This window comes from Typopeltis vanoorti, chromosome 3 (genome assembly GCF_054136105.1).
Source record: "Typopeltis vanoorti isolate ZY-2024b chromosome 3, IOZ_Tvanoo_1.0, whole genome shotgun sequence".
NCBI classification, from domain to species: domain Eukaryota; kingdom Metazoa; phylum Arthropoda; class Arachnida; order Uropygi; family Thelyphonidae; genus Typopeltis; species Typopeltis vanoorti.
The window spans coordinates 35,059,427-36,091,137 of NC_143551.1; the positions used below are offsets into that span (position 1 = coordinate 35,059,427).

The 1,031,711-nt window shown below is 36.4% G+C and overlaps 2 protein-coding genes and 1 pseudogene across 4 annotated transcripts; 2 read left to right on the forward strand and 1 right to left on the reverse strand.

Annotated features, from left to right (window-relative positions):
• Positions 1 to 1,311: 1,311 nt before the first annotated feature.
• Positions 1,312 to 289,382, reverse strand: Golgin97 (Golgin 97). 3 transcript variants are annotated; one of them, XM_090415538.1, is made up of 19 exons: positions 289,235 to 289,382; positions 266,747 to 266,886; positions 255,361 to 255,515; positions 242,669 to 242,747; positions 228,565 to 228,680; positions 216,557 to 216,685; positions 204,639 to 204,845; positions 196,800 to 196,895; positions 182,258 to 182,386; positions 161,940 to 162,035; positions 148,277 to 148,435; positions 129,211 to 129,363; positions 112,916 to 113,011; positions 89,680 to 89,769; positions 71,793 to 71,895; positions 58,267 to 58,427; positions 51,825 to 51,935; positions 25,468 to 25,740; positions 1,312 to 2,005 (listed from the first exon to the last, which is right to left on the reverse strand). In XM_090415538.1, the coding sequence occupies exons 2-19, from the start codon at positions 266,853 to 266,855 to the stop codon at positions 1,850 to 1,852; spliced, it is 2,418 nt and encodes an 805-aa protein (XP_090271664.1). In that variant the 5' UTR covers positions 266,856 to 266,886; positions 289,235 to 289,382; the 3' UTR covers positions 1,312 to 1,849. The 3 variants fall into 3 exon arrangements, with proteins under 3 accessions (XP_090271664.1, XP_090271666.1, XP_090271665.1); XM_090415540.1 differs by lacking the exon at positions 216,557 to 216,685; XM_090415539.1 differs by lacking the exon at positions 196,800 to 196,895.
• A 14,164-nt stretch (positions 289,383 to 303,546) lies between these two features.
• LOC150108044 (protein kinase C iota type-like) lies at positions 303,547 to 507,304 on the forward strand. Its single transcript, XM_090415541.1, has 13 exons — positions 303,547 to 303,933; positions 343,729 to 343,810; positions 354,455 to 354,556; positions 378,852 to 379,037; positions 396,867 to 396,958; positions 421,910 to 422,049; positions 442,955 to 443,040; positions 453,613 to 453,688; positions 464,186 to 464,302; positions 482,479 to 482,558; positions 495,862 to 495,954; positions 499,116 to 499,228; positions 507,095 to 507,304. The coding sequence occupies exons 1-12, from the start codon at positions 303,875 to 303,877 to the stop codon at positions 499,149 to 499,151; spliced, it is 1,149 nt and encodes a 382-aa protein (XP_090271667.1). The 5' UTR covers positions 303,547 to 303,874; the 3' UTR covers positions 499,152 to 499,228; positions 507,095 to 507,304.
• Positions 507,305 to 647,207: 139,903 nt separating this feature from the next.
• LOC150108045 (U2 spliceosomal RNA) lies at positions 647,208 to 647,377 on the forward strand (annotated as a pseudogene).
• The last annotated feature ends 384,334 nt before the right edge of the window (positions 647,378 to 1,031,711 follow it).

A 1,031,711-nucleotide genomic window follows, 5' to 3' on the forward strand; every position in this document is an offset into this window, starting at 1 on the left:
AATATTAACAGTCAGTGATGTGTTTTAGTTCTCAGAAGCTGCCTACTGTCTATCATCAATAGAAGAGTAATTATAGTGAAAGGCATCATTAACATCAGTTGGGTATTTTTGTTATAAAAATAAATAAATACATTACACATACATGAAACCTGAATGAAAGTACTTATACTTTTATACAGATTAGGTTGAGATGGCAAACCAATGTTACATACAAATTTTTTGAACACATGGAATTCTGATTTTCCCAAAAAATTTCAAACTTTGAAACAATATAACTCCAGGAATCCAGCTTGAGTCATGACTTGCACATGCCATTATCTCTGCTAGGCATTTAATTTCAGGCAGCTATTTGTTTCAAGTTGAAAAGGTTAGACATACTAATGAAATTGTGTGATTATTATTTTTTTTTTTATGAAAGATTTTATTTTAATACTTTATTAAAGTATCTTTGAAATAATCACTTTTATTTCATTCTTTTCTTTTTGTTATATTTTTGTCAAGTAAAACATGTATGAGGAAAATGACGACATATACTGTGCAAAATTCTGAGGAGCATATGAGGGTAGTTTTTAAAAGATTTAGCCAATTTTGGCATGCACCCTTAAAAAGATTTGCCATTCTTGGATCCTGTATTTAACTATTAGTAATGTACTTAACTACTCAATAAAAGCATACCCATTTATGGTCATGTTTATATATTAGTAGTTTTCAACATTTTCAGTACTGAGAATGTTGAGAACTAATTTACAAAGACAATCACGTAATTCATTTTATAAAATGCAATGTATGAGGAATATGAATTTGCTCAGTGAGATTAACAAAGTGAGATATTCTATTTTACATACAAAGAGCATATGTTTAAATTATATGCAAAGCACAGTGCTTGTGAATATTATATATTTATATATAAGATAATGGTTATCAAAACGAGATGCATTAAATTTTAAGTTATCTGAACACATCAACTGGTATTGCTTTATCATGAATGAGCATCTAAGTAAATCACACCAGCAATTTAATTTATCTATTACAATACTGTGGTACTGTTGTTACTTCTTGGTCTTACTTTAGATGTGATTTAAATAAGGTTAAAATATATTCTCCTTCCAGAAAGGATGGATGGAGAAATAAGATTACAATACCAATCAGCATAATGGGATAAGCTATCAAATTTCACTGTTGAACTATACAAATTATATGAAACATGATAAAATATAAATGCTAATTTCAGGATATAACTTTTATTAGCCTACTTTATTAACTCAGAAGATGAAAAATTAACATATATCAACTAACCTGTCATATAAAAATTCTCCATCACTTTTCTACTAATAAAAGAAAACTTTGACGATGATAACATAATCATAAATCCTGTGGCATCCTGATATCAGTTCTTGTATACTAGCACCAGTAATACACAAAAGAGCTGCCACAGGTGGTTTTTACTTCGGATTAGATGCAACTCAATTTTTAATGGAATGGCATGTCCTTTATATTATGTACATATACGAACTCGAGGTAATAAAGCAAATTAAAATGAGCATAATGCTAATTATTTCAGTTTTAGCAACAGCTTGAAAACAGCAATAAATTAAGGTATCAATTCACAGTGGAATTATAAAACTTGTCTTATAAAAAACATTTATTTACATAATCTTGCTATTCACAACATACATAACGATTATCTTTCCTGATGTGGCATAATCCTTGAGAGCTGTGGCATAATTCTTGTGCAAAACATTATGCACTATTGACTACCAGCATCATTAAACCATGTTTTCATTTAAATGACTCACTCACATACTCTAAACCAATAAAAGCATTTCCATTTTACACTAAAAATCAAGCACTATGATGTAACAAGTGATCGGGACACAGCACTTCTTGGTAAGGGTGGTTTACTTCCAAACCACGACATTTTCCATTCTAATGTTTCTCTAATGGTCCTTTCTTCTTCAGGAGTAAAATGAAGCAATACTGAAATAGCTTTGATGAGATGCTGAGCCTAAAAAAAAAAAAAAAACGAATATGATTACTAACAGATAAGAGCTGATTCAGAAAAAAACTGTCATCATTAACATTCCAGTCAAAAGTATGATGCCACAAGTATGGTCTATAGCAGGGGTCGGCAACCTTTTCAAACTCGCGGCCACATTCAACTTTTATTTTTAATAATTGGGCCGCAAGCATTTAATTATTACTAAATCACTTAAGGAATTGACAATATAGATAAGAATATAAATTAATTTATATTCTTATCTACGTTGTCAAATCCTTAAGTGATTTAGTAATGCATGACCAATGTATAAGCCTGTCTACGAGAAGCATTTAATTAAAAGAAAATAGCGAGTTAAAAAATACTTAAGTTATGAATTTTTATTATATCAATCTTAAAATATACAGAAATATTTAAAGTACAAGATATAAAATAAGCATGAAAATAAAATTCAATGAAAAATTATTATCACGTAAAAACAAAGTAATATAGTTTATGCATCATAATATGTTTCCCCCCGCTTTTGTGATTGTTATTTATATCCAAACTTTATAACTTGAGGTGTAAATCTGAATCGAAGCATGCAAATGTTCATCAGTCAGTCGAGAAGAAAATTTATTTTTTTCTAAAACTCATGGCAGAAAATGCTTGTTCGCAAATGTATATATGTGCTTCCAAATGCGACTATCATCTTCTTTGTGAAACTAATTAATTCATCATACTGAATACATCACTGAATAATTCAACATATGGCCACATGCCATGTAAGTATGGTCAAACTTTTATGTGCTGCCAAAAATGCACATGTGGCCCGCTGGTTGCCGACTCCTGGTCTACAGCACTTTTCATTAGTGTTTTTTTAATGCACCATCAATCTCATAATGCTAAATATAAGACTGTTTTGATCTATTTCAATCATGAGCACTTTTATTTTCCACAACTGCATATTAATAATAATTATACAGTATCTCTATGGAGTACAGAGACTCATCATGGGAAACCCATACTAACTATTATACACATAAAACCTACATGCCTCTCCTTAAACTCATTCACTGTCAGGGCACTCACAATTAATTCTGCCAATCCATTCCACTCATTCACCACTCTCCATGCAATAAATCTGGTCCACACACCCCTACTAACCACACTATTACTCAAATTCCATGGATGCCCCCCCCCCCCCCCCAGTTCTCTGACTGCTTGTCATATATTGCAAAATTTTTTGTGTATCAATTTTATAAATCCCCATTAATATCTTAAAAGTTTCTATCACGTTGCCTCTTTTCTGCCTATCAACTAAACTTTGTAACCCACAAACCTTCAACCTATCCCCATAGGGAGCATTCCACAGACCTGTCACCAGCTTAGTCACTAGTCTCTGAATCTTCTCTACTACCTCCTGGTCCTTACAAAACAGGTGACCAATATATGTAGTAGTCAAGATGTAGCTGAATCATAGCCTTAAAAAAAAGGATAATAACTTCCTTATCTTTACTTGTTAGCATGTTTTTCAACATCCAAGTAATCCTGAGCCATTTTACCAACTTTTGCATGAATATGATATCCAGTATGCAACCATTTCAACCTGAAGTGCATAACCTTATATTTTGTAAGATTAAGTTGACAATCATTACTCTTTGCCCACAATGCCAATTTATTTAAATCATCATGAAGAATAACTACATCACCTTTATCTGCTATTGCTCATATAGTTTTGCATCATCAGCAAACACTGAATATCCCATCATGAATTTTTCCCTATATCTTTTGATATACAAATTAAAGAGTAGTAGCTCTAACACAGACCCTCGAGGGTACTCTATTATGGTTGAAAAATACCTGATTTATTTATCATCTTTTAGCGTATATCATAAAGTGTCCCCAATATCACGATGGTCTAATGCAATTAAGATTTAATGACTAGTTTCTTAACTTTCTTCTAAATTGGTCTTTATTATTATTATTATTATTATACAGGTATCTCCATAGAGTCAGAAGACTCATCACGGGAGACCCAAACTTTTATATTATACATACAATATTCATCATACCTCTCCTTAAATTTATTCACCATAAGGGGACTCACACTAATTCTGATATCCTTATTCTACTCATTCACTATTCTATAAGCAAAATATCTAGACCACACACCCTTAAACAAACTTCCTTTGTTCTCTCCCTACTCATTACTGTATTGAAAAATTTCTTCTGTGTCAATCTTATAGCATCTCATTAGCAACTTATAATTCTTTTTCTCAGGGTTACAGTGGTTAGCATTTATAATGTAGAATATATGGGGACAAAAACACATGATAAAGCAAATACTTTACTTATAATTAAGAGAAATAACATTTGATATTTCAACCTGTATATCAATATCATCAAGAATAGACATACACTGGTGTCCCAGAGTTAAGGACAAACTACATTTTTTACCTGTATATTAAATTATAGCCAAATGTGCACAAATTTATTAGCAACATACTAATAAATTATATTAGTATATAATTTATTAGTAATTATTTATTAACGTCCGCACGGTTAGCCTAGTGGCTATGTGCTTCGCAACCATATGCCTGGGGAAGGGGTGTCCTAGGTTTGATTCCCGTCGGTGACGTGAGGAGCTGAAGGATCTTCCTCAGCCATAGCCAAGTTAGCCAGTCTTGGGCGTGGACAGCAGGGTTTTTTCCCCAGTTTATTCTGGGGTTTTTCATCCCGCAAGCAGGCAAACTGGCCTTGAGAACTGAACACTACAGGCCATAGGATACACCAGGGCATAAGGCTGACCACCTTATCCTGTAAAAACGGAGTGAGGTCCGATGATCAATGGACCCTCGACACCGCAAGGTAAAAGAGGGTATAAGGAAGATGATGATGATGATATAATTTATTAGCATAAATTACATTAGTAATTTATAATAATTTATAAATTAGTACAAAAAAAGTGTTATAATATTTTTGTACAAATTAAATTGTAATATGTTTTTGCGAAATGTTACAAATTTCCTAAGAACATAGTTAAGGAATTAATGTACAGTGCTTACAGAAAACTATGCAGATGATGTTATACTTCTAAATAAATCTGCTACAAGTCTGCAAGATTCCCATAACTGCTGTAATAGATATGGTATGAAGGTCAGCAATAAAAAAACAAAGACAATGAAAATAGGCAGAATCATTGAAAATGTCAACTGTGTTGTGAATGGAGAATCTGTGGAACAAGTAAAACATTTCAGCTACTTAGGCACAATTTTTACTGAAGATGGTAAATTAAATATGGAAATAAACAACAGAATCAACAAAGCTGGTATGGTAGGAAGTCAACTGAATAAATTCATATGGAATAAGAGAGAAATTAGTCAGAACACTAAATTAGATGTATACAAGACAGTGTTCAAACCAGTTTTAACAAAACTGGTGCTCTCAGCCAGGTTGGCAGGAAAACGACCCAGAGGAAGACCAAGATATAGATGGATTGATACGGTACAAAGTACCTTAGACGATAGAAATATAAGATTGGTAATGATGTAGATTTTTCATGTAGTACTGTCATATCCTGTATACCCCTTGAATTTGTACATGGCAGGAATTTGATGATGAGGATATTGGAACTCCGAACTGCGATGCAGCTCTCACAACATCATACCATGCTTAGCACCAAGTGATTCAGGAGTCATCGAGGCAAACTGCCCACTCCTCCAGAGCAAGGATAAGGCTTCTTTTTTGGAGGGGAATTTTGAGCAGCAACCCGTCTCCCTATTGTGTCCCAAATGTATTCAATGGGGTTAAGATCTGAGGAGCATGCCAACCACTTGATTCAATTCCTTGGTCTTCAGAAGTATCTCCACAGTTCACATATGATATGGTATGGCATTATCATCCATAAAAATGAATTCTATGCCTACAGCACCATGAAACAACCGAACATGACATTGAAGAACTTCGTTGCAATATCATTCAGTTATGGTCCCTTTTTCCCAGCATTTGTAGTTCAGTGCATCCATTAAGAATAATCAGTGGTGAGCTATAAGGGGCTCATGCGAGCCCTTTGTTAAATTTTTCTCAAATTTGCGAGTCCCTTATTCTTCTTGTTTACTTTTTTATTTTTTCAAAAAAAAATTCTTTTTTGAAACATATTAAGCGATAAACTCATACGATAACCTAACAAAAATTAGTCTATTCGGCAGTGTATAGATTATTTCAAATTATTGTTTCACCTCCTCTATAACGAATGCACCCAAGTTTGAAAATAAAACAAGCACATGAGCTATCATTACCCTTCTGGTAGCCAATCATATGGTAAAACCAGTAGCCAATCATCAAATGTTTTATAAAAGATTTCATTCTTATTATATTTTGATAGTTAAAAAATGTAATTTTTCTTATGTAAGATAAATTAACACAGTTGATAGTGTGCAAATATTTCATGTTTAAATCATGAAATATTTGTTTAAAAATGATAGCCTTTAGAGGGTGATTGTCCTTTCATACTTTTTGATTAGAATTTTCACACAAGCTGTATTAATAAAAGTTTTGGTGGGAAATATGTTTTTTTTTTTTTTTTGCTTGACGATGTGAGCCATTTGTTAAAATTTCCATAGCTCACCACTGAGTATAATGCCTCCCCACATCATAATCCCAGTACCACTATCTCTATCCCTTTCAAGAATATTTTCGATGGTACGCAGTACCATTTTCATCCGAGATCAAGTGCCATCTAGAATCAGAGGAAAGACTAATACAATGTCACAGATGTCTTGCCACAGTTTGTGGCAAGACATCTGTGACAAGTAGGAATACCTGTACTTGAATGGAGTCGACTTGCAAGCTGACATGCCATGGTGCATCGATTATGTTTCATTATAACCAAAAATCTGTCTTCATGCTCCATGGTTGAGCGAGGATTATTTCTTAGCAAATGGAATGTCTGGAACACATTCCATTGGTTTGAAATGCTGTTCAAAGCCTGGATACAATGTTATGTGAGATTTCACTCTCTCTGGCAATATCAATAATTCTGTGGCCTTCTTCGAGCTTTCCAATAATTCTTTCCCATGTGAAATCATCTAGATGATATCTCTGAAACATTATAAGACATCTAAGTTTGCAACTTTATTCCATCACGAAAAGAGCTTCCTTCAAATATAATTCGCTTAATGCAGCCTTTTATCCTGTAGAGTGCTACCATCTGACTCCTATGCACATGATTCAAAAATTTGAATGTGTACCCACGTTCTACTCAAAATCTTCCATTATAACAAATTGCCACAAGAGGATTTATCTGATGTGCAGTTGTAATCTTCAGAAAAAATGTTTGTGTATATGAATTAAAACATATGCTACATCATAATACACATAAGTAAGCAATAATATATCTGCTTTGTTAACCACTTATATTAGCCTGATCTCTGACAAGGGAAAAAGAGAAGATTAAAATTTAAAAAATTTTATAATACAAAAAAAAATTATTAAACAAGTATAATAAAAAATGATTAAAAAACTGAAGATTGAACTACATCAATTACTACTCTACAATTCATTTATCTTTAGGTTTTGTCTAATGATCAAGTTTTCCAATGTTCTATATCTGAATTGAGTTGCAGATATGTCTTCCAGACTCTTAGAAATGTTGCTTCATCATCCTTGTTGAGAGTGGAATAATGAATCAGCATCTCATAAGCTTCTTTGAATTTCCTTTTAAACCATGTTTTGGTGTGATGCAGAGAGTTGGTGCCTTTCCAATTACTTCTATGACACATTTGGAGTGCATGATCAAAAAGGAGTAGCAATAGCATTCAGCACCAAACATGAAGATAAACTTCTTGATTGGAAAGCAGTTACAAGTAGAGTTGTGTGGGCCAACTTCAAAATGGGAAAATGGAACTTATTTCTACCTATGGTCCAACAGAAGGTTCTAAGGAAGAAGTGGAGGAGCTTTTTTTGAGTCATTAGAATAGGCAATTGACACAAAGAAAGAAAAGTGGTCCTTATTGGAGATGTGAACAGTAGAGTAGGAAATGAATCCCACCAGGTATATAGGATTGTTTGGGGAAAATTTGGAGAAAAGTGCAAAGTTAATAATAATGATAAATATTTGCTGGACTTCTGCTCAGGACATGACTAGTCATTGCTAACACCGTGTTCCAACACAAAGATGTGCACAGGTTCACACGAAGAGAAGACACAAGAAATAAGAAACACCTCATTGACTGTGTCATTGCTGATAGCGAAGTGATATCTTGATGCTGGTTCAGTACGCAAGAGTGTACAGAGGATGTGAAACTGGAAGTGACCATTATTTAGTGCTAAGTAGATGAGATACTGTTCTTTTTCAATGTGATATTCTTATTCAATATCATATTGAAATTGAAAAAAATAGTATGAAAGAAAGTATTAAAAAGAATTAAAGTTGAGCAGACAAGTAAACTGTAGACTTTACTATACAAACGTTATTGAGAAAAAAAAAAAATGAAACAGATTGAAAACAAGAACCAAACCTTAGAGTCTCGGTGGCAAACTCTGAAGAAGACATCAACTGATTCAGCTAAGCAGGTATGTGTGCCTGCTTACCTTGTCTGTAAGGATAGAAAAATAAGAATTCCATGGTGGATGCAAGAAGTTAAAGAAGCAATCGTAAAAAAGAAGAAAGCATACCGAACGTTCCTAGAAAATAAGTCGGCAGATATCCTAAAAGAATACAAAGAAAAATGGCAGAGAGGTAAGGTACATGTAAAAGTAACTAAACAAAAGTCATGGGAAGACTTTGGCAAGTATAAAGAAAATAAACATCAGGAAGGTGGTAAAATGTTCTGGAAGCTATTGAAAAAAAAAAAAAAACTCAGAAATGGAAGAAAGAGCACAGTAAAAGGAATCAGAGATCATTAGTGACATGAAAACTGAAAATAATGGTCTGGATCCCTAAATGTCTGGATAATTACTTTCAAACACTTAAATGAAACAAGCAATGACAGAACCAAACTAGGAAATTTTTAAGAGGAATGCAAAGAGGAATATATATATATCCATACCTGAGGTAGAAAAAGCCGTCAAAAACTTGAAATGTAGAAGGCAGCTGGACTAGATGATATTTGACCAGAAATGGAGGTATAAACGTTTTACAGTGTCTACACTGCAAAATTCAGAAAGCCCTGGTCAAGAAGGTCGAATTCCAAATAATTGGAGTAACTCTCATAGTTCCCCATCTATAAAAAAGGGAATAAAGTTGAATGCGAAAACTAGAGGAATTTCTCTACTAAGTGTTTTAGGTATGATTTATGCAAGCACACTTGAAAAGATGTTGAGAAAGATTGTGGAAGAGAAACTTGGAGAAGAACAAGATGGGTTCAGATCAAAAGAGGTTGTCAAGATCAGATTTTCATTTTAAAACAAATAGTTGAGGAAATCATGGGAATGTGACAAAGATCTGTATTTAAGTTTTATGGATTTGGAAGCATAAGACAAGGTGTCCAGAGAAAAGCTTTTTAAAATACTTCAATTATATGAGGTGGATGGAAGATTATACAGAGCAATGCATAGACTATATTTAAGTTGTCAGTCAACCATTAAAATTGAACGAAATACAAGAGATGGTTTGATGTAAAATCGGGTATAAGACAAGGATTCAAATTATCTCCACTATTATTCATCATGGATTCCAATATGAAAGAAAGTGCATTAGGCCTAATGCACTGATATTAGAATTGGACATGCCAATCTTAGTTCTTTGCTTTATGCAGATGATGATGTATTCATCAACCCATCTAGTACAAGTCTCCTGGATTCACTAACTAAATTGAATAACATATGTAACAAATTTGGTATGAAAATCAGCAATAAAAAGACTAAAACTATGAAAATAAGCAGCAACACAGAAAACTTCTGATGCAATCTGAATGGAGATCCTATAGAACAAGAAAATTATTTCAGCTATTTAGACACAGTTTTTAGTGAAGATGGCAAGTTAAATCTGGAAATAGACAACAGAATAGACAAAGCTGGTATGGTGGGTAGCCAGATGAATAAATTTATATGGAATAAGAGAGAAATTAGCCAAAACACTAAACTAGCAGTATACATGACACTATTCAAACCAATTTTATAGATCTGAGAGTTAGATAAGAAATGAAGCACTTTATCATATCTGGATCCACAGATATGAGAGTTCTGAGAAAATTTAGGGGAGAGATTTAAGTAGTGTAGTGTTGTCATAGTAACCTGAACATCCCTTGAGGGTACATATCAGGAAACTGATGATCGACAAGGCTTGTTTTACCATAACAAGATTGGATAGAAGAAAATGGGATACTGTATCGGGGACAGCATGGTTTTGTGAAGGGTAGGTCATGCCTCAGTAACTTGCTCACGTATTATAACACAGTGACGGCTGAACTGGATAAGGGTAATGGGTTTACAGTGATTCTACTGGACCTTGCCAAGGCCTTTGACAGGATTCCACATGGAATTCTAATCAGTAAATTGCGGCATATGGGAATGGACATAGGGTTGGTGAGATGGATAGGAGGGTGGTTGACAGAGAGATATCAGAGAGTGGTTTACTCGGGAGTAGAGTCCACAAGACGGCCTGTGACTAGTGGTGTGCCACAAGGATCTGTTCTTGGACCACTGCTGTTTAATTTGTTCATAAATGATATAGGAAATGATCTGAGAGGAACAGTTCATTTGTTTGCGGATGATGCGAAGTTGGGTAGGGCAATAGTGAATGCAGATGACGTCAAAATTTTGCAGGATGATTTGGATAGATTGGAGGTCTGGGCTAAGGAGAATGGATGTCAGTTTAATGTGGCAAAATGTAAGGTTATGCATTTTGGGGCGAAAAGATTGGCGGCAGTTTACTGCATTGGTGGAACCGTGCTCCAGGAAATTGATGAGGCACGAGATTTAGGAGTGTTGGTAGATAAGGAACTGAAATTTAGGGGACACATTGCAAAAGTGACCAAAACAGCTCATCAAATCACTTGGTTGCTGAAGAATACGTCGACAAGCAGAGACAGGCAGGTTGTTGTTCCTCTGTATCGAGCCTTGATAAGACCCCATCTGGACTACTGTGCTCAGATTTGGTCACCTAGGTTTCTTCTTGATGGGGAGGAGGTGGAGAGGATCCAGAGGCGAGTGACCAAGATGATAGCAGGTCTGTGGAATGAACCTTATGAGAACAGGTTGAGGATTTGTGGGTTTCAAAAATTGGTTGATAGGCGGAGGAGGGGAGATATGATTGAGACATTCAAATTACTGAAGGGTTTCTATAAAATTAATTCAGAAGATATTTTTGAGAACAGGGCTGGTTGTGGGAGGACTAGGGGACATCCATGGAAACTGGGAAAAAGTGTGGTTAGTAAAGGTGTTAGAGCTGGGTTCTTTACTTTTAGAGTAGTGAATGAGTGGAATGCACTCCCTGAGTCTGTGGTGGATGCTGTCACAGTGAATGAGTTTAAGGCGAGGTATGATAGATACTGTATGAACGTCAAATAGTTGTGATGAATATGATTCGGGGCCTCCCTCGATGAGTCTAATGACTCCCTGGAGTTGCCCGTAATAATAGTAATAATAATAATAATGAAGGAATTCAATCTGTCATTTGTGTTCATCTTTATTTATTGGATTTTGAATCCTATTTTCCCCCATGTAGTTGTAGGTGCACTGGATTTTGTAAACCCCTGGGTGGGCAATGTAAGGAAGGGAATCTTTGGATGAGCTGAGTATGCTTTTTAATTTTGTGAGAGGTTTAAATGCTGCCTTAATGTTGCAGCAGTGTTCTATATTTTCTGATATTCTCCTAATGTACAGTATGGTACATTTTTGTAATTTTTTTACCTTTAGTAGCTTTATTGCGAAGAATCTTGTGAACTGTCAAAACTATTCTTTTTAAAGTGTAACTTATAATTTCATATTCATGCTGAATATGAACAAAGGGAAACTTTGTTAACCAAACTATGTTTTATAATGGCTAAAACTCCATACACATTATGATGGTAAAATAATCAGATATCATGTTAGGGGCATTGTCAATCATAAATCTCCAGAACAAGTGAAAGTGAAGTCTGCTGCTGAAATTCTCAATCCCAGAAGAAAATGAGATGGTACTTTCTATCTCAAAGTACTAATATCTTAGTACTTTGAGATAGTATGTTGATGATGTCTAAGTCAACAACTATTGTTAGTGAGATTAAGACCACAAAATAGTAATATCCTTCTCAATAACAAATATAAAATGATCTCAGGTACTAGGGATCTAATAAGGGAGTAGCTACAACATTCACTAAACATGAAGATAAACTTGAATAAGAGTCAATTTCAAGCATTATGATGTAGACAGATTTCAAAATGGAAAATTGTGTCAGTGCTTATAGTCCCATGTAAATTTTAGTATTAAAGAACTAGAGTAATATTTTGGGTCATCAAGATGGGACAGCTAACAAAGAAAAAGAAAACTAGTTCCGGGTAGCTCAAATAGTATAGCAGGAAATGAATTACAAACATACAAATGTTCTGGGAAAATGTAGAGCTAATAATAATCATAAGCACTTATCAGATTTCTGTTCAGTTTAAGGAATGATGTCTAACACCATTACTAAAGTCATTTTCCAATGTAAAGATGAACATAAGTTCACATGAGAATATGCAAGAAAATCAGAAGGGTTTTACTGATTATGTTACTGTTGACAGTAATATCTTCTAACTGGTTAAGAATCCATGAGTGTGTATGTATATATATATATATATATATATATATATTGTGAATCCTATCCATGGTGAGTTATAAACTTATTATACATTTAGTACTGCAGGTGGGCTAAGGAATCTGGAAACCCCACTCTAGAAAACAAATGCTAAACTTTATCAAGTACTTCAGACCTCCAATAAGTAGGGTGGTAGTCACATACCAACCAATCAAATTCATCTACATCCTAAAGACTCACAAATATCCAAGCCCATACTGGGATCCAAAGCCTTTTTGTTAGAATGCAGGTAAGCTATTTATTCAGCATACCAGACTGGCTAGATGGGAATTTGAATATAGGGATGCAGGGAATATCCAGTAAGTGACAACCACTATCACCAACATTCAGTGTTGAGCAAGAAAACATGAATATTACAATAAAAAGAAAATTGTACAAAATTTTCAAAGGAATCAATGTTGACCAACTCTCAGTTGTGAACTGCAGACTCAAATATATAAATGTTATTTCGGAAAAATTAAAGAAGTTTGAAAGTGAGAATCAAATCTTAGAAAGCATGTTACAAAATCTGAACGAAATATTGAACTACTTATTTAGAGAAGAAATCACACAAAAAGCCTACCATAAGTATGCATATCTCTTAAGGAATATGAGGAAAAAAAAGTAAGAAAGATAAGCTGTGTAAAGAACTATAGAAAGTTATAGGAAGCTTTTGAAAGAATTCAGAAAATAAATATCATAAAAAGCAGCAAAATATTTTGGGGGCTGCTCAGAAATCTTAGGAGGAGGAGGAAGAAGAAAGGAGTAGCAGCCTCCAAAAATGTTTCTAGCATATCCCCCTCTCCACTTTTCACCTATCAACCAACTTTTGCAATCCACAAATCCTCAATCTATCTTCATAGTGAGAATTCTACAGCCACACCATCTTGGTCGCTCACCTCTGAATCTTCTCCACCACTTCCTCAATCCCCAAAAAACCCAGATGATGAGACCTGAGTACAATAATCCAGATGTTGTCATATCAAGATCTTATAACGAGGTATAAAAATTCCGTTATCTCTCCTTCTTAGTGTGTTCTTCAATAACCAAGTAAACCTGCAAGGTACCCTGGCTACTTCATCAATATGCCCTCAAAAATTCAGCTATCTATCTACTACTACCCCAAAATTCCAGGTTTCATAAACTTCCTGAAGTACAGTTCCCTCAATGTGGTAAACAGCTTGTAATCTTTGTATTCTAAAATGCATAACTTTACACTTTTCCACATTAAATTGACATCCATTATATTTTATTCATACTGTCAGACTATTTAAATCATCCTGCAAGCTCTCTAGATCACCTTGGTTAACTATTACCCTACCCAAATTTCATTAAATTCCATCAACAAAAGAGAGGAATCATATAAGTTTGAAAAAGTTTTGGTAATAAATAACAACAGCAATAATCAAAACAAGAAAAATATTTTCAATAATAAATTTAGTTTAATCCTTTATCCAAGTGTAAGCAAACAAAGTTTGCACCTGAAAATATCTTCAGGACTGAGGTAAGGTAGTGCAACACTAGGAAACTCCGAGCAAAGGTGGACCAAGCTCTCATCACTCCTTGTCTCAGTATCTCCCATAATGCAAAGCACATCTCCTTGCAGACATGTATATTGCTATGCATTAAGGGAAGGGCCACTACCCATACCAGTTTCAACCTTTATTGAGGTCTCGTCAGTGGGAGGCAGACCCAAATGTGGAGATACTAAGGCAGAAGAGCAATAGGAGAGGTCATATTTACCTATAGGAGTTGCCCAAAGGTGTACCACATTATTGAATTACTCTGGATTTAGAGAAAGATGTTGGAAGTTTATTTTTCACTTGGTTAGACTATAATAAATTTAGTTTAATCCTTTATCCAAGTGTAAGCAAACAAAGTTTGTGCCTGAAAATATCTTCAGAACTGAGATAAGGTTGTGCAACACCAGGCAACTGTATGTTAGTATCTCCACGTTTGGGTCTGCCTCCCACTGATGAGACCTCGATAAAGGTTGAAACCTGTCTGGGTAGTGGTCATTCCCTTAATGCATAGTTGTATACATGTCCACAAGGAGATGAGCTTTGCATTATGGGAGATACTGAGACAAGGAGTGATGAAAGCTTGATCCACCTTTGCTCGGAGTTGCACTACCTTACCTCAGTCCTGAAGATATTTTCAGGCGCAAACTTTGTTTGGTTACACTTGGATAAAGGATTAAACTAAATTTATTATAGTCTAACCAAGTGAAAAATAAACTTCCAACATCTTTCTCTAAATCCAGAGTAATTTTCAATAATAAGGTGGTACACCTGTTGGCAACTACTATAGGTAAATATGACCTCTCCTAATGCTTTCTGGCTTAGTATCTCCACGTTTGGGTCTGCCTCCCATGCTGGATGAGAGGCTCTGCTTGGAGTAGGTTTTTGCCTGTCTCTGAGTAGAGCCACTGCTGAGATTATGGCTCTGTCTGGTGGTGGGGGTGAGCCTGTCTCTGAGTGGAACAAAGCTGAGTTGGGCGATCTTTTGGGATTGTCTAATTTTTAGAGAGGTCTTTACTTAAATTCACCTCAACAAAGGGTGAAACTGGTCTGAGTAGTAGCCCTTCCCTTAATGCATAGCAGTATACATGTCCGCAAGAAGATGTGCTTTGCATTATGGGAGATACTGAGACAAGGAGTGATGAGAGCTTGGTTCACCTTTGCTCAGAGTGCCTAGTGTTGCACTACCTTACCTCAGTCCTGAAGATATTTTCAGGCACAAACTTTGTTTGCTTACACTTGGATAAAGGATTAAACTAAATTTATTATAGTCTAACCAAGTGAAAAATAAACTTCCAAGAAAAATATTTTCCTTTCAAATTGTTTTGAAACAGAAATATAGCAAAAAGAATGTTACTTAAACCAGCCTTAAACTCAAGAATTAGTTTAAATATGAAGTTTACTACTCAATAGCATTTCATTATGGCAAAACACACTGCAGTTCCAAACTCTTAACTGTTTATATACAACACAGTTTAAAAATCCAGCTCTGAATGATTTCAATCATTGATATTTCTGTGGTTTTGCCAGACATGTGACAAATTTACATTATTCAAAGAACTCACCTGAGCTCTTTGAACTACCAGACTTCCTTCCCGCTTTTTTAAACCAAATCTGATAAAATGAAGTAGACACATCCAAAGACAATTAAAAAAAGGGAGATTCCTAGTTGGATATTCACTGACGAAGAAGATCAGAGCAAGCATATGCTCAAATGTGATCTTTGATACAAAAGGGTCAAAAGAAAGTATAATGAGGAAAAGTGAGGAGTAGAAATGAAGTCGAAAGTTGAATTTTCTAGGAAATGTAAGTGTGGCTTAACAGGCTGGAGTTGGAAATAAACACAACTGAGAAGTAGCAAAGACAACACATATTGTGAAACAGGTCTATTTTTCTTAGTTCAACTTTTCACACATTTGTTTAAGGTAAGCCGAAATTGAGAGGAACAGAGAATATGAATTAAAGGATATTTTGCAAAAACCAACACACACACACACACACACACACACACACACACACACACACACACACACACACACACACACACATGCTACTACCAAACTTCCTTCATCCATACCAGGGAACAGTAGCAGCAGTATAATCATTCCAATAGCTAACCTGGAACTTTCCTAAAGCATTAACCTTAGATTCAGTCCAATACCATGGAAACTGGGCAAAAGTGTTAGTAAAGGTGTTAGAGCTGGGTTCTTTACTTTTAGAGTAGTGAATGAGTGGAATGCGCTCCCTGAGTCTGTAGTGGATGCTGTGACAGTGAATGAGTTTAAGGCAAGGTATGACAGATACTGTATGAATGTCAAATAGTTGTGATGAATATGATTTGGGGCCTCCCTCGATGAGTCTAATGACTCCCTGGAGTTGCCCGTAATAATAGTAATAGTAATAATTCAGTCCAATATACCATCTTGTCCATGTAATAATAGTTTTTTTTAAAGCTGTTCCTCAAATTAAAAAATGTTGTGTCTCATGCTGATCGAGAAAACAGTGCTAAAAGAAATGCGGTAAATGGGTATAATTCATACAACACAAAACCAGTACGTCTCTTAGGCTTCACAATCATGTGATATCTAAGAGACATACTGGTTTTGACATTCCTGAAACCATTTTGAATGCATTTTATGAAATGGCAAAAAAAGTTCACTACATATTTACAGCAATGAATCTGACTTCATCATACCAGTAGAACAATACAACACAATTTAAACCTTGAGCCCATACCAGAAGATATAACCAAACTAATTTTTTCACACCTGCCACTTCAAAAATGAACATAAATATGCTGCAATAGCAGCATAATATATTAATGAGTATGTCCTTAAGTAAGCATACTGTGCTTGAAAGCTTTACCTCAGGGGATCATTTCTAGTTCCTTTTCTGGCAAACCTGAGGTACCTGATGCTGGATCAAACCTTACTTCACATAATATACATCTTAAATGGATAAGAATCCTATGTTTTTTTATATAGCCAGTAAGTGAAACTCAAGATCGATAACTAAGATCTATGAGTTTCAATGCCGAAAAACTATCGACGAAGGCAATTCAAAGCAAAGGTGGAGCAAGATCCCTCACTATTCTTGATATTCTCTCATAATGTAAAACACAGCTCCTAGGAGATGTAATACTGTCATTACATTATGAGGGGAGGTCACTACCCAGACCGGTTTCAACCCTTTTTGAGGTCTCATCAGTGAGTAGGTAGACCTGGAAAATATCAAAGCTTAGTGAAAAGAACTTACATACCTTCACTATACGAATGCCATAAAGGTGTGCTTGTATTTTGTAATTAAAATAAAAAGCCAAAAGGCTAGTTTTCTGGCAATTGAATAGATATTAAATGGATAAGAATCCTATGTTTTTTTATATAGCCAGTAAGTGAAACTCAAGATCGATAACTACGATCTATGAGTTTCAATGCCGAAAAATTTGCTTTGCTTCGAATTGCCTTCGCCGATAGTTTTTCGGCATTGAAACTCATAGATCGTAGTTATCGATCTTGAGTTTCACTTACTGGCTATATAAAAAAACATAGGATTCTTATCCATTTAATATCTATTCAATTGCCAGAAAACTAGCCTTTTGGCTTTTTATTTTAATTACAAAATACAAGCACACCTTTATGGCATTCGTATAGTGAAGGTATGTAAGTTCTTTTCACTAAGCTTTGATATTTTCCAAGCTGAAGCATTTGCTGACAGTTTAGAAAAACAATGCAGCCCCAATTATATCAATACAGATATAAATTTCATAAGTAAAATTCACACCCAAGTGCGTAAAATAACTCAAAATGCCTCATTCCAATCCAATAACAAATCCGTATCACCAACAGAAGTATATGAGATTTTAAGAAAACTAAATAACAAAAAGGCTCCAGGTCCAGATGGAATAACAAATAAGGTACTCAAGTTACTTCCTCGCAAAGGGGTTATGCATCTAGTAGCCATCATTAATGCCATCTTCCGGCTAAATTATTTCCCACAACGATGGAAAATTGCCGACGTTTTCCTAATTCCCAAACCTGGGAAAAATACACAGTTTCCTGTAAATTACAGACCAATCAGCCTTCTTTCATGCATAGGTAAGATAGCCGAACGTGCTATTCTCACACGGCTTCAAGAGGCAACAGATATCAACCATATAATTCAAGATGAACAATTCGGCTTTAGGAAATATCACTCCACAACGCTACAAATTTATAGAGTTATCGAACATATAACCCAAGGGTATGAATGGCACCAACACACTGGCGCAGTTTTTCTAGACATCACTCAAGCATTTGATAGAGTATGGCATCATGGACTAATTTTTAAACTACACGAAGTTGGTATTCCATTGCCACTAGTGCTACTTATCAAATCATATCTACACAACAGAAAATTTAAAATAAAATTCAACGGTATTAGATCCACGGAGAGGAGAATCACGGCCGGAGTACCTCAAGGCTCTCTACTATCTCCCCTACTCTTCTCCATATACATGGCAGATCTCCCCAAAATGTCTCCAGCTATCACCGCTCTGTATGCCGACGATACAATCATTATAGCCAGATCCCACCGTCCACAATCAAGCTGCAGAGAGCAGTCAATGAATTGGAGGATTGGTACACCAAGTGGCGTATCGCAATTAATCCAAACAAAAGCTCTGCAGTACTTTTCACCAGACGTAAGGCAGAACCGAATACAAGCATACAAATGTTTGGTAAAATCATCCCTTGGCGCAATTCTACCAAATATCTGGGAATTCATCTTGATAGACGTCTAAACTTCAAGTCACATATGGATAGTGTTACCACTAAGGCAAGTCAGACTATAGCACAGCTATATCCACTTTTGAACAGGAACAGCTTCCTAAGCATAAGCAACAAAATCTTACTTTTCAAATCGGTAATCAGACCGCAACTAACTTATGCCTCTCCAACCTGGGGTCACACGACTAAAAGCAACATCAACAGACTTCAGATAATACAGAATAAATGCCTAAGAATGGCATTTAATGCCCCATGGTTCATCAGAAACATCCAGTTACATCAAGAAGCCAATCTTCCAGATATTAAGACCTACATGACAAACATTGCAGAGAAATTCTTCACAATCACGGATAATCACCCAAATCAGTTAGTTCGACAGGCAGCGGACTACAAGCCCTCAGATCGTTTCAAACATAAAAAACCGAAATCCTCCATCGCAAGAGAAAGCTGATACAGCCTCAATGCTCACAATGAGCGGGTAAATTACCCACAATAATCTCATCACCCACAATCTAAAATCCAGATGAAGGGATAAAGAGTCAAGGACTCAGTCCATCAACCAATTAAGTTCAAGTTCAAGTTTGATATTTTCCAGGTCTACCTACTCACTGATGAGACCTCAAAAAAGGTTGAAACCGGTCTGGGTAGTGACCTCCCCTCATAATGTAATGACAGTATTACATCTCCTAGGAGCTGTGTTTTACATTATGAGAGAATATCAAGAATAGTGAGGGAGCTTGCTCCACCTTTGCTTTGAATTGCCTTCGCCGATAGTTTTTCGGCATTGAAACTCATAGATCGTAGTTATCGATCTTGAGTTTCACTTACTGGCTATATAAAAAAACATAGGATTCTTATCCATTTAATATCTATTCAATTGCCAGAAAACTAGCCTTTTGGCTTTTTATTTTAATTATAATATACATCTGTTATATTATCTGTAGACTGGTCCCTCCTCTTCTTTCTCTATCTTTTTCTTTTTTCTTGCTCCTTTCCCCAATACTATTAGAGTATTCAAGAGCTAGGGTGTATCTTTCCTATCTTGCTGAACTTTCTTCTTCACAGCAGTGGAAGTCTGCTTTCTCTCAAAGATATTTGCCTTACCTAAATAGGCTGCCCTTCCATGAAGGCTGGTCAGCAAGGAAGAATTAGACCCAATTAGAATCTCCCTCAAATGATAGATAATAAGTATAAAGGAGACTGTAGAGCCTAAGGCCACAATAGGCATATGAATGGACATTTACTCTATAGTTATTGTGACAAGCCAAGATCCCAGGGAGGAATTGTTTTCCTAATTTACTGCTCCATAAAAGATAAAATATATTACAAACAGGATTGCAGAACTCTACATTAAAATAAACAGACATAAATTAAGAATTATACAAGTTTATGCACCAATCTGACACCACACAGAGGACAAAACAGATGCATTTTATGAAACACTAGCCCAACTGGTAAATAGCAATGATACATTATTTACAATCTTGATGGGAGACTTATGATAAAGTAGGTGTAAGAGATGTACATCTAGCAGTAATGAATACTTTCTTCAAAAAATCAGAAATGGACATAAAGAAATCCAAATGGAGATGTGTTTAATGAAATACTTATAGTTTAACTAAGAGAAAATATACTGTCCAAGCTACAGATGCAATAAATAGCTTCAATACAGGTATTGACCATAGATTAGTGAGATCAAAAACTGTCAGCAAAAAAATATGGGAAAGACAGAAACTGGTTAAAAGCAAAAGCCCCTCTATTAATTTACCAAATCTGGAAAAAAACAAAGAACTCCTCCAGAAAGAGATAGAAGAGTTTTATAACATTGATATGGATGAAGACATGGATAAAACTATCAAATAACTCACACCCTACTAAATATGCCAAAGAAATTGGTGGAATTAACTAAAAAAAAAAAAAAAATGAAAGAAAATTGTCTGATGAAACCCTAAACCTTCAGAAAGAGTAGAGAAATGAAAAGAGATCTAGACATGAGAAGTAGAATATAATTCTTGGAGCTATGTAAATCAATAAGTATGACATAAGAAATTAGAAACTTCAGAACAAGGAGAATTAGAATTACAATATAAAACAACAAGTCTAAAAGGAGTGAGGAGAGAGAGTTGTTCATAGGACAAAATAAATTAAAAACCCTTACAGATGAAATATATGTGATAAAACAAATAAATTAAAAAAAATGAATACCAAAAACTCTTAGATTATAGATTTTGAAAAGGCATTTGATTCAATCTCAACATTAGCTATTTTAGAAGCCCAAGGAAATGAAAAAACTTACATTGATATATACAAAAATTCAACTGCATCTTTAAAATTGAGAACGGATATAAAATTTCCTATAAAAAAAGGGAGTTAGACAGGGAGTCTAACTCCCTTTTTTTTATATAGATGCCTTTTCATCTATATTATTTACAGCAGCCATAGAAGAAATGTTTAAAAACTTGAAATGAAAAATAGAGAAATTATGAAAAATGGAAAAGAACTAATCACAATTGATTTGCTGACGACATTGTTCTTTTAGGAAACTCTGCAGAAAAACTTCAAACAAATGATCACTGAATGAATGCAGAAAATTTAAAGAAAGGATTAAATATAAATGAAGACAAAACAAAAATAATGTATAATACATTACCAAAAAGCCAGAACAAATGGAACACCAGGAAATTGATGTGTGTGTGTGTGTGTGTTAAGGCTTAAGTGCTGGGAGGACATCATGTTGGAGGTTTAATGGATATTGACAGCACTAGGAAAGCATTAAAGACTAATTTTAATGCTTTTAATATTCTGTCTCAGTCACTGAGACATCTTCAAGGAGTACAAATGATTTTCCATTTACATGGAAAATTTTGAAAAATGAGCCATAGACTCAGTTCCTCTCAAACCTATCTGGCTAAGATAGATGATGTATTCTCGATTTGACCTTATGACCCAGACACATTAGACTCCTTCCTCAGTCACCACCTCAATAGTCTAGATCCAAGAATCCAGTTTATGATGGAAAAGGAAAATAACAATAGTTAACCCTTTCTAGACACCTTAGTAACATGATTTTCTAATGGTAGGCTTTCCTTCACTGTACGTAGAAAACTTACTCGCACAGGTATCCACAAACTTTCCCACTACTCACTCCTCTTAACAATATGGCATCATTAAAATGCAACCAATAGCTCCTATAATCTTTGTTCCAGTGGAACCTCTCTTTCAACTGAACTTAACCATATACACAACACCTTCCTATCTAATGGCTACAATAATTACAGAATTAAAAAAAAATAATCAGTTTCTCCCCCATTCCTTGGCCATCTCTTCAGAATGATTTCAGAAATCTAATCATCATCCCTTTATGCCTGTGGCACGTCAGAAGAAATAGCCAGGTCATTAAAAAAGTACAACCTCAACACAGCTTTTAAGCCTCACCGGAAACTTGCTACTCGTATCCGTTTTATCAAAGATCAGCTCTCTCCACTCTCAGTGCCTGGAGCATACAAAGTACCCTGTTCCTGCAAGTTGGCTTACTTCAGAAAGACAGGTAGATCAGCCTCTGTCTCTTTAAAATGAACACAAATCTTACATCTGCAATCCCGACTATGGTCAATCTGGCCTTGCAGAACCATGTATTGGACACAACTCACAGGATCTTGTAGAAGAAAACAACCATGTTCTATCATAGTAAATTTTAAAAAGAAAGACTATTTGTGGAATCTGCAACAGCACTCAGAAATCAACCTAAATCTAAATAAATACAGATGCATAAAACTTCCCAAAATTTGGGAAACAATAATCGTCAGAGGTACCAGTTTACATCCTACCACCTACAAACACCCATAGAGGGGGGGCACTACCTAGATATTTAGAGTCACCTATTTGTTTCATTAAGTATTGTATCGTCTTTGTGTTACAAGTATTTGTATTTCTCTGAAGATGTCTCAGTGACTGACATGAAACACTGGAAACATTAAAATTAGTTTTTAATTCTTTCTTAGAGCTGTCAATAGTCTATTAAACCTCAAGCATGAAAAAACTGATATAGTAACCTCCTGTGTTTACCTAGGACAAAAGATCACAGTAGAGGAAGACTGTGAAGAAGAAATTATACACAGAATCCAACTTCACTGGATAGCCTTTGGAAACTACCATGAAGCACTCAAAAGAAATATCCCAATCTGCCTTAAAAGAAAAATATTCAACAGTTGTATACTTCCAGTCATGACATATGGAAGTGAAATGTGGATTTTGACTAAAAAATTGGCCCACAAGTTGAGGATTATCCAGTGGAAAATGGAAAGAACATTACTCAGTATTACCATTCTAGATAGAAAGTGCAATACTTGGGTCAGAGCTCAGACTAGGGTGAACAACATTATAACAGTCATTAAAAGATCCAAATGGCAATGGGGTAGGTCATAGTGCAAGCAGTAACACTCAAAAATGGACAAAGTTCATATCAGAATGGTATCCTAGAGATGGAAGGATCTCAGTGGCATAGAAAGGCTCAAGATAGGAATGAATAGAGGACTTTGGGGAGGGCTTCGTCTAGCAGCGGACAGAAAATGGCTGCTGGCGATGATGATGCTTAAAAGCTTACAATATCATTTTTAGCAAGCAGACATATTTGTTTTATATAATCTAAGCAGACTCAACTTCTCATTGTTCATTTAAGGGAAATGAACAACAATAAGCCTTAAACTGGAACTTTATATTGGCTTTATTAGTTGACGAGAGATCTATGAACAATGAGCATTATTAACTAATGAACTTATTGTAAAGTTTAATGAAATTGATACAGCACATAATTAATTAAATGCTGAGACATCATCAGGGAAACAATACTAAAACTACACAAACACAAAAATGCACAAAACAGCAAGTGGAAAAAAATGAGACAAAGCCTTAAATCCTATGAGGGACACCCTCAATGAACACTATTGGCTGGAAACCCTAAGAATTAAAGTTTCTTAGAACAACCTTATTTATTAAGATTAGGATGTTAATTTAGAACGACCTTATTTATTAAGATTAGGATGGTTTATTAAATTTGTTGCTGATTCTAAAACATTTCTTTCAAGTTTGTATTTGTTGTGGTGAAGTAGTTTTCTTCCATTTGATTTCTCTCTTGGTATCACTGATATTTTTAATTTTACCATTCATTCCGGCTACTTCACTTGGAAAGATATCATTTATAAACAAATTAAGGATACAGCTATGCCTACTCTACCAGCTAATTATTATATAGAGTATTTTGAAAAACAGGCTCTTGCCATTCTCAAAACTTCTATCTGGTTAAGTTACATTGATGATGTGTCACAAGGCTCAGATACATTGGACACCTTCCTCTTCCATCTCAACAGACAGTGTCCCAGAATCCAGCTCACTATAGAAAAAGAAAACAATAATAGCCTGTCATTTCAAGATACTCTAATCACTCATCTTCCCAACAGCACCCTTTCTTTCTCAATTTACAGAAAACCCACCCACACAGGTAGACACATACACTAACTTTACCATAATCTCCTTGCCCCCTTGCAACAATATGGTGTTATCAAAACCCTTGTCAGCAGAGTTTCCAATTTCTGTTCTACATAGGCTGAACTCTTCTTTATTTGCCAGACCTTCTTGTCCAATGGTTACAATGCAAAAAGATCAACAAATTAATTGTTCTTTACATCCCTCTCAACATGCAGACTATATGAATGCTATTGTTGTTCCTTATATACCAGGCATCTCAGAAAATATAGCCAAAACTCTAAAAAACAGTATAATCACTGTACTGCAAACATTCAAACCTCACCTGCTCTCCCAAAGATACTCTACCTCCTCTCTCTACTCCAGGTGTTCACAAAGTTCCTTGTTCTTGCAACTTATCATATTATGGTCAAACTGGGAAATCAGCTAACATCTGTACAGAAGAACATAAAAAATACATCTGCTGCCATAAGTATATTCAGTAAGGTCTAGCTGACTATGCCTTGGATACTTTGCACAGAGTCAAACGTAAGAATAATGTGCTTTGTCACAAATACAAAAACAAACTTGAGAGACTTTTTTTAGATTCAGCAGGAAATTAAAAAAACAAAGCTAATCTTAATAAATGTGGTTGTATTAAACTTTCCAAGATTTGGGAAACTTTAATTCTTAGGTTTCCTATCCAACAGTACCTATATGGGGAGGTACTTATGGGGCCACCCATATGACCCCATGTGTTCCCCTATTTTGTATGCATTTTTGCAATTTTAATGTTGTTTCCCTGATGATGTCTCAGTGACAGAACAAAATATAGGATTGATTAAACTAGATGTTTAATTATTTGTATATGTTGTATTAATTCTATTAAATCATCTTATTATAAAGAGTTTGATTGGCACATAAAGTCTAAATAGTTGAGTAAATAATGAACTTAAAATTTTTTCTGAGTTTTAAACATTATCACTCACCTCATACTCTTTACTTGTCATAAATTTGAAGACAACATGCTTTAAATATTTAAAGTTTATGTCTTCTTCACTAATGCACTCTGAATTATGACAGTTCCTAGATGATAGATTATCTCTTCCCTGAGTAAAACTTTGAACAATTTTAAGTTCTGCTGGTTGCATACTCTCATTTAGATCAATTGGTTGTAGGCCATCTTGTCCAGTATAAACTTTAAATTCCCTCTGTAGAGTTTTTTTCATGTCATTTAACCTCTGTTGTTGTAATTTCACAGTCTAAAACATAAGAAAGACATTATTTATCACATTCAACAAACCAGATAAACAATTGCGTATGTATTAAGATTTCTTTCAACATAAACGAATGTCATCCACACAGAATCAAAATAAGGAGGTTTGGACTGGTAACTAGAATATAACCTATAATTACATATCTTTGAGTAATGAGTATTATTATACTGAAATCTAAAATCAGCTACTGGGACTCAATCTCAAAAGAATATGATAGGCACATTAATGGGAAAGATGCAGAGCAAGCTGACCAATTGAAAAATTATCAAAATAGAAAAGAAACAGGTGAGATAAATGATATAAAATGCTATGTTTGAGCAACAGTAATCAGTGAAAGGAAGCAGCAGCTATAGTATTCAACAATAAAGAAAGTATAGAAAATTCCTGAATGGAAGGCATTTGATTGATGAAATGATTTATGCATGAGTAATAGCTGGCCTTTGAAAGGATTTGGAGTTAAGTGCATGAAAATTGTTGTTGAATAAGAGTTTGGAACTGAGAAATTAGAGTTTTTAAGGGAATTTGAATTACAGTTGAGTGTGTGCATGCACTCTTGAGGTGAGAGAATGATCTAGAATGTAAAACTGGTTGCGAGTCCAAGGAAATACTATTTATTTTATTTATTCGTATGGAGTTCCCTCCCTTTTCTTCCCCGTCCCTATTGGGGCGAGTTGAGCCCCCTCATGGGGGGGGTAAATATTTATGGCTGTAGATCAGTGTGCTCATTGGGCCGGTTTGCCTACTTGTGGGATAAAAAACCCCAGATAAACTGGGGGGGAAACCCTGCTGTCCACACCCAAGACTGGCTAACTTGGCTATGGCTGAGGAAATACTATAATTTATGTATACTAATGAAAGAAGCATCTGAAATTAGTACAACGAGTTTCCCCCCTTTGGTAAGATGAGCCAAAAGCATGAGTAAGAATTATAGGCAGGAGATTTAGTTGAGAGGACAATATAGGAATAGAATATTATCATCAAACCCGAGGTAGTCAAGTGAATCATTGAGGGAGGCCATATATCACCCACTGAAACTCATTCACAATACATGCATTTACTAATTCAACAGGCAAACTGTTCCACTCAATCATGGTTCCATGAGAGAAAAATTTAGCTCTCACCCCTTCCTTAACTGCACACGAATTCAACATCCATGGATGTTCCTCTCTCTATCTTCCACAGAACTATGATTAATTACTTTGAAAGTAATTACTCCTATTTCATATAAAAAAAAAAAGTAAGCAGTGACAGCACAATTATAGAAAACATTTGAGATGAATTGATATACATATCAATCGTTAAGTTAGAAAAAGAGGCAACAAAAACCCAACATGTATAAAAGCAGTTGGACTAAATGATATTCCACCAGAAATTCTCAAATAAAGTTTTATGGTGGATACAATTCATAATTCAGAAAGCACAGTCACAGGGTTGAATTTGAGATGATTGGAGTAGAGCTCTCATCTATAAAAAAACAGAAATCAAACTGAATGTGAGAATTAGAAAGAAATTATCCTACTGAGTGTTCCTGGTAAGATTTATGCAAGTATACTTGAAAAAAAGGTCTATAAAAATTGTGGAAGAAGAAGCTGGATTCAGTCCAAATAGAGGTTGTCTTCTTCTTCTTTGGTGCATCAATCCGAAAATTGGTAAATATAGCGGTACATCACATTCTGTCTTGTGACCTCCTTTTTATCTCTTCATAACTCTTACTGCCAGTTAGCATCATTATGTTATTTATATATGAAATTCTTGGTCTGCCTTGTGGCCTCTTTCCTTCTACAGTTCCCTACATTATTTCTGTAATCAGTCCCCCATGCCTCAAATGGTGTCCAATTAGGCTTTTTCTTCTCTTATCGATGTGTTTCATTAATGACCGCTCTTCATGAACTATATTCAGAACTTCTTCATTACTTTTCTTTTCTGTCCAACTAATTTTCATCATCTTTCTCCAGCACCAAATTTCAAATGCCTCCAATTTTTTCATGTCTCGTTTTGTTAGAGTCCAGGCCTCACAACCATATAATGCAATGCTCCATATGCATCTTTTCACTAGGCTTTTTTTGAGCTGGATGCTAAGTCTTTTACTGGTAAAAATGTTTCTTCTGTTATAGAATGCTTTTTTGGCTAGGATTATTCGTGCTTTAATATCTGATTGGTTTCTTCCATCGTGATATGACTTCCAAGATATTTAAAAGAGGATACCTGTTGTAATAGGTTATTATTTATTTCCAGGTTTATTTTCATTGGATTTGCTTTACTTGTAATTAATAATTTTGTTTTCTTATAATTAATTTTTAGGCTGTACTGTGTAAAGATTTCTTCTATCTTTGTTAGGGTGGCTTTCAGTTGTGTTATTTTATTACAAATTAATATAAGAGGTTGTAAGGATCAGATTTTCATTTTAAGACAGTTTAAAAATCATGGGAATTTGCATTTGAGTTTTGTAGATCTGGAAAAAGCACTTGACAAAGTGCCAACAGAAAGCTATTAAAAAATCTATAATGATAGAGCGTAAGCGGGACATTATATCAAGCATTACATAGGAAATTGGTCTGAAAGATTCTCGGTCTAACAATGCAAAAATAAATTTTATAAATCAAAATTATTTTTATTTTTTAACATAATTTCCATTAAGAATAATACATTTATTCCAGCGATGCTCCAGCCCATTATCTCATCCCTGTAGTGGTTCTCGGTAAGATCTGCAAAATACCCCTCTACACCTGTAATTACCCCTTGATTCGAAGAAAAACGCTGACCAGCGAGGAAGATTTTTAGTTTTGGGAAGAGATAAGAAGTCAGAGGGAGCCAAATCTGGGGAATAGGGTGGATGTTCCAGCAATTCATAGTGCAGATCCCTTAATTTTCCCATTGCCAAAACATCTTAGTGGGCAGGTGCATTGTCCTGATGAAAGATGATTTTTTCCTTCTGCAAACTGGTCTTTTCTCACGAAAAAATTTGTGAGAAAAGACCAGTTCATTCATGTGAGAGAATGATCTTTTCTCACGTAAAAAAATTTGTGGAAAAAGATCGGAATAATATTCCGCGCTTATTGTTTTACCCATTTCAAGATAATTAATAAACAAAATGTCTTTAGCATCCCAAAACACCAATGCCATGACCTTGTCTTCTCTGGCGCTGAATAACCGGCTTCTGTCCACTGTTTTGACTGCTGTTTGAATTCTGGTGTGCAAAGGTGAATCCAAGTCTCATCCATAGTAAAAAATCTTGACATACAGTTTTATTCTTATTAAAATGCTACACGCACTGTTCAGAGATTTTCATACGAGTGCATTTTTGATCTGCGTGGCACCCATCTTGCACAAAGCTTTTTAATTTGCAATTCTTCATGCAAAATGTATCCTACATGTTCTTTTGAAATGCCTACAGTCTCAGCAATTTCACACACTTTGACTCGCCGGTCATCCAATACCATATCACGCACTGATCAATGATTTCTGGTGTTGTTACACATTTTGGATATTCTTCACGTGGATAATCTTTAAGGCTGTGTTTGAACTCGGCAGTCCATTTCTTAATTGTTGAAAGTGAAGGGGAAGAGTACCCATAAATTTTTATGAACTTCGAATGAACTTCTTTTGGCATTAAACCTTCTTTTACAAAGAATTTTATAACCACACAATACTCAATTTCATCCATTTCAAAGGATACAGAGAATACTTTGGCTTCTGGTAGCTGTATAAAAAAATTACTTGATAGAATGACTTGCAATTTCACATCGATGCTTATGATGGTTGTACCAAGTTAGTAAAAAAAAAATCTTGCCGATAGTGTAGCCATTTATGGTTGAGGCCCAGAACTTTTCAGACTACCCACGTAGTCTATATTTGAGTTGCGAGTCAGACTTAGAACCAAAGGAGATAGAGGAAGATGGTTTGATGTTAAATCAAGTGTGAGACAAGATGTTTACATCTATATGGATCACAATATGAAGGAAAGTGGCATGAAACCTAAATGTCACAAGTGGGATGTTAATCTGAACTTTTTACTTTATGCAAATAGTGTTATAGTCTTAAATAAATACACTACATGTCTGCAGGATTCAATTTAGTCAGGGACTGACTAAATTGAATAACTGCTGAATTAAATTTTGTATGAAAATCAGCAATAAGTTTAGTAAGGAAATATCATGAGTAGGCATATTACTTACTATTATAATATTGGAATTAACTCACGTAAAACTTTCTTTATTAGTAGAATTTTCACCTGAGTATCTTACTAACACAGGCATCATCAATACAGGTACAAAGGCTAATTAAACAGTTATTGTAAATATAAAGGATATATCAGTTATTGTTTAATTAGCCTTTTTACTTGTACTGATGATGTCTGTGATAATCAGGTGAAAATTCTACTAATAAAGAATATTTTAAGTGAGTTAATTCTGTTATTATAAAAGTAAGTAAAATCAGCAATAAAAAGACAGACAATGAAAATAGGAAGAAACATTGAAAACATCAACTGCATCTGAATTAAGAATCTATAGAACAAGTAAAACATTTCAGCAATTTAGGCACCATTTTTAGTGAAAATGGCAAATTAAATATGAAACAGACTACAGAATTAGCAAAGCTGGTATGGTAGGAAGTCAATAAATAAATTTATATCAAATATGAGAGAAAACAGTCAAAATGCTAAACTAGCTGTATATATGACAGTGTTCAAACCAATTTTAATTTATGGATTTGAGAGCTGGGTTAGAAACGAAACACTTGATCAAATACTAGAGACTATGTAAAAAAAAAGGATATTAGATCTCAGGTGGTATTGGTCACTCAAACTGAATCAGTGAGAAAAGGTTAGTAAGGCACATGTTTTTATGCTAGGATAGCAGGAAAAAGACCCATAGGAAAACTAAGATCTAGGAATAGATACATTAAGAAGTGCCTTAGAAGACCTAAATAATATCTGACAATATTAGAGTCCTGATAGATTAATTTGGAGGATAATTGTCAATAGGAAGTTAGTAAGGATATAATAACCTTTTCACATAGTACTATGATGATATCCTCTACATCCACTGTGGGTGCATATCAAGAATATGATGATGAGTGTAGAGAGAGAGAGAGAGAGAGAGAGAGAGAGAGAACAAGTATGAAGAGAGTGATTTTGCTAATGATAGTAAAAGAACAGATGCAGAAGACAGAACATTTGAAGCTATCTTGCATTATATGAAGATTATTTCTAAAATTCACCACAGTACTACAGCATTCTCCAATTATTAACAAATTTGGCTGCCTCATGATCAAAAATCTGGGAGATAATCAACTCGAGACCTTCAGCAAGATTCTATCACTGCACCCATTGAGGTGTTAGATCTTGAATAAGGACCTTTTCATCAAAAGGATCATTCATTCAAGATTTAACAAGAATACAATAATAACCAAGAAATACTTGTACTGTTAGTAAAGAAACAAATTGTTAATAGAGAACATAATTGAATTACCTTAAAATGAAGAACAAAAAAAGGAGGAATTTGTCTATCTAGATAGAAATATTGTTGTTTGCAAACACTAGTAAGAAAAAAATATTCTATGACAAATGTATGTCAATGCAAACAAAAGTCCAAAGGTTGCGTGCGAGTTACCCACGATAAGTGTAATGCTCAAAGCGAAGACAATCCCCGAAAAGAGTACTCTTGAGGAGAAGAGATGTGACTAAACAACTTAATTCCAATAGGAAGGTGGTGTGAGAAAACTTCTGCAATGAAAAGAGGGCGCAACAAGAGATAATAAATTCGGGTTCGTGCAGGTTTCAACCCCCGTTTTCTCTGTTCCTGTTTTCATTCGGACCCACGTTGCTGACAATGCAACATGGGTCTGAATGGCAAGTTTCTCCCCATTGCTGACTGGCGAGTATCGGGCAAGCTGTACGCGAGATGACAGCATCCACCGGCTCGGGCCATCGGCAGAAGTGCTACTGGAATGAGACAATGGAAAGTTCCTCCAGGGAGATGGACAGTCAGATGATAGTGACCAGCAAGACGAGCGTTGCCCAGTAGAGTGCAGTTTCGCCAGAAGTGACCTCCACGTGGATGCAACCCACTGAAGCAGTATAGTATCTAACAGTAAAGGACGGATAAAGAGGACACGGTAACCTCATGCGGCGGTGGTAATGTACAGAATTTTCTTATTTTATTAACAATTAGCATTAGAGGAAAAGGGTGAACCAATTTCTAGTTGGAAGAAAAATGGAAAATTGCCTAGAGAACTTTTTGAATGACTTATACGCATTGTAACTTGTTAGCTCCATTGGACTGGTAATCGGAGGACTTAAGTTCTTGTGTGAGACCTAATTAATGTGGTGGGGTCTGTGTTAGCATCATCATCAACGTGTTAGCATTTGAAGTTAAAATTGCAAACTTGTATTTTCCCATGCTAAGTGTGTTTTAATTGACCAGAGGATATGAGTTACATGTCCATTAACTAGAGTGTTCATTTATGATTGTCAGTTGATTTAGTATAGATATTGTGATAAGCTTTTGACATGCTTAAACCTAATTGTAAACTCATTAGATCTTTAATAAACATGTTTTACTATGTAAGCCTGAGTTTTGCTTGAGCATGAGACTAATTTACCACTCATAAAAGTTTGAACCTATGCATAAGGGAAGGTATAGAATAATTAGAAAGGACAGGGCCATGACTTCAAACTGAGATCTCTACAGACGCTATATACAGGGTGTTCGGGATAAATTTGACATATTTATAATTAATTATATTTTTCCGTAAGTTACATGTATTAACACACACTTCTCTTCATTTAAAAGTTTGGACCCTTCTTCATTCATATACAAGATGTCAGAAAGGATGGATAGCTGGAACCCACCTGAATCATGGAAGAGAATAACTTGTATCATGATGATTTGTGCCCGCCATCAAAATAAGGATATTACGACTGCTGCCCAATGCTCCCTGAATACAGTAAAAACAATCAGGCATGAACTAGAGACTTGCAATGGTGACTACGAGGATGTAGCAAGAAGAAAGATCCCTAGCAGACGATCTGATTGCGTTCGTACAGCAGAATTCCTCGCAAATCTGCAGGAACAGGTGTTGAAGAACCCTGGCATTGGAATTCGGGCTTTGTTCGTGGAGTTGCTAACTGTAGTCAAGCCCTGGATAACAAGGGTAGCCAATGGTAGGCCGTATGTATGGCAGCAGGATTCGGCCCCTTGCCATACCTCTGGGAAAAGTCAAAAATGGTTGTCTGAAAATTTCTACGACTTCACCAGTCCAAATGTTTGGCCTCCAAACTCCCCAGACCTTAACCCCATGGATTATTTTGTATGGGGCGCAGTTGAAAAAGACACCAATCGCACTTCCAGTAATACAAAAGCCCAGTTAATGGATAAAATTAAAACAGTTTTTGCGGCCCTTCCCAGGGAGACTGTAGCATCAGCTTGTTCGAGGTTCCGAAGCAGAATTGAAGCTGTGATCGATGCTAATGGTGGTTATTTTGAGTAAATCTTGTTGATAGTATTGTAATTAACTCTGCCTGTAATGTTTTTTTGTCAATTCATTAAATTTAATAGATACAAAGAAGATTTTCTTTTTCCTTACGAAACTGTCAAATTTATCCCGAACACCCTGTATATTTAACGAATTTAGGTAGCTGATATAACTCTGGAAAAGTTTCTCTGAGCAAGAATTCTTCTGTCCTAGGACTCTGACTGGCACAGCTGGAACAAACAAATTTGTCAGGGTTCGAAAAGGAGACTGCACCAGAGAGATAAACTGGAGATCTCATTCTTAGTTGGCACAAGAGGGAATAATAGTAACATAGATTTAAAGAAAAACCACGACGTAACAGAGGACACCAGTTATGAATGCAGAATACCGAATTTGATGCTCAGTGTGTGTTTACTTTCCTGATGGTATGTATATATACATACCATATAATGTATTATTTTTGTTCCTATGAAGATGCTATGGTGACCAAGATGAAATATTGGATTAATAATTCTCCTAGTAACAATTTAATTATCCCCGAAACTGATTATCAAGCACGATGATGAATGTGTATGCATCCATATCAGATTAATGAACTATAAGTCAATAACCAACAAAAGTGAGAACCACATAAAAAAATATAATTCCAAAAATTAAACATGGCTTTTTTTTTTTTAATTAATTATTTTTGCAGTTAAGTATATGCTTACAAGTAAACAAAGTTGTGTTAGTAACAATGATGTACTTTCATTAGGTGTGAATCTATCTAGAACACAAGAGAATCTCTATAAGAGCTTATCAATGGAAGGCAAATTAGCTGTTTCATTTGGAGGTATCAAGGGGATTTTTCTCTTCCAGAAACTTAGGATTTTCATCCTGCAAGACAGAACATCTTACAGACAGGATTAACTACCCTATCAAGGCATTAACTAGATATCTGTAAAGGCAAGCTACTTGCTCACTGAGCCTAACCTATGTACTTTCCTCTTGTCTAGACTTTTAGGATCCATATACACTATTTTCAAGTGTAGGAGTAATGCAAATTATATTACAAATGATTTTTTTGAACAACTCATGGAAAGGCTTATATGTTCGTAGTACATGATGACAACACAGAATGATAAGAAAATAATTAATATTTATTAACTTATTTGCTGATATTTTGCTGGTATTATAGCCAGCATTTTCAGAGCACAAAAACAGTTTGTCACAGTACATGGAACAATAACGATTTGGTATAACAGTGGAACTAGTTTAAAAAAACTGTAACAGACAATACAAGGAACTAAAGTCCTAATTAGGGCCATCTATGTTGAAAAAGAAGAAAACAAGTAGTAATTAGATTTTTGGTAAATTTATACAGCCATACTTGTTGAGATTTGGAATATGTTTTAAAGCTCATGTTGATTCCAAAAACAATCTCACTGACTTATAATGACTTCTGTGTAACACTTTTGTTGTTTTCTTTCAACTGATCATGTGTGAAGGAGTATCCAAGGCATGGTCCCGACATGCCATAACGATAGTGCCAGATGTATTCTTTCATGTTCACCAAGTCAGATTGTAAACAGGTCTTCCTGTCTATCCATAGTAAGCCCAGTCACAAGAACATGGGGGGCACTTCATAAACTCCTGGATGTGATAAAGAAGAGAGTTTGTCCTTAGGTGAATTGGATGAGAGTTGCCAATTTGACCTGAGGTTTAAATAGTGTGTAGCTGATATTTATTAAGAACTCTAGGTATCTTTCCATATGTGCCTTGAATGTATGGTAACAGTTTTGCTGTAGTCTTGTTTGTTAGGCAATGAAGGGAATTTTTGGGAGCATTTAGTGTTTTTTCTATCCTACGGGGATTATAGACATTGGCTAAGCAGGCATGATGTAAGTGAGTGAGCTCAGCAGTAAGAGCATTGTCATTAGAACAAATAGCTCTAGCTCTGTGAGTTGATGTTTTTAGGATACCATACTGTTGAGCTGGATGATGGTGTGACTGTTTGTGCAAATCCTCCTCTTCTGATATAAACTTTCTGGCCCTATATTTCAACATGTGGATAGTGTCTTGTGATGGATTTAGAGAGATCAACAGAATCCTATATCAAGAATAGTCAACATTTTGTAAATAAACTCCAAGCCATTAAGACTGCACCAACAGACATGTTAGCCAGTCTAGATGTTGTATCCCTTTTCACCAATGCACCAGTAGAAGAGGTAATAAACATCATCCAAGATCTCTTTCCTCTAGACATCACACAGATGTTTAGACAATGCCTTCAATCTAATTTCTTCAACACCATATACCAACAATTAGAAGGCCTAGCAATGGAAAAACTTGAAAAAGAAAGTTTCTCCACAATATCCCCTAGACCATCTACATGGTGGAGATATGTTGACAATATCTTCATCATATAGCAAGACAGCTTAGAAAACCTAAAATCGTTTGTGGATAAAATCAACTCAATACATAAGATAAAATTCACTCTGGAAGTGGAAAAGAACAACCAACTGCATTTTTAGACATCTTGATAAAGAAACAATCAAATAGTGTCAAATTATCTATTTACAAAAAGCCCACAGATACTGGAAGATATCTTCATTATACTTCAAACCATCACAAGACACACAAACTGAGCATTATCCACATGTTGAAATATAGGGCCAGAAAGTTTATATCAGAAGAGGAGGATACACAGACTGAACTCTCACTAATAGCCAACACATTATCACAAAATGGATATCCTCAAAACATCATCAAAAAATATCTATATGGTGACAACCCCAGACAGGAAGAATCACGCTCCCAGCACATTTCTACTGTAGTGATCCCTTTCATCAAGTCAGTTTCTTATCAAATAGCCAGAATACTAAGTGCCTACAACATCAAGAGCGGTCTTCAAACCAACCACCAGCATCAGACAAGTTTTAGGATCCCCAAAAGATAAGGTGCCTTTCTACAAATATCCAGGAGTATATACATTCCTTGCTCCTGCAGTCTTGCCTACATCGGACAAACTTCATAGAGTTTAGAAATCAGACAAAAGAACATGTTGGTGATGTAAACCACAACAGAAGTATCTCTTCCAGCTTAGCACATCATTTCTGTACATCTAACCACACGATAGAGTGGCAAAACAGCTCCATGCCATATCTGGATGACGACTACAGACATTGTTTATTCAAGGAAGCCACAATAGTGTTAATAATTGGTGGAAACCTCAACAGAAATCAGGGTGCAATCCTAAACAGTTTGTGGAAAAACCTGATCCTCTCTCTAAATCAATCTGAACTACAGCTAACCAGTAATCACATTACATGTTTACAACAAACACGCATGCGTGATAATGAATAAGAACAATAAGTCCTCTCTGTCATGCGAACGTGTAACCTTAGCTACTAGTTGGTTTACGTTTTTTATATTCCTTTCAATTTGCATTTACTAGTTTTTATGTTTCCGTAAACGCCTTGAAAAAGCTAGGCAGTTTGCTGGCGAAACTGGTAGGCTCTAATGTAGTTTTGTTTTTCGTAAATGGTCAGTAATTAATAAATAAGTTTGTATTTGAATTATAATCCTATTAATCTGACTAGCTGTCTTTGTAAGAAAAAAAAATCTTAAATGCAAGGTATTTAGAAAGCAACAAACAGACGCTTGTTTCAACATAAAATGTAGCTTTTGTAAACACAATCAACACTGGACCATTTGGTCTGTTGAGAAACTTTCCTGAAATAAGAACATCTGGTTTCAGTCTTCTCTTACATAAAAAAAGGTTATGACATAGCCTGAAGATGTGGTGTTCCCTCGAACCAAGACTAAAGACCTCTTTAATCTTGGTTCAAGGGGACACCTTGTTTTTATTAAAAACTTTCTATCAAGCAGGATCTTTCAAGTCTGAGTAGGAAGCACATTATTTCAGTCATATTAAGGTGCTCTTCAAGGTCTCTTAATTGTGACACTCTTTGCTATCAAAGCTAATTTAATCATGGAATAGCTTCCTCCCACAGTAGGCAATGCTCTTTACTCAATGATTTTACAATTTAATGTCACATCTGCAATATGAGAGTAACTGAAAGACAACTTCAACAAGCAATCAGTCATGTCTCTTCATATGCTATTAGTAATAGCTTCAGGTTTTCAGCAGAAAAAATTGTCTGTGTACACTTCTGCTGAAAACATATCCTACCCAGATCCTGATTTAAGAATAGGACAAAGAATTATTCCAGTAGCACTAGAGACCCCCAAATTCTTGGGATTTATCTTTGACAGCAAGCTTACACACATTTGTCAACTTAGGGAATAGTGGAAAAAAGTTCCTTGATTTTGGTTTTTTTTTACAATTCTGCAAGGGAAAGCATGCTCCAATGGTTGGACCCTTTAGGACATCCATTAGGGAATACAAAATAACTACTGGTGTTTTTTTGCACATCACTCATTCAAAATCTTTATGTTGAAGCAAATGAACCTGCTCTATCATTTAGAAGAAAACAGTTACCTCTTAATTATGCCCTAAAAATAAATCTCTTCCAGAGCATCCTGTGTGGATTAGTATCTTTTCTCTGCAATGGGCAAAACATTACCCATGTCAAACTGCCATTTGTTCCTTTGGTATGCATGTTAAAGAGAATATACAAGCTACTGGATGAATGGTGACAACATTACCTGCACCAAACATAACAGAATGGCAAGTTTAGGTTCCATTTTGTAGCTCCTTGCTCTGTCAACTACAGAAGTCTCATACTCCATCAACTGACCACCTGTAATTGTTTAATGCACACAGAATAGACCACCTCTGATTACTGTTCCATCTATATTGATGGTTCAAGATCTGAGATCTCTGTTGGCTGTGTTTTCCAACATTATTATATCCAATCAGATCCCGCTTGATTACAGTCATTATACAGCAAGGTTTCATGTCATTCAGCTTGTACATGTGCATATAAAAGAAAACTACTACCAAAAGTGTGTAATTTATACAGACTTGATGGTTCTTTAGGGTCCATCTTGTCTGTTGTGTATAATTCACATCCAGTGCTGTGAGGTTTTACAACTGTTGTACAAAATGAAGACCTTTAATTTTCAAGTTCAGTTGTACTGGATTACCAGCCACACTGGAATTAAAGGAAATGAGATAGCAGATACAGCTGCTACTTCGGCTCATACTTTTCCATGCACTGTTTGAGAGTCACATATGAAGACTTCAGATAGCTTATGAGTTCAAAGTTAATTACCCAATGGCAGGAAGTAATGACAAACAAATTTTATAAAATCAAGCACTGGCAGTCTAGTCAACATAGAAATTAAAAAAGAAAGGAAATTGTTCTTGTTATGCTTTGCATATGTCATAGTGTCATTCTACATATTCTTATTTACAGAGGGCTGATGACCCACCTATGTGAAAAATGTAACATGTGTCTCACCATTTGTCATTCTGGAGGAGTGCAAACACTTCACGTGAGAGAGGAATGAAATTTTTAACTAATCTAGTTGAGATATATACTCCGGCATATGTTATCAGATTGGATAAATTGCATCACATTTTTAACTTTTTACAAAGAATTAATTTATATAAGCATATCTGATTATGAATTCTATTTTTGTGTAGATTTTGTATTGTTTAATTTATAAATTTTTTAAAATTTGCTTTTTGTATGGAACATATTATTTATCAATTTCTCGTTTTATTACTATTCATCATTACCTTGTCTACTACTGTAACTTTTGCTTTAACAGTATGACTTTAGTTGTCCTTGCACTGATAAATCATAAATCAATTAGTCAATCAATCATTTTAAAGGATGTTAAACAATGCAATCATGAGTTTGCCGTTGTGTTTATTTCAAGCTTCTATATACATTTTTTGTTTTATTAAATTAGAGTATGTGTGTGTCAAATGCACCTACAGACATAATGCAAACTACTCTAATAGTCACTATTACAGTTACCTAAAGAATCTAGATAACAAGCATAAAGGGAAGCAGCTATACAACTTTACTTAGAGAAGTATGAATGAAAAGTTCAGAGGCGATTGACTAAGGTGGTTTCTGGTCTCTGGAATGCAGAGTATGAAGACAGATTGATAAAATGCAATTTGCAGAAATTGGTGGATAGAAGGAGGAGGGGGGGGGGAGTATGATTGAGACATATAAGCTGTTAAGAGGTTATCAGATTAATGTCGGGGAGGTTTTGCACAGAATGGGTGAGGACAGCAGGAGAACAAGAGGTCATTCCTGGAAGCTGTATAAGGAGGGTGTGAGCAAGGGAGTGAGGAGCAGGTTTTTTGCATGGAGAATGGTGAGTGATTGGAATGCTTTGCCCGAGAATGTGGTGTGTGCAGAGACAGTGAATATATTTAAGGCACAGTATGATAAACTGTGCGTATAACAGTGGACCTCCCACGATGATTCTTTGACTCCATGGAGGTTTTTATAATAATAATAATAAAAGAGGGAGGGAGACCGATTATAGGAGACACTTTCATCAAACTTCAAAATGGGCTAAGTCTGTTTCTGAGTTATGTTGTGCATATTATTCAGAAATTATCTGCATTAAAGTGAAGAAAACACCTCCAACCTTATGCTCTAGCGGTGCATTTTCAGTAAATGAAGAATGCAACAGTGATCCCTTTACTGTTAATTAATAACCAACATGAGTTTTTAATGGCAGTTGTAACATAACAATGATCATTAGACACACATATTCACAAGAATAAAGGATAATAATTTTTATTATTGCAAATATTTCAGCAAGAAATTAATGGGCCATCATCAGCACATAAGTATAATCGCAAGGTAAACTAGAACAAAGAATGTTAATCCTATTTATGAAGTTGAGCCATATGCCAGAGTGTTATATCATAATATGGGTGGTTATCAAATAAAATAAGATTGCAATTAAATCTACAACTAACATAATTTTGAAATACAATAAAATAACAAAATTTATTTTGTTACTTTGTGTTTCAAATTTATTATTATTATTATTATTAAGAAAGACTTCCAGAGAGTCAGAGACATCATGGGAGCCGCATACTACATGCTTCAGCTGTCATCCATTCTTGAAATCATTCACACTGCTTCCACATACCACATCCAATGGCAATTCATTCCAATCGCACACCACCCTATGAGAAAGAGAAATCTAGTCTTCACTACCTTCTTAGCAGAATTCATTCTCAGCTTCCAAGGAGCCCTCTTGTTCTTTCCCTACCCTCCATAAAGTGAAAAATTCCATCAACTGAAATCCTGTGTGACAGAAGTTTATAGGTCTTAATCATATCACCCTCTTTTTCCTGTTTGCTAGTGTCAAGTCAACAAATTCTCAATCTATCTTCATAATCAGTATTCCACAATCCTAATATTTTTAACACTCCCCTTTGCACTCTCTCTCTCTCTCTCTCTCTCCACTGTATCAGAATCACAAGGGAAACCAGGAGACCAGACCTGTGCACAATAGTCCAAGTGAGGTCTTATCAAGGCCATGTGAAGAGGCAAATTGACATCCTTATCTTTACATGTTAAAGTTCGTTTCAGCATTGCAATTATCTTTGAGTTTTATTTACAATCTTTGCTAAATGGCCCATGAACTTCAATTGCTGATTCTTCTACCTGTCTTTGCATCATCAGCAAATCGCTGTATGTTGTCTGTCAAATCCTTCCCATATCATCAATGTACAGTGGACTAAGGACTGATCTTTGTGGTACACCACTAGTTACCTTAAATCTTGCAGCCTCACATCTCCCATATACCACTTTTTGATATCTGTCAGTCAGGCATCCTCTTAACCATGCTAATATTTTATAATCCAAACCCATATTCTCCAATTTATGCAACAGTGTTCCATGCTGTATTCTGTCAAAAGCCTTAGCAAAATCCAAAAGTATCATGGTGTATCCATTCCCCTTGTCTAGTTCAATGGCAACATTATTATAGAATGTGAGCAAGATGCTAAAACATGACCTTCCATTAGTAAACCAATGCTGTTCATTGCAAAGTAGAAATTAACTGTCAACCAATTTCTGAATGTGAGCCTTAACCAATTTTTCAAAAATCTTCCCCACCACTGCTGAGATATTGATTGATCGATAGTTGGATACATTAGTCTTTGCACTACCTTGTGCAATAGGATTACCAAACATTCTTTCCATTCCTGCAGAATCTTCCCTGTTCTTCAGCTTGCAGAGCCAGTTTCTTTTCATACTCAGACTTAGCTGTCTATACAACAGTTATGAATCTTCTAGTCTGCTGCTTATAATTTTCATAACAGACATCATTCTTATGCAGACAGTATTCCTTCCACATCTCTTGCTTAACAATATTACACATCCATTTGACTGTTACCCTATGCATTTTTCTACCTCTTGGGATACATTATGATATCGCATCATTTAAGTATTTTTTTAATGCTTCCCATGCACTGTTATCATTTTGTCATTCATTCTCCCAAATCTTGGTAGTGGATAAATAGTCATTCTAATTTAAGTGTGTGGTGTAAATGTGCTTCAACAGCCTCTTTAAATAACTGCTCAAGCCTAAACTGCACCGATGCAAAAGGTGAGTACCAGAACAGAGAATGTGGCCAGTGTCCACTCCATGCTGAGCAAATCCAGGTATTTCAGGTTTATTATTATTAAGAGATACCTTCAGGGACTCAGAGACTCATTAAGGGGGGGGGGGCAACTACCTACATACACCAGCTATCATATTTATTTTTGAATTCATCCACACTGCTTGCACTCACAACGTTCAATGGCAATCCATTCCAATCACGTAGCACTCAACTCCTTCTTGGCTGCATTCATTCTCAGCTTCCAAGGATGCCCTCATGTCCTTTCTCCACCCTCCATAAATTGAAATCCTGTATGACCCTTTCAGAAGTTTGTAAGTCTCAATCATATCACCCCCTCTTTCTCCTGTTTGCTAGTGTCTGCAGTCTACAAATTCTCAATCTGTTTTCATAATCAGTATTCCATAATCCTGATATCATTTTTAACACTCTCCTTTGTGCTTTCTCTAATATATCATCGCAACGGAAAACTAGGAGACTAGACCTGCGCACAATAGTCCAAGTGAGGTCTTATCAAGGCCTTGTAAAGAGGCAAAATCACATCCTTATCTTTACATGTGAATGTTTGTTTCAGCATTGCAGTTATCTTAGCAGCCACACTCAAGGAATTGGTAGGTCATTCCCCTTACTACATAAAAAATACACATTTCATAAATAAAATTAAAGACATTACACTCAACGACCAAGATTTATTAGTCAGCTTTGACATAACTTCCCTTTTCACCAATGTCCTGATCAATGATAATATCTTGCTTCTACAGAACATATTTCAACATGACATCACGACCCTCTTTGCCCGCATACTCTACTCTGCTCCGGATATTTCGTGTGGCAAAACAATTTTTACCATCAAAAAGAGTGTACAGCCATGGGCTCACCAGTTCCCCCCCCATAGCTAACTTTTATATGGAAGACTTTGAGCAACGAGCTCTAGAGTCAGCGTGCCTACAGCCCAAAATTTGGCTCAGATACGTCGACGATATTTTTGCCATTTGGCCCCAAAGCACTAAATACATTCTGTAGCCACCTGAACACAAATGTATCCAATTCACCATTGAAATGGGAAAAAACTCTCTTCCATTCCGAGACACATACGTCTTCCTTCAGGCTGTCTCTCCTTCTCGGTCTACCACAAACCTACACACACAAAAATTCTTATCACCACCCAACACAAAAACTAGGGGTCATAAGCACCCTTAAACACAGAGTTCAAACTATTTGTTCAAATGAACAAGTTCTAAACCAGGAATACGAGATCATCCACCATACATTTATAAAAAATGGATAAGTAAAAAAACTATTCACAAGATCCTCCATAGAGATACCACTAAAAACTAAAAAGATTTCAAGAATGCTATTGCCATACCTTATATTAGAGGCATTTCCAAAAAAATAGACAGAACACTACACAAATACATCATCAAAACCACCTTTAAACCCCTGACAAAATTAAGACACCTACTCAGTTCTTCCAAAGATCCTCTTCCACACCTAGTCCACCCAGGGGTTTACAAAATACAATGCACATGTAAACTACCATACATAGCAGAAACAGGAACTTTTTCTCCTTCCTAATTGGGATGAACCATCCCAATTAGGAAGGACGGACACAAAGGACACATTAAATACCTCCATTTTGAAAAAACTGGCCTTTCTGACCACGCACTTCAAACATACCACAGAATTAATTGGAAAGGTACCAAGTCCCTAACCACACCAAAACCTGGTTCGAGAGGAAATTTAAAGAAGCATGTGAAATGCTTAAACATAATCCAAATCTGAACAAAAATGATATAGTCTAACCATTCCAAGAATGTGGAGGAGTCATTTGCAACCTTTATAACAACCAGAACAAAACAAAGAAAAATCTCAATACAAGAAGACTCGGTGAAGTGTTTTTTTTTCCCTTAACATTCAATAGCAACTCGAACTGTACAAGTCCAGAAGAAAATCTTAGTATAACAATCTGAACTGTACAAATCAGAGAAGAATCTTAGTACAGGAAGACTTTAGCAGAGTTTATTGTAGTTTTTTATTTTTATTTATCACTAGAGGTCAGGCTAAGAAAAAGATCAATTAACAGTGTAGATTTAATTTACCTTTATAGAATGCAAGAGCATGTAGCTTGGTTTCCTATACACATGTATCTTTCTGATGATGACCTCAATACAGGGGTTGAAAAGTCAAGTGTTATTTTACTAATAATAAGTAAAATAATCATTTCAACACATGTGCTTTGTGTCCCTAAATTCATAAATATGAATCTTTTGAGTTGTATTTGCAATCTTTGCCACATGACCCCCTGAACTTCAACTTTCTATCTATTAGCATCCCAAGGTCCCTAGCCTCATCAGTTTCTTCTAGCCTAATCCCACCAATATAATATGACATGGGATATTTAATCACATTGAACTGACACCCATTTTCCCATGCCCACAATTGCAGCCTGTTCAAATCATGTTGCAAGTACTGCATATCAGCAGCATTCCTGATTACCCTACCTATCTTTGCATCATCAGCAAACAGCAGTATGTCGTTTGTCAAATTCTTCCCAATATCATTAATGTACAGACTGAATAACAATGGACCAAACACTGATCCTTGTGGTACACTACTTGTTATTTTTTTATTATTATTTTTTTTATTAATCTTTGTACTGGTTATGGGCAGCACTATCCTTACATCTCATCCAGACTTGATACAGACCTAAGCCTTTACAAGTGTTTTACCCTATGCCTGTTCTAGTTATTGTAGTCATTCTCTGGTGGCAATGCCATGCCACCAGTATGCCCTGTAGGGCCTCAAGGAAAGAACTTTAATATCCTTCTGCGTAAGCCCAAGCTGTTTTAAGTCCTTACAGGTATCTGCGCTCCACATGCCATGTAAAGAGATGGTGGCGCTGGTAAACCTCGGAGTTGCTCCATGCTCTTCCAGTATCTTACTAACTAGATCTTGGTTATTCTTGTAATAGTATACCATATTATGGCTATAGGCTAATGGCCACCCTGTTCCCACCACCTCAGCATCAACTACCCAAGCATCACCATCTTTTTTAATCACTAAGTCTGGCTTATGCAAACCCGCGGAGGTCCTATAACATGGTTCCACCGCAGTCTCCCAACCTTTGTTCTTAAAGCAGTTGTTCAGAATGGAGACCATGGCATCATGCCTCTGCACGTGGACCCCATGGGTGCAGAAGCAACACTGGGCTATATGAGACAATGTCTTACTGTACCGGCAGCTAGCCCTACAGTTTGAGCCGTCACTTCCCCATCGAGCTGTGCAGGCTCGAGTGAGCAGGGCATTGATCCTCGTCATAAGGTCAATATACTCGAACCCAGGTCTGGTGCCATCCCTTACCCAATCATGCTAGTGAGGCACCAGATATGACTCTTTTAAAGGAGCACCATCTACAGAACAGTGCAGCAGAGATGCCCATCTCTTGTGTTCTGAGGGTGCTGACTCAATTAAGGTACCTTGAGAATGGGACCAGCTTTTAGCTTGCCTAAAGTCTTCTTGTATTAATAGGCTATAGAAAGCTTCTCTGCAGATAGGTCAAGAAGATAGTTCTAACTTTGCAATTCTGGACAGCTGCAGGAGTGGGATCACTCATCTAAGTGATGGAACCCAGAGTCTGCCATCCTTCACCCTTGTGTGGAAATATGCAGTAAGGGTGTCAGGTGGCAATTAGAGCCATGATCTCACAGCAGAATCGATAGCCCTGTCCATTCGGGACAGTACCAAGATATATGTCCTACCAAGCACCAACTTGTGGTAAAAGCGAAGTAGGAGATAGTGGGAAAGGAGAAACAGTCTTTGTTAGGGCTTGAGAGGAGCTTTTCTCAAAGAAGCAATCCCAGCTTCTAGGATAGAAGGGACAAAAGATCTTCCCTTCAGGGTAAACATGATATTGAGGTATCTCCACTCTTCCAGGATGGTCAAAGCATGCAAAGCCTCCAGTGCAGGGAAAACTCTATAGTCTTGACCTTAAGCTTCTTGTCACGACCAGAGGGTACAAGAGCTAAAGACTAGGACTTCTCTACATTAATAGAAAGGCCTCGAATAGAGAAAAAGTCAACTGCCAGATCAAGGAGTTCCTACAAGCCTACCTTAGTAGAGGCTATGAGAATAAGATCGTCCGCAAAGGCCATAGCATTAAAGGAAGAAGTGCCTAGAGAGTAGTCTATATAGCTAGGAAGAGAGTGAAGAAACTCATCTATGATGCAGTTAAAGAAAAGGGGAGATAGAGGATCACCATGGTGAACACTCTGCACTGCAGGAATAGAAGTCGCATGGGAGCCTGTAGCAATAGTGATGGAGCTACCTAAGTGTAGCTCCATAACACAGGAAAGAAAGGGTTCTGGACATCCAGCAACAGACAGCGCTCAAAGAAGAGCAGGAAGGGAGACGCTATTTGATATCTGTCAGTCAGCCATCCTCTTATCCATGCTAATATTGTATAACCCAAACCCATTTTCTCCAAATTATGCAAAAGTCTACCATGTTGAATTCTGTCAAAAGCCGTAGCAAAATCCAAAAGTATCATGGTGTATCTATTCCCCTTGTCTAGTTCAATGGTAACATTGTTATAAAATATGAGCAAGTTGCTTAAACATGACCTCCGCTTAGTAAATCCATGTTGTTCATTGCAAAGTAGAGATTCACTGCCAATCCATTTCTGAATGTCAGTCCTAACCAATTTTTCCAAAATCTTCACCACCATTCCTGAGATACTAATTGGTCAATAGTTGGATACATCGGTCTTTGCACCACCCTTGTGAAATGGAATTACCATACATTCCTTTCATTCCTGGAGAATCTTCCCTGTTCTGAGACTCATATTAAACAGCCTGGTCAAAGGAATGGCCAGTTCAGCTGAAAACTCTTTTAGCACACGTGCTGATATTCCATCAGTCCTTATTGCTGAATTCTTATTCAATTTTTGCAACAGGTTTAATATCTTGGCCTCACACACACCTGCGTTTCTTCATCTGGCGAAGAAGTAACAGTGAGCTCAATGTTGCATTCACCAGGTTGATGGCTTTTAACAAAATGGGCACTCATTAACTGAACAACCTTTTCTGTATCTGTAACCCTCATGCCATCTGCATTTAGAAGAGTTATCTTTTCATATTCATTCTTTCTTTTACTTGCAGCATATTGATAGAATTCTTGTCGGTTGTCTTTAGCATGCAGAGCCACTTTCTTTTCATACTCAGACTTTGCATTCTGTACAACAGTTGTGACTACATTTACTTTACTTATATTACTTATTTTACTTTACTTAACTTTATTGTTGTTGTTGTTCTTCGTGTATAGAGGATTAAATGCTGTGAAGACATAATGTTGGAGGTTTAATGGATTTTTTACAACACTCAGAAAGGATTAAAAAAGAATTTAATACTTCTTATATTTCGTCCTAGTCAGTAGGACATCTACGGGGATTACAAAAATAACTTATGTAACATAACACAAATATCATACAATAATAAGCCCAACCACGTGGGTGACACTAAAGTCCTATCTAGGTGGAGCACCCTCTAAGAGCGGTTGTAGGTGGCCTCAAATATAAAGTAGGATCTCTGGTGATGAGTGTTTCCTAAATTTTCGGAAGCTTAATGCAACCGTATTTATTAAGATTTGGTTGATTTCTAAGAGCTGCTGCTGCTTCTAAGAATAGTCTCTCTTTCTTGAATTTGCTGTGATAGAGCATAATGGTTTTCTTCCATGATATTCTGTGGGTGGTGTCCAAAACATGGTCAGCCAAGCCTGAATGACCATAGTTGTGTTTACAGATGTAAGACTTGTGTTCCTCTAGGCAGATGGATGCTGATCTGCCTGTCTGTCCAAAGTACGCCAGCTTACAGGAACAGGGTACTTTGTAAACTCCAGGCAGAGAGAGAGAGGAGGGAGCTGATCTTTTATAGAACAGATAAGGGTAGTAAGTTTGTGGTGGGGTTTATATGCTGTGTGTAGGTTGTACTTTTTTAGAATCTTGGCTATTTTTTTGGATGTGCCACGGATGTAGGGTATGGTGATGGCATTTTTAAATTCTTGTTGACGGGAAGGACCGGGAATGGGAGAGGAACTAATTATTTTTTTGATACTGTGATCGCTGTAGCCATTGGTGAGGAAAGTGTTGTGTATGTAGTTAAGCTCAGTAGTTAGGGTGGTTCCACTGGAACAAAGATTGTGGGCTCTCTTGGTAAGAGTTTTAATAATGCCATATTGTTGAGAGGGGTGGTGGTGGTGGTGTGAGAGTTTGTGAATGTATCAACCTGTGTGTGTGGGTTTTTTGTATACAGTGAAGGCAAGTGTATCATTAAGCAGGCATGTAACTAAGGTGTCTAGGAAGGGTAAACAATTGTTCTTTTCCTTTTCCATAGTAAACTGAATTCTTGGATGTAGGCTATTGAGATGACCGAGGAAGGAGTCCAATGTGTCTCGGCCATGAGGCCAAATAGAGAACACATCATCTACATATCTTAGCCAGATAGAAGGTTTGAGTGGGGCTGAGTCTATGGCTCGTTTTTCAAAATCTTCCATATAGAAATTAGCAAGGGAGGGGGGAACCCATGGCAGTTCCCTCTATCTGCTTGTCCTCATAGAAAATTTAACCTTGAATAAAGCAGACATATTGGTAAGCTTTGATATCTCCTCTTTGTTTACTAATATTCCCTTAACTGACACCTTATCTCTCTTACAAAACGTTTTCCCTCCTGACATCTTAGATCTCTTTTCCTTTGCCATTAACTCTGGGTATTTTTCTTGGAAGAACAAAATCTACAAGCAGATAGAGGGAACTGCCATGGGTTCCCCCCATTTCTCCCCCCCTGCTAATTTCTATATGGAAGATTTTGAAAAATGAGCCATAGACTCAGCCCCACTCAAACCTTCTATCTGGCTAAGATATGTAGATGATGTGTTCTCTATTTGGCCTCATGGCCCAGACACATTAGACTCCTTCCTCAGTCATCTCAATAGCCTACATCCAAGAATCCAGTTTACTATGGAAAAGGAAAAGAACAATTGTTTACCCTTCCTAGACACCTTAGTTACACGCCTGTCTAATGATACACTTGCCTTCACTGTATACAGAAAACCCACACACACAGGCAGATACATTCACAAACTCTCCCACCACCACCCTCTCAACAATATGCCATTATTAAAACTCTTACCAAGAGAGCCCACAATCTTTGTTCCAGTGGAACCGCCCTAACTACTGAGCTTAACTACATACACAACACTTTCCTCTCCAATGGCTACAGCGATCACAGTATCAAAAAAATAATTAGTTCCTCTCCCATTCCCGGTCCTTCCTGTCAACAAGAATTTAAAAATGCCATCACCATACCCTACATCCGTGGCACATCCGAAAAAATAGCCAAGATTCTAAAAAAGTACAACCTACACACAGCATATAAACCCCACCACAAACTTACTACCCTTATCTGTTCTATAAAAGATCAGCTCCCTCCTCTCTCTCTCTGCCTGGAGTTTACAAAGTACCCTGTTCCTGTAAGCTGGCGTACTTTGGACAGACAGGCAGATCAGCATCCATCTGCCTAGAGGAACACAAGTCTTACATCTGTAAACACAACTATGGTCATTCAGGCTTGGCTGACCATGTTTTGGACACCACCCACAGAATATCATGGAAGAAAACCATTATGCTCTATCACAGCAAATTCAAGAAAGAGAGACTATTCTTAGAAGCAGCAGCAGCTCTTAGAAATCAACCAAATCTTAATAAATACGGTTGCATTAAGCTTCTGAAAATTTAGGAAACACTCATCACCAGAGATCCTACTTTATATTTGAGGCCACCTACAACCGCTCTTAGAGGGTGCTCCACCTAGATAGGACTTTAGTGTCACCCACGTGGTTGGGCTTATTATTGTATGATATTTGTGTTATGTTACATAAGTTATTTTTGTAATCCCCGTAGATGTCCTACTGACTAGGACGAAATATAGGAAGTATTAAATTCTTTTTAATCCTTTCTGAGTGTTGTAAAAAATCCATTAAACCTCCAACATTATTAAATATTGTTGTTGTTGTTGATATAAGACTGGTGTTCTTGTAGTTGTTTTTTGACTGAACATTCTGTTTGTCCAAAGTATGAATGGAGACACTCCCTCTGAACCTGGTAAATACCTGGGGATGGACTGTATGGAGATTTTGTTGATATAGAAGAATGTAGGGACTAAACTATCTTTTTAGGATCTGAGAAATTGCCTCTGACATGTCTGTGATGTTTGGGATAAGGACTTGCCATACAGTTTTGGGATTCTTAGGGTTGGGCTCATAAGTGTCTGGGATGCATTGGATGGTGCTCAGTTCTTTGTTCTATGAAGCAAAGATTAACAATGCCTATTTTTCTGAAAAGGATGATTGGCTGAATCTCGTATGTAATAGGCTATGAAGGTAGGTTTACAGTGAATAGATGTTGTAAGTATTTCAGATGGGTAACTGGATTGGAAAAATCCAACAAGGCTAATTTTCTGTCCTTTTCTTTTATCATGGTTAATGCATGGGTATAGACTATTGATTTTAGTTAAGAAAGTCAGGAAAGATGCTACTGAGTCTGGCCAAATGGCAAAAACATAATCCACACCCAGAAAGAAGGCTGAGGTTGTATTGAAGAGAATAGGGAGTCTTCAAGATGCTCTAAGTAGAAACTGGCAATCACAGGTGACAAAGGTTATTCCTCTAGCAATTCCTTGGATCTGTTTCTAGAGCCTGGTTTCTGCAGATGAAATAGCCTGGGTGACAAAGTTGAACAGTTTGATTGTTAAGAAAGGATTCCTCTAATAGCAGTTGGTAGAGTGTTAACCAGAGGTACATTGGTAAATAAGGATCAGATGTTGAATCTGACTATGATGTCTGTAGACTGAAGGGTTAAGTTTTAGATCTTTATCAGGAGTTCAGATGAATTTTTCATAGAGACACATGTGCGGCCTATATGGGAGCCTTAAAAGATGAGCTGGTTTTCTGTTGTACTCAATAGTGTCCATGATTACTATGGCTTTTCCTTTGCTTTAGTAAAGGTGAGCTGGTTGTTTACACCTCAAGGATTTTAGGACCCTGATTTCAGATGGAGTTTTTTTTTCCCCTCTAGGATGGAGTTTGACTGTGAGTAATACTGAGGAGACTTCTAGTAGGAGTTTATTAGCATCATCAGTTGAAAGGTTGGGTAAGTTCCTCTCAATGTTATGCAGGAAATCTAGGTATGGCATTTTATTTTAATTAGGCACTATAGCAAAATTGTGTTCTTTGGCAAGTAATGAAGTAACATGTGTTGATGACCCATCTTTTATTGCTGGGTTGACCTTAGTTGGTGTTTGCTTTTGAGCAAGTGAATCAAACTTGCAGTTGAGGATGCATCTATTTTTATTGCAAGATTGTTGGAGAAACTGTCTAGATATGTTCATCTAAATTCTGTTATTTTATTGTATTTCAAAATTGTTTTATTTTAGTTTTTAGCTTTTATTGCAATCTCATTTTATTTTGTAACCACCTTTATGGCGACACATTCCAGGGTGTGGCTCAGCTCTGTAAATAGGTTTAATATATTTTTTCCCTAGCTTCACCTTGTGATTAGACTGATGCACTGATGACCCAGTTAACTTCTAGCCAAAATATTTGCAATAATAAAAAAATAATTATTCTTTATTCTTGTGAATACATATGTTTAATATTGTTAATAACCAACATATTCACCAATAAGTATTATCTTCAATAATAAACTACACTACTCTTAAAAACCCAACAAATCTATACACTTCTGAGAACTAACAAGCTACAAAAAAGTAATACTAGACTGAGCACACTTTCAGATGACTACTTATGTCTGCCAAATCTGTTCATCTCCCACTGTTGTTTCAACCTTATGTCTGCTAGTCATGCAAGGATGGAACCATTTTGGTAGCATCAATGATTACTTTCTGTTGAGAAGCAAATCATTTGCATTGAGTATTTTATTACATTTATGTTATTTTTAAATTATTCAACAAATAAGCTGAAATGTTCTTACCTTATTTTTCTCCGAAAGCTGAATTTCCATTTCTACAATCGTTGATTGTAGTTGTGCTGCACAGGAAGCGATTTCACAATTCTCAGTTGCTAATTTTTCCATCTCTTTTGCCTGAATAAAGTCATCAAATTATTTATATTTCCTCAGAGGATCATTTTGGTTACTTGTGACATATTTAGTGTCACACAGAGAGAGAGAGAGAGGGGGGGGGGGATAGGATAGGATTAAGGAAAATCATTCTCACTAGTCTCATTTGTTTATTAAATTTTTTAACAATGGTATGTACATGGCATAGTTTATAATATTTAAGATATATTTATCTAACTTAATTATAATTAAATTTATCCTTTATAATGGGATTTCCAAATGGAGGTCTGTAGATTGCTTATGAGTTACACAAAATTTTTTATGGGGTCTGTGAAGCTATTACAAAACAAAACAAGAAAATATTTTTATGTGAAATAATAAAAAGTAAATTATTGATTCTACTGATATTCAACATACAATTTGATCACCATTGCCACACCTCTAGTGTGGCAATGATGCCATACATGTGCCTAATGTGCCAGAGTCAGTTCCTCCAGAAGTTTGTGTTTTTGCTTGTTTGGCATTTTTTTTTCCAACAGTGAACCTTGCAATATGACTAATAAATCTTCAAAGAAAATTAAAGATATTAAGAAAGCTACTGTAGCGAGAAGATAAGATATAAACTTAATGAATGGATTTAGCATATCAATATTTTGTACCATTAGAGACAATGCTTAAAAATTAAAGAATTGAATATTAAACTTGCAGATAACACTCTGGTAGGCTTTTTGATCAGGCAAATGATTCTCTTGCTGTTTACTCTGCCAGGTTGTGCCTGGAGGGAGTCTGAGTAAAACAGCTTGCAGGGGATGCTGTCAAGTGCAGCCTTGGATTGAGGTCTGGGTACTCACTTTGTGTGGGAGTTGTCAACAAATCTTCACCCCTACTCCATAATCCTACTCTATAAATTTTAACATATACTTACCACAAACGACTCCTGACCCACATACAGCACAATTGTGTTATAGGGCAATAAACCTCAATATACTAGGGGGTGGGGGTCTAGAAAGTTCTGATAAACACTTAGAACAAAAATGATATTAAATTTGAATTTGTAAAACTTTTTTTGTATTTGTAAGAATTTGTTCTTTTTCGTAGTTATACCAGTTGCTTTAATATAATTTTTGTTCTAGGTGTTCATCAGAACTTTCCAGATCCCCCCCTCCACCGTGTGTGTGTGTGTGTATGTACTAAGTTGTATAATGTGTGTTCATCATTCATTTACACTAGGACATTCCTGAAACATATATCAAATTGAAATTCCATCAGCAAAAAACAGTTGCTAACCCCTTTTTGCAAATATCACATTGCCTGGGAATGGATAACATTACTGGAGGCTTCAAAAAAAGTACCATGTTTGGTTTCTAAAGTGGGAATCTTGATTATCTAGCCCACAGTACTAATATATTAGAATTTACAACCCTTTATGGATGAGACTGTCATAAAAAAAAATCCCTAATGGAACTAGTTGTGAAGTGTGTGGAAACTCATCAAATTTTAAAGTATGTGTTGGTACGTTCCAATATTTCTGTTGCTTAAAAAAATAATTCATAACTGAGTAGTTCTGAAATACTACACTTGAGAAGTTCATGGTATTTAATGCAATACAAAAACATTTTCTTCTGCATTGTGATGTATAGATACTACTGCCAATCAGCCTGGTTGGTGTATCTGCTCTCCAAATCAGCCAATAATAAAAAGTATGACAGGAAAAATAGGCGTATGAGTGTGAACATGAACAAAATGAAGGATAGAGTGCTGTATGGAGACTCGTTAGTACGAGGTGTGTTAGTAGAGGATTTGACAAAATCGTACCAACCTGGTGCGACCATAAAGGATGTAACTGAGTCTATTAGAGAGCAAAAGGAAAGGGTGAAGAAATGATTGTTGTGGCAGGTACGAATGATTTGAAAGGAGATAAAATGGAAATGATAGAAGACCTGAATGAATTGTTTGAGGTAGCAAAAGAAAAGAGTGAAAGAGTTAGAATGATTAGTCTTTTGCCACGGTATGACAGTGAAATGTTTAAAAGGAGGGCCATAATTGCGAATGACTTTATGCGTGGGTTATGTATGACGAGTGGTGTGGAATTTGTGGATGTGTGGAGTGAGTTCGATGGGCGAAAGGATCTATATAAGATGGATGGCTTGCATTTGAATGGTTACGGTGTAAGGAGACTTGAGAAAGTGTTTGCTGAATGTAGTGGATGTGCAAATTCAGGGAAACTAGATTTATTAAGGGGGGGGGGGTAGATATACAGTCCTTAGGGAGGCAGTTGAATGTATGAATGAATATAATATGCCTAAGCGAATAAGGACAACAAATCAGAGTGGGATAGTTAATATAAGGCATCAAGGTAGAGTTGGGGGCTAATGGGGGCCTTAAATTTGTACACTAATGCTAGAAGTATTAGGAACAAGAAGGAAGAGTTTTTGGCCATGGTTGGCACTTCCAGACCACAGGTTATTGGTATTAGTGAATCATGGCTGACTGTAGATGATATAGCTAGTGGGATTGCTGATGGGGATAGTGTGTTCAGGAATGACAGGGAGAATAAAATGGGGGGGGGGAGTATTGTTGATGATAGCTGATGAGCTACAGCCAAGGAGAATAGAGAAAAGAGCACATTTGAGGCCATTTGGTGTGAGATTGTGGCTAGCAGAACTAAATATACAATTGGGTGCTACTATACACCAGGTGATAGACCAGATTGGATTTTATGCGGTGACAGTACGCACAAGCAAATAGAAGAAATGAGTGGAAGGAGGGTAATTATTATGGGAGATTTCAACTATGGTTGCATTGATTGGAGTGAGGAGAGGACACACGGGAGGAAGGAATTGGATTTTATGCAGTTATTAAGGGATAACTATCTGCGACAGCATGTAATGGAAAATACTAGGGATCAGAGAGTGCTTGACCTCGTAATTACATCTCAGGATTTGGCTAAATGTGTGGAATTTTCAATTAAGACAAGGTACATGTGGAATTATCGGGCTGGAAAGTATGACAAGCTTAGGAGTTTGATTGGTTCAGTGCAACTGCAAGGGCTAGAAGTTGATAGTGCATTGGAGGTGGTTAAGGAGCGTTTGCAGGATGTAATGGCTGACTGTATACCTAGAGTCCGAATAGTAAATCAAGTAGGGGTTAAATGGATGAATAACACCATTAAGCTTGAGCTGCAAAAAAAGAAACAACTATGGAGGGAATTTAAGGAGAAAGGTGACCAGCAGGCACATGAACGGTATAAAGCGCAGGCCAGAAGGGTAATGAGTGTGGTAAGAAAAGCAAAAAAGGATTACGAAAGAACATTGGCCATGCTGGCTAAAGAGAATCCTAGACAGTTTTTTAAATATGTAGCAAGTAAAAGGAAAAATGTACATGGCAGAATGATTTTAAAGAATGCCGATGGTAGGGAGGTAACTGAATCAGTTGATATAGTTGAGTTACTGAGTGAGCACTTTGCAAGTATATATCATCCAGGTGGTGACATTGCAGAAACGAATAAACCAGTAGATTATACGGGAATTGTGGTGAATGAAGTGGAGGTGAGTAGTCTATTGCATAACCTCAATGTCAATACATCTGTGGGATTGGATGGTATACCAGCTCGTGTTGTACGAGAAGCAGCTAAAGAATTGTCAGTACCCTTAACCATTTTGTTTGAGTCTCGGGTCTGAGTTAGTCCCGAGGGGGTGGAAAGAAGGGAAAATAGTTCCACTGCATAAAGGTGGTTCCAAGACTGCTGTTGTAAATTACCAACCGAATAGCACATCAGGAATCATTGTCAAGGTCTTAGAGAAATTAGTCAAGAAAAGAATACAGGATTGGATAGATGAAAATGGGATATTGTATGGGGGACAACATGGTTTTGTGAAGCGTAGATCATGCCTCAGTAACTTGCTCACGTTTTATAACACAGTGACGGCTGAACTGGATAGGGGTAATGGGTTTACAGTGATACTACTGGACCTTGCCAAGGCCTTTGACAGGATACCACATGGAACCCTAATCAGTAAACTGGAGCAGATGGGGATAGATATAGGGTTGGTGAGATGGATAGGAGAGTGGTTGAAGGAGAGATACCAGAGAGTGGTTTATTCAGGAGTGGAGTCTAAAAGATGGCTTGTGACTAGTGGTGTGCTGCAGGACTCTGTTCTTGGACCACTGCTTTTCAATTTGTTCATCAATGATATAGGAAAGGATCTGAGAGGAAGTGTTCACTTGTTTGCTGATGATGCAAAGTTGGGTAGAGCAATAGTGAGTGCACAGGATGCCAAAATTTTACAGGATGATTTGGATAGATTGAAGGTCTGGGCTAGGAAAAATGGATTTCAATTTAATGTGGCAAAGTGTAAGGTTATGCACTTTGGGGTGAAAAGAATAGCAGCAGTATATTGCATTGGTGGAACCGTACTCCAGGAGATTGACGAGGCCAGGGATTTGGGAGTGTTGGTGGATAGGGAATTGAAGTTTAGGGGGCACATTGCAAAAGTGGCTAAATCAGCTCATCAAATCACTTGGCTTCTGAAAAATACTTTAACATGCAGAGACAAACAAGTTGTTGTTCCTCTGTATCGAGCCTTGATAAGACCCCATCTGGACTACTGTGCCCAGTTATGGGCACCAGGGTTTCTTCGTGATGGGGAGGAAGTGGAGAGGATCCAGAGACGAGTGACCAAGATGATAGCAGGTCTGTGGAATGAACCTTATGAGAATAGGTTGAAGATTTGTGGGTTGCAGAGATTGGACGATAGGCAAAGGAGGGGTGATATGATTGAGACATTCAAATTACTGAAGGGTTTCTATAAGATTGATCCAGAAGATATTTTTGAAAATATGACTGGTGGTGGGAGGACTAGGGGCCATGCATGGAAGCTGGGCAAGAGCGTCGTTGACAAGGGTGTTAGAGCTAGGTTTTTTACTTGGAGAGTGGTGAATGAATTCAAGGCAAGGTATGATAGATACTGTGTCAATGTCGAACAGTTGTTCTTGACATGATGTTAGGGCCTCCCTCGATGAGTCTGTCGAGTCCTTGGAGTTGCCCGGAACAACAACAACAATAATAATAAATACAGTAAAACCCCGTTTTTACGTTCCTGCAATTTACGTCATTTTCCGATTGGTCCTGTCTTAAGACCTATTCTTACGATATATTGTTTTCCCGCCATTAACAACTTGATGTGGACGTTATTTCCCGTGATTTGCATTTTTTTTTTCTCAGTTGACAATACTGATTTTCGAATCAATTTCTGCGTAAATCTGCGCATTTCTGTTCTCAGATGGCATTGCTTTCGTCTGTAGTTTTGTTTCCGCTATCACGGTGACTTGCACACTTGCAGCAGTAATGTAGTGACGAGCGATACCATGATTTTTCAATCACAGTACGAATTGATATTGGAAAATTTCTGCTACGTAATTTAACGTGTGAAAGTTGCTTTCAAGTTGCGGTGGCAGATTATCCATGTTAGTAACATGGAGAAAAAAGACAGAAAATGCATTTCGGTAGAAGAAGAGATGGCAATTCTGCAACGTGTAGATTGGCATGCTGGAACACGTGTGCATTTAGCAAAAGAACTTGGACTCTCCATTTCCACTTTGAACATGATAGTAAAAAACAGGTCAAGCATTGAACCCAATGCAAAGCAATCTGGCGCTATGTCAAAAAAAAACGAAAAGCAAAAACAATCAATAATTAAAGATTTTTTAAATAGACAAGTGTAAGTAATTGTAAATTCATTTATTTTCAGTTATTAAATTTTGTAATCTAGTATGTAGACTCACATACTAGCAGTAAGTAAGTCATCTTTCAGCCTTTTTTTAATGTTTTTTTACATTTCCCGCTGTTTACACTTTCCTGCTTTTTACACTTTTTCCCATCAACACCCTGAAAAGTGTAAAAAAGGGGTTTTACTGTTTTTACTGTATATATATATATATATATAAAAACTTTTTTTTTTTCTTAAGGATGAATTTCTGGAAAAGAAATACAGTATTCACTCAAATTCATATAACAAGTCAGGCTCAAAACTAAATCTCAATGAAAATGCATCTTACAGCACCAAAAACATTCCACTGCAAAGATTCAAGGATCGTAAAGTTTCTTTTGGCTAGTCCCTTAATTGGCTTAGTCTCTGAATAAGTCACTTTCAAATTATTATCAAACTGTTAGTCAGAGCACACTTAAGCACTTGGTCTTTAAAAAGCCCATTTCACTAAATCCATATAGCTAAAAATTAAGTAAATTATATTAATTTCTGTATTGAATACTTATGCAAATAAAATTTTAGGAGCATATAAAAATCAGACATATCCAAACACTCTCTTTTTATGGATATCAAGAGAACATACATACTTTTCCCTCCATCTTTGCAAGATGATCAGAAAGCTCTTTAATCCTCTTTTCAGACTCATCTCGCTCCTTTTCCTGAGATGATTTTTCTTCTTTAAGTTCCTGCCTTACTAATTCAAGCTGCTGGAACAACTCTGCATTACGCACTAACAGGTTGTCTTTTTCTGAAAATAAAAGATTAATTTGAAAAATGGCCCATGATACATTTGCCAATACAATAATCTTTTTATCATCTTTATAATTTATTTTTATAATCTTTTAAATTTATAATTATGTATATTATACATAATGTGAAAAATAATACTGTACTGTAAACACAAAAATACAATCTAAAATTAATGTAAAAATTAATACAAATGAAATTTACAAAATCAAGTTTTAATCTTTGCTTGTGCTGGGTTATGGATCGTCAGGGTCATGTTCTTGGGTTGAGGTAGGAGATGTTCTCTTGAGGAACATGCTGAACTTTGTTTGAACAGTTTGTTTCTTTTTTTCTTCATATATCTCACGATAACAACGAACAGCATCTTGAATGATATGTTCAACCTTTGTGAATCATTCGACATTACGGTCCATTGCTTCGAAACTGGCGAGAGCGTTATTCAGTTGCGAAAAAGAATCTGATAAACTCTTTGCAGTGAATTTCTTTTCTGGCTCCTCTTTTTCTTTCTCTTCTTCCTCTCTCTCTCTCTCACTTTTTTCTTCTGACACTCTCTGTGCTTCCAATTCAATCAACTCTTCATCCGAAAGTTCTTTTATTTCACAATCTAGCAACTCCTCTACGTCTTCTATTTCACATTCTAATTTAAGATTTTTTGCAAGTTTAACTATTTTTTCTGTAATCACTTCCAGTTCCTCTCCTTTTTCAAATCCTTCAAATGTATTTACATAACATTTTAGACACTTTTTCAAATTCCTGACATATAATTCTTTGTTACACATTCCCATGCGGTCGAAATATTCTTGATACACTGAAGAATGTTGTACTGCTTCCAAAAGTCTCACAAAGATAAATCAGCATCAGAATCTATCACTTCGATGGCTTGTGCAAATGTCGTTCTGAGGTAGTGAGCATTGAATGCTGAAATAGCACCCTGATCCATGGCTTGAATGAGAGTGGTTGTGTTAGGTGGTTATGTTAAAAACCACTCTAACATCATGTTGAAGGTCGTCCAGATGAGAAGGGTGGCCAGGGCATTGTCCATAATCAATAAAATCTTGAAAGGGATACCTCTCTCTGCACAATATTCACAAGCCAGGGGAATAAAGCAGCTCATGAACAGTCTTCGAACAGTGCTTGAGTCATCCAAGCTTTAGGGTTTGAACAGCAGTAAATGGGCAGTGTGTGCTTAAATGCATGAGGGTTTTCTGAACGATAAATGAGAAAAGGCTTCAGCTTAAAACCCGCAGCATTCCCACCAAGCAACAAAGTCAACCGATCCTTAAAAGCTTTGAATCCTGGCATTCTTTTTGCTTCTTGGTGTACGTACATACGATTAAGCATGCGTTTCCATTGCAAGCCGGCTTCATCTACGTTAAATATTTCTTCCAGTAGATAACCTTCTTCTTTGATTAAAGAGTCGAAACTATCAACAAATTTTTGGGCTTCATCTTCATCTGCACTTCCTGCTTCTCTTGTGACACGTATATTATGCAAAGCAAATCTTTTTTTAAAACGCTTAAACCATCCAGTACTAGCCTGAAAATCTTCTGCGTGATTGTCTCCGGCACGTGATTTTAAACTCTGAAACAGACTTCTAGCCTTCGCTTGCACTGTGCAAAGGCTCATGGGTGAATTTTTCTGTATTGAATCTTCCATCCACATAAACAACAATTTCTCCATTTCATGAATGGGTCCCTGTCGTTGTTTGGTTAAAATTGTAGACTTCATAGGTGCGGAACCTTTTACAGCTTCCTGAATTCTTTCTTTGTCCTTAAGTATTGTCGATACCGTGGAATGTGATAACTTCAAGTCATGTGCTATTGTATTCACTTTCTTTCCACCTTCTTCATACTTTTGGATAACTTTCATTTTATAGTCTAAATCAATAGTTTTCCTTGACTTCTTAGCTGGCATATCTGTAGATGATGGTACTTTCCTTTTACTACACATTTTATGGATAGTATTTCAGTAGAATTTTAATTAATACACCACACGCAACAGATGCTCGAAAGCAACCGAGTGTATGTGAGAGATAGTTATCGTACGATAACTATCGTATCCCATGGTTATCGTATGTGCAGCTGCCTGATTTATTATTAATTTATTAATTATTATTTTTTTTTTTTTGTGGTCGTAAGTCGATGACCAAGTGTATTTATAATTAATCACACACAAATCCTGTTCCAAAGCTCTAAATAAAACTTTGCAAGCTTTTCTGCGCATTTTCAAATAATGTATAATTTTTGATCTGAATGCAAACTACACAAGTGTTCATAAAGTTTTGATTAATCTGAAGTCTACAATAAACTTTGAAATTCAGAAGACAATTGCAGAGGCTGTGAAGACAACTCAGAGAATTGCTGCAATATTGAGGAGAACATTGACTGTGAGAGATAAAAGATTTAATTAAAATCTCATTTAAAAGATGAGAGATTTTATACAATGATGGTTCCATTGTATAAAACATTGATCAGACTATATCTGAATTTCTGTGGTTTGATCTGGTCACCAGGATTTGAAAGGGATGAAATAACCTTATAGAGAGTGGAGACACAAAACAAAAATAATCAGACCTGAAGGGATGTAAACTAAAGAATTGTGGATAGAAGTGAAAGGGGGGGGGGATATGATCGAAACATTTAAGCTGTTGAAAGGTTATTTTCAGCTGACAATGGGAAAATTTTTCATATGGTGGAATGAGGGAGGAAAAGGAACAAGGATAAGAGGCCATCACTAGAAGTTGAAGAAGGAAGTAGTGAGTAAGATGGTAAAATGTAAGTTTTTTTTCATGGAGAGTGATAGAAGCACTGCCTGAGAGGATAGCAAAAGTGCAAAAAAGTTGATAAGTTTAGAGATTAATATGAAAGACTGTGTTTGTCTAGTGCTGAACTCTCATGATGAGTTTTATGATTTAATGTAGGTTAGGAAAATAATAACTGCAGATCTACTCAAAAAAAGTATTTTATTTTGATTTTTGTTTTGCCCTCTAAAACATTTTTAACTTTTCAAAGGTCTCAAGTTAATGCCTGGAAACTTTCAAACAAATTTCATGCCATCACTCATTATGCTGGTTGCTTAAGCATCAAAAGCTAGTTAGCTAGGAGAAAAGGCTATGTGGAGAATCTCACATAGCCTTTTAAGGAATGGGAGAATTAGTTGCACTTCGGACCTAATATCTAATCCTTACCTTTATGTGGTGTGCCTTGTTAATAGGTATTTATCTGGATAGTGAACAAATTAAAATGGATGGCAATTCAGGATTTAGCCAAACAAACTACATTCTAGACTGAATAAAACAAAAACAGATTTATAGTGCAACAAGATGAATGTCATGCTGGATGGAGGATTTCCTGGTTACATAAGGTTTCCACTATTTTCATTCCTACTGTATTCCAGTGTCCTGGAAAAGCAAGAGAATGGAATAAACTCAACATCAGCAGAATTCAAAATAGGTACAAATACTACCTATCAATAATTGTCCACACACCCCTGTTATTTGAAGTTATAGAACATTCCAGGTTTGTTAATAACATAAAAACCAGTGTACAGATAGTAGGAAGCAATACTTCATCATACCAGTTGAATATAGGTGGTATGGGAACACAACGTGAACTCAGTGACTTCAAGAGAGGTGTAATCGTGGGCTGTCACATTGGTGGCACGGATATACATGCTATTGCTGCTCAACTGGAGCATCCAAAATCAATGATACATGATGTGATCAACAAATTGAGATGTTCTGGCATCACTAGTGCAGGAAAACACCCAGGGCAATCACCAAAAATGACTGACAGGGACAGGAGGGTGTTAAAATGGATGGCACACACAAAAACTGGCTACAATCGGCACTGACCATCTGTGATGAGTTCCAGAGCACCAGTATCACCATGGTGAGCACTAATACCAAACAAAAAGAACTCCATTTACTGGGTTTCTACAGAAGAGCAATGACACACAAGCTGAACATTACAAGAATGAAAAAGGTGGCTCATGGCCTGATGCAAAGAGCATGTGAACTCGATAACTTATTAGTGAAAATGGTACTCTGGAGTGATGAATCAAGGTTCACCTGTTTCCAGTCTGATGGTAGTGTGTAGGAGTGGAGGCAGCCTGGTGAACGATTGTTAGCACAGTGTGTTGTACTGAGAATAACATTTGGTGGAGGAGTAATGGTTATGGAGTGCATTCAGTTGGTTTGAAGTGACCACTGGTTGTTGTTGTCTATGGTTCCATGAAGACAGCTCAGTACCTTAAATTTCTGGATCATCAGGTGCTACCTATACTGTGGAGTTTTTGTGGATTGGATCCATGTTACTATCAAGATGACAATGCCCCCATGCCACAAATCTGCAGCTGTTATGGAATGATATGAAGAGATGGGTGTTAAATGACTGCCCTGGCCTGCGCAGAGTCCTGACCTCAACCCCATCAAACACCTCTGGGATGAATCGGAGTGGTGATTGAAGTCCAGAGCAACTTGTCTTCGATCTGTCACTGAACTCAGTGCTGCTTTGATGGAGGAATGGAAACAAATTCTACCTGATGTCTGCTGCACAATAAGGAAAGCCTCTCTCAAAGGATGCAGGAGGTGATCAAAGTCAAAGTGGTGGTACTGAAACAAACACAAAGGTGAGATTTTTCTAAATGTCACACTGACTGGAGGACTGCCCAGTTAAAAAAGTTTCCTACTGTTTTTGTCAGGAAACCAAGGATTGTAGTGAAAAGCCTGCCAGTAGAACATACTGAACATCAGCAGAATTAAAATGGATGGCAATTCAGGATTTAGCCAAACAAACTGCATTCTAGATTGAATAAAACAAAAACAGATTTATAGTGCAACAAGATGAATCATGCTGGATGGAGGATTTCCTGGTTAAATAAGGTTTCCACTATTTTCATTCCCACTGTATTCCAGTGTCCTGGAAAATCAGAAGAATGGAATAAACTCAACATCAGTAGAATTCAAAATAGGTACAATCAATAGGTACAGAAACAAAGGAGAAATGGCAGAATTAGAATAATGTCATGTCAATATAACTGATGTTGCTGAAACAAAGACAAAAAGAAAGGTGAGATTTTTCTAAAATTTTTTATATTTTTATTTTTTTAAATCTGATCCATACAAATTTAAGGCCACAAAATAGCTATTATAATAATAAATAAAAGCCAAGGGTTGTAATCTTTGAGGAAGGCAGAGTGGGGGAGACTGTTCCCAAGGAACAGAAGTAGATCGGATGAAGGAGGAGGCAGTGAAGTTGGTTTGGTGAGTTTCAAGATGGACTGTAAAAGGATGTTGGTTATCAGTGGCTCTAGTTTTAATGATTTTGGAGGAGAGTGGAGGAATAATAGTGCCTAATTCAGCAGTGTCCATGAAAGTATCTGTAGAAGAGGCACAGGGAAACTGATCATCTAAGAGAGAGATTGAAGTGGATATGTGAAAGAGATCATTAATTAGCTGTACTGCCCTCTTCTGGATAGAGTTGAGCAATCTTAGAGAGGATTTTGGTCCTCTACCTCAAATATGGAAGCAATATTCCATGCCTGGGTGGATTTGGGCTTTGTAAAGAGTTAGCAGCTGTGAAATAGTGTCTTGTATGAAAATATACACCAATTTTTTTTAGCAGCTGCAGAAGCTATAGTTGAAATGTTGTTGTGCCAGGAAAGATCAGAGGTGCAGGTCAGTCCGAGCAAGAAATCTGATCATGTTTGGATATCTGAGTATCATTGAAGGTAAGAGAGAAGGATGTGAGCTCTTTCTTATGAGATCAGACAGGCCTGAATTTTTGTGCCATCAAAGTTTACAAGGTTGTCCTTGCCTCACTGGAATACAGCTAGGAGATCTGAGTTCAGGACCCTTGTCATGGTAGATCTTGAGGATTCTAATACTTGAGCACTAACAGGTTTGTCAAATCAAAAGAAGGAATGGAATGTACTGTTGTCAGCAAAGCTAAGGATAGGATTGGAAGTCTGAGAGAACAGGTCATTTATATACATTTATATACAAGAAGAGAGTAAGGTGAATGAACAGAACTCTGGATACTCCTGCAAATGGGGAAATCTGGGGAGAGTAAACTGTCCATCATGACAAGTAGTAAGCAACCAGTGAGAAAGTTGGCAATCTAATTGCAGTGTGAGGAAGGCAGAACATTGAATGGCAGTTTGTTAAGTAGGCCCCGAGCCAAATTCAATCAAATGCCTCTGAAATGTTGAGGGCAACCACATGAGTTTCTCCAAATTTCTCCATGGCTTGAGTCCAGAGGTGGCTGGTGAAAGCAAGATCAGCTGTAGATTGTAAGCAGCAGAATTCATACTGCTGGTCACTGATTAATTGGTATGCCTCTGGGTGGTTCAAGAGTTAGTTGTTGATGACTTTCTCCATAATTTTAGAGAGAACAGAAGTGAGAGAGCAATTGGATGGTAGTTCATTGCTTGGCTTTTATCAGGAATAGATTGAAGAGGCAACATAGGATAGGTGTTAGTTCTGGGGCACAAATGTTTAACACAATAGGTGGAATACTATCAGGACCAGATGCTTTGTTCATGTTCAGGTTATTGAGGATTCTTCAGATTTCTTTTTGTCAAAAAACTATGGGCAACATGAAGGGAGCTATTCTTGGTAGTGTGGAGGGACCTTTGGCTAAGTCACCAATGCAGGAATTTGAAGACAAGAGTGATGCCAGTAAGTTGGACTCACTTTTAGATGAGGTTACTATAATACCATCCAGTTGTGAAAGTGGTGGAAACTTGAGTGGGCAGAAGTTGCACCCAATGGTCTTGGCAGGGGGACCAGAAGGAGTGACAGCCAATTGGGCAGGAGGCAAGTTTGCACCATTTGGCCCTTTCAAAGTCTGACTTGGACTTAGTGATGATTCTTTTACAATGGTTGTGTGAGCTGCAGTGTAGGAAGAGTAGGCAGCTGGAGTTCTGGTCTTGAGCCAGTCATGGTAAGCGGAGGTTTTTTCTTTTACAGCATTGGCATACTTTTTTTTTGAGAACCAAGGCTTTGATGGTGGGTGAGAATTTGGAGTGGAATAAAGGGTGAAAGCCTTTATTCCTGAGAGGATTATTTCTGCTATTTGGTCTGAGCAGGTGTTAGAATCAGAAGAACTGAAGCGGTAGTCAGACCATAGGAAGGAGAAATAGAAGTTGCAGAGGTCCTCCCAGTTGGAGGACCTTGAGCAGTGGCATTCTTGCAGTGCTCAAGGACACGAGACAGTGAACTGGTGGGTGAAGATTATTCTGTGGCAAAAGAAACCTGTATGAAGTTGTAGTCTGAGTTAGAATCAACAAGAGGAGAATCAATAATCACAGTATACCTAGAAGGTGAGCTTGTTAGGAAGAGATCAAGTGTGTTGGCAAATTGGAGGATGTTGTCAGTTATTCTGGTAGGAAGACTGATGATCTGAGAAAAGAAATGAATAAGTTAAATTAGCTAAATTAAAAAAAAATTAAATTACAACCACAAGATGTTATATTAAGATGATAATGATCAAAGAAAGTAATCGGCAGCTATAGTATACAACAAGAAACATGAAGTTAATCTTTTTGAATGATAGATAATTTCCTGTAGAGTGATATGGGCAAATATCAAAAATGGGGAATTGAAAAATGAGACTCATTTGTGATTATTATTCCAGAGAAGGTTCTGCTAAGGTAAAGCTAGTAAAATGGCAAGTACCAGCTGGATTTATGTTTAGGACATGGATGAGAGCTGTTAATACCATGTTTTAACATAAAGATGTACACAAATTCACATGGAAAGACAAATAAGAAAAGCCTCATTCATTATGCTATTGTTCATAGTGATATGAACACAGAGGATTTCAAATCCTCTGTATGCTCTTGTTTTTGAAGCAAGAAGATATTAATTATAGGAATTTGAAATAGGAAGTGATTACAGTTCAGTTTTGAGCAGTATAAAAATGAATTCCATACTAAAAACATGTACAACAGTTTAAAATGAATTAGTCCAGTAGCTTTCAGACTACAGATGCAAATATACAAATATTATTCAAAAAAAAAAAAAAAAAATGAAAGTTTGAAAACAAGAACCAGATCTTGAGCGGTCATCAATTTCCTGATATATACCCTCAAAGGGCTGGGATGTACAGGACACTATTACAGTACCACATGATTAAGTTTACATGAACTTGACCAATTTAGCATTTAAGAATGTAATGTGATAGGGCTGTTTAAACAGAATGTAATGTGATAAAGCTGTTTAAACAGAATGGGAGTGGAAAGGCTAGCAAAGCAGATGCTTGTTGCTAGAATGAAAGGGAAAAGGTTAGATGTGAACTATATTGGTGATCTACTAGTTAATTTTAAAACAATATAACTAGATTTAATTGTAAATCTCGTGAGAGCATGTGTGAATTAAGAATATTCTATCAGTGAATGTTCTAAATAGCCTTATTTTTTTATGAAAGATTAATTGAATTCGAGATGAATATTTTCAATGTTTTATAAAGTATTTTGTGTCTTAAGTATTGAATTTATCAAACTTAAAATCCATTCATTTATTCACTGACTACGGAAACTATGTTTCTGTAGTCAGTGATGTTTCCAAGTCATAGCTTATGTAATCTTGGGGTAAATGTATTCCCTGTTTTCCATCTAAATGAGAAAAATTGTATATCTCAATTCACTCTCTGTAACTCTCTATTAATGAGTACTACATTGTCTTCATGAAAATGCAGGAGCACTTGTGTCTTTGGAGAGTCACAATGCAGTTATCAGATGTGAAAGGGGTATAACTTTTGACTTCACAGGGAATTGGGGAGGGAAAGAGTAATGGATTTTTGTTTTGCAGTTATGGCTCCAAAGTTTCTGAAGGAAAATCATTCTACCTCTGTGTGAGACTGGCTATGCCTTCAAATGAAAGCTCTTCAGAAAGATTCCTGGTGTTTTAGATAGGATCCAAACTTAGATCTTCCTGACCAAAAAAAGGGATCAGAGATAATGAGAAATACTAAGGTTTGATGAGAAGATGCAAAAACTATGTGGTCATTAGCCTAATGATTTCTGAATTAACAAGAATTTAGTGTATTCACTAACATTAAATGTTAAGTCACTATATGATTATGAAACAAGGGTGGGTTAGTTTGACATACCAATATGATAACCTTTTGTGATGCTGATCTGAAATATTTTGACTCTATTTGAGTTTTGATCCTGTTTATAGAACGAAGTGGTGAATATATACAAGAAAGCTAACCATTTCATGTAATATACCATAGAAGTTAAAATATAGTCAATTTTGATTACATAAAAGTGACTAAAGGAATAGTTATAGGGGAAGAATTGATAACAGTGAATTTCTTTCAGAATAGTGTTGATGTTTTAAGATTTCAGTCAGTTTGCTATGGTGAGTTGACTACATCAGTTTTAACTACCCAAAGAGCCACACGGATAAAATATATCAAAAATATGGGCTTCATATCCAACTTATTGTAATAATATCCAAATGTTATATTAACTTCAAAGAATATTCATGTAATCATTAGCACGTAGATATGCCAAGGTGAGTTCGGTGAGTAAAAAGAAAACTAAAAAAGGTTAAAATTGTAAAAGTATTTATAAATGAAATAATTAATATTAGAAATAAAAATGTTTCTTTTGAGTATCTTATTTCAAATGGTTATAAATATATATTTTTTTTTTCAAGGCGATAATTTACATGATAGCTTTAGGTGTCCCAGAAGTCTTGAGCAGTATTTCTTGCATTTGTAATGGTAGCCTGTCAGAAGGAAGACCATAAGTTTAAGTTTAATTTAAGTTACTGAATAGAGGAATTTTTTTCAAGGCTTTTTCCACAGCAGGTTCTCAAGATTGTTGATCTTTGGTGCAAGTAAATAGTTTTTCTTCCTGTGAACTTTGCTTTATAACCCTGCAAGAAAAAAATTACTGCAGAACTTACATTATTCATCATCAAATTCCTGCCATGTACCCTCAAAGGGTGAACATGATATAATAGTACTACATGAAAAATTTACATCATTACTAACTTCCTATCTAATTTTCCTCCAAATCAGTGTTACATGTCAAGACTCCAACATTATCAGATCTTATATTTCTATCATCTAAGGCACTTTGTAGCATATCAATCCACCTATATCTTGGTCTTCTTCTGGGTCGTTTTCCTGCCAAGCTTGCAGAGAACACTTGTTTTGCTAATCTTTCCTAGCCCATTCTGTTTAAGTGACCATACCACCTGAGATTAACTCTGCTAACACATTCCTGGATGCTGACAATATCAAGATCTTTCTTAATATCCTTGTTTTCAATATGATATTGCCATTGATGCCACCTGTTCACGTCTCTAATCTTTCTCAGGACTCTCATATCTGAGGTCTCTAGTCTTTGGTCAAGCGTTTTATTTCTGACCCAGCTCTCAGATCCATAAGTTAAAATTGGCTTGAACACTGTCTCGAATAAAGCTAATTTAGTGTTCTGACTAATTTCTCTCTTATTCCATATGAATTTATTCAATTAACTTCCTACCATACCAGTTTTGTTGATTCTGTTGTCTATTTCTATATTTAATTTACCATCTTCACTAAAAATCATGCCTAAGAAGCTGAAATGTTTTACTTGTTCCACAGGTTCTGCATTCACAACACAGTTGACATTTTCAATGATTCTGCCTATTTTCATTGTCTTTGTCTTTTTATTACTGGCCTTCATACCATATCTATTACAACAGTTATTCAATTTAGTCAGAGAATCTCACAGACTTGTAGCGGATTTATTTAGAAGTATAACATCGTCCACATAAAGCAAAGAGCTGACATTAACATCTCCAATTTTGATATCATGTTTAATACCACTTTCCTTCATAATGTGACCCATATAGATAATGAATAACAAAGGGGATAATGTACATCCTTGTCTCCACCAGATTTAACATTAAACCATCTTTCTGTACTTCCTTCGTTTCTAACTGCTGACTTACAACTCAAATAAAGACTAAGTATTGCTTGATATAATGCCCCATTGACACTATATAACTGTAGCGTATTGAATAGCTTCTCTCCTGGCACCTTGTCATGTGCCTTTTCCAAATCGACAAAACTTAAATACAGATCTTTGTTATATTCCCATGATTTCTCCACTATTTGTCATAAAGTAAAGATCTGATCCTGGCAGCCTCTATTTGACCTGAATCCAGCCTTGTTCTTCACCAAGGTTTTCTTCCACAATTCTTCTCAATCGTTTCTCAAGTATACTTGGATATATCTTACCAGGAACACTCAGTAGGGATATACCTCTGTAATTCTCACATTCAGTTTTATTTCCCTCTTTATATATGGGTACTATGAGAGCGCTACTCCAATCATTGGGAATTCGTCCCTCTGTCCATGCATTCTGAACTATGCAGTGCAGCCACTGTGAGACTCTTATACCACCATGCTTCAGCATTTCTGGTCGAATATCATCTACTCCTGCTGCCTTTCCACATTTCAAGCTTGGATGGCTTTTTCTACTTCAAGTATGGATATGTATTCCTGGATGCATGCCTGGTCAGTGTTTTTTATTACTGCTTGTTTCATTTAGCAAATTTTCAAAGTAATTACTTCATACTTCAAGGATATCTCTTTTCTGCCGTTTTCATGTCACCTTTATCATCACTAACTCCTTTTACAGCACTCTTTCCTCCATTCCTAAGCTTCTTCAAGAACCTCCAGAATATTTTGTCACCTTCTTGATATTTATTTTCTATGTTCTTGCCAAAGTCCTCCCATGACTTTTGTTTAGCTAGTTTTATACACTGTTTAGCTTTCTTACATTTGTCTCTATATTCTCTAAGAGCACAAGCTGACTTATTTGCCAGGAACTTTTGATATGCTTTCTTCTTTTCCTTCACTGCCTCTTTAACTTCCTGTGTCCACCATGGAGTTCTAATTTTTCTATCCTTGCAGACAACTTCACCACATGCCTTTCTAGCTGAATCAATCAGGGTTTTCTTCAAGGCTTGCCACTAAATCTCCAAAGTTTGGTTCCTGTTCTCAAACTCTTTCATTTTTCCTTAAATAATGTTTGTGTATTTTAGTCTACAGTTCACATCTGAGAGCTGATCAACTTTTATTCGCTTTCAAACTTTCTTACGTGTCATTCTTTTCAATATGAAATTCAATTTTATCCTGCTCAAGACTAAATAGTGATCACTTCCAATTTCAAATCCTCTGTACACTCTGGTGTCCTGCACCATGGAAAAAACATCACTATCAACAATAACATAGTTAATGAGAATTTGTGCACATTTTTATGTTGGAACATGGTGTTAGTAATAACCAGTCCATGTCATGAGCAGAAATCTAACAGGTATTTGCCATTATTATTAGCTTTGCTCTTTTCTCCAAATTTTCCCAAAACATTTTTGTATGTCTGACAATCACTTCCTACTCTGCTATTTAGATCCCCGACAAGGACCAACTTTTCCTTTTTCATTATGTCAGTAGCTTTCTCTAGAGCCTCAAAAAATTCCTCCACTTCTAACTTAGTAGAACCTTCTGTGGGACCATAGGCACAAAAAAGTCTCATGTCCAGTTCTCCATTCTGATATTTGCCCAAATCACTCTACTTGTGACTGCCTGCCATTCAAGATGAGCCTCATATTTTGTGTTGAATACTATGGCTACTCCTTCTTTTCCTTGATTGTCATTGCCTGAATATAACATTTTGTATTTATTGCTCAGAAAGATCTCACCAGTTTTTGTCTTTTTTGTTTCAGTCACCCCTATTATGTTGATCTGGTGCTTATCTAATTCCTCCGCTAGCTCCATTTCTTTGCCATTCAGGCTTCTTATGTTGATAGTACTGATCTTTAACTCTGGTGATGTGTAATTGGGATATGTTTTCAGGTTTGTTCCAGTAACTGACTTTTTGCTGTTCGCCATGGACCAACTTTTGGACCAGGCAAAAACAACAGGGGCCTTGTTTAACTGGGCGATGCCCCAGCCGGCATGAAATTTTGTCATGTTGTACCATCATTTTGTATTTTGGTTTAACCAATAGGAATACAATTTGGTCAACTAAATCCCAAATTGCCAGCCTATCCTTGTTCGTTCAGTATCCAGGTAGATACCCTACAGGGTGCACGACGAGAAGGTGAGGATTGGACATTAGGTCAGAAGCTCTGGTCGGTTCTCCGCATTTCTTTAAAGGCTATGTGGAGATCTCCTCTCAGTTATACAGCTTTGACCCTTCTGTAATAATGTAAGTTCTACAAATGTTAGGGCAATCTGAAGTTAAATGATGTTAATACTTGTGCATTTGAGGATTATATAAGACTACTGGTTTAATAAAAATAAAAATTCAATTTGCAAGAATAATCAAACATGTTTTGATATTTATTGATACCAACCTTGAGTTACATCATGCATCTTGGATTCTATATCTTGGAGATTAATCCTGAGCCCATTAACCACATCAGATTTTTCTTTGATTTCTTTCTCTAGCTGAATTACCTGCAATTATAAACAGATAGTATGGCTTCATTTCACTGAGGTGGGCGACTCAAAACCATTGATTTAGAGATTTTTTTTCAAATTGTATGCATAAATTAATCACATGTACACTATCTGAATGCCTGCTCATTCCAACTCTCACTCTAATATGAAAGACTTCCCTTGTGGGAAGGTTTCCACTAGATTTTTGGTATACTGTTACAGTAATTCCCTTCCATTCCTCTGGAAAAGTATTATTGAAGCTATTCACTGATGTTGGGCAATTTCGCCTTGCTTGCAGTCAGCAATGGAATTTATCCAACAGGCATTTGTTGGGGTTGAGATCAGGGCTCTGTGCAGGCCAGTCAAGTTCTTCAACCTGTCTCATTCAACTATTCCTGTACAGCCCTCGCTTTTGTAGAAGGGGCAATGTCATGCTGATATACAAAAGAGTCTTCATTAGACTGTTGCCATAAAGTTGGAAGCACAGTGTCTAGAATCCCTCACTGGAATCAGGAGAGCCCAGGCCAAACCACAAAGTCTCCTCCACCAGACTTCACAGTTGACATAACACATTCAATCTGCTAAACCTAGAATCATCCATTGGATTGCTAGATGGTGAAGTGTCATTCACCATCCAGAGTCCAATGGCAGTGAGTTTACAGCCTTCACCTGATGCTTGGCATTGCCCTTGCTGATATTAGGCTTGTATGTGGCTGCATTGCCATGGAAACCCATGTTCTTTGGTTCTGGACAAAGAGTTATGGTGATAGCATTGCTTTCAGCGACATTTCAGAACTTGGTAACAAGCATTTCAACTGAGGACGTGCATTTTTCTTGCCACATGCTTCAGCACTTGGCACTCCTATTCTGTAAACTTATGTGGCCTTCCAAGGTTGTGATTGTGCTGTTGTTGCTTCCAGGTATTTCCACTTCACAATAACATCACTTACATATTGGGACAGCTGTAGCAAGGTAGAAATTTCACAAACTACAAAAGTGGCATCCTATGACAGTGCCACATTGAAAATCACTGAGCACTTCAATAATAGTCAATTTTACTGTTAACGTTTGTCTATGAAGACTGCAATACTGTATGCTTCCTTTTATATATGCATGAGCCATACATAGTTGTGATGTACGTAGCCATATCTGCTACTATGGAAGGGTATGTGAATATTTCTGAACAGACAGCATAACAGAAATGGATGAAAATCTTATTTCAGTTAGAATGCCATTTCTGTAACAACAAGCTTGGTTAACAAGATAGAAGAATTTCCCTAACTGCTACAATTCTGTAAATTACATTAAGAATTCTTAAAATTTGTTTGTTAAATTAATCAGATCAGTAATAATAATTTCTCAAACTAATTTTACATTATTCAGTTTATCATCATCATAATGCTAAATACAGTTATAAACCTTATGATCTGTTCCAGTATCATGTTTAATCCAAAAGCCTGTTTTGAGGTGTACACTTCTCTTCCAAATTGGTTTATATTTTATTAATTGTTTTTAGGATACTGGTGTCAGTGATTTGGTTTACAATGTTCTATCCAATTTTGTATATTGTTGTGTCCTGAATAATCAAAATATAAGTTGGACAAAACATTAATTTATTCAGGAACAACTATCTTTGATTATAGATAGGGAATGTTGTGTTTTGACAATGAACACCGTGTGTGTGTATATATATATATATATATATATATATAAATAACACTAAGATAGAAGTGAAGAAATAATTAATATAAAAAATATGTGAGACTTAACACCTGTTTTGTAGGAAGTCTACTAGAAAAATTTATTTAAGGTATTAATTTATTTAAAGCATCCCATTTCATGTATTATAAGAAAGCAAAGTGTATAAGCTAAGATCCAAGGATCACACACTTTAGCCATCCAGAATAACGTATGGCTGGAGGGAAAGTGAAATTATACGAAAAGGAAGCTAGAACGCCTTCTAGGAAAACACGGCACGCGCACGTGGAGGAGTGCACGGAACGCGATAAACCATGTGGCGAAGTGTGCGAATCTCCGAGATTGAAGCGGGCAATATAAACGCCAAACCCCCCCCCCCCAACACGAGACTTTTTGGTTCCTGTTTCCTGACCTCGTGGACGTTGGCTCTCGGTCTCTGCCAGTGGAGAAGATTCTAGGCTGGCCGTAGAAGTTATGAGTCGTCTGCCATAGCGTGCGAGTTAGGGTTAGCTATTTCCTCAGATCAGTCATCTGATCTGAGGAAATAGCTATATATCTGAGGAAATATGAGTTGTCTGCCATAGCATGCAAGTTAGGGCTAGCTATTTCCTCAGATCAGGATAGCTATGCTATACCGTGCAACGGTAATCCAGATGTGTGCCTGCGATACTGGTGAAAGTCCTGAGCGGCACATCGCCTTTCCAATTCGTGAGAACCTGGCTGTGCAGCTATCGTATGTGACCCGGAGAATTGTTTTAGACCTTAAAGGAGCCTTGATGTCCAGACAAGGCTGAAGAAAGAACTGAAAATCAATCCAGGAACGGTAATGTAGATTGTCATATTCTGATTTCCAGTTGAAGATTTGTGTGTGAATTCTATAGGATATTTTGTGTAATGGACATATTGTAAAGAACTTTAGGAACTATCCCTATTTTGGTATTGACCTGTCCCTGTTTGAGAAATGTCTCCCTAGAAGGGATTTGTATAAGAGATGATTGTGATATGTTGTGAGATATAACTAGTGACCACATGAGTGATAAAAGATAGGCTACATAAGCTACAAGTTTGTTAAATTATATATAGAAGTGGTCCAAGTAATTTGTTCTTGTATTGTAATGTTAATATTGAAATTGAGATCTTGCTAGCAACGTGATATAGTTAACCATGCATTTATATTTTCACATGTATAATTTCTTGATTTAATAAATATGTTTCATAGCATTTGCCTGAGTCCAGCTTGTTATATGAATTCAAATAGCTACTCATAAAATTACCATCGAACCTAGCGGGAGGGACCTACGAATATAAGTTAATATTTCGAGCCATGACTGCATGTAAAGATAAAGAGAATAGGAATTAGTTTATTTATTGTTGGAAGTTTATTACTGTGTATCACTCTGAGAGAGCCACCTTGGATAAGAGTCTCGTCTATCCTCAGTATTGGCTGGTGCAGTTAAAATATAAATTTGTCAATATTATCAGGTGAACTGTCTCAGAGATATGTTTAATGGCAGCGTCCCATACTTGGACAAAGCCCTAATCATAAATTAACTTACACGTGACTAAACTTAAGAATGGCCTAAATTTAGCTTGTTTAAAGAAAGGGAAATTTGTATGAGTGAGTAGGGTATACATAACTAACAAAATAAGATAAAGCTATATTATCTTTATATCTTTATCTTATCTTGTTAGTTATGTATACCCTACTCACTCATACAAATTTCCCTTTCTTTAAACAAGCTAAATTTAGGCCATTCTTAAGTTTAGTCACGTGTAAGTTAATTTATGATTAGGGCTTTGTCCAAGTATGGGACGTATCCTTTATATTGTTTGCATATCTTAAGAATATGCAAACAATATAAAGGATAGGAGCATAACAATATATTTATTTAGTTTTTATTCTATTGATTTTATTTTTAGCTCTAAAATATTTTCATTCATTTTTTTGTTTAATAATGTATATTTTGCAGTTCTCATGAATTGCATTTCACTTGTTTTTATTCTTGTCCAAATTTCACTTGTCCACATAATCATGCAGGTATTGCTAAAGTACTGTATATTTTGAAGTATGTTTCTTTTTGTACAAGATAGGTATCATTAAACTTGTATTCCATTATATTCCTGTTTGTCCACTTGAATATATTTTATTTGAATATTTTAATAATCTCTGATGAAATTTTTTTCTAGCAATTTAGTTTATACCTAAGTTAGATATAACCTGAAAAATTGAAAAAAAAAAGCACTTTTTTTAACAGATATAATAAGCATTTTTTTTTTTTTTACTTCAAGATACATTAATTAAAAAACCTGATTCATAGTTAAGAAATTATGGAGACAAAACACACGCTAAAATAATTACTTTACTTAATAGTAGGAAAGTAATTTTTGATGTTTCGTCCTCTGTATTGAGGTCATCATTAGGAAAATACATATAAGATCTAAGCTACATGCTACAGCACTTTACAAAGGTAAAATGAATCTAACTGCTTATTAATCTTTTACCTAGCATGACCTCTTGTGGAAAAACTAAAATAATATTAAATTTTTAAAAAATTCCAATTAAATTAAAATAAATAAAAAATAAACACATACAATATTTTTAAACAATAAATAAATTAAAAACAGAACTACATTAAACATATCTAAAGTCCTCTTGTATTGAGATTTTCTTCTGACTTATTCTGGTTGCTATGTGGATCCTCCACATTCTTGGAATGATTAATCTGTCATTTTTGTTCAGGTTTGGATAGTGGTTCAGCATTTCGCAGGCTTCTTTGAATTTTCTCTCAAACCAGGTTTTGGTGCAGTGTAGGGACTTGGTGCCTTTCCAGTCAATTCTATGGTATGTTTGGAGTGCATGGTCTGATAGGCCTGTTTTACCATAATGGAGGTATTTAATGTGTTGTTTGTGTTTGTCATTTCTGATTAGGATCGTGCATTCTGGTTCCCCTATGTAGGGTAGTTTACATGTACATTGGATTTTGTAAACCCCTGGGTGGACCAGGTGTGGGAGAGGATCTTCGGAAGAACCGAGTAAATTTTTTAATTTTGTCGAGGGTTTGAAGGTAGTCTTGATGTTGTATTTATGTAGTGTTCAATTCATTTTTTCTGAAATACCTCTAACATAGGGTATGGCTATGGCATTCTTGTAATCTTTTTTTTGTTTTTAGTGGTATTTTTATGGAGGATCTTGTGAATTTTTTTTTTTTTTTATTGTAGCCATTTTTTACAAATGCATGGGTAATGATTTTGAATTCTTGTTTTAGGGCTTGTTCATTCAAACAAATTGCTAATGCTCTGTGTTTGAGAGTGCTTATGAGTCCTAGTTTTTGTGTTGGGTGGGTATGAATTTTTGTGTATGTAATGGCTCGTGTGTGTAGGTTAGTGGTTGTTTTCGATTTTAATGGTGAACTGGATATATTTGTGTTGTTTGTTCAGGTGGCTAAGGAATGTATTTAATGTTTCGTGGCTGTGGGGCCAAATGGCAAAAATATCATCGACATATCTAAGCCAGACCAGACTTTGGGCTTTAGGCTGGCCGAATCTAGTGCTTGTTGCTCAAAGTCTTCCATGTAAAAGTTTGTTCATTGGGGGGAAAGTAGTTAGCCCCATGGCCGTACCTTCGTTTTGTAGGTAAAAATTGTTTTTCCACACGAAATACCCAGAGCGGAATATGTTGGCAAAGAGGGACATGATGTTGGGCGGAAATATGTTCTGTAGGAGAATAATAGTATCACTGATAGGGACAGTGGTGTAAAGGGCAGTTATGTCAAAGCTGACTAATAAATCTTGGTCGTTTAGTCTGATGATTTTAATTTCGTTTATAAAATTAAAATGTTGTGTATTTTTATGTAGGAGAGGGAATGACCTACCAACTCCTAGAGGGTGGGCGCTAATTTCTTAGCTAAGTGGTAATTAGGGCTGTTGATTCTTTCAACTATTGTGATGTCGGGCGGATTTCCACCGGACATCACAGCCCTCTTTGCCCACATACTCTGCTCAGGGTATTTCATGTGGCAAAACAATTATGGTAAAAAAAAAAAAAAACATTATAGTAAAATAAAACAGGCCTATCAGACCACGTACTCCAAACAATACCATAAAATTGACCTGGAGAGGCACTAAGTCCCTACACCACACCAAAACCTGGTTTGAGAGAAAATTCAAAGAAGCCTGTGAAATGCTAAAACGCTATCCAAATCTGAACAAAAATGACGGATTAATCATTCTAAAAATGTAGAGGGCCCATCTGTAACCCATATAGCAACCAGAACAAGTCCAGAAGAAAATCTCCATACAAGAGGACTTTAGAAATGTTTAATGTAGTTCTGTTTTTAATTTATTTATTGTTTAATATTGAATGTGTTTATTTTTATTTAGTTAAATTTAATTGGAATTTTTAATTTATTTTTATACTTATCTGTTCTTGAAATTGCAATTTTTAATCAATTTATAATTTTTAAAAATTTAATATTATTAATTTAATTTAATATTATTAAGACTCTTCCTCCAAAGTCCAACCCCACATCCACGTCATGGAGGGTGGAAGCAGCATGAAGTAGAGGATTTCTTTGTAAGGTGAAGCACGGTGGGGACTTTGTGTGCCTCAGGCTGATATGGTAGCCATGAAGGCTTACAGAGAACCTTGAAAAATGGCTGACTAAAGGGGCTCTGGTGAAGATGTTAGGACTGCAATGACATCTGCTGTTTCATTGTTGGTGGAAGAATTCAGATATCAACGGCAATGTGAAACAACTGGCAGGCAGAAGAATCTGAATACAGATCAACCGTTGGCAATTTGAGTCAAGTTAGTTGGCTATTGAATCCTCAAGGACTCGCTTTAGTGAGTACAGGCATGGCAAACCCGAGGTACCTGATGCTGGACCATGCCTTACTTCATGTAATATACATCTGTTATATTATCTGTAGACTGGTCCCTCCTCTTCCTTCCTTGCTTCTTTCTTATCTTCTTGCTCTTTATCCTAAATGCTATTAGAGTATTCGAGGGCTAGGAGTGAATCTTTCCTATTTTGCTGTGTCAGTTCATCTTATGCACTATTGTAAGGCACCAACCCATCTGGCCAGCGTGGTGCTATAAGGCCAAATATCTCCCCATGACTGAATGAATAAAATAGGAAAATTACATACTGTGCTCGTCCGTCGCCCTGAATAAAAAGGGATACATCCTGGACTTAGGCAGAGGGTCTAGGTCGAAAAATATGCTACAGTCTCCACTAGCTACAATGAGTCCATCTACAGTGCACAATGATAGAAGGATATTAGTAGGAACATATAACTGCAGATCTCTATGGGATGATGATTGGAAGAACTAATGAAGGAATTGGAATATATAAAATGGGACATTGTGGGCCTTTCAGAGATAAGAAGGAAAGAAGAAACTCTCATGCGATTAAATGATGGACATCTACTCTACCACTGTGAATGTGATAGAAACTCAACTGGTGGTGAAGGATTCCTAATAAATAAAACAATCAAGGACAATGTCCTGTTTGTAAATAAAATAACATCAAGAATAGCTGAACTAAGTCTCTTCATAAATAAAAGATACCAACTGAAAATTATACAAGTATATGCCCCAACTATGGACCATCCAGATGAAGAGAGAGAAGATTTCTATGAAACATTAGAATCCGCATTCAATAATTCTAAAGAATTCTACATAATTATAATGGGTGATTTTAATGCCAAAATTGGAAGCAGAGATGACCATCTGAACTCCATCGGTAAATTTGGATTTGGACAGAGGAATGAAAGAGGAGAAAGACGTGTTGAATTTGCAGAAGAAAATAACCTCTTTATCGTGAACAGCTTTTTCAAGAAGAAAATCAACCAAAAATGGACAAACTTACAATGAAATAGACTTCATCCTCTCCAACAGAAGATATATAATAAATAATACCGAAGTGCTTAATAGATTTAACACAGGAAGTGACCACAGACTGGTAAAGGCAAAAGTATGGATCAACAAAAAATGGGAACGGAATAAGCTCATAAGAAAAAAGTCCAATTTAGTGAATCTACAAAACCTCTACCACAATAAAAGCTGTTATAGAGAATCACTCAAAAATGAACTAAAAAAGTTAAACACAGTTACTACCATCGATGATGCTAATGAAATATTAACAAAATCTATCTTGAATTGTGCACTAGAAATAGGAGGTGTAAAAAGGCACCAAGGAGAGGAAAAACTAAGACAGGAAACCTTAGATCTGATGAAGAAAAGAAGAGATATGAAAAGAGATTTGAATGACACTGATAAAATAGAATATATGGAAATTTGTAAAACTATACGTAAAAGGATGAAACATGAACTTGGATCGTATAATACTAGGAAAATTAAAGAAACAATAGAAAACAATAGTAATATGAAGGTCCTAAGACGAACATTATCAGTTGGAACAAAGAAAATAGCTGCTGTAAGAGGAAAAAATGGTGAACTGATAAAACAAATAGAGATGCAATAATCAAACGAATTCAGGAATTTCATACTGAACTCTATGAAGACAAAGACCAGGACATCCAAGAATCATCTATGGATTACTCAAGTGAGGAAGAACATGATGCCCCCTGAGATCTTACAAGGTGAAGTGGAAATGGCACTGCGGGAAATGAAGAATGGAAAGGCCCCAGGAGAAGATGGAAGACTTCTTAAAACTGGGAGGAAGCCCTGTTATCAAACAGTTGAGTAAATTCTTCAATAAATGCCTAAAACAGAGAAAAATTCCAAAAAATTGGAACAGTTCACTTCTAATATTAATTTTTAAAAAGGGCAATAAGGAGGAAATTAAAAACTACAGACCTATAAGCCTACTCCCTACCATATATAAAGTTTTCACAAAAATTATAAATAATAGAATAAAATCTAAACTAGAGGGAATGCAATCCTGTGAACAAGCTGGATTTAGGAAGAATTACAATACTTTGGACCATATTCATACATTAAGACAGCTCATTGAAAAATCAATTGAATATAATAAACCCTTATGTCTGGCCTATATAGACTACGAAAAAGTATTTGATTCAGTTAAAATATCTGCAACACTAAAAGCACTTGAAACCCAGAGAACCGAGAAACCATATATTGAAACACTAAAACATATTTACAATAATGCAACTTCTATAATTAAATTATATAAAAACAGTGAAAAGTTTCCAATACAAAAAGGCATCCGGCAAGGCGACACCATATCTCCCAAATTATTTACAGCTGCACTAGAAGAAGTCTTTAGAAGCCTTGATTGGGAAACAAAAGGAATAAACATAAATGGAGAAAGGCTGCATCATCTGAAATTTGCAGATGATATTGTCTTGATAGCAGATAATCTTGAAGATCTGGAAGAAAGGCTAAATCAGCTAAACGAAGCCTCCAGAGAAATTGGATTAAAAATAAATAGAGAAAACACAAAAATAATGATGAATAAATACATAAACCATAAAACTATCAAAGTTGAAAACCATGAAATAGAACAAGTTACTTCATAATGTTGGGCCAATTGTTATCCTTTGAGGAGTGCCAAAGAAAAGAGATTGAACGAAGAATTCACCTTGGATGGATGGATGGATGGCTATGGGAAAAGGAGAGACATATTCAGAAGTGACATCCCTATGAGTCTAAAAAGGAAAGCTTTCGACCAGTGCATACTTCCTGTCCTAACATATGGAGGAGAAACATGGACTTTAACAGAAGCCCTAAACAAAAAGCTGAGAACAACACAACATCACATGGAAAGAAGTATGCTAAAAATAACATTAAGAGATCTCATTTCATCTTCCTTATACCCTCTTTTACCTTGCAGTGTCGAGGGTCCATTGATCATTGGACCTCACTCCGTTTACAGGATAAGGGGGTCAGACATGCCCCGGTGTATCCTATGGCCTGTAGTGTTGAGTTCTCAAGGCCAGTTTGCCTGCTTTGCGGGATGAAAACCCCCAGAATAAACTGGGGAAAAACCCTGCTGTCCACGCCCAAGACTGCTAACTTGGCTATGGCTGAGGAAGATCCTTCAGCTCCTCACGTCACCGACGGGAATCGAACCTAGGACACTCCTTCCCCAGGCATATGGTTGCGAAGCGCATAGCCACTAGGCTAACTGCATGGACACATTAAGAGATAGAAAGACAAATATCTGGATAAGATCTCAAACAGGTATCATGGATATTGCAAAATGCATTAAACAGGCTAAGTGGAGATGGGCTGGCCATATTGCCAGATGCAGTGACGCGAGATGGACTAGAAAAACAACAGAGTGGAGACCAATGGATGGAGCAAGACAAAGAGGAAGACCGAGAAGAAGGTGGAGAGATGAACTGAAACAAATTGCAGGAGTGAGATGGATGGGAGAAGCAGAAAACCGAGTGATCTGGAAAATCATGGGGGAGACCTTCGTCCAGCAGTGGACAGAACCAGAAGGTTGAAGAAGAAGAAGTTGGCTATTGCAGATGTGGAAGAAATTGGGGCCTCACCACGTTACTATCCTATAGTTGACCAGGGAGAAATGGAAATATCTTACAAGCTATGCTTTGGAAGTTGAAACCTCTGCAACGTCCTAAGCTGTAAATAGTTACAGGAAGAAGACACTGAAACTGTGAGTAAAACAAGCACTGCAAATGCACTCCATAATTATGTCAACTTAAATCCAAAAGGAAGGTATCCGATATTCGTCATTTGATAATAAGAAACAGTCTTGAAAATTGGAACTTGGAATGTGAGAACATTATATAAACTATTTTGACAACCTTATACAGGAAATGAAAAGACTTAAAGTTGATGTGATGGGAATTAGTGAAACAAGATGGCCTAACATGGGAAAACTAGAAAAGATGGCTTTACATTTGTACATTCTGGTGGATTGAGAAATCAACTAATTCTCTTCACGATTAAGAAAGACATCTTTAAATCTGTAATGGGGCTATGGCCCATAAATGAAAGAATGACGCTTATTAAATTAGCTGCAAAGCCTTTTAACATCATAATAATCCAGGTTTATGCCTGTACAATGACTCACGATGATGAATAGAAGATTTTTATAATACTTTACAAAAATCTATAGAAAATGTAAAATCAAATGAGATACTCATAGTGATGGGCGACTTGAATGCAAAGGTTGGAGAAGGGGAAGAAAATCCAGCTGTTGGAAAATTTGGATTGGGCAAAAGAAATGAAAGAGGCAAGAGATTGATACAATTATGCATTCAAAACAACCTGCACATAATGAATACTTTCTTTCAATATCAAATGCAGACAAATCCTAATAACTCTATAAGAAACCAGATAGATTTCATAATGATAAATAATAGATACAAAAATAATATAACCAACATTAAAACATACCCAGGTGCTGATATAGGTTCAGACCATAACCCTGTTGTGTCTACTTTAAAAATTAAACTAAAAAACATTTCTAAAAACAATCATACTGAAAGACTTGACAGGCTCTGAATATACCTGACAACATAATGGTGTATAACTCAGAAATTAGATCAGAGGAAATTGAAAACAGATGGTCAAATTTTAGAAGTGTAATATATGAGACAGCTAACAAGATTATTCCAAAAATTAAATACAATAAGAGAAAACCTTGGATGACAGAATCAATATTAGAACTTATGAATGAAAGAAGAAAAAAGAAAAGTATACAACAGTATAGAATACTCAGTAAAATTATAAAAAATGAATGCAGGAAGGCTACAGACAAGGGGCTAAATGAAAAATGTAAAGAAATAGAGGAATTGGACAAGAAACACAATAGTAAAGAAATGCATAAGCCAAGCCAAGCCAAGCCCTGACAAATAAAAAGAAAAATTTCAACCATAATCTTTGTATAAAAGATCAAAATGGAAAAATGCTAATAGAGACACAAGATATCTTAAAAAGATTGAAAGAATATGGAAAAAAACTGTTTGACTGTGATTGCACATATGATACAAAGTATGGATAGACAATTACATATGAAGAAATAGAATATGCTCTAAATCAAATGAAAACAGGTAAAACACCAGGCCCTGATCAGATCCCTATCAAATTGTTAAAGAAATTAAACAAAAACACAATTAATGACCTAAAGGTTAATTTTAATAGCATATATGATATTAAAAATACACATCCCTGATTATCTAAGGAAATCCATTTTTGTCACTATTCCCAAAATTCAAGAACTTTTGAATGTTCAGAATATAGACTAATAAAAAAAAGTTTAACAAGCCACATTACAAAATTACTACTGAGAATAATCTTCGAAAGAATAAAAGGCACTTTGTCAGCAGAAATAGAAGACAATAAGTTTTTCAAAAAGATAAAGGTACAAGAGAAGGAATTTTCAATTTGTAAACATTACGTGAAAGATGTCTCGATAACCAGAAAAGCATATATCTTTTTTTATTGATTACAACAAAGCATTTGATTCAATAGAACACAAGAAATTAATACATATCTTACAGAATAATGGTTTAAAAGGAAAAGATCTACATATAATTACAAATATATACTTGAATCAAATGGCCTCAATAAGATATAAAAATGCATATTCTGACAATTTGAAATCAAAAAAGGAGTAAGACAAGGAAGTGTCTTATAACCCTTACTGTATAATATATATAGTGAGCAAGTTTTTAGAGATATTTCAGAATTGAAGGGTGTAAAATTGTCGAGGCTAGGAACTTCAGGTATGCAGATGATGCAGTCCTTATAGCTGAATCTGAAGATGATCTTCAAAACTCAGTCACAGAAATTTACAACAGAAGCCTAGACATGGGATTAATTATTAACCTAAAGAAAACAAAGTGCATGATTATATCAAAAGAACCAATAAATAAGAAATTAAACATAACTGTTGACATAAACAGGTTCAGTCTTTTATATATTTGGGACAAATGTTTACAGATAGAGGAAATTACCTTAAAGAAATAAAAAGAATAGAGACAGCAAGAAAAGCCTTTTCATGTCTATTAACATAGACATGAGAAAAAGGTTAATAAAATACTAATTTTATTAACTGGGGTAAGGTGGTACAACACCGGGCAACTCGTTGCAAAGGTGGAGTAACATAACATCACTCCTATCTCAGTATCTCCCATAATGCAAAACACATCTCCTTGTAGATATGTATAATGTTATGCATTACGGGAAGGGCCACTACCCAGACTAGTTTCGACCTTTATTGAGGTCTCTTCAGTGGGAGCCAGGCCCAAGTGGAGATACCCCAGTCCTGAAGATACTTTCAGGTGCAAACTTTGTTTGCTCACACTTGGATAAAGGATTAAACTAAATTTATTATAGTCTAACCAAGTGAAAAATAAAAAGACTAAACAATAATTACAAATTCTGAAGATGACTTACAGAAAGCTATTTTAGATCTAAATGAGATAGCCAAAGATTATGGTATGATAATATCAACAGAAAAATCAAAAACTATGACCTTTAAAGGACAAGATCCAGCAAGAAATAAAATAGTAATAGATAACAAGATCTTAGAACAGATGAATTCATTTAACTAACTAGGATGCATGATCACATATGAAAATGAAAAAGATATAAACGTAAAAATTACAAAATATTTAAAAATAACAGATGTAATTAACTCTATATTTAAACTAAACCTAGTTCAAAAACAAACCAGACTAAAAGTATACAATACATTAGCCCTACCAGTCTTAATGCATGGAAGCGAAATCTGGACAATAGAACAAGAAGACAAACAAAGGCTAATAACAGCAGAAATGAAGTTTATGAGAAAATCTGCAAAGTATACCTTATTTGATCACAAAAGAAATTAAGAAATTATGAAAGAATTAAACAAAGAACCAGTAATAGAAAAAATTAAAAAATATAAACATAAATGGATGGAACACATTCAAAGAATGAAAACAGAAAAATTACCAAAACAAGCTTTAAAGTACAAGTCATTAGGAAAAAGAAAACCAGGACGTCCTCTTAAACGATTCAATGATGACTTCTAAGGCTGGAACATGCCATGCTAGGCCTAAATCCTTGATATGCATGATGATGATGATGATGATGAAGAAAAAAAGAAACAGTCTTAAAGAAATTTCTGTAAATCTAACAGAAAATGTTCCAAAATCTGATTCCAAGGTACAATTACATGATTTGGGGAGAAATCAGAAAATAAAGAAAAATCTGGGAATAATTATTATTCCAATATTATACTGGCAAGGACAGAAATATCAAACTACTCATTAGACATGGGTAAAGCCAAAGACAGCTCCAACCCTAAAAGAGAGTTTGATGTATCATTAGCTCCTTATACTAATGGAGGTAATCCTTTGACAGTTCTACAAGGATTTATTGAAGATATGCCTTGTGATATTTTACTTGACACAGGTGCACACATTTCACTCATTTCTTATAGTTTGTTTAACAGAATTAAATCTCTAATTCCAAATGACATTTCAGTTTTAAGTTATCCAATAAAATTAAAGGGTATATTTGAATCAGAAATTTCAGCTGATAAGCAAATCAGTGTTTTTATTTCAATTCCTTGTTTTCCATTGAAAGTTTGTCATCCATTAACAGTTCTTCCAGAATCATCTAATCCAAATGTACAAGTAATATTTGGAATTGATTTTCTGAAACGTCATGCTTTCGCATGAAATTTTGTTGATAATACAGTATCCTTGTGTGGACTAGAATACTGTTTGAACAGGACATCACATGACAATGGAAAATTACAGCAGTCTCCTGAAGTTTTTAAACACCCTGATGATAATGATCAAGTGTTTAATATTGAGACTCTAAAGAATAAAGAACCTAGTTCACAAGTTTGGGAAAAGGATGAGATTGTCTGAGCTCAGAAAGATGATCCTGTACTTTAAACTATTTATGTAGCAGTATTGAAGGGTGAAACTCAACTGGATACATTTTTAAACCTGGAAAACTTATATTTAGATAAAGATGGGTTACTCTTATCTAGACAAATGGAAGATGGAAGGTTGAAAGTGAAAATATTGGCACCAACTCAAATGATTCCTTAGATTATGTACACTTTCCATGATTCTGACTTGGCAGGACACCAAGGATTTTCTAGAACTTCGGAAAGAATAAAGGATCGTTATATCTGGAAATGTATGAAGAGTGACATACTCACATATGTCAAATCATGCCATAAGTGCCAAATAAGATCCCCTTTTAAGGAAAAGCTCCACTACAACCATTTCCAATCCCAACTAGACCTTTTCAGGCTATTGTTATTGATGTAGTAGGTCCACTGCCAATTACTAAAAAAAGGCAATAGGTACATTCTAGTAGCCATAAACATGCTAACTAGATTTCCTGAAGCAGTCTCAATGAAGGATCAAACTACAAAGACTATTGCAAGAAAGTTCTTGAATATGATAATTTGTAGATATGGAACTCCTCAGACCTTACTTTAAGATCAAGGAGCAAATTTTACATCTGAACTGTTATTACAGTTATTAAATTACTCAACGTTAGGAAGATTTTTACTACACCTTACCACCCACAGTGTAATGGTATGTGTGAAAGGCTGAATAACAATATAAAGCAAATACTCTCCAATCTGGCAAACACTAAAACGAATGACTGGGATACATATATTTCTCAAGCATTATTTGCATATAGATCTGATCTGCTTTTCATTCTGCTATCAGAAAAACCATCTTTTGCTTTATATGGCTTTGATCCAATCTTTCCTAATACAGGATACAATGATATAAATCAGTATCTTGAAACAGTAGTAGATAAATTTTCCACTAATCACAGATTAGTATGAAATAAGTAAATTAAGTTTTCAGAAAACTAGGCAGTATATAAATGGTTTTAGAAAGTATAAGTCATTTGCACCAGGAGATTTAGTATTGATAGATGATAAATCTAGTATAAAAAGGGTTGGGAAATTAGGATGGAAAGCTTTAGGTCCATATAGAATTTTAGAGAAATTTTCTCCTGTGAATTTTAGGATTCAAGATGTCAAAAATCCTAGCAAAATTATAAATGTACACTCTGAAAGGTTAAAAGGGTACTTTTTGGGGAGTAAAAATTTAGTTATATTAGGAGACAATATGAATAGAATATTGAAGGATGAAAGTTTTTTTCCCTAGTACTAATTGTGCATCTTATTCACAATCAAATAGTAGGAAAGAGAATAGTTTCCAACCTCATAATTTAAATACACATCAAAGGAGAAAATTAAACTTGGGTAAAACAAAACCTAGTGCAGGAAATTTTAGAAATCCCAAGGTACATAATTCAGATAATGTACAATGTAAGAGCGATGATAATCAAATTGACTCTAACATTGATGAAATTATAGCAGAATATCATTTAACTTAGAGTTAAATAAACCAGAAAAATGTGAAAATACCTCTAATTTAGTTAATAAGGATAAAGAAACTCAGAAACCTGTAGAATTTGATTCTGATAGTGATGATTCTGTAGATTTAGGGCATAATTCGAATAGTTTAAATGAAATAATTGAAAAGTATAGAAATGAGATTTGTAAGTATAGTAAATTGGAAGAAGAAACTTCTGAATTATCTCTAGCATCAGATGATTCTGAAACTAGTGATTCTGAGAGTATGAATAATGATCAGCAAGAATCACGTTATTATTTAAGATCATGAAATAAGCATTAACAGTTTTGTTAGATACAGGTTAAATATTTAAATTAAAAAAAATTTTTTTCAGAGAAACTGATGTTTGATGTGTGATTGACAGCTGACAGAAAGCGTTCAGCATCGTGGTAAAGGGTTTAAACAAGAGAGTGTTCGGAAAGAAATTAGAACACAGGCCAGCAGATATTTAGATTCGGTAGAAATCGAGTTTTTTTTTTATATATGACAGTTGGAGGAAAATTAATAGTAGATTCCAAAAAAGGAATCGTGGAACTATGAAGTTTTAATGTGGAATAAGTATTGATAAATAAAAGGGAAATACTGCTATAGACATTTTAAAAGGAATATTGGAGGAAATGCTAATTGGAAAATTAGTAGTAGATTCCAAAAAAAGGGAATCATAGAACTGTAACTATTTTTTTTTTTAAGTATAAGAGTTAAGACTGTCAATAAATATTAGTGAATAAAAGAAGTTGCTATTTATGTTCTAAAGGAATGTTCGAGAAAACTCTGATTAGGAAGTTTCATCTGTATTAAGGACACCGAATCTAACTGTTATTTCTACTAAATAGACGACAGAATAAGTCAGGAAGAATAAATGTGTGCTACATAAGTGATGAGAAAGGATCCTATGAAAATGAAGAATAAGGTCATATATCTTCAGAAAAGGGCCTTGACAGAGAGAGAAACTGACTATGAACATTTTGTCATTGTGCAAACAAAGTGTTTAGTCTAGTCTTAAGTGTAAGTTTATTTTTAAAAGGCCTTGGATCTAATTAATTCTGTAGTTATAGTTATGTAAAGTTGTTTGAAGTGTATATATATTGTCTTTGTTATATTAAATGTGTTTATTTTGTATTTTGGTCTTGAGTCAGTGATTTTTTTGGATTCTGGAAGAAAGAGTTAAGGTCACTGCACCAATCGGAGTGAACCCTCGTGCAAATAAATAAAATAATATATAGGTACACTCGGAAATAAAAAAATAATTGTTAGAAAAAGAGATTAAATTAAAAAAAAAATCCTAGCTATTAACAATGTCATATATGGCATACTATATGCCATAATGAAAACAGAAATTTTTACTGTAATCAACATAATTCTAAGTAGATGGATTTAATTGTCAAAAATTCCAAAGTCCTGACTAGAGAAAATGGTCAACCAAGTTTTTGACATGTCTGAAATAAAATCATATTCAGATAACCTTGAAATGCCTAATTTCATGATGATATCCATAGCAAAAGAGAATGACTAACTTATATTTAACTGAAAAGTAAATTATTATTGTTCCTCACAATCCTAGATAAGATTAATGTGTAAAAGCATCTTCTTAGCATAATTGGAACAGCTGTTTCCTTTGGGCCTAGATCTGAAAATTATGCTAAGAAGATGTTTTTACACATGCTAATGTACAGTGCATGTATACAGCACAAAGGCGCGCGCGCGCACACACACACACACAAATATACCCCCCACCCCAATTTATACTACTACACTTACCTTGCTTTCTGACTGACTTAAACTATCCGAAGAAGCTGTAATCTTGGCTGACAAACTTTGGCATTCTTTTTCCTTTTGAGAAAAGCTTCCCTTAAAGTAATAAAGAAAGCATTATTTGCTTTTACTAATATAAGATATTAAAGGTTTGGTGTGTGATTTATCTACATCTGCCCACACATTCATTTCATTCGTCATGCATTCATCTGTCTACACATGTTCACTTCAAAAATATAAGAATTCAACATTGATGCAATATAAACTATTTAATAAATGACACACTTAAATTCTTGGTTTTATTATATCAACCATGATTTCATTTATCACAAAGTCATAACCTTTGAAACTTGTCAAATGCTGAAGAAAAGTAAAGGAAGTTTAGTTGGTTGAATGTTTTAGTTTATACATGGTAGAAAACTGCAAGTGTATTTTATGTTTGTAAATTGCATATATTTCTCTGGAAGATATAAAAATGTGATTATCAGATATTTTACTTCTGCACTTATAAATCACCATGTGGTATAATGCATGGAATATTTTCTAATGTTAATCCCCAAACTTCTGATGCATTTTACAAAATATAGAAACAAATAGCTTTTAAGCCACTTCAGATATCTAATAAGCAGGGCAGTGGCCTCACACCTGGCAACAAATGCAGAAATTATCTATGCCAATGGTAGGATTTGAACTCATAGTCTATCAATTGGAGAGCAGAAGTGCTATCCAGTCTGCCAACCAGGCCAGCAACTTTAGGATCTCTATTAAATTTTATTGAATCAACTTAATCAATGCAGACCAAATGAGCTAAAGTTTTCCACAAACATAATCTCCACGCCAACTTCAAACTAGCTGAATGAGTAGTTTGAAACTGGAAAGTTATTTGATCATTAGCACTTTCATCCATTCTAATGATCAACTTCATTCTCTTGCACGTTCTGGAGTGTATAAAGTTCCTGGTGCCTGCAGTTTAGTCTACATTGGACAGACTAGTAGATCTGTTAACATGCACCTTGAAGAACACAAAAATTACATCTGCAATCATTTGTATGGCAAGTCAGGACTGTAGACTATGCTCTGAATATTCCTTCACACAAATAATTATAGAATCACATATGTACCACTGTAAAAATTATATTTATTATATAGATATTTTGTCTTCAGTGCAAAGCTTGAGCAACAATAAGGAATTTGAATAAAGAAACAGTAGAGTGCATGCATTAAACTGGAATCCCTCTATGTATACAGTCACGTGCTCACAGTTCAAAACTATTGGGCTGAAAATAAAATTAAAATAGATGAGTTAAAAAAAACAACTAGAGATTACAAATTTATTTAATACAGTTGAGGATGATGATAATTTTTCACACTTTAGGAATAGTAAGCCATTGTATGGCAGTTATTACAAATGAGGCTTGATGAAGTAAGGCTTTAGTACTCTTTTTATAAACGTTCATGTTTCTATACAGATCTATGTAGCAGCTTGGTGTTTTCCCATTGGATCCTGTGGCTAGTGTTTTCATTTAGACAAAATATCTGTATAATAAATTGAATTTTTATCGTCATACACATGCGATTCTAGAGTTATGGATACTCCACAGGTCTCATTATACAAAAAAAGTCCTTCACATGAAAGATTATTTTTAGAATCTGCATTGGCTATGAAGTACTCTCTGCACCCCCCCCTCCCTCCCTCCCTTTACCTACCCCACCTCAACAAGTATGGCTGCATTATTTTTCAAAGATATGGGAGAGAGTCAGACCAAATATAACCTGACTTCTCAAAAAATTAATTTTATGGTTATCTCATAAGGGTGCCCTGTTAGAGCATTAGTTCAGTTGTGTGCTGCATGCTTGCCACAGCTGTAATTTGTGCTCTGATGACACTGGTTCAAAGACCAGAGTTCAATAACTATATATTTATTTTTTTTTTTTTCCCATTTAGCGTTTTCCCAATGTTATGAATAACAACTGATACCTAAGCCTATGTACAAGTAACTAAAGCTACACAATAAATAACGGAAAAAACTCACGTAGAAAGATTATTTATTAGTATAATTTTCGCCTGTGTCACAGGCATCCTCAGTACATTAAGCTCAAAATTAAACACTAGCTGACAATTCCAAAAAGCACCACCTAAGTAGCTGGTGTAAGATAACTAAAAAGGTCAATAACTTTCCTAAAAAAAAAAAAAAAAAAAAAAAAAAAAAAAAAAAAAATTAATATAATAAAAAGTTAGGAAAGATTAGCTGATTTGTAAAGTACTATCTCCCATAAAGGGGACAGACGTAAGCTGTCGGATCTGTTTAAGTTAGGAGAATGAAGTAGAGTTTCACATGTTTCTTTATAAAGGCGTTCCATGAGAAACTGACTTTTGTGAAGAACTCGTGTCTTTCTCCAATGAACTCTGTGTCTAGTGAAGATGGCATGTTCAGAAAGTCCAGACACTTCAGGTTTAAAGTATTCAATATAAGATTGATGTTCTTCTAGCCGAATAGAGGCAGATCTTCCTGTTTGTCCGAAATAAGATAATCCACAAGAGCACGGAATCTGGTAGACACCTGGATGATTAAGATGTGGAAGCTTGTCCTTAGGAGAAGTGAGAAAGGTGGAGATTTTTCTAAACGGTCGAAAGGCAACAAAAATATTCAGTGGTTTTAAAACTTTTGCTATACGTTCACTGATGCCTTGTACATAAGGGATAGTAATGCGCGTTATTTCCTCTGTGTTTGAAGAGGAAGACATATTAAAACTACTCAAAGTTCTTTCAATGAAGCAATTCTTATAACCATTAGATAGAAAGGAAGAAGTTATGTATTGTAGTTCTTTCTGTAAAAGATCGTCTGTAGAACAAAAGGAGTGGGCTCGATGAACCAGTGTTTATCGGTAACCTAATGGTAACCTACATTTCTCAGTTTATAGAAAGAAGACTCATACAGGCCATTATATCCATGCGGAATCTCATCACCATCCCAGTCAAAAGGCAGGAACTATTAAAACACTGGTTCATCGGGCCCACTCCTTTTGTTCTACAGACGATCTTTTACAGAAAGAACTACAATACATAACTTCTTCCTTTCTATCTAATGGTTATAAGAATTGCTTCATTGAAAGAACTTTGAGTAGTTTTAATATGTCATCCTCTTCAAACACAGAGGAAATAACGTGCATTACTATCCCTTATGTACAAGGCATCAGTGAACATATAGCAAAAGTTTTAAAACCACTGAATATTTTTGTTGCCTTTCGACCGTTTAGAAAAATCTCCACCTTTCTCACTTCTCCTAAGGACAAGCTTCCACATCTTAATCATCCAGGTGTCTACCAGATTCCGTGCTCTTGTGGATTATCTTATTTCGGACAAACAGGAAGATCTGCCTCTATTCGGCTAGAAGAACATCAATCTTATATTGAATACTTTAAACCTGAAGTGTCTGGACTTTCTGAACATGCCATCTTCACTAGACACAGAGTTCATTGGAGAAAGACACGAGTTCTTCACAAAAGTCAGTTTCTCATGGAACGCCTTTATAAAGAAACATGTGAAACTCTACTTCATTCTCCTAACTTAAACAGATCCGACGGCTTACGTCTGTCCCCTTTATGGGAGATAGCACTTTACAAATCAGCCAATCTTTCCTAACTTTTTATTATATTCTTTTTTTTTTTTTTTTATAGGAAAGTTATTGACCTTTTTAGTTATCTTACACCAGCTACTTAGGTGGCGCTTTTTGGAATTGTCAGTTAGTGTTTAATTTTGAGCTTAATGTACTGAGGATACCTGTGACACACAGGCGAAAATTATACTAATAAATAATCTTTCTACGCGAGTTTTTTCCGTTATTTATTGTGTACCGATATGTCTACTCACGGTTTACCTCTTTTAAAACCTAGTAACTAAAGCTGTCTACAGCACAAACCAAACAGTATAGATACAAGATAAAAGATATAGGTCTGTGTCGCTGTGATACTACAGTGACACAGACTTTTTTATGATTATATTGGTGTATGGCTTGTATTTTAACACCACCAATCCATGCACTATACATCTTTGCTGTAAATCCAAAAGATTTACTTTCATTATTAGTTCTACAACTTCTAGCCCAGCTGGCTGAGAGGACTATTCACTCTCTCTCTCTCTCTCTCTCTCTTTCTGACAGCACTGATGTGGGCATCAATGTTTCTGAATGTCTTTAAGGTTGCAGATAAATTTCATCCTGGTAGGAAACCACCATCCTGCTTATTTGAGACCAAAAGTGGCTTGAAAAATTTGTTTTCTCTAGAGCTTTTCTCTATTGTTTTCTTTTTGATTAGAGTTTTTTCTGTTTTATTTAACCTTAAGTCCATCTATGGAATTAATGTACAATAGGGGTATAAATTTTCATGGGTAGGATTCACATAAAGCAAGCAGCACAACATAATGACAGTCATTGTAAATTCATCTTTCAGGATGCAAAGTGGAAAGAATTTGGCATCGCTGGGAACATTTACCTGAGTTTTAAAGTAATACATATAGATATCTGAAGTATATTAGATCACATTTAAGACATACACTACATGTGAAAAGCTGTAGTGTCCTTAAATATACCTTTTACAGAATAGTATGCTGATATGTATGGTACCCAGGACATTACCAGTTACACCAGACTTTCCAGATTAACTGTAGACTATTTTTTAAACTCTTCCACTTCTTCTCTTTAGTCAAAAAAGATAAACTGCAGGCATATGAATTTTTATACAATCCTGAATGTGAAAGCAGATGGAGAGCTGCCAGTTCTTCTTTGTGGTTTGATTAGAGTAGAAACTGTATTTTTGAGGATTTCTACAATCTTTCCTGAAGTGTCCCAGACAGAAATTCTTTTAGATGTGACTAATTCTGACCAGTTGAAAACATGTTTAATATGAATCAGAACAATCAATAGAGAAAGAATTTTTTATTTGAATCTCTCCCAATCATATAATCTACTCTATAATATAAAATGATAAGATTTTTTTGTAATGTTTTTGTGTCATGTTTTGAAACTCAGGATTACCCTGAGTGTCGAGTCTTCAAAATTCAAGTCATCAGAATTCAAGGAGAACAGGCCTACCAGTCTGGAACTCAGGGGGTTGGATGCCGTTTGCGTCGGAACCCACCCTTTCGAGTCATCTGAATTCAAGGAGAACCGGTCTACCAGCCTGGAACTCTGGGGGGGGGGGGGGGGGGGTGCAGTATGTGCCAGGGGGCAGACCCCCTTTCGAGTCTTCAAAATTCAATAACTGGCCTACCAGTGCGAAACTTGGGGGATTGGGCATTGTGGGGGCAGGGGGAGGAATCTCCTTTTGAGTTTTCAAAATTCGAGTCATCAGAATTCAAGGAGAACCACCCTACCCGTCCAGAACTCGGGGGGGGGGGGGGGCACCATAGGCATCGGGGGGTGGGGTGGATCCCCCCTAGTAGTTAATAAAATATTAAAAAGATAACTTTATGGTTGCTTATGAAATTAATTTACGAAAAGTTAATTTAGCCATTAAATGGATAAATTGTGTTCAAGCACATTCGGATTATGCCTGTACTCGTCAAAGACAAGGTGGTATAAAGAACTACATTTTAAAAAGTTGCTCCTGAAACAAAGGTCACAAATATCAGTACCTCAAAGCACATCAAATTTAAAAGCTGTATTAGACCAAGAAGTAAAAGTTGTGAATTTCATAAAATCCCAAGCAGAAAATTTGCAATGAAATACAGTTGGGGTCTCATTATTTATGAGATCTGTATTCACGGACTTGTGGTTTCAGATTGCCAGTTGTGAAATTATGCATCTTCTCATAGTGAGAAATATATGAATAGGACAACTTGTGTGTTACATGTCTATGTTAGGCAACTTGTGTTTATGTGAATATTCATGGAATCTAAACTAGTGATGAACAAAAGCCTAAAATAGCCAAAAAAGTGATGACTTTAAATGAGAAAATGCAGATTCTAAAATAAATATAGAGAAAGGATGATATATTCATTGAAGCAAAGGCTGGTTCCAGAAATTTAAAAGGCATTATTCACTCTGTAATGTAAAGATTATGGGCAAGCCTGCTTCGGCTGATAATGAGGCTGCTAAGGCCCACCCACAAGTCAAGAATCACATCAACGAGAAGGGATATGAACCCATACAGGTTTTTGATGCCAATGAGATGGCATTATTCTGAAAGATAATGCTTCAGTGCACCTATATAGCCATCTAACAGAAGAAGGCCTCCAGGATTCAAGGTGACAAGTGGGCTTGTTTGTTCCAACTGTGAGGATGAGAAGATTGAGGAAGAACCATGCTAAGAGAAGACCTGGAAAACCTAGTAGAGGCAAGACCAGCCACTTCCCCTAGACCAACCTGGAGTATACCAGGTCCCTTGCAGTTGCAAACTGCCCTACTATGGCCAAACAGGCAGGACAGTCAATATCAGGATATCTGAACACAAGGACTATATCTGGTTTTACCAATACAGCCAATCAGAACTTTCTGCTGACCATGCATTGGACACCTGCCACAGAATATGCTAGAAGAAGGCCACTTTATTACACCGCAGCAAGTACAAATATGAAAGATTATTCCTTGAATCAGCTTCAGGTCTAAAAAAACTTCCCAAACCTCAACAAATTTGGATGCATAAGACTGCCCCAAATTTGGGAAGCTTTCACTCTATGAACATCAGCCCAATGACCAACACAACCCAGTTTAGCCCACTGGGTGGGGGGGAGAACCTTTAGGACTGACTTCAGTTACCTTTCATCAGCCTCATTTGCTTAGTGTCAGTTCCTGTGTGCACATATCATTGTTTTGTGATCCTGAAGACGGCAATGTAGCATTGTCAAAATATAGGAAGGTATTGATTACAATTTTTAATTAATATTCTAGTATATGTTGTCATTTCCTGAAAAATTAAAGACTACGTATAACCCACATATAAGTTTATCTACAAGAATTAGAATTAATCTTGCCTTTCTTTGGTTGTTTTGCTTTCATTCAATATCTTGTTGCACAACTGGTAGAGTTTGTCTGATCACCTTGCCACCATATTTCAACATCTCTCCAGCAATCTCATCACTGGTTTTTTTGGATGAGATGTTTATGATGATTTATTGCCTTTACAACCTCATCTCTGTGTGTGTGTGTGTGTGTATATATTTGTTTCTTCCTCTGTACATAGTGGTGATATTTTCCTGAATTCATCAATCAACTTCTTCTGGACCTCAGCATCTCCCTGTGTTTTATATAACTGAGCAGTACCTTATCCATCTTTCTCCTATTTGTTATGTGATTAAGATTTCACCATTTTCATTTTTTATGGTTCTCTGCTTTCGACTCCATTTCTTATCATTGTTTCTGATCATTTTATATACTTCTCTCTTGTTCTGTATTAACCATAGTATTTATTGATATCCTCGCACTTTGTTGCGTTTCACTCTAATACTGTTCTTCCATTTCTCTCTCTCTCTCTACTGATATTTAAAGCTTTTTCTTGAATTATCTTTAATGTCTCTTGTGAAATCCACCTCTTCTTTCTGTCTGTGGGACTATTTGTTCCACTGCTCTCTTGATTGCAGGCATTACTTTGTTGTTTCTATCCTCCAGTTTCTTTTCCATAATGGATTTCAGTTCTTCCTCAAGCACTTTCCTACATACTTGTAATTTCCTCTCATACAGTGTCCTTGCATCTTTCTGGCTCTGAAACTGTGCCTTCACTTGTTACTTGAGTCTCAACTTAATATTGACAATCACTAAGCTATGATCCAATTCCATGTCTGCTGCTTGAAATGTTCGACACCACTGAACTGATGTAGCCATCTTTTGCTTATGAGTATCGTGTTTAGCATAGCTCTTCCATCTAGTGGCCACCATACCCATTTCCTACAGTCTTTTTTCTGGAATTGTAATTTGTTATTCTTTCCATCCTTCATTGTCTTTTTCAATCTTTGCATTCAAATTGCCTCCAAAATTAGTATATTTTTTTTTTTTGATACTGATTTCAAGATCACTTCTATTTTTAAAATAGCTCTATTTCGTCCTCAGTACTTTCTGATGCAGGTGAACAGATCTGAATTGCTTTAAATCTTGCCATTATTATTCTTTCATTTACTGGTTTGTATCCTAATAATGCTTCTCCTCCTCTTTTACTGAGAAGAAATCCAACTCCATGCTTCATACTATTGGCAGACCAGATGATTCTTCCACCTCTCGCCCCCCCCCCAAACTCTGTCCAGCACATTTGTTAATCCAAGGATGACACAATGGTATCACCCATAAAGTAAGACATTCTAATGTTCCTAATGATAGCTTGTATCTTGATGGTTTTAATTTTATTGCACTTCTTTTGGTAGCTAACTGGTCAATCCAACCCAGATTGCTCAGTTGGGTATACAGATCTTGTTTATGTAGGTGAAGTCCAAGCTGGTATGTTGTATGTTTTCCTCTGGACTTCCATATTGCATCAGATTTCAATCATATTTTGTTTTTACAGTCAGTACATTGACAATCACCTGACTAACCTTAATGGTTCTTTCAGCTGCCCCTAACAGATGGAACAGATGCTGTTCGCAGCTTCCCACTATGGATCGAATGCTGCTGTTGTTGCCGGTCCCTCCATGGAAAGTAAACAGGGATAGTAAACAGTAAATAGAAATGTAAGCTTCTTTTGGATGGTAACTGCAACAAAGTCAAGTTTTAAATCCATTTTATGAAATCAGTTTTAAGTACATATTTTTCTTGCTAACTCAAAATTTAAATTACTGTAGACAAGGAATCATATTCTTGTTTTAATCCTATATCCAAACATAAATAAAGTTTGCACCTCAAGTACTTTCAGGACTGGGGCAACACATGGTAAAGGTGGTATAACTTCTCATCAATTGCCTTAGTATCTCCCATAATGCAAAGCATATCTCCTATAATTCTATGCATTAAGAGAAGGGCCACTACCCAGAGGTCGTGATACTAAGAAGGAAGTAATGGAGAAGTCATATTTACCTATACGAGTTGCCAAAGGGTGTTACATCCTATTATTAAAATTCTCTGGATTAGAGATAAGTTTATGGAAGTTTTTTCACGTGGCTATGCTACTAATTATATATTGGGTTTTATTCTTATTCTTTTCATTCTTAAACTTCCATAAACTTATCTCTAATCCTGAGAATTTTAATAACAGGGTGTGACACCCCTTTGGTAACTCGTATAAGTAAATATGACTTCTCCGTTACTTCCACCTTAGTATCGCTACCTCTGGGTCTGGCTCCCACTAATGAGACCTCAATAAAGGTCGAACTGGCCTGGGTAGTGGCCCTTCTCTTAATGCATAGCATTATACATGACTGCAAGGAGATGTGCTTTGCATTATGGGAGATACTAAGGCAAGTGATGAGAACTTATACCACCTTCACCACGAGTTGTCCCAGTCTTGGAAGAACTTCAAGTGCAAACTTTGTTTGCTAATACTTGGATAAAACTCAATATATAACTAGTAACATAGCTGAGTGAAAAAACTTCCATAAACAAAGTTCGTGCATGAAGTATTTTTGTGACCAGGCTACTTGTATGTTGAGGCTGTCAACTTCACATCAATTCCCTTAGCATCCCATAATGCATCATTTCAGATGTATATACTGCTATGCATTATGGGAAGGTCACTACCCAGACTGATTTTGATCTTTAGATTATTAGTTTCTTATAAACAATATTCTTCTAAAGATAGTACATTCTGGTGTTTCCTATTAATATATTCAAAATCTTGATCTTTTTATGGGTGTTTTGGGGTCATCATTGCACAAAACCTGCTAACGATTCCTCGCCCATCCTGTTTATATAAATGTACTTCAATCTGATTACATATTCCTAAAAGTTAATAATGTCAGGAAACTTTCTAATATTTTCATTTTTAATAATTGTTCAAATGACACCATCTGTTGACTTTCCTAATTTTATTTAAAATTTGCACTTCTATGGTCCATAGCCTCTGAACAACTGATATTTTTAATATAACCTATACACCCATTAGTTAAAATTGGACTAAACGCTGTTTTGTTTATTTCTATTTTGGATGTCTTGTCTTATTCACAAAAATTTATTCAACTGGCTCTCACTATACTAGTTTTGCTTATTTTATTATCTATTTCCAAATATACTTAAGCATAATGAGAATTACTGATGGCAATTTTACAGTGTATTTCTATAGTTAGGAGGATGAATAATGGGTACTCTTCTCCTTGAATGAAACTGAAGAATCATGAAATTATGCAGGAGATGCAGAAGAAAAATATACAACGATGGTCTGAAAAGTTCTCAGCCTTGACCACAGATGGCAATACTATCAGCAAGATTTTTTTTTTCTATGTTGGTACATCTGTCATAAGCATCCATGTGAAACTGCAAGTCATTCTATCAAGTAGTTTGTTTTATACAGCTGTCGGAAGCAAAAGTGTTCCTTGAAATGGATAAAATTTAGTATCGTGCAGTTATAAAATTCTTTGTAAAAGAAGGTTCAACGGCAAAAGAAATTCATTCGAAGTTCATAAAAGTAGTTTATGGGTATTTCTCTAGTTTGTTTTCGACAATTAAAAAATGGACTGCCGAATTTAAACATGGCCATTCCAGCCTTGAAGATGATCCACGTGAAGGATGTCCAAAAAAGTGTACCGCCACCAGAAATCATTGATCAAGTGCTTGATATGGTATTGGATGACCGAACAGTCAAAGTACGTGAAACTGCTGAGACTATAGGCATTTCAAAAGAACGTGCAGGATATATTTTGCATGAAGAATTGCAAATGAAAAAGCTTTGCACAAGATGGGTGCCACGCTTGCTCAAAACAGTGGACAGAAGCCGGTTGTTCAGCGTCAAAGAAGATAAAGGCACTCTTCTTTGTCATTGTTTTTTATTAGGGAATGGAGTAAACAGCTTTTCTTGCATGAAACCTGTTGAGTTTTCATAATTATAAAAATCACATGTGTAACAATGATAAATTTAAAAAATTAATTTTTATCATGCACTGTACTGTTTTTGTTTGAATCCAAAAGATGAAATATTCATAAAATAAATAAATTTGACTGTGGTACAAGTGTGATTTTTATAATTGTGGAAACTTCGCAGGTCTTATTATGCAAGAAATCACATTCCTTCACAGGTGAGCAATCCCTTAACAGAAGAACAATTTACTAGAAAAACTACAAATAAAACAGAGTAAGCTATATGCTAGAATCAAATCTTATTTTTAAAGAATTGCAGATAAACTAAACTACTGCTTAAACAATTATGAGTTTCAAAAGAGGAATTAGCTTTAAATATTATAAGAACATTAGAGATGGAAGTCAATCTACCAAATACATTAAATCCTGCTTTACTAAATGTTATCAATATCTCAAAAATGCAGGACTAGGGCCTTCAAAAAAAGTGCTATAAATCTTAATCCTCTATTGCCCATTGTAACTCTAAATTCACAAACCAGTTTTGTCATTATTTTATTGCTATTATATATGTTATTCCTCTGTGACCAATGTGACTTGTAAGTTACAGTATGGCTGCTTGGTTGCATGTGTTGGCAATACTAGAAAGTACATATTTATACCACAAGAGGTCTGTATGCACAGGACTGCTGCCACATGTTGTTTCAGTTGTTTAGTCCTTGTTTTATTCTTCATGTTTGTAACAAACAAAATATATAAACTCAAATGTAAGTATAATTCTTCAATACGACGAATAAGGAAAGTTATTATTACTGGTATTATTTCTGGGAAAATTCCCATGTTACTCCTCCCCTTTTTTTTACAATGTCATTGACTCTTTACCCAAATCTTAGGGCATTACTGAAGTGTTATAAAACTAATATATATATGAAGAATAATATAGGAGGAAAATTTAGCCATACCTTTTTGGATATTGTTTTCTATCTCCTTATCCCAATGATGTGCATTCATCTGTTAAAGGGATTGGTTTTTTGGGGGGAAAGTGGGAGTAAAGTAATTTGGGGGAATTATTTGAAAAACCCAGGTTTTTTGTATGTATAATATTATTATTATTAAGGGTGGGTAGAGTGTGTTTGGGGAAGGGGGGGGTGAGAGAAGGATCTGAAGATAGAAATTATTTTTTTGGGGAAGAGGAGATTTATGGGAAAAAGTCAGGTGTGGGAGCCATCTATTAGCTCTACGTGAGTCATCATATAGGCTTACACTCTGTTATGGGTGTGAGATTAGCTCTATGTGAGACTATATGATGGCTCCCCATTACTCCCATCCAGGGCCGGATTTAGACTTGCTGAGGCCCTAAGCTATACAAACCCCAGAGGCCCCCTACTGTTTTAAATTACATCAGCTGGTCTCAGAAAAATTTTAAATATATACGCCTTTTTAATATATAAAAATATATTGTCTTTTAATTTTTATTAAAAAAAAATAAAGTATGTGTTTATAAAATCACAGAAATAATTATATAATTAAAGGGTTTTAAAAACGACAAATAAGGCTCATAGAACAGAAAGTTCTAAATTAAAATAGGAAAATAAAAAAGTAAAAATTAAATTAATATAACAACATCATTGGTAGCATATAAAAAATTAATCTTTTATTCAGGTGAAAATTTAACTGTAGATATCACATAAAATTGGGTACCCAAAATTCCAAATAATACAGGTACATATATATATAATAAATTAATATTGAAAATATGGAGTGGATAAATTGTTATAATACAACAATATTTAATAGAAATAATTATATTATATAATCCTCTAAAAGGCTCTAAGATAACTTAAAACATCTTCTTTCTTGATTTCCCAGAAGCAAAATCATTAATTATGTCATCAAAAGATAAGCTATGTAACTTATCGCTTTCTATACACATGATGCTAAGTGCAGACAATATTTTTTGAGACATAGTTGCTCTCAGTTCATTTTTTATTCTCTTTTTATTCTTTCAGCCCCAGGATTGGGGCCGCCCCCTGGATAAGGGAGAGCATGCTGAACCTTCGTTAGTAATTATAAATACATATTTTTATTTTATATCGATTTTAATGATGTTTCATTCTTGGGGTGGGGGAGGGAGTAAAATAATATTACATACACGTACACTTACCTTTTCAAAATGTATTTTTCTTTTTCAATTTGTTTTTTAATAAATTTTAACTTCACTTGAGAAGACACAGAGAAACAGAGCAAACGAATTGGTTGCCATTCACAACAGAAATTAACATTTTAAACTTTTAAAATGCGTTATATTTATTTTTCTATTTTGGAACTTTGTAGTTTTAATTTTAAAAAGAATGTAATCTTTAATTCTTTTGTATTGTTCTATTATTCCCCTGGGGGCCTTTTCTCAGTTAAAGTAGGGAAAGCCGAAAGACAATGACCTTGGGGCAAGCCCACTTGGAAGGACTATTTAAGATTAAGAGTGGTCAAAAATTATTGGATAGATACCCTTTGAAGTTAGCCAACATTTTAAAAACTCTCAAATAAATGCTTTTGAAAAAAAAAAAAAAAGAAGACAAAATATCTCAATCACTTTTACAATGCGCCAAAATTATTTTAATGTTATATTTTGTATATTTAAAATTATTTAGAAATTATCATCGTGATATGTCTGACTTCATTTGAGTGATTTCTCTACAAATATTTTTTTTTTATCAATTTTTATATTTTTTTGTTTTTTTATTTGAGTCCCCGGCAGATTGTGAGGCCCTAAGCTGTAGCTTTTTTTTAGCTGATATGTAAAATCTGCACTGCTCCCACCCCTGACTTTTTTCCATAAATCCCTCCTCTTCCCCCCAAAAAATAAATTCTATCTAAACATTATATATATATATATACAAAAATTTTTTTGTATGTATAATATTTTTTTCAATAATCCCCCCCCCCCCCTCTTAACAGCAGATGAATATACCTGGCGATGTGCATTCATCTGCTGTTAAGCTGTTAAAAGGGGGAGGGGGAACAACATCCAAAAAGGTATGTCCAAATTTTTCTCCTACATTACTCTTCATATATTAGTTTAATAACACTACAGTAATGCCCTAAGATTTAGGTAAAGAGTCAATGACATTGTAAAAAAAGGTGAATAAACTAAAGTAGGCTAATATTAGCCATTAAAATAATAGTTATTATTACTGTTTTTATGAATGAAATTAGGTTTGTGACTTTCAAGTATTACTGGGCACTAAGAGAACCATAACCATACTTCATGCTACAGTCATGGATGTAAAAATATTTTATGGAAGAAAGAAAAATGAGCAGGAGCATGTCCAAATGAGACCAATTTCTGGATATGAATCTGGAGATTCTGTACTGGCTTCAGATAGTGAGGATGATGAAGTAAGTATTAATATGGGTAACAGTGTTATGCCTGTTATTATCCCTGAGAGCAATGATGATAGTGATGAAGATGGCGTCGATAAACAACTTAGTGAAAATGAAGATGACTCTATGGACAGTGAAATGAATGATGACAGTTCTGACTGGAAGAAAGTTACTTGCCGCTCTACTTGACTCATTCAACAATGGAAAGGAAGCCTCCCCTCCTGGACTGGGAACTCCCCCATGAACCTGTTAGTTATTTTAGGCAATAATTAGACAATGACATTTAAAAAATACAGCATACCAAACAAATCTATATGCAATACAAAAAGATGCATCCAAACCAATCAACACTAATAAGAATGAAATCTAACAATTTTTTTGGATATGTCAGTTTATGGAATTCCAACATCCAATATATTTTGGAAAGCAGCAACTCAAGTTCCTGTTGAGGCAGAAACTATGAGCCGTAATCGATGGGAGCAAATTTAAGGTTCCATTTCAATGATAACACTAATTTGGATCCTGCTGATAAGCTATACCAAAATCAGATCTTTCTACAGCCACTGGTAGAAAACTACAAAAAATTCCGATGAATGAGAAATTGTCAGTGGATGAACAAATTATCCCATTCAAAGACAAGCACAGCCTAAAAAACAAACCCAAAAATGATGTTACAAGGGATTTCTTTTGTGCGACTCTTCAGGGGATTGCATATATTCTGGGAAGGTAGTCCCAAGATGCCTCCTTACTAGATGTGGGAGTAAGTGGCAACGTTGTTCTTCACCTAAGCTAAGATAATACCAAGAAATGTGTTCCACAAACTGTATTTTGACAACTGGCTTACAGGAGTACAGCTAATGGTTGAGTTGGAAAAACTTGGTATCCAGTTCACTGGGAACAGTGAGATGTAATAGGCTGCAAGGTTGTAAATTCACTTCTGATAAGGAACTGAAGAAAAGAGGACAGGAAAGTTTTGAGGAATTTTTTACCAAAAAAGGTGTCACCATAAATGCAGTGAAGTGGTACGACAACAAGCCTGTATATTTGCTTAGTACCTTCATTGGTGCTCATCCAACTACTACTGTACAGAGATGGGACCATATGAGAAAAGAAAGAATAGATATGGAATATGTAAGTATTGGATTATACTACAATAAATATATGGGGTGTAGATCTGATGGACTCACTGATAGTGTTATATAGGATCAAGGTCCGATCCAAGAAGTGGTACCTGAGAATCGCGTTTCATCTTCTAGAGACAACAGTAGTTAACGCTTGGCTACTACACAGAAGGGACTGCACAGCCTGTAAAATAACCAAGAAAAGATCAGTTGAGTCTCCTAGACTTCAAGGCATCTGTTACTACATGTCTGTACATGGAAAATAAGGAGGTTCAGAAGAAACGAGGAAGACCTAGCTCATCTTCTCTTGAGATACAAAATCAGATGAAGAAGGACCTATGACACCAGTCCCTGAAAAAGGCATTAGAAAAGATGAGCTGAGCCACTGGCCTCAGTTTACTGAAAAAATGGGATGCTGCAAGAAACCTAGGTGCAATGGTGTACTCAAAGTTGTGTACACAAAATGCAAAGTACACCTTTTCTTCATACCCAATTCAAATTGTTTTGTAGACTTTCACACCAACTAGGTGTTGTAGAACATGTAAAAAGGATTAACTAAGTAAGGGGTGAACATTTTTTTTTTTTGTATGGTGCAATAGTTCTGAAAAAAAATTTCAACAAAATTAAGCATATCATTTCTTCAGTATCTCATTAATTTTTTCCTGTATTCCTCACATATTATCTTATATAATATTGTTCTGTATATAAGAGAAACTCAAAAATGACAACTATGTGTAGTAAGTGTGGTACTCAGGTCAAAAATGCCCAGTGTGACTTCCCAGTCACAGACTTATTTTGGAAAAATTGAAATTTAGAAATGTAAAATTTCACCATATATGTGTTCAGTAGTTCAGTATTAAACTATCTGTAAACAATGTAATTTTTTTATTGAAAGTTTATTTTGCACTTGTTAGACTATAATAAATTCAGTTTAATCCTTTATCTAAGTGTAAGCAAATAAAGTTTGTGCCTGAAAATATCTTCAGGACCGAGGTAAGGTGGCACATCCCTTGGCAACTTGTAGCAAAGGTGGACAAAGATCTCATCACTCCTTGTCTTAGTATCTCCCATAATGCAAAGCACATATCTCCTTGTGGACATGTATACTGCTATGCATTAAGGGAAGGGACACTACACAGACCAGTTTGGACCTTTATTGAGGTCTTGTCAGTGGGAGGCAGATGTGCTTTGCATTATGGGAGATACTGAGACAAGGAGTGATGTGAGCTTGGTCTACCTTTGCTACGAGTTGCCAAGGAATGTACCACCTTACCTCAGTCCTGAAGATATTTTCAAGCGCAAACTTTGTTTGCTTACACTTGGATAAAGGATTAAACTAAATTTATTATAGTCTAACCAAGTGCAAAATAAACTTCCAACATCTTTCTCTAAATCCAAAGTAATTTAATAATACGGTGGTACACCAGTTGGCAACTCGTATAGGTAAATATGACCTCGCCATTGCTTCTGCCTTTTAGTATCACCACTCTGGGTCTGCCTCAAACTGACAAAATCTCAATAAAGGCCAAAACCGGTCTGGATAGTGGCCCTTCCCTTAATGCATAGCAGTATACATGTCTGCAAGGAGATGTGCTTTGCATTATGGGAGATACTGAGACAAGGAGTGATAACAGCTTGGTCCACCTTTGCTACGAGTTGCCAAGGGATGTACCACCTTATCTCAGTCCTGAAGATATTTTCAGGTGCAAACTTTGTTTGCTTACACTTGGATAAAGGATTAAACTAAATTTATTGTAATTTTTTTAATCACAATAATTAATTCGGGCAATAGAGGGTTAATTGTAAAATTAAACCTTACTGGAAAAATCAAAGAAAAATGCATCCAAATTACCTGCTGACAAATGGGTTGCTAATTTATCAGGTCATCCCCCTAACAAAAGATGAAATGAATATCCCAACATGGGGCAAGTGTGCTATCACTCCTAAATAAATTCCTTATCTAGACCTAAACAAATTCCCTATCGAGTATGCCTTGATGCCAAACATGGTTGAAACCTTAGAAATGTCCAGGGGCAACAGCACACTTTCTATGACACGTGTACAGTGGTTAGTGACATAGGCTAAGATATCAGCCGTGGATCTGGATTGGCAGAATCCATACTGGTGATTGCTGATTAACTGGTGAGCTTCTAGGTAGTGAAGTAGTTAACCATTGATAACATTCTCCATTATTTTGGAGAGGATTGAGGTGGTAGCAGATGTCACAGTTGATGGTATGGAAGGAGGTGATTTGCTTTTGTTATGTATGCAGGAGTTAGAGAAAAAGAGTGATGCTAGGAGGCTTTTTCTTTGGGTGCTATAACAGTGGTGCCATCTAGAAGGAAGACAGGTGAGCAGAAGTTGCATCCAATGGTTCTGTGAGGGCCCAGAAGACATGGCTACTATTTCGACAAGAGATGAGTTTTCTGCTAGTAACTTTTATTAAGTTGGATTTGAATTTTCTGATAGTCGATTTACATTTATTACATGCTTCTACATAGACTGGGTATGAGTTACCTTTTGTTTCATATTTTCTTATCATTTGTATGTATTTGGTCTTTCTGCTATACGATCTCATTCCAATTTTGCTACGAAGTAAGCCCACATTTCTCTATTCTTTTTTCTATATGTTTTTCTTCTATTGCTCTTTTGTGTTCATAATTAATGTCTGTTTCTAGCGATTGTTTTTATCCTTTGTTTATGTGCTTTTTTCTCGTCTTTGATTACTGATTCAGTATTTTCATCCAACTTCGTATTTCTTTTTTTTTTACTTTCTGTTATTCCAAGACTATATCTTGTTTACTGCTATTACTAATATGGCCCTTAAATTATTCCTTCCTATATCATCATTTTCATTTATTTTTTGCAAATAGGGATAATAAATACTTTCATCATCTGAGAATTGAATTCTAAAAGAGTCCTGAATATTTTTCTCTGCACAGGTTTGGTTATTTTTAAACCATGTAGAAGGTATTCTCAATTTCCCTTGTAATAGATAATGATCTCTTTCTATTTCTGCACCTCTGAATATCCACTATCTTGTATAGTCTATTATACTTTTTTTTTTTTTTTTTTTAGATTTCTTGTTTCCCAAGTGAATTTATGGAAATACTTATATCCTTTTCAAGTATAAAGAATTTCTAAGTTGTATGTTGAGAAATCTCTTAAATCTGTATCCATTTCTATTGCAGATAGCCTCACTATTTGTTGCTATATATGTATCAAGTGGATTCCCTGGTATTGAAATCTTCCATTTTAATAGACAGCCATTCGGGTTTATTTTATCTTTTATTTTTTGTAAATTTGAAGCCATTGTTATCCTCCTCTCTTCCATTCCACTAAGATTACACATCAATAACAGTCAGAAAGCCACGATTTATTTATTTCAAATCTTAGTTCTAGAATTCTGTCACTCTGGCATTTCTAATGTGTGATATTTTCTTTTTTCAATTGATTTATGAATAATAATCATTATTCCTGCTTTTTATCTTTCTTCCTTTCTGACTACAGTATAGATATATATGTAGATAACTGTTTCACACGAGCCTCCCCCACCTTTTTTTTTTACTGCAACTTTGATAATTCTTTCTATTAGAGTTTTGTATGGCTCTTGTATTAGTGATAAATCCTCCTGACATTCCAAACAGCAATATTCCAAATATGTTTTTATCATCATTTTTTTTTTTTTTTTTCTCCTTTCCTTGTTCTGCTCATATCTGTTAACCCGTCCAAGTTGTTTTCAGGAGTGACAATCTGGTTTCTTCTATTCTAAGACTTTCAAGTAAGAAAAAAATTCAACTGAGTTGGTTACCAGCCATCTGCAGCGTAGTTTAGTGTTGGGGATGCCACATTAAGGCCTCCAAAAATTTGTCCTCAGTCTCTTGTTTGTACCTGACCGAGCTTCCTACCGAGAATGGTAACCCAATCTTCCACTTGGTTTGCTCAGGTTCCAGGATTCACCATGTGGAGATGACAGTTGGATTGGGGAGGAGAAACTATGTGATCCTGCTTGAGAGTATCATATATTGCACATCCATCCCCTTTGAACTCCACAGCAGTTTGTCATGTAATATTTTATCAAATGCCCTTGCAAAATCTAGAAAAAACACTGTATAAGCATCTTAGTTGTAATCCTATTATAAAATAACTAGGTTACTAAAGAAATTTTTTTCCCTTAATAAATCATGAATCTTCCTTTTCATGATGCTCTCTGGAAAAATTTTTTCTCATAAAACCAATTTTGTATTCTAGCTATAATGGGTAATACCCTCACACCTAACTTTGATTTATCTATGCTGTTACGATACTTTCTTCCACTCTTCAGAAATGGTTTCTCTTGCTAGGATCTTGTTGAACAATCAAGTAAATGGCACTTTCAGCACTTGTGCATGCATCCCTTGATATTATATTATTATATTATTAAGAGAGATATCCAGGGAGTCAGGGACTCACTGAGGGAGGCAATATACTACAAACACTAGCTCTCATACTTTTTCTTGAATTCATTTACACTGCTTGCACACATACAACATTCAATGACAATCCATTCAAATTATGCACCACTCTCATAGAGTGATGTATGACTAGAAGTGGTGCACCATCCTTGTAAGCTGAAAATGAATGCAGCCAAGATGCATTCATTTTCAACTTCCAAGGATGCCCTTCGGTCCTTTCCCCAACCTCCATAAAATGAAAAATTCTATCAACTGAAATCTTGTAAGAACCTTTCGAAAGTTTGTACGTTTCAATCATATTATTCCTCTTATTCCTGTTTGCTAGTGTTTGCCGTCTACAAATTCTCAATCTGTCTTCATAATCAGTATTCCACAATCCTAATATCATTTATAATGCTCCTCTCCTTTGCACTCTCTATATTGTATCAGAATCACAAAAGACCAGGAGACCAGACTTATGCACAACAGTCCAAGTGGGGGGGCTTATCAAGACCTTGTAAAGAGGTACAACAACAACATCCTTATCTTTACATATCAAAGTTTGTTTTTCTGCACTGCAATTATCTTTTGAGTTATATTTGCCATCTTTGCTACGTGATCCTGAACTTCAACTTGCTATCAACTAACACTCCAAGATGGATCTGATCAGTTTCTTCTAGCATAATCCCATCAATATACTATAATCAAATTGGATATCTAATCATGCCAAAGTGTATGACTTTACATTTACTGACATTGAACTGACATCCATTTTCCTATGCCCACAATTTCAGCCTATTCAAATCATTCTGCAAGTACTGCATATCAGCTGCATTCCTAATTATCCTACCTATTTTGGTATCATCAAAAAATAGCCGTGTGTTGCCTGTCAAATCCTTCCCAATATCATTAATGTACAGATTAAATAATAGTGGACCTAGGACTGATCCTTGTGGTACAACACTCATTACCAGAAATCTTGCAGACTCACATCCCTCATATACAACTTTTTAACATCTGTCTGTCAGCCACCCTCTTATCCAAGTTAATATTTTATAATTCAATCCCATATTTTTAAATTTATGCAACAGTCTTTTGTGCTGTATTCTGTCAAAAGCCTTAGCAAAATCCAAAAATACCATGGTGTATCCATTCCCTTTGTCTATCTCAATGGTAACATTATTATAGTATGTGAGCAAGTTGCTAAAACATGACCTTCCCTTAGTAAACCCATACTGTTTAATGAAAAGTACAGATTCTCTATCAACCCATTTCTAAATGCAAGCCCTAATCAACTTTTCCAAAATCTTCGCCACCACTCCTGATATACTGATTGGTCGACAGTTGGGTACATCTCAGTCTTTGCACCACTCTTGTGCAATGGGATTACCATACATTCTTTCCATGTCTGCAGAATCTTCCTGTTCTGAGACTCAAGTTATATAGCCTGGTCAAAGGAATAACCAGTTCAGCATCTAAACACTCTTTTATAATCTGTGCTGATATCCAATCGGTACCTATTGCTGAATTCTTATTCAGTTTATGCAACACCTCTAATACTTCGTCATACACCTGAGTTTCTTCATACAGTTAAGAGGTAGCAGAGTAGCAGTGAGCTCAACGTTCCATACATCAGTCGATAGCTTTTAGCAAAATGGGTAGTGATTAAGTTGAACAATCTCTTCTGCATCTTCATCCTCACACCATCTGCATTCAGAAGAGTTATTGTTTCATATTCATTATTTCTTTGACTTGCAGCATAATGATAGAATTCTTTGGGATTATCTCTAACTTGCAAAGCCAGTTTCTTTTCATACTGAGACTAAGCTTTCTGTACAACAGTTGTGTCTCTTCTGGCCTGCTGCTCATAATTTTTATAATGGACATCATCCTTATGAACATGGTATTCCTTTTACAGCATCCTTTTCTTATGAATCTCTTGCTTGATAAGACTACACATCCATTTGTGTCCTATCCTATTTATTCTTCGAACTCTTGGGACATATTCTAATATTGCATCATTTAAGCATTTTTTAAATGCTTTCTATGCACTGTCAATATTCTTCCCATCCAGAAACTGATACCATTGTGCTGAACCCAGTATACTCTCCAGTTGGTCATAATTTCCTGCTTTGTAGTTCAGCATGTAACCTATTCTGAATGGAACATTCATAAACTTAGCCATTTCCCAAGTGAGTACCAAATGATCACTCTCACCAACCAGAGGCAGCATAGTTATGTCTATAACTGAAACACACTATAATCAAATCTAACACTCTGGGACCTTGAGTTCCTTCTGTCACATGCTGCTTGAGAAAGTTGTCCTGCAACAGCTCAATAAATTCAGTTTCCTTCTTCTCATGAGATTTTTCTGCTATCCAATAATATACATGGCAATATTCCATCTGGTCTCACAGTCTTATTAATGTGAAGCTTACTTAAAATTCTAAACAATTCACATTCTTGAACAAAGCTTTTCCTCTTCCATCAAAGTTGTATTCAGCACTTCAAACCCTCAGTATGAAATATATTATCAAAATATTCATTATATCTTCAGTAGAAATGGCCTATAAGCAATTACGTCTACAGTACTCTCTCTCTTTTTTTTTTTTTTTTTTACCTGTTGGCTACATGCCTGTAGAAATCATTAGGATTTTGTTTTGCTGCATTGTCAATCTCCTCTATCAGCATTAGAAAACTCCTGATGAGTACCATTATAGAATATACAGGATTCTATGATAGTACTGCATAAGTTTATCTTATTGCTAACTTGCTATTCAAATTTTCTCCAAATTAGTTTGCTATTTGTCAGTACTCCATATTGTCAGATGTTATATTTCTGTCTTTTAAAGACTGCTAATGGCATCAGCTCATCTAGACATCTTGTGGGTTGTTTTCCAGTTAGCAACAATCTTCATCCTGTGAGATGAAGCTCATCTTCTCCATAGTAGTCGTTTTAAATATGAATGGCTTTCCAGAGAAAGTTGTGAAATCCTTTTATTTTTCACAATTTCATTTATTTCCTGCAATTTATTTTTATTTTTTATTTCCTTTGTATTCTACCATCTATGAATTCCCACCATTTTCTCTGTCTACTAATTGCAATATCATTTGCTAGGTAATAGGTAAAAGTAAGACCTAAAGGTCTTACTTTTACCATTTCTATAATGCTTTTGCTCCAAATATCTTAAAATGACAACTTACAGATATGTGAAGTTCTTTTTCTTTGTCTGGTATACATGGTCTGCATTTATTTACTCAATAAACATTCTAGATATAAACATTAGAATACTATAAATTCAATAATCATTAGTGCTAATGATTACCAAAAAAATAAAAAAATAAATAAAATAAAATAAATACATGCACACACACAATCTACCTGAAGTTTTCTACAGTCCTCTTCTAATGTACCTATTTGCTTCTCTGATTCAATTTCTTTCTCCAAACATTCAGTCTGTGCAGTCAGCAGTTCATTCTGAAATATGTATTATTAATAATTTATACACAAATTATTTATATTTCTATAAGAAATTCACCATTCTACTGAAGTATGTGCTATCTCAAAATTAAAAGCCTCTCAGAGAAATTTTAAATATTTGCATATTATATATTACTTATACTGCTGATACGAAAATAGCATATGAGTTAGAAAGATAGAAATCAAATAATGGTATAGTATAAAATCATGATATACAACAATTATATAAAATTTTGTGTAAAATTCAGAATTTGTGGGGAAACTGAAATTCCATGCTATCAGAAATGTCTGACTTCAACTGGGACTTGATGGACATTGACATAAAAAAGACAGCTACTATGAGCCTGTAATGTGCAATATACAGCCTCTCCCAGCCAAGTCAACCAAACTTTCTTGAGGTGTGGCCCATTTCCATTAAAAGAACTCTGGTGATACTAGAAAGCATTCTTGATAGAAGAGGATATCTTCCTAGTTGGCAGAAATATCAACTCTACTGGATGATAGATAATTTTCAATGACCAGTGAAATATCCCTACCTTGCTTACTGGGAGACCTGATGGACAGTTGCCATGTTTTGTCCCTAGAGCAGAGGGTTCTGGTATCCCCCCCTTCTTCTAATAGGTTGTGAGTGATACCTTTGAAAGGCTTGAGGAATATAGAGTGAAAATCTACAACCTTTCTCCTTTTTTGAGATTATGGTAGTAAAGTAATCCTGAAAGATGCCCACAAGGTAGTGTATTGGTCTGAACCTGATAGTAATGCAGAAGTTTCTTAATCAGCTGGCACATAATCTTGCTGTCAGATTGTGCTTGGAAGGGGGGGGGGGTTATATAATTGTGTGTGTGTGTGGTAGTGGTCGCGGGGGAGGGTGAAACCCTGTTGAGGCCACATTATAACATAGAGACCATTGTAGAAAGTTCACTAAGATAACTGTGAAAGTTCCCCAAGATAATTATATTTTTGTTTAATCCTTTATTCACCTGAATAAAGGATTAAACAAGAATATAATTTCTTGGCAAGTTAAATTTAATTTAGTATGGAGACTGAATGCCTGAATGCTCTGTATGAAGGACATGTCTAAGAGTCTCCTCCTACAGTATTTTCAAAATTTCCACATTCACTGTATGAACACCACACCTGTAGACATCCAAACCTGATCTGTTTCAGACTGAACACAAACTTACTTGAAACCAACTACAGACGACCTATGAACTGCAGATGCTCAATCTGTCTACAGTCCAATTGATATTTCTGACCTTCTGTGACTCAAAGTTTTCTTGGCTCCATTATGTATTGTTCATCTGCTGTCACTACCCTAATTCTGAAAATCATTCTGTTATCTTCGCCTCATCCTTGAAGCTTAGTTTCTAAAATCCCAATGAGGTATCCGGGAATTTAAACCCAGATACCTCATTGGTATCTGGGTTTACGGTGCACCGTTAGGTATCTATCTGGATACTGAATGAACAAGGAATGGGTTGGCGATTTGGGATTTAGCCGCCCAAATTGTATTCTTATTGGCTTAAACCACAATATTAAACGATGGTACAATATGATAGAATTTCATGTTGGCTAGGGCGTCACCCGGTTAAACAACGTCCCCATTGTTTTCGCCAGGGAACCAGGGCGAACAGCAAAAAGTCAGCTACTAGAACAAATCCTAAAACACACTCCAACTCAATATCACCAGAATTGAAGATCAGTACTATCAACATAAGAAGCCTGAATGGCAAAGAAATGGAGCTAGCTGAGGAAATTAGATAAGTACCAGATCGACATAATGGAGGTGACTGAAAAAAAAAAGACCAAAACTGGTGAGCTCTTTCTGAGCAATAAATACAAAATGTTATATTCAGGCAATGACAATCAAGGAAAAGGAGTAGCCATAGTATTCAACACTAAATATGAGGCTAATCTTCTTGAATGGCAGGCAATTTCAAGTAGAATAATGTGGGCAAATATCAGAAGGGGAACTGGACAATGAGACTTATTTGTGCCTATGGTCCCACAGAAGGTTCTACTAAGGTAGAAGTGGAGGAATTTTTTGAGGCTTTAGAAAAAGCAACTGACACAATGAAAAATTGGTCCTTGTTGAGGATCTGAACAGCGAGTAGGAAATGATTGTCAGACATACAAAAATGTTTTGGGAAAATTTGGAGAAAAGAGCAAAGCTAATAATAATGGCAAATACCTGTTAGATTTCTGCTCAGGACATGGACTGGTTATTACTAACACCATGTTCCAACATAAAAATGTACACAAATTCACATGGAGAGAAGAGGCAAGGAACAAGAAAAGTCTCACCGACTATATTATTATTGTTGATAGTGATGTTTTCTCTCTGGTGCAGGACACTAGAGTGTACAGAGAATTTGAAATTGGAAGTGATTACCATTTAGTCATGAGTAGGATAAAATTGAATTTCATATTGAAAAGAAGAACATGTAAGAAAGTTTTAAAACGAATAAAAGTTGAGCAGCTCTCAGATGTGAACTGTAGACTAAAATATACAAACATTATTCAAGCAAAACTGAAAGAGTTTGGGAACAGGAATCAAACATGATTGATTCTGTCAGAGAGGCATGTGGTGAGGTTGTCTGCAAGGATAGAAAAATCAGAACTCCCTGGTGGACATAGGAAGTTAAAGAGGCAGTGAAGGAAAAGAAAGCATATCAAAAGTTCCTGGCAAATAAGTCAGCTTGTGCTCTTAGAGATTACAGAGACAAATGTAAGAAAGCTAAACAGTGTGTAAAACTAGCTAAACAAAAGTCATGGGAGGACTTTGCAGCTTGTGCTCTTAGAGAATACAGAGACAAATGTAAGAAAGCTAAACAGTGTGTAAAACTAGCTAAACAAAAGTCATGGGAGGACTTTGCAAGAACATGATAAAGTTGAGATGAAAATGGGAGAAAAAGATATCCTTGAAGTATGGCATAATTACTACGAAAAATTGCTAAATGAAACGAGCAGTGATGACAGCACAGTGATAAAAAAACACTGACCAGGCATGGAATCAGGAATACATATCCATGCTTCAAGTAGAAAAAGCCATCAAAGGCTTGAAATGTGGAAAGGCAGCAGGAGTAGATGATATTCGACCAGAAATGCTGAAGTGCGGTGGTATAAAAGTCTTACAGTGGCTGCACTGCATAGTTCAGAATGCATGGACAGAAGGATGAATTCCCAATGATTGAAGTAGAGCTCTCATAGTACCCATATATAAAAAGGGAAATAAAACTGAATGTGCGAATTACAGAGGTATATCCCTACTGAGTGTTCCTGGTAAAATATATGCAAGTATACTTAAGAAACGATTGAGAAGAATTGTGGAAGAAAAGCTTGGTGAAGAACAAGCTAGATTGAGGTCAAATAGAGGCTGCCAGGATCAGATCTTTACTTTACGACAAATAGTGGAGAAATCATGGAAATATAACAAAGATCTGTATTTAAGTTTTGTCGATTTGGAAAAGGCATATGACAAGGTACCTAGAGAGAAGCTATTCAATATGCTACAGTTATATGGTGTCAATGGGGCATTATATCAAGCAATACTTAGTCTTTATTTTTATATAATGAAATCTGTGGTGAATTCATCACTAAAAACATACGTATAACCGTAGTGACTAATTTTAATACGTAACTATTTCATCCAAAGTATCTTGGGATATCCTCAGTAGAGTAATTCAAACAATACTAGGAATAACATACAGTTAGGGTCCATGATTACAATGGAATCTCAATATGCATGCAGTAATGTGTTATAGAAGTAAATTAAAAACAAAAAAAGAAAAAAAAAAAACATATATAAAGAGACTATTTTACACAATTTTGGATGACAATTTCCCATACTTTAGGAATAGTAAGAACGTCATTGCGGTTTAAATTTGGTCTATGTAGTAGGGCTTCAGCACTTTCTTTATATAAACGTTCATATTTATATAAAGATCTGAGTAAAAGTTTTGACTTCTCCCAATGGATCGTATTGGTTTGGATTTTCAACTCTGTGTTGGGAGAAACCAGATTTCTGCGGTTTGAAAAGACAAATGTGGTCTTGACATTCTGAGATGCATTTCTGAACAGACCTACCTGTCTGACCAAAGACAATTTGTAGGAGCATGATATCTCATAAATGCCAGGTAACATCAGAAGTGAGAGTTTGTCCTTAGGAGAAGGTAACAAGTTATAGATCTGGTTGATAGGTTTGTAAGTAGTGGCAAAATTGTATTTCTTCATAATTTTTGAAAGACATTCGGAGATGGCTTTGACGTAAGGTATGGGAATCCTATGGATTTCTTCTGGTCTGGGTTGATGTGTGGAAGGTGACTGATGATTTTCTGAGTTGTTTTAAGATTATATCCATTTAGTATAGCTGTATTTTTGATTATTTCTAGTTCTTGGTTTAGAGAATCTTCAGAGGAGCAGAATTTGTGTGATCTGGAAACTAGTGATTTAACGATGCCAAATTTCTGAGATGGATGATGAGCGGAAGAATTGTGACTGTAGCAACCTGAAAATGTAGGCTTCTGATAGACAGACGTGGGGATGGAACTGTCTTCTTTTCTTTGAATGTGTAAATCCAGAAAGGAGGTACCCTGTGGAGATTCTTTTGCTAGTGTAAAGTTGATGCGAGGGTGAAGAAGGTTTATTTTATCTAGAAAGAGTTGTAATTCCTGTTCGGGATGACTCCAGACTGCAAATATACGTTGTCGACATATCGTAACCAAATTTTTGGTTTGGGTTCAAAAGTGAATATTTTTTCTTCAAGGTATTCTAGAAACAGGTTTGCTAAGTTTGGTGATAAAGGAGCTCCCATTGCTGTTCCTTCTTCTTGCTTGTAAGTTTGACCTTTCCAGGTGAAGTAACCAGATGTAATAACAAATTTGAATAATTCGACTATATCAGAAGGAAATTTTTGAGTTAATAATTCTACTGTTTCTTTGTGGGGAATGTTCGTGAAGAGGGAGACAATGTCAAAGCTAATTAACAAATCAGTTTAATGTCTTTTATTTTTGCATGAAACTCTGTGGAATTTTTGATTGAAGAGGCTGAGTGGCCTCTTCAATGTGAGGACGGAGAAGGTTAGATAAGGGTCTTGATAACTTGTAAGTTAGACTGCTAATAGAATCTATGATGGGTCTCAGATGAACATTAATTTTGTGAAGCTTATGTAAGCCATAAATTCTGGGAGGTCTAGCATGGTATATTTTAAGTTTTTTAATTGTTTCTTCATCTAAGGAGGAGGTTTTTTCATCAAGTAACTTGTTTAATTTTCTGAGTTGATGTTTTGTAGGATCATAATCCAGTTTGACGTAAGTATTACAATCTCGGAGTTGTAAATTCATTTTCCGATCATATGAATTGGTATTAAGAACCACAGTGGTATTTCTTTTGTCAAATCTGGTAATGATTATGTTTTTATTACATTTTAAGGAGGTAAGAGCTTTCATTTCTGGTGGTGGGATATTTAAGTCCGAAGGTTTGGCATCATAGATTATTTTTACTATTCTCGAAATGAAGTCTGTTGGCTTCAATACATTAATACCAATTCATACGATCGGAAAATGAATTTACTACTCCGAGATCGTAATACTTACGCTAAACTGGATTATGATCCTACAAAATGTCAACTCAGGAAATTGAACAAGTTATTTGATGAAACATCCTCCTTCATGCTAGACCTCCCAGAATTTATGGCTTACCTAATATGCTCGGATCCGTCATATATTCTATTAGCAGTCCAACTTACAAGTTATCAAGATTCTTATCTAACCTTCTCTGTCCTCACATAGGCCATTCAGCCTCTTCAATTAAAAATTACACAGAGTTTCATGCAAAAATAAAACATTCAACTGTTAAAAACTGATTTGTTAATTAGCTTCGACAATGTCTCCCTCTTCACGATTCCCTACAAAGAAACAGTAGAATTATTAAACTCAAAAATTTCCTTCTGATATAGTTGAATTATTCAAATTGGTTATTGCATCCGGTTACTTCACTTGGAAAGGTAAAATTTACAAGCAAGAAGAAGGAACAATAATGGGGTCTCCTTTATCACCAAACTAGCAAACCTGTTTCTAGAACACCTGGAAGAAAAGATTTTCACCTTTCAACCCAAACCAAAAATTTTGTTACGATATGTCGACGACGTCTTTGCAGTCTGGGATCATCCCAATCATGAATTACACCTGTTTCTAGACAAAATAAACCTTCTTCACCCTCGCATCAACTTTACACTAGAAAAAGAATCTCCACAGGGTATCTCCTTTCTGGATTTACACATTAAAAGAAAAGATGATGGTTCCATCGCCACGTCTGTCTATCGCAAGCCTACATTTTCAGGTCGCTACATTCACAATTCTTCCGCTCATCATCCATCTCAGAAATTTGGCAGCATTAAATCACTAGTTACCAGAGCACACAAATTCTGCTCCTCTAAAGAATCTCTAAACCAAGAACTAGAAATAATCAAAAATATAGCCAAATGGATATAATCTTAAAACAACTCAAAAAAAATCATCAGTCACTTCCCCACACATCAACCTAGACAAGAAGAAGTCCATAGGATTCCCATACCTTATGTCAAAGGCATCTCCGAATGTCTTTCAAAAATTATGAAGAAATACAATTTTGTCACTACTTACAAACCCATCAACCAGATCTATAACTTGTAACCTTCTCCTAAGGACAAATTCTCACCTCTGATGTTACCTGGCATTTATGAGATCCCATGCTCCTGCAATTCGTCTTACTTTGGACAGACAGGTAGATCTGTTAAGAAATGCATCTCGGAACAATAAGACCACATTTGTCTTTTCAAGCTGCAGAAATCTGGTCTCTCTCAACACGGAGTTGAAAACCTAAACCATAGGATCCATTGGGAAAAGTCGTAACTTTTACATACATCTTTATTTAAACATGAACATCTATATAAAGAAAGTGCTGAAGCCCTACTACACAGACCAAATTTAAACCGCAACAACGTTCTTACTATTCCTAAAGTATGGGAAATTGTCATCCAAAATTGTGTAAAATAGTCTCTTTATATATGCTTTTTTTATTTTTTAAATTTACTTCTATAGCACGTTACTACACAAGTATTGAGATTCCATTGCAATCATGGGCCCCAACTGTATGTTATTCCTAGTATTGTTTGAATTACTGTACTGAGAATGTCCCAAGATACTTGGGATGAAATATTTACGTATTAAAACTAATCACTGTGGTTATGTCTATTTTTAGTGATTAGTCTTTATTTGAGTTTTTAAGTCAGCAGTTAGAATTGAAGGAAGTACAAGGAGATGGTTTAATGTTTAATCTGGTGTCAGACAAGGATGTACATTATCACCTCTGATATTCATAATCTATATGGATTACATTATGAAGGAAAGTGGTATTAAACCTGATATCAAAATTGGAGATGTTAGTGTCAGCTCCTTGCTTTATGCAGATGATGCTATAATTCTAAATAAATCTGCTACAAGTCAGCAAGATTCCCTGACTAAATTGAATAGTTGTTGTGATAGATATGGTATGAAGGTCAGCAATAACAAGACAAAGATAATGAAAATAGGCAGAAGCATTGAAAATATCAGCTGCATTGTAAATGGAGAACCTATAGAACAAGTAAAACATTTCAGCTACTTAGGCACGATTTTTAGTGAAGATGGTAAATTAAATATGGAAATATATAACAGAATCAACAAAGCTGGTATGGTAGGAAGTCATCATCATCAAATTCCTGCCATACACCCTCAAGGGGTGTACAGGATATGATAGTACTACATGAAAAATTTACATCATTACTAACTTCCTATCCACAATTTTCCACCAGATCAGTCTGTTACTTGTCAAGACTCCAACATTACCAGATCTTATATTTCAATTGTCTAAGGCACTTTGTAGCATATCAATCCACCTATATCTTGGTCTTCCTCTGGGTCTCTTTCCTGCCAACCTGGCAGAGAATACTTGTTTTGCTAATCTTTCCTCTCCTATTCTGCTTAAGTGACCACACCACCTGAGATTAGTTCTGCTAATGCATTCCTGGATGCTGACAATATCAAGATCTTTTCTAATATCCTCGTTTTTAATATGATATTGCCATTGATGCCATCTGTTCATGCCTCTAATCTTTCTCAGGACTCTCATATCTGCGGTCTCTAGTCTTTGGCCAAGTGTTTTACTTCTGACCCGGCTCTCAGATCGGATAAGTTAAAACTGGTTTGAACACTGTCTTGTATACAACTAATTTGGTGTTCTGACTAATTTCTCTCTAATTCCATATGAATTTATTCAATTAACTTCCTACCATACCATCTTATTTGATTCTGTTGCCTATTTCCATATTTAATTTACCATCTTCACTAAAAATCTTGCCTAAGTAGCTGAAATGTTTTACTTATTCCACAGGTTCTCCATTTTCAATGATTCTGCCTATTTTCATTGTCTTTGTCTTTTTATTACTGACCTTCATACCATATCTATTACAACAGTTATTCAATTTAGTCAGAGAATCTCGCAGACTTGTAGCGGATTTATTTAGAAGTATAACATCGTCCGCATAAAACAGAGAGCTGACATTGACATCTCCAATTTTGATATCATGTTTAATACCACTTTCCTTCATAATGTGATCCATATAGATAATGAATGACAAAGGAGATAATGTACATCCTTGTCTCCACCAGATTTAACATTAAACCACTTCCTGTACTTCCTTCAATTCTAACTGCTGACTTACAACTCAAATAAAGACTAAGTATTGCTTGATGTAATGCCCCATTGACAGCATATAACTGTAGCGTATTGAATAGCTTCTTTCTTGGCACCTTGTCATATTCCTTTTCCATATCGACAAAACTTAAATACAGATCTTTGTTATATTCCCATGATTTCTCCACTATCTGTCGTAAAGTGAAAATCTAATCCTGACAGCCTCTATTTGACCTGAGTCCAGCTTGTTATTCACCAAGTTTTTCTTCCACAATTCTTCTCAACCGTTTCTCAAGTATACTTGCATATATCTAACCAGAAACTCAATAGGGATATACGTCTGTAATTCTCACAATCAGTTTTATTTCCCTTTTTATATATAGGTACTATGAAAGCTCTACTCTAATCATTGGGAATTCATTCCTCTGTCCAGGCATTCTGAACTATGCAGTGCAGCCACTGTAAGACTTTTATACCACCATACTTTAGCATTTCTGGTCGAATATCATCTACTCCTGCTACCTTTCCACATTTCAAGCCTTTGATAGCCTTTTCTACTTCAAGTATGGATATGTATTCCTGACTACATGCCTGGTCAGTGTTTTTTTTTTTTTATCACTGTGCTGTCATCACTGCTTGTTTCATTTAGCAAATTTTCAAAGTAATTACTCCATTCCAAAGCTTCTTCAACGACCTCCAGAATATATTGCCACCTTCCTGATATTTATTTTCAATGTTCTTGCAAAGTCCTCCCATGACTTTTTTTTTAGCTAGTTTTACAAACTGTTTAGCTTTCTTACATTTGTCTCTGTATTCACTAAAAGCACAAGCTGACTTATTTGCCAGGAACTTTTGATTTGCTTTCTTCTTTTCTTTCACTACCTCTTTAACTTCCTGTGTCCACTATGGAGTTCTAATTTTTCTATCCTTGCAGATAATTTCACCACATGCCTCTCTAGCTGAATCAATCAGGGTTTTCTTCAAGGCTTGCAAATTGAATCTCCAAGGTTTGGTTCCTGTTCTCAAACTCTTTCATTTTTCCTTCAATAATCTTTGTGTATTTTAGTCTACAGTTCACATCTAAGAGCTGCTCAACTTTTATTCATTTTAAAACTTTCTTACGTGTCATTCTTTTCATGAAATTCAATTTTCTCCTGCCTCAAGACTAAATAGTGATCACTTCCAATTTCAAATCCTCTGTACACTCTGGTGTCCTGCAGCAGGGAAAAAACATCACTATCAATAAAACATAGTCAATGAGACTTTTCTTATTCCTTGCCTCTTCTCTCCATGTGAATTTGTGTACATTTTTATGTTGGAACATTGTGTTAGTAATAACCAGTCCATGTCCTGAGCAGAAATCTAACAGATATTTGCCATTATATAATAATAGCTTTGCTCTTTTCTCCAAATTTTTTCAAAACCTTTTTGTTTGTCTGACAATCACTTCCTACTCTGCTATTTAGATCCCCAACAAGGCCCAACTTTTCCTTTTTCATTGTGTTAGTAGCTTTCTCTAGAGTCTCAAAAAATTCCTCCAGTTCTACTTTAGTAGAACCTTCTGTGGGATCATAGGCACAAATAAGTCTCATTGTCCAATTCCCCATTCTGATATTTGCCCACTCTACTTGACACTGACTGCCATTCAAGAAGATGAGCATGGTATTTTGTATTGAATACTATGACTACTCCTTTTCCTTGATTGTCAATGCCTGAATATAACATTTTGTATTTATTGCTCAGAAAGATCTCACCAGTTTTTGTTTTTTTTTGTTTCAGTCACTCCTATTATGTCGATCTGGTACTTATCTAATTCCTCCGCCAGCTCCATTTTTTTGCCATTCGGGCTTCTTATGTTGATAGTAACGATCTTTAACTCTGGTGATGTGTAGTTGGGGTGTGTTTTCAGATTTGTTCAAGTAGCTGACTTTTTGCTGTTCGCCCTGGTTCTCTGGCTTAAGGGTCAAAGCTGTATAACTGAGAGGAGACCTCCACATAGCCTTTAAAGGAATGCAGAGAACCGACCAGGGCTTCTGACTTAATGTCCAATCCTCACCTTCTCATGGTGCACCCTGTTGGGTATCTACCTGGATACTGAACGAATGAGGATGGGCTGGCAATTTGGGATTTAGCCAACCAAATTATATTCCTATTGGTTAAACCAAAATACAAAATGATGGTAGGAGGTCAACTGAATAAATTTATATGGAATAAGAGAGAAATTAGTCAAAACACCAAATTAGCTGTATTCAAGACAGTGTGCAAACCAATTTTAACTTATAGATCTGAGAGTTGGGTCAGAAGTAAAACACTTGACCAAAGACTAGAGACCGCAGATATGAGAGTCCTGAGAAAGATTAGGAGCATGAACAGATGGCATCAAAGGCAATATCATATTAAAAACGAGGATATTAGGAAAGAACTTGACATTGTCTGCATCCAGGAATACATTAGCAGAGCTAATCTCAGGTGGTATGGTTACGTAAACAGAATTGACGAGGAAAGATTAGCCAAACGAGTGTTCTCTGCCATTGCAGGAAAAAAAGACGCAGAGGAAGACCAAGATATAGGTGGATTGATAGGGTAGAAAGTGCCTTAGTAGATAGATATATAAATATAAGATCTGACAATGTTGTAGCTTTGACAGGTAACAGATTGATTTGGCAGAAAATTGTAGGTAGGAAGTTAGTAATGATGTAAATTTTTCATGTAGTACTATCATATTGTATACACCCCTTTAGGGTAAATGTCAGGAATTTGATGATGATGATAATAAATCCGCTACAAGTCTGCAAGATTCCCTGACTAAATTGAATAATTGTTGTAATAGATATGGTATGAAGGTCAGCAATAAAAAGACAAAGACAATGAAAATAGGCACAATCATTGAAAATGTCAACTGTGTTGTGAATGGAGAACCTGTGGAACAAGTAAAACATTTCAGCTACTTAGGCACAATTTTTACTGAAGATGGTAAACTAAATATAGCAATAGACAACAGAATCAGCAAAGCTGGTATCGTGGGAAGTCAATTGAATAAATTCATATGGAATAAGAAAGAAATTAGTCGGAACACTAAATTAGCTGTATACAAGACTGTGTTCAAACCAATTTTAACTTATGGATCTGAGAGCTGGGTCAGAAGTAAAACACTTGACCAAAGACTAGAGACCGCAGATATGAGAGTCCTGAGAAAGATTAGAGGCATGAACAGATGGCATCAATGGCAATATCATATTAAAAATGAGGATATTAGGAAAGAACTTGACATTGTCAGCATCCAGGAATGCGTTAGCAGAGCTAATCTCAGATGGTATGGTCACTTAAGCAGAATGGGAGAGGAAAGATTAGCAAAACAAGTATTCTCTGCCAGGTTGGCAGGAAAGAGACCCAGAGGAAGACCAAGATATAGGTGGATTGATAGGGTAAAAAGTGCCTTAGTAGATAGATATATAAATATAAGATCTGACAATGTTGTAGCTTTGACAGGTAACAGACTGATTTGGAAGAAAATTGTAGGTAGGAAGTTAGTAATGATGTAAATTTTTCATGTAGTACTATCATATCCTGTACACCCCCTGAGGGTATATATCAGGAATTTAATGACGATATATATTTCTTAAATTAAATCTTAACTGATGTAATATTCATCACTAATGCAGAAAGGAGCATAAAATCAAGCAGGCAAATATAAGTGCTCTTGAGCAAAGTTTATGTCTTTTAATAATGCCATACCAAGGCAAATGAACAAAGAGTTTATATTTTTATTAGCTCTCATTCACTTTACAAATTTTTACAATTTCCGAGGCAAACTCTGTTTGCATACCTGGCATAAAATGATAATGGGTATCTATTGTTGCTTTTCTTTTAATAAGGTTATAAACAAGTTAAAGTCTGTACGTCTCTTAAGTATGTAATCCCTAAATTTATGAGAATGTCATAAATTTTCTGTACTCAAAGAGGTCATAGTGGAGAAAAGCCAACCCATCTGCCAGAGTCTGAGAACAATAAACTCAGTAAAAAACAAAACAGGTAAGCCATATACTTTAGGTTACCACTTTGGCAAAATTAACATAAGCAAGCAAGAGAATTCATGCTTACATGAGATGTAAAGCTTGGCTGGGGTATTTACGTATGTGTGTGTTTGTGCACGTACACACACACACAGCTTATCTTTCTCCCTCTCCTGAACCTTCTCACACTTTTTTTTTATTGCAGTGCTGTAAATATTCCATTAAACCTCCAACACGATGTCCTCACAACATGTAAGCCTCAACACACAGTGAGAAAGGAAAATTCATTCCAGTTAAGAATACTTTTGTAACTTAATCAGGAGAGTAGAAAGAGTAATTAGACCATGGAAAGGAAGAACTGAAACCTGCAGGTCGTCCAATGTGACACTGTTATAATGACAAAGGATATGTAGTTCATCATGGGTCAAGAAAGAGTGTTCTATAAGAGAGGAAAATTGCACAAGATTGGATGGAGAAATGATTTACAAAACATCAGAAATATTGGGAGAGGGTTATCTTGTATGATGGATAGCAGATGTAGATAGTGATCTAATGCAAATCATTCAAATACTTCAATATTTCTTCACCAACAGGATCACTGGAAATGGGATGCTTGTTGAAGATTGGTCACTAAAGATAGCATCATAACTGGCCTACAGAAAATCAACTTCGGCAATAAGATATGGAAGAAAGAGGTAGCGGTAACAGCAGATTAATGTTATAATGGGGGGAAGTTAACTTAAGTCAGAGATGGCCAAAACAGATTCTATATTTGACATTCTCTTGCAAGGAACATCATATGTGGCACCTGTGACAGAATAAATCAGTGTTGCAGTTTGGACGGTTAAGAGTAACTGTTGTAGCTGCAAATGGAGGTTTAATCAAAAACAAGTGAAGTTATTAATAACCACTCTGGTCTCTTTTTATGCGGTTTTGAAGTTGTACGGTGCATAACTTCAAAGGTTATGTACCGTTGTACATAATGAACAGCGTGTTGCAGCACATTCTGGCGTAACGTGATTAACGTGTAAGCAGTGAGTGTCCGAGAAGTTTAATTTTTGCATGTGAGTACGTTTGTGTTTGTCTTTTCATTATCGTAAGTCTAAATTTTGCTAATTTTTATTTTAAAGATTTAATTTGGCCCAATGGAGAAAAAAAAAGCACCAAAGAAAAGCAATTTCTTTGGAAATGAAAATTGCAATTTTCATTTCCAAAATTTTAGATCGCTTAGCAAAAGGAGAGGGATCTATAGCGATTGGTAAACATTTTAATTTAGGCGAATCTACTATAAGAGCAATTAAAAAGAATGAAGTCGCAATAAGAAAATTTCTGGCACAAAACTAGGTGCCAAATTATAATCACACTCAAGAGAAGATTTATTAGAAAAAACAGAATGAGCACTCATAATTTGGATTGAAGAATTAACTCAAAGAAGAATTCCTATAAGTGGTTATTTAATTAAATAAAAGGCTCTTCAGTTTTATGAACAGATGAAGCAATTAGATCATCTACTTCCGCTTCCCAGGCTGATAAAGAATTTTCGGCTAGCAAAGGATGGCTAACCGGGTTTTTAAAAAGGAATGAATATCATAATGTGAAGATTACAGGCGAGGTTGCAGCAGCAGATGAAGCAGCCAAAATTTTTCAAGAGAAGTTAGTCAAAATTATTGAAGATGGTGGATATCGTCCCGATCAAGTGTTTAACGCTGATGAAACAGGATTGTTTTGGAAGAAAATGGCTAGTCGAATTTACATCACAAAATCTGAGAAAAAAGCAAGCAAAGATCGAGTAATTACTTTGTAGCAATGCATCAGGAGATCGAATGTTGAAACTCCCCCTAGTAAATCAATCTCTAAGACCATGTGCTCTAAAAGGCAAAGATCTAAAACAGCTGCCAGTACATTGGATGGCTAATACAAAGGTCTGGATAACAACTATTGTATTTACTGAATGGTTCAATCATTGCTTTGTACCAAAAGTGGAAACTTATATAAAGCAAAAGCTCTTGATTTTAAAGTTTTATTAATTGTTGACAATGCACCATGTCATTTGCATTTAGAACATCCAAATGTGGCTAGTGTTTTTTCTACCCAATACAACAAGCATTATTCAGTCATTAGATCAAGGCATAATCACTACTTTTAAAAAACATTATGTTAAGCACACTTTTCAATTTATATTGGATAAACTAGAAAATGAATGATTAACAGTAACTGACGTTTGGAAAAAAATTTCTATTTTGGACTGCTTAAATCATGTTGCATCTGGTATCGCTGAAATAAGACCACAAACTTTAAATGCCAGCTGGAAAGCAGCTTGGCATGGATGTGTTGTAAACAGTGCAACCATCCAAACATCTACATTATCAGCTGAAATCATTACTTTGGCACATGAAATTGGTGAAGAAGATTTTGATGCATTTAGTCAGAATGATGTAGAAGAATTGCTTGTGGATAATGCCTCAAGTGACGATGATGTTATTGGATATTGATTAACTTTAGATATCGTCGAAGATGTAGAAAACGATAGTGAAGCGGAAGAAAAATCCTTTCCCACTCACTGCAAATATAATGCGAGAAAGTCTTGAACTGTGAAATAAATTGGAAAATCATTTTCTTGTTCACGACACAAATTCTGAACAAGCCATTAAATTCCAACGTGAACTGAAGAACTGTTTGTCTGGATATCACGAGCTTATAAAAAAATTAGTAAAATCATCATCGCAAAGTTTAATCACTGATTACATTGTCAGAAGAAAAAATCAGCACAGAACGAAGTTAAAGCTAATGCTGTTTGTGAAGAACCATTGCCTTTATCATACAGATCTGATGCGCTGATTATCTCTTCTGGTGATGAAAGTGATTTCGCACCAGTTTGCAAATGTTGCCGAATATTGTCTAATAGCGACGATAATTCTGATGAAAAAATGTAAAAAAAAAAAAAGTTACTTTTTAATAAAATTAAATGAATAAAGCTTTAAAAGAAACTCAATCAGGCATTCTTATTTTCCTGAATTTTTATAAACTTTTTAATGGGATTTTAGGTTTATTTTAATTCATTGCTTTGGTTTTATGTGGTTTTAGAAAATTATGCAACGTATCCCTAATTTTTCAACGTAAGTTAGGTCTTTTTTGTGTGATTTTTTATATGCCGTTTTTGGTGGAACGTATCTACCATATAAAAAGAGACCCGACTGTATATACAGATATGTGCTATCTGCAGTGACATGCAATAAGAGATTAGACATCCACACAAATGCACTGTCTCCTAACCATAATGTGATCTCTAAAGTGTTCCTTACATACCACACTACATGGAATGTCTCCACGTATGGTATAGCAGATTAAGAGGAAACAATTCTCAGTGAATTGCTTCAAAGTGCACTACTCATGAAGTATGGTATGTATTGCATTCGGTAATTAATTAATGAATTAACAAATTTCATAAAATATCAACATAAATATACTTACAACTTTTGCTTGAAGATCTTGCCTTTCTTTTTCCCAAGTATTAGTTTTTAACTCCAATGCTGATTGTAATGACTCAATCTTATATTGCTTCTCTTGTTGAAATTTTTCATGGGATTCCTTTAGTTTTTGAATGTAGTCATCTTTCTGTGCTGTCTAGAAAAAATTATACATGTTATAGCTATCAGAAATATTGAGTTGAAGCTGCAGTATTTTCAACAACAACAAAAGGAAATTTTGCAATAGGGAAACATATCTGTGTGGAAATGCACATATTAATCTCAATGAAACAGATGGAAAGCATAAATGGAAAAGTGGTAAAACAGAAAAATTACAAAAAATACTATCTTAAAATAACTGGTGCTAGCAAGATAACCAAAATTATTATTATTACACAGGCATCTCCATGGAGTCCAAAGATTCATCATGGGAGACCCAATCTATCCACACAATCCTGATATAATTTTTAACACTCTCCAGTATATCAGAATCACAATTGAAACCAGACCTGTGCACAATAGTCCAAGTGAGATCCTATCAAGGCCTTGTAAAGAGTCAAAATAACATCCTTATCTTTACATGTGGACGTTCGTTTCAGCATTGCAATTATCTTTTAAGTTGTATTTGCAATCTTTGCCAAATGTCCCTGAACTTTAACTTCCTATCTACTAACACTCCAAGATCCCTAGCCTCATCAGTATCTTCTAGCATAATCCCACCAATATAATACAACACTAGATATCTAATCACTCCACAGTGCATGATTATACATTTACTGACATCCATTTTACCATGCCCACAATTCCAGCGTATTCAAATAATTCTGCAAGTACTTCATATCAGCAGCATTCCTGATTATCCTAACTATCTTTGGATCATCAGTAAATAGCTCTATGTCGCTTGGCAAATCCTTCCCCATATCATTAATGTACAGATTGAATAACAGTAGACCAAGCACTAATTCTTGTGGTACACCACTCGTTATCTTAAACCTTGCAGATTCAGATCCCCTGTATACCACTTTTTGATATCTGTCAGTCAGTCATTCTTTTATCCATGGTAATATTCTAATACCCAAACCCAGTTTTTCCAATTTATGCAACAGTCTACCATGCTGTATTCTGTCAAAAGCCTTAGCAACATCTAAAAGTATCATGGTGTATCCATTCCCCCTTATCTAGTTCAATGGTAACATTGTTATAGAATGTGAGCAAGTTGCTAAAACATGACCTTCCCTTAGTAAACTCATGTTGTTCATTGTAAAGTAGAGATTCACTGTCAATCCATTTCTGAATGTCAGTCCTAACCAATTTTTCCAAAATCTTCACCACCACTACTGAGATACTAATTGCTCAAGAGTTGGACGCATCGGTCTTTGCACCACTCTTGTGCAATGGAATTACCATACACTCCTTTCATTCCTTCAGTCCCTATATTCCATCAGTCCCTATTGCTGAATTCTTATTCAATTTGTACAACATTCCTAATAACTCGTCCTCATACATCTGCATTTCTTCATCTAGCGAAGAGGTAACAGATAGCTCAATGTTGCGTATACCAGGTTGACAGCTTTTAACAAAATGGGCACTCATTAACTGAACAACCTATTCTGCATCTGTAAACCTCACGCCATCTGGTTTTAGAAGAGTTATTCTTTCATATTCATCCTTTCTTTTACTTGCAGCATATTGATAGAATTCTTGTGAGTTGTCTTTAGCACTCCGAACCAGTTTCTTTTCATAGTCAGACTTTGCTTTCTGTACAGTATTTGTGATTAGTCTAGCTTGCTGTTTATAATGTTCATAACGGACGTCATCCTTATGCACACGGTATTCCTTTCACATCATCCTTTTCTTACGAATCTCTTGCTTGATAAGACTACACATCCATTTGAGTTTTATCCTATTTATTCTTCGAACTCTTGGGACATATTCTAATATTGCATCATTTAAACATTTTTTAAATGCTTTCTATGCACTGTCAATATTCTTTCCATGAAGCAACTGATCCCATTCCACTGAACTCAGTATACTCCTCAGTTGGTCATAATTTCCTGCTCAGCATATAACCTTTTCTGAATGGAACATTCATAAACTTAGTCACTGCCGAAGTGAGTACCGCATGATCACTGTCACCAACTGGAGGCAGAATAGTGACATCTTTAACTGAAACACCCTCTGATACTATAATCAAATCTAACACTCTTTGCCCTCAAGATCCTTCGGTCAAATTCTGCTTGAGGAATGCTTGAACACCTCAATAAATGCATTTTCATTCTTCTCATGAGATTCTTCTGCTATCCAATCAATATTTGGATAATTAAAGTCTCCCATTATGACTACTTTTTTTTTTTTGCGTTCATCATTTCCATTTGGTGATGCATTTCTTCATCACTAGCAACCAATCTACCAGGTCTGTAACAACAGCCCACTATGTAACTGATCTTGTTAGTTCCACCTTAAACCAGATGGCTTCGAATTCACTGCCACATGAAATATTGTTAGTAGTAGTACTACAATCATGGTTCTCAACTCTAACTGGATTCAAGTCATCTGATATCATTAGCAGCAAGCCCTCTCCTCTCTTATCCTCTCTAAAAATACTGTACGCATGACACTCGATACCAGTTAGTAGGTCTGATCCTGATAGCCAGGTCTCACTAATACCTACAATCTGAGGTTGCAATGTATTGACTAAGGCAACAAACCACACCTTTGTTTCTGATACTCCTAGCATTTGTGTACAGACATAATAATCTACCTGTTTGTTCTTTTGTAGTCTTGTCTACAAGTTGTCCAACACAATTGGACAACTTGCAGATCTCTATTCTTTTCTAATGCCTTACATATGTATACATCTTTGCACATGTTTGATGGGTCCGCTCACTGTCACTCCTACACTCACATTCACACCATTCCTCCATTCATAATTTACTTTCTCTGACTCTCTGTGTTGGGTCTAATACCAGTTATTAGTTTTTCTAAATTCCTGATACTAAGCACATTCAGGTGCAGGCCACCCCTCTTATACAAATCCAATCTTCCCTCAAACTCATTCCACACATCCAAAAACTCGCATCCATTCCTTCTACACAGCCTATGCATCTAATTGTTTGCCATCATAGCCCTTCTTCTTAATTCATTTTTATCATAGTATGGTAAAATACTGATGATTTTCACCTTCTCACTCTTCACCCTTGCCTCTTCCAACAACCCTTTCTCATACTGAACTTATCACCAGTTAAGTCGTTCGTACCTACTACAACTACAATTTCATTTCATTTCATTTACTTTTCTATTTTTGAATTGCTTCCTTTATATTTTTAATTTTCGCTCCAGAAAAACTCGATGTTATAACTCGCTCATCTATAGCATGTTTTTTTATAGAGTCACCATATCAAATAACTTCTTTCTTTTTACTAACAATGCCACTTACCTGATTTCCATTATTTCCTGACTTACAAGTTTCCTTGCTTTGTTATTTCTTATTTTACTGTTTCATTTGCTATCATCAGCAGTACTCCTCCCCCATCCCATCTATCTTTCCTGAAAATACTAAACCCTTTGCATTCAAAAATTTTCTTTTTCTCCTTCTGTTCATTTAAACACTTCTCGACGTTTTGCAATTCCTGCATCATCTCTCTGATGATCTGCTTCGATTTTGCTATTTTGGAGTTTAATTCATTTTCATTAACCTCCTCCATGTCTGTAATAACGTCTTTAGCAGGGATAACCTTCCTGTTCTTGCCTGTGGTGCTTTTTTTTAGCATCACACTTCTTGTCTTTTTTTGATGCCATTTTAAATGTATACTAAATATTGAAATATCTTAATAAAAATGTGATAAAATACTAAATACACTAAAAAAACATTAAAATATATACTAGTATACTACAAAACACTAATTTTCTAAGGGAAAACACAATAAAAACAGACAAATATCACTAATTTTACAGGAGCATTAAATTTGTGAACCAAGCACAATATATCTGCCAACTAGATTCAATTCAATATCCCATGCACTACTAACTACTTACTCTGCAGTGCACTACTAACTACTTACCCTGCAGCGTTTTATGCCAAGATACAGATTTCAGCTTCTTCCTAATTATATCACAATCACCTGTCTTGTACTTTCACAAATATCCTTTCTTGATAGAATATTCCCCATGTTTTACAATTTCTCAAGTCAGTACCGCATGGTCACTTTCATCAATTAGAGTCGATGTGGTCACCTTGGTTATGGATTCTATGACCATTATATAATAATTCTATAGTATAATTCTATGACCTTCTGATTCTATGACCAGGTCCAATACTCTCCCACCCCTAGTTCCCTCCATCACATGCAGTCTTAAGTAATTATCTCTCAGCAGGTGTATAAATTCTATTCTGTTCTATTTCTTCCTGCCATGTGATCTTTCTTCCTTCCAGTCTATATCTCTTAGTTAAAGTCCCCTATAACAATCACTCGATCTGTACTGATTGTACTAATTTGGTGCTGCATGTCTTCCATATCATCTGTGGAATTCCCTGGTCTATAGCAACAACCAACTGTATATTTTGTCTTAATGACCTTAATCTTACACCAGGTTGCTTCAAATGAACAGCTACCCTCCCACCTCTCTCCTATTCTTTTTTGGTTGCAATTCATTTGCTATCATCAGCAGTACTCCTCCCCCATCCCATCTATCTTTCCTGAAAATACTAAACCCTTTGCATTCAAAAATCCATGTAACTACATCATCTGCTGTTAGCCAAGTCTCACTAATGCCTATAACTTTTGGTGAAGTTGCACTAACCAATGCTAAAAACTCCCCCTCTTGCTCCTCATACTTCTGGCATTAGTATATAGAAACTGCAGCATCCCTTTAGTCCCCCACCTAGATTTCTCACACTCACTCGCTTCATGGGTGCCTTCACGCAAACTCACTTGCTTCCACCTTAATTGCTGAGAAATGTTTCCTTGGATTTGCACTTCAACATGCTTGGTGACCAAAGCTTTCTCCAGATACTTAACACCAAAACAATTTGGATGCGGTCATCAACATTGTACAAATCCTTCTTTCTGTCAAACAGAGACCACAGAACCAGAAATTCTATATAATTTCTTTCGCACAATCTACTTATACTCACTGGCTATCAATGTCCTCTTTCTCTGTTCACCTCTATCATAACGTGATAGGAGATTTCTTGCTCTTCAGTTTTGTCTCTTCTAACAACTCTTTTATATCCTCCTTCATAGAATGCTTGCTGAGTAAAATGCTGAGATACTTCGAGATGATAACTATAAGATGTTAACAATGACATGAAAAAGGAAGGAGTAGCCTGAGGGTGGTGCTTTTGAATATGTTAACGTAAATATGTGCTCATCATTTTAAAAGTGATTTCCTATTTTAATTTCATCAAGTAAAACAGATGCAATTCTCAAAAGGATTAATATCATGGAGAAACCCATAAATACTCTTTTTTAAGTGCTCCATAACATTATTTTTTATTCATATAATATTGGCCACTTATAAGCACCCAATATTCTAGGATAGTGTTAATCCATTTTCTTTATACTAGCCACTTTGAGTTTTCTCTTACTGTTATAAGCCCTGAAGAAGCTGAATGGCTGTTGGAAAAACTTGTTGGCATTAGATGTTTATAAATAAATGGTCAACTAAAGATCAATATATATATCATTTTAATTATGTTTGAATGACCAAATACAATCTCAACAATGATAAAATTGAGTATTGTGCTGTTATAAAATTCTTTATAAAAGAAAGTTTAATAGCAAAAGAAATTCATTTGAAGTTCATAAAAGTTTATGGGCACTCAAGGTTCGGAATCAAAGAGTTTCATGCCGAATATAGTAACTATAAATGTAATGGCGACTATTAGCATGAGCTAAAGCACGTAGTACAAACTAGAGCAACTCGTTGCAAAGGTGGAGGAAGTTCTGATTGCTATTCTTAGTATTTTCCATAATGTAAAACCCATCTCCTAGGAGATGGGTGATGTTATACATTATGGTGGGAGGTCACTACTTCGATCTTTATTGAGATCTCATCAGTGAGTAGCTAGACCAAAGTATAATAGTAAGGGTATAGCGAAAAGAACTTATATACTCTGCTATACAAGTTGTCAAAAAGGTGCACCAATAAATTATTTAAAATAAAGAGCCAATAGGCTTCATTTCAGCGATGTAAAACATTATTTAAATTAAGGGGATATTAAATCCCACATTGTTTTAAAACCAAATAAGAAACTCAAGGTTTGGAATCAAAGAGTTTCATGCTGAATATAGTAACTATGAACGTATCGGTGACTACTAGCATAAGCTAAAGCACGTAGTTCAAACTAGGGCAACTCGTTGCAAAGGTGGAGAAAGTTCTGATCGCTATTCTTAGTATTTTCCATAATGTAAAACCCATCTCCTAGGAGATGTATGATGTTATACATTATGGTGGGAGGTCACTACCTAGACCGGTTTCAATCTTTATCGAGATCTTATCAGTGAGTAGCTAGACCAAAGTATAATACTACGGGTATAGCGAAAAGCTTATATACTCTGCTATACGAGTTGTCAAAAAGGTGCACCCATAAATTATTTAAAATAAAGAGCCAATAGGCTTCATTTTGGCAATGTAAAACATTATTTAAATTAAGGGGATATTAAATCCCACATTGTTTTAAAACCGAATAAGAAACTCAAGGTTCATCGCCGAAATGAAGCCTATTGGCTCTTTATTTTAAATAGTTTATGGGCACTTTTCTCCTTCCTTTTCGACAATTAAGAAATGGGCTACCAAGATTAAACGTGGCCCCATACCAGCCTTGAAGATGATCCATGTGAAGGACATCCAAAAAGCGTAACAACACCAGAAATCACTGATCAAGTGCACGATATGGTATTGGATGACCAGTGAGTCAAAGTGCGTGAAATTGCTGAGACTATAGGCATTTCTAAAGAATGTGTACGATATATTTTGCAGGAAGAATTGCAAATGAAACAGATTTGTGCAAGATGGGTGCTGCGCTTGCTCACAGCAGATAAAAAACGCACTCGCATGAAAATCTCCGAACAGTGCTTGGAGAGTTTTAACAAGAATTAAACTGATTTTGAGCATCAATTTATTACTATGGATGCGATTTAGATTCACCATTTACACACCAGAATCCAAAGAGTAGTCAAAACAGTGGACAGAAGCCAGCTGTTCAGCGCCAAAGACGGTTCCATCAGCAGGAAAGGTCATGGAATCAGTGTTTTGGAATGCAAAAGGCATTTTGTTTATTAATTATCTTGAAAGTGGTAAAACAATAACCAGGGAATATTATTCCTAGATTTGGCTTTGCCAGATCTAGGAATAATATTCCTAGATCTGGTCAGCGTTTTTCTTCAAATCAAGAGGTGATTGCAGCTGTAGAGGGGTATTTTGCAGATCTTACTGAGAACTACTACAGGGACAGGATAATGGCGCTGGAGCATAGCTGGAATAAATGTATTAGTCTTAAGGGAGATTATGTTGAAAAATAAATATAATTTCGAAATTACAGATTCGTTTTTACATTGTTAGGCCGAGAACTTTTCAGACCACCCTCGTATATACAAAATTAAAAATTAATTCACAAAATAAAATAAATGTTTTATACATATAAGTATAATAATATACAGATAACTGGAAAAAAAAAATTATAATGGAACTGCATTAAAGTATTTCTATAGTTTTACATATTTCAAATTTCGTATGAAACTTTCATTGTTTCTACATTCAGCTTTGTAATAATGCTGGATTTAATATCCACTTGATTTACTGTATTTAACAAGATGACATCTGATTGGCTTTCTGGTTATTCTTTTTTCTGGTTATTTGGCTATAACTTTTCATAGAATACAGATAATTGAACAAACTTTGTTGCATTACATTCTTGATTAAATTATTTTTCCATTGATATATAATTTTATGGTATTCTATGTCAGGGGAACAGTGAAAGTTACGAACTTAGGAGCGAAAATACAGGAGGCAAGGTTGAGATGGTTTGGTCATGTGATGAGGAGGGAGGACGAATATGTGGGAAGAAGGGTCATGCAGATGGATGTGCAAGGAAGGCGGAAGCGTGGGCGGCCAAAGAAGAGATGGAGGGAGCTGGTAGAAGAGGATTTGAAGATGAAGAACTTGGATGTGGTGACAGCCCAAGACAGGAAGGTGTGGAGGAGACTCATTACAAACAGTGACCCCACTTAAGTGGGAGAAGCTGCAGAAGAAGAAGAAGAAGAAGATATAATTTTATGGTATTACTCAAAAAAAAAAGTGGTGTTACGAGCCATCAAACCTCAGAAATACTCAGATGCACTCAATTTTTGTAAACCTCTGGGTGAGCAAGGTATGGAAGATCTTTGGATGAGCTTAGTAAATTGCTTAATTTTGCACGAGGTTTGAAGGTTGCCTTGATATTGTATTTCTGTAGTGTTCTATTTTTTCTGATATGTCCCTAATGTATGGTATGGAATTTTTATGTATGTATTGAAAACATAATTCAAAAGTAATCCTGAGCTGTGCAATCGAGGTGCTTGGTGAGCCATCTGGAAAGATTAGAGAGCAGAAGGGGGGGGGATTGGTGGTGGAATAATAATGTACAAGAAGCAGTGACAGCTAAGAGGAAGGCAAAACAGAAGTGGGATGAGTCAAGAGTGGAAGAGGACAGAGAGGTGTACAGAAAGAGAAAGCAAGAAGCCAAGAGAATTGTGGCACAGGCGAAAGCCATGGCATATCAAGATCTGTATGATCAATTAGAAACAAAGAGAAAAATTTATCAATGAGTGAAATGTAGAAATAAAGCAGCAAAGGACATCTTACATGTGAGGCAGATCAAAGACGCTGAAGGAAGAGTATTATGGAGGGATGTGGACATAAGAAACAGATGGAAAATATACTTTGATGGACTTTTGAATGAGGAAAATGCAAGGACTCACAGAGGAGATGGTGCAGAACATCAGTAGAGTGGAAGTGACAGAGACCATGAAGAGGATGAGGAATGGAAAATCGGTGGGCTCAGACAGGATTCCAGTGGAGGCATGGAAGGCACTGGGGGAAGAGGGAATTGACCTGTTGTGGGACCTGTTCATGAAAGTTTGCCAGCAGGAAAATATACCCGAGGAATGGAGGGAGAGTACTCTTGTCCCCATCTACAAGGGTAAAGGGATGCACAAGACTGTAAAAATTACAAAGGAATAAAGTTGATGTCCCACACAATGAAAATCCTAGAAAGGGTTCTTGATGGTAGATTGAGGAAGGAGGTGGAGATTGCATAGGAACAATTTGGCTTCATGCCTGGTAGATCAACAACAGATGCTATCTTTGGGTTACGGCAGATGATGGAAAAGTATCGAGAGAAACAAAGGGAGCTACATCTGGCATTTATTGATCTGGAGAAAGCATACGATAGCGTGCCAAGGCAAGAAGTCTGGAGGTGTTTGAGGAAGAAGAAGGTGCCGGAGAAATATGGCAGGTTGTTGCGGGAAATGTACAGAAATGTGAAGACAAGTGTTCGGACCTGTCTGGGACAGACAGAAAGTTTTGAAGTAACAGTTGGCTTGCATCAAGGGTCAGCATTAAGTCGGTTTCTGTTTAATATTGTGATGGAGGTGGTAACAGAGGAGGTGAGAGAAGATGTGCCTTGGACAATGTTGTATGCAGATGACACTTTGCTGTGTGCAGATTCAAGAGAAGAAGCAGGAACTAAACTGGAAAAATGGAGAAAAGTACTGGAAGAGAGAGGTATGAGACTGAGCAGAAGTAAGACAGAGTATATGTGTTGCACAGTGGAGAGCAGCCAGGAGACAGATCTGGAGCTGGAAGGAAATGTCATCAGGAAGGTGAGAGACTTTAGATACTTAGGTTCAACAGTGGAAGAAGATGGAGGAGCTGAGAAGGAAGTGGGATGCAGGATACAAGCGGGTTGGAGGAACTGGAGGGAGATGGCTGGAGTGTTATGCGATAAGAGGGTGCTGATCAATCTGAAAGGCAAAATCTATAGGACAGTAGTGAGGCCAGCTATGACATATGCTATAGAAACTGTGGTCTTGAGGAAAAATAACATGAGCAGGATGAAGTAGCAGAGATGAGAATGCTTAGGTGGATGTGCAGTGTGACCAGAAAGGATCACCTGAAAAATGACTATGTCGGGGGAACAGCGAAAGTCACAAACTTACGAGCGAAAATACAGGAGGCAAGGTTGAAATGGTTTGGTCATGTGATGAGGAGGGAGGATGAATATGTGGGAAGAAGGGTCATGCAGATGGATGTGCAAGGAAGGCGGAAGCATGGGCGGCCAAAGAAGAGATGGAGGGAGCTGGTAGAAGAGGACTTGAGGCTGAAGAACTTGGATGTGGCGACGGCTCAAGACAGGAAGGCATGGAGGAGACTCATTATAAACAGTGACCCCACTTAAGTGGGAGAAGCTGCAGAAGAAGAAGAAGATTGGCTGTGTATATAGGTTTGCGGTAGACTGTGAAGGAAAGGCAGCCTGAAAGAAGACTTGTGACATGTCAAGAAAAGAAAGAGCTATTGTTTTCAAATGGCTAGAGGAAACGATTAAAAAGCTAATACCGCATTATGCCTGCACTTCCAGAATTTACGGCTTGCCTAAAATACAAAACAATCACACAACGATGACCAATATGAAGTAATCTACAGCCCTAATTATCACTTAGCCAAGAAACTAGCAACTACACTCAATGAGTTGGTAGGTCATCCTCCCCCCTCCTATACAAAAAATACACAACACTTCATAAACAAAATTAGAAACATCGCAATCAATGATGAATATTTATTAGTCAGCTTTGACATAGATGTCCTTTTCACTAATGTCCTGTCCCGATCAATGATACTATTCTTCTCATACAGAATATATTTTTGCCTGATATCACGGTCCTCTATGCCCACATATTTTGCATGGCAAAATAACATTTACCAACATCCAAAAAGAAGGTATGGCCATGGGCTCACCACTTCCCCCCATAGCTAACTTTTACATGGAAGACTTGAGCCATACTTTGGGCTCAGAATCTTGAGCCCAAAGTATGGCTTAGATATGTTGATGATATTTTCACCATTTAGCCTCACAGCCACAAAACATTAAATACATTCCTAAGCCACCTGAATAAACAACACAAACATATCCAATTTACCATCGAGACTGAACACAATAACTCTCTTCCTTTTCTAGACACGTGTCAGACGTCTTCCCCTCAAGTTGCCTTTCCTTCACGGTCTACAAACCTACACCCACAGGTAAATACATACATAAAAATTCATACCACCATCTGACACAAAAACTAGAGGTCATCAGCACCCTCCAACATAGAGCCCTAACAATTTTCTCCAATGAGCAGGCGCTGAACAAAGAATATGAAATTATTACCCACATGTTTATAAAAAATGACTACAATAAAAAATCAGTTCAAGATCATCCACAAAAATACCATTAAAAGCAAAAAAGATTACAAGAATGTCATACCATACATTAGGGACATATCAGAAAAAATAGATAGAACACTACACAAATACAATATTAAGGCAAACTTCAAACCTCGTACAAAATTAAGCAATTTACTAAGCTCATCCAAAGATCTCCTTCAATACCTTACCCACCCAGAGGTTTACAAAATTCACCTGTAGCCTACCCTATATAGAAAACCCTATACATATAGGGGAAACAGGCACACCATCCCAATAAGAAAAGATGGACATAAATGCCACATTAAATTCCTTCACTATGGTAAAACAGGCCTGTCACAGACCATGCACTTTAAACATGTTACAGAATCAACTGGAAAGGAACCAAGTCCCTACGCCGCACCAAAACCTGGTTTGCAAGAAAGTTCAAAGAAGCCTGTGAGATGCTGAAACATCATCCAAATCTAAACAAGAATGATGGATTAATAATTCCAAGAATCTAGAAGAGCTATCTTTAATCCATACAGCATCTAGAACAATTCCAAACAGAAGAAAACTTTAATATGAGAGGACTATAGAAATAGTTTAATGTAGATCCGCTACAATATTTTTTTCCAGTCATCTGTATATTATCATACTGTATTATTATAACATATTATATTATTATAGCATAAAAAGTTTATTTTATTTTGAGAATTAATTTTTAATTTTGTATATATTTTATTTTGTAATATTTTTAGCTTATTTTTATTAAAATTTTTTTTTTCTACCAGAGGTAAGGCTAGGATATACAATTAACAAACATTTAGATTTATCTTGCTTTTGTGTAGAAATCATGTAGCTTGTGTCCTGTGAATATGTATGTCTTCTTGACGACCTGAATACTGTGGTCAAAATGTCATTATTTTCTTAATGCACAACAGAGGCACTAATAAAAATTAGCACCTTTTAAGAGCAATTAGAAGAACGATGGTATGTTGCACCCTTTGAATAGAAAAGGTATAAGTTTGATTCTGATCATGATGAGAGGAATCTTTATATGGATTTTTTTCGATAAAAGGTGAGTTACCTGATCTTATACGGAGGTGGTAGGGTTTTTTCTCCCAGAAACTTGGGTTTTTCATCCCACATAGAGACAAATCAACTTTGAGAATACACAATTCACAGAAGAAAAAAAAAATAGTGGTGATGGTGGTAGTAGGCAGTAGATAGCATTGGTGTAGATGATGATGATGGTATTGGAATTTGGTGTAGTTGGTGGATTAAGTGATGGAGACTGAAAGCTGTAGAGTAGGTGTCCTCCCTTGCAGAGTCTTTGCACTCCTTGGGGGTGTTACGTAATAATAATAAGTAATTACTACTCCAAAATGTTTTTTTGTCTCCATAATGTCTGATCTTTAACATCAGCTCCCCACTACCCCCTTTTTTTTTTTAACAGAAGAACAAGTTTTTGGAAGAAATAAATAACATGATACAGCATTCGCCATCCTCTATAACAGCAGCATCATATGCTACTCCTGAAAAATCTCCTGATTCAGACTATAGAGATAAGATGGCCCATTATTGTGGAATGTATAAAGATGAATATGGTGGACACTTACTGACAATTTTGGCAAAATTCTTCCTATTGACTGGACAGAATCATGTGCCTAGAAATGATCTCTGCTCCAACTTCAACAGTGTCCACTTCCATCTCCAGTCAGCAAAACTCCACTTGCTTTTGCTGACAGAAACCAAAATTTCAGAATTTCCAAGCACCACCCATCTCAACTTTCTCAAATACACACTCTTCGACTCCTTTCGACTCAAGGATGGCATTTGTGCATACAATGCCAGAGAGCATTCAACTTAGAATCCCCCAATCACAATCTACTTCAGCTGAAAATCTCTCTGCCCCATGTTGTCAAATTCATATGCTGTCTATCACTCACCCAATGCTACCAACTATTCAGAGCTCTTTCACTTTCTCTCTTTTGCAAGTTGATGTCTTTCAATCCAACTTTCCTAGCAGTGAGGTTTTCTTCTTCGGCAATTTCAATGTACACAATACCAACTGCCTTTCCCTTCTCCAACTACAAAGACCAAGTAGGTGAAGATTCTGAGACATTTGCCATCACAAATTACCTCATGCAAATTGTTTACATGCCCACCAGAATGCTAGATAATCCCAACCACCCTCCAAACACTGAACCTCTTCCACACTAGTGATCCTTCCAAATATACTGTGAAGTTTGTATCTCCCTTAAGTAATTTAGACACGAATGGAAAATATATTCGCAATCTTGTGCATATCTCTTCCACCACCAAGCCATTCTCAACTGACATCTTTCGGCATTATAAGAATGCCAAGTGGATGACCTGTGAGATTATTATTTTCGGCTTTCCAAACCGAGCATATACACTGAATGTACCATGCCCGAATGAAAGTACATATTCCTCATTCCATGCTAAAATTCTATCCTCTAAGTACATCTTTTCTTCAAAAGCTGTGCCAAGGCTGTGTACAAATGGAGAATTAAGCATACCATAACTGGCTATCATCAAGAACCCCACCTTCTCTCACTGCTTATGCCAAAACACGAAACAGCTGTAAGGAAGTTATCAATGCATCAAAAACCAATTTTTAAAGAGCCAAAAGCAGGAAACTTCATTGTGCCCAACTGATAGCTGTATATCTTGGTCTTGGGCCATAGCAGTTGGCCTCAACTTTTACACAACATTATTCCCACTACTACTGCATCCAGATGGGTGTGTTGCATTGTCACTCACAGAGAAAGCCAATCTCTCGGGAGGAAAAGTATGACACTGACATGTCATAGTTTACTTCTGGGACATTTACTAAAATGTCCCAGAAGAAATTCCAAACACCCAACACTCAATTCCTCCTCTGATCTTTCACCAGGAAGTGATCAGAAGGATCACTATCTAAATTAGATAACAAAAAGTACCATGGCTCTGATGCCATTCCTCCAATTGTCCTGAAGATTTATGCTCCAGAGTTGACTCCTATTCCATGTCATCTCTTTATGCTCTCTTACTCCATCAGCATCTATCCTACACCCTGGAAATTAATCCACATCCAACTTATTTTTAAGAACAGTGACAGATTTACTATCAAGCTACTACCCCAATCTCTCTCTTACCTCACTCCTCTACAAAGCAATGGAGAGAACTCAACGGCCAAATCCTATCTTGAAAGTACTCAACTAATAAATGACCACCAGTATGGATTCTGCCAATGCTATTCAATAGGGGATATGCTCACCTCTGAATAAGCACCATGGAAAAGTTTGGCAAATTCCAAGTGGTTGCACCAGATATCAGCAAAGCATTCAACCAAGTCTGGCACGAGGTCCTGTTAAGTAAGCTTCCATCATTCCATTTGTCCCATGGCATCTGCAACTGGATCTCTAGTGGATGCACATGTGTGAGATGGTTTTCTATCTTCTAGAATAAATAGAAATCTGATAGTTTTCTATCTTCTAACTATGCAACTAATGCCAGACCCCCCACAAGATTGTGTTCTCTCACCCACAGTGTTTTTTCTATATGTCAATGACCTGCTCCAGTTGATCACCAATTCGATATATAGTTTTGCCAATGACAGTGCATTACATTCTCTCTCCTCACTCAACAAACCTTGCACCAAACAAACTACCACAACCTCTACAAGCCTAAATTCTGATCTCCAAACCATTCTTTGATGGAGAAAGGATAACCTTATCATTTTCAATGCCTGCAAAACTCAGTTCTGCCCTATTTCAAACAAAAGAGAACCATATTACTCCAGCCTTACCCTTGACAACACCTAAATCTCTAAGTAAGAGATCTCTCTCCTTGGGATTAATCAAGACTCTCTTAGCATAAACACATTACAACCACTGTTTCCTGGGCATCCAAAAAATTAGGATTACTGTTTTGTTCAAGGCATTACTTTAACCATTTACCCAGTTATTAACCCAATACAAATCACAAATCCTCCCATTGAATACTGCTCGCACAACTGGGTACGTGTCCCTAAGAGCTCCCAAAAATACTTGTTGCAATACAGAAGACAGCAGTCACACTGATTAATGACTCATCTCTTACCAACTCACTCCAACCATTCTCACATATACATATGCTCAATCTGTCCTCATAAACTACATTCTATAATCCTGATACCATCTTTGTTACTCTTTTTTGCACCCCTTTCCACACCTTCTGCATCTCACTCTGAACCCAGGAGACCAAATCTGTACACAGTAGTCCAGGTGTGTGGTCGTATCAAGGCCTTGTAAAGAGGCAAAATGACTTCCTTATCCTTACATGTCAATGTTTGTTTCAACATTGCAATTATCCTATGAGTTGTATTAGTTATTGACAACTTTCTTTTTCAATGACTTTTGAACTTCAGTTGTCTATTAAACATAACAATCATCAATTTCTTTTAACATCACTGCACCAATATAATATGTCATTGGAAACGGTTGGTCTGAGTAGCCGGGTTTGGTTGGTGGAGTAGATAGTATACCCGCTTTCCAACCAACAAGTTGTGAGTTCAGATCTCACTTTGCACATGGATGCTTGCAAAGCATGCTCTAGACAAACTTATATCTCTCTGAGTTCATAAGGCTTATCTTTTTTTTTTTTTTTTTTTTTTTAAACTATCGTTAAATATCACGCCCAAGTGCAAAACTTTACATTAACATTGAATAACAGCTACTGTCATTTATTCACTGTTCCAGATTATTTAAATCATTCTGTACATGTATATATTAGTAGCAACTCTGATTGTCCTATTTTTGCATCATCAGCAAACAACTGAATATCTCCTATCAGGCACTTCCAAATATCATTAATGTATAGACTAAACAATGGACTAAGGACTAGTCCCAGAGGTACCACTGGCTACCAATCCCACTGGCTATCCTAAATCTGGTAGATTCCCACCCACTATATATCACTTTCTGAAACCTGTCAGCCATCGACTAATCCAAGTGATAACATGCGTCCCAATCCAATGTTCCCTGTAATTTTTGCTGGCCCATGTGAACATGAAAAACATTTGTGTGCAAATTTACAGTATCAGATCAATATATGCACTGATGTAATATTTTTTATATTAATGTTGCAATTTTTTCATCTAGATATAACATGCTAAGTTGTGAGCACTAAATTAATTTGCTTAAATCTAAGTAGCTACAAAAATCCATCACTGTTTGCATGAGATCAAGTGACTGTAATGTGCAGACAGTAGACACTCTAAATAAATATGCCTCTGCAACTTGCTGTTGACAACATCAATTCACCCACACAGCACAGGCTAAAAGTAACTAATTAGAGTGGAAACACTAGAAAAATTACTATATAAAATAAATGCCAAGTATGATTTATCACATAATTCATTTTTATAGTACATTAAAAATTATTCATTGTAAATTAGAAATTCTGAAAGAAAAATTTGTCTGCACTCTCTTTTTGATCTGTGTACAAGTACACAGCTTAGAAGAAATTATTTCAATCCCTTATTCTCCAGTTTATGCAATGATCTTTCATGTGGTATTATCCTATCAAATGCTTTAGCAAGAGAGAAATTAGTCTGAACACCAAATTAGCTGTATACAAGACAGTGTTCAAACCAGTTTTAACTTATGGATCTGAGAGATGGGTTAGAAGTAAAACACTTGACCAAAGACTAGGGACTGCAGATATGAGAGTCCTGAGAAAGATTAAAGGCACGAACAGATGGCATCAACGGCAATATCATATTAAAAACTAGGATATTAGGAAAGATCTTGATATTGTCAGCATCCAGGAATGCATTAGCAGAGCTAATCTCAGGTGGTATGGTCACTTAAACAGAATGGATGAGGAAAGATTAGCAAAACAAGTATTCTCTGCCAGGTTGGCAGGAAAATGACCCAGAGGAAGACCAAGATATAGGTGGATTGATACAATAAAAAGTGCCTTAGACGATAGACATATAACACCTGATATCATTGGAGTCTTGACATTTAACAGACTGATTTGGAGGAAAATTGTAGATAGGAAGTCAGTAATGATGTAAATTTTTCATGTAGTACTATCATATCCTGTACACCTCTTGAGGGTACATGGCAGGAATTTGATGATGATGCCTTAGCAAATTAACAGTATCATAGTGCATCCATTCTCTTAATCGAAATCAGCCATAACATTATTATAAAATATGAACAAACTAAAACATGATTTCCCTTTACTTCATGTTTACATAGTGATCAGAATACATCATGAAAATTATGGAAACAACTACCATGTTACAGTAAAACTTTAGTTTAATATAAACCAAAATAAACACTTAACGTTTTGACCTTCACATTAAGGTCATCATGTGGAGTATACACACATATATACAAAGAAAGAAGCTGCTCTATCTACATGGCATGTTATCTACTGAATCTACATGGTATGCTAAAGTTACTGATCAACCGTTAAAACTGTTGGCCTGATTTCTGGCGGGGAAAAAATTTATTACATCAAAACTAGAGTCCTGTTATTATTGTTATTTATTAGGTTACAAAATGAAATTAAGCTGCAGAGCAATATGTTCATACACAAAAAAAAAAAGATTAAAAAGTTTTTTCTTTTCTTTTATATATTAATTATCATTATTTTTTTTTTTTTTGTGAACATGTTGCTCTCCAGCTTAATTTAATTTTGTAACCTAATAGATAATAATAATAACAGGACTTTAGTTTTGATGTAGTAAGTTTTTTTTTTCCCACCAGAGGGCATCATTAATTCTCAATATGGACTAACAGGAGCATGCAGAATACCATGCTAATACATAACAAGTTTACCACACACATCTTGATGAAAGGGTGGAAACCTATAGTATGCTGGCATTGTGAGTTGAGTAGGTTGGGAGGGTCATATAATCTGAGAATTCTCTTCAGAAAAAGAGTCTTTTCAAGCCATTCAAAAGCTTCCTATCAGCATGAACTCACACTAGGCAATCAACCTCACTTATCATCTAAAACATTTAAAAAAAAAGTTATGCACAGTGAAATTCAAACTCACTGCACTAGAAACTGATTCTGAATTATTTTAAACATCCCGAAGGAATCCAAGTTATACAGTGAATGTGCATCAGCAGATTGCATTTCTGGCCAATGACTAACACACCTTTTTAGTTAAAAAGCCTTTATACATTCTTGAATTGTGATGGGAACTGAACCTAGGTCATGCCACCAAAGGACTTCAGTTATGCAGCATGAAGGCTCCAAATAGATCTTAAGGCAGTCATAGTCATACACATTTGCCATTTACATTGTAACAAGGTGAATGTACAAATACACAGAAAAATTCATATCATATTTTTAATGACTAAACAGAAAGGAAAACAAAAACTCATTCTGACAGAATTCATTTCAGTCAATGGAGTGCTTAAATAATTTTTATTAATTAATTCATAAATACTAGGGAAGGAAAAAAACATTCATCCTTGATCAAAGCAGCAGAAGACATTTTATTAGATAACTGCTGACATTATTTGTATATTGAGGAAAGGGAAGAGAATTTCCTTTTAAAATACTAATAATGAAATGCATAGTTTACAAAATCTTTTATTATAAATTACATGATTCGTTTAAAAGATATATTACCAAATGTGACAATTCCCGTTCTGTTACTTGGAGTTTTTCAAACAATTTCCAGTTTTCTTCTTCCTTTGCTTGCAATTTCTGGCTGAGATCAATTACTTTACTTTCAAGCCGAGTGCACTCTTCACTATCTTCTGCAATCTTTTTATTTAGGTGAAATATCTGAAAAGGAAGATCAAATCACATATATTAAGATTTTAAGCAAATTCCAATCTTTATGATAAGAACCCTGAACTAATATTTTATGTTTGATGTTCTTAGTGAAGAATTTCACACTAAAAGTTGGAGATTCTCACCTGACAGGGAGGGAAATGGATGCTCGATTTACATACTCAAGATACAACATTATATCCAAGGCTCCTAATGATTATATTTAAAACCAGGATTAAAACTCTGAATGTGGTGGTTAACCTGCTATGTACCTAATTCAGAGGATTCAGATGAAAAGGAGCTCCCCTCCCCACCTTTTTTTTTATTTTTTAAACCAGCTACAAGACTCAGCAGTTTTAAGAAAGGTGATATGACAGTTATTTTAAGGACTCTCAATGCCAAGGTTTGCACTTGATTCCAGTTATTGGGCAGTTATACAGTTCAAGATGTTTGTTAGTCTATTATCCCTTAGGGAACTCTTAGTTGTGTTGGCCGACTAGAGATTTAGAGTGGTGGTAAAATTGAAGCCTGACAATAGTGGCAAACCAAATTATTGAAATCTTTAACTTAACAGCCATATCAGAATTTGGTATGGTGCAATAGTTGGGTTATTTGCCAAACCAATCCTGTGGTAAGTATGACAGTCAGATTATACCTGATTTACCATAAGATGGATATATGATGCCTCTTCTGTCCCTCTTGTCTCATTAGGATAGTTCCTGTTCAAACTGATGAAGGGAATGCAACAAGGTAAGATATTCTGTAGACTTATTAGTGGGAAAACTGAGAAAGAGGTTCTTTAAAGAGCAATTTCCTAAGTTTTGAGTCATTCTTAGACAGTACTTTTACAATTTTTTCCTAAAAGTTTTTTTTTTGTTGTTATAGATGGCTAAAGCCAAATTATAGTGAGTGCTTGTTTTGGACAAGTTACAGTTCTTTCATTATGTCCTCTTTTCTTGATGACTTATTCATTTTGCAATTTTTTCCCAAACTTCTTTTGTTGTTAGAGATGGCTAAAGCTAAATTATAGTGAGTACTTGTTTTGGATAACTTATGTTGAAAGTTCTTTCACTCTATCCTCTTTTGTTGATGACTTGTTCATTTTTAAGGGATTGCGCATTATAGTGGACAGATAAGGACCTTTGTTCAAAGGTATGGTGATGGAAGTTAGTATTGTCCTCTCTGTGTGTTGGTTTCTAATAAATTGAAAGACCACCTGATGGAAGGCGTATAACTAAAGCATCAAGGACATGAAGATAACTGCTTTTCAAGTTAAATGTAGAATTTATTCTTTTATGTTTCATGATGAGCCTTTTGACTCCATGAGGGTATTATATAACAATAAAAACAAGATGGGATGCTTAAGGATCAAAGCTGTATAACTGAGAGGAGACCTCCACATAGCCTTTAAAGGAATGCGGAGAACCAACCAGGGCTTCTGACCTAATGTCCAATCCTCACCTTCTCGTGGTGCACCCTGTTGGGTATCTACTTTGATACTGAACGAACAAGGATGGGCTGGCAATTTGGGATTTAGCCGATCAAATTGTATTCTTATTGGTTAAACCAAAATAAAAAATGACGGTGCAACATGACAAAATTTCATGCCGGCTGGGGTGTCGCCCGGTTAAACAAGGCCCTAGTTGTTTTCGCCAGGGAACCAGGGCGAACAGCGAAAAGTCAGCTACTGGAACAAATCTGAAAACAAACCCCAAATCAACATCACCAGAGTTAAAGATCGGTACTATCAACGTAAGAAGCCTGAATGGCAAAGAAATGGAGCTAGCTGAGGAATTAGATAAGTACCAGATCGACATAATAGGGGTGACTGAAACAAAAAAGACCAAAACTGGTGAGATCTTTCTGAGCAATAAATACAAAATGTTATATTCAGGCAATGACAATCAAGGAAAAGAAGGAGTAGCCATAGTATTCAACACAAAATACGAGGCTAATCTTCTTGAATGGCAGTCAGTCTCAAGTAGAGTAATGTGGGCAAATATGAGAATGGGGAACTGGACAATGAGACTTATTTGTACCTATGGTCCCACAGAAGGGTCTACTAAGGTAGAAGTGGAGGAATTTTTTGAGGCTTTAGAAAAAGCAACTGACACAATGAAAAAGGAAAAGTTGGTCCTTGTTGGGGATCTAAATAGTAGAGTAGGAAATGATTGTGAGACATACAAAAATATTTTGGGAAAATTTGGAGAAAAGAGCAAAGCTAATAATAATGGCAAATATCTGTTGGATTTCTGCTCAGGACATGGACTGGTTATTACTAACACCATGTTCCAACATAAAAATGTGCACAAATTCACATGGAGAGAAGAGGCTAGGAATAAGAAAAGTCTCATTGACTATGTTATTGTTGATAGTGATGTTTTCTCCCTGGTGCAGGACACCAGAGTGTACAGAGGATTTGAAATTGGAAGTGATCACTATTCAGTCCTGAGCAGGATAAAATTGAATTTCATATTGAAAAGAATAACATGTAAGAAAGTTTTAAAGCGAATAAAAGTTGAGCAGCTCTCAGATGTGAACTGTAGACTAAAATACAGAAATATTATTGAAAAGAAAATGAAAGAGTTTGAGAACAGGAATCAAACCTTGGAGATTCAGTGGCAAACTCTGAAGGAAACATTGATTGATTCTGCCAGAGAGGCATGTGGTGAGGTTGTGTGCAAGGATAAAAATATCAGAACTCCCTGGTGGACACAGGAAGTTAAAGAGGCAGTGAAGGAAAAGAAGAAAGCATATCAAAAGTTCCTGGCAAATAAGTCAGCTTTTACTCTTACAGAATACAGAGACAAATGTAAGAAAGCTAAACAGTGTGTAAAACTAGCTAAACAAAAGTCATGGGAGGACTTTGGCAAGAATATAGAAAATAAATATTAAGAAGGTAGCAAAATATTCTGGAGGTTGTTGAAGAAGCTTACGAATGGAGGAAAGAGTGCTGTAAAAGGAATTAGAGATGATAAAGGTGAAATGAAAACAGGAGAAAAAGATATCCTTGAAGTATGGAGTAATTACTTTGAAAAACTGCTAAATGAAACAAGCAGTGATGACAGCACAGTGATAAAAAACATTGACCAGGCATGCAGTCAGGAATACATATCCATACTTGAAGTAGAAAAAGCCATCAAAGGCTTGAAATGTGGAAAGGCAGCAGGAGTAGATGATATTCGACCAGAAATGCTGAAGTATGGTGGTATAAGAGTCTTACAGTTGCTGCACTGCATAGTTCAGAAAGCCTGGGCAGAGGGACGAATTCCCAATGATTGGAGTAGAGCTCTCATAGTACCCATATATAAAAAGGGAAATAAAACTGAATGTGAGAATTACAGAGGTATTTCCCTACTGAGTGTTCCTGGCAAGATCTATGCAAGTATACTTGAGAAACGGTTGAGAAGAATTGTGGAAGAAAACCTTGGTGAAGAACAAGCTGGATTCAGGCCAAATAGAGGCTGTCAGGATCAGATCTTCACTTTACGACAAATAGTCGAGAAAGCATGGGAATATAACAAAGATCTGTATTTAAGTTTTGTCGATTTGGAAAAGGCATATGACAAGGTGCCAAGAGAGAGAAGCTATTCAATACGCTGCAGTTATATGGTGTCAATGGGGCATTATATCAAGCAATACTTAGTCTTTATTTGAGTTGTGAGTCAGCAATTAGAATTGAAGGAAGTACAGGAAGATGGTTTAATGTTAAATCTGGTGTGAGACAAGGATGTACATTATCCCCTCTGTTATTCAATATCTATATGGATCACATTATGAAGGAATGTGGTATTAAACCTGATATCAAAATTGGAGATGTTAATGTCAGCTCTTTGCTTTATGCGGTTGATGTTATACTTCTAAATAAATCCGCTACAAGTCTGCAAGATTCTCTGACTAAATTGAATAGCTGTTGTAATAGATATGGTATGAAGGTCAGCAATAAAAAGACAAAGACAATGAAAATAGGCAGAATCATTGAAAATGTCAACTGTGTTGTGAATGGAGAACCTGTGGAACAAGTAAAACATTTCAGCTACTTAGGCACAATTTTTACTGAAGATGGTAAACTAAATATAGAAATAGACAACAGAATCAGCAAAGCTGGTATCGTGGGAAGTCAATTGAATAAATTCATATGGAATAAGAGAGAAATTAGTCGGAACATTAAATTAGCTGTATACAAGACTGTGTTCGAACCAATTTTAACTTATGGATCTGAGAGCTGGGTCAGAAGTAAAACACTTGATCAAAGACTAGAGACCACAGATATGAGAGTCCTGAGAAAGATTAGAGGCATGAACAGATGGCATCAATGGCAATATCATATTAAAAATGAGGATATTAGGAAAGAACTTGACATTGTCAGCATCCAGGAATGCATTAGCAGAACTAATCTCAGATGGTATGGTCACTTAAATAGAATGGGAGAGGAAAGATTAGCAAAACAAGTGTTCTCTGCCAGGTTGGCAGGAAAACGACCCAGAGGAAGACCAAGATATAGGTGGATTGATACGGTACAAAGTGCCTTAGACGATAGAAATATAAGATCTGATAATGTTGGAGTCTTGACAAGTAACAGACTGATTTGGAGGAAAACTGTAGATAGGAAGTTAGTAATGATGTAATTTTTTCATGTAGTACTGTCATATCCTGTACACCCCTTGAGGGTACATGGCAGGAATTTGATGATGATGATAAAAACAAGATTGTTTGTTCAATCTTGAATACATACCTGTATGCTTCTGATTTTAAAGGGAAGAGGCAGAGAGCTCATGGCTATATCTTCCCCTACTGCAGGAAAAAATTACTATGTATCTTTACTTCAGGATTGCAACACATAAGCAGGCAATAATATTAGTGAAAATTTGGTTCGCAATAGAACAATTATATATCTTTGATAGGGACATTAATGAACTGTGACAGTGGTTTTGATGTCACAGAAGGACTGTGACATCAAAACTGACCAAAATATTTTCAGTGTTTGAGTACAACATCTCTTCAGTCTTGTTATATTTTTAACAAATAGGAGAAAGACCCAATAACTTTTGAGTGTTGCTGCTAGTTTCTTGGTTAAATAATAGATAGTGATGTCTATACCATTGGGTTTGAATATAAGCAGTTGATCAAAACTAGCATTATATTAAAAATGAAGATATCAGCAAGGAACTTGATATTATCAATTAAGAATGTGAGCAGACTAATCTCAAGTCATATGATCACTTAAATAAAATGGAAGAAGAAAGGGTAGTCAAGGAGGAGTTTGATGCCAAGAAGGTAGGAAATGGATAAAAAGAAAGACCAAGATCTAGGTGATTTAATGCAATTAGAAGTGCTCTGGAAGAGTGAAGTATACCATCTAACAATACTGTAGTCTTCACAAATAGCAGATTAATTTGAAGACAAACTGTTGATAGAAGGTTGATGATCATGTAATACTATCACAGTCCTATATGTTGCTTGAGGATACATATTGGAAATTTCATGATGAAAGGATGGGTGACATTGTTCTGGATTATTTTCTACAATAGCGTAGGGTGAGTTAATGTGATTCTTGCATTTTACCAGTCACGATGCTTTAAACATGCATGTCTGTATATATATATATATTGCATATATATCAGTGAGGATGGCCTCAACATTCATAATAATAATAAACTTTCAGCTTATTATTATCATCATCAGCAATCTCTAGAGTCAAGGACTCGTGGAGGAAGGCTGCACATCATCTGCACCAGCTGTCATACCTTCTCTTAAAATCCATTCACCACTTGAACAAGCAAACTGTTGTTCCACTCAGTCACAGCTCTGTGAGAGAAAAATGTAGCTCTCATCGCTTTCTTAACACAAATCCAACTTCCATGGATACCCTCTTGTCCTCTCCCCCACACTCTGTATAATGAAAAGTTGCATTTGTTTCAATAATGAAATAAGGTGAGTTGGCTTAATCACAAGAAATATAAAATCAGAGGAAAACACATAAAAAACTTTATTAATGTAGAATTTTTACCTAAGTATCATTATTATCATCATCAGACCTCCATGGAGTCAAGAGACTCATTGAGGGAGTTCCCACATTCACATGCAGAGCACATCATACTGTGACTTAAATATATTCACTATCTTAGCACCCACCACACTTTCACACAATGCATTCCGATCACCCACCACTCTCCATGTAAAAAAATTACTCCTCATCATACAACTTCCAGGGATGGCCTTTGTTCTCCCCCTGTCTCCACATATTCTATGAACAATCTCATCCACATTAATCTGGTAATTACCCTTTATCAACTTATATGTTCGATCATGTCCCTTCCTCTTCCCTCAATCCACTAGGCTCTGCAATTTGCATTCTCAATCTGTCCTCGTTCAACACATTCCAGAGACCAGAAACGACTTAGTAAATTGTCTCTGACCCCTCTCCAACAACTCATCATCCTTTTCAAAACCAGGAGACCAAATCTCTGCACAGCAATCGATATGCAGTCTGAACAAAGCCTTATACAATGGAATAATAACATCCTTACTCCTACATGTCAGTGATCTTCTCAATAGTCCCATAATCTGCTGTGCTGTAATCACAATATAGCAAAATGTCCATGAAATTTCAAATTCCTATCCACCATCCCCCCCAGATCTTTCATCTCTTCCACCTGTTCTAAAACATCCCCACCAAACCTATACTCTGCATTCTATCTTTGCTCTTCAAATTTTAAAACCTTACACTTTGCTATATTAAACTGATATCACCACACACACACTTGCCCATTCAGACAGTCTACTCAAGTCTTCTTGCAAGATGTAACTTAATGTCTGAGGAGGGAAAAGCGAAAATTCTAGAACAAGACCAAATCGAATGCATATCTAATTATAAGAAAAAAGTATGTGGTAATTTATTATGTCCACACACACACACATGCCAGGAGCAATAGAAACAAAGGGGTTGAATTAGTTGCTTTATTGAATATGATGTAGCCTAAAATTGTTGGCATTAGTGAAACCTGGCTATCAGAATCAGATATGGCAAATGGGATCAAGTGTAATGGGTATAGTATTTTTTAGAAATGACAGAAGGGATAGGAGAGGAGGGGTGCTACTAATGATATTAGACGATTTAAGTCCAGTTAGGGTAGAAAGATAAAAAAACAATGATGGTAACAATGTCCCATGTAGCGGTGAGTTTGAGTCTATCTGGTGTGAAGTGGAGGTTAAAAGAATGAAATATATGGGTGGGTGTTGCTATAGACCTAACAGCTCAGTTGCAGGGGGATGAAGAAATGCATTCCCAATGTAGCCTTATAGGTACCAAATGAATGATCCATTATGGGTGACTTTAATTTTCCAAACATTCATTGGATAGAAGAGAAACCTCATGATAAGAAAGAAAAGGAATTTATTGAATTGTTGTGAGACAGCTTTCTCAAGCAGCATGTGAAAGAAGGAACTTGGGGTCAAAAGAGTGTTGGATTTGCTCATAGTGTCAGAGGGGATCTCTGTCAAGAATATGGCTATTTCGTGCCAATTGATGACAGTGATCATGCTGTACTTTCTTGGGAAGTTTTCAATTGTATTGAAGCTTCGATTAAAATAGGTTACATGCTGAACTACAAAGCTTGAAATTATTATCGACTTAGGAGAATACTATCTTTGGTCCCATGGTATCAGTTACCGAATGGGAAAAATGTCAGGAAAAAATAGGATTGCCCATTGCTGTTCCTTTGATTTGTTGATATAACTTGTTTTTAAAGGAAAAATAACCAGAATGCATTACGAAATCGAATATTTTAACAATGTCCGAGGGAAATTCTTGTTGCAGTAATTCAGTGGTGTCGGATAAAGGAACATCAGTAAATAATGAAACAACATCTAAACTAATCATAATATCCAAAGTGTCTAAATGAAGATCCAAAATTTTATTTTTGAAATCCAAAGAATTGTTTTATATAAGTAGCAGTTCTTCTGGTTGACGAAGTGAGTAAATTTGATAAAAATTTTGAAATTTAATAAGTGGGACAACCTATACAGTCTACAACTGGTCTTAATAGAATACCTGGTTTATGAACTTTTCATATGGTATTTCATTATTTACCAATGTTCCTTTATCTGATACCATTGCATTGGAAAGAACAGCAATGGGCAATCTATTTCTCCTGCTATTGCCAACTTCTATATAGAGAACTCTGAACAACGTATTTTTGACAACATTTCACCTAAACCTACTCATTGGTTCAGATATGCAGGTGACATTTTTGCTATCCCACATGAGTCTCCGTCCTATAGACTGAGAAACATACAGGCCATTATATCCATGCTGAATCTCATCACCATCCCAGTCAAAAGGCAGGAACTATTAAAACACTGGTTCATTGGCCCACTCCTGTTGTTCTTCAGAGGAACTATTACAGAAAGAATTGCAATATATTATTTCCTCTTTTCTATCTAATGGTTATATGAATTCTTTCATCAAAAGAGTTTTAAGTAGTTTTGATACATCTTCCTCTTCAAACACAGAAGAAATAACGCGTTTTCCTATCCCTTATTGTGCAAGGAATTAGTGAACGCATGAAAGTTTTAAAACCACTAAATATTTTTGTTGCCTTTTGACCCATCAGAAAAATTGCTACCTTTTTTACTTCTCCAAAGGACAAGTTCTCACATCTAAGTCATCCAGGTGTCTACCAAATTCCTTGCTATTGTGGGTTATCTTATTTCAGACAAACAGGAAGATCTACTTTTATTTGGATAGAAGAACACAAGTCATATATTCAATACCATGAACCCAAACAGTCTGGACTTGCAGAACATGCCATACAGAGTTCAATGGAACAAGACAATAGTCCTTCACAAAAGTCAGTTCCTCACGGAACGGCTTTATAAAGAAACATGTGGAACTTTACTTCCCTTTCCCAACTTAAACAGATATATATATACATAAAAATATTAAAACCTAGCTTATAAAATTGCTTGTTATCTTATATATATTCTATATATAAGTAGCTCAGACATGAATATATTTCACGCACAAAACTTTGTTTTGCTTACTTGGGAAAAGAATTAAAACCAAGTATATAAAATTTCTAGGCATCTTTAACATATATATATATATATATATATATATATATATATATATATATATATATATATATATATATATATACATATATACATATATATGCATTTTTTTATTTTATTTATTTTTTACTTTTTAAATAAGTTAGGAAACTAAATGACCTTTTTTTGAGTTACATGAGCTACTTAAGTGGTGCCCTTTGGAATTGTCAGTTATTTTTTAATTAGCCTTTTTACATGTACCTGTGATACTGAGGCAAAAATTTTTCTAATAAATAATACTTTACGAGTTATTTCTGTTATTTTAATTTTAAGTAATATGTCTACTCAATACGGCTTGAGAAACCAGATGCTACCATCAATGCTGGTAGGCCTAAGCAGCTATACCGTGTGAAATGGGAGACATTGGAAAATGAGGCTGTGAGGAAGAATTTTGCAGATGACATTTCCTCCAGGTTCAAAGAGATTCCCAAGCATACTGCAGATGTTGAGGAGGAATGGAAGCTGTTCAGAACAGCTGTCACTGCCACACCTTGGTGGAACCAAGAAGGCCAAAAAACTGTCCGGGCAAAAAAGGAGTCCTACCTAACATGGCTTAGAGTCAGGTCACCTGAGATGCGTTTGCGGTATGCTGAGGTACGAAAAGCTGCTGCTAAGGCAGTAAAGACAGTAAAGCAGAAGGCTTGGGAATCCTTTGGAGAAAGATTAGATTCATCCTATGCAAATGCAAACAAAGTATTCTGGCAGACCATCCGCCGCCTTCGAGGGAGGAAATCGTGCACAGCAAGGGCAATTAAGGCCTCTGATGGTGCACTTTTGACAACCGAGAAGGATATCCTTCACAGATGGAGGGAATACTTTGAAAGCCTTCTTAACCTGGGTGGCCCAGCAGTTGTGGACATCCAAGAGGTGCAGATCAGGGCAATGACTAGTCTCACAGCAGAAGAAGTCCATTTAGCAATAAAATCGCTAAAATCGGGTAAGGCTGCTGGCGATGATGAAATTCAGCCCGAAATGCTAAAAGCCTTAAATCGAGACAGTGTTCTCTGGCTGACTCGAGTGTGTCCGGCTGCTTGGATATCTGGGCAAGCACCAAAGCAATTGCAGACAGGCATAATAATACCAGTCTTTAAGAAGGGAGACCAGAAGGATTGCAGTAACTATCGTGGCATCTCTCTGCTCAGCCTGCCTGGGAAAGTGTATGCTAAGTGCTTGGAAAGACGTTGCAGGAGCATAGTTGAGTCAAAGTTCCAGGAAGAACAATGTGGCTTTCGTCCTGGTAGAAGCATAACTGACCAAATCTTCACTTTAAGGCAAGTCTTTGAGAAATCTTCGGAATATGCCAAGAATGTCAACACATGTTTTGTGGACTTGGAGAAGGCACATGACCGGGTTCCTCGGGATAAGCTTTGGCAAGTAGTACAGGAGTATGGAGTGGATGGTCAACTATTAGCTGCCATCAAGTCCCTGTATGAATGCCCTGAGTTTTGTGTCAGGGTAAACAGCACAAAGTCTGAACCTTTCACAGTCTCTGTTGGCCTCCGCCAAGGGTGTGTTCTGTCACTCCTCCTTTTCATAATATTTATGGACTGGATCGATAGGCACAGCTGAGGCAGTGAGTGTGTCAGAATTGGAAAATGTAGCATTGGACGTCTGCTTTTCGCAAATGACCTAGTTCTGCTTAGCTCTTCCACAGATGACCTCCAGCGAACCCTGGATAGGTTTGTAGCTGTTTGTGCAGACGCCGGAATGAAGATCAGTGTGGCCAAAACTGAAACGTTTGTGGCCTCAAGACAACCATCCCAGTGCACTCTAAATGTAAGTGGAGTCCCAATGAGGCAGGTGGAGAAGTTTAAATACCTTGGGTTCATATTCACGAATGATGGAAAATGGGATGTAGAGCTAGATACTCGAATTGGCTTAGCAAGCTCAATATTGTGGGAGCTTGGCCGTTCGGTAGTATTGAAGCGGGAGTTAAGCCAGAAGGCAAAGCTGGCTGTCTTCAATACAGTCTATGTCCCCATCCTCACCTATGGTCATGAGAGTTGGGTAATGACCGAAAGAATGTGGACAAGAATCCAAGCGGCTGAAATGAGGTTCCTTCGAGGGATTGCGGGGCTGACAAAACTCTACAGAGTCAGAAGCTCTGCAATTCGGGAAACCCTCAATACTCAACCGCTGCTTCTCCGTGTTGAGAGATCACAGTTACGCTGGTATGGGCACCTAGTCAGAATGCCACAAGAGAGGCTCCCTCAGCAGGCCCTCTTTGCCAAGCCAGAGGGTGGGAGGCCAAGGACTCGCTGGATAGACTATATCCAAAACCTTGGGTGGACATGTTTGGGAATCCCACCAGAACACCTGAGCTTGGTGGCAGAGGATCGTGACCATTGGAAGTTCCTCTTGCAGCTTTTGCCCCCACAACCCAATTAGGAAGAGTGGGCCTTGAAGATGTATGTATGTATGTATGTCTAGTCATGGTATTTCCTTACTGAAACTTATTAAGCAAGAGATGCACAAAAAGATGACGTGGAAAGAATATCATGAGAATAAGAGTGAGAGAAGTTATGAAATATATAAAGCTCAAGCCAGAAAAGTATCGAGTATTGTGAGGAAAGCTAAAATGGAGTATGAAAAGAAATTGGCCATGCAAGCTAAAGGCAATCCAAAAGAATTTTATTATTATGCCACAAGCAAAGAATAACTTTATTGAATGCACATGGTACTCGAGTGTTGGAAGATATTGAGATTGTTCAGTTAACGAGTGCTCACTTTGCTAAGATATATTGACCGGGTGCATGCAGCATGGTGCACAGTGCTACTGCTATATTGGATGAAGAAAGTTCATGAAAATGAGATTGAAGAGCTGTTTTGATAACCTGGATAAGAATTTGTCAATAAGGACAGATGGAATATCAGCCTGTTTGCTAAAGAAATGTTCCTTGTTCAGCCTAATTGGCTATGCTTTTTACATGTTTGTATAACTTGAGTCTCTTACTAGCAAAAATTAGAAGTTGAGAAACTTCTGAAGTCTTTTTTAAAGAAATGGAAATGATTCAGCTGAGAATCCCAGAATGATATTCCTGTAGTTTGAATTAATCAAAAATAAATGGATAGATGTGCACTTCTGTATCTAAAGTACAAAAACATCGTATTTTGAAATAAACTGAAAATACACATCCAGAACTATATTTAGTTATCAAATAAACAGAATCAACCTTAAATTGCCTGTCAATGGAATTTTACTGTAACCAGAGTTCACAATAACTAATGATTAATGTATTAAATAACTTAAGATATTCACTAATCACGTTAAAAAAAAAGTTTCAAATTCAGTTAAGAGTGATATCATTTCCATTTATAACACAGGTACAGTTGACTCGTCATAGGAAACCAATGTTGACCACAGGAACTGTTAGTTATAGTGAATAGTTTGCCATAGTTAATTTCTTTTAGCATAGCATTATACCTATGAGGCTATGGTTGGGACTTTATAGTAGTTTGTTATGCTGAGCAAGTTTGTCATGGTGGTGTTTGCTATTATAATGAGTTGACTGTACGAGGGGGTAGGTACCCAAAAATAACTGGAATCTGAACTTGCCAGGTGCAAATTTTCTAGTTACGGATGCTGCTGTTAGGTATTGTGAGTGTGCAGTTTTTCCGCAAGTGGAGTCATCCTCTGTGAACTGGTTCATTGTTCTGGCTGCTTTTTTTGTTAGTGCTTACAAGTAAGTTTGGCGATTTTGTGATGGCTGACCACAAGGAACAGAGAGTGTGCATGAAATTTTTTCTTTTAGGTAAAACTGCAGCTGAAATTATTGCAACACTTCAGCAACCCTTTAAAGACATTGCTTTAGGTAAACTGCAGGTCTATGAGTGGTTTTTTTCCTTTTTTAAAAATAGGGACATGTCAGTTGAAGACCAACTATGATTTGGCCAACCTTCGACAAGCAGAAATGATGAAAACATTGTAAGGGTTTGCCAAGAAATCAATGAAAATCGTTGAAAGACCAAAGAGAAAGTTTCTGAAGAGACAAATTTGTCATGGAATTTGTGCCAGCAAATTTTAACAGAAGATTTGCAAATGAAAAACAACATGGCAGTTGTCCCCCCCCCATCTTACTTGCCTGATCTCTCTCCATGTGAAAGGGCAGCAATCTGTTGGACAAAGTGAAAGAAAAGTTGCTGGAGGACATAAAGAGTATTCCAATTGAACAGTTCCAGCAATGGGGGAAACATTGGGACAAGTGCATTAACTCACAAGGAGAGTACTTTGAAGGAGACTAGAATATGGTATTATAAACTTTAATAATTAAAAAAAATAATAATAATTCTGGTTATTTTGGGGTAATTTTGAGGAATCCAATAAGTAGATCTCCATCTTGCATAAATACAGTAGTGTATTCTGAACATGCACACACAAAATATAAATATAAAACTACTATACCTGTATTTCTAAGCTATTTATTTTTTCACTCCAAGTAGTTTTAATTTCACTGAGATGCTGTCTAGATTCTTCCAACTTCTTCTCTAGATTCTGTCTCTAAAAAAAAAAATATATATATATATATATATATATATATATATATTACACACACACACACTACAAAATAATAAAATTTTAGTTGGATGTTTGACTCAATGTCTTCAGGCATTAGAATGCCTGAAGACATTGAAAGAATATATACGAGGGCTGTTCAATAAGTAATAAGACTAATTTTACTATCGCCAAACCACTCATCACAATATTAATTTCTGTGGAATAAAGAAATGTTGCCGTCTGTATTAACAAAAGAGGTTGATAGATGGTGTATACGGGCTGACGTGCCAGTGTCATGTGACTAAACGCAAGCTTGTTTCGGCGCACCTACGAGCCGCGACCAGTCGTCGAAATGGAAGCATCCTTGGAACAGCATTATACGATTAAATTTTGTGTGTGTTTGCAAAAATCGGCATCGGACACTTTTAACATGATACGTGAAGCTTTCCATGATGAAGCAATGTCGAGGGCAAGTATTTTTCGCTGGCATAAAACTTTTAAGGAAGGAAGGCAAAATGTGGAAGATCTTGAACGTGAGGGAAGACCTTCAACGTCCATCACAGAGACAATGATCAACACAGCAGCGATTATCATCAAGGAGGATCGCAGAATTACAGTATGCCAGCTGCATGTTGTCCTGAATATTTCTGTGGGAAGTGTTCACTCAATCATGGCTGAACATTTGGGACTGAAACGTGTTTGCACCTGATGGATTCCCAAACTCTTGACACCGGAGCAAATGCAGCATCGAATGGATGTGTACACAGAATGGAAAGAAAGACTGGAACAAGAAGGTGACAACTTCTTAAAACGCATCATTACAGCAGATGAAGCTTGGTTGTATCACTATGACCCTACAATGAAACAACAAAGCAGTGAATGGAAGCATCTGTCTTCGCCTACCCCCAAGAAAGCAAAAACTGTAAAATCGGCTGGTAAAGTTAGGACCATAACGTTTTTTGACTACGAAGGCATTGTTTACCAACACGCTGTAAAACCCGGGAATATTGTAAACGGCTCATACTATGCGGATGTTTCACGAACAATGGTACAGCACGTCAAAAGGAAGCGTCCATTGCTGAAGAATGGCTTCTTATTGCACCATGATAATGCAAGGCCACATATTGCTGGTTGTGTAGTGGACGTTTTGCAGAAGAACAACATAGATATCTTACCACACCCTCCATACAGTCCTGATCTCGCACCATGCGATTTCTGGCTGTTTCCTCAGCTCAAGAAACCACTAAGAGGCCGCCATTTCGAAAGCAACAAAGCATGTGTAAAAGCTGCGGAGGCAGTTTTGAAAGAACTCTCAAAAAAAGGACTTTCACATGTGTTTAAGAAGTGGACGCAACGTTGGAACAAATGCATTGCGTCTCACGGTAGTTACTTCGAAAAAGACCATGTAAATGATAATGATTAAAGGTAATCTGTTTTCTATAAATATAGTCTTATAACTTATTGAACAGCCTATGTATGTATGTATGTATATATATATATATATATATATATATATATATATATATAAATTGAGGCGGTTTTGAAAGGACTCTCAAAAAAGGACTTTCACATGTTAAGTTTTAAAAGAGGTATACCGTGAGTAGACATATCGATACAAAATAAATAATGGAAAAAAACTCACGTAGAAAGATTATTTAATAGTATAATTTTCACCTGTGTGTCACAGGCATCTTCAGTACATTAAGCTCAAAATTAAATTTTTTGGAATTGTCAGTTAATGTTTAATTTTGAGCTTAATGTACTGAAGATGCCTGTGACATAGGCAAAAATTATACTATTAAATAATCTTTCTATGTGAGTTTTTTCCGTTATTTATTTTGTATCGACTTTCACATGTGTTTAAGAAGTGGACGCAACGTTGGGATAAATGCATCGCGTCTCACGGTAGTTACTTCGAAAAAGACCATGTAAATGATGATGATTAAAGGTAATCTATTTTCTGTATAAATATAGTCTTATAACTTATTGAACAGCCTACATATATATATATATATATATATATATTTGAAAAAAATAGATTTAATGACTCAAAGACCGAGATAACATATAAAGATTTTAATGATAAATACTACTAGTTTCGGCATATAGCAGCCTTCTTCAGGTATTTATAAAGGAAAGGAATACTAATAAACATTGAATTAAAGGTAGTTTGGTTTACAACGTTTTTTATGTTCCTTTTAATTTGCATTTACTTTTATATCTCCGTAATACTTTGAAAAAGCCAGACAGTTTGCTGGCGAAACTGGTAGGTTTTAATTTGTAAAATACTGGTCTGTATTAATAAAAGTGTATTTCTAAACATTGAATTATTTAAACAAACTGTAAATTACAGGTACAAATTGCCTCACATAATCGATGCATAAAAACGTTGTATTTTTCAAGTTGTTCCAACTGGCGTGCCATTGTTTGTTGCAATTGTGCGTGCAAGTTCACGTGAATGCCAATATCGAATAACTGCAGCATGGCTATCTGGGATGTTATAACTTAAATTATTATTTAAGTGGACCGGGTTCAGTAGGATTTCCCTTGATTCTACGATTTTCCTTTCAAACTCATCTTCACAGCGAAAAATATTTTCTGATCTATTCCAGCATACAGAGGTATATCTTTATTTACTAACGTTCCTACGGACGAGGTACTTACATTACTACAGGACAAATTATCCAAAAAAATGTTCACTTTATTAAAGCATTGCATTCATTCTGGTTACTTCAGATATAAGGACTCCATTTACCAACAAAAACAAGGCCTGGAAATGGGCAACCCTTTGTCCCCGGTGCTAGTTAACATCTTCCTTGAAGACTTTGAAAAGAAAGCCATATCTTCCTTCTTATTTAAACCAAAAGTTTGGAAAAGATATGTTGATGATATATTCATTATTTGGAATCACGGGCATACAGCTCTCACAGATTTTCTTCGTCATCTAAACATCCAACATCCTAATATAAAATTTACTGCTGATATAGAAAATAATAACTCTTTACCTTTTTTGGATGTTATGCTTACACGATGCTCTGAAAGATTAAAAATCTCTATGTACAGAAAACCTACGCATACCAATAGATATCTGCATAATCTTTCTCATCATTTTCCACCACAAAAACTTGGAATTATATCTACCTTAGGACACAGAGCACGTTCTCTCTTAAATGAACAAGATGAACTACAAAAAGAAATGAATCACCTCACTCTTATTTTTAAACAAAATGGATACTCTGAAAAAACAATTAAGAAATTTCTTCTGAACCCTCCTAAGCAGTGCACAACAGAGACTATTAATTTTAAAGGTAGCATCTCCATTCCATACATTAGCACAGTCTCTAAGAAAACAGCTAAAGTCCTTAAAAATATAATATCAGGACCTTCTTCACCACACTTCCAAAAATCCGCTCTCTAATCAGCCATCCAAAACCTACTCATCACAACCTTAAGTATCCTGGAGTATATAAATTGTGGTGTGATTGCAATATCCCATACTTTGGTCAAACTAACAAATCTATTGAACAACGCATAGAAGAGCATAAGAGAGACATCTCATACAAAAGATCTCATGCAACTGCGTTATCCGGTCATGTTCTTTTTTCAAATAATCCTAATGATGACCAACAAAGCCACTCTGCATGCTGGAATAGATCAGAAAATATTTTTCGCTGTGAAGATGAGTTTGAAAGGAAAATCATAGAATCAAGGGAAATCCTACTGAACCCGGTCCACTTAAATAATAATTTAAGTTATAACATCCCAGATAGCCATGCTGCAGTTATTCAATATTGGCGTTCACGTGAACTTGCACGCACAATTGCAACAAACAATGGCACGCCAGTTGGAACAACTTGAAAAATACAACATTTTTATGTATCGATTATGTGAGGCAATTTGTACCTGTAATTTACAGTTTGTTTAAATAATTCAATGTTTATTAGTATTCCTTTCCTTTATAAATACCTGAAGAAGGCTGCTATATGCCGAAACTAATAGTATTTATCATTAAAATCTTTATATGTTATCTTGGTCTTGGAGTCATTAAATCTATTTTTTTCAAATGTATAACAACCGAGTAAAAGCTGATCGCCATATATATAAAAATTGCTTATTTTTTGTTATTAGTGTTTTCAATTACAACAATGATATTAACATGCTAAATCCATTTAAGAAGAATTTAAAATATGCATAGTACACTTAGCATAATTTTGTCTGTGCTATATATGCATGTATTGCCATATATACACATTACTTTGAGTGAAAAGATCATGATGAACATTGGTTTTGTCCATTGCAAGGAGATAAAGGCCATCTGATCTTCATACTATTTTCGAAGCTTTTCAGTTGAAGTCATACAAGAAGCAGTTGCTTGTCATAATAAAAACTGCATATTCTACGATGCTATGTGCAATTTAAAAAATGATTAATGATTTTTTCCTTAAGTGATACCACATATTCAGCAAGCCAGAAGTAAAAATGAATCAAATAAGGCAATCATAAAAATATGTATTTCATAATTCTTGTATAGTGACACCATTCATTATCAAAACAGCTGAATCTGGAACCACTTTTATTTTTTAATGGTATTATAAGAATAACTTTAAGTTAAGGGGATAATCAATCCCTCATTATTTCAAAGCCGAAGAACTTCTGGCAAGTCCAAGCGTAAGTCAACACCTGATAGTACAACACTAGGGCAACTCGGAGCAAGTTTCGATCACTGTCCTTAATATTTTCTCATAATGTAAAACGCAGCTCCTAGGAGATGTATTACTGTTTTACATTATGAGGGAAGGTCACTACCAAGACCGGTTTCGACCTTTATTGAGGTCTCATCAGTGAGTAGGTAGACCTGGATAATACCAAGGTTTAAGTGAACCGAACTTACATACTTTACTATACGAATTGCCAGAAAGGCGTACCTATATATTATTACTACAATAAAGAGCTAAGAGGCTATTTTTTTCAGCGGCGTAAATTAAGTTAAAGGGATAATAAATCCCTCATTATTTCAAAGCCGAATAAGAAACTCTAAGATCGGTATCAGCATGAACCTCTTAGATTTCGATCTTCGAAATCTAAGTAATAATGAGGGATTGATTATCCCCTTAACTCGATTTACGTCGTCGAAAAAAACAGCCTCTTGGCTCTTTATTGTAGTAATAATATATAGGTATGCCTTTCTGGCAATTCGTATAGTAAAGTATGTAAGTTCGGTTCACTTAAACCTTGGTATTATCCAGGCCTACATACTCAATGATGAGACCTCAATAAAGGTCGAAACCAGTCTGGGTAGTGACCTTCCTTCATAATGTAAAACAGTAATACATCTCCTAGAAGCTGCGTTTTACATTATGAGAAAATATTAAGGACAGTGATCGAAACTTGCTCCAACTTTCCCTAGTGTTGTACTACCAGGTGTTGACTTATGCCTGGACTCGCTGGAAGTTCTTCAGCATAAAACTCTTAGATTTCGATCTTCTTATACGGCCTTTGAAATAATGAGGGATTTATTATCCCCTTAACTTAATTAATGTTGCCGAAAAAAATACCCTCTCGGCTCTTTATTATAATAACTTTGTTTTTCATAATTTTGGCCTTAAAAGTCCAAATGAAATTACTTGAAAAATTTTAATGGCAATTCCAAATAAATTCAGGAGAACTGTATATGCAACTACAGCAAAGATGCCACTACTGCTTGGAAACAGCCCCCAGTCCTGAGCGGCCCACACTCACCTTTCTATAGTGGTGGTAAGGCACTGAGTGAGGCCAGGGATGCTAAGAATCTCGCAGATGAAAACAGGCCACCTCTTAAGTCTATGAAAATGGCAATCGGTATCCTCAATACTTGAACTTTAGCAAGCGACTACAGAATAGATTTATTAATCCAAGAACTAACCAATATCAAATTAGATATCCTGCTAGTGAATGAAACCAAAAGACTGAAAGAACTGACAGCAAGATGGTACGATGGCTCACAGATACTCCTCAAACAATGGCTAACAAGGTGAAGTAGGCTTCATTGTTAAATCTAAGCTCACCAAGTCGATTCTTTCTTGTAACATCATATCTGAAAGAATAGGTGTACTCCTAATTGGAATAGAGAACAATATAAATAAAATTAATATCCTGCTATGCCCTAGCATCTGTAGCTGATAATCAAGAAATAGAAAATTTTTACATGAATCTTAGGCATTAAATTACAAGTCAACAAGTCCACATTCATTGGTGGTGACTTTAATGCCAAAATAGGATGTGGAAAAGAAAACAAAAAGTTTATAGGTCCAAATAGCCTGGAAGAAAGAAATAGAAGAGGAGAGAGATTAGCTGAATTTGCTGCACCTGAACAACTCTTTATCATGAACACTTTTTTTTCAACAAACGCCCAGGAAGAAGATGGACTTAGCAATCACCGAATGGAGACATAAAAAACGAAATTGACTACATTTTAACAGACTGTAAAAGATGGATAGAAAATGTTGGTACAATAGGAGAAACATACTTCAACATAGATTCTGACCACAGACTCCTCAGAGCCATTATACGAATAGACCACAAAAAAGAACAACATATCAGGGCAACATCAAACCACAAAAGACAACCCAAACAAAGACTACATAGAAGGACGTACATAGAAGAGACTGAATGAACTATTAAGAACTGTTACATAAATGATGATGACTATATTGAATTTATTAATAAATTCAATGAGTGCAAGAAAAAAATCAGATATTTCTGTGAAACAAAAGAAAAGAGAATGACTGTCACCTCAAACTATAGAACTATTGAAAACAAGAACTGAAGAAATCTGAAGGAAATTTTCTAGAATACAAAATTATCTGTAAGTTACTAAGGAAAAGAACTCCAGAAGACTACAAAGCTTTCAGGATACAAAAACTAAGAGAAGCAGTGCAGGATAAAACCAGCCTGAAAAAAATAGAGAAAGCCTTAATTTTTAAGCAGTCAATTCCATCTGCTTTACAGGATCAAAATGGAGAAAAACATACTATTAGAAAGCAGAAGTTTTATAATGATCTCTATGAAACTAAGTGCCAAGTCTCAGAACCTATCATTTCAAAACCAAGTAATATACCAGATATACTTCCAAAAGAAATAGAACATGCCCTTAAGAAAATGAGTAAAGGTAAAGCCTAAGGACTTGATCATGTAAGGCTAAAGAAATCCAACAAGGTGGACCAACTAATTCAAAGCTTTGGCTGCTAGATTCACGTGGTACTTCAAAGAAAGAAAATGCCAGAGGAATGGAAGACCTCAAAAAAAATAATTCTATTCAAAAAAGGGAACAAGGAAGACAAAAAAAAATATTGTCCAATCTGTCTACTCTCTCACATATATAAAATCATGAATAGAGTAATACTGAAAAGAATCCAAAGCACTCTCGAAGACAACTCCAGTAGAGAACAGGCAGGATTCAGAAGAGACTTCTCCACAATAAATCATATCCAGGTAATTTCACAACTAAACAGAAAAATGCAGAGAATACTGAATCCCTCTATGTTTCCTCTTTATTGATTTTAAAAAAGCATTTGATACCATAGAACACAATGCAGTCGTCAGTGCCTTACTGGAAATAAATGTGGACCCTACTTACATCAACATGATAAAAGAAATTAACAAAAATCAGACCAGACAAATAATCCTATTTGATCAATCTATAAATATAGATATAAAGAGAGGGGTCTGCCAAGGTGATGTGATCTCCCCAAATCTATTTACCAGCACTTTAGCATACATTCTGAAAAAAATAGACCTAAACGGAGGAATAAGCATAGATGGTGAAAATCTAAAAATCCTTATGCTTGCCAATGATCTAGTACTGATATCCCACAACCCAAAAGACCTAGAAGAAATGAGTGAAAAATTATCTTACACAAACAGCAGCAAGATAGGCTTAGAAATGAATCTAGAAAAAACAAAATGGATTAAAAACATCTACATAAGTGACAGTCACCTATGTATTAATAACATTCCTATAGAATAAGTAAACTCCTATAATTACTTAGGACAAAGAATAAAAATGAATAATGATTTATCTGAAGAACTAGCAAAAAAGAAGGAAAGCTGCATGGCTATCATTCAACAGACTAAAAGAAACACTTACTGATCCAAGCCTTGACATCTCTGCAAAGACAAAACTATTTAATAATGGCATTCTTCCATCACTCACATATGGATCAAAAAAAGAGACTCTCAGAATAACTCAGCCTGCAATAGAATGTAGGATTTGTAACATAAGCAAAATGGAACATGTTAGAAACACGGAACTAAGAAAGAGATCAGGCATAAAAGATGTGGTAACTGTAGTATATGAAAGCAAGATGAGATGGGCAGGTCACATAGCCAGACTCAGGGATAATAGATGGACATATAGAATAATACTCAACTGGCAACCAAGAATAAAGAGAAAATCAGGAAGACCACCTACAAGATGGGAATATCCATTAGTGAACTCTATGGGTATAATGGAAGAGAGAGGCTCACGATTGAGATCATTGGAGGCATCTTTGTGACTTGCACTCATGGAGAAATCCTGAGTAAAACAGAGGTCCATCAAGGTAATGTAAACAAAAAGAATTATAATAATCTCAAATTGTTTGTTCAATAAAAGCAGTCAAATTATAAAAAACGAAAAAATCATCGTCATCATCATCTTCCAATTATTGATATATACCCTCACAGATGTACAGGATATTATGATAGTACTACACGAAATGTTTAAACCACTACAACCTTCCAATTGACAACTGTAGAACATCTGCATTTATACAATGATTTATTTAATTAATTCTGTTTCAAATTACCAGTTTGGGTTATTATGCATTCATATTGTAAGAACTGCACACTTAATTGCTTGTTTACACACACACACATTATCTACCAATAATTGTCTGGACACTTAGCTTAGCAATTTATAATTGATATCAGCAGATAAACTCTAATAGCGGGTATGTCCACCTTTTGCTTTGATCACCTCCTGCACCCTTTGAGGGAGGCTTTCCACCAATGTGTTGCAGAAATCAGGTGGAATTTGTCTCCATTCCTCCATCAAAGGAGCACTGAGTTCAGCAATAGATCAAGGATGTGCTGCTCTGGACCTTAATCACCCTTCAATTTAACCCACAAGTATTCACTGATAGTAACATGGGTCCATTTCATAAAAACTCCACAGTGTAGGCAGCACCTAATTATTCAGAATATCAAGGTACTGAGCTGTCGTCATGAAACCATGGACAATGACCAGTGGTCCCACTCCAAACCAGCTGAATGCATCCTATGCTATTACTCCTCCGCCACCAAACTTTACTGTGGTTACAACACATTGTAGTAACAAGTGTTCACCAGGCTTCCATCACACCTACATCCTGCCATCAGACTGGAAACAGGTGAACCTTGATTCATCACTCCAGAGAGCGTTTTCCACTGGTCAATTATTCAGTTCACACAACCTGCTCCAGGCCAGACAAGCTGCCTTGTTTGTTTTGCATGCTGGTACTCTTCTGTGGAAATCCAGTAAATGGAGTTCTTTTTGTACAGTATTAGTGCTCATCATGGTGTGACTTGTGCTCTGGAACTCGACACAGATGGTCTGTGCTGATAATAGCCGATTGTAAAACAACAATTTTGATAGTTGTTTTTGTGTGCCATGCATTTTAACACCCTCAGCAGCTACCCTGGGTGTTTTCCTCCACTAGTGATGCCAGAACATCTCCATCTGTTGATCACATCACCAACCGTTGATTTGGGATGCTCCAGTTGAGCAGCAATGGCACGTATGGACATGCCACAAATGTGATAGCCCACTATGACACCTCTCTTGAAGTCACCGAGTTCACGTCGTGTTGACATACCACCTGTATTCAACTGCTAGATGAAATACTGCTTCCTACTATCTGTACACTGGTTTTTACATTAACAAACCTGGAATATTCCATAACTTCAATAACAGGGTTGTCTGGACAATTATTGGTAGATTGTGTGTGTGTGTGTGTGTGTGCGCGCGCGCGCATGCACTGTTTACATATTACATTTATGAGTTGTGTTATTTTTTAACAAAGCGAATTCACTTAGTTTTTAAGTAGTGTGTCCAAAGTAAAGATTATAATTTAATGTTTGAGATGGTTTAAATTACATAAATTAAAAAATTCTTAGTTCATTTAAAGTGCGAGTTCTTATCACTTTCAAATAAAGTACCAAAAGGATACAACATAATGGCAGTGGCTTGTTTCACTTCATGACCGAATGGAAACCAGAACTATTATGCACATGCTGGAGCATGAACGAGTGAAAAGAATATGGTAACTAATAAACAGTTCAAGAGAGATATGGGTACAAATATAGAATAATTTTTGGAAAGAGTTAGAGGAGAGTTCCATTAGTACTAGTCTTTCATAAAGACAAAGATATCTGAAAAGATTTTAGCTGTTATGTTACAAAGGCAACTGAAATAACAGTTATAAAAAAGATTAAAGAGAAATGTTTTTCAGATATTAAATGTTAGATCTGAACAGCAACGATTTAAACTAGAATATAGATACACTAAGTAGAATTTTAAATGTCTGATCACTATCCTTGGAAATTCTTGGTAAAGGAAGAAGAAAAAAGTTGTGAATCTAGAAAGAGAAAGAAGGAGGAATGTTTTATGTAATTTTTCTAGAAGGTATTAAAGGAGGAGTGCTAGACAGTGTTCAAACTTGAGATTATTGTCCATGTCTGACCATTTCTTATCTCTTACTATTAACAGAAAATCTACAATTATTTTCAAGACTCATAAGAAAAAAATAGTTTTCAGGATAAGGAACTCTTTCAAATAGAGGGATAAAAAAAAATTGTTTCTTTCAGAACTCTAGATGCAATTATGAAATATAATGCTCTTTTCAGCTGGCATATTTTGGGATCCAGATAAGATGTGATTTATTTAATTATTATTATTTTAGATTTTAAGATGAATTACTGTTGGTTCAAGTGCTGAATACTATATATTTCTGTTGATGTATCTTAATGATTTTAAACTGCTTTTGTATATGGAAGTGAAGATGCAATTTACTTAATTGTTGTTGAAGTTAAGATTCCTTTTTTAAAACAAAAGAAAATTATCATATACTTGTTCATGCTTCAGCATGCCTAATAATTCTGGTTTTCTGCACAATATTTTCAAATCTCTTATCTGTAAGAACTTTAATACTGGCAGATCATATATGTCAGTCTTCTAAAGCACTTTTTACTGTATCAATCTGCCTAGTTCTTGGTCTTCTGAGTCTCCTTCCTGCCATCTTGGCATCAGATATCTGTTTTTGTTAACCTTTTCTCTCCTATTCTGTTTAAGCGACCATACCACCTAGATTAGTTCTTCTCATACATTCCTGAATGAATGTTAACAATGAAGTTCCTTCCTAATATCCTAATTTTCAATACAAAATGCCACTGACTATCTGTTAACTCCCTTAATCTTTTTCAAAACTCTTATACAAGTGGGCTCCAGCCTTTAATCAAGTGTTTTATTTCTAACCCAGTTCTTAGGTCCACAAGTTAAGACTATCTTGTACATACAACAAGTTTAGTTATTCTGAGTCATTTTTCCTTATTCGAAGTAAAATTATTCTATTGACTTCCTAACATATCATATTTGCTAATTCTGTTGGCTATTTCCATATTTAATTTGCCATCTTCACTAAAAATTATGCCTAATAGACAAAATGTTTTATTTGTTCAATAAGTTCATTTAGGATGCAGTTGATATTTCCAAAGTTTTTGCCTATTTTCCTAGTCTTTTTATTGAGGATTTTCATACCAAATTTATTATGGCAGTAATTCAATTAAGTTAGGAAATCCTGTAGACTTGTATTGGATTCATTTTTAAATAAATCCAGTATAATATCATTTGCACAAAATAAAGGGACGAGATTAGCATCTCCAATTTTCACATCAGGTTTAATGCCACTTTCCTTCACAATGTGATCCACATAAATAATGAATGGCCAGAACCCAGCTTGTTCTTTTCCAAGTTTTCCCTTGCACAATTTTTCTTAGTCATTTCCCAAGTGCATAAATCTTACCAGGAATACTCAGTAGGAATATTCCTCTATAATTTTCACACTGTTTTATTTCTCTTTTTATAGATGGGTACTATGAAAGCGCTCTACTCAAAATCATCTGGAATTTGATCCTCTAAATCAGCTTTCTGAATTATGCATTGTAATCATGGTAAAACTTTTATACCTGCATATTGAGCATTTCTGGTCAAATATCAAATAACTACTCTGGTTGTCGTTCCACATTGTTTTTGATGGCTTTTTCTATCCCAGGTATTGATATGTACTCCTCATGGCATTCTACCCGAGTGTTTTCTATCGCCATGTTATCACTACTTTTTTTGTTTAGTAATCTTTCAGAGTAATTACTCCTGATATGTAGAATATCTTTATTTTCAGTTTTCACATCAACTTTTATCATCTGATTTCTTTTACAATACCTTTTCCTCCATTTCTATGCTTCTTCAATAATCTCCAGTATATTTTGTCACCTTCCTGATATTTAATTTTTGTTTAAATTAAGGGGATATTAAATCCCACATTGTTTTAAAACCGAATAAGAAACTCAAAGATTTAATTTAATTTATGTTCTTACAAATGTCTTCCCATGATTTTGTTTAACTAGTTGAACACATTTCATTGCTTTCCTACAGTTTTCTCTGTATTCTTTCAGACCACATGCTGATTTATTTGCCAGGAATTTCAATATACTTTCTTCTTTTCCTTGACTGCCTCTTTCACTTCCTGAGTTCACCATGGAGTTCTAATTTTTTTATCCTTGCTGAACAACCTCCCCATATTTTTCTCTGGCTGAATCAATCAGTGTGTGTTCTTGAATGCCTGCCAATGCATCTCAAAAGTTTGGTTCTTGTTTTCAAACTGTTATTCTTTTTTTTTTTTAATCATATTTGTGTATTTGAGTCTACAATTCACTCCAGAAAGCTGCTGACCTTTAATTGTTTTTAAAACTTTCTTATACACTTTCTTTTGAATATACTGAATTTTATCCTGCTGAAAACAAATGATCGCTTCCTATTTGAAATCCTCTGTATACTCGTCTTGAACCAGTGTAAAGATATTGATATCAATAATTACATAGTCAATCAGACTTTTCTTAATTCTTGTGTCTTCTCTCTATGTAAACATGTGCACATCTTCATATTCGAATATGGTGTTAGTAATAATCCATGTCCTGAACAGAAATCCAGCAGATACTTACAATTATCGTTAGCTTTGCTCTTTTTTCCAAATTTCTCAAAACATTTCTGTATGTCTGGTAATTATTTCTCCTCTGCTGTTTAGAATTTGGTTAGCTAAGTTGAAAACTGCCAGCACATCCTTATGTGTTTGGTATTTAAGTACAGGCTGCAGCAAGAAAAAGTGAGAAGCACAGATTTCTCTATGTTCACTGGGCATCTACAGATGCCGTATGGTCACTCCGATGCTCGGTGATGTTCCACACCAGGCCTCGCCATGTAGTCCTGTTGTTTGCTTTTCTGGCAGCCTCAACTCTCTGAAGATCAGTCACTCCACACACGCCATCCATCCATCTCGTTGATGGTCTACCCCTGTCTCTTTTTCCAGGAACTTTACCTTCTATTACTGTTCTGAGAAGTCCTCCTTCCATCCTTTCTATGTGTCCAAAATATTTTAACTTTCTTCTGTCAATATCCTTAAGGAGCCTTAAAGTTCTACTAATCTTTTCTAACACCCATTCATTTGTACGCCCTTCAGTATATGATATCCTCAACAGCCTTCTGTAACATCACACCTCAAAAGCAGATATTAGTTTCTTATCTAACTTCTTTAGGTTCCAAGTCTTGCATCCATAAGTCGCTGATGGAAAAACAACTGCATCTAAAATCCTCAACTTTGTTCCCATGGAGATAGACCCATCCTTCCAGATTTTAGACAGGTCTCTGAATGGTTAGGAATGTTTTAGCCATTCCTAACCTTTTTCTGACATCTTCTGAACAGTAATTCTTCACATTAATAATGGATTCCATGTACTCAAACTTACTGACTTCCTCAATTCTTTCTCCATTAAGATACACTTGTCTCTCAAGAGCTTCTCTGTTTGTTTTTTCTTTGAGAACCATGATCTTCGTCTTGCTAGAATAGACAAATAGATATGAAAAAAATAATTAGGTGAAATTATTACTAAACATATGCACAATAGTAAAACAGTGAACACAGTAAAATTTTTCACACTGAACACATTTCCACTGTGTTTGTGTTGCCTTAGATGTTGCATATTTTCTATTATGTTCTTCGGTTAACTTTTTGTAGCAAGATGTACATCTTCTCCTATTACTGGTACCAACCTCTTCTAAAATATGTTTTTCCTTGTCTGAAGTCGAAGTGACATTATTTTCCTTTGGTGTAATTCCTAATAACTCTTTTGCGATTTTTTCTCTAAACTCTGTGATGCTAATGTTTTAATCAGTAACTTGCTTATATACTATAAAAGCGTTCGCCACAGCAGAACCTAAAAAGAATTTCAACTGCGAGTCTTCGGTACCATTTCACACTTCTTCGAAGACAAGAAGCATACGCTTTTAACTGATCGGATAGATCAATAAAACTTTTGCTTTTGTTATAGTCCATAATAGCTTCCGGCTTTTGCACTCCATTACCATTTCTTCCTGTAAGGGATTTCATTTTGTTTGTGTGTTCTGTTGATAACATAAGCACTTCACGTTTATCGCACCATTTTATTACCACCATCCCTGTGTCGCTTTCTTTACCAATTATTTCACCCTTTTTCAATTTCTTCTGTAGAATTCCCTTTTGATTTTTTCCCAAAGTGCCTACAAGGTGTGGTGTGTTTGTCTATTCAAAAGTTTGTGCGCTAATTCAATACTGGTATAATAATTATCTACAAATATTGTGCATCCATGGTCAAGTAGATTCTCACAAAGTCCCATAACAATTGAAGTTGGAACACTATTAGTGGTATTGGTCTTTTCTGCGTCATAGTATATCTTGAAATCATATGTATATCCATCTTCAATACACAATTTGAATAGTTTTATGCCAAATTTGTGTCGTTTATTGTTGATGTACTGACGAAAGGCAAGACGACCTCAGAAAGGAACTAAAGTTTCATCAATGCAAATATTACTCAAAGGCATCATTATTTTCTGGAAATTTTCTCTTATATGATTTATGAGAGGTGTAATTTTATAAAGTCTTTCAGAAGTATTTCCACCCTAGTTGACTGTGAAGTGCCAGTTACTGAGAAGAAGATCAAACCGATTCCTTGACATAACTTGTTTGATTTCTGTAGAATAGAGGATGTTATTCGACCAATAACACTCTAATTTTGGCATCCACACTAAACTGAACCAAATTTGCAGACCCAAAAATATCTTCATTTCATTGGGATTTGTGTTTTTCCACTTTCTTATCCTTGCTTTTGGTAAAATTGTCTTACTGAGGTTTTGAAGAGTGTATCTGCTAGTTTCTTGCATCATTAGGTCCAGCAGTCCTTCATCAACAAACTAAAAAAGAAGTCTACAGGCTGTTTATCGTGCATTTCTTCAATAACATTTTGTTTTATTCCAAAATTATTATCCACAAACTGAAAATGTTTTAGATTATCACCTGTAATTTCATTCCATTGTAGGTCGGTTGAATTCACATTTCCAAGTATTTCATCTGAGGAAGAATCATTAGTCAAATGCAGATTTCTTATAACATCATCAATTGTTTGTTCTACAGAATGAGCAGCAGTAAACTGAGATGTACTAGCAGCAAAAACTTCAGTATTAACAGTTGTAGATACTTTTATTCTCTTTCTAGCAATGAGAGGAATCAGAATCTGAAGACACAGAACTAAGATTACTTCCGTTGTAACTTTCTGATGAATATTCGTATGGTTCGTCATCAGACAGAACTTCATTTATCAAGGCTTCTAAATGATGTTGCTCTTTTTTGTAGTCTCCCATATTAGGGCAATTTATAACAATATTTATCACTATAACAAATTTATTCCACTGGACAAAACACTGAACGCATATAACTGTTCGTAAGTGTCATAGATATGCAAGTTTGACCTTGAAGTGAAGTGCGAATCACGTGTGCACTGCTCGGCCCAGTCAGTAAAAAAAATTCTTCTCAGGCAGCGCGGTACACACGTGATTTGCACTTAACAAATCTATTTAGCTGCATGAAATAGATAAAAAATCATAAAATATGATTATTTTATGTTACTTTCAGCAAATTGTAAAACAAAAAGAAGTTGGCCTGGGGATCACAAAATTTTTTAACTTTACGGCAGTCAACGTGTTAAACTGCTGTTCTCAACAGAGACAAGACAGAAACCTTAAGGAACAATACCCCATTGTTCTCTTAAGTGTGATATTGGAGAAACCATTGTTCTCCAATATCACAGCCTACATCAGAGAGTTGTATTTTCCTAAGTGAACTATCAGTTAGTGCATAACTAATTATTACAACTCCAATGTCCAGGGGTGTATTCTCATATGCTCTGGTCTATTCTTGAAACTTTCCAAGTTTCTATACATTTGGCTATGAAATAAGGAAGGATTCATAATATCCCCTATTGCTATTAATTTATGACCACTGAAATGAAGTATTTTAGACTCTTCTTCAATGGTTATAACAAGTTTTATTAAATTAAATCCATTTTTATTGATTTACACACTCCAGCCATATTAATCTTCCCCTATATCACTACAAACATCAAAATTGAAATGACTTGAAAAATGTTAATATTAATTTCTTCTTTCAGTAACTGTCCAAGTGAAGTAATGGTATACAAAATGATTTTAATATTATGATGAAACAGTTAAGTCTTTATAAAAAATCTGCTATGCTCATCAATTATGTGTATTCTCTGTCTAATTTTTCTATCTTGAAGATGAAAAATTCAAGTTTCTGAAAGAAAAAAATCCCACCACAGGCATGGATTTGCCTACTCTAGAGGAACTTGTATAGTTCTTTGAGTTTATAAGGCTTGTTTTTTAAATATATTTAAAAAAAAAAAAGAGGAACTTTTGCCACTTTCATATGAAATTGGTGAATTTACCTTCAGTTTAAATGCCCTTATAAGAGCTCTTCATACCTAGTTTAAATGTGGACCCAAGTCTTTCCATATAAATAACATTGTTAAATTCCATGCAAGTGATATGGGTTAATTAATATTAATTTGAATAATTTGACCAAATTTTGTCAATAAGAATGCACAAATGAAACCAACATGGAACCACACAGACATCTTGTGTGCATCCAAATTCCAAATTTTATTGTATTCCATTTAACTAGAGTGAAGTTCTTATAATATAAAATTTGAATGTTTTGCTCCTGCAAATGACCTAAACAAAGGAAAACTTATATAGGCCTAGAAATTTTTGTATTGATTCTAAATACCAGATTTCAGTAAAATCTAGTATCATGTCTACAATGCATTTATTGTAGACAAGATCTGATGGAAATCAGTAATGTAAACTATCATTTTACACAGATTTTTATTTCAAAATGATCTATTTTGTATGAAAATCTATGCAAAATATTTTTTTTTTTTTGCACTACTTTATTCTTTATTAGCAAAGAGGCAGAAGGAAGAAAATCACTTAACCCATCAGCATCAAATTTCTGATATGTACTGATAATATGATAGTACCGCATCAGTTTACATGATTATAACTTCTTTTTCAAAAATTTTTCTCCAAATCAGAGTTATTTTTCAGCATTCCAATATTGTCAGATCTTATATCTTGGTCTTCTAATGCACTTATAACTACACCATTCCACCTAGATCTTGATCCTCCTCTGGGTCTTTTCCCATCATCAACCAACCATTTTGTTAACTTTTCCTTTCCTATTCTGTTTAAGTGACTGCACCAACTTAGATTAGCTTCATCCTAATATCTATTTTTTTTAATATGATATGGTTCTGTTATTGATGGCATCTGTTCACTCCCTTAATTTTTCTCCAAACACACCAACCACACATGGTCTCTAATCTTGATCAACTGCTTTATTCACAAGCAACTCTCAGATCCACAAATTAAATGATTTTAACACTCTTGTACAGCACATGTTTCTTCTGCTTGATGTGAAAGCCATCATTAGCATTTAGAATAAGCATTATATGTAGGAATTGCAGTGGTAGAATTGAGTGTTTGGGCTAATTTCTCTCTTATTTTAATAATAATTTATTCAAGTGGTTCCCACAATACCAGCTTTGCTAACTAGTAAATTAAAATTTCATCTAGATTTTAATGCATGCTGCATAACGGCTTGCTATTCATATTCATCATATCCCATAATATTTGAATAGGCCAATGACTGGCGATGTACCTTGGGAAGAAGAGATTATAAGCTGTGCACTACTAATTTATTTTTATTTTATTTATTATTATATTTTTTTTATGATGACCCTACACATGAAAGGTCAACAAGACCTATAACACTACAGTGCCATGTATGGGTAAGTAATTAAAGAGAAAAATAGATTATTGATATGTTTCATAAAGAGTGAGAGGTTGTACTGAGTGGGAAAAATCATATGGGGGAGATTGTCCCAAAGAATAGAAGTGGATGGAATGAAGGAAGCTGATAGAAGTTAGTTTGGTGTGTTCGGAGCAGGTCAGTAGCTGCTTTAGCCCCTACATGGTTAGAAGAAAATGGAGGAATGGCAGCAATATATTGATGGAACTGAATTGCAAGAAACCAATGAGGCCAGAGACTCAAATGTGATGGTGGACAGAGAGTTGAAGTTTAAAGGGAATATTGCAAAGGTAGCCAAAACAGCACATCAGATTATGCACTTGTTAAAGAACACACTAACAAGCAGAAATAGAGAGGAATTGTTCCCCTATATAAGGGCCACATCTGGACTACTGCACACAGATTTGAGCATCTGGATTCCATGCAGATGAAGTGGTGGAGAGGATCCAGAGGCAAGTGACAAAGATTTCAAGAGGGCTATGGAATGCTCCCTAGATTGAAGGTTTGGGCTTCAAAAACTAGCTGATAGACAAAGCAGAGGAGAGATAATAGAAGTATATAGGTTATTAAAGGGGATTTAGAAGACTGACACTGAACTTTTTTTTCAGTACATGGCAGGAAGGGAGAGAATGAGGGGTCACCGAGTGAAATTGTTTAATAGTGTGGTTAGCAAGGGTGTCAGGACAAGATTTTTTGCTTGGAGGGTTGTGAGTGCTTTGTCAGCAAATAAATTTCAGGAGAGATATGGTGTGGTGTGGGAATAATGGATCTCCTGTGATGAATCTTCTGACTCCATGGAGATACCTGTGTAAAAATAATATTTAAATTATGTTTACTACAGCACATTTTGGATTGCTATATAGGTAACTGATATAATAATCTAGCATTCCCTAATTCAACATATACAAGTAGTGTAACCAGAATCTTTTCGTCACCTATTAATATCTTTATTTGTACAGAATGGCAAATATGAGAAGGTTCAACAAGATGGAGAGATGAACTACATCATTCAATGGGAAGTGACTGGAGCTTCTGGGCCAGAGACAGAGAAATGTGGTAAAATATGAAGGAGATCATCGTCCAGCAGTGGACGGATAAGGATTGATTATAAAGATGATTCTGAATATCTTTAACACAACCTATGAAATAATGTTGTTTGTGCAGCAAATGTTCCTACAGAAAAGCTAGCCAAGCTTGATCAACGTCCTTCACAATCAAGTCATTATCATACAATATTTCCCAGTCAATTTTCAACAATAATGGAACTATAACTATTTATGCTGTTGCTTGTACATGGAAGAAAGAAATATTTAATGAATATTTCGGTTAGCAATATTCATTATTCAATAATGAATATTGCTAACCGAAATATTCATAATTCAATCAATATTCAATAGAAAGACATCAGTGCCAACTCGGGTGTTTGATGAAGGATCTTCTGTTGAAAATGAATGTGAGAACTGAATGCAGAAAACTATACTAGCTGGCATATGAAATTATGCAGCTGCACATTTTGCATTCTCTTATAAATGGATGGAGAAAGCAAAGTCAAATGAAAGCAGACTATCATTTCTATGCTTTATATTCTAAGTAAAATTCATCTTTAAAATCTAATTTATGTATACATATTTCTTTCTATAAAACTAAACAATTATTGTGTTAAATAGAACAAAAAGGAAACTGTACAAGTATTACCTCAATTACTAGAGCTTCAACTCTTTCATCACCTGTTAAGGCACTGTCATTTAGTCTTTTTTCTAAAACACCTATTCTTCCTTCTAGATGAGAAACATAGCTATCTTTCTCATCAAACATTGAGCTTGTCTGGTGTATGCAAATAAAGAATGTGTTTTAAAAAATTTTAAGAAATGTAAGTGCTTCAAATACACAATAATGATGAATTCAGAATAAAGCAAAATAAATCTTTTGAGTATAAGGAATTTTTGCAATAGTGTTATAGATGCTCAAACAATGAGTGTTCTCAGAGCAGAAATAACTTATTTAAATGAAAAGCTTTTCTATTACATATTCATAATAGCTCATTGTATATTGAAAATTCATTTTAATGGAAAATAGAAAATAATGGAACACATTATCAAATTAAAAATTTAGTCATTATCATACAATCAATTATGCTTATGATCAAATATAAAATTTCAAAATTAAATGTAGAATAAGAATATTCTCTGTTTAAATGTGATTAATACATCATTATTGTGAAAAATTTTATTTTACATAAAACATAGAAAATCACTATGGTCACATATGCAGAAACTGTATAAGTTATGTTATAAAATCTCACAAGTACCATTTATTCCATTAGAATGCTTATGACTATTTATTGTTTATTACTGATCACAGAGAACCAGATAAATTTTTTAGATGAAATTCCTATAAATAGAGTGCTTACGAAAACAAAGGAAACAATAAACCAAAAATGTATTTAGTTTACAATACAGTGAAATGAAGAATTTCAAGCAATAAAAAAGGAATATACAGTATACATATATCCCTTTTTTAGTGTATGAATGTATATGAGTGTGTACATGGGTGGTCTGAAAAGTTCTCGGCCTAACAATGAAAAAATGAATTTATAATTTTAAAATTATTTTTATTTTTCAACAATCTCCCTTAAGACTAATACATTTATTCCAGCGATGCTCAAGTGCCATTATCCTGTCCCTGTATTGGTTCTCAGTAAGTACTACAAAATACTCCTCGATAGCTGCAATCACCTCTTGATTCAAAGAAAAATGTTGACCAGCGAGGAAGATTTTTAGTTTCAGGAAGAGATAGAAGTCAGAGGGAGCCAAATCTGGAGAATTGGGTGGATGTTCCAACAATTCATAGTGCAGATCCCTTAATTTTTCCATTGCCAAAACACCTTTGAGGGCAGGTGCATTGTCCTGATGAAAGGCGATTTTTTAATTCTGCAAACGAGGTCTTTTCTCATGAATTTTTCATCCAGTCTGGTTAAATTGTAATAATATTCCCTGATTGTTGTTTTACCCTTTTCAAGATAATTAATAAACAAAATGCCTTTAGCATCCCAAAACACCGATGCCATGACATTTCTTGCTGATGAAACTGACTTTGTCTTCTTTGGCATCGAACAGCTGGTTGGATTCTGGTGTATAATGGTGAATCCAAGTCTCACCCATAGTAATAAATTGATGCAGAAAATCAGTTTAATTCTTGTAAAAACACTCCAAGCACTGTTCAGAGATTTTCATGTGAGTGTGTTTTTGATCTGTTGTGAGCAAGCACGGCACCCATCTTGCACAAAGCTTTTTCATTTGCAATTCTGCACGCAAAATATATCCTACACATTCTTTAGAAATGTCTACAGTCTCAGCAATTTCGCGCACTTTGACTCACCCGTCATCCAATACCATATCGTGCACTTGATCAATGATTTCTGAGCATTGTTATACTTTTTGGATGTCCTTCATGTGGATTATCTTCAAGGCTGGTATGGGGCCACATTTGAACTCGGCAGCCCATTTCTTAATTGTTGAAAATGAAAGAGAAGAGTGCCTGTAAACTTTTATGAACTTCGAATTAATTTCTTTTGGCATAACCTTCTTTTAAAAATAATTTTATAACCACACGATACTCAATTTTATCCATTTCAAGGGATACAGACAACACTTTTACTTGAGACAGCTGTATAAAACAAACTACTCGATAGAATGACTTGCAATTTCACATGGATGCTTATGACAGATGTGCCAACTTAGAAAAAAAAAATCTTCCCGATGGTGTTGCCATTTATGGTAGAGGCCAAGAACTTTTCAGATCACCCATGTATATACTATTTTTCTGTGTATAAGATGATACTTTTTTTCTAAAATTTTTAGACAAAAAATTGGGGGTCATCTTATACACGGGGCATGACCAGTTGAGAGACCTGCGGTTACCATGGCAAAATTTCCAGTACCTTGTCTCCATGAACAGGCTTCTGCCAATCACTGGCCTTTGTTAACTCTGTTGATTGACATCATTAATGACTGACTAAATAAACCAATCAGAACTCTGAAAGCAGTCATATGTCTGCAACTTGTTGGTGGGGTGAGTTAATGCATTAACAATATTTTGAGCACTAGCCCATAAAAATGCCCAAAAATAAAAAACCAGATTGTTTTTTTATTTTCGGAAATATTATCTAATTTGGAAAAATTAGGAAATATTACCTAATTACTAAATATACTTTGAATATTTAAAAAAATATCAAATGTGTTCTGTTTTACATTTAAAATATTGATTTCTTAACTTTGGGTTTGAAACAGTAGGGTTTGTCTTATACATGGAGGCATTTTATACATGGAGAAATACAGTGTGTGTGTGTGTGTGTATATATATATACATATATACACACACACACACACACACACACACACACACACACACACACACACACACACACACACACACACACTAAAAATTAAGGGAAAAAAATACAATTGTATATCTTTTCATTTCAATTCAATTTTTTTATAATACAGGGTGTTTCGAAAAGAATGTTCCGATTTGAAAATTGTATATCTCTGCAACCACAAACCACAAATGAATGTGACATTGAACATTTATAATTGTGGTGAGTGAAACTTTAGGCCTTACTTCATACTTGGTAATTTATTTTGTAACTGTACCACATTTTCATAATTAAATATAATTATTTGAAATTGGAATATTCTTTTTGAAACACCCTGTACTTTGCAAAAATTAGCAAAACGTGCAATCTGATATGTATTATTTTAATTAGCCATGATTAAAAAAAAAGTAAAATATTAAATGATAACTAGAATTTTCTAAATCAATAATAAATTGATTATTATGATTTGTATCTCATTTTTTTGAAACCGGCATGTAATATTAGTTATTTAGGTATCAAATTTTGTGAACCTAAGATCAAATTAAGCAAGTCAAACTATATGAAATGATATTCAACTTCAGTTGTAATCGAATAATGATATTGATAAAATATATTAAATACTGAAAGAACTGTACTCATTGAAGATTAACATAAACTTCTGAATTAAACAAGAACCACAATTCTATAAACTTAATGTAAACTATAAGCAACAAATGTTTATGTGCATACAGGCACATCAAATATGTGACATGCCAGATGTACAAACGTTGGCAGAATAAATAACAAACTACTAAAGTCACGACCACTTGCAGAGAAATGTGTTCACATTTTTCTTGTCATCTAAAACAGCCATATGTTCAACTTACAGTATTCTAGTAAGTTAATGAGGCTGAAAACAGAAAAAGTGCTTTCCTTCTGATGACAAAGTGGAATCAGTAAGAGAAGTTGGGTAGAGAGGTGATGAAAAGGATTAGTACATATCACTGTTATATAGTCGTTTGAACATAAAGCATCTTTGCAACATTATTTGTATATGAGAACCAGTTTGTCAAGTGTATACAGGAAATATCCTATAATTACCACAGCCACATTACATAAGGAAAAGAAATGGCATAATGAGATATAAACCCCATCAGAAAAATCTCTGAAATATGCAAACAGCATGCAGTAGTCACAAACCAGTTATCTTCTCGAATGTTTATACGAAAATGTTTTAAACATATCTATTAAAGAGGCAATTTCCATAGATCAAGGTCTTTGCATGCAATTTTCCTTATAAGCAGTAATGCAGTATTTAGACTACATAGTTAATGAGGGTTGAGAAAACAAAACTTTTGTTTTTGCTCTGATCAGTAATTATCAGTTTAATTCACTATATGGTTTTATGTCAAGTTAGACTGACTTTTTAATCTGTTAATAAGTTTTAAAAAGAGATTAAGCTAAGTAAATTAAAAATGCTGCATAGCAACATTAAATTTCAGAATACACTTCTTTGAGGTCAGATTTGATATTAGGTTGTTTTTATGTGACTCCACCCATGAAAGATCATAAAACCTATATTACACTAGTATAATGGGTTGACTATAATGTATAACATCATACCTGTCTGCTAAGAGATGTGTTTTACATTATGGGAAATACTAAGGATAGTGATTGGAGCTTACTCCACCTTTACTACGAGTTGCCCCTGTCATGAAAGGTTTGCTTATGCTTGGATCCGCCAAAACTTTCATAGTTTCTATATTTGGCATGAAACTCTTGTAGTTTCTCTATTCGGCTTTGAAATAATGTTGGATTCAATATCCACTTAATTTGAATAATTTTGCATTGCCGAAGTGAAGCCTTTTGGCTCTCTTTTTCAGTAATTAGTATTCTTTTTCTATAATCTAAAAACTCATCTATAAAGACCAAACAAAACTTCATGCCTTGAATAAATGAGGCAGCCAACTCCAACCTAGAGACATTCACAAACATCCATGCACATAGAGGGATGTTATTTAAAATGACTTTTTTTTTTTTTTTTTTGTTTTTTTTTGTTGAGATAGTCATTTGAGCAAATGACCACAACAGATTCCTCAATTTTGAATAAAAAGAAACTGTCCTCTAGATATAATCAAAGCCAGGAATGGAGCAATACTAACAGAAGAAATGGAAATCAAAAACAGGTAGAAAGAATACTGTGAGGAACTGTACAACAGAGTGGATCAAGAAAATTTGGAGAAGTCCTCTAACCAGGAAAATTTCAATTTGGAATTTTCAACACACTATCAGGTTGATAGCTAACTTGTACAGGGAGCAAGAAGCCACAATAAAAAACAGGTGTTGGATTAAATAATTTTTAGGTTGGAAAGGGAGTTAGACAAGGATGTTTACTTTCCCCTTACTTGTTCAGTATCTATGCTGAGGACATCATGCGTGAAGCACTGGATAAACTCAAGATAAGAATTAGGATAGTGGTAGATTGATCAGTAATCTGTGGTATGCTGATAATACCATGCTCCTCTGTAATGATGAGGAAGAACTAGGAAAAATTCTTGAGAAAGTTAATGAGATCAATAACAACAAAGGAATTAAGTTCAATCCTAGCAAGACAAAAATTATGGTTCTCAAAGGAAATACAAACAGGGAAGCTCCTGGGAAACAAGTGTATCTAAACTGAATAAGTCAGCAAGAGTACCTGGGATCCATTATTAATGTGAAAAATTGCTTGTTCAAAAGACATCCGAAGAAGATTAGGAATGGCTAAAATTATAGTCAGAGACTTGCCTAAAATCTGGAAGGATGGATCTATCTCCATGGGAACAAAGGTGAGGATTTTGGATAGTTGTTTTTTCAATAGCGACTTATGGATGTGAGACTCAGAACCTAAAGAAGTCAGATAAGAAAAGGATAGCTGCTTTTGAGGTGTGGTGTTACAGAAGGCTGTTGAGGATATCATATACTGAAAGGCATACAAATGATTGGGTGTTAGAAAAGATCAGTAGAACTTTAAGGCTTCTTAAGGATATTGACAGATTGACAGAAGAAAGTTAAAATACTTTGGATACGTTGAAAGGATGGAAGGAGGACTTCTCAGAACAGTAATAGAAGGTAACTGATTCCTTTAACATCACTCTTTGTTCCACCTCTAAGCTTTTGACAGCCTCCAGAACATTTTGTCATGTTGAGATATTTAACTTCTATATGCTTACCAGTCATTCCATGGTCACCCAAGAATTTAATTTAGCTAGTTTTACACAGGTCAGCTGCTTTCTTACATTTTTCTCTACATTCTCTCAGTGACCGTGCACATGCTGACTTATCAGGAATTTTCTATATGTAATGGAGGGGACACAGACAGGGCATGCTAGATCATATAATAGCATCAGAGGACTTCACACTAACAAATCTAGCTATGCTGTCTCCACTTGGAGAAAGTGATTATGTGTCTTGAACTAGAAGATTACCAGACATGCAGAATGATCTATTAAGAAGGGATACATGGGGAATTACAAAGCAGGTGATTACAAGTTGAGGAGTCAGCTTTCAGCAGTACCATGTCATAAGAATTTGGAGGGGGGATGATGTTTATGGCGAGTGGGAGATAGGTCGAGGGATGTTGTGTTTGAAGAAAGCAGTATCAGAATGTATATACTCAGAGGCAGAAGGCTAAATTATATAGAAGTTAGTTGGATAAAAAAGAAAAAGTTGATCAAGAATGCCCATGAGCAGTACAAGATTTAGGAAAGAAGAATGACATGCATGGTAAAGGAAGGCCATAGCTAATTATGAGAGAAAGCTAGCTGATGAGGCAAAAGAAATCTTAATCTTTCACTATGTGGTGAGCAAAAGGAGGAATTACTATGGAAGGATGGAAGTGCTGATGATAGTAAGGCAACAAAATCAAACCAAATAGTTGAATTACTGAGTGATAATTCTGCAAGGATGTACCATCTAGGCGGTGATATTGCAATGCTGGATGTCACATTGAGTGATGGAAAAATACAAGTAGAAGAAATGGATGTGCTTAAAATATTGCAGAACCACAATGGAAACAGCATAGGAATAGATGGTGATATTGCATGTGTATTATGAGAATGTGCAAGGGAATTATCAGCTCCTCTGACCAAGCTGTTTAATTTAAGCCTCAGTACTGTGATAGTGCAAATGACAACAAAAGAGTTCCACTTCATAAAGATTCCACTTCTGCTTCAAGACAGAAGAAGCCACCAATGAGCATCTCAAGAGTAGTGGTGAAGGCATTGAAGAATTTGATGAAAAAAAAAAAAAGCTGAATTCAGGACTAGATGGATAGGAATATGATACTTTATGAAGGACAATATGATTATGTGAAGGGTAGGTCATGCTTTAGTAATTTTCTATTTTTAAAAATAAAGTGACAGTGAAGTTGGATAAAGGAAATGACTAATCAGTGATATTGCTAGACTTTGCAATCGCCTTTTGACAAGATTCCACACAGAACTCTTGCATAAATTGGAGAAAATGGAGGTGGGTATGAAACAGGTGATTTTGATTACAGGTTAGCCGATGAATATCAGCTAACCTCTAATCAAAATCACCTGTTTCATATCAGAAATCGAGGAGTTGAGTCAGAAATCTAATCAAAATCGAGGAGTTGAGTCCAGGAGAAGGCAGGTGACCAGCGGTGTACAACAGGGCTCAATACATGGTCCGCTGTTGTTTATTTTGTATATTACTGATATAGGAAATGTTCTGACAAAAAATATTCAGTTATTTGTTGATAGAGAAATGGTAACTGAATGTAATGCAGAGATTCTGCAGGAAGACTTAAACAGACTAGCAGTAAGGGCAAAGGTAAATGGCTGCCAGTTTAATCTGACTGAGTGTAAGGTGATGCACTTTGGGAAGAAGAGATCACAAGCTGTGTATTATATTGGTGGAAATGAAGTTCAGGAAACTGATGAAGCCAGGGACTTGGGATGATTGTGGACAGGGAGTTGAAGTTTTAGAGAGCATATTGCAAAGGTAAACAAAAAAACAACACATATGATTATGTGGTTGTTGAAGAACACACTAACAAGCAGGGATTGAGAGGTTATTGTTCCCCTATATAAGGCCACATTTGAACTTACTGCACACAGATCTGGACACCCAGATTCCATGGGGGATGAAGAAGTGGTGGAGGATCTAGAGGCAAATGACAAAGATTGGACAGGCCTATGAATGCTTCCTATGAGAATATATTGACGGTCTCTGTGGGCTTCAAAGACTAGCCGAGAAAAAGAGAATACAAGAAGGATATCAGTTATTAAAGGTATTTTATAGGAATGACACAGAAGACTTTTTTTTCAGTAAATGGCAGGAAGGATGAGAACAAGGAGTCTCTGGTGAAAATTGTGCAGGAGTGTACTTAGCAAGAGTGTTGGGAGTAGATTTTTTACTTGGATAGAATGGATTGCCAGAGGTGGCTGTGAGTGTTTCATCATTGAATAACTTTAAGGAGGGGTACGATAGTTGATTTGTGAATAATGGATCTTCTGCAATGAATCTTCTGACTCCATGGAAATTCCTGTATAATAATAATAACAACAATCTCTTCTTGTTCTTGATGCCTCTCTTATTTAGTAAACCATGAAATTTTGATTTTTCTATCTTTGACAACTTCACCACCTCCCTCCCTGGATCCAATGTTTTCTTCAGATTTTTCCATCTTATTTTCAAACTATATATATATATATATATTATTTTTAGTAATATTTGTATATCTGCGTCTACAGCTCACCTCTGAAAGCTGTTACAATTGGATTATTTTTTAACAAACTTTCTTAAATATTTTCCTTTTCACTAAGATAATAAGTTTTGTCCTGCTCAAAACTAAATGGTAATCACTCCTCATTTCAAATCTCCTATATACCATTTTTCAAATCAATATTTTGGGATTCAAAGTATATTTTGTTATCATTAAATGATATCCCACTTTTTTGGAGAGACATGCTACTTTATTCAAAATGAGTTTTGTTTTTATTACTTCACTGTTAAAAGCAACTTTTGCTTTTGTTACAGACACCTCTCAATAATCCAGTCATACTGAGAGATTAATATGCTGGTCAGTTAACTAAAGGCATGGTTAAATAGCACTGTTTCAAGAGTCAGTTGATTAAGCCAGTTAACTGAGTTGCTGGTTAGAAGGTTGGATAATTAAGAGGACACTTAGTATTATTAACCAGTGAATTAGTAAAATTGTTAAACTATATTTGCCGATCTAAAGTGAAGAAAGTATACTAGCATATTATCTCATCTTCCTTTTATCCTCTTTTACCTTGCGGTGTCAAGGGTTTTATTAATCATCAGACCTCAAACCGTTCAGAGGATAAGGTGGTCAGCCCTACGTCCCGGTGTATCCTATGTCATATAGTGTTGAGTTCTCAAGGCCAGTTTGCGGGATGAAAAACCCCAGGATAAACTGGGGGGGGGGGGAACCCTACTGTCCACGCCCAAGACCGGCCAACTTGGCTATGGCTGAGGAAGATCCTTCAGTTCCTCACGTCACCAATGGGAATCGAACCTATGGCACTCCTTCGCCAGGCATATGGTTGCAAAGCACATAGTCACTAGGCTAACTGCGCAGACACTAGCATATTATTTCAAAAGCAAATATATATATATATATATATATATCAAAAGAGCTGCTTTATATATTAATAAATATGTAAAGTTGCAAGTTGAATAATGGTAAGCTGATAATCTCCTTGAACTGCTGTTGCATATCATATCAGTAATTACTTTATTTCATTCAGAATTTATTTACTTGCATAAATTGTTATAGTTTATTCTTATCATCTATCATGGGATTGCACTCCACTGTATTATCTTTATAAACATTTTAAAATGGTTTTAATATCTGAAAAGATAATCAAATTTATAAAGTTACTGCATATCATATTAGTTATTACTTTATTTCATTCAGAATTTATTTACTTGGATAAATTGCTATAGTAGATGATCTTCAAGCTTGAGATGTTTGAACACTGCAAGTGTTTACTCATATGAGTAGGAGTAAAGATTACTGTCATTAGCAAGACTCTGAAGAGGATTTCAGGTAAGTGAAAAAATAAATCATCTATGTATGTGAGAAAGACATTGGGTAAAATAGTAGCCCTGAGGAAGACATGCATTATTAGTAAAATTGGAAGAGAGAACACTTTACCATAACACAAAATGAGAAAACTGAAAATCCAGTTACATAGGAACTAAGTATGGAACTTGTTTCAAGCCATTTCAGGCCTCCAATAAATAGTAGTTTCACACCAGGCAATTTATCTACTATCTAAAGTCTTTCACAAATATCCATGTCTACAGTGGGATTCAAACTTGTGGCCTGTTGGTTGGAGATGAAAGTGCTATCTGCTTGGCCAACCAGGTGACAAAGAATTAGATATACTCACATATTACTGCTGAAAAAAAAAACTTTGACTCCTTTTTACTAATATGTGGGAGGATGGGCATCACTAGAGATTATTGAATCACTAGACATCTTGCACAGTTATAATGAACTGAGATTCATTCATATGCATCTGGATGACTCACAGTTCAGGAAGACTTTTAGGTGAGTTAGAAAATAACTGTTATTTCAAGAATCCAAGTCTTGCTTCTTCAGTATTTTTAGCCTAAGAAATGCATAGGCATATTTACAACTCTCCTTTATTATGCAATTTATTTTACATTGCAACATGGCAAGCATAAACATGTCACCATCCTCTTGCAATACCTTTGTAACAACTTGCTATACTTTCAATAGTGTTTTTGATTTCACAAAACCATAAGAGTAGGACCTCTTTCATTTTGAAAACAAGCTCCAAAAGTGAACTTTATAAATTTCATTTTCTTTTCAGATATTAAAACCATTTTAAAATGTTTATAAAAATAATACAGTAGAGTGCAATCCCATGATAGATAATAAGAATAAACTATAACAAGTTACATGTTATATAGCTTTATATAACTAATTATGCGAAGCCTTTGGCTCTTCATATAATTAGTAAACTATAACAATTTATCCAAGTAAATAAATTCTGAATGAAATAAAGTAATAACTAATATGATATGCAGTAACTTTATAAATTTGATTATCTTTTCAGATATTAAAACCATTTTAAAATGTTTATAAAGATAATACAGTGGAGTGCAATCCCATGATAGATGATAAGAATAAACTATAACAATTTATGCAAGTAAATAAATTCTGAATGAAATAAAGTAATTACTGATATGATATGCAACAGCAGTTTAAGGAGATTATCAGCTTACTTATTCAACTTGCAACTTTACATATTTATTAATATATAAAGCAGCTCTTTTGATATATATATATATATATATATATATATATATTTGCTTTTGAAATAATATGCTAGTGTCTGCGCAGTTAGCCTAGTGGCTATGTGCTTTGCAACCATATGCCTGGCGAAGGAGTGCCATAGGTTCGATTCCCATTGGTGACGTGAGAAACTGAAGGATCTTCCTCAGCCATAGCCAAGTTGGCCGGTCTTGGGCGTGGACAGTAGGGTCCCCCCCCCCCAGTTTATCCTGGGGTTTTTCATCCCGCAAACTGGCCTTGAGAACTCAACACTATATGACATAGGATACACCGGGACGTAGGGCTGACCACCTTATCCTCTGAACGGTTTGAGGTCCGATGATTAATAAAACCCTTGACACCGCAAGGTAAAAGAGGATAAAAGGAAGATGAGATAATATGCTAGTATACTTTCTTCACTTTAGATCGGCAAATATAGTTTAACAATTTTACTAATTCACTGGTTAATAATACTAAGTGTCCTCTTAATTATCCAACCTTCTAACCAGCAACTCAGTTAACTGGCTTAATCAACTGACTCTTGAAACAGTGCTATTTAACCATGCCTTTAGTTAACTGACCAGCATATTAATCTCCATATATCCTTCATTGGGGTGATAACGGTCTACTCATCTTTAATTCTTCCAAAACATTTGTCCTTTTTTCTTGAAATATTTTTCTTAAACTTTTCCTTTACCTTTGATAATGCTCAGCTTAACAATCAAGAGCAGATCTCACTTCTCAGATGATACGTACTCCTAGCCTTTCTTGGTATAACCACCTCACTTGTATAGTATCCTTAGCTGCAAAAAAACTTAACATCCTTTTTTTACTCAATGTTACTTTTTCATCTGGCCTGCTACTAACTCTGTACCAATCACAAATCCGCCCAACCTTGGAGTACTACTGTTCTCATACTTTTGGTGCTACACTAAACAAAATTCTTGATACTGTTCAAAACATAACAGTTCAGCTATTTGACACCCTCTGCCTCTCTCTCTCTCCAGCCACTATCTCACAGATGTTCAGCTTACATTGTGTCTTCTGCAGATATTTCCATAGACAGTGTTTAAGGTGTTCAGCAGAACTGGCATTCATCATGCTGCCCATTCCTGCTAACTTGTCACGTATTAGCTGTTGCTTGTTCCATGCTATTGTAACAAGCAACAGCTGCTCAACATCCTTTTAAGGTTGAAATGCCAACTTGCCAAACATGCTCTCATTCATCTTTCATTCCATCTATCTTATTCTATTTGTGGAACAGCCCCCTTCATTAAGTATTCCCCAAAAAACTACGACCTCCTGCTCTTCAAAATGAATATTAACAGAATGCATTCCTTTTAATACCCCTTTAAGCACAGAGCATTGATCTGCTACTAACTTTGTGATTTCTAGTGTGTGTAAGAGTGATATTAAAGGGGGGGGGGGGCATTTTCTAGAGTTGGGTTTCCAGATTATCTAGCTCAACCTGCCAACAGTACTAATGCACAATAGGTTTACACCTTTTCTTGATTAAAAAAAAAGTGGACTTTCATTATGTCTGTTTTTATTTATCTATTAGTTTTTATTTTATCTCATTTTCTTTTTTAAAGACAGAGGCTACTGATATAGATCGGCCTGACAATTTATAATAATAATACTTTTTTTTTTAAAGGAATCAACTGTCCAATCATGTGAGGAAAATGGAATAAGAGACATCCATTATTATAATATACAGATTAACTGGAAAGTTACCAGTACAGAGTTGTGAGGTATCTGTTACAATAACTTTTATGTCTCATTCCCTTTGAAGAAATGCACCACAGAATATCTATGCAGGTAGTCTAAGCCCAAAGTTGACACTGAATTTTTCTTATGTTAAATTTCCTTCTTCATAAATCTGCATCATTTGTAGTTCATTTATCCAATTTCAGTTGTGTCTGTGAATAAATTAAGACTGTAAAAAAACAGTCAGAGGTTTCATCATTATCTTCTGATGAAACCTCTGGCACTGTTTATTTAATGTTATGTATGCAATTACAGTTTACTTCTTTGCTATTTGTATATTATGAATTTTTATTAAAAAAAAAACTGCATAACTTTGCTGAAATTATGCATGCAACATTTACACATTCCATTACAAAACATCCAAGGTATTAAATGCATTACTTTTTCAAATACTAAATGTACTGCTTTTGTGTTCTACCAAAGAACATAATTTTACTATCTAATTAAACCTTTGTTTAGCACAGATCTTCTGCCTATTTTGAAACTAGTGAAACTGTACATAAATAAAATAAAGGAATTTGAGAATGAATAACAGTGAAGAAGATGTTGGCAAAATTTAGTGCATTACAAACTTTAACCAAAAATCATAGCTTCATGCAAGTAATGATGCATGAACAAATGTCGTGCATTTCTAAAAGGTCTGTATGAAATATTTTTAAAATAAATAATTTTAATTAAATCAATACAATTAAAAATGTGAGCCATATATTTTATGTTCTACTCCAAACCATGCCTCCAAATCAAAGTAAATCATCAAAAGTAGTGTATGCAAGTTCAGCTAAGCCATTTGAAGCATCAAGTCTTAAAATCTCAAATGCAGCTTCAAAACAGCTTCTTAGAGAAGTTAATATTTTAATATTAATTATACATTCATAAAACAACTAAGCCATTTTAGAAAAATGGTCATCAATCTATATAGTTTGAGTCAATCAAGTTTGTGTTACAGCTTTTCTGATTTTACAAAGACATGCTTTTCAATATTTGAATAATTAAATAAAACATGTGAAACTACATGTAAATATTCAAATTTATAATAAAAAGTACAGTAGATATATAAACACTGAAAAAAAAGTATCATACGTGATAGTTAAAAGCAAAATATGAAGGAAAGCAAAGCTATGTAGAAATCATGCAAGTTGGGATTATTTAATTTCAAGGTCATATGCTGTTACACAAAACTTGAGATTAAAACAGGATACATCCCACAATTTACATCTGCATCAAAATACCATCATATCCATACACTGTAATTCTCTGAAAGGGGAAAAAACATGCTCAAAAAGCACCTACTGTTTATCCATTGAGAAATGCACTCCATATTTAATAAAACAAGTATGCATGTATAATGGAAATCATGCAAGGTACTCCAAGCCATAATACCCTGTGAGAGCAGGCATTTTGTTTCTGGGTGCCAACATGTGAATTATTAGAGGTTCAATTAAAAGCTAATCATACTAAATCAATAATCACATACTACCAAGCAAATATATCAACTCAAAAAACTTAAGAGTAATATAATTAGGCAAGCAGAAATTTCTGCAGGAAACGCAAACATTATTACATGGTAGTAAAATTGCTGTTATGGTAAACAAAATTAAGCATGCAAGAAACAAAATAGGCATAGGCTTTAAAAACCATCCATGTGAGTAACCAAGGGAAATTAGGGGGAAACTGCTCCTTTGTTAGAAACAAAACATATGGTAGTCAAACAAAGCAAGTGCTAAAATGTGCTCTACTGGTGAGATCGGTACGGTTGGTGGGGTTAATTATATCAGTACCTTGCTTTTGTAGGTCTCATGCATATGTTTGAGAGCATCATGTTCATCAGTCAGGTCACTCAAAGTCTTCTCCAAGTGGGTGGTTCGGTTTGCTGTCTACATATGGAAGATCAAAGTATGCAAACCATTGTTATAACACATTTACCCAATGAAACGAACTGCATATTGATATTGTTAAACATTATCACTTCAAAAGCCTGAATTATTAATACTTTACAAAATCCCTTCTGATAGGTTGTTCTATACTTAATATTTATTGTTGCAGAACTTATTTCCACAATAATTTGAAATAATCACTGACAAAAACAAAAAAGACATCATTAAGTAATACACACATGATTCAAGTGTAGGTGAGCTGGTTTTTAAGCATTTGTGAAAATGCAAAATAAACTATTCAATTGAAAGGGGAAAAAAAATCACTGATACACTATTTAAAGTATTCTTTTGCAAATTTTTAATCTAGTAAATGTCATCTTAAAATTACTACATTAATCTATTTAGTTATACTCAGTGAAAAAAAAAGTAATAAAAGTTTGTTGTGTGATATCATTTATTTTATAAATGTAACACTGTCAGAGTTCCTATTACTTCTACTCTTAGCCCTTTTTTATTGTGATTTTAGATGGTATCATGCTAAAAATTTTGATAATACCTTATCTAAATCTTCTCTTTCTAGTTCTGATCTAGTCTATCACTTTGAAATACATCCCTTTTAATATAACTTTTTAAAATATTTTATTCTTTCCATAAATAATCTTCTAATGTCTTTATCCCCCCCCCCACTCCAACCCAAAAAATGCAGGCAAAATCTTTTTAGCCCTAATTAATTTTCAGAACACCAGCAGACAACTATTCTCCATCTCTGGTGAAGTTAAGGACCACTGGTAATTTCAATATGTTGGGGACAAGAATACAGCAGAAAACCACAGACATCTAATGTTCTTATTCCTGACTGATCTGAAATCATTCAAGTTCTATGGCTTATTTTTCTGAGTTGCTGAATTCAAAGTCTGAGTTTCTAAGAATAAACACTACTTGCCTGTGCCAAAGATTAACCAATTTAAAAAGACTTAACAAGTTACTCTAATCATCAATTAAAATCAAGTCTAGAATTATGGAAGAAGTGTTACAAACAAAAGCATATAATCTTCTTTGGCTGCCTGTGCTCCCTCCTCCCCTGCACATCCATCTGCATGACCTTTCTTCCCATATACTCTTCCTCCCTCCTCATCACATGACCAAACCATCTCAACCTTGCCTCTTGTATCTTTACTATATATTTGCTAAAAGACAGAAAGCTACATCTCAACCTTGCCTGCTGTATCTAAGTTCATAACTTTCACCATTCTCCTTACATAGTCATTTCTCAGACGATCCTTTCTGGTCACACCTCACACCGCACATCCACCTAAGCATTCTCATCTTCACTACCTCCATCCTGCTGATGTTATTTTTCCTCAGGGCCATAGTTTCCATAGCATACGTCATAGCTGAACTCACTACGGTCCTGTAGATTTTGCCTTTTAGATTGATTGGCACCCTCTTATTGCATAGCACTCCAGCCATCTCTCTAGTTCCTCCATCCTGAATCCCACTTCCTTCTCAGCCTCACCATCCTCTTTCACTTCCTCCATCACAATATTAAACAGGAACAGACTTAATGCTGACCCTTGATGTAAGCCAACTGTCACTGGAAAACTTTCTGTCTCTCCCAGGCAGGTCCAAACTCTTGTCTTCACATTTCTGTACATCTCCTGCACCAGCCTGATATATTTCTCCAGTACCTTCTTCTCCCTCAGACACCTCCAGACTTCTTGCCTTGGCACTCTATCAATAAATACCAGATGTAGCTCCCGTTGCTTCTTGAAATTTTTCCATCATCTGCCGTAACCCAAAGATAGCATCTGACGTCGATCGACCAGGCATAAAGCCAAATTACTCCTTTGCAATCTCCACCTCCTTCCTCAGTCTTCCATGAAGAACCCTCTTTAGGATTTTCATTGTGTTGGACATCAACTTTATTCTTCTGTAATTTTTACAGTCTTGTGCGTCCCCTTTACTCTTGTAGATGGGAACAAGAGTACTTTCCCTCCATTCCTCGGGCATATTTTCCTGTTGACAACCTTTTGTTAACAGGTCCCACAGTAGGTTATTTCTCTCTTCCCCCAGTGCCTTCCATGCCTCAACACTGGGATCCTGTCAGGAGCCACCGATTTTCAATTTCTCACCCTCTTTATGGATTCCTTCATTTCCACTCTGCTAACGTTCTGCACCACCCCTCATAAGGCTCCCCATCTTCTCTGTGAGTCCTTGCATTTTCTTCATTCAAAAGCTTGTCAAAGTATATTCTCCATCTGTTTCTTATATCCACATCTCTCCTTAATACCCTTCCTCCAGAGTCTTTGATCTACCTCACATGTACAATGTCCTTTGATGTCTGATTTCTACATTTTGCCAATCGATAAATCTTTCTCTGTCCTTCCTTCCTTTGTTTCTAATTGATCATAAAGGTCTTGATATGTCATGGCCTTCACCTGTGCAAACACTCTCTTGGCTTCTCACTTTTTCTCTCTGTCCTCTTCCACTCTTGACTCGTCCCACTTCTGCTTTGCCTTCCTCTTAGCCATCACTGCTTCTTGTACATTATTATTCCACCACCAACACTCCTTCTGTTCTCTAATCTTTCTGGATGTTTCACCAGCACCTCAATTGCACAGCTTAGAATTGCTTTTGAATTATGTCTCCACCAATCTTGTACACTTTCTAGTCCATCCACAATCCTCTCTAACACCTACTCCCTAAAACGGTTCCTCACACTCTCTTCTTTTAAGTGAAACCACTTAATTGTCTTCCTCCCATGGCTTCCAAAGGTTCTTATCTTCGACCTTATTTTAAAGTCTGTGCACAGCAGCAGATGATGCTGTGCCACTTGATCTGTAGGGATTACCTTACAATTTGTTACTGTCTTAAGATGTTTTCTTCTAGTCAAAATGTAGTTGATCTGTGAACTGTTGTTTCCACTTCTAAATGTTATCAACTGCTCTTCCCTCTTACAGAAAAAGGACTTCAAAATTGCCAGATCAAACGCTACTCTGAAGTCCAAAACCCTCTCTCCTTCCTAGTTCATCATTCCCACTCCATAGCCACCAGGCACCCTTTTACAGTCCCTATTCTGTCTCCCTATGTGTCTGTTCATGTCTCCTCCGACAATCACCATCTCGTTTTCTTCCAGTTCCCTCATTTCTTCATCTATCACATTCCAGAATTCATCTTTCTCTTCTGCTGTACAGCCAACTTGTAACATAAGATGAACAGTTGCTCTTCTCCAATACCCAGTTTCATTCGCAAGATCCTGTCATTCCTCCTACCCATTTCCAGTACTTCGCCCTTCATTCTGACACACCACAATTCCAACACCATTACTTCCCTCTTTATTCACTCTAGAGTAAAACAATTTATACGCGTCTCCTAGTTCCTTCGCCTTTTCCCCCTCTCCTGCACGCATAAAACTTCCAACTTCCTCATCATGTCTGCTACCTCTCTTCCCCTTCCAGTCATGCTTCCAACATTCAATGTTCCCCACTCGCAACGTCCCCCCCCACTTGCTAGGCTTGCTTCTTTAACCGCGCCCACCCTTTATGAGGTAGCCCTCGTCCACTTCTTGCAGCTGTAGGGTGATGTGGCTATATGTCGCTTAAGGGCTATGCCCTAGCCCTTGTATCACTTTCTTTTCGACTCATTTGATCATAGCTAGAGTTGGTAGTGAAGTTTTACGACTGGATGCCCTTCCTGACGTCAACCCTCGCCATTTATCCGGGCTTGGGACCGGCACCTACTGGGTCTAGCTTGCTCCCTTTGATAGCTGCATAAGGCGAAATGACATACGAAAGATTCACCCCTAGCCCTCGACTTAGTCCTAGTGCTGATCCACCAGATCAATATCAGTTTGTACATCTACTTCTGAGAGCCAAGTTTTATGAGATTACCATTCATGAAAAGTTCACTGTTCTAAACTTAAAAGCACATTTGTAAAGTGTTATCAATTCTGTGTTATCCTATGTTGGTGTAATACACTAACTATTTTCACTTTCTCACTCTTGCTTCTTCCAGCAGTGTTTTCATATTCTGAGATATAAACTATCTCACGCTGTTTTTCTCCTGATAAATCCTTTGTTCCTATGAGGACTACCATGTCTTTTACTTTTCAATTCCGCTTTTAAATTGCAATCAATAAACATTTTTGACTGTAGTGTAAAATCTCTTATGGTGAAATAAGAGATTTTACTGATTGCATTTTACATAGATTTCGATATGATATCGATTTTACATAGGTCATAAAATATATAAAATTAGAAGTGTATATAACCTGCTTTAATGTATTAAACTTTGTATTAGATTGTGAAAATAACTGAATATAGAACTACAAGTATATGTAACTAAAGGAATTAGACAGGATTATATTAGTGAGCTGAAGGTGAACAATAATCTCTAGGGTTACTGAAATATAGGAGTTTTGCTGCGAAAACCTAAAGTAAATGTAGGCGACGTCAGGGCACTTCCAGAAAATCTGGGAAGTTTGGATGTAAGACAAGGGACGTCGAATGATATAAAAGGCCATAATTGGTGGGCAAAAGGGGCCTTTTTTTAAAATTTTTTCTGGAGTCTCGGGTGGAGAAGAGTAGGGAGTCCCTTGAGGAATCGTCCAAGCGATCTTGGGAACTTCACTGCCAGTGCAAAGAGGGGAGTCAGGAGAGGCTCTTAAGACTCTTTCGAGATGTTCACGAAAGTACCGACCCACGCGTATGCTGATAAGCTGAAACCGAAACAGTTCCTAAAATTGCCGAAGAAGTATATTACTTTTCCAAGGGAGAGAACTTGCAAGACGACAACCGTCGAATAGTACCAAATCGCAGCCGTCTCGCAAGAACAAGGAAGGAATCAGCAGAACTAACCCATACCCTCGAAAACCCTACGACTTTACAAGATACCAAGAGCTAGTAAGTAGATTGCTCTATGTTACTATACACAATTGTTTGTGTAGATAATCGATGCTAGTCCTGTTTAGTCAATTGTAGTATGCTGCAACGAAGTTAGAGAGCTGAGCGTTAGTCTGTATGTGCATAAATGAATGGTATAATGTTGTATATTAAGAATTTATAAAATTGAATGCAAGCCGTTATGGGCTAAGGACCTTTCATGATAAATAACTTGAGTGTGAGATTTCTTTGTTTGATGTCTCAAGTGATTAGCTTTACTTCATGAATTGTGATTCAAGCATGATATGCCCGTTGCTGCTTGTAAAATATTTGTCTTAGTTAAAATAAACATGTTTTGTTGTGTAAATAGCTTGCCTGATCCTTGTTAACCAATGCACTGTCTGAGAAAAACTAATCGGACCTGTGTGACCAAGGTAAAGTAACCGCCACGATTTCACAATTCAGAGTTGCTTGAGATTAATGAACGAAGAGTTCTTATATGTGCTTAGCAGAAAAATTCTCATGTTTGTAAAGAATAAAAAATTTACATAGTCCTTGATGGTGCAGTTGTTAACTAATATAAATTTTTCAAGGACTATTAAACATGAGCAGCAGCAATCTAAATTGAGGATTTTCCCTTAACTAGACGTTTTTTTCCTTATTTTACGACACTAGCACATATAAGGGTTTACCTCAAGTTAGTTTCGTATGATGATACAACGGCCGTGAGTCCCTTTTACAGGAAGGTATGGCACCATCTCAATCTCTCCAAATTTTATTCGGGCTTGGGACTGGCATAGCTGACGAATCAGGCCTATGACTGGGTCAGTATTCCTGACTGTAATCCATGTGTGTTCATGGGGTCAGTTTACCTGCTTGCAGGATGAAAAATCACAGATAAACTGGCTAAAAAAACCCTGCTATCCACACTCAAGACCAGCTAACTTGGCTATGGCTGAGGAAGATTCTTAAGCTACTCACGTCGTTGACAGGAATCAAACCTAGGACACTCATTCCCCAGGCATATGGTTGCAAAGCACAAAGCCACTAGGCTAACTGCGCAGAAGGTTAGCCTGGTGGCTTACCATCTCTGAAGGAATTAAACATAAGCTCAAGCAGACATAGATATCCATATAAGGGCAGTGGATTCATTGAAGATAAGAGTAACTAGAAAACAAAGACAATTACAACTGGCATAAGTCAACATTACAAAATAAATAAACAATCAATAATAAATTACAGTAGCAGCAGAAAATACAAAATAGTCATATAGCCATCAATCACATTTTATACCTGATTTTCCATACCATTCTTTTTAAAACTGATTTTACCTATCAGATCATCATTATGCAATATATTACCTGATTCATTACTTTTTTGTTTCTCCTTTTGCTGCCAATCCTTGATATCATTCCACTGCCTCTCTAATCACTTTTCAACTTTTTCCAATTCCCTCTTTATTTGTCTAATGATTTGTTTTAGTCTAGAACCTAAAAAAATTCTCAAAAACTTAGGTGTTTCGTTTTGGGGTTTTCTTTTTTTCACGAAACTCTAAAATACAAGTAAATAGCATTTAATCGGGACTAATGAATAAATAAATTAATAATAAATGAAAACTCTACGAACATTCAAATCTGTTTTATTTTACCTATTGGCCATAAAAATTTTAGTGGGTCACGAAGATGAAGTATTAAAATAAGAGGGCCACGGAAAAAAAGGTTTGGGAAACCTTGGTCTAAAAGTTTCCAAAGTTAATTGATACTTGATATCTTCATTAGTTTCTAAAATGGCATGATTTTGTTCAATGGGACAAGCCTTCCTGTTCACAATTTCACTAATATTCTTCTTTGTTGTTTCGCCAACATTCTTGCAAGGTTTGGATACTATTTTACTGCACTACTTTAACATTACAATATTCCAACAAAATATCCGGAATTTTATTAAATATTAGAAATGCAGAAAAATCAGGTATATTACTATAAAAAACTAATTACTGTAATAAAATAACACAATAAAACAGATAAAAATCACTAATTTCCCAGGAGTGTTAAATACACCAACTTTTCACTACATAGCCTCTGTAATGAAAACGAATTTCTAAAACTTTTTCTATTCAAGGAAAACCTATTATGAAAATTGAAAGAACAGAATATTATAAACTAGTCTTCCATGGAAAGATATGACTTTTGAAGCATATGAAAGGTAAAAAGTTTAGATTTCCAAGAATTAAAGACAAAAAAAAAGCCTTTAATACTGACATATTTAATAATGATTATCATGATTTCAATTATTATAATTGAGCAAAAGATAAAATGATAACTGAACGTTAGGAAGCCAAAGTTATTTAAATACAGAACTTTTTCAAATCAGACAAACAGAAATGAGTATATGAGATGCAATAATACAATCAGAAAGTTTGTTTTTGTGATTAACTATATTTTGTTTTTATAGCATTGCATAAACAATTTTCTTAAAGAAAGAAGGTGTAGTGGTTTTTTTTTTTTTTTTTTTTAGAGGGGGGGGGGGGAAATGGAAGTAACAAAGTTGCCTTCCTTTTAAGAAATAAAATAATGAAGTTCATTTAACTTCTTTCTTGCTTTATATACCAATATGTTTTAACAAGCAATAAACATTTGTTCGGTGTTAAATCATTTTGGATTTTGGTGTCTTAATCTATTGACAAAAAAATTATCATTCTTGGGGGGAAGGGGGGGGGTTAAGCCTTACCAATGCAGTTGTTTCTTTATGAATATCGCCATGATCACATGGTTTATTGCTGTTTTTAGTTTAAAAATCAATTCAATTACAGTATCAATTCATTTTACAATTTCAAAATTTTTATATCCAAAAATCTTCCTCTTACCTTTAGAGCCTCCTGTTTAAGATGATCAACTTCTTCTTGTAATTGCCTTTTCTCTTCTTGTAGCATCAGCACAAGGCCCAGCTGCTGTTGCAGATCTCCAATATGATGTTCTAATTGATGAACCTTCTCTTGAGTCTTTTCCAACTCTTCATTCTTCAGTTTCAAATTTTCTTCACAACTTCGAAGCTCATGCTGGCTTTTTAGCAACTGGAATGAGAAACATACAATAAAAAAACAAGCACAAAAAATTTATGATTTAAAAAAAAAAATCACTTAAGGGACAAAGGCAGCAATCTCATGCCATGAGGGAGGTCTGAAAAGTTCTCAGTCCACCAATGAAAAAAAACGAATTTATAATTTCAAAATGATTTTTATTTTTCAACATAATCTCCGTTAAGACTAATACATTTATTCCAGCGATGCTTCAGTGCCATTATCCCATCCCTAATGGTTCTCAGTAAGATCTGCAAAATACCCCTTTACAGCTGCAATCACCTCTTGATTCGAAGAAAAACGCTGACCAACAAGGAAGAGTTTTAGTTTTGGGAAGAGAGAGAAGTCAGAGGGAGCCAAATCTGAGGAATAGGGTGGATGTTACAACAATTCATTGTGCAGATTCCTAAATTTTCCCATTGCCAAAACACTTTTGTGGGCAGGTGCATTGTCCTGATGAAAAATTTTTTTTTCCTTCTGCAAATTGGGTCTTTTCTCATGAATTTTTTCATCTAGTCTGGTTAAAAGATCAGAATAATATTCCCTGGCTATTGTTTTACCCTTTTTAAGACAATTAATAAACAAAATGCCTTTAGCATCCCAAAACACCAATGACCTTTCCTGCTGATGGAACTGACTTTGTCTTCTTTGGCACTGAACAACTGGCTTCTGTCCACTGTTTTGACTGGTGTTTGGATTCAGTGTGTAATGGTGAATCCAAGTCTCATCCATAGTAATAAATCAATGCACAAAATCAGTAAGCACTGTTCAGAGATTTTCATGCGAGTGCGTTTTTGATCTGCTGTGAGCAAGTGCGGCACCCATCTTGTACAAAGCTTTTTCATTTGTATTCTTCATGCAAAATATATCCTACATGTTATTTTGAAATATCTATAGTCTCAACAATTTCACGCACTTTGACTTGTTGGTCATCCAATACCATATCGTGAGCTTGATCAATGATTTCTGGTGTTGTTACACTTTTTGGACGTCCTTCATGAGCATCATCTTCAAGGCTGGTAACGGCCATGTTTAAACTTGCCAGCCCATTTCTTAATTGTCATAAACAAAGGAGAAGAATGCCCATAAAGTTTTATGAACTTCAAATGAATTTCTTTTGGCATTGAACCTTCTTACAAAGAATTTTATAACAGCACGATACTAAATTTTATCCATTTCAAAGGATACAGACAACATTTTTCTTCGGATAGCTGTATAAACTACTTGATAGAATGACTTGCAATTTCACATGGATGCTTATGGCAGATGCACCAACTTAAAAAAAAAAAATCTTTCCAATAGTGTTGCCATCTATCGGTGAGGCCGAGAACTTTTCAGACCACCTTCGTACATATGGAGGGGTGTAGATAAGCTACTAATGCACATATCTGAACAAATTTAGAGAAAAGTACAGAAATAATAAATGCTAATTTGGATGAATAGTGAGCATGGAGATATCTGAAATAAATTAATGCAGCAGACACTGAATGTGTGAAAGAATGAATGGTGAACCATAAGTCATTAATCAATCTAAAAGTTTTTTTTCTATACTAAGTTGAGGATTTATAAGGAATTAACGTTGCTTTGAATGCTTAAAGATTGCATAAAAATATATATCATTATCATCATCTATTCAATTCATAGATGGATTTGTAATTTGTACAGAGTTAATGGCTGCAAAAAGGTGAAGTTATGTTTATGCCAAAAATACTAGAGATTTCAATTATTCCAAGAAGAGAAACTGATTATTTTTTGTAAGTCATGAGAATGAGATAGTGAATTTTACTAGCACTGAAATTAAGATTATCATCGTTATCAACAAATTCCTGAATTTGCCATTAGGAGATGTAAGTGGACGGTTGAATAAGTAATGAGACTAATTTTACTGTGGCGAAACCACTCATCACAATATTAATTTCTGTGGAATAAAGAAATGTTGCTGTATGTATTAACAAAAGAGGTTGACAGATGACGTATATGGGCTGATGTGCCAGTGTCACGTGACTAAACGCAAATGCTCATTGGCACACCTACGAGGTGCGACCAGTCTTCGAAATGGAAGCATCCTTGGAACAGCATTATGCGATTAAATTTCGTGTGCGTTTGCAAAAATTGGCATCGGAGACTTTTAACATGATACGCGAAGCTTTCTACGATGAAGCAATGTCGCGGGCAAGTGTGTTTCACTGGCATAAAACTTTTAAGGAAGGAAGGCAAAATGTGGAAGATCTTGAATGTGAGGGAAGACCTTCAACGTCCATCACAGAGACAATGATCAACACAGCAGCTCATCACACACGTCAAAAGGAAGCGTCCATTGCTGAAGAATGCTTCTTATTGCACCACGATAATGCAAGGCCACATATTGCTGGTTGTGTAGTGGACGTTTTGCAGAAGAACAACACAGATATCCTACCACACCCTCCATACAGTCCTGATCTCACACCGTGCGATTTCTGGCTGTTTCCACAGCTCAAGAAACCACTAAGAGGCTACCATTTCGAAAGCAACAAAGCATGTGTAAAATGCTAACAATGTCAAAAAACGGACTCTCACATGTGTTTAAGAAGTGGATGCAACGTTGTGACAAATGCATCGTGCCTCACAGTAGTTACTTTGAAAAAGACCATGTAAATGATGACGATTAAAGGTAATCTATTTTCTGTATAAATATAGTCTTATTACTTATTGAACAGCCTACATACAAGATATGATAGTACTACATGAAAAAGTTGCATTACTATTAATATCCTACATTAATAGTTACATTACTATTAATATCCTATTGACAATTTTCCTCCAAATTAATCTCTTACCTGTCAAGATTCCAATATTATCATATCTTAAATTTCTACCTTCTAAGGCACTTTTTTTTGCATCAATCCACTTATATCTTGGTCTTCCTCCGGGTCTTTTTTTTTTGGTCACCCTGGCAAAGAACATTTTCCTCTCCCATCCTGTTTAGGTGGCCATACCACCTGAAATTTGCACTGAAAACACATTCCTGAATGCTAACAATGTCAATATTTTACTTCCATTAATGCCATCTGCTCTGTCCCATAACTTTTCTTGGGACTCTCATACCTATGGTTTCCAGTCTTTGATCAAGTATTTTATTTCTAACCCAGTTCTCAGATCCATAAGTTAAAATTGATTTCAACACTGTCTTGTATACAGCTAGTTTGCCTACTACTCTCTCTCTTATTCCTATAAATTCATTTAGTTGACTTTCTACCATACCAGCTTTGCTAATTCTGCTATCTATTTTCAAATTTAATTTGCCATGTTTACTAAAAAATTGTACCTAAATAACTGAAATGTTTTAATTGTTCTATACATTCTCCATTCAGGATATAGTTAATATTTTCAGCATTTCAACTTATTTTCATTGTCTTTGTTTTCATATTGTTGATTTTCATACCAAATTTATTACAGCAGTTATTCAATATATTATTATCTAAGACCTCCATGGAGTCAAGGACTTATCAAGGGAGGCTATAAATCACCCAAACCAGTTATCATAATTTCCCTTAAATTCACTGACACTAGATGCGCTCACTACCCCCCCCCCCCTCAAGGGCAAATTATTCCACTCACTCACTGCTCTCTGGGAGAAAAACCTAGCTCTTACCCCTTTCTTGACTGTAAATAAATTTAACTTCTGTGGATGCCTCCCCCCCCATGTTCTCTCCCCACCTTCCATATAACGAAAAATTTCATCAGTTGATATCCTATAACACCCATTCAAAAGTTTATAGACCTCTATCATATCATCCCTCTTTCTCCTGTTAACTAGTCTGCAATCCCCATACTTGCAATCTGCCCTCATAATCTAAATCCGATAATCCAGATAGAATCTTTGTGACTCTTCTTTACATCCTTTCCACAGCTTCTTAATCCTCTTGGAACTCAAGAGACCAAATCTGCACACAATAATCCAGGTGTGGTCTTATTAAAGCCTTATAAAGAGGAAAACTGACTTCCTCATCCTTACATGTCAAGGTTTGCTTCAACATCGCAATTATCCTCCGAGTTATATTTGCAACTTTTGCTACGTGACCTTTGAACTTTAAATTCCTATCCACCAATATGCCAAGATCCATTGCTTCTTCAGTTTCTTAGCATAACCTAGCTAATATAATATGCCATTGGAACTAATCATGCAAAAGTGCATAACTTGACACTTACTAACATTGAAATACCATTTTCGTTTGCCCAAATTTCCAGTCTATTCAAATGATTTTGTGATTGTTGAATATCAGTAGCATTCCAGATTGCTCCCTATCTTCGTATCATCAGAATATAATTGCACGTCTGATGTTAGATCCTGTGATTCCTTAATGTACAGATTGAACAATAATGGCCCGAGGACTGAACCCTGAGGTCAGGGCCACACCTAGGAATTTTGCCACCCCGTGCAGTAGCATATTTTGCCGCCCCATTCTCCCTTATTTTTCGTATAGTTTATGCCAAATTTGCCTCCCCAAAAAAACCTGTCACCCCGTGCAAATGCACGGCTTGCACCGTTGGTAGAGCCGGCCTGAGGTACACTGCTGGTCACCTTAAATCTGGCAGATTCACACCCACTGTATACCACTTTTTGATATCTGTCTGCCAACCATCCCCTCATCTAAATCAAGAGTTAATATTCCAATCCCATATTCTCCAGTTTATGCAACAGTCTTTCATATGGCATTGTTACGTCATTGTTTTCTTAAATATTTTACCTCTATTGTTCTTCTTGTGCCTACTGAGATCTGGCCTCTAAACTGACTTTCTGGGGCCATTTCTCTCTTCAAGCTCTGACGAAATTTATTTGTTTATGCTGTGCCAGTCAGAACTCTAGGATAGAAATTCTTATCCGAAGAAACTTTCCCAGAATTCAGGTAATACCTTACATAGATTAAGTAGTTAGGTAGATTGAGTTCTCAGTATACAGTATGGCCTTGACAATCTTAAATTCCCCTTTTTTCCTCTAAACATAGGTTCGATATTTTCTTGAGCGGTAAAATTCAATGTCTTACTCAGACAAACTCAGGTATAGGTGGGAAAACATATTTATCTAAGAACATTACAATTTAAACAACACATATAATCAAGCAAATCAAGGTTAATACTAAAATACAAGTAAAGCAGGGTAATAATAATCAAACAGACAGGCTCTTCAAACACACTCATGAGAATCTTATGCTCATCTATATCACAAGCATGGATGTCGGTATTAAACTAGATTACTGCTATTAACAACCCATACACTTAAACTTGGTCTAGACAACTTATGAACGTAGACTACCAGTCCAATTCGATTAACATAACACAGGAAGCTGTCTCAAAAATCTCTCTCTCTCTCTCTTCTTTTCTAAACTCTGTTCATTTTACACCTTCATCACCAACAGATAACACATAAAAGGGAAGATTTGTACATTACCACCTTGTTAGATGTTATCTCGATCCTTCCGTCTGTTCTTCGTTATAGATCGTCCCTCTGTACGATGGATTGCCGCCACATGGGAGTCACGTGCTTGTCCCGAATTAGCCACTTGTTTCTTCTGGGCTTATGAACCTTTCGCGTCGCCACTTCTAACACGATTCACCTTCAAAGGAATCCTTTGCTGCTTTCTCATCAGTTAGATCCATACCGATGGTCTAAAACTCGAATACTGCTGTCATCTTGTGCTATATTTTCTTCGATTCGTGTCGCTCAGCAACAGGAAACATGCTGCCGCTTTGCTGTCTTCACACGTCTTGTTGGGTATCAGGCATGCTGATCCGCTCGGGAACTTCAAGCAGGAGACCCACAAGGAGGGCACACATTACCGGGGAACACCACAGGAACCAGGAGAAAAACGTAAAAGGAAGCAAAAAGGAAGGTCCATCTCAATGATGTGAATCCGTTTTAAACTCCATTATAGCGCCCTCTTTCCGCAATTCAAACTTGTCTATGATGCTCTCCCATTTGCTGTCACCAAGTGACGTCACCTCCTTGCTGTACGCGCATTGCTTTTTTCGGGGAACGCAAATTTCTTGCACCTTCCACGAATGCCTACTCATTGCTACGTTACGTCATCTTTAGTGGCCAAACTGCAACTTTTGAACTTTTGTTTGCACGATGATACAATACATGACTTTATACATGGCATAGTTTAACACGTTCATTGCCAATCACGCGATGCGAGTTCTCACCAAACGGCTGATCACGCGGACGTCGCTAACTAAATAAAAAAATTAAAAAAATTTGGCCACCACACGAAATTCCAATTTTCAGCTTGGCAATGAAAGTGTTAACATGTTTTTTTGACAAATTAAGATTCCATCTATTTTAGACAATAACCTTAAGCATAGTACAATTTAATATTTATTTCCTCCTTCAATTTCATTTTAATTTAAGATTCAACCTCTTCTTCTATATTTTAATTCCTTTTTAAGCAAAGTTAATATCTGCATCTTTACATATTATGTCTGCTTTGCCAAGAGTACAAGTGTGATTTTGCTTGATATTGTTCTCTTGTTAATTCTTGAATAGAGCAGTTCTATTCTTGATAGAGCCATCATTCAAGATCGAACAGTATCCTATCAAATGCCTTAGAAAAATCCAACATTATCATAGTGTATTCATTCCCTTTATCCAACTCGGCCATAATATTGTTATAAAATATGAGCAAATTGCTAAAACACGACCTTTCTTTAGTAAACCCACCATGCTATTCCTTGCAGAATATAGCATGTTTTATAGTATCTTGCAGACTTGCACAGGATTTATTTAGAAGTATAACATCATCTGTGTAAAGTACAGAGCTGAGATTAACGTCTCCAATTTTCATCTCAGGTTTAATATCAAAACTTCATAACATGATCCATACAGATGTTGATATATCCTTGTCTCATACCTTTAATATCAAAGCATCTTCCCGTGGCTCCTTCAATTCCAACTGCTGACTTACAACTCAAACACAGAATAAGGATTGCTTTATATGATGTTCCATTTACACCATATAACTGCATTTTGAACAATTTTTTTTTCTCCTCTTGGCACCTAATCATATGCCTTTTCCAGATCTACAAAACTTAAATACATATCCTTGTTGTTATGTTCCCAAGATTTCTCACCTATTAGTGAAAAATACAGTGAAAATAAAAGTGAAAATCTGATCCTGACAACCTCTGTTTGGATTAAATCCAGTTTTCTCCTCTCCAAGTTTCCCTTCCACAAGTTTCCTTAGCCATTTCTCAAGAATACTTCCATAAATCTTACCAGGAATATTCAGTTTACAATTAGTGGTTCACGAAAGTCTTAGCTCATAGGCTTTGTGCAACTTTAGACTAGCACAACCAAAAGAATAGGCAGGCTTTTGAAGGGGCTTTAGTAGAAATGGACCATATTCGAGTTGTATAGCAGATTACTGAATGGTGTAATAAATATCAATTACCACTGTGTCTTGGTTTTATTGACTATGAGAAAGCCTTGGATTCACTTAAAATTTGAGCAATACTTAAAGCATTACAAAACCAATAAGTGGAGGAACCATACATCAGGACCATCAAATCAGCATAAATCAATGTCACAGCAGCAATTCATTTCAATGGAAACATCTCTACTGTGGAAATACAGAGAGGTATAAGACAGGGTGACACAATATCTCCAAAACTTCTTGATTGGGAAGGGAAAGGTCTGAAAATAATGGAAGATATTTAAGTTATCTATGCTTTGCAGATGACAGTTATCTTTACTTCAACTGCATATGAATTACAGACGACTCATATCCATGAACTCCAAATTGCTAGCAAAACAGCTGACCTAAAGATAAACCTAAAAAAAGACCCAAGTTATGTTCAATAGCTATGTCCAACAAGAAATAATAAAAATCAATAATGAGGAAATTAAACAAGTAGATCATTACATATACTTAGGACAACAGATATCAATGGAACAAAATATCATGGACAAAATTAAAAGGCGCACGATGATTGAGTGGAAAGCATTTGGAAAATTACATTCAATATTCAAAAGCCAACTACCATTATGCCTGAAGAGAAAAGTTTTTAACTAATGTATTCTTCATGCACTGACATATTGCTGTGAAACATGGACACAGAATGCAAAGGAAATTCAAAAATTAAGAACAACACAATTTAGTATGAAAAGAAGTATGCTTGGTATCACAAGATTGGATCACAAAAGGAACGCATGGATAAGAAATCAAACCAAAGTCTCTGACATCATAAGAAGAGTGAAACATCTGAAGTGACAATGAGCTGGGCATATTGCTCAAAGACAAGATCAATGATAGACAAAAGGTACTGGATTGGATTCCACGAGAAGAAAAATGACCATGACGCTGACCTAAATCATGATGGATTGATGATATCATCAGATTTGCAGGAGTGCCATGGACAGATAGTTTTGGAGGAATCTTGGAAAGGCCTTCATCCAGTAAAATCGTGTATAGAAGGATTTTATACAAAAATACCTTATACACCGATTTTACTGGTAAACAAAATTCACTAAAAATACTTGTGGGTTAATAGAGAAATTTTCATATTTTTTAATTTGGAAATAATAAATTTTGTATATTACTGAATATTGTCATCTCAAAGGGTTTTTGTAAAAGAACAAAGGAATATAAGTGTAAGATAAATTGCCTAAAGAAACCTCTTAGTCACCAGTAATTCTAGACGGATTAAGGTATTAACTAATGATCTGGGGCAATTGCAACCTCGAAGTTCAACATTGCAAGGGGGTTTCCCACCTTAATGCAACGACCGAAAAAAAGGTGGTGGGTGCAGAACAACGTAATACTCAGGGGATTAATAAGTAGAATAACCCAAGGTCATCGGAGAGATATAAGAGGGGGTTTGCTATGGCGATTAGGGGGCTTTTTAGTGGTTCCTTGGTCAGCAAGAAGTTACGGGCTTGAAGAGGCGACGAGGATCGAGCAGTTACCGTGATAAGATGTACATTATGGTGACGGAGTTTTGCTAATCATCGTAGAAGATGATTCGCAATCGCCAACAGGACCTGTGTTCCAGCCATTATATGCCAGAAGTGCAAAACAACTAATTTAAGTTGTTTCTAGAAGAAAGTAGATACCGGAGTTCAATGCCGCCAAGTTCCAGATGCTTGCAAAAGGTAAGAGGAGTTCTCAAAAAACATCCCAGAGAAAGTACCCGTGTTCATTGCTTAAGGTCAGAAGGTAATAGAAGGAAGTGATTCCAAGGATCAGAGAGAGAGTGCCAGACAACTGTTTAAAGTAAGATCTTTAAACAGTTGTCTGGTTTAAAGATCTTACTGGATGGTATGACACAGAAGCAAAAGAGGGAAGGGAATGCAGAGTATGAAAGAGCAAAAGTGTGAGAATAAGGATCCAATTTTGTATTGTGATTCATTGATAAGAGTAATGCTTGAAGGGTGACAAAATTGTGTTTTCCTAGTTCTAAGATTAAGGATGTTAATCATGCTGTAAGGATGCAGAGAATGAAGGTGGAAGAGATGTTTATTTTGGCTAGTACAAATGATTTAGCAGGTGAAAAATGTAGCATGCAAGAACAAGAACACAAGAGTTGCTAGTACATGCTAAAAAGAAGAGTGAGAAACTTAAGGCTGTGAGTCTGTTGCCATGGTATGATGGAAGTGCACTGGTATTGAGAGCTATGATTGCAAATTAGTTAGTGTGCAAATTGTGCAGGAGGAATGGTGTTGAGCGATTTCGATGGAAGGAAGGACGGCGATATATATATATATATATATATATATATATATCATTATCAGCCATTGTCAATCCACTTCTGGATTGTAAAAATATCTTTATTTTATTTAAAACATCTTATTAAAATCTTTTATTATATCATTTTCTTTTTAAATCTCCCTTCAAATCCTATTTTATCTCACTTAAAATTTCCTTCTTTACCTTGTTATACATCTGACTTATGGCTGCAATTAATAAAGCTCACTTTTGCAAAACTTACAGAAAAAGTAATCGCTTCAGGCTAGAACAACCACTCAGCCCACATTTTGTTCTGTAGAGAACTCTACTTAGGTGCTCTATTTCTCTATCTTTTCCACTACTATCTGGTCATTCTCTTCATTTTCCAGTGCTTAATTTGTACAAACTTTCACCACTATAATTCTTACTCTCTTCACACTTCTTGCATTTGCTCACAAAACCCTTATGACAAACATGTTCTCAGATTCATTCACCTTCCATAAATCTCTCATACTATGAAATGCTTACATTTCACAAATTATAGACAAATATTAACAAAATATGGGCTGTGCTGAAAAGCTCAGCTGCAACCATTTGTACTAGCCAATTTGGGTAGTACAAATTTGGAGAACTTTCTGTCCTTCTGCACCTTTCTCAATCAACTATAAGTGATGTCATTGTGAAGTGGAAATGCCAAGGAGCAATAACACAATGTGACCTGATAGGTCAGATAAAATTATAGAACAGAACCTCAGTTGAAACACCCACTATCAAGTTCCAAAATGCCTCTGCAAGCCCACAACTGTTTGTTGGGAGTTCATGAACATGGGCCTCCATGGGCATGCATTCACACAAATTTAATATCAGCAAGGGCAATACCAAGCATCAGGTGGAGTGATGTAAATCTCATCGATATTGGATGCTATAACAGTGGAAATGAATTCTGTGGAGTGATGAATCATGCTTCACCATCTGGCAGTCCAACAGATGAGTCTGGGTTTGCTGGATGCCAGGAGAATGCTACCTGCCCGAATGTGTTTTGCTATCTGTGAAGTTTAGTAGAGCATCACAGTCTGGGGATGTTTAGTACCAGTGATGGGGAATCTTAATTCTGCAGCCTGTAATTACATTCTTGACAATTCTGTGTTCAACTTCATGGCAACAGATCAGTGAAGGCCCTTTCTTGTATCAACAAGATAATGCCTCCGTTCACAAATACTTCACAAAATGAAGTATTTGTAGGAATGGTTTGATGAGGTGAGTGTTGAAGAACTTGACTGACCTGCACAGCACCCTGATCTCAGTTGAATTGAACACTGTTCAATTCAACTGAACTGTGGGATGAACTGGAACGTCAAATGTGAGCTAGGTCAAATCGCTCGACATCAGTGACTGACCTAACTAATGAACATTTGTTAGAGAAGAATGGAAGAGAATTACCACAGCAATGTACCAAATATACCTTTATTGTAGCAATATACCTTTTTTGTAGGTATTTTCATGAGTGCTATTCTGTTAACCTGGTCACCATCATTCCTGTACTTTCCTCTAAGCAACATTTATTCATGTTATTCAACATGAATAAATGTTGAATAACCATCCATGAACCAATCATCCTTCTCTTTCATTCCATCTGCCTCTCATCGTTTGAGCAACCTTCATTATACAGTTTTCCAGATAGACTTTCAGCTATTTCAAAAAACACCATACATTCCTCTTTTCCCTTTAACCTCTTTTTCCCACATTGCTGATTTGCCAAAAATGCACACAGGGGTTTTGAAATCTCTGGGTGCATTTTAGTTTAGTAGATAACAACAAGGTGATGAAATTTTTAATATCAAAAATGCACAACCCCTGTGTGCATTTTTGATATTAAAAAAACTTAAAAATTTCCCGAATAGTATAATACACTAATCTGGAAATTTTCTCGAGAAATGCACATTTATATGATTAGGCAGTGAAGTTAATTCAATGATATTAAAAATGAACTGCTACTGAAATTACCAGATGTTTAATTTTAGCCATTTCCTGATTCTGAAAATTCTCCACCTCTTCTTTATTTTCTTCTCTCTGAATTAGTTTTTCTAACTGCACCTTGGTTTTACTTAACTGTACTTCAAGTATGGCTTTGTCCTAAAAATATACAATATTATATCTTATATAAATTCAAGAATGGTTTATATCAGTCAATTTTTTGGAACAGAAAGGCTTTGGTTTAGTGCAATTCAAAATAATTCCATTATTTCATTCTCATAGCTAAAGTTTTCTTCCATGGGCAGCTTCGAATTGTAATCAAATCAAACCATTGTGAACGATTCTGCTACCATTTATAAATGATCTAAGTAAGTTTAGTTTTTCTTGATCAGTTGTCAGTGAAATTGTAACAAAATACTTTGTCTATTTCTACAAGTATTCGGTTGCAAGACATGTTGTTAGTTGCATCTATTCATTGTGTGCTTTAAATAGTTTATAACATGGGTTGATTAGTTTTATTTGAAGTCTATATTTAAAGAAAAAAAAAGAACACACACACACACACACACTCTCTCTCTCTCTGACTGGAAAGAACTCAATGGACCCCTCTCCCATGGACAAGGTGCATCGTGGCATGAAACAAGTCACATATTTGTAGCTGGTATAAATTGGAGGAATATGACGCTCTGACGTCAATGTCCAGATAAAATGGCTGCGAGAAACAAAATGACAGCAGTTTGAAAGAGGCATTGTGATGCCATGTTGCAGGCCTATCTGTTCAGCAAATTGTTGACAGTCAACAATCAGTGATTTCATACTGAAATGGAAGCACAGGGAGTCAATTACAAGTGTTATCTGCAGTGGACAACTCACCACACTCACTGACCGTGACTGTAGAGAGTCAAAGGATAATATGTAAAACTGCCATTGTTCGGCCAACACGTTGAATGCGGAGTTCCAGGTATTGACTGGAACACAAAGGCCCACAACATGGGGTTCCATGGTAGGACTACAATATGCAAGCCCTACATTATCCGAAGTAATGTGCATCATCATCTTCAGTGGTGGTAGTGCAAAGAGCATTCACAGTAGGTTGTGAAATCTTGGAAAGCTGTGTTATGGAGAGACAAATCACATTACACCTGCTACTGAGTAGACGGCTGGTGAACATCTGTTACCAAAGTGTGTAACCGCAACTTGAAATTCGCAGGTGATGGTATAGGCCTATTTTTCCTGGTTTGGCCTTGGACCTCTGTTTGTGGTGCCACGAACGTTGAACTCTGAGAGGTATCTGAACATTCTGGACAATGCAATGCTTCCTATTTTGTGGGATTTCTATGGAATTGACCACTGTCTATTTCAGCAAGATAATGCACTGTGTCATAAGGCTGCTGCTGTAACTGCATGGTTTGTGGACATGAACGTTACCACACTTGATTGATCACCACAGAGGCCTGATCTCAATCCTATTGAACACTGGTGGGATGGACTGGAGCATCAAGTTAGATCAAGGGATGTCATTATATGCCTACAGGAAGAATGGTCCAAAATTCCCATTGATTGTTGTATGCTAGGCGAAAGTATGCCCTGTAGGATTGCTGCAGTCATCGCAGCAAAAGGTCCTACATCTTATTAAGGTGTGTTGATGGAAGTTTTTTCACTTGGCTATGCTACCAATTATATATTTGGTTTAATCCTTTATTGAAGTGTAAGCAAAATACTTTTAAGTATTTTTAGGACTGGGGCAACTTGTGGTAAAGGTGGTATAAGTTCTCATCACTTGCCTTAGCATCTCCCATAATGCAAAGCACATCTCCTTGGGGACATGCATATTGCTATGCATTAAGGGAAGGGCCACTACCCAGACCGGTTTCAACCTTTATTGAGGTCTCATCAGTGGGAGCCAAACCCAGAGGTGGTGATACTAAGTGGAAGTAATGGAGAAGTCATATTTACCTATATCAGTTGCCAAAAAGGTGTCATACCTTTTTATTAAAATCCTCTGGATCAGAGATAAGTTGATGGAAGTTTTTTCACTTGGCTATGGTAGCATGGCCAAGTGAAAAAAACTTATGCTACCAATTATATATTTGATTTACTCCTTTATCCAAGTGTAAGCAAACAAAGTTTGCACCTGAATTATTTTCAGGACTGGGGCAACTCGTGGTAAAGGTGGTGTAAGTTCTTGGATAAAAGATTAAACCAAATATATAATTAGTAGCATAGTGAAAAAAACTTCCATCAACTTGTCGGAGGTGAATTTTAATAATAAGGTGTGACACCTTTTGGCAAATGATATAGGTAAATATGACTTCTCCATTACTTCCACCTTAGTATCACCACTTCTGGGTCTGGCTCCCACTCAATAAAGGTCGAAACTGGTCTGGATAGTGGCCCTTCCCTTAATGCATAGCATTATACATGTCCCCCAAGGAGATGTGCTTTGCATTATGGGAGATACTAAGGTAAGTGATGAGAACTTATAAATTTACCTTTACCATGAGTAGCCCCAGTCCTGAAAACACTTCAGGCACAAACTTTGTTTGCTTACACTTGGATAAAGGATTAAACCAAATATATAATTGTTATTAAGGTGTGTGTTATGGCTGTTTGTTCCTCACACTATGGTGTCCCTTGACTTCTTTTCAAACTTTGTGTTATATATCCTCTGGTATAGATTCCATAGTAATGAAAAACTTTAAGCATAAAATCAATATTATATTTCAGAACACAGTTTTATTTCTGTTTATTAATTATTACTAAATAATAATTAAATTATTTTATAAATTAGGCATTAATAAGAATGAAAAACAGGCAAGAATCCCAAAATGTGGAACAAATTTTGATATTTGTAGCAAATTTTCAACATGATTCATTTAACTGAGATCAACCCCCCCCCTTTTTTAACAAAGATCATTTCCAGAACTACTTATTCAAAGTGTGAATTTTTTTAATAATCAAATTCAAATATTACGAAATATGTGAAGAAAAAAAGGTCGAAACCGGTCTGGGTAGTGACCTTCCCTCATAATGTTGAACAATAATACAGCTCCTAGGAGTCAAGTTCACATTATGGGTAAATATCAAGAACAGTGATCAGAGCTTGCTCCACCCTTTCTATGAGTTGCCTCAGCTTGCACTACCTTCAAAGGTCAGGTGCTGCACTATCCAGGTATTTGCTTTCGCTTGGAATTGCCAAACTTTATATAGTTTCTATATTCGGCAGGAAACTCTTTGAGTTTCTTATTCGACTAAGAAACAATATGGGATATGATATAATATCCCTTAACTTAAATAAGTTCATGTCGCCGAATTGAAGCCTTTGGCTCTTCATATAATTAGTATGTGAAGATGTGTTTCCTGATTTACATACTTCATTAAAACATTTGATCAAATTTGAAATGTCACATATCAAACGGTTTGTGAAAATTTAAAACTGAGGCAACAAGAAAATTACTTTTATGCACAACTTATTGCTAAACTCAAATCATCCAAAGTTCATGAGAAATCATTAATAATTTAGATGTATGGTGGTTCACCATTTTGGGGAGCATACAGTGAGAATTTTCAATATTGCTGATGCTTGGACACAACCTTTATGAAATATTTGGTTACATTATAAATTATATTCTTGTTTAATCTTTTACCCAGGTGTAAGAAAACAAAGTGCACATGAAGTACCTTCATAATAGTCAATAAAGCAGATAAAAGAGATGTGACGAACTGCATCTCTAGAATATAGGTATTCAATTTCCCATTTCATGCAAAACATCAGCCACTATCCAAGTGTCATTTCTTTAACAAGTGCTGAATTTTTATCAGCTAATCTGAAGTGACTGAAGTAAAGTAGTCCTGATCTACATGCAGCTTAAACTGCTAAAAAATCTAGCAGTCATCAACAAATCCATATCAGAATTTGAAAGGCCAAATACAGAAAACTCATCTCTCGCTAAAAAACAGTTCAGCCTTCTGGTCCACAAATGTGAGTCGATATTAAAGTAATTAAAATATTAATATTAACAAATATCTCAAAGAGATATCAAAGCGTATGTTAAAAAAAGAAAAAGCAAAATATGAAGAAATTCGGTTAATGTTTCCTTAGTGACCAATAGTCACAAAATTATAATCAAATGAAATTTGTAAAATTATTATTCATCATAGTTCACAAGTATTCCAATACCAGAGAGATTAACTGAAATCATTTCCTCACTCACAGATTTACTGTTTAAGAAAAATCACCTTATTCTGTCAGAAGAAACACTATTTTTGAAATTTTTTTAACTGCTTCAAAAGCATCTGTTTATGCACAATTTTAATGGATACATCAGTCTTCAAAACTTATGGAAGTTCAACTCACTAAGAATACAATAAAGACAAACCACAGTTACAAAGTAAATGCATTAAATACCAAATTATGATTTTTTAATCACTGTTTTCAAGAAATGCTTTGGTCTCTAGGCAGTCTGGACCTTTTCTAAGCCAGTTTTCCTTCAGGATAAACTAGAAGTCAGCTCTTAGCTTTAACTCAGACCTTGTACACATTTTCTTTTTCTATGGATAAGCCATTCTTCATTTAACTATTCTCAGTCCTTCAACACTATATGATGCCAAATGGGATGACCTCTGCAATTTCTACTCCTCCTTTCCATGGTCTGATTAAAGTTTTCACTTTTCCAATCTAAATGCCTGTTCTCATTAGATAACATGATTCCTGCTTGAATAAAGGTCTTCATGTCCTATTCTATTCAAATACTGGTTCATTGATGAGCATGTCAAAGTTATATATATATATGGAATAAGACAAAATCTGCACAGCACTGTTTTTTTAACATCTGCACAGCAGATGTTAAAAAAAACAATTAACACTGATAACCTTGATGTTCATTTTCAAGTTATATCTAGTTTGAAATATCTAAAAGTCTCAGTTTAAGCAAAATATTAAAACTAAGTTAAAATAAGTTAATGTGTTCACATTACACATTAACTAAGAGTTCTGAAATAATCAGTTATCATAACCAAAAATAATCAATTATCATAATCAAATTCTTGATATGTTACAGGAGACTCTGACATTATGACAAGTTAATATTATCAACTTCCTATCAACAATTTTTCTCCAAATTAGCCTGTTATCAGTTAGATTCTGTATTTCAGTCTTCTACGGAAATCCACTAGAAATCTACCCTGGTCTTCCTCAAGGTCTTTTCCCTAACATCAATATATATATATATATAAAAGAGTAATAGTGACCATAGTACTATTACTCTTTGATAAACTGTTTTATTTTAATCTAACTATCAAATATATAACTTAAAAATGGTCGAACAATATCGTGTACACTACTAGTTCAGTGCTGACTAATTTCTTGCTTATCCCACGTAAATTCATTCAATTGACTCCACACCATACCTACTTCACTTATTCCATTTCAAAAAATAACAGTGGAATTCAACATGAGAGTGGAATTATCACTCATGAAGGATAACTTTTTCATATTTTCTTTGAGAATATTAGATTAACTTTCTGTAGTTTTGGTGAGGAATTGACTGAGCTAGTTAGTTTGTAAGTAAACATTTTTTTTTTTTTGTTTAAATACGATATTGTCAGCATGGAACCAATGCATTTATCAGGCGATATGAATTTGAGGGATTTTATTCAGTGCAGTTTGTGTGAAATGTATTCATCAAGAAAATTAAAGGATATTTAAAAGGAAACTGAAACAGGAGAGAGAGAGTACTAAGTGTTCCAAAAGTGAGTGGCAGACAGGTGACAAAAATGCAGTGAATATTAGTGGAGTGGACATGACGATGGTATGATGGAAAATGATGTTATTAATGTCAAACATGCAGCTGTGGAAATAGAAAAAAACGAAATGGACATTATTAAAGAAATTGTGCGCTTGAATGTTATCCTTCATAGGAGAAAGCACGCAATTGAAAAATTGTAGAAGTTCCTAGAGATTAGCGGGGCTGAAAAGAGAAAGAAGTAGGCAGTCTGAAGGAATAATAAAGACCAACCGAACAAACAAGAAAAACAAGTTCAGGAGAAAATTATGTATGGAGACTCAATAATCAGGAGAGTACTCATTGAAAGTATAACAAAATTATGTTTTCCAGGTGCAAAAATTCATGATATTAGCCATGCCATCTGGATGAAAAAAGGTAAGTCAAAAGGAAATGATTGTCTTGATTGGTACAAATGATTTGAGAAGCAAGAAGTATTCTTTGAAAGAGGATGTAAAGGAGTTGTTAGAAGAGGTAAAACTGAAGAGCAAACAGGCGAAGAGTGTAAGTCTCCTACCACGCTAAAATAGAGGCAAACTGATGAGGAGGGAGCTGATAGCCAATGAGTCTATAACCTTGTGCAGAAGGAATGATGTAGGATTTATGTATCTGTGGTCCATAAATCCTGCATCTTCTTTCTATCTGTTTTTGATGGAAAGAAGGATTTGTACAATGCTGATGGACTGCATTTAAATGGTTTTGGTGTCTAGAGAGAAAGAGCTTTGTTCACTGAGCATGCTGAAGCACAAATTCAGGGAAACTTAGGCAATTAGAGTGGAATAGTGAGTTTGTGTGAAGACACCCATGAAAAGAGTGAGTGTGGAAATGACCAAGTGAGGAATCTACAAGGGTGTTCTGAAAAGTTCTCAACCTCGCACATAGATGGCAACACTATCGGCAAGATTTTTTTTTCTATATTGGTACATCTGTCATAAGCATCCATGTCAAATTGCAAGTCATTTTATCAAGTAGTTTGTTTTATACAGTTGTCTGAAGCAAAAGTGTTGTCTGTATCCCTTGAAATGGATAAAATTTAGTATCGTGCTGTTATAAAAGTTTATGGGCACTCTTCTCTTTCGTTTTCAACAATTAAGAAATGGGCTGCCAAGTTTAAACATGGCCGTATTGAAGATGATCCATGTGAAGAACATCCAAAAAATGTAACAACACCAGAAATCATTGATCAAGTGCATGGCATGGTATTGGATGACCAGCGAGTCAAAGTGTGTAAAATAGCACAGACTATAGGCATTTCAAAAGAACTTGTAGGATATATTTTGCATGAAGTATTGCAAATGAAAAAGCTTTGCAAAAGATGGGTGCCGCACTTGCTCACAGCAGATCAAAAACGCACTCGCATGAAAATCTCTGAAGAGTGCTTGGAGCATTTTAACAAGAATAAAACTGATTTTGTGATTTGATTTATTACTATGGATGAGACTTGGATTCATCATTACACACCAGAATCCAAACAGCAGTCAAAACAGTGGACAGAAGCCAGTTGTTCAGCACCAAAGAAGACAAAGTCAGTTCCATCAGCAGAAAAGGTCATGGCATCAGTGTTTTGGAATGCTAATGACATTTTGTTTATTAATTATCTTGAAAATGGTAAAATAATAACCGGGGAATATTATTCTGATCTTTTAACCAGACTAGACGAAAAAATTTGTGAGAAATGATCCACTTTGCAGAAGAAAAAAAAACATCTTTCATCAGGACAATGCACCTGCCCACAAAGATGTTTCGGCAATGGGAAAAGTAAGGGATCTGCACTTGAATTGTTTGAACATCCACCCTATTCCCCATATTTAGCTCCATCTGACTTCTATCTCTTCCCAAAACTAAAACTCTTCCTCGCTTGTCGGCATTTTTCTTTGAATCAAGAGGTGATTGCAGCTGTAGATAGGTATTTTACAGATCTTACTCAGAATCACTACAGGGATGGGTTAATGGCGCTGGAGCATCACTGGAATAAATGTATTAGTCTTAACGGAGATTATGTTGAAAAATTTTGAAATTATAAATTCGTTTTTTCATTGTTAGACCAAGAACTTTTCAGACCACCCTCGTAGTCTCTCAAGCAAAAATACTGAATAGGGTAGTCAATTCAGAAAGTAAAGGTTGGGGGGGGGGCTAACCAGATGCTGCAATTTCTATATACTAATGCCAGAAGTATCAGGAACAAGATGGAGGAGTTTTTGGCATTGGTTAGTGGAACCTTGCTAAATGTTATAGGCATTAGTGAGACTTGACTAAAATCAGATGATGCATTTATAGGGATAGAACGTGAAGGTGTGTATCACCTTCGTATGATACACATTCTATACACAAGGTGAGTATAGAATGTGTATCATATTGATGGCACTGTACTCCAGGAAATAGATGAAGTTAGATATTTAGGGATGGTGGTAAACAGAGTTAAAGTTTAGAGGACATATTGCTAAGGTAGCTTTTAAGATTATTTGGCTATTGAAGAACACATTAACAGGTAGAAATAAGGAAGTTGTTATTCCTCTTTATAAGGCCTTGATACATCCGCACCTGGATTATAATGCTCAGATCTGGTCTACTAAATTTATTGAGGATCAGAAAGCAGTGGAGAAGACTCAATTTATCCCTATTAGTTTACTAATGGGGATAAATTGAGGGTGTGTGGATTGCAGAAGCTGGTTGATAAGAGAAAAAGAGGAAATGTAATAGAAAAGTTTAAGTAGCTTAAAGGGGTTTTATAGGACTGATGCAGGGGAAATGGTTCAGCACTTATTTGGCTAGAGGGACCAGAACAAGAAGTTATCCCTGGAAGTTGAATAAAGGTGTGGTTAGTAGGGATGTGCAGACCAGATTTTTTGTTTGGAGAGTTGTGAATGAGTGGAATGGGTTGCCAAAGTCTGTTGTGTGTGCTTTGTCTGTTAATGGGTTCAAGGAGAGGTATGATAGATTGTGTGGATTGACTGGGTCTTCCGTGATGAGTCTTCAGACTCCATGGAGGTGCCTGTATAATAATAATAATATAATAATTTTAATTTACCATCTTTTAACCAACTGTTGAGAATCAAATAAGTCATTTTTAAAATTTCATTTTTAAATCTAATCAAAGTAGGAAAAACTACCAAAAAACAGTATATATTTTATTTATGTTTTAATGCTAATCCAATTTTAAGAAGTTGAAAACATAAATACCACGGGCAGGCTAAGATTGATAAGTCAGGAAGCCTACTTTATTTTTCTTTTTAATTCTTTTTTTTAATCACTCAAGCTTCCAGTAAGTGAGGTGATAGTTATACCAGACAAATTTACTATCTAAATATTTTTATGAATAGCTATTCCACAGTAGATCCATGACATACTGGTGGCAAAGCAGCCAGCAATTAATCATGCTGATTGCCTCTTATGGTTTAGCCACCAATGACTACAATCAACAAGTCTACTGCCTTGGTAGCATAGTTAACATATAATGAATATGTTTTACTATTTTAATTTATTCAAGCCAGATTTAGAAATTTGAATAAAAGATTTGATTTCAGGATTTAACTATGAATGTTACAGATCATACATAAACATTATTCTTGGGATGTTGTCCATATCTTTAACCTGCTTATTGGAGGCCTGAAGTGGCTTGAAAAATTTTCATGTTTTTGATCTCTAAAGCAGGGTTTGTGAACTAGGTAAGAAAAAAACTGAAGAAAAAAATTTAAAAAAATGGGAAAATTTCACATACACACACAAAAATAAACTAATAAATAAATTAAAATCATTTAACCTACCATGGTACTAATGTATATCGGTGTGCATAAAAATCTTTCTGGGTGGAATCCACATTTAAAAAATAAAAATAAAAATAAAAAATGTATATACACTCAGGTCTCGTTTTATACGGTTCTGAAGTTATGCGGTGCATATTTCATGCAAATTCAGGTTTCCCCGCTGTACATAATGAACAGCATGTTGTAGCACATCCCGGCATAACGTGAGTAATGTGTAAGCAGTGAGTGTCCGTGAAGTTTAATTTTGCATGTGAGCAAGTGTTTGTCTTTTCATTATTGTAAGTCTAAATTTTACTAATTTTTATTTTAAAGATTTAATTTGGCCCAATGGAGAAAAAAAAGCACCAAAGAAATCACTTTTCTTTGGAAATGAAAATTGCAATTTTAGATCGCTTATCAAAAAGAGATGGATCTACAGCAATTGGTAAACATTTTAATTTATGCGATCTACTATAAGAGCAATTAAAAAGAATGAAGTTGCAATAAGAAAATCTGTCATTTCTGGCACAAAAAAGTGCCAAATTATCACTGTACTCAAGAGATGCTTTATTAGAAAAAAAAAAACAGAACGAGCTCATAATTTGGATTGAAGAATTAACTCAAAGAAGAATTCCTATAAGTGGTTATTTAATTAAACAAAAAGCTCTTCAGTTTTATGAACAAATGAAGCAATCTACTTCCGCTTCCCAGGCTGATAAAGAATTTTCGGCTGGCAAAGGATGGCTAACTGAGTTTTTAGAAAGGAATGCACTTCATAATGTGAAGATTATAGGCGAGGTTGCAGCAGCAGATGAAAAAGTAGCCAAAATTTTCACAAGAAGTTAGCCAAAATTATTGAAGATGATGGATATTGTCCTGATCAAGTGTTTAATTCTGATGAAACAGGACTGTTTTAGAAGGAAATGCCTAGTCAAACTTGCATCACAAAGTCTGAGAAAAAAGCAAGTGCATTTAAAGCAAGCAATGATCGAGTAACATTGTTATTTCGTAGCAAATGCATCAGGGGATCGAATGTTGAAACCCCTCCTAGTCAATCAATCTCTAAGATCATATGCTCTAAAAGGCAAAGATCTAAAACAGCTGCCAGTACAATGGATGGCTAATACAAAGGTCTGGGTAACAACTGCTGTATTTACTGAATTTTTCAATAATTGCTTTGTACCAGAAATGGAAACATATATGAAGCAAAAAAGCTCTCGATTTTAAAGGTTTATTAATTGTTGACAATGCACCAAGTCATCCACATTCAGAACAAATGTGCAGGTAGTGTTTTTTCCGCACAATACAATAAGCATTATTCAGCCATTAGATCAAAGTATAATTACTACTTTTAAAAAATATTACGTAACGCACACTTTTCAATTTATATTGGATAAACTAGAAAATGAATGATTAACAGTAACTGTTTGGAAAAAATTTCTATTTTGAACTGTTTAAATCATGTTGCATCTGCTATCGCTGAAATAAAACCACAAACTTTAAATGCCAGCTGGAAAGCAGCTTGGCATGGATGTGTTGTAAACAGTGCAACCATTCAAACATTTACATTATCAGCTGAAATCATTACTATGGCATATGAAATTGGTGGAGAAGGTTTTTATACATTTAGCCAGAATGATGTACACGATTTGCTTGTAGATAATGCCTTAAGTGATGATGATATTGTTGGATATCGATTAACTTTAGATATCGTTGAAGATCCAGAAAATGATAGTGAAGTGGAAGAAAAACCTGTTCCCCTTACTGCAAATATAATTCGAGAAGGTGTTGAAATGTGCAATAAATTGGAAAATCATTTTCTTGTTAATGACATAAATTCTGAACGAGCCTTTAAATTCCAACATGAGCTGAAGAACTGTATGTCTGGATATCGGGAGCAGTATAAGAAATTAGTAAAATCATCATCACAAAGTTTAATCACTGATTACATTGTTAGAAGAAAAAAGTCAGCACAGAATGAGGGTGAAGCTAATTCTGTTTGTAAGGAACCATTGCCTTTACCATACAGATCTGATGCACTGACTATTTCTTCTGGTGATGAAAGCGATTTCGCACCAGTTCGCAAATGTTGCTGAATACTGTCTAATAGTAAAGATAATTCTGATGAAAAAATGTAAAAAAAATTGTTACTTTTCAATAAAATTAAATGAATAAAGCTTTAAAATAAACTTAGGCATTCTTATTTCCTGGATTTTTATAAACTTTTCTATGCGATTTTAGGTTTATTTTAATTCATTGCTTCAGTTTTATGCAGTTTTAGAAAATTATGGAACATATTCCTAATTTTTCAACGTAAATTAGGTCTTTTTTGTGTGATTTTTTATATGCAGTTTTCTGTGGAACGTATCGACTGCATAAAAAGAGACCCAACTGTATATAGATAGATACCAATTAACATTCTTCAGAATGAATTTATATTATGATAATGGTATACAGTATTGCATTACTAAAAATTGAAACATTATAGAGTTATGTTTGAAATAAATATTACCTTTTTGAGAGAATGCATCTTTTCTATTTCAATTTCTTTTTTATTTTGCTGAATATCTGGCAAAATAACTTGATTTGGGAAATTTACAGTTTGAGTTTTTTCCCGAGATTTGGATTCTGAAAAGATAAACTGGCATGATGACCATATTTATTTTAAATGCAATAAGATCATTCAGGAAAAATTCCAATTTAGAAAACAAAGTGTTTTTGTATAAAAATTTGATAATTTTTAGTTGCTGTTAATGTTATTACACTGACATTAACACAACTTATACACTAACAAAGATATACCATCATAATATTGTGGTGCACCCCACTCCCATCCACTGAGGACACATGTCAGGAATTTTAAGACAATAACTAATAAAGGCAGAGTACTTTGACAGTATTTTCATTTCAATATTATATAAAATAAAAATAATAATTAAATGAAGAAAGTAAGGGAGGAACAAGACCATTTCTGGAGGGGAAGAGAGTCACAAAGCAATTGTCTGTTTATTTTCAAGCAGAACACCTGCATATACTCACTCCGTTTTTATTTCAATACAATATAGCATTAAAAACACTAGAAAATCCCATGTTTCTTTCATTAGCATTATTACATTGTAAACTGGCACTGTGGTTATGACTACAATATATTCAATACTATTCTAATTTAATATTCAAGCTCTCTGATGCACAATTGTTCTGCAGATTTGAGTTTTTTTTATTGTATTATCATTTTGTTATGCTGCAGGCTACGCTGCATAAGCTTTTATTAGATTTGAAATACTGTGAACAATTTTATTGTTGGAGCAAAACTGCCCCAAGCATTCTTTGATGGGGATTATACTGCATTTCTGCATTACTGACAAAATAATCTCAGCCCATCAAAGAATGCTTCATCATCATCATCAAATTCCTGCCATGTACCCTCAAGGGGTGTTAATCTCAGCCCATCAAAGAATGCTTCATCATCATCATCATCAAATTCCTGCCATGTACCCTCAAGGGGTGTACAGGATATGATAGTACTACATGAACAATTTACATCATTACTAACTTCCTATCTACAATTTTCCTCTAAATCAGTCTGTAACTTGTCAAGACTCCAACATTATCAGATCTTATATTTCTATAGTCTAAGGCACTTTGTACCGTATCAATCCACCTATATCTTAGTCTTCCTCTGGGTCGTTTTCCTGCCAACCTAGCACAGAACACTTGTTTTGCTAATCTTTCCTCGCCCATTCTGTTTAAGTGACCATATCACCTGAGATTAGCTCTGCTAACGCATTCTTGGATGCTGGCAATGTCAAATTCTTTCCTAATATCCTGTTCATGCCTCTAATCTTTCTCAGAATTCTCATATCTGCAATCTCTAGTCTTTAGTCAAGTGTTTTACTTCTGATCCATAATTTAAAACTGGTTTGAACAAACACTGTCTTGTATACAGCTAATTTAGTATTCCGACTAATTTCTCTCTTATTCCATATGAATTTATTCACTTGACTTCCTACCATACCAGCTTTGTTGATTCTGTTGTCTATTTCCATATTTAATTTACCATCTTCACTAAAAATCGTTCCTAAGTAGCTGAAATGTTTTACTTGTTCCACGGGTTCTCTGTTCACAACACAGTTGACATTTTCAATGATTCTGACTATTTTCATTGTCTTTTTATTGCTGACCTTCATACCATATCTATTACAACAGCTATTCAATTTAGTCAGAGAATCTTGCAGACTTTTAGCGGATTTATTTAGAAGTATAACATCATCCGCATAAAGCAAAGAGCTGACATTAACATCTCCAATTTTGATATCAGGTTTAATACCACATTCCTTCATAATGTGATCCATATAGATAATGAATAACAGAGGGGATAATGTACATCCTTGTCTCACACCAGATTTAACATTAAACCATCTTCCTGTACTTCCTTCAATTCTAACTGCTGACTTACAACTCAAATAAAGACTAAGTATTGCTTGATATAATGCCCCATTGACACCATATTACTGTAGCATATTGAATAGCTTCTCTCTTGGCACCTTGTCATATGCCTTTTCCAGATCAACAAAATTTAAATACAGATCTTTGTTATATTCCCATGATTTCTCGACTATTTGTCGTAAAGTCAAGATCTGATCCTGACAGCCTCTATTTGGCCTGAATACAGCTTGTTCTTCACCAAGCTTTTTTTCCACAATTCCTCTCAACTGTTTCTCAAGTATACTTGCATAAATCTTAAGAGAAACACTCAGGAGGGAAATACCTCTGTAATTCTCACTTTCAGCTTTATTTCCCTTTTTATATATGGGTACTATGAGAACTCTACTCCAATCATCGGGAATTCATTCCTCTGTCCAGGCTTTCTGAACTATGCAATGCAGCCACTGTAAGACTCTTATACCACCATACTTCAGCATTTCTGGTCGAATATCATCTACTCCTGCTGCCATTACACATTTCAAGCCTTTGATGGCTTTTTCTAGTTCAAGTATGGATATGTATTCCCGACTGTATGCCTGTTGAGTGTTTTTTTTTTACAACTGTACTATCATTGCTTGTTTCATTTAGCAATTTTTCGAAGTAATTACTCCACACTTCAAGGATATCTTTTCCTTCTGTTTTCATGTCACCTTTATCATTCCCTTTTACAGCACTCTTTCCTCCATTTCTAAGCTTCTTCAACAACTTCCAGAATATTTTGCTACCTTCTTGATATTTATTGTCTATGTTCTTGCCAAAGTCTTCCCATGATTTTTGTTTAGCTAGTTTTACACAGTGTTTAGCTTTCTTAAATTTGTCTCTGTATTCTCAAAGAGTACAAGCCGACTTATTTGCCAGGAACTTTTGATATGCTTTCTTCTTTTCCTTCATTGCCTCTTTAACTTCCTGTGTCCACCATGGAGTTCTGATTTTTCTAACCTTGCAGACAATCTCACCACATGCCTCTCTAATTGAATCAATCAGGTTTTTCTTCAAGGCTTGCCACTGAATCTCCAAGGTTTGGTTCCTGTTCTCAAACTTTTTCATTTTTTCTTCAATAATCTTTGTGTATTTTAATCTACAGTTCAAATCTGAGAGCTGTTCAACTTTTATTTTCTTTAAAACTTTCTTATATGTAATTCTTTTCAATATGAAATTTAATTTTATCCTGCTCAAGACTAAATAGTGATCACTTCCAATTTCAAATCCTCTGTACACTCTGGTGTCCTGCACCAGGGAGAAAACATCACTATCAACAATAACATAGTCACTGAGACTTTTCTTATTCCTTGCCTCTTCTCTCCACGTGAATTTGTGCACATTTTTATGTTGAAACATGGTGTTAGTAATAACCAATTCATGTCCTGAGCAGAAATCCAACAGGTATTGGCCATTATTATTAGCTTTGCCCTTTTCTCCAAATTTTCCCAAAATATTTTTGTATGTCTGACAACCATTTCCTACTCTGCTATTTAGATCCCCAACAAGGACCAACTTTTCCTTTTTCATTGTGTCAGTTGCTTTCTCTAAAGTCTCAAAAAATTCCTCCACTTCTACCTTAGAACCTTCTGTGGGACCACAGGCACAAATAAGTCTCATTGTCTAGTTCCCCATTCTGATGTTTGCCCACATTACTCTATTTGAGACTGCCTGCCATTCAAGAAGATTGGCCTCGTATTTAGTGTTGAATACTATGGCTACTCCTTCTTTTCCTTAATTGTCATATAACATTTTGTATTTATTGATCAGAAAGATCTCACAAGTTTGTCTTTTTTGTTTCAGTCACCCCTATTATGTCAATCTGGTACTTATCTAATTCCTCAGCTAGCTCCATTTTTTTGACTTTCAAGCTTCTTATGTTGATAGTACCGATCTTTAACTCTGATGATATTGAGTTGGGGGTGTACTTTCAGATTTGTTCCAGTAGCTGACTTTTCGCTGTTCACCCTGGTTACAGGGGCCTTGTTTAACCAGGTGACGTCCCAGCCAGCATGAAATTTTGTCATGTTGTACCATCATTTTGTATCTTGGTTTAAGCCAATAGGAATACAATTTGGTTCGCTAAATCTCAAATTGCCAGCCCATCCTCGTTCGTTTAGTATCCAGGTAGATGCCCAACAGGGTGCACTACAAGAAGGTGAGGATTGGACATTAGGTCAGAAGTCCTGGTAGGTTCTCCGCATTCCTTTAAAGGCTATGTGGAGGTCTCCTCTCTGTTATATAGCTTTGACCCTTAAGCATCCCTCAGAGAATGCTTTGGAGATCAAAATTTAGGGTTGCAGAAGTTGTTGCTCTGTTAAGTTTTGGTGGTTCAACTGTTGTCAGTGAGAAGTGGGAATGTAGTGTACTATTGTCAGCAAAGCTGTGTATTGGATTGGTGTTCAAATGGAACAAGTCATTGTTATATAGAAGGAAGAGAGTTGGTAAGAGCCTTACAGCACCCCAGCATCATTAAGCAAGATAAATCACTAACAAGATGAGATGTTGCTCCTTGAGATTATCCTGACATCAAGCCTCTCTTGGTATAAACACATTACAACCAATGCATCCTTAGCATTCAAAAATTAGGATCCCTCTTTTGTTCAAAGCATTATTTTATCTCTGAATAGCTATTAACCCTGCATAAATATGGGGCTGTGCTCCCAAAAGCTACATAAAAATACCTGACAATACAGAATCAAGCAATCAGACTAATTAAAGATTATCTGATAACAACTCACTTCAACTGCTTTCGAACAGGCATTTAGTATCTACTGCATGCATCTTATATATATATATATATATATATATATATATATATATATATACATACATTGGATAGCATCATAAATGTTATCAAAAGTTTCTGGCAAGTAAATAAGTCGGCTTGTGCGCTGAGAGAATACAAAGAAAAATGTAAGAAAAAGCACAGTGTAAAACTAGATAAATAAAATTCATGGTAGAAGACTTTGGTAAGAACATACAAAATAAATATCAGAAATGTGGCAAAATATTCTGGAGGATAGATACTGAAATGAAAGAAAGAGTACTGTAAAAGGAATCAGTTGTTAAAGTTGAATGCAAATGAATATAAAGGTATTCTAGATGTATGGAGCAATTTGAAAGATTGCTAAATGAAACAAGCAGTAACAACACAATGGCAGAAAACATTCAAAAGGAATGCAATCAGGAGTACACATCAATATCTGAAGTATTAAAAACCTGAAATGTGGAAGGGTATCTAGAGTAGATGATATTCAACCAGAAATGCTCTAATATAGAGGTATAAAAGTTTTACAGTGGCTACACCGCATGAATCAGAGGGTCGAATTCTGGATGATTGAAGAACAGTTTTTATGCTACCAATCTACACACACACACACACACACACCTAAACCTCTTTTTATGCGAATTCGGATATCAAAAATAATTTTTTTAAGTGATTTTTATTCATTTTTACGCGACCAACCTAAAGTCTAAGTTAGGAAAAAATCTGTAATTCAAGAAAATTCTGAGAATTTTGTAGAATTACATTTTCGTTTCAACTAAGAAAATTCTAAATACTAGAAAATTCTGTGATTTTTTTTTTTTTTTTTTTTTGCATTCTCATTTCAATTAAGAAAATTCCAAATTCTTACGAATTTCATTTATTGGGAATTCGCCCGAACTACATAACTGACTGCGCATAAAAAAGCAGTTCTTAGCAGTTTGAATTTGGTGTTTGAGTAGACAACACAGTTACCGCATTTTTTAAGTGAAATCAAAATAAAAATTTTAATATCCAGCCCTCACATGATGTTGCTGATAACCAAAAAGGAAAGCTGTTTCCTTGGATATAAAAATTCAAATTTTAGATCGTCTTCAAACTGGGGAAGGTGCAATGGCTGTGGGTAAGCATTTTGGAGTCTGTGAATCAACTGTCAGATCTATAAAAAAAAAATTAAGAGGCTATTAGAAAAGCGGTACAAAATCGAGTGCGAAATTATCATCATACACAAGAGATGTTGTTCTAGAAAAGGCCGAAAAAAGCTTTAGTGATGTGGATAGAAGATAATGTACAAAAAAGAATGCCAGTTGACGGAAATTCATCAAGCAATCAGCATTGAGATTTTATCAACAGATTAAAAAACTGCAGCCAGATACTTCAACTCAATCGAGGAAAAAATATGAATTTCATACAAGCAATGGTTGTTTATTAAAAGACATACTCTTCGTAATATAAAAATTAAAGGTGAAACGGCTTCTGCTGATGAAACAGGTGCTAAAGCATTTCCACAAAAACTTGCTAAAATAATTGAAGATGGAGGTTACACTCGTGAACAAGTTTGGAATATGGATGAAACTGGCCTTTTCTGGAAAAAAATGCCAAACAGAACTTACATATCAAAAATGCAAAAAAAAACTGTTGATGGGTTAAAGCAGCAAAGGATCGCATAACACTCCTATTTTGTTTGAACACTTTAGGAGATTGAATGTTAAAACCACTGCTCATAAATCGATCATTAAGACCATGGCCAATGAAAAGCATAGATTTTCAAAAATTGCCAGTTCATTGGATGGCCAACAAAAAAGCTTGGGTGACCATTGGTATTTTCACTGAGTGGTTTCACAAATATTTTGTGCTAGAAAGAAGTTAGACGCTATTTGAATGACAAGGGTCTTGAATTTAAAGTGCTTTTGATCCTTGATAATGCACTAGGTCATCCTGCCATAGAACACCCAAATGTGCAATTTTTTTTTCTGCCACCCAATACCACATCATTGCTACAACCTCTAGATCAGGGCATAATTGCGACTTTTAAAACATATTATGTCAGACGAACATTTCAGTACGTTTTGAACAAGTTAAATGATGATGAAACACTGTCAATTCTGGATGTGTGGAAAAAATTTTCAATTATGGATTGTATTGATCAGGTTCGATTATCGTTATCTGAATTGAGACCAGAAACTTTAACTATGAATGCATGCCGGAAAGCTTTTTGGCCCGCATGTGTTAAAGAGAATGCTCCTGTTCCCTTCAATCATACTGCAGAATTCCCCAATATAATAAGTTTGGCATGTGAAATTGGCAGAGAAGAATTTGATGATCTTACGTCGGCAGATATCGAAGAATTGTTAATTGATAAACCTCTTGGCAAAGAATGAAATAGTGGAGATTGTTTCTGAGACTCCTGAAAGCAAAGAAGTTAATGATAATGATCAAGATAATTCTACTTTTACTGCTGATATTATTAAAGAAGATCTTAAACTGGCCAGTAATTTAGGCAATTATTTTGCCCGACATGATCCAAATGAAGAACGTGCTGGGAAGTTTTCACGTGAGCTTAAGTTGTTAATGCCTTCATACAGAGAATTATATCGCGACTTATTTAAAGCTTCAAAACAGCGATTAATAACTGAGTTCATGCCTAAAACTACTGAAACAACCAGTGGTACTTTTGTTCAAGACATGACAAGAAAAATTCCACAAGTTGAGGCAGAAGTCGATGACGATAATACTATATCTAGTAGTTCTAGTGATATTACAGTCTCACGAAAACGAAAGCTTTCACGTTTATTGTCAGAAACTGATTGCGAATAACATAATTTTTTATAGAATCCTTAGCAAACAACTAAAATGAATATGTTTTTTTTTAAGTTATTAAAATTCATTATATGTATGTGTATTCTCCATGAAATGTAAATAAAAATCTTATGATCCTAACGAATTTAATGTTTGTTTTTTTAAATTATTTTGCTTATATTTCAGGTTTGGAACCAATCTTCACTTTTTCCATGGAGTCAGTAGTTCTTTTTGCATGAATTCTATTTATGCGTAATTTTTAGGAACGTATCTATCGTGCAAAAAGAGGTTTAGGTGTGTGTGTGTGTGTGTGTATATATACAGGGTGTTCGGGATAAATTTGGCAGTTTCGTAAGGAAAAAGAAAATCTTCTTTGTATCTATTAAATTTAATGAATTGACAAAAAAACATTACAGGCAGAGTTAATTACAATACTATCAACAAGATTTACTCAAAATAACCACCATTAGCATCGATCACAGCTTCAATTCTGCTTCGGAACCTCGAACAAGCTGATGCTACAGTCTCCCTGGGAAGGGCCGCAAAAACTGTTTTAATTTTATCCATTAACTGGGCTTTTGTATTACTGGAAGTGCGATTGGTGTCTTTTTCAACTGCGCCCCATACAAAATAATCCATGGGGTTAAGGTCTGGGGAGTTTGGAGGCCAAACATTTGGACTGGTGAAGTCGTAGAAATTTTCAGACAACCATTTTTGACTTTTCCCAGAGGTGTGGCAAGGGGCCGAATCCTGCTGCCATACATACGGCCTACCATTGGCTACCCTTGTTATCCAGGGCTTGACTACAGTTAGCAACTCCACGAACAAAGCCCGAATTCCAATGCCAGGGTTCTTCAACACCTGTTCCTGCAGATTTGCGAGGAATTCTGCTGTACGAACGCAATCAGATCGTCTGCTAGGGATCTTTCTTCTTGCTACATCCTCGTAGTCACCATTGCAAGTCTCTAGTTCATGCCTGATTGTTTTTACTGTATTCAGGGAGCATTGGGCAGCAGTCGTAATATCCTTATTTTGATGGCGGGCACGAATCATCATGATACAAGTTATTCTCTTCCATGATTCAGGTGGGTTCCAGCTATCCATCCTTTCTGACATCTTGTATATGAATGAAGAAGGGTCCAAACTTTTAAATGAAGAGAAGTGTGTGTTAATACATGTAACTTACGGAAAAATATAATTAATTATAAATATGTCAAATTTATCCCGAACACCCTGTATATATATATATATATATATATATATATAAAAGGAAATTAAACTAAATGGGGTGCTTAAGGATCAAAGTTGAATAACTGAGAAGAGACCTCCACATAAAGAAGATCCCTAATCCTCACCTTTTTGTGTATCTACCTGGATACTGAACGAACAAGAATGGGTGTTGGCAATTGGGGATTTAGTTGACCAAATTGTATTCTTATCGGGCTTAAACCACAATGTAAAATGATAGTAAAACATGACAAAATTTCATGCTGGCTGGGGCGTCGTCCAGTTAAACAAGAACCCACTTGGTTTCACCAGGGAACCAAGTCAAACAGCAAAAAGTCAGCTACTGGAACAAATCCAGAAACACATCCCAACTCATATTATCAAAATAGTTCAAGATTGGTATTATCAACATAAGAAGTCCTTAATGGCAAAGAAATGGAACTAACAGAAGAATTGGATAAGTACCAGATGACATAATAGGGATGACTGAAACAAAAAAGACAAAAACTGGTGAGATCTTTCTAAGCAATAAACACAAAATATTACATTCAGCCAATAACAATCAAGGAAAAGAAGTAGCTATAGTATTCAACTAATCTTGAATGGCAAGCAATATCAAGTAGAGTGATGTGGATAAATATCAGAATTGGGAACTGGACAATGAGACTTATTTGTAATAAGTCTCATTTGTCTATGATACCACAGAAGCTTTTACTAAGGTAGAAGTGAAGGAATTTTTTGAGGCTTTAGAGAAAGCAACTAAAACAATGATGGTCATTGTTGGAGGATCTAAATAGAGTAAAAAATGATTATCAGACATGCAGAAATATTTTTGGAAAATTTGAAATAAAGAGCAAAGCTAATAATAATGGCAAATACCTGTTTGATTTATGCTCAGGACATAGACTGGTTATTACTAACAAATGTTCCAACATAAAAATGTGCCCAAATTCACATAGAGAGAAAAGGTAAGGAATAAGAAAAGTCGCATTGACTATGCTATTGTCGATAGTGATGTTTTCTCACTAATATAGAACACTAGAGTGTTAAAGAAAGCTATAAACTCTAAAACTAGCTAAACATGTCATGGGAAGACTCTGATAAATGTGACATGAAAACTGAAGAAAAAAGATATCCTTGATGTATGGAGTAGTTACTTCAAAAAATTGCTAAATGAAACAAGTAGTGATAGCAAAGTGATAGAAATAGGCATGCAATCAGGAGTACATATCTATACTTGAAGTAGAAAAAGTCATCAAAAGCCTGAAATGTGGAAAGAAAACAGAAGTAAATGATATTCGATCAGAAATGCTTAAGTATGGAGGTATAAAAGTCTTGCAGTGTCTGCACTGCATAGTTCAGAAGGCCTGGACAGAGGGATGAATTCCAGATGATTGGAGTAGAGCTCTCATAGTGTCCATTTATAAAAAGAGAAATAAAGCTGAAAGTGAGAATTACAGAGGTATTTCCCTCCTGAGTGTTCCTCTTAAGATTTATGCAAGTATACTTGAGAAGGATTGGGGAAGGGAAGCTTGGTAAAGAACAAGTTGTATTCATGCCAAATAGAAGCAGTCAGGATCAGATTTTCACTTTACAACAAATAGTTGAGAAATCGTACGAATATAACAAAGATCTGTATTTAAGTTTTGTAGATCTGGAAAAGGCATGAAAGGTGCAAAGAGAAAAGCTATTCAAAATGCTACAGTTATATGATGTCAATGGGGCATTATATCAAACAATACTTAGTCTTTATATAATTAAAACTGAAGGAAGTACAGGAAGATTGTTTGATGTTAAATCTGGCATCAGACAAGGATGTACATTATCCTCTCTGTTATTCATTATCTGTATAGATCACATTATGAAGGAAAGCAGTATTAACCACCTCATCGGCCGTTATGGATCAAATACGCATCCTCGTATGCTTCGCATCCATCATATATTTCAATATAATATTAATGATATTACAATTTTAATATGCACTTCGCATCCATGATAACTTTGACGTCTTGGCCGGTAGCGTGGTTAAACCTGATATCAAAATTAGAGATGTAAATCTCAGCTCTTTACTTTATGCAGATGGTGTTATACTTTTAAATAAATCCATAACAAGTGAGAAATAAAATCCAGAAATGAAATTTCTCAGAAAAACAGCTGCGCATACCAAATAGAACCATTAAACAAATGAAAATTTACAATCCCTGAATATAAAACCAATTAACTATTATATAAGTAAATCATCACCATCAAATTCTTGATATGTACTCTCAGGGGGGGGGGGTCTACAGGATAATTATGATAGCACTACATGAAAAATTTACACCATTACTAATTCTCAATCAATAATTTTTTTCCAAATTAATCTGTATCTGTCAAGATTACAATATTATCAGAACTTATATTTTTGCCTTTTAGAGCACTTTTACTATATCAGTCCATCTACAACTTGGTCTTCCTCTGGGTGTTTTCCCTGCCAACCTTGCAAAGAACAATTTTAATTAATTGTTTTACTAATTTTTCCTCTCCCATTCTGTTTAAGTAACCATACCACCTGAGATTAGTTTTACTAACACATCCTGAAATGTTTTACTTGTTCTACACATTCACCTTTCAGGCTATAGTTGATGTTTTCAATGTTTCTCCTATTTTAAGTAAATCTGGAAACGTGCCAGATTTCATTGTATTCGTCTTTTTTATTGTGATTTTCATACCAAATTTATTACAACAATTATTCAATTTAATGAGGGAATCTTGCAGACTTGTATTGGATTTATTCAGAACTATAACTCATCTGCAAGTAAAGAGATATCACCTATTTTGATATCAGATTTAATATCACTTTCCTTCATAATGTGATCCATATAGTTAATGAATAACAGTGAAGATAATGTATAGCTTTGTTGATTTTACCTCAAACCATCTTCCTGTACCTCCTTCAAGTCTAACTGCTGACTTACAGCTTAAAGAGAAACTATGTGTTGATTGATATGATGTCTCATTTACACCACATAACCATAGTGTTTTGAAGAGCTTTCCTCTTGGCACCTTGTCATATACCTTTTCCAGATCAACAAGACTTAAATACAAATCCTTGTTATATTTCCAAGATTTCTCACTATTTGTCTTAAAGTGAAAATCTGATCCTGATAACCTCTATTTGGCCTGAATCTAACTTGTTCTTCACCAAGCTTCCCTTTCACAATTTTTCTTAACCATTTCACAAGTATACTAGCATAAATCTTACCAGGAACACTTGGTGGGAAATACCTCTGCTCGCATTCAGTTTTATTTCTCTTTTTATAGATGGGTACTATCAAAGCTCTGCTCCGATCATCTGGAATTCAACCCTCTGACCAGCCCTTCTGAATTATGCAATGCAACCACTGTAAAACTTTTATGCCTCCATATTTGAGCATTTCTAACCGACTTTCATCTACTCCAGCTGTCTTTCCACATTTCTAGCTTTTGATGACACTTATTCTACTTCAAGTAGGGAATATGTATTCCTGTTGGGAATTTTCTACCATTATGCTGACACTGCTTATTTCAAGGGAACAGTTTTGCTGTGATTGATCCTGTGGGTTAGTTGCAAGAGGAATGGGGGGGGGGGTAATGCATGCAGCATTTTATCTACTGTATATGGGTTGTAGCCATTGGTTAGAAGGTACTGTAAAGGTCCCCAAGAATAAAGGTTTTGAGGATACCATATTGTTTGGATGGATAGTGATGTGACTGCTTTATATAAATACCTGTGCCGGTTTTCTGTAAACGAAAAAGGACGAACCATTAGGAAGTCGTGTCTAGTATATCTAGAAAGGGAAGCAATGTTACTTTCTTCTTCTATTGTGAAATTTATTTTAGGATGTTGGCTGTTAAGATGCACTAAAAATGTATACAATGGCTCTGGGCCATGAGGCCAAATACGGCATTAGCATAGCACAGCCAGACCACTAGTTTAAGTGCAGTTTTGTTAAGTGCTTGTTTTCAAAATGTTCTACATAGAAGATGGCTGAATGGAGGGAGGGGAAGATGTGAACCCATTGCAGTCCCACTCAGCTGTTTGTATATTTTTCCTTTCCACAAAAAATAACCAGAATAAATTGAGAATTAGAATAATTCAATTATGTCAGAGAGAAAATGTGGCTTAATGAGGTCGAGGTTCTCTGTCGTCTGGGATGGTTTGACACGTAAAGATTTACATGTTTTGGTAAATGCTTGAGAAAAAAATGAACAATCTCCCTCTATTTATCAGATTATAGACTGGAATCCTATCTTAAAAGAAAAAAGCATATACATTATTTTAAAAAAAGTTACATCTTAGCCCAAAAAGAGTATTAAAAAGCTAAAACCTTATCGTGTCAAACCACCTTGGATATATGGGATCCTCAAAATTAACACAGCTAATACCACTCCCCGCCATTTACTCAATAATTAACAGGATGGACAGCCCTACCCAGAAATTGGAAAAACATTTATCCAAATGACTTTCCCCTGCTCATAAGCAGTTATCCCTGTTGTTTCATTAAAAATTCTCTGTACTTCATTTGCTTCACTGTTTGCTAGTGTACCTTTGACAGAAATCCTTGATCTCCTTAAACCACATTTTTGCCTTTGATATAACTGACTCATACAAATTCATAATTTATTCTGGGACTGCAATTACCACCCCTTCCCAGCCAATTTCTACATGGAACATTTTGAAAACCAAGCACTAAACAAAGTTACACTTAAACCAATGGTCTGGCTGTGCTATGCTGTATTTGCTATTTGGCCTCAAGGCCCAGACGCATACATTTTTAGTGCATCGTAACAGCCAACATCCTAAAATAAATTTCACAATGGAAGAAGAAAGTAACATTTATCTTCCCTTTCTAGACAGACCAGTGACATGACTTCCTAATGGTTCATCATCCTTTTCCATTTACAGAAAACCCACATGTATGGGAAAGTATTTATATAACTAAATATATATAACCTTTATATAACCTATCCACTAATTTGTATCTTTGTTGAATGTTACATCATGTACTTAAACTGATATATATATATATATATATATATATATATATATATATAAGCTTGGAAGAACTTGTGGTTATGTACAATTTAAGTACTCATTAAATAAATTTTACATTCTTACTAGTGACAGTTATATACCAGTTAAATGAAGATAATGTTCCAAATAAAATAACTTGGATGAACATGTAAACATTAACAGACAAAAAAATTCATTCAAGAACTGTTGTAAATGAAATATAAATAACAGAAATGTTTTAGGTTCAAAATAAAACTATGAAAAGAATATGGGATGAATGGAAAAAATCGATTTTGGCTACCAAATGCATTTTCATTTTCTTACCTTCTGTACTTAAGCTTGTTTCTGTCTTTGCTATCCTTTTTGGCATTCTTTGTCCTGTTTCTTCAGATATGCCTCCTTTCTGGTGAAATATGATTTAACAGACCAAACATTATATATAATACACACGGTGTTTTAAAATACCCCTATTCAGAGCAATCCGTAGAGAGGAGAACCGATAGATGAAACCTTGTGGGTACTCTAACCTGATCATTGACAATAAAAAAAAAAAATAGTTAAAAAAAATTACTGACACGGAAAATATGGCACTGTGAGCAATGCATACATAAGTGACTTTTGCATGCCAAGTAAGCTGTAAGGCGATATAAATGAAGCAGTGAGACTGACTCTACAGTCATTCAACTTGTATGATGGATCTCACTTTGTCTAAACATTTTCTCCATTCCTGTAGAAACACTTCACATGCCTTGCTTGTGAAGTGTTTCTACAGGAATGGAGAAAATGCTGAAGCAACACTTTACAAAAAGGCCCAATGACAAGAAATGCTGTGATGCACGGTTCATCGATTTGAAGAGACAGGCAGTTTGACAGTTCCCACCAAGAGGATATAAATCTCCACAAATGACTGAAGATGTTGCAACTGCAGTTGTGGAGTAGCAAAATGAGAATGTTATAGGTTCATAATACAGTGCACTTGCCATAGCAAAGACAATTAGATCTGTCATACGCAATGATATGGAGAACCTTGTGTAAAGTGTTGCAATGCTACCATATTAATTCAGCTACAGTCAAGAGTTGCAAATGGAAGATGCCAGCATCTGAGAAACATTTGTGGAAACATTTCTGATAGAGGTGGAGAAGGATGAGCCCTAGAACATCCTGGAGCAATGAAATGCATTTTCTATACATTTGTTAAAAGTCACAGTATGGATAGGATTCATGGCCAAATTCATTATCAGGCCATTTTTCTTTGAAGAAATCCACTGAATTGGGCCTGTGACCTGCACAGTCACGGCTGCATGCTATTGGGATGTGTTGAGCAGTTTCATTATCCTGCAACTTCAGCAAAGAGGATGCCTGAACATAACAGTGTTGATGCAAGACTGAGCACCTCCCCACATATGAGATGAAGTTTAACAATTATTGTATCAATATTTCATTGAAAATAAGCGTAGTGAATTGCTCATTTTCTATGAAATGGCCACCACATTTACCAGACCTTAACCCTGTGACTTTCTGGCTTTGGAGTTAACTCAAAAGCATGGTATATTGGGATAAAGTTCTTCACCTGGAAGATTTGAAAGAAAGAATTGCACATCACGTGCAAAACCTTCTGGCAGATCAATTGCATTCTGCTGTATGGCAGTATCAGCTATTGGTCCGGCACAAAGACCGACACGTGGAATGTTACCAGTGATCATCCTGATCTCCTTGAGAGTTTCTTGCAGCATATCAGTTCTATATGATATTTTTTTTTGTATCAAATTTTATGAAAGGAGAGAAATAAACATCATTGAATAACTTTGTCACTGACTGAACAATCTCACAATCACATACCATCCTGTTCATATTAATGAAATTTTGCCCTGTTCACAGCACCATATTTCCCCTATCAGTCATTTTTGAAATAATATCTTACAAATTGTTCTGAATAGGGGTACTTTAATTTAAATACCTAGTATATCTATTAAGCATAAACAAATTAAATTTAATTACCTAAATCTATAAATGACAAGAGGAGAGGCAAAATGAAACAGAGCTATCTTTATCCATCTCCATGATTACTTCTGAAAGACTGTGAACCTAAGGATTTTTTTAAATTTAAATAATTTATTTTTATTTTAGATCAAGCATGAAACTTTTCCAAAGCACTTATAAGAGTAATGCCACTATGCTGGTCTCACACTGGATAAAGAAATTCATCTCAAACCTAAAAACAATTATTATTATTATTATTTGGTAACCTCCATGAAGTCAGACTCATCGTGGGAGGCCCACTCAACCAGCAACATGCCTATCATAATGAGCTTTGAAGTTATTTACACTACCTGCACTCACAACATACTCAGGCAATGCATTCCACTCACTAACAACTATCCATATAAAAAATCTACTCCCCACACCCTTCTTCACCACATCTTTATACAACTTCCAGAGATAACTTCTCATTCTTCCCATCTTAACATCCACTCTTTTTATAATTTCTTCTATAATAATCTGATAGAATCTCTTAACTAACTTGAAGGTCTCTATCATATTTCCTCTTTTCCTCCTATCTACCAATCTCTGCAATTACCATTCTTTCAGCTGCTCTTCATAACCAACACTCCAGAGTCCTGATATCACTTTGGTTATTTGTCTTTGAAACCTCTTCTGAGAACAATAGTCCATATGTGGTCTGACCAATGCTTTATATAGAGGCACCACCACCTCCTTATCCCTACATGCCAATTTACTTTTTATCATAGCAGCAATATGATGTGTCCCCGTAACTTCAGTCCTGTCCACCATCACTCCAAGATCCCAAATCTCATCCACTTCCCGAAGTACAGTTCCACCAATACAGAACGTAGCATTATACCTCCGTATCCCAAAGTGCAGCACCATGCATTTATTAATATTAAAACTGTAACCCCACTCATGTTAAGGGGATAATAAATCCCTCATTATTTTAAAGCCGGATATGAAACTCGGAGATCAAAATCTAAGAGTTTCATGCCTAAGAACTATCGGCAAGTCCAAGTGTAAGTCAACACTAGGGCAACTCAGAGCAAAGGTGGAGCAAGCTCCATCACTATCCTTAATATTTTCTCATAATGTAAAACACAGCTCCACTCATTTCTCCAAGCTAAAAGTCTATTCAAATTTTCCTGTAGAGAATTAACATCAGCACTACTCCTGATAATTCTGCCTAACTTTACATCATCTGCAAACAATTGAAGATCCCCAGTCAATCCACATGAAATATTATTAACAAATAAGTTAAACAGCAGGAGTCCAAGAACAGAACCCTGAGGAATGCCACTAGTTACTTTCCTTTTCTGAGACACAGATTCATTATACACAATCTATTAGTTTGATATTATATTATTCAACTTACTAGTATCATTCAGAGAGCCAATTTCTGATCCATCTAACCAACATATTATCTATTCCTATCTTTTGCAGCTTGTACACCAACTAATTTATCAAATGGTGATCTATCAAATGCTTTGGCAAAGTCCAAGAATATCACACTTATATGATTATCGCTTGTCCAACACAAGTATATCATAAAACTTGTCATAAAACACAAGCAGATTACTAAAACAAGAGCTGCTCTTCCCAAACCCATGCTGACCATCATAGAGAATTTTATGTCGATTAACCCATTCCTGTTTTCTATTTCTAACCAATTTTTCCAACACTTTGATCACAACTGCAGATATGCCAATCTATAACTGAAAACTTCTGTTCTCAAACCATGCTTGTGGAGAGGTATTATTTTTCCTTCTTTCCACTTCTTAGGAACATTCCCTACTACAAGATTTTCATTAAATAACCAGGACATGGGCATTGCTAACTCTTGCACATTCTTTAAAAAATATGTGGTGATATGCCATCCATTCCCACAGCCTTATTAACATCTAACCCAAGTAACACTTAATATATCTGAGATTCTTTCACCTTTAATTCTCCTAATTCTTGCCTCCCTTCTATATGTTGCATGCCATCGTTCACACCGTTATGATATATGCTGATGAAGTGTTTGTTAAATAATTCCACTATATCATTTGCTATGGTTACTCTACTACCATAACTATACACCAGTATCAACCTGTCATAATTATTTTTCCTCTTGCTTGCCACATAGCATAAAAATTCTCTTGCTTTAACCTGAATGGCCAATCTCCTCTCATATCCTACTTTTTTCTTTTTTAACCATGCTTGTTACTTTTCTGGCCTACACTTTATATTCTTCATGCATCTGTTCACTGCAAACTGTCTTGTACTTCTTCCATAACACCTCCTTTTGTAACACTGCTTTCTTGATTTCATTGTTCATTCATTTCTCTCCTACTCTATTTATTCACTTAACTCTTGGTATGCAGTTATGCACTGCTTATGTTAGACGCTGCCTTATCATTTTTCATACACTGTAAGCATCTTTTCTACACAATTCATCAACCCAATGTATTAATGCTAGTTGACCATGGAGTTTCTGATAATCACCTTACAGTTCCATATATAGACCTTCTTGATAACCTTTTCCTGTTTGACTACCTTCCAAACCAATACCTCATGATCACTTTCACCAACAGGTGGTAGTGTTGATAACCATACGTTGCTGCCTCATACATAACCTTATCCTGTGGGTATATCACCAAATCCAACACCAATAAAGCTCGTGTTGCTTCCATCACATGCTGCTTTAGATGGTTATCCCACAGAAATTCAATAAATTCACTCTCCTTGTTACTATACACTACTTCTTCTTTCCAATCTACATTCCTATAACTGAAATCTCCCATTAGGATCATTTTCCTTTTACTTGCCCAACTAATTTGTCTAAACATTTCGCAATCAATACTCTCCACATTTCCCTGGCCTATAACAGCATCCTATTAGATATACTATTCTATTGATCTCAACTTCACACCAAGCAGCTTCACAATGTTCACACATATTACTATTTTCCACTTTGACTGTTAAATCAATCTCAATTCCTCTGCTGCCATTAACAATACCCCCCCCCCCTTCATCTTCCTATCCTTTCAGAAAATTTTATATCCTATCATTTCAAGTCCTGACAGTATACCCTCAGTCAACCAAGTTTCACTTATGCCAATTATCTTTGGGCATACATACTGATTCAATCAATGCTACAAACTCAGCCCCTTTATTTGATACTCTGTACATTAGTATACATGCATAACAATTCTCCACTCTTTGAGGTCATCCCAACACAATCACTCTTTACTCTCTCTGCTATAGTGCACTTCTCTCTTTGTTCTGACCATCTCCATTTCCCAATCCTAACTCTGATTTTATATTCTTATAATCCCAATCTTATCATCCTCACCATTTTGCATTGCCTCACTCTGCTCTGCTATAATCACTTCCTCACCTTTGTATTTGTCCTCTTCCCATCCTTCCACAACCTGCTTCTCAATCTCTCTCTCTCTCTCTCTGACTCTTAGTAATACTAATTTCATATGAACCCTCTGAACTCTTATTAAACAGCAACTGCTCCAAATGACCAACACCAAACTCACTCAAATGCAACCCACTTTGAACCAATTTAATTTCCCTTCGAATTCATTCCATACATTCACAAATTGAACACTCTCCACCTGATACAATTCAGATATCTTGTCATTCAGTATCACTGCTCTCCTACTCAGTTCGCTACTATCATATCTGGGCAGCAAACTAACTGCTCTCCCAATGACAATATTATCCTTCACTTCCTGCAACTTCTTCAAATCCCTTTCCATATTCCGTTCTTTCCTTCTATGCAAAGTATGTCTTGTGCACTTTATTTTTTACCACACCTTTAACAACTAAGTCATCATATAAAGCAATCCTATCATCTTTAGATACTTGTTTCTCCTTGTCATTTACATCAATGCTCTTCTTTAAACATTCAATTCCTCCTTAACCTAACTCTTCATTTTCATTAACTCTTGCCTAAGCTCTTCCAGATCACTTCTATAATTACCATCGCAAGCACTCCCATCCATTTTCTGATTATTCTTGGTAAGCCTATTCTGATTTTTGGAATGTCCTAGCCCTTCATTACATTTCTCACATACCATAATACATTTCTTTTTATCATTTAATCTAACACTCCATAAATCTTTAATGTTTCAGGCAAATACAGAAAACAATTGTCACATCTTATCCAATGTGAAAAGTCCAGGAAAAAACTTGATATACAAGTTGAGATGACCTTCCGCACTGCTGGCGTAAGCTTCTTTAGTGCCACTGTTGCCATTTTTGTAACGTCAATGTTCCATGCTCCATGGGATTCAAACTTACAGCCTGTTGGATTGAGAGTGGATGTGCTAACCTCATAGTAAATTTGTAAGTGGGAGTGTCTATGCTATAAGATTAACAGAAGCAATGAGTTTGTGAATATTTCATCATTAATTTCCTGATATTTATCCTATAGTGATGTTCACAGACTACTATGACAAATACTGCATAATTAAGATTACATTATTACTAATCTCTTATCAACAATTTTCCTCCAATTTAGTCTGATACTTCTTAGCACGCCAACACTGTCAATATCTAAAATTTCCATCTTCTACGGCACTTCTGACCTAGTCAATTGCCCCAGATCTTGGCTTTCCTCTAGGTCTTTTTCCAGCCACCAGACACTCGTTTTGCTAAATTTTCTTTTCTCATTGTTTAGTGATCATACCACTTTAGATAGGGCCTACTCATGCATTCTTAAAGGCTAATAACATAAAGTTCCTTCCTAATATCTTCATTTGTAATATGATTCTGTATTGGTGCCATATATTCACCCCCCCCCTTTTCTCAGAAACTATCTGTGGTCTCCAATATTTGATCAAGTGCTTTATTTCTAACCGAACTCTCAGATCCATAACTTAAAACTGGTTTCAACAATGTCTTGTATACTGTTAGTTTAGTGTTTTGGTAATTTCCCTCTTATTCCATATAAACTTATTCAATTGGTTTACCCCACCAATTATTCTGTTGTCTATTTCCAGATTTAATTTGACACATGTCTAAATAGCTGAAATATTTTACTTGTTCTATAGGTGAGAATGCAGTTGAAGTTTTCTATATTCCTGAGTATTTTCAGTGTTAGACTTTTCATTACTGATTTTCATGCCAACAGCTGTTATTCAATTGAGTCAGAGAATGCTAGAGACTTAGAGTGGATGGGTTTGGTTTTTGGATTTATGGTTAAAGCAACCCAAGTTCTGCATCAGTGAATTTGTCTGAAAATTGTGAGTGTTTTGAGTGTTTGTCTGCTTTGCAGGATGAAAAATCCTGTCATCTTTGCATGAGACTGACTAATTCACCTGGATGTGTTTAGCAACACAACTGCATAAATCAAAGTGATAAGTTTAATATCTCCAATTCTAAATATCAGGTTTAATACCACTTTCTTTCATATAATCGAACCGAAATTTGAAAATTTGAATTTGAAAATTTCATATAATTTTCAAATATACTCGTATAAATCTTACCTACAACACTTAATAGAAAAATTCCTTTATGATTTGCACATTCTGCTTTATTCCCTTTTCACAGGTGGAAGCTATGACAGCTCTAATTCAATCATCTGGAATTTGATCCTCTGAATTTTGCCACGTAGCAAAATTCACGTAGTTCAAGGCAAGATATGATAGATACTGTGTGAATGTTGAATAGTTGTTCCAGACATGATGTTAGGGCCTCCCTCGATGAGTCTGTCGACTCCTTGGAGTTTCCCGGAACAATAATAATAATAATAATAATAATAATAATAAAAGATCATCAGCTGGACATTATACAAATATACAGGACAAACTGAGTTACATTACATACAGGAAGCTAGAGAAACAATGATTTGACCACAGGTTATTCTACTGGCATTGACCTCTAGCGGAAAAAAAAAAAAAAAAAAAAAATATATATATATATATATATATATATATATATATTTAGAAACTACATCAAGCTAATATAGTTTCTATTTATAATAACATGATTAAACATTCTTTCTTCCAGATAGTTTTCTTTCAGTAACAATGATGTCCTATTTTTAGCATTACAATTGTTATTTTTGATTTAGGATCCTGGATTATCTACAGTCCCGTTTATAGTTGCTCTTAGACAGGAAGGTTCCGTGGGTCGAATATGTGCCTTCCATATGTTTGGGATTTTTTGTAAGGGGTTCAGGGCATGATCAGAAAGGCCAGCTTCACCATAATTATTATATTTAAATATTATATTTATAAAAAATAAAGAACATAAACAACACATTAAATATAATAATTATAGTGAAACTGGCCTTTCTGATCATGCCCTGAACACCTAACATAGAACTGACTGGAAAAGCACTAGTTGTCTACATCATACCAAAACATGGTATGAATGCAAATTTAAGGAAGCCTGTGAAATTATTATCAACCACCCCAATCTGAACAATATTGGTGGTCTAAAAATCCCAAACATATGGAAGGCAATATTCAACCCACGGAACCTTCCTCTCTAAGAGCAACTATAAACAGGACTGTAGATAATCCAGGATTCTAAATCAAAAATAACAATTGTAAAGCTAAAAATAGGACATCATTGTTACTTAAAGAAAACTATCTGGAAGAAAGAATGTTTATTCATGTTATCATAAATAGAATTTAGCTTGATGTAGTTTCTAAATAATTAATTTTTTTTTTTTTTCACTAGAGGTTATGCCAGTAAAATAACCTGTGATCAAATCATTGTTTCTCTAGCTTACTGTATGTAATGTAACTCAGCTTGTCCTGTATATTTTATATGCTCCAGATGATGATCTTAATATGAAGATCGAAACATTGGGAAATTAAAAGAGTTATTTATAACACGGTTGTAAAGTCCATAATTTCTAAAATGAAAGCCATGACTTTTCCTGCTGATGGAACCGACTTTGTCTTCTTTGGCGCTGAACAATTGGCTTCTGTTTGTTTGGATTCTGGTGTGTAATGGTGAATCCAAGTCTCATACATAGTAATAAATCGACGCACAAAATCAGTTTAATTCTTGTTAAAACACTCCAAGCACTGTTCAGAGATTTTCATGCGAGTGTGTTTTTGATCTGCTGTAAGCAAGTGCAGCACCCATCTTGCACAAAGCTTTTTCATTTGCAATTCTTCATGCAAAATATATCCTACACATTTTTTTGAAATGCCTATAGTCTCAGCAATTTCATGCACTTTGACTCGTCAAATCCATGTCTGCACTTGATCAATGATTTCTGGTGTTGTTACACTTTATGGACATCCTTCACGTGGATTATCTTCAAGGCTGGTATGGCAAAAATAAACTCGCCAGCCCATTTCTTAATTGTCAAAAACAGTGCACATAAACTTTTATGAACTTTGAATGAATTTCTTTTGGCGTTAAACCTTCTTGTACAAAGAATTTTATAACCACAAGATACTCAATCTTGTGGTTATAACCACAAGATACTCAATGGGGTGCTTAAGGGTCAAAGCTGTATAACTGAGAGGAGACCTCCACATAGCCTTTAAAGGAATGCGGAGAACCGACCAGGGCTTCTGACCTAATGTCCAATCCTCACCTTCTCGTGGTGCACCCTGTTGGGTATCTACTTTGATACTGAACGAACGAGGATGGCCTGGCACTTTGGGATTTAGCCGACCAAATTGTATTCTTATTGGTTAAACCAAAATAAAAAATGATGGTGCAACATGACAAAATTTCATGCCTGCTGGGGCGTCGCCCGGTTAAACAAGGCCCCCGTTGTTTTCGCCAGGGAACCAGGGCGAACAGCGAAAAGTCAGCTACTGGAACAAATCTGAAAACAAACCCCAAATCAACATCACCAGAGTTAAAGATCGGTACTATCAACATAAGAAGCCTGAATGGCAAAGAAATGGAGCTAGCTGAGGAATTAGATAAGTACCAGATCGACATAATAGGGGTGACTGAAACAAAAAAGACCAAAACTGGTGAGATCTTTCTGAGCAATAAATACAAAATGTTATATTCAGGCAATGACAATCAAGGAAAAGAAGGAGTAGCATAGTATTCAACACAAAATACGAGGCTAATCTTCTTGAATGGCAGTCAGTCTCAAGTAGAGAAATGTGGGCAAATATGAGAATGGGGAACTGGACAATGAGACTTATTTGTGCCTATGGTCCCACAGAAGGTTCTACTAAGGTAGAAGTGGAGGAATTTTTTGAGGCTTTAGAAAAAGCAACTGACACAATGAAAAAGGAAAAGTTGGTCCTTGTTGGGGATCTAAATAGCAAAGTAGGAAATGATTGTGAGACATAATAATGGCAAATATCTGTTGGATTTCTGCTCAGGACATGGACTGGTTATTACTAATACCATGTTCCAACATAAAAATGTGCACAAATTCACATGGAGAGAAGAGGATAGGAATAAGAAAGTCTCATTGACTATGTTATTGTTGATAGTGATGTTTTCTCCCTGGTGCAGGACACCAGAGTGTACAGAGGATTTGAAATTGGAAGTGATCACTATTTAGTCTTGAGCAGGATAAAATTGAATTTCATATTGAAAAGAAAAACATGTAAGAAAGTTTTAAAGCGAATAAAAGTTGAGCAGCTCTCAGATGTGAACTGTAGACTAAAATACACAAAGATTATTGAAGAAAAAATGAAAGAGTTTGAGAACAGGAATCAAACCTTGGAGATTCAGTGGCAAACTCTGAAGAAAACATTGATTGATTCTGCCAGAGAGGCATGTGGTGAGGTTGTGTGCAAGGATAAAAAAATCAGAACTCCCTGGTGGACACAGGAAGTTAAAGAGGCAGTGAAGGAAAAGAAGAAAGCATATCAAAAGTTCCTGGCAAATAAGTCAGCTTTTACTCTTACAGAATACAGAGACAAATGTAAGAAAGCTAAACAGTGTGTAAAACTAGCTAAACAAAAGTCATGGGAGGACTTTGGCAAGAATATAGAAAATAAATATCAAGAAGGTGGCAAAATATTCTGGAGGTTGTTGAAGAAGATTAGGAATGGAGGAAAGAGTGCTGTAAAAGGAATTAGATATGATAAAGGTGACATGAAAACAGGAGAAAAAGATATCCTTGAAGTATGGAGTAATTACTTTGAAAAACTGCTAAATGAAACAAGCAGTGATGACAGCACAGTGATAAAAAACACTGAGCAGGCATGCAGTCAGGATTACATATCCACACTTGAAGTAGAAAAAGCCATCAAAGGCTTGAAATGTGGAAAGGCAGCAGGAGTAGATGATATTCGACCAGAAATGCTGAAGCATGGTGGTATAAGAGTCTTACAGTGGCTGCACTGCATAGTTCAGAAAGCCTGGACAGAGGGACGAATTCCTGATGATTGAAGTAGAGCTCTCATAGTACCCATATATAAAAAGGGAAATAAAACTGAATGTGAGAATTACAGAGGTATTTCCCTACTGAGTGTTCCTGGCAAGATCTATGCAAGTATACTTGAGAAACGGTTGAGAAGAATTGGGGAAGAAAAGCTTGGTGAAGAACAAGCTGGATTCAGGCCAAATAGAGGCTGTCAGGATCAGATCTTCACTTTACGACAAATAGTCGAGAAAGCATGGGAATATAACAAAGATCTGTATTTAAGTTTTGTCGATTTGGAAAAGGCATATGACAAGGTGCCAAGAGAGAAGCTATTCAATACACTGCAGTTATATGGTGTCAATGGGGCATTATATCAAGCAATACTTAGTCTTTATTTGTGTTGTAAGTCAGCAGTTAGAATTGAAGGAAGTACAGGAAGATGGTTTAATGTTAAATCTGGTGTGAGACAAGGATGTACATTATCCCCTCTGTTATTCATTATCTATATGGATCACATTATGAAGGAATGTGGTATTAAACCTGATATCAAAATTGGAGATGTTAATGTCAGCTCTTTGCTTTATGCGGATGATGTTATACTTCTAAATAAATCCGCTAAAAGTCTGCAAGATTCTCTGACTAAATTGAATAGCTGTTGTAATAGATATGGTATGAAGGTCAGCAATAAAAAGACAAAGACAATGAAAATAGGCAGAATCATTGAAAATGTCAACTGTGTTGTGAATGGAGAACCTGTGGAACAAGTAAAACATTTCAGCTACTTAGGCACGATTTTTACTGAAGATGGTAAATTAAATACAGAAATAGACAACAGAATCAGCAAAGCTGGTATGGTGGGAAGTCAATTGAATAAATTCATATGAATAAGAAAAAAATTAGTCGGAACACTAAATTAGCTGTATACAAGACAGTGTTCAAACCAGTTTTAACTTATGGATCTGAGAGCTGGGTCAGAAGTAAAACACTTGACCAAAGACTAGAGACTGCAGATATGAGAGTCCTGAGAAAGATTAGAGGCATGAACAGATGACATCAATGGCAATATCATATTAAAAATGAGGATATTAGGAAAGAACTTGACATTGTCAGCATCCAGGAATGTGTTAGCAGAGCTAATCTGAGGTGGTATGGTCACTTAAATAGAATGGGAGAGGAAAGATTAGCAAAACAAGTGTTCTCTGCCAGGTTGGCAGGAAAACGACCCAGAGGAAGACCAAGATATAGGTGGATTGATACGGTACAAAGTGCCTTAGACGATAGAAATATAAGATCTGATAATGTTGGAGTCTTGACAAGTAACAGACTGATTTGGAGGAAAATTGTAGATAGGAAGTTAGTAATGATGTAATTTTTTCATGTAGTACTGTCATATTCTGTACACCCCTTGAGGGTACATGGCAGGAATTTGATGATGATGATGAAGATACTCAATTTTATCAATTTCAAGGGATACACACAACACTTTTGTTTCAGACAACTATAAAACAAACTATACTTGATAGAATGACTTGCAATTTCACAAGGATGCTTATGATAGATGTACCAACTTAGAAAAAAAAAATCTTGCCAATAGTATTGCCATCTATGGTTGAGGCTGAGAACTTTTCAGACCACCCTCATAAACTGTTTAATTTGGGGATATATTTCACACTAATACTTAATTTTAAAATTATAAACTTACTTGTGAAGAGAGACTTTCTGTACTTGTTGAATGCCGTCTAGATGGTACTTCTGTTCCATCTGCAGAAGTATGATTGTGCAGTTTTGATGATAATACCTCTGATGGTGACTTATTTATATCTGGTAAGTGTGATTTTGGTGGACTACTTTCAGAACCTAAATTGAAATAGAATTCACTTTAAAGTATATGTAATGCTGCTAAATTAAAGCCATTTTCTTTAAATGGCTTTAGAGAAAAATAATAATAATAATAATAATAAAACTAGATGATTCTAAGTAATGAAGGTTATTGATTCTTAAGCACAATACTGCACCTGAATACACAGTGTAATGGTAACTTGGAGCTGTTCCAAGCATGCATAATTATGGATTTCTGACTTATTGGTTTCTCAAAGTCACAGGAACAGAAAAACAACATATATAAATGACTAAGCAAAGAAGAAAAAAGGTATGTGGGGAAAAAGAGGAGGAAGAGTTACCACAGGGGTCACTCCTGTTAGCAGTAATGTATGAAATAACAATCAAGGTGTGCAAAAGTTCTCAAGCTCAACTATAAACAAACTCATTCTGAAAGTCAAAAAATGAAGGCAAAAATGGAAGAATTGATACTTGTTTGTTTCAAGACAATAAGATAAGACATTGCTTCCTTTATTATGGAAAGCGAGAGAAAAGAGACAGATCCATTGATTGGTATACTCTAGAGATTAGTAAAGAATTTGTTGAAATCAAGTTTCTAACTACTATAAAAGGGAGTTGTGAATTCTTTTCATATCTGTACACCGAAGGTAAAGGGCGCGTCCATTTTTTTACGCATCCAAAGTAAACGGCTCGATATCATGATGGCAATAATGCCCTTTCCAACTGGCTAATTCGCTTATTATTAAACACAGGAGATAGTGCTTTGCAAAACTGAAAAGAGACCGAAACTGAAATATACCTAAAACTCAATTTTGTAAAAAAATGGACATAGTGCCCATTACCTCCAGTGTACAGATATTAGTTATTTAAAATTAACTAAGTGGGGAACTTTATGTTAAAAGAAATGGCTTTCAAGCAAAAAATATAAAAAGAAAAATAACTTACAGCTAAGAAAGATATGAGAGTGTGAATCTTTATTGTATTTCTTTTTGCTATATGTTCCTACAAATACTACTCAAAGCATTAAGTAACATGCTAAAAATGTGTTTCCCATTCAGAAAACATAATTAGCCAACATATTATTTAACAACAGATTTCTAAATAGTTACTTCAATACAAGTCATCTTCAATTATATTTGCTCACAACTCACTCTTGTTACTAAATCATCATCGAGTTCTTTTCACATGTATCCTCATATTGGGGGGGGAGTAGTTTGTGTTTTTGACTCATTTCTCTCTTATTTCATATAAATTTATTCAGTTGACTTCCTACCATACAGTTTTGTAATTCTGTTACCTATTTCTACATTTAATTTGCATCAAATGAAATGCTTCACTTGTTCTATAGGTTCTCCATTCAGAATGCAGTTGTCTTCAATGTTTCTCTGACTATATTCATTGTCTTTGTCTTTTTATTGCTGATTTTCATGTCACAGTTTATCACAAATTTATCACAGCAGTTATTCAATTAAGTTAGGAAATCCTATAAACTTGAACTACATTTATTTTCATCTGTGTAAAGTAGAGTTGAGATCAATATCTCCAATTTTGATATCAGATTCAATACTACTTTGATTTATAATGTAATTTATATAGATGATGATTAACAACAGAGATAATGTACACCCTTGTCTCACACCTGATTGAACATGAAACCATCTTCCTATACCTCCCTCAGATGATGAATAACAACAGAGATAATGTATGCCTGTCTCAAACCTGATTGAACATGAAACCATCTTCCTGTACCTCCCTCAATTCCAACTGCTGACCTGACAACTCAAATATAGACTAAGTATAGCATGATATAATGTCCCATTTACACCACAAACCATAGTATGCTGAACAGCTTTTCTCTTGACACCTTGTCAAGTGGCTTTTCCAGATCTGCAAAACGTAAATCATTGTTATATTATTATGACTTCAATGCTATTTGTCTTAACCGTTCACGTTGGGGCAATCATAGTACTCACACTGTCACCTGAACTATCTGATGGGGTGAGAGAAAATACTGTATTCCACAGAAATTTCATGCTTGCATTCTGGCAGACACATGATGACATATAATGGTTCTTTAATTGAACCAAATTTGTATTGGGGGGGGGGCAATGTGTTTGTTTTTGGATATATTAGAAAACAATAATGAAAGAGAATGTTATATTTGGTTGGTATATTTGAATTACTCAAAGATGTAAATATGTAAACCATCATTAATAAGCCATGTGAGAATGAGAAATGTAAAGGAAAGAACAAGTGTGAATAAATATACTTTCATTACTGGCATACAAATTATTAATAAGTAACATTTGTGATGTGTGTTCTGTAAGTTGCTGGGTGGAGTGAATAGCATGTGATCCTATAAATTATAGACATGCATAAGTGAATTTATGATGGCATAATTAAAAATAAACACTTACAAGGAGAGGGAAAGAGATCTGTTTGCAAATTATAAATAAGTAACCAATAATAAACAACCACTGTATACATTTGGTAGTTCAGTAAATAACTATAGAGGGATAATTCATTGAACTAATAATGCTGATCAGGTGATTCATTTAGGCATGACAGGAATACATGTAAGTTGATGGAGCAGCAAATCATCTTGTAAAATTTGTTGTGCTTGTTATAGTACGCCCACACTTTAGAGAGCTGTTGTTGGGTCGGTGCCAAGAAGAGTCAATTCATGTTGAAGGGGAGAAAGAAATCAGGAGATGTACGAATTGGTCACCAACACGCGAAATCACATGCTTTATACGTAAAATTTTCCAATTGTTATATAAACAAAATAGTTACCACTTTAAAAACTACAGCGATCATAAGAGAGAAGTTAATTTTCCGACGTGTAATAATAAACACTCATTCCACCATGCGGATTGATTACCCTATTATCAGAATGGATTTTCCATGCACAGAAGTGTCTAAGGGTCTCGTATCTGTCAGCGTACTATATGTGTATTTATTTCTCTGTTTATATTTTTCTTCCCTTTTAAGAATTTTCTTTTGTTTACTAAGGATATATATACATTTTATACAGCAATAGGATACATAATACCTAATCATTATTGGAATTATCCACACTTTCGAGAATCCTGCATTCATTACTACATTAGTATTACATTATTACAATTAAGTATTACAATGAAGTACTTCATTAGTATAGCATTACATGTCTGTAAGGATATGTGCTTTGCATTATGGATACCAAGGCAAGTGATGTGAAGTCATTGGCTTTTGTATTACTTCAGCTGCAAACTTTGTTTACTTACACTTGGATAAAGGATTAAACCAAGAATATAATTTCTTGGCATCTTTAATTTATTTATATATGTCTGGTAATAATTTTCTACTCTGCTGTTTAGATCTTTAACAAGGATGAACTTTTCTTTTTCATTGTGCTAGCTCTCTTCTCTAATGCCTCAAAATATTCCTCCAATTCTTTTTAAATAGAACCTTCTGTGAAATTATAGGCCAAATAAATCTCTGTTCAGTTCCCCAGTTTTGATATTTGCCCACATCATTCTACTTCTGTTGAATACTATAAATATATAACTACTTATTTTCCCTGACTGTAATTGCATGAATATCACATCTTGCATTTGTTGCTTAGAAAGATCTCACCTGTTTTTGTCTTCTTTATTTCAGTAATGCCTATTATATCAATCTGGTACTTATCCGGTTCTTCTGCTAGTTCTCTATTGCTAGCTCCCTTTTTTTTTCCATTGATGCTTCTTATGTTGATGGTGCCAATCTTGAACTCTGCTAATGTTGAGTTGGGATTCTTTTCATTGGCTGACTTTTCACTGTTCACTCTGGTTCCCTGAACAAAAACAACAGGAGTGTTGTTTCACTGGGCAACACCCCAGCCAGCATGAAATTATGTCATGTTGCACCATCATTTTGCATTGTGGTTTAAGCCAATAAGAATACAATTGGTCAGCTAATTCCCAAATTTCCATCCCATCCTTGTTCATTTGGTATACAGGTAGATATCTAACAAGGATGGGATGGAAATTTGGGAATTAGCTGACCAATTGGAGGTCTCCTCCCAGTTATCCAGCTTTGAAAACATCCCACCTGAAAACTAAAAGAGAAGTTATGTTTTTGCTGTACTATTTGCTTAGAAAATAAAGTGTTCCTTATTTTATAAAGAAGTGGTAATGGAAATGAATTTATTTTCTTTACCACTCAGCACTGTTGAGATATCATTTTTAATATGCAATTTGCCATCAACTTAAATTTCTATTGATGATCACACACACACACAAGGATCCCTACTTTCAACATTAACTCTAATATAGTTCCGCCAATAGAATATGCAACCTCCTATCAGAGGATCCCAAATTTCAACATCTTGCATTAAACTGACATACACCCCCTTTCATTCAGCTATCTGTTCAATCAAACCCTCTGAAGGACCACCACATGGCCAGCATTATTAACAACCCTTTCAAGCTATGCATCATCTGCAAACAACTAATTTCTCTCTACAGTTCAGTAACAATATCATCAACATTAAATTTAAACATAGGTCTCCAGGTACTGTTCTTCTCCCTGTTACTGCTTCCCTATATACAACTTTTTCATATCTACCAGACAGCCAATTCATTAATCTGATATCTAAACCTATACACTGCAACTAAAATATCATGTGGCATCCTGTCAAATTACAAAATTGAAAAAAAAAATGGCAGCGTATGATTTCCCTTGTCAAGTGCTCCTGTTACTTTATTATAAAAAGCAAGAAGATTACTGAAACAAGAGCACTAACAAATCCATGCTGACAATCACAGATAATATACTCATCTGCCCAATCTAATATACTCATCATACCCAATCTTCTATTTCTCCAAAATCTTAACTATGGAAGAAATATAAACTAGGCTACAGTTTGATGCCATTATTCTACCACCACTTTTATACAATGGACAATGACAATATATATCCCCCTTACATTCCTTGGGCACTTTTCCAGCTACTGGAAAAAATGAAGGAGTAGAACAGCCAGGTTAATGGAGCAGTTAGTTATTTAACAGAGTCTCTTAAAATGCATGGTGAAATCCTATCTGGTTCCACTGTCTTAACTAACATCCTGAATACTTAGTATTAGGAATGCATTCTTATGCAAACTTTTTCATCCCCTGCCAGGAATAAAAGCTGCTTTTCCAGGATGAAATTATCATTAAACAGCTACACTATGTCATCTGCCTTTGCACTCAAACCAACATCAACTTATCATATTGCAAAGTACAAAAAAAAAATGGTGATATATGCTTTCCCTTGTCACCTGCTCCTGCTACTTTATTAGAAAAGGCATAATACACAATAATTTCTCCTCCTACTGGCCACATATAAAAAGAATTTCTTAGGATTTTCCTTACACTAAAAGTGCCCAATTATTACTCAGAATACAGTTAAAAAATTTCATTATTTCATTTCCCTTTTAATTTCCTTTGAATTCATATTCCATTTTTGTCATCCTTTATTATGAGTTATTTTCCCAGATATTCCTCATGCAAATACTCTCTACTTTTTCATGAACCCCTTTTTTTCATCTGTAGTTTATTTCATTAGCCATCCACTTTATACCACATTAGGGTGTTTCCCCCCCCCCCCCCCAGTTCCAGACTAGTAGGCCAGTTCTCCTTGAATTCTGATGACTCGAATTTTGAAGACGCGAAAGCATGACCAACCCTTCACAAAGCCATGATGTCCCTCATAGAGTATTATATTCTTATCCATCTATTCTTGAATTCTCTTTTTAAAACAATTTTTTTCCAGTACTTTTACCCATTCCTGAGATACTGATTGGTCTAATATTTGCTATTGCAGTCTTAGAGCCTCCCATATGCAAAGGGATTATTTTGCTCTCTTTCCAACCATTAGAACTCTACCAGAACTGAGAATTAAATTAAGGAGCTTAGCCAGAGGCACTGCCTCTGGAGGCAAAACCCAAGCAAATATCCCATTAAATCCCACAGCTCTATTTACATTGAGATTCTACAATAGCATAAAAACCTCCAATTCATCTACTCTGTTCCCACATCAGTCTCTGCCACATATGTCACAGCATTACCTTCACTTGCATAATATACCTTGCAAAGTGGTTACTTAGTAGCTCAACTATTTTATCTCCTTGTTTAAGTTAAGGGATATTACATCCCATATAGTTTCTTAGCCGAATAAGAAACTCAAAGAGTTTCATGCCGAATATAGTAGAAACTATATAAAGTTCGGCGATTCCAAGCGTAAGCAAATACCTGGATACTGCAGCAACTGACCCTAAAGGTAGTGCAAGCTGAGGCAACTCGTGTCAAAGGTGGAGCAAGCTCCGATCACTATTCTTGATATTTACCCATAATGTGAACTTAGCTCCTAAGAGCTGTATTATTGTTCGATATTATGAGAGAAGGTCACTACCCAGACCGGTTTCAACCTTTATTGAGGTCTCATCAGTGAGTAGGCAGACCTAGTTAATATCAAGTTTGTAGCGAACAGAACTTACCACCCTTCTACGAGTTTTGCCATGAGGTGTCCTAATAAATTATTAGATATATGAAGAGCCAAAGGCTTCAATTCGGCGACATATAACTTGGCTCTTCATATATCTAATATTTTATCTCCTTCTGTCACCTCATCACCATCAGCACTCATTAGGATTTTTCTTCCATAGTCATTGTTCCTCTTACTTGCCATATAATGAAAAAACAGCTCTATGGGATTTCCTTTTGCTTGCTCAGCTAGTTTCTTCTCGTAATCTGGTTTTGCTTTTCATAAAAGTGACCTTCGCTGGTCACTTTCTTTCTGACCCTTGTACTGCTCATGAGCTTACCTTACTGGTCACCTTTCTTCTTATATACTCTCCAAAACAATTTCTTTTTTTATTTTGAACTCATGCATAATGATACTACTCATCCATCTAATTCCTACCTAATTTATTCTCCTAAATTTAGCTATACAATTTAATATTGCTTGCTCTAGATACCTCTTAACTATCTCCCATGCACTATTAACATCGTTCCTTTGCATGGCTTTATGCTATGGCATAGTTTCAAGTTTCCTCCTAAGCTTGTCATAATCACCTGTCTTAGATTCACATATACTCCCTCTCAAAAGAATATTCATGTTTTCACATAGTCACTTTCTCCAATTGGAAGCAATGTAGCCACCTTGGTTATGGAAAGCTCTTCTGATCCTATGACCAGGACCAACACTCATGCAGCTCCAAATCCCCCTCCATCACATGTTGTCTCAAGTAATTATCTCTCAGTAGGTGTATAAATTCCATTTCCTTCCTGCCATGTGATCTTTCTTTCTTCCAATCTCCACAGCTGAAGTCTCCCATAATGATCACTTGAACTTCACTTATTGTGCTAATTTGTTGATGCATGTCTTCCAGATCATCTCTGGATTCTCCCTACCCTGCCCTATAGCAGCAACCAACTGTATATTTTTTCTTATCGGCCTTGATCTTGCACTAGACTGCTTCAAATGAATAGCCACCCTCCTGCCTATCCCCTATTCTTTTTGGCTGCTATTCATCTGCTATAATCAGCAGTATCCTTGTGCCCATCCTATGTTCTCTACTGCTGTAACTACATCATCTGCTGTTAGTCAAGTCTCAGTAATGCCTATAGCATTATTTTATGTTTCACTAACCAATGCCAAAAACTCGTCCCTCTTGTTCCCTTCTGGCATTAGTATACAGAAACTGTGGCATCCATTCAGATACCTAACCACCTTTACTTCCTGAATTGACTACACTATTCAATATTTTCACTTGAGGGACTAGATTTTGCACTTGGTCATTCTCCCACTCATTTGCTCCATAGGTGCATTCTCTCTCTCATACACACCTGCATTCACCCTAATTGCTTAAGTTTTTCTGAATTTGCACTCCATCATGTTCAGTGAACAAAACAAAAGAACAAAAAAAAGACTTTAGTGAGGACTGAACTTATAATCCCTGATTTACAAAACCAGTGCTCTAAATACTGAGCTATAGAGGCAGTTAAAAAATTGCTTTTGTTTTTTGCCTGGAATAGTCTCAGTAATGACTATAGCATTATTTTACGTTTCACTAATCAATGCCAAAAACTCTTCCCTCTTGATCCCGATACCTCTGGCATTAGTATACAGAAACTGCAGCATCCCTTCACATCCCCAACCACCTTTACTTCCTGAATTGACTACACTATTCAATATTTTCGCTTAAGAGCCTAAATTCTGCACTTGGTCATTCTTCCACCTGAATTTGTGCTCCATCATGCTCAGTGAACGAAAAGAATGAAAAAGCCTTTACTGAGAATTTACAAAACCAGTTCTCTAAACACTGAGCTATAGAGGCAGTTAAAAAATGCTTTTGTTTTTGCCTAGAATAGGAGTCTTGCATGTGTGAGGTGCATGTGATAACCACTACACTACAAAAATGTAAAATATAAGCACAACATTGTTTTGATTCATGGACCTCTAGGTTATGGATGCAGCATGCTTCCACTACACCATACTGCTCTTCAAATCCATAGATAATGTAAAGTTAGGTTGAGTAATAGTTACCAGTTGAATCAGTGCTATTTCATAAAAAATCTGCATATCTGCAATAGGTATCTGGAGGAAACAATATCAGACTGTAGACCCAAGGTCAGGAGGGTAAATCACGTAGGAGTTAATTAGATGAGTAGTATCATTAAGCATGACCAGCAAAAAAAAAGAAAATATTGGTGGTATCTAAGGAGAACAGTGACTAGCAAACTCATAAACAGTACAAGTGTCAGGCAATAAAAGTGACCAGCATGGTAAGGAAGACAAAACCAGATTATCAGAGGAAATTAGCTGAGAAGGCCCAAAGAACTCCAAAGACTTCTTTCATTATATAGAAAGTAGAAGGATGGTTGACTATGGAAGGATAACTTTAATTAGTACTGATGGTAGAGATGACAAAAGCAGACAAAACAGATGAGCTTCTGAGTGACCACTTTTCAAGCAAGGATATTCCTGTGGCAGACTTGATCACTTGAGAATGGAGGTTGATGAATTGGGCATACTTAGGATACAGTAGAATCTCAGAGTAAATACACCTGTGGGATATCAGCTTGTGTTTTTACGAGACTGAGCAGGGAAACTGGCAATGCCTCTAACTACACTGGGTAATTTAATTCTCACCTCTGGTCAAGTCCCACTGGGGACTTGACCGTGTTACCACACCGAGATGTACTTCAGGAAATCGATGAAGCCAGCTATCTGGGGGGGGGGGTAGCAGTAGATAGAGAGTTGAAGTTTAGAGGGCATATTGCTAAAGTAGCCAGAAAAGCACACAGGATTACTTGGTTATTGAAGAACATACAGCAGAGACAATGGAGTTAACATTCCTCTTTATAAAGCCTTGATACAACAACATCTAGATTACTGTGCTCAAGTCTGGTCACCTGGGTTTCTCGTGGAAGAGGAAGAGGCGGACAGGATCTAGAGGCAAGTGACTAAGATGGTGAGTGGTCTATGGAATGCTCCTTATGAGGACAGCCTGAGTGTATGTGTTGCAAAAGTTGGTTGATAGGTGAAAAACAGGGAATTTGAGAGAAACATTTAGGTTACTTCAAGGATTTTATAGAATTATTACAGAAAAAATATCTATGCACTAAGCTAGAAGGCAGGATAAGAAATCACTCCTGGAAATTAGATTAGTCTGCAAGGACTAGATTTTTCTCTCAGAGTGATGAATAATGGAATTTGTTGACAGAGTTAGTTGTGAATGCTTTGTCTGTTAATGGATTCAAGGAGAGGTAAAACAGATTATTATTAACATGACCTCCCACGATGAGTCAGAGACTCATAATGATAAAAAGTTATTTTTCACCAAAAGAACTATGGGAGAGATGAACTTCAATTTGGGTTTATATAGGTCAAATTTATTTGAAACTAAGTGGGAGGTATATACTATTGCACACAATACTGATCCAACTGTGCTTCACCCTCCTCATGCAGTTTCCAGTGATGGTCTTTTGTTCTATCCCCCCCCCCTCCCATTTTATGAAAAATCTCTTCCATGTCAACCTTATAACAACCCCTGACTAGCTTATATGACTCAATCATATTCCTCCCCCTTCCTACTATTCACGGGGCTCTGCAACTTACATTCTCTCAATCTGTCCTCGTACTCTATTCCAAAGACCACTGACCACCTTTGTGAATCTTTTCTGTACCCTTTCCAACATATTCTCATCACCATGAAAACTCAGCAACCAAATCTGTGCAATAATACATATAAGGCCTGATCAAGGCATTATACAATGGCATCATAATGTTAATTGATGAAAATGGTAGAATGGTAACTGTGGCAGATGACACTGTTCAGCTATTCAGTGATCAATTTATAAGGGTGTTTCATCCTCATCAGGGGGAAATCATGAGAAACTTAAATTTAGTTGATAGAAGGTAAAAGAGAAGACTTGATGGAAACTTATAAACTTATAAATTTTTCAATATATATGACAAATGGTGAGAAAACTAGGGGTTATCTGTGGAAGTTGTGCAAGACTGGTTCGTAAGGATGTGCAAAGTAAAATTTTTGTGGAGAGTGGTGAATGAGTGGAATGGATTGCAAGAGTTAGTTGTGAGTGCTTTGACAGTGAATGAGTTTAAGGAGGAATATGACAGGTTTTAGGTTTTCTGTAAATAAAAGTTAGTGTGGGTCTCCCATGATGAGTCTCCAGACACCATGGAGATATAAGATAATAATAATAGAACATATTATGTTGATAATTTGGGTTTCCCATGATGAATCTTCAAACTTCTTGGAATACTCATACAATAATAATAATAATGACAACAACTTAAGTATAAAGAGCTAATAAGCTTCATTTCGGCAATGAAAACATTACTTAAATTAAGGGGATATTAAATCCCACATAGTTTTAAAACCGAATAAGAAACTCAAAGATTGGAATCAGAGAGTTTCTACCGAATATAGTAAACTATAAAGTATCGGCGAACACTAGCGTTAGCCAATGCAAGTGATCCTAGCACGTAGTACAATACTGGGCAGCTCGTTGCAAAGGTGGAGGAAGAAGTTCAGATCGCTATTCTTAGGTGAAACTCTCTGATTCCAATCTTTGAGTTTCTTATTCGGTTTTAAAACTATGTGGGATTTAATATCCCCTTAATTTAAGTAATGACAACAACATTATGCATTGCAATAAACATTAAGCACAAAGCCTTTATGTCTCTAAATATTTTTAAAGTTACAGTATGTTTACCTTGTCTGCTCACAGGTGGTGTACTTAAGGATGATGTAAGTGATGAACTAATTCCTCGGGGCAATTCTGCCTGAGTTTCTTCTATCTTCTTTCTTAATTTAGCAAACATTTTTGAATTCAGCTAACTCTCCAATTAAATACTGAAAAGTATTATAAATAAATACAATAAACCAAAAGAGGAAATAGGTAAACTGCTCTCAAAAAGGGGGAAAAAATACATTTTTTTTAAAGAAAAAGAAATATATTTGTTTAATTTATTCTAATATAGCATATTACGTCTCCAATACAAATTTGGAGATGTAATACAAAACACTAATAATGATTCGTTATAAACAGACTCAGGAAACTCATTATTCTCAACAAAATTAAAATAATGAAGTGAAAAACAAATTTATGTGTCAATTTCAGGCATAAGCAATTAAACAAAACAAGTATATATATATATATATATATATATATATATATATATACACACACAAAGTACAAGTCTTAAATTCTGGATATTTAAACTACAATTACCACACCCAATTATATTAGCTATATATCAACCAAAGAAAATAATATTAACAGGCAGTTATGAAAACATTTATTGAAAATTGTGTATCTATTGCCATGGCCTTTTTATTTTATTTTAAGACAGACACTTGCAGTCCATCTGTATTTAATTTACACAGTTCATCTGTATGTTCAGTCCATAAATTTGATTAATATGCTATGATGCTTTATTCTGATGATGTTTTCTTAAGAGATTTAAAAAAATCAAGATATAAGTGGAAGATACTATAATAATAAATAATTATGGAGGTCACTTGCGTAAGTATATTACTTATAATCTGTAGAATTTTTGGATATGTTTCATAGCCATTTTTGATACACTATAGTAACATGAGATAAACATAAACAAACAACAATAAAATTGAAAGTGTGTGATATTATATGTGCTATGTACATTAATACATATCAGCCTGAAAGAAACAAGAAACGGAAAATCACCTGGAGAAGATAAGCTGGGTTCAGAACTATATAAATACGCAGGAACAAGATTCAAAGAAAGACTTTTATTATTTTTAAATAAAATTTATTCAACTGGTATTCCCTCCCCCCAATAGAATGGGAAAAAGCAATTGTGATTCCTATCTTTAAAAAAAGGTAATAGAGATGACCTTAAAAACTATAGAGGTATCAATATACTAAATTCCTGTTACATAGAAAGTTCAAGATTGCAAAATATATAGCAGAATCTTAAATAGCAAACTAATGAAATATTTCAAAAACTTCATTTTAAAAGTACAGAATGGATTTAGAAAAGGATGACCAAGTATAGACCCGGCCTTTTGCCTAAAATTAATAATAGAAAAAAGAAGAGAATACAATTTAGAAACACATATTGCAATTATTGACTTTGAAAAAGCATTTGACAAAGTTAAAAGAAACATATTATTTAACATATCAAAAGAAAGACAAATACCAAATAATATCCTAAAAGCTATCACAAGTATATATGAAAATAATGAAATACAAATAAGATTAAATCACGAGCTATCATATACGAGAGAGATAAACCAAGGGGTTCGACAGGGATGTCCCCTCTCAGCAACTCTTTTTAATATTTACTTAAATGAAATAATAATAAAATGGAATAAAAATATACATCAAGGAATTAAACTTTCTCCTACAGTGAATTTAAACACTTTCCTTTTTGCCAATGACCAAGATAACTTACAGAAAGCAATTTTAGATCTAAATGAGATAGCCAAAGATTATGGTATGATAATATCAACAGAAAAATCAAAAACTATGGCCTTTAAAGGACAAGATCCAGCAAGGACTAAAATAGTAATAGATAACAAGATCTTAGAACAGGTGAATTCATTTAACTACCTAGGATGTATGATCACATATGAAAATGAAAAAGATATAAACGTAAAAATTGAAAAATATTTAAAAATAACAGGTGTAATTAACTCTATATTTAAACCAAACCTAGTTCAAAAACAAACTAGACTAAAAGTATACAATACATTAGCCCTACCAGTCTTAATGTATGGAAGTGAAATCTGGACAATAAAACAAAAAGACAAACAAAGATTAACAACAGCAGTTAAAGTTTATGAGAAAAACTGCAAAGTATAACCTATTTGATCACAAAAGAAACGAAGAAATTATGAAAGAATTAAACCAAGAACCAGTAATAGAAAAAATTAAAAAATATAAACATAAATGGATGGAACACGTTCAAAGAACGAAAACAGAAAGATTACCAAACAAGCCTTTAAGTACAAGCCATTAGGAAAAAGAAAATCAGGACGTCCTCTTAAACTTCTAAGGCTGGAACAGGCCATGCTAGGCCTAAATCCTTGATGCGCATGATGATGACATTAATACATATCAAGGAATAAATTTAAAAAAAAAACTTGAAATAATTAATTACGATTTTCAAAAAACACAAGAATGATGAGCATTAGTCAGGAAAACTTCCCAAAATTGAGAACGATTAATGCAATAATTTTTGTTAAGGTTGGGATTGTGAATGTGTGCTTCGCAGTTTTCTTTCCAGAAAAGAAACAACAAAAGCTTGTATTATTCCAATGAATTCTATGTTTTTAGAAAAGGTATGGCTTGCTAAACCAGATTTATCAGGCTCTTTAAGTGGAATATATTCTTGATATTCACCAAGAACAATTGGTGCAAAACAACCAGTCCGTCCATAATAACACAGGCTGCAAGAACAAGAGAATCTGTTCACCAAAGCCATCAATCTGGTAGAAATATGTTGATGTTTTTGCTGCATGGAATTCTTATTTGTCTGGTCTCCATGAATTTCTTGAGAAAATTAATTCAGCAAACCCAAGAATCAAATTTAAACTAGAAATAGAAGATAACAACTGTCTTCCTTTTCTAGATGTCATAATTCTCAACCTAATGGGCAGTCTACAACTCTGTATTATACAGAAAACCAAGGATGTGAGTTAGCATTGATGTATTTGCTAGGATACTGGCAAATACATTAATGCTAACTCACATCATCGCCAATGTCAGAAATATGGTATAGCTAAATCTTTACTTAACAGACTTCATACAATTTATTCAACGGATTCTCTTCTAAACAATGAATTGTCTATTATTATTATTAAGAGACCTCCAGGGAGGCCAAATACTACATGCACCAGCTATCATACTTATTCTTGAATTCATTTACACTGTTTGCACATACCACATCCAATGGCAATCCATTCCAATCATGCACCACCCTAAGAGAGAAAAATCTAGCCCTCACCCCCTTCTTAGCAGAATTCATTCTCAGCTTCCAAGAATGCTCTCTTTGTCCTTTCCCCACTCTCCATAAAATATGAAAATGAAAAATTCCATCAACTGAAATCCTGTATGACTCTTTCAGAAGTTTGTACATCTCAATTATATCGCCTCCTGTCAAGTGTTTGCTAGTGTCTGCAGTCAACAAATTCTCAACCTGTCTTCATAATCAGTACCACACAATCCTGATATCATTTTTAACACTCTCCTTTACACTTTCTCCACTGTATCAGAATCACAATGGAAACCAGGAGACCAGATCTGGGAACAATAGTCCAAGTGAGATCTTTACATGTTAAATTCATTTCAGCATTGCAATTATCTTTTAAGTTGTATTTGCAATCTTTGTTACATGGCCCCTGAACTTCAACTTGCTATCTACTAACTCCAAGATCCCTAGCCTCATCAGTATCTTCTAGCATAATCCCACCAATATAATACAACGGTAGATATCTAATCACTCCACAGTGCATGACTATACATTTACTGACATCCATTTTCCCATGTCCACAATTCCAGCCTATTCAAATCATTCTGCAAGAACTGCATACCAGAAGCATTTCTGATTACTATCACATCATCAGCCAATAGCTGTATGTTGTGCATGTTGCACGTTGGAGTAATGTATGAAAGCGAAATCTGGACAATAAAACAATAAGACAAACAAAGATTAATAACAGCAGAAATGAAGTTTATGAGAAAAACTGCAAATGTCAGAAATATGTATAGCCTATTTGATCACAAAAGAAATGAAGCTTCGTTGCTTCGTTTCTTTTGATCGTTACTTCAACCTTTGATTGAAACGACGAGTGTTTATTATAAGCCAAAATAAACACTCGTCATTTCAACCTTCACATTAAGGTCATCATCTGGAGTATACACATACATGCAAAGAAACAAGCTGCACTACAATCTACACGATATGCTATAGTTACTGACCAGCCATTAAACCTATTGGCCTAACCTCTGTTGTGAAAAAAAAAAAAAAACTCACTACATCAAAGCTAGAGTCCTGTTATTATATCTATTAAGTTAATTAAGTTACAAATTTAAAAAAATCAAAAATTATTATTATATATTAGGTTACAAATTAAAAATAAAATAAAAAACTATATACCGTATTTGCCGGCATATAAGACGCATCCCCTTTTTTGTACACATTTTTTAGGAAAAAAAAAACTTTATCGTTGAATATAATAATGAATTTACAGTATTTCAAATATAAAGTAATAAGTAGGTCTACTTTCGAAAAATACCTAATCTAACTAGGAAAGAGTACCCACCTTTTAATCTTCTTCGTCAAAACCCAGAAATTCATCTCCAAAGCTAAATGAAGAGACACTTCAAACCTCTTCTAAATCAGAATCCGAGTCCTCATACAAAAAATTGTCCTCTGTACCATCCAGTGCATTACTAATGCCACACTTCTTAAATGATTCAACCACTGTCTCAGTTTCACAGCATCCCATGAAGCTTTGACCCACTCACAAACTAGCGAAATGCCAGGCCTCTTCCTTCTTCCTGATGGTATAACCTCAAAATCTGAAGACTGCATCCAGCTGTTCCGCTTCTCCTTCATAAATCCCTTAAATGGTTTATTAATACAGATATCTAAAGGTTGAAGCTAACTAGTTAGACCTCCTGGAATTACAGCTAACTGAGTTTTCAATTCCTTGAGTTTATTTTTAACATCTTCTGTTCTGTGAGAACGAAACTGATCCCATACTAGCAGGGCACCTAGACCAAATTTTATCTATCCATAACTTCATTCCTCCTCCATCCATCCAGCCTTTTGCGTGAACATGTACAAACATTCCTTTAAGCAGTTTTTCTTTGGGTAGCATCTTCCTTTTAAAAATCAATAGTGGTGGCAATTTTGTCCAATCAGCACAGCAGGATAAACAACCATGTAGTGAGTTTTTTCGTGCCCCAAAGTTTTAACAGTAACACCTTTTGTGTCCTTGGAATCTACAGTTTTGTTTGAGGGTACATCAAAAGTCAGCAGCACCTCGTCCATGTTTCCTATTTGCACAAGTTCAAAATTTTCTTGTTTCCTTGGGTTAATGACGAATCGATGAAATTCAATAATTTTTTCTTCATATTCAGCTGGCATCTTTTGTGATATTTTTGTTTCAGTCTACATACATGAATCTGGAACACCATGATGCTGATCCCTCTGTTAGTGGCTATCGCTTTCACTTGATGAATAATCATTTTTGTAGACACTAAAAAAGTCCTGCTTTTCTGTGGTTAAAAATACAAGTATTCAGTTCTGTCTCAAGTTCTGGCCATTTTGCAGTTCCACTTCGTAGGTTATGTTTACTGTGAGTTGCTTTTTTTAGCTCCTCTTCCTGATTCCACCAAGATGATATCATTTTTTCAGTTGGGGTTGGCCTGAATTGCCTCGCTGCAGCCCTGTTTCCATGTTCTTTAGCATGCGCAATCACACGTAGCTTGTATGCAATACTGTAGCAATGCCGACATTTTTCAGCCATAAAAGCATAAATTTCTCTAAAGAAATTTAGAGAAAATTGAACAGCAGAAATTTATCACTGTTCACAACAACATGCACATCTACTGAACTCTACGTAACTGGGATGCTCTCACACACCACAAGGAAGCAAGAGAAATTGCATAATTCAGAACAGAGAAAATTTCCAGAAATGAAAGTAATAAAAAAACTGAGTGTTGGCGTATACGACACACCCTGTTTTTCGGACCTATTTTCAAAGAAAAGAGTCTTATATGTCGACAAATAGGGCAAGTAATTTTTTTGTGTGAACATGATGTTGCTCTCCAGCTTAATTTAATTTGTAACTTAATAGATAATAATAACAGGACTCTAGTTTTGATGTAGTAGGTTTTTTTTTTTTTTTTTTTTTTACACCAGAGGTCAGGCCAATAGGTTTAATGATTGGTCAGTAACTAGATTACTATGTAGATTGTAGTGCAGCTTGTTTCTTTGTATATGTGTATAGGAGGGTGGTCTGAAAAGTTCTCAGCCTAACAATGAAAAAACGAATTCATAATTTCAAAATTATTTTTATTTTTCAACATAATCTCCCTTAAGACTAATACATTTATTCCACTGATGCTCCAGCATCATTATCCCATCCCTGTAGTGGTTCTCAGTAGCGTCTGCAAAATACCCCTCTACAGCTGCAATCACCTCTTGATTCGAAGAAAAACGGTGACCAGCGAGGAAGAGTTTTAGTTTTGGGAAGAGAAAGAAGTCAGAAGGAGTCAAATCTGGGGAATAGGGTGGATGTGTTCCAACAATTCATAATGCAGATCCCTTAATTTTCCCATTGCCAAAACACCTTTGTGGGCAGGTGCACTGTCCTGATGAAAGATGATTTTTTTCTTATGCAGACCGGATCTTTTCTCACAAATTTTTTCATCTAGTCTGGTTAAAAGATCGGAATAATATGCCCCAGTTACTGTTTTACCCTTTTCAAGATAATTAATAAACAAAATGCCATTAGCATCCCAAAATACCGATGCCATTACCTTTCCTGCTGATGGAACCAAATTTGTCTTCTTTGGTGCTGAACAACCAGCTTCTGTCCACTGTTTGGATTCTGGTGTGTAATTTATTTATTTTATTTTTTATTTATTTATTTATTTTTTTTTATTTTGGGCCCCATACACAGGAGGTTGGTTGGTCAACCTACAGTACATTATTACAGTATATGGATAGTGGATTAGGAAAGGAGGAATTTGTTTACATTTGATTTGAATGACTTTAAATTGTATTCCTTGGGAAACACAGCAGGTGGGAGACTGTTCCACAGTGCAGCAGCTGTAGGGATGAAGGAAAAGGAAAAGAAACTTGTTCTGTTTGTTTCTAGGTCTACTGTGAAGGGATGTTGTGCAGTAGCTGCATGTGTTTCAATGAGCTTAGTACTGGGCAGAGGAATTATTGATGTTATTTCAGATGAGCATTTCCCATGGAAATATTTGTAGAATATACATACTGCAAAGACCATATGTCTGTGTGAAAGTGGGGGGGATCTCATCCTGGCAAAAGGATATAGGTGGGCATTGTATGTTGGGTGTCTGGAATGGTTGGGGACATTTACCATCGTCAGTTATGCGTTCATTGGAAGCAAAGTATGAAGTCAGAAGATTGGCCTTTTCTGTGGTTGATCATGCAGTAGAGCCATCTGGGTATGATAGGGGTGGTAATAGTGTTGGACAGAAGTTACGGCCAATTGCTTTGCCGAGAGACTAAAAGGCTCGGCAGCCATTTGGATAGGCTGCTAGTTTCCTGCTTTTTGCTCTTTCAAACTCTGTTTTGGAAGTGTTGATTGTTTTTTTGCATCTATTACAGGCTTCAGTGTAAACTTTGAAGGAGGATGAGGTTCTTGATTTCAGCCAGTTGTGGCATGTCTCGTGTTTCATCTCTACAGTCTTGGCACATCTTTTGGAGAACCAGGGTTTCGTTAGGAAATGGCAGTTCAGAGTGCCGTGTGGAATGTATGTATTCATGCCGGTGAGAATTACTTTGGTAATAAGCTCTGAGCATATGTTTGGGTTGGAAGGGCAGAAGCAATGGGAATGTGGCATAGAAGTTGCAAAGGCTGTCCCACCTGGCACTGTTATAGTGCTAAACTACTCTTGTATGGGAGTGTTTTGTGTAAACGTTGTTGCATGGGGGAGGAGATGAGCACTAGGTTGTGGTCAGAATTGCCCAGGGAGCTCACTAATTTCACTGTGTATTTGGAGGGGATCTGGTTGGCATTTGGACAAGTTGTGTAAGGTCGTTAGTGATGCAAATGTTTCAGCATTTGCCATCGCTAATGGTGAATCTAAGTCTCATCCATAGTAATAAATCGATGAACAAAGTCAGTTTTATTCTTGTTATTACGCTCCAAGCACTGTTCAGAGATTTTCATGCGAGTTCTTTTCTGATCTGCTGGGAGCAAGCACAATACTCAACTTGTGCAAAGCTTTTTCATTTGCAATTCTTCATGCACTTTCACTCGTCGGTAATCCAATACCATGTCGTGCACTTGTTCAATGATTTCTGGTGTTGTTACGCTTTATGGGCATCCTTCACGTGGTTCAACTTCAAGGCTGGTACTGCCATGTTTAAAGTTCGGGAGCCCATTTCATAATTGTCGAAAACAAAGGAGAAGAGTGCCCATAAACTTTTATGAACTTTGAATGAATTTCTTTTGGCGTTAAACCTTCTTGTACAAAGAATTTTATGACCACAAGATACTCAATTTTATCCATTTCAAGGAATACAGACAACACACTTTTGCTTCAGACAGCTATATAAAACAAACTACTTGATAGAATGAGTTGCAATTTCACATGGATGCTCATGACAGATGTCCCAACTTAGGGAAAAAAAAAAAAAAAAAAGAATCTTATTATGACCTTTTTTTGACCACTAGTATTAATAAATTAAAGACTTAATTCTCCTACAGTAAACTTAAACACTCTCCTCTTTGTCGATGACCAAATAATAATTACAAATTCTGAAGATAACTTACAGAAAGCTATTTTATATCTAAATGAGATATCCAAAAATTATGGTATGATAATATCAACAGAAAAATCAAAAACTATGGCCTTTAAAGGACAAGATCCTGCAAGAACTAAAATAGTAATAGATAACAAGATCTTAGAACAGGTGAATTCATTTAACTACCTAGGATGTATGATCACATATGAAAATGAAAAAGATATAAACACAAAAATTGCAAAATATTTAAAAATAACAGGTGTAATTAACTCTATATTTAAACCAAATCTAGTTCAAAAACAAGCCAGACTAAAAGTATACAATACATTAGCCCTACCAGTCTTAATGTATGGAAGTGAAATCTGGACAATAAAACAAAAAGACAAAGATTAACAGCAGCAGAAATGAAGTTTATGAGAAAAACTGCAAAGTATACCCTATTTGATCACAAAAGAAACGAAGAAATTATGAAAGAATTAAACCAAGAACCAGTAATAGAAAAAAATTAAAAAATATAAACATAAATGGATGGAACACGTTCAAAGAATGAAAACAGAAAGATTACGAAAACAAGCCTTAAAGTACAAGCCATTAGGAAAAAGAAAACCAGGACATCCTCTTAAACGATTCAACGATGACTTCTAAGGCCGGAACAGGTCATGCTAGGCCTAAATCCTTGATATGCATGATGATGAAGACTTAATTCTGTATGTTAGTCAAGTAAAACTATTATTTACTTGACTAACATAAAGAATTAAGTCTCTAATTTATTAAAAAAGAATCTTGTCGATAGTGTTGCCATCTATGGTTGAGGCCGAGAACTTTTCAGACCACCCTTGTGCTCCAGATGAGATGATGACCTTAATGTGAAGGTCAAAATGTCGTGTTTATTTTGGTTTATATTAAAGTTTTACTCTAACACAGTAGTTGTTTCCATAATTTTCATGATGTATCATTAATGTAAAGATTGAATAACAGTGGACCAAATACTGATTCTTGTAGTACACCACTACTTACCTTAAATCTTGCACTCATATCCCCCATATATACCACTTTCATCTGTCATATATACCACTTCATCTGTAAGTCAGTCATCCTCTTATCCACACTAATATTTTATTATCCATACCCATATTCTCCAATTTATGCAACAGTCATCCATGCTGTATTCTGTCATGCCTTAGAAAATCCAAAAGTATCATGGTGTATCCATTCCCCTTGTATAGTTCAATGGTTATATTATAAGAATGTGAGAAAGTTGCTAAAACATGACCTTTCCTCAGTAAACCCATTTTTGAATGCAAGCCCTAACCGCTTTTTTTCAAAATCTTCACCAACACTCCTGAGACACTGATTTCTTAATAGCTGGATAAATCGGTCTCTGCACCACCCTTGTGCAACGGGATTTCATACATTCTTTCCATGCTTGTGGAATCTTCCCTGTTCTGAGACTCAAATTATATAAGCCTGGTGAAAGGAATAGCCAGTTCAGCTGAATACTCTTTTACCCAGTGCTAATATCCCATCAATCCCTATTACTAAATTATTATTGTTTGTGCAACAGCTCTAATATCTCCTCTTCATACACCTGAGTTTCTTCAGAAGAGGTAACAATGAAATCAATTGCACACACCAGGTTGATAGCTTTTAGCAAAATGGGCACTCATTAGCTGAACAACCTTTTCCATCTGTCACCCTCAACACCATCTGCATTCAGAACAGTTATTCTTTTATATTCATTCTTTCTTTTACTTGCAGCATATCAACAGAATTCTCGTAGGATGTCTTCAGCTTGCAGTCAGTTTCTTTTATTACTTAGACTTAGCTTCCCGTACAACAGTTGCGACTCTTCTGACCTGTTGCTTATAATTTTCATAACAGACATCATCCTTATGCACACTGTATTCCTTCCACATCATCCTTTTCTTGTGAATCCTTGCTTAATTAGATTACACATCCATTTGATTCCTACTCTATTTATTCTTCGTGCTCTTCGGACACATTCTGATATAGCATCATTTAAGTATTGTTTAAATGCTTCCCATGCACTGTCGATATTCTTCCATTCAGCAACCAATCCTATTTGTAGTTTAGCATGTAACCTTTTTTGAATGAAACATTCATGAACTTAGTCACTTCCCAAGTGAGTACTGCATGATCAGTGTCACCAATCGGAGGCAGAATAGTTGTCTTTAACTGAAACACCCTCTGACACTATAATCACATCTAAAACTATTTGATCTCAAGTTCCTTCTGTGATATGCTGCTTGAGGAAGTATCACAACAGCTCAATAGATTCAGTTTCATTCTTCTCATGAGATTTTACTGTTACGAAATCAATATTTGGATAATTAAAGTCTCCCATTAAGATTATTCTTTTCGCACCCATCATCTCTATTAGATAGTATTTCTTCATCACTAGCGCCCAATCCACCAGATCTGTAACAACACCCCCACTATGTAATCTTATTAGATTCCACCTCACTCTCAGATGGCTTCAAATTCACTGCCACATGACATATTGTTACTAGTATTACAATCATAGTTCTCAACTCTAACTGGATTCAAAGTCATCTGATATCATTAGTAGCATTCCCCTTCCTCTCCTATCCTGTCTATCCTTCCTAAAAATACTGTACCCTTTACACTCAATACCAGTTAGTATTGAATCTGATAGCCAGGTCTCACTAATGCCTACAATCCGAGGTCCCAAAATATTGAACAACACAACAAACTCTACTCCTTTGTTTCTGATACTCCTAGCATTTGTATATAGACATATAAGCTACATAAATGTTCTTTTGTATGCTCTTTTGTCTGCAGTCCACATGACACAGTTGGACAACTTGCAGATCTCTATTCTTCTCTTATACATACCTTATGTAAGCCTTATACATGTAGACATCGTTGCATATATTTGATAGGTCCAAAACAAATGAACACAAAGTCAAAATCATTCTCTCCTCATAATCATTTCCATTATAATGCCCATTCCTGTCATTAGCACAATTATACAACACTGTTGCTCTTACACTCATGTTCTCAACATTCCTCCCATTATAATTTAATTTCCCTGACTTTGTGTTAGGTCTAGTATAATCAGAGCTCCCTTCATCCCTAATGGTTATAAGGCAAAAACTGTTGATAAAATAAAATATTTATGGCTGTCATTTTAATCATCCTTGAGAAGAAGTTTCTAGAATTTGTCTTTCATATATTAAAGAACTATCAGAAAAAATATCAAGACTTCTTCTGATTGACCTACAAGTCTCTTTTCATCCAGATCTTAAATTTAATATCTTTTTTTTTTTCTCCTCTCTCCAAGAGACAAATTCCCTTCTCTTTCTTAGTAGGGAGTTTATAGAATTCCTTGTTCCTGCAACCAATGTTATTATGGCAGACTGATCATTCTATACAAATTTGTGTCGAAGAACATCAAATATATATTTCACTTAAAGAGCCTGATAAATCTGGTTTAGCAAGCCATGTCTGGTTTGAAAACATAAAATTCAGTGGAATGATACTAAAGTTCTACACAAAAGTTATTTTCTTCTGGAAAGAAAGTGCAAAGCACTCATTCACAATCCTAATCTTAACAAAAATAATTGCTTTAAACTTTCTCAATTTTGGGAAGTTATCTTAACTAATACTCATCATTCATATATTTCATAAAATACTGTTTGATTATTCTTTTTCTAGTGTGAGAGAAAAAGAATCATCAAATGGTATTTCCTTTCTTGATATACATATCCAACATAAGCAAGCTGGATCCATTTCCACTTCTGTCTACCAAAACCAACTTTTCAGGTCGTTATATCCACAATACATCAGCTCACAATCCATCTCAAAAATGTGGTATCTTTAGTATCAAGAGCAAGATCTGTTCTTTGGAAGAATCTCTATAACAGGAATTTGAAACTGTCAAAGAAACAGCCTTACTAAATGGATATAATCCAATAATAACCCCAAAAATTTTTGCCACACATTCAGAGATGCCTTTAATATATGGTATAGGAGTCCTGTGGGCTTCTTGTCTGGGTTAATTTATAGGAGAGTGGTTGATTATTTTTGGGGTTATTATTGGATTATATCCATTTAGTAAGGTTGTTTCTTTGACAGTTTCAAATTCCTGTTATAGAGATTCTTCCGAAGAACAAATCTTACTCTTGAAACTAAAGATTTTATGAGTTAAAATGCTAACCACAGGATCCAATGGAATAATGCTAAGCTGTTACACAGATCTATGTATAAACATGAATGCTTATATAAAGAAAGTGCTGAAGCCATACTTCTGAATCAAAAGGACTGTTTCAGTATTCCAAAAATTTGGGAAATGTTATCCTCAATTGTATTAAATAAATTTAGCTGTTATATTTTAATTAGTTTTAATTTCAGCCCATTAGTTTTAAGCCATAAACATGCACACTACTGTTGTTTAATTCCTATTGTTGCTCGATGATTGTACTTATGACATAATTGTTCAAAATTTCATCTTATGATACATAAGACAAAATATTGACATAATAAAAAAGTTATTTACTGTGGCATACTGTTACTTTATAGTTATATAAATATTTAACTTTGTCATTTCATTTCCAGAAATCTACAAGGTCCTAACAGTCACAGGAAGAAGTGTCAATACAATGTATTTTTTCCACCTTGCATTCTGAAATAATTGTAATTTTTAAAAAACTGACAATTATTTCAGAATGCAAGTCCTTCCAATAGGAAGAACAGGAAGTGTTAATTATAATTGATGTATGAGATGTATGATATTATTATTGATGTGAGAGAGGAGAAAGTATTTATAGGAAATGTCACATAAATGTGAATTCACAAAAGTCGGTACATTTAATCTGAGGAATTCAGAGGAAAGCAAGTATTGCTGCCAAACCTGTTACCATTCTTCTACTTTTATTAAACTGACAATCCCAGGAAAATGCAAAAATGAAATGCCCAGATGGGTGCAAAACCCAAAACATTATGTTTAAGGAAGGCAGAACAAAGCATTACTTGCATCTGTGCAAACTTTCATTGCCAGTATTCCGTATTAAATGAATAATATAACTAAAGGACATTTCTTGCAAATCTGGATTTGATTATTTTACTATTAGTTCCTGAATTCAAAAATGTTTTATTTCATTTTATAGACAGGCAGTTCTCAACTGATCAGGTTTTAATTCACTGCTTCAGGCCTGATTTTACATTACTGATGATTTAATGAATGGTTACCATATCTCTAGTCTTATTTACTTGCTATTTCTACTCCTTATTTTAAATTTTGTATGAGTAAGAAATAAACAGGTTATTCATTCAATTCCCATTAAGCAAAAACTAACTTTCTATTTTTATTTAATATTTCTTCAATTTCAAGAAATAATTTAAGGTGTCAAAGACAAGTTACTATAACTTGAGCAGAAGGATAAGGAACTTATTCAGATTAGCAAAGTCAGATGCCCACATATACAAAATATAGTAAATAATAAAGCTTTTTTTTTTTTTTAATGTGGCTGACACCAACAAAAGGCTTCTATAAATCTATATTCATTCATAATGCAGGTGGATTGCAAATTTGTTTTTTTTTTAAAATCCATTTTATATTTTTTTTTCATCATTTATTTTTTACAGAGTCTGAAAACCATAGTTGCAGTTTTAATTACAACTGATGTGCAGGTATTTCTCTTTGCCAACAAGTTTTATATGTTAGGTTCTAAATGCATGATTTCTTTCCAAGATTCCTTCATTTAGGATCTAACACCATGTTCTAGAGACCAAACATGGAACTTTTTCAAATCACTTCAGGTCTCCAATAATTGGGACAGTGTCTCATATCAGGCAACAAAATTCATCTCCCATCTGAAGACAATCATAAACATCCATGCCAAGAGTGGGATTCAAGCTTTTTGTGGGATTCACAGCCTTTTGGTTGGATAGCAGATATGCTAAACTATGCCAACCAGTCTGGCAATAAGTAATAATGTATTGTTCTCAAACAAACAATGTAAATACATATTAAACATTCAGATGTTTTCTTCAATTAACAAGGTGCATTAATTAACATTTTTCTGAAACAAAAATACCTAATTAGGAGATACTGTTGCTAATACAGTTCCTCTACAATGAGTTAACTTCACAGAGATCACATCTTGGCAATTGTTTGAAATTTATCTTTTGTTACTGGCATTAATTATTATTATTATTAGACCTCCAGAGAATCAAAGACTCAACAAGGAAGGCCATACGTCACCCATACCAGCTGTCATGCCTTCTCTTAAACTCATTCACACTAGATGCATTCACTACTTCAACAGGCAAGCTGTTCCACTCATTTGTAGTTCTATGAGAGAAAAATCTAGCTTTTTCCCTTTTCTTAACTGAACAGAACCTTAACTTCCATAGATGCTCTGCTGTCTCTCCCCACCTTCCATATAATGAAAATTTTATCACCCAATATCCTTGTAATCTACATTCCATAATCCAGATATCATTTTTGTAACTTTTCCTTGGCAGCCTTTTCCACAGCTTCTTTATCCCACTGGAACCCAGGAGACCAAATCTGAACACAGTAGTCCAGGTGCAGTTGTAGGAATGCCTTGTAAAGAGGAAAAATGACTTCCGTATCTTCATGCGTTAATGTTTGTTTCAACATTGCAATTATTCTGAGTTGTATTTGCAACTTTTGTTATGTGATCTTTAAACTTCTATCCACCATAACTCCAAGATCTCTAGCATCATCAGTTACTCCAAGCATAATCCAACTAATATATACTGACAATACTGGCAGCCATTCCCACTACACTGTTATCTGTCACTCTTCTCAATAACCTCCTGATATTCATCCTCACATGCTCCTTGTGTCCACTTAGATCATTTGTCCCCACAATCACTACCAACTTTCTTGTTCATTTCTTCCTCATGTCCAGTGCCTGAATTATCCTATTCATTCTCCCTCCTGGATAGCAGACCCTAAAGACTCTCTCTTATTAAATACTCCTCTAAATATGGACTCTCCATATACTGCTATCCTGGAATTACTCATCACCTCTTTTTCTTTCATTCTATTCTCTTGCACACCTTCATTAGTTTCCACCAAACATCTAACTTCACTCTGCATATTCCTCAAATTATAGGCCAATCTGTATATCTAGAGTTGTGGTGAAGGTACTGGAGAGATTGGTGACAAGTAGGATACAGAAATGGATCGATAGTATTCTTTGTGGTTATCAGCATGGGTTTGTTAAAGAGAGATCATGTTTTGCTAACTTACTTATGCATTATAACACAGTGACAAATACCTTGGACAAGGGAGATGCATATACAGTGATGTACTTGGATTGTGAAAAAGCTTTTGATAGACAGTCACATGACAAACTGTTAAATAAATTGATACAGATGGGGCTGGATAGCAGACTTCTGAGTTGTATCAGTGACTGACTGTCAGATAGGTATCAGAAAGTTGTATATAAGGATGCAGTATCCCAAGAGAGAAAGGTCACTAGTGGTTTACCACAGGGGTCAGTTTTGGAATCGATGTTGTTCAATTTGTAAGTTAATAATATTGGGATGGGTTTAACTAGTGATATGCAGCTGTTTGCAGATGATGCAAAATTGGGGAAAGCAATGCAGAGAGAGGCAGATGCTATGGTTTTGCAGGAGGACTTGAATAGATTGCATGAATGGGCAGGTAAGTGCAACTGTCAGTTCAATGATGCAAAGTGTAAGGTTTTGAGATTTGGTAAGCAATGATGGGATGCAAAGTACACACTTGGTGGGGAAACTTTAAAGGAAGTAGAGGAGATGCGAGATCTAGGAGTGATGGTGGACAAGGACCTGAAATTCAGAGGCCACATTGCACAAGTTGTGAAGATGTCACATCAGATAATGGCAATGATGTGGAGGACCCTGACATGCAGAAATAGAGGTTATGATGACTGTGACCAAATCTGTGCACAATAATCCATATGAGGCCTTGATCAGGTTTGGTTTTCATGGTAACGAGGATAAGTTGGAAAGGGTCCAGAGAAGATTCACAAAGGTAGTCAGTGATCTTTGAAATATGAGTACAAGAACAGATTGAGAGAATGTAAGTTGCAAAGCCTTGTGAACAGGAGGAAGAGGTGAGATGATATGATTGAGACATATAAGCTAGTCAGGAGTTGTTATCAGGTTGATATGGAAGAGATTTTTCATAGAATGGGATAGGAGGAGGGTAGAACAAAAAGGCATCGCTGGAAACTGTATAAGGAAAATGTGAGCAGAGGAGTAGGTTCTTTAAATGGAGAGTCACTGGTGAGTTGAATTCATTGCCTAAATGTGTTGTGATGGAGACATACTGAATCAGTTTAAGGCATGGTTGGATGGGCATTGTGTGCATCCCACGATGAGTCTCTGACTCCATGGAGGTTGGATGATGATGATAATAATATGTTGGATATGATATTACACCAAAGTGCATAACTCCACACTCACTAACACTGAATTGAAGCCATTATCATTCGCCCACACTTCCAGCTTATTGAAATCATTGTGAATGTGCTGTATATCAGTAGCATCTCTGATTGCTTGCCTATCTTTGTATCATCAGCAAACAACTGAACTTCTTCTATCAGCCCCTTTCCAATATCACTAATATACAGATTAAACAACAATAGTCCAAAGACTAATCCTTAGAGCACACACCACTGGTCATGTCTCTGATAACCACTTTCTGATACCTGTCCATTAGCCACTCACTTATCCAAGCTTATATTAGTTTATATTCCAACTAGGGGAGCTATGTCCCCCCCCCCCCCCCCGTGTTCCAGACTGGTAGGCCAGTTCTCCTTGAATTCTGATGCCTCGAAAGGGGTCCCCCCCCCCCCCGATGCCTATGCTGTTCTTGCAGAATGATTTGAAGAGTGTTCATGTCTCTACTCCATATAATAATGTAGACCATATGTAGCTTTTGGAGATTCTTAGTCTTGTTTTCAGATTTAATTCTTTAGATGTTAGTAGATTTTTCATCCTGTTGAAAGCTGACCTTGCAATTTCAATCCTTTTTCTAATTTCATCTTCTGTCCTGCCATTCTCTGTGATCAAGTGTCCGAGGTATATGTATTTTTGCACCTGTTCTAATTTATTTCCTTTATATTGCTGCATATTTTTGATATTTTCTTTTCTCTTGAAATTATCATGATTTTTGTCTTTTTAAAGTTGAAACTGAGGCCATACTGTTCGCTATACTTGAGGGTTTCACCTATAAGAGTTTTGAGGTCATATTTGTTTTATGGTGTGCATAGCAAAATCAAAAACAGAGTTACAAAATATGATTGTAATACTAATAAAAAAAAGCAAGAATTATGGTTTAGTATTAAATACATCTAAAACCAAGTATATGGTTATAAGCAACAAAACAGTAACAAAACACAAATTTAAGAGTATCATTGTAAAGGCATATAATTATTTAAGAGTAATGATTACAGAAGATGGAACAACACTTACAGAAATAAAATCAAGAAGACCTAAGGCAAAAGAAGCATTTTGAAATAATAAAAGCTCAGAAAAGATCAACTAAAAAATAAGAAGACAGATTACAAATGGTCCAATGAGTCTTGGAGAAAAGAATGCTCCACATAACAAAAAAAAAAAGGACAGAATTAGAAATAATAGAATTCAGACAGATGAATACAGTAGATGATATTGTAAATTATTGTAATTATACAGCCTATTTAAAAATCGTTAATTTCTTTGGTTATGTTTGAAGGTGAGTTAGCTGATCTAATACATAGGCAGCAGGACTGTTTTTCTCCATGAAACTCAGGTTTTATGGAGAAAAACAGCCCTGCTGCCTATGTATGAGATCAGCTAACTCACCTTCAAACATAACCAAAGAAATTAACGATTTTTAAATAGGCTGTATAATTACAATAATTTACAATATCATCTACTGTATTCATCTGTCTGAATTCTATTATTTCTAATTCTGTCCTTTTTTTGTTATGTGGAGCATTCTTTTCTCCAAGACTCATTGGACCATTTGTAATCTGTCTTCTTATTTTTTAGTTGATCTTTTCTGAGCTTTTATTATTTCAAAATGCTTCTTTTGCCTTAGGTCTTCTTGATTTTATTTCTGTAAGTGTTGTTCCATCTTCTGTAATCATTACTCTTAAATCAGCCTTCAGAGCACATGCAATTTACAGACACACACACAATAGTGTTGTTGGTGATGATAGGCGATAGATGCCATTGATGGTAGTAGTGTCGTAGTAAGAGAATTAAGTAGTAGTAGTAGTAGTAAAGAGGGTGAGACGTATTCACAACAGCAGTTGTCCTTAAACCATTTTCTCCAATCAATGTCATCCTACTATAATTATTCTTATTTTTGCTGGCTACATATTAAAAGCAGCAGTTAGTTATTGCAGTAGTTTGCTCCTCAAAAATAGGAAAATCACTGGGAAGCAATGGTGTCACAGTGGAACTGATACACGAAGGAGGTGACATCATCATAGACGCCTTGCTAAATTTATTCCAGGGCATATGAAACACAGAGACTTGGCTTTCTGATTGGCAGACTTCTATCTTGTACCTACTCCTAAAAAGGGAAACAGCAATGAATGTAGCAACTATAGAACAATAAGCCTTATTAGTCATCCAAGCAAAATCCTGTTAAAAATACTATTGTCAAGAATCGAAAAGAAAATAGAAAGCAGACTATCAGATGAATAAGCAGGTTTCCGGAAGTCCAGAAGTACAATTGACCATATTTTTACAATACACATACTAGGCGAAAAATACATAGAACATAACAAAATAATCTGTCACAACTTTTTAGACCATCAAAAAGCTTTTGACTCAATATGGCAAGAGGCATTATGGAAAATTTTAGAACATTATGGAATTGACACCAAAATCATTAGGATTATTAAATCTCTTTATTCCTCATCTGATATGAGAATTGAAATTAAAAATTACAGCAGTGAACCATTCCCAGCAGAACAGGGAGCAACACAGGGCTGCATCTTGTCCCTCTGTTCTCTCTAATTGTTTTCTGGAATATGTCATAGATGAAGCTCTTTATGAATATGACACTGGAATAGTAGTTGGCAGACTAAGAATAAATAACTTACGTTTTGTTGACGATATCGATCTTCTGGCAGAAAGTGAAGAAGAATTAGAAGAGATAGCCAGCCGTGTTTTCGGAACATTAAAAAAATATGGATTATACATAAATCTACAAAAAACAAAAACAATGATAACCTCAAAATCAGACATTGAATTCTTAAAGATACAAATTGGCAATAAGCAAACTGGGAATGTAAAGAAGTTCACTTATCTAGGTTGAGTCAAGATGGTCGTTCAAAAACCGACATTAAATACCAAATTGCTAAGGCAACCGTGGCCCTACAGAAGCTAAAACCATTGTGGGGAGATAACAGAATAGCAATCACAACCAGACTAAAACTAATTGACACCTTGGTGAATTCTGTCCTCTTGTATGGTTGTGAGGCCTGGACTTTATTGAAGGAAGATGAGAGGAGACATCTGTCTTTCGAAATGAAAACTTACAGAAGACTTTTGAGAATTCCCTACACTGCTCATGAAACCAATGAAAATGTCTGAAAACTGATTGATTCAATAGGTGGGAGAAAAAGGGAAAATATTCTGACAGTCATCAGAAGAAGACAGATGAAATGGTTCGGACATGTGGAGAGGGCTAATGGCATTCCAAAGCAAGCACTAGAAGGAATCATTCCACGATCAAGGGTTAGGGACCGAACTCGATTAAAATGGACTGATAACATCAAAAAATGGACAAATTCCTCCCTTTCTCAACTGACATCAAGAACAAGAGACCAAGATGACTGGAGGAGGCTAGCAAAGAGTATCGCCTACCAGCCATGAATGACCCAACAGTTCATTTAGGACTATGGGAGAAGAAGAAAGACATATTAAAAGAACTTCCAAAAGAAGAATATTAATTGCTTGTTAAAAAAGGGGAGGGGGGAAAAACTATTGGAAACCAATGCTAAACCCTATATCTTACATCTTTTTGGACTTTGTTTTCAACGATAAAATAACAGATTAAAAATAGTTACCTACTGGTACCTCACCTGTTCATGTAATATTAAGCTCCCAAAACCATTAAAAGAAAAGAAAATGGATTTTCTTTTAAAACTGATAAAAGAAATATTTCACAGTTAACAGGGGGATTTTTTGTATCATATAAAATCCCCAGAATTTGCTTATGTCATTTCTTTTTATCAATCCACTAGGACAATGTAATGGGTGTATAAATTGGCAATTAATGAAAGAGACTAACCTGTATCATTCCATCCCATGCAAAAAACACATTTAACTGTACAGTGAGATTCAAAAATCCTGAAGAATGATTTACAGCCTAAACTGGATAAAAACTATGCAATTTGAGCTGAAAAACATAAAGATTACAAACCACGTGTTATATTGATAGGATTCCACTCAACAAATTAATGGGGATTTGAGAGTGATGAAGGACAGAACATTGAAGTTCATGACATAAGATAGCAAAAAGAGCACAAAGAACCTTTGGATGTTGGAGGAAAAAAGAAAATAATTGACATGTAGGAATAAGGAGTGTATTGTCCTTTTGTCTTTCTTTATAAAGCTTCAACATGACATTCAGACTACAATGCTCAGTTGGCAATGTGATTTTGTTTGGATGAAGCAATGGACAGCATTCAGAGATGGGTAATCAACATGTGTGACTCCCTCTAATTACTGACTGGTCATTTGTAGGTTGCAAAAATTTAGCTGATAGGCAGTAATTAAAAAATGTAGCTCCTTGGTACTGGTTTGTCAATTTATCTCTTAGATTTTAAAATATAAATGAATAAAAAAAAATAATAAAATCATAATAAAATCCTCCCTTCCTCCAAATCACTAGTTATAATGCTTAGAAATCAACCTTGGGATATGTGATGCTTCAGTTTGAGGGAAGATTTCAAAACTTTGATTTCTGATCATCATTTACTAGAAGATCAGCTTTAACATGAGTAAATAAAAATAAAATGAATTTTTCACTCAGATTCAATAAAATTATCTTTCACAAGTTATTTCTAACTGTTTGTGAATGGCACTTTATGAAACGATTTAAAACTATCAGTGATCAGTTCTTATAATAGTAGATACTCTAATTTTGTGTTAGCTATGTATAAGTATCAGATGGTTATCTATATGAATACCATGAATTACACAACTGCCTGATTTCTTTTAAGGTTACCACCGCATGGAAAGGTATCAGCTGTTATAATAATACTATCGTACATAATCTTTACATATGTATAAACAAACTAAAATAGTCACTGGTATGTATGATTGAAGATAAAACTGAAATCAATAGCAAGTTCATTAATATCGGACCGCGGAAACGTCTAATTTACAGCTTAGAGTTCATAAAAATTCATCAATTTCTTAAATTTCCTACTAAAATAAAATTCGTGCCATTTTTACTATAATCGTTATTTTTTTTTTTAATTCAATAAAGTAAATCATCATCCAATTGTACCCCCGCACCTTAATCCCTGCAGTTTTAAGAAAGTAATATCTCATAGAAAAAATTCACATATCTAGGGAGCACAAATCACTAAAACTGTAATTTTTAAAAATAAAAAAAAAAACCTAACACATTGCATATATAATCTACCTTAATAACACATGTCAAGTTACATTTTTCGTAAACTTACCGCTCGAAACCATGAAGTTAGCCACTACTCTTAGAAGTCGAAGATCAAAGAGAAAACCCATTACTAATTAAACCAGTGACCCCATCGTCAACGAAGGTGATGTACACTACATATCTCTTACACAAATAAACAAAAAAAAAACATAAAAAGCTGGATAAATTTAGTCACACCCTGTAATACTTCATTGGTTTCATATAAAACACCGTATCACCACCACGTCACGACCATACTTGCTGGTATTACTCATGAGTGACGGTAACACACAGATATTCGAAAATGAAGGAATAAAAAAAAATCCTGGTTAATGCTTTAACTTAAAAACTGATAGTTTTTTTTTCACATATAAAGAACGGAAATACAAGAAAGCGATTTTATTTATTTTTATTCTACAACTACTAGATACAACAGACGCTTCCACTTAGTTTAATACAGACGATATTAAGTATTGTGTTGTGCAGAAAATAAGTAATAGGGCGCCACTTTGACATATTTTATCATGACGTTCAGTTCTTGTCTTATTATTATTATTATTATTATTATTATTATTATTATATAACTCTTAAAAAGTTATTGAGAGGTTTATATACAATATACATTACCTTGATGGACCCGTGTTTCACTCAGGATTTCTCCATGAGTGCAGGTCACAAAGATGCCTCCAACGATCTCGATCTTGAGCCTCTCTCTTCCATGTTATACCCATAGATCTTGTAGGTGGTCTTCCTGGTTTTCTCTTTATTCTTCATTGCCAGTTGAGTATTCTATATGTCCATCTGTTATCCCTGAGTCTGGCTATGTGATCTGCCCATCTCATCTTGCTTTCATATACTGCGGTTACCACACCTTTTATGCCTGATCTCTTTCTTAGTTCTGCGTTTCTAACATGTTCCATTCTGCTGATGTTATAAATCCTGCGTTCTATTGCACGCTGAGTTATTCTGAGAGTCTCTTCTTTTCTTGTCGTGTTCCATATTTCTGATCCATATGTGAGTGATGGTAGAATATCACTATTAAATAGTTTTGCCTTCGGAGAGATGTCAAGATTTGGATCAGTAAGTGTTTCTTTTAGTCTGTTGAATGACAGCCATGCAGCTTTCTTTTAACATACATTATATTTTATTATTATTATCATAATTTATTATGCCAGTATTGTAATTAATTATTTCATCATTATAATTAACCATTCCATTATTATAATTTATTTTTAAATAAATTATAGTAATAGAATAATGGAATTATTCATTGTAGTATTGATAAACATTCTGATAAAAAAAAGTAGGTCATTATCGTTCATTCTTTCGGGTAGGCACAATACCAAACGTTTACTGTCTAAATTCAATATTCAGTGAACACACACACACACACACACACACACACACACACACACACACACACACACACACACACACACACACACACACACACACACACACACACACACACACACACACACACACACACACACACACACACACACACACACACATACACACACACACACACACACACACACACACACACACACACACACACACACACACACACACACACACACACACACACACACACACACACACACACACACACACACACACACACACACACACACACACACACGAGGAAGCAATATAGTACACCACTACTTTAGGTCTTTTCTAATATTCTCAATCTTTTCTTAACAAGTTTCCTTCCAGATATGCAATGGAGATCACCTGTCCTCTCAGTATCTCAAATCGCAATCTTGCGCAAGTTTCCTCTCTTATAGAATGTCCTTGCATCAGCCACTTCCAACTTCGTGTCCATTGGCACCACCAAGATGTCAAGTGAAATGACCTCTGAAATTTCTACTTTTCCTTTCCATGGTCAGACGACCGCTTCCACTCTTCAGATTTAAATACCTACTCTGAACGAGTGATGTAAAGGCGTTCATTCCCCATTTAATTCAAAATTCCTGCACACTGACCAAGCCATTTAATAACAATGTGACAAAGAAGTTGGAAAAAGCAAATAGCATGCTGAATGGTTAATAATCGTTGATATTCCCCTGCTGTTTGTGTTAAAACACAATATAGAATATCAGTAGCTTCTATTATTTATAGGTATTTATAGTAATCGTTTTTTGAAATATTTCTCCTAGTCAAAACTGGCGTGATCAACTTTCCTCATTTACTAAATAAAATAACGCATTTATCCAAACTAAATTTTATTTTGTTGTCCTAACTAAAAAAGCAGAATGGTGTTCAATAATGACCCTATTTATTAAGCCAATATTCCATATAATTTCAAAGCATATAAGAATTTTTTTTTATACCATTAAAATAATAAGTTTCCTGGCGACTGCAAGATGCTATAGTTGAAATATCGTTGTGCCAAGAAACATTGGAGGTGCAGGTGGGTCCAAGAAGAGAAATCTGGTTGGATTGGCTATCTCAGTATTACTGAAAGGGTGGGGAGGGATGCGAGCTCTTTCTTGTGAGAGATCAGAGAAGGAGTTTTGGTGCAATTGAAGTCTACAAGGTTGTCCTTATGCCATTGAAATATAGTTAGAAGATCAAAGTTCAGGCCACTGAACATGGTAGATCGTGTGGATTCTAATACTTGAGTAATACAAGGTTTGTCATATGAAAAGGAGGAATGGAGTTTACTATCATTGGCAAAGCTACAGACAGGATTTGAAATCTGTCAGAACAGGTCATTTATATACAAGAGGAAGAGAGAGGGTGAAAGAACAGAACTATTGGATACTCCTGAATTGGTGGAAATATCCCAGGAGAGGAAACTGTCCACCATGACATGTAGACAATGCCAGTGAGAAAGTTGGTGATCCACTTGCAGAGTGTGGAATGCAGACTATAGCATGGCAGTTTGTTAAGTAAACCTCATGTCAAATCCGATCAAATACCTTTGAAATGTAGAGGTCAACCACGTCAGTTTCTCCCAATTTTTCCATGACTTCAGTCCAGAGGTGGGTAATAGAAGAAGATTACTGTTGATCGTAGTGGGTAATACAAGAAGATTACTGTAGAAGGTCTCTAGGCGGTTCAAGAGTTTGTTTTTGATTACCTTCTCAATGATTTTCGAGATAACAGAAGTGAGAGAAAGTGGGAGGTAGTTCATTAGTTAACTTTCATCACTCCTTGGTATAGGCTGATTATAAGCCTATTTCCATGTTGTAGGGAAGGTGCTAGTTGAATAGGATAGATTAAAGAGGCAATAGAACAGGGCTGGGCAAGTTTTTCGGTAATAAGAGCCACACATAATACTTTTCATACATTTTTGAATGTTCAAGAAAATATTATTTTAAAATTGTATTTATAAATAATACAAAATACAATTATATAGTAGACCTACTCACCAAAGAAGAATCATTTGTGCATTAATTGTTTAAAATCTGGCTGGTAGGATGTCAAAGCTGTTCTAAGAAGCTCAGTGAGGTCGCTGTTAATGAGAATAGAACGATGTTTTGACTTGACGAATTTCATTGCAGAGAAGATAGATTCACAACAGTAAGTTGTCCCAAAAAAAGAGTATTCGGATGCCAGTTTCCTGAAGATTGGGATAGATACTTTGCTTTTGGGATTTGTTTTCAAAAGTTGTTTTACTTATCTTAAAAGCATTTACGAAAAAATATTCTAATATTGGTACATACTGTACTACTATAGATTATTAATATAAAAATTTAGGGAAAATGGCAATCAAAACTAATATCGTTTCCGGAGCCGCATACTGCTCGCGAGTCGCAGTCTATTTAATAGAGGATAGGTGTTAACTCTAGGGCACACTTTTTTGTTCGGGCAGACTTTTGCGTTATAGTTTTGAGCCAAAACTACTGTCGTCTTCATTTCTTTATTGTATGAATTTACGATTGAATTTTCCTATTTCTTCCGTGATGCGTTTCTGATTGTTTTTGTGAGTGTATTCAATTTTATTCTACTATTTGCATGCATTAGAAATTATGCCATGTTTCTGTTTTGACCAGCTATTACAGGTGAGCATTGTAAAAGTTAAAAAAAAAAAAAAATCAGCTAACGCCTTTTTATTCCCGTATACGGGGAGTAGGCGATGCCATTTAGCCCTATCTAACTTTTGGAGACTGATGGTTTTTTTTTTTTGTTTTCATTGTAAAAGTTTAAGGTAATAATATCATTACTTTCTGACAGATCACTATTATATTGTGTAATAAGATTTTCAAATCTATTGTTTAGTTCATGTTGGAATATAACTTTTTTTTTTAACGTTACGTTTGTGTTACTACATCTATTAACATCTATGTATTGCTTTAGATCTAAGAAACATTTTCTGCTTTGTTTTTGGCATATTTGAATCTTACTGCGTACCATACGATGGTCACTTCGATCGGTGAAGATACTGATAACAGAACAGTCCTTTCAGGACTGTTCTGTTATCATGTTATTTCTTGTTGCTGTGGATAAAGTCAATTTCTCTAGATTTTTCATTTGGAATATTTCATGTCACTTCTGATGGGTTTTTTTCTTGAAAACATAATTCATAATGCAAAAGTTTGCTTGTTCTGCAAATTCTCTTAGTCTTGCTACTCTATCATCGTTCATGCCATATCCGAAAATTCCCATTGAGATTTCATCAGATTTTGTACACCAAATCTAGCATTAAAGGCTTTCCCATTGCAATTTTGAAATGATGTTTCCTTTGTTGTAAAGTTGGAATACATCATGAAAAAAAGCCTTCAATTTCTTTATCAGTATGGCTGATTGTTAGAAAATAGACTTTGATGATCTTGGGAGTATATATTTTTGAGATCTGTATAACAATAATAACAACAACAACGATCAGAAATACTTATATACGAGTATATATACGTGTAGCTCAGAGCATGCAAGCGCATCTTCTGAGCTACACAGACCTATTAAAATTTGTCTCATTTCATTTTCCTTTTACTGTTTTTTACCTTGCGGTTTATTAATCATCGAACCTCAAACCGTTCACAGGATAGAGTTATTCAGGGGGAGGGGTAAGGAAGTAGATATGCAGACTTTAGGGAGACAGTTGGGTGTATGAATGTGTGTAATATGCCCAAGCAAGTACGAAGGATAACAAATCAGAATGGGATAGTTAGCATAAGGCATCAAAATAGGGATGGGACAAATACGCTTCTGAAATTCATATATACTAATACCAGAATTATTAGGAACAAGAAGGAAGAATTTTTGGCCTTGGTTGGCACTTCCAGGCCACACGTTATTGGCATTAGTGAAAGATGGCTGACAGAAGATGATATAGCTAGTGGGATAATATGTGAGGGGTATGGTGTGTTCAGGAGTGACACGGAGAATGAAGAATAAAATGGGGAGAGTGTTATTGATGATAGCTGATGAGCTACGGCCAAGGAGAATAGAAGTGGAACTGCAGAATATAGAGAAAAGACCACATTTGAGGCTATTTGGTGTGAGATTGAGACTAGCAGAACGAAATATACAGTTGGGTGCTGCTATAGACCATGTGATGGAATAGATGTTGGAGATAATATGCATTAGTAAATAGAAGAAATGAGTGGAAGGAGGGTAATTATTATGGGAGATTTCAACTATGGTAACATTCATCGGAAGGAGGAGAGGACACATGGGAGGAAGGAATTGGTTATCGGTTAGTTGATATGATGTTATGATAGTTATCCCATAACTATCTGCGACAGCATGTAATGGAAAATACTTGGGGCCAGAGAATGCTTGACCTTGTAATTGCATGTGAGAATTTGGCTGTAACGAATATGACCACGTTGCCACCAATGGGTGAGAGTGATCATAGGGTCTTGACTTGAGAGGTGGCTAAAGGTGTGGAATTTACAATTAAGACAGGGTACATGTAGTATTATCGGGTTAGTAAGTATGACAAGCTTAGGGGTTTGATTGGTTCACTGCCATGGTATGTAAAACTGCAAGGGCTGGATGTTGCTAGTTCATGGGAGGAGGTTAAGAAGTGTTTGCATGAGGCAATGGCTAACTGTATACCTAGAGTCCGAAAAAAACAGAAACAACTATGGAGGGAATTTAAGGAGAAAGGTGACCAGCAGGCACATGAATGGTATAAAGCGCAGGCCAGAAGGGTAACGAGTGTGGTAAGAAAAGCAAAAGCGGATTATGAAAGAAATTAGCCATGCAGGCTAAAGCGAATCTCAAACTGTTTTTCTGATATGTGGCAAGTAAAAGAAAAATTGTATGAGGCAGAATGATTTTAAAGAATGCCGACGGTAGGGAGGTAACTGAATCAGTTGATATAGTTGAGTTACTGAGTGAGCACTTTCCAAGAGTATGTCATCAAGGTGGTGACATTGCAAGAATGAATGAACCAATAGCTTATACGAGAATTGTGGTGAATGAAGTGGAGGTGTATAGTCTATTACAAATCCTCAACGTCAATACATCTGTGTGATTGGATGGTATACCAGCTCGTGTCGTACGTGAAGCAAATAAAGAATTGTCATTGGCCTTGACCATTTTGTTTAATTTGAATCTCGGGTATGGGTTAGTCTCGAGGGGGGGGTGGAAAGAGGGGAAAATAGTTCCACTGCATAAAGGAGGTTCCAAGACTGCTGTTGTAAATTACCGAACCGATCAGCATATCAGGAATCGTTGTCAAGGTCTTGGAGAAATTAGTCAAGAGACAAATACAGGATTAGATAGATGAAAATGGGATACTGTATGGGGGGACAGCATAGTTTTGTGAAGGTAGATCATGGCTCAGTGACTTTCCCACGTTTTATAACACAGTGACGGCTAAACTGGATACGGGTAAACTGGATAATGTGTTTATAGTGATTCTACTGAACCTTGCTAATGCCTTCGACAGGATACCACATGGAATTCTAATCAGTAAACTGCAGCATATGGGGATGGATATATAGGGTTGGTGAGATGGATAGGAGGGTGGTTGATGGTGAGATATCAAAGAGTGGTTTATTCAGGAGTAGAGTCCAAAAGACGGCTGTGACTAGTGGTCTGCCACAGGATTCTGTTCTAGTACCACTACTATAGTGAGTGCACAGAATGTCAAAAATTTGCAAGATGATTTGGATAGTTTTGAGGACTGGGCTAAGGAGAATGGATGTCAATTTAATGGCAAAGTGTAAGGTTATGCATTTTGCGGTGAAAAGATTAGAAGCAGTATATCACATTGGTGGAACCACACTCCAGGAGACTGACAAGGCCAGCGATTTGGAAGTATTGGTGGATAGGGAGTTTAAGTTTAGGGGCACATCGCAAAAGTGGCTATATTAGCTCATTATATCACTTGGATGCTGAAAAATATCTTAACAAGCAGAGAGAAACAGGTTATTTTTCCTCTCGGTCTTATCGAGCCTTGATAAGACCCATCTAGACTACTGTGCCGAGAGATTGGTGCCAGGGTGTTTTCTTGATGGGGAGGAGATACAGAGGATCCAGAGACGAGTGACTAAGATGATAGCAGGTCTATGGAATGAACCTTATGAGAACAGATTGAAGATTTGTGGGTTGCAGAAATTGGTTGATAGGCAGAAAAGGGGTGATATGATTGAGACATTCAAATTACTGAAGGGTTTCTATAACATTAATTCAGAAGTTATTTTTGAGAATAGGACTGGTGGTGGGAGGACTAGTGGCTATATATATGGAAGCTGGGCAAGGGTCTGGTTAGCAAGGGTGTTAGAGCTAGGTTTTTTACTTGGAGAGTGGTGAATGAGTGAAATAAACTGCCAGTCTGTTGTGGGTGCTATGACTGTGAATGAGTTCAATGTGAGGTATGATAGATACTGTGTGAATGTCGAATAGTTGTTCTTGACATGATGTTGGATTATTATGGTCAACTCCTTGGAGCTGCCCATAATAATAATAATAAGGTGGTCAGCCCTATGTCCCAGTGTATCCTATGTTCTGTAGTCTCGAGTTCTCAAGGCCAGTTTGCCTGCTTTGTGGGATGAAAAATCCCAGTATAAACTGGGGAAAAACTCTATAGTCCACTCCCAAGACTGGCTAACTTGGCTATGGCTGAGGAAGATCCTTGAGCTCTTCATCACCGACGGGAATCGAACCTAATACACTCCTTCCCCATGCATATGGTTGCGAATTGCACAGCCACTTGGCTATCCGCTAGGACATGTTAAAATTTAAACGTATTGAAACTAATAAAATATATTACTTCTACATATCTAACCTGCTTATATTCCCTGGGTCTAGTTCGCACTGATGAGACCTTAATAAAAGTCAAAACTCTTGGGTAGTAGACCCTCCGCATAATGTATCTGTATTATGGAATACTGACGCAAGTGACATGCAATATTTGTATCAAGCAATGTAGGGTATTTAACTTCTAAGTCAGTAGTTAGAACCACTGACTTACAGCTTAACGGAAAATGGTTTGATGTTCAATTAGGTGTGCGACGGTGGTGCACGTTATGTCCGGTGCTCGTTATTTTATATATCGATCATATTATGAAGGAGAGTAATATTAAATCTGATATCAAAATTGGCGATTTTAATCTTAGCTCTTTATGCAGATGATGTTACACTTCTGATCAAATCCAGTACCAGACTGCAAGATGTCCTAACTAAACTGAATAACTGTTGTGATAAATTTGGTATGAAAATCATCAATAAAAAGACAAAGTCAATGGAAATTGATAAAACATTGAAGATATCAACTCTCTCCTGAATTGTAAATCTAATGAACTAGTAAAACCTTTTACTATTAATCACAATTTCTAGTGAAGATGGAAAATTATATTGGAAATAGGCAGTACAATAAGTAAAGCTGGTATGTTAGGAAGTCAGCTAAATATATCAATCACTTTATATAACTAAGCGACGATAACCTAGCTGGAGTGTTATAACTTCGTGTATGTAGTTTCGTTCAATACAGAATACAGAAGAGTCAGATAAGTGCAAATTACCCGCCACCCTCGTTCGTTGCATTCTAGTAAGTGGTGAAGAGCTCTAATCTCCTTAAATAAAGTAAACTTATCACTGTTTTTACTGTAAATATTTTTCTGATCATAGCAACTATTCTTTATGTTATCTTTACCACCTTTTCTTAAGAATGGATTTCTTCAAGCAAAATAATAAATGGTCTTGAAGCTCTAACTTCAAATCTTATTCATTTTTTTTAATTTTTTGCACGTCAGGGTGTTCTATGCTCCCCTTCTTCATTCCAGATACCATATATTACTGAAATGCTTCAAGTTTCTACATATTTCACAATTTTTTTTTCATTGTACTTTTTTTAAACCACTGTACCGGCCTAGACGTGTATACATCAACATGTCAATAATTACATGGCTGCCAACTGTTCATTGAAGTAAATATAACATTTGGATACTAGAAACAACACGGATATAAAGCTTATATTTTATCCATGTGGCCATTTAGGAAATTAATAGATATATTCATGGGCATGCTCTCCTGAAATCTTTAGACTCACAACCTTCATACAACATTTTTTTGATGTCCATCACTCAGTCATTTGCTTATCCAACCTGGAATTTATAATTCAATCCCATATCTTGTAATTTATGCAACAGACTTCCATGCTGAATCTTGTCAAAGGCTTTAATAAAGTCCAAAAGTATCATGCTGTACCAATTTCCCTTGTCTAACACAACTGTGACATTATAAAATGTTAAGATGCTCTTCCCTGTAAATCCATGCTGTTCATTGCAAAATGTAGATTATTATCTGTCAATACATTTCTGTATATGATCTCTGACCAACTTTTCTAAAATATCACTCCAGAGATGCTGAGAAGTTTATAATTAGATGCATCAGTCTTGCACCACACTTGTGCATTAGAATTATCATACATCCTTTACACTGCTGTAGAATCTTCCCTATTCTGAGACAAATTATACAACCAAGTTAAAAGCCCATCCAGTGTAGCTCTGAAACCTCCTCCATATGCACCTGGGGTTCTTTTTTCCAGTGTAGAGGTAGTGATGAACTCAATATCGCATACACCAGGTTAATATCTTTTAGCAAAATGTGCACTCATTAACTGAGCGATCGCTTCTGCATTTGTTATCTGCATACCATCTGCATTGACGAGAGTTATTCTTTTACACTTATTCTTTCTTTTTACTCAACCATGATTAGAGAATTTTTTGTATTGTTTTAAGTTGCATACCCAATTTCTTTTCATACTCATATTTAGCTTTCCGTACAATAGTTGTAGCTCTTCTGGTATGCTCCTTATACTTGTAATATTATTTCCATATCATGTTTTTTCAAGAATCACTTGCATAATAAGCTTACACATCAATTTCTCTTTCCCTCCGTTTATTCCTCGAATCCTAGGGACACATTTTGAAATTGCATTAATCATCTATTTTTCAATATCTTCCATAAACTGCCGATATCCTTCCTATTCAATAACTGATACAATGGGACCAAAGATATCCTTGTTGGTCGTAATTTCCTGTTTCGAATTTCAGCATGTAAACGTTTCTAAACAGAATATCCATACAGCTAGCTACTTTCCACGTAAGTACAGCATGATCACTGTCACCAACCGGAGGAAGAATAGTCAAGTATTTTACTGGAACCACGTATGATACTACAATCAGATATATATATATATATATATATATATATATATATATATATATAGATATATGTATAAATATATATATATATATATATATCATAGCGAAGGTTTATGATTACACTGCTAGACTTCAAATTAACAGCTTGAAAAGTTGTTCATATATTTATCTACACACTTTTTACTATTTGTAAAAAGTGTGTAGATAAAAAATAATTTTCAATAACTGTTAAAAATCACTGTGAATAATATAAAGTAATGACTTCTCAAAAATTAGAGCTTGGCAAACTGTCTGAGCGGTTAAGCTTCAGACGATTTCGTAGCGTTTCACATATTTCAAGGACTTGATCAAATTTGAACTTTCTGGAATGAAGAATTTTTGTCTGAATCAAAGAACTCTGTGCCTAGTGTCAATAGCATAAGAAGCAAGGCCAGACTTTTTTGGATTCCAAAAAATGTAATGTAGATTTGATCAAAAAGTAGAATGGTCAGTCTGTCTAAAATAACAAAGGTGACATGAGCCGGGTACCTGATAGGCACCTGGTAAGGAAAGATGTGGTAATGTATCCTTTGTAGGTGATAAGAAGGAAGTCAGTTTTCGTGCTGGTTTGAGGGAAGTGTGTAGATTAAATTTGCAAATAATCCATGTTATTTGTTTGGAGATTCCTTCAAAGTACAGTATTGAAATTCTTTTCATATCAGATTGTAGTATGGTCGAAGGATGATAATTATCAATAATTTTGAATGGTAGTTTTGTATCCATTACACATACAATTGCTTTTATTGTTATTCAGTTTGTCTAACAAAAAGGAATCTAAGAGCAGATCGTATCAGCTCTGTGCATAAGATTCTTGATAATACCCATCTGCTGTGATGAATGATGGTGAGAGGAGGAGTGAATATATCTGCCAGTAAAGACTAGTTTCCCATAAACTGAAAATTAAACATGACCTTTTGGATTTTGAATTATTAAGGAATCCAAAATGATGGTTATTTGATTCACGTTCAACAGTGAATTAGATATGAGAGTACAGGGCGTTTATTTTTTCCCTAAACAGAAGTTATTTGACCAAGAATTGGACCAGACTGCAAATATTAACAAAACATAATCCTATATGGAAAGAAAATCAGCTAACGCTTTTTATTCCCTTATAGGGAGTAGGTGAGGCCATTTTAGCGGCATCTAACTTTTTTTGGAGACTAAGTGGGCAATTTGATCTCCATCGGTAGCCAATCATAGATAGCTGGCCGAAGATGATCACTAATTTTAAGCAGCATCCAGTGAAGAGATTGCTAACAAGTGCTGCTATCTCCTGTCCCTAACCATAAAACAATGTTTTAATCTCTTAAATGGTACGAGTTCTATGGTCGATTTTCTTGAATTTAAGGGACGAAAAACCCGAGTTTTCAGGAGAAAAAATCTGCTTGCCAGTGCCAGAGATGCATTAAATCAGGAACAGGTCAAAGAAAGGCTTGGCAAAAGTTCCTCTAGTCGGCAACTAGAATCGAATTTAGAAAGCTCTTTCTTCACGCGGCCTAGTGCTGAGACGTGTAAACGGCACTTCAACACCATATGAGGTTTAGGAGATTAGTGTCAAAGAGTTGTACTTCTAGATGCTCCATAATCAGCTAAGGCTGGTAAGAGAGGACTGCTCATTACTGTTCCTTTGGTCTGTTTGAAGAACATATCACGTCATACAAAATAGCCCATATTAATTTAAATAGGCTAACAATGTGTTCTAGGAAATCAGATGGTAAAAAAACGTATTTGTTCAAACGAATCGAAAGCGCAGCAATGGGCATTTCTATCTCACCAGCCTTAGCCGATTCAAACTCACTGCAACATGGAAAACTGTTATTATCTTGGAATCATAGCTATCTGTCCTGTTATGTGAAATGTCATATCCATCTAGGAGGTTGACTATTATGGATCTCAACCTGATATTCATACTGTGTAGAAGAGGGACGTAAAAGCAGAGTCTCCAGGAAAAACCATCTACCTCCATATGAGACCGCCTAACACACCATTTGACTGAAAACACCCAATAAAGGTTTATCTTGTCATAGACTGAATTCGTACCTAGGTCTTTCTCACCAAAGGGATCGTCTATACCAACCGAGATATGCTTTCTTTTTTTATTATTATTTTTAACCTAATCTTGTATTTACCATAGTTACGGTTGATTAAAAATTATTGCGAAAAGAGTTTTGTACTTACGTTTCTTTCCTTACAAAATTTAACTCAAAATTTTAGGAATTGATGTAATATTAGGTGGAAGTTTAGAATTTGAGACGTTAATGTTTGCCGACTGCATGTTCTTATGCAGATTTTGAATCTCTTTTGTGAACGAAATGCGGAAGCTCTCTTCCATATCATTTGTGATTTGCTAACTTATCCCAGGCGCATAGAAAATGTTCTCAGTTTCGACTGAAGTGCGTTTTTACAACTGTGACAGGGAGGAGAATCTCTCGTAACATCGAGGAACCATTGCATAAAAAGTCCTTTAGGTACTATTCTTATCAAGAACTATTAGACTTTATAAGCATACAGAATCTTTTTTTACTAGCAGCTAACTACATACTTTAGAACTCTCCCCACTCCCACAATACATTTTAAATGTTTTAAAGAAGTTCTCGTATTTAAATATTGGCTTGTGGAAAAGTGGACGATATAGTTTTATATCAGTACTTTTTGCTGTATTCGAGTAAATAAAGTATACCGACTGCTCATATAAAAATAACGATGGATATCCAAAGAAAATATACTCTTATTTAGGAAGGCTGTATCTGTTATCTGATTTCAAGTTCAGTTGGCTTGAACTTTGAATCTGATTATATTTCAACACCTCTCTCTCTCTCTCTCTCTCTCTCTCTCTCTCTCTCTCTCTCTCTTTCTCTCTCAGCATTTCTTATATCATATTTCAAAAACTTGCATATCTCTGATATTTGTTCCCCGTCTGTTTAGGTACAGACATACTGGCGTTTTAGATGCAGTCGTAGACTCAAGAAGTCTATGTCTGTATTTAAAATTATCTCCGGTGAGCGCGCTTGTATTTTAAATTAATTAGATTTATTTACATATTGAGCACAATTACCTAATTATTTAGAATACACAAGTTCTGAGACAGCGAAATGAAATTTTCTTTAATATTCTTTAATCGTTTCCATAGTACCAGTTAATTAACTCCAGGTAATTAGATTTAAAAACTGAAATTTTATTAAACACCCTTCAAGTTGTAAATTTGGCTTAAGAGTAATAACTAATATATTACATACGTAGTTAATTTTTTTAAATATAAAGCACAAGCCACTTTATATTATTTCAACAAAATCGATAACAAAAAGAACAATTTGTTCATTTTCGAACAAAAAGAAAAAAATGATAATAATAAAATAAAATAAAATAAAATAAAATATTTGATAATAAAATTCATCGAGTTCCATTTTCCGAGGGTTAATTCTGCTTAATGCTGAACATTTATATTCATAACAGATTGCTTTCCAGTTCAAAAGCATATTATTTATTTCATTTTTTTTGTATTAATCTCATTTTCCATAATACATAGATACCAGTAAAACATTACTTTAATATTTATGTTTTGTCACTGTTAAAAATTCCATGTTACCTACTGTTTCTCATTTATTGTTCTTCATGTTTGTTATCAGTTAATGCATCATCGTATTTATCATCCTACTTGAACAAATAATTACGTATAGCGATAGACAGCGCAAACTTCGAACTCATGCAATTAAGGTTCGAACTTTTACGGAAAAAAATATTTCGCTTTCGTTGGTTGAATAATGTATATTTCTGTTATCTGATATATCAACAAGGATTATAAATATATTTGTTTTGATAATAGAGGTATATCGTTTCTCCGCAGGAAGTCCCAATTACAATGTGATTTATCTGTTGGAGGTAACTGAGGTTTTGGTGGAGTGTATCTAATTTATTATGCATCGCATTTCTTAGACTGCGCTTGGTCATTAAGCTTATTAAACGCTTAACTATCAACTGAATAGCTGAACAGGCCAAAATCATTGAATGAGACTTTATTTATTTCAGTATAATTTTTAAGGTTTTCATCGTAATAAATGGGCAAAAAAGTGTTTTGGAAAGTTTTTCGAAGAAAGACTAATCATGCGGAAGACAAGTAAGTGAATGTTAATACATTCGTAGTTTGCATTGCAATATCAAATATAACGTTAGGATACCATGACTATTGGAATATTTTAACTCTAATTCTCAACACAAATAGTTAAATGGTGCAAAATGGAATTGAAAATTAAATTTTTATTTAATTAAATATTTTTTGATCTCAAAATCAAAATTCGAAAGGGCGAAAAAAAAAAAAATAGCGAACAGTGAATGAGTTTAAGAAGTGGTATGATAGACTGTGTTGTTTAACATAGGCCTCCCACGTTGAGTTCTCTGATTCTATGGAGATCCGGCGAGTTAATAATAATAATAATAATAATTTTTATAAACACTTTATTATATTATATCTTGCATAGAATTAATAATTACATTATAAAATTATAAAAGTTACAAGATTTAAAAATTATAAAAATTACATATAATAATAATAATAATAATAATAATAATAATAATAATAATAATAATAATAATAATAATAATATATTTTTTAATTCAATGATTGTTTTATTATTAAAATTATGATTATATATCATGCATTTATAAAACATGTTTCACATGTTAATAATTGTTACTGTAGATGGCAATTTATAGTTGCAGTTGAATAAGATTACATTTTTTTAAACAGTATTTATAGTATAACAATAAGTTATATATATTTTACAATTTTTGCTTTTAATGTATTTAAGCGCTGTAACACTTCAATGTATTTTTTTTCTTTCTGTTGATCTCAGTTGAGAAATAATAATAATAATAATAATAATAATAATAATAATAATAATAATTCTGAATTCTGGGACAGTTCAGAATGAATTATTAATAATAATAACAATTCTGAAGTCTCCCACCATAGTATATTTATTATCAGCTGCTGTTTTAAATAGAAAATATTACCTGGTATCTGTTATTCAATAACATTATTTCAGGAATTAAGCAACTATTGAAGACATCAGTTGCTTAATTCAAAAAATAGTTATGTCGAATAACATATATCAGGTAATATTTTATATTCACAACACCAGCTGATAATTGAAGAACTGAAGAAGGAAACCAAAGTTCAAGGAGATCTGAGACGATGGGCATCTCATTAATGTAACCTCAATAGATAAACTAGATAAACGAACACCATAGCAAGCTGGGGAAAAAAAAAAAAAGGAAAAAAAAAGTTCGAAACCTGTCTTTTTTTTTTACTGTCAGATAAGCTATAAGAACATGGTAGAAGTCATTTTGAAGAAAAAAATAGTTAATATTAACGCAGAAAAAAAAAAGAGGGTGGGAATATTATCAACAAATATCGATTTAGAGTTAATGGGTATTTAATAAATAAATAAATAAAAGAGTGCGAACACCTGTTGGCGATATTGGAAAAGAAACCTTCACCCACCTGAAGAAGTTGGAGTAGTAAAAATGTGAAACGGAAATATAAATAATAAAGTATATATTACACACACACACACACACACACACACACACACACACACACACACACACACACACACACACACACACGGAGAGAGAGAGAATAAATTAATAACAATAATAATAGTTTAAAAAGTTACATCGACAATAGCTCTGAGAAGATGCTTCATGCAATCACCGAAGAGGGTCTTCTAAAAGCAACAAGAAACAAAACCGATTACAAAAAGGAACAGCAAAATAACCAATATGTACACTGGAAAAATAAACCCTTGCATGGCCAATTTCTTCGCGATACTGAGGAAAAAATTGACGTGAACAAGATGGCAATAGCTACAATATGGATATATTAAAAATGAAACAGAAGGATTATTCTCGCAGCTCAAGAACAAACAGTACAAACTAATGCAATCAAAACAAAAATTTTGAACACCAATAATAACAGCAAATGCAGATTATGCGATCTGAATGATGAGACTGTAGAACATCTAATCAGTGCCTGCAGCAAGATAGCTCAAACTGACTATAAATACCGCCATGATCAAGTGACCAAAATAATTCATTGGCATGTATGCAAAAAATATAGTTTTCCTACTTCTTATAACTGGTGGCAGCATAAAATAGAGACAGCACTGGAAAACGAAATAACAAAAATTCTCCGGGACTTTAGAATACAAACTGATCTACATTTGGAACACAATAGACCTGACATCACAATTGTCGAACTTGACAGGTTTGGATTATCGCTATCGCAGTATCCAGTGATAACAACATTAACAACAAAGAACTGGAAAAATTACTAAATATCGAGATCTGGCAATCGAAGTTGGCCGGGTGGCCTTAAACGCACCAAAGTCACCACAATAGTTATCGGTGCACTTGGCGCAATTTCTAAAAAAGCTGTCCAACTATTTACTAGAATTAAACATCAACGAAGTGACCACATGATCTTCAAAAAACAGCATTACTTGGAATAGTTTATATTTTACGGCAATTCCTGACAGACTATTCGTGGATTCTTGGATACAATCTGAATTGCTCTGTATCACCAGTCAAATTGTTGTTTAAAAGATATTTTGTTTTGACTGTGTATCAATTATGTAAATAAAGTAATAATAATAATAATTTTTTTAATTCAATGATTTTTATTATTAAAATTATGGTTATACATTACGCATTTACCAACATTTGTTCTAGTTGTTGTTGTTGTTTAACAATGAATTTCATATAAATTTTTCTCTTTTTTTTGTATAATGTATTAATAATAGTTACTGTAGATGGTAATTTATAGTTGCAGTTAAATAATATTACATTTTTTAACAGTATTTATAGTATAACAATAAGTTATATATATTTTACAATTTTTGCTTTTAATGTATTGAAGTGCTGTAACTACAACACTTCAATGTAATTAATGGATGTGTTTTTCTTTCTGTTGATCTAAGTTGAGATGTCAAGTCTCAGCTTGCATCCTCAAAGCTTTATAGGATGCAAGCTGACACTTTACATGCTTATCTGAGGATAACACCAGTTAGATTATCTTTTAATAATTTGATCGCTGTGTTGGAAGTAGGCTGCGAGGTCAAATGAATGATCTAAAAGGTCTGATCAAAGTGAAATTGCCGATATTTTCTGGTGTTATTGGATTTGCATTGATGGCTCACATTCATTTTTATTCTGGTCTTATTTTTGAACTAATTATTATATATTATTGCTGTATCGTCTGCGTATTGGAATATCTTACCTTTGAGTGGTAACTGATTAATATCGTGCGTGTAAATGTTGAATAGAGTTGGGGAGAGTACAGCTCCCTGTGGCACTCCACAGGTTACTGGTAGCTCTCGGCTTCGGTTTGATCCGATACGTGTGATATGCTTTCTATTTTGGAGGTAGTTTGTAAACCAACTGTGAAGAGGCCCGTCTGTTCCAACATGCCTCAGCTTTTCTAACAAGGTTTGATGTGTGAGTGTATCGAATGCTTTGGTTAGATCTATAAAGACTACCATGGCTATTTTGTTTTTGTCTATGGTGGTATTAATTACGTCTGTAAAGTCTTCCAAGAGAGATGTTGTTCCCTTATTTTTCTGAAAACCATATTGTGTTTTGGGGATAATATTAAAGATCTAAGTGTATGCTGTGAGTTTCTTCAGTATGATCTGCTCCATGATTTGATTGATAATTGGTAATGTTGCTATGGGTCTGTAATTGCTGATTAAATTTCTTTTTCCTTGTTTGTATATGGGTGTAATTATGGCAGTCTTTAGCATACTTGGTATCTGTCCTGTTGTAAATATTTTATTTATTAGTTTTAGTAGGATAGGACTTAAACTAGTTGCATGTTGGTTTATATCTTTAGGTCTGATAATATCTATTCCTGGGCCTTTGTTTGGTTTGATTTGATGTATTGCTGAGAGCAGTTCTGCTTCTTTTATGGTTGGGAACCATAATGTCTGTTTTGATCACGGTCCAAGTGGAGGGTTTCCTTTTGTGATTGGGGGAAGGGGAATATTTCTGTGAAGTTCTTGGATGGAGTCTGCAAAGTATTTATTATTATTATTATAAAAATTATTTTATCGATGTTCTTCTCCATTCTTTCTCTCATTCAAGATCACTGTCCATGCACGAATCAAGTATACGGAATACACTGCCTTCGAAATGGACATGTCAAAACGAGAGATTTGGATACCCGCAATACGGCATGCGATGTTTTCGCTGTGTTGTTACAAAAGTTATTACGCGACTGGGATGTTTAATTAAAACACGATTAGTATTTCATTAAAACACATCATGCCGACATTTATCGTTTGCACCCTTCAGAACAACCCCGCATTTCTTTTTTAATGGGACTCCTACCCACGTCAGATTTATTTTTAACCTATAGTACATTTGTTCCATGGGCGAGTTAAGGATTTTTTATTCATTTTATATTATATATATATCAAAAAAAAAAAATCAGCTAACGCCTTTTTATTCCCGTATACGGGAGTAGGCGAGGACATTTAGCCCTATCTAACTTTTGGAGACTGAGTGAGCAGTTCAATCTCCACTTTTACCAATCAGAGATAGATGGCCCAAGGCTATCACTAATTAAGCGGTACACAGTGAAGAGAGACGGCTCAAATGTGCCGCCATCTCGTGGTCCCTATCCCTAACACAATATATTTAATGTCTGAAATAATGTAGGTTCTACGGTCGATTTTCTTGAGTTTACGGGACAAAAAATATATATACAGGGTGTTCGGGATAAATTTGACATATTTATAATTAATTATATTTTTCCGTAAGTTACATGTATTAACACACACTTCTCTTCATTTAAAAGTTTGGACCCTTCTTCATTCATATACAAGATGTCAGAAAGGATGGATAGCTGGAACCCACCTGAATCATGGAAGAGAATAATTGTATCATGATGATTCGTGCCCGCCATCAAAATAAGGATATTACGACTGCTGCCCAATGCTCCCTGAATACAGTAAAAACAATCAGGCATGAACTAGAGACTTGCAATGGTGACTACGAGGATGTAGCAAGAAGAAAGATCCCTAGCAGACGATCTGATTGCGTTCGTACAGCAGAATTCCTCGCAAATCTGCAGGAACAGGTGTTGAAGAACCCTGGCATTGGAATTCGGGCTTTGTTCGTGGAGTTGCTAACTGTAGTCAAGCCCTGGATAACAAGGGTAGCCAATGGTAGGCCGTATGTATGGCAGCAGGATTCGGCCCCTTGCCACACCTCTGGGAAAAGTCAAAAATGGTTGTCTGAAAATTTCTACGACTTCACCAGTCCAAATGTTTGGCCTCCAAACTCCCCAGACCTTAACCCCATGGATTATTTTGTATGGGGCGCAGTTGAAAAAGACACCAATCGCACTTCCAGTAATACAAAAGCCCAGTTAATGGATAAAATTAAAACAGTTTTTGCGGCCCTTCCCAGGGAGACTGTAGCATCAGCTTGTTCGAGGTTCCGAAGCAGAATTGAAGCTGTGATCGATGCTAATGGTGGTTATTTTGAGTAAATCTTGTTGATAGTATTGTAATTAACTCTGCCTGTAATGTTTTTTTGTCAATTCATTAAATTTAATAGATACAAAGAAGATTTTCTTTTTCCTTACGAAACTGTCAAATTTATCCCGAACACCCTGTATATATATATATATAAAAGATATATATATATATATATATATATCTTTTATCTTTTATATATATATAAAAGAGGCCTGTGTAGCTCAGTGGAAGTGGCGCTTGCATCCTCTGCGCTTGGTCGCTTGAAGTCTGACTTAAGTTCAAGTCTAGTCGCTGACTGGAGGAACATTTTCTAAGCCTTTCTTCGACCGATTCCCGAGTTAGTCGATCTCTGGCACGGGCAAGCAGGTTTTTCCTCCTGGAAACTCGGGTTTTTCGTCCCGTAAACTCAAGAAAATCGACCGTAGAACCCACATTATTTCAGACATTAAATATATTGTGTTAGGGTTAGGGACCACGAGATGGCGGCACATTTGAGCCGTCTCTCTTCACTGCGTACCGCTTAATTAGTGATAGCCTTGGGCCATCTATCTCTGATTGGTACCAGTGGAGATTGAACTGCCCACTCAGTCTCCAAAAGTTAGATAGGGCTAAATGGCCTCGCCTACTCCCCGTATACGGGAATAAAAAGGCGTTAGCTGATTTTATATATATATATATATATATATATATATATATATATATATATATATATATATATATATATATATTGTCCATTTCCTCATTTTTTAACGCAGTTTCCGGACAAGATAGTGCAGAACTCCAATAACTAGGGCAGTGGTCTCACACCGGGCGATCAATTTCATCTGTCATCTAAATCGATAAAAGTCGATGAAAACAGAAGACGGTTATTTTAGGCGAATTTTTTCATGAACAAATTTCATCAGTCATTTCCAGTTATGAACATGTTAGTCTTATCCTCGACCGAGGGTATAACTCTTTCTCTTTGTGTTATCTAGGAAATAAGTAGCGATTATCTACTGGTTTGTCTAACTTTTACACTCCCAGTTCTTTATACTGCAACGCCACTAGCGCTTTCAGTATATCCGAGTGCATCCTCCTGTTGATATTCAGCTGGCTGTTTCCATTGTATTTCCATAGTGTAGCAATGTAGCAGAGCTTATAATATTTAGATTTTTTTCTGACATTAAAGAATGTTCTCATTAATAACTATAAGAATATTTTGTAAACCATTAATTTCCGCCATTACACTGAGCAGATGGGAAGATACATCCGGTATCTATGTTTTTTCCTGTATCAAAGGGTTAGCTCATTTCCCTTTCATGATTCAGCACTACCTATTTTTAAAAGTTTTATTGTTCAAATGCAGCGAGTTCTGAGGCAGTCAAACTGGATAATTATGTGGTGAGATCTTGTTCTTCTACTCCACTTCTTCTTTAAAATCGTGGATATGAAGATTAGTATGTTGTAAACTCACTTTGGGACGTTGTAAACTCACTCTTATTTGACTGAAATTGCGAATGAAAGGGAAACAAATTCAGAATGGAAAGTATCGCACAACACTCTCACGCTCTTACAGCACACTGCTCTAATTTTCTGGATGTGTTTTGTCTAACAATCTCTGAGATTTCTTTTCACCTTCCAATTTGTATTTTTTATAACAATTCATCACAAATGTTCACATTATGCTGTAATCGCATGCAAATGTGACATAACATGCCAGGTTATCGCAACATCTGAATGGCATTTGGTTTCCATTTACAGTATTTTATTCCACTGAGTCGTGCATTATCATTTCCATTCCCAAAGCTGTCCTTATTTCCAGTAATATGCACAAACTTTTCTTAATGAGCACAATTTGTAATTAGCAAGCACTTTTCAAGTAGCTAGTAAGGTTTGCGAAATGCCATGTTAATGTTTTATCGTGGGAAGTTTTTAAGCATTGTGTGTACTAAATAACTGATTGCTTAGTAATCTTTAGGAGCAATAACCATTTCATTTGTCACCTAGAAAAGAGACAGACTTAAATTGGTCCTATAAATATTCTTAATGTTTTTAAAATGATTCGAACCCGCCTCTTTCGAACAAAAACGATCTTGTCATTTAATTTCTGCTATAGAGATGTCGTTCGGCAATGCGTAATGCAATGGTTTTCTTAGAAGGGATACTCGAGTATCTTAGATGAAGCAAAAAAAAAAAATGCTGTGTATTCATAAGCTATACACAAACTCCAAAAATATAAAATAATTGAAATCTATTATTTTGAAAAATATTGAAACTTTTTTTTTACATCAAAAGAAACTTGTGATCGGTCATAGTAAATATAAATTTATTCCACTGTTATACTATTTCGATCTTTTGTTTCATCAACTAAATCTTGACTGAAAGCATTTCAACTTGATGCTGTAGAACTCAGATGCATTTAAACTGTGTTCACAGTAATGAATATATTTAAATATTCATTTAAATAAAATGTGCGTAATTGAGGACATTTTTAGCGTCGGTTAATACAGACTTAATATTGTATCTGAAGAATGCCATATCAAAGGCATGCTAATGTAGATTAAGAACTGAAACGTCTGTCACATTTTCGATGTGATTAAAGTTAATATTATACACTATTACATCACATTACATATTATACATGTAATCTATGTCCATATATGTACTTCTATGCACATGTGCATATGCGCATATTGTAAATAGTATGCATGTATGAATATTAAAAATTTTGATTAATAAAAAAAATATTATTATTATTATCTGAGACCTCCAGGGAGTCAACGACTCATCGAGGGAAGCTATACATGACCTAAACCAGCTGTCATACCTTCCTATATACAGTAAACCGTCGATTTAATGGACAAAATTTCCCGTCAGGTTATTTAACAGGTTATTTTTTGTTATTAATTTCCTGTTATTTTTAACAAATTTTGGCTAATAGGCTATTATATGTTGGAAAAACACTAGTAATTTAGCCGACATAAATGAGTCACCGCTCATAAAACATGTTCGGCGAATGATTACGACGTGATCACACCAATCGTACTGTAATTGGTTCTTTTGTCGCGTGGCGTGACTTTCTGCTGCAGTTTAGTTACACACGTTTTTGTAACTTTTGGGAGTTAATTATAAAAAAACAGCAGAATTCAAAAGTTCAAAAAAAATGATAGTTTTTTCAAAGCAGGATTACCTAAACCAAGCGCCTCAACCTTGAACATTAACTTCACATTAACTTATCTAAAAGTGTGTGTAAAAGAATTTTTTTGTTATTATAGTGCTAATATTGATAAAATTGCAGTATAATGTTACAGATATTTTTATTTAAAAATATTCGAGATTTAACGGACACCCCTTAGCCCTTATTAGTCCGTTAAATCGAGGTTTACTGTCTTTATACTTACTATATATATAAAAAACTTTCTACTTATATATATCATATCATACCTTCCTATATATATATATATATATATATCGAAAGTATTTTACCTTGGGTATAATAAATGTTAAAGATACCAAGCTATTTTAAACCTGATTTTACTCCATTTCCCAAGTAAGCAAATAGACAAACAAGTCAAGTTTGCGCCTGCAAGTGTTGCAAGTCTGTTTGTATGGGGTAAATGGAGTAAAACCAGGTTTAAAATAGCTTGGCATCTTTAACATATATATATATGTGTGTGTGTGTGTGTGTGTGTGTGGAAAGTTTTTTAACTTGGGTATACTATGTTAAAGATACCAAGCAATTTTATAAGCTAGGTTTTAATCCTTTTTTTCCCAAGTGGAGTAAACAGACAAATAAGTCAAGTTTGCACCTGAACGTAGTTCAAGTCTGAGGCAACTCGTAGTAAAGGTGAAGTAACAGCCAATCACTTTCCTTAGTATGTCCCCCTAATGCAAAGCACATCCCCTTGCGGAGATGTATGATGCTATGCATTAAAGGCAAGGGCCACTACCCAGACCTGTTTCGACCTTTACTGAAGTCTTATCAGTGGAAGCAGTAATTTTTATTTAATAAGGTCAAAGCACCTTGTGGTAACTTGCTTAGGTAAAATCTATAAGCTCTGCATCACTTCAACCTTGCCATTTATGGGTCTGGGTCCCACTGACGAGACCTCAATAAAGATCGACCGGTCTGGGTATTGGCCCTTGCCTTTAATGCATAACATTATACATCTCCACAAGGGGATGTGCTTTGCATTAGGGGGAAATGCTAAGGAAAGTGATTGGCGCTTACTCCACCTTTACTAAGAGTTGCCTCAGACTTGAGCTACGTTCAGGCTCAAATTTGACTTATTTTTCTGTTTGCTGTACTTGGGAAAAAAGGATTAAAACTTAGCTTATAAAATTGCTTGGTATCTTTAACATAGTATACCCAAGTTAAAAGAATTTCTACATCTTACTCTCATCCGGAGATTTTTATTTAATAAGGTCAAAGCACCTCGTGGCAACTTGTTTAGGTAAAATCTATAAGCTCTGCATCACTTCAACCTTGGCATTTATTGGTCTGGCTCCCACTGACGAGACCTCAATAAAAGTCGAAACCAGTTTGGGTAGTGGCCCTTTCCTTTAATGCATAGCATCATACATCTCTGCAAGGGGGATGTGCTTTGCATTAGGGGGAAATACTAAGGAAAGTGATTGGTGCTTACTCCGCCTTTATTACGAGTTGCCTCAGACTTGAAAAAAAAAAATATATATATATGATATTATATTATTATAGACGTTATATTTCTGAAAATTTTTCATGTGGCTCCTCTAAATGCAATTCAGTACAATCATAGCAAAGGTTATTTTCTTAAGGAGCACCCCTGTTTTGCTAAAATAATGTTTGTTATATTGTATTGAATTATATTATTATTATTATGCAATGTAGTATAAAGAGTGCAAAGACTTATCCTAGAGCAGATATCTCATCAGACCACAATCTCATAGTTGCAGAAGTACGTCTTAGATTAAAATCAGCTAAAAAATCACAAAAGAAGAAAAAGAAAATTGATGTAGAAAAACTGAAAGACCCGAACATAAATAAAAGTGCCAAGACACAGCTTAACCTGCGATTACAACAGATTAACATAGAAGAAAATAAAAGTGTGGAATCTCTTTGGAATAGCTTAAAGAATGCCATCGTAACAACAAGTATTGAAGAAGTAGGTTATGTGAATAATATAAAACAACAGGAATGGATGACAGATGAGATTCTTTCTCTTATTGATACAAGAAGAATGTACAAAAACAAAGACCTAGCCAGGTATACAGAAACACATAACATCATCAAGAAAAAAATAAAAGAAGCCAAGGAAAATTGGATGAAAAATTTATGTACTGAAATTGAACTGCTTCAGAAACAACATGATAATTTCAATCTGTGTAAGAAAATCAACGAAATTTCCGGAAAACTGAGCAAAAAGCAAATAGTGTCTCTAAGAGACGAAAATGGAAAAATAGTTCTAGAAGAAGAGAATAAAGCACAGATTTGGATAAAATATGTAACAGAACTTTTCAATGATACTAGACAGAAGCCTATAAATATAAAAGATAACATTCAAGGACCAGCAATCATGAAATGCGAAATAGAGAATGCTATACAAACAAGTAAAACAGGAAAAGCCAGTGGACCAGATGGTGTTCAAACAGAATTTTTAAAATTAATCGAACCAGATAACATCAAACTTCTTGAAAAACTATTTAATAAAATATATGAAAGTGATGAATTTCCATCAGATTGGCTCAAATCTACATTTATCACTATCCCAAAGAAACCCAAAGCGAATTCCTGTGGTGACTTCAGACTTATTAGTCTAATGAGCCAAACATTAAAAATATTTTTGAAAGTAATTCAGAATCGCATTTATAGAAAAAGTGAAGAAACTCTAAGTGAAACACAATTCGGCTTTCGGAATGGTTTTGGTACTAGAGAGGCCCTTTTCTGTACCCAAATATTGATACAAAAATGCATAGAAAAACAGAAATCTGTCTTTATGTGTTTCATAGATTTTGAAAAAGCATTCGACAAAGTCATACACACCAACTTAATAGAAATCCTTCAACAAATAAGGCTAGACGAACAAGACATAAGACTAATAACAAATCTGTATTGGAATCAGTCAGCTACCGTTCAATTAGACAACATTACCACCAGTGATATTAACATCAAAAGAGGAGTGAGACAAGGATGTGTGCTCTCACCACACCTGTTCAACATATATGCAGAGGTAATCTTTAAAAAAGCATTGGAAAAATGTCCAGAGGGAATCACAATAAATGGAAAGATTGTTAACAACCTACGATATGCAGATGACACCGTGCTAATTGCAGATAACATTATGGATCTCCAAAAACTCATTGACAGAGTATACATAGAAAGCCAAAGAATGGGAATAAATATAAACATCAACAAGACAAAATACATGATCATCAGCAAACATCCAGCCTCATCAATGAAACTGACACTCAATGGGAAAAATATTGATCAAGTGTCAAGATATAAATATCTTGGTTGCTGGCTTAATGAACGGTGGGATCCAGAAATAGATATAAAGACAAGGGTTGAAGTTGCATGGCAGTCCTTCATGAAAATGAGAACACTATTCTGCAATAAAGACCTAAACATGGAAGTCAGATGCCGAATGCTGAAATGCTACGTGTGGTCTATTCTGCTCTATGGAGTTGAAACATGGACATTGAAGGCGACAACCATCAAGAAAATCGAAGCCTTTGAGATGTGGCTATACAGAATAATGCTAAAGATATCATGGACAGAAAAAATTACCAATGAAGATGTCTTAAAATCCATTGGCAAAGCTAAACATCTTGTATAAATAATCAAGAAACGAAAAACATCATATCTTGGACATCATATCTTGGACATATCTTGGATTGATATCATGAGAAACAGCAAATACCAACTTCTACAAACTATTTTGGTAGGAAGAATTGATGGCAAAGGAACTAGAGGAAGAAAAAGAATATCATGGTTTGACAACATCAAGACGTGGACAGGAAAGAGCAGTGCACAACTGCTCAGATTAGCACAAGAGCGCGGTTTGTTCGCCAAGATGGTCGCTGACCTTCGATAGAAGATAGCACAATAAGAAGAAGAAAAAACTACATTGTAAGAACAAGGAAGTTACTCTCCAACTTTAGGAGACTTTGAGAAAACCACGTGCTCAGGTATGGTCACCTGGGTTCCATGGATGAGAAAACAGTCGAAAGGATCCAGCACCAGCTAATCAAAAATCATATCTGAAATTGTGGAGCCATGAATACGAAGGCTGAAGAAATGTGGCCTTTCAAGTTTGAGAAGTAGAAACTTGGAATGCGACATTCCTTCAATCTGTCTTCCAAGTTGGTATTTTTCAAACATGGAAGGCCATACCTCACTTTTGAAAAGCAGGAGGAAAAGGAAAGCAAAATGATAGGAATATCCAAGCTAGTAAAGGGGTCTTTGCAGTATAGTATATATATATGTTACGGTTAAAGTGATAAATCCGGTTATTATTAATAATTACCGGTTAAAGTAAATAATTAGAATTAAACAATTCCTAGAGGAGTTTGGTAAATGTAATAAAAACATGTTTATAGGTTTTGTATATAAGTTTTCATTCTCAATAGAAATTGTAACAGCTTAGATTAGGTGTGGTTAGTTTATAATGAAAAAGGTAAGGAAAGTACTTCTTTTGCACTCAATGAAATCAGAAATCAGAAATCATTATAAACTAACCTAACCTTTATCGGTTGGAAATCATTGTAAACTAACCTGGATGTCTCATGTCGAACCAGAGTGTAGTCATAGTTTGTCGTGTGCATATTAATAGGGATGAAAGATAAACGTTGTTGTGGGTCGAGCTTAATGATTGCGGGAAGATAAATGGCAGATAACAAGTAAAAGTTGTTTTGGGCAGATGAATGAGGATATTAGATAAACTGTACCTCTTTCCTCATCAATGGAGAAAAACACTGATCAGTTCCCCTCTGATTTATCTATTATCCCCATTCCTCTACCCACAACAACTTTTATTTGTTATCTGCCCGCAATCATTAATCGCGGCCCACAACAACGTTTATCTTTCATCTCAATTAATATGCACATGACAAACTATGACTCCACTCTGGTTCGACATGCGACATCTAGGTTAGTTTAGGTTAGTTTATAATGATTTCTGATTCCTGATTTCATTGAGTGCAAAAGAAGTACTTTCCTTGCTTTTTTCATTATAAACTAACCTAACCTAACCAATAAAGGTTAGGTTAGGTTAGTTTATAATGATTTCCAACCGATAAAGGTTAGGTTAGTTTATAATGATTTCTGATTTCATCGAGTGCAAAAGAAGTACTTTGCTTACTTTTTTCATTATAAACTAACTTAACCTAACCTAACCTAAGCTGTTATAATTTCTATTGAGAATGAAAATCTATATACAAAACCTATAAACATGTTTTTATTACATTTACCAGAATCCCCTAGAAATTATTCACTTTAACCGGTAATTATTAATAATAACCGGATTTATCACTTTAACCGTAACATTTATACAGTTGAAATTTTGCAGGAATTACGAGATGGCGGCACTTTTTGAGCCGTCTTTTCACTGTGGGTTGCTTAAATTAGTGATAGCCTTGGGCCAGGTATCTCTGATTGGTTACCAGTGAAGATTGGACTGCCCACTCAGTCTCCAAAAGTTACATAGGGCTGAAACGGCCTCGCCTACTCCCTTATACGAGAATTAATATATATATATATATATATATATATATATACTAAACATTGAGGGTTAAAAGATTATGAACAACATAGACAGTCTTTATACATAATTAGCATTAAAACGTTGTAGTTGTATTTGAAGCTGTTCTTTCATTTGTTGCATTGTTGGGAGAGTGCGTGCTTGCTGCATCACGTGAACGCCAGTACATGATTACAGCTGAATGACTATCCGGGAGGTTGTAGCTTAAGTTGTTATTTAGATGAACAGGATTGAAGATGATTTCTCTCGATTCTACAATTCTTCTCTCTATTTCGTCACTGCAACGGAAGATGTTTGTAGATTTTTCCCAGCAGACTTTGTGACTTTGGTTATCATCATTAGGATTAGCCGAGAAGAGGATATGACTTGATAATGCACTTGCTCGCTGTCTCTTGTAAGTAATGTCTCTCATGTGTTCTTCCATACGCATTTCGACAGATTTGTCTGTCTGCCCGAAATAAGGAATATCGCAGTCACATAATATTTTATATACGCCAGGGTATTTGAGTTGATGATGAAAGGTTTTGGGTGGCTAATTAAGGAACGGATCTTTGGAAGTGGAGTGAACAAGGTTCTGATATTGTATTTTTTTAGAACTTTTGCTAATTTATGTGAAACAGTACTTATGTAAGGAATAGATATATTGCTTTTGAATCTATTTGTTTCTTCTGAGTGATGTCTAGGAGGATTAAGAAGGAATTTGTTAATGATTTTCTTGGAATATCCATTAACTTCGAAAGAAGTTTTCAGATGGTTTATTTCTGTAAGCAGTTCATTTGGATCATCAAGAAGAGAACGGGCTCTATGTCCCAAGGTGGAAATTATTCCAAGCTTATGAGGAGGGAAATGATGGGATTGACTGTGCAGATATCTGTTGGTATGTGTGGGTTTTCTATATATCGATATTTTTAGTTTACCAGCAGAAGAGCGAGTCAGTTTGACATCAAGAAAAGGCAAGGAATTATCCGTTTCAAGCTCAGCAGTAAACGTCATGCTTTGAAACGGATAATTCCTTGCCTTTTCTTGATGTCAAACTGACTCGCTCTTCTGCTGGTAAACTAAAAATATCGATATATAGAAAACCCACACATACCAACAGATATCTGCACAATTCCCAGGTGTATACAAGGTCACATGTGAGTGCGGAAAGCCTTACTATGGGCAAACGGAGAAATCTATCCTACTGCGTCTCGAGGAGCACCAGAGAGACATTGCTTATAAGAGAACAAGAGCAACTGCTCTGTCGGGCCATGTCCTGTTTTCAATAAACACGAACAACGATAGCCGCAAACATGAGATAAATTGGACATCAACTTCAAACTTACACATTTGCCATGATGAGGTGGAACGCCGCATTGTGGAGTCAAAAGAAACCACCTTGGACCCGCTTCATATGAACAATAATCTCAGCTATAATTTGCTTGACTCTTTCAGCTCTACTATCAGATACTGGAGATCACGTGGTTCTACACACGCACAAGTGTACAACAATAGAACTTTAACACGGACTATAGCTCAAGTTCATAATAACTGTAATTCACAGTCGGATATTATAACTGTATAATTGTATAGCTTTAGAGTGTCTCAATGTTATTTTCAGTGTCTTTTAATATCTTTCTATGCTCTTAACGCCTGATGAAGTCAATCTCGACGAAACATGTTGCGTTTTACCGGTAAATATATATATATATATATATATAAAAGGTTTAATGACTATTACCGAGAGAAAAGATGACAAGATATATTTAACAAGATACTACTAGTTTACTAGTTTCGTTACATGAACATCCTCAGGTATCATAATCAAAGAAGTATATAAAAAATTACAGAGACTTAAAATTGTACTAACAGAACAAGTATAAAAAACAGTAGCGTGTTTGAAAAAAATGCAAGTATGAGTTCCAAACAAACGCGCTGTCGCGAGTACGCCAGTACTGAACAGAAGCAACGTGTGCGTCAGAGAGATTGTAACTCAGGCTGTTGTTGATATGAGAGGAATCTAGAGAAATTTCCCTAGATTCAACAATCGTTCTTTCGAGTTCATCGTAGTACACATGGATGTTAGCAGTTTGAGTCCAGTTTACAATGTGCTGGCAGCCTTCGTCTGAGTTAGCTGAAAAGAGAACGTGGCTAGAGAGAGCGCTAGCTCTAGTCCTGTTATAGGAGATATTCAACATTATCAAATCATAATTAAACTTATTTGTTATAGCAAGGTTGACTGTTGTGACATTTGGAGTTGCAAAATAAATTGGCTGATTTGCACAAACACATCTTCGTGGTACACTTCTTTGAACAGTTGCATTTTTGAATTTTGAATTCTTGTCCACCAACTAAAGAAAGCTATTTTTACCAATTCACGTACACTTATTTCTTCCTTTCCGCCTTCTTCGACGCTTAAAAATTTTCTTTTCACCTAACCGAAAAGGATTTAAAAAAAAACATAAAATATATTAGCACAAAAACAAACTGATTCTAGATCTTAACCGCTCATACCTGTCTGTTTGATCCTGCTCACTCGCACTCGACTGAGCGGTTAGATACGGAAATAGCTAAGAGAGTTACGAGCATGTTGGGACCTGCAGACTACAGGCTCAGACAGACTCATCGCTTATTTCGGGCTTTTACCAATTGGTGTTGGTAAATGCTGGCATTTACCGAAATGGTTGTGTAAAAGCACGAAATAGAACCGTTCACAAGCATTTTTCGGACTTTTATCACCTCACTATGGCAAATGCTAGGATTTACCTGTAAAACCCAGGATTTACCAATTTTCGGGCTTTTACAGTAACATATAATATACATACAATAACAGTAAGCGCTTCAGTAGCGCAATTGGAAGAACGACGGTACGTTGCGCCCTTCGATTAGAAAAGGCCCAAGTTCGATTCTCATCATGACGAGAGGAATCTTTATATGGACTTTTTCAATTGAAGGTGAGTTAGCCGATCTCATACGGAGGTAGCAGGGGTTTTTCCTCCTGGAAACTACTGTAGGGTTTTTCATCCCGCATACAGACAAATCGGCCCTTCAGAACACACGCAATTTACAGACAAAAAATACAAGCGGTGGTGGTGGTGGTTGTGGGCGGTAGATGGCGTTGATGTAGGTGATTGGTAGTATAGGTTCTGTATAGTACTGGAGACGGAGAGTTGTACAGTAGGTATCCTCCCGCGATGAGTCTTCGGACTCCTTGGAGGTGTTACGAATAATAATAATAATAATAATACATTCTCCCAAGATTGACTAGGTCGCCATGGGAGAAGTAGACTCAGCCCTTCCCCAATGGAAGAGGCCTTCAACCAGCAGTTGGGAAGAGTTGTCTTGATGTGTCGAATTGTTAGGTTTTTGTCATACATGCTAATCCTATCCACTTGCTGGCTTAAGGTGGCAGTACTGTATGTCATCTGTGTGAGCGCGCCAGGGTGCATGCTTAGACGAAGACAGTGTTATTTGCTAGAATAAAAGCATGACTTAACAGGAGGAAAAAACCCTCTTACTCTCACATGAGACCAGCTAATTTATTTATGTATTTATACGGCGACGGGAATCAAAAGCAGTCCAGTAATTTACCCCGCAGCAACTTACAAAATGCACGGAAACCATAGAGGCACGTTGGCTTCACATTATAATACTGCTCTTTGGCGTTTATATGGATGATCCGATTACCCTTAGTGCTCTTAATGAATTTGCTAAGTACCAGTTAATTCTCATCAGCGTGAGTCATTATTAATTTGGTAATTACTTCCCAATTCATTTATAGGCAAACACTGTTTATTTGGTGCAGTTAGGTCAGCAATTTCAAGTGTCGAAACCAGATGGCCTATCGCATCCTTCTCGATGCATGACTTGTAGTACATATTTGTGGAGAATTCTCTCACACTCGCTCTACACATCCAAAAATACTTCCAACCATTCTTTCTACACTGCCCAAACATGGAGTTGTTTGCCACCATAACCATTCTTAATTCTGTGTTATCATATGGAGACTCCTGAAAGATCGGTGATCTTTATTGATTTATTAAGTGTTTTGTTAGATTTATTGGTGTATTTTTAGTATATTATTGTAGATTTTCTAGTGTATTTATTGTATTACAGCCTATAATAACAATTGTAGAAATATTATTAGTTTTTACTATTAAGAATGGCACCGAAAACTCGTCACAACAGGCAGTGGCTAAAGCGCAGGTTAAAGTTGTTACTATTGAGGAGAACCTTTGTCCCGATGAGCAGAAGCATTGCTGTAGTGATGATAATAATATATCCTAGGATAATCTGACATTGAAAATATCCCGATTAAAAGAAATTATTAGAAAATCGACCAGAAATTTTGAAAATGTGGAAAAACATTTAACGAAAGTTAGACAGGATAAGAAAAAGAGTCAAAACAAGAAGAGACAGGAAAGCACTGAACTTGGCAGTCAAAATAATAATAATAATAATAATAATAATAATAATAATAATAATAATAATAATAATAATAACAACAACAACAACAACAAGGTAAGTCGATTAAAATCTAAGAAAAAAAGAGGTGATATGATATGGTAATTTAGTCATAAAATTTACGCTTGCCGAGGGGGTCACTACTTCTAGTTTCCCATAGCGAAAATTAAAGATATGACAAACGTAAACGAAAAACAGAAAAGAAAAGTAAAAGAGATGGTAGTTCTTGCAGGAACTGATAACTTAAGTACCGAAAAATACAATATGAGAGAGGATATGAGAAGTCTGTTGGAAGAAGCGAGAAAGAAATGTGAGAGAACTTTCTTAAGCAATATGAGAAAGAAAGAAAGAACTCGAGGTCAAAGAGTGTTAGATTTGTTTATAGCTTCAGAAGGGATCTCTGTTAAGAATATGCCTGTTTTACCATCAGTTGGTGACAGTGATCATGCCATGCCATGCTTTCTTGGGAAGTATCTAATTACATTAATGTTCCCATTAGAATAAGCAACATGCTGAACTACAACTTAGAAGAACACTATCTTTGATCCCATGTTATCAGCTACTGAAGGGGAATCTATGAAAAACTGCTTAAAGGAGACGATATCATGTTCAAAGAATAAGTAAGTTGGGAGTGAAATGGATGTACAACCTTATTAAGCAAGAGATCCGCAAAAAGAAGATGACGTGGAAAGAATATCATAAGAATAAGAGTGAGAGGAGTTATGAAATATATAAAGCACAGGCCAGAAAAGTAACGAATATTGTGGAGAGAGCTAAATCAGAGCATAAAAAGAAATTGGCTATGCAGGCTAAAGACAATCCAAAAGAATTTTATGCCGCAAGCTAATGAGCACATTAGCTTCTGACACTAGAGTATCAGAAGCTGATGTGTTCGCTTTGCTAAGATATGTCAACCAGGTGTATGGAACATAGTGTTACTGCTGCATTGAAGAGTTACAGGTGCATGAAAATGTGGTTGAAGGGCTGTTGCATAACTTGGATAAAAATTTGTCCATAGGGACAGATGGAATATCAGCACGTTTGCTAAAGGAATGTTCAACCGAATTGGCTAAGCCTTTCATATGTTTGTATATCTTGAGTCTTAGCTCAGGAATGATATCACAGGAATGGAAGGAATGTATGATAGTTCCACAGCGCAAGGGTGGTGAAAAAACTGATATCTAACTACCGACCTATCACTAATATCTTCACTTTCACACTAGAGATATTAGAGAAGTTGGTAAGAACTCGCATACAAAACTGGGTGGAAAAACATGCTGCTCCACCAGAACACAGCGATGTTCTGTGTGGAGCAGCAGGTTTACTAAAGGAAAGTCATGGTTTAGTAATTTACTCATATTTTAAAACAATGTGACAGCCTAGTTGGGTAAAGTGAATGTATTCACTATGAAAATGTTGGTTTTTTGCCAAGAGATTGGATAGGATACCACACGAAAGGCTGTTGCATAAACTGGAGAATGTGGATTGGAATATAAACTCCTGAACTGGATCAGTGGATAGTTGACAGACAGATATCAAAAAGCGGTATACAGTGGGTGTGAATCTGCCAGATTTAAGGTGACCAGTGATGTACCTCAGGGTTCATCATAATGTACCTTGGGTCATTATTGGTCAGTCTATCATTAGTGACATCAGGCATGGTCTGCCATTACATGTGCAATTGTTTGCCGATGATGCGAAGATAGACAGGGTAATCAGGGTTGCTACTGATATTCAGCACTTACAAAAAGATATGAATAAGCTGGAAATTTGGTCAAATGAAAGTGGCTATCATTTTAATGTTAGTAAGTGCAAAGTTATACACTTTGGCATGATGAGATTAACAGAGATATTATATTAGCGGGGTTATGATACAAGAAGATGAGAAGGTAAGGGATATTTGTGTATTGGTGGATGGGAATTTGAAGTTCATAGGTCACATAGCAAAAGTTGCAAATACAACTCAGAGGATAATTGCGATGTTGAAGCAAACCTTGACATGTAAGGATAAGGAAGTAATTTTGCCTCTTTATAAGGTTTTGTTAAGACCACACCTGGATTATTGTGCGCAGATTTGCGCACAATATGTCTCCCAGGTTCAAAGGGGATAAAGAAGCTGTGGAAAGGGGTGCAAAGAAGAGTTAAAAATTATATCCGGATTATGGGATTTAGATTATGAGGACAGATTGTGAGTATGCGGATTCCAGAATCTGGTTAACAGGAGAAAAAAGAGGTGATATGATAGAGGTCTGTAAACTTCTAAATGGGTGTTGTAGGATATCGTCTGAAAATTTTCCTTATATGGAAGGCGGGAAGAGAACACAAGACATACATGGAAATTAAGTTTGTTTGCAGTTCAAGAAAGAAATAAGCACTAGGTTTTTCTCTCACAGAGCAGTGAGTGATTGGAATAGTTTACCTTGGGACAGCAAGTGCATCTAGTGGGATTGAATTTAAGGGATGGCATAACAATTGGTTTGGGGGATTTATAGCCTCTCTGTCTGTCTCGATGAGCCCTTGACTCCCTGGAGCTCTCAGAACAATAATAATATAGGTAATCTGTTAACTGTTTCCACTTTCTCACTCCAATCTTGCTTCTTCTGACAGTCCTTTCACATGCCTTTCAAATTCCCTATTTATCAACAGAGAAATTGTTTGTTCCAAGCACAACCACCATCTCTTTTAGTGAAAACTAAAAGAGATGGTTAGATTTGTTCATTTTTTATTTATTTATGTTTATTTTTTACAGGCCTCTGTAGAAACGGGGGTTTTATCCATATAGTGAGGCCCTCCAAAAAAAAAAAAAACGTTCCACGTTCGCTTTTTGTCGCTTTCTATGGGAACATTTTCTAATTCTCCTTTTTGATAGGTTCACGAGCAAGCAAGTTTTGCGTCCTCCCGGAAACTTGGATTTTTCATCCCTCAAACTCGATAAAATCGACCATAGGGTCGATTTTATCGAGTTTGACCACGAGATGGAGGCATGTCTGCCGTATAATGTCCTTATAATTAGAGATAGTCTGGCGCCGGTTATCTTGCATTGGCTGACGTTGGCAATCGACTCTTGCTCATTCTCCAAAAGTTAGGTCTAAACGACTTCGCTTACTCGCTTTGGGGAATAAAAAGTGTTAGACTCGTTTATTTTATTTTATAAGTTTTCGATTTTAACACAGGAAAAACTTGAAACAGCCACACAACACTGTCATCAGTTGCATGTTCTATGATTGAATCTCAATATCATACGATATCTTTTTTATAATTGATTTAACCACCTGATTAACGTTACGTAAAATCTTACTTGATTCAGTTCATTTTTGTTTCTCCTTTTGCTGCTTACTCGATTCCTGTCTAATTACTTTTCAAATTTTTCAATTTTCCGTCATACTTTTAATAATTTGCTTTAGTATAGATGTTTCCAAGATTAATTTATACTCGATATTCTTGTCACTTTCCAAAATGCATGAGTCTGTTTATTGGACAAAATACCATGTTAACAGTTTCTAGCATTCTTTTTTGCTGCTCTATTTTTGCCAGGTTTTGGCACCATTTTACCGTGCTATTTTAATATTACAGTATTCCAAGGCCTGTGTAGCTCAGTGGAAGTGACGCTTGCGTCCTCTGTGTTTGGCCGCTTGAAGTTAGACCTAGGTTCTAGTCTAGTCGCTGACTGGAGGAACTTTTTCTAAGTCTATCTTCGACCGGTTCCCGAGTTAGTCGATCTCTGGCACGGGCAAGCAGGTTTTTCCTCCCGGCAACTCGGGTTATTCGTCCCGTAAGCTCAAGAAAATCGAGTACCCACATTATTTCAGACAGTGACATATCTTGTTGGGGTTAGGTACCAAGAGATGGCAACACTTGTTTGCCAGCCTCTTCATCGATGGCTGCTATAATTAGTGATAGACATGGGCCAGCTGATTGGCTACCGGTGGAGATTGAACTGCCCACTCAGTCTCCAAAAGCTAGATAGGTATAAAGGTCTCGCCTACTCTCTATTGCGGAATAAAAGGCGTTAGTTGATTTTTTTTTTTAAAGAAAATATCAGGATGTGTGGAGAGAGAAATAGAACTGCCGAGAAAGGAGAGGAAAGAAATGAAGACAGAGTTGGGGAAGATGAATGAAGATATTACAAGGATTGTGAGGTTGGCTAGTACAAGAATGCGAGTAGGTGTAAGGGAACAGCATCAGACAGCAAGAGAGAAAGGAAGGCAAGAGAATTGTCTTCCTCTCTGCAGAAAATTGAGAGAGAGTAGAAGCAAGGATTAGACAGGAGGTAGAGCAGGAGAGAGATTGAAAGCTGTAATAGTCGATGATGCCAGTGAGAGAAGGATTATGAATCTCTTCAGAGGATCATGTATGGCGATTTGATAAATTGGGATGCAGAGAAGTGCTTGCCTGGTGGAATAAGAGAAATTGTGGTATTGACAGTGAAGAGTGGTTAAAAAGTGGAGATGATAGTCATGGCTGGAACAAAGAACCTCAGAGGTAGTGTGAATCATTGGCGCACCCAGGGAGGGGGAAAGGGGATCTTCCCCCCCCAAAAAAAAAGAAAAAGGAAAAAACACTAGAAAAATTTCCAAAAATCTTTTCCTAATTAAAATTCTTTTTTTTTTTTTTAATTTATGTAGCGTGTGGCTTCTATTTCTATGTTGCTTATGAATTAGCGGTCACATAAGGTGGGAATACCCTATAGCGCTCGGGAATCCTGGCAGCTGTGAATGCAAGGCGAACGAAGTAGTGCTCGGGCGCTACTTCGTTTGCCCTAGCCGGGCCAGAGGAGATCATAGGTATCATGTACTGGCGATCAGTGCAGATGCTCAGTCATAGCTTGTATGCAATGCATAGTGTGTATTTTCAAATCGTCTACTCAACAACCCCCCCCCCCCAAGATTAAATCTTGAGTGCTCGGCCCCTCCAAGATTGTTAGAGATCATTATCATTATCAGCCCTTGTCGATCCACCGCTGGATGAATGCCTTTCCAAGATTACTTCAAAACTGTCTGTCCTTGGTTCGCCTTTTCCATGTCACTCCTGCACATCTAGTGATATCATCAATCCACCGTGATTTAGGTCTTTTTTTTCTCTCGTGGATTCCAATCCAGTACTTCTTTTTTCCATCGTTGATCTTGTCTTCGAGCAATATGCCTAGCCAATTGCTACTTCAGATGTTTCACTCTTCCTATGATGTCAGAGACTTTGGTTCGGTTTCTTATCCATGTATTCCTTTTGTGATCCGGTCTTGTGATACCAAGCATACTTAATTTCTGAATTTCCTTTGCATTTAGTGTGCATGTTTCACAGCCATATGTCAGTACAGGAAGAATTCACTGGTTTAAAACTTTTCTCTTTTAATAATGGTAGTTGGTTTTTGAATATTGAATTTAATTTTCCAAATGCTCTCCACCCAAGCATGGGACGTCTTTTAATCTCACGATATTTTGTTGTATTAATATCTGTTGTCCTAAGTATATGTAATGATCTACTTGTTTATTTCCTCATCACTGATTTTTATTATTTCTGGATGGACATAGCTATTGAACATAACTTTGGTCTTCTATAGGAATATCTTTAGGCCAGCTGTTTTGCTAGCAAATTGGAGTTCATGGATACGAGTCTGTAATTCATGAGCAGTTGAAGTATAGATAACTATGCCATCTGCAAAGCGTAAATGGCTTAAATATCTTCCATTTATCTTCAAGCCTTTCCCTTCCCAATAAAGACGTTCGAATATTTCTTCTAGGCATGCTGTGAATAATTTTGGAGATATTGTGTCACCCTGTCTTATACCTCTCTGTATTTCCACAGTAGAGATGTTTCCATTGAAATGAATTGCTGCTGTGGCATTGGTGTATGCTGATTTGATGGTCCTGATGAATGGTTCCTCCACTTGTTGGGTTCATAATGCTTTAAGTGTTGCACAAGCTTTAAGTGAATCAAAGACTTTCTCAAAGTCAATAAAACCAAGACATAGTAGTAATTGATATTCATTACACCGTTCAATAATCTGCTGTACAACTCGAATATGGTCCATTGTACTAAAGACCCTTAGAAAGCCTGCCAAGACATTTGTGAACACTTTTTAAACCACTGATAGTAGACTGACCTGAGAGGTAGTGTGAATCGTGCAGTGCGAGATTTTGAAGTTGATGTTAGAGATAGTGCAGCAGAAATGTATCTGAGGAAAGATAGTGAGCATGTAGTCTCAGTATGACGTGGAGCAGAGTAGAAGAGCAGTAATAAATAATATCATAGTAAGAATGTGTAGGAAAAGAGGTCTGGAATATGTGGATGCGTGGAGTATGTTTGAGGATAGAAGAGAGTTATATGCACAAGATGGGGATTACATTTGAATGCAGAAGGTCACAGGCATTTGGAGAGACTGTTTCTTACTGGGAAAGTGAGTGTATTGTAGCAGAGAAACTAGAATTGTGCAGTGGAATGTAATAGAGATGGCCTCATGTGGGGATAGTGGCTTGGGAAATGAGGGGGTATACACCATATTACAGAGCCAGATGAAGTATGAATGGAGTAATAATGGATTTAAGAATACTGGCAATGCACTGAATTTTCTGTATACAAATGCTGGGAGCATTAGAAATAAGTTTGTAACATTCAATATTGACTCAGGTAGAGAAACACACTGTAGATAACACTAACTTCTTGTGAAAGTATATGGTGTGAAATAGATGTTTACAAGACAAGATATTTGGTAGGATGTTGCTACAGACTAGGGAATGCAACTGATGATAAGCGGAAATGTTTAGGCAAATCTGTTTGGCAACTGCAGTGTGTGTGATCATTATGGGAGACTTCAACTATAGTGATATACGAGAGTTGTTTGAAAAGTTTGGTAAATTTTCAATAGACGGCGACACAATTCGTTCATTCATACCAGTAGCAACACGTATCATCTTTTTCATGACCCCTGGCAAAATTTTAGTCACGTGCAGTGCGTAGTTCTCGTTTGACAAACAATGAAAACCACTATGTTCGTATTTTTTATAAAAATGGAGCAAAACGACTTTCGTGCGATGTTAAAACACTTGTATTTGAAGAAGTGGATGGCCGCGCAGATCTAATCTGAGTTACATGCAGTTCATGGGGGACTCTGCACCAGCATTGAAGACTACAGGTATTCCTTGCTTAACGTGGGATTTGATTAACGAGGCAAAATTATTTGCAATATCCCTTTGTATACGAGGCAAGAGTTTTAATTAACGCTCCTTTCAATTTACCAAAATTTCACCAAATACCACATCATTGCTACAATCCACGGACATGGGCGTCATCGCGACTTTCAAAGCCTATTTTCTTAAAAAGACATTCTCAAAGGCAGTAGAAACAATAACGGGAGAAAATGCGATTACGCTCCAAGAATTTTAGAAAAAAATTAACATTAAAGACGCAATTGAAAACATTCATGACTCGTAGGAGCAAGTGTCTTCTAGTTGCATGAAAGCTGTTTGGGAAAACCTTTTGCAGAATGCGCTAATGACTTAGGTTGTTTTCAAAATCCTGTGAATACAGTGGTTGAAGAAATCGTTGCAATTGGTGAAGACTTTGTTTTTGATGGCGATGATGTAGAAGATGTTAAATAATTATTGGATTCAAATTCAAAAGATTTCAGTGACAACGATCTTCTTGAATTTGAACAACAACAACAACGCGCATATGAAGGCAACGAACAAATGGAATGTGAAGATGAGTTCCAAAGGAGATAACAATAAAAGAACTTGATGGAATATTTCGTAGTTCAGGATCGCTTAAGCAGCAATTAATAGATATGGATCCAGATGTTAATCGAAGAATGCTTGTTTACCGAGGTCTAGAGAGTCATTTTGCTTGTTATCCTAGAATTTATGCTGATAGGAAAAATCTAAGACTGTTCAAAAGACTCTTGATAACTTTTTTTTGATAAAAAAATTGCAATAACTAATGTAGGTACAAGTATTTATTAAACATTTACTTTGCATTCGATTTGTATCTTTCCTGAAAGAGAACCATATAAAACGAATTATTATTAGTAATCTATCATGGACGAATTGTAATTTTTATTGTTGATTATTATAACGTATTTGATTAATGCGATTTTGATATACGCGGTAACATCGAGGGATTAATTAATCGTGTTAATCAAGGGATACCTGTATTTATTTTTGGATAAATGAATTTAAACGTGATCGTATGTCCATCGAAGATGAAGTGCGCTCCGGATGCCCGACTGAGGTCACTACGACGGAAATTATTATTATCATTCGTGACACCTCCAAGGAGTCCGAAGACTCATCGCGGGAGGACACCTATTGTACAACTCTCCGTCTTCACCACTACACCGAATCTCTACCACCAATCATCAACATCAGCGCCATCTACTGGCCGCTACCACCACCACAGCTAGTATTTTTCGTCTGTAAATTGCGTGTGTTCTGAAGGGCCGATTTGTCTGTATGTGGATGAAAAACCCGAGTTTCCGGGAGAAAAAAACCCTGCTACCTCCGTAGGAGATCGGCTAACTCACCTTCAATTGAAAACTTCCATAATCCATACTCGTCAAATGATTGACGAAATCCATGGTATCGTTATGGAAGACCGCCGATTATAAGTGCGTGAGATTGTAGGCATCTCAACTGAACAGGTGTATAATATCCTGCACGAAATACTGCACATGAAAAAGCTGTGTGCGCGATGGGTGCCGCGATTGTTGACTGTTCATCAAAAACGCATGCAAAAAGATATTTATTTTTATTATTTTTGTATTATTTGACACCTCCAGGGAATCCAAAGACTTATGCGGTATTTGGCGATAGTGCAATTCGTGGGATTTTTTTTTTACGTCGATTCGTGACTGTAGACGAAACTTGGATCCACCACTACACACCTGAGTCCAAGCAGCAATCAAAACAGTGGACAATGCCCGTTGAAAGAGCACCGGAAAAAGCGAAGACCGTTTTGTCAGAAACGGTGATGACCAATGTTTTTTGGGATTCCCAAGGAAGTATTATGATAGACTATTTGGAAAAGGATAAGACAATAACAGGAGTCTGTTATGCTTCATAATTGAAGAAGTTTAAAGGAAGAACTGAATTAAAAACGGCCAAGATTAGCACCAAAAAAGTGCTCTTTCATCAAGACAATCCACCGTCCGACACATCGGCTGTCACAATGGCAAAATTGCATGGATTGAGGTTGTTCGAATTGGTTCTACATCCACCATATTCTCCAGACTTGGCCCCGTGTGACATCTTGTTCCCAAACTTAAAAATTTGGCTCGGTGGGAAAAAAATTTTCTTTGAACAAGGATGTCATCAAGGCGGTCAATGACTATTTTTGCACAATTTGTCAAATTCTACTTTTAAGATGGGAGGAAGAAATTGGTAACTCACTGGACCAAATGTGTAGACCTCAATGGACACTATGTTGAGAAATAAAGGTGATTTTTTTCCAAAAAAATGTGTTTAACTTATTTTTTTACCAAACTTTTCAAACAACCCTCGTAAACTGGACAAAGGAGACAGTATGCGGTAATAAGGGAACTGAATTTTTGGATTCTTGAGGGACAACTGTGTTAGGCAGCATGTGGTGGAGGGAACACAAGGATCAAGACTTTTGGATTTGGTTAGAGCATCAGAGGATCTGATTGTAACTGAGATGTCATGCTTGTCCTCCATTGGTGAGATTGACCATGTAGTCCTGATTTGAAGGATTAATAGGTATGTGGAGATATCAAAATAGAAAAGAATTTATGTGGAATTATAAGGCAGGCAACTATCATAGGCCTAGAAACTAGCTTGCAGCAGTACAGTGAATGAAAGAATTTGAAGGAAGAGGTGGTCATTAGTACATGGGAGATACTTATGAAAAGTTGTTGACAGCAGTGGCAGATTGTATATCTTGAGTGAAGAAGATAAAACAATTTGGAGTTAAACGGATGACAAGTGAAATAAAAGGGGAATTGCAGAAGAAAAAAGAGAGAGAGGTGGAGAACAATTGCATGAGGAATATAGGGCTCAGGTTAGGAAAGTGACTAGTATTGTAAGGAGAGAAAAATTAGAATATGAGAGGAGACTGGCACTGCAATCCAAGGAGAATCGTAGGGAGTTTTTTTTGCTATGTGGGGAGTATCAGGAAAAATGATAATGGATGAATTACCCTGCTGGATGGAGATTGGAAATTGGTACTAGCCTATATAAAGAATTGGGCAGTGAGGACAATATTATTTATGCAGGCCAGCATGGATTTGTTAAAGGGTGCTCTTGTTTTAGTAATCTAGTAACCTTTTACATTAGAGGAACAAGAACAGCAGATGAGGGTAATTTTTTTTTTGGATTTTTCAAAGGCATTTGACAGGGTGCCACATGACAAGTTGATTTTTAAGTTGCATCATATGGGTTTGGATATCAGGTTAGTGGACTGGATTGGTGATTAGCTCTCTGGTGTATATATATATCATTGAGTTGTATTTGGGGAACCAGTATTGGGGAATAGGAAGGTTACAAGTGGAGTTCCACAAGGTTTAGTACTGGGACCAGGAACGTGCCAAGAGTATTTGCCGCCCGAGTGCAAACTTTTATCGGCTGCCCCTCTGACATTTAAAAGTAAGAGTTATTAACATTATATTAGTTAATGTCATGTTAAAGTCAATGTTGGTGACTGGGACCATTGCTGTTCAATATTTATATCAATGCTATTGTCACAGGACTACAGGAAAATGTTCAGTTGTTTGCAGATGATGCAAAGTTTGGGAGGGTTATGTTTGGCTCTTCAAGAGAATTTGAGTAGGTTGGAAAGATGGGCAAAGGAATGGGGGAGGCTATCAGTTTAATGCAATGAAATGTAAAGTTTTAAATTTTGGGATCTGCAGGTGGGATGCTTCATACTCACTTAGTGGGGGGTTATGCTGGAAGAAGTAGAGGAAGCAAGGAATCTTGGGATGATTGTGGATAAAGATTTGAAGTTTTGAGGACATATTGCAAGGGTTGTGAAGACGTGTCAGAGAATTGCTGCAATATTGAGGAGGACATTTACTGCAACAGATAAAAATGTGGTCATCCCATTGTACAAAGCTTTGATCAGACCACATCTTGATTTCTGTGCTCAGATCTGGTTGATGGGATTTGAAGGGGATGAAGTAACCTTGGAGATTGTGCAGAGATGGATAACAAAAATGATATCTGGACTGTATAATGTTGATTATGAGGACAGACTGAGGGCATGCAGACTGTAGAGTTTGGTGAATAAAAGACAAAGTGAGGGATTGTGAGTGATACATTTAAACTGTTGAAGGGATATTATTGTGTTAACACCATATGAAAAATATTAACGGTGTCAATATTTTTCATACAGTGGAACGAGGGGAAGAAACAAGGAGAAGAGGCCATTCCTGAAAGTTTCAAAAGGAGGTGGTTAGTAAAAGGTAAGAAGTAAGTTCTTTTTTGCATGGAAAGTGGTAGGAACATGGAATACATTCCTGAGAGGTTAATGAATGTGCAAACTGTGGATGAGTTTAAGGAGTAGTATGATAGACTGTTTTGATTTCCCAAAATGAGTCTTGTGACTACATGGAGGTTAGGAAAATAATAATAATAATAGAGTGCTCTCCTGCATTGAGTCCTTAGACTCTTTGGGATATTGCATAATAATAATAATAATAATAATAATAATATAACTATATTATAATAATTTTGTTATATAACTGTTCATGTTCTCTACTCATGATCATGGAGATGTTCATGAGTAGAGAACGATTTTGACTTTGTGTTTGTCTGGTTCAGACCCATCAAACATGTGTGAAGATGTCTACAAGTATAAGGCACTAGAGAAGAAAGAGATTTGCAAGCACGATGGGAGAGGAAGGGGAATGCTGCTAATGATATCAGATGACTTGAATCCAGTTAGAGTTGAGAACTATGATTGTAATACTAGTAACAGTATTTCATGTGGCAGTGAATTTGAAGCCATCTGGGAGTGAGGTGGAATCTAATAAGGTTACATAGTGGGGTTTTGTTACTGACCTGGTGGATTGGGTGCTAGTGATGAAGAAATACATCACCAAATAGAAAAAATGAGCATGAAAAGAGTAATCATAATGGGAGACTTTAATTCTAAAAATATTGATTGGGTGGCAGTAGAATCTCATGAGAAGAATGAAAATGCATTTATTGAGCTTTTACGGACAACTTCCTCTCAAGTAGTATGTGACAAAAGGAACTCAAGGTCAAAGAGTGTTAGATTTGATTATAGTGTCAGAGCGTGTTTCAGTTAAAGACATTACTATTCTGCCTCCAGTTGGTGAGAGTGATCATGTTGTATTCACTTGGGAAGGGACTAAATTTATGAATGTTCCATTCAGAAAAGATTACATGCCTACAAAGGAGGAAATTATGACCAACAGGAGTGTACTGAGTTCAGTGGAATAGGATCAGTTGCTGGATGGGAAGAATATCGACAGTGCATGAGAAGCATTTAAACAATACTTAAATGATGTGATATCAGAATGTGTCCCAAGAGTTCGAAGAATAAATAGGGTAGAAGTCAAATGGATGTGTAATCTTATTAAGCAAGAGAGATATGTAAGAAAACGATGATGTGGAAGGAATACTGCGTGTGTATAAGGATGATGTCTCTTATGGAAATTATCAACAGCAGGCTAGAATAGTCACAACTGTTGTACAGAAAGCAAAGTCTGAGTATGAAAAGAAACTGGCTCTGCATGCTAAAGGCAACCCACAAGAATTCTGTTGATATGCTGCAAGTAAAAGAAAGAATGAATATGAAAGAATAACTCTTCTAAATGCATATGGCATGAGGGTAACAGATGCAGAAGAGGTTGTTCAACTAGTGAGTGCTCATTTTGTTAAAAGCTATCAACCTGGTATATGCACTATTGAGCCCACTGCTACCACTCCTGATCTCAGGATTGTGGAATACTGATTATGCAGACAGATTGAGAATTTGTAGACTGCAGACACTAGCAAACAGTAGAAAGAGGGATGATATGATTGAGACTTACAAACTTCTGAAAAGGGTCATAGAGGATTTCAGTTGATGGAATTTTTCATTTTATTGAGAATGAAAGAATTTAGCTGAGAATGAATGCTGCTATGAAGGGGCTGAGGACTAAATTTTTCTCTCATAGGGTAGTGTGTGATTGGAATGGATTGCCATTGGATGTTGTGAGTGTAGTCAGTGTGAATGAATTCAAGAATAAGTATGATAGCTAGTGCATGTAGTATGTGGCCTCCCTCGATGAGTCCCTAACTCCCTGGAAGTCTCTCTTAATGATAATAATAATAATAATAATAATAATAATAATAGATGGCATTGGAGGAGATCATTCGTAGTAGAGGGTCAGTGTATTGGTTGAGACAGTTGTAGGTGTCCTCCCACGATGAGTCTTCGGACTCCTTGGAGGTGTCAGGAATAATAATACTAATAATTATAATGTACAATAGTCAGCAGTAATATCACCATAAAAAAACTCATTATTCTAATAAAATCACAGTTTTCACTCATTTTCAGAGATGCATTTTTACTCAGGATTACAATGAATGGTACTATGGTTCTGGTTGGAATTCTTTCAGTACATAGTACTTCAAGTTATTCTGGTGGGAAGAAAATCGAATGACCAGCATAATTCAATACTATTTAAGTATCATTAGAAATCTGTAAAAAAAAAAAAAAAAAGAAAACTAAGTAGAAGTTAGCAATGTGTAACTCCAGTTCTACAGCAGGCTAATAAAAAGTAATATGATTTTCTTTCCCCACATGTATTGAAAAATCCTTCATGTATCTATCCTCTAATTTATGTTCCTTCTTAATATTCCTTAATATTCCTTCTTTTTCATTCTTTTCCAAACTCTGAAATCCACAATCTTTAAAGATATGCACATAGTCAACCAACCTGCCACCGTGATTTTCCATTTCCATCTCTTTTCTTGAGTAAATTTCTACAGTATATGGTTTATGAGTCAATACCGTGATTTTTCTTGTTCTCAAAACCTTAGTAATACATTAGTCATTTGGTAGAGTGACCATGGTTGCCAGATGTGGAATTTTCAGTTAAGAAAGAGCATATGTGGAACTACAGAACTACAAGGCAGATGATTTATCACAAGCTTAGAGGCTGCTTGAAGATGTGACATTGCATGCGAATCTGGGGAAGGATGTTAACAATACATATGAGATGGTCAAGGAGTCTGAATGAAACAGTATTAGACTGTATACCAAGGGGAGGATAAATCAGGTAGAGTTAGATGAATGAGTAATATTGTTAATCAGGGGGTGAAGAAAAACAATGTATATATATAAAGTATGTATGTATATCAATGATTGGGGGGGGTGTAATTATTACAGAGACTTTAACTATGGGAACACAGATTGGAAGGAGGAAAAAACATATGGGGAGAAGGGAATGGAATTTATTCAGTTACTAAGGAATCATTACCTGAGGAATCATTACCATGCATTACATGTAATGCATGTAATGGAATGTACTAGGGGTTTGAGAGTGCTAGATCTAGTAATTAGTTCTAGTTACTGACTGTTTTTCGACGGTCTACCATCCAAGTGAAGATATTGCTATGAGAGATGTCGCTGGAAATAGAGGATGATGAATTGGAAGCACTTAACATATTGCAAAATCTCAATGTAAATATTGCCACAGAATATCATTTCTTGTATTATGAGAATATGCAAAGGAATTAGTAATTGCCTCTGACTACACTTTTTATCTTGTTTAATGTGGAGAAATGTAAAGGTATTCATTTGGGGATACAAAGATTACAAACTGTGTACCACATTGAGGGAACTGTACTCCAGGAAACTGATGAAGCCAGGGATTTGGTAGTGTTAGTCGTAGTAGGAGATAGAGAGTTAAAGTTTAGAGGGCACATTGCTAAAGTAACCAGGTAGCTCACAGGATTACTTGGTTATTAAAGAACACACTGACAACCAGAGATAAGAGAATTATCATTCCTCTTTATTATTATAAAGCCTTGATATGACCACATTTGGATTATTGTGTTCAGGTCTGGTCATGAGGAATATGAAATATTTAAGTTACTTAAAGGATTTTATAGGATTGATGCAGGGGAAATGTTTCAACACTTGGCTAGAGGTAGCAGAACAATAGATCATCTCTGGACATTGGATAAGAGTGTGTGGTTGGCAGGAACATGAGGACTAGATTTTTCACTTGAAGAGTGGTGAATGATCGAATGGGTTGCCTGAGTCAGTTGTAAACGCATTGTCTGTTAATGGTTTCAAGGAGAGAGATATTGTGTTGATAGTTTGGATCTCCCACAATGAGTCTTAGGACTCCATGAGGTGCTCATGCACTGATAATAACAATAAGTTTTCTCACTATTATAAAGTCCCACGGGAGTGGAAGAAAAGGGAAATAGTTTTATTAAATAATGGCAGTTTGAAGACTGCACAGATTAATAGACCAATCAGTATATTGAGACTGGTGGTAAAGGTATTGGAAAAGTTGATCAAAGAAAAAATTCTAGACTCAATGGATAAGAACACAATACCCTATGAGAAGTGGGCAGCATGAATTTTTGAAGGGTAGGTCATACCTCAGTAATATGCTCAGTTTATTTATTTATTTATTTTTCTTTTAATGAAGAATGACAGTTGTGCCAGATAATGGATAGCTGTATGATGGATTCCGCAAAGGTACTTGACAGGATACCACATGGAACTCTGTTACATAAATTGGAACAGTAATGAAGAATATGCTGCTGGTGTATGAATACCAGAATGGTTAATACACAGGAGAATTAGAATCCTGGAGAAAGCAGGTGACTAGCAGTCACCTGTGTACTATACTAGAGATCTATAGTGTACTACAGGTCTCTCTTACTGCTTATTATATTATTATTATTCTCATTATTCAGGCCTTCATGGAGTCAAAAGACTCATTGTGGAGGTCCCTTCTAGAAAACACAAAGTCTATCATACCACTCATTGACTGTTTGAGCCCTCACCACTCTATCAGATAATGTATTCCACGGTTAAACCACTCTTCACCCTCTTGTTCACAGCTTCCTTTTGTAACTTCCAGGGATGGCTCCTTGTCCTTGCTCCTTTCCCCTGTTCCACCAAGTGAAAGAACTCCCCAGTGTCAGTCCTGTAACTATCTTCCAACAGTTTAAAAGTCTCAATCATATCACCTCTCCTTCTTCCATCTACCAAACTTAGCATTCCATCAGCTGATCTTCAAAACTAACATTGTACAGTCCTGAAACTATCTTTGTTATCTGCCTCAGTACCCTTTCCACAGTTAATTTATCCCCTTCAAATCCTGGAGACCAAATTTGAGAACAGTCCAAGTGTGATCTGATCAGGGCTTTATAAAATGGAATGAGAACTCTTTTATCTCTTCAGGTCAGTATCCTTCTCAGTATTGCAACAATCCTAAGGAATGTCTCAGGAATGAGATGAGAAGTGTGAAAGATGAGATTAGGTGAATGGAAGAGATCAATGCAAGGCGAATCAGAGTAGGAGTGAGAGAGAGAGAGAGAGAGAGAGAGAGAGAGAGAGAGTTATGGGAATGATAGAAGAAGAGAGAATAGGAACAGTAGAAGAGAGGTAATGAGAGAGAGTTATATGAATGATAGAAGAGGAGAGAATAGGATCAGTGGAAGAGAGGGAATGAGAGAGAGTTATGGGAATGATAGAAGAGCAGAGAATATAAATGATAGAAGAGAAGTGATGTCAGGAAGGCAGGTAAGTAGGGGAACAAAGAGAGAAAGTGTTAGAGGAAAGAGAGTGAGGGATGCAAGTAAGCAATCAAGGAACAGGGTGGTAAGAGGTGTGATGTATGGGAACTCAATGATCTGTGGTGTGATGGTAGGAACGAATGACTTGAGAGGCAATGTAAATTGGGTGGAGAGAGATATGAGATTCTTGCGTGAGGTTGTACAAGGGAAATCACAGAGAGGAAAGATAGTGTGTATGTGTTGCCTAGGTATGATAGTGATGAGCTGAGCAGAAGAGCAGTAATACTGAACAGCATAATAGCTAGAATGTGTCAGAGGAGAGTATTGGAATATGTGGATACTTGGAGAGCGTTTGAGGACAGAAAGGAATTGTATGCGAGAGACCACTTGTATTTGAATAAGGAAAGAAGTAGGTATCTGGAGAGATTGCTGTTTTCTTAATGAGTTGGTGTGTCATTGCAGGGAAACTAGAATACCCAGGGTGGATGGTAGCAGGGGGGGGGGGGTGGCCTCTTGTGGGAATGGGTGCTTGGAAGAAGGGGGAACAACATAAGGTAATGCTGAGCCCAGCAGAGTCTAGAGGGGGATGATGCTAGATATAGAAACAGTGGCATTTTTATGCTTTATACAAATGCCAGGAGTATCCAGAATAAAGGAGAGGAATTGGTGGCGCTGATAGCATCAGCCTTGTCAAAGATAATTGGGATCACTGAGATATCACTGAGGTTGACAGAAGAGGATATCACAAAATCATTAGTGACACTAATGATTTTGAAAGTATATGGTGTGAGGTAGAGGTGGGCAAGACAGGATATTTAGTGGAGTGTGCTACAAACCAAGGAGCACAGAGGGTGGGGATCAGGAAATGTTTAGAAAGTTAAGTTTGCCAAGTGCAAGAAGAATAATTGTTATGGGAGATTTTACCCACAGCAGTATAAATTCAGGAGAGAAAAATGCATGTAGCAATAAGGGAATGGATTTTCTAGAATTCTTGAGGGGATAAATGTCTTAGGCATCATGTAATGGAGGGAACAAGAGGTTCAAGAATTTTGGATTTGGTCATAGCATCAGAAGAGTTGATAATAACTGAGATGACATCTCTCCTACCGGTTGGAGAGAGTGACCATCTGGTTTTGACTTGGAAGATGAATAGAAGACATGCAGGAGTATCAAAGAGAAGGGAACGTATGTGGAATTATAAGGAAGGTGATTATAACAGTTTTTGATATAAACTTGGGGAAATTTCATGGAGGAAGGAATTAGAAGGCCGGGATATCATTAGTGCTTGGGAAATTGTGAAGGAATATTTTTAGCAGCAATAGTGAACTGAATTCCACAAGTGAAGAATAGGACACAATTTGGTGTAAAGTGGATGACAAACAATATTAAACAAGCTGTATGTGAAAAAGAGGCTATGGAAGAGACATAACGAGACAATGAAGAGCAGATGCATGAAGAATATAAGACACAGGCCAGGACAGTGACTAGTATGATAAGGAAGGCAAAAATGGAATATGAGAAGAGATTGGCCCTAAGATCCAAAGAAAATCCTAGGGAATTTTTTAGCTATATGGCCAGTAGGAGGAGAAATGATTGTGGAAGAATGACATTGTGGGATAAAAGTGGGAATAGAGTGACTGATGCTTGATGATGACACTTTATTGGAGTATTTCATCCTAGAGGAATAAATTTTAATACTAGAGGGATAGGACAGGTTCGAGGTTTATAGGTGCAGGAGGCGAGTGTGTTCCAAATACTGAGTACTGTTGATGTCAATAAAGCTGTGGGACTGGATGGTATTTCATCACGAGTTTTGAGAGAATATGCTAAAGAACTGAGAGCTCCTTTGACTTGGCTTTTCAATGAAAGTCTGGCTACGGGAAAGGTGCCCAGGGAATGGAAGGAAGATAGTGCCATTGTAAGGGCTGCAGCAGACTAGAAGTGTCTAATTATAGGCCAGTTTGTGTGTCATCAATAGTTGTTAAGATTTTGGAGAAATTAGTGAGGAACTGTATACAGCATTGGGCAGATGAGGGTAATGTTATCTGTGAGAGTCAACATGGATTTGTGAAGGGGTGCTCTTGTTTTAGTAATATGCTAGCCTTTTATAATAAAGTTACAAGAGCAGTTGATGAAGAAAAGGCATATACTGCCATTTTCTTGGATTTAGCGAAGACATTTGACAGGGTGCCACATAATAAGCTGAAGTTGCAGCACATGGGTTTGGATGTCAGTTGGGTCAACTGGATTCAGGATTGGCTGTCCGATAGGTATCAGAGAGTTGTGCATGGTGGAGCAGTATCAAGGAGGCAAAAGGTTACACGTGGGGGTTCCACAGGGCTCAGTACTGGGACCTGTATTGTTTAACCATTATATCAATGACACTGTCAATGGATTGCAAGGGGATATTCAGTTGTTTGCAGATGATGTGAAGCCGGGAAAGGTTATTAGTAATACTACAGATGTGGCAGCCCTGCCAGAGGATTTGTATAAACTAGACAGATTGGCAAATGCATGAGATATCGGCTGAATGCAATAAAATATAAAGTCTTGATGTTTGGGACACTTCACACTCTATAGGAGAAGTCGTACTGGAGGAAGTAGGAGAGACAAGAGATCTGGAGTTAATGATTGATAGAAACCTGAAATTCAGGGGATACGTTGCAAAAGTGGTGAAGGTAACACAGAGGATAGCTGCAATACTGAGAAGGATGCTGACCTGCAGAGATAAAAGAGTTATCATTCTGTTGTATAAGACTCTGATCAGAACACACTTAGATTATTGTTCTCAAATTTAGTACACAGGATTTGAAAGGGGATAAATTAAGTGTGGAAAGGATACAGAGCCAGATAACAAAGATGGTTTCAGGACTGTACAATGTCAGTTATGAGGATAGGCTGAGGCAATGTGAACTGCAGTTTGGTAGTTAGAACAAGGAGAGGTGATATGATTGAGACTTTTAAACTCTTGAGAGGTGGTTACAGAGTTGACTTTGGGGAGTTCTTTTGCTTGGTGGAACAGTGGGAAGGAGTGATGATATAGGAGGCCATCCCTGGAAGTTACGAAAGGAAGCTGTGAGCAAGAGGTGAGGAGGAGTGGTTTCTTTGTATGGAGGGTGGTTGAACCGTGGAATGCATTGCCTGATAGAATGGCGAGAGCAAGAATGGTCAATGAGTTCAAGGAGTGGTATGATAGACTTTGTGTTTCCTAGGGCCTGAATAATAATAATAATAATTACCTTCACCAGTAAGTTTTAAAAGAGGTATACCGTGAGTAGACATATCAATACAAAATTAATAACAGAAAAAACTCATGTAAAAAGATTATTTAATAGTATAATTTTCGCCTGTGTGTCACAGGCATCTTCAGTACATTAAGCTCAAATTAAACAATAACTGACAATTCCAAAAAGCGCCACCTAAGCAGCTGGTGTAAGATAACTAAAAAGGTCAATAAATTTCCTAAAAAAATAAAATAAAATAAAAAATCAATACAATAAAAAGTTAGGAAAGATTATACTATTAAATAATCTTTGTACGTGAGTTTTTTCCATTATTAATTTTGTATCAATACCTTCACCAGTTTTGCAATATGTTCCCTGAATTTCAGGTTTCTATCAATCACCACCCCGAGATCTCTTGTCTCCCCTACTTCTTCCAGTACAGCTCCTCCAACAGAGTATGCAGCCTTCCATCGATGTATCCCAAACCTCAAGACTTTACATTTTGCTGCATTAAACTGACACCCTCATTCAGTTTAATATCCCTTCCTAGCTTCACATCAGCAAACAACTGAATATTCCCCTACAATCCACTGGCATTGTCATTGATATAAAGGTTAAACAGTACAGGTCCCAGTGCTGAGCCCTGTGGGACCCCACTTGTAACCTTCTGCCTCCTTGATATTGCCCCACCATACACAGCTCTCTGATACCCATCAGATAGCCAATCCTGAATCCACTTACATTGTTATTGATATAAAAGTTAAACAGTACAGGTCCCAGTACTGAGCCCTGTGGGACCCCCACTTGTAACCTTCTGCTTTCTTGATATTGCCCCACCATACACAACTTTCTGATACCCATCAGATAGCCAATCCTGAATCCGCTTACATTGTTATTGATATAAAAGTTAAACAGTACAGGTACCAGTACTGAATCGTGTGGGACCCCCCCCCCCACTTGTAACCTTCTGCTTTCTTGATATTGCCTCACCATACACAACTTTCTGATACCCATCAGATAGCCAATCCTGAATCTAGTTGACTAACCTGACATCTAAACCCATGTGCTGCAACTTAAAATCAGCTTATCATGTGTCACCCTGTCAAATGCTTTTGCAGTATATTCTGATTATACAACATAATCAGATGATTGCAATATAAAATTGTAATGATACAGTATAGCATATAATAATAGTATAGAACAGCAAATAATAGTTTAAACCAATTACATTATTATTCTTCTTTTTATACTATTTCCTCCAGAATGATGATTAAAGAAAATCAGAATGATATTCTGGAAGATACTGCAGAAGACAATCTCAGTGTGCCCAATCTTTATAGAAAAGTAAGTGGTAATGTTGCTAATATTAAGTTTTACAAACTTATAGGGTTTTTATTTGTTTTGTTTTGTTTGTTTTGTACTGATAGGTTCTGCTTTTCATACTTTTGCTTTCAATGTATAAATTGTTAATTACAGTTATACACCCTACTACTGGCTAGAGAGTGGCTATTAGTCAGTGTAGAGAAGTTAATAACTGAGAGGCAGCATTGGTATGACTGGTTATAGAATCAAAATGAATTGCTGTACTTATTTATGAATGTTAGGAGTATCAGAAATAAGGGAGAAGGAATTGTATTGATTGAGTTCATTTCAGTAAAAATTGCTGGAAAAAGTGAAATGTGGTTAGGTAAGCATGATATCTTGATGGAAATAGAAATGGAAAGTTATGTGTTTTTTTGTAGGGAGAGGAAGGACAGACATAGAATTGGAGTGCTATTGATGATACCAAGAGAATTATGCCTACACCAGGTGAACATAATTCTCTTGCAAAGGGAAAATAGCGACATTGGTTTTCAGTATGGTGAACACTAAAAGTAATACAATGAGATAATTAGCTGAATGTTGCTAAAGGCAGAGAATGTGAGAGTGGTGACCAAACTATGAATAGGCAGATTGACTTAGTGAACAAGAGAAGGGTGATATTTATTGGATGATTTGGATTATAATAATATTGACTGGAAAGATAGATTCTCAGAATAAGTGAAATAAATAATAAATTTAGTTTAATCCTTTATCCCAGTGAGAGCAAACAAAGTTTGTGCCTGAAAATATCTTCAGGACTGAATATAGTGTTGTACTATCTTATCTGGGTAAGTAGTACAACACCAGGCAACTCGTAGCAAAGGTGGAGCAAGCTACCAACACTCCTATTTTACTATTACTATTATTACGGGCAACTCCAGGGAGTCATTGGACTCATCGAGGGAGGCCCCAAATCATATTCATCACAACTATTTGACATTCATACAGTATCTATCATACCTCGCCTTAAACTCATTCACTGTCACCGCATCCACCACAGACTCAGGGAGCGCATTCCACTCATTCACTACTCTAAAAGTAAAGAACCCAGATCTAACACCTTTGCTAAACACACTTTTGCCCAGTTTCCATGGATGTCCCCTAGTCCTCCCACAACCAGCCCTGTTCTCAAAAATATCTTCTGAATTAATTTTATAGAAACCCTTCAGTAATTTGAATGTCTCAATCATATCTCCCCTCCTCCGCCTATCAACCAATTTTTGCAACCCACAAATCCTCAACCTGTTCTCATACGGTTCATTCCACAGACCTGCTATCATCTTGGTCACTCGCCTCTGGATCCTCTCCACCTCCTCCCCATCAAGAAGAAACCTAGGTGACCAAATCTGAGCACAGTAGTCTAGATGGGGTCTTATCAAGGCTCGATACAGAGGAACAATAACCTGCTTGTCTCTGCTTGTCATTGTATTCTTCAGCAACCAAGTGATTTGATGAGCTGTTTTGGTCACTTTTGCAATGTGTCCCCTAAATTTCAATTCCTTATCTATCAACACACCTAAATCTCGTGCCTCATCAATTTCCTGGAGCACGGTTCCACCAATGCAGTAAACTGCCGCCAATCTTTTCACCCCAAAATGCATAACCTTACATTTTGCCACATTAAACTGACATCCATTCTCCTTAGCCCAGACCTTCAATCTATCCAAATCATCCTGCAAAATTTTGACGTCATCTGCATTCACTATTGCCCTACCCAACTTCGCATCATCCGCAAACAAATGAACTGTTCCTCTCAGATCGTTTCCTATATCATTTATGAACAAATTAAACAGCAGTGGTCCAAGAACAGATCCTTGTGGCACACCACTAGTCACAGGCCGTCTTGTGGACTCTACTCCTGAGTAAACCACTCTCTGATATCTCTCCGTCAACCACCCTCCTATCCATCTCACCAACCCTATGTCCATTCCCATATGCTGCAATTTACTGATTAGAATTCCATGTGGAATCCTGTCAAAGGCCTTGGCAAGGTCCAGTAGAATCACCATAAACCCATTACCCTTATCCAGTTCAGCCGTCACTGTGTTATAATACGTGAGCAAGTTACTGAGGCATGACCTACCCTTCACAAAACCATGCTGTCCCCGATACAGTATCCCATTTTCTTCTATCCAATCTTGTATTTTCCTCTTGACTATTTTCTCTAAGACCTTGACAATGATTCCTGATATGCTAATCGGTCGGTAATTTACTACAGCAGTCTTGGAACCACCTTTATACAGTGGAACTATTTTCCCCTCTTTCCACCTGCTCGGGACTAACCCAGACCCGAGACTCAAATTAAACAAAATGGTCAAGGGTACTGACAATTCTTTAGCTGCTTCTCGTACAACACGAGCTGGTATACCATCCAATCCCACAGATGTATTGACATTGAGGTTATGCAATAGACTACTCACCTCCACTTCATTAACCACAATTCCCGTATAATCTACTGGTTTATTCGTTTCTGCAATGTCACCACCTGGATGATATACTTTTGCAAAGTGCTCACTCAGTAACTCAACTATCTCAACTGATTCAGTTACCTCCCTACCATCGGCATTCTTTAAAATCAATCTGCCATGTACATTTTTCCTTTTACTTGCTACATATCTAAAAAACTGTTTAGGATTCTCTTTAGCCTGCATGGCCAATGTTCTTTCGTAATCCTTTTTTGCTTTTCTTACCACACTCGTCACCCTTCTGGCCTGTGCTTTATACCGTTCATGTGCCTGCCGGTCACCCTTCTCCTTAAATTCCCTCCATAGTTGTTTCTTTTTTTGCAACTCAAGCTTAATGGTGTTATTCATCCATTTAACCCCTACTTGATTTATTATTCGGACTCTAGGTATACAGTCAGCCATTGCTTCATGCAAGCACTTCTTAACTACCTCCCATGCACTATCAACTTCTAGTCCTTGCAGTTGTACATGCCATGGCACTGAACCAATCAAACTCCTAAGCTTGTCATACTTTCCAGCCCGATAATTCCACATGTACCCTGTCTTAATTGAAAATTCTACACCTTTAGCCACCTCCCAAGTTAAGACCCTATGATCACTCTCACTGATTGGTGGCAATGTGGTCATATGTGTTACAGCCAAATCCTCAGATGTAATTACTAGGTCAAGCACTCTCTGACCCCTAGTATTTTCCATTACATGCTGTCGCAGATAGTTATCCCTTAATAACCGCATAAAATCCAGTTCCTTCCTCCCGTGTGTCCTCTCCTCACTCCAATCGATGCGACCATAGTTGAAATCTCCCATAATAATCACCCTCCTTCCACCCATTTCTTCTATTTGCTTGTGCATACTGTCACCACCATCTTTTCCATCACCTGGTCTATAGCAGCACCCAATTGTATATTTAGTTCTGCTAGCCACAATCTCACACCAAATGGCCTCAAATGTGCTCTTTTCTCTATCCTGCAATTCAACTTCTATTCTCCTTGGCTGGAGCTCATCAGCTATCATCAACAATACTCCTCCCCCCATTTTATTCTCTCTGTCATTCCTGAACACACTATACCCTAGTTTTGACCTTTATTGAGGTCTCTTCAGTGGGAGCCAGGCCCAGAGTTGGAGATACCAGGCAGAAGCAGTAGCAAGGTCATCTTTACCTATAGGAGTTGCCAAATAAAGGTCCTCAATAAAGGTCGAAACTAGTCTGGGTAGTGGCCAATCCCTTAATGCATAGCAGTATACATATCCGCAAGGAGATCTGTTTTGCATTATGGGAGATACTGGGATAGGAGTGTTGGTAACTTGCTCCACCTTTGCTACAAGTTGCCTGGTGTTGTACTACTTACCCAGGTAAGATAGTACAACACTATATTCAATCTTGAAGATATTTTCAGGTGCAAACTTTGTTTGCTCTCACTGGGATAAAGGATTAAACTAAATTTATTATAGTCTAACCTAGTAAAAAATAACCTTTCAAGTGAAATGAATATCTAGAGTTTTTGAAGGACAACTGTCTTAGGTAGTATGGGGAGTGAGATCCTAGGTCTAATCAAATCATCAGCAGATGTAGTTATGATTAAGGTGTGGCTATCAAAGTGATTGGCTAGATTATTATTATTATGGGTATTTCCATGGAGTCAGTAGATTCATCACAGGAGACCCAAACTATCAAAACAATATCTACCGTATCTCTTCTTGAATTCATTTACAGACAAAAAATTCACAACTGAGTCAGGCAATGCATTCCACTCGTTCGCCACCCTCAGGTGAAAAACCTCATTCTCACACTCTTGTTAACCACACTTTTCCTTAATTTCCAGGGAGGACCTCTTGTTCTCCCATCACTATCACACAGCTGAAACATTTCCCCTGCATCAATCTTATAAAATCTTTTAGTAATTTAAATGTTTCTATCATATTCCCTCTTCTCTGCCTATCAGCCAACCTCTGTAATCCACAAGCTCTCAATCTATCAATGTAGGGAGCATTTTTTACATCTCACCAACTTAGTCACTCTCCTCTGAATCCTCTCCAAGGAATCCAAATAACCAGACTTGAGCACAGTAATCCAAATGTGGAAGTATCAACACCTTATAAAGAGGAATAATAACCTCTTTATCTCTGGATGTTAGTGTAATCTTCAATAATCACGTAATCCTATGTGCAATCTTGGATACCTTAGCAATGTGCCCTCTGAACTTCATCTCCCTATCCACCAAGTCCCTAGCCTCATCAATCTCTTGGAGTACTGTTCCATCAATGTGGTACATAGCTGGTAATCTTTTAATCCCAAAATGCATAACTTTACACTTTTCCACATTGAACTGACATCATTACCTTTTGCCAGCTTATTTAAATCATCCTGCAAACTCTCAACATCAGCTTGAATTTGTATTGCACTACCCAACTTTACATCATCAGCAAACAACTGAATATCTCCCTTCAAGCCATTTCTTATATCATTTATGTATAAATTAAACAATAATGGCCCAAGCACAGAGCCCTAAGGCATACCACTGGTCACCTGCCTCATCCTGGAGTCTGTTCCACCATTCTGGTATCTCTCCATGAGCCATTCTCTTATCCATATCACTAGTTTAGTATCCATCCCCATCTGATCTAATTTGTGCAACAGTATTCCATGGGATATCCTGTCAAAAGCCTTAGCAAAATCCAGAAGTATCACTGTGTAGCCATTCCCCTTGTCCAACTCAGATGTCATTCTATTATAAAAAAATAATAAATTGCTAAGACTGGATTGATCTTTAACAAAACCATGTTGGCCCCTATAGAGTATCATATTCTGATCCACCCATTCTTGAATTCTGTCCTTAACCAACTTCTAAGTTCTAAAAAGTTCTAAAGTTCTAAGCTCAAAAGTCTAATATTGTCTTAAATTTTTTGGTGCTTTAGATATTTTTTCCTTCTCAGAAATTCAATAACCACTCATTTTGTACATCTGTAACAACAATTTGTCTAATCTTGGAGAATAACTAGATTTATTGTTCTGTTAATACAGAATTAATTCAAAGTATGTTTCAATACTTTGAATTAATTTTTCTAGTAGAATTTGAATTAATATTCTAGTAGATATACCAAGATAACAGATGAAGTTAAACAAATGCCGGCCTGGTTGGCCAAGTGGTTAGCGTATCCACTTTCCAGCCAAAAAAACTGCGGGTTCGAATCCTGCCATGGACATGGATGTATGTGATTGTCTGTGAAAATACTGATGGTGGTGGTGGGCAGTAGATGGCATTGGTGTAGATAATGCAGTTCACTGTAGTTGGTGGATTGAGTGGTGGAGATGTTGTAGAGTAGGTCCACTCCCTCAATGAGTCTTTAGATTCCTTGGAGGTGTCACATAATAATAATAATAATAAATGTGTAGAAAAATTAATATTCAGAAATACAGTACATGCATCATTAATAACATAACAATATATGCCTTCTGTTCATGTGTTGCATAGTTGTATCATTCAATGTTTTTTTGTACTGCTTTCTGAAGAGTTAATCCTAATCAGATCCTGCTGTGGAGGAGAAGAGACAGTCGAAAAGCTTCTGTAGAGGGATCAAGATGATATGCAGCTTATAGAATTGTACATATGAGGACAGATTGAAAAATTGTGGTCTTCTGAGTATGAGAAAGAGATGGATGAGAGATTTGTATATTTTATTATATACAAGTTATTATATTAAATAACTTGTATATAATAAAAATATACAAGTAAATTAGTAAGAAGATAAAGTATAGATTCAATTGACATTCTGCAGCTTGTGACAGGTAGGGAAAATACTTGGATTTATCACTTAAAGATGGTGATGTGTAAGGGTATGAATTATTGTGAGGTCTGTGTTCTTCTCATGGTGCATGGTGAGTGTGTAGAATTGATTACTGTTGGGTTATAAATACATCTTCAGTGAACGTGTTTGAGAAGAGTATGATAGGTACATAGGCACTAAATGATATTATTATTATTATTATTATTATTATTATTATTATTATTATTAAACAAGACCTCATGGAGTCAAAGACTCATCTAGGAGGTCCTTTTATCTCACACACATCTCATCATACCGGGTCTTAAACACATTCAAACTCCTTGCAGACACCACACTCTCAGGCAAGGCGTTCCAATCATTCACAACTCTGCACGAAAAAAACCTGCCTCTCACTCCCCTACTCACACCCTCTTTATACAGTTTCCAGGTATGACCTCTGGTTCTCCCCTGATCTCCCACTATTCTCTGTAGAACTTCTCCACCATTGATCCTATAACAACCCCTTACCAACTTGTAGGTCTCTATCATATCTCCCCTCTTCCTTCTCTCCACTAGACTCTGCAAATTACATCTTTTCAATCTTTCCTCATACTCGACATTCCAGAGGTCAGAAGCTACCTTAGTCAGTCGCCTTTGGACCCTTTCCAACATCTCTTCATCCTTCTGAAAACCAGGTGACTAAATCTGGGTACAATAGTCCATGTGTGGCCTAATCAAAGCATTATACAATGGAACAAGAATCTCCCTACTTCGACACGCCAGTGTCCTCCTCATCATTCCCAGAAGTCTTTGTGTTGTCTTCACAATTTTGGCGATGTGTCCCCTAAATTTTAGATCCTTATCCACTATCACTCCTAGATCTCTTATTTCCTCTACTTCCAACAATATATTCTCACCAAGCATAAATTCTGCATCCCATCTTTGTTTTCCAAATTTTAAAACCTTACATTTTGCAACATTGAACTCGCATCCCCATTTGCTTGCCCAATCACTCAATTTATTCAAGCCTTCTTGCAAAGTCACAACATCTTCACTACACTTTATGGTTCGTCCCAACTTTGCATCATCTGCAAACAACTGAATATCTCCATTCAAATCTTCGCCAATATCATTAATATACAAGTTAAATAGTAATGGCCCTAAAACAGATCCCTGAGGCACTCCACTAGTGACTTTCCTTTTCCTGGATATTGTACCCCCATTACACAACTTGTTGATACCTATCAGATAGCCAGTCTCCAATCCAATGCACTAATCTAATATCCAACCCCATCTGCTCTAGTTTGACTGTCAACTTATCATGAGGTACTCTATCAAAAGCTTTTGCAAAATCCAAGTATATTACTGTGTATCCTTCTCCTCTGTCCAAGGAAGCAGTCACTTTATTGTAATAAGTAAGTAGATTACTAAAACACGACCTCCCTTTAGCAAATCCATGCTGTCCATCAAAGATTATACCATTGTTGTCAACCCAACTCTGGATCCTAGTTCTCACAAGCTTCTCCAACAACTTAACCACAACACCTGACACACAGATAGGCCTATAGTTTGATGCTTGAGTTCGATCACCTCCTTTATGAAGTGGCACAATCTTGCCCTCCTTCCACTCTTTAGGGACTTGACCAAGTGCAAGACTCGTATTAAAAAAATACGTCAAGGCAGGTGTCAGCTCTCTGGCACATTCCTTCAGAATACGCGGTGATATATTATCAAGTCCCACAGCCTTATTTACATCTAGTTTACTCAACTCCCCAAACACCTCTTGCTCACTTACAGTCAGTCTCTCCTCCCCATCATCAACTGCTCTTAATCTCTCCATGAAGTCACATTCACAAGATTGAAAGATCTTTATGAACTGCTCATTAAGTATCTCCACCACACATTCTGCAACAGCTGTCTTTATACCATTTCCTCCAATCAATGTCATCCTTCCATAATCATTCTTTCTTTTGCTGGCTACATATCGAAAGAACTCCCTAGGATTCTTTTTAGCTTCATTAGCTAACTGCTGTTCATACCTCTCTTTAGCTACTCTCACCAACCAAGTCACTCTCCTTGCCTGGTCTTTGTAGAACTCATGAAATTGGTTACTTCCACTTCTCTTATGCTGCCTCCACAATGCCCTTTTTCTCTGTATTGCATGCTTAATCTCTTTATTCATCCATCTCACACCTAACTTATTTAACCTTCTCACCCTTGGAATACACTTAGACATTGCATCCACTAAATATTTTTTGAAAATCCCCCAAGCTGCATTGATCCCTTTTCCAGCTAACTCCTCATTCCATGCTACACCTGCAAGCTGTCTCCTGAGCTCTTCATAATCACCCCCCCCTTGTAGTTCCACATATACCCTTTTTTCACAGGGGTCCTTGCACTGCTGGCAACCACCCAAGTAATCACCTCATGGTCACTTTCACCAATTGGTGGATGATTTGATACCTCATTGATAATTACATCCTCCGATGAGATGACCAAATCCAAGACCCTTAATCCTCTTGTGCCCTCTGTTACATACTGTCTGAGGTAGTTATCCCTCAAAAACTCAAGAAACTCATTTTCTTTACTTCCAGTTGCTATCTCTTCATTCCAGTCTATATTGCCATAATTAAAATCACCCATAATGATCACCCTTTTCTTATTTGCTTGGCTTATTTGACTATACATTTCACTATCACCACCATCCACATTACCAGGTCTATAACAACATCCCACCAAGTATTTGATTCTATTCACCTCTATCTCACACCATACTGCCTCAAAACCACTTGCCCCATTTCCCTCTTGCATCTCTACCTTGTATGGACATAACTCTTTCTCTATCATCAATAGCACTCCCCCTCCCTTTTTACCCCTTCTATCCTCACGAAACACATCATACCTTTCCATCTCTATTCCTGTCAGGATGTCATACTCATCTAACCATGTCTCACTTATTCCGACAATCTCTGGGTGCACAGACGCAATTAGTGCAACCATTTCATCCGCCTTGTTTCTTATACTTCTAGCATTGGTATACAAACACAACAACTCATTTCTGGATCTACAGCTCTTTCCACTGATACCACTCACTCGATGTGATCTCTCCATGCTGGACTGGGGCCATTTCCCTTTCTGCTTCTTCATTTTAGAACCCTTTGCAATTCCATCTGTTTCCTTTTGATCCCTGATCATCCCATTACCTTCCTGCCTACACATTCTCTCACCTCCTCTTGGAGCATCCACCTTTCTCACGCTGTGTATCCCTGTCCACCCTGAGCCTCGCCGTTTTCCTGCTCCTCTTGCACACCCATTCTCTCATTTTCTATACTCATACCACTCACTTCCACATTCATTTCCACTCCTTCAATCTCTCCTGTCTTACTCTCCTGCTCTTCCACATCACTCCCCTCTCGATCTGATTCATTCTCTCTATTCACTTCTCTACCTTCCAGCAGCAGTCTCTCCAAGCGACTCACACCATAACCACTCAAATGCAGTCTCACACCATAACCACTCAAATGCATGATATAGAAGGCATCTTCCTTAATGCGTTCTGAGATCCACTGGAGAAGCCTGCATAATAATAATAATAATTGCTTTATGCAGATTTTCTTTATATTTGTTTATTTTTCATTATCTTGACAAAGCTACTAAACAGAAGTAACAAAACATGAGAAATCCAGTTTGTATTAAATTATATAGCAATAAATCCTGATTATTCTAGAATATTATAACTATTTGTTATTATTCTAGAACAATTCTTTGGCCTGCTTTTATCTTAGATCAAAGTAGTAATTAAATATTAATATATTAAATAACTAATTAAAATATAAATATATTAAATAACTGCTTTTATCTTTGATCAAAGCAGTTATTAAAGTGTAATCTATTCTACTGATTAAATAATGTGTAGTTAACAAATTTAGAGAAAAATCCCTGCTTGATTCTGTTTTCTCCTATGAGTCACTCTCTAAGGAAGTTATCTGCATTTCCAAAGGCTGTGAATCCAAAGGTTCATAAAATTAGACTTGTTCTAGGTCTCTGCATATGCTTTTAAGTCCAGTTACATACATATATAATGTACTATTGCAAAAAATTTTAATGTTCTAATACTATTGAAATATACTATTTATTTTCTAATTCTACTGAAATATACTATTTTTTTTTTCTAATACTATTGAAAATACTATAGAAAGCACTTTGCAAACTTTGCAAAGTGCTTTCAATAGTGCTTTCATTTTCTAAACCAAAAAAAGGGGTAAAAATGAGTCTTTCTAATCAGATATGTAAATTCCTGTGAACCTAATTAATAAATGAACATGTTACAGATGGAATGTATCATTTACTGTTATGATGATTTCTATTAATTAAAATACTATTTATTAATCAACAGACTCTTGATCCAACAAAAGGCCAGTCAAAGTCTACACGACAAAGGGTGATACAGATGCTCATTCACTGCCTTTCTTGTTGTAAGTCCCATGAAGCAGAAATGGTAATTGTAATGTTTCTAAGTACAGTGATTTACATAACATTTGTCTCCCTCTCTTTCATTTTTGGGAGGGGAGGAAGAGGAAGGTATTGTTGTTTGGAATAATCAGCATCTGACTTATAAGACTGAAAATAACAGATGTTGTATCAATTGTTTCCTTTCTTTTAGTGTCACACGGTGATCAGCATTCATTTTAGAAATTATGGACTTTACAACCATGTTATAAATAACTATTATATAATTTCCTGACTTTTCAACCTTCATATTAAGGTCATCATCTGGAGTATATACAAATATACAAGGAACAAGCTGAGTTACATTTCACACAGTATGCTACAGTATGCTGTAGATAATCCATAATCTTAAATCTAATATAACAATTGCCATGTTAAAAATAGGACATCATTGGTACTGTAAGAAAACTATCTATATGAAAGAATGTTTCTCTTATGTTATCTTAAATAGAATTTAGCTTTGATGTGGTTTCTAAATAATCAATTAATTTTTAAATTTATCTGTATTTCTTTTTTTTTTTTCACTAGCGGTCATGTTAGTAGAATAACCGGTGATCAAATCATTGTTTCTTTAGCATACTGTGTGAAATGTAACTCAGCTAGTCCTTGTATATTTGTATATATTCCAGATGATGACGTTAATATTATTATATTATTATTATTATTATTACGGGCAACTCCAAGGAGTTCTTAGACTCATCGAGGGAGGCCCAACATCATGTCAAGAACAACTATTCAACATTCACACGGTATCTATCATACTTCACCTTGAACTCATTTATAGTCATGGCACCCATAACAGACTCTGGTAGCTTATTCCACTCATTCACCACTCTCCAAGTAAAAAAAAGCTAGCTTTAACACCCTTGCTAACCACACTCTCTTACCAAGCTTCCATGGATGGCCCTAGTCCTCCCACTACCAGTCCTATTCTCAAAAATATCTTCTGAATTAATCTTATAGAAACTCTTCAGTAATTTGAATGTCTCAATCATATTACCCCCTTTTCTGCCTATCGACCAATTTATTCCACTCATTCACCACTCTCCAAGTAAAAAAGCTAGCTTTAACACCCTTGCTAACCACACTCTTACCAAGCTTCCATAGATGGCCCCTAGTCCTCCCACTACCAGTCCTATTCTCAAAAATATCTTCTGAATTAATCTTATAGAAACCCTTCAGTAATTTGAATGTCTCAATCATATTACCCCTTTTCCGCCTATCGACCAATTTCTGCAGCCCACAAATCTTCAACCTGTTCTCATAAGGTTCATTCCATAGTCCTGCTATCATCTTGATCACTCGTCTCTGGATCCTCTCCACCTCCTCCCCATCAAGAAGAAACCCTGGCACCCATATCTGGGCACAGTAGTCTAGATGGGGTCTTATCAAGGCTCAATACAGAGGAACAATAACCTGTTTGTCTCTGCAATGTGAAGGTCGAAACGTCGGGAAATTAAAATAGTTATTTATAGCACAGTCGTAAACTCCATAATTTCTAAAATGATTGGATCAATTGATTTTAGTTTCTTCTGATATCAAGTAGAAGTATGATTATGAAACAATCAGGAAACTGGCAAATAATGACATCAAAGTGATTGATTTTGGCATGTGTAAAAGTTTGAAGAGGTTGAATGTCATGTAACTCACTGCAAAAAAAAAAGTATAGCTTTATCATATATTTTTTAAAATTATTAAGAATAATCAGCATTGACATTTTACTAATGAAGATGCCCAATAATGAAATAAAATGCATCTTCTACACACGGTGCAGATAGATAATTGTCATTTAGAAAGAAATTGAAAAAAATATGTAAATTGTATGTATTGGTACACAAAGTTTTATATAAGTAACACTTTAATAACTATGTTTCTTCAGACTACATTAAAAAGTAATATTTTGAGATATGAGTTTAGAAAATTAGAAAATATTTTTAGCAATCCAAATGTCAACTTTTGCAGCACTGATTTGTATTGATTTGCAACTGCCTAAAAAATTAAAAACTTAGAAAATGTTAATATATTAACATTTTGCTCAGGTTTTGATTTTTAACATTTTGCTCAGGTTATCCTTGTTCCATTGAAGGATGAAGTGGTTAAATTTAGCTGGGTCCCCAACCCTGAATATTTTTCTGTTTTGTGACTTTTCTCCCTTTGCGATAATTAAGCTTAATGCAAAACAGACAGCAGTGGCAGGTTATTAAGACGTGCATATGATTGGTGCTGTATTAACAAAAGATTGCGTGACAGAAAGATAAAAGCAAGTCGCCAATTGAGTTGAAATGCTAACTCTCTTCAACGGAATTCCAATAATATGTGAAACTGCCGTAACAACATTCACTATACAGGGTGTTCGGGATAAATTTGACAGTTTCGTAAGGAAAAAGAAAATCTTCTTTGTATCTATTAAATTTAATGAATTGACAAAAAAACATTACAGGCAGAGTTAATTACAATACTATCAACAAGATTTACTCAAAATAACCACCATTAGCATCGATCACAGCTTCAATTCTGCTTCGGAACCTCGAACAAGCTGATGCTACAGTCTCCCTGGGAAGGGCCGCAAAAACTGTTTTAATTTTATCCATTAACTGGGCTTTTGTATTACTGGAAGTGCGATTGGTGTCTTTTTCAACTGCGCCCCATACAAAATAATCCATGGGGTTAAGGTCTGGGGAGTTTGGAGGCCAAACATTTGGACTGGTGAAGTCGTAGAAATTTTCAGACAACCATTTTTGACTTTTCCCAGAGGTGTGGCAAGGGGCCGAATCCTGCTGCCATACATACGGCCTACCATTGGCTACCCTTGTTATCCAGGGCTTGACTACAGTTAGCAACTCCACGAACAAAGCCCGAATTCCAATGCCAGGGTTCTTCAACACCTGTTCCTGCAGATTTGCGAGGAATTCTGCTGTACGAACGCAATCAGATCGTCTGCTAGGGATCTTTCTTCTTGCTACATCCTCGTAGTCACCATTGCAAGTCTCTAGTTCATGCCTGATTGTTTTTACTGTATTCAGGGAGCATTGGGCAGCAGTCGTAATATCCTTATTTTGATGGCGGGCACGAATCATCATGATACAAGTTATTCTCTTCCATGATTCAGGTGGGTTCCAGCTATCCATCCTTTCTGACATCTTGTATATGAATGAAGAAGGGTCCAAACTTTTAAATGAAGAGAAGTGTGTGTTAATACATGTAACTTACGGAAAAATATAATTAATTATAAATATGTCAAATTTATCCCGAACACCCTGTATATATATATATTTCTTAGTTTTAACACGTTTACGAATTTTAACAAGTTTGGTTGAATTTTTATTGCTGCTTTGCATTGAGCAAACTCACACACATCTAATTAATAACAATAGTTTTTAGTTAGATACTGTGCTTGCCGGTGCAACATATGGTTTTGCTTGAGTCTATACAGCATAGTTTCTGTATGATTGGATATGTGATTCATTAATTAGTATCGTTTTTATCCCAGTTGTGTCTAATTGCACTATCTGTTGAGAAATATATTATACAGAGTGCTTGTATGTACCTTATTCACTGACATAACAAAAGTACTTGTTTTTCTTGCCTCTGCAGTATAGTGGCTATTGGGGAGGGCGTTTGTTTTCCGCGGAAGCAAGTTACTATCACCCCAATGTGAACGTGTTTAAGCTTTTTTTTCATGTGCGAGGTATATTCGAAACTTTTTAATTTCTTTTTTCGAAAAGTAAAATCGGGGATGCGAGTTATATGTGAGGGCGAGTTATATTTGAGTAAGTATGGTATTTCAACTATGGATAAGTACATTGGAAGGATGATATGGAGATTTGTGTTTCAGGCACTTGTTGTATTCAACAAACTATGTATCAATATACATTGAATATGGCAATAAATATGGCTATGGATAGGATTAGTGGTGATTCAGAGTAGGTCATTTACATGTAGTAGATAGATGATAGGTAATAGAACTGATCCTTGAGGCACCCTGTATTGGTAATAAGGCTTGAAGAGAGGAGCCATCCAGCATGACATGCAGCGAATGACCACAGAGAGAGAGAGAAGAGAGAGAGTACTACCCAATTACAGTGGGTGACAAGCAGACCAAAGAATGGCAATTTGCTTAGTAAGCCTCGATGCCATGATTAAATGCTCTGAAAATGTCAGTGGTTAAATTCTAAACGAATAAGTTCCAGGGCCCTATAATAAATAACCAATTGTATTTATTTACCTTTGAATGCTATCCGGGGAAGCTTCAAACCTCCCCGTCCCTTTCATCATGCATTCGTAATCAAGCAAATGTTGATATTGACTTTATATACACATTCAAAGTTGTAAACAGTTGTTGAATAATAACACAATAATGTAGGCATAATTACCGTAAAGGAAGAAAAGTCACAAAAACAGAAAAATGTTCCTACAAAATAACTAATTGTATTTACCTTTCAATGCGATCCACTGGTCAAATGTCCAGCAAGTCATCAAATCTTTCCTTTTGTTCAACATATTAATATTATCGCATTGCAAGTGATGGGAATTCTGTTTTTCTGTGGATTCGTTACAGACTTCTTTCTCTTCAGAAACTACACACAAACTGTCATTACAAACTCGTATTGTATTATCATCATTCGAGCTATTTTTCCATTTAAAGGAGGTACCAATGTATTTATCCATAGTTGAAATACCATACTTAATCGAATATAACTCGCACCCCTGATTTTACTTTTCGAAAAAATAAATGAAAAAGTTTTGCACATGAAAAAAATGCTTAAATACATTCACATTGGGCAATAGTAACTCGCTTGCAGCGGTAAACAACATGCCCTCCCCAACAGTCACTATGCTGCAGAGGCAAGAAAAACAAGTACTTTTATTATGTCAGTGAATAAGGTACATACAAGCACTCTGTATAATATATTTCTCAACAGATAGTGCAATTAGACACAACTGGGATAAAAACGATACTAATTAATGAATCACATATCCAATCATACAGAAACTATGCTGTATAGACTCAAGCAAAACCATGTTGCACCGGTAAACACAGTATCTAACTAAAAATTATTGTTATTAATTAGATGTGTGTGTGTGAGTTCGCCTGCCCCAAAGCAGCAATGAAATTTCAACCGAACGTGTTAAAATTCGTAAATGTGTTAAAACTAAGAAATATATACATATATAGTGAATTTTATTATGACAGTTTCACATATGGAATTCGATTGAAGAGAGTTGACATTTCAACTCGATTGTCGGCTATGCTTTTATCTTTCAGTTGTGTGATCTTTTGTTAATACTGCAACAATCATATGCACGCTTTAATAACCTGCCATTGCTGTCTGTTTCGCATTAGACTTAATTACCGTAATCACAAAACAGAAAAATGTTCAGGGTCGGGTGCATAAAAAAGTTCCGTGACTGGGTCCCAGAGAGCCTCAGCTGAATTTAACAACTGGAAAATGTCAAGAACAACAGTACATGTTTCTCCAACTCATTCCATGGCAAATTGATCACTAAATTGAAGCAGATGGGATTGAATCAGAGACTAGTGAATTGGATAAGTGAATGGATATTGGATAGGTATCAGCAAGTTGTGTATTGGAGGGGAGAGGCACTATCTCAAAAGAGAGAGGTCATTAGTGGTGTGCTGCAATGGTTAGTTTTGGGACCACTGTTATTTGTATATTAATGATACTGGGATAGATTGAACTGGTGATATACAGCTATTTGCAATGATGCAAAACTGGGTAGAGTGATGAGAATGAAGCAGATGTTGTGGCCTTACAGGAGGACTTGAATGGATTGTATGAGTGGGCAACAGTATGGAGCTATCAATTCAGTGTTGTTAAGTGTAAGGTTCTGAAATTTGGTAGGTAGCAAGAAGATGCAAAGTATAGACTTGGCAGGAAAATTTTGGAAGAGGTCTAGGAGATAAATAACCTTGGAGTGGGTGGAAAAGGATCTGAAGTCCACAGGTCACATTGCACAAGTTATAAAGACCACATCAGATTATGGCAATGATGTGGTCACATTGCACAAGTTATGAAGACCACATCAGATTATGGCAATGATGTGGAGGACCTTAACTTGTAGAAATAAAGAGATTCTGGCTCCATTGTATAATAATAATAATAATCAATGGTGGCCCGTGAAGTTTAAAGTGGGGGTGCTGCCTATACAAAATAATTTAAAAAAAATTGTTTTTTTTTCCTAATCAGTAACCAATTTATTAATAAATAAATCTACATAAATCTACAGATTTATTTATTAATAAATTGGTTACTGATTAGGAAAAAAATAATTTTTTAAAAATTATTTTGTATAGGCAGCACCCCCTTTAAACTTCACGGGCAGCCACTGATAATAATTATCATCAACAGACCTTCGTGGAGTCAAGAGGTTCATCGTCAGAGGTCCCACTCTCACATGCACAGTTCATCATAACCTCAACTTAAATGTGTTCACTGATCTTGCACTCACCACACTCTCAGGCAATGCATTCCAATCACCTACCACTCTCCATGCAAAAAATCTACTTCTCATCCCTCATACCACCTTATAAATCTTCCATGGATAGCCTTTCACTCTTCCCCTGTCTCTAGATATTTTATAAAAAATCTGGTAATTATCCCTTACCAACTTATACATCTCAGTCATATCTCCTTCTTCCTTCTGTCTACTAGGCTCTGTAATTTGCATTCTCTCAATCTGTCTTCATATTCCACATTCCGGAGACCAGAAATCAACTTAATCAATTGTCTCTGAACCCTCCCCAACTTCTCAACTTCCTTTAGAAAACCTACCAACCAAATCTGTGCACAGTAATCGATATGCAGCCTGATCAAAGTCTTGTACAATGGAATAAACATCCTTACATCTACATGTCAGTTCTTCGGGACTAGAGAACACTGACATGTTTCATGCAATGTTCATGAAATTTCAAGTCCCTATCCATCATTACTCCCAGATCTTTCATCTCCTCCACCTCCTCTAAAATATCCCCACCAATCCTATATTCTGCATCCCATCTTTGCTTCCCAAATTTTAACCTTACACTTTGCAACATGAAACTGTTATCCTCACACACTTGCCCATTCAGACAGTCTGTTTGGGTCCTCTTGCAAAGTTACAACATCTGTTCTACTTCTCATAACTCTCCCCAACTTCACATCATCTGCAAACAACTGTATATCACTATTTAATCCCTTGCCAATGTCATTTACACACAAATTAAAGAAAAATGGCCCCAAAATAGATCTCTGAAGCATGCCACAAGTGACTTTCCTCTTTTGGGATATCACTCCCCCCATACACAACCTGCTGATACCTATCAGACAGCTAATTTCTAATCCAGTGCACTAATCTACTATCCAACCTCATCTGTTCCAGTTTAACTACTAGTTTGTCATATAGGGTCTTGATCAGGTCTCATATGGATTATTGTACACATATTTGTCCCCTAGTTTTCATGGTGATGAGGATATGTTGCCAGAGAAGACTAAGGTTGTAACTGGTCTTTGGGATGTGGGATATGAGGACAGATTAAGGGAATGCGGTTTGCAAAACTTTGCGCATAGGAGGAAGAGAGGAGATATAAATAAGACATTTAAGTTGGTAAAGGGTTGTTATCAGGTTAATGTGGAAGAAATTTTTTGTAAATTGGGGGAAGGGAATAGAACAAGGGAACATGCCTGGAAGTTGTATATAGGGAGGATGTGAGCAGGGGCATAAGGAGTAGGTTCTTTGCATGGAGAGTGGTTGGTCAGTGGAATGCTTTGCTTGACGTGGTGAATGTAGACACATTTGAATTAATTTAAAACATGGTTTGATGGGCTTTGTGTGTAACAGTGTTTGTCTCTCACAATGAGTCTTTAAACTCCATGGAGATCTGTTATTAATAATAATAATAATAATAATAATAATAATGTGTTCAGGGATGGGTGATGTAGGCTAAGAGGTCATTCATAGATCTAGATAGCAGAATTCCTGCTGGTAGTCGTGGATTAACTGGTAGGCCCTTAGGTAGTGAAGAAGTTGACTGTTGATAATTCTGCATTATTTTGTAGACAACTGAGTTGGCAATAGGATGGTAGTTGATGATAGAATTTCTCTTTATTAGAATAGGTTGAAGATATGCTTGTTTCCATGCACTGGGATAAGTGATAGTTGAATATAAAATATCGTAGAGTGAAAGAGATATGGTTGAGAACTTTGAATGAGAGGGAGGAAAACATTAATTACTGGTGCAGTACATGAATTTTGCAGAAAAATAATTTCCAAAATACCACATGATGATCCGCCTCGATGGATAAATTTTTTCCCAGATGAGTCTTTGACTCCATGAGGTCTTGGGGTAATAATAATAATAATAAATAATTGATTCTTTTTTTTTTTAGTGGATAAGAGACTAGTGGAATGTTACAGAAATTAGATTCTTGATGTTATCTTAATATCAAGATTAATTAAAAATAAGTATCACCCAATTCACTTCAAAGAAACTATCACTGGCCACTTTTAGAAATATTAAATTTTACACAAAGTTTATATTATGCTATGATTTCACGTTTATTCTTGTGTAACATATTTAAATGTCCTCTATTTAAAAATGTATGCTACCATTCAAATTTGATATTTTTGCTATAAACGAATTATATATATATTTTAAAATATTTAAATATTTAAAATGGTTTATATTTAAAATATTATTTTATATTTAAAAAATTTACAAGATTTTAACATACTATTAAATAAATGGTTTCACCAAAATATTTTACTGTAGCATGTACACCTGCCATCATCTTAAAAATGTGGGCAGCTAAAATTGGGAAGAGTTCATGTTTGCATTAAATATGGACAGTGAAAAGAGATGGGTGATTTCAATATCATTATTTCTAGCTTCAGTGGTGGAAATAATGGTGTGACAAAAATGAGTGGGTGCCAGCTGAGAGAGATATAAGTAGCATGATCAAGGCAGAGGAAAGCAAACATGAGGTAGTGAATGACTTGACATTAGGTAGGGTGACTGAAAATGTGGGGATCTGTGAGATGGTGTAGTGTGCCATTGAATCTCAAATGAGGGTAAAATGATAGGAGAGTGAGAGACAGAAGCACTGAGAGAGAGAGAGAGAGAGAGAGTGTGGAAGATTTTCCATAAGGTAGAATGGGAGAAAGGAACAAGCACAACAGGCCATTCTGGAAGTTGTGAAAGGAAGTAGTGGTATCTCGCTAATCCGAACCTCCTTAGTCTGAACCCTCCAGTAATCCGAACTCAATTTGAAAGAAAAAAAAAGTTCTATTTATTATGTATTATTATTTTGTGCACTTTTATTTTATTATTATTACAGTACAGTATTTTTTTCATACTGTCGATTGTATGGTTATATTGTAGACCTATTTTGATTTATTGTGTGTATTCATGTTCGCTTTTTTATACTGTATAGTACGTACTGTATTGTCAGCATGAATCACTAAATTTGAAATCAAATCAGATGCTGAAATTATAAATATGATGCTACAGAATGAGTTAAAAGATGATGATGACGATAAAGAACTCGAAGAAAAAAAAGTAAAACATGATGAGGCAGTTGACAGTTTTAATATGCATATAGAATGGGCTGGGCAGAATGATACGCCATTCCACAAAATTTTATTGCTGGTGCAGCTCCGAGAAGCATTAGAAAAAAGTTTAGATTCCAAGAAGTAAAAGAAAATCAGTGACTTTTTTTACAAAGAAATAAAAAACAACTTTTTTGTGTGTTATTTTGTGAAACTTTTTTTGTGTCATGTACAAGAAAGTGATATTTTTTTACGCAAATTAAGTTATGTACTGAACAATGCAATTTTATTAAATCAGAATCCTCACAATATAGCTACATAGAAAACTAAATTTTTTACTAAAATAAACTTGTGTACTGTATTATTTTTTAAGTTTTACATTACAGTTCAGTAGCTTTTTTTCCTATCAGTTACTTCATTTATTTACAGAATTAAATTGATGTACCATTAGAATCTTATTATTTTTGTCTTAAACGCTAGCTATTGTTGTCTCTTGGGAGGAAAATTTGCTAATCCGAACTTTCTGCTAATCCGAACGAGCACGGTTTTTATTAGTTTGGATTAGCGAGATACTACTGTAGTAAATACAATGGTAAGAAGTAAGTTTTTTGCATAGAGAGCAGTAAAAGCATGAAATGCATTTCTGAGAGTGTAGGCAGTGAATGAGTTTAAGGAGTGGTATGATAGTTCATGTTACAAGGTGAATCTGCCATGATGGGTCTTATGGCAACATGGAGGTCTGGAATAATAATAATGTTTTGCAAGTTCTGTTTTTGGGCCCCTGCTGTTTAATTTATTTGTTAATGATATTTCATGTAGTTTAACTGTAAGTCTTCACTTGTTTGCTGATAAAGCAAAGTTGGAGATGATAATAATAATAATAATAATAATAATAATTATTATTATTATTATTATTAATATCCTTAGACCTCATGGAGTCACAGACATCTAGAAGGTCCCTTTTATCATACATATAGCTCATCATACTGTCTCTTCAACACATTCAAATTCTTTGCAGACACCACACTCTCAGGCAATGCATTCCAATCATTCACAATTCTCCATGCAAAAAACCTTCTTCTCATTCCCTTCTCCACACCCTCCTTATACAGCTTCCAGGGATGACCTCTTGTTTTTCCTCAATTTCCCACCATTTTATGAATTACCTCTTCAACATTAATCCTATAACAATCCCTTACCAACTTGTACATGCCTATCATATCATTCCTCTTCCTCCTGTTCACCACACTCTGCAAATTGCATTGTCTCAGTCTTTCTTCATATTCAATATTCCAGAGATCAGAAACTATACTTCCTCCATCTCCAACAATGTATTCCCACCAAGAGTAAATTCTAAATCTTAACTTTGTTTTCCAACTTTGAAAACCTTACATTTTACAGCATTGAACTAGCATCCTCACTCTTGTGCTCATCACTCAGTCTATTCAGGTCTTCCTATGAACTCACATCTACTCTACTCCTCATAGTTCATCCCAACTTTGCTTCATCTGCAAATAACTGTATATCCCCATTCAACTTTTCCCCAGTATCATTAACATACAAGTTAAACAGCAATGGCCCTAAAACAGACCCCTTAGGCACAACACTAGTGACTTTCCTCTTCTGGGATATTGCTCCCCATATATACAACTTGTTGTACATACAATGTGCTAGTCTCATATCCAACCCCATCTGCTTTAGGTTGAATCATTATTATTATTATTATTATTATTATTATTATTCAGGCCTCCATGGAGTCAAAAGATCCATCGTGGGAAATCCTTTCTAAGAAACACAAGTCTATTAAGACTCATCGAGGGAGATCCCTCCTAGGAAACACAAATTCTATCATACCACTCCTTAAATGCATTGACCGTTTTTGCTCTCACCATCCATCAGGCAATGCATTCCATGGTTCAACCAACCTCCATGCAAAGAAACCACTCCTCAACCTCTTTCTTACAGTTTCCTTTTGTAACTTTCAGGGATCGCACCTTTTCATGACTCCTTCCCACTGTTCAACCAAGTGAAAGAACTCTCCAGTATCAACCCTGTAACCACCTCTCAACAGTTTAAAAGTCTCAATCATATCACCCCTCCTTCTATCCACCAACCTCTGCAGTCCACACTCCCTCAGCCGATCCTCATAACTAACATTGTACAGTCCTGACACCATCTTTGTCATTCGCCTTTGTACCCTTTCCACAGTTAATTTATCCCCTTCAAATCCTGGGGAACAGATCTGAGAACAATAGCCTAAGTGTGGGCTGATCAGAGTCTTATACAACGGAATGATAACCATTTTATCTCTGCAGGTCAGTGTCCTTCTCATTATTGCAGAAATCCTCTGCGTTACCTTCACTACCTTTGCAATATTATCCCTGAATTTCAGGTTTCTGTCAATCATCAAACCCAGATCTCTTGTCTCTCCTACTTCCTCCAGTTTAACTCCTCCCATAGAGTATGCAGCATCCCATCAACGTGTCCCAAACCTCATTGCTGCATTAAACTAAAATCCCCATTCATTTGCCCATCTATCTAGCTTATTCAAATCCTCTTGCAGGGCTACCACATCTGCACTATTACTAATAACCCTTCCTAGCTTCGCATCATCTGCAAACAACCGAATATCCCCTTGCAATCCATGGACAATGTCATTGATATAAAGGTTAAACAATATAGGTCCCAACACTGAGCCCTGTGGAACCCCACTTATAATCTTCTGCCTCTTTGATAATGCTCCATCACACACAACTCTCTGATACCTATCAGACAGCCAATCCTGAATCCAGTTGACCAATCTGACATCCAGACCCATGTGCTGCAACTTGAATATCAGCTTATCATGTGACGCCCTGTCAAATGCCTTTGCTAAGTCTAGGAAAATGGCAGTATATGCCTTTCCTTCATCTAATGCTCTTGTAACTTTATCATTAAAGGCTAGCATATTGCTAAAACAAGAGCACCCCCTTCACAAATCCATGTTGACTTTCACTGATAACATTACACTCATCTGCCCAATGCTGTATATGGTCCCTCACTACTTTCTCCAGGATCTTACTAACTACTGATGACACACAAACTGGCCTATAATTAGACACTTCCAGTCTGCTACTGCCCTTATGAAATGGCACTATCTTACCTTCCTTCCATTCCATGGGCACCTTTCCTGCAGCCAGACTTTCATTGAAAAGCCAGGTCAAGGGCACTGTCAGTTCTTTAGCACATTCTCTCAAAACTTGTGGTGAAATACCATCCAGTCCCACAGCTTTACTAACATCCAGAGTACTCAGTATGTGGAACACACTCTCCTCCTGCACCTCTAAACCTCGAACCTGCTCTATTCCTCTAGTATTCAAATTGACTCCTCCAGGATGAAATACTCCAATAAAGTGTTCATTGAACAATTCCACTATGTCATCTGCATCAGTCACTCTATTCCCATTTTTATCCCACAATGTCATTCTTCCACAGTCATTTCTCCTCCTACTGGTCGCATAGCTAAAAAATTCCCTAGGATTTTCCTTGGATCTAAGGGCCAGTCTTTTCTCATATTCCAGTTTCACCTTCCTTACCATACTAGTCACTCTTCTGGCCTGTGTCTTATATTCTTCATGCATCTTCTCTTCACCTGTCCCTTATATCTCTTCCATAGCCTCGTTTTCGCCTGTAGCTCCTGTTTAATATAGAATAAAAGTTTAATATAGGATATAGGAAAGGATCTGAGAGGAAATGTTCACTTGTTTGCTGATGATGCAAAGTTGGGTAGAACAATTGTGAGTGCACAGGATGTCAAAATTTTGCAGGATGATTTGAATAGTTTGGAGGACTGGGATAAGGAAAATGGATGTCAATTTAATGTGGCAAAGTGTAAGGTTATCCATTTTGGAGTGAAAAGATTAGCAGCAATATATCGCATTGGTGGAACTGTACTCCAGGAGATTGATGAGGCCAGGGATTTGGGACTGTTGGTGGATAGAGAGTTGAAGTTTAGGGGGCACATAGCAAAGTGGCTAAAACAGCTCATCAAATCACTTGGTTACTGAAAAATACTTTAACGAGCAGAGACAAACAAGTTGTTGTTCCTCTATATCGAGCCCTGATAAGACTCCATCTGCACCACTGTGCCCAGATATGGGCGCCAGGGGTTTTTCTTGATGGGGAGGAGGTGGAGAGGATCCAGAAATGAGTGACCAAGATGGTGGCAGAGCAGGTCTGTGGAATGAAGCTTATGGGAACGATTGAAGATTTATGGGTTGCAAAAATTGGTTGATAGGCAGAAAAGGAATGATATGATTGAGATATTCAAATTACTGAAGGGTTTCTATAAGATTAATCCAGAAGATATTTTTGAGAATAGGGCTGGTGGTGGGAGGACTAGGGGCCATATATGGAAGCTGGGCAAAAATGTGGTTAACAGGGGTGTTAGAGCTAGGTTCTTTACTTGGAGAGTGGTAAATGAGTGGAATAAGCTGCCAGATTCTGTTGTGGGTGCTATGACCATGAATGAGTTTAAGGCAAGGTGTGATAGATACTGTGTGAAAGACGAATTGTTGTTCTTGACATGATGTTAGGGGCCTCCCTCAAAGAGTCTGTCGATTCCTTGGAGTTGCCCGTAATAATAATATTGTTGTGTCGGAAAAAAATGATGAGTCACTTTTTTTTCCCACCCAACATTAAGTTATCTCAGAAGGAGTGGATAAGGACATGCTTATACCTCTGGATGGGAAATGTACCGACTAATGTCCCAAGAACATGTAAATATCCAAGTGTGTAAGCTCTGAACAATGTTAAAATAGCCCATGAGTTTAACAGAGAATAGTTGTAAATGAATTAGAATATATAATCATGTATAAATTGCCAAGTAAATATGTATAAGCTAGAGCATGTTTTAAGCCATGTAAAAACAGTCCGTGACCAAGGCGTCCAATCGGCAGTCACCGTATGCATGACGACACCGCCGAGTGAGGGAGCTGTTTTCAGGTATAAAGGTTTCAGCAGGGATTCGAATCGCTCTCTTGTCTCTGGGTTTCATCGGCACCTAGTTTCCTGTCGGAGAGCTGTGTAGAGCTTGCCGCCACGTGTAGCAAGAATCCCTCCTTGCTATGTATGCTATGTGGGCCAAGGCTGCAACTTGGCCCACGTAGCATACATAGCAAGGGGGGATTCTTGCATACACTGCAACTACAATGTATTCAGATCCATAAGAAGAAAGAGCCACTGATGAGATCAACGTCAGTGTTCAAATCTGTGTATGAGTGTTTTCGGTTCGTATGGAAACAAAGGAATTGCAAGGCTGCCATCAGTGAAGATACTATAAGCAGACCATAATATCCAGTTCAAGGCAAGAACAGTAAGCGTAAGATTTTCTTATGTTAAATGTTGGATTAAAGTAACCGTGGAGTAAGGAAGCAGAAGTTAAGGAAACATGCTATTTCAGTGTAGTGCTATAAGAACAGTCTGCGATTTGGACACTTTTGTCTGCGGTTGAGAAGAAGGCATATTAGGCTCCAGGCAAACAGGAGGCTGAGGTCCGAACTGTTTGTGTAATTTAGGAACAGTAATGTTATATGGTCAGAATGTAATTAAGTGTTAGCTAAAATTTTGGAGGGAGGATTAAGTAAGAATAAGAAGTATTACCCTAGAGAAGTTCATGTCAGAATTATTGAGTTGTCTTGTGTATCTATGCAATATTGCATGTGTGATAATATTAGGTAACTTAGTTATAAGGGTCTGAGAATAGATGTACGTATAGAAGTGAGAAATTTATGTCAAGTAAGGGACTATAATATAGAAGTTTTGGATGTGATTAATTAAGTAAAGGAAACCCAGACTCTTTTAGGCTTAAGGATTTGATTAACATGTATACTTGTCTTTGTGCCATAATAAATGTGTTTCTTTATATACAATCAAATGAGTTTGTCATGCTTTCTGCGGATTGAGCTACCATTTGAAAACTTACGTACCGTGCATTAAGGGGGAAGCCAATAGTAATATAAGAATCGGGACCACGACTGCATGCCTCACGATCCCTACATTTTCTTTAAGTACTCTTGGATATTGTATCAGAGTTTAGTTGCTGGCTGGCGCAGTCTTTAATCAATACAAATTTGTCGGCAAACGAATATCTGATATTAAGTGATACAAAAAAATTGATTTCAACTGTAAAGTTAAAGTAAAGACAGTTAGAGATATAACAATAAGGCAGTCACATAGTCAGACAGACCACAAAATAGTAGTATATAACAATATTGTTTGTCATCCACTTGACTCCAAATTGTGTCCTCTTCTTCACTCGTGGAATACAGCTTACCATTGCTGCTAACAAATATTCCTTCACAATTTCCCCCAAGCACTAATGATATCCCAGCCTTCCAATTCCTCCCTCCATGAAACTTCCCCAAGCTGACATCTAAGACTATTATAATCACTTGCTTATAATTCCACATATATTCCCGTCAATTTGATACTCCTGCATGTCTATTCATTTTTCAAGTCAAAACCATATGGTCACTCTCTCCAACTGGTGGGAGCAATGTCATCTCAGTTATTTTCAGCTCTTCTGATGCTATAACCAAATCCAAAACTCTCAAACCTCTCGTTCCCTCTGTTACATGTTGCCTAAGACATTTGTCCCTCAAGAATTCTAGAAATTCCATTCCCTTATTGCTACATGCATCTTCCTTTCCCCAATCTATACTGCTGTATTTAAAATCTCCCATAACAATCGTTCTTCTTGCACTTGCCACGCTCAGCTGTCTCAACATCTTCTAGTCCCCACTCTCTGTGCTCCTTGGTCTGTAGCAACACCCAACTAAATATCCTATCTTTCCCACCTCCACCTCACACCGTATGCTTTTAAAATCTTTAGTGTCACAGCCTTCCAAAGCTTCCACTCTTAGAGGACATAGCTCGTCACTTATCATAAGCAGTACTCCACCACCATGCTTTCCCTTTCTATCATGCATATTTGAATCCTCTCTTCTGACACATTCTCACTATTATTTCATTCAATATCACTACTCTTCTGCTCAGCTTGACATTATCATACCTAGGCAACACAAACACACACACACTATTTTTCCTCTCTGTGTCTTCTTTCGTACAGCCTCAAGCAAGAATCTCATATCTCTCACTGCCCTATTTACATCACCACTCAAGTCATTTGTTCCCACCATCACAATCATCTCATCCACCCTTTCACCTCTCTTAATTGCCAAAGCCACACTTTCTATTGTTCCTCCTGGCAAACACTCCTCACACATCCTATCTTGAACACCACAGATCATTGAGTCTCAATACATTACACCTCTTACCACCATATTCAACTTATCATGCAGTAAACTTGCAAAAGCCTTTGCAAAATCTAAGTATACTACTGTGTATATCTATCTCCCACTTCCAATGGTGCTGTCACCCTATTGTAATAAGTAAGTAGATTACTAAAACATGACTTCCCCTTTAGTAAATCTGTGCTTTTGTCAACCCATTTCTGATTCTGATTCTCACCAGCTTTTCCATCACTTTAGCTACAACACCTGACACTCAGATTTGCCTATGATTTGATGCTTGATTTCTGTCACTTCCTTTATGAAGCAGCGCAATGGTCTTCCTTCCAATGCTTTGGAACTTGACATAACAAATATGTCAAGGCACATGTCAACTCCCTTGCACATTCCTTCAAAATATGCAGTAATATATGATCAAGTCCCACAGCCCTATTAATAGCAAATTTGCTTATATCACCATCTACCTCTTCCTCACTTGCAGTAAGTCTCTCCTCCTCATCATCCACTGCTCTCAAATTCTCCATGATGTCACATTCACAAGGATGAAATATGTTTATGAACTGCTCATTAAATATCTCAACAATATCCTCCACAGCAGTTATTCTTATACCATTTTCTGCAATCAGTGCCATCCTACTATAACCATTCTTTTTTTTTTTTTTTTTTTTTGGCTTCATTAGTCAACTGCTACTCATACTGAACTTTTGCTGTCTCCACATATACCCTTTCCTCATGAAAGTCCTCATATGGTTGGCAACCACACAGGCAATCAAATCATGGTCACTGTCACAAACTGAAGGGAGATCTGACATCTCATTTAAAATAACATCCCCTGATGAAATGATCAAATCCAAGACGCTCAATCCTCTTGTGTCCTCTGTTACATACTGTCCGAGGTGGTTGTCCCCCAAAATTCAAGAAACTTACTTTTTTTACTTCTCGTTGCTATCTTGTCATCCCAATCTATATTGCTATAATTAAAATGACCCATAATGATCAGCCTTTTTCCCATTTACTTGGCTAATTTGCTTATACATTTCCTGGTCACTACCCTCCACATTACCAGGTCTATAGCAACATCCAACGAAGTATTTCATTCTATTCATCTCTATCTTTCATCATACTGCTTCAAAACCACTACCACTATTTTCCCCTTGCATCTCTACCGTGTATGGACATAACTCTTTTTCTATCATCAATAGTACTCCACCTCCTTTTTTACCCTTTCTATCTTCATGAAATACATCATCCTCTACCATCTCTATTCCTGTCAGGATGTCATCTTCATCTAACCATGTCTCACTTATTCCAACAATTTTTGGGTGAAGAATGCACTCATTCAATGCAACCAGTTCATTTCCCTTGTTTCTGATACTTCTAGCATTTGTATACAAGCATAACAGCTCATTTCTGGATCCATAACAAGTTTCACCAACACCACTTATTAGATATGACTTTTACTTATATCATTGATATACAAATTAAAGAGTATTGGCCCTAGTACAGATAAATTTGTATAACAAGCATAACAGCTCATTCCTGGATCCATAACAAGTTTCACCAACACCACTTATTAGTTATGACTTTACTTATATCATTGATATACAAATTATTGGCCCTAGTACAGTAAGCCTGAGGTACTCCACTAGTTACCCTCATTATTCTATATTCTGCTCCACTATATACTACTCTCTGGTGTCTATTTCTCAGTCCTGCTAGCTTCATGTCGATTCACATTTGCAACAACTTTTTTAATAGTTTTCCATGTGGTATTCTGCCAAATAGCTTTGCAAAGTCCAGCAATATCATGGTGTATCCATTTCCTTTATCCAATTTTGCTGTCACTTTATTATAAAAGGTTAATAAATTACTAAGATAGGACCTACCCTTTACCAAGTTGTGCTGTCTACCATACATTATTACATCCCTATCCACCTAATGTTGGATTTTACCTTTAGCCAACTTTTCCAATTCTTTAACAACCACTTCTGATATATTAATCTGTAGGATTATAGTTTTGCATTCACAAGTGCAAATTGTTGCACTTTAGAGTGCAGAGATATATAAGGCTGTCTTCTGTATTGGTGGAGCTGGTTATACTACACATGTACTGTTGCGCTCAAGTTTGATCACCTAGTTTTCATTGTGATGTGGAAGCATTGGAGAAGGTTCAGAGATGAGTGACTGAGCAAGTATCAAGACTCTGGAATGTTGATTGTGGGGAGAGGTTGAGGGAATGATATAAATTGCAAAGTTTGGTGGGAAGATGGAAAAAGAGATGATATGGTACAGATCTTTAAGTTAGTGAGGGGATTTTATCAGATTTATCAGGATTATTAAATGAAGTTGAATGAAGATGATATCGTAACGGGAATAGAAATGGAAGGGTACAGTATTTTTCGTGAGGATAGAAAGGGCAAGAAGGCATGGGGAGTGCTGGTGATGATAACAGGGGAATTAAGTCCACATAAGGTAGACATGAAAGGGGGAAATAGTGGCAATGGTTATGAGGTAGTGTGGTGTAACATGGAGGCTGATAGGAAGACATATTTAGTTGGACTTATAGGCCTGGGAATGTGGAAGGTGGTGATGAAGAAATGTATAAACAACTTGGATTAGTGAACAAAGGAAGGGTAATTATTATGGATGAATTTAATTATGGTTGTATAGAATGGAATAAAGAGATAGCATTTGGGAATAAGGAAAAGGAATTTCTTGAATTCTTAAGAAATAACTATCTCAGGTAAAGAAGGGCACAGCATGTAAAGAAGGGCACACGAGGATCAAGAGTTCTAGATTTCATCATTTTCTCAGAGGATGTAATTGCTAGAGAAGTTTCACGCTTTCCTCCAGTTGGTGAAAGTGATCACCTGTGTTGTGGATAGTCATATGCAGACTTTTGTCAGGAAAGGATATATGTGGAATTATAAGGCTGGTGATTATGACAAGCTTAGGAGACAGCTTGGAGCTATAACATGGAATGATGAGTTGAGCAGTAAGGAAATAAATGCTTCATGGGAACTGACAAAGAAATACATAACAGCATCAATGTGCAAATGTATTCTGAGAACCAAAAGGCTGAAAAAGGTAGGTGTAAATTGGATGAATGTGGAGCTTAAGTATGAAATCTGGAAAAAGAAAGTACTTTGGAGAAAGTACAAAATGAATAATGGCAATAATCAGTCACATGAAGAGTATAAAGAACAAGCCAACAGAGTGACTCAGTTAGTAAGGAAAACAAATGTAGAATATGAGCAGAAATTGGAAATCAGGAAAAGAAAAACCCTAGAGAGTTTTTTTAGATATGTGGCAAGTAGAAAGCAAAATGATCATGGTAAGATGAAGTTAAGGGATGAAAGGGATAGAATGGTAACTGCTGCAGAAGTTACCATTTGCTGTTGAGGTATTCAGTGATTAGTTTATGAGGGTGTGTCATCCTGATCAGGGTAGAATCATGAGGAAATGGCCTGGTTGGCTGAGTGGTTAGCATATCTGCTCTCCAGCCAAAAGGCTGTGGGTTCAAATCCCACAGCCTTTTGGCTGGAGGATTATCTGTGAAAATACTAGTGGTGGTGGTTGGCAGTAGATGGCTTTCATGTAGATGATTATTATTGTTATTATTATTATTATTCCCGGCAACTCCAAGGAGTCAACAGACTCATCGAGGGAGGCCCTAACATCATGTCAAGAACAACTATTCGACATTCACACAGTATCTATCATACCTTGCCTTGAACTCATTCACAGTGATAGCACCCACAACAGACTCTGGAAGCTTATTCCACTCATTCACCACTCTCCAAGTAAAAAACCTAGCTCTAACATCCTTGTCAACCACATTCTTGCCCAGCTTCCATGCATGTCCCCTAGTCCTCCCACTACCAGTCCTATTTTCAAAAATATCTTCTGGATTAATCTTATAGAAACCCTTCAGTAATTTGAATCTCTCAATCATATCACCCCTCTTCCTCCTATCAACCAATTTCTGTAACCCACAAATCTTCAACCTATTCTTATAAGGTTCATTCCACAGACCTGCTATCATCTTGGTCACTCGTCTCTGGATCCGCTCCACTTCCTCCCCCATCACGAAGAAACCCTGGTGCCCATAACTGGGCACAGTAGTCCAGATGGAGTCTTATCAAGGAAGGCTTGATACAGAGGAACAACAACAACTTGTTTGTCTCTGCATGTTAAAGTATTTTTCAGAAGCCAAATGATTTGATGAGCTGATTTAGCCACTTTTGCAATGTGCCCCCTAAACTTCAATTCCCTATCCACCAACACGCCCAAATCCCTGGCCTCATCAATCTCCTGGAGTACGGTTCCACCAATGTGATATACTGCTGCTATTCTTTTCACCCCAAAGTGCATAACCTTACACTTTGCCACATTAAATTGACATCCATTTTTCCTAGCCCAGTCCTCCAAACTATCCAAATCATCCTGTAAAATTTTGACATCCCGTGCACTCACAATTGCTCTACCCAACTTTGCATCATCAGCAAACAAGTGAACACTTCCTCTCAGATCCTTACCTATATCATTGATGAACAAATTGAATAGCAGTGGTCCAAGAATAGAGCCCGGCAGCACGCCACTAGTCACAAGCCATCTTTTAGACTCCACTCCTGAATAAACCCCTCTCTGGTATCTCTCCATCAACCACCCTCCTATCTATCTCACCAACCCTATATCCATCTCCATCTGCTCCAATTTACTGATTAGGGTTCCATGTGGTATCCTGTCAAAGGCCTTGGCAAGGTCCAGTAGAATCACTGTAAACCCATTACCCTTATCCAGTTCGGCTGTCACTGTGTTATAAAACGTGAGCAAGTAACTGAGGCATGATCTACCCTTCACAAAACCATGTTGTCCCCCATACAATATCCCATTTTCATCTATCCAATCCTGTATTCTTTCCTTGACTAATTTCTCTAAGACCTTGACAATGATTCCTGATATGCTAATCGGTCAGTAATTTACAACAGCAGTCTTGGAACCACCTTTATGCAGTGGAACTATTTTCTCCTCTTTCCACCCCCTCGGGACTAAGCCAGACCCGAGACACAAATTAAACAAAAATGGTCAAGGGTACTGACAATTCTTTAGCCGCTTCTCGTATGACACGAACTGGTATACCATGCAATCCCACAGATGTATTAACATTGAGGTTATGCAATAGACTACTCACCTCCACTTCATTCACCACAATTCCCGTATAATCTACTGGTTCATTCGTTTCTGCAATGTCACTACCTGGATGATATATTCTTGCAAAGTACTCACTCAGTAACTCAACTATATCAACTGATTCAGTTACCAGTTATCATGATGATGGTAGTTATGGTTTGTTGTAGTTGGTGGATTGAGTGGTGGAGATGGAGAGTTGTAGAGTAGGTGCCCTCCCTCAATGAGTCTTTGGACTTCCTGGAGGTGTCATGTAATAATAATAATAATAAATTAAGTGTAGAGGACATAGAAGGTGATGGCTTAATTGCGAGTGAGCAGGAGTTGTTTGAGGAAGTAAATAACCTTGATGTCAATAAGGCAATAGGATTTGATGACAGATCACAATGCATCTTAAGGGAATGTTCCAGGGAATTGGCAGTAGCTTGGCATGCCTGTTTAATAAGAGTCTTACAACAGCACAGATTCCAAGGAAGTGGAAGGAGGGTAAAATTGTTCCATGGCATAACGGTGGTGATAAGGCTGTAGCTTCAAATTAGAGGCCGGTCTGTATATCTGGAGTTGTGGTGAAGGTCCTGGAGAGATTGGTGAACAGTAGGATACAGAAATGGGTTCCTAACAGCAGTATTCTCTGTGGTTATCAGCAGAGTTTGTTAACAGGAGATCATGTTTCACTAACTTACCTATGTACTATAACAAGGTGACAAATATCTTGGACAGTGGAGATGCATATGCAGTGATGTACTTGGATTGTGAAAAAGCTTTTGATAGACAGTCACATGACAAACTGTTAAATAAATTGATACAGATGGGGCTGGATAGCAGACTTCTGAGTTGTATCAGTGACTGGCTGTCGGACAGGTATCAGAAATTGTACAAGTATATGGGGTGCAGTATTCTGAAAGAGAAAGGTCATCAGCAGTGTGCTGCAGGGGTCAGTTTTGAGGCCATTGTTGTTCAATTTGTATGTTAATGATATTGGGTTGGGTTTAACTAGTGATATCCAGCTGTTTGCAGATGATGCAAAACTGAGGAGAGAGCAATGCAGAGTCAAGCAGATGTTATTGCCTTACAAGAGGACTTGAATAGATTGCATGAATGGGCAGGTATGTGGAACTATTAGTTCAATGTTGCAAAGTGTAAGGTTTTGAGATTTGGTAAGCAACGATGGGATATAAAGTGTACACTTAGTGGGGAAACCTTAATGGAAGTAGAGAAGATGAGAGATCTAGGAGTGATGGTGGACAAGGACCTGAAATTCAGCGACTACATTGCACAAGTTGTGAAGACATCATATCAGATAATGGCAATGATTCAGAGGACCCTGACATGCAGAAATAGGGAGGTTATGATTCCATTGTATAAGGCCTTGATCAGGCCTCATATGGATTATTGTGCACAGATTTGGTCGATGGGTTTCATGGTGATGAGGATATGTTGGAAAGGGTCCAGAGAAGATTCACAAAGGGAGTCAGTGGTCTTTGGAATGTGGACTATGAGGACAGATTGAGAGAATGTGAGTTGCAGAGTCTTGTGAATAGGATGAAGGGGGGATTGGTATGATTGAGACATATAAGCTAGTTATATGTCTAGTTAAGCTAGTCAACCTTAAGACATATAAGGTTGGTGAGTGGAATGCATTGCCTGAGTGTGTTGTGGGTGTAGACACATTGAATCAGTTTAAATCATGGTTGGATGAGCATTGTGTGCAATAATGTGTACCGCCCACGATCTCCATGGAGGTCAAATGTTAATAATAATAATAATAATTAAAACGGTGGCAAGTGGAAGGAAAGAGCGAGAAGCCATCCCCAGAAGTCATACAAAGTGATGTACTGAAAAGTGATATGAAGATTAGATTTTTTTAGATGCAGAATGGTGGGTGGGTGGGTGGACTGCATTACCAGAATGTATTGTGAATAGAAGTTAAGGAGGTTAAGATTCAACAGGATAATTATATTGCTAGTCAAGTGACATGATAATTATATTGCAAGTTAAGTGACCCTTCCAAGATAAATCTGCTGACCCCATACAGGTTGCTGTAATAATAATAATAATAATAACAAAGTGCAGATTAGTTGCAAAGTCAGTGATAAATTATTAAATTTAATGTATTTAACTTTATTTGTACAGTTAATCTTCTCTTTTAATAGTGACATAGCAATAATTACCCTGTTCTAAGAGCAAATAACATTTTTCAGCCATAATATTTGGAGAAATGTGTTTCATATATTACATATGTTTAATTCTTTATTACAGAATGCTGATGAAAAATGTTCAAAGGATGCAGAACTGCAATCAATATCTTCTATGTTAACACGAAACTGGGAGCCTGTCAGCTATCTTGCCAAGGGTGCATTTGGCCATGTACTTCTGGTACAACATATAAACTTGAATAAACTTGCTGTAATGAAATTTGTAAAAAAGGGAGACTGTGACTTAAAGGTAAAGGTTAGATGAAGTTCCCTTTTAAAATATGTATATCAGCAAATTTGTAATCCAATGATTGAACTGCAGGATACAAAAAATATTAGTCACTGAATAAATATTGTTTATATATATATATATGTGATAATCACTGTAATCACAGGTAGTATGTGATAATCACAGGTAATCACCTCATGAGACCATTGATTACCAAGGTGGTTGCCAGCAGTGCGAGGACCCCTGTGAGAAAAGGGTATATGTGGAACTACAAGGGGAGGGGTGATTATGAAGAGTTCTGGAGACAGCTTGCGGGTGTAGTGTGGAATGAGGAGTTAGCTGGAAAAGAGATCAATGCAGCTTGGGTGATTTTCAAAAACTATCTAGTAGATGCAATGTCTAAATGTATTCCAAGGGTGAGAAGGTTAAATAAAGTAGGTGTGAGATGGATGAATAAAGAGATTAAGCATGTGATACAGAGAAAAAGGGCATTATGGAGGCAGCATAAGAGAAGTGGAAATAACCAATTTCATGAGGTCTACAAAGACCAGGCAAGGAGGGTGACTTGGTTGGTGAGAGTAGCTAAAGAGAGGTATGAACAGTAGTTAGCTAATGAAGCCAAAAAGAATCCTAGGGAGTTCTTTCGATATGTAGCCAGCAAAAGAAAGAATGATTATGGAAGGATGACATTGATTGGAGAAAATGGTATAAAGACAGCTGTTGCAGAATGTGTGGTGGAGATACTTAATGAGAAGTTCATAAAGATCTTTCAATCTTGTGAATGTGACTTCATGGAGAGATTGAGAGCAGTTGATGATGGGGAGGAGCAGTGGCGCACCCAGAGGGGGGGGGGGGGGGCAAAGGGCCTGGGCACTCCCCAAAGAAAAGGAAAAAACACTAGAAAAATTTCCAAAAATCTTTTCCTAATTAAAATTCATTTTTGTTATTTATGTTGTGTGCTACTTATGAATTAGCGATCACTGCAGATGCTTAGTTATAGGTCTTATGTGATGTGTAGTGTGTATTCGCAAAACGTCTACTCAACTCAGCCCCCCCCCCCCAAGGTTAAATCCTGAGCGCTTGGCCCCCTCCAAGATTAAATCCTGAGTGTGCCACTGGGGAGGAGAGACTGACTGTAAGTGAGCAAGAGGTGTTTGGGGAGTTAATTAAACTAGATGTAAATAAGACTGTGGGACTTGATAATATATCACTGCGTATTCTGAAGGAATGTGCCAGGGAGTTCACACCTGCCTTGACATATTTTTTTAATATGAATCTTGCACTTGGTCAAGTTCCTAAGGAGTGGAAGGAGGGCAAGATTGTGCCACTTCATAAAGGAGGTGATCGAACTCAAGCATCAAACTTTAGGCCTATCTGTGTGTCAGGTGTTGTAGTTAAGTTGTTGGAGAAGCTTGTGAGAACTAGCATCCAGATTTAGGTTGACAACAATGGCATTATCTTTGATGGACAGCATGGATTTGATAAAGGGAGGTCATGTTTTAGTAATCTACTTACTTATTACAATAAAGTGACTTCTTCCTTGGACAGAGGAGAAGGATACACAGTAATATACTTGGATTTCACAAAGGCTTTTGATAGAGTACCTCATGATAAGTTGACAGTCAAACTAGAGCAGATGGGGTTGGATATTAGATTAGTGCATTGGATTGGAGACAGGCTATCTGATAGGTATCAAAAAGTTGTGTATGGGGGGTGCGATATCCAGGTAAAGGAAAGTCACTAGTGGAGTGCCTCGGGGGGCTGTTTTAGGGCCATTACTATTTAACTTGTATATTAATGATATTGACGAAGATTTGGATGGAGATATTCAGTTATTTGCAGATGATGCAAAGTTGGGGCGAACCATAAAGAGTAGTGAAGATGTTGTGGCCTTGCAAGGCGACTTGAATAAATTGAGTGATTGGGCACGGAAAATGGGGGATGTCAGTTCAATGTTGCAAAATGCAAGGTTTTAAAATTTGGAAAACAAAGATGGGATGCAGAATTTATGCTTGGTGAGAATATATTGTTGGAGATAGAGGAAATAAGAGATCTGGAGGTGATAGTGAATAAGGATCTAAAACTTAGGAGACACATCGCCAAAATTGTGAAGACAACACAAAGGCTTCTTGGAATGATGCGGAGGACTCTGACGTGTAGAAGTAGGGAGATTCTTGTTCTGTTGTGTAAGGCTTTGATTAGGCCACACATGATGGACTATTGTGCCCAGATTTGGTCACCGGATTTTCAAAAGGATGAAAAGATGTTGGAAAGGATTCAAAGGCGACTGACTAAGGTAGTTTCTGACCTCTGGAATGTTGATTATGAGGAAAGATTGAAAAGATGTAATTTGCAGAGTCTGGTGGAGAGAAGGAAGAGGGGAGATATGATAGAGACCTACAAGTTGGTAAGGGGTTGTTATAAGATCAATGGTGGAGAAGTTCTACAGAGAATAGCAGGAGATCAGGGGAGAACCAGAGGTCATCCCTGGAAACTGTATAAAGCGGGTGTGAGTAGGGAAGTGAGAGGCAGGTTTTTTTCGTGCAGAGTTGTGAATGATTGGAATGCCTTGCCTGAGAGTGTGGTGTCTGCAAGGAGTTTGAGTGTGTTTAAAACATGGTATGATGAGATATGTGTGTGTGTGTGTGATAAAAGAGGACCTCCCAGATGAGTCTTTGACTCCATGAGGTCTTGGGGTAATAATAATAATAATGTGTGTGTGTGTGTGTGTGTGTGTGTGTGTGTGTGTGTGTGTGTGTGTGTGTGTGTGTGTGTGTGTGTGTGTGTGTGTGTGTGTGCTCACTCCTATCTGGAGTATAGTATGAAAACCTCTCTAAATATCCCTTATTTTATCCAGATAAAGTCAGTTTAGTTGTCAATCTGGAAACAATCTAAACTTTCTAAATATCTGAAGCACTTTTCATGACTTGTCCATTGAGGCTAATGCCATTAACCTGTATATTTGATCTGCAATTTAAAACTATGCTATCACTTTTCTTGCTTTTCTTGCTATCACTTTTCTTCATATGAAACTTTTTTTTTGTCTAATAATATAACCCATCGTCCTGTAAACACTGTTGTTTCTCCTATCTGGTCATTAAATGTATTTATAAGTTTTAAAAGAGGTATACCATGAGTAGACATATCGATACAAAATTAATAATGGAAAACTCATGTACAAAGATTATTTAATAGTATAATTTTTGCCTGTGTAAAGTTAGGAAAGATTAGCTGATTTATAAAGTATGTTAGAATGTGCGTTATTTCTTCTGTATTTAAAGAACTGCTTTATTAAAAGAGCTTTGAGTAGTTTTAATATGTCATCATCATCATCATCATCAAATTCCTGCCATTTACCCTCAAGGGGTGTACAGGATATGACAGTACTACATGAAAAAATTACATCATTACTAACTTCCTATGTACAATTTTCCTCCAAATCAGTCTGTTACTTGTCAAGACTCCAACATTATCAGATCTTATATTTCTATCGTCTAAGGCACTTAAGGTGCTTAAGGGTCAAAGCTGTATAACTGAGAGGAGATCTCCACATAGCCTTTAAAGGAATGCGGAGAACCGACCAGGGCTTCTGACCTAATGTCCAATCCTCACCTTCTCGTGGCGCACCCTGTTGGATATCTACTTTGATACTGAACAAACGAGGATGGGCTGGCAATTTGGGATTTAGCCGACCAAATTGTATTCTTATTGGTTAAACCAAAATAAAAAATGATGGTTTTAATATGTCTTCCTCTTCAAATACAGAAGAAATGCACATTCCTATCCCTTATGTACAAGGCATTAGTGAACGTATAGCAAAAGTTTTAAAATCACTGAATATTTTTGTTGCCTTTCGACCACTTAGAAAAATCTCCACCTTTCTTACTTCTCCTAAGGACAAGCTCCCACATCTTAATTATCCAGGTGTCTACCAGATTCCGTGCTCTTGTGGATTATCTTATTTCGGACAAACAGGAAGATTTACCTCTATTCGGCTAGAAGAACACCAATCTTATATTGAATACTTTAAACCTGAAAAGTCTGGACTTGCAGAACATGCCATCTTCACTAGACATAGAGTTCATTGGAGAAAGACAAGAGTCCTTCACAAAAGTCGGTTCTTCATGGAATGCCTTTATAAAGAAACATGTGAAACTTTACTTCATTCTCCTAACTTAAACAGATCTGACGGCTTACGTCTATCCCCTTTATGGGAGATAGTACTTTATAAATCAGCTAATCTTTCCTAACTTTTTATTGTAAACTTTTTTTTTTTGTTAGGAAATTTATTGACCTTTTTAGTTATCTTACACCAGCTACTTAGGTGGTGCTTTTTGGAATTGTCAGTTATTGTTTAATTTGAGCTTAAATTGTACTGAAGATGCCTGTGACACACAGGTGAAAATTATACTATTAAATAATCTTTGTACGTGAGTTTTCCATTATTAATTTTGTATCAAAATGTATTTATTCATCACCAAAATTGTTCTACTTCATAAGAGAGAGAGAGAGATGGTAAGAGTGACACTTCTTTGGCGGATAGCATTAGTTTGCTAAAGAAAGAATGTTTTAGCAATCTGCTTGTTTATTGCATTGGTTTATTTATCGGTTTATATATACTTATTTATTGCAATGTGACAAATCCATTGGACAAAGGAGATGCATATACATTCATATATTTAGATTTTGCAAAGTTATTGGATGGGTTTCAACATGATAAGTCAGTAATTAAATTGGAATAGATGGAGTCAGATAATAGATTACTGTATGGTATTGGAGATTGGCTGTTTAATAAGCATTAGCAGGTTGTATATGGGGGGGGGGGGTGCAATATCCTAGAAAAGGAAAGTCACTAGTAATATGCCCCAGGGATTTCTTTGGGGGGACCATTTGCTATTTAACTTATATGTTATTGATGTTGAGAAAGGATTGAATAAAGATATGCAGTTGATTGTAGATAGTACAAAGTAAGAACTATGAGGAGCAGAGGAGATGTGGCTTGTCAAGAGGATTTGAATAGTCTGGGTGAGTTGGATTACCAGTTCAACTGCAAGTTTTAAAATTTGGGAAGCAGAGATGGATACAGAATATACAGTCAGTCAGAGATATCTTAGAGGAGGTGGAGCTTATAAGCGGTCTGGGAGGTGATAATGGATAAAATTTAGGGTACACATTGCTAAAATTGTGAGGGCAGTACAACACTGTGGATTATAGCGATGATGCAAAGGACACTGACATATAGAAGTAAGGAGATTATGATTCTATAGTATGAGGCCTTGATCAGACAATATATGGATTATGGTGCAGATATTTGGTCACCTGGTTTTCAGAAGGATCACAGCTATTAGAAAAGGCTCAGATATAATTTATTAAATTAACTACAGTAGTTTTTGATGTGTAGCATGTTAAAGAAAGATCAAAGAAATGCAATTTGCAGAGTCTGGTAGATTGGAGGAAGAGGAGGAATGTGATTCAGACATATTAGTTGGTAAGAGACTATTACTAGATTAATGTGAAAGACCAAGATACCATCCCTGGAAGCTGTATAAAGAAGAATAGGTTTTTACATGGAGAGTAACAGGTAATTCAAATGTGTTACCTGAAAGTGTGGTGAATTCATTTAAGGCACAGTTTGATTATTATCATTATTATGATGATGATTCAGGCCTCCATGGATTCATTGTGGGAGGCCCACCCTAGAAAACACAGTCTATCATACCACTCCTTGAACCCATTGATTTTCATGCTTTCACCATTGTATCAGACAATGCATTCAATGGATCAACTACCCTCTATGCAAAGAAACCACTCCTTACCATCTTGCTCATAATCCTCAGCCACCTCTCAACAGTTTAAAAGTGTTAATCATATCACCTCTCTTTCTTCTATCTACCAAAATCTGCATTCCACATTCCTCAGCTTATCCTCATAACTAACATTGTGCAGTCCTGATATCATCTTTGTTGTCCTCCTCTACACTCTTTTCATGGTTAATTTATTCCTTTCAGATCCTGGGGACCAAATTTGAGCGCAATAATCCGATCAGGGCTTTATACAATAGAATGACAACATTTATATCTGCAGGGCAGTGCTCTTCTCAGCATTGTAACAATCCTCTGGGTTACCTTCACCCCTCTATGCAAAGCAACCACTCCTTACCCTCTTGATCACAACATCATCAGCCACCTCAATATGGTTATATCACCTCAATAGCAATATGGGTTACCACTTTCACCGCTGAATTTCAGGTTTCTATCAATCATCACCTCAGATCCCCTGGCTTTCCCCACTTCCTCCAACAGAGTATGCAGCCTCCGATCGATGCATCCCAAACTTCAAGACTTTACATTTAACTGAATTAAACTGAAATCTCCATTAATTTGACCATCTGTCCAGTTTATTCAAATTCTCTTGCAGGGTTAACACATCCTCACTATTACTAATAACCCTTCCCAGCTTCACATCATCTGCAAACAACTCAATATTCCCCTGAAATCCATTCATATAAATTAAACAATATGGGTAGGATCCCCACTTGTAGCCTTCTGCTTCCTTGATACTGCTCCTTTATACACAACTCTCTGATACTTATCAGATAGCAATCTCAAATCCAGTTCACTAACCTGACATCTAAACCCCTGTGCTGAAACTTAAATATCAGCTTATCATGTGATACCCTGTTAAATGCCTTTGCAAAATCCAAAAAATTGCCAGAATATGCCTTTTCCCTCATCAACCATTCTTGTCACTTTATTATAAAAGGCAATCATATTACAAAAACAAGAATGCCCCTTAACAAATCCATGTTTACTTAAACAGATAACATTACCCTCATCTGCCCAATGCTCTAAATGATCCCTCACTAATTTCTCCAAAATCTTAACACCTACCGATAATATACAAACTGATCTATAGTTTGATACTTCCAGTCTGCTATAACCCTTTTGCAATCTTACCCTCCTTCCACTCCTTGCATACCTTTCCCATGGCCAGACTTTCATTGAAAAGCCAGGTCAATGGAGCTATCAATTCTTTATCACATTCTCTCCAAATCTGTGGTGAAATCCTACCTAGTCCCATTGCGTTATTGACATCCGGAGTCAATAATTATTAACTTGATTATTGACACTAAGGCAATTGATGTGAAGTCATCTGCCACCATATAAAAGTAGCCCAGTCTGATGATACTTCACACACAGCCTTTATTTGCTGAAGCATGGGTAAAGAATTAACACAAGAATATACTTCACATCAATTGCCTTAGTGTCACAAAATTAGGGATCCCAGATACATTGGAAAAAAAATACCGGACACTTATGACTGAGGGTGAAAGTTTAGTATGCGCATCCATCACATATGCCAGTCTTACAAAATGATTCTAACTTTCCAAGTGTGTGCATGGTAAGGTTTGCTATGCACACCAGTGGTGCACCCAGGATTTAATCTTGGACGGGGGGGGGGGGGGGGGTACTCAAGATTTAATCTTGTGGGGGGGGGATGAGCACTCATGATTTAATCTTGGGAAGGCCGAGTTGAGTAGACAATTTGAGAATATGCACATTAGGCATTGCATACGACCTATGAGTGAGCATCTGCAGTGATCGGCAATACATGATACCTGTGATCTCTGGCCGGGCTCGGGCAAACAAAGTTTCGCCTGAGCACTACTTCATTCGCCTTGCGTTCATTGTGAATGCAAGGCAAACGAAGACCGTGATTACTGAGAGTCAGATGGTATTCTCACCTTATGTGACTGCTAATTCATAAGTAGTATAGAAATACTTCACACAACACAACATAAATTTAAAAAAAAAAAGAAGAATTTTAATTAGGAAATGATTTTTGGAAATGTTTCTAGTCTTTTTTTCCTTTTTCTTTTTTTTGGGGGGGGGGTGGGGGACCAGGGTGTGCCAATGATGCACACACTTTACTAAGTATAAGTAAACAAATAGTAAATCCAATTGTTAGGCTGCATATTTTCATTAAGCTACTTTAAGTTGCCTTCAAATGGTTTTTTACTTACTATTATAGATACAAAATAGATTGTTAATACAGTAATGCTCTTCTCACCTGACAATATTCTTATTAATCAATCAGTCTTGTTCACTCTTGCAATACTTTTCTGAAGAATGAATTTCACTTAACAATTGCCTTGTTTTTAAGAATCATGTCATGAAAAGCTACACAATTCTCACTGAAGAATGATTTTACAATAAGCATTGATTTTACAGTTTTTACAGAAAATTTATTTTCTCATCAGTCCATGGTGCTTTCATGCGAGAAAATAATCTTTTGACACATGCATTTGTTCCAGGGATACACATAACGAACTGCACTACTTTCTTTAAATTTGATAGTTCTCCTTCAACATTTTTTAAGAGATCCACCCAGACTTCATCTAAATGTTTGGATTTCAACATGTCCTTCACTTCACTATCTTCTTTGGACTTCAGAGCTATTTTCTCTATCATTACTTCATCAAACAAATCAGATTCAACAATGTTTGCTATGACAGTGGTCTGATTAATAGTTTGGACTGTTTGAAGAACATTTTCCAAACATAATGCTGTTCTCAGTTTCACCCAAGACATACTGTCTAATTTCAGCATATACTGTGACCATTCTTTTATATGACACACGTGTTGTAAAAATCAATTTTATGAGATTGGAATGCCTTTTCACTAATCAATCCTTCCTCTTGCAACTGAAGAAGTAGCTTCTTTTTGGTGGTAGTTGACAAATTTTCATCTCTTCTCATTTCAATTTTTCCAACCAGTGACTGTATAATTGACTGTGCTTTGACGAAAGATATTGTTTCGCCTTCTATGCTCCTGATAGTAGTATGGAACATTTTACATTGAACTCCAGAAAAGTAGAAAACAGCTTTGACACTGGATTCTGGAAAAAGTCTTTCAACATTGTCAGACATTTATCTATTGAAAGAAAATAGGCTTTAAGTCCTTCATACATTTCATTCAACCTTTTGATAGCTGATGCAATGACAGCCACCTTGTCTTCGAGTGTCCTAGAACTGTTTTATACTCGTTGTCCACAAATTCACAAAATTCTTTCAGGGATTGGACTCTTACAGAGTATATATAAAAGTGTTGAAATATTTTAGCTATAACAGCCTCAATGTCTGCAGGCAATGAATCAGCTGCAGTTTGCACAGCATTGTTTAAAATATGAACTGAGCAACCAACTCCAATCAATCTGTGGGTAAACCTAGTTCTCAATTTATGGTACACGTTGTTTCTTCCCGTTCTCGAACATCCACCAAAGTTAATATTAGTATTGTCTGTTGAGAAGTCTTTGACTTTATCTTTAATCTTTCAAGATTTTAACAAGTCCCATATGTAACCTGTAAGTTGTTGTGTACTTTCACTTGGAGGGTCTGTAAATTCTAGAATCGTGGTTTTAACACCTTTTAGTGGAACGAAATATCGAACTACCAATGCCACTAATTTTGAAGCACCATGGTTTGAAGCATCAATCAGGATAGATATATAATTTGCTTTCTCCATTTCCAGTTTGAATTGCTTGATTGCAAATGAAGCTAAAACATTTACAATTAATGCTTGTGTTTTTGTTTGCCCACATGTAAATTTTCTATCATATAACTTACGTATTATTTTAGATGTACAATCCATTGATCGAAAACTCTGGTTGTGAAAATGCATGTGATACGTGAAAGTTGCTTCTTCTGCAGCAAAATTCTTTTCCACTTCCCCCCATCTCTTTCTTGGTAAAGAAATCACTGACTTTTGCACTTGTACTAGCTCGAGATGCAGATTTATGTCTTTTTGTAGCAATGTGCTGGGTAATGTCGGACTTTCTGCCATGTTCGATGCTAAACAAGCCACCACAAACCATACACTCCACTTATTATCTGTCTCACCCAATTTAGTAGATTTTTTTAAAAACGGAAATTGAGTTTTTAAAGCGTCTGTATAATCACACTTCCTTTTCGGTATTTTCAATGTTCAACAGGGCCACAGGAGAATTGAAAAACCATACATTTTAACAGCAGCTGTAAAGTAATTAATACTCTGCAAGCACCAACCTGTTTCTCTTGGAGCAAGCTTCTAAAATGGCGTGGGCCAAGCAGACTGTTCTATCATATTTTCATATTTTCCATATTCAAGTAGGAGATGAGTCTTTGACTCCATGAGGTCTTGTATAATAATAATAAATGTATCAACACATTATTAAAATATTCTAGATTAGAGAAAGTTGTAAAAGGTTTTTATAAGAATACAACAAATTGTATTCTTATTTTAATCCTTTACACAAGCAAGAGCAAACAGTTTGTATATGAAGTATCCTCATGACTAAGCTACTTATACGAAGTGGCATCAAAACATTTCGAGACTAGGTTTGTAACACACCAACAGATGGCAGCACAAGGATGCATGCACAGTTACAGGGAGTACCTATCTTCATAAGTCAGTGTGCCAAAAGACATCGTCCTGTGTACATTGGGAGCTGTGCAACTGATGCTATTCTGACCACCTGAGTTACCACATCTGCGATTTCATCATGGATAGCAAGTTAGAACAAAGAGCAAACATGAAATTGTGCATGAAACTGGGCAAATCTGCCACAGAGACATTTGACATGATTTGGAAAGGTTACAGCGATGCTGCAATGAGTCGTTCGAGGTGTTTTGAATGGCATGCATGCTTCGAGAGCGGAAGAACATCACTGGAAGACGATGAGAGAACTTTTGCATGAGAATCGTCAGAAAACACTCCACAACATTGCTGCCATTGTCAATGTGTCATACGGAACAGGCCAGGCAATCCTCATGTGTAATTTGGGCATGTGCTATGTTGTTGCCAAGTTCATCCCCAGGCTGCTGACCCAGGAGCAGAAGAAACACTGCATCAAAGTCTACCAAGAACTCCATCAGCATGCTGTAGATGACCCATCCTTCATGTCGAGGATCATTACCGCTGACGAAACTTGCGTGTACGGGTATGACCCTGAGATGAAGCAACAGTCTTCACAGTGGAAGAGCCCATCATCTCCACCACTGAAAAAGTCGAGGCAGGTCCACAGCTCGACCAAGTGCATGCTCATCATCTTTTTTGACATTCGTGGCGTTGTGCATCGAGAATTTGTCCTCAGGGGCCAGACCGTCAATAGCACGTTCTACTGCCAGGTTTTAAGGTGTCTCAGGGAGGACATTCGGCGAAAGTGACCAGATCTGTGGCGTGTGAAAAACTGGATGCTCCATGATGACAATGCACCCTGTCACCGAGCTCTCCTCACACGTGAATTTCTCGCCAGAAATAACATGATCTCACTTCCACATCAACCCTATATTACCTATATTACTCACCAGATTTGGCTCCGGCAGACTTTTTTCTCTTCCTGAAGAAAGAAGATCCAGCTCAAAGGTCACTGTTTTGACACCATTGCAGAGATTCAGCATGAATTGCAGAAGTGCTTGACATGCTTCGAAAAGAAGACTTCCGGGACACATTCCAGAAGGGGCAAGAACGCTGGGAGCACTATATTGATATGCAAGGGGACTATTTTGAAGGTGATAGTGTGTAAACATAGATAAATAAAGTAATTTCTTGTAAAAAGAGCTAGTCTCAAAACTTTTTGATACCACCTCGTATATGGAGACAGATGACTTCACATCAAATTGTCCTAGTATTCGATAATGCACAGTAATCATATTTTGTAAAAGTAGATTGGATTTTGAGGGTAGCTATAGATTCTTAAAAAAAAAAAAAAAAAAAAAAAAAAAAAAAAAAAAAAAAAAAAAAAGCTTGTCACATTTAAACTTACTGCAATGAGGCATTTTTTTCCCCAAAAAAACTTAGGAAAAGTTTTAAACTTATAATGCATTAGTATTGTAGGTGGGCTAATGATTTTTTCTGTTTTTTGTTTGTTAATTTTATATATAATTTTGTATTTTTGTCTTATTTTTTTACATAGCATTCTAGAGACTAAACATGGAACTTTTTCAAGCCACTTAAGATTTCTTGTAAGTGGGACAGTGGTCTCACACAAGGCAGTGAAATTTATCTCTCACCTAAGGACAATTGCAAATATCCATGCCCATGGTATGATTTGAACTCTCAGCCTGTTGTTGGTGAAGAGAGGATATGCCAGTCCAGCATCTTTTTTTTTGGTGGTGTTCAAGTCATGGTCTGTAGACCTGACCATGGTCATGACTGAACATGTATTCTGTATGTTTTTTTTTTATTATTATTATTATTTTGGGCATAATTTTTACAAGCAGATGTGTTGATCCTCTATACAAATTTCTCCTCTCTTAGTCTTATTAGTCTCAGTAATACCAATTATGCTGACATGTTATTTTTTTAATTCTTTAGATAGATCCACTTCCTTTTTTCCTACATAATGTTACCTATCTTCGATTCCACTGAGGCTGTTTCATTAGTTGATCTTTCCCTGTTCACGTTGTTCCTTTATGAAAACAGTAACAGCCCTTAGGTGATACTCCAGCTGCATGATATTTGATTATGTTGTACTGTCATGATCTATATGTAGTAAAAACTTACATGAAGAATTTTAATGTTTGTAATTGTATTATCCTTTGAATGTATACTGATTCTTTAAATGAAAATTTTAATATTTTATATGTAATTTCTTTAGATTAATTTTTAAATAGCATGCACAATGAACCTGATAAGAAAAGTACAACGCATTTATTTATCAGATAACTTGAAGCTTAAACCATAAGTAGAAATTATCACTGAGCAGACTTTAAGAAACTCTCCAGCTTTATCTGAATAGATCACTGTAAGTGTTCTTTCCATGGAGGTCAGATGTTAATAAATAATAATACTAATGATCGCTCTCTCTCTCTCTCTCTCTCTCTCTCTCGCTTGCACACATCTTAAGTGCTCATATGTATTGCTTGCAACTCTTGATGTGATGATCCCGCATAACTGATCATTGTATCAATGCCATCTTTGCATTGCTAAAAAGTTTCTTTTTAATAGATTCTTCTGCTTCATTGACTTCTTCGTTTTCTGATACCCCTCCCCTCTTCCATAGCAGAAGCCATAGCAATATCTGTAATAGTTTTGCTTCCTCTTTTCAGTTGCTTAAAGTGCAGGGTCTCCTTTTTCCAGTTTAAGTCAGTTCTTGGACATTTTATTGTGTGGTCTGTCTTTCTAGCTATCCATAGCAAGCCAGCTAGCTCAAATCCTTTAAGGTCAAATATTGTCATCTGGGCCTTGCAAGAAATTTTTTTTCAGCAATTGTCTAAAGCTTCTTTTTAATGTCTATATGCATTGGCTCACTTGGAAATAGCAGACTCGATATTATACAACCTAATATTTTCTTGTTGTTGTTCTTCCTCTTCTTCATCCATTTCAACCAATACAATCATCATCTCATCAAGAAACTTATGCATATAGAACCTCTTGCAACCCAAAATGATGCCTCAGTCCACTGGCTGTATTAAGGAAGTTGTTGGGCGGTCAGGCCGCCCACTTGATTTTACCATCTTTGTTGGACAGATTGCAATATCTGGAATGCAGAGAGGTGTTGTCAAAAATTCTGACTTCAAACAATCTGCTTATGGAACCATTAATTTGTAATCTCTTTTATGAACCAGGCATTTTGTGAATTGTAATAGACAACAGGCAATATCATATGTGTTGCCTATGTATAAAGTCTTTTAATGCCCTTGGCTTCTTAGGTCTTGCCCACACAACAGGCATCAGCCAATGGATCTCATCTGCAATGAACAACGAAGTGCAAACAAATCCTTGCTCTTTTTTCTGGACCAATGTTAATTGTTCTGTGAGAACAGCTTATGTATTTTCTGGAAAAGCATGACAAAACCAATTAGTTCATCGGCATTATGTATTTGAGAATGACACAAATTTGACATTTTTTTCTCCTAAGTGGCTCAACACTTTCAGTATTACCACTTGACGTCACCACAAATTTTTTCTATTAATGATACTGTGTCTTTGTCTAAACTATTATTGCTATCCTGTACTGCATGTAAAATTGCACGTTTCAAAAGATTTTGCCAACTTTTCTGCTGCCTGCAGCTCAACATCACATGCAGCTCATTGGTGTGTACTGTACTACTTATATAAAGCTTCTTCAGCACTTCTTTTGCTTCTTTCTTGTTTAATTTTGACGGTGTATATGTGTGTGTGTGTGTGTATATATATATATATATATATATATATATATATATATGAAAAGTACTATTAACTCGGGGTTGGGATATGTTCATTTTTTTAAATTATTATTATTATTATTATTATTATTATTATTAAACAAGACCTCATGGAGTCAAAGACTCATCTAGGAGGTCCTTTTATCTCACACACATCTCATCATACCGGGTCTTAAACACATTCAAACTCCTTGCAGACACCACACTCTCAGGCAAGGCATTCCAATCATTCACAACTCTGCACGAAAAAAACCTGCCTCTCACTCCCCTACTCACACCCTCTTTATACAGTTTCCAGGGATGACCTCTGGTTCTCCCCTGATCTCCCACTATTCGCTGTAGAACTTCTCCACCATTGATCCTATAGCAACCCCTTACCAACTTGTAGGTCTCTATCATATCTCCCCTCTTCCTTCTCTCCACTAGTCTCTGCAAATTACATCTTTTCAATCTTTCCTCATACTCGACATTCCAGAGGTCAGAAACTACCTTAGTCAGTCGCCTTTGGACCCTTTCCAACATCTCCTCATCCTTCTGAAAACCAGGTGACCAAATCTGGGCACAATAGTCCATGTGTGGCCTAATCAAAGCCTTATACAATGGAACAAGAATCTCCCTACTTCTACACGTCAGTGTCCTCCTCATCATTCCCAGAAGTCTTTGTGTTGTCTTCACAATTTTGGCGATGTGACCCCTAAATTTTAGATCCTTATCCACTATCACTCCCAGATCTCTTATTTCCTCTACTTCCAACAATATATTCTTACCAAGCATAAATTCTGCATCCCATCTTTGTGTTCCAAATTTTAAAACCTTACATTTTGCAACATTGAACTCACACCCCCATTTGCTTGCCCAATCACTCAATTTATTCAAGTCTTCTTGCAAGGCCACAACATCTTCACTACTCTTTATGGTTCTTCCCAACTTTGCATCATCTGCAAACAACTGAATATCTCCATCCAAATCTTCGCCAATATCATTAATATACAAGTTAAATAGTAATGGCCCTAAAACAGATCCCTGAGGCACTCCACTAGTGACTTTCCTTTTCCTGGATATTGCACCCCCATACACAACTTGTTGATACCTATCAGATAGCCAGTCTCCAATCCAATGCACTAATCTAATATCCAACCCCATCTGCTCTAGTTTGACTGTCAACTTATCATGAGGCACTCTATCAAAAAATTAACTGACTTAAACCCGAGAATTATAACCCAATGACATTTATTTGAAAAAACGCAACATGTTTCGTCAAGAATGACTTCTTCAGGCGATAAGAACGTAGAAAGATAATAAAAGACACTTAAATTAACATTGACACACTCCAAAGCTATACAATTATAAAGCCATGATATTCGACTGTAAATTACAGTCGAATATATATATATATATATATATATATATAATCAGAACAGAATTATAAGTAAATAATTATTTATTGACTTATTGCTGATATTTCGCTGGTGTTATAACCAGCATCTTTAGAGCACAAAAACATAGTTTGTTATAGTATGCGAAACTACAACAACAAGGTGTAAAGGGACTAGTTTAAAAAATTGTAGCAACAACACAAAGACTAAACTCCTAATTAGGTGCCCTCTATCTTAAAAAAAAAAGAATTCTAGATATCTTTTCCGATGTGCCTCTAATGTATGGGATGGTGATGACTGTTTTGTTGTAGTTCTCCATGGTGGATAGTGGGAGGGGTTTCTTATGGGGATTATAGCCATTGGCCAAGAAGGTGTGGTGTAAGTGAGCCAGTTCAGCACCCCTTCCACTATCCAGCACGGAGAACTACAACGAAACAGTCACTATCCCATACATTAGAGGTACATTGGAAAAGATATCTAGAATTCTCAATAAACATCAACTACGCACTGCATTCAGACTGTGTGTCAAATTAGCAACTCTCATTCATTCACCCAAGGACAGCATCCCTCCTTTATCACATCCAGGAGACTACGAAGTACCCTGCTCGTGTGATCAAGCTTACTACAGTCAAACAGGAAGAACTGTGAACATCCGCATCAGTGAACATAAAAGATGCATCCGGCACTATCACTTTGGCAAGTCGGGCCTAGCAGACCATGCTTTGGATACCCCTGCACACAGGATCAACTGGAAGAAAACAAAACTACTGCACAGAAGCTTTTACAAGTCAGAGAGATTGTTCTTAGAAGTAACAGAAGCCTTGAAACAAACTCCGAATCTCAACAAATATGGCTGTATAAATTTACCTAAGATTTAGGAGACAGTCATCTTAACATTTAAAAGTTTTTAAGATAGAGGGTGCCTAATTAGGACTTTAATTTTTGTGTTGTTGCTACAATTTTTTAAACTAGTCCCTTTATTACACCATGTTGTTGTAGTCTTGTGTACTGTGACAAACTGTGTTTTTGTGCTCTGAAGATGCTAGTTATAACACCAGCGAAATATCAGCAATAAGTCAATAAATAATTATTTACTTATAATTCTGTGTTCTGATATATATACCGTCAAAATTAAACAACATGTACAACGAACATATAAGCCTTTCTACACGTTTTTGCTTCTTTAATGGCTGTTTGATACACTGCTTTTATCACTCCACACACATCCTCTTTTAAACCAGATTGTTTATTGAGTGTTTTTTTTTTATATTAGTGATTGACACTGTCTCTAGGCATATGCCAAATTCTGCATGGACTTTTCTTCCAGCAACGTCATTTGCAGTGTCAATGATAATTAAAGTAACATGTTTTTTTTTTTTTTTTATACCACATTCCTGTTTAAGACCTATAATTAGCTTTAAATATTTTAATTTAAATAACAGTGTTCAAATGAACTCCAACTACTATGAACATTTGCATGTCACAAAGCAATCAATAATGCCAGAGAATATGTTGAGAGGAGAAGCTGCATGTTACTGGAAAACTCCATTCAATCTGTACAGTGAGCCATAATATTTAACCATTGATTGATCTGGATTAGCTGACATCTGGACTAGTGAGAGTTTGTTGTAGTTAAAAATATTTCAGGAAAATTTTAAAAAAATCATTAGATCATTCAAGATATCTTGGAATTTTTATATGCAGTGAAAATATACTGCACACAATTATTTAAAATGATCTTTTCATTTTAAAACATTTATTACAAAAAAAAAGAAACTGAAAAACATCCACAGATGTCAACCATCAAGAAAATTAATTCTTAGTTTCTGATGTGTTACGAGAATGGATAACTTAATTTTGACTAGAAGATGCAGTTGTTTTTAACATGTTTCATTTTGTAGTTAAATGAATTAAGATATGTGACATTTTTTTCTGAGATAATTTCAGAGAGAGTTTAATGTGGAACACCACCACCACCCACATAGATCTTCCATTTATTCTCTGATATAAATAGTTTTTTTTTAAATTGTTTATACAAAGATAAAATCCCTGGATTTTATATAAGCATACAATCCCTGGATTTGTATAAACAGATTATACCAATGAATATCCTGAATAATTGTAAATAATACTTAGAGAACTGATCTTCTGAATGATGTACATTTCACTTCTGTATTTGAGGTTCTATAATTAAATATTTTAAGGTGTAAATATCCGTAATAATCCTGGTAGTACACCCCATGTGTGTGTGTGTGTATAATATTATCTGTTGTCTTTATATTCTTTCAGAAAATTGTGAAAAATGAAAGGCAGATATGGGAAGCTATAAGTGGACATCATCTTTTTGTCTCTCTTTACCAGTTTCTTGAGACTTCTGTCAGGTAAGCAAGCAAAATGGATTGTGAAAGGCCCTATAGCTTCTTTTGGTAGTACATAAGGTTTTATCTTCACACTACAGTGGTAATAGTCTCTCTCTCTCTCTATATATATATTATTAATTAGTTTAAATGACTGATACCGAGAAAGAGTTGACATGGTTTATTTAAAAAGATACTACTAGTTTACTAGTTTCGTTGAATGGATCAACTTCTTCAGGTATCACAATCAAAGAAATATACAAAAAATAACAGAGACTTAAAAATTGCATTAACAGTACTAGTACAAAAGACAGTAGTACATTTTGAAAACAGTAATGCGAGCTTGAGTTCCAAATAAAAGTTGACTACGTGCTGTCATGAGTGCGCCAGTATTGAACAGAGGCAATATGTGCTTCAGAGAGATTGAAACTTAGGCTGTTGGTGTTATGGGAAGAAGCTAAGGCAATTTCTCTAGATTCGACAATCTTTCTTTCAAGTTCATCATAGCACACATGGATATTAGAAGTTTCTGTCCAGTCCACAATGTGTTGGCGGCCTTCATCTGAGTTAACAGAAAAAAGAACATGGCTAGAGAGAGCGCTGGCGCTAGTCCTGTTGTAGGAAATATCCCTATGGTGTTCTTCCACATGTAAAAGGATGGATTTAGTAGTTTGGCCATAGTATGGCTTTCCACAATCACATAAAATCTTGTAGACTGCTGGAAACTGAGTGGGAAGATGTTTCTCTTTAGGTTTACTAAGTATGGAGCGAAGTTTTGAGAGCGTAGAGATGCAAATTCTGAAATTAAATTTCTTGAGAATTTCAGCTAGTTTTGGTGAAAGAGAGCTGATGTAAGGCAAAGAAATAAAGGCTCTGGGGGAAGAGGGATCTTCAGAAGCAGTTGAGTGATGGAGAGAAAGAAATTTATCAATCTTATTAGGAGAGAAACCATTATTAATAAAAGTCTTTTTAAGAAAAGGGAGTTCATTTTCAATTTCTGTTTCTTCTGTAAGTAAAGATTTGGCCTGGTGTGCTAAGGTGGAAATAATACCAAATTTTTGTGGAGGATAGTGATGGGAAGAACCATGAAGGTATCTGTCAATATGAATAGGTTTTCTAAAAATTTAGATTTTAATACTTTCAGAACATCTGGTTAGCTTCAGATCTAGGAAGGGGAGGCAGTCATCGGATTCCAGTTCAAAGGTAAAAGAGATTTTTTCATGAAACTTGTTTAGGTGGTCCAAAAATAAATTGAGGTTGCTGACACTGTCTTCCTAGATGAGAAATATATCGTCTATATAATGATACCAAAATTTTGGTTTAAGGGGGAAGGAGTTAATAGCTTTTTCTTCAAAATCGTTAAGAAATATATCTGCGAGAATCGGAGAGAGTGGACTGCCCATGGCCAGACCTGAGTTTTGTAAGTAGATCTTATTGTCATATTTGAAGTATCCTGCCTTTATGCAATGGGAGAGTAAAGCAAAGAGTTTTTTGGATAATTTGTTCTTAAGAAGATTGAGGACTTCTTGAGTAGGCACATTTGTGAAGAGAGAGACAATATCAAACTAGCCATTAAATCTGTTTTTTTTTTAAGTTTGATGTCCTTGATTTTTGATACAAACCAGCAGAGTTTTTAATATGAGAAGAGGAAATTCTGGAAAGATTTCTTAAAAAAGTTGTGAGGTATTTAGAAAGGTTGTAGGTAGGTGAGTGAATGCCTTCAACTATTGGTCTGAGCGGGCAGTTTGCCTTGTGTATCTTGGGGAGACCATATAATCATGCGATTAAAGGATAAAGTGACCTAAGTGAAAGGCAAATGTTTCTTGGTAACTCCAAGGTGGTTTTTAGTAAATTATTAGTCCTATTGTGCAATTCAATTGTAGTATCACTATTTAGTTCAGAGTAAGTATCACTGTTTAAAAGTTACAAAATTTTATTATGGTAATCAGACTTGTCTAAGATGGCAGTCGCATTCCCTTTGTCAGCAGGTAGAATAACAATGTCATTATTATTTTTTAAAGAGTTAATAGCTGCTCTTTCAGAGTAAGAAATGTTGTCTGGAGGTGGTCTAGCATGATTCATAGTGAAAATGGCTTCCACATGAAGGAGGTTGGCTTCTTTGTTTGGTAATAAAGATGCTGCCTTTTCTATCTTTGTTAAGAGATGTTCTTTAGGTATGGAGGTAGGAGCAGTGACAAAATTGAGACCTTTAGCAAGTATACTTTCTTCTGCCAAAGACAGTTGATGGGAAGAATTATTGATAACAACTTTTTTTCAAAAAGGTAGAGTCAAAATGAGAAGTTTGGCAGTCTTGCATATATTTAAGAGAATCAAATTTTCTGATTAGGTTAATTTTATTTGAATTCTGGATTTTAGAAGCTTTAAGAGTGCTAATTTCTTTTAAATAGTTCCAAGATGAACTGTCTAGAGAATGATATCTATATATATATGTGTGTGTGTGTGTGTGTAGAAAGTTTTTTACTTTGGGTATAATATGTTAAAGTTTGGGTATAATGGTTAAAGATACCAAGCTAAAAAACCAGGTTTAAAATAGCTTGGTATCTTTAACACACACACACACACATATATATATATATATAATTAAAGAAATGTAATGACTAGAAGCTGAGAGATGCCAAAATAGAAAAAAACTATTTATTATTTGAATGTACAACTTGTTATGTCTTCTTGGAATACCTCATTGGGTGTATAACATGAAAAGAGAAATACAAAAATATACATTACAAGAGAAAAACAGCTATAAATTAATTTACAAATGTATTGCTAACATCTGAAGCCATTCTGGAATGTGTTGGAATGTGCCCAACAATACTATGGTTGGACACATTTACTCAGCCATGATGTTGAGCATGCCAAAGTTGGATAGTTGAAGAGTGACAATGAGGTAGGTTATAGGTAAAGTTAGCATTAAGATGGACCAGATTAAATATAATTTCTGTTGATTCCACAATTCTCTCAAGGTCATCATAGTATCTAAAAATGTTTCATGATTTGTTCCAGATTACTGGATGAGTGATAGAATCTTCATTGTTAGGGTGAGCAGAATTGTCTATAATTCCATGATTATATAGTATACTGGCTCTAGTTCTGCCATATGTGATGTCTTTCACACGTTCTTTCATATGCAACTCAATGGATTTCTCTGTCTAACCAAAATAGCACACATTGCAGTTACACCAAAAATGATAAAATCCAGGATATTGAGTAAGAAACAGAGTTTAGATGGAGGAGTAAACACATTGCAGATTTTAAATTTCTAGAAGTTTAGTTAACTTTGATGAAGCTATAATAGAGAAGTAATTAGGATAAGAGAAGTAATTCAGTTCAAATATTAGGATTTATGAATGATAGATTATTTATCAGAATAATATTATATTTATTATGTTAACTGTACTTGGGCATCAGTTAATAAGAAGATAAAAATCTTCTTATTAACTGATTCACTTTTTTTTTTCTTATAAAATTAATTGCCAGAAACTGATGAAAAATAAAGCATAAATGAGTGACTCTAGTGTTCAAAATTTCAGAAGGAAATGCATAGACAGAAGACAATGGTACAAGAGATGAATGAAGATAAAGAAAACTGGCAGCAACAGAAGGAACGAATGAAAATGAAGAAATATTAGTTTACTATCATTATCATCATCATACTTTCACAGAGTCGAAAGTATACACAAAACTAATCAAACAACACCTTAAATTCATTCACCATCTCAGAATTCACTACACTCTTAGTAATGTATTATAATCACTCACCACAGTCCATGCAAAAGAACTACTCCTGACTACCCTGCTTACATCCTCCTTAAGAAATAAGAGGATGGCCCTCTTATTCTCTCCTGTGTCTCCACCCAATTCTATAAAAAACTTCAACATTAATCTAGTAAAAATCCCTGATCAACTTATATGGTCTCTATCATATCCTCCCCCCACTCCTATTCGCTAGACTCTTCTATCGTCTCCATCAAAACAGCCAGGACTGTGGCATAGTTATTTCCTTAGCACATTTCCCTTAAAACACAAGACACAATTCCATGCAGTTCCTCTGCCCCACCAACATGTACAGCGTTCAGTATTCAGGATATGTTTTCTTCATCCACCTCTAATCTTTCATCCCCCCCCATTCTTCTAGGAATAAAGCCTTTTCTACGTGGGCTGTTCAATAAGTAATAAGACTAATTTTACTGTAGCGAAACCACTCATCAAAATATGAATTTCTGTGGAATAAAGAAATGTTGCTGTGTGTATTAACAAAAGAGTTGATAGATGGCGTATACGGGTTGATGTGCAAGAGTGTCACGTGACTAAGCGCAAGTGGTCATTGGCGCGCCTACGAGGCGCAACCAGTGTTCAAAATGGAAGCATCCTTGGAACAGCGTTATGTGATTAAATTTTGTGTGCGTTTGCAAAAATTGGCATCGGACACTTTTAACATGATACGCGAAGCTTTCCATGATGAAACAATGTCGAGGGCAAGTGTTTTTCGCTGGCATAAAACTTTTAAGGAAGGAAGGCAAAATGTGGAAGATCTTGAACGTGAGGGAAGACCTTCAACATCCATCACAGAAACAATGATCAACACAGCAGCGATTATCATCAAGCACGTCAAAAGGAAGCGTCCATTGCTGAAGAATGGCTACTTATTGCACCACGATAATGCAAGGCCACATATTGCTAGTTGTGTAGCGGACGTTTTGCAGAAGAACAAAACAGATATCCTACCACCCCCTCCATACAGTCCTGATCTCACACCGTGCAATTTCTGGCTGTTTCCTCATCTCAAGAAACCACTAAGAGGCCGCTATTTCAAAAGCAACAAAGCATGTGTAAAAGCTGCGGAGGCGGTTTTGAAAGAACTCTCAAAAAACGGACACTTACATGTGTTTAAGAAGTGGACGCAACGTTGGGACAAATGCATTGAGTCTCATGGTAGTTACTTTGATAAAAGACCATGTAAATGATGACGATTAAAGGTAATCTGTTTTCTGTATAAATATAGTCTTATTACTTATTGAACAGCCTACGTACAATGATAGATCATCCTAATAAAGTAATTATTAAATAGCTCCAACACATCATCTGCCTTCATTTGCTCAATTACCTTCTCAATCCAGCAAGGTCATTCATCTACAATAATTTTCCCTCCTTCTAGCCATATAGAGAAAAATCTCCCTGAGATTCCTTCCCCCCCCCCCCCCCCAAGACTACAGCACCAGCCTCCTCTCATATTCTAAGTTTTCTCTCTCAACTACACCAGTTACCCTCCCAACCTGAGCCTCATATTTCCCATGCAACTCCTTTCAACCTCTTTCTCATATTAACCCCTGGTGTTAGTAAAGTGGGGTGTAACATATCCCAAAGATTTTAAATTGACTATAACTTTTTAACAAGCAATGCATGGCAGTGAGTCATGCCTCAGTATAGCTTCCCCTCCCATAACCTACTACTCGATGCCATAGACAACAGGCTGTTGCACACAAGCAAGTTTAGTGTGGGACCCCACCTTACCACTTTTGTTACATTTTCCCACCTTACTATTGCCAGGTTAACCCGGCATTAGTAAGGTGGGAAAAAGTATCAAAAAAGTATAGCAAAAGTATCTGTTTTACTCAGAATTGCTTTATCTTTGTCACTTGCGCAATCTGCTATTACTGGTAGATTGCGCAAGTTTCTTAACCCTACCTAGGCAAAGTGGATACCAGATCCAACATTATCTGAAAGCCGAATGTTTGTAGAAACTGTGAAAGTTTCATAAGATGACCTGAGAGCTTACGAGAATACAATCCTCGGCATCCCTGCATTCCTTAGCTTGCATTACTTAAAAGATGAGTGCTGCCCAATCATCTATATATTCACCTTTTATTATTATTATTATTATATCACACCTCGGGAGTCCAAAGACTCATCAAGGGAGGGCATCAACTCTACAACTCTTTATCTTGCTACTCCATCCTTCATCGTCTAACACCAATGCCATCTACCACCGACTAACACCACCACTAGTGCTTTCACAAACCAGGCCAGCATTTTTATTAGTGCATTTGATAAAGGTTTCAGTGGAATAACAGCTGTTTTGAATTGGTTGGTTCACTTCAGAGACCAGGCAGAAATCTCAAGATAGCAAAAACTCTCATTCAGTATTGAGGAAATCAAACGTCAGACAAATGTATTTTTCATTCAGTCAACTCTCAGTCAGTGCGTTCACCAAGTTCATAAGTCTCTTAATTCACCTTCTCAAATGGAGTCTTAAATAATCGTGAGACATGGTTGGATGAGGATGACATCCTGACACAAATAGAGATGGAAGGGTATGATGTGTTTCATGTGGATAGACAGGGTAAAAAGGGAGGGGGAGAAGAGTGCTATTGATGATAGAGAAAGAGTTATGTCCATACAAAGTAGAGATGCAAGAAGGAAATAATGCCAGTAGTTTTGAGGCAGTGTATTGTGAGATATACGTGAATAGAATGAAATACTTAGTCAGATGTTGTTATAGACCTGGCAATGCAGATGGTACTGACTATGAAATGTATAATCAAATTAGCCAAGCAAATAAGAAAAGGGTGATCATTATGGGCGATTTTAATTATGGCAATATAGACTGGGATGATGAGATAACAACTGGAAGTAAAGAAAATGAGTTTCTTGAGTTTTTGAGATACAACTACCTCAGAGAGTATGTAACAGAGGGCACAAGAGGATTGAGTGTCTTGGATTTGATTATCTCATCATAGCATGTAATTATAAATGAGGTATCAAATCTCCCTCCAGTGGGTGAGAGTGACCATGAAGTGATTACCTGGGCAGTTGCCAGCAGGGTGAGGACCTCTGTGAGAAAAGGGTATATTTGGAACTACAAGGCTGGTGATTATGAGGTGCTCAGGAGACAGCTTGAGGGTGTAGCATGGAATGAGGAGTTAGCTGGAAAAGAGAATAATGCAACTTGGGGGATATTCAATAACTATCTAGTTATAGCAGTGTTTAAGTCCTCTGATTGGCTGCCATATTTTGCCGTTGTTTCAACCTGTGGAATTTTTTCTTGAGTTTTTCTTTGTTCTTTTCCAGGGTATGCTTGGCCGAATTGTCAGTAATTCTTTCAAGTGTTTGTAGAATGTCTGGGTTAACATAGTTCTGATTGTAATGTAGAAACTAGATTTTGTGTTGTAGCTAGGTTTCGGCAGGCTGTTTGAATCTGGCCAAGTATACCCTGGAAAAGAACAAAGAAAAACTCAAGAAAAAATTCCACAGGTTGAAACAACGGCAAAATATGGCGGCCAATCAGAGGACTTCCTCCCCGAGAAACAACAATGAACAACAAACAAGGGAGACAAGGAGCGACCAACCACCGACAAGCAAGAACCATGTGATCAACTTATCAAGCCACACCCTGAACAACGGCGAACTCACGCTGCTGAATAAAGGACTGAACTACGCAATAGCGCCTAAAAAGGTAAACAAATTAGATTTTATCTACCACATTAAAAGAGGCATCAGATCCCTACCTAACAACATAGCAGACAAAATACGACTAGAAACCAGTAATGTCCTAAATACCAAGAAAACCATACAGAACAACCTGACTAAAACAGAATTAGCAGCAATTAAATCATTAAAAGCCAAACAAAACATAATAATAACGAAAGCTGATAAAGGCAGTGCCACTGTTGTCCTTGACAGGTCAACATACATACTACTACAAATGAACCAACTAGTAGCAGATAACAACACATATAAAATGGTAAATTATAACCCAACAAAGAGGATAAAGGACAAAACAGAAAAACTACTAAAGTCCGTCACTTCTTGGCCACCAGACACAGTTAAAAAACTCAAACCCCACTACGCCCCCCCCCCAGAATATATGGGGTTCCGAAAATACACAAACAAAATGTGCCCCTTAGACCAATAGTGGAAGGAATAGACAGTCCTAATTACCACCTAGCCAAGAAATTAGTGGCAACACTCAAGGAGTTGGTAGGTCATTCCCCCTCCTACATAAAAACACACACAACACTTTATAAACATAATCAAAAACATAACACTCGACAAAGACGACTTATTAGTCAGTTTTGACGTTTCTGCCCTTTTCACTAATGTCCCCATCAATGACACAATTCTCCTACTACAGAACAAATTTCCGCCCAACATTACGGCCCTCTTTGCCCACGTACTAAAGTCCGGTTACTTCATGTGGCAAAATAAATTCTACCTACAAAAGGAAGTTACAGCCATGGGTTCACCATTATCCCCCCCAATCGCGAACTTCTACATGGAAACCTTTGAGCAAAGGGCTCTTGATTCCGCCACGCTTCGACCGACAATCTGGCTCAGATACGTTGACAACGTGTTCGCGATCTGGCCGCAAGGGCGACAAACGCTAAACACATTCCTCAGCCACCTAAACAAACAACACGAACGCATACAATTTACCATCGAAATTGAAAACCAAAATTCGCTCCCGTTCCTAGACACACTAGTTACACGTCTTCCTTCAGGCAGTCTATCCTTCATGGTCTACCGAAAACCGACACACACGGGCCAATACATTATAACCTCAATGCCACCTTTAAACCACCCACTAAACTTAAAACCATATTCAGCTCCTCTAAGGATCCTCTCCTCCCATTAATTAGCACATCTTGGAGTCTATTGCATCCGCTGCACCTGTAACTTACCGTACATTGGTGAGACAGGACGGACAATCCCTATACGCAAGAAAGAACACATTAGACACATTAAATATAACCATTATGGTGAAGCAGGCCTCTCAGACCATGCACTTAACACCTTACACCAAATCAACTGGAAAAGCACCTGCTCCTTACACTGCACAAAAACATGGTACGAAAGAAAATTTAAATAATCCTGCGAAATCCTAATAAACCACCCAAATATCAACAATAAAGATGGTATGAAAATTCCAAGGATCTGGATGGCACACATTCAGCCAACCTAATATGAAAGATTCAGCATAAGTCAGGACTTTAGCCAATCCGCTAGTATTAGAAACCATTCCACTCAAACTGGCTGGAATGATGTTAATATATATATATAATAGACAACACAAATAATAGGACTCTAGCGTTGATGTATAATTTTTTTTTTTTTTTCACCAGAGGTCAGGCCAACAATTGTGGTAGCGGTTAGTCAGTGTCTTTAATGAACCAGTATGATTGTAGCATAGCTTGTTTCTTGTGTATATTTGTACGCTCCAGAAGATGACCTTGACATAAAGGTCGAAACGTCAAATTGTAACATTTTAGTAATAGTAAACTAAAGTTTTTATTCAAACACGGTAGTTGTCTCCATAATTTCCAAAAATGCATTCGGATCACCGTGCAAGCCTAAAAGAAAGGAGTAGATGTGAAATGGATGAATGAAGAGATTAACATGCAATACAGAGGAAGAAGGCATTATGGAGGCAGCATAAGAGAAGTGGTAATAACCAATTTCATAAGGATTACAAAGACCAGGCAAGGAGGGTGACTTGGTTGGTAAGGGTAGCAATAGTGAAGTATGAGCAGCAGTTAGCTAATGAAGCCAAAAAGAATCCTAGGTAGTTCTTTTGATATAGCCAGCAAAATAAAGAAAGATTGTGGAAGGATAACATTGACTGGAGAAAATGGTATAAGGATAACTGCTGCAGAAGATATGGTGGAGATACTTAATGAGCAGTTCATAAAGGTCTTTCATTTTTGTGAATGTGACATCATGGAGAGTTTGAGATGCAGTTGGTCATGGGGGAGGACAGACTGACTGCAAGTGACCAAGAGGTATATGGGGAATTGAGCAAACTTGAGGTTAATAAGGCTGTGGGACTTGATAATATATCACAACATATTCTGATGGAATATGCCAGAGAGTTGCATCTGCCTTGACATATTTTTTTAATATGAGTCTTGCACTGGGTAGCGTTCCAAAGGAGTAGAAAGAGGGCAAGATTCTGCCACTGCATAAAGGATGTGATAGAACTCAAGAACTAGTATTCTGGATCCTAGTTCTCAAGCTGGTGAGATCTAGGATCCAGAATTTGGTTTTTAGCAATGGTATTATCTTTGATAGACAGCATGGATTTGTTAAAGGGAGGTCATGTTTTAGTAATCTACTTACTTATTATAATATGGTGACATTTTCCTTGGACAGAGAAGAGGGATACCTAGTAGTATACTTAAATTTTGCTTTTGACAGATAACTGCATGATAAGTTGATAGTCAAACTAGAGCAGATAGGGTTGAATATTAGATTAGTGCATTGGATCGGAGACCAGTTATCTGATAGGTATCAGCAAGTTGTGTATTTGTGGAGCAATATCTCGGATGAGGAAAGTCACTGGTGGTGTGCCTAATGGGTTGTTTTAGGGCCATTACTGTTTAACCTGTATGTTAATGATAGCAGCGAAGATTTGGATGGGGATGTTCAGTGGTTTACAGATGACGCAAAGTTGGGATGAGCTATGAAGTGTAGAGAAGATGTGGCGTTACAAGAAGACTTGAATAGATTGAGTGAATGGGCACGGTAATGGGGATACAAGTTCACTGTTACAAAATATAAGGTTTTAATATTTGGGAAGCGAAGATGGGATGTAGAATTTACGCTTGGTGGAGATATATTGCTGGAGGTGGAAGAAATAAGAGATCTTGGGATGATAGTGGATAAGGATCTGAAATTTAGGGGCACATTGCAAAAATTGTGAGGACAACACAAAGGCTTCTGGGAATGATGTGGAGGACACTGACTTGTAGAAGTATAGAGATTCTTGTTCCATTGTACAAGGCTCTGATTATGCCACACATTTACTACTGTGCACAGATTTGGTCACCTGGTTTTCAAAAGAATGAAGAGATGTTGGGAAGGGTCCAGAGGCAACTGATAAGGTAGTTTCTGATCTCTGGAATGTTGAATATGAGAAAAGGTTGAGAAAATGCAAGTTACAGAGTCTTGTGGACAGGAGGAAGATGGGTGATGTGATAGAGACCTACAAATTAGTAAGGGGTGAGCAAGTTGAAAAAGCAGGTTCTTTTGCATGCAGAGTTGTGAACAATTAGACTGCTGTGCCTGAGAGGGTGGTATCTGTAGAGAATTTGAGTGTGTTTAAGGCATGGTATGATGAGCTGTGTGTGTATTATTATTATTATTATTATTATTATTCCTGATACCTCCAAGGAGTCTGACGACTCATCGCGGGAGGATACCTACAACTGTCTCAACCACTACACCGAACCTCTACTACGAATCATCTCCATCAACGCCATCTACCGCCCACCACAACTAGTATTTTTTGTCTGTAAATTGCGTGTGTTCTGAAGGGCCGATTTGTCTGTATGCGGGATGAAAAACCCGAGTTTCCGGGAGAAAAAACTCTGCTACCTCCGTATGAGATCGGCTAACTCACCTTCGATTGAAATCGTCCAGATAAAGATTCCTCCCGTCACGACGAGAATCGAACTTAGGCCTATTCCAATCGAAGGGCACAATGTACCGTCGTTCTTCCAATAGGACAATAGGACCTCCTCGATTTGTCTTTGACTCCATGGAGTCTTGGGATAATAATAATAATAATAACTAAATAATAAAGTAACACGTAAAAATCACATTGAAATCTTTAATTAGTAAAAAGACAGATATTTCGTACTAAAAATAATAGTATATCTTCAGTGTCTGTAACAGTAATAGGAATGGAATACAGGCAAACGTTCAGTGGATCACATATTAAAATACAATTGTTACCATGTGCTAGGAAATAATAGAAATAACAAATTTAAATCTATTAAGATTAATGTTTTTTTACATAAGATAAAAGTCTCCCAGATCTTTGAGAGAGACATACAGTCATTTCTATTTAAATTCGGTCGGTGTAAGATAGTTTCACAACCTTCTTTGAATAAGCATTCATATTTGAATCTGTATCTGTGGAGGAGAACTGCTTTATCCCACTGGACACTATGAGTAGAGTCAATACTGTGCTGCTCCAGACCAGACTTCAGAGGTTTGTTATAATCAATATAATATTGATGTTCTTTTATTATTTTTTCCAAAGAACGGCCAGTTTGTCCAAAATAATGCCTGTATGTCTCTCTCTCTCTCTAAGATCTGGAAGACTTTTATCTTATGTAAAAAACCATTTATCTTAATAGATTAAATTTGTTATTTCTATTATTTCCTAGCATGCAGTAACAATTGTATTTTAATAGGTGATCCACCGAACATTTGCCTCTATTCCATTCCTATTACTGTTACAGACACTGAAGATGTACTATTTATTTTTAGTATGAAATATCTGTCTTTTTACTAATTAAAGATTTCACTGTGGTTTTTACATGTTACTTTATTATTTAATTACTATGCCACAGGTTCCACTAAAAATCAGAATAATAATAACTGCTTGTATTCTGGTTAGCAAAAATGGATATCACAGGAAATCACTGCTTATTGCATAAAATACATTTTATCTGTTATTTGGTAGTAAACATCTATTATATAATTTTTTTTTATACTCATCAAGCTTTCATGATATAATTCAAGTTGATCTTTCTTGCTTCTCAGAAGAGAGAACAAGAAGATAATTTTTTTTATATATTTAGGATGCATGATTTCATATAAAAATGAAACAGACATAAATGCAAAAAATTTTGTGCTTAAACTGTACCTGGTATAAAAACACACTCAACCAAAAGTTTATAATACACTAGCTTTACTAATGCTGCTATGGAAGTAAAATTTGGATAATAAAACAAAAAGATAGGCAAAGATTAATATATCCTATTTGACCATAAAAGAAATGAAGAATTAATGAAAGAATTAAAAAAATAATAATAGAGAAAATAAAGACAGATAAATATAACCTGATGGAACATTCTAAAAAAATGCAAATGGAAACTACCAAATAAGTTCTTCATTATTTTGCTAGAGGGCAAACAGTTCATTGACCGGCAACATTTGGTCTGAGAAGAAAAAAGTTTTGATATTAATTGTTAGTGATTTATTATAACTTTAGTGTTTTAATAAATTTTAGTCTGAGCTAGCTGTTTGAGTGTGAAGTATTTGCGTTTGAAATGTTTAGGTTTGAAGTACTTTTCCAGTATATTGCTTAGTGTGTTGCTTTGAGTATTGTACATTTTCCTTCTATCAGTTATGACAGCTGCCACACCTCCACTTACTGATTCTTGTAACTAGTTCACCACTATTTAGTGAAGTGAGAATGTGAATGATATAATTAAAAATAACTATAAAATAACACATATGCTACAGTAGATAACTTTTTAATATGTAAATATTTTGTCTTACATATTATAAGACATTGTCAGTACAATTATCAAACAAGAACAGCAACTAAATTAGAAAAAACATTAGCATGCATGCTTAAATTGTAATTCCTCTATGTATACAGTCATATATTTATGGATTAAACCAACTTTTTCAGGTCGGAAGTTGTAAAAGGAAGCTGTGAGCAACAGGGTGAGGAGTGGTTTCTTTGCATGGAAGGTGGTTGAACCTTGGAATACATTGCCTGATAGATTGATGAGAGCAAGAACGGTCAATGAGTTCTAGGAGTGGTATGATAGACTTTGTGTTTCCTAGGAAGGACCTCCCACGATTAGTCTTTTGACTCCATGGAGGCCTGAATAATAATAATAATAATAATAATTATTATTATTATTATTAGATAAGTTAGATAGGGCTAAATGGCCTCACCTACTCCACGTATATGGGAATAAGAAGGCATTAGCTGATTTTTATTTACTTTATTTATTTTTTTATTATTATTATTATTATTCGTGACACCTCCAATGGGTCCGTAGACTCATTGTGGGAGGACACCTACAACTCTCCTTTTTCACCACTACACCGAACCTCTACTACCAATCATCTACATCAATGCTATCTACTGCCCACCACCACCACTAGTATTTTTTGTCTACAAATTGTGTGTCTTCTGAAAGGCTGATTTGTCTGTATGTGGGATGAAAAACCCAAGTTTCCAGGAGAAAAACCCCGCTACCTCTGTCTGAGATCAGCTAACTCACCTTTGATTGAAAAAGTCCATACAAAGATTCCTCCCATCACAACAAGAATCAAACTTAGGTCTTTTCTAATCGAAGGGCGCAACATACTGTCGTTCTTCCAATTGCACTATGGAGGTGCTTATAATAATAATAATAATTTAAAGATCACATTTTGCAAAGTATAAGACAAGATTTTGTAGCATGCTTTGTCTGCAGCATGTACATTTAAAAAATGTGGCAGGTAATAAATAAATTGGGGTAGGTAATGCATGTTCACATGGAATGCAGAGAGTGATTGGGTGACTTCAATATAAGCATCTCAGATATCTCAGGTTTCAGTGGCAGTGATGGTGCTACTGCCACTGAAACGTGAGAGTGTTTACTGAGAGAGAGAGAGTGAGTTGCAAGTAGCATGATCAAGGGGGGAGGAAGGCAAGTGTCGGGTAGCAATGGACTTGATATATGTAGTGTGACTGGATATGAAAGATCTGAAGGATGGCATCGACAGTGTCAGTGAATCGCGAGTGAAGTGGGATGCATGGAGAGAGAAATAGAGGTATTGAGAGAGGAAGTGGAAGGTTTGATACATTATTTGACACTTGCGAAGGGAGAGAGTAGAAAACTTGAAAGGCTGACTGATGCAAGACAAACAAGAAGTGTTACAGAAACTTATGGGAATGAGAGAAAGACAGAGAGAATGGGCAAACCATGGAAAGAAAGAGAATGATAGAAAGTTGAGAGAGTACAATAGCAAGGGAAAGTGAGATGAGAGGAAGGCAGATGAAGAGAGGAAGGATGCAAGCAAGCAACAGATGAATGGATCTGTGAGGGTTGATGCATGGAGATTCAATAATTCATGGTATGCAAAACAGAACATTAGACCAGTGCTTGTCTGGAGAAATAATAGTGTGTGTGTGTGTGTGTGTGTGTGTGTAAAGTGAAGTGAGAATGTGGATGATATAATTAAATATAACTATAAACTATAGTTTTATAGTTATATTTAAAATAACACATATTATGCCACAGTAGATAACTTTTTAATATATAAATATTTCATCTTACATATAAGACATCATCAGTACAATTATCAAACAACAACAGGAACTAAATTAAAAAAAAAAAAACATTAGCATGCATGCTTAAATTGGAATCCCTCTATGTAATCCTTAAATACAATACTGTATAGTCATATATTTATGGATTAAACCAACTTTTTCAGGTCGTTATATCCATAACACATTGGCTTACCATCCATCCATCTCAAAAATATGACATTGTAAATTCTCTAGTATCCAGAGCACACAAAATTTGTTCCTCTGAAGAATCTCTAAAACAGTTCTTGTTTTAGAGATTCTTCAGAATTCTTTCTTTGGAAATTATCAAAGAAACAGTTCTACTAAATGGATATAATCCAAAAATTAAAATCCACTCTCCTGCAACTGAACCTAGACAAGAAGAAGCACACAGGACTGCTACACAATATATTAAAGGAGTTTCTGAACATGCGGCAAAAATTATGAAAAAATATCAACTCATTGCTACCTGTAAACCCATCAACCAAATTTACAACTTGCTATCTTCTCCAAAACACAAACTCTCACCAAATTTACAACTTGCTATCTTCTCCAAAACACAAACTCTCACCAAAACACAAACTCTCTACCTGGCATGTACAAAATGCCATATTCATGTAACTTGTCTTACTATGGACAATCAGGAAGATTTGTAAATAAACATATCTCTGAACATCAAGACCACATCCATCTTATCAAACCTCACAAATCTGGCCTTACACAACATGGAATTGGAAATGTTAATCACAGGATCCAATGGTAAAATCCTGAACTATTACATAAATCCATATATAAACATAAACGTTTATATAAAGAAAATCTATGATGATGAAGCCTTACATCATCATAGATTTAATCTTAATCATAACAACTGTTTCACTGTTCCAAAAGTCAGGGAAATTGTTATCTTCAAGTGTATAAAATAAATTTATCTGTTATATTTTAATTTTTTTTTCTTTTTTACAGCCCATTTAGGTTTAATTTAGAGAGATTCCAATTTAAGCAAGCACGTTAATGTTTTCTTGAATTTATTTCTTATTCTTGTTTGATAATTGTACTGACAATGTTTTACGATATGTTAGATGAAATACGTAGGCTGTTCAATAAGTAATAAGACTATATTTATACAGAAAACAGATTACCTTTAATCGTCATCATTTACATGGTCTTTTTCGAAGTAACTACTGTGAGATGCAATACATTTGTTCCAACGTTGCATCCGCTTCTTAAATAAATGTGAAAGTCTGTTTTTTGAGAGTTCTTTCAAAGCCACCTCTAGCTTTTACACATGCTTTGTTGCTTTCAAAATGGCAGCCTCTTAGTGGTTTCTTGAGCTGAGGAAACAGCCAGAAATCGCACGGTGTGAGATCAGAACCGTATGGAGGGTGTGGTAGGATATCTGTGTTGTTCTTCTGCAAAACGTCCGCTACACAACTAGCAATATGTGGCCTTGCATTATCGTGGTGCAATAAGCAGCCATTCTTCAGCAATGGACGCTTCCTTTTGACGTGCTCGATGATAATCGCTGCTGTGTTGATCATTGTTTCTGTGATGGATGTTGAAGGTCTTCCCTCACGTTCAAGCTCTTCCACATTTTGCCTTCCTTCCTTAAAAGTTTTATGCCAGCGAAAAACACTTGCCACCGACATTGCTTCATTGTGGAAAGCTTCGCGTATCATGTTAAAAGTGTCCGATGCCAATTTTTGCAAACGCACACAAAATTTAATCGCATAACGCTGTTCCAAGGACGCTTCAATTTCGAAGACTGGTTGCGCCTCGTAGGCGCGCTAATGACCACTTGCGCTTAGTCACGTGACACTCTGGCACATCAACCCGTATACACCATCTATCAACCTCTTTTGTTAATACAGACAGCAACATTTCTTTATTCCACAGAAATTAATATTGTGATGAGTGGTTTTGCTACGGTAAAATTAGTCTTATTACTTATTGAACAGCCCACGTACATGTTAAAAAGTTATCTGCTGTGGCATATGTGTTATTTTGTAGTTATGAATACTTCACAGGTTTCACTATACAAGAAAATAATTACAAATAATATGAGAGGTAGTGTGAATTGGGTGGATAATTGTGCAGAATAAAATTGTCAGAGGGAAAATAGTGAGTGTTTTGCTGTTTTGCCCAAATATGATAATGCAGTGAGCAGAAGAGCAGCAATAATGAATATCATGGTAGTGAGCATGTGTCAAAAGAGAGGTCTAGAATATGTGGATGTTTAGAGTACATTTGAGGACAGAAGAGAGCTATATGCAAGAGACTGGTTTATCCTTTTTTTAAATTTATTTTTGGTTTATTTTATTATTTATTATTATTATTATTATTATTATTATTTTTTTTTTTTTTTTGATAGCCGACAAACCCTGGTTTCAACAGCTGAAAGCTGTTCAACTTTTGAATACCTTATATATTTCTTTTATATATAAGGTATTCACAATATATTTATATATTCACTTCAGGTCTCTAATAAGCAGGTAAATGGTCTCACACCAGGCAATGAAATTTATTTCCTGCCTAAAGACATTTACACAAATTACATTTACACTCATGGCAGAATTCAAACCTACAGTATACTGATTGTAGAGCAGGTATGTTAATCACTTGGCCAGCTGAGATTCCAAGGTTTTAATTTTACAGTTAAAACTTTTAAAGTTTAAAGGTTTGGTTTCAACAGCTGAAAGCTGTTCAAATTTTGATTCTTTTTAGCACTTCCTTATACATTTCTTTTCAATGATGAACACTTCCTATTTCAAATCCCTTTTATGCTTTTATCTTGAGGCAGAATGAAGATATCACTATCAATCATAATGCAGTAAATAAAGACTTTCTCATTTCTTTTGTCTTTTCTCCATGTGAATATGTGATATGATATTCATGTGATATGTACCTTGCCGGCCTGGTTGGCTGAGTGGTTAGTGTATCCGCTCTCCAGCCAAAAGGCTGCGGGTTTGAAACCAACCATGGGCTTGGATAAGTATCCAAGCCCATGATTGTCTGTGTAAATACTAGTGGTAGTGGTGGGCAGTAGATGGCATTGGTGTAGTTGTGGCTCATTGTGGTGGGTGGTGGTGATAGAGAGCTGTAGAGTAGATGGTCTCCCTCGATGAGTCTTTGGACTCCCTGGAGGTGTCAAGTAATAATCAAGTAATAGTATATGGAGAATTTACAAGGAGAAGGGCGATCAGGACACCCATGAGCAGTACAAGGCTCAAGCTAGGAAGGTTACCAGCATAGTAAGAAAAGCTAAATCAGATTATGAGAAGACCTTAGCCAAAGAGATCAAGGGTAATCCCAAAGAGTTCTTCCGCTATGTGGCAAGTAAGAGGAAGAATGACTTCGGAAGGATAACCTTAGTGGGTGCTGATGGTATTGAGGTGACAAAATCAGATGTAATAGTCGAGTTACTGAGTGATCACTTCTCAAAAGTCTATCACCCAAGTGAGGATATCTCTATACCTATAGCAATACCTAATGTGAGAATTGAAGCTAAAGAATCAGAGGTATTAAATATATTGCGAAACTTAAATGCAAACACTGCGGTAGGCTTAGATGGAATATCAGCTCGGGTGTTGCGTGAATGTGCAAATGAATTGTCAACCCCTCTTACCTGGATATTTAATTTAAGTTTGAACTCTGGTATGGTCCCTAGGGAGTGGAAGTTAGGCAAAGTGGTTCCTTTGCATAAGGGTGGCTCTAAAACTGCAGTATTGAATTACAGACCAATCACCATCTCAGGAGTAGTGGTAAAAGTATTGGAAAAGTTGGTTAAAGACAAAATTCAAGAATGGGTGGATCAGGATATGATACTCTATAGAGGCCAACATGGTTTTGTTAAAGGTAGATCCTGCCTTAGCAATCTATTAACTATCCATAATAGAATAACATCAGAGTTGGACAAAGGAACTGGCTACACAGTGGTACTTCTGGATTTTGCTAAGGCTTTTGACAGGATACCCCATAGAACACTGTTACTCAAATTGGAGCAGATGGGAATGGATATTAAATTGGTGATATGGATAGGAGAATGGCTCAGGGAGAGATACCATAAGGTGGTGTATGGAGGAGCCGAGTCCAGAATGAGGCAGGTGACCAGTGGTGTGCCTCAGGGCTCTGTGCTTGGGCCAATGTTGTTTAATTTGTATATAAATGATATAGGAAACGGCTTAAAGGGAGATATTCAGTTGTTTGCTGATGATGCAAAGTTGTGTAGTGCAATAAAAAATCAAGCTGATGTTGAAAGTTTGCAGGAGGATTTAAATAAGCTGGTAAAATGGGCAAAAGAAAATGGATGTCAGTTCAATGTGGAAAAGTGTAAAGTCTTGCATTTTGGGATTAAAAGATTACCAGCTGTGTACTACATCGATGGAAAGGTAATCCAAGAGATTGATGAGACTAGGGACTTAGGGTGTTGGTAGATAGGGAGATGAAGTTCAGAGGACACATTGCTAAGGTGTCCAAGATTGCACATAGGATTACTTGGTTGTTGAGGAACACACTGACACCCAGAGATAAAGAGGTTATTATTCCCCTTTATAAAGCATTGATACTTCCACATTTGGATTACTGTGCTCAGGTCTAGTCACCTGGATTCCTTGGAGATGAGGAGGCTGTGGAGAGGGTTCAGAGAAGAGTGACCAAGTTGGTGAGTGATATAAAAAATGCTCCCTACATTGATAGATTGAGAGCTTGTGGATTGCAGAGATTGGTTGATAGGCGAAGAAGAGGGGATATGATAGAAACATTCAAATTACTAAAAGGTTTTTATAGGATTGATGCAGGGGAAATGTTTCAGCTGTGTGATAGTGATGGAAGAACAAGAGGTCATCTCTGGAAATTAAAGAAGAGTGTGGTTAACAAAGGTGTCAGAACAAGGTTTTTTGCCTGGAGGGTGGTGAATGAGTGGAATTCATTGCCTGACTTTGTTGTGAGCTCTTCATCTGTAAATGAATTCAAGAAGAGATATGACAGATATTGTTTTGCTAGTTTGGGTCTCCCGCGATGAGTCTATTGACTCCATGGAGATACCCGTAATAATAATAATAATAATAATATCTCAGGAGAGGGATTCATGGTTAGAATTATCTCAAGAAGATATGGGTTGTCAGAAGTAAGACTGGAATAAAAGGGTTCTAGAAATAAAACAGGAGTTTTACTAGGCATTGAAATTAATGCAGTTATCAGAACCCTAAAGAATGGTTTAGAGATCCGAATCTAGGGTTTGTGGAAGTAGATAGATATTTTCAAAGATTTGGTGATTTGTGTAGTGGAAGGGCTTGTCAAATTTGAAAGATATATGCAGTGTACTATCATTAGCAATGTACTATCATTTTCCTGTACTATTGGATTTGCAGATAACTGGAGATGGTCTTTGATATATAGAAGAAAGAGTTTCTGAAAGAACAAAGCCTTGTGGAATACCAGCATTAGCTGCAAAGTTAATTATATCCTTCTAATTCGAAGCACAGCATGACATTTTTCTTGAACTAACTTTAGGGAATGGAAGTGCTATTTCACTTAAAATGATACATGGTTAGACTTCATATTCAATAATGGACATTGACATTTTGCATACAATTACTGAGATATTTTTAAGGTGTAGCACTTCAAGCTTGAACATAATTAGGGACTTGACCAAGTGCAAGACTCATATTAAAAAAATATGTCAAGGCAGGTGTCAACTCTCTGGCACATTCCTTCAGAATACGCGGTGAGATATTATCAAGTCCCACAGCCTTATTTACATCTAGTTTACTCAACTCCCCAAACACCTCTTGCTCACTTACAGTCAGTCTCTCCTCCCCATCATCAACTGCTCTCAATCTCTCCATGAAGTCACAATCACAAGATTCAAAGATCTTTATGAACTGCTCATTAAGTATCTCCACCACACATTCTGCAACAGCTGTCTTTATACCATTTCCTCCAATCAATGTCATCCTTCCATAATCATTCTTTCTTTTGCTGGCTACATATCGAAAGAACTCCCTAGGATTCTTTTTAGCTTCATTAGCTAACTGCTGTTCATACCTCTCTTTAGCTACTCTCACCAACCAAGTCACCCTCCTTGCCTGGTATTTGTAGACCTCATGAAATTGGTTACTTCCACTTCTCTTATGCTGCCTCCACAATGCCCTTTTTCTCTGTATTGCATGCTTAATCTCTTTATTCATCCATCTCACACCTACCTTATTTAACCTTCTCACACGTGGTATACATTTAGACATTTCATCCACTAAATATTTTTTGAAAATCCCCCAAGCTGCATTGATCTCTTTTCCAGCTAACTCCTCATTCCATGCTACACCTGCAAGCTGTCTCCTGAGCTCTTCATAATCACCCCCCCCCCCCTTGTAGTTCCACATATACCCTTTTCTCATAGGGATCCTTGCACTGCTGGCAACCACCCAGGTAATCACCTCATGGTCACTTTCACCAATTGGTGGATGATTTGACACCTCATTTATAATTACATCCTCTGATGAGATGACCAAATCCAAGACCCTTAATCCTCTTGTGCCCTCTGTTACATACTGTCTGAGGTAGTTATCCCTCAAAAACTCAAGAAACCCATTTTCTTTACTTCCAGTTGCTATCTCTTCATTCCATAATTAAAATCACCCATAATGATCACCCTTTTCTTATTTGCTTGGCTTATTTGACTATACATTTCACTATCACCACCATCCACATTACCAGGTCTATAACAACATCCCACCAAGTATTTGATTCTATTCACCTCTATCTCACACCATACTGCCTCAAAACCACTGGCCCCATTTCCCTCTTGCATTTCTACCTTGTATGGACATAACTCTTTCTCTATCATCAATAGCACTCCCCCTCCCTTTTTACCCCTTCTATCCTCACGAAACACATCATATCTTTCCATCTCTATTCCTATCAGGATGTCATCCTCATCTAACCATGTCTCACTTATTCCGACAATCTCTGGGTGCACAGACGCAATTAGTGCAACCATTTCATCTGCCTTGTTCCTTATACTTCTAGCATTGGTATACAAACACAACAACTCATTTCTGGATCTACAGCTAGTTCCACTGATACCACTCACTCAATGTGATCTCTCCATGCTGGACTGGGGCCATTTCCCTTTCTGCTTCTTCATTTTAGAACCCTTTGCAATTCCATCTGTTTCCTTTTGATCCCTGATCATCCCATTACTTTCCTGCCTACACATGCTCTCACCTCCTCTTGGAGCATCCACCTTTCTCACGCTGTTTATCCCTGTCCACCCTGAGCCTCTGCGTTTCCCTGCTCCTCTTGCACACCCATTCTCTCATTTTCTATACTCATACCACTCACTTCCCCATTCATTTCCACTCCTTCAATCTCTCCTATCTTACTCTCCTGCTCTTCCACATCACTCCCCTCTCAATCTGATTCATTCTCTCTATTCACTTCTCCACTTTCCAGCAGCAGTCTCTCCAAGCGACTCACACCATAACCACTCAAATGCAGTCCATCGCTCCCATACAGCTCACTTGTCCCTCAAACTCATTCCACACATTAACAAACTGTACTCCCATCTCCTCACACATTTCAGCCAGAATATCATTCATAATCCTTGCTCTCCGCATGGATTTGCTTGATGGACAGCATGGATTTGCTAAAGGGAGGTCGTGTTTTAGTAATCTACTTACTTATTACAATAAAGTGACTGCTTCCTTGGACAGAGGAGAAGGATACACAGTAATATACTTGGATTTCGCAAAAGCTTTTGATGGAGTACCTCATGATAAGTTGACAGTCAAACTAGAGCAGATGGGGTTGGATATTAGATTAGTGCATTGGATTGGAGACTGGCTATCTGATAGGTATCAACAAGTTGTGTAATGGGGGTACAATATCCAGGAAAAGGAAAGTCACTAGTGGAGTGCCTCAGGGATCTGTTTTAGGGCCATTACTATTTAACTTGTATATTAATGATATTGGTGAAGATTTGGATGGAGATATTCAGTTGTTTGCAGATGATGCAAAGTTGGGATGAACCATAAAGAGTAGTGAAGATGTTGTGGCCTTGCAAGAAGACTTGAATAAATTGAGTGATTGGGCAAGCAAATGGGGATGTGAGTTCAATGTTGCAAAATGTAAGGTTTTAAAATTTGGGAAACAAAGATGGGATGCAAAATTTATGCTTGGTGAGAATATATTGTTGGATGTAGAGGAAATAAGAGATCTGGGAGTGATAGTGGATAAGGATCTAAAATTTAGGGGACACATCGCCAAAATTGTGAAGACAACACAAAGACTTCTGGGAATGATGAGGAGGACACTGACGTGTAGAAGTAGGGAGATTCTTGTTCCATTGTATAAGGCTTTGATTAGGCCACACATGGACTATTGTGCCCAGATTTGGTCACCTGGTTTTCAGAAGGATGAAGAGATGTTGGAAAGGGTCCAAAGGCGACTGACTAAGGTAGCTTCTGACCTCTGGAATGTCGAGTATGAGGAAAGATTGAAAAGATGTAATTTGCAGAGTCTAGTGGAGAGAAGGAAGAGGGGAGATATGATAGAGACCTACAAGTTGGTAAGGGGTTGTTATAGGATCAATGGTGGAGAAGTTCTACAGAGAATAATGGGAGATCAGGGGAGAACCAGAGGTCATCCCTGGAAACTGTATAAAGAGGGTGTGAGTAGGGGAGTGAGAGGCAGGTTTTTTTCGTGCAGAGTTGTGAATGATTGGAATGCCTTGCCTGAGAGTGTGGTATCTGCAAGGAGTTTGAATGTGTTTAAGACCCGGTATGATGAGATGTGTGTGAGATAAAAGGACCTCCTAGATGAGTCTTTGACTCCATGAGGTCTTATAAGTTAAGGGGATAAAAATCCCTTCTTGTTTTTCAGCCAGTAAGCGAAACTAAGATCTTAGTTTCTTAGTTTCGCTTACTGGCTGAAAAACAAGAAGGGATTTTTATCCCCTTAACTGATCATAGTTTCGCTTACTGGCTGAAAAACAAGAAGGGATTTTTATCCCCTTAACTTATAACAACCTCGCCAGAAAAAAATAGCCTTTTGGCTTTTCATCTTAGTTATACCATGAGGTCTTGTTTAATAATAATAATAATAATAATAATAATAATAATTGTGCACAATTAAGAAATTAATAAAACTGCTAAATATTCAAACTAGCATTCCAATCACATCCTGGCCTGCAAAAAAAAAAAAAAAGACTGCTCAAGATTTAAGGAACTATCATCTTCTTTCAGAAAAATGACCACAAAGTAGATGATAGTTCCTTAAATCTTTAGCAGTCTTTTTTTTTTTTTTTGCAGGCCAGTTCAATGGAGCTGTCAGTTTCTTAGCACATTCTCTTAGTACATGTGGTGAAATCCCAGCCTGTCTTATTCCCTTAATGACTTCCAGAGTCCTTAGTAGTATTTGAAATGCAGTCATCTCATACACTTCTAAACCTTCAACCTTCCCTATCACTACAGGAATAAAATGTATTATTATTATTATTATTAAATGTATTTTTTTCTTTCTTTCAAACTTCTTTACTCTGAGAAGACAGCTCTCATTTTAACAAATAACGCTGTTTATCTTGGTATCCTGCTGAAATATACTATACCCATCTACTTCTTTTCCTGTCAGTATATCATCTTCTGTCAATTACATTCCAATAAGTTCTGGACCTGTGGCTATTACCAATTCATTCCCTACAGTTCTGATACTCCTGGCATTTTTATAATAAACATCACTGCATTATCATTTTGATGAGTATAGCTTGGGTTTTTTTTTTCCATTTTCAAATATAAGCATCGATATCTAGTTTGTATGCATCATATATTTAATATATCTCTGATTTTAAAAATTATAGTAGGTATTATTTCTGTCTCTTCTAGTTGGATATTTATTGCTGAATATGTCCCAAATGGATCTCTGACTGATTATATACAGTCATGTGGTGGAAGAATGTCAGAACCTAAAGTTCGTCATGTGTCTGCACAGATTGCTCTTGCTCTTAATGTTATGCACTTATTGAGTAAGTAAGTTAAAAAAAAAAAAAACAGACATGATATCTAACAATACACTTTGTAGCTCCATAACTTGCAATTTGATGGTATCTTAATCTCAAATTATTCTATACCAGATGTCTAACTCAAAGCAAATCAGTAGATTGCTGGCCTGGCTGACCAAAAGGTCACTTTCCAACAGACTGAAGGTGAGAATATGGCCATGGACATGGATGTTTGTTATTGCATTCTGATTGCAGACACCACACTCTCAGGCAATGCATTTCAAACATTCACAACCCTGTATGCAAAAAAAGCCTGCTTCTCACTCCCTTATTTACACCCTATTTAGTTTCGAGGGATGACCCTAATCTCACACCATTTTATGAAAAACCTCTTCAACATTGATCCTATAATAACCCCTTACCAATTTGTACACCTCTGTCATAATACCCCTCTTCCTCCTATTCACTAGACTCTGTAAATTGAATCTTCTGAACTTTCCCACATATTCAACACAATTAAGAGATGAGAAGACTACCTTAGTCAATCACTTTTGGACCCTTTCCAACATCTCTTCATCCTTTTGAAAACCAGGTGACTAAATCTGTAAGCCATATGTGGCCTAATAAGGAAAATACGGAAAAAGCATATAAGTTATTAATGAGGTTTTATAGGATTGAAATTGAATATTTTGTTTTCAGTGCATGGCAGAAAGGAAGAGAACAAAGGGTCACCCCTGGAAATTGCATAAGAATGTGGTTAACGAGGGTGTTAGGGCTAGAAGAGTGGTAAATGGGTGAATGGTCTGCCAGAGAGTTGTGAGTGATTTGTTGGTGAATGCATTCAATGAAAGATGTGATTGGTAACTGTGTGAATAGAACTTTGTGTGATCCTCCTGCACTGAGTCTTCAGACTCCTGAAATGCTCATGCACTAATAGAGAACTATCCTTCTCAGAAAAAACATTCCTTTCTAGTGACTTTAACTCACATAAAATTAAAAATGTAATATGATAATAATATCCAAACAATTATCCTCTCTCTCCAAACAGAAATCGTGTTAATGACATCCCAGTATCATATATATATATATATATATATATGTGTGTGTGTGTGTGTGTAGAAAGTTTTAACTTGGGTATATATTATGTATTCAAGATACCAAGTAATCTTATATGAACTTGGTTTTTAATCCTATTTCCCAAGAAGCAAACAGACAAGAAAGTCAAGTTTGCACCTGCAAGTACCCCAAGTCTAAGGCAACTGATCCCTAAGGTAGTGCCAGTCGAGGCAACTCGTGGTAAAGGTGGATAAAGATCTGATCACTATTCTTAGTATTTATTATTCAACACCTTGTGGCAACATGTTTTGGTAAAATACATAATGAGCTCTGCATTACTTCACTCTTAGCATTTTCAGGTCTGGCTCCCACTGACGAGACCTCAACAAAGGTCGAAATCGGTATGGGTAGTGACCATTGCCTTTAATGTTTAGCATCATACATCTCTGCAAGGGGATGTGCTTTACATTAGAGGAAAAATACTAAGAATAGTGATCAGATCTTTATCCACCTTTATCACGAGTTGCCTCGACTGGCACTACCTTAGCGATCAGTTGCCTTAGACTTGCAGTACCTTAGCGATCAGTTGCCTTAGACTTGCAGTACTTGCAGACACAAACTTGACTTTCTTGTCTGTTTGCTTCTTTGGAAATAGGATTAAAAACCAAGTTCATATAAAATTACTTGGTATCTTGAATATATATATATATATTTTCAGAATTTCATTAAAGCTTTTTTATATATATATATATACAGCCCAACGTCCAAGAACACCTACATAGCCCAGGGGCATCATCAGGACTTTTAGGAGAACAATAACTTCCTCACTTCATTCTCAGTTACTGTGTTGTAGTGCCTACGTGCACATGCCTTTTTTGTAAGTTCCTTTTGAAGATGGCAACATGACGTTGCTGAAATATCAAAAATATTTATTAAAGTGTTATTTAATTTATATTCTTATATACATTTTCAATTCCTTAAGTAATTTAGTAATGCATAACCAACGTATAAGCTTGTCTACAAGAATTGGACACAACATACTGGATTCAATTAAACATAGTTTTTGAAAATTTATTTATCACTAGGTTAGACTATAATAGATTTAGTTTAATCCTTTATCCCAGTGAGAGCAAACAAAGTTTGCGCCTGAAAATATCTTCAGGACTAAATGTAGTGTTGTACTATCTTATCCAGTAAGTAGTGCAACACCAAGGCAACTCGTGGCAAAGGTGGAGCAAGCTACCAGGCACTTCTAACGTGGATAAAGGATTAAACTAAATCTATTATAAACATAGTTTATCATAATCATATGAAGGATTTTGATAAACTATGTTAATTTACATAAATCAAAAACATAATATTCTAATAATATCCAAATTCTTAACTTAATCATTACTTTATCATCATATCTAATAACCAACATCTATACTTGTAAGATGTTTGAAAAGAAATTTCCAGTCTTTCCAAACCTGGAAAGTGAACATGAGCAAGAAAAATGTAGAGTGCTTTGGGGGAATCTGAATGTTCTGATCTTGTGGACAGAGAAATGAGGTTATATGTTTACTATATTCAGGTATAGAGTGTTGCACTTTAGTCAGTACAGGGTCAGCTAGCAATGGAGAAGGTTAAACAACCCCTTTAACCTTCTCCATTGCTAGCTAGCTGGTTGAAGTTTAGAGATCACGTAACACATTTGTAAGACTTTAAGGATTTCATCTATAAGCAGAAAACTAAATAGTAGGAACATGGTGGAGGAGATAACTTCTTTTTTTAAGTTATCAAATCAGCCTCCTTTGCATTTTTCTGAGCTTTTGGGTAATGAGGTGAAACAGAGAGGGTGAGAGAACAGAAACAATGTCATTAGATTAATATCAGGAATGCATCTTATAATAAGAAGTTGAAGATTGCTTGTATAATCAGAGTTTGGGCCATAAACAGAAAATGGAGATAGTGGGTTCTACAGAGATTATATGTTACAATAATACAAATGAGCAATTGTATTATAATAATATACAAATGTATATGTTTGAAGCAAAATAAAAGATATATTCTGTGGAAGAAAACAAAGATGCAGGACAGCGCTGGTGCCTAGTATTTTTTTATTTTTCTTGTGTGTGCAATTAATGTTTGGCCTTTCCAAAAAGGTTATTTTTGAATAAAGTATGAATAAAATGAACAGGAAATGAATAATAAATGAAAACTGCTTTACAGTATAATGTTACCTACGGATTAGTCCTGCTTATACAAATTTTTTTTACATGGAACTCAACAATTAATCATAAGTTGATTTATGATACATCAAAAAATAAAGAACTATTTTAGGTATATTTTCATAAATTTTAATAAAAAATTACAGTGATATAATCGGGTCCAGGATACAATTTCAGAATTTATTTGTTCGTTTCCAGGAAGATCTGAATGGAAGACAATGTACATTCATAATTATATGTACCATTCGTTGTTCGTTTAAACTCTTATCTCATATTTTTTGACATCTTTTAGGTGCCTTTTCTTCTGCGGTGCCTGTGTATATTGCACACTTTGCACACGCCACCAGCTGGGCCTGATGCAGGATATAGTAAAATATATAGCATTTTATATAGTATATAAATATTTATATAGAAATATATAAAAACTATTTATATAGTAGTATAGTATAAAATATATATATATATATATACACACATATATATACATGCTGCCCTTGACCAGGTTATTAAATGAAAGTCTTGCAGTGGAGATAGAGTTCCTAAGGAGTGGAAAGAAGGCAAAATAGTACTACTCCACAAGCATGGTTCTAAGACAGAAGTCTCAAAACTACAGGCCAGTCTGTATAAATGTGGTTGTGGTCAAGGTATTGGAGAGATTGGTAAGAAACAGAATACAATTGAGTTGATTGACACTGCATTCTTTATGATGGTCAACGTGGATTTGTAAAGGATAGGTCCTGTTTCTTAATTTACTTGCATTTTATGATAAGGTGACAAGTGTGTTAGATAAGGGAGAATCATATACAGTGATATCTTAGACTTTGCAAAAGTGTTTGATAGATTAACACATGATAAGTTGGTGTAAAAACTGCAGAGGATGGGAATGGATAGTATATTGGTTAGATGGATCAAAGATTGGCTCCCTGAATGATACCAGCAGGTTGTGTATGATGGAGCAGTGTCTCAAAAAAGAAGGGTAACCAGTGGAACGTCCCAGGGTTCTGTTCTTGGGCTCCTGCTGTTTAACTTGTTTGTAAACAATATATCATGTGGACTGACTGAGGATCATCAGTTATTTGCTGGTGATGCAAAGTTGGGAAGAATTATAAGTAGAACTGCTGATGTTGAATCCCTTTAGGAAGATTAGAATGGAATTTTTACTTGGACAAAAGAGTGGGGCTGTAGTTATAATATCAATAAGTGCAAGGTGTTGCATTTTGGAGTGCAGAAATATAAGGGTGTGTACTATATCGATGGTGGCGTATTGAAGTGGATGAGATTTGAGATTTGGGAGTGATGTTGACGGTAGACTAAACTTTTGAGGGCATTTTGCTTGTGTTGCAAAGGCTGCACATCATAGTGCTGCTATGATAAGAAGTACTCTAACATGCAAGGATAAGGAAGTGGTTGTGCCACTGTATAAGACACTAGTCAGACACTTGGACTATTATGCTCAGACTAGGTCACCTGGTTTTCAATGTGATGTGGAGACATTGGAGAGGATCCAGAGATGAGTGACTAAGTCAATATCAGGAGTTTGGAATGCTGGCTATGGAGAAATGTGGATTGCAGAAATTGTGTTGAAGATATGTGGATTGCAGAGTTTGGTGGATTGGAGGAAGAAAGGTGATATAATAGAGACATTTAAGTTAGTGAGAGGATTTTATCAGGTTAATCCAGAGTGGATTATAAAAAGAGTAGAAGGTGAGAAGGGAAGAACCAGAGGTCATGTAAAGGTGTGGTGAAGAAGGTTGCGAGGAGTAGATTTTTTACATGGAAAACTGTCAGTGAATGGAATGCATTACCAGAATGTGTTATTAATGCAAGGAGTATTAAGGATTTTAAAATTCTATGTGATAAATATGTTGTCAGTTGAATGAACCTCTCACAATGATTCTGTCGACTCCATGGAGGGTGTAATAATAATAATATTTTCCAGTTTAAAAATGTATAAAATTCAAAAATATGTAAGTCATCTTATCAGCATGGATAACATAATTGCTAGAGCTTATAATAAAAATTATTATTATTATTATTATCATTAAGAGAGACTTCCAGGGAGTGAAGGACTCATCAAGGGGGGGCCACCTATTACCTGCACTAACTGTCATAACTGTTCTTGAATATAACCCCATAGAACATTTGGATACAATAGGTAAGGTGAGTTAACCGATCTCATATGGATGTAGCATGGCTTTTTCTCCCAGAAACTTGGGTTTTTCATCTTGCACACAGACAAATCGGCCTTCAGGACACATGCAATTTACAGACAAAAAAACAAAAAAAAAAAACTAGTGGTGGTGGTGGTGGTGGGCAGTAGATGGCATTGGTGTAGATGATGGTGATGGGTTGGAGTGGTGGAGATGGAGAGTTGTAGAGTAGGTTCCCTCCCTCAATGAGTCTTTGGACTCCTTGGAGGTGTCAATTTGTACACAATCCAATGGCAATCCATTCCAATCATGCACCATTCTATGAGAGAAAAATCTAGCTTTCACCCCCCCCCCCCTTCTTGATGGCATTCATTCTCAACGTCCAAGGATGTCTTCTTGTCCTTTTCCCACCCTCCAAAACGTCCATCTACTGAAATCCTGTATGACACTTTCAGAAGTTTGTAAGTATACACTCCTTTTTCTCCTGTATGCTAATGTATGCAGTCTACAAATTCTCAATATATTTTCATATTCCACATATCTAATTGCCTCCGTAGCGCAATTGGAAGAACGACGGCACATTGCGCCCTTTGATTGGAATAGACCTAAGTTCGATTCTCGTCGCGACGGGAGGAATCTTTATGTGGATGATTTCAATCGAAGGTGAGTTAGCCAATCTCATACGGAGGTAGCAGGGTTTTTTTCTCCCGGAAACTCGGGTTTTTCATCTCGCATACAGACAAATCGGCCCTTCAGAACACATGCAATTTACAGACAAAAAAAAATACTAGTTGTGGTGGGCGATGTAGTGGTTGAGACAATTGTAAGCATCCTCCCGCGATGAGTCTTCGGACTCCTTGGAGGTGTCAGGAATAATAATAAATAATAATAATAATATTATCTGATGTCATTTTTAACAATCTCCTTTGCACTTTCTCTCTCTCCACTATATCAGAATCACCATGGAAATCAGGAGACCAAATCTGCATGCAGTAGTTCAAGTGAGTTCTTATCACGGTTTGTAAAGAGGCAAAATGACTGCCTTATCTTTACATGTCAAGGTTCATTTCAACATTACAATGTTCCTCTGGTCCTTGAACTTCAACTTCCTGGCTACTAAAACTCCAAGATCCTTAAGCTGATCAGTTTCTTCTAGCATAATCCCACCAATATCATATCACATTGGATATCTCATCACACCAAAGTGCATGACTTGACATTTACTAACATTGAACTGATAGCCATTTTCACATGCCCACAATTCCAGCCTATTCAAATCATTCTGCAAGTACTGCATATTAGTCACATTCATGATTACCTTGCCTATCTTTGCATAATCAGTAAATATCTATATGTCACCTGTCAAATCTTTTCCAATGTCATTAATGTATAGATTGAATAATAATGGACCAAGGACTGATCCTTATGGTACACCACTGGTTACTTTAGATCTTGCAGACTCACATCTTCCATATACCACTTTGTGATATCTATCAGTCAGTATCCTCTTATCCAAACCAGTATTTTACATGGGTGTCCACAAGATAAGGACAAACTACATTTTTACCTGTATACAAAAAAATTTTCATGACTACAGTCAAACGTGGACATAAATTTATTGCCAGCATACTAATAAATTACATTACACAATAAATGTGTTATACATTTCATACAAATTAAATTGCAATACTTTTTTTGGCAAAAGTTTCAAATTTCCTAAGGATGTAGTTAAGGAATTAATGTACAATGCTTACAGAAAACTATGTGAAGAGACATTTCAGTATGGAATATGAACACCCCAAACTGCGATGCAGTTCTCACAATGTCATACTATGCTTAGCACCAAGAGATTCAGAATTCTTGAGGCAAACTGGCCCACTTCTCCTTCAGATCAAGGATAAGGCCTTGTTTGTTTTCTGGAGGGGAATTTTGTGTAATATCTTCCTATTGCATCCCAACCATGTTAATCGAATTGAGTGGCCAGCATGCTGGCCACTCAATTTGATTAATATCCTTAGTCTCCACAGCTTGTGTACGATGTGATGTTGCATTGTCATCCATAAAAATGAATTGTTCACAAGTCAGTGTCCCTTTTTACAGCGGTTGTAGCTTAGCATCCTTTAAGCATAATGCCTTTCCACACCTTTCCACACCCAGCATCGCTGTATCTATCTCTTTCAAGAACATTCTCTTGATGGTAAGCAGTATCGCTTTCATGTCAGATCAAGTGCCATCTAGAATTTGAGGAAAGACTAAAATGTCTCTCATTTGTAAAAAGTACATTAGCATATTGGTGTCTTGGCTAATTTTTATGGACGCAACACCACTGAAAACATTCTCTATGATGAGCTACAGATAAAGAGATGCAGACTACAGGCCTTTGGGTATATAAGTCTGCTTATCACAGGTGTGTTGCAACAGTTTATTAAGGATATCTGCATACTTGTGCTTGAATGGAGCAGACTTGCAAGCTGACCTGCTGTGCTGTGTTGATTACATTTTGCTATGATAACCAAAAATTTGTCTTCATGCTCCATGGTAGAGTGAAGGCGACCTCTTAGCAAACATCTGCAACATATTCCATTGGTTTGAAACACTACCCATAGCCTGGATACAATGCTATGGGAGATTCCAAACTCGCTGACAATATCAGTAATTCTGCAGCCTTCAAGCTTTCCAATAATTCTTCCCTGTATTTAATCATCTAGGTGTCTTTCAGACATCACAAGACATCCAAGTTTGCAACTTTAATATTTCATGAAAAGAGTTTCCTTCAAACACAATTTGCTTAGTGCAGCCGTTTGCCTTTTATCCTGTTGAGTGTTACCATGTAACCCCTTTGCATGCAATTTAGAAATTTGAATATGTATGCCCGCTTTCTAAATTGTCAGCTTATACAAATTGCTATAAGCTGATTCGTCTGAATTGGCATTTGTAATCTTCAGAAATAGTGTTCGGCCTTAGGTTTAGAACACAACTGTATAATCCAATCCAACATTCACCAGTTTATACAATAGCCATCCATGCTGCATTGTCATAGCAACACCCAAAAGTATTATGGTGAATCCATTCCCCTTGTTTAATTTAACAGTAACACTATTACAGAATGTGAGCAAGCTGCTTAAACATGATCTTCCCTTAGCAGTTGTTCATTACAAAATAGAGATTTTATGGTAACTCATTTCTGAATGCAAGACCTAACCAACTTTTCCAAAATCTTCAGCACCACTCCTGAGCTACTGATAGGTCTTGAAAGTTATTCACTTAAAATTATGCTATAAATTAAAGATGCCAAGAAATCATATTCTTGGTTTCATCCTTTATCCAAGTGAGCAAAGTTTCCATGTGAAGTAACTTCACGACTTGTTGTATATAGAGGCTAATGACTTCACATCAATTGCCTTAGTATCCCATAATGCCATGCACATATCCTTATGGACATGTATAAAGCTAAGCATTATGGGAAGGGCTCCCCTACCCAGACTAGCTTCACTCTATAAGTGAAGGGAAGTCTTCAAAATCTCAGGCAATCTCTCAGATCACTCTAAACTCAGTGCAGTGACATAAAGGATAATTTTACTCAGTGGTGGTCTCACTCAGTTACAGGCCCACCCTGCCATGGCAAGGAACTGTCAGTGGGGGCTCAAGGGCAGGCTCGCTCCCCCCACCAAGCAGAACCATAAACTCAGCAGTGGCAACACTCAGAGACAAGCAAAAACCTGCCACCAAACAAAACCACTTATATCTCAGCATGACGACCACATCAATGCTAAAGCACATCAATGTGAGCCAGACCCAGAGGTGATACCAAGGTTGAAGTAATGCTGAAGTCATATTTTTATATACAAGTCACTAAAAGGTGTCACACTTTATTACTAAAATACTCTAGATTAGAGATAGATGTTGAAAGTTTTTTCCCACTTGGAAAAAGTGTACACTTTATCCAAGCGTACACTTTCACTTTTTCCAGTATATGCTTGGATAAAGGATGAAACCAAGAATATAATTTACGGTGATAGGTCATTATTGGAAGTTTTTTCCTCCTCAGGGTCTGGCTCCCGCTGACAAGACCTCAATAAAGGTCGAAACTGGTCTGGGTAGTGGCCCTTCCCTTAATGCATAGCATTACACATGTCTGCAAGGAGATACTAAGACAAGGAGTGATGAGAGATTGGTCCACCTTTACTACGAGTTGCCTCAGTCCTGAAGATACTTCAGGTGCAAACTTTGTTTGCTTACACTTGGATAAAGGATTAAACTAAATTTATTACAGTCTAACCAAGTGAGAAAAAGAAAACTTCCATCATCTTTCTCTAAATCCAGAATAATTTAGTAATAAGGTGAGACACCTTTTGGCTACTTGTATAGGTAAATATGACTTCTCCATTGCTTCCACCTTGGTATCACTACCTCCAGGTATGGTTCCCACTGACAAGACCTCAATAAAGATCGAAACTGGTTGGAAGCTTGGGTGATGAATGGCAATGCTTCATAGCCCATGAAGTTTTAACTGAGGCTCAGCTGTTGCTGTCACCCAGTTCCTGGGGGGGGGGGGGGTGTAATGAATGGCAATGCTGTAGCCCATGAAGTTAACTGAGGCAGGGCTGGTGCTGTTAACCCTCAGATGACATATGAGCGGCTCTGCTTGGTTGTGATGTGAGCCTGCCATGGGGTAGAGCTAACGCTGAGAGTTCTCAGTGGCAGGGTGAGCCTGTTCATGAGGGGAACAATGCTGAGTTTTTGGAGTTTAACCTGTACTTAAACATTCAATACAGGTTGAAATGGGTCTGGGTAGTGGCCCTTCCCTTAATGCATAGTATTACACATGTCCACAAGGAGATGTGCTTTGCATTATGGGAGACACTAAGACAAGGAGTGATGAGAGCTTGGTCCACCTTTACCACAAGTTGCCTCAGTCCTGAAGATACTTCAGGTACAAACTTTGTTTGCTTATTCTTGGATAAAGGATTAAACTAAATGTATGATAGGTCATTAGTTGGCTACATCAGTCTTTGTACCCTCCTTGTGGTGCAAAGACATCATGCTGGCATCTGTATACTCATTAAGGAAGCACTAAAACATTTCAATGAACAGTAGTTACTAACATTTGTACAGTACCCCTCATATGTCACCTGAAATCATTCACTAGCAAAGCACTCACAATTGACTCTGGCAATCTGTTCCACTCATTTACCACTTTCCAAGCAAAAAATTTAGACCTCTCATGTTACTTACCACATCTTGCTCATTTCCAAGGATGGCCCTTAGTTCTCCCCTTGTTAGTCATGTACGGAAAAATTTCCTGTTTCAATCATATAATAACCTTTAAGTAACTTATATGTATCTATCATACTTCCCTTTTTTACCTATAACTAATTTCTGTAACCCACAAATGTTCAACATGTTCTCATAAGAAGCATTCCAGTTACTTTCATTAACATAGTAGAATGATTTTAAGGAATGCCGATGGTAGAGAGGTAACCGAATCAGTAGAAATAGTAGAATTACTAAGTAAACATTTTGCAAGAGTATATCATCCAGGTGATGATATTGCAGGAATGAGAGAGCCAAAGGCTTATATGGGAACTGAGGTAAATGAAATGGAGGTGCATAGCATATTACAGAACCTTAATGTAAATACAGCTGTGGGATTGGATGGTATATCAGCTCAAGTTTCATGGGCACCGAGAATTCAAATGAATTCTCAGTGACCATGACCATATTGTTTAATCAAGTCTCAACTCTGGGTTAGTCCCAAGGGGTTGGAAAGAGGGGAAAATAGTTCCATTGCATAAAGGAGGCTCCAAGACTGATGTAACAAATTACCGACCAATCAGCATATCAGGAGTTGTTATCAAAAGTATTGGAGAAGTTGGTCAAGAGCAAAATACAGGAATGGATAGATTGAAATGGGATACTGCATGATTTTACAAAGGGTAGGTCATGCCTCAGTAACTTGCTCACATTTTATAATACAGTGACAGCTAAGTTGGATAAAGGTAACGGGTTTACAATGATACTGCTGAACTTTCCAAAGGCCTTTGACAGGATACCACATGGAATTCTAATCAGTAAACTGCAGCACATGGGGATGGATATAGGGTTGGTGAGATTGATAAGAGGGTGGTTGATGGAGAAATATCAGAGAATAGTTTATTCAGTAGTAGAGTCCAAAAGAAGGACTGTGACTAGTGACATGCCTCAGGGTTCTGTTCTTGGACCACTACTGTTTAACCTTATAGGAAAGGATCTCAGATGAACTGTTCAGTTATTTGACGATAATGCAAAGTTGGGTAGAGCAATAGTTAATACAGATGATGTCAAAATTTTGCAGGATGATTTGGATGGATTGGCACACTGGGCAAAGGAGAATGAATACCAGTTTAATGTGGCAAAGTGTAAGGTTATGTATTTTTGGGTGAAAAGATTACCAGCTTTATACCACATTATATACCAGTCTGGGTAGTGACCCTTCCCATAATGCATAGCATTATACATATCCTTAAGGATATGTGCTTTGCATTATGGTGGAATACTAAGGCAAGTGATGTGAATTCATAAGCTTCTATATATGAGTTGCCCCAGTCCTAAAAATAGTTTAGGTGCAAACTTGTTTGCTTACACTTGGACAATGATTAAATCAAGTATATAATTTCTTGGTATTTTTAATTTATAATGAAACCAAGCAGAAAAACTCCAACAACTGTATACCACATTAGTAGAAATGTACTCCAGGAAATGACGAAGACAGAGACTTGGGAGTGTTAGTGGATAGGGAGTTAAAGTTTAGAGAGCGCATAGTAAAAGTGGCTAAAGCAGCTCATCAGATCACTTGGTTACTGAAGAATACTTTATAAGCAGAGACAGGCTGGTTATTGTTCCTCTTTATTGAGTCTTTAGAAGATCCCATCTTGACTACTGCATGCAGATCTGGGTGCCAGGGTTTCTTGATGATGATGAGGAGGAGAGAATCCAGAGGCAAGGGACCTAGATGGTAGTAGTCTATGGAATGAACCGTATGAGAAAGGTTGAAGATTTGTGAGTTACAGAAACTGGTTGATAGGCACAAAAGGGGTTTATAAGATTAATTCCGAGTTAAATTTTCAGAACAGGTGTGTTGGTGGGAGAACTAGGGGTCATCCATGGAAACTGGACAAGAGTGTGGTTAGCAAGGGTGTTAGAACTAGGTTTTTTACTTGGAGGTTGGTGAATGAGTGGAATAAGCTGCCAGAGTCTGTTGTGGGTGCCATGACTGTGAATGTGTTCAAAGCAAAGTATGATAGATACTATTCAAATGTTGGATTGCTCTTCACATGATGTTTAGGGCCTCCCTCAATGAGTCTAAGGACTCTTGAAGTTGTCCATAATAATAATAATAATAATAATAATAATAATAATAATAATAATCTTGGTCACTAGCCTCTACATTCTCTCTTTCTCTCTCTCTCTCTCTCTCTCTCTCTCTCTCTCTTTCTCTCTCTCTCCACTTCTTCCTCATCTGCCAAGAAACCTAGGCAACCAGATTACTAGAAATATTATGCTATATTTTCAATATGTAAAACTGTATACCACACAAAGAAAGTTCAGTTGCGTTATTTTTGTTTCTTTTTTTTTAAACAAATTCTAAATATTACTACTTCTATTGTTGCTGGTTGCTATTTCTGAAATACGTCTTATTATTATTATTATTATTATTATTACCCAAGACCTCATTGGAGTCAAAGACTCATCTGGGAGGTCCTTTTATCACACACACACATCTCATCATACTGTGTCTTAAACACACTCAAACTCCTTGCAGACACCACAATCTCAGACAAGGCATTCCAATCATTCACAACTCTGCACGAAAAAAACCTGCCTCTCACTCTCCTACTCAACCCTCTTTATACAGTTTCCAGGGATGACCTCTGGTTCTCCCCTGATCTCCTGCTATTCTCTGTAGAACTTCTCCACCATTGATCTTATAACAACCCCTTACCAACTTGTAGGTCTCTATCATATCTCCCCTCTTCCTTCTCTCCACCAGACTCTGCAAATTACATCTTCTCAATCTTTCCTCATACTCAACATTCCAGAGGTCAGACACTACCTTAGTCAGTCGCCTTTGGACCCTTTCCAACATCTCTTCATCCTTCTGAAAACCCGGTGACCAAATCTGGGCACAATAGTCCATGTGTGGCCTAATCAAAGCCTCATACAATGGAACAAGACTCTCCCTACTTCTACATGTCATTGTCCTCTGCATCATTCCCAGAAGTCTTTGTGTTGTCTTCACAATTTGACGATGTGTCCCCTAAATTTTCGATAATTATCCACTATCACCCCCAGATCTCTTATTTCCTCTACCTCCAACAATATATTCTCACCAAGCATAAATTCTGCATCCCATCTTTGTTTTCCAAATTGTAAACCTTACATTTTGCAACACTGAACTCACATTCCCATTTGCTTGCTCAATCACTCAATTTATTCAAGTCTTCTTGCAAGGGCACAACATCTTCACTACTCTTTATGGTTCGTACCAACTTTGCATCATCTGCAAACAACTGAATATTTCCATCCAAATTTTCGCCAATATCATTAATATACAAGTTAAATAGTAATGGCCCTAAAACAGACCCCTGAGGCACTCCACTAGTGACTTTCCTTTTCCTGGATATCGCACCCCCATACACAACTTGTTGATACCTATCAGATAACTTGTCTCCAATCGAATGCACTAATCTAATATCCAACCCCATCTGCTCTAGTTTGACTGTCAACTTATCATGAGGTACTCTATCAAAAGCCTTTGTGAAATCCAAGTATATTACTGTGTATCCTTCTCCTCTGTCCAAGGAAGAAGTCAATTTATTGTAATAAGTAAGTGGATTACTAAAACATGACCTCCCTTTATCAAATCTTAAGCATCACATGCTTAATCTTTTTATTCATCTATCTCACAGCTACCTTATTTAACCTTCTCACCCTTGGAATACATTTAGACATTACATCTGCTAGACAGTTTTTGAAAATACCCCAAGCTGCATTGATCTCTTTTCCAGCTAACTCCTCATTCCATGCTACACCCACAAGCTGTCTCCTGAGCTCTTCATAATCACCCTTCTTGTAGTTCCACATATACCCTTTTCTCACAGGGATCCTTGCACTGCTGGCAACCACCCAGGTAATCACCTCATGGTCACTTTCACCAATTGGTGGATGATTTGACACCTCATTTATAATTACATCCGCTGATGAGATGACCAAATCCAAAACCCTTAATCCTCGTGTGCCCTCTGTTACATACTATCTGAGGTAGTTATCCCTCAAAAACTCAAGAAACTCATTTTCTTTACTTCCAGTTGCTATCTCTTCATTCCAGTCTATATTGCCATAATTAAAATTACCCATAATGATCACCCTTTTCTTATTTGCTTGGCTAATTTGACTATACATTTCACTATCACCACCATCCACATTACCAGGTCTATTACACCATCCCACCAAGTATTTGATTCTATTCACCTCTATCTCACACCATACTGCCTCAAAATCACTGGCCCTATTTCCCTCTTGCATCTCTACCTTGTATGGACATAACTCTTTCTCTATCATCAATAGCACTCCCCCTCCGTTTTTACCCCTTCTATCCTCATGAAACATATCATACCCTTCCATCTCCATTCCTGTCAGGATGTCGTCCTCATCTAACCATGTCTCACTAATTCTGACAATCTTTGGATGAACAGAAGCAATTAGTGCAACCATTTCATCCGCCTTGTTTCTTATACTTCTAGCATTGGTATACAAACACAACAGCTCGTTTCTGGATCTACAGCTAGTTCCATCTGTTTCCTCTTGATCCCTGGTCATCCCATTTCTTTCCTGCCTACACATGCTCTCACCTCCTCTTGGAGCATCCACCTTTCTCACTCTGTGTATACCCCTGTCCACCCTGAGCCTCCCCATTTCCCTGCTCCTCTTGCACACCCATTCTCTCATTTTCTATACTCATACCACTCACTTCCCCATTCATATCCACTTCTTCAATCTCTCCTGTCTTACTCTCCTGCTCTTCCACATCACTCCCCTCTCGATCTGATTCATTCTCTCTATTCACTTCTCTACCTTCCAGCAGCAGTCTCTCCAAGCGACTCCCACCATAACCACTCAAATGCAGTCCATCGCTCCCATACAGCTCACTTTGTCCTTCAAACTCATTCCACACATTAACAAACTGTACTCCCATCTCCTCACACATTTCAGCCAGAATATCATTCATAATCCTTGCTCTCCGCCTCATTTCACCACAGTCATACCTAGGCAACACACTGACTACCCTTCCTGTCGCACTATTCTCTTTTATCTTTCCAAGCAGCCTCCTGATATTCATTCTGACATGCTCTTTGTTCTCTCTCAAATCATTTGTACATTAATACTATTAACTATTTTGCTCGCTCCCGCCTCATATCCAATGCCTCAATCACTCTACTCATTTTACCGCCTGGAAAACATACCTTGTGCATTTTATCCTCTAGCACACCTTAAATAATGGAGTTGCCATACAACGCCACTCGCTCATCTTTCATTAACTCTTTCATGCCATCATGATTTATTTTAATAGTTTTGACCTGAATTCTCTTAATTTCATCCCGCATCCATTTCATTTCTTGCCTCATCCAATCCAATTCACCTTCTGAATCTCGTGACACATTCTCTCTATCATTAAATCTTTCTAACTTTCTAACTCTCAATCCCCTCTTCTCACTTTCCTTCTCATTCATCCTTCTTTGTTTCCGTACTTTCGGTCCAACAATGCAGTATTCATGCCAAACATGATTTCTTTATTTATAGTGATCAGTTTCACTTTTATTATTGAAAAATTCTAAATTATTTGATACAATTATCTTGAAAAAAATTACTGCTATTGCTGCTGCTGCTGCTAGCTCTTGCTCGCCATCTCACAAATGAATTGTGTATTGGATATACTTTCTAATATTCCTTTCTGCCCAGTAACAAGTCAAGTTGTAGACTAATTGAGATTACTATCCCCCCCCCCCCAAGTGGGAACCAGATCAAAAGAATATGCCCAGCAGGCAGCACACAAAAGTGCCTCATACAATAACTGAATATTTTACAGGCAGAAATTCCTTGCTTTGTTTTTCCATCTTTCTGATTGATTAGTAGACATTCGTATTATTCTGATATTGCATTTGTAGGATGACAGTGTTTTTAAATATTAATTTCCCTTATTACCCAATATCACATAACTTCCTGATTTATAATAATGAGGAAATAATATGTATATTTTCTTATTTATAATTTGCTAATTTGTAATTATTAAAACTTAGTTTCTGTGCCGAAAAATTAAACGTTATGTGGAACAATTATTATGGGAAAATCACGAATTAAAAAAAAGTGTACCTCTGTTTCATAACAGTTTTCTGGTGTGTGGTAGGGTTGCAGAGGGATATGGGGGGGGGGTTTAAAACTATCAAAGTCGAAATAAAGTTCAATTCTATTGTGAAAATATGACATTTCACATATGATGCATGCACATATACATGTTTTTTATCAGAGAATATATGCAAAAGTATAGCTTACTTTAAAATTGGAGAAAAATATATACACTAGCAGAAAATATATATATATCAATTTAAATAATAATCATATATTTCATTTTATAAAGACCGATTATAAAGGAAAACCAAAAAGGTGAAAGAGCAAAGAACAGTAGATTATGATATTTTGAAAAAACTTAGTGATATCATATGACAAAATTAGCACAAAAACATTAAACATTGGTTCTCCAAGGTAATGCAATATTTAAGTGAAGAAAGTATGCAAGGATTTATATTTTGTCCTAGAATTATAAACTGTACAATAAAAAGAGAAAATAAAAATAATTTCTATATTTTTGTCTCTCTAATATTACTAACAGTCAAGTTGCCCAGCATAAAACAAGGAACTGCATTTCTTGTTATAGAGAACTGAGACTTAGCTTCCCAAGATAATCTGTTTAAGTGTTCTCTACAGTGTGAAGGATTATTGCACCTTCTAAAGGACAGAACAGCCAAATTGCACTTCTTATCCATGTTCTTTCAACAGCTGGACATATATATATATATTCTGGCCGGTTGGAGGGTTAAAATGACAGCCATTCTCTTTTGTCCATACTGCCAATCTGTTTACATCACTATGCAACATCTCTATATCATATTTATTAACTATTGCTCTGCCCAGTTTTCCATCATAAGCAAACAACTGAATATTTCCCCTGAGATCATTTTCTATATCATTAATGTACAAATTAAATAACATGGTCCAAGTACAGAGTCCTATGGCACACTCCTAGTCACAGGCATCTTCTCCTGGACCCTACTCACTTATAAACTGCTTTCTGATGCTTTTTATTTGTTATCCTTTTGTCCACATCACAAATTAAATAGCTTCATATCCATCCCCATTTTCTTCAATTTAGATAAGAGTTCCATGTAGTATCCTACAAAAAATGCCTTTGCAAAGTAAGTTCAGAAGTGTCATCATATACTTTGATCCATCTCAACTGTCACTATATTATAAAATGTTAGTAAATTATTGTGGCATGACCTATCCTTTACAAAATTATGCCTCCCCCCATATTTTTATCCATCTGTTTCTGAATTCTGTCTTTGACAACTTTTCCAATAGTGGAATGGTGGTCAGCATACCTTGACCACCATTCCTGAGTTTATGATCAGAGATAATTTGCTACCCTAATATTGGATTCTCCTTTCTGCAATGGAACAGGTTTTCCCCCTCTTTCCATTCCCTTGGAACCCTCTCTGAGCTGAGACTTTAATTAAAAAATGTAGTCAAAGGCATTATCTGTTCATTAGTACATCCTCACAATACACAAGCTGATATACCAACTAATCTCATAGCAGTGTTTGCATATCCTATGTACCTTTGTTTCAAGCACTTTCTCCAACTCTAAACACCACATCCATTCAAGTGCAAATCATCAGCCTTATATAAGTCCATTTGTCCATCACTCATTCCACACACAAACTGCATATCATTATTCCTTCAAGATACTAAGTAATTTTATATAAACTTGGATTTTAATCCTGCTTCCCAAGTGAGCAAACAGACAAGTAAGTCAAGTTTGCACCTGCACGTAGTGCATGTTTGAGGCAACTCATGGTAAAGGTGAATTAAACTCTGATCACTTTTCTTAGAATTTTTCCCTTAATGTTAAGCACATCCTCTTGCGGAGATGTATGCTATGCATAAAGGCAATGGTCACTACCCATACCGGTTTCGACCCTTATTGAGGGAGCCAGACCTGACAATGCTAAGGTCTGGCTCCCTCAATAAAGGTCGATAAATAAAATCTGAGGATGAGAGATATAATGTTGTGTCAGAAAAAGTGCCAATTCACTTTTAATGAGTCATCCTATTTCCGACCCAACATAAGGTAACGTTAAAAACCATGGATATGGACATGCTTATGCCTCCAGAAGAAAATGTGCATTTTTGTAACTCAGAACTATGTCTAAACATTTTTCTAGTAGATATTAAGTGAATTTGAGTAACCCATAATTTAAATAGATAATGTTTGTGGATTATTTAACAAAGGAAAATTATGTATAATGCCGAAAGATGTATATAAGATAATATATGTATTGAGCCATGTCAAAAACAGTTCGGAGCTGCAGTGACCAATCGGCCGCCACTATGTGCATGACGTAGTCACCAAGAGAGGGTGCTCACATTAGCTATATAGGTTTTGGCGCAGAATTCAATTGCTCTCTTATTTTTCTGTTCCTGGTTCCTGATCCAAGTGCTGGATAGCTGTGAAGCTTGCTGCAGCACCCGGCAACAGTCTCCCGTTGCTGTACATGCCGCGTTGACCGTAGCCATAACTGAGGAATGCGGCCAGAGTTCCAGAAAAGAGCCGTTGGTTAGCCATGCCAACATATAAATCAGCGAGGAGGTGAACCTCTTTTGAAAGGAATAGAAGTATGTCGCAGACGCCATAAGAAACATACGGCGAGGAAACCCAGAAGTCTAGTTAAGGAAATTCCAACAACTACCAGAAAAGCAAGAACGATAAGGTGCAAGCTTTCGTATTAAAATTGAATAATAACCAAAGAGGGTATAGGAACCAGAAGGTTAAGGAGCTCCATATAGTCAACTTCCATTTTGTATCTAAAGAACTGTTTTCTTTTGGACAATTCTCTCTACATCTAAAGAGCAAGTGACACCCTAAGCTTAAGCTGAGCTGGGAACCAAGGTTTCGGACTGTTTATGGTGGAAGAAATATTTATATCATTGTGTTAAATTAAAATTTGAATATTAACTGAATTTTGGGGGAGGATAAAGCCTGAGTATAAGAGAAAATATTGTCCCAAGTGAATTTAGCAAGACGGAGTACGTCTGATATGCTCCATACTAAAATTTGTAGAATGTACCTATGTATATGTGTTATTCCTATATATGGGAACTGAGTACTCTGTAAGAATTAACCGAGCCTGAATGTAGTTACACTAAGAAGAGTATGAATTTGCTAGTATAAGATTTTAAACTAAACCTTTTGGATACATTAACTTAAAAAGAGGGGGAAGTTCAGACTCTTTAGAATTGGAATTTTTTTTACTAAAGTGTATATATGTATTTGTCTAAATAAATGTACTTCTTTAATTCAAACCACATGAGTTTGTCATTGTTCTGAGAATTGAGTTACCACTTGTTAAATTTCGGACCATGCATAATTAGGGGGAATCCATTAGCAACTAAGAAAGGGGGACCCCGACTGCAAACCACTTGATCCCTATATTGTTTTCAGTAAGTCTTAAATATTGTGTCAGAATTCAGTTGCCGGCTGGCACAGTCGACTTAAAAGAATATAAATTTGTCGGCAACGGAATAGCTGAGAAAAAGTGAGATAAGTAAATAATAATAACAGGCCCAGTACACGAAGTCATAACAATACCAAGTTAAAAAACTTTCCACATCACATCATTATTCCTGCATAGTCTATGAATCTATGCATTGAATCATTTAACTTACCTCTCTTATAGTGTGGCAATAGACTCACTGTCTTTATCCTCTCATTCTTTTCTTTTGCTACTGTCAGTAACTCTTTTATGTGCTCCCTTAGAACAAACCTTATATAGCAATTTACCAGGAAATTTATTACTAGCTATGGCAACAGGTGGATATTGAATGACAATTGACACCATAAAAACCACCTGACATACTCCCATGCAAACATCTTATTTCTAATAAGAAAATCAACCACATCAGATAAAAACTGTCATTACAGAAATATAAAATTTTATATTTTCGAAATTAAATTATAGAAATATAAAATTTTTATATTTTATATTTATATAAAATTTTATTATTTTCTGTAGGGATTTTCTGTTGATCTATGAAATTATCACATCCAGACTCAATTATTATCTTATTCTTCTGTTTGCTTAATATTTTGGTATATCATTTAAGTAATTATTTTTTATACTACTTTTTGGGTGTCTACAGATATCATTCATCGAGATATCAAAGCTGACAATGTCCTACTAGCTGATAATGGACACACCAAAGTGACAGATTTTGGAATGAGCACAGTGAGTTTAATAATTAATTAATACAACTTAAATAGTTTAAAGAGTCACATAAAATAATAAATAATAAAGTAATAAGAAATATATCACCTTATTTCATCATAGTTGGCTTCTTCCACTGCCACAGCTAAATCTTTTTCTAAAAGGAACAGGGTTTTCAAGATTTTTGGTAATTTCTCACAGTTTTAATTATTATGCAGAATTTATCATCCATATTTACTCATTGCATACCAGAATATGAAAGTATATGTAAGATATTGCCTAAAACCTGGAAACTGCTGCTCATTCTATTCATGAAGAAGACTATTTGTCAAACTGCTCAAGCAAAGATAAGTTTCATTTTCTGTAATATTGACAAAATTATATGTATTTCAATGAAATTTTATTCATTCATGTTGGGTGAGACTACATCTGTAATGTTCAAAGTTTTCCACTTGTTTATACTATAAATAAAAGATGCTAAGAAATTATATTCTTGGCTTAATCCTTTATCCAAGTGTAAGCAAACAAAGTTTGTGCATGAAGTAACTTCAGGACTGGACAACTCGTATACCTAGACTAATGACTTCACACAATTGCCTTAGTATCTCATAATACAAAGCACATATCTTCACAGACATGTTTATCCCAAGACCCCATGGAGTCAAAGACTCATCTAGGAAGGTATTTTGTCATACACACACACGCTCATCATACTGTTCCTTAAACAGACTCAAATTCTCTGCAGACACCACCCTCTCATGCAAGTTATTCCAGTCATTCATAACTCTGTATGCATAAAACCTGCTCATACCCTCCTTATACAGCTTCCAGGGATGACCTCTGGTTCTCCCATGATCTCCAACCATTTTCTGTAAAACCACTCCAACATTGATCCTATAACAACCCCCTTACTAACTTGTAGTTAGTAAGGGGTTGTTATAGGTATGATGTGATGGTCTCTATCACATCACTGATCTTTCTTATATCCACTAGACTCTGTAAATTGTATCTTCTCAGCCTTTCCTGATATTCAACATTCCAGAGATCAGAAATTACCTTAGTCAGTTGCCTTTGGACCCTTTCCAGCATCTCGTCGTTCTTTTGAAAACTACTGTAGGTGACCAAATCTGCGCACTGTAGTCCATGTATGGCATAATCAGAGCCTTATACAATGGAACAAGAATCTCCTTACTTCTACAAGTCAGTGTCCTCTCCATCATTCCCAAAATTCTTTGTGTTTTCCTCATAATTTTTGGCAATGTGTCCCCTAAATTTTAGATATTTATCCACTATCACCATAAGATCCCTTATTTCCTCCACCTCCAACAATATATCCCACTAAGCATAAATTCTACATCCCATCGTTGTTTTCCAAATTTTAAAACCTTACATTTTGCAACATTGACCTTGCATTCCCATTCCTGTGCCATTCACTGAATCTGTTCAAGTCTTCTTGTAAGCCACATCTTCTCTACTCTTCATAGCTCATCCCAACTTTGCATCATTTGTAAGCGACTGAATATCCCTAGCCAAATCTTCGATGATATCATTAACATACAGGTTAAACAGCAATGGACCTAAAACCGATCCCTGAGGCACACCACTAGTGACTTTCCTCTTCCAGGATATTGCTCCCCATACACAACTTGCTTATACCTATCTGACAGCCACTCTCTGATCCAATGCACTAATCTAATATTCAACCCTATCTGCTTTAGTTTGACTATCAATTATCATGTGGTAATTTGTCAAAAGCCTTTGCAAAATTTAAGTATACTATGGTGTATCCCACTCCTCTGTCCAAGAAAGCTATCACCATTTTGTAATAAATATGTAGATTACTAAAACATGACTTCCCTTTAGCAAATCCATGCTGTCTATCAAAGATAATACCATTGTTATAAACCCAATTCTGGATCCTAGTTCTCACCAGCTTTTCAATCACAACACCTGACACACAGATAGGTCTCACAGCCTTATTAACATCAAGTTTGCTCAATTCCCCATATATTCTTGCTCACTTAAAGTCAGTCTATTCTCACCCTCATCAACTGCTCTCAAACTCTCCATGATGTCACATTCACAAGTATGAAACACCTTTATGAACTGCTCATTGAGTGTCTTCACTATATTTTCTGCAGCTGCAGTTGTCCTTATACCATTTTCACCATTCAATGTCATCTTTCCATAATCATTTAAAAAATATTTTTTTAATGTATAATGCTATGCATTATGTGAAGGATCAAGTCAAGAACTACCCAGAGGTGATACCAAGGTTGAAGTAATGCGAAAGTCATATTTCCTTATAAGAGCCTACGTAGCTCAGTCGGTATAGATGATGCCCTTTGGTCAAAAAGACCTAGGTTCAATTCCCATCCATGATATGAGGGACCTTTATCTGGTCCCTCTTTCGACAAAAGGTGAGTTAGCTGGTCTCACCCAGAGGTAGGGGGTTTTTTCACCCGGAAACACGGGTGAAAAAATCCCCCCCTAGAACAGGCAAACCGGTCCCATGAACACACACACACACACACATGGATTACAGTCAGGAATTCTTAAACCCAGCCATAGGCCTGATTTGTGAGCTGTGCTGGTCCCGAGCCTGGATAAAATTAGGGGGATTGAGATTGTACCATTTCTTACACTTGGCAAAAGTGGCTCATGGCCATTGTATTATCATACAAAATAAAAAAAAAATTCCATATACAAGTGGCCAAAAGATGGTACACCTTATTACTAAAGTACTCTGGATTAGAGATAGATGTTCCAAGTTTTTCCACTTGGTTAAACTATAAATTAAAGATGCCAAGAAATTATATTCTTGGTTTAATCCTTGATCCAACTGTAAGCAAAGAAAGTTTGTGCCTGAAATAACTTCAGGATATACAAGTTGCGCAGTCCTGAAGTTACTTCAGGTGCAAATTTTGTTTGCTTACATTTGGATAAAGGATTAAACCAAGAATATAATTTCTTGTCATCTTTAATTTATTAATCTGTAATGTTCGTCATAGCTATTGTTAGCTTTGGTTATAATTTTTATACAAGGACCACTTTTCCATTTTCTTTGTCAGTTGACTGTTCTAATGACTTGAAAAATTCCTCCATTCCTTCCTTACAAGAACTTTCTGTGGGACTATAGGCACAAATAAGTTTCATTGTCCATTTCCACATTTCGATGTTTGCCCACATAACTCTACTTGAAACTGCTTTCTAATCAAGAAGTTTATTTTCATGTTTGATGTTGAATGATTTTGCTACTCCTTTCTTTCCTTGATCATCCTGAATATAACATCCTAAACTTATTGTTAAGTAAGATCTCCCCTTCTGTTGTCTTCTTTGTCTCCATAATGCCAATTATGTCCTTGTGGTACTTTTCCAGTTCTTCTCTAAATTTGATTTTCTTCTATTAAAAATCCTTATACTGATGGTTCATATCTTCAGTTCTTGTGACATTGGATTTATTCTTCTTCTAGATATAGAGTGGATACTTGAACCTGTAGCTGACTTGTCTGTTCATCCTAGTTTTCTGATGAAAACAGTGAGCTTTTTTGTTTAACTAGGTGATGCCCCAGCCAGCATGAATCATCTTCCTGTTGTAACACTATATTCATTTGTGGTTTAAGCCAATAGAGAGTACAATTTGGTCTGCTAAGCAGGGCCGTATTCATGGGTGTGCAAACTGTGCAGTGGCACAGGGCCTGCAAAGTGCAAAAAATTGAAAAAAATAAAATCAATTAATTTTTTAAATTATTATATAAATTAATATTGTAATTATTATATAAAAAAATTATTATATAGAAAAATATATGTATATAATTTTACAACTAGCTATTGCTGTTATAGTAAGCAAAATAAGATTGTAGCACGAGAGCGGTAGTATTTGGACGCATGTTAGTCCGAAAGTACGGAAACAAAGAAAGATATGTGAGAGTGAAAGTGAGAAGAATGACAGTGAAAGTTGGACGTATGTTGGACCGAAAGTACGGAAACAAAGAAGGATGAATGAGAGGGAAAGTGAGAAGAGAGGGTCGAGAGTTAGAAAGTTAGAAAGATTTAATGATAGAGTGAATGTGTCGCGAGGTTCAGAAGGTGAATTGGATTGGATGAAGCAAGAAATGAAATGGATGCGGAATGAAATTAAGAGAATGCAGGTCAAAACTATTAAAATAAATCATGATGGCATGAAAGAGTTAACAAAAGATGAGCGAGTGGCGTTGTATGGCGACTCCATTATTAAAGGTGTACTAGAGGATAAAATGCACAAGGTATGTTTTCCAGGCGGTAAAATGAGTAGAGTGATTGAGGCATTGAACATGAGGCGGGAACGAGCAAAAGAGTTAATTGTATTAATTGGAACAAATGATTTGAGAGAGAACAAAGAGCATGTCAAAATGAATGTCAGGAGACTGCTTGGAAAGATAAAGGAGAATAGTGTGACAGGAAGGGTGGTCAGTGTGTTGCCTAGGTATGATTGTGGTGAAATGAGGCGGAGAGCAAGGATTATGAATGATATTCTGGCTGAAATGTGTGAGGAGATGGGAGTACAGTTTGTTAATGTGTGGAATGAGTTTGAGGGACGAAGTGAGCTGTATGGGAGCGATGGACTGCATTTGAGTGGTTATGGTGTGAGTCGCTTGGAGAGACTGCTGCTGGAAGGTAGAGAAGTGAATAGAGAGAATGAATCAGATCAAGAGGGGAGTGATGTGGAAGAGCAGGAGAGTAAGACAGGAGAGATTGAAGGAGTGGAAATGAATGTGGAAGTGAGTGGTATGAGTATAGATAATGAGAGAATGGGTGTGCAAGAGGAGCAGGGAAACGGGGAGGCTCAGGGTGGACAGGGATACACAGCGTGAGAAAGGTGGATGCTGCAAGAGGAGGTGAGAGAATGTGTAGGCAGGAAAGTAATGGGATGATCAGGGATCAAAAGGAAACAGATGGAATTGCAAAGGGTTCTAAAATGAAGAAGCAGAAAGGGAAATGGCCCCAGTCCAGCATGGAGAGATCACATCGAGTGAGTGGTATCAGTGGAACTAGCTGTAGATCCAGAAATGAGTTGTTGTGTTTGTATACCAATGCTAGAAGTATAAGAAACAAGGCAGATGAAATGGTTGCACTAATTGCGTCTGTGCACCCAGAGATTGTCGGAATAAGTGAGACATGGTTAGATGAGTATGACATCCTGACAGGAATAGAGATGGAAAGGTATGATGTGTTTCGTGAGGATAGAAGGGGTAAAAAGGGAGGGGGAGTGCTATTGATGATAGAGAAAGAGTTATGTCCATACAAGGTAGAGATGCAAGGGGGAAATGGGGCCAGTGGTTTTGAGGCAGTATGGTGTGAGATAGAGGTGAATAGAATCAAATACTTGGTGGGATGTTGTTATAGACCTGGTAATGTGGATGGTGGTGATAGTGAAATGTATAGTCAAATAAGCCAAGCAAATAAGAAAAGGGTGATCATTATGGGTGATTTTAATTATGGCAATATAGACTGGAATGAAGAGATAGCAACTGGAAGTAAAGAAAATGAGTTTCTTGAGTTTTTGAGGGATAACTACCTCAGACAGTATGTAACAGAGGGCACAAGAGGATTAAGGGTCTTGGATTTGGTCATCTCATCGGAGGATGTAATTATCAATGAGGTATCAAATCATCCACCAATTGGTGAAAGTGACCATGAGGTGATTACTTGGGTGGTTGCCAGCAGTGCAAGGACCCCTGTGAAAAAAGGGTATATGTGGAACTACAAGGGGGGTGATTATGAAGAGCTCAGGAGACAGCTTGCAGGTGTAGCATGGAATGAGGAGTTAGCTGGAAAAGAGATCAATGCAGCTTGGGGGATTTTCAAAAAATATTTAGTGGATGCAATGTCTAAATGTATACCACGGGTGAGAAGGTTAAATAAGTTAGGTGTGAGATGGATGAATAAAGAGATTAAGCATGCAATACAGAGAAAAAGGGCATTGTGGAGGCAGCATAAGAGAAGTGGAAGTAACCAATTTCATGAGTTCTACAAAGACCAGGCAAGGAGAGTGACTTGGTTGGTGAGAGTAGCTAAAGAGAGGTATGAACAGCAGTTAGCTAATGAAGCTAAAAAGAATCCTAGGGAGTTCTTTCGATATGTAGCCAGCAAAAGAAAGAATGATTATGGAAGGATGACATTGATTGGAGGAAATGGTATAAAGACAGCTGTTGCAGAATGTGTGGTGGAGATACTTAATGAGCAGTTCATAAAGATCTTTCAATCTTGTGAATGTGACTTCATGGAGAGATTAAGAGCAGTTGATGATGGGGAGGAGAGACTGACTGTAAGTGAGCAAGAGGTGTTTGGGGAGTTGAGTAAACTAGATGTAAATAAGGCTGTGGGACTTGATAATATATCACCACGTATTCTGAAGGAATGTGCCAGAGAGTTGACACCTGCCTTGACATATTTTTTTAATACGAGTCTTGCACTTGGTCAAGTCCCTAAAGAGTGGAAGGAGGGCAAGATTGTGCCACTTCATAAAGGAGGTGATCGAACTCAAGCATCAAACTATAGGCCTATCTGTGTGTCGGGTGTTGTGGTTAAGTTGTTGGAGAAGCTTGTGAGAGCTAGAATCCAGAGTTGGGTTGACAACAATGGTATAATCTTTGATGGACAGCATGGATTTGCTAAAGGGAGGTCGTGTTTTAGTAATCTACTTACTTATTACAATAAAGTGACTGCTTCCTTGGACAGAGGAGAAGGATACACAGTAATATACTTGGATTTCGCAAAAGCTTTTGATAGAGTGCCTCATGATAAGTTGACAGTCAAACTAGAGCAGATGGGGTTGGATATTAGATTAGTGCATTGGATTGGAGACTGGCTATCTGATAGGTATCAACAAGTTGTGTATGGGGGTGCAATATCCAGGAAAAGGAAAGTCACTAGTGGAGTGCCTCAGGGATCTGTTTTAGGGCCATTACTATTTAACTTGTATATTAATGATATTGGCGAAGATTTGGATGGAGATATTCAGTTGTTTGCAGATGATGCAAAGTTGGGAAGAACCATAAAGAGTAGTGAAGATGTTGTGGCCTTGCAAGAAGACTTGAATAAATTGAGTGATTGGGCAAGCAAATGGGGGTGTGAGTTCAATGTTGCAAAATGTAAGGTTTTAAAATTTGGAAAACAAAGATGGGATGCAGAATTTATGCTTGGTAAGAATATATTGTTGGAAGTAGAGGAAATAAGAGATCTGGGAGTGATAGTGGATAAAGATCTAAAATTTAGGGGTCACATCGCCAAAATTGTGAAGACAACACAAAGACTTCTGGGAATGATGAGGAGGACACTGACGTGTAGAAGTAGGGAGATTCTTGTTCCATTGTATAAGGCTTTGATTAGGCCACACATGGACTATTGTGCCCAGATTTGGTCACCTGGTTTTCAGAAGGATGAGGAGATGTTGGAAAGGGTCCAAAGGCGACTGACTAAGGTAGTTTCTGACCTCTGGAATGTCGAGTATGAGGAAAGATTGAAAAGATGTAATTTGCAGAGACTAGTGGAGAGAAGGAAGAGGGGAGATATGATAGAGACCTACAAGTTGGTAAGGGGTTGCTATAGGATCAATGGTGGAGAAGTTCTACAGCGAATAGTGGGAGATCAGGGGAGAACCAGAGGTCATCCCTGGAAACTGTATAAAGAGGGTGTGAGTAGGGGAGTGAGAGGCAGGTTTTTTTCGTGCAGAGTTGTGAATGATTGGAATGCCTTGCCTGAGAGTGTGGTGTCTGCAAGGAGTTTGAATGTGTTTAAGACCCGGTATGATGAGATGTGTGTGAGATAAAAGGACCTCCTAGATGAGTCTTTGACTCCATGAGGTCTTGTTTAATAATAATAATAATAATAATAATAATAATTTGAAACTACTCTAAGATACATAACAATATCGTACAACATAGTGTTAAATAGGGAAAAGTGCATTTTAAAACAGATGTTTTTAATAATTTTAATGAGGTTTTTGATTTTAGTTTATGATTTTATGAACAAGTATATACACGTACTGTCATGGCAATTTTTTTATGTGACATTACTTGCAAAACATCTTAAAAAATATATTTTGTAAACTTGGTTTAGGTTAGCCGACATCAGAATTTTTCTTCAATAGCAGATTTCAATCTATATTAGATTTATTTATTTTCTAATATTATCTATTTTAGATATATTTTATTTATCAAGTAAGTAATTTTGTTTTAATTTATTAACTTATTTTATAATTAAATCTAGCATATTTAATTCTAGAGTACGACTAGTCATGAGAGAGATTATTATGGAAGAAAATACCCAAGTGGGCATGATAAACGAAAGCAAAAACAAGAAAAAGAAGCGGCTGAGGAATGTCAAAGAAATTGACTGTTTAAATTTATGAAGTTGAACTCATATTTGTTTAGATATATCAATTGATAATGGGAGTTCTGAAATAACTACAAACAGTTCTTCAGCTTCAACATTAATTAATAATGAGAGTTCTCAAATACTCAAAGGAAGCGGAGAACATGACGCATTCGGTCAAACAATGAGTATTGAAGATCCTAAACCTGAGACACCTGAGGAAGGTGAACTATTTACTATTGATGATCCAGCAACATGGCCCAAAATTTTGAACAACACAACACTAACACAAATCGTACAGCATGGTCCACCGTCTCCTCCGACTGAAAATGATTTTCCAAAAGATGACAACAAGAGGTCTTTTTCCACGGCTCACTATGTTAGGACAATTGCAAATGGAGAGAAGCCATCTTCTGTTTTGCTTGTATATTCAAACTCTTCCAACTCTATTTTTTGTTTTTGTTGCAAATTATTTTCTTCTGATGATAATTTTTTATCTAATAATGGCTTTTCTGACTGGCGACATCTAAGCGAAAGATTAAGGTTGCACGAACGAAATCCAGTGCACATGAAATGCATGTATTCATGGACACAAATGGAATGTAATTGAAAAAATCACAATACAGTTGATCAGGCAAATCAAAATGTCATAAAATTTGAAGCAGAATGGTTAAGAAATGTTTTAAGACGAATAGTAGCAGCAATTCTTTATTTATCTGAACATAATTTAGCTTTTAGAGGTAATTTTGAAACTTTGTAAACAGTCCATAATGGTAATTTTTTTGGAATCATAGAATTAATTGCAGAATTTGATCTACTTTTAAAATATCATTTAATGTGATGTTCGTAAAAAAATTATATGCAAGAAACAAAATTCGTATCTATCACCCATTGTGCAAAATGAATTAATTGTCGATATGGGAACCAAAATTCAACAAAATATTGGAAATATGATACGACAGGCAAAGTACTATTCAATAATTCTTACTTGTATTCCTGATGTTAATCATCAGGAGCAAATTTCAGTAATTTTTAGATTTTTACATATATTTGAAGCAGATATTGAAATTCGTGAACACTTTTTGATGTTTTTAGCAACTAATGACACTATTGGTAAAGGTATATATGAAAATATAAAATCACTTTTGAATAAATTAAATCTTAAATTGTCAGATTGTAGAGGGCAAGGGTATGATAACGGAGCGAATATGAAAGGAGTATATAAAGGAGTCCGTGCTTACATTTTAAATGAAAACGAAAAGGCATTTTATACTCCTTGTGCCTGTCATAATTTAAATTTGATTTTAGGGGATGTCGCAAAATCATCAATTATAGCAATAAATTTTTTTAATGTTATACAAAAAATATATACATTATTTGCTGCCTCAGCTCCACGTTGGGACATATTAAAGAAATTTGTTAAACAATTAACTCCAAAACCATTATGTAATACAAGATGGGAATGCAAAATAGAATCAGTTAGAGCTGTACATTTTCAAATTAAAGAATTTTTAAATGCACTAAAAGAATTATTTAAAACTGCATCAGATAATACTATCAAAGTAGAAGTGGTTTCAATATATGAACAAATAGATTCATTTGAGTTTATACTAAGCCTAGTAATTTGGTATGAGCTTTTGTCAAAAGTTAATTTAGTAAGTAAAGTGTTACAAAATGCAAAAATTCCCATAGACGTAGCAACCAAGCATATTAAAGAGTTAGTGAAGTACTTTGAAGAGCAGAGAATATCAGGATTTGATAGCTGTTTTGAGATTGCTAAAGAACTGTCAAATCTATTAGAAATAGAAATTAAATTTAAAGAAAGTCGAGTACATCGAAGAAAAGTATTTTTTGATTATGAAACGCCTGATGAATCACACATAGGTGATAAAGATAATTTTAGGATAAATTTCTTTTTTGTAATTTTAGATACTGGTTGGGACATCAACTCAGACATTCACCTTCATTGCTCTTTCTCTCTACAGATGAACTAATTCACACATAGGAAGCGCAAGAAAATGGCTTTAGCAATACATAAGCAAACTTAATTTTTGAAGATGAGACTCGTGAATCATCTGACATTTACCATTTGGCATAAAACAGAACAACTTGGCTCACTTGCATCTAATAGACTGTCTCCATGAGTGTTTGTTATATGAATATTTTTGTATACATTTTCCTATACTAATGAATAAATGATGATGAATTTTACCTAGAATTTTTGTCTTTATGTTCCAGTTTTCCACTAGAAGCACTTATATATGTGGAACAAAAGAGTATATGGCTCCAGAAATAGTATTACCCCATGGCTATGGTAAGTGTTATTAATTAGAGATGCCACAGAAAAAACTGAAAAGTCCCATTTTATCTAACTAAATATTTTGTATCATGCTATTGTAATAGTTGCTAGCACACAAATATGTATGTATTATTATTATTATTATTATTATTCAGGCCTCCAAGGAGTCAAAAGACTCATCGAGGGAGGTCCTTCCTAAGACATAAAGTCTGTCAAGACTCATCGAGGGGAGGTCCCCCCCCCCCCCGAGAAACACAAAGTTTATCATACCACTCTTTAAAGTCACTGACCGTTCTCGCTCCCACCACTCCATCAGGCAATGCATTCCACGGCTCAACCACCCTCCACACAAAGAAACCACTCCTTACCCTCTTGCTCACAGTTTCCTTTCGTAACGTCCAGGGATGGCCTCTTGTCATCACTCCTTCCCGCTGATCAACCAAGCGAAAGAACTCCCCAGTGTCAACCGTGTAACCACCTCTCAACAGTTTAAAAGTCTCAATCATATCACCTCTCCTTCTTCTATCCACCAAACTCTGCAGTCCACATTCTCTCAGCCAATCCTCATAACTATCCTTGTACAGTCCTGAAACCATCTTTGTCATCCGTCTTTGTATCCTTTCCACAGTTAATTTATCCCCTTCAAATCCTTGGGACCAAATCTGAGAACAATAGTCCAAGTGTGGTCTGATCAGAGACTTATACAATGGAATGATAACCCTCTTATCTCTGCAGGTCAGTGTCCTTCTCATAATAGCAGCAATCCTCTGTGTTACCTTCACCACCTTTGCAATATATCCCCTAAACTTCAGGTTTCTATCAATCATCAACCCCAGATCTCTTGTCTCCCCTACGTCCTCCAGTATAACTCCTCCCATAGAGTATGCAGCATCCCATCGATGTTTCCCAAACCTCAAGACCTTACATTTTGCTGCATTAAACCGACAAACCCATTCATTTGCCCATCTATCTAGCTTATTTAAATCCTCTTGCAGGGCTACCACATCTGCGCTATTACTAATAATCCTTCCCAGGACATCATCCGCAAACAACTGAATATCCCCCTGCAATCCACTGGCTATGTCATTGATATAAAGGTTAAACAATATAGGTCTAATATAGGTCAATATAGATACTGAGCCCTGTGGGACCCCACTTGTAACCCTCTGCCTCCTGGAAACTGCTCCACCATACACAACTCTCTGATACCTATCAGACAGCCAATCCTGAATCCAGTTGACCAATCTGACATCCAGACCCATGTGCTGCAACTTAAATATCAGCTTATCATGTGGCACCCTGTCAAATGCCTTCGCCAAGTCTAAGAAAATTGCAGTATATGCCTTTCCCTCATCTAATGCTCTTGTAACTTTATTATAAAAGGCTAGCATATTGCTAAAACAAGAGCGTCCTTTCACAAATCCATGTTGATTCTCACAGATAACATTACCCTCATCCGCCCAATGCCGTACACGGTCCCTCACCACTTTCTCCAAGATCTTAACAACTACTGATGACACACAGACTGGCCTATAATTAGACACTTCCAGTCTGTTACCACCCTTATGCAATGGCACTATCTTACCTTCCTTCCATTCCCTGGGCACCTTTGCCAAAGCCAGACTTTCATTGTAAAGCCACGTTAAAGGTATTGTCAATTCGCTAACACATTCTCTCAAAACTCGTGGCGAAATACCATCCAGTCCCACAGCTTTACTGACATCCAGAGTACTCAGTATCTGAAACACACTCTCCTCCTGTACCTCCAGACATCGTACCAGTCCTATCCCTCTAGCATTAAAACTGACTCCTCTAGGATGAAATACTCCAATAAAGTGTTCATTGAACAATTTCACTATGTCCTCTGCATCAGTCACTCTATTCCCATTTTTATCCCACAATATCATTCTTCCACAGTCATTTCTCCTCCTACTGGCCACATAGCTAAAAAATTCCCTAGGATTTTCTTTGGATCTTAGGGCCAATCTCCTCTCATATTCCAGTTTCGCTTTCCTTACCACACGAGTCACTCTTCTGGCCTGTGTCTTATATTCTTCACCCATCCTCTCTTCACCTGTCTCCTTATATCTCTTCCATAGCCTCTTTTTCGCATGCAGTTCCTGTTTAATATTGTTTGTCATCCACTTTACTCCAAATTGCGCCCTCTTCTTCACTCGTGGTATACAACTTACCATTGCTGATAACAAATATTCTTTCACAATTTCCCACGCACTGGTGATATCCCGGCCGTCCAATTCCTCCCTCCATGGAACTTCCCGAAGTTGACGTCTAAGACTATTGTAATCACCTGCCTTATAATTTCACATAAGTTCCTGTCTCTTTGATACTCCTGCATGTCTATTCATTTTCCATGTCAACACCATATGGTCACTCTCTCCAACTGGTGGGAGAGACGTCAACTCAGTTATTATCAACTCTTCTGATGCTATAACCAAATCCAAAATTTTTGAACCTCTTGTTCCCTCTGTTACATGTTGCCTAAGACATTTGTCCCTCAAGAATTCTAGAAATTCCATTCCCCTATTGTTACATGCATCTTCCTCTCTCCAATTTATACTACTGAAGTTAAAATCTCCCATAACAATCATTCTTCTTGCACTTGCCAAACTTAGCTGTCTAAACATCTCCTGGTCCCCATCCTCTGTGCTCCTGGGTCTGTAGCAACATCCCACTAAATATCCTGTCTTGCCTACCTCTACCTCACACCATACGCTCTCAAAATCATTTGTCTCACTTCCTTCCAAATTCTCCACTCTTAGAGGACATAGGTCATCACTTATCATAAGCAGCACCCCACCACCACGCTTTCCCCTCCTATCCTGATGAAAAATGCTATACCCAGCGACTTCTATTCCTGTTTTTATATCCCCTTCTGTCAACCACGTTTCAGTGATCGCAATAATTTTTGGCCAGGCTGATGCTATCTGTGCCACCAATTCCTCTCCCTTATTCCGGATACTCCTGGCATTAGTATACAGCATATAAATGCCATTGTTTCTATACCCAGCCTTATCCCTTCTAGACTCCACTGGGCTCAGTGTTACCTGACATTGTCTCCCTTCTCCCAAGTATCCATTCCCACAAGAGGCCACCCCTGCTATCATCCTCCCTGGGACACACTGACTCGTTCAGAACAGCAATCTCTCCAGATGCCTACGTCCTTCCTCATTCAAATGTAAACGGTCTCTCGCATACAACTCCTCTCTTTCCTCAAACGCACTCCAAGCATCCACATATACCAGTCCTCTCTTGTCACACATTCTCGCTATTATGCCATTCAATATCACCGCTCTTCTGCTCAGCTTATCATTATCATACCTAGGCAACACGCACACTATTTTTCCTCTCTCTGTCTTCTTCCGTACAGTCTCAAGCAAAAATCTCATATCTCTCACTGCCCGACTTACATTACCACTCAAGTCATTCGTTCCTACCATCACAATCATCTCATCCACCCTTTCACCTCTCTTAATTGCCATAGCCACCCTTTCTATTGTTCCTCCTGGCAAACACTCCTCACTCATCCTATCTTGAACACCACGGATCATTGAGTTGCCATACATTATACCTCTTACCATTCCCTCACTCCTATTGTTTCCATTCTCTCCTCTTCTTTCATTCCCATACCTCTCTCTTCTACTGTTTCCATTCTCTCCTCTTCTAGCACTCCCATACATCTCTCTCATTCCCCTCTCTCCTACTGTTTCCATTTTCTCCACTTCTAGCACTTCCATATCCCTCTCTCATTCTGTCTCTCCTACTACTGTTTCCATCCGCTCGTCTTCTAGCATTCCCATACCTCTCTCTCATTCCATCTCTCCTACCGTTTCCATTCTCTCCTCTTCTAGCACTTCCATATCTCTCTCTCATTCTGTCTCTCCTACTGTTTCCATCCTCTCCTCTTCTAGCACCCCCATACCTCTCACTCATACTCCCTAAATTCTCTCTCTCTCCTACTCTGATTCGCCTTGCATTTATCTCTTCCATTCTCCTAATCTTATCTTTCATACTTCTGCTCTCATTCACTAGACATTCCACCTCCTCTTTCAACTCATCTATCTCCCTCTGCAGGTCAGTCACTCTTAATCTAAAATTTTAATCTTAATCTATTATGAAATAGATTATTTCATAATAAATTTATTACGAAATATGAACAGTTGGTCTACAGATCTACAATGGAGATTGAAGTCGTTGCATCCAGTGACACCAGGATTATACGATTCTCCTAAAGCGGAGTCCCTCTTCACCCCATAGTAGATGGAAGAAATTATCCAACCTACTGTCTAAACACCTTGCCCATCTCCTAAAAGATCATATTCGAAACTCAGATACTTACATAAAGAATTCAAAGCACTTTGAATTCTTTGTGTAAGAATATCTTACAAGAATATCTGTTTCAAAAATTGAAAAACATCTCTATTTTTGAAACAGATATTCTTGCCAACCTGGAGGGGTATCTTTATTCACCAACATCCCAGTAGAAGTTATCAACATTTTACACAATTTGTATCCTCAAGATACTGCTAACCTCTTCAGTCATTGCCTTAAATCAAACTTCTTTAAATGGAATGATACTATATATGAATAACTAACTGGCTTGGCTATGGGCAGTCCCCCCTATCTCCTCCGTGCACAGATCTATTCATGGAGAAACTAGAAAATGACATCCTTTCCCAATTAGACCCTAATCCATTAGTATGGTGGAGGTATGTTGATGACATTTTTATAATTTGGAGAAACACTAAAACAGTGCTTTTTGACTTTCTAACAAAGATAAATTCCTTCCATCAGAAAATCAAATTCACCTTGGAACTTGAGAAGGATAGACAACTACCATTTTTAGATACCCTAATCAAAAAAACAAGCAGATAGGCACATCAACCTTAAAGCCTACCGTAAACTAGCCCAACTGGACATTATCTTCACTTCTCGTCTACTCACCACATTTCTCAAAAACTCAGCATCATACACATGCTCAAAAATAGAGCCACCAGCATCATATCAGAAGAAAAAGACCTCCAGGATGAATTAACTCATATGTCACAGACCTAGGTAAACAACGGCTTCCAAGAAATTTATTTAAAAAGATACTTCATAGCAACCCCACACAACAACAATCTGCCAAGACTCAATATAAATCCTCAATTGCCATTGTCAAAAAAGATTGCAACACTCTTTGAACCTTTTGAAATTAGAGTAACTTTCAAACTGATCAAGACGATCCAAAACATATTAAGATCACCAAAAATGTCTTCTTCAAATACGCTGGAGTATACAACATCCCTTGCTCTTGTGGTTTAAACTACATAGGTCAAACATCAAGAAGGCTTGAAATAAGAAAAAAGGAACATGTAGGGGATGTTAAAAACAACAGAATAGATAACTGCAGATTAGCCCTCCACTTCTTCAACACAAGCCACACAATTGAATGGGATAAAAGTTCCATACCTTATCCAGAAGATGATTTCTGGTGTTGCAATTTCAAAAAAGCCACAGTGGTTCTCCTCTCTGAAAGCAGCCTAAACAGTCCTGCTTAACATATGGAAAACCCTAATAAGATCACTAAGTTTGCCAGAATTTATTTTGCTGCAAACTACAGAGCGTGCACACACAAAATAACTAATGAAACACACACTCCATGCACATGATGTTATGGGTCTTTTTAATTTTGTTATATTTTATACGTTTGTTCTATGTACTAGCAACTTTGAGTTGCCTTTACCGTTTTGTATGTCCTGAAGAAGCCAAACAGCCCAGTTGGTGAAACTTGTTGGCATAATTTATCATTAAATTCATTGTTCCATAAAAAAACCAGTGTAATCTTATTCTAATGATATATGTAGTTGATCGACCTGAGCTGCTAACAAAGATGAATATTAGTAGTAAGAAAGGATTATATTGTGTTTATTTCATTACCTATACTGATTTTTAAGTTGGCTGTTGAAATTTTTTTTTTTTTTTATGGTAATCTTTTGTTAGAATGTTATCATCTCTGTATTGTATCAATCATGTTCATCATGTTAGCCATCAGTTCTAATATGTTGGCATGCAGCTTGCCACCATTTAAAGACTACACTATTCATAGAATATTTGAGGATTTCATAGCTTGCTATGCATGTGACATGTACATATCCCATGGTTTAAAAATGTGGTAGGTGAGGAACAGGAATGTGTGTGTGCATGAAATGTAGGCAGCAGGGAGGCTGGGAGACTTGAGTATTTCAATCTCAGGATTCAGAAGCAGCAGTGCAGATAATGCTTCAGAAACAGGTGAATGTCAGTTTGTGGACACCAATGGTATGTTAGAGCAAAGAGAATGTGAATGATGTACATATGGATTTGATCTTGAGCAGTGTCGCAGAGGGAGATGGTTTATCTGATGGCCATGATTGTGTGTGTGTATGGATGTCAGTTGAAAGCAGGAAGTAGAGAGAGAGAGAGAGAGAGAGAAATAGAACTGCTGAGAAAGGAGATGGATGGCACAAAGACAGTTGAGGAGGGAGAATGTAGAGATTTGGAGGCTGTAGAGGTTGGCTTGTGTGAGGAGGAGGAGAATAGGTGTGAGAGAGCAAAGAAGATACAAAAGTGAGAGAATGGGGAGCTGATGATGTCACCATTATAATATGTAATGACAAAGAAATGAAAGTAATCCATATATCACATAGACTATATTTGAGCAAAATTAAACTCTGTGCAAACTACTGGCCTGTAGGCAGACAAATGGAAGTTTAGAACCAAACCTTCAATTAAATGCACCTGGTCATATTATTATTATTATTATTCAGGCTTCCATGGAGTCAAAAGACTCATCGTGGGAGGTCCTTTCTAAGAAACACAAGTCTATCAAAACTCATCAAGGGAGATCCCTCCTAGGAAACACAAAGTCCATCATACCACTCCTTAAACGCATTGACCGTTCTTGCTCTCACCACTCTATCAGGCAATGCATTCCATGGTTCAACCACCCTCCATGCAAAGAAACCACTCCTCACCATCTTTCTCACAGTTCTCTTTCGTAACTTCCAGGGATGGCCCCCTTCTTTCAGCCAAGCGAAAGAAGTCCCCAGTGTCAATCCTGTAACCCCCCTCTCAACAATTTAAAAATCTCAATCATATCACCTCTCCTTCTTCTATCCACCAAACTCTGCAGTCCACACTCCTTCAGCTGATCCTCATAACTAACATTGTACAGTCCCGACACCATCTTTGTTATCCGCTTAATTTATCCCCTTCAAATCCTGGGGACCAGATCTGAAAACAATATGAAGGATAAAAATACTTAAGTATGCACCCTTGACAACACTCAATTCTATGATATGCTTAACTAGACACAAACTGTACAATCACTTCAAACAGGTGCTAGGATAATGGAACAGTATTTGTGTAACTTCTTTGCCAAGAAGAAGAATTGTAATCATCAACAGATGGCTGCACATGTGCACACCTTGAAAATACTGATATCCCCCTGAAGACTTTCTTCATCACTTCAAAATGGCAATGAACATTTCCTCTGGAACAGAACCAACTGTACAGGGACAGCTTACTCAGCACTTTGCAAGCCACTCAGTAAGGGAGGCCAGAGCTTGATCTCCCTTGAAAACATAATCACATCTTTCAGTATCCTCTTTCTCCTCAAGACGCTTTAGACAAGTCAGACTTATGCAATGACTTTCAGTCACATTATGAAAGCATCTCTACCAGATGACTCATGCTAACCACAATCCTCCAATACTGCACCATTGCCTTCCAAACTGCCTTCACTTTACTGAATACTGAGATGCTCTACAATGCTGGAAAACCACAAAACCTCATCACACACACACACACACACACACACACACACACACACTGACAGGTTATTATTCCCCTTTATAAGGCTTTGATACTTTCACATTTAGATACTGTGGTCAGGTCTGGTCACCTGGATTCCTTGGAAATGAGGAGGTTATGGAGAGGGTTCAGAGGAAAGTGACTAAGTTGGTGAGTGATGTAAAAAATGCTTCCCTACATTGATAGATTGAGAGCTTGTGGATTGCAGAGGTTGGTTGATAGGTGGAGAAGAGGGAATATGAAAGAAACGTTTAAATTACTAAAAGGTTTTATAAGATTGATGCAGGGGAAATGTTTCAGCTGTGTGATAGTGATGGAAGAACAAGAGGTCATCCCTGGAAATTAAGGAAAAGTGTGGTTAACAAGGGTGTGAGAATGAGGTTTTTTCACCTGGAGGGTGGTGAATGAGTGGAATGCATTGCTTGACTCAGTTGTGAGTTTTTTGGCTGTAAATGAATTCAAGAAGAGATATGATAGATATTGTTTTGATAGTTTGGGTCTCCCACAATGAGTCTACTGACTCCCATTGAAATGCCCATAATAATAATAATAATAATAATCACCAGAATCAGCTGTGCTTACAAAACCACTGTTCTCAAACACAAACATAGCAACTCCTACAACTGGCCAATACCTTCTTTTCCCTATGTGGAACATAAGAGAGATCGCCTGACCTAGAACCAAGATCTTCAAATGCCTACTGCTGAAGACACTCAAAGCAAAAAAAAAAAAAAACAGGTACAAACCATTATAAAAGCCTTTCCAGGTTTTTATAACTTACTCTTCATCATACCTCAGTGAATCACCTCTGGAAAGCCCCATGAACTCACCTTTCAACTTGTGTCATCTGAAACTTCCAACTTCAAATATACCACTTCTTCATGTCAGCACCTCCAATCTCACCTCTTGCATATTCATCCTCATCTTCATCTTCTTCCTCTGCAAATTTACATATCACTCAGTTTTCAGTGATATCTCCCACGCAAACAAAGCATAAGAGACCAGATGCAGACATAAAAGAGGCTATGCACAAAATCTTGCCCACTCCTACTAAACTCTACAAATTCCAACTTAGAGGAATCAGTTTTTGTCTCTTATGCAACATCTCAGATATCTTGGAATACACATATTTGACCTGTCCTACAAACAAAGCATTACCACACGTGTGTACTTGACACTGTCTCTAATATCCGTAGTAACTTCTTCTTCATTTGTTCCAAGATCATCTATAGCTCCTACCTTAAACATAGAAGGAATGACTGACACCAGTTAATCACTGAGTTGGAGCAACACTTCATTTGGAACTTACACATGAAACTACAAGGCTCTCCCTTTAATATCACAAGGAAAGAGAAAGAAATGTAGCCATATTCATTGAAGAGCAGAACTTAACTGTTACTCTTTTCTAGATTGGAGACAATAGTGTATAGTGAAAGTGATCATGAAGTGTAATGTTTCCTCTTTTACAAGAAAGACTGATCCTTTCTCTCATTCTTTTATCATTATTTGTCTCAGTTCTATTGTATGTTTTTAAATTCATTTTTTTTCTTTGTAATATATACAGAGTCCATCAAAAAAAAAAATATATACACTTTAACAGATGTCATCTATGGACTTTTTTCGAAGTTGGATCGAATTATGGTAGCAATGTGTAGGTATGATATTTTCTCAAAAGATGTTATTACTCACAGGAATATTAGCATCAACACGTGACCGGTAGGACAGTCAAACAAAATGGCCAAGGCTTGATTGTCATTCAAGGAATGCAAGACCATTTTAAAGTGGTATTTCAAATTTGAGAATGTTGTTGAAGTTCAACGACAATGGAGGTGTTCTCCTGGGATGCACATTCTCCTGATTTAACACCCTTGGACTTCTACCCATATATATATACATATACAGGGGCAGGTCGAGCATAGGCACTGCAGAACCCCTAATTTTTCTCGATATATAAATACATTTATTAATTTATTTATATTTGCTTGTAATATTTAATTTTATCATCAACAATCCTATACAGTTCTCTTATTTTGTATAAAAAATAATAAAAATCCATCTTGTAGCACTTAGGAGGGCGAAGTATGCTAGCAGCACTGCTTACCACAGTGTCATATTGCTAGTATTTGCGACGCACGCAAGCATATGCACGTCATAGTGAGATGCAAGCTATTAGCATAATGTGGCACTCTCTGTCGCGCAGTTCCACTGTTGTTTATATGCAGTTTGCACCAGTAGTAGAGTGTTCGTAGTGCTTATCGTGTTTTTATCGTATTTTTTCATGTTTAATTTTTAAAACATTTTTACCGTAATTTTGATATTTTATCCAAACACGTATACATCTTACAGTGTGTATATATATTTCGAAAGTTGCAGTACCCCCACAATTTCAAGCTACGAGCTGCCACTGTATATATATCTATATATCTATATATAGATATATATATATATATATATAATAAACAGTTTTTATTTCCATTCACTGAAATGTATGTTTTACCAAGTTTAATAATGTAAAAAAATCAATGTTTATATAATGTTAGTTATAGCACAGAACATTATAATGATATCATGAATAGAAACATATGTTGCAATTTACAACATAAAATGCCATTAAATTATGCAGCTTTCCCAGAAGTTTCCTTTATTTTTCATTATTTCCAGGTTTTGAAGTGGATTACTGGTCTCTAGGAATCCTTATCTACAAATGTCTTACTGGAACAACACCATATAGTATATTTGTAAGCACTCCAGAGGGAATGCATATGGATATTACAGAAGGTATATATATGTGTGTGTGTGTGTGTACACAGCTGCTGCATATTATAATTTTAATGGTACTGTATTCCTTATTGCTGAATTTTTGATAGGTGATCATATATTTTGTTTGATCTTTTATTCTCTTTCTTATGATACATTCAACAGCTGTAATGTGCATGGAGATGCTGAAAAGAAAAATAAACAAAGATTCCTAAAGTCCTAGTTAGCACCCTTTCTGGATATGATTAGTTACGCTGTTGTTGTTTTAAATTATGCTCATAGCAGCTAAATATTTGCATCTAAGTCTATCTCCCTATATATGAGATTGACTAACTCATCTTCAGTTGAAAATCTATTAGCAGTTCCTCACATCCTAGATAGGATTTGAATTCAGGTCTTTCCAACCTAAATGTATTGTTAATACCAAGTAAGCCTGCCAGTTGAAGTTTAGAAGCATGCCTGTTGAAAGAGCACTTTAGATGAAAGAAGGAGATAACTCTCTTTGCATTGAAGTCTTTTTCTTCAATTGTGTATGAAGAAGAAAATCAATGATATAGTTGTTTATTCCAGAGTGGGAGTGGATGCAGTGAAGCTACTGGATAACCATGCAGTTGAAGATGCTACTGCAAACAGCTGATCAATACAATTTTACTACAAAAAAAAATGCGACTAGAAAGGCCCCTTTCTCTCTCTCAAGGGGCCTTTCTAGTCGCATTTTTTTTTTTTTTTGCTTCTGCCCACAAAATGTTTTTTAATGTAAATGTATACTACATTCATTTTGTCAGTGGGCTAAGCATTTTTCTTCTGTTTTTAAAATATTCATTTTAAAATATTATATTTTTAAATAAATATTTAAATTTATTTTTAAAATGTTTTTATTTATTAAGTTTTGTTATTTACATAGTCTGAAAACTTCACTTTTGAGACCAAACATTAAACTTTTTCAGGCCACTTAAGGCCTCCAATTAGCAGGATGGTGGTCTTATACTGACCCTAAGTGATGACAGTCATCCTCCATCTAAAGATTCACAAACGTCCATGTCCATGGCAGGATTCAAACCCACAGCCTGTTAGTTAGGGAGCAGATATGCTACTACTGACCTCTGGAATGTCGAATATGAGGAAAGATTGAGAAGATGCAATTTACAGAGTCTAGTGGATAGGAGGAAGAGGGGAGATATGATAGAGACCTACAAGTTAGTAAGGGGTTGTTATAGGATCAATGTTGGAGAGGTTCTACAGAAAACAGTGGGAGATCAGAGGAGAACAAGAGGTCATCCCTGGAAACTATATAAAGAGGGTGTAAGCAGGAGAGTGAGAAGCAGGTTTTTTGCATGTAGAGTTGAGATGATTGGAATGCCTTGCCTGAGAGTGTGGTGTCTGCAGAGAATTTAATCATCATCATCATCATCATCATCAAATTCCTGCCATGTACCCTCAAGGGGTGTACAGGATATGATAGTACTACATGAAAAAAATTACATCATTACTAACCGCCTATCTACAATTTTCCTCCATCAGTCTGTTACTTGTCAAGACTCCAACATTATCAGATCTTATATTTCTATCGTCTAAGGAACTTTGTACAGTATCAATCCACCCAGTGGTTTGTTGGTAAATTTTTAACAACCAGCTCACTTTATGAAAAATTTGATTCTTCACAAAGTTCTATTGTATCTTCAGATGTCTTTGTTTCTCTTCTTCAAATTTTGTCCTTTTAATGTTTAAGAAGTTCGTTCTATTTCATTTTTTCAACTAACTGCTTTTTCGACCGCAAAACTCAAACCCTGATTAAAATTATTTTAATTATTAAAAAGAAAAAGAAAAAACCGAAATAAAAACATATATTAAAGAAAATTTTCTTATATTACCAACAACTTACCTATTATTAAATAAAATCCTGAACAAAAAAAATGTAAACTAATATTACCACTCGTAGTCGATCAAATGACCAGAGACTGTAGCCGTTTCAATGAATTTTTGTATTTATTGATAGTGCAACAATGTTGCAAGTTCTTGGAAATTCGCTGAAAAATAAGGCATTATTGTTTATTCACATACCCAGTTCGAAGTTTTGATAACGTGTTTGTGTTTTAATGAATACGGACATTGTTTAGTAAATAAAATCGTTTCCAAATTCTCGTTCATAAATTGAGTTTATGTTTACGGAATTCTCCTTTATGCATTTATTTTGGATAATAATAATATATGTAAGTGTTTATTATAAATTTCAAAATATTTACGAGAAAAAGTATATACCACCATTCATCATCTATCCTTCCATAAAGAATTTTAATAACCGGCTCGCCTGAATTAAAAACATTAACAACCGGCTCGCTTAATTTGAAAAATTTTCACAGCAGACTCGCACGAGCCAGTCCCAACACACCACTGAATCCCTACCTATATCTTGGTCTTCCTCTGAGTCATTTTGCTGCCAACCTGGCAGAGAACACTTGTTTTGCTAATCTTTCTTCGCCCATTCTGTTCAAGTGACCATACCACCTGAGATTAGCTCTGCTAACGCATTCCTAGATGCTGACAATGTCAAGTTCTTTCCTAACATCCTCGTTTTTAATATGATATTGCCATTGGTGCCATCTGTTCATGCCTCTGATCTTTCTCAGGACGCTCATATCTGCGATCTCTAGTCTTTGGTCAAGTGTTTTACTTCTGACTCAGCTTTCAGATCCATAAGTTAAAACTGGTTTGAGCGCTGTCTTGTATACAGCTAATTTAGTGTTCCGACTAATTTCTCTTTTATTACATATGAATTTATTCAATTGACTTCCCACCATACCCATCTATATTTCTATATTTAATTAACCATCTTCAGTAAAAATCGTGCCTAAGTAGCTGAAATGTTTTACTTGTTCTGAGGTTCTCCATTCACAACACAGTTGACATTTTCAATGATTCTGCCTATTTTCATTGCCTTTGTCTTTTTATTGCTTACCTTCATACCATATCTATTACAACAGTTATTCAATTTAGTCAGAGAATCTTGGAGACTTGTAGCAGATTTATTTATTATTATTATTGTTCCGGGAAACTCCAAGGAGTCGACAGACTCATCGAGGGAGGCCCTAACATCATGTCAAGAACAACTATTCAACATTCACACAGTATCTATCATACCTTGCCTTGAACTCATTCACGGTCGTAGCACCCACAACAGACTCTGGAAGCTTATTCCACTCATTTACCACTCTCCAAGTAAAGAATCTAGCTCTAACACCCTTGTCAACCACGCTCTTGCCCAGCTTCCATGCATGGCCCCTAGTCCTCCCACCACCAGTCATATTTTCAAAAATATCTTCTGGATCAATCTTATAAAAACCCTTCAGTAATTTGAATGTCTCAATCATATCACCCCTCCTTCGCCTATCGTCCAATTTCTGCAACCCACAAATCTTCAACCTATTCTCATAAGGTTCATTCCACAGACCTGCTATCATCTTGGTCACTCGTCTCTGGACCCTCTCCACTTCCTCCCCATCACGAAGAAACCCTGGTGCCCATAGCTGGGCACAGAAGTCCAGATGGGGTCTTATCAAGGCTCGATACAGAGGAACAACAACTTGTTCGTCTCTGCATGTTAAAGTATTTTTCAGAAGCCACGTGATTTGGTGAGCTGTTTTAGTTACTTTTGCAATGTGCCCCCTAAACTTCAACTCCCTCTCCACCAACACTGCCAAATCCCTGGCCTCATCAATCTCCTGGAGTACGGTTCCACCAATGCGATATACTGCTGCTATTCGTTTCACCCCAAAGTGCATAACATTACACTTTGCCACATTAAATTGAAATCCATTTTTCCTAGCCCAGTCCTCCAAACTATCCAAATCATCCTGTAAAATTTTGACATCCTGTGCACTCACAATTGCTCTACCCAACTTTGCATCATCAGCAAACAAGTGAACACTTCTTCTCAGATCCTTTCCAATATCACTGATGAACAAATTGAAAAGCAGTGGTCCAAGAACAGAGCCCTGTGGCACGCCACTAGTCACAAGACATCTTTTAGACTCCACTCCTGAATAAACCACTCTTTGATATCTCTCCTTCAACCACCCTCCTATCCATCTCACCAACCCTATATCTATACCCATCTGCTCCAGTTTACTGATTAGGGTTCCATGTGGTATCCTATCAAAGGCCCTGGCAAGGTCCAGTAGTATCACTGTAAAGCCATTACCCGTATCCAGTTCAGCCGTCACTGTGTTATAAAACGTGAGCAAGTTACTGAGGCATGATCTACCCTTCACAAAACCTTGTTGTCCCGCATACAATATCCCATTTTCATCTATCCAATCCTGTATTCTTTTCTTGACTAATTTCTCTAAGACTTTGACAATAATTCCTGATATGCTAATCGGTCGGTAATTTACAACAGCAGTCTTGGAACCACCTTTATGCAGTGGAACTATTTTCCCCTCTTTCCACCCGCTCGGGACTAACCCAGACCCGAGACTCAAATTAAACAAAATGGTCAAGGGTACTGACAATTCTTTAGCTGCTTCTCGTACAACACGAGTTGGTATACCATCCACAGATGTATTGACATTGAGGTTATGCAATAGACTACTCACCTCCACTTCATTAACCACAATTCCCGTATAATCTACTGGTTTCTTCGTTTCTGCAATGTCACCACCTGGATGATATACTTTTGCAAAGTGCTCACTCAGTAACTCAACTATCTCAACTGATTCAGTTACCTCCCTACCATCGGCATTCTTTAAAATCAATCTGCCATGTATATTTTTCCTTTTACTTGCTACATATCTAAAAACCTGTTTAGGATTCTCTTTAGCCTGCATGGCCAATGTTCTTTCGTAATCCTTTTTTGCTTTTCTTACCACACTCGTCACCCTTCTGGCCTGCGCTTTATACCGTTCATGTGCCTGCCGGTCACCCTTCTCCTTAAATTCCCTACATAGTTGTTTCTTTTTTTGCAGCTCAAGCTTAATGGTGTTATTCATCCATTTAACTCCTACTTGATTTATTATTCGGACTCTAGGTATACAGTCAGCCATTGCTTCATGCAAGCACTTCTTAACTACCTCCCATGCACTATCAACTTCTGGTCCTTGCAGTTGTACATGCCATGGCACTGAACCAATCATACTCCTAAGCTTGTCATACTTTCCAGCCCGATAATTCCACATGTACCCTGTCTTAATTGAAAATTCTACACCTTTAGCCACCTCCCAAGTTAAGACCCTATGATCACTCTCACCGATTGGTGGCAATGTGGTCATATTTGTTACAGCCAAATCCTCCGATGTAATTACTAGGTCAAGCACTCTCTGACCCCTAGTATTTTCCATTACATGCTGTCACAGATAGTTATCCCTTAATAACCGCATAAAATCCAGTTCCTTCCTCTCTTGTGTCCTCTCCTCACTCCAATCAATGCGACCATAGTTGAAATCTCCCATAATAATCACCCTCCTTCCACCCATTTCTTCTATTTGCTTGTGCATACTGTCACCACCATCTTTTCCATCACCTGGTCTATAGCAGCACCCAATTGTATATTTAGTTCTGCTAGCCACAATCTCACACCAAATGGCCTCAAATGTGCTCTTTTCTCTATCTTGCAATTCAACTTCTACTCTCCTTGGCTGTAGCTCATCAGCTATCATCAACAATACTCCTCCCCCCATTTTATTCTCTCTGTCATTCCTGAACACACTATACCCATCACATTCATTCCCACTAGTTATATCATCTACAGTCAGCCATGTTTCACTAATACCTATAACCTGTGGTCTGGAAGTGCCAACCATGGCCAAAAACTCTTCCTTCTTGTTCCTAATACTCCTAGTATTAGTGCACATGAATTTAAGACCCTCATTAGCCCCAACCCTACCTTGATGCCTTATATTAACTATCCCACTCAGATTTGTTGTCCTTATTTGCTCTGGCATATTATATTCATTCTTACATTCAACTGCCTCCATAAGGACTGTATATCTACTCCACCCCCCTTAACAAATCTAGTTGCCCTGAATTTGCACATCCACTACATTCAGCAACACTTTCTCAAGTCTTCTTACACCGTAACCATTCAAATGCAAGCCATCCATCTTATATAGATCCTTTCGCCCATCAAACTCACTCCACACATCCACAAATTCCACACCACCCGTCATACATAACCCATGCATAAAGTCATTCGCAATTATGGCCCTCCTTTTAAACATTTCACTGTCATACCGTGGCAAAATTTAGAAGTTTAACATCACCCGCATAAAGCAAAGGGCTGACATTAACATCTCCAATTTTGATATTATGTTTAATACCACTTTCCTTCATAATGTGATCCATATAGATAATGAATAACAGAGGGGATAATGTACATCCTTGTCTCACACCAGGTTTAACATTAAACCACTTCCTTCAATTCTAACTGCTGACTTACAACTCAAAGAAAGACTAAGTATTGCTTGATATAATGCCCCCTTAACACCACATAACTGTAGCGTATTGAATAGCTTCTCTCTTGGTACCATGTCATATGCTGCCTTTTCCAAATCGACAAAACTTAAATACAGATCTTTGTTATATTCCTGTGCTTTCTCGACTATTTGTCGTAAAGTGAAGATCTGATCCTGACAGCCTCTATTTGCCCTGAATCCAGCTTGCTCTTCCACAATTCTTCTCAACCGTTTCTCAAGTATACTTGCATAGATCTTGCCAGGAACACTCAGTAGGGAAATACCTCTGTAATTCTCACATTCAGTTTTATTTCCCTTTTTATATATGGGTACTATGAGAGCTCTACTGCAATCATCAGGAATTCGTCCCTCTGTCCAGGCTTTCTGAACTATGCAGTGCAGCCACTGTAAGACTCTTATACCACCATGCTTCAACATTTCTGGTCGAATATCATCTACTCCTGCTGCCTTTCCACATTTCAAGCCTTTGATGGCTTTTTTCTACTTCAAGTATGGATATGTATTCCTGCCTGCATGCCTGGTCAGTGTTTTTTACCACTGTGCTGTCATCACTGCTTGTTTCATTTAGCAGTTTTTCAAAGTAATTTCTCCATACTTCAAGGATATCTTTTTCTCCCATTTTCATGTCACCTTTATCATCTCTAACTCCTTTTACAGCACTCTTTCTCCATTCCTAAGCTTCTTCAACAACCTCCAGAATATTTTGCCACCTTCTTGATATTTATTTTCTGTATTCTTGCCAAAGTCCTCCCATGACTTTTGTTTAGCTAGTTTTACAGTGTTTAGCATTCTTGCATTTGTCTCTGTATTCTCTAAGAGCACAAGCTGACTGATTTGCTAGGAACTTTTAATATGCTTTCTTCTTTTCCTTCACTGCCTCTTTAACTTCCTGTGTCCACCATGGAGTTCTAATTTTGCTATCCTTGCAGACAACTTCACCACATGCCTCTCTAGCTGAATCAATCAGAGCTTTCTTCAAGGCTAGCCACTGAATCTCCAAGGTTTGATTCCTGTTCTCAAACTCTTTCATTTTTTCTTCAATAATCTTTGTGTACTTTAGTGTACAGTTCACATCTGAGAGCTGCTCAACTTTTATTCGCTTTAAAACTTTCTTACATGTTATTCTTTTCAATATGAAAATCAATTTTATCCTGCTCAAGACTAAATAGTGATCACTTCCAATTTCAAATCCTTTGTACACTCTGGTGTCCTGCACAAGGGAGAAAACATCACTATCAACAATAACAGTCAATGAAACTTTTTTTATTCCTTGTCTCTTCTCTTCATGCGAATTTGTGCACATTTTTATGTTGGAACATGGTGTTAGTAAAAACTAGTCCATGTCCTGAGCAGAAATCCAACAGATATTTGCCATTATTATTAGCTTTGCTCTTTTCTCCAAATTTTCCCAAAATATTTCTGTATGTCCCACAATCATTTCCTACTCTGCTATTTAGATCCCCAATACGGACCAACTTTTCCTTTATCATTGTGTCAGTTTTTCTAAAGCCTCAAAAAATTCCTCCACTTCTACCTTAGTAGAACCTTCTGTAGGACCATATGCACAAATAAGTCTCATTGTCCAGTTTCCCATTCTCATATTTGCCCACATTACTCTACTTGAGACTGACTGCCATTCAAGAAGATTAGCGTCATATTTTGTGTTGAATACTATGGCTACTCCTTGTTTTCCTTGATTGTCATTGCCTGAATATAACATTTTGTATTTATTGCTCAGAAAGATCTCACCAGTTTTTTTCTTTTTTGTTTCAGTCACCCCTATTATGTCGATCTGGTACTTATCTAATACCTCAGCCAGCTCCATTTCCCATTCAGGCTTCTTATGTTGATAGTACCGATCTTTAACTCTGGCAATGTTGAGTTGGCGTGTGTTTTCAGATTTGTTCCAGTAGCTGACTTTTTGCTGTTCGCCCTGGTTCCCTGGCGAAAACAACGGGAGCCTTGTTTAACTGGGCAATGCCCCAGCCGGCTTGAAATTTTGTCATGTTGTATCATCATTTTTTATTTTGGTTTAACTAATAAGAATACAATTTGGTCAGCTAAATCCCAAATTGCCAGCCTATCCTTGTTCGTTCAGTATCCAAGTAGATACCCAACAGGGTGCACCACGAGAAGGTGAGGATTGGACATTAGGTCAGAAGCCCTAGTCGGTTCTCCGCATTCCTTTAAAGGCTATGTGGAGGTCTCCTCTCAGTTATACAGCTTTGGCCCTTAAGCTATGATGAGCTGTGTGAGTATGATAAAAAGGACCTCCTAGATGAGTCTTTGGCTCCATGTGGTCTTGAGTAGTAATAATAATAATAATCACTTGGCTAAGATGTAAAGCATTCTTCTGTGAAACTTCAACATGCATCATTTCACAGATAAGAAGTGGAAGAACTTATAGTCCATGAATAATATGTGTAAGCTAAAGATGAAGAAAAGAAAAGAGAAGAGGCCTGTTATCTTTTTTTTAACATTTTTTTCTTTGAGAAAGCACTTAAATGAGAAAATACATTCTGGAGAATATAGGACCAAGTTCTGTGAGATTTGTTACTGGACTGTGTATGGTGTTGATCAGCTGCTATTGAAAGAATAGGAATGATAAATGCTAGTTCAATAGAACAGTATCTATAGAAAACATAATATAAAAGTAGAATGCTGAGGAAAACAACAGTTGAAATGAATCTCTGAAAAAAAAAAAAACAGATCATAATTATCTGAATTCTCTTTTAGTCAGATCAAGAATTTTTAGAAGCCATGCTAAATATGAGAACAATATTCCAGGGTGTGGAGGTATGGGTGTGTGTGTGGGGGGGGGGGGGTATAGGATATGTTCAGGTGATGCCAAGTTTTTTTGGATACTGAAAGAATTACAAGGGTGGTGTGAAAAGTTCACAGCCTAACAATGAAAAAATGAATTTATAATTTCAAGATTAGTTTTAGTTTATTGATTTAGATTATGTTTTTCAAGCATAATCTCCTTTAAGACTAATACATTCATTCCAGTGCAATTATCTCGTATCTGTAGTGGTTCTCAGTAAGATCTCCAAAATACTCCTCTACAGCTGCAATTGCCTCTTGATTCAAAGAAAAACGATGACCAATGAGGAAGAGTTTTAGTTTTGGGAACAGATAGAAGTCAGAGGGAGCCAAATCTGGGGAATAGAGTGGATGGTCCAACAATTCATAGTGCAGATCCCTTAATTTTCCCATTACCAAAACACTTTTGTGGGCAGGTGCATTGTCCTGATGAAAGATGATTTTTTTTTCTTCTACAAGCCGGGTCTTTTCTCACACATTTTTTCGTCTGGTTTGTTAAAAGATCGGAATAATGCTTCCCGGTTATCGTTTTACCCTTTTCAAGACTATTATTATTATTATTATTATTATTATTATTATTATTATTATTATTATTATTATTTGACACCTCCAGGGAGTTCAAAAGCTCATCGAGGGAGGGCACCTGCTCTACAACTCTGTCTCAACCACTCAATCCACCAACTGACTGCAACTACACCAACATTATCTACCGCCAACCACCGCCACTGGTATTTCCACAGACAACACAAACATCCATGCCCACGGCGGGATTCAATCCCGCTGCCTTTTGGCTGGAGAGCGGATACGCTAACCACCCGGCCAGCCAGGCTGGCAATTAATAAACAAAATGCTTTTAGCATCCTAAAACACCAATGTCATGACCTTTCCTGCTGATGGAACTGACATTGTCTTGTTTGGCGTTGAACAGCCGGCTTCTGTCCACTGTTTTGACTACAGTTTGGATTCTGGTGTGTAATGGTGAATCCGAGTCTCATCCATAGTAAAAAATTGATGCATAAAATCAGTTTTATTCTTGTTAAAATGCTCCAAGCACTATTCAGAGATTTTCATGCAAGTGCGTCTGTGAGCAAGCGCAGCATCCATCTTGTGCAAAACTTTTTCGTATGCAATTCTTCATGCAAAATATATCCTACACATTCTTTTAAAATGCCTGTAGTCTCAGCAATTTCACACACTTTGACTTGCCGGTCATCCAGTACCATATTGTGTACTCGATCAATTATTTCTGGTGTTGTTACACTTTTTGGACATCCTTCATGTGGATCATCTTCAAGGCTGGTACGGCCACGTTTAAACTCGGTAGCCCATTTCTTAATTGTTGAAAACGAAGGACAAGAATGCCCATAAATTTTTACGAACTTCAAATGAATTTATTTGAATACAGGACTTCCTTTTAGTAGCATTGAAATTCATTAGGTGGTTGCCTCAAACCTTTTACAAAGAATTTTATAACCACGTGATACTGATTTTTATCCATTTCAAGGGATACAGACAATACTTTTGCTTCAGACAGCTGTATAAAACAAACTACTTGATAGTAGTTTGTTTTGCAATTTCACATGGCTACTTATGACAGATATGCCAACTTAGAAAAAAAAATCTGTTCCCAATAGTGTTGCCATCTGTGGTCGCACCGAGAACTTTACAGACCACCCTCGTATAGTTATATGTGTTTGATATCAGCCCAAGAAGAGATTCTGAGTTTATCTGGAGGATCTGGCCAAGGATTTTTTGTCTTCTCTCACATAAGTCTTTCTGTGTGAAAGAATACAGGACTTTGTTTTAGTAGCATTGAAATTCATTAGGTTGCCTCATACCTGAAGAATGGTATGCAAATTAATGTTTAAAGGACTGGCCTTTAGATTTTGAAATCTGATGTTCTTGATATTGAAAGATTTGTAAAAATCTGCAAAAAAATATGCTATAGCAGTGATTTTTAACTTACGCCCCCCCCCCATCCCAAAGGGGATGCTAAATACCTAAAGACAGGGCACAAAGAAAGCAGAGAAAGTGGAAATCAAAGGAAAAACTGAAAAACTACTTTATTGAAACAAAAGCATTTAATGAAACTATTTATTGACACAAAAGCATTGTATAAACAAAAACATAAAATACACTCTGAAAATAAAATAATAAAATGATAAAATCCACTGTATTGAATAAACTAGTCATGCTTATGAGAACATATCAATATTGAAAAATATACTGTGCAACTAATTAAAACTAAACAATAACAATGAATCTAAAAATTAATGGTTTCCTTGGGCCTGTGTTGCAGAGCAAAGCTTTTCATATGATGGTGATACATTGGAAATTGACACTCTTAGTTCTCTTTCTATATTTAACTGAGATCTATATTTGATTTTTAAGACAGCTACTGCAGAAAACCTAATTTCACAAAGATAGGATGTTGAAAATGGCAAAAGTGCACAAAATGTTCTTGACTTTACTACAGAAAATTCATCATCAACACAGGACCAAAATTCAAACAACGATTTAGATGCAAATTTTCTTTTGATTTCACCGCTTAACGTGAAGTTTATAAATTCTTCTATATATCTGTATATAAATTCTTTATGTACAGTGGCACAACCACTTCCTTATCCTTGCATGTTAGAGTACTTCTTATCATAGCAGCACTATGATGTGCAGCCTTTACAACACTAGCAGTATGCCCTCTAAACTTCAGTCTACTGTCAACCATCACTCCCAAATCTCTAATCTCAACCACTTCCTGAGGTATACAGTACCATTGATATAGTACACACCCTTATATTTCTGCACTCCAAAATGCAACACCTTGCACTCATTGATATTAAAAGTATAACCCCACTCTTTTGTCCAAGTAAAAAAATCTATTCAAATATTCCTGAAGTGATTCAGCATCAGCAATACCACTTATAATTCTTCTCAACTTTGCATCATCAGCAAATAACTGAAGATCCCCAGTCAGTCCACATGATATATCATTTACAAACAAGTTAAACAGCAGAGGCCCAAGAACAGAACCCTGGGGCATGTCACTGGTTACCCGTCTTTTTTGAGAGACTGCTCCATCATATACACAACTTGCTGATATCATTTAGAGAGCCAATCTCTGATACATCTAACCTATACTGTCTATTCCAATCCTCTGCAGCTTGTACACTAACTTATCATGTGGTAATCTATCAAATTCTTTTGCAAAGTCTAAGAATATCACTGTATATGATTCTCCCTTGTCTAACACACTCATCACCTTATAAAATGCAAGTAAATTTCTAAAACAGGACCTACCCTTTACAAATCCATTCAGACCATCATAAAGCATGTCATGTTCATCAAACCAATTCTGTATTCTATTCCTTACCAATCTCTCCAACAAGTTGACCACAACCCATATTTTCTTTTCATGCATGACTGCCACTGCCCATGAAGCTCAAGTGTTATAAGAGTATCTTTCCAATGACTGCAGTGACCAGAACAACAGTTGGGCATTGTATTTGAGTGGCAGCCAGTGAAAATTTTAAGTAAATTTTCACTGGGCAAATTTATTAATAAATAAATTTTCATATTACAAATTGCTTTATTAAAAAAATTTCTTACTCACCACGAACAAACACCAATAATAAAAGTTTCGTTTCAATGACAATGACAAGTGCAAACAAATATAGCCATTAGATCGCAGTGCATTTGTTTCGTGTAACAATTATTATTATTATTACTATGGGTGACTCCAAGGAGTTCTTAGGCTCATCGAGGGAGGCCCTAAACATCATGTCCACACAACTATTCGACATTCTCACAGTATCTATCATACCTTGCCTTGAACTCATTCACTGTCATAGCACCCACAACAGACTCTGGCAGCTTATTCCACTCATTTACTACTCTAAAAGTAAAGAACACAGCTCTAACACTCTTACTAACCACACTCTTGCCCAGCTTCCATAGATGTCCCCTAGTCCTCCCACTGCCGGTCCTGATCTCAAAAATATCCTCTGAATTAATCCCATAGAAACCCTTCAGCAATTTGAATGTCTCAATCATATCTCCTCTTTTCCACCTATCAACCAATTTCTGCAACCCACAAATCTTCAACCTGTTCTCATAAGGTTCATTCCACAGACCTGCTATCATCTTGGTCACTCGTCTCTGGATCCTCTCAACCTCCTCCCCATCAAGAAGAAACCTAGGTGACCAAATCCATAGCAGTTGAGATGAGGTCTTATCAAGGCTCGGTACAGAGGAACAATAACTTGCTTGTCTCTGCTCGTCAAAGTATTCTTCAGCAACCAAGTGATTTGATGAGCTGATTTAGCCACTTTTGCAATATTACCCCTAAACTTCATCTCCCTATCCACCAACACTCCCAAGCCCCTTGCCTTATCAATCTCCTGGAGTACAGTTCCGCCAATGTGGTATGCTGCTGCTAATCTTTTCACCCCAAAATGCATAACCTTACATGTTGTCACATTAAATTGACATCCATTCTCCTTAGTTCAAACCTCCAATCTATCCAAATCATCCTGCAAGATTTTGACATCTTCTGCATTCACTATTGCCCTACCCAACTTTGCATCATCAGCAAACAAATGAACCATCCCTCTTAGATCCTTCCCTATATCTTTAATGAACAAATTAAACAGCAGTGGTCCAAGAACAGAACCTTGTGGCACACCACTAGTCACAGGCCATCCTTTGTACTCTACTCCTGAATAAACTACTCTCTGATATCTCTCCATCAACCACCCACCTATCCATCTCACCAATCCTTTATCCATTTCCATATGTTGCAGTTTACGGATTAGAATTCCATGTGGTATCCTGTCAAAGGCCTTAGCCAGGTCCAGCAGTATCACTGTTAACCCATTACCCTTATCCAGTTCAGCCGTCACTGTGTTATAAAATTTGAGCAAGTTACTGAGGCATGATCTACCCTTCACAAAGCCATGCTGTCTCCCATACAGTATCTCATTTTCATCAATCCAATCCTGTATTTTTCCCTTGACTACTTTTCCAAGACCTTGACAATGACTCCTGATATGCTGATTGGTGGGTAATTTGCAACAGTAGTCTTGGATCCTCCTTTATGCAGTGGAACTATTTTCTCCTCTTTCCACACCTTCAGGACTAAACCAGACTTGAGACTCAGATTAAACAACATAGTCAAAGGCACTGATAATTCTTTAGCCGCTTCAGGTAAGACCCGTGCTGTTATACCATCCCATCCCACAGATGTATTCACATTAAGATTCTGTAATAGACTATTCACTTCCAATTCATTCATCACAATCCCCATATAAAGTAATGGTTCCTTCATTCTTTCAATGTCACCACCTGGATGATATACTCTTGCAAAGTGCTCACTCAGTAATTCCACTATGTCGACTGATTCAGTGACCTCCTTGCCATCGGCATTCCTTTAAATTATTCTGCCGTGTACTATTTTTCTTTTACTTGCAGCATATTGAAAGAACTGTTTGGGATTTTCTTTAGCTTGCATAGCTAGTTTCCTTTCATAATCTGCTTTTGCTTTTCTTACCACACTTGTTACCCTTCTGGCCTGTGCTTTATACCGTTCGTGTGCCTGCAGGTCACCTTTCTCTTTAAATTCCCTCCACAATTGTTTCTATTTTTGAAGTTCAAGCTTAATGGTGTTATTCATCCATTTATCCCCTACTTTTATACTATTTGGACCCTAGGTATACAATCAGTGTAACCTCCTGCAAATGCTCCTTAATATAATTCTTTTCATATTTTCAACAGTGACACTCATCATAATTCAGCCTTGTATCTATAATAAATAAATAATTATATGTTATTTTAACAAAATAAAATAAGATTTACAAAACAAATAGTTCACCACGAACACGCGCCAATAATAAACATTTCATATCTCACAGAAATAACGAGCAGGCATAAGATACACTGCCCAAGCGGCAGTGTATCTAATGACGTAACGTGCAATGATAGCAAACGAATATCAGCATTAGATCGCAGTGCATTTGTTTCGTGTAAATATAATTGAAAAAATATTATTCTTTTCATATTTTCAACAGTGACACTCGTCATAATTCAGCCTTATATCTATAATAAATAAATAATTATATGTAATTTTAACAAAATAAAATAAGATTTACAAAAAATAGTTCACTATGCACCAATAATAAACATTTCATATCTCACAGAAATAAGGTGCATAAATATACTAAACATACACTGCCGTTTGAGCAGTTACAGTTGTGAATGACATAACGTGCAATGACGAGCAAATGAATATTGGCGTTAGATCGCAGTGCATTTGTTATGTAATCTAAAGCGTTAATTGAACAATTCCAATTATTAGCTATTCAATCAATGTCAAAACATAAGCTGTAACCTTTAACATGTTGTACTGTATTTATATAATGCTGTAAGCATTGTTATTATTTATAAACACAAACAAAATTTAATTTTTTCATTTTTCCCTTGGGGGTGCTGCATTGTTGCAGTGCTTATGTATGGGCTGCCACTGATGGAGTATATAAAGTACCATGTTCCTGTAAGCTGGCTTACTTCAGCCAGACAGGTCGATCAGCAACCATCCATTTACAAGGACAATACATACATCTGCAATCATGACAATCTGGCCTTGCAGACCATGTTTTGGATAAAACCCACAGGATCTACTGGAGAAAATCCACTGTAGTAAATTCAAAAAAGAAAGACTGTTTTTAGAATCTGTGGCAGCACTCAGAAATCAAGCGAATTTAAATATACATCGTTGCATAAAACTTCAGAGATTTGGAAAATATTAATTATCAGAGGTCCTACTTTATATCCTAGGCCACCTACAACCACTCATAGAGGCGCACCACCTAGATAGAACTTTAGCGTCAACCATGTGTTTCACTTAGTATTGTGTTGTATTTGAATGTGTGTCACAAGAGTTATTTGTAATCCCTAAAGATGCCTTAGTGACTGAGAATATTGGAAGTATACATTTTTAATCCTTTCCTAGTGCTGGAAATATCTATTAAACCTCCAACATGATGTCTTTCCAGCCCTTAAGCCTCAACATATGGCATATTGTACACCATATTTTCCAAGTGTTTTGTTAATTTTTTGAGCAGTATATGTAAATGTTAGGGCTTAGGCCTGTGGTGGCAATTGTCTCCTGTATTCTCTTCCCTGGTGCATCGATTCATTGATATCCTTTCTGATGGGATGCAAGAAATGGGATGCCTACACCCATTGGAATTGAAAAAAAGGTGTTTGTGGATTTTTTTTAACTCTTGTAACACATGCATTACAATAATTATACATGTATTATATTTCTAAAAGTAATTGGATATAAAGAGAAATTCCATAATATTATTCTAAGATTTATTTAGAATACTGCAGTATGCAATTTTGTTTGTATGACATAAGATACTATTTGTATTAGGAAAAAAATATCCTCATAATAACACATTTCTACTATTTGCCTGTCCTTGCCAGCTCTGGATTATTATCACAAGAAAATAGCAAGCAGTGATTTTATTGCTACAGAATGAATTTCCAACTTTAAAAAGTCTCTATAAAAGCTCATATCTTAAACGAGGATCACATTCAGATCTTTTCTACCTATGGGAGCCTGTCTATTTTCCCAATACATCTCTGAGGTACCCATATCATACTTGGGATAAGGCTTCTATAATTTTGTAAAATTGTATATCCTTCCTTTATCAAAATCTTCATGTGCTTAACTACTTCCTAAATTATTCCTACATGAATCCTCCCACTGACTGGAAGTAGAGCTGGTATCTCATTTACAATGATAACCTTTAATGTCTTAAAAAATCAACTAAAGCCTTCTGTTTGGTTATAGGGAGTAGATGAGGCTGTTTTAGCCGTATTTATATTTTGGAGACTGAGGGGACATTTCCTTCTGCACCAGAAGCCAGTCAGAGATACCTGCCGCAAGACTATTACTAAATAAGTGGCTTCCCACAAAGAGACGACTGACAAGTGTCACCATATCTTGGTTCCTAAAACCCTAACATAAATACATTATTGTCTCTAATGCTTTCTGAAAGCCATTTTTATATCCTTCATGTTATATCATAGGCAAGTTGTTTTAGTTTTAGGCAAATTGTAGAAATTGAAGCCATTCGTATGATTTCTATATTCACTCTCTTTCCTTACAATATGTGATATACTTATGAAAATGCGATTCAAGAATTTTTTCTAGATAAGATTTGTGAATGATGTCTACTATTAAACAACTTAAATATCACTTGATTTTGACTGGACTGAGAAAAATGACTACAGAACTTTTATTTAGTTTACTTACTTTCTAATGAATTAATCATGAATGCAACAGACTATACATTAGTTTTCTATTTTTAATCCAAAGGATAGAATTAAAGTTAAATTCTGAACTCCTTGCGTGGCTGCCTACCATTATATTGCATCTCATCTTCCTTATACCCTCTTTTACCTTGTGGTGTCGAGGGTCCATTGATCATCGGACCTCACTCCGTTTACAGGATAAGGTGGTCAGCCTTATGCCCCGGTGTATCCTATGGCCTGTAGTGTTCAGTTCTCAAGGCCAGTTTGCCTGCTTTGCGGGATGAAAAACCCCAGAATAAACGGGGGAAAAAACCCTGCTGTCCACTCCCAAGACTGGCTAACTTGGCTATGGCTGAGGAAGATCCTTCAGCTCCTCACGTCACCGACGGGAATCGAACCTAGGACACTCCTTCCCCAGGCATAGTTGCGAAGCGATATGGTTGCGAAGCGCTTTTTGTATTGTATTGCATTTAAACTGAAAAAAAAAAAAAGATGACAGTTGAAAATATTGAAACGTATTTCCAAGTTAATAATAGTGATGTTCATTCCTATTTTAATCGTAACTCAATTGAATCATAATATTTCCCATAGCAATTCTTCATGCTCCCATTAATATACCTATAAATGCCTCTTCAGCAGCATGGATGGTGCTTTTCGGCTTCTTACAAAAGGTAAACTAAGATATTTCTTTCAACATTATTATTTATATTATTTTAAGAGGTAATTATGCGTAGTGTAATTAATTATATTAAAATGTTATAATATATTTCATTATAGTTTGTGGATCTTTGGCACAGAAACATCTTTCTTCCCCTACTGGAAACGCGTGCATTTAATTTCGCAACTGCGAAAAATCGCATGCATTTGAAACAATAATGCTAGAGAAGATAAAATAAGGTAAAGTTTGTCTGTTGTGCTGTAGTCACTCGAGGTTAAGTTTACAAATCATCACTGCCTACGATTTCCAAAGGTTAGAGCTAAAGGAGATCTGCTTAGGAATGAAAGTTATTTGAATGTTCAATTATTTATGTACATTTGAAATATGGACTTCTGAATCTACACGATTAGACTGGACTGGTGATTTATGTATTTTGGAACACTTTCTTTCAATTTATTTTGATTACTTAAAATGAAATAAAAAATTAACTAATGCCTTTTTATTCCCATATAGGAAGTAGGCGAGGCCGTTTTAGCCCCATCAAACTTTTGGAGACTAAGTGGGCAGTTCAATCTCCACTAGCATCCAATCGGAGATAGTTGGCCCAAGGCTATTAGTAATTTAATCGGTGCTGCAAAGAGACGAGTAACAAGTGCCGCTATCTGGTGGTTCATAACCCTAACAATATTTTAATGCCTGAAAATAGTGTGGTGCGACAGTCGATTTTCTTGAGTTTACGGGACGAAAAATCCAAGTTTCCGGCAGAAAAAACCCGCTTGATCAACTAACTCGGGAACTGGTCGAAAAATTTAATAAACATTTATTTAACTTCACTATAATGCGAGTGAGGATTAAGTTTTATTGTAAATTGGGTAGAAAGGGTTTGGAAGAAGTTACTGAATATGATTATTTAGTTATTTTCGTTTATAATGAATGGGAATCAAGGAATCACATTGGTAAGACAACCAGCTGAATTTCATAACTGCCATTTTAATTAAAATAAGCTTCATTTAAAGGTATGTAAGTTATGGTTTGAGTATTTTGCTATGAATTATAAACAGTTTATTATTTTATTTTATTGTGGCTAATAACGACAAATATAATTCAAAGAGTGCTATTGCTCGAGTGAAAAGGAGATGCACAGACCTATTGACATGCTAAGATTAAAATCATTAAATGTAGTCATGATGGTGTAAAATATACCACTTGCTGTAGTATATTTTATGACTGTAGCCATGTGTGTTCACGGGACCAATTTGTTTGTTTTGAGGGAAGAAAAAACCCTAGTTACTTGGAGAAAAAATCCTCCACCTCAGTATGAGACCGGTTAACTCACCTGGTCAAAAGAGACCAGATAACGGTTCCTCGCGTCACCGACGGGAATCGAACCCAGGTTCTTTCCGACCAAAGGGCTTCGTCTATACCAGGGGTGTCAACCAATGTTTGCATAAGATCTACATTGTCCATACAGATATACATGTGATCTACCTTTTACCAAAATTAGAGTATAAGGTATAAGTTTTCTAATTTATGTTTAGACAAAGAAAAAATTATCGTAATATTATTTATCATTATTACAATATATTATTATAATTATCGTAATATTAATTAGTTATAATGCTCAAAAGAATATTGCAGTTTTTTAACCACACTGATTAAAATAACATTTCATTTTGAACTTCCTGATGAACCAGCATTACTCATTCTACACTGCAACGAGTTCACAATTTTTGCATAATTTGGTGTGTAATTAGTCAGTGCATTTCTCAAACATGACTCCAAATGCTCGAATGTTAATGTGGTATGATATTTTACTTAATAATGTTCATTTGTGAAAATGCCGATTCGCACAAGTATGTTGAACCAAAACAAGCATAAATATTTTCCACACATTTTCTTAAGTTGGGATACTTGCATTCCGGTAAATATTTCCAAATTCTCTCTTCGCGTGCCCTTGCTTTGACGTAAACATCATTTCTTATTGTTATTCTTTCTTCTTCTAGCATAACAATATGCATATCAAAAATAGAGGAAAGGTTTGCTGCTATTATTTCTGGCTTTACGTTGATACAAATGGAAAACTCATGAAGAGAATTACATTCTCAAGTTTCTTGAAATCCTGAAAGTGGTTGTCAAATTCTGCAATTACTTTCGAATTTCACCAATATGTTTATTTCCGTAGAAATTATCAAGGGCAGAACTACTTAATTGTGCGGTCATATTTGGAAAATTACATAAATTGTTATTTTCAAGCTTTACTATCAGTTGATTCAATTTTTCTTTTAAAGCATTGATAGAAGTAATCATATCAAAAATTGTTTTTCCTGGACCCTGAAGTTCTAGGTTTAATTCATTTAATTTACTGGTTATCTCGGCCAAAAAAGCTAAATCCAATAGCCAAATATCATCTTTTAACTGTTCATATTCGTCGCCCCTATCGGCAAGAAATTGTTTAATTTTTTTAATTAAACCCCTAAATCTTTGAAGAAAATTGACCCGACTTAACCACTTAACATCAGTATGCATAAGCAGCTCAGAAGGTCCATCATTATTACTTTCTTCCATTTGCAACTTAAAAAGCCACCTTTTCAGAGTTTTTGCCTGAATTAAATTGGATTGAAAGTTATGTTCATAATTTCTTTCATATTTAAAACTTTAGCACACAGCACTTGATGTATAATACAATGATACTGTAAGAAATTAGGAAAATCTTCATCATGCCTACATAGCGTGATAAAACTGTTGCGACGACCTGTTAAAGCTGGTGCACCGTCTGTGGTAATTGACACTACTTTATAAAGAGGCAGTTGAATGGTCTTGCTGTAACTCTTAAAACTGGTAAATATATCTTCACCCTGTGTTTTCCCCCTTTAACGGAATGATAGTAAGTAATTCTTCTTTAGTAGAAAAGTCTTTAAAAACCATTCTAATAAAAATAATCATTTCGGCGATGTTAACTGCATCAGTAGATTCGTCCAACTGAAGTGAAAAGGCCTGGCAATCCTTAATTATTATTATTATTATTATTATTATTATTATTATTATTATTATTATTATTATTTCGGGCAACTCCAAGGAGTCAACAGACTCATCGAGGGAGGCCCCTAACATCACGTCAAGAACAACTATTCGACATTCACACAGTGTCTATCATACCTCGCCTTGAACTCATTCACGGTCATAGCACCAACAACAGACTCTGGAAGCTAATTCCACTCGTTCACCACTCTCCAAGTAAAAAACCTAGCTCTAACACCCCTGCTAACCACATTTTTTCCCCAGCTTCCATTTATGGCCCCTAGTCCTCCCACCACCAGTCCTATTCTCAAAATTCTTAATATCCTGCATTAGTTGCTCTTTTAGATCCGAAGTTATTTCTTCTATTCGTTTTGCAACTGTATTTCGTTGATAGCAGCAACTATTTCTGATTTATTTTCAACATTACAAAAGAACGATTCAGTTGCTGCAAGAAATGCTTTTTTAAAAATTGCACCATCACTAAAGGGTTTCTTATGTTTGACAAGAATATGGCTCACTCTTAACAATGCAGTTGTTTCTGTCTCTGTGTCTATTTTAATGAAACATAACTGCTGTGATGACAAACTTTTCTTGAATTCTTGAATTTTGACTTTTCGTAAATCACTGTTATGTGGATACACCGTTTCATAGCTGATGTGCACCCGATTTAAAGTGTCGTTCCAAGTTCCCTTTTTTCGGCAGAGAAACACTTCCATTGCAAAACAAACAACAACATTTGTCTTTGATCATAATAAAGAAATAATTATGTTCCCACTCTTGATGATAGTGATATGTCTTTGCTTTTTTCATAGACGCCATGATGATACAATTTTAAATTATATTAAAACACTTTAAACTTCAAATTTTAAACTTGTAGCAGAGCACTAGCACAAAACAAACAACCGAGTTTATAATACTGCTATCGCTTATACATCGAGCTTCGTGTGTTATGTTTGTACAGTGCATCAAAGCGAACAAAAACCCAAAGTGGGCGTGTCTATGATGGCGCATACATTTCCAAGTAAACTCCACAACAAAAGTCTCATAGCGGGAAATTTAAATATTTTTAACTAATATTTGTAATTTTTCTATTGAAATTTTTGAAATAAAATTCAATTTAATATAATTGAATTATAAACCGGAATTACTGTACAAAAGATATTTATTTTAAGTTTTTAATTAACATAAATTTTAAATAGAACCATAATATAGATTATTATTTGATAAATAGGATAACATTATTTATTTGCTTTATCGTATTCGGACTCATCTATATATTATTTTGAAAATTGAGACAAAATAAATTTGCGATCCACCCCAAAGTATTATGCGATCTACCTGTAGATCGCGATCGACGTTATCGACACCTCTGATCTATACTGACAGCTACGGAGGCTCCCTACACTCGTTAATACTACAGTTATCCTTAAACATGAGAATCTTATTACTGAAATGGAAAAAATTTCAATGTAGATTGATGACCCAGTTAATTATAGAATAACATGTATACCACAGTAAAATAAATTTTATTATTATATTATCACCTAGCCACCATTTTTTCCCCTTGAACACCTAGAGCAGTAATTGCGAACCTTTTTACCCAGGTGTGTCAAACATCTTTTTTTTTAAAAAATATTGACGTTCTTGATGTGCCACTTGCATTCCTGTATTATAAATTTAACTACATAATCATAGATTTTGACATATACATATCATATTAGGCTATTTATTTAATAGGACATTGATATAAAATCAGTGAATTCATATTATACAATTAATTTAATAAAGTGAAATTACAAACTTACATTACATTTAATGACTTTTTTGTTGCCGAGTACTGGTAGAAAGTTGTTTTATAGTGTGTACATTTTAATGCTACATAGGCAGCGCTCAAATCATTGCTCAATCTGTTTCTCCCTTTCGATTTGACATTATTTAAGGCAGAAAATAGAGTTTCACAAGAGTTTGTAGAAGAGGAAAATTTTTAGAAGAGCTTTAGCAAAGATTTTAAGAGCATGAAAGTTTTCGGGAAGGCTATTCCACACACTTAGAATTTCACAGTCTGAATTTTTATACGAGGTATTATCATGCAGACGTTTCCGCTCAAGTTATTCTAATTCATTTCTAAGAGCAATAATCTTTCTTTTCCAGATAGGATTACACTGGAATTCGGCTAGTTTCATTTCTAGATCTTTTAAATCCAACCACTCAAAGCCATCTAATTTAAGATCCATGAATTCTGTTTCATCAGGATACCTTATGAATTGGATTGTTTGTTCCAACATTCAAAATTGCTCAAATCTAGACGAAAACTGCTCAGTCACTGACTTTGAACTTCGATAGATTGATATATTGTTCAAGATTTTTGGGGCTGGTTTCGTTAAAAAAAAATTTTATTCTTGGGAAATACTTACAATTGTTACTTTCTAAATCACGTTGAAATATTTTGAGCTTATTTTCAAAGCTCTTAATCGTGCCAAACATAACATCGACAGATTTTCCGAAACTTTGCAATTGTATATTAAGTTCATTCAGGTGCAATGAAAAATCTGTGAAAAACATCAGCTTACTGAGCCAAGCAGAATCGTTCAACTGAGAAAATTCGTGCTCCATGCCCTTCGTATTTAAATATTATTTAATTTCATTTAAACATTCAACAAACCGTTCAAGTACTTGGCTACGACTCAACCATCGAATATTATTGTACATTAATAGACCATTGTACACTGATTCAACTTCGCTTAAAAGTGAATTAAATTCTCGTTTGTTTAAAGCCCAGGCAGCAATAAAATTAGTTACCTTTGTCACAATTCTCATCATATCATCCAAATCCTTTAAGCCTGATATTGGACACAGTGTCTCCTGATGTATAATACAATGAAAACAAACCAGGGAAATGACAACATATTCTGTAAATTGTTTGATAAAACCGACATTACGGCCAACCATATTAGGCGTGCCATCAGTTGCAATCGAAAATATTTTCGATAAATCTATCTGTTTCTCACGGAACACTTTAACAACACAGTCGCATATGTCTTTACCTGTCGTGTTTTGAGGTAAATTTTCTAACTTTATCAATTCCTCGTGCTGATGACGTAATATCTGTAGTTTCGTTGAGACAAATGGAAAAACAATGGCATGAGTTTAAGTCTTGTTGTATTTGATTTTCTATACTAGCATTCATTGATATAACTCTGTCTTTAATAGTACTCCTACTTAATGGTAACTCCTTCATGCGCTTTACAATAGCTTCCTTATTATGAAAGTCCTCAAATAAAAATGGTGCACACTTCACGAAAGCTTCTTTAATATAATCACCATCACTAAGTGGTTTCCCATTATTATTATTATTATTATTATTATTATTATTATTATTATTATTATTATTATGTGACACCTCCAAGGAGTCCAAAGACTCATCGAGGGAGAGTGTGCCAACAGCATCGAACGATTGAACCCCTTCCAACTACTAACCGCGCTCAAACTTGCTTAAGTTTTTGCGAGCCATTAGTAACAGAGGCACTACCAATCGAACAACCTTTGCTGCCATGTTCAACACTAGTATGTGAAATACTGTAACTTGCGGCTACTAAATTTGAAGGTTCTGAAACAAATTTAATTAAAGTCCCTGATTGTGATTCTGTCAGTTTTAGATGTTGCGATATGTATTCTTTCCCTTCTGCAAAAGTTTTTTCTAGGAGCCATTTGTGCTTAGTTTCAAAATGTCTTATATTCCAAGTTCTACTTACAGATAGCTGACCACACAATTTACAGAGAACTTTATCGCCTCTATCAATAACAACATTTTGTTCAGTTCAGGCATCTTAGAAATTTCTTGCACTTCCTTTCTGTGATAATTTTAGTTTTTTATTAGTGCTAGCTGCCCTTGTAAAAGGGTTCACAAATTAAAAAAAGAGCACAATTATATACAGCGGTAATTAAGCAGTAATAATTAATAAGAACTAACAATTACTGGAAATGAATTATACACCAGCAACTCAAATTTCTTAAGTGGCAGACCATACAAGACTACCACTACTTCTTTCATCATGGTTGCTAGATTTATTACCGGTAATTTCACACAGAAGTCAAATGAAAACTTTAAGTTTATAATATATAAAGCACGTATTTATAAGTTTGTATCATATAATATTGATAATAATTTTTAAGTTTTTATAATATCATATGACTGTTCATAAATTATAATGATTAAGAAAGAAAACGTAAACTCAAAACGTTTGTTATTTATAGGCTAGTTACAAAATAAAATAGAAATAGCTAACTACGAAATAAAATAGAAATAGGCTAACTACAAAATAGAATAGATTTAGGCTAACTATAAAATATAATTCTTTCAATGAACTGAAACCTACCTTCGTCTTAACTGAGAGCGATCTTACACCATTTATCGCAGATTTTTCATCAGAATACCAATATTTTTCAACATCCAAGGTGTGTAACCTGAAACCCTCAAGTGTGTCAGTGCTGACACGCGTGTCATAGGCTCTCCATCAACTGACCTAGAGGAAAGAATTTTTGCTCTTGACCGTGTAATTTGGCTGAATAACATTGTTGACGTCTTTGCAGTTTGGAGTCTCACCGAATCAGAGCTCTACTCATTTCTACCAAAAAATCAACACCATGCATTTTCATATCAAATTTACACTAGAAAAGGAATCACCAAAATCAAAAGATATATCTTTGCTTGACACACACACACACACACACACACACACACACACACACACACACACACACACACACACACACACACACACACACACACACACACATCCAGTGTAAGCAATATGGATCCATTTCCACTTCGGTTTACCAAAAATCAACTTTTTCAGGGTGTTATATCCAAAATACATCAACTCACCATCCATCTCAAAAATATGGCATCATAAAATCTTAATTATCCAGAGCACGCACAAGATTTGTTTTTCTGAAGAATTTCTAAAACAAGAATTGGAAATTATCAACGAAACAGCCTTATTAAATAGATATAATCCAATAAGAACCCCAAACATAATCAACTACTCTTCTATAGAGCAACCCAGACAAGAAAAAGCCCACAGAACTCCTATACCATATATTAGAGTCATCGCTGGACGTCTGGCAAAAATTATGAAAAAATATCAACTCATTGCTATAAACTCATCACCCAAATTTACAACTGTTCCAAAAGTTTGAGAAATTGTTATCCTCAATTGTAAATAAATAAATAAATTTATCTTTTATATATTTAAATTTTATTTAATTAATTTCAATTTCTGCCTAAAATTAAAACTAGATAGTTTTAATCCATCAGCACGTGACTGTATGTATACCTAGAGGGATTCCAATAAAAGCATACACTCTACTCTTTTCTAATTCAATTCCTATTGTTTGTTAATTGTACTGATGTCTTATGATACATAAGACAAAATATTTACATAATGAAAGTTATTTTATTGTGGCAAACGTGTTATTCTATAGTTATGGATACTCCACAGGTTTCATTATACATAGGCTAACCATATTCTTAGAGACAAAAACGGGATATTGGGATGGCCAAAACGGGACGAGAGTTATGTAACATCGTGCATGCATGAAAACGTAAGACAATAATAAAGTTTTATTACGTAAACACACTCTTTTTGCCAAGTCTTTTGCAACCACCAAAATTGGTGTTCATGTTATCTGCACCCAAAGCAACAATTTTGTTTGTAAGGCAAATTTGTCACTTCCTTCAACATAGCACATTTCGGATGTTTCACTAGGTAAGGAAATAAAGTCTATAATTTTGTCTTGTAGATCACAATTTGGCAAAAAGTACCGCACAACGATTAGAAAAAGTTTGATGTGCTTTTTTGTTTGATGCATCTAAACTGACTGTGATGTTTTTTGTTTTATTCAAATCCTCTATTACTTCGCCCAATATGTATGATGATAAAATGTTGGTAATTCTTGCTTCTGATTTGGTACGTACTAAAGAAAATTTTGATTTATAAATTTTGTTTATCAATGTCGATGCCTGTGTAGCTCAGCAGAAGTGGCGTTTGCACTCTACGGCACCTAACCGCACGAAGAAAGACGAAAGGCAAAACTAATGCTATGGCAGAAACAACGCCGTGTTTGAGACGTGCAAGTGTTGCCAAACGTATTTTTTTTATTTTCTCTGAATAAATCACAGATATTTATATTTAGTATTGAACATTGCGACTCCATTGTTATACAAATTACTGATATCCATGGTATTGATATACGATTATAGGTTATGAATAATAATTTATGATTGACCATTATTAAATTATATTTATAGTTTTTGTTAAAAACCTGAAAAAATTGACATTTTTATTAAAACGGCCGGGAAATATGAAAAAAAAAAAAACGGTACTGTCCCGTTCAAAACAGTACGTATGGTCAGCCTAATTATACAAGAACTGATGACCAAATTGGTTAGAGTTCCCTTAAGTCAGCGGTTACCAACCTTTTTGGATCATGCCCCCACCTCAACGGTTCAAAGATTTTGATCCCCCTCTCCTTTAGCATAATAGTCGGCCAAGTTCTACAAAGGTATAATATAAATAGGTACTTTTAATAAAAAAAAGGAGCATAGGTAAAACTGTTTTTAATTTGACTTTCTTCAATGAATATAAATAGAACTGAACTCGGGAAAATAAAATCCAAGTTAATGTGATTCTTGAGCTTGATGTCTGCTGCAAAGACTTTTTATTTGAGGTACTAATTTTGTCAATTTCAATCTCAGATCCCCGTGGTTTGTGATATTCAGATGATTTCTTTTTGTCAGTAACAAGTCATTTACATTCAACTAAATGTGACGACGGGAAGGACAATAGTAATTTTTTGCAAAACTAGTTGCATTTCGGTATTTCGTTTCTGTCTCGTCACAAAGCCATACCATTGTTCCTTTTATGTTGAATAAAGATCTAATAGACTCATCATTTTGCTTTTCTGAGAGTTCTTGATATTGTATTTATGTTGCCTACTGTACTAGTGTTGTCAGCTTTTTTTCTCTGAAAGTCAGGGTTGCAACATCGACAATTTATCGCCGACAATGGTGATTTTTTGACTATATCGGTGGTGGGGGTGACGAATGTAACATCATTTTCCAACTGGCCCCCAGAATGTTCAAATTTCCCCCCTTGTGGGGTGTACGCCCCACGTTGGGGAACACTGCCTTAAGCCATGCTACTCAGAATAACTTTTTCGTGTGCGACAATTATTCTAAATTTTTTGATTGCATATCTGACGTAAATAAATGCTTTATTTACTTCACTGACGCAATAATATAATTGCTTAAAATCGTTATTAAACGATACATGTACAAGTGGAAAAAAAAAAGAAAAGTGATTCGCTGTACGACAGTAGTTTAGAACCTAATATGTCTCAATAGCCTCCTTTTGTTCATTTGTTCAATAGTAAATTTAGTCCTATGTTCACTGTGTTTCGTAATTCTTCTGTTATCTGCCCGGTTTCTCTGCTTTGAAGGGAGAGAAATATTCTTAAGGTTTGTGGCTTTTAAATATTGTCTTACCGAGGCAAGTTTGCGTTTTCTTAAGCTCTGGATTAATTTGGAAATTTTAAAAATTCAAAGACAAACATGTTTATTTATTTTGTATCAAATAATAATGGGTGTTTATTAATATTCCATTTAATGGAATGCTCTTTATTTTTGATGTAGTCATTTTCATTTTTCATTTAATGATAAACAAATACACTATCTACTAATAATTGTCCGGACACTTTAGCAATTTACAATTGATACCAGCAGGTGAACTCTAATATCGGTATGTCCACACATTGGCGCACTCAGGATTTAATCTTGGAGGGGGGGGGGGTGAGCACTCATGATTTAATCTTGGGGGTGCGAGTTGAGTACATTATTTGAGAATGCACACTACGCATTGCATACGAGCTATGACTGAGCATCTGCAGTGATCGCCAATACATGATACCCGTGATCTTCTCTTGCTCGGCTCGGTCAAACGAAGTAGCTCCCGAGCACTACTTCGTTCGCCTTGCGTTCACAACGGCCAGGATTGCCGAGAGTTATAGGGTATTCCCAACTTATGTGACCGCTAATTCATAAGTAGCATAGAAATAGAAGACACTACACAACATAAATTTAAAAAAAAAAAAAAAGAATTTTAATTAGGAAAAGATTTTTGGAAATTTTTCTAGTGTTTTTTCCCTTTTTCTTTTGGGGTGGGCCAGGGCCCCTTGGCCCCATCCCTAGGTGCGGCAATGTGTCCACATATGGCTTTGATCACTTCCTTAATTTTTGAGGAAGGTTTTCCACCAATGTACAGCAGACATCAGGTGGAATTTGTCTTCAATCGAATCATTCAATAGTTTTGTGACCACATTTTTATTTAAAAAAGACTGTTTTTTAAAAACTAAACAAGTACTAAAAAACAAACCCGACAGGTTTCGTTAGTCGTCAGACTAACATCTTCAGGGGTAAAGATAACTAACAGTTTAAAGCACAAACTAAGAAATAACGAAAAAACAAGTTCATTTATTGGTATTATGAACATCAAAAAAGTTCGTTAAAAAACCGAATAACAGATCTATACAACCGTTAATACGTGTTAGCTGGAAACATGCTATTTGATGTGGCGTTCTGTGGTTCACTTTCACTCTGTTCGAGGTCTGAACTAGGTACATTTTTAATAAACGCTGACCAAACTTGATTTAAAGTTAAGCCTTCATTTTTGTTGCATTGTGTAGGAATTTTAATCATATTTGCTGCCTCTTTGAATTTTCTTGTGAAACAGTTTTTATCAATGTAGGACATATTTGTTCTGTACCAGAGTACATCATGACCAGTAGAAGCTGTGTGAAATGCCAAAGCAGACTTATTTTCTCTCTTTTTATTTGTACGCCCTTTTGATGTTCGCTCATGCGGATTTCTCCTGATCTCCCCGTCTGGCCTATGTAGCAGATGCCACAGGAACAGTGAATATTATAAGCTCCTGTTTTTTTCATTGGGTGATGTGGAGGTTTTGGAGGATGAAGAGATTTTGATATTTTTTCAAGTCGCAGGAAAGTCACTTTTATGTTGAACTTGTAGAGAAGTTTGGCTGATTTATCTGTTACATTTTTGATATAAGGAAGGGTGACTGCGTTCTCGAAGTCTTGTTTATTTACGTTTCTTGTAGGTGCTGCACTGAGAATTTTCTTAATTGTCTTAGTTTTGAAACCATTCAGTTCTAGGAGCTGTGTTAAGTATTGTTTTCCACCAATGTACAGCAGACATCAGGTGGAATTTGTCTTCATTCCTCCATCAAAGCAGCTCTGAGTTCAGCGACACGTCGAAGACGTGCTGCTCTGGACCTCACGCGCTGCTCCAATTCTTCCCACAGGTGTTCGATGGGATTGAGGTCAGGCGGCAGTGCACGCCAAGGCACTTCAAGGAAATGAGCTGCCTTCATGCAACCAAGGACAACGACCAGCCCACTCCAAACAGCTGAATGCACCCCACACCATTACTCTTCCACCACCAAACTTTATGGTGGGTACAACGCAGTGTGGTAACAAGCGTTCACCAGGCCGCTTCCACATCCACAAGCTTCCATCAGACTGGAAACAGGTGGAGCTTGATTCATCGCTCCAGAGTACGGTTTTCCACTGGTCAATTGTCCAGTTCACATGCTCTTTGCACCAGGTCAGACGAGCCGCCTTGTTTGTTGTTGTGATGTTCGCCTTGTGTGCCACTACTCTTCCGTTGAAATCTAGTAAATGGAGGTCTTTTTTTTGTACAGTATTAGTGCTCACCATGGTGTTGCTGGTGCTTTGAAACTCATCACGGATGGTCTGTGTCGATTGTAGCCTGTTTTTGCGTGCCACACAGTTTAACACTCTCCTGTCCCTGCCAGTAATTTTCGGCGGCCGCCATGGGTGTTTTCGTGCACTAGGGAAGCCTGAACGTCTCCATCTGTTGATTACATCGCCAACTGTTGATTTTGGATGCTCCAGTTGAGCGGCAATGGCACGTATGGACATGCCACCAATATAACAGCCCACGATGACATCTCTCTCGAAGTCACTGAGTTCACATCGTGTTGCCATACCACCTGTATTCAACTGCTATGATGAAATACTGCTTCTTGCTATCTGTCCACCGGTTTTTATATTATTAACAAACCTTAAATGTTCCATAACTTCAAATAACAGGGCTGTCCCGGCAATTAGTGGTAGATGTGTATACTTTTCAATCGAGAGTATTTTTTCAGCGTTTTCACTGTTTCACTGTGTGTATAAATATGTTTTGTGTTGTTTTGCAGAATCCTCGTGAAAGATTAGGTTGTAAACCAAGGATAGGATTTGCAGAGATTGAAAATCATCTATTTTTTGAAGGTGTAAATTTCCAACGATTGGTAAGACAATCAGAAACTCATTATTTATGAAAAACATGGTAACTAACCGGTGTTTCTTTATTGTTGAAGAAGAAAGATTCCCGAGTAAACAGTCCAATGAAACACACACTGGACTGTTAACTCTGGAAAGTGCTATTTAATTTTTACAATTATGATATGTGAAATTATCTAACAATTAAAAAAAAAAACACCTAACGGCTTTTATTCCCTTATAGTAGGAAACAGGCGAGTCCGTTTTTTTTTTCTTTTCCTTTTCTTTTCCGTTTTTTTTTTTTTTTTTTATTTATCTAACCGGAAATCGCGATTGACACAAAAAGTAATTAAAATTTCGAAATATTTTAATATGGTATTTAATAATTTTTTAAAGATTTTTTAAGAATTAAATTAAAATGAATATTATATTTTAGAAAAAACATTTTTAACCTTGAAATCAATGGTTGAAATCATTGACTGTTAGCAATATCACTCTCACAGATTTCAACCCGGCCCATATATTAAAGACACCAATATTTAATAAGGTTTCAATGCCATTCAATTGTGAAAGGCCCGGATTATTCTCGGGTGTAAACCTGAGAGAGTCAGACATTCAACTTTCTAAACTCATGACACTTGTCAAACTTAAAATCGGTGCTATTATATTGAGGAGAAACAAGGCTAAAATTGAAATCGATTTCAGGTCAGAGGCTTGAACAGCAAAGTATACAAATTTTCTTCCTTTCTTTATCTTTTTTTTTTTTTTTTTTTTTTTTTGACGATCATCACATTAAATTAAACTAGGTCATGTTAATGCATTCATATTTTAAACTAATGTGACTGTTGTGCCATGCGAAGAAGTTCGGTTTGAAAAAAAAAAAAAAGTAAGAAAGAAAATATGATATAATATTTTTGAATTTTGTATTTTTACGCACGCGCGCGCGTGTGTATGTAAATTCTTCCCAAGACAGATGTTGGCTAAGTGTTAAAATCTAACGTGGTGAATGAATATGGTAATTTAATATTGAAATTAATGAAAAGAACACTGGTTGTGTGTAAATATCAAAAAGTAGCAATAGTCGTACCAGTGTTTAATTGAAAAGTGAGATAGTCTACATCTACAAAATTATGAATTTGGATTGCATTTGTACGATCTAACGCTCTTTCGACACGCCTAACAAGGGCGTAGCGAAAGAGCCGCCCGCCACGGGCGCAACTAGATTTTGGCCGCAAAACGTAAAAAAATGTAAAAAAAAAAATAAAAATATTTAAATAGATATAAAAGCCCGCTATTTTATATTGTATTTTTAAATTTCGACAATACGCCGCTTTAGACACACAAATTCTGCAACACACTGCAATTCATTTTGATGAGGTTAATAGTAAGTATTTAACATATTGCATTTAGTAAAATTTAACTTGTTACATTTAAAATTTTCAAAATTTTTGTCATTTTTGGATTAGGGGGCCCAAGTTAGACACTTGCCACAGGCGCTTCATACCCTCGTTACTGTACTGTGAACTATTAACGAACTGTTGACAATCATCATCATATCTACACGTTCATCCTATTCTAGGATAAATTGAGCCCCCGTCCCCTACCGAGGTGGCTTACAGCTAATTAATGCAACCGGATCGTCACTCCTTGCTGCATCTCCGAAGGGCAGTATTTCTGACTGTAGTCCGTGTTCACGAGGCCAGTTTGCCTGTTTTGGTTGACGAAAAACTCGAGTTTCCGGAGAAAAAACTCCTATCTCTGTATGAGACCGGCTAACTCATTTTTAGTCTAAAGAGACCAGATAAAGGTTCCTCACGTCATAAACGGGAATCGAACCTGGTTTTCCGACCAAAACGCTTCGTCTATATTGACTGAGTTACGGAGGCGCTCTAACTGTTGATAATTTATATCGTAAATAGTTTGAAGAAAAATATTCAGTTGTTGTTGATAATGCAAATTTGGGCAGAGTTATAAAGGACTGGTATGTTTCTAACTGAATTCGGATTGCTGCTTCGCTTGATCAGAATGGATGGAGCCAATTTGATGTTGTCTGGTATGGGTTTAACATTTTGAACTAAAAATATGGCAGATTATTCACTTTACTAGGATGAGAGCTTTTTATATATATATATATATATATATATATATATATATATATATCAAATCCAACACGCTAAATGTTATAATCCTGTCGCATGCTAGTACTATTGGTGGTCCGAAAGATAATATTCCAGTAACCTCCATCTAGAGATAACATGGATCATTTTCAAGGGTATTTGTAGAAATCTTTCTCTGGATTTAGACGTTTGTGGTTTTTAGGCGATGGATGAATTTCATCTTTTAATGTGTGACATTCACAAACATCTAAATCGGCAGGTGGATTCCAACAAGCCCCCTGTTAGTTTGGAGAGCAGAAGCACTACTCACACAGCCAATCAACCAAACTTATTGGTCTAGTTGCAATTTCTACTAAGTCAACTAATGCTGTGAGATCGATGCCAATCATTATGTCTGTAAAGCTCATGTACATGTTCTCCAGTCTGTTTTGTGGGATGAAAAGCGCCAGTGTGTTTGTGTCAGACTGGCTAATTCAGCTTCAGTAGAAAAATCCTAATAAAAGTTGTTTACATCCTAGATGGGAATCTAATCTAGGGCATTTCAGCCGAAAGGCAAATATCATGTCATTTTCGCGGTTGTCCTACGGAATGGGTGAGGACATTACAAGACGTATCGGAAGCAAGAGATATAGAAGAAGAAGTAGAGTTTTATAAGAGGGAAGAGAGATATTGAAGAAACATTCACACAACAGAAAAGCACGTTGAGACTGCAAGTAATGAGAAAATATGAGGTATAGAAGTTAGTAAAGGAAAGGAAAGGAAGGAAGGGCTAAGATAAGTCAGAGGACTGAAGTTGCTTGAACAATATCATGATTGAGCTGTAAAATAGGGTTCACCAACCTTAATCTACCTGTAATGTGCCATAGTATTCTCTCTCTCTCTCTCTCTCTCTCTCTCTCTCTCTCTCTCTCTCTCTCACACACACACACACATACACACAAAATTATAACAAAAATAAATGATAACTTTTAAGTTTATAAATTATTCTTGAAATTAATAAACGTTTATTTTTTATGAAATTTTTATGCTGTTTGTGTGTTTGCTTAAAATGATGGTTTTATATACGAATATAGAGATTGGGAGATTGCAGTTATCGTGGGCGATTCTGAAAGTCTTTCATCAATACTGGAATTTTTGTTTATGAATTTTAGTTGTGCTCCCAACTTATTAGAAGTTCTCGTGATTGGTAAGTATTCATTATGATGAAATGATATATATATATATACATATATATATATATATATATATATATATATATATGATACTAAATTTTTCTTAGAAATTTCACTGAAATGTTTGTAATAAAATATGTAAAAGGAAAGCAGCAAACGAAAAGTATATTTTCATTTTTAGCACAATCAGATTCACCGCGTCTTTCCTTGCCGTAAAGATTTTCCAGAAAACAGAGCCATCGAAATATTTTACTCAGCATAATCTATCTTGGAGTGTATTTGAACAGATTGCCCTATAGTGAAAACTTCATGTGTAGGCCGCGAAGAATCGTTTCAGTCAGTATCGTCGACAGGGTGTAGCATAGAGGCATAGCAGCAGGCTACAAAGAGCATATGTACATAAATCCTTCAAACTTGAGAACATTGAGAATCAGTCAGAGAAACCAAGATCTTAACTTGCTCTGGAATAATAAACAATAAGCAAAGCTTAAACATTTGATAGGTTGCTATGTCCGAAAGTGACGTGACTTTTTTTTTTTCTTTCCCTTCTCTCACCAGTGAAAGGTTATAAAACCTATGGTATGTTAGTACCGCATGTGAGCTAAGATCAGTGAAGGGACGTCTGTTGGCGATGCAAAACAGATAAAAAAAATCGCACTGATCAGGAAATGCGTGCACGAAAACAGACTTCTTGTATGGGAGTTTCGTAATTACAGAAACCCACGCGAAGCAGTAAGTTCATAACTTTAAAGAGGAGATAATTATTCTACTGAGTTTAGTATCCTCCCCACTACCACCACAAAAAGAAACACTAACAAATATCGTGTTGTGTAACTGAATTTTTTTTTTTTTTTTTTTGATGGCACCAGACTTATAACACAACAGTGCCTTCTGTGGATAAATAATTAAGGAGAAAGAAGTAATCTATTAATATGTTTCTTAAAGTGTTGGGGAATGTGAAAAACAGACTGGGGGGGGGGGGGAGGGAGGATGTTCTAAAGAATATATGTAAAGGGTGGCCCAAAATTCACGCAAGATTTAAACTTAGCGCCATTTGTGCGGTAAAGTGTTGCCAACGAGAAAAAAAAAGACAGCGTGACAGCTGACAGTTCAGAGTTATTAAAAATGGAGCGCTACACGAAAGAACAACGCATTTTCATTGTTGAGCAATATTTTAAAAATAATGAAGGTTTGGCAGCTACGGCTCACAATTTTCGTACAAAATATGGTCGGAATAGTGATTTAACTTCATCAACTGTGAAAAGATTAATTAAAAAATTCAAGGAAACTGGATCAATTAGTGATCTTATACACTCTGGCCGTCCTTCAACAAGTCGTCCAACAGAAAACATCGAAGCAGTTCGTGAGAGTGTTGCTGAGAGTCCAGGAACATCAATTCGGCACCGTGGTCTTGAATTGGGCATTTCGAGAAGCTCTCTACAGCGTATTCTCACGAAAGATTTGTGTAAGCATAAAGATGCTTTGTAAGCATCTTTGTGCTTACAAAGTTCAATTGATTCAAGAACTGAAGCCTACTGACCACACACAGCGAAGAAAGTTCGTTGAATGGATTATGGAACAACAACAAGTGGATGCTTATTTTTCGAACAAAATCATCTTCAGCGATGAGGCTCATTTTCATCTTGATGGCTTCGTTAATCAAAATTGTCGCATTTGGGGTTCAGAAAATCCACGAGTGATTGTTGAGAAATAAATGCATCCACAACGTGTCACTGTTTGGTGCGGATTTTGGGCTGGAGGCATCATCGGTCTATTCTTCGAAAATGCGGCTGGTAAGGCAATAACAGTTAATGGTGCTCGCTATCGCGACATGATAATCCAGTTTTTTGTGCCTAAATTGCAAGATATGGATGTGGACGACATGTGGTTTCAACAAGACGGTGCCACATGCCATACAGCCCGAGAAACAATTCAATTACTACATGAGTCATTTCCTGGTCGTGTAATTTCCCGTTTTGGTGATCAGAATTGACCGCCCAGATCATGTGACTTAACGCCGTTGGACTTTTTTCTTTGGGGTTTTTTGAAGTCTAAGGCTTATGCCAACAAGCCCACGACCACCCACGCTTTGAAGGAGGAAATTGAGCGCTGTATCAACGAAATTCAGCCACATTTATGCAAAACGGTCATGGAAAATTTCGACAAAAGAGTGCGTATGTGCCAGCAAAGCCGTGGAGGCCATTTACTCGATATGCTATTCCATGCATAACCCTATACTGTATACTTTATGAATCAATAAGAAATTACAATTTTTAATTAAAAACCTGTGTTTTCTATCAAAATTACTTCTTGCGTGAATTTTGGGACACCCTGTAGATGGAATGAATAGGATGACCAACCGGCCGGATTTTCCAAGACAGTCCCGGATTCTAATTCATTGCCCTGCATTAGTAACTGTTCTGGAAAACTTCCCGGATTTTGAAACTAATCCCGTTTTTAACATACCACTTACTTTTATTTTATGTTAACCTCGCGCAATAGTTGCAAAACTGTTCGTACGCTTGTCAGTTTGTGGGCACGTGCCGAAAGCGGTGGTTATGATTACTGTGTTTTTCATACAAATGATTCGTTCTCTCAATTAAATCTTTGTCATCTTTAGGCGGTAATATTATTTCAAAAGATAAATAACGTTACCGACAGTGTTACTTTTTTTTAATTCGGTTTGTTAGCTGGAGAATTAATGAACATAATCAACTAAACAACGATTTGATCTTAAAAGGAAATTTCTTGCGAATGCATCCCACCAACTTTAAATTATTCGCTAAATAAAACTGTAAAAAGAATAACAGGGTATACAAAAGGAATGGTTTGCTGAATCAGCTTGTATACACACCAACTGAGTGTGGTATTTGAAACTGTGCAGGAAGCAGTTCCATGATCTGAAGCACACTTCAAATGGGTTATATTCAGCGCTGGCCCGAGCAAATTTTTGAGTGTGTGCAAGATTTTTTTTCCGCCCTTCGGTCGAAATTGTATATGTATATATAAAAATTATATATAGTGAATAAATAAATAATAATAAATTAATTCAATATTTTTGTATTTATTATATAATATGAGTACATAATTTTAACACAATTTATAAATATTACATAAATCACATTAAACATGACGAAACAAATAAAAAAATCTAAATTAAAAATTAACAATTTTAATTATTAAAAAAAAAAAGAAACCTTTCTAGCCTTAATTTCACAAAAGACTTTACTACTTCTAGATTTAATGTCTCGGCTATGTCACTTTCAATAGATAAAGTGGCTAAGCCATCTAATCTCTCTCTTGGGACATTGTGGACCTCAAATAATTTTTAATGTCTTAATTTAGAAAAACTGCACTCTGCACTTGCAACTGTAGTTGGGATTGTTAAAAGAATTCGTAGTTAATTAGGAAACAGACTTATGCAGTTATTTGCACAAATATAATTTAATACTTCTTTGGGAGAATAATTATTTGATATCCTCCGAGACAATATTTTTAATTCATCCAATAAATCTATTGGTGAAATATCTTTTTGATCACCATCAGGCAGAATAATTTCTTAGTCGAAACAAGCTTTTTTTTTTTACCGTATCATTATCAAATTTTAAGCTACCAATGTTAAAGAGAAACCCAAAAATTGATTCATATTTATTTAGCTATTTAAATCTCTCAGTAATTGATGTTATTGTTGAATCAAGAATTACATTAAAAAAATTAATTTGAGAATGTCGCTCAAAATTGGTAATTGATTCGTCAGGACATACATAATCAAATTGAGTTTTTACACCTCGAGTGCTGTCGTTAGTTGGGAAATTAGCGTTTAACCCAATATTTAGAGCAAAGTTATTGGCTTAGTGTTTAACTTTCAAAAAATTATTTTCGTTTCTGTATGACGTTAAGAATTTTTTCGTGATATGTAATGATTTCAAGGCTTCCATAATATTGCAAGAGATATTTTGCAATTGTTTGCTAGATGCATTGACTTCACTTAGAATGTCATACCAAATAAATGTGCTAAATATAAACTTGAAAGAATTAATTTTTTTTTTTTTGCTAACGAACTAGCTTCCAATTTTGTTTTAATGCCTTGTTGCCCAATTAAGCTGCAATCTTCTGTGATAAAAATTAAAGCTTCATGTATTTCTTTTACTTGATTTCGTGTTGCTTTTACAGCTTCAACGCGACTTTCCCATCTCGTCGTGCATAAAGGTTTTAAAGTAAAATTTTGGACGTGGTTTAGAACTTCCCATCGATGACTCGATGAAGAAAAGAAATTTAGATTGACTGAATAATGTCAAAAAATAAAACCATATCTACATTGCAGCTTGCTGCATCACTCAAGCTGCAATGTAGATACCAAGTTCAAGGAACGAGTACAACACGGAAAAGTGCTTGTACCCCTGCATTCTTCCCCTTCATATTTAACCCGTTGTCATATCCCTGACCACGGATATTTAAGTTTTTTTCTTCTAATAATTTTAAAATTACTTCAGCCATACCACTTCCTGTTGTATTATTAATTTTAATGAAATCTAGAAATCTTTCCTCTATTTGTATAATATTTTCGATTTCTTCATTTTTTCTTTTATAGAAACATATCTTACAATTAAGGACATTTGCTCATGCCGCGAAATATCAGTGATGCAATCAAGAATTATTGAGAAATACTTAGCATTCATTATTTTAGATACATTTTTTAAATTTTATTACTCAATATATTAATGATTTCGTTTTGTATACATTTCCCTAAATAATGAACGTGAATTTCATTGTTTTTTATGCGTCCTACATATTTTTGTAATTCCCTGTCAAATTCGGCGAATAATTCAATCAGTTTCAAATTTTTCCATCATTATATGTATATAGAGTATCTGAACTTTCTCTAATGGCTGTGCTTTCTTTTACAAGAAATTTAGTAACCGATATTATGCGTTTTAAAACATGCATCTAGTGTTCTTGTTCTTTTTTGAGTAATTTTAGCTGATATTGATTAATTGTAGTTTCATTTTTTAAACGCTTTTTCAAATCAATCCATTTTTCAAAATTATTAAAATTTTCTTGGAATTTTCCGTGGCGCTGAAGAACTTGGGACATATGTTTCCAATCGTTATTTCCTTCCGAAATTAAGTTCATAGTTCGAATATTAGAAAATAATTTGCAGCAGAAACAAAATAGTACATTTTTTGAACTTGAGTAAATTAACCAAGATCTTTTAATGGTTTCTCCATTAATCAAAATCCTATTATAATGCGATACATGAAAACTTCTATTATGTTCATCGCGTGGGGAAAAAGTCTCTTTTGATTCAGCAGGAGGACCTCGTTTTACTAATATATCAATTATTGAATTGAACAAGTTTGACCATAAAGCTGGATCGTCAAAAAAGGTCGTAATTTAGTTGTGAGGCATTTGTATTTGAAGTCGAATCTATTAGATATTTCTCAAGAGCCTGATTATCATCTAAACACAAATTCGAATTTTCAGACTCATTGTCAGTGGGGGACTCCACAGGAACGTCACTTTCACTGACTTTTGTTTCTGATAATTTTAAAAAATTTCTGCAATTGATTTTCTTGTTGAGCTCGAATAACTTCTCATTCTGCTCGTCTTTTTCTGTATTGATGACCAGAAAGAGTTTTCATTTTTTTCTCTAGTCTGCCATTTTTGTCTGTTTCGGAAATAATAAAAAAAGTATTTTTTTTCATAAAGTATGGGCCCAAAACAACGTAAAAAAATTAGAATTGAATCGTCATTTGCCAAGTCTCGCCCCTTTATACAATAATTTTTTATCTGATTTTACTGCATTAAGAAAACAAGTAAATTAGCAAAGCAAAATTAAAAATTACCTTGTTTAATATTAACGTAAAACTCCGTATAGTAGTCAATGGGCACAATTTCAAATATATGCAAGAGTTCGTAAAATAAAATAAAAAATATGTTAAAAACAACCACGGCTATAGCTACAAAGAAAATGAAATGAATAATTTATTTTAAAAAAATCATTACTAAGATAAATCACATATTTAACTACAAAGTTACCTTCATAAATACGAAGTAACAAAATTCATTCAGCAAGCTAATAATATAATACACATTAATAGAGGGATAGCGAACTGGCATGTAAGAAAATTTTGCGGATATGTGAACGATTTATAATTATAGATAATAATATTTTATACGACTATAATATAGTTTTAAAAAATATTTTTAATTTTTTCAAAAAGTTTCATATTTTTATTATTTATTAATATATCATTTTTTATATTAAAATATTAAATTACTAAATAAAAATTCCCGATTAATTTTGTTTCTTAAATTCCTTATTTTATATAAAGTTATCTCAAGATCCTTTAATATATTAGCTGCATGAGCACATTGGAATCTATATAGTTATCGCTTGTCAAATAAGATCTACTATTTTCCCATAATATCAGCATATTTTTATTCCCATAACATGGCATATGACTTCCACTGCACGGTGAAACACTGCTACTGACATAAAAATATTCTATTTATAAGAGCAAATTTTCTAAATGAAATTGGATCTAAATATTTCTGTCCCAAGGATTATCAAAATAAAAATCATTATTTGGAGCTTATATAATTAGAATAAAATATAATTATCTTTAGAAATATGTATATATAAATTTAATATTTTAATATTTTTTATTTTAAAGTTTTTCTGCCCTTTTACTTTTCCGCCTGCGGCAAACGCCCATTTTGCCCCTGCTTCGGGCTGGGCCTGGTTACTTTAAAAAGTTCAGTTGACTGGAAAGATGTAGAAAACACGTTAATTTTTTGAGAAAATATTTTAACCTAAGAGAGTTGTTAGACAACGAGTAATTCGAGGAAATTTCACATGTGAAAAGATATGCGTCATATGAAAAATTTCAAGAATTGAACAAGAACAAAATGCAAATCGACATGAAATGAACTGATTTTTGTGTAAAAATCGGTCAGCAGAGCTGTGCTCAAGTACCTATAAAAAAGGCATAGTGCGGAAACAGAGTGCCTATAGGAAAGTGACTGAAGGGAGACTGTGAGAGATGTCACCTTAGCGGATCGCCTTTCTTCTCTATATCATCACACATTCTTAGGAAGGTTTTGGGTTCTGAGACTTACAAAGTGTCAGGCGTTGAGTAGAAGAGAAGTAATGTTTTGTAAGAAAAATAACACTTTTTAAGAGGCTGTGTAGGGTATGGACGTAATATGTTTGTGCCAGGATAAGCTGGATGTGGTAGTCATCCCAAGAAGAGAAAGTTGATCTCAAAGAATATTGGAACATTGTCAAATGTAAGTGGATTGAAGGAGGATTTTTCTTACGGTTAATAAGACAGACCTGAGTTATTAAAACTCAGGTCTGTCTTATTAACTAATTAGGTCTGTCTAATTCACTAAGTTTTCACCCACTTGAGAATTGTGAGGAGATTAGTCTTTAAGTCATTGGTTACGGAAGATCTTAAGGCTTCAATCGTTTGACTGCTATAGGGGTTCATCGAATGAAAAAGAGGAATGGAGAGTGCTATCCTCACCAAAACTATGGATAAGAAAGAGAGAAATTGAGAAATAAATGATAAGAAGCCCTTCACAATGACATCGAACGAACGGCAGAGAGGAAGCTGAAAATCCAATCACAATGTCCAGCAGGGAGACAGTAAGATGGTAGCTTGTTAGGGAGGCCTCGGTGCCAGATACGATCAAATGCTTTTGGAATATCGAGAACGACAACATGGGTTTCTCCAAACTTTTTCCAATGTATTATAAGTGTTCAAGTATGATAGCTTAATTCATAAATATGTGCTTATCATGGATTAATTTACAAAATAAATATTGAAGGAAATTATCTTTAATTATATTTCATGCTTATTATTTTTTTCCAGACTAGAGCATTTATATCAGATATGTGTCGTACTTTGTCGGACAGAATGGCTATGAAAATGAAAGTGAAAAAAAGGAAGATTGAAAAACTGCATTTGTTTCGTTAAGCATTATTTATATAATACATCAAAGCTTGTTAAAAGAGAAATGTTTTTGCTGAATGTTATTACGAACAAAATGATATTGTAAGATACCTTTGGGTGAATATTTAAAAACAAAATACTGAACTGTCTTTATTTTGTATACGCAAATCATTTGACTGCTACGTAAATCATATTAATCTCACTTTCATTACTTATTGTGAAAAATGCTGAGTGACTATCACAACTGGAGCCAATAGCAAATGTGAACAACCAATAGTCATGATAACTGGGCGACAGCGGTACAAATTAAGTCGCCTTGACGCTGAGATAGGATCTCTTGTCACTCTCTAGTTCTGGATGCACCAATAAGAACGCATTTTGTTTCAAACTGAACTGCGACAACTGCCACTAACTAATTTAGATGCTGTCTTGTAATTGGCATGCGTAATGTAGACAGACAGACAGGTTAATTATTGCCTATTCAACAAGCAATCTGGCAATACATACATGATGTAGTGTACTTTCCTGTCGATGTGAATTGGTGATTTTAAATTATAATTTGCGTTTAAAGTGTATTGTATTTAATTTAAATTTAGCCAATGTCATAATAATGGTAATGAATTTTCATGCATACCGAGTATTTACAAATATAGAATTAAAACATTACTATTAGTATTTATGATTAATGCTCACAACAAAGCCCCAGTAAAAAGTCTAAGTAAATATTTTATATAAATTTATATACATAAAAAAAAAAGAAAAAATCCGCTAACCCTGTTTATTCCCTATTGGGAGTAGGCGTGGCCGCTTTAACCCTATCTAACTTTTGGAGACTAAGGGACAGTTCAATCTCTCTACCAGTAGCAATTCAGAGATAGCTGGCCCAAGATCGTTAATAGTTGTAATCGGTACCGATAAAGAGAAGCGGACAAGTGCCAACATTATGTGATTCATAACCCTAAGACATTGTCAGAAATTGTGTTGGTTTAACCCTGTTTTCAGAGTGTTTTTTCATCCCTGAAACTCGGCTATTTCATGCCGTATACTGAAGAAATTTATATAAATTAATAGTAATAATAATAATTTATATTAAAGTAGTTTTAAAAAAATTAAAATTTATTAAATTCTTCCTTTTGATGCAGTAAGCCCTGAAAGTTGTTTCAGGACAATGCAGTAAATGACTATCATATTTTACTGAAACCACTACAGCGCGGTAGTTTGTATTCTTGAAGAAAATAATATTTTATATTCCTTTTCTTCAAACAAGCGTAAACTTAGTCATAAAATATATCTACTCTCAACACAAAAAAAAAAAATTCAAATTCAAAATCGCATGAATTAATCATGTTTATGTCCACAAAACAAATGACATTCAAAATTTAATAAATAAATTTTAAAATACATAAATAAAAACTGTATTGGAAACAGGATTTATTTTTCAGAGATTAACTGATTTTCGTTTTGTTCATGGACAGACAAGGCGATGCTTACCGAATTAAACAGCAACAGTTTGCTCAAACAACCGTAAATCATGATACGTTGTTAGAATTCGTGCATTTTGGTTTCTAAAATTAACAAAATCATGCAAATGATGCTATGAATATAGCTGCGTTAGTAATGAATATAGCAGCGTTAGTAAAGCAACAAACCCATCTTCAAAAAGCAGGTGAACTTTTGTTATTCTTTTCCAAGTATTCCTTCACAAACAAAGAATTCCTTGCTTTTGGTATTCCTTCACAAACAAAGCAATTAAATATCACGATATTCAAATACGACTTAATATTGCAGGAGAAATCTACAAAGCAGGAGCCAAAAAAATTAAACAAATGATGCCACAGTGATTGATCAGTTTATATTGTGTTAAATATATGATCAATGTTAGCATGTAAGTGAGGTTAATTATTCGCGCTTATATACTACCAGAAGTGTTGCCTCTTCTGTTCCTGAAAACAGAAATACTAGAATTGTTCCTCTTCCCAAAGCTACTGCAGCCAGTTCTTCCCTAGGTATATCTCAGTGTGTGTGTGTGTGTGTCAAGTGAGGTTAATTGATTTAACAGTTCACCAGCTCTAGAGACAAAACATTCCAATCTTCAGGGTCTTCAGTAAGCAGAGAATTTACAAGTACTTGAAATAAAAATAACTTTTTTTTTTATTTTATGGCATCAAAAAAAAAAAAAGTCCACATCTATACGCTTTACTTTTGACTGCTTATCAGCAGATCTGTCCAGTGTCACATGCAAAAACTAAAGTGATATTGGACCTTATAATGAAAAATATCATAAAGCATTATTTAAAAATATCATCAGTGCTAAACTCAGGGCCATAAATCTGTATTCTGATTTACAAAATGAACAGCCGTCGATTGTAGGAAAACGTTGTCTAAAAATGTGCAAATTTCTTCATAAAATCCAGATTAGTTAGCTCGGAAGTCATTTTCGTCTTGTATGTCGAAAGATGAGAATAAGTAAAGAGTTAACAGCATTTCAAATGGGAATGATATTCAACTGTTATTTAGATAAAATGTCACCGTTTATTTTCAGCTATTAGGCATTTCAAGTTCGCAATTTGCGACGTCATGAAAAAAATTGAGGTCTACAGGATGCACCGAGCTCAAGGTATGATCAGCATCGGAAGCGGTCTAAAATACTGGCTTTGATTAGCCGAAATCCTTTTTATTTATTTATATTGATCCAATACACGAGAAGTCGAAAGACAAAAGCACATCAGTGCCATGTGTGAGGTGCAGATGAGGACTGAGATAGAAGTTTATTGATGGTTTTTTTTTTCATCTTTTTATTTTGCAGAGGACAGAGGTAGACGGAATAAAAGAGCAGAAGAGCAGATTCAGCATGTTTGCAGTTGCACAGTAAAGGGATGCTGGGCAGCTGCTGCTTTTGTATTAACAGGTTCAACTGAATGTGGAGGAATGATGGTTGCCAAATCACTTGAGCATTGTCCACGAGAAAGAGTTTGAAATTAATCTGTAAGAGAGGGATCACCCGTGAGCCCAATTGTTCTCCTCTGGACAGTGTAACGCTTTTTATAAGACTGATTGCCTTATCTCATTCAGAGAATCACTGAAGAGAATCAATATTGGAGATTCAAACAGCAACAACTAGTCCGGTAAATGTTTCCGCAGTATGTAGAGCTGCACGACAAGATACACCGCAGATCTTTCAGAAGAACTGGCGCACGCCATCCTCTTAAGAACATAAATTGCTAAATTTATGTTCTTAAGAGGATGTTCATAATTTATGAACAATTTATGTTCATAATTGCAATTTATATTCATAAATTTATGAATATAAATTGCTAACAGTGTATGTGCGTTGATCTGCACACATATTTTGAGAGGGAGAAGATACCTGGGGAATACTTCTTGCCTGAGGATATTCCAGTGATGAAGTTTGGAAGTGACAATGTAATTATTGCTACCTCCAAATAATGATTTTCGTAATGCACAAAATTATGACTTCTCGATCCCTATATTAATGTTCTGAATAATTATGCATATTCTGTTACGAATTCAAGTTACCAGCTTTCCTGCACAATAATGCTCCCTTCGATCGTAAATATGACGTTTGAAGGTTTAATCATTGTCGACTAAATGTGGATTACAGCTGGTTTTTATGCTGTTTAAGGTTTCGTGATAATGTAAACGCTATTGGTCCAAAATGAGGACGTTGTTGTAAAAATCGGAAAAAGAAGAAAAAAAAACCCACAGTTAAAGTGATATTACTCAATGGGCTCTATCGGTAATTCCTCGAATGTTTTACATATTTACGTTTTACGTATATAAAAAATAAGTAATAGCTCCCTCATAAAACATGTCATGTAGGAAAGTGATAGTAACAGCGTAAAGAGATGTATGCTGACTGCAGTTACTGTTTTAGTTACTGAAAATGTACATTCCCCCATTCAAAAACTTAAACGATGTTATAACACAAACAGTTATAAGAATACCCACTAATTATTAAAAGAATACTCTTAGTAAATTTTGCATTGTTTTACATTGGAGTTTCTTTTATCCATGCTTCGTTTGAGGCTTGGATGATTTTTTTCTATGCGATAATTGATATTAATTAGACATTTATATCAATTAATGAGCCCTTTGGTGAATCATATATAATCTATTATGAATACATTTGTTGTTTTAAAAAATAAAAATGTTTATAAAATTCTGTAATCTCCCAACCATCTTAGAACGTTCACGTCTATTTTATATGCAAATATCTTAACTCTCCAGATCGCAGAGCTGACAGTTATCAGCTGACCTCCCCCCCCCTCATCTCTAACCATATGAAGGTCTTTTATCGTAAAGGAATTTAATATATGCATTATTTAAAGGTTCGAATAATATGCGTTTGAACGTGGTATGTAGACAATGTTATGAATTTTAATATTTCTTTAAAGTAACTATGATGTATGAGGTCGTTTGATTTGTGGAGCATTCTGTTGAAACATTAAAAAAAAAAAAAAAAAGCTTGGAAATATGAATAAAAGAGGGCGCGCTAGAGACTTTAGGAGTAACTATAAATTAAAATGAGAAACAAGTGAATCTATCTTTCTACAGTGATCATGAACGACGAGTGTGCATATATACACTATTTAAAAATAACAGTACAGGATTAGCACTTACAGTGCCATCTCTAGCACATGCTGCGCAGGATCAATTGTGCCGAAAGATGCAAAACTTTTACTTCAAATTCTCGCATGCTAAGAGATCACTCTATAGAATCCCTGGGTTTATAATCCCACTTAACGCAGAATTTGTTAAGAGTCAACATGCTCCTAATTCCGACAAGGACGGTGGGATCGCGATTCCCGAAATGAGTGAGCCGAGAAGAATAACAAAAATATTGAAAGAAATCCTAGAAGCGGAGAACATCTACTATTCGGCGGAGGAAGATATATTGTCGTTGTGAAGAACATAAAGTAAGAGAAACTTCTAGAAGGCCTCGAATTCTAAAATCAGAAGATCACGCCAGTCATGGTCGGAAGTCAGATTAAAGTGATGCGAAATTCCATCAAACAACACTGGGCAAAGTTTCTAAAAAATTGCAACCAGAGCCTGCCGAGACCCAGGAAAGTATGCAAGAGAAACCAGACATCCCTCCTCCCCCCGAGAGCGAAGTCAGAGGTAGGCACCGATAATTCCCGCAAGAAACTACGGCGGGTTTCTATAGTAGGTACTTGACAAAAACTAAAGAATAATCACCAACTTAACGAAGAGAGGACTGAAATACATAACTCCACTCAAAAAGTGTTTAACTTTTAAAGATCATTATAGTGAACTCTTCTCAGCCACGTCAAACATGCTCTCCCCAAGAATTTTGGAAATGGAATCCTTCCCCTCGTACCTACAAGAAAGTTTCGATGATCCCATAACTAGCGATGAAATACGGGAGTAGGAAGTCCCCGGGGCCGAACGGCTTCGGTAAGTAGTTCTGATCTGGGATTTGGTGGCTCCCATTCTCAAAAACATTTGACGAATTTTTACCAACAGGAATGATACCGTCAGAATTTGGTTCTAGCATTCTCTTTTTCCCGAAGTTCGTAAGACAAAGCACAATTGATGACTGGAGGTAAATTTCCTTAAGTAATTTAGATTCTAAAATATTATTTAGAATCGTTAATAATAGATTAAAAACAGGAATGGAAGAAATTATAAAGAGAACCCAAACTTATGGAATTCCGAACCGGGCAGCGAGCTTTAATCTATTTCTCCTTAGGATTTGATATACCTTAACTAGTACAAATCAGCCGATAGTTTTACTCTCACTTGACCTGGCGAAAGCGTTCGATAGTATCGGCCATCTTATCTGTTCAACATTCTCAGCCAGATGATTGTTCTCCCGTGGCTCAGACGATTAGTCGTATTGTGTACGACTGCCCAGGGCGCCAATTTCACGGTGGTGGCCTACAGGACATCCACAAGATTACGGATGAGGAATTGGGTTGGCTTTCCAACCTGGACATTGACCTGTAGTTGTAATTAAGTTTACTTTTTTTTTTTTTTTTTTTTTTACAAAAGGAAAACTTGGAAAGCAGTTTGTGCCTTTTTATGTAATGGACTTTTACATGTTAAGTTTTCATCATTTTGTTTCTGGATATTGTGATTGTACATTTCACCTGCCAGTTTCACGAAGCCATATGCTTAAATAAAAGCCAGGTAGACGTAAAAGGCAACTGGGACGATTAATCGTCAACACATATCAGGTCCTCAGTCAGATTACTGATAGACGGATGTCTATCAAATCCCATTAAGAACAGGAAAGGGATGAAACAAAGATTTCCCTTAAGTTTCTTACTGTTCTCATTATCCTTGGAACCTCTTCTGCAAATAGTAGAAAGAGAACGAAATACAGGTGATAGATATTTCCAACTCTAAAATGCAACTTAAAACTATTGTTTATGTTGACGACATTATAGACACGCTAGAAAACAATGAATCAACTTTCGACAACATGAATATTGTCAAATTAGTGACCTGCAAATTTAATAAGAAAAAAACAAATTCTAGATATGGAAACTAGAAGGAAAAATCCCTTATGGGAATTACAAAGCCTATCGAGTATTTAGGTATTGTTTTTAGACGCCCCATATTGCCAGTAAATAAACTTGAAGAGGAGATTAGAAACATTAAAGTCTGCGACGTGGCCCCTCTAAGTGTTCAAGAGATGGAGGTACACCGGCTATAGGGACACTATTGCTCAGTATGTCCGTTATTAGACACCACAAAGCATGCTTTCGGCCACTTCCCAGTAGCGAAGGAAATATGGAGAAAACCAAATCGACTACATTTACGGCAGAAGGAATACTATACATGGTTTCCAAAACCAACCGAAATTGGACAAGTTGAAGATCTTCATTATCAATGAGTTCAAGTATCTAGTTTAAGTATATGGAAGGTGCGGAAAGAATGCTACGCTTCCTATTTTGAGAAAGACATACAGCAAGCAATTTCTATAATTCTAAGAATGCTTTATGAAGCAACCCGAAGATTCCTGCAAATTGAAAAAAGTATCCTAGGTAATAAATTCAAAGAACTTTCGTGTGTACTTCTCCCCCCACCCCGATTTTGTGCACGTTAAGGAGGAATGGATTACAATTCTGTCTTATGTTCTAGCAAGAAACAACGCATGCGTCAAAAGGTAACATTCAAGCAAAGACATTAAAGTGTCAGTCATCTAGTAGCCTCGCATAAAAGTCCAAGCAGTCTCGGAGCAACAGGAAATACGGCAAAAGTAGGTTAGTGACAAGAGGAAAGGAAATCCAGAACAAAACAAAGCGAGTTCAGTTTGACTCTCCCATGAGTCACTTGAAGAAGTTTCGTAATGATGGTGATAGCATTATACAAATAGCGAAAATTATAATCCAGCCAGCAAAAGTTTGGATACCTATAATGCGTTAATATTATTGTTAAACAGTCTAATAGACAGGCATCGTCTTTATGCCTTCAAGAATTGGCCATCTAATAGTGTCGCAACGGGAGATGAAAGATGTCACCTAATGATTTTCATGAGCATCCGTTTACCCCTGTTAGGATTGGAACCTTCAGCAACAAAAGACTTCAACTACCACGGTTAAAGGTTCTCTACCCCGTAGATATTTGTAAGCTGTGTCTCCTGGACTTACAAAGGAAGTAATGTTCACCCACGTAGCAATTTGCTCTGCGTTCTGTGTCCGTCATTAATACGGCTCAACCAGAGAACGAATTTTGACGACTTAACTATCGGTGGAAGAATTGTCAATCTTTAAGTATTCGATGGTTCGAAAAAACTTGTATTGGAAGTGGCCTACGCTGATTATACCAGGTACTGTTTATGCGTCTTTAATATTTAAAGAAACAGCGGAAATGCTAAGTCCCTGATTCGGAATTCATAGTAGATTGTACTTTGTTAGTACGCATGTACTTCTTAATCATAACTGATAAATAACTAGCATTTATAGTAGGGAAGTGAAACTTCCCCACATTTGCTAGAATGAGATGTTTAGCATTATCAAACTAATTTTTTAGTTTCTGTAGAAAATTTAATTTCTACTGTTAAATGTCTACATTGTGTAGCAGATTGAGTGGTTAAATAATAGACTAAGTTTTTAACGAGCCATTTTAGGAGTAGATATTTTTTCGGTTTCATCAAACTATCTGCTTAAAATTTCTGGAGTTATTCGCAAACTTGGTATTTCTAAACATTCTAAGAGTAATAAGCAAATCAGTCTCTTACTGAACCTGTATTCATCTAGCGCAAACGCTATATAATCCCTATTGAAAATGCAATGGCAAACTATACGAAATCGTTAAAACGAACTCGTAGCAGTGAAGCTGTATGTCAGCATTTATTTTTAGACTGTACTCTTAGATAGATCAATCATTATGGATAAATATCTGAACTTCTTTGAATTTTAAGTTTAATCTTTAATTAATCAAGAATTAGGAAGTTTCTTGCCTCCTTAAGTTAATAATAACGTAAGGCTCGCCTGATTTGCAAGTAAGAATTTTACAGGAAAACTTAATTTTTATCAAACTGCTACTGAATGTTATTAGCTAGCGAGTCTATCATTCAAGTTATAAGGATACTCAAACTTTTCTTGCTTGTAAATCTCAGTACAAACTTGTGAAAGATCCATAGTTTAATTTTTTAATACCTTTTTTCATTGTCCAGTCTGCAAATATCGCAACGCAGTACTTATTCCAAGTAGATTTTGTGTTCACTAGACTCTTTACTACGCGCAGATTTAACGGATGCGAACAGAATCACGATATCACCATGACAACAGTTATTGGTTCTTTGCTTGTCTTCTAGACTAAATCATGTTTACCTTCATCTTGCGTTATGGTTTAAGCCAATAGAACAGGAGTTTAATTTTGTTCGGCTGAATCCCAAATTTCCAGATCATCGTCTGTTCAGTATCCAGGTGGGTGCCTAACAGGGTACACGGAAAGGTGAAGACGGAGTATTAGGCCAAAGTCCTGGTCAAGTCTCATTATTCCTTTTTTAAAAGGTTTTGCAGGGATCTTCTCCATTATATAGCGTTGACCCTTAAATACAGCTAAAACTGCTCAAATTTTGAGCACTCATTTCGTATGGTGATTCAACGGTCGTGAGCCCCTTTTACAGGGAGATACGGCACCACCTCAATCCCCCTATTTTTATCTGTGCTCGGGACCTGCATAACTGACAATCTAGACCTATGGCTGGAGGGACAGTCTAAAGTATTACTGACTGTATCCTGGTGTTCACCGGGGGCCGGTTTGTCTGCTTCTGGGATGAAAATCCCCAGATAAACTGGAGGACAAACCCCCTGCTGTTCACGCCCAAAACCGATTTTGAGTATGAAGGTGGACGAAACGTTATCTGCCTGCTTGATAAGCGAAACTACGTGATCCAGTAAGTACCATCCAACTGGCGTTGCTGGAAGTGACTTCAGTCGAGCGACGCCACGCAAACGTAAAACCATTAATGCGAGAATTTTTATAGAAGTTGCTCTTGTTTTGTTGGTACTTTCTAGTGAATTCGACATTGTTCTTGGCCATTTTCGCAAGTTTGCATGTTATTAGTCATCGAGGGTGATGCCAGTTGTATTTCTGAAAACTGTAGGCTAGAGGTGCTTGGTTGCCGCTTTTGTTTGTGGATACTGGCTTTTGTTCGTTTTACGGACTTCAGAATGGTTAGGTCAGTTACCAAGTCCAACAATACTGGAGATAACTACTTCTAGATTGGGCGTTGGGTTCATTGAAGTTGAATATTTGCTTTCAATTTCAGCGTATTTCTATTTAACAAATATCAAAGAAGGAAACGCCCGTTTATATATTGAACAAAACGGATGTCAACTTGCATTACTAGAAGTGAAATCTTCCTCTGACTTCATCAGACTTAAAGTTGACCATTCATCAAAATTTACGGAATGCAACTAATTCTTGCATGAAAGCATGTTTCTGTCTCGCGCTTTATAATGGGAATTTGCATAGAGTAGAACTATTTCTTTGCAACTAAATACAGCTTATAATTTTCCTTCGCGGTTTGGAAAAGCGAAAAATATGTAGCACTTTGTTGTTTTAAGGATACTTGCGACATAAGACTGAATGATATAATCACGTAATCACAAGAAAGATATTTATTTAACCAAATATTTCGGTCTGGAAATAGCAGACCATCGTCGGTGGTATTACAAGAACAGTTTAAAAAATATACAAGCTAGAATACTAACAATAGATCGTTGAAATTAGAACATGCCGCGTGATGTTATATCACTAAGTATGAAACGAAATATTTTGAAGTAGAAACATGATTGAATTTGCTATTAAAAAAAAAAAAAAAAAAAAAAAAAAAAAAAAATTAATGGGTAATCTTGATTAGGCTTTCCCAGATTTTTGATATAGATATGCAGTCATTACGATTCAGGTTGGGATGATGGAGCAAGGCCTCCACGCTTTCCTTGAACAAACGTTCGAACCTATAACGGGATCTATGTAAGAGGCGCGTTTTGGACCAAAGGATGCTGTGGTCAGTTTCAATCCCGTGTTGAGCCAAACCAGACTTTTCAGGTTTATTGTGAAGAATGGATGATTGATGTTCTTGGATTCTTTTTTCAAGAGAACGTCCAGTCTGTCCAAAGTAAGAGAGATCACAGTTGCAAGGAATTTGATAAACTCCAGGAAGAGATAAAGTTGAGCGTTTGTCTTTAGGAGAAGGAAATTGAGAAGACAATTTGTTAATAGGAGAATACGTAGCTGTTAAATCATATTTCTTCAAAATTCTTGCGATAGGTTCTGAAATACCGGAGATATAAGGAATAGGTACTCGACGTATTGAATCTTTGTTGTTTTGTGGAGGATTATAAGATGTAAGAAGACGTTGAATACTTTTTTCAGAAAAGCCATTGAGTTTCATGTGTTGCTGGATAGTAGAAAGTTCTTTCTGTAGATAATCAAAAGTAGAACAATTAGTTTTGGCTCTTTTGATGAGACATTTTATAATTCCTGTTTTATGACATGGATGATGGGCTGATTCTTTCAGAATATAACGACCTGTGAATGTTGGTTTAGAATTAGAAGAAAACAACCAGTTATCTTTTTTAGACGTTCTCCTCATCCGATCATCTTCAAATATTCTTACAACTACAGTATACAGGAAACCAACATTCACAGGTCGTTATATTCTGAAAGAATCAGCCCATCATCCATGTCATAAAACAGGAATTATAAAATGTCTCATCAAAAGAGCCAAAACTAATTGTTCTACTTTTGATTATCTACAGAAAGAACTTTCTACTATCCAGCAACACATGAAACTCAATGGCTTTTCTGAAAAAAGTATTCAACGTCTTCTTACATCTTATAATCCTCCACAAAACAACAAAGATTCAATACGTCGAGTACCTATTCCTTATATCTCCGGTATTTCAGAACCTATCGCAAGAATTTTGAAGAAATATGATTTAACAGCTACGTATTCTCCTATTAACAAATTGTCTTCTCAATTTCCTTCTCCTAAAGACAAACGCTCAACTTTATCTCTTCCTGGAGTTTATCAAATTCCTTGCAACTGTGATCTCTCTTACTTTGGACAGACTGGACGTTCTCTTGAAAAAAGAATCCAAGAACATCAATCATCCATTCTTCACAATAAACCTGAAAAGTCTGGTTTGGCTCAACACGGGATTGAAACTGACCACAGCATCCTTTGGTCCAAAACGCGCCTCTTACATAGATCCCGTTATAGGTTCGAACGTTTGTTCAAGGAAAGCGTGGAGGCCTTGCTCCATCATCCCAACCTGAATCGTAATGACTGCATATCTATATCAAAAATCTGGGAAAGCCTAATCAAGATTACCCATTAATTTTTTTTTTTTTTTTTTTTTTTTTTTTTTTTTTTTTTTTTTAATAGCAAATTCAATCATGTTTCTACTTCAAAATATTTCGTTTCATACTTAGTGATATAACATCACGCGGCATGTTCTAATTTCAACGATCTATTGTTAGTATTCTAGCTTGTATATTTTTTAAACTGTTCTTGTAATACCACCGACGATGGTCTGCTATTTCCAGACCGAAATATTTGGTTAAATAAATATCTTTCTTGTGATTACGTGATTATATCATTCATATGTAGCACTGCCTTTGTGCAAATCAACTTATACAAATCTAACTTGAACTAAAAGCTTCTTACGTTGCTGTTCGAGATACAGACCATACTATAGATCCTAAAATTTAATGAGAAATGAAGCTTTCCTTTGGAAAGCCATAAGAATGGAAAGGAACTTCTGGTCTAAGTACCAAACAAGAACGCAGAAGCTCTTAGAGTCAAGCAAATTCCATAATCGTGCTATAGAATTTGAAACATAAGAGTATGTTTCATAGTTATTGAAACATAATACTTAAAATGAAATACAGTGACGACTTCATTTCTCGTTTGAATTTAAACACGAAAGAGGAACCTTGGACATGAAATTGATTATGCATAGAAGCAAATGAGACGGTGATTAGCTCTTAAACTAGTATTTGCATCCTTAAGAATGCGCGTTGGATTGTTTTTAAAGTGATATTTTACCTAAATATCCTACGAAGGTTCTTTCCATATTCATTGTCTGTACCCGTAATTTACGAAGTTAAATTAGACTTTTCGGTGTTTCTTTTACACAATCATATGCTTTACAACTGAAATTTGCAAGACCATTTCCGCTGACCGAAGTCTCTTTAGTGTCCCTTTGTTGCGGAAACTAGTTTTTCTGCGACTTCCCATGCCTTCCTATGGTGTTCCCTGTTAATTTTCCTTCGAATTTCGCTTCCTTCAAATAGTCCCTATTTCATTGACTCCTTATGCCCAACTAATTTCTCAACAGAATGAAAATCAATTTGTCCATTTGATTTGGCCTGTCGTCAGATTGCTTAAATTACCCATATTGTATATTATGTAATCTTCGGGTACTGATTTGTGAAACCATTCACCACTACTCGCCGACTGGCTACAATTACATTCGTGATCTAAAGTTTATTTTTACTGTTCTGCAACTTTCTGCGCTGTGCGAATTACGATAACAAATGTGGAAATGCTTTTAATTTTAGATTTTCAGATATCCTAATATTGTAATACTGCATTCAGGGCATTTGTTTGTTTCCTGTGCTGAGACTTCCCTTGATGTGGGAGTTTATTTCTACCCTTGCTTCGATAGTTGCGCAACAAATAATTCTTCTTGCTCTTTTATAGGTGATGTATCGATTTTTAATGTCGCCTCTATTACCCTGTGTAATAACGTGGCATTTGCTCCTAACCTATTTTCAAAATTACTGTGTAGTGCAGAAGATATACCCATGGCGAGGTACTCCAATGGTGCTAGCCCACTGGGTCACGTGATCTCGTTTACGTCTTATTGAGAAGCAGGTGATGTTACCAAGCTTTACCAGTTTGTATACAGGTATGTTCCCATTTTGCACTGTTTCTTGGCTCTCAATATCCTGGTTTTGTTTTACTGATTCAGTTAAACTTAGGGTCAGTATTTATTCTTTTCCGGAATGACTTGCATTAAATCTATTTACACTCGATGGCATTTTTTGTTACTGTGAATATTTTCTCTCGGCAAATGGGTTTCTTTCGGAACTTGCCCTCCAGTTTTAACATTTCACATCGGTAAATGTGGGATTCTCTTCAGAATAAAGAGTCCACTGTTTCGCCTGTGGTTAAATTTTTGAATTGCTCACTGTAATCTGTTTCTTATAACCATGTTCCACATTAGACTGATTTAAGTGGTTTCCTCTATTCTAGCAACGAAGTGTTTTAACTGACTGGAAGTAAAAAAAAAACTCAGTTATGTGCAAATGACAAGATTGTGCTGCTATTTTTCAATTGGATATGCCTCTGTTCCTTTCCTAGAGAAATAGCTGCATGACCTTTCCATTTCAGTTTGCTGAAATGCATGAACAAAATTCGTGGCCTTCATCCTCTAGTCAATCACTAGAAGACTGCAGTCTTTGCTGGCTGTTTTTTGCTTTCGTTGATTTACGAACAGGAGGTAATATAATTAGATGCCATCTGAAAAACCATTTCGAACTTAGTTTATTTGATTAGTGTTTATTTCTATTGTTAAATTTCTATTGCATATTCCTTTCCCAATGACATCTGCCAATTTCTCAACTGGCAGAGACTAAAAGTGTTAATTGTTCCATAACTGCATTTGAGGCAGTGTACATTATCTATTATTGGTAATGGAATTCCTCATTCTGCTAACAAAATAAAACTAGCCTAATTTATAGAACTGAAGGATGTAGAGGAACGATGTCTTAAACAGCATCCATATATTTACACCATTTCAAAAACTTTTACGAAAAATCTAGCTCGTGTCGATAATTGATCGCGTAATGAAGTGCAGGCAATAAAGCACTGAGCTTTGTTCATTGACGGAAGTCAAACTCCATTAACATCAGATGGGTTAAAGAATCCCGACCTTTTGTATTGGTTCTTGAGCCTTTACTTGAGTAAAGTTAAAGTGCGGTAAGAGGAATCTATCTTAATTGGGAGTTGCCTGTCTCCCTCAAGGGTTGTTCGTGGATGAACTGATTAAACTTTTTAATGAAACTTTGATCCCACTAGATGTGTATCAACGAAATAGGGCTGGAATATACACATAGCGAATTTTAGTTCCATGGTGGTCAGGGGTACAAAAGTTTCTTTTGACCCCTTGCCTTTAGTCATCCTCTTTTTATCGCTCCCGGTCTCCTTATAACCTCCAGCCTATGAGATGTATCCACTCATGGTTCCTTCCTGACAAGCTTCTCATCCCAGCAAGACACAGAACATCGAAAATCAGAAACGCGATAGCCTATGAAGTTTTTCTCAATATAGCAACTCGCCGTAATATTCCTGGCTTCGAGAGACGTTAGATATTTTGAATTTAGCATATGACAGTCCTAGGTATACTGAACGTAATGGAATATTTACATTTATTATTAAAGTAAATATGAATAGATTTACTTTAATCGGTTGTCAAAGACTGTAGTCCCAAGTACTGCAACTGGTTGCCAGTCCATGGTACCAATGATACACCAAAATCGCCCAAAGATTTAGCATAACGTTCATTATGCCAGTTAAGTTTTCAGTACCATCAAATAGCTACTTCTATGAATCGTCCTAAGTTTTTAAAAATATCTAACGTCTCTCTGACAGGAATATCGCTGACTTCCTGAAATTTAGTCCTGTATACTTAGTACTCATTTCTGGTGATGAGTACTAATTTCCCGTAAGATAAATAACGGGAATACCAGAGCACTAAATGTTTCTTCAGGTTTGTTTTTCGAGTCAGTAGTTTACAGCTGATCTGTAATAATAGTTACTTTTTTAAACTTTATTTTTCCATAAGGAAAGCAAATTTGTCTATTTCTGCTAAACTTTTCCCAGGTACTTGCTTTCAGCAATCATTAAACAGTTGTATGTACATTTTTCTTGATAGTATGTAATCGGTGAAGCAATTAGTTTTCACTCGCTTGCTATTACTGGTCAACATTCATGTGCTTACTCCTGGTATTGTTGCTACCATTCCTTTTTAGTAGAAATAATTGGTTGGTTCGAGGTAACCTTATTCTGACAAATACAAACTTCGCTACCCTAGAAAGTGAACACGCATGATTTACTTTCATAAACATAAGTTTAATTGTAAACAGGATTGGATGTTTGTCGGATGTAGACATAAAAATTATGGTTTTAGAACTTTGATTCTAGGTCACTTAATACTTTTCCGGATCCCCGCCTTTATAACGATCTTATTTCTTCTATGGGAGAAAATACAAAAATCGTATGTAATTCTACACTTTCCTATTATGCTAAGAAATAAGTAACATTTCGACGAATGCAGAAACCAGGAAAATGGTCAGCTCTTTTACTTGATCAATGCTTTTCTTTGGCATCCGGTTATCTAAGCAGTCCAGATCGTGCTCAGGTTTATCAAGTCTGCACATTTCCGAAGGCTTTTTGCCATCTTTCAGAACGTTTGTTCTAGTCAAGTTTCTATCAACTAGTGTCCCATGAAAGTCTCCCATTTGAAGAACGAGTCAAGTAACCTGTCCCATCGTGTTAATCGGATCGCTTAGACCACCGCATTCCCTAAATCCTAAGATCTTTAATTTTAGGAAACGTTGAACCATTATCCAGGTGTGCAAATAGTCAGACTACTGTTTAATTCTACTGAAGTTGCCGCTGGACGAATAACCTCATGTTAGCCCCCTTACTATTCTAGAGCTAGTGAATGCTCAGTGGACATTCATATTCCACTCTTAACCGAAATGGATACAATCGGATTCTTTGTAGGTGTTCCACATAGCTCGACAGTGTTTCATCCAGTTAGACTGAATCCCTATTAAAACCAATTAAATTCTTTCGTACAGCATGGCTCGGGAATAGCTTTCTTGTATTAAACTTCGTCTCATAGCAAGATGAGTTGCTTAATTTCTTTACGAACACCAGAAGTCGGACTTGGATTCCTTACACTAAGTGGCTCGTATTTCAGTAAATATTTGCTTCTTGCGAATAGTTTGTAGTCTAGGTTAATGAGCGGACATGCAGTTTGCAGTAGCCTGTTTCATGGTCGTGACTATTGAACCGCAATGATTCGCAATATTCTTCTGCAGGTCACAATCATAATTGGATCAGAATACTTAATTTAACGAATCCCACACGTTTATTATACAAATTAAATTGTGAGTTAATTATATAATACTTAAATGCATTGCTAGCTACAATCCTATCACTCTTTACACAGCATTGTTATTGCAGAATCTTTCGCGTTTTACTCGAACCTTGGTAGGAGTTAGTTGCCTCAGTCTGCACACTTCTGCTAACTGCTTTAGTTTACTACCGGTTCTGGGAATTGACTCTGCAAAATGTACAGGAACTACGGAGGAGTAGTTCTGATGCCAATATCTAGAAACAAATATAAAAGCATTTTTGTTTTTAAAGGGAAGCAAAGAATTTTGTCATTATGACAACACTTGGCTGAGCTAGTTTTGAACTTCCGCCTCTAGTCCGGATGAAAAAGGTTACACGTAGCTCATCCAGTTGTGCCTTAAACTGATTCAATGCGTCTACATTCTCAACACTCAGGTAATGCATTCCACTCGCTAACCACACAATGCAAAGAACCCACTCTTGCACTCTCTTTATGCAGTTTCCAGGGATGGTCTTTTTCTACCTCAAATTCTATGAATTTCTTCCATGTTAACCTTGTAACAACCACTGATCAACTTATGTGTCAACAATATTCTCCTCCTATTATGGAACAAAGGACCTTAAATATGATTCCTTTGTTTCGGATTAACAAGACCTTTCATCCATGAATTACATTTAATTTCCTCTCAGGAAAGGACTAGCTCATATTTAAGAGCTAGCAGCATGTCAGTAATGCTTCACAACTTGGACCTTTTCATTTGGAAACGAGGCAAACATTTACTTTGTTTACCTACTTATCAGTTGAGTCCCTCGAATACTGGGACCGCATTTATTTCTGGCCACTAGTCATTCTCTAGGTATGAATGCACTCAAATGAAAAGACCTAAAAGTGGGTCTGCAAACGTTCATGATTGCATGTATTGTTTAGTAGCTAAACGAGAAATAGCCATGCTGTTTCCTGCCTAATGCTAATATTTTCGTTGTATTAGCATCAATATGCTGGTAATGCAAAACAAAAATTGGCAATACATATCATCAATATCGCTCGCATGGCCGCAAATCCGCGATTGAATTGTGAACTGCACGGTATTCTTAAATAGGTGGAATTTACTAATAATTGTTCTGACTGCTTTACTCTTGGAATAAAGTAATTCGTTTCGCTATTGAATATCAATTAGTTTTATTGCTAGTTTCTGAAAATCAAAAGTATTCTCCACTTGTAAACCGGAACCCGCGATTTCTACAGTTCAACAGCAGGGATCTTCAACCTTTCAGACAGTGCGGACGGCATTTAAAATTTCAGTGAAGCCTGGGGGCCACCAAGCTGTACTGGGACAGTAATTAGAATTGTAAGATGCTTTCCAGATCCACAAGGAACGCTATGCATCCTGGGATTTCGGATTTTATAATCGCGTAAGAATGCCGTTCAGAAATTGTCCCCATTCATTTACTGTCTTGGATCTTGCAGGCATTTAGGAATAAATGCAATACTGGAGCCAGAGTCTGATGGTACAGCTCCCGTTTGGAGGAATTATTTTCCTGAGAATGGGCTAGGAATTTGCAAGACTGCGCATAAAATTTTGCAGAGGCCGTCCGGTCGTGGTGACTTCGTATTTTACCCTTTTTTAAAGGCCACTCGACTTCCTCTGTTATAGGATCGTCTAAACTCGCCTGTAAGTGTGGGGGAAGGAATCTATTTTCCCACTCCGTAAAGCAGATTGTGTTTGCACTCTGCGCAGCAGAAAGGACTCTGTTGAAATGCTTTTCGAAGGTTTGCAAGATATCACAAGTTGTGTTCTGTTAGACGACTGATTGTCCTTTCACCTCTTATTCTCGTCAGATACCTGCAGCTGTGGGCGAGTCTGCCATTTTCTGAACTGGAATTCTTTCCACTCTGTCCTTGTGTTTCTATGTCCGTGTTAATGTTCCTGATTTGAGCAATCAAACCCGTTACGTTCATTCGCTGCGAACCAACTTATTTCTTTGTAGAGATCCCTAATTTTCCTTCTCTATGCTGCAGTTTTTGCCCATCTTATAACTTCATTGCGTATTTTTTTAAATTCGGACCATTTTGCCCAGCTCCACTCGATGTTGTTCCATCTTCTACAAAAATGCTAGATTCCTGTTTCAAAGGTGGCTGGGTGTCGGCCTCCAGGGTTCGGGACAGGCATCAATTCCCAGTGTAACTTTAAGCTTTAGTACTAGTAGCTGGTGATCCGAAATTCTCTTATGTTCTATTTTACAGACGTCGTCTCCAAGTGTTTTGGATACGTACATTCTATCCAATCTTGTATACACTGTCCAAGTATAGGTGCAGGTACTGGGATATTTTGGTCTCCAAACGTTGACCAAGTAGTGTGGCCAAAACCTGTGCTAGTTGCACACAAGTATTACCTGCTTGGAGGTTACCCCTATTTTGTCAAGTGACATGTCTTGGATGCAGTTCCAATCTCCCAGCTAGCGCATGTTGTGCACCTTGCAGATACGGCTGCGTGGTCGGGATAATTCGTTCTTTCTATCGGCACGGCCGGTGCATAGACGTTCATTAGGCGGTTTGTGCTGTCTTGATTTTTCCAGTCAATGCTGATAGTATCCTTCTGGGCGTTACAGAAGGTTCCTAGGATGGGAGGACAAGAATTCCTGCCTGACCTTTGCATTAAACTCCAGAATGAAAGGAGCAGGAACTTTCAAAGTTGCAGATGTCCCAATAGCTGCAGAAGTGGTCTTCCCTGCAGGAAGGAGCAGAGTTGATGTTTCAGCATCAACTGTACATAGCCTGCTGTTTCTGACTGCGGAAGCCTCTGACGTCGAGTTGCGATACTGCCTTGCATCTTTTAATTTCCAGTTTCTTGACTAGCTGGACCAGTGCTTCGATGTTCACAGGGAAGCGACATAACCTGCCTCTACAAGGTTTTCTGTAACTGGGCACATGCTGTGCTTTTGATTTCAAACTGGTGATTGGCTTTCCTGATTTGAAAGCTCAATTTGATCAGTCTGAACTCTAACTGGTCATTAGTATACTTCTTGATATTTGCTATGACCTGGTTCTGTGAATGTTTCTGTGGAAACTTCTAGGTCTATCCCTCCTGCCGAATCTGAGTAATCATCGTCGCTTGATTTGATTCTCCCGTGGCCGATTTTTCTTGATGGATTTCTTCTGTGCTTTTTCTGCTTCTAGTTTGTCGGTTCTTCCTTGCTGGTATGGGCAGTACCTCCTGTCCAACCTTCCCCTGTAGGCTGTCCTGCTTAGAGGGATGGCGGAATGAATGAATTCTTTCTCGACTTCCACAGATTGCATACACTGGTTTTGGTTCTGGCTGCGATATTTCTTGGATATTTGACATAATGATGTCAAACTCCTTCGAAGGCAACAATTTGGAAATTTGTCGCTAGTTGATTAGGGTCCGGGCGCAGTGGATGCGCGACCCTTTCGGCAAAAGTCCTCTGCAGGCACGACGTGAAATGATCGGTGCTCTGACACTTCCTACATGGCTAAGTGCATTGTGCAGAAATGTGGCCGTTACTCATGCAATTGAAACATTTAGATTTCGGACATTGGCTGCTCAAGGGAGCCACATCGTAGCACCGTTTTTTAATGCCTGGGTAATTAACTGGTACGAGATGTTCCAACTTGCACAATTTGGCACCGGCGTTTCCAAGTCCATGGTGAAGGACACCTCGTCCAAGAACCAGTTCAGGTCTTGTAGCGATATTCGTTTTTGGATATTCGTTCTTCTCCCACTTGGATAAAGTTAGGATTAGTATCCTCATTCTCTTCGAGGTATTCGATGGGAAACCTTTCTATCCGAATGACCTTGGCCTGGCTTCCCACCATGACTGAAGTGATCTTTTGACTGAAATTCGAAGCCTAACAATTTGTCCCTGGTTTGTGTATTCCTGACTACGGTGATATACTCACCCAAAGGGAATAAACGAGTAGACGTTTTTTGCTCCGACAAGTTCTTTCAGTACTTTGATCAACTTTCTCAGTTCATGTCGGGAATTTCTATTCCTACTGTCCTAACCCTTGGGTATTTGAACCATTTAAACTCGAAATAAGACTGTTTGTAGGGTGGCTTATAAGCCCAAATATCCTATAGAGTGCACTATATTTGCATGTGAAGAATTTAAAGAAATGTTGAGCGTCCGTGGACAAGAATAATCCTGCACTAGGTGTGCTAGTAGTAAATTTTGTAATGTTTGGAGACCAAAATCAGTACTACCATAATCCTCTTCACGAGGCAAATATCCTGCACCCGTTAATGTGGCGCCAGCAAATGGACAAAGATTCAGGCTTCAAGAAATAGACAAGCAAAGACTTCCTGTTTCTTTTGATGTCCCTTCACACAACCTTGTCTACGTCTTATCATAGCCAACTCTAGAACCTCAGCCAGCATATTCCTAGCCTAGAACAAATTTAAGCTTGGCTTAAAGGCCTCTAAGCACCTGGACATGTTAACTGAGCACCAGATGTTAACGTTGATTTTAAACTTCGCACACTTATGACCCTTAAAACAACGTCGCGGTATACAGACTTCGTTTCTGTAAGTGTTGCGAGCTCTGACACAGCTCTAATTCCAACTAGTCCTGCATCTTTGTCCATCTTACACAGACTAAAGGGGAAAACCAACCTTTCTCTGGCTCTGCCATGTTAAAGCGCCAATATGCCTGGGTACCTGTTTATTTCAGCTTAGATATTACCCACCTGTTTGAATAGTTAAGTTCATTTAATGCCAATTATCGATTCAGTTGACATCTGTTCGCCGTTCAAGTCTTTAGTCAACAAAATAAGTACGTTCCGAGCTCTACCTGCATGGTTTTGGACGAAGTCGTGAAATATACAAAATTTCTGCACGTTGATCTTCGGAATAGCTGCCAAGATGATCTGAGCCACAGTAAACATTTCAACCTAATTCAGTTTACAAACTGAATTAGGTACTGGACTAATGTCCATAGTGAAGCTGACGTCGAACAGGTATTTAATTTAGAAATGAGCTGTTACACTTCCCATTTCAGGAAGCTCCATATTGCAAATACTGAAGTCTTCTGTCCAAACTTGCTATCGTTATAGTAGCTGCCTCGTTCCCCCACACGTTAATATTTTTTATTAATCTTTGTACTGGTTATGTGCAGTACTACCCTTATATCTCGTCCAGACTTGATATAGACCTAAGCTTTAAGTGTGATCCTATGCATGTTCTAATTATTCTCTGGTAACTCCATGCCACCAGTGTGCCCTGTAGGGTCCTCAAGGAAATAACTTTGATATCCTGCGTAAGCCCAAGCTGTTTTATGTCCTTATAATTATCTGTGCTCCATACGCCATGTAAAGAGATTGTGGCGCTGGTAAACCTAGGAGTATCCCCCCATGCTCCTCCCGTATCTCATTAACTAGATCTTGGTTATTTTTTATAATAGTCGACGTTATTATGGCTCTAGGCTAGTGGGCGTCCTGTTCCCACCACCTGGGCATCAACTACGCAAACATTTCTTTTGGGAATCCGAAGAGTTGTCTTAACTTCCGCATCCTTTGAGACACTTCGTAAGTGCGATAATGCAAATTAGCTGTTTGTCCCAGGCATGACTCTGGGCCCGACAAATCATGCAAAATCTTACTCGCACGAAACACTTACTCGCCCAAGATTTCCTTCCTATTTCATTCCTTCAATAAGTCAACCAGGGGTTGCCGCAAGCCATTGCTGCTGCCGTATCATTGTTTCAATTTACTTGGTATGAATAAATCCAATAACTCGAGACAAGTATAGGAGGAAGTAAAGACATCTTATTTTTCCGGAAAATAACAAAGTTTCATTATGGAAACTTCCCTTCGTATTGCATTCTTATCTTAAACATTTTTCATGCAATTCAGTTTTCGTGTACTGAATACAGCTATTCGCCAGTTGGCAAAATCTACTCTCAACGGATGAGCGAATTTGTTTTCTGGCTCTCAATAGTCATGCGTAGAGCGCGAGCACACGCAAACCTCTTGTGAATCGTTTGTAAGGCTAGAATTGATCGATTACTTAACTTAGAGAAAATTAAGTATAAAATTAAATATTTTAAATGGGAAAAATTGCATATTATCCCATGCTATAAGCGTTAATTCATACAAAACTAACATTGACAATCGTTAATATAAATAAAAAAATTTATTGAACTAATTTTTCATACAACGTATTAAATTCGACTATGTACAATCAAAATTCACTCATGTTTAGAGATTTGCAATTAGAATGCATAATCAATGATCCTGTAAAATAATTGAGCATCTTTTGATTCAATCTCCAGCAAGCCAAGCTTTTTCTGAAGTTTTTCAGAAATAAGGTTGTGGGCATTCCATTTTCTTGCTTTCTATTAAAGATCACTACCAGCGTTTAAACCTGTACTTGGAAACAAAATGGCTCTCAACGGACGAGTTAAACATCTCATTTAACCTACCCAAGAAAAAATGTCTTCCCACATTTGGGGAAAAAGATGACTGAATATATCCAAGATTTTCCGAAGTAGTCAACCAGCTCTTCTGGCATTTAATGCTTCTATTAGGATAAAGCTTGAATATGAGCAAAATTACAGTATTACTAGAAGCACAAGATGCCAGTCTTCAGTGAAATATAAATAACGTTGACGCATCTTATTCCTCTTAAAAATTCAATGAAATTTTGAACCCAATTTTACGAGAATCCAAAATAGCTTTTCTAATTGCTTTATGGAAAAGCAGTGTTCAGAATTTGTGGATAATGCAAAGGCCAGATGGATTTGGTCTCTAACATGAAGCTACATTCCCATAATACCAGGGACATGTGCTTTATTCCAGACATACAATGGCACACTGTTGGCTAAACTTCACTTCCAGTATGTTATTCCTGTAGCTATGTAAATTCTAAGGAACGAGAACCTTCTGCATTAAGGTATAAGCAGGACTGACAGCGAACAATAGCTACCAGGCTGCTATTGAATTAGCTGACTGTTATGTATACTCCATTGCACATTTCAATCTTGTGCCCCAATTTTAACTCCACGCATACTCAAAGAATATGGAATAAACCTGTGGTGCTCGCAGCACGACTGCATAATTAATTAAATTATGCATATACATAATTACCGATCAGATCGCCCGATTCTCGTTGTACAAATCTTAATGTAACAATGTTAAGCAAGGATAACATTTTTAATAGAGCTGCTATATTACTTCAAACGAATCTTGATAATTTCAGAAAGCAAATACTGGCTACGTGGGTGTCAGAATTTTTCTAAACTTTGACTCTACAATGTAACACGGCTATAATGGCGACGATTAGTTTTCAGCATTTGATCTAGTTTTATGTTTCACAGGAATTTATGGAATATTTTATTCTATAAACCAAATTATATTGAATTTATGCGAAAACGGCAGTATTTCTTCCACGTTTTGTGAACATCTCTACAGGGCTGACCGTTCATTTCATTCAACAATGTATCAAGCAGTCGGAAATAATACGCGTTAAATTTTATTATAAATAAAATTTATAATAAACTTATTTCGGTCGCAGCGGAAATATTACTGTACGTTCAAAGAAAAGTTGCGTCGATTTCAAACAATGTTTTCATTAAATTTATGAACAATAGTGATTTGCTGAAACTTCGATATTGGCATAGTCTGATCGGTTCAGGTTAGGAATTTCTCAGTGTAACAATTGTCAAGCAAAAGACGATCCAATTTGAAATTGGAGTAAAGTTTTGTGGTTTCAGACTGACTACCCGATGGTGAGAAAGGCCAAATTTGTCGAGATTCCAAGAAATAATTCTTGATTAACTGGAATTAAGGAACGCTAACTTCTCAAATAAGATGGTAGGAGCAGGGTACTTAATAGATATATGGTAAAAGGTCTTTGATGGTAGAAAGACCAGTTTCCGAACTGGTTAGAAGGAAGCATAGATTGAATTTACTAAACTCTTACTATTTGTCTCCAGTTCCTGATGTACAGTATTGGTTTTTTCGCATACCTCTTGTAAAAAGAGAATTATCATTCAGAAATTTATCTATTACATACCAGATTTTCTTCTAAAAAAACAATCATAAATTAAGTCTACAAGAATTCACAATACTCATTTTTTTATGGTCAATGTATCTGGCAGCAAATTGACTTCCGGTTATTTCTATAATTTACATGTGTAAGCTATGAAACTAAAAATGCGTCAATAAATGACTTTCAAAACTGAATTCACGTTAACCCGTTTGAGGATGCATTTTTTCCGTTTTGATACTTTAATAATCGGAAATGCATTCCAACATGTAGAACTAATACAAAATTATACAAATTACTCATTCCCATATCTTCATGCTTGTCTCAGTATTGCAGTTTGACAAACCAAGACTAGAATCAAATCTTGTTCTAATTCTTTAAAATTTACTGAGCATTTAAAGTGACTGTCTTGGTCTTAACTGCTAAAGTGTTCAACGGTTCCTGTCATCTGCACTTCATACCTAATGACCAGATCTTCTGAATTGGTGTAGCCACTAGAAAAATATAGCTCCATGTAAACACTTCTGGTCTACTCCACCAGCCTTTCCACATCGCAATTTAAGGCTTTTTCTATGCAAGTATTGATATTGCTCGTGTTGGCTTCCCTCTTCAACTTTCTATTCGGTGCTCCTTGCATAAAGCAATCAAAAGTAGTTTCTCCATTTAGAAGACCATCGGTTTATTTTATAGTATTCTTTCATTTCGTTTTTTCAATGGTCTATAGGATACGTTAATAACCGTAATTTTCTATTAACTCTTCCCATGACAGTGTTTTACACACCGTAGCTTTCGTTAAGTTTTCTCTTCCTACAAGTGCACCTTCACTTGCAAACTACCGCTCCATATTTTCCTGCAGAATCGATTTTTCCTCCTGTGACTGCCACTCAACGAGTCTAAGGATTTGGTTCTTCCATGGAACTCATTTTCTCAAAAAATTGTATTTGAATATCGCTCACGTATGAAAGCAACTCGGCGTCAATTTTGAAATATTCTTATACTTATCAGTATGATTTTGTGGTAGAACATTAAGCTGTTTTCGCGATACGTTAAATTTCCTACACTTGTTTAATTGTCCAACATGGATGAAATTTTCGTCACAGCTCCATTCTCTAAAGCTTAAATTACTTCACTTTCTCATTTCATTTTCGGTAGAAATTCTTTCTTGGCTGTAAATAATGGTCATGGAACCGGTGTGGTACTCATCATACCAATAATTTAAACCTGTCGCATGCAATGCTTTCGTTTACTGCACGTAAATTGGCATAAATTTTGCTGCTTCAGTTTTGTTAATTCGCGGTTTTCCGCATCGTTCTTTCATGTACCATTACAATTAAATCAGTTAATTACATTTTTTTCACTAAATATTTAATCCAACAGCAGCACAATTATAGGTGTTTGTAGTTAAATTAGTTCTTGAAAGGCAAACAATTTAAGTTTGAGAAATTATTCGCGACCTGACGTTTTGATGTCGCTAATCCTGCCGGTTAGTTTTAGTAAAAGCATTTGGATCACGTCACAGTACAAACTATATTAAGATTTACTTTTAATATTTCAGGAGAAAACTTTCCTTGGCAGGAAGAAACAAGAGACTGAAGTCGCGTCAAGAACTTTGTACACTCCCCAGAAAATGCATCCTCGTAGGAGGCAAATACAGGCAATTTGTATTGTCATTTGCATAAAATCAAATGCAAGTAAGGCATCCTTATAAATGACAATTTTAATTTTGGTAATTTGGTATCACTTTAAATTACTCAAACATACTTTCCCTTAATAACAAATTAGACTTCTCGCTTTTAAATACTTTTAAATGCGTCACAACCAATACGAATGATGCCTTCAAAGAAGCCTTTCAGAAAATTCCATGACTCACTTTTTTAAAAGGCTTGAAGTGGATTAAGAGATATAAATCTTGTAATCGGTCTGATAAATTTAATCAGTACTTGCAAATAGCTTAAGCTGCTATTAAATCTAAGCATAAGATGATTAGGACAAAGTAAAACCACAGTGAAGCATGAAATTGAGCAAATGGAGTATATGCTGTGCGTAGCTATTCGTATAGTTATCAAATGCTAATAAATCTCCTTAGAATAAAATTAAGGTACTAATAAAAAATTACATTTCTAAGTCCGACCAGAAGAAAGATCGATCACAATCTTTTATAAAGTAAAAGATAAAGGCTAAGCCGGTATATAAATGAATAGTTCATCCTTTTGACCTGCATTTCAGCATCACTGCATGAAAATTCTATACTTGAATTCAAGGGCAGGACATCTGCCAGCAGTGAAGATGTGAAGAGCAAAGATGTAATCTGTTCAGTGCATAAAACTAAGTCTGTTACAAAAAAACTACTTGACTTGTCTAAAAATATTTGAAACCGAAGAGTAGCGATGCCGATGCTTTCTGAATGAAGGCAATATGGAATAAAACTTCATCTTATGAGAGCAGCTGGAATTTTATTCGAGTTTACTCAACTAGATGGAGTTCATTTGTAGCTTGCTTCATTTAGACATCTTGCAGCCGTTGTTTCTAAATCCTCATTTAACGCAGACAATCGAGGTCTACCACAACGTCCGTTCCACTTGCATCCTCGATTGCACTGGTGTGTTCAATATAAAGAACTTTAGTCATTCAACGTGATCACCTCAATTCTCTTATTGGAATACCGTATTGTCTTTTATTTAAAACAATCTGTTTTACTAGAAACTATTAAATCGCATGAACAGGATTTCTCTCCTAATTTGAACGCGGTGAATTTTCTATATCCGAAATTCAGTAGCTTATCGATTGATATCAACCACTCCAGTAAGCTTGAAGTAGTACTTTTTTTTGCCATTTCACTGTTTACAAAATTCTCAAATCTGGAACCACTGGGAAAAATTTTGTACTTAATTGTGGTCTGATTCTTTCGTATTCATCTAATACAAGGAACAGTTTCCAAGCCTCTTCCTAGAAACGGTATTAGCAAGTATCTTGTTTGAAATGAAGCGATTTCATCTTTTAAAATACGCTTCAAATTACCCGATACTCGAAAAAATTACGAATAATTTATCTACAAATGGGACATTATATACAATGTATGAAGGTGGTTGTTACCTAAGTTTTAATACTTGATCGCTAATGACTGTCACTTAGCCAGAGCTGTAAGATCTTAAGTTCCTTTCGTATTCAAATGAACTGCTCTTGGGTGTTATTTTCTATTCTTTATAACTAAACTTTGTTTAAATACAAGCACTGTGAATTTTATCGTGTTAACTACTAAAGCTAGTTTATTAGTAAACGAGTAATTGTTTTAATATTCAAATAAGCGTCCTTTAATTTATTCATACCCGACAAATATTATTCGCTTAAATCAACTTGCCGGGTATGAATAAATTAAAGGACGCTTATTTGAATATTAAAACAATTACTCGTTTACTAATAAACTAGCTTTAGTAGTTAACACGATAAAATTCACAGTGCTTGTATGCAAGTTAGCGCTTCTAAGATGACTCATACTTTGTTATTTATCCCTTTTTTATCGAAAGAAAATTTAGTTGCGTTTAGTGAGTGCTTGGCTCCTCCGTTGAGGACTTAAATGTGTTTAATACACTTACCTACGCATTGCAGTTTAGGGGCGATTATATCTTGAAGACATGTTCGTAGTCCATTGCTTAGTGAATAAATAGGTTAGAGTAGGTGGATACATACGGTAAAGTTAGCCATTTCACGTAGAAAAGTTTCGATATCAGCTTCTCAATGAAGCTGCTTTATGAGCCATGGAGCGTTGAACCCGATGTTAATACACTTGGTTTGTATTTTTTACACTAATCTGCCGTGTATTCCCAGCTGGGAGTTTCGTACATTAGTGTTTTGTACTTTCACACGAAGCATTCGATTCTTAAGGTATAAACAGATGAGATTAGTTTAATTTATACAGTAGCCCTGTATAACAGACCTTGTCGAATCCCTTTGCAAAGGAAGAAACTTCACCGATGTGCTTTTAACAAATTTATTTATGACTCGCACGTGAAACTTTAAATTACATTAATCCTTAATATATGTGGACATATGTACAATAATAAGACATAATAGTCATAAAAGACAGGCTATAACTGAATGTCTAGGTTGATTATCTAGTCAACTGCACTTGGTAAAGCATGGATGAATTCCGACAGGTTTCCACTGTATGCACGTTGGACACATTCTGCTGTAATATGATTGTCTGGCCGGGTGATCCAGTCACACCTGGGCGAGGCAATCATGCGCCTTTTTTGTAAAGGCGTTCTGCACATCTGCCATGGTTGGTGCCGATTCAGTTAAGGGCAAACCAAGTTTTCCGAGGTAGGTCAAAAGGTATCCGTGTTGGGTCCACTAATTCATGGAAGATCCCTGTTGAAGTGTTACACCAGGACTGTTTGCACTTCATGTTGAATCTTGTCTCTGCAAGATTTTGTACTTTTAAGATTGGAGGGCGTCTTGATTTTAGCCTGTTTATTTCTAGGGGTGGAATGTCTTTGTGGATTGGACGATTTTGGATTTCCATGATTTTGCTGTATTCATGTAGAAGAAAATTTGTGTGGAGGCAGAATGTTGCTTGGCACTGGGAGCCAGTAGGTTGGGGTTGATTTTACAGTTCCAGTAATAAGGCGCATAGTGGTGTTAAGCTGGGCATCAACCAAATGCACATGGCGCTATTCAGCTGTAGAGAAAACGAGGCCAAGAGCAGTGCAGCGAAGCGTTGTTGCTGAGGCACCCCAAATTGTTCCACATGGTTTTTGCAGTATATTGTTTCTAGCTTGGATGCTTGGTTAATGAGATGTGGTTTAAAAGAGTGTTCTATCCAGAGTGATGCCCAGATATTCGGGAATCTGTAGAGTAGTAGTTTGTGGTTGAAGTAGACCCTGAGTTCTTTTGTTTGCCTGGTTATTGTTCAGGTGGAAGCATGAAACGTCTGTTTTGCTAGGATTTGGGCGTAATCTCCATTTTCTAAAGTATTCATCTAGGACTGCAAGGTCGTTTGTTAGTGTATCTTCCATTGTAGTAAAACTGGTGTCTGGAGGCTAGAACAATTTCATCAGCGTAGCGAAACTTCTTAGAGGCTGTATTAGGCAAATCTGCAATGTTTAAGTTAAAGCACTGGCCCTTGTGGTAGTCCATTATCCAGTGTTCTTTTGTTCTCGTCCATACACACTTGGAACAGAGGTTGCTTAGCATGTTATCGATTTGTTTTGCATGGGACTGCACGGAGCAACTTGCAGACTGCGCCATGCCTCCAGGCGGTGTCATTAAGCTGCGGTAAGATCTACAAAAGCTACAGCCGTTTTCCGGCATTGTTGGTAGCCTGCCTCTGTGTGGTGAGTGACAGAACTTGATCACAGCAGCTTCGTTTGTCTGAATCGTCCTGTTCCACTGGGACTTGTTCTATTATCTTACGGGCAATTCTATTGAGGATAAGCCTTTCTAGGAGCGTATAGCATGTGTTAAGCTGGGCAATTGGTCGGTAGTTTTCTGGTTTGTTGGTTTTTCCTGGTTTTAAGATGATACTTTTTGTCCTTTTAAACTCTTTCGGAAGTCTGGAGGATGTCAGAAAAAGCAAGCCAACCACTGTCGAGCTTTTTGGCCTGTGTTCAACAGGAAATCGGGATGAATTCCATTGAAACCTGGAGCCTTGCCTAGTTTCATATCCATTAGAGCAGTGTTAATATCTTAAAGAGGGAAGAGCCGTGAATATAGCGGGTCTGATGGTCTGTTATTTTTCAAATATGTAAGTTCTCTTTTTATTTGAAGAGTTTTTCCTTGGTGGTATTTCTTGACAAGTGCACAATAAATGATGCATATTGGTTAGGAGAAATAGCTGATTGTTCCCAGACAGTCAGGTGCCACTACCTAGTCTTCTTAGAAGGCTGCATGCTTTTCTACTGAAGGGCTGAAAATAGTCTTTGTACTGTTTCAGTCAATTTTTTTCTGTCGGTTGGTGTCAAGGCTGTGAATGAGTTAATCTGCAATGTCAGGATTGCCACTCTAGATATTCTTCATACAGTTGATTCAAACATCATCCCATCCAGGGACACTCCTTCTGGACGCCTTTTGGTATGGTCTTCTTACCTACAGCTAAGACAGCTCCCGCGAATCTCTAGCAATTACTGCTTGTTGGAGGGATCCAACGGACATATTTGTGAAGATAGGCAGCAAGTGTATCCCAGTCGGCTTTCTGGAAGTTCCAACGGGGATGTCAGATGGATGGATCTGACAAGGGGTATACCTGCAGACCTACCTCTAATATAATTGGTCTATGTTGGCTTCGGGGAAAGTTCGAGACAACTTCTCGATGTAGATAACGATCGTCCACTATTGTCTTGAGTGACGAAGCAGAGGTCGTTGTACTCCCTGTTCCAAGCTGCTGACCTGAAGGAAGATCTGTTTTGCATCGAAAATTAGGTGCATGTTGTGAATTTCTGCCCATTCAGTCAGTATCGCTACACTCATTGTTGCAATCATATTTGCATAGCGTGTGGTGGCTGTTTAAAGTCGCTTATATGCATCGCAGGGTAGTTGTGCACTGGTAGAACTTGAGCCCACAAGAGGGCAGGGGGTTTATAGACGGTTATGTTCCCTATCATAGTTATCAGATGCACGCGGCCGACAATGCTGGTTGTAACGAGGTGGAATCTTCTAGGGTACTATGTACATAGGCGGCAAGGCCATGTGCATGATAGTAAGTGGCTCCAATGATAATGTAACCAGGGATCCTGCTCCTGCAGTAGAGCTGATCCTCATCCTTACAGTGAGTCTCTTGAATAAGAACAATCGACATTGTTCTCATATAAAATGTTTGAGAAGTATTCACATTTTGCTCTACATATACCTTGAATGTTAATTTGGCAAATTCGAACTACAGGTCCAATATTCCTAGTCATCTGGCCCTTAAGGGAGCTAATTCGTGTTTGCGTTCATGTGTGCTGTAACCAGGAGATCGAGAAGAATATATTAACAAATATATCCCACTGTTCCACGCGATGTGTTGTACAATACATCGCAGTGATTCTCTCGGGAGCGTAACTGCTCCTTGGATAAGAGGTTCATTCCCTCTTTTGCAATCTTGTCGCTATCAATCGACATCTCCTAGGCAGGAGAGTAGGCTGATTGGGCGATAGTGCTGAGGGAACTGCTAGAATTTATATCGTTCCAAATGGTATCCTGTGAAATGCTTTCGCAAAAAATCCAGCATTCGCCTAGTCATTTATTCTTATACAAATCAGCTGTATCAAGTCGGGCAGCTCGATGAATTAAGCAAAATTCTACACTCCCAAGAAGCAATTCATTTTTTTCCTTAAGTCAACAGGAATGGCCGAAAGCAACTCCTGATGCTGCATCATTCTTTCCTTTGTGTGAACAATTCCAAGAATTCTATAAATAAGAATAGGATTAACAGCAAAGCACTTCTGAAAACATTTTGATGGAATTGGAAACTGCATTGTATTATGCATATTCTTGTTTTCCAAAGTTTGGAAAGTAATCTCTATTAAATTCTGTTTTGTATACAGCTGGAAATGAAACTGTGCACAGGGAATAGCTAAACTCGATAGTTTACGTGTAAAGTGCACCTCACGAACACCGATTTCTTGTGAATCGGTTGTAAAAATAGAAGTTTGGAATTTATAGTATAATTTATAAAGAAAACTTTAAGTTTTTAAAATTTAAATCCGTATTAAAAATTGCACAATAAATAACCCCATGATGTAGAACTAGTTCATACAATGTTAATATTCGCAATCATTAATATAAATATAAGAATGTTAATATTCTAAAAGTATTAAACTTAATGTACAAAAGGAAAATTACCTGTTATATTTAGTTTGTCACAAGAGATTAAATGGCTTTAAGATGTAATATTCTTTGGAGGTTGGAACTGAACTTAACTGCTTAAATCAAACAAATGCACTAGAAACGTTTCTTTGCACGGATGCTTCCGTGTAATCAGTCTTGTTCAATTATTTTACATCATTGAACGTCTTTTGATTCAGATTCTCCAAGTTTAGTTTCCAAACATCTGCCCAGAAAATATGGGCATTCGATCTTTTACTTCCCACTTAAACATTAGGTATCAGCATATCTACCCTTGGAAATCATACGAACGTGGTCCCAAATGAGTCGTACATAAACCAACTATCGGCTGTTGCTATGAGAACACCAGGTCGTCCTGATATCAGTTACAATGGATGGTCTCTTTAATCCAGAAAATGGGAAATGAGCTGTAGAAATTGCTTTGCTTTTCCAAGATTTCCAACCTTTAAGGAAATAGTTGACTAAATACAAGCTTTTCCAAAGTAGTCAAACCAACTCATCTGCCTTCCTCAATCCTGCAATTAGGATTGCAGTAGCAATCCTCGCTACACTAGTAGCGGCAGACAGTTATAATGACTGCTGCTACTAGTGTTATAAGCACGGATACTTGTCCTCTCAGTCAAGTAAGAATATTAGCAGATCTTATTTCTCTTCTGAATTAAGTTTTTCAGCTATATTAGCATTTTATAACTAATGCTGCAGCCAATTCTGTGTTCTCAGAATTTACTAAAGCTACAAGAGTATTGAGTGCTTGAATGGAAATTTTGAAAATTTTAAGAGTATCCAAAACAACTGCCGTTCCAATGAAATTTCCAAATGGGAAAAGCAACGACGCAATTTTCAGAATTTGTGGATAATGCACAAAGGATTTCTCCTCTTCCAACAAGGAGATGCCCTCCCATAATGCCATGGACATGTATGCTCTTTTCTAGACCACCTGTGGCAGAAGGTTATTCCTGTAACCAGGCGCGAGGAATTCTAAAGGGCGCATTAATGTGAGGAAAATGAGTAACAGTAGCTACTAGCGTGTAATTAAGATTGCTTAATACAGGCTAGTAGCCTGTATTAAGCAATCATATTTTGATGAAATAAATTTTAATCTTGTGCTAAAATTTCAAATCGCTACTCAGAATATAATCGGGGATTTCGGCAGAAAGACTAATCTTAATTAAACTGCGCATATACATTGCTGGTAAGAGTATCTTCCGATACTCATATTGTACCAAATGTCACAGAATACTAACAGACCAAGCATGTCTCAAAGACAATGCCGAACGTTTTTTCGGATGCATCAATCCATTTAGCACTGCACTACACAGGCTCATGCAGCAAACATAACCATTCAATGTATAATCCTTTAATTTTATGTAAAAGATCACAAACCATTTCTGTTTCCATCTTTAGTTTAACGTCAATATCCCTCACGTTTTGTTCACAGCAACCATTGTAACTTGACTCCTTTCTTTTTTAAAAATTTGTCTCTAAATCCTTGCCATTTTTCCTAATTTGTAAAGAACACTATGCAAGTATTCCAACATAGAATGTGAAGCATGACAAATTTCTTCAATATGCTACTACGTAACTTAATGAATTTTGCAAATTGCTAGAGAAAGCAATTAGTGGATTAATGGCGTGTGGGTCTCTTAAATTCTACAACTGTAGTTTTAATTTTAACTATCAATTAACTTATTGCGAAATTGACTTTGAAATTCGGTTTATATCTTGTGTACTATATGGTGTCGTGAAAGTTGGCATTTGCTACAATCGCTGTTATCTGCATACTATTTGAAGCAGGTGTATACAAATTATCAGCGTGTGCCTTGATCTGAACAAATTTTGAGAGGAAAATAGAAGTACTTTGCCTGAGGGTGTTCCAGTGGTGATGTTTTGGAGGTCAAAGTGTAATGATTGCTACCTTCAAATATCGAATTTGATTTCTATGATAGTAATCATGATAATGACCAAATCTTTAAGATTAGTATGCAAATATCTCAGCTCTCAAAATCGCGTAGCTGACAGTTTTCAAGAGTTTCAACCCTCTCTAGACATGTCTTATCGTGCTTTCTTTAATGCATGAAATTACAACTACTCGTTCCCTACATTGTTCTGAATAATTGTTAAATTTGTTTTCAGCTTTCTTACACGACAATGCTCCCCATCGCAAAGGAATAATCGTAAACCTAAAGTATGAGGTTTATTCGTAATAGATTAAAGATGGATCTTACCTTGATTAAGGTTTCGTATGTCCACGCTATTGGACAGAAACGAGCGTAGTTCTAAAGTAGAATGAAGGAAAAAAGCGATCAGTTACAAATCGTATTATTCAACCCGCTCCATCGGAAATTCCTCGAATGCTTGACAATTTTTTTACGTATACCTACAAGTCCTGCTATGCCGCCTTGCCGGGATGGGTGAAGCACGTCGGGAGTATCATTACTCCTGGTAGGGCCTCCCAAGGCGAGTAGGCCATCCCACTATGCCCAGCTAAATGCTAGCAGGCGAAGACAGAAGAGATTGGCACCATCTGTCTTAATTTATTGCCCATTAGACATTCATGGCAAAGGATGTAACACAGCACACCATGCCGTCTCGTACGTCACTTCACTCGGTTCAACAAGATCCGCGTTGCCATTTGGTAGCAGCCCCATGGTTGGCAATGAGAAGTTAGTGACTGGTGCTAGCTAGCATCATTTATCACTGACAAAAATAATGGAAAAACTGGATCCAGATTCAGATTTCGCAACCATTTAATGACCAGAACTTGGAATATTAGGACTCTACTACAATCAGGTCAACTCAAATTACTACAGCACGAAATGATATGAATGGACTGTTATGGGACTTTGTGAAATTCGATGGCCCAAAACAGAGCTAACAGATGAAGGACATTTGCTTTATTCTGGATGTGACTGCAGTGTAAAAGGTGTCTGGTTTTTGATACAAATCATCGAAATTCAGTGATAGAATTCAATCCCATTAATAGCAGAACCTCTGGTCCGCCTAAGAGGCAGACCACTCAATATCACCATAAAGGTCTATGCCCCAACCACAGGCCACGAGGACTGAAGTCGGAGTTTTATGGTCAACTTAATGAAACAATCACTGAAGCGAATAGAAAAGACCTTTTGATTGTTCAGGGTGATTCAAATGCAAAAATTGGAACAAACATCGGTGAGGATTATCTCCAATTTGTCGGACCGTATGGCAATGGGGAAACAAACGAAAGTGGTTTTGAATTGATAAATTTTGCCTCGCAAAATGAACTCGCCATTACTAACACTCTATTTCCCATGAACTTTCCAGAAGATGGACATGTGCTTTCCTTAAGCACAGGATTTAAAAACTCCAACTTCACAAGAACCAGATCATTTCCTGGAGCCGACATTGGCAGCGACCACAACATGGTCATCACAACTGTGAATATGAAAATAAGGGCAAGATTACCTACAAAATCAACTCATAAAAGATTTAATATAGCAAAATTAAAAGATCCCCAAATAAACGCTATAAATACAAATCAAAACAAATTTTTGACAAGTGTCGAATCTAAAACCAAATACTTCTCACAAAAGATAACTGAGGCAGCTGAAGAAATCCTTTGATACAAAAGGAAAATAAACCATGATAACCAAAAATATTTTGGACCTATGCAACAAACGAAGATATTTGAAATCTCATATTAATGCAGTGATAGAGAACAGTATAAAAATATTACTAAGATTATTAAAAAAAATCAAACATGCTAGAAACTTGTGGATATTGGATGAATGCAAATATATAGAAGACTTAAATAAAAATAATTCTAAAAGTGCTTTTCAAATTATCAATAAGTTAACCAAACCTTTTACTACAATTAAGAGCATAGAAGATGAAGACAGAACTCCTATCACATAATCATAAAATAGTTGATAGATAGAAATGTTAAGCAACCAAGCTTTTTCAAAAGGGCCCTCAACTGACTGATACTTTGCCAGGAGGTTCGGAGAAAGGCGATTACCCGATATTAAAACAAGTCATTACAGCAGTTATTTCCTCAGAGGAAAATCACCTGGAATTGATTGTCACAGTGGAACTGATACACGAAGGAGGTGACATCATCAGACAGCTTGAAAAATTTATTTCAGGACGTATGGAACACAGACTTGGCCTTCTGATTGGCGAACTTCTGTCCTTGTACCTATTCCTTAAAAGGGAAACAGCAATAAATCTAACAACTATAGAAAATAAGCCTCATTAGTCATCCAAGCGAAATCCTGTTAAAAAATACTATTTTCAAGAATCGAAAAGAAAATAGATTATCAGATGAATAAGCAGGCTTCAGGAAGTCCAGAAGTACAATCGACCATATCTTTTACAATACACATAGAACATAACAAAATCTCTAAAAACGTTTTACACCTTCAAAAAGATTTTGACTCAATATTGCACGAGGCATTATGGAAGATTCCGGAACATTATGGTATTGACAACAAAATCATTAGGATTATTAAATCTCTTTATTCATCTGATATGAGAATGTAAATTAAAAAATTACAGCAGTGAATCATTCCGGGGGGTAAGACAGGGATGCATCTTGTCCCCTCTTAATTGTTTTCTGGAATGTCATAGATGAAGCTCTTTATGAATATGACACTGGAATAGCAGTTGGCGGATTAAGAATAACTTAAGTTTTGCAGATATCGATCTTCTGGCAGAGAGTGAAGAGATAATCAGCTGCGTTTTCGGAACATTGAAATATGTATTGTATTTTACAAAAACAATGATCTCAAAATCAGACATTAAATTCGTAAAGATAAAAATTGAGAATGTAAACAAGCTTCACTTATCTAGGAAGCACGTTGAGTCAAGATGGTCGTTCAAAAACCGACATTAAATACCGAATTGCCAAGGCAACCGTGGCCCTACAAAAGTTAAAACCATTGTGGGGAGATAACAGAATAGCAATCGCAACCAGACTAAGACTAATTGACACCTTGGTGAATTGTCCTCTTGTATGGTTGTGAGGCCTGGACTTTATTGAAGGAAGATGAGAGGAGACTCCTGTCTTGTGAAATGAATCTTACAGAAGACTTGAGAATCCCCTATGCCGCTCACGAAACCAATGAAAATGTCCGAAAACTGATTCAATAGACGGGAGAAAAGAATCTTCTGACAGTCAGAAGAAGATAGATGAAATGGTTCAGACATGGAGACGGCTAATAGCATTCCAAAGCAAGCACTAGAAGGAATAGTTCCGGGACCAAGGGTTAGGGGCTGACCTCGATTAAAATGGTCTGATAACATCAAAAAAATTGACAAATTCCTCCCTTTCTCAACTGACATCACGAACAAGAGCCCGTGATGACTGGAGGAGGCTAACCAAGACTATCACCTACTAGCCATGAATGACCTAACGGTCTATTTAGGACTACGGGAGAAGAATATAAAAATAACCCGCACATAAACGATCTAAGAAAGTGAATCTAGTAACAGCATAAAGAGATGTTGGCTGCAATTAATCTTAATTATTGAGAATGTACATTCTTCCATTAACCTCAAACAGCATAACAGAGGAATACCAACTAATAAAGAATCTTAATAAATTTTGCATCGCTCTTATCTTATATCCATAATTCTTCGGTATTGGATGATTTTGAGATAGCTGATAAATATTTATCACTTGACTGAGCCATTTGGTTGGTCAATCAAATGTAATCAGAGTACCCTCATTAATAGGGTGGAAGGAAGTCTGTCATCTGACTTCCTTCCACCCCTCTTCTGTAACCACAAAAAAAATTTTATCGTAAAGGAATTAACGTATGCATTAAAACATTTACGTTTTGAAGTAATTTTAATATTTCAAGATATTAAGAGTATAAATTAAAATTAGAAAGGGTAAAGCTGTTTTTCTGCAGTAATCGTTACGTACGAGAGGGTGATGGTAATTAAAGAGTAAACACCCGTAAATCCCCTTTATATCCAATTAACGAATGAGTAGTGGCGTTTTCTATTGATGGTAGTAGAAGTATTAAGTACAAGAGCCAGTGAGTTGTGTAGAGTACAGTACCCTCCCCATGATTAATTGGAAGTGTCGCGTAATAACGGTAATATTGCTATGGAAATAACGAAATTATAACACCCAGCAAAGGTTTGAATACCTCATGAGTTAATATTGTCAACAGGCTAAGTCTTTGGAATGACTTCTAATGGGACTATTGATCAAGTACATATAATAAACAATTAGTTTCACCAACTAAAGCTGTTGGCATCTTCAGGGTACATAACTGATTTAAGGCACTAAAGTAAAACTTACGAACTATAATCAACCGATTCCAATTATATTAGACAAAGAATAGAGCGTGCATGATCTCACTTCTTATTTAGGAACGGTCTATAGTTGGCACTGTAATTCAGTTCTGGTGAGTTAAGAGATCTAATAAGGGTCTTCCAGATCATGGCCAAGATTACTGCTTGGTTCCTATTAAGGTTTTGTATACAACAGTCAACTGCTGTGGCTTTAAAAATTCGGGAGAGGAATTCCTCTACTTAACAAATTATGTTTCTATCCCACTCTATGATATGGTTCGTTCTTGAGAAATGAAAAGCTAACTCCGATTTTTCTTCCGTTATTATTGACGTCACCAATGTGTTCCTTTCGCCTAATTTCAAGGCGCCTTGAAGTCTGGCAGATGTAATTTAAGCCTCACGAGCAGGGTATGTTGTCAACTCTAGCATATTTGAAGAAAGGATGGCTCTCGTTTAGAGATCTTAAGAATTGCCTAATCGTTTCTGTAGGTTTAAATGCCACTCTTATTTTGTGTGGTTTTAGGAGTCTTGAAACCTTCAAAACTGTCCCTAAGTATGGAATGACGATGGTAGAAATATCACATGTTGTCTTTGTGTGGGGGAGTCAGAAAAGTATCTTGTGGACGAGTCTTCGAGGAAATCCATTTATGCTAAGGTTGTTAGATATCAGGGATAGTTCTTCCTGGCGGTCTTGTTGATCTGTTGTAAGGAGAGAGGCACGGTTCTTTAGCATGTGTACAATGCTAAGTTTCTGAGAAATGTGGTGGGAGGAAGTGAAATGTAAATAACGTCCTGTATTGGTAGGTTTGCGGTAAATGAGAGGTTGATAATACCATTCGTTAGCCTCTTAATTAAGTGTCCAGAAATGGTAACAAGTTGTAGAGTGAATTTGAGTCTGTGGTGTAAAGAGTTGGTTTTGTTTAGAAAGTAGAACAGGTCCAATTTATTGTTCCAAACAGTTATCGTCCACGTCTCTCCACCATACTGTGGGTTTAAGCTCTACTTGAGATAGAATTTCTCTTTAAAAATCCTCCATAAAGAGATCAGCACAAGATGGAGAGGGCTACCCATTGCAAGGCCAGTCAATTGCTGATATATGGTTTTATTCCACATGGAAAAGTTTGTTAAATAATGACGGAACAGAAGTAATAGTTTGTGGGAGCAAACCTCCCAAAATGTTTGACTTCCTCCACAGGGATGTTAGTGAATAGATGTAACATCCGGGCTGGCGAGTCGATCTGTATTGGAGATTGAGATGTTCAGTTTCTCTACGAAATGTTGCGAATTTCGTATATAAGTATCCGAATTATGGATGTGTGGTTTGAGGCCGACCAGATGGAATCAATTCGCCCACTTATCTGTTATCTATCTATAATCGTACGAAGTGTTATTCCATTTTTGTGTACTTTAGGAGCACCATATATCTTGGTGTTAGTGTATGCATAGATTTCAATCTCCATTTCAAGTCTATAGGCCAGTTCACCATGTGACGTATTAAATAGTTGGTGTCATTGTGATTCTTTAGCGTTGGATCTGTGAATTGGACACGGTAGGTTGATATATCCGATAGTAAGTTAATCTTATATTCGTAATCACTGGAATTTCCCTAATCTGCCTTTTAATATGATAATATTTTTCTTCACACTATACAATGTTCTTTTTTCCAGAGGAGTGTTCTTTTTAGGAGTTCTGGAGGATGATACTTTTTAATCTATCATTAGCTATGGGTTCCGGTAACGACGAGACTGCCTTTTTTATATTATAAATGATATCCACTTTAGGGACATGATCAGGTGTAATCGCAAAATTGAAACAGTTTTTTTAAGTATACTGATCTCTGGTTTTGTTGATACGTGATCCGATAAATTAACCTTCTTATCTGGTAGAGAAGGTTTGATTTAAAATGTTTTGTATAAAGGTCGTTGAATTTTTTTGCTTGTTGTAAAGGCTTTATCATAGCTAACACCTTGCCATGAATGGATTTCCTCGAAGATTCGTCCACAAGATACTTTCCTCTGACCCCCACAAAGACAACGAGATGACAAGTTATATTTCTACCATCTTCATTCCATACTTAGGGACAGTTTCGAATGAGATTGCAAGACTCCTTAAACCACAAAATAAGAGTGGCGTTTAAACCTACAGAAACGATTAGGCAATTAACATCTCCAAAAGTTGGTCATCCTTTCTTCAAATATGTTGGAGTTTACATCTCGTGCGGCTTGAATTACATCGGCCAGACTTAAAGGAGCTTTGAAATTAGGCAAAAATAACATTGACGTCAATAATAACAGAAGAAAAAGCGGGGTTAGCTTTTCATTTCTCAAGAACGAACCATATAGTAGGATAGAAGCACAACCCTTGCATAGATAGAGAAGGACTTACGCTCCCGAATTTTTAAAAAAGCCACAGCAGTTGCCCGCTGTACACAACCTTAACAGGAAACAAGGACTTTTTTCCAGTGATCCTGAAGACCCTTATTAGATCTCTTAACTCACCAGAACTGAATTACAGTGCTAACTATAGAACGTTCCTAAATAACAAATGAGATCATGCACGCTCTATTCTTTGTCTAATATAATTGGAGTCGGCTGATAGTTCGTAACAGTTTTTTACTTTTTAGTGCCTTATATCAGTTTTGTACTTGATCAATATAGTCCCTTGGAAGTCATTCCAGAGCTTTCATGGTCAAGAAAATTAAACGTTTTTTAACAGGCTAATTTTTATATACTTAATTCAGAAATAAGTCAGCTGATTGTCTCGAAAGGGGAGATGACTTTTATCTATCACAATGATATTCATGAACATCCGTTTCCCTTTCTGTGATTAGAACCTTCAAAGACCAATTTTGACGCGAACTTTCTGTCGTTAATACAGCTCAACCCGGAAACTAATTTCGACGACCTAAGCTGTCGGTGGAAGAATTAAGTCTTCAAATATTTGATAGTTCGAAAAGAACTTACTGGAGAACTTACGTGGTCAACGTTAACTATAACGGGTACTGTTCGTGCGTTTTTAATATTTAAGTAAACGGCAGGAATGATGACCTCTCAGATTCGATGTGCAGTGATTGTACTATTAGTGCAAAATTAGTTTTAATCGTAACCTAAAAACGAAATTTCCTCGCTTTTACATTTGCTTGAAGGCAATGTCAGCTTTCTCAAGCAGGTTTCCTAGTTTGTATAAAATTTAATTTCTGCTATTAAATGTACATATTGTGTAATAGATTCTCAGTGGTTGGATAAGACAAAGTTAAATGAGGCATTTTTGAGACTTTTTCGTTTGGTTTCATGAAAAGCACCTGCTTATACTACTAAAAGTATATGCCAACGAACTCGGTGTTAACTTGCTTGAATAACAATACAAAGCAAATAATGCAGACTTAATGAAACTTCTGTTCAAACATAAGCTTGACAAGTGAAACCAGAAAGGCAAACAATCCGAAATCATAAAATCGTAGCAATATGGCTTTTTTTTAAAGTACGGTAATTGTAAATTATTTATTCTGGATAAATACGTAAACTGCTTTGAAGTTTATCATTAATAATGCCCTTGAAGTAATGCTTGCATAATTTCCTGGAAACTCTTTTACATGAAAACTTGATTTTATCAAAACTTATCTGGCGAGTCGGAATCCGTTTTAGTTAAGGATGAACTTAAATTTTCATGCTTATAATCCCAGTACCAACAAGGTTCATAGTTAAAGGCAACTAAATAAATTAAGACTTAACATTTTGCTAAGTCTGACAAAATATCGCAACTCAGTTCTCCTTCCAAACGACTTTACAACTCGTTAATTTTGAGTCTATTCACGAGAACATTCTTTGCTACGCGCAAGTTTTTAGTACGCAACTAGATGCGTACAAATGCACGTGATGTCACCAGGATAATTTGCATTGAAGCAATGCTTGCTTGCGTTTATGCTTGTCTCGATACATTTGATCAAGTATCTTCATTCTGCATTATGGTTTAAATAAAAAATATAATTTCTTGGCTAAATCCCAATTGCAAGCCCATCCTAGTCCGTTAACATTCTGGGTAGTTACTTAACAGCGTGCACCACGAGAAGGCGACGGGGGATATTAGGACTGAAGCCCTGGATTAGTTCGCAGCGTTCCTTAGTCTGCACGAAAGTCTCCTCTCATTTATAGTTTTGATCCTTAAGTACCCCTGAAAGAAACGCGAATTTTGGGTATGAAGGCGGAGTAAATCTTGATCTGCCTCCTTTTCGGTGGTACTTAATAGGTACCGTGGTTTCGAAACCACGGTACCTATTAAGTGCCACCGAAGTCGAGCAAGGTTTTCACGCACAGTCATCAATGTGGATAATTTTGCAGAAGTTGTTCCCGGGTGTATTTAATGTTTCCTAGTATTTCTTTAGGAATTGTTGAATCATAGGAGTAACTGGAAAATCAGCGATTCAGATGAGAAATAAAATAATCGTCTTAGTAAAGACTACATTAAGCAACGTAATTTGAACAAGCAAATCTCGCGGATGAGACATGAAAGTGACTTGCTCATAAATTAGTATTTTCTTTGTTTTAGAACTCATCTGATTGTATCGAGTGGGTTTAGCAAAATATTCTGAAGCTTCTTTCAATGTTCTCTTGCCTACTCATGATTCACAAAGTTCAATTTGTGATTTACTCTTAGGCGTTTCGTTTAAGCAATCTTATGCATCAAGACTTGAAAGACGCATGAAAGTATATCCAGTTTCAACCAAACTTCTAGCGTTTTGCTAGAACAAATAAAGTTTTCTTCTAGCAAATTCTTTCCACACCGACCCATTCTTTGTTCCTCTAGTATTTAGCTGTTGAAACAAGACCTGTTATATGAAGAACTAAGACGATGCCTTCCAAATGCGGAGTATCGTGTGATCTGGCAGCTTTACAGGATGGAATTTTTGCACTGACATTCCTGGCGTAGAAGCGAAATACGATGCATGCATGAGGAGCGATTTTTTTCAAGTATATAGAATATACTTGTTTCGTCATTGATTGTCTAATACGTCATTAGAGAATAAAGTTTATGAAGACAAGGACAAAACTGAGCTAATGTTCAATGAATAAAAAGCAACCTGAACTTTTCTTCGAGAAGAGACTTTTCTTTAAACCAATCTGTCTTTCAATTCATCCTTCTGAATGATAAACGATTCGAAGTAGGATAATACAAATATTTCCAGAAGTCGTTTCCGAAGCGACTTTTCCGTTTGTTGGAAACGTGACTCCGTCATAGCTTCGATATTCTCATCTGTTAATGTAGAGAGAATGTAGTCAAATCGCCTTTAAGTAACACGGCTGGAATGTCAGTGACAAGATTCTTCGTCTTCAGTGGTGATTGGAACACGAATTTAATTCAGAAGTATTACTTCTCGAGTCGAAGGTTATCTGGATGCTGCTTAAAGTCTCCTGAAGATATTGAATTCGGTTTTCCGACCACATAATAGGACATATTTTTGTCCTACTCTGAGTTTATGAAAATCGAATTTCTGTGACATCTCAGGCAACCATCGGAAATGTTTTCTTTCTTCCTTTTTTCTCGGTTAAATTTTTTTAAATCTGATACGACAAATTTACTCATGCTATCGTCGTCCGATAGCATCCTCTAAAGAGGGTTGCAGCAGATGAGCAGCTCTTCTCCATTTCTCTGGGTCTGTTGCTTCCGTCATTCTTAAGCCAGTCCATTCCACGATGATATTAAACCCCTCTTTGGCTGGCCTTCCACGTCTTCTCTTCCGTTCAAACTTTCCCTTGTAATAGTCCTCAGATCTCCTGAGGAACCTCTCAGATGTCCTGAAAATCTTGTCTTTCTTTGCCTAATGTTAAGCAGTGTTCTTTCCGACTCTTAAAACTTGATTTGATATTCTCTCAACTAATCTTTTCCATTCTTCTATAACACATTTTCAATACATTAATTTCTTCCATATCTTTTTCTGAGTGTCCATGACTCACTTCCATAACTTGCAATACTTCAAACTGTTTAACTATTCCAATTCTCATACCTATTGTAATAAAATTCATAAGATGTTTGCGTCCGATCACATTTATGTCGAATGTGAAACATCTCTTTAATACCAATTGTGCTAGCTTTCGATTCTGGGTCTCAACATAGCTTTCAGAATTGTCGCCTTTGTGATCGTCTTATTCATCTGCTACTATGGGAGGAAAATTCAAAAGTAGCTGAATTTCTTGTCATAATCTGACAGTGCAGAACTACAGATCGACATTCCGAGGAATACAGAAAATAGGCAAATAGCAGTCTTTTCTTCACCAGTGCTCTCCTTTGACATCTGCTTATCTTTGCATACACGCTTGTGCTAACATTTAGCAAGTCTGCACCTTTTCCGAAATTAGGGATTTCATTACTTCTGCATACATCGGCTTTTTACTGTTACCAATACTTTTTTTTGGAACTTAGAATAAATTTCCATTGTCGTAGAATGTCTGCGCGTACTCCTAAATCAGGAATAGTTCTTCCATTGATTTCTAGGACACCAGGTAATTGCCGTTCTAGTGTCAACTCCCGTTCTGAAAACTGCTTCAGTGAATATCTGAAATAGAATAAAATTTCATTCTTTGGAGTTCTGTTGTGCTTAGTTGAGTTTCTAAGAACTAGTGCGTTGTAGAATACTTGCCTTCCGTACGTAAGTTGAGCCTCATAACCTGTCCAATTGATCAACGCACGTTTTCTTCAGGATTGCTTAGTTCACCGAATCTCCCTAAATCGTTGCTTTCAATCTTAGCAAAGATTGAATCACTATCCTGTTCCTCTCATGGCGGGTCGAGTCCCTCAAAGACAAATTTTTGGCTTTTCTTTGTCTTTTTATGCAGTTCTATTACAGTTTAAGCGTGCTTGATGTTGTCAATCAGCTTTCTTGGTCTTCCTCTGCTGGGCTGTCCTTCAATTCTACCATTTATTAGTATGTTTTGGTAGTCTTCCTGGGCTCAATTTTGAAACATGTCCAAACCAGCTTATTTGGCTTTTTTAGTGCTGTTCTTTTTTAAAGTAAAATTATTCTGGCTTTCATTTGTTTTTCTTTCTGTTCAGGTTTTATTTTCCAGGTGAAAAAATTAAACTGGTTTAATTTTAAGCAAGTGCAAGCTAGCTAGGCGAATAAGCTCTTATTTTATCCCATGTAAAAGGGTTACAGAGCAAGTGAAAGCTCAAAGGACATTCCTTATTCCACTCTTAACCGAAATGAATACTTATCGGATTCTTTGTAGATGTCCCACATAGCTCGACAGTTTCTTATCCAGTTATAAGAGTGATATGCATTCAAACTAAGCTTTCTAACAGCATGGGCCAAGAGTAGCTTCTATTATGCTGCATGACTTACAGCAATTTGAGTTACTAAATTTCTTTGCAAACCCTGGTCTTAAATGTACTTTATCTCATTTCGATAAAGATTAAATTCTTTTGAATCGTTTGGTTTGCAGTCTGTTTAGTGGGCGGACATTCATTTTGTAATAAGATGTTTCATGGTCATGACTATTAACGTTAATTCTCGTTAATATTCCTCTGCACGTGAAAAGAAGTTCAGAATTCTTTTTTTCATAAGAGAAAAATATGGATTTAAAAAAAGATGGCGGGCACTTCTGTTACCCAAAGTAAGTCGGGCTGTTAGTGTTAATGATTGGCCAAATTAGTGTAACGAGATTGTACTTAGCTTGTTCTTGTATGTAAATGTATACTCCAGATATTGATTTGAAGGTCAAAATCTTAGCAAGAAGTGGAAAATCAAGCCACAAAATCCAGTTTGCTTCTAGCCACTGCTAGAAGCAAACTGGACAAAAAATTTGAGATAAGTAGCCAAGTTTGTTGTGCTGACTCTGGAAACTTAACTTCGTTGTTGTCAATGAGTGAACGTAACACTTAAGGTTGCTAGATATAAGTTTTCAGAATAATTTAAGCCACATTAGCCAAACGCTGGTGTTAAAACAAATCGTAGCATTTCATACCACAAAGATGCACTTAAATTGTTCCCAGTAATCAAAGGAAAATCCAAAATTTCAAGATTGGTTGGAGCGCCATTTGAATGATCCATATGTCAAAAATCTCGTTATGAAAGTTATCAAGTTATGAGTGCTTTTAAACTTCTTGAAATGAATGAAAAGCAAATTCTTAGAGCTTGGAATGACTGTGGAGCATCTCCTGGAGCCAAATTATAGTTAAGAAAATTAATAGTGATGGTTGAGATCCGCATAATAATCAGGGAATTTGTATTGCAGCGACATGTATCCACTAGGTGTTCATATCCTAAAACATTCTGACTTTACTCTTCCATATATTCAGAATCAAATTTTTAAAATCTTGTGTATCGCCTTAAGCGATGCATTGCTGGCTACAACCATGCCACCCTGTACACGGGGATATTTCATTGTAGGTCATTCCCTAACTCAAATCTTAGCGTTTGCATCTATCCTTTTGTTTAAAATTAGTTGCCTGTCTTCCCACTTCCGCTCTCCTCTATCTACTAAGGATTCTAGGAATTGACTCTGTAAAATTTATAGGAATTACTTCTGCGGGGAAGTTGTACTAATTCAAGTGATGCTAGAAGAAAATGTAGAAGAATGGAATCCTTCGCTTTTCATTACAGAGAAGCGAAGAGTTCTCATTATCGACAACGCTTTTCGCTGAGCTACTTTCGAAAAGGTTTTTATACGGAACAGTCGAGGACCTTAACTGATGTTTTTCACTCTTGTATTAACAAGACCCTTTCATCCATGAATTCCATTCACTTGATTTCCTCTCACGAAAGGATTAGCTCATTTAAGAGCTAGGGAATGTGTTATTAATGCTTCAAAAATGCGGAACTTTCCATTTGGGAACACGTGCTTTTACCCCTACTCTATCAACAGGCAAGGTCAATATTAGATGGCCGGCTTTTATTTTAATCACTCATGTCTTTAGATATGAATGCACCTCAGATAATTCCCAAACCAAAGGTCAAGTTAGGACTCCAAATTCATGATTGTATTTGAGTTATATTTAATAACTGGGCAAGAAATAACCCATCGTATGCTGTTAGAAGTAAATATTAGCACTATTAGGCGATACAATAAAGCATACCATGGGCTAATTGAATGAAACTAAAATATTAAATTAATCGATGGCATGACGGCAGCGCCGCTATTGAATCATCTGAGTGGAACGTGCTTGCACGGTGCTCTTATGTGGCCATTTACGTAAATTGTTCTTCCTGGTTCAGTTTTGGTCTCTTCTAAATTCATTTCGTTTCACTATTGAATATTAGTTTTGTTGCTAGTTTCAGAAATGCGAAGGTGCATGCTTCGGAACATGCGATTTCTGTACTATTTAGTAAAAATAGACTAGCTGAGAATTACTTTCTAAATTCCTAAATACATTCTTAATAATGTTTTTAATAAAGCTTTAGTTTCCTTAGGAATATTCCGAATTTTTCAATTGAATTTTACAATGCTAATTTGTATATTTGATTCTAGTGTTAATACGGTTTTACTAAAAAGTTTAAAATTCTGCAAATGAATTTGAAATGATCTACTTGGTCAGCAGTCCAGTAGTGAATTGTCACATGATTTTTATCTCCAATATTGGAACCCAGCCTTTCTGCAACCACTCGACTCCCCAGCCATATTGGCCCAACGTAACCCTGATGGTAATTCATTACTCGAGCTGTGAGTTGACTCAAACTGCGATTTTAATGTCATAACTGGCGACTTCTTCATACCTGAATATATCTGGCGACTTGTGATGTTCATGAATTCTAGTATTTCGAATGAACCACCGTGAATCGTCATATCAAGGTGGGGTTGATTGCATAGCTGAATTTTCCCCCTCGTTTGAATGGTTTGCATAACTCCCGTAAGCGAGGACAGGATCTATAGATTATCAGTTCATATGGGATTTAAGCCCTTTCCCTAGTCTCCTGAAAAGATCCGAACGTCGGAAAGACCTTGAAAGTACTGGAGGCACTACTGTTTGAGTTCTAAGCTATCACATTAAGACCCCAGAAGCCCAAGTATTAAAATTCTTGGGTTTCGAATGTCACGCATTGGTAGTTCAATGCGGGATTACTCTACATTCCTGTCTGCAGACTTTACCTTCAATTTTGAACGTAAGGTAAATTATAGCTAACACATGCCGTTTCTTTTATTTCTGAAATGGATTTTCATGAATAATTAAGTCTTGTGGGGTTTGGGTTCCCTCGTTTTAGACGGGGACGGACTCCTGATTCGAAGGATAATGAATCACGTGAACTTCGCTGTCAATGTGCTTTTATGGGCTTCGCTGAAGCTCTTCCGCTTTGCTGACCTGGTATGCGCAGTTTAATTGCTTTCGTATCCAACTCCGTTCTGATTTTTCAATTTCTTGAAGGGGCCGACGTTATATTTGAAGCCCGTGGTTTTTTCGGAAGAATATTCCAGTTTTGATTTCACCCATCAGTTTCTCAATAGCTAAGTGCACTTAATATGGAATTGCTTTTCGGTTCGGTTGATTCCTGCTCGCCCTTAAGGGAACTAAGTGATTTGGTGTTCTAGGTTCTTGCACTTCCTGCCTGGTTTTGAACAGTTCCTTGAACGTAGCAAAATTCTAGAGCTCTTTGCAATGGCGCTAATGAGCTATAACACAAACATTCTTAGAACCCCTAAATAGTTCTAGGGATAAAGAATTCTAGTGTTGGACACTGGAATCTTCTATAGTGAAGCTGACATCGCTTGAGTACTAGTTCATTTCTAAAGAAATGAACTTTGTTACACAAATAATTTCGAGAATATTGCATATTTTCGATCTTCACTGTCCAGACTGCTTCTCAGTAGTTGAATCGTTTCACCACACGCTACCCTCCAAGCAGTTTGTTACACTAATTCCAGACCGCTGCACTAGGTGAGTTTAGATTCGGTCTTTCAGCACATGATGGTTCTGAGATTTCCAGATGTAGGGACTCAGCTCTGGGAGGACAAACCATTTATTTTAAGTTGCTTTTTCAGGAAAGCCGGACCCGATTTACGCGTAAGCTAGACAAACTACAGCTTTAGTGCCTCGTAAGTTACAGCTGTAACCTTCAATTTGGCCTGGCAGTACTTCATCAGCTGACCAAATTTGAAGGATCCCATAATGGTTTCAAGCAAACAGCAGAACAAACGTATGGCTAAATCTTAAAGTAGGCCTCCGCTGCTACCTTGACATTATCAAGATTGTTAGTAAACAGCAGAACAAACATTTAACTAGTTGAATCAAGAGAAACCTCTTCGTCTTCTATCTTCCCCTTTATCCTCAATCTGTTATAGGTAACTCCTGTTCTCTAGTTATGGCCATTCCTTTGCAATTTGCAATCAAGTAACTTCCATACACCTGTATGGATCGCAAGTGAGCCGGGAATTTGGATATCGGCCAAAAATCCCTGTTTTGTCGTACCCCTGACAATTAACTGCTCCAAACCGATTTTCAGTTTTTCTGAACCGTATGAAATTGGTCTCTGACCACTGAGCGCCGAGAGCAACTTTCCACTGAAACTGTTCTGTCTTCCATCGTTAAACCCAGCATGGTTATATCCATCTTGACACTAATCAACAGCTAAATTTCAATAATGTAATTGAAATAATTGGGTACTTTTCGAAACTTAAAATCCCCTGATTTATGCAACTTCAAAGTGGTTATGCCACTGGCTAATTCACTCAATGCTTGATGCTACTGCCGGTCAGTGGGTTCAGTTAGTGCAGGTTAACTTGGCGTTGCAGGATATTTTCCCCCTCCAAATTTGACTAAAATCAGAACGAGCAATTTAGGCATAGTACACCAGCCTCGTAGCCATAATTCCTTCAAGAGTAAATCCAAAACGACTGTTCTTCGATCGAGCTAGTTTTGAACCCCATCTTTTTCTGTTCACTACGGTCTTGTTTTGTTAGATTGTTAATGTTTCCCTGGGCAGTGTAAACAATGTTAGATGTTTAATACTTACGTGCCCTTCTTAGAGTTAGTCTTATTTTCATATTCCTACAGAGGTGCTGTAGGAATATGAAATAAATTGGCTGAATGGCTTTACTGAGTCATTCAGCTGCGGTATTGGGACATGTTATCTTGTGTAAAGTATTAAGCTGGTTTAATACCAATAACTTACCTAGTTTCAGGACCTAAAATGGAAATTGTTTTTACTCGGTATTTAAATGGACCTTCCATGAGTTTGGGAATAGACTATCAGGAAAGGTTCAATCATATCATGTAGAATCACATACAAAAATTGTATTTGAGCAATTTTAGCCTATATTCCTTAAGGAAATCAAATTATGAGAAAATGAAAAGGAAGTTAATTTATGTATCGCATGAGTTCACTGTATTTTGCAGGAATACTTCAACTTAAGTGATTTAAGTTTCGTTTCGCTAAGTTTTTAATATCGGGTTTTGTCATTTCAGTTTTCATGCTCGTTTCTTACGAGCATTCCACATTATGTCAAGCATGACCCTCCCCTCGACAATCTTACTTTGATATAAAGTCAACAGGGGTTGCAGAAAGTCATTCATGCTTCTGAATCATTGTTTCGATTTCCTTGGAGAACAATTCGAAGATGTCGGTAAATAACAGGACAAACAATAAACGACACCAGTGATTTTCTGGAAAATTTACTTGTTAAGTGTTCATTACAGAAACTTTTGTATTCCGTGTTTTAAGGTTAGTGTTAACTAAAGTATTTTTGGTCAATACTTTAGTTTTGTGTACTGAATACAGCTATTCGCCAGCTGGAAATCGACTCAACGGGAGAGTGAATTTGAGCCTTGGGCATCACTTCAAACTGAGCAGCTTGCATATACAGCTCGAGCACAGACTTTAAAATTGCAGCTTGTGAATCGGTTGTAAAGATTCTAAAGATGACATTTGGAATTAATGGAATGTGTAACTGTTAATCTGTATTCCACAATCCTGATGGAATTTAATTCCTTTGCACTCCCTCCAATATCAGAATCATAACGGAGACCAGATCTGCGCACAATAGTCTAAGTGAGGTCTTATTTTGCCTTTATAAAGAGGCAAAATGACATACTAACTCAAATCCTTAACCCCATCAGTTTCTTCTAGCCTAATACCACTAATATAATACAACATTGGATATCTAATCACCACAAGGTGAATGATTTTAAATTTACTGACGTCCATTTCCCATGCTCGCAATTCCATCCTATTCAAATCATTCTGCTAGTACTGTATATCAGTAGCATTCCTGATTTCCCTAACCTATCTTTGCATCCTCAGCAAATAGCTGTCTCTTGTCAAATTCTTCCCAATATCATTAATGTATAGACTAAATAACAGTGGACCAAGCACTGATCCTTGTGGTACACCACTGGCAAGCATTTGAATCTTGCAGACTGGCATTCCCAGTATGCCATTTTCTGATGTCATTTAGCGTTCCTTTTAATCATGCCAGATTAGCAAAATCCAGAAGTATCATGGTATATCCATTCCCCTTGTCTAGTTCAATGGTAACATTATAATAGAATTGGAAAGTTGCTAAAGCATGACCTTATCTTAGTACACCCATGCTGATCATTGCAAAGAAATGATTCTGTCGACCCATTTCTGAATGCAACCCATAACCAACTTTTCCAAAATCTTCACTCTTGAGTATAACAGGTCGATAATTGGATATGGCTGTCTTTGTGCCGCCCTTTAAAATGTTTTCTTTTAGATGTTGGATCTGAAATAAATCATATGCAATTAAAACGGACTAAATGCAAAGAAAGTTTCTTGCAAGTGGAAGCATAATGTTCAATGATGCTCTAATTGAGCATATGGTTCTGATCTCCAAGCTTGTAGTTTTTGTCGGAAAGTAGCGGATGGAATAAATTTTCCAAAGTCGTGGTCAAACCAGTTCTAGCTTCCTATGAAGACTATTATTAGAATCTATAGTTTAAATGTGTACCGCTTACGGTATTACTAAAGGCGTAAAGACGCCTGTCAGTGAAGCGTAAAGATATTAGCAAAACTTATCATTCCTCTTCTGAATTCATAAAGCCTTTCTACACTAGCCATATTAAACTCTTATAAATGTTCTTCTGTGATGTTGCCATCATTATTCAGGACATGCTAAAGCTGCCTAATGAGTATTGGGTGTCTGAATGGAAGTTTTGAACCTCATTTTAAGAGCACCCAAAATAGCCTTTCCAATGAATATATGATAAAGAAATTTTTAGAATTTGTGGATAATGTACAAAGGTCAGATGGATTTGGGATGGTCTCTTATAACATGAAGTTCCATTTCTATAATGCCATGGACATCTATGCTTTCTTCCAGAGATACAATGGCGCTCTGGCTAATCTTCACTACCAGAATGTTATTCCTGTATCTATGTGTAAGCAATTCTCAGCAATCAGCTGATTTATACCTTTTTTTAATGTATAAGTAGAACGGATAACTACTATTAGATTACTGTAATGCATTCTGCATGGTACATCTTAATCTTATGCCCCAATTTCAATTCAACACTACTCAAAGAATTTATGGAATAAGCCTTTGTGGGGCTGCCAACAGGAAGACTGCCATCTTGATTAAATTGTTCACATGAAACATTACTGATCAGAGTAACTTACGATACTCGTTGTACCAAATCTTGCAGAATGTGCACAACACGCTTCCCTTAATGCTTTACAGACCACGTTTACTCAGACAACGTAAAAACTCAGAGTGAAATAACCCATTAAAACATTGTCGGCTACCGAACTGATCAAAACAGGATGTTACAGGAGAGAACCCTTGCAGTATTAAATCATAACTGCGTGAAACTTTTCTTTTTATACTTAATTAGCATAAAATAAATTTTATAACCTTTCGTTATTGTGAAGCTGCAAATTATTTGGTTATAATCTAATTTCTCGATTTGTTTAAGCTGTTTCATTTCTTTTAGATTAGTTTCTCTGGACTGCTCCAGTTTAAAGACAATTGTGTACGTTTAGTCCACAAATCTTAATTTTCGTCCCCCTTTGTTTCTACCGCGCATAGCAGACTCAAATTCTCGCTATCGCCGGATATACGATTGCAGTATATTCAATTTTCACACTTCAGTGTGACAAACTTCATTTAAGACTGCGCCAGTCAAAGTAATACCTAGTATTGCCTTTAATTCCTAACTAGTGTCAAATTACTCTTACCCATACAAGTCGTGGCAATATTTAACATACACACAGCGCTGTAGTTTATGTTGGCAATGATTAAGTGAAATTGTTTTTAACAAAGCATTTATTCTAACTACAAAATTGAATACAAACTAGACAAGTAATGGGAATAGCTGTTTCTCCTAGCACAGAAACTTCAGAAAATTCCTTTCACAATTATAACACGCCATTCTGATGCTTAATTTTACGAAATTAATCACTTGTTTAACATACAATGTTTCTACAATCCAAGAAACATCAATGTGATGTGCTTACTACGAACAGTTTCCATCTCGTGTCTTTGCGTTGATCTGGATACTTCAACTTGAACGTTTCTGTACTTTATATATAGCCGCGGTTTTTCTGACCCGAGTAGCAAATGATGTCCGTCCTTTCATCCTCGGCTAGCAGCTGCCTATTTACACTAATAGGTAACTGGAGACTGATTTCGCCTTCGACGTTTATCCATCAGACCCTGGTCAGTCGTGCTTAATCGCGGGAGCACATTCTGCTAAACGCCGGGATTCGTTGGGAGACGTGCTTGGAAACTAACTGAACTTCAGGAAGGTTCACCATCGACAAGGCTTCAACAATAAACCATGAGCGTATTCTCAAGGTCACGAGGTAAGAGCTACCAAAGCTCCTAGTCATCTCCTTTTTCTCTCTCCAGACCCTGAAAAACCCTCCGCGATCGCCTTCTGGCGTGATGACGTCATTCGAGTTCTCTATTGCCGAAAGTGTTAGGTGCCTAAATGTTCGCAAGTTGTTACGAAACTTGCTTTATCGATGTGCTTCTCTTATTTTTTTTCTTAATGTTGGCAGCTTAATATCCTTTTTTGCTGACTCACTATACTAAGGCAAAATCGCTTTCCTGTTTTTCAATCACTAGTTACACATGTAATATCGAATACATTTAACAAAATAGTTGATTTATATTTAAAAAAAAATAATCATTACTAGAGCTCAATTATGAGCAAGTAATGCAGCTTTTTATTCAGTTTCATATTCAAATAACCATCTAATTTAAAATTTCCTGATATGCAAATACTAATTTGTAAATTCATATTAGTCACGGACATCGTTTGTCCCAATTAATATACGTTAATTTAAGTTAGCTGAAAGCAAATGATTGCAAAACTGAGCTCGATAAGTTTAATTTAGTTAACTTATCGTGAGATTATTTTTACAGCAATTTTTGCCTGTTTTCGTTTAGGAGTGTCTTATTTTAAATAATTTTACTCAAGAATTCTTAGGGTATCAAGTGTTTTAAGGGTAAATATATGCAGACTAATAGAGGAAGAAAATTTGCATATACCTTATTAGGATGTTTTCGTTCTCCATACTTCTGCTATTAAAGGGGGTAGGAAAGGTGTTTGAGGCAAGGTGGGAAGATTAATTAGAAAACCCGGGTTTTTTAAATTAATATTATATTTAAGGGCCCTTCTTTGGGGAAGAGTTTTACGGGAAACAGGGGAGGAGAGAGTGTTAACGGGATGCGAGCCGTTTCGATCGTGTCATCGTCATAAAATTTCGGGATAAATGTGGGCTATGTCATGACAGCTTGGTGTATCTGCTTTAAGGGAGCTTGTGTCGCTTATTGGTCGGAGTCCAACTAATTTTTATGTTGTGGAGCTTCCAACACTTGGAAATTAGGTAGGGTCGGTGGGCGTTGAATTTTCCTCGGATTTTATGGCAATTGTTTCCGATATTCTAAACAATTTCGTTGTCTTGTTTGTCTGTCCTCGTCAATTTGCGGGGTATATTTCTCTTCAAGGGAGTGGACTGCTATTTCTGTCTCCTCTGTATTTGGAGAACCGAACCTACACATCACCACCTTACAAACTTCCCTTAATTACAGCAACATACTAAAATTCACCATGGAAACTGAAGAGAACAAATCCATTCATCAATTTCTTAACCCTGACATTAATCAGTAATGACCACAAACCCACGCATATCAAACTACCCCATTTCAGTTCATACCATATATTTTCAGATAAAACGATCATCCTATCATAATTTATAAATCCTCGCAAATTCTCAACACGGAATTAAAGAATTTAACACGGATTTTTAAAAATCGCAACTATCCCACACAATTAATAAATTACGCAAACAGAACACCCGTCAAAACAACCCTACAATCTAAACAGAATTCCCAACAGAAAAGGTTATCAAACTTCACTACATCCGAAACAGATTTTCAAACGCACGGACTATGAACTAGTATTCACCACGAACCAAAAATTAGCAACTCTTAAAAACCCACAAAGAAATATTAAACCACAATGTAGTCTACAAATTTCCTTGCCAAAAAGGTTATCACTTACACAGGTTCTACCAACGGGTCTTTATGGGATAGAATAAAAGAGCACTTCCGCAACTGTAACATCCCTATTCCAGACCTTTTGGAGAAAGGCACCTCTAAACCTTTTCCTGTCTCAGTCCAAATCACTTCAAGCTGTTGGTATAGGTCTCACTCTCAACTTAGTGTTCGGAATCTTTGCCTTAAGTATGTCGCTTTTTAAAAACTGACACTTGGAGCATTTCAATGATAGCTTAGCTCCATCTAGTCTTGATAGGACGTTTGGCGGTCTCTCCTTGAAACAATGACCCTTCCCTTAGCATGTCAGATACTATTGATTTCATTAATGATTGGAACGACAGCAGAATTTCTTGAACACCCTGAGGAAGTCTACATTTCTGCCATCTGGTTGTGGAGGCATATTTCCTGTCTTTTCTTAGAGGAATCTGGTAACCCGAATTCAGTTCCAATTTTGAGAAATTTTGCACCTTCTAATCCTATCAGCAACTCTTCTGCTTTCCTAAAAGCAAGTCAATGGGCTTAGTCACCTTATTCTTTCCTTAGATCCAAAACGAACCTGAAGCAATTTGGCGAGTTCGATTTTCCAATAATTTCTGCTTTCTTAAATTTTAATTTTTGTAGTTTTCCACGTGTTTCGTTCTTTATTGCTTCATGCGGACTGGCGTATGGATGGTAGCCTGCACTGCGTGCTCAACCACGTGATTAAAATACACCGATGCAATATCTTCCATGAAGACCTTTTGGGAAACAATGGAAGGCCGAGTTATAGAATTAATCTATTACTTTGGAAATACTTTTATTGGGATTATATTAAACAAGTGCATATACCAACTAGTTTCACCAACTAAGCCTGTCATCTTCAGGGTACATAACTGATGTACGGCACTAAAATACTGTTACAAACTATAATCAACATATTCCAATTATATTAAACAAAGAACAGAGCGTACAATACATTCATAGTGTGGATGATAACACTTGTTATTTAGGAACGTTCTATAGTTGGCAATATAATTCAGTTCTGGCGAGTTGAAAGATCTGATAAGGGTCTTCCAGATCACGGGTAAGATTAGTCCTTGGTTCCTGTTAAGGTTTTGTATACAGCGGGCAACTGTTGTGGCCTCCTTAAAAATTCGGGAGCGGAAGTCCTCCATGTAAAGAATTCTGCTTCTATCCCACTCTATGGTATGGTTCGTTCTTGGAATATGTTATATGGTTTTATTCCATAAAACCATATCAAAAATTGACTGGCCTTGCAATGGGTAGCCCCCCTCTCTCAATCTTGTGCTAATCTCCTTATGGAGGATTTTGAAAGTGAAATCTTAACTCAAACAGACCCTAAACCCACAATATGGTGGAGATACATGGACGATATTTTTTCGTTTGGAACCACACAAAACAAGATTTGTTCGACTATCTTAAAATCAACTTTCTACACCACACAATCAAATTCACTCTACAACTTGAAGATAACAAATTATCATTTCTGGACACTTTAATTAAGAAGCTTCCGAATGGTAGTATCAACCTCTCAGTTTGTCTCAAACCTACCAATACAGGACATTATTTACATTTCACTTCCTCACACCACATTTCTCAGAAACTTAGTATTGTACTCATGTTGAAGAACCGTGCTTCGCTTCTCTCCTTACAACAGATCAACAGAACCTCCAGGAAGAACCATCCCTGATATCCACCAATCTTACCATGAATGGATTTCCTCGAACACTCGTCAACAAGATACTTCAACATGAGTACAATAACCTTCACAAAGACAAAAAGATGATGTACGTTATATTTCTACCATCGTCATTCCATACTTGGGGACAGTTTCCAATAATATTGCTAGACTCCTTAGACCACAAAATAAGAGTGGCCTTTAAACCCACAAACGATTAGACAATTAAGATCTTCAAAATATGGCCATCCTTTCTCCGAATATGCTGGAGTTTATAACATACCATGCTCGTGCGGCTTGAATTACATCGGCCAAACTTCAAGGAGCCTTGAAATTAGGCAAAAAGAACACATGTGACGTCAATAATAGAAGAAAAATCGATTAGCTTTTCATTTCTCAAGAACGAACCATACCATAGAGTAGGATAGAAGCACAATTCCTTACATGGGGACTTCCGCTCCCGAATTTTTAAGGAGGCCACAAGAGTTGCCCACTGTATACAAAACCTTAACAGGAACCAAGGACTAATCTTGCCCGTGATCTGGAAGACCCTTATCAGATCCTCCAACTCGCCAGAACTGAATTACAGTGCCAACTATAGAACGTTCCTAAATAACAAGTGATATCATCCACGCTCTATGAATGTATTGTACGCGCTCTGTTCTCTGTTTAATATAATTGAAATCGGTTGAATATAGTTTGTAACAGTTTTTTACTTTTTAGTGCCGTACATCAGTTATGTACCCTGAAGATGCCAACAGACTTAGTTGGTATAACTTAGTTGTTATATGCACTTGATCAATATAATCCCAATAAGTATTTCCAGAGCTTTTTGGTCAAGAAAATTAAGTTTTTTAACATAATCTATTAGTTTCTTTTCATCTTCCGAAGTTGCTAAGCTTATGGCCTTGTCTAACAGGATATCTTTCCAACAAACACTTCCCCAATTTGTAAAGTTTCAATTTTCGAACCCTGTGCGCATACCCAAGCACATGACTTTGATTATGTTCTATCCGACGAAGTGAAATGGTGACCGACGAAATTACATATGAACTGGTATCGCTCCAGAAAGTCGAGACCCAGTTTCACTTCAACGTCTGAACTTTGTTTCAGGGAGAACAATTGCTTTACGAGAAGCACATTTATTTTCGTAGTGGAGAGTTCTGTTTTTGCGATTCCCATTAGACTGTACAACTCTAACATTAGGGTTTAGTCTTTATTTTATAAAACCGTTTCCAAGAAATAACGGAGAGATGAGCTGCGTCCAACAGAATCTCACGGGGTACATCCTCGATCAGGCTGTGCACAACGGTCAAAAGATTCTTCCTGTCATTCGCAACATTTTGCAGTTCATGACTTACAGCGTACTTTATCTTTGCGTGCTCCTGATGGCTTAGTCCAGAGTTGGTCCTGCAAGATACCGTCTCTTCTCAGACGAATTCCCAAGCTTATCCCCCCCTCCTTTTCTTAATTTCCTTTCGTTTTCTTGATTATTGCCAACGTTTCTGGATTCTACTTCCAGATGAACGAGGCTTTTTATTTGCTCTGAATCTAGAACTTCCTATCTCGGCTTAGGTTTTTCCCTAGTAATAAGTTTACTGTGATCTGAAACCCTTCACCTCTTAGCTTGTTCTTAAGTGCTTCAATGTTCTCCCTAATATTAGTCTTCTGTGGAGGCAAGGACATTTTTGCAAGAAATGCACTTGCCTATGAGCAGAGAAAGGGTAGATTTCTCCCAACCCCTCTTCCTTGAGGAATCGAACAACTCATCGAAGTTGCTTTACTTGTTTGCTACCTCTTAATTTATCTCGTAACCTAAACTGGTGCAAGACTACCCAGTCTAAATGTGGCTTTTCATACTTTTAAGCCACTAGCTACTCGGTACTCTAATGTAATATTCCAGTCTGCTTGTACGCTTTGTATAGCCTCCATAAATTTGAGCCTAAGTCTCTTATCTTGAATTATTCGAATAACGAATAATTCAAGTTTTTTGTATTCCAGCGTGTTAAGTCAGAGTTCAAAAATTCCTTGGCCCTTCCTATTAATTTATTCTCAACGATTTAGTAATTGAAAGTCAGACCATTTCACTACCCTCAATTCTTGAGATTCGAAATGAGAATTTATTCTCACTGTCTCCAGTAAACGATGGAATTACAAAGGGGAGGACTTAGTTCTGAAAAACTGTCTTCCATCATTATAGAACTAATGAAGTCTATCGTTAATATCTACATTCATTATTTAAAAATTTACATAAGACTCTGATCCTTTCCAAAACTATCTCAATCCACTTTCCTCAATTATGTGGATTAAATTCTGTTGGCTGTGCCATTTGTGAATTATTAGTTTAATTTCTCGATTTGTTTAAGCTGTTCTCATGATTTAGTTTACGTTATCGTGCCTTTAAGACTTCGCCAGTTTAAAGAATTTTGTTTCGTTTACGTTTAGTACACAAAGCTTAATTATCGTTCCCCTTCTTGACCTTTTGTTCCTGCCTCGCATATAGCAGACTAATTCTGGCTATCGCCGGTTTTAGATTGCGGTAAATTCAATTTCTCACTCCTCTCTGGTCTGACAAACTTCTTTCATTTAAGACTGTGCCAGTCAGAGGAATGAAATAAAGGCAATATCTAGTCAAATTTCTCTTTATTTGTATGGATTTCCCTCTTAACCTTCTCCCCCTCTTAACCACATCATATCGTGGCAATATCTAAAACACACAGCTCTGTCGTTTTTTGAAGATAGTACATTGAACAATTTGATCTGATTATTGCCAAAGTGTTTTTTTCTGTCTTCTAGCACAGTTAACTTCAAATAATTTGTTGCACAAATATAACATTTCTGCCTACACGCAATTCTGACACTACTCAGTATTTTGCAAAAATTAAGCACTCTTTGCTTAATACATAGAATTTTACATTTCTACAATCCAAGAAACATCAATGTCACGTGCTTACTAGGTTTGTTCTTTATGAACAGTCCTTTACTACGAACAAAGTTTCCTTCAGGACATCTCGCGTCCTGATGGCAACTTCAGCTGGATACTTTAACTTGTTCCTGTGTTCTATACACCAATGTTATTGCCCAAGTAGCAAATGATATCCTTTCTTGTCAGGCCGGCAACTGCCTGTTAACACTAATAGGCAACTGTAGACTGATTTTGCCTTGGATGTTCATCTATTGGACCCTGGTCAGTCGTGCTTGAGATCGCGGTCCGCTCTATGGCAGACGGCCTTGGAAACTGACCAGATAACTTAAGGGAGACTCGCCTTCGATAGAACTCCAATGATAAACCATGAGTACTCTTAGGATAACGAGGTATGACTACCAAACCTCCAGCCTCGAACTGCTAATTATCGCCACTTCTCTCTCATTATCCCTCTCTTAGCCCCTTAAATCCTTTCTTTTTTAGACTCCGAAGTGTCGCCTTCCGGAGCAATGACGTCACGTGGGTTCCCTCTAGCCGAAAGTCTGTTTTAGGTGGCTAAATGTTCATAAGGTGTTGCAAAACTTTCCTTTTCGATGCGCTTATCTTATTTTTTAAACTGGTCACCTTGATACTTTTTGTTGGCTCACTATGTAAGGCATAATCTCTTTCCGGTTTTTAAACCCTATAGTTACACATGTAATATCGAATACGTGACAAAAATAGTCGATTTATATTCAAAGAAATGATACATCGAATTTTCTATTTTGATTTGACGGCTTGTAAAACCAAACTCGGCAAGTTAAACTGATCGTGCGAGATTTTACAATGCAATCGCATTACTGCTTTATTATCAATGCACGAATTATTGTACAATCAGAATCTTCCTGGTACAATAAGTGCAATATCTCGTATTTGCATTTACCTCACTGAAAATAAACGATTCGGACATTTCTGTCAAAAGAGAACTGGGAATCCTAAGCTGACAGTTTCCTGCAAATCGATTTCAAGAAAGCTTGAAGAGATAAGTAGTCTTGTGAGTGAAGAAAATACATTAGTGGTGTGTATAGGATTCCACCTAGGTAGGTAGGAACCATCTACAAAACGTACTGAACTAACATAAATCTTACATAACATCCCTTATTTTATACAAAGGGGTATGTATTCCAAAGGTTTCCAGATACCAGCATCGGCTTTGGGGAATAAATGTCAATGGTTTTTTGTGTACGTTTCTTGTATTTAGTCTCCAAATTCTTAAATCTGGGTAGATTTAAAATTGTTTATAACATAACTGCAGAATATAGTACAAACTCAAAATACATGAAGCTAAAGAATAGCCCATGTCTTGAATATTAAACGTATTTCCCCGTAAATATCAGTATCATACTAAATGGAAGCTAGGCTTAATTTCAGCTATGCTTGGCAAAACAAACTTGCAAACGATCGAAGTGTTGTATCTGGAAAACCAGTCTCGTTAAACAAAATGCCAACTCGAACCTTATTTGAAAGAACGTTTTCGCTTAAACTTAACTTTGCAGATTTCCATCAAGGCGTCTTCGTTTGAGCTACACAAGTTGATACGGTGATTTAAAGTATTTCTCAGCGAAAGGAAAGCAAGGATACTTTAATAAATCTTACAATTGATTATACAAACTGATTAATAATCGGTCAATTTGATAAATTAATAAATTTGATCAATAATCTGATTATACATCAAAAGAACAAAAGTGATTCTTAGTGCAAAATAATCGAAGTTCTAGAAATGAAAGCGTGAATTGCTTGTCACGCGATTTCGTTGTAGACAATCAAATGATTCCTTTGCAAGGTTAGAAATCGAGTTATGGTAAACGTTGGTCCGGTTACGTGACACTTGTTATTCCAGGCCCATATAAATATAAGGAAAGTTGGCATGAAGTCGGATCTTAATTTTTCGTATCAGCATCCTGTTTTCAATTACGTAATTGTTTCACCCGAGAATAACTTGAGCGAGTTATTCTTTTTGAGGTGCGCTAAGTTGGAGTCTTCGGTATTTGTACAAATACGTAAACTAATTTTTTTGCCTACCGCTTAAAAGTAAATCATTACTACCGCAGCTGAAATGTGCCAGCATTACTCAATGCTCATGCGAGCAATCTTCAATTACCTACATTGAATCGTAGGTCATCTTTATTTACGTCCAATAAATCCCAAAACCTGTTTTCGAATTCTTCGCTCCCTGAAATCATTGTCACAGCTTTCCATGATTGGTAAAGGCACAGGTGGATTCCAGTTTAGTAGAAAGCAAAGTGGAGTCAACAAATTTCTGAAATAACTCGTGATTCAAAAACTATGCTGATCGGTATGAAAGATCACTCTTGAGCACGCCATGTGGCAATGAGTATTTTCATTATATATGCAATTCAAATAACAATGATCTCAAATTTTTATGCACTGCCTGCAGACAAACTAATATTTGCATTAATAACGAACATCAAATTAAATTGCAGGGAAATAAGGAACAAGTTATTCAGAAATACTTCCAATTATCAATGATAATAACTTCAAAGTACTGTACTCTTTTCTATCTTTACCAAACACCACATTTTAGGTGGTGTAAAGTAAAGTATCCCTACTTTCGAGCAATGGGAAAACTGCAAGAACACTAAAGAACTGGAGTATATCTCATGGACTATCAGTTTCGTATGCGTTGCAGTGTGAAATCCGACTTAATGAAAAACATCTATCTTTGATAGTCCAAATGAAGGGTAAGAATAATAGCAAGAAAAATGAGTGCTTCAAAAAATTTTTTAAATCTATGATAAACACTTCCCTTGGTTTTGTAACCAGAAACCTTCTGGCATCGAATAAACTGTGGTTAAAAATTATTTGATTCTTTGACTTCATCCTTAATGTCAGCTATTCGAATAACTTATCTGAAGATGTCATATCTAAAGGCTGACTTCGCAGTTTTCTTTTAAGCATGACTACCATAACATTCGGTGTCTCCATCGGTTAAAGTAGAATAGTCAGAATCTTCTTCACATAACACAGCTAGGAATGTTTGGTCTCGTACTATTTCTGGTGTTGAGAGGTATTTTCTAAAGGGGAACTGCTTTCTTGCCATTTTCGAAAGTTGTCTTCTACTTGAATCGCAGTACGTTGCTTGTTAGATGCTTCCTTAAAATATTAGTCTTCAAGATATTGTAAAGATTGTTTTGCCGACTTCATGAATAGATTTCTATTTTGACAGTGATTTTTGTAAAACCCAACTTCTTTAACATGATTTATGTACTGATTTCTCAAGCAATCATCTGAATCATGCAGCAAGTATTTTTACTTTTTCGTTTGGTAAAAGAATTTTCTCAAAGATTTCAAACATTCCACAAATGTATATTTTGTTCAATGCGAAATAAGCTGGCAGACCAGAATAAGCTAGTCAAAGGAATAGCTTCCATACCTTTCTCATGATGGGTTATTTCTCCACATCAACTACTCTACACTCTGAAACCGATGTGTAGAATATTTTGATCTGTAAACGGAAGAGAATCATCGGTTATTGTAATATGGCTTAAATAAATACAACTGAAATAACGGATTTTAAGTAAAATCTGAACGAACAAAGTTTAAGATAACTAGCTTTATTGTTTATCACTGAGACTTACAATTTGTTTATTCAATAAACGTTAGGTCATACTTTAGTCATTTCTGCACATTCTTCTCTTAAGAGTTATTTAACAATTGATAAAGGAATATTTTCAGTCAAAATACTTTTTTCACTGGCAGCATTTCTGTACTTCGTTTTGGAATAGGAACGACAGTTTTTGTAATAACTCGGAATGAATTACTGAGGTCTTATCGACCTATTGAATTAAGTGGGCAAGATGCTTAGAAATAGTCCATATTCTTCGATAACGCTAGAAATATCAAATGTGAGACTACGTTTGCCATTCGGAGGACGTAAGAGAAAAATCAGCTCATTTTCATAGCTGAAATACTTTATCTTCGCGTTCCAGACAGAAACCTGCACTTGAAAATAGTCAATGTTTCCAACCCTCTCCCCGTCGAAGATTTAAGAATCTCAAAAATAATTGACCATGGGTAATCTTCCGATTTTTATCGGGAGTAAATCTTAAACTACCTCAGTTCCTTCCTGTGCATAGGACGAGAACTAAATCTGAACTTCGACTCGGCTGAGTCGATTTTCAGTCGGAGTAAGTTACTGAACTATAGAACTTGCAGGGAATACTCGAGTTGTAGCATAGCATTAGGAAAGTTTGTAATTGGCATACCTCTTAAGCATCCAGACTGTTTGCAGTGATTAATCTCCAAATCGTAGATTAATTAAGAGGTTATGGCATGTTGCTCCGCGCCAAATCCTTCATTAAATTTCGATCAAGTTTTCATTGTTCGTTTCTAGTAGTCCTTCGGTACCTACAATATTAGTTAGTAGCAGGTCGTGCTCGAACATAGGTAATTTTGCTAAATAGATGTTGCAAAACTTGATTCGTATAGCACTTCTAAAACTTCTGATGTTTAAGATCTCCAATATTGGAAGATCTTGAACTGAGTAGATAGCTTAGATGAGTCAGACTGTAGTCTTCTAAATTTGCCAAGAAATCTTGCTAAGATAACGCAATTCCAGATGTGATTAAAATCTTTCTCTAGAGGTTGGGTCTTCAAATAAACTTTATGGCGACGAGAGGCCAGAAAAATTTGAAGTACATCTGTACAGTACTCTTGAATTTTTCATTAATGAAAAAGATGCACATCTGAGTTTTGATGACTAGCCCTCAAAGGTGGGTGAGCAGAAAGACTTAGGACATCTCGTCTAACTTGAATTTAAGAAGTATAGAAGAGGAACAGAATGCGAGTGGATCCTATTCTGGAAATAAACAGGTTAGGCCTAGACTACTCAAAGTAGCTTAATGCGTTTTAGCGACGTTAATTATGTTAATTTCTTAACCTGCACGAGATCTAGAAGTGACAGACGAAGTTCTCGGAGTACCCATCCTATAGGAATAGGTTATTACTTTGGATATCACCCTGAGAGAAGAAATTCGTCTTGCGTCTCGAACTTAATGAAGAAGTTCAAAAACTAAAAGACTCGGTGATATTCTTTCTTTAGGGTTGAATACCTCCGTTAATGAGGTGATTAACTTATCGTCAGTGCTTTTGTCCGCACCTCAATTACCAGTGTTGTAGTCCTTGGGACTTCCAATATTTTACTTGTTACTGTGCTTCAGTGTTTTGTCTTAAGGCAAAGGATCGCGATCAGCCATGTAGATGAACTACATTAAGACTACTTTCAAATGTAGTTAATTAATTGATGCTGTTTAATTTCGTTGCTCTCTGCGTCTGTCCTATAAATATATATAGGACTTCAATGTTTTGTTGATAGCAGCAGATAAAAACAATGGTGCTTTTCACCTGGAAACGCTAATGAACCTTCATCGTTGCTCTTAGAAATTTCACCATAAGATTAAACTTAGTGTATCGATCACTGAGAAGCTGCCAGACAAATGTATCCCCACTAAATATTAAAACGGTTATCAGTGAATTGCTGCACCAGATATTACTAGTTATCCCACTTTTGGTCTGAGAATATTTTGCGTAAGTGACACGTGCTTTATTTACGTCAATCTTACAGGGTTTACTTAAACTACTGCATGCAAGTGAAAAGGTTTTCGATGGGGTAGTCTCGAACCTGTTCGAATACCATAACAGTTCCCCGAGCTCGGAACTCTTCTCCACTTCAGAGAACTCTAAGTTTTTCCCAGAGTCAGCTGCGTATTTTACTTAACTATGTCTATGACTATTGCTAGACATCATCTGTATGAGCCCATTGCATGTATATAGCGATACCTAGGGATCTCCGCATTATTCTAGAGAATTTTTTTCTCAGCCTTTCATTATCATACCTTTACATCGGGAAGGGTAAAGTTGGAAGATGTATTACTTCCAAAACTGCAGTAATGGATAATTTTTTCTTTGCTGAAAAGTTTATGAATAATACTTGCAAATCGTTGCGGGAATTTCCTAGCTACTTTTCAGAAGCCTGATTTGTTTCCATTGGACAACTCGTATCTCGATTACAACCCTACTAGGATGTCTACCACCTCTACAAGTTGCAAATGCCTAATAAGAGTACGTAAATGTCTGTTTAACATGGCCTTCTTGGAGTGTATATAGATCTTAAAATCAAATTTAATTTTAGTAAGCCTACGTTTAATCACTTTTCCAGAGAACGTCGCTTATTATCTCCGGCCATTTTGAAACCTTGCTAAATTTGAATGTTTAAGCATGCGCAAAGATCCTATCCTTAAGTCGTTTTGAATCGGTATTTGAACTCGCAAAATTTCTACGAGGTTTACTTTAATCCTAACACAATGGTTTCGGTGTTTTGAAACTGCAAAAAGCTTAGAGTAATTTATATTGTAAGGAATGTTTTAAAACCAAAAACAAACTGCATTACAGTATTTGTTTTAATGTGTGTTAACCTGAACTATTCAGAAAATAATTCTGAACTAACCAGTGTAAAATTACTTTGTAAAATTAGTACTTATGTTTTATATTAGCATGCTGTTAAAAGAACTTTATGAAAGGAATGTGCTTTGAATATTAAAATATTTGTGTACTGTTAAGAATTGTTTTGTATGCCTGTCGTTTGAACTGGTAGTATTGAACTTTTGGAGAAATATGTAACATTGGTTTCTTTTAATGTCAGCTATTTTAATTGCCGAGTCGTTGTCGACTGTTCGGCATTTCAAAACAAGATCTTGAACATCCATTGGAAGTTTAAGAGATTACATTCGCACTTTTCGTATATCTAAACACGAATTAAGTGAAAGTGTATCTGACCATGTGCGAAGAAATTCTATCATCTTTGTAAAATGAATGAAAGATCATCGCATACCCGTTCAAAACAAAATGCTTAAACTTATCTCAGAGCATTAAATGTGTAAAGCAATTAGTTTTGTCCTGAGAATTCTGTAAACCCTGCTTAGCAAGATCTGCTGATCTGTAAAATTATAAATTAACTAGTTGACGTCTAAAACTTTAATCCTAAAACAAAATTGTATAATTGGTTCAGAGTTTTTGAAATTGGAATAAACTTGGCAGTCAGATTATTACGCTAATGTCAAAACACTGCCGAAATTCTGCATTGCAATGTTAACCTGATAATGTACAAATGTTCAAAACTACTACCTGTGATAAAATCACGTAATTATTTCCATTATTATATTATGTATCTTGTTCTTTTATGTGAGCATGTTTAACACTCCTAACGAAAGGGATGTGCACCGACTTGGAGTATCAAAATTGTGATGTTAATAAATTTTATATACCTGTAATCTGAATTGATAATATTTGAACTACAGGAACTGTTTCTTAGGTAACTTTAGTTTTATCTTCAATGGCAACTACTCGTTCTTATTTGTTAATGTGCAATTGTCGACTATTCCATAATTCAAAGCAATAACAATTTGCAAGGCTACAGATGTCAATCAATCTGTAGTTTAAAAGTATTTTAAACTTTATACAACTCTGAGAAGAATTCTATAAACTTTCCTATGGGAATTGTTCAAGTTCTAGACGACCCTTGCGATTTAGGCGCGAACAAAAATTGTCTAAATTATATCCCGAATTGAACACGTTTTGGAACAAATTCACGCCACTTAACGAAAATTTTATTTCGTCCTTTAATGTAAAATTGATTTCAACTAACGTAAACTTAGTATTCCTTCTAAAAATCGTTGATTATCCCGGAAAGTAAAACAAATTCCTTTTGAAAGTGAAAAATTTTAAATTTTGATCCAACAGTAAGTGTAAAGATAGTGGCTTGAATAGACACTACGTTACCTAAAAGTTCGTATATTATAAGTAAATATAACCAGCCGCTTAAGCGAGCGCGCACTACGAAATTGGCGACAGTTCACAAATGAAAGGTTAAGCGGCACTTTTAAAGAAATTGCAGTTGATTCTCACCAGATTGTGGTTACTAGTGAAATTATTTGTGAACGTGAAGTTTAAAAATGCATCAGATTGTATTCTAAAATTAATAATTGCTTATTATACTGTACCTATTTCTGTAAATGTTGAGCAAATTTATTGGAATTGAATACTGGAAAACTTTAAATTACAGGCAGTCATTTTCATTATTAAATGATTAAAATATCCTTAAGGATGTGTACGCAAATTTTTTTATTGCATTGATTCACATTTTAGAGGAGCAATCAGAAAGATCGTCTAGAATGTTAAAGCCTAGTTTCTAGCTAGTAAAAGTGTTGTGAATCACATTTGTTTGTAAACCAGCAGACGTTTTGTTTCTGTATATATTAAGGGCTTAGTTATACTGTATGGGTATTATCATGATACCTAATTAGGTTACTGTGAAGTGAATAAACTTTTTTATATTACAGGTAGTAATTTGTTTTGCTTAAAATGTTACAACTGCACTTTTTGATCGACGAGATAAAGCTTAATGTTTATAATTCCTATTCAAAGATCATGCATTGTGACCCTGCGGTGGAAGTCTTTCAAAAGTACTAGCAACTTAACTATTAACTAGTTTGAACTGAATCACGAATTCACTTTTTAGGTAAAAAATCACCGAATTTTTAACCCCGAAGGGAGGCTAATAGCTGATTGGAAACTAAGTGTTCTACATTCCGCATGATGATAAACAATCAGTTATTCCTTTAGTCAAAACCAAATCGTTTTGCTTTAGTGTTAGAACTCGTACATCTTTCAGGGTTCTTACACTTCACTCAAGCATGTTGCTGGCTACCGCACCGAAACATAATTTCTGTAGTTGAAGAGAAGTTGTTAGCCGTCTTAATGCTAAATTTATTTCCCCTACAAAACTGGCGGTATCACTTAAGATGGTCTCCTAAAGACGCATCAAAGCAGGTAGTAATAGTTAAAAGATCCAGTCATTAACGCCTTCTGTAGGAAGCTTATTTTCATTGATTACACAAATTACTGTACAAACCTTTTTATCCACGTTACCTTAAAATTGCTTCTCCATTAAGCGAGGAAGAAGCCATTCACCTACGCCATTACAAAGATCGTTTAAAATTGCCCTATTTCATTTGAACAAACAGTTTGAGGTACTTTCTCGATTGAATGGTTCTTGTAAAACGTGCATGACTCGAACGGCATCCTTGAGACAATCACGGCGATAAAAAAAAATGAATGTATACTTTTTCATTTACCTAACACCTAAAATTCAGATACAAGTAACTAAGATAAGTTTATTTTCTGGACGTTACTATTTTTCAAACTTGGCAGTTAATACTAAATCAAAGAAGATTCTTCTGAAACAAGATCGGGCTACGAAATGGGCCGATGTCAACTTTTTAGTTAAGGTAACTCCTCAAACACCTTCTCAATCTCCCAGCGTGAAATAGGTTTAAGAACAGATCTCTTAAAGTACAATTATTGATAATGCCGAAGTCAAGAGACGAACTTCAATCATATGGAGTCAGTGTTTCATATTCTGCTCTGGCATATAATACGTGTTTTGATAAATTTTAATTATTAATTGAAATGTTTGTTTTGGCTTGGAATGAAAGTTTTCCGGTTAGGAAAACTGATTTAGTTGTACAGAAATATTTATTTGAAATTTTTTTTTCTTTAGAAAAAGTGGAACGACACTTTAGCATAAAGTTTAATGCATATACTGAGTCACTACTTGATCCAAAAAAGATTGCAGGCGTTGAAAGGAAAATCAACTGACGGAAAACGAAATGCTTAAATAAATATAGACATTTCGAAATATTGTTTTCAGTTCTGATGACTTTGTCAGATCAGATAATCCACTAATGCCAACAATCTCCTTTAATTCATATATATATATATATATATATATATATATATGAATGTGTGTATAGTTGTGAAAATACCTCCTCCCGCTTCTCTGGGGTAGAATGGAGCTCCTATGGATAAGTTATCTACACCTTCTAAATATTTTACTTTTTTTTTTCAAATCCTCACCGGGATCAGAGGCCATGCGGTGAGACTGGAGGATACTCAAGTTATATCCTTGTACCATTAGAAGCATAACACAAAAAATTAAAATTTTAAATGACGAAAATATAGAAATGCAGTTCTTATAGAAACAAAACAAACTTAAACAGCTAACTACCATATAATAGTGGAGTGGACAAATACATGCAAAAGCTAGTGTATTGATTTGGATCCGTAAATCAAAGCAGAAATAACTCGTCATACGTACGGCAATGAAAGAATATTAGATGTTCAATTAAACAGTTGTTGGAGTGTGTGCCGCTGAAGGAGGAAAAGAAGAAAATGATTCCTTTTACAAAGTTAAAAGGAATATATTAAAAATTAAATAAAACAGACCATATAATTATAGCTAGAGATCTTAATGGCAAATAGGATTGAAAAAAATTAACAATAATATACAAACATCTGGAGAACCAACAGCAAACAAAAGTGGAAAGCGAATCGCTGATTATATAATTTAGAAATGAGTACATCTTACAAACATAAATATACGTGTTGTGCAAGAAGACAAAAATCAATAGACTACTTTATATAGCAAATGAAAAAGCAGCAAACCTCCTTCTAGACGTTAGAGCTAGAAATTGACACAGATCACTTTAGTACAGGCAAAACCAAGATTTTCTCCCAAACTGGCTACAAAAAAATAAAACTAGAGGAAAAAATTTACTTCTAAGTGATTCAAATATAAGAAATTTACGCCAACAGAGGATTAATAGCTACTTAGAAAAAGAAAATGAAGACAGTGAGAGAATATTATAATATAACAAATTATCGCATCAGCAGCGTATGAAAGTCTAGTAACTCAAACCTAAATTATATATGGAACAATGAAATAAAAACAATCGAAAAAAAAAACATCTCTTTAAATCCAGGTTTAAGTAGCAAAAAACAAGATGAAATAAAAAAAGATTAGCAATAGCCAAAAGAAAAGACAAAGCTGGGAAAAATTTGTATCTAGAAATCGAAAAAAAGACGGCTTTTAAAAGATGGTTAAGTAGCAAAAAACGAGATGAAATTGAATACAAAAGACTAGCAATAGCCAAAAGAGAAGACAGAAGGCTGGGAAAAATTTGTAATATCTAGAAAATTACATAAAATAAGACCTGGTGCGTTCCAAATACTAAAACACATTAATGCAGATATAAACGAAATAATAAATATAAATTGTGAAATAGATGTAAAGGAATTCTTGGATTACTTTACAGATCTTTGGATGGATAATACTGGCATCAAAAATAATTACACCAGCAATTTGCAAAATACTTTAAATGATTAATAATAATTAAAGGACAACCGCAATGGCAAATCAGCAGGAGAAGATCGGATAAACTCCGAACTGTATATATAAATTTGCTCTAAAAACATTTCATTAAAAATTACTAAATTTTTCAATAAAAAATATGAACAAATACCAATAAAATGGAATAAAAGTATAAAAAAACCTATATATTTAAGAAAGGGATAAAACAAAACCTGGTAACTACAGAGGTATTAGTTTATTGAATACATGCTACAAAATACATAGCAGAATATTTAATGAAAAACTAAAAATATATAGTGAAAAAATATTAGAATGTCAAACTGCATTTAGAAAAGGACGCTCTACAAGAGATGCAGCTTTCTGTTTAAAATTTACAGAAAAGAGAATTTAATTTGGAAACTGATATTTTGTTTATGGATTAGGAAAAAGCATTTGACAAAGTAAAAAGATATATATACTGTTTGATATATTACAAATAATAAATATACCTACTATTTTACTACGTGTTGAATATATACAAAGATAATGAAAAAATGTCTGAAAAACAATCCATAAACCAAAGAGTAAGAGAGGGATGCTCTGTCTCCAACACTTTAAATATATTGACATTAATGAAATATTAATACAAGGGAATAAATCAAGGTATAAATTTCCTGGAATAACAAAATAAATACGCCATTAGTTGGATGATCAGGTAATAATATCAGATAAGGAAGACGATATGCAAATAGCAATATATATAATTTAAAACTTGTTATAGTAAAATAGTAGGAATGAATTTCCATACATAAAACAATGGCATTTTGTGGACTAACTCTAGTTAGAAGCAAAATAGTTATTAATAATAGAACGTATAAATACTTTCAGTTATCTTGGATGAAAAATACGAAGGAGAAAAAGACAAAAACTTCAAAATGTTTACAGATTATAGGCCTGATAAATAGAACACTCAACCCAAATAAAATATAGTACAAAAAGAAACGCGCTATAAAGTATATACAATACTTTAGCAGTGCCCGCATTATTATATGGCAGTAAAATTTGGGCAATAAACAAAGAATAAAAATAATTGAAATGAGATTTATGAGAACTGCAAAATACACAGATCAAAAAAGGAACGAAGGCATTTTAAAACAAAATTAATAGAAGAAAAACTAAACAATTATAAACAAAACTAGATTGAAACATAAACCGAATGGCCAACACCCGACATCCAAAACAAATACTAAAGTATATAATAAATTTAGTTTAATCCTTTACCCAAGTGTGAGCAAACAAAGTTTGCGCTTGAAAATATCTTCAGGACTGGGGTAAGGTAGTACAACACCAGGCAACTCGTAGCAAAGGTGGCAGAGCTATCATCACTCCTATCTCGGTATCTCCCTTAATGCATAACATTATACATATCCCCAAGGAGATGTGTTTTGCATTATGGGAGATACTGACATAGGAGTGATGGTAGCTCTGCCACCTTTGCAATGAGTTTCTCGGTGCTATACTACCTTATCCCAGTCCTGAAGATATTTTCAGGCGCAAACGTTGTTTGCTCACACTTGGGTATAGGATTAAACTAAATTTATTATGGTCTGACCAAGTGAAAAATAAACTTTCAAATACTCAAGTATAAGCCAATTGGAAAGAGAAGGCAGGGTAGACCTCAAAGGATATTGGATGGATAATGAGACCGGAACAAACCAATATGGTCTATATACCCATAATTAGTGTTATGATATCCTTGTACCCATGCAGGCAGGAACACTAGCCTACTAATCCTGACAATCAGAACAGGATCTGCAGGTTAGTGAGCTTGTCTGCAAAGTTAGTAAATCTATTATACCAGGGAACGATGGCCAAAGCTTGCTGTGGTGCCTATATAGCGTCCATGTGCATATCCTGATATCCCCTTCCGAGAGCGGTTCTTTTTCTTGCTGGGCTAGAAAAAGGTATTGCATTAACTATTGAATGGGGGTGTGGATCGATGGTCATTAAACATATTGCAAATCTGGATTACTGAACTTAAGTCAATGGCTCTACAGGACCGTATCCTGCAATAGGATATACGGATGGCAACATGGATAAAACAAATAATCTGACTGCTGTTGAGAAGAAAACAATTCTTTTAAAGAGCATTTGCCGCCGACTAGTATCATTTTCCCTGCGTTGGGAAGCTCATTATCACATGTCATTCACTCGAATCTTCGTGTTAAAGATTTTGTAAGATTTTTTTGCATGAATGGTGATAGCTGCCACCAACATCACAGCATTTCTCAAAGTACACATTGACTTCTCATGTCATACCTCTTCTCTCACAAAAAGAAATCTTTCGATTACATTCACTTGTCCTTGTCAACTTGACTGGTGATTTGTATGTTGCTATCTTTTGGATTGGAATAACATTCACATCCATTATCCTGTCTGACGGATTACATTAAAATAGTTTACTCATCCAATAACTTAGATATTCTCTGTCGATCACGGTGATGTTTAACACCCAGCCGACTTTTATCAATCAACATCAATATTCTAGTGCAAACCTGATGATGCTTAGAATAGGTCATCATGTATGCGATGAAATGCCTAAAAATCTATAAACAAATTCTTGTGTGTACAGCATAACGATTCGGCACTTTGGTGATCCCGCTGTTATATATATATACATACACATAAAGCTCTGTTGCACAGAGGCAGTGTTTGAGCTCTGTCTATTCTTCAGATCATACACAAGATTACCATTCTATTCAGTAATTCGATTTTCTGTTGAACTTGTTAATAGAAGACTAGCAAATTCCTTTAATGTGTAAATATTGAAATAAAGAGCCCGCTTTTTTCCTCTTTTATTCCATTTTCCTCAGTCTTCTAGAAAAACCTGCCAAAAGAAATATTTCTAAACAGCTGTGTGTGTATATACACACATTCAATATACACACATATATATTGAACTGCAAAATACGGAACATCAAACAAAAAATTTTAATATTTAGATTCGTCAGACTGAAAATTACCAAAGATCGAATTTCTTTAGAGAATACTCGTAACAAACCTAAGGGTCTTTGTATAATTATGTCAAAGGAAATACGAACAATGCATATTAATTTATTGCATTGTTCGTAATGTTAGTAGATTGTGATCAAGGAATATATAAAATCTTTCATTAGAGAAAGTATTAGTTAAAATTAATATAAATGTATATTATGAAACATCTCTAAACACCGATCACCTTAAACTGAATAAAAGTAAAATAATTCAGTAAATCAACTTTCAAAAGATGAAGCGAGTTAATGAAATAGGTGAAAACGAAATGAAAAAAATATATTAAAATTAAGAGGAAATTTTCGTATAATGCACTTTTCGTGTGTGTGTGTGTGTATATATAAAAGCACTAATAATATATACTTAATCAGACTTACAGAATATATCTGCATTGTTTGTGTTAGTTAATAAAAAATATATATTTATTCCTATTTTATAGCAAATAAAAAAAATCCAAGAATATATGGATATATGGATTTTTATGCAGTGCGTCGTGTGACCGACTGAAAATTTTCCATACTTTACAGCACGAAAAATGCGACTTTTACTGAGGAAATCTCCATACATCCTATTTCGATTTAATGGTAGGCATATTGCCATTAACAAAATACATATCTATATGCATTAAGAATATATACTTGAAGTATTTCGTCATCGGTTGTCTATTACCTCATGAGAGAACGAAGTCTATGAAAACATGACAAAACCGACTTAAGGCTGTGTGATAGATAGTTCTTTAAACATCTTCAAAACCTCCTGCAAATATTGGAATGATTCCTTCTCTGTGTTTTCCGACCGCATGAATCAGACAGATTTTTGTTCTAATCTGATGACGACTACTTTTGAAAACCGAATTTCTGTAACTTCTGTCGATCAGTGAATGTGGCGATTTCTCCAGAAACGATCTGAAAGATAAAGTTTTCATTTATTATTCCTTTCCGTTATGTGGATAAAATTTGTTTTTCAAATCTGACACCACAGAAAAAATAAACTTTTGCTGTACTTTCGTTAAATACGAAAGAAGCTACCAGTCCCGAATTATCTCATCCAAGAGTAAGCTTCCGTGCTTTCTTGCTCAGAATGGGGGTTATTTTCAAATAACCTGGTTGCAATGAAGTGCTTATTTCATTCTTGAAAATGTATTTCAAGTAACCTGACACTCAGAAACCAATATTTCGAAAAATGCTTTTATCACTAAAAGAAACAGGAACGAAAGAATGATCAGTTGCCGTAATACGATTTATATAATACGTCTAAAGTGATCGATCACAAGAATAAGAAAATAAATTTGTTTCATACTCAAAATTTACGTCTTCTTTCCTAATCGTATGCTTTCTGCTAACATATCAAATTAAGGCATATTTCGTTTGTCCCAATTAGAAAATTTGACATAATTTACAAATGTGAACTTTGTGGATTATAAATGATTTTAAATTAGAAGACGCATATTTTGAATGTGAATGAAAAGCCAGTTTCTTACCCAATATTCAGCTGTAAAGCGATTTCCGGATAATAAAACAATATACAACGTACTTATTAGATTGAGAACTTGTACAAAATAGGAATTGAATACTTCATCATCCCCCCCCCCTTTTATATATAATCCCCCGATATGCAGTATTAACTAATGAAAATTGAAATTGCTGTTATGTAACACAGCGTTCTTTAACCCTCCTACCGCCCAAGGTGGATGAAATAGCAAGACTAACCCAGACTTTTTCATGGATCAAAACTTCATCAGCATTCTCTTTTATCAAGTATTTATCATCCTCTGCTGTTAATCCCTTAACGGCGATTTGAGAGCCATTAGCAGATTACCTGTGGTCGAGCGACTTTTGCGTCACTTGTCTTTAGAGATGAACTCTGTTACTTCGAATTTTCGTCACTGTACTAGGATATTTGATCGTTTTTTTTTTTTTTTTTGGCTGAACAATTTATTTCTTGTGTCTCTTTCCAAATATAGAAGTTTCACACTGCCAAAATAAATAATCAATCCTGAAATGACCATAGATCAGCCTTTGGTATGAATATACTTTAGTAATAGTTAATTTCCTCCACTTTACTGACAGTATAAATTCTTTTTCGAGAATTTTCAAATGTTTGTTTACATTTAAAATATTTTGTCAAATATTTATATTTTTAAATAACATTTAGTGAAATAAATATGACATTTATTTCACTAAATTCTTTCTTTGCAAAATACCTTTATATGGATTGTCACATTTCAATTTCAGAACGATTGTTTTTTTTTTTTATGAACAACAAATGATTATAAACTGCATTACTTGGTTTCCGATACTGTGTCTTTTTTAGTATCAAACATTTATAACTAATGGTATTTTATCAGAGACTCTTCGCCTTCTTCTTTTGCTGAAAATTGCAACAGAGGCTTTTTTTTTGTAGGATGCACATTACTATAATATCCAGTGCTTAACCACTGTAGATATGTTGAAAATATAATAGGAAGGATATCCTATATGGAATGATTAAAAATTTATGCTCCTTTTTAGGATTTTTTACTGCAATTGTTAGTTGTAAATAAGTGATGTAATTTGTTAGTTGTAAATAAGTGACGTTATTGTTTCGAATGGAAAAGGAAGATATATTATTGTATAAGGATTACTGTCATGATTGGTGGGGAACTTTAAACCAAATAGGGGTAGGGTGTATGGGAGAAGCAAAGTCCGTGTCGTGGATGTGTGTTGTTATCAGATGTAGATAAATCAGATAAGTTTGCATATGGCATTATGGGTGATGGTTAATGATAACATGAAGTTTGCAATGTTTGGAATATCGCTGGGGCCCCTCTTCTGTCAGGGACATTATGTGGTGTGTTTGGTTTGTGTATAGCATTTTGGGTAATGTTTAGAGATAAGGAATTGTGATGTTACGTGTTTGGAAATTTTTAGGAACATATGTCTCTGTGACATAACATGATGTTTTGGTTTAGCTATGGAATTGTGGGCAATGTTTTTGAGATATGTTGGAATTTTCCCAGGTTGATACACACACACACACGTTTTTCTTGTCGATAGATGAGTATGGGTATTCTTAGTTTACAGGTGAGATGGCAGCAGTTTTTAGGCATTTCGGAATAATTTATTTATATGCTGGTATCCCCCTCAAACACACACTTTTTTTTCTCATATAACTCATCCGAATATTTTGATATGTCTATATTTAAGATCTTAAATTTCATTACTTTTCTAAGTAGTGAAATTTAAGATTTTAAATAAATTTTTCTCTTACAAAATGTATGGCTAATGGTGTTTTTAGTTTACGGTCAAGAGAAAAACCAACCAGCATTTTAAAAAATAAATTAATTAAGACTTAAATAGATTATAACAACTTTTGTATATAGTCTAGAAATTCTAGAGATAATTTAAATTTACTTACAGTCTTTCCAGAATGACTCTTCTTAATGCGAATAGATATTCCAAAATTAGTTGAATTAAAGCATACATCCACAGCACAGCACAACACACACAAACTTGAATGAATGAAATTTCTGTAAATAATCTGAAAAGCTATTTGACATTTGTTCCCTTAGATATTCTGTCCATTTGGTAGTCTGTCAATTCCTTCACATTGGGGTCATGCTATGTTTTTATTCCCACGGTGGTGAGTGTAAGCTCAAATTGTCTTTTCCTGACTAATATCTGCAACGATCGGTAATTTTGCAGTTCTCAATGCATTTTTTTTGTTGTTTTTTAAATGGTTCTTTTTTTTCAAATGATTGGTTATTTTTTCTATTTTACTTTTAAAATTCAGTTAACTACATATTATAACCAGAATAACTGAGTAAAATAAATAAATAAAATGTGTGTGTGAATTTATTTTCCCCAATTGTAGATATTTCACATGTTATCTTAACCTGACCCATTTCCTGTCGCAATTTTGTTGTCCATACATGTGACATCCTCTGATTAGGTTTGGAATTCTCTGTTAGCATTTTCTTATTGCCATCACAAATAAATAAATAGTTATTTCTGTTATTTCAAATGAATTAGCTCTGTAATATAGTTTGTTAATTTCTTTTACACTACTACACAAACTTTTTTCTTTTTTTTTTAAACCAATACATATAATTCTAATCAATAAATGAATTGTGTGAATTTCTTCACTGTAGATTTTTCTAATGTGTTATCTTGAACTGTGTCATTACTGTTCACTATGCTGGTTGGTTGTATTTCCTCTATTTTACTTTTAAATTCAGTTCCCTACATATTCTAACAGAATAACTGAGCAAATTTAATATATAAATAAATTGTATGTGAATTAGTGCAACAACAGCACACATCTTTGTTCATTAATTTACAAATGCATATTTTATATTGCTGTAATATTAGATCACCAGATGCTAACAGTCACACTTTAATTCCAAAGCTCTGAACTTATTTATGTAACTGAAATTTATTTATTCTTCTTTCTTTAGCATTGGTAAATTAAGTATCAAAAATGAGAGAAACAAGTGTTTTTTGCATTGTTAACTAAACAAAAATCAAGACATTAAACTTAAAACATGTCTGAAAGCAGGGTTACCATATTTCTTGAAAACAATATGCAACAGTGTCAACCATCAAAAAAGAAAGAAAGAAAGAAAGGGAGAGAGAAATAAAAATTGTAAAGAAAAATAAAATGTTTATCTTCAAATAAATATTTATGATCACAGCAAGCAAGAAATATATCAGCTTTTCAAAGTTTTGAAATTCATATCCATGTTGTCAAAATAAAAAGAAAGAATAATTGCAAAGAAAAATAAAACTTTTACCTTCAAATAACTATTTATGATCACAGCAAGCAAGAAATTTATCAGCTTTTCAAAGTTTTGAAATTGCTACCCATATTGTTTTGATCATTTGGTATCATTTAAATGAAGAATGGGTCTGACTATTAAGTTCGTTAATGTTTTTTGATTTTTCTCTTCCAATAGTGAGTATTATTTGATATTTACGTGGTGATTTTTTATTTTACCTTTTTATTTTCTACAACAAACTTTTCAAGAGTTTAGTAACTTGATGGGTTAAATTATCTAATGTCTCTCTGTAAATAACCAAATTCTAGCAGTCATATTGTTAGAATTTGGTATGACTGTTTTTTTCTAGTGTTGTGAAGGTATCTACAGATGTAGTAACAAAATTGTCACTTTTCAGTTCATTTGTACTTTATTCACAAAACTACAATTCTGTTATTTGCTTTGGTCTCTGTTTTTAATTCCCCCAACACTAGAATGTATGGGTGGTAATGTGAAATACGTTTCGACTCGCACTTAAGTCAATTGATTTTATCTGCACACTACGATACCTTTTTTCTACAGCAATATTTTTAAGAGTTTTATAATGTGTTGGGTTAAAATATCTACTGACTCTCTGTAAAATAACCAAATTCTAACAGTCATACTTTAAGTGCAACTGTTTTTTCTAGTCTGTTGGAGGTATCTACAGATATAACCACAAAATTGTCACTTTTCAGGTGAAATATTCTCCACTAAAATTCTGGCTATTAATTTAATACCTGATTCCTTTTGCTTCTAAGAATTGACATAGTTTCTTGAAATATTTGAAGGCTTGCAGAAAACAAATAAGACTTTTAAATTCACTGAGTGGATTTCAAAAAAGTTTGTGGCAAGATTTTTCAGAAGAAAAAAAATTCATTTGTACTTTATTTATTTCAAAAGACACAATTACATTATTAGCTATCATATCTGTCTTTTTTTGTTCTCCTAATGGAATAGCATGTGTTGTCAAGTTTGGAAAAAAAGTTACGACAGTCAGTCATATGTTTATGAAGTTTTATCATGTACAAATGTTTGAAAAGAAAAGAAAAATGTACCTTCTTTTCTTTTCTACACCAAGCTTTTTTAAGAGTTTGATAACGTGATGGGTTAAAATATCTGCAGTCTCTCTGTAAAATAACCAAATTCTTCTCTTACTTTGAATGAAAAAACGTAAAATTTGTATTTGTGTTATCTGGAGAGTACAAACCTTTTTTCTATACCAAACTTTAAGAGTTTAAGTCATATTTTGGGTTATATTATCTGCTGTCTCTCTGTAAAACCACCAAATTGAAACAGGTCGGATTTTCGAGTATGTGAATGAAATGTTTACAGATAACTCAAACAAGGTCAGTAGGTAGCATTAGACAATTTTCTAAATGATTGATTATATGATATCAGGTTTCCCATGTTTGTGGGATTAATTTCACAGTAGTGACTTTTTTACAATAATTAAACAGAATTGCATTACGGTATAAAGTTATGGATTTAATTATCAAATTCTAAACTGAATAACTGAGTAAAAATTTCACTGTGGAAAACAAAACAACAACACACATCTTTGTTCGTTTAAGTTTTACAAATGCTTATTTTATTTTGCTGAAATATTACTTACAAAGAAAAAAATCGAAAATTGTAATTACCTAAAATATTTCATAAGATTTAGTTTACACTGTTAACATTTTCCAAAGAAAGGCTGGAATTAGTTTGTTTCTATTTATCTAAGTGCTGTGAGGATGGCTTGTATTTTATGTAGGAATCTTTTAGTGGAGTTTGCTAAAGCATTTGACATGCTGAAGTCTTATAGTATGTTTGATAGAGAGGCAGTAATAACAGAGGTCAGGTTTGTAGGTGCTATCGGCTGATTCTGTTCTGGTGTTGACTTGTTTGAACGGGCCATCTGCATAACTTCTTGTCTGCCTTTGGCACTGTCTATTCCTCCTGATGGATTCCGACTGTGGCCGCCGAACCTCTGACTGTGGAGCAGGGGCCTCTAGTATTCATGTAATAGAGGAGGGAGACCGTTTAGCTGTCTCCAACTGTCTGTTCTTCGGGTGTTGAGTACATCCCTTATAATTAGTTGGATGAGGGCTATGGCATTTGGCACATTTAGCCGGGGGTGTTTTTGACTTGGTACAGGTGTTCGTGGAGTGGTTCACCCCACATTTAAGGCATCTGTACTCTGCTTGGCACAGTTTCTAAGCATAGCCAAATTTCTGGCATCTGTGGCACTATCCTATTGAAGCCCTTTTCCTAAGAGGTTCAGGACTGATCTCAAGTCCACAGATTGATGACAAGTCATAGATTTTCTTGTAGGCCTGATGCATTTCGACCAAGACCAGAGCCATCAGGGGTCTTGTCATCTCTGGTCATTCTGCTGACCTTCATGGGTAGGTCTTGATAGCAGAGATCAGTAGCGATTTCTTCTGTAGATATGTCCTCAGAAACACCTCGAAGAACCATCTTCAGGTTTTTCTCTGAGCTGAAGGAGAAAGTACGATATTTTGCACCATTTGAATGTAACTCTCTGGTCAATCTTCTGTAGTCTATTACTGTGGCAGGCTGGATCTTTAGGCGATCATCCACATTTTTAGCTGTTATGTATGATATTTGCAGGTTGGATATGGTTGACTTTATGGATGTCCATCTGCCCTTTTCACAGAAGGTCTTTCCCTTGAGAGAGGCAGGGGAATCCATGATGGGCCATCTTTATCCATTCCGTTGTCCTTGGGTGGCTCTGTGGTTATTGTATTGCATGCACACCCCTCTTCAAAGTCTGGGAGAGTGTAAATCACCAAATTCAGCTTCTCCTTCATCTGGATAATGTCTTTGCCCTCCTTAACTTCTCCTGGAAAGGAGTAGAAATTAACGATGCTGGGCCGCTTGTGTTAGAATTTTCTGACTATTTTTTTTTGAGAATGTTGAAAGCCTGGCCTTTCTTGAGTGATTCAATATAGGCATCATCTTATTCCTCGCTCATGGTGATGATGGAACTACAATCTGCTATATTTAAGCCAACAATGGTGATTCTAACGATGGAATGTAATGTAAGCAAAAATTAGGTTTACCTGAAAATCCAGAATAGATCCCAGTCATTGTTTCAGTTTAATCGATCTTCACTCGACTACTCAACTTCACCAAAAACCTTAATCTTCAATCTTGAAAACTGAAACAAATTCCAATTCTAAATTCAGGTAAACCTAATTTTTGCTATTTCCAAAATTTCTGTTCATTCCCTTTTACAAAATCTGCTTAGTAATGATTTTTTAACAGAAATTTTGGAAATAGCATATTGATTCTGAAAAATGGTGAAATTTTAATATAAGTAGAATCTAGGCAATTATTTTAATACAGTATGGAGTCAAAATAACATTTATGATAAACTATTGAAACTATTATAGATACAGTTATATTTTATAGTCAAATGTCGAAATTAGCTGAAAATAAATTTTGGAAATTTTGCCAGATTACTTATAAGAATATCTCTCAGCTTTGAAGTTGCCTTTTTGAACTAAAGGCAGTCCCGGGTTATGGATGAGATACGTTCCTGAGAACGTCTTTAAGTCGGATTCGTATGTAACTCGGATCTCTGATGAACAGTGAGGTAATAATAATAATAATGATAATGATGATGATGATGATGATTATAATAATAATAATCGGAATTGTTCTATATCTCCAGTTAAATTATTATTTAAATAGTGTTGTTTAAATCTTGTTTTGACTGTGTATCAATTATGTGAATACATAATAATAATAATAATAATAATAATAATAATTTTTTTATATGATAATATTTTTATTGATTGCTAAAATATTTACATATACAATAAACATCTTGTGTGACATGCACCTTATAATTTTACAGAATTTAGCACAAAGTGCTACATTTTCTACATTGGATTTCAATTAAAAATTTTAAAAATACTTTTTTTGCCTCTGTATTATGTATTTACAACACTTGTTCTTCTAATATTTACAATAAAGATTATACAGAATTTTTGAATATAGAATATACATAATAATAATAATAATAATAATTTTTTTATGTCTTAGATAACTTGCATACATAGATTATATAATATTTATAACACATTACAATTTTGAATAAGAGATACTTGCAAGTTAATAATTTTCCTCCTCGAAGCTTAGCAGAGCTTATCTGAGGAAGATTATATATTAATAATAATAATATATTAATAGATAATTTTTTTAAAAAATTTTTTATTTTATTGTTCTTTCAAATATTTACATATGTACAATGATCATCTATTCAGTATATTATTTTACAAGGTTCAGCACTTTGTGCTATATATAATGAGATTTAAATAGTAATGATGATAACAGTTTTTATTTTTTTAAATAACAATCATAATCATAATTTGCAATTATATTGTTCAGGGTTACATAAGTTGTATAATATTACATGTTGTAGTTTACTATTTTTTTTTCAAGTTTGAAAAGGTGTAATTATACAACAGTATTTACACATATGCAATCTAAATATTATGTTTCCTTATTTTCACAAACATACGGTGTAAACTCATGATTTACATTTAAAAGAATTTTTTTTTACATTGCATACATTTGTTACAGTTATTATATACATTACATACATTTGTTACAGTTATTATATACATTACATACATTTGTTACAGTTATTATATACATTACATACATTTGTTACAATTATTATATACATTACATACATTTGTTTACATATGATACATTACTTACATTTGTTTACATGTGATATTTACATTACGTACATTGGTTTACATATAATACATACATTACATACATTGGTTTTCATGTGATACGTACATTACGTGCATTTTGTTACATATGATACATCTTGGATGAGAACTAATTGCTTTGCTTTCATCCTCGAAGCTTATATGTAAGCTTATCTGAGGATGACACCAGTTGGTTATTATATATTTTTTTTTTGCTGTGTTGGGAAGCTACGAAATCTATGATTGAGAAATTCGCACGCGCACGCACGCACGCACGCACGCACACACACACACACACACACACACACACACACACACACACACACACACACACACACACACACACACACACACACACACACACACACACACACAATAACTTGGAATGTCTGATGTGTCGCTGAACTGGAAGCCTGAATGAATAATATATTGTGTTCCATTAAGTTTGTATGGTATTTTGGGCATGTTTCTTGTTCATAGTATGTCTTTAGAGCTCTTTTCAGGCTACTGTAGTTTGTAAGGTTTCTGTTTTCAAAAGGTAATTTGTTTATCATGTCTGGGATATAGAAGTTTCGCGTCGCCTTTCCATAGTGGTTATTGTATTTATATGTGATATAATTAGTGGTCTGAGGTCTTGTTATACGGTATGTATTTCTGACTGTCCTGTAGTTGGCATCGAAATAATGTTTTAGCAAGGCTGCATAGTGACATAAATGTTTTGCTGTCAGTATTTTGTGTTCTGAGATTGCAATGTTTATAAGGTCGTGATTTTCTCTTTGTTCCCAAAAGATCAGTTTGTCATTTTGTACTGTAGCGACATTAATCTATTTAATTTGTAGGGTGCACAGAAAGCATACGTTGTTATAGCGTATCTTAGTATATTTTGGCATAGTGCTTTGTATATTAGTGTTTTTAGGCGTATGGGAACTATGTCTTTTAACCTGTAGAGTTTGCCACTTATTGTTCGGAGTTTGTTGTGTAGATGGTTTATGTGGCTATTCCAGTTCATATCTGTATCGAAGTAAATTCCAAGGTATAACAAGTAATAGTAATAATAATAATAATAATAATACCTCTGTACTGATAATAAGTTACAGGAACCACACTCTTTTAATTCATACAAACAGAATATAACAACAAACTCATACAAAATGTTTCAATAGGAGAAATTTCAAACAAGAATATTAAAGGTTGCATCAATGTCTTGCTTACTGGAAATGGCATTTTCATTAAGAAGGCAAGAAGGGAGTCTAACATTAATCAGAAGATGATGATAATGGAAATGATGCTAGAGAGGATGGACCTGGTGATGGGGAATCAGGATTTGATTCTGTTTCTGAAGGAGGGGAGCTTAGCACTGAAGTTGGTTTCTTGAAAAGGTATCTAAGGTTATTTGCAGGCCTTTTCCTTTTTTTGTTTCATCACAAATGGCCTTGTAGCAACTGATATTCTCTCTAACTGCACGGTAAACCTTTGTAAACCACTGCATGTTAGGATCTTGCTCCTCTAGCTTAGCAAATCCTGCTGCAATGAGACGAAAGGCTTCAGCTAATTCTTTTCGCGTAAACTTTCTTGGCTCTGGATCTTCTCATTCTTCATGTTCTTATGTTTTCATCAGCTGCTTCTCTTTCCCAATAAGGTCTTCACTGGTTAATTCTTGTGAAAGGGATTCTAGTAAGTCAAGGACACCATTTTCATTGATGTCCAATTGCAGTGCATTGCAACTATTCACCACAGCTTTTCTGGCTTCTGCAATGTCTTCTCTGAAGCCACGAAACTCATCACAGAATTGAGGGCACAGTTTGTTACACACCCCTTTAATTCTTGATTACTTCTTCCTCTCAAGAATCAGCAATGTTTTTGATGGCATCATCGATGTTATAATTCTTTCAGAACTATCTCAAGGTCATCACATCATCTTCCGTAGCCATGACTACTTGCGGGAATGTACGTCGTAAGTAATAAGCCTTAAATGCAGAAATGACTCCCTGGTCCATTGGCTGTAGTAATGATGTAGAGTAGGGTGGTAAAAATACGACCTTTACATTAGGGCGAAGGTCATCTGAAGATGTTGGATGTCCAGGGGCATTGTTCAGCATGGGCAGAATTTTAAAGGGAATTTTCTTTTACGAACAATAACCCTCCACAGCAGGAATAAAACAGTTCAAGATCCTATCTTCAAACATGTCAAGTGTGACCTAGGCCCTTAAATTGACTTCCAAATAACCGCAAGAGCTGTTTTAATAATGCGGCGAAGTGGTGGTTTGTTTACATGCGCGAAAGCAACTAGTTCCCGAATTATTAATTTAATTATTTAATTAGTAATTATCCTTATTGGCTAGCCCTTTCGTAAGCACGCGACCGCCTGTATTTGGAAAACACAAACTGACCAGGATTCCTTCTCTACACTATATTAGTGCTTAATTTACCAAAATTTCAAAACTTTTTAGTTTTGTAAATTTCACTATAAAAGATAGTTGCATATATAATGTCCTAAATATAGAACATACCGCAAAATACTACAAGTATTTTTATGCATAAATAAATAACTTATTGTGCTTCAGTCGCAATTTCCTTACACCTGTTATTCTATAAACATTGCATTAAAATATGCATTTTGCATCCAGGCGAAAGGTCTGGTCGATCAGCCATAAAAATATTGACAGTATTCCACAGCGATAGTTTTTAGGTCGCTGAAACTAGGAATAAATATTGGCTCATTATACGAAAATACCAAATTCTTTAGCAAGAAAACACAGGTTGGACCCAAGTACAGAAGGTTCTATTTTGTAGCTGTAAAGTGCTTGAAATATAACTGAGTGTCATAATACTCATAATACCCAATCCTCTTATTTAACTTACTGGTGCACAGTGCTGTTTCACTCCAATGTTTATGTTTATATTTTATTTGAAATGCAGACTAACCCGTCTCATCTTGTTTTACATATTTTATCCGAAACAAAGTAAACGAAAATATTTATAAAAACGAAATATTTTCGGCTTAATTAAAAATATGGCGATTTTAAATTATTATAAACAGACTGTAATCAAGATGTATATTGTGTTACTGCTGTGCGTGTTCCAAAGTACTGGAACACGCACAGCAGAAACGCATTATACATCTTGATGCAGACTGACATGCAATTAATATACGTAACTTGGGTTTCCTTTTCAGCCGTTTCCAACCGTAGTTGACTCTGTAGCCCATTGCCTACAAAGTATTCCTTTTGAGATCTTTACAGCGAAGTTCACCATTGATCTTATTTTGCATATGCAGCACCCCAACTTAAAATTTTCACCGCTTGCCACTAAAACTGAATCTACAAGGGTATTTCATCTTGCACTCATAGTTACTGAGTGCCTAAATTGGAAACAACAGCATAGTAATACAACAAGCGATGGATTTTAAAAACTCAGGATAGGCAGATTAACTACGAAAGGATAAAGAAAAAAACCAAGTAAAAGATAATCGTTTAACAAGAACTGAATTTATGGATGTTAAAACGGGAAGAAAAAAAAAGGAACACGTTCCATTTTTTTTCACATTCAGTTTCTGTTAATGTGAATGAGCTTGTATAACATTCTTTAGTTTCAATCAGCTCGATAATATCTACTGTCAGGGCTGAATACTGAGAGTGACTTTTTTTACTTCATTTACTATTCCATTGACCGATAGACATTTCCTGGAGATTTGATATTGAACAAGGTCGCAGTTATTCATATTTAAAAACACATAAAAATAAAGAAGTATAACAGTTTATTGTTTAACTTACAAATGGTTTGCGAGCAACGATCACTTCTACAATGGAATCAAAAAAGTGTTTTTATTCGCTTTGTCTAAAACATTTCATGAAACACATTCTATGTAGAACCCATTCTTCGTGGAAATCGTGGTAACACATAGTTACTGGTCACACATTCCGCAATACTAATATGAAGTCCATAAACCAACTGCTTGATATTTGGACTACAAATCAGTCCCCACCTGCGGTTCCCCTAACGTCGTGTGCAGAACGTGCAATACACATCCGCGAGCGCCTCGCCAACATCCTCAACCCACTTCCTCAAAGCGGAGATGCACGTACCCCCTCTCCTGCTACCTCTTTCTGTACACTTCGCTCCCAATGTATGACCCATAACATGATGTAACACCATTTCAGGCTACTTATGATCTTCTACAGCCTTACTACTCTCAGCAACCCAAGGATTAAATCAACTTAAAAGTACACATCATTGAATTCGTGCATGCAGTGTCACTTAGCAGTAGCATCGATTTTATTCATGGAGTGTTATTTATAAGTTTGACTTTTGATTATGATGCAATAATTGTTGTTAGGAGTTTCTCTGTTCGACAATTAAATTTCCAGTGAGATTCTCGATTCACCAGAAATGGTAAAATTTTGATACTTTCATTGTGATGTCACTTTGGCTTTCTTGCGTACTGTAATAATACTTCTTGTGGACTGGAATTTTTCTGACGGGATGGAATCTACACTTTTAATTTACAGCTAGACCTTTTATGAAATGCTAATTTAAAAATTCAGTCTTTTTCCGCCCTTATGTTAAAACAATTATTATATTTTAGAAATTATATTCTATATAATTTCTAAAATACAGTTGATGCTGAGCATAGTTTGATTACCAACCTTGATAGTTTGTGGAGTTTCTGTTCTAATATTCATAATTAGCCGATGCAGCTGAAATAGATGTATTTTCGTTTATCTACGCATTCCAACTTTTGAACATATGGATAAAAGCAATAAACATATAAAGACACGTCTAAAACCCAATTTTGGGGTATCTTTATGCAATTATTTGGTAAGTACGTTCAGTTAATGATAGTTGATTACGTTGTTTCTGACACCGCAGAATTATTTAACGAAAATTCATTAAATGCGAATCTATGGTAAAGTTAATAACAACAACGAGCTGTGGTTTGAAAAGTCCTAGGTTTGAATCCCTATTAAACCAATTATCTAGGCATATTCATTAAGAAAACTTTAGGTACTCTTAAGGCATGTTAGCGTTTTCACAGGCACAACGAAAGAGGAGGAATAGCGGCTAAAAGATCGGTTTAGAAGAGAATTCCTGTGAATGCCTATTTTTCCTGCAACATGGCATCCTACAAAAAACTATCCTACCCTATTTCATAGTCCGTCAGGTCCCTTCTAGCAGCCTTTTCACCCACACACAGTTGCACTGACTTGGGAGCTTCATATTCCTCAAATTTATACTGGCTACGAACACGTAAATCGTTGCATGTTACGATGCACCCTGCCCATGTGGGTGTCCGTTGACTTCTTTCCGAGCAGTGTATATTGTTTCATTCTAAATTTTCACGCAGTTATTGGAAAAATAAACAGAAAAGTAAAAGTAATAAAAATACTCAAAATATATTTATATCAGTGTATATGAATATGATAAAATACAATAATTTACCAGCTATAATTTAACTAACGCATAAAGTAATGCATAAACTAACGCATAAGTAACGCATTTAAAATCTCTTTTAATAAAATTTATTTACAGATTAAATTTAAGACATCTTTTAAAATTTTTATAAGCGTGATATAACAAATTATTCTGAATCATGAATAATCTTTAAAAGACATTAGACGTTTTGTTTTCCAAATAGTTTTTTAATATATAGATGTTTAATATAAATGTATATTTATATTGAAGAGTTACGTGCTGAACGAAGGATCAAAAACTCAGCCTGTTCCCCTCAGTAACTGGCTCATCCTGCCACTGAGAAGGACTCTCAGCGTTGGCTCCATCCCGTGGCAGGCTCACCCCACCACCGAGCAGAGCAGCTCATATTTCATCTGGAGGGGTAACAGCAACAGCCATGCCTCAGTTAACTTTATGGGCTACAACACTGCCATTCATAAACCCAAGCTTCCAAGCGGTTTCTACCCTTAGGGTCTCGTCAGTGGGAGCCATACCCTGATGTAAAATACCCAGGTGGAAGTGATGCTGAAATCATACATTCGCATACGAGTTGCCAAAAGGTGCCACATCTTAAACGGTATCAAGAATTGCTGAAATAAAGAGCGAAAAGGCTTCACTTCGGCGATGTCAAATTATACAAATTAAGTGGATATTGAATCCAACATTATTTCAAAGCCGGATATATAGAAACTACAAGAGTTTCGTCCCGAATATAGAAACTATAAAAGTCTCGGTGGATCCAAGCTTAAGCAACCTTTCAGGACAGGGACAACTCGTTGCAAAGTTGGAGTAAGTTCTGATAACTTTCCTTAATATTTTCCATAATGTAAAGCACATCTCCTTGCGGACATGGTTGGTGCTATGCATTATGGGAAGGGGATCACTATCCAGACCGGTTTCGACCTTTGTTTAGGTCTCGTCAGTGGAAGCCTGACCCAGATGTCAAGTAGCGAAGCAAAAGTCATATTTTCCCATACGAGTTGCAAAAAGATGTCACATCTTAAAAGGTACTAAGAATTACTGAAATAAAGGAGCCAAAAGGCTTCACTTCGGCGATGCAAAATTATACAATATCCACTTAATTTGTATAACTTTGTATCGCGAAGTGAAGCCTTCTGGCTCTTTATTTCAGACTTTTTGCCTATTCCTGGCTGAGTGCAGAAATCTTTAATGTTTATACTCTAAAGAAACTAATTTTTTAACTGATTTTACCGAGTTCAAAATAAACAAACTAGTTTTGGGAACAATTATGAACATCGAAACAGAATGAGCTTTAATTACTTTCGTCGTCGGAATTTAAATCCGTCCTGTGAGTTATGAGGTAGCACTATCACATGACCAAAAATTCTAGGAATCTACCCTATATATATAAAATGATAAGCCTTTTTATGTAACGTTTTTGTGTCACGTGTTTTGTCAAGTTATTTGAAACGTTTTGAAACTCATTGGATACCCTGAGTGTCGAGTCTTCAAAATTCGAGTCATCAGAATTCAAGGAGAACCGGCCTATCGGTCCGGAACTCTGGGGTTGGGCGCTGTAGGCGCCAGGGGGTAGACTCCCTCCTTTCCAGTTTCAAAATTCCAGTCATCAGAATTCAAGGAGAATTGGCCTACCAGTCCGGAACTCGGGGGGGGGGGGGAGAGAAACCCCTTTCCAGTTTCAAAATCAAAATTCGAGTCAGCAAGGCGTCAGCGGGCGTAACCTCCCCTTTTTTTTTTCAAAATTCAAGTCATCAGAATTCAAGGAGAAGAACCAGCCTAAGGGTTGGGCGCCGTAGGCGCCAGGGGGGAGGAGCCCCTAGTATAATATAAAATGACAGATAATTGCATTCGTTTCGTTCACATCTTACAGTTTTCAGCACCTTTTTTTTTTCCGCAAAAAAAAAAAAAGTTTTTTTTTTTGCAGTCCACTTGGAAATGAATGCTACTTGCGGGATTTATATATTTTCTTGCGCGATGGATGTTTCATAAATATGGAATATCAGAATAAAAAAAGAGTCGTAAATGACAGCATCTTTATTATTGTCTCTAAAATAAACGTGATGACAGAACTTTGATAAACAACCAGGGTTAGTCAACCCCTGGTTGTTTATCAAACAATACCACATGGATTATAAGGTGAAAATGTCTTACCTGGAAATACTCGGTTATTTTGGATTGGGTAAACGCTATAAGTCCATACAGAATGACACTAGAACAATTCCAATAGAACTTGAAGCTCATGACTCAGCGAATGTATACTGTGTCCATGGCACAGAGCAAAATTTCTGTCAATTATTACTTATTTGGTAGAAATGAATTCTATTCTCGATAAGCGATTTGTTTTTACCACACACACACACACACGCACACACACACACACACACACACACACACACACACACACACACACACACACACACACACACACACACACACACACACATACGCACACACACACACAACATTTGACAAAAGCCAAAAAGCTTTTGTCAAATGTCATATCTTTGTGTAATATTGCTTGATCATAAATATTTTTAATAAGAAATCAGTCCAACAATCAACTGCAACAAATTTATCACTCCGATTGTTGTTCGAGCTTTAACAATAATTCGATATTTCATTATCTACGTATAGAATATGAAATATCTTCACAGCGAGAATGGCACACTCAAGTCTTACAGAGCAGAACGATACACTGTCTACACAAAGATGTTTACAGCGAATCTCTAAGGTACGTTAAACATATTTCCTTTATTTATGCAGTGTTTTCTTTGTCTTACTTAATGACAATAAATTTATTTCAGTTAGTAATTTAAGCAGATTGAATCGGCTTACTTTAATGAATATTGCATGAAAAATAACCAGTGATTCCCGTGATACGTATTTGCAACGAATGAGAGCAACCAAACTTACACGACATACGGATTCCCGTCACTGGAATAGGATGCTTACTGTAGGATTAGGTTGTTGGGTTTGGAATACTTTCCAAATATTTTGCTAAATTTAGTTCTTAAAATGTCCTGTGTAAACCAAACATCAATCTGCTGGCATTCTTTAGAAAAGTCCCAAGTGAAACATTTCGATAGCAGAATGAGAAATTTGATATTTATATCTTTAATATTTAATTTAAAAAATTTCAAAAGGTGCTAATACAATGTTGTGAAACGCACATCAAATAATTTTAATATTTTTGCAAATTTAAAAGTATATTAATATACTTTTTACATAATATCCTTTCGTCTGAAATATTAATTTATTTGTCATTTAATAAGCCAAGACAATTGCATGATTTATTTCAAGTGATAAAGATCATTGACGATAATACAATGTTCGAAAGTCGTCTACAAATTATGGACTTTTATCAGGTGATTTCAAATAGTGACGTAGCTCGGATGGACGTTTCTTCTCGCGGAAACTCGGGTTCTTCGTTCCTCAACACAATCAGTGTTCAGGGCACTAATCACAGATGATCTCGAAGAGCTTGCGATGTTTGAACACCGTAGAGATTGTTGTATAAGCAGACGATTTGAGAATGCTGCAATCAGAAAAACGATGAATAGGGTTCGCAGTGGATGAGAGCAGCGCATTTATATAAATCAGGAAGCGGATGTGAAATGACGGAGCCCTGAGGAACACCGGCATGAACTGGAAAATTTGAAAAGAGAGAGTATCATCCACCATCTCATCCATCTACTGTCCGACCATAGATGCGAGAACCCTCGACACTTCTGCACATGGCAGAAGAAGGAGAATTCATTCCGATAATACGGTAATCAATGATGAGTGTTTATTCCATTATTATCGTAATTCATTCCGATAATAATGGAAGATAATTGCATTCGCTATTATTCAGAAAATTAACTTTTCTTTTATGAAAATTCTAGTTTTTAAAGTGGTAGTTATTGATAAGTTTTATGTATAAATTACGTGATTTCGTGTGTTGGTGAAGATTCAACCTTTATGAACTGACTCTTATTGGCACTGTCCCATCCAGAGATCTTGCATCTGCGAGATTAGATCACTAATTAGATGGCATATTTCCAAGTGCTGAAGAAAATACTGTTGATAACATTCTCCATTACTTTGGACAAAATTGATACGAGAGCGATTGGTCAATAGCTTGATTGTGGTCATGAATCACGTTTTCGTTTGGTTGGGGTGGGGTGAGGAATTGGATGTATATGGGCTTGCTTCCATGCTGCAGGGTAGATGTCTTCTGAGTACAGTTTAGTGTATGGATGAACAGGTGTTGGTTCAGAGCACAGTTGGTGGAATTCTATTAGGACCAGCTAACTTTATGATATCCAAGTTATTCAAATTTCTTCTGACGGTTTTCTGAAGAAGGTCCCAGGAGACCTGAAATTCAATGTTTTAATTTTCAATGGTCATCTATGGAGGAATTGAAAAAGAAGAATGAAGCAAGGCGTCAGCCATATCTTTAGTACAATGATACCATTGCGGTGTTGAAGTGGAAGTAGCGCAGATTGACAAACGTTGCACTTAACTGGTTTGAAGAGGGACGAGGAACGACTACCCTCGGCACAATCGGCGAGTTTTCTACATTTATCCTTGTTGATTTCGACTTTTCCCTTTTAATGATGGTTTTGCTAGGAGAACATTTGTTTAGGCTGAGAAGGAAGCTGTTGTTTTGGTCTCAAGCCACTTGTGTAAACCAATCGAAAAGTGTCGAGATGCTTCGGCGAATACACGCTGACATCATGCATCTAGAGCGGTACTTGATCAACAACGTTTCTGTCCGTGTTCGTTTGGTTCGCAGTTCTACCGAATACTGACTGCAAATGCTCATGCTATAGCTAAAGTGCAAATTGAAGAGGCTATACGTTTTGTCCGCAAAGTCAAAATAAACGCAAAGATTCAACCGGCTCACCTGTCTGTGTTAGACAAGTCAAACATGGTATATCCCATCAATCGAGTGCCAGTGTCTTATTTTTCAATTCCCAAGGGTATGTCAGATGCCACATGAGACAATCTGTATCTAGGTGAAATATCATCTAGATTAATTATTGGACTGGACGCTAGTGATTTATTTGATGGCGCTTTCGTCAGAAATCCATTTAATTTTCATCATTTCGATCTGAATTTTCTTGTGGTGAGAGCTGACGGTATTCAGTATCTCTCGCAACCTTTGACTCCGAACTTCAAAGAAAGGCATTATAGGCAAATGGAACAGAGACTGTGGTAATGACATTTCTTATGAGGAATACGTAAAGGGAAACGTTCTCTATGGATTTGACTTATCGCCAAATCAAAATGCCATTGCCCCCCCCCCCATGTCAGCCTGTTAAGAAGAGGAAGTGTGCGACTCGAAGTGAAATTTGCTCAACCTCTTCCTGAAAACATCACAGTGATTCTTTATGCAGAATTTGAGTGTACGTTATCCGTAACAAAGGATCGTTCTGTATTACTGGACTCTGAACACTGAACATTTAGTAAGCATACTAGAGTTAGAACCCACCACAAAAAAAGTGGGTTTAGGAGTTTGTGCTCGTGATGAATTGCCACAACATCCGATCAGACAACGACAGTCGATGTTCGTCGTGAACACAGATCCGACGTGGTTGCCACGACAACATTGGCAAGCTATCTATATCAAAGACAAACACGGTGATTTTTTCAATAGCTTCGGTCGTCCACCCGAAAACGATATTGTTAACTTTCTGAATATCAACACTAATATATGGCATTATAGTAGTGTACCTGTACAAGCTAATGATTCTGTCGTGTGTGGTTTGCATTGTGTATAGCTTTTAATATTGAGATGTCGTGGTCTTTCTATGCAAAACATGTGTCATTTGAAGTGACCATGTGTCATCACATTCAATAACCATAGTTATCACCACTCATATGAGATCAAACTCCAAACCTTGCTAGCTAATGTAAACAAACTTTATCTAGTCGGAAACAAGAAATGATAATAGCCTCTTTAGTACGCATGTGTCATTTGAAGTGACCATGTGTCATCACAGACGGCCGCCACTAAAACCGGAAATGAGAGATAACACTATCTTTTAAAGTTCGAAATGATTGGAAGTTGGTAACAGAATTAAGATAATGCATAATAAAAGAGCTAATATTCACTGAAATAATAATAATAATAATAATAAACTACCGTATTTATTTATGGTGGCAAAAGAACCAACGTAATTAAATGAAGAAAAAGAATATGAATATCTACAGTGGGGGAAACATACGAATTATCAGCACAAAACTGGTTTAAATAAAAATGTAACCCTTAATTATAATACAGTAACAATTCCCACGTTTACAAATGAAGAAAGCTTCGCAGAAGAATGTCAAAAGACACTTTCGCAACTGTGGGAAACTTCTGCATTCCCACAGTTACCAACATACCCTTTGAACGAGACCGCGAGATAGGATGTGATTAATTATTTAGAAAGTGACTAAGCTAAAAATTCCCATAGTCAGAAAAGGAATGAAATATGGGAAATTCGTGTATTCCATACTCTAAACATCACCAAGTGACGTCAATAACAGATGGGTGTCACCCTGGAAAATTATAAGGATTATATATCTATAGAAGTGGAGCTATGAGGAACGAGAGTTAATAAGGTTTCTTTGCATGTGAAAATCAAGAACCATTGCAAAGACGTTAACGGCCTGTTTATATTAGTGCAAATACTTGCGAGCTGTGAAGATTGGATAGCCTTTTGTTGGATCCTACTTCGTCTTAACCCATACTTTGGATCCGACTTGTTTGTCACTACGATGTTCTTAAACAAAAAAAATAAGTTGCTAGTTGATTTCTAATCCAAATATAGAGAAAATTTATATTTATTGACTGCGCCACTCTATATCTAAATTAGTCCAAGAATTAAAGTAAAACCAACTCTCAACTATTTCTCTTTTATGTGTTATTATTTTATATACTGGCCGAATATATTTAACTTATTTAATTCACCCGCTTTGGTTCGAATATTTTATGAACGGTGCAGTAAAATAGATTCAGGCAAAATACAAATTTAGATCAACAAACAAACATTTAATTTCGGCTTACAATTTATACATTTTAATTTAAATTACTGAATAAGGTATTATACAGGGTGTTCGGGATAAATTTGACAGTTTCGTAAGGAAAAAGAAAATCTTCTTTGTATCTATTAAATTTAATGAATTGACAAAAAAACATTACAGGCAGAGTTAATTACAATACTATCAACAAGATTTACTCAAAATAACCACCATTAGCATCGATCACAGCTTCAATTCTGCTTCGGAACCTCGAACAAGCTGATGCTACAGTCTCCCTGGGAAGGGCCGCAAAAACTGTTTTAATTTTATCCATTAACTGAGCTTTTGTATTATTGGAAGTGCGATTGGTGTCTTTTTCAACTGCGCCCCATACAAAATAATCCATGGGGTTAAGGTCTGGGGAGTTTGGAGGCCAAACATTTGGACTGGTGAAGTCGTAGAAATTTTCAGACAACGATTTTTGACTTTTCCCAGAGGTGTGGCAAGGGGCCGAATCCTGCTGCCATACATACGGCCTACCATTGGCTACCCTTGTTATCCAGGGCTTGACTACAGTTAGCAACTCCACGAACAAAGCCCGAATTCCAATGCCAGGGTTCTTCAACACCTGTTCCTGCAGATTTGCGAGGAATTCTGCTGTACGAACGCAATCAGATCGTCTGCTAGGGATCTTTCTTCTTGCTACATCCTCGTAGTCACCATTGCAAGTCTCTAGTTCATGCCTGATTGTTTTTACTGTATTCAGGGAGCATTGGGCAGCAGTCGTAATATCCTTATTTTGATGGCGGGCACGAATCATCATGATACAAGTTATTCTCTTCCATGATTCAGGTGGATTCCAGCTATGCATCCTTTCTGACATCTTGTATATGAATGAAGAAGGGTCCAAACTTTTAAATGAAGAGAAGTGTGTGTTAATACATGTAACTTACGGAAAAATATAATTAATTATAAATATGTCAAATTTATCCCGAACACCCTGTATTATAAACATTTTAGTTCAACTGATAATACAGTCATACAATCTCAGGCAATGGTTAATCTGTTGTCTAAAATACAGTCTTCACAAGGTTCATTTAACTATTTAATAAAGTTAAATAAAGTCATAAAGGTCCTTAGTGATCAATTACACTAATATCTCATAGTTACTTAAGTTTCAAATACAATAAAAGGGCAATAACATTTCTTCACAAGTATACACTCTTAATTCCACACTCCAGCTCATCTCCGCAATAGTTACTGTTAATATAGGGATATTCTAGGAAGAAACACACACAATTCTCCGCATAGGAATATCAATAGTTCGATAATTCTTACCGGTAATCTTCCTTGTTCATCTACTTATATACGAACATTTCTTATAACTGTATACACATAAAACAATTAACAGCACTCATTAAAACACAAATTCTTAGTAATAAATTAATAATTTAACGGTCGCAATTTACATAGTTAAACGTTCTTGCTCAGATCAAAACGCTTGTATTAACTTTGACATCACTGGACCAATTCAGTATTCTACTAATAACTCTTGAACTAAGGTAACACACAGTAATTCTTTAACTTGAAGTTTTTACGCACGGTTGCCTATACTTCCGGCATTTAATTAATATTTTAGGCACTATATTTCTTAACACAGCTATCGTTTAAATTCAACTTTACTGTCTCTACTTATTCTCTTAGTTACTCTGTGCTATGCTTCAAGTTTCCGGGCGTCCTTGAAAAGTCGGCCTGGAATTAAATCTCAACTAAAGTACAGCTAGTCATTCAGTAGTCACTTAGCTATCTTCCGTTGTTTTATTTGTTATTCTTCAACTTACTAGCTAACCCGCTCCACGACTAGCAGACTTTAAGTGACCAATTAAACACCATGGTCCAGACTGGACTACGATGACGTCAGCATATGCACGTAAATTTTCACTTTACCAGAATTTCAACCCTTGAGTAAATACCCAACATTCTAGAAAGTTGTTGAAAATAATTTCGTGTTGTCGAAGAACAAAATTATTTCGTCCAATGCAAGTGATCTGTCATTCTAACCTCATAATTCTTAAAGAATGTTTAACACTTTCACGAAGAAAACCCTGAATAAACATTTTCATAATGTAATATATATCGAGGAAAGTCCTTCGACAATAGTGATTGATTTTATTTATTATTATTATCTTAACCAATTTCTTTAAAACGCTTTTGGGAAATATTGAAAATCCAAGAGTGTACATGAAAATTAAAAATATTTTGACAAAAGCATAATATTAAATTGTGGTTATGCATTTCTGAATGCTTCCTGAAATCCGAACATATTACGTGATTTCGATGAAAGGTAAGAGAATTGAATTGATAAGACATTTAAGAAATATTGTAATTATGCACAAGTACTCATTTAATTCATGTTTTGTCACCTCTTTTAAAGGTTTATCACTTAATAACGAACCGAATGTTAATACGAAATTTAAGATTCCAATTGTAAGTGATACTCGAAAATTTCGCGCACTGCGTGCACCACAAAATTCGCAATAATTGGTATAACGAATCAAGTCTGAAACATGAAAAAATGGTGCAGAATAACATTTTCAAATAAAGTTTTGGAAATGTTTACGATCATGACTTCGGAATCAAGGGACAATTTCTCTTCAAGCTGAACGGAGAGAGAGAGAGAGAGAGAGAGAGAGAGAGAGAGATGGTCTCTTCCAGTCATTCTTATTATCACTCGCGTATTGCAGTATGAATCCATCTAAGATATATCGCAAATATTATGCAACAGATATTGTTGTTCTTTATTACAACTGAATTACTCAGGCAAATTACGTTGTTGTTGTTGGCTATATTTTTATATATTGTTATATATATTGTTGTTATGATTTCATTGCTGAAAATGCATTACTCACACATTGGCAACTTTCTTTCCGGAATTTAAATATTCTCTGGATATAAATTGCACGTGTTTCTCGCCAACGTAATTTCATTGAATTTTATTAAGAACATACTCGGATTAACGTGTTATAAACAGGTGTCTAATTTTATTTCACTGCTAAAAATCAGTCCTTCGATCGCTGATGCGTTGCTGGAGGGTAAAACTTCACATCATGACTGATAATTTAGAAAAGATTGCTGAACTGCCTCAAGTAGTCATGACTGATCCTGAATGGGCGTAAAGGTTTCTACTCTGCCGTTATATAATAAGACCTTCAATCTTATAAGCTTCTAATCCTAAAACAAGATCAAACACCCTTTACCCCCTAGTCACATTCATCTTCAAGTAATTATCTGTCAGTAAGTGCATAAATTCCGTTCCATTACTGATTATCTTTCCTTCTTTTAATCTATCTCTCTCTCTCTCTCTGAAATTGAAGTCTTCCATAATAATCATTCCGCCTGCATTCATTGTATTAATCCGGGTGTGAATGTCTCCCACATCATCCCCTGATCTATAGCAGCGATCAGTTTTATATATTTGTCGTGTTGGCCTCAATATCACATAGATTGATACAAAAGTACTTCCATCAGCTACTGACATCTACATTTTACTTTATTCTCTCTCTGACAGTACTAAATCCATTACATTCTATCCCTCTACCTACATCTGCTATTAGCCAAGTAATTCTGGCATTAGTGTATAGAAACTACAGGACTCTTTCGGCCCCCAACCAAATCATTTCCTGAATTGCTTCCCCATTCATTATGTTTTCTTGACAGACTAGAGTTTTCACTTGATGATCATTCCCGCACTGCTTTGCTTCATGGTGTCTTCCCTAATGCTCATCCTTATCAAACCTAATTTGTTTTTGTTTTATTGACTTAGCTGTTCTACACCCTCATCGAACAAAGCTATCTCCCACATCTGACACCGAATCCATCAGCATTCTACAAATCTTTACGTCCGTCAAACTTTACATCATTTCTTTGCACAACGTACTAGTAGACTTACAAAGTTCACCCTGTCGCTCTTTCTCGCTTCTTCCAATATCTCTTTCATATCATATTTTTCCTCATGTAATACTTCTCAAATCTAAGATCATTGGTTCCAACCAATATATACATATATATATATATATATATTTTTTTTTTTTTTTCTTTTTCAGAATTCATTTTTACTCGGTTGGAATATTATGAAAAAGCTTTAATGACTGATACCGAGAGATAAAAACATGACATGATATATTTGAAAAGATACTACTAGTTTGCTAGTTTCGTTGAATTGATCAACATCTTCAGGTATCGCTATCAAAGAAATATATAAAGAATTACAGAGACTTAAAATTGTAATAACAGAACAAGTACAAAAAGACAGTAGCGTGTTTGAAAACAAAATGCGAGCTTGAGTTCCAAACAAACGTAGACTACGCGCTGTCGCGAATGCGCCAGTACTGAACAGAGGCAACGTGTGCGTCAGAGAGATTGAAACTCAGGCTGTTGTTGATATGAGAGGAATCTATAGAAATTTCCCTAGATTCGACAATCTTTCTCTCGAGTTCATCGTAGCACACATGGATGTTAGAAGTTTGAGTCCAGTTCACAATGTGTTGGCGGCCTTCGTCTGAGTTAGCTGAAAAGAGGACGTGGCTAGAGACAGCGCTAGCTCTAGTCCTGTTATATGAGATGTCTCGGCGATGTTCTTCCAAACGTAGAAGGATGGATTTAGCAGTCTGGCCATAGTATGGCTTTCCACAATCACATAAAATCTTGTACACTCCTGGAAACTGAGTTGGAAGATGTTTCTCTTTAGGTTTCCTAAGTATTGAACGAAGTTTTGGAATCCTTATACATTTGGAAGAACATCGTCGAGACATCTCCTATAACAGGACTAGAGCTAGCGCTCTCTCTAGCCACGTCCTCTTTTCAGCTAACTCAGACGAAGGCCGCCAACACATTGTGAACTGGACTCAAACTTCTAACATCCATGTGTGCTATGATGAACTCGTGAGAAAGATTGTCGAATCTAGGGAAATTTCTCTAGATTCCTCTCATATCAACAACAGCTTGCGTTTTAATCTCTCTGACGCACACGTTGCCTCTGTTCAGTACTGGCGCACTCGCGACAGCGCGTAGTATACGTTTGTTTGGAACTCAAGCTCGCATTTTGTTTTCAAACACGCTACTGACTTTTTGAACTTGTTCTGTTATTACAATTTTAAGTCTCTGTAATTCGTTATATACTTCTTTGATTGTGATACCTGAAGATGTTGATCAATTCAACAAAACTAGTAAACTAGTAGTATCTTTTCAAATATATCTTGTCATCTTTTTATCTCTCGGTATCAGTCATTAAAGCTTTTTCATATATATATATATTTTTTTTTTTTAATAAAAATATTTAATGACTAAAACCAAGAATAATACTAAGGCGTTATTGAAATAATAACACAACTAGTTTTGGCTTTTGTCTTCTACGAATAGGAAACAGTAATAAAAACACTGAAGTTCAAAACTGAGAAGCACAGGAAAATTGCACTAACATAGTTGATATGAACAAACGTTATATTTACATTTAAGTTGTTCTTTCAAACCTGGCATTGTTTGTTGAGTGCGTACTTGCAGACTCTCGAGAAACGACAGTACTGAACAACAGCAGAGTGGCTATCAGGGATGTTGTAGCTCAAATTGTTATTTAAATGTTCACGATTAAGGATGATTTCTCTAGACTCCACAATTTTTCTGTCAAACTCATCATGGCAACGAAAGATGTTTTCGGATCTATCCCAGCAGACTGAATGACCCTGGTGTTCATTATCAGAACTGTTCGAGAAAAGAACATGACTACACAAGGCACTGGCATGTGTTCTTTTGTGTGTATATATATATATATATATATATATATATATATATATATATATATATATATATATATATATATATATATGTCGTTAAAGTAGTAAGTCGTCGTATACTACTTTGCAGCAGGTGTTAGTAAATTGTTAACAGCGTGTGCCTTGATTTGAAGGCGCACGTTGAGAGACAAAAATGGATAAAGATACGACACTTGGAGAATACTTTGCCTAAGGATGTTCCAGTGAGGAAGTTTGGAGGTCTACGTTTAAAGACTGCTATCCCCAAATAATCATGAGAAGTTGTTATTTCTGTGAGAGTAATCATGATAAGATTGCTAAGCAAATAGCTTAGCTTTCAAAATCGCACAGCTGACAGTTTTCACGTGACTTCCTTCCACCCCTCCTCTCTAACCATAAAAATGCCTTTTATCGTTCTTCCCTTAATACATGGAAAGAACGATAAAAGAAATTTTTATGGTTACGAATTCATGTTACCAGCTTCCCTACACGATAATGCTCCCCGTCGCAAAGTAATGATCGTAAACCTAAGGAATGAGGTTTATTCGCAGTAGACTAAATTTGGATTACCGTTTATTAAGGTTTCGTGATAATGTCCACGATATTGGACCAAAATGAGTGTAGAGTTGTAAAGGAGAATGAAGAAGAAAAAATGCGATCACAGATACAAATCATATGACTCATCCCACTCAATTGGCAGTTCTTCGAATGTTTTACATATTTACGTATTAATAATTAAACGTAATGAGTGATTGCTCATACACGAAAGTGAATCTAGTGAAAGCATAAAGAAACGATGGCTGCAATTAATCATTTAATTATTGAAAATGTACCTTCTTCCTTCAAATTCAAACAATATAACAGTTATAGGAATATCCACTAATTATTAAAGAATCTTAGTAAATTTTACATTTTGCACCGCTTTTACGTTGGAGTTTCTTATATCCATAATTCTTTGCATGTTTTTATGCTATAACAAATATTAATTTGTATTCAGTTAATGAGCCATTTGGTCAATGAAATGTAATCTGTTGTGAATATACTTTATAATGGGGTGGAAGGAAGTCAGATGATAACTCTGACTTCCTTCCACCCCTCCTCTCTAACCATGAAAAGGTCTATCGTGAAGGAATTAGCGTATGCATTATTTAAAGGTTAAAATAATCTGCGTTTTGAGTTCATATGGAGGGAATATTATGAAGTTTAATATTTTTGTAAAGTAACCACTAGATATGAGATCGTTTGACTTGTGAAGTATTTTGTTACAACAAAAAAGAAATGCTTTGAAATATAAATAAAAGAGGGCGCGGTAGAGATATTAGGAGTATAAATTAAAATGAGAAAGGATGGAAACCGTTTTTCTAGAGTAGTCGTTACGTATCGATTATTTGGGCAACAGTGAACAGCTGTATTCCTGTAAGATTTGAACTGTTATATCCAATTAACGAAAATGTTGAGCATTTGCTATTGATGATAGTAGTTAAATAATTACAAGAGATGGTGAGTTGTGTGGAGTGAAGTACCCTAACTCATAATGAGTGGTTGGAGATGTCACGTAATGATGGTAGTAGTACTATGAAAACTTTATATTCCGACCCAGCAAAAATTTGGATTACCTAATGTGTTAATATTTCGAAAAGGCTAATGGAGGCATCTTCTTTATACACAAATCAGAAATTAGCCAGCTATTTGTGTCGCAACCGGAGATGAAACTCATCTATCACCTAATGACATTCATGAACATCCGCTTCCATCATGATTAGAAGCTTCAAAGAAGAAACCTTTCAACCACCAAGGTTGAAGCCAACTTTATGACGTAGATATTTGTAAGCTTTGTGTTCTGGACTTACGAAGGAAGTGATTTTTCACCCATATAGCAAGTTGCTCGGCAGTCTTCGTGTGACGTCTTTAATACGGCTCAACCTGGAAACGAATTTTCACGATTTAAGCTGTCGGTGGAAGAATCGTAAATATTCAAGTATTTCAGAGTTCGAAAAGAACGTGTATTGGAGGTGGCCTACGCTGACTATACCAGGTACTGTGTGTGTGCGTTTTAATAGTTGAGTAAACGGCAGGGTGGTCAACTCGCCGATTTGGTATGAGCTATAATTGTACTTTTGTACGAAATTATGTACAAAATTTTAATCGTAACCGAAAAGTAACTGTCCTGAAAGTGAAATTTCCTCATGTTTAAATTTTCTTGAACGCGATGTTGGCTTTATCAAACTAATTTTCTAGTTAGTACAAAAAAATCCACTTCTGCTGTTAACTACATATTATTGTAACAGATTCTCAGCGGTTGGGTGAGACACTTCAATGAGCCATTCCTTACTGCTATTCTATAATAGTACTAAGGAAATCCTAATGCCGACTTAAAGAAACTTTTTGTTGAAATAGTTCAAACCTTGTATAAAACTGGCAAGTGAAACCAAAAAATCTACAACAAACGTGTAGCAATAAGGCTGTGTATGCATGACATTTTTTTCAGTTCTATATTTGGTAATCGTTTATTTTGGACGAATAGGTAAACTATTCGAAATTAATCATCGATAATGCCCTCTATCATTATTCGTGGTTAGTGATTAAGTTAATTATGACAAGGCTTGCCTAATTTCCTGGAAATCTTGATTTTATCAACGCTAACAACCGTTCTTATTATCCGGTGGGTTGGTATCCGTTTTAGTTAACCGTCAAGAATAAACGTAAACTTTTCTTGCTTATAAATCCCAGTACCAACTTGTTGACAGGTCCAGTGTTCAGTTAATTTTTTAATTCCCTCTTAAGTTATATTGCCTAATCTGCCAATATATCGCAACGCAGTACTCATTCCAAACGACTTCACAACGCGGGTATTTTGAGTATGTTGATAGGAGCAGGTGGTTTTAGTACGCAACTAGATGCGAACAAATACACGTTATGTCATGATAATTTGCGTTGCAGTAGAAGTTACTTGCGTTTATTCTTGTCTTCTCCATAAAAATCGTATTTATTTTGCATAATGGTTTAAGTCAATAGGAATATTTTTCGGTTAAATCCCCAAAATTTTAGCTCATCCTGGTCCGTTACCTTTCTCGGTAGTTACCTAAGAGGGTACACCACGAGAAAGCGATAGTGGGATATTAGGAGCTTGGATCAGTTCGCAGCGTTCCTTAATAGGCTGCTGGAAAGTTCTCCCAGTTATAGACTTTTGACCTATAAACACCCCTCTAAAAGAAACTCTGGCTTTGAGTAGGAAGGCGGGGTAAATCTTGATTCGCCTCATTTTCAAAACTGTGGTACCTGGTGAGTACCACACAAGTCGATTTTTCATGCAGACGTGAAACCATTAATGTGGATATCTTTACGTACGTTGTTTCCTAAAATGTTTTGTTTCTTCGTATTTAACTTTAAGAATTCATTTTTCCAAAATTTTATTAGGAATTGTCTATTGAATCCTAGTATTTGGAAAATCAGTGATAGAAATGAGTAATCGTGCTGTACTTGGTGAAGAGATGTTAAGCAACTTAATTGTGAACAAGTAAATTTCGCAGGCGTGAAAGTGACTTGGCTCTTAAATTAGCATTTCTTAAGAATACGCCTCCGATTGTGTCAAGTGAGTTTAGCAAATTTTAGTTTCTTATGTTCTCTTGTCTGCTCTTGATTCACCAGTTTCAATTAGTGAGTTACTCTTCACTGTTTCTTTTAAGCAGCCATGTCACAAGACATGAAAGACAAACATGGCAGTCTGTTCTCGCTGAACATTTTTAGCCTTTATTTGGTAGGAGAAATTAGTTTTTCGGTTCCTTTTTTTCAATACCGTCACTTATTATTCTTATGGTAATATCCTGTCAAATGAAGATCTTATGTAAAGAACAAATGCCTTTCAAATGCGAATTATCTTATTTCCCTCTGTTTTTCCCACAGGATTGATTTTTGCCCTACTCTGACGGTATTTTTCGAAAACCCAACTTTTGCAACTTCTGTCGATCAATGGATGTGGTGACATCTCTAGAAACTACCAGAAAAAATTTATTATTTTTTGTTGAATAAATATTTTTTCAAATTTTACCACAGAAAATTCATGCTCTTTCGTCAAATACGGAAGAAGCTCAGAGTCCGGATTTATCTAGCCCAAGCGATAGCTTCCACGCCTTCCTCAATTAGGAGTTATTTCCAAATAACTAAATTAAAAGGAAGTGTTTATTTCATCCTTGAAAATATATTTCATTTATTGGTTAAAATATTTTAGTAACCTAATACTCGGAAACCAATGTTACAAAAATATTTTAACCAATAAATGAAACGGGAAAGAATGATCAGTTGGAGTAATACAATTTAAATACATCTGGAGAGAGAAAGGGTATTCTGAAGATTATGAGACGGGTGAAGAAAAATTTCAGTGGAAGTTGGAACCTCTCTTCGATGAGACAAACATTTAGGGACATTTAATGAGCATTATAACAACAAACATGCAGATTGAACCTGAAGTATCCTGTGCATGTATTTCTGCCGAGCTACACGGGCGCCATTTTTAACTATAAAAGTCATTAAACACAGGAATGTATTTCATACTATCTAAATACGAAACTGAATAAAATACTTCAAGTGGCATTCTTTTGAATGAATGGTATTTTTTTTTTTGCATTAAAGTGAAACTTTAATGATGTCTTAATTCAGTTTCTACTGTGGAATTGTTTGCGCAAATTTTTGTGCGAAACGGCAATAGTGCACCTTTATGGAGGTGCCTATGTGAAAATTTCGCATTCTTTTTAGTCATTTTTTCCTTTTATCCTAAGTTACAGTATTCTTAAAAGATTGTTCTAATGTGAAAGAAATATATCCTCCAGTAGCTTTTGCAGAACTCAATGAAAATAACTAAAAGCCTTGCTCTTTCCTGGAAATGGTGTTTGCCTTGATCTCTCTAGATCACCAAAGACTAGAGTATCTAACAAATGATATACCACTCAACTAGTCTTCGCACAATGCAGATTACTCGTGCCTATATAAACACGAATTGACTGCAACACATCCCTCCTCACAAGCATACCAATTTGTTAGCTTACTCACTAGGTTAGCCATATTTCCATTACCTTCAGAATGGTAAATCTTAATCGATTAGATGACTTTTGGAGATAGGACTTAACTTCTGCAGTTACAAGTGAAGGTATTGGCTTAATATTTAACTTTGGCATTGTGGACAATTTCAGGCGTGTGCAGAAGAGATCTTTACAAAAGCTGATCAAATCAGGAAAATAACTGTTTTCAAATATTTTTTAGGTTGAAAAATAAACACCTTACATTAGAGGTGGCCTACGCTAAGTACTGTTTGCGATTTAACGTTTCAGTAAATGGTTAATTTACTGGTTTGGTATACGTTTATTTTACTGTTAGTACAAAAATTTACGTTTTAATCATAACAGTAAAATGAGCAACGATTATACATCTGAAAAAACTTCACTTTTTTATATGCTCCAATGTGATATTAGTTTTATCACTAATTTTCTACTTTCTGCAGAAAATTTCTATTTCTGCTATTCACTGTGTTGCTCAGTGGTTGGACAACTAAGTTAAGAGCCTTTTTAGGATGATATTCCTTTTGGTTTCATCAAACCACCACCTGCTTAATATTCCTGATTTTATTCGCCAAGGAACTGAGTATTTCTAGACAGACTTAAATAGTAATATCAAGCAACACAGAATGCAGACTTACTAAAAGGATTTCACCAGCTGAAACGTTTGAACTGGAAGTGAAACCACAATGGGAAAACAATAGAAATAAAACTATGCCGGCATTTATTTTTAGACAGTACTCTTAATTCATTTTGGAATTAATCCAAAATGAATAATCCATGAAACTAATCCAGACCTGGATAAATGTGAACCAGAATATACGTTGAAATAAGTTTATTCCTTAATATTCTTGATCCTTAAGGGTTAGTATTTAAGATTGCTATTTAAATTAACTGTAACGTAAGGCTCGCCTAATTCTGCAAGAAAGGGATTTTAGAGGAAACCTGGATTTTTATGAAAGTTAACAAATCTTATTTGGTATCCATTCAATTTATCTACCAAGGATAAACTTCCTTGCTTATAAATTAGTTCAAACACGTGAAAGGTCTATAATTTAATGGCCGTTTCATAGTGTTCAGTCAGCAATATATCGCAACGCAATACTCATTCCTAACTACTTTAAAAGTCGTCCATTTTGTGCTACTCACTACAATATTCTTTATTACTCACAGGTGTCTTAGTACGCAACAAGGTCGGAAGAAAGGTAGGTGATGTCACCATAACTTGTTGCGGTTGATTATGAGTTTTCTGTTGACAAAAATAATTTTGTACCTTCACTTTGCATTATCGCTTTAGCTAGTGATAGTGAGCGTGTCAGACTCATCTTGATTTGCCTCTTCGAAACCACGTTAACTAGTAAGTACCACCCAAGCCGGGAGATCATCTGCCACAGAGACGTGAAACCATTAATGTGGATACTTCTAATGAAGTTGTTCCCGGGTGTTTAATGTTACTTCAGGAATTGTCTGTTATTGAATCTTAACAGTTCTTGGAAAATCGGCGATATAAATGAGAAATTAAGTAATTGTCCCGTAATTAGTAAAGACTAGTATTGTTAAACAACATACTTGTTCACAAGTAAATTTCGCAGATGAAACATGAAAATGACTTGCTCTTAAATTCGTATTCGCTTGTATTCTTACTAATATACATTGTTTCAAGTGGGTTTAGCTGATATTCTAGGATGTTTTTTTTTCCATGTTCTCTTGTCTGCTCGTGATTCACGAAGTTCAATTTGATTTACTCTTCGGCGTTTCTTTTAAGCAGCGATTTGCATCACAAGAGTCGAAAGAATAGAAAACATGCCATTCTGTTCTTGAATACGGTCTTTTTACCGTTTTTTGCTGGAACAAAGTTCTTCGGTTCCTCTTTTCATACCGATCTTTATTGTTCCTATAACATTATCCTGTCGAAACAAGACCTTATATAAACAACTGACTATCCTTTGATATAATCCTTCTACATGCTTTCTTGCATGTGAAAATCCCGACTCTTCATTCAAAAATTTCCATACAATTGTATTGTGATTCAATGTCAGTGAAAAAATTCTCAATTATATTTATAGTATTTCGTCATCGCTTCTCTAATTCTAATACGTCATTAGAGAACAAAGCTTACGAAGCCAAGGACTAAACCATGAAGTGATGTTCAATGAATGAAACAAATCTTTTAATAGACTACCTGAAGTTTCCTTCGTTTCTAACTTAGATTCTTCCGGAATCGACTTCTTCTTACCTTTAAGTTGTCTACCTTTCACTTCCATCCTTCTGGATGAAGTGAAAGGAATTAAGTAAGCAGAACGTAGCTATCTGCAGAGGTCACTTCTGAAGCATTGACTTCTCCGTTTGTTAGAAACATGACTCTGTCATAGCTTCGATCTCTTCGTCTGTTAATGCGGAGAGAATGTAGTTAATGAGGATGTAGTTTCGATAAAACGCTGGAATGTCGATGGTGTCACAGGATTCATGGTTTTCGGTGGCGATTAGAACACGGGAACTTAACCCGAGTTATCTCTGCTTGAGTTGAAGGTTATCTGCTAGATATTCTTTCAAAAAGACCTGAAGATATTGGAATACCTTTTTTCGAATCGAGAAGTAGATTTTCGCCCTAATTATGACGGTCATTATTCGAAAACAGTTTTTGTAACTTCTGTTGATCAATGTATGCGACAAATCTGATAAGACAGAAAATTTACTGACTATTTTTTTCGTTAAAAACGAACACTGGCAGTGCAGAATGATCCAATCCATGCGACAGCTTCCACACCTTCCTCAGATTGGGGGTTATTTCTAAATAACCAGATTCGAATGAATTGCTGATTTCATCCTCGAAAATATATTTCAACATGACTCTGAAACCGATGTTACGAAAAATGTTTTCACCTGTGAATGGAACAGGAAAAAATGATCAGTTACCGTCATACGGTTAAAATACATCTGGAGAGAATAAAGGGTAATCTGAAAACAGACGGATGAAGAAAACGAAGAGATCTCAGTGGAAGCTGGAACCTCTATTTACACGTACAAAGTGAAATTTAAAGACATTCAAAATGCAGATAAATCCTGCATTAGCCTGTAGAAATGCATATGAAGTTCAAATTGCACAGGCAGAATTTTAACTAAATTGTGTATTATAGTGGTATTTTTCATATAAAAATCATTAAACACTGGCAGGAAATACTACATAAAAGAATGCTTAAATGGTTTTCGTTTGGTAGTTTATCGTGCATTCAAGTGAAACTTTAACGTGTATGAATGCATTTTTATTTCAGTTTCTATAGTGAAATTACTTGTAGACTAAATATTGTTTCCTTTATTATGGAGGTGCCCATATAATATGGAACTTTCATCCTAAGTATTTTTAAGGTCGATGTTCTAATTGGAAAGAACTTCCAGGAGCTCTTGCAGAACTCAATGAGCATAATTTAAACTTGCTGTTTCGTGGAAATGGTGTTTTATTTGATCCCATTAGATCGCCAAAGAAAGGCTGCAGTATTAAATAAATTGGTCTTCCACTCAACTAGTCTTTACACAAGGCAGATTACTCATGCCCATATAAACATGAATTGTGATAACTGCACATCACTCTTCCTCATAAACACTACTTTATGGTGAGGGATATAATTTTCAAGTTTGTTTTAGCTTATGCAGATTAGCCACATCTCCAGTACCTTCAGAATGGCAAGTCTTGATTAGATGATTCTTCGAAATGCGACTTGAGTTCTGTAGTTACAAGCAAAGGGGGTGATTTGTTTAATATTTCACTGTCATTTTGGGGTTGTGGGTAATTTCAAGAGGGAGGAAGAGACCCACTATTACAAGAGCTGGCTAAAGTCACAAACATGGTTTCGCATACCGCCATGATTTAAAAATCAATCGCAGGCACGTTTCGCAAATATTTTCAATTGCCTGGGTTGCTGGACTGATTATATCAAGGTTGGAGGGTCGAAAGGCTCGTAACAGAATTTCATGTGACCTCTGTTTATACTAAGAAGAAACTTTTCGTTATGAGAATTTGAAGTGGCCTTTTTTCAAATTGAAATCCTAAGAACAATCTCGCATGAAGCAAAAATAAATTTTAGGCGAAAATAAAAAACCTAACATTTACATTATGAAACTGAACGGTGCCTCCATTACGCAGTCTTTGGGTTTGAATTTCGTCTAGGTTACATCAAGCTTTTATGACCGCTTTTTCAACTAAAGGGTGTTCTCCTGTCTCATACGGAGGTACAAGGATTTCCCCTGGAAGTCGTTTTCGTCATTAACCCTGTTATTCAAACCAATCGCACGGAAAACTCATCTATCAACATAACTTCAATTTCTTTTCAACTTTGCTCTAATTGTAACCAACCTGACAGTTTCTTCCAGCTTTTTCTCATTGCAAATATTCTCTGAATACATAACTCGGGCATGGCAATAGCACCAAGACTCTGAAAACGAGTTGACTTGAACTGACTTCTACTGAAGCAACTAAGGTTATAATATAAGTTCAGTAATCTCTTCCCCCTTACACACAAAAAGAACCACTAACGCCTATTCAGTTTCCTTTAACTGAATTATTTTGAAAGCAGAGTCCTATAGGTTATCTGAAATACCAAGTATTTATTCTTGGGCTCTCTGTCCCCGTTAAACTTTCATTGATAAATTAATTTAATTTATAAGAAACCTTGGTCCCACTAGTATAGCTACCGTATGAACTGCATGGGGCTCTAAAATAGCCATGTACTCAGCAGTATATCTACTTTCAGTTCCCCCGATGGCTTAAAGCTTCTCATCCCCGCGTTTACTCCGAATTCCACAAAACATTGGAATTCGGAGTAAACGCGATTGTCTTTTGCAATTCTGCTTACTACAGAAACTCGCTAGTATTTTTATCTTCATTGAGTGACGTCAGAAATTGTGAATTTAGCATTTGAACGAAGTACTTCATGTACTTAACGTTTATTCCAAGTCTTGAAAATGGAGCTGGTAATATTTTAATCCTTTCTCAAGGATCGCAGTCTGAAGATACTGTAAGCGGTAACCAGTCCTCGGTACCTGTGACACACCATAATCCCAGTAGAATACATTGTCACAACACTATTCATTGTCAGTTAGGTTTTCAGTGTCGTCAAATAGCCAAGTTTACGATTCGTCTAAACTTCCAGGAGTTTTTCCAATTTCTAAAATTTAGTCTGAGCTTTGAAAGCTCAGGACTCATCTCTGGCTACAAGTTTTTATTTTTGTGGTAGAACGCGAGAATACAACGGTATCTTAATGTTTCTTCAGGTTTGCTTTCAGAATTCAAATAATTTCTAGTTGATATTTGTATAAAAATATCACTCTGCCATAAGGAAGTTGAAATTCACGTTTTAACTTCCTTTTTCTAGAATGAAAGAAATTTATTTTTGTAATTTTTGCTTATTTTTTTTTCTCACACTTGCTTTCAGTAATCATTAGTTCTAGTCACGTTTTTCTTGATAGTATGTAATCGGTGCAGCAAATTGGTTTTCACTCGCTTGCTATTAGTGGTCAACATTCATGAACGTGCTTGCTCCTGATATTGTCGCTATCATTCTTTTCGGTAGAAATGATTATTTCCTTTTTCGAATTGAATGAGGAGTAAGCTCACTACCCCTGAAAGTAGACACGGCTGATTTAGGTTTACACAAATATGAACGGTAACAGTTAACTTAACTTATCCGTAGAAATTCTATTTTACAAACTAAATAAGACGGTAAAAAGCCATTGCTAACGAATTATTTAGCAATGGCACTCAAATTCCCCGAAGTCAAGACTAGACCGAAGTTGGATGCTTACATCCGATCATATTTATATCGAATGTTAAACATCGTAATACCAATTGTTAAGGTTTCGGTTCTGGGTCACTCAATGTACCATTCGGAATTGTACCCTTCATGTCACTGTGATATTTACCCCTACTATGGGAGGAAAATGCAAACATCGGTTACGCAGTTCTACAAACTGTCCGATTATGCTAAGGAGACATTCAGAGGAATACAGAAAATTACCAAATAGCAGTCTTGTTCTTTCCCAGTGCTCTCATTTGACAGCCGGTTATCTTTACAGACAAGATCGTGGTAAGGTTTAACAAGTTTGCACTGAAAAGATTGGATTACTTCCACATAATCCGGATCTTTGCTGTTACCAATACCTTTTTGAACTTGCAAGGAAATAAATTATCGTGGAAGTTCTGCACGTACTCCTAAATCACAAGGAATACTCCAGTGAATATTTGACCGAATATTTGCTAGGTTGATTTCTAAGACATCAGTTTCAACCTTTCCTGTGCGGACAACTGCTTAAGTGATTATCTGAAATGGGAAAAACCATCCTTCAGGAAGTCGAATCAGTTTTGCTTAGTCACTTATCTAAGAACTAGCGAGTTGTAGAATACTTCAAGTAAATTCCGTATGGAGATCTCATAGATTAACGCGCGTTTTTGTTGGGATGGCTTAGTTCACTAACCTTCCTAAATCATGGTCTTACATGTTAGCAAAGATTCGATCATTATCCAGGTGTTCAAATTAAACCAATAGTTATTAAAGTACTGGTTCAATTCTAGTCAAGTTGCAGCCAGACGAATAAGCTTGTGTTCTTATCCCATTTAGAAGGGTTATTGAGCAAGTGAAAGCTCAAAGGACATTTTTAATCCACTTTTATCCGAAATGGGTTACTTACCGGTTTCTTTGGATGTTCTCCAGGACATTTCTTATTCAGTTATACAGAATGAATTCATATCAAAACTAATTGAGAACGTTCCGACAGTATGGCCCAAGAATAATTTTCTTGTATTAAGCTTCATGTCTTAAAACAAGCTGAGGTTGCGTCATTTCTTTCCAAACACCATCTCTGCTTCGTTGCACGTATTGTATCTCATTTTTTCAAAGATTTGATTCTTGAAAAGTTTGCAATCAACGTTAGTGAGCGCACATGCAGTAACATGTTTGAAACATTAATTCCCGTTAATTTTCCTCTTCAGGTGAAAAGAAGTTTTGATATTGGATCAAAATACTTCAATTAAGGAATCCCCGAACGTTAATAAGTAGCATTCTACAATTTTTAAAAATATTGAATTTTGTTGTGCCTTAACTCAAGTGATGCTTAGTGTCATTGCTGGCTACATTCCTGCCACTCTGTACAGCGGATTTTGTTATTGCCGGTTAACTCGAACTCGAATTCCCTAACTCGAACCTACACCGGAAGGCATAGCGATAGCTACCTTATCCTCGTATAACGGTTGCGGTTAATTGAATAGAAAATCTGTCGAATTGGTTACGAAGTAGGGAATAAGAATACTCACCTAATCTCGTGTAGCGGTACCATGTAGAGGTCTGCCCAGCAACTAGGATCACCTCACTTTCTTCCAACCGAACGCAGTATCTCGAGCCGACTCTGCCAATAGCTTCCCATGTCGCCGATGAACTCGAACATACCCGCACTTTATTCTGGAAAAGACTGGTGGAGACGTAACTCAAATTCAACTGTTACTAATGCGAATTCAAGCACATAGTAACATCCAAAAACCACTTCCATTGATCAGATGTTCTTTTATATTTCGGACAATCGCAAGAAAAATTCAGTATTTTCTCATCTGTTGGAAACCGTTTTCCTCGAGCCTTTGTTTAAAGGCGTTTAAAATTCGTTGCCTCAGTATTCGCACTTCTGCTCATTGCTTTGGTTTTCCTATACTCGAAAGTTAGTACAGAAAACCTCCTGCAAGGTTTTCTGTAACTGGGCACATGCTGTGCTTATGATTTGAAACTGGCGATTCGAATTCCTGATGTGAAAGCTCACAATTTTTATCGCTCTCGGTCTGATAGTAATAACTCGTGAACTGGTCATTAGTATAAACTGTTTTTTGCTATGAGCTGGTCTGAATGTTTCTGCAGAAACTCCCTCTAGGTCTATCCTTTCTGCCGTGTCTGAGGAATCATCGTCGCAGATTTTGGATTCTCCCGCGGCCAATCTTTCTTGGCGTATTTCTTTAGTTCTTCCTTTCTGCTGGTATGGACAGGACCTCCTGTCCAACCTCCCCATCTAGGCTGTTTTCCTCCTTGGAGGTAGGAGAAGGGGTGGCGGGAATGTCTGAATTTTCTTTCTCGACCTCCACTGATTGCACACATTGGTTCTGGCTGCGATTTCTTGAAATTTTACCTAATGACGTCTGAAATTCCTTCGAAGGCAACATTGGAAATTGGTGGCTAGTTGCTTGGGATCCGAAAGCACTTGAATGAGCTTAAGTTTTCCTTCAGTGGGACATTTGTGAATACGGAGGAGACATCAAAACTGACTTATGTCAGTATGTTGGAGTGAGAGGTTTTCTATACTGGATTTGTAGTGGGCTTAGTTTTTGTGTGTGACAGTTTTGGCAGTATAGTGAGCGCTTTGTCTAAATGTTTGGCTAATTTATGTGGGTAATCAATGCCATCCGCTGTAGGACATAATGGCACATTTAATTCATGTATTTTTGGAAGTTCATATAATCGGGGGATCTAGAGTTAAAGGGTTTAGTTTCGTAACTTCCAGACTAAGAAGTGACTTTTTCTTAAGGAGCCTAATGGAGTGTTTTAATTTTATCAATAATAAAGCATTAAGCTTACATGTGTAGTCCTTTTGGTTGAGAACCACAGTGGCATTAACCTTTTCTGCTTTGGTTATTACTATTTCCTTGTTTTTCTTCATTTCTAGTAGAGCTGTATATTCATCTCTGGACATGGGTTTTGGTCTTGCTTTGGTGAGAACAACTACAACCAGTCTGACATTGTTCGCAATATGGTCTGGAAGGATGAGGATACCACATTCTATTTGTATCAATTCTTCAGCAGGTGTTTTTAGGAGATGAGGCGAAATTGTGGCCACGTGCAAGAGCGGCAAGTACTTCGGACTTCAAAACAACAGAAGAGAAGTTGACTATAGAGTGGATGTGGTACAGAGGGAGTTCTTTTTCAAGTTATCAAATTTCTTGATGTGCCGACTACCTATTTTATCAAATTCTTTTGTTGCCGAAGTGCACGAGACCTCTTAGAGAATCATTCTAAGGTCGTGGTTCAGCATGCTTGAAAGCTCCTCCTCTAGCACCGATTAAGCTTTGTTTTCGTCGGCAAAGAGAACATGCATAGTAGTAACTTATTCTCGTAGTAGGGAGAAGCTAACGCGGATGGTAAATCCAGAGCCTTCTGTGGAGAGAAACCGTGCTTAAATTTAACACAATTTGGGATTACTTTATTATTCCGGCAGCGTTTTAGGAAGGTTAAACGATTTAGTTGTCTAGATATCTTAAATTCAGTTTATCATATTGGCAGGCCTTGCATGGGATGGAATCTGTGGATGATAGTAATTCTTGTAGAAAGGCTTATACGTTTGTAACACATGAACATCAGATTATTTAAGGAATTTGCGTATACTTCAATATTAATTAAAAGAAACTTTAATAAATACTTTCTATATTTCAATGTCATATTTCCATCTTAATGGAATCTGTCATCTTCCCATGAAGATGGCAATGTGACATTGCCAAAATTAGTTTCTTTTAATTAACATTTCAGTATACGTTGCAAATTCCTTAAATAATAGTTGAGTCCTTAGTGGACAAAATACCTACTTTCTGAGCTCTCACTACCTGCATGGTTTTGGACGAATCCTAGAAATATAGCAACTTGGGAATAGCTGCCTAGATCTGAGCCAGGACAAACATTCTTCGTACGTCTAAACAGTTCAACCTTATTCTGGTGTTTACCAAGTTAAGTACTGGAGTAATGTCCACAGTGAAGCTGACATTGACAGAGTATTTAATTTAGAAATAAACTGTTACACTTCCCATTTCAGAAAGCTCTATATTCCAAATTCTATAGATCTTCTGTCGAAACTTACTATTATAGTAACTGCCTCGTTTCCTTGCACGTTAACCTTAAAGCAGTTCCTCACACTACCGTACATAACCACTGTATAGAGTTACAGCTGATTTCGACACAAATGATGGTTCTGACTTCAACCTGAGGTCTCCAGACCTAAGGAGTGCACTGTGGGTGGGAACAAACATTTAGCTTGGCATTTGATTTTTTTTTGAGAAAAGCAGCGCCTGAGTGTAGTACAAACTACAGCTTAGGGCCTAAAATTATAGCTCGAGTCGTAACCTAAAATCTGGCGTCGCAGAGTTTGTTCAGCTGACAAAATTTCATGTAGGGGTGACAATAGTTCCATGCTAGCAGAACAAACAAGGCTGGAATCGTCACTAGTAGGCCTCCATTGACATCAGCAAGATTTTATTAAAGAGCAAGAATTTAATTAATTAAATCGACGTTAAGTAACTAATCTTAATACTTACTTACAGGTAAGCTATTTTTGATTTGTAATTCGGTGACTAATGCACAGCTCCATGTATAGACCGTGAGCTGACAATGAGTATAACGGCCCCAAATTCAACTTATTTTAGTACCCCACATAACGGCTACTCGTACACGCCGATTCTGTGATTTCCTGAGCTGTAGTCTGACCATTGTCGAGTAATTTTCGACTGAAGAGCCATTCTGCGTTTCATCGTCTTGATTCTAATCAACCGTCATCTTTCATTAAATATTCCTCTGCATATTGCTCAATCCAACGATTGAGTTATTCTGAATCCTCAAAGTTAATATTTTGGGTTAAACATTGAAACTAAATGGAATCCCTTCATTTATTCAACTATAATTATGCCCCTGCTAGCTAATTCAGATAAAGTTTAAATCATTATCTACCCTGACTGCAATCCTGTCGGTTCTTACTGCATGCCATCGTGGGTTCGCAAGATCTTTCTCTCGGAAATGACCCAAAATAAGCAAATCGTCTATAAAGACGCAATTCAAGCATAGTACACTAACCTCGTAGCCTTAGTTCGCTCAGTAAATAAAGAACGGCTACCCTTAGTTCCATCTAGTTTCGAACTCGATCTTTTCTAGTCCTTAATTAGTTTCTAATGTTACTTTTCCTTATCCCTACGTTCATTTGTAAGATTGTCAGTTTTCCTCTGGACAGTTTAAACTGAATGTTAAGTGTTTAACACTAACGTGCTCTTGTTAGATAAGTCTGGTCTTTGCGATATTCACACAGTGGTGATAATGTATTTCAAATTGGTTGAATGACTACGCCTATTCGTTCAGCTACGGTTTTGCGAGATCTTCTGTAAAGTACTGAACTTGTTTCTAATACTAACCATGACTTGCCTAGTTTTGAGAACCTTAAATGGAAATTTTCCTTTATTACTCATATTTAACTGGATCTTTTCATCCATGAGCTCCACTCACTTGGTCCATTCCAGAAATAGACTATCAGAAAAGTTCAATTCTATCAAGGAGAATGAGATGCAAGAATCGCGTTTGCCATTTTGAAACTAATCTAAATTGGTCTAATTTATTTCATAAATTTGAATACATTCAACTTGCAAACTTTTAATTATGCAGTACTAAAATGAACTATACAAATGTATCAAGTTCGATACTTATTGAACGTGGTTAAATATTTTTATGAACTTTAAGTATTTTGGCAAAGAAAGATTCAGAAATGAAACCTACGAACATTTGATTTCTATTTTCGTAATTTATTTTATTTTCAACAGCATCTGTACAGGTAGCATTTTTACCTAGGACTAGATTGCTTAATAAATCAAATTATGGGGAAAGTCAACAGTTGATCCATTTATGTATCGAATGACTTTTCACTATGTATTGCAGGGAGAATTCTACTTTATCATGTAGACAAATTAAGCTTCCTTATTTGTCGAATGTGTATAGCCGTTTCTTTCATTACCTTTCAGATTATGTCTTATGAACACTGACAGTTATACTTCGGAGAAATTAGATTTATCGGTCTTCAGAATTGCTTATTTCGTATACTCGGTTAATGGCTGACATCTAACAAATTATCACTCGCTCGATAAGGACAACAATATTGTTTTTCGACTTTACCATGGCCTCTAAATTCGCCTAGTCATTTATCCTTATACAAATTAGCTGTTTGTCCCAGGCATGACTCAGAGCTCGACAAATCATGCGAAATCCTCGCATGAAACAACTAATCGCTCAAGATTTGCCCCATATTTCATTCCTTCAACAGGTATTACTGAAGCTATTCCTGCTGCCGTATCATTTTTCAACTTACTTGGTATGAACAAGTATAGGACGAACAGTAAACGCCACAGATTTTTCTGGAAAATGAAGTTTGACTACGGAAACTTTCCTTCGTATTGCATTCTTAGTTTAAACTTCATTTTCATGAAATCCTGTTGAGAATACTGGCTATCCGCCTGTTGGCAAAATCGACTCGCAACGGACGAGTGAATTTGTTGACTGGGAATTGCTGGACTCGATAGTTCATATGTAGAGCGCACGTGCACACACCTTGTTAATCGATTGTAAAGTTGAAAGCTGGAAATGATCGATTATCTAACTTAAATTCTCTAAGTTTAAAATTAAATATTTCAAATTGGAAATAACCCCATGTTATAAGCGTTAATTCATACAACGCTAAACACTCACGTTAATAGAAATAAAAAAAAATGATCAAACAATTTTAAATACAATGTGTATTAAATTCACTCAAAGCTATTTTCATTTTTTTTTTTTTGCAATCAGAATGCATAATCAATGATCGAGCATCTTTTGATTCAATCTCTTGCAAGCCAAGCTATTTCTGAAGTTTTCGGAAACAAGGTTATGGGCATATCTCTTTTCCACTAAAGATTACCACCAGCGTTTAAACCTGTACTTGTAAACAAATTGGTTCTTAATGGAAGAGTTAAATATCGCATTTAACGTTCCTAAGAAAAGATGTCTGACACCTTTTGGGAGAAAAGTTGAATATATCAAAGCTTTTCCAAAGTGGTTAAACCTGCTCTTCTGGCTTTCAATGCTTCTTTTAGGATAATCCAGCTTGAATGTGCACACAATTACAGTATTACTAGAAGTACAAAAGATGCCAGTCTTCAATGAAGCATAAATAACATTGGTACATCTTATTCCTCTTCAAAATTCAATAAACGTTTGGACCCAATTAAGATAATCCATAATAGCCTTTCCAACTTCCTTATGGAAAATAAGTTCAGAATTTGTGTATAATGCACACGGGCCAGATGGATTTGGTCTCCAATATGAAGTTACATATTGGAATTTTTATCTTCCAGACATAAATGGAACTGTTGGCTTAACTTCACTTACAGGATGTTATTCCTGTAGCCATGTGTAAATAATTCTAAGGAACGAGAACATTCTGCATTTTTAAGGTACAAGCAGAACGGACAGCTACCAGGTTTCTATTGAACTGACTGTAATGCATACTCCATCGTACATTTCAATCTTGTGCCCCAATTTCAACTCGACGCAAACTCCAAGAATATGGAATAAACCTATGTGATGCTCGCAGCACGACTGCATAATTTTAATTAAATTGTACTTAATTACTGATCAGATCGTCCGATACTCTTGCAGAATGTGCACAACACTAAGTGTTAACAGCCCATCTTTGCTCAAAGAACGTACAAAACCAAACTGATTGTTATGTGAAATAACCCATTCATTGTTAGCTACAGACTGTGTTAAACAGATAGTTGCAAGATAGGATTACCCATTAATGTGTAGTCCTATTTTGAGTAAAAAATAATCAAAGATGGCAGGCGTTCAAGTTTTCTGTTTTCCCCATCTTGGTTTCCCTATCTCGCACGCTTCTGAACAGTAAGTTTCCTTTTCTGAATAGTTGTATTAAATTTATTTACCGTCTTTGCCTATACTTTTCCTAATCTCAACGCTTATATAATGTAACAATTATTAAGCAAGGATAACTTTTTAATAGAGCTGCTATATTACTTGAAACGACTCTTCCTAATTTCAGGAGAAATCAAATACTGGCTGTAGCTTATATAACTACGTGGGCGTAAGAATTTTTCTTAACTTTGACTAATATAACATAGCTATAATGGCGACGATTAGTTTTCAGGGAACATGAGCATTTAATTTCGTTTTACGTTTCACACGAATATATGGAATTTTATTCCATAAACCAAATTATATTGAATTTATGCGAAAACAGCGATATTTCCTCCACATTATGTGAATATTTCTAGGGGGCTAACGGTTGATTTCATCCAAAAATGAATCGAGGAATCAAATGTATAAACTTTATTAAATAAAATTTATAATAACTTGTCTCGGTCGCTGAAATATTACTGTACGATCAAAGGAAAGTTGCTAGATTTCAAACAATGTTTATATTAAATTCATCTAAATTTATGAACAATAGTGATTTCCTGAAACTTCGATATTGGCATAGTCTTATCCGTTCAGGTTAGGATAATTTTTCAGTGTAACATTTTTTAAGCAAAAGACAATTGAAATTGGAGTAAAGTATTTATCTAGTTTCAGACTGACTACTCGATGGTGAGAAAGGCCAGATTTGTCAAGATTCCAAAAAGTAATTATTGATAAACTGGAATTAAAGAAGGGCGACTACCTTGTCAAATAAATTGGCATGAGCCGAGTTCTTGACAGATACACGGTAAAAGATCTTTTGATGGTAGAAAAACTGCTTCCGCGCTGGTTTGAAGAATCAGACTTTGCTAAACTCCCAGTTCCTGAGGTACAGTATTGGGTTTTCTACAATTTTCTTGTAGAAAGAAAATTATCATTCAGAAATTAATTTCTTGCAATACCAGATTGCTCTAACAAAAACCGATCAGAAGAGTAAATTGTATAAGTGAAGTCTACAAGAACTCAAAACTCATTCGTTTTTTTTATGGTGAATGTATCTGGCAGTAAGTTGACTGCAGATTATTTCTATAGCTTACAGCTATGAAACAACGATGCGTTAATGACTTAAAAAACTGAATTCACTAGAACATGCAAACCATCTGAGGATGCATTCTTGTTTTTTTTCGTTTTTGGTACTTTAATAATCGGAAATGCATTCCAACATGTAGAACTAATACAACTACTCATTCCCGTATCTTCATGGTTGTCACAGGATTGCAGTTTGACCAACCATGACTAGCTTCAAGAGTCGAATCTTGTTCTAAATATTCTCTAAAATTTACTGAGCATTTAAAGTGACTATCTTTAGTCTTAACTGCAAGAAACGTGTTCATAGATTCTCGCTCCTGTAATCCCGAATTCATACCTATGACCGGGTCTTGAAGTAGTGTAGCCACTAGAAAACTTTAGTTCCATGTAAACACTTCTGGTCTACTCCACCAGCCTTTCCACATCACAATTTAAGGTTTTTCTATGCAAGTATTGATATTGCTTGTGTTGGCTTCTCTCCAAATCACTATTGACTGCTCCTTTCATAAAGCAATCAAAAGTAGTTTCTCCATCTAGAATCTTGATCATCGATTTATCTTAGAGTATTCTTTCATTTCTTTTTTTTTTAATGGTCTATTGGATACGTTTCTAACCGTAATTTTCTATTAAACCCTTCCCACGACCGTGTCTTACACACCGTAGCTTTGTTTTCTTTTCCTTGACTGCCTCTCCGCCCCCATAAAGTGCACCTTTATACTAGCAAACTATCTCGCCATATTTTCCTGCAGAATCGATTTTCCTTCCGTGACTACCACTCAACGAGTCTAAGGATTTAGTTCTTTTATGGAACTAACTTTCTCAAATCGTTTGCATATCGCTCACATATAAAAGCAATTCGGCGTTAATTTTGAAATATTTACTTATCAGTATGATAGTCACTCCCCATTTAAATTTGTGGTAGAACATTAAGCTATTTTCGCGATACGTTAAATTTCCTACACTTGTTTAATTGTCCAACATGGACCAACTTGCCTTTCGTCACAGCCTCCATTCTCTGAAGCTTAAATTGCTCCACTTTCGAATTTCATTTTCGGTAGAAATTCTTCTTCGCTAGAAAGAATGGTCATGGAACCGGTGTGGCACTCTCTTCATACCAATAATTATACCTATCGCATGCAGTGCTTTAGTTTTACTGCACGTGAATTAGCATTAATTCTGCTGCCTCAGTTTTGTTAATTCATTTTTCCGAATTGTTCTTCCATGTACCATTACAATTAAATCAGTTAATGAAATTTCGTTCACCAAATATTTAATCCAACAGCAGCACAATTTATAAGCGTTTGTAGGTAAATTAGTTCTTGAAGGCAAACAATTTTAAGTTTGAGAAAAAAATCATTCGCGACCTAACATTTTGATATCACTAATCCTGCCGGTTGCTTCTAGTAAAAGCATCTGGACCACGTCACGGTGCCAACTACATTACGATTTTACTCTTGATATTTCAGGAGAAATCTTTCCTTGGCAGTAAAAAACAAGACCGAAGTCGCGTCAAGAATTTTGTACACTTCACGGAAAATGCATCATCGTGAAAGGCAAATAAATACAGACATTTGTATTGTCAGGAGTATGAAAGTAAGGCATCCTTATCAAATTACCAAAATTAAAACTGTCATACTTATCAGTTTAAATGACTCAAACATACTTGCCCTTAATAACAAATTAACTTCCCACTTTCTTAAATGCGTCACAATCAATACGAGCGGTGCTTTCACAGAAGTCTTTCAGCAAATTCCATTACTCTAACTTTTAAAAGGCTAAGTGGATTAAGAGATTCATCTTGTAATCGGATACATAAATTTAATCAGAACTTATAGTTTAAACTGCTATTAAATCTTAACATAAGATGATTAGGAACAGAGTAAAACCACATTGAAGAAGCATCCAAATTGAAAAAATGGAGCATACGGTATATGATGTGCGTAGGTATTCGTATAATTATCAAATGCTAATAGATCTCCTTACAATTTTATTGTAAGGTACTAATAAAAAAAATTAAATTTGTACGTCCGACCAGAAGAAACATCGATCACAATCTTGTATAAAGTAAAAGCTTCAAGGCTATGAAGCCGGTATATAATGAATGGTTCATCCTTTTGACCTACATGCAAGCATTACTGCGTGAAAATTCTATTCTCGGGTTCAAGGGCAGGACTCTGCCAGCAGTGAAGATGTGAAAAGCAAAAATGTAATCTGTTCAGTGCTTAAATTTAAGTCGGTTACAAAAAACTACTGGACTTACCTGAAACCTTTGAAACCGGTAAGTCTAGCGATGTCGATGCTTTCTGAATGAAAGCAATACCGTAGAATATAACTTTATCCATTTTATGACAGCAGCTGGAACTTCTTCGAAGAGTTGACTCAACTAGGCGGAGTTCATTTACAGCTTGCTTGCTTCATTTAGACATTTTGAAAGCGTTGCTTCTAAATCCTCGTTTAACGTAGACAATCCAGGTCTACCCCATAATGTTCGTTCCACTTGCATTTTCGATTACACTATCCCTTTTTATCGAAAGAAAATGTAGTTGTTGGCTCCTTTGAGGGCTCAGATGTATTTAATACATCTACCTACACATTGCAGTTTAGGGGTGATTATATCTTAGAGATATTCGTCGTAGTTCACTGCTTGGCGGATGCACCAGTGAAGCTGCATTTGAGCCATGGAGCGTTGAACCCCATTAGTGTTTTGTACTTGCATTCGATCCTTAAGTTATAAACAGCTAAGGTTAGTCTTAATTTATACAGTAGGCCTGTATAACAGACCTTGTAGAACCCCTTTGTAAAGGAAGAAAAACGTCACAGATGTGCTGTTAAATGTATCGCACTGTTGCACGATTCGCGATTGTTGGAATTTGTAACATCGTTCCAAATGGTATTCTGCGAAATGCTTTAACAATATTCAGCATTCGCCTAAACAAATCGGCTGCTATCAAGTCAGGCATGATCTGAGCTCGTCGAATTAAGCAAAATTCTACACTTCCAAGAAGCAATTTATTTTTTCTCTCATAAGTCAACAGCGATGGCCGAAAGCAACTCCTGATGTATCATTCTTTACTTTGTGTGAACAATTCCGAGAAGTCAAATAAGAATAGGATGAACAGCAAAGCACTCTTTAAAAAGAACCTAAATGAATAGGAAACTCCTTTTGTATTATGCATATTCTTGTTTCTTAAGTTTGGAAAGCAATCTTTATTAAATTCTGTGTTTTTGTATACAGCTGGCAATATTCCTTACTGGCGAATGAAATTGTGCGCCGGAAATAAGTTATTTACGTTATAAGAGATTAAATGTCTTTAAGATGCAATTTTCTTTTCATGTTGGAACTGAACTAAACTGTACGTAAATCAGACAAATGCAGTTCAAACGTTTTTTACACGGATGCTTCCGTGTAATCAATGTCTTATTCAATTATGTAAAATAATTGGAGAATACGAATCAAAACACGTTCAAGTTTAGTTTCCAAACATCATAACAGAAAATGTTATGGGCATTCGATCTTTTATTCCCACTGAAAGAATAGGTATCAGCAAACCTACCCTTGGAAATCATAAGAACATGGTCCTAATTGAGTCATACATAAACCAACCATCGGCTGTTGCTATGAGAACACCAGGTCGTCCTGATATCAGTTACTATTGAAGTTCAGAAAATGGGAAATGAGCTGTAGTAATTGCTCTGCTTTTCCAAGATTTCCAACCTTTATTGGAAAATAGTTGGCTAAATATAAGCTTTTCCAAATAAGTCAAACCAGCTTGTCTGCCTTCCTCAATCCTACAATTAAGATCCTACAGTTAGAATGTTTACTGCTTCTAGTGTTAAAAGCACTGATGTCTTTCCTCAATCAAGCAGAAAGAATATATTAGCAGATCTTATCATTCCTCTTCTGAATTAAGCTTTTCAGCACTGGCCATATTAAACTTTTATAACTCCTCCACTTTAATGCTGCAGCCAATTCTGTGTCATCAGAATTTACTAAAGCTACCAAGAGTATTGCGTGCTTGAATGGAAATTTTGAACCTCAATTTGAGAGCGATTTTCCAATGTAATGGGATTAGAAATTGCTTTTCTAATCCCATTACTACATGGGAAAAGCAACGACGCAACTTTCCGAATTTGTGGATAATGCATAGATTTATCTCCTCTTACAACATGGAGATACCTTCCCATAATGCCATGGACATCTATGCTCTTTTCTAGATAGATATTCAATTGGCAGAATGAAATTCCTAACCAGGCTTACGTAATTCTAAACGGGCAGTATTATGCATTAATGTGAAGAAAATTAGTAAAAGTAGCTACTAGATAAAGGATTGCTTAATTCAGGCTAGTAGCCTGAATTAAGCAATCATATTTCAATAAAATATTTTATTCTTGTGCTCCAATTTCAAATCGCTACTCAGAATACAAGGAATAAAACTCGGTGATTACTACAGAAAGATTGCAATCTTAATTAAATTGCGCATACTCATTGCTGGTAAGAGTATCTTCCGATACTCATATTGTACAAAATCTTACATAATACTAACGGACCAAGCTTGCTCAAAGCCAATGCACAATTTTTTTCCGAGTGCAATAATTCATTTAGAGCTGCACTACACAAGCTCATGCAGCAAACATAACCCTTCAATGTATAATCCTTTAATCTTATGTAAAAAAAAATCACAACCCATTCTTTCTCGGTTTCTATCTGTTGAATATCCCTCACGTTTTCTTCACGGCAACCATTGTAACTTGCCTCCATTTTTGAAAACTTTACTCTAAATCCTTTACTATATTTTCCAATTTTTTCCTAATTTCTAAAGAACGCTATGAAAGTGTTACAACATAGCATGTTAAGGATGACAAATTTCTTCTAATAAGCTACTACGTAACTTAAGCGATTTTCTTAAAATTGCTAGAGAAAGCAAACAGTCGATTAATGGCGTGTGGGTCTCTTAATAGAAATTCTACAAGTGTTTGATTTTAACTATCGATTAGCTAATTGCGAAATTGACTTTGGAACAACCTTGAAATTCGATTGATATCTTGTGCGCATTATGTAGTGTCGTGAGAGTTGGCATGTGCTATAATCGCTGCCATCTGCATACTATTTAAAGCAGGTGTAAACAAATTGTTATCAGCGTGTGCCTTGATCTGAACATTTTGAGAGCCATGAATAAGTACTTGGAAAATACTTTACCTGATGGTGTTCCAGTAGTGATGTTTGGAGGTCAAAGTGTAATGATTGCTACCTTCAAATATAAAGTTTGATTTCTATGATTATCATAAGATTCTATGCAAATAGCTTAGCTCTTAAAATCGCAGAGCTGTGTTTTCAAGTGAGTTCCTTCCACCCCTCCTCGACATAATGTCTTATCGTGCTTCCTTTAATGCATGAAATTACAACTTTTCGGTCCCTACACTGGCATTCTGAATAAAGTTCTATTCCGAATTCATGTTTCCAGCTTTCCTACACGATAATATTCCCCGATCAAAGGAATGATCGTAAACCTAAGGTATGAGCTTTATTCCTAATAGAATAAATATGGATTAAAGTTGAATCTTATGTTGATTAAGGTTTCATATGTCCACACTGTTCGACCGAAATAAGCGTACAGTTCTAAAGTAGAACGAAAATATTGCGATCGGTTACTAATCGCATTACTCAACCCACTTAATCGGCAATTCCTCGAATGCTTTACAATTTACGTATATGAAACATAACTCGCACATAAACCACCTACAAAAGTGAATATAGTAACATCGAGATGGTGTCTGCAATTAATCTTAATTACTGAGAATGTACATTCTTCCATAAACCTCAAACAATACAACAGGAATTATTCCCGGTAACTCCAATGAGTCGACAGACTCGTCGAGGGAGGCCCTAACATGTCAAGAACAACTATTCGACATTGACACAGTATCTATCATACCTTGCCTTGAACTCATTCACGGTCGTAGCACCCACAATACTCTGGCAGCTTATTCCACTCATTCACCACTCTCCAAGTAAAAAACCTAGCTCTAACACTCTTGTCAACCACATTCTTGCCCAGCTTCCATGCATGGTCCCTAGTCCTCCCACCACCAGTCCTATTTTCAAAAATATCTTCTGGATTAATCTTATAACAACCCTTCAGTAATTTGAATGTCTCAATCATATCACCCCTCCTTCGCCTATCGACCAATTTCTGCAACCCACAAATCCTCAACCTATTCTCATAAGGTTCATTCCACAGACCTGCTATCATCTTGGTCACTCGTCTCTGGATCCTCTCCACTTCCTCCCCATCACGAAGAAACCCTGGTGGCCATAACTGGGCACAGTAGTCCAGATGGGATCTTATCAAGGCTCGATACAGAGGAACAATTTGTTTGTCTCTGCATGTTAAAGTATTTTTCAGAAGCCAAGTGATTTGAGCTGATTTAGGCACATCTTGCAATGTGCCCCCTAAACTTCAATTCCCTATCCACCACCAACACTCCCAAATCCCTAGCCTCATCCGTCTCCTGGAGTATAGTTCCACCAATGTGATATACTGCTGCTATTCTTTTCACCCCAAAGTGCATAACTTACATTTTGCCACATTAAATTGACATCCATTTTTCCTAGCCCAGTCCTCCAAATCATCCTGTAAAATTTTGACATCCTGTGCACTCACAATTGCTCTACCCAACTTTGCATCATCAGCAAACAAGTGAACACTTCCTCTCAAATCCTTTCCTATATCATTGAACAAATTGAAAAGCAGTGGTCCAAGAACAGAGCCCTGCGGCACACCACTAGTCATAAGCCGTCTTTTAGACTCCACTCCTGAATAAACCACTCTCTGGTATCTCTCCTTCAACCACCCTCCTATCCATCTCACAAACCCTATATCTATTCCCATCTGCTCCAGTTTACTGATTAGGGTTCCACTTGGTATCCTGTCAAAGGCCTTGGCAAGGTCCAGTAGAATCACTGTAATCCCCTTATCCAGTTCAGCCGTCACTGTTATAAAACGTAAGCAAGTTACTGAGGCATGATCTACCCTTCACAAAACCATGTTGTTCCCATACAACATCCCATTTTTATCTATCCAATCCTGTATTCTTTCCTTGACTAATTTCTTTAAGACCTTGACATGATTCCTGATATGCTAATCGGTCGGTAATTTACAACAGCAGTCTTGGAACCACCTTTATGCAGTGGAACTATTTCCCCCTCTTTCCACCCCCTCTGGATTGACCCAAGACTCAAATTAAACAATGGTCAAGGGTACTGAAAATTCTTTAGCCGCTTCTCGTACGACACGAGCTGGTATACCATTCAATCCCATGGATGTATTGACATTGAGGTTATGCAATAGACTACTCACCTCCTTTTCATTCACCACAATTCCCTATAATCTGGTTCATTCGTTTCTGCAATGTCACCACCTGGATGATATATTCTTGCAAAGTGCTCACTCAGTAACTCAACTATATCAACTGATTCAGTTACTTCTCTACCATCGGCATTCTTTAAAATCATTCTGCTATATACATTTTTCCTTTTACTTGCATCATATCGAAAAAACTGTTTAGGATTCTCTTTAGCCTTCATGACCAATGTGCTTTTCTGGCCTGTGCTTTATACCGTTCATGTGCCTGCCGGTAACCTTTCTCCTTAATTGTTTCTTTTCTTTTTTTTTTTTTTTTTTTGCAGCTCTAGCTTAATGGTGTTATTCATCCATTTAACCCCTACTTGATTTATTATTCGGACTCTAGGTATACAGTCAGCCATTGCTTCATGCAAGCACTTCTTAACTACCTCCCATGCACTATCAACTTCTAGTCCTTGCAGTTGTACATGCCATGGCACTGAACCAATCAAACTCCTAAGCTTGTCATACTTTCCAGCCCGATAATTCCACATGTACCCTGTCTTAATTGTAAATTCCACACCTTTATCCACCTCCCAAGTCAAGACCCTATGATCACTCTCACCGATTGGTGACAATGTGGTCATATTTGTTACAGCCAAATCCTCAGATGCAATTACTAGGTCAAGCACTCTGTCCCCTTGTATTTTCCATTACATGCTGTCGCAGATAGTTATCCCTTAATAACCGCATAAAATCCAATTCCTTCCTCCCGTGTGTTCTCTCCTCACTCTAATCAATGCGACCATAGTTAATCTCCCATAATAATTACCATCCTTCCACTCATTTCTTCTATTTGCTTGTGCATACTGTCACCATCTTTTCCATCACGTGGTCTACAGCAGAGCCCAATTGTATATTTTATTCTGCTAGCCACAATCTCGCACCTAATGGCCTCAAATGTACTCTCTTCTCTATCCTGCAATTCAATTTCTATTCTCCTTGGCTGCAGCTCATCAACAATACTCCCCCATTTTATTCTTCCTGTCATTCCTGAACACACTATACCCATCACATTCAATCCCACTAGCTATATCATCTACAGTCAGCCATGATTCACTAATACCTATAACCTGTTGTCTGGAAGTGCCAACCATGGCCAAAACTCTTCCTCCTTGTTCATAATACTCCTATCATTAATGTACATGAATTTAAGACCCCCATTAGCCCCAACCCTACCTTTGATGCCTTATATTAACTATCCCATTCTGATTTGTTGTCCTTATTCGCTCAGGCATATTATGCTCATTCATACATTCAACTGCCTCCCTAAGTACTGTATATCTACTCCCTCCCCCTTAATAAATCTAGTTTACCTGATTTTGCACATCCACTACATTCAGTAACACTTTTTCTAGTCTCCTTACACCGTATCCATTCAAATGCAAGCCATCCATCTTATAGATCCTTTCGCCCATCGAATTCGCTCCACACGTCCACAAATTCCACACCACTCGTCATACATAACCCACGCATAATCATTTGCAATTATGGCCCTCCTTTTAAACATTTCACTGTCATACCGTGGCAAAAGACTAATCATTCTAACTCTTTCTTTTGCTACCTCAAACAATTCATTCAGGTCCTATCATTTCCATTTTATCTCCTTTCAAATCATTCGTACCTGCCACAACAACCATTTCTTTCACCCTTTCCTTTTGCTCTCTAATACTCAGTTACATCCTTTATGGTCGCACTAGGTTGGTACGATTTTTTTCAAATCCTCTAACACACCTCGTACTAACGAGTCTCGATACAGCACTCTATCCTTCATTTTGTTCGTGTTCACACTCATACGCTTATTTTTCCTATCATACTTTTTTTTATTGGCTGGTTCATTCAGTCGGCTTTTGCTCATACGCTCTAGCTGCTGTTTTGCCCTTTGTATCGCACCACTCAACAACGTGATCTCACTCATTGCATCTATCTCATATTTTTATTCTCTGTAAAACCATTAATATGCTCCTGAATTGATACTATCATTCACACCTTCACAGTTCTCTAGTACAACCTTGGCATTTTTTGTCATATCACTATTTTCTTCATTCTGAAGTTTGACAAAAATATCACACTCACGACCCGAAATACACTTTAATTCCTCATTCTCCCTACATTTTCTACACACATTCACTTTATCATCTAACCACACGCCGACCGCACTCCGCAAAGCGTACATCTCGCGGATAGTACACTGAATCATCTCCTTTATATTACCGTTTTCGAATAAAGATGGCGAATCATCATTACTGGCCGCCATTTTTCTTTGTACAAGAGCCATACTTCTAACGTATTTTATCAAATTATAAAATAAAACACTCACTAAGATACGCAAGGCAAACAAAACTACGTAATCAAGTAATTTTATCAACGATAACTTAAGTGTTATTTTAAGTTATCAGAAGCTTTCAACACACATACGACCAAATACCCATTAAAATAATCTAAATGCATTTTGCATCGCTATTTCATCCATAATTCTTTAATATTGGATGTTTTTGAGATAGCTGATAACTATTTGTATCACTTAATGAGCCGTTTGGTCAATCAAATGTAATCTGATTGTACTTAATAGGGTGGAAGGAAGTCGGTTGCCATCTGACTTCTTGCCATCGCTCTTCTTTTAATGACTGTTAAAACGTAAATTAAATGAATTAATTTACGTTTTAACAGTCATTTTAATATTTTGAAGTATCAGTTCATGAGGTAGATTTGTGACAGTTTCTGTTGAAACATCAATGCTTGAAAATAAGAGGACGCGCTAGAGATATTAGGATTATAAATTAAAATGGAAAGAGGTAAAGCTATTTTTCTGAAGTAGTCATTACGTACGAAGGAGTAGATCATGGGAAGCAGGTGTTTTTCCCCTCTAGTGTGGATTATTTGTGCAAGACTAAACTCTCGTATATCCCTGTTAAATTTGAAGCGGTATCTAATTAATGAAAATGTAAACGCATTTTCTGTTGATGGTGGTAGTTGAAGTACTAAGTACAAGAGCCAGTGAGTTATGTAGAGCGCAGTACCCTCCCTATGATTAATTGGATGTGTCGCGTAATAACGATAATAGTGCTATGGAAATAAGGAAAATTATAACACCCAGCAAAAGTTTGAATACCTAATGAGATAATATTGTGAACAGGCTAATATATCTGAATTATAGACTAAGCGCCAGTCGAAAGGGAAATGACTCATCTATCACAATGACTTTCATGAACAGTTTCCCTCATTTTGATTAGAACTTCAACCACCAATTTTGACGCAAACGTTATGCCGTGGATATTTGTAAGCTGTCAGCCATTAATACAGCTGACCCTGGAAAATAATTTTGACGATCTAAACTGTCGGTGAAAGAATTCTAAGTCTTCAAGTATTTGATAAAGAAGAACTTATAGTTGGTTAACCTGTATTTAACAGGTACTGTTCGTGCGTTTTTAATATTTAAATAAACGCAGGAATGGTGAACTCTCACATTCGACGTGTAGTCATTGTACTATTACTGCAAAATTAGTTATAATCGTAACTTAAAAGTAACTCGCGGGCCTAAAGTGAAATTTCCTCGCTTTTACATTTGCTTGAAAGTAATGTTGGCTTTTCTCACGCTGATTTCCTAGTTTCTATAAAAAAGCTTTAATTTCTGCTATTAAATGTGTTGTGTAATAGATTCTCAGTGGTTGGATAGGACGAACTTAAATGAGCCATTTCAGGACTCTTGGTTTCATGAAACCACTTTCTTAATCTAAAAGAATATGCAAACGAACTCTATTTAACTTGCTTGAATAAATACAAAGCAAATAATGCAGACTTATTGAAACCTTGTTCAAACATAAGCCTGACAAGTGAAACCAGAAAGGCAAACAATCAGAAATATTAAATGAACCCATAACAATATGGCTGTGTATGTCGACCATTTTTCAAAGTACAGGCAGCCCTCGGTTTACGATAGTTAACAATAACGCCGGTTGCCTGCGCGTGCTTTGCTTTCTTACTGTAGTGTGGTTGACTGAGAAACGACGCTAGCTGGTACTCGAGTGTTTACCAAGCTACTACGACGTATATGTATCAAACCTAGTTTTAATGTTGAATCTACCTAATTGTCCTATTTAATTTTTTACGTACATTTTTAAATTGATAAGTACGTAACTGCATACCATGTCTGATAATAAAAGTGCAGAAAAATTAGCAAAATTTGGTGTTAAAGCCCGGAAATCAATCGGCACCTGAAAAGATCGAGGTGATTGGAAGATAGTCAGACACGTTCTAAGTCTAGAAGTACGAACTTACTTCCATCGACTGTTACTACAATTCCGAAAAATACAGAAAGAATAAGTCTGCGCAACAATCTACGGCAGTGCTAAATGCAAAACATAAGTTAAAGCAAGGGTGAACTTGATGGAAAAATTGAACTTGATCATTATGGGTGGATGACTTGAATCAGAAAAACATTCCTCTGACTCAGGCTATTATAACTGAGGAAGCAAAAACAATTTGAGGATCTTAAAAAGAGGGAGGCGAAGAAACATTTTTAGGAAGCAAAAGTTGATTCATGAGATTTAAGTCTCGAAGTAAGTGCCGCAGTGTCAACTTATGTAGTGAGGAGGCAAGTGCAGATGTTGCGGCAGCAGCTGCTTTTCCTAAAGAATTTCAAGACTGTAGAACAAGTTATCCTCCTGATCTCGTTTTTAATGTTGATGAGACTGGGCTTTACTGGAAAAATTGCCATCGCGCACCTTCATTTCCTGTGAAGAACGTTCCGCTCCAGGTTTTAAAGCTGCAAAAAATAGACTTACGCTTTCGTTGAGTGCGAATATCTCCGGAACTTTGAAACTTAAACCAATGTTGGTGTACCATTCACAGACGCCACGTACCTTCAAGGGTCTAAAAGATATGCTGCCAGTCTATTGGAAATGGAACAAGAAGCTTGGGTTACCTTACCTGGCTGAAGTAAGAACACCATTGGATGTCAAGGTTGTTTACATGCCCCAAACACATCGCTTTTGCAACCGATGATATAATCAGGGGATTATATCAATCTTCAAAGCCTGTTACCTCCGTGTAACATTTATGGAAATGGTATAATAGTCTTGGACACTACAGGAAAAACTATTAAAGGCTATAGACGGTTATTCGATATTTTGAAGGGCATTAACAACATCGAGGCAGCTTGGAACGACGTGTCAGCAAAGTGTTTAAAAGGAGCATGGCAAAAACGTCTTCCAGCATTTATGCAAGACTTCCTGGAATTAGAGCAAGAGGAAAATCTTATTGAAGATGTTTCCAAGCTTGCGCGAGAGGTGGGATTGTACAATATTACAGCTGAAGATGTGACAGAAGTTTTAGAGCTATGATAAACCGTCTTCCAATGAAGACTTAAAAGAATTAGCCGAACAATTAAGTCAACATCCAAAGGAGAAAGTCCTCAGATATGAAAACGGCCGATATGCAGCGTATTCTTGCAAGCATAGAGATATTGACTAATGAACTCTGCGAAATGGACAATGGACCAAGATTGGGAAAGGAGTGCGAACTTAAGGAGTGTAATCGCATCTATTCGACCTCGCACTGAACTCAAAGAAAATCTAGGCAGTTAACATTGGATACTTTTTAAAAAAAATGGGTGATCCGAAACCAGGAACTTCAACATAGAAATATGAAACTTCGAAAAGATATTACATTTTTTTGTTTTGGTTTTCGTTATTAATAATTTTATTTTAACAAATGTATGTATTATCAAACCTTTAAATATAATAATGTTACACATACTTCATGTGCATGTTCTTTGACTGCGCGGAACACAACTTCATACTTCCCATTAAAATTGGGTTCGTTTTACGCAGATTCGGTTTACGCCCGTTTTCTCAGGAAGGGAACTGAGGCGTAAACCTAGGGCTGCCTGTACTGTAATTGTAAATCGTTGGTTCTGGATAAATACGTAAGCTACTTTGAAGTTTATCAGATCCTGCCCTTGACCATTATTAATGGTTAAGTTAATCGAAGTAAGGCTTGCATAATTTCCTGGAAACCCTTTACAGGAATACTTAATTTTATTAAAATTTATCCGGCGAGTCGGTATCCGTTTTAAGGATGAATTTAACTTTTTCTTAAATCCCAGTACCAACTTGAAGATCCATAGTTAAAGAAAATTAAAACTGAACATTTTGCCAAGTTTGACAAAATATCGCAAATCAGTTCTCCTTCCAAACAACTTTACAACTCGTTAATTTTAAGTATATTTACGAACATTCTTTACTACGCTAAAGTTTTCAATACGCAACTAGATGTACAAATGCACGTGATGTCACCAGGATGAACTGCATTTCAGCAATGCTTGCGTTTGTGCTTGTTCTCTCAATACATTTGATCATGTCGTACCTTCATTTTGCATTGTGGTTTAAATCAATAAGAATATAATTTCTTGGCTAAATTCGAATTGCAAGCCCATCCTAGTCGGTTAACATTATGGGTAGTTAACTAACAGGGTGCACCACGAGAACGCGATAGTGGGATATTAGGACAGTAGCCTTTCATCAGTTCACAGCATTCCTTCCCAGTTATCGAGTTTTGATCCTTAAGTACCGCTAAAAGAAACTCGTATTTTAGTATGAAAGCGGGATAAATCTTGATCTGCCTCCCTTTCGAAACCACGGTATCTAATAAATACCACCCAAGTCGAGCAGTTTCACGCAGACGTACAACGTTAATGTAGATAATTTTCCGTAGTTATTCCCAGTGTATTTAATGTTTCCTAGTATTTCTTTATGAATTCATTCTTAAAAGGTTATTAAGAATTGTCTGTTATTGAATCATAGGAGTAACTGGAAAATCAGCGATTCAGATTAGAAAATAATCATAATCTGCTTGGTAAAGACTATGTTAAGCAACGTAATTATGAATGCAAATCTCGCGGATGAGACATGAAAGTGATTTGCTCTTAAATTAGTATTTTCTTTGTTTTAGAACTCATCTGATTGTATCGAGTGGGTTTAGCAAAATATTCTGAAGCTTCTTTCAATGTTCTCTTGTCTGCTCATGATTCACGAAGTTCAATTTGTGATTTACTCTTAGGCGTTTCGTTTAAGCAGTCTTATGCATCACAAGACTTGAAAGACGAATGAAAGCATATCCAGTTTCAACTGAACTCTTCTAGGGATTTGCTAGAAGAAATTAAGGTTTTCGGTTATTCTTTCCATACCGACCCATTCTTTGTTCCTCTAGTATTTTTCCTGTCGAAACAAGACCGATTATTATATGAAGGACAATGACTTCCAAATGCTGAGTATCGTGTGAGCTACTGACAGCTTTACAGCATAAAATTGACTCTTCATGCATCGTATTTCGATTCAAGGGCAGGACTGTCAGTGAGAAATTTCTATTAGCATATACTTGAGGTGTTTCGTCATCGATTGTCTAATTCATCATTAGAGAATAAAGTTCAAGAAGATGAGCTAATGTAAAATGAATAAAAACTGATATTTTAAAGGCTACCTCAACTTGTCCAAGAAACTTTCCTTCGTCTGTAATTTGATTCTTCGGGAATCGACTCTTGTTTCTTTAAACAAGTTATCAGTCTTTCACTTCATCCTTAATGATAAATGATTCGAAGTTGGATAATGCACCTCTATTTCCAGAGGTCATTTCCGAAACATTGACTTCGCCGTTTGTTGGAAATATGGCTCCTCCATAGCTTCGATATTCTCATCTGTTAATGTGGAGAGATGTAGTCAAAATCGCCTTTAGGTAACACGGATGGAATGTCGGTGTCACAAGATTCCTGGTCTTCGGTGGTGATTGGAACAGAACTTAATTAAAGTATTACTTCGAGTCGAAGGATATCTGATGTTGCTTTGATTTTTTTTGCTTTGAAATGCTTCAAAAAGTCCTGAAGATGTTGAATTCCCTGTTTTCCGACCTCATGAACAGGACAGTTTTTTCCTACTCTGACGGTTTTTCGAAAAACGAATTTCTGTAACTTCTGTCGATCATGGCGACATCTCCAGCAACCATGTTAAAAACAATTAAGTTTATTTGTTAAAATGTTTGTTATCAAGTGTTAAAATATTTAACCGACAAAAATTAACTCATGTTGTCGTCGTCCGGTAGCATCCTCTAAAAAGAGGGTTGCAGCAGATGCAGCTCTTAATTTCTCTGGATCTGTTGCCTGTCATTCTTAAACCAGTCCATTCCATGATGTCATTAAACCACTCTCTGATTGGCCTTCCATGTCTTCTCTTCCGTTCAACGTTCCCTTGTGTTACTACTTGTCAGATCTCCTGAGGAATAATCGTAATGATATCCTGAAAATCTGGTCTTTCTTTGCATTATTTTAAGCAGTGTTCTTTCCACCCCAACTTAACTTGATTAGCTATTCTGTATAGCTAATCTTTTCCATCCTGCTATAACACATTTATCTTTGAGTGTCCATAACTTGCAATACTCCAGACTGTTGCTTTTTAACTCTTCGAATTCTCACACCTATTTTATTATTTTTATTACAATTCTCTTCATTTCCATAAATATCGATTTAGCTTTACCTATTCTATTTCTAATATCCAACTCTGAAGTTTGTTTCTCTGAGATCCAACTACCTAAATATTGAAATCTTTCCACTTCTAAAATATTTCCTCCACACTTATCTTTGCATTATCTTGGTCTTTGTGTTAATCCGTACTCTTTACAGGAGTTTCAAATTCTTTGAACAATTTGCAATCTATTTCTGTCATCACCACTACATCATCTGCATACCTCAAGTTATTCGTAGCCTCTTTCCTTCTACATATCCCTCCATTATTTCACTAATCGGTCCCCAATACCTCAAATGGTGTCCAATTAGGCTTTTTCTTCTCTTATTGATGTTTCATTAATGACCGCTCTTCGTGAACTATATTCAGAACTTCTCCATTACTTTTCCTTTCTGTCCAACTAATTTTAATTTTTCTCCAGCACCAAAGTTCCAATGCTTCCCAACTTTTTCATGTCTTGTTAGAGTCCAGGCCTCACAACCATATAATGCAATGCTCCGTATGTATGTTTTCACTAGCCTTTTTCGAGCTGGATGCCAAGTCTTTTACTTGTCAAAAATGCTTCTTCTGTTGTAGATTGCTTTTTGGCTACGATTATTCGTGCTCTAATATCGGATTGGTTTCTTCTGTGATAAGACTTAAGATATTTAAAAGATACCTGTAATTAGGTTGTTTATTTTCATTGGATTTGCTTTGCTTGTAATTAAAAATTTTTACGCTGTATTGTGTGAAAATTTCTCCCATCTTTGTCATGGTGGCTTTCAGTTTATCAGCTATAACTTATGTCATCCGCGAACCGTAGCCAGTTAAGATAAATTCCATTCATCTTAATGCCTGTTTCTGAGTTATTTAATCTTCAATGTAGAGATTAAACAGTATCGGTGAAAGATAGCACCCCTATCTTACACCTACGTATTCTTGCTATTGCGGCTTTTGTTTTGCTGCTGGCTGTTTCTTTAGGGATTCTTGATGCTTTTAAAGATTAAATGAGCGTTGTGTTTCTCCAATCTACCTTTATTGTTTTTAGGTGAAACATTTGGTTCCCGTCAATACTGTCGACGGCCTTCTCTAAGTCGAGAAAGACTGAGTATTTTGATTCTTCTCAAATCTTTCGATAACTGTTCTTAGAGCTAGGATTGCTTCTCTTGTTCCCTGAATCCAAACTGGTCATTGACAACATTCTTCAACCTTATTGTATAATCTTCGTTACGGGATGGGGAAATCCAAGGCAATAATTGAGTCGCCCTGCTATGGCACCACCGCTACTGCACGCGAAAACGATTAGCCGAACGGGGGCAAGTGTCATGAGGGTTGAGTTGGAGGCAAAGAAAGAAGCGAGCGTATTCTATGCCTAGTGTTTTTCAGAAGCGGACCACCCGAAGTCGGCCGAGCGATTGCCGCCATCGCTTCTCGGTCTTTTGGCTAAGATCGAAGTGTATCTGTTATCAGCTTAATATTTGATTCGGGGCCCAAAATATTAAACTGATTTTTGGAAGTCGGCGAAGTGCTTGAAGTTTGCTCCACCTCTGCCACGAGTTAGTCTTTTTCTGTTCAAGATAAAGGTTAAACAATGGTGATAACTTGCATCCTTGTCTGACTCCTCTCCACCGGGAATTATCCCGTTTCCTATCTATTTACATATACTGACGCTGTTTGTGTCCAATATTTTAATATTTCCAAATCATACGAGTCGAGATTTTCTACAATATCAAAGCATTTGTTTCACTGTATCAAATGCCTTAAATCTAGAAACCTTCAAAACACTTTTCCACCATGGTTTAGTGTTTTCTCCCCAATATTTAGGCAGGTTAGCTTCTGTTGGTTCGGAAACCAAACTGTTCTTCATTCATTTCTTTTTTTTCTCTTAATTTTTCTTCATTTAAAAAAACGAAAAGCTGGCATTCCAGAATGACCTAGTCAAAGCGACAGCTTCAATGCCTTTTTCCTCAGATGGGGGGGGGGTATTTCTAAATAACCAGGTTTGTAATAGGATGACCAACTTTTGAACATGAAAATAAGGGAGAGTGGGTCTTCATCTTTCTCTCTCCGTTTGTCCTTCGGTGCTAGAATATTTCTTGCTAGCGCTGGCATTACTCCATGAGCGATACTGAAGTTATGTTTACATAATATAAAATTAGCTTTGAACGTTGGGTGGCACGGGTATTAGCCATAGTACTGTTCTTCCCATTTCTTCAGATAAACAGAAATATTTAAATTTCTCTTTTGGTGACGTTTTTACATTACTTTCCATTTCACTGTCACTATCCATCACGAAAATATACTATGGCACGCGATGTTCAAGGATACTGAAAATACTTTGAGAATGAATGCAGATTCAACAGCTGGTAAGAACCTAAGATAGGAAACAATCTGAAAGTGTGTATGTATCGAAAATCGTTACCAACGATATGATTATTTCGAATGGGTGTCGATTATTAAAATTTTGCGAAAGTTTTTAAAAATCAATGCAACGATATAACATCTTTGGAACACCCATGTATATTCGTTGGCCAGAACAGTATCGATATTAGTGTCAAACTGTATGTGGCGGTTATAATATATATCAAAAAGTTAACGGCAATGATTATGAGAAATTCTGGAGTATTTGAAGATCAATACGGGAGCCGGGATGAACCAAAAAAAATTAGCTAAAATACGAGCGTTCGCAGGAGAGTGTCGCCCTACTTTTGAATTAAGTATTTATATTCAACCTTAAATGTTTCGAGTAATCTGACACTCAGAAATATGTTCTGATCTGTTAATGACTGTATGAGACGGGGTGAAGAAAACGTAGACATCAGTGGAAGATGTTTATTTCTCTTCAATGAGAAAATATTTAAGGACATCTTAAGAGCTTAACAATGATGCCGATGGAACCCGCATTAGCCTGTGGTAATGAATTTCTGCAGAACTACATAGGCACCATTTTTTTCGTTTATAAATTTCCTTTAACTAAAGGAATGTCTTTTCATTCATACCTAAATATGAAACTGAAGAAAACATTTTCAAATGGTTTCGTTTGGATGAATGGTAGTCTTGTTGTTCATTCCAGTGAAGCATTAATTTGTATTAATGCTGTCTTAATTCAGTTTCTATTGTGAAATTTCTTGAATAAAATTTTGATTGTGTGAAACGGCAAGTCTTATTATGGAGGTGCCCATATATGGAAATTTCATTTATTTTTAGTCATTTTTCCTTTTATTCTACATAAAGTATTAAGATTGTTCTAATTTGAAAGAAATATACCCTCCACTAAGATCGACCATTACAAGAACTGGCTAGTCACGAAACTTGCGGTTTCGCATATCGCTATGATTTTAAAAAACCACAGGAAAGTTTGCAAATTTTGAATAGTCTGAGTTGCTGTACTAGTTACCTCAGGGTTAGAGGGTCCTAAAGGTTGATTAGGGAATTTCACAACTTGTTTTAATAGACATTTTTTTCATTGAGTTTCTGAAATTTTTAATTGTTCTTTGTATTTCAATTTGAAAAATGACCTTGCATGTCAGTTTCAGGTTATGTGACCTTATCGCATATTACCTTGGTTGATTTAAGGATTAGATAAACAGCTTACTAGCTGTAGAGCTGACAGTTACCAGCTAATTTCCTTTCGCCACTCTAACATAAGGTCTTTTGTTTCAGTATTCCACTAATATTTTACGTGAGTTAAATCCGTTATAATCTTAAAGGTCTTTTATCGTAAAGGAATTAACGTATGCATTATTCTAAAGGTTGATAAAATCGCTTAATGTGTAAAGAATATTATAATTTTAATATTTAAAGTAACCATAGGGTGAGGTCGTTTGACTTGTGAATTTCTGTTGAAAAAAATTTGGTATTTAAACAGGGCGTGGTAGACTCCAGGAGTAAATAAATTGAAATGAGAAACCAGTGAATCATGCTTTATAGCAGTCATTAGGAATGATTGTTTTAGTAGATATTTATTCTATATAGTAGTCACTTTGCGCGAGAGTGAAGTAGTTAAAGGATTAATTACAAGAGACAGCGAGTTGTGTGGAGTACAGTGGCATTCGCCACGAGTACTTGCTGTCGCGTAATGCTAGTAATAGCACAATGAATATAGCGAATATTACAACAGCTCAAAGATTATTAACGCATTGTGGATATCATTGTAAACTGGCTAATAGACTACGGTCTTTATTCCTTACGTCGAGAATTAGCAAGCTGTGTCGCAACGGGATGTTTATCTATTAGATAATAGTTTTCATCTGAGTTATTACATTTGGATATCATTACATCTCATTTCAATTTATCAGAATGATAAAATTGTAAAACTGGGACATTCCATGTATAACCAAAGAACATGAGCTCATTCGGGTTACAAGTAACAATTGCGCATGCGTAAATAGTACACGAAATATTTATCTAGAGAATTGTGCGTGTGCTACTCCTGTTTGCACGTGGAATAGGAACAACGCAGTTCAGTTAATTACTTTAATACAGTTTGTATTAACTTCTTGGTATCAATTGGTTAATTACTTTTTCGTTCTCAATATTTTTATAAAAACTTAGGTACTGTATAATCACTTCTGTATGTGTTTAGTTTCTCTTAGGCATTAAGAGCAAATAGCCGTTGAAGATTTTTGGAGCCAACTAGTTTGTATTATTTCTTTTTGCGTTCTGCTGAAAATATTTTAAGGCCGCTTTTCCGCAGAAGAATATTTCCTAATTAGATTCGAAAGTTCAAAAACAGTTTCCACCAAGATTGAAGCTAACTTTGTACAGTGGACATTTGTAAGCTGTGTCCGACTTGCAAAAGAATTTGCATTCGTATAGTAACTTGCTCTGTGTTCTGTCAGTCGCTATTGCAGCATAACCTGACGAAGATTTAACAGCAGAAAAATTTTCTGAACTTCCAGTAGAAGAATTGTCAGTCCAAATTTTTGATAGTTTGAAAAATAAGGACTTGTATTGGAGGTGGCCTACGCAGACTACCAGGTACTGTTTGCGCATTTTAATATTTAAGGAAACGGCAGGAATGGTAAACTTGCTGCCTCGGTATACATAGTCTATTTTACTCTTAGTACCAAATTAAGATTTAATCGTAACAGTAAAATAAGTAATGGTTATGTACGTGAAACTTCACTTTTTCATTTGCTCCAATGAGGTATTAGTTTTATCACACTAATTCTAGTTTCCATATAAAACTATTTTTGCTGTTAAATCTTCATTGCTAGCAGATTCATTATATATAAGAGAATGAACTATTTAGAAGTACATGTTCCTTTCGGTTTCATCAACCCACCTACTTAAAATTCCTGACTTTATTCGCCAACGAACTTAGTATTTCTAAACATGCTTAAAGAGTAATATTAAGCAAATAATACTTAATAAAAAAACAAATTGCCAGCTCAAACTTGACAGTGGAAATAGTAAAACGGACTCGTAACAAAGCTGTGTGCCAGCATTTATTTTTAGACTGTACTGTCATTCATTCCAGAATGAATCCAAAATGAATAATCCATGAAACTAATCCAGAAATGGATACATTTGAAAAGGAATATACTTATTTCAAGAAAATAAGTTTATTGCTTAATACTCTTAAGGGTTAGTGACGACACTTGCTACTTAAGTTGATTGTAACGTAAGGCTCTCCTCATTTCCTAAGCAAGTAAGGGATTTTAGAGGAATGCTTTATTTTTAAGAAAGCTAACATCCATTCAGTTTGATTAGCAAACTTCCTTGTTTATATATCGATACAAACTTGTGAAAGATCCATAATTTAATTGCAGTTTCATATTGTCCAGTTAGCCAATATATCGCAACGTAATATTCATACTAACGACTACTATTCGTCCATTCTGTATGTTGAGTACAACATTCTTTACTACTCGCAGGTGTTTTGGTACGCAACTAAGTGCGAAGAAAAGCAGGTGATGTCACCATTGTTGGATTGTGATAGTGGAATTTTAGGAACTCCTATCTTATCACAATCTCGCATGCGTTTCCGAACAAAAAAGAATATAAATACAAGTGATTGTCTCTGAGTATAAAATAATTGCTATGTGTAGATATCTCGAGCATCTTTTGTTATAAGAGGTTAAATAAGTGTATTTTGTACCATTCACAAATGAGTTAAAATTAATAATGAAAGTGTATAACGTTAGCAGAGTTTTATGAAATATGTATCGATAGATATAGAATGTTACCTCAAATTCAACATGAGAGGAGTGAAGGTCACGGAGCAGTGACGCGAGGGTGCGGCTCGCTCCAAACAAACAGCGTGACGTCAGCTCACGTACGATAATGGAGAAGGCCGGACGGCGTGAGCTAAGACCGCGTGGGTGTTAGCTGGACATCGCGAATTGCTTAACGCCAAGAAAAAAGGAGGGAAATAAAAGGGTCTTGCACTCCTCAAAGGCTTTTTGTTCCTAGATCTCCTAGTGTTTGTCCCGCGGTGGTGAAGAGTGGCAGTGCCTCCATACCGGAGGATTCTGATTAAGGCAGTAGCGGGACTCGGCAGTCTTATCACCGTGGAAGAAATAAGCCCGGCAGTCCATAGAAGGCCAGATTCCTGTAGACCATTGATGCAATATAGAACCAAAGGGGAAGATAGTAAACATTTGTGTTTCACTGAATGTGAATGAGAGATTTGTGCCACTTAAGTTAAGAAAAGGGAACATTAATGATATAGAATAAGATTGTGTTGCTATTGTTTAGAGGGTTGCATTTAATCTTGCTGCCTATCGCTGTGATAAAGTTCGTTAATACGTTGTAAGAAGCTACGAGTATGCTTAGAGTAAGGAATTGATAAATTATAAAGAGATGAATGTTATCTTGTGTGGTCTGAGAGAACAGAGTTTTAGAAAGATTGTGATAATCATACATGACTAAAGTATTAGAGTATAAATGATTTTCACTTTAAAAAGCTACTGCATAATCTGTTAAGTATATTATGTAGTATTGTTAATTGGACTCTGTCCTGGTTGTCAGGAACTCCCTTAAGATGAAGGAATTAGCTAATAATATTGAGTGTACCTACTTTAGATATATAATAAACCTTGTTTTTGTTTCTAACAGACTTTCCGTAATTTCTGGAATCCGATGCACCTCTTGTAAAATATTACAAACCTATGCGGGAGAAAAGTAAAGTTTCGCCACGTCTGCAAAATTGCTAGGTATCATTTAAGTACTGTCCTGAGACTACCTCTTGATTGCTAATATTACTAATCTAATAGCGCTAAGTGGCGCAGCTAAAATATAAATTTTCTTGGCGTTTTACGAGAGGTAAATCTCAGACACTCTGATACTCTGGTGTTTCCTCGATCTTGAGGAAATTCCATTGTCCTTCAGACACCACGTGATACCCGATTGAGAATATAATGGACATCTGACACAAAGACAAAGGAATAGTTATAACTGTAGAAAGTCGATGCAACACCATGACAACTTGCTTTGCAGCAAAGCCTATTTTTTCATGCTTTTTCTGTTCATAAAAATGATCATGTTGTTCATTTTGCATTATCGTTTAAGTTGGTGATGGCGAATCTGACACGCATGTCAACGGTGATACGCCAGCGTTTACTAACACCCGACAAATTTCAACAATTGATTAGTTTTGCGGCAGATTTAATCAATTTAGAAGATTAGGGGAAGGGGTAGGACACCCGCAAAAGAAAATTAGGCGTTTTCCGAATTTGTTCGCCATCACTGGTTTAATTCAACAGAATTTGAACTGAGAGTGGGCTTGCCAACTCTAGTCCGTTCATTATCCAGGCAGGGGCCTAATGGGGTCACTATGAGAAGGTGAAAAGATATTAAGGCTGCAGTCCTGGTTAATTCTCGGTATTTATTAAAAGGCTGCATGCGATCTTCCCCAGTTATATCACGTGTACTCTAGTATACCTAAAAGGAAACAATTACTTCTGAAATTGGAGGGGTAAAAGTTAATCTGCCTGCTTCTCGATTGGCGACACGTTAGGAAACTACATTAACTGGCGTTGGTTGAGCGACGTCCTTCCACTCAGACAACCCATAATCTGAGAATTTTACGTGCTTTCTCTCGGTTTTAATGTTCCTTGTAACTTGGACGTTCTTCGACATTTACTTTCTGTGCTTTTCTGAAGTTCCTGTTATTAGGAATTGAGAGTGATGGCAGTTTCATTTTTGAAGATCCAATAGCAGGTGTTTGATTCCTGCTATTGGATCATATGTTTGGGGATATTGGCTCTTGTTGGTTTCATGGACTTTACAATGATTAGGCTAGCTCGCGGAATACAACAGAACATTAAAAATTCTAGTGCCAAGAAACAGTACTTCTAATTTAGATGCGTCTGATTCATTGAACTCGTGTAATCGAGTTTCATTTTTAATTTTTCTTCACTCATTTAAGAAACTTCTGCTAGTTTCAAAACTAAATTTGTTTCTGTCTTAACAAATGCGAACTAATACCATAAAAGGATAATTCCAGTTTATATATTTGTCAATGGATGTCAACCCGCATTATTGGAACTGAAGTGCTTCCAGTAAGTCCCTCATTAGGGACTTAGTTGACCATTCAGCAGAATATACAGAATTCAACTAATTCTTGCATGAAAGCATGGTTTTTCATTCTTTACGTTAGGGGAATTTGCTTGGGTTTTTCTTAGGACATTAGCAACTGGACAGTTCGGAATGAACTGCATTGTTTTGCCTGTGGGTTAGTTTTTAGAATTGTTCATTATTATCATAGTTTTTTCTACCCATGTTACGCTTTCACTGATTTGAGTAGTTTCCTCTATCTTGGCAACCGAATAGTTTAATAAACTGAATTACTGGAAGAAAAATGCAAGTGACAGCAAATACTCCTTGGCACAGTTGCTGGTCTTTCAAGTGGGAAGGCTTATATTCTGGTCCAGGATTCTTCCACTTATTTTATCTTGCATAAGAAGGGAAAGCAAACTTCCCTTCGCTTTTCCCTGTTATGTGAAATAGCTGCGTAAACTTAAATTTCATCTTGCCTAAATGCGTGGACAAAATCCGTAGCTTTACTTCGGTATTAAGTATTGGGGAAATATCAGGATTACAGGGAAGATCTTTGTTTTGTGCTAGTTCTTAGCGGATTGCAACTGGCTTTCTTTGATCTAGTAGGAGTTAATAGCTTTAGGAGCCACCTATAAAGCAAGCATTTAAAACTTAATTCGATTAGCGTTTAAAAGTAAAGGGCACAAAACTTAATGTGAAATTTCTATCGCGTAATCCTTTTACAAGAATTCTATCAGTAAAAATTGCTGAAATACAATGTTTAGACATCTAAGATATTTTCCCCTATACTTCCGAATTTTATTTCTTATTGATGAACATCGCCACTGAGATGTCTTTAAGCATCTATCAACTCGGAGAATATTGAAAGCAGTGGCAGGATTCTTCGATAAGAGCACTTGATGTAATGGAAACTTCATCTTTATTCTGGGATTGCTTGCCCCCCCCTTAAACTTTCATTGATAAATTAGTTAAAAGGAAACTTTCCCATTAAGAGAGCTATGTATCAACGACATGGGATTGGAATATAGCAATGTACGTAGCTAATATATAGCTACTTCCAGTTCCACAATGGCCTGAAGCTCTTCGCAGCCAGATCCAGAAAATGGAAGTTCAGATTTGTACGCAATAGTCTTTCGACGTTCTACTTACTATGGAACCCACGATAGTATTTTTTGGCTTCATTCAGTGACGTGAGAAATGTGAATTTAACAAACGAAATACTTGGTATGCTTGAAGTTTATTCTAAGACTGGAAAATGGAGCTGTTAAGATTTTGATCAATTAGTACCTACGAACTGCGATCCTTGATAAGTGGTTACCAGTCCTTGGTACCACTGATACACCGTCCATTGTCAGTTAAGTTTTCAGTGCCATTGGAATTTAGCTAAGTTTACGATTCGTCTTAACTTCCTGGAGGTTTTGGCTTCAATGATTTCTAAAATTTAGTCTCGGCTTTGTAAGCTCCAGACTTATATTCTGTAGGATAATATGAGAATACCACTGTACTTTAAATGTTTCTACTAGTTTGTTTTTAGGGTCCAAATAGTTCCTAATCTGTAATACGTCCATCGTCCAACTTTTTTCCACAAGGAAAGTAATTTTTGCTTACCTTTTCCCAGAGACTTGATTTCAGTAATCATTACAATTCTAGGTAAGTTTGTCTTGATAATAAGTAGTCAGTGAAGCAAATGTTTTCACTCGCTTGCTATTAGTGGTCAACATTCATGCATGTGTTTTACTCCTGGTATTATCGCTACCATTCCTTTAGTTGAAATATTTGCTTTATCGAGTTGGATAAGAGGGGAGGAGAAAGTTAACATTAGTCTGAAATTCAAAGTTCACTACCCCTAAAAGTGGAAAAGCATGCTTTCATACCTTCATGAAGGGTAAGTTAAATCACCTTTCGCAATATTTATTTAAAAACTAAATACGATGGAACAATGCCATTGCTAACGAGTTATTTAGCTGCACCCAAATTCAATGTCAGGACTAGGCATAAGATATATTTGCATCAGATCGCATTTATGTCGATTGTGAAATATTTTAATAACAATTGTGCTAGCTTTCAGAATTGTTGCCTTTGTGATTGGCTTATTCACCACGCGACTGCGAGGAAAATGCAAAAATTGCTGTGCATTTCTTGTCATAATCTGACTGTGTAGAATTCCACAGCGACATTCCGAGGAATACAGAAAATAGGCAAATAGCAGTCTTTTCTTCACCAGTGCTCTCCTTTGACATTCTATTATCTTTGCAGACGCTTAAGATTGTGTTTAAGATTTAGCAAGTCTGCACCTGTTTTTCCGTAACGATTGATTTCATTACTTCTGCATACATCGGCTTTTTGCTGTTGCCAATACCTTTTTTGGAACTTAAGAGAATAAAGTTTCATTGTCGAAGAATTTCTGCGCGTACTCCTAAATCGGACGGAATACTCCAGTGAATATTTCTTACATTAATTTCTAGGACACCAGGTTCATAACCTTTCCTGTGCATAAACTCCCTTTCATAAGTGCTGAAAACTGCTGCTTCAGTGAATATCTGAAATAGAATAAAATTTCATTCTTCGGAGGTTCTGTTCTAATCTGTGCTTAATTAAGTTTCTAAGAACTAGTGCGTTGTAGAATACTTGCCTTCCGTACGAAAGCTGAGCCTCAAACCTGTCCAATTGATCAACGCATGTTTTCTTCGAGATCACTTAGTTCACCGAACCTCCCTAAGTGGTGCTGACTCTGGAAACTTATTGACTTCATTATTGTCCAATGGCTGCACGTAACACTTAAGGTTGCTAGATATAAGTCTTCAGAATAATTTAAGCCACATTAGCCAAAAGCTGGTGTTAAAACAAACCGTAAAATTTCGTACCACAAAGATGCACTTGAAAATTGTTCCCAGTAATCTGAAAGGAAAATCCAAAAGTTCAAGATTGGTTGGAGCGTCATTTGAATGATCCATGTCAAAAACTCCTTATGAGTTATCGAGCTAGGAGTGCTTTTCAACTTCTTGAAATGAATGAAAAGCATAAATTCTTAGAGCCTGGAATGACTGAAGATTTGAGCATCTCTTGAAGTCAAGGCATAGTTGAAAATTAATAGTGATGGTTGAGATCCGCATAATCAGATCTTGTACTGTAGTGACATCTGTCCATTAGAAGGGGGTTCATATCCTGGAAAATTCTGACATCTATTCAGAATCAAATTATTTTCATGTTGCCAGAACAAAGCTGATGTGGTAATTAGTCATATGGCAGCTAATGCTAGTGGTTTGCATCCTTCAGGTCACGAACAAATACACTTATTAGCTTACTCTGCATTATAGTTTTCCTTAAAAGTACTTAGAACCGGAGGAACTTTGCAAGATGTGGGATGGTAAGTTAGTGAATGACACAAAGGTTTTTAATTTTGTAAAGCATATAAAACCACTTGAAGTCGTTCAGATTCCTCTGAATTATATATTTTTGCAAAGAATTTCGAAGGCATTGTAATGAAAGAAAAAAGGAAATAAAATTTAAATTTATCTCAAACTTTTAATTTATAATTGTGTCAGCACTTAAATTAACAAATCCGCAGAACGTCAAGTAGCATTCTACAGATTTTTAAAAAAATCTTGATTGTAGCCATATGCATCACCCTAAGCGATGTATTGCTAGCTACAATCATTCCACCACAGGGGATATTTCATTGTAGGTCATTCCCTAACTCAAATCTTAGCGTTTGCATCTATCCTTTAATTTAAAATTAGTTGCCTGTCTTCGCACTTCCGCCTTAGTTTCCCTACTAAGGGTTCTAGGAATCGACTCCCTAAAATTTATACGAATAACTACTCCTGTGGGGGGGTAGTAGTCGTACTAATTCAAGTGATGCAAGAAGAAAATGTAGAAAGATGGAAACCTTCGCTTTTCATTACAAGGAAGCGATGACTTTTGTCATTATCAACGCTTTTCGCGGAGCTATTTTCGAAAAGGTTTTCATGGGATCTGTCAAGGACCTTAACAAATTTTTTCATTCTTGTATTAACCCTTTCATCCATATTTCTCCATTCACTTAATTTCCTCTCACGAATGGATTAGCTCATTTAATAGCTAGGAATGTTAATGCTTCAAAAATGCGCAACTTTCCCTTAGGAAACACGTGCTTTTACCTCCACGCTATCAGCAGTCAAGTTCAATATTAGATGATCGGCTTTCATTTTAATTACTCATGTCTTTAGATATGAATGCACCTCAAATAATTGCTAAAATAAAGGTAAAATTAGGTCTGCAAATTCATGATTGTATCTGAATTATATTTAATAATTGGGCAAGAAATAGCATACGATGGGCTATTTCTCGCTTAATAATGCTAACATTTACTACGTACTTCCATCGGTGCTGTTAGTACAAGTAAATATTCGCACTATTAGGCGATACAATAAAGTATACCATGGGCTAATTGAACGAAACTAAAATATTAAAGTACATTGGGATGGCTGCAGCCAGTGGCGCACCCAGGATTTAATCTGGGGAGAGTTGAACGGATAAAAATATTTTTAATACAAGGAATTGGCATTAATTTTTATCCGTCCAACTAAAATTCGTTAAATTTTATTATTCAATAGTCATTAGGTAATTTTAAATTTATTTAAAGAATAAAATCCCAGTTTTATTTTCATTTTACAAAACTCTTGAATTATTTCAGTCGTGGTTACATTAATCTCTGTGTATATCTAGCAAAGCCAGTCCGTTCAATCGTGATGGTGCCATGGTAGATCTTGAATATGTTTTTAAAAGGCGTAAGTTAGAAAATGACCTTTCACTGACGCATGTTGTTACTGGAAGCGTTGCAAATATTTTTAATAAGTTATAGATGTTAGGATATATCATTTTGTCATACTTTGAATCTGCATCAACGGCATTTTTTGCATGGATCTATTGCAAACGATTCTTCAAATTTCTTATACCACAACTTGAATTCGGCGTTCAAAATTGCTGGATTTGTATAAGGCAAATCACCGGCATAAAATTCACACAACTGACGAAAATCTTCCATTGCACTTGCTGTTAGAGCATCTTTTCCATTTGGTAGAAGAGAAAAAGATATTTAAAAATGTTGCGGTGCCGAGTGAAACGTTCATGAAGTCGAGTCAATAAATGGAATGTAATTTCTCCTGAAATACTCTTCTACAGAATCGGCTGGAACATTGGACCTTAATGTTTGTTGTGATGAAGTCCTTGGCTTTTTAATGTCAATATTAAAATTATTGGCTTTTTTACATGCTTCATCGTAAATATCTTTAAATGAAGAATCTGGTGTTTCACGAACAGTATTTAATTGAGCCACAACAAAATTTAGGTTAATTAAGAGGTCACTGTCAGATTTTACCATTATTTTAGACAATGGTAAGTGCACACAAATATTTTTTGCAAGCTAAATAAAGATATTATAAATCTTAAAAGATATTATAAACAAAGACGTCCGTCCTGCCTTTTAGGGGTTGAAGAAATTGTGTACGTTTTTCAATTATGCCAATGCAATTTCTTATTTCTCACAGATTTAGCATTTCCAAGTGCCAAATTCAAACTATGTGATGCACAATGAACATATAAAGCTAGTCGATATTATTATTACATAACATCTCCAGGTAGTCCAAAGACATCGAGGAAGGGCACTTGCTCTACAAACTGTCTTTGCCAACCACAACTGTCATCTACACCAACGCTCTCTACTGCCGACCACTGCCACTAGTATTTTCATTGCCAAGACCATCGCAAACATCCATGCCCACGGCGGGATTCGAACTCCCCAGCCAAATGGCTGGGGAGTCGGCCAACCAGGCCGGATATATAGATAAAAAAATTTAATTTTGTATATAAAAATAAAAAATTTATTAAACAAATAAAATGATAATTATGCCACTATTTACTTTTAATGAGATGGATGAGCTTCTCGACATTGCAGAGTTGCTGGATATCTGGTTCAATATTGGTCAACTTCAGTCGATGATCGGCACACACAAAGATGTATTTTGTTTATTTGAAGGAGCGATGAAAATCGTTTCTCGCCACGATAGGTTGTAGAAAACTGCATGCCGATTTTTGACTAATTCAAATAATCCGGGATTTTAGGGCCCCTTGGGTACGCCACTAGCTGCAGCGCCGCTATTGAATCATCTGAGTGCACAGTGCTTGCACGCTGCTCTTGTGGTATTTACGTAAATATTTCTTTCTGGTTCAGTTTTGGCCTCTTCTAAATTCAATTTGTTTCACTATTATTTTTATTGCTAGTTTCCGAAAGGCGAGGGTACATGCTTCGCTCGTATACTGGAACTTACGATTTCTATAGTTATCGCAAAAATAGACTAGCTGAAAAGTATTAATTTGAATTCCTAAATACTTCGAATATAGGAAACTTGTTGATTTTTAATAAAGCTTTGGTTTGTTTTTCTTAGGAGTATTTTGCTAAATCTTCTATTTGGATCTTCTACTTCTAAATCTTCTACTCGAATAATGGAGGGAAGATAACGCCTTCAAAGTATAGAGGCACTACCGTCAGAATTTAAAGTTATCACATTAATTCCCGGAGTTTATGAATTCGGATTTTGAATGCAACACATTGGCGGTTCAATGAGGGGATAACTCTGTAGGCTTTGCCTTCAATTTTGAACATAAGGTAAACTATAGCTAACACTCATGCTGTTTCCTCCATTTTTAAAATGGATTTTCATGAATATTACGTCTTGTGGAGGTTTGGGGTTTTTCCCTCTTTTTTTTAGACAGTGACAGGCTTCTTTTGATTCGAAGAATAATGAATCACGAACTTTGCTGTCAATGTGCTTTTATGGGCTTCGCTGAAGCTCTTCCGCTTTTGCTGACATGGTATGCGTAGTTTAATTGCTTTCATATCCTCAACTCCGTTCTGGTATTTCTATTTCTTGTGAAGGGGCTGACGTCATTTTTGTGAAGCCCTTGGTTTTTCTTATTTGCGGAAGATAACGTTTTTCTGTTTTGATCTCACCCATCAGTTTGTGAATAGTTAAGTGCACTTACTTAATATGGAAGTGCTTTATCGGTTCGGTTGATTCCTGCTCATCCTTAAGGGGACAAAGTAACTTGGTGTTCTAAGTTGCACTTCCTGCATGGTTTAGGACAGGTCCTAGAAACCTTCCAAAATCCTAGAGCAATGGCGCTACCGAGATGGCCTAATGAGCTATAACGAAAACATTCTTTGAACCGTTAAGCAGTTTAATGGATACAGAATTGTAGTGTTTAGAAATTGGGCACTGGAATCTTCTCTCTAGTGAAGCTGACATCGCTTGAGTACTAGTTCATTTCTTTAGAAATGAACTTTGCACATCTCATCTCGAGAATCATTAATTGGAAATAGTCCAGATTTTCGATCTTCGCTGTCTGGACTACTTTTTATAGTAGTTACATCTTTGCCCCACACGCTACCCTCCAAGCAGCTTGTCACACGAATTCCAGACCGCTGTACTAGGCGAGTTTAGATTCAGCACAAATGATGTTTCTGGCTTCACCCTGAGATTTCCAGATGTAGAGATTCTGCTCTGGGATAGACCAAAACCATTTAGCTTAAGTTTGGGTCAGAAACACAGGACCCGACTTGAGCATAAGCTAGAAAAGCTACAGCTTTAAGGCCTCGTAAGTTATATCTCGAGTCATAACCTTCAATATGGCCTTGCAGTACTTCAGCTGACCAAATTTGAAGGAATCCCATAATGGTTCCCGCAAACTGCACGAACGTAAGGCTAAACTTCGCAAATAAGCCTCCACTGCTACCTTGACACTAACAAGATTTAGTAAACAGCAGAGCAAAAATTTAATTGGTTGAATCAAAAGAAACTTTCTCTTTTCGTCTTCTATATTTCCCCCTTAATCCTCAATCTCTTATAGGCAAGTCTTTGCATTCAAGTGACGTATGCATGGATAGCAAGTGACGGGAATGTGAATATCGGCCAGAAATTCAACCAGTTTTTTGTCGTACCCTTCACAACTAATGCTCCAAGCCGATTTTGCAGGTTTCCTGAACTATATGAAATTAGTCTCTGGCCATTGAGCGCAGAGAGTAAGTTTCCACTGAAACTGTTCTGTCTTCCATCGTTAAACCGAGCATGGTTATATCCATCTTGACACTAATCAATAGTTAACTTTCATTTAGTATTACTCTGTACGTTTCTCAATCCAATGGAGTTATTCTGAATGTTAATATTGGGTAGTTTTCGAAACTTAGAATCCCCTGATTTATGCAACTTCAAAGTGGTTATGCTACTGGCTACTTCACTCAACGCTTGATGCATTGCAGAAATGCTACTGCCGGTCAGTGGGTTCAGTTAGTGCAGGTTAACTTGGCGTTGCAGGATTTTCCCCCTCGAAATTTGACTAAAATCAGAACAAGCAATTTAGGCATAGTACACCAACCAGCCAGCCTCGTAGCCATAATTCCTTCAAGAGTAAATCCAAAACGACTGTTTTTCGATCGAGAGTTTCGAACTCCATCTTTTTGTATTCACTACGGTCTTGTTTTGTTAGATTGTTTAAACTGCCGAGGGAAATACTGACAATGTTAGATGTTTAATACTTACGTGCCCTAATTGGATAGATCTTTTCTTTTCATATTCCTACAGAGGTACTAAATTAACAAATTGGTTGAATGGCTTTACTGAGTCATTCGGCTGCGGTATTGGGACATGTGTTATCTTGTGTCAAGTACTCAACTGATTTAATACCAATAACGTACCTAGTTTCAGGACCTAAAATGGAAATTGTTTTCACTTCCTATTTAATTGGACCTTTCATGAGTATGGGGGAATAGACCACTCGCTTGGTCTATAATAGACTATTAGAAAAGGTTCAATCCTATCAAGCAAATTCTTGCTCAAGAATTGTTTGAGCACTTTTAGCCCAGATTGGCTAGATTCCTTAAGGAAATCAAATTATGAGAATAAAAACTTCCTGTTCTTTCATGTATCGCATGAGTTTTCACTGCATTTTGCAGGAATAGTTGAACTTTAATGATTTAAGTTTCGTTTCCTTAGTTATGGAACGTCTGGATTTTGTTTCAGTTTTCAGGCTCGTTTCTTAGGAGTATTCCTCTTGGTCAGGCATAACTCATCTCGACGATCTTACTCGGATGAGAAACCTCATGAAAGACAACAGGAGTTGCAGAAAGACATTCATGCTGCTGAATCATGGTTTCCATTTCCTTGGAGAGCAATTCGAAGATGTCGGTAAATAACAGGACGAATAAACGACATAAGCGATTTTCTGGAAAAAGATGCTTGTTAACTGTTATTATTACGGGCGACTCCAGAGAGGCCCTAAACTTGTCCACACAACTATGCGACATTTTCGCAGTATCTATCATACCTTGGCTTGAACTTGCTCACCGTCATAGCACCCACAACTGACTGGCAGCTTATTCCATTCTAAAAGTAAAGAACCCAACTCTTAACACTCTTGCCCAGCTTCCACCGGTGTCCCCTAGTTCTCCCACCACCAGTCCTGTTCTCAAAAATATCCTCTGAGTTAATTCTATAGAAACCCTTTAGTAATTTGTATCTCTCAATCATATCTCTTTTCCGCCTATCGACTAATTTCTGCAACCCACAAATCTTGAACCTGTTCTCATAAGGTTGATTCCATAGTCCTGCTATCATCTTGTCACTCCCCTCTGGATCCTCTCTACGTCCTCCCCATCAAGAAGAAACCTAGGTGACCAAATATGGGCACAGTAATCGATGAGGTCTTATCAAGGCTCAGTACAGAAGTACAATAACTTGCTCTCTGCTCAAAAGTATTTTTCAACAACCAGGTAGGTTGATGAGCTGATATACCCACTTTTGCAATGTTCCCCATGAACTTCATCGCCCTATCCACCAACACTCCCATGTCCCTGGCCTCATCAATCTCCTGGAGTACAGTTCCACCAATGTGGTATACTGCTGCTAATCGTTTCACCCAAAAATGCATAACCTTACACTTTGTCCCATTAAATTGACATCTATTTTCCTCAGCCCAGAACTCAAATATATCCAAGTCGTCGTGCAAGATTTCTACATTCACTATTGCCCTACCCTACTTTGTATCATCAGCAAACAAATGAACTGTACCTCTTAGATCCTCCCCTATAACGTTAATGAACAAATTAAACAGCAGTGGTCTAAGAACAGAACCCTGTAGCACACCACTAGTAATAGGCAGTCTTTTGAACTCTACTCCTGAATAACCTACTCTCTATCTCTCTAACCATCCATCTCGCCATTCCCATATGTTGTAGTTTATGGATTAGAATTCCATGTGGTATCCTGTTAAATGCCTTAGCCAGGTCCAGCAGTATCACTAAACCCATTACGCTTATTCAGGTCAGCCGTCACCTTGTTATAAAACTTGAGCAAGATACTGAAGCATGATCTACCTTACAAAGCCATGCTGTCTCCGATACAGTATCTCAATTTCATCAATCCATTCCTGTATTTTCCTCTTGAATATTTTCTCCATGACCTTGACAACGATTCCAGATATGCTGATCGACCGGTAATTTTCAACAGCAGTCTTGGAACCTCCTTTATACAGCGTAACTACTTTCCCCTTTTTCCACCCCTTGGGACTAAGCCAGACCCGAGACTCAAAATAAACAATGGTCAAAGGCACTGACGATTCTTTAGCCTCTTGACGTAAGACCCGTGCCGGTATACCATCCAATCCCACAGATGTATTCACATTATTATTCTGTAATAGACTATTCACCTCCACTTCATTCATCACAATTCCCGTATAAACTAATGGTTCCTTCATTTTTTTAATGTCACCATCTGGATAAAATACTCTGGCAAAGTTCGCTCAGTAATGCCACTGTCTACTAATTCAGTGACCTCCTTACCATCGTCATTCCTTAATCATTCTGCCGTGTACAGTTTTTTGCTTTCAGCATATTGAAAGAACTGTTTTGGATTCTCTTTAGCTTGCATAGCTAGTTTCCTTTCACAACCCACTTTTTTTTACCACACTCGTTACCCTTCTGGCCTGCACTTTATACAATTCGTGTGCCTGCAGGTCACCTTTCTCTTTAAATTCCCTCCGCAATTGTTTTTTTTTTGCAGCTCAAATTTAATGGTGTTATTCATCCATTTAACCCCTACTTGTTGTACTATTCGGACCCTAGGTATACAATCAGTCAACCTGTAAATGCTTCTTGACTACTTCCCATGCTCTATCAACATCCATCCCTTGCAGTTTTACATGCCATGGCACTGAACCAAGCAATCTCCTAAGCTTGTCATACTTGCCAACACAGTAATTCCACATAGACCCTGTCTTAATCGAAAATTCCACACCTTTAGCCACCTCCCAGGTCAAGACCTTATGATCATGCTCACCAATAGATGGCAACATGGTGATTCATTAGTCAAATTCTCAGATGCTATTACCAGGTTAAGCACTCTCAAACCCCTAGTATTTTCAATTACATGCTGTCTCAGATAGTTATCCCTTAATAATTGAATGAAATCCAGTTCCTTCCTCACATGTGTCCTCTCCTACTTCCAATCAATGTTACCATAGTTGAAATCCCCGTAATAATTGCCCTCCTTCCAATCATTGCTTCTATTTGCTTATGCATACTCTCCATCTATTTCATCACCTGTTCATTACGGAAACCTCTGTATTCCGCATTCTCGCGCATTTTTCAGGTTAGTGTGAGGAAAGTAACTTTCGGTAAATACTTCAGTTTTATTTAGTGAATACAGCTATTCGCCAGCTGGCAATCGACTCAACAGGATAGTGAATTTGAGCCTTGAGCAGCTTACATATACAGCTCGAGCACACAGATTTTAAAATCGCAGATCTTGAGTCGGTTGTAAAGATTGTCATCTTGATAAAGTTCAAATTAATCGAGTGTGTAACTGTCAATCTGTATTCCACAATCCTGATTTAATTCCTTTGCACTCTCTCTCCAATATCAGAATCATAACGGAGACCAGACCTGCGCAAAATAGTCAAAGTGGAGGTCTTATCAAGGCTTTTGTAAAGAGGCAAAATGACACCCTTTTCGTTACATGTGAAAGATCGTTTCAACACTGCCCTTATATTTTGTTGTATTTGCAATCTTTGCTACATGGCCCCTAACTTAACTTCCTATATACCAACTCAAATCCCTAGCCTAATCCCACCGATATAATACAACATTGGATATCTAATCACGACGAAGTGAATAATTTACATTTACTGACACCCATACTCAAAATTCCAGCCTATTCAAATCATTCTGCAAGTACTATATATCAGCAGCATTCCTGGTTACCGTAACCTATCTGTGCATCCTCAGCAAATAGCTGTGGCTTGTCATTCTTCCGAATATCATTAACGTATAGACTAAATAACAGTGGACCAAGTACTCGTCCTTTTTACACTACTGGTTACCATTTGAATCTTGCAGACTGACATTCCCTGTATGCTACATTCTGATGTCATTTAGCGATCCTTTTAATCATGCTAATATTTCATAATCCAAACCATATTCTCCAATTCATGAAATAGTGTCCCATGCTGTATTTTTTTCAAAAGACTTAGCAAAATCCAGAAGTATCATGGTGTATCCATTCCCCTTGTCTAGTTCAATGGTAACATTATAATAGAATTGAAAAGTTGCTAAAGCATAACCTTATCTTAGTACACCCATGCTGATCATTGCAAAGAAATGATTCTGTCGACCCATTTCTGAATGCAACCATAACCAACTTTTCCAAAATCTTCACCACTCTTGAGAATAACAGGTCGATAATTGGATATGGCTGTCTTTGGGCCGCCCTTTAAAATGTTTTCTTTTAGATGTCGGATCTGAACTAAATTATATGCAATTAAAACTGACTAAATGCAAAGAACTTCTCTTGCAAGTCAAGCATGAGATTGCATAATATTCAATGATGCTCTAATTGAACATGATTCAGATCTCCAAGCTTGTAGTTCTGATTTGAAAAACAATCGTAAGCATTTTTTTCGCTGACGATCACTACCAGCAACCCTGTGCTTAGAAACAAAACATCGCACTCCTAATGGACGAGTTTACAAATCGTATATAACAAACCAGCGGTTGTTATAACAAGAGTATGGCTTTATATCGGTTACTATTGATGTATTCCTCGATTTACAGAAGGAAAGATGAACTGAAGCAGACGCTCTATTCTAGAATAGATGTTTGACATTTTGGTGGAAAGCAGCCTATGGAATAAATTTTCCAAAGTCGTGGTCAAACCAATTTTTCTAGCGTCCTATGAAGACTATTATTAGAATCTATAGTTTAAATGTGTACAGCTGTGTACGGTATTACTAAAGGCGTAAAGATAATAGCAAATCTTCTCATTCCTCTTCTGAATTCATTAAGCCTTTCTACATTAGCCATATTAAACTTTTACAACTGTTCCATTCTGTGATGTTGCCATCAGAATTCAGGACAATATGTTTGTTAAAACTGCCTAATGAGTATTGGGTGTCTGAATGAAAGTTTTGAACCTAATTTTAAGAGCACCCAAAATAGCCTTTCCTATGAATATCTGATAAAGCAATTTTCAGAATTTGTGGATAATGTACAAAGGTTAGATGGGTTTGGTGGGATGTCCTCTTATAACATGAAGCTCCATTTCTATAATACCATGGACATTTATGCTTTCTTCCAGAGATACAATGGCACTCTGTTGGCTAATCTTCACTACCAGAGTGTTATTCTTGTAGCTATGTGTAAGCAATTCTCAGCAACGAGCTGATTTATACATTTTTAATGTATAAGTAGAACGGATAGCTACTATTAAAATAGCTCGATTACTGCAATGCATTCTGCATGGCACATCTTAATCTTATGCCCCAATTTCAATTCAACACTACTCAAAGAATTTATGGAATAAACCTTTGTGGGGCTGCAAATACGAAGACTGCCATCTTGATTAAATTGTTCACATGAAACATTACTGATCGGATTAACTTACGATACTTGTTGTACCCAATCTTGCTGAATGTGCACAACACGCTTCCTTTAATGCTTTACAGACCACGTTTACTCAGACAACGTAAAAACTCGAGCAGTGAAATAACCCATTAAAACTTTGTCGACTACCTAACACGGGCAGTTACAGGAGAGAACAATTTAAGGTGTATTTCTTTAATACTACAGTATTAAATCATAACTGCGTGAAACTTTTTTTATACTTAGCATAAAATAAATTTTGTAACGATTCGTTACGGTATAGGCTAGGCTACTGTGTAGCCAGCAAATTAGTTTTTAATTTAATTTCTCGATTTGTTTAAGCTGTTCATGATTTCTTTTACATTAGTTTCTCTAGACTGCTCCAGTTTAAAGAGTTGTGTACGTTTAGCCCAAAAAGCTTCTTAATTTTCGTCTCCCTTTTGTTCCTACCGCACATAGCAGACTCTAATTCTCGCTATCGCCAGATATACGATTGCAGTATATTCAATTTCTTACTCTTCGGTGTGACAAATTTCATTTAAGACTGCGCTCGCCAGTCAGAATAATAGCTAGGAATTAAATAAAGGCAATACACTAGTCAAATTTCTCTCAACCATTCAGCAAGTCGTGGCAATATTTAACATACACACAACTCTGTAGTTTTTAGTACATTGGCAATGATTAAATGAAACTGTTGTTCAACAAAGCATTTATTCTAACTAGAAAATTGAATACAACCTTAAAGTGCGGGAATAGCTGTTTCTCCTAGCACAGCTAACTTCAGAAAATTCTTTGCACAAATATAACGCGCCACTGACACTTAATTTTACGAAATTAAGAACTTGCTTAACATTTCTACAATCCAAGAAACATCAATGTGATGTGCTTACTACGAACAGTTTACATCTCGTATCTTTGCGTTGATCTGGATACTTTAACTTGAAGAAATTTCTGTACTCAATATACAGTCGCGGTTTTTCTGATCTGAGTAGCAAATTATGTCCGTCCTTTCATCCTAGAAGCTGCCTGTTTACACTAATAGTTAACTGGAGACTAATTTCGCCTTCGCCGTTTATCCACCGGTCGCCCTGGTCAGTCGTGCTTGGAAACTAACTGGAGAACTTCAGGAAGGCTCACCATCAATAGAACTTCAACGATAAACCATGAGCGTACTCTCAGGATCAGGAGGTACGATCTACCGTAGCTCCAGCGACGAGCTCCTAGTCATCTTTTCCTCCACTCTCCAGCCCCTGAAAAATCCACCTCGTTCGACTCCGAAGGGTCCGCGATTGCCTTTTGGCGCGATGACGTCATGCGGGTTCTCTCTTGCCGAAAGTGTTAGGTGCCTAAATGTTCTCCAGTTGCGAAACTTGCCTTATCGATGTGCTTATCTTAATTTTCTTAATGTAGTGGCTAAATATAGGGTTTTGCTGACTTACTATAATGCAAAATCCTGTTTTTCAAACACTAGTTATACGTGTATATCGAATACATTGCACAAAATAGTTAATTTATATTAAAAAATATTAATACCTATTAACATTACTAGAGCTGAATTATGAGCAAGTAACGCAGCTTTTTATTCAGTTCATTATTCAAATAACCATCTTCTAATTTAAAATTATTTCCTGATATGAAAATGAATTTCTAAATTCATATTAGTCGCGCACATACCAATTAATAATATACGTTATAACGTTAATTTGATTTAAGTTAGCTGAAAGCAAATGATTGTAAAGACTGAGATCGAGATGTTTAATTTAGTTAACATATCGTGCGAGTATTATTTTTACAGATTTTGTTTGCCTGTTTTCTGTTTAGGAGCGTCCCTTATTTTAAAAACATCGGCTTTTCATTCAAGAATTCTTAGGGTATTAAGTGTATTTTAAGGGAAAATATGCAGACTAATAGAGGAAGAAAATTTGCATATACCTTGTTAGGAGGACGTCTTCGTTCTCCATACTGTTAAATTGGGGTAGAAAACGGGTTTTGAGGCAAGGTGGGAAGATTAATTAGAAAACCCAGGTTAAATTAATATATTAAGTGCTCTTCTCTGGAAGGGTTTTATGGGAAACGAGCATGGCAGAGCGTTAACGGGGTGCGAATCGTTTCGATCGTGTCATCGGAACATTTCGGGATAAGTGTGGGCTATGTCATGATGACTTAGTGTATCTGCTTTAGGGGAGCTTATGTCGCTTATTGGTCGGAGTCGAACTAAATTTTATGTTGAGCTCCCAACACTGGGAAATTAGGTAGGGTCGGTGGGCGTTGATTGAGTTTTCGTCGCATTTTATGGCAATTGTTTCCGATATTCTAAACGTAATTTCGTTATCTTGTTTGTCTATTATTATGATCTTGTCAATTTGAAGGGTATGTTTCTGTTCAAGGGCATGAACTGCTATTTCCTCTGTATTCCTATGTACTCTGTATTTGGAGAACCTACACATCACCATCTTACAAACATCCCTTAACAATTACAGCCACAGACCAAAATTCACCAAGGAAACTGAACAGAACAAATCCATCAATTTCTTAAACCTGACATTAATCAGAATTAGCAACAAAATAGCCCACAAATCAGTGGCGCACTCAGGATTTAACCATTTGAGGGGGCTGAGTTGAGTAGACGATTTGCGAATACACATTACGCATCGCATATGCGACCTATGACTGAGCATCTGCAGTGATCGCTAATTCATAAGTAGTATAGAAGTAGAAGACACGATACAACATAAAAAATAAAAAAAAATGAATTTTAATTAGGAAAAGATTTTTGGAAATTTCCTTTTCTTTGGGGGTGCCCGGGTCCCCTTGGCTCCCCCTCTGGGTGCGCCACTGCCACAAATCCACGCATATCGAGAACTACCTCCCATTTCCAGTTCATTCCATCCATTTTCAGTTAAAAAAATCATCTTATCATAATATATAAATACTCACAAATTCTCAACTAACCGTAATTACCTCAACACGAAATTAAAGAATTTAACACGGATTTTTAAAAATCGCAACTATCCCACACAACTAATAAATTACGCAAAAATAACAGCAAATACCCGTCAAAACAACCCTATAACCAAACCAGACTTCCCACAGGAAAGGTTATCATACTGCCCTACATCCGAAACACATTTTCAAACACACGGACTATAAACTAGTATTCACCACGAACCAAAAATTAGCAATTCACTTAAAATCCACAATCTCTTTCACACAAAGAAATATTAGAACACCACAATGTAGTTTAAAAATTTCCTTGCCAAAAAGACTCGCCTACACAGGTTCTACCATCAGTTCTTCATGGGCTAGACTAAAAGAACACTTCCGCGACTGTAACATCCCCTAATTCTGACCTGTGGGGAAAGGCACTCTCTAAACCTTTTCCTGTCTCAGTCCAGCCATTTCAAGCTGTTGTCATAGACATAATGTTGGTATGGTCCTCACTCCCAATATCCTTAGTGTTCGGAATATTTGCCTCAAGTATGGCGCTTTTTAAAAACTGATACTTGGCGCATTTCAATGATAGCTTAGCTCCATTTGATCTTGATAGGACGTTTAACAATCTCCTTGAAACTATAACCCTTCCCTTAGCCATCATTAACGATTAGAACAACAGAATTTCTTGCACCCTGAGGAAGTCTACATTTCTGCCATCTGATTGTGGAAGCATAATTCCTGTGTAATACGAATTCAGTTCCAATTTCGAGACATCTTGCGCTTTCTAATCCTATCTGCAACTCTACGATCTTTCCTAGAAGCAAGTCATTGGGCTTAGTCACCTCATTCTTCCCTTAGATCCAAAACGAATCTGAAGTTCCAATTTATCCTTTCCACTAGGATGAATGGGCTACTCCACTATGAGTAAGATTTTCCAATAATTCCGGCTTTCTTAAATTGTTTTAATTTCTGTAGTTTTCCACGTGTTTCGTTGGTGTTTGTCATTGCTTCACGTGGATTTGCGTATGGGTGGTGGCTTGCACTGCGAGTACAAAAAAGCGATGCAATAACTTTCATGAAGACCTTTTGGGAAACGATGGAAGGCCGAGTTAAAGAATCCATCTATTACTTTCTTTTAATCTTCCGCAGTTTCTAAGCTTACGGCCTTGTCTAACAGGATATCTTTCCAACAAACACCTCCATCAATTTTGCTTATGGTTTCAATTTGCAATCTCTGTGCTCGTACCCAAGCACATGACTGGGGTATCTTCTATCCCATGAAGTGAAATGGTGATTAGCGAAATTATAGATGACCTGGTATCGCTCCAGAAAGTCAAAACCCAGTTTCACTCGAATTTTTTCCCTGGTATTAAGTTGACTGTGATCTGCAACTCCTTTATACCCAATGTTTACCCCTTCACCTCTTAGCTTAGCTCTTAAGTGCTTCAATTTTCTCCTTAATTTTGAAGTCTTCTGTGGAGGCACGGACATTTTTGCAAAAAAAAAATGCACCTGCCTATGAGCAGGAAAAACTTCTATTTCTCCCAACCCCTCTTCAGGAATCTGTAACAACTCAAGCAAGTTGCTTAACTTGTATTCTACCTCTTAATTCATCTTGTAATTTAAACTGGTGCAAGACTGCCCAGTCTAAATGCGGCTTTTCATGCTTTTAAGCCACTTGGTACTCTATTGTTATATTCCAGTCTCCTTGTACACATGTATAGCCTCCACAAATTTGAGCCTGTCTCTTATCTTGAAATATTCAAATAACATTAATTTTTTGTATTCCAGCTAGTGTTGCCAAATGAAAATTACTAAAAACAGCTAAATCTTAAAAAAAAAAAGCTAGAAAGGAGTTAAAAATAAAACTTTAAAAGCTGAAATTTTAAAAGTAGTAGCTGATACTTTTAAGTTAATTCCTTTATTCAAGTTGAAGTGATACTTGCATATGAGTGGCTAAATACGCCTTCCGTGTGGTCTTCTGCGCTTACTTCACCCACGTTTTCACTTAGATTTTCAGCTTTATACGTGGCCATCATTCCAATATTACTCAGTGTAGATGCTGGTAAATGATAGTCTGTACAGCACTTGTTGTTATGCCTGAGGCCATACTTGACTGTCAAAATAGCTGTCACCATTGGCAATTCCATCTTGTTTCTTAATTTAATTTTAACTACATTCATGGAACTAAATTCGTTCAATTTCTGCATTAGAATTTGGCAGTATTAACAAATTTATTGCACACTCAGCAATTTCTTTAAATGCATTCATTCCAGATGCATCTTTATATTGTCTTACTTTAGTTCAGTGTTTTCCATATTTGTCCATTTAAGTGGATAGTATTGTACTGGTATTCAGCAGCAAGATCTTTCAGCGTTCTTTCTAAGATGGGAGTATCAGGATCACTTACGTTTTAGGATATTGTCAACAGAAAGACATTCTTAAAATCAAGTTTTCAGGCAACCTTTGCTTAAGCTGTTTGAAGAGACCAAGAAGAAACTGTTTTGCTCTACTTAAGATTTTGCTCATTTTGCGTTATTTTCTTTGGTATCATCAACTGAGATTTTTCTTTCAAATCTCTAACCAAAATTTGGATTGGGATCCGAATAGTCATCAATCTCTGACTCTAGAGGGTCGACTGTGGATGCGGATTGCTAATATGTAGCACTAACATATTAGTGATAGAGCGAATCAAACGAGAAAAGTCTTCAAAAATATTCTCATCTTATCAGCACTGTTAGAATCGAAATTTTTTGTTAACTTGCTGAACTTGCAACTAGAACAGGTTGCAAAAATAAAAGGTACAACAGATTCCTTTCATCTTTGTACATCTCTCTCAAAATTTGAGCTTTTGTAACATTTTCAGTCACACTCGCGACTTCAAAGTGAGTTCTTAATTTCAACCAGTGGCTGAGAATTCTGTCTACTTCAGGTTCAATGGAGAGAGCCACCTTGTTGCACAATTACTTACAATTTTCAGAGGAGCATCATTTTCGTTGATAGTTTGATACAGCACTTTGTATGCTGCTTGTCTTGAATGTGAAAACCACTTATTCGTTTCAGCAACTAAAAATTCTAATTTTCTTGGGAGATATTCTGCACAAGTGTGAGACATTGCCAGTTGTAATGAATGGCATACACATCTAATTAAAATTAAGGAAGGAATATATGCCTTCAGTTGTTCCTAAATGTCATTGACACCAACCATAATACTGGCATTGTCTGTACCAATTGCAATGAAATTAATGTCCAGTTTCTTGGTTAAGTGCTCTTTTTTCAGTGCAGCCACAATACCACTAGCGTCGCACTTTTCTAGAACCACCATGCTCAGAAATGTATGCATAATTTTGTTGAATTTCTTGATATAATAAATGATGCCCATTCCTAAAATCCTCTTCACTGTGATATCACTGGATTCATCTGTTAGCAAGCTGAAATTTTCATCTCCAATATCCACAATTAGATATTCAAAATGCTCACTTAGAATATTCTTTACAATTGCAGAGCCCTTAGTTCGTGCATTTTTACCTTTTGGCATAATTTGACTGTCTGGGATGATATTTTTGCAAAGATCTACTAGATGATCGCAAGTGAATGATGAGTGACAACAAAGAAATAATGCTGACCTACCTTCAAAGTTCGCGATCTCATCAGACATTTTCACAAGTATATTTGTAATAGGAACAGCTTTATATGGAACTGCAGCAAGTTGTTTCTTACTTTCGCTATGATTTACAAGCTGGCAATATTTAGTAGCTGTAGCACATCTGCAAAACTTACAGTGGTTTGTAACATCACTAGGAACTTTACACAACCATTTACTAAACATTCCCCATTTGCAATCACTCCCTAAATATTTGCTTGTAAGCTTTATTTTTCTCTTTCTTCATTTTTGAAGAAGGGTATACAACTCTTTACTGCAGCAAATCACGATCAGTCTTTTGAAAACTTCCTGCTTCCTATCGTAACTACCAACCAGAACACTGTGCAAAGACTAACTTGTAGTGGTTCTATCAACTTTAAGACAAACTGGCAGATTGTTGGGCCACGTGACGGACGTCGTCATGCATTTGAAACGTGTACGATGTTTGCACCAAACGTACGATACAATTCCTTATGAAATGCGAACATCTGGAAAACTTTTAAAACAATTTTTTTAACTTTAAGTTTAAAAAGAGCCTAGACTAGTTCCGAAAGAGCTAGATTAAAATTTTTGGAGCTAGGGAAGAGAAGAGCTAAATTAGCAACACTGATTCCAGCGTGTTAAGCCAGTATTCAAAAATTATTTGGCCCTTCCTATTAATTTACTCTTACGATTAGTAATTGAAGTCAGACCATATCACTACCCACAATTCTTTCAGATCCGAAATGCGTATTTGTTCTCATAATCGTCTCCAGTAAACGATGGAATTAAAAGTGGAGGACTTAGTTCTGAAAAACTGTCTTCCATCATATTAGAAATAATGAAGTCACTATAGTTAGTGTCTACATTCATTATTTAAAAACTTACATAAGACTCTGATCCTTTCCAAAACTATCTCAATCCACTCATCTCAATTATGCGGATTAAATCCTGTTGGCTGTGCCATTTGTAAATTATTAGTTTAATTTCTCGATTTGTTTAAGCTGTTCTCATGAGTTAGTTTACGTTATCGTGCTTTTAAGACTGCACCAGTATAAAGAATTTTGTTTACGTTTAGTACACAAAGATTAATTATCGTTCTCCTTTTGTTCATGCCTCACATATAGCAGACTAATTCTAGCTATCGCCAGTTTTAGATTGCAGCATATTCAATTTCTCACTTCTCTCTGGTCTGACAAACTTCTTTTATTTAAGACTGTACCAGTCAGAGGAAATAAAGGCAATATCTGGTCAAATTTCTTAACCATACAACAAATCGTGACAATAGCTAACACAGCTCTCTAGTTTTTTAAATATAGTATATTGAACAATTTGATCTGATCATTGCCAAAGTATTTTTCCTAACTAGACGATTGTGATTACAAACTAGACAGTTAATGGGAATAACTGTCTTCTAGCACAGTTAACTTCAGAAAATTTCTTGCACAAATATAACATTGTTGCTTACATGCAACTCTGACACTACTCGGTATTTTACTAAATTGAGCAGTCTCTCCTTAATACATACAAGTTCTTACATTTCTACAATCTAAGAAACATCAATGTCATGTGCTTACTAGATTTGTTCTTTATGAACAGTCCTTGACTAAGAACAAGTTTCTATCAGGACATGTCTTTTCCTTGAGCTGGATACTTTAACTTGGATGTTCATGTACTCTAGAACGGCATCGGTATATAGAGTACAGGAACGACCAAGTTAAAGTATCCAGCTCAAGGAAAAGACGTGTCCTGATAGAAACTTTGTTCGTAGTCAAGGACTGTTCATAAAGAACAAATCTAGTAAGCACATGAAATTGAAGTTTCTTGGATTGTAGAAATGTAAAATTGTATTATGCAAGAAACTGCTCAATTTAGTAAAATACTGAGTAGTGTCAGAGTTGCATGTAGGCAGAAATGTTGTATTTTTGCAAAATATTTTCTGAAGTTAACTGCTAGAAGACAGTTATTCCCATTAGTCGTCTAGTTAGAAAAAATACTTTGAACAATTTGATCTGATCATTGCCAATATACTATATTTAAACTAGAGCTGTGTTAGCTATTGCCACGAATTGTTGTATGGCTAACAGAAATTTGACTAGATATCGCCTTTAATTCCTATGACTGGCACAGTCTTAAATGAAAGAAGCTTCTCAGACCAGAGAAGTGAAAAATTGAATATACTGTAATCTAAAACTGGCAATAACTAGAATTAGTCCGCTATATCTGAGGTAGGAACAAAAGGTCAAGGGCAGGAAGATAAGGGGAGCGAAAATTAAGCTTTTTTTACTAAACGTAAACAAAATTCTTTAAACTGGCACGATAATGTAAACTAAATCATGAGAACAGCTTAAAGAAATCGAGAAATTAAATTAAACTAATAATTGTCAAATGACAGCCAACAGGATTTAAAATACATAATTGAGTGGATTGAGTTTTGGAAAGGATCAGTTTCATGTAAAGTTCGAAATAATGAATGTAGATACCAACTATAGCGACTTCATTAGTTCTAATATGATGGATGGAAGACAGTTTTTCAGAACTAAGTCCTCCCCTTGCAATTCCATCGTTTACTGGAGACGATTATGAGAACAGATGCGCATTTCGGATCTGAAAGAATTGAGGGTAGAGAAATGGTCTGACTTCAATTACTAATCCTTAAGACTAAATTAGTAGGAAGGGGCAAGGAATTTTTGAACTTTGACTTAACACGCTGGAATACAAAAAAAAATTAATGTTGTTCGAATATATCAAGATAAGAGATGGAGGCTATACAAGCGTACAAAGAGACTAGAATATTACAATAGAGTAGCTAGTTGCTAAAAAGCATGAAAAGCCACATTTAGACTGGGCAGTTTAGATTAAGAGGTAGCAATACAAGTTACGCAACTTAAATCTTCTTTCAGATTCCTGAAGGAAGAGTAGTTGGGAGAAATAGACCTTTTTTCTGCTCATAGGCAGGGTGCATTTTTTGCAAAAACGTCCGTGCCTCCACAGAAGACTTTAAAATTAGGGAGAACACTGAAAGCACTTAAGAACAACCTAAGAGATGAAGAGGGTAAACATTGGGTATAAAAGGGGTTTTAGATCAGTAAACTTTTTACTAGGAAACCTTATTCCAGATAGGAAGTTCTAGATTCAGTGCAAATAAAAAGTCGTTAAACTGGAAGTAGAATAAATAAAATTGTAAAGGCCTGAAAGAATATTGGAGCTGGTGGGGACAGAAGGTAAAATCCCCTCGTGTTGGTAATCAAGAAGAAACAAGAAAACTAAAGGCATTAGGGAAATTACGGAGGGGATAAACTAGGGAATTCTTCTGAGAAGAGACGGTATATTACACAGGGCAATTCCCAAGCTCCTGATGGCTCAGTCCAGAGCCATCAGGAGCACACAAAGATAAAGTACGCTGTAAGTCATGAACTGCAAAATGTTGCGACTGACGGGAAGAATCTTTTGACAGTTGTGCACAGCCTGATCGAGGATGTACCCTGTGAGATTCTGTTGTACACAGCTCATATCTCCGTTATTTCTTCGCAACTGTTTTATAAAATAGTCTAAACCTTAATGTTAAGTTGTACAGTCCAATCAGACTAATGAGAATCGCAAAAACAGAACTATCCACTACGAAAGTCAATGTGGTACTTACTATCCCATGCTTTCCCTGAAACAAAGTTCAGACGTCAAAGTGAAACTGGGTTTTAACTTTCTGGAGCGATACCAGTTCATCTGTAATTTCGTTAGTCACCATTTCACTTCGTGGGATAGAACATAACCAAGTCATGTGCTTGGGTATGAACACAGGGTTCGCAAATTAAAACTTTACAAATTGAGGGAAGTGTTTGTTGGAAAGATATCCTGTTAGACAAGGCCATAAGCTTAGCAACTTCGGAAGATGAAAAGAAAGTTATAGATGAATTCTTTAACTTTAAGCCTTCCATCGTTTCCTAAAGGTCATCATGGGAAATATTGCACCGCTGTTTTGTACTCGCGTGTTTGAGCACGCAGTGCAAGCCACCACCCATACTCAAGTCCACGTGAAGCAGTAACAAACACCAACGAGACACGTGGAAAACTACAGAAATTAAAAGAATTGAAGAAAGCTGGAATTATTGGAAAATCGAACTCATAATGGAGTTAGCCCATTCATCCTATTGGAAAGACGAAATTGGAACTTCAGATTCGTTTTGGATCTAAGGTAAGAATAAGGTGACTGAGCCTTATTCTTCCCTTCGAATAAGGTGCCTGTTAACACTAATAGGTAACTAGACTGCTTTCGATGCCTTGGATGTTTGTCCATTGGGCCTTAGTCCCAATGGATGAACTTAAGACCGTGCTTAAGATCGCGGTCTGCTATATGGCAGACGGGCCTCTTAAACTAACCAGATAGCTTAAGGGAGATGCCTTCGACAGAACTCCAGTGATAAACCATGAATGTACTCTTAGGGTCACAAGGTATGAGTTACCAAACCTGCAGCCTCGAACTCCTAATTATCGCCTCTTCTCTCTCATTTCCCACTCTCTCAGCCCGATAAATCCCCCCGTTCTTTGTTTCGACTCCGAAGTGTCCACGATCACCTTCCGGAGCAATGACGTTTTGTAAGTTCCCTCTAGCCGAAGGTCTTTGTTTTAGGTGCCTAAATGTTCGCACGTTGTTGCAAAACTCCTTTGCAATGCACTCATCTTATTTCTTAAACTGAGCAGCTTGATATCCTTTTGCTGACTCACTATATAATAAGGCATAATCTCTTTCCGGCACATGTAATATCAAATACGTTACAAAAGTAGTCGATTTGTATTCAAAGAAATATAATACATCAAATTTTGTATTTTGATTTGACATCTTGTAAAACCAAGCTCGATAAGTTAATGAATTTATCGTGCGATATTTTACAAGGCAATCGCATTACTGCTTCATTATCAATGCATTTATCGTTGTACAATCAATCTTTCTGGTACATCGTTATTGTACCAGAAAGATTGATTGTAATCTGAAAATAAACGATTTTGACATTTTTGTCAAAAGAGAATTTGGAATCCTAAGCTGACAGTTTCCTGCAAATCGATTTCAAGAAAGCTTGAAGAGATAAGTAGTCTTGTGCGTGAAGAAAAGACTTTAGTGATGTGTAATAGGATTCCACCTAGGTAGGTAGGAACCATCTACAAAACGTACTGAACTACTAACAAATTTTACATAACTTTTCTTTTATAGAAAAGTGTATTCCAAAGGTTTCTAGATACCAGAATCGGCTTTGAGATTCATCTGCAAATGTAAATATCAATTTTTGTGTATACGTTTCTTGTATTTAGTCCCCAAATTCTTAAATCTGGTTAGATTTACAATTGTTTATAACATAACTGCAGAATAGGCAAAACTCGAAATACATGAAGCTAAAGAATAGCCAATGTCTCGAATATTAAACGTATTTCTCTAAATATCAGTATCATACTAAATGGAAGCTAGGCTTAATTTCAGCTATGCTTGGCAAAACAAACTTGCAAACGATCGAAGTATCGTTAAACTAAATGCGTCACTTCATTTAATCGTTTTAGTTCCGTTTTAATAAAATTGTTGGAATTGTATTCACACTAAGAAAGTTATCAGCTTCTGGTGATAATAAGTGTCCAGTGTTGCCAACTTTAACCTTATTTGAAAGAACGTTTTCGCTCAAACTTAACCTTGCAGATTTCCATCAAGGCGTCTTCGTTTGAGTTACACAAGTTGATACGGTGATTTAAAGTATTTCTCAGCGAAAGGAAAGCAAGGATACTTTAATAAATCTTCTTGCAATTGATTATACAAACTGATTAATAATCGGTCAATTTGATAAATTAATAAATTTGATCCATAATCTGATTATACATCAAAAGAGCAAAAGTGATTCTTACCCCAAAATAATCGAAGTTCTAGAAATGAAAGCGTAAATTGCTTGTCACGCGGACTTTCGTTCATCGGTGTAAATTTCCTTTTCGAATCAACTTGTAATTACGTGGTATCAAATGCACACTTCACATAATTATACAGACTACGCGATTTCGTTGTAGACAATCAAATGATTCCTTTGCAAGGTTAGAAATGGAGTTTTGGTAAACGTTGTCGAGTTACGTCACACTTGTTACTCCAGGCCCATATAAATATAAGGAAAGTTGGCATGAAGTCGGATCTTAATTTTTCGTATCTGCATCCTGTCTTCAATTACATAACTGTTTCACCCGAGATTAACTTGAGCGAGTTGCTCTTTTTGAGGTGTGCTAAGTTCCGAGACTTCGGTATTTGTACAAATACGAAAACGAATTTTTTTTCCTACCGCTTAAAAGTAAATCATTATTACCGCAGCTGAAATGTACCAGCATTACTCAATTCTCATGAGTAATCTTCAGTTACGTACATTGAATCGTAGGTCATCTTTATTTACGTCCCAATAAATCCCAAAACCTGTTTTCGAATTCTTCGCTCCCTGAAATCATTGTCGCCACTTTCCATAATTGGTAAAGGCACAGGTGGATTCCAGTTTAGTAGAAAGCAAAGTGGAGTCGACAAATTTCTGAAATAACTCGTGATTCAAAAACTATGCTGATCGTCATGAAAGATCACTCTTGAGCACGCCATGTGGCAATGAGTATTTTCATTATATGTAATTCAAATAACAATGATCTCAAATTTTTATGCACTGCTTGCAGACAAACTAATATTTGCATTAATAAATAACATCAAAATTAAATTGCAGGGAAATAAGGAAAAAGTTATTCAAAATACGTGCAATTATCAATGATAACTTCAAAGTACTGTACTCTTTTCTATTTTTACCAAACACCACATTTCAGGTGGTGTAAGGTAAAGTATCCCTACTTTCGAGCAATGGGAAAACTGCAAGAACACTAAAGAACTGGAGTATATCTCATGGACTATCAGTTTTGTATGAGTTAATGTGAAATCCGACTTAATGAAAAACATCTATCCTTGATAGTCCAAATGAAGGGCAAGAATAATAGCAAGAAAAATGAGTGCTTCAAAAATCATTTTAAATCTATGATAAACACTTCCCTTGGTTTTGTAACCAGAAACCTTTTGGCATCGAATAAATTGTGGTTAAAAATTATTTGATTCTTTGACTTCATCCTTAATGTCAGCTATTCGAATAACTTAACTGAAGATGTCATATCTAAGGGCTGACTTCGCAGTTTTTTTAAGCATGACTACAATAACATTCGGTGTCTCCATCGGTTAAAGTAGAATATAGTCTATCTTTAATAATGAGCCAAAAAGCTATTTTACCGGCGACAGATTTTAATAAAAAGGGAGATGGTAAATCCCGTTTTATTTTATAGCCGGGTACGAAACTTGAATTCTGGAATTCAAGTTTCGTACTCGGCTATAAAATATTTCGTACCCGGCTATAAAATAACTGGAATTCGATGGATTTCGATCCGATTTTCGTACCCGGCTATAAAATAAAACGGGATTTACCATCTCCCTTTTGCATAGTCGATCTTTTTTACATAGCACAGCTGGAATGTTGGTCTCGTACTATTTCTAGTGTTCAGAGGTATTTTCTAAAGGGAAACTGCTTCCTTGCCGTTATGAAAAGTTCTCTTCTATTTCAATCGTAGTAGGTCGCTTGTTAGATTCTTTCTTAATTCAAGAGAATATAAAGATTCTGTTATCTTCTATAAAGATTCTGTTATATTCTGAAATCTCTTCATGAAGAGATTTCTATTTTGACGGTGTCAAAATAGAAAAAAAATTTCAGGTTTCAAGAAATATTTGTAAAACCCAACTTCTGAAACATGCAGTATTTTTTACTTTCTTCCTTTTTCGTTTGATAAAGGAATTTTCTCAGATGTCGAACATTCCGCAAATGTATTTTTGTTCAATGCGAAATAAGCTGGCAGACCAGAATAAGCTAGTCAAAGGAATAACTTTCATACCTTTCTCATGATTGATATTTCCACATCAACTAGCCAACACTCTAAAACCAATGTCGACCATTTTGATCTGTAAGCTAAACGGAAAAGAATGATCAGTTATTGTAATAGGGTTTAATACTACAACTGAAATAACGGATTTTAAAATCCGAACGAACAAAGTTTAAGATAACTAGCCTTTACTATTTATCACCGAGACTTACATTTTTTTATTTAATAAACGTTAGGTCATAATGTTGTCATTTCTGTACATTCTTCTCTTAAGAGTTATTTAACAATTGATAAAGGAATATTTTCAGTCGAAATACTTCTTTCACTGGCAACATTTCTGTACTTCGTTTCGGAATAGGAACGACCGATTTTGTAATAAAATTCGGAATGAATTACTGAGAAGTCTTATTGGCCTATTGAATTAAGTGGGCAAGATGCTTAGAAATAGCCCGCATTCTTCGATAACGCTAGAAATATCGAATATGATAAGTTATGGACAAATCCTTTATTAAATTTCGATCAAGTTGTCATTGTTCGTTTCCAGCCGTTCTACGGTACCTACAGTGTTAGTAACAGGTCTTTCTCGAACATAGGTTATTTTGCTAAATAAATTTTGCAAAACTTGATTCATATAGCACTTCAACTTTTGCTATTGAAGATCTCCAATACTGGAAGATCTTGAACTGAGTAGATAGCTTAGATGAGTCAGACTGTAGTCTTGTAAATTTGCCAAGAAATCTTGCTAAGATAACGCACTTCCAGATGTGACTAAAATCTTTCTCTAGAGGTTGGGTCTTCAAATAAACTTTACGGCGATGCGAGCCCAGAAAAATTTGAAGTACATCTGTACAGTAGTCTTGAATGTTTGCATTAATGAAAAAAGGTGCACATCTGAGTTTTGATAACTAACCTTCGAAGGTGGGTGAGCAGAAATTCTTAGGATACTTTCTCTTCCAACTGGAATTTAAGAAGTATTGAGGAGGAACGGAATGCGAGTGGATCCTATTCGGGGAATAAACAAGAGATGTTTAGGCCCAGACTGAAAGCAGCTTATCGCGTCTTAGGGAAGTTAATTGCTTGAAACTTGCACGAGATCTACAAGTGGCAGACAAAGTTGTTCTCGGAGTACCCATCCTCTAGGATTAGGTTATTACTCAGGATATCATCCTGATAGAAGAAATTCGTCTTGCGTCTCCAATGTGAAGAAGTTCAAGAACTAAAAGACTCGGTGACATTCTTTGATTTAGGGTTGAAGAGTTCCGTTAATGAGCAAACACGTGATTAACTTATCGGCGATATTTTTCTGCACCTCGATAACTAGTGTTCTAGTCCTTGGGACTTGCAATATTTTACTTGTTACTCTGCTTCAGTGTTGTCTTAAGGCAAAGGAATGCAATCAACCATGTAGATGAACAACATTAAGAGACTTTCATAGACATGCTGTCGTTAAGCAATTTATGCTGTTTAACTTCGTTGCTCTCTGCATCTGTTCTATAAATTATAGGCTTAAATTTTTTGTTGATAGTAGGAGATAAAAACAATGGTGCTTTTCACTTGAAAGCGCTCATGAACTTTCATATTTGCTCTTAGTAATATTACTATAAGATTAAACTTAGTGTATCGAACACTGAGAAGCTGCCAGACAAATATATCCCCACTAAATATTAAAACGGTTGTCAGTGAATGGATGCACCACATATTACTAATTATTCCACTTTTTGTCTGAGAATTTTTTGTTTAAGTGATACGTGCTTTATTTACGTCAATCGTACAGGGTTTACTTAAACCACTGCATGCAAGTGAAAAGGTTTCGATTGTAGTCTCCAACCTGTTCGAATACGTAACAGTTCCCCGAGCTGGGAACTCTTCTGCACTTCAGAGAACCCTGTAAGTTTTTCCCAGGGTTAGCTGCGTATTTTACTTTACTATGTATATGAATATTGCAAGACATCTGTATGAGCCAATAGTATGTATATAAGGATATCCGCATAATTCTGGAGATAATTTTTTTACTCAGCCTTTCATTATCATACCCTTACATTGGGAAGGGTAAAGTTGGAAGATGTATTACTTCCAAAACTGCAGTAATGGATAATTTTTTCTTTGCTGAAAAGCTTATGAATACTTGCAGATCATTGTGGGAAATTCCTAGCTACTTTTCAGAAGCCTGATTTTTCATTGGACAACTCTTATCTCGATTATAATCTTACTAAGATGTCTATCTACCTCCTCTGCAAGTTGCAAAGGCCTAATAAGAATGCGTAAATTTTTGCATAACATGGCCTTCTTGGAGTGCAAATCTTCAGATCAGATTTAATTTGATTAAGTGTACGTTTAATCACTTTTCCAGGGAACATCACTTATTGTCTCCGGAAATTTTGAAACTTGACTAAATTTGAATATTTAAGCATGCACAAGGATCCATCCTTAAGTACTTCAGTCTTTTTGAATCAGAATTTGAACTCGCAAACTTTCTTCGAGGTTAACTGTAATCCTAACACGAAATGTTTTCAGTGTTTAGAAATTTCTAATAAGCTTAGCAATTCAGATTACGTTTTTGCTTTTAAAACATTGCCTACAAACTGCATTACATTATTTGTTTCAACGTGTGTTAACCTGATATTGAACTATTGTGCAGAAAAAATTAGTTCTGAACTAACAAGTGTGGTATTACTTTGCAATATTAGTATTTCCGTTATGTTTTAATAACATGCTGTTGAAAGGATTTTGAGAGTAATGTGCTTAAAATATTAAAATTTGTGTACTGTTAATGAACTGGTGGTATTGAACTTATGGAGAAATATGTAACTTTAGTTTCTTTTAATGTCGACTGTTCTGAATTTCAAAATTCCCTTAAACTTCCTATGCATATTGAACATGCACTAGAAGTTTAAGGGAGATTAAATTCGCATTTTTCGTATATCAAAACACGAATCAAGTGAAAGTGTTGCATCTGACCATGTGCAAAGAATTTGTTAAAATGACAAACGAAAGATCATCGCATAGCCCATCAAAACAATGCTCAAACCATATATCCGAGCATTAAATGTGTAAAGCAATCAATTTTATCCTGAGAATTCCGTAAACCTCTAAATCCTGCATTGCTAGTTCTGCTGATCTGTAAAATGATGAATTAACCAATTATAAATTGACTAGTTAACGTCTAAGGCTTACTTTAATCCTAAAACGAAATTGGTTCAGTGTTTTTGAAATGCAATAAACTTGGCTATCCGAGTATTACGCTTATTTCTGTTAAAACCTTGCCTAAATTCTGCATCACAATGTTGGTTTTAATGTATGTATGCTAACCTGAATGTTCAAAAATACCTGATTTTATCAGGTCATTATATTATGTATCTTTTTATGCGAGCATGTTTAACACTCCTAACGAAAGGGATGTGCACTGATTTGGAGTATCAAAATTGTTATGTTAATGAATTTCTTAAATACAAGAACTGTTTCTTAGGTAACTTGGATTTTATCTTCAATGCCAACTACTTGTTCACATTGTTAATGTGATTGTCGACTATTTCGTAATTCAAAGCAATAACAGCTTGCCAGGCTACAGATGTCAATTTGTAGTCTAAAAGTATTTTAGACCTAAAAATAGAATTCGTGTCAGTGTTGTATGAACTTCCGTATGTGATTTATTCAAGTACTAGACGACCGCTGAGATTTAGGCGCGAACAAAAATTGTAGAAATTATAGCCCGAATTGAATAAATTTTTAAATAAATTCGCGCCACTCAACGAAAATTTTATTTCGTCCTTTAATGTAAAAGGTTGATTTTCAGCTAACGTAAATTTGGTATTATTCCATGTAAAAATCGTTGATTATCCCGGAAAGTGAAAAAAATTCATTTGAAAGCAAAATTTTAAATTTTGATCCAACAGTATTAAGTGTAAAGATAGTTCCTTGAATAGACACTATGTTACCTAAAACTTCGTATTTTAAGTAAATATAATCAGCCGCTTAAGTGAGCGCGCACTACGAAATTGTCGACAGTTCACAAATGAAAGGTTAAGCTGCACTTTTAAAGAAAGTGCAGTTGATTCTCTCACCAGATTGTGGTTACTAGTGAAATTTTTTGTGAACGTAAAATTGAAATGCATCAGATTGTATACTTAAATTAATAATTACTTGTTATACTGTACATTACTATACCTAGTTCTGTAAATGTTGAGCAAATTTATTCAAGTTGAATAAACCTCAAGTTACAGGCAGTAATTTTAATTATTAAATAATTCTTAAAGTATATCCTTAAGGGTGTGTACGCAAATTTTTTATTGTATTGATTCACATTTTAGAGAAGCAATCTGAAAAATTTTCAGAAAGATCGTCTAGAATGTTAAAGCCTGCTTTCTAGCTAGTGAAAGTGATTCTATCGCACTGCATTAATATCACCCGTTGCAAGTGTTGTGAATCGCATTTGTTTGTAAACCAGAAGTTTTTTCTGTATATATTAAGGGCTTTGTTATACTGTATGGGTATTATCATGATACCTAGTTAGGTTACTGTGAATTGCTTGATCATTAATAAACTTTTTATACTACAAGTAGTAATTTGTTTTGCTTAAAATGTTAGAACTGCAATTTTTTGATCGAGATAAAAAAAAAAAAACGGTGGAACTGGAAATCCTTTAAGCATGGGCGCGCCGGCCATGTGTGCGACGAACACAGGCGCCAAAGAGGAGAAAATACTTAAACCACTTTAAAAAACTTTTTTTCTATTGTTGGACACTACTGGTGTGCCTTCTTAAGGTACTAGCAGCTTAACTGTTAATTACTTTCAAGTATTTGAACTGAATCACGAATTCTTCAGCAATAACAAATCGCCGAAAGGAGACTAATTACCGATTTTAAACTAAAAGTGACGTTCTACATTTCGCATGATAAACCATCAGTTATTCTTTCACTCAAAACCAAATCGTTTTGCTTTGGTATTAGAACTCGTACATTTTTCAAAGTTCTTACACTTCACTCAAGCATGTTGCAGGCTACCGCACCGAAACATGATTTCTGTACTTGAAAAGTTGTTAGCCGTCTTAATGCTAAATTTATTTCCCTTACAAAACTGGCGGTATCACTTATGGTCTCCTAAAGACGCATCAAAGCAGGTAGTAACAATTGTTAAAGGATCCAGTCATTAACGCCCTGTGTAGGAAGCTTATTGATTACACAAATTACTCTACAAACCTTTTTTATCCTCGTTACCTAGAAATCCCTTGCCCATTAAGCAGCGCAGAAACCTATTTCAAATGAAATAAGTCAACTTCAAACGAAGGGTTTGAGGTACTTTCTCGCTTGAATGGTTTCTATAAAACGTGCATGACTCAAACCCCATCCTCAGACAACCACGGCGATATAAAATTAATGTATGCTTCGTCATTTAACCAACACCTAAAATTCAGATACAAGAGACTAATGAAAGTTTATAAAGGGTGTCCCAAAATTCACGCAAAATTTAAATTTCGCGCCATTTGTGCGGTGAAGTTTTGCCAACGAGAAAAAGTCAGCTGACAGTTCAGGGTTATTAAAAATGGAGCGCTACACGAAAGAACAACGCATTTTCATTGAGCAATATTTTAAAAATAATGAAGGTTTAGCAGCTACAGTTCTCAATTTTGGTACAAAATATGGTCGGAATAGTGATTTAACTTAATCAACTGTGAAAATATTAATTAAAATATTCAAGGAAACTGGATCGATTAGTGATCTTATACACTCTGTCCGTCCTTCAACAAGTCGTTCAACAGAAAACATCGAAGCAGTTCGTGAGTGTTGCTGAGAGTCCAGGAACATCAATTAGGCACCGTGGTCTTGAATTGGGCATTTCGAGAAGCTCTCTACAGCGTATTCTCACGAAATATTTGCATCTTTATGCTTACAATGTTCAATTGACTCAAGAACTGAAGCCTACTGACCACACAGCGAAGAGTTCGTTGAATGAATTATGGAACAAGTGGATGCTTATTTTTCGAGCAAAATCATCTTCAGCGATGAGGCTCATCTTCATCTCGATGGCTTCGTTAATCGACAAAATTGTCGCATTTGGGGTTTAGAAAATTCACGAGTGATTGTTGAGAAGAAACAAATGCATCCACAAAGTGTCACTGTTTGGTGCGGATTTTGGGCTGGAGGCATCGGTCCATTCTTCGAAAATGCGGCTGGTAAGGCAATAACAGTTAATGGTGCTCGCTATCGCGACATGATAATCCAGTTTTTGTGCCTAAATTGCAAGATATGGATGTGGGCGGCATGTGGTTTCAACAAGACGGTGCCACATGCCATACAGCCCGAGAAACAATTCAATTACTGCCAGTCATTTCCTGGTAGTGTAATTTCCCGTTTTGGTGATCACAATTGGCCGCCCAGATCATGTGACTTAACGCCGTTGGACTTTTTTCTTTGGGGTTTTTTGAAGTCTAAGGTTTATGCCAACACGACCACCCACGCCTTGAAGGAGTAAATTGAGCGCTGTATCAACGAAATTCAGCCACATTTATGCAAAACGATCATGGAAAATTTCGACAAAAGAGTGCGTATGTGCCAGCAAAGCCGTGGAGGCCATTTACCTGATATGCTATTCCATGCATAACCCTATACTGTATACTTTATGAATCAATAAGAAATTACAATTTTTAATTAAAAACCTGTTTTCTATCAAAATTACTTCTTGCGTGAATTTTGGGACACCCTGTATTTTCTGGACGTTATTATTCAAATTTTGCAGTTAATACTAAATTAATCAAAGATTCTTCTGAAACAAGATCAGACTATGAAATGGGCCGACATCTACAGGTAGTTTTTAGTGAAAGTTAACTCCTCAAACACCTGACTTTCTTCCAGGGAGCTTGATCCAAAAATGATTGCAGGCGTTGAAAGGAAAAAATCAACTGACGGAAAGGAAATGCTTAATTATGGACATTCACATCTCGAAATATTGTTTTTAGTCTGAGTGGATTTGTCAGATAATCCCTAATGCCAACAATCTCCTTTCATATATATGAATGCGTGTATAATTGTGAAAATATCTCCTCCCGCTTCTCTTGGGTAGAATGGAGCTCCGAGGCATGTTAATACTTTTTATCTACACCTTACTTCTAAATATTTTGCTTTTTCCAGATCCTCACCGGGATAAGAGGCCCTACTTCCATGCGGTTGCGACAGGAGGATACTAAAATTATATCCTTCCTTCTACCATTAGAAGCATAGCACATAAAGAATTAAAATTTTAAATGACGAAGATATAGAAATTTAAGTTTTTACAGAAACAAAACTTAAACAGCTAACTACAATATCAAATATAGTGGAGTGGACATGCAAAAGTTAGTGTAATGATTTGGATCCCTAATTCAAAGCAAAAATAACTCGTTATACATTCATACTAGAATGAAAGAATATTAGAAATGCGATTAAAATTTAAGTTGTTGGAGTGTATGCCCCTGAAGGAGGAAAAAAAGTAATTCCTTTTACAAGGAATATAAGAGACATTAAAGCAGACCACAATTATAGCCGGAGATCGTAATGCCAGAATAGGAATAAAAAAAATTAATAATATACAAAAATTTGGAAACAACAATAAACAAAAATGGAAAGCGACTCGTTGATGATTATACAATACTGTATATAATTGTAAAATATTGAATACATTTTACAAACATAAAAATACGTGATGTGCAAGAGGACAAAAAATCAATAGACTACTTTATAGCAAATAAAAAAGCAGCAAACCTCTGAAAGTTAGAGGGCTAGAAATTGACACAGATCACTCAATTTCTAGCCCTCTTAAGATTTCCTAAACTAACGTTTCCTCCAAACTGGCTACGAAAAAAAATAAACTAGAGAAACAAAATCAAATTTCAAAGTATGACTACTAAATGATTCAAGTATAAGAAATTTATACCAGCAGAGGATTAATAACTTCTTAGAAAAAAAGACAAATTGGAGACATTGAGAATGGAATAATATAAAAAGAATTATCGCATTAGTAGCATATGAAAGTCGAATTCATTAAATTAAAAATTACATATATATGGGACAATGAAATAAAAAGCTGGCTTTTAAAAGATGGGCCAAAAAACCGATGAAATTGAATAAAAAAAAAACGAGCAATAGCCAAAAGAGAAGACAGAAGGCTGAGAAAATTTGTATCATATCCAGAAAATGACATTTACTAAAGACCCAGTGCGTACAAAATATTAAAACACATGAATGCAGATATAAAAGAAACTGCAAATATAAATTGTGAGATGTAAAGGAATTCTTGGATATAATTTTGCTGGAAAAAATTTCAAAGATTACTAAAATTTTTAAAATATGGACAAATACCAATGGAATAAAAGCATAGTAATACCTATATATTTAAAAAGGATAAAACCTAACTACAGATATTAGTTTATTTAATAAATGTTACAAAATATATAGCAGAATATTTAATGAAAAACTAAAAATATACAGTGAAAAAATAGTATATATACCAAGGAGTAAGTCATGGATGCCCTCTGTCTCCAACACTTTCAATAAATATTTACATTAATGAAATATTAATACAAAGGAATACCTTTAAACAATCAAGGTATAGAAATTTCCGGGAATAACAAAATAAATACGCTATTATATTATATATTTGCAGATAATCAGGTAATATCAAAAGAAGGAAATTTACAAAGAGCAATATATATATATAGAAAAAATGTATAGATGGCGCCAGCGAATAATCAACGTTAAATTTGTGTTCCCGCATTTTATCGTAACTGCAAGTGTTTTTGTTCAAAATTAGCAAACGGAAAAGTAACAAAGTACCAAGCAGCTGACTACAGAAGAACTCGTAAGTACCCATAGTCCATTAAATCTGCTATATTTTACAACTAAAAAACAGCCACGTGAAAACGATATGCCTACCGTCCGAAATAAAGATGGCGGCAACGGAAGACTACCCCGAGTCCAGTTAGCATGGCTTCGCCGATCAACAACAAACCGTATGAAATTAAGTGCCGCAGAAGTCAAAGGGAAAGAGTATATTATGCGATTTCTGCTGCAACTGGATACTTATTTCTTGCGCGAAAATAAATGAATCCGCGCACAAGCTTTTCACCGATCTAAACCAGCCCTACTTCTGTACGATGTGCCTCCCTTCCTTAAAACAGATACTAAACCTAGGCAAAAGAGTCGCAAACCTCGAAGCATCTTAATATCGTGATCGATACCTTCCCCTCCAAAATCGGAAAGTTGGAAAATAAGCTCGAGACGATCAGCGCCCGACCGCAAGTGTGCCTGCTAACGAATTTCGTGAACTAATCACATCATTGGTACATGAGTCGATCGAGGCCGAAAATAGGAAATTCAACGCTGTTATCCTGCACTTTCCGATAGAAAACGGTAAATTCCTAAAAGAAGACATTGGAAAACTTGCAGGAGAACGCAATTTCGATCCCAGAAACATCAAATGCCATCATATCGGACCCATAAATAAAAGCAAGGACTGGACAAACTGTCCACGTTTCGTGAAAGTGATCTGCAACTTCCCAATAAACACAACCAAACATAACAGCGATAAACAACAATCTAAAGGACACTTGCTCCCGTTCGCTCATACGTGTTCGACCTGATTTAACCTTTGCCCAGAGAGAAAAAAGAACTCCGAAAACTAGAAAAACGCTAAAATGGAGACAACAGATGGGTCATAGACTACAAACAATCCAAACTAGTACCAAAACCAACTGATGCCAGTAGCCACCAAGAACACCAGCATGCAGGCACCGCATAGGAAACGTGCAGGACCCTTGCGGTCAAATCCATGCCTTGCATATCCACCTCACCAATATCCGTGGCCTCAACTCTAATCTCAATAGCATCCACTACCACCTGCAGTCCACCAAACACCACCTACTCTTTTTAGCCGAAACTCAAATCTCGCCTCCCCCAGCACTATTCATTTCAACCTTCCTAACTATGCACTATTTAACTCCTTTCGACCCAAAGGTGGCGTCTGTGCATATATCCGCTCTGATATACCATGCCAGAGAACAAATCGATTGGAATCGCCCGATTTCGACCTTCTTTGGCAGAAGATATCCCTCCTCCACTCAGTCAAATTCATATGCTATCTCTATCGTTCTACTAACACCAGTCCCACTTCCCAAACAGCGAAATCATCCTTCTGGGTGATTTCAAAGTCCATAACACCAATTGGTTTTCCTCTTACAGTCATGCAGATCCTGTAGGCAGAGATGCTGAAACATTTGCAGTCACTAATGACCTCGCAAAAATTGTTCCAAAACCGACCAGAATACCAGTAGATCTCTTCCTTACTAATGACCCCTCCAAATATGCAGTGAATGTAAGTCCCTGGGTAATTCTGACCATAAATTAGTGTTTATCACCTCTCCCATGCAACAACGCCTACACAGTTACTCCCACACAAGAGTGGTTTGGCATTATAATAGTGTCAAATGAGACAGTCTTCGAGACTACTATGCTTCATTCCCATGGGTAGACTACTGTTTCCGGTCTTCCAGTCCAGAAATATGCACCGAAGGCATCACCGAAATGATCCTCGCTGGCAAAGCATATATTCCCCACACCACTCAGACCTGCCGTTCCCTGACTAAACCCTGGTTCTCCAAAAAATGTGCCGAGGCAGTACAAACGAAAAATCAGGAATACCACAACTGGCTCAAATCAAGAACCCCATCGTCATTCAATGCCTACACTAAATCCCGAAGCAGATACAAGAAAATTATCAATACTTCTAAAACAGATTTTGAACGGGCAGGAAGCTTGCAGCCTGTCCAAACGGAAGCCGTGCCTTTTGGTCCCCTGCCAAGGCAATTGGCCGTAACTTTTGCCCTACACTATTCCCACCTCTATCATACCCAGATGGCTCATTTACAACATCACCCATAGAAAAAGCTAACCTCCTGGCATCACACTTTGCCTCAAATGCACACATAACTGACAATGGCAAATGCCCTCCAGTCGTTCCAACTGCCCAACATACAATTCCCCTGTATCATTTTACCAAAAAGACATCACAAACCTGCTGTCTAAATGAGACACAAAAAGTCTCCTGGCACAGACGGAATTCCTTCAATTATTCTGAAGGTCTGGGCAGCTGAACTAACTCCTATCCTATGTCACCTGTACACACTCCCTTACTCCACTGATCCCAAAACCTGGAAACTGGCCTATATTCAACCCATTCCTAAAAAGGTTAACAAATCACTAACTACCGCTCTATCTCACTCCCTTCAGGCCTATCTAAAGTAATGGAGAAAATCGACTCTCAAATCCCAATATACCTTGAAGGTACCCGGCTATTAAGCGACCACCAGTACGAATTCCGCCAAAGCCATTCAACAGGAGATCTACTCTTATGCATCACCCATCACTGGACAAGCGCTATGCAGAAATTCGGCGAATCCCAAGTAGTTGCACTTGATATTTACAAAGCCTTTGACCGAGTGTAGCACAAAGGCTTACTAAGGAAACTCCCATCATTTGGACTGCCTCAGGACTTCTGCATATAGATTGCCAGTTTCCTGTCCGGACGCACAGTATGTATGATGGTAGATGGCTCCCTATCCTATCACCATCCAACTAATGCCGGGGTCCCTCAAGGCTCAGTTCTCTCACCGATCTTCTTCCTTCTATATATATCAATAACCTACTTCAGTTGACCTCTAACCCAATACACAATTTTGCAGATGACAGCACGCTACATTCTTTCCCTTCATTTGACAAACCCTACCCTACACAACTCACTTCAACCCACAGAACATCAACTACCACTGCCCTTAATTCCGACCTCCAAGCCATCCTCCGATGGGGCTCAGACAACCTTGTCAACTTCAACGCTAGTAAAACCCAGTTCTGTCTTATTTCACACCAAAAAGAATCATTTTCCCCAGCACTGTTTTCGATAATACTCGAATTCCCAGACAAGACGAAATTTCTCTTCTCGGAATTACCGTGACATCAAGCCTCTCCTGGCATAAATACATCACAACTATTGCATCCTCAGCTTCCAAAAAACTAGGCTTTCTCTTTCGCTCAAGATGCTACTTCACCTTTAAACAGCTGTTAACACTACACAAGTCACAAATCTGCCTAGCTCTCGAATACTGCTCACATCTCGAGTGGGGCTCTAAAAAGCTCCCTCAAAATGCTTGACTCAATACAGAGGAGAGCAATCAGACTAATAAATGACCCGTCCCTCATCAACTCGCTCGCCGCACTTTCACATTGACGCTTGGTCTCTGCAATCTGTATATTTTATAAATACTTTCACGGGAAAGGTTCATCTGAAAAAGCATCAATAATTCCCCCATCCTGTACCAAAGCCATTGGAACACGTACAGCTGCCTCCCAACATCCTTTTACAGTACACCTTGAAACCCACACAAGTTTCTTCTTCTCCTTATTCATCCCTACTACTGCAGTACTGTGGTCTTCCCCTGAAGTATTTCCCAAGGAATACAATACACAGGCGTTCAAATCAAATGTAAACAAATTTCTCCTTCACAACCCATCACCAATATACGGTACTAACGTGGTATAGGTTGACCAGCCAACCTCCTGTATATGAGCCCGCCCAACATAAAAAAAAATATATAATTTACTACTTATAGTAGAACAGAACTGTTCTACTATAAGTAAAACTGTTCTACTTATAGTAGAACAGTTTTATCCATGGAAATTCATTCTTGGGAATGAATTTCCATAGATAAAACTAAAACAATGGCATTTTGTGGAAAAACTCCAGTTAGAAAAACTAAACAATTATAAACAAAAAATGGATTGAACATGTAAATCGAATGGCCAAAACCCAACATCCAAAATAATTACTAAAATATAAGCCAGATGGAAAGAGAAGGCAAGGTAGACCTCAAAAGAGGATATTGGATGGATAATGAGACCGGAACAGACCAATATGGTCTATACCCGTAATTAGTGTTATGACGATGTCCTTGTACCCATGCAGACAGGAACACTAGCCTACTGATCCTGACAATCAGAACAGGATCTGCAGGCTAGTGCGCTTGTTTGCAAAGTTCAACGGTGTTGCAGTAAATCTATTATACCAGGGAACGATGGCCAAAGCTTGCTGTGGTGCCAGTATAGCGTCCATGTTCATATTCTGATATTCCCCTTCAGAGAGCGGTTGCCGGAGATAGTAGGCACTACTTGTTTCATGGTGGTGGAGCTCGGAGAAAGAATTAAGACGTTACGCCACTATTAATAGAATAGCGTCCCGTCTATGCAAATAAGTGAAAAGCCAATTGAGAAAAGGTCCTCATTCATTAAAAATGATGCTGGGCTAGAAAAAGGGTATTGCATTAACTACTGAATGAAGTATGGATCGATGTCCATTAATAATTATACTGCAAAGCTGGATTACTGGACTTAAGTCAATGGCTCTACAGGCCCGTATCCTGCGATAGGATATATGGATGGCAACATGGATAAAGCAAATAAACTTGCTGTCGTTGAGAAGAAAACAATTCTTTTATAGAGCATTTGCCGAGGACTAGTATCATTTTCGCTGCGTTGTGAAGCTCATCACATGTCATGCACTCGAATCTTTGTCGTGTTAAAGATTTCGTAAGATATCTTTTGCATGAATGTCGATACCCGCCTCCAACAACACAGCATTTCTCAAAGGCAGACTTGCACTCAATTTTGTAACCCCTCACTATGCCAGCTAGTAATCCCACTTCATCCGTGTGCATACACTTATTTAATGCACAAAGCACTTTTCCTTATTTATACTGATTGTAGAAGATGGCTGCAAATCCATGGGTTTGCAATTCGTTTGTGTATAATTAACGACCTTAGTTCTGAGAAGCTTCTGCTGGATTTCCAACTACAAAGGAATCTAGTAATGAGGCCAGAGATTCAGATGATAATTATTTTTCATTCGTTTCATCAGTTCACTAGGCAGAATAGTCATCAAATTCCTGCCATGTACCCTTAAGTGAGAGGTGGAACAGGATACGATAGTACTACATGAAAAATGTACATCATTACTAACTTTCTATCAACAATTTTCCTCCAAATCAGTCTGTTACTTGTCAAGACTCTAGCATTATCAGATCTTATATTTCTATTTTCTAAGGCACTTTGTACCGTATCAATCCACCTATATTTTGGTTTTCCTCTGGATCGTTTTCCTGTCAACCTGGCAGAGAACACTTGTTTTGATAATTTTTCCTGGCCCATTTCATTTAAGTGACCAATACCATCTGAGATTAGCTCTGCTAACACATTCCTGGATGCTGACAATGTCCGTAAGAATACAGTTTAAGTTCAACATTTAAGTACGAAATGACAGTCGCCATGGCAGTAATCACTGAAGACGGTTACGAGCTGTATCCTTAAGAATTGACAGGTGAAGCCCTTAGCGAACAGTGAAACAAGACTTTCTCGCCTTTCCTTACATTTTAATGGAGTGTCAGTATTTCACAACTCTGGTAGAATTATCAGACTCAAATTTGAAGGTGTCTATATCTTCAAACTTAATTTCGAAAAGTTGCTTTTGTATAAAACATATTTACTATTTCTATTGATCCATAACCTTTAGTTCGGAGAAGTGTGACCTTTGCTGTTCTTGCGCCTATAAACTCCAATGAACCAACTTTTATCATTCATGTAATTAAGGAAAATCCAATACCGAAAATATATCGCTCTTTTCTAATCACAAGGGTTTGGTCCCAATCTCCCCGAAAAAAATTATTTCTTGATATTCTTGTGAAAACAGGGCAGCAACTCAAACTGAAATCCACTTCATTGATCTCAATTTCCAATACAGAAACAAGATTCACTGAAATGTGTTTCAGATGGGAATGCTGGAATGTGACATGTAGGGATAGTTTCATGGCTCCACCCAGGAATACATTTTTTGTTGATATACCCAAGCCTCAACTATCGGTAAAAGGATCTCAGCCGTCCATAAACTGCCTCGTTGTTCCTATAAAACCTTTTATAAAGGCAAAATATCAGTATCAACTCTCGCAAATGTGCGGTGTTATAATAGCTTCCAAAGACTGTGGAGTTCTTCAAAACACTAGGCGATTTTTCTGAAATACGAGCTTCAGCCGTCCTATTCCGATTTGATCGTTAAGGATTATTTGTGAACATTTCAAGATGGTATGATTCTCTTTATCCAAGAACCATAAATGGGTTTGACGTATCCTGCCATATCCACTAATACTATGGGATGAACGGTTATTTTTTATCGGACCTGTTTATTTCGGATCAATCCTGAAAAATACCAATCATACCCCATTTGAAACAAAATTATGCAAAGGGTATCAATGAAAGGGAAACTCTCGCACAACTCCCTAAACAGCAGTATCCCATAATCCTTTTTCATACGAATAACTTCAACTAGTCCTGAAACATCAGGTAATGAAAAACATTCAGAAGGACTTGAGTATTGCTGTCCATACTTACCATAATGAATTGACTAATACTCTCGAATGCCTGACAATCAGTCCCGATTTCCCAGAGAAAGTTTGTCAAATCTACATCGCCAAAAGAATAGGTCTTGAGGTGGATCCGTTTATCGATGACATTGCGTTTCTGTGGAGAAAATAAAAACTACCTTTTCGGTCTACAGAAATGTATTTAAATCCCAGTAACTACAACACCTTAAGACATTTTACTGTTTTAGGAATAATAGTGAACGGACAGATGAATGAGGTACTCAACTTAGAGATAACATGCTCCTCTTCAGTCCAATTCTGCTCCAACCTTTCACTTATCAGTGGGATTTGTTAACAGTTAATGAAACCTTCGGAGTTACATTGAATAGATCTCGATATCGTTACGTATTATGGAGGATTTATACGCCCCACAGTAACGACATATCAGAATTTCCACCCCTTGGGGTCAAATAACATTAGTGAAATTGTACTTGTGCTTTCTTCCTTTTTATTCAGATTAACACATTCATTGCCAAGCTGAAAATTGGAATTTCGTGTGGTGGCCAATTTTTTTTTATTATTTTATTTAGTTAGCGATATCGCGTGATTGGCAATGAACGTGTTAAACACTGTTTGCTTCTAACTATTAATTAGGTAATTACATAGGAAATATTGATTTATAAATCTTGTCAATTATTAAATTGTTATAATTACGAGTATATCCCATATATATAAATATGAATTGAAATTATTTCATTCAGTTATCATCCTAAATGAATAAATGACTGCAGCCTTACGCTGAAAAGGAAAAATAAAATTAAAATAAAATAAATCTCAGTAATCGAATAATGTAACCATGGAAAGATCAAATTCTATAAACATGTAACCAACTTTGTCAGTAAAAGAAGGAAGAAATGAGATTGGTCTCCTTGGGAAAATAATAGTTTTGTAAATATTTTACAGGAAATGCTCTAATGGAATAGGTAATCCGATATCGAATAAAGACTTCGAATACTATTACCATGTAAACTATAGCTTTACAGACGATGGTATTCTGTATTCATTTTGCTTTTTTTAAAAAAACAAACATGCAGTAATTTGACATCCATAGGCTACAAGATAATCTATAACCAGCGCCGTACACATTGACTTCTCATGTCTTACCCCTTCTCTCGCAAAAAAGAAATCTTTAGATGATCACATTCACTTGCCCTTAGCAACATACAAATCACCAGTCAAGATGACATCTCTGGGATTGGAATAACACTCGCATCCATTATCCTGGCTGACAGATTACATTAATAGTTTACTCATCCAATAACTCAGACATTCTCTGTCGATCATGGTGATGTTTAACACCCAGCCAACTTTTATCAATCAATATCAATATTCTAGTGCAAACCTGATGATGCTTAGAATATTTTGTCACGTGTGCGATGAAATGCCTAAAAATCTATAAAAGAAATTTTTGAGTGTGTACAGCATAACAATTCGGCACTTTGGTGATCCCGCTGTTATGTTATATATGTTATATATACATACATATCAAGCTCTGTTGCACAGAGTCAGTGTTTGAGCTCTGTCCATTCTTCAGATCAAACACAGGAATTGTTAGACCGATTCAGCAATGGTAATTGTTTTACTGAAGTTGAAACTAGCATTCCTCGATTTTCTGCGTTGGCAGCCAGTTTTATTTTACTATGAATATTACATGACATTTTCTGTATGAGCTAACAACAAGATGTATATAGCGATATCTATACACTAGGGATGTCCCCAAATTTCTGGAGAGATCTTTGTTTACTTAATCTTTCATTATCGGTATATACCATTGGAAAGGAAAAGTTGGAAGATGTTTAACTTCCAAAACTACAGTAGTGGATAAAGTGTGGGTCTAGTGCACAGAGGTAGTGTTTGAGCTCTGTCCATTCTTCACATCATACACAAGTTTACCATTCTATTCAGTAATTCGATTTTCTGTTGAACCTGTTAATAGAAGACTAGAAAAATGACCGATATTCCTTTGCTGTGCACCTTTACTGATCACCTGTAAATAAAGACAAGCTTTTATTGGCAGGTGATCTTAATACTAAGTTTAGCATTAAGGTCAAATCGGTATCAGTTACATCAATTCATTTGAAATTGTGATATAGGAGGTCAAATGAAATGATTCTGATGTTGTGAGCTTATATAGCATCGTCGTAAAACAGAAACAGTAAATTGAACTGCAAAATACGGAACGTCAAACAAAAAATTTTAATATTTAGATTCGTCAGTCTGAAAATTACGCAAAGATCGAATTTCTTTAGAGAATACTCGTAACAAACCTAAGGGTCTTTGTATAATTACGTCAAAGGAAATACGAACAATGCATATTAATTTGTTGCAGGAAAATTTCATTGATATTTTTCTACAATTATTGAACGTTAATTGTAATGTTAGTAGATTGTGATCAAGGAATATATAAAATCTTTCATTAGAGAAAGTATTAGTTAAAATTAATATAAATGTATATCATGAAACATCTCTAAAAAATTAGAGAAAGTTACAACTCGTAAACTGAATAAAAGTAAAACAATTCAGTAAATCAATTTTCAAATGATAAAGCGAGTTAATAAAATAGGTGAAAACGAAATGAAAAAAATATGGCAATTAAGAGGAAATTTTCGTATAATGCACTACTGTTAAACCCTGATACCTTAAGAATGTAGAATTCCCAGCTATCATTGTGTAACATGAAGAGAAAATAAAATAAAAACCCCTGTATAAAAGCTAATAGATGAATTATTTAAAAGAAAGAAAATATTCTTACATCCAAGTAAAATATATAAATAAAAGGGTTTGAACTAAATAAAAGAAGGAATGTATTACAGTTTTGATATGAAACAATTAGCTAAGTAAAACAGAAAAGATTAGTAATAAGAAATTGTATGTGAGAGGCTAAAGATTAAAATATTAAGTAAATTTTTAAAAATTTGGAAAGGGGATTAATTTAGAAGCTAGCAAAAGAAAAACAATAGACTATCGCTCAAGGTCAATTCCCGGATTTGAGACATCGTTACGGGCTCGCTGACCAAAGGATGTTTGGCAGAAAAACGCCACCCTAATTGGTCGGTGAAGTCGAATCAAGTAAGGGGTGGAGAAAAGAAATTAAAGTGGGTGCCGTTAGGAGTCAAGATTTAAAAGGGTTAGAAACGCCCCCCACAAGGCTTTTTCCAGGATAGTTTCTTCACGAGCTCCTTCGTATAGGTTTCACGTGGTTTTCCTGAGTGGCGGGATTGGAGTTAATCTCCATCGTCACAACAAGGAAACAAAAGTGAGCGGGATTTCGATTCCGTATTTCCTATGGTAAGAAACGAGGAATGCCATTTAGCTAAAGGAAAGAAGGTATTATCTATGTGTTTCATCGTCCAGTGAAAAGGAAATCTGTAAAGAAGTCTGTGTCCACGTGGTGAGTTTCACAGCCATTGTATAGATGATTCTAAAAGTGTCCTTAATTCAAGAACGAAAGGTTAAGATCGCGTAAGCACAGTTTATTGCCAAAAGAACTTAGGAGTGACAGATTATAGGAGAGATCATACCAGGATAGTACAATCGGAAAAAGGTAGAGGCCAATCTAGAAAACTCAAGAGAAAAAGGTACTGTAAAAATCTCATGTTAACTGAAAATCGTCTGTAATTGTAATCATTTTTCTATTACTGAACTGTTGAAGAGACCAAGGAAATTTATACTAGGACTTTAGTACATGACTGATTATAATGAAAGTATGCTTGTTAATATTAATATTATATAAGTAATTCATGTGTCCTGAGAATTATGCATGTGTATTGTAACGTATAGGAAGGTTTTAAATGTCAAAGTTAAGTGTTAACACAGTGAAAGGATAATTTAATCTACATAGTTTTAGATAGTTAAATAGAGTCAGTTGATCACATATGTCCAGATGCTACAGCATATAGCGTATTCAGACTAATATAGGGTTAACTAATGTGTTAATTAGATCTGGGATTATACATATGAATGTATGAGTAGAATTTGTTATGGCGGCATGATCGCAATACCCATATAGGATCATAGCCGAATTACTTGTGATAAGCTAATGTTATTTTGTAAATATTTTCTTAGTATTGAATTGAATTATATTAGAAATTGAATTGTTCCATGCTAATGAGTTTAATAAACCTTTGTTCATTGATAAAACAGTTGTCTGAAATTGCTGCCCAATGCACCACTCGAAAAACGCACGAACCTAATCACGCGGGAAATTAATGTGTAAAAAAAAGTAACGAGATAAAGTGTCACGACTGCAATATTGTTTCACATTCAGACATATTTTAGTAATTGCTCCTTGTTTCTGTATTTAATATCTCAAACTAAATGTCCCAAAAGGCGCAGTATAATATAAATATTAGGAACACTAAGGGGAGAAATAACTTAAATATTTGTATTTTTGGGTGATATCTCATGCATAGATAATAGTTGAACATAGAAAAGCATAATTTCACTAGATAGGATAATAATAATAATAGGATAATAATAGGATAATTTTATATATATATATATATATATATATATATATATATAAAAGCACTAATAATATATACTTAATCAGACTTACGGAATAGATCTGCATCGTTTGTGTTAGTTAATAAAAAAATATATTTATTCCTATTTTACAACAATTAAAAAATCCAAGTACAACAAAGTTCTTGGATTTATTTGTTGTACCTGACTTTTCCAAAATTAGGAACAACAAAGACAATAACTACTTCGAAATGCAGTGTTTGGTGTGATCAACTGAAAATTCTCCATACTTTACAGCACGAAAAATCCGACTTTTACCGGAGAAATCTCCATACATTTTATTTCGATCCAATGACAGGCATGTTGCCATTAAACAAAATACATATCTATATGCATAAAGAATATATACTTGAAGTATTTCGTCATCGGTTGTCTGCTACCTCATGAGAGAACAAAGTCTATGAAAACAATGACAAAACCGACTTAATGTTCAATGAATAAAAGAACTGCAAATCATATTAATAAAAAGCAACTTACTTTTGTTTCTGGCTTGAGGATTCTTCGGGCATCAACTCCGAAGCTTTCCTTACTAAAGAAGTTGTCTTCTCAGTCCTTCACTTTATCCTTCTGAATGGTAGAGCTACATTCTCCCACTTCGGTTAATTTATCGAATTGCAGAGAGGTCATTTCTGAAGCACTGGCTTTGTCGTTTCTTTGTTGGAAACATGACTCCGTCATTGCTTCGATGTCCTCATCTGTTAAGGTGGAGGGGAATGTAGTCGAAATCTTCTTGACATAATACGGCTGGAATGTCACACGTTTCCTGTTCTTCAGTGGTGATTGCAACACGGGGAACTTCATCCACTTCATCATCCAATGTAATTACTTCCACTTCTTCAGAGGAAAATGGTTGTCTGATGGATGTTTCTTGAAACATCTTCAAAAACTCCTTGAGATATTTGAATGATTATTTCTCTGTGTTTTCGGACCGCATGAATTGGACGGATTTTTGCCCAACTTTGATGTGCATTTTACGAAAACGGAATTTATTTTATCTTTCAGATCGTTACTGGAGAAGTCACCACATTCACTCATCGACAGAAAATACCTCAAGTTTTTATTTATTGTTCCTTTCCGTTATGTGGGTGAATTTGTCTTTCAAATCTGACACCACAAAAAAAAATAAACTCTTGCTGTACTTTCGTTATATACGAAAGAAGCTGGCAGTCCTGAATTATCTCATCCAAGAGTAAGTTTCCGTGCTTTCTTCCCCAGAATGGGGGTTATTTCCAAATAACCCAGTTGCAATGAATTGCTTATTTCATTCTTAAATGTATTTCAAGTAACCTGACACTCGGAAACCAATATTCCGAAAAATGCTTTTATCACTAAAAGAAACAGGAAAGAAAGAATGATCAGTTGCCGTAATACGATTTATATAATACGTCTAAAGTGATCGATCACAAGAATAAGAAAATAAATTTGTTTCATGCTCAACGTATACGTCTTCTTTCCTAATCACATGCTTTCTGCTAACTTATATCAATTAAAGTATATTTTTAATTGGGACAAACGAAATGTATGACGTAATTTACAAATATGAACTTTTTGGATTATAAGAAATGATTTTAAATTAGAAGACGCTTATTTTGAATCTGAATGAAAAGCCATGTTTCTTACCCAATATTCAGCTGTAAAGCAGATTTTCGGAATAGTAAAACAATATACAAGTATTTAATAGATTGAGAACTTGTACAAAATAAGAATTGAATAATTGATATTCAATTGATAATTGATGTCAATTGATATCGATTTTTTGAGCAGAATTTTATTAGCAGTTTGCTCGCCCTGGATGGGCATGGATATTATGCATCGCTACTGGAAGCTACGATGGCTTTTGGTCTTTTATATTTGAATATATCCGTTGCCTAGTAAGCTAAAGCTTGCTGAACTAGATCGTTGGAGTGTATGGACGTTTTTGAGAAAAACGTTGTTGCTAAAAATTGTAGGAAAGAGAAGATATAAGGAATATTTGTATGTCGATGAAGTTGGTTGTTTGTGACGAACCATGGGGCGTTCAGAATCATTCTCAAGCACTTGTTTTGTACACATTGCAGTTTGATAATATTTGTAGTGGAGGTATGGCTCCAGGCTGGAGAAACGTAAGTGACTGTGGGACGAATCATCAGCTGCTATAAAAGCTTTGATTCTGATGTTTAGCTTGCTGTTCCTGTTAATTAGGGGGTAGATCTGGGCGATGACATTAGATGCCTTTGCACCCGTAACCTTCATGTGTTAGTTAAAAGTTAATTTTTTGTTCAGGACGACACCAAGTTATTTTGTTTCTGTCTGCCAGGGAATTTTGGTATTGAATAGTGAATAGTAAGACGTATCCTGCAGGAGATATCGACCTTTTCCTGAAGAGAATGGGTGAGCTTTTTTGGGGGATTTACTTGCAGTTTCCATTTGGAGAACCATCTCTCTAATTTTAGAAGGTTTTCTTGAAGCTTTCTGGTAATGAAGTGTGGTCGGAGAGATCTGGATAATGATAATGTTGTATCATTCGCATATAGGGCCATGATGGATGACATTGCGTTGTGCGGGATATCTGACATGTATATAGAGAACAGCAATGGAGCCAGTAGGGGTCACTGCGGTACTCCGGCCAAGATATGGCGCTGAGATGAGATAGTACCATTGATCTTGACTTGCATGGTTCTGTTCTGTAGATATGATCTAATTAAATGTACCATTTTCAGTGAGATACCAGCTGAGATAAGTTCATGTAGCAATCCGAAGTGCCATATTTTGTCAAATGCTTTGGATAGATCACGAAATACAGCTCCCGTGTATTGATGCCAGTTGTAGCTGGTGGTAATATATTACACAATTCTGTGGATTTTCTGGGTAGTACTATGGTGTTGCTGAAAACCGAACTGCTCTTTAGGAAGGATGTTTAGTTCATTTGCTGAGGCTTGAAGTCCTAAGAGGATGACTTTCTCTGCAATCTTACGCAAGTTGGAGATGAGGCTGATAGGAAAATAACTGTGGGGAAAGTGCGGATCCTTGCCTGGCTTATGAATTGGGATTACATCAGCCTGTTTCCAGGTGGAAGGAAAATAGTGAAATCTTAAGATTGCATTTATTATTATGGTCAGGTGCACTACAGCTTTTCGGGGCAGCAGTTTGATCACCCTATCACCGATGCCGTCTGGCCCAGGAGCTTTTTTGTTCTTTAAATTATTAATAATATATTTCAGCAGGTGATGTAGATGCAATATGGTCAGTACTGGTATCAAGAAGTTTTAATGAGTGTCTGAACTGTCTGTGGATTTTATACACGTGATCAAAGTCTACGTTTTCATATGAAGGTTTGCAATGCTCTTCTAAATTTTTTGCAATGGCTTCTGCCTTGTCTACGTCTGTGTGAACAATACCCTGGTCAGAAAATATAGGGGGAAGGGATCTGCCTTTGTTTCTGATATTTCTCAGCAGTCCCCAGATAGAGCGATTGGTAGGTGAGATAGAGGCTCTTTTCTTCCCATGCTTGGTCTCTGTGAGCTTCATCTCTCACTACCCTATTTAGTCTATTAAGAACTGTTTTGTCTTGTGGCGCGCGAATGTTGCGAAATCTTTTCCTATGTCTATTTTTTTCTCTGATCAAGTTCATAATGTCTTCGGGCAAACGACCTGGCTTGTGGACAGAATTGTAGGAGGTAGCTACCGTTATAGCTGAGTTAATTTGTTGGTTGAGGCTTGTAACTGCAGATTCTACATCTTCTTTTGTACATATGTGAGGAACAGGTTCAATGCAATCCCTGAGTACGTTTGACAATCTTTCCCACGATATACATGAGTGAGAGGGAGGAGACAGGTATTCTTGTTTACCCAGCTGTAGTAGAATTGGGTTGTGATCAGATAACAACTTATTCAATGATTTTAGGCTGTACTGAAGTTTAATATCCCGCAGGATACTATATCCAGGATGTCAGCAGTACCAAACGTACTAAGATGAGTTCGTTCCGTGCCACAACAGCATGTTTGATCCTATGTAGTTGGAACGGATGCAACCGTTCTTGTTGGTGGATCTGCAATTCCAAGCAGGGTGCTTGGAGTTCAGATCTCCGGCTATAATGTGGGTTCTCTGACGCATAAGATGGCATTTAGATCAGAGTGCAGTAGATTTTTTAAGTGTGGGTTGTAAGCTGAGTAGATTTTCAGTCTGCCAGCCGAGCTGGTGAATACTTCCACGCCTATGATCTAAAGGTTAGTGGTTGGAGGGTTGTTTATAGAATGGTGTTTGATATAATTTTTAATGAAGATGGCAGTGCCCCCGCCTCTGTATTTTAACCTGTCGTTTCTATTTAGGAGATAACTCCTAAATAGAAACGACAGTAGAGGAACAGTAGAGGCCCCTGCACCACAGCTGGAGTCCTTCTTGTTTGCCTTTGGCTCCCTCTATCTTTGAAGGCCTCCAGCTGTGGTGCAGAGGCCTCTACTGTTCTTGTACTAGAGAAAGAGGACTGTTTAGCTGTCTCCATCCGAATGTTCATTGGGTGCTGAATACATCCCATATAGTTGGCAGGATGAGGGCCACCGCAGTTGGCACAATAATAAATGCATAATAATGTATTTATTATTGTAGCCAAGGTGTTTTTCGGCTTTGTGCAGATATTTGTTGGGTGGCTATCCTCACATTTCAGACATTTAAACTCAGCTTTACATAGTTTCTTGACGCGTTAAGGAGGCTTGCACTCATTCATGATCTAACCATACATATGATGTATGGTTAGATCGACTTTTTACTATATAAAGGTAGTTGATACCGCTAATCAACTTCATAACTTACATGATCTGAAGACTAAGATTTATCACTGTTGTCATGTCTGTTATTACAAGGCATTAGGATTTTTTGCAATATTAATATTGCACTGGCCTCTCCATGCAGTCGTAGTCTCATCGCGGGACACCCAAACTATCAATACAATAAGTATCATATCTGTCCTTGGAACGGTTAACTAATGGAGTCCACAACGGAGTCATTTCCGCTGCACATTCTCGTAAAATGCTTGCCATTTCGTATTCCATCCCACGGCTGGATTTGCATTCATATTCTGCAATTTTCTATCCTCTGTTTTCATCTGATCCTGTCACTTCTGTAATAACAATATCCTCACTTGGATGACCTTGATTTCGTATACCTCCGTTACCTCGCTACCATTTGCACTCATTACGGTTATTCTTCTATAGTCATTCTTCTCTTACCTACCCAATAGCCAAAAGACTTCTTTTGGTTTTGCTTTCGCCTGTTAGCATACAGGAGCGAATGCTGGTCTTGAAATTGACGCTTGCTCTTGTTACCATTCAGGAAGTGAGAGGTGTGATTGAAGTCTGATTAGTGGAATGATGAATTACCGAACATTTAAAATTATATATTTAGAAATTTATGTACATTTAATCATACAAATACAACATTTATTTTACAAATTATCTTTTTCAATTTAGCTACTTGAATACAAATTCTACCCTACGGTTCTTCTTTATGAATTGGTTAATAACATCGTCATAAAAAGTTGGTTGTAAACAAGCAACACGACACATTTGTAAAGGCTGGCTGAAGCTAGAGCTACTTTGACTGCGTATGGCCTTGTGTTTAAGACAACGTGAAGGGAGTGGAAATGACTATGCGCGCACATGAAATCACAGTGCTGCTGCGAGGACCTGGAAGATCCTACAACCGAGGAAGCCAAGGTAGCTTTGACTAGACAAGCAAGCATCAGCCTTCGATACACAAAGCAAAGCACAATTATTGCCACGCAAGTTTAAGACGTCTTCTGTCAACAAAAATAAAAGTCTAAATGGAATGCTTATAAATGCATGCATTTATTAACAAATAAATATTATTTTTTTCTCAATTAATGAGATTGCGCAGCAAGCATGGAGAATTCGCCCCTTTTTTCCTATTCTCATCTCATAATATCATTTTACCTTCCTTGCCATGATAATCTCCTGTCCTTCCTGATCCTTGCATTGTTGATGAGTTAGTTAGTCCCTTTCTCTGTATATGCTTAATGATACTACTCATCCATCTAATTTCTGCTCGACTTACCTTCCTAGTCTTTAGTATCATGTGATATTGGATCCTCTAGAAACCCCTTGAGTGTTCTCCACGCGCTGTGAACATCCTTTCATTGCAGACCTTTTATATCACAGTACTGCTACTAACTTCGTTCTAAGTGTATCCCAATTACCCTCGTTATAGTTCCACATATATCTCTTTTTAAGTTGTATTTCTACATTTTTTGTTACCTCCCAAGTCAAGACTACATGGTGACTTTCTTCAAACGGAGACAATGTGGCTACCAGAGTTATAGACAGGGCTTCTAATCCTACAACAAGATTAATCACCCTTGTACCCCTAGTCCCATCCGTCACATTCATCTTCAAGTAATTTTCTCGCAGGAAGTGAACAAATTCCGTTTCCTTACTGTTATCGTTCCTCCTTCCAGTCTATGTATCCGAAATTGAAGTCTTCCATAATAATCATTCGGTCTGCATTCATTGTATTAATCCGGGAGTGAATGTATCCCACATCATCCCCTATATTTTGTCGTGTTGGCCTCAATATCACATAGATTGACACAAAAGTACTGCCATCAGCTTGACTGACTTCTATTCTTGTCGGCTGCAATTCATCTGCCATCATCAGGAGAATTCCTTTTCCTACCATTTTACTCTATTCTCTCTCTGACAGTACTAAATCCATTACATTCTATCCCTCTACCTCCATCTGCTATTAGCCAAGTAATTCTGGCATTAGTGTATAGAAACTACAGGACTATTTCGGCCCCCAACCAAATCATTTTCTAAATTGTTTCTCCGTTCATCATTTTTTCGTGACAGACTAGATGTTTCACTTGCTGGCCATTCTCCACTCCTTCGCTTCATGGTGTCTTCCCTAACTCTCATCTGTATCAAACCTAATTTGTTTTGTTTTCTTGACTTGTTTCTTCCACTCCCTCATCGAAAAAGCTATCTCTACACATCTGACAAAAGATGTGTAGCGATAGCATGGAATCCATACAAGTCAGTCCACCAGCATTCTACAAAATTTTACGTCCGTCAAACTTTACATTATTTCTTTGCACAACAAACCAGTAGACTTACAAAGTTCACCCTGTCGCTCTTTCTCGCTTCTTCCAATATCTCTTTCATATCATATTTTTCCTCATGTAATACTTCTCAACTCTAAGATCATTGGTTCCAACCAATATATATATATATATAGAAGTATTTTACCTTGGGTATAATAAATGTTAAAGATACCAAGCTATTTTAAACCTGGTTTTACTCCATTTTCCAAGTAAGCAAACAGACAAACAAGTCAAGTTTGCGCCTGCAAGTATTGCTAGTCTAGCTGATCCTGCACGTAGTGCAAGACCAAGGCAACTCATGGTAAAAGTAAAATAAGCTCTGATCACTAATCTTAATATTTACCCTTAATACAAAGTACATCTTCTGGAGGAGATGTATGATGCTTTGTATTAAAGGCAAGGGGGCAACTACCCAGACCGGTTTCGACCTTATGAATAAGTAAAGCCGTCTCTAAAAATTCGAACGATCCCTAGGTCACCCAATTGGGCGAAAGGCCGTCCATCTCAGAGTTGGCTCCACTCAGTGATGGCCTTCCACCCACCACCACCACCACCGAGCAGAACCGCTCATATTCCGAAGAAAAGCATTCACCGACAAAGCCCCTCAAATTGCTCCCTTAAGGCAAAAACCTTAAGAGAACGAACTCATAATAGCCCCACCGGTTCCGACCCCTATGGAGGTCTCATCAGTGGGAGCCAGGCAAGAAATACCAAATTTTAGTAATACAGAGCTTATAAATATTTTACCAGAACAAGTTACCATAAGGTGTTTTAACCTTATTAAATAAAAATCTCAGGAAGAGATATAAATGTAGAATATATTTTACCTTGGGTATAATAAATGTTAAAGATACCAAGCTATTTTAAACCATTTCCCAAGTAAGCAAACAGACACACAAGTCAAGTTTGCGCCTGCAAGTGTTGCAAGTCTAGCTGATCCTGCACGTAGTGCAAGACCAAGACAAATCATGGTAAAAGTAGAATAAGCTCTGATCACTAATCTTAATATTTACCCTTAATGCAAAGCACATCTCCAGGAGATGTATGATGTTTTGTATTAAAGGCAAGGAGCCACAACCAGGTTTAAAATATCTTGGTATCTTTAACATTTATTATACCCAAGGTAAAATACTTTCTACATTTATATCTCCTCCTGAGATTTTTATTTAATAAGATTAAAACACCTTATGGTAACTGGTTCTGGTAAAATACTTATAAGCTCTGTATTACTAAAATCTTGGTGAAATTATGGGGGATGGCAAAGCTGTAGCCAATGAAGTTCTAACTGAGGCTCGTGTATTACTGTAACCCTCCTGCCATGATCAGAGTTTAATAGCTCAATAACACCTATCCCTACACTGTCCTCTACAGATAACGGGGAAGATGAAAAGCATTCCTGCTTCGCCCCTTTAAGCTAGTCCTTTAATGAAATACCAAGGTTTTTTTAAGGACTAAAAAACCTTGGTATTTCTAGCCTGGCTCCCAGTGATGAGACCTCAATAGGGGTGGAAACCGGTGAGGGCTATTATGAGTTCGCTCTCTTAAGGTTTTTGCCTTAAGGGAGCAATTTGAGTCTTCGGGGAAAGTGTTGTCTGCCACGACCCGGTGAGGGGCTTTGTCGGTGAATGATTTTCTTCGGAATATGAGCGGTGGTGGTGGTGGTGGGTGGAAGGCCATCACTGAGTGGAGCCAACGCTAAGATGGACGGTCTTTTGACCACAATTGAGTGGCCTAGGGATCGTCCGAATATTTAGAGAGTGCTTTACTTATTCATAAGGTCGAAACCGGTCTGGGTAGTGGCCCCTTGCCTTTAATACAAAGCATCATACATCTCCTCCAGGAGATGTGCTTTGCATTAAGGGTAAATATTAGGATTAGTGATCAGAGCTTATTTTACTTTTACCATGAGTCGCCTTCGTCTTGCACTGCGTGCAGTGGTGGTGGGTGGGTATATATATATATATATATATATATATGTGTATATATATATATATATATATATGTGTATATATATATATATATATGTGTATATATATATATATATATATGTGTGTATATATATATATATATGTGTGTATATATATATATATATGTGTGTATATATATATATATATATGGGTGTATATATATATATATATATATATATATATATATATATATATATATATATATATATATGTCGTCAAAGTAGTATGTCGTCTATATACTTCTTTGAAGCAGATGTTAGTAAATTGTTAGCAGCGTGTGCCTTGATTTGAAATCACACTTTGAGTGACAAAAATGGAAAAAGAGAAGATACTTGGAATACTTTGCCTGAGGATGTTCCAGTGTGGAAGTTTGGAGGTCAAAGTGTAATGACTACTATCCCCAAATAATCATGAGAAGTTTTATTTCTATGAGAGTAATCATGATAAGATTGCTATGCAAATAGCTTAGCTCTCAAAATCGCAGAGTTGACAGTTTTCAGGTGACTTCCTTCCACCCCTCCTCTCTAACCATTAAAATATCTTTCATCGTGCTTCCTTAATGCATGAAGTTACCACTTCTTCATCCCTATATTGATGTTCTGAATCATTATGCATATTCTGTTATGAATTCATGTTACCAGCTTCCCTACACGATAATACTCCCCGTCACAAAGTAATGATCGTAAACCTAAGGAATGAGGTTTATTTGTAGCAGACTAAATTTGGATTACCGTTTATTAAAGTTTCGTGATAATGTCCACGCTATTGAACCAAAATGAGCGTAGAGTTATAAAGGAGAATGAAGAAGAAAAAATGCGATCACAGATACAAATCATATGACTCAACCCACTCAATTGGCAGTTCCTCGAATGTTTTACATATTTACGTTTTAATAACTGAAAAATAAGTGATTGCTCACACACAAAACATATACGAAAGTGAATCTTGTGACAGCATAAAGAGATGTTGGCTGCAATTAATATTTTTATTATTGAAAATGTACATTCTTCCTTCAATTCAAACAATGTAACAGTTACAGGAAAATCCACTAATTATTAAAGAATCTTAGTAAATTTACATTTTCCATCGCTTTTACGATGGAGTTTCTTATATTCATATTACTTTGGATGTTTTTATACGATAACTAATATTAATTTGTATCAATTAATGAGCCCTTAAGTCAATCAAATATAATCTGTTCTGAATATACTTTATATAACGGGGTGGAAGGAAGTCAGATGATAACTCTGACTTCCTTCCACCCCTCCTCTTTAACCATGAAAAGAAATGCTTTGAAATATAAATAAAAGAGGGCGCGGCGAGATATTAGGAGTATAAATTAAAATGGGGGAAAGTGTTTCTTTACAGTAATCGTTACGTGCCAGACCTACGCCATATACAGTAGCGCCGATTATTTGTGCAAGAGTGAACAGCTATATATATTTCTGTTAGATTTGAAGTTATATCCAATTAACGAAAATGTAGAGCATGTTCTATTGATAGTAGTGGTTGAATAATAATTACAAGAGAGGGTGAGTTATGTGGAGTGCAGTGCCCTCACTCATAATGAGTGGTTGGATATGTCACGTAATGATGGTAGTAGTACTATGGAAATTTTATATTTCTGCCCGGCAAAAGTTTGGATACCTAATAATGTGTTAATACAGCGAACAGGCTAATGGAGAAGTCGTCTATATACATAAATCAGAAATTAACCAGCTATTTTTGTCGCAACTGAAGATGAAAGTAAGTCGTCTATAACCTAATGACATTCATGAACATTCGCTTCCCTCATTAGAACTTTCAAAGAAGAAACCTTCAACCACCATGGTTGAAGCTAACTTTGTGCTGTGGATATTTGTATGCTGTGTGTCCTGGACTTAGGAAGTGATTTTTCACCCAAATAGCAAGTTGCTCGGCATTCTTTGCCTGACGTCGTTAATACGGCTCAACCTGGAAACTAATTTTCACGATCTAGACTGTCGGAGGAAGAATCGTAAATCATCAAATATTTGATAGTTAGAAAAGAATTTGCATTGGAGGTGACCTACGATGACTGTACCAGGTACTGTTTGTGCTTTTTAATAGTTAAGTAAACGGCAGGGATGATTAACTCGCCGATTTGGTATGAGCTGTAATAGTACTTTTAGTACAAAATTACTTTTAATCGTAACCGAAAAGTAACTGTCCTGTAAGTGAAATTTCTTCACGTTTACATTTTCTTGAACCTGATGTTGGTTTTATCACACTAATTTTCTACCAAACATCCATTACTGCTATTAACTAAATGTTGTGTAACAGATTTTCGGCGGTTGGGTAAGACGGTTCAATGGGCCATTTTAATAGTACTAAGGAAATCCTAATGCCGACTTATAGAAACTTCTATTGAAACAGTTCAAACGTTACATAAAACTGTCTAGCGAAACCACAATCATAAAATAAACGCGTAGCAAAAGGCTGTGTATGTTGGCAATTATTTTTAGTTCTGTATTTGGTAATCGCTTATTCTGGATGAATAGATCAACTATTCGAAATTAATCATCAATGCCCTCGATCATTATTGGTGGTTAGTGATTTAGTTAATTATGACAAGGCTTGCCTAATTTCCTGAAATCTTGATTTTATCAAAGCTAACAACGTGTCTTAATATCCGGCGAGTCGGTGTACGTTTTAGTTAACCGTCAAGGATAAACTTAAATTTTTCTTGCTTACAAATCTCAGTATAAAGTTGTTGAAAGGTCCAGAGTTCAGTTAATTTTTAATTGCCTTTTACATATTGCCCAATCTGCCAGTTTATCGCAACGCAGTACTCATTCCAAACGACTTCACAACGCGTTAATTTTGAGTATTGATAGGAGCAGGTGTTTTTTAGTACGCAACTAGATGCGAACAACTACATTGACATGATAATTTGCTTTGCAGTAGAGGTTACTTGCGTTTATTCTTGTCTTCTCCATAAAAGAAATATTCATTTTGCATTATGGTTTAAGTCGATAGAAACATTCGTCGGTCAAATCCCCGAATTGTCAACCCATCCTGGTCTGTTAACTAACACGGTGCACCGCGAAGGTGTTATTAGGACAGAAGCCTTGGATCAGTTCGCAGCGTTCCTTAATAGGCTGCTGGAAAGTCCACTCAGGTATCGACCTCGGACTTTTAAACACCCCTAAAAGAAACTGACTTTGAGTAGGAAGGCTGGGTAAATCTTGATCTGCCTCCTTCTCGAAACTACGGTGCCTGGTAAGTACCGCTCAAGACGTGAAACCATTAATGTGGATAACCTTACGTACGTTGTTCCCTGAAATGTTTTGTTTCTTCGTATTTTACTTTAAGAATTCATTTTCCTAAAATTTTATTAGAATTGTCTATCGAATCCTAGTATTTGGAAAATCGGCGATAGAAATGAATAATCGTACTGAACTTGGTGAAGAGAAATGTTAAGCAACGTAATTGTGAAAAAGTAAATTTCTCAGGCGTGAAAGTGATTGGCTCTTAAATTAACATTTCTTTCTTAAGAATACGCCTCCGATTGTGTCAAGTGCGTTCAGCTAAATATTTAAAAATTCTTCTGTACTGTTGACTGCTCTTTATTCACCAATTTCAATTGGTGATTTATACTTCGCTGTTACTTTTAAGCAGCCGAATCGCAAGACATGGAAGACAAACATGGTAGTCTGTTCTAGCTGAACACTTCTTGCGTTTCTTTGCTAGAAGAAACTTAAGTTGTTTTCTGTTCCTTTTGTCCGTACTGTCACATTCATTATTCCTATGGTATTATCCTATCAAATGAAGAAGTTTGTGAAGAACAAATACTGCCTTTCAAATATGAAGTATCATGTGATCTACTGACACTTGCTTTACAGTAAAAAGCATGAAAAATCAATTCTGCGTATATAATAATTCAATTCAAGGGTAGGAATGTTGCAGTGGGAAATTTTAGGGGTGTGTGTAAATATACTCCGCGTATTTCGCCATCGACTCTCATATCATTAGAGAACGAAACTTACGAAGTAGTGGACAAAACTATGACCTAAGATTCGATGAATGCACGAACGGCAAATCTTACTGGCTATCTGAATTTGCCTAAGAAACGTTTCTTCATTTGTAATTTAATTCTTCGGAATCGTCTTCTTTACTTAAAGAAATGGACAGGAATGATTTTTGTCCTACTTTGACGATATTTTTCGAAAACCAAACTTCTGCAACTTTTGACGATTAATGGATGTGGTGACATCTCTAGCAACCATAAAAACCATTTTTTTTTGTTGAATAAATTATTTTCTCAAATTTGATAACTCGCAAAATTCATGCTGTACTTTTCAAATATGAAAGAAACTGGCAGTCCAGAATTATCAAGTCATTCGATAGTTTCCACGCCTTCTATCTCAGATTGGGGATTATTTCCAAATAACCAAATTAAAAGGAACTTTATTTCATCTTTGAAAATATACTTCACGTAACCTGATACATCGGAAACCGATGTTACGAAAATGTTTTAACCTGTAATTGAAACGGGAAAGAATGATCAGTTAGCGAAATACAGCTGAGAGAGAAGAAAGGGTAATCTTAAGACTATGAGACGATGAAGAAAACTTTCAGTGGAAGTTGGAACCCCTCTTCGATGAGACAATAATATTTATGGCATTTAAAGAGCTGAATGACAGCAAACATCCAGATGCAGACGGAACCTGCATTATCCTGTTGAGATGACTGAGCATCAGAAATTCTGCCGAGCTTTCACAGGCACAATTAGAAAGTCATTAACATCTACAGCAATAGTTTCATTTCATCTAAATATGAAACTTAATAAAATACTTAAGTGGCTTTCGTTTGGATGAATGGTAGTTTTTCTTGCATTCAAGTAAAGCCTTAATGCTATCTTAATTCAGTTTCTGGTGTGAAATTTTTTTGCTTAAATTTGTGTGCGAAAGAGCACTCCTCCTTTATGGAGGTGGGCATATGAAAATTTCGCATTCCTTTTATGTGAAGTACAATATTCTTATAAATTTTTTCTAATGTGAAAGAAAGCTACCCTCCAGTAGCTTTAGTAGAACTCGATGAACATAACTGAAAAATTTGCTCTTTCCTGGAAATGGTGTTGGCCTTCATACCTCTAGATCACTGAAGACTGGAGTATCAAATAGAAATGAACTACCACTCGACTAGTCTTCATACAATGCGGATCACTCAATTCCTGTATAAACACGAATTGACTGCAACACATTCCCCCACTCACGCATACCAATTTGTTAGCTCATTCACTAGGTTAGCCACATTTCCAGTACCTTCAGAATGGTAAATCTTCATCTATTAGAAGACTCTTGGAGATCGGTCTTGAAGTTCTACAGTTACAGGTGAAGGTATTGGCTTAATATTTCATTTTGGCATTGTAGACAATTTCAGGAGTAGTTGAAGAGAACATTTACAAAAGCTGGTCGAAATCATGAAAAGAATGTTCAAATATTTCTTAGGTTGAAAAATGACTTATATTAGCGGTGGCCTGCGCTAAGTACTGTTCGTGCATTTTAATGTTTCAATAAATGGCTGATTTGGTATACGTAGTTGATTTTACTTTTAGTACAAAATTTATCTTTTAATCATAATCGTTACGTATTTCACTTATATATGTGAAACGTCACCTTTTTATATGCTCCAATGTGAAACTAGTTATTGCTAATTTTTAGACAGTACTCTTATTTCATTCTGGAATGATTCCAAAATGAGTAATCCATGAACCAAATCCAGAAGTGGATAAATTTGAAGAATATACTCTAAAATAAGTTTTATTCCTTATTCTTTTTCATTAAGGGTTAGTGATAGCGCTTACTATTTAAGTTAACTGTAACGTAAGGCGCTCGCCTAATTCTGCAAGAAAAGGATCTTAGAGGAAACATTTTTATTCAAGCTAACAAATCTTATTTGGTATCCATTCAGTTTATCTACCAAGGGTAAACTTCCTTGCTTATAAATTAATTCAAACTTGTGAAAGGTCCATAATTTAATTGCTTTTCATATTGTCCAGTCAACCAATATATCGCAACGCAATACTCATTCCTTACAAGTTTACAAGCCGTCCATTTTGTGCATGCTCACTACAATATTCTTTACTACGTACAGGTGCCTTAGTACGCAACCAGGCGCGAAGAATGATAAATGCAACCGTGACAACGTGTTGCGGTTGATTGAGTTTTGTGTTGATGGAAATAATTTTGTACCTTCACTTTGCAATATAGCTTTAGCTAGTACTGGCAAGCTTATGTCACGCGTGCCATAGGCTCATCTTGATCTGTCTCCTTTTCGAAACCACGGTACCTAGTAACACCAACTCGAGAAATGAGTTTCCACACAGACGTGACACCATCGTGGATAATTTACCGAAGTTCTTCCCGGGAGTTAAGGAATTGTCTGTTATTGAATCATTGGAGTTCTTGGAAAATCAGGGATCCAAATGAGAAATTAACTAATTATCCTTTACTTACTAAAGACGAGGATACTTGTGAACAAGTAAATTTTGCAGATTAGACATGAAACTAATTTTCTCTAAAATTAGTATTTGCCTGTTTCTTACGAATATAAATTGCTTAAAGTGGATTTAGCTGATATTCTAGGAAGTTTATTTCCATGTTCTCTTGTCTGCTCTTGATTCACGAAGTTCAATTTGTGATTTACTCTTCGGCGTTTCTTTTAAGCAGTGATTTGCATCACAAGACTTGAGATGAAAAAACATGCCATTCTGTTTTTCCTGAATAGTCTTTTTTTGTTTCTTTGCTAGAACAAAGTTCTCCGGTTCTTTTCATACCGATCTTTATTGTTCAAATAACATTATCCTGTCGACACAAGACCTTATATAAACTGAATTCCAAATGCGGAATATCCTGTGATATACTTACCATTCTACATGTTTTCTGGCATGCAAAAATCTCGATACATCGTATTGATTCAATATCAGTGACAAAATTCTCCGGTATATATTTATAGTATTTCGTCATCGCCTTCTCTAATACGTCATTAGGAAACAAAGCTAATGAAGACAAGGACTAAACTATGACGTGATGTTCGATGAATGAAACAAGTTTTTTAATAGATTACCTGAAATTTCTTCAGTTTTGTAACTTGAGGATTCTTTGGGAATCGACTATTTCCTTAGACAAGTTGTCTACCTTTCACTTTATCATTCTGATAATTTATTCTTACTAAGAACGTAGCTATTTGCAGAGTTCACTTCGATCTCCTCATCTGTTAGTGTGGAGAGAATGTAGTCAATGAGCGTTTAGATAACACGGGTGATATTTTGGTAGTGTCACAGGATTCATGGTGTTCGGTGGCGCTCGGAACACCGGAAATTAGTGTTTTATTACTTCCGCTGGAGTTGAAGTTTGTCGGATAGATGCATTTTGAAATGTTGCAAAAAGCCCTTAAGATACTGGAAAAAACTTTTTCCGAAGCACGAACAGGACAGATTTCTGCCCTACTTTTCACGGTCATTCGAAAACCGTATTTTTGTAACTTCTGTTAATCAATGTGACTTCTCGAAAAGAAATTTGTACTTTTTTGTTGAACGTTTTTCAAATCTGATAAGACAATTTGCACTCCTGCTGTGCTTTCGTTAAAAACGAAAGCTGGCAGTCCACGCGACAGCTTCTACACTTCCATTCCTCGGAATGGGGTTGTCTAAATAATCAGGTTGGAAGGAAGTGTAGATTTCATCCTGAAATATACTTCGAATAACCTGACACTCGGAAACCGATGTTACAAAAATTGTTTTAACCTGTGAATAGAACATGAATGATCGTTACCGTCATACGGTTATAATCCATCTGGAGAGTGAGAAGAAACGGTAATCTGAGGACAGACGGATGAAGAAAACGAAGGAATCTCAGTGGAAGCTGGAACCTCTATTCAAAGAGAAAGTGACGTTTAAAGACATTGAAAATGATTAACAGCAAAGATGCAGATAGAGTTCTGAAGATCTAAACAGGCACAATTGTAAATTAAATTGTGTATTAGTAATATTTTTCTTATAATTATCATTAGACCCACAGGAAATATAACATGAAACAAAGGAATGCTTCTAAAATAGTTTTCCTTAGTTAGTTTTATCGTGCATTCAGTTTCTATTGTGAAATTACTTGTAGACTAAATTGTTCCTGAAACTGAAGCAATTTCCTTTATTATGGAGGTGCCATATAATATGGAAATTTCATTCAAATTTAGTCATTTTCCTTTCACCCTAAGAAAAGAATTTAAGATCGATGTTCAAATTGGAAAGAAATCTCCCAATAGCTCTTGCAGAACTCAAGGAGCATAATTAAACATACTGTTTCGTGAAAACAGTTTGATTTGATCGCAGTAGATCACCAAAGATAGGCTGCAGTATTAAATAGAAAGTGGTCTTCCACTCAACTAGTCTTCACAAAACGCAGATTACTCATGCCCATATAAACAAATTGCGATAACTGAATATTAACCCTATTATATAAGTTTGTTTAGCTTACGCAGATTAGCCACATCTCCAGTACCTTCAGAATGGTAAGTCTTGATTGGATAATTCTTAGAGATGTAGCTGTAACTTCTGTTAGTTACAAGCAAAGGGAGTGATTAGTTTAACATTTCGCTGGTATTTTAGCATTGTGGACAACTTCAGGAGGGAGAGGAAGAGACCCACCAATATAAGAGCTGCCTAAAGTCAAACGTAGGGTTTCGTTTCGCATACTGCCATGATTTAAACAATCGCGGACACGTACGCAAATATTTTCAATTGCCTGGGTTGCTAGATTGATTATATCAAGGTTGTAGGGTCGAAAGTCTCGTTATAGAATTTCACATGACCTCTTTATATTAAAAACATTTTCATTATGAGATTTGTTCTTCGGATTTAAATTCGAAAAAAGCCACTTCAATCTCCCATGAAGCAAAAATAAATTTTAGGAGAAAATAAAGAAACCAGCATTTACATTAAGAAACGGAACGGTTCCTCCATTAGGCACTCTTGGGGTTTGAATTTCGCCTAAGTTACATGGAGCTTTTTTCATCTGAAAGTGTTTTCCTGTCTCATACGGGTGTACAAGAGTTTCCCCTCGAAGTTACGTTTTCTTCATTGGACTTGCTATTCAAACCAATCGCACGGAAAACGCATGTATCAACATAATTTCCATTTCTATTAAACTTGTGCTCTATTTGTAACCAACCTGACAGTTTCTTCCAGTTTTTTCTCATTGCATATAGTCACTGAATAGACAACTCGAGCCAAGCAATAGCACTGGGACTCTGAAAAAGCATCGACTTGAACTGACTTCTGAAGCAACTAAGGATATACTCAAAGTTCAGTGTTCTCCCTCCCTTACACACAAAGAACCATTGACACTCATTATTTGAGTTTCCTTGAACTAAATTGTTTTAAATCGGTATTTCAGATAAGCTAAAAGACTAAGTATTTAATCTTTTGATCTGGGGCTTCCTCTCCACCTTAGTTTCATTGATAAACTAATTTCTAAGAAACCTTCATCCCACTAGTATAGCTACAGTACCTAATCAACAGCATGGGATTGGAATATAGCAGTGTACGTAGCAGTATAGCTACTTTCAGTTCCACGATGGCTTAAAGCTTTTCATCCCAGCAAGATCCAGAACATTGGATTGCGGAGTAAACGGAATAGTTTTTTGCAATTCTGCTTACTACAAAAACTCGCGATAATATTTTTGGCTTCATTGAGTGAAGTCAGAAATATTGTGAATTTAGCATAAAAGAAATTCTTCATGTGCTTAACGTTTATTCCAAGTCTTAAATGGAGCTGGTAATCCTTTACCAGGGATCGCAATCCGAAGGTATTGTAAGGGGTTACCAGTCCTCGGTACCTGTGACACACAAATCACCCAAAACATTTACACAACGTTCATTGTCAGTTAGGTTTTCAGTGTCGGCAAATAGCAAAGTTTACGATTAGTCTAAAGTTCCAGTAGTTTTTCATTGTCTAACATTCGGTCTGAGCTTTGTAAGATAAGTAATCATTTATGGGGATGAATTTTTATTTTTGTAGTAGAACGCGAGAATGCAATGGTACCAGTGTTTTCTAGTTTTCTTTCGGAGTTAAACTAGTTTCTAATTGATTTGTAATATTTCCACCCTCACATTTTAACTTGCTTTTTCCAGAATGAAAGCAATTTATTTTTTAATTTTTCTCACTTGCTTTCAGTAATCATTATAGTTCTGGATAAGTTATTCTTGATAGTATGTAATCGGTGCAGCAAATTAATTTCCAGTCGCTTACTATTAGTGAGCAACTTTCACGAATGTGCTTGCTCCTGACATTGTTGCTACCATTTCTTTAGTTGAAATGATTTCCGTTTTCGAGTTGGATGAGGAGTAAGCTCACAACCCCTGAAAGTGGACACGGCTGATCTAGGTTTCACAAATATGAACGATAAAAGTTCAATTATCCTTCTCTATTTCTTTACAAACTAAATAAGACGGCACAAAGCCATTGCTAACTAACTTTTTTTAGCAACGGCACTCAAATTCCACATCAGGACTAGACCTAAGATGGATGCTTATATATGATCATATTTATATCCAATGTGAAACATATCCTTCTTACCAATTATTGTTTAAAAGCTTCGATTCTGGGTCACTCAACGCAAGTTTCTGAATTGTAGCCTTCATGTGACTGTCCCATTTACCCCCTACTATGGGAGGAAAATGCATAAATCCACTATGCAGTTCTACAAACTGTCAGATTATGCTAAGAAAGACATTCCGCGGAATACAGAAAATAGCCAAATAGCAGTATCGTACGTTACCAGAGCTCTCCTTTGTCAGTCGGTTATCTTTGCAAACAAGATCGTGGTAAGGTTTAACAAGTCTGCACTGTAAAGATTGGATTACTTCCACATAATCCGGATCTTTGCTGTTACGAATACCTTTACTGAACTTATGTTCTCCTGGACTCGACATTTCTTATTCAGTTATACAGACTGAATTCAAATCAAAACTAATCGAAAACGTTCCGATAGTATGGCCCAAAATAGTTTTCTTGTATTCAGCTTCATGTCTTAAAACAAGTTGAGGTTGCTTCATTTCTTTGCAAACACCATATGTCTGATTCCTTGCACGTACTGTTTCATTTTCGCAATGATTTGATTCTTGTGAACAGTTTGCAGTCAAAGTTAGTGAGTGCATATGCATTAGCATGTTTGAAACATTAATTTCCGTTAATATTCCTCTTCAGGTGAAAGGATATTCTGATATTGGATCAGAATACTTGAATTAAAGAATCCCCGAACGTTAATAAGTAGCATCCTACAATTTTAGAGAATACTGAATTTTGTTGTGCCTTAACTCAAGTGATGCTTGGTTCCATTGCTGGCTACGGTCCTGCCACTCTACAGCGGATTGTTATTGCAGGTCATTCCCTAACTCGAATCTACACTGGAAGGCAGAGTGATAGCTACCTTATCCTCGTATAACGGTTGCGGTTAATTGAATAGAAAATCTGTCGAATTGGTTACGAAGTAGGGAATAAGAATACTCACCTAAACCCGTGTAGCTGGACCACGTAGAGGTCTGCCCAGCAACTAGAATCACCACACTTTCTTCCCACCGATCTCAGTATTACGAGCCGACTATGCCAATAGCTTCCCACGTCGCCGATGAGCTCGAACGTACGCGCACAAACCACTACTATTGATCAAATGTTCTTTGATATTTCGGACAATCGCAAGAAAAATGCAGCGTTTTCTCATCTGATGGAAACCGTTTTACTCGAGCCTTTGTTTAAAAGTTGCCGCAGTATTCGCACTTCCGCTCATTGCTTTGGTTTTCCTACTGCCGGTTATAGAATTTATAGCAGTTGCTACTTGGAAAGCCGTACTAATTCAAGTGATGCCAGAAGAAAATAGAAACAAACGCATAAAATATCATTTACCAGGGAAGGGAAGAATTGTCATCTACAGCCTCTCTGACAGAACTAATTCGAGTCTCCTTCTCTAGTCTGCATGGAACAGTCAAGGACCTCATTTCTTTTCCTCCATATTCCTTATTAACAAGACCTTTTTGAACTATAAATTCCATTCACTTTTAATTTCGTTCCAGGAAAGGTTTAGCTCATTTAAGGGCTAGCGGCAAGTTACTAATGCTTCAACTCGGATATTTCCCTTTCAAAATAGGGGCGAACACGCACTTGCCGATTTTATCAATCGGCAGGCAATTTCTTTGAACACTTCTTGATGACTGGGGTTTTTATTTTAACCACTGATTTCTTTCTCTAAATATGAATGCATCTCAACAATAATTCATAAACTAAAGGTAACGTTAGGTCTGCAAACTCATGATTGCATCTGAGCTAGTTATGTTTAATAACTAGGCAAGAAATAGACCTTGGTATGCTTTATTGTATCGCTAATGCTAATATTTACTTACTACTAGCGACGTCGATAGTAGTACATGTTCGCATTGTTAGGCGATACAATAAAGCATGCCATAGGCAAATTGAGCAAATCAAACGTCATCCTTGGCACTGTAGCGGCGAGGCTTTTGAATCATCTGAGCGAACTGCTCCTGCACGGTACTTCTGCGGGCAATTTATGTAAATTGTTCTTCCTGGTTCAAAACTGAACCAGGAAGAATAATATCTAGTGTTTGAGTCTCATTTTTATAACTCAACACGGTTATAGCTATTAGCAGCATAATGTTTTAGACCAGGACTCATTTACTTTGCAAAGAGCTTCTCTGACTCATGCCTTTGTGGATAATTTTCCCTGAAAGGCTTGCAAACTTTTCCGACAGTTTTAGTACCATCAGTGCAATTTCCAACAATTTTTCCACTGTATGGTTTGCCTTACATATAAAATCATTCAATATTTTGAACAATTCAGGTGCTGGCTTTTCTTTCTGTTGGTTTCCAAAACAGTAACTCAACTGCTGACAATCCATCACGAAATCGAACAGGACAAATTAATTGATAATTTTAATTCCATCTGTTGCCTCGTCAAGCTGAAGTGAGAATTTTTCACAAAGCTATAACAAAAGTTGTAGCTGTATATCTTCACGTCACCAATTCGTCGAGCAACAGTATCATTTGAAGTATGCATTGTAGTTGACTTTCTCCAAGCATAGTGTCCCCAATATCAATCGCAGCGGGCAGAATCAGATCTTCTCCGACAGTGTGGTCTTTTCGCACCAGGTGTATTTTATGCAACTTGTACGAAGCTATTAAAACTTCTAATTTACAAAGACCTCGAGGTTTGTAAACATACTCCTTACGAAGTGTTTCCAAATTTCTTAAGTTTATTCAGTTTGATGCTATCAACCGTAAAATTTTTGATCGAATAACACGCAGTGTTCTTTCTTCATCATTCACGTCAATTTTCGTAAAACAAATCTAAATATTCTGCTGCTTAAATTCTTGATTGTTTGCTTTGAGTGAAATTCTGTTAAACCTCAATTTGTCGACGCTGTAATCGTCAGATGCTTGCTTGCGCCCACTTAAATGTATTCTTTTTTACGCTACAGAATATTGTTTTTATACCGAGTATCAGTCGTTGCGGATAGGAGTAAAATAACTCCGGTGAAAACGTATTTCTTCAGAAATATTAAAGTATGCCCCAGAAGAAGAGCGAGGAAGTGATGGCGAGTTTGACTGCGGATGGATAGATGAATGGCAGAGGGAATAGGATGAGAAGGGCAAGCGGGGAGGAAAAACGTGTCCCAGCTCATACTCATCTTACTTGCTCAATGCTATCAAAACACTGGCAGCAAGGGGTAACAGGTGTTCAGATGGACCACCTCTAGTACGCCTACGTTGTTTGGATTTTCCGAGTTACTTAGAATTCTCAACACGCAAACAGGCTAGGAGTGTTGATGGTGATGTTTAATAGCAGTAGCAAACGGAATTTATTTCTGCTAGGCAACAGTATGGAAGGTACACAACTGGATTGCCTCGCAGGAATAAATTCTGTTTGCTAATGCGTTTCGCACAGCTTGATGTAAAAACCTTAAGGAATTGTAGAACCTATATCGACTGATTCTGAGTTCCTACAGACTGAGAAGATTAGCATTATTTTTTGTTGCCTTCTAGCTATATTTAATCTTATTGCTATTTATTACAAATAGCAACTTCTGCTTGTTGAATGGCAGAGCAAACTGCAGTTGGATGATTTCTTCCTGCAGTAAGAGGGGATGCGGAACTCCGCGGTTAACCTCCTCCATATTATCTTGGATGGAAGACATTCGTAGCAGGTATGCTTTAGAAGTCTCCTGCTTTTTCTTTAGCGATTTCAGGGGTGATATTTGTTTTTTTCCACTCAAAGACTTTCATTTCTTCTTCGGGGGGGGTGACGCTGAATAAATGGGAGAAGTGTTTCTTCCGAAACAGTCTCTTCGGGTGTTGAGGGGTTGGTTGCTGGAACGTTAACTTTTACTTCAGCCGTTTGTTCTTTTGTTGGTGATGGTAATGTTTAAGTAACTGAGGGGAATAGTTCCGTCAGCGGGTGTTGCTGAGAGGGATGCTGTTGAAGGACGCTTCATAATTTTTACCAAGACAAAGTTTTCTCCCCGCTGAATTTAGGTAGTACCGGAAATTCACGTGTGGGTTCAGTGGTTCTATCGATGCCCCTACCTGCTCTGCGAATGTGCTCAGAGGACAGGATGTAATTGAGCTGGGTGTTGGAGCACTTCCAGCAGGTTTGTGGACAGTGGCTGGTGATGTGCTCATCTCGGCAATTAAAGAATTTAGCTCGGGGGCAGTTACTCCCAGATGTTCGGTTGAGTCACTCCACAAGCACTGCCGTTCTACCCCGGGATGGTTCACCATCACCCGCGACGTTGCGCCCCTTAAATTTTATTGATATATGTACTATGCATTGGGCTTCCTTAAGAGTCACGTGGTACCTCTAAAACACAAAGGAATTGCCTCGGTTAAGCCGAAACAGTGTGGCGAAGTCTTTGAAATCTCACTTCTCTTAAAGCATTATGAATATATTTTTTTGCTGCGCCACCTAAGCTTTAGATTAAGTTGATCACTTCTTAATCAAGAAGTGATCTCAAAGATGTACTATAATGGCGACTGATTGCAATCGTGACCTGACATAATCTATTCTCTCCAGCTTAGATTCTTATATTTTTGCAAGTGGTGCATCGGATTTTAATATTCAGGCACTCGGATTAGAAATGTCAAAGGTAATATTTGACACATTAATACAATTTACAATACGAAACCTCAATCCAAAACTTCATTGTTAATCAGAAAATTATAGTATCCTTATTAAGGGCATAAAGAACCAAAGTTTATTTCACAAACTGACAACTTGACTGCAATATTCACATTAATCTGCATATTATTTCACCATTACCCAGACTAAACCTTAATGCTTTCAAAAACATACACATTGGTTTAACCATATAATGAGTTACCTCACTATGCCTTCTAATATTAAGGTGCTACATACCTAGAAACAAGCACCTTCCTACAAGTTTTTTCCTGTTAAACGATGATAAAATTAGAATTCGTAGGAATCTCAATATAACAAAGGTCCCCCTTCCCTTAACTTTTTTCTTGAGTGCTTATTTCTATCTGGGGTCTCTGTTAACGATTTCCTGTTCCTTTCCCTCGCAGTGCACAGTAAACTCTTTCTATTAAAGAAACACGTGCGTGTCTGAGGTTTGCTCTACTATGTGCTGTTTTGTGAATGTAACTTATGGGTTCTTTCTCTTCTCCATTCCAATGCTAATACAATTTACTCCTAACCTAACACAGTATGTTGAATCTCATCAAAGTTTAAATCCCGTTTATCTGAATCCTTTTCTTTGTGTCCCTTCATTTAGTGAAATGTCGTTGATTTGAGGGTCTGTATCTTCAGGAAATGGGGCCTATCAACACACAACAACCTTTGAAACTATCAACACACTTAGCTTTGTATAATTATGTCAAGGTAAATACGAACGATACATTCAAACTTGGTTGATAAGATTTCATTGCAAAAAAGCACCAACCAGACATTGAACGGCTGAAAGTTAGTAGATTGTGAAAAATATACTCTTAAATAAGAGTATAAAATCATTAATTGGAGAAAGTATTTAAAATTCTGTTTAAACCATTTCAACTCTTAAACTGAATAAACCATAATTAAAACAATTCAGTAAATCCAAAAAAAATTCCACTTCCAAAAGTGGAAGCAGTTTCATGAAATGAATAAATAATACACGTCCGAGCTATTATACTTAATATTCAAGAATTGTACAAAAGATACTAGTGTCATTCTGTTTTTTCTGACCGCATGAATAGAACAGATTTTTGTCCTATTTTGATGACGGCCACTTTTCAGAAACCGAAATTCTGCAACCTCTCTCGTTTCACGTAGGTGGTGAATTCCTCCCCCACAATCTGAAAGATAAAAAAAAAAGTTCACTTTTCGTTTTTCTCTGCATTGGGGAAGGAATATCATTTCAAATCTGGAACCACAGAAAACGTTTTACACGCTTGCTATACTTACGTTAAATACAAAAGAAGCTGGCAAATTCGAATTATCCACTCCAAGGGTCAACTTCCATGCTGCCTTCCTTATATTGGGGGTTATTTGTAAATACCCAGGTGCTAAATTAGTGCACAGTTCTTTAAAAATCAGATTTAGAAATAACATCACGATTCACGTCTGGGTGAAAGTGAGGGGAATCCCATCATTGGCCTACTGAAAGGAGGTGGGGTCAGAGTGCCCCATTAGAAAAGCGAAAGAAGGGAAGGGAAGTGACAGCTTAACAGATTTAATAGGAATTTCCAAATGTCCCTAGATTCTATTGTGGTTATCTCCTGTCCGTAGACTACTGCAGCTTCTTTCAAGGTTCTACATCTGTAATCCTTGTCGGTATATGCCATAGAGCTGTTGTCTGAGTCTATTGAATGGTTTAAAGTTGAGAAATGATGTGCTAACACTGAGGTGTCTGTTTCATTATTGTCATTTTCCTTTCGGGTTTCTAGTCTTCGTGAAGTTTGGCCCATGTAAGTCTGTCCACACGTACATGGTATGCTGTAAACACCATCGTTTATGTTGAATAGTGTCGGTGATAATATGGCGCCTTCATTACATCGTGTTTTACTTTATGCCCCGGCTGTGACATACCTGTTTTGGTTACTTGTGTTCTGTTTGAGAGTCCCAAAAGCAGGTATGCATTGTTCCTCTTATTGAGAGTAGCATGCAGTGTTCAAGTGTATGAAATGCTTTGGTAAAATCAAGCAGTATAAGGACAGCGTACTTATTTTTATCGAGAGCTTTGTTTATTGTGATATCTTCTAATAAAGTGACAGCTTTTCTGAAAGCCGTATTGGTAGATAATATTGTAAATAAAGTTCTGTAGTCTGTTATTTTTTTTCTAGAATTTTTGAAATGATAGGTAGGTTAGCGATTGGTCCGTAGTTGTGGGTATAATTTCTTTTTTACCATGTTTTGTAAATCAGCGAAATTATTGCTGTTTTTAGTTGTGAAATAATGCCTATATATCGAATATTGTGTTCACGATTCTCGAAATTATTGGATTTATTTGTTCAAAACGTGTTAAAAGGTCTTATTTTTTATCTATTCCTGCAGTGGTTTTAGTTGTAGGAGTGCTTCTTTCTGTTTTGTTACGGGTGGAAAATAGTTTGACTTTGTGTCTAATTTTTTGATGATCGTTGGTAGATTGTCTTTTTCGAGTTGTGCGATATTGTTTGTGAAGTTATAGTTGAATGCGTTTGCTAGTTCCTCTTGGTTTGTGTCATGAACGAAGCTTTCTGCAATAAAATCTTGTGCTGAAGTTTTATTTTTTCGAGTTATTAATTCATTAAGTGTAGCCCATGTTTGCTTCATGTTATATTTCATGAATTTTTGGATGACGAAGTAAATCCTGATCTGCCTCCTTTTCAAAACTGCGGTACCTGATAAGTCAGTACCTAATAATACGCCCAAGTCGAGCGAGCTGCAACGCAGAAGAGAAACCATTAATGTGGGTAACTTTACGGAAGTTGTTCCCTGAAATGTTTTGTTTCTTCGTATTTTACTTTAGGAATTCATTTTCCTTAAATTTTATTAGAATTGTCTATTGAATCCTAGTATTTGGAAAATCAGCGATAGAAATGAGTAATCGTACTGAACTTGGTAAAGAGAAATGTTAAGCAACGTAATTGTGAACAAGTAAATTTCGCAGGCGTGAAAGTGATTGGCTCTTAAATTAGCATTTCTTAAGAATACCCCTCCGATTGTTTCAAGTGCGTTCAGCTAAATATTTAAAATTTATGTTCTGGTGTCTGCTCTCTATTAACCAATTTCAATTGGTGATTTACACTTCGCCGTTTCTTTTAAGCAGCCGAATCACGAGACATGGAAGACAAACATGGCAGTCTGTTCTAGCTGAACACTTCTAGCGTTTCTTTGCTAGAATAAACTTAAGTTGTTTTCGGTTCCTTTTGTCCATACTGTCACATTCATTATTCCTATGGTATTATCCTATCAAATGAAGACGTTTGTGAAGAACAAATACTGCCTTTCAAATATGAAGTGTCATGTGATCTACTGACACTTTCTTTACAGTAAAAAGCATGAAAAATCACTAATGCAGAATTCTGCGTATATAATTCAATTCAACGGTAGGAATGTTGCAGTGGGAAATTTTAGGTGTGTGTGTGTATATATACTCCGCGTATTTCGCCATCGACTCTCATATATCATTAGTGAACGAAACTTAAGTGGACAACACTATGACCTAAGGTTCAATCAATGCACGAACGGCAAATCTTAAAGGCTACCTGAACTTTCCTAAGAAACTTTTCTTTATTTGTAATTTAATTCTTTGAGAATCGACTTTACTTGAAGAACTTCATCCTCCTGGATGATAGGCAAATTCTTCGAAGTAAGAAGATCCGGCTTTATTTTCAGGTTATTTCTGAAGCATCGACTTCGCTGTTTGTTGAAAACAAGACTCCGCCATAGCTTCGATATCGAACACGAACTTAATCCAAAATTTACTGAAACTTCTTGTGGAAGGTTATCTGATGGGTTTTTTGTTGAACTACTTCAAAAACTCCTTAAGATATCGCAATGGTTCCTCTGTTTTCCCACAGCATGGACAGGAATGATTTTTGCCCTACTTTGACGATATTTTTCTAAAACCAAACTTCAACTTTTGTCAATTAATGGATGTGGTGACATCTCTAGCAACCATGAAAACATTACATTTTTATTTTTTTTTTTTTGTTGAATAAATTATTTTCTCAAATTTTATACCTCCATAAAATTCATGCTGTACTTTCGTCAGATACGAAAGAAACTGGCAGTCCAGAATTACCTAGTCATCCGGTAGCTTCCACGCCTTCTATCTCAGATTGGGGGTTATTTCCAAATAACCAAATTAAAATCAACTTTATTTCATCTTTGAAAATATACTTCACGTTACCTGATACTCGGAAACAGATGTTACGAAAATGTTTTAACCTGTAAATGAAACGAGAAAGAATGACCAATTACCGAAATATAGCTGAGAGAAGAAAGGGTAATCTTAAGACTGCATGAGACGGTGAAAACTTTCAGTGGAAGTTGGAACCCCTCTTCGATGAGACAATATTTATGGCATTTAAAGAGCTTGATGACAGCAAACATCAAGATGCAGACGGAACCTGCATTATCCTGTTGAGATGACTGAGCAGCAAATTCTGCCGAGCTACACAGGCACACTTTTTGACAATTAAAGTCATTAACACCTACAGCAATATGTTCCGTTTCATCTAAATATGAAACTGAATAAAATACTTAAGTGGCTTTCGTTTGGATGAATGGTAGTTTCTCTTGCATTCAAATAAAGCCTTAATGCTATCTTAATTCAGTTTCTGGTGTGAAATGTTTTTGCTTAAATTTGAGAAAGAGCACTCCTCCTTTATGGAGGTGGGAATATGAAAATTTCACATTCCTTCTATGTGAAGTGCATTATTATAATTTTTCTTATGTGAAAGAAAGCTACCGTCCTGTAGCTTTTGCAGAACTCAGTGAACATAACTGAAACATTTGCTCTTTCCTGGAAATGGTGTTAGCCTTCATAGCTCTAGATCACTGAAGACTGGAGTATCAAATATAAATGAACTACCACTCGACTAGTCTTCACACAATGCGGATTACTCATGCCTGTATAAACACGAATTGACTGCAACACATTCCCCCACACACGTACCAATTTGTTAGCTCATTCACTAGCTTAGCCATATTTCCAGTACCTTCAGAATGGTAATTCATCTATTAGACGACTCTTGGAGATCGGTCTTGAAGTTCTGTAGTTACAGGTGAAGGTATTGGCTTAATTCATTTTGGCATTGTAGACAATTTCAGGAGTAGTTGAAGAGAACTTTACAAAAGCTGGTCGAAATCATGAAAAGAATGTTCAAATATTTCTTAGGTTGAAAAATGACACTTATATTAGAGGTGGCCTGCACTAATTACTGTTCGTGCATTTTAATGTTTCAGTAAATGGCTGATTTGGTATACGTAGTTGATTTTGTTTTCAGTACAAAATTTAAGTTTTAATCACAACAGTGAAATACGTAAGGATTATGTGATAAATAAGCTTTTCATATGCTCCAATATGAAACTAGTTATTACTAATTCTACTTTGTGTAGAAAACTTCCATTTCTGCTATGCACTGTGTTGCGGATTCTCCGTGGTTGAACAACTAAGTTAAGAGCAATTTTAGGATGATATTCCTTCTGGTTTCATCAAACCACCACCTGCTTAAAATTTCTGATTTTATTCACCAAGGTACTGAATATTTCTAAACAGGCTTAAATAGTACTATTAAGCAACACAGAATGCAGAGTTACTAAAAACGATCTGACCAACGTGTAAACTTGACAAGTGAAACCACAATGGGGAAACAATAGAAATAAAAGGTACTCGTACCAGTAAAGCTATGCCGGCATTTAGTTTTACACAGTACTCTTAATTGATCCTGGAATGAATCCAAAATGAATAATCCATGAACCAAATCTAGAAGTGGATAAATTTGAAGAATATGCTCTGAAATAAGTTTTATTCCTTGATTTTCTTAAACATTAAGGGTTAGTGATAACGCTTGCTATTTACGTTAACTATAACGGTAGGCTCGCCTAATTCTGCAAGTAAGGGATCTCAGAGGAAGCCTCGATTTTTATTCAGATAAATCTTATTTGGTATCCATTCAGTTTATCTACAAAGGGTAAACTTCCTTGCTTATAAATTAATTCAAACTTGTGAAAGGTCCATAATTTAATTGCTTTTCATATTGTCCAGTCAACCAATATATCGCAACGCAATACTCATTCCTAACAACTTTACAAGCCGTTCATTTTTGCATGCTCACTACAATATTCTTTTCTACGTACAGGTGCCTTAGTACGCAACCAGGCGCGAAGAATGGTAAATGCAACCATGACAACGTGTTGCGGTTGGTAGAGTTTTCTGTTGATGAAAATAATTTTGTACCTTCACTGCAATATCGCTTTAGCTAGTATTGGCAAGCTTATGTCACGCATGCCATAGGATCATCTTGATCTGTCTCCTTTTCGAAACCGTGATACCTAGTAACACCCGAGTCGATAAATGAGTTTCCACACAGACGTGAAACCATCGTGGATAATTTTACCGAAGTTCTCGGGAGTTTGTTACTTAAGGAATTGTCTGTTATTGAATCAACGGAGTTGTTGGAAAATCAGGGATGCAAATGAGAAATTAACTAATTATCCTGTACTTAATAAAGACGAGTATTGTTACGCAACATACTTCTGAACAAGTAAATTTTGCAGATGAGACATAAAAGTGATTTCTCTAACATTAGTATTTGCCTGTTTCTTACTAATATATAAATTGCTTAAAGTGGGTTTAGCTAATATTAGCTAATTATTAGCTAATCTAATAATTAGCTAATTTTCCATGCTTTCTGGCATGGAAAAATCCGACTTTTCATTCAAATATCTCCATACATCGTATTTTGATTCAATGTCAGTGAAACAATTCTCCGGTATATTATATTAATAGTATTTCGTCATCGCATCTCTAATACGTCATTAGAGGACAAAGCTTAAGTCGATTAAACTATGACGTTGATGTTCAATGAATAAAACAAGTTAAAGAAATTTCAGGTAATTTATTTAGTTTGTAACTTGTGGATTTTTCGGGAATCGACTCTTTCCTTAAACAAGTTGTCTACCTTTCACTTAATCATTCTGAATGATAAATTATTCTATGTACGAAAACGTAGCTATTTGAAGAGGTCACTTCTGATGCACTCACTTCGCCTTAGCTTCGATGTCCTCATCTGTTAATGTGGAGAGAATGTAGTCAATGCGAATATCGAAATATCAGCCGTGTTTATCTAAACAGTGTCACAGGATTCATGGTTTTCGGTGGTGCTCGGAACACCGGAACTTACTGATTTATTACTTCCGCTGGAGTTGAGGTTTGTCGGATAGATGCTTTTTGAATTTTTGCGAAAAGACTTCAAGATATTGAAAAAACCTCGCTGTTTTTCCGAAGCATGAACAGGACAGATTTTTGCCCTACTTTTGACGGGCATTATTCGAAAACCATATTTATGTGACTTTTCGATAACCACACTCGAAAAGAAATTTGTTTGTTCTTTTTTGTTGAACGTTTTTCAATCTGATAAGACGATTTGCACTCCTGTGCTTTCGTTAAAAACGAAACGCTGGCAGTCCACAATGATCCAGTCCACGCCTTCCTCAGAATGGGGTTATGTCTAAATAACCAGGTTGGAAGGAAGTGTTGATTTCATCCTTGAATATATTTCAAATAACCTGACACTCGGAAACCAATGTTACGAAAAATGTTTTGACCTGTGAATGGAACAGACAGGAATGATCGGTTACCGTGATAAGGTTAAAATCCATCTGGAGAGAGAAGAAAGGGTAATCTGAGGACAGATGGATGAAGGAATCTCAGTGGAAGCTGGAACCTCTATTCAAAGGGAAAGTGACGTTTAAAGACATTGAAAATGATTAACAGCAAAGATCGAGTTCTGAACAGGCACAATTGTAAACTAAATTGTGTATTAGTGATATTTTTCTTATAACAATCATTAAACACCCACATCCCACAGGAAATATAACATGAAACAGAAGAATGCTTCTAAAATGTTTTTCGTTAGTTTTGTCGTGCATTCAAGTGAAACGTTGATGTGTATTAATGCAGTCTTCAGTTTCTATTGTGAATTTACTTAACTAAATATTGTTCCCAAAACTGAAGTAATTTCCTTTATGGAGGTGACAATATAATATGGAAATTTCATTTATCTTTTGTCATTTTCCTTTCACCCTAAGAAAAGAATTTAAGATCGATGTTCTAATTGGAAAGAAACTTCCCAATAGCTCTTGCAGGACTCAATGAAATCAAGAAAAACCAGCATTTACATTAAACTGAACGATACCTCCATTACTCTCTCTGGTTTTGAATTTCTCCTAAGTTACATGGAGCTTTTTCATTTGAAATTGTTTTTCCTGTCATACGGGTGTAAAAGAGTTCCCTCTCGAAGTTAAGTTTACTTCGTTGGCCCTGTTATTCAAACCAATCGCACGGAAAACGCACGTATCAACATAATTTCAATTTCTTATAAACTTGTGCTCTATTTGTAACCAACCTGACAGTTTCTTCTAGCTTTTTCTCATTGAGTATATTCACTGAATACACAACTCGAGCAAAGCAATAGCACAGACTCTGAAAACGAGTTGACTTGAACTGACTTCTTCTGAAGCAACTAAGAATATTCTAAGTTCAGTATTCTTTCTCATTTACACCCACAATGAACCACTGACTCTCATTATTTGAGTTTCCTTTAACTAAATGATTTAAAATCAGTCTTTTGGCTTATCTGAAATACCAAGTATTTTATCGTTAATCTGGGGCTTCCTCTCCACCTTTAAACCATTGATAAACTTAATTTTTAAGAAACCTCGGTCCCACTAGTATAGCTGCAGTACGTATCAACTGAATGTGGCTCGAATATAGCCATATACTCAGCAGTATAGCTAATTTCAGTTCCACGATGGCTTAAAGCTTCTCATCCCAGCAAGATGCCGAACATTGGAATTCGGAGTAAACGCGATAGTCTTCAATTCTGCTTACTACAAAAACTCGCGATAATATTTTTCGCTTCATTGTGTGAAGTCAGAAATATTGTGAATTTAGCATATACGAAATGCTTAATGTGCTTAACGTTTATTCCAAGTCTTGAAAATGGAGCTGGTAATACTTTAATCCTTTACCAGGGATCGCAGTCCGAAGGTACTGTAATCGGTTTTCAGTCCTAGGTACCTGTGGCACACCAAAATCACCCAAAACATTTACACAACGTTCATTGTCAGTTAGGTTTTCAGTGTCGGCAAATAGCCAAGTTTACGATTCGTCCAAAGTTCCAGGAGTTTTTCAATGTCTAAATTCAGTCTGAGCTTTGTAAGATCAGTACTCATTTCTGGGGATGACTATTTTTGTAGTAGAACCTGAGAATGCAATGGTACCCTAACGTTTCTTATGGTTTGCTTTCGGAGTTCAAATAGTTTCTAGTTGATTTGTAATATTTCCACCCTAAAGTTTTAACTTTCTTTTTCCAGAATGAAAGTAATTTATTTTTCTCACTTGCTTTCAGTAATCATGACAGTTCTAGACAAGTTATTCTTGATAATATGTAATCGGTGCAGAAAATTTGGTTTTCACTCGCTTGCTATTAGTGGTCAACATTCACGAATGTGCTTGCTCCTGATATTGTTGCTACCATTTCTTTAGTTGAAATGATTATTTCCATTTTCGAGTTGGATGAGGAGTAAGCTCACCACCTCTGAAAGTGGACACGGCTGATTTAGGTTTTCACAAATATGAACGATAAAAGTTCAATATTTCTTTACAAACTAAGACTGCATAAAGCCATTGCTAACTAACGTTTTTAGCAACGGCACTCAAATTCCTCAATCAGGACTAGACCTAAGATGGATACTTACATCTGATCATATTTATATCCAATGTGAAAAATCCTTCTTAGCAATTATTGTATAAAAGCTTCGATTCTGGGTCACTCAACCTCAACGTAAGTTTCTGAATTGTAACCTTAATGACTGATATTTTCCCCCTACTATGGGAGGAAAATGCATAAATCCACTATGCAGTTCTACAAACTGTCAGATTATGCTAAGAAAGGAGAAATACAGAAAATAGCCAAATAACAGTATCGTGGTTAGGTTTAACAAATCGGTACTGTAAAGATAGGACCAATACCTTTTTTGAACCTGCAAGAAAATAAATTATCATGGAATTTCTGCTCGTACTCCAAAACTCCAGGGAATATTTGAACGAATATTTGCTAGGTTGACTCCTAAGACATCAATTTCATAACCTTTCCTGTGCGGAAAACTCAAGTTATTATCTGAAATGGGATAAAACCGTCCTTCATGAACATGAAGTGTAATCAGGTTTGCTTAGTCAGCTATCTAAAAACTAGAATTGTAGAATACTTCAAGTAAGTTTCTAAAAACTAGAATTGTAGAATACTTCAAGTAAGTTCCGTATGAAGAATGAGGTCTCATAACCCGTCTAATTGATTAACGCGTGTTTTCGTTGGGATGGCTTAGTTCACTAACCTCCCTAAATCGTGGTCTTACATTTTAGCAAAGATTCGATCATTATCCAGGTGTTCAAATTAAACCAATAGTTATTCAAGTACTAGTTCAATACTAGTCAACTTGCAGCCAGACGAATAAGCCCATGTGTTATCCCACTTAAAAGGGTTCTAAAGCAAGTGAAAGCTTAAAGGACATTTTTTAATCCACTCTTAACCGAAATGATTATTTATGGGATTCGTTGTAAATGTTCTCCAAGACTCGACATTTCTTATTCAGTTATACAGACTGAATTCACATCAAAACTAATCGAAAACGTTCCAACAGTATGGCCCAAAATAGTACTTGTATTCAGCTTCGTGTCTTAAAACAAATTGAGGTTGCTTCATTTCTTTGCGAACACCATATCTGATTCCTTGCACGTACTGTTTCATTTTCGCAATGATTTGATTCTTATGAACACTTTGCAGTCAAAGTTAGTGAGTGCACATGCAGTAGCATGTTTGAAACATTAATTCCCGTTAATATTCCTCTTCAGGTGAAAGGATATTCTGATATTGGATCAGAATACTTGAATTAAAGAATTCCCGAACGTTAATAAGTAGCATTCTCCAATTTTAGAGAATACTGAATTTTGTTGTGCCTTAACTCAAGTGATGCTTAGTTCCATTGCTGGCTACATTCATCACTCTGTACAGCGGATTTTGTTATTGCCCATTCCTAACTCGAACCTACACGGGAAGGCATAGCGATAGCTACCGTTATCCTCGTGTTGCAGTTAATTGAATAGAAACTGTCAAATTGGTTAGGATGTAGGAAATAAGAATACTTGCCTAATCCCATGTAGAGGTCTGCCCAGCAACTAGGATCACCGCACTTTCTTCCAACCGATCGCAGTATCACGAGCCGACTATGCCACTAGCTTCCCACGTCGCTGAGCTCGAACGTACCCGCACTTTATTCTGGAAAAGACTGGAGACTTAAATTCAACTGTTATTAATGCGAATTCAAGCACATAACCTCCAAAAACCACTTCTATTGATCAAATGTTCTTTTATATTTCGGATAATCGCAAGAAAACTTCAGTATTTTCTCATCTGTTGGAAACCGTTTTACTCGACCCTTTAAAAGTTGCCGAAGTATTCTCACTTCCGCTCATTGCTTTGGTTTTCCTACTGCCTGTTCTAGAAATAGACTGCAAAATTTATAGCAATTACTACTCCTGGGGAAGCCGTATTAATTCAAGTGATGCTAGTAGAAAATAGAGAACGAATAAAATCTTTTACCAGGCAAGGGAAGAATTGTCATTGATAACGCCTCTGGCAGAATTAATTGGAGTCTCTTTCTCCAGTCTTCATGAAAAGGTCTTCATGGAACAGTAAAGGACCTTATTTTTTTTCCGTCCATGTTCCTTGTTAACAAGACCTTTTCATCCATAAATTCCATTCACTTTTAATTTCGTCCCAGGAAAGGTTTAGCTCATTTAAGAGCTAGCGGCATATTAGTGATGCTTCAACTAGGATATTTCTTTCAAAATAGGGGCAAACACGGACTTCCCTTATTATTCAGCAGTCAATTTCTTGATGACTGGCATTATTTTAACCACATTTCATTCTCTAAATATGAATGCATCTCAACAATTCATAAACTAAAGGTAACGTTAGATCTGCAAACTAATTATTGCATCTTTGCTAGTCATAAGTCATATTTAATAACTAGGCAAGAAATAGACCTTAGTATACCTTATTGTATCGCTAATGCTAATATTTACTTACTAATACCGATATCGATAGTACATGTTAGCATTGTTAGGCGATACAATAAAGCTTAGGCTAATTGAGCAAACCTGAATACTAGCAACTCAAACATCGTCATCCTTGGCATTGCAGAGGCGAGGCTTTTGAATCATCTGAGCGAACTGTGCCTGCACGGTACTCTTGGGGGGGGGGCATTTATGTACATTGTTCTTCCTAGTTCAAAACTAAACCAGGAAGAACAATTTTTATCTAGTGTTTGAGTCATTTTTATAACTCAACACGGTTATAGTTGTTAGCACAACGTTTTAGACCAGGACTCATTTACTTTGCAGCGAGAGCTTCTGACTGATGCATTGTGGGTAATTTTCCCTCAAAGGCTTGCAAACGTTTCTAAACCTTTCCGACATAACTTTAGTACCATCAGTGCGAATTCCAACACAATTTTTCTACTGTATGTTTGCCTCGCATATAAAACCATTCGATATTTTGAACAATTCAGGTGCTGGCTCTTCTTTCTATTGGATTCCAAAACAAATGAAACTGCTGACAATCCATCACAAAATCGAACAGGACAAATTGACAATCTTAATTATCTGTTGCGACGTCAAGCTGAAGCGAAATTTTTCACAAAGCTTTTACAAAAGTTGTAGCTGTATCTTCACATCACCAATTCTTCGAGCAAAAGTGTCACTTGATAGAAGTAAGCACTGTGCTTAACTTTCTCCAAGCATAGTGTCCCCCAATATCAATCGCGGCGGGCGGAATCGGGTCTTCTGACAGTGGAATTTTCGCACCTGGCGTATTTTTATGGAACGTTGTAAGACGTTAGTAAAGCTTTTAATTTACGTAGGGCTTTTCAAAGCTAGAATCTTACTTTTTAAAACATTCACTCTGGCAGCAAAGACCTCGATGTTTGTAAACATACTTCTTGCGAAGTGTTTCCAAATTTCTTAAGTTTATTCAGTTTCATGCTATCAGCCGTAAAATTTTCGAATAAATAACACGCAGTGTTCTTTCTTCGTCATTCACTTCAGTCTTGTAAAATAAATCTAAATATTCTGCTGCGTACATTCTTGATTTTCACTTTGGATGAAATTCTGTAAAACCTGAATTTGTCGACGCTGTAATCGTCAGATGCCCGCTTGCGCCCAGTTAAATGTATCCATTTTTCTGCGCTAGAATATTTTTATACCGAGTATCAGTCGTTGCGGATGGGAGTAAAATAACACCGCTGAAAACCTAATTCTTCGTACTATTAAAAAAGTACGCCCCAGAAGAAGGGCGAGGAAGTGATCAAGAGTTTGACGGTGGAGGGATAGATGAATAGCAGAGGGAATAGGATGAGAAGGGCAAGCGGGCGGAAAAAACGGGCCCAAGATCATACTCATCTTACTTGCTCAATGATATCAACTCTTTTCACTGGCAGCAAGGGGTTGTCTCAGATGGAAGGTAATCGGTGCTCAGATGGACCACCTCTAATACGCCTACGCTTTGTTGGGTTTTCCGAGTTTGATTTCTCAACACGCAAACAGGCTAGGAGTGTAGATGCTTCTGCTGATGGAGATGTTTAAAGCAGTGGCAAACAGAATTTATTTCTGCGAGGCCACAGTATGGAAGGTACACAACTGGATGTTAAATTGCGTTTCGCACAGCTTCTCTTGATGTAAAACCCTTAAGCAACTGTAGAACCTATATCGACTGATTAGAGTTGCTACAGACTGAGGATTAGCATTATTTTTTCTTGCCTTCCAGCTATGATATTTAATCTTATACATAGCAACTTCTGCTTCTTGAATGGCAGAGCAAACTGCAGTTGGATGATTTCTTTCTGCAGTAAGAGGGGATGCGGAGCTCCTCGCTTAACCTCCTCCATATTACCTTGGTTGGAGGACATTCGTAGCAGGCGTGCTTTTTTAGACGCATCCTACTTTTTCTTTAGCGATTTCTGCGGCGACATTTGTTTTTTTGCCCCTCCTCGACTTTCATTTCTTGTTCGGGGGTGACGCTGAATAAGTGGAGAAGTCTTTAGTTCTTCTGAAAGTCTTTTCGGGTGTTGAGGGGTTGGTTGCTGGAGCGTTAACTTTTACTTCAGCCGTTTGTTTTTCCGTTGGAGATAGTAATGAAGTAACTGAGGGAAATAGTTCCCTCAGCGGGTGTTGCTGATAGGGATGCTGTTGAAGGAAGTTTCATAATTTTTTATCAAGACTGAGTTTTCTCCCCGCTGAATTTAGGAAGTACCGGAAATTGTGTGGGTTCAGTGGTTCTATCGATGCCCCTGCTCTGCGAATGTGCTCAGAGGAAAAAATTTAATTTTGAGCTGGATGTTGGAGCCCTGGATGTTGCAGCAGGTTTGTGGGCATTGGCAGGCGATGTGCTCATCTCCATCTCGGCAGTTAAAGAACTTAGCTCGGCGGCAGTCACTCCCAGATGTTTGGTTGATCACTCCACAAGCACTGTCGTTCTACCCCGAGATGGTTCACCATCACCCTAGACATTGTGCCCCCTTAAATTTTATTGATATATGTACTATACGTTGGGATTCCTTGAGAGTCACGTGGTACCTCTAAAACACAAAGTAATTGCCTCGGTTAAGCCAAAACAGTGTGGCGAAGTCTTTGAAATCTCACTTCTCTTAAAGCATTATGAATATATTTTTTTGCTGCGCCACCTAAGCTTTAGATTACGTTAAACACTTCTTTAATCAAGAAGTGATATCAAAGGTGTACTATAATGACTACAGATTTGCAATCTTGACCCATGACATAATCTATTCTCTCCCGCTTAGATTCGTATCTTTGCAAGTGGTGCATCTGATTCTAATACTCCGACACTCGGATTAGAGATGTCAAAGGTTTATTTGACACTTTAATACAATTTACAATACAAAGAAACTCAATCCAAAACTTCAATGTTAATCAGAAAATTATAGGTATCTTTATTAAGGGCATCAAGAAGCAATATCAATAGTTTATTTCACAAACTGTCAAAACTTGACTGCAATATTCACATTAATCTTCGTATGACATTAATCAGACTAAACCTTAATATTTCCAAAAACATACACATTAGTTGAACCGTATAGTGAGTTACCTCACTATTCATTCTAATAAGGCGCTACAGTCCTGTCTTAATTATATGAAAGTCCTCAATTTCCCTTAATCTCATTTATAACATGTTAATTTTCTTATACACATTATATAGACAAAGAATTTTCAACGTTACCGTACATACTGGTTCTTCATACTTGTTCCTTCAACTTTTAACTTCCGTTCTCTGATCTCCCTTCCGATTCATTTAGTGGGTGCTATGGCATGAAAATGAGAATTCTAAGGAATCTCAGTTTAACAACGTGCCGATGTCAACAAGATTAGGCACGGAAGAGATGTCCATAGTGAACGAGACTTCACCAGAGTACCATGCGCGGGTCTTCCTACGAAACACGGCTTGATTTAACTCGCTATATCCCATTTGCTACACATTCGTGTAAGCACTTGTCTTCGGCCTCAAGATAATCCATGGGGAAATGTTCGATCTTTGTCTCACTTCGGAACCCCATGGTGGGTGTCACCTGCGTTTCCCTGGACAGCCAAATTCTGTTAAAGTTGGTCTCTCGAAGCTGAGCTTTTTACAATAAAGCACCTTCCTCCACCATGGTTGAAGGAAGGATCCCTAAGTACTTTGGTAAGGACTCTGGTTTCCTCCAATCCATTGGTGGGACGGGGATCATTCTACCCAAGATTTATAAATCTCTGCGTTTGGATTTATACTCAGTATAAATCCCGTAGCGCAGACGAGCTATCAGCAGGTTAGTGACGTTATAACAATGTTTAGTTAACCGTGAAATTTCACAGAATATACTTTAGGAGAAATACAAAAGCACTGCTACACGCAGCTACTGCTTATCGGGCAGGACGAACAGACTTCGCGTGATGAAATCGTGAGTTTCCGAAAAGCCGATACGATTCAACGTCTCTATAGTGAAGCCAGATCTATACGTCGGCAAATCTTTTGCAAATTGTACTTAAATTGGTGTGAATATTTAAAAAATAACTCCATTTTTTTGTTTTGCTGAATTTTTGGGTTTTGCAGTATCTTCAACACAATTAGAAGGCGAGGGATGCCACAAAACTTATATTAAGAAATGGGGTGCACATGAAAAGTTGAAACTCAGGTTTAGAGCTATTAAAGAAAAATGAACAAAAAATGCAAATTATATTAACAAAGGCTACTTACCTTAAACTTTCCTTCGTTTGTGGTTTGACGAATCTTCTGGAATCGAGTCAGACGCTTTTCTTACCAAAGAAGTTCAGAAAGTTCTTCACTTCATCCTCCTTAATGTCAGAGCTACATTCTCCCACTTCGATTGATTTATAGAATTTCAGAGGTCAATTCCGAAGCACCGACTTCATCGTTTGTTTATTGGAAACATGACTCCGTCATTGCTCCTCTGTTAAAGTGGACAAAATGTCGTCGGTAGATAATAGTGCTGGAATGTTACAATTCCTGTTCTTCAGTTGTGATTGTAACACGGGGAACTTAATCATCCAAGATAATTACTTCCACTTCTTCAGACGAAGAAAATTGTCTGGATGTTTCTTGAAACATCTTCAAACTCCTTGAGATTTCAATGATTATTTGTGTTTTTGGATTGAATGAATTGGACACACTTTTGCCCTACTTCGATGACGGTCATTTTCCCGAAACCGAATTTTGGTAACTTCTGTTGGTCGGTATATAGTGGCTTTTATTGTCTTTCAGATCGTTGCTGGAAAAGTTTTACTTTTTGTTCCTTTTCGTTATCTTGGCGAAAGTGTGTCCAAATCGGACACCACAGGAAAACAAATTACACGTGCTTTTCCTGACGTTAAAAACGAATCATTCTGGTTTGTCCAGAATGATCTAGTCCCAACGAACGGCTTTCACGCCTTCCTCAGAATTCGGTTATTTCTAAATAACCGGGTTGGAAGAAAGTGCTTATTTCGTCCTCGAAAATATATTTCAAGTAACCTGACAATCGGACACTGTTACGAAAAATATTTTCATCTGTAAATAAAGCAGGAAAAAAAATGATTAATAGCCGTACTACGGTTTAAATACTACGTCTAAAGTGGACGATTATAAGAATAAGAAAAGGAATTTGTTTCCTATTCAAAAACTTGGATCTTTGTTTCGGCGTGTCATTTCAGTTAACTTAAAACAAATAAACCTATTTTTAATTAGGACAATGTGTGAATAATGAATTTAAAAATTCATATTTGCATAAAAAGTATTTCTATTAAATTAGAAATACTGTACTTTCGTCAAATACGAAAGAAGCTGGCAGTCCTGAATTATCTAGTCCTGCGACAGCTTCCACGCGTTCTTTCTCAGATTGGTTATTTCCGAATAACCAGCTTAAAAGGAACTGTTTTTATTTTATCCTTGAAAATATATTTCACGTAACCTTGATACTTGGAAACCGATGTTACGAAAATGTCTAACCTGTAAATGAAACAACGAATCGTCAGTTACCGTAATACAGTTTAAATACAGCTGAGAGAAGAAAGGGTAATCTTAAGACTATGAGACAGGTGAAGAAAGCCTTCAGGGGAAGCTGGAACATCTCTTCGATGAGACAAAAAAAAATTCATGGTCATTTAAAGAGCGCTTACTAACAGTCAACATCCAGATGCAGATAAACCTGCATTATCCTGTGGAGATGCCTAAGCATCAGAATTTCTGCCGAGCTACAGAGGCACAATTTAGACTATTAGAAAGTCATGAACACCTATAGCAATAAATTTTCATTCATATCTAAATATGAAACTGAATTAAATACTTGAAGTGGCTTTCGTTTGGATGAGTGGTAATTTTTCCTGCATTCAAATAAAACTTCAATGCTGTCTTAATTCAGTTTCTATTGTGCCATGTCTTGCTCGAATTTGTGTGCGAAAGAGCAATCGTCCTTTGTGGAGAGAGCCATATGAAAATGTCGCATTCCTTTTAGTCATTTTTCCTTTTATTGTAAGTTACAGTATTCTTAAAATATTGTTCTGATGTGAAGAAATGTACTCTCCAGTTTCATTTTGCAGAACTCAATGAACATAACTAAAAAAAATGTGCCATTTCCTGGAAATGGTGTTAGCCTTCTTCCCTCTAGATGACCAATGATTGGAGTATCTAATAGAAACTAATTGCCACTCGACTAATCTTCACAATGATTGCAGCATATTCCCCCATATAACAATTTGTTGGCTTACTAGATTAGCCACATCTCCAGTGATTTCAGAATGGTGAATCTTTATCGATTAGATGATTCTTGGAGATAAGACTAGACGTTCTGCAGTTACAGCTGAAATTGTTGGCTTAATATTTCATTTTGGCATTGTGGACAATTTCAGGAGGGGAGAAGAGACCGACCATTACAAATGCTGACCAAAATCAAGAATTCAAATATTTCTTAGGTTGAAGAATAAACACTTATATTGGAGGTGCCCTACGCTAAGTACTGTTTGTGCGTTTTAACATTTCACTAAATGGTTAACTTGCTGATTTGGTATACGTAGTTGATTTTACTGTTAGTACAAAATGTAAGTTTTAATCTAACAGTAAAATAAGTAACTATTGTATGTGAAACTCCTTCTTATATGCTCCAATGTGACAGAGGAACTCGTTGTTGTTGAGCCCCAGATCCGGAACATCAGTACTAAGTTAAAGAAATGGTTGTACCAGGTATATAACTGTTCCGGATCCCGGCGATGTTCACACCGGACGAGCGGAGTTGTTGCATTAGCTGACACAGTGTGTTGTAATCTTCTGGAACAATGTCGACCTTGGTGGACTGGGATCTCAAAGGGGAAGCTTGAAACCTAAAAAAACACCGCACAGGATAGCTGCAGGGATGAGGGGTCCGCAGTACCCTGTTAAGATGGAAAACAGTATTACTTAGGTATCTGATGTTAAAGGAGGGGAGGCGAATCCCCCAGCTTCTCTGGAAGTTGAAGGATCTTTATCAACTTTTTGGCGTAGATGGCCCTAGAAGAACTTCAGGGGCTTCCTGTAAAGCCGGGTTTCCTGATCCTCGCTGATGTTAGTAATGTTCAGGACTTGCTGAAGCGCAGGGCAAATGGTCTTGATGACAGTGGCCCTGGAGGAGAGTGACAGCTGTCCATTTTTCCAGTCCTTGAGTTTCTTGATGGTGATGTTGAGATGTCCTATGTGGAACACGGGCTGTTCTTCAAACAGGACCCCAGGATGGTAAGGGGGTCGGCAGTAGGGACGAGTCCTGCAGGGATGTTGTTCAGTTCCCAGACTCCATACGTTTTGATCTTGGTTTTGTCGGAGTTGGATATTAGTCCCGACACTTCGAACTTGTCTAAGATTTTATAGAAGTTCAGTATGGAGTCGTTGTCCCTAAGTGTGCCCACCACGTCATCTGTGTAAGCGATTACCTTGGAATCATCCGTGGTGAGAGGAAGTGGAATTCCTCTAACCACATGAGTTGACAGCCCGTAGGAACGGTTCAAGGGATAGAGCAGCGGACTCTTGTTTTGCCCCTTTCTGGATGGTAATGGGGTCGGATAGGTGTCCATTAATGAGGTGAGTAGAGCTGTTGTAGTCTTCTCGTATGTTGAGGAGTCCACTGCTGACCCCGACTTTCTCTAGGATGTTGAAGAGAAAGGAATGCCGGACGCTGTCGAACGCTCGGTTGAGATCAATAGTTAACAATGCCATAGAGTAATTCTCGATGGTAACCAGACGTAGCCCTTCTGAGGATGAGATTGAACTCCATCGATCGACCAAGAACACCATACTTGTGTACTTTTGATGTACCTCATCCCGATCCTCAGTCCGAGAACACGGGCGAGGATCTTATAGTCAGTGTTCGACACTGATTGGACACTAGTTTTTGATGGAAGGGGTCCCTGTTCGTCTACGGGATGAAGACGGTATGGCATTCCATAAATTCTCGTGGCATGTTTCCGGTGGTGAGGAAGGTGTTAAATATTGGCACAAGAATGGGATCTTGTCCCAGGCCTCTCGGAAGAGTTCTGTGCTTAATCCGTCTGGCCTAGGCGATTTCTTTGTACGGCACTGTTTGAATGCTGATGTTTCGCCTGTTGTGAATGGTGCATCTAACCCTGCTTGGATGTGTGCAGGGAAGGAGTCAATGTTCCAACAGGGGTAATCCTGGGGGCACTATTGTCTTGATAGAATTGAATAGTACCCACAGAAGGCGTTCATGACGCTAGGTATAGTGGCGTGACTACACCTGCCTTCAGTGATAATGATGGTTTACTCCTGCCGGAAGTTGACGTATCTTCTGTTATAGAAGGCGGCCGATTTCCTGTCTTCCGAGCGGAGGTGGAGACGGATCTTAATGTTCTTTTCTTCCACCTGCTTCTGTCTCTCCCTTTCAATGTCGAGATTAATGTCACGGATGGCGTTGTGACATGGAAAGCATGGGCTGACCACGAACCAGCTCCTCTCCTTGTAGAGGTCACGGAGCAGAGTTCTTCTGAGGAAGGCACGTTTCTGGCCCCATTTTTTCATGTCTTTGATGTTAGCTTTCAGTCGTGCCTAGGCGTCCCAGCCAGCGGTGCTCCAGGTGGAGCACAGTTGGATAAGCTTGGCCGAGATCAGGAACGGGAAGTCAGGTGGTAACTTCCACCAGCCCGGACCAACATCAACAGCTTCTAAAGAATGGTACCTGAGCACGACTAATTTGTGGTCAGAGATGGAATAGTTAATTGGAACGTGCCTTATTGCCTCGGCTCTGGGTACAAGGGATGGTGTTAAATAGAAGCGATCGATTCGTGTGCCGATGCCTTGGCCTGTCCAAGTATAATCCCGACAGTAGGGGTTGTGAGCCCTCCAGATGTGTCAATTGGAGGTTCCTAAGGTGGATTTCAAATTCCCTGTAGCCAGCGGTACCTGTATTGGGATTTCCCCCTACTTTGTCGTAGGCCGGGTCCGCCACACAGTTGAAGTCCCCCATCAGGATGACATGATGGGCGCCATATAGGTAATTATTTAACGAATGGAAGAATGCAGGCCTAGATGGTCGGTCTGCCGAGGCGTAGATGTTGATGTACCTGGTGGTATAGCCCCGGTACTTCCAGTCGATGGCAAGGACTCTCACCTCTGGATGTTATGGAAGGCTCCGAGGAGGGGGATAGCATAAGTACCCGGCGGTGGTATTTGTGCTGAAGCTCCAGAATGAGAAGGGGTACTTCTGGCTTAGTTCCTGCATATCCCTGTAATGGTAAAAGTGGGTTTCCTGCAGGAACAAAAGCCGGATGTTAAATGCTAGCATGATCCACACCTGTTGTTTGGCTGGTGAACGGAGCCCTCTGATGTTGAGAGAAGCAACACAGAAGGGGAGTGGCGACATTACGATGTTTTTAGGTAATTTAAACCCGGCCTAAGTCTTCAATGCGTAGTTTACGGACATATCTTGTAAGGTCTTCGATCTGTAGGGGGAGGTGGAATATCCCGCATCCTGCAGACCGGCATCCAGCCTTGCACGCGATGTGCTGGGTATTGACGATCTTAAAGCTGGTAATTCTGTCGTCTTTTATCTTGTACTCGTACAAATTAAACTGGAAGTCGGTTAGTTTCTGGATTCGGAAGTTAATCCTCTTATGAGAAGAGGTTTCCACCTCCATCTCGGACTCTGATGTTGTAGACTCCTGACCTCCCTTGGGGCGACTTCGTTGATGTTTTTCTCCTGTTTTGGAGAATCGCCTCTTTTCTTTTTTGGGGAGGTCCTTGGGGATGGAGAAAGTTGTTCCCCCTCTTTGGCATTTAACTCCTCTGCGGGGAGATCTTCGTAGCGTCCCCAGAAGAAGCTTCCTCTGTTGATGAGGGGATAGCTGTTGCGCTATCCATAGCCTCTTCTGTGCTCCCCTCGGGTGTGTTGTTCATGCTTCTGTTCCGATGGTGGTGGAACTGTCTGAGGGGACTGCTTCCTCAGCAGGATGTTGTTGCTGGAGGGGAAACAGCCTCTTCTGCTGGTGTTATTGCAGTAGGACGTTTTTTATTTTACCCAGCATTGTTTGTACGAAAGTGTTCTCCCTGGTGGTAGTGGGTAGAACCGGAAATCCACCGGCGTCTTTTGCAGGCTGCGATGAAAGTGCCTCAATGGGCGTCCCTGCCCTCTCTGCAAAAGTGCGCAGAGAGCAAGATGTTAGTGTGCTCGGTGCATGCGGGGGTGTGGGCACTGAGAGATGTGCCGAAGCCGACGCAATTGAAGCACTTGGCTCGGGGACAGTCACTACCCAGATGTTCAACCGAGCAGCACCGCAAACACTGTCTTTGCACTCCGGGATAACTTACTAGGACACGCGACGTACCGATGTTAACTAGGTTTGGAACTGGTTGTCACATGTCCATGGTGAATGTGACTTCACCGGAGAACCAGGCGGGGTCTTCCTGGGAGACGCACTTTTAATGTTGCTCACTTCCCCCACTTGTTTGAATGAGCACGTCGTCTCCGGTCTCTAAATATTCCATGGGGAAACGGCTTATTCGGATCTGACGCACTTGGCATCCGATCATGGTGGGGATCACCTGCTTCCCTTGGACTTGGAAGCCCTCTAATAGCTTGTCCCTCGTCGTTACGTTCTTCACGGCGAACAGAAATCTACCCCCTCCGTAAGAGGTCAAGGAGAAGATATTCTGCGCTCCTACGGTCTCCTTAAGAACTTTAGATAATACTCCAGGGTCTTCCAACCCTGGAATCTCCACGCCTAGGGTCCGGGTCCTGGGGGGACGAGGATTGTCTTGCTCATGGTTCTCTGCGTCTATAAAATTAAAGAATCAGAGTCCGTAGACTCTAAAAGTTATCCCGTAGCTCTTCAAAAATGAAGTGCTACCAGCAAGTTAAAGGTTGGTAATAATTAAAACAAACAAAGTTAGTAAAATGTTAGGGGAAAAAGAGAAACACAAAGGCAATAGTAGAGAGAATTTTCCGGCCAGGGTGAAAGTGAGGGGAATCTCATCATTGGCCTACTGAAAAGTGTGGTCAGTGCCCCATTAAAAAAGTGAAAGGGAAGCGACAGTGAGGTTGAGGTGGGGAATTGAGGGGGATGAGAAAGGGGAAAAGGAGAGGAGAGGGAATAGAATGGGAAGGGCGGATGGGAAGTACGAAAAAGGAAGTGTAGGCCTCAGCTCATATCTCACATCTAGTTCCTCACTATTAGATATTGTTTCACCCCAATTTTCTGCCTGGTTCTCAAGATGGAAACGACCACGGAGGTAGCCGGTGCTCAAGTGACCTGCCCCTCGAGTAGGCCTGCGCTGCCTGGGTTTTTCCTCCGAACTACCTCCGTGGGAAACCAGGGAACAGAACAGACCTCAGGGGGGACGCAGAGACCAACGAAATGACTCAGTGGAGCTGCTGCTGTAGATGGAGATCTTAAAGCAGCAGCATGCAGAACTTGATGTTGTGTCTGACATTCCACAGGATTGGAGGTGAACACAACTTGATCTTAAATGTGGTGTCCCCCCAGAGCCTCTCTTTCAAGATGTAAGAATCTCCTTAAGAAACCGTAGAACTTGTAAAGAACGATCCTGGAGAGATCCAACAGATTGGGAGGATTAGAAAATTTCTTTCTTACCTTCCAGATGTGGTATTTGAGCTCGTTAATAATAAATACCACTAACTTTTGCTTGTTGTTGGCTGGGGAGCAAACTGCAGGAAGATGACTTCCTCCTAGAGTAGGAGGGGATGCGGAGCTTGACGCATTTTCCTCCTCCAGATGAAGATGGAAATGGGACACCGGTAGAAGGCGTGCTCTACGGTGTCCAGGCTCCCGCAGAAGTCACAAAAGGGGTTCCGGGTGTTGTGGAACCGCGAGATATTGGTGTTGACTGAAAGGTGTCCATACGCAATCCTCCATGCCAGGTCCTTTCTCGACGGGTAGCCTCAATATTTGGAGAGGTAGCAGAAGAGGATCTCGTTGTGGTTGATCCCCAGATCCGGAACATCGGTACGAACGATGTTGAAGTGTTCGTACCAGGTGTAACTGTTCCGGATCGCGGCGATGTTCACACCCGACGAGCGGAGTTGTTACATTAGTTGGCACAATCTGTAGTCCTCTAGAACAATGTCCGCCTTGGGACTCTGGACTGGGATCCCAAAAAGGGGAAGCTTGTGACCTAAGAAATACCGCACAGGGTAGCTACAGGGATGTGTAGTTTGCAGCACCCTGTTCAGATGGAACGCGGTATTACTTAAGTACCTGATGTTGAAGGATGTTGAGGCCAACTTCCTGGCGTAGATTTCCCCAGAACTTCAGGCTCTTCCTGTAGAGCCGGCTTTCTTGATCCTCGTTGATGTTAGTGATGTTCAGGGCGTGCTGAAGCGCAGGGCAAATGATGGTCTTCATGACGGTGGCCCTGGAGGAGAGTGACAGCTGTGCATTTTCCAGTCCTTGAGACTCTCGACGGTGGTGTTGTCGAGATGTTCGATGTTGTGCACGGTCTGTTCTTCAAACGGTACCCCCAGGATGGTGAGAGGGGTCGGTAGTAGGGACGAGGCCTGCAGGGATGTTGTGCAGGTCCCAGACTCCATACAACTTGAACTTGGTTTAGTCGGGGTTGGATGTTAGCCCCGACAGTTAACTTCTTGAGGATGTTAAAGAAGTTCTGTACGGAGTCGTTGTCCCTGAGAGTGCCCACCACGTCATCCGCGTAGGCGATTACCTTGGAATCATCCGTGGTGAGAGGAAGGTGAATTCCTCTAACCGCATGAGTTATTGACAGCCCGCAGGAACGGTTCAAGGGCTAGAGCAAAGAGCAGCGGACTGAGGGGACACCCTTGTTTGACCCCTTTCTGGATGGTAATGGGTCTGATAGGTGTCCGTTGATGAGGAGGCGAGTTGTAGCCTCCTCTGATGTTGAGCAGTCCACTGCTGACTCCGACGTTCTCCAGGATGTAAAAGAGAAAGGAATGCCGGACGCTGTCGAACGCTCGGTTGAGTTCAATTGTCAACAATGCCATAGAGTAATTCTTGATGTTAACCAGACGTAGCACTTCTCTGAGGATAAGATTGAACTACATCGATCGACCAGGAACACCATACACTTGTGTACTTCTAATGATGTGCCTCATCCCGATTTTCAGTCTGTTGTTGAGAACACGGGCGAGGATCTTGTAGTCCGTGTTCGACAGACTGATGGGGCGCCAGTTTTTGATGACCGAAGGGTTCCTGTTGGTTTTCGGGATGAAGGCGGTATGGCATTCCAGAAATTCCCGTGGCATGTTTCCGGTGGTGAGGAAGATGTTAAATACTGCCACGAGAATGGGGAGGATGTGGTCCCAGGCCTCTCGGTAGAGTTCCGTCTGGCCCAGGCGCTTTCTTGTTACGGCACTGTTCGAAGGCTGTAATTTCGGCCGCTGTAAATGGTGCATCCAACCCTGCTTGGATGTGCGCAGGGAAGGAGTCAATGTTCCAACAGGAGTAATCCCACTGTTGATAAAGTTGACTAGTACCCCCAGAAGGCGTTCATGATGTTAGGTGTGGTGGTGTGTTCACACCCGCCTTCTTTGATGGTAGTAATGGTTCGCTCCTGCCGGAAGTTGACGTAACGCCTGTTGTAAAAAGCAGCCGATTGCCTATCTTCCGAGCGGAGGTGGAGACGGATCTTGATGTTCTTTTCTTCCACCTGCTTTTGCTTCTCCAATTCAATGTCGAAATTAACATCACGGATGGCGTTGTGACATGGAAAGCCTTGGCGTTGGCTGGCCACGAACCAGCTCCTCTCCTTGTAAAGACCACGGAGCCGAGTTCTTCTGAGGAAGTCACGTTCCTGGCCCCATTTTTTCATGTTTTCTTTGGTTAATTTCAGGCGTCCCAGTCCCAGCCAGCGGAGCTCCAGGTGGAGCACAGTTGGTTAAGCTTGGCCGAGAACAGGGACGGGAAGTTTGGTAACGTCCAGGGGCCTGGACTAACATCTACAGATTCTAAAGAATGGTACCTGAGCACGACTAATTTGTGGTCCGAGATGGAATGATTAAGTGGAACAAGCCTTATTGCTTCGGCTCTCGAGACAAGGGATGGTGACAAGTAGAGAAGGTCGAGCCGTGTGCCGATGCCTCGGCCCATCCAAGTATAATCCCGACGGTAGGGGTTGTGAGCCCTCCAGATATCCGTCAACTGGAGATTCTTGAGGTGAATTTCCAAATCTTGATAGCCAGCAGTACCTGAATTTGATTTCCCCCTACTTTGTCGTAGGCCGGGTCCGCCACACAATTGAAGTCCCCCATCAAGATGACGTGATGGGCGCCGTACAAATAGTTGTGAAGCGACTGGAAGAATGCAGGTCTTAGTGTTGCATTTGCCAGGGCGTAGATAATGTACCTGGTGGTACAGCCCTGGTACTTCCAGTCGACGGCAAGGACTTTCCCTTCTGTATCCCTCTGGAAGTTATGGAAGGCTCCGAGGAGGGGGGGCTAGCATAAGTACCCCGGCGCTGTCTTGTGCCGAAGCTCCAGTATGTTGTAACGGGGTACTTATGGCTCACTTCCTGCATGTCCTGGAAGTGGAAGAAGTGGGTCTCCTGCAGGAACAAGAGCCGGATGTTGTGCGCTAGCATGAGATTCCACACCTGTTTAAATGGGGAACGGAGCCCTCGAATGTTGAGAAAGGCGACACAGAAGGGGGTGGCGACATCTTTTTGGGTTATTAAACCCGGCCTAGATCTTTAATACGTAACCTCTTTACATATTTACTGAGGTCATCGATCTGTAGGGGAGGTAGTATATCCCGCTTCCTGCAGACCGGCTTCCAGCCTTGTGCGCGAGCTTGAAAGGACCTCAAACTTGTGCTGGGTGTTTCAAATTTTGAAGCTGGTGATTTTACTATCTTTTTATCTTGTAACTGTAAAGGTTGAACTGTGAGCCGGTGAGTTTTTGGATTTTTGAGTTGACACTTTCTTTGCGGGAAGAGGTGGTTTCTACCTCCATCTCGGACTCTGATGTTGTAGAGTCCAAACCTCCCTTGGGGCGACTTCGGTGGTGTTTCTTCTCCAGTTTGGGAGAAGCCTTTTCTTTTCTTAGGGAGATCTTGTGGGGGTAGCAGATGGTGATCCCCTCTTCTGTGGTCAACTACTGCAGGGAGACGCTGGCTACTGCAGGGGTGACTTGTGAAGCATCCATAGACGATGCTTCCTCCGATGTTGAGGGGATAGCTGTTGTGCTATCCATTGCGTCGTCTGTAACCTCGGCTGTGTGTTGTTCTACTTCCGACGATGGTAAAGAAGTGTCGGAAGTGGCCGAGGGGAACTGATTCCTCAGATGTTGTCACTGGGAGGGGAACAGTCTCTTTTGCTGATGCAGTTGGACGCTTTATTTTTCCCAAGATGGTCTGAGAAAATGTTTTCTCCCCTGCGGTGGTGGCGGCGATGATAGTAGGTGGTGCTGGAAATTCACCAGCGTCTATTACAGGCTGCGGATTCAAAGGTTCTATAGGCGCCCATTCCCTCTCTGCGAATGTGCGCAGAGAGCATGATGTTACACTATGTTCGGTACTCGCGCACTTTCGGCAGGAGTGGGCACTGATGTGAAATGTGCCCAATGCCGGAACAGTTGAAACACTTGGCTCGGGGGCAGTCACTACCCAGATGTTCCACCGAGCCACAGCGCAGACACTGTCTTTGAACTCCGGGATAATTCACCAATACACGCGCCATGCCGATGGTCACAAGATTTGGCGCATGTCCATGGTGAAGGTGACTTCACCGGAGTACCAGGCGGGGTCTTCCTGGGAGACGCACTTTTTAATGTTGCTCACTTTCCCCCACTTGTTGAATATTTGAATGAGCACGTCGTCTTCGGTCTCTAAATATTCCATGGGAAGCGGCTTATTCGGATCTGGCGCACTTGGGATCCGATCATGGTGGGGATCACCTGCTTCCCTTGGACTTGGAAGCCCTCTAATAGCTTGTCCCTCGTCGTTACGTTCTTCACGGCGAACAGAAATCTACCCCCTCCGTAAGAGGTCAAGGAGAAGATATTCTGCGCTCCTACGGTCTCCTTAAGAACTTTAGATAACACTCCGGGGTCTTCCAACCCTGGAATCTCCACGCCTAGGGTCCGGGTCCTGGGGGGACGAGGATTGTCTTGCTCATGGTTCTCTGCGTCTATAAAATAAAAGAATTAGAGTCCGTAGACTCTAAAGGTTATCCCGTAGCACTTCAAAAATGAAGTGCTACCAGCAAGTTAAAGGTTAGTAATAATCAAAACAAACAAAGTTAGTAAAATGTTAGGGAAAAAAAAAACACAAAGGCAATAGTGAAAATTTTCCGGCCGTAAGCGGGAATCAGTGGCAGGAAAACGTCTCAAAAAGCCTTGTTTCCAGCGTTACATGTACTTTTAAGCGTCGCGCCACTTCTATCGACAACTACGTCATCTTTCCACACGGCACTTAGCGCCGCACGCGGAATTCTCTCGTAACTTACGGAATATAGCGGGGGAAGGTACCGTGCTTACTAATGGATATGCTTGTACACTGTATTAAGTGTTTCTGAAGTCGGCCATTTCGCATTTTTGAATATTTCTCTCCCAGCAATTATCAGATACTTGCATAGTATTTGAAACAAAGTAGCCATACATAATAAAATTTCACAATATAAGATAAGTGCTTTTTCATTTCTGAAAAAAATCATTATTTGCTCCAATAGAGTTGGAACTATGTTAAGTCAGAGTGAAACATTTTTCTTTAATATTTTGTTTCACTCCGACTTAACACCAGTCAACCAATATATCGCAACGCAATACTCATTCCTAACGACTTTCCAACTCGTCCATTTTGTGCAAGCTCACTGCATGTGTCTTAGTACGCAACCAGGTGCAAAGAAAGGTAAGTGATGTCATGACAACTTGAGTTGGGGCAATGGTTAGCGGTTGATTATGCGCTTTCTGTTAAATATTTTGTACCTTCACTTTGCATTATCACTTAAGCTAGTGATGGCAAGCTTAGGACACGGGTGTCATAGGCGCTCATCTTGATCTGCCTCCTTTCGGAAACCACGGTACTTGGTATGTACCACCCAAGTCGAGAGATGAGCTGCCACACAAACGTGATACCATTAATGTGGATAATTTTACCGAAGTTGTTCTCGGGTGTTTAATGTTACTTCAGGAATTGTCTGTTATTGAATCAGCGGAGTTGTTGGGAAATTGGCGATCCAAATGATAAATTAAGTAATTATGCTGTACTTCTTAAAGACAAGGATTGTTACACAACATATGAACAAGTAAATTTCTCAATGAGACATGAAACTAATTTGCTCTTAAATTAATCTTTGCCTGTTTCTTACGAATACCCATTTTTCAAGTGAGTTTAGCTAAATATTCTAGGAAGATTCTTTTAATGTTCTCTTGATTCACGAAGTTCAATTTGTGATTTACTCTTCGGCGTTTCTTTTAAACAGTGATTGGACAAGACTTGGGAAAAAAAAACCGCCATTGTTTTTTCCTGAATATAGAATTTCTTTAGAAGTGACTAAAGTTCTTCGGTTGCTCTTTCCATACCGATCCATTCATTGTTCCTATAACATTATCCAGTCGAAAGACCTATAAACAACTGACTTCCAAATTCCGAATATTCTGTGATATCCTGACCGTTCTACAGGCTTTCCGGATTGAAAAATCAGACTTACGATATTTTGATTCAAGGCCAGAAATTTCAGTGTAAAAAAATTCCAAATATAATATATTTATATTTCGTCATCGTTTCTCAAGCATCTCATTAGAGAAAGCTTATGAAGACCAGGACAAAACTATGACGTTGTTCAATGAATAAAACAAGTCTTTTAATAGACTACCTGAAATTTCCTTCATTTGTAACTTGAGGATTCTTCCGGAATCGACTCTTTCCTTAAACAAGGTGTGAACCTTTCACTTCATCCTTCTGAATGATAAATTCTTGTAACTAAGAGAAGGTACGTATTTACAGAGGTCATTTCTGAAGCACCGACTTCGCCGTTTGTTAGACATCACTTCGATGTCTAACAAACGATGTCCTCATCTGTTAATGTAGAGAGAATGTAGTTTAGATAACATGGCTAGGATGTCGGTGTCACAGGATACCCGGTCTTCGATGGAGATTGGAACACGGGAACTTAACCCAAGTTATCTCCGCTTGAGTTGAAGGTTGCTAGATCTTTTTCAAATCTTTCAAAAAGACCTGAAGATATGGAAATACCTCCGTTTTTCCGAATCATGAAGTACAGATTTTCGCCCTAATTTTGACGGTCATTATTCGAAAACAGTTTCTGTAACTTATGTTGATCAATGTATGCGACTTCTCGATATCCACTCGAAATTTATTTGTTCCTTTTGTTGAATGTTCTTCAAATCTGATAAGACAGCTTCCACGCGTTCTTTAGATTGGGAGTTTTTTCTAAATAGAAAGGTTAGAAGTTTTATTTAATCCTTAAATATTTCAAATAACACTCGGAAACCGATGTTACGAAAAATATTTTGACCTGTGAATGGAACAGTAAAGAATGATAAGTTACCGTCTTACGGTTTAAATACATCTGGATAGAGACGGGGTGAAGAATACGAAGAACTCAGTAGAAGCTGGAACCTAGATTCAACAAAATCCTAACTAATATTGGCGTATTATAGTCGCATTTTTCACTAAAAATGTCATTAAACATATCTAAGATTTTCAAATTGGAAAGAAATTCCAGCTCTTGCAGAACTCAATGAGCATAATTTAAACTTGCTGTTTCTTGGAAATGGTGTTTGATATGATCCCACTAGACCACCAAAGAAAGACTGCAGTATTAAATAGAAATTGGTCTACCACTCAACTAGTCTTTACACAAGGCAGATTACTCATGCCCAATATAAACATGAATTGTGATAACTGCACATTTTATCCCTCCCTCATAAACACTACTTTATGGTGAGGGATATAATTTTGAAGTTTGTTTAGCTTATGCAGATTAGCCACATCTCCAGTACCTTCAGAATGGTAAGTCTTGATTAGATTATTTTTTGAGATGCGACTTTAAATTCTATAGTTAAAAGCAAAAGGAATGATTTGTTTAATATTTCATTGTCATTTTGTCCTGGACAATTTCAGGAGAGGAAGAGACCCCCCCCATTATAAGAGCTGGCTAAAGTCCAACGTATGGTTTCGCATATCGCCATAATTTCAAATACAATCGCAGACACTTGAAAATATTTTCAATTGCCTGGATTGCTGGACTGATTATAGCAAGGTTGGAGGGTCGAAAGGCTCGTTACAGAATTTCACATGACCTCTCTTTATATTAAGAACATTTTCATTATGAACATTTGTTCTTCGGATTTCAATTTGAAAAAAACCACTTCAATCTCGCATGAAGCAAAAACGAAATTTTAGGCGAAAATAAAGAAACTGGCATTAACATTAAGAAACTGAACGGTGCCTCCATTACTGTCTTTGGTTCCGAACTTCGTCTGTTACATCGAGCTTTTATGACGGCTTTGTCACCTGAAGGTGTTTACCTGTCTCAGAGGTCAAGGGTTTCCCCCTCGAAGTTAAGTTTTCTTCATTGGCCCTGTTATTCAAACCAGAATAATAGGGCCAATGAATTTGTTATGTTGATGCACGGAAAACTCATGCATCAACATAACTTCAATTTCTTTTCAGCTTATGCTCTAATTGTAACCAACCTGGAAGTTTCTTGCACCTTTTTCTCATTGCAGATATTCTATGAATACACAACTCGGGCAAAGAGTCGACTTGAACTGACTTCTGAAGCAACTAAGAATATATTCTAAATTCAATATTCTCTCCCCGTTACACACACGAAGACCCACTGACACTCATTATTTGAGTTTACTTTATCTGAAATACCAAGTATTTAATCTTTATTCCGGGGGTCCTTGTCCCCCTTAAACTTTCATCGATAAATTAATTTATAAGAAACCTTCATCCCACTAGAATTAGCTACACTACGTATCAGCTGCATTGGGCTGGAATATAGCCATGTACTTAGCAGTATAGCTACTTTCAGTTCCATGCTGGCTTGAAGTTTCTCATCCCAGCAGAATCCAGAACATTGGAATTCGGAGTAAACGCGAGTCTTTCGTAATTCTACTCACTACAAACTCACGATAGTATTTTTGGCTTCATTGAGTGACGTCAAATTGTGAATTTAGCATATAAACGAAATACTTAATGTAGTTAACGTTTATTCCAAGTCTTGAAAATGGAGCTGGTAATATTTTAATCCTTTAAACTGCGATCCTTGGGTTGGATTGCAGTTTGAAAGTACTGTAAGCGTTACCACTGCTTGGTTCCTGTCGCACGCCAAAATCACGCAAACCATCGATCCCCATTAGGGTTCCTGTCGCACGCCAAAATCACGCAAACCATCGATCCCCATTAGGGTTCCTGTCGCACGCCAAAATCACGCAAACCATCGATCCCCATTAGAATACATGGTGTTCTGATAATATTCATTGTCAGTTAGGTTTCCAGTGTCGTCAAATAGCCAAGTTTACGATTCGTCTATACCTCCTGGAATTTTTTAATAGTTTCTGAAATTTAGTCTAAGCTTTGTATGCTCAGGACTCATTTCTGACGATCAGTTTTTATTTTTGTAGTAACACGCGTGAATACAACGGTACCCTAATGTTTCTGGTTTTCTTTCGGAGTAGAAAGAGTTGTATAAAAACATCACTCTGCCATAAGGAAGTTAAAACTCGCGTTTTAACTTCCTTTTTCTAAAATGAAAGGAATTTTTTTTTTAATTTTTGCTTAAATTTTTCTCACTTGCTCTCAGTAATCATTACAGTTCAAGTTTTTCTTGATAGTATGTAATGGGTGCAGCAAATTGGTTTTTACTCGCTTGGCTATTAGTAGTCAACATTCATGAACGTGCTTGCTCCTGATATTGTCGCTACCATTCTTTTCAGTAGAAATGATTATTTCCTTTTTCGAGTTGAATGAGAAGTAAGCTCACTGCCCCTGAAAGTGGACATGGCTGATCTAGGTTTCACAAATATGAACGGTAAAAGTTAACTTATTGATCGAAATATTTTTACAAACTAAATAAGACTGCAGAAAGCCATTGCTAACGAATTATTTAACAACGGAACTCGAATTCCCCAAGGTCTGGTCTGGACTAGACCTAAGATGTAAGCATCCATGTGATCATATTTATCGAATGTTAAATATTTATAATACCATTGTGTAAATGTTTCGATTTTGGCTCACTCAATGTACCATTCGGAATTGTAGCCTTCGACTGTTAAATTTTTACCCCCCCCCCCACTATGGGAAGAAAATGCGAACATCCGCTACGCAGTTCTAGCAACTGTCAGTTATGCTAAGATACGTGATATTTCGAGGAATACAAAAAAAATTACCAAATAGCAGTCTTGTACTTTACCAGCGCTCTCCTTTGACAGCAGGTTATCTTTGCAGACAAGATCGTGCTAAGGTTTAACAAGTCTGCACTGTAAAGATCAGATTACTTACACATAATCTGGATCTTTGCTGTTACCAATACCTTTTTTGAACCTTTCAAAGAAATGAACTATCGCGGAATTTCTGCACGTACTCCTAAATCATAAGGAATACTCCAGTGAATATTTGCAAGGTTGATTTCTATGGCATCAGTTTAATAACCTTTCCTGTGCGGAAAACTAATTCACTGATTATCATCAGTGGACACTGGGAACTTTGCGGCATGGAAACTCGTCATCTAATTTCTTCTAAAACAGCTTTTTCTTAGTCATATCGGTCCCTTGGTAATTTTCTATGTGGAACACTGGTCTCCGAAGGCAGTTATAATTTATCTCCGATGTTAGCAAAACTCCGCTGCCGTAGCGTACATCGTAACTTTAGGATGGATCTCCCACGTGACCTCGAAACTTCTCGCTGACCCGAGAACGGGAACGTACACGATCAACTCGTACTCGCAGAAAAAGGCTAGACAAGGTCCCGTTTCTGTTTACTTCTGTGGTGCATGGAGTGAGCCCTTGGCTCTTTATCTCTATTTTACTTGAGGTAGCTGGGTGGATATTATGCCTGCTCTTGGTGAGCTTTTCTAGTGGCTTTCATTTTAAGATGGCTTTTGATCTTCTGTTTGAAGTGGTCGGGGCTGTAGTTCGATGCCTGTCTTAGTAATTGGTTCTTGTGGATTTTTGTTATTGCGAAGAATTTTTCTGCGACGGTTTTCATGAGTCTTGATGTTTGGTAGTTCAGTATGCCGATGAACCCGTTTCAACGTAGCGAACTACTATTTATACGGTTCCGATGACCATCGTTTTTGCTTACGTCATCGTCCACTGGGTACTGTAATTTTCTGCACCCGAAACCCGTCTATCGGTGCAATTAGTTGGGAGACTCCCGTGTAATATCGCTCTGCACGTGTACAGTAGCCTCAAGTCATGACTTAATCTTCTTATTCCTGTCTGGAATTTTTGGTTCATGCCATACTTACACAATACAATCTCCTTTGTTCTTACACAACTATTGATTATTCATAATTCAAAAAAAATTTCTATTAAAATTACACAAAGTTTATTCATTGATATAAGTATTTTAGCAGGATTTAGTATACTTCTAAAATCTGAATAAAAGGTATTATATTACTAAAATCCCTTTTTTATTCAAGATTTAAGTTTCAGATCAAGTGAAAGCTCAAAGGAAATTTTTAATTCACTTTTATCCGAAATGGGCTACTTACCGGATTCTTTGGATGTTCTCCAGGACATTTCTTAATTCATTTATACAGAATGAATTCATATCAAAACTAATGGAAAACGTTCTGACAGTATGGCTCAAGAATAGTTTTCTTGTATTAAGCTTCATGTCTTTAAAACAAGCCGAGGTTGCTTCATTTCTATGCGAACACCACATGTCTGCTTTCTTGCACGAACTATATTTTACTTTCGCAAAGATGTGATTCTTGAAGGAGATCTAGATTGGCATCGGATGGATCAATCGACCGTGAGATGCGGTGATTCATTCATTCAATCCAATACCCTTGGAGGTTAATGGATGGCAATGCTGTAGCCAATGTAGTTCTAACTGAGGCTCGGCTATTGCTGTTACCCTCCTGCCATGATCAGAGCTTTAATAGCTCAATACACTTTATCCCTTCACTGTCCTCTGCAGATAACGGGGAAGATGAAAAGCATTCTTGCTTCGCCCCTTTAAGCCAGTCCTTATAAGGACTTGATTCTTGAAAAGTTTGCAGTCAAAGTTAGTGAGCGGACATGCAGTAGCATGTTTGAACCATTAATTCCCGTTAATATTCCCCTTCAGGTTTTGATATTGTCGGATGTAGGGAATAAGAATACTTGCCTAATCCCATCTAGCGGGAACACCTAGAGGTCTGCCAAGCAACTAGGATCACCGCACTTTCTTCCAACCGATCGCCGTATCACGAGCCGACTCGGCCGATAGCTTCCCACGTCGCTGAGCTCGAACGTACCCGCACTTTATCCTGGGAAAGACTGATGGAGACTCAGCACTTAACTCGATTCAACTGTTACTAATGCGAATTCAAGCACATAGTAACCTCCAAAAACCACTGCTATTGATCAAATGTTCTTTGCTATTTCGAACAATCGCAAGAAATATTCAGTATTTTCTCCTGTTGGAAGCCTTTGTTTAAAGGCGTTTAAAATTTGCCTCAGTATTCTCACTTCCGCTCATTGCTTCGGTTTTCCTACTGCCGGTTATAGAAATTAACTGTGCAAAATTTATAGCAATTACTACTCCTGGGGAAGCCGTACTAATTCGAATGAAGCTAGAAAAAATAAACGCATAAAATATCATTTACCAGGGAAGGGAAGAATTGTCATCGACAACGCTTCTGGCAGAACTAATTCGAGTCTACGTCTCTAGTCTGCATGAAAAGGTCTTCATGGAACAGTCAAGGACTTCATTTCTTTTCCTCCATATTCTTTATTAACAAGACCTTTTTGAACTATAAATTCCATTCACTTTTAATTTCGTCCCAGGAAAGGTTTAGCTCATTTAAGAGCTACCCGCATGTTAGCAATGCTTAAACTAGGATATTCCTCTTTCAAAATAGGGGCGAACACGGACTTCCCAATTTTATCAATCCAGTCAATTGCTTTGAACACTTCTTGATGACTGGCGTTTTTATTTTAACCACTGATTTCTTTCTCTAAATATGAAACACCTCAACAATAATTCATAAACTAAAGGTAACGTTAGATCTGCGAATTCGTGATTGCATGTGAACTAGAAGTAGCCCTTGGTATGCTTTATTGTATCGCCTAATGCTAATATTTACTTACTACTACCGGCATCGATGGTAGTGCAAAGTATGTTAGCATTATTAGGCGATACAATAAAGCATACCATAGGCTAATTGAGCAAACCTCAATTCTAGAAAATCAATCGTTGTAATCCTCTGCATGGCAGAAGCACGGCTATTGAATCATCTGAGCGAACTGCCCCTGCACGGTACTCTCAGGTGGCAATATACGTGTATTGTTCCAGTTTTGAACCAGCAAGAAGAATCGATACCAAATTAGTAATTTTTATAATTCGCCATGGTTATAACTGTTCCCTCACAAGGGCTTTCTGTGTTTGCCTTGCATATAAAATCGTCCAATATTTTGAACAATTCAGGTGCTTCTTTGTATTCGTTTACAAAACACTTTTCAACTGCTGATAATTCATCGCAAAATCGAACATGACAAATCAAATTAAGCAACTGCTTATTTCTGTTGCTTGTCCAGATGAACTGAGAATAATTTTTCACAAAGCTTTAACAAACGTAGCTGCATATTTTCGCATCACCAATTCGTCGAGCAACAGTATCACTTGATACAAGTATGCACTGAAGTTTAAAGCTTTCTACAAGCATAGTGTTCAAATATCAATTGCAGTTGACGGAATGAAGTCTGCTCAGACAGTGGTCTTTTTGCACCTGGCGTATTTTATATGCAACGTAAGAAGCTAGTAAAACTTAATTTACAGAAAGCTTTTCAAGCTTTCTGTAAATTTAAAAAGCAAAGCTAGAATTTTTGCTTTTTAAAACGTCTCACTCTGGCAGCAAAGAACTTGAAATTTGTTAACATATTTCTTACGAAGTGTTTCCAAATGTCTTAAATTTATTCGGTTTCATGCTATCAGCCACCAAAAGTTTCTAACAAAAAAACACAATGATCTATTTGTTTTGTCAGTGCCTTCAATTCAAGAATTGCAAGGCGGGAAGCTGAGACTCCACAAAATTTGATATTAAAAAAATGGAGTACACATGACAAGTTGTTTGGTTTAGTTGTTAAAATAACTTCAAAGAAATTTTCTTTAAAAGTTTTGATCAGATCCAACATCCAAAGAAATTTCAGGTTTTAAACAGACTAAAATGCAGCAATTTTTTTGCAAGCATACTTAAGCATAATGTTCAATGGTCCTCTAATTGAGCGTCTTTTGTGATTCTGATCTGCAGTAAGCTTAGTTTCCTGAAGTAGTTAATTTCAGAAAAGTTAAGATTCCATTTTTCTTTTCGTTGAACATAATACAATCAAACGTTTCCTTGGAAACAGAACATGGCACGAATAATGGAGGAATTAAAAATAGTATATAACCATCTAGGGATCCATTTCTCATTCCACAGAATGGGAGATGAACTGAAGCAAATGCTCTGCTTTTAGAAAAGATGTCTGCAATTTTATGGAAAGTAGCTAATTGAATACATCGGATTTCCAGTGGTCAAACCAATTCTTCTAGCATTCTTGTGAATGCTAATATTAGGCTCCTGCAATTTTAATGTTTTACCTTACATTCAAACTAAAAACTCGCTGTCCTTACTGAATCGTAAAGAATATCTTGGCACATCTTATTCCCCTTTAGAATTCATAAAGTTCATCTACACTTGCTATATTAAACTTTCATAACTGTTCCATTTTGTGATGCCGTAGCCGGTTTGTTGCCCTCAAATTGACTGCTAAAGCTGCCTTTTGAGTATTGGGTGCTTGAATGGAAGTTTTGAACCTCATTTTAAGAGCATCCGAATTGACCTTTCCAATGACTACCTAATGGAAAAGAAATGAAGCAATTTTCAGAATTTGTGGATAATGTAAAAAGGTCAGATGGGTTTGGTATGTCCTCGTATAACATGAAGTTCCATTTCTATAATGCCATGAATGTATGCTTTCTTCCAGACGCAACGGCACGCTGTTGGCTAACCTTCACTGGCAGAATGTCCTTCGTGGAAGGAATTCTCAGGAAAACGAGCTAATTTCTCCTTTTTTATAAGGAAAACGGATAGTTACAAACAGTAGTTACTATTAAAATAGCTGGATGCTATGCATGTTAGATTTTAATCTTTTGCCCCAATTTCAACTCAATACAAAGAATTTACGGAATAAACCTTTGTGGGTCTGACTACGCAGATTGCCATGTTGAATAAACTGCGCGTGAAACGTTGCCGATCAGATCAACTTCTGATACTCGTGCACCTTCTGCAAAATATGGTACAACAACACGCATTCCTTTAATGCTAACTGCCCACGTTTGCTGAGACCGTAAAAAGCAAAAACGTATTAATGCGTGAAATAACCCATACAAAGATTGTTAGCTATAGACTGAGCTACACAGGTTCTTGCAGAGAACCTTTCATTGTGTATTCATTTATTTTTGTGTAAAAATAGACAAACCTTCAATTTTTCAGATTTCCATCTGAGTTTGCAGATTGCCGCATGCTCTTCTGAGTAATCAGTGCTTTTACAAATTTTTCCACAAAAGAGTTGATCATTATTTACTATCTCTGCCTATACTTAAGGAATTAAGTATGCCGTCTAATGAAGAGAATGTTAAGTCAGGATGATTTTTAATAGATCCGCTATATTTCGAACGAATTTTGCTAATTGCAAGAGAAACCAAATACTGGCTATCACCTAAATGACTACGTGCGTGTTTATGAAATAGTTTCACAATATTTCATAATTGTTTTTAATTTTAATAATTGTCAGACTAAAATTAAAATAGTTAATTTTAGTCTGACAATATACCGTAACAATCATTTTTTATATTACAGCTTTCCGGGAACATGCGTGCTGGTTATTGAAGTTTCACGGCTTTCACATTTAACATAAAACGAATTTATTCCGGAACAATATTGCAACGTTTTAAGGACATTAGCATGGAGACTGTTAATTACATTCCAAAAGTGAATCAAATGCGTATATTAGCTCGTCTCAACTAAAATACATTCAACTATTAGTTGAAAGGGAGAAGGTAGGTTGGGTAGATTTTACTCTTGAACAACACGGGTTTGAACTGCGTGTCCACTTATATGAACTGAGTTTATTCATGTAAATTATCAGATTCTCATGTGTCTAACCCTGTGAAAGAACGTTTTGCTTAAATTTGATCTGTAAAGTTTCCTTCAAGCAGTCTTCGTTTGAGCTACATAGGTTGGTACGACGATTTAACCTTTCTACCGGCCGTGGTGGGTGAATTGTAATACCAAACTTCACCTTTGCATGATAATCAATAGGTGTTACAGAACCGTATCCAGAATTTGGACGTCATGGTCGGTTTGGGTGAAGTATTTCTCAGCAAAAAGAAAAGCAAGGATACTTTAATAAATCTGACAACTCATTATTCAAATGAGTAATCATACATCAAAGGAATATTCGTGATTCCTACTCCGAAATAAACGAAGTGCATGTCACGCCGACTTTCGTTCATGGGTGTAAATTTCCTTGTCGAATAAACTTGTAATTACGTGGTATCAAATGCACACTTCATGTAATTGTACGGACGACGCGATTTCGCTGTAGACAATCAACTGACTCCTTTCGCAAGGTTAGCGTTGTAAAAGTTCTGGGTTACCTCTGCTTAAATGTCCTTGCACTATGGAACCAACATCCTACTCTCGTTTAGTAATTATTAGTTCCGCTTTATTTCTTTTACTGGCTGTTAATGTGCACTCTACTCGACTTATGACACGTCGTTGTTTGACTTAAATATCAAGCGGTTGACATCCATATTTTTTGTGTTAGAACATGAGTAGACAAGTTAATTTCATCTCCACTTAGCGTGCACAAAATCGGGGGGTGCACCATATTTGTCGAAATTGCTCAATGCCTAAAATCGTTTTGCAGTCAAAAAAAACTGCGAACAGATGCGCGGAACATTTTAAGGATGATTTTGACTGTTTGCGCATTATCTTTAATGATAAAGATCTTAAGTTTTTCAGACTTCCTGACTACTTTAGGGAACTGCAAAAACCATTTGTTCTGTTGAGGATATCGTAGATTTTATCCCTTTACTCAGTTTCTGCCATATCTGTTTGGCCACCTGATACTGTACAAAGGTGTGCTCGACAGTATCCAACAGTTGGCGTTAGTCGGAAGTTTACCGAGAGAAATGCGCCATGCTAAATCTTTTCTACTCGGGTAGTTTCTGCTCTGTAAGATTTTGGTGAAAAGGATGTTATTAACTCTCAACTCCGGTTCATCCGGCCGCATACATTTCATGATCTTAGAACTATTTCTACTCGAAGCTTTCTGCAAGATATTGGTTTTACGCGTCCTTCATCAGCTGGCATCTGTCATTGTAGTAAACCAGAAATTACAATTTCGGCCTTGGCCTTTCGTGTTCGGAAACCTCAAAGTTTGAGATTATATCCTGGAAATGAAGTCGTTCACTGATTTCACTGTAGGATTTTCTGGATTGTTAGAATACTAATCGTAATGCATTTTTATGCGCGGCACTACAAGTCCATAGCCTTATCTTGTGGCAATTGCAACATTTCCGTCTTGGCCTCCGGATAGGTCCCTTTCCAAAAGAATCTGAGTAGTTTTTGTTAAAGGCGCGTTTCCTCCACTTCCGTAACATAGATGTTGACTATATACTGAAGTTTCGGGAAGACAATCTTTTTACGAATTATCGCCTTAGCGGTTAAACTGAGAGGACCAGATCCCAGTATTTTAACGTGTTTGTTATATCCTTCTCTGATTTATCCAGAGGCAGGACAGGAGCATCTGTAAAGGGAGTACCCAGGCAGGGGCGACTCGTGCATACACTGCAGCAACCCCAACTTTTCTCGATATATAAATATATTTATTAATTTACTTATTTGCTTATAATATTTAATTTTATCAACAATCCTATACAATTCTTATTTCTCATAAAAAATAAGAATCCATCTTGTAGCACTTAGCAGGGCGAAGGACGCTAGCAGCACTGTTTACCAGTGTCATATTGCTACGCGCGCAAGCATATGCAATCTCATATTGAGATGCGAGCCATTAGCGTAATGCGGCACTGTCCGTCGCGCAGTTCCACTGTTTATATGCAGTTTGTGCCAGTAGTGCTTATCGTGTTTACTGTCTTTCTAATATTTAGACATTACGATTAAATACATAACATTTGTTAGTTTTTATTTTAGAACATTATTGGGGTTATGATAATGGATTTTATTAAATTTTGAATTATACTAAACTGCAATTTTATTGATAATATTTTTAATGTTTTTATTTTACCATAATTTCAATATTTCATCAAACCACGTGTACTTACAGTGTGTATGTATGTTTCGAAAGTTGCAGCACCCCCACGATTTCAAGCCACGAGCCGCCACTGTACCCAGGTACTCAATAGGTTATACAGTTCTTTATTCCATACGGAATTTCTTTCATATTCTATTTACCGTAAATTTGTAGCCTCGTATTTATTTTGATGTTCAATCCGCTAGCTGCTGGGAATTTTTCCGCTATTTTTATGATAAATATCGATTCATTATCACGCAGCGTAGCCAGGACAACTTCTGCATAAGCTATAACTTTAATTTGTTCTTCATAATTAGGGATAGATTCCATGAATCTTTATTTTGTTAAGTGGTTCTAAAGCTAATGAGAATAGTAAAGAGCTCAGGGGCACCCTGCTTGACCCCTCTCTGAATCTTGAGGTTCGACAAACAACCATTCTTGCCGGCAAGGGTAGTATTTCTTTCCTCGCCTCTCTCCAAGCTGTTCTGCTCCTCGGGGGAGTGGAGGGGGTCATGAATTGCTTTACCCACTTCCACAGGTTGTACGGACTCTGGCTCTTGTTGTGGCTCTGACTGTGGTCTCTTCGGTACCTTAACTAGCTAAGTCTGCAAATTCTTCGCTGGCAGCTTCGGGAATTGCTTGTCGTTTGTGGATAGGGAGCAGCAGCCGCGCTGACTGTCGGCAAAGGTTTTTCTGCAAGCCGTATAATGGTGGTCAATACTTGCACTTTCTGCAGGGCTGTGCCGAGATGTGGCCGGTGCTCATACAGTTGAAACACTTCGCCTTCTGACACTCCTCCCAAGTGCTCAAAGGAACTATCACCGTAGACATGGCTTTTTCACGCCGGGATAATTAACGAGTATCCGAGATGCTTCTACCTGCACAAAGTTGGGTACAGACGTTCTTATATCCAAACTGAATTTCTCCCGAATACCAATTCGGTCTTGAAATAGCTCTTCGAATTTTGGTAATTTTCCCCCATTTGAAAAAGGTTCCAGTCAGAATATGGTCGTTCTCTTCCAGGTATTCCATGGGAAACCTTTCTATCTTGATGACCTTCACCTGCCTTCCCACCATAACTGGGGAAACTTTTGACACTAGAAGTCAACCTTTTAATATCATATCTCCGGTTTTTATATTCCGAAGTATAACGGTATATCTACCGCCCAGATATGATTGGTTCAATCATATCTGGGATTTCAATCCCAAGGTTCTTAGTGTTCACCCACACTATTAGCATAAGAATTTAAGAAAAGTTGAGCGTCTGTAGTCGTCAGCAATCCTGCACTTAGCTGTGCTAGACCCTGTACTAGCATGACCTAAGATGGCAAATATCCCGCGCCGCTTGCTAAAGGCGCCAACAAAGAAAAGCTTCAGTTTCAAGAAGCGCATAGTGAAAAAAGCTTATTACTTTCTTGCAAGGTAATAAATCGAGTTACGATAAACGTTACTTTCGTGTTGCGCGACACTTATTACTCCAGACCTATATATAAATACATGGGAAGTTATCAAGTAGCATCTTAATTCTTCGTATATGCACTCTCGCCTTCAAACTCGTAATTCCTTTACCCCAGATTGACTTCAGCAGATTATTCTACTTTGTGAGGTGTGCTGTTCCGAAAAAACTGATAGCTGAATCGTATCTCATTTTATTTTCCAATAGGTAAAATCTGAAATCCCAATAACGAATTTTTCGTTCCCTAACATCAGTTTAATTCATGGCTTTCCATAAAATGGCATCTGCAATGCCGCACACATTTGATTCCATTTTTGTAGAAATCAGTGGAGTCGATATAAATCCCCCAATTATTACCTTAAATAATCCATGGACTTTTCATCGGTATGAAAATTCGACCCTTTTGTTTGAGCACGTCGCGTAGCACTACAATCTTTTCATTAAATAGTATGCAACTCAAATACTAATAATTCCAAATTCTACTTACGTCTTGCAAACCGAAATAAGGGAAAAGATATTCAGAAATGTGCAATTATTGGTGACAATTCAGCTTCAAAGTACTCTTTTCTCTTATTTCGTTTCCGGTGGTGTTGTGAACTATCCCTACGTTCGAGCAATGGAAAAACAGCGAGAACATTCTGAATAAAGTATACGAAACTGGGAGGTTATCTAGTCCCGTTTTGTATGCGTTACAGTGACAAATCCGTAGAGATGTCATATTTCGAGGACTACTTTCAGTTTTGCTTCTTTGAAGGTCTCTGCTATAGCTACTACGATATCTTTTGTCGGTTAACGCAGAATATACTCAATCTTTAGTTAACACAGCTGAAATGTTCTGCTTCAGAAGCATTTTCTGAACGGGGTGAGGGGGAGGAAAGGAACTGCTACCTGGGCATTATCGAAAAGTCCTCCCACTTTGGACTCAGTAGGCTGCTTGTTAGATGCTTTCTTAAATTGCTTCAATGCTGAAGATGCTGTAAAAACGGTTGACCGACTTTATGAATAGGACTGTTTTTCCTACGTTTACGATTTGTTTTATGAAACAACCAACTTATGTAACATCTGTATGTAGTGACTTCTCCAATTATCGAAAACAAATGTTTTACTGTTTCTTTTCATTTTCTGGTCAAAGAACGTTATGAAATGGCAGACCCGAATCATCTCGTCAAAGGAATAGCTTTCATACCTTCGCTCATAATGGTATTTCCAAATATCCGGATTTGAATGTTTTTTTCATCCTTGAAAACGCACTTCAACTACCAGCCACTCGGAAACCGATGTCCTGCAGAATATTTTGATCTGCAAATGAAACTGAAAGGAACGATCGGTTATTTTATTATCGTTAAAATTAGAACTGAAAAGATCTTTTAAAATGTAAAATCAGAAAGAACTACGGAAACTTTCCCAATGTAACTAGGCTTCTCATATTGAGATTTACAGTTTTATTTATTCAAAACAATGCGAGGCCATTATTTTGTCCCTGTCTGTACATTTTGTATTCGCGTAACAATTATTTGAAATGACTAAGTCGAACACGATGCTTTTTCACGGGTAACTCATTCAGAATAGGAATGACCGATTTTGTATATTAATTCTGAATGAGTTACTGAGAAGGGTCTTATCTGCCTATTGAATTAAGTAGGCAAGATGCCTAGAAATAACTCGCATTCTTCGATAAGTCGGATATGGTTTTGGTGGGCGGGAAGAGAATATTTAACTAGGAACTCGTAGTTTTCAATTAAAATGCATTGTTTCCTCTACCTTTGCGTTAAAAACGGATGGAACATGAACCGTAAGTGACGGGGGTGTGCATGTTCTGGAGAATTTTTAGTCAGCCTGCGTTGCATCGGTTTCCAATCCTCCCCGAAGATGTAATAATTGACTTTCAGGATAATCTTCCTGAAGATTTATACCCGATGTAAATCTTCAAGCTTCTTTGATTCCTTCCTGTGCATAGGATAATTATATCGGAACTTAGGTTGGCTCCGAGTCGATTTTCAGTCGGAATAAGTAGGTTACAGAGTTTTAGTACTTTGAAGGTAATGCTGCAACTCTACAGTTGTAGCATATTGTAATTGGCATACCTCATCCAGGTGCGATTCCTCAGCTCGTGGAATTTAAAATCGACTTCTTTCTGATCTCCACATATTCAAGTTGCTCCTCGCCAAATCCTTTCTACAGGTAATCTTTGTCCTTCATTATATTTCAATTACGTTTATCATTGTCCGTTTCTAGAAGCAGTCCCTAGGTATTCCAAGTCGGTACTTAATGTTAGTACCAGTTCTTGTCCACATGGATTTCAGTAAATAAAATGTTGCAGAAGCTTTGAAAACCTGATTATATAACACTTGTAGAACTTCTGCAGTTGCTTTTGATCCAAAATCAAGAAAAATCTTGAATTACGGAGTAGATGGCTTAGATTCAGTCTATAGAATCTTGCAATTTTGCTAAGATCCTGAACGTTTAGATGTTTAGTTAACATGTTTCTGTGGAAATTGATGGCTCTTCATATAAACATTTGACTAAAAAGAGGCCAGAAAGATTAGATCTGTACAGCCAGGTCTTGATTTTCTGCATTTTAATGAAAAATGATATGCACCACTTGAGTTGATAGCTCACTTTCGAAAGTGAGAGCAGAAATTCTTAGGACATCTTAGTTAATTGAACTGCAATTCAAGAAGTATACAGAAGAGCGAAAATAATGGCGCGGATCCTTTTCAGGGAAAAATCCAAGAGGGATGTTTGGGCCTTGGATGCCATGCTTCCTAACGTTAATTATGCAAGTTGCTTCGAACATGTCACGTCATCTAGGAGTGACAACTTAAGTCGCTCTCACAAAGTATCCATCAGAAAAACTTCTTACTCTTAAGAAATTCGTCTTGCGGCTCCAACTTAATGAAGGGAAAGTTCATGCAGTGATAAGACTAGGGTGCAATTCTTCAACCCCTCTGTCGATGTTAAGAGTGGAAGACTTTCGTTAGTGAGAGAAAGCGCGATTAACTTGTCGTCAGTGCTTTTTGTCTGCACACTAGATACCTACTGTTCTACCTGTTCAAGTTTTACTTGTCATTTCTCCACTTCGCGTTTAGTCCTAAGCACGAGTCTTGCGTAGCAAGTAGATTTCAGCAGATAATTTCGAGTAAATCGAGGGCTTTCCTAGTGCCAATTAGGTTGGAACAGTAATGTCAGGAAGCGGAACATTGCTAGTTTCCCTTTGCGATCCGCTTATTAACTCACGATCAATAACCATCTAGACGAGCCACTTTTTTGTTAGTTTCATCGACATGCTATACTGAATCGATGGATGCTGTTTAAGACTTGGTTTTCATCTTTGTTCTGTAAATTTATTCGCTGTTCAATTTTTGATAAAAAAAAAAAAAATCAAAGGGTACATTTTGAATGAAAAGACTCCACAACCTTAATCTTGGATTCTCTTAGGTGATGTCGTATAATTAATCTAATCTTACTGCATTGAACACTCAAAAGACGCAAGCCAAATTTTCCTTCACTAAATCTTAGTTCTTGGTGAACTGATACACCAGTTATTACTAGTATCCTTTTTTGCAAGATTTTTTGCGTAACTGAAAAGTGCTTCATTTACGTTAATTGTCCATGGTATACTTATTGCGTGCAAGTGGAAAATGATTAGCTTTCGATACTACTCTCGAACCTGTATAATAGGGTAGAATACCGTTTTAACGATTCCCTGAACTCTTCTCCACTTTAGAGCTCAGTACGCTTTTCTACAGTCCTAGCGTTAGCCACCTATTTTACTTTACTATGAATATTGCAAGGCGTTATCTGCATGAGCCAATATCACTTGTAAAGCGATACCTAGTGTTGTCAGCATGTTTCTTTCTTTTTCCGTTGAAAAGAGGAAGGTTGGATATTTAACTTCGAAAACTGCAATAATTGATAGTTTGTTCTTTGGTCAAGAGTATAAACACTTGCTTACTAGCAGATCATTTCGGAAATTTTCTAGCTAATGTTTTCAGAACGATTTCTCATTGGACAACTCGTACCTCGATAACATCGCTACTGAGATTTAACTTTTCCTTGGAAGTAGCAAATGAATAAATTACTGCTTCCTACCGTGGCATTTCTTGGAATGGCAAGTCTTCAAATAAGAATTAATTTGGATAAGCCAACGTGTAATCACTTATTTTCAATTAAACTATTTCCAGTGAACAGACCACCTACTGTCTCCAGTAATATTGAACTTCTTTCCTTTTAATATTAAAGATTCAAAAAGATGCAATCTTAAAGTATATCAATTGTTTTGAATCCGTAATTGAACTCTCAAAATTTCTGTGACGTTTACTATAATCTTAACACGAAATGTGGGTTGAGTGTTTTCAAATCGCAATAAACAGAATATTACGCTTTCTTATTTCTGTTTAAACATTGCTTAAAAACTGCATTACAATACTTGTTTTAGCCTGATAATTTACTAATGTTCAGAAATTTGTTCTGAACAACTAAGTGTGATAGAATTGTTTGTCAAATAAGTATTTTCGTTATTGTTACGTTTCATGTTCTTATGTTAACATGCTGCTTAAAATAATTCCATAAAATGAATTTATTCTTACTGAGTAAAATGTGTATGTACGGCTAATGAATTGTATGCTTGTCAGAATTGGTAATGTCTTTTGTAATATTTTTTATAACTTTAGTCTTCTTTGAATGCCAACTATTGTAATTTCTAATGAGTCATCGACTGTTCTGCATTTCAAAACAAGATTGCACAAGCATTAGATTGATTGCTTTAGTTCTTGTCGTATAACGGAACATGAAATTTACCTCCAACTTGATAAGCTGCAAAGAAATTCTAGCAGCTCTTAGTTCAAACTACAGGAAATGAAAGATCATCGCAAAACTCTTCAGAATCGATTGCTAGCATATCTCGAAGTATTAAATGTGAAAGAGCTATTTGGTTAAACTCTGCAACCTAAATCCTGCATTGCTCGCTCTGCTGGTCTAGTCTATAATAGTAAGAATTAAAATACCCATTATGCTAGCAATTTACCTAAATAGCATGTTGAGATACATTTTAGCTTAACTAAGCTTGTACCTCCCGTGGCATTGCCATCTGACAATAGTTGTAGGCAGCCACAGATTCTATATTCTAGACTTGAATATAGAAATCTTTGACATGTCAGGACATCATTTCTCTTCGAAATGAATTAGTCGTTCTACCTTTACAGATCCTGACGAACAGTTTCCAGCTGGTACCGATTTTAGAAATAATAGCGCCCAACTAGAACATGTTTCTGAAGAAATTGGCGCAAGGAATGAAAGTTAAGGACAACTTCATTTAGTCCATGAAAGTATAGTTGATTTCCTGTTAACGTTGAAGGCTTAACTTAATCCTAACACTGATTTGGTTCTTTTCTGTTAACTCTAACCTATAGCAACTCAGATTATGCTTTTTCTTACTGCATTACAGCATTTGTTTTAATGCATGTTAGTCTGGTAATGTACCGTTGTTAAGAAATGATATTTCTGAACTGACATTTAAACTTTTGCTTAAATCAGTACTTACATTATTAAATTATGTATCTCGTACTTTCATATGACCAATTAACAATCTTAATGAAAGGAACATGCATTGACGGAGCATCAGTTATGTAATATTAATGAATTGTTTGTATGCCTCTGGTCTAAATTGGTAAAATAACATACTGCAAAAATGTTTCTTTTGTAACTTCAGATCTGTCTTTTAATGTCAATTAAAATCCAGAGCATTACGAGCTTCCTTAAGCTGCAGATGCCAATCTATACTTGTCTGAAAAATTATTGTACACTTAAAACTAGAATTAATCTTGTTTTGTCCAGTGTTGTGTGAATTTCTTCCTTAAGCGAATTATTAGAATTCTCTGCAAATCCTGAAAACAGCTTCCGGCTGAAGATAATTTTAGAAATTAATGTCCAAAATCTAAAGTTTCTGGACAAATTGACGCAAGATAGGAACATTAAGGACGATTTCATTTCTTCGTTTTAATGTATAGTTGATTTCCAGCAAACCTGCTTTTTAAGATTATTTCCAAAAATGATTGGATATTATTCAGCAGATTAAAATAAATTAATTCGCTTATGGAAAAGTGTAATTTAGCATTTTTGATTGAGAACTACCTTAAGTGTAAAGATAGTGGCTTGATTAGACGCTATATTATCTGAATATTGATTTGTGTACTTAATAGCTAAATATAACTAGCTGTTTAATTGATCTCGGACTACAAAATTAGCGAGTTCAAGAAGTATTTCATGAAAGTAAAGTTCATGCATGCGATTGTTTACTTATTTCCTTGTTATACTGTTAATGATACCTTGTTCTGTAAATGTGAAGAGAATTTATTGATCTTGAATAAACTTTAAATTAAAAGCAGTCATTTGTTTTTGTTATGCAGATATTTACTTAATCGTAAATTACTGTGCAAATATTCTTATTGAAGATGCTATGTTGGCAATTAATCCATCAGGTACGAAGTTTCAACCATCACAAACCTATTTGTTTGAATTCTGTTATATACAGATCAAAATATTTAAGTGTCAAATTAGGCAAAAGTTCAAAATGTTGTACATTCTGCATGTTGTGATAAGCCAAGTTATTCTTTTGCGAGATGTAAACATTTCTAATGCAAGACAATGTTCTTGCACTTCACACACAACTTGTCACTAGCCATATTCAAAACTTGATACTTGTAGTTGAAGAAAATTAGCCTTTTATTTAGTTCTACAATCTTTTGAACAGTGAATTGGCATCGCTTAAGATGGTTCCTGCTGTGATGCATCTTTTTGTGACAGTAGCTAAACGATACTCGAAGTATTCAAATAGCTGTATGAATGTAAATATTTTTTTCGGTGATGCGTTCATAAACATCAATGCAAATGTTGACTGTCCGTCTTACTCTGCCAAGTAACTCGCCTTACAGAGATGCTACTCCTCAACCATTGAAAGGTATATCAAATGGATGATGTAACACTTAACAACTTTTTTCTATAAAATATGCAAAATAAGATAGCAGTAGTTTCTTAGCCTTGATGTTTGCATTCTTTACAAAACTTTTTACTCCTTGTATAAAAATACAAGGGTTTGGATAAAGTCACCTCGAAGTATTCCGAGAAAAGTAAATAAAATTTTAAAACTATTGTATGAAATTCCAAGTAAACTCAGTTCTGAGACTCCGAGAACCAAACAATCAAATATCGTACCTCTTCTTGAACCCATTAACAAAGCACTTAAAACTAACGACTGCCAACCCATTCCATTTACCACGCTCCAAGAGAAAAATTAGTCATTCCATCCACCGTTTTTTCCACACTTTTTTCTCAAATACTAGGAATGACCAGTTCTGGCTCCAATAACCAAATACCTAAACAATTCCTTGCATCGAACCCATTCAGCAAAGTAACTGGCATGTTTAACTATCTTTCATATTTCTCCAGTGAATGCAGTAACTGTCTCAATTATCTTGGAACATTAAGGCACTTTTTTAATATTTAGGAAATCATTATCCTACCGCATTTAGCCTGTTTGCAATCTATTTATACACTATTTCTTAAGGGTTGATGCTATAGTTTTTACGAACTATTTTTTCACTTTTAAAGCTTTACAGAAACTGCTACTACACTATTCTCACAATTGATAATGCATAAATTATCCATACTATTTTAATCATTGCTTAAATTGCTATCTTTACTGACGAAGTATACCCATATTTGTCCTCGTGCTATAAATCTGTAAACAAACCAATGTAGTGGAAGTGACTCTTTGTAATATCACTTTTCAGTGTTAGTTTTGATTCTGATAATACCTACATTGAAATGCTTAATTTATTACTTTAGTTTTACTATGAAGAATTTCCAGCAAGTTCTCTCGCCTCGCTTTCTTCGCGAACTTACGACCAGTGCCATTCCCCCTGTGCATTCCCATGAAAGTAATGGAGACGATATCTAATGTTCAGATGAGATTAACCTGTAGACAGTTTTTGCGTAAAAAGTATAACACATTCTCTTCAGGAATGGAGATGCTGATGTTTCTGGTGCGGCGCCCTGATTCCTGTACGGCTATTCAGTCAGCTGTTCTGTTCTCTTACACCTTTTCGGTCAATTAACCCAAGGAGAACACTCGTGCAGAAGCATTAACTAATGGAATATGCCATAAAACGAACTAGTTATTGTGGAACCGAAAATTAAAGGCACAAATGAATTTTAACCTGAATGCTAGAAACATCCACTGTTTCTGTATTAGCATTTTTTAATTTTTAAAACAAATGCAGTTATTTAAATCCCTTGTGACTTATGCGCCACCCTGTATTTTCATTGTTTCGAAGTTTTCCTTTTTTACTTAAGTGAATTTGTTTTATGCCTATCGTACGAGATTTCTGAACAGTCTAATTTTTGAATTTTTTTCTTAGAAATTTTAAGATCTATGCTTTTGAGGTAAAAATGAAGACATTTTCACGCCATCCAGATAATAAGAAAAATTCTAGTTCTTGGCTTTACTAGAAGCTTGTTTGGGTGTCCAGAAAGGTTAGCGAGTTTGCCTTCAAGGCACTAGCCTATTGAAGATCCCACTTGCCTGTTGTGCCTTCTTATTCCAGTTTTCCTCTGAAAACCTTATTAAAGGGTCAGTATCTACTGCTGCAAAATATAAATTTCATGGTAAATGATTCAGAAAGAGTAAAGATTTTAATTAACTGAAGATGGTAAATAAATAATCCATTTTGATTTCTAAAGCATTACGAATCGTTTAATTTTGAAATCGAAATATGCATAACTTAAATTTATGAAAGCATTCCCCCAAGAACAACATTCTTTAGTCGTAATAAAATATGAATTAAATAAACGAATGAATACCTTTTTTTTATAATCGCTTTATATTTTGTTTTATAAAGAATTTTTATTTGATACATAACTAACTTCGACGAACTTCACATTAGTGTACAGTTCTTGGAAAGAAGTTTACACTAGTGACAATTTAAAAATAAGTTATAACTTCATCCCGCTAGAGGGATAGACGGTCATATTTTTTTTCGTTTCATGTTAAATAATTTTAATATTGTTTTCGGTTTTAGATTTTTTCATGTTATTATATTTTTCCTTCGAAAGAGTATTTAACAAATAGCATCCTGATTAGCAAACAGAAGGGATAGAAATACAAAATGGATAGCATGTTAACTGGAAATCAAAAACCTCAAGCGGGTTTTCCATCATATTCCTTAAGAGCTTCTTTCAAAAACTGAAGCTCGTCCTGGTGGGCAATTATGTCTTGGTTTTTTAAATTGCGTGTTGGTTTATTAAATCCCTGAAAAGGGATTTTTCTATTTTCACAAAAAAAAAAATATTTTATATAGAAAAGCGGAGAAATATTAGATACAAAGAAAAATGATTACTGCACTTGAATTAATAAACAAAGCAATCAAACACCGTCATGTTAATAGAAACGATGCAAAATGTCTGCTAGCACATAACAATTTTTACCAGTTTCTTTATAATGCGAATAAAATTTCATTTAGTTTCTTCAAAAAAAATAAATTCCACGTTAGAAACAAACATCATGGTAAGTAACTGTATATATCCTTCATTTAGAACCACTTGTTATTTTTTTATCATGAATCGAATTTTCTGATCCTACATTTCTGTTAACAATATTTTCTGCTTTCGTGGTCTCTCTCGGGGGATCCTGTAGCCCCTAGAGAGCGCCTCCCCTGGGTGGCGGATAGGGGAGCCCACCATGTGTGTTGGTTGGTGTGTGTGTGTATATATATATATGGTGGAGTGGTCCCAATAACGACTCGTGGACCAACGGGGCCATAAGGGACAATCATCTTGATTGTAAGGGAAGCGGCACTCCCATGGACCCCTAGCTGGACCTCTCCTACTTTGAGGAAGATCCACTTTAATCTTTGCATTAAGGCCTTATCAGCCAACTCTTCTTATTGTATGACCCTATGCTATTAGAGTACTCGAGGGCAATGGGTCATTTCATTTCTGGCCTTACAACTATGCCCACTCAATAAACCTTACTATAATTCTTCCATAATCTACTGCTTCCCCTTCAATATACCCTATTCCTCCTATGGGTTTAAATTCGGAAGAAGGCTAGTTCAGAAGCCTTAAGGTAGCAGCGCTACCTTAAGGCTTCTGAACTAGCTACCACTGAATTATTCCATCGTCAGGCTAGTCCCCTGTCATGGAAAACATAATCCTACTTGTAAGCTGACAGAAAAAGATAATCGGATTGAATCTATGGGAAACGACCCTGGAATGGAAAAAGTAATCCAAAAATGGAAACGACAAAATATAATACACATACAAACTGGAATGTAAGAGGAATAGCATATAAAGAAATAGAATTACACCAGTTATTAAATGAAAGAAATTTTAAAATAGCAGTAATCACTGAAACAAAAGAAATTAAAAAGAACTGAAAACTTTAATGTGATATAGGGGAGTCGACAGAGCAAAAGCAGGAGTCAGGATTTGGATTCATAACTCCCTTTCAAAACAGTTAAAACATTATAAATTATGGAATGAAAGAATAATATAAGCTATAATAAAAATGGTCTATTTACCAATAATTGGTTTATATGCCCCAGAAGAAGGAAGAGAACAGGATAATATTGATTTTTATAATCAGCTACAAAACATATATAATAAAATAAATAAAAATGATTACATAATTTTAGCAGGAGACTTAAATGCAAGAATTGGAAACACGAAAATTAATGTATATTATTTCTGGGAAAACTCCCATGTTTTCAAACGAAAATTAATAATATAGGAATACATGGAGAACAAACTCTGAACAGAAATGGTGAAAATTGATTGACTTTGTAGTTTGTAACCTAAAAATAATGAATTCCTTCTATAAACATAGACATACATAAATATACTTGGGCAGCAAGAGGATGGAAATCAATATTAGATATTCATATTAAATGAAAAGACAAAATTTTCACTAGATGTTAGAGTTCACAGAGGATATGAAATAAGCAGTGACCACTTCCTTCTTAAAATAAAATTAAGATTACCACCTAAATGGCTACAAGTAACAAAGAACAGAAAAAAAAATTGAAACATTTGTTTACAAAACTAGACTACTGAACAACACAAATGTACAATGGCTATATGAACAAAGAATTAACCAATATCTAGAAAAATGAAGAAATAGAAATAGAATGGCTTAATATAAAAACAATACTAAATGCAGCAGCAAATGAAAGCATAGGAAAGACCAAAAAAATCAATAAAAAAACTAAAAACGAAAAAGATAGCCGATGTTGTTGATTTAAACGTTCTTAAGTAATATCCAAATTTTGTCTGAAAATCAGTGAACTGCTGTCACCAACCAACAAGAGGTCGCCATTTTAAGTCTCACTACAGTCGCTAAAACGAAGAAAGTCCAAAGTTCACAGACATCGAAGGTCAAGTGCAATAAGCCATTAAGAGACGAAGGTAACTGACCGCATTGTTCTGAATGTGGCCGAAGACAACACTACCAATGCTGTGGGATCTCAGAAAGCAAAAGGAGTCGCGAAACGTACCCACTGGTGCTGTATACAATGCAGTGAGAAAATGAAGATCAAAGTAATTCCCTTCCTGATCCTAAAATTACAACTTTGATTCAATCAAACTTATGGATAAAGATTTGCTAAATAAACACATGGAACAAATTAAGAAAAAATTCGAGGAATATGAATATTACATATAGTAATGTTGCTAACATTTCAACTATCATGCTATGATAGTTGAAGAAATGTTAGGAACCGTGCGAGAAATAAAGACAAATTTAATGATAGCGATAGGAACACTCAAGTGCGGAAAGAGGTAAACACACTCAAGTGTCAAATGGAGTTCATGCTACAAAAAGAACTTCACATTGAGGATTTACCAAAAGAAAATACAGAAGATTTAAGTAATTAGTGCAACTGATCGGAAACAAAATTGGCATTGAAACAAAAGTCGCAACCAGAATGGCAATAGGATGCCTTCTATTAACTGAGTTCCACAAATAAACAAGGAGAGACCGCAACCAATCATAGCTCCTTTTACCAGAAGAATACAGACTACATTATTGCAGAAATGAATGCCGACAATATTGATCCTAACTGACAAGAAACTACCAAAACCAGTCAACATATATTGGAACACAGTACTTCATACTTGAGAAATCTTTTATACCAAGAAAGTAAGAAAAAAAAAGAAAAACTGCAAATTCCTATGGACTAAGGATTCTGATATTTATCAGAAAGAATGAAACACTCGAGTACATATAATTGCAAAAGAATTCCAGCCTACCAATATAAAACACTAACTCTTTTAATCTTTTTAAAGATTAAAATCACTTAACTATATAATGGAGATCTCAAATATAGGCGAACATATTTAATCAGACAATATAAACTTCATGGGCTGACTCTTTGAAGAAATGAAGAAATGGTCAGAGAACATTTCCAACTTCACTATCGTATGCAGAAATAAGTATAAAAAAACACTGGCTTACATTGAAAACACAGCTCAGCTACACCTTGACAAACATAGATGATTTAGTACTGACGGAAGGTGCAATAAACGACACAGAATTGTACGCAAACAATGTTAATTATTAGCAAGCCTAGAACTTATGTTGAATCGTCGCATGTAGCAAAGAAAAATACAATATGACAGAAAAACAAACATTTCGAACATGCGGAAACACTAATTTTGGAAATCGCAAATAGCGACAAACAAAGACAATAAACATACAGAATCCCAGATATAATCCACTCAGCTTTTTGCGCGAGTTAGAAGCAAAGAGGCATCCAGACCCCTTTACAACACATGGGCACATCCTAATAGGAGACATTAATATAAATAATCTCCACCACGCTTCTTCAACCACTAACACATACCTTGTTATACTATGTCAGTATAACATAAACCCTACCATTAACTCTCCAACAAGAGAAGAAATACTCAATAACACAATCATGCGTTGATAATATCAACATACGGGCTCCCTCCATGCATAAACATAGTAATTAACGTCAAAATTGCCGATTATTACTTTGTCTAAACTTCGTTTTATTACGTTATATATCCCTCCCCCACCACCGCAAAAGTTGACAAAACTAGAGCATATTAAATTAAACAGTTGTCGATAACCATGTAAAAAATGCAGACTGGAATAGCTTACTTAAAATAAATGATCCTGTAACATGCGAAGAATTTAAAACTAAAGTTCATAGAAATATACAAAAAAAAAAACAAAGCCTACGCAAACGAGGGACAAACAGACAATCATGAATAAATGGCGACATACTAAATAGTATTACTGTAAAAGAAAATTATAGAAAAAAACTAAGTCACCCACTGACAAAATTTCGTAGGGCAAAAAGACGCTACTACATCCAAAAATTCAGGAAATATAACGAAGCAAATATGGGCTACACTTAATGAATTAATAACTCGAAAGAAAAAAGAAAACTTCAGCACAAGATTTTATTGTAGAAAGCTTCGTTCATGACACAAACCAAAAGGAACTAGCAAACTCATTCAACTATAACTTCAAACAATATCGCACAACTCAAAAAAGACAATCTACCACCGATCAACAAAAATTACAGACACAAAGTCAAACTGTATTTTCCACCCGTAACAAAACTGAAAGAAGCACTCCTACAACTAAAACCATTGCAGGAATAGATATTAAAATATAAGACCTTTTTAACACGTTTTGAACAAATAAATCCAATAATTTCGAGAATCGTAAACACAATATTCGATATATAAGCATTATTTTACAACTAAAACCAGCAATAATTTCGCAAATTTACAAAACATGGTAAAAAGGAAATTATACCCACAACTACAGACCAATCGCTAACCTACCTATCATTTCAAAAATTCTAGAAAAAATAACAGACTACAGAACTATTTATTTACAACATTATCTAGCAAAACCAATACCGCTTTCAGAAAACTATCACTTTATTAGAAGATAGAGCAATAAACAAAGCTCTCGATAAAAATAAGTACGCTGTCCTTATACTGCTTGATTTTACCAAAGCATTTCATACACTTGAACACTGAATGCTACTCTCAATAAGAGGAACACTGCATACCTGCTTCTGGAACTCTCTCAAACAGAACACAAGTAACAAAAATAGGTATGTCACAGCCGGGGCATAAATAAAAGTAAAACACGATGTAATGAAGGCGCCATATTATCACCCACACTATTCAACATATACATAAACGATGGTGTTTACAGCATACCATGTACGTGTGTGGACAGACTTACATGGGCCAAACTTCACGAAGCCTAGAAATCCGAAAGAAGGAACATGTCAATAATAATGAAACAGACACCTCAGTGTTAGCACACCATTTCTCAACTTCAAACCATTCACTAGACTCGGACAACAGCTCTATTCCATACACCGACAAGGATTACAGATGTAGAACCTTTAAAGAAGCTGCAGTAGTCTACGGACAGGAGATAACCACAATAGAATCTAGGGACATTTGGAAATTCCTATTAAATCTGTTAAGTTTAGCAGAACTAAATTACGCGAAAAATTATGAAACGCAAATTAGTCATTGTTATTAAGTTTTATGCGTTTAATATCATTCCTGCTCTCCAATTTGTTTCGGAAGTCGTTACTGCGTCCAATATTAGTATAACCTTTCTCGTCTTGTTAAACCCAGACTGACACGGCTGGCGAAACTGTCGACGATAAAGCATAAATCGTTATCAAAACCATGGTCTAATAAATCCAATATTATTTTTAGCCTTTTGAATATTTCCGCAGATCCATTAACTTCGAATAACAGAAGATTTCATTATCCAATGCGCTGAAATTTATTGGTTCACTTTTGTATGAGTTTCAAATTAATTCATCTCAGGATACCGAACTGCAAAATCCTTTCCTATTGATGGTTTAAACGGAAAGTCATACGAAACACTCAAAAGGTGTCCGAGACACACTTTAGGTGTAAATGTTAAAGGCTTCGTTCGTATACTACCTTTTGGATGTCAACAACTGGGTTCGAATTCGGTCAGGGAGTGAAAAGTGTTCAAACGTTTATAACGAATTTTGAAGAATGCGAATTTAAAAATTCGTGATAACTACGCACGTGATACATCGCCGTATATCCGCTTAATGCAAACAATATTTTCTTTCTTGGGATTGTGCATTGAATTCTCCCAGAAGAATTACATAACAGTTCATTGAAATAGTTTGTTACAACACTGAAATTTCAACAATTCATCTTGCGCTAACTCGTCCTAAAAAAAAAAACCGTTGACAAATGCCTAATCAAGGTAACTTTATTCAGAATACTAAGTTTGCCTCGAAGCTAACGATTGCACTCCAAACTCAATAGAAAATGAAGTCTGATAAAAAAAAAATAATAAATAAATAAATAAAAAATGACCCGAAATAATAAATTTTAAATTGATGTTTGCGTTTTACATTAATGGTCAGAAGCCGAGCAGATTTCAAGAAGAGTATTTCGTTCTTCTCATTAAAATAGTATTTGGAACAGAACATAGTCAAAGGATGATATTATTGACGATATTTATCCATCTCGAATGAAGATTATTAGTTGAGAGCTGGTTAATATGAGCAATAATATTGTAATAATCCGAATTGCTTATTAATAAAAGGTTAATAGGGTTTCTTTTTCTTTTCCAGTTTCTATAACACCAACACAATAGAATCACTTGGGTTACAATACGAGATTCGATATTTTATTGAATTTCAAGCTTATCATTGTTCTTAGCTTAATCAATATTAGTGATACTAGGGAGCTAGCTAATAGCACCAACGTCAAACAGTAACACTACATTGAGATGCAAAGTACTAAACGTTAAACCACCAATATAAATATTCGGATTCCTCACACTAAAATCACTGCAATATTATATTGACTTTCATAATTGAAACTATCAACACACTTAGCTTTGTATAATTATGTCAAGGTAAATACGAACGATACATTCAAAATTGGTTGATAAAATTTCATTGCAAAAAAGCACCAACCAGACATTGAACGGCTGAAAGTTAGTAGATTGTGAAAAATATACTCTTAAATACAGTATAAAATCATTAATTGGAGAAAGTATTTAAAATTCATTCTGTTAAACCATTTCAACTCTTAAACTCAATAAACCATAATTAAAACAATTCAGTAAATCCAAAAAAAATTCCACTTCCAAAAGTGGAAGCAGTTTCATGAAATGAATAAATAATGCACGTCCGAGCTATTATACTTAATATTCAAGAATTGTACAAAAGATACTAGTGTCATTCTGTTTTTTCTGACCGCATGAATAGAACAGATTTTTGTCCTATTTTGATGACGGCCACTTTTTTGAAACCGAAATTCTGCAATCTCTCTCGTTTCACGTAGGTGGTGAATTCTACCGCCACAATCTGAAAGATAAAAAAAAAGTTTACTTTTCGTTCCTTTTTCTCTGCATTGGGAAAGGAATATCATTTCAAATCTGGAACCACAGAAAACGTTTTACACGCTTGCTATACTTACGTTAAATACAAAAGAAGCTGGCAAATTCGAATTGACCGCTCCAAGGGTCAACTTCCATGCTCCCTTCCTTATATTGGGGGTTATTTGTAAATACCCAGGTGCTAAATTAGTGCACAGTTCTTTAAAAATCAGATTTAGAAATAACATCACGATACACGTCTGGGTGAAAGCGAGGGGAATTCCATCATTGGCCTACTGAAAGGAGGTGGGGTCAGAGTGCCCCATTAGAAAAGCGAAAGAAGGGAAGTGACAGTAAGGTTGAGGTGGGGAAATGAGGGGTGAGGGGAAAAGGAGAGGAAAGGGAATAGGATGGGAAGGACGGGTGGGGAGTAGGAAGAAGGAAGTGCAAGCCTCAGCTCATATCTCATCTAGTTCCTCACTATTAGATGATATTGTTTCACCCAGTAACGCTGCCTGACTTGCAAGACCAGATGGACCACGGAGGTAGCCGGTACCCAGGTGACCTCCCCCCCCCTTCAGGGCAGCACGCCTTGATTAAGCCTTCGCTGCCTGGGTTTTTCCTCAGAACTAACTCCATGGGAGACCAGAGAATAGAACAGACCTCGATGTTTAGATAGGTGGCCGAAGAGGATCTCGTTGTGGCTCATCCCCAGATCCGGAACATCGGTACGAACGATGTTGAAGAAATGTTCGTACCAGGTGTTACTGTTCCGGATCGCGGCGATGTTCACACCCGACGAGCAGAGTTGTTGCATTACATTAACTGGCACAGTCTGTTGTAGTCCTCTGGAACAATGTCCGCCTTGGGACGCTGATGGACTGGGTTCCCAAAAAGGGGAAGTTTGTGACCAAAGAAATACCGCACAGGGTAACTACACCGATGTGTGGTCTGCAGCACCCTGTTTAGATGGAACGCGGTATTACTTAGGTACCCTATGTTAAAGGAGGAGAGGCGAAAGCCCCCCCGCTTCTCTCCAGGATGTAAAAGAGAAAGGAATGCCAGACGCTGTCGAACGCTCGGTTGAGATCAATTGTCAGCAATGCCATAGAATGCTGTTTGATGTTAACCAGACGTAGCACTTCTCTGATGAGGATGAGATTGAACTCCATCGATCGACCAGGAACACCATACACTTGTGTGCTTTTGACGATGTACCTCATCCCGATTTTCAGTCTGTTGTTAAGAACACGGGCGAGGATCTTGTAGTCCGTGTTCGACAGACTGATGGGGCGCCAGTTTTTGATGACCGAAGGGTCCCTGTTGGTTTTCGGGATGAAGGTGGTATGGCATTCCAGAAATTCTCGCGTCAGGTTCCCGGTGGTCCGGAAGATGTTGAAGATTGCCACGAGAATGGGGAGGATGTGGTCCCAGGCCTCTCGGTAGAGTACCGTGCTTAGGCCCTCTGGCCCAGGCGATTTCTTGTTACGGCACTTTTTGAAGGCTGCTGTTATTTCGGCCGCTGTAAACGGTGCATCCAACCCTGCTTGGATGTGGGCAGGAAAGGGGTCGACATTCCAACAGGAGTAATCCTGAGGGGTACTGTTGTCTTGATAGAGCTGACTATAGGTACCTCCAGAAGGCGTTCATGATGTCAGGTGTTGTGGTGTGATCACATCCGCCTTTACTGATGGTGGTGATGGTTCTCTACTGCCGGAAGTTGTCGTAACACCTGTTATAAAAGGCGGCCGATTGCCTGTCTTCCGAGCGGAGGTGGAGACGGACGTTAATGTTCTTTTCTTCCACCTGCTTTTGCTTCTCCAATTCGATGTCGAGATTAATGTCACGGTTGGCAGTGTGACATGGAAAGCCTTGGCGTTAGCTGGACACGAACCAGCTCCTCTCCTTGTAGAGATCACGGAGCCGATCTGTTCTAAGGAAGGCACGTTCCTGGCCCCATTTTTTCATGTTTTCCTTGATGGTGAATTTAAGCCGTGCCCAGGCATCCCAGTCCCAGCCAGCGGTGCTCCAGGTGGAGCACAGTTGATTAAGCTTGGCCGAGAACAGGGACGGGAAGTTTGATGGTAACTTCCTGGGCCCAGGACCAACATCTACAACTTCTAAAGGATGGTACCTGAGCACGACTAATTTGTGGTCCGAAATGGAATGATTAACTGGAATGTGCCTTATTGTCTCGGCTCTGGAGGCAAGGGATGATGTTAAGTAGATGCGTTCGATCCGTGTGCCGTGCCTTGGACTGTCCAAGTATAATCCCGACGGTAGGGGTTGTGAGCCCTCCAGATATCCGTCATCTGGAGATTCTTGAGGTGAATTTCCAAATCTTTATAGCCAGCAATACCTGTATTTGGATTCCCCCTACTTTATCGTAGGCCGGGTCTGCCACACAGTTGAAGTCCCCCATCAGGATGACATGATGGGCGCCATATAAGTAGTTGTGTAACGACTGGAAGAATGCAGGCCTAGATGGTCGGTCTGCCGGGGCGTAGATGTTTACGTACCTGGTGGTACAGCCCCGGTACTTGCAGACGATGGCAAGGACTCTCCCTTCTGTATCCCTCTGGATGTTATGGAAGGCTCCGAGGAGGGGAGCTAGCATAAATACCTCGACCCCGGCGCTGTGTCTTGTGCCTAAGCTCCAGTATGATGTTACGGGGTACTTATGGCTCAGTTCCTGCATGTCCCGGAAGTGGAAGAAATGGTTCTCTTGCAGGAACAAGGGCTAGATGTTATGGGCTAGTATCAGATTCCACAGCTCCTGTTGTTTTGATGGTGAACGGAGCCCTCTGATGTTAAGAGATCCGACACAAAAGGGGGTTGGCGACACTACGATATTTTTAGGTTATTAAACCCGGCCTAGGTCTTTGATGCGAAGCTGTTTTACATACTTGACTAGGTTATCTATCTGCAGGGGGGGGGGAGGTTGAGTATCCAGCTCCCTGCAGACCGGCTTCCAGTTTACCACATTAGCTCGAGAGTACCTCGAACTCGTGGCGAATGTTCTTGATCTTGAATCTGACGATTTTGTTGTCTTTTATGTCATTGTCATATATATTAAACTGGGAGCCGGTAAATGTCTTGATTTTAGAATTGACACTTTCCTTATGTCTGGAGGGGGTTTCCACCTCCATTTCGGACTCCGATGTTGTGGAGTCCGTACTCTTCCTGGAGTGACTTCGGTGGTGTTTCTTTTCCGCTTTTGGGGAAGCCACTTCCTTCCTTTTTTTGGGAGGTTCTTTAGGAGGTAGGAGGTCTTGTACCCCCTCCTGTGTCTTTTGTTCTGCAGGGAGAGGAATGCTGGCTACTGCAGGCGAGGTCTGGGAAGCGTGAACAGTAGAAGCTTCCTCTGATGTTGTTGAGGGGGTGATAGTTGTTGTTGTTGTACTATCCATAGCTTCTTCTGTGCTCCCTTCTGTTGTATGTTGTTCTTGTTCCGGTGGTGGAACACTGGAAGTTGCCGAGGGAGAGACTGATTCGTCAGCAGATGTTGGGAGGGAAACAGTTTCTTCTGCTGATGTTGTTGCAGTAGCTGGACGCTTTATTTTCCCCAAGATGGTCTGGGAAAATGCTTTCTCCCCTGTGGTGATGGTGGTGGTAGTGGGTGGTACCGGAAATTCACCCGGCGTCTATTGCAGGCTGCTGGTTCAAGGGTTATATCGGCGCCCCTGCCCTCTCTGCGAATGTGCGCAGAGAGCATGATGTTACTGTGTGTTCAGTACTCGCGCACTTTCGGCAGGGGTGTGTGCACTGGTGTGAAATATGCCCAACGCCGGAACAGTTGAAACACCTGGCTCGGGGGCAGTCACTACCCAGATGTTCCACCGAGCCACATCGCAGAAACTGTCTTTGAACTCCGGGATAATTCACCAATACACGCGCCGTGCCGATGTTCACGAGGTTTGGCACTGGTTGGCGCATGTCCATGTTGAAGGTGACTTCACCGGAGTACCAAGCGGGGTCTTCCTGCGAGATGCTCTTTTTAATGTTATTCACTTTTCCCCCAATTTGGGAATGTTTGTATTAGCACGTCATTGCCAGCTTCTAAGTACTCCATGGGGAAGCGGCTGATGGTTAACTGGCGCACTTGGGACCCAACCATGGAAGGGGTAACCTGCTTCCCTTGTACTTGGAAGCCCTCTAACAGTTTATCTCTCGTTGAAACGTTCTTAACGACTATCAGAAATCTTCCCCCTCCATAGAAGGTGAAGGAGAAGATGTTCTGGACTCCTACTAGCTCCTTAAGGATTTTAGACAGAATCCTGGGGTCCTCCAGCCCTGGTATCTCCACTCCTAGAGTCCTGGTCCTGGGGGGGAACGAGGATTATTTTGCTCATCTCGATCTCTGCGTTCTAAAAAGGAAAAAGAATTAGAGTCCGTTGACTCTGAATTAATCCCGTAGTGCTTCAAAGGAAGTACTACTAGCAAGTTAGTGGGTTAGTAATAACACAAAACAAAGTTATCAAAAATGTTAGAGAAAAAAGACGATAAATGTGATACAAGTAATCAGCGCAGGTGTGGGGTGAAAGTGAGGGGATCCCATCATCGGCCTACTGAAAAAAAAGTGGGGTCAGAGTGCCCCCTTAGGAAAGAGAAAGAAGGGAAGTGACAGTGAGGTAGGGGTGGGGAAATGAGGGGGTGATGGGAAAGGGGAAAAGGAGAGAAGAGGCAATAGGATGGGAAGGGGAGGTGGGGAGTAGGATAAAGGAAATGTAGGCCTCAGCTCATATCTCACATCTATCTAGCTCCTCACTATTAGATGGTACCGTTTCACCCCGCATCGCTGCCTGGCTCTCAAGATGGAAAAAAAGATGGAAACGACCACGGTGGTCGCCGTTGCCCAGGTAACCTTCCCCTTCAGGGCAGCCCGCCTTGAGTAAGCCTTCGCTGCCTGGGTTTTTCCTCCGTACTACCTCCGTGGAGACCAGGAAACAGAACAGAACATAAGCGACACAAAAGGGGGGTGGCGACACTACGATGTTTTAGGTTATTAAATCCGGCCTAGATCTTTAATGCGTAACCTCTTTACATACTTGCTGAGGTCGTCGATCTGTAGGGGGGAGGAAGTATATCCCGCTTCCTGCAGACTGCTTCCAGTTTTGAGCGCGAGTTCGAATGGACCTCGAACTCGTGCTGGGTTTTAGAGATCTTAAAGCTTGGGATCTTGTTGTCCTTAAACTTATGACTATAGAGATTAAACTGGAAGCCGGTAAGTCTTTGGATCTCAGAGTTGATACTTTCCCTACTGGAAGAGGAGGTTTCTACCTCCATCTCGGACTCCGATGTTGTGGAGTCCAAAACTTCCTTGGGGCGACTTCGTTGGTGTTTCTTCTCTATTTTAGGGGAAGCCGCCTCTTTCCTTTTCTTAGGGAGGTCTTGTGGGGGTAGAAGCTGTTGGTCCTCCTCTTCGGTGGTCAACTCTGCTACGGTGGGGAAGCTGGCTGCTGCACGGGTGTCTTGCGAAGCATCCATAGACGACGCTTCTTCTGATGTTGTTGAGGGAGGGATAGCTGTTGTTGTGCTATCCATTGCGTCGTCTGTTCCCTCGGCTGTGTGATGTTCTGCTTCCGACGGTGGTAGAGGAATGTCGGAAGTGACCGAGAGAGGAGAACTGGTTCCTCAGTAGATGTTGTCACTGGGGGGGGGGGGGGGTAACAGTCTTTTCTGCTGATGTAGTTGCAGTAACTGGACGCTTCTTTATTTTCCCCAAGATGGTCTGGGAAAATGTTTTGTCCCCTGCGGCGGTGGTGTTGGTGATAGTAGGTGGTGCCGGAAATTCACCAGCGTCTATTATAGGCTGCGGGTTCAATAGGCGCCCCTGCCCTCTCTGCAAATGTGCTCAGAGAGCATGATGTAACGCTGTGTTCGGTGCTCGCGCACTTTCGGCAGGGGTGTGTGCACTGGTGTGAAATGTGCCCAACGCCGGAACAGTTGAAACACCTGGCTCGGGGGCAGTCACTACCCAGATGTTCCACCGAGCCACATCGCAGAAACTGTCTTTGAACTCCGGGATAATTCACCAATACACGCGCCGTGCCGATGTTCACGAGGTTTGGCACTGGTTGGCGCATGTCCATGTTGAAGGTGACTTCACCGGAGTACCAAGCGGGGTCTTCCTGCGAGACGCTCTTTTTAATGTTACTCACTTTTCCCCAATTTGAGAATGTTTGTATCAGCACGTCATTGCCGGCTTCTAAGTACTACATGGGGAAGCTGCTGATGGTTAACTGGCGCACTTGGGACCCAACCATGGAAGGGGTTACCTGCTTCCCTTGGACTTGGAAGCCCTCTAAGAGTCTATCTCTCGTTGAAACGTTCTTAACGACTATCAGAAACCTTCCCCCCTCCACAGAAGGTGAAGGAGAAGATGTTCTGGACTCATAATAGCTCCTTAAGGACTTTAGATAGAATCCTGGGGTCCTCCAGCCCTGGTATCTCCACTCCTAGGGTCCTAGTCCTCGGGGGGGGGGGGGGAGACGAGGATTGTCTTACTCATCTCAGTCTCTTCGTCTGAAAATTAAAAATAAAAAGAATTAGAGTCCGTGCACTCTAATTCTTTTAGGTAATCCTGTAGTGCATAAAACGCACTACCAGCAGGTTAAGGTTAGTAACAAAACAATCAACAAAGTTAGTAAAAATGTTCGAAAAAAAGACAATAAATGTGATACAAGTAATCAGCGCATGTGAAAAGTCACTATGGGTGAAAGTGAGGGGAAATCGATCATTGGCCTACGAAAAATGGCGGGGTCAGGGTGCCCATAGTAGGAAAGAAAAAGAAGGGAGGGGAAGTGATAGTGAGGTTGAGGTGGGGAGATGAGCGGGGTGGGAGAGAGGAAAAGAAGAGGAGAGGGGATAGGATAGGAAGGGCGGGTGGGGAGTAGGAGAAAGGAAATGTAGGCCTCAGCTCATATCTCACACCTATCTAGCTCCTCATTATTAGATGACATTTTTTCACCCCCAGCGGCTTCCTGGCTCACAAGATGGAATGGACCACGGAGGTAGCCGGTGCACAGGTGACCTGCCCCTTCAGGGCAGCCAACCTCGAGTAGGCCTGCGCTGCCTGGGTTTTTCCTCCGAACTACCTCAGTGGGAGACCAGGGAATAGAACATACCTCAGGGGGGACACAGAGACCAAGGAAATGACTCAGAGTGGAGCTGCTGCTGCAGATGGAGATCTTAAAGCAGCAGCAGGCAGAACTTGATGTTGCTGTGTCTGACATTACACAGGATTGGAGGTGAACACCATTTGATCTTAAATGTGGTGTCACCCAGAGCCTCTCAAGATGTAAGAATCTCCTTAAGGAGCCGTAGAACTTGTAAAGAACGATCCTGGAGAGATCCAACAGATTGGGAGGATTAGTCGGATTAGAAAATTTCTTTCTTACCTTCCAGATGTGGTATTTGAGCTCGTTAATAATGAATACCACTAACTTCTGCTTGTTGTTGGCTGGGGGAGCGAACTGCAGGAAGATGACTTGCCCCTGCAGCAGGAGGGAGATGCGGAGCTCGACGCTTAACCTCCTCCAGATCTTGATGGAAATGGGACACCGGTAGAAGGCGTGCTCCACGGTGTCCAGGCACCCGCAGAAGTCACACATGGGGTTTGGGGTTGTGTTGAACCGCCAGATGTTGTGTTCACTGGAAGGTGTCCGTAGGCAAACCTCCATGCCAGGTCCTTTTTCGACGGGAAGCCTTGATGTTTGGAGAGGTGGCCAAAGAGGATCTCGTAGTGGTTGATCCCCAGATCCGGAACATCGGTACGAACGATGTTGAAGAAGTGTTCGTACCAGGTGTAACTGTTCCGGATCGCGGCGAAGTTAACACTCGACGAGCGGAGTTGTTGCATTAGCTGGCACAGTCTGTTGTAGTCCTCTGGAACAATGTCCGCCTTGGGACCCTGATGGACTGGGATCCCAAAAAGGTGAAGCTTGTGACCCAAGAAATACCGCACAGGGTAACTACAGGGATGTGTAGTCTGCAGCACCCTGTTTAGATGGAACGCGTATTACTTAGGTACCTGATGTTAAAGGAGGGGAGGCCAAAGCCTCCCCGCTTCTCCGGAAGTTGAAGGATGTTGGGCCAACTACCTGGCGTGGATTTCCCCAGAATAACTTCAGGGGCTTCCTGTAGAGCCGGCTTTCCTGATCCTCGCTGATGTTTCTGATGTTCAGGACGTGCTGGAGCGCAAGGCAAATGATGGTCTTGATGACGGTGGCCATGGAGGAGAGTAACAGCTGTCCATTTTTCCACTCCTCAAGTTTCTCGACGGTGTTGTTGTCGAGATGTTCAATGTTTAGCACCGGCTGTTCTTCAAACGGGATCCCCAGGATGGTGAGGGGGTCGGCAGTAGGGAGGAGACCTGCAGGGATGTTGTGCAGATCCCAGAACCCGTACAACTTGATCTTGATTTTGTCGGGGTTGTATGTTATCCCCGACCCATTGACCTTCTTGAGGATGTTAAAGAAGTTCAGTACGGAGTCGTTGTCCCTAAGAGTGCCCGCCACGTCATCCGCGTAGGTGATTACCTTGGTATCATCCGTGGTGAGAGGAAGTGGAATCCCTCTAACCGCTTGAGAGTTGTTCACAGCCCGCAGGAACGGTTCAAGGGCTAGAGCAAAGAGCAGCAGACTGAGGGGACACCCTTGTTTGACCCCTTTCTGGATGGTAATGGGGTCAGATTGGTGTCCGTTGATGAGGAGGCGAGTAGAGCTGTTGTTGTAGCCTCCTCTGATGTTGAGGAGTCCACTGCTGACGCCGACTTTCTCTAAGATGTTGAAGAGAAAAGAATGCCGGACGCTCTCGAACGCTCCGTTGAGGTCAATTGTCAACAATGCCATAGAATACTGTTTGATGTTAACTAGACGTAGCACTTCTCTGATGAGGATGAGATTGAACTCCATCGATCGACCAGGAATACCATACACTTGTGTACTTTTGATGATATACCTCATCACGATTTTCAGACTGTTGTTGAGAACACGGGCGAGGATCTTGTAGTCAGTGTTCGACAGACTGATGGGGCGCCAGTTTTTGACGACCGAAGGGGCCCTGTTGGTTTTCCGGATGAAGGCGGTATGGCATTCCAGAAATTCTCGCGGCAGGTTCCCGGTGGTAAGGAAGATGTTGAAGACTGCCACGAGAATGGGGAGGATCCACAGGCCTCTCGGTAGAGTTCCGTGCTTAAGCCGTCTGGCCCAGGCGCTTTCTTGTTACGGCGCTGTTTGAAGGCTGATGTAATTTCGGCCGCTGTAAACGGTGCATCCAACCCTGCTTGGATGTGCGCAGGGAAGGAGTCAATGTTCCAACAGGAGTAATCCTGGGGGGCACTGTTTCTTGATAAAGTTGATTGCAGTACCCACAGAAGGCGTTCATGATGTTAGGTGTGGTGGTGTGTTCACACCCGCCTTCTTTGATGGCAGTAATGGTTCTCTTCTGCCGAAAGTTGACGTAACGCCTGTTGTAAAAAGCGGCCGATTGCCTGTCTTCCGAGCGGAGGTGGAGACGGATCTTGACGTTCTTTTCTTCCACCTGCTTTTGCTTCTCCAAATCAATGTCGAGTTTAATGTCACGGATGGCGTTGTGACATGGAAAGCCTTCGCGTTGGCTGGCCACGAAACAGCTCCTCTCCTTGTAGAGGTCACGGAACCGAGCTCTTCTGAGGAAGGCACATTCCTTGCCTCATTTTTTCATGTTTTCTTTGATGGTGGATTTAAGCCGTGCCCAGGCGTCCCAGTCCCAGCCCCAGCCAGCGGTGTTCCAGGTGGAGCACAGTTGGTTAAGCTTGGCAGAGAACAGGGACGGGAAGTTTGATATTAACTTCCAGGGGCCCGGACCAACATCTACTGCTTCTAAAGGATGGTTCCTGAGCACGAGTAATTTGTGGTCCGAGATGGAATTGTTAACTGGAACGTGCGTTATTGTCTCGACTCTGGAGACAAGGAATGATGTTAAGTAGAGGCGGTCGATCCGTGTGCCGATGCCTTGGCCCATCCTAGTATAATCCCGACGGTAGGGGTTGTGAGCCCTCATGATATCCGTCATATGGAGATTCTTGAGGTGAATTTCCAAATCTTGATAGCCAGCAGTACCTGTATGTGGATTTCCCCCTACTTTGTCGTAGTCTGGGTCTGCCACACAGTTGAAGTCCCCCATCAGGATGACATGATCGGTTCCATATAAGTAGTTGTGTAACGACTGGAAGAATGCAGGCCTAGATGGTCGGTCTGCCGGGGCGTAGATGTTTACGTACCTGGTGGTACAGCCCCGGTACTTGCAGACGATGGCAAGGACTCTCCCTTCTGTATCCCTCTGGATGTTATGGAAGGCTCCGAGGAGGGGAGCTAGCATAAATACCTCGACCCCGGCGCTGTGTCTTGTGCCGAAGCTCCAGTATGATGTTACGGGGTACTTATGGCTCAGTTCCTGCATGTCCCTGAAGTGGAAGAAGTGAGTTTCCTGCAGGAACAAGAGCCGGATGTTGTGGGCTAGCATGATGCTCCACACCTCCTGTTGTTTAGCTGGTGAACGGAGCCCTCTGATGTTGAGGGAGGCGACACAGAAGGGGGGTGGCGGCACTACGATGTTTTTGGTATTTATACCCGGCCTAAGTCTTTAATACGTAATTTCCTTACATATTAAGTGAGGTCTTCGATCTGTAGGTGGGAGGTACTATATCCCGCGTCATGCAGACCGGCTTCCAACCTTGCACGCGAGTTCGAGAGTACCTTCAACTCGTGCTGGGTGTTCATTATTCTGAAGCTGACGATCGTGTTGCCTTTCACTTCATAATCATAGAGGTTGAATTGCAAGCCGGTAAGTTTTTGAAGTTTAGAGTTAACGCTGTGTTTGTGGTAGGAGGGGATTTCCACCTCCATCTCCGACTCCGATGTTGTGGAGTCGAGACCTCCCTTAGAGCGGCTTCTTTGATGTTTATTCTCTAATTTGGGAGAAGCCGCTTCTTTCCTTTTTTAGGGAGGTCTTGAGGGGGTTGAAAATGTTGTTCCCCCTCTTTTTTCAACTTTACTGCAGGGGGGATGCTGGTTACTACAGGGGGGGGCTTGTGAAACGTCCTCAGACGACACTTCCTCTGATGTTGGTAAGGGGGGGAATAGCAGGTGTTGCGCTATCCATTGCATCGTCTGTCCCCACGGATGTCTGTGGATCATGCTCTTGTTCCGATGATGGTGGTGGCGGAACTGTAGAACTGTCCGAGGGGGACTGCTTCCTCAGCAGATGTTGTTGCTGCAGGGGAAACAGTCTCTTCTGCTGGTGTTGTAGCAGAGGGGCGTTTCTTGATTGTCCGTACACTACAGGCGAATCTTCCCTGAACCTGAAATTGTACGCTTCGGGTTTATCCCAAATTAAAGTGGTGCATAACATCATTATTGTCAAACAATGTTAACGCTGATACGAAAGAAGGTAGCATAATAATTTCATCAGTATATTAAAAAAAAATAATTTTACAATATCGCTAGATTTTATTCAATAGTAATATTAGCATTATCTAAATAATTTATTTAAAATTTTCTTTCCGAAAATATTGAAAATCCTTTCGGGTACATGAATATGAATCATATTTTGATCAAAGCATACTATTGAGTTTTAATTATGCATTTTTGCAGGGTTCCTAAATTCGAAAGATTTTACAAGTTTGAGATGAAATGTAAGAGGTTTATATTTACACAACATTTAGAAAATATTGAATAATGCACACGTGCTAATTTAATGCAAAGTCCTCACGTTTTTCATTCATCACTCAATACCGAACTGAATGTTCACAAAATTAAGGATTCGAGTTGTAATGCTCTAAAATTTTGCACATTGTGTGCAACACAAATTTCGAAATAATTGGTATTAATATTCATGTCTGAAACTGAAAAATTAGTTATGCTTAAGGAAATGCATATTTTGAAATGTTAACGATCATCTCTTCGTAATCAAGGGATTATTTCTTTCCCTCACCATTAACAGTGCGGAAATAGAGAACTGGTCCCAACCCGTTATCCTTACTTAGTGTCACACATGTCTGCAGGGTGAATCCAATCATTATACACTGCAAAAGATATTGTTGTCCTTTATTCTAATAACTCAATTGCTGAGGCAAATTATATTGTTGAATTTCTCCAAGTATTTATTTAATTGTTTTGTGGCAACAGTATTATTCACACATCGTAGTTTACTTCACTGAAATTAAATATTCGCGGATTATAAGTTTGTTATGTTTCTCTGCAACTTAATTTCTCTAAATTCAAATTCATTTTTTTAAGAACATATAGTCTTATTTACTTTTTTTTTACAGATGAATATTTCAGAAATTTTATTTCTTTGTTCAATATCAATCTTTCCTTGGATCGCTTAAACCTTACTTAAATTCACGAAATGATAACAATGTTTTCAATGCTAACTATCTTACGAATTTCCTACTGTGCCCTATTGGAGAAATCAGGCGAACAATAGTTTCACAGCTCATTCGCAGAAACAATCAAGAAACAATAGTGAAAAGCAAATTTTTATAAAAGTGTACTGCATTAATAAAGATAAAAACAATAGAATAAAAGTTTCAATGAAGAAAGTAGAAAAATTGAAAATAAAAGTCAGTAACGAATATTCGATTAATTTTCAGTTTGATATCAAAATCTGCCGAATATGGTTTGTACTTGAACCATATTGCGTGGTACGTTGCGGGGGGAGAAGAATTTAAAATCCTGGCCGATCAGTTAGAAAACGTGCGATTCGATATACTGTCTGAAGGAGATATGACTCATTCTGAATGGGGGGAGGAGTTTCTATTCTGCAGTTATATAATAAGACATTTAAGAAATTAATTGCATGAACTAAAATCACGAAAACAGAGATATTCTTAACAGAAATGAAAGAACATTCGGGTCCTGATAAAAAAAACAACAACAATAGCATAGTAGTGGTTCGAAATGAAAATTAAATTAAGGAAAGGTTATTTGTAAAATAATTTCTCTGCCGTAAACAATAATTCTTGAGAGAATTTTTCCATCAGTCCTCTTTCTAATGCGCATTTTATTTGTTTCATAATGAACGAAATTGAAGAAACGAAATTCTGTTTGGTAATCAGGACGCTATTTGTGAAATACTCTCTCCGAAGAAACTAATAATGGCATTAAAAAAAATCTAACATCGAAAAAATTAATGAAAATATTTAATAAGAAGCGAAAAAATATAAAAAGGAGGGAATTGATGTCTTAAAATACGATATTCTCATCTCTGCATATTTGAATTACTTCCCATATCTGAAAATTTTAAACTTGAATTTCAGAATTATATCGGAATAGATCCACTCCTTTCTTAGGCTAGTATATATTTCCTGATAAAAAGTTTTCGTCTTTTGATTCAGAGTGTAACATAAAATTAAGTAAATGAGTAACAGCATCTGGTTATAGATAGTGTGATCAACAGACTTCAAGGCCAAAAAGCGCAGTTAACAGGTCTTAGATTTGTAACTTGCCTTTTGCTGAATTTTCTCTGGAATTGTAGATGTTCTGTATTTTTGGGTGATACACTGCTTATAAAGTCACGCCATAATGTAGAGTTTCTTGTTCATAAACTTCTGGATACAAAAGGTTTGATATCAAGTTGGGTTGTGTCTATAATTTGAAATAGGTCTGTTGGAATCCTTTTTAATATATAAGGCTAGTTGATGTGGCGAATCACCTTCATAACCTAATAGGACCGAAGGCTAACATTTATCACTGTTGTAATGTGAGTTAATACAGGACATGAGTAGTTTTACTTTATTATTATTATTATTGCGTGTGCACCGGCATGGAGTGCTATGGCACATCGTGCAAATCCATAAAAGCTTAAAACACACTCGCAGCTGTTTTAACGCTATAATTTGTTTTTGTTCGACTGTTGAAAGGAACAATCTTCAAGTAGGTCGTTGGCGCATGTCCAGAGCCTTAAACACTTTACAAAGGATTTTAATCCGTTGTAAAGACGACCTTTTTAGGAAGATATAATTCGATTCACTTGTTTGACGAGTTGCATTCTGCAGCCGAAATCTCAGTTCGTTCCGTTAACTCTTGACTAAAATTCTATTCTATTCGACTGGAAAAATAAACGATCTGCAATGGTAGTTTAAATGCGTTCGTGTTTACAGCTTTCTCTTCTCTTCAACTAATTTTTCTTCCTGAATACGCACTCTGGAACTCATTTGAGGGGACAATTCGCTTTGCACATTGAAAATATAACGATTACTTCCCGCTATTCTGAGATTCCCATCGCTGGAAGAATATCGTTTCGTGCTACGAAGCGACAGAAATTCACTAATGGAGGCTGCTTGTGATTCGAATGCATTTAATGGAGCTGTTTCAATACAACTCTACAGGCAGTTATGAAATGAATTCTGTCACCATGATAGCAAACGTTGATCAGCTGTGCAATAACACAAACTTGGATTTTGATAAACGCACATAAACATGCGCACCCATTAACAACTTAATAAGGTTTCTAAAGACCTTCCTTCGTGGGATAATGTTCATTCTTTCTTCCTTTATTCGAACCTTCCAAGTAACTTCAATGTTAATTAATTTAATCTATCTCTCACAATTTCTCTTATTCAATAAAATAAACAAATCAGCCCTGCATTGGATGTAGTACTTAGCAAACGATATTCAGCCTGTTCCGCGACTAGCAATGTTGAATAAGCTATGAAGAATGACAGGTTTTGAAATTCTATAAAATATTACATCTCGTATTATTTTAACCATGTGGGCTGGTTTTGTTGGTGTTGAAAAACTGTTTTCAGAAAGAAACCATATTAATTTATTATTTTTCTTCTATTAATAAGAAATTCGAACTTACAGTATTATTGCTTCTATTAATTATCCAGCTTTCAACTGATAATCGTCATTCGAGATGGATAAATATCGTCAATAATGTGATCCGTTTGCAAAGGATTGTTATATTTCGTTCAAAATGCTTCTCTAATAAGAAATATAAACTCTTTCTCTTCTTGACATCTGCTCGGATTCTCAACATTATAATGTAAAAAGCAAACACCAACTTGAAATTTGTTACCAGCCAGATTACAATACGACTTCATTTTCTGGTAAGTTTCTGGAGTGCAATCGATATCTGCGAGACCAGTTTAATTCCCTGATTAAGGGTTTGTAAAGATTTCATCTTTAAGCGTATGTAAACATTCCCTGATGAAGGGTTTGTAATTCAAGTTTTATCTGTGTATGTATGTATGATTTATCAGTAACAAAACGACATGATCAGCGAAGGGTTAACGGTTTTCTATGACGAATGGGTTATTTGTTTATCAAGAATTAGCGCAAGATTAATTGTTTAAACTTCAGTGCTGTAACATGGAAACTATTTCAATGAACTATTAGATAATTCTACCGAAAGATTTCGATGCACTACATTCCCAAGAAAGAAAATATTGTCTGCTTTAAGAAGATTTACGACTGTGTGCCCAATGCATCATTTCTGTTAATTCCGTGTAATTAAGGTCGTTTTTTAAATTGACATTTTTGAAAACTCGTTATAAATGTTTAAAATTTTTTCACTTCCCAGACCGTGTTCGACCTCAGTTGTTGATATCCAAGAGGCTACATAAGAATGAAGCTGTATTCGTATGCTGCCTTATGAATAAATAAAATCTATAGGACTGACGTCTCCGTTTGGGAGAATTCTTAAACCATCCGGAGGAAAGGATAACGCAATTCAGTCGCCTGAGATGAGTTAATTTGAAACTCATCCAAAATTAACCAAAGAAATTTCAGCACTTTGAATAATGAAATCTGCAGTTATTCGTAGTTAATGGTTCTGTGAAATATACCACAGACTAATCAACAAGCGAGTATTCTTTCTATTATTCCATTATAAATATGAATTATTTTAATAGGGAAGTCATTCTTCACTGCAACTGTAACACTGAATATATACAAACAGCATATTTTCTCTCTCCCTTAAAGAAGGTTTAAAATCACAGTCCAGTCGCTGTAAGCTATGATGAAACCGATAGTTATTATTGTGCGTTGTATTTTCATTCAAATTTTAATTTTCGTTCTGAAAAAATGTAAATACTAAAGCAGCAAATGTATTATATATAATATAATTTTATTATATGCGTGATAAAACACATTATTAAGCATATAATATTTACATCTATATATTATATTGTATGCAAATTTATAATTTTTAAATTATTTTGTTAACCATGATACAAAAATGTGTAGGTAATATGTAATCGTTCATAGAGTACGTCATACGAATTATGATGTACAGTATATACAATACAGTACTGTACAGTTCGTTATAAGCCCGAATAAAAATACTAATTGAATATTGAGAAATAATTTTTCAATTAAAAGAGAATTGAATATATAATGACTGTTTCTACTAAAATGTTCCTAAAAAACAAATTTTTCCATAGAGATATAAATGAAGGGAAACATTACACTGCCAGTGATTTCTAAAGCAGATAAAACGATTTAAATAATTATGATACGAAAAATCTAATTCATATGTGATAAAAACACTTTTTAAAACTTTTTCCTTAAACTATAAATGAGTCTCTGATTAAGACAGGCACAAATGAATTATAAAAATTAAAAAATAAAAATTCTTGCTCAAGGTATGATTGCATTTTACATCCTTTTCTGGAAGACCACGAAAAGTCTAATAAAAATAAATAAAATGAAAAATAGTTTTATAGCAGGAAGAATGTGTATACAGGCAACATTTTTTTTTAAATTTTACTACCAACTAATGAAGTATGGAAATCAAAATCACACGTTTTTCTTTCCGCATTTTTAATGACTTCCAATATTTTGATAATCCAAAAATTTGCTATTTTTTATTCCTTTTCATTTTTTTGAGATAAGCTTAATAGATCTCTAAATTTGAAAATAATTATTTGCAGAAAGTCATTGGGTGCCAGTTACCAAGCAAATACATTTCGGTCTTCGCTTCGAAAACAGTCTAAATTAGATAATTTGTGGATTTTTTGGTGTTGTCTGTGACTCGAAAATGGAGGCAACGTTAAGCAACCCGACTTTATTTATTGCCAGATTTCAAAACACAAACAATTTCCAAAATGTGCCAATGACCTTATTTTCAGAGTGTATCCACGTCGATATCACCGGAAACCTGGAGAGCAAAACTGTCTTAATACCATACTAATCCTGTATTACAAATCCTAGTAATCCTAAAAAACCCAATTTAATCACTAATTGAAAGCGATTATGGGATCCTGCGCAGAGATAGTGTTTTTAACTAGTTTAAACCAACTGGTATATGCTCATGAGTCTCTGGTTCATTGTCGAAACGTTTTCGTATTTCTCTTTTTATTTCGCTATAAAATATGCTTGGATCCTTGACATCCTCATTCTAGTATCTCACGTTTGTCAAACTGTAGCCACTTGGCTCTGTACTTCAGTAATATGCCCAAGTAGATTCTTGACCAAAATTAAGTAGTTTCAGAGTGCATCCACATCGATATCACTTGCGACACTAAACCAATTTCCCCTTCCCTGTTATTTCTTCCGTTTGTCACTTGCAAATATAGAGTGAAGAGCGACTTCTTTTACATTTTCGTACTTTTCTCTACGAGTGACCTTGTGAGAATTGTTTGCATTTCTTTCTTTCCTGTTTCGCCCGTAGCTTTCGTTCTCATTGACGAGCAATGCGAACTTCGTAACAAGATTTTTCAACAAAAATTGCCAATTTTTTTATCCAAAACTGGCAGTTTCTTTATTATGGGGTACGTCACCATTTTCGTGACCTTGTTACTCCTATTCACAGAAACGAGTTCGTTCCGTGCTTGCAAGCATCGAATACATACACAAATAGAGCGAACACACGCTTTCTATGGGAAAAATCGTTTCCGCCGACAGGTTAGGATAACGAAAAAGCAAATGCGTTTTTGGTAAAAAGCCTCCAAATCAGCTGTCACATCCTTCACCGCTTTTTCACTCTGTGCTTAGAATAAACACAGCGTATTTTCACAAAAAATTATTTCACCCTGTCTCTCTCTTTCTCCAATCTTTAATACCCGACTGGAAAGGTCCTGCGTTTACTTGATGTTATCCCGCTTGGAGCGATAGTATAACAATTATCATACTCCCAAATTTAAAGATGTTCTGTTAGAAGATTCCAAAACCAACTCAAAATTTGCATACGCGCACAATTCAACATCTGCTGGTTCATCTGCTTTTGAACGAACTACACACACACATGAAAGTGCGGTAAAAGCCTATAAATAGGGTATGTGTTGCGTGGAATGCCCAGTTAAATGAAACTGTGCATGTATGAAACTGTGCATGTAGTACATAAATAAATTAAGAGCACACAATAATTAAGACGGGTATTCCTCTTATGACTATTGTTCCGGGAAAAATATCTATCCACATTTTAATAAACATATTAATAAGAATGAAATCTACAAAATTATTATACTGTCTAAAATACCTTATGTGGTACTTGACCAGAATCCTATCCATTCTATTTGTTGCATTACCTTCAATTGATCTATCAACTATTCCATCATATCAATGAGCCGAAGTCAAGAATGCAATGAGTGTAACTGTTCAATTTACCAGATTCAAAATAAATGCAAAATCGCGATGTCAATTCTTTCTGGAGACCATTGATCTCAACAAGAAATCGCTGATCATGAGGTGATCCTTCCAGAATAATTCCATTACATCAAATAATTCGATTTAGAAATCTCCAAAAACTTTTTTAAAGCTCTTCCTTTACACTATTTCGTAACTTGTTAACAATTCTCACACACTAGGAAGAAACAAAGACTATATTGCTATGACGACTTTTAATTTGAATTTTCGCAAAAAAAAACCATTATGGTTATATCGATGAATTCCATAGTTCAATTTCTGACCACAGTTTTGCTTATTGGAGACCTCAATTGGCATAAAAATAAATTTGTCTGCTTTACTAGACCACTCTCCCTCTACCATGTCTCTAACCCAACTGCAACATTAATTCGCTACTCAGTTATTAAATTTAATATTACAAGAAACGATGGTTTGAATTGGCATAGTTTGGAAATAGATTGGGTTACACTCCACACAGAACTATTCTTTCTCTCTCTTTCTTTAATAAACGACTTGATTGTAGTTGCGTTTACTTAATGTGATAGCATAAATATGTATTTCCATAACTTTAACGATGTTCTGTTCGTCGATTCCAAAGTTATCTTGACATTTGCATAAGCACACAATTCAAACTGATTCATCTGATTTTGAGCGAAATGGACGCAGGAAGATGCACTAAAATCATGAAATAGGATCGGAGTGTTGTGGAATGCACACTTAAATGAAATTAATACTAGTATTTGTTTCAAGGCATATTGGGCAAAAAAAAAATATCTCTCCATATTTTAATAAGCAGATCCTTAACAATGAAATTTATAAATGTATTGTATTGTTTATTCCAATAAATTTCTGTAACTAAATGCTAATGAAAGCGAAATATTGTGAAAAACGGTCTCTTAATTCAATGAATTCAATAAATTCAATAAACCTCGTAGATGATCTCTCGATAATTTGAATGCAGATATTTGGAACTCAGCCTTCTGTTGAAATTAAAATCCGAGAAATTGCTATCTAAAATGTTTTAAATTCCTTAGACAGAACTTGATCAGAATCCTATCTACTCTTTTTTGTTGGATTTCCTTCGGCCTATATATGAACTACTCGATGATATCAATGAGCCAATGTCAAGAATGCACTAACTGTTCAGTTTCCCAGATTCAAAATAAATGCAAAATAGAGATGGCAGTTCTTTCTGAAGACCATTCATCTTAACAAGAATAAGGGAGAATAAGACAACACACATCGTACCTTTGATGGCGTGATCGTTCATCCTTACCTGCACGTTGAAGTTTAGGATTCCTTTCAGCTACTTTATTGAAAATGTCTGGAGAGAACGATATTAATAAAAAACAGTGAACTTTCTGAAATCAAGATGAATAGATGTATTTCTTGCATAAAGAAGTCAACACTTGGTACCCTCGTCATATCCATAAGCTATAAACACATCATACACTTTGAGTATGAATATGCATTCATATACTATCATTTTTTACACCTTGGATATATCTGCTGACCACTGATGCAGCAAAGTACGTGGATGTAAAGCTTGAGACTTTTAAAGTCTTCAATTTCTCATATCCTTCTTCAGCAATTAAAATCGGCATGTTTACCGTTTCATTTTCCACAGTCGCGTAAATAATTCTCCAGATAATGCGTGTCATGTCACCCAATCTATATTCAAAAGTTATGTCCGGGATTAAAAGTTACTAAATAATATCAATTAAGAATTTTTCATAAAGAAATAGATTTATTTGAAAGCATACAAGTTAGGTTTATGTCTACCTCCAAAAAATCTGGCCATATTCCAGGTTAATACTTTAATAAGGAAACGTTTTTATTTCTCTAAAAACTTTGAAATACAAGAATTTTATCGTGTGTTTCATGTACGTTTTAAGCAAGACAAACAATACACTACTGGAAAATAACTTTGAAGTAACCATTAAGCCAATTACGATGTGTGTTTCGCTGAATTAATCTGAAACGAAAGTGTTTCCCTCAGTTTTTTATGTATGATAAGCAAACAGATTTCTTCCCTTTGCGATGAGGGTTACGGTTAGTTTAGTCTGCATACAAAATTTAATGGAAGAAAAACATTTCTTACTCAAAGTGTTTCATAATAACACTTGCCGTAAAGCACAAAACTATTCTGCGCGTGTTGCTTTCCTGTATAACAGGAGAACATTATAGTGATATAACACTTCAGCTATCCAAATTTTGGCGTATAGGAGATCGTGCCCGGTTGAACCTGCACATTTAGAACAGCTACAGATGTCAGCAATACTTTTCCAAGTTAATTTATAGCTACCTCTTGTAATTTATCAGTTGTATTTCTCTTTTCATGTCATTCAGCCAATGAAGTACTGTAAGAAAACGAAACTAGCTGTGCGATCAAAGATATATAGAAATAGATATTTTTATATAAGGAGAGAAAAATAAAACTCCATGGTGAACGCGGAAACTTAAAAATGCAGTAAAGGAAAAGAAGAAAGCATATCGAAATTGGCAAGTAAGACAACTTGTGATTTTATAGACTACAGAGATAAATATAAGAATGCAAAGCACTTGTGTCAAAATATATTATGTTATGAAGAAAAGTGGAATTAAAGCTGAAAACAAAACTGTTAATTTTACTGAAGTATAAAGAGCTAATAAGCTTCATAATTTTTTATTTTCATAATGTTCTTAATGTTTTCATTGCCGAAATGAAGCTTATTAGCTCTTTATACTTAAGTAACTTAATGGTTGCACCTGTTTGGAAAACTCGTTCGCAGAGTACATAAGTTCTTTTCGCTATACACTTTGGTATTAGGTCTGCTGTTCACTGATGAAGCCTCAAAAAGGCTGAAACCGGTCTGGGTAGTGACCTCCCTCCATAATGTAATAACAGCATACATTTCCTACGAGATGTGTTTTTACATTATGGAAAATACCTAAGAATAGCGATCTGAACTTCCTCCACCTTTGCAACGAGTTGCCCGGTATTGTACTACGTACTAGGATCACTTGCATTGCCTAACGCTAGTGTCGCCAATACTTTACAGTTTACTATATTCGGCAAGAAACTCCCTGATTCCAATCTTTGAGTTTCTTATTCGGTTTTAAAACTATGTGGGATTTAATATCCCCTTAATTTAAGTACTGTTAATTTTAGCTCTTTACTTTATGCAAATGATGTTATACTTCTGAATAAATCCAGTATATATCTAAAAGATTCTGACAAAAACTTTGATACCGTCAAGAGTATCCTAAATGATTAACGTATAGAACAAGCACATATTTCAGCTATTTAAGCAACAGTTTAGTGAAGATGGTAAATTAAATGTAGAAATAGACAACAAAATTAGCAACGGAGGTATGCCTGGAAGTCAGCTGAATAAATTTATCTGGAATAAGAGAGACATTAGTCAAAACACTAAATTAGCTATACATAAGACAGTATGTACAGCTAATTTTAACTCATTTATTTGACAGCTGGCTTAGAAATAAAAAATTTAACCAAAGACTACAGACCACAGATAGGAGAGTTCTGAGAAACATTATGGGACTGAACTGATGGCAGTATCATGATACAATGAGACTATTCCGAAGGCATTTGACATAGTTGGCATTCAGAAATGGGCTGATAGAATTACTGTCTTGTGGTACTGCCACTGAAACAGAAAAGGGACTGGAACGATTAGCAAAACAATTGTTCTCAGTCAGATTGTCAAGAAAATGGCCTTGAAGTTCAAGATATAAATGGATTTATACAGTAGAAGGTTCTTTAAAAGACAGATGTATAAGGTCTAACAATGTAGTACTCTTGACAGGTAACACATGATTTGGAATGATATTGTAGATAGCAAGTTAGTAATTATGTAACTTTTTAATGCATTGCTATCATCATTATCCTATACACATCCCTGAGGATGGATATATATCATGAATTTGATGATGATATTAGTGTATGTGTGTGTGTGTGTGTGTGTGTGTGCGCGCGCGCGCGTGTCAGATTTTACTTTGAGACAAATAGATGAAAAATCTTAGAAATATAACATGGATTTGTGTTGTTTTGAACGTTTTGTTTATCTGAAAAAGGTATACTGAAAGATGCGAAGAGGAAAGCTCTTTAAATAGCAAAGCTGTTCTTTCATTCTGCACATTCACCTTACTTCATTCTTCTAATGGACCAACTTCTTCGATTATGAAAAATGTCTTAAAACACGGCGAAAACATAGTTCCATGGAACTTATAAAAACTGTGTCTGAACCGAACTTGCAACGCGAATTTTGTCTTCGAGTTTGGGGAAAGTATAAATATACACCAGAAAAACAACAACAATAATTTTGATTTATTTGACTTAGAGGGAAGTTAAATAAAAGTGAAGTATCATTCTGTAATTTTCCTCATCGAGAATTACGCTAAACGCTAGAAGTAGAAAAGTTGATCCGATTGCACATATTTTGCAACGAACAATTATATTCTTCTGCCTCCTTTTCTTGTCGTACGTTCGTACTCGTACTAGTTAACATATTTTGATACTTTATACATTTACGTTTCCTGTTGATCTTGTTCCATGCGATACATTCGAATCCGCTTTACCTTACGAAACACGGTTACGAAATAAACTAACATACCAACAGTTTATGAAGAAAAACATACACCTGCTAAGCTACTGTTTGTTAACCAACACAAAACGCATATACAGTGTGTCGTGTTATTCATAGAACGCAACAAAGACATTAGAATGAAACCTCCTGATATAATTGCAAATTGACATATTGTTAATCTCTTCACCAATGTACACAACTTTCATCTATAGCTACTGAGCTATACACGAAACATCTTTATGGGAAAGACCTGGTCGAAAGAAATAAGACATTTATCTGATTTCTTTCGACTAAAAGTGAGTTCGCCAGTATTACACGGAGGTAGATGGATTTTTATCCCGGAAACTCGTGTTTTTCGTCGCTCAGAACAAGCAAACCGGCTTTTGAAACAATTTACAGACAAGAATACTTGGACACACATAGGGGTAACCTTATCCTCGTGTTACGGGTAAGAAAACCTAGAGAACTTGGAAAGGTATGTGTTTAAATGCCTGCTAAAGCCACTGATCGGTGAATAGATGGAATGTAAACATTGTTAATATGCATAGATACTGCACGAATATTTCGCTTTGGCCTTCACCTCAGCAACTCTGATTTTCTCACAGTAATGTAATGCAAGATTCCCTTTTCATAGGCAGTGGGAGAGTAGGAAGCTATTATTCTAATTATAGTAACACTTTGAATACTTTGTTACCTGCGTAGTTGTCAACCTACAATAGCGATCATTAGATACATAATTATTACCAATAAATATTAAAAAATCTATTTGTGTTTATATTTCCAAAAATACTGGTTTTAGCATTATATTTATGGTTATGAAGAATTTCGTGAATAACCCATTTCGAAAACACAGTTTACGTTTATTTTTTTTCATATAATATATTACTTTTTCCATATTATTTTATAAACAAGTATTATAAATGTATAATAACGTACACTATAATAAACGTTTTCTTAGTTATTAAAATACATCTATGTGATGATGTTCATAAAACCCAAATTCAGAAAAACTGGTAACAGCAGCATTTGGTTTCATTTGTCCAACTTTCTCAAAACCTTTGTATTCTCTGATATTTTTCTTTGTTTCTCTTAAAACATTTGCATCTTTTTAACTTAAACACATAAAATATTAATTTACAAACATCACAGTTACGTTTTTAATTGCGATTTCTAAAAAAGTTCAAATTACCCAAAACGAATGATGGTCTTATTCCGATTGAATAAGAAAATGTCATCACAAACCAGAAACTATGATACAATAGACAGAACAAATGAATACTGCTCCAATATTATGCTACAAAAGTGCAACAGAAGCTCTGTTGAATACTATTTTTAATAGTATTTTTTCTTTCCTTCTTTAAGATGAGAAGGTACTACATTCCATTCTTCACCCAGTAAAAGGGAATATGATCGATAATCATCACTGTGGGCCACATGCTATCCGTCTTCCGTATTGCTAAGGGAGATATACAAGTCTCATATATTGAAACACTCTCCCTTTATTCAAATAATTAGTAAAAATAATTAAATTGAAATTTAATTTGTAACACTGACTGCCCACACTCGAATCGACCACCGTGGAACAACTTCTGGTCAGAAGAGAACATAAGTTCAACGAAATCAGTCCTGAATTTCCTTTTCTTTACATAATTATATAGAAAAGGATTAGATGCTTAGAAATTAAAATATAAATTGCAAAGAATGGATGATGTAATTAGGAATTAATTGCATTGCATCGAACCTTTCGATTTAGTAATCTCCAAAAGCTTTTTAAGCTGATCCGTTGTAAAAATAATTCATAAATTGTAAACGATAATTGCACTCAAGAAAGAAAGAAATACCATCTCCTGTTACTATGAAGACGATTAATTTGAATTTTTAATTGAGTCAACTTGATATGGGTGTTTCCAGTTGAATGAAAGGACGAAAAGTGAGTTTTCATCATGCAATGTATACTACACAAACAATGGAGTGAAACGTTTCCGATAAAATTTAGAAATTGAAGTTTAACAGTATCAGGTCAATGGAAGCATATAAAATATGAAAGATGAGAATATTATTTTTTATGACATTAATTCCTTATTTGTCATCATATATTTTTCGTTTCTTATTAAATATTTTCAATCGTTTTTCGGTATTAGATATTTTTTTTCCCAATATGCCTTGAAACAAATACTAGTATTAATTTCATTTAAGTGTGCATTCCACAACACTCCTATCCTATTTCATGATTTTAGTGCAACATCCTGCCTCCATTTCGCTCAAAATCAGATGAATCAGTTTGAATTGTGTGCTTATGTAAATGTCAAGATAACTTTGGAATCGAAGAACAGAACATCGTTAAAGTTATAAAAAGACATATTTATGCTATCACATTAAGTAAACGCAACTACAATCAAGTCGTTTATTAAAGAAAGAGAGAGAGAGAGAGAGAGAGAATAGTTCTGTGTGGAGTGTAACCCAATCTGTTTCCAAACTATGCCAATTCAAACCATCGTTTCTTGTAATATTAAATTTAATAACGGAGTAGCGAATTAATGTTGCAGTTGGGTTAGAGACATGGTAGAGGGAGAGTGGTCTAGTAAAGCAGACAAATTTATTTTTATGCCAATCGAGGTCTCCCATAAGCAAAACCGTGGTCAGAAATTGAACTATGGAATTCATCGATATAACCATAATGCTTTCTTTTTGCGAAAATTCAAATCAAAAGTCGTCATAGCAATATAGTCTTTGTTTCTTCCTAGTGTGTGAGAATTGTTAACAAGTTACGAAATAGTGTAAAGGAAGAGCTTTAAAAAAGTTTTTGGAGATTTCTAAATCGAATTATTGGATGTAATGGAATTATTCTGCGGGAGATAGTTAAATTTGATAATTACGTCATCAATCCTTCGAAATAAAGGAACTTATTTCACACAAAAGAATGATTCTCTGGGTTTGTGGTGAAATCGTAGGTATGACAGATGTGTGCATAATAAACGATTCCACTTTTGACTTCCTCTAATATTTCTAAATTAAGCAAAAAACCTCAAGTGCAGTCAGAGCTGTATCGAGACAGGAGCAAACACGAAATTCTGTTCGTGTTATCATTGCCCTGTCATTCCAATTCATGGAATGATAATAATGGATTTAACCTTCCTACCGGCTGAGGTGGATGAAATATCCAGCCCACCATAGCCTTCTGCATGGATCGTAAATCACTTTTCAGGTCCAATTAAAAACCAGCAGGAGCTTTAGTGTTTTAAATAACTTCTGAAAGAATATGGAGGCAAACTCGCTTTTTAGAGTTTTTTATTTCTAAATGCTATGATAACATGCTATTCCTTTTTTATTTCTACCCATTCTGTTTGCTAATCAGGATGCTCCTTGAGAAACACTCCATCCAAAAAAATAATAATAATAATAATACCATGAAAGAAATCTAATACAGAAAAAATTAATGAAAATATCTAATACGAAATGAAAAAATATAATGACATGGAGAGAATGTCTTTAAAAACGGAATATTCCTATCTTTGCATTTTCTTAATTGTTTCCATAGCCCTGAAACTCTTAAACTTGAATTTCTGAATTTTATAGGAAAGTTTTCACTCCATTTTTGAGTCGTATATATTTCCTGATAAAAAGAACGGTTTCTTCATTTCATTCAGTTTATATCAGTTACCTTAAAAGCAACATAGCTGTTAGAATTGTTATTATCGTTTGCTGAACTTGCTCTCAAATTGTGGATGCTCTGTATTTTTGAGTGAGACGATGATTATAAAGTGAAGCCATTATATTGATGACGGCTTGGATTATGACTATAATTTGGACTAGTTCTGATGCAATACTTTTTAATATATGAAGTTCTTAGCCATATCATCTACCTTTATAATCTAGTAGGACTGAGGGCTAATATTTATCACTGTTGTCTTGTGAGTTAATATAAGACATGAGTGTTTTTTCTATATTATTATTACTATCAAGTGTATAATAATAAAAACTGATACTGATATGAAAAACGTATGTATATTTATATTTAAATAAAAAATTAATAATTTAATAAGAAATAAGGTATTTTAAACTGCGTACAGAATGTTTTTCCGAGTTACATAAAAATTCATCGAAAAAGAATTCGCCGAAAATGTTCAATAATGTTATGATAAAGTGATCCATTTAGATCACTTTTATTTAGTAAGCTTTTAACTAAACAAATTATCCTTCTTTCTTAAAAATTAGTAATTAAGTTTAATTAGTAAATTATAATCACGGATATAACTGAGAAATATAAATAAGAGGCTTTTGAGTATTCACTATTCTACTCTACATGTTAAGATTGGGTGACATTACATGCATTAAATGGAGAATTATTTATGCGACTACGCAAACTGTAATGACAAATTTGCAGAGTATAAGTGTAAGTTGAAAAATGACGTGAGAAATTGGAGGCTTTTCAAATATTTACATCCACGTAGCTCACTACATCAGTGGTCAGCAGATTTATCGGCAGTGGGATGTCAATAGTGAAGAAAAAGCATTTGGTGTAAGAATTTAAATAACCGACATCAATTTAGAATACTTACGACTTACATAGGAAAGAGTAAATTCAAGTAAATGATTGCATTACCATATACTGAGAAGTATATGATGTTTAGCTTGCCGATATGAGGCTTGTAACTAGTGATGACTTATTTTTTGAAGAAATACATCTATTCATCTTGATTTCAGAAGGTTCACTGTTTTTCTTTAATATGCTTCTCTCAAGAAATTCTCAAAGCGTAACTTTAAAAAATGGGAAATTTTTCAACGATCAGCTAAGGATCACCTCATGAACAGTGATGTGTTTGTTTTCTTATACTCCTTTTTTTCTTGTTCAGATCAATAGTCTCCAGAAAGAATTGACATCGCGATTTTGCATTTATTTTGAATCTGGTAAATTGAACAGTTACACTCATTGCATTCTTGACTTCGGCTCATTGATATGATGGAATAGTTCATAGATCAATTGAAGGTAATGCAACAAAAAGAATGGATAGGATTCTGGGCAAGTACCATATAAGGTATTTTAGACTGTATAATAATTTTGTAGATTTCATTCTTATTTATATGTTTATTAAAATATGGATAGATGTTTTTCCCGGAACAATAGTCATAAGAGGAATACCCGTCTTAATTATTGTGTGCTCTTAATTTATTTATGTACTACATGCACAGTTTCATTTAACTGCGCATTCCACGCAACGCATAGCCTATTTATAGGCTTTTTACCGCACTTTCATGTGTGTGTAGTTCGCTCAAAAGCAGATGAACCAGCAGATGTTGAATTGTGCGCGTAGGTAAATTTTGAGTTGGTTTTGGAATCTTCTAACAGAACATCTTTAAACTTCGGAGTATGATAATATTTATACTATCGCTCCAAGCGGGATAACATCAAGTAAACGCAGGACCTTTCCAGTCGGGTATTAAAGATTGGAGAAAGAAAGAGAGGGTGAAATAATTTTGTGTGAAAACACCCTGTGTTTCTTCTAAGCACAGAGTGAAAAAGCGGTGAAGGATGTGACAGCTGATTTGGAGGCTTTTTACCAAAAACGCATTTGCTTTTTCGTTATCCTAACCTGTCGTCGGAAACGATTTTTCCCATAGAAAGTGAGTGTTCGCTCTATTTGTGTATGTATTCGATACTTGCAAGCACGAAACGAACTCGTTTCTGTGAATAGCAAGTAACAAGGTCACGAAAATGGTGACGTACCCATAATAAAGAAACTGCCAGTTTGGGATAAAAAAATTGGCAATTTTTGTTGAAAAATCTTTGTTACGAAGTTCGCATTACTCGTCAATGAGAACGAAAGCTACGGTCGAAACAGGAAAGAAAGAAATGCAAACAATTCTCACAAGGTCACTCGTAGAGAAAAGTACGAATATGTAAAAGAAGTCGCTCTTCACTCTATATTTGCAAGTGACAAACAGAAGAAATAACAGGGAAGGGGAAATTGGGTTAGTATCACAAGTGATATCGATCTGGATGCACTCTGAAACTACTTAATGTTGGTCGAGAATCTACTTGGGCATATTACTGAAGTACAGAGACAAGTGGCTACAGTTTGACAAACGTGAGATACTAGAATGAGGATGTCAAGGATCCAATCATATTTTATAGCCAAATAAAAAGAGAAATACGAAAACGTTTCGACAATATACCAGAGACTCATGAGCATATACCAGTTGGTTTAAACTATTTAAAAACACTATCTCTGCGCAGGATCCCATAATCGCTCTTAATTAGTGATTAAATTAGGTTTTTTAGGATTACTAGGATTTGTAATACAGGATTAGTATGGTATTAAGACAGTTTTGCTCTCCAGGTTTCCCGTGATATCGACGTGGATACACTCTGAAAATAAGGTCATTGGCACATTTTGGAAATAGTTTGTGTGTTAAAATCTGGCAATAAATAAAGACGGGTTGCTTAACGTTGCCTCCATTTTTGAGTCACAGACAACACCAAAAAATCCACAAATTATCTAATTTAGACTGTTTTCTAAGCGAAGACCGAAATATATTTGCTTGGTAACTGGCACCCAATGACTTTCTCTAAATAATTATTTTCAAATTTAGAAATCTATTAAGCTTATCTCAAAAAAATGAAAAGAAAAAAAAATAACAAATTTTTGGATTATCAAAATATTGGAAGTCGTTAAAAATGTGGAAAGAAAAACGTGTGATTTTGATTTCCATACTTCATTAGTTGGTAGTAAAATTTTAAAAAAATGTTGCCTCTGTACACATTCTTCCTGCTATAAAACTATTTTTTATTTTATTTATTTTTATTAGACTTTTCGTGGTTTTAAGGAAAAAGTTTTAAAAAGTTTTTTTATCACATATGAATTAGATTTTTCGTATCATAATTATTTAAATCGTTTTATTTGCTTTAGAAATCACTGGCAGTGTAATATGTTTCCCTTCATTTATATCTCGATGGAAAAATTTGTTTTTTAGGAAGCAATTTAGTAGAAACAGTCATTATATATTCAATTCTCTTTTAATTAAAAAATTATTTCTCAATATTCAATCAGTATTTTTATTCGGGCTTATAACGAACTGTACAGTACTGTATTGTATATACTGTACATCATACTTCGTATGACGTATTCTATGAACGATTATATATTACCTACACATTTTTGTATCATGGTTAACAAAATAATTTAAAAATTATAAATTTGCATACAGTATAATATATAGATGTAAATATTATATGCATAATAATGTGTTTTATCACGAATATAATAAAATTGTATTATATTATATATAATACATTTGCTTCTTTAGTATTTACATTTTTTCAGAACGAAAATTAAAATTTGAATGAAAATACAACGCACAATAATAACTCACGGTTTCTTCATAGCTAACAGCGACTGGACTGTGATTTTAAAGCTGCCTTAAGGGAGAGAGAAAATATGCTGTTTGTATATATTCAGTGTTACAGTTGCAGTGAAGAATGACTTCCCTATTAAAATAATTAATATTTAAAATGCAATAATAGAAAGAATACTCGCTTGTTGATTGGTCTGTTGTATATTTACACAGAACCATTAACTATGAATAACTGCAGATTTCATTATCCAATGTGCTGAAATTTCTTGGGTCAATTTTGGATGAGTTTCAAATTAATTCCTCTCAGCAGACTAAATTGCGTAATCCTTTCCTCCTGATGATTTAAGAATTCTCCGAAACGGAGACGTCAGTCCTATACATTTTATTTATTCACAAGGCAGCATACGAATATACGCTTAATTCGTATGTAGCCTTTTGGATATCAACAACTGAGGTCGAAGTCGGGGAAGTTAAAATTTTTAAACATTTATAACGAGTTTTCAAAAATGTCAATTTAAAAATCGCCCATATTTACACGCAAATAACAGAAATGATGCATTGGGCACACAGTCGTAAATCTTCTTAAAGCAGACAATATTTTCTTTCTTGGGAATGTAGTGCATCGAAATCTTTCGGTAGAATTTTCTAATAGTTCATTGAAATAGTTTCCATGTTACAGCACTGAAGTTTAAACAATTAATCTTGCGCTAATTCTTGATAAACAAATAACACATTCGTCATAGAAAACCGTTAACCCTTCGCTGATCATTGCCACATAACTCAAATTCTACGCTGAGGAGTATGTCGTTTTGTTACTGATAAATCATACATACACAGATAAAACTTGAATTACAAACCCTTCATCAGGGAATGTTTACAAACCCTTAAAGAGAAAATCTTTACAAACCCTTAATGAGAGAATTAAACTGGTCTCGCAGATATCGATTGCACTCCAGAAACTTACCAGAAAATGAAGTCGTATTGTAATCTGGCTGGAAACAAATTTCAAGTTGGTGTTTGCTTTTTACATTATAATGTTGAGAATCCGAGCATATGTCAAGAAGAGAAAGAGTTTATATTTCTCATTAGAGAAGTATTTTGAACGAAACGTAAAAATCCTTTGCAAACGGATCACATTATTGACGATATTTATCCATCTAGAATTACGATTATCAGTTGAAAGCTGGATAATTAATAGATGCCATAATACTGTAAGTTCGAATTTCTTATTAATAGAAGAAAAATAGTAAATTAATATGGTTTATTTCTGAAAATAGTTTTTCAACACCAACAAAACCAGCCCACATGGTTAAAATAATAGGAGATGTAATATTTTATAGAATTTCAAAACCTGTCATTCTTCATAGCTTATTCAATATTGCTAGTCGCGGAACAGGCTGAATATCGTTTGCTAAGTACTACATCCAATGCAGGGCTGATTTGTTTATTTTATTGAATAAGGGAAATTGTGATAGATAGATTAAATTAATTAACATTGAAGTTACTTGGAAGGTTCGAATAAAGGAAGAAAGAATGAACATTATCCCACAAATGAACGTCTTTAGAAACCTTATTAAGCTGTTAATGGGTGCGCATGTTTATGAGCGTTTATCAAAATCCAAGTTTGTATTATTGCACAGCTGATCAACGTTTGCTATCATGGTGACAGAATTCATTTCATAACTGCCTGTAGAGTTGTATTGAAACAGCTCCATTAAATGCATTCGAATCACAAGCAGCCTCCATTAGTGAATTTCTGTCGCTTCGTAGCACGAAACGATATTCTTCCAGCGATGTGACTCTCAGAATAGCGGGAATTAATCGTTATATTTTCAATGTGTAAAGCGAATTGTCCACACAAATGAGTTCCAGAGTGCATGTTCAGGAAGAAACATGAGTTGAAGAGAAGAGAAAACTGTAAACACGAACGCATTTAAACTACCATTCCAGATCGTTTATTTTTCCAGTCGAATAGAATAGAGTTTTCATCAATACTTATCGGAACGAACTGAGATTTCCGCTGCAGAATGCAACTCGTCAAACAAGTGAATAGAATTATATCTTCCTAAAAAGGTCGTCTCCTTTGTAAAGTGTTTAAGGCTCTGGGCATGCGCCAACGAGCTACTTGAAGATTGAGCCTTTCAACAGTCGAACAAAAACAAATTATAGCGTTAAAACAGCTGCGAGTGTGTTTTAAGCTTTTATGGATTTGATAGCTTGGCTATCCCACGATGTGCCATAGCACTCAATGCAGGTGTACACGCAATAATAATAATAATAAAGAAAAACTACTCATGCCCTGTATTAACTCACATGACAACAGTGATAAATGTTAGCCTTAGTTCCTATTAGGTTACGAAGGTGATTCGCCACATCAACTAGCCTTATATATTAAAAAGGATTCCAACAGACCTATTTTAAATTATAGACACAACCCAACCTGATATCAAACCTTTTGTATCCAGAAGTTTATGAACAAGAAACTCTACATTATGGCGTGACTTTATAAGCAGTGTATCACCCAAAAATACAGAACATCTACAATTCCAGAGAAAATTCAGCAAAAGGCAAGTTACAAATCTAAAAGCTGTTCACTACGCTTTTTGGCCTTGAAGTCTGTTGATCAAACTATCCATAACCAGATGCTGTTACTCATTTACTTAATATTATGTTACACTCTGAATCAAAATCCTGTGTATATAGAATGAGTCATATCCCCCATTCAGAATGAGTCATATCTTCTTCAGACAGTATATCGAATCGCACGTTTTCTAACTGATCGGCCAGGATTTTAAATTCTTCTCCCCCCGCAACGTACCACGCAATATGGTTCAAGTACAAACCATATTCCAAGGCCTTCGGCAGATTTTAATATCAAACTGAAAATTAATCCAATATTCGTTACTGACTTTTATTTTCACTTTTTCTACTTTCTTCATTGAAACTTTTATTCTGTTGTTTTTATCTTTATTAATGCAGTACACTTTTATAAAAAATTTGCTTTTCACTACTGTTGCTGCGAATGAGCTGTGAAACTATTGTTCGCCTGATTTCTCCAATAGGACACAGTAGGAAATTCGTAAGATAGTTAGCATTGAAAACATTGTTATCATTTCGTGAATTTAAGTAAGGCATAAGCGATCCAAGGAAAGATTGATATTGAACAAAGAAATAAAATTTCCGAAATATTCATCTGTAAAAAAAAAAGTAAATAAGACTATATGTTCTTAAAAAGATGCATTTGAATTTAGAGAAATTACGTTGCAGAGAAACATAACTTATAATCCGCGAATATTTAATTTCACTGAAGTAAACTGCGATGTGTGAATAATACTGTTGCCACAAAACAATTAAATAAATACTTGGAGAAACTCAACAATATAATTTGCCTCAGCAATTAATTGAGTTGTAAGAATAAAGGACAACAATATCTCTTGCAGTGTCGTTGCCATGTATAATGATTGGATTCACACTGCAGACATGTGTGACACTAAGTAAGGATAACCGGTTGGGACCAGTTCTCTATTTCCGCACTGTTAATGGTGAGGGAAAGAAATAATCCCTTGATTACGAAGAGATGATCTTTAACATTTCAAAATATGCATTTCCTTAAGCATAACCAATTTTTCAGTTTCAGACATGAATATTAATACAATTATTTCGAAATTTGTGTTGCACACAATGTGCAAAATTTTAGAGCATTACAACTCGAATCCTTAATTTTGTGTGAACATTCAGTTCGGTATTGAGTGACGAATGAAAAAAGTGAGAACTCTTGAATTAAATTAGCACGTGTGCATTATTCAATATTTTCTAAATGTTGTACAAATATAAACCTCTTACATTTCATCTCAAACTTGTAAAATCTTTCGAATTTAGGAACCCTGCAAAAATGGATAATTAAAATTCAATAGTATGCTTTGATCAAAATATGATTCATATTCATGTACCCGAAAGGATTTTCAATATTTTTGTAAAGAAAATTTTAAATAAATTATTTAGATAATGCTAATATTAATATTTAATAAAATCTAGCGATATTGTAAAATTATTATTTTTTTAATATACTGATGAAATTATTATGCTACCTTCTTTCGTATCAGTGTTAACACTGTTTGACAATAATGAGGTTATGCAGCACTTAAATTTGCGATAAACCCGAAGCGTTCAATTTCAGGTTGAGGGAAGATTCGCCTGTAGTGTCACGTCTTTACAGTTCTGTCTAGACCACGGCGTTTCATTGGTCACTTAGAAAACCTTGTGTGAAATAAGACCAATCTTAATTTTGATTGGTTAATACTGGAAAATCCTAATAGGGATAGTCATATATAAAGTGATACTGAATCATTGAGCTCCCCTATTTTGTAGGAGTTCTTTTTATCAGTAAGGACGTGTATTTTGATGTTATTTGTAAATCTGATTTGTTCAAGTCGAATTATAGGCACGTACGTAGATTTTTTATTCCTATTCAAAATAAGCTTCCACAAATTCATTTGTTGTTGTCAAAAGCAAATTCATGTGTTGAGTAATAACAGTGTGCTAAAAAGCAGACGATTAGGAAAGATGACACTTCGTAAACGAAGATGTAAATATTTGACCGTGACACATATTAATTTGCTTATTCATATGGACTTTCACATATTTAAACAATTTTCCGGCAACTGATCCTTTCTCTTTCATTTACAGATCAAAATATATTTAAACATATAGGTTTTCCAGTATCCAGATACGTGAAATATATTTTTAAAGAACTGTGCATTATTTTAGCACCCGGGTATTTACAAATAACCCCTTATATGAGGAAGGCAGCATGGAAGTTGACCCTTGGTGTGGATAATTCGAATTTGCCAGCTTCTTTTGTATTTAACGTAAGTATGGCAAGCGTGTAAAACGTTTTCTGTGGTTCCAGATTTGAAATGATAAAAAAAAAAAGTTCACTTTTCGTTTATCTTTCAGATTGTGGCGGGAGAATTCACCACTTACGTGAAACGAGGAAAGTTGCAGAATTTCGGTTTCAGAAAAGTGGCCGTCATCAAAATAGGACAAAAATCTATTCTGTTCATGCGGTCAGAAAAAACAGAATGACACTAGTATCTTTTGTACAATTCTTGAATATTAAGTATAATATCTCGGACGTGCATTATTTATTCATTTCATGAAAATGCTTCCACTTTTGGAAGTGGAATTTTTTTTGGATTTACTGAATTGTTTTAATTATGATTTATTCAGTTTAAGAGTTGAAATGGTTTAACAGAATCTTAAATACTTTCTCCAGTGAAATAACAATGAAAAATACTCTTAAATACTCGTATTTAAGAGTATTTTTCACAATCTACTAACTTTCAGCCGTTCAATGTCGGCTTGGTGCTTTTTTGCAACGAAATCTTATCAACCAAGTTTGAATGTATCGTTCGTATTTACCTTGACATAATTATACAAAGCTAAGTGTGATGGTTTCAATTATGAAAGTCAATAATATTGCAGTGATTTTAGTGTGAGGAATCCGAATATTTATATTGGTGGTTTAACGTTTAGTACTTTGCATCTCAATGTAATGCTTCTGTTTAACGTTGGTGCTATTAGCTAGCTCCCTAGAATCACTAATATTGATTAAGCTAAGAACAATGATAGGCTTGAAATTCAATAAAATATCGTATTGTAACCCAAATGATTCTATTGTGTTGGTGTTATAGAAACTGGAAAAGGAAAAGAAACCCTATTAACCTTATTATTAAGCAATTCGGATTATTACAATATATTGCTCATATTAACCAGCTCTCAACTAATAATCTTCATTCGAGATGGATAAATATCGTCAATAATATCATCCTTTGACTATGCTCTGTTCCAAATAATACTTTAATGAGAAGAACGAAATATTCTTCCTGAAATCTGCTCGGCTTCTGACCGTTAATGTAAAATGCAAACATCAATTTAAAATTTATTTTTTCGGGTCATTTTTCTATCAGACTTCATTTTCTAGTGAGTTTGGAGTGCAAACGTTAGCTACGAGGCAAACTTAATATTCTGAATAAAGTTACCTTGATTAGGCATTCGTCAACGGCTTTTTTTAGGACGAGTTAGCGCAAGATGAATTGTTGAAATTTCAGTGTTGTAACAAACTATTTCAATGAACTGTTATGTAATTCTTCTGGGAGAATTCAATGCACAATCCCAAGAAAGAAAATATTGTTTGCATTAAGCGGATATACGGCGATGTATCACGTGCGTAGCTATCACGAATTTTTAAATTCGCATTCTTCAAAATTCGTTATAAACGTTTGAACACTTTTCACTCTCCCTAACCGAATTCGAACCCAGTTGTTGACATCCAAAAGGTAGTATACGAACGAAGCCTTTAACATTTACACCTAAAGTGTGTCTCGGACGCTTTTTGAGTATTTCGTATGACTTTCCGTTTAAACCATCAACAGGAAAGGATTTTGCAGTTCGTTCTCCTGAGATGAATTAATTTGAAATTCATACAAAATGAACCAATAAATTTCAGCGCATTGGATAATGAAATCTTCAGTTATTCGAAGTTAATGGATCTGCAAAAATATTCAAAAGGCTAAAAATAATAAATATTGGATTTATTAGACCATGGTTTTGATAACGATTTATGCTTTATAGTCGACCAGTTTCGCCAGCCGTGTCTGTCTGTCTTTAACAAGACGGGAAAGGTTATACTAATATTGGACGCAGTAACGACTTCCGAAACAAATTGGAGAGCAGGAGTGACATCAAACGCATAAACACTTAATAACAATGAATAATTCGCGTTTTATAATTTTTCGCGTAATTTAGTTCTGCTAAACTTAACAGATTTAATAGGAATTTCCAAATATCCCTAGATTCTATTGTGGTTATCTCCTGTCCGTAGACTACTGCAGCTTCTTTAAAGGTTCTACATCCATAATCCTTGTCGGTATATGGCATAGAGCTGTTGTCCGAGTCTATTGAATGGTTTGAAGTTGAGAAATGATGTGCTAACACTGAGGTGTCTGTTTCATTATTATTGACATGTTCCTTCTTTCGAATTTCTAGGCTTCGTGAAGTTTGGCCCATGTAAGTCTGTCCACACGTACATGGTATGCTGTAAACACCATCGTTTATGTTGAATAGTGTGGGTGATAATATGGCGCCTTCATTACATCGTGTTTTACTTTTATTTATGCCCAGGCTGTGACATATACCTGTTTTTGTTACTTGTGTTCTGTTTGGGAGTCCCAAAAGCAGGTATGCAGTGTTCCTCTTATTGAGAGGAGCATGCAGTGTTCACGTGTATGAAATGCTTTAGTAAAATCGAGCAGTATAAGGACAGCGTACTTATTTTTATCGAGAGCTTTGTTTATTGCGATATCTTCTAATAAAGTCAGTGTTTTCTGAAAGCCGTATTGGTTTTGCTAGATAATGTTGTAAATAAATAGCTCTGTAGTCTGTTATTTTTTCTGGAATTTTTGAAATGATAGGAAGGTTAGCGATTGGTCTGTAGTTGTGGGTATAATTTCTCTTTTACCATGTTTTGTGAATTAGCGAAATTATTGCTGTTTTTAGTTGTTGTGAAATAATGCCTATATATCGAATAATGTGTACACGATTCTCGAAATTATTGGATTTATTTGTTTTCAAAGCGTGTTAAAATGTCTCATTTTTTTCTATTCCTGCAGTGGTTTTAGTTGTAGGAGTGCTTCTTTCAGTTTTGTTACGGGTGGAAAAATAATTTGACTTTGTGTCGGGAATTTTTTGTTGATCGTTGGTAGATTGTTTTTTTTTGAGTTTTGCGATATTGCTTGTGAAGTTATAGTTGAATGAGTTTGCTAGTTCCTATTGGTTTGTGTCATAAACGAAGCTTTCTGCAATAAAATCTTGTGCTGAAGCTTTCTTTTTTCGAGTTCATGTTTGCTTTATGTTGTTATATTTCATGAATTTTTGGATGTAGTAGCGTCTTTTTGCCCTACGAAATTTTGTCAGTTGGGCGACTTTGTTTTTTCCATTTTCTTTTACAGTATGTCGCCATTTATTCATGAATTGTCTGTTTGTCCCTCGTTTGTGTAGGCTTTGTTTTTTTTTTGTATATTTCTGTGAACTTTAGTTTTAAATTCTTCGCATGTTACAGGATCATTTATTTTAAGTAAGCTATACCAGTCTGCATTTTTTACATGGTTATCGACAACTCTTTAATTTAATATGATCTAGTTTTGTCAACTTTTGTGGTGGTGGGGGAGGGATATATAACGTAATAAAACGAAGTTTAGACAAAGTAGTGAGCGGCAATTTTGACGTTAATTACTATATTTATGTATGGAGGGAGCCCGTATGTTGATTTTATCAACGCATGATTGTGTTATTGAGTATTTCTTCTCTTGTTGGAGTTAATGGTAGTGTTTCAGTTGTACTGATATAGGAATTTGCAGTTTCTCTTTTTTTTGTCTTACTTTCTTGGTATAAAAGATCTCTCAAGTACTGGGTTCCAATATATATAGACTGGTGTTGGTAGTTTGTCAGTTAGGATCAATATTGTCGGCCTTTTCTGCAAGAATGTAGTCTGTCTTCTGGTAAAAGGAACTATGATTGGTTGCGGTCTCTCCTTGTTTATTTGCGGAACTCAGTTAATAGAAGGCATCCTATTGCCATTCTGGTTGCGATTTTAATGCCAATTTTGGTTCCAATCAGTTGCACTAATTACTTAAATCTTCGGTATTTTCTTTTGGTAAATCCTCAATGTGAAGTTCTTTTTGTAGCATGAACTCCATTTGACACTTGAGTGTGTTTACCTCTTTCCGCAATTCATTTTCGCGCTTGAGTGTTTCTATCGCTACCATTAAATTTGTCTATTTCTCGCACGGTTCCTAACATTTCTTCAACTATAATAGCATGATAGTTGAAGAAATGTTACGAACATTACTATATGTAATATTCATATTCCTCGAATTTGTTCCATGTGTTTATTTAGCAAATCTTTATCCATAAGTTTGATCGAATCAAAGTTGTAATTTTAGGATCAGGAAGGGAATTACTTTGATGTGCGTCGTGGCTCTTCTTGGATCAGAAAGAGAATTACTTTGATCTTCATTTTCTCACTGCATTGTATACAGCACCAGTGGGTACGTTTCGCGACTCCTTTTGCTTTCTGAGATCCCACAGAATTGGTAGTATTGTCTTCGGCCACATCCAGAACAATGCGATCGGTTACCTTCGTCCCTTAATGGCTTATTGCACTTGATACAGCTAATTGTGCTTGACCTTCGATGTCTCGGTTAACTTTGGACTTTCTTCGCTTTAGCGACTGTAGTGAGACTTTTAAAATGGCGACCTCTTTTGTTGGTTTGTGACAGCAGTTCACTCTGATTTTCAGACACAAAATTTGGATATTACTTAGGAACGTTTAAATCAACATCGGCTATCTTTTTAGTTTTTCTATTGAATTTTTTGGTCTTTCCTAAGCTTTCATTTGCTGCTGCATTTAGTATTGTTTTTATATTAAGCCAATCTATATCTTTTTGTTTTATTTTTCTAGATATTGGTTAATTCTTTGTTCATATAGCCATTGTACATTTGTGTCATTCAGTAGTCTAGTTTTTTATAAACAAATGTTTCAATTTTTTTCTTTCTGTTCTTTTTACTTGTAGCCATTTAGGTGGTAATTTTAATTTAACAAAGTGGTCACTGCTTATTTCATATCCTCTGTGAACTCTAACATCTAGTGAAAATTTTGATGTCTTTTCATTTAATATAAAGTAATCTAATATTGATTTCCATCCTCTTGCTGCCAAAGTATATTTATGTATGTCTTTGTTTATAGAAGGAATTCATTATTTTTAGGTTATAAACTACAAAGTCAATCAATTTTTACCATTTCTCTTCAGAGTGTTCGCCATGTATTCCTATATTATTAGTTTTCGTGTTTCCAATTCTTGCATTTAAGTCTCCTGCTAAAATTTATGTAATCATTTTTATTTATTTTATTATATATGTTTTGTAGCTGATTATAAAAATCAATATTATCCTGTTCTCTTCCTTCTTCTGGGGCATATAAACCAATAATTGTTAAATAGCCTATCTATTTTTATTCTAGCTTATATTCTTTCATTCCATAATTTATGTTTTAACTGTTTGGAAAGGGAGTTATGAATCGAAATCATGACTCCTGCTTTTGCTCTTTGGTCTCTGTCGACTCCGCTATATATCACATTAAAGTTTTCAGTTCTCATAGTTCCTTTTAATTTCTTTTTTGTTTCAGTGATTACTGCTATTTTAAAATTTCTTTCATTTAATAACTGGTCTAATTCTATTTCTTTATATGCAATTCCTCTTATATTCCAGTTTGCTATGTGTATTATATTTTGTCGTTTCCATTTTTGTTTTACCATTTCCATTCCAAGGTCGTTTCCCATAGATTCAATCCGATTATCTTTGTCTGTCAGCTTACAAGTAGGATTATGTTTTCCATGTCAGGGGACTAGCTTGCGATGGAATAGTTCAGTGGTATCGCTGCTACCTTAATGCTTCTGAACTAGCCTTCTTCCGAATTTAAACCCATAGGAGGGATTGGGTATATTGAAGGGGAAGTAGTAGATTATGGAAGAATTATATTAAGGTTTATAGAGAGGGCATAGTTGTAAGGCCAGAAATGAAACGACCCCATGGCCCTCGAGTACTCTAATAGCATAGGGGTCATAAAATAAGAAGAGTTGGCTGATAAGGCCTTAATGGAAAGATTAAAGTAAGTGGATCTTCCTCAAAGTAGGAGAGGATAGGTCCAGCTAGGGATCCATGGGAGTGCCGTTCCTTACAATCAAGATGATTGTCCCTTATGGCCCCGTTGGTCCACGAGTCCTTATTCGGACTACCCCACAATATTTATACACACACCCACACACACATGGTGAGCTCTCCTATCCGCCACCCAGGGAACGCCCTCTCTAGGGGTTACAGGGTCCCCTGAGAGAGATCACGAAAACAGAAAATATTAACAGAAATGTAAGATCAGAACATTCGATTTATGATAAAAAAAAAAATAACATGGAAGTGGTTCAAAATGAAAATTAAATGAAGGATATATTATTTGTACAGTTATTTACCATGATGTTTGTTTCTAACGCGGAATTTTTTTTGTGAAGAAATAAAATGAAATTTTATTCGCATTATAAGGAAACTGGTAAAAATTGTTATGCTGTGCTAGCAGACATATTTTGCATCGTTTCTATAAACATGACGGGGCTTGATTGCTTTGTTTAATAATTCAAGTGCAGTAAACATTTTTCTTTGTATCTAATATTTCTCCGCTTTTCTATATAAGATATTTCATGGATTTAAAAAACCAAGACATAATTGCCCACCAGGACGAGCTTCAGTTTTTGAAAGAACCTCTTAAGGAATATGATGGAAAACCCGCTTTTCTGAGGTTTTTGATTTCCAGTTAACATGTTATCCATTTTGTATTTCTATCCCTTCAATTTGCTAATCAGGATGCTATTTGCTAAATACTCTATCGAAGGAAAAATATAATATGAAAAAAATCTAAAACCGAAAAAAAATTGAAAATATTTAACATGAAACGAAAAAAATATGACAAGGAGAGAATTAATGGCTTAAAAAATATTTTCATGTTTCATGTGCTTCCATTGACCAGATACATTTAAAGTTGAATTTGTAAATTTTATCGAAAAAGTTTCACTGCGGTGTTTATGTAGAATACATTGCATAATGAAAATTCACTTTTCATCCTTTCATTCAACTTGATACACCAATATCAAGTTGATTCAAATAATAATTGAAATTAATCGTCTTCATAGTAACAGGATCGGGTTTTTCTTTCTTTCTTATGCGAGTATCGTTTACAAGTTTCGGAATATTTCAACGGATCAGCTTAAAGATATTTTTTGGAGATAACTAAATCGAATTATTGGATGGAAAGCAATTACATCATAATTACTTCATCCATGCTTTGCAATTTAATTTCTAAACATCTAAGCCTTCTCTGCATAATCATACAAAGAAAGTAGACTCTGAGCTGCTTTCTTTGAATTTGAGTTCTCTTTTAACCAGAAATATTTCCACGGTGGTCTATAAGAGTGGTAAATCAGTTTCACAAATTAAATATCAATTTAATTATTTTTACTAATTTGAATAAAGGGAGTTTCAATATATGAGACTTGTATAGATCCCTTAGCAAAACCGGAGACGGATAGCACGTGAGCCACAATGATGATTATCGATGATATTCTCTTTTACTGTGTGAAGAATGGAATGTAGTACCTTCTCTTAAAGAAGGAAAGAAAAAATACATTTGTACTTGCATTAAATACATACGAAGCTGGGAGATTTGATTTATTTACCCAAACGGACAGCTTCCATGTGTTCGCCTGCTTATTTGGGGTAATTTGTAAATACACGGATACTAATAAAGTGCTTGTTTGTTCTTTATAGAACAAACAAGCACTTGAGAGAGTTCCAGAAGCAGGTATGTTCGATTATCGATCATATTCCCTTTTACTGTGTGAAGAATGAAATGTAGTACCTTCTCTTCTTAAAGAAGGAAAGAAAAAATATTTACATTATCTACAAACGAAGCTGGTAGATAGAAAAAATTCTGCTTATTTTGGGTAATTTGTAAATACTGGGATATGAAGAAAGTGCTTGTTCTTTATATACCTATTTTTGTTACTTGTGTTCTGTTTGAGAGAGTTCCAGAAGCAGGTATGTTCGATTATTGATCATATTGCATATGATGGATATGCAGGATTATCGATCATATTCCCTTTTACTGTGTGAAGAATGGAATGTAGTACCTTCTCTACTTAAAGAAGGAAAGAAAAAATACTTACATTTGTGGTACTTACATTAAATACAAACGAAGCTGGGAGATTTGAATTATCCACCCCAACTGGCAGCTTCCATGTGTTCGTCTGCTTATTTGGGGTAATTTTTAAATAACCAGATACGAAGAAAGTGGTTGTTTGTTCTTTATATACCAATTTTCTTACTTGTGTTACTTCTCTAAATCTCCCTACATCATGATAAAGTAAAAGGCTACTTACCTAAGGCACTTTCCTTGTTTTGTTACATGTTGATTCTTCAGGCATCACCTCAAATGCTGACCTTACTAAAGAAGTTGTGAGAAACTTTCCTTTCATCCTTCGTATGGTCAGAGCTGCATTCTCCTCCTTCGAATATTTTGTCTAATTCGAAAGAGGTCATTTCAGAGACGCCGACTTCTTCGCATCTTTCATTAAAACAAGATACAGTCATAGCTTCGATGTCATCGTTGGTCAGTGTTGAGATAATGTATTCGAAGTCTTCTTGGCTCAAGAAGGCCGGAATATCACACGATTACTGGACATGGGAGGTGGTTTCAACAGCGGGAATATCATCCTCTTCGTCATCCAACGTTATTACTTCTTTAGAAGAAGGTTTAATGGATGATTCAGTAATGTGCTTAAAGAATTCCTGAAGACACTTTTGGGATTCCTTCTCTGGTTTTTCTGACCGCATGAATAGAAAACTTTTGTCTTACTTTGACGGTCACTTTTCTGAATCCGAAATTCTGCAACCTCTCTCGTTGCACGTAGGAGGTGACTTCTCCAGCAACGAACTGAAAGAGAAATAAAAAATGTTTACTTTTTGTTCCATTTTCTGGAATTTGATGAAGGAATATAATTTAAACTCTGAAACAACAGAAAATAAAATTACACGCTTGTACTTACATTAAATACAATGGAAGCTGGGAGATTTGAATTATCCACCCCAACGGACAGCTTCCATGTGTTCGTCTGCTTATTTGGGGTAATTTTTAAATACCCGGATACGAAGAAAGTGCTTGTTTGTTCTTTAAAAATATACTTTACATATCCGGATACTCGAAACCCGATATGTTGAACCATAGTTGTTTCTGTAAACGAAACAGAAAATAATGATGAGTTACCGTCAAGTGGTTTAAATACATCAGAAGTGAAAGATCATAATAATAGCAAAATGAATGTTCTTCATAGTCAAAAATTTATGACTTCGTTTATGAGTTGTTACCTTTCCTAATGGTATGCTTTTTAGCAAACTGTATGAATTTCTTGGAGAAGAGGAAATGAATTAAATTAGAAGATGCTTATTATGAATATAAATGGGAATAAAAAAGCGAGGTTACTTACCCATAATTCAGCTTTAAAAACGCTGATTACCAGATAATATCAAAGCAAATCGTTCTTACTGAGAAAGAACTTGTACAAAATAGGAGAGTTCAATAATTTGCAATCCTCTTTTATGACTACCCCCTTTAGGATTATCCAGTATTAACCAATAAAAATGAAGATTGCCTCTAAGTGACCAATTAAACGCCGTGGTCCTGATCGAACTATGATGAGGTCACACTATAGGAAATTCGTCCTTTAACCTGAATTTAAACGTCATTAAATGACTTCAAATTTCAGCACATTCTAGAAAGTTGTTGAAAGTAATTTCATACTGACCACGAAAATAGTATCGCATAGTTGACGAAAATTCTAACAAAAATTATTTCGCAAATGCAAGTGATGCGTAACTCTAACGTAATTATTTTAAACATTGATTTCACTGGTACGATAGAAAGTGGCATAATATTTCCTTAATATATCCCGGAAGATTCTTTTAAAATACGCTAGATTTCATTCAATATTAGAATTATCTTAAATGATGTCTTTATGATATTTTATTTCGCGAAATATTGCAAATTCTTTAGTGTACATGAAAACGAAACATATTTTGAACAACACAGTATTGAGTTGTAATTATGCATTGTTGCAGGCCTCCTAAAATCAAAACATTTTAGAAGTTTTAGATGATATGTGAGAAGTTTATATTGGTAAAACATTAAGAAAGATTATGATTATACATACGGGCTAATATAATTGAAGTCTTTTCACCGTTTTTCATTTTTTACTGAACACCAAACCGACTCTTCACACAAAATTAAAGATTCGAATTGTAATGCCTGAAACGTTTGCACACTCTGTGCAATAAAAAGTTGCAATAACTGGTATTCTTAGTGAAGTGTGAAACTGGAAAATATGGTGCATCCTAAGGAATAGGAAATGCTGAATTGTTACCGATCGTATCTTCAATATCAAGAGAATATTTTTTCTTCACTCACATTTTTATGTGGGTGGGGAGATGGAGAAGCGGTTCCACCCAGTTATCCTTATTTATATCACTCATTTCTGCAGTATGAATCCATCCAGTATTCAGGGCAACGACAATGCATCCGATAGTCTTTTTTATTACAACTAATTGTTGGGGCAAATTATATTGAATATGTTCGAGTAATTATTTCATCGTTTCGCGGAAACAGTATTATTGTCCACCATCAGGAGCTTCAGTTTTTGAAAGTACCTCTGATGGAATATGAAGGCAATCTCGCGCTTTTCTGAGGATTTTGATTTCTAATTAACATTCTGTCCATTTTCTATCTCTATTCTTTCTGTATGGTAATTAAGATGCTATATGTGAAAGATTCTATCTGAAGAAAAATATAATAACAGTAAAAAATCTAATACCGAAAAAAGATTGAAAATATTTAATAAGAAACGAAAAATATATGATGACAAATAAGGAATTAATGTCATAAAAAATAATATTCTCATCTTTCATATTTTATATGCTTCCATTGACCTGATACTGTTAAACTTCAATTTCTAAATTTTAACGGAAACGTTTCACTCAGTTGTTTGTGTAGTATACATTGCATGATGAAAATTCACTTTTCGTCCTTTCATTCAACTGGATACACCCATATCAAGTTGATTCAATTAAAAATTCAAATTAATATTCTTCATAGTAACAGGAGATGGTCTTTCTTTCATGAAAGTATCGTTTACAATTTATGAATTATTTTTACAACGGATCAGCTTAAAAAGTTTTTGGAGATTACTAAATCGAAAAGTTCGATGCAAAGCAATTAATTCCTAATTACATCATCCATTCTTTAAAATTTTTATTTTAATTCTAAGCATCTAATCCTTCTCTGTATAATTATGTAAAGAAAAGGAAATTCAGGACTGATTTCGTTGAACTTATGTTCTCTTCTGACCAGAAGTTGTTCCACGGTGGTCGATTCGAGTGTGGGCAGTCAGTGTTACAAATTAAATGTCAATTTAATTATTTTTACTAATTATTTGAATAAAGGGAGAGTTTCAATATATGAGATTTGTATATCTCCCTTAGCAATACGCAAGACGGATAGCATGTGGCCCACAGTGATGATTATCGATCATATTCCCTTTTACTGTGTGAAGAATGGAATGTAGTACCTTCTCTTCTTAATGAAGGAAAGAAAAAGTACTATTAAAAATAGTATTCAACAGAGCTTCTGTTGCACTTTTGTAGCATAATATTGGAGCAGTCTTCATTTGTTCTGTCTATTGTTTCATAGTTTCAGGTTTGACATTTTCTGCCTTAAGCAATCGGAATAAGACCAGCATTCGTTTTGGGTAATTTAGAAATCGCAATTAAAAACGTAACTGTGATGTTTGTAAATTAATATTTTATGTTTAAGTTAACAATATGCAAATGTTTTAAGAGAAACAAAGAAAAATATCATAGAATACAAAGGTTTTGAGAAAGTTGGACAAATGAAACCAAATGCTGCTGTTACCAGTTTTTCTGAATTTGGGTTTTATGAACATCATCACATAGATGTATTTTAATAACTCAGAAAACGTTTATTATAGTGTACGTTATAATACATTTATGATACTTGTTTATAAAATAATATGGAAAAAGTAATATTATATGAAAAAATAAACGTAAACTGTGTTTTCGAAATGGGTTATTTACGAAATACTTCATAACCATAAATATATTCGATCTAATGATCGCTATTGTAGGCTGACAACTATGCAGGTAACAAAGTATTCAAAGTGTTACTATAATTAGGATAACTTCCTACTCTCACACGGCCTATGTTTACATTCCATCTATTCACCGATCAGTGGCTTTAACAGGCATTTAAACATATACCTTTCCAAATTCTCCAGGTTTTCTTACCCGTAACACGAGGATACGGTTACCCCTATGTGTCCAAGTATTCTTGTCTGTAAATTGTGTGTTTCAAAAGCCGGTTTGCTTGTTCTGAGCGACGAAAACCACGAGTTTCAGTGATAAAAATCCATCTACCTCCGTGTAAGACTGGCGAACTCACTTTTAGTCCAAAGAAATCAGATAAATGTTTCTTTCGACCAGGTCTTTCCCATAAAGATGTTTCGTGTATAGCTCAGTAGCTATAGACGAAATCTGTGTACATTGGTGAAGAGATTAACAATATGTCGATTTGCAATTATATCAGGAGGTTTCATTGTAATGTCTTTTGTGCTTTCTATGAATAACACGACACACTGTATATGCGTTTCGTGTTGGTTAACAAACAGCAGCTTAGCAGGTTTGTTTTTCTTCATAAACTGTTGGTATGTTAGTTTATTTCGTAACCGTGTTTCGTAAGGTAAAGCGGTTTCGAATGTATCGCATGGAACAAGATCAACTGGAAACGTAAATGTATAAAGTATCAAAATATCTTAACTAATACGAGTACGAACGTACGACAAGAAAAGGAAGCAGAAGAATATAATTGATCGTTGCAAAATATGGTGCAATCGGATCAACTTTTCTACTTCCAGCGTTTAGCGTAATTCTCGAGGAGGAAAATTACAGAATGATACTTCACTTTTATTTGACTTCCCTATAAGTCAAATAAATCGAAATTATTGATGCTGTTTTTCTGGTGTATATTTATACTTTCCCCAAACTCGAAAACAAAACTCGCGTTGCAAGTTCGGTTCAGACACAGTTTTTATAAGTTCAATGGAACTATATTTTCCTCGTGTTTTAAGATATTTTTCATAATCGAAGAAGTTGGTCCATTAGAAGAATGAAGTAAGGTGAATGTGCAGAATGAAAGAACAGCTTTGCTATTTAAAGAGCTTTCCTCTTCGCATCTTTCAGTATAGCTTTTTCAGATCAACAAAACGTTCAAAACAACACAAATCCATGTTATATTTCTTAAGATTTTTTATCTATTTGTCTCAAAGTAAAATCTGACACGCGCGCGCGCACACACACACACTAATGTCATCATCAAATTCATGATATGTATCCATCCTCAGGGATGTGTACAGGATAATGATGATAGCAATGCATTAAAAAGTTACATAATTACTAACTTGCTATCTTCAATATCATTCCAAATCAATGTGTTACCTGTCAAGAGTACAACATTGTTAGACCTTATACATATGTCTTTTAAAGAACCTTCTACTGTATAAATCCATTTATATCTTGAACTTCAAAGCCATTTTCCTGACAATCTGACTGAGAACATTCGTTTTGCTAATCGTTCCTGTCCCTTTTCTGTTTCATTGGCAGTACCACAAGACATTAATTCTACCAGCCCATTTCTGAATGCCAACTATGTCAAATGCCTTCCTAATAGTATGATTGTATCATGATACTGCCATCAGTTCAGTCCCATAATGTTTCTCAGAACTCTCCTCTCTGTAGTCTTTGGTTAAATGTTTTATTTCTAAGCCAGCTGTCAAATAAATGAGTTAAAATTAGCTGTACATACTGTCTTATGCATAGCTAATTTAGTGTTTTGACCAATGTCTCTCTTATTCCAGAAAAATTTATTCAGCTGACTTCCAGGCATACCTCCTTTGCTAATTTTGTTGTCTATTTCTACATTTAATTTACCATCTTCACTAAACTGTTGCTTAAATAGCTGAAATATGTGCTTGTTCTATACGTTAACCATTTAGGATACTCTTGACGGTATCAAAGTTTTTGTCAGAGAATCTTTAAGATATATCCTGGATTTATTCACAAGTAGAACATCATTTGCATAAAGTAAAGAGCTAAAATTAACAGTACTTAAATTAAGGGGATATTAAATCCCACATAGTTTAAAAACCGAATAAACTCAAATATTGGAATCAGTTTCTTGCCGAATATAGAAAACTATAAAGTATCGGAGACACTAGCCTTAGCCAATGCAAGTGATCATAGTACGTAGTACAATACCGGGCAACTCGTTGCAGAGCTGGAGGAAGTTCAGATCCCTATTCTTAGGTATTTTCCATAATGTAAAAACACTTCCCAGGAAATGTATGCTGTTATTACATTATGGGGGGAGGTCACTACCCAGACCGGTTTCAGCCTTTTTGAGGCTTCATCAGTGAGCAGCAGACCTAATACCAGAGTGTACAGCGAAAAGAACTTATGTACTCTGCGAACGAGTTTTCCAAACAGGTGCAACCATTAAGTTACTTAAGTATAAAGAACTAATAAGCTTCATTTCGGTAATGAAAACATTATGAACATTATGAAAATAAAAAATTATGAAGCTTATTAGCTCTTTATACTTAAGTAAAATTAACAGTTTTGTTTTCAGCTTTAATTCCACTTTTCTTCATAACATAATCTATTTTGACACAAGTGCTTTGCATTCTTATATTTATCTCTGTAGTCTATAAAATCACAAATTGTCTTACTTGCCAGGAAATTTTGATATTCTTTCTTCTTTTCCTTCACTGCATTTTTAAGTTTCCGCGTCCGCCATGGAGTTTTATTTTTCTCTCCTTATATAAAAATATCTATTTCTATATATCTTTGATCGCACAGCTAGTTTCGTTTTCTTACAGTACTTCATTGGCTGAATTACATGAAAAGAGAAATACAACAACTGATAAATTACAAGAGTTAGCTATAAATTAACTTGGAAAAGTATTGCTAACATCTGAAGCTGTTCTAAATGTGCAGGTTCAACCGGGCACGATCTCCTATACGCCAAAATTTGGATAACTGAAGAGTTATATTACTATAATGTTCACCTGTTATACAGGAAAGCAACACGCGCAGAATAGTTTTGTGCTTTACGGCAAGTGTTATTATGAAACACTTTGAGTAAGAAATGTTTTTCTTCCATTAAATTTTGCATGCAGACTAAACTAACCCTAATAAGAAGGCGTAGTGTATCTAGCCCTTCTTAGTAGAATATCATCGCAAAGGGAAGAAATCTGTTTGCTTATCATACATAAAAAACTGAGGGAAACACTTCGTTTCAGATTCATTCAGCGAAACACACATCGTAATTGGCTTAATGGTTACTTCAAAGTTATTTTCCAGTAGTGTATTGTTTGTCTTGCTTAAAACGTACATGAAACACACGATAAAATTCTTGTAATTCAAAGTTTTTAGAGAAATAAAAACGTTTCCTTATTAAAGTATTAACCTGGAATAAAGCCAGATTTTTTGGAGGTAGACTTAAACCTAACTCGTATGCTTTCAAATAAATCTATTTCTTTATGAAAAATTCTTAATTGATATTATTTAGTAACTTTTAATCCCGGATATAACTTTTGAGTATAGATGGGGTGACATGACACGCATTATCTGGAGAATTATTTACGCGACTGTGGAAAATGAAACGGTAAACATCCCGATTTTAATTGCTGAAGAAGGATATGAGAAATTTGAGACTTAAAAACTCTCAAGCTTTACATCCACGTACCTTGCTGCATCAGTGGTTAGTAGATATATCCAAGGTGGGATTTTAAGTCACTGTCAACGAAGAAAGAGGAAATGCTAGTATATGAATGCATATTCATACTCAAAGTGTATGATGTGTTTATAGCTTATGGATATGACGAGGGTATCAAGTGTTGACTTCTTTATGCAAGACATACATCTATTCATCTTGATTTCAGAAAGTTAACTGTTTTTTTTTATTAATGTCGTTCTCTCCAGACATTCTCAATAAAGTAGCTGAAAGGAATCCTAAACTTTCAACATTCAGGTAAGGATGAACGATCACTCCATCAAAGGTACGATGTGTGTGTTGTCTTATTCTCCTTTGTTCTTGTTAAGATGAATGGTCTTCAGAAAGAACTGCCCTCTCTATTTTGCATTTATTTAGAATCTGGGAAACTGAACAGTTAGTGCATTCTTGACATTGATATCATCGAGTCGTTCATATAGATCGAAGGTAATCCAACAAAAAAAGTAGATAGGATTCTGGTCAAGTTCCGTCTAAGGAATTTAAAACATTCTTAGATAGCAATTTCTCGGATTTTAATTTCAACAGAAGGCAGAGTTACAAATATCTGCATTCAAATTATCGAGAGATCATTTACGAGGTTTATTGAATGTATTGAATTACGAGACCGTTTTTCACAATATTTCGTTTTCATTAGCATTTAGTTACAGAAATTTATTGGAATAAACAATACAATACATTTATAAATTTCATTGTTTAGGATCTGCTTATTACAATATGGATATATATTTTTTTGCCCAATACGCCTTGAAACAAATACTAGTATTAATTTCATTTAAGTGTGCATTCCACAACACTCCGATCCTATTTCATGATTTTAGTGCATCTTCCTGCGTCCATTTCGCTCAAAATCAGATGAATCAGTTTGAATTGTGTGCTTATGCAAATGTCAAGATAACTTTGGAATCGACGAACAGAACATCGTTAAAGTTATGAAAAGACATTTATACTATCACATTAAGTAAACGCAACTACAATCAAGTCGTTTATTAAAGAAAGAGAGAATAGTTCTGTGTGGAGTGTAACCCAATCAGTTTCCAAACTATGCCAATTCAAACCATCGTTTCTTGTAATATTAAATGTAATAACTGAGTAGCGAATTAATATTGCAGTTGGGTTAGAGACATGGTAGAGGGAGAGTGGTCTAGTAAAGCAGACAAATTTATTTTTATGCCAATTGATGTCTCCAATAAGCAAAACCGTGGTCAGAAATTGAACTATGGAATTCATCGATATAACCATAATGCTTTCTTTTTGCGAAAATACAAATTAAAAGTCTTCATAGCAATATTATCTTTTGTTTCTTCCTAGCGTGTGAAAATTGTTAACAAGTTACGAAATAGTGTAAAGGAAGAGCTTTAAAAAAGTTTTTGGAGATTTCTAAATCGAATTATTGGATGTAATGGAATTATTCTGCGGGAGATCGTTTAATTTGATAATTACGTCATCAATCCTTCGAAATAAAGGAACTTATTTCACACAAAAGAATGATTCTCTGGGTTTGTGGTGAAATCGTAGGTATGACAGATGTGTGGATAATAAACGATTCCACTTTTGACTTCCTCTAATATTTCGAAATTAAGCAAAAAAAACCTCAAGTGCAGTCAGAGCTGTATCGAGACATGAGCAAACACGAAATTCTGTTCGTGTTATCATTGCCCTATCATTCCATGAATTGGAATGATAGGGCAATGATAATGGATTTAACCTTTCTACCGGCTGAAGTGGATGAAATATCCAGCCCACCATAGTCTTCTGCATGGATCGTAAATCACTTTTCAGGTCCTATTAAAAACCAGCACGAGGTTTAGTGTTTTAAATAACTTCTGAAAGAATATGGAGGCAAACTCGCTTTTTAGAGTTTTTTATTTCTAAATGCTATGATAACATGCTATTCCTTTTGTGTTTCTACCCATTCTGTTTGCTAATCAGGATGCTCCTTGTGAAACACTCCATCCAAAAAAAAAAAAAAAACAATAATACCATGACAGAAATCCAATACAGAAAAAATTAATGAAAATATCTAACACGAAATGAAAAAATATAATAACATGGAGAGAATGTCTTTAAAAACGGAATATTCCTGTCTTTTCATTTTCTTAATTGTTTCTATAGCCCTGAAACACTTATACTTGAATTTCTGAATTTTATAGGAAAGTTTTCACTCCATTTTTGAGTCGTATATATTTCCTGATAAAAAGTACGATTTCGTCATTTCATTCAGTTTATAGTAGTTACCTGAAAAGCAACATAGCTCTTAGAATTGTTATTATCGTTTGCTGAACTTGCTCTCAAATTGTGGATGCTCTGTATTTTTGAGTGAGACGATGATTATAAAGTGAGGCCATTATATTGATGACGGCTTGGATTATATCTATACTTTGGACTAGTTCTGATGCAATACTTTTTAATATATGAAGTTCTTAGCCATATCATCTACCGTTAGTACCTAGTAGTACTGAGGGCTATTATTTATCACAGTTGTCTTGTGAGTTAATATAAGACATGAGTGTTTTTTCTATATTATTATTAACTGTATAATAATAAATACTGATATGGAAAACGTATGTATGTATATATAAATAAAAAAATTAATAATTTAATAAGAAATAAGGTATTTTAAACTGCGTACAGAATGTTTATCCGAGTTACATGAAAATTCATCGAAAAAGAATTCGCCGAAAATGTTCAATAATGTTATGATAAAGTGATCCATTTAGATCACTTTTATTAATTAGCTTTTAACTAAATAAATTATTCTTCTTTCTTAAAAATTAAGTTTAATTAGTAAATTATAATCACGGATATAACTGAGAAATATAAATAAGAGGCTTTTGAGTATTCACTATTCTACTCTATATGTTAAGATTGGGTGACATCACATGCATTAAATGGAGAATTATTTATGCGACTACGGAAACTGTAATGACAAATTTGCAGTGTATAAGTGTAAGTTGAAAAATGACGTGAGAAATTGGACTTTTCAAATATTTACATCCACGTAGCTCACTACATCAGTGGTCAGCAGATTTATCGGAAGTGGGATGTCAATAGTGAAGAAAAAAGCATTTGAAAGAATTTAAATAACCGACATCAATTTAGAATACTTACCTCTTACATAGGAAAGAGGAAATTCAAGTAAATGATTGCATTACCATATACTCAGAAGTGTATGATGTTTAGCTTGCCGATATGAGGCGTGTATCTAGTGTTGACTTATTTATTGAAGAAATACATCTATTCATCTTGATTTCAGAAGGTTCACTGTTTTTCTTTAATATTCTTCTCTCAAGAAATTCTCAAAGCGCAACTTTAAAAACTGGGAAAATTTTCAATGATCAGCTAAGGATCACCTCATGAACAGCGATGTTTGTTTTCTTATACTCCTTTTTTTCTTGTTGAGATCAATGGTCTCCAGAAAGAACTGACATCGCGATTTTGCATTTATTTTGAATCTGGTAAATTGAACAGTTACTCTCATTGCATTCTTGACTTCGGCTCATTGATATGATGGAATAGTTGATAGATTAATTGAAGGTAATGCAACAAACAGAATGGATAGGATTCTGGTCAAGTACCATCTTAGGTATTTTAAACATTCCTAGATAGCAGTTTATTGGCGTGTAACTTCAGCAGAATGCCGAGTCCAAATTATCTACATTCAAACGTCTCGAGAGATGTTCTACGACGGTTAATGATTTCAGTGAATTAAGGTTTTGTTTTTCACAACATTTCGCTTTAATCAGGATTTCTTTAGAGAAATGCATAAAAAACAGTATAATAATTTTGTAGATTTCATTCTTATTTATGTTTATTAAAATATGGATAGATGTTTTTCCTGGAACAATAGTCATAAGAGGAATACTCGTCTTAATTATTGTGCTCCTCTTAATTTATTTATGTACTACATGCAGTTTCATTTAACTGCGCCTTCCACGCAACTCATACCCTATTTATAGGCTTTTACCGCACTTTCATGTGTGTGTAATTCGTTCAAAAGCAGATGAACCAGCAGATGTTGAATTGTACGCGTAGGTAAATTTTGAGTTGGTTTTGGAATCTTCTAACACAACATCTTTAAAGTTGAGAGTATGATTATATTTATACTATCGTCCAAGCGGGAAAACATCAAGTAAACGCAGGACCTTTTCAGTCGGGTATTAAAGATCGGAGAAAGAGAGGGTGAAAGAATTTTTTGTGAAAACACGCTGTGTTTATTCTAAGCACAGAGTGAAAAAGCGGTGAAGGATGTGACAGCTGATTTGGAGGCTTTTTATCAAAAACGCATTTGCTTTTTCGTTATCCTAACCTGTCGTCGGAAACGATTTTTCCCATAGAAAGTGAGTGTTCGCTCTATTTGTGTATGTATTCGATGCTTGCAAACCCGGAACGAACTCGTTTCTGTGAATAGCGAGTAACAAGGTCACGAAAATGGTGACGTACCCCATAATAAAGAAACTGCCAGTTTTGGATAAAAAAATTGGCAATTTTTGTTAAAATCTTGTTACGAAGTTCACATTGCTCGTCAATGAGAACGAAAGCTACGGGCGAAACACGAAAGAAAGAAATGCAAACAATTCTCACAAGGTCACTCGTAGAGAAAAGTACGAAAATGTAAAAAGTCGCTCTTCACTATATATTTGCAAGTGACAAACGGAAGAAATAACAGGGAAGGGTAAATTGGTTTAGTGTCGCAAGTGATATCGATGTGGATGCACTCTGAAACTACTTAATGTTGGTCAAGAATCTACTTGGGCATATTACTGAAGTACAGAGACAAGTGGCTACAGTTTGACAAACGTGAGATACTAGAATGAGGATGTGAAGGATCCAATCATATTTTATAGCCAAATAAAAAGAGAAATACGAAAATGTTTCTATAATGTACCAGAGACTCATGAGCATATACCTTGGTTTAAACTAGTTAAAAACACTATCTCTGCGCAGGATCCCATAATCGCTTTCAATTAGTGATTAAATTAAGTTTCGTAGGATTACTAATACAGGATTAGTATGGTATTAAGACAGTTTTGCTCTCCAGGTTTCCGGTGATATCGACGGGGATACACTCTGAAAATAAGGTCATTGGCACATTTTGGAAATAGTTTGTGTTTTGAAATCTGACAATAAATAAAGACGGATTGCTTAACTTTGCCTCCATTTTTGAGTCACAGGCAACACCAAAAAATCCACAAATTATCTAATTTAGACTGTTTTCGAAGCGAAGACCGAAATGTATTTGCTTGGTAACTGGCACCCAATGACTTTCTCTAAATAATTATTTTCAAATTTAGAAATCTATTAAGCTTATCTCAAAAAAATGAAAAGGAAAAAAAAATAGCAAATTTTTGGCTTATCAAAATATTGGAAGTCATTAAAAATGTGGAAAGAAAAACGTGTGCTTTTGATTTCCATACTTCATTAGTTGGTAGTAAAATTTTAAAAAAATGTTGCCTCTCTACACATTCTTCCTGCTATAAAACTATTTTTCATTTTATTTATTTTTATGCGACTTTTCGTGGTCTTCCAGAAAAGGATGTAAAATGCAATCATACCGTGATCAAGAATTTTTATTTTTTAATTTTTATAATTCATTTGTGCCTGTCTTAATCAGACTCATTTATAGTTTAAGGAAAAAGTTTTTTAAAAAGTGTTTTTATCACATATGAATTAGATTTTTCGTATCATAATTATTTAAATCATTTTATCTGCTTTCGAAATCACTGGCAGTGTAATATGTTTCCCTTCATTTATATCTCGATGGAAAAATATGTTTTTTAGGAAGCATTTTAGTAGCAACAATCATTATATATTCAATTATCTTTTAATTGAAAAATAATTTCTCAATATTCAATCAGTATTTTTATTCGGGCTTATAACGAACTGTACAGTACTGTATTGTATATACTGTACATCATAATTCGTATGACGTACTCTATGAACGATTATATATTACCTACACATTTTTGTATCATGGTTAACTAAATAATTTAAAAATTATAAATTTGCATACAGTATAATATATAGATGTAAATATTATATGCATAATAATGTGTTTTGTCACGCATATAATATAATACAATTTTATTATATAATACATTTGCTTCTTTAGTATTTACATTTTTTCAGAACGTAAATTAAAATTTGAATGAAAATACAACGCACAATAATAACTCTCAGTTTCATCATAGCTAACAGCGACTGGACTGTGATTTTAAAGCTTCTTTAAGGGAGAGAGAAAATATGCTGTTTGTATATATTCAGAGTTGCAGTGAAGAATGACTTCCCTATTAAAATAATTCATATTTAAAATGGAATAATAGAATACTCGCTTGTTGATTAGTCTGTTGTATATTTACACAGAACCATTAACTACGAATAACTGCAGATTTCTTTATCCAATGTGCTGAAATTTCTTGGGTCAATTTTGGATGAGTTTCAAATTAATTCCTCTCAGCAGACTAAATTGCGTAATCCTTTCCTCCTCATGATTTAAGAATTCTCCGAAACGGAGACGTCAGTCCTATACAATATATTTATTCACAAGGCAGCATACCAATATACGCTAAATTCGTATGTAGCCTTTTCGATATCAACAACTGAGGTCGAAGTCGGTCGGGGAAGTTAAAATTTTTAAACATTTATAACGAGTTTTCAAAAATGTCAATTTAAAAATCGCACTTAATTACACGCAAATAACAGAAATGATGCATTGGGCACACAGCCGTAAATCCTCATAATGCAGACAATATTTTCTTTCTTGGGAATGTAGTGCATCGATTTCTTTCGGTTCATTGAAATAGTTTCCACGTTACAGCACTGAAGTTTAAATAATTAATCTTGCGCTAATTTTTGATAAACAAATAACACATTCGTCAAAAAACTGATAACCCTTCGCTGATCATTGAAACACAACTCAAATCCTCAATTCTACGCTGAGGAGTATGTCGTTTTGTTACTGATAAATCATACACAGATAACAGTTGAATTACAAACTCTTCATCAGGGAATGTTTACAATCCTTTAAAGAGGAAATCTTTACAAGCCCTTAATCAGAGAATTAAACTCGTCTCGCAGATGTCGATTACACTCCAGAAAATGAAGTCTTATTATAAACTGGCTGGAAACAAATTTCAATTTGGTGTTTGCTTTTTATATCCTAATGATGAGAAGCCGAGCAAATGTCATGAAGGAAGAGTTTATATTTCTCATCAAAACATAATAATCCTTTGCAAACGGATGATGCCATCTATGACTTTTATTTGTTGAATGATGATTATCAGTTGTAAACTGAATAATTACTTGATGTAATAATACTGTAAGAAGTTCGAGTGTCTTATTAATAGAAGAAAAATAATAAATTAATACTGTTTCTTTCTGAAAAGTTTTCCAACACAACCAGCCCACATGGCTAAATAATACGAGATGTACTATTTTATAGAATTTCAAAACCTGTCGTTCGTCATAACTTAATTAATATTGCTAGTAGCGGAACAGGCTGAATATCGTTTGTTAAGTCCAACATCCAACGCTGGGCTGTGTGCCTTATTTTATTAAATAAGGGAAACAATGATAGATTAAATTAATTTACATTGAAGATATTTGTAGCGAAGAATTGTATGCTAAATTACAAACTGTATTGGACTATCTACCAAGGAGAGACATACTATATATTTTACGAGACTTAAATGCAAAAGTGGGAAAGAGTATGAGAGTCAAGCCGGAGTGTGGCATGTTTGGTCTGGGTGAACGTAACACCCATGGTGAAAGACTGTTGGAATTTTCCCGCGCTAACAGATTAGTTATTCCCAATACCTGCTCTCAGAAACATCCACGACGGACCTACACTTGGACATCCAATATTGATAGGTCAAGGCACCAGATTGATTACATCCTGGCTCTCCAGCGGTGGAAGACAAACATCTCTGATGTGCATACTTGTCCTGGAGCAGATTGTGGTACAGACCATCAGCTGATAAGAGCCAAATTAAGAACAAGACTCCGAAAACTTCCAGGTCAGGCACATTCCACTAGATTGGATGTTAGAGTAATTCCTGGTGGATTCAGAGAAAAAACATCAACTCGGCTGGATGATGTTTTGGAGACCAATGAGGAAGTCTCACCAGAAATGCTTTGGGAACGAGTCAAGATGATAATAAAGGGTTCAGCGAAGACATCTCAGCCCAGTAAGAAAACCAAGAGACCCATGGATATCAGATTCAACATGGGAACTAATGAAAAGAAGACGGTTGGAAAAACAAAGAGACACAGGGACCAAAGAATACAAGAGATTACGTAGAGAAATCAGAAGAGCCATCAAGCAGGATAAGGAAAAGTTCTATACTAATAAATGTGAAAAATAGAGATCCAGATGAGAAGGCATAATTATAAAAGAATGTTTTATTTAGTTCGTGGGTTAAAGCACGAGTTCAAGCATAAATTGAATGTCATCAAAGAGAGGAATGGATCATTACTAACAGAAGAGTTGAAAATCAAAAACAGATGGAAATAATACTGTGAGGAACTGTATAGCAGAGTGGATAAAGAAAATGTGGAGTCCTCCCACCAAGAAAATTTTGATTTGGAACCTCCTCCACTTAGGCATGAATTTGAAAAAGCAGTTAAGCAGCTCAACAACAATAAGGCCCCAGGAGCAGATGAAATCCCAGCAGAGTTAATTAAGGCCACAGGGGATGGGGGATAACAGTGTTTCATAGATTGATTACAAGGATATGGGAGACAGGATCATGGCCTAGAGACTGGAAGAAGTCAGTTTTCATACCACTACACAAGAAAGGTGACATAAAGGCATGCGAGAATTATAGAATTATTAATTGATATCTCATGCAAGCTAAAGTTTATTAAAGATCATGCTAAATAGGGTTGAGGCAGAAATGCCCGAGGAACAAGCAGGTCTTAGGAAAGATAGGGGCACCAGAGATCAGATCATTTGCCTTAGACAGATCATAGATAAATATAAAAATTCATACTCGCTCTTCTAATGTTTCTTAGATTACTCTAAATCTTTCGACTGTGAGCATGTGGAACTGTGGGAAGTAATGAAAAGAATGGGTTTTCCTCAATACACTATCAGGTTGATAGCCAACTTGTATAAGGAGCAAGAAGCCACAGTAAGAACAGGTGTTGGATTGACTGACTGGCTTCAAGTTGGAAAAGGAGTTAGACAAGGATATTTACTTTCTCCTCACGTGTTTAGTACATATGCAGAGGACATCATACGTGATGCATTTGATGAGCTCAAGACAGGAATTACGATAGGAGGTAGATTGATCAGTAATCTGAGGTACACTGATGATACAGTACTCCTTTGTAATGACATGGAAGAACTAGGACTAATTCTTGACAAATTTAACAAGATCAGTAATAACATAGGACTTCAACTCAATTCTAGCAAGACAAAGATCATGGTTCTCAAAGGAAAAACAAACAGAAGCTCTTGAGAAACAAATTTATCTTAATGGATAAAGAATTGAGAAAATCAGCAATTTTGAGTACCTGGGATCCATTATTCATGTGAAGAATTGCTGTTCAGAAGATGTCTGAAAAAGGGGTTAGCAATGACTAAAACAACAGTCAGAGACCTGTCTAAAATCTGGAAGGATGGATCTATCTCCATGGAAACAAAATTGTGGATTTTAAATACGGTTGTTTTCCCAACAGCGACTTATCGATGCGAGACTTGGAACCTAAAGAAGTCAGATAAGAAACAGATCTGCTTTTGAGATGTGGAGTTACAGAAGGCTGAGGATTTCATATACTGAAAGGTACAAATGAATGGGAGTTAGAAAAGATTAGTAGAACTTTAAGGCTCCTAAAGGATATTGACAGAAGAAAGTTAAAATATTTTGGACACATTTAAAGGATGGAAGGAGGACGTCTCAGAACAGTAATAGAAGGTAAAGTTCCTGGAAAAAGAGGCAGGGGTAGACCATCAATGAGATGGATGGATGGCGAGTGTAGAGTGACTGATCTTCAGAGAGTTGAGGCTGGCAGAAGGGCAAACAACAGAACTACATGGCGAGTCCTGGTGTGGCACCACACCGAGCATCGTAGTGACCATATGGCATCTGTAGATGCACCTGTGAACACACACACAGAGAAGGTCCCGATTATAGGAAGAAGGAATGAAAATTATCCCCCGAATGAACGTCTTTACAAAACTTATTAAGCTGTTAATGGGTGCGCATGTTTATTAGCCTTTATCAAAATCCAAGTTTGTGTTATTGCACAGCTGATCAACGTTTGCTATTGTTAAACTGTGAATGAAATTAATTTGTATATTTTGTTCTTCATTCACATTTATCATTGTTTATCATATATTAATCATGAATTGTATAAATGTTGTTTATTGATCCTTTGTTTAAGAATTATTATTTATGTATTAATTCAGAAATTAATCAGCTATTATTTGAATGAATAATTATGTGTATAATTTAATGTAGCTATATATATTGTAGCGTAAATATAATTATTTGTAAACGAAATGAAAGAGTTGATTAAGTCTAATATTTTATTTATTGTTTTTCATTAGCTCAATGTAGTGGTATAGCCTTATGTAACATTAATGTGAATGTTCATGTTATATTTGTTGTCATGGGAACGCATGAAATAACCGAGTGCGAGTGGAGGAGAGCGTGAGCGTCGATAACTGGGGAGAGAAAAAAGGATATAGAGGAGCTTGGTCTGGAGTTTTGAAGCGGGAAGAAGGGTATAAGCAAGAGAGGTGAAAGTAAATTACAAATTCTCAAGGGCAGAAATTCAAGGCAATAGTGTTTAGAGGTGAACAAAGACGTAGTGAATCACATAGTTAGCTGAAAGTAAAGTCATCAGTTGTTATGAAAGGAAACTAATGCTGTAATCGGATAATTAAGGAACTGGACATTCAATGGAGGATTCTGAATAAATCCAGTTAGTCTAGAATTACGACTTATTTCTATGTTGCCCTGAGAAGAAGTGTACTGAGTTTAACTATTTGAAGAATAGTAAACAAGTATAAATATTTGTACCCTATTGTTGTTATCTAGAGTTGGGAAGTGCGATTAATAATGTTTTAGTTATAACGTTGGAAAATTCTTATGTGTTCCGTGAGCGTAATAAAAATAATTTGAAAGTGTGCTCACAATATATTTGATGTATCGAAGATTATATCTGGTAAGAGTAGTCGTATTTCTTTGTTTATTCTAACATTAACTGTAACATACCTTCGAAGTTGAGTCGAAAATAAAATTACTTTGAAATATTATCTACCGTGATTAGTGCCTGCTGTGAGTTTAAGCATAGAGCACAGCTGAGAGATATGTGGAGACTGATTAAATGAGAAGCTTTGTTTTATTAACTTGAGTTAGGAAACCTTGTGATTCTGAAGCTGTGAATTGTATGCGAAGGTTTAGAAGATTGAATTGATATGTGTGATTTAACATGATGTATTAAGTTGATTGTATTTTTTATTTAAAAGTAAAATTCATGTATTTGCTATATAATCATATATTAAATATTTTATTTGTTAATCTAAATATTGTTTGCATGATTTCCTCTTTATTGCACCGTTCATAAAAATTCGAATCTTGCGGGAGCCCCAAGTGGAAATTCAATAATTCTGCCAAAGTAAATGAAGAGACTGCTAACTGAATTAAGAATTGGTCCTATTATTTATATAGACTAACCTAAGGATAGGGTGGCGCAATATAAACAAATTTCCCTACTTTTGGATTGGTGACCAATTAGTAATTAGTTGTTTTATTGATAAGAGTGATTTATAACAAGATGGCGGATTCGAAGCGAAGAAGAACGTCACAACACTATCATGGTGATAGAATTCATTTCATAATTTACTGTAGAGTTGTATTGAAGAAGCTCTATTAAATCCACTCGAATCACAAGCAGCCTCCATTAGTGAATTTCTGTCGCTTCGTAGCACGAAACGATATTCTTTCAGCGATGTGAATCTCAGAGTAGGGGAAATTAATCGTTACATTTTTCAATGTGTAAAGTGAATTGTCCACTCAAAATGAGTTCCATCAGAGTGCCTATTCAGGAAGAAACATGAGTTCAAGAGAAGAGAAAACTGTAAACTCGAACGCATTTAAACTACCATTGGAGATAGTTTATTTTTCCAGTCGAATAGAATAAAGTTTTAGTTAAGAGTTATCGGAACGAACTGAGATTTCCGCTGCAGAATGCAACTCTTGAAGCAATCGAATCGTATTATATCGCCCTAAAAAAGTTCGCCTCCTTTGTAAAGAGTTTAAGGCTCTGGGCATGCGCTAGCGATTCACTTGAAGATTGATCATTTCAACAGTCGAGCAAAAACAAATTACAGATTTTAAACAGCTGCGATGGTGTTTTAAGCTTTGTTTACCTTTCGCATTATAGTGGCTTTAAGATGAGCATATCTCAAAGAGAAACTAGTGAAAGTGTTGTATTCTCATCTAAGAAGTAATGTGAACAGAACACGACAATCCTTTTCACAAGCTTGACATTACTGGACGATGTTCACTCATCGCAAATAGCAGTCAGTAAGATTTATTTACTTATTTTTTACGAATATCTTTTCCGCTTTTGTTTCATTAAACAGAAAAAGTGTATCAGCTGGTTTATGTTACTAAAGCGTTAAATCTTAAGAAAGGTACAAAATCGACCCTAGATGTCGCTCTTTATGGTATACTTTTTCGACATTTACCAAGGGAAAATTCAACCGGCCTGAGTGTGCTTCTGCGAATAATTTCCAACCTTTCAGAATTATTTATTATCCGCAAGTAAATTCGATTCTGCATCTCTATACGGTGGCAAACCGCGATGCAAAATACTATTCATTAGCAGTGAGATAAACGCAGATAACAAGAGAGAACGATGACTCGCTGGCACAAACTTCTCTCATCCCTCAATTGGCAAAGTGCATTAAATCTGTGTAAATGAATTTGGCTAGTACTAACTGTTACGAAGATAAAATATGACGAAATTTATCACTGAGCAGTGCTATCGACATTACAAAATGCTCTACAAAGTTTATTATGGATTAAGTGGTCATTTAGTTCCTTTCGATAGAAGAAAAACAAAAGATCTTGAGAACGACTAAATTATTATTAGTTTTTATGTTTAGAAGAATATTATCTCAAGTTCCAATTCCTGTTCTTCAGTCTCGCACGTCGCAGTTGCGTGAGATAGCTTTTTTTCCTACCTCTGTGAGTGGAATTAGATCCCCTTTCAGTTTAAAATATTTGTGGATATGAAATTAACGATTATTTCCACAAGTTTTATTTACTTCAGTGAAAGTAAAATTATTTCAACTTCACTGTTCAGCAAAAATGTATTTTGATGTTTCGTTTCTTTCCCTTCATATTTCCCTTAAAAGAGAAAATATTTCTTAGGCGTCATTTCCTGTTTGTATTTAAAACTATGAACTAACCTCCTATTAACTCTTAAGTTAGTGTTGATTAATATCAAATTTTTTAACTTTCACTGAAGTTGTTTCAGTTACTTTCGTGGTGATGGAAGATATTTTGAGGAATGAATCTCAAGTTGTTCCATGCGGTGTATGAAACACTTAATCTCAATATTGAGCAATCTTTAAAAGTTGATTAAACAATAATTATTATTGCAATAATTATTATTGCAATAATTTTTATTGTAATAATTATTATTGCAACCTACTAGAGACAATTTAAAATATTCACGGAATATGAATTGAATATGTTCTCTACAAAATAATTTCTCCAATTTCAAATTGAGTTTTATTAAGAACCTAGCAGTATTTCTGCTGTGCAGTTATATAACACAACCTTTAATGGATTTCTTGTCTGAACCACGATCACAAAAACATTCTTAATAGAAATGTAGGATCAGAACATTCGATTCATAATAAAAGAACATAGCATGAAAGTGTTTCAAAATGAAATTAAAAGGAAGGAAATTTTATTAATTATTTTATTAAATAAACTGCAGTAAATATTTTTCTTAGTATCTACTATTTCTTCACTTTTCAGTATAAAAAATTTCTTTTCTTTTCGTGAAAATAGTAAAATCCCTTTTCAGGACCGATTAAAAAACCAACACAATTGCCCACCAGGCGGAGCTTCAGTTTTTCAAAGTACCTCTTAAGTAATATGATGGCAAACTCACTTTTCTGAGATTTTTGATTTCCAGTTAACATTCTATCCATTTTGTATTTCTTTCCCTTCTGTTTGCTAATCAGGATGCTATTTGGTAAATATTCTATCGAAGGAAAAATATAATAACATGAAAAAATATAACGAAAAGCAGAGAATTAATCTCTTAAAAAATAATATTCATCTCTTTCATATTTAATTTGCTTTCATTGACCAGATAATTTTAAAGTTGAATTTTTAAATTTTATCGAAAAGGTTTCATTCCGTTGTTTATGTAGAATACATTGCATGATGAAAATTAGCTTTTCGTCTTTTTATTCAACTGGATACACCCATATCAAGTTGATTCTATTAAAAATTGAAATTAATCATCATCATAGTAAGAGAATCTGGTTTTTCTTTGTTTCTTATGCGAGTATCGTTTACAAGTTTCGGAATATTACAACTGATCAGCTTAAAGCTCTTTTTTCGAGATTACTAAATCGAATTATTGGATGCAAAGAAATTACATCATAATTACTTCTTCCATCCTTTGCAATTTGTAATTTAATTTCTTAGCATCTAAGCCTTCTCTGCATAATCATACTAAGAAAGTAGATTCTGAGCTGCTTTCTTTGAATTTGAGTTCTCTTTTAACGAGAAATAGTTCCACGGTGGTCTATAAGAGTGTGGTCAAAGAGTTATACAAATTAAATATCAATTTAATTATTTTTATTAATTTGACTTGTATGCCACCCTTAGCAATACCGGAGACGGATAGCATGTGACCCACAGTGATGATTATCGATCATATTCCCTTTTACTGTATGATTTTTCCAAGGAATGGAATGCAGAACCTTCCCTTATTAAAGAAGGGAAGAAATAAATACTTATTCAGTTCAGGTGAACGGCAATTTGAAGGAGAATTAATGGCGTACATAAGATTAGAAGAAAAAACCATAATTCCTTGTCATCCAATTCTCACATTCTGTTTTACTTTTCGTACTATCCATCAGTGTCATGATGTGTGCTTTGAGAATTTCATGGAAATCCATCGGAGGTTCTGCAGATGTAATTTATTATTTCTTCTGAAGTATTCCTCAGATCTTCTGTTGCACTCTTGTAATATAATAATCGAGCAATCTTAGTCTACGCTGTTTATTGTTTCATCGTTTCAAATTTGTCATCACTTTTTCTGCATCAAGATGGTATTCGTCCGATTGCAATCTTTTTGGGTATTTTAGAAATTGACAGTCGCAAATAAAAACTTAACGTTCTTGTTTGAATATTGATTATTTCGTTGAGTTTAAATAAAAAGATGCAACAGTTTTGAGAGAAACAAAGAAAAATATACACTTAATAAGTGCTTACGTATCTACTGATTATTCTTGAATAATCAGAAGATACGCAGTCAATAACGCTGCCAGTTGGTTTTAGTGAAAAGCCTCTGAACCACGTCAAGGTACCAACCATTTCAGAGGTGTTTACTCTTTCGTTTTCCAGGAAAAACCTTTCTTTGTTTGGCAGTAAAACAAAGAAGGAAAAGAGACTGGTGTCATGACTAAAACATAAAGACCTACAAATATTTTACAAAAAATCAAGCACTCGAAGAATTTGATACATTACATTTAATAACAATAACGACTAACTTTCATTTCCACAGTAAAATAAAGCTGATACATAAAATAATGCGCACAAATTTGATACTCATCAGCCCCCTTCTACACCATCGACGTCAAACAGAAATATTAAATTGAACTCGAAATTACAAAAAAGTCAAACAACTAATTTTAATATTTACAAAGACAAAATTAGTTCAGTACAATTACGCGAAAGTGAGCACGTACGATACTTTTGTACTCCATCCATTGATTTCACCAACCATTCATTGAAAGACACAAAATTAGTAAATTCTCACGAAAGTATTTATAAAAGCGTTTATTGAGAAAGTATTTAATATTTAAAGAAACATATATTGCAAAATCTATTATCTCTTAAACTGAATAAAACTTAATTATACCAATACAGTAAATACACTTTTAAAAGAGGAAGCAGTTTCATGAACTAGTGTAAACGAAATGAATCAATACTCTATTTAAGAGGAATGTTACGTCTAGAGAAAACACTGAAAGCTTCCCTAATCCAACATTCAAAATCAATCTCCATTGTTGGTGATGTTGGATAATATAAAATTTTATTTCTAATTTAGTGCAATGAAAAAAATCGAATAACAGAGTGGTGTTGTATAAGAACAACAAAGATAAGAAGAATTTTGATATAGATAATAAAAAATATATCTTCCTAATTTAGAGATTCCTAAATTATATTTCTGATTTAGAGCAAAGAAAAAAATCGAAGCACACAGTGGTTGTAAAAATACAACAAAGACATACTTCATGCCCAGTATCGTTTGATCCACTGAAAAATTTGCATGCTTTACAGCGTTAAAATTTTTCTTTTATTGAGGAATTCTTTATTCCTTATATTTCCATTCAAGGGCAGGCACGTTGCCAGTGGGGTATAATATATATATGGAATATATCTTAAGTAATTCGTCATCGATCGATGACTACCTAATTAGAGAATAAAGTTTATTAAGACAAGGAGAAAACATACTGTGTTAATAATTTCAATTGCATAACTAATAGAAAAAACTCTAAATCTCACAACATCATGATAAAGTAAAAGGTTACTTACCTTAACTTACCTAAGACACTTTCCTTCTTTTGTTACGTGATGATTCTTCAGGCATCACCTCAGATGCCGTCCTTACTAAAGACGTTCTCTGAGAATCTTTAATTTCATCTTTCGTATGGTCAGAGCTACATTCTCCTATTGGGAATATGTTGTCTAATTCGAAAGAGGTCATTTCAGAGGCGCCTTTATAAGAGTCATAAGACTTTATAAGAGTTTATAAGAGCCGGAATGTCACACGATTCCTGGACATCGGAGGTGGTTTCAACAGTGGGAATATCATCCTCTTCGTCATCCAACGTTATTACTTCAACTTCTTTAGAAGAAGAAGGAGGTTTAATGGATGATTCAGTAATGTACTTCAAGAATTCCTGAAGACACTTGTGGGATTCCTTCTCTGTTTTTTCTGACCGCATGAATAGAACACTTTTCTCTCCTACTTTGATGAGGGTCACTTTTCTGAATCCGAAATTCTGCAACCTCTCTCGTTGCACGTAGGAGGTGACGTCTCCAGCAACGATCTGAAAGAGAAAATAAGAAAAGGTTTACTTTTTGTTCCTTTTTCTGTGCATTGGTGAAGGAATATGATTTCAAATCTGAAACAACAGAAAATAAAATTATTACACGCTTGTTGTACTTACATTAAATACAAACGAAGCTGGCAGATTTGAATTAGCCACTCCAAGGGAGAGCTTCCATGTGTTCGTCTGCTTATTTATGGTAATTTCTAAATACCCGGATACGAAGAAAGTGCTTGGTTGTTCTTTAAAAATATTCTTTACTGATCCGGATACTCGAAACCCGATATTTTGAAACATAGTTTGATCTGTAAATGAAACAGAAAAGAAAGAATGATCAGTTGCCGTCGAGTAGTTTAAATACATCAGAAGTGAAAGATCATAAGAATACCAAAATGAATGTGCTTCAAAATCAAAAATGTACGTCTTCGTTTATGAGTTGTTACCTTTCCTAATAGTATGCTTTTTAGCAAGCTGTATGAATTTGTTCGACAAGAAGAAATGAATTTAAATTAGAAGACGGTCATTATGAATATGAATAAAAAAGGTAGGTTACTTACCCATAATTCAGCTTTAAAAACGCGAGATAATATCACAATGCAAATCGTTCTTACTTAGAAAGAGAACTTGTACAAAATAGGAGAGTTCAATAATTTGCAATCCTCTTTTATATGAATACCCCTTTAGGATTATCCAGTATTAACCCATAAAAATGAAGATTACTGTTATGTAACACAATGTCCTCTAAGTGACCTGACCTATTAAACGCCGTGGTCCTGATCGGACTATGATGACGTCACACTATAGGAAAAGTATCCTTTAACCTGAATTTTAACGTCATTAAATGACTTCAGATTTCAGGAAATTCTAGAAAGTTGTTGGAAGTAAATTTACGATGCGAAAATAGTATCGCATAACTCACGAAAATTCCAACAAAAATTATTTAGCAAATGCAAGTGAATGCATAATTCTAACCTTATTATTTTAAATATCGTTATCACTGGTACGATACAAAGTGGCATTATATTTTCTTAATATATCCCGTAAGATTCTTCTAAAATACACTAGATTTCATTCAATATTAGTATTATCTTAAATGATGTCTTAAAGATATTTTATTTCCTAAATATTGTAAATTCTTGAGTGTAGATGAAAACGAAACATATTTTGATCAATAGTATTGAGTTGTAGTTATGCATTTTTGCAAGCTTCCTAAAATCAAAACATTTTAGAAGTTTGAGGTGATATGTAAGAGGCTTATATTGGTAAAACATTAAGAAAATATGATAATTATGCATACGGGCTAATATAATTGAAGTCTTCTCAACTTTTTTAATTTATGACTGAACACCAAACCGACTGTTCACACAAAAGTAAAGATTCGAGTTGCAATGTCTGAAACGTTTGCACACTGTGTTGAATAAAAAAATTCGCAATAACTGGGATTAATAGTCAAGCCTGAAACTGGAAAATATGGTGCATCATAATGAATATGAAATGTTGAATAGTTACCGATCGTATCTTCAATATCAAGAGACCATTTCTTTCTCTCGCCCATGACGAGGTGGAGAGAGAGAGAGAGAAGGGGTTCCACCCAATTATCCTTGTTTATATCACCCATGTCTGCAGTATGAATCCACCCAGTATACAGGGAAACGACAATGCATCCGACATTGTTGTCTTTTTTATTACAATTAATTGCTGAGGCAAATTATATTGTTGAATATGTGCAAGTAATTATTTCATTGTTTCGCGGAAACAGTATTATTCACGTATCTCAGTTTCTTCGCTAAATTTATATATTCGCGGAATATAAATTGCATGTGTTCCTACAAATTAATTTCTATAAATTCATATTCTCTTTTATATAAAGAACCCGTTTTTTATTTACTTTTCATAAACAGGTCAATCATTAAGATATTTTACTTCACAGTCCTTCCTCTGACCATGTATGGCTTTTACAAATTTACAGAATGATAGAGCATCGATAAGAATGTTTTTAATGCCTTCAATCTTACGAATATCCTAGAATGTTGTGTTGGGCAAACTCAGCGAACACAGGTTTCACGTGTCATTTGGAAAAACATTCAAAAAAGAAAAAAAAAATTAATGCTTGCATTTAATAGAGAAAATTAAATTCTTTATAAAAATGTAGGTCATTGATGAATATGAAAAAGATTAAAAAATCTTTCAATAAAGAAAGTAAAAAATCAGAAAATAAAAGTCAATAAAGAATATTGCAATAATTTCAAGTTTGTTATAAAAATCTGCAAGAGGCCTCAGAATATGGCTTGTAGTTGAACCATGTTGGTAGGTCTCGTTGCTTGTCGTAAGCTTCCAGAAAAGGTTGTATAATACAATCCTACCGTGATCAAGAATTTCTTTTAATTTTTTAATTAATTTTTGCTTGTCTTTAATCAGAGACTCATTTATAGTTTAAGGAAATGTTTTTTTTTATCACATATGAATTAGATATTTCGTATCATAATTAGTTAGATCTGTTTTATCTGCTTTAAAAATCATTGGCAGTGTAATATGTTTCCCGTCATTCATATCTCGAGTGAAAAATTTGTTTTTTAGGAAGCATTTTAGTAGACAAAGTCATTATATATTCAATTCTATTTTAATTGAAAAAGTATTTGTTTCTCAATATTCAATCAGTATTTTTATTCGAGATTATAACGAACTATACAGTATTATATCGTATATACTGTACATCATACTTCGTATGAAGTACTCTATGAACGATTACATATTACCTACACATTTTTGTATCTTTGTTAACTAAATAATTAAAAAATTATAAATATGCATACAGTATAATATATAGATGGAAATATTATATGCATAAGAATGTGTTTTATCCGGCATATAATAAAATTGTATTTTATTATATATAATATAATATATATAATACATTTGCTTCTTTAGTATTTAAATTTTTTCAGAACGAAAATTAAAATTTGAATGAAAATTCAACGCACAGTAATAACTGAAGGTTTCCTCATAGCTAACAGCGACTGGACTGTGATTATATAGCTGCTTTAAGGGAGAGAGAAAATATGCTGTCTGGATATATTAGGCGTTACAGTGAGGAATGACTTCCTTATTAAAATAATTAATATTTAAAATGGAATAATAGAAAGAATACCCGCATGTTGATTAGTCTGTTGTATATTTACACAGAACCATTAACTACAAATAACTGCAGATTTCATTATTCAATGCGCTGAACATTCTGCGAATGAGTTTCTTGAATTCAATTTCTTGAATGAGTTTCAAATCGACTCATCTCAGGCGACTGAATTGCGTTATCCTTTCCTCTGGATGGTTTAAGAATTCTCCCAAACGGAGACGTCAGTCCTATAGATTTTATTTATCCACAAGGCAGCATACGAATATAGCTTAATTCTTATGTAGCCTCTTGGATATCAACAACTGAGGTCGAACTCAGTCAGGGAAGTGAAAAATTTTTAACCATTTATAAAGACTTTTAAAAAATGGCAATTTAAAAAACGCCCTTAATTACACGGAATTAACAGAAATGATGCATTGGGCACACAGTCGTAAATCTTCTTAAAGCAGACAATATTTTCTTTCTTGGGAATGTAGTGCATCGAAATCTTTCGGTAGAATTTTCTAATAGTTCATTGAAATAGTTTCCATGTTACAGAACTAAAGTTTAAACAATTAATCTTGCGCTAATTCTTGATAAACAAATAACACATTCGTCATAGAAAACCGTTAACCCTTCGCTGATCATTGCCACACAACACAAATTCTACGCTGAGGAGTATGTCGTTTTGTTACTGATAAATCATACATACACAGATAAAACTTGAATTACAAACCCTTGATCAGGGAATGTTTACAAACCCTTAAAGAGGAAATCTTTACAAACCCTTAATCAGAGAATTAAACTGGTCTCGCAGATATCGATTGCACTCCAGAAACTTACCAGAAAATGAAGTCGTATTGTAATCTGGCAGGAAACAAATTTCAAGTTGGTGTTTGCTTTTTACATTATAATGTTGAGAATCCGAGCATATGTCAAGAAGAGAAAGAGATTATATTTCTCATTAGAGAAGTATTTTGAACGAAACATAACAATCCTTTGCAAACGGATCACATTATTGACGATATTTATCCATCTAGAATTACGATTATCAGTTGAAAGCTGGAAAATTAATAGAAGCAATAATACTGTAAGTTCGAATTTCTTATTAATAGAAGAAAAATAATAAATTAATATGGTTTCTTTCTGAAAACAGTTTTTCAACACCAACAAAACCAGCCCACATGGTTAAAATAATACGAGATGTAATATTTTATAGAATTTCAAAACCTGTCATTCTTAGCTTATTCAATATTGCTAGTCGGGGAACAGGCTGAATATCGTTAGCTAAGTACTACATCCAATGCAGGGCTCATTTGTTTATTTTATTAAATAAGGGAAATTGTGATAGATAGATTAAATTAATTAACATTGAAGTTATTTGGAAGGTTCGAATAAAGGAAGAAAGAATGAACATTATCCCACGAATGAAGGTCTTTAGAAACCTTATTAAGTTGTTAATGGCTGCGCATGTTTATGAGAGTTTACCAAAATCCAAGTTTGTGTTATTGCACAGCTGATCAACGTTTGCTATCATGGTGACAGAATTCATTTCATAACTGCCTGTAGAGTTGTATTCAAACAGCTCCATTAAATGCATTCGAATCACAAGCAGCCTCCATTAGTGAATTTCTGTCGCTTCGTTGCACGAAAAGATATTCTTCCAGCGATGTGAATCTCAGAATAGCGGGAATTAATCGTTATATTTTCAATGTGTAAAGCGAATTGTCCACGCAAATGAGTTCCATAGTGCGTGTTCAGGAAGAAACATGAGTTGAAGAGAAGAGAAAACTGTAAACACGAACGCATTTAAACTACCATTGCAGATCGTTTATTTTTCCAGTCGAATAGAATAGAGTTTTAGTCAAGAGTTATCGGAACGAACTGAGATTTCCGCTGCAGAATGCAACTCGTCAAACAAGGGAATCGAATTATACCTTCCTAAAAAGGTCGTCTCCTCTGTAAAGAGTTTAAGGCTCTGGGCATGCGCCAACGACCTACTTGAAGATTGAGCCTTTCAACAGTCGAACAAAAACAAATTATAGCGTTAAAACAGCTGCGAGTGTGTTTTAAGCTTTTATGGATTTGATAGCTTGGCTATCCCACGATGTGCCATAGCACTCCATGCAGGTGTACACGCAATAATAATAATAATAATAATAATAATTATAATAATAAAGAAAAACTACTCATGTCCTGTATTAACTCACATGACAACAGTGATAAATGTTAGCCTTCGGTCCTATTAGGTTAAGAAGGTGATTCGCCACATCAACTAGCCTTATATATTAAAAAGGATTCCAACAGACCTATTTCAAATTATAGACACAACCCAAGCTGATATCAAACCTTTTGTATCCAGAAGTTTATGAACAAGAAACTCTACATTATGGCGTGACTTTATAAGCAGAGTATCACCCAAAAATACAGAACATCTACAATTCCAGAGCAAATTCAGCAAAAGGCAAGTTACAAATCTAAGAGCTGTTCACTGCGCTTTTGGCCTTGAAGTCTGTTGATCACACTATCCATAACCAGATGCTGTTACTCATTTACTTTATTTTATGTTACACTCTGAATCAAAAGACGAAAACCTTTTATCAGGAAATATATACTAGCCTAAGAAAGGAGTGGATCTATTCCGATATAATTCTGAAATTCAAGTTTAAAATTTTGAGATATAGGAAATAATTCAAATATGCAGAGATGAGAATATCGTATTTTAAGACATTATTTCCCTCCTTTTTATATTTTTTCGTTTCTTATTAAATATTTTCATTAATTTTTTCGATGTTAGATATTTTAATGCCATTATCAGTTTCTTTGGAGAGAGTATTTCACAAATAGCGTCCTGATTACCAAACAGAATTTCGTTTCTTCAATTTCGTTCATTATGAAACAAATAAAATGCGCATTAGAAAGAGGACTGATGGAAAAAATCTCTCAAGAATTATTGTTTACGGCACGAAATTATTTTACAAATGACATTTCCTTAATTTAATTTTCATTTCGAAACACTACTATGCTATTTTTTTTTTTTTTTTTTTATCAGGACCTGAATGTTCCTTCATTTCTGTTAAGAATATCTCTGTTTTCGTAATTTCAGTTCATACAATTAATCTCTTAAATGTCTTATTATATGCAGAATAGAAACTCCTTCCCCATTCAGAATGAGTCATATCATCTTCAGACAGTATATCGAATCGCACGTTTTGTAACTGTCGGCTAGGATGTTAAATTCTTCTCCCCCCGCAACCTACCACGCGATATGGTTCAAGTACAAACCATATTCCAAGGCCTTCGGCAGATTTTAATATCAAACTGAAAATTAATCCAATATTCGTTACTGACTTTTATTTTCAATTTTTCTACTTTCTTCATTGAAACTTTCTATTCTATTGTTTTTATCTTTATTAATGCAGTACACTTTTATAAAAATTTGCTTTTCACTATTGTTTCTTGATTGTTTCTGCGAATGGGCTGTGAAACTATTGTTCGCCTGATTTCTCCAATAGGACACAGTAGGAAATTCGTAAGATAGTTAGCATTGAAAACATTGTTATCATTTCGTGAATTTAAGTAAGGCATAAGCGATCGAAGGAAAGATTGATATTGAACAAAGAAATAAAATTTCCGAAATATTCATCTGTAAAAAAAAAAGTAAATAAGACTATAGGTTCTTAAAAAAATGAATTTGAATTTAGAGAAATTACGTTGCAGAGAAACAAAACAAACTTATAATCTGCGAATATTTAATTTCAGTGAAGTAAACTGCGATGTGTGAATAATGCTGTTGCCACAAAACAATTAAATAAATACTTGGAGAAACTCAACAATATAATTTGCCTCAGCAATTGAGTTGTAAGAATAAAGGACAACAATATCTATTAAATGGATAAGAATCCTATTTTGTTTTATAGCCAGTAAGTGAAACTCAAGATCGAGATCTACGATCTAAGAGTTTCAAAGCCGAAAAAAATTTCGAAAAATTTGTAAACATTTGCTCCACCTTTGCTTCGAATTGCCTTCGCCGATAGTTTTTCGGCTTTGAAACTCTTAGATCGTAGTTCTCGATCTTGAGTTTCACTTACTGGCTATAAAACAAAATAGGATTCTTATCCATTTAATAACTATTAAATTGCCAGAAAACTAGCCTTTTGGCTTTTCATTTTAATGACAACAATATCTCTTGCAGTGTCGTTGCCATGTATAATGGTTGGATTCACACTGCAGACATGTGTGACACTAAGTAAGGATAACGAGTTGGGACCAGTTCTCTATTTCCGCACTGTTAATGGTGAGGGAGGAAATAATCCCTTGATTACGAAGAGATGATCATTAACATTTCAAAATATGCACTTCCTTAAGCATAACCAATTTTTCAGTTTCAGACATGAATATTAATACCAATTATTTCGAAATTTGTGTTGCACACAATGTGCAAAATTTTAGAGCATTACAACTCGAATCCTTAATTTTGTGTGAACATTCAGTTCGGTATTGAGTGATGAATGAAAAAAGTGAGAACTCTTGAATTAAATTAGCACGTGTGCATTATTTAATATTTTCTAAATGTTGTATAAATATAAACCTCTTACATTTCATCTCAAACTTGTAAAATCTTTCGAATTTAGGAACCCTGCAAAAATGCATAATTAAAACTCAATAGTATGCTTTGATCAAAATATGATTCATATTCATGTACCCGAAAGGATTTTCAATATTTTCGGAAAGAAAATTTTAAATAAATTATTTAGATAATGCTAATATTAATATTTAATAAAATCTAGCGATATTGTAAAATTATTATTTTTTTAATATACTGATGAAATTATTATGCTACCTTCTTTCGTATCAGTATTAACATTGTTTGATAATAATGAGGTTATGCACCACTTCAATTTGCGATAAACCCGAAGCGTTCAATTTCAGGTTCAGGGAAGATTCTCCTGTAGTGTAGGGACAATCAAGAAACGCCACTCTGCTACAACACCAGCAGAAGAGACTGTTTCCCCTCCAGCAACAACATCTGCTGAGGAAGCAGTCCCCCCTCGGACAGTTCTACAGTTCCACCACCATCGGAACAAGAGCATGATCCACAGACATCCGAGGGGACAGACGATGCAATGGATAGCGCAACACCTGCTATCCCCCCCTCAACAACATCAGAGGAAGTGTCGTCTGAGGACGTTTCACAAGCCCCCCCCTGTAGTAACCAGAATCCCCCCCCCTGCAGTAAAGTTGAAAAAAGAGGGGGAACAACATTTTCAACCCCCTCAAGACCTCCCTAAAAAAGGAAAGAAGCGGCTTCTCCCAAACTTAAAGAAACATCAAAGAAGCCGCTCTAAAGGAGGTCTCGACTCCACAACATCGGAGTCTGAGATGGAGGTGGAAACCCCCTCCTACCACAAAGAGCTCTCGTGCAAGGTTGGAAGCCGGTCTGTAGGACTCGGGATATACTATACTACCTCCCCCCTACAGATCGAAGACCTCACTAGATATGTAAGGAAATTGCGTATTAAAGACTTAGGCCGGGTATAAATACTTAAAATATCGTAATTCCGCCACCCCCTTCTGTGTCGGCACGACTTAAATTCACCATCCAAGATTCACCATTAAATTCACCATTAAATTCACACAATGACCACCATCCAAGAAAACATGTAAAAATGGGGCCAGGAACGTTCCATCCAACGAAGAGCTCGGCTCCGTGAACTTTACAAGGAGAGGAGCTGGTTCGTGGCCAGCCAACGCCAAGGCTTTCCATGTCACAACGCCATCCGTGACATTAATCTCGACATTGAATTGGAGAAGCAAAACAGGTGGAAGTAAAGAACATCAAGATCCGTCTCCACCTCGGCTCGGAAGACATGCCATCGGCCGCTTTTTACAACAGGCGATACGTCAACTTCCGGCAGGAGCGAACCTTCACCAACATCAGTGAAGGCGGGTGTGATCACACCACAACACTTAGCATCATGAACGCCTTCTGGGGATACTACAGTCTTCTCTAAACCAAGACAACAGTACCCCCCAGGATTACTCCTGTTGGAACAATGACCACTTCCCTGCACACATCCAAGCAGGGTTGGATGCACCATTCACAGCGGCCGAAATAACAGCAGCCTTCAAACAGTGCCGTAATAAGAAAGCGCCTGGGCAAGACGGCTTAAGCACGGAACTCTACCGAGAGGCCTGGGACCACATCCTCCCCATTCTCGTGGAAGTTTTCAACATCTTAATACAGAGAACATGCCGCGAGAATTTCTTGAATGCCATACCGTCTTCATCCCGAAGACCAACCAGGACCCATGCATCATCAAAAACTGGAGTCCCATCAGTCTGTCGAACACGAATTATAAGATCCTCCCCCGTGGTCTCAACAACAGACTGAAAATCGAGATGAGGTATATCATCAAAAGTACACAAGTGTATGGTGTTCCTGGTCGATCGATGGAGTTCAATCTCATCCTCATCAGAGAAGTGCTACGTCTGGTTAACCTCAAACAGTACTCTATGGCATTGTTGACTATTGATCTCAACCGAGCGTTCGACAGCGTCCGGCATTCCTTTCTCTTCAACATCCTAGAGAAAGTCGGGATCAGCAGTGGACTCCTTAACATCAGAGGAGGCTACAACAACAGCTCTACTCGCCTCCTCATCAACGGACACCTTTCTGACCCCATTACCATCCAGAAAAGGGTCAAACATGGATGTCCCCTCAGGCTGCTGCTCTTTACTCTAGTCCTTGATCCATTCCTGCGGGCTGTGAACAACTCATGCGGTTAGAGGAATTCCACTTCCTCTCACCACGGATGATTCCAAGGTAATCGCCTACGCGGATGACGCGGTGGGCACACTTAGGGATAACGACTCCATACTGAACTTCTTCAACATCCTCAAGAAGTTCAATGTGTCGGGGCTAACATCCAACCCCGACAAAACCAAAATAAAGTTGTACGGAGTCTGGGACCTGCACAACATCCCTGCAGGTCTAGTCCCTACTGCCGATCCCCTCACCATCCTGGGGTCGGTTTGAGGAACAGCCCGTGCTCAACATCGAACATCTCGACAACAACACCGTCGAGACACTCAAGGACTCGAAAAATGGACAGCTGTCACTCTCCTCCAGGGCCACCGTCATCAAGACCATCATTTGCCCTGCGCATCAGCTCGTCCTGAACATCACAAACATCAGCGAGGATCAGGAAATCCGGCTCTACAGGAAACCCCTGAAGTTCTTCTGGGGCAATCTACGCTAGGAAGTTGGCCTCAACATCCTTCAACTTCTGGAGAAGCGGGGGGGGGGGCTTTGGCCTCCCCTCCTTTAATATCAGATACCTAAGTAATACCGCGTTCCATCTATTCAGGGTGCTGCAGAATACACATCCCTGTAGTTACCCTGTGCGGTATTTCTCAGGTCACAAGCTTCCCCTTTTGGGGATTCCAGTCCACCAGGGTCCCAAGGCGGACATTGTTCCAGAGGACTACAACAGACTGTGCCAGCTAATGCAACAACTCCGCTCGTCGGGTGTGAACATCGCCGCGATCCGGAACAGTTACACCTGGTAGGAACACTTCTTCAACATCGTTCGTACTGATGTTCCGGATCTGGGGATCAACCACAACGAGATCCTCTTCGGCCACCTCTCCAAACGTCGAGAAATGACCTGGCATGGAGGATTGCGTATGGACACCTTCCAGTCAACATCAACATCTGGCGGCTCCACAACAGCGGAACCCCTTTTGTGACTTCTGCGGGAGCCTGGACGCCGTGGAGCACGCCTTCTACCGGTGTCCCATCTCCATCTTCATCTGGAGGAGGCTAAGCGACGTGCTCCGTCGCTTAGCCTCCACCTTTTTATCAATTTAATAAAAATAATTAAACTGATAACTCTTTGATCACACTCTTATAGACCACCGTGGAACTATTTCTCGTTAAAAGAGAACTCAAATTCAAAGAAAGCAGCTCAGAATCTACTTTCTTATTATGATTATGCAGAGAAGGCTTAGATGCTAAGAAATTAAATTACAAATTGCAAAGGATGGACGAAGTAATTATGATGTAATTTCTTTGCATCCAATAATTCGCTTTAGTAATCTCGAAAAAAAGGGCTTTAAGCTGATCAGTTGTAATATTCCGAAACTTGTAAACGATACTCGCATAAGAAACAAAGAAAAACCAGATTCTCTTACTATGATGATGATTAATTTCAATTTTTAATAGAATCAACTTGATATGGGTGTATCCAGTTGAATAAAAAGACGAAATGTTAATTTTCATCGTACAATATATTCTACATAAACAACGGAATGAAACCTTTTCGATAAAATTTAAAAATTCAACTTTAAAAGTATCTGGTCAATGGAAGCACATTAAATATGAAAGAGATGAATATTATTTTTTAAGAGATTAATTCTCTCCTAGTCGTTATATTTTTTCGGTATTCGATTATTTTCATGTTATTATATTTTTCCCTCGATAGAGTATATAACAAATAGCATCCTGATTAGCAAACAGAAGGGAAACAAATACAAAATGGATAGAATGTTAACTGGAAATCAAAAATCTCAGAAAAGTGAGTTTGCAATCATATTCCTTAAGAGGCACTTTGAAAAACTGAAGCTCCGCCTGGTGGTCAATTATATGTTGGTTTTTTAATCGGTCCTGAAAAGGGATTTTACTATTTTCACGAAAAGAAAAGAAATTTTTTTATACTGAAAAGCAGAGAAATAGTAGATACAAAGAAAAATGTTTACTGCAGTTTAATTAATAAACGAAGCAATCAAACCCCGTCATGTTTATAGAAACGAATGGCGAATAAAATTTCATTTATTTTCTTCTATATAAACAAAATAAAATCCGAGTTAGAAAAAAACATTATGGTAAATATCTGAACAATGATTTACAAATAAAATTTCCTTCCTTTAAATTTCATTTTGAAACACTTCCATGCTATGTTTTTTTATCATGAATCGAATGTTCTGATCCTACATTTCTGTTAAGAATGTTTTCGTGATCGTGGTTCAGACAAGAAATCCATTAAAGGTTGTGTTATAAAACTGCACAGCAGAAATACTGCTAGGTTCTTAATGAAACTCAATTTGAAATTAGAGAAATTATTTTGTAGAGAACATATTCAATTCATATTCCGTGAATATTTTAAATTGTCTCTAGTAGGTTGCAATAATAATTATTGGAAAGTTGTTTAATCAACTTTTAAAGATTGCTGAATATTGAGATTAAGTGTTTCATACACTGCATGGAACAACTTGAGATTCATTCCTCAAAATATCTTCCATCACCTCGAAAGTAACTGAAACAACTTCATTGAAAGTTAAAAAATTTGATATTAATCAACACTAACTTAAGAGTTAATAGGAGGTTAGTTCATAGTTTTAAATACAAACAGGAAATGACGCCTAAGAAATATTTTCTCTTTTAAGGGAAATATGAAGGGAAAGAAACGAAACATCAAAATACATTTTTGCTGAACAGTGAAGTTGAAATAATTTTACTTTCACTGAAGTAAATAAAACTTGTGAAAATAATCGTTAGTTTCAAATCCACAAATATTTTAAACTGAAAGGGGATCTAATTCGCAATTGGAAGAACGACGGTACATTGCGTCCTTCGATTGGAATAGGCCTAAGTTCGATTCTCGTCGCGACGGGAGGAATCTTTATCTGGTCGATTTCAATCGAAGGTGAGTTAGCCGATCTCATACGGAGGTAGCAGGGTTTTTCTCCCGGAAACTCGGGTTTTTCATCCCGCATACATACAAATCGGCCCTTCAGAACACGCGCAATTTACAGACAAAAATTACTAGTTGTGGTGGTGTTGGAGGTGGGCGGTAGATGGCGTTGATTCGTAGTAGAGGTTAGGTGTAGAGACAGCTGTAGGTGTCCTCCCGCGATGAGTCTTCGGACTCCTTGGAGGTATCAGGAATAATAATAATAATAATAATTCCACTCACAGAGGTAGAAAAAAGCTATCTCACGCAACTGCGACGTGTGGGACTGAAGAACAGGAATTGGAACTTACGATAATATTCTTCTAAACATAAAAACTAATAATAATTTAGTCGTTCTCAAGATCTTTTGTTTTTCTTCTGTCGAAAGGAACTAAATGACCACGTAATCCGTGATAAACTTTGTCGAGCATTTTGTAATGTCGATAGCACTGCTCAGTGATAAATTTCGTCATATTTTATCTCCGTAACAGTTAGTAAACTAGCCAAATTCATTTACACAGATTTAATGCACTTTGCCAATTGAGGGATGAGAGAAGTTTGTGCTAGCGAGTCTTCGTTCTCTCTTGTTATCTGCGTTTATCTCACTGCTAATGAATACTATTTTGCATCGCGGTTTGCCACCGTATAGAGATGCAGATAATTCGAATTTACTTGCGGATAATAAATAATTCTGAAAGGTTGGAAATTATTCGCAGAAGCACCCTCAGGCCGGTTGAATTTTCCCGTGCTAAATGTCGAAAAAGTATTCCATAAAGAGCGACATCTAGAGTCGATTTTGTACCTTTCTTAACTTCTAACGCTGTAGTAACATAAATTAGTTTCTAGTTTATGTTACTACATAAACTATTTCACTAGTTTCTCTTTGAGATATGCTCATCTTAAAGCCACTATAATGCGAAAGGTAAACAAAGATTAAAACACCATCGCAGCTGTTTTAACGCCGTAATTTGTTTTTGCTCGACTGTTGAAATGATCATTCTTCAAGTGAGGTCGCTGGCGCATGTCCAGAGCCTTAAACTCTTTACAAAGGAGGCGAACTTTTTTAGGGCGATATAATACGATTCGATTGCTTCAAGAGTTGCATTCTGCAGCGGAAATCTCAATTCGTTCCGATAACTCTTAACTAAAACTTTATTCTATTCGACTGGAAAAATAAACTATCTCCAATGGTAGTTTAAATGCGTTCGAGTTTACAGTTTTCTCTTCTCTTGAACTCATGTTTCTTCCTGAACACTCACTCTGATGGAACTCATTTTGAGTGGACAATTCACTTTACACATTGAAAAAGTAACGCTTAATTTCCGCTACTCTGAGATTCACATCGCTGAAAGAATGTGTGATTTTCGTGCTACGAAGAGACAGAAATTCACTAATGAAGGCTGCTTGTGATTCAAGTGAATTTAATGGAGCTGCTTCAATACAACTCTACTGGAAATTATGAAATGAATTCTATCACCATGATAGTGTTGTGACGTTCTTCGCTTCGAATCCGCCATCTTGTTATAAGTCACTCTTATCAATAAAACAACTAATTACTAATTGGTCACCAATCCAAACGTAGGGAAATTTATGTTTATATTGCGCCACCCTATCCTTAGGTTAGTCTATATAAATAGTAGGACCAATTCTTAATTTCGTTAGCAGTCTCTTCATTTACTTTGGCAGAATTATTGAATTTCCACTTGGGGCATCCGCAAGATTCGAATTTTTATGAGCGGTGCAATACAGAGGAAATCAGGAAAACACAATATTTAGATTAACAAATAAAACATTTAATATATGATTATATAGCAAATACATGAATTCTATTTTTAAATAAAAAATACAATCAACTTAATACATCATGTTAAGTCACACATATCAATTCAATCTTCTAAACCTTCGCATACAATTCACAGCTTCAGAATCACAAGGTTTCCTAACTCAAGTTAATAAAACAAAGCCTCTCATTTAATCAGTCTCCACATATCTCTCAGCTGTGCTCTATGCTTAAACTCACAGCAGGCACTAATCACGGTAGATAATATTTCAAAGTAATTTTATTTTCGACTCTCAACTCGGAAATGTTACATTTAATGTTAGAATAAACAAACAAATATGACTATTCTTACCAGATATAATTTTCGATACATCAAATATATTGTAAGCACACTTTCAAATTATTTTTATTACGCTCACGGAACACATTAATAAGAATTTTTCAACGTTATAACTAAAACACTATTAATCGCACTTCCCAACTCTAGATAACAACAATAGGGTACAAATATTTATACTTGTTTACTATTCTTCAAATAGTTAAACTCAGTACACTTCTTCTTGGATCCCAAAAAAGAGAAAAATTAGAATAGCCAGAGAAAGAACTATTTTAAAAGCCATGGACAAAATATGGAAGAGCCGAGCTATAAAGATGCAAATTAAACTGAACATTGTAGAAAACTATCTTCAGAAGCATGCTCTATGGATGTGAGGGCTGGGTACTCCTGAGAAAATCTGAAAGGAGGATATTGGCATTTGAGAGGAATGCTATAGAAAGATCTTGAGAATAAGCTGGATACAGAAAGTGAACAATGAGGAAATCTACAGACGAATACAACCAAACGAAAACCTGATACAGAAAATAGTCAAAAGGGAACTACATCTATTTGGCAATATATGTAGAATGAATGATGAGAGAAACTAAAAACGTTGCTGTTTGGAATAATTGAAGAAAAGAACAAAAGATGAAGACCAAACAGAAAATGTGGCGATGAGATTGTCAAATGGTACGGAAACTCTATACACAAAATGAGTCATCTTGCACAAAATAGAATGCAATGGAAGAATCATATCAAGATGGCAGCAGACACCTACAGGCATTGGACCCATGGTTGTTGATGATGATGATGATATTATAAATACCATTCTTTCTTTCTTTAATTAAGGTAAATTAACCAAAGTTAATTTCCTTATCTTAATAGAACTTGTGCGTAATATACCTAGTATCGTGAAAGTTGGCATTTGCTGCAATCGCTGCTGCATACTACTTTGAAGCAGGTGTTAGCAAATTGGTAACAGCGTGTGCCTTGATCTGAAACACACATTTTAAGAGACAAAAATGGAAAAAGAGGAGATACTTGGAGAATACTTTGCCTGAGGATGTTCCAGTGTGGAAGTTTGGAGGTCAAAGTGTAATGACTGTTACCCCCAAATAATCATGAGAAGTTTTTATTTCTATGATAGCAATCATGATAAGATTGCTATGCAAATAGCTTAGCTCTCGAAATCGCAGTGTTGACAGTTTTCAGGTGACTTCCTTCCACCTCTCCTCTCTAACCATAAAAATGTCTTTCATCGTGCTTCTCTTAATGCATGAAATTACGACTTCTCGGTCCCTACATTCATATTCTGAATAATTATGTTCTGTTCCGAATTCATATTACCAGATTTCCTACACGATGACGTTCCCTGTCGCGAAGGAATGATCATAAAACTAAAATATGGGGTTTATTCGTAGTAGACTCAATTTGGATTACAGTTGGCTCTTGGGTTGATTAAGGTTTCGTCATAAGGATAAAATTGTAAAGTAAGATGAAGGAAAAACTGCTTGACAGTAAAAAAACATATTACTCAACACACTCGATTGGCAGTTCCTCGAATGTTTTACATATTTAAGTTTTAATATATAAAACATTCTAAGTGATTGCTCACACACAAAACATATACGAAAGTGAATCTAGTGAAAGCATAAAGAAATGTTTGCTGCAATTAATATTTTAATTATTGAAAATGCACATTCTTTCTTCAAATTCAAACAATATAACAGTTACAGGAATACCAACTACTTATTAAAAGAATAAACGTATCGCTTTAACGTTGGAGTTTCTTATATTCATAATTCTTTAGATGTGTTTATGAGAACTAATATTAATTTGTATCAGTTAATGAGCCCTTAGGTCAATCAAATGTAATCTGTTGTAAATATACTTTATAATGGGGTGCAAGGAAGTCTGAGTTATCATCAGACTTCCTTCCACCCCTCCGCTCTAACCATGAAAAGGTCTTCTATCGTGAAGGAATTAGCATGATATATGAGGTCGTTTGACTTGTGAAGCATTCTGTTGAAACAAAAAATAAATGCTTTGAAATATAAATAAAAGAGGGCGCGGTAGAAATATTAGGAATATAAATTAAAATGAGAGAAGCTGTTTTTTTACAGTAGTCGTTATATATATATATATATATTTGAGTGAGTCGTGGGAAGTAGAGGTCCCCATCTTCGTATAGTGGTGATTATTTGTTTAGAGTCAACAGCTGTACTTCTGTTAGATGTGAAGTGTTATAACGAAAATGTAGACTCATTTTCTATTGATGGTAGTAATTGAATAATTACAAGAGATGGTGAGTTGTGTGAAGTGCCCTCACTCATAATGAGTGGTTGGAAATGTCACGTAATGATGGTAGTAGTACTATGGAAACTTTATATTCCGACTCAGCAAACGTTTGGATATCTAATGTGTTAATATTGCGAACAGGCTAATAGGTACATCTTCTTTATACTTATTTATGTATAAAGAAAAAGAAAAAGCCAGCTATTTGTGTCGCAACTGGAGATGAAAGTCATCTGTCACCTAATGACATTCATGACTGTCACCTAATGACATTCATGAGCATCCGCTTTCCTCATTATTAGAACCTTTAAAGACGAAACCTTCAACCACCAAGCTTGAAGCGAACTGTATGCCGTGGATATTTGTATGATGTGTCCTGGACTTACGAAGGAAGTGATTCTTCACCCATATAGCAAGTTGCTCTGCCTTTTATGTCTGATGTCGTCTCAACCTGGAAACTCATTTTCACGATCTAAACTGTCGGTGGAAGAATCGTTAATCTTGAAGTATTTGATAGTTAGAAAAGAACTTTCATTGGAGGTGGCATACGCTGACTATACCAGGTACTGTTTGTGCGTTTTTAATATCTAAGTAAACAGCAGGGGTGGTGAACTCGCCGATTCAGTCTGAGCTGTAATTATACTTTTAGTACAAAATTACTTTTAATCGTAACCGAAAAGTAACTATCCTGAAGGTGAATTTTCGTCACGTTTACATTTGCATGAACTTGATGTTGGCTTTATCAAACTAATTTTCTAGTGTCTACAAAACAAAAAAATCCATTTCTGCTATTAACTACATGTTGTTGTAACAGATTCTCAGCGGTTAGGTAAGACAGTTCAATTTCCTTAGTACTATTATAGAATATAATAGTACTAAGGAAATCCACGCCGACTTAAAGAAACTTTTTGTTGAAATAATAGTTCAAACCTTATATAAAACTGACGAGCGAAATCACAAGATCATAAAATAAACACATTTGCAATAAATATAGTAATGAATAAAGGTAAACTATTTCAAATTGATAATGCCCTTGATCATTATTGATGGTTAGTGATTAAGTTAAGTATGACGTAAAGCTTACAAAATTTCCTGAAAAACTTGATTTTATCAAAGCTAACAACGTGTCTTAATATCTGGCGAGTCAGTATGCACTTTAGTTAATCGGCAAGGATAAACATAAATTTTACTTGCTTAAAAATCCCAGAACGAACTTGCGAAAGGTTCATAGATAAGTATTAATTGCCTTCTACACATTGACCAATCTGTCAAAACATCGAAACGCAGTACTCGTTCCAAACGACTTTGGAATTCGTCAATGTTGAGTACCTTGACAGGAACGATCTTTACTACGCTCAGCTGTTTCTGTGCATCTGTTCGCATCTAACCAAATAGATGCGAACAAATGCACGTGATATCACCATAATTTGCGTTGCAGCAGAGGTCACTTGCGTTTATTCTTGTCATTCTCCATAAAAATGATCGTGTCGTATTTGCATTATGGTTTAAGTCAATAAGAATAAAATTTCTTGTCTAAATCCCAATTGCAGCCCATCCTAGTGCGTTAACTAATTGGGTCGTTACCTGAGAGGGTGCACCACGAGAAGGCGATGGGGGATATTAGGAGAAACTTTGCGATCAATTCGCAGCGGTCCTTAATAACATGCGCGAAAGTATCTTCCCAGTTATCGACTTCTGACCTTTAAACCACCCTAAAAGGAAACTCGGGCTTTTGAGCAGGAAGGCGGGGTAAAAATTAATCTTTCTTTTCAAAACAACGGCACCTGGTATGTTCCACCCAAGTCTAGCGACGAGCTACCACGTAGACGTGAAACCATTAATGTGGATAACTTTACCCAAGTGCCCTGGTATGTTTTATTTCTTGGTATTTTACTTCAGGAAATCATTTTCCTAAAACTATTAAGAATTGACTCTTATTGAATCAAACGAGTACTTGGAAAATCAGGGATAGTAATGATACTGTGCTTGGTTAAGAGAAGAGAAATGTTAAGCGACGTGACTTTGAACAAGTAAATTTCGCAGGCTTGAAAGCGATTTGCTCTTAAATTAGTATTTTCTTAAGAATGCGCATCCGATTGTTTCAAGGGCGTTTAGCTAAATACTTTATAAAGTGCCTTATATTCTGTTGTCTGATCTTAATTCAGATTTCAATTCGCGAATTTCTCTTCGCCGTTTCTTTTAAGCAGCCGTATCACAAGATATAAAAGATAAAAATACGGCAGTCTGTTCTAGCCTTTATTTGGTAGACGAAATTCAAGTTTTTCGGTTCCTTTTTCCATACCATCATGTTCATTATTACTCTGGCATTATCCAGTCGATGAAGACTTATGTAAAGAACGAAGATTGCCTTTCAAATACGGAGCATCATGTGATCTACTGACAGTTTTTCTTGATTTAGAACATGAGAAATCACTCTTCATGCAGGAACGTCGCAGTGAGAAATTTTAACTATATATAGTTGGCGTATTTCGTCATCGACTCTCTAATATAACATTAGAGAACAAAGCGTATGAAGACGAGTACAAAACTATGACCTAAGGTTCAATGAATAAAAGAACTGCAAATCATGAAATCTTAAAGGCTACTTGAACTTGCCTAAGAAACTTCATTTGTAACTTGATTCTTCCAGAAACCGACTTCTTTACTTGTCTGAGTCTTTCCCTTCATCCTTCTGAATGATAGGCAAATTTTTCTAATATCCAGCTTTATTTGCAGGTCATTTACGAAGCTCCGACTACATTCTCTCCACATTAACAGATGTGGATATCGAAGCTCTGGCGGAGTCATGTTTTCAACAAACAGAGAAATCGTCTTTAGATAGCACGGCTAGAATGTCAGTGTTACAGTATTCCTAGTCTTCGTTGGCGATTGGAACACAGAACTTAATCCAATATTTACTTAAACCTTTTTGAAGGTTATCTGATAGATTCTTTTTGAAATGCTTCAAACACTCAAGATAATGCAGTAATTCCCTCAGTTCTGATATCATGGACAAGATTCATTTCTGCCCTACTCTGACGGTATTTTTCGGAAACCAAATTTCTGCGACTTCTGACGATCAATGAATGTGGGGACATCTCTAGCAGCCATCTCCAAAAAAAGTTTATTCTTTTTTGTTGAATAAATATTTTTTCAAATTTGATAGTAGAGAAAACTCATGCTATTCTTTTTCGTCAAATAAGAAAGAAGCTCGGAGCCCAGAAAGATCTAGTCCAAGCGACAGCTTCCACGCCTTCCTCAGATTGGGGTTATTTCCAAGTAACCAGGTTAAAAGAACTGTTTATTTCATCCTTGAAAATATTTCACGTAACCTGATACTCGGAAACAAGGTTACGAAAAAATTAACCTATAAATGAAACAATGAATGATCAGTTACAGTAATAGTTTAAATACATCTGGAGAGAGAGAAAGGGTATTATGACAGGGTGAAGAAAAATTTCAGTGAAAGCTGGGACATCGATGAGACAAAAAAATATTCAGGGACATTTAAAGAGAACAGCGAACATCCAGATGCAGATGGAACCTGCATTATCCTGTGCCTATGCATCTGAATTTCTGCCGATCTGCACAGGCACATGTTTTGACTACATAAGTCATTAAACATCTACAGCAATATCTTCATTCTATCTAAATATTAAACTGAATAAAATACTTTACGTGGCTTTCGTTGGGATGAGTGGTAGTTTTTGCATTCAAGTGAAACTTTAATGCTTTCTTAATTCAGTTTCTAGTGTGAAATATTTTTGCTCAAATTTGTGTCCAAAACAGCAATAGTGTCCTTTATGGATGTGCCCATATGAAAATTTCACATTCCTTCTAGTCATTTTTCCTTTTATCCTAAGTACAGTATTCTTAAGATTGTTCTAATGTGAAAGAAATATAACCTTCTGTAGCTTTTGCAGTGAACATAGCTGAAAAGCTTACTCTTTCCTGGAATGGTGTTTGCCTTCATCCCTCTAGATCACCAAAGACTGGAGTATCACTCAATAAGTCTTCACACAATGCAGATTACTCATGCCTGGTGTAAACACGAATTGACTGCGGCACATCCCCCCCATATATACCAATTTGTTAGCTTATTCACTAGGTTAGCCACATTTCCAATACCTTCAAAATGGTAAATCTTCATCTATTAGATAGGTCTTAAAGTTCTGCAGTTATGGGCGAATGTATTGGCTGAATATTTCATTTTGGCATTGTAGACAATTTCAGGAGTAGTTGAAGTGTTTTTACAAAAGCTGGTCGAAATCACGAAAGGAATTGTTCAGATATTTGTTAGGTTGAAGAATAAACACATTAGAGGGCCTACGCTGACTACTAAGTACGGTTTGTGGGTATTAATGTTTCATTAAAAATTAATTTGCTGATTTGGTATACGTAGCTTATTTTGCTGTTAGTACAAAATTTAAGTTTTAATCGTAACAGTGAAATACATAACGATTATATATGTGAAACTCGCCCTTTTTATATGCTCCAATGTGAAACTAGTCTTATCACCAATTTTCTACTTTCTGTAGAAAATTTCCATTTCTGCTATTCACTGTTGCAGATTCTCCGTGGTTGGGCAAATAAGTTAAGTTAGCCATTTTAGGATGATAGTCCTTTTGGATTCATCAAACCACCACCTGCTTAAAATTCCCGATTTTATTCGCCAAAGAACTGAGTATTTCTAAACAGTCTTAAATAGTAATATTAAGCAAATCAGAATGCAGACTTAGTAAAAAAAAAAAAATAAAATAAAGAATTTGCCAGCTCAAACGCTGAACTTCACAAGTGAACCTACAATGGGGAAATGATAAAACTAACTTACAGCAATAGGGTGTATGCCGGAATTGTCTTTTAGACAGTGCTATGTCATTCATTCTGGAATGAATAATCTATGGAACTAATCCAGAACTAGATACTTTTGAACAAGAATATACTTATTTTAAAGAAGTTTATATTCCTTAATATTTTTGATCCTTAAGGGTTAGTGATAACGCTTGCTATTTAAGTTAATTGTGACGTAAGGCTCGCCTAATTTCCTACGCTGCAAGTAAGGGGTTTTAGAGGAACTTGATTTTTATGAAAGTTAACCAATCTTATTTGGTATCCATTTAGTTTATCCTTGATGGATAAACTACCTTGCTTATAAATCAGTTCAAACTTGTGAAAGGTCCATAATTTAATAGCAGTTTCATATTGTCCAGTCAGCCAATATATCGCAACGCAACTCATTCCTAACGACTTTCCAAGTCGTCCATTTTGTGCATGCTCACTACAACATTCTTACCTACGCGCAGGTGCCTTAGTAAGCAACCACGTGCGAAGAAAGGTTGGTGATGCCACCATTACAACTTGAGTTGCGGTTGGTTATGCTTCTTCTGTTGATAAAAAATAATTTTGTACCTTCACTTTGCATTATCGCTTAAGCTAGTGATGGTAAGCCTATGGCACGCGTGCCATAGGCTCATCTTGATCTGCCTCCTTTTCAAAACCGCGGTACCTCGTAAGTACCACCCAAGTCGAGAGATGAGTTGCCACACAGACGTGACACCATTAATGTGGATAATTTTACCGAAGTTGTTCCCGGGTGTTTAATGTTACTTCAGGAATTCTGTTATTAAATCTTAGCAGTTCTTGGAAAATCGGCGATCCAAATGAGAAATTATCCTGTACTTAGTAAAGGCGAGGATTGTTACGCAACATACTTGTTCACAAGTAAATTTCGCAGATGAGACATGAAACTAATTTTCTCTAAAATTAGTATTTGCCTGTTTCTTACTAATATATAAATTGCTTCAAGTGGGTTTAGCCAATATTCTAGAAAGTTTCTTTCCATGTTCTTTTGTCTGCCCTTGATTCACGAAGTTCAATTTGTGATTTACTCTTCGGCGTTTCTTTTAAGCAGCTATTTTCATCACAAGACTTGAAAGAAGGAAAAACATGCCATTCTATTCTTCTCTTCCTGATACGGTCTTTTTACTGTTTCTTTGCTGAAACAAAGTTCTTCGGTTCCTCTTTTCATACCGATCTTTATTGTTCATATAACATTATCCTGTCGAAACAAAACCTCATAAACAAACCGACTTCCAAATGCTGAATACCCTGCTATATACTGACCGTTCTACATGCTTCCTGGCATCTAAAAATCCGACTCGGCATTCAAATATCTCCATACATCCTATTTTGATTCAATGTCAGTGAAACAATTCTCCGGTATATTATATTAATAGTATTTCGTCATTAGAGGACAAAGCTTAGGAAGATGACGACAAAACTGACGTTGATTTTCAATGAATAAAATCTTTTTTTTAATAGACTACCTGAAATTTCCTTCATTTGTAACTTGAGGATTCTTCGGGAATCCTCAAGTTTCCTTGAATAAGTTGTCTACCTTTCATTTCATCCTTCTGAATGATTAATTATTCTAACTAAGAGAACGTAGGTATTTACAGAGGTCATTTCTGAAGCACTGACTTCGCCGTTTATTAGGAACATCACTTCGATCTCCTCATCTGTTAATGTAGAGAGAATGTAGTTCAGATAACGCGGCTAGAATGTCAGTGTCACAGGATTCCTGGTTTTTGGTGGCGATTGGAACACCGGAACTTGAAGTGATTTATTACCTCCGCTTGGGTTGAAGGGTATCTGATCGATTCTTCTTGAAATCTTTCAAAAAGACCTTAAGATATTGGAAACACTCGCTGTTTTCCGAAAACGGCGAGTTTTCGGAAAAAAAGAACAAATAAAAGAAATTTATTTGTTCCTTTTTGTTGGATGTTTTACAAATCTGATAAGACAATTCGCACTCCTGCTTTGCTTTAGTTAAACGGAAGCTGGCAGTCCAGAATGATCCAGTCCACGCGACAGCTTCCACTTGGGGGTTATTTCTAAATAATCAGGTTGGAAGAAAGTGTTTAATTTCATTCTTAAATATATTTCAGCATGATATGCGGAAACCGATGTTACAAAAAATGTTTTGACCTGTAAATGAAACAAAGAATGATCAGTTAACGTCATACGGTTAAAATACATCTTGTGAGAGAATATACGGTAATCTGAAGAAAACGAAGACATCTCAGTGGAAGCTGGAACCTCTATTCAAAGTACGTTTAAAGACATTCAAAATGCTTAAAAGCAAAGATGCAGATGGAACCAACATTAGCCTGTGGAAATGCTTCTGAAGAACTGAACAGGCACCATTGTTAACTAAATTTTGTATTATAGTGACGTTTTTCACTATAGAAATGTCATTAAACACCTAAAGCAAATACTACATAAATATGAAACTGAAGAATGCTTCTCAAATGGTTTTCGTTTGGTAGTTTTATCGTGCATTCAAGTGAAACGTTAATGTGTATGAATGCAATCTTGCTTCGGTTTCTATTGTAAAATTACTTGTAGACTAAATACTGTTCCCGAAACTAAAGTAATTTCCTTTATTATGAAAGTGCATGTGCATATAATATGGAAATTTCACTAGTCATTTTCCCTTTCTTCCTAAATATTAAGATCGATGTGCTAATCTTAAAATGTACTTGCTGTTTCGTGAAAATGGTGTTTGATTTGATGACACTAGATAACCAAAGAAAGACTGCAGTATTAAATAGAAATTGGTCTACCACTCAACTAGTCTTTCAACTAGTCTTCACACAATGCTGATTACTAATGCCCATATAAACGAATTGAGACAGGTGCACAACTCTTCTCCCATAAACACCAGTTTGTTAGCTTACGCAGATTAGCGACATCTCCAGTACCTTCACAATGGCAAGACTTGATTAGATGATTCTTCGAGATGCGACTTGAAGTTCTGTAGTTACAAGCGAAGGGAGTGATATTGGTTTAATATTTCGCTGTCATTTTGGCGTTGTGGACTCTTTTCAGGAGAGGGAGGAGAGACCCGTCTGTCCTCCCTCTCCTGAAAAGTGTCCATTACAAGAGCTGGCTAAAGTCGCAAACGTATGGTTTCGCATACCGCCATGATTTAAAAAACAATCGCAGGCAGGTTTTCAAATATTTTCAATGGTCTCTGCGTTGCTGGACTGATTATGTCGAAGGTTCATTATGGAATTTCACTTATAATGTATTATATTCAGGGGAAGAAAATTGTCATTATGACAACTTGTTCTTGGGATTTCAATTTGAGAAAAGGCCACTACAATCTCGCATTAAGCTAAAATAAGAACTTTTAGGCGAAAATAAAGAAAAACCGGCATTTATTGGACATGAACAAAACTACACTTAAAACAGACTAAAATGCAGCAAAATTTCTTTGCAAGCATACTACTTAAAATATGATTGCATAATGCGCAATGATCCTCCAATTGGCGTCTTTTGTGATTCTGATCTCCAGTAAGCTTAGTTTTCTGAAGTAGTTAATTTCAGAAAATTATGAGAATTCCATTTTTCTTCTCGTTAAAGAACACAATAGAAGCAAACCTGTCCTTGGAAACAGAACATGGCACGAACAATGGAGTTAAAAATCGTATATATAACCAATCATCCATAGAGCTATTCCACAGAATGCGAGAAACTGTAGCAAATGCTCTGCTTTTAGAAACGATGTCTGCCATTTTCTGGAAAGTAGCTGGTTGAATACATCCGATTTCCATTGGTCAAACCAACTCTTCTAGCATTCTTGTGAATGCTGCTATTAGGCTCCTGCAATTTGAATGTGTACAGCTTGCAGTATTACTAAAAGCGTAAAACGCCTGTCCTCAGAAGCGTAAAGAATCTTCGCACATCTTATTTCTGTTCTGAATTCATAAAGCTCTTCTACACCTGCTATATTAAACTGTCCCATTTTGTGATACCCGAGTCGTTTGTTGACCTCCAAATTAACTGCTAAAGCAGCCTTATGAGTATTGGGTGCTTCGATGGCAGTTTTGAACCTCATTTTAAGAGCATCTAAAATAGCCCTTTAATGACTATCTGATGGAAAAGCAATGAAGCAATTTTCAGAATTTTGTGGATAATGTACAAAGATCAGATCGATTTGGTGCGATGTCCTCTTATAAAATGAAGCTCCATTTCCAAAATGCGATGGACATGTATGCTTTCTTCAGCATACATGGTCGTGGCACTTTGCCTATCATTCACTGGCAGAATGTTATTCGTATAGCCACGTGTAAGAAATTCTCAAGAAAACGAGTTAATTTTCTTTTTCATAAGAAGAACGGATAGTTACAAACAACTAGTTACTATTAAAGTAGCTGGCTGCTATGCATAGTGCATCTTACATTTTAATCTTGAGCGCCAATTTCAATTCAATACACTCAAAGAATTTATGAAATAAACCTTTGTGGGGCTGACAACGCAGACTGCCACGTTGATTAAACTGTGCGCGTGAAACGTTGCCGATCAGATCAATTTCGGATACTCGGTGTACCATATTTTGCAGAAGGTGCACAACACTTCCCTTAATGCTAGCAGCCCACCTTTGCTCAGACTATGCAAAGGAAAACTTATTGATGCGTGAAATAACCCATACAAAGATTGTTAGCTATAGACTGAGCTACACATTCTCTTGCAGAGAAGAACCTTTCATTGTGTAATCATTTTTTTTTTGTGTAAAAATAAACCTTCAATTTTTCAGATTTCCATCTGTGTTTGCAGATTCTTGCATGCTCTTCTGAGCAATCAGTGTACTTTACCTCCTTTTGTGGGAAAAGTGTGTAAATCTTATTTACTATCTCTGCCTATACTTAATTCCGAAAGAACGCCGTCTAATGAAGTGAATGTTAACTTAGAAATGATTTTTTTAATAGAACCGCGATATTTTAAACGAATTGTGCTAATTGCAAGATAATACAAATACTGGCTACCACTTAAATGGTTACGTAGGTGTTTATGAAATATTTTGAAATTATCGTTTTTTAATTGTAGTCTAACAATATACCGTAACAACAATCATTTTTATATTACAGCTTTCCTGGAACATGCGTGCTGGTTATTGAATTTTCACGGCTTTCAATTTAACATATTAAAACGAATTTATTCGAGAACAATATTGCAATGTTATAAGGACATTAGCATGAAGACGCTGTTAATTACATTCCAAAAGTGAATCAGAAATGCGTATATTAGCTCGTCTCGGTCTCAAGTAAAATACATTCAGCTATTAGTTGAAAGGGAGAAGGTAGGTTGGGTAGATTTTACTCTTGAACAACACCAGTTTGAACTGCCTGTCCACTTATATGCAGATTGGTTTTTAGATTATGGATTAATCCCATTGTTAAACTAAATACATTATTCAATGATTATTCAGTTTTCATTTAATGTTTGAACTGAATTTATTCACATAAATTAGATTCTCATGTCGCTCGTGTGAAAGTGTTTTTTGCTTCGATGTGATCTTGCAGTTTTCCTTCAAGGCGTCTTCGTTTGAGCTGCATAGATTTGTACGACGACTTAGCTTTCCAACTGTAGGTAGAGGCTAAGAATAAGATAACGGGCTAGAAAAAGAGTAAAAGATACTAATAAAGAAGTCTTGGTTGCAACAGATCATATAACGGATATCCTTGAGGTATTTCGTCACCGATAGTCTGGTACCTCATTAGAGATTGAACTATGAAAATAAACACCACATTATGATCAACTATTCAATGAATAAAAACTAGAGATTATATAAACAGAAAGGCTACTTACTTTAACTTAAACTTGCCTTCGTTTTGTGGTTTGACGAATCTTTTCGCATCGAGTCAGAAGCTTTCCTTCCCAAAAAAGTTTTGGAAGAGTAATTCACTTCATCCTCCTTAATGCTAGAGCTACATTCTCCTACTTTGATTAATTTATCGAATTTCAGAAGTCAATTTCGAAGCACTGATTTCGTTGTTGGAAATATGACTCCGCCATTGCTTCAATGATCTCCGTTAAAGTGGACAAAATGTAATCTTAGTCGTCGGTAGATAATAGTGCTTGAATGTCACAAGATTCTGTTCTTCAGTTGTGATTGCAACACGGGGTACTTCAAAGATAATTTCTTCCACTTCTTCACAAGAAGATGGTTGTCTGGATGTTTCGTGAAACATCTTCAAAAACTCCTTGAGATATTTGAATGATTCTTTCTGTGTTTTCGGATCGAATGAATTGGATAGATTTTTGCTCTACTTTGACGGTCATTTTACGAAAACCGAATTTAAGTGATTTCTGTTGGTCGGTATATACAGTGACTTTATTTTATCTTTCAGATCGTTGCTGGAAAAGAGTTTACTTTCTGTTCCATTTCGTTAGCTTGGCGATAACATTTTTTTAAATCTGACACCACAGGAAAAAAAATTACGTGCTGTTTTGACGTTAAAAAGAAAACGAGCTGGTAGTCCAGAATGATCTAGTCCCAACGACAGCTTCCACGCCTCCTTGCTCACAATGGGGTTATTTCTAAATAACCAGGTTGGAATGTGCTTATTTCGTCCTCGAAAATATATTTAAAGTAACCTGACACTCGGACACTGTTACAAAAAATGTTTTCATCTGTAGAGGAAAGAAAAATGATTAATAGCCGTACTACGGTTTAAATACGTCTAAAGTGAAGGATTATGAGAAGAAAATGAATTTTGTTTCATATTCAAAAACTTGGAACTTTGTTTCGGGGTTGCAATTTTTTCTAATTGCATGCTTTCAGTTAACTTAAATCAAATAAACGTATTTTTAATTGGGACAAACAATGTGTGACTTTACAAAATATTTTGGAAAATCACACATTGTTTCTTTATATGAAAGTGAATAAAAATACTTATTATTCAGTACTCCCTTAAAGTTCTTATTATATAACGGCAGAGAAGAAACTCTTGCGCCCATTCAGTATCAGTCGTGGCTTCCAGTTTTAGTAATGCAGATTTCCGGATAACACAATATCCATCTTCCTTGCTCAGATATGCAACTCTATTTTCTGGAAGTTGTCAAACAAACTCATGCTTACATCAAAATGTTTCATTTTGATGAAACATTTAGTACTCTAGGATGTTGAATTATTGCGTGGCGATTTCAGTTTTGTAAAGAAAGAAATTAGTTGAGATAAATGTTCAAAAAAGCAACGATCTAAAAGAAAAGTTTATTTTACTCATGTTACATAACAGCAATTTCAATATTCATTTGTTAATACTGCATATCGGTAATGGGGGAGTAGTCCTAAAAAGGGTCAGAAGTATTCATTTAGAATGCTTCCTGAAATCAAACCATTTTGCTAAGTTACGAAAATATGTAAGGCTCTTCTTAATAAGACATCTAAAAAAATATTCTAGTTATGCATTCGTACTAATTTCAAGTTTCCTCACGTTCTGTAGAAGTTTGCATTTATCACTTAATTACGAATTGAAAACTTCACGCACTGCGTGCAACACCAAATTCGCAATAATTTGGTATAACTAAATGAAGAAATGGTGCAGAATAAAAGTTCCCAATAGGATATTTGGAAATGTTGACGATGATGACTTCAGAATTATCTCTTCACACAGAAGGAAGAGAAATGGTCTCTTCCAGTCATCCTTATTTAGAATTACTCGTGTATGCAAATCAAATCCCAATATATAAAGTAATACAACTGAATTACTTCGCCAAATTACGTTGTTGTAGGCTATATTATGAGGAATTTCATCGTTTTGCTGAAAATGCGTTACACACACGCACATTGGAAATTTTCTTTACCGAATTTAAATATTCTCTGGATATAAATTGCATCGTTTCTTGCAAACCTAGTTTCATTAAATTTTTATTAAGAACATGCTGTCTAATTAACGTGTCCGTGTCATAAACGGGTGTTTAATTAGATTATTTTATTTCACTGTCAAGAATCAATCCTTCGATCGCTTATGCCTTACTTGCCAATGAAACTTGACCTTCTGGCTGGTCATTTTGAAAACATTCCTGGAAGTCACGCCTGATACTGAATGGGCGCAGGGGTTTCTACTCTGCCGTTATATAATGGCCTTTAAGGGATTACTTGTCTGAACCAAGATTACCTAAACAAATTCTTAACAGGAACGAAGGAGCAGAACATTTGCTTCCCGATAAAAGGGAAAAATGCTTCTATCTGAAATATCAGAGTAGATAAGTGGGTCAAAATGGAAATTAAATGAACCACTTCTGAAAGAATACGAAGAGAAATTCGCTTTTAAATGTCTTTGACTTGTGAATGATGCTAATTTCGATATCCCATGAATTTCGTAATCAGGATGTTATTTGTGAATACTTCTAATAAAAAAAAAAAAAAACTGTCATGAAAAAATCTAATGCCAAAAAAATTATTAATTACCAAATGAAGAAAACTAGTGAAGTTATATTAACTAAGTCTTGAAAAACGGAATGATCTTCATAATTTAAATGTTTGTAATTGCTTCCATAGATTTTCAACTTTGAATTTATCAAGTATATCGGAAAGTTTTCACTCACGTGTTTGAGTAGTATATATTTTATGATAAAATGTAGGTTTTCGTCCTTTCATTAAGAACTTAACAGAAAATTGCGTAAATCAGTTTCTGGTCATTGATTTACTACTTAATACATTCACGCTTAAGGAGGCTTGCACGATCTCAAACGCTAGGAAAGCGATGCTATTGGTAGAGCTAGTACTCTAGCTGAACAGCTCGAGAGATATGTGCCAGACGAAGGGGATCCCAGAGTTTTGAGGAAGAAAAATTTTTCAAATTCACGTGAGAAGTTCAGATGAAAAATCGTATCGTTCCAGTCGAGATTTGAAACCTCGTGGTTTCAAATACCATCGTCAGAGCTTCAGAGGTTGAAAATAATTTTGAATAAATCTGTATAATTATAGGTTTGTTTAATGCATCATGAAATAATTTCATGTTTGTACAGCAGATACATGAAGAGTTGGTGTTCTTCCATATTGTCAATTAATCTCTCTTTGTGCAACATAACTTTTGGAAGATAATATATTATAATAATGATATAAACAATGGTAAGCTACCTGAGTAGCTTTATTCACGGCTCTCTGGTAATGTCTCTTAATATCTGCATTAAGAGAGCTCCCATGGATCCTTCAAGTTCCGCAGGCTGAATATCATCTCCCGTGCAATTAACATTCGTGGCCACCAGTGTTGTTTCCGCTGGAAACGTGCTTTGAATTCTCTTAAAAAGAGACTTAAACCAAATGTCGTTTTTCTGTCTTGTGTTATTCGCCATTTAATGTAAAGAAATAATTATCTTTTATTTAAGAGCTGTTAGATTTGCGTTTTGCAGAATTTGCTCTCAAATTGTAGATGTTCTCTAATTTCGAATTAGACATTTATAGTCGCGTCATAATGTAGTTACCCCTATTAAATTTTTGTTATAAGCATTATGACGGACTAGACTATAATTTGGTACAGTTTTGATACACTATATAAAGGTAGTAGTTACGGCTAATCAACTTCAGAGCCTACAAACTGACAGGTACGATTTATCACTGTCATGTCTGTTATTACAAGCCATGAGGATTTTTTGTATTAGTATTGCACTGGCCTCTCCATGGAGTCGTACGTCTCATCTCGGGACACCCAAATTATCAATTTAATGTGTATCACATCTCTGCTTGTAACCACTGGGTCCTCAAAACGGAGTTCTTTCCCCTGCACATTCTCTTAAAATGCTTGCCATTTCATATTCCATCCCACAGCTGGATTTGCATTCATGTTCCGCAACGTACTAATTTCCTAGAATTCTCTCTTCTCATATCAGATCCTGTCACTTTTCTAATATCCTCACTTGGATAATATAACCTTGATTTCGTCTACCTCCTTTACCTGGCTACCATTTGCACTCATTACCGGTATTATCCCGTAGTCATTCTTCTCTTACCTGCCAAATAACGAAAACCCGCTTTTAGTTTTGCTTTCGCTGGTTAGCCTATTCTCATCTCATTCTACCTTCCTTGTAATGGTAGTCGCCTTTCTTCCCTGATCCTTGCATTATTCATAAGTTAGTTCTTTTTCCTTATGCTGAATGAAAAATTCTTATTCTGATAGTAATAAGATTTCTATGCCAATATCTTGGCTCTCAAAATCGTAGAGCTGAATGTTTACAAGTGAGTTCCTTCCACCCCTCCTCTTTAACAGTTTTTATCGTGCTTCCCTTAATGCATCAAGTTACCACTTTTCGGTCCCTGTATTGATGTTCTCAATTATGTTCTATTCCGAATTCATGTTACCAGACGATAACTTCCTACACGATAACACTCGCTGTCGCGTAGGAATGATCATAAAACTAAAACATGGGATCTATTCGTAGTAGACTCAATTTGTATTACAGTTGGCTCTTACGTTGATTAAGGCTTCGTCATAATCTCCACGGTATTGGATCAAAATAAGGATCAAGTAGGATGAAGAGAAACTGCGATGATAGTCACAATCATATTACTCAACCTACTCGATCGGCAGTTCCTCGAATGTTTTCCATATTTAACCTTTATGTATATAAAAAAATAAGTGATTGCTCAGATTTACGAAAGTAAATCTAATGACAGCATAAAGATTTCGGCTACAATTGTTTTAATTATTGAAAATGTACATTCTTCCTTCAAATTCAGAAATATAAGTTACACGAAAACCCAATAATTATTAGAGAATCTTAGTACATTTTACATCGCTTTTAAGTTGGAGTTTATTATATCCATAATTCTTTGGATGTCTAATACTAATTTTGTATTAGTTAATGAGCCCTTTGGTCAATCAAATGCAATTTGTTGTGAATATACTTTCTAATAAGAAATCGGAGTTATCATCTGACTTCCTACCACCCCTCCTCTCTAACCATGAAAAGGTCTCCTATCGTGAAGGAATTCGCGCATGTATTATTTAAAGCTTCGAATGATTGCGTTTTAACTTGGCATGGAGTGAATACTATGAACTTTAATATTTCTTTAAAGTAACCATGAGATATGAGGTCATTTGAATTGTGCAACATTCTGTTGAAACAAGAAATATTTAGAAATATAAATAAAAGAGGGCGCGGTAGAGATATTAGGAGTATACATTAAAATGAGAAAGGAAAGCTTTTTTCCACGTTACTCGTTCCACACCTGAGTGGATCATGGGAAGTAGGCGTTTCCCCTCTTCTATTCTATATATAGTAGTCCCGATTAGATTACAAGTGTTGTATCCAATTAACGGAAATGTAGACGCATTTTCCGTTGATGGTAGTAACTGAATAATTACAAGAGATGGTGAGTTGTGTGGATTGAGGTGAGCTCACTCAATGAGTGGTTGGAGATGTCACGTAATGATGGTAGTAGTACTATGAAAATATTATGTTCCGCTACCTAATGTGTAAATATTTCGAACAAGGTAAGACGCATCGTATGTATACGTAGATCAGAAATTAGCCAGCTATTTGTGTCGGACTCGAGATGCAAGTCATCTATCACCTAATGACGTTCATGAACATTCGCTTCCCTCATGATTAGAACCTTCAAAGAAGAAACCTTCAACCACCGATGTTGAAACTAACTATGCTGTGTCCTGGGCTTACGAAGGAGGTGATATTTTTCACCCATATAGCAAGTTTCTCTGCATTGTCTGACGTCTCAACCTGGAAACTAATTTTCACGATCTAAACTGTCGGTGGAAGAATCGTAAATCTCGAAATATTTGCTAGTTCGAAACCAACTTGCATTGGAGGTGGCCTAGGCTGACTATACCAGGTACTGTTTGTGCTTTTTAATAGCTAATTAAACAGCAGAGATGGTCAACTCGCCGATTCGGTATGAGCTATAATTGTACTTTTAGTACAAAATTACTTTTAATCGTAACCAAAACTTAACTGTTCTGAAAGTGAAATTTCCTCACTTTCATATTTGCTTGAACGAGCGGTTGATTTTGTCACACTAATTTTCTAGTTTCTACAAACAATCCACTTCTGCTGGTAACTGCATGTAACAGTTTCTCAGCGGTTGGGTAAGACTTCAATGAGCAATTTTAGTACCATAATAGTACTAAGAAAATCCTAATGCTGACTTCAACTTCTGTTGAAATAGTTCAAACGTTATAAAACTGGCAAGTGAATCCACAAAATAAGCAAGTAGCAATAAGGCTGTGAATGTCGGCAATTGTTTTTACAGTTCTGAATTTGATAATCGTTTATTCTGGATGAATAGGTAAACTATTTGAAATTAATTATCGATAAGCCCTTGAACATTATTGATGGTTAGTGATTAAGTTATGACAAGGTTGCCTAATTTCCTGGAAAACGTGTTTTTATCAAATCTAGCAATGGATCTTAATATGCAGCGAGTCGGTATCCATTTTAGTTAACCGTCAAGGATAAACCTAAATGTTTCTCTTATAAATCCCAGTACGAACTTGCCAGAGGTTCATAGTTAATGTTAATTGCCTTTCACATATACAATCTGCCAAAATATCGCAACAGTACTCATTCCGAACGCCTTCGGAAATCTTAAAATTTGAATGTATTGACGGGAACAGACTTTACTACGCGCAGGTGTTTCTAGTACGCAACTAGATGTGCACGTGCTGTCACCATGATAATTTGCGTTGCAGCAGAGGTTACTTCCGTTTATTCTTGACTTCTCCATAAACATGGTCATGTCGTATCTTCATTTTGCATTATGGTTTAAGTCAATAGAAACATTTGTCGGTTAAATCCCAAATTGTCAGCCCATCCTAGTCATTTAACATTCAGGTATTTACCTGACAGGGTGCACCACGAGAAGGCGACGGTGGGATATTAGGACAGCTTTCCTTAATAGGCTGCGCGAAAGTCTCTTCCCATTTATCGATTTCTGACCCTTTAAAACACCCCCCCTAAAAGAAACTCGGCCTTTGAGTAGGAAGGTTGGGTAAATCTTATTCTGCCTCCTTCTCGAAACTACCTGGTAAGTACCGCCCAAGTCGAGCGACAAGCTTCCACGCAGACGTGAAACCATTAATGTGGATAACGCTACTCATGTTGTTCCCTGGTATGTTCTGTTTCTTGGTATTTTACTTTAGGAATTCGTTTTCCCTAAACTTTTATTAGGAATTGTCTGTAATTGAATCATAGGAGTAATTAAAAAAAAATCGGCGATACCGATGAGAAATGAGTAATCAATCTTTTCTTGGTAAAGATATACGAATGTTAAGTAACGTAATCGTGAACAAGCAAATCTCGCAGACATGCAAGTGATCAGCTCTTCTGATTTGTTTCATGTGAGTTTAGCCAAAGATTTCATAAATTTGTTCTATTGTCTGCTCTTCATTCAAAATCTGAATTTGTGATTTATTTTTCGCCGTTTCTTTTAAGCAGCCATGTCACAAGACATGAAAGACAAACATGGCAGTGTGTGCTACCTGAACACTTCTAGCGTTTCATTGCTAGAAGAAATTTTAAGTTTTTCGGTTCCTTTTTTCCATACCGTCATATTCGTTATTGCTATGGTATTATCCCGTCAAATGAACATTCTTTCGTGTAAAGAACAAAGACTGACTTTCTTATGCGGAGTATTATGTGATCTACTGACAGTTTTCATGCTCTATAGCATGAAAAATCGCTCTTCATGCAGAAATCTGCCTTCTTAATTCTATTGAAGGGCAGGAATGTTGAAGTGAGAAATTGTAGATATAAAATGTAGTTTAACGAATTTCGTCATCAACTCTGGTTTTTTTAGTAACCATAAAAAAATTAATTTTTTTATTTTTTGTTCAATAAATATTTTTTCAAATTTGTTACCACAGAAAATTCATGCTATACTTTCATTAGAAAACGAAGCTTATGAAGACAAGGACACAATTATGACCTAAGATTCAATGAATGCACAACTGCAAATCTTAGAGGCTACCTGAACTTGCCTAAGAAACGTGTCTTCATTTGTAACTTGATTCTTTGGGAAATGACTTCTTTACTGAAAGTTTTCTTAGTTATTCCCTCTATCATTCTGAATGATAGGCAAATTCTTTCGAAGTAAAACGATCCGGTTTTATTTGCAGTTTATTTCCGAAGCATCGACTTCGCTGTTTATTGGAAACAAGACTCCGCCATAGCTTCGATATCGTTGTCTGTTAATGTGTTGGGAATATAGTCGAGATCGCCTTTTAGATAGCAAGGTTAGAATGACGGTACAGTAGTCTTCGTTGGCGATTGGAACACGGGAACGTAATCCAAAATCTACTCCACCTTTTTGTGGAAGATTATCTGATAGATGATCTTTTTGAACTGCTTCAAACATTCTTTAAGATATTGCTATGATTCAGTTTTCCGACAGGATTGATTTTTTTGTCCTACTTTGACATTTTTCGTAAACCAAACTTCTGCGACTTCTCTCGATTAATGAATGTAACATCTCTAGTAACCATAAAAAAATTAAATTTATTTTTTTTTTGTTGAATAAATATTTTTTCAAATTTGTTACCACAGAAAATTCATGCTATACTTTCGTTAAATACGAACGAAGCTGGCAGTCCAGAATTATCTAGTCCTGTGACAGCTTCCACGCTTTTCTCAGATTAGGGATTATTTAAATAACCAGGTTAAAAAAAACTATTTAATCCTTGAAAATATATTTTGTAACCTGATACATCGGAAGCGGGTGTTACGAAAACGTTTTTTCCTCTAAATGAAACGGCAAAGAATGATCAGTTACCGTAATTTAAATACAGCTAGGAGAAGAAAAGGTAATCTTAAGACTATGAGACGGGTGAAACCTTCCAGTGGAAACTGGAACCTCTCTTCGATGAGACAAAAAAATACTTGGGTCATTTATTTTTATAACATTTATAGCAGCTAATATCGAGATGCAGATAACTTTCATCTTGTGGAGGTGACCAATCATCGGAATTTTTGCCGAGCTACACAGGCACAATTTTTAACTATAAGAAAGTCATGAACACCTACACCAATATAGTTTATTTCTACCAAAATATGAAACTGAATAAAATACTTAAAGCGGCTTTGGTTTGGATGAATGGTAGGTTTTGGCATTCAAGTAAAACTTTAATGCTGTCTTAATTCAGTTTCTAGTGCGAAATGTTTTGCTCGAATTTGTGTGCGAAAGAGCAAGTGTCCTTTATGGAAGTGGCTACATGAAAATTTCGCATTCTTTTTTATCCCAAGTTACAATATTCTTAAAAGATTGTTCTAATGTGTGAGAAACGTACTCTTCAGTTTCATTTTGCAGAACTCGATGAACATAACTGACAAATGTGCTCTTTCCTGGAAATGGTTTGCCTTGATCCCTTTACATCATCAGACTGGAGTATCTAATGGAAATGAATTGCCACTAGACTAGTGTTCATACAATGCAGATTACTCATGCCTCTATAACACATTGAGCGCAGCATATTCCCCTATACATAACAATTTCTTTAGCTTACTAGCCACATCTCCAGCACTTTCAGAATGGTAAATCTTGATCGTTTAGATGACTCTTGGAGATAGGACTTGCAAGTTCTGCAGTTACAGATGAAGGTATTGGCTTCATCTTTCATTTTGGCAATGTGATTGTCAGGAAGGGAAAACAGACCATTACAAAAGCCGCCAAAATCACGAAGAATTCAAATATTTGCTAGATTGAAGAATAAACTTACATTAGAGGTGGCCTACGCTGATTTCTAAGTACTGTTTGTGCGTTTTAACATTTCAGTAAATGGTTAACTTGCTGATTTGGTATGCATATTTGATTTTACTGTTAGTACAAAATTTACGTTTTTAATCGTAACAGTAAAATAAGTAACGATTACACATGTGAAACTCCCCCTTTTATATGCGCCAATATGATACTAGTTTTATCCCTAATTTTCTACTTTCTGTAGCAAATTTCCATTTCTGCTATTCACTGTTGCAGATTCTCAGTGGATGGGCAAACTAAGTTTAGTGAGCCATTTTAGGATGTTCCTTTTTGGTTTCATCAAACCACCTTCAAATTCCAGATTTTATTCGCCAACGAACTTAGTATTTCTAAACATGCTTAAATAGTAATATTAAGCAACTCGGAATGAAGACTTACTAATCAAATGGCCAGCTCAAACGTTAAACTTGGCAGGTCAAACTACAATGGGGAAACAATAGAAATGCTAAAACGAACTCGTAGCAATAAATCCGTATTCCGGCATTTATATTTAGACAGCACTGTCATTCATTCCAGAATGAATAATCCATGGAAGGTAAATCCAGAACTGGATAAATTTGAACAAGAATATACTCTTTTCAAAGAAAAGTTTATATTTCTTAATCATTAAGAGTTAGTGATAACGCTTGCTATTATATTAATTATAACGTAAGGCTCGCCTGATTTCCTACTGCAACTAATTCTGATTTGTTGACGCTTTCAACAAATCTATTTAATTTTCAATATTTGAATCTGAATTTTCTTGTGGTGACAGCTGACGGTATTCAGTATCTCTTAACCTTTTCCTCCGAACTTTAAAGAAAGGCACAGCAGATGTTACATCACTGTTCACATTGCTCGGTAAGTGGAACAGACTGTGGTAATGACATTTCTTACGAGGTATACGTAAAGAGAAACGTTCTCTATGGATTTGACTTATCGCCAGCCTGTTAAGAGGGAGTGTGGGACTCGAAGCTAAATTTGCTCAACCTCTTCCTGAAAAGATTGCAGTGGTTCTTTATGCAGAATTTGAGTGTACGTTATCTGTAACCAAGGATCGTTCTGTTACTGGACTATGAACACTGAACAATTAGTAAGAATACTAGAGTTAGAACCCGCCACAAGAAAAGTGTAGGTGTTTGTGCTCGTGACGAATTGCCACGTCATCCGATCAGACAGTAGTCGATGTTCGTCGTGAACACAGTGGGTTCGACCTGGGTGCTAGGATAACATTGGCAAGCTATCTATATCAAAGACAAACGTGCCGATTTTTTCGATAGCATCGGTGGTCCACCCGAAAGCGACATCGTTAACTTTGAATATCCACTATTATATAGTATTTTAATAGTGTACGTGTACAAGATGAGGAATCTGCTGCTTGTGGTTTCACTTAATATTTGTAATATTGATGTCGATATTTCTATGCAAAATATTAGTAAATGTCATTCTAATAATTTGTGGTTAAATGATATTGTCACCTATGCTGTAAAAGATCACTTACTGAAAGTAAAAAGTTCAATTTTTTTTCTTATTCCCATGCAGTTTTTAAGGAGATAAAAAGACAATTGGCATTGGTTCTCCGAGCTCTTTTCCGGAGGGGAGTGGACTGGAAACATTTTCCTCATTGGGTGTAACTGATGATGCCGGAAGGGAAAGGGGTTGGGTATTCTGTTTGCACATCACGGGATCAGGTTGATTTCCACGAAAGTGACAGCCGATGCACATGCTCCTGTTGCTCTCCTTCTGCCCGAGCCAGTAGGTTTTTCAAACCTAAATTGTTCTGCAAAACACTTAAATATGGTTTTTATTTTTTCGTCTAGATTTTCATTAGACCTTTCTAAAATCGCTTTCATTTCATCGTCTAGATTGCACAATTCGCGCTGCTCTGATAGTTTGAGAAGCGTAGAATTTTTAAACATAAGATTAATTTTCTAATACGTGAACTCAAAGAAATAATGATACTGCCTAATAATGGGAACAGTGCTCCCCGTGCTGTAAAGAGTTTCCTTCTAGTCTAGTAATGAATGGAACCGGTTTGTTGCTTAGTGCTCTTAATTTTTTTTCCTTCGTATGCCGAACTTCCGGTGATTATTTAGTGGAATATTGTCAGATATAACATTTTTGCAGATTTTCAGTGTAGTGATCTGGGGCAGGTAGTGTTTTAGAGCATTTTCCTGTTTGGGAGAGGAATGAGATTAGTACTAGAGATATTCATATCGTTTGAGTCTATCAGCTATTCGGGAATAAACAGTGTTGGGTTCTTCCCCAAGCAAAATGCATGAGCGTGAGCGTAAAATATCCATTGTTTCATGTGTAAAATAAAATGAGCGGGGTTCCCGAGTTAACATAGTGGCTATTGAGAGAAATTGTCAGCAGAATTACCTTCATAGAATAAATTGTCAGCAGAATGACAGTGATGTGAACCTTTGTAAACATCAGCTGTTTCTGTGCTGTCCTTAGCCTGGTGAACCAAATCATCGATTGAGTAAATTTCTCTGATTTGAATCAAATTCAGGTAACTTCAAACCATTCACGAATTCTGTGTTGGTAAATTTATTCTGATTTTCACTGTAACAGTATGGAATTAGCACTGGTGGTGGGTTGATGTTTACAATGTTCTATGAGACAACATGAAGGTTGTTTTTCCTGACTGAGTAGCTCCAGAAATAATCCATGTAAATGATGTATGAACATAGCGCAAATGATAACATAATTAGACTGATTTTTATATAATCATATCATCTAAGAATATATGCATACTTCATTTTAATAAGTTAAATCTCCCATCAAGGATTTTTGTGTATCGCAATCACCATGTAATTATTTAAATTCTAAACTCATTAATTCTAAAAAAAACTACTGTGGAATAATAGTAACATTAAGAGTGTAAATTGTATAAGAGAATTGGGACACTGCAGATTATCGTGAGAAATTTTTAATTACAATGTAGAATGTTTAGTTTTTTAGTTTTCTGTCCCATAGATGGCATCTTTTGCTTATGGGATATGAGTGTAAGGAATTGTCCTTTAAAATGACCATAGAGAAAGGTGTATCCAAATCTTTTTGTTGCGGTGGTCGTTTTGAATTGCCAGCTGCACTTTTCTCTATGCACAGGAATTCAATGTTATCACTAATTTTCTACTTTGGGTAGAAAATTCTGATTTCTGCTATTCACTGCGGTGCAGATTCTCAGTGGTTGGGCAACTAAGTTAAGTGATCCATTTTAGGATTATATTCCTTCTTGGTTTCATCAAACCACCACCTGCTTAAAATACCTGATTTTATTTGCTGACGAACTGACTATTTTTAAACAGGCTTAAATCCATGGAACTAATCCAGAACTAGATAAATTTGAACAGAAATCTTTGAAATATATTTATTCTTTAATCAATTAGGGTTAGTGATAACGCTTGCTATTTAAGTTAATTAAAAAGGCTCACTTAATATCCTAATTCTGCAAGTAAAAGGGATTTTAGAGGAAACCTTGATTTTTATGGAAGCTAAGAAATCTTATTTGGTATCCATTCAGTTTATCTACCAAGGATAAACTTCCTTGCTTATAAATCAGTTCAAACTTGTGAAAGATCAATAATTTAACTGCCGTTTCATATTGTCCAGTTAGCCAATATATCGCAACGCAATACTTATTCCTAACGACTTTCCAATTTGTGCATGCTCACTGCATGTGTCTTAGTATGCAACCAGGTGCGAAGAAAGGTAGGTCATGTCGTCATGGCAACTTGAGTTGGGGCAATGGTTAGCGGTTGATTATGCGCTTTCCGTTGATAAAAAATTGTACCTTCACTTTGCATTATCGCTTAAGCTACTGATGGTGAGCCTATGACATGCGTGTCATAGGCTCATCTTGATCTGTCTCCTTTTCGAAACCAAAACCACGGTACGTAGTAAGTACTACCCAAGTCGAGAGATGAGCTGCCACACAGACGGTAAAACCATCCATGTGGATACTTTTACCGAAGTTGTTCCCAGGTGTTTAATGTTACTTCAGGAATTGTCTGTTATTAAATCTTAGCATTTCTTGGAAAATCAGCAATACAAATGAGTAATTATCCTGTACTTTGTAAACACAAGAGGATTGTTACACAACATACTCGTGAACAAGTAAATTTCGCAATGAGACATGAAAGTGATTTGCTCTTAAATTAGTATTTGCCTGTTTCTTACTAATATACAGGGTGTGCCAAAATTCACGCAAGAAATAATTTTGATAGAATACATCGGTTTTTAATTAAAAATTGTAATTTCTTATTGATACAGTATAGGGTTATGCGTGGAATAGCATATCGGGTAAATGGCCTCCAAGGCTTTGCTGGCACATACGCACTCTTCTGTCGAAATTTTCCATGATCGTTTTGCATAAATGTGGCTGAATTTCGTTGATGCAGCGTTCGATTTCCTCCTTCAAGGAGTGGGTGGTCGTGGGCTTGTTTTTATAAACCTTAGACTTCAAAAAAAGTCCAACGGTGTTAAGTCACATGATCTGTGCGGCCAATTCTGATCACCAAAACGGGAAATTACACGACCAGGAAATGACTCATGCAGTAATTGAATTGTTTCTCGGGCTGTTTGGCATGTGGCACAGTCTTGTTGAAACCACATGTCGTCCACATCCATATCTTACAATTTAGGCACAAAAAACTGGATTATCATGTCGCGATAGCGAACACCAACTGTTATTGTCTTACCAGCCGCATTTTCGAAGAATGGACCGATGATGCCTCCAGCCTAAAATCCTCACCGAACAGTGACGTTGTGGATGCATTTGTTTCTCAACGATCACTCGTGGATTTTCGAACCCCAAATGCGACAATTTTGTCGATTAACGAAGCCATAAAGATAAATGAACCTCATCGCTCTAGATAATTTGGTTCGAAAAATAAGCATCCACTTGTTAATCCATTCAACGAACTCTCTTCGCTGTGTGTGGTCAGTAGGCTTCAGTTCTTGAGTCAATTGAACTTTGTAAACATAAAGATGCAAATCTTTCGTGAGAATACGCTGTAGAGCTTCTCAAAATGCCCCATTGAAGACCACGGTGCCGAATTGATAATTCCTTGACTCTCAGCACCACTCTCACGAACTGCTTTGATGTTTTCTGTTGAACGACTTGTTTGAAGGACGGCCAGAGTGTATGAGATCACTAATTGATCCAGTTTCCTTGAATCTTTTAATTAATCTTTTCACAGTTGAAGTTAAATCACCATTCCAACCATATTTTGTACGAAAATTGCGAACTGTAGCCCAACCTTCATTATTTTTAAAATATTGCTCAACAATGAAAATGCGTTGTTCTTTCGTGCTCCATTTTTAATAACCCCCAACTGCCAGCTGTATTTTTTTTTCTCGTTGGCAACACTTCACCGCACAAATGGCGCTAAATTTAAATCTAGCGTGAATTTTGGGACACCCTTTATAAATTGTTTCAAGTGGGTTTAGCTAAATATTAAGTTTCTTTCCATGTTCTCTCGTCTGCTCTTGATTCACGAAGTTCAATTTGTAATTTACTCTTCGGCGCTTCTTTTAAGCAGTGACTGGACAAGACTTGAAAGAAAACACAATTGTATTTTTCCTGAATAAGGGGATCCTGAGTCTAGAATTTCTTCTCTAGAAGAAACTAAAATTCTTCGGTTGCTCTTTCCATACCGACCCATTTATTGTTCCTGTAACATTATCCAGGCGAAAGAAGACATCTTATATAAACAACTGATTTCCATATTCGGAATATTCTGTGATATCCTGACCGTTCTACAGGCTTTCCGACTTGATGCAAAAAATCTTCATACATGGTATTTTGATTAAAGGCCAGGAATGTCAGTGAAAAAAATACTGAAATATATTAGATTTCTAATATTTCGTCATCGCTTCTGAAATAACTCACTAGAGAACAAAGCTTAGGAAGATGAGGACAAAACTATGACGATGTTCAATGAATGAAACAAGTCTTTTAATAGACTACCAGAAATTTCTTTCGTTTGTAACTTGAGGATTCTTCGGGAATCGGCTCTTTCCGTAAACAAGTTGTCTGCCTTTCACTTGATCCTTCTGAATGATAAATTATGCTAACTAAGAACGTAGGTATTTGCAGAGGTCACTTCTGAAGCACTGACTACGCAGTTTGTTAGAAACATGACTCCGCCATAGCTTCGATGTCATCTGTTAATGTGGAGAGAATGTAGTCAAAGAGAATTAGATAACACGGCTGGAATGTCGGTGTCACCAGATTCCTGGTCTTCGGTGGAGACTGGAACACGGCAACTTAACCGAAGTTATTATCTCCGCTTGAGTTGAAGGTTATCTGCTAGATCTTTTTCAAATCTTTCAAAAAGACCTGAAGATATTGAAATATCACCCTGTTTTTCCGAATCATGAAGTAGACAGATTTTCGCCCTAATTTTGACGTTCATTATTCGAAAATCGTGTTTTTGTAACTTATGTTGATCAATGTATGCGAATTTTCGATATCCACTCAAAAATTTATTTGTTCCTTTTGTTGAATGTTTTTCAAATCTGATAAGACGGAAAATTTACTGATGCTGTACGTTGGTTAAAAACGACAGCTGGCAGTCCAAACGAAGCTTCCATGCCTTCTTTAGATTGGGAGTTATTTTAAATAACCAGATTGGAAGTGTTTATTTAATCCTTAAATATTTCAAATAACCTGACACTCGGAAACCGATGTTACGAAAAATGTTTTGACCTGTGAATGGAACAGTAAAGAATGATAAGTTATCGTCATACGGTTTAAATACATCTGGAGAGAGAGAAATGGGGTGAAGAATAAGAGCTCAGTAGAAGCTGGAACCTAGATTCAACAAAATCCTAACTAATATTGGCGTATTGTAGTCATTTTTCACTAAAAATGTCATTAACATCTAACAATTTTCAAATTGGAAAGAAATTCCAATTTGAAAATGAACTTAATGAGCATAATTTAAACTTGTTGTTTCGTGGAAATGGTGTTTGATATGATCCCACTAGATCACCAAAGATAGGCGGCAGTATTAAATAGATATTGGTCTACCACTTAACTAGTCTTTACACAAGGCAGATTACTCGTGCCCATATAAACATGAATTGTGATAACCGCACATTTTATCCCTCCCCTCATAAACACTACTTTATGGTGAGGGATATAATTTTCCAAGTTTGTTTAGATTACGCAGATTAGCCACATCTCCAGTACCTTCAGAATGGCAAGTCTTGATTAGATTATTTTTTGAGATTCAACTTGAAGTTCTGTAGTTACAAGCAAAGGGAGTGATTTTTTAATATTTCACTGTCATTTTGTCGTGGACAATTTCAGGAGACGGAGGAAGAGACTCATCATTATAAGAGCTGGCAAAGTCAAACGTATGGTTTTGCATATCGGCATGATTTCAAAAACAATCGCAGACACGTTTGAAAATATTTTCAATTGCCTGGATTGCTGGACTGATTATATCAAAGTTGGAAGGTCGAAAGGCTCGTTATAGAATTTCACATGACCTCTGTTTATATTAAGAAAAAAATTTTCATTGAGCATTTGTACTTCTGATTTCAGTTAAAAAATACTTCAATCTCGCATGAAGCAAACGAAATTTTAGGCGAAAATAAAGAAACCGGCATTAAGAAACTGAATGGTGCCTCCATTACGCAGTCTTGGGTTTTGAATTTCTTCTAGGCTACATGGCCATTTTGACGGCTTTGTCACCTAAAGGTGTGCAACTCTCTCATAGAGGTACAAGGGTTCCCCCCTCGAAGTTATGTTTTCTTCATTGGCCCTGTTATTCAAACCAAACGCACGGAAAACTCGTGCATCAACATAACTTCAATTTCTTTTCAACTTGTGCTCTAATTGTAACCAACCTGGAAGTTTCCACCTTTTTCTCATTGTACATATTCTGTGAATACACGACTCGAGCAAAGAGTAGACTTTAACTTACTACTTAAGCAACTAAGAATATATTCTAAATTCACTATTCTCTCCCCCTTACACACAAAGACCGACTCACATTTATTATTTGAGTTTCCTTTAACTGAAGCATTTTAAAAGTTGAGTCTTGTAGCTTATATCTGAAATACCAAGTATTTAATCTTTATTCTGGGGCTCCCTGTTCCCTTTAAACTTTCATTGATAAACTAATTTAATTTATAAGAAACCTTGATCCCACTAGAATTAGCTACAGTACGTATCAATTGCATGGAGCTCGAATATAGCCATGAACTAAGCAGTATAGTTACTTTCAGTTCCCAGATGGCTTAAAGCTTCTCATCCCAGCAAGATGCAGAACATTGGAATTCGGAGTAAACGCGATAGTCTTTCGCAATTCTGCTTACTACAGAAACTCGCGATAGTATTTTTAGCTTTATTATTGAGTGACGTCAGAAATTGTGAATTAGCATTTGAACGAAATACTTCATGTGCTTAACGTTTATTCCAAGTCTAGAAAATGGAGCTGGTAATATTTTAATCCTTTATCAAGGATCGCAGTCTGAAGGTACTGTAAGCGGTTGTCACTGCTTGGTTCCTGTCGTACACCAAAATTGCCCAAACCATTGATCCCACTAGAATACATTGTCAGTTTTCCAGTGTCGTCAAATAGCCAAGTTTACGATTCGTCTAAACTTCCAGGAGTTTTTGCAATAGTTTCCGAAATTTTGTCTGAGCTTTGTAAGCTCAGGACTCATTTCTAACGAGTTTTTATTTTTGTAGTAAAACGCGAGTACAACGGTACCGTAATGTTTCTGCTGGTTTGCTTTCAGAGTTCAAATAGTTTCTAGTTTATATTTGTGTATATATGTAATACTAATCTTTTTTCCAGAATGAAAGCAATTTATTTTTTTAATTTTTGCTTAAATTTTTCTCACTTGCTTTCAGTAATCATTACAGTTCTAGTTGCTTTTTTCTTGATAGTATGTAATCGGTGCAGCAAATTGGTTTTCACTCGCTTGCTATTAGTGGTGAACATTCATGAATGCTCCTGATATTGTCGCTACCGTTCCTTTTAGTTGAAATGATTATTTCCATTTTCGAGTTGGATGAGGAGTAAGCTCACTGCCCCTGAAAGTGGACATGGCTTATTTAGGTTTTCACAAATATGAACGGTAAAAGTTAACTTAAAAATGGAAATTATTTCTTTTACAAAATAAGACTGCAGAAAGCCATCGCTAACCAATTATTTAACAACGGCGCTCAAATTGCCCAAAGTCAGGACTAGATCTAAAATGGATGCTTACATCTGATCATATTTATCGAATGTTTAACATCTTAATACCAATTGTGTGAAAGTTTCGATTCTGGGTCACTCATTTACCATTCGGAATTGTAGCCTTCATGTGACTGTCATATTTTCCCCCTACTATGGGAGGAAAATGCAAACATCCGCTACTCAGTTCTACAAACTGTCACATTATGCTAAGGAGACATTCCGAGGAAAATACAGAAAATAGCTGAATAGCAGTCTTGTTCTTTACCAGAGCTCTCCTTTGACAGCCGGTTATCTTTGCAGACAAGATCGTGCTTAGGTTTAACAAGTCTGCACTGTAAAGGATTGGATTACTTCCACATAATCCGGATCTTTGTTACCAATACCTTTTTTTGAACTTACAAGGAAATGAACTATCGTGGAATTTCTGCACGTACTCGTAAATCATAAAGAATACTTCAGTGAATATTTGCTAGGTTGATTTCTACGACATCAGTTTCATAACCTTTCCTGTGCGGAAAACTGATTCAGTCATTATCTGAAATGGGGTAAAAACTATCCTTCAGGAAGTCTCATGTTTCGCTTAGTCCCCTATCTAAGAACTAGCTAGTTGTGGAATACTTAATGTTAGTTCTGTACGACGAATGAGATCTCATAGCTCGTCCAATTGATTATCGAATGTTTCGTTGGAATCGCTTAGTTCACTGATCTCCCTAAATCGTTGTCTCGAATTTTTAGCAAAACTTGGATCATTATCGAGTTATTCAAATTAAACCAATACTTATTCAAGTACTGGTTCAATTATAGGCAAGTTGCAGCCAGACGAATCAGCTTGTGTTATCCCATTTAGAAGGGTTTTTGTTAAAAATGGCGTTATTTTAAATGTTATCAATTCAATTATCTTTTGTCCTTAGTAAAAAAAAAAAAAAAACTATAGTTATCTCATTTAAATCTTTCTTAACCTTTATTATATATCCGATTTATGACCGCAAATGAAGTTCACGTGTGCAGAACAAAGAAATAGCCTCTGGCTGGAGCCAATCTCCTTGTCTGACCTACTGGTGTTTATTCTCAACTGAATTTGGAAAATTTATTGTTTCTAGCTGCGCCACGAATTCGTGGGTGGGAGGGGAATCTCCCTCCAAAGAATAACGCAGTAAACCACGCGGAATTTTTCTCTCTTAATTCAAATTAAATCTAGCAACTTAAATTTTCTGTTATGCAGTCGTGACCATCTTTTTAAGGCTCGCACAGATTCGAATTTATGAATAGTGCATTGGAAATAGAAATGAGGCACGTTATTTAAACAAAAAAACATTTTTTTAACATCAATGAAATGTACAATGAGTCAATTTCAAGTACTAGCTTCTATGCTTCAAATCACAACTAATGACTAAGTTAACAGTTCAGATCCTGATCATAATCAATTCTAGTAAGACCACGTGTCCATAATTTTCTCTCGTCAAACTTAGTATAGATGATCAATTTTTACATAACATTCTGCAGTTATAGGCAATAGATATAACATTAAACACTGCTTGACCTTAAATTTCAGCCAGGCCTACTCTCACATATAACAAAATAATTCAATTATCACTTGAAGCCTAAAGTCCTCAAGTATCACTATAAAACAAGTCCCTTAATTAAATCGCCCTCAGTGTTTTTCTCTAGCAAAACAATGAAAGATCTTACTAGAACAGAAGTCTGTACTTCTCTGAATGATCAATAAAATCAATGTTTTTCTGTTACCGTTCGACTTCAGCATTGAACTCGGGAAACTCTTCTGGGTTTTGAGAGATCCTTTATCATCAGCAGACATGGAGTACTTGGCAGCATGGAAACTTAGCATCTGATTGCTTCTAAAACAGCTTATCTTAGAAAATTGCCGAAGGACCAATGCGACTATCTGGAAGACAGGTCTCCGAAGGAAACTAAAATTTATCTCCGATGTTAGCAAAACTCCGCTGCCGTAGATAAATTTTAGTCTCTTTCGGAGACCTGTCTTCCAGATAGTCGCATTAGTCCCTCGGCAATTTTCTAAGATAAGCTGTTTTAGAAGTAATCAGATGATCCCGTGACCTTAACCTCACGCTGACCCGGGAACGCATACCAGATTGACGCAAACTCGTACTCGAAGAAAAAGGCAAGACAAAACCCGTGTCAACGTAGCGAACTGATATTTATATGGTCCCGATGACCTTCGTTTTTGCCTACGTCATCGTTCACTGGGTACCGTAATTTTCTGCACCCGACACCCACGTCTTTCGGTGCAATTAGATGGAAGGCCTTGTAATATCGCGCTGCATGTTTACAGTAGCCTCGGGTCATGAATTAATCTTAATGCTGTCATTAATTTTGTGTTCACTATAGCATACTTAGACACAATACAATCTTCTTTGTTCTTACACAACTATTGATAATACATAATTCAAAAATATTTCTATCACAATTACACAAAGTTTATTCATTGATATTAGTATTTTAGCAGGATTTAATTTACTCTTAAAATCTGAATAAAAGGTATTATATTACTAAAATCGCTTTTAATTAAACCTTCCGACAGTATGGCCCAAGAATAGTTCCTTGTATTAAGCTTCATGTCTTAAAACAAGCTGAGGTTGCTTGATTTCTTTGCAAACACCATGTCTGCTTCCTTGCACGTACTGTATCTCATTTTCGCAGATTTGATTCCTGAAAAGTTTGCAGTCAGTTAGTGAGCAGACATGCAGTAGCATGTTTGAAACATTAATTCCCGTTAATATTCCTCTTCAGGTGAAAGGATGTTTTGATATTGGATCAGAATACCTGAATTAAAGAATCCTCGAACGTTAATAATTGGCATTCTACAATTTTAGAGAATACTGAATTTTGTTGTGCCTTAACTCAAGTGATGCTTGGTTCCATTGCTGGCTACGTTCCTGCCACTCTGTACAGCGGATTTTGTTATTGCCAGTCATTCCCTAACTCGAACCTACACTGGAAGGGATACCTACCATCTCTTCGTATAACGGTTGCAGTTAATTGAATAGAAAATCTGTCGAATTGGTTACGATGTAGGGAATAAGAATACTCGCTAATCCCATGTAGCAGGACCATAGATTCTGCCCAGCAACTAGGATCACCGCACTTTCTTCCAACCGATTGCCGACTCTGCCGATAGCTTCCCACGTCGCTGAGCTCGAACGTACCCGCACTTTATCCTGGGAAAGACTGGTGGAGACTCAACACTTAGCTCGATTCAACTGTATACAAATGCGAATTCAAGCAAATAGAAACCATCATAAACCACTACTGTTGATCAAATGTTCTTTCATATTTCGGACAAGCGCAAGAAACATTCACTATTTTCTCTTCTGTTAAACCTTTTCCTCAAGCTTGTTTAAAATTAGTTTCCTCAGTATTCTCACTTCCGCTCATCGCTTCGGTTTTCCTACTGCCGGTTCTAGAAATTGACCTGCAAAATTTATAGCAATTACTACTCCTGATTGGAAGCCGTACTAATTCAAGTGATAAATAAAAACAAACGCATAAAATATTTACCAGGGAAGGGAAGAATTGATAACGCTTCTGGCAGAACTAACTAGTCTCCTACTCTAGTCTTCATGGAACAGTCAAGGACCTTATTTCTTTTCCTCCTTGTTAACAAGACGTTTTTCAACCATAAATTCCATTTACTTTTAATTTTCGTCCCAGGAAATGTTTAGCTCATTTAAGAGCTAACCGCATGCTTCAACTAGGATATGTCCCTTTCAAAATAGGGGCGAACACAGACTTGCCGATTTTATCAATCGTCAGGCAATTTCTTTGAGCACTTCTTGATGACTGGGTTTTTATTTTAACCACCGATTTTTTTCTCTAAATATGAATGCACCTCAACAATTTTTAAACTAAAGGTAACCTTAGATCTGCAAACTAAGGATTGCATCTTTGCTAGTCATAAGTCATATTTAATAACTAGGCAAGAAATAGACCTTGGTGTGCTTTATTGTATCGCTAATGCTAATATTTACTTACTACTAGCTACGTCGATAGTAGTACAAAGTACAGTCGCATTATTAGACGAGTAAAGCATACCATAGGCTAATTGAGCAAACCTGAGTACTAGCAAATCAAACGTCGTCATCCTTGGTATGGTAGAAGCACGGATTTTGAATCACCTGAGCGAATTGCGCCTGCACGGTACTCTTAGGGGGTAATTAACGTAAATTGTTCTTCCTGGTTCAGTTTTGAACCAGGAAGGACAATTGATATCTAGTTTGAGTTTGTTTTTATAACTCAACACAGTTATAGCTGTTAGCACAATGTTTAGAACAGGACTAGTTTCCGTTGCAGCAAGAGCTTCTGACTGATGCATTGTGTCCATTGTGGGTAATTTTCCTCAAAGGCTGGGAACGATTCTTAAACCTCCCCGAAATAACTGGTACCATGAGTTCCAATTCCAACGCAATTGTTTTCCACTGTTTGGCTTGCATATGAAATCCATTAATACTTTGAACAATTCAGGTGCTGGCTCTTTCTATTGGATTCCAAAACAGTAACTCAACTGACAATCCATCACGAAATCGAACAGGACAAATTAAATTGACAATCCTAATTTCTACCTGTTACTTCGTCAAGTTGAACTGAGAATAATTGTTCACAAAGCTTTAACGAACGTTGTAGCTGCATATCTTCGCGTCACCAATTCGTTGAGCAACAGTATCATTTAATAGAGGTATGCACTGTAGTTCAGTAAAACTTTCTCCAAGCATAGTGTCCCCAATATCAATCGCAGCTGGTAGAATCGGGTCTTCTCCGACAGTGAACGTTTCGCATATTGCATATTTTAAATGCAAGGTTGTAAGAAGTTAATGAAGCGTTTAATTTACAGAAAGTTTAAAGCTAGAATCTTAATTTTTAAAACATTTCGCTCTGGAAGCAAAGACATCGAGCTTTGTTAACATGCTCCTTTTGAAGTGTTTCCAAATTTCTCAACTTTATTCGGTTTGATGCTATCAGCCGCCAAACTTTTCAAACAAATAACACGCAGTGTTCTTTCATCATTCACTTTTTAAAATAGTAATCTAAATACTCTGCTGCTTACATTAATGATTTTTACTTTGAGTGATATTCTGTAAAACCTTAATTTGCCAACCTCCAGTAGTCAGATGCCCGCTAGCGCCCAGTTGAATTTATTCATTTTTCTACACAAGACAAGATAGTTTTCATACCGAGTATTAGTCGTTGCAGATAGGAGTAAAATACCGCTGGTAAAACGTAATTCTTCAGCCTATTAAAAAGTATGCCTCAGAAGAAAAAGGCCAAGTGATGGAGAGTTTGACGGCGGAGGGATAGATGAATAACAGAGGGATGAGAAAGGCAGGCGGGGAGGAAAAACGGGCCCTAGCTCATAATCTTCTTACTAGCTCAATGTTAGAACTCTTCACTGACAGCAATAGTTTCTCAGTTGGAAGGGACCATGAATATAACCGGTGCTCAGGTGGACCGCCTCAAGTATGCCTGCACTGCATGGGGTTTTCCGAGTAACTTCCGTGGAACAGAATTCTCATACAAGACGCACACTGGCTAGGAGTGTAGACGGTACTGCTGATGGAGATGTCTAAAGCAGTTATTTCTGCTAGGCCAGTATGGAAGGTGCATAACTGGATGTTAAATTAGGTTTCACACAGCCTTTCTTGATGTAAAAACCTTAAGGAACTGTAGAACCTATATAGAACTAATCTACTGATTCGAGAGGTGCCACAGACTGAGGGGATTAACATTATTTTCCTTACTTAACAGATATGGTATTTAATTTCATTTATTATAAATAGCAGTAACTTCTGCTTGTTGAATGGGGGAGCAAACTGCAGTTGGATGACTTCCTCCTGCAGTAGGAGGGGATGCGGAGCGCCTTGCTTAACCTCCCTCCATATTATCTTGGATGGAGGACATTCGTAGCAGGTGTGCTTTTTTAGAAGACGCCTGCTTTTTCTATAGAGATTTCTGGGGGTGGCATTTGTTTTTGCCCCTCCTCGACTTGCATCTCTTGTTCGGGGGGGGGGTGACGCTGACTAAGTGGGAGAATTCTTCTTCGAAACAGAAGTCTCTTTGGGTGTTGAGGGATTGGTCGCTGGAACTAAATTTTTCTTCAGTCGTTTGTTCTTCCGTTCGTGATGGTAATGTTGTAGTAACTGAATGGGAAATAGTTCCATCAGCAGGTGTTGCCTAGAGGGAAGCAGATGCTTTTGAGAGACGCTTTATAATTTTTACCAAGACTGAAAGTTTTCTCCCCGATGTTAGGAAGTACCGGAAATTCACGTGCGGGTTGAGTGAATCTATCCGCCCCCCTGCCTGCTGTGCGAATGTGTTAGCAAGGAAGATATATAATTTTGAGCTAGGTGTCGGAGCACTTTAGGCAGGGGGAGTGGGCACTAGCTGTGATGTCTCAAACTCAGCAATTAAAGAATTTAGCTGGTGTTCAGTCACTCCCCAGTTGTTCGGTTGAGTCGCACCGCAAGCACTGTCGTTCTACCTCGGGATGGTTCACCCTCACGTGCCTAATCTTAAGAAGATTAGGCACGGAAGAGATCTCCATAGTGAGCGAGACTTCACCCGATTACCATGCCTGTAATCGGGTGAAGTCTCGATTAACACTCCTTAATTTAACTCGCTATACCTCATTTGCTATACGCTTGTGAACACGTAGCCTTCGGCCTTAAGATAATCCATGGAGAAGCGTTCAATCCCTTTCACTTCGGAACTTGCCATGGTGGGTGTCAGCTGCATTCCCCTGGACAGCGAAGCCCTCTAAAAGTTTGTCTCTCGACGCCGAGTTGTTAACAAGGAACCTTCCATGTTTGAAGGAAGGCTCCTTAGTTCCTTCAGTAAGGACTCTGGTCTCCTCCAATCGTGGTATCGACTCGTATCGTCCTAGTCCTTGGTGGGACGAAGATCATTTTACTCATTTCTTCATCTCTGCGTCTGGATTTATACTCGATATAGCTCGGAAGTGATGTTAGTAGTTAACCAACAAAATACAAAGAATATACCGGTAGAAGAAATACAAAAGCACCGCTACACGCAGCTACTGCTTATCGGGCAAGAAGAACAGACTTCTCACTGCAGCGTTACTGCCGTATTGCGATTTGAAGCCTTTCATTTTACTCGCAGAAACATTTCCAGAACATTCGAGACTTCCCCGTGATGAAATCGCATGCGTTTCCGAAAGGCCCATACGATTCGACGTCTGCACAGTGATGACAGATCCATACGTCATAAAATTGTATTTAAATTGGAATATTTAAAAAAAAATACAATTTTTGTTTTGCTAAATGTTTGGGTTTTGTTAGTGTCTTCAACACAATTGGAAGGTGAGAGACTACAAAACTAATATTAAAAAATGGGGTACACATGAAAAGTTGTGACTCTGGTATAGTTATTAAAAAAATTTGAGCGTATTTTAATTTGAAATTTCTTTGCAAGCATACTTCTTAAAATATGATTGCATAATGTTCAATGATCCTCTAATTGAGCGTCTTTTGTGATTCTGATCTCCAGTAAGCTTAAAGTTTTCTGAAGTAGTTCATTTCAGAAAATATTGAGACTATTCCATTTTTTTCTCGTTAAACAACACAATACAATCGAACCTGCCCTTAAACAGAACATGGCACGAACAATGGTGGAGTTAAAAATCGTATATAACCATCGAGGGATCCATTCCTCATTCCACAGAATGGGAGATGAACTGAAGCAAATGCTCTGCTTTTAGAAAAGATGTCTGCCATAATCTGGAAAGTAGCTGGTTGAATACATCGGATTTCCAGTGGTCAAACCAACTCTTCTCGCATTCTTGTGAATGTAGCTATTGGGCTCCTGCAATTTAAATGTGTACAGCTTACAGTAAAATTAAACTCGCTCTCCTTAGTGAAGCGTGAAGAATATCTTGGCACATCTTGTCATTCCTCTTTTGAATTCATAAAGCTTTTCTACACCTGCTATATTAAACTGTCTCATTTCGTGATACCCGAGTAGTTTGTTGCCCTCCAAATTAACTGTAAAGCAGCCTTGAGTATTGGGTGCTTCAATGGAAGTTTTGAACCTCATTTTAAGAGCATCTAAAATAGCCTTTCAATGACTACCTGATGGAAAAGCAATGAAGCAATCTTCAGAATTTGTGGATAATATACAAAGATCAAATCGATTTGGTGGGATGTCCTCTTATAACATGATGCTCCACTTCTATAATGCCATGGACATGTATGCTTTCTTCAGCATACATGTTCGTGGCACTTTGCCTATCATTCACTGGCAGAATGTTTTTCGTATAGCCACGTGTAAGCAATTCTCAGGAAAACGAACTTTTCTTTTTCATAAGAACGGATAGTTACAAACAGTAGTTACTATTAAAATAGCTGGCTGCTGTGCATGTTACATTTTAATTTTGCGCCCCTAATTCAACTTACTGGCAACGCAGACTGCCATGTTGATTAAACTGTGCGCGTGAAACGTTGTTGATCAGATCAATTTCTGATACTCGGTGCACCATACTTTCATTTTGCAGAAGGTGCACAACACTTCTCTTAATGCTAGCAGCCCACGTTTTGCTCAGACAATAACAAAACTTATACGTGAAATAACCCATACAAAGATTGTTAGCTATAGACTGAGCTACACAGGCTCTTGCAAGAGAACCTTTCGTTGTGTAATCATTTTATTTTTTTTGTATAAAAATAAATGACAGAAGTTTAATTTTTCAGATTTTCATCTGAATTTGCACATTCCACTAGGATCTTTTGAGCAATCAGTGTACTTTACTTCTTTTGTGTGAAAACATAAATCATTATTTATTATCTCTGCCTATACTTTCTTAATTCCTAAAGAACGTTATCTAATGAAGAATGTTAAGTCAGAATGATTTTTAATAGTACGCTATATTTCAAACAATCTTGCTAATTGCAAGAGAAAACAAATACTGGCTATCACTTAAATGAATGGTTACGTAGGTGTTTATGAAATATTGTGAAAGTATTGTTTTAATTGTAGTCTAAAAATATACCGTAACAATCACTTTTATATTACAGCTTTCATGGAACGTGCGTGCTGGTTATTGAAGTTTCACGGCTTTTAATTTATCATATTAACGAATTTATTCGAGAACAATATTGCAACGTTATAAGGACATTAGCATGGAGACGCTGTTAATTACATTCCAAAGGTGAATGAGAAATAGCTATATTAGCTCGTCTCAACTAAAATACTTTCAACTATTACTTGAAAGGGGGAAGGTTGGTTGGGTGAACTTTATTCATGAACAAGGGTTTGAACTGAGTGTCCATTTATATGCAGATTTTTTTTAAAAACTAAACTTCATCGATTGTTCAGTTTTAATTTAATATTTGAACAGTTTATTGCTGGAGACTTAAACGCTAAACACCCGGCATGGAACAGCAGGATTGCAAACAAAAGCGGCAAATTCCTACACAATTTCATCGCTAACAGGAACATTGTAGTGGCAGGACCGATCGAACCAACGCACTACGGCACGATCGGGCGACCAGACGTATTAGACATCGTTATCCTGAAAAACGTGAACCATCAATACCAGCTAATTACAATAAACGATCTAAGCTCAGACCATAACCCAATCCTACTCCAGATGGGTGCTACACCAGACGAAACAAACCCTACCACCATCAGTTTAATTCATGGCTTTCCATAACATGGCATCTGCAATGGCGCACACGTTGATTCCATTTCTGAAGAAATCAGTGGGGTCGATATAAATCCCCCAGTCATTCCTTTAAATAATCGATGATTCAACGATAAATATCATCGGTATGAAAGATTCCACTGTTTTGAACACTCGTAGGAGTCCAGTTAGTGTTATTACATATAATACAATTCAAATGACAATAATTCCAAATTCTACGTACGTCTTTCAAACCGCAATACGGGAAAAGATATTCAGAAATGTGCAATTATTGGTGACAATTCAGCTTCAAAGTACTCTTACCTCGTTTCCAGTGGTTTTGTGGTGAACCATCCCTACGTTCGAGCAATGGAAAAACAGCGAGAACATTCTGAATAAAGTATACGGAACTGGGAGGTTATCTAGTCCGTTTTGTATGCGTTACAGCGACAAATCCGAAGAGATGTCGTATCTCAAGGACTACCTTCACAGTTGTTTCTTTGAAGGTCTCTGCCATAGCTACGATATCTTCGTCGGTTAACGCAGATTATACTCAAAATATTTACATAACACAGCCAAAATGTTCGCTTTCAGAAGCATTTTCTGAACGGGATGAGGGAGAAAAGGAACTGCCACCTAGGCATTATCCAACAGTCCTTATACTTTGGACTCAGTAGGCTGCTTATTAAATGCTTCCTTAAATTGCCTGAAGATACTACAAAAATAGTTTACCAACTTAATTAATTGAACGGATGTTTTCTTACGCTTAAGGTTGGTTTTTAAAAAACCAACTTCTGTAACATCTGTATATGTAGTGACTTCTCTAATTGTCAAACAAATTTTACTGTTTCTTTTCGTTTTCCTGGTTAAAGGACTTTATCAAATGGCAAACGAGAATCATCTCGTCAAAGGAATGGCTTCCATACCATTGCTCATAATTGCATATTTCCAAATATCCAGATTATAATATTTTCATCGTTGAAAACACTTCAACTACCAACCACTCGGAAACCAATGTCTCCAGAATATTTTGATCTGCAAATGAAATGGGAAGGAAGATCGGTAATTTTAATATGGTTAAAATTAGAACTGAAAAGGGATCTTTAAAATGCAAAATCCGAACGAACAACGGAAAGTTTCCTAAGGTAACTAGGCTTCTCATACTGAGATTTACAGTTTTAGTTATCCAAAACAATGCTAGACCATAATTTTGTCCCTGTCTGTACATTTTTATATTCGCTTAACAATTATTTGAAATGACTTTCAGTCGAACACGAAATGCGTTTTCACGGGTAACATTCTTGAACTTCCTTTGGAATAGGAATGACCGATTTTGTGTATTAATTCTGAATGAGTTACTGAGAAGTGTCTTATCGGCCTATTGAATTAAGAAAGTGTTATATCCAAATAACGAAAATGTATACTCATTTTCTGTTGATGGTAGTAGTTGAATAATAATTACAAGAGATGGTGAGTTGAGTGCCCTCGCTCATGAGTGGTTGGAGATGTCACGTAATGATGGTAGTAGTACTATGGAAACTTTATATTCCGACTCAGGAAACGTTTGGATACCTAATAATAATGTGTTAATATTGTGAACAGGCTAATAGGTACATCTTCTTTATACATAAATAAGAAATTAGCCAGCTGTTTGTGTTGGAACTGGAGATGAAAGTGATCTATCACCTAATGACATTCATGAACATTCGCTTCCCTCATGATTAGAATCTTCAAGAAACCCTCAACCACCAAGCTTGAAGCGAACAGTATTCCGTGGATATTTGTATGGTGTGTCCAGGACTTACGAAGGAAGTGATTCCTCACCCATATAGCAAGTTGCTCTGCATTTTATGTCTGATGTCGTCTCAACCTGGAAACTAATTTTCACGAACTAAACTGTCGGTGGAAGAATCGTTAATCTTCAACTATTTGATAGTTAGAAAATAACTTTCATTGGAGGTGGCCTACGCTGACTATACCAGGTACTGTTTGTGCGTTTTTAATATCTACGTAAACGGCAGCGATGGTGAACTCGCCATTCGGTCTGAGCTCTAATTATGCTTTTAGAACAATTACTTTTAATCGTGACCGAAAAGTAACTATCCTGAACGTGAATTTTCGTCACGTTTATATTTGGATGAACGTGATGTTGGCTTTATCAAACTAATTTTCTAGTGTCTACAAAAGAAAATCAATTTCTGCTATTAACTACATGTTGTAACATTCTCAGCGGTTGGGTAAGACAGTTCAATGAGCCATTCCTTTGTACTAAGGAAATCCTAACGCCGACTTAAAGAAACTTTCGTTGAAATAGTTCAAACCTTATATAAAACTAAGTGAAATCATAAAATAAACTTTACAATAAATATAGTAATGAATAAAGGTAACTATTTCAAATTGATAATGCCCTTCATCATTATTGATGGTTAGTGATTAAGTTAATTATGACGTAAAGCTTACAAAATTTCCTGAAAAACTTGATTTTATCAAAGCTTACAACGTGTCTTAATATCTGGCGAGTCAGTATGCACTTTAGTTAATCGTCAAGGATAAACATAAATTTTGCTTTCTTAAAAATCCCAGAACGAACTTGCGAAAGGTTCATAAATAAGTATTAATTGCCTTCTGCACATTGACCAGTCTGCCAAAACATCGCAACGCAGTACTCGTTCCAAACGACTTTGGAACTCGTCAATGTTGAGTATCTTGACAGGAACAATATTTACTACCCTTCGCTGTTTCTGGTAACTAAATAGATGAGCACAAATGCACGCGATGTCACCATGATAATTTGCGTTGCAGTATTCTTAAGATTGTTCTAATGTGAAAGAAATATAACCTTCTGTAGCTTTTGCAGAACTCAATAAAAATAACTAAGAGCTGACTCTTTCCTGGAAAGGTGTTTGCCTTGATCCTTCTAGATCACCAGAGACTGGAGTATCACTCAATTAGTCTTCACACAATGCAGATTACTCATGCCTGGTGTAAACACGAATTGACTGCGGCACATCTCCCCATAAACATACCAATTTGTTATCTTATTCACTAGGTTAGCCACATTTCCAGTACCTTCAAAATGGTAAATCTTCATCTATTAGATGGGTCTTGAAGTTCTGCAGTTATGGGTGAATGTATTGGCTTAATATTTCATTTTGGCATTTTAGACAATTTTAGGAGTAGTAGAAGAGAAGGTTTACAGAAGCTGGTCGAAATCACGAAAAGAATTGTTCAAATATCTGTTAGGTTGAAAAATGAACATTTGTATTACAGGTGGCCTATGCTGACAGTACTAAGTACTGTTCGTGGGTATTAATGTTTCAGTAAATGGTTAACTTGCTGATTAGGCATACGTAGTTTATTTTGCTGTTAGTACACAATTTAAGTTTTAATCGTAACAGTGAAATAAGTAACTATTATATATGTGGAACTCGCCTTTTTATATACTCCAATGTGATGCTAGTCTTTTCACCAATTTTCCATTTTCTGTGGAAAATTTCCATTTCTGCTATGCACTGTTGCAGATTCTGTGGTTGGGCAACTAAGTTAAGCAGCCATTTTAGGATGATATTGCTTTTGGATTCATTAAAACACCACCTGCTTAAAATTTCTGATTTTATTCGCCAAGGAACTGAGTATTTCTAAACAGGCTTAAATAGTAATATTAAGCAAATCAGAATGCAGACTTAGTAAAAAAAAAAAAAAAAAAAAAAAAAATTGGCCAGCTCAAACGCTGAATTTGACAAGTGAACGTGCAATGGGGAAACAATAGAAATAAAACTAACTCGCAGCAATAAAGCTGTGTGCCGGCACTGTCTTTTAGACAGTGCTATGTCATTCATTATTCTGGAATGAATCTATGAAACTAATCCAAAACTAGATATTTTTGAACAAGAATATACTTATTTTAAAGATTTATATTCTTGATCCTTAATGGTTAATGATAACGCATGCTATTAAAGTTAATTGTGACGTAAGGTTCGCCTAATTTCCTCTGCAAGTAAGGGAGTTTAGAGGAAAACCTGATTTTTATGAAAGTTAAATGTTATTTGGTATCCATTTAGTTTATCCTTGATGGATAAACTACCTTGCTTATAAATCAGTTCAAACTTATGAAAGGTCCATAATTTAATGGCAGTTTCATATTCTCCAATCAGCCAATATATCGCAACGCAACTCATTCCTAACGACTTTCCAAGTCGTCCATTTTGTGCATGCTCACTATAACATTCTTACCTACGCGCAGGTGTCTTAGTTCGTAACCACGTGCGAAGAAAGGTAGGTGATGTCACCATGACAACTTGAGTTGCGGTTGGTTATGCGTGTTCTGTTGATAAAAATAATTTTGTACCTTCACTTTGCATTATCGCTTAAGCTAGTGATGGTAATCCTATGGCACGCGTGCCATAGGCTCAGCTTGATCTTTCTCATTTTAGAAACCACGTTACCTGGTAAGTACCACCCAAGTCGAGAGATGAGCTGCCACCCAGACGTTAAACCATTCATGTGGATAATTTTAGCGAAGTTGTTCCCGGGAGTTTAATGTTACTTCAGGAATTGTCTGTTATTGAATCAAGGAGTTGTTGGAAAATCAGGGATCCAAATGAGAAATTAACTAATTATTCTGTACTAAGTAAAGACGAGGATTGTTACGCAACATACTTGTGAACAAGTAAATTTCGCAGATGAGACATGAAAGTGATTTTCTCTAAAATTAGTATTTGCCTGTTTCTTACTAATATATAAATTGCTTCAAGTGGATTTAGCTAATATTCTATGTTTCTTTTCATGTTCTCTTGTCTGCCCTTGATTCACGAAGTTCAATTTGTGATTTACTCTTCGGCGTTTCTTTTGAGCAGCGATTTGCATCATACTTGAAAGAAGAAACAATGCCATCCTAATCTTCCTGAATGCAGTCCCTTTTCAGCGTTTCTCTTTCTAGAACAAAGTTCTTCGGTTCCTCTTTTCATACCGACCTTCATTGTTCCTCTAACATTATCCTGTCGAAACATGACCTTATATAAACAACTGACTTCCAAATGCGGAATATTCTGTGATAGACTGATCCTTCTACATGTTTTCTGGCATTGAAAAATCGCTCTTCAGTCAAATATCCCCATACATCGTACTTTGATTCAAAGCCAGCAATGGCAGTGAAACAATTCTCCGGTATATTATATTTATGGTATACGTCATTAGAGAACAAAACTTATGAGGACGAGGACTAAACTATGACGTGATGATCGATGAATAAAACAAGTCTTTTAATAGACTACCTTAAATTTCCTTCATTTGTAATTTGAGGATTCTTCGGGAATCCTCAATTTTCCTTAAACAAGTTGTCTACCTTTCACTTAATTTTTCTGAATGATAAATTATTCAAAGTGGGAGAACGTAGCCATCTGCAGAGGTAATTTCTGAAGCATTGACTTCGCCGTTTGTTAGAAACATGACTCCGCCATAATGATGTTCTCATCTGTTAGTGTGGAGAGAATATAGTCGAAGAGAATTAGATAACACGGCTGGAATGTCGGTGTCACAGGATTCCTGGTTTTTGGTGGGGATTGGAGCACCGGAACTTGAAGTGATTTATTACCTCCGCTTGAGTTGAAGGATCGATGCTTTTTGAAATCTTTCAAAAAGACCTGAAAGTATTGGATAACTCCCTCTGTTTTTTCGAAGTATGAACTGGATAGATTTTCGCCCTACTTTTTAAGGTCATTATTCGAAAACCGTATTTTTGTAAGTTCTGTTGACTTCTCGACAGCCACTCGAAAAGAAATTTGTTCTTTTTTTGTTCAAATCTGATGACAGAAAATTGCACTCGTGCTGTGCTTTCCTTAAAAACGAAAGAAGCTGGAAGTCCAGAATAATCCACTCCACGCGACAGCTTCCATGCCTTCTTCCACAGATTACAGGTTATTTCTAAATACCCAGGTTGGAAGAAAGTGTTTATTTCATCCTTAAATATATTTCAGCATGATATTCGGAAGCCGATGTTACGAAAAATGTCTTGACCTGTGAATGAAACAGGAAAGAATGATCAGTTAACGTCATACGGTTAAAATACATCTTGCGAGAGAGAAGAAAAGGGTAATCTGAAGAAAACGAAGAGATCTCAGTGGGAAGCTGGAACCTCTATTCAAAGTTACGTTTAAAGACATTCAAAATGCTTAACAGCAAAGATGCAGAAGATTTCCACAGCATTAGCCTGTGGAAATGCTTCTGAAGAGCTGAACAAGCACAATTAACTACATCTTGTATTATAGTGACGTTTTTCACTATAGAAAGGTCATTAAACTCCTACAGCAAATACTACATAAATAAGAAACTGAAGAATGCTTCTAAAATGGTTTTCGCTAGTTTTATCGTGCATTCAAGTGCAACGTTATTGTGTATTAATGCAGTCTTGCTTCGGTTTCTATTGTGAAATTATTTGTAGAGTAAATATTGTTCCAGAAACTAAAGTAGTTTCCTTTATTATGAAAGTGCCCATGTAATATGGAAATTTCATTCGTCTTTCGTCATTTTACCTTTCTTCCTAAATAAAGTATTTTTAAGATCGATGTTCTAATTGGAAAGAAACCTCCCAATAGCTCTTGCAGAACTCAATGAGCATTATTTAAACTTGCTGTTTCGTGGAAATGGTGTTTGATTTGACACTAGATAACCAAAGAAGGCTGCACTATTAAATAGAAATTGGTCTACCACTCAACTAGTCTTCACACAATGCAGATTACTCATGCCAATATAAACGAATTGTGAGAGCTGCACATTAGAACCCTCCTCCCATGAGCACCAGTTTTGTAGGCTTATGCAGATTAGCAACATCCCCAGTACCTTCACAATGGCAAGTCTTGATTAGATGATTCTTCGAGATGCGACTTGAAGTTCTGTAGTTACAAGCGAAGGGAGTGATATTGGTTTAATATTTCGCTGTCATTTTGGCGTTGTGGACAATTTGAGGAGAGGGAGGACAGACCCGCCATTACAAGAGCTGGCTAAAGTCACAAACTTATGGTTTCGCATACCGCCGTGATTTAAACAATCGCAGGCAAGTTTGCAAATATTTTCAATGGCCTGCATTGCTGGACTGATTACATCGATGGTCAAAGGCTCGTTATGGAATTTCACTTAACATCTATTATATTAAGGGAAGAAAATTCTCATTATGACAACTTGTTCTTAGGATTTCGATTTGAGAAAAGGCCACTACAATCTCGCATTAAGCCAAAATAAGAATTTTTAGGAGAAAATAAACTGGCATTTATATTAAGAAACTGAACGGTGCCTCCATTACGCAGTCATTAGTTTTGAATTTCGTCTACGTTACAGGAGCTTTTGACAGATTTTTTCATCTGAAGGCGTTTTTCTGTATCATACCGGGGTACAAGGATTTCCCCTTCGAAGTTAGGTTTTCTTCATTGACCCTGTTATTCAAACACATCACACGGAAAACGAATGCATCAACATTTCAATTTCCTTTCAACTTGTGCTCTAATTGTAACTAACTTGAAAGTTTCTTCCGGCTTTTTTCTCATTGCAGGTATTCACTGAATACACAACTCGAACAACGCAATAGCGCCAAGCAATTGAAAAAGAGTCGATTTGAATTGAGTTATTCTGAAGCAGCTAAGAATATATTGTAAGTTCAGCGTTCTCTCCCCCTTACACACAAAGAACGAACCACATACGCTCATTATTCGAGTTTCCTTTTAACTGAATTATTTTAAAAGCCTAGTCTTATAGCTTATATCTGAAATACCAAGAATTTTATCTTTATTCTGGAACTGCCTCTCCCCCTTAAATTTTTTAATTGATAAACTAATTTAATTTATAAGAAACCTTGATCCACCTAGAATTAGCTACCGTACGTATTAACTGCATGGGACTTCAATATAGCCATGTACTCAGCAGTATAGCTACTCTGTTCCACGATGGCTTAAAGCTTCTCACACCAGCAAGATCCAGAACATGGGAATTCGCAGTAAACGCGATAGTCTTTCGCAATTCTACTTACTACAGAAACTCACGATAGTATTTTTGGCTTCATTGAGTGAAGTCAGAAATATTTTGAATTTAGCATTTGAACAAAATGCTTCATGTGCTTGTCCAAGTCTTGAAAATGGAGCTGGTAATATTTTAATTCTTTACCAAGGATCGCAGTCCGAAGGTACTGTAAGCGGTAACCAGTCCTCGGTACCTGTGACACACCAAAATCGCCCAAAATATTCACACAACGTTCATTGTCAGTTAAGTTTTCAGTGTCGTCAAATAGCCTACTTTACGATTCGTCTAAAGTTCGAGGAGTTTTTTCGATTTCTAAAATTTAGTCTGAGCTTAAGCTCAGGACTCATTTCTGGCGATAAGTTTTTATTTTTGTAGTAGCACGCGAGAAAACAACGGTACCCTAATGTTTCTTCTGGTTTGCTTTCGGAGTTCAAATAGTTTCTAGTTGATTTGTAATACTTGCACCCTCAAGTTTTAACTTCCTTTTTCCAGAATGAATTTTTTTTTAATTTTTGTTTAAATTTTTTCTCTCGCTTGCTTTCAGTAATCATTGCTGTTCTAGTTGCATTTTTCTTGATAGTATGTAATCGGTGCAGCACATTAGTTTTCACTCGCTTGCTGTTATAGTGGGCAACATTCATTAATGTGCTTGCTCCCGATATTGTCGCTACCATTCCTTTAGTTGATTATTTCCTTTTTCGAGTTGGATGAGGAGTAAGTTCACAACCTCTGAAAGTGGACACGGCTGATTTTGGTTTTCAAAAATATGAACGGAAAAAGTTAAATTATCCATCGCGATATTTATATATAAACTAAATAAGAGGGCACAAAGCCATTGCTAACGAGTTTTTAGCAACGTCACTCGAATTCCCCAGTCAGGACTAGACCTAAGATGGATGCTTACATCTAATCATATTTATATCGAATGTTAAACATCTTAATACACTATGTAAGTTTCGATTCTAGGTCACTCAATGTACCATTCAGAATAGTCCCTGCTATGGGAAGAAAATGCAAAAATCTGCTATGAAGTTCTACAAACTGTCACATTATGCTAAGGAGACATTCCGAGGAATACAGAAAATTGCCGAATAGCAGTCTTGTTCTTTTTCAGTGCTTTGACATCCTGTTATCTTTGCAGTGAAGATCGTGGGAAGGTTTAACAAGTCTATACTGTAAAGATCGGATTACTTCCACATAATCCGGCTCTTTGCTGTTACCAATACTTTTCTGAACTTACTAGGAAATAAACTGTCGTGGAATTTCTGCCTCGTACTCCTAAACCATAAGGAATACTCCATTGAATATTTGCTAGGTTGATTTCTAAGACATCAGTTTCCTAACCTTTCCTGTGCGGAAAACTGCTTCAGTGATTATCTGAAATGGGATAAAAATTAATCTTCAGGAAGTGTAATCGCTGTCGCTTATTCCCCTATCTAAGAAATAGCGAGTTGTAGAATACTTCATGTTAGTTCTGTACGACGAATGAGGTCTCATAACCTCGTCTATTTGATTAACGCGTTTTCGTTGGGATCACTTAGTTCACTGATCTCCCTAAATCGTTGTCTTACATTTTAACAAAAATTCGATCATTATCCAGCTGTTTAAATTAAACCAATAGCTATTCAAATACTGGTTCAATTCTAGTCAAGTGAAAGCTCAAACGACTTTTTTTTGTTTTAAAGGAGGGTGTCCTGGAGAACATCTTTGGGTTGTTCTCCAGGATAACATTTCTTGTTCAGTTATACAGAAAGAATTCATATCAAAAGTAATTGAAAACGTCCCGACAGTATGGCTCATTCTTGAGCCATACTGTCGGATTACTAGTATTACTGTATTAAGTTTCATGTCTTAAAACAAGCTGAGGTTGCTTCATTTCTTTGCAAACACCATATGTCTACTTCCTTGCACGTACTGTATCTGATTTTCGCAAAGATTTTGATTCTTGCGAAATGTTTGCAGTCAAAGTTAATGAGTGGGCATGCAGTAGCATGTTTGAAACATGCATTCCCGTTAATATTCCTCTTTAAGTGAAAGGAAGTTCTGATATTGGATCAGAATACGTGAATTAAAGAATCCCCGAACGTTAATAATTGCCATTCTACAATTTTAAAGAAAACTGAATTTTGTTTCTTAACTCAAGTGTTGCGTAGTTCCATTCCTGCCACTCTGTACAGCGGATTTTGTTCTTGCCGATCATTCCCTAACTCGAACCTACACTAGAAGGCATGGCGATAGCTAACTTTATCCTTGGATAACGGTTGCGGTTAATCGAATTGGTTACGATATAGGGAATAAGAATACTCGCCTAATCCCATGTAGCGGGACCACGTAGAAGGCTGCCCAGCAACTAAGATCACCGCACTTTCTTCCAACCAATCGCCGTGTCACGAATAGGCTCCTCTGCCAATAGCTTCCCACGGCGCCGATGAGCTCGAACGTACCCGCACTTTATCCTGGGAAAGACTGGTGGAGACTTGACACTTAACTCGATTCAACTGTTACTAATGCGAATTCAAGCAAATAGAAACCCATCATAAACCATTGCTATTGATCAAATGTTCTTTTTATATTTCGGACATTCGCAAGAAACATTCAGAATTTTCTCATCTGTTGGAAACCGTTTTACTCGAGCTTTTGTTTAAAATTGGTTTACTCAGTATTCACACTTCCGCTCATTGCTTTGGTTTTCCTACTGCCGGTTCTAGAAATTGACTACAAAATTTATAGCAATTACTACTGCTGGGGAAGCCGTACTCTTTCAAATGATGAAAGAAAATAGAAACAAACCTATAAAATATCATTCCCCAGGGGAAGGGGAAGAATTGTCATTATCGATAACGCCTCTGGCAGAACTAATTCGAGTCTCCTTCTCTAGTTTGCATGAAACTGTCTTCATGGAACAGTAAAGGACCTAACATGCCGCCAGTTAAGAGCTAGCGGCATGTTAGTAATGCTTCAACTCAGATATTTCCCTTTAAAAATAAGGACGAACACGGACTTCCGATTTTATCAATCGGCAAGTACTTTCTATGAACACTTCTTGATAACTGGCGTTTTTATTTTAACCACTGATTTCTTTCCCTAAATATGAATGCATCTCAACAATAATTCATAAACTAAAGGTAACGTTAGATTTGAAAACTCATGATTGCATCTGAGCTAGTTAGATTTAATAACTAGGCAAGAAATAGACCTTGGTACGCTTTATTGTATTGCTAATATTTATTTACTAATACCGACATCGATAGTAGTACAGTCGCATTATTAGACGGTACAATAAAGCATACCATAGGCTAATTGACAAACCTCAATACTAGCAAATCAAACGTCGTCATCCTTGGCATGGCAGAAGCGCGGCTTTTGAATCACCTGAGTGAACTGCGCCTGCACGGTACTCTTAGGGGAAAATTTACGTAAATTGTTCTTCCTGGTTCAAAGCTGAAGGAGGGAGAACAATTGATATTTAGTGCTTGTCTCATTTTTAAAACTCAACACGGGTTATAGTTGTTAGCACAATGTTTAGACCAGTTTATTTCCTTTGCAGCAAGAGCTTCTCTATGAATCGTGCATTGTGGGTAATTTTCCTTCAAAGGCTTGGAAACTTTTCTAAACTTCTTCGACATAACTTTTGTACCATTAGTGCGAATTCCAATACAATTTTTCCATTGTATGTTTCCCTTGCATATAAAATCATTCAATATTTTGAACAATTCAAGTGCTGGCTCTACTTTATATTGGATTATAAAACAGTAATTAAACTGCTGACAATCCATCGCGAAATCGAACAGGACAAATTAAATTGACAATCCTAATTTCAGTCAGTAACCTCGTCAAGCTGAAGTGAGAATAATTGTTTACAAAAGTTGTAGCTGCATATCCTCGCATCACGAATTCGTCGGGCAAAAGTATCACTTAATAGAGGTATGCACTGTAGTTCAGTAAAACGTTCTCCAAGTATAATGTCCACTATCAATCGCAGCTTGCAGAATCGTGTCTTCTCCGACAGTGTCAACTTTTCGCACCTTTCGTATTTTATATGCAACGTTGTAAAAAGCTAGTAAAGTTTTTAATTTACTTAAAGATTTTCAAAACTAGAATCTTACTTTTTAAAACATTTCACTCTAGTATCAAAGACCTCGAGTTTGTAAACATACTCCTTACGAATGTTTCCAAATTTCTTAATTTTATTCAGTTTCATGCTATCAGCCGTAACATTTTCGAACAAATAACACTCGGTGTTCTTTCTTCATCATTCACTTCTGTATGTAAAACAGAAATCTAAATATTCTGCAGCTTATATTCTGGATTTGTATACTTTGCGTGATGTTCTGTAAATCCCTAATTTGCTGAAGCTGTAATAGTCAGATGCCCGCATGCGCCCAGTTAAATGTATCCATTTTTCTACGCTAAAGAATATTTTTATACCGAGTATCAGTCGTTGCGGATAGGGGTAAAATAATGCCGGTGAAAACGTAATTCTTCAGCCTATTAAAGTATGCCCCAGAAGAAAAAGGGTGAGGAAATGATGTTGAGTATGACGGCGGAGGGATAGATGAACAGCAGAGGGAATAGGATGAGAAGGGAGCGCAGAGAGGAAAAACGGTCCCAAGCTCATACTCATCTTACTAGCTCAATGCTATCAACTCTTTGCACTGGCAGCAAGGGTTTGTCTCAGATCGAAGGAACCATGTAGGTAACCGGTGCTGAGGTAGATCGCCTCTAGAGCGTTGCGTGGGGTTTTCAGAATTACTTTCAATTTTCACCAAGACGCAAACAGGCTAGGCGTGTAGATGCTACTGCTGATGGAGTTCTTTAAAGCAGTAGCACAAAGAATTTGGTATTATTTCTGATAGGCCACAGTACGGAAGGTACAAAACTGGATGTTAAATCGGGTTTAAAACAAATATGTAGAACTAATCTTCTCAGCCTATATCGGCTGAGAAGATTAGCATTATTTTTTCCTTACCTTCCAGCTATAATATTTAATCTTATTTATTATAAATAGCAACCTCTGTTTAATGGTCGAGCAAACTACAGTTGGATGACTTGTTCCTGCAGTGGGAGGGGATGCGTAGCTCCTCGATTAACCTCCTTCATATCTTGGATGAAGTATATTCGTAGCTACCGTGGATTTTTAGAAGACTCGTACTTTTTCTTTAGTGATTTCTGGGATGACATTTGTTTTTCCCCCTCCTCGACTTCCATCTCTTGTTCGGGGGAGTGACGCTGACAAAGTATGAGAAGTCTGTTTCTTCCGAAACAGATGAAGTCTCTTCGGGTGTTGAGCGGTTGGTCGCTGGAATTTAACTTTCTCTTCATCCGTTTGTTCCTCCGTTGGTGATAATGTTGAACTAACTGAGGGATTAGTTCCCTCAGAGGGTGTTGCTGAGAGGGAAGCAGTTGCTTTAGCAGATGCTGTTGAAGGACGCTTTATAATTTTTACGAAGACTAATTTCCTTCCCGTGATGGTAAGAAGTGCCTTCAATTCAGGTGCGGGTTCAGTGGTTCTATGGGCCTGCTCTGCGAATGTGCTAAGAAAGATAATTTTGAGTTGGGTATTAGAACACTTTCTACACGATAGTGGGCATTAGCTGGTGATGTGCCCAACTCCGCAATTTAACTTGGCTCACGGGAAATCACTCCCCACATGTTCGGTTGAGCCGCACCACAAGCACTGTAGTTCTACCCCGGGATGGTTCACCATCACCCACGACGTGCTGATGTTAAGATTAGGCACGGAAGAGAAGCATGTCCATAGTAAACGAGACTTCTCCTGAGTACCATGCGGGTTCCTTCCTACGAAACGCGCTTCTTGATTTAACTCGCTTGGCTACCCATTTGTGTGAGCACGTCGTCTTCGGTCTCAAGATGATCAAGGGGAAGCGTTCGATTTTTGTCTCACTTCGGAACCTACCATGGTGGGTGTTACCTGCCTTCCCGTGGACAGCGAAACCCTTTTAAAGTTGGTCTCTCGATGCTGAGTTTTTGACAAAGAACCATCCTCCACCATGGTTGAAGGAAGGCTCCTTAAGTACTTTGTAGGAGACCAGATTCCTTACTAATTCTAGTATCTCCACTCCTATTGTCCTTGGTGGGACGGGGATAATTTCACTCACGATTTCTTGATCTCTGCGTCTGGATATATACTCGGGATAAATCCCGTAGCGCGGATGCGCTACCAGCAGGCTAGTGACGTTAAAAACAATATAACAATGTTAGTAGTTAACAGTCAAAATTCACAAAGAATATGCCGGTAGAAGAAATACAAAAGCACTGCTACACGCAGCTACTGCTTATCGGGCAGGACGAACATACTTCTCACTGTTGCAGTGTAACTGCCGTCTTGCCATTTGAAGCCTTTTCATTTCACTCGCAGAAACATATCCAGAACATTCGAGCCTTCCCGTGATGAAATCGCATGTGTTTCCGAAAGGTCGATACGATCCAACGTCTATACAGTGATGCCAGATCTATGTCATCAAATCTTTCAAAATTGTGCATATTTAAAACTAATTCTAACTTTTTGGGTTTTGTCAGTGTCTTCAACACGATGCAAGGTAAAGGACGCCCCAAAACTAATATTAAAAAATGGGGTACACATGAAAAGTTGCAACTCTGATATAGTTATTAAAGAACATTTGAGCGTATTTTAATGTGAAATTTCTTTTGAATGTTGGAACTGAACAAAACTGCATTTAAAACAGAACAAAATGCAGCAAAATGTCTTTGCAATCATACTTATTAAAATGATTGCATAATGTTCAATGATCCTCTAATTGAGCGTGTTTCGTTGTTCTGATCTCCAGTAAGCTTAGTTTTCTGAAGATTTAAATTTCAGAAAAATTAAAAGCATTCCATTTTTCTTTCCGTTAAAGAACATAATACAAGTAAACCTTGCGTTGGAAATAAAACATGGCACGTACAATGGATCAGTTAAAAATCGTATATAACCATCGAGGGATCTATTCCACAGAATGCGAGAAACTGTTGCAAATGCTCTGCTTTTAGAAAAGATGTCTGCCATTTTCTGGAAAGCAGCGGGTTGAATACATCGGATTTCCAGTGGTCAAACCAACTCTTCTAGCAAATGATGCTATTAGGCTCCTGCAATTTGAATGTGCAGCTTGCAGTAATACTAAAAGCGTAAAAACCCATGTCCTCAGAAGCTTGAAGAATATCTTGGCACATCTTATCATTCCTCTTTTGAATTCATAAATCTCTTCTACACCTGCTATATTAAACTATCCCATTTTGTGATACCCGAGTCGTTTGTTGCTCTCCAAATTAACGGCTAAAGCAGCCTTATGAGTATTAGGTGCTTCAATGGAAGTTTTGAACCTCATTTCAAGAGCATCTAAAATAGCCTTTCAATGACTACCCGATGGAAAAGCAATGAAGCAATTTTCAGAATTTGTAGATAATGTACAAAGATCAAATCGATTTTCGATTTCGTGGGATGTCCTCTTATAAAATGAAGCTCCATTTCCATAATGCCATGGACATGTATGCTTCCTTTAGCATACATGTCCATGGCACGCTATTGCCTATCATTCACTGGCAGAATGTTATTCGTGTAGTTACTATTAAAATAGCTGGCTGCTATGCATCGCACATAGCAGTTTAATCTTGCTCCCAGATTTCAATTCAATACTATTCCAAGAATTTATGGAATAAACTTTTGTGGGGCTGGCAATGCAGACTGCCATGTTGATTAAACTGTGCGCGTGAAACGTTGCCAATCAGATCAATTTCTGATACTCGGTGTACCATATTTTGCAGAAGGTGCACAACACTTCCCTTAATGCTAGCAGCCCACGTTTTGCTCAGACAACATACAAAGCAAAACTTATTGATGCGTGAAACAACCCATACAAAGATTGTTAGCTATAGGCTGAGCTACACAGGCTCTTGCAAGAGAGAACCTTTCATTGTGTAATCATTTTGTTTGTGTAAAAATAAATGACAAACCTTCAATTTTTCAGATTTCCATCTGTGTTTGCAGATTGCTGCATGCTCTTCTGAGCAATCAGTGTAATTTTACCTGCTTTTTGTGGGAAAAAGTTGTATGTAAATCTTATTTACTATCTCTGCCTATTCTTAATTCCGAAAGAACGCCGTCTAATGAAGCGAATGTTAAGTCAGAATGATTTTTTTAATAAAACCGCCATTTCAAACTAATTTTGCTAATTGCAAGAGAAAATAAATACTGGCTGTCACTTAAATGGTTACGTAGGTGTTTATGAAATATTGTGAAAGTATTGTTTTAATTGTAGTCTAACAATATACCGTAACAATCATTTTTATATTACAGCTTTCCGGGAACATGCGTGCTGGTTATTGAAGTTTCACGGCTTTTACATTTATCATATTAAAACGAATTTATACGAGAACAATATTGCAACGTTTTAAGGACATTAGCATGGAGACGCTGTTAATTACATTCCAAAGGTGAATCAAAAATGCGTATATTAACTCGTCTCGGTCTCAACTAAAATGCATTCAGCTGTTAGTTGAAAGGGAGAAGGTAGGTTGGGTAGATTTTACTCTTGAATAACACGGGTTTGAACTGCCTGTCCTCTTCTTCTATGCAGATTATTTTTTGATTAATCCTATTGTTAAACTTAATGTTATTCCATAATTGTTCCGTTTTCATTTAATAAATGTTTGAACTGGGTTGATTTACAAATTATTAGATTCTCATGTCACTAGTGTCTAACTCTGTGTGAAATAATTGTTTTTGCTTAAATTTGATCTTGCAGTTTTCCTTCATGGAATCTTCGTTTGAACTACATAGTTTTGTACGATGACTTAACCTCTCTACCTATAGTGGGAAAGCTAAGAATAAGATGAGAATAGGCAGACCTAGAAAAAGGCTAAGAGATACTAATAAAGAAGTCTTGGTTGCAACAGATCATATAACGGATATCCTCGAGGTATTTCGTCACCGATAGTCTGGTACCTCATTAGAGAATGAACTATGAAGACAAGTACAAAATTATGATCAAATATTCAATGAATATTTGATGGTAAGATTATATAAACAGAAAGGCTACTTTAACTTAAACATTCCTTCGTTTGTGGTTTGACGAATCTTCTGGAATCGAGTCAGACGCTTTCCTTACTAAAGACTTTCTGAAAGAGTTCACTTCATCCTGCTTAATGGCAGAGCTACATTCCCCCACTTCGATTGATTTATAGAATTTCAGAGGTCAATTCCGAAGCACTGACTTCGTCGTTTGTTTAATGGAAACATGACTCCGCCATTGCTTCAATGTCCTCTGTTAAAGTGGACAGAATGTAATCATAATCTGACACCACAGGAAAAAAAATTACGTGCTGTACTGACGTTAAAAAGAAAACGAGCTGGTACTCCAGAATGATCTAGTCCCAACGACAGCTTCCACGCCTCCTTCCTCACAATAAGGGTTATTTCTAAATACCCAGGTTGGAATGTGCTTATTTCAACCTCGAAAATATATTTCAAGTAACCTGACACTCGAACACTGTTGCAAAAAATGTTTCCCTCTGTGTAAATGAAAGAGGGAAAAAAATGATTAATAGCCGTATTACGGTTTAAATACTACGTCTAAAGTGAACGATTATGAGAATAAGTAAATTTGTTTCATATTCAAAACTTGGATCTTTGTTTCGGGGTCGTCATTTTTTCTAATCGCATGCTTTCAGTTAACTTAAATCAAATAAACGTATTTTTAATTGGGACAAACAATGTGACTTAACAAAAATTTTATTTGTATGTAAAGTCGCATTTTTTCTTTGTATGCAAATATGAATTTACAAATTCATATTAGGCTATATTGAATATGAAAGTGAATAAAAAAACACTAGCTCATTCAGCTTTAGTAATGCAGATTTCCGGATAATAACACAATATCCATCTTCCTTTCTCAGATTGAGAACTTCCAACAAAATACAGTTGGATCAATCAAACCTTGTGCTTTCATCAAAATGTTTCATGTACAGGCTAGGATTTTGAATAATTTCGTAGTAATTTCAGAATTTTGTAAAGAAATTAGTTGAGATAATGTTCAAAAAAGCAACGATCTGAAAGAGTTTATTTTACTCATGTTACATAATAGCAATTTCAATATTCATTTGTTAATACTGCATATCAGTAACGGGGGTAGTCATAAAAAGGGGTTAGAGAAGAATTCATTTAGAATGCTTCCTGAAATCAAACCATTTCGTCAAGTTAGTAAAATATGTAAAGTTTATATTGATAAGACATTTAGAAAATATTGTAGTTATGCACTTGGAGTAATGTAAAGTTTTCTCACGTTCTGTAGAGGTTTGCATTTATCACTTAATTACGAATTTAAGCATTCCAATAAATTCTTGAAAATTTCACGCACTGCGTGCAACACCAAATTCGCAATAATTCGATATAACTAAATGAAGAAATGGTGCAGAATAAAATTTCCAAATAGGATATTTGGAAATGTTGACGATTATGACTTCAGAATTATCTCTTCACACAGAACGAAGAGAGAAATGGTCTCTTCCAGTCATCCTTATTTAGAATCACTCGTGTATGCAATACAAATCCACCCAATATACAATGTAATACAACTGAATTACTTCGACAAATTACGTTGTTGTAGGCTGTATTATGAGGAATTTCATCGTTTTGCTGTAAATGCGTTACGCACACACATTGGAAATTTTCTTTACCGAATTTAAATATTCACTGGATATAAATTGCATCGTTTCTTGCAAACCTAGTTTCATCACATTTTAATTAAGAACTTTCTGTCTAAAGTGTCATAAACGGGTGTTTAATTAGATAATTTTATTTCAACGTTAAAAATCAATCCTTCGATCGCTTATGCCTTGCAAATGAAACGTGACCTCCTGGCTGATCATTAGCATAACATTGGAAGTCACGACTGATCCTGAATGGGCGCACGGGTTTCTACTCTGCCGTTATATAATAAGACCTTCAAGGGCTTACTTGTCTGAACCAAGATTACCTAAACAAATACTTAACAGGAATGGAGGACCAGAACATTTGCTTCCCGATAAAAGGGAAATTGCTTCTGTCTGAAATATCAGTAGATAAGTGCGTCAAAATGGAAATTAAATGAAGCAATTAAAGCACTTTTGAAAGAATACGAGTGAAATTCGCTTTGAAATGTTTTTGACTTGAATGATATGCTAATTTCGATATCCCATGAATTTCGTAATCAGTGTTATTTTTGAATAACTCGGATCAAAGAAAAACATTGTCATGAAAAAATCTAAGAGAAAGGTAATATTAATTACCAAATGAAGAATAATTGTGAATATATAGTAAAAAGGAAATTAAGTCTTGAAAAACGGAATGTTCTTCATATTTGCATGTAAATTGCTTCCATAGATTTTAAACTTTTCAACTTTGAATTTATCAAGTATATCGGAAAGTTTTCACTCGCGTGCTTTAGTATACTTTTTTATAAAAAGTAAGTTTTCGTCCTTTCATTCAGAAAATTGCGTAAATTAGTTTCTGGTCTTAATGCATTCACGCTTAAGGAGGCTTGTACGAGATGAAGAGAGGGATCTCGGAGTTTTGAGGAAGAAAATTTTTCACCTTCACGTTAGAAGTTCAGATGATGAAAAAGCTTAACGTTCCAGTCGAGATTTGAAGCCTCCATGGTTTCAAATGCCTTCGTCGGAACCAACTGTGCTTCACAGGTTCAAAATTATTTTGAATAAACCTGATTAATGCAAAATGAAATGATTGCATGCTTGTACAGCAGAGACATGAAGAAAATTGTTCTTCCATATTGTCACTTAATGTCTTTGCAATATTTATGGAAGAAAATAATCTATTATAGTAATGATGTAAACTAATAGAGTAGGTTTCTTCACGACTTTCTGGTAATGTCTTATAATATCTGCATTAACAGCTCCCATGTATTCTTAAAGTTCAGCTAGCTGAATGTCATCTCCCGGGCAGTTAACATGCGTGGTCATCAGTGTTGTTGCCGCTGGAAACGTGCTCTGAATTCTCTTGAAAAGAAACTTAAACCAAATGTCGGTTTTCTGTCTTGTTATTCGCAATATAATGTAGTAAAGAAATAATTAGTATCTTCTTGAAATTTTTATTTAAGAGCAAAATTGTTTGCAAAATTACAAAACAAAACTTGCAAACTTTTGCGTTTTGCAGAATTTGCTCTCAAATTGTAGATGTTCTGTAATTTCGAATCAGACGTGTTTATAGTCGCGCCATAATGTAGTTACCCCCACTAAATTTTTGTTAAGTATTGACGGATTAGACTCTCAATAATTTGGTACATTTTCATACGCTATTTATATATAAAGATGGTAGTTACGGCTAATCAACTTCATAGCCTATAAACTGACAGCTACGATTTATCACACTGTCATGTCTGTTATTACAAGGTATGAGGATTTTTTGTATTATTATTGCACTAGCCTCTGCATGGAGTCGTACCTCTCATCTCAGGATACCCAAACTATCAATTCAATGCGTAGCGTATCATATTCTGCTTGGAACGATTGGGTCCTCACAACTGGGAGTTCTTTCCCCCTGCACATTCTCGTAAATTGCTTGATATTTCATATTCCATCCCACAGTTGGATTTGCATTCATGTTCTGCAATATACTAATTTCCTAGAATTCTCTTCTCATATCAGACCGTCACTTTTCTAATAACAATATCCTCACTTGGATGATAAGTCATGGTAGCCGCCTTTCTTCCCTGATTCTTGCATTATTCATAAGTTAGTCCTTTGAATGTCAAATTTTGATTACTGTGATAGTAATAAGATTTCTATGCAAATATCTTGGCTCTCAAAATCTCAGCTGACAGTTTACAGGTGCGTTCCTTCCACCCCTCTTTTACATAGTCTATGATCTTGCTTAATACATCAAGTTACCACTCTTCGGTCCCTGTATTGATGTTCTCAATTACGTTCTATTCCGAATTCATGTTACCAGATTTCCTACACGATAACGCTCCCTGTCTCGTAGGAATGATCATAAAACTAAAACATGGGGTTTATTCGTAGTAGACTCAATTTGGATTACAGTTGGCTCTAACGTTGATTAAGGTTTGGTCATAATCTCCGCGGTATTAGATCAAAATAAGGATGAGGAGAAACTGCGATGACAGTCAGTCATATTACTCGACCAACTCGATCGGCAATTCCGCGAATGTTTTCCATATTTAACCTTTATGTATATAAATAAGTGATTGCTCAGATTTACTTCCGTAAATCTGAGCAATCACTTATTGGCGCATGTATTATTTAAAGGTTCGAATAATTGCGTTTTAACTTGGCATGGAGGGAATACTATGAACTTTAATATTTAAAGTAACCATGAGATGAGGTCGTTTGACTTGTGCAACATTCTGTTGAAACAAAAAAATAAATAATATAATTAACGGCTATTTTAGCCTGTTTTTGTTTAGGAGTGTCCCTTATATTTAATACATTGGCTAACATAACTCAAAAGGGTGTATATATTTTAGGGCATTATGGGCGAGTATAGAGACAATTATGGCAGAATAAAAAATGTGAAAAAATTATGTACATACCTTTTTTCTTGGTTTAAAGATGCCTTCAAATCCAAGCTCCTGTTGTATGTAAACGGGGAGGAGAGGGAAAGAACATGGGGATGTGCTTGAGACACCAAATAAGTTTGGGAATCCGGGTTAATATTAATAATATATATGTTGTGGGGGAGGAAGAGAAGGGAAGGGTATCCTTATGTGGAAATTGGGGCAAGGGTTTACGGAGTGTGGAACGTATCGGTCATCGTCGGAACTTTGTGAGAATGACTGTAGGGCTATGTCAAGGCTGGGGTGAAAGTGAGGGGAAACTCATCATTAGCCTACGAAAAAATGGCGGGGTCAGAGTGCCCCTAGTAGGAAAGAAAAAGAAGGGAGGGGAAGTGACAGTGAGGTTGAGGTGGGGAAATGAAGGGGATAGGAGAGGAGATGGGAAGGACGGGTGGGGAGTAGGAATAAGGAAATGTAGGCCTCGGCTCACATCTAGCTCCTCACTATTAGATGACAACTTTTCACCCCAGCCGACTGGATTCCATACAAGATTGAATGGACCACGGAGGTAGCCGGTGCCCAGGTGACCTGCCCCGTCAGGGCAGCCCGCCTCGAGTAGGCCTGCGTTGCCTGGGTTTTTCCTCCGAACTACCTCCGTGGGAAACCAGGAAACAGAAGAGACTTCACGGGGGACACAGACCAAGGAAATGACTCAGAGTGGAGCTGCTGCTGCAGATGGAGATCTTAAATCAGCAGCAGGCAGAACTTGATGTTGTGTCTGACATTACACAGGATTGGAGGTAGACACCACTTGATCTTAAATCTGGTGTCACCCAGAGCCTCTCAAGATGTAAGAATCTCCGTAAGGAACCGTAGAACTTGTAAAGAACGATCCAGGAGAGATCCAACAGATTGGGAGGATTAGTCGGATTAGAAAATGGCTGGGGAGCGAACTGCAAGAAGATGACTTGCTCCTGCAGCAGGAGGGGGATGCGGAGCTCGACGCTTAGCCTCCTCCAGATGTTGATGGAAATGGGACACCGGTAGAAGGCGTGCTCCACGGTGTCCAGGCTCCCGCAGAAATCGCACATGGGGTTCCGGGTGGTGTTGAACCGCCAGATGTTGCTGTTGACTGGAAGGTGTCCGTACGCAATCCTCCATGCCAGGTCCTTTCTCGACGGGTAGCCTCGATGTTTGGTGAGGTGGCCGAAGAGGATCTCGTTATGGCTAATCCCCAGATCCGGAACGTCGGTACGAACGATGTTGAAGTGTTCGTACCAGGTGGAACTGTTCCGGATCGCGGCGATGTTCACACCCGACGAGCGGAGTTGTTGCATTAACTGGCACAGTCTTTTGTAGTCCTCTGGAACAATGTCCGCCTTGGGACCCTGATGGACTGGGATCCCAAAAAGGGAAAGCTTGTGACCCAAGAAATACCGCACAGGGTAACTGCAGGGATGTGTAGTCTGCAGCATCCTATTTAGATGGAACGCGGTATTACTTAGGCATCTGATTTTAAAGGAAGGGAGGCCAAAGCCCCCTGCTTCTCCGGAAGTTGAAGGATGTTAAGGCCAACTTCCTGGAGTAGATTGCTCCAGAAGAACTTTAGGGCTTCCTGTAGAGCCGGCTTTCCTGATCCTCGCTGACGTTTGTGATGTTAAGGACGTGCTGGAGCGCAGGGCAAATGATGGTCTTGATGACGGTGGCCTGGAGGAGAGAGACAGCTGTCCATTTTTCCAGTCCTCGAGTCTCTCGACGGTGTTGTTGTCGAGATGTTCGGTGTTAAGCACAGGCTGTTCATCAAACGGGACCCCAGAATGGTGAGGGGGTCGGCAGTAGGGACGAGGCCTGCAGGGATGTTGTGCAGGTCCCAGACTCCATATAGCTTGATCTTTGTTTTTCGGGGTTTGATTTTAGCCCCTACACTTTCAACTTCTCTAAGATATTGTAGAAGTTTAATATGGAGTCATTGTCCCTAAGAGTGCCCACCACGTCATCCGCGTAGATCACCTTGGAGTCATCCGTGGTGAGAGGAAGTGGAATTACTCTAACCGCTTGAGAGTTGTTCACAGCCCGCAGGAACGGTTCAAGGACTAGGGCAAAGAGCAGCAGACTGAGGGGACACCCTTGTTTGACCCCTTTCTGGATGGTAATGGGGTCAGATAGGTGTCCGTTGATGAGGAGGCGGGTAGTGCTGTTGTTGTAGCCTCCTCTGATGTTAAGAAATCCACTGCTGACCCCGACTTTCTCTAGGATGTTGAAGAGAAAGCAATGCCGGACGCTCGGTTCAGATCTATAGACAATGCCATGGAATACTGCTTGAGGTTAACCAGACGAAGCACTTCATCTGATGAGGATGAGATTGAACTCCATCGATCGTCCAGGAACACCATACACTTGTGTACTTTTGATGATATACCTCATCCCGATTTTCAGCCTGTTGTTGAGAACACGGGCGAGGATCTTGTAGTCCGTGTTCGACAGGCTGATGGGGCGCCAGTTTTTGATGACCGAAGGGTCCCTGTTGGTTTTCGGGATGAAGGCGGTATATCATTCCAGAAATTCTCGCGGCAGGTTTCCGGTGGTAAGGAAGATGTTGTAGACTGCCACGAGAATGGGGAGGATGTGGTCCCAGGCCTCTCGATAGAGTTCCGTGCTTAAGCCGTCTGGCCCAGGCGCTTTTTTGTTGCGGCACTGTTTGAAGGCTGATGTGATTTCGGCCGCTGTAAATGGTGTATCCAACCCTGCTTGGATGTGCGCAGGGAAGGAGTCAATGTTCCAACAGGAGTAATCCTGGGGGGTACTGTTGTCTGAGTAGAGTTGACTGTAGTACCCCCGGAAGGCGTTCATGATGTCGGGTGTTGTGGTGTAGTCACACCCGCCTTCACTGATGGTGGTGATGGTTCGCTCCTGTCGGAAGTTGACGTAGCGCCTGTTATAAAAGGCGGCCGATTGCCTGTCTTCCGAGCGGAGGTGGAGACGGATCTTGATGTTCTTTTCTTCCACCTGCTTTTGCTTCTCCAATTCGATGTCGAGATTAATGTCACGGATGGTGTTGTGACATGGAAAGCCTTGGCGTTGGCTGGCCAAGAACCAGCTCCTCTCCTTGTAGAGATCCCTGAGCCGAACCCTTCTGAGGAAGGCACGTTCCTGGCCCCATTTTTTCATATTTTCTTTGATGTTCTTGAGTCGTGCCCAGGCATCCCAGTCCCAGCCAGCAGTGCTCCAGGTGGAGCACAGTTGGTTGAGTTTGGCCGAGAACAGGGACGGGAAGTTTGATGGTAACTTCCAGGGACCCGGACCAACATCTACAGCTTCTAAGGGATGGTACCTGAGCACGACTAATTTGTGGTCCGAGATGGAATTATTAACTGAAACTTGCCTTATTTCTTCGGCTCTGGAGACGAGGGATGGTGTTAAATAGAGCCGGTCGAGTCTTGTGCCGATGCCTTGTCCGTCCAAGTATAATCTCGACTGTAGGGGTTATGAGCCCTCCAGATATCCGTCAACTGGAGATTCTTAAGGTGAATTTCCAAGTCTTGGTAGCCAGCAGTACCTGTAGTTGGATTTCCCCCTACTTTGTCGTAGGCCGGGTCCGCCAGACAGTTAAAGTCCCCCATCAAGATGACGTGATGGGCGCCGTATAGATAGTTGTGTAACCACTGGAAGAATGCAGGTCTTAAGGTTGCATTTACCGGGGCATAGATGTTAATGTACCTAGTGGTACAGCCCCGGTACTTCCAGTCGACGGCAAGGACTCTCCCTTCTGTGGCCCTCTGGATGTTATGGAAGGCTCCGAGGAGGGGGGCTAGCATAATTACCCCTACCCCGGCACGATGTCTTGTGCCGAAGCTCCAATATGATGTGACGGGGTACTTATGGCTCAGTTCCTGCATGTCACGGAAGTGGAAAAAGTGTCTCCTGCAGGAACAAGAGCCGGATGTTGTGCTAGCATCAAATTCCACTCCTCCTGTTTTGATGGTGACGGAGCCCTCGGATGTTAAGAGAGGCGACACAAAAGGGGGGTGGCGATACTACGATGTTTTAGGTTGTTAAACCCGGCCTATATCTTTGATACGTAGCCTCTTCACGTATCTGCTGAGGTCGTCGATCTGTAGGGGGAGGTAGTATATCCCGCTTCCTGCAGACCGGCTTCCAGTTTTGAGCGCGAGTTCGAGAGGACCTCGAACTCGTGCTGGGTGTTGGAGATCTTGAAACTCGTGATCTTATTATCCTTGATTTTGTAGGTATAGAGGTTGAACTGGGAGCCGGTGTATTTTTGAATCTTCGAGTTAATGCTTTCCCGACGGGAAGTGGAGGTTTCCACCTCCATCTCTGACTCCGATGTTGTGGAGACCAAGCCTCCCTTGGGGCGACTTCGGTGGTGTTTTTTCTCCAACTTAGGGGAAGCCGCCTCTTTCCTTTTCTTAGGGAGGTTTTGTGGGGGTGGAAGCTGATGATCCCCCTCTTCCGTGGTCAACTCTACTGCAGGGGGGATGCTGGCTAGTGCAGGGGTATCTTGTGGAGCGTCCATAGACGACGCTTTCTCTGATGTTGTTGAGGGGGGGATAGCTGTTGTTGTATCCATTGCGTCGTCTGTTCCTTCGGCCGTGTGGTGTTCTACTTCCGACGGTGGTGGTGGAATGTCGGAAGTGGCCGAGGGGGGGACTGGTTCCTCAGTGGATGTTATCACTGGGAGGAAACAGTCCCTTCTGCTGATGGTGATGCAGACACTGGACGCTTCTATATTTTCCCCAGGATGGTCTGGGAAAATGTTTTGTCCCCTGTGGTGGTGATGGTAGGTGGTGCTGGAAACTCACCCGCGTCTAGTACAGGCTGCGATGGAAGTGTCTCAATTGGCGCCCCTGCCCTCTCAGCAAATGTGCGCAGAGAGCATGATGTTACTGTATGTTCAGTGCTTGCGCACTTACGGCAGGGGTGTGTGCACTGGTGGGAGATGTGCCCAACGCCGGAACAGTTGAAACACCTGGCTCGGGGGCAGTCACTACCCAGATGTTCAACCGAGCCACATCGCAGACACTATCTTTGAACTCCGGGATAGATCACTAGTACACGCGACGTGCCGATGTTAACCAGATTGGCACTGGTTGGCGCATGTCCATTGTGAAGGTGACTTCTCAGGAGTACCAGGCGGGGTCTTCCTGGGAGACGCTCTTTTTAACGTTGCTCACTTTTCCCCATTTTGAAAAAGTTTGAATCAGCACGTCGTTGCCGGCTTCTTAGTACTCCATGGGGAAGCGGCTGATGATCAACTGGCGCACTTGGGACCCAACCATGGAAGGGGTCACCTGCTTCCCTTGGACTAGGAAGCCCTCTAAAAGTATCTCTCGTACTAACGTTCTTCACAACTATCAGAAAGCTTCCCCCTCCATAGAAGGTGAAGGAGAAGATATTCTGAGCTCCTACTAGCTCCTTTAGGACTTTGGAAAGGATCCTGGGGTCCTCCAACCCTGGAATCTCCACTCCTAGGGTCCGGGTCCTGGGGTGACGAGGATCGTCTTACTCATGCTGGTCTCTGCGTCTAGAAACAAAAGGAAATAGAATTAGAGTCCGTGGACTCTAATTAAATCCCGTAGCACTTCTTTTGAAGTGCTACCAGCAGGTTAAATGTTAGTGTAATAAACAAAAGGAACAAGTTAGTACAAAACAACAAGTTAGTAAAATGTTGATAAAGCTCAGTAAATGCAACAAATAACTGTAGGCAAAAAAATTTCCGGAGACAGTGAGCAGGAAACTTCTTTACTACTAAAGAGAACTCCGACAAAATAGGGCCATGTCAAGGCTGCATCTACCAAGGTGAGGGGAATCCCATCATTGGCCTACGAAGAATGGCGGGGTCAGAGTGCCCCTAGTAGGAAAGAAAAAGAAGGGAGGGGAAGTGACAGTGAGGTTAAGGTGGGGAGATGAGGGGGATGGGAAAGGGGAAAGGGAGGGGAGAAGGAATAGGAGGGGAAGGGCAGGTGGGGAATAGGAATAAGGAAATGTAGGCCTCAGCTCATGTCTCACATCTATCTAGTACCTCACTATTAAATGATAATGTGTCACCCCACTCGCCTCGCCTGGCTCTCGAGATGGAAAGGACCACAGAGGTAGCCGGTGCCCGGGTGACCTGCCCCTTCAGGGCAGCCCGCCTCGAGTAGGCCTGCGCTGCCCGGGTTTTTCCTCCGAACTACCTCTGTGGGAGACCAGGGAACAGAACAGACCTCAGGGGGGACGCAGAGACCAAGGAAATGACTCAGTGGAGCTGCTGCTGCAGATGGAGATCTTAAAGCAGCAGCAGGCAGAACTTGATGTTGTTGTGTCTGACATTACACAGGATTGGAGGAGAACACCACTTGCTCTTAAATGTGGTGTCCCCAAGAGCCTCTCTTTCAAGATGTAAAAATCTCCTTAAGGAACCGTAGAACTTGTAAAGAACGATCCTGGAGAGATCCAACAGATTGGGAGGATTAGTCGGATTAGAAAATTTCTTTCTTACCTTCCAGATGTGGTATTTGAGCTCGTTAATAATAAATACCACTAACTTCTGCTTGTTGTTGGCTGGGGAAGCGAACTGCAGGAAGATGACTTGCTCCTGCAGCAGGAGGGGGATGCGGAGCTCGGCGCTTACCCTCCTCCAGATGTTGATGGATATAGGACACCGGTAGAAGGCGTGCTCCACGGTGTCCAGGCTCCCGCAGAAGTCGCACATGGGGTTCCGGGTGGTGTTGAACCGCCAGATGTTGCTGTTGACGGGAAGGTGTCCGTACGCAATCCTCCATGCCAGGTCGTTTCTCGACGGGTAGCCTCGATGTTTGGTGAGGTGGCCGAAGAGGATCTCGTTGTGGCTAATCCCCAGATCCGGAACGTCGGTACGAACGATGTTGAAGAAATGTTCGTACCAGATGGAACTGTTCCGGATCGCGGCGATGTTCACACCCGAAGAGCGGAGTTGTTGCATTAACTGGCACAGTCTGTTGTAGTCCTCTGGAACAATGTCCGCCTTGGGACCCTGATGGACTGGGATCCCAAAAAGGGGAAGCTTGTGACCCAAGAAATACCGCACAGGGTAACTGCAGTGATGTGTAGTCTGCAGTACCCTGTTTAGATGGAAAGCGGTATTACTTAGGTACCTGATGTTAAAGGAGGGGAGGCCGAAGCCCCCCGCTTCTCCGGAAGTTGGAGGATGTTAAGGCCAACTTCCTGGCGTAGACTGCCACAGAAGAACTTTAGGGGCTTCCTGTAGAGCCGGCTTTCCTGATCCTCGCTGACGTTTCTGATGTTAAGGACGTGCTGGAGCGCAGGGCAAATGATGGTCTTGATGACGGTGGCCCTGGAGGAGAGTGACAGCTGTCCATTTTTCCAGTCCTCGAGTTTCTCGACGGTATTGTCGAGATGTTCGGTGTTAAGCACGGGATGTTCATCAAACGGGACCCCCAGGATGGTGAGGGGGTCGGCAGTAGGGACGAGACCTGCAGGGATGTTGTGCAGGTCCCAGACTCCATATAGCTTGATCTTTGTTTTGTCGGGGTTTGATTTTAGCCCCGACACTTTAAACTTCTCTAAGATGTTGCAGAAGTTTAATATGGAGTCATTGTCCATAAAGGTGCCCACCACGTCATCCGCGTAGGCGATCACCTTGGAGTCATCCGTGGTGAGAGGGAGTGGAATCCCTCTAACCGCTTGAGAGTTGTTCACAGCCCGCAGGAACGGTTCAAGGACTAGGGCAAAGAGCAGCGGACTGAGGGGACACCCTTGTTTGACCCCTTTCTGTATGGTAATGGGTCAGATAGGTGTCCGTTGATGAGGAGGCGAGTAGTGCTGTTGTTGTAGCCTCCTCTGATGATATTAAGAAGTCCACTGCTGACCCCGACTTTCTCTAGGATGTTGAAGAGAAAGCAATGCCTGACGCTGTCGAACGCTCGGTTCAGATCTATAGACAACAATGCCATGGAATATTGCTTGAGGTTAACCAGACGAAGCACTTCTCTGATGAGGATGAGATTGAACTCCATCGATCGACCAGGAACACCCGATTTTCAGCCTGTTGTTGAGAACACGGGCGAGGATCTTGTAGTCCGTGTTCGACAGGCTGATGGGGCGCCAGTTTTTGATGACCGAAGGGTCCCTGTTGGTTTTCGGGATGAAGGCGGTATGGCATTCCAGAAATTCTCGCGGCAGGTTCCCGGTGGTAAGGAAGTTGTTGACTGCCACGAGAATGGGGAGGATGTGGTCCCAGTCCTCTCGATAGAGTTCCGTGCTTAAGCCGTCTGGCCCAGGCGCTTTCTTGTTGCGGCACTGTTTGAAGGCTGATGTAATTTCGGCCGCTGTGAATGGTGTATCCAACCCTGCTTGGATGTGCGCAGGGAAGGAGTCAATGTTCCAACAGGAGTAATCCTGGGGGGGTACTGTTGTCAGAGTAGAGTTGACTGTAGGACCCCCAGAAGGCGTTCATGATGTCGGGTGTTGTGGTGTACTCACACCCACCTTCACTGATGGTGGTGATGGTTCGCTCCTGCCGGAAATTGACAACGCCTGTTATAAAAGGCGGCCGATTGCCCGTCTTCCGAGCGGAGGTGGAGACGGATCTTGATGTTCTTTTCTTCCACCTGCTTTTGCTTCTCCAATTCAATGTCGAGATTAATGTCACGGATGGCGTTGTGACATGGAAAGCCTTGGCGTTGGCTGGCCACGAACCAGCTCCTCTCCTTGTAGAGGTCACGGAGCCGAGCTCTTCTGAGGAAGGCACGTTCCTGGCCCCATTTTTTCATGTTTTCTTTGTTTTTGAGTCGTGCCCAGGCGTCCCAGTCCCAACCAGCGGTGCTCCAGGTGGAGCACAGTTGGTTAAGCTTGGCCGAGAACAGGGACGGGAAGTTTGATGGTAACTTCCAGGGGCCCGGACCAACATCTACAGCTTCTAAGGGATGGTACCTGAGCACGACTAATTTGTGGTCCGTGATGGAATTGTTAATTGGAACGTGCCTTATTGCTTCGGCTCTGGAGACAAGGGATGGTGTTAAGTAGAGCCGGTCGAGTCTTGTGCCGATGCCTTGGCCCGTCCAAGTATAATCTCGACGGTAGGGGTTATGAGCCCTCCAGATATTCGTCATCTGGAGATTCTTAAGGTGAATTTCCAGGTCTTTGTAGCCATCAGTACCTGAGTTTGGGTTTCCCCCTACTTTATCGTAGGCCGGGTCCGCCACACAGTTGAAGTCCCCCATCAAGATGACGTGATGGGCGCCGTACAAATAGTTGTGGAGCGACTGGAAGAATGCAGGCCTAGATGGTCGGTCTGCCGGGGCGTAGATGTTAATGTACCTGGTGGTACAGCCCCGGTACTTGCAGTCGACGGCAAGGACTCTCCCTTCTGTGTCCCTCTGGATGTTATGGAAGGCTCCGAGGAGGGGGGCTAGCATAAGTACCCCTACCCCGGCACGGTGACTTGTGCCGAAGCTCCAATATGAAGTAACGGGGTACTTATGGCTCAGTTCCTGCATTTCACGGAAGTGAAAAAAGTGTCTCCTGCAGGAACAAGAGCCGGATGTTATGCGCTAGCATTAAATTCCACACCTCCTGTTGTTTTGTTGGTGAACGGAGCCCTCGGATGTTGAGAGAGGCGACACAAAAGGGGGGTGGAGACACTACGATGTTTTTAGGTTGTTAAACCCGGCCTAGATCTTTGATACGTAGCCTCTTCACGTATCTGCTGAGGTCGTCGATCTGTAGGGGGGGAGGTAGTGTATCCCGCATCCTGCAGACCGGCTTCCAGTTTTGAGCGCGAGTTCGAAAGGACCTCGAACTCGTGCTGGGTGTTGGAGATCTTGAAACTTGTAATTTTATTGTCCTTAATTTTGTAACTGTACAAGTTAAACTGGGAGCCGGTATATTTTTGTATTTTAGCGTTGATACTTTCTCGGCGGGAAGAGGAGGTTTCTACCTCCATCTCGGACTCCGATGTTGTGGAGTCCAAACCTCCCTTGGGGCGACTTCGGTGGTGTTTTTTTTCCAACTTAGGGGAAGCCGCCTCTTTCCTCTTCTTAGGGAGGTCTTGTGGGGGTAGAAGTTGATGTTGATCCCCCTCTTCCGTCGTCAACTCTACTGCAAGGGGATGCTGGCTACTGCAGGGGTGTCTTGTGGAGCGTCCACAGACGACGCTTCCTCTGATGTTGTTGAGGGGGGGATAGCTGTTGTATCCATTGCGTCGTCTGTTCCCTCGGTCGTGTGCTTTTCTACTTCCGACGGTGGTGGTGGAATGTCGGAAGTGGCCGAGGGGGGGCTGGTTCCTCAGTAGATGTTTGCACTGGGGGGGAAACAGTCTCTTCTGCTGATGGCGATGCAGAAACTGGACGCTTCTTTATTTTCCCCAAGATGGTCTGGGAAAATGTTTTGTCCCCTGCGGTGGTGGTGGTGGTAGGTGGTGCTGGAAAATCACCCGCGTCTATCACAGGCTGCGGGTTTAACGGTTCTATAGGCGCCCCTGCTCTCTCTGCGAATGTGCGCAGAGAGCATGATGTAACCGTATGTTCGGTGCTTGCGCACTTACGGCAGGGGTGGGTACATTGATGGGAGATGTGCCCAACGCCCGAACAGTTAAAACACCTGGCTCGGGGGCAGTCACTGTCCAGATGTTCGACGGAGCCACATCGCAGACACTGTCTTCGAACTCCGGGGTAGTTTACTAGAACACGCGCCGTGCCGATGTTAACCAGATTTGGCACTGGTTGGCGCATGTCCATTGTAAAGGTGACCTCTCCGGAGTACCAGGCGGGGTCTTCCTGGGAGACGCTCTTTTTTACGTTGCTCACTTTTCCCCATTTAGAGAATGTTTGTATAAGCACGTCGTTTCCGGCTTCTAGGTACTCCATGGGGAAGCGGCTGATGGTCAACTGGCGCACTTGGGATCCAACCATGGAAGGGGTCACCTGCTTCCCTTGGACTAGGAAGCCCTCTAAAAGTCTATCTCTCGTAGTGATGTTCTTCACAACTATCAGAAACTCTCCCCTCCATAGAAGGTGAAGGAGAAGATGTTCTGAGCTCCTACTAGCTCCTTTAGGACTTTGGAAAGGATCCGGGGGTCCTCCAGACCTGGTATCTCCACTCCTGGTCCTGGGGGGACGAGGATCGTCTTACTCATGCTGGTCTCTGCGTCTAGAAACAAAAGGAAAAAGAATTAGAGTCCGTAGACTCTAATTAAATCCCGTAGCACTTCAAAAGAAGTGCTACCAGCAGGTTAAATGTTAGTATAATAAACAAAAGGAACAAGTTAGTACAAAACAACAAGTTAGTAAAATGTTGATAAAGCTCAGTAAATGCAACAAATAACTGTAGGCAAAAAAATTTCCGGAGACAGTGAGCAGGAAGCTTCTTTACTACTAAAGAGAACTCCGACAAAATAGGGCTATGTCAAGGCTGCCTCTACCAAGGTTGCATCTGCCAAGTTAGGGCATTTGTGGTCGCTAAATGGCCGGAGGCGTGGCTTAATTTGTAAGTTTTGGAACGTCCAACATTCGGAAATTAGATAGGGGCGGTGGACGTTGATAGAATTTCCATCGCATTTTATGCAATAGTTTCGGATATTCTAAGCATAGTTTCGTTTTCTTGTTTGTCAATGATTATGGCTTTGTCAACTTGGGATGTTTTAGTTCAAGGGCCTGAGCTGCAATTTCTGTCTTCCCTGTATTCTGTGGTTCGTTTTTTTTTTTTTTTTGTAATATATTAAAATATATATACCCCTTTACCTCCTAAAATATATATATATACCCTTTTGAGTTATGTTAGCCAATGTATTAAATATAAGGGACACTCCTAAACATAAATAGCCGTTAATTATATTAATAATGTTTAAGAGGAGTAGCATGGGAATTTCCCAGAATTTATACTTAAAAAATAAATGTTTAGAAATATAAACAAAAAAGGGCGCGATAGAGATATTAAGAGTATACATTAAAATGAGAAAGGAAAGGTTTTTTCCACGGTAGTCGTTACCTACCAGAGTGGGTCATGGGAAGTAGGCCTTTCCCCTCTTCTATATATAGTGGTTCCGATTAGTTGTGCGGGAGTCATCAGCGGCATTACTGTTAGATTTGAAGTGTCATCCAATTAACGAAAATGTAGACGCATTTTCCGTTGATGGTAGTAACTTAATAATTACAAGAGATGGTGAGTTGTGTGGATTGAAGTGACCTCACTCAATGAGTGGTTGGAGATATCACGTAATGATGGTAGTAGTACTATGGAAATATTATATTCCAGCTCAGCAAACGTTCCGCTACCTAATGTGAGAATATTTCGAACAAGTTAAGATGCATCGTATTTATACGTAGATCAGAAATTAGCCAGCTATTTGTGTCGGACTCGAGATGCAAGTCATCTATCACCTAATGACGTTCATGAACATTCGCTTCCCTCATCATTAGAACCTTCAAAGAAGAAACTTTAACCACCAATGTTGAAACTAACTATGCTGTGTCCTGGGCTTACGAAGGAGGTGATATTTTTCACCCATATAGCAAGTTGCTCTGCATGATGTCTGACGTCGTCTCAACCTGCAAACTAATTTTCACGATCTAAACTGTCGAAGAATCGTAAATCTTCAAATATTTGATAGTTCGAAACGAACTTGCATTGGAGGTGGCCTACGCTGACTATACCAGGTACTGTTTGTGCTTTTAATAGTTGATTAAACAGCAGAGATGGTCAATTCGCCGATTCGGTATGAGCTATAATTGTACTTTTAGTACAAAATTACTTTTAACCGTAACTGTTCTGAAAGTGAAATTTCCTCACTTTTATATTTGCTTGAACGTGAAGTCGATTTTGTCACACTAATTCTCTAGTTTGCACAAACAATCCACTTCGGTTGTTAACTGCATGTTGTGTAACAGTTTCTCAGCGGTTGGGTAAGACAATTCAATGAGCCATTTTAGTACTAAGGAAATCCTAATGCCGACTTAAATTTCTGTTGAAATAGTTCAAACGTTCTAAAACTGGCAAGTGAATCCACAAACTAAACGCCAAGCAATAAGGCTGTATGTCGGCAATTGTTTTTACAGTTCTGAATCTGGTAATCGTTTATTCTGGGTAAATAGGTAAACTATTTGAAATTATCGATAACGCCCTCCATTATTGATTGGTTAGTGATTAAGTTATGACAAGCTTGCTAAATTTCCTGGAAAACTTGGTTTTTATCAAATCTAACAATGGATCTTAATGTGCAGTGAGTCGGTATCCATTTTAGTTAATTTAGTTGACCGTCAAGGATAAACCTAGATTTTCCTCTTATAAATCCCAGTACGAACTTGCGAAAGGTTCATAGTTAAGTGTTAATTGCCTCTTATATATACAATCTGCCAAAATATCGCAACTCAGTACTCATTCCAAACGCCTTCGGAACTCTGAAAATTTGAGTATATTGAAGGGAACAAACTTTACTACGCGCAGGTGTTTCTCGTATGCAACTAGATGTGCACGTGCTGCCACTATGATAATTTGCGTTGCAGCAGAGGTTACTTCCGTTTATTCTTGACTTCTCCATAAACATGGTCATGTCGCATCTTCATTTTGAATTATGGTTTAAGTCGATAGGAACATTTGTCGGATAAATCCCAAATTGTCAGCCCATCCTAGTCATTTAACATTTGCTTATTTACCTGACAGGGTGCACCACGAGAAGGCGACGGTGGGATATTAGGACAGCTTTCCTTAATAGGCTGCGCGAAAGTCTCTTCCCATTTATCGATTTCTGACCCTTTAAAACACCCCCCCCCTAAAAGAAACTCGGCCTCTGAGTAGTAAGGCTGGGTAAATCTTATTCTGCCTCCTCGAAACTACGGTACGTGGTAAGTACCGCCCAAGTCGAGCGACTAACTGCCACGCAGATGTGAAACCATTAATGTGGACAACGTTACTCAAGTTGTTCCCTGGTATGTTTTGTTTCTTGGTATTTTACTTTAGGAATTCGTTTTCCCTAAACTTTTATTAGGAATTGTCTGTAATTGAATCATAAGAGTACTTAAAAAAATTCAGCGATACCGATGAGAAATCAGTAATCAATCTTTTCTTGGTAAAGATATACGATCGTTAAGTAACGTAATCGTGAACAAGCAAATCTCGCAGACATGCAAGTGATCAGCTCTTCTGATGTTTCATGTGAGTTTAGCCAAATATTTCATAAATTTATTCTATTGTCTGCTCTTCATTCAGTCTGAATTTGCGATTTATTCTTCGCAGTTTCTTTTAAGCAGCCATTTCACAAGACATGAAAGACAAACATGGCAGTGTGTTCTACCTGAACACTTAGCGTTTCTTTGCTAGAAGAAATTTAAGTTTTTCGGTTCCTTTTTTCCCATATCGTCATACTCGTTATTGCTATGGTATTATCCCGTGAAATGAATATATTTTCATGTAAAGTACAAAGCCTGACTTTCAAATGCGGAGTATGTGATCTACTGACAGTTTTACTGCTCTACACATGAAAAACCACTCTTCATACAGAAATCTGCCTTCGTAATTCTATTGAAGGGCAGGAATGTTGTAGTGAGAAATTCTAGATATAAAATGCAGTTTAACGAATTTCGTCATCGACTCTCTAGCATGTCATTAGAAAACAAAGCTTATGAAGACAAGGACACAATTATGACTTAAGATTCAAAGAATACACTACTGCAAATCTTAGAGGCTACCTGAACTTGCCTAAGAAACGCGTCTTCATTTGTAACTTGATTCTTCGGGAAATGATTTCTTAATTTTCCTAGTCATTCCATTCATTCTGATAGGCAAATTCTTTCGAAATAAGACGATCCGGTTTTATTTGCAGTTTATTTCCGAAGCATCGACTTCGCTGTTTAATGGAAACATGACTCCGCCATAGCTTCGATATCGTTCTGTTAATGTATATGGAATATAGTCGAGATCGCCTTTTAGATAGCAAGGTTAGAATGTCAGTGGTACAATTGTTTTCGTTGGCGATTGGAATACGGGAACGTAATCCAAAATTTACTTCAACTTCTTGTGGAAGGTTATCTGATAAATGCTCTTTTTGAACTGCTTCAAACAAACATTCTTTAAGATATTGCGATGATTCAGTTTTCCGACAGGATTGATTTTTTTGCCCTACTTTGACATTATTTTTCGAAAACCAAACTTCTGCGACTTCTGTCGATTAATGAATGTGGTGACATCTCTAGCAACCATAAATTAAATTTTTATTTTTTTTGTTCAATAAATATTTTTTCAAATTTGTTACCATAGAAAATTCATGCTCTTATTTTTTCAAATAAGAAAGAAGCTGGCAGTCCAAAATTTAGTCCTGTGACAGCTTCCACGCCTTCTTTCTCAGATTAGGGGTTATTTACAAATAACCAAGTTAAAAAAAAAACTATTTCATCCTTGAAAATATATTTCATGTAACCTGATACTCGGAAACCGATGTTACGGAAATGATTTTTCCTATAAATGAAACGGGAAAGAATGATCAGTTACCGTAATAATTTAAATACAGCTAGGAGAAGAAAAGGTAATCTTAAGACTATGAGACGGGTGAAGAAAACTTTCAGTGGACGCTGGAACCGCTCTTCGATGAGACAAAAAATACTTAGGGACATTTAAAGAGCTTACTAACATCGAGATGCAGATAAAAATTGCATTATCCTGTGGAGGCGACTAAGCATCAGAATTTTTTCCGAGCTACGCAGACACAATTTTTGACGATAAAGTCGTGAACACCTACACCAATATAGTCATATTTCTACCGAAATATGAAACTGAATAAAATACTTAAAGCGGCTTTGGTTTGGATGAATGGTATGCATTCAAGTAAAACTTGAATGCTGTCTTAATTCAGTTTCTAGTGTGAAATTTTTTGCTCGAATTTGTGTGCAAAAGAGCAAGTGTTCTTTATGGAGGTGGCTATATGAAACTTTCACATTCCTTTTTATCCCAAGTTACAATATTCTTAATTGTTCTAATGTGAAATAAATGTGCTCTTCAGTTTCATTTTGCAGAACTGAATGAACATAACTGAAAAATGTGCTTCCTGGAAATGGTGTTACCTTCATCCCTGTATATCGCCAAAGATTGGAGTATCTAACGGAAATGAACTACCACTAGACTAGTCTTCACACAATGCGGATTACTCATGTCTCTATAACACAGTGAGTGCAGCATATTCCCCATACATAACAATTTCTTTGGCTTACTAGGCTAGACACATCTTCAGAATGGTAAATCTTGATCGATTAGATGACTCTTGGAGATAGGACTTGAAGTGCTGCAGTTACAGGTGAAGGTATCGGTTTAATATTTCATTGGTTTTGTGAACAATTTCAGGAGGGGAGAAGAGAGACCGACCATTACAAAAGCTCTCCAAAATCACGAAGAATTCAAATATTTGCTAGGTTGAAGAATAAACACTTGCATTAGAAGTGGCCTACGCTGACTTCTAAGTACTGTTTGTGCGTTTAAACGTTTCGGTAAATGGTTAATTGCTGATTTGGTATACATAGTTGATTTTACTGTTGGTACAAAATTTACGTTTTAATCGTAACAGTGAAATACGTAACGATTCCACATGTGAAACTCCCCCTTTTTATATGCTCCAATGTGATACTAGTTTTATCACTAATTTTCTACTTCCTGCGGAAAATTTCAATTTCTGCTATTCACTGTGTTGCAGATTCTCAGTGGTTGGACAAACTAAGTTTAGTGAGCCATTTTAGGATGTTCTTTTTTGGTTTCATTAAACCATCTTAATTCCAGATTTTATTCGCCAACGAACTTAATATTTCTAAACATGCTTAAATAGTGATATTAAGCAAATCAGAACAAAGACTTGCTAATCAAATGGCCAGGTCAAGCGACAATGGGAAAACGATAGAAATACTAAAACGAACTCGAAGCAATAAATCCGTATTCCTGATTTATTGCTTCGAGTTTATTTATTTTTATTTTTTTATATTTAGTTTATTTATTTATCTATTTATTTATATTTAGACAGCACTGTCATTCATTCTGGAATGAACCCAGAATGAATAATCCATGGAAGTAAAATCCAGAACTGAATAAATTTGAACAAGAATATACACTTTTCAAAGAAAAGTTTATATTTCTTAATCATTAAGGGTTAGTGATAACGCTTGCTAGTTAAGTTAATTATAACGTAAGGCTCGCCTGATTTCCTAATGCTGCAACTAATTCTGATTTAATGACGCTTTGAATAGAAATCTATTTAATTTCCAATATTTGAATCTGAATTTTCTTGTGGTGACATCTGACGGCATTCACTATCCCTCGTAACCTTTTTCTCCGAACTTCAAAGAAAGGCATAGCAGATGTTACATGTCACTTTTCACATCGCTCGATAAATGGAACAGACTGGTAATGGCATTTCTTATGAGGAATACGTAAAGGGAAACGTTCTCTATGGATTTGACTTTTTGCCAGATCAAAATACCGTTGCCCCCCCTTGTCCGTCTGTTAAGAAGACGGAGTGTGCGACTCGAAGGTAAATATGCTCAACCTCTTCCTGAAAACATTAGTGGCTCTTTATGCAGAATTTGAGTGTGCGTTATAGCAAAGGATCATTCTGTGTTACTGGACTATGAACGCTGAATAATTGGTAAGCATACAAGAGTTAGAGTCCACCACAAGAAAAGTGTAGGTGTTTGTGCTCGTGACGAATTGCCATGTCATCCGATCAGACAACAGTCGTGAACACGGGTGGGTTCGACCTGGGTGCTAGGACAACATTGGCAAGCTGTCTACAGTTTGGGGAAATTTAGTCTGCATTACACGAGGAATGTCCTTTGTACTGTATGCAAGCCATCTGTTATTCTGCGTGTTGTGTTTTTGATCCTGGCAAAAGTTTTTCTCATCGGAAAAGAACCAGATTGTTTGTGGTTCCGCAGGATGTTTCACTCTGCTTAGAAGTTTCTTCGCGTTTATCAAACGTTTTTCACGGGCCTTTTCTGTAAGCAGCTGACATTTGCGGCGCTTGTATGAGTAGTAGCGGAGGTCTTCATTGAGTGCAAGCTTCATAGTAGAGGCTGCAACATTCATTTCACGTGACAAAGCCCGAATTCCAATGCCAGGGTTCTTCAACACCTGTTCCTGCAGATTTGCGAGGAATTCTGCTGTACGAACGCAATCAGATCGTCTGCTAGGGATCTTTCTTCTTGCTACATCCTCGTAGTCACCATTGCAAGTCTAGTTCATGTCTGATTGTTTTTACTGTATTCAGGGAGCATTGGGCAGCAGTCGTAATATCCTTATTTTGATGGCGGGCACGAATCATCATGATACAAGTTATTCTCTTCCATGATTCAGGTGGGTTCCAGCTATCCATCCTTTCTGACATCTTGTATATGAATGAAGAAGGGTCCAAACTTTTAAATGAAGAGAAGTGTGTGTTAATACATGTAACTTACGGAAAAATATAATTAATTATAAATATGTCAAATTTATCCCGAACACCCTGTATATCAAAGACAAACACGGCGATTTTTTTCGCTAGCATCGGTCGTCCACTCGAAAGCGACATCAGTAACTTCTGAATATCTCCACTATTATATGGTATTTTAATAGTGTACGTGTACAAGATGAGGAATCTGGTTGTGGTTTCACTTAATATTTTTAATATTGATGTCGTGGTCTTTCTATGCAAAATATTGTTAGTAAATGTTATTCTAATGATTTGTGTTTAAATGATATTGTTGTCACATATGCTGTAACAGATCATTGACTGAAAATAAAGTTAATTTTTTTCTTATTCCCATGCAGTTTTTAGGGAGATAAAAAGACAAAATTGGCATTGGTTCTCCAAGCTCTTTTCCGGATGGGGAGTGGACTGGAAACATTTTCTTCATTGGGTGTAACTGAAGATGCCTGAAGGGAAAGCGGCTGGGTTTTCTGTTTGCACATGGCAGGATCAGGTCGATTTTCACGAAAGTGACAGCCGATGCTCCTGTTGCTCTCCTTCTGCCCGAGCCAGTTGGTTTTTCAAACCTAAATAGTTCTGCAAGACACTTAAATATGGTTTTTACTTTTTCGTCTAGATTTTCATTAGACCTTTCCAAAATCGCTTTCATTTCATCATCTAGATTGCACAACTCGCTCTGCTCTGATAGTTGGAGAAGCGTAGAATTTTTAAACATAAGATTAATTTTCTAATAGGTGAACTCAAAGGAATAATGATATTGCCTAATAATGGGAACAGTGCTCCCCGTGCTGTAAAGAGTTTCCTTCTAGTAATGAATGGAACCGATTTGTTGCTTAGTGCTCTTAATTTTTTTTCCTTCGTATGCCGAACTTCCCGTAATTATTTAGTGGACTACTGCCAGATATAACATTTTTGCAGATTTTCAGTGTCGTGATCTGGGGCAGGTACAGTGTTTTAAAGCATTTGCCTGTTTGGGAGAGGAATGAGATTAGTACTAGAGATATTCATATCGTTTGAGTCGATCAGCCATTCGGGAATAAACAGTGTTGGGTTCTCCCCCAAGCAAAATGCATGAACGTAAGCGTAAAATATCCATTGTTTCATGTGTAAAATAAAATGAGTGGGGTTCCCGAGTTGCATCTTTAAATCTCAACTAATGCACCCGACTGCCCTGGAAACACTTGTGTAGGAAGATGAGAAATCTGTAATGAGTCTCGATGATTGGTAAATGCAATAACATAATGGCTATTGAGAGAAATTGTCCGAAATTGTGCTCCCTCATAGAATAAATTCTGTCAGCAGAATGACAGTGATGTGAACCTTTGTAAACATCAGCTGTTTCTGGGCTGTTCTTAGCCTGGTAAAGCAAATCATCGATTGAGTAAATTTCTGATTTGAATCAAATTCAGGTAACTTCAAACCATTTGCGAATTCTGTTTGGTAAATTCTGATTTTCACTCTAACGGTATAGAATTCTCTCTGGTGGTGGGTTGATTAGATGTTTACAATCTCCTATGAGAGACAACATGGAGGTTGTTTTTCCTGACTGAGTAGCTCCAGAAATCCATGTAAATGATGTATGAACATAGCGCAAATGATAACATAATTAGACTGATTTTTATATAATCAGATCATCTAAGAATAGATGCATACTTCATTTTAATAAGTTAAATCTCCCATCAAGGATTTTTGTGTATCGCAATCACCATGTAATTATTTAAATGAATATTTAAGTTCTAACCTCTAATTCTAAAAAAAACTATTGTGGAATAGTGACAAAGTGTAAATTGTATAATAGAATTGGGACACTGCAGATTATCGTGAGAAATTATTAATTACAAGGTAGAATGTTTAGTTTTCTGTCCCATAGATGGCATCTTTTGCTTATGGGATATGAGTGTAAGGAATTGTCCTTTAAAATGCCCATAGGAAAAGTGTATGCAAATCCTTTTGTTGCGGAGGTCATTTTGAGTTGACAGCTGCACTTTACTCTATGCACAAAAAATCGCACAGGAATTTCAATGTTATCACTAATTTTCTACTTTGGGTAGAAAATTCCCATTTCTGCTATTCACTGCGTTGCAGATTCTCAGTGGTTGGGCAACTAAGTTAAGTGATCCATTTTAGGATTATATTCCTTTTTGGTTTCATCAAACCACCACCTGCTTAAAATTCCTGATTTTATTTGCTGACAAACTGACTATTTCTAAACAGGCTTAAATCCATGGAACTAATCCAGAAATGGATAAATTTGAACAGAAATATATATATTCCTTGATATTCTTTAATCATTAAGGGTTAGTGATAACGCTTGCTATTTAAGTTAATTAAGAAGGCTCACTTAATATCCTAATTTTGAAGTAAGGGATTTTATAGGAAACCTTGATTTTTATGGAGGCTAACAAATCTTATTTAGTATCCTTTCAGTTTATACCTCAAGGATAAACTTCTTTGCTTATAAATCAGTTCAAACTTGTGAAAGATCAATAATTTAATTGCCGTTTCATATTGTCCAGTCAGCCAATATATCGCAACACAATACTTATTCCTAACGACTTTCGAATTTGTGCATGTGTCTTAGTACGCAACCATGTGCGCAGAAAGGTAGGTGATGTCGTCTTGGCAACTTGAGTTGGGGCAATGGTTAGCGGTTGATTATGCGCTTTCCGTTGATAAAAAAATTGTACCTTCACTTTGCATTATCGCTTAAGCTGGTAATGGGGAGAATATGACACGCGTGTCATAGGCTCATTTTGATCTGCCTCCTTTTCGAAACCACGGTACTTGGTAAGTACCACCCAAGTCGAGAGATGAGCTGCTACACAGATGGGAAACCTTTCATGTGGATACTTTTACCGAAGTTGTTCCCGGGTGTTTAATGTTACTTCAGGAATTGTCTGTTATTAAATCTTGGCAATTCTTGGAAAATCAGCGATACAAATGAGTAATTATCCTGTACTTTGTAAAGACAAGAGGATTGTTACACAACATACTCGTGAACAAGTAAATTTCGCAATGAGACATGAAAGTGATTTGCTCTTAAATTAGTATTTGCCTGTATTCTTACTAATATACAAGGTGTCCCAAAATTCACGCAAGTAATTTTGATAGAAAACACCGGTTTTTAATTAGCAATTGTAATTTCTTATTGATTCATAGTATATACAGTATACGGTTATGCATGGAATAGCTTATCGGGTAAATGGCCTCCACGGCTTTGCTGGCACATACGCATTCTTTTGTCGAAATTTTTCATGATCGTTTTGCATAAATGTGGCTGAATTTCGTTGATACAGCGCTCAATTTCCTCCTCCAAGGAGTGGGTCTTTGTGGGCTTGTTGGCATAAACTTTAGACTTCAGAAAAACCCAAAGAAAAAAGTCCAACGGCGTTAAGTCACATGATCTGTGCGGCCAATTCTGATCACCAAAACGGGAAATTACACGACCAGGAAATGACTCGTGCAGTAATTGAATTGTTTCTCGGGCTGTTTGGCATGTGGCACCGTCTTGTTCAAACCACATGTTGTCCACATCCATATCTTGCAATTTAAGCACAAAACTGGATTATGTCGCGATAGCGAGCACCATTAACTGTTATTGCCTTACCAGCCGCATTTTCGAAGAATGGACCGATGATGCCTCCAGCCCAAAATCCAGTGACGTTGTGGAATCATTTGTTTCTCAACAATCACTCGTGGATTTTCGAACCCCAAATGCGACAATTTTGTCGATTAACGAAGCCATCAAGATAAATGAACCTCATCGCTGAAGATGATTTGGTTCGAAAAATAAGCATCCACTTGTTAATCCATTCAACGAACTCTTCGCTGTGTGTGGTCAGTAGGCTTTAGTTCTTGAGTCAATTGAACTTTGTAAACAAAGATGCAAATCTTTCGTGAGAATACGCTGTAGAGCTTCTCAATGCCCCATTCAAGACCACGGTGCCGAATTGATAATTCCTGGACTCTCAGCACCACTCTCACGAACTGCTTCGATGTTTTCTGTTGAACGACTTGTTTGAAGGACGGCCAGAGTGTATAAGATCACTAATTGATCCAGTTTCCTTGAATCTTTTAATTAATCTTTTCACAGTTGAAGTTAAATCACTATTCCAACCATATTTTGTACGAAAATTGCGAACTGTAGCTGCCAAACCTTCATTATTTTTAAAATATTGCTCAACAATGAAAATGCGTTGTTCTTTTGTACTCCATTTTTAATAACCCCGAACTGTCAGCTGTCGTTTTTCTTTGGCAACACTTTACCGCACAAATGGCGCTAAATTTAAATCTTACGTGAATTTTGGGACACCCTTTATAAATTGTTTCAAGTGGGTTTAGCTAAATATTCTTAATTTTTTTTCCATGTTCTCTCGTCTGCTCTTGATTCACGAAGTTCAATTTGTGATTTACTCTTCGGCGCTTCTTTTAAGCAGTGATTGGACAAGACTTGAAAGAAAACACCATTGTATTTTTCCTGAATAAGGGCATTTCCTGAGTATAGAATTTCTTCTCTGGAAGAAACTAAAGTTCTTCGGTTGCTCTTTCCATACCGACCCATTTATTGTTCCTGTAACATAATCCAGTCGAAAGAAGACTTCTTATATAAACAACTGACTTCCATATTCGGAATATTCTGTGATATCCTGACCGTTCTACAGGCTTTCCGACTTGATGCAAAAAATCTTCATACATGGTATTTTGATTAAAGGCCAGGAATGTCAGTGAAAAAAATACTGAAATATATTAGATTTCTAATATTTCGTCATCGCTTCTGAAATAACTCGCTAGACAACAAAGTTTAGGAAGACGAGGACAAAACTGACGATGTTCAATGAATGAAACAAGTCTTTTAATAGATTACCTGAAATTTCTTTCGTTTGTAACTTGAGGATTCTTCGAGAATCGACTCTTTCCGTAAACAAGTTGTCTACCTTTCAATTCATCCTTCTGAATGATAAATTATTCTAAGAGAACGTAGGTATTTGCAGAGGTCACTTCTGAAGCACTGACTTCGCCGTTTGTTAGAAACATGACTCTGCCATACCTTCGATGTCATCTGTTAATGTGGAGAGAATGTTGTCAAAGAGAATTATATAACACGGCTGGAATGTCGGTGTCACAGGATTACTGGTCTTCGGTGGAGACTGCAACACGGGAACTTAACTTTCAACTCAAGCGGAGATAATAACTTCGGTTATCTACTAGTTCTTAAATCTTTCAAAAAGACCTGAAGATATTGACATAACGCCCTCTGTTTTTCCGAATCATGAAGTAGACAGATTTTCGCCCTAATTTTGCGGTCATTATTCGAAAATAATCGTGTTTTTGTAACTTATGTTGATCAATGTATGCGAATTTTCGAAATGCACTCAAAATTTTATTTCTTCCTTTTGTTGAATGTTTTTCAAATCTGATTAGACAGAATATTTACTGATGCTGTACGTTCGTTAAAAACGACAGCTGGCAGTCCAAACGAGAGCTTCCAAGCCTTCTTTAGATTGGGAGTTATTTCTAAATAACCAGATTGGAAGTGTTTATTTAATCCTTAAATATATCAAATAACCTGACCCTCGGAAACCGATGCTACGAAAAATGTTTTGACCTGTGAAGGGAACAGTGAAGAATGATAAGTTACCGTCATACGGTTTAAATACATCTGGAGAGAGAGAGAGATGGGGTGAAGAATGAGAACTCAGTAGAAGCTGGAACCTAGACTCAACAAAATCTTAACTAATATTGGCGTATTATAGTGACATTTTTCACTAAAAATCTCATTAACATCTAACATTTTCAAATTGGAAAGAAATTCCGATTTGAAAGTGAACTCATGAGCATAATTTAAACTTGATGTTTCGTGGAAATGGTGTTTGATATGATCCCACTAGATCACCTAAGAAAGACTGCAGTATTAAATAGAAATTGGTCTACCAATCAACTTAGTCTTTACACATGGCAGATTACTCATGCCCAATATAAACTTGAATTGTGATAACTGCACATTTTATCCCTCCCCTCATAAACACTACTTTACGGTGAGGGATATAATTTTCCAAGTTAGTTTAGCTTACGCATATTAGCCACATCTCCAGTACCTTCAGAATGGTAAGTCTTGATTAGATTATTTTTTGAGATGCAACTTGAAGTTCTGTAGTTACAAGCAAACGGAGTTTAATATTTCACTGTCATTTTGTCCTGAACAATTTCAGGAGACGGAGGAAGAGATGCACCATTATAAGGCTAAAGTCAAACGTATGGTTTCGCATACCGCAATGATTTAAAAAACAATCGCAGACACGTTTGAAAATATTTTCAATTACCTGGATTGCTGGACTGATTATATCAAGGTTGGAGGGTCGAAAGGCTCGTTATAGAATTTCGCATAACCTGTGTTTATATTAAAACGAAATTTTCATTGAGCATTTGTACTTCTGATTTCAGTTCGAAAAAATACTTCGATCTCGCATGAAGCAAAAACGAAATCTTAAGCGAAAATAAAGAAACCGGCATTAAGAAACTGAACGGTGCTTCCATTACGCAGTCTTGGGTTTCGAATTTCGTCTAGGTTACATGGAGATTTTGACGGCTTTGTCACCTAAAGGTGTGCCCCTCTCATAGAGGTACAACGGTTCTCCCCTCGAAGTTGCGTTTTCTTCATTGGCCCTGTTATTCAAACCAAACGCACGGAAAACTCGCGCATCAACATATCTTCAATTTCTTTTCAACTTGTGCTCTAATTGTAACCAACCTGGAAGTTTCCACCTTTTTCTCATTGCAGATATTGTATGAATACACGACTCGGGCAAAGAGTAGACTTGAACTTAAGCAACTAAGAATATATTCTAAATTCACTATTCTCTGCCCCTTACAAAGACCGACTCACATTATTTGAGTTTCCTTTAACTGAATCATTTTAAAAGCTGAGTCTTGTAGCTTATATCTGAAATACCAAATATTTAATCTTTATTCTGGGGCTCCCTGTCCCCCTTAAACTTTCATTGATAAACTAATTTAATTTATAAGAAACCTTGATCCCACTAGAATTAGCTACAGTACGTATCAATTGCATGGGGCTCGAATATAGCCATAAACTCAGCAGTATAACTACTTTCAGTTCCCCGATGGCTTAAAGTTTCTCATCCCAGCAAGATGCAGAACATTGGAATTCGGAGTAAACGCGATAGTCTTTCGCAATTCTGCTTACTACAGAAACTCGCGATAGTATTTTTAGCTTTATTATTGAGTGACGTCAGAAATTTCAAATTTAGCATTTGAACGAAATACTTCATGTGCTTAACGTTTATTCCAAGTCTAGAAAATGGAGCTGGTAATTTTAATCCTTTATCAATGATCGCAGTCTGAAGGTACTGTAAGCAGTTGACACTGCTTGGTTCCTGTCGCACACCAAAATTGGCCAAACCATTGATCCCACTAGAATACGTTGTCAGAACACAATGTTCATTGTCAGTTAATTTTCCACTGTCGTCAAATAGCCAAGTTTACGATTCGTCTAAACTTCCAGGAGTTTTTGCAATAGTTTCTGAAATTTAGCCTGAGCTTTGTAAGCTCAGGACTCATTTCGAACGAGTAGTAACACGCGAGAATACAACGGTACCCTAATATTTCTGCTGGTTTGCTTTCAGAGTTCAAATAGTTTCAAGATTATATTGGTGTATATGTATAATACTAAACTTTTTTTTTCCAGAATGAAAGCAATTTATTTTTTTAATTTTTGCTTAAATTTTTCTCACTTGCTTTCAGCAATCATTACAGTTCTAGTTCCTTTTTTCTTGATAGTATGTAATCGGTGCAGCAAATTGGTTTTCACTCGCTTGCTATTAGTGGTGAACATTCATGAATGTTCCTGATATTGTCGCTACCGTTCCTTTTAGTTGAAATGATTATTTCCATTTTCGAGTTGGATGAGGAGTAAGCTCACTACCCCTAAAAGTGGATACGGCTGATTTAGGTTTTCACAAATATGAACGGTAAAAGTTAACTTATTGATCGAAATATTTTTTGACAAAATAAGACTGCAGAAAGCCATCGCTAACCAATTATTTAACAACGGCGCTCAAATTCCCCAAAGTCAGGACTAGATCTAAGATGGATGCTTACATCTGATCATATTTATCGAATGTTTTAACATCTTAATAAACATGTTAAACATCTTGTGTGAAAGTTTCGATTCGGGGTCACTCAATGTACCTTTCGGAATTGTAGCCTTCATGTGACTGTCATATTTACCCCTACTATGGGAGGAAAATGCAAACATCCGCTACTCAGTTCTACAAACTGTCACATTATGCTAAGGAGACATTCCGAGAAATACAGAAAATTGCTGAATAGCAGTCTTGTTCTTTACCAGTGCTCTTCTTTGCCAGCCGGTTATCTTTGCAGACAATATCGTGCTAAGGTTTAACAAGTCTGCACTGTAAAGATCGGATTACTTCCACATAATCCGGATCTTTGCTGTTATCAATACCTTTTTTGAACTTACAAGGATATGAACTATCACGGATTTTCTGCGCGTACTCTTAAATCATAAGGAATACTCCATTGAATATTTGCTAGGTTGATTTCTACGACATCAGTTTCATAACCATTACTGAGCGTAAAACTGATTCAGTCATTATCTGAAATGGGGTAAAAACTCTCCTTCAGGGAGTATAATCTGTTTCGCTCAGTCCCCTATCTAAGAACTAGCGAGTTGTGGAATACTTCATGTAAGTTCTGTACGAAGAATGAGGTCTCATAGCTCGTCCAATTGATTATCGAATGTTTCGTTGGAATCGCTTAGTTCACTGACCTCCCTAAATCGTTGTCTCGAATTTTTAGCACAAATTCGATCATTATCCAGTTATTCAAATTAAACCAATACTTATTCAAGTACTGGTTCAATTCTAGTCAAGTTGCAGCTAGAGGAATAAGCTCATGTGTTATCCCATTTAAAAGGGTTTTGTTAAAAATGGCGTTATTTTAAATATTATCAATTCAGTTATCTTTTGTCCTTTGAAAAAGAAAACTATAGTTATCTCATTTAAATCTTTCTTAACCTTTATTATATATTCGATTTATGGCCTCAAATAAAGCTCACGTGTGCAGAACAGAAATCGCCTCTGGCTGGAGTCGATCTTCTTGTCTGACCTACTGGTGTTTATTCTCAACTGAATTTGGAAAATTTATTGTTTCTAGCTGCGCCACGAAATTCGTGGGTGGGAGGTGAATCTCCCTCCAAAGAATAACGCACAGTAAACCATGCGAAACTTTTCTCTCTTAATTCAAATTAAATCTAGCAACTTAAATTTTCTGTTATGCAGTCGTGACAATATCTATATTTTTAAGGCTCGTACAGATTCGAATTCATGAATAGTGCATTGGAAATAGAAATGAGGCACGTTATTTAAACAAGAAAACAATTTTTTTAACATCAATGAAATGTACAATGAGTCAATTTTAAGTACTACCTAAACTAGCTTCTATGTTTCAAATCACAAGTAATGACTAAGTTAACAATTCAGATCCTGATCATAATCAATTCTAGTAAGACCACGTGTCTAAAATTATCTCTCGTTAAACTTAGTAAAGATGATCAATTTTTACAACATTCTGCAGGTTTTGGCAATAGCTATAACATTAAACACTGCTTGACCTTAAATGTCAGACAGGCCTTCTCTCACATAACAAAATAATTAAATTATCAGCATGAAGCCTAAAGTCCTCAAGTATCACTATAAAACAAGTCCCTTAATTAAATCGCCGTCAGTGTTTTTCTCTAGCAAAACAATGAAAGATCTTACTAGAACAGAAGTCTGTACTTCTCTGAATGATCAATAAAATCAATGTTTTTCTGTTACCGTTCGACTTCAGCATTGAACTCCCGAAACTCTTCTGGGTTTTGAGAGATCCTTAATCATCAGCAGACATCGGGTACTTGGTAGCATGGAAACTTAGCATCTAATTGCTTCTAAAACAGCTTATCTTAGAAAATTGCCGAGGGAACAATGCGACTATCTGGAACACAGGTCTCCGAAGGAGACTAAAATTTATCTCCGATGTTAGCAAAATTCCGCTGCCGTAGCGTACATCGTGACCTCGAAACCGATCGCTGACCCGGGAACGCATACCAGATTGACTCAAACTCGTACTTGAAGAAAAAGGCAAGACAACCCCGTTTCGACGTAGCGAACTGCTATTTATAGCAGTTTGCTATAAATAGCAGTTCTATTTATAGCGATGACCTTCGCAAAAACGAAGGTCCCGATGACCTTCGTTTTTGCCTACGTCATCGTTCACTGGGTACCGTAATTTTCTGCACCTGACACCCACGTCTTTCGGTGCAATTAGATGGAAGATCCTGTAATATCATGCTGCATGTTTACAGTAGCCTCGGGTCATGAATTAAGCTTTATCCTGTCAGGAATTTTGTGTTCATTATGGCATACTTAGACATAATACAATCTTTGTTCTTACACAACTATTGATAATACATTATTCATAATTCAAAAATTTCTATCACAATTACACAAAGTTTATTCATTGATATTAGTATTTTAGCAGGATTTGGTTTACTCTTAAAATCAGAATAAAAGGTATTATATTACTAAAATCCCTTTTATTTAAGTTTGTATTTAAGTTTGAGATCAAGGTAAAGCTCAAAGGACATTTTTAATTCACTTTTATCCGAAATGGATTACTTATCAGATTCTTTGTCTTTGTAGATGTTCTCCAGGACTCAACATTTCTTATTCAGTTACACAGAATGAATTCATATCAAAACTAATTAGGCCTTCCTACAGTATGGCCCAAGAATAGTTTCTTGTATTAAGCTTGATGTCTTAAAACAAACTGAGGTTGCTTCATTTCTTTGCAAACACCATATGTCTGTTTCCTTGCACGTACTATATCTCATTTTCGCAGATTTGATTCCTGAAAAGTTTGCAGTCAGTTAATGAGCAGACATGCAGAAGCATGTTTGAAACATTAATTCCCGTTAATATTCCTCTTCAGGTGAAAGGATGTTCCGATATTGGATCGGAATACCTGAATTAAAGAATCCCCGAACGTTAATAGTTGGCATTCTACAATTTTAGAAAATACTGAATTTTGTTGTGCCTTAACTCAAGAGATGTTTAGTTCCATTGCTGGCTACATTCGTCACTTTGTACAGCGGATTTTGTTATTGTCAGTCATTCCCTAACTCGAACCTACACTGGAAGGGATACCTACCGTCTCCTCGTATAACGGTTCAGTTAATTGAATAGAAAATCTGTCGAATTGGTTACGATGTAGGGAATAAGAATACTCACTAATCCCATGTAGCAGGACCACAGATTCTGCCCAGCAACTAGGATCACTGCATTTCTTCCAACCGATTGCCGACTCTGCCGATAGCTTCCCATGTCGCAGAGGTCGAACGTACCCGCACTTTATCCTGGGAAAGACTGGCGTGGAGACTCAACACTTAACTCGATTCAACTGTTACTAATGCGAATTCAAGCAAATAGAAACCATCATAAACCACTGATCAAATGTTCTGTCATATTTCGGACAAGCGCAAGAAACATTCACTATCTTCTCTTCTGTTAAACCTTTTCCTCAAGCTTGTTTAAAATTAGTTTCCTCAGTATTCTCACTTCCACTCATCGCTTTGGTTTTCCTACTGCCGGTTCTAGAAATTGACTGCAAAACTTATAGCAATTACTGAGTGGAAGCCGTACTAACTCAAGTGATGAAAATAGAAACAAATGCATAAAATATTTACCAGGGAAGGGAAGAATTGACAACGCTTCTGGCAGAACTAATTCGAATCTCCTTCTCTAGTCTTCATGGAACACTCAAGGACCTTATTTCTTTTCCTCCTTGTTAACAAGACCTTTTTCAACCATAAATTCCATTTACTTTTAATTTTCGTCCCAGGAAAGGTTTAGCTCATTTAAGAGCTAACGGCATGCTTCAACTAGGATATGTCCCTTTCAAAATAGGGACGAACACGGACTTGTCGATTTTATCAATCGGCAGGCAATTTCTTTGAGCACTTCTTGATGACTGGGTTTTTATTTTAACCACTGATTTTTATTCTCTAAATATGAATGCACCTCAACAAATCATAAACTAAAGGTAACGTTAGATCTGCAAACTCGTGGTGCATCTGAGCTAGTTATATTTAATAGCTAAATAAATAGACCTTGGTACGCTTTATTGTATCGCTAATATTTATTTACTTACTACTACTGACATCGATAGTAGTACAAAGTACAGTCGCATTATTAGACGGTACAGTAAAGCATACCATAGGCTAATTGAGCAAACCTGAATACTAGCAAATCAAACGTCTTGGCATGGTAGAAGCACGGCTTTTGAATCACTTGAGCAAACTGCACCTGCACGGTACTCTTAGGGGGTAATTTACGTAAATTGTTCTTCCTGGTTCAGTTTTGAACCAGGAAGGAAAATTTATCTAGTTTGAGTTTCTTTTTACAAACTCAACATTGTGTTTAGAACAAACTAGTCCTGTTCTAAACATTGTGCTAACAGCTATAACTGTTTTCAACACAGTTATAGCTGTTAGCACAATGTGTAGAACAGGACTAGTTTCCGTTGCAGTAAGAGCTTCTCTGACTCGTGCATTGTGGGTAATTTCCCTCAAAGGCTGGGAACGATTCTTAAACCTACCCGAAATAACTGGTACCATAAGTGCAAATTCCAACGCAATTGTTTTCCACTGTTTGGCTTGCATATGAAATCCATTTAATATTTTGAACAATTCAGGTGCTGGCTATTTCTATTGGATTCCAAAACAGTAACTCAACTGACAATCCATCACGAAATCGAACAGGACAAATTAAATTGACAATCCTAATTTCTACCTGTTCAGTCAAGTTGAACTGAGAATAATTGTTTACAAAGCTTTAACGAATGTTGTAGCTGCATATCTTCGCGTCACCAATTCGTTGAGCAACAGTATCATTTAATAGAGGTATGCACTGTAGTTCAGTAACTTTCTCCAATCATAGTGTCCCCAATATCAATCGCAGCTGGTAGAATCGGGTCTTCTCCGACAGTGTGAACTTTTCGCACCTGGCATATTTTAAATGCAAGGTTGTAAGAAGTTAATGAAGCGTTTAATTTACAGAAAGTTTAAAGCTAGAATCTTAATTTTTAAAACATTTCGCTCCGGAAGCAAAGACATCGAGCTTTAACAAAGTGAAATGTTTTAAAAATTAAGATTCTAGCTTTAAACTTTCTGTAAATTAAAAGCTTCATTAACTTCTTACTTTGAGTGATATTCTATAAAACCTTAATTTGCCAACCTCCAGTAGTCAGATGCCCGCTAGCGCCCAGTTGAATTTATACATTTTTCTACACAAGACAAGATAGTTCTCATACCGAGTATCAGTCGATGAGGATAGGGGTAAAATACCGCCGGTGAAACGTAATTCTTCAGCCTATTAAAATGTATGCCTCAAAAGAAAGGCCAAGTGATGGCGAGTTTGACGGCGGAGGGATAGATGAATAACAGAGGGATGAGAAGGGCAGGCGGGGAGGAAAAACGGGCCCCAGCTCATAATCATCTTTCTAGCTCAATGTTAGAAATCTTCACTGGCAGCAATGGTTTCTCAGATGGAAGGGACCATGAATATAACCGGTGCTCAGGTGGACCGCCTCAAGTATGCCTTAGCTGCATGGGGTTTTCCGAGTAACTTCCGTGGAACAGAATTCTCATACAAGACGCAAACTGGCTAGGAATGTAGACGGTACTGCTGATAGAGATGTCTAAAGCAGTTATTTCTGCTAGGCCAGTATGGAAGGTACATAACAGGATGTTAAATTAGGTTTCACACAGCCTCTCTTGATGTAAAAACCTTAAGGAACTGTAGAACCTATATAGAACTAATCTACTGATTCGAGAGTTGCCACAGACTGAGGGGATTAACATTATTTTCCTTACCAGATATGGTATTTAATTTCATTTATTATAAATAGCAGTAACTTCTGCTTGTTGAATGGGGGGAAAACTGCAGTTGGATAACTTCCTCCTGCAGTAGGAGGGGATGCGGAGCGCCTTGCTTCACCTCCTCCATATTATCTTGGATGGAGGACATTCGTAGCAGGTGTGCTTTTTTAGAAGACTCCTACTTTTTCTATAGAGATTTCTGGGGGTGGCATTTGTTTTTGCCCCTCCTCGACTTGCATCTCTTGTTCAGGGGTGACGCTGGCTAAGTGGGAGAATTCTTCTTCGAAACAGAAGTCTCTTTGGGTGTTGAGGGATTGGTCGCTGGAACTAAATTTTTCTTCAGTCGTTTGTTCTTCCGTTCGTGATGATAATGTTGTAGTAATTGAATGGGAAATAGTTCCATCAGCGGGTGTTGCCTAGAGGGAAGCAGATGCTTTTGAGGGATGCTTTATATTTACCAACACTGAGAAAGTTTTTCTCCCCGATGTTAGGAAGTACCGGAAATTCACGTGCGGGTTCAGTGATTCTATCGGCCCCCCCTGCCTGCTCTGCGAATGTGTTAGGAAGGAAGATATAATTTTGAGCTAGGTGTCGGAGCACTTTAGGCAGGGGAGTGGGCACTAGCTGTGATGTCCCAAACTCTGTAATTAAAGAACTTAGCTGGTGTTCAGTTACTCCCCAGATGTTCGGTTGAGTTGCACCGCAAACACTGTCGTTCTACCGCGAGATGGTTCACCATCACCAGCCACGTGCCTACTCTTAAGAAGATTAGGCACGGAAGAGACATCTCCATAGTGAGCGAGACTCAACTCGTGTACAATGCCGGGATCTTCCTTCGAAACGCAATTCTTAATTTAACTCGCTATACCTCATTTGCTACACGCTTGTGAGCACGTAGCCTTCGGCCTTGAGATAATCCATGGGGAAGCGTTCAATCCCTCTCACTTCGGAACTCGCCATGGTGGGTGTCAGCTGCATTCCCCTGGACAGCGAAACCCTCTAAAAGTTTGTCTCTCGACGCCGAGTTGTTAACAAGGAACCTTCCATGTTTGAAGGAAGGCTTAAGTACTTTAGTAAGAACTCTGGTCTCCTCCAATCCTGGTATCGACTCGTATCGTCCTAGTCCTTGGTGGGACGAAGATCATTTTACTCATTTCTTGATCTCTGCGTCTGGATTTATACTCGATATAGCTCGGTAGTTTTGTTAGTAGTTAACCGTCAAAATTCAAAGAATATACCGGTAGAAGAAATACAAAAGCACTGCTACATGCAGCTACTGCTTATCGGGCAGGACGAACAGACTTCTCACTGCAGCGTTACTGCCGTATTGCCATTTGAAGCCTTTCATTTTACTCGCAGAAACATTTCCAGAACATTCGAGACTTCTCCGTGATGAAATCGCATGTGTTTCCGAAAGCCCATACGATTTGATGTCTGTATAGTGATGCCAGATCCATACGTCATAAAATTGTATTTAAATTGGAATATTTAAAAAAAATTCCAATTTTTGTTTTGCTAAACGTTTGGGTTTTGTTAGTGTCTTCAACAAAATTGGAAGGTGAGAGACTCTACAAAACTAATTTTAAAAAATGGGGTACACATGAAAAGTTGTAACTCTGGTATAGTTATTAAAAAAATTTCTTTGCAATCGTACTTCTTAAAATATGATTGCATAATGTTCAATGATCCTCTAATTGAGCGTCTTTTGTGATTTTTGATCTCCAGTAAGCTTCAAGTTTTCTGTAGTAGTTAATTTCAGAAAACAATTAAGACCATTCCATTTTGATTCTCGTTAATCAACACAATACAATCGAACCTGCCCTTAAACAGAACATGGCACGAACAATGGAGGAGTTAAAAATCGTATATAACCATCGAGGGATCCATTCCTCATTCCACAGAATGGGAGATGAACTGAAGCAAATGCTCTGCTTTTAGAAAAGATGTCTGCCATAATCTGGAATGTAGCTGGTTGAATACATCGGATTTCCAGTGGCCAAACCAACTCTTCTAGCATTCTTGTGAATGCTGCTATTAGGCTCCTGCAATTGGAATGTGTACAGCTTACATTAAAATTAAACTCGCTCTCCTTAGTGAACCGTGAATAATATCTTGGCACATCTTAGCATTCCTCTTTTGAATTCATAAAGCTCTTCTACACCTGCTATATTAAACTGTCTCATTTCGTGATACCTGAGTCGTTTGTTGCCCTCCAAATTAACTGTAAAGCAGCCTTATGAGTATTGGGTGCTTCAATGGAAGTTTTGAACCTCATTTTAAGAGCATCTAAAATAGCCTTTCAATGACTACCTGATGGAAAAGCAATGAAGCAATCTTCAGAATTTGTGGATAATGTACAAAGATCAGATGTATTTGGTGGGATGTCCTCTTATAACATGATGCTCCACTTCTATAATGCCATGGACATGTATGCTTTCTTCAGCATACATGTTCGTGGCACTTTGCCTATCATTCACTGGCAGAATGTTTTTCGTATAGCCACGTGTAAGCAATTCTCAGGAAAACGAACTTTTCTTTTTCATAAGAACTGATAGTTACAAACAGTAGTTACTATTAAGATAGCTGGCTGCTGTGCATGTTACATTTTAATCTTGCGTCCCGAATTCAATTTACTGGCAACGCAGACTGCCATGTTGATGCACATGAAACGTTGCCGATCAGATCAATTTCTGATATTCGGTGTACCATACTTTGCAGAAGGTGCACAACAATTCCCTGAATGCTAGCAGCCCACGTTTTACTCAGACAATATACAAAACAACTTATACGTGAAATAACCCATACAAAGATTCTTAGCTATAGACTGAGCTACACCGGCTCTTGCAAGAGAGAACCTTTCGTTGTGTAATCATTTTATTTTTTTTTGTATAAAAATAAATGACAAAAGTTTAATTTTTCAGATTTTCATCTGAATTTGCACATTCCACTAGGATCTTCTGAGCAATCTGTGTACTTTACTTCTTTTGTGGAAAACATAAATCATTATCTCTGCCTATACTTAATTCCTAAAGAACGTCATCTAATGAAGAGAATGTTAAGTCAGGATGATTTTTAATAGAACGCTATATTTCAAACTAATTTTGCTAATTTAAAGAGAAAACAAATACTGCCTTTCACTTAAATGGTTATGTAGGTGTTTATGAAATATTTTGAAGTATTGTTTTAATTGTAGTCTAACAATATACCGTAACAATCGCTTATATTACAGCTTTCATGGAACATGCGTGCTGGTTATTGAAGTTTCATGGCTTTTAATTTAACATATTAAAACGAATTTATTCGAGAAACAATATTGCAACATAAGGACATTAGCAGGGGGACGCTGTTAATTACATTCCAAAGGTGATTCAGAAATGCGTATATTAGCTCGTCTCAACTAAAATACATTCAGCTATTAGTTGAAAGGGAGAAGGTAGGTTGGGTGAATTTTATTCATGAACAAGGCGAGTTTGAACTGAGTGTCCATTTATATGCAGATTTTTTTTAATAACTAAACTTCATCGATTGTTCAGTTTTAATTTAATATTTGAACAGTTTGCTGGAGAACAGACATTGCTGGAGACTTAAACGCTAAACACCCGGCATGGAATAGCAGGATTGCAAACAAAAGCAGCAAAATCCTACAATTTCATCGCTAACAGGAACATTGTAGTGGCAGGACCGATCGAACCAACACACTACGGCACGATCGGGCGACCAGACGTATTAGACATCGTTATCCTAAAAAACGTGAACCATCAATACCAGCTAATAACAATAAACGATCTAAGCTCAGACCATAACCCAGTCCTACTCCAGCTGGGTGCTACCCCCGACGAAACAACAAACCCTACCACCACAAACTGGACACAACTACCCACAAAAATCAAGGACACTATAGGACCCATACCTATCATCTCCACGAAACAAGATATCGAAACTGCAGTCTCCAACCTAGAAAAACAAATAACGCTAAGCCTAGCAGCAGTAACCGCGATTACATCCAGCACAAAACCAAACCAACTCCCAGAAGACATCCGAAAATTCATTCGGCACAAAAACAAAATACGCACAATATCACACAACACTAGCGCCACAAGACCGACAAGAACTCAAAGCCACTCAACTAGTCCACTACGCAATCAAGGATTTCCGCAACCCACACTGCGAAAACGCACTCCGATCTATACAACCAAATGACCAAAAAAAAAAAAAAAAAAATTCTGAGTAAAAATACAAGGAATATCTACTGAACTCAGTCACAGCGGGCGTCCCACAAAGCTCATTACTTTCCCCCTACTATTTGCCATCTACATGGCTGATATCCCACAGAACAAGACAACTTTTTCTGCCTACTACGCAGACGACACAGCTATTTTAACTAGATCACTATGCTCAAAACTGATAACAAAATGACTACAAACCGCAGCAAAAGAACTTCAACTCTGGTTCAAGAAATGGAGGATTGACGTAAACGGAGACAAGCGCAGCAATACTGTTCACAAGAAAAAAATCCCCCATAACTCAGTAAACATTCAACAAAACAATTCCATGGGTAATAACGAAATACCTAGGAATACAACTTGACAAAAAACTACACTTCAATACCCATATTGCGCATGCCCCAAAGTAAACAGTCATAGCCCAAACATTCCCACTAACCAACAGACGCAGCTGCTTAAGCATACACAACAAACTACTCATCTAAAAGTCAATAAGACCCATAATAACATACGGATCCCCCGCGTGGAGTCGCACAGCACCTTACAACATCAAAAAAAACTCCAAACAATACAAAACAAATGTCTAAGAATGTGATTTGAAGCCCCAAAACAATCCTGCTCTTCCAAAGCTAACTATAAACCACACAGCCCGGATAGGGCGAGCACTTGCTCAATAACTACCCCCCTCCCTCAAGAGACAGACACACAAGGCAAAGGAGTAAAAGCCAAGGGCTTGGTTCTCCATCACACCAGTTTAAGTTATAAGTTTCTCAAAGCTTTTTCGCTGTGTTCTTGATTTCTTAGACGTTGGGTCTCTCTCCTGATGAATTCTAGATCGCCCTCGGATGTTGATGTGTTGGTACCCGTAGTTCCTCCAGAGTTCTGGCTAGCTATCTCTTCAGAGCAGAATAGCTGACCGCGACCAAAGATCCGGCAATGCTGATGAGAACAAGCGGCAATGGTGCGAGATCAGAGGGCATATCGTCAGCCGTTCGGAAAGGTCAGATCGTGCGAGCGACCGCCATAAGTGACCACATGGGCGAAAAGCCAAATGAAGGATTCGAGCTGTATTAGACAAAGCTGTGAACAGAATGGACTAAAACCTGGTAACCTTGTCAAGAGATGGTAATGTATAGAAATTTGTATATTATCCAGTTGAGAGGAAAGAAAATTGTAATGTAATGATCGAGTATGGACAGTATTAGAGAACTTTCAATGACTGTTTAGCAGTGGCTAATTTCCATAAGACAAATTGTCTGGAATGATTAATGATTGAAAAATTTAATGTCGGGGACTAACATAGTAGACAGAATATTGATTGGAAGTATATAGTGTGTATATTCTGTCTTTAATTTAAGAGGATTTATTGCTCATGTCCTAGTGTTATGTCGTTATTTTCCCTTACATTTGGTTTAGTTTAATTATAATCTTGCGTCTTTACAATTGCTATTACTCTTCCAATATCTTACAGACTTAAATATCACTTCCTATGTTCTGCCTCTATATGGGAGGCAAACTAAACTATTCTGGCCGATCCCTAGATTGTATACGTGCTTATTCCAATTGTTAAAATTTAATCCTTAACAAAGAGAAGAATCCTTTAATCTAGCTGTCTGGGGTTCAAGACCCTTTTCGGATCTCGGCAAAATTTTTTTTTCCGCTGCATCAGCCAATATTCCTATAGACTTATTCAGGGGAACGTTTTCAGATTTTAAAAGCACATTTGTGAACAATTTAGTAACCTCACTCATTAAACTAAATACTACTGAGTTATATAATTCTTGTTTGCAGTCGTCACTTCTATTACAACATATTATACTTTCTTTCCCCTTTCTCCCGCTATGGTTCAGATTTTGAGTTGTAGTTTTGGTTCATATCACAGGCAACACACAGATATACAAGAAACATATTTATTGGGAATCTTAAATCATATACAGCTAATCATATCTCACATTCAACTAAGTCAATGCTATATTCAATCAAGTTATGTGAAACTGACATTCTAGCACATGAAAATAAACACATCCTTTAAGTTAAATCCTTAAAACACATTATATACACCAAATAGATCCAATTACCATTCTTCTTACAAGGTTACACTCACTAAATAAGACGCAAATTTCTATAATTTCCAGACAATCTGTCTAAAGGAAACTATCTGCTACTAAACAAGTACTTGAAGTTCTATAATTCAGTCCACAGTTGATTATTACTTTATGAACTTATTTATCGGAGAACAAATATCAAAATCTCTACATTACCATGTCCGCGATAGGATCTTCAGTTCAGGGGATCTTGAGTTGCTTTAGCCACTTCCACAGGTTGTACGGACTCTGGCTCCTGTTGTCTCTTCGGTACCTTACCTAGCGAAGTCTGGAAATCCTTCGCTGGTGGCTTCGGGAATTGCTTGCTGTTTATCTGTGGGGAGGGGAGCGGCAGCTGCGCTGACTCTCTCGGTAAAGGTACTTTTCCGCAAGCCGTATAGCGGTGTTCAGTCTCTTGCACTTTCTGCAGGGCTGCGCTGAGATGTGTCCTGTGCTCATACAGTTGAAACACTTGCCTTCTGACACTGTCCTCCAAGTGCTCAAAGGAGTCGCACCGTAGACATTGCTTTTGCACGCCGGGATAATTAATGAGTACCCGAGATGTTCCTACCTGCACCAAGTTGGGTACAGGCGTTCTTATATTCATAGTGAACTGAATTTCACCCGAATACTAATTCGGGTCTTGTAATGAAATACTTCTGCGGATTTTGGTAATCTCCTCCATTTGAAAAAGATTAGTGGAATATCTTCGTTTTCTTCCAGGGCTTCCATGGGAAGCCTTTCTATCTTGACCTTCACCTGGCTTCCAACCATAACTAGGGAAACCTTTTGACTCTCGAAGTCAAAGCCTTCTAATAACTTATCTTCGGTTGGTATATTTCGAACTACAACAGTGTATCTACCGCCCATAAAGGGTTGAACGATTATGTTCTCTGCTGCTACTAGTTCAACAACTTCGTCAGCTTCCTTGGTTCAATCATATCCGGGATTTCAATCCCAAGGATCTTAGTGTTCACCCACTCTCTATTAGCATAAGAATTTAAGAAAAAAGTTGAGCGTCTGTAGACATGCAATCATGCACTTAGGTTTGCTAGACCCTGTACTAGCATTACCTTCTGAGAAGGTAAATATCCTGCGCCGCTTACTCAACGGCACCAACAAAAAGCTTAAGACCTTCAAGAAGCGCTTAGTGAAAAAAAAAAGCTAATTACTTTCTTGCAAGGTTAGAAATCGAGTTACGATAAACGTTACTGTCGTGTTACGTTAGTTATTACTCACTCCAGACCTGTATATAAATACATGGGAAGCTATCAAGTCGCTTCTTAATTTTTTTACCTGCGCTCTCGCCTTCAAACCCGTAATTCCTCTACCCCAGATTGACTTGAGTAGATTATTCTACTTTGTGAGGTGTGCTGTTCCGAAAAAACTGATAGCTGAATCGTATCTCATTTTATTTTCCAATGGGTAAAATCTGAAATCCCACTAATGAATTCTTCGTTCCCTAACAGTTTAATTCATGGCATTTCCATAAAATGGCATCTGCAATGGCGCACAAGTTTGATTCCATTTTTGTAGAAATCAGTGGAATCGATATAAATCCCTCAATTATTCCTTTAAATAATTCATAATTCAACGAGAAATATCATCGGTATGAACTATTCTACTTTTTTGAAGACTTGTAGCAGTCCACAGTTAATGTTGTCATTAAATATAATACAATTCAAATGACAATAATTCCGAATTCTACGTACGTCCTTCAAACCGAAATACGAGAAAAGATATTCAGATATGTGCAATTATTGGTGACAATTCAGCTTCAAGTACTCTTACCTCGTTTCCATTGGTTGTGGTGAACCATCCCTACGTTCGAGCAATGGAAAAAATAGCGAGAACATTCTGAATAAAGTATACGAAACTGGGAGGTTATCTAGTCCGTTTTGTATGCGTTAGTGACAAATTCGAAGAGATTTAATATATTAAGGACTACCTTCAGTTTTTGCTTCTTTGAAGGTCTCTGCCATAGCTACGATATCTTCGTCGGTTAACGCAGATTATACTTAATCTTTACATAACACAGCCGAAATGTTCGCCTTCAGAAGTATTTTCTGAACGGGGGTGAGGGGGAAAGGAACTGCCACATGGGAATTATCCAACAGTCCTTCGGTCTCAGTAGGCTGCTTATTAAATGCTTCCTTAAATTGCCTCAAGATGTCCCGAAGATGCTGCAAAAATAGTTTACCGACTTAATGAATAGGACGGATGTTTTTCCTACGTTTACGGTCGGTTTTTAAAAAACAAACTTCTATAACATCTGTATATGTAGTGACTTCTCTAATTGTCGAAAACAAATGTTTTACTGTTTCTTTTTTCGTTTTCCTGGTTAAAGGACTTTATATCAAATGGCAAAGGAGAATCATCTCGTCAAAGGAATAGCTTCCATACCGTCGCTCATAATTGGATTTCCAAATATCCAAATTGGAATATATTCATCGTTTGAAAACACTTCAACTACCAACCACTCGGAAACCAATTTCCTGCAGAATATTTTGATCTGCAAATGAAACGGAAAGGAACGATCTGTTATTTTATTATGGTTAAAATTAGAACTGAAAAGGGATCTTTAAAATGTAAAATCCGAACGAACAACAAAGTTTCCTAAGGTAACTAGGCTTCTCATACTGAGATTTAGTTTTATTGATTGAAAACAATGCGAGACCATAATTTTGTCCCTGTCTGTACATTTTGTATTCGCTTAACAATTATTTGTAATAATGACTAAGTCGAACACGAAATGCTTTTTCACGGGTAACATTCTTAAACTTCCTTTAGAATAGGAATGACCGATTTTGTATATTAAGTCTGAATGAGTTACTGAGAAGGGTCTTGTCGGCCTATTTAAGTGGGCAGGAAGCCTAGAAATAGCTCGCATTCTCCGATAAGTCGGATATGGTTTTGGAGGGCTGGAAGAGAATATATAACTCGTAGTTTTCATTTAAAATGCATTGCTTCCTCTACCTTCGCGTTAAAGACTGAGGGGATATTAACTAAGTGACGGATGTCCATGTGTCAAGCCTCTTCTGGATAGAATATTTAGTCGACTGCGTTGCATCAGTTTCCAACCCCCCAAGATCTAATAATTAACTTTAAGGATAATCTTGAAGATTTACACCTGGTATAAATCTTTAAGCTTCTTTGGTTCCTTCCTGTGCATAGGATAATTACATCGGAACTTAAGTTGGCCCGATTCGATTTTCAGTCGGAATAAGTAGGTTACAGAGTTTTAGTACTTGAAGGTAATACTCTGCAGTTGTAGCATATTGTAATTGGCATACCTCATCCCGATTTGATTCCTGAGCTCGTGTATTTTAAAATCTAATTGTTTCTGTTTAGTTGCTGCTAGCAACTGGACGTGAGCCTCCTTTTGTGAAGAGGTAATGTGATGTTGACATCCAAAAGTCGCATGACTAATTTCTGCAGTGATGAATCTCCAGATATTAGATTCAAATTACCGCATGTTGCTCCACACCAAATCCTTTCTCGACAGGTGACCTTTGTCCTTCATTATATTTCAATTACGTTATTGTCCGTTTCTAGAAGCATTCCCTAGGTATTCCAATTCGGTACCTAGAATGTTAGTACCAGTTCTTGCCCACACATGGGATTTCAGGAAATCAAAGGTTGCAGAAGCTTTGAAAACCTGATTTTATAACACTTGTACAACTTCTGCAGTTGCTTATGATTCAAAATCAAGAAAAATCTTAAATCTATGGAGTAGATGGCTTAGATTCAGTCTATAGAATCTTGCAATCTTACTAAGATCCTAAACGTTTAGATGTTTAGTTAACATGTTTCTGTGGAAGTTGATGGCTCTTCATATAAACATTTACGACGAAGAGACCAGAAAGTTTAGATCTGTACAGCCGGGTCTTGATTTCCTGCATTGTTTATGAAAAATGATATGCACCGCTTGAGTTGATAGCTCACTCTCGAAAGTAAGCAGAAATTCTTACATCTTGTCAGCTAATTGAACTGCAATTCAAGTATACAGAAGAGCGAAACGGATGGTGAGAGGATCCTGTTCAGGGAAAAATCCAAGAGGGATGTTTGGATGTCATGCTGCTTAGGATGTTTCTTAGCGACGTTAATTATGCAAATTGCTTCGAACTTGGACGTCATCTAGGAGTGACTGAAGTCGCTCTCACAAAGTATCCATCAGAAAAACCTCTTACCCTAAAGAAATTCGTCTTAAGACCAACTTAATGAAGGAAAAGTTCGTGCACTGATAAGACTACAGTAAGATTCTTTCTTGAACCCCTCTGCCGATGTTAATGGAGTGGAAGAGTCATTAGTGGGAGAAACCGCGATTAGGTTTTTGTCTGTACACTCGATGCCTACTGTTCTAGTCCTTCGAACTGTTCTTGTTTTACTTGTCATTTGTTTCCGCGTTTAGTCCTAAACACGAGGATTGCGTAGCAAGTAGATTTTAGCAGATAATTTGGAGTAAATCCAAGGATTCCCTAGTCCAGTTAGATTGGTATAGTAAGGTCAGAAAGCGGGACATTGCTAGTTTCCCCACTGCGATCCGCTTATTAACTCGCGATCGATAACCATCTAGACGAGCCACTTTGTCAGTTTCACCTGCATGCTGTACTGAATCAATGGATACTGTTTAAGACTTGGTCTTCATCTTTGTTCTGTAAATTTATTCGCTCTTAAATTGTTTTGTTGATAATAGCAGATAAAAAAATCAAAGGGTACATCTCGAATGAAAAGACTCGACAACCTTAATCTTGGATTCTCTTAGGTGATGTCGTATAATTACTCTAATCTTACTGCATTGAACACTGAAAAGACGCAAGCCAAATTTTCTCTCACTAAACATTAGTTCTTAGTGAACCGATACACCAGATATTACTAGTTATCCTTTTTTGTTTGCAAGAATTTCTTTTGCGTAAATGAAAAGTGCTTCATTTACGTTAACTGTCCATGGTATACTTCTTGCATGCAAGTGAAAAATGATTAGCTTTCGATGCTACTCTCCAACCTGTATAATAGAATAGAATACCATTTTTACGATTCCCTGAACTCTTCTCCGCTTTAGAGCTCAGTAAGTTTTTCTCCAGTCCTAGCGTTAGCGACCTATTTTACTTGACTATGAATATTGCAAGGCGTTATCAGTATGAGCCAATATCACGTGTAAAGCGATACCTAGTGTTGTCTGCATGATTCTTCCTCTTTCCGTTGGAAAGAGGAAGGTTGGATGTTTAACTTCGAAAACTGCAATAATTGATAGTTTCTTCTTTGGTCAAGAGTATAAACACTTGCTTACTAGCAGATCATTTCGGAAATTTTCTAGCCACTGTTTTCAGAACGATTTCTCATTGGACAACTCGTACCTCGATAACATCTCTACTAGCTACTAAGATGAAACTTTCCTTAAGTCGCAAAGGAATAAATTACCATCCGCCTTGGAGTGGCAAGTCTTTAAATCAGACTTAATTTAAATACGCCAACGTGTAATCACGTCCTTGTTTTCAATTAAACCGTTTCCAGTGAACAGACCACCTACTCTCTCTAGTAATATTGAACTTCTTTCCTTTTAATATTAAAGATTCACAACGATGCCTTAAAGTATATCAGTTGTTTTCAATCGGTAATTGAACTAGCAAACTTTCTATGACGTTTACTATAATCTTAACAGGAAATGTGGGTTCAGTGTTTTCAAATCGCAAAAAACGTAGATTGTTTTATTTCTGTCTAAAATTTGGCTAAAAGCTGCATTAGAATTCTTGTTTTAATGTATATTAACTGATAATTTACTCGTGTTCTGAACTACTAAGTGTGATGAAATTGTTTGTCAAATGAGTATTTTTGTTAAGTTTCATGTTATGTTAACATGCTGCTTAAAGGAATTCCATAAAATGAATTTATTCTTACTGAGTAATGTTTATGTACGGCTAATGAATTGTATGCTGGTCAGAATTGGTGAAATTGAACTAGCGGAAAATCTTTTGTAATATTTTTTTATAACTTTAGTTTTATCTTTTAATGCCAACTATTGTAATTGCTAATGAGTCATTATCGACTGTTCTGCATTGCAAAACAAGATTGCACAAGCATCGGGAGATTGCTTTAGTTCTTATCGTATAACTGAACATGAATGAAATTTACCTCCAACTGATAAGCTGCAAAGAAATTCTAGCAGCTCTTAGTTCAAACTACAGGAAATGAAAGATCATCGCAAAACTCTTCAGAATCGAATGCTCGCATATCTCGAAGTATTAAATGTGCAAAAGCTACTTGGTTAAACTCTGCAACCTCTGAATCCTGCATTGCTCGCTCTGCTGGTCTATTCTATTATAGTAAGAATTAAAATGCCCATTATGCTAGCAACTTACCTAAATAGCATGTTGAGATATATTTTAACTTAACTAAGCTTGTACCTCCGTGGCATTGCCATCTGACAATAGTTGTAGGTAGTCAGATTGATTATTCTAGACTTGAATGAATCTGTCATGTCAGGACCTCATTTCTCCCCGAAATGAATGTCATTCTAATTCTTGACAGATCCTGACGAACAGTTTCAGCTGGTACCGATTTTAGAAATAATAGCGCCCAACTAGAACATGTTTCTGAACAAATTGGCGCAACGAATGAAAGTTAATGACAACTTCATTTAGTCCATGAAAGTATAGTTGATTTCCTGTTAATGTTGAAGGCTTAACTTAATCCTAACACGGATTTGGTTCTTTTCTGTTAACTCTAATAAACCTACAGCAATTCAGATTATCCTTTTTCTTACTGTATTACAGTATTTGTTTTAATGTATGTTAACCTGGTAATGTACCATTGTTAAGAGATATTTCTGAACTGACACGAGGAAATTTTGTTTAAATCAGTACTTGCATTATTAAATTATGCAACTCGTACTTTCATATGAACATCAATTAACAACCTTAATGAAAGCAAAACGTGCATTGACTGTGCATCAGTTATGTAATATTAATGAATTGTTTGTATGCCTCTGGTCTAAATTGGTAAAATAACTACTACAAAAATGTTTCTTTGGTAACTGGTCTATCTTTTAATGGCAACTATAATTCAGAACATTACGAGCTTCCTTAAATTGCAGATGTCAATCTATACTTGTCTGAAAAATTATTTTACACTTAAAACTAGAATTCATCTTGTTTTGTCAGTGTTATGTGAATTTATTCCTTAAACGAATTATTCGAATTCTCTGCGAGTCCTCAAAACAGCTTCCAGCTTAAAAATAAATTTAGAAATTCGTAGCCCAAATCTAAAGTTCTTGAACAAATTGACGCAAGATGTGAAAATTAAGGACAATTTCATTTCTTTCTTTTTAATGTATAGTTGATTTCCAGCTAACCTACGTTCTAAGATTATCTACTTCCAAAAATGATTGGATATTATCCAGCAGAGTAAAATAAATTAATTCGCTTATGGAAAGGTGTAATTTTGCATTTTAATTAAGAACTACCTTAAGTGTAAAAATGCTGGTTTCACTAGACACTGCATTGCCTAAATATTCATTTGTGTACTTAATAAATATAACTAGCTGTTTAACTGATCTCGTAAAATTAGTGACAGTTAAAAAAAAGAATTTTTTGTGAACGTAAAGTTCATGCATCAGATTGTTTACTTATATTTCCTTGTTATACTCTTAATGATACCTTGTTCTGTGAATGTGATGAGAATGTATTGATCTTGAATAAACTTTAAATTACAAGCAGTCTTTTGTTTTTGTTATGCAGGTTGCATATTTACTTAATCGTAAATTACTGTGCATAGCATCTTATTGAGGATGCTATGTTGGCACTTAATCCATCAAGTACCAATTTTCAACCGTCACAAACTTATTTGTTATTTAAATTCTGTGTTCATTGTAGGTCTGTTATATGCAGATCAAAATATTTAAGTGTTAGACAAAAGGCACAAGTTCGAAGTGTTGTATATTCTTCATGTTGAGAACAGCAAAGTTATTCTTTTGTGAGATGTAAAGTTCTAATACAAGACCATGTTCTTGCACTTCACACACAACTTGTCCCTTACCATATTCAAAACTTGATACTGCAGTTGAAAAAAATTAGCCATTTTATTTAGTTCTACAATATTACTTTCAACATCTAAATTGCATCACTTAAGATGGTTTCTGCTGTGATGCATCTTTTAGTGGCAGTAGCTAAACGATAATCGGGAAGTACTGAAATAGCTGCATGAATGTAATTTTTTTTTTTCGGTGATTAGTTTACAAAAATGAATACAAATGTTGACTCTTGTCTTATACATTACACACTAACCCACCTTTCAGTGATGCTACTCCTCCACCATTGAAAGGTATGTCAAATCAATGATGTAACATGTTTTCTATAAAAACATGCAATCCGACCAAAGAAAACAAGATAGCAGTAATCTCTTAGCCTTAATGTTTGCTTTCTTTTACCAAATTACTCCTTTAATGAAAATATAAGGGTTTGGATAAAGTCACCTCGAAGCATTCAGAGAAGTAAATAAGATTTTAAAACTATTGTATGGAGTTCTGAGACTCCGAGAACCAAACTATCAAATACCGTACCTCTTCTTGAAGCCATTAACAAAGCACTTAAAACTGACGACTGGCAACCCATTCCATTTACCACACTCCAAGAGAAAAATTAGGCACCCCACCAACCACTTTTCTCAAATTCTAGGAATGACAGTTCTGGCTCCAATAGCCAAATACCGAAACCTTTCCCTTTCATTGAACCCATGCAAAAAAGTAGCTTGCATGTTTAAATGACTTTCATATTTCTCCAGTGAATGCAGTAACTGTCTCAATTATCTTGGAACATTAAGACACCACATTCCTTTTTTAATATTTAGGAAATCATTATCCTACCGCATTTAGCCTGTTTGCATTTTATTTATACACTATTTCTTAAGGGTTAATGCTATAGTTTTTAAGACCTATATTTTCACTTCTAAAGCTTTAAAGAAACTGCTGCTACACTATTCTCACAATTGATAATGCATAAATTATCCATACTATTTTGCTCATTATTTAAACTGCTATCTTTACTGACGCAGCATACTCAAATTTTTCCTCGCGCTATACATCTAACCAAACCAATGTAGTGTGATTCTTTGTACTTCCACTCATTTTCAGTGTTAGTTTTGATTCTGATAATACGTACATTGAAATGCTTAATTCATTACTTTAGTTTTACTATGGAGAATTTCCTGCAAGTTCTCTCGCCTGCCTTCGTGAACTTGCGACCATTGCCATTCCACCTGTATTCCCGTGAAAGTAATGGACTCATTCCAATGTCCAGATGAGATATTAACATGTAGACAGACAATTTTTGCGTAAAAAGTATCGCGCATTCTCTTCAGGAATAGAGAAGAGTTGATGTTTCTGGTGCGGCGCCCTGATTCCTGTACGACTGTTCTCAGTCAGCTGTCTTGTTCTCGTACACCTTTTCGGTCACCCAAGAGAACATTCGTGCAGAAGCATTAACTAATGAAACATGCCGTAAAACGAACTAATTATTGTGGAACCGAAAATGAAAGGCACAATTCAATTTTTCATGAATACTAGAAACATCCACTGATTGTTAACAAATTTCTTTTTTAAGAAAAGCTGCAGGATGGAGGAGCTTCAGCCGTCTCATTCTGATTTAATCGTTAAGGTTTCTAAACATTTCAAAACGTAAGGTTTCCCTTTTTTATAGAACTAGCAATGAGAGAAACATTTTCTGAGAGACACTTCGATATTGGCTTTCCATAATGAACTAATATACTCGAATGCCTGATAAGTCAGGCATAACTTTGTCAATTTTATGCGTCTTCATTGGTGAGTAATCTGGGTCGGTTTCACAGAGGAAGTCGGTCAAATCTACAACGCCAAAAGGAGAGGTCTGGAGGTGTATCTGTTATGGATTCAATCGAAATATCGATGACTAAGTTTCTGTGGAGAAGTGAAACCACTTTTTCTTCAGTGAAAGGTATTTAAAACCCAGTAAACCTTAAGGCATCTCAATCTTTAACGACAAAATACTCCTTTCCAGCGTGCTCAACCTAATTCTGCTCTTGGTGCTAAGATTTCGCCTGTCGGTGGGATTTCTTATAACAATTAATACAATCTTAATAGAAGATTATAATCTTGTTACGTATTATGGACGATTTATACGATCGACAGCAACGACCTATCAGAATTTGCACTCCTTGTGGCTACGTAACATTAGCGAAAACGTACATTTTTATTCAGATTTAATATTTCTGTCGAGAATTTTATTCGCATGACGTAGGAATGAAAAGTTATGTTAACTATTAATTAGGTAATTAAAGAGGATATTGATTTATTAAAATCTTTCGCAATTTAAATTAGTTTAGTTTCCATATTAAAGGAATGAATGATTAAACCTTGCATTGAAAGGGGAAAATTAAAATTCCACTTTTCCTATACTAGAGTAATATAACAATGGAAAGATTAAACTATAAACTTCACAGTAATTTCAGTGAAATTTTTATTAGAATTATCACTTTGCATTACAAATTTGATTAACAAGGTGACTATGAGTAGAGGAAACCTATTTTTGTCTCCTCCACCTAATTCTTTTTCTGCAAACCATATTTACAATCGCAGTGAAATTTGGGTTGATAATATGTTGGTATATTAACAAACTATGGGCAGGAAAAGGAATAAAATGAGTGGTCTCATATTGAAAATAGTTTTGTAAATATTTTACAGGAAATGCACTAATGGAATAGGTCAACTGATTTGTCATACTTTTATTCCTATTACCCGGTAAACGATAGTATTTTGTTCGTTTTACCTATTTAAAACATTCAGTTATCTGACATCACAGGCTACAAAATCGTCTATAACCAGTGCCGTTAACACTAATCTCCATAGTATTATTCAATGGAGTGAGAACAGTATTGACTTCAAGACCAACAAAACACTCTTGCCTCTTCTCTTATAAAGGAAATCTTAGATCACATTCTCTTACCCTTATCAACGTACAAATCACCAGAAAAGATATCACGCGGATTAGAATACCATTTTAAATCAATCGTGTCTCAGACACATTACATCAATAGTTTACTGTGTGAGAACTTAACTAAAAAAAAACGAGTAACCTAAATTCTTTGTCGATCATGGTGATGCTTGACACCAAGCCAACATTTAACAATATACAAGCGCAAACCTAATGGTGACTATAATATTTTGCCATGTTTGGGATGAAACACCTGAACTCTATAAAGTCTGGCGAGTGTCTACAGAAGAGAAATTCGGCTCTTTGATCCCGCTGTTTATATATTCATATCAAGCTCTATTGCACCTAATCAGTGTTTCAACTCTGTCCATTCTTGACATCATGCCAAAGATTGTTAGTTCGAATCAACGATTTTTACTGCAGTACAAACCATTCTTTCTCTATTTTCTGTTGCACCTGTTAATAGAAGACTATTAGATGACTAATGTCCCTTTATTGTGCAACTGCTTTTATTCCATTTACCTCTGTCTAAAATATGCAAATCCTGTACACACATTCAATTTATATACAAAATAAATCTGCCAGTTGGTTTTAGTGGAAAGCTCTGAACCACGTCAAGGTACCAACTATATCAGAGGGGGTTTACTCTTTGGTATTCGAGGAAAACCTTTCTTTGTTTGGCAGCAATTTCTATGTTACAAAGAAAGAAAGACCGGAGTCGTATCCAAAACGAACGATCTATAAATATTTTACACATTTCAGTTATCGTATTGAATAGATCAAAAACAAACTTATTTCCACTTACTAGTATCAAATCCGATACCAGTAAGTGAGCTTATATACATACAGCGTTCTTGTGAAACAGAACAGTGAACTGCAATTTATGAAAAGTCGAATAATTTTAATAGTTACATTCGTCAGAAGAATTAGAAAATTATTTTCTAATCGTTTCTAACCAAATAGTTGAGGAAAGAACTAGGTAAACAAACAAAACAAGAATAAATGCAATTAGAAAAAATTTGGAAATCACCAAGTCTAGATAATATCAATGAATTATTAAAGAAATGATAATTCAGAGTTTAAATTTAAATACACTATATAACGAAATGCAAAAGATTCCGGTAGAATGGGGAAAAGCAGTACACTACCAACCGTTAAAAAATAAAAAATCAGAACATTTTAGAGGGATAAATTTATTAAATACTTCATTAAAATACTAAGAATTCTAAATAATAAAATGAAGGATATTTATCTAGAAGATAAATATAAATAAATTATATTTATAGAAATATTGCAAGAAAACCATCAGAAAACATAATCCAAATAATTAAAGAAATATATAATAGCTGTATTAAAAAAACACATGGAAAAATAAAGAGAAATTAGTACTGGCAAATACAATAATGGAAGAAATAATACAAAAAGTTAATAAAATACAGGAGTGGAAATAAATAGCAAGCATATGTTATGCAGATGATGTAATATTAATTGCAGAAAATGAAACTCAGTTACAAGTATTACTATACGCATTTTTATAAACAGAAAAATATAATATGAAGATATCAAAAACTAAAATAAAATAAACGACAATATGACAAACACAACGATACAAATTGAAATGTGATATGATCGAAAAAATAAATTTCAACTATTTTGGTATACAATTCAACTGGGAAGGAAGGCCACAACTAGAAATCAGAACAAGTTGCAAGAATATCAGGATGTTTGAATGAATCAACATGGGAAAAAAACGTTTTCGAGTAGATACAAAAACCACAATTTATGAAGCAGTAATCAGGTCTATTATGACATATAATGCAGAAACAAGAACAGACACTGGGAAAACGAGACAAATGTTAAAGGCAGGTGAAATGAATATATTGAGAAAAATAGTAAACGAAACTAGACAAAATGAATAATAAAAAATAGTGATATAAGAATACAATGTCAAATACAAGCAATAAACGAGTGGGTAGTAACCCGAAGAATAAAATTGAACACTTGGAGAGAAGTGAAGATGGAATAATAAAACAAGTCTGAAAGACTAAAAGATATCATTAAAGAAGTCTCGGTCGCAACAGATATTGCATCTAATGCGCGAAGAAGATTCGTCAGACTGAAAATTACGCAAAGATTATTGACTTAATAGAATATACAAAGACACTTAGTTTCGCATAATTACATCAAAGGAAATAAGAACGATACGATGCATGTTAATTTGTTTCAGTATGTTCATTGATAGTTTTCTACACTTATTAAAAGCAGTAATGTTAATAGATTGCGATCAAAGTATATATGAAATCTTTCACTTGAGAAAGTAGTTAAAATTAAGATAAATGTATATTATGAAACACCTCTTCAAACGGATCAACTCGAACAATATTTTAAGTAAAGCAACTTTCAAAAGATGAAGCAGTTTGAAATAGGTAAAACCAAAATGGAAAAAATATTTACTACAGGAAAGTATTGTCTAATGAAAATATTTAAGCACTCAAATAGTACATACTTAGACGTACAGAACAGCTCTCCATCGTTGGTGTTAGGAATTAAAATAAATTTCTATTTTATATCATACCAGTTGAAAAAATCGAAGAACATACAACAAGATGTGTTGTATGAAAAACAAGAGAACGATTTCGAAATGCAGCGTATCGTGTGAGCTACTGACGGTATTGCAAGCTTTACACCATGAGAATCCGACTTTTACTAAAGAAATCTCCACACATTGTATTCCGATAAAATGGCAGGCACTTTGCTAATGGAACAAAAATAAAATAAACTAGTCTGTGTACATACACACACTAGTTTATTTTATTTTTGTAAAAGTAGGATTTTCATGGTGTAAAGCTTGCAATACCGTCAGTAGCTCACGCGATACGCTGCATTTCGAAATCGTTCTCTTTTGTTTTTCATACAACACATCTTGTATGTTCTTCGATTTTTTCAACTGCTATGAAATAAAACAGAAATTTATTTTAATTCCTAACACCAACGATGGAGAGCTGTTCTGTACGTCTAAGTATGTACTATTTGAGTGCTTATTTCGTTTCGTTTTTTCATTTAGTTTTTCATTATGAGTTTCAAGAGGCAGCATTTATCACCTGCACGTGAGACTTACTCACATTCACCTGACAAGTTCTGATGAAAGATCTTATCGTCCTAGTCGAGATTAGAACCAATCAGATGTCATAGTCAAAGCGAACTCAACTGTAGAAATTCAAAGTAATTTGATTTATTATGGTATCTTTATTGTTATATCCAACATCATCACTGAAATGATTACATGTTTTGTATAGCAGAGATATGAGAAAAGTTCTTCCATATTATTACTTAACATCTCCTTGTGTGCGCCATAATTTATGGAAGGTAGTATATCACACCGGCCTGCGATGGAAAAGTTGTCTGAGAAATAATAATGGGTTCTTATTGATTTTTACGTGCTGAGTTTTCAGAAAAAATAGTAAAAGAATTCCATCACCCATCAATTTTACCCAATTTCTAATTTTAACGTTTTTATTAGTAGTATTTGGATTTAAAATCAGTGCATTGGTATTTATTTTCATTCTCCTTATTTACAGCTAATTAGTTGTATAAGTGCTTTTTTAAGTGCCTTTTTACGGTAAATAAAGAAATTTCCACGAAACTTCTCATTTCTTAAGATAGGAGAGGGAGGGAGGAATGCAGATAAAAGTAAAGTGCAGGTGGCTACTTTGAATCTGATTCGCCGAGATAACGTATGACTTTCCTGTTGTCACAGATACATTTTCTTGTCATCGATTGGAGGTTGTTTATCGATTCCTCAGAAAGAAGCCTCAAAGCTGTGCTTCTCCATAATTACAATCAGTATGCTTCAGTACCAGTAGCACATTTCGTGCATTTGAAAGAACGATACGAAACTTTAGCCTACATTCTCCACAAACGTAAGTACAATGATCATGGATGGACAGATTTAGGTGAACTTAAAGTAATATCTGTGATTTTGGGACAACAAAGAGGATACACCAAATACCCGTGCTTTTTGTGCGAGTGGGACAGCCGAGATCAAGAGCAACATTGGATCAAAAAGGAATGACCAGAAAGAGTCGCATCAGAACCTGGAAGTAAAAATGTGTTTCAAAACCTTTGGTTGCTCGGGGGGGATCCTTTTACCCCCGCTTCACATTAAGCTGGTATTAATGAAGCAATTTGTCGAGGCTTTTTCGAAAGGAGTGTTTTAAATACATTTGTACAAAATTTCCCGGATTATCTACAGCAAAATTGAAAGAAGGTATTTATTATCGATCCAGACATACGGGGAGTATTTGAAGATCAATACGGCAGCCGCGTTGATCCAAAAAAAATTTGTTAAAATACGGGAGTTCCCGGTAAATACGGGAGTATTGGTCATTCTACTTTGGAAATTTATTCAACCAAAACACGTGGATGGTCTGAAAAGTTCTCGGTATCGACCATAGATGGCAACGCTATCGATATGATTTTTTTTTAAGCCGCTACATGTCATAGGCATTCTTGTGAAATTGCAAGTCATTCTATCAAGTAGCTTGTTTTATACAGCTGTCTGAATCAAATGTGTTGTCTATCTATATCCCTTAAGCTGGATAAAATTGAGTATGTGTGGTTAAACATTTTTTTGTAAAACAAGGTTTACCGTCAAAAGAAATTCATTCGAAGTTCATGGGCACTCTTCTCCTTAGTTTTCGACAATTATCAAAGGGTCTGTCGAGTAACAACACCGGAAATCATTGATCAAGTGCACGATATGGAATTGGATGACCGGCGATTCAAAGTGCGTGAAACTGCTGAGACAAGGCGTTTCAAAAGAATGTGATATATCTATATATATATATATATAGGATATATATATTTTACATGAAGAATTGCAAATTTCGGCACGCAAAGATGCGTGCCGAAATTTGCAATTCTTCATGTAAAACTCTGATGACAATCTGAACAGTGCTTGGAACGTTTTAATAAGAATAAAACTGATTTTGTGCGTCGATTTATTACTACGGATGAGAATTGTATACACCAGAATCCAAATAGCAGTCAAAACAATGGATAGAAGCCGGTTGTTCAGCGCTAAAGAAGAAAAAAGTCAGTTCCATCAGTAGGAAAGGTCATGGCATCGGTATTTTGGGATACTAAAGGTATTTTGTTTATTAATTATCTTGAAAAGGGTAACACAACAACCGGGGAATATTATTATAATCTTTTAACTAGACTAGACGAAAACATTCATGAGAAAAGACACGGTATGCAGAAGAAAAACATCTCTGATCAGGACAAGGCACCTGCCAATAAACGTATTTTTGGCAATGGGAAATTTAGGGGATTTGCATTATGAAATATTGGAACATGCACCCTATTCCCCAGATTTGGCTCCCTCTGACTTCTCTCTCTTCCCAAAACTAAAACTCTTCCTCGCTGGCAGTTCTTCGAATCAAGAGGTCATTGCAGCTGTAGAGTGGTATTTTGAAGATCTTACTGAGATCCACTACAGGGATGGGATAATGTTGCTGGAGCATCGCTGGAATAAATGTATTAGTCTTAACGGAGATTATGCTGAAAAATGAAAATAATTTTTCAATTATAAATTCGTTTTTTGATTGCTAGGCTAAGAACTTTTCAGTCTACCCTCGTATCAATGAAATTAAGTTTCTGTGGAGGAAGTAAAAAAAACAGTTTCTCTTTAGTGAAATGTATTTAAAACCCAGTAAATACCCCATCCTCAGGCATTTCACTTAACCACACAATATTCCTTTCGTCATGTAGGAATGACCGGTTTCGTTAACTATTAATTAGATAATTAAAGCGAAAATGTTGGGTTATAATAATCTTGTAATTATAGCAAACTCTTAAATGACTACTATATATGAATTTGGGAATTTAAATTAGTTCATACAGTTACCATACTAAAGGAATTAATGATTTAAGCCTTATGTTGAAAGGTTAAAAATAAAATTCCACTTTTCCTATACTCGAATAATATCAAAGTGAAAAGATCAACCTATTAGAAACATCACATAAGTAACTTTAATAGACTCCTTAAAATTAGATATATCTGAGATTTTACATAAATATTTTTTAACAAGTTAACTATGAATAGGGGAAAGCTATATGATTTTTATCTCCTCCATCTAGTTGATTTTCTGCAAACCATCGTTGCAATCACAGTGAAAATCGTGGGTTGAAGAACAATGTGCTATCACATGTTGGTATATTAACAAACTATTTTTCTTCGACAATAAAAGAAGGAACGAAATGAGTCCGGTCTCATATTGAGAACAGTTCTGTATTCACGGAAATTCACAGGAAATGCTCTAATGGAATGTTAACTGATTTCGAATAAAGTCTCGCCATGTAAAACATGGCTCCAGATAATGCCATCCTTTATTCATTTTACCTTTGGAGAAAAAAAAAAAAACGTTGCTATGATCAGACATCAGTCTACAAAATCATCTATAACCAGTGCAGATAACACTGATCTACGTAGTATTATTCAACGGGGTGAGGAGAGTATTGACCACAAGAACAACAAAACAGTCTTGCTGTTCTCTCGCAAAGAAAGGCTTAGATCACATTCTGGTACCCTTAACAACGTACAAATCACCAGACAAGATGATATCTCACGGATTGCAATACCATTCACATCCATCATCCTGTCTAACGTTATATCAATAGCTTACTCAGCATCCAAGAACTCAAATTGTCTTTCGTTCATGGTGATGTTTAACACCCAACTAACAATTAACAATATACAAGCGCAAACCTGATGGTGCTTAGAATATTTTGTCCTATTTGGGATGAAACACATTGTCCATAAAAATGCTGGCGAGTATCTACAGGAGAGAAATTCGGCACTTTCATGATCTCGCTGTTATATATATACTCACATCAATCTCTATTGCATAGAATCGGTGTTTCAGCTCTGTCCATTCTTGACCTCATGCACATGATTGCTAATTTGATTTAGCAATTGTCATTGCTTTACTGCAGTACAAACCATCCTTTCTCGATTTTTCTGCTTCACCTGTTAATAGAAGACCAGTAGATGACTAATATCCCTTTACAATGCAACTACTGAAAAACGTACCAGCATTTATTCCATTGACTTCTCTCTAAAATCTGCATCTCTTCTAGCTGTACTCATATCTATATATATATATTCAATTCATATATGTATGTGGGTATAATAATGCTGCCAGTTGGTTTTAGTGGATAGCCTCTGAACAACTATATCAGAGGGGTTTACTCTTTGGTATTCCAGGAGAAACCTTTCTTTGTTTAGCAGTAAAACAAAGAAAGAAAAGAGACTGGAGTCATATCCAAAACAAACAAAAAATATAAATAAATATTTTACACATTAGTCATTGTATTGAATCGATTGAAAATAAAGACAATCCTTTATTGCCAGGTAAGCTTAAAACTTAAAGATACTATTAAGGTCAAATCCGATATCAGTAATGAGCTTATTCATATCGGGTTTTATATATAGCTCATTTATATATAGCTTATTATATATAGCTCATTGTCGTGAAATAGAAACAGTACAGTGAACTGCAAAGTACGAAAATTCAAATAATTTTAATATTTAGATTTTCAGAGGATTTAAAAAAATATTTTAAAAATCGTTATAACCAAATAGTTTGAAATAAAAGAACCAGGAAAACAAACAAGTAAAAAAACTGGAAATCACCAGGAAGGTGATTTCCTATTTTACTGCAGTACAAACCATCCTTTCTCGATTTTTGTGCTTCACCTGTTAATAGAAGCCTAGCAGATTACTAATATATCTTTACAGTGCCATTTTAAGTTATTAAAATGGCAAATAAATTATAATTCACAGTTTAAATATACTATACAACCAAATAACAAACACAAAAAAAAGATTCCAGTAGAATGGAAAACCAATATTTAAAAAAGGAGATAAAAAAATCAGAAAATTTTAGAGAGATAAATTTATTAAATACTTCATTAAAAGTACCAACAAGAATTCTAAAAATAATAAAGCAACAAAGGAAATTAATCTACTGGATGAACAAGGTTTCAGAGGTGATGCAACATGTACAGATGCAATATTCATAAATTAGAGTCAGAGGAATTAGAAAATAATTTTAAAAATCTTTATAAATAAATAGTTGAAATAAAAGGAGGCCTAGGTAAAGAAACAAAACAAGAAGAAATAAATGCAACAAGAACAAAAATTAGAATAACAGAAATTGAAAATGCAACTCAGAAATAGAAAATCACCAGGTCAATGAATTATTTAAAAAATTGTAAAGAAATTATAATTCACAGTTTAAATATACTATAAAAACAAATAACGAATATAAAAAAGATTCCGGTAGAACGGGAGGGGTTAATACCAATATTTAAAAAAGAACTAAAAAATTAGAGGGATAAATTTATTAAATACTTCATTAAAAGTATTAACAAGAATTCTAAATAATAAAATAAGAAAGGAAATTCATCTACTAGATGAATAACAAGATTTCAGAGAAGAAGATCATGTGCAGATGCAATATTAATAATTAGTCAGTTGATAGAGAAAACCATAGAATACAGTAAGAAATTGATTATATTCTTTATAGATTTCGAGAAGCATTTCACGGAATATTAATTCAAGGTGTAATAAAAATAGTGCAGAGAAGAAAAGCATCACAAAATATAATAGAAATAATTAAAGAAATATGATAATAATAGTTGTATAATAAAAAAAACAAGGAAAAATAAGTAAAGAGATACAAATTAATAATGGCATTAGACAAGGTGCTGTAAGGGCCAATAATGTTCAATATAATAATAGATGAAATAATACAAAAAAATTAATAAAATACAGGAGTGGAAATAAATAACAGAATATTAAGAATCATGTTATGCAGATGATGTGATATTAATTAAAAAAAATTAAACTCAGATATAAATATTCATATATGCATTCAATAAAGCAGCAAAATTAAATTTTATATAATATGAAGATATCAGAAACTAAAACAAAGTGTATGACAATATCACAAGAACCACACAGATGCAGATTAGAATTGGAAGGTACCATGAACAAATAACTATTTAAATATACAACTAAAATGAAAACGTCACGTCTAGAAGTCAGAGAACAAGTTGCAAAAGCTACAATAATATCAGGATGTTTGAATGAAACAACGTGGAAAAATAAACATCTTCGAGTAGAGACAAAAACCAGAATTTATAAAGCAGTAATCAGGCCTATTTATGACATATAATGCAGAAACAAGACCTGACACTAGGAAAACAAGACAAATGTTAAAGTGCAGGTGAAATGATTGGGTATCAATGCAAAGAATAAAATGGATTGAAGATGTAGAGAGAATAAAACAAGTCTATAGTTGGAAACCAAAGAATAAGAGGAAGACCTAGAAAAAGACTAAAAGGAACCATTAAAGAAGATGAAGTGTTAGTCGCAAGATATATTACATCTGATGAGTGAAGAAGAAGATTTGTTAGACTAAAAATTACGCACAGATTATTGACTTTCTTAAGAGAAAATACAAAGACAAGTTGTGTGTAAGTACGTCAAAGGAAATACGAACGATACATGTTAATTTGGTTCAGTAAATTTCATTGATATCTTGCTACAGTTATTGAAAGGCGTAAAGTTAGTAGATTGCGATAAAAATATATAAAAATTCTTTCATTAAAGAAAGTAGCTAAAATTAATATAAATGTATAGTATTAGGAAATATCTCTTAAAACGGATCAACTCATAAACTGAATAAAAGTTTAATTAAAAGAATTCAGTAACACAAGTTTCAAAAGATGAAGTAGTTTGAAATACGTGAACCCGAAACGGAAAAAATATTGGACTAAAAATATTAAAGCACTGAAATATATACTTAATTAGACGTACAGAATAGATCTCCATCGTTGTTATTAGTAAATAAAAAAAATATATTCTATTTTACAGCAACTGAAAAAATCTAAGAACATACAACAAGACATGTTGTATAAAAAAGACAAACACCATTTCGAAAAGCAGCGTATGTGATCAACTGACAGTTTTCCTTTACATGCAACATGAAACATCCGACTTTTACTGAAGAAATCTCCATATAACGTATTCCATTCAATAGCAGGCATGATGCCAATGAAAAGAAAAAAATATATATATGTGTATATATATATATATTAGGATAACCAAGTTATTTAATAAACTTGGTTATTTTAACTCCTAATCCCAAGTATGCAAACAATTAAGTTTGCGCCTGAAACAAGTTCAAGTCTAAAGATGATACAACACCAGGGCAACTCATTGTAAAGGTGGGTAAAGATCTGATCACTATTCTTAGTATTTTCCCATAATGTAAAGCACATCTCACTAGAAGATGTATACTGCAATGCATTATGGGTGGGGTCACTACCCAGACTGGTTTCAACCTTTTTTGAGGTCTCCTCAGTGAGTAGCTAGACCCTAAATACCAAGGTTATAGTAATACGGAGCTTTATCAACTTTACCTATAGAAGTTGCAACAAGGTGTTTTTATTTTTAATAAAAAAATAAAATATATATGTATATATATGTGTGTGTGTGTGTGTGTGTGTGTGTTACGGTTAAAGTGATAAATCCGGTTATTATTAATAATTACCGGTTAAAGTGAATAATGATTTTCAACTGATGTAGGTTAGGTTAGTTTATAAGATTTCTGATTTCGTTGAATGCAAAAGAAATACTTTCCTTACTTTTTTCATTATAAACTAACCTAACCTGAGCTGTTATAATTCCTATTGAAAATGAAAACCTATTAATTTAAATTGCACGTGTTTCTAGCCAAAGTAATTTCTCTAAATTCAATTTTATTAAACGCATACTGTCTAATTTGCGTCATAAGCACGCGTCTAATTCGGTAATTTTATTTCCCTGTTCAACATCAGTCCTTTCCTCGACTGCTTTTGCCTTGTTTAAATTGTCGTATTTTTAGAGCTATGATTGGTATCTTTTTATGGTCACCTATCTTCGGAATTTCCAACAGTGCTCTATTGGACAGCGAACATCTCGTCTCATTTGCAAAACAAAGAAAAAAAAAATAGTGCTTAGGTTTAATCGTGAAAATTAAATTAATTATAGAATTGTATTGTGGAAATGCAAAAAACGTTTCAATAAAGAAATTTGAAAAACTGAAAATAAAATTCCATAAAGAAAATTGCAATATTTTCAATTTTGATATTTAAATCTTCGGATGGCTTTCGGAATCAGGCTTGTTCTTAAAGCCGAAGGTATGACGTTCTCACTCGTTGCCGGAGGGTAAAAAGTGACCTCCTGGCTGATCAGTTAGAAAACACAGCTGAACTGACCTAAGAAGAAATGACTCATTCTGAATGGGCGCAGGAGTTTCTACTCTACCGTTATATAATCTGACCTTTAAGGGTTTAATTGTCCGAACCAAGATTACGAAAACACATAAACTCTTAACAGAAACGAAGGACCAGAACATTCGGTTCATGGTTAAAGAAACTGCTTCTGTCTGAGATATCAGATTAAATAATTGTTTCAAAATGAAGATTCGATTAAACGATTTTTATGTGAAAAATAATTTCATTGCGTAAACAAAATTTTAAAGTTTGGTTATTGAACAACAAACTTTTTATGAACTCGAAATTATTTTTTTACATTAAACAAAATAAATGCAGTTTTATTCGCATTATAAGCTGACTGGTACGAGAATTTATGTTCAGCAGTATTGCATTATATTAGGCATATCGTAGATAGTTTATGTCAACATTACAGCGTGTATTTGTTCAATTTGTTCAAAGGAGAGTGTTAAAAATGATATCAGGATTGTGGAATAATGATTGTTAAGACAGATTAAGAATTTGCAGACTTTAGAGACTATCAAACAGGAGAAAGAGGGGTGATATGATTGATACTTACAAACTTCTGAAAGGGCCATACAGGATTTCAATTGATGGAATTTTTTTTAGTTTCCTCTCAGCTTCCAGGGAAGCTACGAATGAATGTCTCCAAGAAGATGGTGCGGACTACAGTTTTCTTTCATAGGGTGGTGCGCGATTGGAATGGATTGCCATTGTTTTGTTTTGAGTGCGAGCAGTGTGAATGAATTCAATAACAAGTATGATATTGCTGGTGATTATAGTATGCTACCTCCCTCGATGAGTCCCTGACTCCCTGAGGTCTCTCGATAATAATAATAATTTGGTTGTTAAAAGTGGGTGATTTATTTCTAAAATATGGATGTGATGTATGGCTTGCTTCAATTTAAACATATCTGTAATCCTATTTTTTTTTTTTTTTCAAATCTAGAAATTAACTTTAGATACAAAAAATTTAAACGGACATTGTATCACCGGCAGAAAATCTTACTTGTTAATGAAATGCTACTGCTTGTATGCAGTAATGAATATCACTTTAATTAAAACTGTTCTTGGGTTATTATTATTTTACATGTCGCATGGAAGGAGAACAAGGACTCATCGCAGGAGGGCACTCCCATTCACACATCTAACTGTTCCCTACTGCTTAATTCTCTTATTACACACAAGTACCGTCTACGCCAGGGGTCTTCAACGCATGGCCCGCGGATCTCTTTGCCGTGGTCCTCCGATCATTTTGAAAAAATAACTACTTAGCATTAAAACGCGATTAAATAAAAAATATTTTCAATGAAGCCAGCGGGCTTCATTGAAAAAAAACAGAAAATAATTTCTGTTAATTCAACGATGAAAGGCATTGATATATCTACTGCGGTATTTAGAATTGTAAGATGCCTTCCAGATTCACAAGGAACGCTGTGCATTTGATACTTGACATAAAATTCTATAAAAATAAATATTAAACAGACATGCTTCTTCAGCCATCTATCAGCGCCAAGAGGTACTTATGCTAGTACTAACGTCCAGGTAGATGAGTGAAGCAGTAGTTCGCTCGAATGCTCTGTCTAGTACCTTCCAGATACATCTCGAAGGTTCTCGATACGTCGTTATTTTCATATAAATACAAGAGGATCTCATCCACACTCAGTCGTGAGCAGGGTGATATTCCTGGATAAGAGCACGCAGGTTCGTCATCTCAGCCATAGACTACTGTGGTTTTATATTTCCAGACTTTCTTCATTAGTGTGAGATATATTGTGGATAATAACAGTTACACGGCCATTTTGGATCACCTTTTGGGTTTACCTTCCATCACTGTGGAAGGTAAACCCATTCTACGAGTAAAATGCGTAAATCAAGTTATTCTTGTCGGGGTTTTAATGGAAAGTGGACCAATTTGTACTTTTTTTGTGCCGATCGATGATAAGCTGGTGTGTTTAATTTCTTGTGAATCAGTGTCAGTATCAAAATAACACAATAGAAAACGACACTATGAGAGAAAGCACGCGTCCAATTTCGATCACCTTAAAGGGCGGTCGTGTGGACAAAGTGAACTGTCTCCAAGTTGATTTAAAATGCCAGCAGGGTACGTTTAAAAGGCAGAGGGAAGAGAGTGTGAGTCAAAGTAAGATATGTAATGGCTGATAAAATTGCTAAAAAATCAAAAGCCTTCTTGGACGCCGAGTTGTGTAAGAGTATTCCATCGCTGCTGTGGATATTCTGTGCCCAAATAACAAGGAAATGTTTAAAAAACCGAATTTGTCTGGGGGTAACTGTAGCACGATGTGTCGAAGAACTTGATAATGACATTGAAGGAACGTTAAAGAAACGGCCGTCCGAATGTACGTCATATTCACTTGCTTTAGATGAAAGCACAGATGAGAAGGATACAGCACAACTGGCTATCTTTGTCCGTGGCATTGATCAACAATTGAATGTGACAGAAGAATTGCCAGTGCTCGTACCTATGAAGGGAACGACGAAAGGCACTCATATTCTTGAAGCCGCCAAGAAAACTCTCCAGCGTTTCGGCTTCAGCTTAACCAACATTCGTTGCTACGGAAAGAACTGGAACTAGAACGAAACGATTTCGTCCATTACCACTATTTAATCCACCAGGAGAATTTGTGCGCGAAAACTATTAGATTTGAGAATGTCATGAAAGTTATTGTGACTGTCTTCAACATTATTAGGACAAGAGGATTGAATCATCGTCATTTCCAAGGGTTTCTGACCTAAGTGTGCGAAGCGGATCACGGCGATGTGGTTTATTATAGTGATGTGCGTTGGTTGAGCAGAGGGAAGGTTCTTAAATAGTCATTGACTTAAGGAGCGAAATATAGCAGTTCATGCAAACCAAGGGGAATCGATTTGGAGAATTTAACGATCCCAAGTGGATGACAGACTTTGCCTTTGTGACCGACATATCGTTGCATATGAATGACCTAAATACGCGGCTACAATCCAAAGATCAAGTGGTGCACACTCCGTTTGATCACATTAAAGCCTTTGTGTCCATGCTCAAACTTTGGGAGGCACAACTCGCAAAATAAAGACTTAACTCATTTTCAGCTTCTCGCTGAGTCCAACTGTTCGTCTCTTGATGAATACGTAACAAAATTAGTCGTGTTGCGAAGTGAGTTCGAAGAGAGATTTAGTGATTTTCGTAACCAGTCTTCAGATTTATTTGATGCAGTTCAGTTTCAATGCTGCCGAAATGCCAGGCTGAGTACAAACGGAGCTGCTTGAACTCCAAAACAACTCTTCTTTGAGAGAAAAATTATTCATTGTGCCCTTGCTTACTTTTACAAAGACTACATTTCTGAGGGAGCATTCCCTAATCTACGCCGGCATGCTTTGAAGATGTGCGCTTTGTTAAGAAGCACATAGTTATGTGAGTAGTTCTTCTCCAGAATGAAGCATGTGAAGTCCAAGACAAGAACTCAGATTAATAAAGACCAACATCTCGAGAATACTCTGCGTATAGCGACTTTCAACATTGATGCCAACATCGACAAGTTGGTCAAGGAAAAACATTGCCCAGTTGCCCATTGACATTGTAAAAAATAAATGTTTTCTTCATTAAATTATATATTTTCAAGTATTGATTGTATTTACTTATCATGAACCAGACTCATACCTACGCTCTTAAAACTGAGTTTATTATAGATTTTATTTTTATAGATTTTATGTAAAGTATTAAATGCACAGCGTTCCTTGTGAATCTGGAAAGCATCTTACAACTCTAAATACCGCAGTATAGCTTAGTGGTCTGCGGGCTTCATTGAAATTTTTAACGTGGCCCACACTATCCGAAAGGTTGAAACCCTGGTCTACGCTATCTACCACCCACCACCACGACAACGGTGTTTTTTTTTTTTTCTGTAAATTGCGTGTGTTCTCGACGATTTGCCTGTACCTAGGATGAAAAAGTTTCCTGGAGAAAAACCCTTCTACCCCCTTCGAATAACTTGCCTCAAATAAAAAAGACCATATAAAGATTCTTCTTAACGACGAGAATCGAACTTCGGCTTTTTCTAATCGAAGGGTGCAATATACCGTGATTTTTCCAATTGAGCTAAGTAGGAACTTAATAAGGAATATTAAGTTCTCTTGTAGTACAAAGTGGACATCTTTATGAAAAACATGAAATGAATTGGTGAGAAATCAATTAACCAAAGTGATATCTTTTCTAAAACTTATTCCAAATCCTTCATATTATTCTGATAGGTGTACTTGTGGCGATGGAGACGATACCATGATCATACTACATTGTAAGTTCACATTAATAATAACCTAATGTTCTCCAAACATTCCTCCAGATTATTCAATTACCGTTCATAGATCACATACTGTCAGTTCTTGTTTCGGTTTTCTAAGACTCTTTTCATTGAATCAATCCTCCAGATGTTGATCTCTTCCTTAGTCTCAGACAACTGCTTTACGTAATGCTTCCTTTCCAGTTCTGAGTGACGGACCAAACCGCCTTGGATTGGCTCTACTAACGTATTCTTGAATGATAACAATGTGACATTCTTCCCTAACTGCTTTGATTTAATAGGTTGGCTTATATTTTTCTAATGTATAAACTTACCCATGGTGCCATTACGTTCTTATATTGCTAGTACAATACGAGATACCTCGTAGTTGACATCATATAGACTGCTAGCTGCGAATTATCATGTAGTTGGCCGTCGAAGTGTTACTGCAGAATTACGTTAAATTTTACAATCTCTATGCTGACCTATTTTTTTCAAAATCGTCGATGAACATTTCTAATACAGCTCGAAGATCCTTAATTTAAAATTGGTTTGAACACAGTCTAATATATAACTGTTTTAGACAAATTTTCCTCATTACAAATAAATTTATTCAGTTGATTCCGCACCTTTCCATGTGTGCTTATTCTATTATCTGCCATCTTCGCCAAAATTGTTCCTAAACAATTGAAAAATTATACTTGTTCTATACGTTCTTCCTTCCGTGTCGCTGCCTGTTTCCACAGTCTTTTTCTTTTTATTGCCGACTTCAATCCAAAATGTCTTATAATAGTCATTCAAATTCGATTGGGAATCCTACTTACAAGTAACTGCATTAAAGAATATTTCATCATCTGCTTTGTGGTGAAGATCGGAGAGTAACATCGCCAGTTTGGAATCGTCTAAATGAGGCGTGGAAGTAGCTTTTTTAACTTATAGAATGATGATCTCTGTACAATCAGCAATGGTATCAAATTATTGAAGGAATACAGATTACACTTGACCTCGTTGTCTAGAAACAAACTTTGCTTTTTCAAATTATCTTTACTCAGAACACAATAGGTGGCGTGGCTGTGCTTCGAAATTTTTGATTACACACTGTATAAAACTGTGTTTCAGAGGTTCTTGGAATTTAACGAATTGTGTGTGATTTTCGATTCATACGAAGTAATCTATTGCCCCCCCCCCTTTTTCTCTAGCGTGGTAAGTATATATGTATGTATGTGCGTTTCTCACTTTTTGTAAAGGCGAGCAAGTATTTTAATACTACTGGGACTTTTTCTGCTGGCATTGTCAAGTAATAGGCTGTGCCGAATTACCATATTCTGCTGACACTACTCGTTGAGGTTGTGCGGTGTAATTGCAGACTCTAATTATAGAGCAGAAGTTTTCAGAACGAGTAATACCTACGGGTTTCGTTTCAAGTTATTTAATGTTTATTCCTAAGCAAACAGAGATAGTTAAAATAGAAAATTGGAGATTTATTTCGCTACCCAGCCTATACTAAAAGATACTATGTCGTATCTATTGAATCCCAGTCAATGCTGCAGATGTATCCATGCTTCAGGATCTAATTAAGCTGGTCACCAGCAAGAAAAAAGTCATGGCCATCGTATCCGTGAACTTAGCTTATGCCTTCGACAGTGTTCGGCACTCCTACTTGTTCAATATCGTTGGACAGATAGGATTAAAGAGGAAAACTTGGTGCCATCACAAACTCGTATTACAACCTTCTATCTATTAATGGCTTTTTTTTTTTATCCGAACCGATTCAGATTGGGAAAGGAGGTAAACAAGGTTGTCCACTGAGTCCCCTACTGTTTGCGCTGGTGCCTTAGAACCCTCCAGTGCGAGGAATTGCATTCACCCCGTAAGTTAGATAAAGTAACGCGTTGGTATATGCTGATGACGTAGGCACGTTAAGACTTTTTACATCTTTCAGCGCATTTTATAACAATTTTCCACCGTTAGCGAACTTGGTAACAATCCTTCCTAAGCCAGATCGTAGGATTACGGAGAATGGAAAGTTAAAGGTTTCACCACCAACAGAATCCCTTTAAGTTTTAGGGATAGCCTTCTCAGAACGTTTCCCTCTTACAAATCAATGTTATAAAGGTCGAAAGATTACCTGCAGCTACCAAAGAAAGGGGGGATGGCTCTCCGTTCCTCCAATACAGGTTTTAGTAATACAATGTGCACCATTAGAAAAGTTATAATCTAATCTGGGTGCAAATTTCATACGTTACTTTCTAGCCCACAATCAACTTTTTTTTTTTAAACCACACAGACTACAAAGGACCAAAAGCAAAATTACTACCCTGCACCACTTTTCAGATTGCTCACTCTGCGGGCGTAAATACCCCTACCACGAATGACAGCGGACAGTGGCACGAAGCAGTTTTCCAGTTCCTGTGGCAAAAAGATTGTTTGGAGCAGACCATGCTACCCTAGTTACAAATTTAACAAAAACCCTAGCAGGGAAGATCTCGCCTGAAAAATGGCATACGGTAAGCTACGGGTAAATGCTGATAGGTGGAGGTATATTGATTATGGCGATCCTTTGTGATTTAGACACCCTCGGAACATGATTTTGCAATTGTCTCTAGCTACGAAAATCCAGGCAATCTGCGTGAAGACGAGAATCGCTTTACTTAACAGCGGGAAATGTGCTCTTGCTGTTTCCTTAACCCGTCAGTACAGCGGAAGAAATCCGAATGTTTATAATCGAGCTCAAATTCCACATTTGGGTGGAGAGTTATAAACTTCTCGACCCTAATCTGTTCCTTTTCGATATAGTGGCACCTGCGTACTAAGCTGTAGAACATTCTCAGGACTATGTACGCCATGGTGATGCTGGCATTTTTTGTGGAACTGGGAATTTTTTAAGTAAATGGTGCATCCCACCCCTTAAATCATACGGCATTCAGAAAGGAGAAACCAAATTTGGCCTAGAAATGCTTTAAAAGGAAATCGGAAATTCAGCTATTTAGCTGATGTGAAGATGGGAATGACGAACCCGGCACAAGCCTGATCGAGGTAGTCGTTCTGCAAGGGACCGACCACCCTGGCGCCAATCATCTTCGGTTAACTTAGGCTCCCGTGTTTTAAAACCACACAGACTACAAAGGACCAAAAGTGGAATCTTCCTACCAGTGCGAGGAATTGCATTCCTACCAGTGTGATATTTAAATTTTGATAGTCTGTGCAGAATGAAGTCATGAAGCACCTCAAGACTACCGTACAAGTAGCAAGACAAAATAAATATCGGTAGAAAGATAAGGTAATTCAGACTTATGTCATCCAGTACTTAAGATACTTGTTATCTACACTTTTTTATGTAATATTGCATATTTATTAGTATTGACTTTGTCGTCTTAAATAGAAAAATCTGTAAATAAAAGCAAGGCATTTAGTTCGTATTTCATACTATTGCTTCCCAATAATATGAAGTTGGAGTGACATTTTATTTTCAAGCGCTGCTTAGACGTCGATGAAATATGGCAAATACTAAAGATGGCACTGAGAATCTTTTATGATTTAAGCAAATTTTGACTAGTTAACTGAAAGTTATTCGGATATTGGAATATTTCATATCGACAATGTGTGAAATTGTTTCAAAGGGAATTCTCATTTAAGAATAAGATGGTGACCTTTATTTCCAGATTAATAAATTCAGTATGTACTAGCAGAGTAACACTTCCCATATTGGAAGATACTTCTTGTGTGTTGGGGGGAGGTATTTATATTTGAAGTAAAAATAGCTGGCGTATTTCATGAATTAGTGGAAGAATGTGGTTAGCTTCTTTCCATGATACCTTCCAAAGGTAGTGATTCAATGGTAAAATAAGGAACGTTTCATGTGCGTTAGTGTCCTTACATGTCTTCGGTGAGCAATAAGTGATAAGAGCAAAGCGATATGCAAAGAAAATGACAAGTTCTGAGATATTTATCCCCTAGTGCTGTGGGTCCCAACCTTTTTCCACTTGTGTACTCTTTTAAACCCATTTCTATAAATTGTACCCCTTGCTTTTAAAATAGCTGTTTTTAAATACTGACATTTATGCTCAGTGCCTCAAAAGATGGATGCAAGATGGTCTTAAATCCGTTTTTCCGCCATTACTGATTTCTCGCGTATCCCTGAACGGCCCAGCACGTACCTCCGGGGAGGGGGGGGGGATACACGTACCACCGGTTAGGAACCGATGCCCTAGCGATTGAAAACGGGCGTTATTTAAAAATCATGAGTTCCTAATGCCTGAATTTTACGAAGTAATCCATGACGAAGACGTCAGCAGCTAATCGGATACGATGTAAATATGTTGAGGCGCTGCACTTAATGTTTATGAATTTGAGATTAGTTTGTTAAAGAGCGAAATGGTTCTGTAGCAATGGTATCAGTTTTGTGGTGGAGTCATCGAACTGTACGATGCAGTACATTTATCTATAGAGCTAAGACTATACGAATAAACCCTACTACTCGATGCTTGGCAAAATCAAGTGACCTACTGGATGGCGCTTTTGCTACATCATTGAAAGAAAAACATCACAGGTGCAATCGACGTACCACAACTCGTAAGGCAAGAAACGAATGCGCTACCACGCAGAATAATTTTATTATAAAAACCGGAGATCCACTTTAGTTTATCATACCGCGCCTTAAATATGTTCCCCGTCTCTGCGCTCACCACAGTCCATCCAAAAAATCTGCTCTTCAACCCCCACCCTTTCTCACTGTCTTTTATACAGCTTCCAGGGCTGACCTTTTGTTCTTTCTATCTTCACCCAAATTCTATGCAACACTTCCCCTACATTAATCAGGTGATAACCTCTTAACATATGTCTCGATCATGTCCTCCTAACCACCAATTTTTGCAAATTGCATTTTGTCAATGTCTTCATACCCAACATTCTGGAGACCAGAAATCACATTAGTCAATCGTCTCTTGACCTTTTCCAGTACATAGTTTTGAAAACTAGGTGAACCAAATCTGCGAACAATAATCCATGTGGCCTGATCAAACCCTTATACAAGGGAACCATAACATCCTTACTTCAAGTCAGTGCTAACCGCATCATTCCAATTATCGCTGTTGTCCTCGCATATTTTGCAATATGTCACCGAAATTTTAGCTCCTTGTCTACAATGACCACCCCATATCTCATCTTCTACCTCGTCCAAGATATTTCCACCGATTGTGTACTCCGAATCCCAAATTTCAAAAAATCTCACACTTGGCATTGAATTGACATCCCCACGTATTTAATCATTCACCCAGTGTATTCAAATCCTCTTGCAAAGCCGCTCTACTCCTGATAGCTCTCAAAGTTTGCATCAGCTGGAAACAACTGTATTTCATTATTCAGACCTCTCCAAATATTATTTACATACAAATTAAACAATGGACCCAAAACAGACCCTTGAGGTACACAATTAGTAATATTCCTCTTCTGGGATATCGCTCCTCCATAGAAAACTCGCTGATAACTATCAGACAGCCAATCTCCAATCCAGCGAACTAATCTACTATTCCGTTTTAAATTTTGTATCAATCTGTCTACTAATGGGAATAAAACTGCCACAATATAATGAAAATGGATGTGCATCATGAAAAAAAAAAAGTCTTAAGTCGACAAATTTCATTTAGACCAAATCATTTTACAATTGAAATTGTTAACCTAGATAATCGAACTTTCTCGGATTGTAACTGTTTATCATTACTATTCATTTTTGTTAATGACTTAGAAATAATATTTTTGGTAATCTTACAGGAATAATTTACTACGGTATCGTATTACATAATCCAAGTATGCATTACTGACGAGCTGTGACTAAGTTTTATCCCCCCCGCAAAAAGATCATGTGCTAGGCTTCTACTACAAGCCTTGTTCCTGAGGTAACTATAGATGAAGCTCAATACTTCAGAAAACATGAACATCGCAATAGAAATATGTTGTGGTTATTCACCAAATATTATTTATTGGCCATTCAATGTTTCCAAAATATAAACTGTTTCGCAATTTTTCCATTATTGCAGTACATTTTATGAATATTCACTAATCCATTTAAATACGAATTTCTTTTACTATCTGTGAATGAGATGCAATCCTGTGTTTCAGTGAGTTCTAACAGAAGTTTTGAAAGAAAAATGGGAACGTAATATAATCACTAATTTAATAAGCCGAAAGGCCCCCTTACTAGTAATATAATCACCTTTTCTTTCATAACGTTTCCATTCTGTAAATTTGAGCATAAACTGTCGACGTATTAAGTGAATTTTGATCAGCGAAATCTTCACCTGTTTCGACATTTTAGAGGGAATGTTCCTTATAACATTCCATCTGAACTTGAATATACCTGAAATAGAGGAATTTGCGAAATGTACTTACTGGAAATCCTTTAATTTAGTAAGAAACGAACAATGAAGTAGAAGTAATAGTACTGCTGCTAAACAGTGGAATAACGGAAATAATTTGGCCCTCTTTAAACTCGAATGTTTGTCTCGAAAATTTGACTTCCAGTTAGAACAATTAGATAGGATGCACAATTATTACTTTGCATACTGGATGGTTTCATATGCATAAAGAGATGTTACTAAATAACTATCCTTCTACCAATAAGAAGGCAGATGAAATATATCTTGAAACTGGAAGAATAATCAAACGTTTCCAAATAGTTCATTAGTTTTCTTTCTCTTCCCCTCGGGTTTCAGCCTTACACTGGTAATAAATATTGTGAACTGTTCTGAATTGTTCTAATGAATAGAATCTGAAATTAAGTTGTAAGACAACTTTCATTATCAATTAATTTTCATTTGAAAACTTATTTGCAAGTAGCATGCAGAATAATGAATCATATTTTTATTAAATATTACTTTTAAAAGTCGGTGCCAACTGCATCACTTATTATCGCTGTTATTCTATTTTATCTAAATAAAAATTAAATTATCGAAACTTAGCCTATAACAAGCACTTAAACATGATTTTCTGATAACGAATGATACGGACGTAACAAGTATTATAGTATTTTAAATCTAATATTACATCAAATTATTCGAAATACTGGAGTAACTGATTGTTCACGCTATTTCATTTGCAGATCAAAAAATTCTTCATAACATTGTTCGCCGAGTATCGAGCAATATAAAGCATGTTTTCAAGGATGAAATCAGCATTTCGTTCCGACCTGGATATTTCGAAATAATCCCTATTACGAGGAAGAAACCATGGAAGCTATTCCTTCGACTAAATGATTCTGGTCTGCCAGCTTTCGTCTTTAACGTAAACTATTTCCGTGTGGTTCCAAGTTTGAAAATTCTTTTTCACCAATAAAAAGAAACAAATGATAAACATTATCATTCAGCTGGCTGATGGAGACGTTACAACATACACGGATCGACAGAAGCTACCAAAACTGGTTTTAGAAAAATGACTGCAATAAATATAGAAATATCTGCCTTTCCTTCGACTCAAGAGAAGGAAAGTGAATCTTCATTTTCTTTAAATCTTCTTGGAGTTAAAAAAAAAAAACCTGAAAGTAACCTTTTTCAGATAAGGAAATTGAAATAACTTTAGATGATAAGAATGAAGTCCCAGTGTTGAAAATACTAATGAAAACAAGGAAGCATGCGAGACCGACATTCCAACCGTATTTTGAAGGGATTGGATTATATCCTTTCTATATTAACAGATGAAGATATCGATGCAAAGGCAGCGGCATCTTTTAAAGAAGCAAACTGCGAAGTATATCCCAAGGAACAACAATATCTGCTGCCCATCTGGATGAATTTTTCCATGTAGGGGAAGTTCCAGCAACTCTGACAATAAGAATGAAGCAACATATTCTCCGAATTTCTTTGGTAAGGAAAGGGTCTGAGTCGATGCCAGAAGAATCTTTCAAATGAAGGCAAGTGTCTAAGGCAAGGTAAGTAGCATTGTTTTTATCACCATGAAGTTTGCACATTTTTATACATTAAACTGCACGTTATCAGGTCTTACCCTGTAGTAGGTATTTTTGTTTTTATTTAAAGTTACTTCGATTAAATCGGAATACATATATAGCAATTTTAATCCTCATTAACTCGGTTTTTAATTCGTGATGCATGTAAAGTAACCACAATTACAAGCAAATTTTTCTGTTGCTGTATTAGGAAATAACTTTTTTACCATCACAAAGATGTAATAATAATTTTTCGACTCTTGCCAATGCAGTATATTTTTGTTTAGTATTTCATACCTATACGTAACTTAGTCTAAAGTTTTTAGTCTATTTCCTTTTCATTAAACTGCATAACTAAACTTTTATTCAATTTGCGAGTAGAGTGACATTTTCAAAACATTAAATGTCAGTTTTGTTTCATACTTTTATATATTTTTTATTTTATTATTTTTTTAATATCTACATTTCCTGTAAAATGCTTACAATCGTCTTGAGTTTTGTCAGATTCCAGTCTCTTTTCTTTCTTTGTTTTACTGCCAAACAAAGAAAGGTTTCTCCTGGAATACCAAAGAGTAAACCCCTCTGATATAGTTGGTACCTTGACGTGGTTCAGAGGCTTTCCACTAAAACCAACCGGCAGCATTATTAGCATTGTATTACACTAATCATTCGTAAACTGTTCGAAGACTACTATCCTTTAAGAAAACCCAATGAATCTTGCATTAGTCAATGACTTGACTAATGCAAGATTCATTGAACAAATGCAGCTCAAAACGAGCAAATTAGGCAACTACGTGAAAAGCGAAATATCAAATGTTCAGGCACACTAGAAATGTGTGCCTGAACATAGAATATAGTAGACATACTATATTCTCGTAATACCTGGTTAATATTTCAATGAGCGAATACAACATTTGAAAAGTTTCGCATTCGTTTATGGTCAGGCATTATAGTGAAATCTAGGTCACTGCAATGGACATACGCTTAGAATGACGCCATGTCTTTATTTAGGAATCCCTGAGAATTTTTTCATTCCATTATACCTCTGACAATCGCTCCCTCTGTTTGTGATAATATATCGACTGCAACTGTACTTTTAATCAACTTCTAGGAAAAAGCGGTTTTAGTCGTAAGAAAATTTAATTTTGTAGACTTTCCAGGGTTTTATATAAACGATTTCTTGAAATAAATTTACTGAAGGATATCTATCTTTACTAGTTTAGGTGTGATGTTGTGTGTATATTAAATATTTTATTTTATTTCGTGACGGCGTGTGATGTGTTGTCGCCTCATCAGGTGACATCCATTTGATAATGGATCAAATTTGATATTTGACAATGGTTTTAACTCGCTTTTCGGAGATTAAATTTTTACCAAAAATTAATCATGCAGATAGTTTAATTAACCGTTAACTACGTTATTGGAAATTCACCTTTGCAGAGGTTAATTCTACATTCTCAATCCTCACATAAACTCAACGTTGTATATTTGTTCAAACTCCGCTATGTTAAGTTCATTTAAATCTCATCTGCAGCAAGTTCCTGCAATCGGTGAACAGAATCGAATTTGAAGGTCTTTTTCTGCGAGGCCTAGCGCTATCAATGCAAATATCATTTCCTCAAGATTAAAATATCTTAAGCTGGAAACGATATCCAAAATTATGAAATCCTCGAGTCAATCACAGGAATGTTTCCTTCGCTAACAGTAGATTCTAAATATTTAGACAATACAGGACATTAACTCAAATTTAAACTTAAAAAAAAACTTACGGAAACCTCGCACCTTTTGTCGTGCACGTGATGTTTAATATAGTAGCCTTGTTCAATCACGATAAACTCGACAGCATGTAACTTAAGTATTCTGGCCAGAGAAAGATAAGCGAAGTCATTCAAACTGAAAATTTTTTATTTTAAGCTATCAATAGGTTAAATGCTTTTCTTTTCTGTAGTGAAATGGCATCACTTTAAACTGGCAACAGCAGGTTAGTAGTATACCGGTCACTTTGAACCAGATCAAGATGTAGATAAGAAGTGACATCATTCTTTCGGTTCAAGTGTGGAATTCTGGGTAATGGTTCGCCTATGGAAGTGTGGGGATGGTTAGAGAAGGATAAGTGAAGTCATTGAGCTAATGATGGTTAGAGTATGGAATTCTTGTAATTACCCTGTTGGACCCATCCGTTTCTTACATCACTTTGTCTTTGGTTCGAGTGTGGAATTCTGGGTAATGGTTCGCATATGGAATTCTGTTGGATGGTTAGAAATAAGATAAGTGATATTGATTTTTGTTTCTTTGCAGGGGGATTCTGGGTGATGGTCTGAGCCCATTTGCCGATGACGTCAACGTTGTTTCTTTTGGATCGAGCATGGAATTCTCGCTGGAAGTCACTGACAGATTGTGTCACAATCTGTCATAACGTGAGGTGAACCTATAGTTCGAGTGTGGCATTATGCGTAATGATTAGAGATTGGAATTCTGGGTTTCTCACGAGGTAGCAGTTAGACGTTTTCTAAAATAATTTATTACTGGAATATCAGTTTCCCCCGTGTTTGCGTGCATAATTAACCAGAAATCTGCATATTTCCAGTAGCAGTTAGACATTTTCTTAATGAATTGCTGGATACTAGTAGTGTCCCCCAGAGATAATTTCTAAAATAATTTACTGGATATCAGTGGTGTCACCCACACAATCGCACACATACTCATTTTTTTCCGTTTCCTGCATTAATTTCAATGTAGTGTGAACAGATGACAGTACTAATTTGGTATTTTAAGTGTTTGTGATATTTCATCCCTAATTTTGACTAGGAATTTTTAGTTTAGTGGCAAGAGAATGTTATCACGAACAGACAGGGAGATCCATCCCCCACCACGTACTCTACTCCTCTTTGGTTCTTAGTGCAGAATTGTATTAAGGAATAAAATTATTGATTTATATATCAACTGCTAAACAGAATAAGTGATTAATAATCTTAAACATTTTTTCATGCATAATTAAAACAGAAATCTATATTTCCAATAATCTTTATACATATAACTCAATATTTTGATCTGTTAATGATTCCTTTGTCACTAATTATACACAAGCGGTATTCATATTGTCATTTTCTAGATCTTAAAACTTCATTACTTTTCCTCATTAAATGTAAACTTTTTTACGATAATTAAACGAATTGCATTAAAGTATTAAGGCATTAAGGTAAAAACGTGAAAAAAAGTGGTGGTGAGGAGGGGAACACCACTGTTACCAAGCAATTATTTTAGAAAATGGCTAACTGCTACCTAATGACAAACCCAGAATTCCAATCGTAATCGTTCCCATAATGCCACACTCGAACCATAGGCTCACCTCATGTCACTGACAGATGGGAGCACATCCCAGAATTCCACGCTCTGACCATTACCCAGAATTCGCATATTTCATATGCGAACAATTACCCAGAATCCACCTCTGCAAACAAATCAATAACACCACTTATCCTTATCTTATTTATAACCATCACCCAGAATTCCATACGTGAGCAATTACTCAGAATTCCATAGTCGAACAAAAGACATAAGAATTCCACACTCGAGCCCAAAGAATGAGGTCACTGATCTAATCAGCAATGACGTCATCTTATCTACATTTTGATCTGGTTTAAAGCGACTAGTATACTACTCAGGTTCACTTTACAAACTCAAATCCTATTAAGTCTTAAAGTCTTTCGTCACTACTTGCAAAATCACTTGAGCGCAGACGCTTTATACTTAAGCTAAACCTCAGGAATGGCAAAAAAAAAAAAAAAAAAAACACTGGCTTAGCGATATTGATGTAGAGATGGGTTATTGTATCACGGAATGGTTTCTTCTCTGTAAATAAATCTAAGATGCTAATAAGGTAAGCCTTAAATGTGGCGAATGATTAAGAATGGAATGTTCATGCGTGAACAGTAATTTTACTGGGTATGTCTTATGGGGAGAATCGGCCTGTAATGCTTACCTGGAACGTGTATTCCAGAAAGAATAGCAAGTTTCAATGCTCGGGGGGAGCGTTTTCTTTTACTGCTGATTAATCCAAAAGACAAGTTTTATTTTGAACGCTTGGCATAAACTAGTGCCAATATTTTCCTTTGGTCTGTACTTATAACTTATTTTGGTAGCTGATCTTTCTATTCAGTTCAACACTTTCGATATTATAATATTAAAACTGCATAGAATAAAGGTCTCAAGAAGCTTCTACTCGAACTAAGTTAAAACATGAATAAGATATCCTTATTCTGAAGAATGAATAAGATATCCTTATTCTGATAATCTTCTCATCAAGAAGGAAAGCATTTGTTCGTTTTTGCGTTACTGTTCCTGCCACATTGCAATTGGTCTTCCTCTTTTCCTTGGTCTATACTTATAACTTATTTTGGTAGCTAATCTTTCTATTTTATCTAAATTATTTCCTTTTCTATATTGATCTTTTCATCGAAATTATAAATACGTAACTCTTTTCTAATGTTTTCATTTTTTATAAATATTTTCTGAATCTATTCCTTCAATTTTTACTTTTCTACTTATATTTTACTATGAGCTTTATTTTTATCAATCCGTTCGTAAATCATGGAATAGTATTAAGAGTAACCATCACTTTCTTTATAAAATAAGTAGAACTTCTTTTACTTTAAAAAAAAAATAATAATTTGGTTTCCCATTTATAGATTTTCTGAAATTTTTAAATCTGCGGTGAACATGCAATATCCTTGTCTTTCAGATATGTTATGACCTAAATAATCAAATTTGGTCCGTTTTTGTTTGATCTAATGTGATCAGTGCACTTAATTGCCAATACTTTCTGTTATCAATCTAACTTTTTTAACTAATTTTATTTTCTATATCTGTATATACATTTTATATAATTTGCTATAAATGTAATGGGTATTCTTGTTTATTCATCACATTCCATAATTTTTTTATTGAAATCTTTCTCATAATTTAATTCACAAAGGATAAATCTTTTTAATACATAAATATCTGGGCAGGATGACCTTTTCTTGTCTAAATCCGCCAAATTCTTTCTTCTTAAAGAATTGTTTGCAATTTCGTCTTCTAGTCAGATTTACATATTTTAATGTATTTTATAGGCTTTTACGTCCATAACTTCCAGTCATAGCTATATCCTTCCTTAAATATGTATAACCATGGCTATTGAAAATCTGATAGAATTTCACATCTTATTTATTGACTAAATCTTCATGTAGATAGTCTAGACTTTATGCTATTCTAGACTTTTCTACCATCTATCGTGCACAACTAAACATTACTTGACCTGTGCCAGCTTCCACGCGTTTTGTTATTAATAAAGGGTTAACACGAACCATTTATTGTAAATTTTCTGTTCATCCAAATCCTAACCCAGAAGCCATAAGTATATGCCGACGAAAGTGGTCATATTAAATGACCAAATAAACACTATATTCATTCTTATATCCTAAATCAATATAGTACGAGAAACAATGAAGTTAATATTGTATGGGTTATCAAATTCTTATTATGCAAATTCTTCCACCCACCCCAAGGGTGGGTGGGTGGAAGAATGTGCATATTATTATGATAGTACTACAGGAAACGCTTACATCATTACTAACTTCCCATCGACAATTTCCCACCGAATTAGTCTTTTCTGTCAGTAATTCCATATCGTCAGATCTTATACTTCGGTCTTCTAAAGAACTTCTTACTCTCTCGATCCTGAAAAATCTTGTTTTGCTAGCCTTTCTCCTCACACATTCTATTTAAAACCGTATCACCTATGGTTTATTTATATTTATATGCTCTTACACTCCTGAATGCCAACAATAAGGTCTTTCCTAATATCCTCGTTTTAATGTATTTGCCCGTTGAAGTCATTCTTTCTTTTCGCTGCTCTAGTCTTTCCCCAAACTCTCATAGCTGTGGTCTCCGGTCTTTGAACGTTAAGCTAGAAGTGAAACAATCTTTCAGGTCCTTAGGTTAAAACTGGTTTGAATCCTGGCTTCAATGCAGCTAATTAATATTCTGACTAGATTTCTAGCATATGAACTTCGCTAATTTTTCTCGATTTCCATATTTAATTTCCCCATTTTCATTCAAAATGGTGCCTAAATATCTCGATGCCTTATTCCACATTCTCTATTAAGGATTCAGTTGATGTTTTCAATATCCCGACCTATTTTCATAATTTTTATTCCTGATTTTCGTATATTAGTTTCGTTTAGTCAGGAACCAGAGGAGTTGTACTAATTTAAGACAGTAACATTATCTGCTAAATTAAAGGGTTGAGACATCTCCAATTCCGATATAAGGTTCAATGTCACTTTCCTCCGTAATGCGATCCGTATACGTGATGAATATGGTACATTCCATTTCCACTTTCTCATACGGCCTTCAATTCCAAAAACCTGTTGACTTACAACTCAAATATAGACTAAGTATTGCTTGATATAATGTCCCATTTGCACCATATAATTGTAGCGTTTCGAAGAGCTTTTCTCTTGGGGCTTGTCGTATTCCTCTTCCGGACCTACAAAACTTAAGTACAGGTCTTTTTACATTCCCATGATTTCTCACTTATTTGTCATAAGTTATCTTGATCTTTTCTTAGCAACTTCTATTATATGAATCTAGCTTGTTCAAGGTTTTCGTCTGCAATTTTTCGTAGCTTTTCACAAGTATGTCACAAATACTCAGCAGGAAGACTCCTGTGTTTCTCAAATTGTTTTATTTCCCTTTTTTTCAGATGGATGCCATGAGAGCTTTGCTCCAATAATCTGGAATTCGACACTAAAACCAGGCCTTAAATAATCCAGTATAACACTGTAAACAGACTTCCATGTTTGCATTTTGGGCTAAATATCTTCTGCTAACTTTCCACATTTCAGATTTTTGATGGCTTTACCGTGTTCATATGAACTCCTCAATGCATTTCTCTAGAATGTTTTCTACTACCGTGTTGACAGTTTCATTTAGCAATCTTTTAAAGTAATTTCTCCAGAAATGTATCTTGACATTCATTTTTCATATCACTTATCAGAATCAAAATGCGATATTTCATATCTCCATTTGATTCCTTTTTACAATACTGTTTCCAAGCTGCTGTCTGAAGCAAGAGTATTGTCTGTATCCAATGCAATGGATAAACTTGAGTATCAGCTTTTTTCAATAACCTCCAGAAAAATTTCCCCTTCCTGAATTTTAATTTCGATGCTAACCAGTCTTCCCATGACTTGTTCAGATAGTTTTCTTTTTATACGTTCCTTCGCTTTCTTATTTTTTTCTGTTCCCTCAGATCACATACTGGCTTCTTTTCCTTCTCTATAACTTTCAATACGCTTTCTGTGACTGCCCAAACAACTTCATTATTTGCCTCTGGCTGAATCAATGCATCTTAAGGTCTGTCATTGAATCTCCAAGGTTGTTATTTGCAAACTTTCATTTTGTCATGAATATTGTGTTCTGAGTCTACAGTTCACCTCCAGTAAGCTGCTCAACTCGAACCCTTTTTTACAACTTTACTTTATTTTCAGTATGATGATCAATTTTAATTTGCTCAAAACAAATGATTACTTCCAATTTTATATCCTATATATTTTCGTGTCCTTAATCAACCTGCAGTTCTCTATCTACATTGACAGTCAATAAGTGGTATTTTTGAAGCAGCGGTTCTTTTTCAGAATAGAAAATTTCACTTATTTTAGTCACTTTTGTATTCTGCCTTCTCTTCATGTGAATTTGTGCACATCTTTATTAGAACATGGTATTACTAATGAGTAGTCTATGCCCTGAACAATAATCCAGCAAGTACCTACCAGTGTGGTCTGAGAAGTTCTCTGCTTAACAATGAAAAAACGAATTTATAATTTTAAAATTATTTTTATTTTTCAACATTATCTACCTTAAGACTAATACACTTATTCCAGCGATGCTCAAGCGCTATTATCACGACCCTGTAGTGGTTCTCAGTAAGATCTGCGAAATACCCCTCTATAGCTGCAATCCTCTTGATTCGAAGAAACACTGACCAGTGAGGAAGAGTTTTACTTTTGGGGAGAGATAGTCAGATGGAGCCAAATCTGGGGAATAGGGTGGATGTTCCAAGAATTCATAGTGCAGATCCCTTAATTTTACCATTGCCAAAACACCTTTGTTGGTAGATGCATTGTCCTGATGAAAGATGATTTTTTTTCTTCTACTAACCGGGTCTTTTCTCACGAATTGTTTCGTCTAGACTGGTTAAAAGATTGGAATAATATTCCCCTGTTGTTATTGTTTTACCCTTTTAAAGATAATTAATAAACAAAATGCATCTAGAAACACCGATGCTATGACCTTTTCCGTGCCATGAGAGAACAGAGTTTGTCCTCTTTGGCGCTAAACAACCGGCTTCTGTCCACTGTTTTGACTGGTGTTTGGATTCTGGTGTATAATGGTGAATCTCATTCATAGTAATACATCGACGCACAAAATCAGATTTATGCTTGTTGAAACGCTTCAAGCACTGTTCAGAGATTTTCATGAGAGTGGGTTTTTGATCTGTGAGCAAACGCGGCACCCATCTTGCGCAAAGCTTTTTCATATGCAATTCTTCATGCAAAATATATCCTATACGTTCTTTTGAAATGCCTATAGTCTCAGCAATTTCACGCACTTTGACTCACTGGTCATCCAATACCATATCGTGCTCTCGATCAATGATTTCTGGTGGTATTACTTTTTGAACGTCCTTCAAGGCTGGTACGGCCACGTTTAAACTCGCAGCCGATTTCTTACTTATCGAAAACGAAGGAGAAAAGTGTCCATAAACTTATAAACTTCGAATGAATTTCTTTTGGCGTTAAACCTTCTTTTACAAAGAATTTTATCACTGCACGATACTCAATTTTATCCATTGCATTGGATACAGACAATACTTTTGATTCGGACAGCTGTATAAAATAAACTACTTGATAGAATGACTTGAAATTTCACATGGATGTTTATGACAGATGTACCAACTTAGAAAAAAAATCGTACCGATAGTGTTGCCATCTGTGGTCGAGGCCGAGAACCTTTCAGACCAGACTCGTACATTAGTTTGCTCTTTTCTCCCAATTTTTCGCAAACGTTTGTCTAATTTCCTACCCTACTTTATTATTTGGTCAACAAGAGCAAACAACTTTGTCAGCTGCCTATTCTAATGCTTCAAATTCTTTTTTAGTAGAACCTTCTGTGGAACCATAAAAACAAATGTCATTTTCCATTACATTAACTACATGCAATGCCATCTACCGCAAAATATTCTTTATTTTTGTGAATGTCTATTAATCCCTTTTAGTTTCCGTATTGTTCTATTCATTCAGATAGAAATGTCCTGAAAGAAATTCTGTTAAATATTTTGTAGCACCTTTTAATCTTTAAGTAATTTATATCCTCAGTTGTAAGAACTTCTAAGTCTAACCTTTCTAGTAATGCAGTCCCATTTCTTTAATGGGATGTATTGATGCACAGTATTGCTAGAGGAAGTGCATGAAACTGTAGAATGTTTTTTTTACTTCTATAAAGGGAAATAAAATTGTCTTAACACTTTACACAATGAATAACACACAAAACAATACTCCTGAAATTTATATCCAGTCGTCCCTCAAAAAAAAAAAAAAAAAATCTAACGCACTGCTTTGAAAGAGATCAATGGACACCATAGATCTCTATGGTAAGAGTGAGGAACAAACAGCATCGTGCCCACTTAAGATGCAAGATCTCCTTTTGCTGTGATGACTGCGGAAACCCTATGGGAAATGCTTTCCACAAGCATGATCAGAGGCAGATCAAAAGGGTATCGGATCTGGCAGCTGCCAGGGGTCCTGAGCATAAACTTTTCCAAATGTAGAAATTATTTAAAAATTTTGACTATTTCCAATTCATCAGGAGAAAGATTTTTCTGTATTGAAAAAAAAATGGTAAAACACAAAAAACTGTCAGAAGAAATGTTATTACAGTATGGCACTATTGTATACGGAACAAGAAGTATTAAATAACATCAATATTTCGAAAATAATTTGAACTTGTTAGAGAAACTGAGGAAGAAATTAACTTGACTCTAACTTAAATATTCTTTTCATAATTTATTTTTTTATTTTATGCCTGGTTCTATTAAGAAAAATATTAAATCACATGTTTAATTTTTTTTAAGTTATAATTTTTTATTGTGAAGCCCAAGTTCTCTTTGTAGCATATACATATATATAAACCTTTTTTAGGGCCAGCTTAATCCACAACTGCACACGGTGTTCAATGGGAATTTTGGACCATTCATTCCTGTAGGCATGTAATGAGATCCTAGATTGTAGGGTGGATGTCCTTTTAGACCTTGCCCGATGTTCTAGTTCATCCCACAAATGTTAAATAGGGGTGAGATCAGGGCTCTGTGGAGCCCAGTCAAGTGTGGTGACATTTGTGTCCACAGACCGTGCAGTTGCAGCAGCAGCCTTATGATACAGCCATTCTCTTGCTATAAGAGAATTGTCAACTCTAGACACTACAAATTGGGAAGCATTGCATTGTCAGAATGTTCAGATACCTTTTCCATACCCATCCATCTATTCAGTAGAGGGTGTAGCATGATTCGTTGCTCCATAACATATTTCCAAACGTCCATGTTTGGACGTTTGGAAATATGTTCATAAATTCAGAACTGAGGCTCACAACATGAGTTTCCATGGTAGGTAGGACTGCAGTATTGTAGTCCTATATTACCTGAACCAACATGTGTCATCGACAGTATTGCAATCTCACTGTATAAGTTCTTTGCAATACTGTCGATGACACATGTTGGTTCAGGTAATATAGGACTACAATACTGCAGTCCTACCTACCATGGAAACTCATGTTGTGAGCCTCAGTTCTGAATGCTTCTGTGCAGATACGTGTTCCAGTCGATGCCCAGAATTCTGCATCCAACATATCAAGATGAATAGTGGTTTTTGCATATTAGCTTTCATAGCATCATATGCTCACATTTGATAACTGTGGTAGGTCATCCACTATGGGTAACACTTGCAGTTGACTTGCTGCACTTCCATCTCAGTATGATATCACCGAGTGTTGACCTTGGATGGCCCAATTTGCCAAACAGTTAGACCTACAACATAGCATCCTATCACAACACCTCTCAGTCAGTTCTCTTCTTGCAGCCATTTCACCCAGACATAGCTACACTGACTTAGAAGCATCATTCGTCCAACTTATACTGTCTACAAACAGTAGCATGTTGCATGGCATGATGCACCTTGCCTCTGGGAGTTTCCTTTTGACATCTTTCCAAGCAGAGTAGTTTCCAATAAAACTTATTTTCTTTTTGGTTGGAGGCAGAAAAACCTTCCTGTGTTTTGTATGGGAATAAAAGCAGCATTCACAAAACTAGTTATTTGATACTCATTACAGATGAGCATCATGAAATGTAATATTAACTAAAGCATCTATTCTAAGATAGTTTGAAAGGGAATGACGAGATTTTTGCTAAAATATGCTAATACTGCACATCATTTTTGGTATTCTAAATGTCCATCAAAATGCATATGAACTTGCTTTAAACCTTGATTCTGACTAACATATTAGAGCTGAATAGTATGTAGTAAAAATATTATGACTTGTATTTTGACATTATATACATTTTTACTTGTTTCATATCAGAAACCAAGTAGAAAGATTTAGTACTTAATCTACTTTAAATTCTCATCTCTTATTACCCTAAGCCTTGGTTAATGAAGAACCAATTAAGTTTTTTGACAATCTGTTTTCTGTCCAAACTTTGTTGTATGTACATCAGTGATTGCCAATTCAGCAGTGCATCTTCATCTGTAAGATTTTCCTTCAGCATCCTTACTATTATCCCAACGATTCCCATTGTATTCAAGCTCTTGCATTTACTTTAATACCTTCAACTCCTCTATCCTTCTCATTTAGTTCCATCTCAGCTAATGGATCTGCTTATGATGGATACCTTATGTGACATTATATTAGTCGTTTAGTGACTCATAGTTGATGTGGACCAACAAAATGTTAAGTAGTTTTTCACAACATTAACACCCTACTTATCTAGAAATGATAATCTCACTCAATCGCAACTTTTTATGAGTGTAACTTTAGTTCCATATAATGAACTCCTGTTGGCTTAAATTTATGGTTAGCATTTCTTGAAGCACAAGGGAAGTGTTTCCAATTAAACATGTGAACACATTTTTCGCAGCACATCTTATACTCAGTGGCGTAGCTAGAGCTTTTGCCGCCCGGGGCGGTCCCTGAGTTTGCCGCCCTTCTCAATACACACCAAAAATACTGCATAAGAGTCAAAGATATGGCATTTCTGCCAATCTGAGGCTCAGTCATCGTTACCACGTCAGACTAGCGGGTGTTTTTGCCGCAGCTCCCTGATCGCAAACTCCCAAACGAGCAGCAGCAGTGTGTGTATATATACAGTATGTATGTGTATATGTATATATATATATATATATATATATATATATTTATTTTTTTTTTTTATTTATTTATTTTTTTTATTGTAAATATAACAATCTTATGTACAGGATTAACCGGTTTTTGGTTCTCTGCAGGGAGGTTACATGCTCATACTCTTGTTGAGGTGTGTTACATCGAAATATCAGTTATAAGGTGAATTACTTTTTCTTAAAAAATAAAAGCCATTAACAGTTATTTCGACATGATACTGTATAAGAACATAAGATCTGACATGCATGTGGAAGAACACAAGTTACTATAGGACAATATTATCTATTTATATGGGAGTGACAGCTGATTAATATTCGCACTGTTAAGCACAAAGTTCTTTCTTCCCCCTTTCTTTTGGGGGATGATGCCACTTCTATGCTGGAAAGTGGACTATGATGCAGTCGCCCTGCTCAGCCAGTAGTTGATTCCGTGGATTCCAGGCTTGGTGGTGATGCTCGTGTAGGATCCCACTTCTCACCTTTTGTTTGAAGGCTGCAAGGAGTTGGTCAGCTGCTTCTCTCTGTGAAGTTGCTGTGCTGTCTGGTCTTGTATGTTTGAGGTAGAAGCTGTATATTATCGCTTTAGCAGTGAAGAGGTAATTGCAGAATGAATGATTATTTGACTCTGCATGGACTGAAATACTCCTGTATGAAGACTACCACAGGTGAGAGCTGCCGTTTCCCGAGACAAACTGATTAATTGGGTGTTTACTGGCCATTCCAAGTAGATATGCCGGACTGTTCCTGATCGGTAGCAGAACAGGCAGTTATCTGAGACATCTGAGTTAAATTTTCGTAATATAGTTGGAGTGGGTAATTCATTGCGCAACATTCTCCACTGAATATCTGCATCGGATTTGATGACTCTTGTGCAATACGGTAGGTCCCATTGAAATGGTCTTTGGTGGGATGATGCAGGATTTTTGCAATAAAGTGCTTTGGTTCGACTGTTGTATTAGTGCTGTAGATTTTGTTGATGTTGCTGGGTGTGTAAGTTTCTCCAATGAATTAGTTTTTATCAGAAAGATAGGCATCGGATCTTCTGAGTTTGGAGGGGTAAGCCCCTCTTCCGTTATGCTATCAGGCATAGCGACTTGAAAAGCGGCCTTTATAGTGTGTATCTGCTCAGCCTGACTCCCGTATTCCAGTTTTTGGAGCGATTTTGGAAAGCGCCAAGTGAAGCTCGGAGAGAGAATGTCACCCAAGATCCTCACGCCTCGCCAGCTCCATGGAAGTAAGAAAATCTCTTTCTGGGTGGTCGGGTTTCTTACAATCGTGTTGTGGAAGATGGGTTACTTGAGGATTTCAGGATGGATGCTGTTTTCACTGTGCTGGAGGTTTAGCTTCTTCCATCTTCGAAGGGCTTTGTAGAAGCTTGTTAGATGCATTGGCATGTGTGCTGTTGTCATTCTTAAGGTTGTGGAGAGAGAGACTTCTAGTGGCAGAGGTGAAAATATTCAGTGGTGCATTTGTGTGCTATTTCCTGTTGTAGCGCATTAAGGAGAAATCGAGTGCAGAACGTTGTCATCCTGTTGTCAATGGTGATTAAGTTTTGTCCTCCATCTTTGAGAATACATAGCTTGGAGTAGGAAAGCCAGTTTGTTTTGGTTCCATATGAATCGATAGATGGTTGACTTTATTTGTTTGAATTTCACGGGTGGCGTGAGAATCTTTAGTGTGTGCCAAAGGCCACTGGTGGCTATTTGGTTGAACAGCATGATAGATTTGTTTAAATCTAGACTCTAGACCAGGGAGTGAGCATCTGTAAGTGTGCGTGCCAAAATCGCCAAGTCTTTGATGCAAAATTTTCTCACCTGCCAACCGAAATTTTGGATAACGTGTTATTATTTCGTGCCTTTTTAAGTATTGGGAAGCCCTTTTCAAATCTAAAATCGCACTAGAATGGCAAAATCAAAGAATATTGTAAGAGTGATTATTGTAAGTCATTTAAGATTAGTAAAAAATCTTAAAGTAAAGAATGTAAAAATTAGTGCGCAATTTTTATTTAAAAGTCCTACCCTGTTGATAGCATGAACATTTATTTGCATTTAAGTGTAATTCTAGCTTCCATATAAAGCACAAATTTAAAGACGCAGTTTTTAACATCAGCAAGAATAAACAATATTCTTTTTTTTTTTTAAATAAAGATCAGTCAGACATAAGTTTTTCCAATATTGCAGCAGAAAATCTCAATCGTTTTACTCTACTAAAGCACAATAAAATAAAATTAAAGATATAATTTTATTACTTCTTAATCCCTTACAAGTAATACATAAAAATTACAGACAAAATAAATTGTTATTTTACCTACATAATATATTAAACAGAAGTTAATCTTTATCATTTTTAGCAGAAAGCATCAAATCAAAACTAGAGAAAGAAAAATAGTGGACATTTTATTTATTTAGCATCGATGAGATTGCTGCATCACTAATGACAGGTAATTTATATCAGGTTTATATTTTGTAACCTGTGGAGATAATGCATGCACAAGTAGTTTCATCTGTAAAGCTACTCCTGTTACGGGACTTAACAAAGTTCATCACTGAGAATGATTCACAAGAATATGTAGATCCAAAAATGGATAATAATGCTGTTGCATGGGTTTTTGAAACATACAGAAATTTCGGGAATAGCATTCCGTGTTCTTAGTACCTCTTTTTCAGCACTTTCTGTCTCTAATCGCTCCTTTTCAATATTTTCTAAGTCAACTCTGAGGTCGAAAATTTCTACCTCCAAATTGAGCTACTTTGAAACCCAATCAACTGCATTTTAAAAGCATCCATATTTATCCACGAAAACATCTGCAAGTTTATTTGAAGATATTTTCGTGTCCTATAGTTTGAGGTTCAAGTCATTTAAATGTTCGCAAAAATCTGCAAAAAAACATCAGTTTACAAACCCACACGATGCCATACATTTCTTTATCCCATTTGTTGATTAGTCGAAAAGAAATTTATCTTATCCAGGTATCCGGCATTCAACAAATCGTTCTTGAACAAGACCTCTACTAAGCCAACGAACATTGTTGTACATTAGTCCTTTGTACACCGAATCCACCTCATTTAATAAATTCTGAAATTGTCTTTTATTCAAAGCACGTGCAGAAATGTATTTAACAACTTTAATTACTGTTTACATCACTTCTTGAAGTTCCTTTAGGCCAGCGTTTGCACATAAATTCTCCTCATGTGTAGGATGCAATGAAAACCTATCAGTGGATGACACCAACATATTTTGCAAACAGACTTAGAAATCCTGCTTCCTTCCCAATCATGCTGAGTGCACCATCTGTTGTGACGGATACCTCTTTTAAAATGTCAATTTGCCGAATAGATAATTCGTTCATAACTGCTTTATATATTTCAACCCCACTAATACGCTCAGGTAGTGTTATAAGGTTAATACTCTCTTCACATACTTCGTCACCCTACAAAATCGAGCAAAGATTGCCAGCCTAGCTGATGATGTAATGTCTGTTCTCATTCATGTAAAGAAAAGAACTTACATGAATTCAAATCTTTTGTTAATTGTTCTCCTGTATTCCTTTCCAACTTAAATATTCTATCCTTAATTGTTTTTCTATTCACAGACAATTCTTAAATGCGCTGAATAATTTTTACCTTTTCTGAAAGATTGCCAAAAAGGAAAGGAGCACATTCTAGCCATGCTTCTTTAATATACTTCTCATCACCGAATGGTTTTAAATGTTGGGCAATAACTTTTGAAACTTCAAAACTAACAGCAACTAAGTTGGAACTAGGCCTACCTGAAATAAATTTCATCAACGTATCCGACTGTTTTTGTCTTGCTCAGTTCACGAGAAATTAATTTCTTTTGAACAATTTCAAAATGTCTCTTTACAGAAGTCTTACAAACAACCGATTCGGAATATAAAATACATAATGCTTTATCTTTCTTAATCATGCCAAATTTTTCGGTCCAGTATACTTTAAATTGTTTAATATCCTTTTCATTTGAATGTCTGCTTCTTTGCTGGTGGTGTGACATTCTGCTCAATCTGTAAAGATCAGTAAGCAAATATATATATAAGAAAGCAATTATTTAATTGCTTTCTTCATACAGCTTTTAACTTTAATAAAATCGAATTATGGGGCGTAAAAATGTGGCAGACATATAGACACTGACAAAAATTATAATTTGGACTCGGAAAATAGCATCATAATCACTCTGCATATATCAAGTTTAAGCAAGCCAAAAATTAGTACAATTATAAGCAGACCTACACACATGCAAGCGAAAGAGAAGGGTACACATTCAATCTAATCATGTGCAGATGACACTTCACAATCCTGAATATTGATAATACATTTCATATAGCTTTAAAAATAACTTGCCGTATTTACTCGAATATAACTCGCACCCTGGATTTTACTTTACAATAAAAGAAATTGAAAAGTTTTGCGTATATTTCACACAGAAAAAAAAAAGTTTAAACATGTTTCAGGGCGATAGTAACTCGCTTCCCGTGGTAAACCACACGCCTTCCCCAGTAGCCAATAGTGACTGCAGACACAAGTAAAAACGGGTCGTTTTATTGTATCACTGAATAAGGTACAGAGACATTTGCAGTCTGTAATATATTTCTCAGCAAGTAGTGCAATTAGAGACAACTGGGATAAAAATGGAACTAACTAATGAATCGCACGTCCCCTTTCCACAGAAACTATGCTATTTAGTTTCTGTGGGAAATTATCCACCAAAACCATATGTTGCACGGGCAAAGACGTTATGTAACTAAAAACTAGATGTGTGGGAGTCTGTTCCCCCAGCTCAAACGCAACGCAGCAATAAAAATAAAGTGTTAAAATTCGTGAACGTGTTAAAACTAAGAAATGTATAGTCAATATTTTTATGGCAGTTTCAGATATTGAATTTAGTTGAAGAGAATTAGCATTTCAATTCAAAAATTGTCGGTTTGCTTTTATGTTTGACTCGCGCAATCTCTTGTTAATACCGCACCAAGCCCATCCAGATTAGATCGTGCCCTGAGGCAAACAATTAAATATCGCCCCTGATGGACTTTATTATTATAAAGTAAGACTTTATTATGTGACATTTCCACGGAGTCCAAAGACTCATCGAGGGGGGGGGGAGTGCCAACAGCATCGAACGATTGACCCCTTCCAACTACTAACCGCGCTCAAACTTGCTTAACTTTTTGCAAGCCATTAGTAGCAGAGGCTCTACCAATTGACCAACCTTTGCTAAGAACATCTCCAATTGCTATTTTCTTTTTATTACAAGAGAAACATTAATGCAAAACGACTACATAATAATATTAATTAAATGTTTGTTCTACGGGGAATATCGCACAATAAAACTGCTTATAAGCTCTTCTAAATTTAAATTATAAGCTATGTCTGCTCTTTTGATGTATATTCCAATCTTTCTTGGGTCATTGCTGTTCGCAAATAATTTTTAATCAGTTTAAGCTTGGAAAAACTTCTTTCCTCACTAGCATAGCGACAGTGCATGCCTACTGCAATATGGCTGAATGAGCGCCCTTATTGAGCTGTGCCATGAGGCATGCTGCCTCCATGCTACACCTTGTCAACAGTACTGTGCACCAATCACATGTGTCTTCATAGCTGCTCTATCTTTACTGGGCTAATATGATAGCTATCTGTTCATTAGTCATTTGTGAAGGATTGTTCACTAAGCATCTCAAGTCTTGTAAATTACTGGTAATTTTTGCTTGAAATAATGGGAAAGAAGATGGTGCTATGCTATTTGTGTAGGCTGCCCACCTTAAGGAAACTGCTCTTTAGGCAGAAAATAGCAATGTGGGGCGAGATATATGCGGGGATTTTACGAAAAAAACTCAACTTTAGTTTCCAAAAATCCAACATATATCTCGGACCACGATTTTTAGCTTTAATTTTGGGAAAAAAAAGTGAGTTATATATTGGAGTAAATACGGTATGCTTATGGCAATGTAAAGGAAATTTGCTTTTATATCTAATAAGTTAAACATATTAATTGACAATAAACACTTCCAATCCATATTTTAATGACTTACGATATAATAAAATCCAAATCCACATATAAACACACTTTAGAAAATGGATACATTCTTTACAAAACACAAAGATATATCAAATGATGGTAAAGGAGTCATGCCAAATCTGGCTTCCTGACGAATGATGCAACAACTGAACGAAACTTATACATCAGTATATCGTGGAGATAGATGGCTTGGGAATAGGATCTTTGTTTCTTATTACTTATTATTACTAAAACAGTTGGTAGGGTTTGCTTCTTTATTGCATTTTATTTGCATGAATACCAAATAAAAAATGGAATACCGTTTTTTAATTGGTATTCATGAGTGTGCGAACTGTGCAGTGGCACAGGGCCCCGCAAAGTGCAAAAAATTGAAAAAAGAAAATCAATTCTTTTAATTTATTATATAAATTAATATTGTAATTATTATATACAAAAATATATGTATATAATTTTGCAACCAACTATTGTTGTTATAGTACATAGCGGTAGTATTTGTAACTACTCTAAGATATATAACAATATCGTACAACATAGTGTTATATAGGGAAAAGTGCATTTTAAAACAGGTGTTTTTAATAATTTTAAGGAGTTTTTGATTTTAGTTTGATTTTATGAACAAGTATATACACGTACTGTCATAGCAATATTTTTATGTGACATTACTTGCAAAACATCTTAAAAATGTTGTAAACTGGTTTTAGGTTATCCGACATCAGAATTTTTCTTCAATAGCAGTTTTCAATCTATATTAGATTTATTTTCTAATATTATCTATTTTAGATATATTTTGTTTATCAGGTAATTTTGTTTTAATTTATTAACTTATTTTATAATTAAATCTATCGTATTTAATTCCAGGGTATCACTAGTCGTGAGAGAGATTATTATAGAAGAAAATACCCAAGTTGCCATGAAAAATGAAAGCGAAAACCAGAAAAATAAGCGGCTGAGGAACGTCAAAGAAATTCACTGTTTAAATTTATGAAGGTGAACTCATATATTTGTTCAGATATATCAGTTGATAACGGAAGTTCTGAAATAACTACAAACAGTTCTTCGGCTTCAACATTAATTAATAATGAGAGTTCTGAAATACTCAAAGGAAGCGGAGAACATGACACGTTTGGTCAAACAATGAGTATTGAAGATCCTAAAACTGCGACACCAGAGGAAGGTGAACTATTTACTATTGATGATCCAGCAACATGGCCCAAAATTTTGAACAACGCAACACTAACACAAATTGTACAACGTGGTTGTACAATTTGTGTTAGTACACGGTTGTGCACCGGGCACGAAGACGGTTGTACACCGTCTCCTCTGACTGAAAATGATTTACCAAAACATAACGAGGTGTTTTTCCACAGCTCACTATGTTAGGACAATTGCAAACGGAGAGAAGCAAAACAGAAGATGGCTTGTATGTTCAAACTCTTCCAAATCTATTTTTTTGTTTTTGTTGCAAATTATTTTTTTCTGGTGATATTTTATCTAATAATGGCTTTTCTGACTGGAGACATGTAAGTGAAAGAGTAAAGTTGCACGAACGAAATCCAGTGCACATGAAATGCATGTATTCATGGACACAAATGGAATGTAATTTAAAAAATCGCAATACAATTGATCAAGCAAATCAAAATGTCATAAAATTTGAAGCAGAACGGTTAAGAAAAAGACGAATAGTAGCAGCAATTCTTTATTTATCCGAACATAATTTAGCTTTTAGAGGTAATTTTTGATACTTTGTACACAGCCCATAATGGTGATTTTTTTTTTGGAATCATAGAATTAATTGCAGAATTTGATCCACTTTTAAAAGATCATTTAATGCGATGTTCGGGGAAAAAATTATAGGTAAGAAACAAAATTCGTATCTATCACCCATTGTGCAAAATGAATTAATTGTTGATATGGGGACCAAAATTCAAAAAAATATTGTAAATATGATACGACAGGCAAAGTACTATTCAATAATTCTCGATTGTACTCCTGATGTTAGTCATCAGGAGCAAATTTCAGTAATTTTTAGATTTTTACGTATATTTGAAGCAGATATTGAAATTCGTGAACACTTTTTGACGTTTCTAACTGACACTACTGGTAAAGGTATATCTGAAAATATAAAATCACTTTTGAATAAATTAAATCTTAAATTGTCAGATTGTAGAGGGCAAGGGTATGATAACGGAGCAAATATGAAAGGAGTAAGGGAGTCCATGCTCACATTTTAAATGAAAACGAAAAGGCATTTTATGCTTCTTGCGCCTGTCATAATTTAAATTTAATTTTAGGGATGTCACAAAATCATCAATTATAGCAATAAATTTTTTTAATATTATACAAAAAATATATACATTATTTGCTGCCTCAACTTCACGTTGGGACATATTAAAGAAACTTGTTAAACAATTAACTCCAAAACCGTTATGGTTATGTGATACAAGATGGGAATGTAGAATAGAATCAGATCTGTACGTTTTCAAATTCCAGAATTTTTAAATGCACTAAAAGAATTAAATTAAAACTGCATCAGATAATACTATCAAAGTAGAAGTGGTTTCAATATATAAACAAATAGATTCATTTGAGTTTATACTAAACCTTGTAATTTGGTATGATCTTTTGTCAAAACTTATTAAATTAAGTAAAGTATTACAAAATGCAAAAATTCCCATAGACGGAGCAACTAAGCATATTAAAGAGTTAGTGCAGTACTTGGAAGAGCAGAGATATCAGGATTTGATAGCAGAGATTTGATTTGATAGCAGATATCAGGTTTTGAGATCGCTAAAGAACTGTCAAATCTATTAGAAATTAAATTTAAAGGAAGTCCAGTACATCGAAGAAAAGTATTTTTTTATTATGAAACGCCTGATGAATCACACATAGGTGATAACAAAGAAAATTTTAGGATAAATTTCTTTTTTGTAACTTTAGATACTGCTCTACAACCTCAAAAAAAAATTGAATTGTATGAAATTCACCAAAAATCATTTGAATTTCTTTGATATGAAATTAATAAGAAAAATGACCAAATGAATTAAAATTTTGCTGCAAACAGCTGTATCAAAAATTAAATACAGATATTGATGAATCTGAATTTTACAATGAATTATTTTTGAAAATATTGTTCCAGAAGATGCACCCATTAATATTTTAAAATTCATAATTGCAAATAAGTTGTCGGATATTTATTCAAATATTACTACGATATTTAAAATATTATTGACCAGTCCAGTTACGGTCGCATCAGCAGAAAGGTCATTTTCAAAATTAAAATTAATAAAAACCTATTTGCGATCTTCTGTCTTAAGAACGTTTGTCCTCCCTGGCAATAATATCTATAGATCATGAAATTGCAAAAAATTGAATTTTGATAGCGTTATAAATGATTTTATTGATAAGCGCATTAGGTTAAATAAAATTTAATATATTAAGATTTGTTTTAAATCTTATAAGTTGTTATACATATATTTCATTCTTTATAGTAAAAATGGATATTTTTTCATATTTTTATATTATTATTTATATTATTAAATGAATCATTGTTCTGGTGTATTTATATGATAATGTGTACTTACAGAATAAAATAATATATTATTATTTGACACCTCCAGGGAGTCCAAAGCCTCAGCGAGGGAAAGTGTGCCAACAGCATCGAACGACTGGGTCCTTTCCAACTACTAACCGCGCTCAAACTTAACTTAGCACAGGCTCTACCAATCAACCAACCTTTGCTGGCATATATCATGTACATACAAACACATATTTTTTCCCTTTACTTAAATTGATGCTAAAGAGCATACTTGTTTATTTATGTGCATAAATATTTTTCATATTTGACTTAATTAACAAGATATTCTTCCATGTAAAATTTCCATAAATGTTACCAACTTTCATGGGCCCTGCAAAATGTAGAAACGGCCCTGGGTATCACTGTACTTAATAAAATTGTATTATATTAAGTTAAAATATACAAGGCAGCGAAGATGTTTGAAATTATTATTTGACACCGCCAAGGAGTCCAAAGACTCATTGAGGGAGAGTGTGCCAACAGCATTGAACGATTGCACCCCTTCCAACTACAAACCACGCTCAAACTTACTTAACTGAGCCATTAGTAGCAGAGGCTCTACCAATCGACCAACCTTTGCCGTATGTTTGAAATGTATTTATTTAATTATTTTTTAAGGTGAGCCCTGGGGTTGCGTGCCGGTAAAAAAATAGTTTGTGTGCCACGTTTGGCATGCATGCCAAGGGTTGCCCACCCATGCTCTAGACTAACCATTGATAAAGAATACAATAAATATGTTCAACGGTTTCAATAACGACCCAAATGATATGTGTAACAGATTAAAAAAGCCAATGATGAATCGGGCATTTCAGCATTTTTTAGGGTAAAAACGGAATCATGCTTGTTAATTTTCATACACGCATCAAAAGGGTTAAGCAAAAATCCTAATGTAATAGGGAACCACAGGATTATTATTACCGGGATCCTAAAACCCTGCCATTGGCCTTAGTTATACGCAAAATTAAAAGGAGAAAGAAAAAAAAAAGCTTTTGCAAATGTGTACTGACTGTGCAGTGCCTGCTACCGAGACACAGCTGCCATGGTATAAGCAATAACCAATAAAGCAATTACCTTACCATGCGTTTCATTGTTTTATTTTTAAGAATTTGAATTATAGTATGATAGGGAAATATAAGTTTTGTTATATTTTATTTTAGTCGTACGTATAGTTGTTAAAAACTAATTATTAAGTAATAAAAATTACTAATTTAACATAAATAAAAGGATCATCGACAAATAAAATTCTCACGTGAAATCCCTCCAAAAAAGTGCCGTCTGGGGCGGACCACCTCCACCCTAACTACACTACTGCTTATACTTTGATATTATGATTAGAAATCTTTTAATATAATTCTTGTATAATTTGGGCCAGTAAAATAAATTAATCTTTAGTTATCCTACAAGTTATAAACACTTAATTCTTCCAAATGCCAGCAGAAATAATTAGTCCTCCCAAATGCCTGTCCATAAGTAGAGGATAAAGAAAATTTTTAATGTTATTTAACTTGGTTCAACATAACAGTTAGATTTTAGCTAGCTAAGACACCAAGTAGAATGGCTAGTGGATTATAATTAATTTCATTGTTTATTTTTAAATCTGCTTTCATCTTTTGTTCATCTTTTAATCATAAGTTTTTTTACATAAGTAATTATAATCATCATAGAACTGATCACTGATGTAACCCATCATTCTGTCCTGAATGGCTAAGGGGAGAGATCTTTCTTCGTTACAAGTAGATTTAAATCTCACTGTGACATGAGTCTTTGTGTTAGATAACTCCTTGCCTGGTGTTGAGACTACCACCTTCCAAAATTTTTGGAGACCTTTGTAAGATTCTTGGTTTCCAGGTCAGTATTCCTGGATTACTTAATCCAACAGATACGTGATTCAGAACCTGATTTCATAGATAGTAGTGTATATATTTTTATTTATGTATTCAAAGCATTCACATTTTGTATTTGCTTATTTCTTCTTTCTGTATTGTCACCTAAATTTTTGGTAGTGTTTGCTTCTTTTTTTTTTTTTATGAAAAACTAAATAATTTATTTACCTGAATTTCAGTGATTTATGCTTTGGATATGAAGTGCATGAGCAGAAGGGTTAATAATGGTAATAACAGCAATGCAATGCAAATGGTCAAGAGCATAGTAAGATGGATATAAGAGATTGTGAAAAGATAATGTTGTACTACAGTAGGTAGTAAAGTGACAAGAGTGTTAATGAGGGAAAGGCATATGCTTTTTTTTTGCAGAGGCATTTGATAGAGTTCCACATAAGTTTAAGTTGCAATACAAGGGATTATATATATCATTAGTGAAGTGGATTGAAAGATGGCTGTCTGATAGATTACAGGGTTCGGTATGGGGAGGTATCAGGAAAAGGAAGGTCACAAGTGGGGTTCCGCAGGGATCAGTACTAGGATTGTTGATTTTTTACCTTTGTCAGTAAGTCACTGGGTTGAAGGGAGATATTCAGTATTTGCATGTGAAGCTTGGGAGAGTTGTTGATAATAGTGCTGATGTTTGACTCTTCAAGAGGATTTGAATAAGCTGAAAAAATGAGTAAATGAATGGGGATATTGGTTTAATGCTACTAAATGATGCACAGATTAGAGGCTGCATACTTTATTAGTGGTTTCTACTAGAGGAAGCAGGTGAAGCAAAAGATCTTGGTGATTGTTAGTAAAAATTAATTTTTTTTTGTTATTATTATTACGTGGCAGATAGGAGTCCAAAGACTCATCGAGGGAGGGCACCTACTCTACAACTATCCTCGCCGCTCAATTCACAAATTACAGTGAACTGCATCACCAATGCCATCTACTGCCAACCGCCAGCACTTTCACAGACAATCAAGCATCCATGACCATGGTGGGATTCGAACCCGCAGCCTTTAGGCTGGAGAACGGATAAGCTAACCACTCAGCCAAACCCGGCTGGCAAGTTTAGTGCACTATTGCAAAGGTATTGCAGCAAAGCATTGCTGCAATACCTTTGCAATAGTGCACTAAACTAGTAGACTTTCACCAGTAGAGAAGTGATGATTCCATTGTGTAAATCCCTGATCAGGTCACATTTGGATTATTATGCTCAGATCTGGTCACCAGGATTTGAAGAGAATAAATTAGCCTTGGGCAGGGCACAGGCAAATAACCAAAATGATACATGACTCTATAATGTTATTTATGAGGATACTGATAGTATGCAAACTGTGAAGTTTGGCATACAGAAGATGAAGGGATGTCATGATGAGACACTTTA

What these genes read in the sequence shown, in the direction of transcription:
- LOC150108044 (XM_090415541.1), top strand. Translation starts at nt 303,875, where the DNA reads ATGGGCAAAAAAGTGTTTTGGAAAGTTTTTCGAAGAAAGACTAATCAT. An exon ending in AGGGAGACTGTGACTTAAAG is followed by an intron (nt 379,038 to 396,866) that starts GTAAAGGTTAGA and finishes ATATTCTTTCAG; the next exon opens with AAAATTGTGAAAAATGAAAG. An exon ending in AGTATTACCCCATGGCTATG is followed by an intron (nt 453,689 to 464,185) that starts GTAAGTGTTATT and finishes CATTATTTCCAG; the next exon opens with GTTTTGAAGTGGATTACTGG.
- Golgin97 (XM_090415538.1), bottom strand. Translation starts at nt 266,855, where the DNA reads ATGTTTGCTAAATTAAGAAAGAAGATAGAAGAAACTCAGGCAGAATTG. An exon ending in AGATGCATTCTCTCAAAAAG is followed by an intron (nt 216,686 to 228,564) that starts GTAATATTTATT and finishes GTATATTTTTAG; the next exon opens with GACAAAGCCATACTTGAAGT. An exon ending in TAAGTCAGTCAGAAAGCAAG is followed by an intron (nt 71,896 to 89,679) that starts GTAAGTGTAGTA and finishes TTATAATTGCAG; the next exon opens with GTAATTCAGCTAGAGAAAGA.